This window comes from Chrysemys picta, chromosome 8, assembly GCF_011386835.1.
Source record: "Chrysemys picta bellii isolate R12L10 chromosome 8, ASM1138683v2, whole genome shotgun sequence".
In the NCBI taxonomy this organism is placed as follows: Eukaryota; Metazoa; Chordata; order Testudines; family Emydidae; genus Chrysemys; species Chrysemys picta.
The window spans coordinates 94,397,978-95,519,319 of NC_088798.1; the positions used below are offsets into that span (position 1 = coordinate 94,397,978).

The following is a 1,121,342-nucleotide window of genomic DNA, read 5'->3' on the forward strand; positions in this document are numbered from 1 at the left end:
TCTCTCTAAAACTGCATTAAAAAGGTGCCTTTCAGCTGCTAAGCAGCACTACATTTACCATTTTAAGACCCACCATTCAGGAGGGGTTAAAGAGACACCTATCTCATAAGAGCTGACAGCATTAATAGGCAATTGGAAGTCCTTGCAACCTATAGTTAGTTACTAGTCAGACTAATCTGAGATGCAGGCTTTTGCCATCTCCAGGCCTCTAATTTTCTTGTCTCTTAACAGCTCTTGAAGAGCAGGGGTTATGCTGAACTGTACCAAGTAGCGTTCTGGTAAAGAGATTTTAAATTGACTGTCTTTCTTTTGCAATCACTTCAAGTCTTGGGCCTCATTATGTAGTAGTATGGAGGGCATGTCCTGACCTTTCATACAAGCATAAAAGGACCATTGCCACCAATCTGTTCAAATCTACAGACCTCTGCATAGAAATCAGAATTTGTAAGCAGAACTTTGCAAACTCTTCCTTCCCCCATCTGAACAAGAGATGAAAAAAGTCTCAACAATTAGTATTAATAATTATCATCATTATTATTAATAAAACTTCTCTGGTCCCTTCCATTTGAGAATCTCACAGTGCTTTACAAACATTATTGAATGAAGCCTTGTATCAGCCCTGTCTGGTAAATAAGGTTTATAGAACAGGAAACTAAGGGATGGACAGGCTAAAGGTAAACTTCTTAAGCACCTGAGCAACTTTGGAGCCTAAGTGCTTAAATCACTTTTGAAAATGGGATTTAAGCTCCTGAGACTATTAGGACCCTCCAGAAAGTCATCAACCTGGCTCCCATGCTCCAGCCATACCCACTCACCATATTCTCTGCATTTTTAAACAATTCTTTCTTCAACTTCCTCCTGTGCTGGGATAAGCTTAAAACATTCATTCTGCCTGGAGTAGTCTCCTCTCGCGCGCTCTCTCTCTCTCTCTTTTTTTTTTTTAAAAATCTGCATCATTTGTTTTCCAAAATGAAAACAAATTACTTCAGAGCTAATTGATGAGTCACATATCTACTTGTTAGCATTTTCTTCAAACATAAGCTTTCTCTTCATCTCCCTCTCCCTATTGCTAGATTAACTCCTACATCCATTTACAATGTTTCCTTAGCAGTCCTGGACCTGATCGTGCAGCACTTGCATATCCATTACTCCCATGGAGGGCAATAGGCTTGGTACTCCACAGTCCTACACTTTGTGCAGTCATTGCTGACAATGTATGGATGCGAAGTGAATGTATCATGGTACTAAACTAGAATGGTATTATCTCACACTGATTTTTTTCCCCACTTGGTGTAGGGTGGTGGACAATCAGGCCGAGAATGTGTTTTAAGTGTGCAGTGACTGAATTTATAGGCCCATTAACCATTTTTTTAAAAATGGGTAAAACCATGTCTGAAATGAGATGCAATCTAGTGGTTTGAGGTCCAGAATAGGAGCTCTGGTATTACTGTTCCCCACTGCAGGAGAACTGCCAAGTGGTGTCAAGCTGGGGGAGGCATATTGAGTGATCTTGATCTCCAGTGATGCTGGAACACCCCCTTGAAGGCATTACAAGTCTGTTCTAGATTACACCAGGTGTCAAGCTGGATCCACAATCAGCTGTATAACGTTGGTAAATATCTTTTACCTCTCTTCCTTCCCCCAAACTGTGCCATGCACAGTGTGGCTGCAGCTGAAAACTCAGCACTCTGTACCTCAGTTCCCCCACTTGTAAAATGGGGGAAATATTACTTGCCTACTTCAAGGTGCTGTTGAGAGGATTAAGGGTCTGATTCCTCTCCCACTGAAGTCATTGGGTGTTTCCCATTGCTAAAGGAAGCTAATATTTGTACAGTGCACTGAACATGCTCTATAAATGCTAAGTATTCTTAATTTTCCAGAAACAACTTGATAGTTATTCTATATTTGCTGAGCAGAGCAAATTGCCTAGAGACCAATCACTTAAAAATATCCTTAGTTCTGTCAGTTTTCATGTATTTTTCTCTTTATTTTATTTTGCACTTCACAAACTTGTCAATTCAAAAATGCTCTGGAGCAGAAATGAGGCAGTCAGTATTTTCCTTTGCTTTTCTAGCTAAATCAAATGCAAGGTGAGAATACTCGCTGAATAATTTGAAGTGACCATTAGTAGATCCAGGTGATATAAGCAAACGAGTGCTGTAGAAACAAGAGGTTTAAATACTTTGGTTTGTATTTAATAAATCTTCTGTAGGTAAATGGTGATCTGGCAGACTTTGCAACTTAAGAGATGCACAAGCTTTGATATCCCCATCTGAAGTAAAGGACACCATAATATGTAGCACAGTGGTTTTTGTTACTTTGTGTAGTGTTCACAGCCCAGAGATCTTTATGCAGGAAATGTTTACAATAATTCACTACAAATAATAACTCTAGACCTTTCTGCTGTTACTTTAGCCTCATAAATCATTTCCCTTGCAGTACTTTCCCCTTACATAACCCCTCACATTGTGACAGAATGGGTGCAACCTTCTGTTACATAAAAATTAACCAATGTATTTCACATAATGCATGGAAAAACAATGGAGCAATATTTTCTTTAATAGCAATCTTTCTGGAAAAGTTTAACACTGACATCAAGAGCCAACTCCTGCAAACCCACCCTTAGCAGAGTAAGGCAATGAACTTCAATTGGACCATTAGCCCAAATAAGACGTAGCAAGTCCTGCTACTTCAGTCTGTAGTCAGATAAAATTCCCATTGGTGTCAATGAATAAGGAGTTCAGAATCCATGATATCTGCATTTGGGGACAGATATTCTGCTGGTGTAAATCCCCGTGGCTATGTTGACTTCAGTGGTGCTGCACAGATTTATGCTACCTGAGTATCTGGTCCTGCATATTTTGCAGTAATGTATTTATTTAGATAAGTGTGTGTGTGTATGTACGTATATACACACACAAAACCAGCATGTAGCCATATGTTCTTGGCACCCTTGATATAATTTAAAAGTACCAGAAAAATAAATGCCCAAACATAACTGAAATGCAGCAGTATAATTGAATATAATCTACTACCTGCAAACCAGGAGACTGAAATGCTTGAATTACACTCCCAGACTCCTTTTCAAATGCCTAGGGAAAAATACAAGCTTTGCAGGGTGCCATGAAAGTCCCTGAATTCAGTCTATTTCAAACCAAGGAGGGGGGAAGTGAATTGCAAAGCTATGGGTCCCTCACAGTATCCTCTTCTGCTACCAATCTTTTCTCCTAAGAGGCAGCACAAGTGCCTTTGCTATCATGTGATGATACAATATGGAGAGAGAATGGTTACTGTAAACTGGTGGTGTTATCTAGGAGAAAGAAGACTGCAGTAATCAGCAAGGATGCTTTAGAAGAAGCAAATCTTTATATTCTACTTTAAAACAAATTACAACAAGCAAAAATAAACAGCCAGACCTCTGAAATCAGGGTGCAAAGTCCATCCCGTATGCATGCCCTGAGCACCTATCTGTATCAATGTGTGTGGAGGAAAAGGGAAGGAAAGCTGGAGTTAATCCCTTCCTTACTGGGGACATGGCACTAGTTTTCTAGTACAGTATTTTTTTTTATGCTGCTGTTGGCTTCTATTGCAGTACTTCTCTTACAAAGTATGCAATAAGCAGCTCTTCCCATACAATAAAATATTAATGGATATTCAACCCCCCATCCCCACCCCCTGAGTTGTGCTTGCTTTGTTTGCTGACATTTTACACAAATTGAAGATTGTATTAGGTAATTATGTAAATGATTTCCTTGGGATGGATGCCCAAGCATGGTGGTGTATTAGGTGGTGATGTGTGCACAAGCGTTTTGATAGAAGGAAATGACTCTGATATTTCATTTCAATTCCACTGAGGGATTCTTCCTGTCTTTCCCACAATCCCCCTCCCACACTTCTCCCCAAGTAGAGAGATCTTTGCTGGGAAGTAGTTGATTTTTGTATTGTTTTCCTGGTGGAGGTATTAGCAAAAGAAAATAACCGATATGGAGACCTTGAATTCATAATTTCCTTCTTTGTTGTCTGGCATGCAGGCACAATTTGAAGTCTGCTATTTTATTTTCCCCCTCTCCACTCAGTCGCCAACACTTGTATAGTAATCACCTTTCCTCTTGTCACTAGTTTGTAAGACTTTGTTGTTGCTGAAAATAGATGAAATCAAGGGCTGACAATTAAATTGTCTGCCTTTTTTAAATTGGTGCTTCAAAATCTTACTCAGAACCAAAAATTTGATTTCACTGGAGAAATGTCTTTTACCTGTGTGTCATGATATGACTGATGCAAAGCTCACAATCGTGAGTGGGGGGAGAACTGTATATGTAATATTTTAAGCATGATGTTTTCATTCTGTTTATATTTTTTCCTGTTTTGTTTTATGCTGTGCTATTAACTTAAAAAGAAAACAGCAACATACATTTTATCTCACAGTTGACCCTTTTTTAAAAAAAAATTGGGGGGAGGGGAGGGGGAACCCTCTGACGCTCTGTACCTCCATGTTCATCCTTGTAAAATGATTGTGTGGTATCCAATGCAAAGTTTGTCATGTTGGGTGTCTTCGAAAGGCTCATGATGCACTGAGCATTGTTACATGAAATTATAACCTATAACATTACTGTATGTAGTTATGAGCTGAAAATGTATCCTCATGGCTTAAAATAAGCCCAGGCAAAAACTCTCCAAGAGTAGAGAGGCAGTTCACACCTCATCAGAGCATGTATGGGACAAACCCACCCCAGCCTCACAGGAACAAAGGACACTGGCCTAGGCAGCAATAAAAGGATCTGTTGGACTCTCAAGTGAGTCACCCTCATAGAATCATAGAATCATAGAATATCAGAGTTGGAAGGGACCTCAAGAGGTCATCTAGTCCAACCCCCTGCTCAAAGCAGGACCAATTCCCAGCTAAATCATCCCAGCCAGGGCTTTGTCAAGCCGGGCCTTAAAAACCTCCAAGGAAGGAGACTCCACCACCTCCCTAGGTAACGCATTCCAGTGTTTCACCACCCTCCTAGTGAAATAGCTTTTCCTGATATCCAACCTGGACTTCCCCCACCGCAACTTGAGACCATTGCTCCTTGTTCTGTCATCTGCCACCACTGAGAACAGCCGAGCTCCATCCTCTTTGGAACCCCCCTTCAGGTAGTTGAAGGCTGCTATCAAATCCCCCCTCATTCTTCTCTTCTGGAGACTAAACAATCCCAGTTCTCTCAGCCTCTCCTCATAAGTCATATGCTCCAGACCCCTAATCATTTTTGTTGCCCTCCGCTGGACTCTTTCCAATTTTTCCACATCCTTCTTGTAGTGTGGGGCCCAAAACTGGACACAGTATTCCAGATGAGGCCTCACCAATGTCGAATAAAGGGGAACGATCACGTTCCTCGATCTGCTGGCAATGCCCCTACTTATACAGCCCAAAATGCCGTTAGCCTTCTTGGTAACAAGAGCACACTGTTGACTCATATCCAGCTTCTCGTCCACTGTGACCCCTAGGTCCTTTTCAGCAGAACTGCTACCTAGCCATTCGGTCCCTAGTCTGTAGCAGTGCATGGGATTCTTCCGTCCTAAGTGCAGGACTCTGCACTTGTCCTTGTTGAACCTCATCAGGTTTTTTTCTGCCCAATCCTCTAATTTGTCTAGGTCCCTCTGTATCCGATCCCTACCCTCTAGTGTATCTACCACGCCTCCTAGTTTAGTGTCATCTGCAAACTTGCTGAGAGTGCAGTCCACACCATCCTCCAGATCATTAATAAAGATATTAAACAAAACCGGCCCCAGGACCGACCCTTGGGGCACTCCACTTGAAACCGGCTGCCAACTAGACATGGAGCCATTGATCACTACCCGTTGAGCCCGACGATCTAGCCAGCTTTCTATCCACCTTACAGTCCATTCATCCAGCCCATACTTCTTTAACTTGGTGGCAAGAATACTGTGGGAGACAGTATCAAAAGCTTTGCTAAAGTCAAGAAATAACACATCCACTGCTTTCCCCTCATCCACAGAGCCAGTTATCTCATCATAGAAGGCAATTAGGTTAGTCAGGCACGACTTCCCCTTCGTGAATCCATGCTGACTGTTCCTGATCACTTTCCTTTCCTCTAAATGTTTCATAATTGATTCCTTGAGGACCTGCTCCATAATTTTTCCAGGGACTGAGGTGAGGCTGACTGGCCTGTAGTTCCCCGGATCCTCCTTCTTCCCTTTTTTAAAGATGGGCACTACATTAGCCTTTTTCCAGTCATCTGGGACCTCCCCCGATCGCCATGAGTTTTCAAAAATAATGGCTAATGGCTCTGCAATCTCACCCGCCAACTCCTTTAGCACCCTCGGATGCAGCGCATCCGGCCCCATGGACTTGTGCACGTCCAGCTTTTCTAAATAGTCCCGAACCACTTCTTTCTCCACAGAGAGCTGGTCACCTTCTCCCCATGCTGTACTGCCCAGTGCAGCAATCTGGGAGCTGACCTTGTGCGTGAAGACAGAGGCAAAAAAATCATTGAGTACATTAGCTTTTTCCACATCCTCGGTCACTAGGTTGCCTCCCTCATTCAGTAAGGGGCCCACACTTTCCTTGATTTTCTTCTTGTTGCTAACATACCTGAAGAACCCTTCTTGTTACTCTTAACATCTCTTGCTAACTGCAACTCCAAGTGTGATTTGGCCTTCCTGATTTCACTCCTGCACGCCTGAGCAATATTTTTATACTCCTCCCTGGTCATTTGTCCAATCTTCCACTTCTTATAAGCCTCTTTTTTGCGTTTAAGATCAGCAAGGATTTCACTGTTTAGCCAAGCTGGTCGCCTGCCATATTTACTATTCTTTCTACACATTGGGATGGTTTGTTCCTGCAACCTCAATAAGGATTCTTTAAAATACAGCCAGCTCTCCTGGACCCCTTTGCCCTTCATGTTATTCTCCCAGGGGATCCTGCCCATCTGTTCCCTGAGGGAGTCAAAGTCTGCTTTTCTGAAGTCCAGGGTCCATATTCTGCTGCTCTCCTTTCTTCCTTGTGTCAGGATCCTGAACTCGACCATCTCATGGTCACTGCCTCCCAGGTTCCCATCCACTTTTGCTTCCCCTACTAGTTCTTCCCTGTTTGTGAGCAGCAGGTCAAGAAAAGCTTTGCCCCTAGTTGGTTCCTCCAGCACTTGCACCAGGAAATTGTCCCCTACGCTTTCCAAAAATTTCCTGGATTGCCTGTGCACCGCTGTATTGCTCTCCCAGCAGATATCAGGGTGATTAAAGTCTCCCATGAGAACCAGGGCCTGCGATCTAGCAACTTCTGCTAGTTGCCAGAAGAAAGCCTCGTCCACCTCATCCCCCTGGTCTGGTGGTCTATAGCAGACTCCAACCACGACATCACCCTTGTTGCTCCCACTTCTCAACTTTATCCAGAGACTCTCAGGTTTTTCTGCAGTATCATACCGGAGCTCTGAGCAGTCATACTCCTCTCTTACATACAACGCAACTCCCCCACCTTTTCTGCCCTGCCTGTCCTTCCTGAACAGTTTATATCCATCCATGACAGTACTCCAGTCATGTGAGTTATCCCACCAAGTCTCTGTTATTCCAATCACATCATAATTCCCTGACTGTGCCAGGACTTCCAGTTCTCCCTGCTTGTTTCCCAGGCTTCTTGCATTTGTGTATAGGCACTTAAGATAACTCAATGATCGTCCCTCTTTCTCAGCATGAGACAGGAGTCCTCCCCTCTTGCGCTCTCCTGCTTGTGCTTCCTCCCAGGATCCCATTTCCCCACTTACCTCAGGGCTTTGGTCTCCTTCCCCCGGTGAACCTAGTTTAAAGCCCTCCTCACTAGGTTAGCCAGCCTGCTGGCGAAGATGCTCTTCCCTCTCTTCGTTAGGTGGAGCCCGTCTCTGCCTAGCACTCCTTCTTCTTGGAACACCATCCCATGGTCGAAGAATCCAAAGCCTTCTCTCCGACACCACCTGCGTAGCCATTCGTTGACTTCCACGATTCGACGGTCTCTACCCCGGCCTTTTCCTTGCACAGGGAGGATGGACGAGAACACCACTTGCGCCTCAAACTCCTTTATCCTTCTTCCCAGAGCCACGTAGTCTGCAGTGATCCGCTCAAGGTCATTCTTGGCAGTATCATTGGTGCCCACGTGGAGAAGCAGGAAGGGGTAGCGATCCGAGCGACCCTCCTCCCCACCCTTCCTTTGGCCAGTTTGGCCAGTTTGGGACTGTGATGAGGTAATGCTCACCTGACTCTGAAGGGGTGGCAAAGCCAAAAGGAAAGATAGACCATGATAAAAAGAGACATTTGCCATGCTCTCCCTCTCTTCCACCTACATCTACAGATGCCACACGAAGCGACTGAAGCACTGATAAAAGGGGAGAGCCTGGCTGAAGGGCAGGCAGCCAGCCTGTGGTAAGAAGCATCTAAGTTTGTAAGGGCATTGAAAGTGCTTAAGATCAGCTTAGAATGCATTTTGCTTTTATTTCATTGACCAAATCGGACTTCTTGTGCTTTGACTTAGATTTTAAGTGATTGTATCTTTATAGTTAATCTGTTTATTCTACCTGAAGCAGTGAGGTGCGTTTTTTTTTTTTTTTTTTTCGTGTGGGGGAGCTTGTCAGAGGTTCCCCTTGGGATAACAAGCCTGGTACATATCAATTTCTTTGTTAAATTGACAAACTCCTATAAGCTTGCTGCGTCCAGTGGGCATAACTGGATACTGCAAGACCAAGGTTCCTAGGGTTGTGTCTGGGACAAGAGATACTGGCTGGTGTCATTCAGTTGCACAGTCCAAGGAGCAGCTTGCATGCCAGAGGCTGTGCATGAACAGCCCAGGAGTGGGGGTTCTCACATCAGAGCTGCGTCAGGCTGGCTCCCAGAGTCAAGGATTGGAGTGACCTAGCAGATGAGGAAGGCAAGTATTATCCCCATTGTATAGATGGGAATTGGAGGCAAAGAGGCTAAGTATCTTGAACACAGATCTCCCAAGTCTCAGCCTAATGTCTTACAAGTATCTCTCAGAAGTAGAACATAAGAATGGCCATGCTGGGTCAGACCAAAGATCCATCCAGCCCAGTATCCTATCTGCCAACAGTGGCCAATGCCAGGTGCCCGGGAGGGAGTGAACCTAACAGGTAATGATCAAGTGATCTCTCTCCTGCCATCCATCTCCACCCTCTGACAGAGGCAAGGGACACTATTCCTTACCCATCCTGGCTAATAGCCATTAATGGACTTAACCTCCATGAATTTATCTAGTTCTCTTTTAAACCCTGATATACTCCTAGCCTTCACAACCTCCTCAGGCAAGGAGTTCCACAGGTTGACTATCTGCTGTGTGAAGAACTTCATTTTATTTGTTTTAAACCTACTGCCCATTAATTTCATTTGGTGGCCCCTAGTTCTTATATCATGGGAACCACTAAATAACTTTTCCTTATCCACTTTCTCCACACCACTCATGATTTTATATACCTCTATCATATCTCCCCTTAGTCTCCTCTTTTCCAAGCTGAAAAGTCCTAGCCTCTTTAATCTCTCCTCATATGGGACCCATTCCAACCCCTAATCATTCTAGTTGCCCTTCTCTGAACCTTTTCTACTGCTAGTATACCCTTTTTGAGATGAGACCATCTGTAATCAGTATTCAAGATGTGGGCATACCATGGATTTATATAAGGGCAATAAGATATTCTCCATCTTATTCTCTATCCCTTTTTTAATGATTCCTAACACCCTGTTTGCTTTTTTAACTGCCGCTGCAAACTGCATCGATGTCTTCAGAGAACTATCCACGATGACTCCAAGATCTTTCCTGATTAATTGTAACTAAATTAGACCCCATCATATTGTATGTATAGTTGGAGTTATTTTTTCCAATGTGCAATATTTAACATTTATCCACATTAAATTTCATTTGGCATTTTGTTGTCCAATCACTGTTTTGTGAGATCTTTTTGAAGCTCTTCACAGTAAGCTTTGGTCTTAACTATCTTGAGCAGTTTAGTATTGTCTGCAAACTTTGCCACCTCACTGTTTACCCCTTTCTCCAGATCATTTATGAATAAGTTGAATAGGATTGGTCCTAGGACTGACCCTTGGGGAAACACCACTAGTTACCCCTCTCCAATCTGAAAATTTACCATTTATTCCTCCCCTTTGTTCCCTGTCTTTTAACCAGTTCTCAATCAATGAAAGGATCCTCCCTTTTATCCCATGACAACTTAATTTACGTAAGAGCCTTTGGTGAGGGACCTTGTCAAAGGCTTTCTGGAAATGTCATATATTATGTCCACTGGATCCCCCTTGTCCACATATTTGTTTGACCCCTTCAAAGAACTCTAATAGATTAGTAAGACATGATTTCCCTTTACAGAAACCATGTTGCCTTTTGCCCAACAATTTATGTTCTATGTGTCTGACAATTTTATTCTTTACTATTGTTTCAACTAATTTGCCCAGTACTGACATTAGACTTACCGGTCTGTAATTGCCGGGGATCACCTCTAGAGCACTTTTTAAATATTGGTGTTACATTAGCTATCTTCCAGTCATTGGGTACAGAAGCTGATTTAAAGAACAGGTTACAAACCATAGTTAATAGTTCTGCAATTTCACATTTGAGTTCTTTCAGAACTCTTGGGTAAATGCCATCTGGTCCTGGTGACTTGTTACTGTTAAGTTTATCAATTAATTCCAAAACCTCTAATGACACTTCAATCTGTGACAAATCTGAGGAATTGTCATCTACTAAGGACAGCCCAGGTTTGGGAATCGCCCTAAAATCCTCAGCCATTGAGACTGAAGCAAAGAATTCATTTAGTTTCTCCGCAATGACATTATTGTCTGTAAGTGCGTGTTTTTTTTTTTTTTTTTTTAAATCTCGATTATCCAGGGGCCTCACTGGTTGTTTAGCAGGCTTCCTGCTTCTGATGTAAACTTTTGAGTAATAGTAGGTACAATCCACCCGCAATGGGGTTTCACAAGGTTTGGGGCTTTATTTCTGCGCCCATCTGTCATTATTGTCCCTTTGTAATTTGGATGCAGGTTGCTGGGTGGTGTAAAGCTCTCAGCAATATCTTGCCCTTCTTTGAGATCGAAGGCCCTGATTCAGGATGGTGCCTAATTGAAGCAACTGGGTATTCCACAGAAGTCATGACATTAAAGCACTTGATGTTGGGCATATGCTTGTAGGCCTTGATTCAGCAAGGCACAAGTCAAGACAGAATTTGACCTTCATTCTCTGGTTTGCCTCTCTTATCCTTGTAATATGTAGTATATATATGCCAGTCTGTGCATATTTATTTGGACAGGGATACACAAGTATCACGTCATGTTAGAAAACAAAACAGGTATGTGCCTCCTGCATAGAGTGTGTTCCCCTGAGTAGTTTACACTTGTGTAGGGAGCTGCAGGATTTGCCCCATAATGACAATATTACATACATCATTTATACCAGTGAATAACCCTGTCAGTTTGAATCGTTCCACTCCCTGCCCCATTGTGCAAAAAAAAAAAGGGGGTGGAGGGGCAGCAAGTGAGAAAATAAATTAGTTCTCTTTGGAAAATGACATGCTAAGTTTCAGAGTTTAAAATGAAGTTATTTTTGAGTTTCCTGATCCTCGCAAAATATTAAATGCAAATCTGGTCTTCCCCACCCCCAAAAAAATCACTCTGATTCACGGAGACTATGAATATAAATTTTCAGCTTGAAATAACTGTTTTCTGACAAATTTATGACTGACTGAAAATAGCAGTTTTGCTGAGGAAACCCTTCCTCAACTTCCGCGCCTAGCAGAATGGGGTCCTGGTCCGTGACTGAAGCTCCTAGGCCCTATGGCAACACCAGTACTAAAGGTTAGATGCATCTCAGAGAGCAAGCTCGCTAGTCTGTTAACCCTGATTTAAAAATTTTAGGTCAAGATGAGTCTTATGAGGGAGGCGGTAGATGCCCTTAAAAGCCAAACTTTCCTATCATGGTCCAGCACTACTTCAGATTTAGCAGAAGCGACACTGTTTTGCATCATTCAGGCATTGGGATCTCAACCCAGAATTCCAATGGGCGGCGGAGACTGCAGGAAGTGTGGGATAGCTACACATAGTGCAATGCTCCGGAAGTCGACGCTAGCCTCAGTACTGTGGATGCGGTCCGCCGACTAGAGCACTTAGAGCATTTTATGTGGGGACACACACAATCGGCTGTATACAACCGATTTCTATAAAACCGGCTTCTATAAATTCGACCTAATTTCGTAGTGTAGACATACCCATATATTAAGCAGCATGTGTGCTTGATGGTGTAATAGGGTTACCATACGTCCAGATTTTCCCAGACATGTCTGGCTTTTTGGGGCTCAAATCCCCATCCGGGGGGAAATCCCCAAAAGCTGGACATGTCCGGGAAAATCGGGAGGGAGGGCTCGGCGGTGCTCAGCAGGAGCCGGGGGCGCGGGGCCAGGCCGGGAGCCAGTGCCCCAGGGCCCGAGCCAAGCCGGGCGGGAGACGCCGGGGCCAGAGCCTCTTGGCCTAGGCCGGCCAGCCGGCTGCCGAAGGGAGATGCTCGGCCAGGAGGGCCGGACTGAGCCGCGCCGCACCCCGCCCCAGCCTACCTGCTGCCTCCCTGTTTCAGGCTTCCCGCGAACATTTGATTCGCGGGAAGCAGGGGAGGGGGAGGAGCAGGGGGCAGAGCGTTCAGGGGAGGGGGCAGAGTTGGGGTGGGGTTGGGGCGGGGCCGGGTCCCCATGGAGTGTCCTCCTTTTTAAAAACTAAAAGATGGTAACCCTATGGTGTAAGCTCAGAAGTAGGTTGAGTCGATCAGGCCCCTTGCCAGAGTAGGAGGGGCATTTTCAGGCAGTGCCAGAGATGTGGATTAATGTGCCTCTGTGCTGTGTATGCTGCCAGCACTTGTTGGAAGTAGTTTGGTTTTTATAAAAAAAGTCAAGCTGAATGGCTGTGGCACAGAGATCCATGGATGATCTTTGTGCATCTTAATAGATGTTTGGCCACTCTCATTGCACAGAAGACTTTAATTGATTTTGCTTTATTCTTTCAAAGCAACCTTTACCATAATTCTGTAGGATGAGACATTTGCAAATTGTAGCAGCTTGAGCATCTGAGATGGAAACTAGAATGTCTGACTCTGGGTTTAAGGACTGAGGGATTCTTTATTCCTGCATTCAGGTTTTTAAAAAGCATTCCAATTACACATGTGATTCTAGCAAGCTATTGAGCAGACTATATTTGAATTGTCACTCTGGGAATAGTTTAATGCCCCTGTTATGATATAAATTACCAATAGGTAAATTAAGCTATTGGAACAAGAGAGTCAATCTAAAGAAATAGAGAACTCTGATCTGGTCCTACAGGAAATAATTTACCTACTGAGAGCCTGATATTGCAAGATACTGACTGCCCTCAACTCCTATTCAAGTCAATGGGAGTTCAGTAGCAATGTGGGGTGCCACAAAAAGGCAGAAAGCATTATGCTGCAAAATGCTGACAACCCTGAAGTCAGTGAGAGATCTGGAGGATCCTAACGGATGCAGAATAGGAATCATATATTCCTTTGAGTCTGTACATGGAAAGATGCTGATGACTGACATTTTTTAAAACAGTGATTTTTAAAACGGTTCTGACACTGGTGTCATTATTATTTATTTGTTGTTGGTATTAACTAGGTAGTGTCTAGGAGCCCCAGTCACGGACCAAGACCCCATTATGCTAGTCGCTGTACGAGCACAGAACAAAAAGATGGTCCCTGCCCCAAAGAACTTAGCAGTGTCTTATTATCTAGATCATCTTTTAATACAACCTAATTATTTTCCTTTTATTTCTTCTCCTGCTTACTTCCCATCTAAAGTTAAATCTTTCTATGATAATCATTTCTCTACCAACCAACTGTGATATCAGCCTCTGACATCAGATGACAATAAACAAAAGCAACAGATGTAACCTTAATCAAGGACCCTGTCAAGCCCTGACTTTTAAACAGAGCTCCCCACTAAAATCACCAACTTCCCTATTTTAAAACTGATGGCCCATCAAAGCTATATTCTCGCAAATGTCCAAATAATAAAACACAGTGAAGGATTAACACAGAAAACAGGATATAAAAGGAAGGCCCTCTATAAACAGAGGATTTCCCCCCTCCCAAAGCTTTATATAAAGATCCAGTAGATAAGGGATTTATATTAAACTCATTTTATACTGTGCTTTCTTGTTTATAGGAAAACATGTGTTAAGTTTCAGCTCCCATCTGTTTGCTGTTTACTTCACTCTTTGTAGAATAGAATTGTACTGTTTGGGTCTGAGTTTTAAAAAAGATAAGTTCCCTTTGTATTAAGGGCCTGATCCAGAATGCATATACGTTAATAGAAGTCTTTCCACTGACTCCACTGGTGGTTGTGTAACCCACACCTCCTGGGTGTGGTGCTATGTCCCCTCTAGTGGCACCGAGATCACCTAGAGATTAATGAGTCTGCTACAGTCTTAACTAAGGGCCATGTGGCTTTTCGCTCATGGAGTAGAGGCTCATGCATTTTACTCCAAAGATCCGAGGTTCGATCCCGCCCACCGATGACCAAGGTCTGTCAGGGTTACAGTGGATCAGGACCTAAATCAGTACCGGTTTATTGTGGCATGTTTTAAAATTTGGATTTTTTTTTAAATATTCAAAGACATTACATAGCTCTTTCCTATTTTGAGTAGCGAAAGATGGTTTTAAAAGTTATCTGACATTTCAGAAAATGCAAAATGATCACAATGTTTTCTCTCTTGCTTTTTCCTCTCCTACATATTACTTATGAACCTGAATTTTAAAACTGCATGGTGTTGTTTTCTGAATTCCTTTTCACTAGCAAATTACTCACTTGGAATTCTACTTTAATGTGACAGGTTCCAAATTTATTAAACTTTTCCTGAAATTACTAACTCAGAAAGATAGGACTGACTTTAAAATAAAACAAGTAAACATCTATTGTGTTCTGTATTCCTGAAATTTATCATTCACTTGAGGATTACACTACAATATACAAATGTATGTTAATTAACAGAGAAGGCTAAGGGTGACTTGGTTAGTCTATAAATATCTACACGGGGAACGAATATTTAATAATGGGCTCTTCAGTCTAGCAGACAAAGGTATAACACAATCCAATGGCTGGAAGGTGAAGCTAGACAAATTCAGACTATAAATAAGGCAATTTTTTTGACAGTGAGTGTAGTTAACCATTGGAACCCATTTACCATGGGTTGTAGTAGATTCCCCATCACTGACCATCTTAAAATCAAGATTGGATGTTTTTCTAAAAGATCTGCTCTAAGAATTATTTTGGAAGTTCTCTGGCTTGTGTTAGACAGGAAGCCAGACTAGATGATCATAATGATTCCTTCTGGCTTAGAATCTATGAATTTGAATGTCCATTGCATTAACATCATAGCTGTTTTTGAATTCCACTTTATTGTTCCTGTTACAACACTGTTCTTACTGAAATATTCCACAGAAGCATATAAAAATATTAAAATGCTATTTTTGTTGTGTGCTGTACAACTTCTAATATATGGCTATACATGTATCCTTTTTTTATGCAGATGTTCCTGGCCTCTGATCATTGGCCCCTCTCTCAGGACTCCCCTCAATACCAGCGTATTCAGTGCTGGAAGAGAACATGCAGGGGGTATGAAAGCCTCGGTGCATAGCCAATTCATTCCTTGCCCTGCCAAATACAGTATTGGGGGGGAGGGGTGGCTCCGCAGCACAAAAGACCCTTGTGTGGCCCCTTTGCCAATGGCTGAGTTTCATCTTCCTTGCACAGTATTCTATCCAACACTTTCCCCACATTACACCCTACCAATTTTATATTAGACATTGAATCACAGGAAAAATTAGTTGTGAAACATAAAGGTGTTTTTTCTTGTGCAGGCATCCTGTAATTAGCTAAAGTTTTCTTCTTTTCACAGCAAGATATTGATGCACAAAACAGAAAAGTTTCCTCTTTGCTGCATGTTGTTGCCAGATGTTTCCACAAAACTTAAAAACAACAGTTATTTGTGTGCACTGGTGTATGTGACTTCATCCCTAATGACTTCTTCAAAATGCTGCTGCTGCTCCTCCTCAATTAAACCAGTTAAGTTTAGTCCAATTTCTTTATACAGCATTTCTATTGTCTTATTTGTCACAGCATTTCAACCGTTTGTTATTGGACTATATCCGACTCTTCAGAAAGCCTCTTCAGTAGAACGTAAACCTTTTTCAGGATAATCTCCAACACCGTTGAGATGTCTTCTATTTTTTTTACAAAAGAAGTGCAAACTAACAAACACCTCAATGTTTTGACAATGCAAATCCTAGTGACTGCTAGATTCAGCACTCAACATTGTTCTTGTTGCTCCAGTAAACACTATGGGCCAAATTTTTGCTGGTGTCATGAGGCACAGCTACATTGGAGTCAATGGATCTGTCAAGTTACGCCAGCCCTATGTTTTGGTTCATTAGCCGGGTATGAACTTGCATTTTGTTCACTGTACAGCTATGATGAATTTGGTGGTCAGGCTCATCATATGCAGGCTCTTGACATTATTTGCATTTTATATTTGATTATATGATGAGATTAAGCTTTATTGTGCACATTTTCCTGTCTCTGAGCAATTTTCCTTTTCCTGTGATCTCACTCCTCTATTCATGCCTGATTCTGCCATTGAAAAGGGTTCAGCTGCTCACAGAATTGGACCCTTCACATCAGCACAGCTATCTGGCATGTGCGTGCGCACACAAACACACACACATTCTTCACACTTCTGCTCCTTTTCTTGTGCAAGTGTAGGGGGCAGGGATAGCTCAGTGGTTTGAGCATTGGCCTGCTAAACCCAGGGTTATAAGTTCAGCCCTTAAGGGGGACATTTGGGTATTTAGTGGGGGATTGGCCCTGCTTTGAGCAGGGGGTTGGATTAGATGACCTCCTGCGGTCCCTTCCAACCCGATATTCTATGATTCATGTGTTTGGCTAACCCCATCTAATCACAGTCCTTTCCCTAGTATAGATCCAGGCTCACCTGTTTTACCTCCATTTAGCTGGTTGAGTTCAATGCCAGACTTCCCACAAAAGTCCCAATTCATCTCCCATTTAAAGTCCATGGAAAGACTCCTAATTTCATTTGGAGCTGAGTGATCCTTAAGGATACTTAAGGCTCCATGATTCTGGGGGACAGAGAGAGCAGACTAGAGGGCTCTGTTGGAAAGAGGTTCTAGGGAAGGTGAAGATTCTAGGGCAGAACAGGAGATGCAAGATGGAGCAAACCAACAGACATAAGAGGGAACATCTTGGGGGTGAGGGGGGCAATAGAGAAGCACCAAAGTGGGTGCAGGTGGTGGCAATGGATAAAACTGAGGCAGAAGGATATCAGGACCAGTGGAAGGGAGTAAGGACAGGGGAAGTCATGGAGGAAGTAAAATGGATTTGTACTAGCCTGAAAAGGATGAAGGAGAGGACCAAGGGTTGCCACTCCTTCCTCAGACACTGTGACAGATCTTCTTCTGTTTGGATACTATGGTCCCGATCTTACAGGCTGATATGCACTGCAAGACCCCTATGCCAGCACAGAGCCCCACTGAAGTTACCCAGAAGACTGTGAATGAGCATGCAGGATTGGAGATTCTTCAGGATACTTGTTACTGTGCTTGTGAAAACAGCGGCTGGGGAACATTCTTTCCATTCTCGCTCACCTGGAAAGCTACTGATGCACGACAATGCCAGGCTGACGGACACGGATGTTTATTTGAGAATTGACCTAAGGCACTTACAAACTGACAGGAAATACAATTGACCTCTTTGTAAAACAGCTGTGACCTTGAAGATTATTGCTTGTGTAAAGCATTAATAATTGTGCAATTCACTGCCTTTCATGGAGAGGCAGCAAATATGCATAACTCTCATTTTCATAATTTTTATTTTCACTTTTATTTCAAGTACTACTACTCTTGCAAAGCCATAGGTCTACTACTAGCAGTCCTTGGTACTCAAATGTAAATTTGTTTTGTTTTTAAGAAGCTGCTGGGGGCCTGGAGAATTAGTGGAAAGCTACTTATATTACCTTCCCCATTCTGTTTGGAAGTATTTTCAAGATATTCTAAGCAAAAATAATAAATTCAATCACATTTTTGAGATCTAGTACAATTATTAACCTGCTTCCAAGTCCAAGCTCTTCATTTTCTACAATACTGAATAGCACTCATATAATTCCTGATATCTGCAAATATTTAATTAGTAAGTTTATTTGTTTTATGCTGCTGTTTTGACAAAATGACCACTATGTGTATTCAATCACCAGGTGTTCATTTCCTATTCCTTTTATGTTGGTATATAGTTCTTGTTATTCAGCATCTGATTTTTTTTATTCACATTACCTTTATTAATTACTGCAGAAGTCAGGAATGTCATCCGTGCCTTATCTGAGTGCTTTAACCATTGTAACTTGAAATACTGTTAAATCAATCTCCTACCTAATATACTCTTAGGGGCTACTTTGTTCAAATAGGATCAATCATCTGAAACTTGTCCCCCCACCTCTCTACCCTCCCCTCCCCTCCCCTCCCCTCGATTAATTGCAAGCTGCCAATCCATTCTCTGATTTCATGAAGGTTTTGGAGAAGATCGCAACTATCTTGTTTCATGAGCATCTCAGCAAATGATTTATATGAAAAACTTCAATCAGGTTTTCTATCCTACTTCTAGCACTAAGAATGATTTAGTTCTGTCTTCAGTGGCCTCCATGTCTGTGACCCATTTGTCAGTTTTACTCTCTGTCAGCAGCTTGTAACAAAGGAATTTTCCTTCAGTATTTAAACTTATTTACATGGCAGCATTTTACTACTGTTGGTTTTCCATACTTCTAGTGTGGGTGCTACATTTTTTTCCCCATTATAACTCTGGGCCCACTTATCTACATTTGTTTCCATTCACATTATGCATTTTTAAACTGAAAAATTCTGTGTATTATGATCTGTGATCAATCATAATACACATAGTTTTGAAGTTTAAAAATAGGGTTCTCTGTAGAGCCCAGAAAAGACAGATTTACAGTATTTTTGTTTTGGTCTTGGTGATCCACAAGAAAGTCCTTCAGTGCTTGCAGAAAGCCCTTTCTGATGTTCGTTCTAGAATATTGTAAATCCACACACATCTTTTTCTCTGTAGATCACAACTATATCTTTAATGGTCAAATGACCATCTAGATTAAATACTATCTACATCCATACATTACATAATGAACTTTTGTTTAATGCCCTTACTAGGCTTCCAACATTATCAATCACTATCCTTGAAATATTGTTAGTTTTAGCGTCTCGAGGAATGTATAATCACTTATTGATTTTTTTTTTTTTTTTTTTTTTTGGTCTAATGTCTCTAACTGCAAATCATTCTGATCTGTGGAATACTGTAGCAGCTCATGGAATAAGTTTGCATTCACCAGATATTAATATTTTTGGATATTTACCAGAAGTGGGCCCCAGATGGCATTACATCAGTTTTGAGATGTTTCCAATTCTCTCACACACAGCTATGGATTGACTTTTAAAGACTCTAGGCCAAATTCTTCAGTGATGTCAGTGGAGTTTTCCTGGTGTAACGGAGAGCAGAATTTGATTCCATACGAGGACACTTCATGGGGAAGCCATATTGGATGTTTGTGATCTTGCTTCTGCTTTTTAGACCCTGTTTTATACGTTCCCCCCCCCCCCCAGCCATTTATGACCTCCTCAGATTAAAACTTCTAAGCTTCTAGAAAGAGCGTTTCCCTCTTATTCTGATTTAACTGCTTATCCACTTGTGATTGCTGTTCTGTCTTTGGAAAAGTTTTAAGATGAACAAAAACATACTCCTTTTAGTTTAACCTTTTAAATTGCTTTTATATGTCATTCTTTTATAAAATAACACAAGACATTTGTATGAAGAGTGGTGTTGTATAGATTTGATATAGTGAGCACCCAGAGGACTTAGGATACATGTATACCATGAATTCCACCTCGGAACTTAAAATCAAATGAGCAAATATCACCACTATGCCTTCTGCTTAGGCTCATAATAAATAACCAAAATATGATAGCTTTTGTGTGGCCTATGTGAAATGAGTTAGTGGTCTTAGTACAGTTCCTAAAGGACTGGCATTCACATCAGGAAAAAAGTATCCCAGTTTAAATGCACTGGAACCCATATGAGCAATCTCAGCTAAACAGAGCATCCATGACCACCTAATCTACACTAATCAAAATGCATTAGCTAACACATTTTTCTAGCTTAGACATGGTCTAAGAAACTGTGCAGCGCTTTGAAGGAGAACAAAGGGACAAATCATGTATCGTTTTGCTCAATCACATTGGATCACTTACGGTAGTAAGACAAGAAGCCAGGTGAGCAAGATGTGGAAGTATGATAGCTTTATACTTCCACTACTCTGGAAGGCTTCCTGTGCATGAAGCTGTGGGCTCTGCACTAGCTCAGTCTCAGTAGCACTTGTAGCTAGCGGAACCATGAGTCAGTAATAATTTTTCCTAGCTCCATTATACACTGGAAACAAAAGTAGAGATATCCAAGTGGAGATGCAATGAATTTTTCATCTACTTTATTGTGTACAAATCTGTTAAAAATTAGCTCATTTAAAAATCTGAGTGAATGCATGTGCACTACAGTGACACTAGGATAATGAGCAATATGAACTTAATATTTCACCTAAAACAAACATGAATTTCTGCTGCTGATTTGCAACTTTCTAGCAAATTGCGAGCTTTATGAACAGTGACCTGATAACAAATACTCTGATGTTTAAAAGGTAATAAGCAAGGCATTGCACCACCTTGCAAGGTAATGCCTTGATATGCTGATCATATTATATTACAGGAAATTACATTCAGATCTACCTAAATGTACTCTTCATTTTAAAATGAGAGAGATTCTTTGCTCACTGTCCTACAGTGTTGTATAATGTTGCTGAGTGATGCTCCTATATATTCTGTAAGCAAGTTAAAGTTTTGTTTCTTCTGGATAAACAGTGAAATATTAGTATATGGTGCTTAGGGCCCTGTAAGGACCTAGATAGAGAGAATTATGGCACAGTTTTCAAGATGACTACTGATTTTATGTGCCTAACGTAAAACAATTTAAAGAAGCCCTATATTTCAGAGGGTGCATATCACTTATTAATCACTTTTGAAGACTATGACCAATTGTCTGTTAGTTTGTCATCTTCATAGCTGGACAACTGCTGCTTTTTCACACACACAAATGTATCAGTCATCCCCAGGAATTATAGCAAGTCCACCAGAAAGAGAGGATCACCTGCCTTACACATCCAAAGAGGCAACACATTTCCTATAATTTCTTACTTCCCAGGGGCCAGTATACTCTTGGGATATTGTGTTTAGTGTCAGTGTTTTTCTTTAATCTTTGTTTCTCTTTTGCAGTTTCCTATCAGCCTGTGTCCTGCCTTTGCAATGGGATGAACTTGATGGTCTAGCTGGGCTCCAACTTCTGTGATCCCCATAACAAGGTGAATAAACTTTAGCTGCTAATTTGAAAGGCATATCCTAGTATGTTTTGTTGGTTTTCTTTTACTATATGAGCAGTATCTCTTCACTGTTTTATCCTCCACTATCTTAGTTCATCTGTTCAGAGCTTGTTATAGCTACTTCAGTGAAAGTAGTGTACAAACCATCCACTCCTGTGGAAAAATCTACCTAAATCATGGTTTCCCTTCTTGGCAAGTCCTGCTACGCATTCCATGAAGGCAATGGTGTTTGGAGCCCTGCAGAGTTTGCAGATGCAAGGCCTCCGAAACATACATATCCAGGGGATGCACAAGGGATCTGTGGAGAAAAGTGACAACTGCTGTCTTTACATTTCATCATTGCTGCCTCCTGTTGCCATTGGCTAAGCCCTCCTGCAGCTGTTCATCAGCAGCCACAGACAGGGAATTAATGCAACTCCCCCCTGAACCATATAAATTCCCAGGGATTTCAATGCAGAAATGTGGCCAGCCTATAGAAGACTGACATGAGAGAAGTGCTGAAGTGAGAGGACAGTGCCCTGCTTCATTCCCCCCCCCCAACTGTTCAGAGCCCCAACTCAAAGGGACATCTGTAGGATCCCAGAGAAGGGAGAGAATCATTCTGTAAAGAGTGGGGCCATTTCTAGTAGGAAGGGAGCAACCCTGCTTGATGAGAATGGCTAAACTGTGATTGATTATGAGGGGGCAGGTCCTCAGTGTCTCCCCCAGTCTCCTTTCTCTCCACCCTCTTCACCATTCTCTTCCCTCCACTAATCTTGCATCATTTTTTAATCTTCCTCCTCCATGTTTTATGCCCCATACATCCCTCCCTCCCCCCAAGATTTGGACTCTTGTTCTCTTCAGCTTTTTACTCACGAAAGCTTATGCCCAAATAAATCTGTTAGTCTTTAAGGTGCCACCAGACTCCTTGTTGTTTTTGTAGATACAGACTAACACGGCTACCCCCTGATACTAGTATCCTAGAGTTGTCCCCAAATTTAAATTGCACCACCTATGCTGGACTTTCTCTTCAATGCTGCCCGGAGCATGCAGCAGAGATAGTGCTGCTACTTTGAAGAAATGCTCTTTAGTGCTACTGAAGGTAGAAACATATTAGGGCTGAAACAGCATTAGTCCACCATCTATCACTGATTTCCCTGACCCCACAAGATCTGTTAATCCACTTCAGGGGACAGGCTTGACCCGTAGCTCCAATAGGAAGAAGTGGGAGCTGTCCAGACAACAAACAAAAAATTAACTTGAACAGAAAACCTGTTTAAACTGAGGTCTGATGATGGTGCAGCATCCAGGACCAGATGTCAGAGACACAGTAGTGACACACAGAGCGAGTGATTTGGTTGCCCTTAGCATTGAGATTATAGTTGAAACCAGAGGAAGACTGGAGGAAGAAGAGGAGGGGACTGAGGACAGAAGTCTGAGGGACAGTGACAGGGAAGGGGAAGAGAAGGGCTGGAACCACTGGTGGAATAGCTGGTGAGGTAGGATCAGAGGACAATGCAGCCATAACAAGGGGTGCGTCTGTGAGAGAATATGTGAAAGAGAGCAAGGAGTGATTAACCTTACCCAAAGAAGCTGATAAATGAGGAACATAGATCAGGGGTTCTAATGTTCAGATACCTAGAGCCCTGCAAATCTGCGGATCATTTTTGCGGATTGGATGCAGATACAAATTCTGTATCCGCGCAATACTCTACAGCTACCCTGGTGACAGGCATGCTGGAAACATAATAACTGACATAGATATAAAACCCTCCCCAAGTGTACCAGGGAGAGAAAGAGGCAGCCTCCCCCGCTGCAACAAAAAAAAAGGGGGGGGGGTATATAAGCCGCTTGCAACCTTCTTTCCCCCCCCCCCCCCCCCCGCAAAAAGACGGAGTCTCCCCTAGGAGCAGAGGTCTCCAGGCACCTCTCAGGCGGGTGGGGGTCTCCATAACGCAGACCCGGGAGCAGCCCTGCCGCTCCCCCGGGCTCCTTCCTTAGCCCAGGAAACGATAAAGTGGAAAGGGGGCCGCCGGTGGCTTCCCCTCCAGTGACCAACCAGGGGCTGCCTCTGCCCTGAGAGCCGAGCCAGCCCAGCCCAGCCAGGAGCCCGAGCCCTGCGCAAGGCCAGCTCCGCCTTGCCTAGCCGAAGCCCCCCCATCAGCAGCGCTGTCCTACCCCAGCCAGGCCAGCCCCCGCCCAGCCAGCGCTGAGGACTCGGAGGCCCCGTCCCAACAGCGGGGAGAGGGGAGCGCCTCGGCCGTGCGGGGAGGGGACAGGAGCGGAAGGGGAGCGAGGAGAAGGAAGCCGCAGAAAGGAACTTGGGGGAAAGCAGCTCGCAGGGTCGGGAGAGTTTGTAGCGGCGGGAAGGGGAACGAGGGAGTAAAGCGGCGCGGAGGGGAGGGCGGCTCGGGCGCAGTTGACCGGCTCAGCCAACAGGTTGCACCGTTCTCCCGTGTCCTTCCCCGGCTGTGCCCCGCGGGGCCGTGCGAGCGCTGACTGCCCCTCTCCGCCGAGCGAGCGAGCGCAGCGCTGCTTCCCTGCCTCAGTGCGCTCCCGCCGCCGCACGTCTGGGAGGAGGCGGCTGCCGCCGTCCTCCATTTTGTGGCGGGGCCGAGCGCCGCTGGAGTCGCTGGCTGCCCGGGGCAAGGAGGGACGGTCGGTCCGGGCGTGAGGCGCAGACGGGAGCGGGCGAAGGCTGCTTAACGCCGCCAGCGCCGGCTGAGGACGGCGGCAGGGGCGGGAGGAGTGTCTGGGTAAGGGGGGCAGACTCGGGTGCGGGGCTGCTCGGGCCGGGTGGGATTTCGGGCTCTCCGCTCCCAGGGGCGGCTGTTCCTCCCCCTCCGCTCGCCCCTCACCACTCCTCCTTCCGCACGCCGACTTGTTTATTCCTCCCCGATCGCCGCCGCGGCGGGAGCCATGGACGTGGGTGGTTAGAGGCGCCAGCGCCCCCCCCTCCCGGATAAGGTAAGGGGAGTTTGACGGGGGGGCTCCGAGCCCCACAGGGGGGGAAGGGGAGTAGCGGGGGGAGGGGTGCCTCCCGTTTTGGTGACCCCTCAAACTTTTTGGGAACTGTGGGGAGTCGCGTCCTCTGAGGGGGGTTGCTCCGCCAAGCGCCCTCCCTCCCTCCGAGCCTGTCAAGAGCACGGGGCTGGGACAGGGAACCCGTCCCTTCCCTTTGGGCCGCGTCCCCGTAAATCGTCCTCCTTCAATCCGGAGGTGGGACAAGTAAGCCCGTGCCTGACTCAACACCTCGAAGATACCGATTTAAAGGCTTCTTGGGGAGAGGTTTTGAATACAGCAGATGGATTTGTCTTTGGGCCGTTTATTTCCTCCCTGAAGATTGAGCCCCCTCCGTTCTGTTTGGGTTTATTGGCAGATCTCTATTGCCCGATGTTCTTGGGATCGATGAAGAATTCCCTGTCCACGAACAAACGTGGCTGCTTGCTGGATCTTTTTCTGGCGTTGGGGGGCAAAGAAAGGGAAGAGTCAAGAGGGAGACGGCGACTTTTGTAGCAATAGCTGGCGTTATTTGGCAGAAGTGGGCGTGCCAGGAGAAAGCTCAACAGGTCTTGACATATTTCTCCTCTGAAAACGGCTCTTCGTAAAGGGGGATTTCTTTCAGTTCAACGAGCCTAAATATTAGCGGACCCCCCCCCTTTATCTCTCCCACTCTCATTTAAACCGAATCGTGCAGCTAGTTTTTTTTGGCATGCTGGTTATTCTGGACGGTTTATTGCGTTGTGACATTGGGTTTTTGCAAACTTGTCAAATGCAGTAACTCCAGTTCTCTCCTGCCCTCCACCTCCCCTGCTCCCCTCCCACCACCACCAGAACCTGTTTTTTCCCCCCGATGTATGTTGTGGCGTTTACTTTAAATGGCCGAACAATAGTTTAGTGTCGCTTGCAACTTTTAAAAGAGAGGATGTTACTGAAGGTCTCGTTTCGATTTTGCACTCGCTGTTTTGGTTTCGAGTTCGGTGGCAGCTGTCAGGAAAGCGGCGTGGAAATACACTAGGCAGCATTTGTGTGTTTGTACGTACGTACATGTTCTCACCTAAACACCCTGCAAGGGGTGGGGAAACTAGAAGATTCTTCCGTGCAATATTAAATCGTATTTTAATGCTTTATGTTAACTTTAATTGGGGCATAAGAAAGCTCATGCTTTTAAACTTCTGGGGGGAGGGGGAGGGTTCATCCATCCCATTACATTTTAATCCGTGTTGCCTTAAATTGACATTTGAAAATATTTTTACGCATAACAACAGACTCCTATTGACTGTTGATGGCAGTCTGAACTTTTTGTGTACAGAAAGCATGAGCTGCTTCATACAGCAATAGCAGGGTGGCTTATTTTCCTGATCAGTATTGGCCCCAAAGTGAGGAGGGTTTAAAATTAAGATGGATGTAAGTTTATTGTGGACAATTTAAGAGATCATAATATGCTAATTATTTCAACACCTTAAGTGAACGGCAATGAAACTGATCATAAGCACAAATTTTAAGGAAGGAAGTATGCGTGGTTGAAATTTACATAGTAGTGTTGGATGTAATCAAAATAAGACTTTATTTTTCCTTTAGATGTTTATTGGAAGATCAGGAAATGAGGGTTGTATTTTTTTTTTTTAAAGCTTCCATTTTGTGTTTAGATTTCAGGGTATATAAGTTCCATTTGAGAACTCTTTGGGAGCAGCGATCATCTGATCGGAAGTTAGCAAACTTTCCATCTTTTTATATATATATATATATATATTTTCTGGTGGAAAGGTTACAGTAGTATATCAGAGAGCGGTAATAAAACAATTGGGTTGTGTGTCTAGTCAGGCAGTGGGGAATTTGTGAGGAAGCAGTTGGAGAGTTCTAATATTGATTTACCCATGCCAGCAGATGCATCTGAACTCTCCAGAAAAAGGGGAGATTCGTTTGGAAAGGGAGGTTGTAATAATATATTCTCTTCTAAAAAAAAAAAAAGTGCATTTGAAGCCTAATTAAGGTTTTAAAAAAAACAAACATAAGCAATTGTAACATAGTTAATTAAAGACATTATTAATCTGATATTCCTTCAATTGGACAGATGAATAGCTGAGATAGGTGGAATTGTGAAAAATTAATCTTGAGGGAGGGAGGGAAGGAGGGAGGGGGCAAAGTCAGTTTGCTTGCTATTACCACAGAACCAGAGTTCAGAAAAGCTTTTAAATATAGTCAACATGATAGTTACCAGCAATCAAATTTGTTCAGTGACAGCAAGAAATGTTTGATTTTACACAAGCCTATCTGCTGTGCCTAAACTAGGTTCACCATGCTGCTAATCTGGGTTTCTTGTGTTGTGAAAACATTTATTACTGTGCTAACTGGACAAATATCTTTCTTCTTTTAATAGCCAGTGTTAAAATAATGGACCCCAAAGAATCACTAAGCCCCTCAGATGGGGAGGAAGCAGGGAAAAATGTGCACTTCAGTGACAGAGGAAGGACTGTGATGGACTTTCATTCAACCTTCAGGGGTGGAGCTACTGTCAGGGCTCCTGCATCTACATCTCCCCTGCCTGCGTCTTCTCAGTCGGATTCTAAACAGCAGCCTGTTTTGGGTGACTTTTCAAAAGGACTAGTAAGCAGTGCGCCTCAGCCGGATCTTTCCAAGGCAGTGTTGCTCTCAATGGGACTCTATATGGGGGAGACAGAGTCAAAGGTGATGGGAAACGAACTTGGATTTCCACAGCAGGGCCAAATTGGCATCTCTTCTGGGGAAACAGACTTCAGGCTCTTGGAAGAAAGCATTGCAAGCTTGAACAAGTCCACAAGCCTGGCAGAGGGCTCAAAGGGGACAGTATCTATCGGGGTGCCCCTTGAGCAGGATTTCCCAATTATGGCTAACAGCAATCTTCCTTTAGGCCAGGCTGGCACTAATGGTGGCAACTTGAAGTTGTTTTCTGAAGACCAAAGCACCTTTGATATTCTGCAGGACTTAGAATTGCCACCAGTGTCACCAGGTAAGGAACCAAATGGGAGCCCATGGAGACTGGACCCACTGCTAGATGAAGGGGACTTGTTGTCTCCTATGACTGCGGATGAGGCATTTCTCCTGGAAGGAAATGCAAGTGAAGATTGCAAGCCTCCCATTTTACCAGACACTAAGCCTAAAATTAATGAGCGTGGAGATCTTTTACCCAGCCCCAAAATGCAGATGCCTCAAGTGAAGAAAGAAAAGGAAGACTTCATTGAACTCTGCACCCCCGGGGTAATAAAACAAGAGAAAATGGGCCCAGTTTATTGTCAAGCTAATTTTACTGGGTCTACCCTAATGGGTAATAAAATGTCTGCCATTTCTGTCCATGGTGTCAGTACTTCTGGAGGACAATTGTATCATTATGACTTGAATACCGCATCTCTCTCTCAACAGCAGGATCAGAAACCAGTTTTTAATGTCATTCCGTCTCTTCCTGCTAGTTCAGAAAATTGGAATAGGTGCCAGGGATCTGGGGATGACAATATGACCCCCTTGGGAACCCTGAACTTTTCTGGCAGACCTGTTTTCTCGAATGGCTATTTGAGGTAAGAGTAGTTTTATTTCTAATTTTATTAAAATATTAGAAATATAGCTATTCAGCATTGTAATTTATACGTGCTGACTTTTCTTGAAAGTTCGTCATCTTTTCTCTCTCATTCGTAACCCACGGTTTTCATAGCAGACTTCATTTCTCATACGCAGAATAGAAGAAAAGTGATTTTATTTGTTCATTTTTGGGTGCAAGAAAATTACTGGCATCCTGTTTATAAAGCACACTATAAGATAGATTACTTAAGGGGGAAAAATGAAGACTCAATAGAGATCTACTGCACAAAACGATTCAGACCAATTTGTAAGCATATGCAAAGGCCATTTTACTTTCAGGAATTAGGGGTTTAATAATTATATCCTCTTTTTTTTTTTTTTTTCCTTTTCAATGTTACTCTGAATGTTCAGCACAAAATAATTTGCTTGTTGGGAAAGTTTGTAAAGTTAGATTTTAAATTGAACTAGGTTTATCTTAGTGTTGTATTTACAGTATGCAGGACAACAAAATTCCAAGTATGAAATCCATAGCAGTTGTTTGTTTAATAGCAACATATAAAAGATCTGCAGTAAGATTCAGCTGCATCTGGCAATCCAGGTTTGCAAAATTTAACTGTGGAACTGAATCAGAGGAACATTTTGAATCACAAATAAAAATAACCATTTTGTTAAAATTGATACTAACACTCCAAAAGTTATTTTGGGATGGCCTTTTAAAAAAAGTATCTGTATTCCTGAATTAAGGTCTCTACTGGCTGGGAAATAACACTTTTCACTCCTGGATGAGAGACATAGGGTAGTGCCAGCTTTTTCCCAAACTTTTTCAGTGAGCAGCCATCCATTTCCTTCTTACCCATTCACACTACAGTAGGTGCTTGACCTAACCTTAGTAGGGACACCTTTTTTAAAGTGGTATGGCTTCAATAGTTTTTTATTTCTTATACAGTATATATTCATAGGAACATTTGTTTAATGCGTCTGTGTCAATGAATTGTCAGCTTTCACTGAGTTTTTGTGTAGTCTGTTTTAGAAATCTACAGCTATTGGCTTTAGGCATAAACACTTTTTATGAAGAAAACCATATTTATGATTTTTGGGGGGGATTTTTGATTTTAATACTGTATTCATTTTCTGCTAGTTACAAGTTAGTGCCTGGAGATCTTACTGGTGTACAGTAAGCTGCACCTTTTCCATTCACATTGAAATGAGGCAATTTGCTTATAGTAGTTTTGTTTTTTCAAGTATATGTAGTTGATGCTTCAGGAAGTGACCCTTTTACCAACTTTGTTCCTGGAATTCCTTGGCAATATTGGATTTTTTAAAATCATAAATGTCTTTTTCTTTGTAAGAGTTTTACAGCAATTTGTAGTGTAAAGAACCTGGGAAATTTCAGAGAAAGCTACTAGAATTATATCAGAATGGAAATACTGCTCTTTGAATATTTAGAGTCCTTGTATTATTCCTTTTGATAAGTTAGTTAGAAGTATTTGGTGGTGGTAGCCCTTGAGACTATTCTAATTTCCTTGCACGTTAAAAAATAATCATACGTTGCATTGTATGGTGATCATTATAAAACTAATATGTAATCAAATAAGAAAAAACAAAGCTTTCAAATTTGGGATTTTAACTTCAGTAGACAAGTGTAGAAAAATCCCACTGTAAAGATCCACATGGCAATAATAATCTATAAATTAACGCTATGTAGTTGTCAGACTACCCTTATAAGGTTTTTTTTCTGCATCATTAGTGGGGTTTTTTTTTCTTTTTTTCACTTTTATATTACAGGGTGAAGTTAAGGGTGACTGCAGTTTGGTTGTTATGAATAGTTCACATTTATGAAATACATTAGTTGGATGTATTTGTCACTTTTTATGTATTATATTTTTAGTGTTCTTTTCTAGTAGTTTGTGTGTATAATGTATCTAGTCCAAATTAACTAAAAAGCGCAGCATTTCATATTTGTTGCTGCTGCTATTGTGAGGCAGACTTGAGCAATGTGTTTAAAATTTTCCATTGGGAAATACTGTATTTCACTAATCAAACTCTATACAAGGGACAAGTGGAGCCCCTTGAAGGATGGGACCCATAACAGAAGGCAGGGTGGATTGAGCTAAATCAAAGTGATTGAAATCACTGATTTTAATTGGGTTTTGCATTTGTACTTTCTAGTTATTTGCCTAAAGAGAGATTGATTTTCACTATTTGGCAACCATTAAAATATGTTTTTGCAACTAAATATAGCCTTTACATTAGATTTGGTGCTTCTTTTTGCCGTGGTGGATTTGATTTAAATCAGTAGTCAGGAAGACTCACTTTAATCATGGATTTCTACATAAAAGTGCATTCTTGTTGGTTGTTACCAACCTGAAGATCCTGAATGTTCAGACCTGTTCCTTTCATCATCCTCAACGCAGCTTCCTCCTGAGAAGGAACACTTCTCATGAAGTTGTTTCATTCAGGCAACCAGGCCTTGCATTTCTTTGTTGCACTGTTTGCATTTTGCATGCATGCCTCTTTTACCCACAGGTAGAGGAACTTCATGAAAATATTCCCAAACTTGTCTCTTTTACAGCCTGCTGCCATTATAGGTTTTCCCTTCTAGTGAGAGAATGGTATGGTAGACCTCAAATCAATGAAGGCTACACTCAGAAAGACCTCAAGACTTCTGGAATATGCTGCTCAAACAGTTTCACTTTTGTTTCTCCTGCCTGTCCCTCCCTTCTCACATTTATCTCCAGACTTCTTCTCCTTGTCCAGATCTATTCCACCCCCAACAATCTTCTATTCATTGAACTTTTTTTGAAACTTTGCACTTTTAGAAAGAGGCAAGGGATTGCCTCTGTGTACACAGATTTGCAGAGGGACAATAGAGTTGAGGTCTGTTATTTCTCACCTCTGTATATTATTTATTGATTTATTTAAAAACATTTTTGCTGTTATCTCTGGAGTCACAAATCCACAGTTTGAGAACTGCAAAACTAAGCATCTCTGATGGTATCTTGTAGACGGAGCACTGAATCCCATTGGGTAGATAGAAAGATTAACCTAAATAATCTATACAGAAGCACCTGGAACCCCATAAGATTGGGTCCCTAATCCATGAGCTATTGGAACTCATTCACAAAACTTTTCTTAAACATTACATGAATATATTGTCTCGTACTATAGAATTAGAATTTATAATCCCTATTCCATGATGAGATATCTTTGAGCTATAATGTATCTTAATTAAAACTGTTTAGGTAGGTTTTTTTCTCAAAAAGCATTTTATCAAAAAAATCAGATTTAAATTGAAAAAAATAAATAAATCTATTTATTTATTTATTTATTTAAATCATTGATTTTTATCCACCCTGCTTTTTGCTAACCAGAAGGATGCACATCTATCACAGAAGCTAATTTGGATGGAAATTCAAATTCAATTAAAAATGCCCTAAAGTGTCATTTTAATTTTTTTATTCAAGAAACTATCTTAAAAATGTTTATACATACATAAGAAAAAAAGTTTAACAACGTGCATTTAAAACAAAGTATGATCTGTAGTTCGTGACCTAAACTGATTATTTCTGATCACCATGTTCTTCAGGATTTTAAAACTAGTAGATCTCATCCTCTCTCACCTAGTTTTAAGAGGAAAACAACTTTTCTGCTTTTTCAACTCCCAATTGGTTTCTTAACTTTGCATGAACTAGTCATTGAATCGAACTAGCTGATTAAACTGAATAATCTCTCTGGACCTGCAGAAGAGGCTACTGCGGTCAAAAGCTGATTTCAGCAAACTCTGGTTCCAGTTCAACGGTCTGACTTTGTTTAAAATTTGGCAGCAAACCTACTCCTTAATATTTTTTGTACTTAATTTAAATGATTTGAATAGATGTAGGCCTTAATATAGGTTGTCACTTTCAAATTTAATTTTAAATAGTTAAATTAACCTGCATTTAATTTAATAAGTAATCCAATTTTATTTTTTTAAATTATCTATTGTTTTAATCTACCCTGCCAGATAAGAATCTATAGGGTTGTAGCCAGACATTAGCCTTGACCAATGCCATCTTTAGAACAAAACTGGTAATCCATCATTGTTCAAATAACAAATGGTTTATTTAAAAGTGCTGACATTCCCACTTCCCACAGGACTTCATTATCTGTCATTAACTCTTTCTTTCTGCATACTTTGAGATGATGAATTTCCCCCCAAATGAATTTAATTAAGACAGTGAAAGGAAAAAGAACTTTTGAAACCACTAGCTGGATTTTTGTCAGTAAACCTCAAATCTCCAAATGCAGTCTGAGGGGGAGGTGAGGTAGAATGCCTTCTTACTCTGATTTTAAATAGACTACTAAAATTGTGAATCCAGTCCCAGAAATATGTTCTTTATCGTGCTTTATTTTGTTTATTCAATTGAAAATGAGACTGTTTCACTATTTTGTTTTTTAAAATTGTGCTTTAGTCTCTAATGAGTTTTAGGTGCAGTGCTGTTAAAATAATAGAAATTCTGTTTGTGTTGACACAGATGTGTAGTTCAAGCTTTTGCTGATTTAAAAATTGCTGCTTTATAGACAAGACTTGCCAAAGGTAAAAAAAAATATAGTCAGGCTGGTCACCTGTCACAGAAATAAAGAAATAGTTGCCAAGAAGCCTTACTCTCCTTATTTCTAGAGAAACTGGTTCCTTTAGGTCAAGGTTGGGATTTTAACTGTACTTACTATATTGATGGTGTGAAGGAGGAAAAGAGCTAAACTTATGTTCCAAAAAAAGTGCTTTGTCAGTATTTTAGTCTATGGCTTGGTTTACTCTTAAAACTTATACCAGCATCACTTCGTCAGTCAGGGATATGAAAAGACTACACAACCCTAGTGACATAAAACCCCAGTGTAGCTGCAGTTATGCTGATAGAAGAGTGATTCTGTTGGCATAGTTAACGTAATTTGGAGAGGTAATGTTCCTACACCGTTAGACAAAAACCTTCTATTGATGTATGCTGCATGTAGAAGGTTATGCTGGCATAGGGTCTTGTGTAGACATATCCTCTTTGTTTTTAGCATAGTTAATCTGTTAAGTATTGATTAAACATATATGGGAAGGAAAGTTAAGCTTCTCTTTTGGTCAAATGGTACTTAATCATGTCATTTAATGAAAACACTTAATTCTGACTTGAAAAAATCCTAGGCTTGCAGTCTTGAATTGGGGTAAGGCAATTTTTAAAATATTTCAACCTCTTAGCATATTATCTTACAGGGGGATCAGTGGTAATCAGGACTTGGAAAAGTCCATTTGCCCATGTAGAGTATAAAGCTTTAGAAGGTGAATGCTGTCAGTTTTCTGCAGAATCTAAACTTTAAATTAAGAAAATTCTAGACCTTATGGTTATGAAAATAGCCTTCCAAATGTGAACTGGGTGTAACTGATGCAGTACTGTATTCCTAAGCCTGCAGGCAGTGTGCTCCTTTGCTTCTGCTGCTGCTCAAAGTTTTCCAAGCTGTAGCACAGCAGCTTTTCAACTACTGATGTTCGGAAGGTTTGCGGAAGCAGGAAAACTGACGAGTCATAAGAATGGCCATATTGGGGCAGACCAAAGATCCATCTAGCCCAGTATTCTGTCTTCTGACAGTGGCCAGTGCCAGGTGCTTCAGAGGGAATGAACAGAACAGGTAATCATCAAGTCATCCATCCCCTCAGCTTCTCAGCTTCCGGCAAAGAGAGGTTAGGGACACCATTCCTGGCTAATAACCATTAATGGACCTATCCTCCATGAATTTATCTAGTCTTGGCCTTCACAGCATCCCCTGGCAAAGAGTTCCACGGGTTGACTGCATTATGTGACGAAATAAACCTGATGCCTATTAATTTAATTTGGTGACCCCTAGTTCTTGTGTTATGAGAAGGAGTAAATAACACTTCCTTATTTAGTATCAGAGGGGTAGCCGTGTTAGTCTGAATCTGTAAAAAGCAACAGAGGGTCCTGTGGCACCTTTGAGACTAACAGAAGTACTGGGAGCATAAGCTTTCGTGGGTAAGAACCTCACTTCTTCAGATGTCTTGCATCTGAAGAAGTGAGGTTCTTACCCACGAAAGCTTATGCTCCCAGTACTTCGGTTAGTCTCAAAGGTGCCACAGGACCCTCTGTTACTTCCTTATTTACTTTCTCCACACCTGTCATGATTTTATAGACCTCTATCATCTCCCCGCTTAGTTGTCTCTTTTCCAAGCTGAAAAGTCCCAGTCTTATTAATCTCTCCTCACTTTCGCTCCTCTGCTACTTATGAAAATTGTGAGCATCAAGAGAGATGAGCTGTAGCTATTAGTTGGGCAGGAAGAGTCAGAAATCATGCTGAAGTGGAGGAATTAGTTGAAAAGAAAGAGGAAATGGATATAGGCAATTGAGAAGATACACCTTGATCTCTTACAGAAAAAGGGAGGTGAAATCCAGGGGGAAATGTATTAAACATGGTTGGGTGAATAGTATTCACTAAATATATTTTTCAGTTAACTTCACTGAGTAATTTATTTTTGTGATTTGTGATTGGCTCAAATATATGTCCTATATACCAGTGAAACTTGTACTACTATCAGTAAATACTTTGTATAGTTCAGACTGCCCTAATAAAAAGTTAACTTCCAAAACCATTACGTTGATAATGTTACACTTAAATCCACTACATGACTGCTATTCCTCTCAGATGCAGACTTGGCTCTGTGGGACATAGCATGGTTTAGTGTTTCATCCTGTCTAGTAGGCCTAGAGCTAGAAAGTTGTGTACACTTTCAAGCCTTGCTGGTCCTAACGTTGGTAGTGCATCTGTTGTTATGCCCTGGATCTGCTAATCTGTCCAATGCTAGAAGACATTAGGGGATAATGGCTAATGGGAAAGGTAAGGAAGGAGAGAAGAGGCCAAAGACCATAAACGAAGGAAAAAATGGAAATGTATGTCCCATTAGGCACTGTTTCTCTGGTCAGTTGCAGTCAAGAGGTGTTGCCTCCAAAACCAAACAAACAATCCCATGTGGGTATTGGCAAGAGAAAGGAGTAATTGGGAGAGGCATGGATCACCTGACTTAAGGTAAGAAAAAAAAAAAAGGGGGGGTTTAACTTGTATTTTAAAAAAAAAAATTGACTTGTTCTCATGTTGATCTCTAGCGAGTCTTCTGACATGAATTTTTGCTGCTCCTTCTTTACACACATCAACTGCTGTCTGTCTTTTTGGTGCCTAGGTTCTGCTGCTAGCTGCCTGACTCTTCAAAGCTAATTGTTTCAGGACATTCAGCCTCATAATATGTGAGTGGCTTTTAGAATAATTAGTGCTAAAGAGAGAACTAAAAACATCTTTAACTGAGTACTTGGTGGCTCACTGGGTTTTCAACATTCTATTTATATAGCCTGCAGTGGATAAAAATCAGAGTCCTTAAAGTGATGTGCTTGATAGGGGAAAATGTGATCCACCACAGGATCTAAGCACAACTCATCATTTTCTCATAGAAGGCATAGGTAGACTCCACTGTGTCAGAGCTAATTTGTGCTGATATTGATGTCAGCAGCCTCATAAATTCTGGGATGTTTGGATGAAAAATGAAAGTAGGTTGTTGGACAGAAACTTACATGGATTCTAAAAGTGGGGGGGGGGGGGGGGGGAAGAGGAATTAAACAGTTTAAAGACTTGAATGACATTCCTGCCTCTGAGGTTCCTTTGGCTAATTCTTTATGGATGATAAAGACTACCCTTCCCCACCTCATTTTTTAAACCTAAACCCACTTTTGAGTTAGCTTCTTCAGTGAATATAGCTAATCTATAACATGACTGTATTTATAGTGTGTTGGTTCTATGGCACACATGCTGAAATGTATCCTTTTATATAGAAGTAAACTTGTTGAAAGAATAGATTTATTGCAGTGTAGAAGAATGCATTTAGTACTACAGTGTTTGTCTTGATTATGTGAATTTGGTGGAAAAATACTGTGGCATTTTTGGTAAAAAGGGATTGTATCAGGAATTTTTTTATAGCACATGACTTAAAATATTATGAAACTCAGGGTATTTACATTAAATGATCAGATATGCAAGATTTAATCCATTTTTGTCCCCCTGTGCTTGAAATGCTCAGTTGTACTAGGAGGAGGGCTGAGTAGGTTTGTATGAAAAGCTGTATAAGCCTGACTAGAGTTGTTATAGTAGAGTTGTTCCCGTACAGTGATCTCTGTTTGTTTTCTATAATTAAAACTAGGTTTAAACAATCTGATTTTTCTGCATGCTGTGTTGTTTATACTTTAACCATTTTTAAATAGTAGATGGAACTTTTACTGCTTAGTTTTACTCTTCAGCTGGGGATAACCATAAAACTACAATTTAAACAAATCCGATTTACTTATACAGAGGGGGAGGAGGGATAGTTCAGTGGTTTGAGCATTGGCCTGCTAAAGCCAGGGTTGTGAGTTCAATCTTTGAGGGGGCCACTTAGGGATCTGGGGCAAAATCAGTACTTGGTCCTGCTAGTGAAGGCAGGGGGCTGGACTCAATGACCTTTCAAGGTCCGTTCCAGTTTTAGGAGATGGGATATCTCAATTAATTAATAAATAAATAAATAAATACAAGGGATCGGCAACCTGCGGCCTGCCAGGGTAAGCCCTTTGGGAGGCCGGGTCGGTTTGTTTACCTGCCGTGTCCGCAGGTTCGGCCGATCGCGGCTCCCACTGGCTGCGATTTGCCGTTCTGGGCCTATGGGGGCTACGAGAAGCCGCGACCAGCACATCCCTCGGCCCGCGCCGCTTCCCGCAGCCCCCATTGGCATGGAACAGCGAACCGCAACCAGTGGGAGCCGCGATCAGCCAAACCTGCGGACACAGCAGGTAAACAAACCGGCCCGGCCCGCCAGGGGGCTTACCTTGGCAGGCCGTGTGCCGAAGATTGCCGATTCTTGACTTATACAGTTTTTCAAAAAAGTCAATTGTGTGAAGCAGCAGTTACAAGTGTGTGTACAATTAATGTATGAAAGATTGCTGCCTTTTACACTGTGCAATTTAATTGTCTGATAGATACAGACAAGCTTCCGCCTCTACTTTTCCTATAATTTTTCATGTGTATTCTGCAGATAATGTGTGGATTTCTAAAATCACTGTGATTTATTTTCCTTAAGAGTAACCAAAAATAAGTTGTCAATTACTTAGTGCTATTTGCAGCAGAATTAAAAGATCACATCTAAAATTCTTAAATAATCACTTTTGTATGAATTATAAAGTCCTCTTTTACGTTCTCTTACGGGAAAAATCTAGAAGTCCAGGGAAGTTTTTCAGATTTGCCTCACCTAGCACCATGCCACTTAATTTAATAATAAATAAAATAATATTCAATATACTGTTTTCTTTTGACTTCTACTCTTATTCAGAAAATGAGCAGAGTGATTGTCTTTGGATTCACCCTTACTTTTTTTTTTTTTTTTTTTTTTTTTTTTTTTTTTAGAATATTTTAAATCACATAAAAACAAGGGCCTAAAACTAGTTTTGGTGGTGTTGGTTAATATTATGCAGTATAAAACCACACCACTTGTAACAGGCAGAATGTAAGGTATTATGTTTAGTTAAAAAAAACGTGTATGTGCAGTTAATTTGTATACAGTAAACATGAATTTGAATCAGTTCGGCCCATAGCATTCATATATTTTATGCCTGAGTAATTTGAGCCAGATTCTGTCACTCTTATTCATGTTGACTAGTACCTTATTCTGAGAGTAGTCTCAGAAGAAAGATATTACCAAATGTGCATAAGGGTGGTGGAATCTGTCTTTTGATTAAAGCATTACCCATTAACATGCTAACCAGTATTTTATTTTGAAAGTAGGCAGGACTTGTATTCTGAAGTATCTTTCACTGAGTTTTGGAAGCTGTAGGCCAGATCCTGGCCCCCAGTACGGTTCCTTTGTGATAGTCTGTGCAGAGGGGCCTATCTGAGTCTTCCTGGGGAATCCCTATGTGTCATAAAGCTGGCATACCTGTCTCAGCAGCACCTTCTCCTGGTACTTCTGGCATAGGGGATATGTCGGTGCACCTGGAGCAGGGTCTGTGGCTAGAAAAAGTTGCACTTTGGTGATCCCTAGCTATCAGAGTGGCTCCTTTGGGGCCACTGGAGCTGGGTGCAAGTTAGAGCAGTATTAAAGATGCTGTGACTTATGCTAGGGGCCAAATGATGTGTTTGGCAGCCTCAGGAATCTGAAGGGAATTTACTCAACCTGTAGTTTAAGCCCCATAAGTAATCTAAAATATATCTGTTTATATTTTTGTCTGAGACTTGCCTTGAATACGACAGGAGTTACTGTTCCTTTTGATGCTTGTGTATTACTATTTCTTTAGCTCCAGCAGTGTTCTTATGACTGTACGAAACAATGTGTCCCTGATGTGCAGCATTTATAACTATAGCTCTTTATTAAGGTTTTAAGGAAGGGAGGGTGGAGCACAAGGTAATGCCCCCAATGGTAGAAGATTAAAAATATGGAAAAGTAGCCCTACTTGCTTTTTTGGCTACTATTTTAAATTAATGGTGACATAGGATAACTCTTTTAGAAAAGGGAATGTGCAGTCTTTTTTTTTTAAACTTAGGGCAGGTCTACACTACCGCAGGGATCGACGTTCTGAGATCGATCCACCGGCGGTCGATTTAGTGGGTCTAGTAAAGACCTGCCAAATTGATGCAGATCGCTCTCCAGTCGACCCCTGTACTCTATCCCTGACAAGAAGAGTAAGTTAAGTCGACGGGAGATTTTTTTTCTCCCGTCGACCCCCTGCGGTGTAGACCCCGCGGTAACTAGACCTAAGATATGTCGACTCCGGTTACGTTATTCATGTAGCTGGAGTTGCGTAGCGTAGGTCGATTTACTGCGATAGTGTAAACATAGCCTTAGTGGTTTCAGGGATTAATTTGGAAGGAACCGGTAAATTAAAGCTAATGAGTGACATGTACGCATTGAGAGGAGAATAAACTAGCATCTATTCTACATAACGGAAAAAAAAACTACAAATTTGAGAATAGCTAGTAGTCATCTCTTCTGTTTCTCACTTAGCCTGGAGTGCTACAGTATAGAGCATTTATTTAGTATTTCTCTTTTAGGGCAAAATCACTCTCTCTGACAGTTTTGTCTCTTCTTAGATTTATTTTTAGTCTATTCAGTCCCTTTTCAGAGAAATAACACCAGTGGACCATCCCTGATGAAAATTAAAGTAAAAATTATGTGGTTCTTGTGCTGTTTGGCTAAGTTCTTCATCCTTTTTCCTTTAGTGCAGTATTACATTAGTATATTCGTGTCAAGAAAAACACCACAAGGAATGGCTGGCGATGGTTTAAATATAATTTTTCAATGAACATATTTTTGGCTAACGTCTTGTGCATATGTTACATAGGAATCTGTCTTGAAGAAAAATTAAACCTCTAGTGACACTATAAATTATTTAGATAGCTCATGTCTGCTAGTAAAAGCAGAAGTCAATTACACCGGGAAGGAAAAGGGCCTGTCCCCTTTCTTAGTGAGCATGTCAGTTTAAACATAACTCTGAATCCTGACCCAAGTTTTGAATTCCAAACTTGTTAAAAGATTACTCTTGATTCCAACTTTTCAAATGGTAATAAGACACCTTTTTAAAAACAAATGCTTTTAGTTATTCTTCGTTTGGCTACAGCTAATAAAATACTGTCTGGATAGGATAACTGTTCATTGGTCAAACTCTTAATTTATAACTGTTAAAAGTAATGCTTCCAGTTGCACCCTTAGCAGGAAAAATATAAATGTTTAACAGGAACTTAATCCCAAGGGTTTTGGATAAGCCTCACTGTTTCTGTCTTTAACTATTTAGCAATTGCTGTGTCTCATAAGGAAAGTTAAGCCTTTACAAAGGATGTTTTAATTTGTTTTATGATCAGAAGCAGAATTTAAAAATGTAAAAGTTCATTTGGTCACCAAGATGTGAAAGCTACTGTTGAAATGGCCACTTGTCCACAAAATGATTTGTCACGTGTTGGTTGGAACTGTGAAGCACATATGGAAAACTCTGATGATCATATATTGAAACTAACATTGTATCAGCCTGTGCTATAGAAATGAGGTTTTAAAACTTGCAACAACAAAAATAGACCCTGATTATTTTTTCTTTTGTATTAGATATTTGCCTAGGGATGGATATTGCTGTCTTGTTCTTGTTTTGCCTTTGGAAACCAGATGTTCCACTTAAATATTTCATCAGGAAAAAAATCATTGACATGCATAAATACTGTCTAGAAGTAGATATGATTACTTTAATGTAGTCTGATCTATCCTACAGAATTGGGTTGATGTAAGTTGCCTTATGTCAAGCATCTAAACTACAGCCTTGCTCCCACTGATGTAAGGCCTTGTCTATGCTACGGGAGGAGATCAGTCTAAGTTAAGCAACTTCAGCTACTTATCCCGGGGTCCACACTATGCTATGTCAATGGGAGATGCTCTCCAGTTGACTCCACTTGCACTTCTTGTTCAGGTAGAGTCCTGGAGTCGACGGAAGAGCAATTGGAGGTTGATTTAGTGGGTCTTCAGTAGACCCGCTAAATTGACTGTCTGATGCCTCAATCCCCCGGTAAGTGTAGACAAGCCCTAAGTGCTCTACTATACTGACATAACTCAATTTCCATGAGAGGCATAGGGCTTATGTCAGTGTAGTTAGGGCGACACAGTGTCTGTGTAGACACTGCATTATTTACATCAGCTGGCTGTTATTCTTGTCAGTTTCACTGCTGGTACTGGAGCTGTGAAATTGACAAGAAAGGCTGTTAGGCTCCGGGCTGTGAACTCTGCATGGGTTCACAGCTTGGGTTGCCATCCTGGAGCTGGTGGGAGGCTCCCAGCTGGGCTGCTGCCCGGACTCCCTACTCCCTGCTGGAAGCCCAGCTGCCCCCCTCGGGGCTCTACTCCCAGAGCCTCTGTGTGTGTGTGTGCTGGTGGTGAGATCTGCTCCTGGAGCCCAGGTGACAGCTCCATGTGGAGCAGAGAGACCCGGTGACAGCCTGGCTGCTGGCAGGGAGCCTGGACTCTCTGCGCCCCACACTGCCCCTCTTAAGTCAGTGGAAGCACTCCTCGTGAGGACGTGCACCACCGGCAGAAGGAGGGTTATGTGGACATAGGTCGGCTGAAGTTTGTAGTGTAGATATGCCCCTAGTTTCAAAGGTGATTTATGCTGCTTGTAACTAATGTTAGTTGGTAAAGGAGTTAGGTATGAAGGGAGAAGTGGTTCTTACATTCGTAATCTAGATTTAGTTAATGTCTTTCACTACTTCATTTCATTTGAGGGACTGTTTGATTCATAAGGTTTTGCATAGTGAAACGGAAGCTGTATTATTGATGAGTTTGTGTCCTGAAATGTATTTGTCTGTGTTGCCAAAATATTAACAAGGGACTCCTTTAAATTTTATCTCACTCATTGATGAATACAGGTAAACAGCAAGGTCCCCCAAAGATCTGTACTGGGAGCTGTGCTGTTCAGCATATTCATAAATGATCTGGAAAAGGGGGTGAAGAGTTGAGGGGGCAAAATTTGTGGATGATACAAAATAATTCAAGATAGTTAAGTCCAAAGCTGACTGCAGAAACTTACAAAGGGATTGCACTAAAGTGGGTGCCGTGTCACAAGAAAGATATATTAGAATTTGAATAGGTACAGAAAAGGGCAAAAAAAAAAAAAAAGAGAGAAAAAGATTGAGGGTATGGAATAGCTTCCAAATGAGGAGTGATTAAAAAAGCCTGGGACTGTTCAGCTTAGAAAAGAGATGACTAAGGGGAGATGTGATCGAGGTCTATAAAATCATGACTGGTGTGGAGAAAATGAATAAGGAAATATTATTTACCCTTTCACATTACACAAGAGCCCAGGGGTCATCTCATGAAATTAATAGATAGGTTTAAAACAAACATTAAGGAAGTACTTCTTCCACAGGCTGACTGTGCATTGTGGGAACTTATTGCTCTTGGTTGTAAAGGCCAAAAGTACAAATGGGTTCAAAAAAGTTCGATAAGTTTATGGAGGATAGGTCCATCAGTGATTATTAGCCAAGATGGTCAGGGAGGCAACCCCATGCTCTGGGTGTCCCTTAACCTCTGACTGCCAGAAGATGGGACTTTGTGACAGGGCATGGATCACTCACAATTGCCCTGTTTTGCTCATTCCCTTTGAAGCACCTGGAACTGGCCTCTGTCAGAAGGCAAGATGCTGTGGTAGATGGACTGTTGTTCTCACCCAGTCGGGCTGTTGTTCTGTAATTATTTCCCCTGCTCCTCAAAAAATAAATCACTTAATTCTGTGCTCTTGTAACTTATTTAACCCTAGTCTTTTTTGTCAAGGTTATAAAATCAGTTTTTAATAGTTTGTGACTTGATGGTCTTTCCTAGGATGTTCATTGTCAGATAGGGCAGATTTCAGCTGTCGGCATTCTTTGTACAGTATGGGATATGCCACTCAGTGGCTTTAGTGGCACTGGTGGAGGATCTCTTTATCGCTATGGGCGAAGGATGAGCATCCATGATTATACCGTTGGATATATCAGACATCAATCTTCACCCCAGTCTGTCATGGTGCTGCTAACTCGCCTTCAAGATTTATTAGGAGTGGACATTGTAGCATCGGGTTCATTTTCCCTTGTACAAATTCCAATATGTTTTGGTGGGTAACATTTTCTCTCCACCAAGAACTCATGTGTGGAGTCCTGCAGAGCTTAATTCTATTTCAACTCCATTTCAGCATACATTGTTAGCCTCCCCATGTTTCTCAATGCCACCGATATACTACCACTTAACTAGAGGTCTCTCAGCAGCTATATCTAGTGTTGTCATTCTTCAAGAGAGCTTGAGATAAATAGCACCTCAGTGATGGGTAACGGAGGAGTTGTAGAGATATTGAACTAACCTTTGGATTATTTAAGAATTGGACTTGTAGCCGGTACACACAGAAATGTACTTTAAAATATACACTCAAAATAATCTGCCTATTTGAGGATCCATGAAAACAATGATATTTTATTTTTTAAAGGCAGTCTTTGCACTTTGTAGATGGCATTTTAAAAGTGTCATAAATTGGAGGTAAAGCTAAGCATTGGTTAAGAGGAAGAATTTGCAAGACACAGACTGGAGATCATTGTTAGTCAGAATGGACTTAAAGTACATAAATGTAATTTTTATTCTAGAAATTAGCATACCAGTTAATACCTCTTTCAGATGACGATCTTAAATTGATGTAAGGAAGGACAACAAACTAGAATAAAATGGATATGATCATTTTAAAAATTGCCAACTCCCTGGTTTAAATAGGTACCACAGGATCTCGCAAAGAACTGATGTCTTTGAGAAAGTGTCTTCTGCCTTGCTGTTAGAGTTAGCTGCACCTTTGTGATGTTATGGTTAACTTCACTGGTTTTATAATACTGGTTTAATAATATATTTCCAGTTATTCCTGAAGTTTAATGCAGTATCATTTATGTACACCCCTAAACACTGTCAAAACTTGAGTTTATAGTTTTAACCTGCATAGTGTTTTGTTTTGTTTTAAAAACAAGAAAGCAAATGGAAATCATAAACATAAAAATGTTTACAATAAGAAATTGAACCTTTATTTAAATTCCAGTTCATAATTCTTCTGCATTCAAAACAAAAAAACTGTTCTTTTGATATTTAGTTTTTTGTGTGTTATGAGAATTAATCAAAAATGAATTCTGCAGAAATTTGTATTTTTGCTATAACAAAGAATGTAGATATGGCTCAGATTAAACAAATCTTTCTTCTGGGCTTAAACTAATATCTAACTTCTGAAGGTTGATAAGAATCTGTACCTCAGGAAAATCTACTCTATAATTGCCTAATGCAGGATTAATTGCACTTCCTCTGAAGCACTAGGTATGGGCAGTTGTGGGTGAGGAGAAACTAGACTAAATCTAGACCATTGATCTGCCTTGATATGGCAATGCCTGTGTCTCTAATCAACACTTAGGACAATTAATGAGTAGGTCTGTCAATTTAAGCTGGGAGGATTTTTGCTTCCCTTTTCTCCCCATACATGTGGCAATTAGCTTTGTTTATCTAGTTTCTTCTGAACGTTCTACTTTTCTACTGCTGCGGGGAGCTTCTGATCTTCAAAGACCCTCTGAAGTAGCATGGTAGAGATGTGTCCGATCACCAGAGTAGGCACTTTATTCTATCGAGGAGAAATCCATAGAAGCTACTTAAAATGGTGCCTTTTTGAAGAGGCAGGTAGAAGTCGTAGTAATGATTGTTTGTTTCCCTCCTTTAGAGGACTGCACTACTAGGAAATGGTTGCAGGTGTGATGGCAACAGGAGGCACTATTCCCTTTCAGGTGCCATGGCCTTTGCTGCTTCTGTTTCCTGTCCATCTCATCAGTTCTAGTGTCCAGAGAGAGAACTTGTATTTATCCACTTTGAGAACTAGGAGGTGCTCTCCTCTTCATACACTATTGGAGTAGGCTCCTGAAGAGTGCTCGGGTTCCCCAAAGGGGGAGGACAGTCCCCATTATGCAGGAAACTTCTGTCTATCTGGCACCAAGAACCATTATGTTCTAATTCAGGCAGTGTGGTTAGTCTGGCTTTTGTTGTTTGTTTGCTGCCACAGCAGGAAGATCCAGGGGTGTGGCTGTTCAGATTCAAGGAAAAATCTGCTGTTTTTTGCTCCTGACCATGAAGATATCTTTTCCATCCACTAGAAAGGCCATGTGTAAGCATTGCCTTTGGCATCAAGTCCTGAGGAAGGTCTAGTCAGTCAAAGGATTGCTGGTCCCCATAGCTCCTGACTGTATTTGAAGATTTTTTTGTCTTGTATCTGTCTTGTATCGGATTTTGACTGTGATGGCAGAGACCTGTTCCTCCTCCTGACTCCCATATCCTCTAGCATCAGGGCTGGTAGCTCTTGGTGTATTGGAATAGCTGCAACTTAAAACTTTGTATATGAGAGGAAATTCCTGGAGTGCCAGGTCATCAAAATGTTACTGAGCTCCTGAAAGTATTTTAAATACCGAGAGAATTATTTAAATTGAACTTGGGAAAAGTTGTCTTTCTGGGTACCTTTTTTTTATTGCTCAAGGCGGGCCCTATCCTATTTCTCAAGTACTGAAATTCTTTCATAAAGATTTGAGAGAGAAGCAGCACTTAGAATCATGAGGGGTGGCATTATTGTTAGAGGCTAGCAGTGGTGATATAGGGAATCTATTGATAGGTTCTGATGCAATGGCCTCTTAAGATTTGTGCAGTGGTAAGCCTGGCTGCTAGGTCTCATACCAGTCCTAGGTCTTAATTTTGATTCTCCACTGGCTGTTTTTCTTCTAACTTTGAACTCCTCTCCTTAGTCTCCTTCTCTAAGTGCTCAGTATGGTTGCCAGTGTTCATAGCCAAAGTCCTCTTCAGTTCACTGGGAGTCAAGCCACATTCCACCAAAGCAATGATCATTTCCTGTGCAGTAAAGAGATTTTGCTAGGCTGCCACCTGACGGTGAGTCCACTCCTTCAAATGTCAGTGTTTTCTTAGCTGTGTCAATTAGTTGCAGAATCTTGGAGGCTGTAATCCAAGGCAGCTTGGTCCAATTTTTTGAATATTTTAGTCCCACTTGGGATTTGTGGGCTCTGCTAGATGTGACCTGTGTTCCAGATGAGTGAAGCCAATACAGAAAAAGAAATATTAGTATGAGTTGGTATATTTGGATTTCTCCATGGTGCTCTCTCATTCAGAAAGGTCATCCAGCATTCAACTATGGTTTTCTGAAATGGGTTTATTACTAGCTAAAGAAGAAAAGGTATGCCTGCAGCATGAGTATGAGGCTGCGTGTGAAAAATCCTCAGTTCTGGGTGAATAAAACTACCTGTTGACTTGCAAATAGGAGATATAACCATGTTCCATAAGTTAGAATCAAAACTTCCTTTCCACTGTACAGCAGATTGAGAGAGAGAGAGTTTGTCTTTTTGGTTTTCCAGTCTTTGTCTCACAAATCTTGACAGTGCATACATCAGAATTGAAATTCTGATGCACCCTAAAGTAATAAGATACTGTAAGGTATAATATATGGGTTATTTCAATGGTCTTCATGACAGAGGTTTTCTGATTCTCTTCATTCTAATGAGAAATCCATTTATTTTACAGCATTGGTTTAAGTAACTAAAATGTTCATAAGTATTTCAAGTATTGATACAATGATCAATTTGTTGTGTTCTGGGAGTAATACAGATATTGTAATTAGGTAACCACACCCCAATGTGGGGGAAATAAATTTGTACAACTGGGATATCTGGTGTGTCAGAAGATTTAAATTTTGTTAGTAGTCCTCTTCAGGTCTTCACTGTAGCTGGAATGCCAAGGGTTTTACTTCATCTCAACCACTCTCAAATGACTCTTAGGAAAGTAATTCCACAAAATCAGAATCCTAGTTAGTGTGTATAGCAGGGGTCGGCAACGTTTGGCACGCGGCTTGCCAGGGTAAGCACCCTAGCGGGCCGGGCCAGTTTATTTACCTGCTGACGCGGCAGGTTCGGCCAATCGCGGCCCCCACTGGCCGCGGTTCGCCGTCCCGGGCCAGTGGGGGCGGCGGGAAGCTGTGGCCAGCACATCCCTCACTCGCACCGCTTCCCGCCGCCCCCATTGGCCCGGGACGGCGAACCGCGGCCAGTGGGGGCCGCGATTGGCCGAACCTGCCGCGTCAGCAGGTAAATAAACTGGCCCGGCCCGCTAGGGTGCTTACCCTGGCAAGCCGCGTGCCAAACGTTGCCGACCCCTGGTGTATAGTGTATGCTATATAGAGAAATCACAACGGTTGATTTTAAAATCAAAATGGTAGTTATGAGGAGATGGGTTAATGGACTGAAGGAAGGGGAGGCTGTCAGTTTCTTGATAGATACATTTCTTCATGTTTCTGCATCACTAGTGGTGTTTATATATCTTTATATATCCTTTTTATTATAAACAAATGTTTAAGAAACAAGTGTTTGTGGTGAATGGTTTCTAAAATGCTGCTTAGTACATGAGGCATTTATTTCTTATTCTCTCACACATATTCAACCTTCTAGATATTTTTTCCCTATTTCATTTTTTTCATGAAGGTCCAATGTTGCAGATATCCTGCCTTGATCAAAAAAAATGGGAAGATGTCCCTTGGCAGTACATCTGTTTGTTCTAACTTTACCACAAGTGTTTCTGTAGGAATTCTTTAATTTCTGCAGGAACTGGAAAACTAGGCCCGGGATACTGATATATATTTATCTGAGCAGTGTGTTTAGTAGGTAGTATGTAGTGTTAACCAAAGGGCCACTTGCACAAGTTCTTAGGCATCATTCACTGCAGTTCTCACATGAAAATCCAGAAGAAGAAACAAACTTTAAAAGCCAATTTAAACTCTCTTAAATGTTTAAATTGAAGATTTGTGTCAAATAATTACATTCTTAGTTCAAATTCATTCTGTACTGAATTGTATATTAGACCTCCAGAATCAACCTATGTTCATCAAGGTCTCACTTTAAACTTAAGGGGATGCTGAAACATTAATTTTTAACATACATCAGAATTTAAGCTATTATAGTGTCTGTGATATTAAAATACATATTTATTTTTTAAATTGCTACTTTGGTTTTGTGCCTTTCATCAGAAGGCACAAACCTGTGTTCAACTTCTCTGAGACTTCAAAGTAAAATGACCTTTTTTGTTTTACTCCTGGTGGAATTCTGCTTCCCCGTAGAAAAATGACTTTCTGACAGGGAAGCAAAGGGAAGCCATGAGAGCAGTCATGCGACCCTCCCCAGCAGTATGTTTTGGGTGCCCAGGGCAGCCGGCAGAGAGGTAAATCACAATGGGTCAGGGGGACTGGGGAAGACCCAAGAGGTGGCTCCTACACTGCGCTGGGCTCAGCTGCTAGTCCCGGCTGGGCTGGGGAGGATGGGACTTCCTCTTCCCCTGCACGGCATCCGGGGCCGGGTCAGACCTACCCCCAGATTTCTCCCCCAGCTGCAGGAAGCTCTGCAAACTCTCTACCCTCCTCCCCCACCCCTGCTTCCTGCACCCATCACTCCTCAGCTGCAGGGGGAGGGATCCCTGTACAGGGAGCTGCTCCCCCATCCGCCCAACCCCTGTGCATCCAGACCCCTTCATACCCAGACCCTCTCATTGAGCCTCACTGCATTCAGAACCTTCCCTGATGAGCCCCACTTGCCCTGTACCTGGACCACCCCAATGAGCCACCCTCACCCGAATACCCATTCCACCGAGCCCCAACCAGCTGCACCTGGATCCCCACCCCCAATGAGCCCTACTCCTCCAGCATCTGGACTCCCCCACTGAGCCCCTCCCACACACAGACCCCCCTGCCATGCTCTATCCCCACACACCCAGACCCTGCCTTGCTGAGCCCCAACCACCTTCACCTGAACCCCCCTGCACGGTCCCATTACTATTGCACCCAGAAACACCCCCCCCCAACAAGCCCCTGTGCATCCAGATCCCCCCTGTACCTGGATCCCACACTGAGCCTCCTGTACCCAGATTGCCCCACACCTGGATCCCCCCACACTGAGCCCATCCACATGTGGATCCTGCCTTGCTGAGCCTGTCTGCCCGCACCTGGCACGGAGGGGCAGGGCCCTGGAGTGTTTCTGGGCAGGCCCGGTCCTTGCGCTATGTCAGGGTTGGGTGCAGCCTCACCGCTGAGTCTGTGTCACATTGGGGAGCTGCTCAGTGATCTCCCCACTCTGTGCAGCCTGTGGCTTGTGCTCCCCAATGCCATGCTGGAGCCTCCACAATTATTTGACAAAATGTGTAGAATTTTAAAATATTGTGTGCATAATTTTTTTTTTGGTGTAGAATTTTAATTTTTTGGCTCAGAATGCCCTCAGGAGTATTGTTTGCATCAAAACCATATAGTAAAAATAAATTCAGTAAAGGACTGTGTGTGGTGGTTTTTTTTTTTTTTTTTTTAAACTACATCCCTCTGTTTTAAGCTTTTTCAACACTAGGAGACTGGGAATTGGATGGAGCATTGACTTTTTTTTTTTTTTTTAAAGGGGTATAAATTCTGTTTCCTTAAGCCCAAATTCTGCATGAATATTGAATTCAGGACAGGGATATATGAATCAGTTGGACAGTGACCATTGAAAGTGTACAGTTTATTGTTGTGCCATATAGCTTATTCTGTTCAAGGAAGTAAAATAAGTAGAAAATAAATCCTGGAGTGAAATACCTGCCCCGTTAAAATAATTGGTGCATTGACTTTAGTGGGATCAGGATTTCACTGCTGGAATGCAGGTTAAATAATGTAGATTCAATAACTAGAAACAATGCCTGATTTCAGATTTGGCAGAGGCCCAGATCTTCCTTTTATGGTCTTTCCATAGAAATGGAAATGATTTTATCTCCCATATTGTGTAATTAAGCGGTGACACATCATCAATTGAGTTACGGTGTAATGATTAATTTTATTAATCATCTACACATGGAGGTGTGCATTCAGTAAATCATAGTTCATAACCTAAAGCTTCTTAAAATGATTTTTTCTTAAAAATACTTTTAGGAAACTTTGGTTTATTAAACATCTCTCTTTCCGGTTTGGCAGAATGACCTTATCCCCACATTAAGTGGAGGGGACAATTGTTGCTCCTTTAAGGGTGAAGAGAGAGCAGAAGGTGTGTTGCCCCCTTTAAGGATAGCTAAAGAACCAGTGAGTTAATTGCAACATGGAGGCAGCTGCACCCAAGTCCGTGTGGGGGACACTGATCCATCCCTCCCTCAGGTGATCAGAGGGAGGAGGACTATTTATGTCCATGTCTGGACAGTGAAAGCCCTCTTTTCACCTGAACAGGCTGTGCAGCATCTGCCTTCCTACACATGGAAGTAGTTGAAACACTAGGTTTTCGTTATGATCTGCTTTGGGCATGGTTAGTCGCTCCTTTCTTGGGGGGGCTGGGAAATAATTTTTTCTTCACTGCCATATTGGCCACGGCAAAGTTTGGGGTTTGAGGGGCAGGGGCAAAGAATGAAAGGAAGGCTAGGCTGTGATCTTGCAATTCATTATGTAAGCTTGGGGCAGATGTCCAGTGCACATACTTAGTAGGGGTTGGATATGGTGATCAATAAAATAGATTGGGAAAGGATTTAAAAGAGAGATTCTTTAAAGGAGTGGAAATGGTGTGATGGTGGGGGATTTGTGGCTCCTGTGACCGGTATGGCAGAAAGTCAACCCCACACCTCCTTTATAACCTCCCTTAATCCTCATTTGAGGGTGTGGGGAGGCAGCAGTGGGATGGCAGGGGACCAGGATGGGTAATAGGGACGGATGTCAGCAGCTCCTTGGGCATATGTAAATGATTATGGGATTACCTGCATTGTACAATTTTATCTGCTGCATACTCCCAGATATTTAGGACTAAAGTCATGGCCTAATTAATCCATATCCAGTGTCTTCTGTCCTCCTTCTGGCATAGCCAGACAAGTGCACTATCCAATCAAACCTTGCTTGAGTATTGTTAATAAGCTTCTCTGTCCTCCGTCAGACTCCAAACAGAGACTGATAGCTCCTGTAACAACTGTAAGGGTATGTCAGGACTCCGAGAGTGCTGCTCCCCATTAATTGCATAACACACACATTACTTTCTGCTGCACACAACTTTCCCCCATCCTCTCTGTCTTTTTTTCTTTTTGTAGACCGTCTTTACACCTGGTCTACACTAGGAATTTACTTCTGTGTAGCTACAGTAACTCCTCGCTTAATGTTGTAGTTATCTTCCTGAAAAATGTGACTTTAAGCGAAACTATGTTAAGCGAATCCAATTTCCCCATAGGAATTAAGGTAAATGAGGGGATTAGGTTCCAGGGAAATTTTTTTCACCAGACAGAAAACTATATATTATATAGATATACACACAGTATACGTTTTAAACAAACAGTTTAATACTGTTCACAGCTATGATGATTGTGAAGCTTGGTTGAGGTGGTGAAGTTAGAGGGAGGGATATTTCCCAGGAAATGCCTTCCTGCTAAATGATGACCTAGCACTTGGCTGAGCACTCCAGGGTTAACCCATTGTTGTTAATGTAGCCTCTCACACAAGGCAGCACGAACACGAGGGAGGGGAGACAGCATAGCAGACAGAGACAGACACACACCTTGTGTGTGGGAGAGAGAGAGAGATGCACGCTGCCCCTTTAAGTAAGCTGACCCACTCTTAAGTGCGTTGTCTTTTTAAGTGGATCAGGAAGTTGAGACAGCAGCTGCTGCCCCAAGCTCTCTCTATCAGTGTCCCGTCCCTGCTCTATATGGAGAAGGGGTAAGCGGGGTGCAGGAGCAGGGGGGAGGGGGACACCCTAACATTAGCCCCGTCCTCCCCCTCCCCCAGCCCCCCACACAGCAAGCAGGAGTCTCTGGGAGCAGCTCCAAGGCAGGGGGCAGGAACAGCACATGGCAGTGTGGGGAGGGACAACTGAACTGCCCGGCAATTGACAGCCTGCTGGGCAGCTGCAGCACAGGGAACTTAGGGGAGCGGGAGCTGATCCGGGGGCTGCCGGGCCACCCTGGTTCCAAGCCCCCACCAGCTAGCTGCAACAGGCTGCTCTTCCTGCAAGCAGTGGATAAAGCAGGCAGCTACCAAACTATGTTAGAAGGGAGCATTGCACAACTTTAAACGAGCATGTTTCCTAATTGATCAGCAACGTAACAACGTTAACCGGGATGACTTTAAGTGAGGAGTTACTGTACACCACTCGGGGTGTGAAAAGTCCACATCCCTGGGAGATGTAGCTGTACCGACCTAACTCCCATTGTTGACAGTGCTAGGTAGGTGAAAGAATTCTTCTGTCAACCTAGCTATCGCTTCTCGGCTTAGGTGGATTACCTACACTGACGGGAGAGGCCCTTAGTGTTTTAAGTGTAGACATATTTATATCTATTTAGTTCCTTAACTCATTTTCTTTGGATCTGAGGGGTGGGGATGAGACCTACAAATGGCTGAAACCTGGACCCAAGTCTACACTATAAACTTACATTGGTATAACTACGTTGCTCAGGGGTGCGAAAAATCCACACCCCTGAGTGATGCAGATATACTGATCTACTCCCCGGTGTAGACAGCGCTATGTTGACGGGTGGGCTTCTCCCATCGACATAGCTACTGCCTCTCAGAGCGGATTAACTAAGCCGATGTGAGACGCTCTCCCATTGGCATAGTAGCGTTTTCACTGAAGCTGTCACAGCAGTGTTTCAAGTGTAGACCTGCTCTGGGCATCTTCGTAGAATGATAGGAATTAGTCATCGGTAAGGCACTATTTCATCTAGTGGTGGAAGTGTTTTTTTTTAAAAGATACTTTGATCTTTTGCTTTTTCCTTTCACATATCTTAGTAAATGTCAGGTCAGATTGTGTGCTTAAGCTATATAAGTGTTCGCTTCCTCTTTAAAGTAATTGCCATTCCAAAATCAAGGTGCTGGCTGTGTCTGAAAGCAGTATGCTTTAGCAGTATACCCTTCATGAGCTAAGTGCATTGCTATATAATTTAGTTAGAAAACTCCACTTCACAATTAGATTTTGCAATAGTACAGTCTTCTTTCTACGTGATGGATTTTTACAGTTACTTTGTGTGTCAAACAGCTGGTGATCATGCTTATATTTATGCATTATGGTCATAGAAAACTTAATCTGAAGCATTTTAGCAGTTTACACGGAACAATTTATTATACAGTTGCTGTAAGTTCTTGGGGACTTCGAATTTCTTGTTGCATGCCTTTTAATAACATTATAGTGTTTAGGAAGGTGAAGCAGTTGCCTTTCACAGTGTGACAGTATTCAAGTCAACATGCAGTTCCTTAGTTTGGTATATACCCAGGTCACAAATGAACAGTGCATCACAAAACCACCGCATGTGGAATATGCAGCAACAGGTAGGACTGTTGGTTTGAATAGACTTTCTGCATAGTTTATCATTTTTACTTAATTACTTAAATACAGAATGTTACATTGAAACCATAAGGTTGATTTTTCACAGGTTCTGAGTACTCATAGCTCCCGTTGCTCCGCACCTTAGAAAACTGGCCCACAAGTGTTGAAGTCGCTCTTTATAAATAAACATTTTAAAAATTAAGTTATATAGAACTTATTACGCCATAGGTGAAACTGAATTATGGGTTTTCATTTTTCTTATTTCAGCAAACTGTTGTCTACCATTCTGTATCTATTTCTGAGTATTCAAATGGATGCCTCTGCTAAAACTTTCAGTGAGACCAGTTTCTTATAAATCTCAATACCCTCCTTGTTCACAAGAATGTCGAGTAGTCATGCAGAGAGGAGGGACAGTGCAGAATATATATACACATTTGTGATCACAAACAAACTCAGTTCCCTTGGTTAGGAGTTGGCAGTTGGCCCAACTGTGAAGCTTAGATTTTCCTCTCTTGTTGCTCGCTTTTCAGAATTCTGAAAGATTTTCTCACCCCTACAAAGATAGGAGGGAATTTAAAAAAAAAAAAAAAAAAAAAGGAAATAAGAAATCCATTTAATTTTTCAGCTGGTAAATATTGAAAGCCTGTTTACCAATGATCCAGTGATGTTCCCAAACCCTCTAGTAATCATTTTGCTTTCTCAGTCCTTTACAGAAAACATATGGTAAGCAAACTATGGCCCTGAACTTACAATGGGCTTCATGTGTGTGCAGGCCTCTGCCTCCATGGTGTTAACTGCAGGATTGGTGGAAGCACTGTAGCATAGAAATCCTTGCTAGCTGATCCTGATGCAAGTTTGGGGCTTTTATACATTTGTTTCATTTCAGAGTCCATATGCTGAATAGTTGTTACATATATAAAATTACACTTTGTGAAACTTAACATTGAAATATTTGCATGCATATTAATTTTTCATATTAATGCATGCATGAAATACTTTTAAAATCTCATCTGCCACTGGCTTGCTTGGGCAAGTCACTTCACCTTCTATGCTCCAGTTTCCCCAACTGGGAATAGTGATGTCACAGTTTGAGGATAACTGCTCCTGTATTCCCCCTCTGTGGTCTCTGGAGGACCCTTGGTTAAAGTTTCTGGATCCTAGCTGCCATCTTTCTTGGGCAGAGCCCCCTGTCTTTCTTCCTACTGACTGGGGTCTGTGTGTGAACAGCTCCCTGCCTTACACTGTGCATATCCCCATCAAGTCAGTCTGCGTAAAGGTCATCACTTGTGCCTTGCTTTCTCTCTCAGGCTAGGAGCAGCAGTGTATTGTCAACCGTTACAACTTCCACACAGTTTTTTGTAAGCAAACCTGTTTGTTCTTAAGGTAAAAGCATTACAGAGAAAACACTGCTGAACAAGTTATTACTGTCTCTACCAGCATTCCAGTCATGAGATTTATCCCTCCAAGTCTCCGTGATGCCAATTAAGTGCTGCATCTCATCTATACCTAGCCTGACATTCAAAACTGACATTCAGAGAAAACCTCACCGTTGCCTGTATATTGGCATGCAGAACTGTGATATATATTAATGCCTTTTCAGGGTATTTAACCATACTACATGTCACAGATTAACTAGACTAAAATAATTGTGTGGGTGATGGGAAATAAAACAAAGCTTTGTCCTCAGTATCAGGTGGTTCTGTGGTTGTATTTTGAACTCGGAAGTGTGGAGTCCAGAGTTACTCCACACAGTCTGCACCAACCAAATCTGATACGCTAAACGTGATTGCTAAATTCCTTAACCATCATCCATTTATGTTGGTATCAGCTGCCCATGTACACTGAACAGCTACTGCATGTCACTGTTTACTGAGGGTTGGAGGTTCAAAATAAACAAAAAAAGTCACTGGTATTTTGAAGAGTGTAAGGCATCTTTAAGTTTCATTGTGTCAACCTTTAAGTCTCTTTCGTTTAAGGGGAGACACTATCATCACATGCCCTCAAGTACTGCACTGAGTTTACCTTATTTCTGATCGCAACAGGCTGCTCTGTAATACTGTATGTGGTATTATTTACTATTTGAAACTGCACTAATCAGTAGTTTGCTGCAACTCCATTTTTACAGATCGTGAGACAAATGTGTCAATTTAAGATTTTTTTTTAAACTAATTTCTGAAATTATGCTTTAATAATGATGGCTTACTTAGATACCATAGATAATTACAAGTTTTTTAGTTTTATCACCATATTTTCTGTTTTGTTTACTAGTGCCACCTTCCAAATCCATTGCTAATAGCATTTAAATGAACTGGACATTGTAAAAACTAGAATATTAAAAGTTTCAGTAGATAACTGAAAATCTTTTAAGGCATAAAGAGCTAAAATCCATAACAGAATATAAGTATAGATTTAAAAGTTTCAAGAAAATCTGTTTGATATCACTGACCTTATACATGTCACTTCTGTAAAGTTTTCAATCGAAATACTTAATAAACTTTAACGAGTTAAGCTTCACAACACACCTCTGAGATAGAGAAGTATTTTTCCACCAATTTATCAGTCGGTAAAACAGTCAGGAGAGATTAACCGACTTGCCCAAGGTCCCATAGAAACTCTGTGGCAGAGCTGGGGCAAGACCCTTTGATCTCCTGACTTCCATTTTCATGCTTTAACCACAAGATCCTGTTGCTTCATATATTTTCAGAGAAAATATGAAAATCATTTCCTCTTCATTTGCCATCCTCTAAATGCAGCAGAGGGTTGCACCGCTAACAACTAAAGTAGTGCAGTGAATATAGCTCTTTGTATGCCCTGGAAGAACTTTCCCTTGTTTTTACTGTACTTTCTCTGTCCTGTGCTGATTGGCTGTTTGGTCCAACTCTTCACCTCTCTGTCTCTTCACCTCAGCATCACTCCACTCCTGCCCTTCTACCTCTTTTTTTCCTACCCTGTCCCCTCTGCCCCACAGTCTTGAACAATGGCCTTAGCAGATAAAAGTACTTTCAATTCCCTCTTAAAATTGATGTGCAGCAATCAAACTCAAGCTACAAAATAGTTGATGGATGTCTTAATGTGAGTTATGTAAATACATACTGAATTATTTTATTTTAAGGTATAACAGCTATGCAGAGAAAATGGCCATCGTGTGTTCTACCAAAAAATAAATATGGAATTCATTCAAAAATCTCAACTATAGAAATATTTAATTCTGCAATTGGATACCAGAACTCTCCAAAGACACTTTTGGCAAGTTTAGTACCAAGAATGTAAAAATAAGCAACAATATTAGTTTAAAAGATCATCCCTTCTCCCCTAGGCTATGTGATCAACTTCAGTTTCTCCTTTATCTCATTACGCCTACATCTTTTGTATGCAGCGCTGTTTGTTTGTGCTGGTTTTATTTCCCATGGACAGCCTGGAAATGTTTGGATAATGGCATCCCATGTATAACTGGTTGGAGCCATATATTATTCCAGTTTGCTTACCTGGGGGAATAACCTTAAAGTACATTGGATAGAGTAGTGAGAATGTGACTTTAACAGGTTGTATGTAGAGCTGAATTTCCCCCTTATGGCTGCTTTTTTGGCAGACCAGCCATGCTCTTGGAATTGTAGAAGACTGAGGCAGCCATACGGACAATCCAGTATTACTGTGTAAATGACCTCACCCCTGAGCTGCAAAGACATCCTTCTAGAAGCAAGCTGTGAGTTGGTTTCATTTAGTTAATTTCATTATAAATAGTAAATAGTAAAGGAACGGTTAGTTGTGTAGCTTCAAGGAAGGACTAGCCTAACCAAATCTGAGTCACTAAGGGACATCAAATTAGAATATTATTACTGCTGCAGGGTAGCAAGTGGTAGTGGTGTAAGATGCTCTATTTCAGGCTGCTGTTGTCCCTGCCCACGCAAGTACCCAGTCCAGTGAGCCCCAGTTGGTAATACCAAATAAGGGCCCATGTTCAGGGTAATGAGCAAAGGCCAACAATGGGTCCAGCGGATGAGGGCCAAATTCCCCAACAGTAGTGAAGGTGGATAAGCCATGATATATGGACCACATAGGACAGAAAAAGAACTAGATCTTTAAGTCACCCATGCTCCAGGAAGTATCTGTTGGATGAGTTCCAGGGAAAGGAATTGGGTCCCCAAAATAAAACACCTTTATATCTCCCCAGTCCCAAGGAGGCAGAGTGAAACAAAGGGGCAACCAGGCATGATAGACCATGACAACAGCACCAGGATAAAAGCCTCAACTACTACCAACTCCAGGAGTTTGACAGAACCAAATCCTGAGCATGAAGTGGTCTGATTGTGTGCAGAATATCACAGTCTTACAATGATCTTGTCTTTCTTCCATTGCTCACTATATTCAAAAGCGGCATTGCATACTCTTAGTCCATGTCACCAGGATGGACAACTCCCCTCCCTCAGCATTGCCAAGGCTCTTACAGTTTAATTTTAATCTTGGGCTAAAAGTCCATGTTGAACTTGAATTTTGAAAGATGTCTACATAGAAGTTTTCAGTCTGTCTAAGGCATCATAATTTTTATGAATTTATGGTTGGATAGTACATTTGTAAAACTATATTTAAAATTGGACAAAATTCTGAAAAGAATTAGTAGAGGGCTATTTTGCTTTGACAGTAGGGTGGATTAAATGACCTAACTGCTTTCCATATCTAATTTCTGTAATTCAAATTCATGTCAAGCTCATAAGTTTGCCTTCTGTTCCTCAAATTTTCATTACTAAAAATCAGCGATTTGCTTTAAGGTCCAAAAACTATGCCAGCTAAAGCAAGTGAAATATCATTCCAGTTTCATAGTTGAGATTTATGTTTTTTACTTTTGCACCTGAGAAGGCCAGATTCTGTCACCAGTAGAACTTCTTTCTAAGTAAGGTATTACTTACTCCTCGTGAATGAGGGTGGGAGTATTGGAGCCATAAAAATTAATTGGTAATCCACTAATTATGGAAGTTGGCTTTTGTGATTAAATAGTTTTCCTTTTTGGTGATCTGCAAATGTAGGGATAAACAGCACACTTAATAATTAGGATAGGGGAGAAGAGGAGTTAATCTACACCTATATTTTTTCAAAACAGCAGAGCTAAAGGGATTTATAATGGATACAAGTATGATGGAATTGAGCATGTTTGGAGGTATACTTGCTAAGATGGTTTGGAATTAATGACCATTTTCTCTCAGTTTCAAAAGGCCAGCATGACTATGTATTGTTCGCTCAACAAATGACAGTGTTTCATAGTTAAGCTACAAAAAAGGCAGAGGACATAGTTTCTGTTTTTTGTAATTACTCCAGTTGAAGAGCCCAGTTGACATGGCCGACTAGTAGATTAAATAGTCATTGAAAGACACGTTCAGATGACTAGTATAAAAAACTGGAACTATCCAACAGTTCCATTACCCCAAAAAGATTTGATGGAGCTGCTCTGTAAAAGAGGATGTTAATATGATCAATTGCTCTTTCAACTGAACTCACTACAGGAGAAGAACTGTTACCAACATTGTTTGGAACCATATGGTAGCCATTATGTAGTAACGGGTCCAGCGTGCTGGATAGAACAGATCTGAAAAAACAATGATCCCTTCACTTGTTTGGTTTTCTACCAAGGTAAACTGAAATCGGCATGAGTTAGGATGCTGGGTAGGAACTTGGATCCTGTATTGTCTTGAATCAGCTGTTAAATTTAAGTTCATTCTCAATTTTCTAAGAGCAGAGGATGTGTAGTATGCCTTTAGCAGGGAAATAAGTTAAATGAAGATGTTGACTGTCAAATGAATGATCTATCAGTGAAGGATGATGCAGTATATCATCAGATCATCAAGGAATGGAATATATATTTACAATGCCTTCATTGTCATAAATCTTGGTTTTTAGTAAGGCTTTTGACACAATCCCACAACACATTCTAATAAGCAAACTAGGAAAATGTGGTCTAGTAAGCTTGCTGCACAACTAGTTAAAAGGCCAGACTCCGTTATCAATAGTTTGCTGTCAAACTGGGAGGGCATATCTTGTGGAGTCCCTCAGGGGCCAGTCATAGGTCCGGTATTAGTCAGTATTTTCATTAATGACTTGAATAATGGAGTAGGAGAATGCTTATGAAATTTGCAGATGACACGAAACTGGGAGGGGGTCGAAAGCACAGTATTAGAATTCAAAAAGACCTTGACAAATTGGAGAATTGGTATGAAATCAGCTAGATGAAATTCAATAAAGACAAGTGCAAAGTCATTCACTTAGGAAGGAAAAATCAAATGCCCAACTACAAAATGAGGAATAACTGACTAGGTAATAGTACTGCTGAAAAGGATCTTAGGGTTCTAATGGATCACAAATGGGATATAAACCAGCAATGTGATGCAGTTGCTAAAAGAGCTAATATAATTATAGGGTCTATTAACAGGGGTGTTGTATGTAAGACAAGGGAGGGAAATATCACACTCTAGCTGAGGCTTCACCAGTGGCAATTAGAGTACTGTGTCCATTTTTGTGTGCCACAGTTTAAGAAAGATGTGGATACATTGGAGAGGGTCCAGAGTAGAACAAGAAAAATCATAAAAGGTTTAGAAAATCTGAATTATGAGGGAAGGTTTAAAAAAAAAAATCTGGGCTTGTTTGTTCTTGAGAAAACACCGAGGGCAGGGAGAGAGACCTGGTAAATCTTCCAATATGTTAAGGGCTATAGCTATGATGGGGTGCTAGGCTGGGGCGCCATGGCCAGGGCTGTGATGGGGGACCGGGACCGGGGCCAGAGCCGTGTTGCGGGGCTGGGAAAGAAACTGCGGCCAGGAGTGGGGCCAATGCTGCAGTTGGGTGGGGAGGGAGCGCCATCCAGCTCTGCTCTGCCCACAGCTCCACCCTGGCCCCCTCCTGCTCACGGCCCCAGGATCCCGACTGTGGTCCCACCTGCAGCACTGGCCCCACTCCCAGCTGTGGTTCTGCTCCTGGCTCCAGCCTGCGTCTGAGAGTGGGACCGTGGCCAGGAGTGAAGCTGTGGGCAGAGCGAGGCTTGGTAGCACTCCCTCCCCACCCTCTGTGGGGGCTGGCCCGGGCCCTGCTGCACCCCCTCCCCAGAATGTTCCTCCACGTCTCCCTGAGGGTGGGGGAGTGCGCCTCACAGTTTGGGGACCACTGGCTTATACAAAGGTAATTACCATTTTTTTTTAAATTACTGTAAGTCAAACTGCTGTTTACAGTCAGTCTTGCTATGTAAACGTCTAATATTTTATAGAATATAGGTGATTAGTGGCCTAGTTCTCTAAAATATGAAGTAAATTAGAATGGTGTCAGTAAGTAGATAGCAAAGGTACATATATGGCCCTATTCTGCTCCCATTGAAATTCATGGAAAAACTCTACAGAGGGCCTATCTATGTTGCCCTTTGCATCTGCCATGACTATACCAACTTCCTTTGGTAAAAGTAACTTTTGTCTACATCAGTTCGCTTGTAAAGTAGTACCGTGTTTTGTGGCCGGCTTGAGTTTATTTGAGGTACATATAAAATGCCTTATATAGTAGGGTTGAATGTGCTTCATGATAATGTTTACTTTCTCCTTTAGTTTTAAGTGGGAATTTTTTTTATCTAGAGACAATTGGCATAACCATACTTCACGCAATAGAAAAGGCTATGCCAATTGTTCTTCCTAAACAGAGAATAAATATTTAAGAACTTGAGGGATTCCATACTCAGTATCCAAAAATGCTGTTTGAATGCTGGAAAACTTAGAATAGATTTCAAGGATTAGGGAGTCCCAGTTTACATTCTTAGCTTCATAACAATTACAGTGAGGAGTGGATTTACAACTTTTACTAAAATATTAGCAAGCTGCATATTGAAGGACCATATCTGACATTTTGTGAATTTCAGAATTCTTACAAGGAAAAGCTGGTTATTCATAATTAGTGGGTTAACCTTTCATTTGAAAAAATGATTAAGACTCCACACAGTCTCCCAAGACCTGAATTTCCCCAAAAACATGTGTTCTGAAATGTCCTGGAACAATCAGAGGAATGTTAAAGTTCATTGCTCCTTTTAAAGAATCAGTATCCCACAGTTTGTTACTTTAACTGGAGTTACCAAACACTTCAGTTCAAACAAAGCACTGGATTGGTATAAATCCAGAATAAAAATAAAGCAAGTTTATTTAATTCCAAAGAAAGAGATTTTAAGTGAGTACAAATATAAGGAATACTGTCAGAATGATTACAAGAGAAATAAAGATGGAAACACTTTCTAGTAACTCAAACTTAACAAGCTAGACTTGGTTCAAGATGAAATCCTACCTATGTTTCCATCAAGATGACTGACTGACCTCCTGGGTTAGGACCTGTCCCCCAGAGTGAAAGGGCTGATACCTTTTTTGTCTTAGGTGAAAGATAGATAAAGAGAGGGGCAAAGAAATCCAAAGTTTATAGTTCAGTGAACTTTTTTAATGGATTCTTCTTAGGGTTACCCCTAAATAAAGTTCATTCAAGGCATGAGGAAGGTGACATGGGGTCTTCTGGTGAAGGAAGTTTCCTGCTGGGGTTGTCTGATAAAATACTTTAATTCCTGCCCCCTCTGGTGCAATTGAATGAACATTAGGCATGTGATTGTCAATCTCCTTCCCTGCCATGATAGTGTGAGGTTTGCCTCCACCTCTTTTTTAGCTTGATGGGTCTGTTTATACGATACGTAAATACATTCTCATTGTCTTTCAAAGTACTTTGAAAGTAACTCCCGGGGGAGGGGGGGCAATGCATTCCTTTGTCTAGGGTGGGGTAACTCCTGCTTGGCTGGCAAACATATTTTATAAATTATAATTTCATTTTATGTCCATAACTTTTCATCAGTTGCTTGCACCTGTGCAACAGTATTAATAAACAGTGAGTTATGAGCTTTTCATTGACACCTTGCATGACGCTTATCAGACATTAAGGAATTGGGGTACACTTGAACGGGTTATACCAGCTGCAGTTTATTACCAGATATCTCGGTGTCTTCACCTCCTCCTGAAGACTTTAAGATCTTCCAAGATCGTAACAGAATGGTGTACTGTCTTCCTGGAACCAAGACACAGGACATCATTCTAAGATTGGAAAGGCTTCTGAAGTGAAGGCAAGGATCCTTTGGTGATGGTTCACAGAGGCATTAATGACACTGCATTGCAGGATACTTCGCAGTTAATAGATCACTCAGGAAATTCAGAAGCGTGCCGAAGAATAATGTCTAAGGTAGGATTGAGTGCGCAAAAGAGGCGAGGGAGTGGCACTCTACATTTTAGGGGAGCCTTACTAACTGAAAGGAAAGGCTTTATTCCTGTTACTTCCTAATTCCTAAAACAAAGAGGTATCCTCTGGCCCATTTTGGATTTGAGAAAACTGAACAGATTCATCCTGAAAAAATACCTCTGATTCATTGTTGGAAAAACACATTGCCAGTACACAATATTTCCCTTTGGTTTATCTTCAGCCCTGAGTGTATGTCAGTGGTGGCGGCTCATCTCCATCGTTTCAGCATTCAAATGTTACCTTACCTGGATGATTGGTTAGTCCAAGGAACATCAAATGACCATGTCTAAAGAAGTAGCAGCTGAGCTCTATTGTCTTTTTTGGGGCTGAAATTAAATATAGAGACACTGAAATTACTACTAACCCAATGGATAAATTTCCCAGGGGCAGATCTCTATGCCACAGCAGCAGTGGCTTACCGCCCAGGGGCCAGCTTTCAGTCAGATCTCACCCTCTGTAAAAATGTCAACTCTGACCCAAAAATAACAGTATGTTCTTGCCTTCAGCTTTTAGGGTATGTGGCTTCATCCATGTACATGACTCAGTATACCAGACTTGACCTCAGATAACTGCAAGCCTGGCTTTGCTCTGTATATAGTCCAAGGAGACACTCTCTGGACGTGCTGATTTGTGTACCTGCACAAGTGCTCAACTCCCTGGATAGGTGGATGGATCCCCAGAACATCTGCAAAGGGGTATCTTTCTCACCTCTGGACCATTGTAACAGATGCATCCGCCATGAGGTGCTCATCTTGGATACCTTCAAGTTCAAGTGTTGTGGACAGCACAGTTCCCTCTGGAGCTGTAACTTTGGTATCCAGTACCCAAAATATCATTTATTTAGAAGAAAAGCATTTCAGGGGAAGCATATCTTAAAAACAAATCAGTATAAAAGCAATGTTCATTCCCCCCCCCCCCCATGCCTACTATTCTCTGGAGCTTTAGACTCCCCCACAGAGCATGCCTCGAGTGCTCCACACCGTCAGAGAAATCACACTTTTAAACTGTTTGTAGACCTCTGAGGTGGTACATCTCAGCATTGAGCTTTACAGCCTGTTAGAGATGAGATACAGGCTCTTTGAGGCTAACAGGTGGGCCCCATTGTCTTTCTAGTGTGTATCTACATGTTGCTTCCCCATTTGTTTTTCTCAAAGTCCTAGCGTAAGTGATATTGATGCATTTAGGCAGGAAAGTCTTATACCAATCAATATACCGGAAAGCTCTCTAAACCAACATTTCTGATCTTCATTGAAAGTCCAGTTTAAAGTCCGGCTGGGGTGCAAGGCTGGCAGGGGGTTGTGGCTCAGGAGGGGGGTGGTGCGCAGACTCTGGGAGGGAGTTTGGGTGTGGAAGGGGGCACGGGACAAGGTGCTGGGTGCCGGATCTGGGGGCTGCTCACTTCTGGTGACGACCTGTCCTGGCTGCTCCTAGGTGGAAGCGCAGCAGGGAACAGCAGCCAATTGGCGCTGCAGAGGTAGCACCCGCCTGCGTGCCTCCACCTAGGAGTAGCCGGGACAGGTTGCCAGTTGCAGGGAGCTGCCTGAGGTGAGCACCCCCCAGCCCGACACCCAAACTTCCTCCCTCTTAGTTAACCGGCATTTTTCACTTACTGGCACGCCCCATTCCCCCAACATGCTGGATAAAACAGCTTTTACTATAAAATAACTTCCCCTCACTGACCTGGTCAAATAGTGTTATGTATCAGTATTCATGGATTATACATTGTTACGTATCAGTTCTGTTCTGTTACACCTTTCTTTGTGCATCCTAAAATGTTGGAGGGTTTTTTTTAGTGCTGCTTCACATTGAGCAGAGGTGTTCATTGAGCGGTCAGCAATGACATCCAGAACCTTTCCTGAGTGGAACTTCAACTTTCTGCTCACCTAACTTTGTTAGACCCTATTTAAGTTCCTCAACCTGGCCTTGATTATCCAATTTAATTTTATCTGTAAACTCATTGTTCATCCTATTTTCCAAAAAATTGATATATTAAACATTAGCCCTAGTACAGAACACTGCAGCACCCCAGTGCTAACTTTTTGTCATGTTGAAAATTGTCCATTTATTCCTACTTTTTAGTTTGTCTCCTATCTAGCTATGCCAGTACTTTGCCTGTCACTCCGTAACTACTTAGCTTCTTTATTAGCCTCTTGTGAAGGACTTTGTCAAAGGTTTTTTAAGTCCATATGATAGCAACTGGTTCTCCTTTGTCCACTGTCTTGTTGGCAGCGCTCAGAGAATCCTAGCAGATGAGGCACAATTTTCCTTTACAAATGAATAATTACTAATTCAAACAGTTCTCATAGCAAATCTTAAGTCTATTTGAAAAATGACTGTGAAAGATGGCTGCACATCAGATTTGTTCTCATATTCAAAATCATATGCTTTTATTTTAGCTGTAAAAATAAGTTTGTATTTTTTTGTCCCTATTTTCTGTTATAGAATTGTTGGCTTTGCAGTGCTGAGTGTGAACTCATATCCACTGAATTGTTAACCAAGTTCCATTCAGTCATTTGCACAAGTGTAAATGTCTCATTGTGTTCAATCTCCATTGCCTTCAGTGAGGTTGCTCAAGTTTAACTGAGCCCAGAGTATGGTTTGTAAAATGTTTCTTACTAGCAATACTGAGCCAGTAAGAGAGAGAACTCAGTCCCACTTTCTCATCCCTGGGTGTGTTTGTAGATCTGATAATGAGAGAGAAAAAAGTATTTTACTTTATAAACTGAGTGGTGGTGGTGATGATGATGTAGAAGTCATTGAGAGGCAACAAATACAGTAGAACCTCAGAGTTACGAACCCTAGACTTACAAACTGACCGGTCAACCATACACCTCACTTGGAAACGGAAGTATGCAATCAGGCAGGGCCAGAGACCAAAAAAAAAACAAAACAAAACAGTAAATACAGTACAGTGCTGTGTTAAACGTAAACAATTTTTTTTAAAAAAGGGAAAGTTTTAAAAAAAGATTTGACACGGTAAGGAAACTGTTTCTATGCTTGTTTCATTTAACAATTTAGAGTTATAAATATCCTCTATTCCCAAGGTGTTCGTAACTGTGAGGTTCTACTCTATGGTGCATTTTTAGTCGCTTTTAAGAGCAAAACTTCAATGTCTTTTGAGTTACGTTCTCTATTTTAATCTGCTTGAAATCAATCCCTCTCCACTGATTTAGGTAAGAAAAGATTATATAGTGTTTACTTTTTAGAGGAAATATTATTTACATATATTCATCAAATTCTTGGGTTTCAGCAATTATAACAACGTATTTTTGTTTGAATTTTTAAATACTCTTAAAACTGGAGTTTCTTTCTTCCAGCAGCATATGAATTTCTCCTATTTACATAGTATTTTAATACAGAAGTTTTAAGTGAGGAATCACTTACATTTTAGACATAGATAAATTAGTTATAACTCTGATCCTGACTCTTTTTTTCTTTTGACATAAATCTGTTAACCTAAGCCAATTGGAGGTCTTTGGTTCTGAACCAAAAAAGCAACTATTTAAATTGTGATACCAGTATAATTGTGTGTTTGCTATTCAAACCCATAGTTAGGAAAAGAGACAGTGGCAACTCTGAATTAAATGCAGGATGTAGGACTGAGTTTTGAATGTTGGAACTCAGTGACAGTGCTGTGAAACCTACACACCATAGCTCCAGCTTTGTGATGACAAAGACAAAATCCATTCCAACAGTCCACTTTTTATTTCTCTTTGCATATAGCTATGCCCTGCAAATGGCTGAGCTTAGGGGCTTGATTGAAGTTAATGGAAATCTTTCCACTAATCTCAGTGAGATTTGGAGAACATTAAAATTTGTATTGGTCAGAAGACAGTGGTTTAAAATTGAGAACAACCTAGGAAGAAATCATAGAAGAGTATAGATTAACCAAACAGTGTTTGTTGGAATAGTATAAGCAAAGAAACTTTAGCATCTGTTCTCCTTCCCTAGATCACTAAGCAAATAGAGGTCAAATTGAAGTTTACAGGAGGACAATGATATGTTTCCTTTGTGTTGACCATTATCCTTTCTAACTCTTTTGATGATTTTCTTTCTTTTTTTTTTTTTTCCCTTTGGAAAATAACCTTAAATTATACTTTCTACATATTCCTATTTGCTTAGACAATATAAAATATTAAGCCATAAATTAATGTGCTTTTTTCTTTTGCTACCTAAAATTATATACAGTTTCTGTGTTACTCTAAAATACACAAGAGATGGAAGAAAACTCCTCTTCCTTCATAAACAGCCATAATTTGTTGAAGAATTCATGAGCTGAATGTCGCCTCTTCCACCCCAACAAGCATATTTTCTAATCCCATCTCTGTTATGGCTTAGCTGCATAATTCCCAAAATACATCTTTCTCTTTCAGTTGGGGAATTTTCACATTGCTGCTCCTGGCAAGTACCTATTTCCAGTCAACTCGCACACTTATTTAAGCCTCCCCAAATTAGTTAGCAAGCAGGCATCCAATTCTGACTTCTCAGCCTTCAGGAAGAACCCACTTTCAAAATACCATCTACTTGAAAATTAGTTAGCTAATAGAACATTTGAAATGAATTAACTTTCTACAATTTAGAGGAGACAGTACAATTCAAATATTTCCTAACTAAAGCATTCCATGTATGATGCACTACACTGTTAATAAAACTCTTGTGATGATAAAATGTAAAGGTTGTAAAACTCCTACTGCTTGCAATCAGCGCAAATATTTCCTGTAGCAAAGCATTAAATTTGACTCTGTTCAAGTCTCTCTCTCTTTAATTAGCAGTTATGATCAAGATGCCTGCAAGGTGGTATGGTTAGTCATACTAGCTATTTAACAGTTACTGACAAACAAGTAGGCAGCTAGGAGGTCAGATGAGTTTGGAACCAATGAGTTCTTCTTAAACCCTTTTTGAAGTAGTTAAGGTTTATATGGTCTCTGACATGCTTTTAAATATCAAAAGAAAAGTTTAGAATAATGTTGCGTCTGATGAAGTGGGCATTCACCCACGAAAGCTTATGCTCCAATACTCTGTTAGTCTTAAAGGTGCCACAGGACCCTCTGTTGCTTTTTACCGATTCAGACTAACACGGCTACCCCTCTGTTACTAGAATAATGTTAACGCTGGCAAAAGCAGATGTATTAAGTTTGTCACAACCTTCAGAACAGAAATGAATGCTCAACTCTTGCAGAATGGTGTGGAAAGAGGAAATGAGTTGGTTCCCCTTTTCCTTGGCTGACCTAGATTAGATCATTCCTGCGCACAATTTGGGATTATTTAACATTGCTCCTGGTCAGTCTCTACTCTAACATTACATTTTACAAGAGTTTCACCTCTTTCTCCTAAAATAAAAATAAAAATCCTGCATTCTTTCCAAATAAGGGAACCCACTCATCTCAGATATGTTGGGAAAATTCTCATTTGTGCAGCACTCAGACACTGTAGTGATGATCACCTTAGAAAAGTCCATGAGGTATTTGTTGACTTGCTCCTCACACTTTCTAAAATCTTGGGAGATAGCCCTAGTTGTATATTTAAGTAGGGTATGTCTACACTGTCACTTATGTCGGTATAGTTTATGTTGCTTGGGGGTGTGAATAAACCACCTCCCAGAGCAAGGTAAGTTACACCGACCTAAGCACCAGTATGGACAGTGCTGTGTTGGCGGGCAAGCTTCTCTTACCAACATAGCTCCATTGAGTGTGGCTTAATTAGGTCGATGGGAGACATGCAGCTTTGCTGCTGTAAGCTGTCTAGTGTAGCCATAGCCTAGGACATCTCCCAAAATCGTAAAGAAGGTGAATAGTGAGTCAACAAATATCTATAAAAATGGAAATTTAAAAATGCATCTTACATTGATTACTTCTATATTCAAGTTTAAAAGGGAGGGTTCACTTGAAAGGAGGGAAATGCAAAGGGGTAGAAAACAGAACTGTTTGAGCCACAAGTAGTTAGGACTTTTATGGAAACCCTACATTTAACTTTTTATTATAGTGTTGTGGTTTCATGGTAGGTGTACTACTTAGCTTGCTGTGTTATGTCCTTGCCACAAAGAAAAACACAAAGCAAAACAAAAATCCACCACACGCAGCTAGTGGAAAATAGAGCATATTAAGTTGCTTCTGAAAAAAGATGCTTGTGTTCTGAATATGAACTGAAACTGAAATTTTAAAGCTAGTGGGACGACCACAAGTTAACTGCATTAATTCATTGAATTCTAAGATCATACCAAATGTTCTATTTATTGTGATGTACTGTGAACTATATAAAGAGAGTCAGAATTTATTTCTGGCTGAGATTGTCCCATGAGCACATAACTCTGTCTTAAAGCTAAAAGTGTAAAGCTCCTGAATCATGTGCAGTAACCATGGCTTCTCCCATCTATCCCAATAGCACATAATTTCACAAACTTCTCACGAGCAGGTAGATGGTAAACAAGGACAACTCCTAACCTGGGTAGACCATCACAAGGCACTTTAAAAAAAAAAAAAAAAAAAAAGTAGAAGGGGAAAAAAGAAAGCTTAGACTTTGTTTGCACTGGGGAAATTGACCTGTAATAGATTCCAGGGTCAACTTTATATTTTGCAATAAATCACTCTTATTCTAGAATAATTACTTTGTTCACAAAGCAAAATGTTAAGTTTTTGCTTTTAATTCTGGTAATTCTCAGTGGAACACTTTATTTTGTTTTTGTTTCTTGTTTTTTAAGTGTCCTACTTACCTTTCTTGACAGTACTTCCATTTGAATGATAGCCTTAGTCTGCATCACCAAACCAACCCTAGAGAAGAAGTGCACGTGCACTTAAGGATACATATTAATCAGCCCAGTGAGATTCTTCCTTGTTGTTGGGAAGTGGAGGGGAATGAGGATCTTTCCATCTGAATTAGTTTAAGCATCAGTTTTGTTTTTCTTGCCTTTTGCATCTGTTTGAGATCACTTTTATCTTTTATTCATGGATAGGAAACAATTCCATTTTACTTCCACTGTGATTTTCTGACACTAAACACCCAAGGATTCAGACCCTGGCCTACACAATATTAAAATCTTTGTGTGTTGTAAAGTATCATTTGAAAAATAATAACTCACGGATCATTAATGCTCTTGCAGGATGCATGTATGCTGTGGCTGTTGAGTTATGGATACATGCTAGAATTATGACTAAAATGTGTATAAACCAGGTATGTTTGGGGGTTGATAAACAGGTCTATCCTAAAAAAGTAATGTGTATTTACTTCAGTTTATATATAAGGAATAAATAGGACCATCAGGACAGCAGTGGGAGGAGATGTCAGGAAACACAACAGTTTGCCTTTCAGTAAACACAAGTTGGAGAGGAAAGAGCATGGAGCTTCCTTCACCACCAGACTCCATGTCGCCTTCTTCACAGCTTGAATAAATTTTACTTTGAGGGGTAACCCTTAGAAGAATCCATTTCAAAGGTTTACTGCTCTGTAAAGATAGGAGCAGGTGGGAGGCTGAACCTCAAGGGGTGAACAATTGAATCAGCTGAATACAATATTACTGTATTATATGACTGTCTAGAGTGAGGTCTTGTCTGGAAGCTAATGACACACTGGTGATAAACTTCAGTGTGAAATGTGCATTAACACTATATAAGGAAATTTGGGTAGGTAATGATATTATTATGTTTTAAAGGTTGTGGCCTAACAAGAAGAAACAAATTCCTTTCCAGACAGGAAGTAAGGACCTATTTACCTGCCTCTTCTATAATTTAAGCGTGGTGGAATCAAAACAATGGAAGCCCCATTTACATACAGGGGGATGGGAAGCCCACAGAAAGGAAAGAACAGCATGAGGTCATCTTACCTCTTGAAACAGTAATTTGAACTTTGGAAGAGATAAGCAAAGACAGAAGCCATCTTTGGCTTCAATCACTAGACCAGGGGTCGGCAACCTACAGCACGCGTGCCAAACACGGCACGCGAGCCGATTTTGAGTGGCACGCCTCCTGCCCGGTGGGAGGAGGAGGAGGGGCAGAGGGGCCGGAAAGCACCACGCTGGGGGAAGAAGCGGGGGAGGAGGGAAGCTTGGTTGCCACAGGACCAAGCTTCTGCCTCCTTCCCCGGCAGGGGAGAGCGGTGAGGGGAGGGGGTCCCGGCCCCCTTCCCCACTCACACACACACCCCCCGCCCACCGCTCTCCCCTGCTGGGGCAGGAGGCAGAAGTTTGGTCCTGTGGCAGGCAAGCTTCCCCCCTCCCCCGCTTCTTCCCATAGCGTGGTGCGTTCTGGCACCTCCTTCTCCTCCCCCTCCCTCTCCCTGCTGGCGATGGCCCTTGCGAGGCGGGGGGGAGTGGAGCAGAGCTGAGCACAGCGTGCTCCCTGCTCAGTCGAGCAGGCAGAGAGAGGTAGGGATGGAGCCTGGGGGAAGGGGGTGGAACAGGGCATATCCCTCCCAGCCCCCTGCCATGAGCCGCTCAGGGCTGGGGGCTGGGAGCACCCCCATGAGCTGAGCACCCCAGCCTTCTGCCCTGCACCCTCCCACACACCCCAGCCCTCTGCCCTGAACCCCCCCAACACCCAGCCTTCTGCCCTGCACCCCCACACCCGCCAGCCTTCTGCCCTGACCCCTGAATCCCCCCACACCCCCAGCCTTCTGCCCTGAACCCCCCTCTGCCCTGACCTCTGAATCCCCCCCCACACCCAGCCTTCTGCCCTGACCCCTGAAACCCTCCCCACCCACCCCCAGGTCTGGGGTCCCGGCTGCCGGCCCCTTGCCAGCCGGCATCCCGGCCACAGGCCCTGTTCAGCCCACTGCAGGCCTAGGTGAACAGAACCCCAGGCTGGAAGCGGGCTGAACAGGCTGGCAGCGTAAGATCAGCATTTTAATTTAATTTTAAATGAAGCTTCTTAAACATTTTGAAAACCTTTGTTTACTTTACATACAACAATAGTTTAGTTATATAATACAGACTTAGAGAGAGACAACTTCTAAAAAACGTTAACGTATTACCGGCACGCGAACCCTTAAATTAAAGTGAATAAATGAAGACTCGGCACACCACTTCTGAAAGGTTGCTACCCCTGCACTAGACAGACACAAGAGGCCAGAGCTCTTGCAACCTGAGAAAGATGGGCCCTTCAGCATAGGGAGAGGAAGGGTTGAAGTCTCTGGAACTAAATATGGGTGAGAAACCCGGTTAGACAAAGATCTTTCCCCTAAGAAGACAAGGGAAGCCAGCACCTTGTACTTCTGTGGAAGGTCCTGACTCTCACCTGACTGGTGAGAGAAACCCATTGTGAACAAAGCTTATATCTTGCTAGATTGTTTTAGACTGTTAGATGAATTTTCACTTTTCTTTGCTGGTAACACTTTCTAACTTAACCTAAGTGATGCCAAATAAAACAATTTGCTATATTTTTACTATAAACCAACTCAGTGCTGTTTAAACTGAAGAGTGTATTTACGCTAGTTAAATTAATAAGCTGTGATGAGCTTGTGTGTCTTTAGAGGAACAAATGGACCATATTATTACTCTGAACCCTCTAGGAGAGGGCTGGACATTACAGAGCACACAGTTTTGGGGAAAATTTGAAATGGGACTGTGGGTGGGGTCACCTTGCAGTTGTAACCAAGGCTGATGGAAGCAAGAGCGTAGATAAGCTGCTTGGATCATTGCTGCTGAACGAGGGCTGTCTACGCACGTGCACACACACGACCTGAATGCTTCTAGGCTAAGTGAGTGTCCCAGGCTGGGAGCTATAGCAGCAGGGCATTGTAAGGCACACAGAGTTGCACCCTTCCCTGGTCTGGATTGCACCCAGAACCCTATAAGACTTTATTAATAGCTTATGGTTCTAAATGTTGTAATTGACTCTCTTAAGATGATGGACATAGGTTTAAAAAATTCATAAGGATTTTAATAGATTGCTCCTGCATATATTGCCTTAGCTGTTGCATCAAATCTATGTCCTTTATTCCGTGTCCATTACTCAGTGTCCTATCCATTATCATAAAACACTTGTAAAAGTTTTTGGTTTTTTGGATAATGTAGTTGTTTGGAGTGCTGGGGTACTATTGCAGTACAATCTGGTTTGTGTGTTTGTATAAGAGAAAGCCCAGGCCTCAAAGAGAATTGATTGCAAAATACAATAATAATTATAGTCCCACTTTCCAGGGTGACTTAGGGCTAATCTACATGGGTTTGCAGTATGGACTATGGGGGTGTGGGAATTACATCGTATACTGAAGTGTTGTATTGTAATGCCCTTGTAGACCATGTTAGCGTGAACTAAAAAATCACATTAACGTAGTCCTGTTTGAAACTAAGTACGTTTTAGTTCATGGTAGCTGGGTCTACACAGGGAGTTGCCTTACAACACTTCAGTGCGTGCTGCACCCTGCACTTCTGTAGTCCATATGGCAGTGTCGTGTAGACAAGCTTCTTTTTTCTGTTGTTAATGTGAAAATTTTCATATACCTTATATTTTTGAGATTTCGTCATTTTTAACATTATCTGCACTTTAATATGTAATATTTGTTTCACTCCTGATTTTTAACTTGCTGTTTATTTTAATATATTTTACCAAATAATTAACATTTTTAAAAAAGCCTTTTGCCTCTTGTGTGTATATATATTAATTCTTACATCCCTACTCAGTTTTTCTGGCTTCTTTTCCCTTCTTTATTTATACTGGGATGAATATTAATTGGTGTTTTAAAGTTTTTTCTTAAATTATCACTTTCTTGCAATAGTATACAATAGTATACAATAGGATTCCAGTGAAAATTCTTTAGGGTATTTTTCATTTACTCATAAATCACTTCTATAAATCAGAAATATTCTATCATTTACTCTCATAAGGACTTCAAGTACTATAAAATAATGATCACTGGACCACTGCATTTAATATTTTTAACAACTTAAGAAAACAGAAAATTATCACTGATTAATTTGACAGGATGACATAAATATTAGGAGAGGAGTAAATTAATGAAAAGGATAGGTCGCTGATACTGAGAGATATGGCTTTTCCAAATTACCGCAATTAGTAAAGGTCAGCTATTACTTTTCTACGATTTTCCATGTCTTGTCCGCAAATCAGCAGCAATTATTTGACAATCATCCTGCAATTCAAGTAGGGCCTTATGCATAAGAAAATTATTTCACTTTTGAAACCTGTGTCCTGCCTCTGCTTTATGTATCTGTTGTAGTTCTAAACAAATGTGAGTAATTAAAATCTCCCATGATCAAAGTTCTGGCCATTTGATTGGCATATCTATTATTACAGTATTTCCTGATCATCTTCCTCTAGTTTCCGCCTCAGATTGATATAGAAACATTCAAGAATTATGACTCTTTATTGTCCATAATTTCTATTCTGTTTCTGGTGTGTCAGCCAAAACATTCATATCATTCATCCACAGATTTTAACATTATCCTCCACTAATATTGCCAACCCTCTCCAGCTCTGTTGTACTATTCCCCCTTTGGTGTGTGGTGTGTTCTGGTACTTTAAACGCATAATCGGTTTTTCTTTGTTAAAACAATGTTGCAGTTATTCCAACAATGTCATTAACCCCATATCTTTTCTCTAAAAGCAAAGCATCCAGTTCAGCACTCTTGTTTGTCTACTCCCTTATACAGATGATACTTAATTTTTTTTTTCCGTACTTCGTGTTGCTTTCTGCTTCCTGTACTTTTAAAACCTTGGTGAGGAAGTGGGGTGGGGAGGTGGGAGGGAATGCTGATTAGTATTTTTGGAATGGACATACACAGACCCCTGACATCAAATAGTTAACATTATCCTGGGATCCAGCCAGTCCCCATCTAAATCCTCTTCTCTCAGCACTAATCTAAAAAGACTGTCCAAATAATTTTCCATATGTGCAGCCAGTATACAGTAGGCTGCATTACATTTTAGCTTTTCCACATTCATGCATCTTAATCAAGTTTCCCATTATTGGAATTCATACTGTAGAGCTGTCTCTTGGATGGAAAAACATTGGACATAGTTTTGGATTGCTGCACTTTAACAACTGATTTTTCTTTTCAGACAGGGTGCTTTTTCTAATTCTTATTGAACTGAATGAGGAGTTCTTGCTAATAATCATACCACATTTTTGTCAGGCAACTAACATGCAAGTTTACTTTGTCACCCTCCCTTTTGATTAGTGTAGGTGTATCTCTACATACCTGTTAATTGCCATGTGTTTTTGAAAATGTTGATCAAATCTTAAATACAGTATCTGTGAAGCATACAGATTATATTAGTTCAAAAGATTTGTTGGATACTTGTACAGGCTGTTCTTAAATTGTTAGCCAAACCACTGCCCTCTTTTCATTCAAATCCCTCCTAAAAGCTCGCTCCTGCTGTTGTGAGGGTCACCAGAAATGAATGAATTCATACTACATATATTTGTATGCAAGTATATATTGTGTGTAAATGTATGTGAAAAATGTTATATGATTATTAAACAGAAATAAATTTGTATTTTAGTGCGTGGATTGTGGAAGCAGAGAAAGAACTGACAGGAAGGGGATGCAATGCATGACAGTTCTTTCTCTGCTTCCACAGGATACATGTACACACAAGTTTAGTACCATTCAAGATATGCTGAGTTAACTGTGTGATCTTCTTATTGCAACTCTGCTCTTCACTCTCCACACCCTTTTTTGTTACTTACCCTCGCTCATAACAAATCTAACCTAGACTCTTTGGGGGTAAATATTTTGGGTAAAATTTTCAAATGTGCCTAAATTGCATTTTCAAAGGTTATTTAGATTACCTATTCCTATTGACTGTCAGTGGGATTTAGGTACTTTTGAAGATTTTTATCTCTTGCCTCCTTATTTTTGGGCACTGTAAAAAATAGCGTCCAATATTTAGAGCAGTAGTCTGCAACAGACTTCCTTTGTGACTTTGAGCACTTAAGGCCAGATTTTTAAATATACTTAGGATCCCAAATACCTTTTAAAAAATCTGTCCCCTAGTGTCTCTATGCCTTGGTTCTGTAAAATGGGGATAAAGGTGCTTCCCAACCTATTGGAATATTGTGAAGATAAATACATTGAAGATTGCTAGGTATTCGGATACTATGGAAATAGTCTTAGCTATTTATTTTTTAAGTGACAGCAAATGGATTTGGTGCATTACATTCTGTTACAAAATCCTGATTTCTGCTGCTATTTAAGGATGCACTTATTTTTCACTTGGAAAAAACAGTGAATTACCTGGACTTTATTTGATATTTTCTGATGCTGAAGAGTATGTAGATGCTTGAGTTTTAAATGTAAACAAGGCTTTGAAATCTATAAGATAAAGGCTTTGAACTTATGATGTGGTTGAGTAGGCTAATAATAACTGATGCACACATTAAATTGCCAAAGCTTGTTTTGCTGACTTCATATTTATTGCTGTGAACTTAATACATAATTTGGTTTATCATATCAAGAAATTGGCATAAGCACAAATGAGGCAAGGCCAATAAGTTGCTGATGACAACATTATCACTTTGGTATGCTTTAATATAGCACTCGTTGTGGTATCTGCTTGTTGGTTCATGGATTCAATCATGCAAATATAAGGAATTTGCAATTTTTTCCTCTAGATTATTTTCATGAATTTATTATAGACAGTTTGTTTTGAAGTTTCTGTTTGGAGTTTGTGGAGCCAGTTTCTTACCATATATATTCTATATTTATATAATATAAATATAAAACGTACACAAAGCAGAGTTCCCATATCACTGTAGTTCTTTTTATACAGTATTTTGGTTTTGAATTGTGCGTGTTGGGAGTTAACTCTTTTGTCAGTATTGATCTAGCAATATTTTCTTGGCTGGTTACTCTTTCTATGGGATCTGTTGATTTGGCTAAGTCTCTATTTCGTTTTTCATTTATTATTTATTTATTTTAGTATTGAAGGTGTAGTGATGACCGGGTCACTTCATAGCTGTCAACGTGATGTTCTTTAGCTAGGAGTATCTTCCCCAGGTATCTGTCACTTTTCTTGTTTTGACATTTCTTTAGTGCTTTTAGATGCACATTCTTTGAGAAGGCCTTAGAGTACAAATAGTTTACCTGTGTAATATATTTGCTGAGGAAAAAGAAAAATCCTATGTGCACAGGAGGCAGAAGAATCATTATCCTAGTGTAAAAATGATGACTTTAATAAAAAGTTACTTTTCACTATCTTTTACTCTTATTAGTGCTGCAGATTACAAGACAATTGGAAACTGAGCTGTACTCTATCCCAGGTCATGTATTGAGAGAATTGATGATGCCATTTTGATTGTAAAATATTTATTGTTCGTGATATGTGAGCCAGAAATAACCCATCCAGCTGTTTAGATTCCAGGTAGAATGTGTAGTGCTTGCCGTTAGCAAAAAAATAAACATCTCTTTACATTGTAAATGGAACAGATTTGATCAGGAGTCACAAATAAATGATGCCCCATTATTTCATTTTTATGAAGTCACTACTTGGAATAAAGCACCCACTTTAAGCAAAAAGAACCACATTAGAATGTCATAGAATTAAAATCAGGAAATAGGAGTTAAGATTCCACATAAAGGCAATTTAATCTTTCCCAATCCTAGTCCCCTATGTCCCTCATTGTTCTATAACTATAGCCTGAACCACCTTATAGCCATGTACTGTGGGTACTCTGCATTTCTTATGAGCTATGTTTCTTGTATAACCCAACTACGCCATTCCTTGCTGTAAAAACTGTGTAACCAGTTGACCCATAACTGCAATACCTCCAGTCTCAGACATTCCTCCTGTTCACATTGCCTTTCATTCAGCTACATATAAATCAGTGGCCTTTCATAGGAAAGCACCTCTACCGATCCCACCTTTCTACTGTAGCCGAGTCTGAAACTTTTCTGCATCTTACCCGTTTACATACAATCCAAATAATCCCTAACCTATATACCAGTCCACTATAAGCCACAAAGACCAATATGGTATCCTGTGGTTACAAAATCATAGCTGTCGCAAATTCAGAACTAGAACAACCATCAATAGGTCTTTTCTTTATACGGTTTGGGCATTTGATCTTGGCATCATGTATAGGGCCCTACCAAATTCATGGCCATGAAAAATGCATCACGGGCTGTGAAATCTGGTCTTTTGAGTGCTTTTATCCTGTACTATTCAGTGTTTCTCAAATTGGGGGTCCTGACACAAAAGGGAGTTATGGGGGGGTCACAAGGTTATGGGGGGGTCACAGTATTACCACCCTTATTTCTCTGACTTCAGAGCTGGGCGGTCAGAGAGTGACGGCTGTTGGTCGGGTGCCCAGCTCTGAAGGCAGCGCCCTGCTAGCAGCAGCACAGAAATAAGTGTAGCAGTATCACAACTCCCCCTACAATAACCTTGCGAGCCCTCTCTCCCCTCCCCCCCAAAAAAACCTCCTTTTTGGTTCGGGACCCCAGAATTACAACACTGTGAAATTTCAGATTTAAATAGCTGAAATAATTAAATTTACAATTTTTAAAATCCTATGACCGTGAGATTGACTAAAACAGACTGTGACTTTGGTAGGGCCCTAGACAAAGGCCCACTCCTCAGGGTGTAGCTTGAAAAGGCTAGGTTTTTGCATAACAGTAGGTAGGGAATTTGCATTCACCCCACCTTTGATATTCTCCGGAAAAACCACTTAACATTTTTTGTTCCAAAAGTCCATTCTTGTTCAATATAGTCCTTTTGAACTCCCAAGTCTCATATCTACCTCAACTTCCCCCTCGAGTATACAATCCTGGATCACAATAAAATATAAACTATTTGTTTAGTACAGTGGACCCCACAACACTTAAACTTTAATTTAGTAAGGTCTCCCCAACAGGAAATTGCTATATTTGTCAATGACTGCCGTACACCCTGGTATCAACAGATTAGCACATTTGACTGTTGCATATGCTGTACGTTTAGGAAGTTATTCTGCTTTAGTGCCATTAAGAATTTGTATTAGAATTTGGCTGAAGAAGAGTACAATCCAGAACGGGCACAGGGAGTGGATAACTAGCTACACCAGGGATGGGCAAACTTTTGGGCCTGAGGGCACATCTGGGAATAGAAATTGTATGGCAGGCCATGAATGCTCACAAAATTGGGGTTGGGGTGCGGGAGGGTGTGAGGGCTCTGGTTGGGGGTGTGGGCTCTGGGGTTGGGTCAGAAATGAGGAGTTCAGGATGCAGGAGGGGGCTGGGGCAGGAGAGTGGGGACCGGGCGGGGGGGTGAGGGCTTTGGAGTGGGGCTGAGGATGAGGAGTTTGGGGTGCAGGAGGGTGCTCTGGACTGGGATCGAGGGATTTGGAGGGCGGGAGGGGGATCAGAGCTGGGGCAGGGGTTTGGGGCACTGGGAGAGGCTCTGGGGTGCAGGCTCCGGCTGGCACTTACCTCAAGCAGCTCCCAGAAACAGCAGCATGTCCCTTCTCCGGCTCCTACGTGGAGGCACGGCCAGGCGGCTCTGCACGCTGCACTGTCCAGAGGCACCACCCCTGCAGCTCTCATTTGCTATGGTTCCCGGCCAATGGGAGCTGCAGGGGCGGTGCTTGGGTCAGGGGCAGCATGCAGAGCGGAGGCCCCTGGCTGACCCTACGCATACGTCCTGGGGGGGTGGGGGGGGGAAAGTTGTGCCACTGCTTCTGGGAGCCGCGTGGCGCAGCCCTCGACTCTGCTCTCCGGCTGGAGCGCTGGAGTGTGACAAGCCCCAGACCCCACTCCCTAGCGGGAGCTTGAGGGCTGGATTAAAATGTCTGGTGGGCCAGATGCAGCCCGCGGACCGTAGTTTGCCCAATCCTGAGCTACACACGTTGATTCTGCCATAGTCAGTGGAGTGAGATGTGAGTCTTGTAAATAGTATTATTTAATGTGAATTGTAGTAGCACAAAGATTAGCTCTCAAGGAGTTGGAGTCACTAGTTACAATTACCCACAGAGTATATGCTTGCCAAATAAACTATGACCTTTCACCAACCCCAAATGAATACAAATGGCCTATAAAGGGATTGAAGACTTTCCTTTTTGATCACTGGTCCAAAATCAGTGCTTTTAAACTTCTGCTGGTCCTGAAAGCACTTGTACTTATCTGCCAGAGTGCTACAAGCCTTGACTGGTTGTGAGAAACTGTTCCTTTGAAACCTGAATGCTATATAACCCCATAACTATTAAACCATGTTTGTGTTAATGAACACTTATTTAGTAAAATTTGGAGCATTGAAATATGCTGAACTAATCTGCATAAATAACATTAAAAATAAACAATGTATAATTTAAATCTTTGTAGTTGCAAAAGAGTGTGTATTAATGAATATTAATACTAGGATGTGTCTATATAATGGCCAATTCACACTGTGTGCCCCAAAAGAGTGGTCTGTACGTTAGGCATTCCATCTATCTTGGTATCACCAAGCAGTAACTGGAAGTGTGCTCTGCTCCTCTAACACAGCAAAGTAGGCTCCAAAGTATGCTTTCCTGATTTACATCATGGAATCTTGTTCTGGACATACTGGAGTGCAAAATAAGCCCTTGGCAGTATTTCTGTTCTTTCGTTCACTGGCTAGTTCAGGAATGATAAGGACAGTGTTTTTTTTTAAAAAAAAAATTAAAAATCCCTCTAGGTTTTATTTATACAGGAATATAGCACATACACAATTATTTAATACACGTGTGTGTGTGTGTGTGCGCGCGCGCGAGAGAGAGAGATAGCTGAAAGGCTTTTGTATCTCCCCTGACTTAAGATCAGTCAATGACATTGCAACAGTCAGTGACATAACTAACAGCCAGGCACAGTATTGCCAACCCCAAGATCTCAAAAATTATAAGATGGGCTTAAAAACTGAGTTTTATTTATTTATTTATTTATTTATTTAAATTGGATTCTTTTTATTTGCCTTCTGATGTTATGTTCATACTTTCAAACTTTTCTCTGCAGCCATGACTACTAAAGCTTTTTAAAAATGAAATCAGAGATTCTTGTGAAACCAGATTCTAGCTGCTGGGGCGCTAAGAAAAACACTGAATATTGTGAGTCTTGAAATGAAATTACAAAAGTAAGCAACTGGAGGAGGATACATTCCTTGCTATGCTCTGTCTGGTTACCTACTTCCTGCTTGGGGAGCACACAGCCCTGATCTCAGGGAAAGGAGGAATATATTTTCTATTTTGCTTTCACATATACTGCAAATATAAATAAAAAGCTTAATAGTAAACAGAATAAATATAGCCTTAAAATTCCACATATATCTTTAAGTATGATCATTACCCTTTAAATGTGAGCATATACAGCAACATTGTCTCTCTTTAAAAACACACTTCCTACTTGTATCTAAATATTTATACCTCTTCTGATATATAGGTTGTCTATTCTTAGCTTGGTTAACATAGCAGTTTGCTACACATCTTTTTTAAAAAAGTGTTGGCCCACATTAATATGGAACTGATTGTAACAGCAATCTGTGTGGCGCAACAGCCCAAAGATGCTGTTCAACCTTGAATGTCTAGATCATTGCTTTGTTCCTCTTTTCTCTTTTAGCAGAAACCTTGATTCTCTTTGGACTCATGTATAGGAATAATTTTTTGTATTTATGATTGGTGGACCGCAAGTAAACAACTTACTGTAAATAGGCTCTTTGCCAGCTGGCATCCAGGATACTTTGAAGCTTGTGACTTGCACTCAGGGTTAGAAAAATGTCTTTTAACTCGTTCATTTCCTTTCAAATGCAAAAAATAAGAACAGCGGCATTCTCTGGGAAAAACTTGCTAGATAGCGTCTCTGGCATAAGTACAAAAATGGGGGGTGAAGATAATCAAATACTAATGTGCAAGAATTTTTTTCTAAAACAGTTTGGAAGCTGCATATGTTTAGTTAGAAGTCTTAAAGGGACAGTGTTGAGGTTGGTAGGCCTAGTAGTTGGCTTACCTTGAGAATTGTCTCTGATTGATAGATTTTGATGTGTTGTGGTGTTTTTACACCTTTCAGGTTTGCAAGGATATAATTCTGCTCTTCCTCAGATAAAAACCATTCTGCTTTTTAGAAAATTATGTTAAAATAGCCTTGATTTACTGAGAGATTCATGATAAACTGGTAATTTGGGCATATGAAACACACATCTTTTATATACTGTAGATCACTTACTGTATATACTCGTTCATAAGCCGAATATTTTTGGTAAAAAGGTGACGCATCAAAGAGTGGGGGTCGGCTTATAAACGGGTCTACACCAAAATTTGATGATTTTAAACTCTATGGAATAATTGAATTGAATATCTAATACATTGTCGTTTTGTTTACCTGGAGCATCTGCAGGCATGGAGCCCCTCGGCTCCCTGTAGCCACGGTTGGCCGTTCCCAGCCAATGGGAGCTGTGGGAAGTGGGGCCACTTCCCGCAGCTCCCATTGGCTGGATACGGCCAACCGCGGCCACTGGGAGCTAAGGGGCTCCATGCCTGCTGATGCTCCAGGTAAACAAAATGTCCAGGCTCGCTAGCGGCTTGCCCTAACGGGCCAGGAGCCAAAGTTTGCCAACCCCTGAAATATAGGGTCAACTTATGAGAGGGTCATACCGTTTTTGCTATTTTTACCTATCCATCTTGGGGGGTCGGCTTATAAAAGAAAGGGGTAATGAACGAGTATATACAGTAGTTTATTACAATGAGACTCTGGTCTTGCCTGCATTAGAAATGGTATACTGGTATAGCTACACCAGCAAAACTTCCTTGTGGAGATGCAGCTTATACAAGTTCTCCAAACAAAATAAGCTATAAAGGGCTTTTTGCCTATATAACTAGGGCTTTTGCTGGCATAACTGTATAGGCATGTGATTTATTTATTTTTTTTAAACCCCTAACAGACATAGCTATGCTCACAAAACTTTTAATAGTATATTAGGCCTCACAGTTGTGCCTCTTGTTTTTGTTCTGAACAACAAGGATCTCTCTCTCTCTCCCCTCCCCACCCCTCCTTCATTCCAAATTCAGTCCCAGATGACTGTGTAAAATAGGCCAGGTTATTTTAGGCTTGCTAGCCTTGATGGTGTCTTTTGAACCTAATATTGCATGTACCTAGGAGTTAAGTCTGTTTGGATGCTGAAACAAAAGTCCTTTTAAGATGAACAGTGTATATATACAGTAATACTTATGTACTGTACTATGCATACATGCTGTTACTTAAATAGAAATCTTGATACAATCTATTTTTGCCTCTTTAGTTTGCTTTCAATAAGCATTATGTGCTAAGTGAGGTAAGTAGGAAATTTATGAATGCCTTGGCAATAAAACTGAAACTATGCAAACATTCCTTGGGACTGGCCTACTTATGCCTTCTATAGAAGTCCTGTTTTCAACTTAATTTAACCCCTCTTCATAATCTAGGGAAAGGTTTATTTTAACAGGGTGGTTATCATCCAAACAATACTATTTCACAACAGCATGCATCCCAGGCAACTATTGTGCTTGCTTTGCATTTTTTTATGGTAGTGGAACCAAATAGTATAAACTAGATAGTTACGCAGAAATGACATTTGCTTGGCATTAACCAGAGAGGAGATTCAGCATTCTGGAGTCTGGAAAAACAGAACAGCTTTAGCAGCTGGATATGTTTTGTGAGCTGGTCGCAAGATTCTAGAAAGCTGAGGAGGGAATAGAAGAGGTTCCTTCATTTAGAACACCCTCTGTCCCCCAAAATAAATAAAATTACAGGATAAAATGCTTCATATTTTTCATTTGGTGGAGAAGGGGGAAGAAGGGCCTCTCTTCTAAAGTCACTTCGGAAAAGATTTTTCATACTGTAACTCAGTATTAAATTGAGTGTCTGAGGGGAACATTAAAGTAATTTATTAGGCATTTTTGTTTATGAGGAATATTTCTAAATGTTCTGAATGTTGTTTCCATTACATATATTTTCATATTAAAACACTTTAGAGCATATAGCATGCACTCCCTTCTGTACACTTACCAGTCCTTTTGTTGCAATTGGATTGCCTTGTCCTTTTTCAAGGTTGAGGAATATGCATATGATTATTATTATTTTTTTCTTCCCTATAACATTGTGTAAACCTATGTCCACTATTTAGTGGCCTTAAAAAGGTCCAGCAGTAATACAGATGAGTAAACAATCTTACTTTAAAGGGAATATAGTCATTGAAAACTACTTTTCCTAACATTCATTGTCTCTAGCTTTTTGACAGTATTCTCACATGATTGTCTACTCCAGTAAAAAACCCCTACTGTTCCCCCCAAACATCTTGCTTGATTTTCACACGATTGGTTGGGCATATCAGACCATTCTATTCTACATCTTAAAAAGTTTTCAAACACTAAATTCACTAAGTACAAAACGTAGTGTAAACAAACATACAATATACAGAAATCAGTGTGATAAATTCCCTTTGTTTACTCTCTCTGCCACTAGCTAAATTATTAATCAATTTATATTCCAGTTGTGCTCAGAATTTGAAGTACACATATGGAGATACAGTCCCTACCCCAAAATGCTTGAAGTATATTTGCACACTTAATATTTATCATTTGTTTTATCATAACACCTACAAATCCAGGGATGGACCCAGGACCACATTGTGCTAGTTGTGCACAAACACAAAACAAAAATATTCCCTGACCCCAAGAGCATACAATCTACATATAAGATGAGACAACAGATAATACAGACAGGAATACAAGGAAATAATGAGACTGTGTTGGTCAGCATGATAGGCCGTGGTCTCTGCACATCAACAGTATAACTTTTGTCAAGATTTTTGTAGGCATCACGGCAAAGGAGAGTTTTAAGTAGGGATTTGGAGGAGTATAATGAGTTACTTTTGTTGATGTTTATGGGGAGTACTCCAAAATGTCAGGAGCAGCATGAAGGTGCTTGTTTGAAAATTTGACAAGTGGGCTATGGAGCCATGGGCTGACTGGAGGTGAGAGGCTTGTTTGTCTTCCTGCACAGGGTCAGTTACGTAGTCAGGACCTAAAATTGTAAATCTTCATCAAGAGGAAGGAAATAAGTATTGTTAACACCAGGTATCTGAAAATATGAGTTTGGTCCCTAAAATCGTGAGATGTTGAAAAATAATAAATGCTTTGTTCTTTGTGTTTGTTTTCTGGTTTTTGAGCCCTTAGAGTTAATAGATTTTCAAGTTTTTATACCTACAGCCAAAGGCTAGAAACTTTTTTTTTTTAATAGTGAAAGCTGAGTGTCTCTCAAAATTCCATGAGTTGGGGCTGTAAGAAAAATGCCTAGTACAGTACTGCCAGAGTTGTTATAAAACCTTGAGACTTGTGATAAAAATGCAAGTTATCAGTACTGGGAAATGCTCACTCAAATAAGTCATCTACAATTAAGATGAAAAACTACAGACCTTTGTCTCTATTTGGCTTTTTCTTTCTGTCCATTGCAAAAGAAAACCAGTTAGGTGGAAATTGCACCCTTCCATTCCAGATTTCTTAGTAAATATAACATTAATCTACGTTAGTAGTTTTAATGATCTCAGATGGGAAAACTGTCATTTTAGTATTAACAGTTTAGATGTTGTTGTTTTTCCTTATGCCGTGGCACTTTAGTGGCTGTTGAAACTATATTATGTAGAAAGAACAGGAGTACTTGTGGCACCTTAGAGACTAACAAATTTATTAGAGCATAAGCTTTCGTGGACTACAGCCCACTTAGTCCACGAAAGCTTATGCTCTAATAAATTTGTTAGTCTCTAAGGTGCCACAAGTACTCCTGTTCTTTTTGCGGATACAGACTAACACGGCTGCTACTCTGAAACCTATATTATGTAGTACCACTAAATTGCTAGTGCTTTTAACCATACGAGAGGTGTGATCTGGTAAGATGTCAGCACTCCTGAGAGCCACTATCATCCTTAATGCCCATTAAAATCAGTGGGACTTGAGGATCCTAAGCACCTTGCAGGATCAAGTTCTATCTGACTGGTCCCTAAATTAAAAAAATAAAATACAAATAAGTGGGAAAACCAAACTGGTCAGAGGATATGTATGGAATATACATCAAAAATGCACTGAAAGATTCCTAGCACACTTAAATATCTGCTTCTGAAGTACACCAACATTTGTTAGCAGCTAAATATAGTGCAGGTTGATTTTGACTAGTGATCCAGTACCCAGCTAAAGAGGCTTTTTATATTAGGATGATATTAATGTAAACTTACACTTTTACAAATGGCTGCTTATCCATACAGATATAAAAACAAAGCCATATAATTTACTTTGAGACTTGAAATATTTGTAGTCAAAGTAATTTGACTTTTAATCTTGAACAAAATGTGTAACTTCTTGGTTATTTCTTTACATTTTCAGTTCTGCTAATCTACTTGCTGGTCACATCATAACTGTGGAAGTTACTTTGTTTGTAACTTTGGAAAGTGACTCTCAGACTTTGAATCCTAAACACCATAGCAATTTCGCATAGTTCAGGCATCATTGTAGCTTTTAAAAACTAGTTTATTTCTCTCCTCTCTCAGCTAGACTCTGTTGTTGTTGTTATCAAGTAACTAATACCTTAAATATATGAAATGCTGCTTTTAACAAGTTAGAAATCAAAAACATTCTGTCTACTTACTGTGAAATGGTTCTATAAAGATGAAAGGCTAAATGTGGCTTGTTGGGTGCAAGCAGGGCAAACGTAGCACAGATTTACAAGTAATGCCTAATCGCATAACTAGCATCGCACTGCATGTACAACCATAAATTTGTTTTAAGTTAATCCCTCTTAAAACATGCACTTAACCACAGGCTTTAACAAGAGCTTAGTGGAACAGGGAGTTAAGCCTGGGACCACTGCTCACTTTGTTCCTTGCCTGCAGACTTTCTTCTTTATCAATTTGATATTTTTTTAATGTTTCTCAGATGGATCATATCGTTAGCTGTACAACAGAAACATCATATCTATGCCTTCAAGTCATTACTTCAAAGGCTATATATTGTAGCAAAATTTGACACAAACGAGATAATCATATGTGATTCCTTGTTCTTAAAACTTCTTTGGTAACTGTATGGCATCTGAATCTATCGTAGATAGTTTGAATCTTTATGGAAAATGAGTGGCATGCTCTAGTGGATTAGACAGGGCCAGGAACCAGTCTGACACTGACTTCCTCTATAGCTTTGGGCTATATCATTTAACTCTTTTCCCTCAGTTTCCACATCTGTTTAAAAAGTCTAGCTCACAGAATATTGTTACGGTTAATTAATTACTATAAAGTACTGTGAACATGAACAGAGCTATAGAATGGTGAAGTACTTACTATTTATTAACATCCTGTCCTTTAGACCCCAATTATATTCACTATTAGCCAAGTATTCTTTATTGACATCAGTGTTGAAAATCCTGAACAGCATTGCAGTCTGTTCTTTGATTGAATGACTCTTGAAATTTCTTGATCTGTTACTCCGAGACAGCTGTCACATTCCTAAAATGAACTCTAGCATCTGTTGAAGTCCATGGGCATTTTGACACTGACTTCAATAAGGCCAGGATTTCACCCTTAATTCTTGTTCTGTTTGGGGAAAGCTGGGGCAAGTCATAGAAGGAAAAGCTTTTTTGCCTAAACTGTCCATGAAAAAGCTTGCAACTGCAAACAAAAGCTTTTATTCCCTGGCAGCTGTGAAAATGCTTCCATTTCCCAGTCAGCTGCAACCAATAGTCTCCTCTATACTCCAAAGTTTCATATTTTAAAATATCTGAAAATATTTTCAGTGGAATCAAGTAGCAGCTTCAGACTTTCAGACAATGATGAGTTTTCCAGTGAGATGCATCATGATTCTTTTATGAACTTCTCTGATTGGTGGCTGATGAGAGACTGAACAGATCCAGAAATATCTAGCATACTATGGGAGATCTTTACTCTTCTGCCCACCATCAGTTATCTCTGGTACATTCAGCTGTTACAGAAGTACATTGAAGCCATAACACATACTTAATCCCTGTAAGTTTGTTCCTAGATAATGATATTCATTAAATAGTTCTACTAAAATGATCAACATTAAAATACATATGAGTGAATTTTTCATTATTAGATTTGACTTAAGCACATCATTCATGTAAATGGAGGTAGTTCATACTTCACCTCGAGCTATCAGTTCAGGCTGCCTCAGACAATAATGATGACTTATTCGAGTAGTGTCCCTGTGGGTGCCCCGCTTGGGGTGTTCATGCACTACATTCACCTTTGATCAGAGACTCTTGGTAGCAATGCCCATTCTGTCCGTGCAAGTGCCATACATCTCCTCATGCCTTGCTCTGAGGACATAAAGTATTGTACTCTTAATTCCTTCTCAGCTGCCTTGGTTTGCATCGGAGCATCTGGTGTGCCTGCTTTGCTGTCGGTTCAGCTTGCTGTTTTTATTTCTAGTTGAGCCTTTTATTACTGCTTAGCTTAGAGTAGTTTGACATTTATATTTCATTTTTTAGGGTCCTTATTCCCTCATTTTATCCCCCCTCCTGCAGGGGTCTCTTTCCTCTGTTGTGGGGATGTGTCAAGATCACTGGGATTCAGTTGTTATCCTGGTCAGCACCAGGTGTCCCTGGTGCATTTGCTGCCTTTGGGGGACACATACTCCAGAAGTGTAATTTTTGTGCAGCTCTTAAGAGCAGGACTAGAAATAACTGGGATATTACTTTCAAACTCCACATGATGGATCTCTCCCCTTCATTCTGCTTTGGATCTGGGTCAGGGAACCCTCCCTGCACATCAGCCTTCCAGTGAACATAGTGCCCTGTCTGCTTCGGCATCACAGTCATCGTGATCTTGGAAAGGGAAGACATCAGAAAGATAACAGGAAGGTATCGAAGAAGAGGAGTTCTAGTTCTGCTCACAAACAGCTTGGGTCAAAAAGATCTCTGCCTCCAGTGAAATTGATCATTTCTGAACCCTCAGGTACCAGGCATGGTACCATTAAGGTTCTAGGCTCCTCCAGTACTAATAGCGCTTCCAAGTCCCCAAGTTCATCTAACAACCATGGTTCCAAGCAGCCTTTGGTACCTAAATTCTCTTCAGTACTGTCAAAACATGGCCGGAGTAGCAAGAAGATACACTTGGCTCCTGGCAAGACAGTACCAATAGACTCTGTACTGCAATCAATGGTACCCCCCCACATGACTCCCTTGGTACTGCAGAAGTCTAAGCAACCTCAAGCTACTTACTCTTTGAGACAGTCAGCATCATCTGTACCAGTGACTTCCACTACAGGAGTCTCATTGAAGCAGACCTCTTTCTCGTCTCTGGCGCCTCATCCAGTACCTCAAGAGTTTAGCTACTCTAAGGACCTGTATGTCTCTGAATCAGTCTCTCCCATGTTAATGGGTACTTACTGGTACCAAAGGTGACATGGTCACTGGAATGGCAGTTCTCTCCAGTACTCCCCAATTCCGCACCAATGTCTGAACTAAGCGGAGCTCTTCCCTTTGATGTTGTGGAGGACCTCTCATCTGACTTTAACATTTCAGTGCAAGACTCCCCTGCTTACTAGTACAGACTCTACCTTCCTGATACTGACAGGGAAAAGGACTGTTCTCATGACAGACATGTTCATGCTCCGCCTCCTTAGTATGAGCAACAGTAGATGCCACCTCCTGTGCCTTATGGTCCTCCTCAGTGGCCCTTGAGTTGCCTACCGACAGCGATTTTCATGAGCCTCTAGTATTTCTCATCAAGACAAGCAGCCTCCTACCCTATATGTTCCTCCTCAGCCACTTCAGTTTCAGGAAGAGACCTTTGAAGGACAGGAAGCTACTCAACAAACTAACATCTCCTCATCTTCAACAGATGAGGCTGTTATGCCTCCCCCACGCTTCATGGCCAATGACTGTAAGCATATTCAGGACCTTATGAAACAGGTGCAGACTCACTGCAGATTCCATTAGAAGAGTTCCGAGAGTCTCAGCTCAAACTCCTGGATGTTTTACATATGTCACCTTCTGCACAGAGGGCATAATTTATGGGCAAAGCCATTCTCTGTCTTGCAAAAACCACGTGGCAGACTCCGGCAACTGCATGATCTACATGTAAGTGTGCTGATAAAAAATTACATACCAGCCAAGGACTCCTAATTTTTATTTTCACATCTTCCACTTAACTACTTGGTAGTTGATGGTGTAAATAAATGTGGCAGACAGCACCACTCTAAATCAGCTTCATACAACAAGGATCAAAAATGCTTCAGGATCATGAACTGTCAGGCTCATAGCCAAGAATCATCCGTTGAAGAGCGTGACTGTACAAGCCTCCCTAGGTGCTGCTGACACTGCGGCTTGTTCCATCTCTGCTGCAGTTGTCATGTGCTGGGCATCATGGCTCCAGCTCTCTGGGCTCCCTAGGAAGGTCCAAAATACGGTTGAGAACCTGCCCTTTGATGAGATAAAACTCTTTGCTGAGATAGCTGATGAATCATTGCACACTTTGAAAGATTCCAGGGCCGTCTTGTGATTTCTTGGGATTTGTACACCTGCAAGCAAACTGAGATATAGTAGATTCAGAGATCCTGCTCCAATTTTCTGGTTCCTAACTAAGCCACCCAGGAACAGACTAAGTTTCAGAGAAAGAGACAACCCCACTACATCTGCTTCAACTACCCCACCATCCTCATCATCAAAATGTCAATTTGAGGTACTGGTCAAGGGTCTATCATTGATTTCAGGTGATTGGTTTTCAGCCCTTGACATTCAGGACACATTTTCATATTGTGAGTCTCCCATCTCACAAGAGATTTCCTCGGTTTATGATTGGCCAAAATCATTTTCATTATCACATCCATCCTTTTGGCCCTTTCTCTGCTCCAAGAGTATTCTCCATGGTTTTAGCAGTAGACTCTGCCTGTCTTTGTCAACTATTCAAAGGCTGATTTTACAATGAACTTCTTTCGGTCATAAGGACTAGATTGCCCCTGTTTCTCAGGTTAGGTCTCCAGCTCAATGTCAAAAAGTCCACTTTGACACCACTACAAAGGATAAGGGCCTCATTAGTTTCAGTAACTATCAGAACCTAGCTTCTGAGAACAAGTTTATGACTTTAATAAATCTAATTGAAAAGATTCAAATAAGGTCACAGACATCAACTAAAAATTGTCTTCAGCTAGTCGGACACACAGCAGCTTGTACCTTTGTGATGCAACATGTCAGGTGTTATGGCTCTGCTGTTTCTAGAAATGGCTCAGAATGGTTTATACCCTGAACAAAGACAGCATAAACAGATTGGTGTTGATCCCTCAACAAGTGCAAGATTCCCTCAATTGGTGGAAGGACCTTCACAATGTCTGTGCAGGTGTTCCTTTCATTAACATTCTCCAGTCATCACCATAACAACAGATGCATCCCAGGGGAGAGCATTTAGGGGGACACACCATTCAGGGCCAGTGATCTACACAGGAATCTCATTTACCCATCAACCTCTGGGAGCTGAGGGTGGTCAGGAATGTCTGTCTCCACTTCCTTCCATTAATCATGAATGCATCCATCAAAATCATGACAGACAATGTAGCTTGCATGTTTTATATCAATCACCAGAGGGGTGTGAGGTGAGATTCCCCTTCTCTTTGTGGTATAGCAGCTAGATTATTGAACTGGTGCATAGTCAGTTGCATCCAAATTTTGGCAACTTACCTTCTGGGTATACAAAACACCACAGCTGACTACTTTGACTGGCTCTTCTCCCAGGAGAAGGATTGGGAGTTGGACTTGGGGACTCTCAATTAGGTTTTTCTGATTTGGGGGTTCCCATGATGCCAAAATCACCAACAAAAAATACAAACATTTGTATTTGAGGGGCAGATTGGGCCCCCACTCTCTGGGAGATGCTTTCCCTGTTCCATGAACAAAGGGCCTTTTCCGTTTCCTCCAATACCATGATTTTGAAAGTGGGGAAACAAGATCAAGGGAGACAAAGCCAAGGTTATTCTAGTAGCTTCAGCATAGCCCAGACAGGTCTGGTACCCTTATCTGGTTTGCCTTAAAGTTTGTACAGTGATCAATTTTCCACCCATTTCCCCACCTTTTTTCTCATGCTACCGGTTATGTTCTCCATCCCAACCTGAGAATTCTTCCTCTCAAGACTTGGTTACTCCGTTGCTCGAGGTAATAGAAAGTCTTCCATAGAGGTATAACAAGTGCTATTAAATAGTAGGAAAAGATTTACACGTAATACTTACCTACAGAAATGTAAGAGATCCACCACTGGTGTATCTAGCAATGCCTTTACTCTGTTCACTCATCCCTCCCTGCTGTCATTGATTATCTGTTGGGATTAAAAGGATCAGGGTTATCTGTGAACTCTGTCAAAGTACAAGCGGCAGCTATAATGACTTTTTGTTCCCTGATCGAGAGATTTTCAGTGTTTGCTCTTCCCAGAACAAGAAGATTCATTAAAGGATTGAGGAACCTTTTTCTGTAGATTAGAGAACCCACCCCTGTATGGGATTTAAATGTAGTACTTAAATCCCTTTATGAAACCCCCCTTCAAACTGATGGCCACCTGTTCCCTTCACCTTTCAATGAAAATGGTCTTCTGGTGGCCACCACCTCTGCTCAAAGAGTCAGGGAAATAGGAGTGTTAATGTTGAACTCTCACTTTACAGTTTTCTTAAAGACAAACCCTCATTATGACTCCACTGTAAATTTTTACCCAAAGCATTGTCTGAATTTCTCATTAACTAAGTTATGCGTTTTTTTGTCTGAAACCAAACAGACCAGGAAAGTGCTACCTTCCATATATTAAACATCAGGAGGTATTAGCCTTTTATTTGGACAGAACCAAATCATTCAGAAAGTCTCCCAGACCATTAATCTCTGCTGCTGAAAGGTCCAACAGGTCTGCAGTTTCTACCAGAAGACTCTCAAGGTGGATTTGTATTATTTCCTGTTACAAATCTGCCAATTTACAACCCCGTCCTAGGGTGCTAGCTCATTCTGCAAGGTCTGTCTACTTCTATGGCATTACTTAAACACATTCCCATTGTTGAGATCTGCCAAAGGTCTGTGTTTTGAAAATTTGACAAGTGGACAGTGAAGGCTGGCATCATGGGCTGAACAGAAGCCAGGACTGACAACTCAGAAGTACATGACAGATGATAGACAGGGTGGGGCTTGATGGTGAAGAGCCTTGAAAGTGAATACAAGCAGCTTATGTTTGATGCAAGAGAGAAGGTGGGGAGCCACTGGCAGGTTTGAAAGAAAGGATGATTAAATCTTGTATCTGTGACATCCTAATCAATTCTACTGGGAACATTTATAACTCCAGTGTTAGTTAATGTAAAACTGCAAAGCAGGTAGAAATGAGTGTGGGAAAGATTTCTCCATTCTCAAGGTTTTTGGGGGAGGAAATAGTAACTCGGACCAATAGGATGAAATTAAGGAGAGGAAAAAGTCTGATTACCATGACCACAAAAATATTTCTGACAGTGAGGTCTGTTAGATGGGGAATTATCTCAAAAGAGTGGTGAAAGCCACCCAATCATTCGAAGTGTATAAAACTTGATGGTAATGTACGGAGCAGTTCTGAACTGCCAGGTATTGATGAGTCTTTTCCTGCTCTATTTTCTATGACTATGTGGAGACAAACATGTATAGATAAGCAGGGATGGGTGTTAGCATTGGCCTTATTATGCACTTCTGTTAAAGCTCTGAAGGAGGGAATAAACAACATGCTAATGAGTTTCACAGATGGTGCTAAATTGGGAGGAGTTATGAGCACAACGCAGGAAGAGAGAGAATACAAAGGGGCACAGATTAACAATGTGGTCAGGAAATAATATGACATTCAGCATGGGAAAAGTGCAGCCTCCTCCTACAGCTTGAGAAGAAAAAGGTAATTTGAAACATCCAGGAGAAATCTGGAAAGCAGGACCTAGGGGAATGTTAAACAGCATAATAGACGAGATTGCAATGATACGTCAGCAGAGAAAACAATGCCGTTTTGGGCTTCATTCACATACCCTTTTATCGAGCAAGGAGACAATAGTATGTCTCCATATGGCTGAGGATGAGATGTATTAGGCTGGAAAATAGTCTCCCAGTGGAAGAGGGTTAAGCCCCATCATTTGAGATTCTTAAATAGGACATGACACTGGAAAATGTATGGAAATGCCACAATATTGGTCACAAAAACAAAACAGTGAGTATGTTTTGTAGGCTAAATGTGGAATTTAAGTTAATTGTTGCAGCAAGTGAGTATGATCGTGAGGAGGGAGCTCATTTCAAAGAAAAAAGGGTGTTAGGTCATGTTTGGGGTGAAATCCTGGCCCTATTGAAGTCAATAAGAGTTTTGCTTTTGACGTCACCGTAGGGCCAATCGCCCATCCTTGTCCCATTTATTTATTTGTTTGTTTATTTATTTATAAGTGTGATTTTTTTTTTTTTTTAATTCAGCTGGAAATTGCCTGATGCTGAACACTTTACTTTAGGTACATATACAGAAGCACATATATATATTATATCGGAAGGACAAAACAGGTCGTGCGGTGGGGGGAGTGGCACTATATGTGAAAGAAAATGTACAATCAAATGAAGTAAAAATCTTAAGCAAATCCGCATGTTCCATAGAATCTCTATGGATAGAAATTTCATGCTCTAATAAGAATATAACATTAGGGATCTATTATCGACCACCTGACCAGGACAGTGATAGTGATGATGAAATGCTAAGGGAAATTAGAGAGGCTATCAAAATTAAGAACTCAATAATAGTGGGGGATTTCAATTATCCCCATATTGACTGGGAACATTTCACTTCAGGACGAAATGCAGAGATAAAATTTCTCGATACTTTAAATGACTGCTTCATGGAGCAGCTGGTACGGGAACCCACAAGGGGAGAGGCAACTCTAGATTTAGTCCTGAGTAGAGCGCAGGAGCTGGTCCAAGAGGTAACTATAGCAGGACCGCTTGGAAATAGTGACCATAATACAATAGCATTCAACATCCCTGTGGTGGGAAGAACATCTCAACAGCCCAACACTGTGGCATTTAATTTCAAAAGGGGGAACTATGCAAAAATGAGGGGTTAGTTAAACAGAAGTTAAAAGGTACAGTGACTAAAGTGAAATCCCTGCAAGCTGCATGGGCGCTTTTTAAAGACACCATAATAGAGGCCCAACTTCAATGTATACCCCAAATTAAGAAACACAGTAAAAGAACTAAAAAAGAGCCACCGTGGCTTAACCACCGTGTAAAAGAAGCAGTGAGAGATAAAAAGATTTCCTTTAAAAAGTGGAAGTCAAATCCTAGGGAGGCAAATAGAAAGGAGCATAAACACTGCCAAATTAAGTGCAAGAATGTAATAAGAAAAGACAAAGAGGAGTTTGAAGAACGGCTAGCCAAAAACTCCAAAGGTAATAACAAAATGTTTTTTAAGTACATCAGAAGCAGGAAGCCTGCTAAACAACCAGTGGGGCCTCTTGTTGATGAAGATACAAAAGGAGCGCTTAAAGACGATAAAGTCATTGCGGAGAAACTAAATGGATTCTTTGCTTCAGTCTTCACGGCTGAGGATGTTAGGGAGATTCCCAAACCTGAGCTGGCTTTTGTAGGTGACAAATCTGAGGAACTGTCACGGATTGAAGTGTCACGAGAGGAGGTTTTGGAATTAATTGATAAACTTAACATTAACAAGTCACCGGCACCAGATGGCATTCACCCAAGAGTTCTGAAAGAACTTAAATGTGAAGTTGCGGAACTGTTAACTAAGGTTTGTAACCTGTCCTTTAAATCAACTTCTATACCCAGTGACTGGAAGTTAGCTAATGTAACGCCAATATTTAAAAAGGGCTCTAGAGGTGATCCAGGCAATTACAGACCGGTAAGTCTAACGTCTGTACCAGGCAAATTAGTCGAAACAATAGTTAAGAATAAAATTGTCCGACACATAGAAAAACATAAACTGTTCAGCAATAGGTTTCAGAGTAGCAGCCGTGTTAGTCTGTATCCGCAAAAAGAACAGGAGTACTTGTGGCACCTTAGAGACTAACAAATTTATTAGAGCATAAGCTTTCGTGGGCTACAGCCCACTTCTTCGGATGCATATGCAGCCCACGAAAGCTTATGCTATAATAAATTTGTTGAGCAATAGTCAACATGATTTCTGTAAAGGGAAATCGGGTCTTACTAATCTATTAGAATTCTTTGAAGGGGTCAACAAACATGTGGACAAGGGGGATCCAGTGGACATAGTGTACTTAGATTTCCAGAAAGCCTTTGACAAGGTCCCTCCCCAAAGGTTCTTATGTAAATTAAGCTGCCATGGGATAAAAGGGAAGGTCCTTTCATGGACTGAGAACTGGTTAAAAGACAGGGAACAAAGGGTAGGAATTAATGGTAAATTCTCAGAATGGAGAGGGGTAACTAGTGATGTTCCCCAAGGGTCAGTCCTCGGACCGATCCTATTCAACTTATTCATAAATGATCTGGAGAAAGGGGTAAACAGTGAGATGGCAAAGTTTGCAGATGATACTAAACTGCTAAAGATAGTTAAGACCAAAGCAGACCGTGAAGAACTTCAAAAAGATCTCACAAAACTAAGTGATTGGGCAACAAAATGGCAAATGAAATTTAATGTGGATAAATGTAAAGTAATGCACATTGGAAAAAATAACTCCAACTATACATACAATATGATGGGGGCTAATTTAGCTACAAGAAGTCAGGAAAAAGATCTTGGAGTCATTGTGGATAGTTCTCTGAAAACGTCCACGCAGTGTGCAGAGGCGGTCAAAAAAGCAAACAGGATGTTAGGAATCATTAAAGGGACTGAGAATATATTATTGCCCTTATATAAATTGATGGTATGCCCTCATCTCGAATACTGCATACAGATGTGGTCTCCTCATCTCAAAAAAGATATACTGGCACTAGAAAAGGTTCAGAAAAGGGCAACTAAAATGATTAAGGGTTTGGAACGGGTCCCATATGAGGAGAGATTAAAGAGGCTAGGACTCTTCAGCTTGGAAAAGAGGAGACTAAGGGGGGATATGATAGAGGTATATAAAATCATGAGTGATGTGGAGAAAGTGGATAAGGAAAAGTTATTTACTTATTCCCATAATACAAGAACTAGGGGTCATCAAATGAAATTAATAGGCAGCAGGTTTAAAACAAATAAAAGGAAGTTCTTCTTCACGCAGCACACAGTCAACTTGTGGAACTCCTTCCCTTAGGAGGTTGTGAAGGCTAGGACTATAACAGAGTTTAAAAGAGAACTGGATAAATTCATGGTGGTGAAGTCCATTAATGGCTATTAGCCAGGATGGGTAAGGAATGGTGTCCCTAGCTTCTGTCTGTCAGAGGGTGGAGATGGATGGCAGGAGAGAGATCACTTGATCATTGCCTGTTAGGTTCATTCCCTCTGGGGCACCTGGCATTGGCCACTGTCGGTAGACAGGATACTGGGCTAGATGGACCTTTGGTCTGACCTGGTACGGCCTTTCTTATATTCTTATAAATCTGAAGAACAGAAGTTACACACTTAAAAGTAGGAAAATATATTATTTTAGATATTAAAATATACAATTGATATGTCATTTAGTTATCATTGCTTTTGTGTGAAGTTAATCCCTTTGCAGCAGCAGTTGCCATCGCATTCCTTCCAGGCACATATTTCCAATTTCTCTTTTGAAAGTATGGATTTCAAAGGAGTATTTTTATTGCAGAACTCTGAAAAAATTATAGTTGAAAATGAATGCGCACTGATCAGGAGGGTTTATTGGAAGAAGAGTAGAATGCCTGTTTCTGCCTAAAAGCACACACTTGGTGACCTGCTCTTTTAACCAGCGTATAAAATGGGGAACCAGTGCAAAGTCCGTGTCTTGACATTCAGTCTTCCATGTAATTGGCCCTAGCTGTCTGAGGGATCACCTCTGCATCCATAATAATGTGGTCCCATTGGAAGAATGAAACTGTGAACCAACTTGGAGAAGCTTGTGATACAGGAAACAACTTGTACAGGAGTTGGACCTAAATTGTGGAACTCACTCTTGAGAGATCAGAATGATCACTGGCCTCAGAAATCCAAAACTCATTTTCTTTGAACTAGCCTTTTCTCTGTTTATATATAATACACACGCACACGTACGTCCTAAACTAATCAAGCTGTTTCTCCTACAGGCTGGAAAGGAAGAAAGAAAAAGTGTTATTTCTATGTTAAGTATTTGTGAGGCACACAGATGGAGGCCATACATCTAGAAAGTGTGATGTTTATTGATAGTCTCTGAGGAAACAAAGGACCTTTTTTCTTACAGAAAAGATAAATTGTCATTTGAGTTTCTGCTTGCAGGCTGTCTTGAAAATTATCTCCTATAGGTGGACTTCTGTTTTTGTGCAAAACAATAGCTATGAAAATTTATACTACTGTAGTTGTGGCTTTTACTATTTTTTCTCACATAGCAATCATCTGGATTTAAAGTGAAGCATAGAAATTGGTCTTTAAGAATCGTGGGAATGTGATCTGAGAATTTTGGGTGTGTTTTCTATTAGTTAGTATTAACATAGGTTGAACCATATGGAGACAATCCAAAAATCTAGCCAGGTATTTAAAAATAAATTAAAAAATTAATTTTTGTAACTTATAAACATGCACCCATTGTCCAAGTCTCAAAGTGCATTTTACACAATAAAATTGCTTTTAAAAAAAAATAAACCAACACAACAGTTGCTGGTAAATGTGATATTTAATAGTGATGTGTTGTTGTTTTTTTTTCTTTCTTTCTTTCCTCACACCATCCAATGAGTGCTCTAAATTGTCTCTTACTGCTACTTCCCGGGAGAATTGGAGACACACACAAACTTGATGTGTTTTTTTTTTTTTTTTAGCTTGGCTGTAGTACAGAGAATTATTTATGTAGTGCCATAAATGTATACAGCACTTTATAAAAATTAGAATAGGAAAATCTGAAGTTCCTAAAGTTAGTATGTGTTCAGAATGGGCTACCACAGCAATGCAAAAAGTTGTATGATCTGGGAACCAAGAAATACAACAATCAAACCATAATGTCTACAGAACAATAAATATATAGCAGTTAATGGAATCGAGGTAAGCACTTAAACTGAGAAATATATCTCATATAAGTAGGTTTGGAAAATCAATTGATTTAAAAGTTAGATTTTTACAGAAATACAAACCGGGAACTGTTTGTGATATGAGCAGTAATATTCTGCAGAGCATATTGGAAATAGTGGTTGACTATGAACTAAAACTTTAAATTAAATTAAAATGTACGCAAAGTAGCAATGTATGCAAATGTTAAAAATTTAAAAAGCCACATTCTATTGAATGCAAAGCCAGAGTTTAGAATTATGCTATTTGTTTTAAGTAGAATCGCTTCAGCAAATGCAATGTTTTGATCATGACAGGAAGTACAGAATGGTGGCTGTGGTGGAACTGAAAAAGGGAAAAATTAATGTGATCCATGTAGAAATCAGTGTAATATCTTCTGTCATGATGCATTGCCAATATTTTAAATGCTAATTTGTGGCTTTTTAAAAAAAAAAATTAACCGTGTGCCTCTTACAGGATCTATTCAAAAACCTACAAAGACTTAAAGAACCAAACGTCCTTAAGGAAGATTAAGCTACAGCGAACTAAGACCACTTTATTTCTGAATGAGAATATCCACAGGTTTTAATGTGCTTTAACTTCTGAGCATTAATTTACCCCTTTAGTTAATTTGTCTTAACTTTCCTAAGTGTCATCATGTAGGCAGTCCCTGAATATGTCAGGACACTATTGTGCTGTGACCAGTACTGTATTTTTCGTAGTGTAGATGGGATTTGAATTTGATAGTAGACCTTTTATTAGTTGGTGAGAGAGCCTGTTTGACCACCGTGGAACACACAGATGTTTACACAAATACTCTCGCTAAACAACTACCTGGTGTGTTTGTTGGCCTGCTTCAATCTAGCCCAATATCCTGTCATCCAACAGTGGCCAAAGCCAGATGTTTCAAAGGGAAACAACAGAACAGTTATCAAGTGCTCCCTCATCGTCCAGTCCCAGCATTTGGCTACCAAAGGCTTAGGGACACCCAGCACATGGGGTTCAATCCCTGACCATCTTGGCTAATAGCTATTGATGGACCTATTCTCCATGAATTTAACTAATTCTTTTTTTAACTCAGGTATAGTTTTAGCCTTCACAAAGTCACCTGGCTATGAGTTCCACAGGTTGACTGTGCGTTGTGTGAAGAAGCACTTCCTTTTATTTGTTTTAAACCTGCTACCTAGGAGTCTAGTGGTTTCAATAGAATTTCAATATGAAGCACATAATAATTTTGAGAATTTGTTAAAGGCAAGACTCCCACAAAGGTCCACATTTTTCTTTCAATACACAGTTAATTTTGTTTTTTGTTTATAAATTTTAGACTTTTAACTGTTTTTAAAGTGCAGTCAGTAGTTTTTGCACCTTATTATAAAGATGCTAGTATTTATATAATTAGAACTTGCAAAAGTGCATTTCAAAAAGGAAACTACGGTATATAAAATGAGAATTTTGTATGAAAGGTCACAGATACAAAGCTAATTTTAACCTTGGCAGTTTCCTATACTTTGGGCAAGTGGTCTCCGGAAAAACACTTGTCCACAGCCCACGAGTAGATGACAGTTGTGGTGAATCATGATGGTAGTCTAATAATTTATGTGTTTGTCAAATGGAATAAAAGCAGATGAATAATTTACTAAACATAGATGTAATAATGGAAATTTTATCATTAACAGTATAGCAGGTATAATTATAGCACTTCAGTGGGAGACTTGAATTTGACCTACAAGTGCATAGAATACACAAACTGTGGGCATACTGTAAGTTTGTGCTAACATAGTTTTTCTTCAGAATATTATATCAGCTTGTATATATTTTATTGCAATTAACTACCAATCTATTACATATTTTTCTTCCTACTTTTTCTTTTTCTTTTTTTTAATTCCTGTTCAACTTTAGTGTCAACACAGGTGGCAGGACACTTGCAAAAATTAAATTGGGTAATTAAAGAAAGAGGTCTCATAAAGCTTTTTATTTTCTTATTTAGAGAAATACCTTTCTGGTGTGCTGGCTGAAGTATACATTCACAAATAATTGATATAAAATACCTTATGAATGTACACCATTTAAAAAAAAACGGGGACTCTCTTTTTAAATATAACCTACAGTAGATTTCACTGCAAGGAAACCTGGTCTTTGCCTCAGGGAGCCTAGCAGCATATAAGACAAGCAATTCAGTTCACCCATTGATCCTTGAATTTGGTCTCCCACCCTCTCTTCTGTAATTAACATTGTCCTTTGAGGTGGTGTAAAGAAGTGTATTTTTATCACCTATTTTTGGGACTTTAAAACTGCTTTTTTTTTTAATGAACTTACTGCTCATGATCTAGACTGGCTACATTCAGGTATGTGGGCTGGCAGTGTACAAATTTTCCCTGGGCTGTTTTGCCAGTGCTCTTCAATCTTGACCTCTAATGCCTGTCAGAGTGTTTTTCGGTCATCCACAACACAGAACTAAAATAATGAGAAGACTTTACTTGTTTCCCCGCAGAACTTAAAATGTTGTAAATCTTGCGGGTTTTTCAGTTTTTTAAACCAATTCCCTCCCTTCCAAATGTGTAAGACATTTGAAACCTCCAGATATCCTTTCTACCTATACTGTAGCACGTTCCCTTCTTATCTTTACAGTTATGAGCTGTATATATTGCTCGTACAGAAGTTTTCCATAAGCAGGGGCTCCCTTTGTCATCATCTATTTTAACTATCAAGCCCTATCTAAAGACCAATGGATGCAACATTAAATTTTAAATTAAAATTTACTTTTGTGGAGGTCAGAACCTACTGATGATAGACCTGTTGTCTGAAATTGGGATGGGGGGGGGGGGGGAGTTTGTTTCGGACAAGTGGACATGGTGAAAATCAATACATAGAGCATTAATCTCAGTTGTACATCTTTGTTGTTAGACCCAAATCTTAACTGACTTGATCACACCTTTCTGTCTGTCATAAAAGGGACTGGCACTGAGAAGCCGGGGTTACAATAAAAAGCTTGTGTTAGTTAAAGAAATAATAGCCCATTTGATTAATGGACTTCAATTGTCTCTAGTTCGTGTCTTTGTTGCACATTTTAGAAGGCATTGGGTAAGCTGAGTTATGACAAGGCACTAACAATAAGTGCTTTAGTAACCTAGTACAGCATTCCTTAATGAGGGAAGTTGCATCACCAGTTTGATTCACTGCTTACTCAGACCTGGCAGTGAAAGAAAGAAGTCAGACTTTCTCCCCTTACCTTCCATCAAATCGGAGCATAATTTTTGATGGCACAAAAGATACTGAATGAACGTTGACGTTTTATTTTAATATTTAACAGGCATCAGATAACATTGAAGAACTATGTTCCAGCAGTGAATGTGATCGCTTTTAGCTGTACCAGCTCAAAAGTAGATGCAGCTTTAGAGGGGAATATTTTCTGCATGTGAATCTCATTTCAAAAAGATTCTGACTGTTTTGTTTACTGGGTTTTTCGTGCCTCTGGAGTCATGTTCAAATTTTGAAAAACAATAACTAGTCCAATGTAACATGGTGTCAGTTGAACATCATATGACTCAATGGACAACCTAGTTATCCTGGATTTATATCAGGTGGATTGAGGCCAAAATCTAAAATTGTGACACATTCCTTATCTTCTGACTGCACAGCTCCCTGGAAGTGGAACCTAGAATGGTATTGTAGGTTAAGGTTCCATAATAAACTGGTTTGCATGTAAATTTAATTGTAGCAGTGCCCAAAGACCTCAGTCAAGAGAAGTCTGTACTAGGTTTTGCGTAGACCAGCAAGAAGATGTGGTTTCTGCCCAGAAGAGCTTACAGTCTACTAGACTCAAATCCTATTTTTTGTATTGGTTCCAGTTTTAAACAGAATAGTAAACTACCCTTTAAGTAGTATTCCCAGCCTCTTTTTAAAATATTCCTTTAAAAAAAACAGGAATTGCAACATGTTTTCTGATCCCTTATTATTGATTTTTGCTTTTATGGGTCTTTTTAGCAAAGGAAGAAGTGACTATACACAGTGCTGTCAAAGGCACAAAATAAACATACTGAAAAAATAGCATACATATATTACTAACTTCAGTTAGTATTGCAAGGGTATTGCTTGTAAATATGTATGTATGCTGGTTCTGAAATCAAACAGGAATGAGATTTCCAAGTTGACAGTGTCCCTTTTCTCAGAGAGTCTCCTTATAAAACTTCAGTGAAATGAGCCATAAAGAAAAACTTAATCATCCATATAGACTCAGCCTCCTTTCAGCTAAAATGATCTTGCTTTACATACTTCTATTTCCATAGAAGAACACTTCACCTGCCAGTTGTAAATTACAAGACTTCTTTAAACCAATGCATTAGACCAGGGATTGGCAACCTTTGGCCTGCGGCTCGCCAGGGTAAGCCCCCTGACGGGCTGGGCCAGTTTGTTGACCTGCCGCATCCAAAGGTTCAGCCGATCGCAGCTCCCACTGGCCGCGGTTCGCCGCTCCAGGCCAATGGGGCTGGGGGAAGCAGTGCGGGCTGAGGGATGTGCTGGCCGCCTCTTCCCGCAGCCCCCATTGGCCTGGAGCAGCGAACTGTGGCTGGTGGGAACTGCGATCGGCCGAACCTGCGGACGCGGCAGGTAAACAAACTAGCCCGGCCCGCCAGGGGGCTTACCCTGGGGGGCTGTGTGCCAAAGTTTGCCGATCTCTGCATTAGACCCTCATTTTCTGTATTTAACATTACAAATGAACTCTACAGGTCATTGCTCTAGAGTCTAGGCCTTCCTTTAGCTGCTGTGGCTACAGCACAATCACCTACTCAACAAATTCTGCCCAGACAGTGGATCTGGGAATCTGAGGCCAATGTTGACAGCACAGAAACAAATTTGAAGGATAAGTACATTCTGAAATGTCCACATCATATCCTATGTGCTTGGCGAGTATTGCAAGTTAATATCCATCCCTATTAGGGTTACCTGTTACAAATATGCAAAGAGGAAACCCAGAGACTTTGGAGGGGTTACTTTCTAAGTTACTTTCTAATTATGTGTATGTTCATCAGTCTACAAATGGCTACCTTAGATCTTGTTAAACGTAGCCTACATACTGCTTAGCGGTAGACTAAAATGCATTCCATGTTGATTCAGTAAGCTACTCATGTTAGCCAATCTAGAATAAGCCTAAGAAGGGATCATTAGCCAGACCTTCTGGAGAAGACTTGCCTCAACACACCGCCTGTTGCTATGAAGGAAGGTAATAAGTTTAAAAGGGCCCTTCACAAAAGCGTGCAGGTACTCTTATGGACCTTTGTTGTTTAGATCCACTTAATGTGTTCCTGTCATGGTTATCATCTGAGCAGAAATTCTAGACAGTGGTTCTTCATTAAGGAACCAAGGGGAGAAGGGGACAAGTTTTAAAAGCTTCCTTTTGAAATACTCTAATTTATTTTAATTTCTACTAGTTAGAATTTAGACCCTGAGTCTGCTGCTGAAGTCACTGGGGTCTCTCTCAAGCACAGGTGTCTGCCTTAACGGAGCCCACATTGCAACTCTCACAATTTAATCACAAGTCGTTGTGATATTTGGTGTTTTTCTTTAAGCCCTTGCTGCTGGAATCAAGCGGTTGCATCTGAGCTTGCTTTTTTTTTTTTTTTTTTAAGTAAGTTTCTATCCCTCCTGGTTGCTGAGAAAAGCGTTGAAAATTATGACCTGAATGCACCATAAAGGCATGTAAACCGGAAGGCAAATAAAAAGAATTCAACTTAATTTAAAAAAAAAAAATCTCATGACTTTTTTGGGGGGGGGCTGTTATGATTTTTTTGAACACCTGAGGTTGGTAATACTGCAGATCTGATTGCAGGATCAGGGCCTTACTATACATATGTCCTATGCTTGCTGGGTTCTTCATCAAACCATTGGCCAAGTGCATGAACATGTATCATCCTGTAATGAAGTTTGACAGGTTTATATAGTTCTCTATGGAGAAGCAGAAATGGTGCCAATGCTTACAGCCACAAAACTCAGTTTTACTTTTAAACTAAGCCAAAATTTAACTCGAGTCGGTAGGGGTAAAAAGTCTACATATGGTGCAACTAACCCATGCTCTCAGTTATGAGATTGCTGCTGTTGGTAGGTACTCTTCAACCTGTAGAGGTAAGGTTTAATTAACCCAAATAGTAGGATGGATAGATTTAAATATGCAACTTATAAATCGAAGGTCAGTAGCAAATAAAAATAAATATATGTGTTCCTTTATTGCGAACGTATTCTTTTCAAACTGCAGTAACTTTCCTTCCGAACAAATGCCTATGATTTAGAGTACCAGGAATCTCTGTTACTCCTTTTTTTAAAAGTCAGTTCTGCTTAAGGATGTGTGCCTTAACTATAGACTTCAGTAATAGATCAACTGTGAAAATTCTTTCTAAAAAGAAGAGACTTGTACATCTGTGACCCATAGCTAAGACAGCTTTATGGCATTTGTGAAGGTTATTTTAATCTTCATATTGCTTGTGTTCATTTGCAGGGGTCATTATAATCATTTCATAGAATAAATGGGCTTGGCACTTATCTAAAATTAAAACACATTACTACATTCTTGGAATGTGAAGTAGGATTCTCTAAGAGTTTAAAAAAAAAATCTGTGCTTTAGGGGAAAAAATTATGTGGATGGCTTCAAAGAAGGCAGTTTGCAGCAGTTTAAGTTCTGATCCCGGCAATTGGAGGTTAATACCCAAAGGGAACAGCACAGCCAAATTAGAATTGAAGAAAATGAATTTAAGGAAGAAATGTATGTGTATGTCTTATTGTTGCTCAGAAAATACAAAGAGTTTTTTAAGAGTGAGTTCATTGAGGGAGAGCAGGAAATCCACATTCTGATTAAATGAGGATACAAAATGGCTAAAGGAATTGTTTCTATTTTTGGGAAGTATGATTTGTAGTCTCTAAACTTTTTTAATTCCCATCATTCATATATTTTTGATCATATGTAAATCTCCACATTTCGGTCAACTTTGATAACAATTAAAAAAAGTTGAATCTGGCTTATGCAGGATGGCATTGGGCTGTAGGGCAGAGAGGCAGTTCTGTGGGCAAGCAGTGCAGTAAGAAACTCTGCTCTTCACATGCCCAATGACAGACTGATTTTCTTCTTGTGTTTCTCTGTGTGAGTTTTCTGCATATGTTTGGTTTTCGGCCTCTTCCCCCCACCCCCACCCTTTTGGTGCTAAATTGGTAACAGATTGCATGGCTTTATTGTACTGTTTTTGTTTGAATTCAAGACACAGGGCCAAGCCTACTTTCTTTACTCATGCAAATCAGTATGTTGGAGTCAGTGGGGTTATTCATATTAAGAAAGCAAGCAGAATTTGGCAATTTTGTAATTTCTGCCAAGTTTAAAGAGGTCTATCTATGTGTACAGTATCAGAGGGGTAGCCGTGTTAGTCTGGATCTGTAAAAAGCAACAAAGAGTTCTGTGGCACCTTATAGACTAACAGACGTATTGGAGCATAAGCTTTTGTGGGTGAATACCCACTTCGTCAGACGCATGTAGTGGAAATTTCCAGAAGTAGGTATAAATATGCAGTACAGTAACTTTTTTACATTTATCACACTTCACGTTAAATATTTTAATAATAAACAAGGAATGAATTGTTCTTACGGACAGGAATTTCTACGACATTACCTTTATCCTCCTTCCTCCTGTTGTTACAGTTGTTGTGTTCCAGTGTTTACCCCACACATGCAGTGAGAGAGTTAATAGGGGCCTGAGAGGCCAGTTTACGCTTTGGTGCACCTGGAGGGTAGGCCAGACCAATTAGAGATAAAGCCCAGCTAGTGGGGTAGCTGGGATTTTTTTTTTTTTCCATAGAGCACTGGGGGAGAAAAGCTGGAGTGGAGAGTTCCTTCTCTATGGGAAGCAGCGTGAAAGAAGGCTGAGAAGGAGAGAAGAGCAGACAGGCTTCTCCATAGGTCACTGGAAGCCCAACTGGAGACGGAGGCTGTGAGGAGCTGTAGCCTTCCTGAAGCCCTTGGTAGAGACAGAGACAAAGAAACCTGTGGTTAGACAGGAGGACAGTCTAGAGCAGTGAAGGCATGCCTGTGACAAGGTGGCTGCCCTCTGAGCCCAGCCAGGCTGAAGGTTTGGTTTTTATATACATTTCTGCTGGACTTTGGTAAAAGACTCTGTGGCCCCAGAGGGGGCAGGACTTTGCAAAGTGGTATGGCTGGGGGCCCAGGACCCTCTTACAGTCAGAGTTGGCTAAAGGACAATGGGGGAAATTGGGGCAAAAGTGCTGCAATGCCACATCCAGCCAGGAGGCAGCATGTTGGGGTGGCAACTTTGCTATACTTGTAATTTAGATTGTAAGCACTTTGGGGCAGGAACTATGTCTTTCTAAATGTTTATATGAAAAATCAACCCCGATCCTGCTTGAGTGATAACTCAATGCAAATAATAATAGTAATTAATTAATTAATGCAAACGTTTAGATTCTCAAAGAACTTTCTTATTCACAATGAGGTCCACAGATCCAGGACACTGGGTATGCTGCAGTATGCAGCCTTGGAGGCAGACCAAACCTGTTAATCCGAGACCGAGGAGTTGTGGCTCCGCTTCTGAGAAACCACCAGAGTTTTCATCTGCAGGGGGCGGGGGTGGGGAAGCCTTTAGAAGCCCGCCCATTCCCTCAGAAACTCAGTAGGTGCAGGCAGGACCTTACTCCCTGCTGCAGAGCAAATTTAAAGAAGGGGCAGGGGGAGAAAGCCAGGAGATTTTAAGCCTGTCAGGGTCTGCCTTTATCAGCAGAGAGGATTCCCTTTCTTCTCAGATGCTGGGACTCTCTGTGCACCCTGCTCACCCTTACAGCGGTAGCATGGCAAAACAGCTTAGAGGAAAAACCAGATGTGTCTCTTGCATTTCCACTCTTGATTAAGTGCCTGTGTGGAGATCTATGCCTGTTGAAAGATGCTTGGGTCTCCATAGAAATGCTCAGGCAGAGGCAGAAAGAGAGCTCATAGGAAGTAATGGCAGCACTTTGGCAGCAAAATCCCCAAGCAAGCGCTGGCTCTCCTCCCCCGCCCCACTAGGGGATGTAACTTAAAGTGCAGTATCAAAGGGCCAGGGAAACTTCCTACCAACCACTGGAGCCCGGGCACAACACCACATTTGTTGACCACAGCAGCTGCTTAGCCCCTCCCCTGCAGTGTTGTGATAGTAGGAAGCCGGAGGCAGGCCAGGGCCTATCCCCTCTCTCTGTTCCACAGCAGGCCCAGCCCTGCAGTGGCTCAGAGCTACTTCCTGCCAGCAATGTACGCCCAGCGCTCTCTCCCAGTGTAATAGGCCAAGGAATTCCTTTGAATGTCCAGGGTTGGAGCCTGTTGCCTCTTGGGTGGGGGTCAGCCTATCTCTAAGCTACATCCAGGAATCTCACTTGAACAAAGCCTGGGATCCTGGGATGCCCCCTTCTGGATTCAGTCCAGCGCAAAACCTTCCTTTCTCAGCAGAGTAACTTCAAAGTTCCTTGCTTTTCCTCTCCAGGGAACCATCATTCTGAAATTTCTCTCTTGAGGAGGAAGATCAAGGGGAGGCATGAGGAAGAGATCTGTAAGCTGTACAGATGTCTCTAATCACCCCAACCTAAATCATGTGTACACACACAAGACAGTCCCCCGTCCCCTTCATCTTCTGAAGAGTCTGATTCAGGGGATTCCTCCAGGAGGCATACTAGAGGCACAAAATAAAATCTGTTTCCCTCACCCTGCATAAATCTGCAGAGTGCATCAGGGCAGATAATCTTCACCCTTGCAGAGTACTTACTGCATGGCAAGTCCATGCAGAAAAGACCAGGCTGTAGACATATGCTGTTTCCTGTAGGCATACATGCACATTAACCCACAAAGGGAATACTCCCTGCTTAAGAGAAGAAGGCAAGCAATCCAAATCATAGCTAAAAACTAAAATATTAAAAACCAACAACCCAAAACACACCGCGAATAGACTTTTAGAAAAAGTGCACTGAGTATTATGAACTACAATTATGAGAACTGCAGATGCTTTAGAGACACTATAGCTATATATATATCCCTCCTTAAATGTCCTTTGAGTGTGTGATAGTGGGATAGGGATTTTCCTGCTATATCTGAAGACTGGGAAGTATTGAGCTGTTGTCCTCAACTGCCACTGTAGGTTGCCAGGTCATAACTATTGGACTTTCATTCCCAGCTGCCAGGACAAGGCCCTAGTGTCCTGGTTATTGCTACCAGCTTCTATTGCAGGTTGCCATGCCTTACTAGCACCACCATCTCCTTCCCTGAGCAGATGGCTATGGAGTGATGAGGGACAGCAGTCCAGGTGTGGAAGAACCAGCAGGTAGTGAGGGGCCTCCAGGCCTGCCATTTCTTTCTCTTTCTACCTTGCATGTCCTCTGGCTTCCATTCTATAAGGCTGGAAAGTTCCTTGGTGTGCACCAGGCAAAATGTGTCCCGGTGTCACAACCAAAGATAAATGTGCGTTTTTTCTCCCTCGTGGTTAAGAATTCATTTCTAATTGGGAAAAATTTCTACCTGAAAGAGTGGCCTTTACAGGCAGCCAAGTCCAGGTAAGCATAATCTCACCCCGTCCTTCGAGTGTGAAAACTGTCGGGGCATCAGGCCAACAAGAATAAATAAACAAAAGAGAACTGTCATCTTAACACCCTAGGTATATCTACACTGCAATAAAAGTCCTGTGTCTGGCCTGGATCAGCTGACTTGGTCTTGAGTGTCTTGGGCTGGGGGGGCTAAAAATAGCATTGTAAACATTTGGAGCCTGTGAGTGGGATGATCTCAGCGCATGGGCCACGTCTGAGGGCCAACGTCTACACTGCAGTTTTTAGCTTTATTGCCTGAGTCAATTGACTGAGGCTCTGAGACTCAGTGCTGCAGGGTTTTTTTATTGCAGTGTAGAAATATCCTGAGTGAGCCAACATATTTTCACAAGCAGTGCTAATGTGGATGGACAGTATTGCAAGTATGGTCTCTCTCAAGCTATTAAAAAAAAAAATCACACAGCCTAAGGGCTTCTGCCTGTGGAAAAGGAGGAGTCAGCTTGCAGGGAACCATCCTAGACCTCCTATGCTCCCAATGGAAGCAATTGAATTTGTCCCTCCTCTTCAGCGGAAACAAGGCTTTATTCCATATTGTTCCTAGTTTAAAAAAAAAAAAAAAAAGTCGGAAGGCTACAGAGCATTTCTGGAGATCAAGTATCTCAGCAGATCTATTTAAAAAAAAAAATCAAAATTCAAGATGAAGACCTTAAAATCCACATCAGCAGAGGGGACTGTGTGACAACAGTAGATGCGAAGAATGCCTATATCCATATCCCAATTTGGCAGTCTCACAGATGCTTCTTAAGCTTTGCTCTCAGCGCACAACATTACCAATAGATGTCCTTTTCCCTTGCTTTAGCAACAGCACTGAAAGTGTTTACGAAAGTTCTGGTAGTGTTAATATCGACTCTTGGACAGGAAGGGGTCTATGTCTACACCTCCCAAGGTGACTTTGACCTCCTTATACAAGCCTCATCTGGAGTCATTATTAGACTGTACCTCTGAAGCAATAAGGATGCTGCAGAGCCACGGTTTTGTGAAACAATCAGTTAACAGTCTCTGCATACTCCCAATCTCTGAGTGGGAACAGTCACTGTCCCATGCAAAGTTCTTTTTGCAATAAAGACAGGAGGAGCAGAAAAGTCTTACCAAAACAGTCAGCTTCTCAAGGGGAGTATCCATTCTGGGATAAGTGGTCTCCCATGTGGTTATTCGTAGTGCGCCAGCGCTCATATGAGGCTACTACATACTTTCCTCTTATCGCTCCCTCAGCTATTTCTTATGCACCCCTCAGTGAAGATATCTCACTCCAGGAGATTTCTCGAGTCATTCAGCTGAGATCAAGGACTGTCCAAAGGATCTGGTCCAAACAAGAAAACAAGCACAGCATAAACTGATGAAAGCTTAGGGCATCCAGTATGGTCTCAGGGCTCTGCTCCTGTAACTGGATTTACCTCATGTGCTGATCATGACAGACAGTATCTCAGCTATATCATACATCTACAGTCATTCCAAGAGAAGCTTGCCTTCTGGTGATTTGGGCAAAGGAGAATCTGCAGTCAATTTGCATCTGAGGCAAAATTTAATGGCCAACTTGCTCGGCAGACAAAAGTTAGATCATCCAGAATGGGAATTTCACCCAGAGGTGTTTCAACTCCTGGTAAAGAAATTTAGTCTCTCAGCAATAGATCTGTTGGCCTCCCTGAATCAGAAGGTTTCAGTATTATTCTCTTGCCAGAGGGATTGCAGAGGTCGGGGGTGTGGAAATTGGCCCATACAGCCTAGCACAGATGAACCAGTGTTCACTCAGTACACTTGCACAGGGCCCCCGTCTCCTGGAAGCCCCCAACCACTAGGTGGAACCACCCAGGACCAGGAAGGAGAAGTTGTTGTAGTGGATTCCACCTGTGTGCTGGGGTGAGAGCCATTGGGCAGGAGCAGGGAACCAGGCAGATTTGCTCTCCAACATTCCTCCACAGAGGGCCTGGGAGTGTGGGGGTGCACATGGCCCAACAATTCTTTAATCTGGGACTGCAAATTGCTACCTGTTGAGATAATATAACAAAATTATACACTCTAAAGGGGAGAAACTTGTCTTTCTATGTTTTTCTGTGACACCTCGCACAAAGAGGCCCCAGTCCTATTCAGAACTCTCTGTTGTGCAGTAGAATCTTTACTATGATAACTTTACATGTATGCAGTATAGCATCTAAAGCTGTAAGGGTCCTTTTTGTTCTATACCTAGGTTGCACGTCATTCTAATTAAAAAAAAAAAAAAAAGAATGATGTTTGTAACTGTAAACTTTTTGCTTAGTACGAGTTTTATTACTTTTTGGTATGTGCTTGGTACAGTCAACGCACAGCTAAAGAGCTTTGAATTTTTCCACTTTGTTTAGCCACTTTTAATCAGTATAACATTTAGAAAATATTTGTCTGCAGAAACATCACTCTTTCAGTTAATCCAATGTTGTGAGATACTTATGGAACAAATTATTGGCATGTCCTTAAAATATCAACTTCATGATTCATGTTTTGGCAGGTGATTGACTGTGTGTTCTCTTGTGAAATAAAGTATTGTAAAATTGTTAAACTAAAAATCCGTTTCCAGAAAAAAGTGTGTTTATTTTATATACGTATGGAAACTGTTATCAGAGTTTTTCAAAAAGAATGTTTGCTACGTTCCCATATTAAAGGAGACAAACAGTTTCAAACATTCTCTGTTTGAAATCCGAATTTGTCTTTTCATAACTCCTGTCCATGGTAGACTTCTGAGCCTGGCTCTACCTACTTCAAACTCACTACTCCTTAAGCAGTGGGTATCCTCCAAACTAAAGACTGCCTTATGTGCTGAGCATTATGCACACAGTATATTGACACCAAAAGAACTATATGTATGCATAAAGCAAGAAGTCCCTGCAACACTGAGGCCTAAAGATCTGATCCTTCAAAGCATCAAGATTTTAGGAAGCTCCATAATGGCTTGAGTCTGTATTTTAACTTAAATGCTTTTTAGAGGCAGGATGCTGGTTTCTACTGTCCGACTGTCTTGCAGGCCATTCCGTAAAGGAAGTAAGGATGCACAATGGAAAACATTGAAAAGAATTTCTGAAAAACATGAGGTACATATAAATCCTTGAGCCTGGGTGTAGTGTGTTTTTCTGCTTTACTGTAACAAAGATTAATACAAGTAAAATATTAAACTTTAATTGAATTATTATATTTCAGTCATAAATACTATAAGACTGTAGTATGTTTGAAATCCTCAGAGCTCTACCTAAGGTTGCAGCTGCAACAGCAATTACAATTTATCCATTCCAAGAAAACTCTGGCTGTGCCCTTGAAACCTTTACATTCTGGACAGTATCCAAAAAAAAAAAAAAAAAAAATCACATCACTCACTCGCTTTAGATGTTTCTTTTCCACTCCTGTGTGAGTTCTAAAATGGTAGCAGACGCCATTTTAAAGAAACGCAGAAGAATTTCTCTAATGCAAGTGGTTCTGAAGTGAGCCGAAGCCATGCACACTTTTTAGAGTGCAAACAAACTCCAGTAACTTCAACTTCTGCGTCTGGCAAAATAATTAAAGCTGAGACCTTGTGTGGTAGGTGACGATTCTCATCCTTGTTAGCAACATGCAGTGCCAAAGTAAAGATGATCATTGAACACCAAATAAAGTGGAAATGAACATAAATTGGGTCTTAGGAAAACCTTGCTTTTCAAAAAGAAGTGCACATTTTGGAAGGAATTTCACAGGGCTCTGTAAAATATTAACTAAAACAACAACAAATTCACAGAGAAACTACAGCGCTTGAATTGCTTTTAATCAGTTGGTCTTTTGATAGAACCCTGGGCACAGATAGGTCATTCTTTGTTAATTTGTATGTGTATTTACACTCCTGTTACCTGTTGCCTCCGGGTACATGTATACCAATAGAAAGTCATTTATAAGAAATGTAATAAACTGTAGAAGATACAGTAGTTGTTGAGATCCCTTTTGCCAGAATGCCATGAAAGTGCAAACTCTATTAAACTCTGCCCTTATTGACACTTTTTTTAAATCTGAGGTCTAACTCTGCTAATTACATATGCTTTCCAAAAAGTGGGAAATATTGTAAACTAGTTCGTTCTATTTACATTTGTATACCATTCCCACACTGTAGCATTTACATGTCACTTCCCTCTTTTCTTTGGACCAGGTCGTCTACCTAGATGCCAGCTTCATGCCAGCATCAGTAGTTCTAATTGTTTTTAACAGGGCTGTTTGGCTCTCAGATGTTTTTCATAGAATCATAGAATATCTGGGTTGGAAGGGACCTCAGGAGGTCATCTTAAAGCAGGACCAATCCCCAGACAGATTTTTGCCCCAGTTCCCTAAATGGCCCCCTCAAGGATTGAACTCTCAACCCTGGGTTTAGCAGGCCAATGCTCAAACCACTGAGCTATCCCTCCCCCTTTCTGTTTTGTTTTGTTTTGTTTTGTTTTAAATGTCTGTTTGATTTATTCATTCTAAGGGCTAGTAAGGTACGGTAAATATGTATTATTAAGAAAATATTATTGCTCCAATAATACTAATTTTATTATGTTCTTGGGATGCTTGATAAAGGACAATTGGAGTCTGTTCTCTGGATTCCAGTTGACCTCTTGGATATACAGACTTCAAGCATCTCAGCATCAAGAATCTGGCTGGTTCTTATGCAACAAATTTACAGAGAGTGTACTCGTTTATTTTTATTTTTGCGTTATGTATAAAAGCATTTGGCTGCTTTAGAATCTAAAGTGCTTAAATAGTACGTACTGCAAAATAGAAAACCTAAATAGTGTTTTGTCTATTTGAACTTTAAAACTATTTTACATCCCTTTAAAACTGTTTACATTTTTCTGTATTTCCTTATTGTTCAGTAAGTTGTGCTATAATATACTGGTGTGAGAGAAGTAAATATCTAGTTTATCCCGACCAATAACAATTTAATATATGATCATTGGATTCCAATAAGTGCTTTCTGCCATTAGCCTTGTACAGTGAGAAAAATATTTGGCATTTATATATCCAAAGCTGACTTCTGGGTCTTAGTTAAGATTCCCTGCAAATGACTCACAAGGTATGTGGGTGAAGGGGAAGAAGTATGATTTAACAAGCAAAATTTAAAAGAAACTTTGACAGACTCTTAAGTGCAGTTTTGCACTGAAGGTGTTTAAGGACTTTGTATGCTCAGACAGCAGCTTGAATATTCTAGCAAAGCCCAAGTTAGCTGTTGTCATGTTGTTTTCATTGTGGAGAGAGAAATTAGATTGAAGACATATTCCCATTATAAGTTTGTTTTTATATACCTGTGCTGAGTTCATTATTATATAAAGGGTTAGAAGCATAAGGAGAACTTGCTTAATACATTTTACCCCTGAGCAATGACTCATAATGCAAAGACACTTGTAAAGGCAGATAAAAAAGAATGCAAAGATGATGAGGGCTATTACATAAACACAGTAAGTAGATTATGTGACAATGAAGCATATATTTCACCTAAACCATCACACTATTAAAATAGATTGCACTTTGAAACTACCAGATACTGTATGTAGTTTTAAATTAGTTGTAAACTATATTCATCAGGCCTCAGAAGAAGAGGTGGATCCAGAAGGCAGGGGCGTGATGATAGCTATGTGCTGATTTGATTCTGAGAGAGCATGCGTTTATCTGGGATGAGTTTCTGTATTCAGAAGTGTGAAGTTTCAAAGTTGAAAGCTGAACAAGGCATTTCTTTCACACACACTCTGGGTGACAGGTCAATAGCATTTTTAATAACCTTTACTCATACAGTGATTGTGGCTTCAAAAATAAAATGCAGTTTAGCCATTGGTGATAAAGTACTTCATGTAGGTGAATGATGGGGGAATGGTGCCAATCTTGTTGTCTTGTAGATTTCTGCAGTGGTAATATTGGACTTACTTGTTCAGAGTTATTGGTTAAGTACAGTAATTTGATATACCTTTTTAAAATTGTTGCAGTCTGGTCAGGAATATACTTATGATCCAAAATCTTTTTTTTTTTACCAGAATAATCCAGCTTTTTGTCTTTTTGAAAATTTTAAAAACTAAAACGTTATTTTTTATGTAGAACTGCTATAGAGCCAGGTAGTCAGTAGAGAGAGCCAAAGTAAAGTAACCCGCTGTCCAAATCGTAGGGAGACCACTGACTTTGATGCAAATTGGTATGTTCACCTCCATTGAAAATATTTAACTGGGGGTCTCCGTGTTTACTAAATGGAAAATCCAATGCGTACATTCCTCAGTAACTGTGTTGGCGTGTATGGAGCTGGGATTTGAAAAGAGAGTCTGAAATGTAAGCATAGATGAAATTTTACCAGCAATATTCTTCAGAGACTCTCAACCACAGTGACCATGTTATGAGAGACCTCTGTCACATGTAGTTCCCTAAGGTGTTTGGTGGGCAATAGACTGCCTAATACTCGCCTTTTTACAGCTTCTGGGCCATTAATGAAAGATTGGTGAGAGTGTTAGTAAATCTGGTAAGTAGCCCAGTATTACTTAAAGTAAAAAAATCAGGTAGTGTTGGGAATTATTTAACCCAAAACTGAAATGCCACTGGTTTGAAATAGTTAATTGTCACCTCTGTTTTTGTTGTGAGGGTAGGATAACCAATGCTTTTTCTTTATAAAAACAAAAACAAACAAAAAAAAATACCCCCACACCTCAGTATTCAGACTTTTCCTACTTACACACAAAGTATCAGAATTAATGTAAAGCTTCCTTTTCACTTCAGTCAGTTTTCTCCTAACAATTATCGTGGCATTCTGACTGATGAGTCTTAGTGATAGAAGCAGGAAGATGATGTATTTAATAATGTTACTAGGGCATATCAAGAAATTGATGTATATTTGTGTGCATATACATGCGCGCACAAGTACATGTATATGCACATGGACACAATATATACATACACATTGCGGTCAAACTTTTCAAACTTGGATTTGTAAAGATAGACTCATAAATTAATCCTGTGCAGTTATGAGGCAGAGATTCTGGGGAGGAAATAGTATGTGATCATGTAGTTAAAGGCTTTATGATAATACCTACGCACAAGGGGACCAAATTAAGTTGCACAGGTAACCTTAATTCTGGCACTGCCTATCCTTTGAGCATTTAACTCTGAAACCTTGATGATTTAGTTTTTTGTGTATAATTTCCTAGGTTTTAAAAAGCAAACAGAAAAAACAAAATTCATCATGTAGCATCACATGACATACACACGAATCATCAGCAGGGTTCCAGCCTTTAGATTGACCACTTAAATCTCTGCCACTTGTGCTAACAGCATAAATGATAGCAGTAGTAGGTTGTTATCCTCTCTGTGAACTGGCAATTAGAAGCAGATGGAACACTTTCTTGGTGGGTTTCACAGATATTTGCTGGCAGCAGAGGAATGGTAAGACTCAGGAATCCTGGCTTCCATTCCAAGCTCTGGAGGGAAGCGTGCTCTAGTGGGCATTGACTCCTCTGTCCCATCCCCTCCAATCTGTCTCTTTTCCAGTCGTGTATCTTCCCCACCCTGGTTCCTCATCCCAGTCCCAGTCTTCTTGCCCTGCCATTCCCAGTTTCCTGTCCGCACTGGATACCAGTCTTAAACCCCTTTTTGGGATTCTTTATCCAATCTCATTCCCAGCATCCTGGCTCTTTGTGAAATCTGTCCCCAGATTCCATATCCTTTCCCCTAGGTTCTTCTTTTGTTCCTGCTGTGTCAGTATCAAGCAGCTTCTTCCTTTAAGCCAACAGGGGCTCATTGAGAGCACAGATGAGACAAGTTCTCTGCTCCCGGGATCCCCAGTCTGCAGCATGCTCAGTGCAGATGAAATTTTTGGGGAATTGGCTGCTGAAGTCTAAGACAACACCATTAAGCATGTTCAAACTGTCATTTTTTTTAAAGACTTATGACTTGGCCAAATTTAGGCAGATTTTTCATGGAAACAGCAAAAGCCACAACCCTGACACAGACTGCACGTGCCAAATTTCAAGTCTCTGCTCCAAAGCATGAGAATGCTCAAGCTTCTGAAAGAAATGGAATTTTAATATGGGCCTATTTTTCCCTAGCCTCCTTCTTAAAAATAGCTGAATTGCTTTGTCTGAAATCTTCCAAAAATGTTGAGCCTGACACAGACACCCAGCATGGAAAACTTCAGCCCAAACAGGTAGAGTTAGCCAAAAGTTATATCCAACTGAAAAGACAGTCTGATAGGAATAGTTGGGCAACCTTAATAATAGGCGATGTTACCATCCCTGCCTATAATTTATCTATATAATGTGCACATGGTCTTGTCTTTTAATCTACCAAAATGAATAACAGCAGTAATTTTACAGCCTTTTTTCCATTTATGGGAAAATCTGTACAACTGTGATAATGAGTAAATAGTCTCACCATAATTTACCAATAAAACGTTACTGATAGTGGGAGACAGCCTTAAATAAATCTTCTTTTTTTAAAAAAAAAATTACTTATTTTAATTGGCAAGGAAAAATTGAGTTGAGTATTCTAGTGAGATTACATTTTTAATAATATAACCTGTTTCTGAGATTTTTTTTTCATACTTGATTTGAAAACTATATTTCTACTTAGCCAGGGTATGAAGTAAATAATTTATAATTCTTAAGGTAAAGCAGGAATACGTGAGCAAGCCAGAAAATGCAATCCTGATGATCTAATTTTTGTGGATCAGTAATTTACTTCAGTTTAGCATAATTTTTAAATCAAGCTGCCAGAACCAATCCTTTTGTGAAGTATATCGTGTTTCATGATTTGGACTTAACATGGAATCAGTGAAACTCCTGTGTACAAAGGTAGTAGCGCAGTGGAAGCAAGATGACTGATCTTCCTTAAAGTGATTTAGACTTGAGAGATTTTAGCAAATCTCTGAGCTATTTTCTTTTTCCACTTTGACCCATACTGTCTGCTTCTTAGACCAAAACTGATGGTCCACTGTTACCAACTTTTACTCCAGTTTTCCAGCACCCAGTTGCTGTTATACTATCCTTGTAATGTAATAGTAAGCACAAGGGTTGCCAGTTTTCATATTAATTGCTAGGTTTTTGTTATAACTTAAAGAATTTATTTGTATGTATTTTCCTCTCACTTTTTTCTGGAGTAACTTTAGTAAACTGAAAGACTGTTAAGATGGCAGCTTGTACTTAAAACCATCATAGGTCTTCTGGGGTGCATTGCTCAGCCTGTTTTGTAGGTTCTAGATGTTTTCCTTAGAGCCACTCCTAGCCTTTAAACTATTACGCCTCTCATCTCATGTCATTGCACATGTATAACTCATTATCATTAATGACTCTAGTTTCATGTGGCTTTTGAGGGGAGAATATACCCTTTAGAACTGACAGCTGTCTTCTATAATTCTGTCTTTTGAAGAATAGGATATGTGCTTAGTTTTCACTTTACATAACTTCACATGCTCGATTGAAAGACTAAATGATAGAGGTGCAGACTTGTAGACTAAGTGCATCTTGGAGACAAATGCGTATCTTTAGTGGTCCATCCATTGTTATGTTTCGTTGTATACCAATGTAACATGCTCTGGCCATGTCAACAAGTTGACATTATGCAATTTCTTTCATTGTTTTTTAAACAAGCAGTAGATAGAATTGAAAACACCAATTTTAGAGTGCTAAGTCATGAAAAATTTCAAAGTCTTTATGCACTGGCTGAAGGTTAATTATGTCTTAGAATTACTAATTATTTACAATGATTCTATAAAAATAAAGGTAAGTATTGAACATATTTGCCTTCATGTCTCAATAGAGATTTTATATTTTTAAAAAACTAATTCAAAATATTTTTAAAAGAGGTGCTCTAGTAGAATTGTAGAGTGTTTTAATGCAGTTTGGCCTGAAAGTACTATAACCACATTGTATCAGGGAGATTTTATAATTAAGGCTTGAAAGAAACAAGGATGAACTGTTGTATTTAAAAACATTAAGGGTTTTTCTCAGTAGCAAAGAATTGAACTGAAGGAAGGCTTACTACTTCAGGGGAGTGAATAACTTTATCTGTCACATCTTTCTTTTAAAGTTTTCATAGTTAATTACAGGTCTGTCAGTTTTATGAGCTTCTATGTCTCCTATCTCTGTTTTAATATTCTAGCAATAAGATCATCTCTTGTTTGTATCACTAACTCACTATTTTCCGATGATTTTTCTTCACAGTCTGCTGGGGGTTCTTTACCAGTGTAACTCACTTGGAGCCAAATGGATGTTAGGTTCTCTTTCCAGTTGTAAAAATGTTTATTTTATCCCTTCATGCAAACATGTCCACTCACGGCTGTGGACATTGTGCAGTGAAAATCAGTTTCACAGCACCAAGAGTTTTACTGCACCCCTTTTTTGGGGGGGGGGCAATGTTTGGACTCTGAGCTTGCTTTGAGAAGTCTCTGTCAAATCATTAACAAAAAAAAATTGCTGTTAGTTAAATAACTTGATTTCTGAAGAGCTAATTTCTCTCTACTCTACTCTTCTCTTTCCAGCCAGTCTTTATTTCTGTCTTTGTCTTTCTTTAGCTCTGCCTCTAAAGAGAAGCAAACAACACCTCCTCCCTCCCCCCCACCCTGTTGTTGTCACTTGAGCAGCCCAGTAAGAAAGTGATTATTATTTAGTTTATATAAGGTATCTTAACCCTACATATGAAGTGTATCTGTTAAATTATATATAAATTAATTGAAGTTTTTCCCTGCAAATGGAGTTCTGAATTAGGACCCTGAAATCCTAAAATAATAATTTCAGGGTTTGTGAACATCATAACTGTATAATTTGGAACACTTTCTTGCCTTTTTGCATGTGCCTTTCTGCCACCTCAGTTTTTTCTTCATTGAATTAGAAAAGAGTCAGAATTAACTGATTTTCTGAAGATCTAGTAGATGGTTAAAAATATAATCTGCCATGAAAGGATAGACCATGAAGTCTAATTTTTTTGCTCAGGTAGTAGGTGTTTTCCTTCTTATGCTGCTTTACAGTAAGGGATTATGGGTAAAGATTTATATTAATTACACAACTAGTTTGTTCAATGTTTACTAAAAATTGCATTTTGTTGTCTGAAATTCTTTGGTTTTCATTCATTGTGATCCATCCTAGTATCCATATTTGTGTGGCAAACAAAATACAATTTCACACAACCATGGAAAGGTAGCATCTGGTAGTTCTTCATGCAGCCAGTAAATATTGTCTTTATCTGACGTAGCCTCACCTGTAAGAGATGCCAGAAACCCAGATTAGACAGAAGAGTGCTGGCTATTGTTGTATTAATCAGTTTATTTTTAGTTTTGTAAATCATATTATCTGCTGTCTGTCTCATACTACATTTTTATATGGGATTCATAGAGCAAATGAGCCTTATTAAAAATTAAAGATGATGGAGCTGTTACTGTAGAATATGCTTGACATAGTCTTAGCATTCTCTATGAAAATTGATAAATGCTTCCTTGAAAAGAGGAGTTGTCATGAATTTACAAAGTTTTAGGGAAGGAGAAGCAAAGCATCAGGTAACTTGATAATCTTTCGGTACTCAAATCTAGTTTAGGTAATTCGGTAACCCCTGTTATATGTAGTATCTGAACACTACCCAATCTTCTGTGAATTTATCCTCGCGACACCCAGCATGAAGTAGCGAAATACCATTATTATCCTCATTTTATACAAACTGGCATGTCCACACTAGGGAAAAAAGGTATATTTTTATCACCATTAGTTCCCACCTTGTAAAATGACACCTTTTTCTCTAGTTAAGTCAAGATCTAAATGACTTTACCAGGATAACAAAGGGACTTTGTGGTGGAGCTGGGAATTGAACCCCAGTTTCCCATGTCCCAGGTTAGTGCCTTACCGACTGGACTTACTCTCTGAAATCAAACCTGTAATGATTTTCTTCTCTCTACCAGCCTGCACAACATAGGGAATTTTTTTAATCGACTTATTTGATGCCAGCAGTGTGCTTGGCACAGTTATATTCGCCCAAAGCCAGCTCCCTGCCACAAGGAGTTGACAATCTGAATCAAACTGGTAATGTTTCTTGTGTTGTGAACAAAAAATTCCTCAGACAAGCGAATGTTGGAAATGGTGAACTATAGTATACCATTATACATAGACATCAAATTATCTAAATAAACAGCAAGCAGTGCCATCAGAATCTGGTATCTACTTCTCATGAACTTGCTTGAAGGAGCTCTAACATCACTACATAAGTATTTGTGTAGTGTCAGAACTGGAGAAGTGAAGATATCTTGAGATAGTCAAAGAAGGGTGTCAAAAAAAAAAATAAAAAAAAAGTCTGGTCGTACATATGATTGCTGTAGGAGAATATTAAACTTGGAGACACTCACTCACTCACTCAGTGTTGCAAAGTCCAGCACCGAACATCTAGGAGTTGCCTAGCGAGTGTGAGAGAGAATTGCAGGGAAGAGGGGGCATAGTCTCATGGTCAAGACAGCTAAATGCCATCATGGAAAACTGGAGTTTTCTTCATAGAGCTCTTATGTGATGCTGGTCAAATCAATCAAACCAAATTTTTCATAGGTGATCACTCATTGTGAATTCTTCCTAATTTTATGAGTGTCCAGCTTGAGACACTCTGGTCTCTTTTGCAGAAGTTCCTGAGCACTCACAGTTGGGGGGGGGGGGAGATCGATCTAATATATGCAACTTCAGCTACGCGAATAGCGTAGCTGAAGTCGAAGTATCTAAGATCGAATTACCTGGGGGTCCACATGGCACGGGATCGACAGCCACGGCTCCCCCCGTCGACTGCACTACCGTCGCTCACTCCGGTGGAGTTACGGAGTCGACGGGGAGCGCGTTCGGGGATCGATATATCGCGTCTTAATGAGACGCGATATATCGATCCCCGATAGATCAATTACTACCCGCCGATCCGGAGGGTAGTGAAGACATACCCTATGATATGAGGAGGCTGAGAGCCTCTGTCATAGGCTTATTTGTGTATCTTACAGTCTTCGGCCACTATGATGATTTAAAGTACTCCAGAAAAGCATCGTAGAAGCAAATGGTGAAAACACCTCACTCAAGCACCATGTGTGAAGAGGTGCAAAGTAGATATCGTCTTAGAAAAAGTGGAGTGTTGAGGTTAGAAAGTGCCAAGTGGCTCTGTGATAATCACAGTTTTAGAAAGGTTTGAATGTTTCTGTAGATGACAGTAGAGACAGATGCTGATAATAGCAGTGGTTCTTTCAGGAACTTTCCTGAATATTGAATTTCCTGTTCCTATCTGTTGATCTTATTGTTAGAAAAATATTTACCATTAGTGAGAAAACAGCCAAATATCAAAATGAATTTGAAAAGTATCTCCAATCGATGTACATTTTTCTTCATTTTCCTGGATTCTCTGAATGGATAGTTGTACTAAATGGTAACCTTGACCTGTTATTGAAGCTGAAGATTTTCTCCACATTAGGAAATGAGGAGGAATCTTTGAGCATGGGTACTAAAAATGACTCTCTCAATGAGAAACATTAAGTACCCCAAGGAAAAATATTTCTCATTTTCCGAGGTGGGGGGGAGGGGAGGGGAGGGGAGGAAAGAATCTTAGACTAACTTTAGAAATTACCTTCCATGCTTGATCTCTGTCTGTTATTTGAGCAATGGTTTGTAGGTGATTCTGCAAGGAGGGAAAGGGATACAGTTTATAAACGATCCTTAAAAATGTGCAAAATTAGCAAAAAAATTAGCAAATTAATGTATTCACTATTTATGGGATGATTTAAAACTATACATTGTGTATTATTCAGGATTTCTTCATGCTGATATTTTGACTCAAACAAAGAAAGACTCCTTGTACAGTGGACAAAAGTGAACTACAATAAAAGCAATCTCCTGGGTTAGGGTATTATCCTTCTCCCATTTCAAGTCAATGGCATAGCTCCTGTTGACTTCAAAGGTTTTGGATCCAAGCCCTTAAAGAAACTTCTCCTTTGTATACAGTTTGCCAAAGTTGTGTGTGTTTCAGACAGAAGTTATGGTCTGGGGCTTGAAGGATGGGTAGGGGGTTAGGTGTAAGAAAATCAATAAATAATAATTAGAAAACCAAAACAGACATTGAATAAAAAATTTAAATCTCTATTTTCCCCATTAGTTATTTATGTGAAAAGTTCTATTGGTTCCATAATACTAATCAAAGCTACCTGTAATTTTTGAGTCCTGATACTAAATATGTTTGCTTCCCTGTCTTTTGAGTTCAGTTATTATTTGGTGTCATCAAGATGTGTTGAGCTTTATTTTTATTTTGCTGAATACTTTTCAAATCCATTTTTTTAATTATGATACACAGATTTAGCCTTTAACTGTTTGATCTGATTTCATTTGTCTCTGACAGGAACCTGGGCTTGTTTTTATTAATCATTTGATAAACAAGCATGTGGATTTACCTCCACATGGGATTTTTGCTTGTTTTTATTAGTCTGTTTTGAGGCACACTAAGTTATTCAATAAAGAATCCTACTTTCTTATTCTACATTGCAATCTTTTGTTTAGATGTTCTAAGTAATTCTGCATTTTGCTGCTCATTGTTGGTCTCAATAGAATCTGTTTCTGACTAGTTCATACTTTTTCTGTTCATGGATTTTAATTTTTCTCAGCCAAATTTCCACGTTTGCTGGCTGCGACTCTTTAGCTATTGACATTAATCCCGTAAAAGAGAAATGTTGTCAAACTTTTTCTTAATGTAAGCTTGTCATGGTTCTGCTAAATTTCTTTCCTTATTATTTTTGCATATAGCCCGTAGGATAATAATTATTAAACTATCTCTTGCTGATAACAGCTGTTGTGTTTGGACAGGAGACACAGCCTGTCAGCAAAGCTTTCCGAATATAAATTTGCAAAAAAAAAAAAAAAAAACATTAACACAGTTTAGTTTTCTACAAGAATGTTAGGGAAAGTGGGAGATTAGAAGTGGAGACATTTGTGAATTATACTATCTAACATTTAAGGTTGATCTAAAGTGGTGATCCCAACGGGTTAACTGTTCCAAGGTAAAGTTTCAGAGTAGCAGCCGTGTTAGTCTGTATCCGCAAAAAGAAGAACAGGAGGACTTGTGGCACCTTAGAGACTAACAAATTTATTAGAGCATAAGCTTTCGTGGACTACAGCCCACTTCTTCGGATGCATATAGAGTGGAACATATATTGAGGAGATATATATACACACACAGACAGAGAGCATAAACAGGTGGGAGTTGTCTTACCACCTCTGAGAGGCCAATTAATTAAGAGAAAACAAACTTTTGAAGTGATAATCAAGCTAGCTCAGTACAGACAGTTAGATAACAAGTGTGAGAATACTTACAAGGCGAGATAGATTCAATGTTTGTAATGGCTCAGCCATTCCCAGTCTTTATTCAAACCGGAGTTGATTGTGTCTAGTTTGCATATCAATTCTAGCTCAGCAGTATATCTCCTCAATATATGTTCCACTCTATATGCATCCGAAGAAGTGGGCTGTAGTCCACGAAAGCTTATGCTCTAATAAATTTGTTAGTCTCTAAGGTGCCACAAGTCCTCCTGTTCTTCTTGTTCCAAGGTAGAGGATACAAAGGACCAGCTATAGCAAAGGCCTCCTACTTGTTCTCCAGATGTTTTTGTATGTAGTATTATTAGTTGTAGTATTAGTATTATTTATTTATTATTCTTTGTTTGTTTGAAAGTCTCTGGTTGTTTTGGTTGCGAAGGAAATCTTCAAAGCATGAAGCAAGTATAACTGATGCAGCAATATCTGCTGGAGAACCTGGAACAATACTACTTAGGTGTGAATTGTCCCATTCATTTAGCTGATGCTAACTTGGATGCAAATGGGATATTTTAATTGTTTCACGTCATTAAAATGTGTAAGAAAGGAGAAGTGGTATGAAGATTTAGAAGTGTATTCTAAAGTGGAGGTGGGATGATGTAGGACTAGCTTAGGCAGAGAGGAGGGGGGAAATGAGGCTGAAAATGCATAAATTTACGTAGGGAGATAAAAGGATAAATGGGCACAAGTCCGATATTAGGAATGGCAATATACAAAAACCTGTAGGAGAACACTTCAACCTCCCTGGCCTCATAATAACAGATGTAAAGGTAGCCATCTTACAGCAAAAAAACTTCAGGACCAGACTTCAAAGAGAAACTGATGAGCTTCAGTTCATTTGCAAATTTGACACCATCAGATCAGGATTAAACAAAGACTGTGAATGGCTAGCCAACTACAAAAGCAGTTTCTCTTCCCTTGGTGTTCACACCTTAACTGCTAGAAGAGGGCCTCATTCTCCCTGATTGAACTAACCTCATTATCTCCAGACTGATTCTTGCCTGCATATTTATATCTGCCTCTTGAAATTTCCATTACATGCGTCTGATGAAGTGGGTATTCACCCATGGAAGCTTATGGTCCAATATATCTGTTAGTCTTTAAGGTGCCACAGAACACTTTGTTGCTTTTTACAGATCCAGACTAACACGGCTACCCTCTGATACTTAGTATTGTTAAATATCTTAGTTTAAGTTCCTGGATTGAGTGGGTCCATTACTTCTATTAATACAGGGGTTAATTTTCAGTGTGCATTAAAGTCTGGAAAGCTATAGGAATTTCCGCCTGCTGACTTATTTGTTGTGGGAAACTAATTCAAGATGTGACGTTCCATCCTGAATTTCTGTGATTAATTAGCAGACTCGAAAAAGAATATTGTTTTAATAATGACTCTGATATAAGCAATACAACATTTTAATACCTGCATATCACTGGGTACATAATCTGTAACAAAGATGATCATTTTAACAGGTCTAAATGCAAAATATAATATGTAAATACATTAGTGAAGTTATTCAACATACCTGACTCCTCTTGTGACTATGAATGAAATATGTTTGACATGGTTTTCCAAGAAGTATGACTGAAATTTCTTCCCTCCTATTTGTTTTTTAGCCCTGGAGTGAGATCTGATGTAAGCTCTTCTCCATCCACCACCTCAACAGCGACAGGACCACCTCCCAAGCTTTGCCTGGTCTGTTCCGATGAAGCCTCTGGATGTCATTATGGTGTCCTAACTTGCGGCAGCTGCAAAGTGTTCTTCAAAAGAGCTGTGGAAGGTAGGATGTGTTTTGAAGAGTTTATTATCTGTTAAAAATTATAAAATATATGTACAATTATAGTTTATTATCTGTTAAAAATTATAAAATATATGTACAATCTAATGCCTCTGCAGGCATCTTTGCTGCTCCCTAAAATCCTATGGGAAATTAACTATTTCTTCTACAAATGCTGATCCCTATGTATATTCCACTGTGGGTACACATGTACGCCATGTGCCCAGAGTCAGAGAATTTGGAAAGTAGTGTCCATTGGTCCGTTCATATGCCCTCACTATCCTCCGTGCCTCCAGCTGTGAAGGTAAAGATTGGAGCTGACCAACCGCCTCTCCAATTCCTTCTTACCACCACATGACCTATGTCAGATCCTCCAATGTCTGGATCTTTGTCTTCCTTTGTTCTTCAGTCTGTAAAAATATATAGTAAATAGTTTTGAATTTTACTCAATAGTTTTAGCTAAGTTTTATAGTTAGGTAGTCCTCTGTCTTGGGGAATTACCCTCCTGTACCATGGTAAGGGTGCTGCACTACATTCAGGCCGGTAGGCTTCAAGATCTGTACTTGTTGCCCGTGCTCCTTCCCAGTCAGTGATGACCATCAGTGCTGCCTGTACTGCCAAGGGGAAGCTTGTGTCATGGCACAGTGCAGTATCTGGTGCACTTTTCCCAGTAATACCATGAAGTGCAGGAATTTGTCTTAAGAAGCACTTAATGGAGAAAGCTATGAGATCACAGTCAGATCCAGGCTGGGGGACCTTCCCCGCAACCCCATTCAGCAGCTTGACTCAGCAAGGATTGCACTTCCTACCATGAGGTCTGAGTTAGGCAAGGGAATCTACTCCCACAGACCCCATCGGGGTCTTGTCAAGAAGGTAGGGAGCATTCTCATAAACATGAGAGCAAAACCTCCTCCAGGTTCACGTCTAAGAAGTTGGATACAACCCTGCGTAAGTCGAGCAGATCTTCCCATTCAGCCCATGAGGACAAAGAACATCCTGAGTCTCATGGTCATGACAAGAAAACCCACACATCTAGTGTTCTGTCAGTACCAGAGCATGCTCTAGTAGCATCAGTTCATCCGGTACCAATTAAGCCTAAACACTGGGAACTGACAGCACCAACAGAGGGCAGCCATCAGGAGCTTCAAACACCATAATACCAGCTTTAACTTGCCTGAGTGTGGGACAGACTGTATTTGCTTTATATTGTTGGTTCGGACAGACAGGACCTCTCATGCTCCAGGGACAGCAGCGTCTCATGCACCACCTGATGACATCTTTGCTCTCCCTGATCCCCCAATCTCCATCACCATCAGGTCCTTCCTTCATGAGATGCAGCTTAAGGGAGGAGCATGACCCCCATCCCATTGTCCAGCCATGGTTTCCTTCCAGCCGAACCATCAGTACCACTGATGGATCCAGAATTGGCATTTTCTCTCTCAGTAGACTCTGAACCTCTGAGGAACTGATGTCTCCTCCTCTGAGGCTTACCTTTCTGGACAGGGGACCTGGACTAGTCTGGAGCCAACCTCCACCTCATCACCTGCCTCACAGCTGTTGGTACCCCATGCTGTGGGGACATCCACAACCACATTTTGACTGTCTTACTGGCCATATTGGGGCTGTACCACCCTGCAGAATTGACGTGATCCGCTAGGGAGTCAGTTCACCCTTTTCCTGCAAGAGGACATCCAGAGCTTCTGTCTGACCCCATGGAAGGGGGGAGAATTCTGAGCCGGATACAGCAATTCTTCTGGTACTCACAAAACTGTCATCATCATCTATGGAAGAAGCAGTTGCTCCAATATCTTCCCACACACACACATCCCCAGTGACCATAAGCACTTCCAGGAACTGTTATGTAGGATGGTAGTGGCACTGCAGGTCTCCCTTGAGGAAATTCAGTATCCCCCACATAAACTCCTGGACATCCTACAGCCTTTGGATCCAGCCAAATAGTGCTTCCTATTAATGAAGCCATTCTGGAACCAGCCAGAGCAGTCTGGCACACCCCAGCCACTAGTGCCCCTACCCCTAAGAGAGCAGAAAAATGCTCTTTTTTTCCAGCCAAAAGGGGCAGAATTTCTCTTCTCATTCTGCACCTAACTCTTTTTGGTTATCCACTTTGCTATGGAGACTTCTAGACAGCAATACCCTAGGTGTACTCTGGTTGACAGAGAGGGTAAACACCTGGATTTATTAGGAAGGAAGGTCTTCACTTCTTTTAACCTTCAGTTCAGAATAGCCCATTACCAAACACTGTTGCCTAAGTATGATTACCTGAAATATTCCAAATCCATGGACTTCATCAACAAGCTTCCCCAACACGACAGCTCCATTCCAGGCTCTCATTGAGGAAGGCAGGTCGGTTGCCAGGACCACTCTTCAATTAGTGGTAGAAGCAGCAGACACATCTTCAAGATAAACGGCAATAGCCATGGTCATGTGCCTTAAATCATTGCTTCATGCTTCGGGATTTCTCAGACAGATCCAGAACATTGTGGAGAACCTGCCCTTGGATGAAACCCATCTCTTTAACCAAAAGATAGATGGGTCCTTACACATTCTAAAGGACTCCAGGGCCACCTTCCTCTCCCTGGGAAGAGGCCCCAAGAGAAAATTCCACAGGCAGTCATACAAACCTAAACCGTTGGCTCAACCACTTTACCACTAGTGGCCTTATAAGCCAATCTGTAAGGGGTGGTGGGTTTAGAAGTCCTTTTTCCCTGCACCTTCTGCCAGCATCAGCATCATCCCACTGCCATCCAAATGATATTTTTGACAGGAGTTGAAGAGCTGCAAACATATGACAACATCAACTGCTAATTCCCACACATCCTAGCACTCTTTTTCCAGACCTGGAGTGCAATAACAATGGACAAGTGGGTGTTAATCTTCATCCATTCCGATTATGCAATTGAACTTACCTCCTTGCTCTCTCCAAATCCTTCATTCCTGGCTCTTTCCAGGGGCCATTGTAATGAGGAGATTCTCAAACAAGAAATAGGTTTCGGAGTAGCAGCCATGTTAGTCTGTATCCGCAAAAAGAACAGGAGTACTTGTGGCACCTTAGAGACTAACGAATTTATTTGAGCATAAGCTTTCGTGGGCTACAGCCTACTTCATCGGATGCAAGAAATAGTCCTCCTTACAGCACCAAGGAAAGGGTGACACATCTTTTGGGACAGTGGTTCTTCAAATAGCTGTGCCACCTGCATCCTCCTCCTATTTGAGTACTGCTTATCAGTCACCCACAGTGGAATAGACATAGGAACTAGCAGTCAAAGAAGAAGAGAAAGTTACTTACCTTATTGCACGTGAAGATTCTTCGAGGTCTGTGGTCCCTATCTTTGTTGCAATACCCACCCTCCTTCACCTCTGCATTCTTGAATTTGTGGTAGTGAAAGAATTGGAGAGATGGTTAGTCTACTTTACCCTTTATCTCCATGGTTGGAGCCATGAGGAGAGTGAGGATGCATGCCTGAGCCAAGTGACACTGCTTTCAGAATTCTCCAATTCCAAGGCGCATGAAGCACATGCGTACCCACAGTGGAATACATATAGAGACCACCCATCTTGAGGAACTTCCAGTTACTGTAAAGTAAGTAACTTTCTCATATCTAGACTATGTTCCTAGTAAAATAAAATTGATAGTGGTGTGAGTACCTAAAGCATGGAGTACATTTACATTTATATAATGCACCCATTCACTGAGAGCGTGAAAGGGTTTATTGTTATCTTGGGTTGGTATCATTTGTTTTTCTTCGCTTTTCTTTCATTGGTTGTGTTGTTGGTGTCATTTTTATGTAAATTGTTTGTTTTAATATGTGATAAAACTTTTCTAGGGCATGTGATTTTGAAGGTCAAAATTTAAGTATACCGTACGCCAGCTATGTGTGACATCCTATATGGAAATTGATAAGTTTATCTTAAATGATCCCAATATAGTATTATAGCAGTTTTACAACATTTGCTGTAAATAATAATGCTCATCAACCTGTTATATTCTATAAATGTGCATATATATTTTTTGAGCTCACTAGATGACAGCATTGTGATAAACGACTATCAAGATTTCTCCCTGATCTCAGGAAGACAACAATTTAAAAAAAAAAAAAGAGAGAGAGAGAGTAGATATGAGCTTACAATGTGTTAGGCAGCTCAACCCTTCCCCCCTCCTCCCCCCCAAAAGCACCAATATGATTTTGGGCTGCATACACAAGCATTATGAAATGGACCAGATTCTGTCTCCTTATATGACAAGCAGAAAGATGTGGGCAAGTTGCAGTTGTTAGGGAAGATTTTTTTATTTAAAAGCTTACCACAATTCTCACACCCTAAGCTACATAATGTCAGTCCTGCCTTGGAAGAATCATGCTAGCTCTTAAAGGGCAGATGAAAAGATTTGGAGTCTGATGTCTTGCTTGCAGCAATCCTTATTCATTTTGAGGTGAATCATCCTAGCTGGCTACCCTTCTTTCACAAACAACCCTAACGTGGGGGGACATTATTCTCAACCAAAATATCTCTAAGGGCTTCTTCCTGGAAAACAGTGGGATCCTTGAAATTAAACTTGCAGGCAAAGCAGTTCCTAGCTCTCTTAGTGATATAATGGGAAGCTTTTATGAAAACCTGAGGTTATTCAGAATTATCAGAAAAGCCGTCTTGCAGTCCTGGCTCCTGCCAGACACTAGAGGAAGGAATACAGATTTTTGGAAAGTTGAAGAAGTCTCTGAAGTATAAGAGGAAAAAATACCACTTTGCAACTGGTAGCTAGAACAAAGGCTGAGGTGATATGACATCACTAGTTGCTATCAGTTGCCTCGGAGCTATCCGCATGGCCTCCAGCCAGCCCTGTCTGGAATTAGACCCCCAATTGGTGCCAGACTTTTTTATTTTGGGAGCATATGGCTACCTATAGCTTTGGTTAAAAAAAAATGTTGTCAATGGACATGGTCCAAAGGGGATGCACAGTTCCACAGAGTAAGGATCATAGGAACAACTTTGTTCTATTCCCAATCTCTAGCAACCCCATAGAAATGTCAGGACCTGAATGAAACTATCCATCATCTACTTCACATCAGAGACATACAGCCTATTCCGCATGCTGTTTTTAGCCACAGATAATCAGGAGCACACATAGCAGAGCTCTGTCTGATACATCTGAATAAATTCCTGAAGGAGGCTTATCTCCATTTCCCATTGTACTGCTCCATAGACAGTTGTTCTGATGTGCATATGGATGGCAGCTTTTGGTGGGGCTGGGGGTGTCTTCCCAAAGTTGATTCATCTTTACCTGTCCGAAGACAATTTTTCTTATCAGTGTTCTGTACAGAGAGAAAAAGTGGAAACACACACAGAGTGATAAATTTTCTGAAGTATTTCCTATATTTATATCTGCTAGGCAGCCATTAATACGTACATTCACCAACTTCTGCATATTTATCATACTGTCTTTAGTCAGTGCCATTTTTTGGCAGAAGTCTTCTCTATGTCTTAGTGCCAAAGGGAAGAAGATGGAGGATATATGTAAAATTTCCTTTCTTCAGATAATAAGATCCACAGATATAGCCCACACTGGAGACAAATGGATCATCCAGAATATAGATGGAAATTGAAATCCAAAAACTTGGATTTGTTTCATTAAGGAGAATTTCCCATTCTCTCTGCTATAGCAGAGATTGTTATGCTTTTTTCCTCAAAGAATATTTAAATCCGTAATTTAGAAAACTAGAATAGAATTATTCTGGCTGTGGAAGTTCTTTCAACTGACAGCAGCTTCTCTGGGTGAGGCATTCCTCTTCTGCCAGTGACGGACAGGTCTGGTTCTGCCTTCAAGCTGCAAGCAGGCTGAAGTATCCATTATAAAGGATCTGTGGACCTTACTGCCTGAAGGCAGGAAACTTTCAGGTAAGCACAGAATTTTCCTAGTATGGAATGCAGCATAACTGGGATGTGTGGATTGGGCCCACAGTTTGAGGATGTGACAGATTGCTGTTGACCTGTACTAAGTTATGTCACCTAATTTGTTTTTTGACTTCCATTTTGTATCCTATCTTGTGTCCTGTATTGGGAGCCAGCTTGAACTGATATATGCGTAGCTTGTTTTTAATGTATAAAAAGGCCGGAAAAGGAGGAGGTGTTTCTCACCTGGTGGAGAGCTGACATTAGGAAGAGTCATCCAGACTGATTGGCCACTGAATATAGCCTTTATATGGTATATTTGGGTTCTTCTTTTTGCTAATCAGGCAGATACACTATATATAGCTTAACATATATTTATTCAGATTCTTAATTTTTACTTTTTGTTATTTTGCAAGAAAATTATGAATAATGCACTTCTTATTTACCAAATGACGATTAATTTTTTTTACTTGTGCTTTGTGTCAAGTTCTCTTTGGATGGAAATCCAATTTAAAATGCACAGAAACAGCATTCTAAAATTAATTATTTAAATGAAACTACCTAAAATGTTCTACATGCATAAGAAAAAACTTATCAGAACATTTATCAAAACATGTTTTATATTTAAAATTAATTGATTTATTAAGCAAAGGAAGTATGATTTATAGTTAATGAATTGAACTGATTATTTCTGGTCACCATGTCCTTCAAGATTTTAGAATTAGCAGATCTCATCCTCTCAACTAGTCCTTGAACTAAACTAGTTTAATAAACTGAAAACTAAACTAGTTTAATAAACTGAAATGAAGAAAATCCTCTTTCTGGACCTGCAGAAAAGATTACTGCTGTTGAAAGTTGGTTTAGCACGTCATAAACTCTAGTTTCAGGTGCTTAGGCAGTGACTTCCACCAGTTCAGTGGTCTGACTCTTAAAAACAAAAAAAAACAAAAAAAAAAGAGCTTGGCAGCAAACATGTACTTCTTAATATTTTTTATTTAATTTAAATTATTTTAATAGATTATACTAAGTTTAGGCCTTATTAGAGGTTATCATAATTTCAAATGTAATTTTAAGTAGGTTTATTTTTTTAAAATAAACAAGTATTTAATTTAAATTTAAAAATCTGATATACAAAAAAAATAAGTCAGCCATTTTTATCCACCCTGCTGCCAAGAGGGGAGAGTGTGCCTGAGTGACCCAGAGCTATTAATAGGGATGAGTCACTACCCAGACCTAGGGAGCTTTGGAGCACATGGTCATTAGTGGTTGGATCTCCTCACAACAGACTGGTGTCCATTCAGAGGATGGGACTGGACTGGGTTGTGACAGAGAACTTCCTTGGTGCAAAGCATATGTAGTAGCTCCTATACTGTAAACCTAAAAGAGCAGGGCCATACAGGTCTGTCGCATCTTATGCGCATTTAACATGCGCGATTTCAGCTTTGCGCGGTGGGGGGGGGGGAACAAACAAAAAACCGGCGATTCCACCAGCGTGAGACACGAATCTGCTGTTACTCTAAAATATTTTGGGCAGGGGACTTGACAGCAACAACATGTCTTTAGGCCTGTGATAAGGTTCTCCCCTATAATACTGTAACCCTGGAGGGTTGGCACCAAAAAAACAGTTTAAATAGTGTGTCTGCCCCGGAGTGAGTGTGAGATGGGAGAAGCGAATCTGCTGTTCCCACTATAGTACTCAGTCCCCCTGTGCCTTTCATATTGTGTGCATCTCGCTGCGCTAAGTGAGATTCTACTGTGCCTGTACTGTTTAAAGAGACAGTACGTATTTTTCATCCTGTATAACATGGCTCCTAAACGCAAGGCACCTACTTCATCTGGTGCTCAACCAAAGAAACAGTGATGTGTTCCAACGCTGGAGGAAAAACTGGCTGTGTTAGACTTATTAAGAGACGATATGTCCATCGCCAACGTGGCGCGTAAATACTGCCACAACGAATCTAGCATCCTTGCCATCAAGATTCGAGAGACAGAAATTCGTCAAGCCGTGGCATCAAGTGCTCGAGTAATTGCTAAGGTGACGAGCCAAGTGCGTGATAAGACTTTAGTGAAAACTGAAAAGGCATTAAACTTATGGCTGTAAGACATGAACCATAAACGTGTGCCTATCAATGGCAACATGTTGCGAGAAAAGGCTCTTAGCATCTATGCACTGTTCAAACCTCCTGCCAAAGAGGGACAGCCTTCTGATAAGAAGGAATTCAAAGCCAGCCAAGATTGGCTTAACAGTTTTAGGAACCGCTTCAACCTCAAAAACGTGCAGACTACTGGTGAAGCTGCATCTGCCAATGAGGAGGCAGCAAAAGCCTACCCCGAACAACTAAGAAAAATCATAGAGGAAGCTGCTATCTTCCAGAACAAGTTTTTAATGCTGACGAGACTGGGCTCTTCTGGAAAAAAATGCCCACCCGCACTTACATTTCGAAATCAGAAAGACAAGCCCCTGGCTTCAAAGCAGCTAAAGACCGTGTGACTGTGTTGCTTTGTGGAAATGCGGCTGGGCATTTAATAAAGCCAGGCTTTAAAAATTTATTTAAATTTATTTTAAAAAATTATTTAAAAATACCCGTGTCCTAAAAGGCAAGAACAAAAATCTCCTGCCTGTGCAATCAAATAAAAAGGCTTGGGTGACGGCAGCATTATTTCTGGATTGGTTCCACAAGTGTTTCATTCTGGAGGTCAAGCAGTATCTTGAAGAGAAAGGACTTGACTTTAAAGTGTTGCTTATCGTAGACAATGCTCCTGGACACCCTGCGGCACTCCGGTTTGCGCATAACGACGTTGAAGTAGTCTTTCTCCCTTCCAATACAACCTCCAACCTCTCGACCAAGGTGTCATTAGCTGTTTCAAGGCCATGTACATGAGGCTAACATTCTCATGGATCCTTACCGCTATGGATGCTGATCCCAATGTTAATGTGATAGAGTGTTGGAAGTCGTTCAACGTTGCTGATTGCATCACTTATATTAAACAGGCAGTGGATGCAATCAAGCCTGAAACAGTCAATGCATGTTGGCGAAACCTATGGGAAGACTGTGTGAATGATTTTAAGGGTTTCCCAACCATTGACAAAGAAGTGCAACTCATTGTTCAGGTGACCAGGCAAGTGGGTGGTGATGGCTTCGTCGACATCCTCGAGGAAGAAATTGAGGAATTAATTGAGGGCCATAGAGAAACATTGACTAACGAAGAGTTAGAGGAACTGATAAAATCGTCTACAGAAGACGAAGGTGATGACAAACAGGAAGAGCCAGCAACTTGGAAACTTCATAAATTTTCTGAAGTGTTCCAAGCAGCGAAACACTTGAGTGATTTAATTTCTGAATATGATCCTTCTCTGGAACGAAGCCACAAAATCACACGTACTATTACGGATGATTTGAGACTGTGCCAAGAAATGTTGGAGGAGCTCAAGAGACCACAGTGACAGTTGCCAATCACCATGTTTTTAAAGAAAAAACAACCAGCAGCAGCAGAGCCTACACAATCAACTTCTCAAGCTGAACCAGAGCCAACCACTTCGTCTACGACTCGCTCTCTGTCACCCAAGCCTGGCCCATCGTCTCCTGGATCGACATCAAGCCCTGACGACTCAATACTATTGTTGTCAGGGGAAGAGGAAGACTAATCATTGGCGTGTGTACAGTACAAGACTAGCAAGAATATCCAGGATGACTGGTGACTGTTCAGGTTTACAGTACTGCACTGCACTGTACTGTTTTCATTTTTTTATTCTTTCATTCTTCTGTCTCTCTGTTGTGTTATTAAAAATACTTTAAAATTATATTTTGCATATGTCGTCTTTATTATATACTTACTGTACATTGCTGTATATAATACATAGTACTGTACAGGGTTGTATACACAAAATTGTACTTTATGGGTGATTTAAGGGATTTTCAAGGGTCATTTTGACTATAGGCGGTTTTCGCTTTACGTGCTGACCGCGGAACGTAACCCCAGCATAAGATGAGACAGACCTGTATTGTGAAAAGTGCTCTGCACCCAGTGGTTGCCATTGTTCTCAGCAGGGGGATCCAGGATGCCATGCCCTTTTGAAAATCAGGCCCACAGGGTTGTGTGCTTGTTTCAGTTTTTTGGAGCTGCTTTAAGAAGGGAAGTTTAATTAGCCAGCTTTAGCTATGTGTGTCCAGAATGAACTGTAGTGGGATAAGATACGACATCATAGGCCCTGTAATTTAAACTTTTAAATGTCATTTAGACTAGGTGAAGTAAAGGTCTTTTTTTAACTGCAGTTTTAATACCTTCCATTTGTAATCCTTGCAGATAAAGATTATTTCATTAAAATACAGTAATCCTTGTACAGTTTGGTTAAATGGTATACCTGTCAGAGTTCTTACTTGTAAGTATACAAGAAACTCACATACACTGCATCTCCTTTTTAGAGGATTCCAATAAATAGTAATAATTATTAAATAGTTATATCATCGTAACACTTCATAACACATTTATATAGACTTATAGAAACTTGATCCCTGCTGCGAAGAGCTTATAGAATCATAGAATATTAGGGTTGGTAGAGACCTCAAGAGGTCATCTAATCCAATCCCCTTCTCAAAGCAGGACCGACACCAACTAAATCATCATAGCCAGGGATTTGTCAAACCGGGCCTTAAAAACCTCTAAGGATGGAGATTCCACCACTTCCCTAGGTAGTCCATTCCAGTGCTTCACCACCCTCCCAATGAAATAATGTTTCTTAATATCCAACCTGGACCTCCCCTACTGCAACTTGAGACCATGGCTTCTTGTTCTGTCATCTGCCACCACTGAGAACTTATGCTTATCTCTGCATTGACAAAGAAGAGGGTAGAGGAGGGGCAAATAGGTTGAGAAGTCCTGATAGTCTCTTTAATTGAAAATAAGGTAGCGGTGAGCTGGAGCTGGTTCGCACAGGTTCGCGGGAACCGGTTGTTAAATTTAGAAGCCCTTTTAGAACTAGTTGTCCTGCGCAGGACAACCGGTTCTAAAAGGGCTTCTAAGTTTAACAACCGGTAAGTTGAAGTGACCCAGGAGCATAGCTGGAGTGAGCCGGGGGAGCAGCCGCTCCCCCGAGCACGTTATCCAAAAGTGGCGGGGGGGCACAGGGGAACCACTCCCCGCCCCAACTCACCTCTGCTCCGCCTCCCTGGGCAAAGCTGCCGCTTGCTTCTCAGCCCTCCTAGGCTTCCCGCGCGAACAGCTGATTTGCTGGAAGTGGGGCGGGGGGCTGACCCGGTGCTCTAGGCGCTGCGTGGCGGCAGTGTGGCCCAGCTCCAGCCGAGTGGCACAGCTGTAGCGCCGCCAGCCACCTCCAGGCAGCGTGGTAAGGGGGCAGGGAGCGGGGCGGGGGGGACAGTTCAGGGTGCTGGTCAGGGGGCGGGAGTGTGGATGGTGGTCAGGAAGGGGAAACAGGGTTGAATGGGGGCAAGGGTCCCGGGGGAGCAGGAAGGAGGAGGGGGTTGGACGGGGAGGTGGGAGGCAGTCAGGAGCACTGGTTCCAGGAGCGGTCAGGGGACAGGGAGAAGGGGGGGTTGGATGGGGCAGGGGTCCCAGGGGGCCATCAGGAATGAGAGGAGGGGTTGGATGGGGCGGTAGGAGGCAGTCAGGGGACAGGGAAGGGGGGTGGATGGGGCAGGAGTCCCAGGGGGCAGGCCACGACCCCCTTGTGGGGTGAGGAGGGAACCGGTTGTTAGGATTTTGGCAGCTCATCACTGAAATTAGGTAGTGGAAGAGGGTGTGGAGGAGACTGGCGAAGACCCAAATGGAACAAGTGGATTTTGAGGAGGGATTCAAAGAAGAATGAGTACACTTAAAGGTGGGGAGGAGTGTCATTTCAGGAGAAGGGAGCAGCATGAGAAAAGGCACACAAGCACGAGTGGGAAGGTGTTGGAATCTCAAAAGAAACAGAATCAGTAAATTATATTGTGGCCTTTTTGTGGGGATCAGCAGATTTGTTTGGTCTGTTCTGATATCCAGAAGCAGCATGCCTGCAGTGTGGTTGATAATGCAAGAATGATTAGATCAACAACAACCTTTCACTCTCCCATCATGGTCCAATATAGTCCTCAGCACTACATTTGAAGTATTCATATCTGCAGTAAGCGCTCTTAAAAATTTTTCCAATTTGGTCTCTAATCAATAACTACCTTTAACACTGTATTGCTTGAATTGCCATTGTTTAGTTACAAAGGTGACTGAAAAGGTTGTTGTTTTTTATACAACTCTATACCTTTGCATAGCTTCCAGGCTCGCATGAAGCTGGTCAGTGTGCAGTCACCTTAATTCCATTCATCCCAAAATGTTAATTCAGGGACAGAGGTCTACAACACCATAGAAGCAATGGAGCATTCATCTAAAAAAGGAATGATGGGTAATCACCAATGGTAGACTGCAAAAGAGAGTGCATCAGCACCATAAGTGGTACCATGTGTCAGGAAAAGAGGAGCAGCTCCTAAAGACTACCTACCTGGAACATCATCTGTAATTGTTCTGCAATATTCATATTCTGAATTTCAGCATCTCTGTGAGAAAGCAAGAAAAATTACTCTTTTTTTCATCTTATTGCAGTGATAGGTATTTCTTCTACTTAGCTGATCTGCAGTGTCCAGTTGTATATTTAATTTGTGTATCTATGTATACATACTTACAGACATATTTACTAATGAGAACAAGTGTCCTGGTTGTGATGTCCTTTACTATTTTCATTCTGGATGGAACTAGTAACTGAAGGTCCCTGATGCTTCCTCTTCTCCAAATAGAAGATTTTTGGCGCTTGTACAAAACTGAATGAAAAAAGCTCCCAAGAAATCAGTGAGCTACCTAAGGAAGTAAGCCTGAGTGAAGCCACTCTAATAATCTTTGTACCCCACCTTCACAGCCAATTACACAAATTGACCTGACACACTCCTTAATCAAACTTTTTTGCTACTAAGCAGGCAGTTTTCACAGCTCAAATATCAGGGAAAGTTGAATGTTTATTTTCACCTTAGGAAATTCTCAGACTGCCCTCCCATAGGTGAAGTATCTGTTGTCCCAGAAACTGGGCATAGAATCAGCAGACTTTAAATGCTAGCCAATTAAATAAGTGCAGATTCAGTCTATTTCCTGTACACTTGATTCATTCTCAGAGAGAGTTGCAAAAGAGTTTTTATAATGAAATTACCTCCTTAGTGTAATCATACTACATTAGGGCTTTCAGTTACTTCACTAAACAATTTGTGCCTATTTTTAAATAAACAGACTGGAATAGCCTCTGCCTGCTTCATGGGTGGGGTGATAATGGTGATGATACATTGTAGCAAAAAATACTACATTCACAGGTATTTTTAGAAAACTTGCTGAATCCCTAATGCAAAGATAAAAAGCTTGCTTCAGTTTCCCATTTATATTCTGCAGTAGTTGAATGCTATGTGAAAATTGCCAGGACAGTGATCAGGACTGTAATAATCCATTAGAGCGAAAGTTGGATTCAGTTCTTATTCATTGACTATTAGATTTTAGAATTTCCATTTCATCAGCCTATGTATCAACGGCATTAGACCAGCTGAAGAGAGACCTGCTTCTGGAGTCTATTTTAGTTTTCAGACTGGAGAAGAAGCTGTCCTTTGATGACAATTATTTCTGAACAGGAAAAGATCTTTAGAAAATTAGTCACAGTTAAAACTCATTAATATATACTCCAGTGTTCCTCCTGTTTTAACTTTGCTGAGAAATGCATCATGGACAGAAGCAACTCTCTTTAAGTTATGTAGTTCAATTTTCTAGGCTTCCAAGGTCAGCTTAGTTTTGGATCCATAGATCCATAAAAATACCAAGGGATTTAGTCTGTCCACTTCACAAGCTCTACCCAAGGAGCTCTTCCTCCATGTTTTAAAAGTGGTAAAATCAATATCTCCTGAAGAATTCAAAAATGAACACACTCAAACTGGCTTTTCTGGCAGTTGGCCTGGGTGCTATCTGGCTTCTCTTAATCTCAGAAATGCAGAGCTCCATATTGCTGTTTCAGAAATCTTATTTTCCTATAAGCAATAAAGTTAGATATTTTAAAGTGGACTGCTTTATGAATGTTTATTTTTTATTTTAATTATCAAATTTGTCTCAAGGAGGCTATATGGTGCATTTAGACTGTTTGATAATTTCCTCTTGCCTCTAACTTTCCATACTATCATCTGAGAATTCTAATATTTACAGATTTTTGTGACTTTATAAAAAGCATTATAAAGAATTTGAAGAGATTCAGTGGGGGATGACTTGTGATAAATTTTAAGAGAAAAATAGTTTAAAACCCCACCTAAATTGGTCATAAAGAAACAGAATTTTTAAACATTTATTTGTATTGAGTTCTCCGTATGTCTTCCCTAGGAAATGTGTGTGTTGATGGGGAATTGTAGATACCGATATTACTATAATAAGTCTGCTAAAAATGAGGTGTGGTGATTCAGTACATTATATACTTCCCAATTTCTTAATTCTAAAACCAAAATTAACTGGACAAATGTACTCACTATTTTAACTGTACATATTTTCTTTTTGTGTAAATACAGGACAGCACAATTATCTGTGTGCTGGAAGAAATGATTGTATCATTGACAAAATTCGAAGAAAAAATTGTCCAGCCTGTCGCTACCGGAAATGTCTTCAAGCTGGCATGAATCTAGAAGGTAACTTAAAATACTTGAATGGATTGTTTGTCTCTGAACCCCAGGTAATGATAATTTGGTTTTATGACATAAGCAGACATCTGAGCAGTGCCTTAACATGTTCAAAATAGTTATTCATTATTTTATGGTATACCCCCACATTCTTTTTGGCAAAAATTAAGATTTTTTTTGTGTGCTGCTTCCAATCTTTCCTTCCTCTCCTACAACAGCTATATCTCTTAATATACTCCTGTCTTTTAACAATCCACTGTTATGCACCAATGTCCTGTTTTTATTCACAGATACAACACATGTACAAAAATTAGAACATTCCTTTCCCCCACCAACACACACAGATATCCCTTGCCCTCTCCTTCACTGAACCTCAGACAGCGGGAACCTAGCTATGGGTGAGATGGGGAAAACAGCCTACATATGCCATATCACTTAGGAAGATTATGTGCCATTTGAAAACTCAAATGAAGAAAAGATCAAGGGCAGAGAACTGAAATGAAGTAGATTTGTGCTTCCAAAATTGAAGGAAGAGAAAGTCTGGGTGTAGAGAGAGACAGCCTTCTGTGCAGGCTGTGGAAAATTAATACAAATTTTGGTCCATAAAAACCTTGTCCCAAATTTTCTGGAAAATATACCATTAACAGATACACATGTACTAGTGTGGGTTGCTTTGTGTTAAGTCATAGATGGCTACTGAGAAATCCAAAACCATATCAGCTACAGATGTAGTGGTTAGCTGCTTTAAAACTTTTTCCCAGCATTCAGTATCAAGCATAAGCACAGCAAACTTTTTCTACTAATAAATTATTATAGCTCTCTATTTATGCTTGATATGTTTCTATTGAATAGTCTGTTCTTCTGCTATTGCAGGCAACCCTGTCATATAATGCCATTCAAAAATGTATCAAATTCTATCTTAAAACTGGTTAGGTTGTTTGCACCCATTACTTATTGTAAGGCTGTTCCAGAATCACACTCCTCTGATAGTTAGTAACTTTGTTCTAATTTCCAGCATAAATTTATTCGTATCCAGTTAATATTGATTTGTTCTTGTGCCAACATTATGCTTTTTCTTAAATAGTTCTTCTCTCTCCTTGGTGTTTACCTTCTGCTGCATTTATAGAGAGCAGTCACATTTCCCCTTAGCCTTTGTTTTGGCTTGGCCAGCTAAGCCAAGCTGTATTAGTCTTGTGTCATAAGATAGGTTCTCCTTTCCCTGATCATCCTAGTAGCCCTTCTCTGGTCCTGCTTCAGTTTGAATTAATCTTTCTTGGACATGGATGATGACAGTTGTACATCCAGACAACATACCACACTGCTTATTGGTGCAGATATCCCAAATATATGTGTATAACCAAAATTGTTAGATATATGTAAAATATATTTTGTTGGATGTAAATTTGTAAATAATTTGCAATTTATTTTAAACAAAAAATAAAGCATGAAACTTGAGTGGCAAAAGGTAGCTGTTGGAAACCCTAAATAATAGCTCTGTATTGATCTAACAAACAACGAAAATTAACAAAATATTAAGTGAAGAGTTACCCTTCATTATACAATGACATGTGGCAAATCAGGAGTCTGGTTAAGTGAGCTTTTGAACTGTTAAGTATTCAATATAGTGACAGGGATCAGTACTCTTTGTTACATTGCCCTCATATCACTATTATGTTTTTAATAAAAACCCATTTGACAAAGCAAGCTTACTTAGGAATATCCACACTCCTCAAGTACTTGCAGTCATATAGCCTTTTATCTTCCTGCTTCACAAAATATCTGAGGCATGACAGAACCCTATTCTAACTGCATACCTTATTATGAGAATGCTTAGCTCAGTTTTCACAGAATACATGACTTTGTGTGATAAAGGGCCAAAATATATGAGAGAGATGGCAATCCAAAATAAATCCAAGAAGATGATAAATATATCTCCTTCAAGAGTTGAAATTCTTGACTACTTGGCTATTAACCTTTAGTGAATTTGGTTCATTAAGTGTTTACTGACATCTCAGGACCTGATTCTGCAATTGGATGTTGACAGGCAGATTCTTAAACCCATATGAAGTTCTAGTGAAATCACTGGAATTCTGCATGGGCCAGAGCAGACCCAAATAAAAAATAGGGCGAAAAATACAGAAAGCAACTGTGCTAACAAGTTGCATTTTGTTTTTGAATTGCCTGCTTAGGTTCAAATCCTAGATTTGGCTTTCGGTTATTAAAAACCATACTGTACGAAATTAACAAAACTCCTGTTTTTAATGTATGTTAATTGGTTACATGTTCTTTTTGGCCTTTTCTTTGCCAAAATACAAAATATATTAAACATTTGCATTGCAATTAGTTGAAATATAGGAATGAGAAAATTAATTTATTGGAAAGATTAATTGCAGGGAGAGATTTCTAACTAAGATTCTGTAGCCTTGGAAAATAGAAAAACATTTCCTGCCAGCATGGAAAGTTTCTATTTTAAAACTTTATAGATGCAAATAAAATAATGAATAATAATCCAGCGCGGAAATGTTTTGTGTGCTAACAAACCAAATAAATGGTGTTCCTAGTGAAACACCTTTGACTAAGTGTATGTCTAAACAACAGCTTGGGAAGATGCTTCCAAGCACGTGTAGCCAGACCTGTGCTTGAGCTAGCTTGCTAAAAATAGCAGTGTGGGAGTGGCAGCATGAGCAGTGGCTTGGGCTAGCTGCCTGAATATGTACCCAGTGGGTCAGGCAGGACAGTGCTCGGGTGGCTAGCCTGAGCCATCACCTGTGCCACCACAGCCACACTGCCATTTTTAGCATGCTAGCACAGGCAGAGCTAGCGCATCTGCCTATCCGCCCTGGGAAGAACCTTTCCAGCTGTTCTATTGGCATACCCAAATAGAATGTGAGCAGCTCACTCATCCAAATTCAGATTTTTGGCCTTTTGCTTTAACGCTTTTGGACGGCAAAAGTGACTGGCAGGACTAGTAGTTTGAGAAGGTGTTACAAGATCTGCTATCTCAGTTCGGTTCGTTTCTTCACAAAACTGTGCAGGTTTTCAAAAAAGTGTATTTCTTTTTTTACAATATGGGATGCCCCACATCCCTAAGGTACAAAGCAAGATCAGTTGCCAAAGTTAAACAAATGAACTATCCTGATCAAAGAAATGTGTTGTGTATTTTCTTTCTCTCAAACACAGTTGTGTGGCATTTTGCTCTAGTGGGCACAGGCCAAAGATTCTTGGGGACTTGAAATTCATCTTCTTTCAGAGGAAATCACAATTATGGAAACTGGCAAATGTAATATATTTCTCACCCTTCTCCAAGTTAAAAGTTATCATTTAGATGGGGATCAGTACTGCCTTCCAAACTTCTTATCTAGAAGCTGAGATTCCTTTCCAGTTATCTGTATTTGAATTTGGCATGCAGTGTTGTTGTAGCTGTGTCAGTCCCAGGATATTAGAGAGACAAGGTGAGTGAGGTATTCTCTTTAATTGGACCAAATTCTGTTGGTGAGGGAGACAAATTTTTGATCTACACAGAGCATTTCCTCAGGTCTGGAAAGGTACTCGGAGTGCCACAGTTAAATACAAGATTGACCTAAGAATTTAGTCAGCCCTGTTGCTGGGACCTTGAACCAAGTCTAGTTTAAGTTTTAGTTACTAGCGTGTTTTATATTTATTTCTCTTGTAACCATTTCTGACTTTAATGCTTTATACTTGTACTCAAAATCTGTCCCTTTGTTGTTAAATAAACTTTTAGTTTTGATTAAAGAATAAATCTAGTGTTGTATTTAAACTGAATTGTTTGGTAACTCCAATTAAAGTAGCAAACTGTTGTAGCAAACTGTTGTATATTGACCCCTTACGGGGCAATGGACCTCTAATATCTGAACTGTCCAGGAGAGGGCTGAAGAGTGCAGAAATACATTTTGGGGGAAATCCAACACTGGGAGTGTGTTGGGGATAACCAAGGTTGGTGGAAGCCAGAGGGTGACTGGAGTGTTGCTGGCAGGTTGCATCTATACACAGACACTCTGGATGTGACCTGCATGCTGTTTGGCTGTTTATGAGAGGCCCAAGATCACAGGGCAGGTGATGACGAACCCCTCACTAATTTGGATTACACCTGGAATGTGATAGTGAATTTTTCACTTGTTCCGGGGCTAATATGGAAAGTACAATAAAGGAGTTGTTGGAACTGCTTGTTTAAGCTTCCGTTTTAAGATACTTTGGTCAATGAGGCGATGTTAACTTTTCACATTAAAAAATTTAATAGTGCAAAATGCAAGGTCATGCTCTTAGGGACTAACAAGAATTTTTGCTATAAGCTGGGGGCCTATCAGTTGGAAGCAACAGAGAAGGAGAAAGACCCTGGTGTATTGGTTGATCACAGTATGACTATTAGTCACCATGCAGTTGTGATGCAGGGTGGTACATGGTTAGAAATGGTGACAGCTTTTGTGTCATAGATGTGCTTTGACTAGAAGATCTACCCAAAATTTGGCCAAGTTATAGGCCTTTGAAAAATCGCAGTTTGTGCATGCTCAGTAGACTTCTTAGATTTTAGCAGCTAAATTCCCTGAAGATTTCATCCACACTAAGTATGATTCAGCCTGGGGTTGAGCAGGACTTTTCCTGCAATTGTAATTCTGGGCTGCTGCGGGCCTTGCCAGGTCCAGGCACCTGAAATAAGAGCACCAGCAACATTAATTCTGGGATTTCTTCATTTTTCAGTTCTTGATTTTTGCAAACCTAATGTTTTTTTAATGTAGTTTTTTGTAATGTTACATTTTATTTATTTATTTATTTATTACTTGTATTATTGTGGTGCCTGCCCCAGTCATGGATCAGCACCCCGGTGTACAAACACAGAACACGAAGACTAGGGTAGCCAGAGAGCAAGTGTGAAAAATTGGGACGGGGGTGTGGGGTAATAGGCATTTATATAAGACAAAGCCCTGAATATTCGGATTGTCCCTATAAAATCAGGACATCTGGTCACCCTAACAAAGACTGCCCCTGCCCCAAAGATCTTACAGTCTAACATGAGACATCAGATACATACAGACTTACAGGGGGAGTACAAGAAAACAATGAGAGATGTGCCTTTAGGAAACTAGCACTCTGGCATAAGCCCACAAAGCCTATGATACATTTATTTCCAGTACAGAAAGAGCATGGCAGCCAAACACAAAGCAGTATCATTCGTAGGTTTCTCTTGGCAGTTTGTAATCTTCTTGAGGTGCAAGGATGAAAACTGCTTGTTTGAATGCTTGGGGAAGTGAGGCTCACTCTTAAAAGTGACTGTGTAAATGGCATCTTCTTATTTGAGAGATGATTCCTGTCCTTTCGTAGAGTCTTATCTGCTCACCTTTGTGTTGAGAATAAAAAAATTTGACTTGTGTTAGAACAAAACCTCTATCATAGCTGTGCTGCTATCTCACGATTCATCAACAGAATTGTTACCCTGCATTCTGATCGTATGCTCAAAATCAAACCTTCAGTTACACGTGTGCAACCCCATCAAAGACAGGAGCAACTGATGTATATTTAGGAGTTTGACCTCCAGATTTCAGGGTAAATTTGCTGGGCTGGCAGTTAGGAGTGGGGGATGCCATTACTTTAAACTGAGCACATTTACTAGGGAATTACTCAAAGACAACAAGCCTGGGAAGCCACATTGCCATCTGATGGTGCATCAGACACCAACAGAGTATAAATGCACTTTCACGTTTTGAAGCACACTTCTACATCCTTGACTTCTATCCTAATGAGTGAACAAAATCTTAATGCAGAAAAAATCTGGACGTACAAAGATGATTGAGTAAAAACAAATCAGTGATGCTGCTGAAGTTTGCTGAATTTAATTGATAATTTTCCCCAAAAAGTATCATGGAAAAATGACCATTCTTAGTCTCATTTTCCTTTCAAAAACTCTTATTCTAGGGTTCAGTATATTTAAGGAGTTGAGTAACCTGATTGGCTGAACAGAGCTAAAGGCTTTTTAGAATACAAACAGATCTTTAAAACCGAAGGAGAAAATATTAGAAGTATATGATGCAATAGATAGAAAATCTTGCTGTTTGACTCATCACTGAAGTTCCATAGTTTTCATTTTCATTGTGTTTATTTTTCCTACTGAACAAAAATGTTCTCTGACCATTGTAATCCTTCCTACATGCTTTGTCCATGCCAGAATGAGTGTTGGTGGCAAATTGAGCTAAAATAAGAGGCACCTATTGATTTCAAATGTGAATTAGCTGACTAGCTATGCTGTACTAGTAAAGATGTATGGATTTTTGTCAGTAAAGATGTTTATCCCTGACTACCACTATGCTTATTGTTAAGCATTTCTTCTGAAAAACATAAATTAGTAATTTGTCTTAAAAGTGAACAGCAAACATTTTGTTCCCTCAGAAGATGACTGCTTAGACCATTCCAGATGAGAAAAATAAACTGTATTTCTAAAAACACAGCAAAATTAATCAAAATAAACATCTAAATATCATCTCAACTTTTTAGCTAAGATCAAGTATAGTCAGTTTATAGCTGATATATCCTTTAATAGGGTGCAGTTTCTTTCACTTACAGGTTAATTTTTTTCTCTTTCTAATATAATTCCGCCCCACTATGATAATTTAAGCACTGAACCTCAAGGGCCAACTTTTCAGCAAGACTCCTATATTGAGTGCAAATTTGACCGTATTTGCTTGTTTAAAAGGCCACGTGCAAATTTTTGTGGGTGCATTTTTGTACCCCACCTGGAATTTTGGACTTCAATTTTCTTGTTGCAACCAGCCATAAACATTATAGAAAATGTGTTTTTACAATTTACTAGAAAGTAAGTCTTTTGGTCCATCAAAATAAATGGAAAATTATGGGAAAATTGTATGTGAAAGGAAGGGAAATAAACATCTCAGACAAGACAACTAAATTTTGAAGACTGAAATGATCCAGGAGATTTCAAATATTGGGGGGCATTGCTTTTAAAAATGATAAATTCTGCTGGGTTTAATAAATTATCCTGTAGGCATGACATTATTATTTACATTCTTCTCACACCAGTGTTGGCACATGACACTAACTACATTCTTGAATCCCTCTTTGTCATTAACTGCCGCGTCCATCTGCTCTGTGGCACTGAGATAATCTGTTCTATTCTGCCTTCTCTGCTAAGAATGGTTCTTAAGGTTTCTCTTGGGCGCCCTTGTTTCGTCTCACCAGTTGGTTTCTTCTTTCTTAATCTGTGCCGGTGTAAGCAACTGTAGCTTGTGGGAAATAAGTCAGTGATAACTATTCCTGTTTACCAAATTCTGCCATAAAGTAAAGTTCTGATGTTACTAACCAAATGGGAACACTATATATCAAATCAGGTTTCAGGCTATAGCTGCAGGTTTAATCTTGAGAGATGCTGAACACCTACAATTGCCATTTAAATTTAGAGAAAATATTTTTTCATTCCAGATCTTTAATATGACTGTGAAGGGAAACCCCCTACTGATTGGGGCAACATTTACAAACAGTCATATTGGAGTCAGTCACTCTAATCCTCTTAAACACAATCCTCTTAAACAGCAGAGACAGTAAAAGTCTTTGGAAACAAATCAGTTTTAATAGCTGTAAACTGAAGAGAGACTCTACTTGGGAACCTCTGTAGTTGTCTCAGTGATGTTATGCAATTTGTGAACAAGAGAGCAGTTGGTCCATCAGACAATATCTATATGAAGACACGTCTGTGTAAACATTTGAGAAACCCTATACTATGTCTTACAGAAAATACATGTTTAAAAACAGTGTACTGTAAAAATGTGCATTTACCTCAACATTCCTCTTTTTCATGGGTAATATTTTGCATGTTGTTATAGGCAGGTTGCTTGACACTTTCCACTATAAAATATCCTGTTTTGAGTTGCTTATTACTTTGCCAAACTTTAGCCATTTAGGCTGAAATTTTCCATGACAGGTGCCTGCCTTGGACTGAATATTTGTGAAAAAATTTAAGCCAAAATATTTTAGTCATTTCTGAGAATGAGGCTAGGAAAAAATATGCTGTTTTGCCCATATTAAAAAGTTCTTAAGTCCCTTTCTTTTAACATCTGTAATGCCGTCTGGAACAGGGGCTTGAAACTTGGCAAGTGGTGGCCTTTGTGTCAGGGATGCGCCTTTTGTCCTTTTGGCCTTTGAAAAAGTCAGTTTGCACATGCGTCATACAGACTTGTCCATTTTAGCAGTTAAATCTCAGAAGACTGTCTTCTCTGAGCATACTTGAGCCTCTCTTAGTGCTACCAGATTCTTCATGCACACCCCACCACCTCCCACAGCTCTTCCATGTAATGGGACTGTGCGTGTGGATGCTCCAGACCAGCGTTACAGGGGCAAATCCATACTTTCCCTCTTATGGCTGCTCCCAGCTGGTTTAGATCTGGGTAGAGCCAGACACTGGAACTGAGAACAGGGAGCCTCTCTCTCTCCTGAGCTTTCACTGACTCCCTCCTGGCACCCAGGTATCATGGAGAAGGAAGTTCTTTAATTCAGTTAATGAAGAAATAAAAGCCAGACTGTGGGGGAGGGGGAGGGGAAGGAATAGATTGAGACATGGAGTCTGGTGAGACTGGGGGAGCAGGGAAGAGAGAAACTGGGACTGAGAGCTGGGAGGAGGGGAGGCTAGGACAAAGGCTAGGTCTACACTACACGCCTGAATCGGCGGGTAGAAATCGACCTCTCGGGGATCGATTTATCGCGTCCCGTTGGGCAGGAAGCGCCGTCGACAGGAAGCCGCAGAGGTCGATTTTGCCGCCGTCCTCACAGTGGGGTAAGTCGGCTGCGATACGTCGAATTCAGCTACGCTATTCACGTAGCTGAATTTGCGTATCTTAAATCGACTCCCCCCTGTAGTGTAGATGTAGCCAAAGAGACTGAGACTAAGAACTAGTGCAGGGGTTGGCAACCTTTCAGAAGTGGTGTGCCGAGTCTTCATTTATTCACTCTAATTTAAGCTTCTTAAACATTTTAATAACCTCATTTACTTTACATACAACAATAGTTTAGTTATATATTATAGACTTATAGAAAGAGACCTTCTAAAAACATTAAGATTTTGCATGCCAGTAATACATTTTAACGTTTTTAGAAGGTCTCTTTCTATAAGTCTATAATATATAACTAAACTATTGTATGTAAAGTAAATGAGGTTATTAAAATGTTTAAGAAGCTTAAATTAGAGTGAATAAATGAAGACTCGGCACATCACTTCTGAAAGGTTGCCGACCCCTGACCTAACTGCTCCCCTTTGTTGCTTCACTATACATTTTACTTGTTTAGCCTGACAGGTACAGAGGTTGCAGCTGGAATAATTTGCATGAGAGAGATTGTAAATATCTTGTTCATTTGTACATAGATAAATCCTCCCGTAAAGCATTGCCTCTGCATCTGGGACAGTAGAAAATCATGGTGTAAAAAAAAAAAATTTGCATAACTTGCAGAATTAACTCCAATTCTAAGCTGTTACTTAAATAGACACAGTCAACTTAAAAATCATGCTTCTCTTTGAAAATTATATTACCTCACATACTAAGCAACACTCTGAAATATCAGAACTGAAAAATTGTAGGAAATTATATATTTCTCTTGTTTACTTTGGGCTTTTGACAATTTGTGTTTTGTCAATTTCACTTTATTGTCCAGATGGTCACTTATGCCTAATTTGCAAACACTTGCACTCACTCACTTGCATAAGAGAGAGATTTTGAACCCCTTACTTACACTGATAAATTAGCCACCCTGAATAGTATTGCTGACTTCAGTGGGATTATTCAAGTAAGTAACTCTACACTAGTGTAGTAAAATTCTGGCCCTTTATTTTTGCAAGATCAAGCCGTTATGTTTGTTTTGGGCCTTTTAAAGAGCAGATGAGAGAGCATTTTAAAAAAATAAGAAAATGTGATTGTAAACAACAAAGGGGATTCTGGACCATGTGTAGTGTATGAAACTATTTTTCATTTACAAAATGAAAAGTCTTTTCCATTCCCACAATATACCAATCATATTATAAATCTAAACTTTTGCATTTTCTGAATTTTATTCTGTTGTAAAGCCTGCCATACCGTTGCCGTAACTTATTTTTTCATTTAATATCTTTTTAGTATATATTACCTCCAAAAATTTGAAACTGTAAAATTACTGAGTTATCTGATACATTTTCTAATAATGCATTAGTTATAATCAAGGCACTAGTTGGCATGAAGACATAATAAAATTATCCACTCGTATCACATATCCTTAAGTTTCGTTCTGTAGACATTTAGTATGGTAAAGCAATGTTTTTAAAAGTAATATCAATTTACTTCCAATATTCAGTGCAAGTAACTTGTCTGTCCTTGGCAAACTTATGTTACTTACAGCATGGGTAGAAATAAAATAATTGAAAAGTTACTAAATTTAAAACTGAGGTTTTTGAATAACTAGGCAGGCTCTGTATTGTGTTCATTTGCCATTCATGGCAGATCAGACTTGCACTTGTGGCATCTTTTTATATCGTTGTACGCTTTCAAAATGGTAATTGAGACAATTTCTGTCATAATCCACAATTCATAATCATCTGGACAATGGAACGGACACAATTAAATGAGAAAACAACAGTCTCATATTAGATCTGTGTTGTATTTTATGTTACTCTGCAGTGGTGGTGAGTCAAATTATAAGCGGACAGAAATTATGTCCCTTCCCCTCTTAAAAGTTACACAAGTGGCATTATTATGTGCTGTTGGTGTATCTGTGGGACTCCTGTATGGACCAAGATGCAGACTTCAGAAAAGAATGGTCTGTCACTTCATTCCCTGTACTGCAAAAAATTTACTAAACAATCTCCACGGTTGGCAGTCTGCATTCTGGGGAGTCAAAAGGGAAGCAGGAGACTCAGTTACTTGTGATGCACTAATAAATAATCTTTCTATTTTACAGCTGACATTTCTGTCAATGTGATGCTTATGCTGTTTTTATCTGCTATATCACATGGATTTTATTTACTGTTTAATTACTGCAGCAATAATTTGTTTGCAGGAAGATTGCCAGAGAAAATTCTCCTCTTGCCCAGTGCCATCCCCAAAAATGTTTTCCCTGGCTCTGAGTATTCAGTAGCATCCTATTTATAAAATACAGTTTTCCTTTCTTCTGTGTGTTTTCTGTAGTTCACATATTCAGCATATGATAAAGTGCCCAATCCTGCAAACATTACTAAGTGCAGCTCAGTATGATGAGAAGTCTCATTGAAATCCAGCAGTCACACCCAATACGGTTTGCAGACCCCACATTAGTCTGCCTGCCTTCTTCTGCATCTCTGATACATTAATATGACTTCTCCTTTCTTACACATCTCTGAGATAAATCCGTTTACAACAGGGATTTAGCTTTCACTGATGCAAATTTTTACAAAAACCTATGAAAAAATATTTTAAGTTGCCAATGACTAATCTAAAGAAAAAGGAGTATTCCCTGTGTGAGCAGCACTTCCTATCTTATATTTTTTGTACTGTGTAGATTCCTTATTTTACTTAATTTACATGTAATTCTAAAATCTTCCCTAGCTCGAAAAACAAAGAAGAAGATCAAAGGAATTCAGCAGTCCAATGTGACAGGAGCGAGGGATGCTTCTGAAAGTCCAGTAAGCAAGAGTATAGTTCCTGCATCTCTGCCGCAGCTAACCCCTACCCTGGTTTCCCTGCTGGAAGTCATTGAGCCGGAGGTTCTGTATTCAGGCTACGACAGTACGCTGCCTGACTCAACATGGCGTATAATGTCAACTCTCAACATGTTAGGAGGACGGCAAGTGGTAGCTGCAGTAAAATGGGCAAAGGCAATACCAGGTAATACAGAGATGTTTGGTAAAAGATGTCAGTTTTTGTTCCAAATTATAGTCTTTTATCTTTTACTTTGACCATTTCCTTTAATACCTTTCTGGACTAACTCTTATTGATTAATATCTTAGATAAATTATGTTTCAAATACCTATCAACAATACAGAGATAAAACAGACCCCAAATCTCTTTTTGATTTCTTTGGATTACAATTTGAGGTTAAATTAGGTTGGACTCTTCAGTCCCTGTGTGATAAAACATACACACCACATGAACAGTTTTTAAAAAATTCTAACACAGAAAAGGAGAAGTGTTCCTGGGTCTGTTTCCACAGCAGTTTCGAATGTAGTGCTTCATTATTAATTTTTAGCAAGAGGGTTCCCATGATTCAGGGAGCAACCCATCTGGTCCCCTTCTCCTTAACTGAATTGTCCTGTATCTTTTTGTCTCCATAGCCGCTTTGTCCTCACACTTCCTCCACTCTGCCCATCCTTCCTACCTGAATGGGAACAGTCATTGCCATCTCTAATCCAAGGCCAGGAGCAAAGCCTGATATTCCATTTTCCTTCAGGCACCCTAGCTGCTTCCACAAAATTGGTTGTGTTACATGGGACTTTTAAAGGAGAATTGCCAGTATGCCTCCCATTTGTAGAGTCAGTAAGGATGCTGTATTTACAGCTTGCTTTGGCTTTCTTTCACGTCAGGAAACAGGTAGCTAAAATGAGTCTTCAAATTCTGACATCGTGCATAGCATCCTATTGCATGGTCCTCGGACAGACTGAAATGTGGTGCCATTGAGCATCTGAGAGAGCTATAAACAGGAAAACTGTCACACCTGCTTCTGCTGTGTTTGGCTCTAGGCAGTGGTATTAGCCACCCTTTTCCATAAATAAATCTAAAGAGTGACGTACAATGTACACATAAGTAAAGATGTAATGTAACTTGCCATTTCATTTTACACGATGGTCTCACCTATTTGGAGTTGCAAGAAAAGACTAGATTCAAACATTTATGCTGGAATAGGGAGATTGAAATGTCCCTATGGCTTGTCTGCGCTGGGAAAATAATTTGAAGTAAAGGTGTTAGCATCCACCCAGCAGTTTTGTTATGCTATCTATTCTGGGATAAAAGTGACTTTATTCAAGGATAAACACTTAGCTTTGAAAGCACACTTTTTATTCTGAATTAGTGTGCCTCCACATGAGGAACTATTCTAGTTAATTTCCCCAGGTAGACAAGCTCTTAATCTTACAGAAGATGATACTTCTTGAAAGGCCACTCTATTATTTAATAATAATAATAATAATAATATTATTACTACTAGTAACTGTTCTGATCATAGGCCTTTTTATCTTCCTTTTCTTGATCAATCTATCACTAAAGCTTTTCTTCCCAACAGTCTTCCATTTTATTGTGTTTACTTACTCCGATTTCTTGCACCCCTGCAGAAATCATAGTAGTCCTCCATTTGGGATATCAGTTAGTTGCAGTGGAAATGTTTGATGTCCAGAGGACTATTGCCTCAGGTAGGAAATAAACAAGGCAAGCAGATGGAACTGATAAGGAACAAAGATCATTTTGTTAGCCTTGGTATCGTTAGTTAACAATAAAGAATGATGAAACAAATGTATAGAAAATAAGATGAGCTGTATCGCGACGTTTTTACCTCAGAGGAATTTTGCCCGAGCAAGGACCTCGGGGTTTGACCCAATAGTTTTTAAATGAGTTCTAAACAGTATTACTAATGTCTTTAAAATAGCAATATGGAGGGGGGTTTTCCAACCTTCAAAGCTGCCTGCCTTTATTTTGAAGGAGACCAGATTGAGAGGCTATATAATTTGGGCATATTAATTCACCAGATATTATCATTTTAAACATTGTAGGGAAATAGAACTGAAGTGACCTTTTTGGGATGTCAAGTATCTGATGACGTTAAATAAAGTCAACTTGAATCTAAATTTGATAAGGACTCAGTGTGGCAGAAAATCTTGTTAAAAGCCGCCAGGGCTTGACATGAGTTACCACTGTAGATTAAAAGCTGCCTACATTTTAAATCTGCTCAGGAGAGCAATTTTAAGATATAATACATTTCTTCATTATTTTTGTTGGCCATGTTCATTCTGTATATTGCTATAATGTTACAGGCAGTTAGTGACGATGAGTAATGTGGTACATATTCTATGATTTGTGACTACTGTGTAAAATTACTGTTGAATAAGAGACAGTTTAAAATAAAGCCAGCGGACTTCAGTCGAAAGTTACTGTAATATTTACACAAGACAGTTGAACCAGTGTTGTCTGCTTATGAGGAAATAAATTAACTTAATTAGTCATCAGTTGTAGGATATTTTTCATTCATCTTCATTTCCAGTTACATGGAAAAAAACATTTTCTGAATTTTGAATATTACACTCCCTTCTGATTTCTGTAGTACTTTTCAAGAGATCTCCAAGTGACACACACTCTTCCAGGAGGAAACAATCACCTGGGGGTTAGGGGTGTATATGTACTCACGAATAATATATAATATTTTTTAAAAGTAAGATATAAATGTTATCTTTTCCTCTACTTATCCTTTTCAGTACATTTCTGTATTCTGTGTAATTAAAACTGTGTAAGGCCACAAATTCAAACCAGCTCAAGAATTTAGTTATATTAAAGACTTTCAAAGTCTGAAGACTGGCAGAGATTGTGACTATAACCACATTAAGTTGGGTCCTATGGGTGGGTACGGTTTCATCTTCATAGGCAAAAAAAAATTTAAGATAATGAAGGATTCATTACAGTCATATGCTAAGCAGCTGAATGTAATCTTGGTAACTTTAAAATTATGCTGAAGTTTTGTATATTACTTAGATCAACAGCAAGAATTTGCAGGTAAGAGACACTGTGTTAGTTTTTCTAATCTCCCGTCTTCATCTTCCCTACCACCACAAATGCAATTTGTTCTTTCTCAGCATACAGATGCACTTTTAGTTAGATCAGATTATTTAGCATCTAACAACATAAAATACATAAGTACTTGATTATATCTGTTCATTGCAGTTCGACACACATTTTTGATGTCTTCGAGTCTACATGGACCACCACAACTAAAGAAAATAATATGAAATACATTTTAAAATACCGCTGTGTAATGAATAAATACACTTTATTTGTACTGATTGTTTGTTTGATAGATTTGAAAAGGAGCATTTCCTAAGCATGACTTGTTCACTGCCTATACTGTTATATTTTGTTTTTTTCAGGTTTCCGAAACTTACATTTGGATGACCAAATGACCCTTCTGCAGTACTCATGGATGTTCCTGATGGCTTTTGCTCTAGGATGGAGATCATATAAACAGTCAAATGGAAACCTGCTGTGTTTTGCACCAGATCTGATTATTAATGAGTAAGTAGTGTATGAGTCATTTTCCCCATATGCCAGAGCTGTATTAAACTCCCTGAAACATTTTTCTGCCATAAGAGTATTTTTATAGAGTAAATCCTACTAATGTATGTCACTAGGTAACAAAGTTGTGCAAAGAATCACTGTACTGACATTTTGCCTGTAAATCAGTTTCCTTTTAGCACATGATATGTATGCTTTTAAATAAGTCAACTGAAGTAATGGCCTTTTAGAACTAGCTGAAAGTTTGTTTCTGTGTGGGTGAGAGTGGGTGGGTGGATGGATGGATTCTATTTTGTTGATGCACCTGCATTATTCATTACAATAATTAGTTCTAAAGGTTCAGGAAAAAATGATGCTAACAGGGTATTTCTCTTAAAGTTCTTTGTCGAAAAAAGAAGACTGGCAAATGGTGTAAACTGCTAAACAATAATACTATCGTTGTCACTGACCTGATCAGTTAAATCAGTTGGTGGCATTTATAGTACTCTTGATCTAGTTGCTGGTATATAGTTTAAATGTTTGCTCAATTTGAGCCCATTAAAAAAAAGAGAATTTTACAAAACACAATTTAAAGAATTTGTGTAGCTAATCATGCTTCTGTGTCACCCTTATTGTACAAGTAGGCCCATGGATTGCTGTTTGTAATTCCACAGCTGTTCTGTTTCGAACTCCCTAATAGCAATCTACTGTAAAACTGCAGATTGCAGAAAGTCAGTTTATAGACAAATCCTGTGCCCAGGATAATGCTCTTTTCTAATCAGTTTTACCCATCTTCAGGAAACATTGATTGTTCTTATTGTGCATTTTTGGAGTAGTTTGCTAGAGCATTTGGACTTTTTTTCTCTTGCACTTATGGGGCCTTATTCTCTTCTGATTGCTTTTGTGTAAATTGTGAGCAAATCCAGTTAAGACAGTGGAGTTACACTAGCATATAACATTGGTCTAGAAGAGAGTCGGGCCCATACCGTATATAATATAAAGATAACATAAGGCTTTACCTCTAACTTAATTCTAACTTTTTTAGTTTTTGATATTTTGGTGATAAAATGCAGAACAACAATTGGTGTGGTTTTAAAATCAGATTTGGGTGTACATACTAGCTTTATTTCAAAACAAATGTATATGTCTGTGGGTACATGTTTTCAAAAGACTTTATCTTTGTAACAGTTCCTACAAGTTTTCTAGTTCACTGTAGCACCACTCAAACTCAAATAAAATTCAGCTTCTTGGTGTGTCTAAAAATATTTGTTTTTTGCTTTTTCAGTGTTTAGTTTGAATACAGATGAGCTGTCTTGTAAAGTGTGGCACATTGGTTTTAATTTTTTTAAAAGAGGGTAAAAAATCAAGCCATTCACTGAAAGTCCATAATCATGGCAGGGGAAAAAACTAGTTGGGTAGGTCAGTGGGGAAAAAAGGTCTAAAACACATTAGTTTCTCAACAAATTAGCATGGCTTCAAGGTAGGCTATTTGGTCAATCAAGTAAATCAGTTTATCTAACATAATATTGATGTATTTTAAATACATATGTATATTAATATTTTCATCTTAATGGTTCTAGAGAGAAGTATAAAGAGATATAAATCACAAAACCAAAACAATTTCCAAAATATACGGTTTGAAGGCTGGGCCAGAAACTATTAGGAAGGCATGAGAGTGGTCTGACACACATCCGTTCTGCTCTTTTACATTAGTGAACCCCTTTATCCTAATAAGTTGAGAGTGTTAAAAGTTTCTGCCACTAAAGAATTTAATTAAGTTCTTGCTTGCCTCTGCCACATGAGCTTAATCTTCCCCTGGGTAAGGGGTGATAGGACCATTTCTTAGATATTATGGTGAGGGAATGCCATGTAAATATCTTACAGATGAATAGTAACTATGATAAATAGTGTTTGATTAGCACTGTGTGCCTTCAAACACTAATTCTCCCATCCTCTCTTTTTAGGTAAGTAACATAACAGCCTTTTTTCTATAGGAAACTTTGTGCATCCAAGTCAAACTGTATTATTGTATTTAGTTTTAAATAAAACATTTTGGGGGTAGGTGCTCTCTACTGAATTGTTGGACTCTTCTGAAGGTAAGATTTTAAATACTTACTTTTTAAAAAAATTTTAACCCTTTCATATGGGTTTGAGTCTTGTTGGATTAGAGAACTTGAGGCTGAGGAGGAGGAGGTTGCTTGTGTTTGATAGAAAAGCTAAAGCAGAAACAGGGAGGCTGATTTAAGAAACTGTGCTGCTGCCCATTCATTTTAGTTGATTAAAACCAATTTATGACTAATGTATATGTGGTATTTCTAACACCATTTGGTTTCTTCTAAACAATGCCAAAATATTCAGAAGTTACAGGACAATTGGTAACTTGCTTGCAAGGCTGATAGGCGCCGTCTTTCTCCTTTAAATGGATCTCAGTGGGACCATCCCCTTTAGCTCACCTTTAAAACCTATTTCTTCTACGGAGTAGAAATTGTCAAAATAGTCTACAGTAGTTCTTGCAGGTAATCTTCCATTGTGGCAGCTCCGGTGATACTAGTATAGGTCTCAGGCATTCTTACCATCATGTTGTCTAAACCTGTCCTAAATTAACTGGAGGCAGGATACGTATTTTGTCCACTAGCCAGGGAGAAAACAAATTACAGAACTCCTAATGCAGCATATTAGCACCTAATTTGATTAAGTCACTTTCTCTGTTGAATTCCCAAATAAGAAAACTATAAGCTTTAGAACCTGATTTCCTGAAGTAGCTAGCACCCCCAACTTCAGTTCAAAGCAAAAAGAGCTGCAGGTGCTCATTACTTTTGAAAATTAGGCCCTTATGCACATGGATTTCAGAGGTGACATCACTATGCTAAAATAATGCCCAGGATGAATGTGAAGTCAAGATGAGCCAATCGTATAATAAAAACATCTGATCTTAGCTGTTTAAACTAATGACTCTGAGGATGAACTATCAGGGCACTAATTTATTTGCTAGCTTGCTTTTTCCAGTGTGCACTGTTACTTTTTATAGATTACAGTATGACTGCTTGTTGGTTGCTTTTGAGCATATAAATATTTGTCTTTCAGGACAAGAAAATAACTTAAATCTGCACTATAGCTTTACTTTTATTAGTCATTTCAACTTCTTTATTGGTTTTGTGCTTCTTTACTGGTTTTGTCGTCTTGTGGGTTTTTACTCTTGTTACAATATATTTTGTGACATTTTAATTAAAAGTCTCTTGACTCGATTGTTTGAAGCAGTCTGTAAATATAACTCTTTGAGGTTGCTGGCCAGAACAGTCCAAGATTCAATTTAACCATCCGCAGACTTAAAGTAAATGTGAGGGTTTACTATGAAAAATGTGAAATTGGCTTCTCTTTTATTCATGAACTCAAACATCATCCCCTCTGTGGCATACAAACTATGAAATACTGATACATTGAGGGTGCTCAAAATATAGAGCCACTAAACTTTTTTATCATTATCACTATTTTAATGGCAATATTTTGTAAAGGGCTGAAAGTGCCAGTGAAGCTATGAAAGTCAGTGTGGTTTTGCTCATTTGTATTTACTCTAATTTCTAAGTTTTGATTTCTAATCCTGGCTTTACAATTGGACTTTGTGCTCATTTCATAAGCAGTTGCGCTGCTTTACACGGTTAAAGGCACCGTGTACTGGGAGTCAGAAAATCTGGATCCTCATCCAGATTGTGCCACACATTTGCTATGTAGCCCTGGACAAAACACTTAGCGCCAGATCCTGCACCATTGAAGTCCATGTGACTTTTGATTTCCCTGTGAGCAGAAGTGGCTTCTTAAACCATGCCTCAATTTCCCCATATTTAAAATGGGTATAATATCCACCTCACTGGTGTGTTTTGAGACTTGTTTAGTGCAGTTAAAGTACTTTGAGATCCTTGGATAGAAGGCACTGTAGAAGCAGAAAATATGACATTGTTAAAGAATTTCTCTCCAGTCCTGTTTTAGTTTGCTGACAGGAGCCAGTAATCCTTTTATTTTCTATATGATTGGCCATTTGTGTTTCAAATATCTTTTCATGTGCGCATTCCATTTCATTTTTGATGTAAATATTTGTCTTGCCCTTTGTAAACTTTTATCATTCCTTTTAGTAATTATGTTGTAAAAGCCTTGGATTTTTGCCCTTCTCACTTTGTTTATATATTAAAATATTTTGAATGTCTTTGTTGAATAGCTGCAACCTTCATGTGGTTGATTATTCTGATACTATTGTTAATGGGATTAACACCATCTAATGTGCACAAAATGCTTTACCTCTGAAAGCTGCTGTTATTTAATATAGTGCTGTAAATATGCATAAAGCTTTACAGACAAGACCGTGTGACTCCAAGGAGCGTACAATCTGAGTGATAAACTATTAACTATGGTTAATTCTCTGACATAACTAATTTATTTCCATAATTTAGTTACAATCTTGAAATATTGTTTGAATATACAACTTCATTAATTTTGAGTAAAGCACTGAAAGATGAAATTAGCGTGGGACTAGTGGCATTGTACAGATTGACACTTTCATTCTAACTTCTTATTTTCAGTGTGTTACATATTCGCCAAAATTACCTTCCTGCCTGAAATTTCTCACATGGTATTTGTCAGTAAATTGTAGGCATTTCTGAGTGAAGCATGGCAACTATCGAATAGTGCACAAAAACAATACACAACTGCTATAAGACAGTAAATGAAGAATATCATATTCAACTAAGACTACAAGGATAACTTCGGACATTGTAGACTGAATATAATTACCAAAGCTAGAGATTTTGGCTAGCACATCGAGGTAATATCCGTATACCTGCAAAAAATTCCTTGGGATTTTTAAAAAACACAAATGGCCACAGCCTCTTCTTTACATGTGACCCAAAAGATGACACCAACTGAAGCATAGTATCCCTTAATACCATGCTGGGGCTTTGTTTTCAGTACTAACTCAAAGGGAAGACTACTGTCTATTGAATCACTTTCTGTTGAAGTTAGGGGTGTTTTGAAGGTCTCTTATCCAAGTATGAACCAGACTCAACCATGCTTAACCTGTGTAATAGAATAGAATCACAATCCAAGGCAGATTGATAAGCTTCATTTGTTGGGAGAACCAGGTCTTAACATTTCCAGACATTTTAAATTAATTACCTAATATTTAATCCTTTGAAAATGAAAAGTACTGTTTAGTATTATCAAAACTCTCCATAATGTAGCATTGGCTTAGCAATTTTTAGTATACTGTATAGTGGGAGAAATGTATTAATTGTTCTTTGAGAATACTGCTATTTTAGGGTGTGATTCTGAGAGTTGAAGGCACTCAGCACCTGTGAGGAGGTGTTCAGTACCCAGTGAATCAGGCACTTAATCATTATTAGCTGTGGTAACAGGATCGTGTATCTAGTGTTTGATCTGACTATCTCCTAGCTAAGCAAAATGGATTAGGAGTAGACTATTTCAATGCAGCAACACAGGCATTGGAATTCTGCACCAGAACTCTGACTTCCCATGCAATGTTGCAGAATTCTAACAAGAAAAGAAAAAGATTAGGAAATAGGAGCTGCTTGAGCTTTCCATCTTGAGGCATGCAAATAGCCCACAGCATTTCCATACTCCCATCCTTTTATATTGCACAACATTTCCCATTGGCAACAATAAAAATAATCATCTGTCTTTGGCCTCATATATGTTTAATTTCAGACACGGACAAATTTTGATTCACTAGTTACTTTCCCTACTTGAAATAGAATTGTCTGCCCCTTTCCTTGATCCAGATCATACTAGATGAAATTAATTTCAGTAGATAGTCCTTTTCTTTTAGCTGAGTATTGCATAACTGAAGATTTGGCAAGATCTTGTGGGGCTGTTTGGACTCACCCACATGGGATGGATTATATCTGTTCAATCATATAAAACTGTGTCAAAAAAGTTCTTGTGATAGATTTTAAGACTCATTACAACAACAAACAACAGTTTTTATAGAATATGGTGTGAAATTATGATCTTGAAGCACTTATGCAAGTAATGAAAAGTGTTTTTAATGAATAGTGCTCTTCGCCCAAATATTTCTAGTTACCTTAGAAACGACAGATTTAGCCTCATAGTACCCATCTGCTGCAGGAAAGAGGTAGCCTCTGAGTTCCCTAGTTCCCCACCAAGAAAATAAGGATAAGTGATGTGACCCAAGTCAAAAAGGAAGTCTGTTGCTGAGCAAGGAATTTTTGTTGGCTTTTGATTCACATTTCCAACCTCTAAACACTACATCATCCATGTACATATTTCTTGAATTTTATAGTTGTTGCAACACTTTTAATCAGAGACTGCGTAGAGGAGGGATCCTATTTAAATGTATGTTCCCCAGGGCAGAGGGACTGTCTTTATGCAGTGTAAAAATACTACATAATGTTTTAAAGGTATCTGCACAGTTGCAGTTTTCAGCTAGAAATATCTGGTATGAGAGTAATTTTTAAATTTATTTTACTGCAGTTAAGCTGAGAAATCTGAAATCCGTATTAACATACTTTCTCCCTGGAGCTCAGTTTGCACTCAGACAACATTTAAAAGTAGTATGTTTATTGGCAGTGCAAGCTGTTAACAATCACACTATTTAAATAATTTGAAGTTATTGATTAGGACATCATCAAATCACATCTTTCTTACAGCAACATGATAGAGCTGATCTTAAACTACTTCCTGTATAAAGTCAATACCAAAATTTGCTGCAGCAGTAAAGCACAGGAAAAGTTACTAAGCTGAACTGGCTTCAGAGAATTTATCAGTATTTGATATTACTCCTAGCATATTATCAAGTGTGTGATTTTTGGGCATATCAAAAATTGCGAAATAATACCTAATATAAAGAAAAAAAACACAACAGGATTTGTTTAGCTGCCTTTTAGCTATACACATGCAGACTGTTACATTTTATATTTTTATATATTTTGTGCTTATTATCTAATCCATTTCTGTGTTTTAAAGGCTCATCAATAGCATGGTGCCTGAAGGAGAGAAACTATCTGCTAATGCTATTCCAAAAATAAGGGATTTAAATATATGTAAACCATGCAGAATGTTTTGAAAACGGTTCTTTATATATCAGCTACTCATACGTTGCCCCCCAGCTCAATAATATCTGAGCTTCTTTAGTGTATTTATTTACACAACACCCTGTGAGTATTATTTACATATTACAGATGGGTACTGAGGCACAGAGAGATTAAGAGGCAGATTTTTAAAAGTATCTAGCCACCTACTGGGATTTTCAAAAGCATCTAGATTCCTAGCTCCTGTTGAAATCAAAATTTCTATAATACCCCTCCTTCCCCAAAAAAGCACTGGGAAGAGTGTACAAAATCAAATATTAAAATTTTTTCCCATGTGGGAACTATATTCTGTGGTGGATTAATATTTTGATGCTTAACAAATGCATCACATTACATCTTGAAATGTAAAATAGAACACATCCGAAGTGTGTGTATTGGCTTACAAATGTACCATCATGGCATGTGCTTATATGACCCATTTTAAAAGCTGGGGTGGAGCTTGGCAGCCCACCATGTCCTAAGCTCCAGGACATGTTTTAGTATTTTGGGACTGTAAAAGTGTGAAATTTTATAGTGCTGTATCATTACTGCCAAAAATTGCCATGCAATATGCACTTTATATCAGAGCCTACATCAGCATATTTCAACTATTGTCTTCAACACAAGACCTCCCAATTGTACGTGAATCATATTATGCAACAGCAAATCACATGCATTTGTGGCCATGAAGCAGTATAGGGCATGTAATGACTGCATGGCCTTATAAAAAGGTTTCTATAAATCACTTTTTGAACCTCCTATTCTCATTTGCCTACTCACCACTTCAGCAGCATTCTGTTCTTAACTTTGAGGTCTGCTCCTCTGTTTCATTTTCTCCACAGTGTTATATACCCTATAAAGTATTATTTAAGTGGAAAGAAAATAAAACTAAGTATTTTGGCTTTTTGAAAAATGTTTTTAAAAGCAAGTTTTCTTATTCCCAGAACAATTTCTTTAAAAAATATTTGTTAGTACGTCAGACTGTTGAATCAGTATAGCCTGTTGTTCAGTGTCAGCACCTTGTTTACTGATTTTATTCTTTCATAGATTTAATAGAGCTCAGTGACTCATATTGAATGTTGAAAATCACATGCCTTTAACTCCCTCTTGTGTCCCACGCAAACCTCATGTGCCCTTTAACTGTAAATTACATAGATTTTTAACTACCGTTGTATATTCTGTGTAAAGTTTACTCCAAAATCCTATATATTTTTATTAAGATCAGTTCAAAGAAGGCAGTCTTTAAAACAGAACATTATAATCTAAGTAACGACATAATCTGTCTAATAAAAGCATATGTACTTTTTCTGTACATGGGAGATATGGCATCCAGATTCAGTATGGCTGGTTTGTTATTTTTTTACTGGCATTGTAAAATACAGTAGGCATATAGGATAGCGCACTTTGAATAAGAGTTTACGCAGTGAGAGCTGGGATTTCCTAGTGGCACTGTATGTCTGATATTAGCACTAACTCAACAGTTCTGGACCTGTAAGCATTAGTATCCAGTTCTTGCTTTTGGAGACTAGCCCATTATTTTATGTTTGAAACACACAGTGTACCTCTTTACTATACCAATGGCATGAGATTGGCAGATGACTAAACACTGAGGTAGTTGATTGTTAAATAACTCTCCAGTTTGTTTCCTTGTAGTGTAGCTGATCAAGAGAATGAGACCTAATTGATTCATAAGAAACAATAAAGTGACCTAACTCATATCAGTTTTAAAATCACTATCAAAACAAGAACCCCACTAGAGGAATAATAAGTAATGCAGTCATCTAGTTAATGCTCCACTTATAAGAACAGGCAGTAATTACATACCGGAAAGGAAAACCACTGTTTAATTACACTATAATTGCAATGCAACTACTCTGTAGTTACCAGTCACCTGGATAAGCACTATCTGTATTACCGTATTGCTATTCTGAAACTAAGGGTATGTCGGTATATGTCCACTCAGACCGCTGCATTTACTGTGTGTCCTACGTAATAATAAATCCTTCGCACTTTGAGTATGTGTTGCTTTTCATGCACTGTCCAAAGACTAGGCCACGTTAGGTACCATCATTAAGTATTATACCCATTTTATATGTGGATAAACCAATTCACAAAGCCGTTAAATTACTTTCTTGCTGTGTGGCCATACATAAGGGATAGTAGTGGAAAAGAACCCATGAGCCCTGCCTCTTGGTTGGTTCCCTGCTCCATCATTTGTACATAATCCTTTTGTCCCTTTCCTTCCTCCCTGTGCATCACTGTGGCAGCTGAGATCATCTGATGCTCTCCTGCCAGGGGATCTCAGAGTGGAATGTCTGGGATCTGCTCCCAGACTGTTTCCTAGCATTGAGAACCATCCACTGAATTAGCTTTCCCCTTGTTCTGACACAGCCTGTCTGTTGCCCTTCAGGACACAGTGCAAAGCTCATCTGTTTACTTAGCCTTGTCTGAAGGAAGGTAGGGTGTGTTTATACTCTGTTCTTTTTGTAGAGAGTGCATTTTATGTAGCTTTGGTAATATTAACATTTGTGTTTGGCTTTGTACAGGCACCCAGATATTTACTGATGGGTGTATCTATAATAGATACAAATAAATAACAGACTGGCCTGTTTCATAATATTTATTTTAACCTTCTGCCCAGAAATGGAAATATTTTATAAGAGGAAAATTGCTGAGCCTTGTCACAAAATGTGTTACAATTACTCAGTTTAAAATGTTTGATACCCAAAGGAAACAGCAGAAAATTAGCAGACTTAGTTTAGATTTATGTCAAGATCCCAGAGAAAAGGTAGGTCTCTTAATGTTTATTCCCAGCCCTATATGACCCGATACCTTGTAAGATTACTGTGTATTCTTTCAGCTGCTGTTTGATGGTTAAACTCTGGCATTAGGCTTTAGTTTCTAGGGATAGATGCAGGAAAATGACACAAATAGTAGTCTTAATATAGTTCAAAAAATGGTACTGCAACATGCATTTGTAAATAGGGTTTTCCAGAATTTTATTCAGATTTGTTTATAATAGTCTTTAAATGGTCCATGTTTCTTGCTGTGCAGTCACCGATTTCTTAAACTGCCCATCTCAGTTCATATTCTTTCTGTATTTTTTTATTGTGTCCTTGTGGAAGAAGCATGTGCCTTCTAGTTTTCAATTCATTTTTTTTTTAATGATAATTCCTGGGCTGAACATTTTTGTGAGTGTATAATGCATATTTCTCTTGCATGGGGTAGTGGAAGGAGACCTGAAAAATGATTCCAGCTTTGAAAAAAATTGGGAAAATTTCATACACAAGTCCTAGTTTTACTTCTGGGGGAATTCTGCGCCAAAAATTAAAAATTCTGCATACAATATTTTAAAGTCTGCAAAATTCTGCATATTTTATTTGTCAAAATAATACAATACAATCACTCGAAAATACCTGTCAGCAAGTATTTCTGTTACAATACAGATAACAAAAAACATTCTGGAAATGTTTTTTGAAAAATAGATTCCTTACTAAAGGCATATTACTACAGAACTTCAAGTAATAATTCATTTAAACTATAATGCAGAAACTTATTTCCTGCATCCTCAGAAGCAGTGCAAAAGCTTGGGGGAGACAGGGGTAACAGAGGGAGAGGAAAGTAATTGCTGGGAAGGAGCCTGTGAGTGAACCTGGAGAGTTGTTGGGTATGGGTGGGAGAAATATAGAACAGGTTTTTTGTGGGGGATTGTTAGGGAGATGAGGAGCCTCCTGCATGCAGACCCTGGCTGACCCTTAGTCTCTCCCATTCAGCCAGGCCCAAATGCCCCTGTCCCCATGTGGTCCTGCACCCCCACTCAGACAGGCATAGCTGCCCATGTCTCCATGGGTCCCTGCACCTCTGTCCCTATATGGCCCTGCACCCTTACTCCCATTCAGCCCCGGCTCGATTTTCTCACCCCACTAGCTTCTGTGCCCCTGCCCCAGTCTGTCCCCCCTCCTAGCTCTTCTGAACCCCAGTCGGTCCATGCCTCCTCACCTGGCCCTCTCTGTGGCTGGCTGCTCTGGGCTCTGCCCTCTCTTTTGGTTTTCAGTGGGCAAAAAGGGTAATTGCAGTGTGACACCTCTCGTGGCTTTCTTTTGCCTCCCTGTCAGAATCAGTTATTGTGCAGGAGGGGAATCTGTGAGAGGACATTAATTCTACTTTTGCGCATGGCACAGAATTCCCTCAGGAATAAGGTTATATTATATTGGGATTTGAAGCTCTTGGATTATAAATTGAAAAGTAATAGAGTAAGATCTGTGTTAAGGAAGACTACATTTAATGTTTTAAAAAAAAAACCTGCTAACACCTCAATGAAAAATTAGAAAATCACCCTATTTGAAACAATTCACATTGTGTACTATCATTTTTCTGTTTATCTTCTCCCACCCTTTTTTTTCCCACCAACAATTTGCGTGAATGCAGCCTCTATGCCTCTCCCTCCCGCCCACTTTCAGAGTTGATGTGGTCCTGTTTCTTGTTCTTGTTACCCTCATGAAGTTGTAATCCTGTGAGATCCATATTCACAGCAATGAATTGTAATTGCCAGGTGGGAAACTAAACAACAGGATTGTTAAGAAGGAGATTTCCCATCCTGATGCAGATTTCATTAGACATAAAGAATGAGTGAGAAGATAAATGCATAAACATAGTATGTCAGCCAAACTGATTCCAGCATGGTGCTTTTCATCTTCACTTTCTAAACCATGTTTAGAAACCTGATTATAACTGTATGTATTAAAAATTGTCTGCTAGATTTGGCACCTCTTTGAGAACATCACAGGATGCAAAACTAGTAATAAAGTAGCTTTGAAGGCTAAACTATAACTGGGAAGGTTGTCCTAAAAAGCCTTAATGGTGTCATTAGTGGTGAACAGATTGGTAGTTTGGCCTGGGAGCCTAAAGGAGCAAGATGCCAAATTAAATTCATTAGGATATGGACACCTCACTCCCTTGAACCCATTTGAAAATCCCAGCTTAGTGTGTCATTTCATTTCACTGTAGCCAATGGATCACCACTGTTAAATGTGTAGGACTGCCAGTCTTGGGAAGAGAAGCCTGTCGCAAAGCTACTGAATCTGAAAATCTGTGGTGAAATCTCAAAAGTTGTCTTTTGGCAACCAGTAGGACTGCTAGGTTACCGAATGCATGGCCTGGCTTAAATAAGCTTCTGTTGGGAAACTGGGTTTGTCTTTTGGCATACAAAGTGGGATTTTAATACTTTATTCCCCCTTCACTTTCAGGCCATTCTCTAGATGCAGTTAGCAGAACAGTAGTCCTAAACGAATTCACCAGTTGTTGAAAGTGAAGATTCTTCTGTTGAAACTTTAGTGCATACAATAGGAATCTTTTTTTTTTCTTTTTCTTTTTTACACCTAGGATGAAGATATGGAGAGCTAGACATTTTACTTAATTGATTTTTGTGATTATTTTTCAGGCAGAGAATGAATTTGCCCTGTATGTATGACCAATGCAAACATATGCTTATGGTTGCCAATGAGCTATCACGGCTTCAAGTGTCATATGAAGAATATCTCTGCATGAAAACCTTGCTGCTTCTCTCTACAAGTAAGTGGCCAGTTACAAAATCTGTGTGAAGAATGAATCTTACAAATATCATGAGATTGTACGTGTGTATTAGGTTGATGGTATGGCAAGTATCTGGCACAGAGTTAAAGCTCAAAGTCTGAGTTTCTTACTGAGCACTATGCAAAAATGTTACTCTTCCAACATGACTGCATGGTGCTATTGAAGGAAACTGCTTCTGATTATTGTAACTGGATATATTATTAAATTGAACCTATTCAATGGTAAGATATTGTAGCCTATATGTTCAAACTGTTGTCCGTCCAGCATGCAAGTTTGTTCCAAGATCACAAAGCAAGAATCTTCAGTGTGCAAAATTCCAAGCTATTCCATGAGTAGTTTCCCTCAGTGTCCTGGCATAGGACCCCAGTGCAGCCTTTGTCTTCCAAGCCCAAAAACTGGGACAAAGGTTCTTTTGAAAAGAAGCATCCACACTTCTACGTGTATTGTGGGGCCTTTGAAACTGAAGTTATGAGACAGCCATCTGACAGCTCTCTTTAAACTCCTTGAATGTTTTGGATATACAGCACAAATCTTTGGGGATGTACACCAAGTCATTTCTTAATTCTCTAGACACTATCCTATAGGTGATGCATATGCTGCTATTCTATGCAAAATAAAGAATCTGCTTCAAACCCCAGGTCAACGGTAAATTTTCAAAAGCACACAAGTCTCATTGATTTTTCACTTTTCAAAATGAGTCTTAGGGTAACATTGTCAAAAGAACTTTTGCTTGAGAATTTTTGGCCTCTGAGAACTTTTTCAAGTCAGAATCATCATTCAAGATTGGGAGAAGGCAACAGTACTATCTCTTATCCCATGTGCAGTAACCCAAAAAGCAACATTCTTTCAAACTGAGACAAAGATCTCACTTGCTAAAGGTGAATATGTGCTAGAGGGTAATTTGGGCTCATGTTTTTTGTTTTATTTACATATGACATTGATGGTAAGTTATCCACATTTCATAAACTTTACAACTTTGACTGCAGATTTGTATGCTCATGTGTAAGGGACAGAGATGATGCCTTCATATGTGGCTGTGCAGCACCTTATAGAATGGGGCTCATATGTTATTGGGGTTCATGGATGCTACTATAATATGTTTTAAATAGTAATTCATATAACTGCGTGTTTCCTCTGTATAATAAAACACAAAAAACTGTTAAAAGAATCGTAAGGTTGCAAAGCACTCAAAAGCTATGAGATGACAGTATTAAAGTGCACTGTGCAACCATAATATGGCTCCCTTGTGCTTATGCATTACGATAGTCTTTCATTTTCCTTCAGGACTCTTACCTCATTCAGTGCACAGAATAGTACAGCACTCACTCAACGTGCTACTATTTCAATGTTTTGTTGTTCTCTTTGTTCTTTGTGTGGCCCTATGCCTTATTTCCTCCACACTATTCAAACCCTGCTCTGAAGACAGAATTATTAACTTCTTCATGGGCTTTTGTCTGGCACTCATGACTACAGTATCTTAGTGTTTCACAAAGAATAATGAATTTATTTTCTCAGAACACTCGTGAGATGAGGGGCGCATTAGCCCCAATTTACAGATGTGGTACAGAGAGGATTAAGGTCAAAAGTATCCACTTTGAGACTCCTATGACCTGATGTTTAAGGCTTGTAACATAGCACTTTGTATGTTCAAGACACAGCTCCCATTGACTTCAATTGCAAATGATAAGCACTTCAGTAAATCAGACCACAGAGTTTCAAGTCAGGTACCCAGAAATGATCACCAATTAGTGACCACCAGTGAAGAGATTGGTTTAAGTGACTTGCCTAGCATCACATTGGGATTCTATGTCAGAAGGAGGGATAGAATCCAATTCCCCAGGGCAGCATTTGGCTACCTTTACTGTGAGACCATCCTTTCTCTTCCTGCAGTTCCTGTCTCATTCATTTTACATCTTCCAACTTCTGCAAACACATGAGGCAGGGGCCCTACAGTCAACAATTTTCTTCACTACACAGCCCTGATTCATCCATGGAGTGGGTCCACACTACACTGAATGAGGGAATGTTTGTGTGGAAAAAATAGTATGTGTTCATATAATTAAAGACTGTATCGTGATGCATTTCCGCAAGCAGGCAAAATTAAGCTTCCACAGACAACCTTACCTCTAGCATTTCCTAACTTTTGAGTGCTTGACTTTGTAGTCTTAATAAATCTCTTTTACCAGTGGAGGCGGGGTGGGGGGGTGTAAAATTTCTTAGTTTTTTAAAAAATAAACTGGAAAAACCATATTCCATCATATGGCATCATATTGACATACATGGGTCATCAGCAGGTTGGGACATTTAGATTCACTATGCAGATATCTGCCACATGAACTTATGGAGTAACTGATAGCAGTAGTAGGTTGTCATCCTCTGTGTGGGCCATCACTAGAGGGGGATGAGATATTTTTGTAAGAGTGTTTCAAAGATGTCCGCCCTCCTTGTCCCAGGCTCTGCCCAGCCAGTCCCAGTTCTCGTGTCACAAACACACTACCTCCCTGTCTGATCTGTCTCCACTTCTACCCCCACCGCCTTTCCCGTGCCCCACTGGATACCAACCCCAAACTCTCCATACTGGCTCCTGTACCCCCCTTCACACATCTACCATTCCTTCCCCAGGCTCTTCTTCCCTCCCTCCCATTTCCAGTCTCATTGCCCTGTCTGCCCCAGTCTTCCCTCCACCAGCTCCTTAATTCACTCCCAGGCTCTTTCTCCCTAATCTACTCTCCACCTCCCATCCAGTTCTTATCTCCTCTGCATTCTAATTGAGCAGCTGCCTCATCCAGGCTGTCTGAGCCCACCAGGGGAAGAAGCTTTCAGAGCACAGAAGAGAGAGGCTCTCTACCGTCAGTTTAGGTGCCCAGATCTGTACCTCAAATGGCCCAGAGATGTCAGGAAGTGCAATTGCAGGACAAATCCTGCTTAGGCCCAGATACATATTAAAATATAAGTCCCAGATTGTATTCCCCTTTGCCATTTTGTCATGGAATTAATGTGAAAAGAGCACTTTTATAACCACATGTATAGTAGAACCAGCTGAGATCTGTAACATCTCAAAGGTTAATTTCAATATTTCAGTTCCCAAGGAGGGCCTGAAGAGTCAGGCTCTGTTTGATGAGATTCGTATGACGTACATCAAAGAGCTGGGGAAAGCCATAGTGAAGAGAGAGGGGAACTCGAGCCAGAACTGGCAGAGATTTTATCAACTGACTAAACTTTTGGACTCCATGCATGATGTAAGTTTTTTAAATGTGCACTGTATATGTTCTGTATAGATAAGAAAGGTACTGTGCCCTTAGAACCTGAACTTATCAGACCACGTAGAATGGTTAAGATAAAATATTTTGTTTTCTGAAGTTTTTGTAATGAGTACATGTTAAAGGGACACTGTCAGCTTAAAAAAAAATCAGAAGTGTATTTTTTGTCTTTTTTGTCTAAGAAGATTAATAGGAAATTATTAGAGAATTTTGTTGTTTTTTAGTTTATTTACTTTTTGCACTTCACAGAATTTTGACAGACAGTCTCGGGCAAGTGCAGGATAGTACTTGAAACTACTTTTAACTTCTGTTTTGAAACTGACTAGATTTAAAGTTGATTGTGTCTCTTTTAAAATAGAGTAACACAAAAATCTTTTAAAATCTATTATAGATAATGTTTTTATCCTATCCTTTTATGTATGTTATTACAGAATGACACAGTAGTCAATATAACATTACAGCCTTTAAATATGAATGTTTTAGCTAAGTTTTCAAATATTTTGTGTTTATCCCCATTTTAGAGTGGTATATACAAGACCCCCATTATAGGAAAATATGAATAACAATGAAGAAATACAGTACCAAAGCAGTGTTTTTTCTTTCTGCATTGGTGTGAGACTAAATCTTCTCTTTATCCATTATAGGTGGTTGAAAATCTTCTAAGCTTTTGCTTCCAAACGTTTTTGGATAAATCCATGAGCATTGAGTTCCCAGAGATGTTGGCAGAAATCATCAGCAATCAGATACCAAAATATTCAAATGGAAATATCAAGAAACTCTTATTTCATCAAAAGTGACTGCCTTAATACAAAAAGATTGCCTTAAGAAAAAGTCAAACTATAGCTTTTTTTGTACAAACGATCAGACTTGTTAATTTTGTCTTGCAACGGTGTTTCTTTTGTAATTATGCACTACATGTGGTTTACAGAGGGCCAAGACTTAAGCTACAGAAGCAGCAGATTGCTCACATTGGAAGATTAGAATGGGGAGGGAGAGGAAAGGAAAGGTAAATAACCCTTATGTGCTAGGAATTGGATTTCTCCCCCTAGTGCAACATCCACGGCTGCTCCAAAACTACTGGTGTCAAGATCTGAGGCTGACTTACGAGCATTCTGCTAGCAATTTCTGCAGTTGGCTGGATAACATTTTCTGGGGGAGGGGGTTTCCCAGTAAAATGGTTTGGGTTTTTTGTATAGTTAAGGTAGCATTTTGATTTATGCATGTAACCTGAAGAAAGTTTACAAGTGTATATCAGAAAAGGGAAGTTGTGCCTTTTATAGCTATTACTGTCTGGTTTTAGCAATTTCCTTTAACTTTATATACCGTGAACTAGGCTTGCTCATTTTTTCTTACATAATTTTTTGTAATACTTCAAGATGCCTATTGTACAACTATTTTTTAAGGTGGGGCAGCTTGTAGCTTTCCTAAATGACCTCTAGCCATTAATCCTTGAGCATATTCATGTGAAAATGGGTTGGATTTTCTAACCTGATGCTTTAATTGTGAAGATGACCATAAAAATTTGGCTTGGTTTTTTTTGTGTTTGGTTTTTTTTTTTTTTTAGGGTGGAGGGGAGAGTATGCTCGAATCTAACCCAAGTAGACATGAATGAAACACACACTTACGGTATATGTGAAAATGTGTTGGGTATACAGATCATAGAAAATTAGCCCAGTCCTAATTGGATGTAAATGAGCAGGTTATTTTATACAAAAAACAAAGCTGATTTTTGCATATAATACAACAGCCATATGTGCAGTAGTCTTGGGCTGCATCGATGTCATGATCAGTCCTGACTGCCCATCAGGAAACTTTCACAAAAATATGTATAGCTTAAAAAAAAAGCTGTGTGTGAAGAAATTCACATTTTCCATACACATAAATGTCTCATCATACAAGTTGATATGGAAAAATATTATTGGCTTATGAGACAGACTTGTAATTATGCCTAGAATTTTTTTAATATTGTGTTGGTTCTTGAAGGGTTTTCTTCAATTAGACCTTTACCTTTAAGCAGACAGTGAAACAGACCAATTATACTGACACATTGTAACTTGCTGGGTATACAATCCTCAGACCTGAGTGTGGTTAGTCACCCATTTTCACACTTTCATCTGTCACTGATTGGTTCATCTTCTTTTCCTGGAGAGCAGGAAGGTTCTGCTACTGATTTTGTAGTTTAGAATTATACGTCAGACTTCTGTCTTTGTAAGGCTGCATCCCGTCATGTCAAATTACTAGTGTGCCATAAAATTACCATATGTATTGTGAACTACTTTCTTGTCACCATTGATGATGTTTTAAATAGTTTAGAAGCTGTAGTAGCCCTTTCTATGTGCACCTTAACAACTTTCTGTATAAGCATAATTTAAATACTTACTAAGCCACCCTGAAATTAGATTTTTATTCAAAGTGGCCCAATTATTTGTGTAATAAAAAATGGGGGGGGGAATCTAATTGATAAAATATGAAATCGCTAATATATTTTTATATTTAGTTATAGTTTCAAATATATGTAATTGGTATATTCACTAATCTAAGCAAATAAGGGAAGGGCTACTGCAGCTTTAAAAGCAATTTATTGAATGATTGTTAAATAGCTTGTATAGTGTATAATAAGTGATTTTTAGATGACAGATTGCTTTATCATGACACATGATTATAGTTTTTGTAGGGGTCACAAATATGCTGAATGGTAACCCATACGAATTGTGGTTTTTCTGGAAGTATTAATGCTAGCAGCATAGGTGTTAAGTATCCAAAGAGGTACTTTTTTTTTTTTTAAGGAAGAAACCCATGCTGAGTGGGTTATTCCTAGGGCTGAAATGTACGTTCATTAGATCACTGTATAGAACCACAACTTGGAACTTGGAACCCACGGTTGGTTACCCTTCACATTCCAATAGTAAATCTTCAGACTTTGTAGGTTTACTTGACCTCTACTGCAAAAAAAATGTAAACAGAAAAGATGTATGAACTTATGGGGTTAATTTCACATACGGCCTCACATGGCATGAGCAAAAACAGTTTGAAAAAATTGGCAATAATATGCATACAGGTACCAGCATTATGTAAATATAGAGCATAGGGTGTTCACAATACACTAATACATTTCTATTGTTCAGCAAAAGTTTGTTTCCAAGTGAAATAGGGAACTGCATTTTTGTCGTTTCTTACATCTTTTTTGAATGTTATACCTATTAAAAAGATGTATTCAGTACTTGTGAGTAAAATATCACATTTAATTTTAAAAAATCATTCTGTTCTCTCTGAATGATCTCTAAAGAATATGTACATTTTGTAACAGTTAAGCTAAACCTCAAAAAGTATTTTAACTATCATTGGCAACCCAACTGGATGAAAATATTTATGCTGTTTGAGGCACAGTTAGGAGATTCATAGTGTTTGCTTTAAAAAAGGCTCTTTAATTAAAAGGATGAGCTTGAAAACTGTTCTTATTTCAGAGAATGATCTAAAACTTAATCTGAGACACTCCGATGCATTAATCTCTCATTTTAGTCCCCGATACCTCAATTCGAGCTCTCAAGAAATTTCATAGTGTGTGTGGACAAAGGTATGTGCTGTTATTTGTTTGTCAATAGAAAAGTAACTGAAATGTACATGAACAAAATAGTATTACCTTGTGAGAATAAGTACTTCAGAGGAAAGAGGCTCTAACCCCTTTGATCTGTGTGCCCATATATTCATTTTTGAGTTATGGATTCAAAGAAAAGAGGAAACTGTGATGTCGGAAGAGAGAATTTATTCTGTATGTGCTGTTAAAGTCTTAAATCCACACCATTTTAAATATGTAATCATTTAGCAATCAGTGAAATGTTACGTGTTCCCTGCACGATTAGTCTTTTAGCACTGGGAAAAACCTACACTTTAGCTAAAGCAGAGAGAATCCTGATTTCTGTCTCTTCAGTGCCTTATCACATAATGCATACATCTGACAAAGGGACATTTGGACAGCCCTAAAGATACATGCTGTATGTTATAATTGCACATGGAAACTGAAAGGAATGGCCTTACATAGGATAAGCCAGGGCATGGGATGGAGAGAGGAGGAACTTTTAATCTTGTACAGTGTTTTTGTAAAACAAAATTCTACTTAGAGTCTACTTTGCAACTGGTAAGAGAGGAAGAATGTATGGGACTAAGTGCCAACCTAGCTTAAATAATAGCCTCTCTAGTCTCACAAAAATGAAGTGTTGAGAATGGGTGAGGAGGAGGAGAAAGTGCCTGGAGCAGTGAGGAGCAGTGGCCCAAATCCTGTTTCCCCTTAGCCACACTTCAGTGGAACTGTTTGTGTGAGCTAGGACTGCAGGAGCCAACCCAATGAAAGAATGTTTAAAGGGATTGTATTCTATACTAGTTGAGTGGTTAAAAGCGCCACCATTTGTCAAGTCCAAAGCCAGTTATTGATGCATCATTGATGTCACATAGGAACGAATTTTTCAGGATAGGAATAGAGCCTCTTTACAACAGTTTTTTTAAAAAAATAAATGCTTGGAGGGTTTTACTTCTGATAAAAGGCTGTATGTATGAAAATATACCCCAACCCTAAACTAATTTGCTTAACTGCATAGATTCAACAGTGTGTCATTATTCTATTTTGTATATTAAACAAAAGATATATAATGGGGACAGAGCCTATATTATACTGGTGTATGGCATATTAAAAAGCTTTTTTCATTATTTTTTATCACAGTAATTTTAAACAGTGTAAAAATTAAAACCAGTGACTCCTGTTTAAAAATAAAAGTTGTAGTTTTTTATTCATGCTGAATAATTCTGTAGTTACAATTCTGTAGTTTTCACCTACTCAGTGAAATGTTGGACTGTAATATCTTGTGTGGAACTGTTGAACATTTATTTTTCATTTAAATTTGCTGTTCTGGTAATACAAAACCACACATCTGTACAGAAGTTGCAGTAAATGTGAACCATTTACAGCAATGCCAAATAATGGACAGAAATCACATAATAAAATTCTGCTTTTTTCATTAAATAGCTCCAAAATGCTTTGGTAGAGTTTTTGTTGTGTACCTGACAAAGATTGAACCCAGTTAAATCAATTTATTTTATTCTTCTCCAATCACCACATACACAGGAATTAACATCTTATTGGTCTAAAGCCAGTCTCTTCTGTAGTTAAGTTATGGAGTGCAAGAATTTCTGACAGCTAAACTCAAATTAACTGAAATGTGCAGATTTAACAGCCCTTTCAGTAAAACTAAATCAAAGTAAGAAAATCATTAGAATTAAAATCGATACCGGAAAAACAAATTGATTTAGAAATAGAGTGCCTGCTAGAATTACAATTTTTCTGAAGAATTTGAAGTTGTAAATGATGGAAAGAAAAGGTCCTTGCTGTGGGACTGTGTGGGAAGCTGAAAGGGTTAATGCAAGGAGGAAAATCCAAACAGTAGCCACTGGACACTTCTTTTCTGCATCTGTAAGATGCATCTAGAAAGCATTGTGAATAAATGTCTTCAACAAAGCATTGTTTACAGTATAAATCCGTTTAGGCGTAGTTCCAACATAGTTTGAATAGTCTGTGTTTGCACAGCAGTAATAAAAGAGGGAGCAGCAAAAACTTGAGAGATAAGTCTGCAGTAATTATACCATTACAACAGTAATGACCAAACCATTTTCACATGTGGTCTGTACTGTGATAACAGGGTAAAGTCCTAGACTGCGGCCTATCCCGTGGCTGTTAGTCTCTGAGACGGGCTGACCACTATCTACCCATGCTTGATTGTCCATGATAGTTCCCATCAAATCCTGCCCTTTAAGATGAAATGTGACCCTGTTTCTGCATTGTGCTGAGTGTCTGGATCTGCTGCTGTTTAACACATCTGCAGCCACAAGAGAAAACTAAAATAAAAATGCAATTGCACTGTCTAGGGCTGCAGTTGAGAATGTTTTGACTGCTATGCTAGGCTCCATTATAAATACTGGTCAAAGAAGGGCTATGGGGTCTGAGAGGTCCTAGCTGGTTTACTGGGAATGCTCACTTAGGAAAACATGCTTGCTGATTAGTGTTGTTGAAAAACATCTTTACTCTGGTTGTTGACAAATAATAAAAGTATTCTCTTCACTTCAGACTATTCTAAGTCACTAGAACAAAGAGCTGCCATAAAACTCACTTCCTGGCATGTCACCATGTTAAAGATTTAAAGCTGCAATATTAAGTATTTTGAAGCCAGCAGTAAATAAAACTGCTCACAATTTTTTTTTAAATATAACCAGCTCATTTGCCCCTCTTCCATAGCAGTGATAGAATAGTGCTGTAATAATGACTCTGATCCCAACATAGAAAGAACAATACTGGAACAAAGGTTATAGACAGATATAAGTTTTTAATATTTGGTGGTGGACCCGTGAAAGACTTTTTTAACAGCATGTTCTGAGGGAAGTAACCAGTTTATTTCAGAGTTGAATTCTAATCACTGTGAAATACTCAGAAGCATCTCTGTTTCCCATACAAACCTCTTAGGGTATGTTTGCACTGCAGTTGGGAGATGTGATTCCCAGCGTGGGTAGACAGCTGCTGTAAATCTGTTCACCCACGCTGGAAATCACACCTCTCAGCAGCAGTATAGACATATGTTCAAATGTTCTGTATGACGTGGGGCATTACTTACACCCCAAACTTACCTACATTCCACCCAAAGTTGGTGAGCCCCTTTTATGTATTGTTGAAAATTACTTACATCAGAAATAATCATTACATTTAGCTTACAGAAAATTTATACTACGTGCACAAACCGATCAGATCTTAAATTTCCTGCATGAATACCATTTTTAACATCCCTTATTCTGTCCCTTTACCACACATTATGTCCCACGCTGTATAGTACTGTTTCTCTACGTTAATACCTCCCTAACAGGATATGCAGATATGTGATAAGATTACTGACGGCATTTCTAACCAGTGTAGTTTGTGCATCTAAATGCAGCAATGTATTTGTAGCAAACCAAAGTGCTTCCATGCCACTTCACTACGGTAATTTCATATTAATCATTGCATCTGCACAATTCTGCGTTAGTTCAAATGAACTGCTTGGCATTCTGGGTAGATATTCCAAGGTGCACTGTTCCACGGTTCTGCACTCTGTTTTTGCACGGGGCATTCTAGGATGCATAGCAGAAACTACAGGAATTCTGAGACTTGGGGTCAAATTAACAAAGTCCTATGATACCTTTCTTGGCATCCATTCATAGTGCCAGCACCATTTTCGAACTTTTGTCAGGCATTATAGAGGCCCTGGAGCTGCGTGCCATGATCATTGTTGTCTCACTCCTCGCCTCCATGCCAACAATGATCCAAATGCTTCTTTTCCCACAATTTTGGAATAGCGTTCCCATCTTCCCTTCCCACTCTGTGGTTCCCTTTGCAATGGTACAATGTCTTCCAATTATTTCCCCACATGATAGCCCCCCTGTATTCCGGGGTGAGTGAGTGAGTGGAGGGGGACTTCCTGGGTGCCTGTAATTTCTTTTTAAAAGTTTGTTTGAGCACCGTAGAGCGGGAGTTGAATGCTGCTTTTCTAGAGTGGGTGTGTGGGGGATGCCGGGGGCAGGTTACTAATTGCAGGTGCATCTCTGCAGGCTGTCATTCCATTGGAGGATGTAAACCTGAAGCATGTCCCCAAGAGAAAGATTCAAAAAGGCAAAGGGCAAACTGGAAATATATGCAGTGCTACTATTTACCAGGATGGTTTCCTTCCCTCTCCCCTCCCCCCACCAGCTGGTGCAGGACTAGAAGGGAAACACTAGCTATATGGGCAACTCTGAAAGATCTTTTGTCATGCAAAGTTCATGCCAAAATTGAGCACTCTCTTTGCCTTAATGTCTCTCTCATGACTCCTACAGATCAGCATAAAGTGCTCTGCAAAATGCAGTAATTCTCTGTTGAAATGAATTCTAATGCTTTAAAATGTCTTGCCTGGTTTGGGGCATTTAACTCATGAACTGTAAACTTCAGTAGAAGCTGAATGGAACTAGGAGCCAATGTAGCTTTTCAGGCTATGATAAAGATGTCTTATTTTTAACCCCCATCGTGCTGACATCCTGAGCGGGGGGAGTAAGTCTGCGGTGGCTGGAGTGCGGAAGGAGCACAGTCAGGAAGCCTCCGGGTAAAAGAGTGGGTACAGACCCAGAAAGTGTGGCCGGTGGTTATGAGATTAGTTACTGCAGAGTAATAACTAAATAACGCTCGAAGTCTCTGATGCAGATGCCATGTAGTGCATACTGGCTGAAAGAGGGTTAAATGCTAAGTAAGTGGAGAGAGAGGCTCACAGCGCCACCAAACATGGCTCCAGACAGCCTGTACCCAGAAGAGAAGTTTAAATCCCCCGATACACTTGTGCTGTAATACAGCACATCACACTTACTGGCGCAGCTCCCTTGGGTTCTGGTACAGCTGTCCTACCCAGTGGTTTCAGTATGGTTGCACACATGGGGTTCTTATGTATTTGTCCATAAATCATATAGCTTTTGGACCCCGAAAATTCTCTGCCTGGTCCAACTCCATGGCATGTGTGGGGCCAAGGGAACAGTCGGTGGTTTGTTGGGTGGTCTCCTGGCTCTCTTGTGCTTGCTGTGTTCTCTGTAGCATTATTCACTACATCAGTTTCAGGTTTGGTGGTATTCCGTGCAGTAGTCCAGTTCCTCATAATGTGGGCAGGTAGCAGGAGCATTGTCAGAGGTACTGTTATGCTCCTTTGTCATAGAATCATAGAAGATTCCTGAGGAAGAGACCTCAGGAAGTCATCTAGTCCAACCCCCTGCTCAAAGCAGGACCAACCCCAACAAAATCATCCCAGCCAGGGGTTTGTCAAGCCGGGCATTAAAAACCTCTAAGGATAGAGATTCCATCACCACCCTAGGTAACCAGGGCCGGCTCTAGGCACCAGCCCTCCAAGCACGTGCTTGGGGTGGCACTTTCTAAGAGGCGGCATTCCGGCCTCCCTTTTTTATTTTTATTTTTTATTTTTTTGCTTGGGGCGGCGTTGCCGGGAGCCGACCCTGGCCCAGCCACTCGCCCTGCCAGCGGGAGCTGGGATCCGCGCCCCCGCTGAGCCCGGCGGCGCCCTGTACAGCGCTGCCCTGGGGAGAGTAGGCGCGGCAGCGGCATCAGGACCCCATCTCCCTCCCGGCATCCCAGGCGCCGCTTCCCTTCCCCTCCCCCCCCTACTCTGGGAGCCCCTCTTGCGGCCGCTGCAGCCCGGGCTGCGGCGGTGGCTAGAGGGGCTCCCGGAGTGTGTGAGGAGCATGGAGGGAGAAAAGCGGCGCCCCCTGGAGCCGAGCCCAGGCTGCGGTGGAGGCAAGAGGGGCTCCCAGAGTCAGGGCCGCTGGGGGGGGGGGGGAGTGGGGCAATTTGCCCCAGGTCCCAGGTATGTTCAAGGCTCCCCCCGCCTCCTTCTTCCCCCATCCCCCGGCATCTCAGGCGGTAAGGGGGCGGGGCTGCAAGCTGCGGCCGAGCGGCGGGAACTCAGGCCCCGCTGGAGACACCAGGCGGCTGCAGCGATGTTTGGGAGAGGGGTAAGCGGCATGGTAAGGGGCCGGGGCACCCCCGACCCCATCCCCATCCCCCCCAGCTCTGAGCCGGACACCCCCCGACCCCATCCCCCCACACAGCCCTGACCCCCAGCGCTGAGCCCAGCCCCTCTGAGCTGGACACCCCCCGACCCCATCCCCCCCACAGCCCTGACCCCCAGCGCCGAGCCCAGCCCTTCTGAGCCGGACACCCCCCGACCCCATCTCCCCACAGCCCTGAGCCCAGCCCCTGTGAACCGGGTACCCCCCAACCCAGAGCCCAGCTCCCCACCCAGCCCTGGGCAACAGCAGCACCACCCCCAGGCAGTGACAGCCCATTGGCACCAACCATCACCATCACCCAGCAACAGCCCATTATGTAATTGCAAATGTATACATACCATTAAAGCATTTAATATTTTTAAATAATATATTTAGTGTATTTTCAAGTTAATTTTTGAATCTATTTCACTAGTTATTTTTTACATTTCCAAATACATGTTACTATAGTATTGCAACTTTTTTTAATGGAAGGGGCCCCCGAAATTGCTTTGCCCCAGGCCCCCTGAATTCTCTGGGCAGCCCTGCCCAGAGTGTGTGAGGAGCTGGGGAGGGAGGGAAGTGGGGTCCCCTGGAGCCAAGCCCGGGCTGCGGCGGCAGCGAGAGGGGCTCCCGGAGTGTGTGAAGAGGTGAGCGGCCGGCTGGGATCGTCGGTGCTGAGCAGGTAGGCCCACAGCCGGAGATCCTCGCCTTCCCGCCCGCCGGAGCTGGGCCAGGGCGCGGTGAGGCTGAAGAGCAGCAGGTCCGGGCGGCTCTCCAGGTCCTCGGCCGCCAGCATGTCAGGGGTGAGGGCGGTGAGCACAAATGGATCCACCTTGGCCACCAGCAGCGCCACAAAGCCCATTGAGGGGCCGTGTTCTCCGCACCACCCCGCAGCCGCACTGCCACCTGGAAGTACTCCCACTCTGCGCCGCCCAGCAGCTCCACCTACATGGGGACAGAGTCACGGCTGGGCCAGGGCTTGGCCGCCGTGTGCTGGTAGCGGATCCCACATTTGGGGGGGAGCCCAGTGCTGGGGTGGCAGAGGGTGCAGGGGGGGAAAAGAGAGCCCAGTGCGGGGGTGGCAGGGGGTGGGGGGGCCACTGGTGGCTTGGGGGGGGGCAGCCAAAAAATTTTTTGCTTGGGGCAGCAAAAAACCTAGAGCCTGCCCTGTAGGTAACCCATTCCAGTGCTTCACCACCCTCCTAGTGAAATAGTGTTTCCTAATATCCAACCTAGACCTCCCCCATTGCAACTTGAGACCATTGCTTCTTGTTCTGTCATCTGCCATCACTGAACACAGACTAGCTCCCTCCTCTTTGGAAACCCCCTTCAGGTAGTTGAAGGCTGCTATCAAATCCCCCCTCACTTTTCTTTTCTGCAGACTAAATAAGCCCAGTTCCCTCAGCCTCTCCCCGTAAGTAAGGTGCCCCAGCTCGCTAATCATTTTCATTGCCTTCCGCTGGACTCGCTCCCAGGGCCGGCTCTAGGCACCAGCAAAACAAGCTGGTGCTTGGGGCGGCACATTTTTCAGGGCGGCATGGCCGGCGCCAGAATGCCGCCCCTAAAAATGTGCCCCGGCCGCCCTAGCTCACCTCCGCTGCTGCTGCCACGGCGCACGAAACAGCTGATTCGCCCACCACTACTCGCCCTCCCTCCCAGGCTCTCAAACCTGGGAGGGAGGGGGATATCCCGAGCGGCTGTTTCGCGCGCCGCTGCTCCCCCTCCCTCCCAGGCTTGGGCGCCTGGGAGGGAGGGGGAGAAGCGGCGCCCGCGCCGCGGCCACTCGGAGTCTCCCCCTCCCTCCCAGGCTCCTCCCAGGGATCTCCCCCTCCCTCCCAGCGGCGGGCACCGCTTCTCCCCCTCCCTCCCAGGCGCCCAAGTCTGGGAGGGAGGGGGAGCAGCGGCGCACGAAACGGCCGCTTGAGAGCCTGGGAGGGAGGGGGAGAAGCGGCGCCCGCGCCGCGGCCACTCGGAGTCTCCCCCTCCCTCCCAGGCTCTCAAACCTGGGAGGGAGGGGGAGACTCCGAGTGGCGGCGGCGCGGTGCTGCTTCTCCTCCTCCCTCCCTCCCTCATAGGCTTGAGAGCCTAGGGGGAGGAGGCAGGGCTGGGGATTTGGGGAAGGGGCGGAGTTGAGGCGGGGCCAGGGGTGGGGTAATTAAATAGGGGGGCGGGGGGCGGCCAAAATTGTTTTTGCTTTGGGCAGCAAAAATCCTAAAGCCGGCCCTGCTCGCTCCAATTTGTCCACATCCCTTCTGTAGTGGGAGGCCCAAAACGACACAATACTCCAGATATGGCCTCACTAGTGCTGAATAGAGGGGACTAATCACTTCCCTTGATCTGCTGGCAATCCTCCTACTAATGCAGACCAATATGCCATTAGCCTTCTTGGCTACAAGGGCACACTGCTGACTCATTTCCAGCTTCTCGTCCACTGTAATCCCCAGGTCCTTTTCTGGAGAACTGCCACTTGGGCAGTCAGTCCCCAGCCTGTAGCGGTGCATGGGATTCTTCCATCCTAAGTGCAGGACTCTGCACTTGTCCTTGTTGAACCTCATCAGATTTCTTTTGGCCCAATCCTCCAATTTGTCTAGGGCGATCTGGACCCTATCCCTACTCTCCAGCATATCTACCTCTCCCCCCAGCTTAGTGTCATCCGCAAACTTGCTGAGGGTGCAATCCATCCCATCATCCAGATCACTAATAAAGATGTTGAACAAAACCGGCCCCAGGACCGACCCCTGGGGAACTCCACTTGGAGTTGGTTGGAAGAGATTTGAGAGAGTTGGCTGCCATCTAGACATGGAGCCATTGATCACTACCCGTTGAGCCCAACAATCTAGCCAGCTTTCTATCCACCTTACAGTCCATTCATCTAATCCATAGTTTTTTTGGTCTTCAGATATGTTCGCAGGAGCTCCTTGGCATTGGTTCTGGGGGTGCCCCCTCACCTTCATTTGCTCTGACAGTGCCATGTAGGTGTCTACATTCTGGTGATGCTTATCCAGATGAGACCGGACATGCCTCTCCAAAGAAGGCAATCAAAACCAGGACCTCCGCAGGATCCCATGCAGGAGGCACAGGGAAGACATGGCTGCTATAATCGATATGTGAATTCACTATTGCCTTTGCCAAACTCCAATTTGAGTAATGATTTTCTGCTTTCCTAGAATTCCTCCTTGTAGTTTCCTGTCCCAGGCTTGAGTAATGTTACTGAGCAATGTTACAGAACCACCACATCCCAGCGGTGCCTCAAGCAAATACAATAAAGAGCTTTGTGCAGCATCTTGGGTCCTTTTCTATGAAAGCTGCTACATGTGGCATACAGATCTTTAGACAAATCTTTCAGGTGCTTTGAAAGTGCAGCCATATTCTAGACTGTGTATTTTTCATGCAAGGTAACATTCTAAGACATTAATATGAAGTAATTGCTTACTTCCACTTAGGCATGAATATTGCTAGCTAACGTAGCATTCACTTTGGTGCATATGAAGGTTATTTAAAAAAAATTACTAATCACGTCCCCTGAGACAGGATTTAAAAAAATCCTTCCTATACAGTAACAGTCTTTTTTAACTTGATGGCAGGGGAGAATAAACTTATTTGACCTAAATTACTGTCATGGGTGGTTCTATTTATAAAAACACGCTATGGATTAGCATACATAGATATTCCTAAACAATGCATCATTGGCTTGGCATAGCTCCAGACCATAATTAAGGATGATTTCTAAGGTCTCGGCATGAAGCTATATGTTTGATTCCACGCTTCTGGCTTTCCCCTCCCCCACTATTCTGATTATAGGCTTCTGTTGATTCAAGAATAAACTAGGTGGAAAAATTTGAGGGGAAACTGCTGATGCAGCATTTAATACAGTCACTAATTGCATTGCTAATGCGATAGGACAGCCGTTATACTTTCTGCTTGATGTGGCACAGGCTGAAAAAGCAGCGTATTGTGTCCAATTAAGTGAAGTGGGCACCATTACCAAGCTGGGTATAAGTGGAGCTGTGACACAAATAGTATCTAACCAAGTGTGAGCAGGTTCGTTTCCCAACTTGCTGCAAAACAAATTCCACATAATGTGTAGAGTCAAAAACTCAGGTCTTTCTGGGGGCGATTACTTTTATTAGATAAAACTCATCTCAACTTTTCTCCCCAGGCATGCCAGATTCCAAGGGTTCCTACCTCAGGGATGCTCTGCCCACACCCTAGATCCTCTCTTTGTCTAGAAAGCCACTCCTATCTCCTTTATCTGGGTGGGGTGCATAAGAACATAAGAAAGGCCGTACTAGGTCAGACCAAAGGTCCATCTAGTCCAGTATCCTGTCTACCGACAGTGGCCAATGCCAGGTGCCCCAGAGGGAGTGAACCTAACAGGTAATGATCAAGTGATCTCTCTCCTGCCATCCATCTCCACCCTCTGACAAACAGAGGCTAGGGACACCATTCCTTACCCATCCTGGCTAATAGACTTAACCTCCATAAATTTATCCAGTTCTCTTTTAAACGCTGTTATTGTCCTAGCCTTCACAACCTCCTCAGGCAAGGAGTTCCACAAGTTGACTGTGCGCTGTGTGAAGAAGAACTTCCTTTTATTTTTTTTAAACCTGCTGCCCATTAATTTCATTTGGTGACCCCTAGTTCTTGTATTATGGGAATAAGTAAATAACTTTTCCTTATCTATTTTCTCCACATCAGTCATGATTTTATATACCTCTATCATATCCCCTCTTACCTGCTGCACTTAACCCTTTCCCAGCAGGATAGACACCTGCTGACAAGGTGGGAGGTTTCAGGCAAACACCCCCAGCCTCTTTACTATCTTTGACTTAGTTTAAACATTCAGTAAACAAATGAACAGATGGCTTTACAATAAAACTGTCCTGAGGGCACAAGCTGGAATGCACACACCTGTGCTCTTTCACAGAGTGTTTCCTCCTGAACAAATTCAGACTACAGGACTTGCACACCATATGGGTCGAATGGTTCTGGCCACGTCGATCGTTCTGAAGGGCGGTGGTGGGAATGGTCACTTTTCAGCAATACGTCATGTTTGTGGAATCTCTGTTCACCCAATGGCCATTAGAGGAAGTCCCCTCCAGCAGAAAGGAAGATGGTTACGTTTGTAGAGTACATCACCACAGCATGATTCAATAGACAGGTACCAGATAGCTGCAGGCTATGGTTGGGCTATTAAAACTGTAAAAATGCACAGAAAACAAGATGGATGCTAAGTTTAGTAATTTGGCAAAGCAAAAGCAGAATCATTTTTTAAATGAAGGGATGTCTTTGTTAGAGATTCAACACCCCTTTCAAAAAACATTTTAAAGTTATTTGCAGTGATGTTGTAGCCATGTTTGTCCCAGAAGATTAGTGAGACAAGGTGTGTGAATTTATTGGACCCACTTCTGGTGGTGGACGAAACAAGCTTTCAAGCTACACAGAGCTCTTCTTTAGGTCTCTGTCACGACGTTCTGGGGTTGCAATCCAGCCCAGTGAGGGGCTGCATCACCACTTCCCCTGCAATCCTGGGTGCCTTACAATGCTTTACTGCTGTAGCTCCCAGCCTGGGATGCTCCCAGTCAGCCGACAAGTATGTAGGTTGCTCCCTGAGTGTCTGTGTGCTAGACAGCCCTGGTTGAGCGGCTTTGACCTCAGCAGCCTGTCTTGGTTACAACCAGCAAGATGACCCCAATGTACTACCAGTCCCAAAATGTTAAACAAAAACATCCTGTTCATTAAGTGCTGCTAAAGTTCATTACCTTACCCTGCGTGTCTCTCTTGCCCCTTCCATTGTTTGAGAGGCCCAGGGATGGGCAGAGCTGTGGGAGTGAACCACAGAACCCCAGCCTTCCCTCTGCTCTTATAAGTGGTGAGTAGGGTTTGTAAAGGTGCCTAAGGGCTGGTCTACACTGGGGGGGGGGGGACGGGGGAGGAGATCGATCTAAGATACGCAACTTCAGCTATGAGAATAGCGTAGCTGAAGTCGACGTATCTTAGATCGACTTACCTCCCATCCTCACGGCGCGGGATCGAGGGCCGCGGCTCCCGTTGACTCCGCTTCCGCCTCTCGCCCTGGTGGTGTTCCAGAGTCGACAGGGAGTGCGTTCGGGGATCAATTTATCGCGTCTAGACGAGAAGCGATAAATTGGTCCCTGATAGATCGATTGCTACCCGCCGATCCGGCGGGTGGTGAAGATGTACCCTAAGAAAGAAGCCCAACTCCCACTGAATTTCACTGCACTTCCCCAGCAGCCTGGAAGACAGGCAGGCCCTTCCTGTTCCTGCTAGCCTCAGTCCCTGCTACCACTGCTACCCATGGAAGGAACCAAGGGGCAGTCCTGAAATGGGCTGTCCTAGGCAGCTGCCTACCCTGCTATGCCTAGAGCAGCTGCTGGCTGCCCATAGCCAACATTTGGGCCCCTGTGACCTGCTCAAAACCCCTGCTTAGCTGCTGCCTAGCCACAAAGCTTCCCACAGGAGGTGTGTGCAAAGCTCCCTAAGTCATGCAGCTACCCCACAGCTAACAACCGTTGCTCATGCCTCACTTCTCTGGGAGGTGAGCCAGGTTTTGCAGCTGGCCTGCCCATGCTCCAGGTGCATGCCCTAACCAGTAGGCTATTGGGATGCTCTCTTAGCCTTGTCTTTTGTTCACGGTCTGATCCAGTTGCTGGACTCTGAGAACGCCTACTGGGCCCTGCTGGTGCAATGGGGGGTGGGTGGGGAGACACCTTGTTTGAGAACACAACTGGGGCTTAGTTTTCCAACATCTCAGTCTCTGTGTGGTATTAGCCCTGGGTGCCTAACTCCCATAGGGAGGGTTGAAAACTCTCTCATGCACCATGTTAGCAAGCTGTAACTCCATTTCCTCCCCCCCCCCCCACCAGTCTCTGCCATGCTTTAAAAGAGGCCGTAACCCATGGCCTTGCAGGGGAGTGTTACCATTCTATTACAGCAGAGCTGAGCGAGCACACAATAGAAGGAGCTTTCCAGACCCTGGAGCAGTGCAATGAAAAGCCACGTGTTTTGTTACAGGCTGAGATTCTAAAGGGCAGTGTTTGTTTATACAGCAGTCGTGACCAGGGTCCCTGAGCCCCAAACTGTATGAAATTGTCTGTCCACTTAACTCTTTGTGGTCTTACCAATGTGAGCTGGAGCAGGACACCACTGGCACACAGTTAAAAAGTGTTTAGGGTTGGGGGGTTCTGTCTTTGTCTCATACAGAGAAAACAAATTACTTGGTTTTACTAAGGAAAATGGTCTGTCCTGCTGTCGGAGGCTCTGAGCCTTAGGCGAGAGAAATGGGCATACGGTACTGTGCCATTCATACGCTTCTAATTAATTAACTTAATAGAGACATATTACATTAATTCAAAGATTATGGTAAACAGGCACAAAAAAGGCTGTTCAATTATTAAACCCTGTCATGCTGTGATTGAATCAGCGCAAGGTAGCCAAGAGGAGTAGGTAGCCAGTGTGTGGGAGATTATGAAATAGTTCATTCATAAAGCATTCTAGTTGCTGGTGTGAAATAAATAAGAAGGTGACTAAATGCAAGGCTATGGCTTGAGGCAGCGTAATGAAGCAAGAACTATGTAAGTGAACGTGATGAGGAATCTGGGACTCATGTTCTGCATAACACGGAGGGGCTGAAGGAGAAAAGAGAGAGTGTGTGTGTGCCCCAAGCGTTGGCAGAGAAATGTGCTCATCCCTCTCTGCCTTTCACATGCACTTTAAAGGTGTTCTGTGGGCTGGGCAGGGGCGTCTGATGCTCAGTGGGTGCAGGAGGGGGACGTCTTTAGCTAAGAGCAGCAAACACCTTCACCAACAGTCTTGGCTCTTGTGGTTTGTGCCATAAGGTCACCAAAGCCAGTGCCAGCGTGTACACTGCTGGAGTGCTGCTAACCAAATTTCTCTAGCACGATCACTATTTTCATCATTGTCACGGGACAGAACGGGATGTAACTGGTGGGAAAGGGCCTCTCCCCATACACTATATATGACCAGCATTTCCAACAGCAACTTTCCTTTTAGGTGCTTCATTTTTGGGGTGCAGGGGACAATTTTAGCCCCCGCCACCTCAGGAGAGTGCTCAACACTGTCTGAAAAACCAGCTATATCCCCTTTAAAGTATGTAACTCAGGGTTCGGCAACATTTGGCATGCGGTTCGCCAGGGTAAGCACCCTAGTGGGCTTGTGGGAAGCGGCGCAGGCAAGTGATGTGCTGGCCGCGGCTTCCCGCCGCCCCCATTGGCCCGGGATGGCGAACCGCGGCCAGTGGGGGCCGCGATCGGCCGAACCTGCCGCATCAGCAGGTAAATAAACTGGCCTGGCCCGCTAGGGTGCTTACCCTGGCGAGCCGCGTGCCAAACGTTGCCGACCCCTGCTTTAACTTGAGCAAGACAAATACTTGAGGCCTGTTAGCACTGCTTTCTACTTCATACTTTCGTATCTCCGTTGGTTATCATCATACATGGGCTAATACTATATTTAAAAAAAAAAAAACCCACACATGGTCATGTTTTACAGCGCTGTCACAGAAAGGTGGCCTGCACCCTTATTCTGTAGTACATTTTGGTGCTCTGTGCTTATATGCATGCAAGGGAGTTGGGTAGTGGTCAATCTTCAGGCTGGTATAGAGAGGTGTTTTTTTGGTGGTGGTTGGCTTTTTTAGCATGGTTCTGCGCTGATGCCACCATTGGTGGTAGTAGTAAATGCTTAGTAGTCAGCAGTGACCTAGTGACCAGGAATCGAGGTGTGGTAGTTAAAGTGACACTCAGAAGGTTAAATACCTTCTGTGGCACTAATCCAACTTCTCCAGACTCAGTGGTACAATGACCAACTTAAGGTGCTCTTCCAGCCAGTGGAATTGTCAACCTCACCTTAGCCACTTGGCCTCCCAATATGTAACCTACAATGGCACAGACGCCAGTACATTGAGTGCGGACATGCCCAAATTAGTCAGTAGAAAATGTCAAGGGGGGGGGGGCACACTAAGCCCTTCAAAGGGAGTCAACTGCCTAGTCAAAGGGTGTTGAGTGCCTAATCGAAGAATGAAGTGTTGCCTCATTGACACCCCCGCCCCACCACCACCCACCAATATACCGGCCTGGCATGGGCAATAGGAGGGTCACGCCTTCAGCGCTGGGGCCCTGACCCCAGCCCCCCGGCTCCTCTGCTTCCCCCTGAGGCCCCGTCCTGCCAAGAAGATGGAACCCAGTAGGGTGACCATCACCCTTCCCCACCCCTAGTCCCGAGTCCCTCTCCTGGTCCCCCCGCACTCCCGCCACCGCCCCCGGCACAGAGCTGGCCCGAGCCTTTCTCTCTCCATGCATGGGGCCACTGGCTAGAGCCCCTAAACTTCCTCCTCCACACAGGGCTGGAGCCCCACTGACCCTTTTTGGGAAAACTGGCTCGTTGGCCCATTTGCACTTGTCAAAAAACTAAGGACACCCAGGGCCAAAATGGGCTATATGGGCAACCGAGGCCAGGCATCCCCCTTCCCCCCCCCAACCCCGTGCCCGGCTCAGGGTCAGAGCTCAGTGGCTGGGAAACCTGAACATCCCTTCCCCACCCCCTGCCTCCAAGGCCCCTGCCTCTTATGCTGAGGCCCCCACATCTCCTCCCCCCCCTCCCCGGGTCGCTTGGTTCCCCAATGCCCCAGGACTCACCTGCTGCCTGCAGAGCTGGGTTGGGAAGTGCTGACTCAGTGCCTGCTCAATCGGGGCATGGTAGGAGGTCAGGCCCTGGCATGAGGAGATGGGCGGGTGGAGATGGGCCCAAGAGCAAGGGGCTGGGATGGGGAAATCAGGGCACAGCAGGGTGGGGTGGGGGGTCAGTCCCCGGAGCTGACTGACTGCTGGCAGAGTCCCTTTTCAACCAGCCATTCTGGTCAGTAACCAGACACCTGGGAACACTATTTGGCAGTGAGTCCCACCCCATCAGCTCTTTGACCAGCTCCCCCTTGGTTTCTGGGAGGGTGGGGGGGAACTCTCCTGAGGAGGCTGCTGCCCCTGGGCGGTTCAGGAGCGGCAGTGCTTGCTCATTGCTGGCAGAGCGAGATGCAGCATGAGAGACTGGCCGGGGGGGGGGGGAGGCATCCTAGTTAGGAGGTCATCACCCCCAGATATTGTGGAGGCAGGGACTGGGGGAGGCATTACTCCAGATAGCAGTTGTCCCTCAGTTATGTGGAAACACTGGGGGCATCACCCCAGATGGGTGGGCAGGAACTGGTGGGGGGGGCATCATCCTCAAGGGCCATGGTGGGTGGGGCATCAGATAAGGGGGGGTAGGGATTGTTGGGGGATATCACCCCTGAGATGAGGGGGCCGGGAGAGATATTCCCCACTCCCAACAACAGGGAGATGGAGGAAGAGTGGCAGGGGTGAGGGAGTGGGCTTTCCCAGCGCTACACCCCCCCCCCATTCTGTACCACTTGCCCTTCCCGGGGCAGGGGGGTTCCATGGGGGCAAGGGGTGGCCTGTCTTGGGAATTCCCTATGGAGAAGTAGAGGAGGGGTTCCTTACTGGGGTGCACATTCTGGGGGGTTTCCTATTGTGGCACAGTGGGTCCCCAGTGGGGGATCTGTCAGTCCCACCAGAGAGTGGGGGGGCAGGAGGTGGGGGGGTCCCTATGGGGGCACAGGTCAGCTCTCAGCATGTGGGGTGAGCTGTCAGTCCCTTTGTGGGGCAGTGGGGAGGTGTGGGATGTGTGTGTCGGTCTCTTCCCGGGGTGAGGATGTGGGCAGCTCCCTGCAGAGGTGCCGGGAGGTCTGTTGATCTCTCACTGGGGCAGGACAGGGCTCCCCATGGAGTGTGGGGGAACCCTGGTTGAGGTGTGTCAGTCACTCTCCAGTGTGGGGGGACAGGATCCAGGGAGGTTCCCTTTGTGGTGCAGGGACATCCCTGGAGATGCAGAAGTCTATCAATTGGTAAAGCTGCAACTTAGACCTATACCTATCAGAAGTAATATTAAGCCCCCTTCCCCCTCCAACTATAGAAGTGAAGCTACACCTATGTTGTGAATCCAGGTCTCCCTGACCTCTCAGTACTCAATCCACTGGACTACTGTGTATAAGGGTTTGTGCACGGCCCAGGCGGATAGGCTGCGCTGAGGCGTTCTCTGAGAAGTCCTGTCGGCTCAGGGTCCAAAGGTGAGAGAGGCAGTGGAACACCTACTCTGAGAATCCTGTCAGGGCTCAGCAGTGTCACCAGCAGAAATGTAGGACTTTACCTATGGAACCATACTCATCTAGCAGGTTAGGGGGCAACTGAATGAGGATTCTGCAAATCTAAAATTTAGACTTGGATACCTAAAGTGGCAGTTATGGAGCTAGTCCGTAACTTCTGCATGCTGCCACTTTCTTGCTGTGAGATGTAGAGCAAGTCTTTCTGGCTCAGTTTCTCCATTTGTAAACTGGGCATTGTACCCACCTTTGTAAAGCACTGTGGATTCAGTATCATTAGCCTTGTTTACTGAAGACAAGTGACACTGATTGCTCTGTAACAATTGTCCTGTCCAGTGCTCCAAATAAAAATACCATTAGGTTATCAACCTAGTATAGTTCATACCATGCAGGCGGGTAAAGAAGTAGCAACCATATGTTGTTATAGTTTTGTGTTCAGCAAGGAGTTGCCACTCTAGCAAAAGCATTGAGAAGCTCTTGCCAAATGCTCAACTTGACTTAAGACATCTTTGGGCCCCATCTTGCTCTCTTTACTCAGCCAAAACTCCTCTTTAAAGTGACCAGGAGTATTGCCTGGGTAAGAGGCGGCTAAGGGAGCCCTTTAAAAAGTAGGATAGAAGGAAGCCCAAATCCACAACCCTTGTGGATCTCCAGGAATTGCCCAGTTTCAGCAGCGAGACCCAGCTTTCAAGAGGCTGCAACAAAACTGAGCCTCGGCTTCCAGAATTGAAGCAGTTTCCTACCAGCTGACAGCAGTAATCTGATGCTACGTCCCACTTGTGCTAGAATAAGGGTCGGTTGAACAACACTTTTTTGTAAGTCCTTCACTGAATTACACAACTAATAAGCTAGAAGCCATGTGCAGGGCCCATAATGGAACAGCTTAACCTGTCTCCATAAGCAGGGAGACTTCAAGCACAGCACTCGCCTACTGGGGAAGGCATTCTCAAGTGACTGCTACATTATTAAAAGTTTTCTCTGCTTCAACACTGACCATGTTGTCCCTAAAATATCATCACTTTGAATAAATTATGAAAACAAGGAAAACATGATATTCATGCAGTGACTTGAACTATGTTTCAGAACAGACAGCGATTTCCCAGCTTACATACCCTCTTCCCAAGCCCGGCCATGCGGGGTTGAAGCAAAAGACCAAGCAACTTAGTTTTATGGGGCCCCAAGCAATTGCTACCTACAAGCACCAGCCCTGGCTTTTAATCTACTGGATACGCAGAAGGACAGTTGTTGTGGCACAAGTGGGCTGTGGAATTTTTATAGCATGTTGGGGGACAGGGGAGCTCAGAAAGAAAAAGGTTGAGACCCCCTGGTCAATAACACAAGAGGAGGGCGTTGTCAAAGTATTCAGAACTATTAGCCACCCAAGAATTTTATCTCACAAATATTTTTCCATCAAGAGAAGAGTAATTATTTGGTAATATTTTTTTCTCTTTATTAATCTAGCTCTACAGATGGTCAAGTACTATTTGTCAGATTAATTATCAGGGCTACTTTTAATCTTCACTAATTCTTCTCAGTTTTCATCTAGCAACAGTTAGCAGCAAAGAGACCAGGAGGGTGGAGAGACTTGGCTTTCAGACTTCAAGAAAGCTATTTTACTAAAAAAAAAAAAAAAAAAAAAAAGGCGACAATGCCAAAATTGTGACATCACTTGGGACCAACAACATTCCATTGCTCTGAATAATAATAATAAAAAAAAACTACAAACATCTGTAAATACTTTAAGGTGCAAGGTTAAAACCACATTCAGATCTCACCAGTCACACATGACCCAGCACAAGTGATGGCTAAGATCCCATAATCCACTTGTAAAACTCAAACATTACTGTTAAACCAATTGTTACTGTATGTCTTGCTTTATAGACCTCAGCAGTACCAATGCACTTCTGCTGAGCTTATTTATTGAACTTGAAATTTATCTATACACACATAGCTAAGCAGGAGTGAATGTTGCCTAGTGTTTACAAGAGGGAACTGGAATGTTACCACCCCTATGCATTTAAAAAGTGGAAGGAAAAAAGAGGAGACGCCCAAGGAAATGTTTAAGGTAGTCAAAGGAGTAAAATGATCATATTAAGTAAAGGAAAACTGAGTCTGGTATCTAGAAAACTCTTGCTGACAGGGAGATCATTTAAATTATGGAACTATTCCAGTGGAAGGAAGGCCTAGTTCTTTAGAACTCGACTAGATATACCCCCTGGGAATAGAACAGAGGCAATAACATTGAATAGCTAGACATTGATTAGATTTCCGAATATGTCTTTTCCCCAACACTCCTGAGAATAATTCACATTCTGTCAATGATGGATGACTCACAACATACTGGTACTCTGTCACCATCATCTTAAAAGGCAAGGGAGAGGGTGTGTGTACATACACACACACACTTATTGGGTAATCCAGTACAAAACTAAATCTTTTCCATTCTTTGCCATCCATAATTCTACTTGATACATGAATAAACTTTATAACCATGCAGCTTGCAAATATTATATGAAATGTGCACACAGACTGGTCTGGCTCTCATGATGCATATGGAGCTTCATAACTCTACACAGAACGCTTTCCTTAAGTCTGAGTTAGCTCCAAGAGGTTCCAATGTCAAGGAAGTGGCCATACAAGGAAAAATAGCAATAAAAAATAAATACTGAGACATAGGCCAGTGTTGCAAACTCTCACAAATTCATCCCAAGGGTCATATTTGTTGTTTTTTCCTAACGCCCCAGTTCCTGACTTATGTTAATAAAATGAAAAGGGGGATTCTAGCTGTCATGGTTGTAGAGGAAAGCTTGAAAATGTCAACCCAAAATGCTCAGAACACAGAAAGCAAAGAAAAAACACCTCAACCTTTTATCTTTTACAATTTCATGATTTTTAAGCCTCTCGTGACTTTAGAGGCCTGACATGATTTTTGGGTGCTCTAGGTTGGCACTACGTCTCACACATACAGCCAAGTAGGTTACATCTGGATTTGCACTGTTGGCCAACTAAGGTAAATGATAACTGCTTAGCAGATGTTTTTGCACATAGTTTAGCTAGGATGATAATGGCCTATTCTCCATTTTTGCATCCTGGTTTGTTTCTTTTGCAGCAGTTTGCAATGTGTTCCATGATGAAGTGCTTCTTCTGAGAGTCATGATAGGGTGCCAGTGGTCTAAATGAAAGAGATCTGCATGAAACCAACGTTCCTCTCAATGCCTGTATTGCTGGGTAGGGCCTTCCTACTGTTTTATTTGGGCCTTATGCCATAATCTTTATACAGACAAAACTCCTACTTATTTTACCAGTGCTATGGCTGAGGGATCAAGTCTCTTCTAAAACCGTGTTTGTACATAATGCTGGGTTTGAAAGTCACAACATTCCCAATCTGATTATAGCCATTGTGAGTAGAGAGAGTGCATAGAAACAGAGACCCAATTTTCATGTGCTTTAACTTGTTCATTTTGCCATGGCTGGATAAACCTTCTGCTGGTGCTGTTAGCAGGACTGGGGCTCCAACTAACCGAAGAAAACAGAAGCCACATTTGTGGGTTTTTTTGTTTTGCTTTAAAAAGACACAATCAAGAAGCAGCATATTGATTCCCGGGCCCAAAAATATTTATTATACATTATGAATATAACAAAATTAATAAGCTCTAAAAAAGGCACATGTAAAATGATATTTACAAAAATTTAACAGACTATCAAATACAAGACAAAAATATGAAGCACATTATTTTTCCTTCCATGCCTATATATAGCTATGTATATTTACTGTGTTGTGCAGTCAACTGCATGACCTAGCTCTACAAAAATGCTAGATTACGCCAACAGATTTATTTAATAGTTCAAGGAGTGCCCTTCTTTTTGAATTACTGTCAGAAGACCAGTATCGACAGCACTAGAATGAAAGCGTGAAAAGATGGGTTACCAGAGGCAACGTAAAAGGAGATAAATGCTTTTCATTATAAATCAAGCTTGGGCCCCCATCCTTGTACCACGTTTTTGTGGCTGCACCAGCCCAGTAAATATAAACTTCAAGTATGTTTCAAATACTCCAGTCCAACGCTTGTAGCTCTTGGGTAAACTAGCTGGAAGGAAGGATTACACAGCCTTATATTTGCTGGTGCTATATCATGACACTGGCTCACATCCAGGACACATCCTGCATCAGGTATGCTGGATATGTGAACAGAATTAGATGAAGGCATTGCATGCTTGCCCAAGAACTGTTCTTATTCTGGATAGAAATATCATCAAACACATTAGAAAACGATGATCATCCATGCTGTGAAACCCAGATCCATAGCCATGCTATTTGAGGTGGTTTGCGATACAGAGTTGAGAAGCCTTTTTTTTTTTTAATTTTGCCAGTTAGCTTTAATTTTTAAAATATGACAGGAAGCGCAAACACTGTGTTGTCTGATCCCATTTGGAACTTACCTTCATTTACATAAGACTATAGCAGATTTAAATTAAATCCCAACTTTCAAAAAATATATAGAGATATGTGTAAAGCTAAACTCATCCTTTGGTTAATACAAATCTTTATTTCAAATTGTATTTTAATATTTCTCATGAGCCTGCACAGGATAGCTGGGGATTGGTCCTGCTTTGAGCAGGGGGTTGGACTACATGACCTCCTGAGGTCCCTTCCAACCCTGATATTCTATGATTCTATGACACAGCCAGCCAAGAATATAAATGAAGATTTATGAAGTTCATGTGTGGAAAGGGACATTAAGAGGGGAAGAATTTCAAGCCCTGGGTGCCACTTAAATGCCCTCCTCACCCAGCCTTTGCAGGAAACATCATTGCAATCTTTAAGCACAAGTGGGAACCTAGAGGAACTCCAGATGATGACATACATAGTCAGAATTTCTATTAGCCCTGCCTCCTGATTTAACAGTAGCACCAACTGGTTTAAAACCCAAACCATCAAATGTGATACCACAACAAGAAGTGATTTACTATTGGACAATATCAAACACTAACATAGAATGATGATTTTATAACATGAATACACTTCCGGCCTACAAACTTTGTCTTGAGCTTGTGGTGTTTTCACTCAACCTGTCCAGGTTCTACCAAGAAGGGCCAACCCAAATGAAACATCTGATCTCTAGGAATACAAACTAACTGGCTTGCAGTCATCAATTGCATGTTTTTTTTTTCATGCGAGTGTCCTTCATGAATTTTTGACTCTGACAAGATATACAGGGATTATATAACAATACTAGGCACATAGTGTTTGGTTGTACAATAGAATGATTTCCCCCATCCCCACCCTGCTTTGAGTCTTTGGCCTGCTGTCAACATGTGCAGAATGCCAGTGGAATTTAATCATAAAAGAAAACGAGCATTAAAATAGGGCAGAGCAAATGGGAAAAGAAAGTCTATGCATTTAAAACTCATGTGGCCTATAGCCTGTGACAAAGAAATGGACATTTCTGGCTTTGATCGAATACATTTTTCAGTTTAGTTTCTAAGGGTATGTCTACACTGGAGTTAAAAACTTTGCAGCTGTCCTGTGTCAGCTGATTTGGGCTCATGGGCTCTGGCTAAAGGGCTTAATTGCAGAGGAGGCATTCAGGTTCGGGCTGTGGCCTGGGCTCTACGTCCCTGTGAGGTGGGGGGGCCCCAGAGCTAGGGCTGCAGCCCGAGCTTTTACACTGCAATTACCCCGAATCCTGTGAGCCCGAGTCAGCTGGCAAGGGCCAGCTAGGAGTGTCTTACTGCAGTGTAGCTATACCCCAAATTGGAGAACCGAGCTTAGTGTCCGTTATTGTATCTTTTTTCTTGGCACACCTCTCGAATGCTTGCTGGAGAGAGCTCATCAGAATATCTGATCCCCTTTTCAATTTGCAGATGTTAATTTTGAACAACAGAGTCTAGAGCAACATTCTCAGCTAACGTGATATAAAGGAGGGAATGTGATGAACGAAGTTACCAACAAGAAGCAATTTCAGTGCAAAGGCCTGGACAGTAGTGTTGTGTCCAAGCTACATGGTATTATTTCTTTGTAATATCGTCATGTGCCCCAGTCACAGCCCAGGATCCCACTATACCAGTGGTTCCCAAACTTGCTCCGCTGCTTGTGCAGGGAAAGCCCCTGGTGGGCCAGGCCGGTTTGTGTACCTGCCGCATCCGCAGGTTCGGCCGATCATGGCTCCCAGTGGCCGCGGTTCGCTGCTCCAGGACAATGGGAGCTGCTGGAAGCGGCGGCCAGTACATCCCTCGGCCCGCGCCACTGCACTACACAAATAAAATTCAGATCTGAATTTGAAACACCTTGAAACTCAGATAGGCATTTGGCCTTGGAGTTTAGTTCTCATGTTGAGAACTTCCTAAAGTCTAGGACATATAGACTCACAATTTTGGATCAGGCCCATCTCTAATGGAGAGCAAACCTTTGCTAAAATAAAGTTGTTTGTGCTGTGTGTGAAGCTAGCAAAAATAGGTCATGTGCAAATGCCTAAATACTACAAAGAGAAACATACTGAGATTAGCCAACACTGGCTAATTCTGAGAAGAAATGGTCACTCACAAAGCATCACCAATGACACCAAACTAGTAAGAGAAAATGCAACCGAATTCTGATCCTCTGAAATGCTTGTGAGACTTGAGGTAAATGGACATAACTGAAATGGATAGAACCTCGTACTTCACTGGGGACTTGATCTGCCATAGGCTGAGCACTCGAGCCTGATCCAGCAAAGCCTATAAGCACATGCTTAACTTTAAGCATATGAGCAGATCCATTGAAATTGTGTATCTGATTTGCAATAAGCTTAAACCCATGGCATCCCCTTCATATAGATGTTAAATGAAAATCTATTACTGCACTGGCTTTTACTCTTTGAAACAGGGTTGAGCCAGTCCACACACCAGCTGATTCCACTCTACCCTGAACATCTTCTCTTTCCTCTGGATCTAAGAGACAATTTCATTGGAGGGGATGCGGAGATCACTGTGGCTGCTCCTATCTCCAATGCGAGTCACAGGAAAGCTATTTTATGGCAACCCAGTAGACCTTAAGCAGAGAACAAATGTCCATCCTCTGCCTTTTCCTAGGAAGGGAAATATAATTAGAGCCAACAGCCGAGTCACAGGATGGGATTTTTTTTCTATAGTGCGTCAGTGAGTTTTAGAGCACAGGTGCTATTTTCAAGCCACTTTTGTCTGTGGTTTAGAAGTGAGCATAAGCTTCATTAGGGAGGATTTATAATAGGTAATCGCTAGGTGCTATTTTCTGAGCAATCAAACAGTTGTGCTAAATTACAAGCTGCTTTTGCCCTCTTGGCTTTCAAATAATCAGTTCACCGCCCATGGAGTAAAATAAAAAGATTTTTTTTTTTAAAGGGGGTTTCTATTCCTTAAATGATGAAATAAGATTCTAATTGGCACAAACCTACAAGCTATAATTGTTCTGAGGTTTTTGGGTCAGTAAAGTAATTCAAGTGCCACGCACTTTCTAATCTTAACTTGGCCCTTTAGGAATGGGTTTGCTTTTTGCATATGTGAATGTGACTTCCCCCCCTTTCGCAGCAAGCAGTTGGTTTAAATCGATACGCCATTGAACTGGGTGAGATTCAGCTCTACGGTGAGGGGAAATTGCCCTGAGAAATCAAAAAAGAAAGAGTGAGATTTCCTATCAGGACAGTGGCTCTGGACTCCATTACTGCACCCTGTACACACAGCGTCCCGACATCTTCAAATAGCAGAAAAATACAGTTATCATTAATTACCCTCCTTTTGCCACCTGGTGCACTGAGGTTCTTCCAACTGTGCCTCGTTTTCTTTATTTCTCCTTTATTTTCAGTTATCAAGCAGCATTTAAAGAGAGGCAGGCCAGCTGGTCAGACTTCAGAATGGTTAATTTTAGTTATTATACTATCCTTAGAGTCCTCTCCCTCCGGCTGGTTGAATCTCTCTAATGCCTTGCCCTGCTCTGCAGAGAATCTGAGTGCCTCCACAGCAGGGGATACATCATCTCCAGATTATTCCTATGTACTGTATAGTTCTTGGCGGTGCTGAGCTCTCCCTCTCTTTGAAAGAAACGGGGGGAAAACCAACCCCCACTCCATTTGCCGTAGGTCAAAAATCAATTAAACTAACCAGGACACATCTGCAATCCAAACCCAATGTGCTGACCAGACCTTGCAAGTTATTATTCTACCGTGACAAGTGAGCCACAGCTCTACTCCTGCCTGAAGGGACTCCCCCACCCCCACTGCAATGTGAACCCCTTGGTACAGTGATTTACAGAGAGATCACATTCCAACAAAACACTCCACAGCACCGTCCAATTAACCCAGTGATAATACATGGATTACGCAAATCAGCATAATCTGAGCCTCCACGCTTGTCTAGGGGAAACAACAGATGGCTCAGGCATTGCTGTTCTCATCGTTTAACGCTGCACCCTTCAGGACCTGATCAATCAAGGATTTGAGGGATTCAGCTGGTCTGGAAAGGTCACAGCCTTAGGTTGCTTGGTGGTGGCTGGGGGATGGGGTTTGTTTTGTTTTTGGATGAGTAATTAACCATGCAAATCAAATCAGACTGCTGGGCTGGCACAAGTGCATTACTCTGATTTGACAAAATCCCTCCCAGTAGGACACATATTCCCTTGATCAGACTTGTGTAACTATGGCTAGGGACAGGTACAAATAACAACTGTACCCCATACCAAGTAGTGGCTGTGGGTCCTAACAGGTGATTGAAATAACGCAACTCATGCTTCCAAGGCCATCTGTGTGAAGAACATTCATAGCGCCAGCTGTCCAATTATTTCCTAACACTGGTCTCCCCTCCCCCCTCCTCCCATTGTGACTTTTCCCTTCAGAAATGGTAAGATTTCAATTCAGATGTCCAATTTATAATTCCTGTCCCAAGGGGATTAAAGATTCAGGTGTTTGGCTATGTGCTTCTCTCTATGTGTAAACAAATTACTCTGTATGTTCTGTGTTGCATGTGCACATCTGCACTCCTCCACTACAAGTATTTACACCATTTACTGTATTTTTAAAACATTTGGCAAGTGATTTTGGGAAAAAAAGGGGGGGGGGGGAAAAGATAATCTTTGTAAAGGTGGACAAACCAAATATGTGACATGGCGAGAGCATGTTGCCAAACATTGTGACTGATTAGAAATGACCTGACAAATTCCCATGCAGAAGTCATGAGATCATTCCTAACATGGGACAATAAATCATTCAGCCCCAGTACTGTACGTGCAGCATTCTCTATACAGCATCACCTAGCATATCATACAGAAGTGCCGTGGTAAAGGGAAATAAGACACTTGGGCTAAAGTTTGCAACCTTGGGTGCATCTCCCCAGGTGGTCTTATTTTTCAGAAACTGAGCCCCCACAACTTCCACTTAAGTCATTGCAGTTGAAAATCAGGCCATTTATTTTCAAACCCAAATATAAGTTTAGGTGACTAATGTTAGACACTCAGGTTTGGAAAAGTTGGCCATTAGCTGCAAACAGTTATTAAAAACCTCCAAAGAATAAACCAGGGGTCGGCAACGTTCGGCACGCGGCTTGCCAGGGAAAGCACCCTAGCAGGCTGGGCCAGTTTATTTACCTGCTGACGTGGCAGGTTCGGCCAATCGCGGCCCCCACTGGCCGCGGTTCACTGTCCCAGGCCAATGGGGGTGGTGAGAAGCCGCGGCCAGCACATCGCTCACCCGCGCCACTTCCCGCCGCCCCCATTGGCCTGGGACGGTGAACCGCGGCCAGTGGGGGCCGCAATCAGCCAAACCTGCAGCATCAGCAGGTAAATAAAACTGGCCCGGCCCGCCAGGGTGCTTACCCTGGCGAGCCACGTGCCGAACGGTGCCGAACGTTGCCGACCCCTGGAATAAACCATGAGCATCTCATTGGCTGTTCATGCCTCACAGACCCATGTGAAAGTTGCTAGGGGCTCAGGGTCTGCTTTGGAGTCAAAAGCTCCGAATACAGGTTGGGAGCAAGTGACGTTCATCACAAACCCTCTGCATTTTCCCATGGCAAGAGGAGCATAATCAGTTTCCAGATTTCCAAACAAAGGAATTTTAACAGCTGCCGCATGGCCCTGGTATCCTAATGGGAAGTTTTCCTAGAGATCTTCACATGAACAGAGAATCAGTCGCTGTCCTACAATACAATAAGAGGCAATGCTTGAGTGGAGTTGCTGAATCGCTGCAACACAGGGATGAGCTGGGGAAGAGAGGATAGTAGACAGATGGTAAAGTACGGTACTTCCTCAGAGCAGCGTTTCTCAAATGCGGCCACTGTGGCTGCGTGAGGCTACCAGGGGCTTTTCTGGTGGCCACAGCCTCCTGGGCAGTGACTGGGGGGCAAAGCAGCTGCCCCTCCCTGTTGCTTCTGGATGTGCCACCTTGGTGTTGGTTGCTGGAGCTGCCAGCAGGGGTTGGGCCCTGCCCCCCTCTGGAGACACCTGGGGCACAACCCTGGAGGAGCAGTCAGCCTGTGAGTTCCCCACCTTCCCAGGTGTGGTGGGGCTCGGGCTTCAGCCCTGGGATGGTGGGGTGGCAGGCTCCGGCCACGAGGCTTCAGGCTCTGGCCCCATCCCCCGCTGCTTCTCCCACCCCTCATCGCCCCTGGTCCCTGCTGCCTATCCACCTCCCCATCCAGGGCTTAATTTGTCCCCAGGTTTGCTGGGGCTGAGTAAGTCTGCTGTGAAAAGTGTTACTGTCCCTTTTCAGAGCAGAGACTTGTTAGCTAGCTGGGAGGCTGTGGAAAGTGATATCAAGAAATGTACAAAAAAATCACTTTTCACAGCAGCAAACTTCCTAGCCAGCAATAAATAAATTACAAGGATTTTGATGTGCATATTTATTTGTTTCTCCTAAAGTTAATTAAGTATTTTAGGAAAAATTGTCAGCGCGGCCACCAGCAAGAGTTGGTGGCCATACTCTGAGGCCACCAAAAAATGTGTTGTGAGAACCACTGCCTTAGAACACAATAAAGTATGGAGTTAATAATACAAAATATTGGAGATGCAAACTGGACTTCTTTACACACTTCAATTAGCTGCATTTTATTTCTTTTAACCTTCTGTGGCATTCTTTTTATTTCTCAGCATTTCCTTCTTGCTTGAGTAAAACAATTATGAAGTCTTCATGTTTAATTGATCCCTTGTGACAAAGTCCTATAGATTTTAATAGAGAATTAATGGAGAATAATAACCTTTAAGCCGACCAACAGAAGTCTATTGACAGGACCTCATTCTATATTAAACGGTATAGGTTGTAAAAGTAATTTCTACGAAACCCTTTTGATTTCATCCTTACTAAATTCTACAAGACTTTTTCATATGAGAGGTGAAGTTCTGGGAAGAAAACTGCCAGACTGTAAGCACTGACAGACCCATATCACATAAAAACGAAGGTTTTTAAAAGTGACAATCTAACACAATGACTGTGAAGCAGGCACTGTCTCTGATACTTGTTCAGTAGTTGCTACTTAGCCTGCTCTGGGCTCGAGATAGAACTTTGAGCTGTCACCTGTAATCTCCCTATTCAACATGAGGTTGCTATCGGCTGCACTGCAGAACTCAACGGGACAGTTTTGGCTTGCAGGCTACCTGTGACCTAGAAAGAAAGGACAAAAAAAGATTGGAGAAAAGGAAATCTTACCATACCTGTGCTATTAGGTTTGTGTGGCTGGGGCGCACGCATAGTAAATTAAGGATCACTGCAGAAGCACGTGTCTGATTGATTAGTTATCACAGGCCTTGGCTACACTGGCGCTGTACTCTGTTGCAACTTGCTGCGCTCAGGGGTGTGAAAACGCATCCCTCCGAGCGCAGCGAGTGCAGCGCTGTAAAGCGCCAGTGTAATCAGTGCCTGCAGCGCTGCGAGCCCCTCGGAGAGGTGGAGTACTTGCAGCGCTGCGAGACAGCTCTCGCAGCGCTGGCGGCGCAACTACACTCGCGCTTCACAGTGCTGCTGCGGCAGCGCTGTTAATCCCCAAGTGGAGCCAAGGCCACAGAACGACTGCAATGTTTGTGATCAGCTTAACACAGAGATGAGCATTCCCTGCTGTGACTGTCACCACTGATGTCTTCTGAATTTAAAATCGGACCATCCCAGAGTGGTGAGAGGTGACAGAGTGGTACTGATTAGTGTAGATGTGTAGCACACAATGGAGCTGGCACCCTTTGTAAAGACAGCGCCTTTTACATAATAGCTTCTTTTCCGGCAAAAATGAAAAGGTTGCTTCAAGTGCAAGCTTCTAGTCCCTCCTTTCCCATAGAAAGGACCTTAGCAGCACCCAGCAGAACAGATATTTAATTCAAAATCATATTGCCACTCACTTTACATGGCTTGTCACCCAAACCTATCAAAGAATGGAACATAATGAGCTTGCTAACAGGCATTACATTAGAGCCACACACAGAGTGACTCTTTCAGAATTTCTGTGCCAGGTTGTAAAGGTTAAAATAAAAAGTTACACCCAAACAACATACCATTTTACAATGACTGCATCCTACAATATGAAAACACTGAATCTGACATTTAAATCAGCAATTTTTATGGGATATTTTCCATGGAGGTGCCATTTATAAAGACTTTATTAATATTTATTACTTTATACAGCATTTACAGTAGGCTTGAAAAAAACCTTCATTCATGTATTAAACATGCACCCACATTGCTTTTAACACTCTCCATATCTCATTAAATGCTTTTAAACAGCTTTGCATAATATCTCTTAAACACTGATAACTACAGCATTATGGGACATCCTTGTTAAGGTATTAAAGAATGTAGCTGTATATTGTAAAAAGTTGGTATAAATATTAATAAAGCTCTTCAATATGGCATTTTTACACTGAGCATTTTATTTTTTCTTAATGGCTCAACTACAGTAAGTATTGAAGGAAAACTGCTGTGATTAGTTATAGTGGTTCACGTAGCTATTTAGGCCTTAAAACTCAGGCAAAGCTCCCATTGAGGAGGGAATATTATGTCTGACTAAGAAGAGTTGAATAGGAATCTCTGATACCTAAATATTTAGGGACAGATTCTGAGACCCTTACTCAGATTGAGTAGCTCCTTACTCCAAAAATAGGACCAATAACTTTAATTGAGCTTCACACAGCTTGGGGCCTTAACGAATCTGGGTCTTACAGGAGTTGGGGATTAACTCTCTTAAGGCCTGGTCCAAAGCCCATTGAAATCAATGAAAAGACCCCACCTGACTTTTATGGATCGAAAGACCAGGCCTCTAGCCTTACCTGTTTAGTTTAAACCAAGGTGATTTTAAGATCTTCATCCCCAGAACTCTATTAAATACTTTATTTGTGCTATATTAGATACTAAAGGTAAAATCCTGGCTGCCACTGACTTCAAAGGGGGCAAGATTTCACCCTAGCAATTGTTACTGATGTCTTGTTTCAACAGATGTTATGGTCATATGTATTTTTTGCCAAAATGCTAACACATGTTTACAATCAATAAAGGATAGAATATATATAGCAGCAACTTTGAAAGTCGCTGCTTTCTGATGCTTTTGAATAACAGCTTTAATGTCTTTGTCATAAACGACAAGTAGTGCGGGTTAAATATCATTCCCCCCCTTTCCCTTTTTTAATTTAAAAATTTGAAATTTGACAAAAACAATCCAGTTGCCCCAAAAGGGGGAGAAATTCACAACATTTTCATAATTTATTTTTTTTTATCTTTAAATTTAACAAAGGCAACTTCCAACTTGATGCTTTAATTAACCTTAAGATATTTTGTAAAAACGTCAGCAATGTACTTTTGTTTGCAAGGAGGGATAGGGTAACATTATTAGGATCCTGGGACCCATTTTCAAAAGTAACTTGGGCACTTAGGAGCCTAAGGCCTAGTTTACACTAAAGAGGTTTGCTGGTAAAGCTACACTGACAAAACACTCCTAGTACACATGCAGCTTAAAAGTGTTTTTATTGGTATAGCTTATACCAGTTCTGCAGGTGAAATAAGCAATACCAGCAAAAGCAATTTTATACTGGTATGACTGCATCTACATTCAGGCATTTGCCAGCATAGCTATGTTGCAAAATTTACGCCCCTAACAGACATCAATATGCAGGCAAAAGATTCTGCTGTGGACCTGGCCATAGTCTAACTGAAAGGCACTAGGTGCCCAAGTAAAAATAGAACTGAAGCTATGTCTACACTTCCAGAGTTTTTTCACTGACAGTTTTGTCGGTGATAGAAAAGCGCTAACAAAAAAAAAAGCGCCAGTTTGTGTTCACGTTGTTTTCCACAGGCGTCAGAGTGTGTTTACGTATGCTGCACTTGCATCGCAGATGAGAAGAGCGCACTGTGGTAGCTATCCCACTATGCACTGCTCTGGGACACAAAGCAAATCATTATTGTGGCAGGGGTGGATGTGTGTGTGTGTGACAGCCGCCGGAAGCAACCAGTCCTGAGGCAGGGGAAGGGGGTGACCCTGACCTCAGCCCTCACCTCCCTCCCTGACTCTGCACAGCACATTTTGTCTGCCTGCCTCTGTTCCCATTGTGGGAGGCAGCAGGAGCATTCCGCAGTAATGATTTGTTTTGTGTCCCGGGTAGTGACAGGCTGTCAGAACAGAGCTAAAGTGGAGGGGCGCATACCTGCAGGCAGGACTGCTAAGAGCGGGTGCTCCCACTCTGCATTGTGGGACAGCTCCGGAGGGCAATTAGACCCGTAAAAACAATCAAGAGTCTTCACTGGCACATCAGCGCAAAAGCATCAGCTCAAAAAGCAAAAAGACTCTTGTTGGGGTGGTTTTATTTTTGCGCTGAAACTCAGCAGTTTCAGCGCAAAATGTGGATTTCCAGTGAAGACGCTAGCGTGGGTTTTGTGCAAAACCCTGTCTTTTTGCGCTAAAACTGGCAAGCATAGACATAGCTTTAGGCTAGTACGTCACTTAAATGGTTTTGAAAATGTTACCTATAACACTTAAATTATGTTTTATATTGCAATGCAGTTTTCCTTGAAAAGCTAAAACAAAGGCAAACCCCTTCACCTGTACAGAGCCCCACTGATTCAAAGGGGCGCTATATGGATGCAGGGGCAGATCTGACTGTAGGACTGAGGTCATGTTATGGAAACAACAAATACGCGCAAACAACGATCATATCAGGCCAACAAGTTAGGCTTCCTCTCCTGTCCATTGGGATCTCTGCAAACATATCAACATAGGCAATGCACCTATGAAATTAACACGACAATCCTGATTGATATTATAGGCATTCTGTAGGAGGTGGAGAAGATTTAATCTAAATACCACAGAAATCATGGATCACATTGATACAACCCGTATCAAGCAGTAAAAAGCCAATGGGTCTGTTTGGTGGCTGTTGAATCCATTGAGCAAGAAGGAGTATATTTTTAAAAACAGTTGCCAAAGGTTCAAACTGCATGACTCCCATTCACTTAAATGAGGCCTCTGGGCCGGGTCATTAAAAAGAACTGATTACAAGAGCTAAGTACACAGAACCAGCTTACTTTTTAAAGTAACTCATCGTGGAAACAAATTACTTTCAGACAGCTTGTCTTGAGAAGCAAATGGGTTTCTTTTTGTGTTTTAAATCTTTCAAATTTTTTCAGTTGAATTTAATGTTGGTCAAATATGCCAGCCTACCTAATGACTGAGAGTGTTAGACAGAGACCAAAGAAACAGAAGCCCCATCTCTTCAGGTGAGGGAGGGGCCACAGAACCCAGACATCATCTGCATAGAGGGGACAAAACAGTAAGACATTTGATACGGTCTCGCATGATATTCTTATCGATAAACTAATTTAGATGGGGCTACTATAAGGTGGGTGCATAACTGGCTGGATAACCATACTCAGAGAGTTGTTATTAATGGTTCCCAATCCTGCTGGAAAGGCATAACAAGTGGGGTTCCGCAGGGGTCTGTTTTGGGACCGGCTCTGTTCAATATCTTCATCAACAACTTGGATATTGGCATAGAAAGTACGCTTATTAAGTTTGCAGATGATACCAAACTGGGAGGGATTGCAACTGCTTTGGAGGACAGGGACATAATTCAAAATGATCTGGACAAATTGGAGAAATGGTCTGAGGTAAACAGGATAAAATTTAACAAAGACAAATGCAAAGTGCTCCACTTAGGAAGGAAAAATCAGTTTCACACATACAGAATGGGGAGAGACTGTCTAGGAAGGAGTACTGCAGAAAGGGATCTAGGGGTTATAGTGGACCACAAGCTAAATATGAGTCAACAGTGTGATGCTGTTGCAAAAAAAGCAAACATGATTCTGGGATATATTAACCGGTTTGTTGTGACCAAGACACGAGAAGTCATTCTTCCGCTCTACTCTGCACTGGTTAGACCTCAACTGGAGTATTGTGTCCAGTTCTGGGCACTGCATTTCAAGAAAGATGTGGAGAAATTGGAGAGAGTCCAGAGAAGAGCAACAAGAATGATTAAAGGTCTTGAGAACATGACCTATGAAGGAAGGCTGAAAAAATTGGGTTTGTTTCGTTTGGAAAAGAGAAAACCGAGAGGGGACTGATAGCAGTTTTCAGGTATTTAAGGGTGTCATAAGGAGGAGGGAGAAAACTTGTTCACCTTAGCCTCTAAGGATAGAGCAAGAAGCATGGGAGGTTTAGGTTGGATATTAGGAAAAAGTTCCTAACTGTCAGGGTGGTTAAACACTGGAATAAATTGCCTAGGGAGGTTGTGGAATCTCCATCTCTGAAGATATTTAAGAGTAGGTTAGATAAATGTCTATCAGGGATGGTCTAGACAGTATTTGGTCCTGCCATGCGGGCAGGGGACTGGACTCGATGACCTCTCTGGACCCCTTCCAGTCCTAGAATCTATGAAAACTGAACAAACATGCCTGACTGACAGTCATGGAGGATGAAACCCTCTGCCTACGCACAGAACAGGTTCAGCATAGATAACAGTAGTGTATGTTATACCATCCTGCTTGCAGTGGGGAGTGTCCTTCACCTCTGAGTTGAGAAGTTATTTCACTCTCCCTTGCCCATTCAAAATCTTTGTTTTTTCTTTGTTGATGTCAACACAAAGGCCAATGAGGGTTCATCGTAGTGGTGAATATTGCAATACAGACACCTGTCCACTGGGATATGGATGAAGACCAACCAATAATTTCACACAGGAGACCAAACAGAAATCAGCTGGTAGATTTTTTTTAGCTGCTAACATGCGAGGGTGGATTTAAATCCGCAACATATTGGTGAAACAACCTCTCCTCTATCCCATTATGAATCCTCTCCTCTCCCCACCCCCCCGGCCATTTTATCCTCTTAATTTGATTACTTTTCAAACCAGAAAATACTATAGGATGGAGTTAGTTATAGTCAGTTACTTTTCCTGACGATCTAACCAGTCCTGTCCAAAGAGGGTATGATCTTATCTATCAATTTATTCACAGACAGTCACACTGTGTAGCTCACAAGTATGACATTAAAGTAACCCAGAAAAGTCAGGTAACAATGGCTTCTAAAAGTCAATCAGTGAATAGTAACAGCAAGCTTTAGCTAAGTAACTTTTGTACCTGGCTATTTTTTATTTTATTTTTTTAATGTGGATATACTGGAAATCTTTCCATTCCCCCTCTGCACAGGTCTGCCAATCACTTGTTTTTCATCCTTAACATTCCATTATCTTTCTTCAACAATTTCTAGCCTTTTAATTATTTTTTTGATGACGGACAGGCAAGCAAACTGCCACGAAGCTAAGATATACTTTCTCCCATCTCTGTCACACATAGACGTAAGTAAAGAAAGCCCTTAACTTGGCTCCATTTTGCTGAGAAAACCCACAAAGGCATGTGTGCGCATTATATCTCTCTCCCACACACATATGTGCGTGATGGCATAATACATATACACTTTATTGTATCTTTTATGTATGATATATATTAGATTGTCTCCTTCCAACCCCAAAGTCTAGGAAGTTTAATTAATGTAAATGAAATTAAAAAGTGAGCAAAAACTCAATCCAGCCGGCTGGCAGAGTAGGTGACAAAATGAAAGAAAAGGTCCTGTTTAAAGGTTAGGTTGGGTGCCTGTGTGTTTTTCCCTGTAAACTGGTTTCAAATATCCAGGGAACTTCTAGCTTATTACAGCTCCGCTACAAATATCAAACAGAACTTTCCCTCATAATATTTCAAATTAGTCTATTTACATATGATTTTTTCCAACAATAAAAAGTGAAACATACAGCAATTCAAGCACTCATGTTCTTAAAAAATAATTAAAACAGAAAATAAATCTATTCCCTAAATCCCATCTCTGCGTGATAATGTGATAGCTAGACAAATAATTCTTCCTGCCAAGATGCCAGCTTTTCTCATGATTTTCTACTATAAAATGTTGTAGCACTTGCCAAAATATCAGGAAAGTTTGACTCTTCTGTTCTTTCTTTTTTTTTTTAAATATAATCTGAGCTGTGCTAAGGACTATGCAAAAATCTTTCTTGAGAACAATACAAGACTGGAGTGACTCTATCCAAACTGGGTACTCAACAGAGGAGGCTTTTTCTAAGGGCGGCGCAGAGGGGGGAAATAAAAACCATTGGAAGGACTAATTGTTTGTTTTCCTTAGAATTTCAACTGGCTACATGAACAATAAATGCTTATATAGCTACAAAAGATTTACTTGTATAATCAGTACTGCACAGACTTGGCATCACCAGACTATATGCTAGGCTGCAAGCAAAGACGCCATCTATAAAAGCAACTGCAGTGAGTGGCAAATGTAACCAAAATTGACGTAAGAGTGGCCCGGGCATTCAGTAAGCATGGATTCCTCTCTCTACAATGTGCACTGGTAAGTGATGATACAAATCAGCAAGTCACACAAAACAAGTGGTATTTATCAAGAGCTGCATCTTGCCTTCCAGGAAGGAAATGCCGGCTGCACAGATCACAGATGTTTACCCAGCATAAATCTAAATCTAAAAAAAAAAGTTACGAAAGGTTTGGTCCAAAATATTCTCTCCGCCATTGTGCTGATGCTCATCAGAGCGCTGAAAATTCACAGCTGATCTTGCGCTCACCCCACAGAGATCATTCAACTTCTTTTGTTTTTGCTTTCACCATCAGAAAACAATGGCATTTAAAAAAAATATAATACTAAGTAAGTAGGGCTATCGTCAGCTCCAGGGTATGGTGTGTTGCGTTTGTCAAGACTGGACTGAATCCCGTCAAGATGGCTCAGGGCTGTGTAAACTGCTGCTGCAGAAACGGTTAGTGGTTTGACGTATGTAAACAGTACCTTAACCTCTCCCCTCCTCACAGCTATATGAGAGAGAGATTGCTTTGCTGTTAGCTAATAAGAGATTAATTTTGGCTGATTCAACAAGGAGGGGAGAATTTGTGAGGAAGAAATGGCAACAGCCTCCTCTCTCCCATATAATCTCCTTCCCACATTGTGAAATGGTGGCTTAAGGTCCAATCTACATACCCTGGATTTGTGCTAATAGTACTCACATAAACAGTTCCGCTGAAGTCAAGGTTGATGTCAGTGGGTCTACTAGTTCAAATCAAGGGTTTGCAGAATAGGGCCCTGAAATGGGTATTAATGTGCCTTTTTAAGCTCCTGCATTTCGCCATTTCTCCTTTCATTGATACAATGGCTCAACAAAAGGAACAAAGTTGAGAATGTGGGAGCAGTGGCTGTAGGAATCACACGCCTTTACTAGAAGTTGGAAGAGTTGAATGACCTCCACGGAGCCTCTGACCGCCCCTTCTGCAGTATATTTGCACACACCACAATAGATCACCGAAGGAGACATATACATTATCATTCGTATAAACATTAATTTCAATAGGAATTGGAAAGTCCTTCACCCTGCATTTCACAGTGGCAAAGAGCAAATTATCTACAACACTCTAATCAGCAGTTGTCATGGATACCATGTAAAGCTCAGCAGTGTTGCTTCTGTGCCCAAAGTTATAGGAACTCCACGTAGTTTTCGGGGATTAGTCCTGTCTTCCCATTCAGGGTTCCTTCCAACCAGCCAGGCTCCTGAGATGGATGAACTGAGGAGAGAACAGAAGGATATTAATATCAACCTTACAAGGGACATTTTCTAGTGGAAAGGAAATAGGAACATTTTTCACCCACAACCAATCTCACTCAGTTATGGCAAGTTTTGAATTTTCCTGTACAGCAGCAAAGAGAAAGTAGCCTCCCTTCTCTTTGCTGTAGTTTGAAGCTCTCTGGGACAATGGCGACAATGAGCTATTTCCTGCACTAGAGATCAGCGTTGAAATAATTTCCCCTCTCCACCACACAGGAGAAATGCAAATTTCTGCTGCAACTGTCAGGAACCTGGGGCCACCCACTTCAGATGCATTATCCCAGGGATTCACCTGTATCCTATTTCCAAAGTCCTTTATTCATTTTCCTCCGTCTCCAGAGCCTGGGATCTAAAGCATCTGCTTAGCGGCCTCCGCTCTCCCCCTACAGCTGATTGATCTAAAAATCCCACTCCATTTCCCCTGCTCTTCAGATACTGGGGCTGCTTCTCCTTTCCAGAACCTCAGGTCTGAAATGGCTTCTTTCCCCACTTTTTCCCCTCTAGATCCTTAGGTTTATAATTTCGCCTGTTTCTCCTCTCACTGGATCCTGTTGTCTAAAATGGCTTCTCCTCTCCCCTCCCTCCCTGCAGACCTCAGGGTATACACACCTGCTTTCCCCCTCTCTCTCTGGACCCCAAGGTCTAAAACCATTTCCCCTACTTTGTCCCTCTAGATCCTGTGGTCTAAAACTTCCTCCTCCTCTCTCGCCTATCCTATGCTGTGGTCTTAAAAACTCCTTCTCCTTTTTCTGTCCACTCAGATCTCGGGGTCTAGAACTCTTCCTGTGTCCACCCTTCCTAGCCTTGCTTTTTGTGCATGTGTTTTTTTAACATGGCATGAAGAAATTATATCTCTGTTTGGGGAAACCATTGTGATGACGACAGGATTATATAAGCCTGGTCACAGGCCCTGGCCAGCAGAAAGAAGGAAGGAAGGAAGGAAGAATTATGAAGGAGCTATTGCTGTTTGTGGGCTGATAATAGAAAAGCCACTCTCAGCAGAGAACTGGGCCTTGCTGTCTTTTTTTTAATATTGTTTTAATTACATAAACTAATTTTCTAAAGAAGTTGAGAAATTAAAACTCTTTCACACTCTGCGGTGTGCATTAACATGACTTCCTGGGCTTGGTTTAGAAAAGCACTCCCTTCTCCAAGTTCTGCACTGAATACAGACTCAGGGACAAAGAGCCAAGCACCCAGGTAAAGAACAGTTTCCCAGTAATGATCAGGGGGTGTGGGTTTTTTGGGGGGAAGGTGGCGGGGGAGAATATGTTTCGATATGACAATGCATTCAAAATACCCCCAACCCTTGAACTAAGACTTATTTGAAGTTCAAAAAATGTGGTTAGCCACACTGTCATATGATTCTGCACTTCCTGGTCTGGGCCTCACCAGCTTCCATAAGAAAAAATACTAGCATTTTCTAGAAAGGAATCAAAACACTGCAGTATCATGTCTGTAAAATGAGACATTCTGAGCAGTTCCTGTAGGATGCTGGAGTATTTTATCTTCATAGTCACATAACACTAGGATATGGAACAAATTATTGGGAAAGTGCTTAGTTTATAAACAAGGGTTAAGCTGATGCAAGCACAAAAGTAATTCCATGCTCTGACACGGTAAATCAGGGGTCCGTAACCTTTGGCACGCGGCTCACCAACGTAAGCACCCTAGCAGGCCGGGCCGGTTTGTTTACCTGCTGCGTCCGCAGGTTCAGCCGATCGCAGCTCCCACTGGCCGTGGTTCGCCGCTCCAGGCCAATGGGGGCTGCGGGAAGCCATGGCCAGCACATCTCTCGGCCCGCGCCGCTTCCCGCCGCCCGCATTGGCCTGGAGCGGCGAACGGCGGCCAGTGGGAGCTGCAATCGGCCAAACCTGCAGACGTGGCACATAACCAAACCGGCCTGGCCCGCCAGGGTGCTTACCCTGGCGAGCCGCGTGCCAAAGGTTGCCAACCCCTGTGATAATTTATCAGATGACGACAGCCAATCAACCTTTCAGATTTATCTGAATTTCCTGGCTTTGATCTTTCTAGTATCATAGTTTCTGGGGAGAATTCCAAAGAAAAAATGGGCCCCACAAAAGGAAGAAAAACTCCTGCCTACTCCCTCCTACCCAAACTCTGTTCCAAACCTTCCCCTTCAGTTCTGTTCTAGTTGCCGATAACCTTCATAATCTCTCCCTGAACAACATACTCACAGCTATCCCGCCTGCTTGAAATCTCAGTTCACCCATTAAACCCTTACTAAATCTTCAAAGAAAGCGCCCAGACACCTCTCCAATTACCAAAAGCCCTTCCAGTTGCCAATAAAGACCGGTACGTGCCCACCAATGCCCCCTGTGGTCTACGCTCAACACTACTTAGAGGGACACTTTGTAGGGAGACGTACTTATTGGGATGCAGGTAGCTCAGCATCATTGTTTAACTGGGGTTTGAATGGGCCACTGAATCCTTCTCCTACAGTGATGACATCTACTTGTCTTTAAGACACGTAATGCTGTCACTTAAAGAGGTGGGTGGACCCCTTGCAATTTTGTGTTAGAAGTAGGGCCGCCAAGCTATTAAAAAAATTAATCGTGTGATTAATTACATTGTTAAATAATAATATAATACCATTTATTTAAATATTTTGGATGTTTTCTACATTTTCAAATATATTGATTTCAATTACAACACAGAATACAAAGTGTACAGTGCTCACTATATATTTATTTTTGATTACAAGTATTTGCACCGTAAAAAAAACATAAATAGTATTTTTCAATTCACCTAATACAAGTACTGTAGTGCAATCTCTTTATCATGAAAGTTGAATTTACAAATGTAGAATTATGTACAGTACAAAAAAACGGAATTCAAAAATAAAACAATGTAAAATTTTAGAGCCTGCAAGTCCACTCAGTCCTACTGCAGCCAATCACTCAGACAAACAAGTTTGTTTACCTTTGCAGGAGATAATGCTGCCCACTTCTTGTTTACAATGTCACCTGAAAGTGAGAACAGGCATTCTCATGGCACTGTTGTAGCTGGCATTGCAAGATATTTACATGTACTAAAGATTCATATGTCCCTTCATGCTTCAACCACCATTCCAGAGCACATGCGTCTATGCTGATCACAGGTTCTGCTCAATAACAATCCAAAGCAGAGTGGCGCATGTTCATTTTCATTATCTGAGTCAGATGCCACCAGCAGAAGGTAGATTTTCTTTCTTGGTGGTTTGGGTTCTGTAGTTTCCGCATCAGAGTGTTGCTCTTTTAAGACTTCTAAAAGCCTGCTCCACACCTCGTCCCTCTCAGATTTTGGATGGCACTTCAGATTCTTAAACCTTGGGTCGAGTGCTGTAGCTATCTTTAGAAATCTCACATTGGTATCTTCTTTGCATTTTGTCAAATTTTCAGTGAAAGTGTTCTTAAAATGAACAACATGTGCTGGCTCATCATCTGAAACTGCTATAACATGAAATATATGGCAGAATGTGGGTAAAACAGAGCAGGGGACATACAATTCTCCCCCAAGGAGTTCAATCACAAATTTAATTAATGCATTTTTTTTTAAACGAGTGTCATCAGCATGGCAGCATGTCCTCTGGAATGGTGGCTGAAGCATGAAGGGGCATACGAATGTTTAGCATATTTGGTATGTAAATACCTTGCAATGCCGGCTACAAAGGTGCCATGCAAATGCCTGTTTTCACTTTCTGGTGACACTGTAAATAAGAAGAGGGCAGCATTATCTCCTGTAAATTTAAACAAACTTGTTTGTCCGAGCGACTGGCTGAACAAGAAGTAGGACTGAGAGGACTTGTAGACTCTGAAGTTTTAAATTGTTTTGTTTTTGAGTGCAATTATGTAACAAACAAAAAATCTACATTTGTAAGTTGCACTTTCACGACAGAGATTGCACTACAGTACTTGTATGAGGTGAACTGAAAAATACTATTTCTTTTATCATTTTTAGAGTGCAAATATTTGTAATCATAAATAATGTACACTTTGATTTCAATTACAACACAGAATACAATATATATGAGAATGTAGGAAAACATCCAAAATACGTAATAAATTTCAATTGGTATTCTATTGTTTAACAAATCACGATTAATTTTTTTGAGTTAATCGCATGAGTTAACCGCGATTAATCAACAGCTCTAATTAAAAGACAGTGTTTCGATAAAATGAGACTGTAAGCTTCTCAGGATAGGAGCATTTTACAGCCTCCACAGCACTGTAGCAATGCCACCGCAGTGGCAGTGACTACATAGTTCCTGAAACTGGAATGATAGTTTTCTGTCAGATGGGAAAGAGTGATGTGGGTTTGAATATACTCCATACTCTTTCCTCTGCCTCTCCCATCCCACTCTGGAAAATGATTTAAGCCGTGGCTACACTCGAACCTCCAAAGCGCTGCCGCGAGAGCGCTCCCGCGGCAGCGGTTTGAAGTGCAAGTGTGGTCACGCGCCAGCGCTGGGAGAGAGCTCTCCCAGTGCCGCAGGTACTCCACCTCCACAAGGGTACTGTTTACACTGGCGCTTTACAGCGCTGTAACTTGCTGCGCTCAGGGGGGTGTTTTTTCACACCCCTGAGCGAGAAAGTTGCATCGCTGTAAAGCGTCAGTGTAGCCATAGCCTTAGAATTACACCAGAGTTCAAGCAGAATCGGAATAGAAATTTTTTCAGACTCAGAAGAAATGCACTTTCCCATTGAAACAATAAGCATTTTGCTTAAATATTAAACACCATAGTTCTTCTGACTATTAACCCAGCAGAACAATGAAGATATGGTCACAAAAGAGCTTTGCTTTTCCCCTACTGCGGTCCCATCCGGACATTTATTTTTCTAAACAAAATCACTGTTGCCTCTAATGGTATAAAAAAGCCAAAAGATGGAAGTCATGCAACTAATTTAGTGACTTCAGTTAGGCAAGCCAATATGTGGCACGGGAATGGGCCTTTTGTATATAGTGTGCTTGCTCCTTGTTTGTTTCTTATTAGACTCACATTAGCTGTATATGGAAACTGATGCCCATTGGAGATGGGAGTGACTCAAAAACTGTAAGTTCAAAACACTGGTCAAACTTTGGGAGAGTTCAGAGATGGATCAGAGCTTTGTAGCTTGGGTCCAGCTCTACGGCATACATCTATATCTGTAGGTAAATGTGTACATGCCGCAAAGAACATTAAGAAGACCAAAAGTCAGGGATAGCAAGCTGGCTTTAAGGGCCACTTTCAATTTTATTCACCCTAAAACTTTACCTATGCTGTGTCCCATGTTAAAGCTCTCCCCACCCCTTATGTGCATTTACTTCCCCCTAATCTGGCTTCCCCTGTCTATTTGTTTTTTTTATATTGTCAGAGGCTATAGTGATCAGCTTGGGAAAGGAAATGCACTTGACCAGAGTCCCAGAAGGGCACAGCTTCACCATGGGATTCATTGTAGGCTAATGTTTAGATTGAACAAAATTGACCATGCCCATTAAAGCTGATTAGATACCGATTTACTATCTGTAGCACTAGGTCTTCTATATTGATCATGTGTCACAAAGGGCATCCCTTTTCAGCAATGTGTCTATCTCCAGCAGGCCCCTAGGAAACACCCCTCTCTCCTTAGAAACGTTTGAAATTGTGACTGAGGGAGCATACATTGTATGTGAATAAGGGCTTCTCACTGCCTGTGCTTGCAAATGGTTGCACTGAGCAGAATAGGTCCAGCCGCTGTGTGTGTCGTCTTTCCCCACAGCGAGGGTTTGCACAATCTTCAAATTCTAGGTCTCAGTAATTGGGCTCAGGATAATGCTTTTATTGAAAGTCACATGGGTTCCAGGTACTAATCTTCTCTTCCTTTAAAAATGACTAACATTCCTGAGAGAGCCATTAATTTCTTTCCAATGCTGTCTGATAAAGCATCACACATACAGTAGATGCTAGATAGCATCTTAACAGCGTTTTCTCCCCACTATTGTAGCAAATGAGAATACAAATAGAACACAACTTTTCCACATTTACAGCTTACAAATCACAGCATCTGGCAGCAGCAATTAAGATGGGTTTTAGGTTAATTTAAAGGGACATTCGCTAAAAATATGGCCAACATTTTTAAACGTGCGCTTAAAATTAATCACCTACGGGCCAATTTACATAAGTGCTGAGTACCCACAACTCCTGTTGTAGACCACATGATCTGTGGATGTTCAGCAGCTATGGAAAACAGGCCCTAAGTCATAGGCAACCTATGGCACGCGTGCCGAACTGATTTTCAGTGGCACTCACACTGCCCGGATCCTGGCCACCGGGGCTCTGCATTTTAATTTGATTTTAAATGAAGCTTCTTAAACACTTATTTACTTTACATACAACAATAGTTTAGTTATATATTATAGACTTATAGAAAGAGACCTTCTAAAAACGTTAAAATGTATTACTGGCACGCGAAACCTTAAATTAGAGTGAATAAATGAAGACTCGGCACACCACTTCTGAAAGGTTGCCGATCCCTGCCCTAAGTCTCTATTTAGGCACCTAAATAAGTGGCTGGATACAGGCACCTAACTTTAGAAAATCAAGTTTGAACGTTAGGTTTAATAAAACGATTGACCACATTTCCTAATCTGTGTCACTAATACTTGACAGATAATGGTTCTTAACCTCTTCCATAACAAGACTCTCCCACCGCTCCCTCCAGGACTTTCCTTCTCTCTAGCTGGGGACGCCCTCCCATTTAGCATGATGGTAAGGGCACAGTGGTTGCAAACCCCCTGATACCTATTTGCAAGCCTCAGGGTGGGAACCCATGCTTTAGATTATTAAAATGTAAGAATTATTAAAATTCTTTCCAGGTACATCTTGACACATATGCCATAGACAGGAAGGATGGTCCAGTGGTTAGGGCCCTAGTCTAACACCCAGGTTCAATTCAATGCTCCACCAGACATCCTGTGTGACCTTGGGGATAACTGAGGCACAGAAAGGCTAATAATAGTTCCTTACCTCACAGCTGCATTGTGAGGATAAATACAATAAAGATTCTGAAGTGTTCTGAGAAATGCAGGGAAACTTGCACTGCAAATGCTGCAGAAGACTAGTTAAATCCAAAGAAAAAATTGTCTACCTTCATAAGAGTATTTGAAAATATTGCTATTAATATTAGGTTTCCCCAAAACCTCATTATCACAATAACTAAAACTCGGACATCATCAACCAGATAGTGTCTCTTTAATTTCCTTCCCACTGACCATGTGTTTTATCTGTTAGAGTTATTAGGAAAACACTGAGTGATTAGGGAATTCTCTGTATGTTTGTTCTTGAACGATCCATCAATTTTTATCTAGCAAGTGCCCGATATTTAAATCAAACTTGTACCTGTTTAGTTGCTGCCCTTTGTCATAAGCTCGAAGAGGCGACTGTGCTAATTAACAAGAAGGGGACCAAAAGAGAATGTGGCAGCTGCTTCCAAAGTGACAACAGACACAAAAATAAAGTCCAAGCCAGTCTGGGAAGTGGTAGAAAATCCTTTCCATATAATGCAACTATATCCAAGACAATATTGAAAAATTCCATTGAGCATAATATTTTTGTCCCTTTTTCTTGATGGAGGAAACAGACAATCTATGTATTTTTAGGAACAACTCCCATAAACAAACTGATTTCAGTCTACCTACCCCAAGTCCCAGCAATGTGTAGGAGAAAAAGGACATGCATATTACAGTTCAGAATAAGACACTCGTTTCCCCCTTTTCATTTGATGCATGAACCATTATAGTAGTGTCATAGTGCAGCGCTGGTACAATATTCAAAAGCTAATCTGTCTCTGTCACATTCACCTAGAAAGCTGCTCAGGATATCAGGAAAGTTGACACTAGCTTTTGCTGCTTCTGCATGTAGGCCTTGATTACCATTTCCTTACAAAGGAGGTTTATTTATGAGACCCAAAATATGGAAAGGGGAGCAAAAACGGCATCAGACATGGGACAATGCATTTATGCACAGACAAAGTACGACTAGGGTGACCATATTTCCCTATGCTGAACATGGGCCACCAGGTAAAATTACTTGTATTCAAGTGAGTCCAATGGCAATCAATCAGAACTATGCAGTACAAACGTTCACATTAACATCAACTTGGCTGAGCCTGTTAAAAAGAAATACTGCATAGCTGGATTCTTTTAATTTACCTTCTTATCTTTAAATCTTTAGGGCTCACACTGGGAGGAATGGCACATACCCCTCTCCCCCCCACATACACACACATCAGGAAAGGTGAGACACACACACTCCAGTATACCTATCTCACACAGGAGGGGTGACTGATCGACCTGACCCTCTCTGCCGGGCACTCTCCGCCCTCCATGCCTGGCTGGGCACCCGGAACAGACCCATGTCTCCTGGTACCTGGCCCCCACCTTCCTGAGGCAACATATGGGGGGGCACACAGCATCACATGCCTCCCCTCCCCAGATTTCTGCCAGGGTTCACACCAGAATGTAGCCAGCAGCAGCCTTTTGTTACTGGGCGGGAGGAAGGGGCGGGAGCTGCTTCCAGCTGCAGGGGAGTGGGGTGGGAAGGGATGACCTGGCCTGTGTCTTTGCAGAGCTAATCTCTTCTTCTCCCCCACTCCTGTGGCTGGAAGCAGCTTGTTCCTTCCTGTTCACACAGTGTCGAAAGGCAGCTAACACCTCCAGGCTGCTGCTGGCCACCGACATAACCCAGCTGCCTCCTGTGCCCCGGCTACAGCGTGGGCAGGAAGGGCTTAAGCCCTTAGGATTCATTGTGCACCAGGGTCCAGGGAACCTGACTGCAGGGTAGGTTGGCCAGGAGTCTCCCAGAATCGGCCCAGTGACTATTAAAGGCCATACGGGAAATTATAATAGGCCAAAATCCAGTTGGTGGCGCAGCGGAGTTAAGGCGGATTCCCTGCATGCCCATGCATGTATACAAGGTGATGATGCCAGCCTGTTCTCCACTGAACGATGAAGCATGATCACATCCTGTAATTTCCCTCCGTTTTCAATGCATGAGTTGACTATCTGGTGCTAACCAAAGGCAAAGGTGGTAGCTTGTTGTAATGAAACCTGTATGATGGCAGATGATAAACTTCCAGCGTTGTTCTTCTCGAGGCTTCTCCTCCCCACTTGGACTTCCCCAACAATTCTCCTTCCCTCAGAAGGCTCAGTCCTGATGAGTGCTGAGCACTACCTATGAGGTGTGAGGCACCCTTAACTCCCACACATACAAAATCAGCTCCAGTGGGCCTGATTTTCCATGATGCTGAGCCCTCCAGTCAACAGGAGCTGTGGGTTTTCAGCACCTCTGAAAATCAAATCTCTTCCTCTCCTTATCATCATCTCTGTAAAACCTTTCTTCTTCTTTGTAGCTTTCAACGGTCTCTCTCTCTCTCTCCCTCTGTGAAGCATTTTGTATTACATTACATTGCCCATGCTTGGGAATTGAAGACTCACCATTATCGAATATGATGCCTGCTGTGAAGGAGAGCTCTGAGTCATGTTCTGCTTTGCAAGCATACAAGGCTCTGGCTTTCCGGCATGGTGAGCTGTGAAAATAGAGAAAGAGAATGTATTTGACATAAAAAAGAAAATCTCTATTAAAAATATAACACAATTTCCATGCCCACTCTCTTTGAGGAAGATGCCAAATGGAAGGGTGAAAAGGTTACCCAGGTCAGGGGAGAAAAAATTCAGAGTATTTCAGATAAAGTCAAGCTCTCTCAGAGATATCACTTCCACCAGAGTCCCATTTCACCATACTGGAAATTTCAGTATGAGCAAAACTGAAGCATTGAGGAACACGGCATGTACGGAGTTGCCCAACACACTGAGCAGCACTAAATCAGAGGTCACTGGAAGAGTTTCCTGTCCATTAAAGGGGAGAATTAAATAAGGCCAGAGTAAGTTGGGAATATGTTGTGAGTCACTGAAGAGAAATGTCTCTCTAAAACCCTAGTTCCTACTTGGGGCAGACAGGCAGGCATCATTAGTAGTCACTCATTGACACTATAAATCAGTCAGGGTGGTTTGTTTTTAACATTTACCCAAAAAATATTTTAGAGTTCATTTCTAGCTGTATCTGCAGCGTTCTAGTTCCTGGGAATGACTCTGCACTCACAGACGAGCACTTCCAAAACAGAACAATAAGTAACTTCTATTAATAATTTGTTGCCCTTTTTCAGAACCCACCACCTGAGGGTCTCAAAACCCTTCACAAACATTAAACTTCAAAATCTGCCTCTGTATTATCTCCACTTTGCAGTGGGGTAAACTGTAATGTAATGTAAAGTCCATTTATTCATGTCTGAATACTGGTGACCTCATAACAGAATTTTCAGAAGCATTCTTAATTCATGGCTAACTTTGCACCTCAGCAGATGACCTGCCACACACCGTCTATTGATCTCCTCACTGGTTGTTCCCTACTATGACGACCCGCTATCATTCCATCCATGATAGCTTTCTCAAGATTATTTCCATCTCTATGCCTGACGTGACCTAAGTACGTAAATTTATTTCCCGACAACAGGTCTGCTTTTCTCCAACAATATTTCATCTTCTTTGCCATCCAGGAGGTATGTAAAAATCTTCACCAGGATGGCATCTCAAAGGCATTAATTTTCCTCTTAGCAGCAGCAATTGTTTCTTGGGAGTCACATCCATAAGTTGCTATGGAAACAAATAAGCTTTTCACCAGTCGAACCTCCAGGGTAAACTGAGGCAGAAAGCATTCACATCCAAAAGTCAACCAGCAATTCACTGGTAAAGAGGGGAACAGAATGCAGGCATCTCTGGCTCTTGCTTCAATCAGCAGACCACAACATAAACTGAGATATCTCAGATTTCTAATCAGATGGGGAAGAGTTAGCTCATACTTCCACTTCTGTCTTAAGGTCAAACAAGACTGATCAGTAGGAACTAGGACAAACTAGGATTTATTGTGGTATTTTAAGCAGACGACTAGAGTATATTTTATGTAGCATATTTTGCAGTTTTGGAAATAAGGAAACTGGGATATCCCTCCCATTTCAGTGAGACAATCATGCAGGAAGCTGTATGCTGACTCTGCCTCAGATGGAAAACCCACCAGAAAAATGGAAGCCTCCTGCCTAAATTGGGAGCCCTAGAAGGCAGAACACTTGTAAAGTGGGTTTGGCTATATGTGTCAGCCTTGGAAACAGAATGTTTGTTACCTGTCCACTTCCTTACTGGGACTCACAGTCCAAGATATTTGGGCTGTGCCTCTGCTCATACAGATACCGGGGGCAGCATAGACTTATCAAGGAGGTGTCAAGATTTTGGCTCTCAAGCCAATCAAGTGCTTCCAAAACAATATGAAAACTCTGAACTGATATCAGTAGATTCAAACAACAATAATGCCTTGTTAAACTGAGTTCAGTACTCTTTTTAGGAGCATTACTTTAAATGCCTAGATCGCTTTGGCATTTAGACTTGAACTTCTTGTACCCCCTTCCCCCCAATCCCGAAGGGATTTATTTACATTGCCTGAACAGATCAGGGTGTATTCCTACCTCAGTTGATCATGGAAGCCACAAAGACCCAACCTGACTGCTCTTCTCTTTGGAAAGTTGATGCTCCGTGGCTTCCCTGACCTTGACAATGTTCTCGGTACATATAGTATAACCTGAAAGGCTAGGCTCTGTGGTCAGGAATTGGGGGGTCTGGATTGTGGAGGGAGGGTCCTTCATTTTCTTGAGCTTCCTTTTGCCACTGAAAGACTGAACCACTCCGAATAGAATCGACACTTGCCTTTTCATTATGTTTCATCACCCGTTGAAAATAGTTCCAGCTCCCTCAGAGGGAAAACTCAGGCAGGGTGCATAGTACCATGGGGGCCACAAGAGAGTGCTGTGTAAGCCAATCTGATAGTCTTCTAGGTCACTTCCCGCAAGATGCCTGATGATGAGGCTCTGACAAGTGTATCATCCAATAAATATGAGTCATTGTATTACTCCTGACTATTATCACGATCAATGCCTTTATGAACACTCTGGGAACACAGAACAGACTTAAGGGTAACGTTTCCTGTAGATAGTGGCAATTTCCATAGGTGAACTAAAGAAAACCAGTAACAGGGCCTGACTGGAATATGCAGATAAGCTTCATGGTGGCAATACCAGGCCGTTTCCTGGAGAGATTGCAGCAATAGCGGGAACTAGAGTCTCCACCTTCAATTTCATCTTCTCTGTCAACTTAATAATCTGCTTGAGATCTAACACAGCCTGGACTTCTCCAAATCTTTTTCTCATTATGGAGTAAAGTCCTGAGCACCTTTTTCCCCGAGAGAAAAGTTCTATTGCCCCGGTTCCACACTGTGTGAGGTTTCGTTCAGGACAGCTTGATGTTCCTCATCTTCTCTCAAGGTTGATTTCTAATGATAGATCCTATCTGTTTCTGTGTATGGTCTTTTGGGAAGAAATCCATCTTTTCAGGATTTACCACATCCTTTGCCAGGGATAACTGTACCCTATCATACTTTGGTTGATGAAGAGAGCATATTTGGGTTCTAGGACACTGTAGAATTCCAGGACTTGCTAAATGAACCTTTTCCCTTTGTCTCTTCCCCATGTTTCTGAAGGAAAATGACAAATTCTGTCCTAATTATAGATGTGGGGTATTTGTGTTTGGCCTTAGCTTGCTTGTACTCTCTCTTTCTGGCTGAATCTCAATGGTTACAAATATACCTAGCAGGGAAAATACGATGAATTAAGGCTGAGAATTCCCCAGGGGAGGAGCTCATGGAAGGAGATAAATGTCTGCAGCACTTTAGGCATTTTCTGCTATTGCTTTGTTTCTGAGGGAGAAGAGGAGGATGGTCATCCCCATCTGAGGATTGTTCTCTTTTCTTGCCTGGTCTTACCCCATGGGCTGTGTGGAGAAGAGTCTTAAGCATTCTTCATTATTCAATCTACATTTGGAGAGAATATGTAGAGAAACATCCAGTGTGTTGAAGAAGAATGATCCGCCCTTGTGTAATTGTCTATAAAGAAGTCTCAGCTGGTGTGGGATGATGCAGAGGCCCCAACAAGCCACCCTAACTGAGGGGAGCGAAAATCTGTTGACTGAGAATGACTGTGGCTCATTAGATGATCTCTTTGCAGATGGGTGCCTCTTGGACTTTGGCTTGCTCTCCCATGATGTAAAGGGGAGGAAACAACAGAGACAAAGGAGCTTGGCATTCAAGGAGCAAAGTCCCAGAAATTGTGGTCCCCTAAGAGGAGGGAGTATGAGATCCTGCTCACGGCTGCTCTCAAATCAGTTTTTGAAGCTGGGATTACAGATAGATAAAGTGGGAGGCCTGACCCACCACTTTGTTTGTATCTGAAGTGTGGAGGGGGAGTGGTAGGGCATGGCCAAACCCTGGAGGCTCATGGACAAGTCTGAATGGTCTCCACTGTTTTGTCTTATATTTCCCAGTGGAGCAGTTGTTTGTAGCAAGGGGAAGAAAGTGTGTTAACCTGACAGAAGTGATTGGAAAGTAAGATAAGTGGATAGTAAGAAACCCTGAAAAATGCATAGGCAACCACGTAAATATAATCTCTCTCCATCAGTACCATTCGGACATGACTTCTGATTTGTCATACAAGAGCTAATTGGAATCTATAATCTAAACGCGGAATATTTGGAAGTTCAGATGCAGCGAATCTAATTCCTCACAGGGCAAACAGACTTTCTTTGAAACAACAAATCTTTTACACGTGCATTTAAAAAAAAAATTAGGTCACTTTCCTTTGCAGGGGTTCGTTCATCAAAAAAAGAGCCTTTTCTGTTAGTACCATTTTCATTCAATATAAATAGGAAATCAAAACAAGCTCACTACCATCCCAAAGAACCCCTGGCTCCTTCCCCAAACAACAACAACAACAAATAAAGAGCAGTAAGAAGTAGGGTTTATTTGTCTCATGAAGGTTCATCATCATCTCTCCCACCACAACATTCTGAGGTTTGCTTTGGGATTTTGAGTTTTTTCAAGGCAAATCTTGGTTGAACCTGTCTATTTTCTCCAGCTTCTGACTTGAAACAATCAGTTGGCCCAAATTTGCTCAAATTGGGCATGGATTCACCCAGAAGTTTTGCAAGCCTCTTCAGTAAACCTGGTCAAATTCATAACAAAACCTCAGACTGGGAAAGTTTCATGGGGCTTTGTAATTTCATTGTAGGGTGACCAGACGTCCCGATTTTTAACTGTTTGTCCCGCGTCCTGACCGATCTCTGGTCGGGACACAGTTTGTCCCGATATTTCGCTCCGCCGGCATTTCCCCCCCCCCCCCCCTCCGCCGGCAGCACTTGGCTTTGGGGGGGGGGGGGGGGAGGAAGGGGCCGGTGTCCCGATGTTTTCTTCCTCTCATCTGGTCACCCTATTTCATTGACATGCTTTGGCACAGCTCCAAAGATGACATTTTTCCAAGTTTTCCCATCCAGTTCAATTGGCGGTCAAGGGTAGGGAGTGGCACTGTTAGACAAACACAAACTAAAGGGGTTACATCTCTACCATTCAGGAGCCACGTAGGACTCACTCAGCATGCAAAACTTTGTGGAGATCATAGAAATAAAACAAAGGTATTTTCTTGGCAACGGCCCTGAATTATTTAAGCTGTTGCTATTCTTGTGAAATAAGCCCCACCGCTTGGTCCCCTGTAGGCCTCCAACCACTTTTTTTGTCCTCACAGCACCTCAGTGCAAGTTGCTATTATCAGGACTGTGCCATTTCTGCTGCTGCTGTGCCCTTCAAGGAGATAAAAAGGCTTGGATCCTTCTGATCACTCATTTTTAATTTCTGCCTCCAAGCATGGCATAGGGCCAGGAAAGCACTCAGTGGAGTTTTCCCAATGTGCCCTTGTACAATTTATAGAATGAGGGAGTCGTCCTCTCAGAAGAGGGGCTACTTAGATGATATTACACCATTGTTAGGCCTTTGCAGGCTCCCATCAAAACAAATAACCTGCTGAATAGACAGGAGTTAAATGTGGCATTTGTAAGTCGTGGGTGAAGGTAGTTTTCAATTTTTTCAGGTAAGGAGCAGCACCCAGGTTCTGTCTTTCTCCCCGAGATGGACGAGACATCTCTCTTCCTGCTGCGCTGCAACATTTATGCACTAATGAATACTAATTAAAGGACGGGAAAAAAGCAAAGATAATTCCCGCTTAGGCTGTTCTTAAAGGAATTAATATGGCTTTTTATTGCATTTTTTATGATCCACTTGAAGAGAAGGGGCCTGTTCAGAGGGCAGCTTTCTGGAGGTCATATTGAAAATCATCCGAGGATGGTTATTGCCACCTCTGGGTTATGTACTGTAGCAGTGGAGTTGCCAGAGATGGGCTGGGGTGCTGCCTACTAATGAGTGTTAGATATTAAGGCATCAATGCTGCTCTACAATCCAGCACAGCAAAGCTGCTAGCAAGCCTGGTTAAACAAATCACCTTGAATAAACTAGTACAGGGACAGTAGGCAGGGAAAAGGGGATGTGGTACAGGTGACAGATCTGTAAGCCAAACTGACTGCTTCTAGCTCCCATACCAATCATAAGAGGACACAAATATATCAATGATGTTGCACCCAATTTCATTTCTTTTACACGGTGAATAGTCTTTGTATTCCCCCAACTCCCATAATACGATACATATTCAGTACAAAGGTTTATGTTGAAGAGAGCCACATTCCTGCTATACATTGCATGTTTCTTCAACGGAAGATAAACTAATCACGGCAGCCAGTTAGAATACTCCAAGTTCTCAGGGCTACAGGAGATGGCATATCGCAAAACAAAAATGCTCTAGCAAAAATGGGTATTTTGGCAGTTGAGACCATGCAGCGGTTTTCAGTACTTAGAGGCACCATGAGGCTAGGCACTTTAGAAATAACCTAGGTAGAGCATTATATAATACCATATTCTTCCACCTCAAAGGGTTAGATTTTCAAACTTTCCTTTAGAGGGTGTCCCCAACTTCCAGGAGCAACTTATTTCATGTGACATCTAACTACCTGAGATGCAGACACAGTAAGACAGATGTCTATATTACATAGTTTCATTCAGTAATTGGCACCCATAAAATTGCAGGTGTGAAAAAGGAAGATTGGGCTGGGGGGGAAAATCAAGGCCCATAGTATTTAACAATTCTTAGTTATGCCTTGCAACACTCCTGTGAGGTTAGTGCATTTCTTACCTGTTGTAGAGATGGTAAAATGAGGTTCAGGTAAGTTAAGAGACTTGGCAAAGGTCACACAGCAAGACAACCGTAGCAGTGGGAATAAGACTTAAGGGTCATGATTCCCAGTTGCCTGCTCTGATCACTGAGAAATTCTCCCAATGGTCTGCACCACTGTTGGGATGAGAGGAACACCTGATAGATAATTAAGTGTTGTTAGGTCATCTCAAACCGTTCCTCTTGGATCATGGGATGTTTGGAAGTTTCCTCTCTTGCTGCATGAAGGCAGCTGAACACCAATGAAGGCTGGTAACTAAAACAACAAGCTAGAGACCAAAGCTGGACTGCACTGGGGGAACTTGAACAAGACACATAGAAAAAAAAAAAGTAAATAAAAATATAATTGCAGCAGCAGCAACAGAAAACCAGAACAAACTCTGCAACAGACCTGATGGGGGATGAGTCGCTGGACGTAGAGGAGGTGGGCATAGGACTTGATGGCGCAGAGAACATGGGCCAGGACGGTGAAAGGGGTGATGTTGGGCTTGGATTCTGAGGGCTGCAAGACAGAATCAGATAACTTATCAACACACAACCATCACAAACAAACAAAACAGAGAAAGACATTCCAACGACATCCAAGGAGAGTAGGTGCCTGGGGAATATTCACAGCATGAAACAAAGCTACAAAATGGAACACTTGAGACCTTGGCAAATAGTTTCAAGGCCAGATCTGCATTTCTTTAGAAAAAAAGGGCTGGACCTTGCAATTAATCCCTGCTCTATTATTCTTTTGCTGGCAAGCTGGCTGCTTTGTTGTATGGAAGGACTACATTCTAGGTTACAGAGGTCATCTCACTGCACACAGCTGCTTTCTTTCCCCAGCTACTTACCTGCTTTGTTTTATTTCCCCCATTGTTGCCAGAATGTTGATCACATTTCTGGACATGAATGATGTCTGTAACCAGCCTTTCATTCCTCTTTTTATTTTGGTGGTCGTGGTGTGTAAGTATGAAAGGCTATTCTCTCGGCTGCAATCCACAGTGCCCGAAAACAATTTTCTGTTTATATTTTTAACTAAATGGGCCTTACACACAGGAAGACTAGAGGAGTTCATTATCTGAAGGATGGCAGGGAAGTTCTTCTATTCTAGTATCTGTCTGAAGAAAATTAATAAGGAAAAACCTCCAATAAATATGCCCCAAATCAGGTAACTTAGGTACCTACTACGAAAAAAGAAAGACCCTTCACTCCAATATTGACAAGCCCACAACAGAACACCTATTCCACATGCTCTCTGTGACTAACTCAGCTTGCTGACATGGACTCTTTCTCTGTTCTGAGAACGAACGAAAACCAATTTTTAAGTATAACTTATTTTGTGAAATCAGCAAAAGGCTATTGAGGAAAGCATCAATGCCCTATCTAATGGGATTTCTGCCAACGCAGGTAGAGGACCTATTATTCAAGTCGGCAGCTAAACACAACTGGTCTATAGCTGTCAAACTTATAAATGATCAGGAGCCTCTGTTGGGACTCCAGCATGAACCAATCTATCACGATGCAAATGGTTTGCGGGTGATGTAAATGGTTGATATGCATGTAATAGAGTCTGCTCATTATTTTTGCAGTGCTTGCTTTGATTTTTTTCCTCCTCTACTGTAACCTTTCCACTGCCTTTTTAATTGGCTTGTTTTAAACTTCACTCTTTTTCCTCCTCTGTATAAGAGTAATCAACTCAGCTAGCTCTGGAATTTATTAGATACCGATTCAGTACTTTTCCTTGAAGTATTAGCGTCATAACACAGAATAAAGTGGAACCACCTTAAGCAAATTCTGAGAGAGTGAAACTCTTCTTATAGAGAAGTGGAGTAAAACTTCCTTAACTGTTTCAGTGCCTTTCAGGGGATCTAGGTATAATTGTAACAACTGCACTAAAAGAATGTGCACCACTTGAAGTCTCAATCTTCTAGCCTTCCAGTGTGTTTGGTGTCTGAACCGTATTGTCTGTTTAATTTAGATTGTAATCCATGTTTTGTACAAAACTGAGCATGCTAACGGCCCTCAACAAGCAGTATATAAAAATGCCAAGTTGGGTTACTTTGTAAAGATTGGTTTTATGCTTCAGTCCCCAGTGAGGAATCAAATTCCTTGTTCCATTTGTCCTTGATACGCAGTGGGGGCTGCCAACTAGAGATCATGCAGCCACTGACCTATGGACAGCCACCAGTATTGTAGACAAATACAGTACTTAAAGGGAAGTGGAGTAGAGGATTCGATGCTAAAATAACATGGCTGATGAGTCTTAAGAGATTAAATTTGTGTTTGAGAAAATGGCAAAATGGATCGGTCTCTTATGTTAAGAGACTCCCAGAGGTTGTTACTAAGCCAGCTCCCCCCTACTTTGGGTTGCTATACCAAGGGGCACTGGATGAAGTTAGTAAGTTGTTCTGTTCTTTTGAGAATGGCCCAAAGAAGCTGGAAATCAATCCCTTTTAAGCAGTTAAGAATGGTGGTTTGGACAACAGAAAAGAGTATAGTCAGGTCCTTCTCAAATGCCAGGCCATGCGTATACCGCATTCTAGGAAACAGCATGGGCACATGAAACCTGTCTTCTGGCTCCTTCTAACCAAGGTTTCCTACCATTATTACATGAATCGCGTTAGGGGCAACATCTGTGTTTTTTAAACATCACAATAAAAAGGTTTTTTTTTTTTAAAAAGAACAAAGACAAGGAAAAATCTTCTGAAAACAATGACCTTATGCTAGACTCCAGCTCATGATTTCTGTTTCTTATCATAGGACTTGGACTGGCCCAAACTCTGGAATATTTTGTTAGAGTGAGAGAGAGAAGTCAATAGGATGGACAATATTCTTATTCAGTTTCAGGTTATGTTTCAAATGCCAACCTCCTATCACAAACAAATCAGCAGTTTCGGCGATAGGTTAAAGGATACTGTTGAGTAATTTTTGGTACCTTTTCTTTCCTTTGCTTGAATTACTCTTTTAATAGCTTGAAAAAATTTAACTCCCTGCAGATCATGCTCTTCCCCCACTTGTACAGCCCTCATTCCTCCCACCGGAGTTCATGGACAAGCCAGTATCCCCTGTCAACGTTCTGAGGTTCTTATGGTTTCTCACACTCTTAACTCTACATTCTAAAACCCTCAACATTCTAAAACAGTCTCTCCAAAACTCAAGTTCCCGCTAGTCTAAATGATGAGAGAATGTGATACAAATCAGGGTTTCCTGCATCCCCTTTTATTTGTACTTGAAATGAACATGGCTCCGTTTTCCTTGTGTCCAATTCCATGCAAATTTCATCTGTCCCACGTTGGCGTTATCACCATCGGGCGAGAGAAAAGTGTGTTAAAAGAGTTGGTGGATTCAGTCCACTTTCTGGTGAGAAAGTGGCTGCACTACAAAAATCATCATTACAGTCGGCACCAAGAGGACATTGTCTACCACGTTTTAAAAGAGGTCAAATTTTCAGCCTAAACTACTTGATGTCCATGCCCATTCAGGAGTAAACGCTTCCTTGCCTTATTCACACGAATAGCAGTCCCACTGCAGTCAATAGGAGCCAACAATCTCCTTACCTTTATTACTTAAGAAAGTCATATTTAGAGAGAGATAAGTACAGTAGCACATTAGAATTTCCTTAGGAATACTATATGAAAAAGAACCCATAGAATGATTTTATACAGGCTTCTATCAGAAATCCCTAACATAGTTCTTTGATAGATATCAGGTTTTAAAAAAAATTATTTGTTTTTATTTGATACTTAGCTAAAAATTGGTCATTCCTTTATAAAAATGACAAATTGTCTCCAGACCTTTGTTTATTAATCTATTTTAGCAAAACCTCTTAGGTTACTTGAATTTATTATTTATTGAATATATTCTACGTTTAAACAAAGGATGGCACTGCAAAAGGGACAATTAGCCCAGATCATGCAAATTAACCGTTTTTTGTTCTCTCTCTGGCAGGCATAGGATGCTAGCTATCTTGTGATGACATTATACCTTCTAGTAACGCATCAAGTTGTAGAGCACAGTAGCAGGCAAGTATGGCGTATTCAATGTGTGTATGGGCAAGCTTCTGCCCTTGAATGGAAAGAAAATGCTAGATCCATTCAAATATACATGAGTTGTTCTCTCAACTGTATGAGAGACTTGAGCTCTTCCACCCCCTTTGGTGTAATGAAGAGGAGCTTGTCTTTTGGAAGCTGAAGTTCATCAGTTCTGTTCCTCATGCTAACCCTATGCAATGCTAAGGAGTTACGGAACATTACAAGTCTCTTATAGTGTCACATTGTTATATGGTAAATACAATGGAAATTACATCATTATTTCATCTTTACAATAGTGGACAGGGTACATATGCTTTTAGACTTTCTACTACTACTCTACATTTACATGGCACCTTCCATGAGAGGCTCTCAAAGCACTGTATAAGGAGGATGTCATACTACTGATTGGTAAACTGAAGCTTAGAGAAGTGAATTGGCTCGCTCCAGTGAGTCAGTAGCAAATGTGGGAATAGAACACTTAACTTCCGGCCTCTGCTCTGCCTCCAACCACTTCACCTGGCTGTCTTGCTACCAGACATTCTGCAGTTTCAGAATAACTTCCAGGAAATCTTATATTCTACGAAAGGCATTTTATCTACCAGTGAGTCTTTAGTAGTTACAATACCCAGTGAAGAGAGTTCACTGCAGGACTTGGGATATTTAGGAATGTGTAATTAAAAGCATTTCCCTCTATATGGTGTATTGGACCTTTACACTGTTTTTGAGATTAAACTCATTTCGAAACAATGTAATTCTCATTAATCTTAAAGACAGCTGCGTCACCAGTATGTATTTCCACATTAGCCATTTAGTCCACTGCACTAATGACAATATAAAATATAATCAAGGTTCTCAGAAAAGAGAGTTATTTCTATTTCTATTTTTTTTTAACTTATAGTAAGAAGCACATCTTTCAAACTAACCGTTGTCTAGGAAGCTGTTACAGTAAGCCGTTTGGGCCAGGGACTGGCTTTACTGTGGGTCTTGGATGGCACAGAAAATACTGTCGGTGCCTATCAAACCGATCAATGAAAATAATAATTAATGAAGATATGCATTATATTAAATGGAAAAATGATCCCATTTCAATTGAGTTACACAACTCTCTTCAAGTGGAGTTGCATCAGCATTGATTTTGGTTCAAGTTGACCAAACTATTCTCTGCTCAGTCTTAGAAGTCATTTTGTAAGAATCTTTACAGGAAACCTCTTCATGAAGTAGAGATTGTGTTTTTAGGATTGTAGAATGTGCCATCCTTATGTTCATGCCTACCAGCTCTGTGATCAACACACAAGTGAATGGCCTTCTCCCTATCAACATGCTTTTATTTATTTTTTCCTTTTAAAACCTACTCTAACATACTGCTTGAATATTGTCCAACTGTTCCAGTTATGCAGCCACAGAGCCTATGCTTTCCCTATGTCTCTTTGGCAAGCAAGGGTGGTTGAATAAACACACACTATTCTGGGATCTCTTTGTATCTTGGAAAGCAGTTATTTTTGTATGGACTGATTTCCTTTCTTTCTCTCTCACAGGAATCTCAGAGGGGGCGGTAGGGCTTTTGAAAATACCAATTGCTGTCTGAATTCAACTGTACAAATGTGCAAAAGTAACATTCCATCTGAAGTTATTTATTTATTTACTCTTGAGTAGGTTGCAGGCAGCACTTCCGGTTTGATGCAGAGTGGGAAATAAAACAGAAAAAAGAATAGCTAGGAACCCAAAATATCAAAAACCGGAAACAAAAATCTGACTAACAGTGGCTGAAATTAGAATCTCTAAACCAGGATATTAACTTTTCACAAATAGCTGCAGGAGAGGGAATTCCGTGAGTTGGCAGCCCAAAATATTCCACTGCTTTAGAGCTTTCCTTCTTGTTCATTACATGCCTTCTACTTGAGCAAACTTTGAAGAATGTGAATAGCAACAGTGACCTGCAACTGTGGAAATCTACGGCAAAACAACAGTATATGCACTGGTAATGGTATTTTCGAAGGAGCAAGAAGGATTTTGGCACCCATTGACTTTCAGTGAGCACTCTGTATCAAACTCTGTATCAAACTCCTATAAGCCCCTTTGAAAATTCCACACTGCAAGCAAAAAGGTATGATTAGAAATGAATAAAATTGTAGCAGAAGGATTTTCATCCCAAATGTCCCTTCTTTATTCCCATGTCTGTTGTACATCTTATTATCTTCCCATCCTCGTGTTTAATTGCAGCCTACACAAGTAAAAAGACCTAGTTTTATTTCCATATTTTGATCTCATTTCCAGTTGCTGCATCTAAAGGCTCTAATCCCCACTCCCCATCCATATCCTGTCTCTCTCTTCCTCCCCATACCCTGCCAGTCTACCTACCAGTCTCTCTGACATTTACGTGACACAGCTCAAACCTTGCAGTCACTTACGGGTCTAACTAATTATCCCCAGCATGGTTTCAAGACAGATTTCACCGCTTTATTCATTTGGCTCACAGGACAACAACCAGTTCTGCTGGAGGAAGCTTTTCAAATGATTTTCTAGGGAACTCAGGATTCAAATAATTGTTTCCAGCATAAAAATATCTTACATGTGAATGGGAACAGCCTATCAATAAATGAAAATCGCCCATCAATGAATCAGCTCTATAATATACTCAGTAGCCCCATGCTGTGTTCTCTATCAATACCGGATTATATAAAAAAAAATCAATGTTATCACCATTCCATTCCTACAAAACAAAGCTGCTAAGCTTCTGGCTCTCTCAGTGCAACAGCCAGAGGGTAGCTGTTGCACAACTAGCTAATGCAAGGGTATTCAAACTTTGTCAACCGAGGGCCACGTTATCAAATTTCCAAAGGACAAAGCTATTCTGCATAAATAAAATGGACCTCAATCCAGCTGCCCTAAGATATGATACAGAGATCTAGCCTATAAAGACCATGACTCCAGCATGCAATACTGCATCTTGATCAACGTACATTCCACATCCATTAGGATGGAAGGTTGCTTGCATTTCAGTGCCTACTCAGGCTGCACCTCCATGTTAAAAATGGCATTGCAAAATTCCTCAGGTTGCCACTGCTCAGTGGGCTGCACTTTGGTTACCCCGATCTACTGGTTTTCATTCATATGTATCAGTCATTTATGCAGGATACACGAGTTTCTCAGTTAAAACAAAAAAATGCCTTTTAAAAAATGTACTTCATATGGTACCTTAAAATGTAACAGAGGTAAAGCTAAATCCATTGCTAGGGGTTTTTACCCCACGTATTATCCAGCAGCATAGTTATTCAACAGAAAAAGAAAGCATCCGTATGTGTCGAGAGTAGAAAAAACAGTAGCCCAAGGATTCTGTTATCAGCTGCCAAACAAGTCCTACCAAAATGGCTTCTTCAACAGTAGCCCTTACTACATCTATATCTCCATAAGTACAGTCCATCTTCCCCTCCCTTTTATAACACGGCTAGCTCAGCCCTGTGTCTTCACAGTCTTTGAGATGCCTTTCACATTAGTTTGCCCTTTTATTTTTTCTGCTTGGCATATTTTCTCACACCCCAATATGATACAAGTTGCAAATGTTTCTCGGCTTTGCTAATCAGGCTTTAGCAATGCTGAGGAGTTTCATCAGCACTAAATGCATAGCAGCACAAGTATACTTGAATGATAGAGAGACTGGGCCAAATCCTACTCCCAATTGCATATCTGTAAATGTGGGAGTCATCCTCTGCTGTAAACCAAAGAAAGAAAATTTGATTTTTTTATTCGTCCATTCTATAGAAAATCACATTTCATAATATTTACAGGTCATCTTGGAAGTCTGGAATGAATGTGCTGCCATCACTAGCTTGCTTGCGCTTTCCTGTGTAGATTAGTGAAAATGCTGAGAGGCAGGATGGAAAAGTGACTAATTAGAGGGTGTGTCTTCAAATGAATAAGCATTATGGAATGGTTTTTCAATGTGGATCTCTTCCATGGTGGGTAGGACCAGGTGGGAGGAAGTGTTCTCTTGTCTCACAATTACATCTAGTAGCAGTGGTGACACAAGGTATCTATTATCTACACCACTAAACAACACTGTAGCTCACCAACCAATCACTGCTGTTACAGGATGGTATTAAGACTAAACAGGGTCCAGACTTCAGACCTCTCTTCCTACCTGTGCAATATGCATACACACGCACTCAAAAGAGGTGCAGAGGGAGACTCTTACTCCCCAAATCAGACTGCTCCTTATGGACACTCTGACCTCACCCCACCCCCACCAGATGGACTAATTATTCAGTCAGTTAAACTAGAATAGAACTGGAGCATGCTACACTTAAGTCAACGGAGATACTCAGATGTAAGAGAGGAGAAACAGACCCTTGATTTCAGGACTAACAGTTGTGTCTGGTTCCTTCACACCACCTAGCCTAGATCCTAAATATCCTGACTTATTCTACCCATTTTCTTTGAAGCTATATTTTCTGCTGCAGGAATAACTAGTGTCCCTGCTCCATGTCTGCCCAAAAGGCTTTCAGTGAGATTAAAAATCGAGCTAGTAGATTTTGTGTTGAACTAAACGCTTTCAAACCCCATTAAAGGTGTTAATTATTAATGGAATGGTTGTATGTGCCAGGAGAAAACCATATTGCACTTTAAGAGGGAAGGGTTCATAAATCAGGGGCCAGCATCTTATTAGCATCTTCTTTCATTAGCGGTTTCTTCTAATGCACAAGGTAACTCTCCAAGGTTTAAGAAGCATTAGTTATTAAAAAGTTTGCTCACTGGTAGGGAAAACTGGTATATCCCTCTGGGTACCTCTCCTTTTAAATGGGACATTTGCTTTGACACTCAATCCACTATCATTTTATTTCATTCAGAAACAACTAGTTTTCCAGAGCAACTTTAAAAGTTAAATCAATCAATCAACAACTAGGAGTCCTTGCAAAATCTCTACTATTACCCCATCGGTGATGAAAGAAACTAAAATCCTACTTAAAGCTAAAGCTCTCATCTCAACATGATGGTCGTCTTCATGTGACCAAACTTTTCAGAGAAACATATTGTTCTGCACATACTGGGATGGATACTCTGGTCCACTGAGGCCACTCTGCAACACACAAATGGTGGAAAATGGCCTTAACATGGTTGGAGATGGCCAGTGGAGAATTCCTCCTTTGTAGAGAGACTCTCTGCTAGGGTAAAACTGGTGGAGGCAGCAAAACTGTCTCCAGTGTTAGCCATCCTCACCCTCAGGATAGTGACCGGGAGGAGAGAGCTCCATGAGATCCTCTACTTGCGTATGGTCTCTCAAGGACGTCATGCCAGTAGTGTAAGACCGAACTGCTCCTTTGCAGCCCTCACTTGCACTGGGGTCTCATGGCTCAGGATGAGGGAGCCACAAACAGCTCTCATTTGCCCTTTTATCTCCATTTCATCCGACAGAGCTCAGAAGGAGCGGAGAATCAGCCCAAAAGGTTTACATTTTCAGAGGACCGGCCTCCCCTTTCTTGGCACAAATGAACAATGGGGGTAAAATAACCTGTAAAGAAGGGGATCACAGCCTTGGAAGGAAGGAATAATTTACTGCACAGTAAGTCAAAGACATGCTGGCCTCTCATACAATTCAGTCACTCTGGACTAATGATTTCACACAACACCCTCCCCCAACCCCACACACACCCTCTGATATGCCCCACAGAATCTAATGTTAACCTCAAAGATAAAGTACTGTTTTGCAAACATGAGCAAAGAAGGGCTATCAATATGGGTCAGGCAGCAGCAACTAAATCCCACAAGCTGCCATTACCAGCAAGAGATCCACACCCTGAAGAAAGCAAAGTTGTTTTTACATTTTTTAAAGTACTGTCTGGTAATGGACAGAATGGCTTTTCCTTTAACAAACATGCTCTAGAAGAAAATTCATTGCTTGCTTAGTAATTTTCCTCACATAGATGTAAATCTTAACACAAAACTATAAGTATTTATTTTAGATTTAAACTATGCGGGAGGCTAAGAACTTCTCCAACCAGCTTCCTTTTTGTCATGTGCAAATAGTTCATGCACAATGCAAAGAATTAACACCTGTGCACACAGGTGACAGAATTTGAGGAGAATAATGGAGATTACCTACCTCTGTAAAGCAATGTGAGACTGATGGATGGAAAACACTAAATAAATGACTATTGTACTACTTTTCTGAATTTACAAATAAGTCTAACTTCCTTTCTGAAATAATGCAGAGTACTCATGTGGTGTTTTATATTTTCAAAGTGCTGTACAAAAATTAAATATAGGGCTGGTCGTAACAATTCTAACAAAACTATTTTCCTGTGAAAAATTGAGTTTTCAACTAAACAATTTTTTTTCACAATATGTGTCTGCTTTCCACAGTAAATTTTGATTTTTCATCAACAACCTGAAAACACCAGAATCTTTCTGTTACTTTGGTTTTGGATCGAAAGCATTCCTTGGTAGAAAGTTTTTTTTTTTTTGGGGGGGGGGGGAGCCCAGGGGGAGAGGGACAGTCTATTTTGGGGGGAGGGGGAGGGACATTTTTCCAAACAATAATAATCAATTATCAGAATACCCCATTTCACTGAAGGGGAAAATCAAACAAAGATATTAAGGGTACACAGCAAACTGTTGTCAAACCTGGGACTAGAACTCAGAGACTCTGGCTCCAAGTCTTAGTCCATTAACAATCTGATCCACAAACCACTGAAATTAACTGGAGCCTTTCCATCAACTTCAATGGTCTTTGAATCAAGCCCCAGACCATCTAGCCTCTCTTACCATGTTATGATACTTCAAGAATGCTCTACGGGTAGAATTCATATTGCTGAAGGGGACCCATGAAAGGTCTCAGGCTCACTCAAGGCCTATGTTAAGAGCTTAAGCCCCTAATATAGCCTATATATCACTGAACTGGGGTGAATTTCATCCTAATTACTTTGTCCTGTGTATCAAGATTAAAATGTAATATTTTCACTTCCCTTTCGCCTGCAATTAGTTAACCACGATGAAGACTTTTTTAAAAAAAAATCCCCATGACTTTACATTTTTGACACTACTGGACACTGTATTGATCTTTTCACTTCTACTTGCAAATCATCCTGTCCTCTTTAGAGTCTCTCTGTCAACCCACAGTCATGTTGGGTTAGATCTATGATATTGAGCAATAATTGTACAAGATGTGAAATAGGGCACAGTTCTATGAAAATAGACCTGAAAAAATGCTTCATATCACATCAAATACAAAATTAAGGCCGTAGATACATACACATATAGTTTATCTGGTTGCAAAACACATTAAATACAAGCTAGGCTGCTAGAGATTTAATCTCTGACACCTATGTACTCAGTATGAGCAATGTGACAGTGTTGTTTGGCTTGGTTGTTTCATGAAGTGGGGTATCACAGGGCAAATTAATATAGGCTGGAGCATTCCCAATGCCTTTGTGCATTTCATTTAAGGAGTTTAAGCTCAGTCTTGGCTTTTGTCATTTTCTGAATCTATGTCTGTCTCTGTATTCTCATGAACCATTCTGCACAAAGCCTTAGCAACCAATGCTTATTGGGGGAAAGGTGGGGAGAGAGAGGATCCATATTGATACCGAAAGACGGATGCTATTGGAGAGCATACTGAACAAATTCATGGTTATTGAACCTTTAAAAGTGTTATGAATTACTCTACTAAAAGCCTGTCAAATCACAACATGTAAAGTGGATGGAAAACAACATTCTATTGAAAATATTTTTTTAAAAGTGGGGGAGAGGCAGAAATCGCAGCTAAGAGAGAAAAATACTTTATCTTTTTTTTTGTTTGCTTTAATGTTTTTCCATTTCCATATGCAGTCAGCCATCTCCCTTCAGAACACCCATTTCTTATATAAGAAAATAAACACACACAAAACCAGTTCCTTTCCATCCATCTTTAAACTAAAAGGCGGGGTGAGGGAGTGGGGGAGGGCTCGAGTAATGCGAAGACTGTACTTAAAAAAAAAAAAAAAATCTTCCGCTGGGCCTAGTCTGCACAATTCTCAGGAACACAATTAGACTCCCAGCAAGCATGTAGTACACATCAAAAATAGCTGGCATTCGCATTACTCACCACTACTGCCACCACCACCAAGTGTTTGATGTGGGTGCAGCTGCAGATCCATTACCTGGGTAAGGAACTCAGAATACAAGAGCAGGTGACAGGGAAGGGAGCAAAGCATTAAAAAGAAAAATCAAGCAATTGGCAGTGGTTCTTATGCTACTGATAATTTCATAGCTTAGCACTCCCTTGTCAACTGTGTCTGCACATCAGCTTGTTCACAACCATAATGCAGCTGAATTGAAAGCATACAAGGGCAAATTAATTGGTGGTCAGGATCCATTACAATGATAAAAAGAACCAATGAGATTATATTACCTCCATTTTATGTTAAAGTGATGGTGTTACAGCACCAGCTAATTTATGAACTTAATTAAGCACAAGGATCTTCTTTCAGAGTGAGACAGGATGTCTTTGTGACTGAACAGTTCTATTTTCCCTCCTGCCCCTTTAGGGGAAATTGTCAGTGTTTTACTGAGAAATCAGATTCAGCTGAACAACAAGGCCGCTTGGCACAGGAAAATGGGAGGAGGAGGAGGAAGGTTTTTAGAGGGCTGAATAGAAAAAGCAACAGAACTCTTCTTGAAAGTGGTCTCAATATGAATCCAGCTCATGCGCCCAATCATCTGTCAGCTCTTTAGCTCATTCGTGACTGGCAGTTGCCAATGGCGAGCAAATATGAAGGTTTTACATGATACAGCATTTTCTGTGCCCATGTGATACAGATGGAAACTGACACCTCCTTCAGAAAATAGGTACACACTACTCAAGGAAGGACTTAAGCCAGGAGAAGTCTAGGCTAGTATTAGTTTTGAACAGCAAAGGAGGAACCAATGAATACGTGCACACAGAGCTACCTATTTCTTAACACTTTGTTTGTGATGACGATGCTTAGGTAGTAGATTTGTTTAATGTACTAGTCTTTTGCTTCTAGAGATTCCTGTTCAAACTCTGACTAAGGCCACTTTAGGAAGACTCTGCTTATGAGAAGCTCAGATCTGGAATAAGCAGAAGTGCTGCAGGTGAAGACTGAGAAGCATTCATATAGCTGGACTGGGGGCGAAGGTTTTATGGTTGCCAGGTGGCATAAAGACAAGCACCGGATGGGATCTGAGGCTCCTGCACAATCAAAGCCAGAAGGAGAGAGAGAGGAAAGGAAAAGGAAAATAAAACAGAAAATGTTGGCCAGCAGAGAAAGTAAGTTTAAGATCCTTGCACTTACTAATTCAAATAAACGTTCATATAGATGACAAAAGCATATGTTGTCCATAAATCGCCCTAGGGAAGGCTTTGTTATAGCATCCCTGCTTCCTAGTCCTACATCAGTTTCCCCAAAATGCCCTTAGTGTATTTTTAATATGATTTTATTTGAAAGTAAAATTTCCATTAGCCAGTGTTTTGACAATATGTGCCTCAGTCAGTCTCTCTGAAGCAGGCACTGGTATGCAGTCATCTCCACCCTGATTACATGAATTACGAAAGGAATGGATGTGAGGTCTATATATTTTCTTCCATAGGCTTTTACGGAAGCCGCCTTTTTAAGTGTATAGTCAAGTTTAAGGCACTCCTTTTAATCATCACTAGGGCCAAGTTCTATGGCGTTTAATTTAGTTTGCATGGAGCACCCTGAAATGTTTCTAGAGTAGACCTTACAAATAGTATGGTGCTGTGTGAGTAGCTAGTACTGAAATGTCTAGTGAGAGGCAAACGTGAAAAGTCATAGGCAGCAGAAGTAGACTTGGAAGTAATTGCAAAAATACTGAAAACTGTCAATGATGTGAAGACAGTATCTGTGCATCAGATTGGCTGGGGGCCCGCAGGCCTAATATGGGCAGTAGTGTTTGAAGGGAGGTGTTCACAGTCAACGCTCCATTTATTCCCACTGTGAAAGGAAAAGGAACTTCTGTCATATTAACAAAAAGGGACTCTTAACCTGACATGTCAGCCTTGGTCTCACTAGGTAGATGTTCTGAGAATCTTCTGGAATTTGACTTGTAGTTCACATGGAATTAGCTGCAGAACCAGTCTCTCTCTCTGCCTGGCAAAAAGAGGGACGTTCCTTATTAGAACGCCTGGCTTAGTGTTGAAATTTAATCTGTGGGGGAAGAAGGGGGGGGGAGAGGGGATTTTAAATCAAGCGTGAACCTTAAAAATGAAAGAACGCTAAAGCTTTAATATGTTTTTGTGCCAAAATCAAGGGGATGGGAAAAGTCCACACAGCAGAAAAACAGATATACCACCCATGTGCCAGACTTTTCATTCTGTGGACCCAAAGCAGCAACCCACTGCACACACTGTCGCATAAAGCTGGCATCCTTTCCAGATACTGGGTATTTCCTTTTGACCAAACAGCCTTAAATATCTCTCTCCTCAAATGAAGGTTTGTAATTTCCCTTTGCCCTCCCAAAACAAGACCCTTGGTTTTGTGGCCTAAAAGCATCTCTCGTTTTCATGTCTTAAAATACCTACAGTAGCATAAAAAAGCAACAGAAACACCTCCAGGATTATTTAAACAGGGCATAGGATAGGATTATATAAAATACATATTGAAATAAAAACCTGTTGCTACCACTGTCTGAGCCTCAAAACTACATGTCTACAAAACCTACTAAGTGTGCTGCTTCTGTTTTTCAGGAAATGGATTTAAAGATGTTTGCCAGCCCCTTGGATCATTAGCGTTAATGGGATTTGCTACCTGTGGGAACAACCTGGGATTCCTGAGTTAAAATGGGTTTAAAAAAAACAAAACAAAACAAAACAGAAACACACACAGACACACACACTTATAATAAATAGTCTTTTCTGGAAAAAGGAAAAATAATAATACTTCTAATATTTGTGTCATTTAGAATGATCTCAACAAGAGACTGGGCACATCTAGGCTTTTTTCTTAAGAAAGAAAACTCAGGCATTTCTGGGTCTGTTTGTAAAATATGCAGCATCATTCTTCCCTCTGAATCCAAAGCCAAGACCTGCCTTGCTTTACCTCTGCTCTAAATCATGAAATGCAGCTAAATCAGAAATTTTTACACTGAAATCGATGGGTCTGTCACAATAGAATTAGACACATGCTAAAGAAGCAGCCCCTATGTACTTATTTACAGATACAGCCTAGAGGCTCAGTGTACTGGCTTTATTCTTTGTCTTTCTGTTTGGGAAACCCACATACAGCATCGCATGAAGCAATCAAATGAGGCCTTCCCTTGTCTACTGCTCTAGGTAATCCTGCATTGACTCTGAGCTCTCTGTTTATAAGCAATGGATCTGAAATATGCATATGATTGGTTCTCTACAGCCAATACATTTTTTTGTTCTGACTATGAAAACTGAGATTTCCTTTCCACTGTGGTTCATCCACTCCTACATTTAGAATCTAGTGCCTCTCTTTATCAAAAGCAAAACTCCCCACTCCCACATACAAATCAAAAGAAGACATTCATTTTAAAATCTCTAGTAATGTTTTGACGTTTGCTGGCGATTCAAATGGCAAGAAGGAACAATGCATGTTCATAACTTAACACAAAATCCACATAGCTAGAATGGATGCATCGAGTTGTAGACTTTTCCTTCCATAAATGCATGGCATCAGGAGATACCTGTACCCTGAGCTACAGAATACCCAGGTTCAATTCCTGCTCTGGTGAAATTTATATCGGTTCTTTACTGATTTTATATCCTTTCACACCCCTGACTTTTTTTGCCAACAAAAGTGCTAGTGTAGACAAAATCTAGAAGTGGCCGTCGCTAAGCAGGATGGCCTCTTGGCAAGTGAGGCATTTGAACCTTGGAAAGCCGGCCACGGCCTTCCAAGGAACTTAAGCCTCCCTGGAGGGAGGGAGAGGAGCAAAACTAATCCTCTCATTAAGGCTAAATCTAACTAACTATAATCTAACCAAGCCACCACTTGCTATAGAAGAATTACTACATCAGTGTAATATTCTCTCCATGATAAAAAATGTCAGTCAAGTACAAACAAAACTTTAAAAAAAATCAGGGCTATCTTCCAACAGTGGGGTTTAAAAAGAATTCCTGCTGCTCTCTATTTCTTGAACACATAAACGGTGATCAAAGGATAGATGACCAAATGATACATCATTTTGCTCTTTGCTGCACCACAGGACACAACTTGGGACTAGGCAATAGTTTCTGAATCTGGACTGTATTAGGGTCTTGTCTTTTTGAACAGAAAAACAGATTATGCTTTCCTAGGCTTCATGATCTGTAATAAGAGATATTACTGTCTCCTTTCAAATGAAAATTTAGGCTGAATATCAAGAAAAATCTGCTAACATTGGTTTCCCAAGGATAGCAGTACTTGATATATATGAAACCTGACTAGACAAAGTTCTGGAGAATATACTGCAAGGAAACATTCCTGAATTGGCAGTGGCATGGACTAACAGATCTCCATTTTTACAAAAATATCATGACAACTGTTACCGATGAGCGAAAGAGAATATTAAGTCTCTTAGATCCTGGGTAAATTTCTCACAGAATTCATCTCCCAAGACGGGCAGAAGAGCACAGGTATCTAGAGGGAATATTTACTTCTGGAAGAAGGAAGGCAGATGAGTGTTTACATATTAACGGTGCAAATGAAAAGCAAACTAAAACGTGAAAGCACACGTGGATAAACAAATGGGATTTTCTCTGACACATTATTTCTTTACTGATTTTATATCCTTATAAATGACAATGAAACCATTAAACACTTATAAATTCTCCATTCCCCATTTTAAAATATAAATGCAGACAGCCATTATTATTCACTGACTAATTCATGATTCCGCCACTAAATATTTTTACAGCTAAACAAATTAGTTATCTTTTATAAGAACTTCTTTCATTTCTTTTTAACTGCACAGCCTTGTAGTTTGTATGCAATATTAAAAAAACAACAACAAAAAACCCCACATGATCTTGCTGTACAAAAGCTGTGTTCTCCTTAAAGAGGGTCCCCATTGTTTTAACCTGATACACAGATTTTTTTTTTCCATTTTAAAAACCTAATTTCTCCTCAGGGTTAAATCAGCCCAATCCATCCATCTAAAATGGGATTGTACTGGCATACTTAAAAGGAGAATTCAGCACAGTCACCAGCAAGTCAGTTTTGCACTTAGTTATGTTGCTTGGTAAATAGGGAAGGGATTCTTTAAAAATTGCTCTATTTTCTTTGGGTTTGACTTAGCAATTCTTTCAAGATATGCTGCTGAATGCAGGGAAATAAAGAGGGGCACAAAGACATTTAGTTGGCCTCATTTTGGCTCAATCTAAAATGTTCACCCCTCTACAGATCCAGCTGGCAGTTCCCTATCTCCTTCAGAGACATCCTTCGTCAAATGGGAGAAGTTGATAATTGACTCAAAATGTTCTTCCATCTGATATGCCTGTGGCCAGTTAAAGTCCAGTAATGGCTTATCATGCCCTGCCCCCCCTCCCCGCCCCCCGCTTATTCAACAATCTGTATTTCAGTTCAGAGACATCTGCTCACTTTAGTGACTAGAGAAAAATTCTGACTTCCAACCTGAGTGTACAAATGTTTTTTGCACATATTGGAGAGTAGAATTTGGTTCTAAAATTATTTGTTTTGTTGCTAAACACTTTTAAAATCCTGTTAACCCTGTACAACAGAAGTGGGGAACCTATGGTCTGCGGGCCAGATTCAGCTCGCTGTTTCATTTAATCTGGCCCGCAGCAAGTCTCCATGCCACAGGCCGGAAGCCCCACGCCTCAGTGTCCCCCTCCCGCCCTCAGGGCTGGAGCTGCGAGCACTGGCTCGCCCCACTGTGGGGTGAAGCTGGGGATGCCAGGCCGTTAAAAGTCTGGTCAGCTCCGCGCAGCTCCTGGAAGCGACTGTCAGGTCCCTGTGGCCCCTAGGAGCAGGGGTGATCAGGGAAGGTCTGCGCGCTGCCCCCGCCCCCAGTGCCGGCTATGCAGCTCTCATTGGCTGGACATGGTGGTTGCTTCTGGGAGCAATGCAAAGCCAGGGCAGGCAGCGAGCCTGCCTTAGCCCTGCTGACTGGGACCTGCCTGAGGAAAGCGCCGCACCCCGAACCTCCTTCTGCACCTCCAGCCCCCTGCCCCAGCCCTGAGCCCGCTCCTGCACTCCAAACCCCTTTGCTCCAGCCCAAAGCCCCCTCCTGCACCCCAAATGCCTCATCCCCAGCCCCACCCCAGAGCCCGTACCCCCAGCCGGAGCCCTCACCCCCTCCTGCACCCCAACCCTCCACCTCAGCCTGGAGCCACCTTCTGCACTCCTCATTTCTGGCCCCACGCCAGAGCCTAGGGGAAGCATCAAGCCTCCACACACACACCCTGTGGGCTGTGCGCGCCTGATAGAAAAAAGGTTCCCCCACCTTTGCTGTACAGCCTTATAATTATATGAGAACAATGTGGAATTTATTTCTTCTCTTGCACTAAGCACTAACAGAAGGTTAATTGAATTCTAGCTGTATTACTGGTGATGATGCATGAGTTAGAAAGTACACAGCTTGATTCCGAGATCCCATGTTAAATCTGTGACACTAGCACATAGAAAATCAATTTACTTTTCTAAACTGAGCAATTTCGATCTGTAGGTCAGAAATATAAAAATGGAATCTTATGTTGCTATTTTTAGAGTCACTATTTGGGGGACAGCAACAATTTAAGCACCAGATCAGGTCAGTCTGAAACATGCATCCCAAATATAAAGCGACTTTGGGATTAACATAAAGATCATTTGTGGGAGCTAAACAGAGGATGACTCAGGTGGGGGACGGTGAGAGGGAGAGATGGGAAGCTGTATCAGGTTTAGATATTGTTCTTAACTATTTATACTGTGGTAGCTCCCAGGATCCCCATGAAACTTGGGGCCACATACTACCGGGTTCTGTACAAACATATAAAGAAGCAAATTCTGTCCTGGACATTTTACAATCTAAGGTAAAATAAAATGGTCAGCCCCCTTCTTAGAATTGGCTCATGTGGACTATTGTGCTCGAAGTCAAGATCGCATCTCTCACACCAGTAAGAGTTCCTGCTCTGACTTGGCAATGTTCAGTACTTGCTCTATAACTCTTCAGCAGCTGTATATTGTGAAAGAACCAGAACCCATACTCAGCTATTCACAGAACTATAATTCAGTTCTAAGGTCCCGCAGACTTTATGACCCTGCTTGTATAACACAGCCTCAGTAGTCAGTTGGGCTCTATATCTTCTTATTTATAACACTCACTGGATGACTTTGCTTTCCCACTTCCTGCACAATGCAGAAGTGGTCAGTTGTGAAGGATTTCTCTTTCTGAGAAGTCAGAAACATGGTATTACCTTGTAACTACAATAGTTAAATATTAACCTCAGTCACTCATATTTTAAAGGTGTGAAGGTACATAATGAAAAATGCAACACTAATGAGAGCCCCTCTCCCCCTGACAACATTCATAGTTCTAAAGTGAGGTTATCCATCTAAAATTACTGATGGAAGTAATAACTTTAGCTGCAACGGTCTACTTTCCTTGTGTGAAATTAAATACCAACAAGCAGTCCTCATTTCAGCCCCTCCTGCAGAATTATGCATGCAAAGGAAGTATTTGCTTTTCTGTGTAAATAAAGTATAGTAGGGATTGAAGTCCATTGATTAGGGCAAGGGGTTTAGAGTAAGGATTACTGGATTATTTTCCAAGCTCTGCAGCTGACTAATGTGGCAAATCACGGAAGCCTCCCTGCCTCAGTTTGCCCATCTGTAGAACGGATATAATACCGCAAGGATTTTGTGAAACTTAACTAATGCCTCCAAATCTTTGAGACTCTTGGATAAAAGTGCTGCACAACCACAAAGTGTTATTAAAATATTACACAGATAATGCAGATGTGCTTCTGCTTGAAGGGGATTGATATTGTGTGGGCACCAATAGGCTCTGCTTTGATGGGGCTGCAGAGGTTTTCAAACCACATTAAAATCAGCCCCTAACAAGGGCTGAAAGAAATATAATAGCACAATGATGTGATGCATTGTCACAATGAAACAAGGGCAATAAACTCTTAAAGATGACTCTACCAGTATGTAGATAGTCCCAGATGATAAAATTCATGACAGGCTGTTTTCTGGGCTAAAAGGCACAGAGAGACAGGTGATTGTTCTACCATTTTACAGAATTGCTAGCATAGAACTAGATTTACATTTTATTCCCACAGTATATTTTTGTGGAAGACTGTGTATCCTGGTTTGTAAGGTGAAAACATCAACAGGACATCAACTTTTATCTTCCCATAATGACAGTGCTATCATCTTCCTTGTGCTACTATCTTTCAGACCCCAGACCACAAATGGAAGAGGGTGCTTTTCCATTAACAGCAGAAAGAAGTTTTGACTATATTTCGGTCACCTTCTTATATGACTTTACAATATAGTTTGTGCTATCCCTTCTATTTCTTAACTATATGCTGCACCAGCTGTTGAGTAAAGCTGAAATCAAGATCATGGTAAAAATTTTAAATGAGGGTATGTCTACACTGCAAAGAAAAACCTGCGGTGCCACATCTTAGAGCCCAGGTCAACTGACTTGGGCTTGCAGTACTAGGGACGCAGAGCTAGTAGATCCCTAGTTCACTACCTGGTTTTTATTTATCCTTTCATTTAAATTAAACTGAATCAACTTATGATCACATTAGCCAAAGTTATTTCCTACTACCAGCTCTTCTATGATATCCCCACTACTTTACTAAAACCAAATCTAAAATGGCATTATTTCTTGTTGGTTCACTGACAATTTGATGAAAAAAACTGAGTAGCAACATTTAATCTCCAATCTCTATCCGGTAAGCTGAAGTCTCCCATTATGACTCAATTTCAAACAGCATTTCTTTCTCTAACAATATTAAAGCGACTACTATCCATATCCAAGTCCAACCCTGGGGATCTATAGCAGACCCTTAACACTAGCCTAATCGAATCTCTTTTTACAATGTTTCCCCAAAGCAATTTTGACCCACATTCTGTTTTGTCCATACGATCACTTTTTGTTTTTTTAGTGTTTATTGCTTTATTGATATACAGTGCTGCCCTCCCCCCAACCTTTACCTTTATTCCCATCTCTCCAAGCATACCCTCCAACACCTATATTCCAGTCATGCCTGCTATCCCACAATGTTTCTCTAATTCCTATAATATCTAGTTTGACCTTCTGTACCACTAGTTCCAGTTCCTCCATTTTATTGCATTTGTTTACAAACATCTATGATTTCAGGGTTGGGTTTCTTTTGGGGGGGGTGGAGGGGAGCCTCACCTAGTTTTCTAGCACCAAGACTAATGGTTTTGCAGGCCAAATTCTGCTATAATTTACTCCCCTCTAATCTCATTTCCTACAGTAGGAGGATATCTCTAACAGAAGGCAGAATGTGGCCCCTCAATAATTCTGTTGATGTGGAAGACAGAAAAGAGTTCATGTCTCTCCTGGTAATGCTGACTCTAACGATTATTGCTACAGAATAGCAGACTCTGAACAAGCACAGGGAGTAGAGCTGTTGAAGAGGGTGGGGTCATTTTTACATAGTCACTTTTCAGAGTGGAAAAAGTGACTTGCATTCTGGAAGAAACTTTGCTAAACTAGCAGTATTCAAAAATCTATTTGGATTTCCTGTAGGGGCTTTTGTTTTTGTTTTGTTTTTTTCTTCTAATTATGTGCATTACATTTGCAAATTATTATATTTAAAAAAAAAAAGTTTCTTCCAAAAGATATCTTATCAACATGCTTGGTAAATTTGTGGTGGTGCAGTCACTTGTTTGTAAGTAGGCTGTAATGTCACAACACCGGACTCTACACGACTTCACAACAGGGTAACTTCATTGGAGAAACTGGTTGCAAGGGAGAAAGACAGTCTTCAAAAAATGCATCTCTTGCAACAGCAGAAATTGAGTCTGCAGGACATTCACCTCCAGGCATAATTCCTCCTTTCAGATTAATACTCATGACAACTCCAAACAGGAATATGCTTCCAGGTTTGGCTTCCCTCCACTGATAGCCAGAAAATATTCTGGTAACCCCACAGAAGAAATAAGGATGAAAAACAGGAAGACAAAGTATGTCTTAATCTCCCAGAATACACTGTGATGCTGGTTATGGGAAAACAAAAGGAACAGTATTTTAAAATCCAGTTCCCCTTCCTCCTCAATCCTCTTAAATTGCTAATGGTTTCTATTTCCCAGCCACTATGTCCCAGCCATAGGGAACAATCAGTTGACAGAGCCTATTCTGAGAATATTGTAGTGATGGGATCTTTAATTGTGAAGAAGGGCAGAGCAGAAAAGCCTGTGTGATTTGTTAATGGGGATGCTTTTGTGGAGAATTATTCTGGCCATGTCAACCAACAGAACATGAGGGCATCCCCTTCTTCAGATTAATGTAATTAAACTCTCTCATGACTAGTATTTAACCCTTGACCTGCTGCTCTTTTCTCCCTATTTCCACTGAGGAGAAAAAATGACCATACTTGGCCATTACAATGACGAAGAACAATTTTTACATTTTCCCCCATGTGTCAGAATCCCAAGGGCAGAGAAGGAGGTGAATCTGGGGCTGAGGAGTGGTCACATCACCCTCACGATGTGGGGTGAGAGGGGGGAATCCTATAGAAGGCTGTTGCCAACTTGCTACTTATGGGACTCTGAGCTACTAAATATCTTACAGGAAATCTAAGAGGGGTCTGAATTATAGTGTGTGCCACAAATAGCAAAAGTGACTGCTCAGTGGATAACTAATGCCATGCATGATGCCATGGCGGGAACTGAGCATGATGCCAAGACAGCACTGAGAAGAAGTAAACAGAGCACATAGCTCAGATGACAACCTCCTTTGTACCTTTACTAGGGTTGCAACTGTTGTGGTACAAAGCTGTGGCCTTACATAATGGCAATGTGAAGGTCTTGTTAGGACATCTCCCTACAATGGGGACAATTCGGGGAACTGTTTTAATGCCCTAGCCAGTATTATCAGCCAAGACTGGAGGCAGCCCAAGCTGTTTTATTCTACATTTATTTTAGGGCAGAACAGAGAAGATAAAGCTTTAGCAGAATGAAAGGCCAACCTGGAATGGCTTCCACATGTACTCACTCATCTCCACTTATTCTTCAATTCATTGTAAAGCTCAGTTAGTTAATGTGATTTTTGCACTCACATCCAATGGCCGGGATTTTCCCAACACCACTGTCAGTGAGAGACTGGCAAGAAAGGGTTATTAAAACAACCTCTCTATACTAAAACGGCAAGTAGTGCTCATTTTATTGGATTGTTTTTTTCCTGGAAGGGTGAGGATGTTAATAGGAGTGAGTGAGTGCAGTCATTTTATGTGTGCGCTCTGACTGTGAGGTTGCTAGGACAACTTCTAATTATTATTGAATTACTTGGGCAAAGTAACATAGATCCATTAAGTACAGGAGTTAAGGCTGCCTCTGGGTTTTCTTAGCCTACACACTGCCTTAAAAAATAAATAGCACTTTTTAGGGGGACTGGATGGCTAGGGGCTTGGCTATCAGATGTGAAGCCTGTCTCCTTCTAGGCCACTGGCATAGATCCACCTTACACTGATTGACAGAGTAATTAGCGAATGCTGGCTGTTCAATGTCTTGCACCGTGTAAACTGAATGGATCTTGGTCCGCTTCATAGCGGACAGGTGGGCACATCACACAAAAAATACCCTACAGCGGTCTCCCTTGTCCTTTACTGATGGAGAAATAAGCTACCATCTAAGGCCCAGAATTGGTCTCTTTAGTTTGAAGGTCATGGACATAGACAGGATGCACAAGACTAGCACAGAGGGAACTTCAACCCCTAGGGGTGCCAGTAAAAAAATTGTTTAAAAAAATCACTATTATGTGGGTTCTTTGTAAAGTGAAAATAAAAGGCAAATAAAAGGCAAGTTCTTATTTAAGTTTTTGGGAGCGATGGTGCATATTTCATGCTTCAGTGACAGTGATTTTTCTTCTAGCATTCGGAGGTACTTCTTTAGCTGGGTAAGAGGTTTTAAGTTGCAGTGAGTGCTGGAGCTAGTTTGAACAGAATGGCCAACTGTGGAAGCAGGTGATAAACATTTGAGTGATGTGGAAAGGTGCTAAACTATAATTATATTTTACTTACACACACACACACACACACACACACACACACACACACACACACGTTAAAAGAATATTAAGATTACAAAGTCAGACACTCAAAAGTTAGGAAATATCAGTATTCAGGTTGCCTGTGCACCCTTAATTCAATTTGCATATGGATTATGATACAGTCTTTAATTACATGATCACATACTATTTTTTCAAAAGCACCCAGGGCTCACTCAGTCCACAGAATGGACAGTGCTCACTTACTGAGCCCAGGTCTACACTAGCGGGGGTGGGGGGGATGGGGGGTGGGGTGGGGGGAGAGTCGACCTAAGATACGCAACTTCAGCTACACAAATAGCGTAGCTGAAGTCAGCATATCTTAGGTCGACTTACCTGGCCGTGAGGATGGCGGCGAGTCGACCGCTGCCGCTCCCCTGTCGACTCTGCTTCCGCCTCTTGCAAGCTGGAGTTCTGGAGTCGACAGTGAGCGCGATCGGGGATCGATTTTATCGCGTCTACACTAGATGTGATAAATCAACCCCTGATAGATCGATCACTACCCGCCGGATCAGTGGGTAGTGAAGACCTGCCCTGAGCAGTTATTCAATGCTTTGATTTTTCCTCATTATGCTATGTGTAACTCCACCAGCATGCCTTATTTACTGCACGATATTCAAACCCTGTTCTGAAGACAATCATTCATTTCCTCATGGATTTTTCATGACACTCATCACTATAGGATCTGAGTGTTTCCCCAAATTTAATTTATTTATTTTCACAACACCCCTGCGAGATGGGCACGATATCTCCAATTTGCAGATGGGTAAAACTGAAGTACAGATAAATTAAGGTCAAAAGTGGCCACTCATTTTGGGTACTTAGCATCATATAGGACTTTATATGTTCAAAGCACAGCTCCAATTGGTTTCAGTTGCATGCTATGAGTGCTCAGCATTTCTTCAATACAGACACCAGGGTTTCAGGTCAGGCAGCCAGAAAATGAGGAATACATGATTCACGAGCACCTATGAAAAGTCTGGTTTAAGCAACTTGCCCAGCATCACATAGGAACTCTGTGGCAGAGGCAGCGACAGAATCCAGTTCTCCATGGCAGCATTCAACTGCCTTAACCATGAGACCGTCCTTCCTCTTCCCATAATCCCTGCCTAATTCATTGCACAACTTCTAACTTTGCAACAAATAAAGTAGGGATACTACAGACAATAGTCTCCTTCGCTATACAAGCCTGATTCATTCCAGAGTAGGTGTATCCGGGGCACTGAATGCAGTAGGGGTCCTGGGGGAAAACATAATACATTATCATGTTCATTAAAGACTGTATCATAATGCATATACACAAGTGGACTAAATTAAGGTTGCATAGGCCAGTGGTTCTCAACCTGGTGTATGTGTACCCCTGGGGGTACACAGAGGTCTTCCAGGGGTACATCAACTCATCTAGATATTTGCATAGTTTTACAACAGGCTACACAGAAAGCACTAGTAAGTCAGTACAAACTAAAATTTCATACAATGACTTGTTTATACTGCTCTATATACTATACATTGAAATGTAAGTACAATATTTATATTCCAATTGATTTCTTTTATACTTATACGGTACAAATGAGAAAATAAGCAATTGTTCAGTCATACTGTGCTGTGACACTTTTGCATTTTTATGTCTGATTTTGTAAGCAGGTAGTTTTTAAGTGAGGTGAAACTTGGGGGTATGCAAGACAAATCAGACTCCCAAAAGGAGTACAGTAGTCTGGAAAGGTTGAGAACCACTGGCACAGGCAACCATAAATTTTGGCATTTCCTAACTTTTGGGTGCTTGGTTTTGCAAGCTTTATAATATTCTTTTAATGTAGCTTTTTGTGTGCAGTTTCCAAAGATTTTTAAAAAGCGGAAATTCCATCATATGGCATCATCCTGACACCCCAATGGTTCATCAGCAGGCTTGGAAACTTAGATCCACCTGAAAGACCTCTGCCACATTTGATACCAAAGTAACCACAATAGTAGGTTGTCATCATCTCTGTGGACCTTCATTAGAGGGGGATGAGACATTTTGCCAGTGAATTTCACAGCAGAGGAATGGTGAGACTCACGAATCTTGTGTTCCATTCCAGGCTCTGGAGAAGAGTGTGTACTAGTGGGCACAGGCTCTTCTGCCCCCAGACATGACCCCTTCTGCTATATCCTCTCCAATCTGTCCCAGCCCTGCCTCTTCCCTACCCCGGCTCCTTGTCCCATTCTCCTCACCTAGCCAGTCCCAGTGTCCACTCCTTAGGCTTCTTTCTCATCCAAGTCCCACTCTCCTTGCACAGCAAGTCCTAGTCCCGCCCTCTTTACTCCCTGTCCATGTCCCAGTCTCCACCTCAGACTCCATGCCTAGCCATTCCCAGTTCCATCCCTAAATCACCCAGCTCACTGTTCCAAGTCTCCTTGCCCAGCCAGTTCTGGTCCCTTACCTCCTGGATCCTCATCTAATTTGAATCACTCCTCCTTGCTTACTGGATCCCATCCCAATTCCTAGATCCCATAGCAGGCTCTTTTCCCCAATACTCCCACTGCTTCCCTGCAGGTCGTGTTCTTGTCTCCTCTGCATGTGAATCAGGAGCTTTCTCCTTCATAGCAAGGGGGTCATTGGGAGCACAGGAGAGAGAGTAGCAGAACAATGGTCTAAAACTAGACGGGACAAAACTCTAGAAAATGTAGTGCGGGGGGCAATCCTAACTAACTGGATGACCTACTGGTAATAGGTCTTTTCCAGCTCTTACAGCTAGAGAGGATGAAAATTCTAACTCTTGATGCTCTGAATGGACAGCACGGGGTCAGGTTCACAGCACCTTTGAAGTGGTCCGCAAAGCATCTGACAAAGTGCAGACTGCTGAGCTCTGTGTCCACAATTACAGCACAGTACAGTTTAAATCTCCACTTCCCGAAGTGACATCTGTCTGTTGTAACAGTTCATGTTGCTGAACATAGCAGTCCTTCCATTGCCTAACAGGGTACAAATGCTAGTCTCTGTTCACAAGCAGCTTACAGCTAAACTAGCTGTGACGAGCAGCTGTTATGACTTTTGGGGGGGATTCATGCTGGGTTATCCCACAGATTAAAAAAAATATTCTGAATGGCTGGAAGGGCTTTAGAGACCACGTGTACTGATTCTTCCAACTGAGCGTTCTGTGTGCCAACATCATAGCAGGAGAGCAAGGGAAAGTATGTGCCCATTGTTGATATGCTCTGAGGAGAAACACCAGGGCAGTCCGACTGTTTAGAGTGGAGTCCTTCTCCAACGCTGACTACCAAGTTTAGTGTGGAATTACCTGAATAATACCACCCTCAAAAAAGGATAGCCCACAAGAAGCTGGTCTAACGTTAGCACGAAGATGACGTGGCGCCGTCGGAAAGCCGCAGTTTAGTGATGCTGCTGTCAGGGAGTTCACAATGCTGGTGCTCGTATCAGAACGTAAAAAAGTTGGATCAACATGGATTCAGTAAGGACGCTGAAACCTCTGCAGCGTCCTCATCTGTTGAAATGCACCCTGAGAACAGCTCCAAAATCCAAGGTGTACCACGCTTTCACCCTTCCTAGTTTGGGATCAGGACAGAAATTCAGAAGAGAGGTGTCCTGGTTAGATGAAAGGGGAGGGAGGGGGGTGGAGGACATGATTTGGCAAAAACTAAAACAGATCCACAGCACCGTACTGTCACTATGTAAGGCCAAACATGGAGGACTACAGGAAAGCAGAGAGAGTGCTCTCATTTCCTGGCTAGGGATATCACCCAGCAAATACCTTCAGGGTTCAGAACTGGAAATCTGAGTGGCAAGTTATACAGGCTTGAGGAGGAGCTGGTTACAATTCCCCAGAGGCATTGGAGAGCAGAAAAAGATGGGAATAGTGATACCAATGGAAAGGATGCCACCTTTCCCCTCCCTCTACAATCTACTGCAGCCCGTTCACACAGAGATAGGAGCTGGGCCTTCAAAATCCACAGCTGGGGTCCTATCTAACAGCAAGGTCTGCCCCACCCTATCAGAAATGTCAGTGCCCTCGTGAGACCCTTCTCATGAAGACAGCCACAAAATTTAAGATGCCTGTATCCAGATGCCCTGCTAAATGTTATCTTGGCATAAAGGAAGAGGGTCTTGTACTTTGACAGAGCATCAGGAGATGTGCCTAGCAAGCCTGTATAAGTCCGTCAAAGACAGCGAGGATTAGAATTCTATGATAAGTAATTTCATTTAGAACCTTCCAAATGACCAGGATGGGTCCCAGAAATTTCGTTAGCTGACACCTTTCTCTACTGAGGTAGTGGAGGTTTCTCTCAATGGGTGCAGGAAAGCACGACTGCAAAGACACAGCTAAAGATTTTTAAAAAGCATTTTTTTTTTTTGCTTTAGCCCTCTCTGGTCACGGCACAAAATGGCAGTCGGCATCAGAGTTACACCCCCTGCACGTGCTTTGAGCGAGGCAGGAATTAAACTGGAGAAGCAGAGGGAGTGGAGTGGGGTGGGGAGCTCAGAGAGTGGGAAAATCCTGGCTGCTGATTGCTCATCATGCTGCTTGTCTGAGCAAGTGAGTTGGAGAAACCCAACATCTGTGCTGGCATACACTGAGCTGTAGAACTAGAGGGATCAGAACTTTCCCAGTATGGACAGACTGAGAAGTTAGAACTGTGCGCCGTTTATCCAAAACACTGGAATTTCCCATGCCAACCCTTTCAAAGGGAAAATGTGGAAGCTCAGTGGGCACTACTTGCACTTCAATATTCTTAAGAATTCAAAGCTGGGGATTTCAGCAAGTAAAACTCTATGCAAAATATGCAGTTTCTAGCTGAGCCAGTTCCCCAGATAAAAAGTATACAAGTCCCCAAGAAAACAGTCCTGCTTAGAAAGAAATTAAAAGTGGGAGAGGAGAAACTGAAACCCCAGCCAGTCTGTCATATCCAGTATTTCTTGGTCATAGTTTATTTTAGACACTGTGGTATTAATTGTTCAGCTCTGCAGATGCACTCATGTAGACTAGATCTTGACCCACTTTTACTGCAAAGCCCACGCGAAGATGCCCACTGATAAAGGTTAGGTAGAGAGACAGCAGGGAATGCAGATAATTACCCATTCATATAAAAATACTATTACATGGCCCAGCTAGAGCCATGTAACTGTAACTGCATGATCTCACTACTGTTTGTCCTCATATTCCCTCCCCACTTCACTCCTATTGTTTCCATTATGTACTTGAGACTTGTCTTCAATTCAATTTTAATTACTTCAGGGCAGGCACCAAGTCTTAATATATATTTGTACAGCACCTTGCATAAAAGGCTCTGTGCTCAGCGAGGGCTTTTGAGCATTGCAATAAATACAGACTGAACAGATTGAGAGGGTGAGAATAAGAGAACTTGGGAACAAGAAAAAGAAATAAAGATCCCAGAGAGTTCTATTTCAGCCTTTCCTATGAAGTAGCTGGCAAAACTGCACTGAGTTTACCTATGTTGCATACCTTCATCATAAGGATTCATTCATGTACAATTTTTATTTTTAAAATGAATGCATTACAGAAACACTGAACCAAGTGTTTAAAACAAAAAATGATTTCCTGTATGCAAACAAATATTTATGGTTTTAACATTCATGCAGAGCTAGCAAGCAATTTAGTTTGGTAACTTCCATTTGTCAGCTGTAGTGTGTCTGTGGTAGGTACTTTTTTGTGTTTTTAAAAGGTCACCTTAACAAGGCAAGGGTGAAGAAAACCTGCACTTTTCGAAAATGCCCTCTCTCCTTGGGGGCTTCTGTAGCATTAGGCATTTGGCGTTAGTTTGTCTGCGGCCCCTGCTGAGAGTCCGCTGGCACAAGACAGAAACCTGCTGACTCATGATGTACAGCTACTGCTTGGAGTACTTTTTTCATAAAAAGTACCCCAACCCTATTAAATAAATGCATTCACATAATAAAAATGGGATTCTCCTAGCTTCCTGACTGACCCGAAAGGAAAAACTGAAAATAACCAGTTTCTTTTTATTAAAACGAAACTAGTTATAATAATGATAAATATAAAAAGCACTCCATAAGAGTGGTTGCGACTGTAATTTTCTAATGTCACCTCCAATGCCTTAGCACAATGCAGAAATCTGGGGAAAGCAGTGTGTGTCTGCTAGAAGTATGGGAAAATACAGGGCATCAGAGCTATGCCTGGGCTCTCAAATCATTGTGGAGTTGGACTGAAATATAGCTTTTAGAGTTGAGCCAGAAAAGCTTTTGTAAATAAAAGTCACAAAAAGGCTAAGATCCCAAATTATTTACAGAATGTTTGTATAGAGTTTTTTATAAATTACAAATACATTTTAAAGCAATCCTTAAAGTATCAATCCCCCTTTTACCTACCATAACAAAATAAAAGATAATCAAGTAAATTCTGAAATCATTTTTTATTTTGGCAAAACTCCCATTGAATTCCACAGAAGTTTCATCATAATAAGAACCTCAGTATATTTGGCTCAGTAAGAACTTGTTCATACAGCTGTTTTCATCATAGGATCTCAAAGTGCTTTACAGACATTAACTTACTATGCCTCGGATCAGTCCTATGTGGCAAGATGTCATTTTACCCAAGACAGAAAGGTAGCTGACACTTTTGGAATGGGACGCAGCTGTTCAGACACCATCCTTTAATGGTGCACAGTAGGTTAGGGAAGGGAGTGGAAAAACACCATATCCAATTGAAAACTGCATGGGCAATTAGTGAAATAGAATGTAATTATCCAAATTAGAATTTGGGAGGCACATCAGGGTTAACACAACAGCTTTCATGAAAAATGTGGCATGAAATCTTAGATTACAACAAGTGAGGACGACTGTGGTTGTATGCCTTATTTGAGTACTTTACCTTGCAAGGCCTGTGTTCAAGGTTTCATATTTCCCCCTGCAAGAGTTAATGACATGACAGTTCAAAAGCAGGGCAGGGAGAGATGATGAATGGATATGCCTTAGTTCCTGCAGGTGGTTTGGAAGAGTCTGAATTCAGGTCTTTGCAAGTATAGACAAGAGGAACTTATTTTTAAGATTTTTGTCAGAAACCCCAATTATCTGCATTTTTCTAAGTCTGCATATGTATTCAGTTACTGATTTTGAGACAGCTGTGCGTACTGCACAGCAGAAAGCTGTATGCAAAAAAGGGAGAATGGATGAAATTTTTCCAGAATCTGGCTCCCCTTCAAACTTGTGGAGCCACCACTCCATGATCAAAGCCATTGATGGACACTGTGGAACAGTCTTAGGGGGCATGACCCTTAGGTCCACCCCAAGAACAGCAATGGGCCCAATAAATGTCACTCATCCATGCAGATTACTCTTGTGTTTTGAGGAGTGATTTGCCTGGAGCTTGAGGAATGGATGAGATAGGGACACACATTAACACTACTTTTGCAGAAAGTAAAACTTTGCATTGCGGCTATTTCCTATAATGGCCAGAATTTGGCCGTTGGAGTATTTCTGCTGGCTGCAGTGTACTTCCAAATTTAGCAGCTGTTACACTGACCAAGCTGTGTGATGTTTATGTGGCAGTGTTGCAAAGCCAAGCCAGTAATTGAGAGCTCATACAACACTCACCAGTGTCACCAGGCAACAACATAACATGCAGGGCTTTTAACCAGCGAACATTTGATTTGAAGTTTTTAAAAGCCTAACTGCAGGCCATTCCCAGATCAAACCTGCCAGCACATTTAGCACAAGATGCAAAAGTGCAGGCAGAAAATTGAGAGCAAAGGCTGGAATTATATATGGAAAAGGAAAATGGCAACAATGGAGAAATCAAAGCTCCTATGAAGTATATAAAACCAACAAGCTGTTTAATGACCATCAGGTTTATTAGTTCTTTAGCGTCCATTCTAGTAATGCTAGACTGTAGCCCAAACAAACGCGAGACACTGGCCCAAGTAAGCTGTAATCTGTCTGAACTGGAACAGGCATGCAGAGCTGTCACTGCTTGTAATGGGTAGAGGCTGTCTTATTGTGCTCATTAGCTACGGCTCTCTGTGGGGCCAATAGTTAGCTAGTGATAGTGAGGGACAGGGGAGTCCCTTCTCATTAAATAGCCTGTCACCCCTCTAAACTGTTGTAGTTGGAAGCAAAACCCCTGAATGGGATAAAGTGAAGATGGATGGCAATTATGGTCTCTCTCAACCAGAAGATTAGAGCATGGGATCTAGAATGATGCTGGAGCTCAAAGAAGAGGGAACAGGGTGGGTCTCCAGGGCTCCTGAGAGGATGCCAAGAATTAGAAGGCTAATTTCTCTCTAGGACAACAGAAATAAAGTCCAGGGTCACCCCACACAGCTTGGTACAAGGGCCAGCATCTTACTGATAAAAAGAACAGAAGAAGGAACCTTCAGACTTCCCTGATACTTCTCCATGAAACCTTATAGCTTTCATCAAACTAAAGCTAAATTAGACTTTACAAGCAGCCAAGATAGCAACTAAAATAGATACAAGTTTGATTTTAAATCAGGCCTTGTTTGTACTTCAGACTCAAACCGGCCACTGAAATGTAAAGGGCTGCTTGGTTTTGGCAGGTAATTAAAAGCTTTGGTGAAGACCGCAGGTGTGTCAACAAAAAATGACTTAAAACCTGTGTGTTAAAGGGGGAGAATAGAAGAGAGAGCTGTTGTATTTTGTCATTTTGTGTTTGTGGGGAGAAGGCACTGGGTGTCAGAGAGAATACTATTTTTTGAGCAGGTCTGCTGGTTCTAAGGCCTTGGCTACACTTGTGAGTTACAGCACAATAAAGCAGCCCCAGGCGCCCTAGCTCACTCTCCGTCCACACTGGCAAGGCACATAGAGCACTCTGACTCTGCAGCTACAGTGCTCCTGGTAGTCCACCTTGGCAAGTGGAATAACGTTTGCTGCGCCCCTGCTGGAGCGCCGCGGCGCCAGTGTGAACAAGCTGTTGCGTTACTGCGCTGTGATCAGCCTCCGGAAATGTCCCATAATCCCCTTAATTCAAGTGGCCACTCTTGTCATTGTTGTGAAATCGGCTGCAGGAATGCGGAAATGCTCTTTCAAAGCTCCATTTCGGAGAAGCCGGCTGCTTATCAGTTCCAAGAAAAAGCAAACATTTACTGTTCGCTAGGGGAGGGGGAGGGTCTGAACTTACAAGACAGCATGCTGACACACTCTCAGCACCCCAAAAACCCACTCTCTCTCCTCCCACATACACACAACACATTCCCTGTCACACTCCACCCCACCGCCCATTTGAAAAGCACGCTGCAGTCACTTGCATGCTGGGATAGCTGCCCATAATGCACCACTCCCAATGCCGCTGCAAGTGCCGCAAATGTGGCCACGCCAGTGTCCTTGAAGCTGTCAGTGTGGACAGACTGCAGAGCTTTTCCTACTGCGCTCTCCGAAGGCGGGTTTAACTTACAGCCCTCTACATCTGCAAGTGTAGCCATGCCCTAAGGTGCTGTGTGTTCACACCTATTTCTTAGCTGCAGTTATAGCCATTCCCAGCATAAGCAGAGGGCCGGCAGCCCCAGAGAAAGTAGATTTCACTTTTTCCTTCTTTCTAACTTTTTGCTCTTTGTAAATCACTTAGGATCTACAATTTTTCCTGTACCAGTTTTGCCCTCTTTTGTTCTGATCCAGTTCTGATCCTCAACTGTGTTCCTTGTCTGGCACAAAATAAACAACATTGGATAGCTTGTTTTGTTTGCTTCCTTCAGTAACATCAACACAATGCCAGGACAAATTCATTCGAAGTATAAGAAGTTCAAACATTTGAAAGTATGGAAATGCACAGCTAAGGCACTAAAACAATTAACTCTAGTCCACTAGAAACAGGGATTGGTTGGTCAACTTGTATTCCTTCTACTGGATAGTGCCGCATCAACAGAACAAAAACAGCGAAGGACCATTCATTAAAAAAGGCTATTATCTCTCTCTTTCTTTAATTTCCTAATAATTGACTGGTGACTTTGAATTTTAAATGAGATATTTAGGCACTAGAAAATCAAAGTAGGCCAAATTTTAGTCCTAAACTACTTGAGTATCTTGAATCAAATGATCAAATTATTAACCTCATCCACTGCCAGTACTACCCCTTTGTGAGCAAGATTAACTTTTTCCAAGTGAGGTGACTATATATTCCTAGATCCTATGACTGCACCTGTTGTGCAAGGAGTTTCTTGCTCTGAAGTAATTCCTGGGGTTTTTTTGTGTGTGTGTTTGTTTTAAAGAAGAGAGAAAGAGTCACTTCCTTCCTCCCCACACTTGGAATGTTAAGACTCCTTGACTGCACATTTTGTGATTCAGCTGACGTCATGGTTACATGTCACCATCCTGACAGAGATTTGATGAACTGTTAGCCAAAGGGCAGGGTAGCTTTAATTAGGGTTACCATATTTCAACAATCAAAAAAGAGGACGGGAGGAGCCCCACCCTAGCCCCGCCCCCATCCTGTCCTAGCCACGCCCCTGCCCCTTCCACTCCCTCCCACTTCCTGCCCCCTCAGAACCCCCAACCCTCCCCCCCACTCCTTGTCCCCTGACTGCCCCCCAGGACTCCACCCCCTCCCTAAGCCTCCCTGCCTCTTGTCCCCTGACAGCCCCCCCCCCCAGAACTCCTGACCCATCTAAACCCCTCTGCTCCCTGTCCCCTGACTGCCCCCTCCTGGGACCCCTGCTCCTAACTGCCCTCCAGAACCCCACCCCCTATCTAAGACTCCCTGTTCCTTGTCCCCTAACTGCCCCCTCCTAAGACCCCCCCCAACTGTCCCCCAGGACCCTACCTCCTACCTGTACCCTGACTGCCCAAAACCTTATCCACCCTCCCCCAGAAAGCCCGCCCCGAACTCCCGACCCCCCCCCCCCCCGCTCCTTGTCCCCTGACTGCCCCCTCCTGGGACCTGTGCTCCTAACTGCCCTCCAGAACCCCACCCCCTACCTAAGCCTCCCTGTTCCTTGTCCCCTAACTGCCCCCTCCTGAGACCCCCCCCCACCTGTACCCTGACTGCCCAAAACCTTACACCCCCAACCCCCAGACAGCCCCCCCCCCAGAACTCCCAAACACACACCCCCCGCTCCTTGTCCCCTAACTGCCCCCTCCTGAGACCCCCCCACCTGTACCCTGACTACCCAAAACCTTACACCCCCAACCCCCAGACAGCCCCCCCCGGAACTCCCTGACCCATCCAACCCTCCCCCATGCTCCCTGTCTCTTGATTACCCCCCCCTCCCCCAGAACCTCCCTGCCGCTTCTCTGACCCCCAGCCCCCTTACTGTGCTGCAGAGCCACGTGCTCGACAGCGGGGGAGGGCAGCAGGCTCGGAGCTCCAGACGAACGGCCGCCAGCGATCTGTGAGTGCAGGGAGGGAGGGTGTCAAGTTTCAGGAGGGAGGAGGGGGAAGTGCAAGCAGGGCTCTGGCTTTGGCTGTTGGAGAACCGGCTGCTTTGTAAGCCGCGCGCACGCTCTGCATGGGGGCGGGGGAGGAGGGGAAGTCCGGACAGTGACAAATTCCCCCCGGACGCTATTTTTAACCCGAAAAAGCCGGACATGTCCGGGGGAATCCGGACGAATGGTAACCCTACTTTAATCATCTCTGAAGGACATCTGAAATATGGTAGCCCTGACACAGGGATGACAGGGAGTGGAAAAAGAGGGATGGGAGCAGGGAAGAAGAAATAATCAATGAGTTAGAACTGAAAGATGGGGCTCATAAGCATAAACAGAATTTAGCTGGATTCTTGAAGGCATGTAGAGTGGAAGGCTCCCTGAAGTCTTCACTGTGACGTACACAGCAATTCTGAATTAGGTAAATTCTAAGGAATGTGGTGACTCTTGCACTACTAAAGCAAATACAGTGGATTGACTTCAGTTTCTGTAACTGTTCAAGGATTTACTGCAAAAATCCAAATTATTCAGCATGTTGAAAAAGCAAAACACTGTTTTATAGAGCAATTACTTGGCTATACCACACACAGTAATAATCGCAAATGATGCAATCAATACTGGCGTTCTGAACAGGGCTGGCTTTAGGCCGATTCCCTGGAATCGGGCTCCACGAGTAAGAGGGCCCTGCGCTCCGCGCCTTAGGCTCACCCGGCGGCGGTCCACTCAGGCAGCATTTTGGTGGCGGCGGGTCTGCGCCGGGGTCTTCGGCGGCATTTTGGCGGCGGGGGGGGGGGGGGGGGGGCGCTCCGGGGTCTTTGGCAGCATTTCGGCGGCAGAGGGTCCTTCAATGCCGCGGAAGACGTCGAGTGGACCCTGTGCTGCCGAAGACCCGGACCGTGGAATTGGGCCCCGCAGGTCCTAAAGCCGGCCCTGGTTCTGAATGTCTGGTATTGACAGTCATTCTGTTAACAACAAAATGCAACTCGTAAACAATGTCGTTCTGGAGCTAGAGGGATGAATTCTGCTAGTACTCACTCAATTTCTTCCCCAGTGGCAACCAACAGCACACCTCCTTGTTCTCATCATTAACAATCAACACTGGATTTCTGACATGCACCAACAGAATGCTATCCGCAAAGGGGAAAACACTCCAGATCCGCCAAAAATAGCACACATCTTCTCTTTATAAGCTGTCAAGTTTATCTCACAATAGCTATATGGGCTTCTTAGTGGCTCTTCTATCAGGAGAGGTAGCATTGCCCCGTGGCTGGGACACCAGTCTGGAAAGCAGGAGTCTAGGGGTTTCATTCCCAACAGGGACTGTTCCTTACCATGTGTGAACCACGTGCACAGCACAACTGGGCTCTGACCTCAGTTGGGGTCTCTAGACATTACAGTAGTAAAAATAATAAAATAAAAACAAGATAAGCACCATCTTTTCCTTAAAGCAGCCTAAACACATTTTCCACCATTCATACACTTCAGTGAGACAAGCAATGTATGCAAGGAGCTTGGATGGCAGTCTTGTTGGAACACCGTGTTATAAAAGGACATGCTCAAAATAACCGTCACTTCATCGAACAGCAAGCATGTCCCAAACAGAGTAAAATAACAGTAATGATCAAGCTTGCTTTATACAGCACCAACATAGTGTATACAGAAAAAAAACAGAGATGTTTAAAAATCCATGTTCCTTCTCTACACTAAGCAAGCAAATGAGCCTTTCTGTACATGGTGTTCCCTCCAACACATCCAAAAGAATAAGGTGCTCCCTACAACCGAAAGCAAAGATTAAACACCATTAGCCAGTATTGGCTGGTAAAAAATATCAGCATACAGCAGAGAATGGGTTGGTAATTTAATTACTAGAGTGCTGTCAACAGAAATTAGCAACATGATTTTTACATGGGATGGCAAATGAGGTTCAAGGCAAATATTTAAAGACAAACTAATACACTTCAACAAACAGTAAGAACAGGAATACAGCCAAGAACTGGGAGAACAGAATTGGTTTGTGCAGAGTAGACTGAACCATGTTAGCTATGTTCACACAAAACCCAAGGCACATACTGTGAAGTAAGCGTTAGCATCAACCATCATCATCAAATACACATAGTCTACTGAGAACTGTTGCACCAACCAGAGTGACCACAGCTGACTGAATTGCACTAGGTATTATGTAGTGGAGTTTCCAGATCTCACTCAATCCTGCAAGTCCATGAATCTCTGGGGCAGCCCCACAGGCAGCAGCAGGTAGGGTTAGGGCATGCACCTCTTCATGCGTCAAGGGACAGTTTGGGAGCATGACATGCTCGGGTGCTTTTGTCTATCCTGGTGACATGGCCAAAGAGCATGCAATACCACTTTTGAATATAATGAGCAACTGAAGGAAGGCCAGATCTCTGGGAGATTATGCTGTCTTGCACGAAGTCAAACCACATTATACTCATGATTTGGTGCTGACAACATAAAAGGAATGCCTCTAGCTGCTCCAAGCCTGCCTGTAAGAGGGCTCAGGTTTCTGATCCATACAGCAATATAAATAGTATCCAGATTTGATAGATCCCAAACTTTGTGTTAGTGCAAAGACGTTTCTAGATCCATAAGCAACACTTGGCCTTCATGCAGCAGGCAGCGAGACCTATTAACTAAAGTTTGTGTGAACTCTGCTTGCAGACTAAGTAGATGAATTCGTAAACACTCTCCACTCTCTTTGTGTGAAATGTCACAGTACTTGACAACCTCTCCCACCCACCACTGGAGTTCTGGTGGCCCAGCTCTGAGGAGATAGACCTTGTCTTCTGCCATGAGGTGGTCAACCCCATAGTGCGAGAGGCATCTTGGATATCTTGAAGAGCGGGGCTGAAATTCTCTGACTTCTCCACAAGCAAGCAGCATATTTTTGGCATAATCTTGGTTGGTGAACACTTCTTGACCAACCTTAAGTGTGACATTTGGAGCGTCATGTCCTAATATCTAATTGATAGCTTGACAGAATACTGCTGAGGCGAGAATGCATCACTGCTTCACACCTGATGATGTGTAGAAACACATCAAAAGCCATGAACTGATGCACACTCTTGCACTGGTACCGGAGTAGCAGAACATCTGGAATGCCAACTCCTTTCAGTGAGAGACAAAGGACCGAATCAAAAGACACTCTGATGTTGATATATGCCACATGAAATGGACAGTTAAATTCTTGGTGCTGCTCAGCAGAAGCTGAAGGGTAAGGACAGGGTCTGTTGTCCATCACCCAACAGCAAAATCTGACTGCTGTGACAATTATGTCTTAAGGAGTGGGTGTATCCTTCCAACCAGAATGTAAGCAAAAAACTTTCCAGGGACAGATAATAGTGGGGTTGGCTAGTAGCTGCCACACTCAGTGTGAGATCCTTTGCCCTTGTACAGGGACACTGTGATGCCATCTTTCCATTCTGCTAGTACTTTGCCTGATGCCCACACTTAAGAACAGCTGATGCAGGCTGATGCTCACTGGTTCCAAGGCAACTTTGTGCAGCATGGGTGGAATACCATCAGGTCCAGCAGCACATCTATTCCGTAATTTTTGGATGGGATTTTGTACTTCCTCAAGTGATGAGGCTGAGGGTACATCTACACTACAGCGGGGAGTCGATTTAAGATACGCAAATTCAGCTACGTGAATAGCGTAGCTGAATTCGACGTATTACAGCCGACTTACCCCGTTGTGAGGACGGCGGCAAAATCGACTTCTGCCGCTTTTTGTCGGCGGCGCTTACTACCACCTCCGCTGGTGGAGTTAGAGCGCCGATTCGGGGATCGATTGTCGCGTCCCGACGGGACGCGATAAATCGATCCCCGAGAGGTCGATTTCTACCCGCCGATTCAGGCGGGTAGTATAGACCAGGCCTCAGTGTTTGTCCTTGCATCTGCAGCTGTGCAGTTTGCTAGGTCACGTAGCAAACTGGACAGTTGTCGGCAAGTGTGTGGTTCAGCACATCTTCATAATGTGTTTTCCATCTGTCCAGGACATCATTCATCGATGAACCGGGAGAGCCGTTTGGTTTCATGATGGGGATGTTAAAAAGATGTTCATGGCTGCCTGCCAGGCGTATAATGGCTCAGTAGGCAGGCAGCAGATTGTTGCATTTTAGGCCGTCTTCGGCTTTGTCGGCCAGGGAGTTGGTGTAGATCTCAGAGTCATGTTTTGCCATGACCCGGAAAATGCCTTTTCAGCTGTTTACATTCTTGGACATCTCCGTACTTGTGTGCTTCTGCCTTTTTCACAAATATATAAAAGTCCTATTCAGAAAGCCAAGGTTTCTTGTGTGATGGTTTGAAGCGGATTGTTTCAGTGCAGCATGTGATATAGCATTATGTATGCCACTCAAGACGATCTCCATGTGATCCTCAACAACCTGTGTGTACATCACAGCTTCAACAGGATCCTTGGACAGATGCTAGATATTGTACTTTGGGTGGACATCTGGCTTGCAAGGCGATGGAGATGTTGGAAGATGGAGTGAGAATTGAGTGACATCTAGTTTATGGTCTGAGTTTGCTGGTGTGTCTGCACTGCTGAAGACCCATTGAGATTTCATTATAGAGTGATTTCTGATAAGGATATGGTCAATTTCTTTCATACCACATCCATTATTTGAAATCCAGGTCCAGCGACGATTGTTAAGGAATCTAAACCAGGACCCCATAAAAGACAAGAGCTCGGTGACACACCGTGTCAAAAGCCAGGTGGCGGTGTCATTTGGGGAACCTGAACCAAAAGGACCTATCGTGGTTTCATACCCAGTTCAATCGCAGCCAGTCACAGGACTGAAATTTCCGAGCAGTAGCAGTGTGTTGTGGTGGAGTTGATTGGATTTTTGCTGCTAGTTGGTGATAGAATGCATCCTTTTCTGCAGGTCTTCCATAGGTGCGTAGGCCACAATGACAGACAGATGTTCATGATGATGTTGGAGCCAAGCATAGTAAAAGCATCGAGAAATGGGTTTCCAGGTGGTTGAAGTCTGTGCTAGAAGTTGTCTAATAATGAGTGTCACACCTTGAGTTTGGTGTGGACCACTGGAGCGGAGGATGATTGCTCAAGTTACTGTGGAAGGATCGCTCTGTGGCAGACATGCCTCGGTGATGCTGGTGATTATGATCCTATAATGAGTGAGTTCTTTTATAAGACCGGTCCTGCACCCAGTTCTGTTCAGTGTTGACATTTGCCATGTGGTGACATGGAATGTGCCTCTCAGGGCTATTTTGGACTTCCAGGAAGTTGCGGTCATCAAGGCTGCACTTTGCCTAAGCGGGATTTGGGTCATACCCATCCTATGTGTTGGTGCGGTCTGTCATGGCCAGTTGTCCCTTCATTACACTATATCTCCTTGGGAGATGTAGAGGGGTTTTATTTGGGGGAGTACCATCCCCCTTCCAAGGAACTCTTCCAGCAGATGCCATTGGTTCCTGAGGTTCCAAAAAAGTATTCAAAAATCATCATTCAGCAGGTAGAAACCAAAGAATCTCTTGGAAGAAAAATCCCTGGGAAACAAAAATTCCCCACTTACCAGCAATTACAACCCAAGATGGGGTTTTGTGTATAGTCTTTTGTGTATAGCCTAGAAGTCTCATGAATAAAATATTGGAGAAAAACTTTGTTTAGTGAAAGTAACAATTACTAGCTTACACCCCTTCACCCCTGCAGATCACATATTGTGTAGGGTAGAAAAGACTTCAAGAACAGACAATCAGTGACACTAGGAACCCTTCAAGCTCCTGTAGACCAAATTGGAGCTACCCAAGGTGTAAACACCAGATACTCAAAACCTTATTTCATTAGTCGGATCCCTCATTTATAATATCCATGTTCTAATGACAACAAGAATCAATGGAGTGAAGTAAAACCTATTGACAGAAACCAGAACTTGGAGTTTCAAAAACATGCGCATGATAATGAGTGCGCGCGTCATTTACACAGGGAATTACACAAATTGCAGTATGGGCCTATTTTTTGCCCATTTCAAATTCTACAAATGTGGGCCTAAATCTTTACATGATATGATATAACAAATATAGAGACAGTCCCACCCAGCTCAAAAAACTACTCTCAGTATAGACAACAGCCTTGTTTTTCAAAACTCTACAGATAATAGCTCTGCACTGCTGACAAACTCATTCACTTCCCCAATTTACTAAATCTTAGGTTGTTAATCACAAGAACAGATACAGCGGCTAAAGTAGGAAGCTTCATCTGGACTAGACAACCTATCAAGGTCCCTTCCAGTCCTATGTTTCTGATTCTATGATTCATGACCAAGGGACCAGAATGCTTTTATAGCAGAGTGGAAATTTGCACCCTTTGAAGTGTACAGCAAGGAAGGAGTGGACAGGGTAAGGGAAGAGGGACTCTTCCTTAGACATTAGGTCACATCATGACGCCAATGCCATTCTTGTCACAGGACCCTAGCTAGTGCAGCATTCTTCTTAGTCGTTCTAAAGAGATGTCTGTTGACGTGATTTATTAAGTGGCATATAGAAGCACATTGAAAAAGGCAGAAAAACTGGGAGACACTCTAAACTTGGCTTGGGCTTGTAAGAGTTCCACAGAGTCTGGTTGGGATCTGTTCAGACCTTCAGATCTGTGGGAAGGGGAGGGTCTGTGAGAAAATATCGACAGACACAGCAAAGCCCGAAAAGGAAGGAAATTCCCCTCAACAGCATATGCCACAGCTAAGCTGTGACTGGTTCAGGAGACTTCACAATAACTCAGCCATCCCCTGGGAGTCATCATTAAAGCTATTTTTTGCCTTAAACTTTCCTGATGAGGGAAGTAATATCAGAAGCAAGGGCACACATTTGGCTGGAGACCAACTGTACTGACAGCAGTCTTAGCTTTTAACAAAGTAGGAAGAAAACAATTCCATTAATGCTGTGTTCCACTGTTTTATTTACTTATTTCTTTATTTACTTTCCTCTATGCTTCCCAGAGTTTAACACCAGATACTTCACAATAGTGCAAACAATAATGTAAAGATCTACTTGAAAATGATCAAAATACCCCAGACACTCAAAATAATTAGAGCACAAAGTAGCCAACAGGTATAAAAAACACTAACTAATTCTAAAATGTAGACCAAGTTAAAAATGCAATGCACATTACTATGCTCCCATTAAAAAAACAGAATGTTAAATTATATTCAACAGACTGCTTTGACTCACACTAAAATGTGCTCTGATTGAAGATATATAGGTTGGCTAGACAGAGATCCTATGACATACTAATTATCACTGTACTTACAGTGAGTTTGGCCGACTAGGTTTAATTACTTCTAGGTCAGGGTCACTTGAGTTCAGGTTGGGTCGGAGAGTGCTGTTGGAGTGGAGGAAGCTGTTGACGTTTGAAGAGATGACAGATTCCAAGCTGGAGTTGATGATACTGTTCCTTGTCTCCTCTAAAAAACATCAACAAATATACATTACTATCATTAAGTAAAACCTATTAAGTTGTTAGAAAGTAAAGAACAGACTTTTGCAAGGTAGAACAGTTCCTATTAATAGCTTATGTCTTTATGTGGATCCCAGGGAAGTACACAGAGTATATAGATGTTTCTTCACCTATACTATTCTTTAAAGCTGAAACTGTATGAAACATGAGTTCCTCTTATTCTGATGATGCAAATACTTTTTACTTAAGGACATTTGTGGTAAGTAAAACATTCACGGGTTATCTCAGGCCACTAATATCATCTTACACTCAAAAATTCCAAAGCCCTAGGCACACTTTAAATAAACATTCAAAATTATACGCAGCGATCAATTTATCCATCACTGAAATTCAGCCATGTCTAGGGTGAAACATTGCAAAGCAACAGTACAGAACAGAAACTAAAGAACAGATTATCCAACTGAAATTTAGTTAGGCAAAATGCTACTACCTAAGATGGTACTAGGTTAACAATTAGAGCTATTTCCCAAGTAGCTCCATAGTCAATAATGAGATGTTGACATAAACAAAGAAAATGTTAAGACATTTTTTTTCCATTTTCCATCCGGCTGTATTAACATCTATTCTTGTAATTAGTGCTATGGTCCAGCACCTCTGTTTTATGTCTCATTGAAAGAGCATTTCTAGCACTACACTATACTTTTCACCTCACCATCCTACACCACAGAAGCACTGATTCTGTCCTGACTCAGAGGGAACAGTGCCACTGAATCACTCGCATCTCTTTTTGAAGCACATACATGTTTCTAAGGGCATATCTACCCTGCAATGAAAAACCCATGGTTGGGCCCATGCCAGCTGACTCGGGCTCACGCTACAGGGTTGTTTAATTGCAGTATAGACATTCAGGCTCGGGCTAGAGACCGACTCTAAGACCCTGCGAGATGGGAGGGTCCCAGAGTTTGGGCTGCTTCTCTGTCATCGAAGACAATGTAATCATGAAGAGAGGTGGTGTCCCTCGGCTGGACTAAAAATCATAGAGAACACCTCTTTAACAGTTAATCTTCCAAAGCAGGGATATTCCATTTGTATTGTACTAAAGGCTATCAACAAAGCTAACGAGAATTATATGAATCACTTATTCCCAGTTTCTTCCGATCAGGTATCTCTGCTGGATTCTGGGGAAAAACTTATGTGCATCTATATTTTTGTATACAGAGGAACAAGGAACAGAACAGAAATCCAACATAAACAATATGAGTGGAACACCTCTGTAATATTAAAAACTAATTTTGGATACACAAGAGGAAGAAATCCTCTGCAGTACTGTGAAATAACTTAGAAACAATCTTGTCACAACCATAATAGAGCATGGCAATGAGTAACCTCTTCATCACCACTTCAAAGGGATGAAGACTATATTAACAGAGGGGTCATGGACAAGGGCATAAAGAAAACCTTGGATACACATGCCAGAACTATGACTCAAGACTATTAACAGCTTCTCTCAATCTGTCAGCTCAGAGAGACACACACTTTGTTCATCTATGCTGCAGATAATGTTTTTACACTTTGTAACACTGGATTGGGACCTTTGTCATTGTGTCCAACCAGATGGGTTTATTTCCTGTTATTTTGCAATTCTGGTCTCCTATGCAAATAAATGTATATTTTATTTAAGATCAATGGAATTGGATGCGGTGACATGTTTGGGTTAATTACCATTAGGACCACCAGAGAGACAAAAACCTGAGTCGGGACAATTGTAATAATCTGAACACCCTTTCAAAGCACCGGATTGCCAAAGGTGTTCTAGAGTAGGCCAGCCTGGGTATGAGGAGAGCCAGATGTGTAGCCTTGCAACCAAACCGGGCACACCAGAGATAGACCCAGATCAAGGTCTGAATTTTTCCAAGGTTTACATTTGTTTGAATCGACGGTTTCTCTCTCTCTCTCTCTCTCTCGGTGTGTGCAAGTACTTTTAGAAAATTCGGATTAATTTGAGTTTAACAATATTTTGCAAGTGAATTTAATGAAAGAAACTAGAAGCCCTGCTGGGCAAACAGTGTGGTTAGGCATCTTCTACACAGCTCACTACAGAAAGGATGTGGACAAATTGGAGAGAGTCCAGCGGAGGGCAACGAAAATGATTAGGGGGGCTGGGGCACATGATTTATGAGGAGAGGCTGAGTAAACTGGGATTGTTTAGTCTGCAGAAGAGACGAATGAAGGGGATTTGATAGCTGCTTTCAACTACCTGAAAGGGGGTTCCAAAGAGGATGGAGCTAGGCTGTTCTCGGTGGTGGCAGATGACAGAACAAGGGCAGAATCTTAATCTTTTGTGGGGTGGAAAGTTTTTCAGTTTACTGGTGACATAGTCAATTTGGATTTATTTCTGTATGTGATTACATTTTTAATGTTTATGCTTCTGAGAGGTGCACTATACACGCTGACAGCAAACATTATAGAGGGCTGAGGAATCCTTGTCTGGAGGACAAACAGCACCTCTTCGTGTTTTCTTTAAAGATTATTGTGTAGGTTTAAAACAGGGTCTGGTTTCATTCTTGTAAAACCAGCATCATAAAACGGGTACAGTTATTAGAAAACTAGCCCTATCCATGTGAGGGTTGCATGTTATGGCACTCAGAAAAGCAACTTCTGGAATACAACCACTTTTTATAGTTTTGCTGTATTATTAGTTATTATTGGGCTATATTCATGTAGTGTCTAGAGGCCTCATCTGAGATTCGGACTCCTGTGTTAATCACAGTGCAAACACACAGGGAAAAACAGCCCCTACGTCCAAGTGTCCACAGTCTAAATAAACAGGACAGAGAGAGGCTGAAAAGGGTTAACAAAGGCACCGAGAGGTTCATAGATGTCCTGGATATCACAGACCAATTAAAGCAAAGCGATGGGACTTGCCCAAGGTCACAGAACAGGTTGTGACAGAACTGGGACTAGACCCCAGGTTTCCTGACTACCAATCCAGTGCCCTTTCCACTAAACCACACTGTGCTCCCGGGCTGCTGTAACTAACCAATTTAATACAACTAGGAAAGGACAAATGCCACAGGGATCCTGACACCCAACCTTTTTTGCAGAAGCCACTGGCAACGTGGTTTGAGCATAGGGCCATTGGCTATCATTATGAGAAACCTCCGGTAGTTCTATCCACCTGTCGTCCCCCCTGTTCTTTGCACTTCTGGAAACTAGGAGCCATTTTCTGTTCTCACCTACACTAAATCGAGACTAATTCTATTGTCATTAATGAAATAGGTAAGTGTCCTTATGTGTATTGTACGAAAGAAGTGTCTGGGGATGGAGGAGTAGACTGGTCAGTAGTCATAGGCAACTTAAGGCATCACTTTGGTATAGCTCAGAGAGATCTCAGCATAGCAGGAAGGAAATGAGGATGGATGAGACAAGAGAATGCACGGCGATGAGTACGGTGGGAACTTATACCGTGGTTTTGTTTTCAGCGCCATTAGTTCCCATTAAGGGTATGTTTAAACGTTGAACTGAGAGTGTGATTCCACTTGTGCTAGCTCTCATTGAGTGAACGCACTAAAAAGATAGACGATGGCTGCAGCAGCAGGAGTGGCTAACTGCCCTGAGTACCTACCTAACATCTCTGAGGGACACGCTCTCAGGGGGGCTAGCCCCCTGCCACTTGTGCTGCCGTGACTGCACTATTTTTAGCATTTTAGCTTGATGACAGCTCACATGAATATGTCTCCTCGAGCGGGGAATCACACCCCCAGCTCAAAAGCATAGACATACCCTACGAGAGGTAACGTAATAATGTGATTGCAAGAGGTTTCTGAAATTCAGTCAGCCTGGCTGGGGGCGGGAGGGAGGGAACTCTTTGTAATGAAAGGGGTCATCCACAGAAGAGAGGACAGAAGTGAGAAATTGGTGTGACGGCTCCATTCCGGTGACATTAGGAGAACACTGAACTGGGGATAAATTAAGAGGAAAATTAGTCATATTTAAAGATTTAGAAACAGGCCAGCCAAAGTCACACCAGATTGTAGCATTATTTTATCTAGGGTATTTTTATTTTTTTTCAATGTAATCTCCCCCTAGCGTAGATCTGGAAAGGCCTGTATTTCATTATATTCTGTACCTAGACCTAACTGAACTGATCTGATGGCAGGCAGTGAGGAGTCTAGATTTCTGAGTTAGCAGATTGTCATCTCCATCAAGCAGCTTGTTGTTTTCATGCACTTTCTGTGCAAGGCTAACCTGTGAAAATAACGCCCTTGAACCTATCAAAACTATGTCAACTGCCTGGATAATTTCAAAGGGGATACCAGTATGTATTAAATTGAAATCATTCTCAGCCAGGGGAGCTGAGGATGTTTCATCTGAGGAAGTTGGGAGCGAAGTTGTTTTTGGTGTTTTTAAATTCTTTCCCCCCGTTTTAAAAGGCCAAAACTCTATTTTGAACACTTAAACAGTGTCAGTTAAGGTTTCTTCATTGTGACAGTTTAGTTGGCCAGATATCTCCAAAAATGAAACAATAAATAGCGTAGAACAAATTCCTTTCTGTTATACAGAAGGCAGAAAAGTCACTTTATAAAGTGCCTGTCTGATTCAGAGGGCACTTGGAGAGTCATACCTGAAAAAGTTCTAGTTCTGGACTGCTGGATAATAAACTGTACAGTAGCTTAGTCATGGCATGCCCAGAGGTTATGATAACATGCACTTGTGTGGAGCAGGCTTTCCTTCTGTCTGCAGCACTCCTTGAACAGCCCAGAACAGACAGCTAAGATTTGTTCCAGCTCCCCCAGATAATAAAGCTTCCATTAATAAATCACATACACAAGTTCTCTTTTCAAGTTCCCACATAAAATACCCTCGGGAAATGAAAAAACACTGAAATGCAGCCCACGCGTAAGGGAGGTTTGAATCTTGTGTTTTCTGCAATCGTCTCCCTCATTTAAAAAAAACAAACCCACTTCAGATTAAACTCTTCAGCCAGTCTCATTTCACGCCTTTTCTGTCCAAGAGCAAATAATGCATCACCAAGTCCGATTTCACACTGCTTTAGCTAGAATCCTTTGCAATCTATGATAAAAAAGCATTGCAAACAAAGATTCAGTTGAGTCTTTCCTAAATCTCCAGCTTCTTCTGGTCATGCTTCCAGTAATTTTCTGCTTTTGTAGAAGTCATTGCAATTACTGTTGGATGAGAACTGGGCTCAGGATACTATGATACAGGTTATCCACAAACCGCATTCAAATGATGAGATAAGTGCCTTATTATATCAAAATAAAAGAACAAGATGCTAGAACATTATCTATAAAGTGGGGGGAAATGGTAAGGAATGAAATGTGATACTAAAACAGGTTTCTCTTATTTTAAATCCACGTACTCTACTTCTGGTTCAAATGCAGCCAAGGTCAATAGCAAGCAAAGATTCACAGATTCATAGATTTTAAAGCCAGAAGATATCATTATACTAATCTAATCTGCATAACACAGGCCACAGAGCTTCACCCTGTAACTTCTGAATTAAGCGTAAGAGTTTGTGGCTGAATTAGAGCATCTATTTTAGACAGATATCTGATTTTGATTTTAAATGTTTCGTGTGACAGAAAATTCACTACATCCTTCAAGTTTTTCCAGTGGTTAAACTGACCTCAATGTCAAAAATTTGCATCTCGTTTCCATTTTTAATTTGCTTAGCTCTTCAATTTCCAGCCATTACCTCTTCTTATGCCTTTATCTTTAGATTAAAGAGCCCTCATTACTTATAGACCATGATCGCCTTATCTGTTCTTTTTGATGAGCTAAATAGACTGAGTTCCTTAAGTATCTCAGTGTAATGCAGGATTCAAATCATTCTTGATGCTCTTCTCTGAACCATCTCCACTTTTTCCAACATCTGTTTTGAAGTGTGGTCACTAGAAAATGGCAGGCTGTTCAGTGCTCTCAGCCCATTTTCCAACAGATGGTTGACCACATTAAAAAAAATCCACAGATGTTACCAGCATTAGCTGTGCTGATGGAAGTGAGAGTTGAGTTGCCAAGGTCTGAGTAAGCCATGGAGGCAGAACCACCATACAGAGGTGATCCTTCCAAGTCAAAACTCTGACATTTTGGGTGAGCTGAACCCTTTTCTGTGAACAGAGGACTATCAGCCTAACATTTTTAACAGACACTTAAAAAAATGGGGAGAGGGGGGTCTCAACCCATCTTCACTTTGTTGATTAGGTCTTTAGAACTAGGGATACTAATGCAATGCAACATGGCTGCTAATGCATTAGAAACCGGCAACACACAGCTTCATTCCAAATAAAACAAACATTCTTCTAGCAGCTCTATTCCTTTAAGGATTATGGGCCAGATCCTTGGTCACTACTAAGGCAAGGCAGCCAGAAAGTTACCCAAATATGGCATTTGAGGATTCCCTTGGCACAGGGGGAAACTCATGTAGTGTAAAGCCAACATAATTACGCTACTCTTTCTCTTCCACCTTGGTACATGGGGGCATGTCAGGCAAGGAGATTGGTGTACCTGGAACATCTTGGATTTTGCTGTCCAGGGATCACAGAACTGTCCCTATTGGATCATTTGTGCCAGTGGAGCAGACCTTAGGCTAAATTACATGGAGGACATTTGGCGTGTGGACAGGGACTTTCAGATCCGTAGACAAAAAAGTTAAATACTAAATAGTAGTAATAATAATGGACTGATGGTCTAGGAGATTTTTAAACTGAAGTGGGACATATTCCTAGGAGGGATGTAAAACCCGATGGCTGAAATTTCTGTTTCTTTAAAAGGAAAAACATCTATTGATGTCCAAAAGCATCTCTCTGAAGGCTGAACTGGGTAGTTGTCCTTGCTGCAGATGTTCTGCTCCGAGTTAACTAATATATACCAAGCAGCCAATAGAGGATAGTATGGAGGGTTATGGAATACATGAGAATGAGAGAGTGTAAAACTAAATGAGATAGGGAAGGGATATCAACTTTCTACACTGCTATTTTTATGCAGCCTAATTTCAAGCCCTAGGGGTAAGAGCTCGGGGGCTAGACAAGCTTTAGCTCTCTCTATTAATATGATGGTTTAGAAGCCTGGGGCCCCCTTCATACTATAGGATAAGTATCACTCTTATTGAAGTTAATGAGCAAGCATCGTATCCTGTGGTGTGAGAACTTAGCCCCATCAGTCATGATAAGAAACCTTCTGAGTAGATAACAGTACAGCATTGTAACACAACTCACTGCCTCTAGGATTGACATACTTACGGTTTTCATTGGCCTGTGCCGTGTGGAAGAGTGTTAATGGTCTCTCACTGCAGGAAGGAGGCTTTGAATCAGTATTCTTCTTATGAGATATTAGCAGCAGCTGCGAGTTTGGTGGTAGCGTCTCCGGTACAGTGTTAAATATCTATAAATAAAAGGATGGGGGTTTGGTGGGCTTGTTTTTCTTTTGTTTTTTTTAAAAGAAAGGTCAAGTGTTGCTATGAAACAGGGGATGGAGGGGAACTCAGTTATTAGCACAGAGTCACAATAATGAAAGGAACAGCCTTTAAAAGTCAACTGTTTGACAGGTCACCTTTTCAGGGCACAGACAGTGTCATGTTAAATTCCACCCCCACACCCATTGCACTCCCCTTTCCTCTGCTCCTCACCAAGGCTTTTCTTGCTAATTAGTAAAACATGAGTAATTCTCGTAGCCTCATACCCTTCCCACTTAGAAGGCTGGCTTATGCTTAGCAGCTGGCTGTGAAAGTTGACATACAGAAAGTAAAAATAAATAGATAGCTATATATTTAAATCTGCATGCTGTGTAGCTGCGCCCCATAGGCTGGCAGTTCACAGGGTCTAGTGAAGCCAACCAGCTTGTGAATTTCTTCGTTACTCCCATGCACAGCTGTGTGAAAACTAAGTTATCGAATTTTTCCTAAAGGGAATGGAATTTTTAAACGGGATGAACTGAAACGGCAGCATTTTGGGAGCCATTTGTTTCTTTTCTTTAATCCAGGGTTCAAAAAGCACTGGGGATCCCTCAAGGCTACTCTTTCAAGGGCTCCCCTAGCAAGAATGCATTAAACACACACTTCGGTGCCATTTTCTGCTCTAGCCCTTTGGGCCTCAATTCTTCAAAGGCAGTGGCTGCAATGGGAAGTAAGGCTGCTCAACACTAGGACTGTAGAAACTGTTATTTCAAAAACACCTCACTCCCCACTCCTCCATGAATGCAAGACACTCAGCCAGGACACAACTATAATAGTGCTTTCAGATGTATCCAATCCCCTGTATAAAAGCTAAAAAATTCTGGCTGCCAACTAGTATAAATAGCTGCCAGAAATTCATTGCTTTATTGTTTTGTGACTAAAAAATCTCCACACTAATTTTTAAAAATAAATGCAAAACCACAGAAGCCTTAATCAGCTATTTTAATGTCACATCTCTCCTGAAGGTTATCAAAAAGTAGGGTCAGTGGTAAATGTTAGCGCTTAGGGTCCTTTAAGAAGTGGTATTTAAATTATTCTAATTAACTGGGAAGCTGATAATAAGTAGGCCTTGCCGAAGATATAAGTCTTGACCAATACTAATACTTCAGCTACACGATTGCCAGGGTGATTGTTTCACTTTATGTCCATGAAAATTCAGGTGGCCTGATAATTTAACTCAACCTGCTGAAGTGTTATACGCTTCTGAGGATGGCACATATTTGGCTCTTTAAAAAAGCTGATCTCCATTTTCTACTGCAACTTTTTCCAGGGGAAACCAACCAACAGCAGCTTATCTGTGTGGATAATCAAGTTCTCTACATCCCACAACTGACAGCACATCAACCAGATTTCCTATCTGTAAATACTGTTCAAGCAGAGCTTCTATATACTAGGCCAGCGTTTCTCAAACTGGGGTCTGCGAGGGTACTTCAAGGGGTCCAAGGGCACCGCTGATCAACTCCTCCTCCTCCCTCCATCAACTCCTCCCCCTTCCTCCCAGTGCCTCCTGCACGCCGGGGAACAGCTGTTTAGTGGGGTGCAGGAGGCACTGGGAGGGAGGGGGAGGAGTGGGGATGGAGTACACCCAGGGGAGGTGGTGGGGAAGAAGGGCAGGGGCGGAGCAGGGGCGGGAAGAGGTGTGGCCTTGGGGGAAGGGGTGAGTGGGAGCGGGACCTGGGGCTGAGTGGGGGGGTCCGTGAAAAATTTTAAATCAAAATGGGGGTCTTGGGGTTGCTAAAGTTTGAGAACCACTGTACTAGGCCAGTGTTTTTCAAACCGTGGGTCGCAGCATGTCAGGCACTGGGTCGCTCTGGTCAGCACCGCCAACTGGGACGTTAGAAGTCCCATTGGCGGCGCTGCCCAGCTAAGGCAAGCTAGTGCCTACCTTTTCTGACACTGCGGTGTGCCCCGCAAGTGGCCAGCAGCAGGTCCAGCTTCTAGGCAGGGGGTCCATGGGGCTCGCGCGCTTTCCCCACCCTGAGACCTGCTGCTGGCTGCTTCCGGGGCGCAGCCTGGTCCACGGTGCACGCCGGCTGCACCGCTGCCTGGGAGCCGCCAGAGGCAAGGCCGTGCCTCAAGCCCCTGCCCTGAGCCCCCTCAAACCTGGAACCCCTTCCTGCACCCCAAATCTCTCATCCCTGGCCCCACGCCAGAGCCTGCACCCCCATCCCAGAGCCCTGACCCCCTCCCACACCCCAACCCCCTGCCCTAGCCCTGAGCCCCTCCAAACCCAAAGCCCCTCCTGTACCCCAAACCCCTCATCCCCAGCCCTGACCCCTTCCCGCACCCCAACCCCTGCCCCAGCCCAGAGCCCCCTCCCGCATCTTGAACCCCTCATTCCCAGCCCCACCCCGCAGCCCTCACCCCCGCACCCCAACCCTCTGCCCCAGCCCTGAGCCCCTCCGACACCCCAAACCCCTCATCCCCAGCTCCGTTGGGTCTCGGGCATCAACAATTTTCTTCAACTGGGTCCCCAGAAAAAAAAGTTTGAAAACCACTGTACTAGCTGCATACTGTGTAAAGGAACAGGAAGTGGTGATTACTCACTTTGCAAAAATTATTTTCATATTCAGGGCCAGCGATGAAGACCCTGATAAATGAAAAGCTGCCTGTGAGTGTAAGTTGCTGGACACGCTGCAAGACAGAACGGATATTCCTACTTGAATGCTCCTTTTCAAGATCTACATATCTAACTTGCACATTCATTCACACAGTTTTGCTTTATGTATCAGCTGAAGGAGTGCCAAGCCACAATTGCTCTCACAGTAGCTTGGTCCATTTCACATGCCACGCTTGCTCCCTAAGAGTGACCAACAGCCAATGGCTGCCCTGCGTATCTGACATAGATCCCTTTCTCCTTGTGAATAACTCATCCGGTACAGGGGGTGGACCCCCAAGTACTGGGGGTGGACCACCTAAGATTCAGACACATTTGCTTTTCAGTCTAGGTTTCTTAAAGCCTCCCACTCACTTCAATGAGAAAAAATTATTACAACACTGGTATAACTTGTCATACCAAAAAGGAAGACTGACACTTCAAGTAGGATCCACCAAAGCCCCCACTTTCTTGTATTCTAGGTCACCTGACCCAGGAGACAAGAGATGTGTTACAAAATGCTAGTCCCCAACTCTGCTCCATTAGGGATTTTTATCTACTGAAATGGTAGGGCTAATGACTAGCCTTGCCCATACAGTAATTCCTTAATCAGAATAAATGTTTTAACTTTCTTTCTTTTGCTCTTGTATTTGGATCTCCCATCGATACAACACTCTGCATGAGAGTTGCACTAGAAAAAACCCAAACAAATAAAAAAACAAAACAAAACGTTATTTACTAATTGAATTGTGTGTTATTGTTTCTCACAGAGAGTTGAAAATTAACTTCCGACAAAAAACAAACAAAACAAAACAGAAAAACCAGTCACATGCTTTAAAGCAAATATGTATGTAACTTCTAACTAAATAAGGCTCAATCGAGACCGTGTGGTTTTAATTTTGCTGGAACCCATTATAAACCAATTTAATTAAACCTATAAGCGCAGCATCTCATCCGTGATAATCTACATAATTTTGCCTTGCAGTTAAAAATTTTAATTGATCCTCATGTTCGCACAATGGGTGAGATCAGATAATCACTGAGTCTTGTGCTCATAAATTCAGTGATGCAATTTTGCAGACCTGGAGATCACTTTGCACAAAAGAGGCTACACATTCTCAGCTGCTATATCAACTTTATCATTGTTTCCTTTCCATCTAATCTACCCTTTGCGGATTGCTAAATACTTATTTACAGAGTGACGTGTATCTGGTTTGTAGCCTACCCTCCATTCACTGAGATCACTTCTCTCGTACAAGGTTCAGAAAATACCCTCCCCAATGGTCTTTCTGCTATTTTATAAGCGTCTTTTATTAAACCTAAAGTTTTTATAACACCGTTCTCCCCCCAACCCTTCGTATTTTCCTTGGTGTTCCAACTCCAAAAATTAAAAAAGAGTTGCTGGCCTTGCAAAAGCCCACATTTTAGCAGATCAAGACAGTCATTTCATAGACAATTTGCAGCCCTGGGTAACAGCAGGATAATAGCATGTTGAGCTGCTGTTAATGATCACAGCTCGATCATGTGGTTCTGTGTGCTTAATTTACTCAGCACAGCAGGAGCAAGACGACAACCTCACCGGGTGCTTCTGTTAAGTGCTGGTGTTTTTTCTGCTCTGTGTTTTGTGCAAATCCACCAACATATCAAGGTTGTCAACTGGCCACTGGACGTCATTTTACCAACCTCCCGGTGAACGTAGCAATGATTATGCTTTCTCAAACTGCCCTTTCCAGGACCAAAAAAAGAACAGTTGGGCCAGTCCTCCGAATATACCCATTTAATGTAGACGGGATGTCCAGGGAAAAAGCAGATTACCACTTGAGGACCCTCAAAGACCATCACATTGACATTATGGCCCTCCAAGAAACACATGTGAAAGAAGAAGATAAAGCTGCCAGACATAAAATCTATGGCTATACTAAAATCGCTGCTGTCAACTATCCAAAACATGGGCTAGCAGCGTACACGAGAAATGGATTAGAGGATGTGGAAGTTTTGGAAGAATCATCGACCAGTGGACGAGAGATCAACATGGTTAGAATTAGGGACATCATTATAGTAAACAATACAAGCCACCTAACATCATGTGGCCTGATCCCATCTTATCTTCCCTTCCACTGGGGATACCGCTCAAATAACACAGACAGGGAGCAGATCACAGAATGGGCCTCCCTTGAAACCTCCACCTGCTCGATGATCTGAAGCAATCTGGATCTTTTTGGTCTGTGAGGTGGACAACGGATCACAACCCTGACCTGTGTTTTGTGACCCATAATAGTGCAGCTCTCCCACTGGCCACAACAAGAACCATCCTGAGCCACTTCCCTCGTAATCAACATCGCCCAATCATCTTCCAGAATGGCCTGGAAGTGCCTCTTCTGCAGTCTGTGCCAAAGCCACGTTGGAATTTCCGCAAGGTTGATTAACCTGTCTACACTTCAGAAACACAATCTCTGATCCCATAGCTCAAACCCGATACCTACGGTTGTTTTACAAACATCCTAACATCGACCACTAAGAAGTACATCCCGTGTGGTCACCACAAGGCTTTCACCCCCTGCTGGACAAAAGAATACGAGTCTCTCCTGAGGGAATATGAAAAGAGCGGCAACCCAGATAAAGCCACTGCGCTGCTTGAGTCCTTGAATTCGGTGTGCCTAGAAAGGTGGAAAGAGACCGTTGAAAGCCTTGATTTCACCCATTTGAGTCGTAAGGCATGGGTTCTTTTGCGGCAACTTGGAGGATCCCAGCCAGTAACACAACACTCAGCAAAAGGGACAGCAAATGTTGTTACTTCTCATCTTCTTTCTAAGAGCAAGATGCCCACAGCTAAGATTACATGCCAGCGGGAACTTCGCAGAAACCTTCAACAATGACCAGAGGAATCCCCACTCTCTTCCCCATATTCTGTTGAGGAGATCAATGTTGCGCTGTTGGAAACCAAAAGCCACAAAGTTGCAGGGGTTGATGACATCCCTCCAGAGTTTCTCAAGAATCTGGGGAGACGGGAACAGGAATGGCTGGCGGCGCTTTTTACTGCCATGCATAGAACCGGAGAAGTGCCAACAAGCTGGCGACAGACAACAGTGGTTGCTCTACTGAAGCCTGGGAAACTCCCAGAGGATGCAGCCTCTGAAGACCTCTATTCTGAAGACTGGAGAAGACAAGGAGGAGAGCTTTGCTAAGGCTGCTCTTTCAAATTCTAAGTGTATTGGGCCTATTGAGATAAAATGGATGACAGAGGGGGAAACCATCTGGCATAGTAGCACGGATATTGAAATCCACTATATATGTCCCCTTTGAGCATCATGTAGCACTGAAGGTAGAAGTAGTTGCTTACAATGGACAAGAGAGGAATCAATAAATAGCTAAATTTAAGAAAGTGCTGATGTCCGTTTCCGGTCTCCTCTTCAGGCCATGAAGAAACAAAGGATTAGAAGGTAAATAATTTACTCCATATTTGACTTTGACATTTTTGAAATTGCTAAAGATCTCTTTAACAGAAAATGTGGAGACAACCCTGCTGCTGGGACTCAAACAGGGGACTCCATTTCCCAAAGCTGAGATTTACCCTTATGTAAAAGTGTTTAAGTGTAGCACTCACTCAAAATCCATTCTCCATGGATTAAACCTGTGTTTTATTACTCACACATAAAGGCTCCAATTAACATACAGAGAGGCAGTTTAACAGCTAGAGCAAGGGACTAGCTGCCATGATTTGCAAATTATAATCATAGCTCTGCCGCTGTCTCTCTTTGGGTATATCTACACTGCAATTGGGAGGTTTAATTGCGGCAGCATGTTACCCAAGCTAGCTTTAATCTAGTATTAACTGTGAATCTACAGCAGCAGGCAGAATGTTACAGATCAAACATCTTTGATCCAGCTCAGAGAGGGAATGTAGTGACGGGGCCAAGGGCTGTTGAGAGAGTTCCCACTGCAAGGGATGACGGTCATACTCAGTGACTGAGTGTGACTTTTTTTTTTATACACCATTTTATTCAGGGCCTAGCTTAGATATAAGGGGTTATGAACATCCATCATCTGCAACATCTACAACTTCAGTCATCTACTGGTACCACCAGCTGTGCTGCAACTAAACATACGTCAGACAGTAAATTACCTATATTAAAAAAAAGAAGAAGACTTCATCATCCAGTAAAAACATGGATGAGTTCGTAATCAGGACCAACAAATGCCAGCAAGACTCCATAGATTACAAGATTGCTCGGTTCATCATTTATGCAACAAATTCTCCTTTTCATCTTGTTCAGAACAAATAGTTCATTACGTGGTTCAATCATTACAACCAGGCTACACTCCAAGCAGCAAAGCTACACTGCTGGAAGGTTGCTGGATACAGTGTATGAGAAGGAAACTGAACAGTTTGCAACAAACATTGGTGTGAAATTTGTTAATCTGAGTCTTGATGGGTGGACCAATGTACACAATGATCCAGGAATGTGTGTTTGTGTGACAACAGAAAATGGGGTTGTCCATCTGACAGAAACAACTGATCGATCAGGAAATGCCCATATTGCAGGATACTTAAAAGAAGGAGCAGTAAAAGCTATAACAAACTGTGAACAAAAATTCAAGTATGTAGCTTTGTCACAGTGCTGCAAATGTAGCAAAGATCAGAAGATATCTAAAAGAAGACAATGAAGAGAACCTGAAACATCACATGTGTGTGCAGTGCTCATTCGATGCATCTTTCAGACAAAGATTTAAGTACAACTTCAGAAATAAAGGAAAATGTTGCTGAAATTGCAAAATACTTCTGTTAACAACCACTTTGCTTCATCTTTACCAAAGAGAACAAGAGGAGCCAAACTAATTGTCCCCTCAGATGCAAGATGGAATTCAGAGACTGATTGTTTTGAGCTATTTATTAAGAAATGGCCTATTCTGATAACAATCGGTGAAGAAAATTGTGATAAACCAAATGGAATGATCACAGCCAAAGTAGTCAACATCGGATTAAAGAGAAATATAGAAGATGTGCTGAATATACTGGAACTTATTTCCATAGCCTTGGACAAACTGCAGAAAGATTGCTGCTATACTGTTGATGCTGCTGAAATTTGGGAAGATCTTCAAGAGACATTGAAGAAAAATATCCAACAACGAAGTTAAACTGCAGGCAGTAAAGAAGCTCCACCTCATTTTCATGTTTATATACTCAACCCAAAGCGGTAACATAGATGCCTAACTGCCAAAGAATATGCTGCTGCTATGACACAGGCATCTAATAATCACTCATCCATCATGCCAACCATAACAAATGGCAAGGCTGGAGGTGAACCATTCAAACAGTGCATATTTGCTGATGATGTTTTAAAGAAAGTCAAACCACTCAGCTGGTGCAAATCACTAGCTAAGCACCTGAAACCAGAGTTTGTTGAAGTGCTAAACCAGCTTTTTGACAGCCTCTTCTGCAGGCACAGAAAGAATATTTTCTTCATTTGGACTAATTCAGTCAAAGCTGAGAAATGAGTTCGGAGCTGAAAAAAAGCAGGAAAACTTGTCTTTCTCTTCCAGACTATGAATAAAAATGAAAGGGGGAGGGAGGATGAGATCTACTAGCTTTAAAAGTTTGAAGGACAGTCTAAGTAACTTAGGAGACTGTCTCATTTTCAATAGACTTAGATGAGTAGGAACTTAAGCTCTCGTCACTTTTTACTTAGATATATTTGAAATTTTTTCCAAGGCTGACCTGAAAGAATCAGTTTAATTTACTACCTACAGTTAAACCCTCATTTTAATACATAATTTAGTTGTAAATATGCAGCTTATTTTAATAAAAGAAGTTTATGTATCCAAAACATTTAAGGTTGTCTAGTTGAATAAAAATAAATATAATATGCTGTTCTGTGGATTTTATTAAATCCCAGTTACCATCCTAACGCAGTTTGACACAAATCATGAGCAAAAAGTTAATAATCTAGTAAATAAGCAATATAGCATTTACCATTTCCTAACATATAATGTATAATTAATAAGACTCTGAAAATATTAAGATATATCCTGTCTTAAATAAATGTAAATATTACAGTATACCCGCCTACGTAGCAAAAAAAGATGTACCAAATCTATGCAATGTAGTTGCAGTAATGTCACTCCCAGGATATTGCAGAGACAAGGTGGGTGAGGTAATATCTTTTATTGGACCCGCTGTCTCTCTCACCAACAGAAGTTGGTCCAATAAAAGATATCACCTCACCCACCTTGTCTCTGTAAAGACTCTAGTTCAGTGGTTCTCAACCTATTTACCATTGTGGGCTGCATATGCAGCTCTCTATGTGTTATGTGGGCCATATCCACACAATATATATACTACCTGTATGGCCATGAAGATGTCACGTGGGCTGTTGATATGTGCTGACTGGGCTACAAGCAGCCAGCGGGCCACAGGTTGAGAACCACTGTAGTTGTAAATCAATATGTAAATCAAATGGTTATATCAACCAATGAAAATTCACCTTTCTTTAGAAAATAACAGAAGTACAAATGGAAAAGTGGACTAAAATTGATGATTTAAATCAGTGGTGCCCAATCTTATTACACAGGAGGGCCGCATAAACCTCAGCACAACCTTGTGTGGGCCAAACAGATGTTACATATTTTAATAAGGTTTAAAGTCACCTGTATTGATTTATATTGTAAGTTCAGCTTGTTTTGAATGTATTGGGGTAGTCTGTTTCTGTGTACAGTATTGTCTATTTACACACTTGTGTAAACTAAAATGATGTAAACATGACGATAAAATGCTAATGGATTGACCATTAGTATACTGTGTTTAAGCAGGCCGAGGGCCTTATGAAATGCCCTGGTGGGCCGTATACGGCCCAAGTCTGTAGGTTGGGCACCCCTGATTTAAACTGAGGCTTTTCACTTGGTGATTTAAATCACTCCACATGTGAGTCCCCAGTGTAAATCAATGTAAAGCAACTGCAGTAAACATGCAATGTACTTGTATAGTATTAGTCACCTACGTATCTCTCTTGGGAAGGCTTTTATCAGCTCTCATCAATTATTATTAAGAAATATACTGTAAGGTGACAACTTTAAAGACGCAAACAACATGACAAGGATACTAAGTTTTAAAAAGTTTCTCCCCCAGTACTACTATCTTCCTCCTCTAGAGGATAATTCACAGTGAATCCAAGCTAAATGGTGACACTGACCCATAGTCATGTAGTATGCAACTTCCTTGCATTAGTGGCACAAATGAGATTCATTTTTCAAAGAGTGTCAGTTCGAGGCTTAACACTTCGAAATCCTCCCAAACAAGCATTTCCATTGACAGCTTTAGAGATCAGTTGTCACTAATTACATTGGGAAAGATCAATAGTACTAATGAAATGCAAACCTGCCAGACAACCCTTCACCCACCCCCCCCCAAAAAAACCCCAACACTGCACATTATGATTCTAAAGCCTACAAATGGAAATAGTTTGACAACTGAAAGATGTGCTGCATGAGGCTTCACATTGTTACTGAACATTTAGGGCCCGGTGGAGTTATCCAGCCTATTAAACCTGGGTTTAAAAAGCAGAGCAAATAAATTATCCGCCTACTGGGCTCGGCTTCATGATCTGCCAACGTTTCGTGCAAAGAGACAGTTAGGACTATTCTTAGATATTGCCTTCCCTTTCCTCTTTCTCACCCACTTGAGGAACTGACCCCTTCATATAGCTTTCAATGTGGTTACCAGTTACCATCATATCCTAAAACTGTGCAGGAGAGGGAGCGGAGGAGGTGACACAGCAACAGTAAGAAAATGCCTTCTCAGTCCTCCTTCCCCCCAAAAGAGTAAAAGAGCAGCAGCAAGAGAAAGCAAGGCTGAGCTCTTCAGTGGTTGAGATTGTCAGAAGGGAGAGAGATGCAGGTTTCCACCCAAGAAAGGCAATGGCTGGGGAGCTGGATGCCTGAGAACGGGTGCCTTTGCGGGACCACTGAGGGGAAATACAAGAATTCTGACTGAGATAATGAGGGATTTTTCTTTTTGTTGGGGGAAAGGCAAAAGAATGGACAGGAAAGTCCATTAGTCATTAAATACTACGGTGATGGGTGCTCCACAAAGATGGAGGATAGTTTGTAAATGCTGTCCTCTCACTGTGAATTGGACCAGGCTGATCTATGAGCAACACCATCCTTTTTGCCACATGACAGACGGCAAGCGTCAGCAGAATTAGTTGCTGCTGGATGGACATAACTGACGCACTTCTCAGACAGGCGTGTTGTTGCTACAAATTGTTTTTAAATAGGTGATGGGAATCTGCTAATTTCACCATCCCTGAATATTAGGAGACAAAAGGAAGCCTAACAGACAACCAGAGATTAGAACTCTCTAGTCTAGAAGGATGCAATCAGTCATCTGAAATCTGTCGTCGATTCCTTAAAGAGTGCCAGCCGATGGAGCATTCAGCTCACATAGGGAGTGACTTTATTCAGACAGAATCAGTCAATTTCATTAAGGGATTCATGGGAGGGTTTAATAAATTGTGACCAAGAAAGGGCAGAAAAAAGACTTCATAACATCACCCCCGCTGCTTGTGACGCAGACGTCAAAGCTCTTCCCTGCAAGGGGCAGGGAATGGCTCTAAATATGACACCGTTTTTGACTTATTTGTAATATTAAAAAAAATTAGAGGCGACTGTGTGAAATACAATAAGATTCGCTGGGCTTGTTCTGCTAGGTACTGCTGAACCGTGCACTGTGTGCTAGTGGCGGATGCTACTGAACGATACAGAGGCCTGTAGGGTTATTTACCTGGTATTCACACTGCTTGCTCCTCAGGTCAGGCGATTTCATAATTAAGCAATTATTTCTATTCAGTTCCAAGTAAAAAGGAAAGGAAAGGAAAATAAAATAGCTCCCCTGAGCTGAATAAATGCAAAGGTGTTTACACGCCACGTGACAGCAATTTCTCTGAGAATAATCAGAGTTGCACTGCTTTCCTCGTTCCCTTCTCACCACATTGTTTCCACACTTAATGGAACATCACTAACAATCTCCCTTGGCTTCCTGCATCTGTTTAGAGAGATAGGTGAAGGTCCTCTGTCTTAGTAAGATGTTGTGAATGGCTGGTGTGTCAGATGCGTGCGTGCACTTCTGCTAGAGCTTTGGAGAAAGAATAAACTGTGACGTCTTTCTAAACAGAGTCTCGTCATACTAAATTAGCATGTAGCAGCGTCTGCCTAGAAACATCCGTGGTGATAGAGCAATCTGTTTAATTTAAACCAAACAGGTTGAATACTCAATGGTAAATCTACGTTCTGAGCCTGCTATTGGTGGTGGCCCTCTCACTAAGCAGTACCGACACTTATCTGAAAGACACAGATTTTGTGCGCAGAACACTGAATTGGAAGCTAGGAATTTCTTCAATGAGAGTTAAAGGTACTGAGCCTCTCACATGACGGGACACCAATATTATGCATTTTGGCTTATTAGAATGTAGGAACTTTCTTTTTCAGACAGTCAACTGATACTTAATGGAATGGTGATATTCTGACTAGCCCACTAGTTTAGCCATTTAGTCTAAAGACACCCCATTTCCAGTGATTTCCCTGGAAATATATTACCCATATAATTATATTACCCATATAATCCTACTAAGAGCTCTATGCTTTGTTTTCAAAGTACATTACAAGCAATCTGGCCAAGGTCAAAGCATGCTAAAATGGCATATGCCACAGACCAAAGTTTGGGGGAGAGCACAGGAAAGTTTGGTCTCTTTTCTTCATTCCATTAGTCGAGCAGACTAAGCAGCACTTCCCAAATCATAACCAACCAAAAACAAACAAACAAACAAACAAAAAACCCTCCCAGAGAATCACTTGTTAAATGCTTTTGAAAAATTACTTGTTTTAGAACTGCTGTTGGCAGTTTTAAGCCTCCTTTATGTGACAGCCATTTCACAGTCTTTTGATGTATTTATCCACAGAACATCCCTGTGAAGCAGGGAAGAGCTATTATTCCCATTTTACAGATAGGGAACTGAGAGCCGCAGAGAGGCAAAGTGACTTGCCTATGTCACACAGGAAGTCTGAGCAGAGCAGGGAATTGAACACAAGGGCTCCCAACTCCCAGACTAATGTCCTAATCACTTGACCTCTCAAAACTAGCAAAATTCTTTGCCCAACTTAAAAGATAACACAAGGGGACTTTTAGAAAGGGACTATGAAATGGGCTCAGGTCAAGATAACCAGAAAAATAACTTACTAGAATTGTTGATTATGTGATTTCAGCCCAACTAAAGCTCAATTTGGAGATACTATTCCATTTCCTAAGTTTCCTCCCTGCTGTTATTTCTACCCCAAAAAAATCATAGTCCCGTTTGGTATGTCTACACAGCAAAACATAAATAAATAAATAAATCCACAGCTGGCCTGTGCCAGCTGACTTGGGACCATGGAGCTGTTTCATTGGCTGTGTAGACTTCCGGGCTCGGGCTGGAGACCGTGCTCTAGGACCCTGCAGGGTGGGAGAGGCCCAGAGCTTGGGCTCCTGCCCAAGCCCAGACGTCTACACAGCAATGAACCAACCCCGCGGTCTGAGCCCTGTGAGCCCAAGTTGGCTGGCACAGGCCAGCTGTGGGTTTTTTCTTTGCTGTGTAGACATATCCATTGACAACCAAGGTAGTTTTACCACTGACTTCAATGGGGCCAGGATTTCACCCTAGTATTTAACTGAAAGTACGATTCCCTCATGGGAAATTTCAGTTTGAAATAATATGCTTCAGCATCTAAAAAGGGAACAGAATCCCAGTGTTATTATTTATTATTTTTATTACTGAGGCTCATAGGAGCCCTAGTCATGAACCAAGGTCCCATTGTGCTAAGTGCTGTACAAACACACTCCTTCTGGATACATGGTACCAAGGGCAGCTATGAGCTGGATTAGTTCTGGATAATTGCAATTTTCCTTTAGCTGAGAGACGTGATCTTCTCTCTTGCAATGCTGTGTACTGATCATCTAGAGAAGGTGATTTATTGAAGAATTTGTGTTGGGGTTGTCATGGAGACAAATTCTTTATTATAAACTTATTTAAATTCAGAAGTAAGGGGAAAACATTACCTTTTCATGGTTTTCTATTAAAATCTCAACCACAATATTCTGAAACTTGATGTCCATAATCGCTGCAACAGTTTCTTCTTGTGGTCGAAGCAGCGTTGGTCCAAATACCACACCCAGATTAGCAACAGTCATTAGATTCTGTTTGTGATTATTAGCAACACTGTAAGGAAGGGGAAAGAGTAGGTAAGAGAAACATCAGAATAATCCCTCCTTCATCTTTGGCACAAATTTTACAATTGTTTACATTCCTGAAACTCCGGATGAGCTCCTTCCAGGCTCAGCCATGTGGAAAAGTACAGACATAACTGGAGCGTTACCAGTGTAACTTCAGCCTCCGTAAATTGACTGATGCTAGGAAAACCCAAATAGTTTAACCCCTTTCTGGATACTAAATCCTAAATGGCTGAATGTTCCAATCCACAGCCTACTCCCAGAAAAACAGTTTGAATCAGAAATGTTTCAAATCCTCCTAAAAACAAGTAGTTGGACCTTTGACATGTACTATTCTCAACTAAATGAGCAGCCTTCGATGTCCACATTTCAAGTCCTTCTGCCCCATTTTGCTTCCACTCAAGGTCAACGCTATTCCAATCCAATCCAAACAATCTGAAAAGTAAAGATTTTGCTGGTGTCACCAGAGAGAGAGAGGGGGAGAATGTACACATAGATACATAACAAATGCATGCATACACAGTATTCTCCACCAAATTGGAGAACCTGCTTAAATAGGGATATTCTCTGGGATTCAAATTAAGACCAATATTTGTTAATGATCGTTGCTTACGAGAGACATCTCTGGTAATTTATTGGTACCCAAACTTTGTTTCCTTCCCTCTCATGCTGGCTTGAGCTCTCCTCTCGTGTCAGCTTTCAGAGCACCACTGCTTTCTCCTGTACAACTTGCTCCTTCCTCCTAGAACACCTGCTAGGACTCCACACATCTGGGTGTCTCACAACTGTCCTTGCTGCCAGCCCCACATGCTGTGGGCAGCGTTTCCACCAAACTCCAGGGGCCTGTCCAATAACACGATGGGCTCGGCAGCTTCGTGGAGAGCAGCACTACCACTCATAGGTGCTGGAACTAGGGGTTCTGGGGGTGCTGCCGCACCCCCTGCCTTGCAGTGGTTTCCATCATAGACAGGGTTTACAGCTTGGTTCAATGGCTCTCAGGACCCCACTATACAAATCGTTCCAACATCCCTGCTACCACGTTAACAGTAACGTGTTAATTAGAAATGTCTCTGAATAGAGAATAAAAGGCCGTTCCTTTTATAGTGATTAGGATGTATTATTTATGAAGCACCATTAGTCCAATTACCTAAATCTATACCTAGACAGAATATATAGATCCAAGTATATTTATGATATAAAGTTACCTATACAGTACACACACATTTTGGAAAACTTTGGCCCATTGTTCTTACAGCCATAACCACGCTATATTGTTACTGTCTCTATTAAATTGTATATTTAATTGCATAAGCTGTGATCTAAAGCAGTTCTGTACATGCAGACAACATGGAAGTACACTCATACACACACCCACTTGAGCCTGAGTAACAACAACTGTAACCAGGAATGTGCGCTCTGGAAAAGTATGGATAATAGCATCACCATGATTACCGTAACTCCATAAAACATTCATTGGGAGCTCAAACTCACATAGGAGGCAACCAGTCCATAAAGCTACCAATTGTCTGACTGCTGGCATTGTCGGCATAAGAATGTAAAAACATATTTATACCTAACAAAAGAAGATTATTAGCTAAAGTTGCACAGCGATGATTCAGAAAGTGCCAGACGGAATACAAAAAGGCTATTAATTACCTTAGAATCTCTAATTATAGGTAAACTGTCAGCTAGGCGCTTTATACACACAGCTGGCATTTGCTGTTATCGGACACATTTTTCTACAGGGCTATGATTGCTTTTACCTACATTCTTTGTTAAGGCTAGATCAAAATGATTCCACCTGATATTTCCCACAAATTCGGACGCTGTTGAATCATGTGTTTGAATTGCTCAGATTAGGTTTTGTATGTGAAAATTCTACTACCCTATTACCCTACTTCTTAATGATTCTTTATGGCCTGTTCTATCACCCTCTCAAGAGCTTCCTAATTTGAAGACTTCAGTCAGGGGTATCCTGAGTTTTAAACTAAGCTTTAAGTAACTATCCTTCCCTTTTTCTCCTGCTCTCTCATCTCTGGAAGAAGCCACAAGTCAGGATGGCTAGCACTAAGCAACTCTAGATTGCACAACAAGAGCTGTGAATTAGAGTGTGACCAACTCTATTCTTCAAGTAGACAGGAAGTGTCATCCCAGATGTGTGTTCATTTTCTACCTTTCCAGGACACCCAGGCAGAAGAGAGGCCTCTGACAACACTCTACACTCGAGTTAGGTGCCTTTGAAAATGTTTCCCTAAGTGACTTAGGAGCCAAATCCTATTAAAAAGTCACTTAGGTACCTTTGAAAATATTACCCTTGACGTCCCTCGGTATCAGGAAGCAATGAGTATTTTAATCGCAGTTCTGTGTGTCTGAGAAATTGCCTCTATGAGTATAAATACTATAGTGCTGTGAGTTACCAAGGCTTTTGGACTGAACCCTGGAAAAGCTCAGGTTACTGAGATAATAAACTGCAATGTAATATATGGTGTCCCTTACCAACTAGCACCAACTGTCGAAAAGGGCATGCACATGCTACTGATTCAGCCACTAGGAGGCACTCTATCCAACACAAGGGGTTTATTAACCAAAGCCAACTAAAGGAGATTGACCTAACCAAGAGAATAATGGTTCATCAATAAAGTGGGTCTGTTTCAGGTTGTAATGTGAACAAAATCAAAACAAAAAGTTTCTACCCACAAAAAAGGAAGACAACACTACCTCAGAACTCAAAAGCAGAGAAATAAGAGATAAAAGATTATTACAGTTTGAACACAGCAATGCTCAATTTGATACACAGATCATTCCTCTTTTCCAGTTTCAGGGAGATCTCCTTCCAACCGTCCCCCAAAATAAATTACTTCCTATATGTAAAAGGTATATTGGAACCAGGAAAGTGCCATGAAATCCCAGTAAACTCGCTTCATATCTCCTTTCCATTTCAGCCACAAGGCAAGAGTAAGACAGAATCATGTACTTTGCAATACAGACACTGGTATTCACAAGTGTGTAAACCTAGAAGGAGAATCAGCCAACATTCTCTGTGCCCTTTAGAAGTCAATACGGTGTACAGCAAGGAGAACAAGGCAGTATTTATGGAATGAGATGCAGAAAGGAGACAAAGATTAAGTTCTTCTCAGAAATTTTTCACATGCCTCACTGGGTAATGTGGATGGCTAAAGCAATCAGAATTCACACTCAGCTCTTCACTACAGGACTCCTGCCACTTGCCCCCTTGACACCAACGCACCACTGACAGAGACATGAGTTTCCTACAGACCTCATTCTCTCACACGGGGTTGTCGTGGATACTAGTCTCTCTCCCTATTGCCATTTCCTCTACCACAAGTGGAGCATGATTTATTCCTCTATCTTCCCTCTCCCACCGGTGCCTTTAACACCACTGTCTCCCCTCTCACATACTGAATGGTATTCTCTCCCCTCTTTCGCTATCTCCTCGCACACATGGAGCATAGTTCATATCACTAGCTTGCCTCATTGCTATTCTTTCTTGCTCAAACAAATGGGGAAGGGGAGGTTTGAACTGTGCATACAAACACCATGTTCCTCCAGTTCAGCAAAGTCTCTGACTGCACGCTGCATCTCACACACTGTGTTAAGCAGTTTCACAGCACATGCTTGAATACACACAATCATCATGATGGTCAAAGTATTTCCAAGATTTCTAAAAGGAATTAAGTCACATTCTATTTTTACCCAGTCCCTGCTCAAGTGTTTCATGAATGCTAACCCTAACCATAACTGAATTTAAAAAAAATAGGCAAGTTCATGGAAGATAGGTCTATCAATAACTATTGCCACAATGGTCAGGGAGGCAACCCCATACTCTGTGTCCCTACGCCTCTGACTGCCAGATGCTGGGACGGGATGACACAGGATGGATCACTTGATGATTGCCCTGTTCTGTTCATTGCCTTTGAAACATTTGGAATTGGTCACTGTTGGAAGACAGGATACTGGACTAGATGGACCATTGGTCTGACCCAGTATGGCCATTCTTATGTTCTCTGAATTTTCGAAGTTCCAGTAATGTGTTTATAAATGTACAGACATCTGTGTTCACAGTACTCCTGTTTGAACTTTGGACCCACTATGACTCAACTATTTTGAGGCTGAACAGTTCTGAAAGCACTTGAAATGTTTCATAGCATTTTTAGTGCTCCCTTAGTTTAGCAAAACTCAGTGCATTTATAAATGTCATATTGCTCAGTCTTACAAAATAAGCTCTGCTCATTTCTCATTACCATTATCATGTAATACATCAGTGTAATAAATTGCTCTCTCATTGCATTATTACTGCTAGATGACTTTACATGGTTATGTTAATTATTACAGACTGTATTATTAATGGCTTCACAAGCATATGATCCTCCAGTATAAACTGTAGAACTGGCTTGCGTTGCAATATCTGTTATTTGAAGTGACTTGAGTAAATTTGCAAATGTGGAAAGGCAGTGGTATTGACCAAAATCCCAATGCCACAGCCTGCAGGAATCTATTCATTATTAGATTCTTTGAAAGCTCAAAGTCTGAATTACAATTTTGTAACTGAGCAGCTCTTGTTCCTTTCTTGAATAAATTAAGATGCCGTGTGAAGTCCTGATCCATAACATGGGTACTCTTCCACAAAAAGAGAATTCTTTACAACGCTAGGTTACGGAAGCTATGCTACAAATGTGTGATTCATCTTTTACATCCTTGAGTTCCATATACTTTATTTATATGCTCATTTACTATAAATTATACCTCTTCATCATGTTCTGTACTAGAAAATAATACATAACCTCCAAAGAAGGGGCATTCTCATCCCAAGGTACATTTAATATTGATCTTGGTTACAAATGCTTTTATTTAGGCATTGTTAGCTCTGTCCCTGCGCATCCAGACCCCTTAGTGTCTCTGCTGGTATTTGCTGTATTTTTCTTTTAACCTCTTGTTCCTTTCTGGGCGAGTAAATTTTGAAAGCAGATGTAATGCACTTATATTCATTTACATGGATAGGCTTTCAGTGCTTTCACATTCATGCTTTATCCCTAATGCTTGTGTATATTATTTTAAATATGAATAATGAGGAAAAAAATTGTTAGATGGTGTAGAAATGCTCTAAATAGCCTATTAATTCATGTCCCACTGCATGCTGGGGTACCAACTGACTTCTGGCAACTGGACTTTTGCTCTTCCAATTTTAAAAGAATGTTAACTTGCTGATGTACACCTTACACGACCAGTAGGGGAAGTGAAGGTTGGATGGTTCAGTGAAGTGATAATAGACAATGGAGCCTTAATCCTCTAAGTAAGTAATTCTGCTCCAACCCACATCAGTAGTGACCAAAATTCAAACATGTGATGAAAGTTCAGTGGGTTCTGTGAAATGAGCTGGTGGTCTGGGCCTACCAAATTTAAAGCGAATGGGCAAACTTTGCATTCTGAGCACAGGGGGCGGCGGGGGGGGAAGAGAACCTGAATGGGCAGAATGAATGAATTCCCCTGCACATCTAGAGATGGTTCTCCCAGGTCAGGGTGGTGGTATGTTGGGATATTATGTGGAATTATTGGTATCTGTACTCCATGTGTCCTGCAGTTGAACAGAAGACTTAGTTCTCCAGGGCTGTCAATCCAATTCCTTGCATTAGCTCTACATTCACTTTCAGAGAAGAAGGGGGGTGGGGGGGGGGGAAGTAAATCCATGTTTTGTGTTAAATTAGATTATGAATGGGTTGCCTGGATACTGTATACCACATGGTATGACCAGACGTAATTTAACACAGGGTAATGACTTGTCAGGCTTCCCTGCAGAGTAAGCACACTGGAGCAGTAAATATTTATCTGCTATGCTGACTTGAAATCAGTATTAAATAAAGATGGGGAAACGCAATGGAGTTTGAGATCTGGCAAACCTTACAAGTTGTTTCTGCCCCATTTTTTAGTTCACAAAAACTAATTCTAGTTTTATAAACTTTCACTTCCCAGGCAATAAATTCAACACATTTATTTTCAGGCACATTCAATTAAAAAACATGTTTGTTTCTCTACCTACAAAGAAACCTGTGTTAAGCAAAAAATGATGAAAACTCAGGGAGAGACACCAACTCTATGCTGTTTGTTGATCTCTGCAGGAATATTGCTAAGACCTGACATGTGACCAGATGTCTTGAGGCCGGGGCAGCTGGTGGAGTGCACTAAATTGTATATGTGTATAGTAAAATGCATTGAAAAATTTACTAGCCTAAGTATTCAGGGCCATGAGCTGGCAACAAGGGCATTATTTATTGTTGACAGACATGTTTGTACTGGTACATTATGTTATCTTAAGTTAATGCATTTTTCTGAGTCACTCAGGTCACTGGTAAACTAGATAACTTCCCCTATCCTCATCAAGTTGCTGGCAATTGATGTATTTCAAAGGAAAGGAAATTATGGTTCAAAGGACTATCACACTGCAGGGCTGTGCAAAGGACATTTTCCACTGGTGGGGGCGGGGGGAAAGCAACTAACATCTGTAGCTATCATCTCAGGTATTTTCCCTGATTGAGACCAACAGTCGAAGGAAGCATTTATTCCCTCTCAGATATTTGGTGAAGTCTAAACTGTTTCTGCTTTGGCACTTGGGGCAATCCTGTTGAAAGCCCAGAACTTTTTATGAATGGCTTAGGTGCCGTGGTTGCAGACCTACTAGTAGCGATGATGTGCTATCAGCAAGCATAGTATTGCTCGTGGTCAAAATGTCCTTGGTGCCTATATTGTCGCTAACACTTTTTTCAATATCAAAAGTCAGTACGAGATTGTGACAGAGGAAGAGGAGTAAAGTGAGGTAATCCTAGACAGAGGTGGTGTCTACCTCAGGCTGCTGTGTTTGTGGCAGTTTACAGATTGCAAGAATTAACCTTAAAGATTAAAAGACAAAAAGCATAGAGCATGCAGATGACATGTTTGGGGGCAGAAGCATGTGTGGATTCACCAGCAGCTTAGGCTTTATCACAAGAAAATACAGTAACTCCTCGCTTAACATTGTAGTTATGTTCCTGAAAAATGTGACTTTAAGCGAAACGATGTTAAGCGAATCCAATTTCCCCATAAGAATTAATGTAAATTGGGGGGGGGGGTTAGGTTCCAGGGAAATTTTTTTCACCAGACAAAAAACGATATATAATATACCTATACACACAGTATACATTTTAAACACACAGTATACATTTTAAACAAACAATTTAATACTGTTCACAGCTATGATGATTGTGAAGCTTGGTTGAGGTGGTGAAGTTAGAGGGTGGAAGAGGGAGGAATATTTCCCAGGAAATGCCTTGCTGCTAAATGATGAACTAACACTCGGCTGAGCCCTTAAGGGTTAACACATTGCTGTTAATGTAGCCTCTCACACAAGGCAGCACGAACACGAGGGAGGGGAGACAGCATAGCAGACAGAGACACAGACACCTTGTGTGTGCAAGAGAGATGCACACTGCCCCTTTAAGTAAGCTGACCCACTCTTAAGTGCATTGTCTTTTTAAGTGGATCAGGAAGTTGAGACAGCAGCTGCTGCCCCAAGCTCTCTCTGTCTCTCTCCATCCGTGTCCCCTCCCTGCTCTATATGGAGAAGGGGTAAGCGGGGTGCAGGAGTGGGGGGGGGACACCCTGACATTAGCCCCCCCTTCCTCCCCTGCACAGCAAGCAGGAGTTCTCTGGGAGCAGCTCCAAGGCAGAGGGCAGGAGCAGCACATGGCAGTGGGGGGAGGGACAGCTGAACTGCCAATTGACAGCCTGCTGGGCAGCTGCAGTACAGGGAACTTAGGGGAGCGGGAGCTGATAGGGGAAGCTGATGGGGGGCTGCCAGTCCACCCTGGTTCCAAGCCCCCACCAGCCAGCTGCAACAGGCTGCTCTTCCTGCAAGTAATGGACAAAGCAGGCGGCTGCCAAACGACGTTAGAAGGGAGCATTGCACAACTTTAAATGAGCATGTTCCCTAATTGATCAGCAACATCACAACGAAACAACGTTAACCAGGACGACTTTCAGTGAGGAGTTACTGTAACTTAATAGGTGAAGAACATGTAATAGCAGGTGCAGGAACAATGCAACCAAAACAAGACTTTCATTCCTCACAAGTCCCTTCCACAAGTAAGCTCTTCTTAGTATGACAGGGAGTGTGGTCCAGATCTCAGACAAAGGACTGAGGATTTTCTTTTATTGTTATTTTCATCTCAATGGGAATATGCAGTCAGTGTTCTGTCCCTGCAACACTGATGCGCTCCTTAGTTGCATCAATTTAATTTGGCTCTGACACACGCACGGCTTGAGAGAGGGCTGCTTCCGGATATCAAATTGGTGGTATTTTCTGAATAAAATCTAATGAGTTCTCGGAACTGTTCCGGGGTGTATTCAAGTCATCTCTGCACATTATTGAGTTTAATTGGACTACGGCCAATGAGGAGTGTGTGGGTGGGGAGACTGAAGAGGGGAAAAGTGACTGACTGGCGTTTCATTTGCTCCTTCCTTGTACAGAATACAAAAGTCTGTGAGCCTGAGGGGAATAAGAATCTTGAGCTTTGTAAGAGCTATAAGATGTGTCACCTCGCAGACACCCAGAGGGATTACAGTGATTGCTTATCTTGAAAGCCAAATAGGCACAGAATATTCCACGTCCAGTAAAGGCAACAAATTTTTACAGTCTGAGGAGAAACCAGAGAGGAAAATGGTCACAGAAGGAGCAGTTGAGGGTGCATTCTCCCTTTGATCTGTGTACAAAACCTGGAGTGAACATACCTGCCACACACAGGTGCAGGACAGGAGGAAGCTGGATTAGTGGTGAGAAGAGACAAAAGGCAGGATAGCAGAGCTGCTGGAGGGAAACTGTAAAGCAGAGTCCATTATGTCACCATGACTAAAAAATACCCCCCCCCAAATACTCCTTATTTAAAAAATAATACTTGAGCACCGACAGTAATGGCCACACACACTTCGGCAATATAGGGCAATCTGTAGCATGTTTTGGACTATTATTATAGGCATTTTTTAAAAATTGTAAGTAAGGGGTACAAGCAATGATGTACCCCATGTAATATCTGTGCACCAGTCATGTACGTGTTCTAGGAATAGGAACTTATCATGCAGGCATGAATGAGTAGTAAAGGGACGCTGTTGAGAAGTAGTTTAGGGTTTTGTTGGAAACTAACTTGGCAAAGGAGGAGCTTAAATGAAAGGGAAATGTTTTTGTGACCTTTTCCCCCCCAAGACACAGAAAGGAGATTTTTTTTTTAAATTACATTTTCCCTCCTGCAGCATCAGAAACGGAGGGTGCCAAAAACAGAAAACTTTCAGGAAGTGCCCTGCTTATCTGAGTGAGCACAACCAAGTGCATATGCATTTGAAAGAGTCCAACAGTTAGGCCCTGAGTTAATAGAATTTACATGCGTAGAACTCAGCATCTGTGCTGCCAGGGATCGAAATGTATCAGCTGGGCACATGGACTAAGTGATCAAAAGACACATTTGCACAAAAAGACGCCCCTTTGAAAGGGCCCCAGATCTCTCGTACACAATGAGCATGAAGTAGAAACTGACTATAAATAAATAGCGAACATGACTAGTTAAGTTTCACTGTCCACGCTGAGAGAAGAACAAAAAGCAAACAGCATAAATGATTAAATGCAATATTTTTAAATTGTTCAGTCTTAATCTATTTTATCCTATTTTCTTAGGTTCTGAATATTTCCTGGGCCTTTTGGGTAGCTAGTGGGGGTGAGCTGTGCCTGAGATAACAGAGTTTCTAACTGCTAAAGAGAAGAATAGCCTGGAGTCACCTCAGTTCCCCACTGGTAGGAACCTTTGCTCATGCCATGGGTCTAGATATACAGAATTAGTGTTAAACTAGAGCTAGAAATCTGAAAGAACAAAGCACAGTCCCGACCCAGAGAGCAGCAGATGTGAAATCAAGTCGCAGGGACAGAGGCACACAAAGCCTCCAATGTCCAAAATATGAGGGAGTGAGAGACTCATATTTCCTTCAATTATCAAGAAAAATAAGGAAAGGGAGGGAATGCTGTTTCTAACCTGGGGGGGAGAGGGGGGTAATATAGCAGAGTAAAGGACACCGATGAAGAAACCTACAGGATCAAACACCATGTGAAGCCCCATCCTGGGCAGATTGTCCCAACTTGACACAGATTACAGGCAGGCCAGTTGCTTTTGTGCCTCTTTTTGATTACACGCACTTTGGCAACACTTCTAAAATGTGTTGTATCGACAAAGTCTCACTGAACTGAAATGTACTTGTGGTGTAACCTTCTATATCCAATACTGGTTAGAGCAGGGGAGATCTCACGTTGTTAGGTGAGAAGGACAGAGAGTGGGAGAAGCACCAGAGAAGGACGACAAGGGTGGCCCTTTAGATGAGCTTATGCATCACTTCCTTAGGTTTAAATAGTAAACTAAGGGAAAGCACAAGATTGGGGGGGGGGAGGGTAACAGGGAGCACCATGGGAGGATAGGACGCCCAGGTAGGTATAGCACAGAACACGCAGAGCAAAAATGGTAGCAAACATTCTCTTGCAGTTAGAGGAGGAGATAAGAGGTAGTGGAAGGTTGATATCAATGAGGGCTGTGATTTTCAAAAGGTATGTAAGGGAGTGAGGCACCCAACTCCCACTGAATTTCAAAGTGCAGTTTTCCTGCCTCAGATCCAGGCTGATGCTCTGGGCCATATTCACAAGTAAACTGCACCTTTTGGTGCCAGCCTACCCCGGGCCACTCCAGAGGGGAATAACCAGCGGGGAAACAGCAGAGGGGGTGTCGTTCTCCCCTCCAGGACTTGCTTGTTCCATTTGGCAGCCACAGGAGACCCTCAGTGGAGGCTGATCCAGGAAGTGCTAACTCAACACATACCTCAGCTGCCTTGCTATCTTCTCTCTCTACCCTGCAACACCCACTTTTATATTTATTTATTTATTTATTTATTGCTGTGCTGGCCAGCTGCAGATCCTTCCCCCTGATATCAGAAGGGAGATAAGAAGAGTCACTCTCCATTGCAACACCCATGCTGACTTTCCATCATATCTGGGGCCCTGTGCCAGCATCTGCACCACACCCTAGTGAATTAGGCCAACTAACCATTGTCTATAAAGGTTAAGCGCCTATGAGAGCCAGCTGGTTAACAAACCTGTCATATGAATGCAACAAGAGGTGCTAGAACATCTTGCTGACCAACCAACCAGACGCTGCATCTTGAGAGTTAAAATTTCATAAAGAAGCCTCATTTCCTTCTGACTCCATCCTCAAATCTCTCTGTTCAGTGAAGAGAAGGAGGAGGAGGAGGAGTTGGATTTTACACTGTGCACTTCTACTAGATTTCACTTGCTCCAGCACGATTTCCGGTTTCCTCCTGGGCAAACTTGACCACAGCTAGACGTGTTGGTTCACTGCCAAGGAACAAGTGCTGTATATCACATTAAGGAGATGCCTGGACCAACTCTAAAATGCAGTAACTGAAAGCTTGATTACAATGTGAATACCATCCAGACTACGTGTAAATGCTGGACTAAAAACTTACGATTTTCAAATTAAACACATATGGCACTGCAATTCTCCTCTAATTCAGATTCACAAAGAGACAGCAAACAAGCCAGTCATTATCTGTAAAAGCTAAGAGCCAGATCCGTGGGTCTGGGCAAGCTAAACTTGGTACAGGGCCCAAGGTGGAGATGGGCACTAGGGTGACCAGACGTCCTGATTTTATAGAGACAGTCCCGATTTTTGGGTCTTTTTCTTATATAGGCTCCTATTTCCCCCCACCCCGTCCCAATTTTTCACATTTGCTGTCTGGTCACCCTCATGGGCACTAGTTTACAGCAGGGCTGCCTCAAGTTACACTGACTGTAAAGATAACTCCTAGAGGGTCACTCCACTAGCCCAGGATGGACAGAGCAAGCAGCATGTGTTCCAGCAATGTGATCTATGGAGGAGGTGGCACAGACTAGCTGGGAGTGAGGGGTAAGGCAAGAATCTGATCTCAAATTCCAACTAATAGTTTTATTTCCACCTGGGAAGCCAACAGAGATGGGGAAAAGAATCTTCACTTTAAGGCTGCACCTTCAGGTTGGCACTTTTAACTTGTGGCACTGCACTGTGAGACTAGTATTGATATGTAATGGTCCCGAGGTAAGAGTACTGCTTTCCTCTCTCATAGGAGTATTATGAGATTTGATTTATATTAGTACTTGAGGAGATAGTCCAGGGGGAACCATCAGTTTAATGCAATAGAACTTGTCCAAAGCTCTGTGGAAGCGATCGGTGAGGGCATAATAGCTGCTCAGTTTCTCAGCGTCTAACTCATTACTTTGCAAAGCATTTTGAGATGCTAGGCTTTATGGAGGGTGCTGTATAACACAAATGATATTCCATGTGCCATTGCTTTCTTGTGGGAGTTGCTTTCAGAAGCATCAAGAAAAATGTCTATATGCCGTCTACACTTCAGCTTCCATACTGGAGCCGGACCAGTACAGAAAAACACATCCACATTTCTCTAGCATAGATAGAACGTCAGTGTCAATCAGTAGATCTCAGATTAATCAGGTTTTAACAGACAGCATGAAGAAATAGTACGGGAGGGTGATTCTCATTCCCCCCACACACCCCAACTGACTTCTTTTCATACCAATTGCATACAAACCATACTGTGGGTACATAATTGAGTCACTGAGCCTTGAGAGTTACCATTACATTCTTGTCCCAAGAGAAGGCCACTTCTGTAAGCTAAGCAGATTCCTCATTTTCTCAGCAGTTTTCCCAAAGGGTATATATCAAATGAGCAGGGAATTTGGAGAAGTTCACCAGCAGTGATACAAAATAAATACAAAAACTACTCTGGTCATAGTCCAGAACACTACATCTGAAAACAGCATTATTGTTGTGTTTGGAATAAGAGATCCCACTATTACTGCGTAGAATAAAAGTGGGTGTATTTTTATTAAGTGTTTATTATTTTGGCAGGAAGAATTCCCCCCCCCCCCCCCAAGACTATTAGACTCACTTTTACAAATCCTGCCTTACTACTGAAACGTAAAACACCAAATTAATAGATGCTCAGGAAAGGCAGCGAGAAGAAAGTTGGTGTGAAAAAATCTTGCAACAAAATAAAACATATTAGTCCTTATTGTTCTTGTTTAGCTTTTTATTACTTTTGGCTGAAGATGCATGAGCGCAGCATTTATTTACAGCTTCAGGTCACTTCATTGATCAAGATCTCTTCTCTTTTAAAAAAATACTAATAGTAATGATAGAACCCACCCATGGCTTTTTATGTTTACAGATATTATTGCCAGCACTCCAGACTGCTGTATACTACTGGAACCACACAGTCAACTACACTACTAACACCTGTTGCCATAGCAGCAGTTTTTCCCCTCTTTGCAAGGAGCATATGGCAAGCCACAACAAAAATAAAAAGCTATTATATTCTATGACCCCTGCTCTCCCCAATCCTCCCTCACCAGAAAAGTCACCTTCTGTATACAGTACCATGGAATATCGAAAACGGAATTATCGACATTTTAATTGCACCACTCAAATAAGAAAAACCTACACACGCAACTGTGAAATGCAAAAATTTGAAGAGCAAGTATGTGTTAAAAACATCTACAGAGCTGGTGAATAACCTGCTGGAACCTGGCTGAAGGACAGAAAACAAATAAGAGACAGGGATTATTTGCAATAAATGAGCTTTCAAAAAGCACACCTTGAGAACAGGCTCTGATCTTCCAGCCAGCACTAAACACAGTCTGAAGCTTCTAGGACTCCCCAGCCGCAGTCTATCTCATGTCAGACATTAGTAATAACTCACAACTGAAAGCCAGCTCAGAAACAATGAGAAAAAATTATTCTCTCACATTATCTTGTATGTTAATGCAAGTGAATGACCAAAGGACCTTAGTAACAAGAAACATTTTGGTGGCCTTCAACCAGTGGTTTTCAAACTTTTTTTCTGGCAACCCAGTTGAAGAAAACTGTTGATGCCCATGACCCAACAGAGCAGGAGAGGAGGGGTGTGGGAGGGGCAGAGGGTTGGGGTTTGGGCTGCAGAGTGGGGCTGGGATTGAGGTGTTCAGGGTGTGGGAGGGGGTCAGGGCTCTGGGGTGGGGCCGTGGATGAGTGGTTTGGGGTGCAGGAGAGGGCTCTGGGTTTGGGGATGGGGGGGTGGGCTCCGGGCTGGGGTAGGGGATTGGGGCACCAGGGGTACCTCGGGTGGCTCCCGGTCAGTGGTGCAGTGGGGGTACTAAGGCAGGCTTCCTGCCTGTCCTGGCACCATGGACCATGCTGTGCCCCGGAAGTGGCCAGCAGCAGATCCGGCTCCTAGGCGGAGGCACGCAAGCAGCTCTGTGCGGCTCTTGCCTCCAGGCACCACCGCACCCCCAGCTCCGGAGCGTGGAACTGGTGCTCGGGGCAGTGGCAGCACGTGGAGCCCCGTGCCCCCTCCCCTCTGACTAGGAGATGGACCTGCTGCTGGCCTCTTCTGGGGCGCAGCGCAGTGTCAGAACTGGTAGGAACTAGCCTGCCTTAGGCTATGTCTACACTACCACAGTAAGTCGACCTACACTACGCAACTCCAGCTACATGAATAACGTAGCTGAAGTCGACGTACCTTAGGTCAAGGTTACCATAGGGGTCTACACTGCAGGGGGTCAATGGAAGAAACTCTCCAGCGACTTAACTTGCTCTTCTCATCAGGGGAAGAGTACAGGGATCGACTGGAGAGCGATCTGCTGTCTTCAGTAGACCCACTAGATCGACCGCCAGTGAATCGATCTCAGAGCATTGATCCCAGCTGTAGTGTATCATAGAATCATAGAATGTCAGGGTTGGAAGGGATCCCAGGAGGTCATCTAGTCCAACCCCCTGCTCAAAGCAGGACCAATCCCCAGACAGATTTTTGCTCCAGATCCCTAAATGGCCCCCTCAAGGATTGAACTCACAGCCCTGGGTTTAGCAGGCCAATGCTCAAACCACTGAGCTATTCCTCCCCTCCTAGACTTCTCTGCTCATAGAGCCATAGTGTTTAGGGCCAGAAGGGACCATCAGATTACCTAGACTGACCTCCTGTATATCACAGACCACTAAGCACAACCCAGCCACCTCCATACCATACCCAACAACTACAGTTAGACCAATAGCCCTCAGGGAAAGAACAGGCTGGACTGAGGTGTATCAATGATCAAGGCCCCTGCCATGGAAGGGAATTGATTAAGTGAGATATTTCCAGATATCCATACTCCATGCAATTTGAGAGAGCCTACTACTTTCACTTTACTAAAAAGTGGTGCGTGGAAGGGGGAATGGACCCCAAAAATTGAAGAGAACAGCTGGCTCTAACTGCTCCATGGTGCTATGGATGGTGGAGAAGGTAGCGAAGACTGCTACCGTTACATAAGAACAGCCATACTGGGTTAGACCAATGATCCCTCTAGTCCACTATCCTGTCTTCCGACAGTGGCAGTGCCAGACGCTTCAGAGGGCATGAACAGAACAGGGAAATTATCAAGTGATCCATTCCCCATCATCCAGCTTCTGGCAGTCAGAGGTTTAGGGTTGCATGGGGTTGCATCCCTGACCATCCTGGCTAAAAGACATTGATGGATCTTTCCTCCGTGAAGTTATCTAACTCCTTTCTGAACCCAGTTATACTTCTGGCCTCACTTCCCCTGGCAACTAGTTCCACAGGTTGAGTGTACATTGTGTGAAGGAGTACTGCCTTTTGTTTGGTTTAAACATGCTGCCTGTTAGTTTCATTGGGTGACCCCTGGTTCTTGTGTTATGTGAAGGGGTAAATAATACTCACTTTCTCCATACTAGTCATGATTTTATAGACCTGGATCATATACTCCCATAGTCATCGCTTTTCTAAGATGAACATTCCCAGTCTTTTTAATGCCTCTAATAATTTTTGTTGCCCTTCTGTGCACCATTTCTAGTTCGAATATATATTTTTTTCAGATGGGGCAACCAGAACTGCACACAGTATTCAAGGTGTGGGCGAACCATTGCTTTATATAATGCGATTATGATATTTTCTATATTATTTCCTAATGACTCCTAACACTGTAAGCTTTTTTGACTACTGTTGCACATTGAGCAGATTTTTCAGAAAACTATCCACGATGACTCCCAGGTCTTTGAGTGGTAGTAGCTAATTTAGACCCCATCATTTTGTATGTACAGTTGGGGTTATGTTTTCCAAAGTCCATTACTTTGCATTTATCAACACTGAATTTACCAGTCACCCAGTTTTGTGAGATCTCTTTGTAACTCTTTGCAGTAGCTTTGGACTTAACTATCTTGAGTAATTTTGCCACCTCATTGTCTATCCCCTTTTCCAGATCATTTATGACTACATTGAACAGGTCCCAGTACAGATCTTTGGGGAACCCTGCTATTTACTTCTCTCCATTGCGAAAACTGACCATTTATTCCTACCCTTTGTTTCCTATCTTTTAAGCAGTTACTGATGCATGAGAGGCCCTTCCCTCTTATCTGATGACTCATTCCTTTGCTTAAGAGCCTTTGGTTTGGGACCTTGACAAAGGTTTTCTGAACATCAGAGTCAGGGCCGCCCTAAGCAAAAAAAAAAAAAAAAGGGGGGGGGGGGACGGTCACAGGGAGCGCGATGAGAGCGGTCAAGGCGGCTCGCAGGGGGGTAAAGGGCGGCGCCTCACAGCCAGGTGAGAGGGCCCCCCCCCCCCGGCCTTGGGGTGCCTCTCCCAGCCAGGCAGGCGGAGCCCCCGGGGTCTGCAGGAGGTGCTGGCTCAACCGCTCCTTTAAAGGCGGCTCGGCTGGGCCGGGCTCAGAGCGGCGCGGGAGGCGGAGGCTGGTGCAGGTGGTGGGGAGTGGCGCGTCCCGGCAGCATGGTGAGCGGCGGGGATTGCTAGTTCCTGCCCCCCCCGGGCCGGGGTCCATGCCCCTGCAGGGCTGGGCTGGGACTGGCGGAGTGTGGGGATCTGGCCGGGAGCTCCAGACTGGGTGCCAAAGCACACACACACACACACAAAAAAAAAAGAACCACGGCAGGGTTACAATGTGCCACCCCAGGCACGTTCTTTCTCGTCTGGTGCCTGGAGCCAGCCCTGATCAGAGTACATTACATCAACTGGATCATTCCCAGTCCACACGTTCTAGTAGATGGGGGAGGCATGATTTCCTTTTACAAAAGCCATGTTGACTCTTCCCCAACAAATCATGTTCATCCACGTGTCTGATAATTCTGATCTTTACTATAGTTTCTACCAGTTTGCCTGGTATTGAAGTTAGAATTCCCAGTCTGTAGTTGCCAAGATCACCTCTGGGGTGCATTTTTAAAAAAATCAGTGTTACATTAGCTACCAACCAGTCATCTGGTACATAGGCTGATTTAAATTATAGGTTCCATACCACAGATAATGTTCTGCAATTTCATATTTGGAGTTTCTTCAGAACCCTTAGGTGAATACCATCTTGTCCTGGTGACTTATTCCTGTCTAATATATACATTTGTTCCAAAACCTCCTCTAAGCCTGTGACAGAATGCACCTGTGTTCACACCCTGAACACTATTTTACATCTCACAGTGCATACTTTGTACCAAGATCATTTTAAAACTTATAGTTTGCTGGTCATTATTGTCCAGATAAAATGTGTGCAGCAATATTGTATGTGAAGTTATACGATTCCACTGTACAGTTTTATTAACACATATTCCAAACTGAGGTTGGCAAACAGATTTGTCTTTAAAAAAAAAAAAGGTGTGATCTGCTTAATTTGCATTTAAGCAGTAAATAGAGTAATCAAGCAGGAAAGGAAACAACGGACATTCAAACAGTTGAGGGAAAAGCAGCAGGGAACATCCTGCCATATAGACCCTGTCTCCTGAATCTCTTCTGGAAATGTTGTTCAAGATGGGGAGTGACACTATAAAAATGAGGGATGAACACCTCAATCCATCTCCCTCACACTGGCATTCACAGTACCTGAAGGACAAAGGAAGCAGCGCTGGACTGTAGAAGGGGTCCTGACCTAGAGGATTTGGTCAGTGAGACTGCTGAAAGCATATGGTGAGAAACATTGCTTGAATCTAACATAGTTTGTTAAGTTAGGCACCATCAGCATTTTAACTTTATTTTCTTGTAATCATTTCTGACTTTAATGCCTCATTACTTGTACTCACTTAAAATCTCTCTGTTTATAGTTAATAAACTTGTTATTTGTTTTATCTAATCCAGTACGTTTAAATGGATGTGTTTGGGAAACCCCATTTGGAGTGACAAGCTGTATGCATGTCATTTCCGTTAAAGAAATAACAGACTTTATATAAACTTGTATTGTCCAGGAGAGGTCTGGGCAATACAGGACATACATTCCTGGGTGAAAATCTAAGATGGGGGCATGTTAGCATCACCCTGCAGTATAACCAAATAAGAGCCAAGTGGTGGCTGGCAGCACACTCACAGACATAGCTGGGAGTGACTTGCATGCTGGAGGCTGTTTGAGAGCTGTCCAGGCTGGAGACTACAGCAGCAAAGCATTGTAAAAGGCACTCTGGGTTAGAGAGGAGGAGTGACACAGCTACTCAGTCTCTGGTGCCTGTTAAGTCACAAGGTCTTTTCCCCTTACTTGATGGAATGACCAAGTCAATCCAGACCTCTCTCTCTGCTAACCATAGGGCTGGGGTGAAAGAGAGAAGCAGGAGCAGTTATGGAAATGAGAAAGGGAGCAGGGGGGAGAGGAGGAAATGAGAGTGGAAAGGAGGAGGAGGCAGCAAGATGGGAAAGGGGGAAGAGACGAAATCCAAGAGATAAATGGGCACTGACATCAGAATATGGGAAGGACAGAGACCACAATAGGGAAATGGGATCAAAAATAATGAGAGGAGATTAATGTTCTGCCCTCCAGAAAATAATGACGGGAGAAGGAGATTTATTTTTAAGGAAAGGAGAAACCAGGAGGAGGCACGAGATGAAAATAAATTGTACAGAAAGGAGGCTAAGAAACAAAATAGGAGACAATCAAAGAAATGGAAGAGGGAAGGACAGACACCTTTTGGGGTACATTTAATTTAGCATTTTACATTATTTTCCCATCAGGAAGTTCATCTTTTTAAAAAAACAAAACAAAACTCTGAGCAGAGCCTTCAGACAATACATTAAACAAAAGGGGGATTTTCCTGCCTTGTCTGCAAGAGGTAATGCAGCAAGGGAGGCAGTGTTTGAGGAGTGGAGTCAGCTATGCCGAGGCCATGAGTGTAACTAGTCTATCCTCCTCCACACACACAATTCCCAAGGCATGTTTAGGCTCCACAGAATAAAGACCTGTCCCAGTCAATTGCTTCAGGGACTAAGGTGCTGTAACAAAAAAAAAATCAATCAAAATCTGGGGAGGTCTTTATAATGTATTCCTCTATAGCAGACAATTCTGGGATTCTTCTATGCAAGAATGCAAGATGCAAGTTCCTCTATGAGTAGTAGTAGTAATATGGAGACTGAAAGGTCAGTTGTCGGGGAGGGTGGGGGGGGGAGCTATTCTAGGCTGCAGATGTGTGTTCTTTCTGCAAAAAAAACCAAGTCTTTGAATATAGCAATGCTGTAGGAGGTTAAAAGTTTATCTGTAAAATTGGAACAAAACGTTGCTGGTTTACATATTACAGGAAACCAATCATTAAAATACATTTTTATCAACTAGGGGAATTCCCCCCGCCCCTTCATTAGAATTTCATATTTAATCCCCCTCCTCCTCCCCCAGTAAAATAAAGGAAAGAAATAGGCTTGTTTTCTTCTTTATTTCACACAGTCTAACCCAGGGATTCTGTGCAAATGACAGTCACACAGGGATTCCCTGTGCCAGATTCTTCTTGGAGCATTGAATCCATTGCCATTTGTTAGGCTATAAATAATTCATGAAGTTTGTTTGGTGTCAGGCTTTGATGACAATTTTATCAGTGAGTTTTTAAAAAGACACCTAATGGAAGACAGGATGTGGCTGGGGGAAAGGGAAGAACTGCTAACATATCAGCATCAATGCTGCATATTTTATTGCCCCTGTACTCTCCTCCCACACTCCTTGCATATATAATTTTGTCAGCAAACTGCATGGGGTTATCAAAATTTTATGGCTGTCATAAGCTAGACGCCCAGCAAAAAAAGCCATTTGCACAGAATGGTTTTCAAATGAAGAGGGTCTTCATGGTTCTGCTTCTCCTATGCTCTGGACTAAACTTCAAAACACTTTAACACCAATTAGTCATGCTTTGAAATGGCCTGTGGGCAGGTTTGCCATTGAAGCATTCCTCCAACTTGGAAGACAAAATAAAATTCAAGTTAAATAAGTTAATACGCATCCTGAGTCTACTTAGATGTGGGAGAGGTGGCTGTCTTAAAATCCACTGGGAAAATGACCCCATTCTAACCAAAGCCTCACAGTTAAACTTCCTAATTCATGAATTTAAAATGTAGCAAGCTTTCAAAAACTGGGCAGCTTCAACCTGTGCAGCTGGCCCTTACCCAGCAGACAGTCTATGCAGACATAGCTTTTGCCAGCAATGTAGAATGGGGAAGAGGAGAGATGGGGACATACTCTTAAGAATTAATTATGCTTAAAATAAGAACTCCGGAACATGAGGCTCCCCCAATGGGTTTTTCAGCACCATCAGAGGTGAGGAAAGATTCTCCTCACCTTACTTCTCACCTTCTTGAGCAAACAATTACTAGGCAAAGTAAGGCAATTTCTCCTCAGCATTCATTTCTTCTTGTTTTCCTCACTGTACCTGCTGATTTTCCTTCCTAAGTGTGGTGAGGGAAGACCTAACATGTATAGTAGCAAGACTCCAATGTACTCTTGCGAGTCACCAGCAGGAGAGGGCTGGGTTGACTCTACTTAGACAGTTCTCTCATGCAAGGCGACTGCATGTTATTCCTAAATAAGGTATAGAGTATTTGGTCTATCATGACTGTTCTTCTTCTCCTATATGATCCAAATGAAAAAGTATGTGCAGGGAGGTTGGGGTGAGACTTCTAAGCTCATAATTGATGTCCCCACCCATGTAGCAGTGAAAAAGTTTGTTCAACTTTACAGTTCAGATGAACCTGTGACCACCCACTCATGGTTAAGGGTCGCCAAGCATCATCTCTGCGGAGACTAATCTTGACTGTTTTGAGATTCAATCCACTCTCTTCCAAATAAAAATTCATATCAAAAGTTTCCTGAGAATAAATGTGTACAATAATTTCATTTAGCAACTGCATGCAGTTAGAGCAAGGGACCTTTGAGTGTAAATATCTCTAGTGTTTTGAAAGAAAATCAAAGTAGACTTAGAAGAGTACAGCATCCTTGATTTGATTCTCACAAGTTTTCCATTTTCTCCACTTCTCCAAACTCTATAACAAAGGTAAGGAAACTTCTGCCATAGGTGTACTTCATTTGCCTGGAAAGCACCAGGCATATCTATAGTGTTGTGTAAAATGACAAACGAACAATAGGATTGTAAGTACAAGACTGCACCAACAATTAATCCAATTTGACATGACTCAAGTAAAAACATGGAGAGATGAAGAGACATAATCTCATGATAAGGAATTTGCATCTCAAAACATTGACAAAAATCTTTAATCTCTACAGGACATACACTCATTTGAACACCACTATGATAAGCCCATAGCAGGTTTCAAAGACCTTGACTAGTGTGGTCCTGGAACAACTGAAATTAACAAATGTGCATTTTAGAAAAAGGCTTGAAAAGAGGGGAGATGTAATAGCTGTCAAGGATCTGAAGGATGCAAATGTTAAGGAGGGAACAGAAGAAGATATGAATAGGAGTAATTGGATAGGGCTGACCAAAGGAAAGCATAGGATGACTATCAGGAAAAGTTTCCTAGCAATAGGGGCTATAAGATGATAGAACAGACTCCCTAGCAAACTGCTGGAGGCCCCCTCTTAACTTCTGGAGTATGGACTATCAGGTCTCCAATTTCTGAATTTTAAACTCATTCTGGACTGATATGCTGAGATCCGGGGTGGGTATTGACATGATCTATAGAAACCTTTAAAGTGCCACTCCATGCCAAGATACAAAAGGAGTGCAGAAACAGGGCATTATTATTTTCATGAAAATGAATAGTTTTAGGAATGAGAAAGTCAGCTACGTTCTACCTCTTAGTTATAATCCTAAAACCCAGTTACAGAAGTTCCCAAATCCCTTTCAATATAGCATTACTGAAGTGAAAAACAAAAACAAAAAAATAAGGTAATTTATACTCACAAAGAAGAAAACATTTTAAAATTAAAAAATATAATCTGTCTCTTAAAATGCAAAGAGCAACAGGGAAATAAACACAGTATCTGGCAGAATTTTAACATTGTCTGATCCAAGCCTGTTCAGTTATTAGACTACCCAACAGTCTCCAGATCTTACCGCGTATGCCATCTCTATTAGCTAGCACTCTCAAGTATTATTAAATATTTGAGAATGTTTTTTTAAAAATCGGAGCAATTCTGAAGGTGCTGGATTGACAGTCCAAACCCTTTTATTGCTCACCTGCAGAACATCAGCAGCACAGGTTTACGGACCAATGCATCCCAGACGCTGGCCTGCAGGAAACATCTCTTTGTGGGCCAGAGGGTGATTTAGTCATTGTTCTTTTCAATTCTTGGCCCTTCTAAGTCTGACAGGGATGCCAGTATCTGTAGTATCAATCATGGGATAGATGCACTTGATGTGGACACTTTCCTATAGGAACTGGATCGATACCTTCCAATCATTTTCACATAGGTAACCAAAACCAGATGCCATGACTTTCAGTGACAACTAGTTTGACCTGGTTTTGAAATATCACCACTCCCTGAGTTTCTGGGTTTCCCTAGCACTATCAATCATCTCCTCTGCACCTTGTTTGCTAACTAAAACACCAAACCCTGAGGTCCTAATTCAACCCCATTTTACCTAAGCAAAGTTTCATCATCTTCAGGTGGAGTTTGCCTGAGTAAGGGATGAGCCAGGATCTCAACATTTGGCTCCCAAGCAGTAGACTGTTCGACTCCAAAATCTGATTTTAGACTCAAGGTTTACCACAGCATTCTGGGAGGATGTGGTCCTTAGTTCTTTGCATGGGGTCCAGGAATGTATTCCATATGTAACAACTGCCAGCAACATAACTCTGAATTTCTGTGACAGTTCCACTGTACAAGAAACTAGAACCTCAATGAAATAGGTGAGAAGTAAAACATCCCATAGAGGGGCTAAAAGAAAAACCAAGAAAGCAAAGGAAGCTGAAATGTTGGAAACCAAAAAGTGCAAATTCTATTAATGTTTAAAATATGTGAGTTTAAACAAGCCTGGCAGCTGAAATGGTTCCCCACAAGAGGCACTGCAAGGGGAATAAATATGGACCTTGACGTTCTTTGTCTTTTTACAGCAGCTGCAGGTGGTTTCAGTTACATACAATAATTAAATTAGCCACACAACGTGGTCGCTCTAAGATTTCAAACTAATCTTCACAATGATCTCCTCAACCTCTGCTTCTTCTTCTACTTTGAAACAAACCAAAACCCTCACAAACCAAAACCTAATGGAAGAGGAGGAGCATGCTTGAAGGATTTCATGCCTCTCATATGAATCTGTGAATGACAAGCTGCATGACAATACACAGCAAGCTTCAGTTAAGCAATTACTTTCATATCCATTGTATCTAGCATGCACAATGCCTTCACACTTCCAGATTTCTCCGCTTGGCCTCCATCTTCCAATTGCCTTCGTTCTTCATTGCAACTCAAGTCACAGAGAACTGGTTCTGCTGTTTTAGGTTTGCCATTCAGGAGTAAGCAAGAAAGACAGTAACTTCTTGTGAGTGCTAATAAACTCAAAACCTTAAAATCAAAAGCATTATTATTACTCTTAATGGGCTTGTCTCCAATTAGCAAGTACCCCAAGGGGATGGTTTGAAATAGTTTCTTGGAATGATAGGTTTTAAACCTAGGAAGGGAAAAACAACCCTTTATCCCTCTGAGTAAATAAAATTATTAGTGGCTTCATTCTCTTGATTCAAGGAGATAATATACCAGAATGAATCCAGAGCGCAATTAACAATGGAACGCATGGGAGCTGGCCAAAAACAATTGCAGAACTAAACACTTGATGTGGTCTGGTTTAGTTACAAAACTGCATATAGAAAGTATACACCTTATGTGTATGTGTGAACGTGTGCATATATCAAATACAAATGCAGCCAAGGGCTTTCAAAAGTAAATTGTGATTTTGAGTGCACAGGGGGCTTAATTTGCAAAGGGCGGGTGCTCAGGGTTCTGGAAAATCAGGTCTCTTTCAGGGGTCTTAAGTTGGCACCCAAAATTACTAGTCACTTTTAGAACTCTTAATGTGTATGTGCACACATAGAGAGAGAGAGAGAGAATCCATCTTCTAACTAAAATATGCCTTTAAATATGTAAGAGACTAGATGGAGTGAGGTAATATTTTTTATTTTTCTGTTGGTGAAAGAGACATGCTTTTGAGCTTGACGTGTAAAGTTTTATTGTTATAACTTTTCCTTTCCACATCTCTCTTCCTGCCTGTGGAACTCTGTTGGAAGCAACTTTTTATATCCAGCGTGGTGAATTAGCAAGTAGCACTTCAGCCTGTGGTATTTTTAGAGCTATCCAGGTTAAGGCCTCACTGTGGAGAAAACTGCTGGAGGATTTGCTTTTAAAAAAATACTCTTGATTTGGCGGACAGAGTATTCAAAAATACTCCGTTCCCTACATAGTAAGTCTCCATTCTTTTGCCAGTAATTTCAGAGCTGGTGCGAAATTGGAATACTTTGCTCGAGTGTGCAATATTTTTTTCTGTTTATTTTTTAATTACATTTTTAATTAGTTTTAATGATGGTGGAAGGTGCCAGATTTAATAACTCTGGTCTTGAAAACCAGCTGGACAAGTTTGGGTAGGAACTGGAGCCAGATGGAGCCAGCAAAGGGGATACAGCATATAGGACAGCAGAGAGGGTGGTAGGGTTTCTCTGCCTAACAGGAGAGTGTAGTCACCCTGCAGCACTCTGAACCACATAAAGATTAAAGAGTTTGGGCTTTAGAAGATTGCAGAAGAATCCAAACTAAAGTTAGTAGTATTTTTCTGTAACTAATGTCTGTTTTCCCTAGCCTTACTGATTGGGAGGCCGAAGAGGGACAGCAGGGAAAGTCCAAGAGGAAGGAGAAAGGCAGAAGTAACAATTAGCATGTATTTAGCCCATTTCTCTCAGGGATTTTTAACACCTTTTATAGACACTAACTTATGAATCCTCACAATATCCCTCTGAGGTAAATGTTATCCCCATTTAACAGATTGTGTGAGACACAGAGATAAAGTGACTTGCCCAATGGCACATCAAGTCAGTGGCAGAGCTGGGACTTGCACTCAGAACTCTTGATTTCCAGTCACATGCCCTAATGCATTTGCTTCAATGAGACCTCAAAACAGACAACAGAGTGCCAATCAAAACCTACTTTAAACAGAAAATAATGCTGTTTTTTCTATGGAAGGATACTCGTACTAAACCATCCTGATTTATCAAGCTATGGTCATGAAACAAGCCACAGTCGAATCTAAACTAAATCCTTCTTCTAGCAAGGGAGTGGAGAAATAACATCTAAGACCAGTGATTATGATCAGAGGCAACTGATCTAAATGAACAAATAATACACCTCTACGTCGATATAACGCTGTCCTCGGGAGCCAAAAAATCTTACCGCGTTATAGGTGAAACCGCGTTATATCGAACTTGCTTTGATCCGCCAGAGTGCGCAGCCCCGCGCCCCCGCCTCTCCCTCCCTCCCTCCCCCCCAGAGCACTGCTTTACCGCGTTATATCAGAATTTGCGTTATATTGGGTCACTTTATATCGGGGTAGAAGTGTAATTGATATCTATATTGTGCCTTCCAATGCAAATTACATACAGGTGTAGTACTTTTGCAGTACAGCCATCTATGGAGTTGGAAATAGCAACAGGTGAAGAACAGTGGAGTAGGGAAATTTAGATTGTTGACACCAAGTAGAACCCTTGCAAAATGTGCATTGACTCATGAATGCCCACCCCCATGGACTAAAGCATTTAAGAATCTATCTGAAAGACCTCCACTTAGAAAGCCCTACGGAATATGATGTTATATTACGAACTCGGGGAAGGAGAACAAACTAAACATTCCCATTAACACTTATAACTACTCTGGTACAGTGCTACCCAAAGTAAAAGCCCTGGCAGGCAGAAAGGTTGGTGTGGCAACTTTCACCAAGTGATTATAATCTCATTCCAAGGGCAGATGTGCCTGCCTGTGCTCAGTGATCATCATGCAAATCTGACACAAATTTAATTGTTTTGAACTTTTACGTGAAACTTCTCACACAAAAATACTGAACATTAAAGCTTGCTCAGTGTGGGAACCCAGTGTGTTCCAAGAAATCCGAGATCTTCTGTCAACAATCAATAGGCACCTGTTTTAAAGGGCCTATGCATTCAGCTGAGTCTGAAGTAACATAGCAATACAGGAATTGTTTATCTCCAACAGTGGCCAGCACTAGATGCTTCAGCGAAAAACCCTGCAGTAGGCAGATGTGGGATAATCTGCCCTCAAAGAGACTCTCTTCCTGAGTCCTGGTAGTTAAGATTTGCTTAAACTCTGAAGCATAAGCTTTTATATGCCTTCAAAAACTTTTTTTTAGGTATTTACTATTAGAATGCTGAATATTGTTATACGTGTAAAACTCCAAGCCCTTTTTAAATTTTGCTAACTACTTGCCCTTCAATGTTATACTGTGGCAATGAGGTCTACAGTCCAATCATGCATTGTGAGAAAAATTATTTCTTATCAGTTTTAAATTCGTCACCTTTCAATTTCATTGTGTTATCTCTTGTTCTTATATTAGGAGACAGGGCAAAAAGAAGTTCCTGATATGCCTGCTGACTACCATTCATATCAGCCAGGATAGGCACAGAACCAAACAACACTGAGCAATCTAATGAGCTATATTAACCTATGTTTGAACCACGATTACTTCTAATGGCATGACTCTCTTCTTATTCCACAGTAGGAGTAAGCACCAAGGAGATCATAACCCGAGATCTCTCCTAGGAGTTAATCACAAACTTGAGCAGGTCCAGATCTCTGTCCAGGGCTGTAATGTGTCTCAGTCCAAAGGATTAGGACATGAGTATCTGGCAAAATTAAAATTTCCCACTGAAGTGGGAAAGAAAGAATAGCAATAGAAGGAGGAACTCTGTTTAATTTTTCCATGCAAGGTCCAGAGAGTTTGGTTTGCTATTTTCTTTTGTCCACCAGATTGGGAAGAGAACGTATGAGAGAGAGAAGCATCCGAAAGGCCCCAGAGAAAAGTGGAAATGTCCAGACTGTCCTAGACAAGAATGGCTTTCTGGAAATAGTGCATAAACCCAACAAATGAACAGTTACCAATCAGCAGCATAAACAGCAGCCATGAGGCTGACAGGCCAAGAAGAAAAAGCCTGATTGCTTGCTGCACCTTCAGGGAAAAAAGCCTCTGCGGTAAAACCCCATGCAACAGCTCATCTTCCTGAACAGGTGCCTTAATGAGAGGATTCATTGATCTAGTCCAGAGATGGGCAAACCACGACCCGTGGGACCTTCCTGCCCGGCTCCTGAGCTCCTGGTCCGGGAGGCTAGCCCCCGGCCCCTCCCCTGCTATTCCCCCTCCCCTGCAGCCTCAGCTCACTGCGCCGCCATCGCAATGTTCTGGGTGGCGGGGCAGCGAGCTCCTGGGGCAGCGCAGCCTGACCCGGTGCTCTGTGCTGTGCGGTGGCGTGGCTGGCTCCAGCCGGACGGCACAGCTGCCTGTCCTGGTGCTCTGGGCAGTGCAGCTGTAGAGCCAGCCACTGATGCTCCAGGCAGTGCAGTAAGGGGCCAGGGGTTCCGGGGGCGGTCAGGGAACAGGGAGAAGGGGTGGTTGGATGGGGTAGGGGTCCCCGGGGGGGACAGTCAGGAATGAGACGAGGGGTTGGATGGGGCGGAGGGGGCAATCAGGGTCGGGGGGCGGTCAAGGGACAGGGAGGGGTGGATGGGGCAGGAGTCCCGGGTGGGGCAGCGGGGGGGGTCGGATAGGGGGCGGGGGGCTGGGCCATGCCTGGCTGTTTGGGGAGGCACAGCCTCCCCTAACCGGCTCTCCATACAATTTCAGAAACCCAACGTAGCCCTCAGGCCAAAAAGTTTGCCCGCCCCTGATCTAGTCACTTGCTGAAAGTGTAGAGGTAAGTGCCATACTCAGTACCAAGGGGGAACATGGCCTCTACCAGGATATTTAGGTCTGCCCAAAAGCAGGCCTGCAGTGTTGTCCATTTCCCCTAAGTGCAAAAAGTATATATGCTACCCAGGCCAAAGATACGACTATGCAACACAAACAATACAGCAAATGCTATATTATATTTGAGCACATGGCCCTGGAGGACTTTCTTGCCAATGACCCTTTAGTAAGAAAATGATTTAAGACCTTGATAAAAGTGTTTGGAATTAGTTTTATTCCACTTCCAGTTCATAGCCCATCCTCCTATCTTCTTTCATTCTAGCACATCCCCACAGGTACAGGTTAGTGAGCCATAATGTAGAAAGTTCGCTGTGTAACCTCCACTCTTGGCTGACATCAGAGCGCAGCTGCCTTGCAGAACCAACGGAAACCAAGGCTGAGAAGCTGAGAACAATCTGTGCTACAGGTAGTGATCACTACGGTGTTGGTTAGAACACGAAAACCAAAAATACACTACGGTAGCAAAAGCAGAGGGAGCAAGTCTCCATTGGCCAGGCTGCAGCTGTGAATGATTAAAGAGAATGAATCCTACTAAATGCACGTACACACGCTTTAGACACGATACATTTAATTGTTTTGATCTTTCACAAGAAAAGGAAATAGATGCACAGCACAGAGAAAATGGCAAGTCTGTTGCCTCAGACTGACAGGAGATGTTTGCAGACAGAAAGACAAACAGCAATGGGTGATATGAGTCACAAGGGGAAACATGATCAAAATCGCCTCAGGAGCCTTGGAGAAAAGGTGCTATAGAACTACAAAGTATTTATTAATGAGCATGGTTCTCACAGCTACAACAACAAAACATTCTCAGACATAAAAATAAAGCAATGAAACTAAAAATTCTAACTCCTGAAATGTAAATGGATCAAAATCTTCCTGTTCTGCATTTCCGAAGCATTTACCGTATATACTCGTTCATAAGCTGAATTTTTTTAGTAAAAAAGGGAAGCACCAGAGAAGGGGGTCGACTTATGAACGGGTATAGAGAGGGAGAGGTGGGACACAGCCCCTCCCCCTAACAGAAGGAGCAAGGAGAGGCAGCAGAGCCAGAAGGGAAGAGGTGGGGCCAGAGTCTCTCCACGCTGCTCTCCCCCAGCCTCCAAAGCAGCTGCAGCTCTGGGGCTGGCAGGCTGCAGCCATGCCACTTGGCCCCGCCCCCCAGAGCAGGCTGCGACCGCACTGCCCGGCCTGCCGGAGCAGCTCCAGCCAGGTCAGAGACATCCTCCCCTGACCCTCCCCAGATAAGGTGGGAAGGGATGGGATGGGGAGAGTGTGGGGGTCCCAGGGTAGAGGTTGGGTCATGTGGGAGGTGGTCACAGGGGTTACTCACCTGACCCCCAGCTTCTCCCCCCCCCCCAAAAAAAATTTCCCCACCAGTTGCTGTCCCGGTCCGTCAGGGTAAGCAGCCGGTGCACTGGGAACACTTTGTTTACTTCGGTTTATCTCCATGCCTGCGGACACTCGAGATAACCAAACCATCTCGGCCCACCAGCAGCTTATCCTGATGGCTCGGGAGCCAAAGTTTGCTGACCCCTGAATTATAGGGTCAGCTTATGAACGGGTCATAAAAATCCATCCAATATCCATCTTGGGGGGGGGGGGGGGTCGGCTTATAAACGAACCGGCTTATGATCGAGTATATACGGTACTCCTTATTTAAACACCTGCGGGGGGGAAGGAGTGAAATCTGGTTCCAAAGATTGAGACGTGGTGTAATCAGCACAGTTTCTTGGACACCTGGCAACAAAGGGCTTGACTACACTCTGCTTTGCACTGTGTAAATTGGTAGAAGAAAAAACTATTTGATTATATCAGTGTAACCCTTTAGTGTTTATGCATTTACACCGATATCCAAATGTTTAAACTAGGGCAAAAACCTCAGTGTAGACCAACCCTAAGGATAGGTGTTAGGGCCCACGAGGGATTTAAGCGACAAAAAGGCTTAAAAATCTACAAGAAAAAGTGAGTTGCTAGATGGCATTTGGTTTATGACCGGTTACCACAGTGGAGGATAGCAGATTAACCACTGCCTCTCTTCCCCCCAGAAGTTTTCTTTCTACAAGGAGACTTCTTAACTGCAGCTGATTTTATATGAAATGTTTTTAATCTCATTCTGCTGTAAAAAAAAAAAAAGTTTTAAAAAATGTTCACAGATTTCAAAAATGTTTAATGTAAGTGCTTGTTTGTGTTTCTATGCATAACAGTATTTGGCCCTTCCAAGTGGATAACTGTAACAGTATCAAAATTACAACCTTGTGTCAGACACCAAAAGGAAAAACCTATGTGGGGAAAGATCAATTTTATTTATCCGGACTCCACCCCATCCCCAGCCCTACCTTGAAAACACACACTCATGTCACTCATGAGACATTCCCGGGCTGCTTCTTGAACTAACAGGGCTTAGCCCTGGCACAATTCTAACACTGCAGTGACCTACTTTGTAACAGACATTTCCATACAACCAAAAGAAAAATGAGCTTCCAGACTAATTGCCGTGAAGAAACAAATGTCAAATGCCAGCACTAAAGTACTACACTGCTTTTATTAGGAAAAATTAGTTAAAATGTATCCACCAACATTTAAACAGAGTGCATGGATTGGTGGAACCCTCCTGAAATATGCAATACTCAATTTTTGTGAACACTGTTTTTATTTCATTTTCTGCACCTGCTCTTAGCCTAGCATAATTCCTCCATAAACCCTGGAATCCAGAAAAAAGAACAGGAGTACTTCCCTTAGAGACTAACAAATTTATTTGAGCATAAGTTTTCGTGGTCTACAGCCCACTTCTTCGGATGCTGTAGCCCACAAAAGCTTATGCTCAAATAAATTTGTTAGTCTCTAAGGTGCCACAAGTACTCCTGTTCCTTTTGCGGATACAGACTAACACGGCTGCTACTCTGAAACCTGGAATCCTGAGTACTTTCCCTCTGAGGAAAGAGTTTGACATGTAACAGATGGATTAAACAATAGAGAATCCTGTAACTCAAAACAGTAACAAGGTGTTCACAAGAGCTTTTTTGTTTTTTAACCTTTTACTTATAAAAATGCTTTGGACTTCAGTTAAGCTTCTTTGCTCAGCTTTCACACCAGCTTTGAAATAGAAACCCCAGGCACTTTGACAGGTCATCTGTGTCACTGTAACTTCTAGAGATGCCTCTGCTGAAATTTTAGTTGGTAAATTCCTGCTGACATAGACCAGAACAGCTGCAAACTTTGGGCCAGTTCAAGTCAGCGTGGGTTTTCCCTGCCTCCTACAGAGATACTCCTGAGTAAATCACGACAAACATCACTATCCTCCTATAGTAACAGTAAATCAAAGCTGGATTCATCACAGAAACAGCGAGGGTGCATCTGTGAAGGAGAAATACAGGTTTAAACTCTTAATGGACCAAAAATTAACCTAATAGTATGTTCCAAGAAAATTGAGTCTGAAAGGCAAGAGGGAAGAGGAAACAGTGTTTGGTTGCTGTTGAAATAGTCCTGACATAGGCTGCACATGCATCATATTTTAAATTATTAGAATATAAAACTGCCTGGAAAAATGAACAAAAAATATATGCAGCAACATGAATAAAGTAAAATGTAATAACCTAGCAGCTGAAATCTACCTAATTTTTCATTTCAAGCCTTCTCATTTTCCCTGTCTCCTGTCTATGATTTGCTCTCTTCTGTGCATTCCCCAAAACCCACCCTTCCATCTTTCCTTTTCCACTTTCTTTTAAGTGGTCATATAGCCCAACAGCAAAACCCACCTTTGCCCAGGGTTTGGAGAGTCTGTTTCTGTGCCTGTGCGTATATACAAAGCATGTGGGGACTGAAAACAGTGTTCTGCTCTCAAGTACCACTTGCCACACCCAAAGCTCCAGCCTCCCACATTTAAGAGTCCAGCTGTATGAGAACCACTCCTCTAGCTTAGATAAGTGTTTTAGCATTTCCTAGGTAATGCTCTACTTCACACGTACTAAGAGTTTAGAGATGCTTATGAGAGACTGATCTTTAATTTTTTAATTCATAATTGCCATGTCAAATGTATCAACTGTATTAGCAATTTTATCAATAGTAGAACTCTGCTAGTCCACATTAATTGCTAAGAGTTCTACTGCAAATTAGCGAGAAAGCAAACAAAATGCATCAGAGAATTTTTCACTTGACCACAGCTCAACTCAAGAGGAACCCTGTTCATTTATTTGACCAATGCAGTTTACATGTATTTAGAGACCTCTATAATGATCTAGCAAAAGATACTATTTAGTGTGTTTTGTGAAGTAGCGAAAGTCTCAGAAACGTGAGACCTCTCTGCCACACACTATTAAATCTTTGCTGAGAAATTGGGAGAGACATTAGCCCTCTGCGTGTGCAAATCATGCAGTGTATGCATTAGCAAAGTGAAAATTATTCACTTGCATTAAGAATCCAGGGGATGATTTCTTCTACCCGCTGAAAGACTCCTGTCAGCTCTACATCTCCTAAGCCCTAAAACACTGCCATCTTTCCCTTTCCATAAATCATTCCAGTCCTCACCATGCACAATTCCAGTCCTCACCATGCACAGTTCCCCTTTCCTTCCCATGGCTCACACACACAGTATCTGCCTGAACTATCCTCTGCAGATAAGAATAAAGCTTAAAATCAATTGCACACCCATTTATCTCACCAAAGGTTACCCCTGGCACTACTTGTCCCCCTAGTCAACAGCCTCAGCAGTGAGGTCACAGATTGAACAGGCCAAAGGGACTGAACTATCCTCCTCTATCCCTAGAGATAGTGCCTCCAGGCCAGAGGGAAAGTGTCTTTTAGTACAGCAACATGAGCTTCACTAGACAAAGGGGCTACACATAGCAATGTGGGAGAAGAAATACTTTCACATGTGAGGATGACAAAAGGACTGTAATGAGTGCTGGCTATTTGATGAGAGCCTATAACCTGATTGTGTCTCCGGAATTACTAACAGGGTGACCCCAACCACAATGGATATCTTTTTATTTATAAGCAAAACAATACAGCTAGCTATTAATAGCAAGCACATGCAGGCAATGCTCCCTGGATTCAGTGAATGTCTTTGCGGGCCCTTTTAGCTCAATATTCCAATTCCAAAAAACAAAAACAAAAAAGCAGCCTTTAGTTATAGTGACTTCCTGCCTTTCCCTGGGAGGAGCTACGCAATGGGAAAAACTGCTAAGGGCATTTTACCCTTAAAAATAACAAACCCTGCCACACTCTATATGATTTGTTTGTTCTTAAATCCCTTCTCTCTCTTAACAAAGCTCTGCTAAAACAGCAAAAAGTCCATTGTGCTCTCCTGCTCCTTCCCTCCCCGCTCCGAATACCACAGTGACTAAATACAAGTTCTCCTTTAAATAAAACAACAACCACTAAAAAAAATAATGCAAAGCACTGAAGCAATCATGAGACTCCTTGTGCATATTTGGCTGGTGGAAGTAGCTGGAACTCCCTCTCCTTTGGCTTGAGCCTGTAAGCATCTGAGGTTTTGAAACTACGATCTAAACCAGCTTTTCTGCTTTTTAAACAGCCTTGCTCTGGTTCCACAGAACAGGCACAAAGGTCGTAAGAAAGCATCTGGTGGCTTTTTTTTTTCTTTTTTTTTAATAGATAGCCCAAATTTTTATTTACAGCCCGCTTAACTCATTCCAACGGTTGCTCGACTCCTTGCTAATCTTTTCTGTATACATGGTGAAGGAATGGCCAGGTACGGTCTCCTATCCCTGAAGCTGGCACGTGAACAGCTCAGTCACTCTGGGTGGTGTTTTCACTTCTTTAAACACTAACCAATGAGCTCGAGGGCAATTATGAGGGCAGATTATAGGCCACCCCTATCACTGAAATCAAAACTTTACCAAACCCTCTGCCCCAAAACGTTTCAAGGTGACCTAAGCACTGGCAGTATGATGAATCAGGCTGCATAGGGACAATATATTTGATGTGGCGATGTAGTCTACCATATCACTGTGATAACTTTGATCTCCTTACAATTTTGATTTGCTTTTAACTCCCATTACTATGGCTTCTCCATTGCAACCCCTGTACAACAATCACTTATTAACCTGCCATTGGAAGCAATGGTACATTTTCATCAGCACAGCACGTGCATTCTGTCTAAAACAACGACACAGCAATGAAGTGGTTAATGAAGACTGAAGCACCACAAATGCTGAGTGATCATATACAGCAGTCAGAAAGCTAGGATTTCTTTCCTACTGCATCTTCTCCATGTCCTTCTTTGCATTAGTGATTCTTTCACACATAGGTTTTCAGTTACCGGAATGCAGTCAGATCCGACTCAAGACGCCACACACATAAGAAATTTTTCTCGGACTATTAACTTTTAGGGATGGTGGAAAAAAGAAAGTATATCAAAGCCATACACTTACTTTGCCAAGTGGTTCGTGAGCATCTGCAGCATCTGTCTGTTTTTTTCTGGGAGCCGATGAACAAGGTTGTGGATCTCTGAGATTCTGGACTCTTGATTCTCCAGCTCTGCATTGGGAAACAAGAAACTATTCCATCTGCTACCTGCTTTTTTTAATAAAAACCACCCAGATCAGGACAGAGATTCAATCAGAGATGTAGGTGTCTTGAATACAGCCGGGTAGTAAATGGTTCGCCAATCCCGTGAAGATTTTCAAGATTTCAGAGATTAGAATGGCCAATAGCCGAGCTACAGAGTCAGTCTCTGTCTCTCAATCCCTCCTGTTGGACCTGTTCCATTTGGGATAAATAATTAAATATTTGTTGCACCAGACAGACTGGGCACTCAACTGAGATGCAGGTGACTCAGGTTTAAGTCCATCTTGCGGGGAATATTTAAATTATTTATATTAAGCGGAACAGTTCCCACAGGAGAGAGTGAAATTAGCAAAGGAAGAACTTGAACCTGGACCTTCCACATTGTAATCACCAGGCTACAGGCTATTCTGGGAGGTGATGGGGAACGTCTGTCTCTGTTTCCCCCCTCCCCTCCCCTCGGTTCTGGATTTGAGAAACCCTCCTGATCAAACCTTCGTCAGATCTAGCACATTTCCATGAGAAATTTTGGTTGTGGCAATTGACATTTTCCAACAAAAAACAGTTGTAGAAAAATTCCTTGACCAGCTCTAGCTTGAAGCCCTGGTTTTGCATCATCTCTCTATTCAGCTGCACTGTGGGGCCTCAAAATTCTAAGGTTTCTTTTTACCCATGTAGTCTCCCATGATGAATACGAGTGTCTAAAAAAAAGGGACACGCAAACCAAAGGGGGTGAACTAAAGTACTGAGGATGGAGGCTGACAAAATGCCAAGCAAAGCCAAGGCACTTGCGACCGGAGAACAGGCTGATTGTAATTCAAGTGGCTACCATTTGGCTTGTTTCAACACAGAAAGCACCTGAATGTGCTTGTATGATAAATGTTCAATCTCCATAAGGGTAACTTTAGCCCGATAACTGGAAAGGTTTTGACAACTGGTCATCCTTATTTCATTCACAAAAGTGGAAATATCTTAATATTTGCATTTCATTTATAGCATGAGGCCTTTGGTGATAAAATCATTGGAAGCCACCTTATTAAAAGCCCTCCATTGGGTATTTCATCCTCCCTTTCCCTTCTAGAAAGGGCAGGTTCAAATGGAGTCAGTTCAGCACATTAATGTACCAAATGAAATACTAGCAATATCAGCAGCTACATACCTGGTTCTTGTTTTGAGATTCAAGGATGCTAATCTCTTTACAAACAATTAACTTAACCTCACAATGGCCCTGTGAGTTTAGAAGGCAACATCCAACCTCACAGAAATAAATCTGAAACATGGAGAATTTGAGTGATTTGCCCAAGGTCAGTGACAGTGTTGAAATAAGGGAACTGGAGTCCTGATTCCTGGTCCCAAACGCCATTCAATACCTCAGAACAGCACTGAACAGCTTCAGATCTACCAAGGTCTGCAACTTAAATCCATAATTACACACCAAACAGAGCCCCTGCCTCATAGAGTGCACTTAATGAGCAGCTATTCAATATTTTGATTTCTCCTCATTGTTCAATGTGTGGCCCCAGGACTTGTTTACTGAGCACTATTCCCTCTCTGTACTGAAGATAGAATTGCTCATTTCTTCATAGACTTTTCTCTTTATAGACTCATCACTTCATTTCCGAGTGCTTTTCAAATATTAGTGAACTTATTTTTGTTACACTCCTGTGAGGTGAGGAGGTGGAGCATGCCTATAGCACATGAATCTTTGGCGAATTTAGAGGCTAAAATCTAAAAAGTCTCCACGGAGCATGTACGAGCTACAATTTTTGAAAGGCTTACAACTTGGCTAAATGTGGGCAGATTTTCATAGGGAGAGCAAAAAGTCACATCCCTGACACAAAAGCCACCGACTGACATCCCTTATCAAATTTCAAGTCCTCCTAAAAAGTATGGTGGCACTAGAGCTTTTGAAAGAAAAGGTAACCAGGACTTTTTAGCCTGGGCAAAAAAACCACCTTATTTTTCCCTTGCCTCATTCTCAGAAATGCAGCACCCATTTTAGCTGAAATTTTCCAAAAAAAATCAGCCCGAGGTACACACTTCATGGCAAATTTGTGCTCAAACTGTTAAGTGTGACAAAATTATAGGCAACTGAAAACAGGGGCTAAAAATGGGAAGTGACAGGCAATCTCAGTAAGTGGTTGTAGCAACCCTTCCTATAACTGTAGTAGGAATTTGGTATGCATCTGTGTTCTATAATGAGACTTCAATGACTAACATCCACTTGTCACTATCTCTGCTTAAATGAGTGGGGGATTCATTTCATGGAGCATCTCTACTGCAATTAGAACCAAACTGCTACCTAACAGCTGATCAGAACTATGAACCTCAATGGTAAAACAGTAGGACTACTGAAAAGCAGTGGAAGAAAGGATGATAGAGAGAGACTTCTGAAGATAGCACAGATTGAATTAGATTAATGGAGAAGCGCTGCCTAATAAGTGCTACTGTCACCTGTAAATCTGATCTACACGCAGATTTCGTACTGATAGCTATTTTGATTAGGATGTGTGATTTTTTTAACTGAAGTAGTTATTGTGATACAACCCCTAGTGGGAGCACAGTTGTACTGATACGAAGGTGCTATGCGGAAATCAGCTATACCAGTATAAGCACTTTTATACTGGTATAGCTGCATCCACACTAGAATTGTACTGCTTTAATTATACCAGTATAATTAAAGTGGTACAACTTATGTTCGTGAAGCCCTAGACATCAGTGTTATAAATAAGGTTAAGATTTTGTCATGGGGGTATTTTAGTAAAAGTCATGGACAGATCGCAGGCAATAAACAAAAATTCACGGAATCCTGCAACCTCTCTGTGACTTTTACTAAAACTACCCCAGGGGGCAGAAGGGGGAGGAAAGACTAACAGTCGGAACTTGCTGGAGGCTGACTGCTGGCCACTGCTCCAGCTTCGCCACTCCTCCTGCGATGCTGACCCAGCCCGGCCGCTGCTCCTGTGGCGGTAGGTGACCACTGGTCCCAGGGGCTACTCTGGACCTGACCGCTGCTCCTGCTCCAGCTTCAGGGGCTGACCCGGTCCCGAGCTTTTGCTCTGGAGGTGGCGGCCACTGCTCCAGCGGCCCTGGGGGCTGACCATGGAGTGGAAAACACAGTAGTGACTACACACCACACAACAAAAACACTAACCCAGGAACCAAACCCTGCAACAAACCCTGGTGCCAACTCTGTCTGCTTATCTATTCAAGGGACACCAATATAGGACCTAACCACATCAGCCATACCATCAGGGGCTCGTTCACCTGCACATCTACCAATGTGATATATGCCATCATGTGCCAGCAATGCCCCTCTGCCATGTACATTGGCCAAACCGGACAGTCTCTATGCAAAAGAATAAATGGATACAAATCTGACATCAGGAATTGTAACATTCAAAAACCGGTAGGAGAACACTTCTATCTCCCTGGTCACTCAATAACAGACTTAAAAGTGGCAATTCAACAAAAAAAACTTCAAAAACAGACTCCAATGAGAAACTGCAGAACTGGAATTAATTTGCAAACTGGACACCATCAAATTAGGCCTGAATAAAGACTGGGAGTGGGTACGTCATTACAAAAACTAATTTCCCCCTACTGATACTCACACCTTCTTGTCAACTGTTTGAAATGAGCCACCCTCATTACCACTACAAAAGTGATTTTTCCTCCCTTGGTATTCTACTGTTAATTGAATTGTCTCATTAGCACTGACCCTCCCACTTGATAAGGCAACTCCCATCTTTTCATGTAGTGAGTATATATACACCTGCTACTTTATTTTCCACTCCATGCATCTGATGAAGTGGGTTTTAGCCCATGAAAGCTTATGCCCCCAAAAATGTGTTAGTCTTTAAGGTGCCACAAGGACTCCTCATTGTTTTTGCTGATACAGACTAACACGGCTACCACTCTGAAACTTGTCACCATACTTAAAGAGTATCAATGGTTTGCTGTCAAACGGGGAGGGAGCTGGTCAGGCAGATCTAAGGGGACCTGCAGGGCTTTGTCCTGGGTCTGGTACTATTCAATATTTTCATTGATGACTTGGATAGCTTGGAGTTTGGAGCGGAGAGCATGTTTATAAAATTTGCAGATGACACCAAGCTGGGAGAGGTTTCTAGTGCTTTGGAGGCTTAGAATTCAAAATGACCTTCACAAATTGGAGAATTTGTTGGAAATCAACAAGAAGAATTTCAATAAATACCAGGGCAAAGCACTGCACTTAGGGAGAAGAAAATCCAATACACAAGTACAAAATGGGGATATAACTAGCTAGGTACTGCTGAAAAGGATCTGGGGTTATAGTGTGTCACAGATTGAATATGAATCAACAATGTGATGCTGTTGCTAAAAAAAGATATCATTCTGCGGTGTATGAACAGGAATGCGTCATATTTAAGACATGGGAGGTAACTGTCCTGCTCTACTTGGCACTGGCGAGGCCTCAGCTGGAGAACTGTGTCCAGTTCTGGGTGCCACACTAGGAAAGATGCGGACAAATTGGAAAGAGTACAGAGGCTGGCAAAAAAAAAAAAAAAAAAAAAAACAAGGATAAAAGGTTTAGAAAACCAGACTTGTGAGGAAAGGTTAAAACTGAGGGGGAGCCCGATAACCATCTTTAAATATGTTACGGTCTGTTATAAAGAGGATGGTGATCAACTGTTCTCTGTGTCTACTGAAGGTAGGACAAGAAGTAATTGGCTTAATGTGCAGGAAAGCAGATTTAGGTTAAATATTGGGAAAATCTTTCCAAACTACCAGAATAGTTGAGCATTGGAACAGGCTTCCAGGGGAGGTTGTGGAGTTTTTAAAAACAGGTTAGACAAACACCTGTCAGGGTTGGTCTAGGTTTATTTGGCCCTGCCTCAGCCTAGAGGTCTGGATTAGATGATCTCATGGTCCCTTCCACCCATACACAGCTATGCTTTCATGACATTAGGACTGAAAAATACAACTAATTAGAACTCCAATAACCCATCTGTGGTACCAATATGCTTTCCTCCCACTTCCCATCCACCAGCATCTAGAAAAAAAGTACACCCAACAACATGCACCTTGCATCTCAATTCCGATTTTGTTTTACAGCATTTACCAAAGTCTGTCTTGCATCAGGAGTTCAGTGGGAGAATACTGGCGTTGGGGTTACATTCGGTTGTTTGCAAAGGAATTTTTCTCTTTAGAAGGTTGTGACAAGCACACATGCACAAAAACTTACTTGCTGCTTTGATGAAGCTTCTTTGAAACTGGTACATCATGAGCGGTCCAGGGAGCATTCTGGAATAGGAATAGCAAAACATACACAATTGAGCAATAAAATAATCACTGAAAAGCAGCTTGGAGTCTGCTGTTCCCATAAACCCATTCTTAAATCATAAAGGACACAGCTAAGCAATACCAACTTTCCTAACTAGTTTCCTCTCATCAGAAAAAACATAATATACAGAGGGGCCTTTTTTTTTGTCTTCCTTTCCTCTCTATAATTGAATCAACTATCACTTCAGAATTACCACGATATATAAAAGAAATAACACAGGCCAAAACTCCCTATAAATTCTTAAAACCTTGTATTATATATAAACAAAATACTAAGTGACTCGATGTTAAAATGTGGCACAGAAAACAGCACTAAAATTCTAACGATCATCATTTCCATAATGAATTTTCCACATCCACCCATGCCTTGGAAATCTTAATATGTATTTTGAAGGAAAGCTTGTGTAAACTTTGGTGCTGATGAAAACGAGAGACCAAGAGCACTGGCTAAAGCTATGCATGGCACATGGTAGTGCTGTGCTAATTCTCTGTGCAGATCTTAAAATGGATCGCAATCCTGTCCTGCAGCTTCTCTGATATTTTAGTCATGGGCTTCTCTCAGATTTGCCTATATACTTCAGTCCTGACCTGTGAAATGACCTACTATTCCAGTCCTGTGTCTCATACTCTCACCTTATTACTGTGCTAACCGTTCAGAAACTCTCTGGAGCAAAGATTGCCATTCATGCAAAGTTATGTGCTGGCTTTGTGACCTTCCAGGCTGACATTGACCAACCTAACTACATTTGTCATCCACGTTGGATTTTGTTTCATTTTCTTATGCTTTAAAAATACGGACATGGCAGGTAGCAGCATGTTCTGCATAATGGAATAGCTATTGCTACTTGCAAACTAATGGGTATCCCTCTTTTTGGATTAGGAACCACCAGTCTGTGAACAGCTCATCCCATCTCTAATATTACCTGTCAATGCATAATGCAATGCAATTAAAATGAAGGTTAGGGATGCGAAGGGGCACATAATTAGAAGTTTGTAGTTTATTAATTACTGACAAATCCTTGCATATCTTTATTACTAAATAACTAACAGGAAGAAATTAATTTTAAGGCGGTACCAAAGGAAATAGTGTGATGTTGGCTCTAACATTCCTCTCCACAGTATCAGTTTTCTTTCTCTGAACTAGTGCCTCAGTAAATGATGTTACATGTTATACTTATACAATAATAGAAGATAACCCAATTGTAACAATGGCATCAATTTTCGTGTGGTTGGACTGTACCCACATGTACAGTTCTATGCCTAGATATCAAAGAAAGCCTTATGAATTTTCATGGTCCTTTTGGAAAAACAAACTAACACTGAACTTTCTTCCACTAAGCCATCAGGACAACAGATTTGCTAGACAGCAGCATACTGGAATGCATTGTGTCTTCACTTACAGGGAAAAGCCTGAATCAAGAGACAAATTTAACAGTGAGATACGCAAGAATAAGCTTTTATAAGTTACGGCTGTACCACCTGAGTAGGGCCATGAAAAACACGTCATGGACTGTGAAATCTGGTCTCCCCCGTGAAATCTGGTCTTTTGTGTACTTTTACCCTATACTATACAGATGTCACAGGGGAGACCAGTGTTTATCAAATTGGGGGTCCTGACCCAAAAGGGAGTTGCAGGGGGTCACAAAGTTATTTTAGGGGAGGTAACGGTATTGCCACCCTTATTTCTGCGCTGCCTTCAGAGCTGGGTGGCCGGAGAGTGGCGGCTGCTGTCTGATGGTCCAGCTCTGCAGGCAGCAGCTCCGCAGTAAAAGACGGCAATACCATACCAGCCCATGCTTACTTCTGCACTGCTGCTGGCAGTGGCTCTGCCTTCGGAGCTGGGCTCCCGGCCTGCAGCCACCGCTCTCCAGCTGCCCAGCTCTGAAGGCAGCGCTGCCGCCAGCGGCAGCAGCGTAAAAGTAAGGGTAGCCGTACCGCAACCCCACCTACAATAACCTTGTGACCTTCCCCCCAACTCCTTTTTGGGACAGGACCCCTACAATTACAAGGCCAAATTTCAGATTAAAATCATGAAATTTATGATTTTTTAAATCCTATGACCGTGAAATTGACCAAAATAGACCCTACACATTAGCATTTGTACAGTATTCAGTAAACTCCCAAAGTCCTGCCCAAGCATGCATGGGGTTCAGTGGAAAAGCCAAGGTGGATTCTTTAAGAGCAGTCTCTTCCTTAGTTATTTTAAACTCGTTCCCCTGTCAAGAAACTTGGGTAGTGGGTGAGGCTATCCCCAGGACACTACAGAACACACTTGTGGAGACATATAACACAGGAGGCGTTTCTCCCCTACCTCAAGTAAGTTTTCAGTGCACTGGTGATAGTCTTTATCTCCCACTCAGCACAGATGTCTGTTTCTGTTTCAGAGGCTGTTTTGGGATCTAGGGAAGAAAGGCAACAAAAGAATGAGTGGCTCAAAGAGAACACATTAAACAACGTAATCACCTCCAAAGTTACTCCTGTGGGGTTAGCACTGAAGGAAAATCCCACTGCCCAGTTTCTCAATGGTCTCTCCAAATAACCAACACCAGCAAATACTTTTGAGCCTTGAGAGCTGTTCCTGCTTACAAGGATATGGATGAAGACGGCGACCGCAGGTTGGACACTAGGACTCACTTGCATATGTTCAAAAGCAAAAAGAAGAGGCGCTCACCACTCATGGGTGATGGGACCAATGCTTTTGTTTCAAGCGTGATAATAAAAAAGGTTTCAAGACACTGCTGTGCTTAGATACTACAGTGATGGAAGCAGAACAATATCAGACAGAGGCAGACAGACTAGATACACGCCATTTAATGTAGACTTTGGGACATAATTGCAGCATAAATAAATACATCAAAATAATATAAGGACAATGGCAGCAAGGCATGCCTAAATGACTGGCAAGTGATTTGGGCACACAGCAGTACAAATTAGTGGTGGGGAACGCACAGTGACCACTAGTAACCAGGGCCAGCTGTATCATACAATTAAAGCAGGCAAGTGCCTATGGCAACAAAATAACAGGGGAATAGGACATTCAATAACTGTGTGCATGTGACACTGCTGGCTGGGAAAGGCAGGCATTTGCTTGCTTGCCCAGGGCAGAACCACCACTAGACCTAGCCCTGCTGGCAACTGAGGAAATTACACATGCGCTTGACCCCCTTTGTTCTGCAGCTGGAGTAAAAGGAGGAAACAAAGTTGTCGCACACAGCACTACATAGCAGGACATTGGCACAGCAGCGTGTCAGCAAATGATCCACTGTGTCACTCGACCTGGTAGACCCTAGCTTGCCACTCCAGAAACCTGTTGCCAGATGAGTGTTTTTGCCAGCCTGACATTTGCTGCTAGAAGATGGAGGGAGAACTCCGGCCATAAAGTTCCCATTGGCTTGCAAAAGCAGGAACATCTGCAAACATCCTCAGGGGCCCTGCTGGCAGAGTTCTACAGCAAGGAAGCTTGTACGTGGTCAGCTTTCTCTATAGGTATACGGGTGATGGAGAATGTAGGGTATTCTTGTTTACTTTATTTGTATCATGGTGAGGGGAGAAATACCAAACCCTATTTTTAAATGTTGTAGAGCAATGAGTCTGGAAGGCGGCACGGGGCGGGCGGGTTATCGGCTTAGAAAAATCATATTTTGGTTTGTTTTTTCACCTCTGGCCTCTTGATGTCATTCTATTAGTTTCCTACATCCTCTTCTCAGCAGACCGTTCCTTGGCATCCTTAAAGATTTTTTAAATGTCTGATTCATCCCTCCCCATCCCTGGAGTCACATGCAGAGATTTACAAAAACTTCTGAACTTCCACAACATGAGCAAGCCCTGGAGAGATGTCAAATATTACTTCAACTCTCTTAATTCTAGGGGCAATCCGGCTCAAACAGCAAGACAACAGAAGACAGAGCCTGGCTCTAAGTGAGAAGAAATTGGCAAGTTTCACATGTGCAAGCCATTGCATGAACCACATCTAGTAAACCAGCTATTTAGCCTTCTCCTACGCCAGGCCTCCAACCAAACAAATGTTATGTAACATTACAGAGAAGAAAAAAAAGACTCAAATAACAGTCAGGCTAGAAGGCTTTTTATAGCAATATGAGGCAAGTTTCTCAGAGCTTAAGCACATCCATTTTAATATACTTCATTTCCAGGCCAGCCTGTCCAGAGACTCCTGAGCAATCTTTGTTTTCAAAAAGGGCTGCCAATTTCTGCACCTCCCTGTCGATCTCTCTGGTATGCTGGGAGTTCGACTCTTCTGATCCTCAGAGCCTACCTGGGAACAAATTAAACACTTCTGGCAGTCTCTAAGTGCTGTATGTTCATATTCATATCAGCAGTTTCCTTTCCCACGCTGATCCTTGCCCTCCACATGTGCATGCATGCCTCTGCCCTGGGCAGCTTTAACTCTGCCCTTCACCTTCTAATTCCTGACGTTGCAGCCACCATCTTTGCCCAAGAAGGGTTGGTTCAGACTCAGGAGCTCTTCCAGGCACTCACTGGGCTCAACACTTAGCAGCCCAGAAAGTGAGACGCCTAAGCTAGGAGCGGCAGCCAACCTCCTGCTTGGCAGTGCAAAGTACTAACCACCAGGCCTGCCCCCGGGCTGTTTTTAACTTTGAGAGTCCCAAATCCACACATTCCTTCACATGCCACCATGAAAGCACAGGAGGAGAGATGATCCATTGCACCAGTAAGAGAGGGGAAAAAACCGCTGCGCAAACTGTGGCCAGATCAGAGTGAACCAGCAGCTCACCTTTTATGTCAAGGTGCTCATTTTCCCAAGGCTTCTCCAGCTACGCCGTGGTGAGTGGCTACTCTCCAGCCCTTTCCTCTGGCCAAAGAGACATACAAAAACATCTTCCTCCGGCTTGCCTGGACACACACGGAGGGAACCCAATGAGGCTGTGGATGGCTGCCTTCCTCCAGCCCACAAAGACCAACTGTCCACTATTACCTCCCTGCCAAAGGAATGCTCCTTCCCCACTGGCAGCTCCTAGGGCCGGCTGCATATAGCACTAACAGAGCCTGCTTCAGCCCTGAAGACGAAGGGAACATTTGGCAATGCTGTTTTCCTTCTGGGTCCTCAGCACTGTGACTGCCTCTGTTTTCACTGGCCCAACTACCTGCCACTCATGGAGACTGCCAGGTTTGGCTCCCCCAACCCAGCAGGGACCAGGAAGACTGTGGAAGCAGCTTGGCGCACACACCCACACACGACAGGTAAATGAACGGCTGTAAATGGTTCTTCCACACCCTCTGCTGGATGATTTTAGGAGAGGCTTTCCCAGGCTCTGTGGGAAAGCATGGCCCAGTTATCCCCAACCCAGACAGGCTGCTACACTTGGCATCATGAGGGCTCAAATAAGAGGCCATCAGTGGAGACCCTCTTGGCTCCTCGGCAGTGTAGAAACACAGGGAGCGATTCTGTGCTGCACCTTGTAGAGACACAATATAAACTTTGCAATTGGGTGGAAAGAGTTGGGGGACTGGGGAGGTAAATGGCTTAAAAGTCATTTTGCATGGGCTGCTTCAGGAGCTGAAATGGCTCCCAAAGTAACTTAGGCACTCAACCCAATCTGCTGAGAACCTCTGTAGTACACAGCACCTTCCCCACCCCCACCATCTGCAGACCCTGGCCTACCCCCTACACTGGCCTTTATGGGGCATTCATTTTGCTGTCTTCACAATGTCTCTGTCAGGGGAATTCTCTGGTTGGCTATGTGGCCTGACATCGCAACAACATATGGGGGCCAAAATGGGTTTTGAGCTCAATATGGTGCACCTATCTGGAGTGAAGTAGCCTGTTCATTTATTCTATTTTTATTTTTAAGCACTACTTACTCCTCTCCTTCCCCTCATCTCCTCCGTGGGCCTCCCTTCCCTTTGTGTATTTCTTTTTAAAATTACCGTTAAGAAACAAACAAACAAACAAAACAAAACACATGCAGCTGTTCTGCACGGAGTGAATACGAGGCTTTGGCCAGCAAAATGTTTACTTCCAAAACCCAAGATCTGAAACAACTGCAGAGGAAGTTGTGCTTTTAGAAACCTGGAGTCATGCTGCCTCTTCTCTGATCTCTGTAAGCTTCCAACTAGATCAGGAAGCGAGGGCTGTTTCGAAGTCATTGTTTGTAGTCAGACAATATTTAAGGCAGTATTTTATCAGTTTCTGTAGAAGCTCTGGTGAAACATCCTAATGCCATTACAGTAAAATAACGATTGAAAAAGGCAGGAACCATTTTTTCTTCCTGGAGACTTCTAGCATTTTGTACTTCAGTGCTACAGGGCTAAAGGATTGCTCAAATCAGTTACCGTCAGGTGGCTGTTCAGTGACCTACGTGAAGTGAGTGGGCATTTTCAGTCCAGTTCCTAGCAGACAACTGTCCATGTTCCAGAGATCATCATGACAACTGTCACTGACAATTAAAACCAAATGACATTAAAAACCACCATTACGTTTGCATTAATTGGCACCATGGTGGTAACCCAGGTAAACGCTCAGGTATGGAATCTGCACAACGAGTGAAGATCTTGGCTCTTCCAGGTAAGAATCAAAAAGCATTGTCTGGTCACTCTTTGAGAAGGGGAAAGCCATGAATAAGTTCCTCTTGCAGGCACAAGTACATGCTTCCCGTTGCTTTTGTGCTTGTTTGCATTCCATTTCTGAGTTCATTTATTGTCTAATTTAATTCTCAATTTCTTAATGATTGGTAGGTGAATTTGACTATATTAATTTCCTATATTAATTGAAGAGTGATAAATAAAACCCTAGGCCTTGATTACAAGCTCGGGACACTGACTGCAAACAACCCAGATATGCATGAGAATAGAAAGTGAGCCTGATCTGACAATGGGAGTCTTTCCATTGATCTCAGTGAAAACTGGAGCAGGTCCGTTTGATGCAATTGAAAAAGTGCTCGACTGCCAGCCTGCAGGAAACATAGAATTCCGAAGCATATAATGACTACTAAAGTCAAACAGCAGGCTGCTGGGTGCAGCTGATTACCCTCTATCATTCCCTGGATTCAACTCAATGGTTACTTTTTCTGCACTCATTTAAAATATGTTCCTGAATTTTAAAACAATAGGTAAAAACTGTGCAATTTTGAAAGCAATTAAAAGTTTGTATTGAAAAAGAGTTCGGGTTTCCTTCATGGCCATGGGTTTATTTTAAAGAAAAAAAACATCAAAAGGGGTAGTGAAAAAGATAAACATTCAAAAAAAAATCTGTATTAATGACAAAAATCAAGTGTGTGTCACACAGACACCACACAAACAAACACAATCCTTCCTAATCAGTTTCAGTGTGACTTGCCATCTGACTTGCTTTTTAAAAGGAGACCATTTTTATTGGTTAAAAATAACTTGATATGGTCACAATGTGCAGAAGTTAAAGGTTTTTTATATCAGTGCAACTTAGAGAAGACTCAGCAAGATGTATGTTCAGACAAACACAGCAAAGATGAATGTGAACAATAACGGGAAGTAGAAGCATGAACATTTCTTCTTCTATGAACCCCTCATCACAACAGACATGGAAGAGGTCAACATGTCCGCCCCCACCACCGTACCAGCCAATGCAAGATCCTTTCCCATGCACATTTACTAGGGGTTTGTCCTGCCTAAGCATAAACGTCCCACAACATGGAGCTTCCACTGCGTCCCAGCTGTTATGAATAAGCTTAACAAACGGACAGAGATTGATATTTTGATTTAAAGGATCACGTGGTGGTCGTCTGAAGAAAAACAAGGCAGCCCCAAACACAACAAATTCCAAGATCAGCAGAAGTCAGGATGTGGGTTTCATTTTGGGTTTTTTTGTCGACAATAGCACTGGTGACTGAGAGGAACTGCGAGGCATCATCTCCAATCCTGAGCCTGCCCACCCAGGCATACTACCAACTGAACAACTCCCATGGCACAGAGAATCAAGTTAGCTGGGGTCGCAAACTTTCAGCTTGATGTTAAGTTAAATGACTAAGAATGATTAAACCCTGGAAAAAACAAGCACTCTGATGGAAATACAGCGAGATGCTTGCATACAATGGCACAGCTGCTCCCCAGAGGCTGATTCTTCCAGATGGTGTCTGAAATGCCGATTAGCCTATCCAATGACATCTTTCCCAGAAGTACTGCAGCCAGTGTTGCAGAATGTCTTTAGTAAATTTCTGGGAGATGTAAGGGGGAGGGGAACAGTACTAGTCACCGCTGCTGTTATTTCAATTCCTCACCACTTTCTCTATGATAAATATAATCATGTACTAATTCTAATCACCACTTGGGTGACATTAAGATGGTTTCAAAAACAGCCATAAAGATATTTCATCATAAAGGCCAATGGCTATAGGAAACCCCACTCACCACTGACTACACTGGCAAGGATCAGTAGAATCACTCAATATGTTATACTCCACCATGTATATAAGGCGCCTCTAAAGAACAGATTTGCATGCTGGTTCTATTACTATCCTGTGTTTGTGTGCATGTCTTAATACAAAGCTTCAAAACCAGCTGTGCTTGATAAATAAGTAACTCTTTGGAGACATTTAATGGCAGGGGCTAAAGAAATATAAACACTTTACAAATGTTGATGAATTAAGCCTCAAAAGAACCCTGACAGAGAGGTATTCACCATTTCACCAGTAGGGAAACTGAGGAGCAAATCATTTGCCTTCGGTACACAAGTCCCACAGCAAGAGCGTGGCAGGTACCGTATTTGAGTCTAATGCAGCTGCTGCCAATGCAAAGTGCTATCTGCAAATACCTCCAAGCTCTGAGCACAGAGCAGCACCTTCTATAGAAAAGGGTCACTCTGAAGGCCTCCACAGTAGTGTGCCACTTACACCAATCACTGCTCTCTGAAACCTGATCCACTTGCCATTTAATCTGTATGTGAATCACTAATGCTGACCACATTCATTTCTAAATATAAAGGAAACCTGAAGTTGTAAGCAAAATCTGCTCCTTAGCTCATGAGGTTTTGATCTGAATAGTCAACCTTTGAGCAGGATGTTGCTTTTGCTTTAAACGCATGACGTCCTAAAAAAAGGCAGGGGGGCAAACGAGGAGGGAGAGAAAAAGCAGAGCTCAGTTCGGCAGTCCCTTTACAGAGAGCTTGTGTCTGCCTGGAGGCTGGTACTCAGCAAAGATACACCCCTTGGGTTCTGTTGTTAACATGAGGAGGTCAGGACATGCCCTTTTCCAGCCAGACAATAACAATATTGAAGAGCAACAGGGATTAAAATAAATGACCTTGCAACACCTACTTGGGTGACACCCCTAATCATCTAGCCTGCCAGCGAGCTTAGGCCTCATTACTATGCTTCAGACATCAGCAGCTAATGAAGACATGGCAGGCAAGACACAAACACTGACTAGATCACCACGTTGTGAGGCACGAGGCCAAAGACGGAGTGTCTTCAGCTATTAAGGAGATGATGCTTTTGGATGGTGGCCAAAACTTTTGATTCCTCTGAGCACTAAAGAACCCACAAAGGACCAAATCCAGCCATCTGTTACAGCCAGGGAAACTTATACTGAAACAGATCTATTTGAGAGAGCAGAACAGAGGCCATGATTTGGCCCATTGTGTGGAGACAATAATTCCAAATGCGTTGATAGTTCTCAACACTAAGCATTCTGGTTAAAAAACAAAACAAAACAAAAAACCAGAGGTCCTGGCATATTAGATCAGATTGTGCGGTGGGTGCACTCAAAGTAGCAGTTTATGTTTGCCAGTGGCCAGTACCTGATGCTTTTTTGAGCCAGGCTGGCAAACGTATGACCCATGAGATAGATCCAGCCCAGATGATGTTGTTACCAGGGCCGCCCAGAGTGGGGGGCAAGTGGGGCAATTTGCCCCAGGCCCCACAGGGGCCACCATGAGACTATAGTATTCTATAGTATTGCAACTTTTTTTTATGTAAGGGCCCCCCAAAATTGCTTTGCCCCAGGTCCCCTGAATCCTCTGGGCGGCCCTGGTAGTTACATGGCCCATAGGACATATTCAGATTGTCCATAATCTATGATAACCTTTCATTAAAACAATAGCCCTTATGGCTGCAGAGATAGGCTTCCAAATATGAACAGAGTGTGACTGAAGCAGTGGTGTCTGTCTTAGTCTGCAGGGAGCCTGGAACAATGACTTGCAGGTGTGACCGCCTCGGTCCCCTGTTAGCCTCATTGGACTATCAACTTTAAAGCACAATTATGAAATTTCAGTGTCAACATTAAACAAATTAATCACTGATCACTTTAGTGGCTAGCCTGGAGATAGGGGTGGGGATGAAGTACACAGGATTGGAAATTGGAGTTGTTGCAAGGAGAAAATGCAGAGGGGAAAAAAACGGAGGAGGATCAAAGATTGAGAAGGGGGAGAGAAACCAAGAGAGGACAATAGGGTGGACAGCGCAGCAGTCCAAAGGGTAGACAGCACAGTAGTCCCACAGAGAGCAGATTTTCCAATGAGTGATGAATGTGACAATAAGGCACTGAACAAATAACTAAATATTCAATTACAGACATCTACTAGTTAGAGACACCTGCTAATTTATATTGGGCCTACCAGGCACTAGACACCATGAGATGGGGTTGGAATGTTACCACGTTAACTGGCTGTTTACAACTTTTCTTAAGTGTTCTTGTCATGCATGTCTAGAGTGCTTGGCGCTCTGGGTGGGTATTTTTCCCTATGGAGTTATTAAAGCTAAAGCAATAAATGAAATTGTAAATCCAAGTGAAACAGGACTGAAAACCACATGCTTCAGCTTACAGCAGGTTACCTCTTTGGAAACCCATGTGGAAACATCCTCCTGTCATGGCTTCATTTCAGATTTCAGAGCGAAAAAAAGTACTGAACTGCTCTCTTGTGTGCGCAGCTGTATGTGTTCTAAGTTCTGCTGCACTTTTGCATCGATATATCAACCTTAAACTCTTTGGCTCCTGTTGTACATTGCTACTGCCACATGAACAGGACCAGCAACAGGGGTATGTGGCATAGGTGGGTGCCTGAGACAGCAGACTTTCAATAGGTAGTGAAGAGAGGAATGCCCCTACCTTGATTCCAGAGAGTCACTCCCACACGCTGGCAGGGGCAGCAGCGGGTCAGCCATGACTGCTGATACTGCTGGCTGATAGGATGTGAATGTGAATGGGATTGAGGGACTTGCAACCCCTGAGGTTTGTGGCAGAGCAGAGTGGAGAGACAATGCCCCCCACCTTGCTACATTAAATGAGATTTGGGGCCCAGAGGTCTGCACTGACCTCTGAAGTACTGTATCTCACTATTCCGTTGTGCTTGTCTTTAGTGTTCAAAACACCCAGGATTTGTAGCTCTCCATTCTTCATAGTGAGATCAATGGAATTGTGAAAGCAGAAGGAAGACTGCAATGCAGAGGGACTTAGCACAAAGTAGAAACTGGGAAGGAGATGGTGTCACATCATCAGGCTGTTCAGCATACATCACAGAGAGGAACAGTAGCCTTGAACTTCACACAGGCAAAACCTTTCCGAGGTGGGAGGGATGTCTGAAAACCTGACTAGGACTCTGTCTCAAGTGGACATTCTCAAAACACTGGGTTGGGCCTCGTTGGTCAGACACAGAGCCCTAACAATGTTAGCCCCTTTTGCCCTTCCCTTTAGCACATTCATCTACAGATAAAGAAGCTCTTCCAGAGGGGTCTATTGAAAAACCAGATGAAATTATGGAACAGTCACTGCCCCCCTCAATCCCACAGCAGCTAAGCCCAACACACACACTTGCTATCCCCATCCAGTTAATCTACACTATTCCCTTCACACTCGGACCAACTGTTAGAATGGCTGTGTTGAAGTCTGACTGACAGCAGGGTTCTTTTATGACCTACTATGGGGAAAGCTAATAACAAGAAAGGGGTGGGGGGGCAGGGATAAAATAATGCTGCTAGCAGTAAACATAGCTGGAGAGGAAAATTAGGTCTTAAGGGAGAGCAACTAGAGCCATGAGCAACATGAAATAAAGACAAAACTTGAGCGGGAGCATGTGGCAGGTATAGGAATAAAAACTAACAGCTATTTTTCTGAAGGTTATAGGCTGCATTTGGGAAGACTGCCAAGATTTGCAAAGCATATGAGTGAAGCACAAGCAACAGACCAGGTGAAATAAAAGCCCCTTTAAAGTGGATGCCCTACACAATTCCTAGTGTTCCGATCCCTGCACTCTCCTGACCTCTCACAGAACATGTTAATGAGAGTTTATTTCCCAAAGTGGAATTCCCACCCCAGGTTCTGGTATTTCGACAAAAGCCTCCATCACCAGGACTGGTAATAAGCTGCTTCCCTCTAATGCGGATTTGAGACACTTACCCATTAAGATACTCAATAGCTTTTGAACTCTGGAGTTTACTCCAACAATTCGGTAGAGCCCTTGCTCATTGATCCCTGGAAAAATAAAGAGGTTACTTAATTAGGGGAATGTTAAAAGAACTATTAACATTTCTTTCATTTCCTTGGCTTCGCTAATAGCTGCAGTAATTAAAGCTTCCACCAGCTGCATACAACACTCTCAGCCTGGCTGTTATAGAAAGGGTTGAGATTTGGTTTTGACGTCTGGGTTTTTATGTATTTATTACAAAGTGTTGTCTCCTGATCAGCTCAGGAATCAGAGGTGCCTGTTCTCCGCCCTAGTGGACAACAAGAAAGCATGGAAGCACCAGAAACAAATATCATTTGATTGGCAACGTGTGTGGGTGGGTTGAGGAGTCTGATGCTAAGACCTGCTGGTCAGGGACCGTGTCTTTCCATATGTCAGCAGAGTGTGCAGCACAATGTGATTCTGATCCAAAGTGAGGCTTATGGTAGTATAGAAATAAATAATACAGGACCTGACTAACTGGAGCTGAATGTCCCTCCAGTCTTACTGAAGGGAATGAGAGTTGAGGGCATTTTGATCTCTGCAGGTCTAAATGAATGTGTTAGCTTTGTTTCCCACCCCCTCCCTTTTTTTTTTTTTTTTTTTGAACCAGGGTTTTAATCACAGCCAGCATGTTATCTGAACAGAGTTTATACCATGGACAGCAGGAAAATCTCAATAATGCAAACTCTTTTTCTTCATTAAGGGCGTTGCAAAACTTCACCAGCCTGCAGCTCTTTAGTAACCACCCCATACTCTATGTCCTTAGGATCGGAGCCTCTACAGCACTGCAGTATGGCAAATACTCAGTTCCTAACCACACCCAATGCTCTGAATTCTCTCACAGGTAGGATGGAGAGCAATGGGCTGGGACTCGGGAGAACTGGGTTCAAATCTGGATCAGCCACTGATTTCCTGTCTGACCGTGGGCAAGTCACTTTCTCTTACCTGTGCCTATCCCACCTGTAAAATGGGGATGACATTTCTCTACCCCGCAGGAGTATTGAGAATAAAATTCATATTTGTTTATGAATATTAAATTATACCCAAAATTAGATTTCAAATTAAATTCCACTCCTAATTTTAAAAATCTAGCCCAACATTTCTCTGTTTATCCTTCTGTTCTTGATATTTGCTTAACACCTGCGTTCTCCAGTTAGTCAAGCTCAAGTACATGGCCAGCTAGGGCATCTGTGTGAGCCTATAATGAGGTATATCAAACATGAGTCTCTGAGGGTTAATAAATCATTTCTGTGCACAAAAAGAGAAGGTAAGCACAGACCATGCTAAAAACAGATGCAAGACCTTCCCTAAAAACAAGGCCATCTGGTGAACTACTATACCTCTTGTTTCGACAGCATTTATGCATTTCCTGATAATGCTGAATCCGATATTATCCAACTGGGCAGCTGAAAGGAAAGAAAAAAATTGATGAAACACCTAGCAATGGGGATGATTTCACCATGAGCACTCCATTCATCCAGCAGAATCATCTCCGAGATTGAAATAGATATTGTATTGTTTTTTAAAAAATAATTTGGGGGGATAAATTTGGTGTCCATGAAAGAGAGAGACTAACACACTAGTTTTCTTCAGGAACAATGCAGGCATGTACATGACACTGCTCATACATCTCATTTCAAACCCCCATGCTGTTCCAATCCTGGGCCTATCCACAGCTTTGCCAATGCATTTCACTCTTGACCTCTAATTCTAGTACCAGGTCCCTGCAGCAATGCAGGTTTGTGCGTGTTCACTACCTTCATTCAGGACCAGGATGCTATCTCCTGTATGGGACTTCTGGCTGGGAGGTCTGTCAGTCTCTCTCGTTTGCCACAAGCCACATTATTTCAGATGACCAGTCTCTGAGGCTACATCTACACTACGGGGGGGGGTCGATTTAAGATACGCAAATTCAGCTACGTGAATAGCGTAGCTGAATTCGACGTATCGCAGCCAACTTACCCCGCTGTGAGGACGGCGGCAAAATCGACCTCTGCGGCTTCCCATCGACGGCGCTTACTCCCACCTCCGCTGGTGGAGTAAGAGCGTCGATTCAGGGATCGATTGTCGCGTCCCAATGGGACGCGATAAATTGATCCCCAAGAGGTCGATTTCTACCCGCCGATTCAGGCGGGTAGTGTAGACCCAGCCTAAACATTCCACAAGTCCCCTACTTCACCTCCTACATCAGTGATTTGCTTCCTAATCTCCAACCAGCTGAAACATGATCGCTGTTGCTGGAGGGGTTGACTTTACCTTGAGGGTTTCCTCCTGTGTCAGACTTCTGTCTGCCTAGATATGTGGGGGGGGACTGAATTTCATGTTTTGCTTGGTTTTTTTTTTTAATTGTATGATAGGTTGATGCATTTTGATTGATGCCCTACAAAATGTGCTAAATAAGCAACTGGGGAAGGAAGAAAGGTGACCAAGGGGAGACTGGAAGGAAACAAATGGAAGAGGTTGGAGGAGAAAAATAGGAGTGGGGATGAAGGGAGAATGGAAGGAGGACGTAAAATGGGAGGTGAAGGTACGTAGCAATGAGTGTTACCCAGTGAAGAGAGACTGGAGGAATGGAGTCTTTCGGTAATGGAAGAAGGGAATAGATGATGGGGGTATGTATATGAATTGCTGGCTGAAACAATGAAGAGTTCGAAACTCTTTAAAGCAATGTTTTCTAAACTGCACCCCATGGCCCACTGTGGTTGGTAGAAGTCACGTGGTGCTGAGAGATTATATTTAGAATAAAAGTAGACTTTGCCCAAAGTCTACAATCACAAAGAGGCAGAGATGTTTCTACAAGACACAATCTATTGAGATGTGGCCCACACTATTAAAAAAAGTTTGAGAACCCATGACATAAATCAGCAGGAGAGATCTTGCAGTGTGAATGGCTGGTTCTCCTTCACTGTCTAGGAGCGAACACAGCCAACTCTAGTCATGACTGACCCACGCAGGATTCCAACCTTAGACAAAAACTAACCCATTCCCCTGAGGAGCCACCTGGCATCCTAGGGGCATTATATTATTCAAGTAAACACTTTTGAGTCCCAGGCTGTAAAATGCCCAAGTAAAAAGGTTTTTCCCTTGTGGATCGCACACAATACAACAGATTTCCCTCCTTCTTTGCAGATTTGCACAGTGGAAGCAGAGCCCTTTCTTCTATTAGCGTTAATGAAATATTTATTCTGTGCAAATTAGGATGTCCTGAAGGGATCCAACTCTTGAGCCTGAGAATAAGATCTAAAAATTTCATACTAATGGAATATAACACTCAATTAACTCGTGCTGTTAAAGTATTTCAAATTTAATTTAAACAAGTTACTAATACTTGTACCCAAATGCCTGCCGGGATCCTGAGGGAATATTTATCCCTTAGTCAGCTCTCAATCAGTACATGGGACACACTGCCTGCAGTCAGCTATTTGCCAAGGAAAATTACTTCTTTTATTTGCAAAGATTTGAGAAATATGCAGAAACCACACTGAAAGTGCGTTCAAGAGCATGAAGAACTTTATGCACCATCTAAAAGTTCCATTACATAGGAAGCATGATCTAGTGTTTACAGCAATGGGAAGAAGTCAGGAGAAATGAGATTTATTCCCAACTCTACACAGATTTTGGACAAGTCATTTAATCTCTCTGTGCCTTAGTTTTCCCATCTGTGAAATGGACGATAGAATACTTCCCAACAGTGCCTCACAGAAGCGTTGTGAAAATGAATTCATTAATATTTTTAAGCAATTTATGGTCTTTGGATGCAGGAAGCTAGAGCGCAGAGAAAAGTATTATTTACAAAACAGCTGATTTTATTTCGTCCTACAGAAAAAACATCAAATTTCAAAGACACAAAACAGTACTATTTCTGGGGTCCAATAGAAAAGTTTCAGAGTCCAGGAATCATGGCAGTTCACAACATGAGCAGTGCAATATTTTGCCTTTGTCCTGACATTTCCTAATTCAAAAGCACATCGAACACACAACCGGTTCACAACAATGGGACAGTTTGTTGGTTGTCCGTAACCTGCAAGGTGCAGCCCCCTTACTAGTCAATTTTACCCGTCACCCCAAGTCATCTGCTCATTTGTTTTTAAAGTTCTGTGTTGATACCATTACTAACATGATGAATGGCAAGAGAGACAGAGACAATACAACTTCTCTAAATTTATTTTTCTGGGAAAACCTGCTGAAATGCTGAGCCAACGCACACACATTAAAGAATGCTCACGTTACAGGACATGCATAATGGCTATGAAGTTTTATAGGTCTTGCTAACTGCTTCATGCGTCCTTTAACAGCCCAACTATTCCGCAGGAACAGACACAACGGACACTCTGGGGTACTGTGTTTTAGTTTAGGTTTTCAATAGAACAAATCAAAACAGATCAAAGCTATTAGGTCCACTTCAGATCTCTTCTGCCACCCTACTCCACAAACCCTGGGTACTCAATATAGAATAAACCGGATATAGCAGGCCCACTACTACTTTGACAGTCTTTAAAATCAGCAAATTATAAAAAAAAAAAAAAACAGTTCCAGCAAAACCAGGGTGCCTGACTAGTGATTTTGAGTGCCTTGGATTTCAGGTGCCGAATACTGCAAAAGGGGCCTGATTTTCAGAACGGTCTCCCAAAATTACGGGTCAAAATTTAGGTCGGAATGTTTTTTGCCACCAGTATGGCCTACCCTGGATTCTCCCCATCCCCTAAAGGTGCTACCTTTCCCCGCTCCCCTGCAGCTTTAGTTAAGTTCCTTCCATGTTTGATACTGGGAATGTGAAGGTTACAAATGGGCATTCTCTCTCCCCCACCCTGACCCGCAATTTATTTCCACGGCTGGAGATTCATCGTGAGCCCACTGCACCACTCAGTACTGACTGAGTTACCACTAAAGGGATCATAGCAAGACCTTTCAACAGTGTTTGCCAAGACAGAGTGAGGAAGCAGGAGCAATCCTTCCAGATGAAAGTGACAGAGCATAATCCTCCCCAAGCTGTTGAGTCAGCTCTTTAGAGTCCTTGCTGAGCTCTGGATCAGGAAAGGTCAGGGATTTATTTGCAATCTTCGTATCCTTATGCTCTCCAGAAATATCTAATTAAATAAATATCCAGGCAGCCTTATTTATCCTTTAATTTGACTTTTAATGAGCTTGATTTCCACTCTCCCTCACAGAAGCTTCTTTTTATCTCTCTTGTTTACTCACTGATTTAGCTCAGAGATGACAGATCATAGCTGCATCTGGAACTACTCCGTGATCCTTAACACCCACGCCATTCTCCCTAGGCAGCTCCGTGATCTGCAGCACGAGGCTTCAGCTAGATTTCCCCCCAAGTCGGCAGTCCATTCCCCCATTTAGATTCTGCTTGCTAACATCTGATGGCTTGGGAGTGGTGGTGGAATGCGTGCATGTGACTTAGGGCTTGTCTAAACTACCGGTCGACGGGCAGCGACCGATCCAGCGGGGGTTGATTTATCATGTCTAGTATAGATGGGATAAATTGGCCGCCAATTGCTCTAGCCTCGATTCCAGTACTCCACCTCAACGAGAAGCGCAAGGGGAATCGATGGGAGAGCATCTCCCGTCGACACACCGCAGTGAGACACCGTGGTGAGTAGATCTAAGTATGACGACTTCAGTTGCGTTATCATGTAGCTGAAGTTGCATAACTTAGATCGATCCCTCTCCCGTAGCATAGACCAGCCATCAGTCTGTTGCATTTTGAGCTAGCACAGTGAGCTGCGGACAGGAGTTGGAGGCTAATGGCAGCAGAGAGTGTGATCCCTCCCATCTGCCTTGGATACACATGGTGACCAGCATGCCTCAATTCTCTATAATAAGGGGTGTTCCTCATCCCCATCCTATAGTCTCTCACTCATATTGTTATTTATTTCCATTAGAAGTGCAGAATTGCAAAGATGAAGGTAACTGTCATTTACCAATAGAAACCCATCTTCCGCTCTAATTATTTGTTCATTTTGAGCCTCTTATCTTGCGACTGGGCAGTGGCAGGTTGAGAGGTACGGTACGTGGAACCAAATTTCAGGGGATGCAGCTTGCCTCGGTATTTCCCTATGCCTCACTTCAGTGGATGGATGTGGGTCGAGCATACACAGTCACACACATATACACAAAATAGTATTATTGTAGAAGTATTTCAATGCACAACTGACCAGAGTATCAATCCAAGATAGTATTCATGCTATAATCTGGCATAGAGATATTTTAATCAACATTTGACAAGCACCACCATTATTCCAGCTTTTTTGCTAACTAAATACAAGCTACTTATCCTGTCTTATGCAACATCTTGAACTATCCTAGTTGGGCCCGTCTCATCTTGAATTTTTGCCCTGTACATTATTTCTATTTAATCCCTTAATTCCATTGTTCGATGCTGACACTGCAACTACCTGAGCATAGGGGAAGGGGGGAAATCAGCCTCAGGCTGATCTTACTGAATCCAGACTTACAAATGTCACACCACACCAGCGACACAAGATCAAACAGACTTCTCTGCAGACTACGTTATACAGCTTTGTGTTTTATAGCAGAACAAAACAAAAACTATCTCAAAGAGTTTTACGGAATTAAACACGAAGGGAGGGAGAGAAGTCAAGAAATGGAGACCAGGAAAAATGAGGTTTTTGTCTGTGATTTAAAAACTGAAGAATTGATGAGATGCCAAGATGACAGGGAAGAGGAACTGCAGAGCAGAAGGCTCTTGTATTGAACACATTCTCAGAGAAGCTGGATGAAGGACAGAGATCAGGCCAGTGTGGGATAAGTGAAAGGTGGGTTGTAGAGAGCATAAGGTCTATGAAGAGTTTATAAAACTAAGGTGAACAATTTTGAACCAGATCTTGAAGTGAATGGGGAGCCAGTGGAGTTGGAGGAGGAGGATGTATTCATTCATCTTCTTCCATGTACCAAGTCCAAACGGCCTAGAGTATTTGTTTTCAGAGAATAGAGCAGGGCAAAACAGGACAGGTCTTCTGGATTTTGCTAACCAAGAAATTAAAATACACTTAGTGTTAGAAGTTCACTGAAACTCATCCCTCCACCCCCACATCACCCCTCTCTCAAGTCACTCCCTTTACTCCCTAAGCAGAGCAGGATAAATTACTTTATGGATGCTTAAGTATCAGAGGGGTAGCCGTGTTAGTCTGAATCTGTAAAAAGCAACAGAGGGTCCTGTGGCACCTTTAAGACTAACAGAAGTATTGGCGTTCCAACCGTCACAGGCAGTAAGAAGGAACTGAGAGGGCGTAGGGTCGGCGGCGCTTAATATACCGACGCATGAGCGCGGCACTCAAGGGGGTGCCACAGCCGACCCTACGGATACTGCTAAGGCAAAAGTTTCCAACAACTGTGCACGTGGGCGCGCACACACCTAGAATGGAATCGACATGAGCAAGCATGCGAAGAAGAAGAATTGCACAGGCCAACTTAATAATATTTTACTTTTACGTACACACCTTTCACCTGAGGCTCTTGGTGCACTTTACAAACACTAAATCTAGTCTGTGAAGTAGGCAAGCAGCATTCTCCTCATGTTGCAGATGTGGCATGGCAAAGGAGAAGATACTGAAAGACAGGCACCTTTGCCCAGGCCTTCCCAATTGATTAAATCCTAGATTCTCAGTTGACTAGTGAAGCTGCAGGCAGCAGAGAAACAAGGTGTTTGAGCTCCTCTCGAATGCCTCAACTTAAGCTTTGAAAAGCACCCAGATACCTTGGTGAGAAGGGTCACTAAGGGTATGTCTACACTGCAACTGAAAACCTGGGGCTGGCCTACATCAGCTGACTCTGGCTCTCGGGGCTCAGGCTAAGATGCTGTATAACTGTGGTGTAGACATTCAGGTTGGGGCTGGGGCTGGAGCCTGAGCTCTGGGACTCTCTCCCCTTGCAGGGTCCCAGAGCCCAGGCTCCAGCTGGTTCTGCAAAATCTACACTGCAATTAAACAGCCCCTTAGCCTAAGTTAGCTAACACAGGCCAGCCACGGGTGTTTAACTGCAGTGTAGACATACCCTACATGAACTTACTACTGCTGTAACTAGTGACTTTCCCAAAGCTACACAGAAAGTCCATGGCCAGGAATAGAAGCCAAAAGGAAACAAAGAATCAGCTAAGCCACCCTCTTCCCCTTGAGAGTAAAAGTACACTGTCCCTACAATGCCACCAGTCCCTACCAGAGCCAGAATGGAGTTCTGGCTAGGACTTGGCCATACTGCCAACCAAATACGGAGTACCATATTTACTCACACTGTCACTGCACTAATGCATTCTGGGAGACATCTCAAGTACAAATGGTGCTACCGGACCAAGTTTTAATCTCTCTTCCCTTCAGCGGGGTCAGACACTGGTTTGTGTGGCGCAGAGCCCAAAGCTGTAACCTACCTGAAGGAATCAGTAAAACCCTGCTTTGTCACTGTGTACCTAAGGAACCAGCTGTTAACATGCCTCCTCTCAACTAATATATTGCAGCTCCAACTCAGTGAATTTAGAGATTGGCTCAGACAATGCAAGCGGCACTAATTGTACCACTCAGAAGCAAGGCTAAGACAAGTCAGCAGCACTGCATAGCCCACCTAGGTATCAAATTACCTGTAATTGCACCATCTTGTATCACTCAGCACCTCTATAAAAAACCAAAACTGACAGGGATGTAAATCTTGCCTTGGAGAGGGGGGGAAAATTGTGGGGAGAGGAGCGGGGGAGTGGGGCTGAAATCATTTTCTATTTGTCAGCACCAGTGGCTGGCAAGGACAGAAAGGGAAGCCATGCTGGCTGCTCAGTCAGCTGAATGTCAGACCTATCAGATGAAGGAGCTCGATGTCCAGAAGCAAGGCTGAAATTCCCCATTAGTGTGTATACCCCTTCTCAGATTCAGCAGGGGAAAACATTCTATTTATAAGCCACACACCAGCCGGGATCCCACAGCAACAAAGGCCTATGATCTCATGGGGCTTTCATCTTAGCTACTGGCTGCCTAAAAATGGCAACAGGACTCTCATCCTCCTGCCCTCCACACTCCAGCCCTCCCTTAGCTCACGCCCTTAATAAAGCTGCCAGTGATCTGTTCAAAGAGTTAGACACCAGTGGGAGCTAAGGAAACAGACTGTGTGTAAATAAACTTGCCTCTGATAAGTGGCCCAAATGAATGTAAAGGGTTCAGACTGCCCCTCAAGAGGGCCCCCCAGATTTATTGGGGCATTATGTATGGAGAGCCTAAGCTAGGCGTTGCAGAGCCAGTGTAGGCTTTGCAAACTCAGTGTGCCTTAAACAAAGGGAATGATGGGGAATTAGAAAATGCAAGTGACCGTAGAAAGCTTCCCAAGGACATGTGACCTGAACGCTATCACTGCCAAGGTGCAGTGTGTTTTAAAATTGCGATCATTTTGCAACCTGACCATTTACGGGAGGTCACAGGTCCAGGTTAAGGTTCTGACTGATTTTTGTTCTCTTCTCCCTGACAATCGATCTGTGCCTTATTTTGTCCAGCCGTAAAATGGAGATACGAGCACTTTGAGCTCCTCTGAGGCAAGGTGTCATATAAGGACAAAGTATTTCTCCTTCGCACAGCCCTCTGTGAACATGAAGCACCATGTCAGGGCTGGGTGTTCGTCATTTTGCTTTGCACGGAAGCACAATAAAAATACCAAATGTGATAAAAACCACATGCAGCCAATAACCAGGGTTTAATCCATGTCAGGAAGAGGGAGGCCGGGGAGTGGAGAGGAGCAAGAGCTGTGAGCAGCTGCAAGAAAAAAAAAGCACTTACAAACATTCCCTCACTTAGGCCTGGGGGGAGATGGATCTAAGTTACGCAACGTCAGCTATGTGAACAACGTAGCTGAAGTCGACATACTTAGATCGACTTACCGTGGTGTCTTCACCGCAGTGAATCGACTGCTGCCGCTCCCCCGTCGACTCCGCCTGTGCCTCTCGCTGCGCTGGAGTACAGGAGTCGACAGGAGAGCGCTCAGGGATTGATTTATCGCGTCTAGACTAGACGCGATAAATCGACCCCCGCTGGATCGATTGCTGCCTGCCAATCCGGCGGGTAGTGTAGACATACACTTAGTGTCTAAGTAGTATCACAGTGAGAGGTGCTTCCTGGCAAGTGTGAAGACAGGTTCCTGTCCCAGAGAGCTTACAATTGAAATATTTACGTGTTTAAAAATAAAGAGTTGGCTTCAGTGTGCCCAGTAACTTTAGGTGCATTTAAGAGCTTTGAGTAGCTGCAATTTGGAGGATATCTATGCTAGCCCAACCCTATTGAAAATGGTCCAATTAAGCGTTTTGAGACATGGGAGGTGAGAGGTGGGACAAGGTGGAACTGCTCCTCCTAGGAGTAATGGGAATACTCTTCTGAGTCCAGGATGCATAGATTGTTTGGGCTAAGGGAGATAACAAGTCTTTAAGATCCATCTTTTGGGCTCTTTTTCAGAGATCTGATTAGGCAGGGTCTTCCCAGTGTATCTGTTGGCACTGGCTTGCTCCATAAGACTTTTACACTACACAGTCTGAGTCCTCTTTTGGTAAAAAGCAGGCTGGTCTATTGGGCTGTCCCATTGGTTGAGTTGGAGAGAAGGAAGGATTGGTGGGTTTTTTTATTATTATTAATAAATATCAATAATATTAAACAAAATCCTACTTGCTTTTTATAATAATCATTCTCATATATCTAACACTTAATTCCTCAGCGTACTTTACAAACTGAGGCAGCTCATCATCGTCATCCCAATTTAATGGATGGGGAAATCCGAGCATCGTGCTCCAGTGCAGATGAGACAAGAATTACAATCTCACTTCCCAGTCCCTTCTGCCTCATTCAAACTGTTCCATGATTACAGTCAAATATAAGCAACAGGCATGGCCACATCGCTAATGACTGCATGCTGTGATGGCGTGCAGGGCAACTCCTATTCGCAGCACCTCCTCCTCACAATGCATCCGTTTTCCCAAGCAACAAGATCTTGCTCTTAACAAAAAAAAAAAAATACTTACTGCCTTCACTTTGATTGTCTTTGTTCGAGTTGTAGACCTGGAAAACAGAAGGGAAGTCTTTAACCTTTTAGTTATATAAAGATTCCACATGTAGTTACTAGAACAATTATGCTGCATTATTTGCAATACAGAAATGCCTAGAGGCCCCAGCAAAGATCATAGCTCCTTGGTGCCGGGTGCTGTACGAAGACATAGTAGGAGACAGTCCTGCTCATAAGAGTTTACAACCTGAATAGGCAAGACCTTGAATAGGAGAAAGCTAGAATTATCATTTCCAGTTTACAGGGGGAACCAAGGCATAGTGAAATTAGGCAACCTATCCAAGATGGGGTGGGGGGAGGGATAGCTCAGTGGTTTGAGCATTGGCCTACTAAACCCAGGGTTGTGAGTTCAATCCTTGAGGGAGCCATGTAGGGATCTGGGGCAAAAATCAGTACTTGGTCCTGCTAGTGAAGGCAGGGGGCTGGACTCGATGACCTTTCAGGGTCCATATATAAGATCACACAAGGTCTGTGTCAGAGCCACACACGTAGGTCTCGATCCCAGCCCAGTATTTTAACCACAAGACCTTCCCTTCCTCAACAACTCTGTCTTTTGTAACACAGCACCATTAAGTCCTGGTCACTTTCACATCACCAAAGATGCATCCTGATGGGCACAAAAGGGGTGTTTTCAAATCCTGTTAGCTTAACACAGCTAAAATCCCTGTCAAGAGGCAGTCTAGCATGTTTGAAGTTCTGCTGGTTGCCTCTGTTGTCTGTTAGGAGGGAGCCTACAGCCCAGTCAGCTAACATATCATGATGGAGGGGCAGCTGGGCCAAATTTAGTGAGTGGTGTTGTGACCTGGCACAGGGGGCACCGGTGCCCACTCAGGACCAAACCTGAGCAGCACTGCAGCTCTGTGCACCAGGTCACAACAAGTGAAGTGCCAGGACAGGCGCCACCATGGCAGGGTGAGTGCAGGGTAGGCTCACTCTCCAACCTCCCCTTTGCCCCACCACCACCCCGAGACCTCCTCTCTGCACCAGGCTGGGATGACGGTTGTGGTGCTGGGGCAGAGAGGGCTGCTATGGGTGGCCTCTGCCTCCTCTGCAGGGCAAGGAGGAAGAGGTGGCAGAGAAGGACGCGGGCCTGTGATTTTGGACTGAGGGTGGGTTGCAAAAAAGAAAAAAGCAAGCAGTTGGTGGGTTGCCTTACTAAAAAGTTTGGGAGCCACTGCAATAGTACACTTCACTCCTCATCATTCACACGAGGCAGACGGGCAACCCTGAGTGTGGCAGAGCCCATTAGAACCAAAAAATGTGTGTGCAGTCTTTGACCCAATGCTGCGAGCTGTGGGTAGAGCTTTCCTCTGGGTGGGAACTAAGCTGTGAAGCTCCTTCGCAAGTGAGACAAGAAGCATTAGGAATTGGTTCAATCACATCCCCGAGCAGGTTGTCATTCCAGTTCTTAACAGCTAAGGAAGGAAAGTTTTCAGGGACCTTCCCCCCACTTGACAGAATACTGACAGCAACATGACAGTTGGCACTGGGCCGTGTATCTGAGGGAGGTGGGGAGAATGCAGAGGAACTCCTACCAACCTCATGATGAGAAATTTCCTTTAAAAACTACCCTGGCCTCCCCTGCTACCGACAGATATGATCTCAGCGGGCAGGTGTCACACGCAGTACAGTTGTCTTTGGGCCGGGAGGCTGCCTGCTTGCTATCAGTGCTCTGATGTGGTTCCTCCACTGCAGTCAGGTTCCTCGGACCAGAGCTCTGAAGAAACCACAAGGCCTGTAAACTAAACTACAGTCTCTCCTTCAAAGTAACAGTAGTTTGAAACAAGGCACATATGTTATTAACCAAAGCAAGAATACAATCTTATTGTTTGGTAGCTCCTCTCCCTTTCTTTTCCCTTAGTTTCCTACCATTTCTTGACAAGTATGTCTTAACTTGGACTGCAAATCCCTTGGAAGTAGTGACAGCGGGTCAAATCATTGCCCCATTGAAGCCAATGGCAAAACAGGCACGGACTTCAGTGGGGCCGGGATTGCACCCTTTGTCTTTTGTCTGTAAATCACCATGTGCATTTATTGCAACTGTACAAGCAATCAAGTTTCACACCTTTAAAGAACAAAAGAAAGGAGGCTGGGGAGCATGCTTGGTCAAAGTCATCTGACAAGAAAACTGACCTGCACTAAGTATTGCTCTCCCATGTGGCTTCTGGATCTTGGAAGGCTCCCCCTTAGAATAAACACACCTTCAAAACATAGCAAATGCCTGATCAATGAGCAAGAGGCTCCTAGGGGCACGTGCAACCAGCTGTTCAGGAGATGGGTCGTTAATCTAGGTTTGATTCAATGAGCTTTGTAACAGAACTGACAAAGCCAGGAAGGCAGCCCAGCCTACCAAGGGTCATACAAGTAAGTGGGTCAGCGCGTAGGTGTGCAAAACAGTAAAATTGATAACTATGGAGGATGCAAGTCCTTCAGAGGAAACCAATCTCTATTAAATCATTTTCTTGTCTTCTCTCCCCTCCCCCGCTAGAAGGTCAAAGGAAAAAGGCACCCTTTCATTCTTATAGAGAAGCACATGCTCTTGCTTCCTTGTTGACTTGGGCACCAGCGCTGAGATCTGTGATGAGTTTTAGTAGAGAGAGAATCAGGACAAGGCAAACTGATGTACACTGAAACTTTAAGTACTGAACCAATGGCTGCAATTAAATACAGATAACCATCTTAAAAAAAAAACCATTTGTCTTCATGTCATATTGTGCTTTTGCAATATTTTTATTTACACATAGTTAAACCACTTAAATTGATGAGTCTTTGGGGAACGTCAAAAGAATATCAAGTTATCATTCCTAGAATTCTTCTGCTGGTAACCCATGCCACCGTTATAAGGGCCTTACTGAGAAATCACAGTAGCACTTCTAGAAATTATACAGATATGTAAATTAATGGAACAACGTAAAATTGAGGGACCAGACTGGGGACACTGTGCCTTTTGTGCTAGGATCCAAGCAATTCTGACTATACATTGCCATACAAATATACTTCTCAATCTCTCCCTCTGCGGCACCCCTTACCATAGTATCTAGGCACCACAAACGAATTACAGTACATGATACTTGAAAACTAGAGATTCCTTTGGCATGAGAGAAACTGTTTTAAACATGTACGCTAGGGGGGTTACTCGACAGAAAAAACAGCTGCAGTAAGCAGAAGAATTGCCCCCAAGGGAGAACATGCACAGCAAACAAAGTAAAATACGTGAAGACAAGCAGGAAAGTGAACAGAAAAACTAAGACTGATTGTGAAGTGTCTGACTTTCCCCAAAGCTAGGGTTACCATGTGTCCGGTTTTTCCCGGACATGTCCGGCTTTTCGGCAATCAAACCCCCGTCTGGGGGGAATTGCCAAAAAGCCGAACATGTCCGGGAAAATGCCGGCCGGGCACTTCCCCTCCCGCGGCGGCTCTGCTCCTCCCCTGACTCTTCGGCTCTGTTTAAGAGCCGAGTTGCCCGAGCGCTATGGGCTTCAGCCCCCTTGCCTCCGGACCCCAGCCGCCGGCCGGGCACTTCCCCTCCCGGGCTCCGGCGGCGCAGGGTCCAGAGGCATGGGAGCTGCCCGAAGCCGGTAGCGCTCGGGCAGCTCGGCTCTTAAATAGAGCCGAAGAGTCAGAGGAGGAGCAGAGCTTCCGGCCGCGGCGGCTCTGCTCCTCCCCTGACTCTTTGGCTCTGTTTAAGAGCCGAGCGCTACGGGCTTTGGGCAGCCCCCATGCCTCCGGACCCTGCACCGCCAGAGCCTGGGAGGGGAAGTACCCGGCTGGGGGTGCAGGGTCCGGAGGCATAGGGGCTGCCCGAAGCCCAAGCGCTACCGGCTTCACGGTTTGCCGGGCAGCCTCCAGACCCTGCGCCCCCAGCTGGGCGCTTCCCCTCCCGGGCTCCAGCTGCGCTGGGGAAGCGCCGTCCGGGGGCGCAGGGTCTGGAGGCTGCCCGGCAAACCGTGAAGCCGGTAGCGCTCGGGCAGCCCTTTTCGCGTGGCTGGGAGTGGGAGGGAGGAGGGGGGCGGAGTTAGGGCAGGGTTGGGGCAGGGAAGGGATGGAGTTGGGGCGGGGCTGGGGTGGGAAATGGGTGGGGCCAGGGCCCCGTGGAGGGTCCTCTTTTTTTATTTGTTAAATATGGTAACCCTACCCAAAGCACCCCTCCCTCTATCTCTAAAGAATCCACTCTCTCAAGCATCTGTAGGGGGAGGACTAAGCAGAGCTGGAGGTTAAACCCTTGTTCACTGGGGGTCAAGCAGTGGTCTACACCTTGCCTTTGAATCCCATTCACAGTAGAAATATACTCCATTTTAGTGCACAACATCCACCCAGCTACGTCATGTGACACTGTTCTTTAGGTGCCTTTTTTAAGCTAGAGATAAGTTCCCTTTCATCAAACTGACTGACTCATCCACAGTTCTAGTTTTCACACATATCCGTGGCTGTCCAAATACACATCTCACTGGATCCCACCTAATTCAAGCTACAGAGGGAGTTTTGTTTGCCTGCATATATATATATATTTTTTTCAAGTTTAGTCTTACAAGACAAGAGTGATTGGGATTGAAACTAGTTCTGCAAAGAAAGGGAAAAGAAGGGAAGCAGATTTCAGAGACACATTGGGTACGTCTACACTCCAGCTGGGAGCGTGCCTCCCAGACTCGAGCGAGCTCGGCTTGAGCTAGGCAGACAGTGCAGCACTGGCAGGGGCTCAGGCTAACTCGGACCTAGGGCATAGGGTGAGTCCGAGCTTGGGTGGCTAAGCCTGAGCCACTGCTGGTGCCACAACATCCTCACTGCTATATTTAGCTAGGGTTACCATACGTCCGGATTTTCCCGGACATGTCCGGCTTTTGGGGGCTCAAATCCCCGTCCGGGGGGAAATCCCCAAAAGCCGGGCATGTCCGGGAAAATCGGGAGGGAGGGAGGGCTCGGTGGTGCTCGGCCGGGGCCTCTTTGGCTGGGGTCGGCGGTGCGGGGCCGGTGTGGGGCCGGGCCGGGGGCATGGTGCCAGGCCGGGGTCCAGGAGCCGGGCGCGCGGTGCCGGGCCGGGAACCAGGGGTGCAGTGCCGGGCCGGGGGCCAGGCCGGGCCAGGAGCCGGGGTCGCAGTGCCGGGCCGGGGTCCGGGCCGGGAGCCGGGGGGCCGGGCCCGTGGGGCCGCGGGGCCGGTCCGGGGTTGCGGGGCCGGGAGCCAGTCTGGGGTCGTGGGACCGGGAGCCAGGGGGCCGGGCCCGTGGGGCCGGGAGCCGGGCCGGGGTTGCGGGGCCGGGAGGCCGGGCCCGCGGGGCCGGGAGCCGGGGGGCCGGGCCCGCAGGGCCGGGAGCTGGTCCGGGGTCGCGGGGCCGGGGTCGCTGGGCCGGGAGCCAGGGTCTCGGGGCCGGGAGCTGGGGGGTGCGCCGGGCCGCCAGGGGCCGGCAGTGCTGGGCGGGCCAGGGGTGGTCGGCCGGGGGCCGGGGCCGGCACCCCAGGGCCCGAGCCGACCCAGGCTGGAGCCGCCGGGGGGCCAGCCTGGGCCGCGCCTCCTCCCCCCACACTCCCCCTTACCTGCTTCAGGCTTCCCGCGAATCAAATGTTCGCGGGAAGCAGGGGAGGGGGCGGAGACTTTGGGGAGGGGGCGGAGTTGGGGCGTGGGCAGGGCTGGGGGCGGGGCCCCGTGGAGTGTCCTCCTTTTGGAGGCACAAAATATGGTAACCCTAATTTAGCACACTGGCTCAAGCTGAACTAGCATGAGTCTACCCCAGCTGAAGCGTTCACATACCCATATAGTACATTGACGGTACTAACAGCAAAGCATCTGCACAGAGTAAAAAAGGGCATTTGTATTTCAGTTTGTCACGCAGCTATAAAATGATATGCGGCCAATCCTTCATCTCGCTCATTGCGAAAAGAAATTCCTCTCTGTGTGTTTAATCCTTTAGCCCAATTCTCTAACAATCCTGCTTTCTGCTGATTGCCATTACTGAAATAATTCTGCAAAAAGCCATTGTGCTTAAAGGGGAATTCCTTGCGGTTTGATTAGATTCCTCCAGCATTTTGGAATGGGAAGTTTTGGGCCACTTCACTGTTGCAAAACCCCAGGTTTCTCTTCCTAAAAATCCCTGAACCCCACCACAGCAAAAGAGTCCTTTTCCCCAGGGAAAGGATTTGGAATAGACATGATTCCATTTCAGTTCACATTCAATATGAAAAATCCAGCACCATCCAAAGTATTAAGTGAAACGTTTAGCCTTCTCCCAAGCAGAACAGGCACATCTGCTGGAAGGGCCCAATATTTTTGAAGAGAGGTGCTTAGAACATAAGAACGGCCGTACCGGGTCAGATCAAAGGTCCATCTAGCCCAGTATCCTGTCTATCGACAGTGGCCAATGCCAGGTGTCCCAGAGGGAGTGGACCTAACAGGCAATGATCAAGTGATCTCTCTCCTGCCATCCATCTCCATCCTCTGACAAACAGAGGCTAGGGACACCATTCCTTACCCATCCTGGCTAATAGCCATTAATGGACTTAACCACCATGAATTTATCCAGTTCACAACCTCCTCAGGTAAGGAGTTCCACAAGTTGACTGCGCGCTGCATGAAGAAGAACTTCCTTGTATTTGTTTTAAACCTGCTGCCTATTAATTTCATTTGGTGACCCCTAATTCTTGTATTATGGGAATAAGTAAATAACTTTTCCTTATCCACTTTCTCCACATCACTCATGATTTTATATACCTCTATCATATCCCCCCTTAGTCTCCTCTTTTCCAAGCTAGGACAAGAGCCAGTTTTCAAGTTTGGAGAGAGTTCTGTTAATGAATTATTCAAAAGGTCCAAACCCTGGGTTCTACTAGCGCCTTAAGGACTATCATCTGTCCCTCTGTCAGAAACGTCAGTATAGTGCATCCAAAACTCTGCTGGCATGAACTAGTAGAGGTCCCCTTTGGGGTCTTGGCATAGCATCCATTGCTCTTGCCCAGATCAGGTTTTAGAGACATGAATATATGAATCTCTTTGAACAAGCTCTGGATAGTTGCACACAAGCCCAGGGCATTAAATCTACCTGTGTAAGTGAAAGTTGGTTACTGGATGGATCTACTATATTTGCATGAAGACTCCAGTTGAGCTAGGTGGTAGTGCAAACCAAATATGTTTTGGGTTTGTGTTAACGTAAGATACCACAACACCATCATCTTTTTTTTTTTTTAAAGCCAGATGTCAACTTAGCCTTTAATGTTCAAGTACCAAAATGTTATGTTCAATACAGCACAGATGGTAATGTAGATTGTTTTGCCTCCGGTGCTCCTAAGCTAGCCAAGGGCAAACCAGGGGCAGAAGCGCAAAAGATAAATGTGGCAGTTGTCCAGAAGACCGAACCTACATTGCAGCCAGGGCAAAACTAAGAGATATTTGGATAAGTGGTGAAAGTTTAGACTAGACTTGTGTAGATTTTGTTAGACCTATTTATAACCACTTGGTGATAATGTAAGGGAGTCTAAGCAAGTGTACCAAATACCTTCCATTTCACCAGCACTGAAATGAAATGAGATGTCCTATTTTAAATGTACACCTTCTAGCACCCTCTTAACAACTGCTTTTCTTCTTATACTCATTTCTCCTGAGCCCTTCAGCATGTGATTAATACCATTTTAAACACCCTCCAGTTTCATCTTTCCATTTGGCCTAAAGCTGCCAGTTAAGAGGCTGGTTATCTGACAGTTTAAAGTTTAAAAGGCTGCAACACTCTGCGATGCTTGTGAGCAACAACTGCCATAGACTGGACTTGCAGCTATCTGAAGTCTTAGCTCAGCAAGGCACTTCTGCATGTATTTAAGTGTTTGACTAAATCAGTGCACCTGGAGATTGAATGGTCAGATCTCTCGGTGGTCAACTATTGTGCCTGTTTGTGTTTGCAGGATTTAATTATTGTTAGCCCCAAGCATCCAAAATCCATGAGTCAGGACTGAAAACACATAAGAACCACGAGACTGGCTTAAAAATCATGAGACTTTTAAAAAATAATAATGTTGGGGTTCTTTTTATTTGCCATCCAGTTTCTGAGCCTGTGGCAGAAGTGGGGTTACTCTGTAATAATTTATGAATACCAGACTGTGATGGGGTTATTGGATGTTCACGGTATGAAGAGGTTTGTTCAGCTTAACAGCAGGCTGCTGGAAAAGCAAAAGAAAGCAGGGCAATGGCTCACCTATATACCCACACACGAGGGACGATATAAAACCATTCACTCTGTGGTCTACCCCTGACCTCCTGCTGAGCTCATCAGATGAGATTGCCAAGGGGGTCCATGCTCATGAATTGAGAGAATGGAGAACTTTGATCAGAAGAGGGCAGCTGCTGAAGAGAGTTATGGAAAAAAAGCCGCACACACAGTGCATAGGTTGGGGTGACCGGGGAAGTGAGGCTGGCTTGGGGTCTCTACGAAAGGATGGAGTGATTCTAAATAAGATAGGAATGCATAAAGACCTTTTATTGTTTTAAAATCCTTTTTCTCTTATGTTATGCTTTATTTCTACTGTTAAGATTCAACAATACTTTGGTTTAAAAAGTAGACCATGTCTAGTCACGCTATTGGTCACAGACTCCCAAAGGGAAGAACTACAGGTACCAAACCCCGGAAAAAGCATAGTCAATACACAAGGTGTATCCAGTGTTCAGGGTCTGGTCTAAGAGGGAGAATCACGTGATTCCACCCCACAAAAGTGAAAGGCACGAGGCCAGAACCCTGTCGGGGTGCACTCAGAGGGGACAGTGGTTCAGCTAGCCCAGTAACGATGATCAGAGGTGGGCAAACTACGGCCCACGGACCCGTCCTGCCCGGCCCTTGAGCTCCTGGCCGGGGAGGCTAGCCCCCGGCCCCTCCTCTGCTGTCTCCCCTCCCCCACAGCCACGCCGCTGCGCAGGCACGGCTCTGGGCAGCGGGGTTGCGCGCTCCGGCTGAGCAGCGCGGCATCATGTCTGGCTCTGGTCGGGCAGCATAGCTGTCAGACATGCTGCTCTGAGCGGCATGGTAAGGGAGCTGGGGCCGGAGGGTTGGAAAAGGGGTGGGGTGTCCCAAGGGGAAGTCAGGGGACAGGGAGCAGGGGACAGTTGGATGGGGCGGAGGTTCTGGGGGGCGGTCAGTGGACGGGGGGGTTGGATAAGCGTGGGAGTCCCGGGGGAGCCTGTCAGGGGGCGGGGGTCTGGATAGGGGTCAGGGGACGGGGAACAGGGGGGTTGGATAGGCGTGGAGTCCTGGGGGGCCTGTCAAGGGGAGGGGGTGTGGATGGGGTCAGAGCAGTCAGGGGACAGGGAAATGGGGGGGTTGGATGGGGGTGGGGTCCCGGGGGCAGTTAGGGGCAGGGGATCCCGGGAGAGGGTGGTCAGAGGACAAGGAGCAGGGGGGGTTGGATGGGTCGGGAGTTCTGAGGGGGGCAGTCAGGGGGCGGGAAGTGGGAGGGACGGATGGGGGAGGGGCCAGGCTGTTTGGGGAGGCACAGCCTTCCCTACCCAGCCCTCCATACAGTTTTGCAACCCCAATGTGGCCCTCGGGCCAAAAAGTTTGCCCACCCCTGTTTTAGATTATACTCGAGTCACATTTTGAAGGTTTTCTCGGCAAAAAGGAGGGATAGAAACTTGCTTTTCTTTTTTAAAATCACATAATTCACAAAGTAGGGCTTTAAGGGAAAACACCACGAAACACAAGATTTGCGATAAAGTCCTTTGAATTGGTAACACTGGGGAATTTTACAAATTCAACAAGATTTAGAGCTGACTGGCTGTGTATTAGATGTACTGGTGTTGAAATGGATATTGAAATTGACCCAACTGCTGTCCTAGTGAATTTTTTGAGATTCTTTCTCTTCTGTATACTAGCTAGAAATAAATAGATTTGCATGTTAACAGGACAGAATAACTATACGTATAACTATTCAAGCATATTGCAAATACTTCTGAGTTACCTTCTCTATTGTTAAAATACCCTAGCTAAATATCTGATAGTTTTAACTCAGAAAAGTTCTTCAAGGTAATCACTTCATGAAAAATAAAATAAAACAAATCAAAACACAGATAGGAATAAGAAACTACTAGCCATCTTTGTTTATACTCCTCACTTTCCAGTACTGACCGCTTCCACAAGCTACAAAGTTTGGCAAAGAAAATATGTGCTTTTGGGCTAAGAATCTGTGCTCCGTATCTCATCCTGTGGAACAGGTTTAGTTGGTGAAGCTATAACTCTTGAACCAGAGTTATGAATAATGAATAACCTACAGGCAAATCACTAACAAACAGCACTGCAGTCACAATGCTATAATGTCCTCCTAATTATTCCCATCTGACTGTATTTCAAGATCCAAGAGAGTCTTCACTAGGAATTTCAGAGCTGGTGTTAATAAAAGGGTGGAAAACCACTGTACATTGTTATTAGGCAAATCCAAAATCCAGTGTAACTGTATTTCTCACTTTGATTTTTGGAAACAAACCTCTTTATCAAGATTATATATTTAGGCCAAAATTTTCAAACTTTGGTGCTTTAAAGCTAGGGCCCCAAATCCATATTTTAGTAGCTAATTATCAAAGTCCCAGGCTGTCAGAAGTGCTGAGCAAACCACGCTCACATTCAATTTAATGGAATCTGCATCTGCTAAGCTCCTCTGAAAATGTGGTAATTTTTATTTAGATGCCTAAATAAGAACTTTGGGGCCAAGATGTGAAACTTTTGGGTCTCATTTACAAATGAATCTTTTAAATTTTTTGTGCATATTACAGATGTAACTGTAACAATTCCAAAGTTAAGTGCACATAAAGTAAACTTCAAATCCCTCTATTTCACATTTTAATTTGGAGACTAAATTCAATCACTAATTCAATATTTAACACAATGACTCTTGAGAGGACAATTGAATTTTCCATAGTATGTGTTTGGTAAAATATTTTGCTAACTTTTGTAGAAGAAACACTTGAATATGCACACATTAATAAGCCTGGGAAATTCACACACTCATACTTCATCTTTGAGTTAAGGTAGGTAGACTGTTTATTGGTAGGATATGCACGCTAAAAAAAGCAAGTTTCCACGACTTCCCTTCCATCACTCCATGGATCTGTACCTCCCCCCTCGATTTGACCAATCAGTAGGCAGCCTACACTGACCATATATGTATTACCTTGAATGGTCCCTTACAATATGTGCTAACTACTTATGCTAAACAATGTGTTCCACCTTACATTTTGCTGTGACATAACCTGAAGAGGAGCTCTCTGTGGCTGGAAAACTTGTCTCTCTCACCAATAGAAGTTCGAATAAACAATATTACCTCACCTAGGTGGTCTCTCAGATATATGTAAAATACATCAGCACATACTGGGATTTCAGGTCTGTAATTTCTACGTAAAAATTAATACCAAACTTAGAACTAAATAACTCATGTGCACTTTCCCAAGCATTGCAGGAAAATAGATCTTGCAGCCACCATTTGCAATCGGATATATACCCCACTCGCATGCTGACTGAGAACAGAGCACAGAACCACTTATAATCTAATTTATGAAAACCACTTCAACCCTAAACACATGAACATGCAATCAAATAAATATGGTTGGAATTCAACAGTGCCTGGAATTTGTGCAGGGTGAAGGTGGCAACTTGTGAGCTGCACATGCTAAAAAGAGAAGTAAATAGAGGCTGAGAAGAGGAACTTGTGAGAGAAAGCATTCAGTGACTTAACTGCTTATTTCCTTGTTTTATGGTTCATGCTGGTGGGTTATGAAGTCTAGCACCTTCCACTCTGAGTTCACCAAATGTTTTTGTTATAACATTATACACACACCTATATACATATCTATTTTATATGCACCATTGTTGTTTTAGGGCTTGAAGGTTAGAGGCCTGTCTGCATATCCTAGAATGTATCAGATAAAGTTTGAATGGGTCAAGTTCTGGCACTCTTGATTGTGCCTAAATGGAGGAGAGATCTAGAAGATAGAATACTATGATCTGAGAGATGGGAAACAACAGTGATTTCTGCAAACACCTATATGTGCATCTCAGGCATTCTTACTTAAAGATAAGGTGTGTGGGAAATCATCTTTGTGGGCACACTTGACACAGCTGCACTTGGCTCACAACAATCTGAGAAGGAAAAGACCAATTCAATCATCAAGTCAATCCCCTGTAATCAGGGCCGGCTCCAGGCACCAGCTGAGCAAGCAGGTGCATGGGGCGGCCAAGGGGAAGAGGCGGCACGTTGGGCTCTTCGGCGGCAATTCGGCGGAGGGTCCCTGTCCCTCTCGGAGGGAAGGACCTGCCGTTGAATTGCCGCCGAAGAAGAAAGCGGTGCCGCCGATCGCAGCTTTTTTTTTTTTTTTTTTTTTTCCCCTCGCCACTTGGGGCGGCAAAAACCCTGGAGCCGGCCCTGCCTGTAATGAAGGATTTTTTCTTGCAGTCAAGACCTACCCTTCTACCCAGACTTTCTGTTTAGACTACAGCATGCTGTCAAGGGGGAAGGCCCTGCCAGATTCTCTCAGCTTTCAAGAAGGAGCCTCGTGTTTTTAATGCAGTGAGCAACAGAAGGAAATGCTGCAACATTGTGCAATTTCCTTGTGAGTCACATTTAGAAATCCTAAAAACAACCATCAACAAGTTCCTCAACTTTCAACTCGGGAGACGAACAAGCGAAAATAAATACATAAATAGGAAGCATGACCTTCCCCCAAACAGGTAGTCTAGCTAGCAGGTCAGCTATTTGTAGGCAGGTTGCTGGGGTGGGCCAGAGGGAGTAAGCTGAAGTTTTACTTGAATGTGTTTGAGCCCCTTATGGAACGAAGAACGAAAAGATACATTAGGCGTGAACTTCTGAAATTCATATCTGAATGTGACAGTTTGGGGAATCTAAGTACAATTTATATATGAAATCACTGCATCGCTGGATGCCTCAGTAGGTATAAATCCACCATCTGCTGTAAAACCTGTGTCATGCCTCTTCTATGCCAGAGACAATGGCAGGTTGCTAAACCTTGATGGCACCGATTCAAGTGGGAGCAGCTTGGAAGAATGGGATGTCTGAAGCCTAAGGAGACCAGTATTACCAATTCTGTCTACAGGGCAGGGGGTTGGAGTAGTGGAATTTACCCACAAACAGAACAAAGATCAGCTGTTCCCACTGGATCTTAAAAAACAGAGCCTGAGAGGATATCCACGAGTGTTTTCCACTGATACAGTTTGCTCTCCAACTACTATTTGGAATGGGAAGCCTTTCAGAGGACACTTTGCAGTACCCCAGGCCCTTCTAGGAACAGACCAATCCTGCCCTGCCCAATTAAGCTAAAGTCCCGCACCCTGCAAATGTATAAAAACTTCCCCTGGTGACCTACAGGGAAGAAGGTTGGAACTGTCAAAAGCATATTAGACCAGCCTGTAAAAACTGTTTTTAGAGATGATAGTGCATTGCGTGTATTTTCACAGGAGTTACCATCAAATACGCATTATTTCACAGCAACTCAGGAAACAATTTAATAGGAAGTTGGTAAAATCAGCTTTTTCAAGCTAGCTTTTAACACAGAGGGGTGGCACATTTACTGTCTGTAAATAGCCCACAAGGAGGTGTTACTAATTCCGTTAAACTTAGTCCTGGTCTACAGGTAAAACTTTGGTCAACCTAGCTACGTCACTCAGGGTGATGAAAAATGCACACCTCTGAGAGAAATAATTACACCAACCTAAGCCCCCAGACACTACTAGGTTGACAGAAGAATTCTTCCACTGATGTAGCTACTACTTCTCAAGGGGATGGATTTATTATAGCAACAGAAAAACCCCTTTTGTCGCTGTAGCAAGTGTCTACTCTACTGTGGCATAGCTGCAACTACACTGCTGTAGTGTTTATAGTGTAGACGTAACCTTATGATAGATTTACGTGCTTTCATAGCTTCCTGAGACAGACCAAGTGGAGAGCTGGCTGTGCGTTTACAGGCAAGGCATTTACCATTCAGTTTTCACATTCATCTGGATCTCTGGCTGTAACTGAAGATTTTAGCCACCTCTACATTTCCCGCTTTTGTTTTCATTTCTCAACCTTGGAGGGTGAGCGGGGAATTTTATAAACAATGACATGGCCTGTAGGTGGGCACACAGCTGAAGGAAAGGAGATTCTCCTCAATCTTCCCCACCCCCACTTGCATAGCTCATGTGAAGAGCCAGTCAGAATTGTGGGCCCTGAACTCTAGAACAAGGGGCTGCTCCCCATATTCCTCTGGGAGCATCAGAGTGTCTCAAAGGGAGCAGGAGGGACAGGATCATGGCTCTGCTTCCCCGTCCACGGGCCAGCAGAACTGACTGGCTATATAGGAAAAGAGGTGAGGAGAGAGACTCCCCACAGAGGGCTTTGACTGCAGACATGCAGCCTCTAGATCGGGGTAGGCAACCTATGGCACACGCGCCGAGCTGATTTTCAGTGGCACTCACACTGCCCGGGTCCTGGCCACCGGTCCGAGGGGGCTCTGCATTTTAATTTAATTTTAAGCTTCTTAAACATTTTGCATACAACAATAGTTTAGTTATATATTACAGACTTATAGAAAGAGACCTTCTAAAAACGTTAAAATGTATGACTGGCACGCGAAACCTTAAATTAGAGTGAATAAATGAAGACTCGGCACACCACTTCTGAAAGGTTGCCAACCCCTGCTCTAGATGGCTAGGAGCTCCAGGAAGTGTTCTGTGATTCCACACCATCCCCGATACAGGACTGTGCCTAAACGTCACATTTGAGCACCTCTCACTTCACTCAAGCATCCCAAAGCAGGACCATCCTTTACAACAAAAACCTCAAGGCTACTTCAAACCATAGCAGCCAACTCAAAGGCCCGTTAGAAAGAAAAGTTTGGAATTTCCAGGGCCCTACTTTAAAATCCGGCCTCAGCTTTTGCAGGCGCAATCTTTGATCATATGCCTACAATAACTGCCAAAAGGAAGACCCATCGATCCTGGGCACAATTCATTTTGAGGACAGCCTAAACAAGCAACCTCAATGGACACATTTGCATGTATTCCTCACCAGTCCATTCCAGAGTACCTAGCGCAGCACAGAGCTGCACCCCAAACAACTGCTGTTTCTAATTGGTTAGGACATTGGTGGCTCTAGTACATCCTCAGTATCATCTCGCAGATTCTAAATGTGTATGGCTCACTAATCATTCCTGGGCTTCATTTGCTTTCACCTCTGTCAGCACCAAATATCCAAAAGCAATAGCACATTTACGGGTCTGATTTTTACATTGTGTAATGGCTATTATTATTAGTAGTAATGGACACATTTGTTGGACTCTAGTCTCAAAAGCAAGTTCCCGTGGAAAAGTTCCAGGTCTTGATTTATACAATCTGAAGAGAAACCAGAGTATAATAACTCTGAATTGTTTTCTGCACCAGAACAGCTGCTCCACCTGTTGAGATCCTGACTTATCCCACTGTTGTGCCATGCCCACTAGAGAAGGCTACTACTGTATATACTACAGACAGGCAGAACAGGCAAAGGCAGCAAAACTGCCATTATGCTAAATGACCACATGTGTCCAACTGCAAGCCTTGTTGTTGTGCTGCTATTTGCGGAGTTGAGACTGTATGGAGAAGTCTAAATGTCCAGAAGAGATTGCGAAAGGAGAACAGGTTCCACTCTGCCTATAGCATCATCAAAACCAAAAACTGCCTACCTCAGTGCTGGTCCCCCCCGTGTTCCAGAGTCAAAGAGTTGTTTGCACCAGGCACACAGTCAGCTTGGCAGGCTGTCACAGAAGAGTGGCCAGCTTAGAACACCGCCCAGCAGCAGAATGCCAGCGGAGCACGGAGGGGAAAAGGCTCGTGTGGAAAATAGTGACTCGCCTTGACACCTGGCCAATTCCCTCTTCTCAGCTCTGCTGTAATCTTGTCCGCAGGCCCAGTTTTCACACCACAAGCCAGATTTTGCTCTGTTGTGGCTAGAAATAACCTACCAAGGTCTCAGAGCCAGGAGGATAACTAAAGGAGAGAGAATTTTAACCTTTTCAGCCCCCATCATTCCAAACCCCCTTGAGAAGGGAATGCGTCTTGATTCTAAGGTGCAAGATTCGACAGGTTTCATAATCCTACTGTTAACATCTAGAGGGCCATTCATTTGAGCCATTAGGTCTAGTATCCCTGGCAACTCCCTATTTCCTTCCTTCCTTCCCTCCTGCCTACTGTACAACACAGAACTAGCATGCTGAAGTCCATGCGTCTTCCCCTCTCTCTTCTCCCTCCTTCAAACGCAGATTTTAACCTCACGTTTTTACAATGATGTTTGCATTTAATAATCAAAGTGAAACATCTGGGGGCTTGAATCCTCAGTTGAGGTCTGGCTCTGCTGTGTGTCAGAGCTAAACTAAATGATGGTTCTCATTAAAAATTAGCCTGCGTTTTATTACAAGTGCTGGCATTCCCAAGTGCATCCAAAGCTGAAGTTGGCTGGGCTACCTGCCAGCCATCTGGACTGCTTAGCTCAGCTCAGTTATATAACCCATTATGTTTTCTACCTAAAGAAAAAAACTACTTGGGTCAAGCTGTCAACCTACCCTGCCTGAATGTCAAAGAGAAATCCAGCAGCAGGCAGTTGAAAGCAAGGGAAAGCAACAATGTACAAACCATGTTAGACATACAGTAGCCTCCCTCCATAATAATTTAGCTAAAGGTCAACCGGTTTAGAAAAACAGGTCTTTGAAGCATCTAATAAAGTGAAAGATTCACAGAGCAGCATTTTAAGTAAAGTTCAATGGAGCAGCAGCAGAATATGCAGATATATGTGGAAAATTCAAGTGATTAATTAAAAGGGGGAACCTCTACTCATTTAGAGGCATTAGCTGCAGCACCAAAGCTGTGCCACTGTAGCCCTTGTAGCGTACATAGACCCTGGATCTTTGCTGCACACTCCACTAATCCAACTTCAAAGGCAAAGCCAAATATGGCAATGGATATATAAAAGAAAAGCTGAAATCTCAGCTTGAGGCAGGTGAAAAAGGGATAAGACACATCATTCCAACCTGGAATTCTAGAGAAGCTGTGGATACAGACACAAGAGCATCCAGAAACTGCAAACCTCTCTGGCAAAGAGAAGAAATAAAATTATTTAAAAAAAAAATTACATCTGGACTCTAAAAGATGTTTCTCCCAGCTTTTAAGTAGATCTCATCTGGGACCTGGGCGCCTTGTTAAACAAGGGGAAAAAACTGGGTGCATGGAGCGCAAGCAACTGGGAGATAATGAATTATATACAATTTATTAAACTATCACAAACTGAAGCAGCACTTGTAAGAGACTCATTATTATTCTTCCAACACCTAGAGGCTCCAGTCAAGGACTGGCCTCACTGTGATAAGTGATGTACAGACTAAATACGACCCTTAAGAGCTTGCAATCAAAATGTGAAGATACTACAAGTGGGTTTAAACAAAGGACAGGAGGGTGAGGGGAGAGGAAGGACGAAAGGAACAGAGGTAAGAACATGAGGATACACAGAATAGTCAGTGTGCAACTTGGTGAGATTCCTGTTTCAGGTTAGAAGTTTGGGTTGGTTGGTTTTTTAAGCCTCTTGAGGACACAAAGGACACACAGAAAAATATTAACAAAGAGCTACAGTAACAGGCTGAAGTGTCGAGGCAACAAGCAAAGTGGAAATTGAATAGCTGGGAGTAAGGTCTCCATCTTTTTGGTCTATCAAAGTAGAAATGTTGAAACTTGACCCATCTCCAGCCGAACTGAGATGCTGCTTGCACTTAGTGTTGTGGTCAAAACGCACATCAGTTCCTGTCAGGCTGTCAGGGCTGCCAAGCTCGAAAGCTTGTCTCTCTCACCAACAGAAGTTGGTCCAATAAAAGATACCACCTCACCCACCTTGTCTCTCTAATATCTTAGAGATGTGATACAAAAAGAATTAGCAAGCTTTAGACCTAGCCTAGCTTTGAGGACCTAAAGAGAAGTCCAAGTTGAAGATGAAGCCCAGGTTACAGGCCTGAGGGACAGAGAGCTCTGTTTTGGCTATGCTGAGCTTGACATGCACAAGGAGATTTCACAGACAGAAGTCAAGATCTGAGTTTGGGTGGAAGACAACAGGTCTGGAGCAGAGAGCTAGAGCTGTGACTCACTTGCATAGAGATGGTAATTGAATTTCTGTTTGCAGATGAGATTACACCTTTTTTTCTGGATAGAAGGAGGAGAGAAGGAGATCCAGGACAAGACCCTGTGAACACTTCCCCCCCACCCACCCCACCCCACCCAGAAAGCTGTAGAGGAGCGATGAGAAGGATCTGATGAAGGACACACTGAAGGAATGATCAGAGGTAGGAGAAGAACTAGGAGAGGACAGAGTCACAGAACCCGATGAAGGACAAGATTTCAAAAAGAGTATGGTCGACTGTGTCACAGGCATTGACCCATCCAGGGTGAGGCTGAAGCAGTGGTTCTCAGGTTTGGGTAGGAAGAGTTCATTAGTGACTTTGGCAAGATCAGCTTCAGTGGATTGCAAGGGGTAGAAGCTCAACTGGAGCGGGTCTAGGATGGAAATGGAGAGAGGAATTCCAGACAACGATTGGAGACAGCGCATTCAGCGAGTTTAGCAATGAAAAAGAAAAGGGACACCCCACGCTACACCACAATTCACACAGGAATTTAAGGATGCCATCGAATTCTTCCCTGAACAACTCCGAGAGAAACTTTACATCCCCCATGAACCCACCCCAGGGACCTTCTACACGCTTCCCAGGATACACAAACAAGAGAACCCAGGCAGACCCATCATATCTGGCCAATGCACTCCTACAAAGGAGTATCGGGACTCACAGAAACCATCTTCAGACCACTCACCACCACACTAACCTACCTTGTCTCTCTCACATTACATTTTGTTAGTTTTCTCTTGGAAGAGATTGGTGAGTTCTTGTGCACAGAGAGAAATGGGAGCAGGAGATGGGAGGGCTTGAGAAGTGAATTAAAGGTGCAGAAAAGGTGGCTGGAATTGCAGGCGTGAGATGCAATTAAGTTGAAGAGTAGAGTTGCCTAGCTAGCAAGATGGCAGAACTGAAGGAGGAGAAAATGAATGTGTAATGGAGGAAATCAGCCTGGTCATTGGACTTCCCACCAGCAATGTGCAAGCAGGAGTGGCAGAAGCAGACGGAGGGGGTGAGCTAGGGCCGACCTTGCGATGGGAGGGAGGGGCAAAGAGAGTTAAGGGTGGAGGAGAATGAAGTAGGAGTAGTGAGCAGCCGTTTGGCAGGCAGGACCATTCAACCAGGGCTGCAGGTCAAATGAAGAGGTGAGGGTGAGGAAACCTGCAGCGAAGGTGTCTGACTTATTTTCAATATGGAAGTTGGTGTCGCAGAGGATGAACGGGAGATTGTGAAAGAGAGAGAGAGCCAGGAGTCAAAAATCAGAGAGGAAGGCAGATAGGGAGGAGGTAGGTGGATGGCAGGGGACAGCAACAAGGAGGAGGAGAAACAAGCCAGATACAGTGCTGTTAAAACAGGAGAAAGAATGGGGAGGGGGTGTTGGAAGCAGCCTGAATCGGAGAGATGCCCCAAACCCCTCCATGGTCTGGTCCAGGGCTCGGTGTGTCAAAGAAAGAGTGGCCTCTGTAAGACCACGAATGAGTGACTGTACAAATATGAGAGAATAAAAGAGAGAGAGAGAGAGAGAGAGAGAGAGAGAGAGACACACACACACACTCTACAATCACGTCTTGAAATACCAAAAGGACAGCAATGATAAAATAGCAGCAGGTTACAAGAGGACAATTTATCCTGCTATTAAACTTCAAAGCTTCTCATCTCATCCAGCTTTTCAGAGGTTCATGAAGCCACCTATGGCACAGCTTTCTGGGCTCTTTTTCAGAAGACTGCCAAAGTCAACCTCTTCAACACAGACCAAACAGCTCTAGCTTCCTACAAACATTCATCTCTCTGGAATCACATTACAGTCAAGCTTGATTGTAAATCCATAATCAACACAACATTTATGTCTTGGATTTGCTGTTGGAGCTGCCTCCAAAGATCTGCCTGATTTACTAAAGCTTAAGGAGTAGTTAAATCTCCTTTCTCCCACTGTTTGTGGTGGGGTGTTGTTTTTTTTGTTTGGTTGGGTTTTTTTTTAGCAAGACAAATTGCAGAGATGTTTAATGCCATGGAATCCAAAGATCATCACTGTCACTGCATTCATTTTGAATACAATTCTTGGACTGAGAAACGTGTCACTTTCTTACAAGGACTGAAGGGTTTTAGGGTTAGCCACTGTTACAACACCTCTCCAAGAGCTGACAGGTAAGTGAACCCAAAAAGTCTGATTCACACAAAAGCTATTCTATGCATCCAGGTATCAAGGAAAGCCAGCGGGGAGTTACAGAGGAGCAACGTACTGTCAAGTAGATGGGGAAAATGTCTGTAAATTCTTCCTCCACACCACATCATGGGCAAATTTAGATCAGCAGAGAGGTTTGCAGGGTTGCATGAAGCACAACAACCCACTACAAAGATGTCTAGTTCACTGTTCAGAGCTGTAGATACTAAAGAAGAACAGGGCCCTTAACGAGAGAGCTCTGTTCTGAGCCCAGGGTAACTCGAGAATGACCTATCAGTAACAACCAAAACATCTTTTACTTATTTTTTCCCCCAACTAAAAGATATTTGTGCTTTTAATCCTGATGGTGGTGGTCTCTTTTGCAGACACAAAGTAACATTTCAGTCTTGCCCAGTATTTTTAAGCTATTTATGGAGCAAATTTAATTGTGCTGAAAGGTGCTAGATTGACAGCTTTGGCAACTGATTAATCCTCTATTAATCCACATACCAGGTTCAGCCCAGGCATCTCATTGTACCTCAATCTTGACCTGGAAAGAGACCATCTCTTGGGATAACATGGCAGTTCAGACTCCATGAACCAACGCAGTCTTTGACCTCTCAAACATGGCAGCAAATAAGGGGACCAATTTTCATGATGTGATGAGTTGTCAATGAAGCCATGGCCCAAGTTAATTTTGTACAGGACGTCAACCAGCCACCCGACAGCAATGGCCAGACCCAAAATTTCAATGAAAAAAAACTAAAAAGTTTGTGTCTTCATCTACGTTTTTCTCCAACGTTTCGAAGTTTTTGTCAAAAACAAAACAAAAATGGAAACCAAACCATTTTGGCCCAAAACCAAAAAAACTTCATTGAATATGGAAATTTCTGTTTTGACTAAAAGGCCCTTTTTTCATTGGGAAAAATAAAAGTTGAATGAAGAATTTTGACCAGCTCTAGCAATTAATTACTTGATACAATTAATTGATAACTATCAGTTTGGGATCAAATTTACAACCAGTGTCCTAGGAGTAAAACGTTGCTGATATTATCAAAATCCTAAGCGAGTAAATCCTCTACCTGGTCATTTGCTGTTACTATAATATTGTATCCTCAATAGATATCATTGACCCTAGTCTCAGCCAAAGGGAATTTTAATGCACTACTGGAAGGCACTCAGATACTATGGTGATGAGCACAGCATAAGAACCTACAGAGAATAGAATAGAATAGAATAGAATAGAATAGATGAGTGACCTCTGAGAAAGCAAAAATAAGGTGAATTAAAGTGATCAAACCAAGTCACAACTTTCAGTTAGTTATGGTGTAATGTGAGGAGATTGGAAATTTTTAGTTTGTATCCAACTGTCCACACCATGGTGTGTGGGGGAGTTATGACTGAAGCCCTTCAAGTTAATTTATTTTTCTGAATGAGCCAAAATGATAGGAATGCAGAGGTTTAAAGCATTGGCTTGAGTTCAAAAGACACATTAATTTCCACTGGGAAATTACTCTTTCACCATTTTGTGTAATTAGAAGAGGAAAATGAAAAACAATTTCAGAAAAGAATTCCCAGCAGCAAAATTTAGGGGGGGGAGGGTAGCGGGCTATGTATTGGATGGGAATGCAAGGTTGAGTTTTGCTGCTTTGTTTTGCTATAAAACACAGAAATGGTGTAACATTAAATTGCTTTTCTAAAGCAGAAATACAAAGGCCGGCTCCAACACCACTGAACACCTGTCAGACAGAGGACTGTGGTCTAGAAGTCAGAATCAGGGTTTAGAAGTCAGGACTCTTCACATGTATTCCCCAGTCTGCTGCAGATTCACTTTATAGAAACTTAGGAAAATTGAGGCTAAAAGATTTTAAAGTGATTTGCCTAGCTGTTAAAAGGGGGGAGGGGAAATCTAGTCATATGGGGTGTCACAAGGTATAATTAATGTTTGCAAAACATTTTTGAGATCCGCAGATGAAAAGGTCATTCGATGTAGTTGTACTATGAAATGGTCTTTTATGGTGATGCTCAGAGAAGAGTTAGCTGAAGTTAACACACCTAAGCCTTTCTATACGAGTATTTATAACAAACTATATTACCAATACCACTGGGCAACTACAATCAATGGGGCTACATCTGCTGGGAACCAGGAGTTCCATAAATCTTAGCATGGAAAAGACCTTGGAGCCAGATGCATGCAGGTAAGGCTGAGGAAGTTCATACATCCACTGTCTTAGCCCTGGTCTACACTACAGGGTTAGGTCGAATTTAGCCATGTTAGGTTGATTTTATAATGAATGCATCTACACAAGCAACCCCGTCCCATTGACCTAAATCGACTTCTGTACTCCTCCCCGGTGAGGGGAGTAGCATTAAAATTGACCTTGCTGGGTCGAATTTGGGGTAGTGTGAATGCAAATCGACGTTTTTGGCTCCGGGAGCTATCCCAGAGTGCTCCAATGTGACCGCTCTGGACAGCACTTTCAACTCCGAAGCACTAGCCAGATACACAGGAAAAGCCCCGGGAACTTTTGAATTTCATTTCCTGTTTGGTCAGCGTGGCGAGCTCAGCAGCAGAGGTGACCATGCAGTCCCCCCAGAATCGCAAACCAGCTCCAGCATGGAGCGAACGGGAGACACTGGATCTGATTGCTGTATGGGGAGAAGAATCTGTGCAGGCAGAACGCCGATCAAAAAGAAGAAATGCTAATATATATGCCAAAATCGCACAGGGCATGGTGGATAGAGGCTACACCAGGGACAAACAGCAGTGCCGCATGAAAGTCAAGGAGCTCAGGCAAGCCTATCAAAAGACAAAGGAGACAAACGGTTACTCTGGGTCAGAGACCCATATATGTCGCTTCTATGATCAGCTGCATGGCATTCTAGGGGGGCACCCTACCACTGCCCCACCACTGTCTGTGGACACTTGCAAGGGGGGAGTCTCACGCAACATGGAGGAGGATTTTGCGGATGAGGAGGAGGAGGAGGAGAACGCACAGCAGGCAAGCAGTGAATCCGTTCTCCCTGGCAGCCAGGACCTTTTCATCGCCCTGGAGCCAATACCCTCCCAAGGCAGGATCCCCGACCCTGCAGGCGGAGAAGGCACCTCTGGTGAGTGCACATTTGTAACTACAGTACAGGGTTTAAAAGCGATTGTGTTTAATGTTTGATTTGCCCTGAAGATTTGGGATGCATTTGCGGCCAGTACAGCTACTGGAAAAGTCTGTTCACGTGTCTGGAGATGGAGCGGGAATCCTCCAGGGACATCTCCATGAAGCTCTCCTGGAGGTACTCTGAAAGCCTTTGCAGACGGTTTCTGGGAGGGCTGCCTTATTTCATCCTCCACAGTAGGACACTTTACCACGCCAAGCCAGTAGCAAGTGGTCTGGAATCATTGCAGCACAAAGCATGTCAGCGAATGGTCCTGGGTTTTGGTCGCATTCAAGCAACATTCAGTCTATATCTTTCTGTGTTAGCCTCAGGAGAGTGATATCATTCATGGTCATCTGGTTGAAATAAGGGATTTTTTGTAAGGGAACAGTAAAAGGACCCCATTCATGCTGGGCTGTTTGCGCTTGGCTAAAAGGAATTATCCCCGAGAATAGCCACGGGGTGGGGGGAGGGGTGAAGGGATCATCCCAAATAGCCACACGGAGGGGTGGAGGGAGGTGTGAGCTGCACATCCACCCAAAAACTGCAGCCCCTCCTTTTAAATGGCAAACCCAACCAGCATTGCTTGCTATGGGAAAGGAGGGTGCTGCAGTTTGAAAACATTCCCACATGTTATGAACGCGTTAGAAGCCAAACCCGCGTACCCTTTGGCTTACCATGGCTGCCTGGAAACCGAACTCTGTTGCCCAGCTGTGTGTGATGTGTCACCATACCGGCAGGCGCTCAATATAAAAGGCAAAATGCAACCTTGTACCTAAAGTACATGTGCTGTCTGCTGTGAATTGCTTGATTCACTGTGAAAGAGTCTCCCTTTTGTTCTCAGAAATGTATCATCTTAAATTTTACTCTCCCTTTTTATCCCCCCACAGGTGCAAATGTTTCTATGCTCTCCCTATCATCTCCGCCCCTGAGGTTATCGCAGATTAGATGCCGGAAAAAAATGCACTTGCAATGACATGTTTTCCGAGCTCATGCAGTCCTCCCACACTGATAGGGCACAGCTGAATGCATGGAGGCATTCAGTGGCAGAGTCCAGGAAAGCATTAAGTGAGTGCAATGAGAAGAGGCAGGATGCAATGCTGAGGCTAATGGGGGAGCAAATGGACATGCTCAGCAAACAGCGCCAGCGAGCTTTTAAACGTCCAAAGGCACATTCTACCACCGTTCTGCACTTGCTCAGCCTATAGTTGAACTGCTCCTTACTACTGTCCAGGCTACCTGTGTATGGCTTCATGAGCCAAGGAAGCAAGGGGTAGGCTGGGTCTCCAAGGGTAACTATTGGCATTTCAACATCCCCAACAGAAATTTTCTGCTCTGAGAAGTAAGTCCCTTCTTGCAGTTGCTCAAACAGCCCGGAGTTCCTAAAGATGCGAGCGTCATGAACCTTTTCCGGTCATCCCACGTTGATGTCAGTGAAACGTCCCTTGTGATCCACCAGTGCTTGCGGCACCATTGAGAAGTACTCCTTGCGGTTTATGTACTGGTTGGCAAGGTAGTCCGGTGCCAAGATAGGGATATGCATTCCATGTATCGCCCCACCACAGTTAGGGAATCCCATTGCAGCAAAGCCATCTACTATGACTTGCACATTTCCCAGAGTCACTACCCTTGATAGCAGAACATCAGTGATTGCATTGGCTACTTGAATCACAGCAGTCCCCACAGTAGATTTGCTCACTCCAAATTGATTCCCAACTGACAGTACCAGTCAGGCATTGCAAGCTTCCACAGGGCTATCGCCACTCGCTTCTCAACTGTTAGGGTAGCTCTCATCTTGGGATTCCTGCGCTTCAGGGCGGGGGAAAGCAACTCACAGAGTTCCAGGAAAGTGGCCTTACGCATGCGAAAGTTTCACAGCCACTGGGAATCTTCCCATACCTGCAACACTATGCGGTCGCACCAGTCTGTGCTTGTTTGTCAGGCCCAAAATCGGCATTCCACTGTATCAACCAGCCCCACTGCCGCCATGGTGTCCCAGTTGCCACATCCCTTGCTTTCAGGAACGTCTGTGTCCATGTCCTCTTCACAATCGTCCTTGTGCTGCGTCTCTTAGCCAGCTTCTGCACATACTGCAGTATAACGTGTGAGGTGTTTACAATGCTTGCAACACCAGCGGTGAGCTGAGCAGGCTTCATGCTTGCCGTGCTATGGCATTTGCACGGGTAACCAGGAAAAAAGGTGCGAAATGATTGTCTGACGTTGCTTTCATGGAGGGAGGGGAGACTGATGACATGTACCCAAAACCACCCGCAACAATGTTTTTGCCCCATCAGGCATTGGGAGCTTAACTCAGAATTCCAATGGGCAGCAGAGACTGCAGGAACTATGGGATAGCTTCCCACAGTGCACCGCTCCATGAGTCAATGCTAGCCACAGTAGTGAGGACACACTCTGCCGACTTAATGCATTTAGTGGGGATATACACAATTGACTGTATAAAATCGTTTTCTAAAAATTGACTTCTATAAAATTGACCTAATTTTGTAGTGTAGACGTACCCTTAACGTACCTGTTCTGCGATCTGAGACAGAAGATCAGTTTGCAGGGAGGTCCATTTGGCACAATTCACAAGTACTAAACAAAAAAACCATAAACCTTAAACAGGCAGACACTGCTTTTCTTCCATACAGTGGGATTTGGCAGTCCTTCCAATGGGTACACTTTTTAAAATGTAGAATGAAGATAATATTTACAGCTGGCAGACCGTTGCAAAAGGGGAATGGGGAAGTTAGCAAGGAAGGACTGATGCATTTTTATACTGCATAGTCTCAGAGGCAGATAGACATTAGAATGTCACAGCTCTAATTAAAAAAAAAATCATTCCGGGGAACCACTGGGTTCCCATCAACTCTCTCACAGGCCACCATCCTGTTTCTAGTGCCCTACATTCACCTGCAGTCTCCACACATCCTGCCCCATTTTGTGGACTAGACATAAGGTCCCTGGTCATATGTGGCACATTAGACCTACATGGCAAGGACCGAGGAATTATAAAGCACTGCCCAGTCTAATCTAATACAGCACCAGAGAGACATCTCCAGTATGCTACCTCTACACCATACACCCCCAACATCCTGTACCAAGAGGTCATGCCAAAGAGCTATGTCTGTGCCTTCTACAGTACAAGTGCCTTGATCTCATTTCAAAGGCACTTCAGAAACGTGGGTGTATTTGTATTGTTTCTTTCACAAATACAGAGAGAGGAGTTGAGATTTATTAATATGGTCACAGCAGATCACCATGGTAACATGCAATTCCAACAACGACTGAATCCACAGTCGCTGAGCTCTCTGCGCTGCCTCTGAATAGAAGTCGAATGGACGGCTCCATGGAACGGGGCTGAAAGGCAGCTTATAAACACTGGGAAACTTTGCACTCTGAACATCGCTTCCCCCAACTCGCCCCAGACTAGAGCAAGTTCACATGCAAGAGGGAATGGGGTGAGAAAAAGGAAACAGAGAGGGAGGAGGTGGGGAAAATAGATAAATAATGAAAATGGGAAGGGAGTTGTGGTTTAGAGGATTTTCGTCTCCATTCGGTTTATTTCAAAAATGCTACCTGGCTTGAAAAATGCCAGCAGCTCCTTTAACCTGACAGCAGGAGGGAAGAGCCCAGAACAATGTTTTCCTCAGGAGGAGTATGCTGAGGTTTGACTTTTTTTTTTTTTTTTTTTTGGTGGGACGAAAGGGGACTTTTGGCATCTATGCTACAGAAGATGGACTTGAACTGTTGCTGCTTGGAGGCCATGCTGGAACAGCAGGGAAGGGGGAAGATCAGAAGAGGTTTGAAGAGTTTAGGGAGGTATGGCTTAAAGCGGGGGAGCAAAACTAGCCCAGTTGGGAAGAAGAAACAAAACTAAGTGAGTGGGGAGGAAGGGAAGAGGAAAAGGGACATGGCTGTGTAGTCAGTTACTCTGTACTTGGCACCACTGCCTGCTTCTGGTTCTCTGCTGCCCCTCTGGAAGTCAGGACATTAGTGCTGCACAGTGCTCAGAGAGAAAGTCATGATTCTCCTTCAGCTGCTGCTGTCGTGCTGAAGGGGCTGAGGGAGGGGGCAACCACTCCTTGCTGCTCAACAATGTCTCCGCCTCATAAGTCCACTCCAAAAAAATAAAAGCACTGTGCCACATGCAAGCAGCTGGAGGGACTGAGACTGGTGCAGGGTGAAGTGAGGCACTGTCTCTCCCTTTCTTTTTCCACCACAGCAACCCCCCTTCTTCCCTCTCACAGCTGGTCACACTGCTTCCCACAGCATGCCAAGCCACCTCTGGCCTGGGGAGGGAGATCCCAGCGATTAACCCTAGGGTATCCTGTATGGCCACTAGTTTACCAGGTTTTGGTGCAGGGAACTTTTTCCACCCCACCTTTTATATAGCTGAGTTATAAACCACTGAGAACAGGGGAATGGCACTAGGCCAGTTGCTCTGCTGGAGATCCCAGCTCTCCTTTACCTCCAGGCCCAAGTGCAATGAGCCTGTTGGTCTCAGCTTGCCATCTAGTGGACAACAGCCTACATGGCAATTCACCACACCCCAATCTTTTCTTCCTCTCCATTTTGTGTTTTTCTGGTGGAGAACCCCTCCCACAGCGTTTCAGCCCCTGCCTCCTCTACTGGCCTTTCCTTCCAAACACTGCAAGAGCAACGTGGCATCCAGCTGCTGTAGTCTTAGCAGCAGAGCATCCTGTTGCATGCTTTATGTAAAATTGGCCGAGGTTTGTATAGTCTTTTGCTCTTCTGGTTCTGGAAAGAGCAAGCTCGGAAGGAACCGAGTTCTGTGCTAGGCAGGCTACTTACATTCCTGGGATTGTTAACCATCTCCTCCACCGATAGCCTAACCACACATGCAGGTAAATAAGCGTGTGTGTGACCTGAACAATAAAAGCAGAGCTTTCTCTTTGGGCCAGAACAACAGCTGTATTAGCAGAGAGATGCTGTTTAACAGGGCTGTCAGAAGAGGACACCAGTGGCATGGCTTCGAGGGTTACAAAGGAGTCTGTAGGAGGAGCAGATAGCACAGGCAGAGTCACTTTGGAAAGGTCAGAGTGGATCTTATATACACGTGTAGTGGGTTCTTTGAAACAGATTTCAGGGCGGGGCGGGGGGAAATTACGCTACGTGCTAAATATGAGTCTGCTTCTGTAGAGCTGCAGGTGGCTCAGCATCTCTGAAAAAAAAATCAAGCCTTATGTGGTCCCTTTAAGGTGCCTAGTGCTCTCAGCTCCCACTGACTTCACGAAATTTGAGGGCTGTCAGCACCTTGCAGGATCTGGCACCGGCAGAGACCACACACTCACTAACAGATTCCGCGTTTTCTGTGCAGCTCAGCAGTTACAGAACTGAGGCTCTGGGTAAGTCTACACTGTCGTTGGAGGTGTGACCGCAGCTCAGGTAGGCACACCTGTGCTCGCTTTAATCCAACGAGTGCGGCTAAAAATAGCAGCAAAGATGCAGCAACACAGATGTTGCAATGGGCTAGGAACATGAGTAAATAGCCAGAGTTCCAGGTGTGCTGTTCAGCTGATGCTGAAGCCCTTGCCACCACACCTGCCCTGCTACTTTTAGCCACACTAGCTAGATTAAAGGTAGCAGGGCGTGTCTACATGATCTGCAATTACACCTCCGATCGCAGCATAGGCATACCCCTGTATAGATATGTGTGCTCGCCTGCATGCCCAGATCAAGCCATTTATCCATGCATTGAAGTGGCATGCTGAGAACTGTTGAAACTCTTTATGCCATTTGGCTATTGACAGTGGATACACCATAATCTCAGGCTGTAGTTATTAGGGGACAGGTGCACTGGAGCAACTTGAAAAAAAAATGAACCCAAAATGGGAATCTAATAATCCCAGGAGGTCAAAAGAAAAGTTCAGTATGGGTTAGATTTGAATGGATGGAATAGACTGTGGGCCGCCGTTAGTTCAACCCTAACCACTATTGAGCTTTCTAAAGTTCTTAGCACTAACAAATGGGGCCAGATTTTCCACAAGAGCTCTGTGCCCCTTTAGGAACCTGAACAAAGCAACCAGAAGTGCTCAGAACACAGCAGATTTAAAAATGTTATTAAGATGATGTTAAAAAAAATATATTGAACAGAGTTTGAGCGTAGAAGTTTCTGGTTGTCAGGGAATAACATACAGATTATCGAGGGTGCGAAGTTTGGTTTAAGATAAACTGGCATGAGGAATACATAATCTGCAATATCCCCGATTGGGGGTAAAAGGTTGATGGGTCAAAGTACAGACATTGAGATATGAGGGTATGAAGTTCATAAAGTGGCTATGTTCGGGTGTGGATAATAATGAGTGGATATGATGATGAGGATGGATGGACCCTCATTTGGTGAAAAGCAACAGAGGGTCCTGTGGCACCTTTGAGACTAACAGAAGTACTGGGAGCATAAGCTTTCGTGGGTAAGAACCTCACTTCTTCAGATGCATCTGAAGAAGTGAGGTTCTTACCCACGAAAGCTTATGCTCCCAGTACTTCTGTTAGTCTCAAAGGTGCCACAGGACCCTCTGTTGCTTTTTACAGATTCAGACTAACACGGCTACCCCTCTGATACTTGACCTCATTTGGTGAGATTTAATGTTCAGGGAGTTTATGGTTCCAGTTCATATGATCCAACGGAGAAGGTCAATACAATGGGGAGGTTGCTCTTTGGAAAATCTGGCCCTAACGTCTATTATTAATTCTCTCCGCGGGTTATCCTAGTGAACTTTTGGAAGATTGTCAGAATGGGACCGGTGAACCTTTTGATGTTAGCTCATCGCTAGTTTTCATTCATTGCATAATGGATTATTTATTAATTAATAAAGAGTGCCTAGAAGCGTGCTAGGGGCTTCTCAGAATGCAGACACTGTCCTTGCCCACCAAGCTGGCAAACTATACTAAGGAATTAAGCGGAAAGAAAAACAAAAGGGAAAATGGACCAAGAAAGACCAGATTTTGTAACTTCATTTCAGCATGCTATACTAGGAAGCACACAAAACAAGGCCTGGCACTGATTGCCTCAGCATAACCAAGGAGATGGCCTATTTCGGTTTACAGCAATGACAACCAGTTCCAAGAAGTGACTCCTACCCAAAATGATCAATATAAAAAGTATCTCAGTGTGTTTTATTCCCCCCCTCCTTTTTTTTAAAAAAAAGGGCAATTACCATTTATCTACTAAGACCGAGCTGCTCAGATCCTCCTGTACCATATTTTGTCCCCTAGAATTCCAGGATGTTACATTCCCCTTTTAAAAACACAATTTTGTAGCTATAAACTGGTCAAGGCCGTGCAATGAGTTAATACAGCTCAGCCAGGATGTGACTTATGGACTAAGATGCTTTTCTTTGTTTGTTTTAAGAGACAAGGTGGGTGAGGTAATATCTTTTACTGGACCAACTTCTGGTGGTGAGAGAGGCAAGCTTTCAAGTCACGCAGAGCTCTTCTTCAGCTCTGGGAAAGGTACTCTGAGCATCCCAGCACAATGCTAAACAATATGTTCCACCTGGCATTTTGCTGTGACACCTGGAGTACCTTCCCCAGATCTGAAGAAGAGCTCTGCATGGCTCAAAAGTTTGCCTGCCTCTCTCACCATCAGAAGTCGGTCCATTAAAAGACATTAACTCATCCACCTGGTCTCTCTAATATCCTGCAACCGCACAGCTACAACTATACTAATTTTTCTTGAGAAATGCTTTTAACACCTCAAGTTCCAAACGCTTCAGGAAAGTTGTGGCACATTTCAGGAGGTGTTTATGTGAAGATGATCTTTAGGGCTCTGATCACTAGTGTTTTGGAAAGTAGTAACAAGGTAACACTGACCCTATGATCTCTCCTCTGGCTGGCATGCTCAGTGAAGACTTGGCAAGAAAAGCCCAATCTTACTAAACTGCTTATCTTGTTCTGTTCTCTGCCACAAAGCAAACAGCCTAATTTGTGCCTCTTTTAATGCCACAACGTGTCACCTTTCTGTGTCACCTTTCTGAGTACATACACGTTTTATCCTTCACTCAGTCTCCTATAAAGAAGCACTAGCTTCGGCATGTCCCCTCCCCCAATACATACATTTCAATATTTGACTGGGGGGGAGGGGAGACCAATACATTTTAATGCTGAAAAAATTAACGAAAAGCCAGTTTAAATGCTCTGTGTTGCGACTAAGACTTCCCTTCTTTCTAGCCTCCATGAGTGATATAAATCAAGGGAAACTTGTGATTTTTAGTACAACTAATTATACCAGTGAAAGCTAATAGAAAGCTAAAGTCATCTCTATCTGACTGTTGCTCTTAGCACTGAAGATATGGTAAATCTTTTCAATTTGTTAAAATACCTTGGCTAATAACTCACATTCCATATTTAGTCCTGGTTAAATAGTAGCACTGCATTGGTTCTTAGCTTTAAAGTAAGTGCAATAAAAAAAATGCAACTGAATCCACTTTAATATCGTTACACCCTGGGCTTCTAAATTCGTTCATGGAGTTATATCCAACACTATCCATTTTTTTCTGTGTTGAACCTTTCAAGCAAGAAAAGAGACTGGAAGTGAATCAGCTTCTTTTCTAGGCCAGTAAAATAAAGTAAGAAAAAAAAAAGAATCACAATGCATAGTTCTGGAAGTCTAGGGGTTAAACTTACTTATTGTGCAAAGCAGACTTTGTGAAGTAAGCCTAACAACTGACATCCTGGTGTCATAAGACAAAACCACACGCAACAAATTTACAACCCAATTTCCTGTAACTTTAGAGATGGGGAGGAGGTGGACCAAGGACAAGGAATTTGCCTTATCCACCAACTGTGCTTTCACCACTAATGCCTTATGACTGCCATTCTGTATGGTGCTTCAGTAGGTGAGGGTGCCAGTGGTGTACATGGATGGCCAGTTCAAAGTGCTATAAACATACATCAGTCATTGCATCTCCAAAGTGATAACCTGCATAGGTAGATGTACTAAACCAGTGTTTTTCAAACCGTGGTTCGCAGCATGTACTGTGCTGGGTCGCCTTGCTCTGGTCAGCACCGCCGACCGGGACGTTAAAAGGCTAGTGCCTACCTTTTCTGACACCGCGTTGCGCCCCGGAAGCGGGCAGCAGGGGGTCCAGCTTCCAGTCAGGTGGGCCATGGGGCTCTGCGTGCTGCCCCCGCCCCGAGCACTGGCTCTACACTCCCATTGGCCGGAAACCGGCCAATGGGCACTGGAGGTGCGGGGGGGTGGGCCTGGGTGAGAGTTGCGCGAAGCCACTGGCGCGCCTCCGCCTAGGAGCCGGACCTGTTGCTGGCCACTTCCAGGACGCAGCATGGTCTGCAGTGCCGGGACAGGCGGGAAGCCTCTGACTGGGAGCCACCGGAGATAATTCCACGCCCCAACCCCAGGCCCCAATCCTGACACCCCCCTCAAGCCAGAGCCCCCTCCTGCACCCCAAACCCTTCATCCCTAGCCCCACCCCAGAGCCTACACCCCCAGCCCAGAGCCCTGACCCCCCTCCCACACCCCGACCCCCAGCCCTGAGCCCCCCATAACCTCTGCAGAGCCCCTTCCTACACCCCAAACCCCTCATCCCCAGCCCCACTCCAGAGTCTGCACCCCCAGCCCAGAGCCCTGACCCCCTTCCGCATCCCAACCCCCTGCCCCAGCCCTGACCCCCACCAACCCAAAATCCCTTCCTGCACCTCAAACCCCTCATCCCCAGCTCCGTTGGGTCACGGGCATCAAAAATTTTCTTCAACATGGTCCCCAGAAAAAAATAGTTTGAAAACCACTATACTAAACTAGCAAGCCACCTAAACAGATGGGCATTATGGAGAAGAAAATAAATGTGCAGTGGTCAGTATGAAGAACTGGACTGTTTTTGAACTAGTTCACATAAAACTAGGGCCACCAACAGGAAATCTGGGCTGCTCGGTATTATTTATTATTTTATAGCACCTTTTGTCATGTGTGGCACTTTACAAACAAGTAAGAGACACAGTCACCGACCAGAGGTGCTTACAATCTGTGGCACCGATCCTGTAATCCTAACAGACTGACTCTACCACCTGTGCAAAACCTGATGCAGTCAACAGGACTAAACCTGGGTGAATGGATCTGCGTAAGCAATTGAAGGATCACAGGGCTTATATTTGACATGTCACAACAAAAAGGTCCAGTGAAGCTGGGGTCGGGAGAGTAGAAGATTACAAGGACGAGAGAAGGACAATTTTTGATCATGTCATGTGTTTTACTGTACATGTCTTGTTCACTCTTTAATTGATTGTGCTATTTTTATGATTGCAGTTAGGAGGAGGAAGCAATATTACCATCTCACTTCTGCAGCAGCCACTGCAGAAACCAGATGGGTCGTAATTTAAAAAAGAGAAAAGACAGCTCATATTGGAGCCAGAGAACTTGATTTGAATTATAGAGGAATATTTTCTTAATATAATTGCTTCCAGCTAGACAAGAAGTGAAGGGAAGCACAGGCTATCATGTACGGGGTCCCAAAAAGTCGGGGGGAAAAGGAAGGTGGTGGGACGTGCTGGGCTTTTGGCATTATAACATACACCCAGTTGCACTAACCCCATTTCTTTCTGGTGCCTGCCAACTTTCCCTCTATGCAGGAAGCCTTCCTCAGGAGACTGTTCCTGGAAATGAGGAGTCTGTAGCTACAATTAAGCACTGCCCAGAACTCCGTTTTAGTGTCAGAGTTCCATTGCGGGGGCCGGGGGGAGAATCAGTATTTCATTTGTTTGAGTAACTGATCAAACATCACAGTTTCTCCAAGACCTGAAGAGTTTACAGGAATCAGTGAGGAAATGCCATATTTGATTAGTAACCAGGGCACATACACTTAAGCCTTTTGGTTTTTTGAACCATTGCAACCAGTCCAAAAATAGGTGGCCTGACCAAGAACAGCCTCTGCTATGCAACCGCCCCCTAAATTGTCACAACAGGTGTCCAGCCCACTGCATACAGGCATGTTTCACCTTTGCTTACTCACCACTTCTCTAGCACACAGCCAGCAACAGATAAGCAACCACTACAGGCATTGCCCTAATGAATCAGACCCAGGGTCCATCTAAATCAATATCCTGTCTTTCACAACAGCCAGCACCAGATGCTTCAAAGGAAGCTGTGAGAGACCCACAGTGGGCAGATATGGTCTCATCCTGATCTCTAATAGACAGAGACTGACACAAACCCTGAAGCATGAGGTCAAAAACTCTTCCAAATGTATAGTTATTGATGACAACAATTCCAGATATTTTTGTTAGTCACATAAATGTCCAATTCCTTTGTGAACCTTGCTAAATTCTAAGCCTCAGTGACTTCCTGTGGCAATGGAGACCCACAGTCTAATTCTGCACGTCCTTTTATCAACTTTGAATGTAGCATCTTTTAAATGGTGCACATTCATAGAATCATAGAATATCAGAGTTGGAAGGGACCTCAAGAGGTCATCTAGTCCAACCCCCTGCTCAAAGCAGGACCAATTCCCAGCTAAATCATCCCAGCCAGGGCTTTGTCAAGCCGGGCCTTAAAAACCTCCAAGGAAGGAGACTCCACCACCTCCCTAGGTAACGCATTCCAGTGTTTCACCACCCTCCTAGTGAAATAGTTTTTCCTGATATCCAACCTGGACCTCCCCCACTGCAACTTGAGACCATTGCTCCTTGTTCTGTCGTCTGCCACCGAGAACAGCCGAGCTTCATCCTCTTTGGAACCCCCCTTCAGGTAGTTGAAGGCTGCTATCAAATCCCCCCTCATTCTTCTCTTCTGGAGACTAAACAATCCCAGTTCCCTCAGCCTCTCCTCATAAGTCATGTGCTCCAGACCCCTAATCATTTTTGTTGCCCTCCGCTGGACTCTTTCCAATTTTTCCACATCCTTCTTGTAGTGTGGGGCCCAAAACTGGACACAGTATTCCAGATGAGGCCTCACCAATGTCAAATAAAGGGGAACGATCACGTCCCTCGATCTGCTGGCAATGCCCCTACTTATACAGCCCAAAATGCCGTTAGCCTTCTTGGCAACAAGCGCACACTGTTGACTCATATCCAGCTTCTCGTCCACTGTGACCCCTAGGTCCTTTTCTGCAGAACTGCTACCTAGCCATTCGGTCCCTAATCTGTAGCAGTGCATGGGATTCTTCCGTCCTAAGTGCAGGACTCTGCACTTGTCCTTGTTGAACCTCATCAGGTTTTTTTCGGCCCAATCTTCTAATTTGTCTAGGTCCCTCTGTATCCCATCCCTACCCTCTAGTGTATCTACCACGCCTCCTAGTTTAGTGTCATCTGCAAACTTGCTGAGAGTGCAGTCCACACCATCCTCCAGATCATTAATAAAGATATTAAACAAAACCGGCCCCAGGACCGACCCTTGGGGCACTCCGCTTGAAACCAGCTGCCAACTAGACATGGAGCCATTGATCACTACCCGTTGAGCCCGACGATCTAGCCAGCTTTCTATCCACCTTACAGTCCATTCATCCAGCCCATACTTCTTTAACTTGGCGGCAAGAATACTGTGGGAGACCGTATCAAAAGCTTTGCTAAAGTCAAGGAATAACACATCCACTGCTTTCCCCTCATCCACAGAGCCAGTTATCTCATCATAGAAGGCAATTAGGTTAGTCAGGCACGACTTCCCCTTCGTGAATCCATGCTGACTGTTCCTGATCACTTTCCTCTCCTCTAAATGTTTCATAATTGATTCCTTGAGGACCTGCTCCATGATTTTTCCAGGGACTGAGGTGAGGCTGACTGGCCTGTAGTTCCCCGGATCCTCCTTCTTCCCTTTTTTAAAGATGGGCACTACATTAGCCTTTTTCCAGTCATCTGGGACCTCCCCCGATCGCCATGAGTTTTCAAAAATAATGGCTAATGGCTCTGCAATCTCACCCGCCAACTCCTTTAGCACCCTCGGATGCAGCGCATCCGGCCCCATGGACTTGTGCATGTCCAGTTTTTGTAAATAGTCCCGAACCACTTCTTTCTCCACAGAGGGTTGGTCACCTTCTCCCCATGCTGTACTGCCCAGTGCAGCAGTCTGGGAGCTGACCTTGTTCGTGAAGACAGAGGCAAAAAAATCATTGAGTACATTAGCTTTTTCCACATCCTCGGTCACGAGGTTGCCTCCCTCATTCAGTAAGGGGCCCACACTTTCCTTTATTTTCTTCTTGTTGCTAACATACCTGAAGAAACCCTTCTTGTTACTCTTAACATCTCTTGCTAACTGCAACTCCAAGTGTGATTTGGCCTTCCTGATTTCACTCCTGCACGCCTGAGCAATATTTTTATACTCCTCCCTGGTCATTTGTCCAATCTTCCACTTCTTGTAAGCTTCTTTTTTGCGTTTAAGATCAGCAAGGATTTCACTGTTTAGCCAAGCTGGTCGCCTGCCATATTTACTATTCTTTCTACACATCGGGATGGTTTGTTCCTGCAACCTCAATAAGGATTCTTTAAAATACAGCCAGCTCTCCTGGACCCCTTTGCCCTTCATGTTATTCTCCCAGGGGATCCTGCCCATCTGTTCCCTGAGGGAGTCAAAGTCTGCTTTTCTGAAGTCCAGGGTCCGTATTCTGCTGCTCTCCATTCTGAAATGTGAGGGTCACAACCTTAAAATATTGCCCCAAAGTTTAAACAGCACCTGCAGTCATGCAATTCGAGCTTCATCTCAACCACTGCTTTAATCCTTAGATAATAGTTTTCTGCTTCTGTTATGCTCATACAAAGCACACGGGATCTTTTCAGGAGAAGGCAAATACGCAGCATTTATTGAAAATACAACAGTTAGCATATGCTTTACACACACAAACACACACACACACACACACACAAACACACACACCCCTGCCAGTTGATGTTTATCGTTACCAGTCTGTTGTTGCTCAAGTCGGTCGCGATCCAATGCTCCGAGGCTGTGCAGGACTGAACCCAGAGTTCCATGGCAAAGCACCCCAGCTTTATAGTTGTAAATTCCCATTTGAGTCCATGCATTTTGCAATTTGGCCTGCTAAACCCAGGGTTGTGAGTTCAATCCTTGAGGGGGCCACTTGGGGATCTGGGGCAAAATCAGTACTTGGTCCTGCTAGTGAAGGCAGGGGGCTGGACTCGATGACCTTTCAAGGTCCCTTCCAGTTCTAGGAGATGGGATATCTCCATTAATTTATTTAAAAATTTAATTTAATGTCATCCTGTAATCATTAGTCCTTAAGTGGTGTTATCATTTGATGGTTATTGTCAGGCTTCCCATCGTTATCCTCTATTTGTTGTCTCGCCTTCGGGGGGGGGGGGGGGGGGGGGGGAGGGTGCCTGCCTCACCTCTGAGGTCGTCAATGCTGCTAACATGTTTAGCATCAGATACAATGGATGTTTCCTGACTGTCTCCTGGTCTTTCCAAGTCTCTCACTTTTTCTTGACCATCTGGACATTTGTGATGGCTTTCACGCCTTATCTTTTCCTGATGCATGCATTCCTCATTCTCACAAACAATCTCTTACAGAAACCTTCAAAGGTATACAGACAGCAGTATTGTATATTCAGCAGAAGACATTGTAAATCAAGCCTTGCTAAATCTTATAACTAAAACAATTCACATTGGGGCTTCAGGCCCTCAACATTCCTCTAATCTCCTTAACATAGATACAATACAAGATCCTGTCTCTTACTTACTAAAACCTTAAAACAAAGAAATGTATATTTAACTAGAATGCCTAATTTGTAATACACATAGAAAACCATAGTAGACATTATAACATTAAAACAAAAGGGTGACCATAATCAGTCATAAGGATTGTTCTGGTCTGTCATTCCTTTCTGCTATTTAAAAAGGGTGGCTAGCAGGATGAAATCAAATCATACATTAATTCTCACAGTACAATTATAAAATCCTGCTCCTACACTTCAGGCCTCAGATCCAATTGGTATTTATAGTACATAGGAAATAACTTGGACTGTTTATTACTGTGCTGTAACAGAGCACTAGAATAAAATTACAACAGAAAACCCATGCATTATCAATATTAAAAGTCCTCCACATTCACCAGCAGAAGCGGCATACAAGGGAAACCTCCATCTTCTCCACCACTTGTGAAACCCATTTGCTGTGCTCCGTTGGCAAAGCAGGAGTAAACACAATCACAAGACATGGGCTGCTGAAGGGGGGGGGGGGGGGGGTAGCACTATGACTCTTACTGGAACACTGTAAAGCCCCCTGAGAACAGCAGGCCGCAGAAAACCCTGCAAATCACACACTGTATATGTTCTTCCTTAGATCGTGTTGCTGTGATTTCCTGTTAACACAACACAGCAGCACAGGAGCATGTTGGTGCTAGTTTAGCCTATGTTCCACAGGAGCAAAGGTAGCCAGAGCCCTCCAGCCATCCAAGCACAGGAGACAGAGTATTACCTCAATATTTAACCAGAGTATTAAAGGATTCTCATGCCAGAACCAGAGAGCTGCCCCACAGATACAGTGCTCATGGAGGTTGGCAAGTGCAGCGTGACACACTGCTTCACAGCAGACAATTGGGCCACAAAAAGAGCCTTTTGAGTCTTCATTAGACAGGTATTCATTACTGTCCTTTCTTACCGGTTCCCGGCCATCCATAGCCTCCATCCAAAGCTTTCGGTCCTCTTCAGAAAGTGCTTGCATGGTGATCACACCAGGCCTGTGGAGAAGAAACAAACACTGCAGTAAAAAAAAAAAAAAAAAAAAGAGGGGGGAAGAAAAAAAATCAGTCTCATCAGGTAGACCAGACAGAAAGAGAAGATGAATTTGGCATAAGATTCAAGAAGATACCGTCCGTGCTCCAGACCTGGACTTTGAAACAAATGAAATTAAGCCTCAAGGCATCCACCAATGTTTTACAGGAGAACCAATATAATACTGGAATAGGGCATTTGACAACAAATTCTTCTCTCTCGTAGCCTGGTACAACTCTATTGACTTCAGTGGTACTGCACCGGTGTAACTGATAGCAGAGCATGGGCTGTGGAGTTTATTGAAGGTATCCAAAAAACAATGAGCAAGCAGGTTACAATAATGAATCCAAGGACATTAAGGGCTCACAATAACCTGGACATGAACACCAGACAACATAACAGTAGCTTCACTGGAATGAGGCTTCAGTGAAACTTGCATCCTGAATTCTGAGGTATGAACACCTCCACAAACTGCCATAGCTGCAAATTGCTACTGATAGTCCCATTTTATTCAGTACAGTCAACCAGTAGGTTTCAATGGAGATTCATCCCTCCACCACACCCAAACAACAAAGGGAAATGCTGATCACTTAAGAGCTGTTACTCCTCCCCACATTGGAGGAGGCGGAGGTGAAAGAAGATTTTGTATACTGCTTAATATAAATCCTGATGAGATTGCTGGCATTCAACCAGACAGGATCTGTCTGTGACGTTGTGCAGTCTATATGGTCTTATAAAAACTTGATAATAAGTCAATATAATGTAACTGAGCTGGTTTTAGAGAAAATACGGTAATAAGTGAATGTAACGTAACTGGGATATGCTTCATGCAAAAGGTCTCTTGTAAGGTATCATTACAAAGCTTATAATCTACTGAGTATGATCATCTGATTTGTATAAATGTACCACTCTTGTAGCTAAAACTAGAAATATAAAATGTAACTCTGAGGGCCTATTGTAATTGTGTAAAGTGTGGACCATTAATGATGGTTTGGAATCTTGATGACTCCCATTGTCTGCAGATGGCTGTATTTACCTGTGAGTCTTCCTGTATATGTGTGTGCTGGCAAATGAGTAATGAAGTCTTGCAGTGACATGTGATCATGTCACCTGAACTGGAATCCATCTTTAACCTGGTGCTTTTCCAGTGAGGGGGGGTGGAAACCCAGAGAGACAAAGAGTTCCCGCCTTATGCAAAAGATATATAAAGGGGGGAAGAGAAGAGAGGGAGAGAGAAGCCATCATGAAGAATCCCCTAGCTACCACCTGAGCTGCAACAAGAGCTGTACCAGGGGAAAGAATTGTGCCCAGGCCTGGAAGGTGTCCAGTCTGAGAGAGACTTACTGAAACATCTCTGAGGGTGAGATTATCTGTATTTAGTTTGATTAGGCATAGATTCGCGCATTTTGTTTTATTTTGCTTGGTGACTTACTTTGTTCTGTCTGTTACTACTTTGAACCACTTAAATCCTACTGTCTGTATTTAATAAAATCACTTTTTGTTTAGTAATTTACTCAGAGTATGTATTAATACCTGGGGGAGCAAACAACTGTGCATATCTCTCTATCAGTGTTATAGAGGGCGAACAATTTATGAGTTTGCCCTGCATAAGCTTTATGCAGGGTGAAACGGATTTATTTGGGTTTAGACCCCATTGGGAGTTGAGCATCTGAGTGCTAAAGACAAGCGCACTTCTGTACGCTGTTTTCAGGTAACTTGCAGCTTTGGAACAAGTGATTCAGACCCTGGGTCTGTGTCTGGAGCCAGACGGGAGTGTCTGGCTCAGCAAGACAGGGTGCTGGAGTCCTGAGCTGGCAGGGAAAACAGAAGCAGGGGTAGTCTTTGCACATCGGGTGGCAGTTCCCAAGGGGGTTTCTGTGATCCAACCCGTCACAGTGGCGTAGTCGAGCAGGATCTGTGCACAGCTGATTGCTTTGAGATACTGGTAGTGATTTTACGTGAGTTTTAAGTGTGGTGGCTGGAGAACAGACAAAGTGGTTACTGGTTTGTTATTTTCTGTTTGCTTATTTCGGGAAAGGGAAGTAGGGACAGAAAAGGAAGCAAAATAAGTAAGAATGAAGATCAAAAGAAGCTAAAACTACACAAGTTGCAAATTGCCCAGAAAGACTGAACAATGGGCACTGGGAATGTCTCTGTTAACTAAGAAGCCCCTGAGCTGAGTGCATCTCAGTTTCAGTGAACTGCAGATGGGTGTGGCCCAACCTCTGTCTGTGCTGAAGCTGACTGGGGTGTCTAATTTAGCAAGACAGGAGTGGAGGGGTGCCTGTTCTGGCAGGAGGGTGTTCTCTGTGGTATCCCAGCTCATCAAGTGATGGTCTCAAGGGAAGATAAATGGAAATTGATGTACAATTTGCCTGGGGAAAGCCTGACCTGGAAAAAGAAAAGGCTGCCCACCAGCCTGAACTTAAGAGACAAAGCAATTAAGACCCAGAAGCATAACCTGGCTGTAATGGAGTGGAAGAGGTGCACAGAGACATGTATCCTGGAGCTGGAAGTTGGGGTCCTGGTGACTGCTGCGGTGGGAACAAACCCCAAGGACTCTAGCTGGAAGCAAACCCAACCTGAGTGAAAGGGGGGGGATTTTGCTGGCCAGCGAAAGGTCCCTCATAGCTGGAAGCTGTGAGCCTACAGCTGGGTCAGGGTCTCTTTCCCTTTTGGGGGACACAGGAGTGTCTGCCCCATAGGGGAGCCCAAAAACGAATTTTAGGTATACTGCCTCCGCCATGGTCAGTGTCCAAGTCTCTGGCAGTAAGTTCAGGAGGAGGGTGTGACGTTGTGCAGTCTATATGGTCTTATAAAAACTTGATAATAAGTCAATATAATGTAACTGAGCTGGTTTTAGAGAAAATACGGTAATAAGTGAATGTAACGTAACTGGGATATGCTTCATGCAAAAGGTCTCTTGTAAGGTATCATTACAAAGCTTATAATCTACTGAGTATGATCATCTGATTTGTATAAATGTACCACTCTTGTAGCTAAAACTAGAAATATAAAATGTAACTCTGAGGGCCTATTGTAATTGTGTAAAGTGTGGACCATTAATGATGGTTTGGAATCTTGATGACTCCCATTGTCTGCAGATGGCTGTATTTACCTGTGAGTCTTCCTGTATATGTGTGTGCTGGCAAATGAGTAATGAAGTCTTGCAGTGACATGTGATCATGTCACCTGAACTGGAATCCATCTTTAACCTGGTGCTTTTCCAGTGAGGGGGGGTGGAAACCCAGAGAGACAAAGAGTTCCCGCCTTATGCAAAAGATATATAAAGGGGGGAAGAGAAGAGAGGGAGAGAGAAGCCATCATGAAGAATCCCCTAGCTACCACCTGAGCTGCAACAAGAGCTGTACCAGGGGAAAGAATTGTGCCCAGGCCTGGAAGGTGTCCAGTCTGAGAGAGACTTACTGAAACATCTCTGAGGGTGAGATTATCTGTATTTAGTTTGATTAGGCATAGATTCGCGCATTTTGTTTTATTTTGCTTGGTGACTTACTTTGTTCTGTCTGTTACTACTTTGAACCACTTAAATCCTACTGTCTGTATTTAATAAAATCACTTTTTGTTTAGTAATTTACTCAGAGTATGTATTAATACCTGGGGGAGCAAACAACGGTGCATATCTCTCTATCAGTGTTATAGAGGGCGAACAATTTATGAGTTTGCCCTGCATAAGCTTTATGCAGGGTGAAACGGATTTATTTGGGTTTAGACCCCATTGGGAGTTGAGCATCTGAGTGCTAAAGACAAGCGCACTTCTGTACGCTGTTTTCAGGTAACTTGCAGCTTTGGAACAAGTGATTCAGACCCTGGGTCTGTGTCTGGAGCCAGACGGGAGTGTCTGGCTCAGCAAGACAGGGTGCTGGAGTCCTGAGCTGGCAGGGAAAACAGAAGCAGGGGTAGTCTTTGCACATTGGGTGGCAGCTCCCAAGGGGGTTTCTGTGATCCAACCCGTCACACTGTCAGTAACTCATGTAAACAACTATCAACAAGGGCCTACCTGGGCATTCCTCATTTATCCAGAAACTTTTCCATTCTGTACCCCAGTTGCCACTGTTGCACCTCAAGTATTGGATTTTTTTAAGTACAATCCAAGTTAAGCTTTTGTCACTCGGGTTCATACACTCTTTGAACAACATGAAAAGCAGAAAATTCAAACCTCTTATTGCCTTTATACTTGGGAATATACATATTTTCTATTCACTGTCCCCCACCCTGTTTTCCTCACAGCTTGTTTTCTCTTCTCATTGCTTACTATTCTTTTCCTATTCACATCCACTTTACAAGTAGCTCTTTCCCCATTTAATCTGGACACAACCATACCCCAAGGCTGTAGTGTCTGATGACAGCTCTGTGCTGAGACTGATAAAACACCACTCAAAGCAATCGAATAAGCAGCTTGAATGGTGCAAATATCGTTAAGAACCCTAAGAAGGAAAACACCTCAGATATAGTGCTTAATACCGCATGTCAGCCTTATGCCTCCCATAGCTGGGATCCAGTTCTAAGCCACTTTCACAAACGTTATAGAGAATTTACATCCTGGGACATATAAGCACTATAAATAGCAGCTAGCTTTTCTGTAACACTTTTTTCCTGCAGATCTGAAATTGCTTTACAAACAAGGGGCTCATTGACCTCATTTTAGAGATTGGGAAACACACACAGGTGAACTGATCTGCCCAAGGCATGTGCAGTAACCCTCACCCTGGCACTAGCTAGCTGCCCTGTCCTGGGGAGAGAGATGGCCCAGGACAGGGCAGCTTGAGCTAGGAAGGGGGCTCAGAATCTACCCAAAGGAGCAGTTGGAAAAGCTCTTAGAGAAAGAGAAAAGTCAAGATGCTGAGCTAGCAGATGAACCGGAGGCTGGGTAGGAGGTGAGGTGATAAAATATAAGAACAGGAGAATAAAAGTAGGGGACTGGGAAGTGAGAAGGAGAAAAGAAGGAACATAGGAAAGGTAAAGAGGACGACCTGGGTATGTGAGCAGGCACTATTACGGAAGGGAAACAGCGGGAAATAAAATCTACAGCTCTACCAGAGAAAGAGTATCAAGGGAAAAAACTGAAAGGAAATATATTTGGTGAAAAAGAGAATTGATCAAAAAGCTGTGTTCGATGAAACAGAACCGGAAAACGGTAAACAAGAAGCCTAAAATACATGAACCGAGAGAATGACTGCTTAAATGTCTACTGACAGAATACTGTTCAAAGGTGCCTGATGGACCAGGGAGGGCCCACTAGGTAAAGAAACCCCGCTTGTGGGTAAACTCGGTGAAAAGAGGTACAGGCACAAGAACATCGAATCTAAGGGAGCACTTCAAGCCAAAGAAACACAAAGAAGCAAAGATTTACAACCAAGGAGAGCGAAAGTTAAATATTCTCTGAAACGATACAGTATATTGTTAAGTTATCTCTTTTGTTGTGGTTAACAACAATGCATTTGGTACTAACTGCCCAGAGTGTACAAGCTCACAAAAGGTTAATGAGTTGGTAAGCTATAGTTTATTGTTACAAGTAGTAAGTTTGGTAATGTTCTATATTATTTATTCTCATGGTACAATTTTGGAGTTTTTCCTTATAAATTTCTAAAAATTTAAAATTATCCCCTTTGTCTTGGTTTGCCTCTACCTCTCCTCACAGGCAGCATAGCCTAGCTTAGCGGGTCCCTACACAGGGGGCAGGCTGGGAATAGAATCAGGTCTGCAGATACTCGGTCCAGTGCTCTATCCACTGGACCACACTGCCTTTGTAATACCTAAATCTTTTTTTTTTTTTTAAAGACTACCTGCTCTCTTTGTAGGGTTGAAACATGGTTTGTTAACACTGTGCACAAAAAGCATGAGGACCCTCAATACAATTGACAACATATAGCATGCCCAAGAACTTGGATGAAATTCTGCATTAGAGGAAGCAACATATGAAGTGTGCTGCCAAGACCACAGCAGGGCAAAGGGATTTGTGGGAGTGTATCGTGAAGGTTTATTTAAACAGGATACAATTTAATGATTTGGTTTTTAATTTGATCCTACAAATCCCAATTTATCCTTCTGCAATCAGCGACTGCAAACAAATCTGAGATAGCCCCAGTCACTGTCAACTTTGTAAGTCTGTATCAATATCCCACTATAGTGAATTGAGGTTTCCAAAAGAACACCAGTGAAGCCAAGTCACATGCGCCTCATTGGGATTCAAAACAAGTAAACACGGAGTCTAACTACTGTGCTGCTTTCATAAAACCAGGTTATGGGGAACATGTTTCATTCTGAATCTGATGTTTGAGATAGTGTATAGGGTGTTGGTTTTTTTTCCCCCTGACAAGTTATTTTCAGTCCCTTTATTATTACAGCTCACTTTTCATGACTGAAATGTATAGCTTCCCTGATAACAGGGAAAATACAACCACGCAACGGTAGGAGGCTCGGTGAGGAGATTGAATGCATTCGGAAAAATGTGTCGGAATTCTCCTGGTAGGAATATTTGGGTGACGTCACTCACCAAAAGCATTTAACCGGAGGACTTCTGACATTCATGTTTGTATACATGGCAAGTGCTCCAGCCCCAGAACTGCAGCAAAATTCAACATGAAGGATCACTGCTTTCTGTACTGAAATACAGCGGGTGCGGCAAGAAAAGAACAAGCACATTGTTTTCCAGGCTTTATTCAGGCTACTTGCTGTCAGAGAGTGTTCAGCACACAACATGCCCTCCTTTTCATAATAAATCTCCAGTAACAGGCGAGGGCTGTGAGAACTTGAGTTTCCAACATGCCCTGCTCAGAGATGATTCAACAGGCAAATGAAAGCTGCATGATTGTAATGACGTCTATTTGACACCTGACAAGAGCAGAGCCTCTGCTAGCCAGTAAAACATTAATAAGAGATTCCATTTTAGACGGATTGATGTTTCCGATCCTTTTTCTGCAGCTTTTGTGGCACCTATAAACAAGGAGCAGAGGACCAAGCCCAAACCCTACAATCCACTCGCCCGAATATCACAATTGCCAATAGACAATTCACCAAGGACTATTACAGACACAAAGCAGCTCTCAGTTTACCCAGTAGAGGACAAGGGCTGTTCAGGCTTGCAACAAGTTTAGGGCCAAGTAATCCAGAGAGAATGTATGTTATCTTTGCTAATCCCCTTGGTGAGTCAGTCAGTACTCACAGGCTTAGTGCTTTGGAAGTTTACCTATTTTCAAATGGAGAGGAAACCACTTAATCTTCACTCCATTTGGAAAAGAAACACAGCTTTAAACCCTACACCAGTACTGTCAAAGCAAGGAACAAAGCTCTGTATCTGGTAGACGAGAGGATTTAACGGAAACAGTGGAATCAGTATCTAGTGGGTGGATAATTATCAACAGTATTTGCTGAAGATGAACCTTTTCCTAGAAACATCTTTATGAACTGTGGCAGGTTGGTACCAACCTCTCCCTTGATGGACAGAGATCACATCATGTGCTCTTTCTAAACAAGAGTTTAAGTTAAGGGCAAATGTCTACTGGAGATGCTAAAATCCTAGTTAAGGATCACTAAAAAAAGGGCTGTATCCTCAGCTAGATGTGTGAGTGAGAGACCGAGAAAAAACAAAATGTGTTAATTTCAGTCTCTTACCCAAGGAAACTAAAAAAAAGTAAGGAATTGAAATTGTTCGTTCATAAAAAGCTTGACTCCCGACTCCCAAGGAGCTCAGGACTAGTTTCGCTTGAGAGTTAATTTGGATATGTTGGGGTATGAATTCACAGCAGAATAGCTATTCCTGAATAACTGTGCGTAGACACTCTTGTTCCAGAATAAGAATGCCTTGCTCCAAATTAACTTAATCCACTTCAGAGTAAGGCACTCTTATTCTGGAACAGTTAATCAGGACTAGCTATAGCTAGAACTATAGTTATTCAGGACAATACAGGTTTTTCATGCTCCACATTCTCCCATGCATGGGATAAAAAGTGATAAAAGATGTTTGCTCTGCCTTTAAGCAGATAACAAACCACTGGTGTTTACGTCAAAATCATACATTTTAACAATATGGGAGGGGAGAGTGGCTGTGAAACAATTAAAATGCCATTTATATTCCAAATGCTTTTGCATTTTTCCCCACATAATTCATTTGCTGAAACATATATTGTGGTGCTTTAGTATACAGAACTGCCTTCCTGGTTGTGGTGCATTTTAAAAGATCCCAGCACATTGCTTCACTTATTGTTATTTGTACAGTGCCAGCAGCACGCTGGGCATTTTACAGACAAGTCTGAAGACACAGTCTCTCCCTAGAAGGGCTCACAATTGAAACAACATTCTAAGTATGGCGTCCACGCCAGCCGTTGGCTCAGTCAGTGAAGCACCATGTAAAATGAACATTACAGCCAACAGTTTCCAAGAATGGCTGTTAAGTTTCAATGCTCAGCCTGAGACCCTGAGGGGAGCCTCACCCAGATTCCCTCACTGCAGATCTCACTAAATATAATTAAATATATATGAATACAAATATATTAATATAAATTTATTAATACTTGATTAAAGGCATTTTAAAGCGTAAGCGTGATGGGGAATACAAACCCCACACTGAAGAGGAAGGGGCTAACAAGCTGTTCTGCAACCAGGTGGCCCCACCACAGCCCTGCACAGGGGCGAGGAGGAACATGAAAAGGGAAGCAGAGTAGCTCAGTAGCAGGAAGTGAAGATGAGCTGACCCACACTCTGAGCTCCAGAGAAGGAGCACCACAGATTCTCCTGATGCCTGAGAGCTGACCAAGCCCACAAAGATGGAGCCTGTGATTCTCTGAAGAACAGAGACTATCTTTGTGTTTTAATTTTTATCTTTAACTGGTGGGAAGTGATCCAGGGAGGCAGCTGCATAACACCCCAGGGTGCAGGATTTAGCTGCCTATCTATCATAGGGCTCTGGACTGGAGTCCAGTGGAGAGGGTGGGCTTGGGCTCCCCTATCAGCCTCTAGAGAAGGACAACTACAGAGGCTTAGCCCTGACATGGGAAACCTAGCTGGGAGGGAAATGACCCTGAAGATAAAAGGGTCTGGGCCACAGGGTCTCAACCAAACAGGGGTGCCTTGAGGCCTCCTGGACTCCTTATACTTGTCCTGAAATGGACAGACGTGAATAATTACCAGGCCGGAAGGACAGGAAGGAAAGACCACGCAGGGCCAAGAAACAGAAAGAAATGGGGAGGCTTGGAAGACAATCTGGTACAACCCTACAACCACTAGGCTGCATCGGTGGTGAGCATTCCCTTTCACAATAAGTTTCAGAGTAGCAGCTGTGTTAGTCTGTATCCGCAAAAAGAACAGGAGTACTTGTGGCACCTTAGAGACTAACAAATTTATTAGAGCATAACCATCCAAAGAAGTAGGCTGTAGCCCACAAAAGCTTATGCTCTAATAAATTTGTTAGTCTCTAAGGTGCCACAAGTACTCCTATTCTTTTCACAATAAGGTATTCCAGTACAGGAGTATACATTTAATATCTATATTCATTTCGCTATGTTAGGCATACAGACACAAACCTTGAAGTCAATATAAATTCTTATAGCAAATTTTGTTTTAAATGAGCAAGGTTTAAAAGATTAAATATCCAGGGAAAATATGAGGCAAAAAATCAACGTTAATACCAAAAAAGTCAAAAGTTTAATCCAAAAGGTCTGTGGAAGAAAAAAAAGTTGCTTTTCTTCTTCCAGAAGAATAAAGAATGAAAGCAAGAGAAAAAGATAACAACTTTGACTCATGTAGCATCTTATCATGCCAAGACAATTTAAGTTGCTTTATAAGAGACATAAAACAGCTTACTAATACAATCTGCAAGGCTGAGCTAAGAGCTGAATGCATGGTGAAGGAGTTTGCAGTTCTGATTTAAGCAGTGACAAAGTGACCTTGTATTTGCAGAATGACATACCTCACACTGCTATGTCAGTCTCAGGAGCCAGCCTCAGGCCAAACAGCAGAGCCCAGATACAGAGCAAGTCCCCAAAATGAAGTATGCGAGGGGAGGGAGGAGAAAAAGCTGCAAATGAGGAGGGATTTAGTGCCTGAGCACTTGAAGGGTCACTCCACTGACAACATAAGCAAAGGCCTCATCTACTGCCTTGCTAGAAACATTCCCCCATGATTGCAACACATAACAGGCACCTTAAGGGTAGTTACTAAATGCATTCAATACGTTCTTTTACTCCTAGTGGAATTCTGCACCACTGCATGTGCGCAGAATTCATGGCCCCCACATATTTCTTTGCTTCCCCGCAGAAAAATGACTTTCTGACAGGGAAGCTGCAAGAGCAGTCACGCACCACTCCCTAGCAGCACAGCTACATAGTTTCAGGCACTCGGAGCAGCCGGCAGGAAACTCAGCATCCTCCCCTGCTTCCTGCCCCCATCGCTCCTCAGCTGGGGGGGGGGGAGGGAGGAGTGTGCTGTATGGGGAGCTGCTCCCCCATCCACCCAACGCCCATGCATCTGGACCTCTCATACCCAGACACCACCGCCAAGCTTCACCCCGTACACCCAGAACCCCCCAGCACTCCATACCCAAACCCCACCCCTCTGAACCTCAACCCCTGCATCTGGAGCCCCCTGCACCCAGACCCGTGGCCTCAGGACCCCCACCGCTGCACCCAGAGCACCCCCCCCACTGAGTTCCCTGCACTCAAACCCCCACCCTGATGAGCCCCACCCTCCCGCACCACCCTGAGCCTCCACATCCAGACTCCCATGCCACTGACCCCCAAATAGCTGCACCCAGACCCCCACCCCACCAATCCTCACTCCCCAAGCACCCAGGCTCCCATGCTGAGACCCCCACACCCAGACCCCTCCTCTGAACCCCAACTACCTTAACCTGTAAGTCCCTGCAGAGTCCCATTGGAACCCCCGCAACAAGCCTCTGTGCATCCAGATCCCCCCCACACTAGACCCCCCACTGAGCTGCCTGCACCCAGATTGTCTCACACAGAACACTCTTACTTCACACCTGAATCCTGCCACACTGAGCCTCTTCACACTTGGATCCTGCCTTGCTGAGCCTGCCTGCCCCACACCTGGTACGCCTGGCCCAGAGGGGCAGGCCCCCAGGATGTTTCTGGGGCAGGCCAAGGCCTTGTGCTGTGTCAGGGTCGGGTGCAGCCTCACCGCTGAGTCCGGGTCCCAGGGGTGGGCTGGGAGGGCTGCAGGGTGACCTTCCACCTTCATGCAACCAGTGGCCTGTGCTCCCCACTGCCATGCTGGAGCCTCTGCATTTACTTACTGACAAATAAAACTTGCAGAATTTTAAAATATTGTGCACAGACATTTTAATATTTTGGCACAGGAGGCCCTCGGGAGTAGTCCTTCCTGTGCAGCAGGGCGAGGTACGCTGTACATCTCCCAAAGCCCATCAAGGGCAAGGAAGGGAGCAGGTTACCTTTACTCAGCATTAGCCATAACGGGAAAACCCCAGTAATTTCTTTCTTTTAAAGGTCACTAGAAACGTGATACCAGCAAAGGAACAAGTACAAACTGTATTGCATGTGACATGAGAAGAATCACTGAAACTCACTAGCCAGAAAGGAAAAGGGACGGCAAGTCAGATGACAAGCTGCGGGGGGGAATTGGGGATGGGAAAAAGAGCAGTGTCCCCATTCAGAAGCTACGATCAATGATCTAAGTAGGCCAAGAAGCTCTGCATGAATACACCTCTCCCTTGATAGAACGCCGTCCTCGGGAGCCAAAAAAATCTTACCGCGTTATAGGTGAAACCGCGTTATATCGAACTTGCTTTGATCCGCCGGAGTGCGCAGCCACGTCCCCCCTTCCCCCTGGAGCACTGCTTTACTGCGTTATATCAGAATTCGTGTTATATCAGGTCGCGTTATATCTGGGTAGAGGTGTAATTCAGATGCCCAAAACAGGCTCACTACACTCACAGCCACCCAGTCAGGAGAAATACAACTAACTTAATGCTGTTTCAGCAATTAGACAGCACATAAAGAAACAGCCCATGAGAAAGCATGTGGCTATAATGATGCCTCCATGCTTCAGGAGGTACCAGCTGTTCCCAAGCCACCAATAAATGGGCTTTCGAGCAGAACGGTGCTGTACTTCAACAACATTAACGGTCTTGATGAATGTAACATTCAGCTAATTACAGGGCCAAACCTTGAATACCTGCAATTCCAGTCAATTGGAGTTAAAAGTGCTCAGCGTCTGGCTCAAAGCTCTGACCCACATTACACCAAACACCTGGGCAATTATCAAGCCAGCATCAGCGAAAGGCAATGCTCCTTCTCCTAATACTCATTTTTTAAGACATATATGCTATCCTTGCTTAGAGCCTGGTTTATAAAACTGATTTAATGCAAAGACTACAAATACGCATTAGCAAACCCAAGCTGTACTACCTCACTGCACAGTATAGCCGATCAGCAAAACAGGATTACGCCATTTGGGGGGCTCACTGCACTATGAACATTCAAGATACATTTTGTTCAGAATGTTAAAATTTGCCTCGCTTGCTTCCCACAGACAAAAATCAAAATTATTTGCATTATAGAGACATTTGAGACTTTTGTTTTGCTCCCCCAAATATGCACTATGTCTTCTTTGGGAACTTTGGAATCTTATTCCTTGCCCAAAAAACAGGAAAAAGCAAACCGTACTCATTTGGGAGCTTTCGACCACAAATCATGCTCAGACATTCATTTTTAAAGTGCTGAACCACCTTTATTGCTGGAAAGGGAAGGGACAGAAAATTGACAGGAATTTTCATAGGGGTTATTTTCCAAAATACCATGCACCATTGCAACACGGGTGTTTCCACAATATATTGCAAATTATACCAATTTCCCAAAATGCAATGCTTGCAGCACTGCTATTTTCACACTGACCATATAACATAACCTGGGAAGAAAATACAAGACTGCCACCTAGAGACTGTGTACTAGAATAACAACAAGGAGTCTGGTGGCACCTTAAAGACTAGAATGTTAGACTTGAGATGCAGCTGAGTTCTGCGCTCCCTGTTAGTGATTTTAGCCTATCACCATAACTGTGGCCATACCATTACCTTTCTCTTAATATTTTAATACCAATAGAATTTTTAGAAGCACTGAGATTTCACTGCAATGGTGAGATATAAATACTTAAGTTGAATATGATTTCCCTCTGTCTAAACACTTCTTTGGCTGTTATCACTAATATCTAAGCAACTCTCAATCATTAATGCAGCCCAGGGAGGTAGAGAAGCATCCTCCCCCCCCCGCCAAAATCCCGCATTCTATTGGTGGCAAAAGCAGCACCAAGAGATTAAGTGACTTGATTATGGTCACACAAGAAAGCCTGGGGCTGGCTGAATCAGGATTTGAAGCCAGCCAGCTCTCCCAAGTCCCAAGGCACTGCCCTATCCACTGCCATGTTTCCTTGTCCATTCCCCCTTTCTTCCCTCATGCAAGATACACATAAGTCATCAAGTCATAACAAAATAAATTAGTAATTAAAAATACTTTGCCCAAGTAGCACTTTCTAACCAAGAGGCTCAAAACACTTGGTAACCACTGACTAAACAAACCTCAGAGAAAGTCTGGGAAGTAGACAGACTTTCTATTATCCCCAATGCACAATCAGGTAAAGTGAGATACATATAAGTGAAGTGATTTGCCCAAGCCCATACAGAGCAGGAACAGAATTCTGGAATCCTGACTTCTGGGCTACTAATTGAACCAATACATAAACATGTCTGTATGCAATCTGAATGCCTGTGGGTGGGAAAACCAGAGAACCTCACTCGGACTGGGCAGGAGAGATTCCACACATGGAGGAGGCCAGCTGTTTGGCTAAGTACAGGAGAAGCCCACTTCTGTGAACATCAGAAATGATGATAAGCGAGAGCACATTAAGAATTTAAGTTTATTGAGAGTCAAACATCACACCATCTTATATCACTTTGTGTTCACTGCATGGTTTTGAACGGTTGCTCATTACAACTGCAATCTGTTGTGGCAGTATGCACAAGAAACATGTATGGCACAGATGCTAGAAGGCAATGATGCTACTCCAGTGCTATCTGAGCAATCAGCTGGCAGAGGAAGATGCCAAACAAGGCAGCTAGTACACATTCCCCTGCACTCTGCTGGCCTGGGTCCTTTCCATCCACAGAGGGCTCCTGCAGGGCAGCTCAGCACATTCAGCCATGCTATCACGCCAAAGCAATAGTCTCCAAACCCTAAACTAATTTCAGAATGATAAGCTTAATTTTGTTGCTCATCACACAAGCAAGTTATGATCAGAGCGAATTAGTCCATCATCCTTACCAAGCTATTGCCAGCCTAAGGTTTAGGAAGGCAGATTCTGAAGCTACAAAAGAAAGGGATTTTATTGCTCTTCTGACTCCCCTCTCCAGCAAGCACAAACATAGTACCATGATGTGATTGAGAACAGTCCTTCATTGACTCAGCCTAGAAAAAAAAGTAGTCGCTCAGGCCAATTACTTCTCATCTGGGTTTTGTGGTTCCCTACTAGAGAATGCTTATGAGTCAGAAATTTTCATGCTTCATTTACATAAAAAAGAGGAGGTTTCAGCCTCCAACTGATAAATCATATCAGGCTACAGAAACCATCTTCTTCAAAAACAACAAGGAGTCCGGTGGCACCTTAAAGACTAATAGATTTATTTGGGCATAAGCTTTTGTGGGTAAAAAAAACCTCTCTTCTTCGGGGGGGGGGGGCTCCAGGGGGGGAAGGGAGTGCCCCTCACTGGGCTCTGGGGAAGAGGGGGTTCAGATGTATTGGCTGGGGGCCCTGCAGGATGGCTCGGGGGGGGGAGGAGTTGAGGGTGTCTCGCCCCCTCCCCCCTCCGGCTGGGCTCGGGGGGGTGGAGGAGTAGAGAAAAAGGAACTGGGTTGTTGGGGGGGGTGGGAAGGGCAGAGAAACAGGAACTGTGTTGTCGTGGGGGTTCTTTAACTCTCTACTCCTGGGGGAATTTGTGTGTGTGTCTGTGTTGTTACAGACATACTTGCTGACAGGTATTTTGAAATAAATTGCCAAAATAAACTGGCATGATTATGTAGTATTATTTTGACAAATAAAATTTGCAGAATTTTAAAATATTGTGCAAGAATTTTTATTTTTTTGGCGTAGAATGCCCCCAGGAGTAACAAGAATTTTCCAACGAGGCCAAGTAGGTCTGTGTGTAATGCACATGTTGCTGCTGGTACAGCCATGTGTGCATAGGCATATATTCTGGAGTCCTTGGCTGGGCTTCAGTAAGTAAATCGAAGTCTATGTGCTCTAAGGCTGTGCCCCTTCCATTGGTGAGAGAAAAGAAGACTGCCCCACTCACCGATCCACTGCTTCCACATCGAAGCAAAACCTCTTCTCTATCGAGTCAGTTTTCCGGCGTATGCAGGATTTGAGTGTGACTGCTTCATCTTCTCCCTACAAGGATACAGGAGTTCTAGATTAGGAACAGAACAGAACTGTGTATATTACAGACACTCAGCCTACTAGAATTCTGATTAATATGTATTAACCCCAGAGGGGATGGCTTGTGGGTCTAAGCATAAGGTTTGACATATCCACACTTCCTGGAAATACAGCATTTGAATCTTTGCCAAGTTGATTTGTCTCTCCATCCTTGCGGAGTAGTTAGTTAGTGGGTTCCCTTCAGAAAACACTTTTAAAAGATTGTTAAAAAGAGGGATCTTATCTGTCCCACATACCCTACAGCTCTTGTAAAACAGGGGAGCCTGACCCACTGTTATTGAGCAAAGTCACCCTTCCCTTCCCTTACAGTGTACTGTCAAGGTGGATGTCATCCTTCACCCCACAGGTGGCTGCATTTCAGTGGCATTTTCCATGCACACATCTTTGAGTGAGACAGGTAAGCACGCTACAAAAAGCATATTAAATAGCAAAGAAATGCCAAAGCCAGTGTACCATTCTCCTTTTCTAGCATCCATCTTCCGAATTAATTTTATTAGATGTTATACAAAGTGTAGTGTAGTGTAGTGTAGTGTAGTGTAGTGTGTGTGAGTGTGAGCGCGCGCGCGCACCACTGTTGCAGTGTTTAGTTAAAGGAGATTTTCCTTTAGCTTGAGTGGTAGGTATCTCTGCCGATAGAGCATGATCATTTCAGGTCTATTGTGTAACAGTAACCATGGACCCTGCAATCCATGGACATTAGACCCTGTGTTGTAAGGTGGCCACAAACACACTAGAATTAAGGCTACGATTTAGTCATGGATATTTTTAGTAAAAGTCATGGAAAGGACATGGGCAATAAAAAAAATTCACAGCCTGTGACCTGTCCATGACTTATAAATACCTCTAACTAAATCTTGGGGGGGGGGGGGAGTAGAGGGGCAGGGTGCTGCTGGGAGGGTCAGAGGGGGCCAGCTGCACCATCTGCTGGGGGCCACCCCAGGACCTTTGCTCAGGCAGTCCCTGGGGCCAACCGCACCAGCCGCTGCAGAAGTCATGGAGGTCGCGGAAAGTCACAGAATCCGTGACTTCTGCGACCTCCGTGACAGACACAGCCCTAGCTATAATACATTAAAACTATATATCAACTCATTGAATAAAATGCATGCAAATTGAGCACACATTTACCAGCACAGAAGAGGAAATGCAGTGGGTGCATGATAAAGATCATTTTTACAGTAACATTGCCATGACATGTATGAGTAGTAACGACAACAAACATAGCACAGGTTTCTTTAATGCAATGTGAATTTAGACAGGATTCTTTGCTCTCAGTTGTTGAGTGATCCTGTCTGATGTACGCTCTTGATGTCTCAGGTGAATTTTTAAAAAACACCGATGGTTCAATTTAAACAAAAAAAAAAAATGAAAAAGTTTTGAGTTTGCAAACTTCCTATGTTTTTCATGTCTTTTTCGCACTTCACTGACCAGTCGTGCTGGACAATCACAACATTGACATCAACCATTCCAGAAAATGTATTAGGGAACTAGAATAACATTGACACCAATCGCCTGTTCTAACGAACTCTCCACATTGACTGCAAGGATTCTGCCAAGAGGATCAACAGAGTTAGCTTGTGCCTCAATCCTAAACTCATTTCCCTGAAGTTAGCTGGATTTGCCCACTGCTGCCGGGGAAGTGGTATTCCAAGAATGCCATTTGGAGAGAAAGCAATTTTAAACTGATTAGTATTTGGCTCCAGCCATAGCCTGAGGTGGTTTCCCGAGAGGCTGAAAACAGGCCGATGACAGACAGAGCCTCCACAGCCTACAACAACAGAGATCCCTCTGCTGATCAAGAGAGGTCACATATCTCCCGCCTGCTGCTGTTGTCTGCTTCAGAAAGATTCCTGGCATGCCTTAGTCACTGGAAAGACTTGCAAAGCCTCTAAAAAACTATAGTATTGGTTACAGCAGAGTCACTGTGGGCTGGTCTACACTTGACAATCATACTGGTATAACTGTGTCAGTTAGGGGTGTGGTTTTTCACTGATATAGTTACCATGATACAAGCTCTAGTGCAATTCAGTTACACTGGTATAAAGGTGCTTTATATTGGTACAGTTAAAGCAGGAAAAAAATAATCTGGTGTGTGGATAAGAGCTAAATGAAGTGAGCATCCCCTAGCAAGGAGTCATGCTAAAGACCGGATAGCCATGGAAGAGAGTCCATTCTCCCTGGGATGGAGTGTATATAAAGAGCTATGGATGCCAGTCAGCCAATACATTAGCCTCAGGGGAGATTTGTGCCATTACTGAAGTGTAGGGGAGCTGACGTATTGTGGTCAGGTCACCCTTAAAAAGGTGATCTCTGTAGGCACTTTGCTTGGTTAAAGAAAGATAAATTCATACAGTGAAGAATGTATCTGGCACTGGCCACTGTCAGAAGACAGGATACTGAGCTAGATGGACCATTGGTCTGACCAAGTATGGCCGTTGTTACATTCTTGGGTAATTACACTACACCAAATTTAGGCCACTTTATTTCTGAGAGTGTCCACACAGGGGTTTAATGCAGTTTAACTAATCCACTTTTAATTCTCTCCTTTAATTCGGATTAACTTTCCTGAGTGTCCCCAAGTAGACAAGCCTTTAGGGTCTGCACATGTGGATTTATTCTTGACTAGCTCCATAAGTAGACATGCTCTGACTGAGTTGCTACTCCTTTACTGAATGGAAGGCTGCTGCTGAATTACATTGTTTACTCTGCCAATGTTATTTCCCCACCATGATGGTTTTACATAGCTTGTTAGTACCCACAGAGATGTGATCTACATCTCTTTAAATCAGCACCCTGAGGCTCTCTTTGCAATATCTGCACATTAATATTTTAAGCCACCCTCTCAGTGACTAATTAGCTAGTGCTGTGGGTGTGTGCCAGAGAGAGTGGATGTTAACAACTCCTTAGAGTGCTCACTGGAGCGGAAAGCTTCTGATTGAAAGGCAACAGTGGCCTTTCCAACAAAAAGTCCTCTCCCAGGGAAAAGTGGGGGTGTCATTCTCAAAATATGAGAAAACATAGGTGCCAGCACTTTACTGTGTCATTCTGCTAAAAAAGAGTTTCTAGCAGAGGTTAGAGGGGAGAGAAGAGATTTAGAAGACTGGATAGAACCCATCAATGAAATCCATCAGTGCCAAGGTTTTGGTAGTTTCAAGAGTTTGTCGTTGACAGACACAAAGCATTCCCAACCCAACCTTTGTTGGGCCAAGAGCAAGACTCACGCCAGCTCTTCCCCAGAAAATCACCATTCGGGTGACCCTAGCATGAGTGCACTTGGCTTATTTCCACTCACCCCTTTTCCTCCAGATTTCTGGTCAAATGGTACCATAGTGATTCGTTTAGAGTCCCTCTGATACGTGCAGTAATGCTTCACCCAAGAGGTTCCAAAGTGACCTACAATGGAATTTAAGTTTTGAGATTTCTAACAACTAACTACGGTCTACAAAGCAGTCGTTACCAAAGCCACAATTAAACATCCTAAGACGAATGATACAGACTCTTGCATCTAGAGTTCTCAAAAGCACTTTACAAAAGTGAGTAAAAGCATGATAGGGTAAAGCGAGATCCAGAATTAAATCAATCACTGGCAGAGTAGGGAATAGAATACAAGTCTCCAGGCTCCGAGCCCAGTGTCCCATCCATTGGACCAAGCTGATTCCTAAGGACAGACCTGGTAATTTGCTAAATTAGCTTTAGTTTCATATTCCGTGATATAATCAGAGGATTAGCTACAGAAAAACTATACAACAGACCAGTTAGCATTTATCTTGTCCACCTTTAGTCACTCGCCAAGCTTTGCTCCATCCAGTTTTGGAATGTGCCAAGCAACAAGGCTTCAGCAGTTTCACTTAAGCAAATTACTCCTCAGTCTGCTATGTCGGACCTCCCCACTATCATTGGCCTCCATGTCATTTCAGATTATTCCTAGAAGGTAGCATTTACTCACTCTCCTTGCCAAGCAAAAGTGGGCATTTAGTGAGGGTCTCGTTCTTCTTTTATCCCACTGTACAGACTCCAGACCTTTTTGCAGACAAGTTTCTCACTCTTAAGGAAGATACCCTACTAACTGCTTTCCCACTTTTGCCTGAGATATCACCAATTAGGAAATCAGGGAGTTCTATCTATGTACTTATCTGCCCGCATCACCATAGCATCAGAGCACTTCACAGTCTGTAATGTATTGACCCTCGCACACCTCCGTGAGGTAGGGCAGTGCTGTTATCCCCATTTTACGTGGGAAACTGAGCCACAGAGTGGACAAGTGACTTGCCCAAGGCCATGCAGGGAGTGGAGCAGAGAACTGAACCAGTCTCCTTAGTCCCATACTAGAGTTTAACCACTGGACCATCCTTCCTCTTCATAGAAATTAAAGATAGAATTGACTCAGTAGATCATTTCGGAGTCTTTCCTGACCCTTGGATCAGGCTCCTAGTAGCTGGATTCTAGTGCCTGCCCCTACCAGGGCAGGGTTGTTCAATGCAGTATCTTCTCTAGTGCCGAGACCTCTACTTCTAGCCACCCAGGGTGGTACGACAATTTGCTGAGATGGGCTTCGAATTACATGCCAGACTCGGGGAATATCAAAGTTACACGGCCAGAGCAAAGTGCTGTGGTATAGCCCCCACCTATTCTGGTTAGTACTGTGCACAATTCATTTTTCAGGGACTGCAAAGAGAGTATGCCAAGGAGCTAACAGGTTCAGCAGGAACAGACTACCTCATTGGGTGTAAAAAAACCAAAGGCAGGTAAAAGGCGAACTGTGAGGCGTGAACCATGGAACGAGCTCGTATGCTGGTTGTCCTCTGGGATACGCCTGCAGCACCACAATGCAGAGTCACTGTGGGGGAAAGCTGAAGGAGCTGGAGAGAATTTCCCAGAACTGCAGAATGTGGGCCCGCCCTGCTGACAGTGGGGATGCTCCTGCAGAAAGCTGCACAAGCGGCTACCCTAGGCCTGTAATTCAAATCCAACTCAAGAACTGACAGGATTTATTTCTTCCCCCAATCCCCCCCGCACCTCTTGCCATTTCACATGGACCATGCTGTTTTGCAGAGCCAGTGCTCCCTCTCTGCACTTTAGTCTCCACCGAGTGGCAGCAGAGAGCAGCTCAGTAACTTCAAGGCAACAGCCCTTACGTTTCTCCTGGACATAGAGATAGCCCTCCATTGTGAAAGGACTCATGTTCCTGTGCTCGTCGGGATTCTCCTTCATCTTCCTCATCAAGGACTCAACCTCCGACCGGGTTCCTTCAAAACGATTTCTTGTCTATAATTTTTGAAAAATATATTTTCCATTATCCACGTTTCCCCAGAGCTTTCAATACACACCGTGCTACCTGTGTGCTATTGTAAAGGAATTTGCATAGAGACAACCAGGGACCCGTGGCTAACTTTATCTGGTATATTTCTTTGCCCTCCTGTAATCTAGGTGGGAGCCCTCACAACTACTCCAACCCTGGTTCAGAAGTCCATCCCTATTCAGCAAAATACCGAAGCTCATGTTTATATCCCACTGACTTCAGCAACAGAGGGTCCTGTGGCACCTTTAAGACTAACAGAAGTATTGGGAGCATAAGCTTTCGTGGGTAAGAACCTCACTTCTTCAGATGCAAGTCTTGCATCTAAAGAAGTGAGGTTCTTACCCACAAAAGCTTAAGCTCCCAATACTTCTGTTAGTCTTAAAGGTGTCACAGGACCCTCTGTTGTTTTTTACAGATTCAGACTAACACGTCTACCCCTCTGATACTGACTTCAGCGGGACTTAAGTTCCTATTTAAACACTTTGCTGAATATGAGGGGGTAGCCATGTTAGTCTGTATCTACAAAAACAACAAGGAGTCTGGTGGCACCTTAAAGACTAACATTTATTTGGTCATAAGCTTTCGTGGGTAAAAACCTCACTTCTTCAGATGCATAGAGTGAAAGTTACAGATGCAGGCATTATCTACTGACACACGGAGAGCAGGGAGTTACTTCGCAAGTGGAGAACCAGTGTAGACAGGGCCAATTCAATCAGGGTGGATGTAGTCCACTCCCAATAATGGATGAGGAGGTGTCAATTCCAGGAGAGGAAAAGCTGCTTCTGTAATGAGCCAGCCACTCCCAGTCCCTATTCAAGCCCAGATTAATGGTGTTGAATTTGCAAATGACTGTCAGTCCCTCTGCAAAAGCATAAATGGACACAAATCGGACATCAGGAATGGTAACATACATAAGCCAGTAAAAAGAAGAACAGGAGTACTTGTGGCACCTTAGAGACTAACAAATTTATTAGAGCATAAGCTTTCGTGGACTACAGCCCACTTCTTCGGATGGGCTGTAGTCCACGAAAGCTTATGCTCTAATAAATTTGTTAGTCTCTAAGGTGCCACAAGTACTCCTGTTCTTCTTTTTGCGGATACAGACTAACACGGCTGCTACTCTGAAACCTGTCATAAGCCAGTAAGTGAACACTTCAATCTCCCTGGTCATTCTATTACAGATTTAAAAGTCACTATCATGGAACAAAAAAACTTCAGAAACAGACTTCAAAGAGAAACAGCAGAACTAAAATTCATTTGCAAATTCAACACCATTAATCTGGGCTTGAATGCCCAATCCTGACTAGGAGGCTGGAAATCAAATCTGATCTCTTGCACACCACCACTGAGCACTGTGGCAGTGCTAGAGGGATCACCCAGCACACCTCAGTTTGACAGGTACACGAATGAATTCTATTCATTTTTGTAAATTAGCATTCAGGGGCCCAGGCTGGTAAGTGGCAGCACGTCAGGGGCCCCAGTTACTGCAGTCTTTGCTGAAAATGGAAGCACCACACAATGATAGGCAAGACACAAGAACAAACTGCTGTCCTTCATCAAATGGTTTCACAGGGCTGTATTTTTAATTTTGTGGGGGATGGGAGGGGAGAACAAGCACTGAGGTGTGTGATGTTTTTTGAGAGTTTTCTGAGAGAATTCAGCAAATTTGCATCCTCTGGAGAAAACCAGCAATCCTAATAAAAAAGGCAAGCAAGCAATGCACATTTGATCTCCCAAACACAGGCACAAGTCCACCTGTTGGATATTAACCACATGCCTGGCTGTCAGGGGAGGGGGCTGTGCAAGTTCTCTCAGCTACAGAAATCCCAATGTCTGCCACTGACAAAAAAAATAAAAATGGGAGGGGGGGAAAGGGGGTGTTTGCAATTCTTAAGACAAATAAGCCTTTGAAATACTTGCTAAAAGTGTGGTGCACTTAAAAACTGCTGTCTGCTTGCCACGTCCTCCGGAGGATGTCTGGCTCTCTGCACTTGCCATGCCCAGGGGAATAAATTGTTATTTGGGTTGTGCATTTAATGTAGTGTCATCTACACACACACATTTGCTTTCAATTATGCTATAAAGCCTTCTGTTGAGTAGCATTCAGGAAAGCTAATTATATATAGGGAAAATGTTAATTCTCTGTGCAAGACAGTCACACACATTCACATACAGACTTTCTCCTTTACATACACTTACATTCTGTATGCTGATTGTCAGCTCTGTCTTGAAGTCGCTGAAGTCCTTTGCGAGTTCATAGCCATGATGGTAGAATGTGAAGAGCCCTTGCAGGAACGCCAGCAGCTGCAAAGGACCATATTCATCAATAGAGACTACCACCTTTTTCAAACCGACTGATGCTGAAGATGTCATTGAATGGATCAACGTTTTAGAGGGGCAGATTTTTAAAGGCATAAATGGGAACTAGTAAATTAATTAATAGTCAGTGGAAGTTGGACATTTATCTCCTATTGGTGCCTTTGGGGGAAAAAAATCTTCCTCTGCACTTTGATAAGTGCACGTACAGAATTGAATCATTTAGGAATTCTTGTACGGTGGGGAAGAATAAGCAATGGAGATGAGGGAAGAAGAGAGTGAAGACCCGGATGAGATTGAGGGAAGTTCTAGGGGTGTAACCTCTATTTTCTCTCTTCAACAGTGGATAGGGACAGGAGATGGTGGCTGGAAGGTGCACAAAAGCCATCGGGGGTACAAGACCCTGTTGAAGAAACATTCAAGATGACTGCAAAATGCAGCCTAAACCACCCTAACACCAGCTGAAGTCCAAAATATAGCGACTGCATGCAATGACCCCCTGAAAGCCAGTGCACACATTTCTCCATTCTCCAGCTCCCCCTCGGTCACACCGTTATAACAAACAAAGGGGAGATACTATGAAACTGATTCCTGGAAAGCAGAGAGACTCCTCCCTATTCTCCGGAATCTCTTACACAGGCTACATTCATTGAACACAACAATGTTAATTAATATTGCCCCTTTACAATCAATACCTTCCGTAGTATTAACTTGTGTGTCCTACTTCCACAAGGGATTGGGCTTCATTTCCCAACTCTGCCTCAAAGCAGCTCATTTTCCCTTTCAGGAAACGGATTAACACGGGGACTGGTTGAACCAATTCGGCTTACAAACCAACCCCAACCTTCATAGCAAACTCTAAACCAAAGAGGAAGTTCTGAAAAACGTGCTGCGATTTATTGTTCTTTCCTGTGAACCTCTGCACTTCTGGCTGAATCCCAGACTGGGGGTGTGAGTGATTCAGTATTATGAAAAAAACGTTTTTCCTTTTCTATCTAGGTACACATATGGCCCTCGTCACTGCAGCATCCAAGTGCCTCACAACCGTTAGTGGATTTTATCTCAACATCCAGAAGAGGTTAATAAGTATTGCCCCATTTTACTGATGGAAAAGAGAGGCACAAAAAAGTGCCAAAAGTCACTGATAAACTGGGAACTGACCCTAGTTTCACTAGTCCCAGTTCAGCATCCAGTAGGCCATCATTCCTTCTTTCCATGCGATTCCCTGCCTTCACTGATAGCTGATAATATATGAACCAAAATACTAGCATCTTGGGTTTTGCTCAGAACCACTTCCACTGGGATCCCCAAACGATGAACTTTTTGACCACAGAGATGAGTATCTAACTAAACAACCCTTCTTTTTTAGGCTCAATTTACCCTGCTGATTCAAGTCCAAGGTCCAAAAATCCAATGCTCACAAAAGACTCCTCTATGCTTCACTAACATGCCATATTGTACTGAACAAAGCAGGAGTCTGTCTAGACAATTCCTGTAGAATATCAAGCTGAGCTTTTCTGATAACTAGGCCTCCTGCTTGTCTAGTAAAAATCCTGCATATAACCCCCTCCACATCCTTGAATAGTTCACCCATCACTTTATTGAGAAGTAGAGTCATGCCTTGTCAGGGTAAACCAGGCAATAAGCAGCTAGTGCTAAGGTCATACCTTCTTTTCACTTTGGTTTATTCTTCTCTTAAAAGGACTGAAATAGGGTTTTATCAAATCCCTCAGAGGTGCTTCACCAGGCATAATACCTGAGCAAATGCAGAGGTAAGACTCTTCTATTTTTATTCCTGTATCATTTCTTTAATCCTATTTTTTTCTTCTTCTCTCTCTAAGACTCCATTAATCTCAGATGCTACTGTTATTATTGGCTTTTATTTTCCCCTTACAGATAAACTTCTGAACCAGGTTTTCATTCGCCAGTTGACCACTGTCTAATAACGAGCCTCTTGTCCATAAGACTTCACCCTGGTGGAAATTCTTGTAGAACCCATCAGAGTTTTGTGCACAGTGAACATGAAGCTAACAACTCTATCTCCACTAGCCTGCGCCCTTGCACAATTGGTACCCAAGCCTTCCTGCAAGCACAATGGGGAAAATGTCTTTGGAAAGGTTGGTCTCTACAACCAGAGTTCAGGGTCTGGGTTGAAGTCAGCTGGGGGAGTTACCCCCTTTTTCTTTACAACATGTGGTTGTTTTCCTCTCTGCACAGTCATTCCATCAGCTTGCAAATCCAGCTGGTCTCCACTGGTTTCCACAGACAACCAGTAGCTCAGACTACCTAATGTTCTGTTCCTAAACTTAGCTGCCAGCTGGAACCTGTTGACAATTTTCACCTGGAATTTCAAGAGGGCCATCCCCACCCCTGCATTCTTCTCTTCTCTCTGTCTCTTGATAAGTGTCTTAAGCGTTAAAGTTCCAGCAACCTGAGGTGTCTAGTCATCCACTAGAACACACACTTCATACTCGGGTTATTGAAGTTGCTGTTTGTCAGACGGCTCTGGAATAGCAGAGATACCAGACCTTCCATCTAAACAAAAGAGAAACTGTTTCACAAAATCAGTGCCTCAGACAAACCTTCTATACTGTAAAGTAATTTAGTTTCCAGCAACAGTCAGTAGGCTAAGAAATTTTGAATGTTTACTTACCGGTTCCACAAATTCAAACATCTTCCTCTCCTGGACTTCTTGCACCTTGAAGACATACTCAAGGGAGACTTCATAAAAATGCTGTCGAACCAGGTCCACCTGGCTGTCTGCCTGTGAGAACCATGGGAATTAGAGAGGAAATACAGTATAACTACTGACTGAACATTTAGCTTCAAGATCACAAGATATAAGGGTCTAATGAGTACATGTCCATACAGAACATAAATTTAGTACCAGATACCAAAGCAGGGCTAAGCAGATGGCAGGGAGATTACATACAAACCTAGTTTGCATGAAGACACACTTTCTTCATCTGAAAATTATATATGTAATTATTTTTGTGTTCTTATGTCCATGACTGCTGGGTGGACAACATACAGTAAAAGCAATAAATACACTTGTAGTACAAAGCAGCTTCCCCAGCTCCTCTGCCCCGACCAGCAAACCCATGATAATAAGAGTCCCTCCAGTAATATTCCATAGTCAAATAAATACTCAGATAGCTTAGTATACACCTTGCACTTCACCATGAAGGCCAGTGAGCTCTAGCTTTGATGAACCAGCAGAAGGAAAGCGCATTGTCCTTTGAGAATGGTTTGACTCCAAAACCCAAGAGAGCATGACTAGCGACGGTCCTTAGCCACCATGATGGTGCATCCGGACACATACGTACGTGTCAGGGTGGAACTACATCACTCTTATGTGAGACACCATCCCTTTTTTTAATATGCAGAGGAATTAAGGTGGCCTTCAGACCTCTGCTCCTAGAAACCTGTTGACTCTTTCTCCTTTGTGACTATGGATTCAGTTCTTTCCAATGATCAAAGCTGGATATGGTCAGCTCCCAAACCATGGTGACACGCAAATAAATTTAAAATGACTCAGTAACTTTGTAATCAGATGTACTCCTTCTCTGTCATACCTCATTTAAGGATTGCATAGCACTTAAAACCTCACAATCAGCACTTTGCGAAGTAGTTAAAGACTACTGCCCCCATTTTACAGATGGGGACCTGGAAGTCAGAGAGACTATGGGCTGTTTTTCAGGTGTGTTTCTAAGCACCACAGTCCCCATTGAAATCAAATGTAGGTGCTAGAAATTGGGGGTGAGGAGGGATTCAGACTCTAAATGACTTGCCCGGGGTCCTCAGAAAGCCAGTAGCAGAACTAGGAATCCTGATTCCAGGCCTTATTCTAATTATCTCTTGCTTTACAAAGTATAAGGATTATTACACTAAATAAATTCATTGCAGCCCCTTTATTTACTCAATTGTTTCCTTTGCCTCTGTTGTGCTGGTGTGCCCTCCATTGCAATTACAAAACAAAGGCTTTCAGAGAATTCTAGAAGTGAATGGCAAGAAAGGCCTGTTAGATCATCTCCATCCCCACTCAGTGCAGGGCCGTTTTCTATTGCCTTGTCTACACTAGCATAGCTCAGTCCACACTAGGGGTTGTATCAGTTTAATGACATCAATTAAAAATACCCACAGCCTTAACCAACATAATTATCCAGGTATAACTTTCCAGACTAATAGTACCTTGCACAGAGCTTGGCCACAGTAAGACCGCTGGGAAGTCAACACCAGGGTAATTTGAGAAGAGCAATCTACCCCAGGGGGACCTACCATACACTGTGCCCAATACAGAGCCTAACATGCGGCTGCTTTTACTTTTGAAGACCATTGTTGGTAATTACTTCCTTTTTAATAGGAACGTATCCCTATTAATCTGTGACAAAACCGTGAAATGGGTTATTTCCACCATGACCAACCTGTAACATTTGTCATGTGTGTCCATAATGCAGATACCGAGGTATTTAGCAAAGTGAGCTCTGAAAATCAGAAAACATGATGCAGTATATTGGACTTGCCAGCAATTAAATGGCAAATCAGACTTCCTGCGCTGTTTAAATTGTCCAACAGCCTGCAGAGCAACAGAGAATTCCCAGGTTCTCTCCCCATTCCCTTTACTATAACCGTTGTACATGTAGATATTTCACTCTCCCAGATGTATCGGCAGTAAGAGGAAGTTGGTACAAAGTGAAGGGTTTCCCATACATGAACTACTGTCTCTTAGTAGGGCAGGGCCCTACAATGTAGCTATATAGTGCCAATAAGGTACAGTACACCCTCTTCTAAAGTTACCACCACACCACCAACTGCATATTTTTCAGCATGCATCTGTCATTCCTTTGGCTGACTTCCCCTCTCTGGAATCCCAATTTACAAGCTACGAAAATAAGTTGTACCACTTTTATATGCCATGAAGAACCAAAGCCAACACTTTCAAACTTGGAGGCCTATAGCTAGATGCCCCATTCCAATTTAAGGCACCTAAAGGGCCGTGACTTTCAGAGAGGCTCAGTTTACATAACTCCTTCTGTATGAACTTTCTTGGAATCAATGGGAGCTGTGGGTGCTGCATACCTGTGAAAATCAGGCCTTTTATTTGGGTGCCTAAACATGGAACGAGGTGCCTTACTTTTATGCAAGCAAGTCTGAAAGCATGGGCCTATGCTAACTAAGTATTCTCTTCTTTGCAATAGGCCTCCAAACCAAAGTTTAACATAAAAAAATCTCCACCAGATGGCACTGGTATTCAATGCTGCTACCCTGAGATCCTCTACTACAGCTCTTTATGGCAGTTACATTGGAGCAATACCAATACAGTCGCTACTGCCATTATTAGGCTTTTCCTTGGAGAAAGGTACCTTAATGCTCAACGAACACTCATTTTAAATGACATAATGTGTTCTTTACCACTACATTCCCTCCTCTTTCTAAAATAGAATCCTCCCACTCCAGTACTGCACAGCACTGAACATGCCGTGCTTCGAATGCTTAAAGTAAAACGGTGATCAAGGAGCAACTAGATCAAAACATTTAGCAGCCTAATACAATGAGACCCTAATCAACAAACCACAACCACTACTGAGGCCTGAGGGCACTGCTGTGTTATAAGTAATAAATAACCAACGGACTATCTGTGCTATCCAGCAGGGACAGATTAATAAGGACTTACAACTGGCTTGTGCAGTTATGTGAATCAGGAGACAAATGTGGATAATTATGGGGATTTAGGGGGGGGAGTGGTTTGGTTGACTTTAGATTTTAGAAAGGCAAGTAATTATTATTTATTAGTTGTATTATCATATTGCCTAGCAGCCCCAGTCATGGACTAGGACCCCATTGTGCTAGATGCTATACAAACACACAATAAAAAGACAGTCCCTGCCTCAAAAGACGTACAAGCTTCGGCCAAGATCTCTTTCACAGAAGTCGTTTTCTAAGGCCAATAAATGGATAATGTCCTGGGCAGATCAAAAAACAGACCCTAGGCCAGCTCAGGGAGCACTGAAGTTCACAGGAGTATTTCGGGTATGTCTACATTGAGAAAAAAAAAAAAAAAGAGAATCCTTCCCCCCACCCCTACCCCCACCCCCTGTAGCAGAGAGCATCAGAGACCAAGTCTAAAGACTCAGGCTCATGCTACAGCACTAGAAATAGCGGTGTAGACATTCCGGTTTGGGCTGGAACTCAGGCTCCGTCCCAGCCCAGGCCAGAACATTCACTCAGCTATTTTTACAGATATAGCGCGAGCCCTGCAAGCCCGAGTCTGTAGACCTGGACTCTGAGGCTCTCCACTGAGGGAAGGTGGGGGTTGGGTGGGGGTGTCGTCGTTTGGTTGGTTTTGCAGTGTAGATGTACCCTTACTTAGAGTTTGGCACAGTACATTGTTAATAATTAGATAGCTTCCACCTGAATTAGAGGGTTTTATGCAGTTTTGAAACATTAATGAATTAAGCTCACAACCTTTCCTGCTTATTGGGTATTAATGGGCACATTTTATGGGCTAGGAAATTGAGACACAAAGCAGGGAAGCAACTTAGCCAAGTTGATACAGGACGTCTGTAGCAGACCCAGGAGTAAAACTCTAGTCTCCTGATATCCCATGCTTTTAGCCACAGGCGGTCTCTCTCCCCGCCTAGTCATTGTCTTTTTGGTGGTATCTTGGATTCACTTTACCAAAACAGAGAGAAAACCCCTGTCATTCTCTATCAGCATGAACATATCCATTTTACAGCCACGCAGTGGGTTCTGCTAGTTGTAGATAGAGCCAGGAGAATGCCAGAAATTGAAAACCAGAGCTTGCTCTCACTTCTTGAAGTTGGGATTCTTTCTTCTTAGAAGACAAGTTTAAGTGCTTTTCCAAGACACCACAATACTTCTCCGTCTCCTTGTCGTACTTCTTCTTGGCATCCTACCAAAAAAACAAACATCGCTAAACAAATGTCACATTAAAACCAACAAGAGCAGTCACATGACACTAACTCCTTAGGGGCCCCAACACCAAGACAGTGATATTACTGTTGCTATCACAGCAGCTAGGAGTCCGAGTCATGAACCAAGACCCTGTGGTGCTCAGCACTGTTCAAACACAGAACAAAGATTGTCCCTGCCCCAAACACCTTACATTCCGAGTACCAGACGAGATGACAGGTAGGGGAGTGCAAGGAAAGAATATGAGACAATGCTGGTCAGCACAATAGGCAGTGCTCTCAGCACACCAGCAGCCTCGCTGGGGTCAGCTGAATGTGAATGAACAATTTCCAACAGGGAACATAGTTCCAGTGTAACACTGTCAGATCAAAGGAATTTTAACCAACATGGGTCTATGAAAACTAAGGGGGGAAATAATGGAGTGCTTCTAAAGAGCTAAGAACAGTGGAGTTCACCACGCTACAATACAGAAAGAAAAGAACATATACACAGAACCTGACAATAGCTTACTGCCTAGGTGACTTTTTCCCTTTGGCCCAGTTTTCCCCAGGACCTGACGCATTCAGTCTTGTCAACAAGGGTGCAAGTTAATTGTGGCCATGCATCCACCTCCTAAAGCCACAATGAAATTGAATGAGGCCCCTCCTTTGTTTCAAAACTGGCCGCTGAGCAGCCATCATATAATGGATTTCAGCCACTACTAAACAGAGTCAGATTTAAATCTGTGACCTAGGAAGTGAGACTTTCTACTCATTCGCAAACCCCAAAGCTCATCAAATAACCAGTTCCCCGAGCTGATCCAGAGACATTTCCAGCACCGAGTGCAGGTCATTGGTTACACACCTGCCAAGAATGCTAGCGCACTCCTAGCGCCCAACACCCTGCCCACCAGAGTGACACCTTAACCCGGCCTGTGTCCCTCAGCATGACGATCTACCAATTAGATTCTGTGAACTGGAAGCTTCAAATGGCCACTTCAACATAACCTTTACCCACCTCCTTCCACCTTCCTCCCGCTTCTCCCCCCATCTCCACAATATGTTTGGGAATGAACCTGCAGCCTTTGCATCAAAGAGGTGCATTCGAAGGGCTTTCCGTGGCATACTTATCCCCTCCACTAGACCCTGGCTTACAAAAGCCTGAAAGCACTAAGCAGAGAAGACAGATGTATTCTAAGTTTTAAAATACTGACTTCTGAAGACCATGTTAGACTGACTGCGAGCTGAGGACCTTGCCCACAGAAGGCATGCTGCACTTGGTGCCAAACTGGACAAAAAAAACCCCAAAGTGGGAGGAAGGAACCTTCACAAACCCAAGTGCTCCTGCTTTTAATTAGCTGCATAGACAAGGCACTTTACTCAAGCAAATCACTTGTTTTACATAACTGCAGTGACCCCTCTGTGGGTGTGCCAGTCATGCTTGGTGGCAGAACCCTGGACAGTAGCCAGGCTACATGATCAGTCCAAAAGTGTCCACCATCACACATGAACCCCCATTCCTCCACTTCAGAGAAGCTGACCCAAATGACAGGCCGCCTGCATCCACATGAACCCCTGGGTGAGCAAAAGAGCAGCATTTTGAAGGGGTAAAGGTCATCAAGATTTCATGATCTCCTGTTTGCTCACTTGAGACCTGCCAAGATGCTTTGTCCAGGATGGCAGCCAAGGACAGGACAGTGTCTGGCAAGCTCAAGCCACAAAAGAAATGGCAATAGAAGATGAAAGCAAAAACGTGGTTTTTGCCAAAGTTATTCTTCAACAGCTGCGCTACTAGAAAGGTCTCTTGACAGAGAGGCTGGGGCATGGATGCAGATTCCTGAGAGCACCTGAGTGCACAGAGGACAGTGTCTCATAGGACAATACAAACGGCCAAGAAAACAAAGCCTCATGACCCTCAGTTTCCTTTATCATCAGATTCTGCTAAGCAGCACTTTGGTTTGAGTCTGGGCATCTTTGCAAGCTTACTACGATACTGGCATACCTGTTATTTCTGTCCAAGTATCCTTCCGCCACCTCGGGCCTGCTCACCTCAGAAATTAAAGCTTTCAAAGTCTCTTAATTTGGGCTTCTGAACATTCTCTAAGGGTTCATTTACATCCCCCACTACCTTCACCATGGTGATGTGGGACTTTCAAACAGCCTCCGAAACACACATTCTTCATAGCCCTTCTGAGGGCATCTGGATGGCAGAATTCACTCTCCAGCTCCCTCCACACCAGCATTACTGATGGGAAAGGTTTCCCAGCCAGCAAAACCGCAAATATGCCAAAGCCAGTGCAGAAAGTCACAAACTGCAAATTCCTTTACTGTCCCCAGGAAGCAAAGTACAAAGTCAGTCAATAGCAGGAGCCAAATTCATCTCTGAGGTAAGTGGGTGCAAAGGGATTTTTCTCTTCTGGTTTTAGTGGGATCTGCAATTTTGAAAAAGTCTGCTAAACTCAAACCTCAGAAGTGACACAAATGCACCTGGAAATACAGCAGGTTATTTCACACAAACAGTGCATTCACTATGTGGGTCAGGAATTCCAATGGGAACAGTAATAGAGAAAGCACTGTAATCAAAGCTCTCTCCTACGAGCACTGTAAAATAACAGTGCTATTACCACTGCAGATGCCTCCTCATGGATGTTATTGACATCTACCAGCCAAAGCCATTTTGTTGCCATACCCACCAGCTGACACCACCATCTCACACACATGGATCAATTCCCCTCTGGAGAAGGAAAAAAGCCTCATACTAATCTGAAACAGAATAAGAAAAATTGGCATCAAATTCTAGAGCCCTTTCTAAATAGTCTGGTAATGTAATGTTTTTAAATCTGTTCGGTGCCATGGGGCTACTCCAATCGCTGCTCTAAAAAAAGACTAATTGCAAATAATGTTCTGGCTGGAACCAAGTCCAGCAACCCCAGTTGTTCTTGCCATCGGCACCAGAATTCACACCACCATACAGGAGGCAGCAGAATCTCCTCCCTCAGCACTGTAAGTGTTTCCTAAGGCCCTGGCCACCTCCCCAGGTACTGAGAGGATCCCAGAGGAAACTTCTGAAGTTATAGAGGGTTTACAATTCTGGTTAAATTGCAACACACACACTTTGGCTGAATAGTCTAGCCCTTTATCTTTCCCTCTTTGGGATAAATACTCCACTTGCTACCCCCAACATAAAACAGCAATGCACATAAACTGCCAGCCCATCACAATACAATGAACCATATCCTTCAAAGGTCTACGGAGATTAACAAGGTCTGGAACTGCACAGGTACTTTGCCTTCTTTGCACCCACAGCTGACACCCTGCTACAGCACTGCACAACCTTCTCCATAGTATCTGATACCTGCTAACAACAGCCCATTTCTGAAGGATCTTTTTTAGCTATAGACTTCTCCCTAAAGCAGCATAGGAATTGTCATACTAGCCCAAGCCACTGTGCCTTTCACAACAGGACTCGAATCTAGCTGAGGTCCCTACATGCACTGAATACAGGTAATGAAGCTCATACACATTAGCTTATGTTTCCTGCAGGCAGAAACAGGTTGTTATAGTAACAGGAGAGCAGCAGACGGAAGATGAAGGTGCAAGTTTAATATCAGTGAAAAGACAGGAAAGAGGCAAAAACCATGGCTTGTGCTTCAGTAGCAGCCATGAGAGATACTGGTTCAGTTGTCATCTATTTGAGATTTGCCCTATTTAGCAAAGCTCTTCTAAATTAAAACTGAATATATTCTGATTACACAGTAGGGACAGGGGAATAGACCTGGACAAAACTGAACCTATTCCACTTATACATATGGGATGTGGGGAATCGATCTGGAGAAAAAAAACAATCAGTTGAGAACTTCATCTAAGTAATGCAAACTTTGCTTGAGGTTTGAATAAAAAAAAAAAAGTTTGCTTAACTTTGTGTGCACTTGGTCTTCGTCCTATCCCACCTGCTTTCAGACAGGGTCAGACGTACCAAAGGACCGTAATCAGGGCTAGAAGTTTGAACGGCCCCACTGCCACCGCAGAGATGTTCAGATAAGGATTTAAACAGAAGGTGTGAAACTTTTGGAAGCTCTTCCCTCCCATGGGTGACCTCCTCGTGTCCATAGATGGTACAGGTCTGCATGTACAAACCCCCTGGCTCCCTCAAACCGAGCTGCTCGTCATTGTGCACATTTCAATCAAGTTTCATTTCGGGGGTGGGGGGGAACTAGGGAAAGGGTTCACTACATTTTTATCCTTTTCAGGCCTTTCTAGTTCCGAGCACGTGCCGAGATGGCAGTCAATTCACAGCGCATGGAAGCACAGCTGACCTACCTTAGCAGCACCAATTTGCTCCTTGCGGAATTTCTCCAGAGGAGTGATCAGGACCTCACCAGCATTCTCAATCTGATGAGATAAAGGCACAGATTATGATCATCTCTCCAGCACTGTCTACTCACACACGCTTGGTTATTAACTGCTTTGTATCTGTCCAATTTAGGGTTAAGATCATCAGGGCAGCGATCTTCCCTTCCTATGCGTTTATACATAGGCGGAATTCACATTTCAATGCAAAGTGGTTTAAACCTGTCCAACATCTAAAAAACAAAACAAAACGAAGAACCACTGTGTCGTTGATCAGAGGATCTCAAAACACTTTGCAAACATTAACGCCCCTGTGAGAAACAGGGTCATTACCCCGCTTCACAAATGGATAAACTGAGTAGGGTGACCAGATGTCCCGATTTTATAGGGACAGTCCCGATTTTGGGGTCTTTTTCTTATATAGGATCCTATTACCCCCCATCCCCCGTCCCGATTTTTCACACTTGTTGTCTGGTCACCCTAAAACTGAGGCACATAGAGGGGGAGGTAATTTGCCTGTCATATGGAGCAAAGTCATTGCATAGTCAAGTATGTGGTCAGTAGCAAAGCCGGAGTCCACAAATCCCAAAACCCTAATTCATCCACTGAGCAACACTTGTGACCTCAAATTCTTTCAGCGAAAGCTGCCCGCCCACACTCCCAGCCAATCTACATCTCCCGTTGTCTAGGAATCCAGGAGCGAACTGGATGCTCCCCATTGTGCCAGTACATAGCAGGGTACATCTTGCAAGCACCAGTGTTCCCCAGTTTAAACACACCAAATGTGAAAATGAAAGTAGTTAACGTTCTTTACAGCATAAAGACAGCCAGGTGGAAAATCTGCAGATACAAGAGAGGACCCAATTTCCTTCCCAAAATAGAAAACCCACAGGTTATCGCACTGCTGGGAGGAAGGAAGCGCATTGTAGCTTAGCCTAAAACAGCTTCTGCACTTGACAGCAGCAGAGACACCGCACTCAGAGTGAAAGGGAAAATGTACCAACAGCCTGAAAAGAATAATTTGGCCTGTGTTCTGTCAATGTGGGGCCTGTTAGATTGAGTCACAGCTCATTGTGACTTGCTGCCCCCCGGCATGCTGCCAAGACTCAGTCCCTAAGAATAAATATTCCCATTCTTTCAGGCATAAAACCCAGTAATCCTGGCTAGTTAGTTACACAGTGGCCCGTGGCCAAAACAGGCAAGAGGGACTTACAGAACTGCTTTGCACTCCACCCCTATAGAAGTCGTGCAGCCAGCCCCTTCTCCCTCTGGTACATAGGTCAGGAGAAGTTACCACTGCATCCATAATAGAACCTAATACCCATTTGAAAGTTGCCGAGACCTGGTGAAGGGACTCTGGTCAGCCCGTTTCATGCCACGAGCCCACATCTCAAAATCAGTTCAATGCACTCACCAGTTTCTATTCACTACAGACCTCAGGCCGAGATACCTAAAGCCCCTTTTTACCTTCCAGCCTACGTGAGCAGACGACAGGCCTCTCCCAACACCATAGTGACCCTGAACTCCTCGCCAACCCTCCCCTTTATCAAAGGATCATACAGAAAAAGGTTTAACTCAGAAGCCACAAGCCTCAAAGTCCATACCATGCGCATTCGCTCATCTTCGAGATTCCGGAGAACAGTGGCAAATTCTTGCAGGGATTTTGCTGAAAGAGACACACCAGTAGGTTCAGTATATAAAATGGGCTGTAAAATCTCTAACATTAAAGAAGTTTGGGCTACACATTTCCAGCAGTTAGTTACTCTTAACACGAAATACCGGGCAGTCGGGCTAGATTATGCTGTTGCATCCTTACTTTATTAGCAGGTTGGCTGTTCATTGAGATCTGCTAATAAGAGCAAAGAATTGGCTTTTGAATTTTGTTGGAATATATTCACGAGTAGCTGGTCTCTTCTGAACAAGTGCATGGAACTCCCTTGTGGCCCAGTTACACTGTTAGTGGGATATGAACTAGAACTTTGCAGCCTTGCATGTACAAGTCTGCTCCAGGCTTGAATTCATTGCACTTTGTTGCAAATTTATTTATTTTATGTCACCTGGAAAACCAATCAATTCAGATTTGTTTCTGTCCTTACATTTTAGTGAAGTAGAAGAGAAAGAAGAAATTCTGAACCTTGGACTTTTCCAGTGGCACTGACAGCAAAGCTGGTGTACCTGTGCAGAACCATGGTTGGGAGGAACAATATATACCAGCCTGGCTTTTCCCTAGTATATCTTCCCAAAAACAACCCACAGGCCCTTAAATTAAGCTGCTAGACACGTAGAGCCATGGTCTGGCAAGTTTATTGTGCAGTCCTGCAGCCCCAGACCCTTGGGAGATGGACTGGATGACTCAATAACTCTTTTTCATCTCGATTATTGACAGTTAACTATAAAAAATTAAAACTGATTTGTAAGATGTGCAGCCACAAAACTATACTCCAAGCCCCACAGACAAAGAGATGTTGCATGGGTCTTGAAAGTGAACTACCCAACAGGCAATTCTTTATCCTCTGCTGGGTCTGTCTCACAGGGGATCTAGGGCATCTCACCTAGGATGTGAGGTCTGACCAGTACGTTTGGTCATCTCATCTGAAAACCCTCTCACTGCCTAAGTGAGACTGGGGTTTGGCTAGAAAGAAAATAAAAAAATCATTGACTCAAGTTCATTTGAAATAGGACACTCTTACTAAAGTTGAGGCTTAAACCCAATTTAGTTATATAGGCTCCTGTTTGTGTGTAAAAAGCCCAAGGGATCAACCTTGATAGGAGAGGGCTAATGTTGGCTGGCTGGGGGAAAAACAACTAGAGGAGGAGCTGTTCCTTTGCACTAAAGTAAAAGGCCATGTTTTACCACCAGGATCACAACCTGGGGAGTCCAATTGGATCCTCATCTCCTTCTGTTTGTCCAGATAGCAGCGGCCAGGAGTGCTTTTTTCACCACTGCTTAGCAAGAAGGTTGCCGCCTTCTCTTCCGGATCGGGAACTTGCTATATTTAGCCATGCCTTTGTCCCACCAGATTCACAGATGCACTGCTTTAAAATGGAAAGGGGCTAGTGGCAGGGTATTGCCAATGAGAAGCCCTGGACTCTGGAACTCTCTTTCCCTTGGCTTGACAGAGCCAACTTCAGGGCAAACTGCAAGACTCCAGTTTCCCTGGGCTTCACAGAAGGGCTGGATTAAAAGGAAGATATTGTTTCTGCAGGTTGGGAAGGAGTTTAGTGGAGCTTCTGGGTCCATCGATACTTCACATGTATTTCTATCACATGTCTATGCACTTCGCGCTCAGATTAGCTGGATCCAGAAATATCAAGAGAGACCCCGTTAACAAATGTAGCTTTCCCACTTACCTATGCATATTTCATCATCTGTTTCTGCATCTCCTATACATCGGAATTTAAACTCATTTAGAGAATCTGCAAACTTCCGCTTTGCTGAAGACAGATCTGTTGAGAAGGGGGGGAGAGAGAGAAGGGGAAAAAATGAAAAATCGGAGGTATTAAAAAGTATGCAATAGTCAGCCATGTCACCTCAGCCCTGGATCCTGTCAGATCTTCCCCAGGCTCAACCTGCTTGCCTCCAGAGTACTTGATTGAGGTGCACACACCCTGCCATCCAAGAGAAACTCCAGGGGTGAAATCCTGGCCCCACTGATGTCAGTGGGAGTTTTGTCATTGTCTTCAATGGGACCAGCATTTCACCACACATGCTGAATAGCATTTTTCCTTCTGAATCAGTGCTAAACCAATGTCCCTGCACTGTAGCATAGGAGACGTGAGTTTAAATATCCGGACCGGTTATCCTCAAGGATCCCACAGAACTCTGCAGAATGGTAGCCCAGCTGTCCCAGCTGAAGTCTAAATGAATTACATTCTGCCATTAACTATTGCACAGTGTTGCCGCGCACTCTTAATCAGCTGCCAAATTCACCCCAGGCGACAGCAGCATTTCAGTGGTGGGTGATGCGATTCCACTAGATAGCTTGCTAAGCTTCGACATGACTTGTGGTTCTTTTGGCTGAAAGGAGCTGTCTAAGAAGTTTATAATACACCTGTTTATTACTTTACAATTCACAGCTTCTGTTCCCGATCCAAACCTCATTAAGTTACCACATGCAAGGTGGTATTTTCCAAAGCCCATAAGTGTCTTAGGAGCACAATGCCAATTGGCTCTGGGTATGAACTGTGCTCCTGAGTCACGCAGAGGCTTTGGAAATCCCACCAGTCACCGGATCTAACTATAAGCCGATTCCCTTTATTTCCTCACTCCTATTCCCCAATAGCTCCACCCAGTTCCACAGAATTCAGTGATGTTTCTCTCTCTCTCTCTCTCTCTCTCTCTCTCTCTCAACAAAAAGACTTTTCTCAACACCACTTTTAAAAAACTCTCTCCTTTGAAACATTTAAGGCCGACAATACAGCAGCAAAAGAGGAGATCAAACCTTTCTAGCCAGTGAGTATAAATAGGAAGGAATAAGCAAAGAAGACTCTCCCCAAACTTCAAGAGAGAATTATCTTCAGTTTTTGGGTGAGGTGTTAGTCAGTCTTTATGTTATCTGAACGGACCATCCCCACTCTTAGCATCACCAGGGGAAAGCCATTGCTTGAACACCTAGGCCCTTATCCCGCAAACGTTTCAATGCGAGTGAAGTTACACCTTGCAGTGTGTGCAGGCTCAGGCCGCCTGAAGAGGGAAAAGAATTCTGTCACACGGAATATGCAAGACGATCATCCTAGGAAAGTGAACACGTAATCCAGGCTCGGGAAAGGATCCAGCAGAGAAAGAAAGGTCAGTGAGCCAGCAAAACCTGCCAGTTATGACATGAATGGAAGGAAGGACAATCACTGCTTTGTGACGGTCTTTTTACCTTCAGAAGGCAACAGAATGTCACTGTTCAGTTCCATTTCAGAAAATGCATATTTGTGACTCACAGAGATCTCAGAAGGAACCATTTGGGCTTCTTTTGAGGGGGAGGAGCAAAGCGCAAAGGGACTTTTGGAAGCTGTTCTGGTCATCAGGACAATTACCCACAAGCACATGGCTCAGCTGCCAGGAAGGGACATGGGAATAAAACGTTTACATTTTTTAAAAGGATACTCCCAAGACAAGTGTCTTTTGCATAAAAGTCTCTTTACTTGCTACTAAAAATCACCCAGCTCTTTACTGTCTCATCCTTTATGTAGTTGCTTTGCTTTTCGCACTGCCACTTATACAGCAAAACTACAACGGCTCATGCTTTTGGACCTAAGTTACTTGGTCTCATCCCCTCCAGACCAAAAGAATGCACCTCAGAAATCAGTGCCTACATCCTCCTGATTTCAAATAGGTTTATCCGCTGAAGGATACTCAATGTCAAGCACAAAGCAGCTTTTTCCCCTCATCACATACAGCTTCCATTAGATAATGTTTTCACCCCTCAGCTCTACACACACCCTTCATCCCTTTATGTGCTGCTGCCACGCCATTCCCAGGCTCCACTTACTGGTCAAACTGGTTTCCCAGCCCCCTAAGCATTGTGTCAGCAAAAAGTCCCGGCATCCCATTACTTTTCTCTCTCCCCAATCCCCCTAATTTACTTGGGACACTGTCAATGGAGGAATCCAGCCTGCCCCTTGGAATTCCAGGGTCACTGCAGGAGGCTTTGGGGGGTGCAGGTACAGTAGTTTGTTTGTATTTTACAAGGCAGCCTTTTTGCTTTGTTGGGGGTGGGGGTATTTTAAAAGGGGACTTTGGGGGAGAACAGAGTGAAGGTGGTTTGTTCTTTTACTCTCTCAGAGTTTTGCTGCTGGACAATACAAAGCCCTCAGAAGAGCAGAGGGGCAGAGCATTCAGGGAGCACAAGGACGCAGCTGCAGCATTACATACCATGGGCTGTAAGGCCTCAAATCTTTCTTCAGGAATTGGGAAGCGTAGCGTGCTGGGGTGAGGCCTCTCCAACTGACACACTGCCAGGTGAGCATGGTCATCAACTCACAAGTCCCTACCTAAGTCATCTGAAATGCTGCTAATATTAAAGGCCAATGTAGCAAACGGGTCAGGGGTGGGGTGTGCAGGTGCGTGCACATGTTATTTTTCCAGAAAATCATTATTAAAAACCCCAGTACTTGGAATGCTGAATTCTGGTTATGCTGAAGCCGGCTGTATTGGTTTATCGGGGGTGGGGATGGTCACATAAACCCCCAGCCCACAAAGCATTTTGACTGATTTGCAAAAAAAAAAAAAAATCTTCTGTTTCAGCATCTAATATACAAGAGAGGGAACAAAACTCTTGTTCGCTTCCCCACCACCCAGGGCTGGTGGGCTTGTGAGGGTTCAGAGTTTAACTTGATCACTCAGGAGCTATGCCAACCTTCTCTTTGTGTAGCTAATAATAAAGAAACTGACGTTAATTACACAAGGAGCCACTTCCTGTTTCCAAGCTCAGTGCTGACCTCCGGGGCTGCTGGTTTTGTTTGCAGCATATTTTGCTGTACTCGTCCCTTTAAGCACACCGTAGGCTTAATGACATCCTGACTATATTATGCGCTGCAGATCCCCAGTCAAAACAGATTTACTACAACATCATTCACTCCCGCGGCTTTCTGGGCAGGATCCAAACGCCACATTCTGCCAGGGAGAGGAGGAGGGGAGAGAAGCTGGTAAAAGAGCTGGCAATGAGCCAAGCACATACGGAGTCCAGCTCACACATTTCAGCCCATTTCAACCCAGCAGCGTAAAACGTGACTGAGAATAAACCCAGGTCAATCAGATTTACAGTGCAGCAGCATTCATTGGTATGGCGACCTACCTACCTAAATAAATAAGTCAAGTGTCTTGTACAAGAAACTGGGAGTCAGGACAACTGGGCACTTTTCCTAGCTCTGCGGTAGCAATACAGGATCCATCATGGTGATGGGCAAACTGTACCACCACTCCAAAAGCTCCCAATCTGAGGACATCACAAGGATCTTTTTCATCTCCATGGAACGGTGTGTGGTGAGAACACCCAGACTCCATGGCCAGCCATACACTGATGGCACCTGCGTTCTCTCTTTTCACGGTCGCACCTAATGACGTCACAACGATGTCATGGGGTCTACAGGAAACCAGCACCTGGATGAAGAACAGCTGATTCAAAACTAAACCTAGGCAATGTTGAAGTTATGCTGCTCGGATGGAGGAAAGCATTTAAGAATTAGCATGGATATCATCATCCCCTTCTCACTAAAGGCATCTGAGGATCATTTTGGTAAATGAGGGACAGTCTCAGGGTCCGGCTAGGGTTGCTCACCTGCCTGCCCACCCACTCCCTTTCCCCGCCTGGGGCTGGCCCCAGCTGTTTGCCCCCCACTTCTCTCGCCTCCCTGGCCCCAGTCGCTCGCCCGAGCCCTGCTATCCCCTCGCTCAAGGCTGTCACTGGTCGCTCGAACCATGCCGGCCCCTCCACTCCACATCGTTCCTCTACACAGCACCCCACTTCTTTGATAAAAGGGAGCATTTGTCCCGTTTACTCTTGCCAAATGATCCAGCTGACAAGAGCAAATGGGACAAATGCCCACTTTTGCCAAAAAAAGTCAGGACAACCGGAACGGGGCTTTAAAAAGGGACTGTCCCAGCCAAAATGGGCCATATGGTCACCCTAGGTCTGGCTCAACTCCATACCCTAAGACACTTGGAACATTGCTATGTAAAAGTAATTTACCGGGAAAACGCTTCAGCACTATAGAAAACCCCAAAATAGATTAGATAGCTGGGGAAGAGGGACACAAAATTTAAAAGGGACTTGCCCAAGGTCTTCCAGCATGTCTGCAGCACAGCCAACATTAGAGTTCAGGCGTTTTAGTGACTCAAAGCTCAGGATCATCCCTGACTGTACTTCTGAATTCTCATGGGGTCGATACATTCACAGGTTACGTAGCAGCTGCACATGCTTGCCGTTCATAACCAAACAATTTCTAAAGGCCCAACTAGCTATAGGAACTATTTTAGGTGCAGATGTGGACCATTAGAGTGAGGCTGGCTGAAGATCTGCACTCGGCTGCTCGTTTAAAACATTCTTTGTGGTATAAGCTAAGCAGAAGTGCTTCAGAGCAAAGTAACAGCCTTCGAAGACCACGCCTGTCTTTTGCTACACTTCAACAGTCTCCCACAGTGTATTATAAATAGACAGAGGACAGTAGAGAGATAATTTCCAGCACACAGAGATAAATGAAAATTGCTCACAGCTACTTGCTAAGCCACACGATCAAATCACAAGGAATAAACCAGGCAGCTAAATTAGAGACAACCTGAATGTACCAAGGGGGCTGTGTGGATGGGGCTAGAAAGGGAGGGATACCATACCATGCCACTCTTACTTCTGTGCTGTTGCCTTCAGAGCTGGGCAGCTGGAGAGTGGTGGCTGCTGGCTGGGAGCCCAGCTCTGAAGGCAGAGCCGACGCCAGCAGCAGTGCAAAAGCAAGCATGGCATAGTATGGTATTGCCACCCTTACTTCTGCACTGCTGCCTGCAGAGCTGAGCCCTCAGTCAGCAGCCGCCACTCTCCAGCCGCCCAGCTCTGAAGGCAACAGCACAGAAGTCAGAGTGGCATGGTATGGTATTGCCATCGTTATTTCTGTGCTGCTGCTGGCGGGATGCTGCCTTCAGAGCTGGGTGCCCAGCCAACAGCCGCTGCTCTCCAGCCGCCCAGCTCTGAAGGCAGTGCAGAAGTAAGGGTGGCAATACTGCGACACCCCCCGCAAAATAACCTTGCAACCCCCCTGTAACTCTCTTTTGGGCAGGACCCTTACTTGGAGAAACTGGTCTTCCCTGTGAAATATGTTTAGTGTAGGGTAAAAGCACACAAAAGACCAGATTTCATAGTCCATGATGCATTTTTCATGGCCGTGAATTTGGTAAGGCCCTACTCATAGAATTTTACTTTGAGTTTTGCAGATGAACAAACTCAAAATCCCAGGGACACTCAGATGAAATTGCTGTGGTTTGCCTTGTAGGGGGGGAGAAGGGGGTAAAATCATGCATGGCCACATAATTCCACATAAGTTTGACTCACACGCAATGTTTGCAAGCCTTAGAGAACCTGGATAGATCTTAATTTTTAACTAAACCTGAAATTAGGCAAACATTACAAGCAGAGCTGGAAACGCTTTAGCACTAGATCGATCATCTATGAACTGCATACTAACCCAAGTTCTCAGCCACCACTAGGTGGTGTCCTGTGACATGACAGATAAAGCATGAAAGGAAGGTATTTGACAACTGCTCAAACAGATTTTACAAAGACAGGAGAACACCAGTGGATTCACAACGGAGGAATCTGTATGTTTCTTTTTACATGGGTTTGATAGAAAAGATATCAATAAAAAAAATTAGGAAAGAGAATAATGATACAGTCTGTTCAGGCACATCCAAGAATCCAGTTTTGTCAGTTTCCAGCAACCCTCATGAATAAATGTACCATTAGTGCATACTGCAAATTCTCAGCATTTAACCCCCTTGTACTGCAGCCCCAAAATTCTGATGCATAACCAGAATAATTAAGTTTGTTTTGGAAGCAAAGATTCAAATACAGCCACATTGTTATATAGCACTTAAATTATATTTCAATGGCCCAAGCATTTATATTTCTAACTGCCTGTCTAATGCAATTTAAAACAGGCAAATCAAATCAAGAATGAGGTAAAACTGCCAGTATTGTCTCCTGCCACAAGATCCATTTGCTTAGTTTTGGTCAGTGTCTCGTACGCTGGTAGAAGGGTGAAAAACAAAAACAAAAGAGAATGAATAGTCGGACGTGCTCCCTCTCCCACCACCATTTCTGCTCCCTCTGTACTTCACCATGCATTGTTACAATAACGGAACTAGGAAAGGGAAAGGTTGGGGGAAAAGATCGGATGGTGGATAATTGGTTTTAACATAGGCTAATGCCAAGCAAAAACGCCTGTGGATAGGATCTGAAGTGAAGGAGAGAAGAAGGATTTCCAGAGAGATGGGGAAACAGGTGAAAATGTGACCAACTTCCAAGTGGGAAGGGCAAAACTAAAAAAGAGAACAGATCATAGAGGGAGACAGGAAGGGCAGGGCAGGTGAATATGGCCTCCGAGGACCTTCAGAAGCATTTGAGTAGCAGGAGTAAGAAATGAGAGATTTGATATCCGACCTCTTCAGTAACTACAGGGAGACTGGATATTTTGAAACCCTTGGTAAAATCTTGGGCATAAGAATTGCCATACCAGAGGAGAGTAAGGATTCACCTAGTCCAGTGTCACTGAGCTCCCAATATCAGATGCTGCAAATGAAGGGGGGGAGGGGGAAAAACACCACAGGGAAAGTTTCTTCCTAATCAGTCTTAGCAGTTGGTGATTGGCTTGTGCCTTATAAGTGTAATCCTAATTAGTATAATTGTGGGAGTTATTTTTCATCTAACCCTCTTTAATATCATGTTAAGTTTTTGTCCTCAGTGATATCTTGTGGCAAGGAGTTCCACAGATCAAATTATGAATTATGTAATTAAAAAAAAACAAACCTCTTAATTATCTCTTACACGTGTTGCTTTTTCATTTCATCATGCTCGCCTCATTCTGGTATTCTAAGAGAGGGTCAGGAAGAGCTCCTAACTTCCCTTCTCCATACCACCCGTTGCTTTACATAATTCCATTACATCCCCTCTCAGTACTATCCTCCCCAAACTGTAAGGTCTTCACCTAAGATGCACCCAAACACATCCTGTTCTTTTGCACTGTAATTTCACAGTGGTGCTAGGATAATCATTCCAGGAAAGTTAACTTGACAGAAAGCAGGCTCAAGTACTACACATGGCAGGTCTGACCATGTAACTATGGCAACTAGTAATCCAAATAAAATGCCCTTTTAAAAATGATGTATTGGCTCATTATTACAATATACGGTTACAGGCTGAAAATTTATGGTGACAACTACAGTAGCACTTTCCTTTTGGAGAATGTCAACCTTCCTGGAAGGAGGTTTACAAATAAAAAGTCCTGCCAAAATATATGAAAAAGAATCCAGGAAGCCAGGAGAGAAGCTAGATGAGACGTGCCGACATTAACGTATTTAAAAGGATCATACAGTCAGAGAGACCTGGGCAAGTCAGCATTAGACTGTATATGTCTTAAGAGCGTAATGCTATAAAGCAGTTCTTTCCACATTACTTTCTACCCTTATTCTTCATTTTCACTGCCATTAAAGGGAGATGGGAGGGGGGGGGAGAGTCTATGCCCAGCAGGATTTATGCACAAAGAAAGGCTGGCTACAGAGTACAGTTTTATATAAATAAGATTATAAATATTATAATATGGACTGCTCGTCAAAGTTTTGAAGGGGACTGTCCCATTCAAACATGAGCAAAGATTCAACTTCCAGATCACAAATGTGACCGGAGAGAACATCCAGATTCTGCCCAGTTCTAAAAAGGAGTTACGCTGCTCCTTTAAATGAAAAACTGAATCCAGTAGATGTTGACAGGTGCCAGCCCGGGCCAGTGCTCTGCCTCTCATGCCGATCAAGAGGCACCTCAGCCCGGGAGCTCGTGGAATCAAGAAGCATTGCCAAAGCAGATTTCAGATGAGGAATGGGGTTGGGAGGTGACATTCCAATCTGGCATTTGCTGTGTTGTTACTGTGACTGAGTCCAACAGAGAAAGTGCCCTCTCCATCTGAAAGCTCCCTTGGGACAGCTTCTTAGCCAAACAGTTTTTGTCTACTATAATCTTGGGTGAACCCCAGAAGGTGCATTCCCACCAGTGGAGTTCTAGGTCATAGTTTTGTGGCATCTCTTTGCTTGTTCGTTGTTTGGGGAGCAATTTCCCCCCTCTATCAGCAAGAGCCTCAAAGCATTTCCCTATGAGAGCTGGGCAGTGCATCACTCCTGCATAATACCCAGGAGCAGGAGACTCAGAAAGACCCTGTAACAGAAGGAGGGCTTCAGATTTCAGCAAGCAACAGGTAACAATGCTCGAGACAATCATGGTAGTACAGCTAGGCACAGTGCCGCATTAATTCCCAGCGTTGGGAAGAGGGAGGGCTGCCAATACAAACCCACAGACTCCGATCTCTCGTCACGCCACTCTACCTTTGACTCTTTGATGCCCGCCCCAGTCTCCGTGCGCACACACACACACACACACCCCGCTCATCTGGATGTCCCCTTTCATACTCTATCCCAAGCTCATCTCTCTTTCTTCTTTCATGGTGCCCCCTGGCCTGAAACTCTCTTCCTGCCTCCATCAATCCTGCCTCCTCCTCAGTCCCTGCTCAAATCCCATTTCAGGGTTGCTTATGAACTATAGTTCTACCCACATCAAGTCACTGAACAGTATCTAAAGAAACCTAGCCATCAAGGCACCAGCACAACCCTCTTAAGAAGCCATGCAATCTCCTTGCCCTCACCTCTGTCTCACCTATTTTTACACCCCTTCCATGGTCGCCTCCTGTTCTAATCTTAATTGTGAGATCTTCAGGGCAGAGAATCTGTCTCTTCTCCAATGTGCCGTGCACAGCTATGGAGCTATGTAATTATAATAAAGACATTTTGCCTGCATACTGTTAGAATAAGCTTGGGAGAGTGGTGTTTACCCAGTACAGGAGTCCCATGGCACAACATTAGAAATACCCATGTGTATTATGTAAGGTTTCATCTGGATTTACAGTGGCATATCAGCGCCTTGATTGCCTTAAGACATGGCATTACAAACCAACAATGAATTTGACCCTATGGTTATGGTGAGAGTAGCCCCTACATGGCCATAGGGTTGTGTGAAAAGCTCCCATCTTCACTGAAACCAAGGAGTGGCACCTGAGGGGTTAAACTGACATGCCATCTGACGAAGTTGTCTAATCCCTGCTCATTTTCAGTGAATTTCTCTGCGCCACAGAGTAGGAAAAAATATCTGAGATTCCCTCTAGAGACCGCTCTAAACTGAGACTGTTAAAACACTAAAATAAATAAAGCTAAGGAGCAAAGAGACCATTTGCAGAGCCAATGGATTTATTGTTACAGCAGCAACTTCTCCCAACCTCAAGGTGTTTTACAACAGACGAGGGGAAACAACAAGCACGAATCTGTCAGAAAGGAGCTGGGTGCCAGATCTGGGGGAAGGATTTCATCAGCAAGTCATGAGCTGGCAGACACATCACTGCCTTTGGATGCCTCAGCGATGTCGCCTCTTCAGAAATTCTTAACTCAGATTGCAATGAGATCTAGACCCTGCTCTCTTGTTGGCTCAAAACTATCTGCACATTTCTTGCTCTCACTTGGGATGCAAATTATTTACATTGGAGGGGGCTGGTTCTAGATAATGGTATTTGTCCTAAGCTGCCCCTAGTATATGTTAAGCTTTCTGCTCTTACTATTTATTTATTAATAGGAGCCCCTGTCATGTACCAGAACCCCATCATGCTAGGCACAGTACAAACAGAAAAAATCGATCCCAGCCCCAAAGAGTTATATGGTGCTTTCATCATGAACAGTGGTTACATCGGTGCCCTGAGGGTTCTAATGCAGCAGTTTTTCTTGGGTCCTTCTGGTCAGGTCTTGTTTTGCCCCAGTTCGGCTGAATGGAAATACCGAAACCCAGCACTGCATTGTGCTACTCTGAGAGTCACTGCCTCTGACCATTTACAATTCTTTAATTCCGTTAGCAGCCAGGACTGTAAAACTGTCATTTTACAGAAACACTCAGAGATAAACACAAAGCCAGCAACTGGACACAAAAGATGCCTCACACCCCAGCTTTCTTCCACCAATAACTGAGAGAGAAAAACATATCAAGTGAAAACAACAAGGAGTCTGGTGGCACCTTAAAGACTAACAGATTTATTTGGGCATAAGCTTTCGTGAGTAAAAACCTCACTTACTCACGAAAGCTTATGCCCAAATAAATCTGTTAGTCTTTAAGGTGCCACCAGACTCCTTGTTGTTTTTGTAGATACAGACTAACACGGCTGATACTTGACACCATATCAAGTGAGGTGCTACAGCTGCAACTAAGCACATTGAAACCTTAGCGCAGCAGTAGATTCTCAAAGCCTTGTAAAATTTCATTTGAGTTCTAATGACTTCAGCTGAACCTGATTCTTTCTCCCTTCATTCTGCCCCAGAAGGGAAGTAACTTAAAAAAAAAAATCCTCTCCATTTTGTTTCCCTGTCATCTCAATATTCTTATCCTCTTTTTATTCTATAAGGCATGTGCAGCTTGAAAGGGCTGGAGTAATGGAGGGAACAAGACAGGTTGTACTTTTTAAAAATATATATATAATGGTTTCTCTTGTCTGCACTACCTGGGAGAGGATACAGAGCTGATACCCAGGATGTATCACGCCCTTTGATTCCAGAATGTATCCAGTGACAGTTCTGGCTTTGGTCTATTCTCTTTGCTCACAAGGGGTAAAGAAGTCTCACACATACAACAGGTACAACATTTGTGAATGGTGGTAAAACATACAAAGATCATGTGTTGCAGCATGTGGCTCTGATGGTAGCACAAAGAGCATTAAAATGCTGTTATGAGCAGGATGCAAACCTGTAGAAACATAGAGCAAATGCTAACGCACTCCTCCTAAAAAGTTTCTCTTTAACTTGTGCATGAAAGTTTTTCAGGTACAGTATTTCCCATGTAGATCAAATAACCCCTTCCCCTTTCTCCAGCAATATATAGACATAGGAGAGGAAATTCAGCCTTAACTTTGCAGCTCTGGCTTTTCAGTTTGTCCCAGTCATAGCGTTGTTTACAGAAAGTTAGTGTGCATTTAGGGTTAGAACTAGATTCCTGGCTTCCCTTCCTATCCCTGCACCTTACTCCTTGTAAGCCTTAGGTAAGCCACTTAACCGTGTGCTAGAGTTCGTCCATCAGTACGATGGTGATTGTGATGTTGCACTCTATATGATTTTATGAATATATGCTAATGTAACTGGAATATGCTTCATGCAAAAGGTCTCTTGTAAGGTATCATTACAAAGCTTATAATCTACTGAGTGTGATCATCCGATTTGTATAAATGTACCACTCTTGTATCTGAAACTAGAAATATGAAATAGAACTCTGAGGGCCTATTGTAATTATGCAAAGTGTGGGCCATTAATGGTGGTTTGGAATCTTGATGACTCCCATTAACCAGGACAATTGACTGCAGATGGCTCTGTTTTACCTGTAAGTCTTCCTGTATCAATGTGTGCTGGCAAGTGGATAATGAAGTCTTACAGTGACATGTGATCATGTCACCTGAACTGGAATCCATCTTTAACCTGGTGCTTTTCCATTGGGGCGGGGGGACCCAGAGGGACAAAGGATTCCCGCCTTATGCAAAAGATATATAAATGGGTGGAACAGAACAAGGAGGGAGCCATCATGAGGAATCCCCTAGCTACCACCTGAGCTGGAACAAGGGCTGTACCAGGGTAAAGGATTGTGCCCAGACTAGGAAGGCATCCAGTCTGTGAAATAAACATATTGAAACATCTTTCAGGGTGAGATATTATCTGTACTCAATTGTATTACTGTATTAGGCTTAGATTTCTGTGTTTTATTTTATTTTGCTTGGTAACTCACTTTGTTCTGTCTGTTACTACTTAGAACCACTTAAATCCTACTTTCTGTATTTAATAAAATCACTTTTTACTTATTAATTAACCCAGAGTATGTATTAATACCTGAGGGGGGAGCAAACAGCTGTGCATACCTCTCTATCAGTGTTATAGAGGGTGAACAATTCATGAGTTTACCCTGTATAAGTTTTATAAGTTTATACAGGGTAAAACGGATTTATTTGGGTTTAGACCTCATTGGGAGTTGAGCATCTGAGTGTTAAAGACAAGAACACTTCTGTAAGCTGCTTTCAGTTAAATCTGCAGCTTTGGGGAAAGTAATTCAGATCCTGGGTCTGTGTTGTAGCAGACGGGAGTGTCTGGCTCAGCAAGACAGGGTGCTGGGGTCCCGAGCTGGCAGGGAAAGCAGGGGCAGAAGTAGTCTTGGCATATCAGGTGGCAGCTCCCAAAGGGGTTCTGTGATTCAGCCCGTCACAGTGATACCATTACATACCTTCCAAAGACAGCAAGAGGCTCAACTACCGTGTATGCAGCACTTTGTGGAAAGGATGAATTTCACCTCTTCTGTTTGCAAATTGTCCGCAAACAGATGACAATCTGCTTGAACGTATGGCCTGGAATTCCTGCACATAACACCTGATCTGTAGCGTGCATGTGAACGCTCCATTATGGCCTATTCCAGATTAAAAATTCTACATGGTTTGATTGCGTACAGGTCACTTGGTAGCCCTGATCCCCAGTTGTGGGAACTGAACACCTCCAGTCAGGTTTCCAACACAAACGTTTGAATACGAATCTGAAATTCGCGGTCCATGAATGCAAAGCTGATAGCTAATCACTGTTTTCATGAACATTCCTTCCAGGAAATTCACTGGCTTGAATGTTCCAGAACATAAACACAACAGGGGCATGAATGCAATTGAAACAAATTAGTTTAGAGAGAGTCACATATCTGCAGAAGCCCACCCCCACCATATTTGCCCAGAATCTCACTTGGCTATCAGCAGGAGGAGTGGGCAAGTTGCAAGGCTCCACACATTGTGAACAGCAGCTAATTAGAAACCCTCACATGAAACAGTGGGAGAACAGACTTCCCTTTGTGTCTAACCAACATCCCAACCAGTTTAGTTATTGTTTGTGCCCCTAAATAAACTCATCACAGGGTTGAATTCACCCACTTCTAAGGTTGCCACCCAGCTGGTTTTTACCCAGACAGTTCGGTTTTTGGCTTCCGTGTCCAGGTGCCATGTAGGGTTGCCAGGTGCCTGGTTTTTGACTGGAAAGTCCAGTGCAAAAGAGGACCTGGCAACCCTAAATGGCACCCGAACTAAAAGTCCAGTTACCACCGTGCGGGGAGAGGTGCTGGATCATTAACCCGCACCAACCCCTGCTCAGCTGGGGCCACTTCCTACCTGCAGGTAGGCTCCTTGAGATGATGCAGCAAGCAAAGTGCGGAGGTGAGGAGAGGAGCGAGTGATGGGGCAGGGCCTTAGGGAAGAGAAAGAGCAGGGGGAGCCTTAGGGCAGTGGTCTCCAAAGTGGGGTGCGTGCACCCCAGGGGGTACGCCAGAGGATCCTTGGGGGTGCGTGGCAGGAGGAGCGGGAGTCCGAGCGGCTTTTTTTTTTTTTTTTTTTTTTCCATTTTGGCAAAAATAGTAGAGCCGGCGCGGCAGGGGGTGCGTACTCAAAAAATTTTTACCGATAGGGGCACACGATCAAAAAAGTTTGGAGACCACTGCCTTAGGGGTCCGCTTACCAGCAATTAGGAAGGTATCAACCCTATCTACTCCTCAGGGAGTGGTCCATTACTGTGCTTGCATTTTAAAAGTTCTCCTTTTCCCTCTGCAATAAGGAGCGCAAAACCAGGAACCAAGAGATAAATTACATCGTCTCCATTCAATAAGCTTACAGGAGGTTTATAAAGGAGATTTATACAGCTACTTGTTGTCCCAAGGAGACAAACCTCAACCACATGTTCCTGTTCCTGAAGGCCACGTATGTGAATGTAGCTTACATTAGAGAAGTCTTCTTGCACGCAACTTTACAAGTGAATTACAAAACATGTCGTCAAGGTAATCATTAACTCCCAGTGCTAAAGGGACCCATAATGTCTGTGTCTAGGTCCAAGCAGATATGCTGGCTGACAACCTGAAAGGGAAACTGTAAAATCTAGCCACGCAATAACCTACAGGTCATGCCGGTCCCTAGATATCATACGCAGATTGTTTTAAAGTATTAAATCAGGCTGCCATGTCCCACATGCCAGGATACAGGCTGCATCAGCATTGCAAACAGCACACACCGAAATATTTCCATAAGGCCCTTTCCAAAACTTGTTAAAGCCAACGCTCCCTCCACCCCTGCCCCACTGCCACCAACAACAAAGCAATCTGGAATTACCTAAAGGGCCATGAAGAGATCATCCATAAGGAAGGTGTTCATAACCCTCCTCCATTTGTGCACCATACCTCCAGAGATGGCTCTGATAAAATAAATGAAAAGCCCCACTTTTTAACCAGGGACATCATTGCTCTCTCTGGCCTGGCCACGTTCTAGAAGGAACCACAGCAAGAGTCCATACCAGGCAGCTATCCCTCCTTAGAACCCAATTTAGAGATGGGAAAGAGACCTAATTAAGTCCTTCTGCCCATCCCTGAGATATGTATGGAAGAATCCTGCACTATCCCGGTGCTTTGTAGATACCATCAATTTAGCCTTGAATAGAGACTGGGAATGGCTGAGCCATTACACACATTGAATCTATTTCCCCATGTTAAGTATCCTCACACCTTTTTGTCAAACTGTCTGAAATTGGCCATCTTGATTATCACTACAAAAGGTTTTTTTTCCTGCTAATGGCTCATCTTAATCAATTAGCCTCTTAGAGTTGGTAGGGCAACTCCCACCTTTTCTTGTTCTCTGTATGTGTATATATATATATATATCCTTACTATATGTTCCATTCTATGCATCCAATGAAGTAGGCTGTAGCCCATGAAAGCTTATGCTCAAATAAATTTGTTAGTCTCTAAGGTGCCACAAGACTCCTTTTTGTCTAATCCAGTTTCAGATGACTCAATCAATGGAACTTCCACCACTTCTCTTGGGAGATTATCTCATAGCCTAACATTTCAAGCTTTTCCTGATTATTGGCTTTCAGTTCTTTCCTAATTTCATCCCTTTGCTCCTAGTTATAACCCATCTCCGATCACCCTCTCCCCTTCAAATATTGGGAGCATCTGCAGGCACTACCGTGGTGGTGAACCATAAAGGTGTGGTTCAAATAAGCTCTTTCCTGAGGACCATTGACAGCTGGACCCTATGGCGTGGGGGGGTCTAATGAAAAGCTGGCAGTTTGAGCAGATTTACAGCATGAAGTTTTTAAGCCAAGTTGCAAACTAAAGACTCTGCATTCTAATGAATGAGCAATCAGAGATCATCCCCTACCAGCTAAGTGCTTTTCCACTTGTCCTTCTTCCAAGACAGTTATACAGATGGTTTATAACCACAGGGCACAAGGCTAACAGCTATAGCAAACAGCCGTACAGCATCAAAATTAGGCATGAGAAGGTGTGACACATGGCCAGAAAGGGTAAATGCAGGATACATGACCCAAATTCAACCTTTAGGGACATATTGGTCCATAATGTTTGTGATTTTGTGTGTTTACATATATATTGTTAGAGGCTGACAATGTAATCAGATAGTTCCTGTCTATGCTGTATTCTGCTAATTCAGAGATCAAAAGGAGATCTTAACATTTAAATGAATTGTAAATATAGTGATATCACTGTATTGATCTCTCTTTGAAATGTATAGCAAATCACCTGCAAATGGTGGAAAACAGGCAATTGCCTTATGTTCATGCCTTATGTAGCTAATTACCGGTGATGCTTAGGAAATAGGTCTAGTTCAAAGTCTCCATGATTGCCTATTGTTCCCCTAAGGACTCTGTGCTGTCAAGAGAAGTCCTGAACCTGTATAAAGATCTCTTGGGTCCTGATCCTTTTCATCTCAGATCTACTTGATGCTTTATACACGGGAAGCTTGAGTCGAAAGACTGGAATCTCCAGTCCCATCTGGATCAGCCTGGATATTAACATTGAACTGAATCTAAGAACTCTTTGCAACTCCAAAGCTCACCATCTCTACTATGAAACTGATCTCAGAACTGTACTCATGTCTGTATGTATACTGATCTTGTCTTTTCTTTAATAAATTTTAGTTTAGTTAATAAGAATTGGCTGTATGCGTGTATTTGGGTAAGATGAAATATTCATTAACCTGGGAGGTAATGTGTCCGATCCTTTGGAATTGGCAGAACTTGCTTATATGATAAGATTTTCAGTAATCTTCATCATATTTGACTTGGGTGTCTGGGTGGAAGCCCACGGCTGGGTTGCTAGAAGGGAACTGTGTTTTGGCTTCTGTGCAACCAGTAAGATATTGTAGAAGCTATTTTGTGCTGGCTTGGTAAATCTAAGTATTGGAACATCCACCAGCTTTGGGGACTGTCTGCCCCATTCTTTGCAGTTTGCCCTAATTGAGTAACCTCAGTGTGGCCCCCTCGTCACAGAAGAGAAGATCTGTATATGCTCTAGCAGTAATGCTAATACTAATTATAATCATTTAGTAACAAGGAAGTGAAACGGCCCAGGGATACTTTGCCTGTTGAAGCTTCACAAAAAGGGCTGAGGGACACTAGCAGAAGTGCTGTTCTCACGAAAGGCTGAAGGCATGTACAGCCCCAATGCTTCACTGCAAGGAAAGAATTGGTGCTATATAATCCAAGTATCCCATGCTGCTTTTTCTCCCCTTTCCAATCTAATTAGGAACACTTTAATGCCAGGCGGTATGGAGATATTTGGAGAGAGACACATTTTTCCCACCATGCTGGAAACAGGGTTTGAAAACCTGCCTTAGCTTACAAGCTTTGGTGGTTCCCTTCTTCTGCCCTAGCCAGTCAGATCACAAACACACCATGCAAGTTGAAACTGTAGAAAGAAACTTCCAGGATAGAACGACAAGTGTTGCTGCGGGTCAGGAATTGCGGCACACTGGCAGCACTCTGGAGGGCAGAAGCCTTCTCTGCACCGGCTCTAGTAAGGATCTCGGAGTGCCAAATCCAAACACCATTTTGCATTTAAAGCAGAACTAAAATGGGTTTCCCCACTTTAATACTTGAATCTAGTTTCTAAGTTTGGAATAAGCAATCACCATTGGTTGACAACTGAATTTTTCATTTATTTTTAATATTCATTGTTGACAGCTCTCATAACTATATCACGAGTCTCGCAATAAATAGCTCGTTTTCTTAAACCTCCAACTTCTGGAGTCACGCAATCATGAGAATCTCTCAGCTTTCATTTAAGGGAAAAAAAAAAAAGGGACGTTTCTTGCCTTTACAGTTGTGGAGAAGTCTTGAAAAGGTGATCTGAGTGCACCTTACAGACTCAGCAACTAAAAGGCACATAAAAATAATGCTGAGTTGTTTATTTTTTAACTCAAAATTTAGGGAGATGGATTCATGTTTTCAAACATTGGGTTGGCAATAGTGAACCTCTGCAATGTGAAAGTGCTTCCCTCCTGGAATTTTGCTCTGACACATTCAATAGTGGGGGTGAGGGATGTGGAGGAAGTGGGAGTGATGGCAGGATTCCTCTAACTGAACTAACTTAGTCCTCACACACTCCAAACAGGCTCCCCAATTCAGACAGTGGTCACTTTTGAACATTTAAAAATTAAATACAAAGAGAGCTATTCCCCTTAATCATCAAAGCTGTCTTGCTCTCCGACATGAAAAGCTAATGGCTTGGATCCATCCTCTACTTCCCTTTTACAATACTACAGGAGTAGCTGCCTCCATAATAGCGTTCCAAGCTCCTTGCTTGACAACTAGGGCAGCAATTTCTCTCCCCCTCTCCCACCTTGTCCTGCACCCGGCAGGTAATAAAGGGACATGTGTAACACTGCAGCCCATATTCTTCATAGTGATATTATGATAAGATTATGACATAGTTATGATGTATTTTATGCACGATAAGTCATGTGAGGTGTCGTTGGAAAAGTTATGATTTGCTGAATATGGTTGTCCTATTTGTATGCATGTATCATTTTTGTATCTGAAGTTATGAATATTGACTATATACACATCTGTATTTCAAATGTAGTTACACCTGGGTAACACCCACTAGACAAGATGCTTTCAGTCTAGATAATGGGTGGGGAAAAGCCTACTAAGTGCAATGGGCCATTAGGAAAAAACAATAGGCCTTAGAAGAAGCTTATCTCCCACCTGGTGAGGCTCCCTGTGAACGCTCCAAACAGCCTGTGAGTGATGGCTGCTATGACTCTACAAGGATATGTGATGAGACCACGTGTCTCTAGACTCCATCTTGGGATGTCAGTGTTTTTCCACAGACCAGTCTGGGAACCAAGCTTTGGGAACAAAGGGTTCCCACCCTATTCAAAAGCTATATAAGGCAGGTGGTGACATCATCTGGTGTTCTTCTCTCCCTACACAAGAAGACTCCTGGAAACACCTGAGGAACAAAGACTGAACTGGGGGAAGTGCTGGACCCAGGCTAAAGGAATTTAAAGCCTGTGAAACGAAACACCTGGGGATTCCAAGCTATAAAGCAAGTGCACCTTACCCCTTAAGAATCTGCAGCCTGCTTGTATCAGCTTTTAGGGTGAAAATCTGATATTCATATCCAATCTATTTAGTATATTAAGCTTAGTTTGCATTTTTTGTTTATTTGCTGTGTAATCTGCTTTGATCTGCTTGCCATCACTTATAATCACTTAAAATCTATCTTTTGTAGTTAATAAACTTGTTTTTGCTTAATCTACACCAGTGTGTGGGAATCATAACTCTGGGGCAAAAAGCTGTTGCATATTCCTCCCCACATTGAGGGAGGAGGCAAATTTTATGAACTTGCGCTGTACAGTTCCCTGTGCAGCACAAGACGGTATAATTTTGGGTTTATACTCCGGGGGGTACGTGCCCGAGGAGCTTTCCCATGCAGGGGCTGGTCAGAGAGCCTGCTTGTAACTGCATCTGGGTGTGTCCCTACCTGTGTGAATGCCGGTGAAAGTGCAGGCTGGAGGGCTTTGTAGCTTGTCACAGCAGTACAGTGTGAGAGGGAGCCCAGGCTGGTGGGTCAGAGGGCTTGGTTGTATCCCAGTTCCAGGTGGCACCCTGGGGGGAACCCATCACAACATGGAAGTAACCACAGGAGGGGCAGAGTTGAAAGCCCAAGCTGTCCAACCAAGAGCTTGAACCCTGTTTGCAGATGCAGCCTCTTATTCAGGGCTGCCCCGGGGGGGGGGGGGGGGGGGGGACGGGCACAAGTGGGGCAATTTGTCCCAGGCTCAGGGCCCCACAGGGGCCCCATGAGCCCTGGCCGAGAATTCCTTCCCTGGCCACTCACCCAGCGGCGGTCCGGGTCTTTGGCGGCGGGCCCTTCAGTCGCTCCAGGTCTTTTGCGACACTTCGGCGGCGGGCCCTTCAGTCGCTCCAGATCTTCGGCGGCATTTCAGCGGCGGGTCCTTCAGTGCTGCCGAAGACGCGGAACGAGTGAAGGACCCGCCGCCGCCACAAACTCGGCGCGCCGCCTGGTGAGTACAAGTGCCGCAGCGGGTGGCGCCTTGTTTTTATGTCCGCTCCCCCGCTTTGCCCCAAGTCCCCTGAATCCTGCTCTTATTCTGCTCAGTCGCCTATAAAGTATTTGAAAGGGTTAATTTTAAGAGGTTCCTAGTAAACACAAGTCATTGTCTTTCTCCCATCAAGCAGAACGATCATGGTTTAGACAGGATTCACAGCAGGTGCCTGCCTTCTACTCCCAGCTCTGCCACAAATTACCTGGCTTAAGTTTACATTAGATTTTCTCCTTAACATTTCTAATCTTGGCTCATCTCGATGGGTGGTAGCAGCAATGGGACCCCTAACACAGGCAAGGCTCCAGCACCTGCTGGCATTTTAGTCACTGTGCTTCTTAAGCCTGCTCCAAAAACCTGTGAAAAAATCCCACACCTCTGGGCAACGCAATTATACCGACCTAACCCCCGTTAGAGCTATGTTGACAGGAGGGCTTCTCCCGTCAACACAGCTACCGTGTTTTAGGGAGGCAGATTAACTACATCAACAGGAGAAGCTCACCTGTCGGCATGGGAGCATCTTCACTGAAGCGGTACTGTTGCAGCATTTTAGGTGTAGACCTGTCCTAAAACTTGCATCAACAGAGTCCTTTGGAAGGAGCTAGAAAAGCACGGAGCATGATTACTTTGTAGGATTAAAGTTACTAACTATTCTTTCCCCTTAGAATCCGTTCATGTTTATTGTCTATGCATGAAAACAAACCCAAATCGGGTATCAACTCATGTAACTAGGCCATGTCTCCATACCACACCACAACATGTCAGCTCCCAAGCAACAATGGACTGTCCCAATGGCAAGGCCATCACCGGCAAAACGAAGTCTCCAGGAAAGTTGGAATTTTCTTCTCTCCCTCCCCTGTCCACTCTCTGCCCATGCAATCATGAGCCAAGTGTAACCCAGCAATTGAGATGGGAAGGATGATTTTCTTGACTTTTCCAAGAAATTTAAAACTTTAAAGAGATTACGGATTTTATTTAAAAAACTAAATAAAAGCCGCTTTAGATGAGGGTTCCTGGCTGGGAGAGCAAAGTGACTGTGCTATATAGAGAGGTGGGTAGGGGGTGAGGAGGAGGATCATTGCTATGCAACTGGGAAACAAACAACGGAAGTTTCAAAAACAGTGTCATTAAATGCAAAATGAAGGTTTTTAAAGTTCTAATTGCCTCAGAAATGTGAGCTGTTTGGGATGCATCATCTCCACAGGCAACTGCGTGGGCTCAGCACCCTTCCCGAATTCCATGGTAAGCAAGGGGTGAAGCCTGGGGCCCTAGCAGACTACCAGCAATACATCCCTGGGGCCAAGACTAACTCGCTTTGAGTGATTGCTCCAAGCCAACGCTGTAAGCAACTGCACACTGTAAAAACAAACAGCGCTTGGAATCAGAAAGTCTCTGTGGAAGCCCTGCAAACAGCAGGCAGTGAAGCTCTTGGCCTGGCATTGGAGAAGTCAGGAAAATGGGTTTTGGCTGCAGAACCAGAGGCTTTCCAGCCCCAATAAAGCCTGCAAGGCATTCTTCGCTGGGGGGAAGGGGGGTGTCAGAATTCCCTCTGCCCAGGTCCAGTCATGCTGGGCACAAGCTTAAATACAATGGTTAAAGCCACCTGATTCCGAATGCCCCAGATTTTTCTGGCCAGGTTGATGGGGAGACAAAAATCAACTCCTCTGGCAATGCAGAGACATGCCTGGCTCTTCACCAGATGCCACTGTTGTTCTCGAAAATCAGGTCAGCCAGAAGAAAATTATGGCTGACAGTTTAAAGGAGCTAGGAACTCAAAAGCCTCCTAAAGTTTCCTTTTCAGCCGGCTTGTTATTTAAAATTGTATTAGTTACAAAAAAACCAGGCTCAGCTGCCATGAAACAGGGCAGATTTTAAATCTTCCAAAGAGCAGCTTCGCCTCAGCACCCGGCTGGAATCACAGAATCAGGGACCCAGCATCAGGCAAGGCAGCGTCTGTGTGTAGATTAAAAGGAAAAAATAAAAATTACCACTTGAAATCCAACATGTGGGAGGAGGTGGTGGAGAAGGAAGGACTCACTGCAAAAGTCTATTATTATTTCTGCTAAAAAGAAACCAAGGCACTGCTAATGACGCTGACCTGGTCAGTTACAGGCCTGTAGGTACATATGAATGCTTCCTGTAACCTAAAGGAAAAAAGCATCTAACACGTACACAAAGTATTTCTATATTTCCTGTCACACAGAGTTGCAGTTGGTTGCTCAATAACCTATATGTAATACCCAAGAGGACAACAGGAACTGAGCGCTTCTCAGCCCTTAAGCCTTCCTTCCCTTATACATAGAATGGAAGAAGGATGAGGAAACCAGTCGCAGCGAGGAGAGCTTGAATAATAGGTCAGAGGGCAGAACAGCACTGAAAGCTTCCATTGAGCTGAGCACTTCGGAGGCACCCATTAGCCAGGCTGGTCCACAACTGCCCTCCATTAGAACCCAGCCATATATTTGCAGTGACTTTCAGAAGAGCTCTACTGAATCGGAGCTGCATTTCAAGTGTCTACGGAAGTGGTCCCCAAACTGCGGGGCACGCTCCCCTAGGGGAGCACAGAGGAATGTTCATGGGGGCGTGGCAGGGCCCTGGCCCAGGCCCATTCTGCCCCCAGCCACAGCTTGGGCCCTGGCCACATCCCCATTCCCAACCGCAGCCCCAGCCCTGCTCCCAGCCGAAGTTCTGGGGAGGTGTGGGGGGAGAAACAGAAAAGGTTTGGGGACCACTGGTCTAGGAACATTTGGAACGGAGTCTAGCAGAGGTCAGAACTGCCCTGAAAGCCTTACAGACATCCAAATGGTGCTTTCTTCTTTTCAGAGACAAACCCTATTTGCTAGACACACACACACACACACACACACACACACGTTCCATTTATTCAGTCAACACAACGGCTAGTCACTATGAGACCAGTGCATCTCAATGAGACCAGCGCGTGTAAACATGGCCTTCCCCAAACCCCACCAGAGCAGAAAGAAGGACAAATACCTCAGCCTGCTGAGATTCTCATTGCTCATAAGGGACATCTGCAAACATCTCCTCCAGAGACTGCACTGTTTGTTAGCCAGCAGAAGTGCACCTGACCTCAGCATTCAGTTCATGTTCAGTAGTAGCAGGGAGGGCTGCTGGAAATGCTGGTGAGGTGCCAGGGCAGGGATATGGCTGGCATCACCTATGGGAGGAAGCATAGGTGCCGACTCCGTGGATGCTCCGGGCTCCGGGGAAAAATTAGTGGGTGCTCTGCACCCCCAGCAGCCAAGCTCCCCGCCCCACCTCACCTCCACCTCCTCCCAAGCGCGCCACGTCCTCGATCCTCCGCCTACCTCCCAGCGCTTGCTGCTGCCAAACAGCTGTAGCAAGCGCCAGTAGGGAGGGGGGAGAAGCAGGAATGTGGTGCGCTCAGGGGAGGAGGTGGGGAAGAGGCGGGGCCGGGGCAGGGACTTTGGGGAAGGGTTTGGAATGGGGGCGGGAGGGGGTAGGGCAGGGGTGGAGTCGGGGCAGGATCGGGGCAAGAAGGGGTCAAGCATCCAGTAGAAGTCGGCGCCTATGGGAGGAAGCATGGGTGTGTGATTAGAGCACAGGACTGAGCAAGGTTTACCCAATTTACCATAATTCCTGCCTCTGAGGCATTGGGAAGAATGCAGAGGCAGTCACTGAACAGGAACAGCATTGACTGAGCTTTCAAGGAAGCCTTCCTAGGCTAATCTGATTAAAAAGATGTATAGCCATAACACACTTCAGTGCACTTTCCACCCATTAACTAACCCCTGCAACACCCCTGTGAGGTAGGCCAGTATTATCCCATTTTACAGATGGAGAAAAAACAGACACACAGAAGCTAAGTGAGCTGGGGCACGGTCATATGAACCAATGAGAGATTTGGGAACGGAACCTGGAATGCCCAACTCCTGGTCTGCTGCTCTGACCTCCATAGACCATGCTTCACCAATGGACTCCATGGAGGAATAAACGGGTACATTTTAAAAAAGGAAAGGGATCCCTATATAGTTACATACGTGTCAGCTTGTTTATTTTAAAGATTACATTTGTATGTTTTAAAGAAGGAGCTAAAAGAGGGAGCGAGGAAAGTTTCTGAACTCTGAGAAGGGGGCTGGAAGTAGAGGAATCCAATGCACAATGGACTGTTGGACCCTCCAAGTATTTATTATTGCCTGTTGTAAACTAACAAGTCTAAGCCTTCCTGGCTCTGTCAAGGCTGATTATCTGGCTGTGTAAAACTCTTTAGAGACTTGCAAATAGCTCATACACACTACCAGAGCCCTCACTAAAATCCCCACTCAGCTGTTCCCCTTTTCATTCCTAGAGACTCACTACAAGACCCAAAAAACGTACAAACAGAGCAGCTGGGAAATCTAATGGGAAAAGCTGCAATGTACTTCTTGGAATGTCTTAATAGTTATCATCTTGGCAAAGAGACGAGAACCCATCAACAGAAAATCAAACACTTGCAAATAAAACTGGGTCCAATTTTCATCAGCCACTCCAAGACCTCCATTCTACCAGTGCCCCCAATAATAGGCCTGTGGCCACTATAACCCTTATAAAGCAAAACATTACAGTCCTGACTCAACACAACACCGCAACATCTGGAACACTGGGGTTGTTACTGCACCTTCTTTAGTATTAAAGGACAAATCTATCCAATGTAGACAGCAAGACCTAATGGGGTGACTGGCTTCTCCCTTTGCAAAAGAAGAAATCCCTGCTTCTTCTGAGGACATCACATAGCTTCAACTGGACCACAGTGCCAAAGGAATGTCATGAAGTCAGTCAAGGTCCAAGCTATCTACCGGTGGTACTTATATGACCCGGTCACTGTAGTATTTGAAGACCTCACAATCTTTACTGGATGTATTCTCAACCCTGCTGTGAGATAGGGAAGTGCTATTATTGCCATTTTACAGATGACAAGAAACAAAGAGGTTAAGTGACTTGACCAAGGTCACACACAGGAAGTCTGCCACAGAGCAGGGGACTGAACGCAGGTCTCCAAGTCCTAGGTGCATGTCCTAGCCATGGCCCATCCTCCTCCAGATTATTGGTTATTGTTTGTATTATCATAGTGCTTCGGTGCCCCAGTCAGGGAGCAGGACCCCATTGTGCTAGGTGCTGAATAAACACAGAACAAGACAACTGTAATCCTGCTTCCTGAGTCATTACACTGGTCCGTGTTGTGACAAGGAGTTGATATGGAGGTGGGTTGAGGGGGACAATGGAGTAAGCCATTAACAAGGCGTGATGGTGGATAGGGAACTGCTAATGGAAACTGGACACACAGAACACATCCACAGAGACTGGCTGGCTTTCTGTGGCAACACAGGGAAGCTGAACTTTTTACTGCTACCTCTGAAGCCCAAGCCAGTGCTAGCTGAAGGCTGCACAATGGCCTGGATAACATCACCATGCACTGTACCGGCATAGGAGCCCTTTCGCAATCAATGAAATCCCCCATCATTTAAGAAGTAAAGTTATTACAGTCCTCTCTCTCTCTCTCTCTCTCTCTCTCTCCATTTTATTGCTGTCCAAACACACTCAGGATTATCTCCCTTGGGATTAGGTACTCTTCTGCCCCAAATCCCATCAGAACAACCTTCCTAGCCGCATGCACATTCAAACATCCATCCCCACTCCCCTTTCCCCTCCCCTCTGGTGCGCTAAGTGAATTGCAATGGCGTTTCAGAATCCTGTGCAGCGTCTGGGATGAATTATGTTTACTGCTGCCCCTGAAGAGGTGAACTGTAAGCCCGAGTGCCCACAGGGCTGGAGTTCTGGGGCAGGGTGTGTTTAAGCTAAGGGGAAGTCACTGGTCCAGGGGGGTGGGCAGTTGGACCATGGGGGTTCAGCTCTCAGAAGGGGGTGGTGCAGATCCCCTGCTTAGCACCAAGATCCCCACTGAACACATCATGGCCTATATCGAATGGCCTCTCCTGTTTGGCTCCCCCACATGCTCTCCACTACAATTTTCCCAAAAGGCTGGAGAGGAGACGAAGAATTTTCCCTATGGAGGGCTCATCTACTATTTCAGGGGGTCGTGATATCACAGGGTGAGGTCTTGCTGCTCTAGATAGGGCCACACTGTAATAGTCCTGTTACCAAGCTCTGCTGCACTGTAAGCCTCTGTAAGGGCCAGAGAGAGCATTAACCACACCTGAAAGGAATCACTTCTCCTTGGCCTTGAACTGGAGGGCAAAAAAAGCACCTGAGGAGCTGAGGAATCCTTGATAGAAACACAGCTCTGTGCCCTGAAGAACTCTGAGGAAGTAGGGGATGAAAAAAGGGGAAGGACGTTGTTCAGAAAACAGCAAGCTAAATGTGAATGTTTTACAAGTGTTTTCCATTAGATTTTTAAACACAAGTCACGATATTGGAACCAGCCCCTTCATGCCAAATGCAAATAATCTGTACCAAATGTGGATTATATACAGCTCTCCCCCATCCAAGGCTGCAAATGGTTCCACAGGAGAGAAAGGTGGAGAAAGGAATTGGAAATCCCATTCTGTAACCTAATAGCTACCTGATTCAGTGGCCGTCTGAGACCCAAAACAGAGAGAAGGGAAGGTAGCAAACACACCCCCAGACAGGTAAGTAGAACAGGCCCAGTACTGAGAGGAAGTAGCAGATACGAGTGGTTCTAAGCTGCTGAGGGTGCTTATAGGTCCTGCTGCCTTCCCTCAACCTTGCGTGTGTCCATCTCCTCCACAGACAGATCTGCTGGGCTCCTAGCAACTTCGCTACAACAAAGGCATTGGCTAAGATGAACTAAGGCTTTCAACATTCTGCTGCACTGGTGTTTTATTTCCCCCGCATTACCCCTGCCAGCTGAATCTCCACCAGCTCCAAAACAAGGAAGGAGAGACTTTGTTGGTAGATCTGTGCCAGAGACTCCAAGGCTCAGAGCTGGACTAGAGAACACTCTGCTGCATAATTCTCCATTGTCAGCGGCTGTCATCTAGGAATTATGGTCTTGTGATGGAAGTACTTTGAAACTAGTCGACAAGAGATCTCAGTTCTATTCCCAGTTCTGCCACTGCATAGTAAGAATATGGACAAATCGATTAGTTTCACTTTGCCTCGGTTTCCCCATCTGCAAGAAAGGGAACATCTTTTTTTACCTACCTCACAGGGGGGAGGGATGGGAGAGGGGAGTTTCTAAAGGTAGAATAATTTGTGTTTGCAAAATGTTTTGAGATCACCACACCAGCAGGCACTATATAAGTACCATCCAACCTCACCTGCCCAAGCTGATGGGCGTGAACCAAACCTAAAGTTAAAGTAATCAGATTTGATGCATAAAATGTTCCCTGTTCCATTCAGACTTCAGTAGCAGTCACTGAAGTGTTTTAACATAACAGCACAGTTCATGGAGCAAGAATCTGAATAGAAGGGGATTTTCCCTGGGAGGAAGAGTATTTTAAACACACTGATCTTAAAAGTGAAGTTCAGACCTTTAAAGTGGTACCAACCATAGCTTCTTCCTAGAATTCTTAAGTTTACAGGGCACCTCTCGGCCTGAGGGATCCCTGAGCGCTGCTTATAAATTAAATAAGCCACACTATTCACCACTGAATTACAGACACTTCTAAGGTTAAGCAAAACACCACTTAAGAGCAATACACTTAAAACAAAAAGTGAACAATACTGTACTCATCTGAAACTGGATGGGGAGTTCCATATCCAGCATTTGGAAAGCTATAAACAGAGGTATTTGATGAGAGGGGGTAAAGGGATGGACATATCTGTTATTCTATTGAAACATATTATTTATATAGAGGTAGGAATTCCAGTCACAGATCAGGACTCAATGGTATGAGACGTACAAACAGAACAAAAAAAGACAGCCTTAAACAGTTTAAAATGGAAGGATAATTTATTGGAGAGAGAGAGAAAGAGAGCGAGCAGGAAAGTGACATTTTGCTATGGGGCAGTGGGAGGAACTGTCCCTCCTAGATAAAAACAACACTAACGTCTTATAGTGCATGGTACTGTCCTACAAGAGGGTACCCGAGTCCTTCTGATGGGGTTTTGTGGGGAAGCTATAGACAGGAGCAAGACCAGATGGTTGGTTGATCACAAAGCTGCCACTGTATTACCAAAGGGCATTCAGGTGTTTGCCTGCATACTCAGACCTCATCTTCCTCTTCCTGCTGATGCAAAGTCTGAAAAGCAAGTCTGAGCAAAGAGCCTTAATTTTGTGGCAGTTCTGTAGAGTGAATAGTTGAGTTGGTTGGCCTAGAAAGGATCCTGAGCACAGGGCCGGCTTTAGGAAGTGTGGGGCCCGATTCGAATACCCGGTGGCGGTCCGGGTCTTTGGCGGCACTTCAGTGGCGGGTCCTTCACTCATTTCGGGTCTTCCGTGGCACTGACGGACCTGCTGCCGAAATGCCGCCGAAGAGCCGGAGTGAGTGAAGGACCCGCTGCCGACGTGCCGCTGAAGACCCGGACCGCTGCCAGGTGAGTAAAAAAATTAAAAAGGCAACTAAGTTAGGTGCTCTTCCTTAGGGTGCGGGGCCCTCTTAGGCGCGGGGCCCAATTCGGGGGAATTGGGGGAATCGGCCTAAAGCCGGCCCTGCCTGAGCATCAAAGAAGTAGATCAGAGGTGCTGGAGGGAGCAACGGAAAATAGCTGCTTAGGAGTTTTTCCTCTTCCCTGCATAATCACTGTTTTGTGAAAGCCTTAACTTTCCAGCAGTTTCCTCTGCTGAGCTCAAAGATGCAACTTGGAAATTCTCATGACGTCTTCCCTTTGTTCTCTTTGACCTGGCTGTTTTCTTCTTTAACCCTCATTACTTAATTCCCAGGACTCTAGGGGGGGAAGGAGCAGAGGGGTACGTCATCAGGCACTGCAGCACATCTGAGCTGCAGAGCATAGTGTTGAGCTTTGACAGGCCATGGTCAAGATGAAGGTCAGAATCTGAATTACTCACCCAGCCCTTCTCTCTAGTTAAGTCCATGTAATTCTTTCCTTTATGATTACAAAGCCAAGGCCGCTTTCAGAAAGAAATCTTCACCACCAAATGGAGGCACTCATGAGCAACCCTCAAGGGCTAAAGTGTTGTTTATGGCAAGCGCTGGAAAACAGGGATTCTCAGACAACCTGAGAGGGGACCAAAGAGAGCAGTGAGCAGACCAACGGGGCCAACTCCCTGCTGGGGTGAGCTGAGCTGCCTTACTTGGGTACAAACTCGAGGACTCAGGAGTAGGAGGAAATCTACACTAGTGTCCTCAAAACATATTAGAGGGCCCACAGCTTGGTTACAACCTGGTCCCATTTGGCCTTAACTCAGCTCTGTGACCAAACAAACACACACCTTTTTTAAAAGGGGCTGAGAGTATCTCTCCTGTGGAAGCTGGTGGTGCAAATGCCCACCGGAAGTATCCATCAGACGACAACTGCTTCTTTTCTAGACCTGATCTCTGCCACACACTCCCTCCCCCGCTATGCAGCCCCCCTCCCACCACCTTGTCTGGTCTTAGCATCGGAGCTTTTCTAAGCAGCTGCTGTCTCCTGGGCCCCTGCTCCATCTCATTTTATGGCAGAGGGCTAATCTCTCCTGGGAAGGAGATTTCCCCCCCACTCCCTTCCCTTCCTCCGCCTGGGTTAGTAGTGCTTTAAGAGAAGCTTTCACGCTCCTCTGCAGGCCTGTGCCCAGCTGGGCCCCCTACAGGGTTTCAGATTTTCATACTGAGCGTCAGCAAAGCCCTTCTGCCACCCCTCCTCAAACTACACATATAAGGAAGGTAGCTGCTCCCCCTGCCTCTTGCTGCCCATTCAATTGAGCTAATGCTCATTGGGGTCGTTCTGGCTGGCAGATAAAAAGCCCACGAAGCTAAGAAGGGTGTCACAAATGGCTGTGCATGTCACTTGTAAGCAGCACCCCATTCACTCCTTTGAGTTTTGCACCTATTCAGTTCTTTCCTACCTTGTGGTTGGGCCTGGGTAATAGGGTTGCCACCTTTCTGTTGGTAACTGGACCCTTGAGGTTCTGCCCCCACCCCGTCTCTTCCAAGGTCCCGTCCCTGCCCTGCCTCTTTCCCAGCCCTGCCTTTTCCCCCACCCCTGTGGCCCACTCTTCTGTCTCTAACACGCCCTCTCTCCCCCCAGTCGCCCGCTGAATGCCAAGCCCAGCCTGGAGCTTTAAGATGCTGGCTTTACTTACAGACTAGTTCTCTAAGGGGAGGGGAAGCAATTCCTTTAAGTCTCAACCAGTGAGGGACGATTAATCTGACTAGTAGCTATAGGCCATACACTGTTATAATCAGACAACTAAACAGCTTGAAGTTACAGCAGTGCTATGGCTTTTAAAATCTGCAATACATTGCCACTGAATCCTCAGCAAATAACTTCAATACCTAACCTCCAGGGCATTTCAATTCATGGTCAAAAAGCATGGGGGAGGTGGTGTTTGGGGTGTGTGTCTGTGGTCAAATGCACTGGACCTTCCCCATGCAAAGCTATCGTTTAATGCAGGGGTAGGCAACCTATGGCACGCGTGCCGAAGGCGGCACACGAGCTGATTTTCCGTGGCATTCATACTGCCCGGGTCCTGGCCACCGGTCAGGGGGCTCTGCATTTTAATTGAATTTTAAATGAAGCTTCTTAAGCATTTTAAAACCCTTATTTACTTTACATACAACAATAGTTTAGTTCTATATTATAGACTTATAGCAAGAGACCTTCTAAAAACGTTCAAATGTATGACTGGCACACAAAACCTTAAATCAGAGTGAATAAATGAAGACTCGGCACACCACTTCTGAAAGGTTGCCGATCCCTGGTTTAATGACTAGTTATGCACTGACAGCATGTTCAGAGCTACGCAGTGCTCAAAAGACTACGGCTGTCCCAACACAGAGAAGCTTATGATCCAAGACAGAAAGTCAGGCTACAGAAGACAAGAAGTTCTGAGGAATCCACAGCTGGGAATGACTTAGTGGGTTTGACAAGCCAGAGGAAGAATTTAGCTAAACGAAGCAGATTAACTGATGGAGTGTAAATATTCTGCTTTGCAGGAGTGAGGTCAGGGGAACTTTGACCTAATGAAGCAATTCATATGGGAATCTAGTATCCATAGCCCCATGCCTAAATCGGTGTTATAAACACAGATGAATCTACACTAACTAGCAATAATACAGGCAAGGGTCTCTCGGGGCTGGACCCACCCCAGTAAAGTCAATGTTAAGAATTGGGTCAGAGTAATTAAATACAGGATCTGCTTTGGGAATTTAAAAATATATCAAGGCCCTTTCTTTGGACTCCCCAGCACAGCTAAACCAAGAGGTTATTAGTTGTTTCAATGAACCCAGGCTCACCGAGGTCAGAGTGAGCGTAGATCAGAGATTAACCCCAAGATACTTTGATACATAATTAGCAACAAATTGTTTTATTTAATAACTCCTCATCCAGGCCTTCTGAGTCCATTGGGATTTTTAGTGCTGCAGTGAAACTGTTGCCAAGAGCTGCCTTCCATTCATCATCTTGATAAAAATACCAAAAACAGAGAGAATGTCTCCAACAACCTCCAATGGGAATTTCTCTCACTGCAGCACATATGCACATGCAGAATTGTTTTTTAAAAGGCTGCATAAGGAATATACATATGTAAAGATGGAGGTTTAGCATTAAAATGTACCAAATGGAAAATAAACAGTATTAGGTTTGAAGAAACTCCATGCACTTCATTAATACTGTTTTTCATGGTAGATGGTGCAGTAAAAGACAAATACAGCAGCTTTCTTCCCCAAAGAGCTTAAAACTTTTTCTGTGTCTGCCTCTTAAGACAGGACATCCTGGGGAACCCAGAAGAGAAAGTAACTTCAATAATTTCTTAATTCACTGGGGAAGGGAGGGGGTTTGGGAGAAGGGTAGTCAGATTGTTTTTTGTTTGTTGGGTTTGTTTGTTTGTTTTTAATAAATATAGCCAGTCTTGAGGAGGGACTTGAATGAAGAAAGGTTACTCAGCAAACTGTCTGGGCAGGTATGTACATGGGGGGGCACAGATGCTCTGAGTCAAGCAAGGTGAAACGAGACGAGAAATTGGGCTTCCAGGTTTGTGTCTTGCATGGGAGGAGCCAAGTAGGCTCTTAAAGGCAAAGAGAAGGAGTTCCCAGACATGGAACAAGTATGCCTTAGTTTGCCTGTATGTAGCCTGGGGGAGATTAGACAAGGTTGCACAGACACTCCAGTGCAAATTCTGAAAAGGCATGTAGTTTAACACAACCTTTAGCTCAGTTGAACAGTAGATCAAGTCCAATGGTTTGAGTTCAAAGGTCAAACCAGTGAGCTATTTGATCAAGGATTCGACGTGACCCTCATACATTAAGAGCACAGAATTGTAGATGGTAGGTTTTGAGGTCAGAATGGGTATTTTATTGTGCCAACATTTTATTTTAAGATAGACATTAGTAAATCTAAAGGAAGTTACACACAGCCGAACACCAATTCTGCACTGGCTAATCTGACAGGTCTTTTCCAACTCTACCTTTTATGAGTCTGTTTAAAAGTCTCTCCTGTGTCAATTAAAAATATAATTTGAAGTGAGAGCTAGGTTCTCCTTTGCCAGAACGTGCCTATATATATATATTTAAAAGGTTTGGATACATGTATTTATATTGGCTGCAGAATCTTTTTAAAAAAAATAAACAAGTGTCACAAATATGCATGCAGGCCTAAAAACTGATGTGATCAAGGTCTGAAATTGCATTTTAACAGTAAAGTTTAAAAGGCCGTATTTCACTGGGAAATATAAACAGAATAGCCATGTGAGGTAATTGGCAGAGATGCAGAATGTTGCTATAGAAACCTCTTCAACATATTGACCTCTCTTTTACAGTAGAATCACATTTATTCACACTGAAGATTGAATTTTGTGCATTAGCAAATAAGTAAAACAGACAAAAACTACAGCAGAGATGCTACAGCACTACATGTTCTTTGTTCATTTGGCAAATCTACTTTAGTCTTGTTTCGGAAGGACACCTTATGATAAGTGTTCTGTAATAGACTTTATAAAAGCAATGAGAGAGCAACAAAGGACCACACACTACAGCATCTGCTTTTACACACAAAGTGGAAGAACCTACCAATCTGTGCAGGTGAGAGGTTATGTGGTGTGCAAATTAGAAGGGTTTCTACAAATCCAGTTTCAATTTACTACCCCAAGTTAAATCAAAGTAAGCAAGAGTTAAGCCACTTTGAGTGCCTCTACATAACAGATTTGCACCACTAATATATCAATCTAGTTAAGCTAGTATACTTTTCTAGTATGAAGGACTAAGCTACCAATGCATGATGGAAATACATCTATTCCCTTCTTGCCAGGACAAAAGACCCTCTTAATCGCTTTACATTATATAGAGACAAATGTACTTGGCCCGACCCCGACTGTGCAAATGCATTTTTTGCATTTCCAAGGGATTCTGCAAGATCATGGACAAAAGATCATTCTGCAAGATCATGAACAAAAGCTGCAGTGGGGGAGGTCTAGGTTGGATATTAGGAAAAACTATGTCACGAGGAGAGTGATGAAGCACCGGAATGGGTTACCGAGGGAGGTGGTGGAATCTCCATCCTTAGAGATTTTTAAGGCCCGGCTTGACAAAGCTCTGGCTGGGATGATTTAGTTGGTGTTGGTCCTGCTTTGAGCAGGGGATTGGACTAGATGACCTCCTGAGGTCTCTTCCAACCCTAATATTCTATGATTCTAAGAGGATCTGACCGGTTTTGGATAGCAGGGAGTTGCAAATAAAGACTGCAGAGACAAAGGGAGAGAGTATAAGTAAAATGTAAATCAAATGTTGCTATTGGTCAAAGTCGTTTTTCCTTCTGAATGTCAAACCATGACAGCAAGGCTACAGTGCAGAGCTGGGGCAGGTGGACTGGAAAGGGGAAGAGTGGCAGTAATGTTTATTTTCAACTTCTTGCCATTGGAGCAGGTCAGTCAGGCAAAGACAAGAAAATGCCATGAGAAAAGGGCCATTGTTCTGCCTTTGTTGACACAGAGCCCACCAATATTGGTATTTATTCTATAGGGCCAACAAGCTTTACCAGGAGAAACACTTTTGGGTGCCTGCATTAATAGACTTCAAATTACAAAATGGGTCAGGGGGCTGGGAAAGAGAAGAGGGGAGGGAGACAAGGTTAAGTGAAGAGTCAAAAAGGGATGCAAGGTCTTGCACCTCTTGAAAGTGGCTCCTACAGAGACCCAAGCATCGCTGTCTGCTATATAAAATGGAGCCTCTAAACCCAGATGCCACCTATGGAGACATATTGACAGTCTCAAACATCACAAGCTGCAGAATGAGCCCTTGGGCAAAGGAAGTAGAAAAAAGAGTCTGATGCTAATTAGGAGGAAAACACAATACAAATTTGCATTTAGATGAAACAAACTTCTACAGAAACAGACACAAAATGAACAGAGACTCTCAGCATTAACTCTATAGAGCTCCCAAACTGCCCCGGCTAAGAAGCCATATACTCCTGTCTGTCTCAAGCTCAGGAATCCACATACTCTCCATGTTCCTGTTAGTACTGGTCCTAGAGCTACTATATAGAAGTTGAACCTACAGTACTGAGGCCCAGTCCTCAAAAGGTGTGGAATGCCCTAGACTCTCACTGAGCTCACTTTCTTACCCTCTGTAGGACGGACAGACAGTGCAAGGGGACAATCACAAATGCATGAGCAGGTTTAAGATTCCATAACATCTCCTAGGAGGGCAGTCGTGACACATGAAAAAAAAAAAAAAAAAGCCACAGAACTTCCTGAGAGTCATTGCATGACCCAAGCTGTGCACATACAGAGCACCACCAGCTGGCAAGTTGCAAATAAATCTGGCACTCACCAGAAAGATAAGTGGGTCACACATACACCTGTGCTGAGAGAAGACAGCTGCTTACAGCAAATGAGACTTTTGCCAACAAGAGCTTGGGAAGTCTAGTGTCCCTGGTACCCGTACAACTTTACTTGCCTGTGTGCATCACCATTCCCCTCTACAGGACAGAATGCCAGCTTCTGGTGGAGTTTATATGCTACAGGTAATGGATTCTCTCTCTCCCACCCTCAGTTTAGGTGGTAGGGGCCTGTGTTTCCCTGGAACAGGATGTCCCAAGTTCCATCTGTGACATCACATATGTGGCATCTCACTGTCAGCTATGGCATCTCTACGTATGCAGATAGGGATTGGTTACATTACACACATTTGTAAATTACAGAATTAGACTATATTTAATCTGACCATTATCGAGACCACAGTCCTATTGGTTTTGTTTATGAAGTTTCTATGTGGCTAAAGTGGTTTGTGTGGGTTATTCTGGCAGTTTTACCAAGAGATCTTGCTCCTAGATCTGAACGAGGCCAGCTAGTCCATTGCAAGCACTGTCTGGTGTTAGGAATTCATTTCTCTCTATCTTCACCTAAGAGCTCCAGCAGCACAAAGGAAATCAGTGTTCAGAAAGCAGAATAGCACTTAACGCAATGAGAGTTCCCTCCCCAAGAGTTCAGTTCATCTGGAGGGAGGATGGTGCATAAAGCTGAGAAGATTCACCAAGAACCCTCCACCCCGTCACAGAGAAAATAGGAGAGGCAATCACTGCCCAGGTAGTCTTTCTGAACCATTGTCCAATACCTGCATTTGAGCAAGGATGCACCGTCTAATACTTTAAAAAATCCAACCAATTTTTTAACATTCTTGTTTAAGTATGGTGTCCTGAAAACACGTCTTCATTTCATTTAAACACAGCAGGGTTCTGCGAGGATGCAACGACTGTCCCACTGTAACATACCCTCATTTATCCCCCTCACTTCCCCAGAACACAATTTTTATTCTGCAGTTTATTTCCTAACGAAAGCTAAGCTCAGACATATTGGGTAAAGAGTAGGAATTGTGGTGAAAGTGAAAGCTTCCCAACAGGACTGAGGCACAAGAAAAATGAAGTGACCTGCCCAAGACAGCATGATGAGTTAGGGCTCAACTGGAATAAGAACCAGGCTTAACCTTGGTTCCTAGTCAATCTTTTGCTCTAGCCCAGGGGTCGCCAACCTTTCAGAAGTGGTATGCCGAGTCTTCATTTATTCACTCTAATTTAAGGTTTCACGTGCCAGTAATACATTTTAACATTTTTAGAAGGTCTCTTTCTATAAGTATACTATATAACTAAACTATTGTTGTATGTAAAGTAAATAAGGTTTTAAAATTTTTTAAGAAGCTTCATTTAAAATTAAATTAAAATGCAGAGCCCCCCGGACCAGTGGCCAGGACCCGGGCAGTGTGAGTGCCACTGAAAATCAGCTCGTGTGCCGCCTTTGGCACGCGTGCCATAGGTTGCCTATCCCTGCTCTAGCCAGAGCATGTTGTACTGTGTTTTGGACAATGAATCATCAAATGCCTTATTTCACACACAAAGAAGATTAACTGTGACAAAATGTTTGCCAGAGGGACAGAAAATCCATTGTAGGATGAATAGAACTATTGACTGGGTTCAAATAGCAGATCAGAACTGAGTAACCCACAAGACATGACTCATTTCCCTGACATTTTAAGAGACAAAATTCTATACTTCCCAAAAACAACAAACTTGCTAAGTCCTGGAGAGTGATCTCCTTGTGCAGCAAGAACGGGGAACCAAGATTTCTGGGTTGTATTCCCAACTCTGCCACCTCGGGCCCATGACTCCTCTGTGCACCACCTTCCATTTAACCATCCGCAAAGTGTTGATGGTGCCAGTTATTTATTTCGGGAGCTGTTGCAAGGCCTTGGTACTTTTTGTAAATCCCTGTGAGTTGTTTGGATGAAATGCACTGTACAGCCACAAATGAACTCAGAAAAATTGTCCGATTCTTTATTGTTTGTGAAAAGCTTCCATAAAGACTGCATAATTTCCTTTTGTTAGCAGATGAGCCTATGCTCGCAGAGACGATAATCTCCCATGCAGCAGAGGGTAGAGAGGAGACTACAGCTCAGCGGCAGACTCCACATTTAAAATACAGTGTGCTCAAAACCTAGGAGAGAAACACAAGCAGAAGCCAGAGAGAGAGATTTTTCATTGAGCTGAGAGTCATTTTGAAGCTCAGTGCTGCTTTCGCAGGAGACAGGCACAAAACAGAGGTTTATAAGAACGAAACGTGAACTGAAACAGACCACCCTCCTCACCCCACCCCACACACGCATGTTATATTTATTTCCTACAGTCTCTCTCTCCCCACCTCAGGAAGAGTCGGCAGCAATTCCACCAGAATGAGCAGGAAGAGGGAGAACTGAAGATTCCTCTTCATTCTGCCTCTTGCCGTCTCTTCCCTTTCTGACAAGAACCCAGTAAGCTGACTGCTGAGAACAAGCAGGAGCAGTTTAGCCGCTGAAGGATGCTGTCTGCGAGGAAGGAAGGAAGCCTTCTCTCGGGATTCAGGAATCACCTGTTTGGAACCAAAGCAGGGACCATTTGCAATTAAGAGCTAATGAAAGTTAGCAACTCCTTTCTTGCAAGTGACACTGCACAATCAGTTACACCTAGGGTGAACAGACAGCAAGTGTGAAAAATTGGGATGGGGGTGGGGGGTAATAGGCGCCTATATAAAAAAAAAGACCCATAAATCGGGACATCTGGTCACCCTAGTTACACCTGCATGTAGTCAGAGGTGAAAGTAAGCCGGTACGGTACAGTACGGTACAGCGTACCAGCAAGAGCCAGTACGCCATGCCGGACCGCACCGGCTTCCGTGGCGGGGATTTAAAGGGCTCTGGGCTCCCCGCTGTTGCCTCGGTGCCTAGGCTGGGGCCGGGATTTAAAGGGCTTGGAGCTCCCTGCCGCTGTGGGGAGCCCAGAGCCCTTTAAATCCCACCTGCAGCTCCGGCTGCCAGAGCTGTGGGGGGGATTTAAAGGGCCCGGAGCTCCGCGGCGGCCAGAGGGCCCTTTAATTTGCCCCTGAGCCCCGGGGGCTCCCATCCATCTCTGCAGCTGGGAGCCCCGGGTTGATTTAAAGGCCCTGGGGCTCCCAGCCACAGCCGGTGCCCCAGGGCCTTTAAATCTTGAGAAGCCCCGCCTCTTCCTGATGAGGCCATGCCCCCCTCAGGACTCCAGCAGTACTGGTAAGTCCTGTAAGTTACTTTCACCCCTGCATGTAGTTTACAGACCCAGAAATGAATGCATTTCTTCATTCTTCCATGTAGTGCTGTAAATGCCACAGCAAACTCAAAAAAGTCACTCTTGGCCCATTTGATGAGTTATTGAAATTAACTTTTGGTTAATTTATGGTTTTTAGACTATGTTGTTTCAATCATGTAAGTGGCATACAGGCCAGATTTTCAGATTGCAGTTGCAATGGTGCACATATGTGCATGCACCACATGTAATCATGGTAACAGTGCATGCAAACAGCCAACTGTCACAGTTGCACAGAAAGAAATATTTATTAAACTATGCATACAACTATGTTCATTGCATATACAAGTTACGTGTTTGCTATTGAGCAAGCATTTCTGTGTGTGCAGCTCTGACAATTTGGTCTATATTTTATTAAGTGCTCAGTGTGGACAGGTACTAAATAACCCAATTTTAAAGCAAGCAAGTGGCATTGTCTCCTTTTGGCCCAGATTGTTCTCTCTTGTAAGTGTCTATTCACAAGGGACACAATTCTTGTCAGACATAAAAAGACCAAAGTAGGACAGTTCAACTTTCTTGGCCTACAACTTAAATTACCCACAGTTTTAAAACTTTCCCTCTACAAGCAAAAGTGAATTATGAGCTGGCTACAAAAGGAAACAAAGAGGAACTTTAAGTTAGTGATGGGTTTGTATCAAAGAGATTCAGTCTTCATATTATTAGGTGGGGATGGGAGGGAGAGAGAGCACAAAAAAGCAACTCATTTCCAAGTTTTGTGCTTTTATTTTTTTACTTAGGGGGATGGTTTCTTCTAGATTCAGCTGCCTTTCCCCATAGACCTCCAAAGTAAGGAAGGAAGGAAGGTGGAAGCTTAATCAGTCTTAATTTCTTTCGTCTTTCCTCGGTCTATAAACAATTAGAATTTGTAACAAAAGGTCCTGCTCTCTGCAGAAGACTATTCTCTTTGTTTGGAGGAGGGGCATATGCAGAGTCCTCAGATGGAAGCTGGAGGTAAATCGAGCTGTGATTAACAGGAAACCCAAATGCCATCCCGGGGGAATAAGACAACAGCCTGATGACAGGATGTAATTTTAAAACTTCTTTAGCAGTATTTGACAGATTCATAGATTTTTAAGGCCAAAAGGGACTATTAAAGATCATCCAATCTGAACTCTTGCATAACACAGACCATCAAGTTTTACCCAGAATCCATATGAAAAGACCCTGATGCAAGTTCAGGAAAGAGTTACTTTTGGGCACTGTACAGTATCAGTTTAAGGCCTTGTCTACACTTGGGGCGGCACATAGGGTATATGCCACTCCAAGTGTAGACAAGGCCTTAAACTGATACTGTATACACCGCAGTGAAAGGCTCTGGCAGAGGAAGGCAATGGGGAGGCAGCAGGACAAGACACTTCTAAAAAAAACATCAGTGAAGAGATGGGAGGGACTACTTGGGCATGAAGAAAGTCATGTAGGGTACATATCCTAAGGTTCTGGCCTGTCTCTACTCCACGAACCTAAACAGTACCTTACTGTCTACATGGCTATTTATACCTGTACTAGCTGGATATGCAGTGTCTATACTCTACACGCTGCTGTGCAAGTAGACCCACTCTAAGTCACCAATGGAGTGTTCTGCAAAACAATTACTCAAACAAGTAAGGGAAAGACAGCCTGACCCATTGCCAGGGCTAACTACCATACTATAAGCCTCCCAGAACAGTTAGTAATGGAACACAGCATATCTAGAGGTTAGATCAGGGAACTAGGAGTCAGGCAAACTAGACTTCAATTCTTTGGGCCTGCCACTGACTAGTCATGCAACCCTTGGCATGTTACTTAACTTCTCCATGATTCAGTTTCCCCATCTGCAAATGTGGATCCCAGGAGACACCTACTAATCCACACTGATGACTGAGAGACCTGCTGCAAATTATTGAATGAACAAACAAACAAACAAACAAGGCTAATGTACATCACAAAATGAACTTTGTTCATTTGACAAGTGCAATTTAGGAATGTACGAACTGCCAGACTGGATCAGATCTACAGGCCAGCACAGATGCTTCACAGGAAGGTGCAAGTAAATTCACATCAGGTATATAAAATAATCTCCCTCCTCCTCCACACCTCCAACACATTAAATCTCCTCCTAATCCCTTATATTTAGAGATTTTCCTAAACCTGGAAGAATGAGGTTTAACAGTTCTTCCAATATGTGTTAACGTTAAGTATTATAACTGAATATCTGTATTATCATCAAGGTACATGTCCAATCCCTTTTTAAATCTTACTAAGTTTTTGGCTTCAATATCATCCGCTGGCAATGAGTTCCACCGTCCAATTACACGTGTGAGGAAAAAGAAGTATTTCCTTTCATTGGTTTTGAATTTTCTACCTCTTAACATCCGCTGCACGTCCCTGTTCTTGTGCTTTTAGACAAGGAAGATCAGAAGCTCCAGACCTACCTTCTCTCTACTATTCATAGAAGACTTTTTCCATGTGCCTAAAGATTTTCATTGCCCTTCTCTCAAACCACCGTACAATTTTTGTTTTTAATCAGAAGTTTCATTTTATTTGAGACTTTACAAGTTGTGGAGCGAAAGTACCAGTAACATTGATGATGTAATAACAAACCCTCCCGACAATACTCAGCTATTAAACCTTTGCTGAGAAATTGTGCGAGGCTGGGGCATTTATGCTCTAGCTCTCTCCCATTCCTGTCACTAGTCTTCCTTGAAAGAGATTTACTCAGTCAGTTCTAACCAGTTCTCCTACGAACACCAAGAGTGCCTCAAAATCACTGTACCTCCTTTGAAGCAGCATAGGAACCAACACAGAGGACTCTAGAACAGCGTTTCTCAAATGCAGCCACCATGGCTGCATGTAGCAACCAGGGGCGTTTCTTGCAGCCCCAGCCTCCTGGGCTGTGATGGGGTGAAGTGACAAAGTAGCAACCTCTCCCTGTTACTCCTGGATGCACCGCCTTGGCTGCTGGGGCTGCCAGCAGGGGTTGGGCCCTGCCCTCCTCTGGAGACACCTGGGGCACAACACTGAAGGACCAGGCAGCTGGTGAGTTCCCCACCTTCCCAGAGGTGGGGCTCAGGCTTTGGGCTTCAGCCCTTGTGTGGAGGGGCAGCAGTCTCTGGCCACAGGGCTTTGGTTTCCAGCCCTGGGCTCTGGCTGCATGGCAGCAGGCCCGGGGCTCCAGCTGCACAGTTTCGGGCTCTATCCCTGGGCCTCATCCCCAGGGCTTCAGGATCTGACCACGTGGCTTCAAGCTCCAGCCCCAGCCCCCCACTGCTTCCCCTGGCCACCCAGCCGCCCTGTCGCCCCTAACCCTCTGCTGCCTCCCACAACCCCTATACAGGGTTTAATTTGTCCCCAGGCTTAAGTCTGATGTGAAAAGTGATACTTGTATGTTTGTTAATATCACTTTTCACAACAGACTTACTAGCTAGCAATAAATAAATTACAATGATTTGGTCATGTACGTATGCATATTTGTTTGTTTTTCCTAAAGCTAATCAAGTATTTTAGGAAAAAATAGGAGAGCGGCCACCAGCAGGAGTTGGTAGACACACTCTGAGGCCACCAAAAAATTTGTCCTGAGAACCCCTGCTCTAGAATGCATCTGGTGATCCCACCTGAGTGGCTGAATATTGAGCCAAAGTATGGGAGAAATAGAGAACTGCCATTTGAAACTGCCTAGCCTCCGTTTGTCAGAGGGTGGTGATGGACGGCAGGAGAGAGATCACTTGATCATTACCTGTTAGGTTCACTCCCTCTGGGGCACCTGGCATTGGCCACTGTCGGTAGACAGGATACTGGGCTAGATGGACCTTTGGTCTGACCCAGTACGGCCGTTCTTATGTTCTTATGAAAGTAGCTGAACGGTCTGTGGGTGCGCTGGCCCAGGTTGAGACCGTGCTTCAACATCCGTCAAGCCAGTGGGACTTTGACTGCTCCATCTTATCAGTGCAGTTCACAGTAAAGCCCTCTGGCCTTCCTGTTCAGCTTTTATTAGCACTTGCATATGCATTTTCTATTTAAAGAAAAAACAAAAACCATAAAAGCAGTTTACACAGCACAGATCTTATCGCGAAGCAACTTCAAAACGCTGGCCCCGGTAAACATGTCTCTGTTAGTTCCCTTCTCAGAAGCACCATAAGAGAAAAGAGTGAATGGCAAAGTTTTAAATGGAGCTGGTCCAAAACATACACGTCTGTAAGGATTTTTGGAAAGAAAGAACGAAAGATTTGTTTGGGGTATTTTGAAAGCTTTTGTACATGTAACTAAATGAACCAGGCTTTCAACAATTATTCACCTATAATATTTTAACCCTCATTTTAACATAATCAGCATCTCTCTTTTTCTCTCTTTCACACACACACACACACACACACACACACACACAGAAATGCAGCCACCTCTAGGGTGGAACGCAGCAACCTCTGAAGAGCACACAGGAGGACACAACAAAAAGGTATCCAATTAGAACTGCAGAGGGATTTTAGATAAAGCAAAATATAACCCAACTGGAATTCCTGGTGGGGGGGAAAGGGTTGGGGGAGAAAAGATGGTGGTGGAGGGGCAGATTTGGAAGGGAAAAAGAAGGTTTGCCAGCTTCTTGCCCTACTAACAACCTCACCCCTCTTGCCACAGTTTGACAGAGGCAGGCGGACCTTGAACCCACAGCTCAGTTCAAGTGGGTTTCCAGTTTGATGTGAGTATTTTCCACAGCCCTATGCTGGCTCCTACAGGTCAGGAAAGGAAAGGACCTAATTTGCGAAGGATCTCGGCACTGCAAACTAACACTTCATCTTTCTTTTCCGGGCATGCAATCAGGACTTCATAGTTGGCCTATTTATTCAGAGGCAGGTCATAGAAAAGGTCATTCTAGTAGCAGGAGCTCAGAACTGGGAGGTAGCAATTCCTGAGTGCTAATCCAGGCTATGACAGACTGCCTCTGCCTGTTTCCCCCTCTACAAAAAAGGATAACGTTGGTCCACCTGACACAGGGTGATGTCAAATAGTCTACCATCAAGCTGCAATAACAAAAGCTTTAACTGCACAGCCACCATCATCTCCACTGTTGCAGTGTCTCAAATCCACATCTTTCCAAAGAGGCGATTAGAATTTCAGATGGGTCTGCTCATGTGAGTGGGACAAGCATATGGTAATCTCCATCCAGTCTAAATCAAATCTGATCCCACCAAACTTCTGTTTTCTACTCCTCTGTGTGCTCTCCCTTTCCCCGAAAGCCGCCCGTCACCTTTAAAAATCTAGGATTGCACTAGAAGAGAGTGTAAACACTTAACTTCCAAGTTTCTCTGAATTTTGGGGTACATGTCTGAGCTCATTAACTGACTAACATCTAGATGGAAACTTGATATAGAGCCTTAAGGGATACCAGATCTTGCCAAAACTGACCACCTACAGCTGTTCCCAAACTAGAAGTGGCACTGCTCTAATTTAGACTCCGAGAGAAATCTTCTCATATACCTGGGTGTAATCTACTTCCCCCGCATGCAGAGCTCCAGAAACCTGGCTTTATGAAGGGGACGAGGTAGTGTATGGCTTGAAGCCAACACAGCTCACCACAAATGGTACTTCATCTTCCACGCCACTTGTGCAGGATGTTGGGGCCACGGGAGGTGTTTAAATCACAGATCCCATGACCCCACCCTGACACCAGTTTTCATAGAACTAGAACAGAAACCCTGTCCTGAGTGTCCATAGGGTGCAGAGTTCCCCATAGATCAGCTGCTGACTGATATCCATGTAGCCAATGTGGGGGTCTAATCATCATGGAGGAGCTTGCATGGCTCTTTTGCATCAGGATGGATTTGCCCCACATGCTTGAATTCCCTTGCTTCCAGGTTTCTATTCCTCGCAAGTTTCCAAGGAAGGCATGCATTTACACTCCCAGCAGTCCAAACATTGCAAACATTTTAGCAATGTTTTAGCAATACATTGCTAAAAAGGGCCAGGTTCTTAGCTGATGCAAAATCTACATATTTCCATTCAGGTCAATGGAACTACACCAATTTAACAACAGCTGAGAATCTGGCCTTACGAGTCTAAAAGCCACCCCGATGGTAGCAGATAAATCCACTGAACAAGGGCACTATGTCATGAATGAGACAGGTGTGAGGTCTGCCATGCCAGATGAAGCTGTTCTGGCACCAACATCACAAGTAAATCCTCACCCCTGCATGGACCCACACACCCTAGAGTCTGCCAAACTGATAATTTGTTTAGGACTGCATTGTTTTTAAGAGAAGATGGGGAACAGCCCCAGTGGAGCCATACAGTGGAACATTCCATCAAGAAGCTAAACCCTCGCATAAGTCTGCCTACAAGTCAATAACCTACTGGCATTTATACAGCCCTGGCACCCCAGTGTCCAACAGCTGAAATGATAAGGGCTCCCCAGCGTTGTGGGAGCGGCAGCAGAGGACACAGAATACCATCGCTAATCAATTTCACAATACAACCGCAAGGTTTCCTCTTTGAGAGTATGTTCGTATTTATCCTCTCCCCGCCTCCACATCGCCCAAACAAATCCATCTATGATCCAAGCTAAGCCACCATTGACCATCTCTGCATTGACGGGGAGAGTTTCCCTTCTTTGCTCTGCATTCACACAGAAAGTGTGCCCCTAGGCATCAAAACAGGATTTTCACAAGTGACTCTTCCAAAACTAGATGCTGCTGTGGTCTATCCCATTTGGTGTATAAAAAGGGGTTATTTATGGAGAGGAACTGAAGTGTGTGATGAGCTGTACAACATCTTCATTTAGGCCCGGGGTTGGCAACGTTTGGCATGCAGCTCGCCAGGGTAAGCACCCTAGCGGGCCGGGCCAGTTTATTTACCTGCTGACGCGGCAGGTTCGGCCGATCGTGGCCCCCACTGGCCGCGGTTCGCTGTCCTGGGCCAATGGGGGCGGCGGGAAGCCGCGGCCAGCACATCCCTCGCCCGCGCCGCCCCCATTGGCCTGGGTTGGCGAACCGCGGCGAGTGGGGGCCACGATCGGCCGAACCTGCTGCGTCAGCAGGTAAATAAACTGGCCCGGCCAGCTAGGGTGCTTACCCTGGCGAGCCAGGTGCCAAACATTGCCGACCCATGATTTAGGCAATGGAGTGGGGAGAAAACAATTATTCAAGAAATTCCGAGTAGATACATAGAGATCTGTATTTGGATAGATTACAACGTTCTGACTATATTTATGACCCAAGGAGGAGGAGGAGAATATAAAAATCACACACATAAAAACCACATACCACGCACTGGATGGCCCTTAGATTTCTTGAAAACATTTAGCATATACAGCTGTCTACATCTGTAGAAACGTGCATCCCTGTCAAGCTTTCTGAAGGAAATAATCCCCGTTCCTATCAGGAGGGGCAGTAGTTTGTGGGAAGCTATGACAAGGGGCAGTGTTTGTTTCATGATGATAAATAGCCGTTAGAGATGGAAGACATCTACTTAATCAGAGTCCTTCTCTCTGCAAGGCCAGGATGTAGTCCCCTCCACTGAGGATTTTAACGTACATCACACTGTCTCTTAACCCAAAAGGAGAATCTATTCAGTGGCTTATGATGGCAAAAGCAAGGGAGGGGTATTATTGTATAGCTTTTCTACTATTCGGGAAGTTATTGCACTGCTACAGCACCTCGTAACAGAAGAGTTCAAAGCACTTCATATATATGAAGTGTTGTAACCTGCCCTGTGGGCATGGAAAATTATCTTTATTTTACAGATGGAGAAATGGAAACACAGAAAGAGTGGGGGTAAAATGTCTGGGCCAAATGATTTAACTGAGTCATAACTGTGTCTCCTGACAGCCCATTTTATAATCTGGGCAGGCTCTTTCAGGAGGGCATCTCGGATTGCTTGGCTTATAATGGTCCTTAACATGAAGGATGGTTTTATACAGCAAAGACTTGCCCAGCAAAAGAAAAAGGTTGCTCCGCTTTCCCACCCAACTGCCGTATCTGGCATTTTCCCCTGTGTTTATTTCTGTTCACATCCTGGTATCATTTTAAAGCAGAACTCCCCCAAGGCTTCTTATAACCTATAATCTTGTCAATAAGTAACTGCTGATGTCTGGCAGGAAGTTTGCTGGCAGCCAAACTCCGGCGCACTGCAGGCTGTGCACTGTGGAGATGAACGGTACAGTGATACAAAGGATTTGTCAAAGACAGTAAAACTACAGGCATTGGGAATCAATGCAGGTGTTTGTTTAATTCTGAGAGGATTTACCAGCTAGTATCTTGGAGAAGGAATATATTCAGCATACTGAAAAACAGGGAAACTAAGGAATTGTAACAGCAACACAGATAAGTGAGAGGTAAAACCTCAAGTAGTTGGGGGACTAGTTGACTAAGGGCTGGTCTACACTGGGGGGGGAGGGGGAAAATCGATCTAAGATACGCAACTTCAGTCATAGTTCAACTTACCTGGCCATCCTCACGGCGGCAAGTCGACTGCCACGGCTCCCCCGTTGACTCCGCTTACTCCTCCTGCCAAGGTGGAGTACGGGCGTCAATTCGGGGATTGATTTATCGCATCTAGACGAGACGCGATAAATCAATCCCCGATAGATCGAATACTACCCGTAGATCGGGCAGGTAGTGTAGACGTGGCCTAAGGGAATGATGAAACAAAGGCTACTGTTCTCACATACTAGTTCCAAACTAGACCGAGCTAGAAATAAATGGAGAGTGAACACCTGCTCGCTGTTTAGTCACTAACTAGTGTTACTGCTTTCACAGTCTCACTCCTATTGGACAAACAAGCATGTTACAGAAAACCATTGAAAATTGGTACTCCTGGTGACAGCACCAGAGTGGTACAAGATGGTGTCAGCATGGGAGCTGAGCTAGCTTGACACACACAGAGGTAAGCCTGACTGGACAGAGTTGAGGCCCACTGAAGCAGCATGCATTGCTACCTCTGTTCTGTGGGTAGAGGACTCCACTCTGGTACCAGGGTCAAGCTCAGTATTAAAGGTGCTTTGGGGAACATAAGCCAGAATCACCAGTTTCTGTATTTCAGCCCTGGCCTAGCAGTCAGAGTCAATGCCAGGCAGTGCTCTGTTCAAAGAAACTGACATGGCATCTCTTGCTCTGTCACGTGGTGCCAGGCCTACAAGTGATCGGGTTCGGAGAAAATTTTTAACAGGAATGATGAGAATAAAATCAGGAGTGTATATTTCAGGCTCGGCATAAACACTTTTTCTATTAAAGATGATGATAGATGTACAATGCCAAAACTCAGAATCAAGGTTCCTCCACTCTCCCCAATGCACGTTAGACATAAAGACACACCAATGAACAGTCTTATTGGGTTAGCCTCAGGATCCCGTTTACTCGACTGTAAGCTTCAATCATTCAAGATTTCTCATGTTATCAAAGGCAGCAAGGAATTCAGATATTGCTTTTCCTGCTGTAAAATCCTCTTTTGCTCCCAAGCTGTTCATTAGTAAAACCCCATTCGAGGAAGTGGGCACAAGGTCTGTGTTCTACACAGAACACACAGCTCGCTTGAGAACCAAAAAGCCCACTGAGTCAATGGGAGATTTTCCACTGTCTTCAATTGCTTAAAATATGGTATGGATGAAGGGCAGGCATTTCATGCATGTATGTATTAGGAGCAAAGTGCTGTTGTAGCCTATCATCAGGGTCTCCAATTACAGTTTACAAAATTCTTCTAATCCCAAGAGTGACAGCAGCACAAGTACATGAGGACATGACCAACACCGGTGCTAATCTGACCAATGTGCCTGTCTGGACTTGTAGCCAGAACACCCCTTTGGGAACTCAGAGCCAGCATCTCATCTGCCCAAGCCTTTCGTGGTATTTTTACAATAAAAAGTAAGAAATCACCGTTCAGAGCTCTGAAAGAGTCCCTGACAAATTAATACAAAATTAAATTAAAATTAAATTAAAACAAATTATTACAAAAGTAATAATTAAATAGCAGCTTAGCCCCTCCACACATACACACCCTGTTGATAGCCAACAGAACTTGAACCCCCTACAAAACATGCAACTCCCCTTGTCCATGCAGACTTAACCCCGATCAAACCCTACCCCCTGTACTAGCACTATAACTTTGAGCTATTGATGGGTTTGTTGTTATAACAGATTCTGCCTGTCTCCAGGTAGCCTTCCATTTGAAGAATAAGAAAAAGAACTCATGGAAGTTGACCCAGAGATGTTCTTTGGTTTCTCTTCAGTTTGTATGTGTTTATTCATACATATTCGGTTGTAGAAGAGAATACGTGAAAAGATTTTGCTCAATTATATTCTGCTCTGGAAAATGTAATTGCTCTATGAAGACTTTTTTTAAGGCCCTGAAAGAGAAAGACAAGAAGTGATCCAGATAAAATTATCCAAATACTTCTCTGATTGCAGACTAGAATCGCATTTCATTGAAACAACATGCTCTTGTTGAGTCAGTTTATCAATGTGAAGGATGTTAATTCAAAAGAAATTTGCTTCTGAATATCAGATAACATGTTAGTAAACAATGTACAGGACAAGGAGCCAAAGGTAATTATTACTCTAGAACACTCGTCAGTTCCAGTATCATGCAATTCACACTTTTGTTTCTTATAGGGTTGTTGTTTTTTTTAAATTGTTTTTAAAAGTTGTTTTTCTAAAGCTGAAGCCTTCAAACCAGACACCATGTGCAGACGCTAAGTGAAGACACGGATTACTCAGACAATAACTATGCATTTGGATTAGTTTGTTATTAACACTAATTAGTTAATAGCTGGCCCAGTAGGGAGGCTACTTCCATTCTTAAAAAAAAATTGGTTTTGATGCACAGGGATTTCACATTAAATGAAACAGACTTCTAGGGAGCCCTAACCTACAGTGCTCTATCTATACCCTCAAAATAGAAACCATGGCTCCTTTGCATCCCAAGTCTGTGATACCCTAGGGCAGTACATGAACTAAAGGAATCTACCCACTATCAATTTAGAATACCACCTGGGGACCTGTGTGTGGCAGGTGGCAGCAAGCTAAAAAGTATGTATGTGACCAAGGTAATAAGTGAAACAACAGTGTTTACAGTAGCCATTGCTCTGCCATAGCATCGCTTTCTCGGGTTTGATGTCAAAGTGGCAGCACTGTGAATAAAGACACACAGATGACGTGATCAGGCATCATACAAAAACACCACATGTTGCTAAATGTCTTTGGTACAGTCAGGATTACTTTCAGAGAGCGGATTTCCATTGATGCTTACCCTGATGCTTGACCCTGCCTCATCTAGGTAATGTCAACAAGAAATGCATGCGAGTCATTTCAAATAGTGCTAACCACAGTCACACAGCAACCCCTAGAATCTGCAAATACGAAGCCAAAATAGCCAACTCATGCTGTCATGCATTTCCCTATCATCCCCCCCTTCTCTACACACAGCCCAGTTCTCTCTGGAGCTCTCCAATATCCACAGCATCAGGGATCTCTGCACATAGCTCAGATCAGTCATAACTGTAAGACTTGAAAACCTCTATACGAACTTCACCTCCAGCCCATCTCCATCTTCGGGATTCTGTTACCCCGGCAAGCCACCCATCGACACACGTTCATACACACGTGTACGTTACGTGTCATCTAGGATGTCAGAAAGTGTTTCTAGGATGCTTCCCCTGTCCCAAATATAGCAGATGAGGAAAGACATTACTCCATTTGCTAATGACTACCACCAAAACAGATATGAAATGCAACTAAGGCAAGAGTGAGCCAGACACTGGGTATGTGTACACCGAAAAGAAAAACCTGCAGCTGGCCTGTGCCAGCCGACTCGGGCTCGTGGGTCTCAGGCTGTTTCATTGCTGCATAGACTTCAGGGCTTAGGTTGTAGCCTGAGCTCTGGAACCCCCACCCTACAGGGTCCCAGCCTCAGGCTACAGCCCAAGCCCTGAAGTCTACAAAGCCATGAAACAGCCCTGTAACCCGAGCCCAGGTAGGCTAGCACAGGCCAGCCACAAGTGTCTAGTTGCTGTGTAGACATAGCCAGTGAGACTTCGTCTACATTATAGACCAGTGGTTCCCAAACTTGTTCCGCCGCTTGTGTAGGGAAAGCCCCTGGCGGGCCGGGCCGGTTTGTGTACCTGCCGCGTCCGCAGGTTCGGCCAATCGCAGCTCCCAGTGGCCGCGGTTCACTGCTCCAGGCCAATGGGAGCTGCTGGAAGCGGCGGGGGCTGAGAGATGTACTGGCCACCGCTTCCAGCGGTTCCCACTGGCCTGAAGCAGCGAACCGCGGCCACTGGGAGCCACGATCGGCCGAACCTGCAGACGCGGCAGGTACACAAACCAGCCCAGCCCACCAGGGGTTTTCCCTACACAAGCGTCGGAACAAGTTTGGGAACCACTGCTATAGACATATGTTGGTATAATTACATTGTTCAGGGGGTTGGAAAATCCACATCCCTGAGTGACACAGCTATAATCGACCTAACTCCAGGTATAGACAGTACTATGTTGACAGGACGGCTTCTCCCATCGATATATCTACCACCAATCAGGAAGGTGGATTAACTACCCCAACGGGAGAAGCTGCAGTGCTGTATATGTAGACAAGCTCCGAGCAATTCTTTACAATACAAGCCAAAATATACACCTTGTTATCATGAAAGCCTGGGCAATGGAGTGAGGAAGAAGGACAGCATCCCTACAGCTGTACTCCAGCATATTTCAGTACAACAGAAGCAATGTCATCATCAATACAAGCATGCGGCTCCATAAGGCACATGGCTAGTAGAGAGAGCAGTTCCCAGTCCCAAAGGCAGGACCCCCAGCCTAAATGAAGGAGCTGGGATGGAGGTGAAGTGAGGGGAGAACAGAGGTTTTCAATTTTTAGCAAGTATGACTGATCTGAGCTATGTCCAGAGTTCCCACATGCTGTGGATTATATTAGAAAGCAAGCAAGCATGTGTGCACGTGTGCATGCACACACACACACACACACACACACGATAGCATCACAGAGCAATCAGTTTGGGGTCATTTTTACATAGATGATATTAAACTAAAGGGTTATAAAGTTTTTTAGCCAACTAAAATATTATTCTGAGAGCTCAGAGTCCACCTCCACAATATCCCATACTATAGGTTTAATACAATGGAAAATGCCAGGTGATAAAGTCAGACTGGAGACTAAACCTGAAATTAACTGTGTGGGTCAATAAACCAATAACCAAGCGTTAATCATGGGATTTAGGAGGTCTAGTGACTCCAATCAAGCCACCTGAAATGACAAATTGCCCTGGGAGGTCATCTAATTGGAGGGCTGAGCAGTGGAAGACCATGCTAACTACCAACTGTTCACAAGGAGATCGCTCTGTTGCCATGGAAGTGGGGAGGAATGCAACTCAAGTTGGATAACCTGCTCTTCAAGGCAGGGATCATGTCTAGTGAAGTGCTGCTCTGTGTGATCTGTATTCTACAGCTTAGGGTTCATAAAGGACCACGCTACAAGAGGATGTCTCTATTGAAAGTTAAGAACTGTTTTTTGTTATCCCTATCTGCTGAGGTAGTGTGAAATACCAGCTGCCTTCAATAACCCAACAGTCCTTTGATGTTTCCTAATCATATCAGGGAACTTTCTACCTTCACCAAGTATTTCTGGTATATTATTGTTTTTACAGCACTTTTATGAGGTAGACAAAGACACACAAGGGTCAAGTGCAGTTCAGAAGAGAATCAGATTTCACTCTCTCACCCACAAATTAGAAGAAATCCCCTATCCCGAGGAGAGATCTCAACCGTTTACTTTGATTAAACAAACAGAAAGCGTCTCTGCCAAACCTCAGAAGCTGGAAATCACAATGTAAGCTGCTCAGGCTGCCCTCCCAAACTGATGATTCGGGACTGATGAACAGAGATGCCAGCAGCAGTCAAATGCTTCTGGTGACTGCTATCAGAGCAGTCATGTGTTCCTATTGTCCGGATCCTAAATCCCCAGCATTAGCTACCCGCATCCCTCAAAAAAGCTGAATTCCCATCTCAACCTCCTATCTGTGATGCCAAATCCAAGCACTGAAAAGCAGAGATTTTACATTTTCCAACACACCAGGGGTCCCTGAAAATTAGGTAAAGGATTAAGTATTCCCCATAAAGGGATTAGTGTGGAAGTATTCTCAATGCCCAGCCAGCCCTCTCAGGATGTCCAAATGCCAGCATTTTCAAATGAGCCATCTGCAAGTCCAGGTGCCTGAAACAGCCCCACCCACTGCTGTCACACAGCAGCATTCAGTCCCCCTCCCTGAACTGAACCGGATTTGGAACCCACTTCCCCCCCGCCCTCCCAATCTCTTAAAGCATGAGACTCAAGCACTAACAGATAGCAACACCAACCCCACTTGGCAGCAAAGCTTCTAAAACCTTCCCGACTCATTTAATGCCACAAAAAAGCAGTATGCAATTTTTGAGCAGAGATAATTAACATCCCCTACAGAGGGGAATTTAAATAAAGGGGGTGATTTATCTAGGTGCCCAACAGACAAAAAATCCTGTTGTCATTAGTTAGGGCTGGTCCACACTAACCCCCCACTTCGAACTAATATACGCAACTTCAGCTACGTGAATAACGTAGCTGAAGTCAAAGTATCTTAGTTCGAACTTACCGCGGGTCCACACGCGGCAGGCAGGCTCCCCCGTCAACGCCGCATACTCTTCTCGTGGAGCAGGAGTACCGGCGTCGACGGCGAGCACTTCCGGGATCGATCCCAGAAGATCGATTGCTTACCGCCGGACCCGGAAGTAAGTATAGACGTACCCTTAGTGTTTACAGTAAATCTTGCTGGAAGGAAGAAAAAAAAACATTTCAGATTACTGGAAAGTTTTAGATTCCCAATAAAATTCTGCCTTTAAGGCTGAAGGTTCCTCCCACCCACCCAGGTTTAGAAGTGCTATAGTACATCAGCAGAGTCATTCCCTTTGGGGGCTCAGCTAGAACTGTTTGCCAGTAATATTTCACCTCTAGGAAGGTGTTGGACTTTTTACAGATTGTTCTAAACTTCTACAGATAAGATGGAGCATTTCTCTTTTTCTTCTCATTAAAATGGTGCCTCTAGAGCACCTTAAATAAAACTCCAAAGCACTTTGAAATTTTGCTGTAGTGAAAAAGAGGGTGACATAAAACTGACAGCAGAGAAATTAACAAGAGTAAATACTGATCCCATATCCAGGCTACATGAAGTACTTTCTTAAACGGTAATAAATGATTCCATTACTTCAGATACCAATGGGCACATTTTAAAGGAGAATGTTATTCTTTTCATATTTTTCTTCCATTCCAATTGTGAAAGAGAGAAAGATCAAGGGTAGGTGGTGATTTTGAGTGGAAAGGAGGGATGGGATGGCATAAGAGGTGTTATTTAATTCCCTACCCTCAACCCGTCAGTATTTTACCAAGCCAAACACTGTACAAAAGAGACTCCTATAAAACATGATCATGGGTGTATTATGAAGTTACAATAGTGCTTGACCTGTTGATTGAGTCATTTGCCCCTTGCTTGGGCATAACAGTCTATCAAAGAGGACTTTGTATTACAGACTGGCTCTTTCAAGTATTATTTTATGGCTAGTTCAGCTGGGTAGAAGGGGTTGTACTAGAAGTCACTGGGATGTACTCCAATAACAACAGACAATGAGCCATTCTCTTACTTCCTTCTACTGAAGGAACTCTACGCCACCAAAAGAACCTAAACCCGTCAAACAAGTCTTTGGAACAGAGCCTTTAAAGTCAATGCCACCTTAGACATTGCACTTTGGGAGGAGAAAGTGCAGTTATTACAGATACTCCAGATGCACTTTGTTTGGTGGAGATTTGTCCCGGAGCAGAATTCCCCTCATCCAATCCCTTTTTTGGTTTTGTGTTTTCACATCAGCAACTATTTGTTCTTGGGAAATGTTCTTCCCCTTTTGACTCTGCTGAAGGGCAATACACGTTTGCTGTTCTCCAATACGCTGTAGGGGCCTTCTGCTCACTACATGCTTAGTCTGGGCAGGCAGGTGCTACCGCTGTGTCTACTAGATTACTTTTTTCACTTGGCAGAGCGCTTACTCACAAGCCTGAATTGGCACTCTCTATAGCAGAAGCCAGAGTGGCCTCTCCCTTACCTCTCCTGCATCCACCCCCACCCCTCCAAACATTCACCTATTGTGGTCTTTTCCCCACCAGACTTGCATTACTGCCTCACGTTAACCCTTCCTAGCCAAGCACCAAATGTAACATACTGAAACAACTAGCAAGGGAAAGACAATTCAATTGGTGTCTTTCCTGCCCATCCCTACCCCTCCTTTAGAATATGTAAAGGCGGCTTGAAAGGTTTCTCCCCCACCACCAGCACCACACACCGTCTAATCAAACGTCGGTCAAACTTGAAAGCTGAACAGTGATGGGGGAAGGAAGTTTTAGTCAGACTATAAAGCTACGGTTTTGTTAATACATGTGTAACCCCAACGACTGATGAACACTCCGGAGAAAGAATATTACAAATGCCATCACCAGCCCCTTCAATTAAGTGGCCAGAGTTTACAATCCCAGTCCTACAACACTCCAGCGGGGTGCTCCCCGCAGAACCAGGAAAGAACAGCCCCAACGACACTGACATATCTAAAATAAAACGCAAGTCAAGAAAAAAAATTTCAGGCCTTCTTTATATGTAATAGAGCAGCAAGAGAAGGCACAAGTCCATTTTTTAAAAACCCTTTGTGATGGGTTCCCCCCAGGGTGCCACCTAGAACTGGAGGACCACTGAGCCCCCCGATCCACCAGCCTGAGCTCCCGCTCACATTGTACTGCTGTGACAAGCTGCAAAGCTCTCCAGCCAGCACTTTCACCTGCATTCATACAGGTCCCTCCCCAGCTGTAGTTCCATGCAGGCTCTCTGACCAGCCCCTGCATAGGAAGGCAACAGCCAAGGCAACGCTCAGCTCCCCAGGCACGCACACCCTCTGGAGTATAAACTCAAAATTATACCATCTTGCTCTGCACAGGGACTGTACAACATAAGCTCATAAAGTTCACCCCCTCCCTCAATGTGGAGAGGAATATGCAACAGCCTTTGCCCCTAGACTCCCATACACGTCATTCTAACTCTCTGGTTTAGATAAAGCAAAAACAAGTTTATTAACTACAAAAGATAGATTTGAAGTGATTGCAAGTGATAACAAACAGATCAAAGCAGATTACCTAGCAAATAAACAAACAAACAAAAAACCAAACTAAGCTTAATATACTAAATAGATTGGATATGAATTAGGAGATTCTCACCCTAAGAGATGATACAAGCAGGCTGCATTTACTTTACAGCTTGGAATCCCCAGGTGTTTCATTTACAGGATAGAAATCCCCTTAACCTGGGTCCAGCACTTCCCCCAGTTCAGTCTTTGTTCCTCAGGTGTTTCCAAGAGTCTTCTTGTCTGGGGAGTGTAGAACACCAGATGACGTCACTCCCTCCCTTATATAGCTTTTGCATATGGAGGGAACCCTTTATTCCAAAGCTTGGTTCCCAGACCAGTCTGTGGAAAAATACTGACATCCCAAGATGGAGTCCAGAGACATGAGGTCTGATCACATATCCTTGTAGAGTCATAACACTGCAGCCACTATTTACAGGATGTTTGTTCTCAGGAAGGCTCACCAGGTGGGAGATAAGCTTCTCCTAAGGCCTATCGTTTTCTTCTAATGGCCCATTGCCCCAAATAGGCTTTTCCCCACCCACTATCTAGACTGAAAGCATCTTGTCTAGTGGGCGTTACCCAGGCGTAATTACATTTGAAATACAGATACATAGTCAATATTCATAACTTCAGATGCAAGAATGATACATGCATACAAATAGGATAATTATATTCAGCAAATCATAACTTTTCCAATGACACCTCACATGACTTATATTGCATAAAAGACATCATAATTATGCCATAATAATATCATAATATCATCACTGTGAAGAATATGGGATGCAGTGTCACACCATTCACAGGACACCTTTAAAAGAAAGAAGCCAAGAGAACTTTTAAAAGCCAGATAGGGAGCATGGTCATAATTAATAGATGACTGGGAATCAGAACTCAAGTTCTGTTAACACAATGCCCGCATGGCAGAGCTGGGAAGTGATCTTAGGCACACTACATGATTTCTCAGGGTCTCAGTTTACCCATCTGTAACACATCTCTCCTTCACAGAAGTGCTGATGGTCTTAATTAGTGTTTGTTAAGCACTGGTGACTAGAAGACACTAAAGAAGTATTAAGTAACCTGTTAATTCTTGGGCACACATGTGTTTCCAGCTGCTGAAGAAACAACATCATCAGTGATGCGTTAGAACAGAGGTGGGCAAACTATGGCCCGTGGGCCGCATCTGGCCTGCGGGACCGTCCTGCCCAGCCCTTGAGCTCCCCACCACCACCACTCTATTCCAGCGCCACTGGTCATCAGTGTGCAGTGACCTGTGGAGCTATTTAGAGCCCTGCAAATCTTCAGATATCCCCATCCGTGGATGCGGATCTCTGCAGACAATGTTTGCAGATCACGGATTGAATGCGGATACACATTTTTTACACAGGGCTCTACATATGGGTGCTGACAAAGAGCGGAAACTGACAGTCTGCCTCACTTAAACGTTTCCCCCAGGGACCAAATGACCCTAGTAGAGTGTGATTGTAACAATTGATCCCTAAGAAGAGCCTCTCCAACCCTTTCTCCAAGAATCCTAGTTTTAGCTAAGAGATAAAGCTCCTTCCTGATTGAGGAGTTGTGTCTGACCTGCTGTAGAATTGGTAAAAAAAAACAAACAAAAAAACAAATATTCAAACAAAAACACCACAAGGTCATTGCTGAAGGCATTTTCCAAAGACAACTGAATCCACTGAAACAAACCAAAGACACTGAGTAGAGATTTACTTTGAAATTCATCTGAGCTCATTTTGAATTCTAGGTGGGTACAAGGTCCACTCTACATAAAATATAAGTATCTGCCAAAGCTTCCTGAGAACAAAATCTCTCTGGCTCCCTCTATAGGTGAAATGGGAAAATTAAGGGTGCGCTCCCACCGGTCGACAGATTTAATTTGCGTATTTATCATGTGCTCCAGTGTAATTTCAGAAAATGTTCATGGATGTACTATTTGGAGTTTCTTTATGTTCTGTTCTTAGAAATATTGTTCAATTGTTATGTAATTAGGCATCTATAAAAGCATACACAAATATACAGAAACATGAAAGATACACCACAGAGCGAGTCAAGCACTCTAATCTTGTAGGCAGTGGACTCAGATTGGGTAGGTGAACAAAGGTGAAAGCATGGACTCTAACAGTGGCCTTATCGTGCTCGGAGTTCCTATTCCAGGAGTGAGTCCACCCAAAATCTTGAGCTCCATTGGGTATTTACTCTAGCATCTTACTGGAGCACTGTAACAGACCTGTTTGGGCTGTGCACTGACTGGTGCTGGCAGGTGTGGGCTGGAGCAGCTCAAAGCCAGGGGCAGACTGGCCCACCCAACCCTGGTTGACAGAGGGGACCACAGCAAATGACTCATGGTGCAACCTGACTGAGGGAGGGATCAACCAGGTTTCTGAAAGAGGTTTAGGTTTTTTTAAATAAGGCTTGGAGCAAGAGTTTCACAGGGCCCCCAACATGCCAGCCATCAAAAACCAACTTGAAGTCTACCAGATGACACTGGGGGAGGGGAGGGGTTTCAAATGAAATTTAGTGTCAGATGTTGTTTTATCCCAAGTAAATAGTTGTTTCAGGTGAGGTACTCACCGCTGTGTTTGCTGACAGGGCAAAGATACCACCATTAATGGGACCAGGGTTTTTAAACAAACAAAGTTCCTGGAACCTCAGGTATGAATAAGATTTTAGGTGGGAGTTTGAACGAATTGTTTTGTCAGTTTTCTAAAGTGACTTCCCCCACCCCCAGGTGTACCGTGTAGAAGTCTATTGAACCCAGCCCTTTTCACTTATCAGGAGAATCAGAATATATATCTCCCTTATATGCACCCTAGGAAACAGACCTAATAAAAGCTTCCCCTCCAGTATAGTCTTTGCTAGGAAAAATCTGGCAGACAGAGTCAGGTAGTAGGTCTAAAGATTTTGCTAAGACCCACATTTGATCCAGAGACCAGGATCCTTCTGGAGCACAGGAAGACACTCTGGGGAAAGTGGAAGGAAGCAGCAAGAAGAGGTTACAGAAAGGGCAGAAATTCCCTATCCACAGCAGGGAAGCTATAGGTTTCCTGATGCAAATAATATTTACAGTGTTCCAGCTGCAGGCTATTCCAAGCAGCAGCATATTCCGCAAATATCCATGTACCACAGAGCAGGATAAGAAAGCAGCCCTGTAACCCAGTGAAATTTGGAGTACAAAAAATACTATCACCTTCAACACCCTCAAAAATAAATTCTGTAACAGCCCAGCTCCTCTTCCTCTCAAGGAATAGATAGTTTGAAGAAACAGGAGACATGGCCTGGATGACCAGTTCCTCCACAGTAGTAGCGGGAGTGGAGAGTCATAGGAAAAAAACAGCAGAATCCCCCTGCACTATTATAGCCATAAGAACACCCAGGGACCTTCTGAAGATCACCAGCAATCCAACAAAAGAATAGACCTATTATTTTCCCAAAGCCCATGCCAAAAGCAGCTGGAATCCCTGGTGCTCTTTCGAAATATCACAATTGCACAAGTTGAAGAAACTGTCTATTATTCTCTCCTTTAGAGTCTCCACCCACAAAGAGACCCCAGAAGAGCCTCTCCAGAAGAGCCTCTGCTACAAATGGTACCAATTCCCACAGCTAAGAAATAAGCTGCACAGAAATTGCAGTCCCATTGCCTTCTTTGGCAGCTAGTTAATGACCATCCGCACAAAGATTATTTCCATGCACTTTAGGCTTATGGCGTCTCTGAGTGACGTCTCACAGATGAAACACATCGTCTCCACACCCCCTAAGCGAATAGTCAAAACCATGAAGTTATTGCGACTGAATGTGTTTACTGCACTGGCCTTTCTGGGGAAAGACAAACGCCATTCACTTGTTTACCTGCGCACAGTCTATCAATAATAAACTCGAAGGATATATCTATACCGCAGTTAAACACTCACGGCCAACTCAGGCTTCCGGGCTGTAAAACAGTCATGTACATATTTGGGCTCAGACTGGAGCTCTGGGGTCCCAGAGCCTGCGCTCCAACCTGAACCCAAAACGTCCACACCACTATTTTACAGCCCCGCAGCCTAGGCCAGCCGACACAGGTCAGCCATGGATGTTTATTTGCCATAGACAGACATACCCTAGGTCAGGCCTTTTCTCATAGTTCATGACCTGGGTTCCTGAAATGCTCCAGCTGGTCATTCAGTACCAGAAAAAGCTCTCCCCAGTCAGTCATCACTCAAGCAGAAGACGAAGCACTTCTTATAAAGACTAGTAGAAAACCAGTGACATTTTCTACTGATAAGCCAGGATTGCAGTAGATTAAAGCAAACTAGTTTTCTCAACTGGGATGAATGCAACACTGATTTATTCCACTGGGAAACCTATCTGTTCCCGCCAAGTGACAGAAACTCAAAGAGAAACCTGTTCCTCTGGGTTTTTTCCTGTACTATAGGAAGTATATAAAGCTGTAGATTGTCTTCCTAACCCCTTCTCTCTCACCCGCACATGGGCCCAGAGATCTCATTACCATGAAGCGGGAGGAAGCAAGGGTCAAACCATGCAGTGTTCTTGTTTTGCAATGCTTATTTTTTAAAACAACTGTTGCTAAGCAACCAATATTTGATGATGGCATCATTCATGGAAGATAGGGTTTCTGCTAGAAACAGCAAAGGACAGATATTGTTTAAAAAGACACACCCGAGTTCATTTCACTGGCTAGACTAGGGGATGATGATCGTCAAGGAAGGGTGTTCTGAGATTCCTCTTGCACTTCCCTCCTCAAGATAATGGAGCATGATTTACTGGAAGCCACTACAAGAGGTCACACAAGCAAATGAACATGCTGATTGCAGCAAGTGAAATATACTAGAACAGTGTTTTTCAAGCTTCAGGTTGCAATCTAGTACTGGGTCACAGCAGGTCAGGCACTGGGTCGCTCTGGTTAGCATTGCCGACTGGGACGTTAAACGTGCCTACCTGTTTTGACATCGCGCTGCACCCTGAAAGCGGCCAGCTGCAGGTCCGGCTTCTAGGCAGGGGGCCACAGGGCTCCACGCGCGGCCAATGGGAAGGTGGGGGGGTACCTGCGGGCGACAGTAGCGCGTCTCTGCCTAGGAGACAGACCTGCTGCTGGATGCTTCCAGGGCGCAGCGCAGTCCGCGGTGCCAGGACATGCGGGAAGCCTGCCTCGGCACCCTGGCTATGCCACTGACCAAGAGCCGCTGGAGGTAAGTCCACGTCCCAACCCCACACCTCAACCCCTTGCCCCAGCCCTGAAGTCCGTCCCCCCCCAACCCAGAGCCTCTCCTGCATCCCAAATCCCTCATCCCCAGCCCACCCCAGAGCCAGCACCCCCAGCCCATAGCTCTGACCCCGTCCTACACCCCAACTATCTGACCCAGCCCAGAGCCCCTTCCCACACCCTGAACCTCTCATTCCTGGCCCCAACCCACAGCCCTCACCCCCGCACCCCAACCCTCTGCCCCAGCCCTGAGCCCCTCCCACACCCCAAACCTTCATCCCCAGCTCCGTTGGGTTGTGGGTATAAAACAATTTTCTTCAACTGGGTCCCCAGAAAAAAAGTTTGAAAACCACTGTAAAAGAATAATGACATCCCCCAGGCTCCCAAACACCAACAGAATGACTGTCCTGAAATGCTTCCATACACACTGTAACTGTAACCAAGAGCTTGTTACTGTAACTCCTCTTGTCCTTCCTTGCTCCATGGGTTGCTCTCACTCTTTTGGAGATGCGAAAAAAATTAGATTGTAAGTTCTTTGGCACAGGGACAGCATCTATGACATAGCTGGCCGGTCTGAGCACTGTGCATTTTCAAATATTACTGTTACTTATTTTTAAATGATATAGAATTACATTTAAAAATCCCTTGTTTTATTTTCTAGATTTTACAAATCTACTTGTCACCTAGCTAAAGATAAACAGTCCACTTTTTTCCTTAGGTTCTTTACACTCATGCTGCCCCGGCAACAAAGACAAAAATGTTCTGGCTTTAGAAAGAAAATTTGTCAAGCTGGAAACATTTATGAAGAGGAAAGCTGAAAAACATGCACACTGGCAGCGGCCAGGCTAAAGTCCCACATTCAATAACGCAGAGGGATGTTCCTTTATCTGCTCCCCACACGTGTGCATTGAAGCTGGTGCACAAAGTTCACTTCCCCCTTCAGCTAGAGGTATTCTGTGGAGAGCACTAAAATTAACAGAGGGCAGAAGTCAGCAAGAGGTATAATAAGCCGCTGCTTCAGGACACAAACAGCTCCCAGACCATTACAGGCTCTCCAAAAGCCTTGACAGGTTATAGGAGGAAGACGAAGGCTCCTTCTTTAGGCCCAAATAAAGATTTGGGGGGGTTGTTTTTTAAAAAAATGTAAAAACATTAAAATAAGCCACTAGACCACACCAAAGAGTTCATGCATTAGCTGGCTAAACTGTGACAGCCATTAACTTGTGACAAATGCCATGTGTCTCAATCGCAATTAAAGGCAGAGGAAACGGCATCTGCGGCCTTTTTCTGATCGCTCATATTTCACACTCACGTTCCCTGGTCCCATATGCAGCACAGTTTCACCCACCATTTAGCATACAGAAACCATATGGTTTGGAGGCTTGTGTACTTTGCATAAACTAGAAGGAGAAATTAGCTTAGCATTAAGATAGGATTTTTTTGTGTTTGTTTTGTTTGTTTTGTTGCTTGGTATAAAAACCACAGTCCACACTTTCTGCCCACCACAGCACCTTCTCCCGCTACAATCTCACCACGTAAGAACTTACCTATTTTAGGTACTACCATAGTGGTAATGCCTCCCAATCTTTAATGTATTTATCCTCATAACATCCCTGTGAGACAGGAAAGTGCTATTATCCCCATTTTGCAGATGGGAAACTAGAGGGCAGGGTAAGTCACTAGCCCCAGGTCACGCAGGAATTCTGCGGCACAGAAGAATATTGAACTCTGTTCTTCTGAGCCCCAGGCAATGCTGTGCATGCTCATCATAGGGCTGGCTGCACAAAAGTGATCCACGCTGCTCCTTTTTCATGCAACAGTCCAGAAAACAAGTGCAGCAATCGCTGTCTTACTAGTTCAATGAAGGTATACAAGCCAAGAAACCAGGCAACCAGATTCAGTTCTGCTGGTAGCAGCTCTCACGGTGACAGCTAGCTCACATGCACGCAGCATAAAGAGAGGGATGATTCATAACATAAAAAGAAGAGCTGAAGTGAACAAGCTGTGCAGATTTCAGTACGAGTTCCCCCTCATTCCCTCCTCCTTCCCACCCACAATAGGTCATGCTAAATCTATTTGTCATGCTGCACATGAAACTTGTTCTGCTTATACTTCAAAATTAACAGGCCAAAAAAAAAAAGTAGTAATGCAAAAATCCAAAGAAGCGTGTCCTCCTCCTGAATCCTGGGCAAATGACTTCTGCTTCGTCTCAAATTCTCCATTTCCAAAATAATATTTACTGTTTGTCTCTTTCCGGAGGGGAGAGGGGCAATTATTAATGGACACAAAGTGCTTAGAACACTTAAGCAATGCGACATTGAAGGGTTACTTCTGTACAATGAATTTCAGATTCATACAGAGCAGATAGAGATAATCTGCCTTTTTGTAGGATCTTGCCAGTCTGAGCAGGAATTTTATAGATATATTTTTTTAAGTTATGAGGAATAGCACTCGGGTCCAAGTGCTACAATGTAAGCAGTTTTCACCTGTGGCCACTGTATCCACAAAATACATACACAGAACTGTTTTTTATAAACACACCTCTACCCTGATATAACGCGACCCGATATAACACGAATTCGGATATAACACGGTAAAGCAGCGCTCCGGGGGGGGAGAGGGGGCTGCGCGCTCCAGCGGATCAAAGCAAGTTCGATATAACGCGGTTTCACCTATAACGCGGTAAGATTTTTTGGCTCCCGAGGACAGCGTTCTATCGGGGTAGAGGTGTAGTATGTACTTGCTCGCATGGATATACATGCATCTATCCACCCTTGAGGAAACCTTTCATGGTAGGAATCGTGTTGTTCATACCTCTCAGACACACACACCCATCCTCCCACCCCCACAAACTGTATATTATTCATGTACATGTGCAGAGCTAGTCACAACTTTGGGACAGCATACGTTTCTGCCCAAACAAAATGCTACAATCCCTGCTGGAAGTGATCCCGGCTACTCATCCTCCTTCTCTCCTGCAAAACCTGGCATTTTACATTTCTTAAGGCCGTGATAATCAGAGTTCTCATTAACATACTGCACTACTGTGAAACACCTTCTCACCTAGACCCTCGTCTACTCTCAGGCACATGTCAGCACTAGCAAAAAGGAATCATGCAGTCATATTAAAATGCCTTACTGGGGTCTCGAGAAGGCAGGGAGAGAGGGGACGCTGGACACTCAAAGGTTTAGGATATTGGATACGAACTTTAATCGGCCTGCCCCAAACCTTGACTAGTTCTCAGTGGCTTGGGCTCCCTATCAAGCATAGGGTGACCAGATGTCCCGATTTTATAGGGACAGTCCCGATTTTGGGGTCTTTCTCTTATATAGGCTCTTATTACCCCCTACCCCCGTCCCGATTTTTCACACTTGCTGTCTGGTCATCCTAAGCCAATAGGAGAGGGGTAAACGGAACTCATGCCAGATCCAGCAAGCCTGAGTTCCAAAGAACATCTTTCCCCACCCCCAATCAGCTCAATTCTCTGGCAATACAGGCCTTCCTAGGGGAAGCGCTGCTCAAGATGCCCATTCATAGCACTGCTGTGTAATTAGAGCCCAATCAAAACATGTTAAACAAAGGAGTTGCTGCTGCAGCACAGCTAAGCTCACTCCGTTGATTAGGCTGTATGCCTCCCTCCACAACCACCCCTCCCAGAAGAGAGCCACTCAAAGCCCAGGATTTAATGATGTCTGAAAGTGATTGGTTTCAACTGAAGGGGAAAGAAGTGAATGCAGCTCTTAATTAACTTCCCCACCCCTCTGAACAATGAAGACTCCCTCCATCCACAGCTTACAAAAAGAAACAGAAGAGCCATGTCAAGTGTCCGGTCTGAGTACAGGGCACGGAGAGAAAGATACAGACTTCAGTATATAGGGAGCAAGGAAGAGCCATTTGGAATGAGAGACAAAGATTACCACAGGAAGAGGAGCCAGAATATCCAGGTTTATCACGTCTGTCACTTGGCAGACTCTAGAGCAGCCATAGAAATAGGATTTCCCTACCAACGTTTTGATTGCGGTCTGTGAGGAGGCACCACCACCCAAACTCAGTGCCATGGAACTTGGCACAGGAACATAGATCATTGGTCCATCCAGTGTTATCCTGGGTCCTGCAACGATCACCACTGGATGTTTCAGAGGGAGGTGAAAGACTCCCATAATGCATCTGCACACGAGCTTGGGTTGGAGGATGCCTTACTAAGCTACGTGGTTATTTATTTGTGCCCTCAATCAGAGACGGGAAGGGAAGGACAGACACTTGTCACTTTTTGAAAAGCAACTATAGAAGAGTAAAATAAGTACATTTTTTGCTACTATGCTGTACACCCCTGGTCAACAAGAACTTCATCATAGCAGAAGGGATAGTATTCTGATCCTACTTCTCCAGAACAGAGCCGTAACTAGCTATTTTTGCGCCCAAGGCAAGAATATAAAATTGTGCCTTCCCCCTCCATATAATTTCATAGTAGTTACTTTGTAAAAAAAAGAAAAATACATAAAAAACAATAATAATAATAGAACGTTTATTTATTTTAATCATAAGATCCACATACAAAATCAACTAATACATATAAGGTGTGCATCATAGTGCATCATGAACTGTGGGGGTCGGGGCTCGCAGCCCGGCGCAGGGGTTGGGGTCAGGGCTCGCAGCCGCGCACAGGGGTCGGGGCTCACAGCCCGGGGTCAGGGCTCGCAGTCGTGCGCAGGGGTCAGGGCTCACAGCCTGGTGCAGGGGTCGGGGTCGTGGCTCTCAGCTGCGCGCAGGGGTTGGGGTCGGGGCTTGCAACCACACACTGGGGTCGGGGTCAGGGCTCACAGCCCGGGGTCAGGGCTCGCAGCCGCGCACTAGGGTCGGGGTCAGGGCTCACAGCCGCGCACTAGGGTCAGGGTCGGGGCTCACAGTCCGGCGCAGGGGTCGGGGCTCGCAGCCTGGTGCAGGGGTCGGGGTCAGGGCTCACAGCCCCGTGCAGGGGTTGGAGTCAGGGCTCATAGCCTGGGGTTGGGACTCACAGCCGCACACTAGGGTTGGGGTCAGGGCTCACAGCCCGGGGTCGGGGCTCGCAGCCGCGCACTAGGGTCGGGGTCAGGGCTCACAGCCGCGCACTAGGGTCGGGGTCGGGGCTCACAGTCCGGCGCAGGGGTCGGGGCTCGCAGCCTGGTGCAGGGGTCGGGGTCAGGGCTCACAGCCCCGTGCAGGGGTTGGAGTCAGGGCTCATAGCCTGGGGTTGGGGCTCGCAGCCGCACACTGGGGTGAGGGTCGGGGCTCGCAGCCGCACGCTGGGGTCGGGGTCAGGGCTCACAGCCCGGGGTCGGAGCTCGCAGTCGCGCGCAGGGGTCAGGGTCGGGGCTCACAGCCCGGCGCAGGGGTCGGGGCTTGCAGCCACACACTGGGGCTCACAGCCCTGTGCATGGGTCAGGATCCGCAGCTGCGTGCAGGGGTCATGGTCGGGGCTCACAGCCGCACACTAGGGTTGGGGTCGGGGCTCGCAGCTGCACACTGAGGTCGGGGTCAGGGCTCACAGTCCAGCGCAGGGGTCTGGGTCGGGGCTTGCAGCCACACGTCCCTGTCAGGGTTGGAGCTCACAGCACGGCGCAGCGGTCAGGGCTTGTAGCCCCGCAGCTCCACACAGGGGTTAGGGTCAGGGCTTGCAGCTGCACACTGAGGTCGGGGTCGGGGCTCACAGCCCGGGGTTGGGGCTCACAGTCGTGCACTAGGGTCAGGGTCAGGGCTCGCAGCCTGGCGCAGGGGTCAGGGTCAGGGCTCTCAGCCCAGGGTCGGGGCTCGCAGCCCAGTGCAGGGGTCGGGGTCAGGGCTCACAACCCAGGGTTGGGGCTCACAGCCACGCACTAGAGTCGAGGTCGGGGCTCAGAGCCTTGGGTCGGGGCTCGCAGCCCGGTGCAGGGGTCGGGTCAGGGCTCACAGCCGCGCACTAGGGTCGAGGTCGGGGCTCACAGCCCAGGGTCGGGGCTCGCAGTCTGGGCTCGCAGCCACGCATCCCTGTCGGGGTTGGAACTCACAGCCCAGTGCAGCGGTCGGGGCTCGTAGCCCCGCAGCTCCCCACAGGGGTCGGGGTCGGGGCTCACAGCCCCGCACCTGGGTTGGGACTTGTAGCCCTCAGCTCCACACAAGGGTCGGGCCTCGCAGCCAGGCGTCACGGTCGGGGCTCGCAACTTGCAGCCGCGCGCCAGGGTCGGGGCTCGCTACCCCCCACATAACCGGGTCGCGACCCCCAGTTTGAGAACCAATGCTTTATAATTACTGTAGGGTGTATTCTATTTATTTTCCATTTACATTGTACATTTGTCATGACACAATGCGCATATTATGTGATTATAATTTTTCATAAAATAATAATTAAACTTAATTTGTCTTTTTCTGCACCCCTCAGCTTTGCACGCCCAAGGCAAGTGCCTCACTCGCCTATCCCTTGTTGAGGCACTACTCCATAAGTACACCACTTGAGCTTGGGAAGAACTTGTGAGCAGTCTGGGGCCTATGTCATAAGTGGGCAATTCAAATTTCATTCAATAGAGGGCAGCAGTGTACACAGACACCAGTTCATTACAAATATTATTTAGCATCTCTCTGACTCCTCCAAGGAGCGAGTGAAGAATAGGCCAAGAACCGTTAAAATATCCAAGCCACACCACTATCCCCAACATCAGAAGGATCTTTCTTCCCACTCCCTGTGGCTCCCATGCAGGGTTAAACCCATCTGCACTTATCCAGAGCGCACACTGCCACAGATTAGAGAGGGATTGTGGAAGGATGGAGGAGATGAATGGAACACAAGGACCAGAGTGGAGGCGGGGGGAGAGCTTCCTACAGACAAAATAACTATCAAGTTCTGTTAATAGGCTCCCCCTATAATAATTTAAAGGTGCAATGACTAAAATGAACTTCCAGTGCTCTACAGATCCTTCTACAAACAAGAGGTAAGTTGTTCCCTACTGGCTTTAATGAGAGGCCCAAGGCTAGATCTGGCTATCTCTGGAGTAAACGCAGGAATTGAGATGCAGGTTGGAAACAACACATTACAGAATTTTGCATTAACTAAAAAAATTCATCCCAGTTTAAATCCAAGCTAAGTTTTTTGCTTTATTAATAGCGTGTCTGGCATTTCAGTAAACACAGATCCGGACCTGCAATAGCAAAGAATTCCCAGCACTGGACGTGGCATGTAGAGAGGTTCCATGGCTGCCCCAGAGGGAACGGGGAAGCTTTTGGGGAGTTTATATCTAGTCTTACTTCCTGGATGGCTACCTGAGCACACCAGAGAAGGGGGGAAAAACAGTTCACATGGAATGGTAAAAAGAGAATTATGTAGGAAAGGAATTACCTATGGAAGCTGGGCATCTTACTCCCTCAGGCTCCTACTAGAGTAGATAAAGAGAGCATCTCCAACAGGAATAGTAGAAACATGGTGCATGTGGGTATTTATCCAGGCAGAGCATCTCATCCCCGTTATACGAGTTATTTCCATGGTCACCCTGATCTTCAAAGACATGCCAACTGCAGCTTCACCTCCGTGGGTACTCCACAAAGACAGTGGAATAAGCACCTTCTTGAAAGACTCTCAGCATGTGCCGCAACCTTTGTATTCTACGCTTGTGTAACAAAGCTTGCACTTCCAAAAGAGGAGAATAAAATAAGCAATGGTGTAAGCAACAGAATCACGTGAAGGAAGAAATCCACTCCATGGTTGGTGCTGTTGGGTCAGTGGCAGGACTGTCTAGCTGTGGAATCTCTGTTAGCTATTATCATATACATCCCCCTCGCTGTGGAATAATCTCTGCACTGAATCTGCCCTAGAGCCTTCCAAAAAGGAAGAGGAAAAGAAAACCATTCCTGGCACTGATGGTCATCAGATTTGAGACAGAGGAAAATTGCAGCATCATTTCCCCACCAGATCAGTAGAGTGCAAAGAGGAAGCTCACTAACAGAGACTGGAGGCAACTCATCTTAGAAACAAAGAAAGCCAGAAACATCTTGAACTGTTATTGTGGTTAGCCAACAGTGCAGGAAGCATTTGCAATACCCCACTACTGCCTCATTTTCATTGTCAATAAAAGATCTTCAGAGACTGAAATGGCGTGATCCCCAGGGGTTTCCTTTAAAAGAACTGGGAGAAAGACTTTGGTGGGTTTTGAAATATGGCATTTGCGCTGCAGATGCTGAAATGGAGAGAGAAGGTCTCTTTCTACTTTCCCCATCTCCCTTTCTTTCAGAAGCAGCAGGATGCTAAGCTAGCCATCAGTTTTTGAAACAATATCCTTGTTCTAAATCAAAGGCAAAAAAGAAGTGACAAAAAATCCAGGACCAGCCAACAGAATGTAGAAAATTACAGTCACCTTCAACTCAATTTGGAATATGTCAATATGCGTGGTATGAAGGAGCAACCAGAAAGTTGGGAGTCAGGAGGTCCCAAATTCTAATTGTGGCTCTGCCACTGATTGGCCTTGAGAAAGCCACTTAAACATTGTTTCAGTTTCCACTTCTGTAAAATGAGAATACTCACCTACCTCCTAGGGGACTTAAGGGTTTGAGGCTTAGTTGGTTGAAGCCTACAAAATACAATACTATTTATATAGCCTGAGGGTTCCTTTCAAGCTGTTAAAGAGATTTCAGCAGCCATTCCAGATTTCACTCACAATGATAAAAAGCTAGAAAACCTTCATAAACCCCAAATTTGCTCTAAATATAACTGAACTTAGTTGACTTAGCAGGTAAACTGAAAATAAATAAAAAGAAATCCAGTATATCAGTGTAGATCGCTCAAAGAATTCCCTGCCTGAGTGGGTATCTGAAATCCAATTGTAAGAAACTTCTTTTGGTAGGAGATTAGCCTCTTAAGTTTAGTCTCTAGGAAGTGTGTTATGATTTTGGTTATATATATAAATAAAAAACCACACACCTTTTACTTCCATGATCCCTTTTGCTTCCATGATCTCTTGAATCTTTGATTTATAGTGAAAAACAACAGTAAGTTTATTATCTATCTCAGTGCTGTGGTATTAAGCCAGAAACTGATCCTGAGTTATGTTATATAAGCTAGTATTTACACTGTTCCCTTGGGGACCATGGAACCTGTATTTCTGTGAATCTTCAGTGGAGAAGAAGCTGGACACTAAATGGGAATACTTCAAAGGGACTCCAGGACTCAGATGCACTTATTATTAACCTGCATGGCAAAGGACAGGCTGGCATAGCCGAGAGGATAGTACTTGGATGGCTAACAGGCTGGTGGTGTCAGGGAGCTGACGGCCAGGTAAGCGCAAGCAAATGTCCCTCATACAGGAGGCAGGGGTGGGGGAGATGTAACAGTCTTCCCCAGCTTTCCATGCTTCTACAGAATACTGATCCTCAAAGGTTACCTCCCTGGAATCTTGCCCCTTCTCTGGATTTTTAACTCCAGTCTACCTACAGGCCTTCTGCCTGTAGATTGGCGCTCTCTCGGGCCCACCTCTGCCATCTTCCAGAAGGGTCAGAGTGTAACAGAAACCACCCAATACCGCCCACAGCTCGGACTCATCTTTAATTGGGCTTGGCACACTCTCCAACTGCAACAAGGTGTACCAATTGGCCTCTGAGGCCCACATGAACCATCTCACCCACTGTGTAGGTAACCACCCTTTCACATCCTGCCTTAGGCTGCTCAACTCAGTTCCTTCAGACTTCCAAGGGCCAGAAGGAATAAAGATTATCAAAAACTCAGTAAGATACCAGGGCCACATTACACACACATACACTAAACAGTAATATGGACATGCACATACAGTGAGTTTAGGCCTCAACAACAGACCAGTTTTTCCAGCTATTCCGTCCTGAGATCATAATTCTCTAGTTCAGTGTACTCTGAAGACATAAGATCTGTTTTGCATTGAAAGCATCACGAGTCATCTTTGTAACATTATTATCCTATCACTGCTAACAGCCTACAACCACTGTGTTCAGTTGATGCATCCAGACATTCTGTACTTGCTGCACCAAGAAACAATCAAATTCAGGTGGCCATGGTAACCCAGCATGGAACTCAGGATTCTTCACCCATTGGAAAGCACACCACACACACTCTCTTCCCTCATCTCACATCGAGTGGCAGTAGCACATCTTCTAGTCAGGAGTACAGACATCTAACCACCAATGTTTGCTCCTGAAAGAACAGAGGCAGTGATTTGAAAGTCAGATCGGTAATCTGTGCTTCTGTTTCTTCTTCTGTGAAGAGGTTATAGTGCTTACCTCCCTCACGGAGAGATTAGAAGGAAGAGACAATTTGAAAGTTAGTCAGTTTTTTAAAAAAATCTTTAAAGTCTTTTCAGATCTGCCTGCCCACCCACGCCCCAAGCCAACCTTTGTGGTTTTATATATTGTGGTATGAATAGCTCACAACAGAAGAAGCTGTTGAGTAATTAGTGGGTTATACAGCAAAACTGGCTCTCTGCAAATGCAGTCAAATGTAGAAGAATGTAAGGGAGAGGGAGGGGCTTGGATAGTTTTCTCTCCATCACCACTTCCAGTTACAGGACTCTTAGGCAACACCTTCAATAGGCGGCAAACAAGTTTTACTCTGAAGTGTGATTTTAACATTGATGGTCCCCCTTCAGTATTTGTAAATCCTTCGCTGACAGGCATGCTATTAATAATACTGTCCTGTCTCTCATAAGACCGGGATTCTCCTAGCTCTAGAGAAACAAAAAAGTGTTTCTTAGGACAAAGGGGGCTTTGCAGCTGAACAGATATTATTTTAACCCCTCCCTCTAAAGTACTTGAGGTTTTCCATTAGTTTACATTTTATGCTCGGCTTCTTTCCATCTCCTGCCCTGAAATCAGGCAGGCTGTTTTGGTACCAGTGTCACTTGCTAGAGCCTGGCAGAGACATGGGTACATGGCAGCCTGGAATATATTTCACCATTTGATTTTTACCAGAAAGCACTTGTGGTTTTAAAACTGCCATTTTTTACCTGCCCTGTTCAACTCCTTCACTACTCCCCAGAGCCCGGGTGCCTTCTCAAATTCCAGGAGGAAGGAAGGTCAGTAATTTCTCTGAGTCAGGCTCAGACTGTAAACAAACATTCAGCAGCTAGTTTCACAAAATGCTCAGCCCTTCATCAATCTGTGGCTCGCTGGTGTATTGCCCAGACACCGCTACATCTGGAGCTCTGGGGGTTTAAGAGACATTTCCACAGAATTTTCCATGCTCACCTCCACCTGCTGCAAAGGTGATGGTGAGATGCCCAGACCGAAAACCTGCTTAATTTGGGAGGTTGGTTGCTGGTAGCAGTGTGTGGACAGTGGGCTACTCAGCACAATCAGAGATTATGTGCAACTCTATAAACTAGCCCTGAAAAGACATTCAGCAGCAAAGTCCCTTAATCAAAGACTCCTCTTGGCTGGACCTCAGTTACCTCAGATTCAGGAAGAGAACCCTGCTTCAAGCTAGGTTAATTGAAAGGGGTTTTAGATAAAAAGAATTTGTGATAGATAAGTGAGAGAAACAAGGCAGGTGAGGTAGTATCTTTTATTGGACCAACTTCTGCTGGTGAGAGAAGTTTTCAAGCCATACAGAGCTCTTCTTCAGGTAAGGTAAGATAAGTGTCATTCCTGGGCAAGAAAAACAACAACAGTGTTATCATTCCCCACAGGACCCCAACAAACAGGAAGGAAAGCCTTGGTCAGTGTCAGAACACTAACTACCTGTTCTCACTTCCCTTCCTGACTTAGGCCAAGTCTACACTATAAACTTACATCGGTATAACTACGTTGTTCAGAGGTGTGAAAAATCCACCCTCCTGAGCGACGCAGTTATACAAACCTAGCCCCCGGCGTAGACAGGCAAGCTTCTCCCATTGATATAGCTACTTCCTCTCGCAGCGGAAATTAACTATGCCAACGGGAGAAGCTTTTGTGTTGACCTAATAGCATCTTCAGTGAAGCGCTACAAAGGTAGCACTGCAATGTCTTAAACGTAGTCCTGCCCTTAACCAAACCACTTACAACAGAATACTTAAAAAAGGCATAATACCATCAATTAAGGGGAAGGAAGGGAAATACTACATACAAACTCTCAAAAGAATTAATTTTGTCAGTCAAATAATCATTGCCTCTTATAGGGTGATCAGTAAGGCAACGCTATATCTGATTTCTTGGAGGCAGGAGAATACAAAAAGAAATTGGGGGGGTGGGGTGGGAGGGAAGAAGGACGACAAAAAACAAAAAGACCATCACATTTCATTTTACACTATACTATGCTATATAGTAATAAAGAAACCATATTCCTAGAGACTTGTCCGGTTGAAAGTTATTGGGAGTACATTGAGAAATTTTCTTATTACTTGACTAATAACTGATTATTAAATCTTTAGAAAAATTATTCAACTTGAACAATAGAAAGAGACCAGCAAATTTCACTTTAATTTCTAGCCAGTTGCACTTTGATTCTCATGCACTAGCTGCGATTAATGCTGCAACCCTGCAGGTGATTTATTTTATTTTATTTTTAAAGTCATGGACATCTTTGATTGGATAAAAGCTTAGCTGTGGTGGTGGGAGAGGAGCAATTTAAAAATGAACCTCAATCTTGTGATATTTGATCTGAGGGGGGGTGGAGTGGGAGAGAAAAGAATGTAACATAATAAGTCAAGCACTCCACATTTTAGTAAGCATTAGCAAAAGATTCGCAAAACGACAGGTTTCACCTCTTCTGAGCACAGCTGTGAAAGTGGATTTGTTTCAGGTGTAGAGTCATGTCTCTGCTTGAAGCAGCAGATAAGCAGTCTTCTGTTCAGATATGCCTGCCCACTTATCACCTTGGGAGGTCACTCACACTAGAAGGATCAGCTGTTATTTGGGTGGCATACAAAAACCAACTGCACTGCAACTGGAGCAGTGGGGAGGGGGCGGGGGGGGGGGAGAGAGAGAGAGAAAAGAGAGAACAGCCCAAGATTAGGCAGGGGAAGAAGGCTGGTTAACTCCTGTAGCGGTACAGAACTGGTCAGGAAGTGAGGAGCAGACCAAAAATAGGGAGGCGGCAGGAGGGAGAAAATCGTAAGATGCCTGCCTAAAAGAGCATTTAAAATAGTCACTGCTCTCAAGAGCCCAATCAGCTGGTTTCTAATCACCAGGGCCAGGAACTTCAGGAGCCTAACATCCTGCATTCAGTTTACAGAAGAGACTCTGTACAGGTTTCCAGGCCCCGTTGGGGATGATGAACCCAGAGGGAGTCCTGCACAGCACATTTGAGCAGGTCAGGCTAGCTGCTCTCTTCTCTCATTTCAGTATGGCCCATTCTTGGCATAGTTTTCTTCTCTGTCAAGTGAAATATAAAAACAGACGCCCTTCATATGCACGATCACACCTCTCCTGCTACAACAGTGCCAACTCTCCAGAGCTCCTGCTGACCCAGGGCAAGGGACCACAACAATGTTACGAACAGGGCAGGCAGAATGAAGATAATCCATGAACACCCAACACATCTGCTTCCTGAAAAAGAAAAAAAGAGACACATACAAGGCAAAGTAGTGGTCAAAACAGGGGTTCATTCTCCTATGAGAGAATCTCAGTCCCCACAGTTCTAGGCTGCTAGAGAGAAGTATCACACCTCATATTGGGACGGATGGGTGCAAGAACAGCTGCTGTCCTGATTTCAATTAATTGCACGTGTTTGCATGCAACAGGGTCAGGCCTACAGACTGCCGCCGGGCAACTCCACATACCCGTGGGGATTTCAGCTAAAGAGTGTCTGTTCCATGCTAGCCCAAAGTTTACAAGCGCTCAAGCAGAGTGCCCTGCCAGAAGACTAATTAAAAGCATGCACTCTGTTTAAAGATTGGAAGGCAACTGGATTTCTTTAGACAGACCTCTAGTGAAGCCTGTTTGGAGAGTGATCAGCACTATTGCCCCAGAAGTTGCAGACAAGAGGGAGGACGAGGCATGCCAATATCACAGATCTTATTCAGAGGGTACATGCCTGCTCCCAGACCCATAACAAGAGCAAGACAAATGGAAACAAAGGATCTGTACTCCGGTTCAGCACCAGCATGGACTCAAGGTATAGTTTCCTACAAATTCCTAGTGAAGGAGAAGAAAGTATGGACAAGCCAAGCAACATTATTGTGACCTGATTTCCCAGCAAAAACAAACTTCAGCAGGACCAGCTAAATAACCATATTGGCAGGCACCTTTTTATCTCTTTGGAAACCCCTTGCATTTCCCTTTGGGTGAGGGGGTAACAGCTAAGATTCAGTGTAAGGAGCAACATATCCTGTATTGGTTTCAACCCAAACAAATAGGAACTAGAAGATAACGTTTCCTTGATGCCGCAATGGCTCCTGGCTGCAAAGAGATTCAGGTGCTTGTCTTCACACAGTCCTGAGTTGAGGGCCCCGAGCCCAGCAAGGGGTGTGCTTTGGTGGCTCCCATGATGGGAGAAAGCAAAAGGACAGGACAGGTCCTGGGAGATTTCCAGCCCAACAGGACTTCCAGGGTAGGCTTGCAGTCTCTCAGGATTTGGCATGAGATTTGGACCAATGAGCTCAGAACCACTTCCTGTTTGCTAGTTTCCAGCAGTCAACCCATACCATCAGATCAGCCACGGTTGGTTGGTTTTTTCCACCTTCCTCGCAGCAAAACCTAGGGGCTGGGTTTTAGGCAACCAGAGGGCTGGAACTCTCCCCCTCCCAGAGGTCACAGTCTGCACCTAAATGGGACTGTTTAGTTATCACAACTTTTGGCAGGTGCTCGGTGCAAGAACTTGGAGAGGTAGGCTCCAGTTCCAAAAAGATAACATAGTGGGCATCCCGAGGGCATCTCCTTACTAGATGAGGGCATCGTGTCTAACCCCTGGGGAGAAATGCACTCGATGGCGGTGCTGGCTGGCAGTCAAGTCCCCTCTTGCCTCAACCCCAGAAAGGGGAAGGAATGTTAGCAGGTGAATGGAGGCACCCAGAGACCCTCCTAGTGCGATGACTGGCTCCCCCTATGGTGGAAGCCCCCCAAGAATTGGCAAATGATCAATGGGTGCGAGTGACTGCACTGGGCTGTTCTCTAATAGGAACCTTGGAAGTAATTTAACGAATGCAAGTTGCAGTCTAGTTAAAATCCATACCGCACGTCCTCACCTTCTTCCATGCAGTGAGCACTCAATAGCATGTCTGATTCTTGGAATCCATGCTTGCCAGTTACAGGAGAGAATGAGGCCTTGGCTACACTAGGAGTTTTGCCACTAAAATTCCACATTGTGCCTACTGCGACTGGGTCAGCTCCACTGGGGGAGCAATACAGGAGCTCTGGCATGGTCAAGGTTCCAAGCAGCACTGACAATTCAGAGTCACTCCGAGCAAGATTAGGCAACATGGGGTTAAGTTTCCAAAAGCACCTCAGTGACCTAACTTTTGAAAATGCTACCCATGGTGCTTAAGCCTGGGATTTTCAAGGAGTGTGAGGGTTAGGTGCCCAACAGCCATTAGGTTTCAGTGGGTCTTGCGGGGGGGGGGGGGGGGGGGAAGAAGCTAATGATCCAACCAGCTGACCAAAGTTGGTGATGAATCCTGGTCACATGCCACCTGAGGCATATTGCACATATGGTGAGAAATGGGTCTTGGGCACCTAATTCCCTTAGGCACCTTTGAAAAATCCCAGCCTAAAACTCCAACAGCGACTGACTAGCTACTCTAGCACCCCACTATCCTTTCAGCAGTAGAAAATGGGGGGGGGGGGGAAATAACCCAGTTTAGATCTACTAAGAGAGGGAATGATGATGATAAAAGTTAAAATAAATGGGACAGCTCCCACAATGGGCAAAACAGAGAGGTAAGTAGGGTGAAGCAATTTACTATCCTCTTTGCACTGCACTAGATTAACAAGCCTGCTGCTGTTCTAATATTGCTTTTCAGCCTCTCCTGAAGGGAAGTACATTCATTTTCTCTTTTCAAGCAGGGGAAACTTAAAACTCACCTTTCTTCCAGGAAGGCAGAACTCAGTTTTATTCACTAGAATTCACCCTGCAGGGCAGGAGGAGTTAAAATTCCAAGGCTAACTCTAGGCCACAGAAACAGGTTCAGAGTTGTTCCCAACTATACACAAGCAGAACAACAACAATTTTACAAAGATTCAGGGCCATAATTGGCAGGTATGAGAGAATCCAGAGTCCAAAGACTTGAGTTCATAACAGAGGTCTTTGGACTCTGGATTCTCTCATACCTGCCAATTATGGCCCTGAATCTTTGTAAAATTGTTGTTGTTCTGCTTGTGTATTCATGACTAATGGCTGACATGACAGGATGGTAGGTTCCCAACTATGTAGATTTATGCTTGATGCTTTAGGGCACGGACCTCAGGGCATGTCTTCACTAGCAACGTTAAGCACTGCCGCGGCAGCACTTTAACATGGCTGTGTAGTTGCAGCACTAGCGCTGTAAAACTCCCCTCCTCCCCCGCACAAGAGGAGTAGCTATCAGCACTGGGAACGCAGCTCCCAGCACCGGTGCACTGTCTGCACTGCCACTATACAGAGCTGAAACTTGCTGGGGGGAGGGGGGAGTATTTTTTCACACCCCGACTGAGAAAGTTGCAGTGCTGTAGAGTGGCAGCATAGACAAGGCCTCGGTCTCCAAAGAACTCTGTTCAAAACACTCCCACCCCCAGATGAAATGAGGCTAGGCATGGAACTCAAGCCCAATCGCAGAGGTGAAGACTAACATTTCACAGCAGTTCACCTGCTAACAGCCTAACTGCAAATAACAATGCTGCTTGCAAAACAGCCATTGCGTCACTCACCAGTCTGTGGACACACACAGACTATATACCCTGCAGCAGTATTTACCTACTGACATTTAGTGTGCTAGTGATCAAGGAAGCAGGCTACCAGGGTGGCCTAGAGATCGCACTCAGCACTATGAAAAAGGACACCCAGACTGGGCTGTAAGCTCTACCGCAGCAAGAGTAAACCCCAAACTTCTGTAGTCTACCAAATTAGGCAAAAACCTGCAGGTGGACATGAAAGCATTAGACACAGCGTGCAAGTGATCAGGGAGCATCCAGTGAGCCAGAACAACACACACAGCTAAGTCAGAAAGGAGCAAAAACGGAAGTATGAGAAGAGTCTCTTGGATGCTGCCATTGCACCTAGCCCTTAGGTAAACATGCAAGAAGCCTGAGCTGTCCAAAATTTTATCCTGCTTAAAAAAAGGGTTTGTGGTGTGACTGGGTGCAGATCCCCAGCTAACCCAAGGGAATCTGCTGCAATTCCACTCAACTAAATAAAAATGCAGCTCTAGAGCAGATGTGTGCACACACTGAGTCATTCTTCCCCTTTTGACCTGAAATATGTGGGGTAAAGAAGACGAGACTTCCTTATCTTCTCCATGGTGCTGGGAGCCAAAAGATCAGAGGGTTCCCAGTGGCTGTTCGGTACCTCTCCATGTAACTGGATTTTTAAGACTTAACTGTTTAGAAGGACTTGAGAGAGATTCATCTTGTCTCTTGAACATCCTGAGACCAAGATGGCTACCACTATACTTCATATTAGAAATACTATCAGAATGAAACTACTGCATTGTTATTAGCTTCTATTATTGACTACTGACCTCCACCTCTTGCTGTAAGAGATGTGCTTTAGCAACTTCACCCACAAGGTTTTCTGTTTTGTTTTTTGCTTGCCAGGTACTTTTTTTTTCATTTTAGGTCAAGGAAGAGCATTTCCTTTATGGATTTGCTCTGCCAGGGAGTGGCTAGGCATCACCTTTCAAATACACCCAGGTATTTATATGGTACTTATATGGGCCCTCTCACTGCAGTATCCAGCACCTTTGACCAGCTGCAGAGGCTGTGCAGAACAGGTGGCAGGCCACAAGCCACATGGTTCGAAGATCAAGTACCTGTTAGGATTCTGGTTTATTACCTACTGCAGCCAACATGTGTAATATATTAAATTAAAACGAACCGTTCTGAGTAATTCCCCAACACCCATCCCACCCCCAACTCCTCCTGCCTCACCTTAGTTTTGCAACGGCAGGAGATATGGGCTCAAACATTGTGCACTTACTTCTGTAGCACCTTCGGTCTTAAAAAGTGCTTTATAAACCTTTGTGAATCAAGCCTCAGCCCCTTTGGGTTCTAGCCCCATATTTACAGAGGAAAACCGAGGCAGACAGATATGATCTGACCTGCCCAAGGTCTCTCAAGAAGCCTCTGGCAGAGCTAGGACTAAAACCCACATCTCCTTGTTTCTAGTGTTGTGTTTCCCAGATACATCTGCTCAAAGTTTCTGCACTTTTTCTTGGAGAACTAGATCTAACCTGACAAATTCAGCAATTTCCCCTCCACCAAAATAAAAAATAAATTAGCCACTGTCTTAGAGCCAAAAATTAGACACTTACAATCTTCCATGGGGGAGGAGGGCATAGGTACACCAACATTTAAGGGAATACCAGGCTCAAGGGGAGAGATGCTGGCCAAGACCTGAGCCTCCTAATCCAGCCATCATGTTTCAGACTCAGCCAGAGAAGGTACAAAGGCCTGGTCCACACTAATCCCCCACTTCGAACTAAGATACGCAGCTTCAGCTGAAGTCGAAGTACCTTAGTTCGAACTTACCGCGGGTCCAGACGCGGCAGGCAGGCTCCCCCGTCGACTCTGTGTACCCCTCTCACGGAGCAGGAGTACCGGCGTCAACGGCAAGCACTTCCAGGATCGATCCGGGATTGATTTATCGTGTCTAGACAAGACTCGATAAATCGAACCCATAAGATCGATTGCTTACCGCCAGACCCGGAGGCAAGTATAGACGTACCCAAAGGGGGAGAAGAAGGGGGTTGGAGATCAACTATTCCCAGTGCCTGCAACCACCACACAGCTTTGCCAGCTAACCTGCATCACCTCCACAAGAACCCCAGGTTCCACTCTTTGCAGTTCGTCATTAACGTCACTTTAGATCTTAGCATTTGCCAGACTTTCTGAATAATTTATGCATTATGTCGCAGAGAGGGACATATTTTGATGAAAACCAGGCCACTGAAAGTATCAGGAAGAAATAAATGGAGACAGTGGAAACAGAGAGTCATATCCTCCCTTACTTAAAAAAGGAAAGCCAAAATATAAGAAAATCCTCACTACAGAAATGGGCCCCAAGCACTGCAGGATTTTTAATGAGGTTAGTCTTCCACAAAAGCTACGGTTTTTTGTTTTTAAGCCACATGCATTCAACGCTAAAATTCCTTCTGTGCTTTAAAAACAACATGGTGAAAATAGTGCAACCCCAGGAAAGCTAATCACAGAATCCGTAAGAGATATTTTTGTTTAAAAACAAACAATCTGGGTTTATGCAAAAAGAACGAGGGACTAACATGGCTACCACTCTGAAATCTGGATTATGGCAAGTGAGAAAACTTAATTATACCCATGGAAATCATCTTTCCTGATTAGATAGACAGATACAGTGCTTGACACTGTTGATTTTAACCAGCTGGATGTATAATGAGACTTGCCGAGCAAACCTGGAGTAGAAAATAGTTCTTGCCAAGGGCTACCTTGTGGCCTATATACAAGTCACATAAATTTGCAAGGAACATACCACTCTGTACTTGGTGCTTAACCTTTTCAGTCATACAGGCTGATCAGTCACAACTGTTCAAGCAATGCCGGCAAAAATCTCCCACACTTCCAATCTCATTGGACTGCAGGTGAGGAGTAGTTGCCTGGAGGGTGTGGGGGGAGGGGGAAATTAGGAGACTACAACAAAACACTGCATAGATATTCAACCCTGGTCATTTATCACCATCAAAAGAGCCAACCCTTCACACACATCCTGTGTCTAAAATGAAGTGAAGAAGATATGAAACAGCCAAAAGAAAGAATGTAAAGACTATATTGTCAAGCAGATATTTAAATAGTTTTACTACAAGACTTGCACTAAAAGCTCTTGTACTTAAACCCCACATCCACTCCTTTTACTAGTTTAGTAGATTTTTCCCAAATGGATCGGGTTGGTTGCCGTTCTCATCCAAATTTGCTTCACAGCTCACCACACACTCATTGCAGCAGCAGGTATCGAAAGGAAAAACAAAATCACCATAGAGTCAGAGAGTTTTAAGGCCAGAAGGAACCACTCGATCATCTAGTCTGACCTCCTGTATATTACTGGCCACCAACACACTGTACTAACAACCCAACAACAGAAATGAGACCCACAGGAGACTAGACTATTATGTGCTACCATGCAGGCTTGGGGAGACCTCATGATTGATGCTATGCAGAGACGTGTCCGTAGGCCTTACAACTGAGTGCTTAGCAAGCCAAAAGGAAATTTACTACCTTAAGATATAAAAAACAGCTAGGTCCTAATCATCCTCCTACTTCACTTTATTTGAAAAGAAAAGAGTGAGTTTGTTGATTATGACAGTCAGACACTAACATCAATACAGGCAATGGCAAATTCTACCCCAGGCCACCCCAATGGTTCTGCCAGACACCTAGGGTGACCAGATGTCCCAATTTTATAGGGACAGTCCCGATTTTTGGGTCTTTTTCTTATATCGGCTCCTATTACCCCCCACCCCCTGTCCCGATTTTTAACATTTGCTATTTGGTCACCCTACAGACACCTCAGGATTTAGTGAAGAGTTGTGGACAAAACAACTGAGTGGTCTCAGTGGGACCAATCCTGCATGGTGCCGGGCACCAGTTCTTCCTGAAGTCATTGGGCTTTCCACATTGAAGAACAAAGATGTTCAGAGGAAGAAGTTAAAGGGCCAAATTCTGTTCTCGGTCACACCAGCGTAACTCCACTGAAGTCAATGGATTTATTCCAGATTTACACCAGTGTAACAGAGCAGGATCTAACTTACTTTGAGCGATTTTGACAGCCAATGTTTGGGACAGGCAGAGAAGAATACAAGCAAGAAAGAAAATACACATTCTGGAGCTGCGACCCTTTAAAAAACTTTTTGTTAACGCCTGCTGCAATAGGTCCGATTAGTCTAGTCCTGCACCATGGTTGTGTGAAATGCATTTTTAATTATGACCCAATTCAGAATCATCCTGCCTCAAGAGATGAAAGGTTTAGTGCACTAATCGAGTGCACCACAGAACCCCTCATCTGTATTTGGAAGTATTCCAGGGAAAGTGTTTTACAGAAGGTGCTTTTGGGGAATTCAGACATTTCAACATTCTGTCACTAGGAGATGATATTTCCCCCAGGAACACCACCACCTTCTTCTGTTCTTGACTTTTTCCTTTTAAATAAATCATTTTAAAGGATCCACATGCACTCTCCAACTAACAGGTCTGACTCTGTGACACTTCCTCATGCAAGAAGTCTTAATTCTACCTTTAATGCAATTATTCGTGAGAAAGGGCCACAGAATCAGGGTCATTTTCTGAATGATATATACCTTTTAAAAGACATAAAAATACAATTTAGGGGTAAGTGCTCAGACTTGAACTCTCCTAGACTATTAGGAATAGAAAGTCCTATCACGATTACTGGTTTTTCTATAGTGCCTACAAGCTCTAATCATGGACAAGGACTCCATTCTTCTAGGTTCTGTACACACAGCACAAAATTGCCTTTAAGTGCACTGCAGTCTCATTGATGCAAGCAGTAGAGTTTGACATTGTTATTAAAAAGCCAATACAAAAGTGTTCTAAATAGAATCTCTAGGAAGTTACTTACCATCACTGGATATTAGCAATCTCCAGACCAGTAACATTGACAAACCAACATTTTTTTGCAGATTCGCTAGAAAACTGTAAATAAAACTATTGAAATTAATAAGTGCTAATAGTTGAGTTTATTTTTTATAAGTTAACAGACTACGGTGACCAGACAGCAAATGTGAAAAATCGGGACAGGGGTTGGGGGTGTAATAGGAGCCTATATAAGAAAAAGACCCAAAAATCGGGACATCTGGTCACCCTATAACAGACCCATCCCAATGCTGGAACCTCCATTTCCTGAAAATAGAAAATTAAAATTGTCAGAGACAGATATGATGTGTGTTCACATGGGCTACATGTTTACACTGCTTTATACTCATATGTTTAAGAAAATGCAAAGTACATCTACACGGCAAAGAAAAACCCGTGGCAGAGAGTCTCAGAGCCCAGGTCACTTGACTCGGGCTCACGGGGCTCTGGCTGCGGGGCTAAAAATAGAACAGTGCAGACATTCCCAGGTTAGAGCCTGGGGTCCAAGAACCTCCTCCCTTGCCAGCTATTAGAGCCCAGATTCCAGCCCAAGCTGGAACATCTACAGTGCTATTGACCTGGGCACTCAGACTCAGTGCCGTTGGTTTTTCTTTGCACTGTAGACATACCCACACGGAATGAGCTGCTTTTAGAAGAGGAAGACAGTATGCGTGTTAACTGGCTCTCACATCCCTTATATCCCTCTTTTCACACAAGATTATTTGTTCGGAGAAATTGAAAGTTAAGTAATTTCTTCCAAAACTTTTCACTGAATGTCCATTAAGCTATTTTAAGAACTGCACCACAACAATGTTCATACCCTCTACGTATTATGGCTGAAGAGTATGGTCCATATTGTAATTTAGATTATAAGCACCTTGGGGCAAAAAATGCATTTCTCTACAGGCCAGATTCTGATCTCACTTACTCAGGTACATACAGGAGAAGCAAATTACTTCAGATTTGCACAGGAGTAACAGAGATCAGAATGCAGATCTACCTTCCTAGAACACCAAGCACAAAGAAATAAAGAAATTCCACAGACCAGAGTACTGCAAGCACTGATTGCATCATAGCAATTAGAGACAGAAAGACACTTACTGAAGTACCCAATCCGTCCCTCTGAAAATACAGTATGTGACACCCTTTCCCCCTTCTGCCCCCCACCCCCGATAGAGTTCATTTCAGTTATTACACAGCACACTTGAGTTTACCCAGAAGGACAACACAATAGTAAAGTTTTCACTTCAGTAACAGATCAAGCTGATCATTACTCAGGCAAGTTCAGAACAGGATTGTTCAGAGAAGTCAGTTGTCTACGCTGTCAGAAAATAGCTTGTTGCAGTAACAAGCCAAGAGAAATTCAATGCAGTCCATTCTAACGCATTCGCTCTCACACAATATGCCTGCTAGTGTGCTGCTGTTAACAGCCGTTAGTCATATGGGCCTGATTCAAGGCCCAGCGAAATCAATGAAAAGACTCCCCCTCGACTTTTCCACTGAAGTCGCTTGGAGTTTTTGCCACCATCTTATTCAGGGCCAGGATTTCATCCAAGATGTTTATTGAAATGAAGCTAGGAGGAAAAAACAAACAAAAAAACAAAAAACGTTCTTTCCAAAGAGACCAATTTACTTTCTTCCACCACAATTTAGATAGGAAGACTTTGCAACTTTATCACCAGGCAACGTTGTAACTCATCCTTGTCGCTGCTGGACCAGAATCATCCTAGCTGTCTTGGACATATGGAAAGTGACACAGATTCCAAGAATTAATAGCTAAGAACATGCAAGGGAAAGGGAAGCATCTTGGGGAAACCCACATATACAGATGCCACTAAAGAAATGCAAGTCACATTAATTCAGGGTAGCATAAAAATATTTGTCACAAAGCCTGATCCCAACAAGAAGAGAGAAAGCATTCCCAGATCAGTCTTTCCTTAAAAAGGAATTCATTAGAACTATACTTCGATTAATCCAGAGAAATTTCAAATATATGTTCCACTATTGTAGTGGAAAGAGATATGTTGGCTTCAAGAACACAACCCTTGTAGATGGTGTACCCCCAAATAACATGCTGATATTCAGCAGGAAAAAGCTCTCTTATGATGCCACAAAATTTAACATGCTGCTGTAATGCATCAGGTCTGCACATGGGCAAATTTGTGAATGCTTATTCTTTGACAGTCAGTCACCCAAAATGTAGAGAAGTTCAAAGGGGAATCCTGAAACACAGAACCTCTGTGGTGAGATTACAAGTGTAAAGGAACTAAACACCTGTAGGCTCAGAATTTGACCTGAGGGGGAAAGAGCACAAATAAAACCCAACAGCTGCAACTCAGCATTTATGAGGAACCCTCCAATGACAAACCTGTATGCAGGAGCCCTGGATAAGAACGTCTCCTGTCCTGATTTTCAGTGTGTGACCGACCCCGTCTGTGTTTTAGAATCCCCAAATAACTCTTGGGACATACAAAATACCATGCTGTGGTGTCAAGATGCGAGAACATGGCAACATCATGATGCTGTCACAGATTAATTTGTTCTACAGGAACCACAGCCAGGAGGGTGGATGAGAAAGGTTTAGTCTCTCACCTCCCGCCCATCCCCCTTTGTTTATAAAAAAATCAAATTTTAAAAATAAATAAAAAAGGGAGTACATTTAGGTTACAAGATACTTTGAAAATATGCTCTTAAGACAGAGCACGAGAGATATTAGCCAAAGGAAATATCCATAATTTAGGACTTCTCTACAGTGAAAAGGAGCCTGTATAGGGGAAATTACATTAAGAATATAGCACCTCCAAGACCATATTTAACATGATTTACTCCTACCTGTGTGCATAAAAATCTAACCATGTCACACCTATATTAATCCGGGCTGTAACATGATTCAATAACACAATTACACCCATTGGGTCCCTACTACACAAGCAAATCTAAGCTTGATATATATGATATGAGCAGGGTAGAGGGCTAGGATATGTAAAACACGATCCCTACCATATTTATATTGTAACTGGGACATCTTGTTTTTTCAATGCTGGAGAAAGTTAAACTGAGGATCGCATATTGATTCTGTCCACTTACAAAATAAAAAATAAATGCTGAGATAAGTTAATAGTCTTAACCTACAACCTAATTTTACAACAAATTGTATCCCTGTTACAAAAAAATCACCTCTTCAGTTTCCACAAACTGCTCTGGGGCAGAGGGAGAAATGGGACTCAGTGCTGGGACAGGTCGAGTTTGAGATAAATCAGTAATTGTACAAAAACATGTGTATGAACAGCTGACTGCATAATGCAAGGCAGCAGGTGTTGTTACCAGTCTCTTTCAAGAGACGGATTTCATTACTGAATCCACACTTCACCATATAACAAGATGTATTTTTAAAAAGTAATATTCATGCAGATTTAAAATTAAAAAGCAGATGCCAACACTGTTCCTTTTGGCAGGCAACAGACTCATCACTCAGCCTTTCAAACAGGTATATTACAGGTTTCCCTGTGTGTTTGCATGCCCTGTGGAACTCTGAATCCTTTGCTAAGAATGCCCGTGTTACCATTAATAAGAACTGCCCATAAATGTATTCCTCCTGAACTGATGGGAGAACAGGCCTCAGACTAAAAACAGTTTGATGCAACACCATTAGCTACTTTTTAGGAGAAAACAGGAAAAGGACACACAGTAGTGTACAGCTCTTTCATTTTAGGTCAGAAACAATGATAATCAAAAGTAACACTGATGACCAGCTTTTAGAGAAGCTCTGTATCTAGTGAACGGTCTTTTACTGCAGTCATATACGTAAGTCACACTTCAAGTACAAAAGTCATGAGGAGCAATGTTGCAGTTAAGGTACAACATCCACACTGAGATGAGTTAAACATTGCCAGTATTTAAGAACCATGACCAAGTGGCATTTAGCCTAAAGATGTAGAGTCAGGGGGATTTCGAAGCTACATTACACACACACACACACACACACACACACACACACTTTACAGATGAGGAGTAGACTATACAATTCCACCACCACAAGGGTTGGATTTTTTTCTCCTTGATGGAGGGAATTTAGAACCAAAAGAAGGACATTAATCATTGTTTGTGTGTTTACTTTCCTGATTATTCAACTGTCCTCGCATCCCCTCACCCACTCCCACTCTATTAACAAGAAATTAAGTAAAGAATTTCAAACAGAAGAGACAGCTCTACTAAGAGCTAAAGCTGTAAGGAAAGGTAGAGTGCTGCTCCCTTTTAAATAACTAGGCAAATAACCCACCTGCAAAAACCATAACCCCTCCCCTTTTTGAGAAGCTGCTTTCACAGTGGCCTTTCCCAGTAGGAATATGCTAGGGCGTTCAGAAAGAGAAGGGGAAAGTTATTAAAGACCAACCCATTCTTTATTTACATATCAAAAGGTGAAAGCCAGATCATTTGCAGCTCGCCTGCAGGACTGCATTTTGGAAGACACCCCCAAGACATTCTCATTCAGAGTTCCTTATCTTCCCTCAACACCTGTGCACCACACCCCAACCAAGACTTCCAATAGACACATTTGTTACTAATTAAGCTATAACACAACTCTTGAAAAACAATAAGGCATTAGCATGAAAGCGATCATACAAGATTAATACTTAACTCCGCTCCTATTTTCCCTACAGCTTCCTGCTTCTACATCCAATACCCTTTCCAGATTCTTGTATCTGTCAGCCAGTGCCCCCCCGTTATTCCATCCAGGTATCCCGGGTGGCACTGGGTCAGATACATGCGATTCGGGATTCCTTGTCAGGCTTATGCCACCATCATTCCTTCCCCTGCCCTTCAGGGTCGCCGTCACTTACTCTTGAGTGCTGCAATGAGCGACTTCCCATCTTTGATCAGTTCCTTGATGAATTTGTTGGTCTTGTCCAGCTCAGCTTCATGAGATTTCAGCCTCTCTCGGAACTGGGGGCTATCCAAGCAGCAGTCACTAAATTCCAAAGCAGGTAGTCCCATGGTTTCCTTACACACCCCTCCAACAAACCCTTTAGGGGGAAAAAACTCACCAAAGAAGGAATTCCCACCAGTGCAACCAAATAGATTGTGTAAAAAAAAAAAAAACCCAGCACCACAAGTATGTGTTCTCGGTCTATTTGAAAAGAAAACGAAACTATATCCACAGGGTCGCACCCCTCTCCTCGCAATTGGTCACAGATTTCCAGGCACCTTAGAGGGAGGGAGGGGAATCAATTAATTAAAATAATAAGCAGGTCAGAGGAGTTAATGAGGCTCAGGGTTTGCACTGGGATCCGCCTCAGATGCCAGGGGGTGGGAACCGGAGCAGCAAAGAGGAGGGGGCTCGTGCTGCAGTAGCAGCAATTGCTGCTGCCTGGGGATTGCTCATGGCGAGAACTTCCACACACGCTGCAAACCCAAGGGTGCCTCCGCTGCTGTCTCCCAGCCCATTCAATGCTGCTTGCTACCTGAAGTTCCCCTAGCTGGGCGAGAAGCAAGGAGCCCAGCGGCCTCACTCGGCAGCAGCTGCTGGTCAGCCAGCTAGCCCTGATGGCATCCGGGACCAATCGGGACGTTTCCCTTCCCCGTTGGAACGTTGTGTATCATTTTTCCGAACGCGCTTCCCATTGGAACGTCCGGGTATCTTTTTTTTTTTTTTTTTCGAACGCGAGGCCTCCTCTTGCGCCAGCCGGAGCCAATCGGCGCAAGAGCTGCTGGGGGCAGGGAGGGGAGAGGGAGGAGGGATGCCCCTGCGATGATACAACAGGCGAGGGGGGCGTGGCCAGGCCTGTGTCAAGTCGCATGAAGGAGGAGAGGGAACCCCCACCGCCTCTTAAAGGAATACTGTAGCTACCGAGACCGCGGTAGGCATGGGGGAGGTGCTGGGACAAGAACAGGGGTTACTCAAGGACATTCCTCTGAAACCTGTTGCTACAACCTCATGAGGGACCAGAGGAGACCCCACAAGAACAGTGCAGGAATGGGGGGAGGGGGAGCATGTCTAAACTTTCCCTGTCAGGAGAAGAGGACTTTCCTTCTCAGGGCTGTACAAAATCTTTCTACACACCAACCCTGCATGGGCTTACATGGGGCACTGGAAGGCAGGAGACCTGGGGTCTGTTCCCACCTCTGCCAAAAGGCTACTATGTGACCTTTGGCCAATCGTTTCACTCCTCTCTGCCTCGATTTCCCCTCCCACCCTTACGTGTGTCTGGATTATCTATATTGTAAGGAGTGCTGGTTGGGATGGTTTCTGTTTGTTCCTGTGACATATTGCAGGGAAAATAATTTTTTTGTAAGTTAATTTTTTCTTCAAAGGTGTTTGAGGTTTTGCCATAAAACTTCAACCCAAAACGTGTGTGTTTGGTTTATTTTAAGCTGAAACAGAAAAATGGTTTTTCTCTTGAATACCTGAAAAATTTTGTTGAAAACACATCAAAAGCAGAAATTTCTCTTCTGATGAAAAGGTCATTTTTTCATAAAAAAATGTTTAGAACAATAAATTTTGACTAGCTCTAATTGTAAGTAGTTCAGGGCATGAAATATCTATTAATATGTCTAGTATGATGGAGCCCAGTAGTACTAAAACATACACAGCCTGTGGATTATTAAATCCTATTTTTCTTTGTATTTATTTAAAGATAGCAATGTGCTTGGGCTGTATAATGCACACAGAGAAGCCCTTCTCCAAAGAATGTGTAGTCTAATAGTGACTCATGTTGAAGATTCAATGCATTGGGAAAGCCAGAGATGAGGATGACTTGCTCAGACCATTATACCAGGCCTATCTCTGTAATACAACATACAATTTTTGTGTTATGACTCTGCAGCTATGATGACAATACTCATGTTTTTTAAACATGGCTGCCACATACATGATCCCTTACAATAATGACACTTCGGCATTTAAGTCCAAGCAGTGGTGGTACTAAACATAAGCAGACTTCAATCAGGGCTCCAAGCAGCTCAAAGGGGCCCAAATTTAGTATTACCCTCAAAATACAGTTCATCTTATTCAATGTGGACTTTTTAACGAGTGTATTAGTATATATAGTGTTAGTGTTGGTATATTTTTTGGTTTGTGGAAATAATGAAATTAGTAATTTTAGCTGCGGGGGGAAGCAAAAAATATTCCTGCTTAGGGCCCCTAGTAGGCTAGCATTGCCTTGGGGTCCAAGACTGTAGTAAGCCGTTGTACTTTTTTAGTAAGTGTAATTTTCAAGAAAAACATGTAATTTAGTGGGTCAGCTGTTGCTGGAAGCAAGTCATGTAACCATTCTATGCTTTGGTTATTCCAGCAATGAAATGGAGATGATAGTACTTCCCAGAGGCATTGTGACCCTTAAATCATTAAAATTAATCTACAAAGGGGAAAAAATGAGCTTGTGTGCTTTTTTACTTCTTTATTTTATAAAGAAGGCCTGAAAGGTTTGTGGTTCTAGTTAAAGGGCTTGGTTTTGTTTATGTCTTTTGTTTTTTTCTATATCAGAAATTCAGATCCTGTGTAGCCTAGAAGACTTCATAGCCCTGGGGCTCCATACAGGGAGACCCTTATGTCTAAATCCAAGCCACGCTGGCCTTTTGTGTTGCCATATCATGATAAAAACTCATATCTAATTTTCTGTCCACTCACAACCCTAGGTCGCTTTCAGCATTGCTGCTTTCCAATTACACATCTGCATTTGTAATTATTTCCCCAGATTTATTAGCAGGAGATGAGAAATAAGACTTTAATCTTTGAAGACAATTTGTCATGAAGGGTGGGTTAGCATGATTTAACAGATTAGCTCCACACAGAGAGACTCCATGGAGGTACCATGACATGCTAGCAGCCCTACTCTGTCTTTCCAGGCTGAGAGTGTAGGTGCAGTATATCCCCTCTAAATGTGTTGCACTTAGCTAGGCGTGTAGGATGAGGGATGTGTAACTATATCGCACAAATTCAGGTACTTTCATTTTCAGATGAATATGTTTAATTTGGATAGGACAATATTGAATGAATGCATTTGATAAACCAGTGGGTCTCAAACTTTTTTACTGGCAACCCCTTTCACATCACAAGCCTCTGAGTGCAACCCCCCAATAAATTAAACACACTTTTTAATATATTTAACACCGTTATAAATGCTGGAGGCAAGCGGGGTTTGGGTGGAGGCTGACAGCTCGTGACCCCCCATGTAATGATCTCGTGACCCCCTGAGGGGTCCCGACCCCCAGTTTGAGAACCCCTGTGATAAACCATGTCAATAGGGGTATCTGTGTATACTTCTAGACACCCTATGAATTCAGAACAAGCATGCCACTGCCCATTCACCTACCGCTCTATTCAAGACTGCCAGACACAAATTCCAACCCACAAAGCAATTACTATTGTTGATTCCTTTAGCTTCAACTAGCATGAGATGCATGGGGGCTAATTATCAGTATTAAAAAAGGAAACAGCAACAGTGGTGGGTTGGCGGCCCTATGGCGTTCTCTCTTTTACTTCTTTCAGCAAATGACTGAGCCATGTTCAGGCTGAATTCATCCCAACTTCAGCCTGCTGCATTTAAAGGGATACTAACATACTTTTTTTGCTACCAGAGCAACTGAGAAGAATGGTGCCTGAGTAAAGCTTTCTCAAAGAAATCTGTGAAACCAACACAATGAATATTAAATACTAAATAATCCAGTACAGTACAGCTTTAAACAGAGTTTTGTGCAAACCAGAATGAAACATCTCTCGTTTTCACTGAGATTTATTTTCTAGCTAGTCCATAACACACAACATAAAATATAAGCATGTGCATAAGTGAATATATATAAACCCAAATGGTTTGGATCCGAGCTACCTTAGAGAGTGCCTTTCTCCCTATGCACCATCACAATGGCTGTGATCAGCTATGAGCCCTGTTGACAATCACTGGATGAGCACTCTCAGCAATCAGTATTGAGCTCTGGAATTCCCTTTCTTGTGAGCCTGAAATTGTTTGCTGTCAGAGCTAAGTCAGGCTCAGGAGAAGGAGGGATTTCTAACTCTGACAGTGTCACTGCCTTCCCATGTGTCTTTGAGTAGCCACACCACCGCCTTTGTTTCCCTCTCAAGTGAAACGGGAGTAACAATAATTATTATGGGGGAAGGGATAGCTCAGTGGTTTGAGCATTGGCCTGCTAAACCTAGGGTTATAAATTCAATCCTTAAGGGGGCCACTTAGGGATCTGGGGCAAAATCAGTACTTGGTCCTGCTAATGAAAGCAAGGGGCTGGAATTGATGACCTTTCAGGGCCCTTTCTAGCTCTATGAGAAAGGTATATCTCCATATATTATTTGCCTACCTCAGGTGTAATGTAAAGTTTAATTAGCTAATGTTTACATAGCCTTCCTTCACTACTATAAAGTGCTAAGTATTATTATTTCTCACTTTAAAATCTTCTACCATTGATGTTTGGTTTTGTCTACAATGGGCCAAAATGCCCCAGCATTTTTTATTGGTTTTGTATACTTACAGTGTTATTGTTTTAGTTTAATGTTAATACGTTGAAGAGACCAACACTTATCAAATGGCTAACACAGGAGAATCTATAACTAGTTGGACACTCGCAGTAGATGTTACTGGGGCTGAAATCTGAATTCTGTACAAATAATTTGTACTGGCAGTTTGGGGACAAGTATACCTAGTGAATATTTCCTGATGTTTATCATCAGAGGGATATTGGGAGTCATTTAGGGGAACAAATGTCAGATGAGGCATTTTGTAAATAAACTTAATATTTTTACCTGTTTTGTCCTATATGGGGAGATGGTTTTAAATGATGTAAAATCTGAAATATACAATACAAAGGGGAACAGGGGATAGAATAGAGTCTAATATTATTGCCTTTGAAAGCATTTCATAGAATAAATCAGGGTTGGAAGAGACCTCAGGAGGTCATTTAGTCCAACCCCCTACTCAAAGCAGGCCTAATCCCCAGACAGATTTTTGCCCCAAATGGCCCCCTCAAGGATTGAACTTGGATCCCTGGATTTAGTAGGCCAATGCTCAAACCACTGAGCTATCCTTCCCCTCCTCCCATCTTCTCGCACTACCAAATTGCATTATACAACCTGCTTTTCAAGCAAAAATCAGAGTATGTCACGCAACCACAAACAATAAAGGAAACAATGCAAAATGTAATTTTGCTGTAATTTTATGATGGGGACAGAAATAAGACTATGCAAACTCATCATCCTGTATGACCAGTGACAGGATTGGAATGCTCTCCTCTTAGCAGTCAAATCATAATGCTTCCTCAGTGGTTCTGTACTTTTCTTTTTTCCGGCATACTTCTGATATGAGCATCAGAATAAACGCATTATATTTGAGTTCCCAGAGTGCTGTGTCTGTTTGCAGAGGCAGGAGTGCGGGAACTGGAGAGGAATAATAGCGATTGATGCATTCCAAACAAGCTTTGTTGGGATCATGCATCCAAACTGTCTGTAGCAGACTGCCATGTAGCAAAAAGAAACCAAAGCTTCTAAATCCACTCCCTAGACCTTTGCCAACTGCTTGTGCCCCTAGGCATACTTGCATGGGTTTGTGATGTTCCAGCAACCTTTCCATCTAGCATAGCATCAAGTCACATTAATTTGACACGTTTTGGGTCCTGCTTCTGCTCCCATAGAAGCTAATAAAAGCATTCCCATTGACTTCAAGGGATGCAGGATTGAGCCCTTCATTAGGACCATATGAGTATTCTTATGCACTTTCCCAAGGCATTTACAGGCTTTTACTGAGTGACACAAACAGATATGAGAGGGTGATGGGGCAGATGTGTGTATACCAGGGCCGGCTCCAGGCACCAGCCGACCAAGCACGTGCTTGGGGTGGCACCTTGGAAGGGGCGGCCAATCTTGGGGTGGTGGAGGGCACTCGGGGTTTTTTGTTTGTTTGTTTTTGTTTCAGCGGCGCGGCACTGGGGGGGGGGGGCTGGCACGGCGCTCGGGGGGGGCGGAGGCTTCGGCGGCGTGGCACGGTGTGGAGGGGTAGAGGTTGGCGTGGCGCTCGGGGTTTGGGCGGCGCGGCACTTGGGGGGGGCGGGGGTTTGGGCGGCCCAGCCCGGCACTCGGGAGGGGGGCGGGGGTTTGGGCGGCACGGCACGGCGCGGTCCGTCCCGGTGCGGCGCTCAGCGGGGGTTTGGGCGGCCCAGTGCGGCGCTGCGCTCGGTGGGGTTGGGCGGCCCAGCGCCGTGTTGGGGGGGGGGGGTTCAGTGGCGCGGCGCTGGGGGGGGGGGTGTTACGGCAGGGCGGCGCTCTTTTTTTTGCCTGGGACGGCAAAAAAGTTAGAGCCGGCCCTGGTGTATACACACGTGTGTGTACATGGATACGTATACAATTATTACCGACTGTCAGAAGACATTGAATGCTGTCATATCTCTTCAGAATGTCTTGCACCAGCAAATTCAGACACAGCAGGCAACATGGCTGTTGTACAGTCAGCTATCATTCTCCGATCTCACAACGTAGTCTCCATTGTCAATGATCATAAAAAAATAGGATTGTGGAGAGGGATGTGAAGGCAGACTTTAGGAGTTAACACCACACAGTAATTTGGTCTTGAAGCTTTGATAGTGGGTTGGCTGCCTTGTAACCTTTTTTAAACTCCAAGAAGCTGTCAGGGGCATTTAGATTTCAGAAACCTGGAGCTGAGTGAGATATTTCTTGGAATGACACCCACCGAGCGATGTGTTCATTTGTTCACATTCTGTTTTTTATGTGACCATATATTGCACTCACTGTCTCTCTCTCTCTTAAGGAATGTTTTTTTTTTTATTAAGCTGGGCACAGATGAATCATTATGTATACTGCAAAATGTGCTCCAAATGATATATTAAGCCATAGCAATGAATCTGTACGAACCCCCTGTTATGAGCCAAAGAGAATGGCTATTGCACAGATAATCATTGTGCTGGTACTTCGCTGTCTGCAGTCTCTCTCACAATTAACTGTTCATTGACTATGGATTCTGAACTCCAAAGGAATCACTGGGATGCATGGGCGCCGACTCCATGGGTGCTCCGGGGCTGGAGCACCTATGGGGAAAAAATAGTAGGTGCACTGCACCCACCGGCAGCCAAGCTCCCCCCACATGTCCCACCTCCGCTTCCTCCCCTGAGCGTGCCGCGTCCCCACTCCTCTGCCTACCTCCCAGCGCTTCCCACCTTGACGCCACCAAACAGCTGTTTGGCGGCGTGCTGCGGGGAAGGGGAAGGAGCGGGAACGTGGCACGCTGAGGGGAGGAAGCAGGGAAGAGGCGGGCCGGGATTTGGGGAAGGAGTCGGAATAGGGGCAGGGAGGGGGCAGAGTTGGGGCGGGGACTTTGGGGAAGGGGTTGGAATGGGGGCATGGCAGGGTGGAGTTGGGGCAAGGCCAGGCGCAGAGGGGGGTCGAGCACCCACCTGCGGAAGCAGAAGTCAGTGCCTATGCTGGGATGTACTGTATTTGTTACGACAGTCACCTCTCAAGGCTCCACTTTTTTCTCCAGTGCAACCAGGTCATACTGGCAATATGCTTTTGATATATGCTACCAGACCTCACAGATCTCTTTCCTTGAGGTTACAGCAAACAATCTTGGAGACATCTTCTGCCTCAGGGTAGAAAATGTTTCTTCCCTTAGATGTTGATGAGCTTTTACTTTCACATTCAGATGGGCCAGCTCTTGGCAATGGGCTATAAGCACCACTGCCCTCACCTTTCTTTTGTCTTGGAGTCACTTCTTTAGGCAGCCGGGTATGTGGCTTCCCATCCTCCCCCCAGGACAATTCCCCTCTTATTCCTCTTTTACTCTACCAGGGGAAGAGTCTTCAGCATATTTCTCTTTCTTTTCCTCTTCCATCCCCCCATCCTAACCCAGTTCATCAATCTCAGTTTACAGGTCAAGGCCCTGATCCTACAAGCTGATTGGCAGGGGCAGCTTGGAGCACCTTGAAGGCAGTCGTCGGCTGAGAACTACACTATTGAAGCAAATGGTGCTCTCCACTGGTGTAGCGTTCAACCCAGGTGGAAGAGCTTGTGAGAATCAGGTCTCTAGAATATAAATTATTCTTGGGATTCAGAATCTAGACTATCTCCAGGAATGCTGCTAGTGCCACCAACAGCAGGCACAATAGCACTGTACAGAGGTATATCAAAATGCCATGAATATGTCTGTGGGCCTCAACATGGGAGCCTCATACACCTCATACATCTCATACCTCCATGCATCTGAAGAAGTCGGTTTTTTACCCATGAAAGCTTATGCCCAAATAAATCCGTTAGTCTTTAAGGTGCCACCGGACTCCTCGTTGTTTTTGTGGATACAGACTAACACGGCTACCCCTCTGATACCTCATACCACAGATCTTTTTATTCGTGTTGATGGGGGACACTTTTTTCTTTTTTAAGAAGGCAGTGGCAGGGGATACGGTAAATGAGCCTGCAGTGTCACCACTGGCAGAAGAAATATGTTGCACATCAAGTTGCTTCTCACTTCCCCTAGTTACTGTTTGTGCCTTGGACAATTCTGTAGTTTCCCTGCCCCAGGTGTAATACTACATCTATTGCTGTTGCTGTCATCAGCATCCGTCTCTGTTCTTTCTTTCACTGATTGGCCATTGTCTGTTACTGCTTATATGTAGTCACATATTTTTATACATAGCTGATTACTACTTTGCTTTTAAAATGTGCTCTCTCTGCCCTGCTCCATTAGGCCCAAATCTAACACTTTACAGTACATTACAGCACATTACAGCTGTTCTCTGGGGTTCTCTCCTTTAATTAGAGTGAAGAATTGTGAAAAAGGAGAATCCTGGGATGAGCAAGTACTTACTCTGTGACCCTGGACAAGTTGCTTGACTATCACGTGCCTCTTTCAAACTCAGCTGGAAAAATTGGGAACATGGCAGGAATATCAGTGAAAACATGGGATCGGAGCCAAGCTACCCTGGGAATAATATATCACAGTTTCCTTTCATCTTACTGGCAGATGTCAAATAAAATAAACTGAAATCAGTCTCCAAAACCAAATAACAGAGTTTATGGAGCAAAACACAGGATTGCTTACTGTTGCTCAGAGACCTTGTATGACAGGTATACTGCCTCTTGTGTTTTCACCCATTGCACCAGGTTTGGCTGCTCTGATTCCCTATTTATAAAAAAAACTCAACATTATCCCAGGTCTGGGACTAATTCCCACCCACTCTCCAGTGCTCCCCCCAGCTGATGCAAAAGCGGCATTAATGGACCACAGAGAGAGCCACATGCAGCCATTAGCTGGAGGGAAAGTTGGCCTCCTTTTTCTTCTGTGTTTGTCACGCACCTAGCACAGTGGGGACGTAGTCCATGACTGCAGCTCCTAGGCACTACTGTAATACAAATAATAATAATGAGGGAAGGATGATGGAAGTAAGGGAGATGCTGAGCCAAAGAGGCTCAGAAGAAATCCACCCATTCTTTGCCTCTTCCACCAATCCCTCAATAGAAAGTTCTACTGACAAGGAAAATCCCACTGCATTATGTGTGAGAGGGGAGGGCTTGTGCTTCTACTCAGGTCAGGCCTGATCTTCCAAGGTGCTGAGTGCCCTTAACTCCCCCCTGACCTTAATGGGAGTTAAAGCAATTCACCTTTTTCTGGCTGTCAAACATTTTGCATGTAGCTTTTTAGTAGTTTGCACAGTAGCTCATATGGTACATGCATTCCAGTGTACCCTCTGCCTATATTAGTTAAGGTAGTTCCCTGTGCTCAGGAAACCCTTCTGTTAACACTTCGTTGCTCCTTACAAGTCAATTTAATGTTCCTTTTTCAGGTTAGCGCCTATCTGGTTTCACCGGAGCTGCAACAATAACTGTTAGCTAACCTGAGCCTCCCTTCAGATCGCTGCTAATGACCTTCAGCTTTAGCTTGTCTTTCTGTATTTGGGTTACAGCTCAGCTCTGCTAGCCCCTCTCTGCTTTCTTGGAGTTCAGATGAAGGAGAGGGCTTTTTGGGTTTACTTTGTTTTTTTCACATTATGAGTGCTGCCAGTGCAGAAATTCTAATCCTTGGCCCAGATCCACCTGACTCAAAATAGACATCTGCAGCTATTTAGTTTTAATAGAATTGATTTACTAACCTAATCGTAGCTGTCTGCAGCTGAGCCTATGGTATCTCTGTTTGTTCATGCTGTAAAACAATCCCCCTAGTTAGCTGGAAAATAAGTGAGGACTAGGCTGAGACACAGCAAACTCATTTTCCACTTGTGCTTTGAAACCAAGATTAGAACCCATAGGGTTACCATATTTTGTGCCTCCAAATGGAGGACACTCCAGGGGGCCCCCGGCCCTGCCCCCAGCCCCGCCCCCGGCCCCGCCCAACTCCGCCCCCTCCTCAAAGTCTCCGCCCCCTCCCCTGCTTCCCACGAACATTTAATTCGCGGGAAGCCTGAAGCAGGTAAGGGGGAGTGTGGGGGGAGGAGGCGCGGCCCAGGCTGGCCCCCCGCGGCTCCAGCCTGGGTCGGCTCGGGCCCTGGGGTGCCGGCCCCGGCCGACCACCCCCGGCCCGCCCAGCACTGCCGGCCCCCGGCGGCCCGGCGCACCCCCCCCCTATCCCCGCCCGGCTCCGCGGCCCCGCGCACCCCCCCCCCCCGCTACCCCGGACCGGCCCGCGGCCCCGCGCACCCCCCTGCTACCCCGGACCGGCTCCCCGCCCGGCCCCGCGGCCCGGCGCACCCCCCCCGCTGGCCCCCGCCCGGCTCCCCGCCCGGCCCCGCGGCCCGGCGCACCCCCCCGCTGGCCCCGGCCCGGCTCCCTGCCCGGCCCCGCGGCCCAGCGCACCCCCCCCCCCCGCTACCCCGGACCGGCCCGCGGCCCGGCGCACCCCCCCGCTACCGCGGCCCGGCGCACCCCCCCGCTACCGCGGCCCGGCGCACCGCCCAGCTCTCGGCCCGGCCCCGCGCCCCCGGCTCCCCGCCCGGCCCCGCGCCCCCGGCTCCCCGCCCGGCCCCGCGGCCCGGCGCACCCCCCCGCTGGCCCCGGCCCGGCTCCCCGCCCGGCCCCGCAGCCCGGCGCACCCCCCCCGCTACCCCGGACCGGCCCGCGGCCCGGCGCACCCTCCCGCTACCGCGGCCCGGCGCACCGCCCGGCTCCCGGCACCGCGCCCCCGGCTCCCCGCCCGGCCCCGCACCCGGCCCGGCACCATGCCCCCGGCCCCGCGACCCCGGCCCGGCACCGCACCGGCCCCGGCCAAAGAGGCCCCGGCCGAGCCCTCCATCCCTCCCTCCCGATTTTCCCGGACATGCCCGGCTTTTGGGGATTTCCCCCCGGACGGGGATTTGAACCCCCAAAAGCCGGACATGTCCGGGAAAATCCGGACGTATGGTAACCCTAAGAACCCACCTCTGCTGCAGTGGAGTACTTCCACAGCATGCGGTACATGCTAATAAACGGGAATGACAAATAATCCTTTTAGCACCTTTCTGGCTAACCACAGCCCCCTTGTTGTTCATTGGCACACCCAGAACACTGAAAAAAGAGGTTGTGACCCAGGTACACGAGTCAGCACTGCACATGTGTTTTGTGTCACATAGCTGATGCCTAACGCTGCACCGAAGGGGTTAATACGGCCTTTAGGAAACAAACATTTTGTGTTTGTCTTGCTTTAGTTGCCCTTCTTGGTGTAAAGATTTCTAGAAAGTGGCTGGTTTAAAACATACCATTTAGGGGCTCCAACTACCACGTTTTAATAAACTCTTACTACTTTATTAAGACTTACTTACGTATCGTCATCAAGCCCAGACCTGAGGAAGAGCTCTGTGTAGCTCAAAACCTTGTCTCCCTCACCAACAGAAGTTGGTCCAATACAAGATATTACCTCACCCACCTTGTCTCCTAATATCCTGGGACCAACACAACTACAACACTGCATACTTTATCAACGTCAAATTCTGCTCCATAAACTGAACCTTTCGTCAACTGCAGTCCCCTGTCTACCAGACTTTCTTCCTCTATTACAGCACACCAACCTCACAAAACAAACTGAAGTTAGGTCCCAGTATCAGGGTTCACACCAGTCCTTGGGAAAGCTCTGACTTTCTCCTCCTCTGAGACCTCCACTGTGCTGTGCTCTCACCTTTCACACTGACATCAGCATTCCACCTAGCTTCTACTCCTGCTTTTTTGACCTTGGGGAAACAATTTAAAGTCTGTATGCTTCAGTTTCTTCAGCTGTAAAATGGGGGTGATGATATTAATAAAGAGCCACGCACTCTTTCTACTGACGTACCATGGAAGGGTAAAATATTTTTTTCATTTTCATTGTTAATGGTTAATCTGCCCATTGTTAATGGTTAATCTAGACCTGCCCAGAGACTGGACATAAAAGTCATTTAAGAAGTGATGCTTTATTCACAAGATTCCAAAGGTTTAATTACTAAATAGCACAAGTCAGTGTTTGATTCAAGTGACAAAGACTCTGTCTATTCTCATGTTAAAGTAACATTCAAACCATAAAAGTTACACAAACACACACGTGTATAGCTAAGACATAACTAGCAGTGCATTATTATTTGGTTGCTTATAACGTGGCTTAGGTGGTGTTACAAGGCAGGAAGACAATGGCTGGGTGGCTATAACCACCCGAGCAATGTACAATTGCCCTGAAATGCAAAGGCTATTGTAAGAAGTTATTAACTCAGAAATCTAGCATGCCTAGAGGCTTTAAGTACTTTTAACAATACAATGTAGCTGGGCCTATGAACACAGAGACTTCACGGCTTACATATTTATGTGTGTGCACATATAATTCCATCTTTTGGGCAAAGAAAGGATTAAATCTGAAGGCTTCTGTCGCAGGGTATCAGGCCATCAGGGGAAGGAAAGGACAGATCATCTCCTTCCGGAGATGGTGGCTCCTCACCTTTGGGCCACAAGGTGTAGCAACCACAGCCAACGGAGCTGCCCTTGTCCTCTGGGCAGCGAAGTCTAGCAGCCAGAGTCTACGGGGTTGCCTTTGTCCTCCAGGCAGCAAGGCCTAGTGGCCAGCACAGAAAGGAGTAGGAGACCCAGGCCCACCAAGTCCCAACCCAGGGCCCTGTGGACCCAGCAGTCCTGGTTTCAGGTTCAGGCTCCCCTCTCAACGTGGTGGGTCACTTCCTACCCTTGCTTCTGGATCCTGCAGTTCTTCTGGCGTTAGCCGCCCTCCATCTCCCTCGTCGACTGGGGTCCTGCCATGGATTCAGCGCGTTCAGCCTCCACAGGCAGCATGCATCCACTCTCCTCCTCAGTCCACCCAGACTGAGCTGAGCCACCTCCTCTTATATACTGCTTCCAACTGGAGCATGCCCAGCAAGGGTCTGGGGGCATGGCCTCCTGGACTCAAATTGCATGGTTAACCCTTTCTGGGCCAGTGCAGGGTTGGTACACCCCGTCACAGCTTCCCATCATTGGCGCAAAGCTTACTTAATGATGGTGCTGGTTGTAACACATGCCATGGGGGATGGCGATTTTCCTGCTGGTGTTATAATACTTGCCACTGTTCTTGCTGCGCTACTGCCCAGAAGCACTTGACCGTTCTTCTCCCTACCTCCCATCTCTGTAGGATTACAGTGGAGCTGAATGAGGATTATTTCATAAATATCCAGCTTCAAATAAACTATTTCAGGACAACAAAAGGAAAGGACCGTTCTCCTTTTACCTGCCTCCACAAACAAAATGGCACCGGCACCGCAGGCCTCAGAGGGGAGGTTTTGCTGACTCAGAAAAAAGAAAAGAAAAAAGCATGACAGAAGAGAAGAGGCATATCATGCTTAGGTTTTGTGTGAAACATCAGGGACGACATAAGATGCACATTCTGCAGTTAATGGAGTATGACACGTGAGGTAGCGGAGCTGGTCTGTCCCTTAATCAGCTCCACAGCTCTGGCTCCCTCATGGCCCTGACAGAAACTTGAAGATTCCCGCCCCACCCCAGGTTTCTCTCCTTTAACTTCTCTTGCCCCTTAGTGCATCATAGACACTGTCCTTCTAGAACAGAAAGAACCAGAACAATGGGGCTTTCTTAAATACAACTTCTTAACCCCTTCAATGTAGAAACATTTGCCACCACATGCAAATAGCCCCACGTATGTCTCTTATGGCCCCTTGTCACATATGACAAGGAGTCGTAGGAGCCTGCCGTACCTGTATACACCAATGATCCTGCTAGTCCAGTATCCTGCCTCTGGCAGTGGCCTATAGTGCTGCTTCAGAGGAAAGAGTTAAACCAGTGGAATGTTTCTAATTGCACAATACTCTAACACTAGTCATGGGAATCTCCTTCTGATCCACGTATGACCTGAAGGATAAGGAGTGATCAATAATCATGTATGAAAAGGTGCTCTTGAGATGGAAAGGCTACTCCAGTTTCACATGGAAAGATGGAGGCCCTGTCCTGAGCATTATCTGCTCAGCAGCCTCTGGGCAGTATGACACAGGAGGAAGTGGAGAGCTTTCCGGGGGATTAGACACTGGGGAACCTGTCTCCATTAACAGCCAAATGCATAAAGAATGGATCAGAAATGGATTCTCAGTTGAATGTGAAAGTGAAATTAAACTATGGACAGCCTTGGTGGAATTCTCTAGAGGAGGAGGAAGCCTAAGTGGAAGAGGATCCAATGAGTGAAATAAGAGACTACTAAACCTTCAGAAATGTCCAGGGAAGGTGTGCCTAAACAATATGGGTAATTATAGATAAGGCAAAGTTTCATTCACGTCAATAGCTGTCATTAGCCATATGCCAAAGGGGCAAGTCCATCTCTTGTGGCTCTCACTTTCCTCAGGGACGACAAGAAAGGTCATCCAAAGACCAGCTAAACAACTTGTATTGATCTCCTCCAGAAATACTGAATGTCAACTGACTAGTGTGGCTCTGTGGGGACTTCCGCCTTAAAAAGAACACCAACACATCATTACATGGGAGAAAGGGGTTGGCGAGAGACAACAAAAGAGCAAAGAGTGGGAGTCTGGGAGACTGAGTAGAGAAATGAAGAGCCGGGGATAGAAATTTCTTCATCACCTTCTCACAGATGGTTTTGTTTGACACTCATCTTGGACATCGGGTAATAGTAACAGACAACCTCATTCTGACTCATTCAGGTATAGACTACATCTTTCATATATTCAATGTGATTGTGGCTGTACCAAAAATGGGACAAGGAGGTTTTGCTGCACACTTCCCTTGGAAAGCTGTAACATAGGCTCATGCCATGAGACCACAGTATTATGCCCCAAATAACTTGCTTGGAAGGGACACCCTTAAGATGGGTTAAACCCACAGAGAGAAGCTTCTGAAATCATTGTCTAGTGCACCGGGCATCTGATACATGCCTTGAAAACCAGATTTATGCTAGGCAATGAATACCGTTGCAAACTGATATTGCCAGCCTCTCTGCTTCTTGTGCAAAGCTTTCAAAAACTTACTGGCTTGGAGGAGACCCACAGCCCTGTGTTCCTTGGCAGTCCTTTCTTTCACAAAGGGCTTTTTCAGCTTTTTGAGGCTGCACACACAAGAAATATGCTTGGGCCTAAAGCCTCTGAAAGGCATCAGGTTCTAATAATCAATGGTGTACCGAGCAGTAGCTAGTTGATTGATTGATAGTGTATGTTTTTGTAAGAGCACAATTTTGCTATTTGATATTTATCATGTAAGAACCATAGACTCAGGAACATAATGTCTGTTCCATGCCTGGTAAGCAAGGGCATGTAGCTAGTGGTCAGAGGGGCTGTGACTCAGAACTAATGGCTTTTGTTCTTGCTTCTGATTCTGACTTATTCTGTAATCTTGGATAACTCAATTATGCCTAAATTTTTGAGTATCCACTAATTTTGGGGAGACAATTCAAGACACCTCGGGCCTGATTTTAAGAGCCACTCACCACTCTAATTCAAGGCCCAAAGTGTGTCAAATTAGGCACCAAAAATTTGAGGCACTCAAATTTAAGAAATGAGGCCTGACAGTCTCTGTGCTTAACTGTATATACTTTGCATTCGGATCAAGCTCCGGAGAGCAATCCCAGAACTGTCCATTGGAGGTTCATGCTGAGCTGGCTTTAGAAGGAACTCAGAACCTCAGCCAGATTAAAATGAGGTAGGCTCTATTTTTTACATTATAACAAGACAATTAAGAGGAGAGGAATGTTCTCCAATATCCTCATAACAACTGGAAAAAAAATTACAAACCACCATGAAATTGTTTTAAACATTTGTTTCCAAACATTAGAACCAGAAGTTCCCAACCCAAGCTCTAGTTTCCTGGAGAATTTTCAAAGATGTCCACAGTGCAAAAGCCCTGATGCCACATATAAGATGGATGTCAGCACTGAGCCTAGAACATACATACACATTCAGTTCCTCCCAGCTTTGCTCAGTCATCATCTCAGAAACATGGACCTTGCTGCTCCATCTTGCCCTGCTCATTTTCATAGGCTTTGGAACACTGATCCAGATTTTCCTTTCCCTAACCAGTCATTGGCTCTCCATCCATCCCTCAGCTCATGCCTGATTCTCCTCTCACTTATACCAGTTTTACACCAGTGTAACTTGATTGGCTTCCAGGGAGTTCCTCCTGGTTTTCATAAGTGCATCAGGCACGTTGTCTTTCTCCGAAAAATCCTGCAGAGAAAGTTAGCAATGCCTCCAAATCCTGTGGAAGTCCCCATTACAGCACATTGACTCTGCCCTGAGAGCTTGACAGACTCATGCTGTATAGTGGGCAAAAACATATCCCTGTCTCCAAACACCTTGGAACTTTGAGATGAGATTCAGAAACTGGATCTGGAGCCAAATCCTCTGGCTTGAGCCAGCAAATTAATTGATCTTCTCCCCTCTTAAGAATTGCACATGCTATTTGGGCTTGGACTATAGGCCCCAAATTTCAGCCCTAAATCCCAATTTGCAAACCCAAAACTACATGAATCAGATCACTGACTTTTGTTCCCTTTGCCAATGGTAGCTTTGGTGCATCTTTTTTAGTTCAGAGAGCTAAGTCACTTCACTTTCACTCGTCACAGTAAATCCAGAGATCCAACATGCCTATTCAGTTTCTTCCTGCATTACAAAAAAATGAAAAGTTAACAAGACTCCCCAAAATGGAGGATGGATTTTTTTGTGCCTAGCAATTTTGATGCCCACTGAGCTGGTTGTGAAGTGAGCCATGGTACATCTCGGAAGTGGGGGTCACTGGAGAGACAACAAAAAAGACCAAGCTGAATTACAGCCAGTGTGAATGACAGGAAAAGAGAACATAAGAATGGCCATACTGGGTCAGACCAAGGGTCCATCTAGCCCAGCATCCTGTCTTCCGACAGTGGCCAATGGCAGATGCTTCAGAGGAAGTGAACAGAACAGGGCAATTTATTGACTGATCCAGCCTGTCATCCAGTCCCAACTTCTAGCAGTCAGAGGTTTAAAGACACCCAGAGCATAGGGTTGTGTCCCTGACCATCTTGGCTAATAGCCATTCACTATCCTGGATGAACTTACATAATTCTTTTTTGAACCCCATTATACTTTTGGCCTTCACAACATCCCCTGAGTTCCACAGGTTGACTGTATGTTTTGTGATGAAGAACTTCCTTACGTTTGTTTGAAACCCATCAGGTTTGAAACTCACTGGGTGACCCTCACTTCACGTGTTATGTGAGGGGGTAAATTCACTTTCTCCACCCCATTCATGATTTTATAGACCTCTGTCATATCCCCCCTTAGTCGTCTCTTTTCCAAGATGAACAGTCCCAGTCTTCTTAATCTCTCCTCATATGGAAGCTGTTCCATACCCCTTATCATTTGTGTTGCCCTTTTCTGTACTTTTTCCAATTTTATACTATCTTTTTTGAGATGGGGTGACCAGAACGACTTGCTGTATTCAAAGGCATACCATGAGTTATATAGTGGCATTATGATATTTTTGGTCTTATTAGCTATCCCTTTCCTAATGGTTCCTAACATTGTTCACTTTTTTGACTGCCACTGCACACTGAGCAAATGTTTTTAGAGAACTATCCACAATCATAGGCACCAACTTCCCCTTTTTCCCGTGGGTTCTCGACCACCCTCTGCCCCTGTCCCTGCCCCCACTCCACCCCTTCCATGAGGCCCCGCCCCGTCCCTTCCCACCTGCCCCGCCCCCGTTCCAACCCCTTCCCCAAAGTCCCCGCCCCAACTCTGCCCCCTTCCTGCCCCTATCCCAACTCCTTCCCCGCCTCCTCCCCTGAGTGCGCCACGTTCCCGCTCCTCCCCCTTCCTCCCGGGATACGGCGCGCTCAGGGGAGGAGGAGGAGGTGAGGTGGGGCGGGGGGTGAGGGGAGCTTGACTGACGGTGGGTGCAGAGCACCCACTAATTTTTCCCTGTGAGTGCTCCAGCCCCGGAGCACCCATGGAGTCGGCGCCTATGTCCACAATTACTCCAAGATCTCTTTCTTGAGTAGTAACAGCTAATTTAGACCCCATCATTTTGTATGGGCCAGGAAATGGATTTGGGTTTTGTTTTCTTAAGCTAAGAACCAAGTTGATGAGCAGTTCAGCAGGAAAGGTGCCAGCTCCATGTTCCTCCAGTAAACTAACAAACAAAAAAAGGGATCAGTTGTTTAAAACAAAAGATGTTTTGTCCTGCTAAAAGGGAAGGCCTCTTCTGAGCTGTCTCCACACCCTGAAAGGATTAGAAGCATTTAGCTTCACTTCTTTGTACCCATAAAACCTTTTGACAACAGGCCTCCTGCTGTGCATGTACATTGGCCAAACCGGACAGTCTCTACGTAAAAGAATAAATGGACACAAATCAGACGTCAAGAATTATAACATCCAAAAACCAGTTGGAGAACACTTCAATCTCCCTGGCCACTCGATTACAGACCTCAAAGTCGCAATATTACAACAAAAAAACTTCAAAAACAGACTCCAGTGAGAGACTGCTGAATTGGAATTAATTTGCAAATTGGACACCATTAAATTAGGCTTGAATAAAGACTGGGAGTGGATGGGCCATTACACAAAGTAAAACTATTTCCCCATGCTTCTTTTTCCCTCCCTACAGTTCCTCACATCTTCTTGGCAATTGCTGGAAATGGGCCATTTTCATTACCACTACAAACAGTTCTTTTTCTCTCCTGCTTATAGTGGCTCACCTTAACTGATCACTCTCGTTATAGTGTGTATGGTAACACCCATTGTTTCATGTTCTCTGTATATATATATATATCTTCCTACTGTATTTTCCACTGCATGCATCCGATGAAGTGGGTTTTAGCCCACGAAAGCTTATGCTCAAATAAATTTGTTAGTCCCTAAGGTGCCACAAGTACTCCTGTTCTTTTTGCAGATACAGACTAACACGGCTGCTACTCTGAGAACAAGCTGAAAGCTTGACATTGAGAGGGATAGAGAGTGGGACAATTGCAGGGTGTCTAGTCAGGTGCAGAGGACGTACATGAACAGGTAGCTTTCCAATGAGACACTGCACCTACAAGGGTGGACAATGTATGAAGGCAAATCAGCACAAGAGATCAAACCTCACACCTGGTAAAGAAGGAGCAGCCTTTAAACAGAAACCACTGAGATGCCTATACTCACAGTAGCTGACCCAAAGGACAGTACAGTGAAAAAAGGAAAAACTGACACATGCATTTTTTTTAAAAGAAAGAAAGAAATGGAGGTAGTATTTGCAGGATCTCTATCCACCTTAGAGAAGGAATACACAGGTGTTCAATGAGTGCACCTGTGACAGGAAGCTGGAGGGAACAATGCAATGCAAACAGGAGAACAGGAGAGTCTGTGTAGCCTATCAAAAGGACAAAACATGTCAGATGTGCACCTGCTATAGATATATGGGCCCGTATCAGAGGTGGCTCAGAGGATCTGAAACCTTCATGGAAACTGGGCATTAATAATTGCACTGAGTACAAGCTCAGGGATAACACCATGTAATAGCAATCAATGGGAAGTAGGGGATGGAGAAGATAATAATACTGACTATAGGATCATATTGACCCAGCTGGGGAATAAATCTTAATGGAGAAGCATTAATAAAATAATACTTCACACTTGTAGGAGTCTTTTTGCAGATCTCACACCACTATATAAAGGTGGGTAAGCATTATTACCCCATTTTACAGATGGGGAAATTGAGTCACAGTTGGATTTCAGTTTGGGTAAAGCAAAATGAAGTGGACTAGCACAAAATCAATAAGCAAATCAGTGGAAAAGGATGGAATAGGATCCGGACTCCTGACTCCCAGAGAGCTGCCCTATAGAATACAGACCATGCCATTTTTTAAAAGTATCCAGTATCAAAAGAGTTTAAAGTATTTTAAGGATGATGGCAAGTTCACCGTGTTTGCAGCAGGGAAAATAAGATCCTAATGATCACTCCCAGCAATGCAGAGGAAGATATGGATTAGTAAGATACAGAAAGGAATTCCCTTATGTACATTCATCATGCATGTGCTTGGTTTTCTTTTGTATTTTGCTTTCCTTGGGAGAATTGCTACTGTTGGAGGCAGAATACTGGATCTGCTCATTAATGATCAGAGCCAATATTTCAAACTCTTTTCTCTTATGTAAGAATCACAGACATTGTGACAGTTAACGACATCAGTATAGGCCACACAATACTCATAGTCCATGTGTGGAAAACTCTTTGACATCCATAGGAATGTTGTGCTAAGGTCAAAAGGTACTACATGGTCCTAAACAGCTCATTTCTCCACTTTTATTCTATTGGGATGGATCCATTGGAAACAAAGCAAAAGAACCAAGATTTTCAGTAATAAAACTAATAAATGTACCTTGCATACACCCCTGACAAGCAACTTCATTGTGCATTTTGAAGAACAATAAGGAAATTTAGCTGTGTATGAGGTGTATAGCTCTCGAGATAATGAGAACACATAGCTATCCCTTTCATCAAGATTCTTCTTCTATTTTGTCCTTTCAAGTTTATCCCATAAAACGTCCTTGTGTGCTATAGTAGACATCAGCAAATTCAGGCAACAGGAACTGTGTACAGTAAGTAGATCTGCCATCTTACATTAACATTTTAATAGCAAACTCATTACATCATGCTGACTTTTAGGGCAACATTTGCAAAGGACACACATGTCAAGCATGCAGTAAGATGCAGATAGTAGAAATATTTTCATCCATCCGAACAATTAAATGACTTGTGCAGCTGAAGAGCCTGACCCCCAGGTAAAAAACACAAAGAATCCTGTAACCACCTCCCTCCATGTCAGGGAATGATGTTAGGGGATTCACTGAGCATCAGTCTCCATCACATCAGGAGGGGCTTCTCTGCACGTAAGTCAGTAAGGGAGGAATTTTAAAGAGGTCAGAAGCTGGTTCCTGAGCTCTGCCTGGCTGACAGCTCCATTTTCCCAGAGGCCCAGCCAACATCTGTGATCTTCTGCAGACGGAATGGCTGGATCAGAACCTAGAGAAGGTGTTTTCTGCCTGTGTGTTTGTGTTCCTAACTGAGCACACACAAATCTTCAAAGAGTTCACGGAAAGTGACTGGCTTCCAGCAGCTCCCCAGTCACCTCTGTCTTACTCATTAAAATCCACATGCCCCATTTTTTTACTATGTCAGTGGCTTCCAAAAGCTCCTTTCCCCCTTCAATGAAACACACAGTGGCCTCTAGCAATAAAAAGCACAGCAGCAGCAAAGGACAATTTCACTGAGACTGAGACAAAGAGGCTAATTTCCTTAAAGATAGTATCATCCTTTAATCCAAATTACTTTAGAACTCCTCACATGGTACTCAGAATTTAGTGTCAAATCTACACCTCTAAAGGGTTTGTTCTTCTGAAAAGCGTTTTAAGCCAGTGGTTCTCAAACTAGGGCCGCTGCTTGTTCAGAGGTAGCCCCTGGAGGGCTGTGCTGGTTTGTTTACCTGCCGCATCCGCAGGTTCGGCCGATCGCAGCTCCCTGTGGCTGCGGTTTGCCGCTCCAGGCCAATAGGAGCTGCAGGAAGTGGCGCAGGCCGAGGGACGTACTGGCCGACACTTCCTGCAGCCCCCATTGGCCTGGAGCGGCGAACCACGGCCAGTGGGAGCCGCAATCAGCCGAACCTGCAGACGCGGCCGGTAAACAAACCGGCCTGGCCCGCCAGGGGCTTTCCCTGAACAAGCCAGGTGTCCTATTTTTTGTTCTATTGTCTATCCCTTTCTTAATTATTCCCAGCATTCTGTTCGCTTTTTTGTCTGCCACTGCACATTGAGTGGATGTTTTCAGAGAACTATCCACAATGACTCCAATATCTCTTTCTTGAGTGATAACAGCTAATTTAGACCCCATCATTTTATATGTATAGTTGGGATTATGCTTTCCAATGTGCATTACTTTGCATTTATCAAAATTAAATTTCATCTGCCATTTTTTTGCCCAGTCATCCAGTTTTGAGAGATCGTTTTGTAGCTCTTCGCAGTCTGCCTGGGTCTTAACTATCTTTAGTAATTTTGTATCATTTGCAAATTTTGCCACCTCACTGTTTACCCCTTTTTCCAGATCATTTATGAATATGTTGAATAGGACTGATCCCAGAACAGACCCCTGGGGGACACCACTGTTTATGTCTCTCCATTCTGAAAACTGACCATTTATGACCATTATACAGCCATCTGTCCATATGTCCCATTTGCAGGGTAAAAAAATGTGTTCTTTTACCTCCATTATTTTTTTTTCCAGTTCAAGTGACAAAACTTTTGAGATCTCTGGCATTTATGCAAACAGATTTGGCAGCCTGTTTGTGTTCACTTGGACGGCAAGATATAATCTGAATTTGGGACTCTTGCAATAAGAATGTTACTTATTATATAACTAAACATTTGTTACTAATGGATGGGATTGACGTGAGCTGTGTTTATTACAAAGCTGTTTGTTAGTACGATTTACATTCTTTTCCATTGTTTTCATTTTTGTGTACTTCATCTGTTTTTGGCTCACTGTGTTCCTAACAGTTGTATTGGAGTTTTTCTGTAGTTTCATTTCTCATGTGGTAAAAAAATGTAATGCAAAGATCACTTGAAAGAATAAAAACAAAGAACATTTTCAATATGATTTAGAAATTTAATCCTCCAATAATTTAATTTGTAGGAAGCAGGGAGTGAAGCACTGAAAAGAGAACATTTTTGAATAAATCAGGATTACTTACCTGTGAAAATATAGTGATCCAATTTAGGCATGCCCTCGTTTTAATTTATTATAACAGCATCACAACTCTATCAAATGGACTGTGATGGCTAATTCTGACTGATCCTGGAGGTTATCTGGATTTAACAGGTGTTTTCCATTTCTGTTCTGTGGTTCTAGGATTTATTGTTATTTACATAGGAAGTGTCTAGTGGTTAAAACACAGAATTATGAATCCAGTGATCTATGTGTTATTATTGGCTTTCACACCAACTTCCTGTGCAATATTGGCCCAGTAATTTAACCAGTTTGGCCTTGATCATGCTCCCACTGATGACAGGCACAAGTCCTCTGGGCATTAATTTCCTCATCTGTAAAATGGACATTGTGGTACTTAGCACACTGGGATGCTTCAAGGCCTCATTGTTGACATTTGTAAAGCACTTTTACCAGTGCTTGGATGATTTTTTGGTGAAAGGGGCTTTAGAAGCACAAAGTATTGAGCATGGTCAGTGTGTGTGTGGTGCTGTTGACACTTAACAGAAGATGTGGTACTCGTGTCAAGATAGTTACAACTGAAGTCAGACTTGGACAGTACAGTTCTGGTGTTCGCAGTGCTTTGCATAAAGACCAGATGAAGATTCAGGAGTTAAGACTGTGAGCGCTCTAGAGCAAGGATTGTCTTTTTGTTCAGTATTTGTACAGCGCCTAGCACAATGGGGTCCTGCTCCATGACCGGATCCTGATAACATAAATAATAAATAAGCACAGATATCGTTGGGGGGTTATTGTTGAATTACATCACAAATGTTGTTAACAATACAACCCACATGTATAAATGGATGACCACTGCGAGTCCCATTCATTAGCTTCTGTGCTCTCCTCCAGGTACTAGTTCTTTGAACTAAATGCTGACTGCATACATGGAATTTGTCGGACTATTTACATCCTCAGTCAGAAGGTGCTGGAGAAGGAGGTGCCAGCTACTCCTTTTACAGTTAGCAACACAATGGCCTTTGATTTGTACAAAAAGAAGAACAGGAGTACTTGTGACACCTTAGAGACTAACAAATTTATTAGAGCATAAGCTTTCGTGGACTACAGCTCACTTCTTCGGATGCATCCGAAGAAGTGGGCTGTAGTCCACGAAAGCTTATGCTCTAATAAATTTGTTAGTCTCTAAGGTGCCACAAGTACTCCTGTTCTTCTTTTTGCGGATACAGACTAACACGGCTGCTACTCTGAAACCTTTGATTTGTACATGTAACACAGGGGAATTTTTGAATGTTCTAGCCCTCACCTTTTTTCCATTTTTTTCCTGCAATTTGATCACATTTTCTCATGTGCTTGGTATTTTCCAGTGAGATCTTAAACCTTGAATCCCGCGTGTGGACCTTGTTCTTGGAATTCTGTGACTTCACAGCAGTAGATGGCCAAAATACTCCCACCCTCATCTTTAACGTGGACCTTAGATCAGGATGGAACATCTCACGCTGGGGTTTACAGTCTCTGTCTGTATCAGGATCTGTTCCTAAGTGCTGAGCACCCTCCCTATATGACCAAAATGGGAGTTGCAGTTGCTCTGCACCTCTCAGAATCAGATCCCAATCTGTTCCAAAATAAGTTTATTGGGAACAGATCCTGGGCTCCTTCTGAATAGCCATCACAGCCCCCCATAGTCTGGGTGCACTCTCCTTGTGGCAGTCATCAGGATGTCACCATCAACGAAACAAAACGCCCACGGTGACTTGAACTGTGTGGCAAAGCCAATCTGGACAAATTGATGCATTCTAGGGGAGATAATGAAATTCTGCTGCTGTGGAAGAGAGGTTTGCAGAAGCCAAGAAGGGCGCTTTAAAAAATGCCTGAGACAAAGGCAAGCTGCAATTTTCTGGGTTAACTGCCTGGATGCCAGTGGAAGGGAAGAGACAGAGTTTTCTTTGTTCAAATGCCTTATGCCTCTGTTCCAGGAGAATGGCTTGTAACCAGCTTCGCATTGTGTGAACAGGGCTGGCTGACACTATTTGCACAAATGGCTCAGTTGAGTGAAGACAAAATAAGGAATTCCTTGAGATTTTGGACAGTGAGGTATCCACTGGAACAGCCACCAGACACTGAAGGCTGCAATTTTGTTTTTCTCTTGGGGATCAGGTCAGAAAATGCAATTGTGTGATGTAGTCCTTTCAGGCGGCACTGAATCTTAGATACCAAACTCTCTCTCTTCATCCTCTGTCCCCAGACTAGAAAAGCAACTCTTCCTTTCAATGCCAGAAAATGAGAAAGTAAGTTCCAGAGAAACAAGCAGGTGATACAAAGGAATGAGAGACCGAGTTTCTGGAGAATTGTACTGAAAGACACAGGAGTGGCAGTAAAGTCAAAAGTTGAAACGGTGTCATTCACAAAGCCACAGAGATATAAATGGATATGAGTAATCAGTTTTCACTGCAGGGGATTATTTCAGTAGAAGCAAAAATGTTTATATGATGTCTTTAATTCCAGCTAATCCACTGGATTTAAACATTCACCTGCAATATTTGCATCCAAACATCATGACATCATGCTAGTGTATGAGAGCCTGAAAGTGAAACCTGCTAAAACCAAAAAAATGAAGTAGTTCATTGTCATTGTCCAAGATTGCAAAAAAAAAAGTCAACAGTCTAAATGTGTAAGAAGTGAGTTTTTAATTAAAAGTTATCTTTCAAATCTAATAAAATAAATTTCTTAAAAACATAATTTTTTATTAAAAAAACTTTCAGACAAATAAGTTTGCATTGAAGATCAATTCACTAGTTAACTCATCATCCTGTACTGATAACCATTAATAATTCAAGGTATCTTTTGTCCACTGAAAAGAGTACAAACCAATTTGTGCTGCTCCTTGAAGATTCTTAGTGCTGGTTCATAATTTGTTAATGCTGAGTGCCTAGTTCTATGCTCTAACCATTCTACAGTCCCCTCACTCATCACATGACTTTGTAACATAATTAGTGGGGAGGTGAGGCCAGGTAATGAAGAAAAACAGTAATTTCTAAACTAGCCAATATGGCATATCATGTGAAGTGTAAATGCATTCTCCAAAGGCAGTGTTCTGTAGGCCAAAAGTCTGTTCTTAATATGACAACAACACACCGTAAGTTTACAAAGAGGAGAGGCAGCTCCTGATAGGATACTCAGTTAAGCAGGAATCCTATAAGGTGATACAATTCCAGTTCCAATTCTGATGGGATGGGATGATGGGATGAACAATCATGCTCAATAGAATGGCAGTTGTATGATATTAACAAATGTCCAGCAGATACAGAATGCAAACCAACAAAGACATTGTCATATATGAATTAAATCAGCAGTTGAACCACAGTCTCCGGTAATCGGTGGGCAAGTGCAAGTGCACTAACCTGTTAGATCATAGAGCTCCACGTTTCTTAACTTATTCTAGCTCCTTTCTAATAAATAAGATGCTGTATATTATAATATGCAATTCTTTTACTTATGCCACTGAAAGATGCTTGACTAACAATTTGAAATCCTGCAGGACAGATACAGTACAAGCAGAAAAACTTCTACAACATTGCACAGCATGCCTCAACTATCTCATAGAACTAGAAGGGACCTTGAAAGGTCATTGAGTCCAACCCCCTGCTGTTGCTAGCAGGACCAAGTACTGAGTTTTGCCCCAGATGCCTAAGTAGCCCCCTCAAGGATTGAACTCACAACCCTAGGTTTAGGAGGCCAATGCTCAAACCACTGAGCTATCCCTCCCCCCTAACCTAACCATATACACTCAATACTTTGCCTTTCAGCTGTGATTGCCAATAAAGGTGCCAGTTGTTGACAACTATAGGAACCTGTCTGCTAGGAACAGGACTGGAGAATCATCTCACATTGATCTCCTAACACCTGTCAGGTGATAATTACCATGGGTCACTAGAGGATTCAAAGAGCAGTAACCTACTAGTTACATAGGACACAGAGCATTAAGGATTCCTGAGCCCTTTCATACTGTGCAATGTAGAAGAAAGCCAAGACTACCTGTCAACAAATTTAGGGTGAGCAAATGGTCACAATGCAACACTGGACATTTGGCTCCCTGATAATTCAGTAACCTTGGTGTGATTGTGGTGAATGCTCTGACACAGATTTAAAGTGTATGCATATGGCAAATGAGAGAGACAGCTGCTAACTGTTAATACAAGTGACACTGTAGTTCCTGTTCAGATGCCAGCATGTAATGGATTATAAAATGTACAATCTAATCACAGAACAATGAAAAAAGACAAATAGAATTACCCTGGTCTGGTTTGTAGAATAAGTGCTGTGCTTAGAAATCATGAGGAACTAGGTCATCTTAATGAGAAACATCATTGTTTCCTGTCACTCTCCCCACATATCCTCAGTACCTTTCCAGAGAAGGCCCAACTCTGCTCTTCTTTAGCTGCTCTAAACCAGGAGTGAATGAGGATCTGTCCCAATGGAATTACTCCAGATTTATATTGGTGTAATTGAGAGCAGAATTTGACCCATACATTTGACAGTGAAAGATCAAAGATTCTATGTACCCTGCAGAAGTGTCCGAGGATTCCTCTAGGAGGGTCTCTAGTGGTCAGCACAGAGAACTAGAAGGAAAGAGTCCTGTGCATACCTACCTACCCTCACGCCTTTGGGGAATTTCTCAGGCTGTCTTTAAATGTCAGGCCTTGAAGTGGCAGCATAGCTGTGGATACTGCAGGAACACTGCTGCTATCTCTGCAACTAGAAAGTGACATTGAATGTGACAGGGGAAAAGAGAGAGAGAAAGAGAAAGGAGTCCTATCCAGAGAAGCTGCAGCTCTTAAGCACCTCAGCTGTCTGGATTCACATGATGTAAGAGTATATTATTTGTCTGATTATTAAAAAAGAATACAAAATTACATTTCTTTGATGCCAATCTTTTCCCCCAGATAGCAAAAAGAAATCAGGGCATGGGGATAGGGACAGGTGTCAGCTGGGGGGACACAGGATTTTCAGTTTCTCCTGCAGGCTGATAGTGGTGGGTGTCTTTGCGACTGATAGATTGTGTGACCATGGACAGCTCAAGTCACCAATCTGTGCCTCAGTTTCCCCCTCTGTAAAAAGGACACTTACCAGGGGTACCAAAGGGAACTGCATTGACTGAGGCTTCAGAGGGGTGTTGAAGTTTCATTAATCAGTGTTTTCAAAAGGCATCAAGGCCCTCCGCTGTAGGGCACTGCAGATGTGCCAGCTATTCTTATTGTAGCAAATAGGCTCTTGAGCACCGTGACAAAAGCAAACCTGAAAAAGCAGATGGAGCTCTTTCACCAGCGTGAACTCAACAGAAAAATATCAACATCAGATGTCATTGAATTCTAGTTATTTCTGGAAGCGCTTCCACTTGTCTGGGAGGCAGTAGCTGTGCCCAGAGCTCTCCCTTGTGGTAAAAGCTGTGACTAGCCAGATAGAAGCTTTTAGACCAGAATGTGATCATCTTCTAGATTCCAAGGCCAGAAGGGATGTGTGATATCACGTTATCTGACCTCCTCTGTAGAGCATCCTCAAATTAATTCCTAGAACATAGCTTTGAGAAAAACATCCGATCTGGATTTAAAAATTGAAAGAGATGAAGACTCTACCATGACTCTTGGCAAATTGTCCCAATGGTTAAAACTTTACACCTTATTTCCAGACTGAATTTGTCTAGTTTCAGCTTCCAGCCATTGGATTATGTTATGCCTTTCTCTACTAGAAGGAAGAGCTCATAATCAAATATTTGTTCCCTGTGTAGGTACTTATCGACTGTAATCAAGTCACCCCCTTAACTTCCCTTTTGTTAAGCTAAATAGATTGAGCTCCTGGAGCCTATCACTATGGGTATATCTACACAGGGATAAAAGACCTGCGGCACAGCTGTGGGTGGCCTGTGTCAGCTGAGGGGCTGGAGAATTGCCGTGTAGACTTTCGGGCTCAGTCTGGAGCCCGGGCTCTAGTATCCTCCCTCTCGTGGGGTCCTAGAGCTGGGACTCGAGCCCAAGCCCAAATATGCACACAGCAGTTTTCCAGCCCCACAGCCTGAGCCCCGTAAACCCGAGGTAGCTGACCCAGGCCAGCTGCACGTCTTTAAATGCTGTGTAGAGGTACCCTATCAGGCATGTTTTCTAATCCTTTAGCCATTCTTGTAGCTGTTCTCTGATACCTAAGGTCAGTTTTATACCAAGCTAGTAACACATGGCAAACTTTTCCATATGTGCTTTAAAATCATCATTTTACACACAGTTTTTGGACTACAAAATATTGCCCATCTGTCAGCCCAAAATTTGCCTCTGAAATTGGGCATGATCACTATTGATTACACGATCTGATAGTGTTTTAAACTGAGGTTTTAGGAAATCAGAGTCACGTTAGGAAAATGTTTAATAGATTCCCCTGCTACAGTTAAAAGTCAGAGGTGTTGCACATGTGCACTGACAGGCTAGTTCAATGGGGCTCTGATCTCAGTTGGCAACAAAAAAAATACAAATAAAATAATCATAATAATAATTAATAATAATAAGCCCTGCCAGGCAAAAGGTTACTTTCTGAACAGAGGTGCTGATATTTTAACCCCATTCACAGCTGCTATATATGCACCGCAGGCTTTAAACAGACAGTCCAGTCAAGTAGATTAAATGCTATACTGGACAAGTGCATTTCCCTGTTGTTACGTAAGGCATTGGCTAGCCTGCATCTTGAATTCTGTACTGGAGATAGAGTGGGACAGCGACTGCAGGAAAATACTGGGATATCTGCGTTCTTTTTACATTCTTGTCAATTACTTGCTGGATCACTTAGTCCCAAATGTTCAAAAGGGTCCACTTGGGGCCTCAAGTTTCAGGCACTCTGCATGAGACACCTATAGGCTGATTTTCAGAATTGTTGAGGATTCACAAGTTTCAACTAAAGTCAATGGGGCCTGCAGTTGCTTGGCACCTCCAAAACCCACTCCACTCACTATCCCCAGAGCCCCTTACAGGGACGCTCTGCTCCTTCCTCACCACTACCCCGCTCACAGTCCCCTGAGCCCCTTACAGGGACTCTCTGCTCCCTCCTCTCCCCTCAGTCACTGCCCCCAGGGAATATGTGTGCATGAGCGATGTGTGGGGTCGGGGAGAGCCTGTGTGTATGGGGGGGGGGGGGTACAGGTGACAAGCTGTGACTTCTCCTCCTCTACTCCCTTCTCTGGAATTCCTGCTATTATGAGAGAGAGAGAGAGAGAGAGAGAGAGAGAGAGAGAGAGAGAGAGAGAGAGAGTGTGTGTGTGTGTGTGTGTGTGTGTGTGTGTGTGTGTGTGTGTGTGTGTGTGTGTGTGTGTGTGTAGAAAGGGAGCAGGAACACGATGGTTAGGGAGAGTGGGGGTGTGCAGAACAGGAGGAGGGAAGCCTAAATTCCCTTAAAATCTTCTAGAATGTGGGACGTTGAACATGGGCCCAACCCTCTCTTCACATTATTTGCTTTCCCACAGCTCCCCAACTCACCCTCCTCTTGTTCAGCTGTCAATGGGCCTGCGAGAGCAAGAGAGAAGCAATTCCACAAACACCATTGTCTTTCACAAACACACTGTCTTTCAAAACCTCCAACATCTGACAGGGCTTTGCCAGCTCTGTGCTCTCTGAGTGACTGAACAGCTTTGCCTCCTACCGCTGGTATTCCGGGCAGGAAACAGGTAGGTTCACGGACTGAAGCAATGCAGCTTGTTAGACTGCAGGTGCCAGTGTTTGACAAGTTGTTGACCATTAGTCCTAATGGCCTGTTAGATATTTGCCTTTGGCTTCCGCACAGCATTCCTGTCATATCATTTACAAGAACTCAAGCAATCCTGCTTCATACTGAGGCCCTGCCGTATGCATAGTACATTGAGAATACAAAGCAAAACTGGTTTATAGTGTACTGGCAAATAAGGAAACTGCATGTGGAGGGAGAGCAAGTCCCATGTGAATTCAGGGCGATGTACAAATTGCAGTTCCACTCATCACAAACCATCTCTGACCACAGCGCAGCTGTTCGGGGAGAAAAATGGCTTTGCTGCTCGAGGGTTACACCAGACAATAGGAAAGAATCAGTGAGAACACCACACCTAACTGAGAAGCTTTTAAGCCCATCATCACGGCAGCTGTTCAAAGCTCCCTGGAGCCCTCCAAGCACATGGGGGAGGCAGACTGGATGAAATCCATGTCCTTTCACCTGGGCTCATGTCCAGCCCCAAAATAGCTCTTGTGCCAAGTCCAAAAAAAAGATCACATGAGAGGGGGGAAAAAGTAAAGCAAATGATTTTCCTTATTTTCTTAGCTTGTCCTACGTGGGTGCTAGTATAGAGACCTGAGCTTCCAGGGGCTTCACTACCTCAGGGTCCCACCTCAACCTGCTCAGTAATGGATGCCAGATTTTGACTGGGACCCGACAGCCATCTGGATTTGTTAGTGAGCTTGGTGATACTATTTTCACTTGGAGCCCTTTTTTGGTGAGCTTTTCTGTGTGTCTCTCCCTTCAGGATCCTCTTGGCCTTCAGTGAAGAAGACCGATCTGGGAAAGGGCCCCCCTGTCCCAACACAACACCTAACCGCCCCATAGGCAGGTCAACAGCATCGCCTCCTTTAGGGAAACTCTCTTCCTTAACTGTTGCAAGGAACTCCCTTCCTCCCACAGCTCCAGCCCTGTTGCTCCTACTTTTCAACAGTGTGTGCTGACCAGAGCAGAAAACAGCCTGAAAGTGCCTGAGCCTGAGAACCAAGGTGAGTGTTACAGGACCTCAGTCCCCTTAGGGGGCTTCTGAACTCTTGGGTTCCCTACAGGGCATCCTGCGTTGGCACAACAGTGGGGAAGCTTCCCAGTAGTTTTGATGTTTGGTTCCCCCTCTCAGATGATCTGCAATGTGTTTTTTGTGATTTTTGAACTCTCACTGAAGCTGGGCTGGCTGTGTATTGCAGGGGGAACAATCAGGGTTTTTCTTGATCTCCGTGCTTCGAGTCCTGAGTCACATTTGCTCCGCTGCAGCAGAAAACTAGGATTTCTAAGGGGGCTGGGGCTTGAGAAGGGGGATTTCTTCATTTCATTTTTGTTTCCAGGTTGTATTTGACTGAATTACACTTCCTGAGCCATTTGACCATTATAGCTCCAAGGAGAATATGAAGCCAAGCCCTATTATGTGGGGGACGCTGTATGTGTCATTTTAAACAGTTCTGCAGGAAACCTATGTTAGGTGAAATGGTTTCTGTTATTGCTTCTTCCTGGTTTTGTGTTAGGGGTGGGGAGGGAGAGAAAGCTAGGGGGTGGCAGAACCACATACCCCGTGTGTTTGTGTGAGAAAGAGAGAACAGGCAGTCACACCCACGGCTTCCTGGAGGGTGAAAGTGGCTCTTTCGTTAAGTGTTTACTGTATTTCCAAAGAGCGCAATAAAAAAGTACAGTATTTATGGGGTGCAGAGAAACGTCCATGTGGCTGAGCATGTCAGGAGGAGGGTTTATTACTGATGCCTAGGGCAGGAGTTAGCCACAGGGAAGGGTAAAATAGTCCTGCAGTGCAGTGAGGGTTTTGCAATGTGTCGGAATAGAGGACGCTGAGGGGAGTGATGCTAAATGTAAATTCTTTATGCACATGCACACATACACATGTGCAAACACACCCATGCTTTATGTACCTTGTGGTATAGACAGGTAGTAAGAAGGCAGTATAGAACGGGAGCTTTCTAATAGCTTAGGACAAGTTATTTCTGACCTTACTGACTGTCTGCCATTGATTGACAGTACACAGGCTGCTCGCTGTTCTCAGAACTCTATGCTGGTGAATATTTGCCTGTCCTACACTGGTGCATGCTGTTGCTGTTTGCTGTTAAATGGCTGCTATATTCCACCCCAGAAGTGGCTGTACTTCAGGAGTAGAGGAAATTATGCCTGAATACAGTGTACAGAGTTAATAATATCTGCAAAACAATTTGGGATGAATAGTGCTGTACTACATTATTATTGTAGGGGCAGATCCAGAAGTTCTCACTCAGTCAAATCTCCCATTGTGGTCAAGGGGTATGGTAAGAACAGAGTAAAAGTTAAGAAAGGACTCCAGGATTTGGCAACAGTCCTAAGCGAATGAATCGGTTTCTTGTGTTAACCTGAGTAACTGCCTGTGCTCTGCTACTGATAACACCTGTAAGATGAAGCTGAGAGCTGAAGAGATGAACAGATGCCAGGGCAGGGAAAGAAGGTTTGTACCATCTACATTCAGTGCTAATACATTTTTAAACAGCATTTAATTAAAACAGATTAGCTAACACTTTTGTTAGTCTACAGAAAGGCATCAGTGTATTTCCAGCTAGGACTGGATTTCCAAATACTTAGGCCATGATCACACAAGGAATAAAGGTATATTTTAACCAGGTGTTGGCTAACAGTTGTTAACTAACACACACTGAAATCCTAGTGTAGGCAAAGCAAGGTGTAATTTTAACGTGTTAGTTGGTCAAAACCCCTTGACCAGCTAACCTGTTAAAACTACCGTTTGCCTTGGCTATAGTAGGATTTAAACATGTTAGCACACACATTTTCCCTAGGGGAGGGGAGGCCATAGAGAACAGCAGCTTTCATGGAATTTCCACTGGGGCCAGACATGCTATTGTTCTCCTGAGGAAGCTTATCCCCTTGGGACTTCCAGCCAAATTTGTTAGGCTAAAGAGCTTTAAAAAATACAGGGAAGCCTCAGAACTTCTGGATACTTCGCCAAGCTTCAACTCTCTTGAGGCCAACTTATCCCTAATCTATCCCAGTAGTATCATGGCAATGCCTCCATCACAACAGCACCTTCTTGCATAGACTCCCTTCCCAGTCTCTGTCACCTGTGCTGCTTGAAAACAAAGAAAGAGAAAACCCCACATTAGACACTGCACCACTGGGGAGTTCCTACCATTTGCAGTCCAGCTTCTCAATCAGACGTTGCTTCAGTCCCTGACTGAAACAACATCTGATTCCAATGAGGCAGAGTGGCCTCCCTCTGGACCTGAGAGGGAGGAACCATTTCACTCCTTGTGGTGGGTGCAGCTAACTCAGCCCAACCCCCTCGCAGGAAGTGCAGGGGCAGGGCAGGAAGTATAAGAGTAGGGCCCGGCAACTCAGTTGTGAGCAGACCTGGGAAGGAGGCAGATGTCCCTACTAGACAGCTGAGCCCTTTGTGAGGGCCAGGACCAGCTTCAGAGCAGATTGGAGCCCTACTGGCCCAGGAGATGGCAGGACCCGGGGAAATACTGAAGGAAGCACCACCCAACTGTGAGCCAGAGCCTGGTGGTGGCGGCGTGATGCCAGGAGAGTCGGATAGGAAGTAGCCCAGGGAAACCAGGCGTTGGTCCAGTTGAGTTGCCAGGACGTTAGGCAGTAATCTTACATTTCCCCACTGACCTGTGGTGGGATAACTCACCACTGCGAGCATCCAGGGCTGGGACCTGGGTCCCCCTATATCTGTCACTGTCCCACACCTGGAGCTGGCTGCATATTCACCTAGGCCAGAAGGCCTGCACCTGACTGTTGTTGCTTGTCCCAGCCAGGAGGCTGAGGGCTATCGACGGTTTGCTTGCTGTGCCCTACCCAGAGTGCTGGAGCCAGCCATGAGGCTGTGGGTCAAAGACTGTGCAATTACTCCGGAGGCCTAAACCCTAGACATTTGGTGGGTACTCCAACCAGGGGCTGGAGCTATGAGCTGAAGGGCCGTGTGCTGGGTCCTCTGGAGGAGATTGGAAGTGTGGAGTGGGCAGGTCTGTGACCACAAACCAGGCCAAACCAACAACACCCGGCCTTCCTCTGGACCCGAAAGGGAGGAACCATTACACACTCCAAAGTGCCTGTTTGGATGTGTGCATGGAGATAAATGAATCTGGAATTTGATAAAAGTTAGAACCTTGCCCTGGCTAAACAGCCAATAAAAGAACCAAATGCATAAAGGCATGAGGCAAAGAGCTGGGAAGAAAAAAAAAGAAATAATTCTTTTCCTTCAGCAGTTTTTCTGATCCCACTTCACCACAATCTACTGTTTCCTTGGCAATGGAAGCCTCAAAATAAACAGAAGCCGTGAGGCTGTGTCCAGTAGTCCATTCAACCATCTGCCCAGAAGAAAACCTTTTTAACATGATTTACTTAAGTCCTGCTGCAGTGCTGGCTGCCTGCTGGCAGCTCTGCATGCAGATCAAACAGGTCGCTTGCACTTCTTTACTAGTCCTCTTGTCTGTCAGGTGATTGTCGCACATTTATTTTTAATCTCTGTCATTGTGTGTGTGTGTGTGCGTCCGTTCGCCTATCAATACACAAGGCCCTGAGGCTGAAGAGTTAGAATAATCCAGCTGCCTCCAGTTCATACAGAGCTTTCTAGCTTCCCTGATAGTACCCTCTTTGGGATGATTTAAACAACCTGATGTGCATGTTGCGGCTTGTCACCTCTCCGCAGAGCTGCAGGAGCAAGGCAACAGGAAAATCCTCAGCACAGAGGGAGAACTGCAGCAGCAGCAGAGTGGAACTGCACAGGCGTCAAGCGGAGGTGAAACCTGCAGCATTGCTGACACTCCTTCTTTCCAGAGCGACAGCAGCAGCGTTTCCTGCCTAAGACGAACACAAGTCCCAGAGCTGCCAGCCACCCCTCTCTCAGGAGCACTGTGCTGCAGGTAAGCTACCACCATCCCATGTGAGAATCATAGACGAGGCTGCAGGTTGAGGATGCATAGTGATGTGTGTGGGTGTGAAGGGGACAAAGGGAAGAGATGGAGAACAGTTGCAGTAGATGATGCTGTGATTCCTGTAAGTGCTGCAGGCCCTCAGGAAGAATAACATCTGCAAATCTCCAGTGCTACAGCTAAGTTTATACAATGGCAGAGATTGTGGCCCCCATCCTCCTCCTCCTCATACTTCACATTTTTATAGCACACATTCCATCGCAAAGCCTGACTACAGCCGCCTCTGGAGGGAGGGAGCAGACAGCACACTCTACAGCACTGGGGCTGGGGGGATTCTAGTCAAGTATAGATGAGTAAACCGCTCCAGTGCTTACAACAAACATCCTGGGACCTTTAAAGGCCACTCAGATTAGACAGGACCGTGATCTCATCTGAACACCACACACCCAGTAAACGGCACAGAAGGCAATTTATCTAGCCCAGGAGGAGGGAAATTGATCCCATCAGACTACAAGTAGTTCCTGTGAGTCAGCCTATTTCAGCACTGATGCTTATACCAGGAAGTCATCATCTCCGATAACAAGGGTAGGGTGACCAGATGTCCCGATTTTATAGGGACAGTCCCGATTTTTGGGTCTTTTTCTTATATAGGCTCCTATTACCCCCCACCCCCGTACTGATTTTTCACACTTGCTGTCTGGTCACCCTAAACAAGGGCCAGGCTGAAGCATAAGAGAGGGATTCTCAAAAGTGCCTATGTGTGGCCACACGCCCTCTTGAAAATCACCGGCACTTGTGCTCCTTACTCACATGAGCACTTTGAAAATCACAGCTGAGTCTGTAGTGGGCAGGAGCCATCTGCCCCAGATGGGCAAAATGCTTCCTGGAGCTCTCATGGGCACAAGGGGGCAGGCCCTTTTCACCCTCTTTACATAGGAACAGCATGGGCTTCCCCTATGGTTGGTGTAATAAATGACCAGAGGCACCATTTCAGATTTTTTTGGGGGGGACTTTAATCATGATTCCGGGGGCTACTTAGGCTCCTCTAGGTTGTGGTTTTTTGTTTTTTTTCTGATAATAACTTAGAAATTGGCTGACAGGAGCACTGTATCTAATTCTTATATAAAGAAAGAAAACTATATACACAAACACCCATTAAAGGTATATTTTAGGATTACTTGTAAGTGTAGAAGAGAAAACCATGTCTGAAAAGTGGAATTCTTCCAACCTCCATCCGTTTGTGTGTAGATGAGGGTTTGTTTCAACCCAAGAACTGGCACCGCAAGCTAATACATTTCCCACTGAAGTGAAGAACTTCAGGTGTTGGATTATGGGATTTGTAGGAACAGGCTGGGAAAAATCAGCAAGATGAACATTTACATGATTGCCATATTTCTACTGCATTACTAGCTCAACGTCACTTAATAATTAGGCCCAAAATAGCCCTATTTATTGAAACAAAATTTTTTTTTAACATAGGCTATACCTTTAAAAAGAATCACTATGTAGCGTATAATTAAATGATTGATGTTAGTAGCATGGATCTATGATGAACAAGTTTTGTCCACCAAATCTTACAAATTGTTCAGATTGGCTTGGGTTTATGTTCACGGAAAGGTTTATACAAATAGTTATGATAAATACAAAGAATTACGTTGGAAGGAGGTTCCTAGTGTGTTACTGTAAGGATTGGTGAGAGTAAATATCACCTCAATGAAATTCACAGATGGCACTCAGGTTTGTGAAACTTTGCCTCACCCTCCGAAATGTTAAAGAATTAGAATAACAGAAGATAAGAAATATTTATCAGCTGGAAGAGGAGATACAGCAGACAGCTGCTTGAAGGCAGCAGTTCAGGGCCAGCAGCTCCTCAAAAGGTATCTGGGAAAAAGGTCCTAGAAAAGTGCAACCCCACTGTAGCGGGGTGGTCACCCGCTCCGGCACTGAAGGGTTAAAAGCACTCCTAGAGAGGGCCTTGGCAGCGAAAAGCTAGGCTGATTGGGGGAAGCAGCCACAGCTGGGGCCACGCCCCAATCAGGCCACAGCTGGCCCTATAAAAGGGCTGTGAGTCAAGAGCTCAAGAGACTCTTGCTCCAGTTTTTGAGAGAGAAGGACCTGGCTGCCTGGGAGCTGAACAGGGTACCTGAGGTGGACCAGTGCTGGGGAAGGGCAGAGGGAGCTTGGAAGCTCCAGCCTAGCAAAGCCCCAGGCTGCAGGCCAAGTTACGGGCCCACAAAAGGGTACTAGGGCTGCAGAGGGGCAGCCCAGAGATAGGCAGCAGGTCCTAGTCTCCTTGCTGATGATGAGTGGTTTATAGACTGCCGTCTGCCCCAGGGAGTGGGGGCTAGATGGTGGCAGTAGCCACCGAGGCAAGGTGGAGAAAGAGGGTTGGGTTTCCCCTGGGTGGGGACCCAGATTGTGGGTTACTGCTGGGGCAGAACCCTGATGTAGAGGAGCACCTGGGTCCGGGAGGGACACAGGGCCAGCAGCAGGCGAGACACTGGCCTGCAGAGGGTGCTCTGGGCTGGAAGATCTAATTCCCAGGACGACCAGCAGGAGGTGCCGTGCCAGTGAGTCGTCGCCCCGCGACAGGACGACCAGCAGGAGGTGCCGTGCCGGTGAGTCGTCGCCCCGCGACACCCACTCTTGGGAGATTTGGTGAAATCCAGGCATTCACAGAGGAATCCGCGTTTCTGCATCACAGCCTATGGACCTAACCTGACCCAAAGCCCACTGTAGGCAAAGGAAAGACTCCCACAGACAAGTGGGACTAAATAGTAGGATAACTGGCCACACTGGGGTACTGCCATTCACTACAAAATCAGAGAGTTGGAAAAAAGTTGGGAACATTTTAAGTGTAATTTAAACAATATGTTTGGTGGCAGCAGCTCCTGCTTGTTTCTTCACTGCAGGGAAAGATTACAGGTGGTCATCCACTCTGCCGCACTGCTCTTGCAGCCTGAAACTTCCAGCTGAGCTGGCTGTGAGGATAATTATCCCCTGAATGTGCCTCAGCCAGCAGCCCCGTGTCACAAGGGGTTGCTCCTGCCTTTTTAACATGTCAACTTGTGAAGGTGAGGGGCAGATCATGATGCAATCTGCAGCAAGCATCTTCAGACCTTCCTGCCACCACTCCCTCAGTGTGTTTTGTTTAAGGAATGAAAAAAATGCTGCAGAGGCTCCCAGCTCTGCTATTGGCTCTGCCAGATACTCCTCTGCATTCTTGTTAGCTGAGCAAATAGGCCAGTCAGGGGAAGGGAGAGAGGAGCGAGTGGCTCCCAGCAGGTGGTACAAAACTTTGGCTGGCAGGGGGGCAGGAGCCCCCTTACATGGCACTCCTGGATTCTGCCCCTGTCCATTCATTTCTGAGCAGCTGGGGCCCTTGGGCGTGCTACCAGGCAGCAGTCGCTATCCTCCAGAGCGCGCAGGGGCTGGAGCTATGGCCAACTTCTACAGAGTGGGTGTGGGCTGAGGGAGCTTCACTTGTGCAGCTGTGCAGGGGCTGGCCACAATTAATAGCCTTAATTAATTACTGTTTAATAATTAACACCGAAGGGTTTTCTAATGTCAGGTCCTAAGTTCCAGGAGGGAGGCAGGAGGACGTGAGCAAGAGTCTGGGGTGGGAGCAGAAAGGCCATGGAATATGAGGTGAAGAGAGAACATGGGCAAAGTCCCAGCGTAACACAGAAGAGATCACAGGGCTGGACAAAATAGAACAGTGGAACTGGGACAGAGGCAGGAGGAGCAGGGAGGAGATACTTACTACTCATCAAGGGAAGGGGAGATGAGAAGCAAGAGAATGAAAATAGTGGAGTGAAGTGAGAGGAAAATAAAGTGGAGATGGATAGAATGTGACAGAGCTGGCGCGGGGAAGAAAGGAAAACGGAGAGAGACTAGTTTACGGCAAGTGAGTTTGACAGTTTGTCTCTGCACTTCCCTAGCAGAGACTCCTGTCTCTGCATGTTTTGTGATGAGGTGGGGTGGCTGTTTGGCACACAGAGGTTGTTGACAAATATTGCAGGCTGCTCTGGATTCAGTAGTTAAGTAAATAGGGGAAAGGGCAAAGAAAATAACAAGCTTCGCCAGAACGCACACTACACCCGCCTGCAAATGGGGACTTAGCTGCTGGAGAAATGTTCCTTGAAACACTTTCCCCCCGGTGTTAGGAACTCCACATGCACTCCAGTCCAAGGAGCTGGGCTCTACTTTTCCTGCAGCAGAAAGGGGCTGATGGTGGCAAAAAGATTCCTCCCTCCTCCGTTCTTTTGTTGCTAAAATCCATTAAATTTGGGCTACAGGGCCCCCTAAAAATGATCTTGTTGGCCCTTCCCAAACTCCTAAGGCCAAGCCAGACCAAGCTGCAGCAGCGCAATGAGACAAAACAAAAAAAAATGGTTTCGCCAATAGTGCTTCATCAGAGCAACCTGGGTAGCCTGGAAGCCTAATAACCCTTGGAAGGGTCGCTTATGAGAAGCACACAGAATCTACGGAAATATCTGTGCAAACAAAGGTATAAAGTTTAATTGGTTTCAAAGGGCAAGACTCTGCTTGGTGATGATAAGGCAGCACAATTGTTAACTGTTTTCCCTGTAATACTGGGTTAGTTCCTCTTCCTCCAGCCACATAAATTATGATTCAGCCGTTCAGAATACAGACTGAATACGTGGCGTGGATTAAACCTAAATCGACTCTGGATCCACCAAACTCTCCGGCCAAACATATAACTTTGGAGTCTCCTGGACAGACTTTTTTCCCCAGCCTCACCCCTGCCCATGGAATAGAGTCTCCCTCCCATCCTCTCTAAATGGACTCTGGCCTGCCTCCCACTCCTGCTCTTCCTCCCAAATGAAGGAGTTCAGCAAACAGCTGACTCCATCTTCTTCCATTTCTTTATTCCATATCAGGAAGGCAATGATTTAGTCATGGGTATTTGTAGTAAAAGTCATGGACAGGTCACATGGCCCGTGACCTGTCCATGACTTATACTATAATACCCATGACTAAATCTTGGGGTGGCCGCTGCTGTAGGGGGCGCCCCGCAGGGGACCACTGCTGGGTGGGGGCTGGGGCCAGCTGCACCAACGGCCGGGGGGCTGCCGGAGTGGCCACTGCTTGGATGGTCACCGTGGCAAACTGCCCCGGGCCACCCGAGCAGCGGCTGGCCTTAGGGCCACTCCAGCAGGGCCACTCTCTGCCAGTGCAGCGGGCTGCGGGGCTGCCCAAGCGGCTGGCTGCAGAGCTGCTCCAGCAGTGGCCGGTGTGGCTGTCCCTGGGGCCACCTGAGCAGCTGCCATTATATGTCACATTCTGTCCTTATGTTAACGTTAACAGTGTTTTTAATGGTCTATCCAAGTCTTTATCCAGTGCCCATACCATGATATCTGAGTGGCCTTGAAATTGCAACCTCTTGTACTGCAGGGATTCAAACCCTCTGTTGCCCTGCTGTTACCCTTTGATATTTCGTATTTATGATTTTACTCCCAAGCTGGCATCCCCAGAATAACAAGAGAGCAAATCAGTCAGCACTGGGCCACTAGTCACAGGACCACTGAGAAGAGCTGGAAGGGATAAACAGAACTTGCCTCTGAATGCAATGTTTTAAAAGGATTAAGTCAACCATTGCTAATACTACTTGTCTGTGTGAAGCAGTGTGTGTTTAATTGGAACCTCCAGCATTCAAACTCCGGCTGTCTCTGCTTTATTTGAGTTTGGCACTGAATGCCTTGGGGTAAAATTGCCTTTCCGGTAATGCACACGGCACAGTCTGTGCTGTTCCCCTGTTAAACCAAATGCTGTGTCTAGCTTTGTGCTGAAATCACATAGCTGGGCTACCCTGGCTGATGCCCGCATTCCTCCCACCCACACCCGACTGCTCCTGGGTTATTAGTGTGTGCTACGTGAGCTACCTCTAAAGTGTCATGTCCTGCTGTGTTGCAATAGACTCCCTCACACTGGATGCAGAACTAAGCAGAGTTAATGGTGTAGATGAAACACGTGGTGGTACTGGGGCTGCTGGATAGCTCAGGGGAGTGCTATTTGGGCATGGAGCTGGTCACCTTTAGAGCACGTGTTCCAGAGCAGTTGTTACCCTGATGGTTATTTGCTTTCATCATCTACCAAATGTGGTGGGCTCTGTCAAGTCCATAGTGGATAAGCATCCGTACCACAATTGGTCTCTTGGTAGAAGGGCTAACAACCGAATGGATCTGGAATGGAAACTATCCTTCTTGGGGGGGAGGGGGGGGAGGAAGGGGGTTGTCAGTCTTGTCAATTAAGATTGTCAGCTCTTTGTGGCAGGAACTCTCTCTCCTTGGGTGTTTGTTCACTACCTAGCACTATGGGGCCCCAAGCGCAGTTGTGGCCTCTCGGTACCACCCTAATACAAATAATTACTTCCCCAAAGTTTGTGGGTGTTCAGACCTGCTGGTTTAGGTCAGACCTCTCTCTAATCTCCACCCTTCCTCACAGCCTCGCTTGCTTTGCAACCCCCACCCGCTCCAGAAAGAGGCACATCTTTATTTTTTTTATTTTTATTTTTTTTACTGTGAGTTCCTGTGGAATTCTGTAATTGTGTGCGGTGATTAGAAGAAAAATATTAAAATAACATCAAAGACCCCAAAGCAGTCACCATGTGGTGGGAGGATGCAGCGGTTGCACAGCATATAGCAGTTCAGAAACAATTGAGACTCTTGGCCAGCTGAATCTTCAGGGGTTAGTATGTAATTACCCAAATTACCTAAATTTGGAATTTCATCAAGGTACCACTGAGCCTAACACCCCCACCCTTATGAAAAATGCTCTAAGACCTGTTATTACCACAAGTGGTCAGGACCTAAGGGTTGTCTCATTTAGAAGTGGCTCTGGGCAGTTAGCACATCTGCTATGAAGGCTTTCCTCCAACTCTTTCCAACACCCACAAACGCTCGAGAGGGATAGTATGCTATAGTGATGCCAGACTCAGGAGAAAACAGCTCTCCCGTGATAGTCTCGTTTCCTGATAAATGGAAATAATACCATAATATCTGTTCCTATAACACAAACATGTTCCCATGAATTTGTTCTATATAAACCATTTCTTCCTCTTGATTCATTCACACTTCATACAGCAGCTGTATTGAAATTCAGGGATATCATTGCAAATGCATCTCACACTGAAAGTTTTCCTGGAGCTCTTTTACTAGGTGGAGAGCCATCCTTATGCCATTCATTAAGGCAAACTGGAAGACCTGAGTGCAGAGTTCTGGGTTTCTTCTGCAACAGTTGATGTCATCGCTGACACCTAAAACTGAGGGAGGAGTGCACAAGGATGGCAACTCCTATTATTGGCAAACATCAGACCATGAACTTGTGGCTTGACCAGTCTGGTGGGTATGGGAAGATCTGAATCTCAACAGTTTAGGTTTTAAAAGGGACTGTGCATACAAGTTATACCCCACCCATCTATTCTGTTAAGGAAAAAGGAACTTAATTCAATTTTTTAAAGAGAAGCTTTCAGTTCATCTTTAAGCTCTGGTGTAATGGTTCGAGTGTTATGAAAGATACCCCTTCACCCTCCTATTGCAGTCGGATCAACACCCTGGGTGTTTTAGGAGGCCTGTGTTTCAAGGACACAGGGGTAGCATGACTTCCTCTGGGGCCTGCATTTTGAATGTATCTGGGGTGATTTACTTTACCCCCCAAAAGGACTCCTAATAAATAATTTCACACTGCCAGTTTTCAACTAGAGCCTGGTTTACGGTCTCAGAGGGATTATGCAGAGCACTAGAAATATGACTTTAGAAGCTGGCTCTCCTCATGTATTTTAAATGTTTCACAGGATGTGGCATGTACGGATAGAGTAATGGGGTACAGTGGAACCTGTACAAGAGGTCACCCACCCTGATTAGGCAACTTCCTGTCTTCAGAGACTGCCCCACAGCACCCCCAAATGGACTGAGTACAACTCTGCTCTATCTTTATTAGCCGCCCACCTCTACTAAACAACTTATTTGTCTTGCAGAAGTGGTCCAGTCTGGGGCCTTATTGTGCTGTACAAACACAAAGGAAACCAAACCCCCTCAAAGGGCTTACAGTCTCATTTGCACATTTATGTTATCCTATGGGAAAGCAAGCATCATAAAATTACACCCGCTGCATATAGTAAAATTTCCCAACATAAGCTATGAATGAATCTAAACCTATGGTTTGGTGCGGGGTAAGTAAGCACCTGATTGTGCAGCCCAATTGTCCAAATGGCTGGAGGGTCAGACCTACCAAGGTGTCAGTCGGTAAAGCTCCATTTAACCTCTGAGAAGACAATGTCACCGGAAGCAGAATAGGCTTTGTGGCAAGATTTCCACTGCTTCTAGTCAGGCTGGAAGTAGCACACAGAAAAAGAGTCTCATGTGGACTCTTTGCCCTATTGTGGATGAAACCCACAAGTGCAGAAGCCTCAAGAAAAAGAAAAACAACATTTACTAAATTTTAGAAGAAATGTTTCAAACCTCAAAACAAAAACAAACAAAAAAACCACTTTGCATTTTGAGGGCTGGGTGCTGGTTTCCCTTTGGTCCAATGAGTCTTATTTTATCTGAACCAGTCAATTCATGTATAATATTACTATTATTATTAAATATTCGGCATCTTCAAGTATATTGGGCTGGGGAATCCTAGCATGTTTGGCCAAATTCAGGCATATACATGCTGAAGAATAAAAATTAGTCAGCGGGAGCATTGAGAACTCTCAAGGCAGACAAAAGTGAGTAATACTGTGCCTTCCAGCCTGGACAGAGAGCTCAAAGGGGAGGATGGATGCAGCCCTACAATGAGTTTTACTATGCAAGTTAAAAATAAAAATATCACGGAAAGGCAGAGGCGTGAATCGTTTGTTTCTACCAGATTCTATATAAATGTAAATGGCACACAGTGAAACCTCTCTGTCAGTCAGCAAGCACAGAATGTCCAGCCGGCAGGGGAGTGAGACTGGAAACCGGACCACATACAGCTTATAATTAAGATATTAAACTAAAAATCAGTTATTGCTTCCTAGCTAAAAAGTTGACTTTCGAGTTTAATTATTCCTCTAAAGATAGGCTTATTTATTATGTACATTTGTTTTGCAGTTGAAGATTGTGATGTCTCTTTAAAAATGCTTTTTCATGCCTCTTCCTGCATATTTTTCCTTGTGCAAATAATACAGGCTTCTTGAGAAAGGGATAAAAGTAGTTTGGTTGGATCTCTGTGTGACGGGTTGGACCCCCTCCCCCCCCCCCCGCGCCCTTCTGGGATACCACCTGATGTACTGGGATTTCACTGAGCCTGCCTGCTTCACTAGCCTGGGCTCCCTCTCCCTGTTTTGCTGAATTAGGCTCTCCGGCCTCTGGCAGCACACACACAGGTAGGGACGCACCAGCTGTAGAATCACACAGAGTCTGCAAACAGCTCTCTATGAGAAGACTCAGCCACGAAATCGCCCAGCGCTCAAGTGCAGTTCCTCTCTAGAAAGTGCATCCAAAATAGTATTGTCTTGCGCTGTAGAGAAATCTATACAATCTAAGCTCATAAATTTGTCTCCTCCCTCAATGTGGAGGAAGATATACACAACTTCTTGCCCCCTCCCCCAGTTAGAAATTGCACAAACTGGGATTAATAATAAAAAAAAAAACAAGTTTATTAACTATAAAAGGCAGATTTTAAGTGTTTATAAGGGACAGCAAACAGAACAAAGCACATTACTAAGCAAATAAAACAAAACACGCATACCACACTTAAGATCTTAAAGAGACTGGTTTCAAGAAGTAATTTCTCACCCTAAATGTTGTTTTAGGCAAGTTGCAGAGTTTCTGTAGCTTCGAGGTCCAGTTATTTCTCTTTACAGACTAGACTCCTGTCTTAGTCTGGACTCAGCCCTTGCCTTTCCCACCACTCAGTTCCTTTGTCTCTTCAGGTACTTTCAGCAGTCTTTCTTCTTGGGCAGGAAGGCAATGGAGAAGAGTCCTGTTTGCCTTACTCTCCAGCCGTAAATAAGATTTACATAAGGCGGGAATCTTTTGTTTCCCAGTCTTGATCTCTACCTTAGATGGTGTTTAGTACCAGGTGACAGGAGCACCTGACCTAGTAGTGTCACAGCTACATCGCAGGATGCTCTCAGGAAGGAGAGAGATTAGCATCTTTAAAGTCTTATTGTTTCTTCCTAATGGCCCATCAAGGTTGATGGCCTGCTGTCTGGGGGGTGTTTCATTAGTTTCAATAGTTGTTATTGTTACATAGTCAATATTCCTAACTTTAGATATGGAAATAATACATTCATACAAATGGGATAATCACATTCAGTAAATTATAACCTTTCCAATCAGACCCTACAAGACCCATCTTGCATAAAATATATCTGTTATGCCATCTCCATATCAAAAGCATATTTCCATAACAAATATGAGGTGTAACTTCACACTCTGCATATAAGAAGAACCCAATCCAACTTCCACTGAGTTCAGTTAGACCTGGATTCAGCCCAAAGTGTGTCAATCCCTACATGAGATAGGCAAAGTGACATCTTCTAAAATGACTCAAATTTCTTTAGAAAGGACTGTATTTCCCTCTTATAATGAGCCCGCTCTTACAGCAGAGGAATGGAATTCCCCAAGTCTACATTTCCCACTCAGCATGGTGCATTCATTTAAATACAAATATATTCCTTGCTTTAGCACAGGCAATATTTAACCACCAGTTCTGATGATTTCTCCTACCACAGATCACCAGCAGAACTGGAGTCTTGTACACCACAGTAAACACATTGCCCACACTCTCATTTTGGGGAAAGAACATTCATCAGCTTGCAGCATCATAATCCAGTCATTAGAACAGGAGACTGGGAGTGAGGAGAGCAGGGTTGTGTTCCCAGGTCTGCCACTGCCTCACCATGTGACACTGAACACATCATGTAACCTTTCTGTGTCTCAATTTTCCGATCCATAAAACAAAGATAATCCTCACATTTACGATCATGGGAGTATAAAGTGTTATATTTGATTATATATTTTTATTCACTGACTTGGGTGCCAAAGAGTAACCAAACCTTTCTGAATGAGTGTTTGTAATCTGCTTTTAGTCCATATCAAGTATTCTAAGTGAGATACAAGCAAATCCCTCATGACTATAATCACTATAGAATTTGTGACCTGACCTTAGTCAAACACGTACTCCTGATTACTGTCTTATTTAGAGCGCGCATTGCTACCTAAACTGCATCAGAGGTGTCAAGTTTGAAAAGTTACATTTGCTGCAGGTTTTAAACCTCCAAGATGGGTGGGAAGAGGAAACAGCTTTTTTCCGGAGCAGTTCAAGACTGCACTAGTCCAAAGTGCCGTAGGCCAGAATTGAGGTGTACTGGCAGAGCTCTGCGTGTGAGTTTACACAGCACCTGTCAGCACTGAGTTTGGCTACCAGGCATTGCTTCCCATCCTCCTTTTTCATGAGCATTAGAACTCATTCACAGATGTTAGCAGAAACGAAAATATTAGTAAAGCAAACATGGTGTAAAATGAGTGTCTGTGACTGGCCAGCCCTGGAATCTGAAGTCTTCACAGAACATATACAGCACAGGAAGTGACATTCCAAACATTACCCCATGGACATGACACAGCCCCCCCGGCCCCTCCCGTAGAGCTGAGAAGGAAGTGTTGTTATCCCCATTGGTGAAATGGGGAACTAAAGGCAGAGAGAGTTTAAATGACTAGTCCAAGGTCACGTAAGAAGTCTGACAGAGCTGGAAACTGAGCCCCAATCTCCTGGCTCCCGGCCAAAGCCTCAGATGCAAGATTATCCTTCCAAGTTCATCTCTGGATCAGAACTTTGTCGCTCAGGACACACAGTCGCCAGAGATAAGCCTCAGAACAGATGTCTAATGGGGTCTGTGTGTGTTTAAGTTTGAGAGAGCGAGAGAAATTCAGAGCCCTGAGAGACCACTATTAACATGTAGCATTTATATTAGACTTTACATCATCTGAAAGCTGTGCAAACCTCACAGTAACCCTAACTAGCTGTAAGTTTATTTGAAATTTTCAAACAAGAAGAGTTTGTTAAGGAAGCATAAGCAAATTAAATTGGGTACACAGAAGGTTTTCCTTTCCCCAGAGGATGAAGAATATTCCTCAGACTAAAACAGTCTGCAAGCTCTGCCATATAGCCATCCACCTATCAGAACGAGGTGGGGCCTTTGGCTGGCTGGTTGTCTAGAGAAGGGATGTCTAGAGACACCTGGTGTTATCCAATCATGTCACAAGGCAAAAAGCAAACTGCCCCACCCCAGGCTAGGGAAACTACTTATTGGCTGTGACTTTCACCTCAGCTCAGCTCCCAAACACACTCATATTAGCCTTTCCCTAACTGAGAATATATTTTCCAAAGAACGGACAGAGAAGTCCACTTCTGTGGACCTTGCACATTGCTGCAAAGTGGGATGACACTGGAGTCAATGGAACTATAAGCCATACTGTATATTGCACCAGGGTCCAGTGATTAATGAATGGGGACATTTTTGTAAGAGTAAATTTTTGAAAGTGCATCTAAGTAAAGATTAGAATTTGGGCTGAAAGTCTGTGGGTTTTTTTTATTTTCTACAAACCTGAATATCCACCCATGGTAGACATCTGTCTGCATAGAGGTGCATGTGTTTTTTTTTTTTTTAAACCAGCACAGAACTAGGAGACAGGAATCGCTGCACTGTAATCACACCTCTGCAATCACAGCCCTGCCACTGACTTTCTGTGTGGCATTGGGCAAGACCGCTAACCTTGCCTCAGTGACTCCATCTGTTAAATGGGGAAGATACCTGTTAGATAGAGTACTTCACAATAGTGTTAGTTAATATTGTTGACCCTAGTTCCAACACCAGTATGTCTATTCTAATGCAGGTGTCACATCTTTCAGTGGTAGCCAGATGCCAGGGCTGTGCAGGTCAGCTTCCCAGTGGAAGAGAATTCTGAAATATTCTAAGTGTAATTTGCTTTATTTACACATATACAACAGTCCTGAAATTAGATGGTCAAACAGCATACAGGCAATCCCTTCTTTCAGGAATCTCAGCCCAGCAGCAATGCTTAGTTCCCAGGGAATAACTCTGCCTCAAAACCTGACTAATCAGAGACCATGGCAGAGAGAAAATTCTCCTGCAATGCACACAGCAACCTACACCCAGAACCTTGTATAATCAAGAAATGACAACCACAACCAATATGTCTTCCAAGACTAAAAACTTGCTCACATGCTAAGACAAACAACTAGTGAAACTCTGTAACAGCATCATCTGGTGATGTCTCAGTTTCTCCATCCATTATACAAGGTAGATAACTCATGGTAGTGTTGTGCAGCATAGTTAGTTAATTATCAGAGGGGTAGCCGTGTTAGTCTGTATCTGTAAAAAGCAACAAAGAGTCCTGTGGCACCTTATAGACTAACAGACATATTGGAACATAAGCTTTCGTGGGTGAATACCCACTTTGTCAGACGCATGCGAAGTGGGTATTCACCCACGAAAGCTTATGCTCCAATACGTCTGTTAGTCTATAAGGTGCCACAGGACTCTTTGTTGCTTTTTATAGTTAGTTAATATTTATAAAGCCCTTTAAAGATGCAAATAGCTATATGCAGTCAGTGTTAAGTATTATTTTATCACCGTGTACCAGCTTAACAGAAGCTTGCAGTCCAGTTTGAGAGTCTGGCCTGTGTCCTTTTGGTTTAACAAGGTGGCAAAACACAATTTTCTAAGTCTTATCTATTAAAAAAAAAAAGTAATATTTGAAACTTCCTTGCCCTCCTGTTTGCTTTCTCCATTTAGCTTTAACAAAACTTGATGCTTCTCTGAGTACAGTGGTGTTATCCAAGCTCCCCCTCAATTTGTGCCCTGCCTTTCTTGGCTCCAGACATGACCGTTTTTGTAAAGAGTAAGTGAGATGATTCCAAGTCTGCTCCAGGCCTCCTGAAGAGCTTTCAGCAGAAACAGGACAGAGGTGGGAAGAAGAGCAGACAGACCGGAGAATAGCATGAAGGCAGGAGAACAGAAATGGTGACTGGGTCATTGCATGGCAAGACCAACACAACAGTCTAGCCTGCTCACTGTATGTGTGAATGAGGCATCCGCTCAAAGAAATTAGTGGTTGGTAACTGCAGAAGAAGTAAAAGAAAAGCCTTCTTCATGTAGCAAATCTGTGGAACTCGGTGTCTGCTGGGAGTCACTTAGTCAGATACTGTGGATGGGTTTAAGATAGTGACCTGAAGTTATTCACCCTAGCAATTGTTATTATTGCTTCCTTTCAATTTAAACATCATACAAGATGCTTATCCCAATCTCTATGCTTCTTGACCTCCATTATAACTACAATTTAAAGCGCTAAAAGCGGAAAATCGGCAGCAAGTTCTCTCCTCCTCCTCCATCACAACATAAAAGAGCCAGTCAGCAAGAAACAAGGGAATTACCCTGTTGAGTTTTCCAGGCTAAGCTCATGGTAATGAAATCTCATGCTTCAGTGCATAAGATGATTGTCACAAGGGTCAGGAAGGGACTGGCACAATTGGTCAGGCACATTGTGGAGGCGGAGAGAGGGAGAAACTGGTGAAAGTCTGACAGCTGTCATCTTGGGAATCAGGGACCTACAGGCTAAAAACATGAGGCTTACAGAGTTAGAGTCAGGCTCCGTAGCTGGGGACTATAATAGACTCATGTCCTCTATGGATCAGGTATAGAGGGAGACATATAACATGCCCCTGAGCAGTGAGTTATAAAGGTGGGTACTATGTAGTCTCATCAGAAGAACAGACAGCTCTCTTTAAGAGACATAAACCTTAAAAAAATATTGCTGAGGAAATTAACACAAGAACAGACAAAATCAAGGAAAGAAATGATCAACTCCAAAAAAGGAGGAAGTGGAGTTTGCAGTAGAGAGAGATCTGGTCTGCAGAAATTTGGATCTGACCTTCTCCAAGGACTGGGAGTATTTGGATCCTGAGATTTCATTTAGTACCACCTTTAGTTTGTAGCTTCAGGTATATGCTGCTGTGTGACCTGATCCAGCAAGCATCCAAGACAAGAGAGGCAGGCAGTCGAACAAACACCCAGTAGATCTTAGAGCTTGGGTTCAGCTGTTTCTCTTGGCTGTGTAGGGTAGCGAGCAAGAGGCTGATTTTTTTTTATTGGCAGTTTATAGCTCTGCCCTGCCTGTTTGCCACTGAGCCAGTTAGGTGGCTGTTTTATTTAACTTGCCATTTCCACCCTCTTGGAATAAGGAAGCTTGTGATGAGATGGCTGGCCTGTACAGTCAGCAGACATGCCACAGGCTCTTATTCTAAACATGAGTAATTGGAGTCTAATGGCTAATCCTCATGACAAAGATTAGAAAAGAAGCAAAAAAGGTAATTGGCACTAGCTGAAGGTCTAATACGACTGGTACGTGGTACAGTACTAGCTGAACACAGTCTTGTCAGAGCCATGAGCCAGCCTCGGTCTCAGCATTGGCACCACTTGTTTGAGGGCAGCGGAGTGACACTGGAGGTGAATTTGGCTCTGTTGGACTATCTTCCTAAACTTGGTTCCCCCCTCAACCTTCCATCCAAAGATTTCCCATCTGCCTGCAACAGCCTAGTGACCTGGAGCATGACTGACTCTGGAAGTTCTCTTGCTTAAAAATAAGAAGTCTAGTTTGTGCCCTGCCTTTCCTTAATTCAGACTTGTACTTTCCTTTTGAGGCTAGAAATCTGGGAGTCATCCTTGATCTTGGACTCTTTTCTTCCCACATGTCCTTGGTCAGTAAATCTGACTCTCCCACCTCCAGATTAACATTGCCAGAATCCACCTTCATATTGATCTTACTTTTGCTGAAACCCTTATTCAGGTCTTCAGTGCTTCCTGGCTTGACTATTACAACTCCCTCTTCTAAGTCACTACTCCCTAAACTGCAGGTGCACGAGGATGCTGTGGTCAAACTGCTTCCTTGCCACGAAAGTGTCATATCCCTCTCCTCTGCTAGAAACTATTGCTGCCTTTCTAGATATCTCTGACCCAGCTCAAAACTGACCTCATGGTTTACAAAACTATCCAAGACCTCCCCACATCCTTCCTGTCTGACCTCATACATCCACCTACTCCTCCAGGCACTTATTCCTCACTTTGTCTTCTCAACCCCTCCCTTTGAGTTGGTGAATATGGGAGTCACTCATCTGCCTATGCTGATCCATCTGTCTGGAAATGTCTCCCTTCAACCAAGTGCTGACTCACTTCATCTCTTAAAATCTTACCATAAATCGTTCCCCTTTCCTCTTTAGCATATAATTGACGTGCTCTCTCTTTCTCTCAAGTGTGTTGTGTATTAAGGATGCTAAAGAAAATTTAAAGGTTTTTGGACCAAACTTACATCTGGCCACCTTTTTCTACATGACTTGGCATTATTCACACTCCACTGGTTAGCATTTCCACCAGACTTGGGCTTGCCCGACTCAGCCTCACAAGGCTATAAGCAAGGGTAGGTCTGATTCCCCCTTACTTCCTAGCGTGCACTCCTTAGACCTGGGGGCCAGGTGAATAGGGGCAAGCAGGTGTTGTGAAGCCACTGTGATATTACACTCTATATGATTTTATAAATATATGCTAATGAGTGAATATGCTTCATGGAAAAGGTCTCTTGTAAGGTATCATTACAAAGCTTATAATCTACTGAGTGTGATCATCCGATTTATATAAATGTACCACTCTTGTATCTGAAACTAGAAATATGAAATATAACTCTGAGGGCCTATTGTAATTATGCAAAGTGTGGGCCATTAATGATGGTTTGGAATCTTGATGGCTCCCATCAACCAGGACAATTGACTGTGGATGGCTCTGTTTGCAGGCAGGCCTTCCTGTGAGTCAGGCTGGGAGGAATGAAGGTTGAAGTCTTGCAGTGACATGTGATCATGTCACCTGAACTGGAATCCATCTTTAACCTGGTGTCTTTCCATTGAGAAGGAGGGGGTGGGAACCCAGAGAGGGACAAAGGATTCCCACCTTATGCAAAAGATATATAAATGGGTGAAACAGAACAAAGGGGAAGGCCATCATGAGTAATCCCCTAGCTACCACCTGAGCTGGAACAAGAGCTGTACCAGGGGAAAGAATTGTGCCCAGGCCTGGAAGGTGTCCAGTCTGAGGAAAAAACTTACTGAAGCATCTCTGAGGGTGAGATTATCTGTATTCAGTTTGATTAGACATAGATTGGAGTGTTTTATTTTATTTTGCTTGGTGACTTACTTTGTTCTGTCTGTTACTACTTGGAACTACTTAAATCCTACCTTCTGTATTTAATAAAATAACTTTTTACTTATTAATTAACCCGGAGTATGTGTTAATACCTGGGTGGGCAAACAGCTGTGCACATTTCAAGAACACTTCTGTAAGCTGCTTTCAGGTAAGCCTACAGCTGTTGAGATACTGGTAGTGATTTTAAGTGAGTTTAAGTGTGGTGGCTGGAGAACCAACAAAGTCCACTGTGACGGGTTGGATCACAGAACCCCCCTGGGAGCTGCCACCTGATGTGCCAAGACTACTTCTGCCCCTGCTTTCCAGCCCTGTCAACTTAGGACTTCAGTGCCCTGCCTGGCTTGAGCCGGACTCGCTAGCCTGCTGCAAACCCAGACCCAGGTCTGAATCACATCCCCTAACAGCTGTAGGCTTACCTGAAAGCAGCTAACAGATGTGTTCTTGTCTTTAACACTCAGATGCCCAACTCCCAATGGGGTCTAAACCCAAATAAATTCGTTTTACCCTGTATAAAGCTTATGCAGGGTAAACTCATAAATTGTTCACTCTCTATAACACTGATAGAGATGCACAGCTGTTTGCCCTCCCACCCCACGGCATTAACACATACTCCAGGTTAATTAATAAGTAAAACGTGATTTTATTAAATACAGAAAGTAGGATTTAAGTGGTTTCAAGTAGGAACAGACAGAACAAAGTAAGTCACCAAGCAAAATAAAATAAAACACGCCAATCTAATCAAACTGAATACAGATAATCTCACCCTCAGAGATACTTCAGTAAGTTTTTTCCTCAGACTGGACACCTTCCAGGCCTGGGCACAATTCTTTCCCCTGGTACAGCTCTTGTTCCAGCTCAGGTGGTAGCTAGGGGATTCCTCATGATGGCCCTCCCTTTTGTTCTGTTTCACCCATTTATATATCTTTTGCATAAGGTGGGAATCCTTTGTCCCTCTCTGGGTTCCCATCCCCTCCTTCTCAATGGAAAGACACCAGGTTAAAGATGGATTCCAGTTCAGGTGACATGATCACATGTCACTGTAAGACTTCAAGCCTTCATTCCTCCCAGCCTGACTCACAGGAAGGCCTGCCTGCAAATAGAACCATCCACAGTCAATTGTCCTGGTTGATGGGAGCCATCAAGATACCAAACCATCATTAATGGCCCACACTTTGCATAATTACAATAGGCCCTCAGAGTTATATTTCATATTTCTAGTTTCAGATACAAGTGATACATTTAGACAAATAGGATGATCACACTCAGTAGATTATAGGCTTTGTAATGATACCTTACAAGTGACCTTTTGCATGAAGCATATTCCAGTTACATTATATTCACTCATTAGCATATATTTATAAAATCATATAGAGTGCAACAGTCACTATTCCCTGAGCTGGTGGGCTTGGCTCTGAGCCCCATGCATGGGCCATTGCTGCTGAATCATCACAGCTGGCTATCCATCTAAACTGAATGGGGTGGGGAGAGGGGTAGTAACTCGCTGTTGGCAAAGGCCACCAGTAGACTCCTACACCACGGAGCATGGCAGGAGCAGTATATAAGCGGGGCTTGTCTGAAGCACATTTCCTTCTCTACACTGATGATGGGTGGCACTGCTACACATCATCACTTAAAGGGTGCATCAGCACCACCTAGCCCTTAATCTTGACAAGACATGCTCACAAAAACTTAAGAGCCAAACCTCAGGCTGTTCCTTCAGGAGTTTTTCTTCCCTGCTGCTTCAGAGGAAGGTTACTCACACACCAGGGCAATGAGTGAGTAGAACTGCAATTCCTAGAAGTCAGGAAACCATCCACTCCTTTTAAGCCTAGCTTTAGCATTCAGCTCATTTACGCCCTCTGCTCTGCTCAATGTCGCGTGCCCCACAGATCCCCGGCATGCTCTGAGAAGGACTTCCTTGTACGTTTACCAGGCGTTTGAGTGACCCCCATGCATGCCTGAGTAGGAAGTGGTCTGAGTTGCTGTGTTATCAGATTCTAGAATTCAGTGGCTAGAAGATATTATATACCAGCTGATTCACAATGTTAAGATGAGACCAGCTAAGTTTCTCAGTGCAATATGTCCCATGCAGAGTTGTTGAGGCCCCAATCATTAGGTAGGTAGACAAAGAACAGGAGCCTGAGAGGCACCAGTTTGTAAGGCAGTCTTCTAACTAAACTCACAGTCACTTGTTTATAATTAGCCTGGGGGCAGCCCTTGAATGATATGCTGGCCCCATTCTGCCATTTCTTTTCTTGCCTCTGAAAACGAAGGCGAGAGTATTGCGTTATTAGTCCATTCTCTTCACCCATAGGTTCATAGCCCACACTCTCCATCGGTACAAAAGGGGAGATCTTCATTCCAACATACACATAACTAATACGTCATTCCAAACAGACCAGTCTGTATCTCAAGGAAAGATCGAATCCAGCTTTCTGCATACTGCTTACGTCGGATACAATTTACAATCCCGAAAGCCCCCTGAAGGTGATGCCCATTTCTGGAGATCAATGCAAACTGGTTTGTTTAGCATTCTACACATCTAGCCCCCCAAATACTGGCTGGGAAAGCCACTTCTTATTGCAAATACCCCACTACCTGAAAAAGCTTGGGGTAGATGTTTTGCTGATAAATATCGGGGCTTTTGGTAAAAACGTGTGACTGAGTAACTTAATGTCATTTGTGGTTGTGTTTAGCACCCTGACGTGTGCCTTTTATGTGAGTCCCTCCACTCTGGCCTATCCCTCATCCCAGCATACCGGCACACAGGGCCGGCTCCAGGCACCAGCCCACCAAGCTTGTGCTTGGGGCGGCACCTGGAGGGGGGCGGCGCGGTCCTCCGGCTCCGGCCGCCGGGGAGAGCGGAGCCCCAACTGGGCTCTCCGGCCTCCCCCCGGCACTCTGGCCGCCGAGGAGAGCGGAGCCCCGGCCGGCACTCCGCCCTCCCCCCGGCGCTCTGGCCGCCACTCCGCCCTCCTCCCGGCGCTCTGGCCGCCGGGGAGAGCAGAGCCGCGGCGGGCTCGCCGCCCTCCACCCGGCGCTCTGGCCACCAGGGAGAGTGGAGCCGCGGCGGGCTCTCTGACCTCCACCCGGTGCTCTGGCCGCCACTCCGCCCTCCCCCCGGCGCTCTGGCCACCGGGGAAAGCAGAGCCGCGGCGGGCTCTCCGCCCTCCTCCCGGTGCTCTGGCCGCGCTGGGGGGAGAGGGCGGGGGGCGGTGGGAATCATCACCCCTGCCTTAAGCAAGGACTTTACATTATTCATATGTGGGTGAAATTCAGCCCTATGTACAGCATAAGTCTATGCACCACTTCAGTCTCACTTAAACCTTGTTTTTGAGGATTTACTTAGAACTTAAATGGTGTATTGGCCTTATGTGGGCCCTCTGCACAGGGGAGAATTTCATCCATATATAAAACTGGGCATTCTGAATCAACTGTCATCAATGAACAGTGTATTACAGTGGATGAGAAGCTGGATAGTCAGTGTGCCCTTGTTGCCAAGAAGGCTAATGGCATATTGGGCTGCATTAGTGGGAGCATTACCAGCAGATCGAGGGAAGTGATTATTCCCCTCTCTTCGGCACTGGTGAGGGCAGTATTGCGTCTAGTTTTGGGGCCCCCACTACAGAAAGGATGTGGACAAATTGGAGAGAGTCCAGTGGAGGGCAACGAAAATGATTAGGGGGCTGGGGCACATGACTTATGAGGAGAGGCTGAGGGAACTGGGCTTATTTAGTCTGCAGAAGAGCAGAGTGAGGGGGGATTTGATAGCAGCCTTCAACTACCTGATGGGGGGTTCCAAAGAGGATGGAGCTAGGCTGTTCTCAGTGGTGGCAGATGACAGAACAAGGAGGAATGGTCTCAAGTTGCAGTGGGGGAGGTCTAGGTTGGATATTAGGAAAAACTATTTCACAAGGAGGGTGGTGAAGCACTGGAATGCTTTACCTAGGGAGGTGGTGGAATCTCCATCCTTAGAGGTCTTTAAGGCCTAGCTTGACAATGCCCTGGCTGGGATGATTAAGCTTTGAGCAAGGGGTTGGACTAGATGACCTCCTGAAGTCTCTTCCAACCCTAATCTTCTATGATTCTATGAACTAGCCTATTAGGAACTGCAGACGGTGTCATTTGTCAGTCAAGAGGTAATTTCCCCTAGATTCACCGCTTGTCTGGCACATTTCATCTGGAGAACTCAATAAGCTTTACTAAAGAGAATTAAGCATCACTGTCCCCATTATTCAGATGGAGAAACTGAGGCACAGACAGGTTAATAACTTGCTCAAGGCCCCGCAAAGGAAAAACCAAGAACAGGATCAAACAGGTACCTTATTTGTTTGCAAGGAGGTCTTGGATTTGAACTGACTCATTAGTAAAACTGGCTGAATAATGGGAAAAACTATTCACAAATAATAAAACAAATGTGAACTTTCACAAAGTAATTATTCACAAGGAATTATTAGACTCACTGTAGTCATAGGTATGAACAATCTCAGTATGGGTCATATACCATACAGGCTGGAGACAGACAAAACTGGGCTATGTTTAAAAGATGATTCCATTAAAAATAAAAGTTAGCAAAATCCCTCCTTCTCATATCACCAATCCCCTCTCCCAAATAGACTGTAAGCTCATCAGGGCAAAGAACTTGTCCTACCTATGATTGTAATGCACTTATATTTATACACAACTTGAACTATTTTTCATTAAGCTCTTTCACCTCCCTGCTCCTTTTTTCCCAATACAGTTAGTTTGTGTCAGCTTTCAGAATCATGATACTGGAGAGAATTCAACATTGAGCAAAAGCAGTGTGCCCATCCCTAACACACACCAATGGGTGTCACTTTGGAGAATTTCTGAATATCCAAGGACATACTTAATTTGTGGCACTCATTTAATTTTAAAATGGCAACATTTTCCTGGAACACACTCTTTACTCAGATGGGTAGCTAGAATAGTGAGTGTGCATGCGCACCAGTGTTTGCATCAAGCTAGAAATCCACAAAACACTCTTAAGCAACAGAAATGATTGCTTAAAGGATGCAGATACTGGAGAAATATGAATTTAGTAGCTAACAATTAATTCAGTAGCACTTTGCAATGAGCTATGTGAACCCTAGTGATTGAGTGTGGGTGTGTATCATTCTCATTTGTACTTTTTACAAGCAAGGCTCCCACAAATATATATTCACTTTTGATAGCACAAGATAGTAGAAGAAAATTCTCTGGCACTGAAGTGGCTTTTCCTCCCTGCCTTCACATGGCCCTTAAATATTGTTACAGGATGAAGGGCTGGGTGGATCCTTATCAAAAGTTAGCTAGGTACTAGCATTGTTATACCATTAATGCCTTATTTCTCAGATACAGTTATCCTGCAGTGCCTGCAAATTTAGCTAGGAGCGCCCTCTTCTGGGGTTTTATTCAACTGCTACCATCGCCACATCAATAAAATCGCTGAATATCATCAGGAGTTCTCTCCTATTCTAACTTAAATTTTTCTTACTTCAAACACCCTTTATTCTATCAGCCAACCCTCTCTCCTTCTAGGTTATTTTTAAATTTTGTATTACACTTTCAAGCTCTCTGGTGGGATTGTGTATTTACAGATCTTTCCCCAGTGGTAGGTAGTATTATATTTGTTTAGGTTTTCAGTTTGGAGTGTTTAATATCCGAAACTAATTGGGGAGGGGAGGAGATAAATCCTGATTTTCAAAACACTGGGGATTTCTTTTTCACTGCTGTTTTTCCTTTTCGGCTCCCCACTTTACTGCTGACCGTCTGAAGCAACCATAAACTGTCAGTTTGAACAGAAGTGCTAGAAATACTAGGGGTGCCAGTATGTGGTTTGGATCAAGCTCTTCCCTTCTTACATGGCTCTGTGAATAGATGATGTTCATGCCCTAAAAACTGCCACCATTTTAAAGGTAAATGATATATTTACCAGGATGTGAAGGCTGTTGCCAAATGCCATTTTGAAATCTCTCACTTGATTGCCAGTGAAAGCTCATAGCAATAAATAAATACTGCTTAGAGCTCCGCGGAGAAAGAGCAAGTCTCCTAACAAACATTAATTTAGTTTCCCAATAGAACAGTAGGTAATAGCAACACTTTGCATTTACATAAAGCCCTAAATGGCTTGTGAGCTGCCTGTTTAAGAGAACCACCCTCCCCCACCTCTGCTATACAGGTGAGATTGGTGGAGGTGCTGGAGCCCTCTGACTTTAACAGGGGTCGACTGGCAGGGCATCCTCCATGAGTGACCTTGAATTTTAGAACTTGCCCCCGGTGAGTTGGACATGAGTGGCCTGAACTGGCTGACCTCCAGACCATGTTGCAAAACTTCTCTCTTTTGTCCTGCTCTTGAGAAGTGGGGACTGATCTTCCATTGTCCTAGTTATTTTCATCGTGACTGTATTGTGAGGTGAAGCCACTGGATTTAGTTTAATAATGTGGCTTGACGTTTGTATTTTTGTATGAATGTGTGGTTCTAATATTATGCCTAGATAAATGAGAGCCTATGAGAAATGTTTTTTTAAATGGGAAATCAATTGAAATAAATATAGGGCCATTACCTGAAGAACACAACCTATGTTATAAACATTTAACTAAGTCTCGCAAAACCCTGTCAAGCCAGGCATTCTTATACCCCTTTCTATAACATATTCTAAGGCACAGAGTTGTTAATTCGCATCACATGCCTAAGGTCACACAGCAAAGGCTATAATTGTGACATCCAGTTCTTTGCTGTGGTCACTAGGCCACATTGCCTCCCTGGGCTTTTTCTCACCTACAAGGTTATAAGCAACAGCACTGTCTAACTAGAGCACCTTTCCCACTTGCTCTGTCTCCTACGATCTCACTCATTATCTAGGGCGTATGCACCGGTTTCTCTTTAATATAACTTGGAGTGATTTGGGGCTAGAGCTCTAAGTGTTTATAGTTATGGAATCAGCTTTCCATTTACATTAAGAAAGCTGAATCTTCCTCTGTCTTTAAATCAGGATTGAAGAGGTGAGTCTGAAATGTAAAGCACCTGAGCGTTTCTGGGGTAGGGCTCTGTATAAAAATATTTGAGTATTAGGACTGTAATTCATCAAGTGTATAAAACTGGATACTGCACATTTACTACTTGCTTTTTGTGGGGCTTTGTTTTATTTTGGTTAGGGGGTTGAGAAAGGGTCATTCAGCCTTTTGAAAAATATCATCCTCTTCTGCTTTGGTATGAAAATTGAGACTACACAAATGAAAATAGCACCAGTGTTTCAAACTGGGCACTGTTTTGCTTGGAGTCCGTGCAAGAGCAGCTGCATGATTCTGTCTGTTTGCGTGCAGCCTGTGGTTTATATGATCTTTTTCGCTAAGGCTGTCACATGAAGACTAAACACAGCGTGTACCTCTTTAGAGCTTCAGATCCCCTTGGCGCATTCATGTCTGGAGCAGAGAAGGAACAGAGTCAGATCCAAAACTTTCTCCAAGGTTTGATGGGTCCCAATCCAGTGTTCAGTTTATGTCCCTCTCTAAACTGGGATGAGGAGGGTAAACCAACATCTGAGTGCATATATAACCCAGAGCTGGAGGCTTTCTCAGTTAGTATTCCGCCAGGAACCTGCATAACTGACTGGATTTTATCAGCATAGCAGAAAGTACTTACATTTCAATCATTATTTTTTACTTAGAGACACACTGGGTGACTTTCATGCCTGTTTAAATGACCAACACAAGGGCCATATATCACTTAGGCAGTATTTAGAGGGCTTAAGTAGTGCTTAGGGCTTGTGCTAATCTTCTACACAGGGGTGAGTGCCACCCTTTGGAAGGGTAATTTCCACTTCCATCTTGTGAAACCTGAGATTGATAGAAATGTCTCCATGAATAATAATAAATTCAAGTGGAAACTATGCTTGTTTGGCTTTAAATCCCCGCTACAGCATTTACAACCCAAATTTGACAGCCTTGGGCTTCAGAACCTTAAACTGGCCATAAACAAAAGTGAAATTTACCAGTCTATTTTCATTGTCCTGGCTGAGAGAACTGCAAAAAGGAAACAATCAGTTAGCATTAACCACAAAAAAGACATTTGATTTTTAAAACTCTTTAAATTTTAATTATGTACGGTGCTGAAAACAGATTCATAGAGTTTAAGGCTTGGAGAGACCATTTAATCATCTAGTCCGAACTCCTGGGTATCACAGACTATTAAATTTCACCCAGTTGCCCCTGCATTGAGCCCATTGTGTTTGAGTACTTGTGTTTGGCTAAAGCACCTCTTCCAGAAAGGCATCCAGTCTTGATGTGAAGACATCAAGAGACAGAGAAGCCACCACTTCCCTTAGTAGTTTGTTCCAATGGTCACTCACCCTCACTGTTAAAAATTTGTGCCTAATTTCTAATTTGAATGTGTCTTGCTTTAGCTTCCAGCCACTGATGCTTTTTATGCCTTTCTCCACTAGACTAAAGAGCCCGTTAGTAGGTGTGGAGAGCTAGGAAACTTCTGATTTATTTTTATGAAAAAAAAAGTGACCATTTCCCCTCTTCATTTGTATTGTTACCTGTTGAATACGAATAGGTTAATTTCTTTCTGGAGGCAGGACAAGTATTTCAGTGACTGTGGGGGGGATGTCACATAAGCATGAATGACCAAGGATTGTCAACTTGAGAATTGAACAATAGGATCATGAACTATTTAAAGACCATTTTTATCAGCTTGTAAGTATGGGCTCAGGGGACTGGTGGTGAAAAGCAGGAATTAAAATCATTGGGGGAGGGGGAGGGAACTAATGCAAATCCTCAGGCAAATAAAGAAGCAGAGAGAAGGGTAACCCCTTCTTCCTCCCTGGAGGAAGGTGCATAGACTGGTTTTACCTGCTTTGGAGAAGCCTGGCAAAGGACTGAAAAACTGTATAAAGTGTCCAGCCTGATCCAGGAGGGAGTCATGGTCACCCAATCCAAGAACTCCCTCCAACCCAGAAGTGGGTGAAGAACACCAGGAGGAGCAGAGCTGATGAGTGGGGGGCAAGCTGGGGGGATAGAACTGATGGCAGCGAAGGGGGACTGGGCAGATGGGGGGGCAAGAGATAGGCAGAACTGATGCAGGGGCAGAACTGCTGTGAGAACTGGGGGGCAGGATTGCCAGATTTTAGGGGTTGGGAGACACAGAATTAATTCGCTGGGCAGAAGACAGGGAGATAGAGGGGTGAGAGCTCCTACAGCCAGAACCACAAGTCACCTTAGTCAATAAGGAGAGTGGGGGTACACACACCCCCACACACACACACACCTCTCTGTCAGAAGACAGACCAAAAAGACACAATGTCTTCTTTTTAATAAAATCTCATGGTTTTATGGGACAGTCAAATGGTTTTTGATCTCAAGGTTGGCAACACTGTTCAGAATAGATAATACTGTGCTTTATGAAGGCTGGCAGGTCACTAGTTAATTCTTGCCTTGGCCCTGGGAGAGAACAGGACAGCAGGTGTTGAACTAAACTCAGACTTGCTAAGGTGATAATGAATTGCGGGACAAATTGCAGCCTAAATCTCCGGTCTAGAGGGAGAGGAAGGCAGGTTCCTGCCCTAAGATAGGGGACAGCTAGAGGCTTCAGACCTGAGTGGGGTGCCCTCAAAGAGGCCACAACAGAGCCAGAGGTGCAGTTACCTCTGGAACTCTGACCACTGCTATATTATCCCTCTGAAGGTACTTATACACTGTAGTCCCTCACTGGATGGCATTTTCTTTAGCGCTCGAATCATAGCTCAAATAGGAAATTATTATTTTTTTCAGAGTTTTTATCTGACTGTTGGTTCAAGCAACTACAAAATAAAACAGCAATTGCATTGTGCAGTTATTAGATATAAAGAAATAAGATACGGAGCAAGAGAATATGGGGCAGAATTCTGTCAGCCGATGTTTCCTAGAATTTAACATGAGAAGGTACACAGTCTCTTATACAAACCGCTCAGCACTAGTACAGTTACGCCCTATGGATTTCCAGGGTTGTAAATCAACATTGAGCTTATAGCCAACCCAGAAACAAAGGAGTCCTATCTGGAACAACTCCACCTGATATTACACTTGAGGAAGCTTGATTGTTGAGTGACGATATATTTAGTGATGGTGAACCACAAATTTAGGACATGTGGATTATCTTGGCTTAGAAACAAAAATTTATATTCCAACACTCCTGAACTATGGGGCAGGGGAGTTGTTTAAAATCTGGATCCAAACTCAGATCCAGATTTTGCAGCCTGCACTAAGTTTGGATGCTTTTCTGAACTCCAGCTGTGGGAAGTATTCACAGTTACACCCAACACAACATGAACATTCCCCATGTTCAGGGTTCACTACAAAATCAAGACTTGGAATGTGTCAGGTCTGCTGAGGCTCCAGAACCTTTTGTGCAAACCTGGGACTGGCCAATGCTTCAGCATTGCCGTCATGAGTGAGGTGTGGTTTCATGGAGTTTTGATGGGGAAACCAGGGGAAACTCGGCCATTTTGACTGAGATTTGCATGGAGATTTGGGGTTCTTAGCTGGGTGAGATTTCAGTGTGGGTTTTGGGTCCACCAGGAATGCCAGATCAGGGCCTCTGCGAAGGAGCAATCGCAAAATCTTTGGGCTGGATTCTTTCATTTAGCTTCTGCCCCCACTGTATTGGACAGAACCTATCAGATTCAACCACAAACAACTGAACATTTATATCTTCATCCCCAAATACACAGGGACCGAGACAGAGGAAAAGGGAGAGAAACTCCCTGGAGAAAGGTGTCTATAAACGGAACCTTAAAATACAACTGTTCAAAGCCTCCTCCTGGCCTTGAGATGAGCTGTGAGCTCCTATTTGCCTGTTTCTGGGAAGACCAAGCAGGAGGAAGTGGCTAAGTGCTGTGCAAGTACATATGTGGGAGCAGCCACACCTGCAGTGAGACACTAAACAAACCTGGGCTGTATTGCTTTTGTGGTCTGACATTTAGCCCTGTGTCCTGCAAGGTAATTGGAGTGGGAGTGGAAGGGGGAAAATGGTGACATTTGAGAGTATGGTGAGTGTTTCATCCCATTTAACCTTCCTGCCTGGAGACCTGCTAGGTGTGAGGGAGTCAGGAAGAAAAACGGCCCTTTGCATCTCTATAGAGCCACCACTTCTAGGATCCCAAAGTGCTTTGCAAATAGAGTGACCCCATGAGGGACCAACAAAAATCATTTCCTTGCCTGCTGTTAAAGATGGAGCTTAACTGCATCTTAATTGGAGCTTAATTGCATCTGAGGATACTTTGAGGCAGGCAGTACCATCAGGTCATAAAGGTTATGTCCTTGTACAGTTCTCCTTGTATTAATTCATTAATCAATCCCATTCTAGAGCCCATAACCATAGTTCCAGCACTGCATAATGCCAACATTGAGGCACATTTCCCATGTCTAGGGAAATAATATCCCATGACCCCACCCACCACAACAACTTTTAAGAAGGTCACACATTAAATCAGTGTCAGCTCTGAGACTGGAACCTAGGGCTTTGGATTACCAGTTGCATGCTTTATCCACTAGACCAGGGGTGGCCAAACTGCAGCTTGTGAGTCTCATGCTGCACTTTTACAGTTAAAAGTGTGGCTTGCAAAGCCCCCCCACCCATTCTCTACCTACCAGATTGGGGTAGGGGGAGCTCGGGGCTTCTGCCCTGTAGCAGGGCGGTGGGGCTAGGGGCTTCAGCCCTGCAGGGAGGGGGGTTCTTAGCATTCACTTGGGACTTCAGCAGGAGCGGGGCTGACGCCCTGAGCCCTGGCAGGCACGCCCATCTCTCGAATTTCGTATGCGGTTCGGAGGGTCAGTAAATTTGGCCACCCCTGCACTAGACCATACTGCTGCATAGACATCAGAACTATGTATCCTTAACGAGCTGCCTCGTGCATTAGGGATGCACACTGCGTACCCAACCAGCATGGCTTACTGTGTTTCTCAGGCAAAAGTGGGACTGGCATACTAGAGCAGTTATTTTTTCGCTTTAAAACGCTTCAAAACATTATTTTTCCTCCCAAGCCCTGTGAGATAGATCTCTGTTTTGCAGATGGTGAAACTGGGTGCAAAAGAGCTAAGTGTGGAACAACCCTACAACACCCAAAACGGTCCAGAGCCCAGAGCACGCTTAGCTACTCTGCAACAACAAACCGATACATATGGCTCACCGCTCACGGGCAGTAACAAACCACACTCACTGTATACAGCCCAGCACTCATGAGCAACCCCACGATAACAAAACATATGCTAGTAGGGAATAAAGAGATTTCAGTTCTAAGCTTTAAAGGGCTCATTATAAACAACATGAGTAAAAATCTCTATTTCAAGATGACTGATGATGGTACCTCAAGCTTTTTAATGCTGTTTGGGTTCCTAAGGGTTGTGGGTTGGGGGTATGTCAGAAGGGGGAAGATTCATTTTGTTGTGGTAGGTCCCTGCCTATAGTTTGGTGTTTTCTGTTGTCCATAATGAGTAATGACGCTTTCCATTTTAAACCAAGAGGCCAGAGCATCAATTGATGTGGGTTTCAGGCAGAAAGCTGGATACACGATTACTCAGAAAACAGGCAGAGCAAGCCAACGCTATTTCCCCCTGGCTCAATAAACCCTAAGTTATTTTTCTTCCGGAGCCTAAAGATAATGGAAACCCAAACTACTGGCCTTTAGTAATTTCCAGTCACAACTGCTACAAAGAGCAATTGGGCTCTTCTCAGTTGTCCATGGAGAAGTCTGGATGGCATTTGTATGGTATCACCTCATCAGACATGCTGACAAGGCCCTGAAGCAAGGCATTCATGCGTGATGTGCTTTCCCCTTGATTCCCAAATAGCCTCAGACACTAACAAGGAATCCCTCCTATCTAACTGTTCAGAGGAGACAGCTGGTGCCAGAAACAGAACTGGGAAAGGTACTTCCTTTGTTAGGAGCTATTACCCTTTAGCAGACTGCTCCTCAGTCAGGGTCTCCACTGGCTTTACTGACTCGCTTGCCACCAGGTAGGAAAATATCTTTCATTCTGCTTACGGGCTGCATTGGGAGGGATCATGGAGCTTGCTTTCAAAGGAAAGGACAGTGGAAATTACTGTTTTATGTAGTTCACAATGCGGAACCTGATGCACAGCGACTGCTAGGGACTCGGGATAATAGGTCTGTGATGGAACGATACGGTATTCCTTTTCTTCTAAAGGGAAGGGTAAACCTCATAGTGGTTTGCAAAGAGAAGGAATCCACAACTTGCACTCAGTTCTATCTGTTACAATAGCAGTGACAGTAGCATTAACCAAGGCCAACTGCCTTAGGACTGCAGGAGACAATTTCCATGGGCAACCAAGGCACTGCCTCCCTAGCTGGCAACCATTCTCTCTGAAGTCCATATGGTAATCAGGCACCTCAATTAATAGATAGACCCAAAGCCAGAACCCTGGATCTCAACACTTCTGACCACACAATTGTTCAGGCCAATCTTTAGTTACTACAAAAGGGCCATTCCCTGCAAGGTGCTAGGCACATCTCAGGGGATTCAGCATCTTGCCAAATATAACAGACTATTCTTTGTTCAATAAACACTGTTAATTGTTGTTTTTAAAAAACTCTCTTTTTTCCTTTCTTCTTGGAGAAAGGGGGGCAGGGAAGCAGCCACCAAGCACTCCTTGGAAGGGACTGTGAGGGATAATGAAACCACACCCCGAGGCATAGAGGTGTCCCCTTTAAGGTTGTAGGTTCAATGTATCTTCCACGACATTCTTGACTGGCAAAGCAGAGCTTATGCTCTGCTGTGTCCAGTGTGTTCTTTCCATACAATAGGCCCCAGAAATCTGGTTTGGGTTGGGAGTCAGCAGTTAAAGCCCTCACATGAGACAATGGGATTTGCTTAGGCAGCTAGAGTTACGTGTGTGAGTGTGTGTGTGTGTGTGTGTGTTTGGTTTGAACCCAAACAGGCCACGTGGAAAAAGCTCCCCCGGCAACGTTCATCCTTCCAGAGTGGAGTAAAGTTCTGGAGCTGGAATTGTCTTTAGGTCAATAATCAAAGTGAAGGGATGTGTGTGTGTATGTTGTAGGGAGGTTGGAGAGAAGGGGCCAAGCAGGCACACGTGCCTTTGAAATGCAGTTTTTAAATTACCGGAGCTCTCCATACATCATCATCCCCATGGGCCTTTCCACTGAAATGGTGATTAACCCTTAACCCCTGCAATTCCACACTTGCACACTCAAGGCCAGATTCACAGTTGCTCTTTTGCTGTGCTGGGTGCAGGAAAGAGTATGACTTGACTTAAAATACTACAGTGTTCCTGTTGGCATAGGTACTGTAATCCACTTCCCCAAGAGCAGGGCCGGCTCCAAGTTTTTTGCCGCCCCAAGCAAAAAAAATGTCCCACGCCCCCCGGCCCTGCCACAACTCTGCCCCTTCCCCACCCCAGTCCAACCACTTCCCCAAATCCCTGGCCCCGCCTCCTCCCTTGGGTGCGCCACATTTCCCATCTTCCTCCTCCCTCCTGTCCCAGGCAAGCCTGGGTGGGAGGGAGGGGGAGAAGCGGAGCAGCGGCGGGCTCAGGGGAGCAGGCAGCAGTGGAGCGGAGGTGAGCTGAGGGGGGGAGTGGTTCCTCTGGCCCCCCCCCGGTTACTTCCTGCAGCCCTCCCTGTGCCCCCCACCGCCGCAGCTCACCTCCGCTCCGCCTGCTCCCCTGAGCACGCTGCCACTGCTCCGCTTCTCCCCCCTCCCTCCCAGGCTTGCCGCAAAACAGCTGATTCGCGCAGCAAGCCTGGGAGGGAGGGGGGAGAAGCGGAGCGGCGGCAGGCTCGGGGGAGCAGGCGGCAGTGGAGCGGAGGTGAGCTGGGGGGGGGGAGTGGTTCCTTTGCCCCCATCCCGGGGTACTTCCTGAGGCCCTCCCCGTGCCCCCCCCACCGCCACTGTTCACCTCCGCTCAGGGCCGGCTCCCAGCTTTTTGTGCCCCAAGGGAAAGAAAAAAAAAGGAGCTGGAGTGCCGCCCCTTGTTAAGAGCCGCCCCAAGCACATGCTTGGAGTGCTGGTGCCTACAGCCGGCCCTGCCCAAGAGGCAGTAGCTAGGTAAACAGAAGAATTCTTCCATCAACCTAGCGCTGTCTACACTGGGAATTAGGTCAGTATAGCTATGTCTCTCAGGGTGTGAAAAAATCCACATCTCTAAGGCTTTGTCTATACTGGAACTTCGTTGGCAAAACTTTTGTCGTTCAGGGGTGTTAAAAAAAAACCACACACCCCGAACGACAAAAGTTTTACTGACAAAAAGCACCAGCGTGAACAGCGCTTTGTCGGCAGAGCACTCTCCGGCTGACAAAGCTGCTGCCGCTCATTGGGGGTGGAAGTTTTTTGTCAGCGGGACAGCTCTCTCCTGCTGACAAACAGCAGCTACACTGCGCGCCTTTCAGCAGCACGGCTGTAGTGGCACAGCAGTGTCACTAAAAGGTGCATAAGGTAGACAAAGCCTAAGACACATAGCTATACAGATGTCAGTTTCTAATATAGACCAGGCCCAACTAACTCATTGACTTTCAGTGAGACTTAGGTGTTGCAGTGCTGGGTGGGGCAACACCTAACCACCTGTAAAAAATGTGGGCCTAAGTTTTTGGTAGCAGGGACTATCTCTGTTTATCCACAGAACCCAGCAAAATGGAGCCCCAATCTGGGTTGGCACCTCTGGATGCTACAGTAAGATAAATATTTAGGTAATAATAAAGAGCTCAATCCTCAGTTATTCCAAAGAAGGCTCAAAGCCACCTTCCTGCCTCACCCAATCCTGGAGCAAGCTGGGGGCAGAACCAGCCCCTGGCACAAGTTAAGATAACTTGAGTAAAGACTGGCTGGAGCAGGGGAGGGATAGCTCAGTGGTTTGCGCATTGGCCTGCTAAACCCAGGGTTGTGAGTTCAATCCTTGAGGGGGCTATTTGGGGATTTAGTTGGGGATTGGTCCGGCTTTGAGCAGGGGGTTGGACTAGGTGACTTCCTGAGGTCCCTTCCAACCCTGATATTCTATGATAACCATTCTGCTGGCCCACCTACACACCAAGCAACATACCATGGTGTTAAAAATAGCCCTGTGGCTTGGGCTGCAGCTCAGGCTCTGAAGCCCAAAGAGGGGGATGGGTTCCAGCTCAAGCCACAATATCTACACAGCTATTTTTAGCACCGTAGTGTGAGCCCCAGTCCGTCGACAGGGGCCCGGAGACCTGCTGCTGCGGGCTGCCACTCAATGTATAGACGCACCCTTGAACGCAGCCTGATTTGGCTTTTCCCCCTCACGTCCCAGGAACGCCTCCACACCACTGGGGGAATTCCCTTAGGTCAATCCCCTTTGAGCAGCGGGAAGGGACTTACTCTGGGGCAAAGGTCTAGTGAATAAGAATAATTAGAGCTCAACTAATGCTTCCGGACAAGGAAGGAAATAGCTGACAATGATAAGAATTGCCACCAGATGTCACCAGTTCAGGCAGCTTTGTAGAGTTTTCAAAGGACAAGCAAAACCAAGGTAGCAACAAACTAAACAAAAGCTAAATTAAATAAACACAGATTTAGTTTGTTTACTAAAGGTCCCATCTTCCTGCTACCTTAGACACTGAGTAATTTTGTTAGTAATGTGGGTTACAGCAAACACACCAAAGGAGAGGCAGAGAGAGAACCTGCCCGTGTTCAGGTTTATATTTCCCATGCAAACATGACAGAAAAGCAATTATTCAAATAAAATATAAGCATTGGGGGGAGGGAAATGTCTCACCGCCTATGCAGCAGCCCTAAAAATCTGATTTTAAAAGAATAAGGAGAGCAGCTTTTTGGTTTCTACAGTAGGCTTCTATATAGGAAGGCTTTACTGCCTTCCCATTTTTAATTATCGTTGACTCAAAAGTTGCTGGCCATTGTCAGTGAACAAGAGGGCTGATCATACTCTTAATTCCAATCTTGCAAAAAATAAGAATTCTCAAGAGTGTGGGGATAGATGAATTCTGAGCCTGCTAATGTACAGCATTGTTTTATTATGTTCCATCTTAAAAAGATACTCAGAGGGTGGCTTTTTAATGCAAAGGTGCATCAAAAGGTGGGATATGGCCCAGAATGTTTAATGCTCTGATTAAAGAAAATTCCATGCAAGAACGCAAGAGACACATTTATGGGTAGAATGTAACAGTAATGGATGTTGACTGCCCCATAATATTGGAGCAGTATAAAGCAACTAATGAACTTGGAAACTCCCTGGTAAAATCGAATCCTTCCTGTACGTAGCATTGTCATTATTTTTCCTAGGTGAGAAACAACCTATAAAAGGATTCCTAGAATTTGTGATGCAGAAAATTTCTAACTAGTGGGGGGAATTTTTTCCAGCATACTCCGACTCCTTGGATCTTTTTTCTCACCATGACCAATTCCCCATTGCAGAGGTGACATTCAGTTCCACATTAGTAAGCAAACAGCATTTCAGGAATCTATCAGGATAGACAATGGATGGACTGGAGCCAGAGCCCTAAATACTTTTAAAATATTTTACCTGTTGTAACTGCTTCCCATTCTCGAGTGGTAGATAAACATCCTAGGAAGTTCCCGGTTAATCCCTCTGCCTGGAGTGAAAAGTGGGGAGGGGGGAGGAGTACTGAGGTAGACGTATGGTTTGATTATGCTAGACAATGTAGTAATGCCAAAGGGGCTTCGGCACATCGCTGTAAACATTCTGCACCTTATTTGTTTTAATAAGAAGAGTAGCAATTCTCTCAAGGTCTGATTCAAAGGCCACTGAAATCAATAAGAGTCTTTCCATTGACTTCAATGAGCTTTGGACTAGGCCCCTGATAATATTATTGTTAGCCCTCCACAGAGAAGTAGTCTAAAAAACAAAGGCTGATTTTAGATTACCTCTTTTTCACTGGGGACAATGGAATTTTTCTTAACAGGCTGCTGCTCTGAACAGAAGATTTAGGAGGCTATTCTCCTTGCCCTATGCACACAAGTCCAATGAATGTCAACAGGAATGTCAAGTGCTTATAAAGAGACTGGTCAGAAAACAAAGAGGCTCTCTTAGCCGAATATTGGATCACAGTGCAGCGTGTCGAGTATTAACTTTAATGCCGCAGTTCAGCAGGTCAGGAAATCAGGCAGCATCCCTTCTGTCACAGCAGGAGTCCGGTTGCCTTCAGATAACGAGAATTTATTATTCCTATGAGGGGGTTGTAATGTTTCTGACACCAGGCAATGGTTTTGTTTGCATGTGTGAATGTATCCTGTAATCAGTAGTTCTGCACCATCAGGGAACAAACTTTACTATTGTACACAGCAGCTTCTAAACAGAACTGTCTCACAACTGGCAACACGCATCCCTCATGTTCTGACTGACTATACAGTCAGTTAAACAGAAGGTTAGACTATTGGTAACATCGCCCTCTAGTGACCCTCAGTAGTACCAACATTTGTTTCACAGCAGGACCAAAATTATGAATATAACCAATCCTTCTCTTCAAGCAAATCTAAAATACAGGTGCAAACTCCAATTTCACAGACAGTGACACAGTGAAGATGGTACATATATTTATGAAAAGGGAGTTACTGGATTCTTCTCTTCTGATTTTTTTAATGCAAAATTTTCTGTGAGCACTGCAACATGTGGAGCTAATAGATTTTTAAAACTATAGTTCTATAGTAAGTCTGTTTACCAAAAAAACAGAACATACAAATGTATATATTGAGAGATTAGTTGCATGTAAAATTTACAAAGGATTAGGCGTCAATATTATTACACAATATTGCATACACACCACATAGCTAGAATAAATTTTAGCAGGTTACTGAGTTGATAAGTAGTCACTGACCTGTGATGAGAAAGGTATGCCCATTTCTTTAAAGACTTGTTAAAATTATGCTTTTCATGGGTTACTAGCATTCTATAGGTACTGAAGACTAATGGCCAATTTCTGTTCCTGTTTATTCCAAATTTACACTGCTGTAACAGAATGTGGCCCCTATCCAGTTAAGATCTTTCTAGCTCTACATGATAATCTTCAACGTAAATGACAAGTGATTATCAATTACACTTTTTTCACTGATTCTTCCAAACTCATATTGTAGATCTGCTTATTTTAGACTCTCTAGAACATTTTTTATTCCCTTTATAAAGAACAATATCTGTAGCCAAGTATTGTTTTAGTGCATTTGATTCAAACCCAAATCTGTCTTTAAGACAGGCCTGCACAACTCGTAAAGCGGCGAGGGCCATATTACTCCAAAGAAAACAGCTGAGGGCCGAAACCCCCCAAGCGCCGCCAACCCCCCCCGAAACACAACACCCCCCCCAGCGCCGCCCGCCCCCACGGAAACAACCCCCCTAGCGCCGCCGAAACACCCTCCACACCCCAGCACCACTGGCCCCGCGGAAACAAACCCTCCTTCCCCAGCGCCGCCCCACCGAAACAGCAGTATTGAACCTCGGTAATATGTTATAGCGGGCCCCTAAGGTAGTATAATTGAGGTAAAAGAAAAATGTTTTTTTGCTAGGAGTAGAATAAGATCTTCCCCCCACTTTGTAATCAATTGCCCTGTTGAGTGAATGAGGTGTAAATGAGGAAGGCGTAGAAGGCAGGCTCTAGGATTTTTGCTGCCCAAGCAAACAAAATTTTGGCTGCCCCCGCCTTTTTTTGTGCCCCCCCGTCCCCGTCCCAACTCCACTTCTTCCCAACCCCTTCCCCAAATCCTCAGCCCCGCCTCCTCCCCTGGCGTGCCGCATTCCCCCCCGCATTGCTTCCTGTGGGCCCCCCTACCACCTTGCGCCCTAGCTCACCTCTGCTCCGCCTGCTCCCCCGGGCGTGCCGCTGCTCCGCTTCTCCCCCCTCCCTCGCCTGAGAGCAGGCGTGTTCAGGGGAGCAGGCGGAGCGGAGGTGAGATAGGGTGGAGGGGCACAGGAAGTAACGGGGGGGGGTAGAGGAACCACTCCCCACTCCAGTTCACCTCCAGCTCCACCATCGCCGCCTCCCCCGAGCGCCAACCACTTGGCTTCTCCTCCCTCCCAGCCTTGCTGCACAAAATAGCGGTTTCGCGCACGGCAAGCCTGGGAGGGAGGGAGGGGAGGGCGGAGAAGCGGAGCAGCGGCGTGTTCAGGGGAGCAGGTGGAGCAGAGGTGAGCTAGGGTGGGGGGCGCAGGAAGTAATGGGGGGGTAGAGGAAACCGCTCCCCGCTCCAGTCACCTCCGCCGCCTCCCCCGAACGCCCCGCGACTCGGCTTCTCCCTCCCAGCCTTGCTGCGCGAAACAGGCAAGCCTGTGAGGGAGGGGGGAGAAGCGGAGCGGCGGCGGTGTGCTCAGGGGAGCAGGCGGAGGCGAGCTGGGGCAGCGAGGGCACTTTTTCCCCATGCCCCGGAGCCAGCGCCTATTATGGCCAGCTCCAGAATGCCGCCCCTAAGATGTGCTGCCCCAAGCACCTGCTTGTTTTGCTGGTGCCTGGAGCCGGCCATGGGAAAGGGGATGGGAGCCAGACTAGATCAGTAGAACAGGTCAGCTACCGATTCACCGCTCGCCTCCTCAGCCCCCACCCCTCCGGCTCGCCAGCTCACCTGCCCCCCCCCCGCCACTGCCCGCCCGCTCGCCTCCTCAGCCCCCCGCCGGCTCACCTACTTACCCCCTGCCACTGCCCGTCCACTTGCCTCCTCACCACCCCTCCCCCGCCATCGGCTCACCTGCCCCCCCCCCACTGCCCGCCCACTCGCCTCCTCAGCCCCCCCCCCCCCCCCACCGGCTCGCCTACTCACTCCCCACCACTGCCCGCCCGCTCGCCTACTCAGCCCCCCTCCCTCAGCCCCCGTCCCTCACCCGCTGCTTGCCTACTCACCCCCCCACGGGCCACACACAGTGAGTCCACCTACTCAACCCCCACGGGCCCCTGGGACGCATGTTGTGCAGGCCTGCTTTAAGACATGGTCAATGGGACATGGTTTTGTGCATGTAACCCTGTGTTTCTATTTAAGAAAATTTAAAACCTAGGCTCACTTTGAGATTGTAGCCCTTCAGCGTCAACAGAGGGCCTGCAGAAGAGAGACTCAATGTAGGAACCACAGGCCAATTATTCTAGAAGGCTCCAGTTCTGGTTGGCTCTTCAGTGCAGACAGAGCCAACCTATAGAGCTGCAGTTGCCACAGTCATCTGTGACTAAGGAACTGGTTCACTGTGCTGTGCTTGAAATTACTATGCAGATTTTCTCAAGCTGATCTAGAAAAGTGAAGCTGTTGAGGAAGGTTTGCTAGGTTGGGTGAGGCGGGAGAAATCAGAGGAGAAAAGGCAGTTGAAAGATGCTGTTAGAGACAGAAAGAGAGTTGTTGAGGAAGAAAAAGACAGAAAGTTTATCAGCAATACAGGCACCAGCAGTGCAAACTTCCCCACCAAATCTGCCCCGGTCCACTTTGAACCAGACAGAGGCCACCAGTGTACTTCAGATAGACCACCAAGCAGCCATTAGACTAGAAATTAATATCTAGTTCTTGGATAGCACTTTTCATCAGTACATAACAACACACTTTACAAAGGAGGTTTTACAGATGGGGAAACTGAGGCATAGATTGTGGCAAAGTGACTTGTCCATTATCACACAGCAGAGCAGGAAATAGAACCCAGGTCTCCTGTATCCCAACCCAGCATTCTATCCAGTAGACCAATTTAAGCCACAACTGCTTTAGTCTGGATTTGACCCAGCAATCTAGAGGTAAAAGGATCTTTTATTCCATTAGCAATCCCCTGACCCTGCCAATTCCTCTAGTCATTTCTCCAATGCTATCTTTGTAAACAGCAAAGAAAGCAATACTTTTTGTCCAGTGAATTCTGTACTAATTTTGAAATAGGAAATGCATACGAAGGTGGGAAATGAAAAGAAAGGACATCACTCGTTTTCCATAAGCCCCATATTCTGTCTGCTATTTTTGAACTAATACAAAGGATTAGTAGGTTACATATTACTAGAGATAGGCCTGAGCTGTAAGATTCAGCTCCAACTTTGAAGGGATCACATCAAAACTGCTGGCTTGGCCCACTGCAGAAGGAATGGCTGGTGGCAAAGTTTGGAATGAAATCCAAACTTTGGAAAAGTTCTTGGGTGTTCAGATCCCAGCCCCATCTGTATTCATTACCTAACGGGGCTTGCATGCTATTTAGCTCCATGTGCTAAAATTTTAAAAGGACATGGTTACAGTTGACATTCACAAACCACAGGTTCAACCTTCCTTTAAAAGCATCTCCCCCCTCCCTCAAGGTAACTTCTAATTCTTAAAGTTTTAGTGTCTTCCTTTGCAATGGTGTAATGGTGCTAAAATCCCATTTCTTTGCTGGTGACATGCCAAAAAACAAAGGGCACCAGGCTTCTTGTGCACAATGAGGTTGCAGAGCAACCACATCCCATCCCATCCTCAGCTCTGCGGATTTGCATTGTACTTGTGAACAGAGACTAGTGAAATGCAGAAGAAACCAGATGTCCAACTGTCTCATAAATCAAGCCTCTCAGATCTCAGTGGGGAAGCAAGGCGGTGTAGTTAAGATTCTGCTCTCCTGACGGTTAAGTTAATTCACTGGCCTTTATGATGGTATTTGAACATCACACCTGGCCAAGACCAGCCAGATAGAGCTATGCAGTTCACTTTCAACCATGAAGGTTTTTACACACATCTTCTAAACCACTCTACATGATACCCAGGATGTCAAGCTAGCCACTGACTTCTTTATATGAATTCACAGACTCAGGGAATTTAAGGCTGGAAGGGACTGTGATGATAATCTTGTCTGACCTCCTGCTCAACACAGGCCATGGGAATGTCACCAACTGATTTCTGCCTCAAGAATATAACTTCTCATTGAGCTAGAGTATATCTTTTAGACAGACATCCAATCTTCATTTATGGGCTTCAAGAAAAGGAGAATCCACCACATCCATAAGTAAGTTACTTACTTTCACTTAATTGTAGCACATGGAGTCCACAAAAAACAAGAAGGGAAATCAAATCTAGAGAGGGAACAGAGGAGGATAACTACAAATAGTCAGTCTCTGGCATATAGACACGAGCCCAAATTAATTAGAAGTGCCTAAATATTCAGATTCAGAATTACTGTCCTAATCCAACTCCTGGTATAGATTTGTCAGCAATTGTGCACCTCCTCCTTATAGAATCTTTTCCTTTGGGACCATTTCATTCTCCCTGTGGGGCACCAAGTAACTGCAGGAGAGAGATGTCTCTCAGCTTAGCATCTTGGATACAGTTTTCTATTCCACTCCAAGCTATTTAATCATTAAGAGGTTAGGCCTTTACCCAGCAAAATAAGGCCTTTTATGTTGTCTTTGGTTTGAGTCCACTCTCACTCTTTCATTCCCATAAAACCTAATATATTCTTGCCAAACGTATAATCGTAGGGCCATGAGTGGTACTGTGTGTAGAATACCAACTACATGGTCATAAAAGTATGAGAACAGCATTAGTGGCTAGAAAAGAGAGACAATGAGAGTGGAAAATAGTATTCATTCAACTTTTCTTGTGGAGTCAAAGGCAGCTGGCAAGCAAGAACATGTTCTAAAAATAGAGTAAATCCTTAAAGGAATAACATGAAATTAAAGAAACAATTCCAAGGCAGCTGCTCTGTTAAAGCTATCCATAGATGCACTTGGATCTCCAAACAATCAAGTACATAAGGGAAACATGTAACTCACTTATTTTGGCTACTGCAACAGTTTTCTGGGATCCCGTTTTGAACTTCTGGCCTTGGGATGTTCACGTCTAGAAATCTGTCATAAACTTTGCAAACTCCTGAGTTCCTTTTACCCTGGAACACGGGTTCAAGACCAGCTTCAGTTCTAATAAGTGAAATGATTTTACTGGTCTTAGATTCATTCCCAGTGAAAAAAATAGCAGACAGCACTAAAGCCCTATATATAATTTGGAATGATTGATTTTGTTCAGAGAAAGCCCCAGAGAGAGTTGGTACTAAAGGCTGAAATACTTTAGTTTTATCAATAGAGAGAGGGTGAGGTTTGGGAGCGGTGTGGGAAGTCTCTAATTTCAGCTGCCTGACTATTGTGTTAACAAAGACTTAAATGTTATAGTGGAATTGGAAAAGGTTCTGAGAATGGCAACAAGGATGATCAAGGGTATAGAATGGCTTCCACACATGGAAATTAGGGCTGTTCATCTTAGAAAAGAGACTATGGGGCGGGGGGAGGGGTATGATAGGTGTCTTTAAAATCATGAATGGCGTGCAAAAAAAAGTGTTATTTACCCTTTCCCAGATTACAAAAACCAGGGGTCATCTAATAACATTAATAGGCAGCAGGTTTAATACGAAGTAGAGGATGTACTTTTTCATACAATGCGATGGTCAGGGATGCAACCCCATCCTCGGGGTGACCCTAAACCTCTGATGGCCAGAAGCCAAGAGATGAAGATGAGAAAATCTCTACAAAATTGCCCTGTTCTGTGCACTACTCCTACAGCTCTGGTACTAGCCACTGTCAGAAGACAGGATACTGGGCGAGATGGACCATTGGTCTGACCCAGTATGGCCGTTCTTATGTTCTTAGGCTCTAAGATACCAGTCAGTTAGCCTCAGAGCACTACCAAGAAAAGTTGGGCTTGTCCTTAACTGTCTTAGGGCTTCTTTAATGAAGCCAATGCATGGGGCTGGACAAGCATCCAGTGCTATCGTATGTTACAGATATATCATCTTCAAAGTGGCAAATTCCAGAAAGAATGCTTCCACTTCAAAGAGTGCCACCATGCGTTCATACAGCACAACTGCTACAAAAAACGTGAACCAGGAATAATCTCTGCTAAAACTGGAACTTGTGAAGCTCTGATTCCAAAACACTAGAAGTCCAAATATGCCATTTCCGAGTATGCAGGTGCTCTCATTCGTTAAAGAAACAATTACATCAACAAGAGGCAGTTACACACATCAGTCGTCTTTCTTTGGAGATACACAAAGGAGTAATTTTGGCAATATGGATGGGTCCAAAGCAAAAACAAACTTTTGGGAGAATACAGTTTGACAAATAGGGCACTCTTTACAGTATTACCCAGACACCTCCCCATTAGGCTTAACAAGGTATGCACTTCTGTAACATATGGCAGAACTGGACTTATGGGTGGTTTCAAAACTAGGGAGAACCAAACAGCCTCCAATGTGGTTTTGGAAATATTTGTCTGATAAAGGAATGCTTCCCAGGCTTTGTTCCAGAGAATGTAACTTATAAAACAAGTTCAAATCTATCCTGGAGGAGCAGGGAAAGGTTTAAAATAATATGCTGCTGAGGCTCTGTATAACATTCAGTTTTTTTTGAGTATTAGTGATTTAGTACCTGAGCAAAATTTCATGAAGGGAGAGACAATGCCGTGAACTGATGATCGCCAGAAAGAATTTCACACAGAACTTATCAGTCTTCTCCTCTTTTTTCTTCCAGTGTTTTCCTCTCCTGGGGAAAGACTGAAAAAGGCCACATTTGAGAGAGAAAGAAAATGAAAAAAGGCCTGAAATGAGCGTGTCTACCAAAGCTGGTTGAAATGTTTTGTTCAAGACATTTTTTCGATTAAACAAACAGGCTTTTTCATCCAAACAGAAATTTCCACAGGAAATGTCCTTTTGGGACAATTTGTCATGTTTTTCTACAAAAACAACCTCCCCCACCCCAACTTTTTGGGAACCAAATATTGGGTCAAAAAATTATTTTTTCTGAGGTAGCGGTCTCCCTTTTGTAAATGTGATGTACTTGCAACCTGCAGTCAGGCATTCAGAGGTCAAGTACTCAGATTTGCACCTGCAATTTATTTTTAAGTTAGTGGGCGTTCTAGGTGCTTAGCTTCTCTCAGGTCAGGTTGTAAGTGTCATGAGACAGAAGCATGTAAACTATTAGATACAGAGTAGCTCTATCTCCTCTGTAATGCATTAGCAGCAGGATCAAAGCTAAACAGATGAGGTTTATAATATAGTTATGGGAAAACAATAAAAATAAACCCTCTATGTTATATGTATGTTTGAATTACAGTGTGCTCTGTCGTCTTTGTGTCTATCAATCCACTTGTCTGTAAGCAATTAATATATAGAACGTGGTATATAAGACACTGGTTGCCTGAGATTTCAAAATCATTTTCTAGATCTGAAAAGTTAAGATAAGCATGGATAAGCTTAGAATAGCATGTAAACTACACCTCTACCCCAATATAACACGACCTGATATAACACAAATTCGGATATAACGCGGTAAAGCAGCACTCCGGGGGTGCGAGGGGGCTGCGCACTCCGGCGGATCAAAGCAAGTTCTATATAATGCGGTTTCACCTATAACGCGGTAAGATTATTTGGCTCCCGAGGACAGCGTTATATCGAGGTAGAGGTGTATTGGGTTCTTATCCAAATCAATCCAGAGAACCTTTTGAAGTCGGCCCGTCACTAACACTAATATATTTGTGTCTACAAATCAAGCTGCCACTGAGTTTGCTGTGTGCTCTGGAAGAATTTAATACTGGGAAAATTAGAGCCAGATAGGGTGATCAGATACTGTAGCAAGTGTGAAAAATCAGGAGGGGGTGAGAGGTAATAGGAGCCCATATAAAAAAAGCCCCAAATATCGGGACTGTCCCTATAAAATCGGGACATCTGGTCACCCTAGAGCCAGATGAGCCTGTACCTCACTATAAATTCAGCTAATCTAAAGTCCTGGCTTGCAGAATTATGGGTCTTGTCAGCATCTCCGCTGTAAAGAGTGTTGTGGTGTCTGATTCTTGTGTGGTTCGAATGCCTTTGTTTTTGAACATTAAATTTGGCTAAAATGGAGGTCAGTGCTTCCTGCCAGGTACCTTAAAGAACAAAAAGAATGTGAGACACTGATGTTTGAATGTAGCACATTTATATTTCTCAAAGCTCCTTTCCACGAGTGTTTCTTTGGACGTGGATTACAGAGTATAACCCTTGAACACATGAATTCCCAGATGTTTTTATTCAGAACTTCTTATGAAAAGGTGCCAAATTGTCAGCCTTGAGGACCAAAGTCCTCTATCCACGGAACAGATCCAGCACTGGGAATGGCAGGGCAAGGGCTCTGTATGGGCATTCCAGGACCCCTCATCCCCCTGGGAAAAGCCACTGTTACAGATTAGAGGGTAGTTCTTTCTCTCCAGACCCATTGAGTGCCAGATCCTGAGCTGGGGTAAAGCTGCACCTATTTACACCAGCTGAGGACTTGGCCCTCAGTCCTCAACATTTTTGCTGAGCCTTGATACCAAGGGTGCCTATTGCTACGATAATGTGATGGAGTCACTTGTCCAGTGAACACTAGACTGACCCAATCACCTCATATTGTATACTATGAATCACCAAGCAGGTATACCTTCTGGCCCTGCCTACCTGAGCTATCTCCAAACTGGTGCCCAAGAAGTGAAAAGGCTTCAACTCCCATTAGCGATCCCCTGAGGTACCCCCTTCCTGTTCTGTTAACCCACTGTGTGCTGTGTTATTGCGGCGGTCTGAAGCAGTACGTACTATGTAGTACACAATATGTGTTGCAAAACCTGCTCAGAATAGCTTAGGGGCAGAGTGAGAGTCATTAACTCTGAGCTTCCTGCCTCTTGTGAGTTTCAATCGGACATTGTATGTTTTTTTAAACCGTTTTTTGAGCATTTACTTTTAGTACATGTGTCGAGAGAGAGGAACGATAACTTTAAAAAGAAACGAGTCCCTATGATCCTGGCTACAGCCAACAGGGAACTATCAACATTTAAAGGAGCCCCACCTTTTGTAGTATGTCACTGGCTCATCCATTGCACGAATCACCTGCAGAGGCTGTGTTTAAAACAATTGTCAGTGACTCCTCTAGGTGTGTCTAGGATCCTTCCCTGCTCCTTTAAAAGTGTGGGTTCAAGAAATGTGCTGCATACTTCGCTGCCATAAGCCTGTTGAATTTCTTACAGTCTTGAAGCCGTGCCACTGGGAGAGACTCGGAGATGGCCGAAGGGGAAATAACAACGTTCACCGCCCTGACCGAAAAATTCAATCTTCCACTGGGGAACTACAAGAAGCCCAAACTCCTGTATTGCAGCAACGGAGGCTACTTCTTGAGGATACTTCCAGATGGCAAAGTAGATGGGACAAGGGACCGAAGCGACCAACACAGTAAGCAAATCAGAAATGTGTTCAGGACACAGCTCTTACTTGGCTTATATGACTAGTGCTGCCTTTACCTTACTGCTCCTTTTTCTCTGGGAGGCTGGCATTACACATCAGCTGCTTTTCCAGCCAAGAAGGGATAGGTAGAGTATTTATGCTCTATGCCAGGTTCTCTCTCCTGACATGGCAACAAACCATCCAGAGGTTCAGCATGTGAAACAAGGTCTACTATATATACACTCTCCAGAGATACAGGATGTACAATACCTCACATTTGTCAAAATATTAAATATAAAATTAGTCATTAAAAAAATAAACCAGAAAGACTGACCACAGCAGGAGAGACTGAGATTCTAACTGAAGCACAGTTACCAGTTTACACAGTTAGTTGGCAACTAGAAGAAGGGGTTTAGGAGGATGTCAACATACTACATTGCAAACTCAGCCGTCAAACATGGTATCTGCATTTCCCTCAGTCTAGAAGATTCAGCATGGTAGTAGGGTTGTTATGATGTTACAGCTGTGCCTTTTTTGCAAGTTAAGTCATGCTCTGGAGCAAGTGTTAAGGCCCAGATTCCTAAGCATGTGTCATGTATTCTATTGGAATGCTTTGCACAGGATTTACTCTTGCCATTGGTTAACTTTTCTTTTCCCTTATGTAGCAAAGTGCAGTACATTCCTGAGGGACGTGCAGGTTTAACAATGGAAAGACTCAGCTCAAAAAAGTTATTCTGTGATTTATCATTTTAAAAATGCACTCATATTGCACTTATTTTCTCAAAACAAGTATGGTTAATTCTATGCTGAGTTGGTTATGTGTTTTATGTGCTTATTTGTGCTCCTGTAGTATAAAGGACACACAGTACTGTTGTGACTACCAACTGGTGTAGCAAAATATTAAGAGAGAGACTTAACCAATTATCAGTAGAGGCCTGCAAATCTGTGGATGTGGATATCCACAGACCATGTTTGCAGATGGATGTGGATCCAAATTTTGTATCCACGCAGGGCTCTAGTCATCAGAGTTCCCATATGTGGCTGGATTCTCTCTTTCCCCTCCATAACCGGCATGTTACTAGGGTCAAGACAGGAATCAGAATCACTGCAGTCCACAGACATCTCCAACAGATGAGTCAGAAGGGGACCTGTTCTGGGCCAAGCTAGCCAGAGCAGAGATAAACTTCTCACACAGAAGTCACCGTTTGCCTTACAATTTCCATATTCCAATGTATAAATGCATCTTCAGACATAAGGAGCATTTTCATACATTTGAACCTGCCTTAGAAGGAGATCCCAGTGTGCTGACAAGCTCTTTTAGTTTGCTCACAAATAGCTCTGTCCTAGAGTTGATTCAGCAAGAATCCTCCTTTCCCCCAAGTCTCTACTCGAGGTGGGCCTGAGCGGCACTATTCAGAGCTGAACTTCTCCAAAGTTTCAGTTTGTTCAGATACAGTTTCTCATCAGGCCAGCTTCAGTCTGTAATGAAGCAACATCACAGCATGGTTTTAGGGGACGTGGTGCTGCTAGGAGTGGGCCTTCATACAGGTTTTGAAAGATCCCATGACACATTAGCAGGAGTACCCTTATTTGGGTAATTACAGTCTGCGTATCCAAGTTCCCCTGCTGTTTCAACTAGATGCAGAACTATTCTTCGCTTCCAGTCCTTAACTACTACATAGCATTGCTGTGCACTGTCATACAGCTGGTGCATTTCACCCCAATGGCAGATGCATTTCAGTTGTAGGTGAAGGAATCCCCGGCTATCAACTGAATAGGAATTGAAGTTTATAAATTGTTTTGGGGTCCTTTAGCATGAAGGCGCATAAATGATTATTACAGCAACTTTTTTCTGGATGCTTTTTTATGATGATTTAAAGCAGACTTTTTTTACTCACAGTTCTTTAAAAAAAAAAAAAAAAGAATGAAATTTTGCAGTTTTTTGGTGCTATCATTTCTTTACTGGGAAAAGAATCACAGAACTATTTTAACAATACACCCATCCATGCAAAGATTACAACACACATACAAAAGATTCAGTCACACCTAGCAAGGGTTAAACGGGGCTTTTAATGCATTCTTGACATTGATCTGATTTCCTTCACACTGGCAGATCGTTCTGGGCTCACATATGCCTTGGCTATGGATGTTTGGACACTTCCAAGCCTGTGTAAAATTACTATTTTCTTTATGAATCACATACAACATGTACGCCATGTGACTCCTCTAGTTTCCACCCATCTTGCCAAATAAGTTTCTCTTTCCCAACCTCTTCCCATTGCAAGTGCTCAGCTCCTGAGTCTCCATATTGCTTTGCTAATGAGGCAGATAATTATGCACTTTACAGTGTGTTGGTCTGGGACAAGAGACCTTTAAAAAAACCCAAAACAAACCCAAAGTGCTGCCTACTCTGTGTAGGGAATTAATGATCTCATACAAAGATTAGTAAGTAAGAGTAGGAGCTTCCCAGCACTCTTGGCTAGGAGTATTCTCTCCCCACACTGCTAGCACTGGTTGCTGCTACCTTTCACCCCAGGCGTGGCTGCGTTTCAGAGGTCTAAACATTTTTGAAGTGCATTTTGGAGTTCTTCAGGATGAAAACTTTTGTACAACTGTAAGGCATTGTTGTCCATGCTTTAAATTCTCATGTTTCACTTCTTCCATGTTCAAACCATATACTACTATTATTATTGCTTTGTAAAGTGCTATGGGATACCAAGCATTATATGAAAGCGTGATATGAAAAACCAAATTCTATGCTTCTCTGGCTAGAAGGGATGGATGTTTGGCTTCTTCAGTAGCTGATCATATTAGTCAATAAGGATACTTTCCCTTACATCTGTAAGGAACCCAGCCTGTTCTGGATGAGCAAGACCCCAAGGCCAGATCCGTGGATCTGACAAAGCTGTGCTTGATCCAGGACCCAAGAAGGACTCGCTCCCTCCTTTCAGCTACCTTACTGCTTCCTCAAACTGGGGACCTGAAGTCTGCTCCGGGTTCCGCTGGCAGTATCAATTCTTTTGGGACCATACCACCAGCTGGAGATTGTTGGGATGCAAAGCAATCCTGACGTGCCGCCTCTTCCAGGAAGAGTGAATAGATGGTGTAGAGTTGGTTATGCAGCTTTATGCCACCTGAGGTTTTCTTACAATAGAATAATCCCCAGTTGCTACCTTAAGGGAGCTTTCTGGCTGCTTTGCGTTAACTGAGCAGTGCAAAGCATCCAGATTGGAGTGGGGAGTGGGTTGAGGATTTGGTCCCAAAACTCCATGGGATTCCTCAGCCCATAGCCCTCAACAGCTCACTATTGAACTAATCTGGAGCTCTGCAGAATGACTGGTTCTGTTAAAGAGCATTCCGACGTACTATAGAAAATAGCTGTGCCAGGGAAAAGAGATGGACTTAAATTCCAAGGAATCTGTTTGAAAGTTCTAAGCTATTCAGGTTATTACACTTTCAAAATGCTTGGGAGGGTTTTTTTTTTAAATAAATGCCAGGCAGGAACTGGATGGGGAGATGGAGGCAGGGATGGGAAAAGGAATGACTACAGCAAGCCTCTGTCTTAAGGTGGTCCGGGGTTTATGAATTGTAAGGCTATGCTTTTCTTCATGAGAACACACTGTCTCAATGCACTGATTTCAAAGCAGGAACCTTTTCTGTTGCATGTGTAAACTCTGCTACTGAATATTTACTGGAATATAGCTGGACTACACACTGCAGCTGTATCTGGCTAAAGAGTGGTGTTGGGAGAAGCCAGCTGTGCTTTACAAATTCTAAGAAAAGCACTTGAAAAAAACTTAGCGCTTTATTTGTTTGGTGAAAGCCAGTTTGTGGCAGAGTTTTAATTATAAATGCCATTTACACACACACACACACAAACAGCCTCACAGCAGACTGAAGGAGGATGACCTCACTTTGAGTAAACATAGCAAGGGACGGGAAGTCTCTAACCTAGAATAAACTGGGCATGTAACCTTTCTCAAACCCTGCTCAGAAGAGGAGGTGGGAAAACAAACATGGGGGGTTCTTTGGAAGGCAGGTTCATGCTCACAATATGCACAAGTCAAAGTGCTGAAAGTGCTGTATGCACCGAACAGACTTCTGCCATTTTGGCACTGAGATACTGGACCTGGGATTAAGTCTGGGTGGCACTGCAGCCCCTATGCACCCTCACACACACAGCAAGGTTTGAGTCTCACAGCAAACATCAAGTCACACCATTTGCCAAGGGGCATCCTAGGAATATACATTTTTAAGCCTATAAACTGCTATACATTCCTTTAATAGTAAGTGTCTGATCTAAACCAACAAAGACACAGAGGTTCTGGGCCCAGTGGCCAAATAAATTGACCTCACAAGTCTTCATAGGCATATGTGTCTAGGAACATAAGCTTATGATCTCCTACGAGCAATCACAGCCTAAGCTAGGGTGACCATACGTCCGGTTTTTCCCGGACATGTCCGGCTTTTTGGCAATCAAACCCCCGTCCGGGGGGAATTGCCAAAAAGCTGAACATGTCCGGGAAAATGCCAGGCGGGCACTTCCCCTCCCGCGGTGGCTCTGCTCCTCCCCTGACTCTTTGGCTCTGTTTAAGAGCTGAGCTGCCCGAGCGCTATGGGCTTCAGGCAGCCCCCTTGCCTCCGGACCCCAGCCGCCGGCCGGGCACTTCCCCTCCCGGGCTCCGGCGGTGCAGGGTCTGGAGGCATGGGGGCTGCCCGAAGCCGGTAGCGCTCGGGCAGCTCAGCTCTTAAACAGAGCCGAAGAGTCAGGGGAGGAGCAGAGCCTCCGGCCGTGGCGGTTCTGCTCCTCCCCTGACTCTTCGGCTCTGTTTAAGAGCCGAGCGCTACGGGCTTTGGGCAGCCCCCATGCCTCCGGACCCTGCGCCGCCGGAGCCCGGGAGGGGAAGTGCCCGGCCGGGGGCGCAGGGTCCGGAGGCATAGGGGCTGCCCGAAGCCCAAGCGCTACCGGCTTCCCGGTTTGCCGGACAGCCTCCAGACCCTGCGCCCCCAGCTGGGCACTTCCCCTCCCGGGCTCCAGCTGCGCTGGGGAAGCACCGGCCGGGGGCGCAGGGTCTGTGGGCTGCCCGGCAAACCGTTAAACCAGTAGCGCTCGGGCAGCCCTTTTCGCGTGGCTGGGAGTGGGAAGGAGGAGGGGCGGAGTTAGGGCGGGGAAGGGGCAGAGTTGGGGCAGGGATGGGGGTGGGAAATGGGCGGGGCCAGGGCCCCGTGGAGGGTCCTCTTTTTTTATTTGTTTAATATGGTAACCCTACCTAAGCGCTGGTTTATTTTGGGACTCAGACAGTCATTTCTGAACACTGGTGTCATGCCAGTTCACCCAACTGAACCCATGTTAAAGTAAGACACACAGGGCTGGGGAGGGCGGGAAATACCTGGAACTGGACAAACAAAACCCTGTCAATCAGAAATGCTGGGAGGCCTGGGGCCTCCACAGAACACTAACCCAGACAGGACTGGGGAGGTGGATGGTGCTGCTAGTGACCAGTGTTGCCTTTCCAGTTTGTTTTATGTATTTTTACAATGCTCGATTTAGCTGAGGTGGCAGTGATAAAACTGCAGAACAGGCAGGGCATGGTCAGCGGTAGTGCAGGCTTCCCCCAGCTTCCCTCAGCCCTGAGCTGGGGACTGCTTTTCCAGGTGAGAAGCAGTTCATCCTCTAGGCTCATCCAGCCTTTAGTGTCTCTGCTGAAACTGCCAACAAGAGTGTCAACGCATTCCAACAGCGGTGGTGATTTTGTGAAACGGATATTTACCCACTACGAACTAGCATGTGGCAATCAACTAATTACCTAGAGGCCACCACATAGCGGCGACTTTTGAGTGCCAGACTCAGCCACCCCAAAATCAGGAATAGTTCTGGGAAATCTGTTACTTTCCCAGACCTTTGCCAGCTCCAGGCACCAAGAACGTGTATCCTTTCCTTTGATCTCTTCCTCCAGCAAGGAATCAGAGCAGGTTGCGCTAGAAGGAAATGGCCAGCTACCGTGGCGAGTTCTCCACCATGGTTCACTCATGACAAGCTGCTTACTCCCCTTTGCATGTCGCCAGTGCTGCTTGCTGAAGGATGTCGGTTTGCAAACCTTTGCCAGAAAGGATCTGAGTGTCAATGAGCTACTAAACTTGGACATCCTGATGAAAAATATTTATAGAGGAAACTCCTTAAAGGGATACATGCCAATGGAATAACCCTGGGTACAGAGAACATTTCTGTGCACTGAAAATTATGAGCTAAGCAGGTTCCATGCCTCTATATTTTATAGATACTTAAGTGGGATGAGAATTTGCCCAATAAAACACACCCTCAATGCGTGGGCAGGCTGGTGACCTCACCTGGCCCGACTCTCCCTTTTGGATGTTATTCATATGGCTGGTAGAAAGCATTGACTGACAGGGAGCAGCCAAGAACCCACTTCAGTGGGTTCTTATTTCTCTTGAGTGTTATGCTACCAGCAAAATAATTCACTCTACTCAGAAGCAATAAGGTCATCCCCAATGCCACACTGAAAACAATGAGCCTCTGGTCATAAGAAAGCAAAGGGGAAGAGAAGATCTGTAATTTATCAAGGTTTTCCTGACGATAGAGCTAATGGAGCGTGTGTTTGTATTTGCAAATGCTCGCTCATGCACAAATCACAAAAGATTTGGAATTTGGGGATTGTTCTCATAAGCATCCAAAGTTTTGGATAGTTATCTGAGTGCAAACTTGGCTAGGAGATCTGCTGAGAACAATCTTTCTGGCACTTCTCCCCCCATGCATCCAGTTCTAATTAGTAATCCCACCAGCAGCATCTTTCTTGCAATATTCAGGCAATTCTGATTCTGGAAATCAGACAAAGAAAGAAAACTTCACAGAACATTTTGGACTCTTAAACGTGAAGTTCATGCTCAATTCCAAAAATGGACAAAGGTTTGGGGCTGATTCTTAATTATTCTCTATTTTACCTAGTTCCGGTGGGGAGGGTTGTGAGGAATCCGTGCATGGGCTCTTGCCTGCTTTTCCTTCCCAAACTACTTCTCTCTTCTTTTTCCCATTCAGCCACGTTGCTGCCTGCTACCAGCCTAGAAATTGTACAGCCAGCCAGAGAAGACTTTGCTTCTTCATTGTGGGTGGATGCTCTCTCTCATTCTTGTATGACTATTTTAATTATGTAGCAGCCTCTCTTCCTGTTTCCCTCTCTCCTTCCTAGTTTACTCCCTTTACCGGGTTCTGGGAATGCAGCTCTGAGCAGAACATAAGCAGACTGGTGGTGTTCCAGTTCAAGGACGTGCTGAATGCAAGATCCCAATTTGAACAGAGCAAACAAAGGAGTCACAAATGACAGCAAATCTGCTCCCATCCAATTTGCTAATCAAACATTATTTACTGAACAGTAAGTGCCTGATTAAAGGAACTGAGCCATAGCAACAAAGGTTTCACAGGGACAAGGGCTTCTGTCATTTCAAGAGACGATATTACTTTTTATCTTACCAAAATGAGACTAAAATAAAATAAGGGAGGAATCAGCTAAAAAAATTTCAAACTTGTCTCCCAGTGGCACTGGATTTCCCCAGGTCATGAACACTATTTGATAATGAGTCTTTCCGGGGCAGAAGAAAACTGACTGGAGGCCTAGAAATATGATGCTTCATGATCCTGATTTTGTAAGACTCTTCACATGACGAACGCAATAGTTATTTGCCTGTTTTAAAGTGATGTTTCAATTATTCACACTAGAGCTGGCTACAATATTTCTGCCTAGCTGCCCATCACAGTAGCATCTAAGTCTTCTATCTGAATGGAAAGAGTTTTCAAGAATGCTCCCTATACATTATTACGTATTGGATCCCCTCCCTAGTGGAAATATATTTTTGAAAGAAATGAGCATTGGGTTTTTAATCATTTTTGCCTAGACAATCAGAGTGAACTAAGAAGAAAGATAACCAGCAGGAAAGAGTGTCCACGCAGCTCAAATTGGAAGTTTTTTTAAAAATGCAATTTTATGTAAGAGGACATCAAGTGTGGTATAGACACTAGGACCTGCTCGCTGGTCTCAGGCGATACAACAGGGATACACAGAGCTTTCCCCCCGTCAAAGTCACCAGTTCAAATCCAGTCTAGGTTGGTAGTGACTGAAAGTCAAAGTCTGGTGGCCTGTGTTGAAGTGATTCAGGGTCTCAGTCCAGTTCCTAGTGGACAACTCTCCATGTCACAAAATTCACTACCAACTGGCGCCCTATTAGCAGTCTCAGTTGACAGGTCAGAGATTTAATACATTGTACCAGAGTTTCCCAAACTGGGGTCTGTGGACCCCTGCGGGTACTCCAGAGGGTCCATGAGTCATGTCCAGGGTCGCTGGCCCTGCTGATCAACTCCTCCCCCTCCCTCCCAGTGCCTCCTGCACGCCACGGAACAGCTGTTCATCGGCATACAGGAGGCATGGAGGGGGGAGGAGTGGGGACGGGGCATGCTCGGGGGAGGAGGTGGAAAGAGGCAAGGAAGAGGAAGGATGGGGACTTGGGGGAAGGGGTGGAGTAGAGGTGGGGACTGAGCAGGGGGCTGAGGGTCTGTGAAAATATTTAAATCAAAATGGGGGTGCTCAGGTTGCTAAAGTTTGAGAACCACTGCATTATACTATCCACGCTTTCTTCAGTAGCCAATTGTTTTCCCTCTCTGTTTACATCATGGCGGGGCAGCTACCCACATTATAGTAGTATAAAAATGTGATCACTTGACCTGCCTCCAAAAGGAGATATTTTCTAGGATGGAGACTGACCTTTCCTACTTATTTAGTACCCTTAGTACCTTTGCTGGGAGAATAACTACACTTAGACATTAATAAACATGAACTCAAAACATTATATGATTAAGAAACTTTTAAATAAAAAAAGATTTGGGGCTGAACTCTGCTCTCAGAGTATGTACATGAAATCGGAGTAACTCCATGTCATTGGATTATTACTATTATTATTAGTGTTCCATTAGCCCCAATAAGCTCCAACCAAGATCACGGCTGTGCTTGTGCTATGTGCTGTTGCGCTATCTGCTGTAGCTGCACGTGGTAAGAGACAGTGCTTTCCCCAAAGAGCTAGCACTCTGCATGGACAAGGAACAAAGGATGGGAGAAAAGATTATTACTATACCTATTTTACTGGTGGGAGCTGAGGGGCAGAAAGCACTACGTGACTTGCCAAGGTCAGAGAGCAGGTTTGTTAGGTAGAACTATAACCCAGATCTCCTGAATCCCTATCCAGTGCTTTTTTAAAAAAATGTCTTCCTCTGATGTAAATAAAATAAAATTTGGCCCTTCGTTCCTAAAACACGGGGACGGGGATCGGACAAGGAAGGGTTATTACTGTTTCAGCAATATATTGTCTCCCTTACAAACAGTCTCACCCTTATGAACAGGCACTTTGGATCAGCATACGATTCTCTCCCGTTGCTAACCTTCCTAGAAGCATTGCCATATCTGTGACGCCTTTTTTTTGTTTTTTTTTCTTTTATTTTTGTTGTTTTATTTTTACTTTCAGTTCAGCTGCAGCTAAGTGCGGAAAGCGTGGGTGAAGTATATATAAAGAGCACTGAGTCTGGACAGTTTTTGGCTATGGATACCAATGGACTTTTATATGGATCAGTAAGTATGAGGTTGATGTGGTACCAGACATTGAGAATTTTGAGGTTGGCAGAAATCTGGTAGCTCTGAGTAATGTAACCCACAAGCAACATTTAGTCTGTTTGTTATTTTTGCAGCTGGATCACCACTCTTTACCCAAATTTATTTTTGGAATGAATAAATAAATAAAAGCTTGTAACGGTGCCCCAAAATATTTAACATATTATCGTTCATAGTTGGAAGCAGTAGCAGCATCATTATAGTGTCTTTTCAGCTGCCAGTTTTCAGAAAGAGCCTATTAGGAACTCTTGGCCAAAACTTCTCTCTTGCCCATAGACTGCAGTGAAGTTGCAGCTGCTTGCCCTGGGGCTGGCCATCGTCCTGTTTTGTAAACTCCCTTTTTTCAGGACGCATCACATCAGACTCTTCATTCTATGATGCAAATGTTGCATTGTAGCTTAAAACTTCTCAACATCCTTTCTAGGTGAATTTAGTGCTTCCAAAAAGGTATTGATGTGAGGTGAAGTTTTCTGTTCTCAGATTAAGTAAACCACAGGAAGCAGCATAGCTCCCAGCCACCTGCTTGCCAATTTGCCTCAGCCGTGATCTGCAGGGACCACCTGTATGAGGGAGAAGGTAGCAGTGTCTCCAAGCCATTCAAACCTCGGCCTTTCCAGTCATTCTCCCAATGAGGACACTTAGTGCCACACATGATGTCTGTTAACAACTGACCTGAGATCACCCTAATTTTGGTATGACATACAATTGCTGATTTCTCTGTTAAGCATGTGCATCTGTCACAGGGGCCCTGCTCCACCTCACCTTCTTACCCCAGAAACTGCACCGAGTCCTCCAGGTGCGCTATCAGTGAAGATTTATTTCAAGTCCCCTTCACCAGTATCACCAGGGTCCCCCGTGCTCCCACCTATTTACAGTGTTTGCCAAGCTTTAGGCTCTCTCCTGAAAGGAGCAGAGGTCTCCTGACTCTGAGACTCTCTGTAACTAGGCCCCAGGTAGCCCTGTTCCTCCCTTCTCCCCTCGCTCTTCTCTCCCATTGCACTTCCTTCCTGTGCCTCTGATCATTCCTGGACTGATGGCCAACTGAGTTCATTAATCCTAATCAGCTTTTCCTGGAGAACTAATTAGCTTCTAAGGCATGGTCTACACTACAGTGTTAGGTCGACATACGGCAGCTTACGTCGAACTCATTATGTCAGTGTACACACTACAGCCTTGCTCCCACCGATGTAAGTGCCCTACTACACAGGCATAACAACTCCACCTCCAGGAGAGGTGTAGGGCTTATGTCAGTGCAGTTACGGTGACACAGTGTCCCTGTAGACACTGTTACTTATATTTGTTGGCTGTCATTCTTGTCAATTTCACGGCTCCAGCAAAAGCTGCCTCCTGGCTCGCCAGCCTGGGTGCTAGCCGGGCTCCACTCGAAGCCGGGCTGCCACCCAGGCTCCTGGCTCAGGCTGACCCCTGGGCTCCCCACAGGGAGTCCTGCTGCCCCCCGGGGTCACAGCTTCCCACTCTGATCTGGGCTCCCACCCAGGCTCCTAGCTCCCCACTGGGAGCATGGCAGCTAATTGGACTCCGGGCACAAATCTCCCTGCTTGGAGCCCAGCTGCCCTCCCCGGGCTTCTCTCCGGGAATGGGGCAGCCACACCAGGCTCCTTGGCTCCCTGCTGGGAATGGGGCGGCCACACCAGGCTCCAGGCATGGATCTCCCCGCTGGGAGCCCAGCAGCCCTCCCCAAGATCTCAGCTCCCTGCTCCACACTGAAAACATGGCTGCTAACATAGGGCATCTTAAGTGTAGACATGCCCTAAGTGATCAAAGTGAAGGCTCACTGGCGCCCACCTGTAATCCCAGCTACTTGGGAGGCTGAGGCCAGCGGATCACTTGAACTCAGGAGTTCTGGACTGCAGTAGGCTATGCCAATCAGGTGTCCGCACTAAATTCGGCATCAATATAGTGATCCCTGGGAAGCTTGGGGTCACCAGGTTGCCTAAGGAGGGATGAACCGGCCCAGGTCGGAAAAGGAGCAGGTCAAAACTCCCCTGCATTCTGTCACAGTGTCTCAGAGCTGGTGAGTGCTCATGAAAGCAGCTTACTGATATAATTCCACAGCCATCGCTAGCTATTTGGCAGCTGCAGAAAGAGTGGACCAATTGCACTGATTTCAATGGAACTGCACCACAGATGAACTGGGCCCAGGATGTGTAGCTGCTCAGGAGGCGGCGGGGTTCTTTGACAAAGAAACTGATTGCAGACAGGATAGTGTCACAGCTCACTTGTAGCTGATTGAAAGGCAGGTGCCATGAACAAGTTACTGTAGAGAAGTTAGCTTAGCCAAGGAAACCTACTTAGCACGAGCTTCCACCAATTTTAGGAAAGTGCCTGTTTCAAATGAACATTGTATTAATAGAATGGAGTCAGATTCAAAAACCAATGGTCTTAAAGGGGGGGTTTGGGTAGAGCCTCACGGCAAACTACGACTCCTCAAGTCTAACTGAGTCTAGATCACTGCACTTAGGGGCATGCTTATGCACTTAGGGGCATGCTTATGCCATTCGCTCTCACCGTGGATATTTGGAACTCTTTTTCAGCTGTTACCGGGTGAGGAATGCTTGTTCTTGGAAAGAGTGGAAGAAAATCATTACAACACGTACACGTCTAAGAAGCATGCAGATAAGAACTGGTTCATTGGTTTAAAGAAGAATGGAAGCTGCAAACTGGGACCGCGGACTCACTATGGCCAAAAGGCCATCCTTTTCCTTCCTCTGCCCGTGTCCGCTGATTAAGAGAAGTATCCAGGGTGCCATAAAATGACCCTGAGTCTTAAATACCAACTTCTATTCCTTCTCTCTCTCTTTCACTGGGCAGTGTGACAAAGAGCTTAATTTTAGATCCAGGAATTTTAAATCTAAACACCTTAAAAATAAAATAGAGCTATTTAATTTTGCACTAACCAAGTTTAACGTGGAGGTGAGGAAAACACTTGTAGAGCAATGGGCAGGTTGTCTCTCCAATGCATTCTTGTTGACGGGTCTCCATTGTCAGACCTGCGCAACAGAAAGCACATGTGAGGCACATCTGAGGCAAAATGTGTGCACTGAAAAATGCAAAAGGACTCCAAAGAATATACATAAACTCGTGTTTCAAAGGGACAACACAGGAATGTTACTGCCCTAAATGCATGGCTTACTAGAACTCTAAATCAATCACACCTAGAGAGAACAGGTGCATGTTTTATATTTCCATAAAAGTAAAACTTCCCTAGAATATATAGGTATTTTAATGTAATCTAGACAGTATCTAATATACACTTCAAAAAATTTAAAACTGCATCAGTATTCAATTTATCAACTGAAAGCAGAATTCTGCACCTATCCTAATTGTGTACAGCTCAACTAACCACGACCCATACTCTTGAAAACTAGACATCTAAGCCAATCAAACACTACTAATATTACTATATTTCTTGTTAATATCCTTCATATGTAATTTGTATTAATTATTAAGTGACTCGGTAGACATTATAAAGAGTTCAATAATATGAATTATAGGCAGTCAAAGCCAGTTAATGTTATCTCAAGAAGGATGCAGATGGGATAAAGAGGGGTATGATTTTGACAAGAAAGTCTGGGAGAAAGATCATGGGGGAAAGGGAAGTAGTCATGGAACTATATTACCAGCATGGGTAAAAATCAATGATTTAAAAAAAAAATTGGAATGTTTTTATTTAAATCGGATTTTTTGATAAAATACTTTTTGAGGAAAAAACCTATCTAAAGATAGTTTTAAGATACATTATAGCTCAAAGATATCTCATCAGGAAATAGGGATTATAAATTCTAATTCTATAGTATGAGACAATATATTCACGTAATGTTTAAGAAAAGTTTTGTAAATGAGTTCCAATAGTTCATGGATTAGGGACCCAATTTTAAGGAGTTCCAGGGGCTTCTGTATAGATTATTTAAGGTAATCTTTCTATCTACCCAATGGGACTCAATGCTCAGTCTAGAGGATACCATCAGAGATGCTTAGTTTTGCAGTTCTCAAACTGTGGATTTGTGTCTCCGGAGATAACATACTTGTTAACAGCAGAAATGTTTTAAAAATAAATAAATAATATATAGAGGTGAGAAATAACAGACCTCAACCCTATTGTCCCTCTGCAAATTTGTGTACACAGAGTCAATCCCTTACCTCTCTCTAAAAGTGCAAAGTTTCAAAAAGTTCAATGAATAGAAGATCGTTGGGGGTGGAATAGATCTGGACAAGGAGAAGAAGTATGGAGATAAATGTGAGAAGGGAGGGACAGGCAGTAGAAACAAAAGTGAAACTGTCTGAGGAGCATATTCCAGAAGTCTGGAGGTCTTTCTGAGTGTAGCCTTCATTGATTTGAGATCTACCATACCATTCTCTCACTAGAAGGGAAAACCTATAATGGAAGCAGGCCGTAAAAGAGACCCAGTTTGGGAATAAGAACCATTCAAGAAATATGTTTGCTGCTGATGTTTAAAGAAAGTCACACCAGTGAATTGGTGGAAGTCACTTAAGCACTTGGATTTAGAGACTGTTAAAGTGATAATCTCACTTTAAACAGCAGTAGCTTCTTCTGCCAGTATAGATAGAATATTTTCTTCCTTTGGACTAATTCATTCCAAACTGAGAAATCGTTTGGGACCTGAAAAAGCAGGAAAGCTTGTTTTTCTTTTCCAGATTATGAACAAACAGGAAAAAGAAGGTGAAGACGACTAAGTTAGCTTCAGAAGCCAATATTTTAAGTTTCTCATGTTGACCTAGCTCACATAGTTGATTTAATTTTTTTTAAAATGTTTCATTTCACTATTTTAGTTAAAAACAATTTTAACAAAAACAAACCTGATTTTAAAAAACTTGAATGTTTAACTAAATTCGAAAATTCATAAGCTTGTTTTGTTAAAATATTATGTTTGCTGTTGACGAAAAAAAATCAAGAATATATAACATTGTTGTTTTAGTTAAATAAAACAGTTTAAATGTCTGTCTGGTGATGTTCTCCTCCTAATACAACATGGCAAGAAAATCCTCCAAATATTAATGATTAACCTGTTGAACTGGAGATAGTTCACTTCCCAGTGACTTCATAAATATCTGCTTCAGTTACCTTTGGTAAATGAAATAACCAAACAATCATACATTTTCTGATATAGCTGTAAAACTAATCTGAAAAGTTTTCAAAATAAATCACTTAAAAAATGTATAGTGTACCTTCTAAAAATGAAACCTACATCTATCCCTGAGTTGTGAAGAATATGTATTAAAGTTATAACAACCAACAAGAATGCACTTTTAAGTAGAAATCCATGATTAAATCGAGTCTTCCTGACTAGTGATTTAAATCAGGATTTAAATCAATTTGATGTAAATCAAGTCCATCCTGTATATTACTGTAAAACAATTCATCATTTTTATTTTGCTCCCAAAGCTAATTTTCTATTTGAAAGCGTAGTTCCACTCTGAATAGCAGAATTGTGACACTGTAAAAATGGCACCATGGGACTTCAGTGAGTTCCATATCACCGTATGTGCTGAGTTTACTAATAAAGGAGTTATTTTCTACCTGACAGCCCTGCAAACTCGGGCCTTGGCTACACTTGCGAGTTACAGTACTGTAAAGGCTCCCCCAGCGCTGTAACTCACTCCCCGTCCACACTGGCAAGGCATTTGCAGCGCTGTATCTCTGTGGTTGCAGTACTGCATGTACTCCACCTCTCCGAGAGGAATAGCGAGTATTGCGCTGTGAATGGCCTCCAGAATTATTTGGCAGTATCCCACAATGCCTGATCTGGCCACTCTGGTCATCAGTTCAAACTCTACTGCCCTGGCCTCAGGTAACCAACCATGTGACCCACCCTTTACATTCCCCGGGAATTTTAAAAATCCCCTTCCTGTTTGCTCAGCCCGGCGTGGTGTGGAGTGCTATCAGCGAATCTTTCCAGGTGACCATGCCTCCACGCGCCAAGCGAGCCCCAGCATGGAGCAATGGTGAGTTGCTGGACCTCATCAGTGTTTGGGGGGAGGAAGCTGTACAGTCCCAGCTGCACTCCAGCCGTAGGAATTACGATACCTTCGGGAAGGTATCAAAGGACATGATGGAAAGGGGCCATGACCGGGACGCCCTGCAGTGCAGGATTAAAGTGAAGGAGCTGCGGAGTGCCTACCGCAAAGCCCGCGACGCAAACGGCTGCTCGGGTGCTCCCCCTGCAACCTGCCGATTCTACAAAGAGCTGGATGCAATACTTGGGGTTAACCCCACCTCCACTCCGAGTACCACCATGGACACTTCAGAGCCGGTGTGGGGGGAAGGGGGAGGAAGAGGAGGAGGAGGAGGAGGAGAACGGGAGTGATGGTGGTGGGCCGGATGGAGACACCCGAGAATCCCTGGAGCCATGCAGCCAGGAGCTCTTCTCAAGCCAGGAGGAAGGTAGCCAGTCGCAGCGGCCGGTACTTGGTGGAGAACAGAAGAGCAGGTTCCCGGTAAGCGTTTTTTTTTTCGGGAAGGAATTTTTTCGGTGCAGGCTCTTTGGGAGAGGAGGGTTAGGCATGCATGCCTAAATGCGGAATAGTGCATTGATATGGTTTATCACACTGCAATAATCGGCCTCGGTAATCTCCTCGAATGTCTCATCCAGAATGTGTGCAATGCGCTTGCGCAGGTTTATCTGGAGAGCCACCGTGGTCCTTGTCCCAGCCAGGCTAATGTGTCCGCGCCACTGTGCCGCGAAGGGCGGGGGAACCATTGTGCACACAGACAAGCTGCATATGGGCCAGGGTGGAAGCCGCGTTGCAGTAGAAGACCCTCCCTTGCTTCCTAGGTCACCCTCAGCAGCGAGATATCATTCAGGACGAACTCCTGTGGAAAATGTTGGGACAGTGTTCAGTGTAGGTGCCCCCTGAAGCTGTTGGCTCTCCCCAAGGCACAGAAACCCAGAGGACAGTGCAGCCCTGAAACAATCAGTCCCCCTTACTCACCATTTTGAGGCTCCCCAGGGATATGTGTGCTCTGTTTCGGATGGGAAAATTATGCTATTGTGTAGACCCTGTGTGTTTTCTACTCCTTAAGTGCGGCGGGAATCATTACTCTGTCTGGTATAAACAATGCTGCCTCTGTTAAATGTTGCATTTTGCCTATACAGCTGCATCAACCTTGAGACCTCAGACGTCCCTCTTATCGCCTGCTCAGAGACTGCAAAGACTCAGGAAGAGACCGTGAAAAAGCAAAGAAGACATGCTGCAAGAAGTGATGCGGCAATCTATTAAAGAGAATGAGAAAGCACAGGACTGGAGGGAGAGAGAAAGCAGGATCCGCCAGGAAAACGCAGCGCACCGGCGGCAAAGCACCGTGCACCGGCAGCAAAGCACTGATAGGCTCATAAGCATCCTGGAGCGCCAAGCAGATGCTATCCAGGAGCTGGTAGCCGTGCAGAAAGAGGAGCAGTACCGAAAATGCAAACGCCATCCCCCCCACAGCCCTTGTCCCCAAACTCTTTCCGTTGTGCCCCACTGTCACCTCCAACCCACTTTCCCCAACTTCCGTGTTCTTCACGCCACCTGCTGCCTCCAACACCAGTATCTTCACCACCCAGCCCTGAAAACCACGACCCTTACCCTCTGCACTCAACCCCCATCACCATGCAGTATAGCTGTCCTGAAGTGCAGCACTCACTGCACAGCACACCAGACAGGACATACGCGAATCTGTGATTGTACTGTTCCCCACTCCACCCTCTTGTTTCTTTTCAATAAATGGATTCTTTGGCTTTGAAAACATTCTTTATTATTGCATAAAGTAAAAGACTCCTTAGCCCAGGAAATAAACAGGCACTGCAAGTCTGCTTGTCTGCTAAGCAGACACTGATTCCTAAAGATTGGAACTACTGCACTTCACTCCTGTGCAGGGCACCAGATATCACTGCTGGTTTTCAGCCTCAAATTTGCTCCCTCAAGGCATCCCTAATCCTTGCAGCCCCGCGCTGGGCCCCTGTAATAGCCCTGCTCTCTGGCTGTGCAAATTCAGCCTCCAGGTGTTGAACCTCGGAGGTCCATGCCTGAGTGAAGCTTTCACCCTTCTCTTCACAAATATTATGGAGGGCACAGCACACGGATATAACTGCGGGGATGCTGTTTTCGGCCAAGTCCAGCTTCCCATACAAAGATTGCCAGTGGGCCTTTAAACGGCCAAAGGCACACTCCACAGTCATTCGGCACCGGCTCAGCCTGTAGTTGAACCGTTCCTTGCTGCTGTCAAGGCTCCCTGTGTAGGGTTTCATGAGCCACGGCATTAACAGGTAAGCGGGATCTCCAAGGATCACAATGGGCATTTCAACTTCCTCTACCGTGATCTTCCGCTCTGGGAAAAAAGTCCCGGCCTGCATCTTCCTGAACAGCCAAGTGTTCTGAAAGATGCGTGCGTCATGCACCTTTCCGGGCCAGCCTGTGTTAATGTCAATGAAACACCCACGGTGATCCACAAGCACCTGGAGAACCATAGAGAAATACCCCTTCCGATTAACGTACTCGGATCCTAGGTGGGGTGGTGCCAGAATAGGAATGTGCGTCCCATCTATCACCCCTCCACAGTTAGGGAACCCCATTTGTGCAAAGCCATCCACTATTTTCCTGCACATTACCCAGAGTCACGGTTCTTCTGAGTCGGATGCGATTAATGGCCTTGCAAACTTGCATCAACACGATTCCAACTATCGACTTTCCCACTCCAAACTGGTTTGCGACCGACCGATAGCTGTCTGGAGTTGCCAGCTTCCAGATTGCAATAGCCACCCGCTTCTCCACTGGCAGGACAGCTCTCAATCTCGTGTCCTTGCGCCGCAGGGTGGGGGCAAGCTCCTCACACAGTCCCATGAAAGTGGCTTTTCTCATCCAAAAGTTCTGCAGCCACTGCTCGTCATCCCAGACTTCCATGACGATGTGATCCCACCACTCGGTGCTTGTTTCCCGAGCCCAAAAGCGGCGTTCCACGGTGCTAAGCATGTCCGTGAATGCCACAAGCAATTTCGTGTCGTACGTGTTACGCGGCTCGATAGCATCATCGGACTCCTCACCCTCACTGCCACTTTGGCTCTTAAGGAATAGTTTGACAGGCAAAAGTGACGTGCTGGCGAGACTCGTCAGCATACGCCTCAGCAGTTCGGACTCCATTTCCCGCAGACAAATTGCGCTGCACAGAAACCGTTGAAAGATGGCGCCAAAGGTGGACGGAAACAAAGGGATTTCTGGGATGCGAAGTGATGCATCACAGGGCATTGGGACAGGACCCAGAATCCCCCGCACTCACGCCCCCTTCCCACAACCCATGGCACCAGAATGGGAAAAGGTGCTCTGTGGGATAGCTGCCCATAATGCACCGCTCCCAATAGCGCTGCAATTGCCGCAAATGTGGCCACGATAGTGCTCTGGGCAGTTGTCAGTGTGGACAGACTGCAGCGCTTTCCCTACTCAGCTGCACGAAGTCAGGTTTAACTCACAGAGCTGTACATCTGCAAGTGTAGCCAAGGCCTCAGCCTGGGAGTTGACAGTCAAACTGGGTTCTTCCCTTTTCATGTATTATCACTAAGAATGAAAGCTCTGCTGATCGCATTCTCCCTTCATTGACGCCAGTGTAAACTCATTGACTTGGTTTGCATAGCTGTAACTTGACTGGAACATAATACACATCACCATTTATAATAGCACAGGAAGAAACAGAATCCAGTTCACTCTCCTAAACTAGAAAATTAGGTTGATTTGATTACGTCAGTCAGGGGTGTGAAAAATCTACACCTCTGAGCGTTATAGTTAAATGATCTAAGTCCCTATATAGGCACTGCTAGGTTGACAGAAGAATTCTGTCAACCTAGCTAACATCTCTCAGGGAGGTGGATTACCTATGCTGATGGGAGAACTCTGTGCTGCTGTAGCATTTTAAGTGTAGATAAACCCCTAGTCTCTGCCATTGCTATGGCTAGTATCACTACTATATTTCTATGATTCAATCTTGCTCCCACTGAATCCATGCAAGCAGATTCAGGGATATGGTGCATCAGTGAGTTTCTTTGCTAGGAGTATAGCTTAAGGACTGTGCATATGAATCAACCCCCTTCCTTCCTGTTGTATTGTAGCTTCTCTCTGAGCAGAGCTGTCATTGAGAGTTAATAAGAGTTCAACACACAGAGCCCCTAGAGAATTGGTACCTACACTGGGGAATAAGTTAAATAAACAGAAAGATTTGTTCTAATGTTGCAAAATAGCCTGTAATTCCAAAAATTCAGGCAGGCTGAGATTCACTATAGTCCGGACAGAGCATAGACTAAGGCGATTTTCACCCGAAGTGTCTTTTCTCCTTTGTCCTGCCTGACGTTCTGGATAGTAAACACATCTACGTGGTCCATAACCCTTAAGATTCCCATTCACTTTTTAGCACACTTCCCTACCCTTCTTAACACTCACAACTGTAAAGACTTCAGCTCTATTTAATTAATATTAAAGGATACACTAGATGCCTACATTTTTTTAATGGTTAAAATAGTTTATTTAATGACTCTAGGTCACTAGGGACAAGTGCTCCTGGTAGATTAAAAGGTTGGAAAAATAGAGTTTATTTTAATTGTTTATATTACAAATCATTACAAATTGTGGAACTACATGTTCACTAATTGCATTAAGACAACTCATCTAACATTTGGAAGAGGAACCTCTGACAAATTTGAAAAAGTTTTGGTCTAACTTTTTAGAAACCATTGATTAAATCCTAGTTAATGGAAATCCAAGATGTCGCACTCCTTTCCCTTCTTTGCCCCCCTTCCTTCTCCTCCTCTCCCATTCTTTTACCTTTCTGTTCTTCTACCTTTCCCCCCTTCCTGTTATCCTCTTATTTGGGGGGGAATTTCTAATAAGAGACAGCTCATCTGCGCTCTTCCAGCTTAAAATTGCAAAAAATTATTAATATTTAGCATATTTCTAAAACAGCAAAATGGATTTTGTGGTTTGCATACAAAACTTTTGAATTGCTGTAACAGGCTAACTTCCTGCCGATACATAGAATCATAGGACTAGAAGGGACCTGAAGAGGTCTTCTAGTCCAGTCCCCTGCACTCAAGGCAGAACATCTCTGCATCTGATTCCTGGCTCTGTCCGTGTGTTCTAGCTGCCAGGTGGACTGTAGTAGAACCAGAGTACACAAATTCATTTTTGTTTAAATGTACTGTACCTTCTGAAAACATCAAGACAAGGCCTGCAGTGTCCGCTAATTAGATATTATAATCTATTTTTTCCGCTTTACTTTTAACACTGCCAAGAGACACCACTATCCTTCCCAGAAATGGGCGTTACCTCCAAGGTTCCTGCCATTACTTGAATGTTTTCAATGACACACTTTGTTCCTGAACAAACATGACTATGGGATGTTCTGCTACTCAGGAACCATCTGTTCCAAAACCAGCAGTGCAAGTTTATGATTCTTTTAGCCTGATTTGTTACTAATCATGTTAAATTAATGTAATAATGAAATTGACACAAGTACGCTCCATAGACTGTAGTGCTGAATTGGGAGTGGGGGAGAGAGGGAGGGGAGTGCACTGAAATCAGTTTCAGAAACAAGAATACACATTTTTTCCCCACAGTATTTATGAAAGCTTTCAGACCTCACTTATCCGTGTATCTCTTTCACTCACTGCAATGCTCATAATTATAAACTACTCCTTGTATAGAGCTATTGTCCTTTGCCTCCCCAGTCCATTATCTATTCCCCCTTCATAATGTCCTTCTTTAAAGTATATCTCATGGGGTGGGATAAGTTCCTCCATACACATGATCAAGATCAGCATCAAGAGCCTAGAACCAGAAGTCTTTGGCTCCCTTCAGAGAATGGCCTATAGAGAGAGACTTAAGTGGCAAAAATACCATCCTTGCTCATGCACAAGAACATGTACAAAAATATATCCAAAATGGCAACTCTTGCCCTTACTACAATTGCACGTGCAACTGCAGTATCTAGGTATGCATGTGACCCGCTAGAAGGGTAACAGGTAATTTGCTTACAGGAGGACCACAACTATCCACAGTAAACTCACATGCAATTTTTATGTAGAAGGTACTGAACATTTGGCCTTTCAGGTTTAGCAACCCAAATTGTCACGGTCTGATTAATCAGAAAACAGGGAGAAATTACTTAGCAAAAACCTTTTGTGCTCACTCTTTAGATTAATAGAGAGCTTGATGGTTTGATTTTCAGAGGGGCAGAGAACTGCAACAACTCTATAAATAAAGCCATTAGTATCCTGGGCTGTGAATCAGGACAGGTGTTTGGTATGTATATTAAAAGTAAGCCTAAGATATTGATGCTGCTCTTGTCAATGGGTGCTGACCAAGAAGACTGTATGCAATTATGAATGCCACATATATAGTTGAAGAGTGTTGCACACAAGTACACTGTCCTATACAGGACAGTATAGTAGCAGCACATATCTTCATCAATGACAATATGAGCTAAGGTGTAAATATCTCCAATTTGCATTGAAGGTGGGTATGGATTAAGAAGGAGAGTTAAGGTTTTTGCGGGGAGGAGGCCACAATTGTCCATTTCCAGACTTTACAACTTTTTCTTTTAAGTTTCACTGTGATTGAAAATGTCATGCCTTCCCTTAAAGTTTTCTTCCCTTTATCAATCAATATGGTCTTACAATTAACCCCAGCTTAATAAAGTTTTTTCATTGAATATATATATATATATATATATGTTTGTGTACTTACGTGTGGGTGTGCTTATTATTTGGCGTATGCAATCCGGTCAAGCCAAGCCACAGCTTTCTTATCAATGATGTTCAAGCCATGAAGACTGCCAGGAAGTTGAGTCCTTTTTTAGTCCTCAACAAAATGTGTGTCATGGATTGTAGCTGCACACAGTGACATAGTGGACTGTCTCTAAAACACTACCAAAATTCCACTGCAGCACAAATTCCACATCTGGTATGAAACCAGTTCAGAGGCTCCACTGCCTTTGCGCTAATTCAAATCCGGGTTGATGATGAGTGAGGACCGAGACAAGATAATTATATGTCACACTTAAGGTGGCTGTGCTTATCTACATTGACACAATTATCTAGGTTTAATGTTGTCTACCTCAAAAAACTAAAGCAGTCACATGTGGAATGCGTTCAAGTATCTGCTGAAAAAGTAGCACCAACATCTGATGCTTCAATACAACACAGCATCTGCACTGTAAAATATTATTAATAATACCTATAATTCAGAGGAAGTGGATGATTGCATCACTGTTGGGAACATAGGATGGTGAAATTTCTCCTACACAATGCAACTCATAAAGCAGAAATCTCAGTTTAATGACATGAAGAACCACAGCTTTAGTATGTGCACTAAGATTGCCATATTGGAATTTATTATGGGAAAAAATAGAATAAACTTTCCCACCCTGCCCTAAAATCTTTTATATTTCCTCAAGAAAGCTCAACCCTGATGCAAGATTTGGTTTTAAAGGAGAAGACCTAGGAGAGCCTCATGATCATTTCATGACCATTGTTAGAGCTGAGTTGACTGAGATACAAGAATATGAAAGGCCCTGTTCAGTGCCACACAACAGAGAACTAAAACCCAGGAACTTCCAAATGCCTTCTCTGTAACCACTTCATCACACAATGCCCTCAAATCCAAGGCTCATATTTTGCACATGCAACATCCATGAGAAGTAACTAGTCCGAACTCTATTGAACCATTTTTCTTGGCTGCTTAGAGTTTTCTCTCTCTCTCCACAACCACCAAAACACATTTGAAAATTCCTTAGTATTTACTGAGGTAATGCAGGGAAGAATGTCCTAGAAGCACAGGCCTGACAACATCAGGTCTCTCTTTTCTGAATCAGCAATGTTCCTGCACAGACTCCTTTTCTTCAAACAGGCTAGACTGTGCAATCCTGGTCCCTGTGGATGAGTAAGGGATCCACAATCTGGCTAATCAGTTAGAAAAGACTGAGTGATGGCTACCCAAAATGCTAAGAGATGAAAAAAGTGGGGATGATTGGTAAGATGCGAATCTGCTATTGGAACGTCTATAAACATCTAGGAATGACCAACTGGAATTAACACACACATACAAACACCCAGGATTAAAGCACTTGGTCAGACTTGCCAAACAATACAAATTCTAAAATGTTTCCGGTGCATTCTCAAGGCCTTTGATGTGAGAAATACATTCAGTTGTGAGGTTCAGTTGTGTTGGCCTAATATTTCAACCCACTCGGGCTACTCTTGGAGGCATTTTTCTTCATTCCCCCCAGCAGAAGGCGCAAAGGAGAAATATTTCTTGCTCCAGGCAAACCCCCCAAAAGAAGAAAGCTGCCAAACAACCTGAATGTGGGAGATATAAATAAAGACGAATATTTCCTCTGTATTTATGTCTCATTAATGTTGAAATATGTAGCAATAATTAGCCACTAATTGCTGCACTTTTGAATTGCTGTGCTAATTGCTGCACTCCTGAACTTCTGCACTTCCTGAGTCTGAAGGCTTCTTCCAAGTTTTGATAGCAACATTATTAATTTTCCTCCAATTCAAATGTAGTGACTTGTTCAAAAGAACGCCTTAGACATGACAGGGGAGGGTGTCTGTAAAAGCTTCAGAGGCACTGCCAGCTACAGTGCTTTACAATGGAGACAAGAGACCAAAGTTAATTAAGCTACTCTTTGTACCTATATGGATAATAAAAATCTTTGTCCATACCCCAGAAGGGGTAACCCAACATGCAGTGTTGCCATTTATAGATTAAAAACAGGTTAACTCTTAAGGCAGAGGTTCTCAAACTTTAGCAACCTGAGGACCCCCATTTTAATATAAAAATTTTCACGGACCCTCAAGGCCCTTGCTCAGTGCGAGGCCCTGCCACCACTCCACCTCTTCCCCCAAGGTCCCACCCCACCTCTTCCACTGCCCCTCCTCTTTCCACCTCCTCCCCCGAGCATGCCTCATCCTCGCTCTTCCCCCTCCCTCCCAGCGCTTCCTGCACACCGCAGAACAGCTGTTCCATGGTGTGCAGGCAGAGGCGTAGTGAGCGCCCTCCGTACCCTCCGACCGGAGGGGGCTCCGCAAGGAAGGGGGCCCCTAAAAGTGGCAAAATAAATACCGCATTCCAGTTTCTGCATTGTAAGGGTCCCCGCCCGGACATATGTTCGGAGGGGGCCACCGTTCGGAGGAGACCACGTTCTTTGTTGCTACGGCCCTGTGTGCAGGCGGCACTGGGAGGGAGGGGAGAAGTTGATCAGTGGGGCCAGCGGCCCCGGACATGACTCGCAGACCCTCTGGAGTACCCTCTGGAGTACCCTCACGGACCCCAGTTTGAGAAACCCTGTCTTAAGGCATGGACTACAAGAGCTACATGCAGTGCCCTGAAGAACCAGCCACATAGGGTTCCAGAGCTATGGGGCGCTAGCTCCTAGCTAGAAAATAAATTACTTACTGGCCATTTAAATACAGACCCCATTGAGCTTTTTAATTTACAAAAGAGGAAGAAGCATCTTTATTGGATACAGTGAACATCAAAGTAATTATTTCCCCTGATCCCACTGCTTCTGGAATGCTCTGTTTGATGCGTAAGTCATGTCAAAGAGTCATTTCTCCTCCTGAATTGCTTCTAGAAGGCCCTCTGTGTCTCTTGCATACCAAAGTTTCATACTGATCCATCTAGTCTAGCATCCAGTCTCTGATGGTGGCCAGTTCCAGCCACTTTAAAGGAAGCTGCAAGAAACCCCACACTAGGCAGTTATAAGATAACCTTCCCTTAGGGAAAGTTTACTCCTGACCCTCCCCCTCCCCCCCCATTAGCCAGTGGTTGGCTTCTGTCCTGAAGCAAGAGGGTTAGATCTCCTCATACTCTTGGGGTGGGATGGGGGGGTGTTTTTTTTTTTTAATATTTACTATTAAAACTCTAGACATCTCCATCTGTAAAATGCAACTCATTGCAGTTGTCCATCTGCATACAGTTCCCATCTGTAAAATGGGAACAGTAACACTCTCTTTCTCCCACTCTGTCTGCCTGGCCTATTTAGACTGTAAGCTCTTCAAGACAGGCTCTTTTTATGTGTACGTACAGTGCCTAGCACAACGTGGCCCCAATTTGTGATGGAATACAAATGGCAATTTCCAGCTTCTATGCATAATCCCTAATGGCCCAATACAGACAATTGCTTTATTGTTCAGGTCATCTTCTGTATTTTCTCTGAGCACCTTTAAAATGCTTTTTAAAAAATATCTAGTCATTCTTGGCAATCTTTTCCAAAAAAACCAAAAACAATGTTTTTTGTTTTTAACTAAATAAGAGAGAATAAAATATAATATGATTGCTCAGTACCGTCCTGGTAAGGGTAGACTTCACACCTGAGCTAGTAAAGGTTCATGACCATCTGTCTTAAAATATATGTTTAAACACCTGTATCGTGACTCTGATACTAACTCAATTAAGCTGCTTTACAAGGCAGTGGTGCAAGTCTCTCATCAGGTTAAACTACTCAAACTTGAATCTCAGAGTTTATCCACTTGGGAACAAAGCCTATTCCAGTGCCACTGTTCGGAGACTGCTTAATAACGACTGGGATTTAAACAAATACCTGGTGGCAGCCAATTTCACAAAGGCCAAAATCTGTGCTCTGTCCAATAAACACAGAAAATTTGTGGGAAATCCTGGATTCAAACCAATAGGCTACAGGAAAAAGGGTCCCAGCCTTGTCTTATTTCTTTGGTAAGGCATGCTGTTAGTCCTTGGGAATCATAGAACATCAGGGTTGGAAGGGACCTCAAGAGGTCATCTAGTCCAACCCCCTGCTCAAAGCAGGACCAATTCCCAACTAAATCATCCCAGCCAGGGCTTTGTCAAGCCGGGCCTTAAAAACCTCCAAGGAAGGAGACTCCACCACCTCCCTAGGTAACGCATTCCAGTGCTTCACCACCCTCCTAGTGAAATAGTGTTTCCTATTTCACTAGGATTAGTTATAGCAGCAGACACATGGATTTGAGCTGGGACAAGATGGGGTGATGTGGATAGTGAATGGCAGAAGCATCTTCCCTAACAAGTGTCTTCTTAATTTTTCCCCTCACAGGGCTGGGTTGTCACTCAGCTAGAATATAAACTTATGTATGTACAGGTGATCAGGCTTTCTAATTTAACAGGAAAGCTAGAAACTGTAATATTAGACTTAGCGCTGATGTCTTCCAACACCTCATTAACCTCAGGGCATTCCTTTCTTTAGACATCTGAAGCCCAAAAATTACCACCTCAGATTATGCTTGCCACCCAACTGGGCGAAAATGTCAACACTTTGCCTGAAAAATAATCCTCAAGAAAGCTACAGTAATTGCTCCAGATGAATGAACAAGCAAGGATGACATTAGTAGCTGAAGTTACAAACAGTTCAAAGAGTTTTGTCCTCAGGGCAAGAGGCAATTACTGAGCCCCAGACTTGGGCATTCTCTGCCTGACTCAAGGGAGGAACCTGTACATTTAAGAGAGGAGGGTGGGGGTTTATTCCACATCATTTGGGGGAGGGTTATTTCATATTATGCAGTCGTTCTCGGCTTCCCCCCACAAAATTCCTATAAAATGTAGCACAGGGGGTGGGGGGGAACCTGAAGCGTCATCTTGTGTCATACCTGTTAGTAGTCCAACGTGAAACCCAGCTCTGTTTACTGTCTGGGTGACAGTTAAAGATGCCATGACATCTTATTTAAATTGTGTGGGATTATAACTCTGGTGGCCTGGTTGACGACCTCTCTCTCAAAACAGGCCGTAACATCCAAGACTGTATGCCTGCTGTAGGAGTTCATAATGATTGCTACATTTACCTGTGCATGGGCCCCATTACCTAACTCATTGCTAGGTAAAAATGCCACAGAACCCCTGGGGTACAGAAGGAACTAGCAAGGACCAGATTCCAGCCAAAATGTTTTTGATGACAAACTGTATACCAGCTCCCATCAAACTCCATGATTTAAAATGTCCAAGTTCCTAACTCCTTTGACATACATTATGAAAACAGAAAGAAACCCAAGGCTAGACTATTGCCTGAGCATAAGGGGAAAACCAGCAACTGATTCCTAAGATCTCTAGATCCTCAACCAGCCCCAGAACTACCTGTGAAAGCAGGGCCGGCTCTAGTTTTTTTGCCACCCCAAGCAAAAAATTTTTTGGCTGCCCCCCACCCCAGCCCTGGGCTCTCACCACTCCCCCACCAGTACCCTCCCCCACCCGCACCCCTTGCCACCCCAGCGCTGGGCTCTCCCCCCTACTCCACCCCACCCACACCCCCTGCCACCCCAGCCCTGGGCTCCCCCCTACCCCACCCCACCCCACCCACACCCCCTGCCACCCCAGCCCTGGGCTCCCCGCGACTAGTGCTGACTCCGTCCGCTCCCGCCTCCCCTCCAGCCGGTCCGGCGCTGGCAGGGTCGGGATAAGCAGCAAGGCTCCCGGGCTGGGCCTCAGCCCAAGGTCCCTCCAGCCAGTGCTCCCGCCTCCAGGACTGGCTAGGATCCGGGAGGGCAGAGCTGGGGGACCACCCTGACAAGGGGCTGAGGAGCCGGGGCAGGGTAGCCCCAGAGGGAGCGGAGCCCCGGAGAGCGGGATTCGGGCCCCGCACGGCAGCACCCTGCCCTCTATGGCCCCACTGCTGCTGCTGCTTCTGGCCGTCCTGCCGCAGTCCCTGGGCAGCTTGGGCCGCTTCGCCCAGCCCCAGCTGCGGCGCTGGAGGGTGACCGCCCTGCGGCATCTGCAGGCGGCTCCCTGTGCCCCGTGGGGCAGCCCCCAGCCCGAGTGTCCCCCGCTCAGAGCCTGCCCGGCTCAGCCACAAGGTGTGGGCGCTGCTCCCCCATGGCGCGAACCGCAGTGGCCCCAGGGCGCCCCCCGTGCACGACGCGCTGCTGCTGCCAGGGCTGGCTCTAGGCTTTTGCCGCCCGAAGCAAAAAAAAAGAGGCTGGCTGGAATGCGGCCCCTGAAAATGTGCCGCACCAAGCACGTGCTTGGTTTGCTGGTGCCTAGAGCTGGCCCTGTGTGAAAGGTATCTGGGTAGTATAAGGAGACCTAATGTGCTTTGCAGGTTTAATATTAGCCTTAGGGGCTATTTTATTTCTTTACATCCTGCTGTCACAGTGATGAAGGAGGACACTGATCACTGGGTCAACTGTTCACCACAATGACAATTCCTTTTTAAGGTTTCTTCCATGCAGTATCAGGTACATGGGGGACACCATGGAGTTTCCCCCTATCTCCCCATATCAAGGCTTGAGTTTGCTCAGATTCACATAGAGAGAAACACTTCCCGGGAAAGCATAAAGGGGCATTAACAGTTGTATTTTATCTCTGCTCCTGCCTCCCAGCAGTACCCAGACCTCCCAAAACAGTTTATTTCCCCATTCATTCCCTGCAGCCCACCTGAAACAGCACATAAATGATTCCCAGAAGGCTTTGCTGCTCTCAGTTACAATCAGGGGATGCACTTGTACCTTCTGGAGCATATCTGAGCCACTGCACGCAGTTAAGGAGCTCAGTGGGCACATACAAGAGAGGCCTGGACTTGAAGAGGCCTGGGGATCTGAGGAAAGTTGATTTGAAGGCAGGGTGGGAGGGGAATAAAAAGATTCAGGAGAAGTAGCAAACTATTCCCAGACCTGGCTCACTTTGATGAGCTGGTTGCAGGGGGTAATTTATTCTCTTTGGATTCTCATTCACTATATTACTTGAGGAAGCTGCTGAGTGTTACTGGGAAGGTCTTTACTGTGGAAGAGTTTTGGTTGCTTGGGCCCACTCACTCATGCTGTTTCAGTCCTTGTGTTTCCACTCTTAACTAATTCCCTGAGCTGTCCACTGCTCCCCAGCAGGGAATTTTACATATTTTCAGTGCATTGTGTTCACGTGATTTAGCACAATTGGGAGCCTCTGCTTAGGACTACAGCTGATGGAGAGATTCAGGTAAGGATGGGGGGTATGGGGAGAAACTACTACAACAACTCAGCCCTGATTGAGACAAGTCTAATCACATCTCTATTTTCAGGACCACCAAATTGACCATACGGTCATAGCCAGAAAAGGGAAAAAGAACAGTCCGAAGATTCCATGTGACAGGGTGCTCCCCTCACCGCTAGGATGGCACCTCCTTCTGGTCACTCTGGGGAATAGCTCAGGAAGTCAACACCCCTTCCCACCGTTCCACACTGTCTCTCCATCTCTCTCGCTTTATGAGCTGCAGCCTCCTCTTTGTGACACGGCCCTTCGGCCAGGTCACTATTCACGTTTTCCCCTTGTGGGATACCAAAGTCTTCCCATTCACTGCTGTATGGCACCACTCCCTCAGTGGCTGGCAGGGGAACCCAGGCCCCACCTCTATTCCAGGTCTGGCTCAGGGACCCTCTAGCCAGCAGTCAAGGTCTGTTTCCTCCTGAACTTTACTGCCTTTCCCTGAGCCCTTACCTTACCCTCTGGCACTGCTCCCCTCTCTCTGGGTCTGCCAGTTTCAACACTCCCTCCACCCAGGAAATAACTGCAGACTACATGTCTCTGCAGCGTGTCATCCCTCCTCCCTTCTCTCAGGGAGGGACTGCAGCTTTCCCAGCAGTCCACCTCCCCCCACCCCCACCCCCAATATCCTGTCTTCATAGTCCCATCCCAGGTCTTTCCCCCTCAACTGGGCTCCCTCACTCAGTCCACGGATTACTTACCCACCCGATTCCCCTCTGCTGTGGCCTGTTGTGTTATATAGCCCCCTTCTCAGTCTACATTAACCCTTTCAGGGCAAGTGTGGGATGAACATCTCATCACATTAAAGCTACATTCGGCAGACGCTCTGTCAAGTAGATCTAAAAATCTTACACAGAGAGATCTTAACATACAACCATTCCAAACAATGAGCCATCAGTCACGATGACTGTAGAACTGGCAGAGGGCTGTCAATCTTATTAGCTCACTAGTCTGGTTGGCCCCTGGTTCTTCTTTGGAGATTGAAAACCCCCCTGCCAGTTTCTGTTAAACGTTTATCCTGCTCCCAGAAGAAGGGCATGAAAATTCATGCACACTATGGCACTGTGGAGGCTGCAACTATTTTTAAAAATATTGTACTTTACATCACACAAACTTTTTGAAGTGCTGCCACTTTTTAGGAAAGAAAACAGGTTTTTCTAGGCTGATTTTTGCCACTCCTGCTTCAGGTCATGACCCAGAATCTTTGAGAACAGCCTCAAGCACAGTATTTCAGCAGTTACAGAATCAGGCATTGTGGTCCAGCAGTGAGGGCTCTGGATTGGAACTTCAAGTGAGGGTTATTCCCAGCTCTGCCACTGGCTCACTCTATGACCTTGGGCAACTCACCTCTCTGCTGCTCAGTTTCCCTATCTGTGCAATGGGGAGAACAGCTCTTGCCTATGTTGGAGATCTGCAGATGAGAAGCACCAAGTAAAAATATGACTATTATTAGTTGGAAGCTGGAGCAGACGAAGTGCTTGGAAGAACAGTTCAGAGCCTAAAAAAAGATGGGTTCCAGGAAGAGGGGAAAGTTTCGGGGAGAATCATATTTTTCCCTTTCTCTAGGAAGCATATAAGTAAGAAGATGAAAGGCACATGTGGAGAGGAGAGCGAGGAAGAGTTTGCCTGTGGAGAACAGATCAGCTAGAAGAGAGGCTCTGAACCTCCTTTATTTGACCTTCTATCTTTCATAAGCCGTTTGCAGCAAAACAACAATTTACTCTAAAACCTTCCAGCCTCGCCAAGTTTAGGGGCCATGTAGCCTCCCCTGAGCGCTAGCACTTGAAACCAATTCAAAGTGATTTCGGAAGTCACTCCCGCCTGAGGGGGCAGGGGCGGGGAGGGAGCTATTAAGTGCGGGGGGGGGGGAAGCAGGGGGATTGCTTCCTTTGGAATGAGAGCATTTGGAGGCAAGGCAGGAATGTGAGCAGGACGCTGCTGTCATAAAACAAGCTGACAAGTGTGTGTCAGTCGCACAGGGGATGGAAGTGACATAACATGGGCTGTTCTCCCTGCCCGTGCTGATCAGTTTGAGGCTACAGTGAGCCAGAGGCAGAAACAGCCTTCTTTCCAATTATTCTTTATTTATTTTTACCTTGGGGCTGGAAAGCACCTGATTCTGCATATGGCAAAGGGGAGTGAACATTTTCCTTGGCTTTTGCAAGAGCTTCCTGACAGCAAGGAGGGGCGGATTAAGATTATCCGGGGATTAGCTCTATCACAAAATCTTTTCCACTTCCACCCCTCCTCCCCCACCCCCCTTGCCACCACCCAGCTGCCAAGTGGGAGTCAAGGGCCTCCGAGTTGTTGCCCCATTCTAACTTTCCTGCTAGCCAGGTTATGACTTGGCCTAAGGGGCTGCAGAGGGCAGCAGGGACTGAGGGTGCATCTCCTCCTCCCCAGTTCTTGCACTGAGTGGCCAGCCAGCACTGTGCACCAGACCACTTGCCAGCCTATTCTCTGCCTTGTGTCCATGAGCAAGTCAGAATTGGAAAGGGATATCAGACTTCAAGGACCAACTTTTCTAACCTGGACGCCTACATTGTATCTGCTAGTCAAGCAACAAGAGCAGAGTCCCTGCAGAATGCACAGAGTCCTCCTCCCACCCCCTCAACTCATGTCCCATGAGCTGCTTTTGCAAGCGAAATTTATCAGACACTGTTTGAAAACGTAGCCCCATACTATAGATACTTTTTTGTAATACAACCTGACCCCCTGAGGCAGCTTGAATGCCATCTCAGTTAACACCTGAGGTGTCCTCCACCAAGGAATTGGATCCTGCCCTTCAGAGGGAAGCACTACATGAGCTAACATGCCTTCTCTGTCTCTGGTCTCTGCAAGGAGCGCACAGAGAAACGGGAGCATTCAGGAATTTGGTGGTGCCGTACATTTACTGCCCGGCACTGTGGGCAGTGTGGAGGGGAATCCACGCAGAGCCTATAAGGGTGGCATCATACAGGGCTCCTCATCATGCTATAACTGCATAGTCATTACACCCCCCCTTCGGAGGGGGCAGCATTTGCTCCCTTCTTCCCAGGGACAATCAGCCCCTCTTAACTCAGCTGAGCACAAAGACTGTAACTCTTGCTATCCCCGCAGATGATGCATGCAGTGAACAGAGTGGCCTCCCAATTGTTGGGCTCACCACCACCCCCGTTTTGTGCTCTTGCATGAGTGCAGGGCATAAAATGAGCCCCATGGCTCAAATTCCCTGCTCCCCCCTGACAACGCTGCCATTCGGTGCATTATTCACACACAGAGCTCCCAAAACACGCGGGGAAATTGTATTCTCCATTTGTTACATGCAACATCCACTAACACTGAGGCCATGAACTGTACATGTGAACATTAGGAGGTGACTGGACCCCTCATAAGGCTAAGCAACTTGCCTTTCTAGATGCCACAGAGGAGCAGCTCAGTCACTTTTTCCATAGCGAGGCAAAAGAGGTGAAATTCATCCTCACATAACTTCATTTACTTCAGTGGAGTGACACTAGGGATGAATTTGGCCCAACTCATCTGTTACCAGGGAAAAATTCATCATCAGGCTGAATGACAAACAACCCAAATGGAAACCGATTACTTCCCTGTTACGGCTCTTTGGCCTGGCAGTGGTGAAGAGGACACAGCTGTAGGAGGGTCTGCTGGATTTGCACATCTCCCTATTTCTGTTTTATATTCAGTTTTCAAGCAGGCAGTGGCAAAATGGGGAATGCCTTTTACATTACAATGTAACGATACACTGACTGACCAAACTAACTACTTGGAACTTTGTTCAGGCTGGGGTATGGCTTGTCAGACACCTGTTTTCTGTTTGTTGTACACACAATCCGCCCCGCTTAAAAGTAGGTCATTATTATATACAAGTGAATTTTTTTTTCTGTTTGTAAAAGATCAGGTTCAATGTTAATAAGTAATCAGAAAATCCAGAAGGGGGCAGTGCTGAGGCAGAGCTGCAGTTTGGGAGAAGCAGCTTATTTTTGGTATTGTTGTGTTTACCTTCTCAATAAGAAAGAGATCTCTGGACTTAGCCCAGAAGAGGGTGCTACCTACCTCCAAGATGCAACAGCACGACTAAGTTTATGCTGCAACGTTTAACACCTGCATTGAGGCTGCTGGCTTCCACACCCTCTCTTTGTCAGAGTTTCAAAAGGAAACACTTCCCACCCTCATGCAAACAGGAAATCCACTAGGCAAATCTGATCAAAGGAAGCCAAACACACACTCCAATCCGATTTGGATAGCAAGAAGCAGGCAGTATGCGAGCTGATTTTCAGTGGCACTCAGATTGCCTCGGGTCCTGGCCACCAGTGCAGGGGACTCTGCATTTTAATTTAATTTTAAATGAAGCTTCTTAAACATTTTAAAACCTTATTTACTTTACATACAACAATAGTTTAGTTATATGTTATAGACTTATAAAAAGAGACCTTCTAAAAACATTAAAATGTATTACTGGCACGCAAAACCTTAAATTAGAGTGAATAAATGAAGACTCGGCACACCACTTCTGAAAGGTTGCCGACCTCTGCTGTAGCACCATCAGTAAGCTCTGATGCCAACAGGCAGAAACCAAAAGAGGAGGCCATGGGTCTGCATCTGAACTGCAAATGGAATAAGAAAGGGAGCTTGAAGGAAAACTGGAAATAGAGAATAAAGTATGAAGGGCTGTTCTAGCCATAAAGCCTTCACTGGGTGAGATCAATGGGGTGTGTGGAGGAAGGGGCAATGGGGAAGGTGAGTATCACTTTGCACCGAAAGGGAGACAATAAGGAATATTTCAGGGGAAAGGAAATGAGATGAGTCAATGCAATGGTGCTGTCGTAAGCATTCTGTAAAGGAGTTTGGCGTTTTGCTGAACCTACACATTCATCCAACCTTTCCCCACTGGCTGATCACAACCCCCTAGCTTGGGGCATACTTCATTTAATATGCTGCTTCTGTTACCAGCTGTTCAGGGATTTTTAAATGACATGCACACACATTTTCCAGGTACCCGCCTGAGGCACAGCAAAACCGCCCCTCCATTTCAGCTGTGGGTTGGGGACACTGGCTTTTATTACAATTCTCTGCTGCTCAATATCATGAATCCCTGGCTACCACCCTCCTTGCTCACAAACTTAATGCCATCAACACCATGACAAAAGTCCCCATTGCTACTTATTGGAGGCAACAGGCAATCCTGCTCAAAAGCCCATCCCTGAGCAAAAAGATCTATCCAGAGTGACTGTCAGACGTCTGGGAGGGAGAGTGAAGTATAGAAAGACAAAAGGTAAGGGGTGCTGTGTCGCAGGAGGGGGAGAAGGCGCTAAACATCTGGCGAGAATGGATCTGAACATGGGAAAAATTCTTCCCACAGATCGTGAAGGCCTTTTTCTCCCCTTCTCTTTTAGCTCTAGAAAGCTGCCTACATCCAGGAGATAGGGCCCAAAAAAAAAAAAAAACAACACAACACTGAGGCGAGGGAGCCCAAAATAAGTCAGTTATTTAGTTTTGGGAGCCAGTGGAAACCGAAGCAAAAGGAAAGGTTTGGTTTGTGTTGTTTTTCTGTGGTTGGCATTTCGGAAACCCTGCAGGAGGACACACAGGGAGAGACCATAGGGATCACAGTTGGTGGGACTGATCTGGGGAACAGTAGGTCAATTCTAAAAGCACAGTCGTTTGTGGTCACTAAACGAGGTCACCAAGACATCTGGCTGCTGGGCATTTCCTGCAAGGATCACAATATGTTCTGTTGCTGAAAATGAATGCAAATCCCTTTATGAGAGGCTATAATTCTTAAAGCAAGGGACATGGGAGCCAGGACTCCTTACAGGTTTTGCTACTAACCTACTGGGTGGCCTTTGGGCAAGTCACTTAGGGCCCAAAACAACAGGAGTAAGATGCCTTAATACCCTCAAGGATCTGGGCCTTGAGGCCTGATTTTTAATGATGCTCGATCTCCACAGCTCTCACTCACTGTAATGGGACCTGGGGGTGCTAGGCACCTAGGAGGCTCCAAGAAGCGGGTGGCTTTATTCTCAGTTTCCCCACCTGCCCACTGGAGCCAACACTGTTTAATAACCTCACAAGTGTGTTTTGAGGCTGAGTTGCATTTTTGGAAGCACGTTGGGCTCCTTGAATGAAAGGTGCTGAGCACGTTCAAATGATCATCGATTGTTAATCATTATTATTTGATGTGAAAAAGAGGGCTGGGGATTGGGGGGGCTTGGGGGCGGGTTGTTTGGGGGAAGCACGAGGGCCGATTTCCATTCATTTTTCAGGGGCCCATCTATATTTGGGGTGTTCTGAGTTCTATGTCCTGAATGAATATATCCTTCTAGGAATCAACGAGGGTCTCTCTGAGAAGAATTCCCACCCTTGCCCCCATGTCCAGAGCTAGTCACCTTTTTCTTGCTACCCATAAGAGCACAAAGTGCTCAGCCCCTCTGAAAACCAGGCCTTTCAGCTCCACATCTACAAACCTGCAGCCTGGTTCTGATTCATCAGTCCGAGCCACTGGGAGCTGTTGCTGATCAGTCCCTCTGAGTCAGACTCCTCCCAGGCCTGGCTTTCCAGGGCCCATTCCACTTCCATCCTCACACTGCTGCTCGACCTCCTGCACGTAGCTTCCCTCCATGGTGAAAGGCACTAATCAGGCTTTCCAGTTACCTTAAAGCACACCATAAAAGAGCTACTTGGGCCCATGATAATTCTTCTGCAGGTAACGAATTCGTAGACCTCTTTCTTGCACTGCACCTCAGAAGCCAATTCTTTTAAAAAAAATGTTTAAATTGAAAATGTAACCTGCCCAGTATTCAAAATCCAGTGGGTCAGGGACTTGGTCATGAATGGGAGCGTCTCAGAACAGTGTCTAAAGACAGGTTTACTACTACAGGGATTCGACTTCCCCACCCAGCCCTATCAACGTACGTCAGCCATATCAACTGCAGAGATGGTCAGTCATGCCAAACCCTGAGCAGTTTTGTGATCTGTGTACACTGGAATGAGTTTAAGAAGAGCCAATCCATGACCCAGGATTTGAAGGCAGGACTCCTGATACAAGAGGCCAGTGCACTAGACAACTGTATGACCCAGCTTTTGGGCTAAATTCAGAAATGATGTGAGTTACCTGTCAGCAGGAGGAAGATGTGAGGGAGTCTAATTTACATGCTGAGGGTCAGGATCAGGAGGCTGTAGGTGGAAGTAGCCCACATCCCCTTACCTTACTTCTTATTATACCCTTTTCAGGCTCCTGGGCACATAAGTTAGGATTTCCTTAGACAACCCCACCCCAGCTTTAGAGACACACGTGCACCACAATAGCACATTGCCTCTGATGTTTGAATGGGCAGCGATGCAGAGACTGGGCATTCCATATACAAACTCCCTCTGAATGGAGCTGAGAAAAATAGAATATTCAACTAAGCATCCCAAAGACTGCGAGGGTTTTGTTTTTTTGCTCACTCTAGAACAGGGATTGGCAATCTTTCAGAAGTGGTGTGCCGAGTCTTCATTTATTCACTCTAATTTAAGGTTTCGCGTGCCAGTAATACATTTTAATGTTTTTAGAAGGTCTCTTTCTATAAGTCTATAATTTATAACTAAACTATTGCTGTATATAAAGTAAACAAGGTTTTTTAAATGTTTAAGAAGCTTCATTTAAAATTAAATTAAAATGCAGAGCCCCCCGGACCGGTGGCCAGGAACCGAGCAGTGTGAGTGCCACTGAAAATCAGTTCACATGCTGCCTTTGGCACGCGTGCCATAGGTTGCCTATCCCTGCTCTAGAAGTTTGTCTAAACCGTACTATTTCTAAGCACATGTACACATTTGTTCTGGCGAGCGAAGATATCTTTGGCAATTTCACCAGCCACTTCGTGTTCAGATGTTCATCCCAGTTTCTGGCTTTAAGTCCCAAAAGAGGAAGGAAGGAGGAGTCTGCTAATAGCCATTACACTCCTCCAAAGATACTCAGCGTTCAACATCAGGAAGCTAAGGCTTAAAAATCACTATAATGCCAGTGGAAAGAGATGGTCTCCTGTAATGGGTTTACCTGCTTAATGCTCCATGACCACTCCTGGCTCTCACTGCTTTCCTTTCTTTGCTAACACTGTTTGTGACAGGAAATTCTGCTTCCTACATTAGGTGGATTATGTGCAACAATATACACAAATATATTTGTCACGCGGAATTCCCAGACTTTACATGGTGGACTTTCCAGGATATGAATCTTCTGTCATTCACGCCTTTCTTCTCCATGTGTCCTGACTTAGTGTGTTTGGTACCCAAGGAGCAGAATACCTTCCTTTTCCTCCCCATCTATCTTCCCTCCTTCCTCCCCAAGGTCCCTGTGTTGTCATGTCAGCATAAAACAATGTAGTGAATCCTGTTTCCTGCAGGAACACTCAGACGGCTTCTTCTTACTGCTCTTCAAGGGCCTGAGCCAAAGCCTGCTGATGTCAGTGGCCTCCCATTGCCTTCAATGGACTTTGAATCAGGATGTGAGTGAACAAGTTGCATCAGGATAATAGGGACTCAGGATGAATGCTGGCTAAGGTTAGGAAAAGCTTGCGACTCTACACTCCAAATAAGTGATTTACTTGCAGAAACTTACATTCCAGGAACAAGAAACTTGTATTTCCTTTCTCTTTGGGGAGTGGAGAGGGGGAAATCAAACATCCACAGATCCCAAACCAAACCAAACCAAGAAAACCTCCAAAACTTGACTCAGAAATAAAACTGGATGTTCGATTCAAAGCAAATTAGCAAACCCTGGACTAATGCAGGAAAAGTAGCTCTGTTAAATCACTCTGAGCCAGAACACTGCTCTCAGCCAGGACTTTGGCTCCCAGTAGAAGCTGTCAGGATTCTGCACCACTTTTCTTCCAGGTTTTGCTTAGGAAGCAGTACTCCCACACCACAGCGTTTTATATTTCAGATGTATCCTTGGCCTCTCGGGAATCCCAGCAATAGGCTTCTCCTCCAAGCTGCCCTTCCTAAACCACTTGAATCTCATTTATCCTGCAGCTGAGTTTCTTTTTCCCTGAGATGCTAACAATTTGTGTGGATCCATCTGGATGTTATTACAAAAATACTTGGGTCCACCGAGGCTGCTGGCAGCAGGCTCCTGCCTTGCTTCCTCTGTCCTGAACGTCTGAGGCTGAGAAGTTGACTTTCACAAGGAGTTTGGAATAAAAGATTATAAAAAGAAACCATCAATATTTTTCAGGTGTTGAGGCCTCATGAGTTGTGTTCCAGTCCCAAGGACTTCCCATTCCAAGCTCCCATCTGCTGTGTTCTGCTGTGCTGGGCCAATGCTCCCTCAGGGCAGGTTTACACAGCAGCTGGGAGCAACCCACCCAGCCCAGGTAGACAGAGTCGTACTAGCAGGGCTTGAGCTAGCGCACTAAAAATAGCAGTGTGGACGTTGAGCTGTCAAGCCCACCCGACCCCCTAGGCTTGAGAGCCTGAGCTCCAGCCTAACCCGCAATGTCCACACTTCTATTTTTAATGCGCTGGCTTGAGCCCCATTAGCACAAGTCTGTGTACTCAAGCTGGGAGGCTTGCTCCCAGCCGCAGTGTAGACATAACCGACGGGGCCTATGCATGAATGTCAATCCCACCCAGGTGGCAAACAGGCCCTCTACGCTCCTGTGAATGTTACCACTTGAGGAGAACTATTCATCAGCCTTGATGGGCAGCTGAGCTACAGCATCGCCCCCATTTGTTGCTGTTAATAAATAATAATAATTCTTTGCCCTTCTTTGCCTCCACCCCCTTATAATTATAATTTAATTAATTTTAATTAATGGAGATATCCCATCTCCTAGAACTGGAAGGGACCTTGAAAGGTCATCGAGTCCAGCCCCCTGCCTTCACTAGCAGGACCAAGTACTGATTTTGCCCCAGATCCCCCAAGTGGCCCCCTCAAGGATTGAACTCACAACCCTGGGTTTAGCAGGCCAATGCTCAAATCACTGAGCTATCCCTCCCTCCCTTCCTCTGGGGAACCCAGAGTTTTACCAATGTGAAGCTTATCCATTAATAAGACCCCCATGAATGGGGGAACTACTTCATTTTATTTATTGCAGTTCATTAAAAAGTGCCCAGCCAATATATTATTAACCATGGTGTGCCTCGGTTTCCCCAATTCTGAAAAGGGGATAAAGTTCTTGCCCAACGTCACACGGTGAAAGGATGGCAAAGACAGAAATAGTCTCAGCCCTGTGCCTCACACACAAGCCCATCTTTCCTCTCCTAATATAGCCTGATACAGGCCACTGAGCTCTTCATGGACGCGGCCTTACGCACAAGAGCTGTTCCACAGCCAAGTAAGTTGACATTTACCTTTATCTGCACTTCTTATCTCCAGGAAAAAGACACGGCTGATAATTGCAGCACACGCAGGATGAGAGCTTCAGTAGGCTGAGGTAAAATCTGTCTCCCCACAGCCTGAGGTAGTGTATTGGGTCAGCACCATAGGGTTGTGGCTTTATAACAGGAGTGGGCAAACTTTTTGGACTGAGGGCCACATTGGGGTATGGAAATTGTACTGCGGGCCATGAACGCTCATGCAATTGGGGGTTGGGGTGCGGGAGGGGGTGAGTGCTCTGGCTGGGGGTGTGGGCTCTGGGGTGGGGCCAGAAACGAGGAGTTCAGGGTGTGGGAGGGGGCTCCAGGTTGGGACCGAGGGGTTTGGAGGGTGCAAAGGGGGATTAGGACTGGAAGAGGGGGTTGGGGTGCAGGGGGGGGCTCAGGGGTACAGGCTCTGGCCAGTGCTTACCCAAGCAGCTCCAGGAAGGATGTCCCCCCCCTTGTGGCCAAAGGGAGCTGCGGGGGGGCAGCGCCTGTGGATGGGGCAGCACGCAGAGCTGCCTGGCCACACCTCCGCGTACTATGTAGGAGCCGGAGGTGGGTCATGCCGGCGGCTCCTTGGGAGCCATGCAGAGCGGAGCAAGTCCCTGACCCCGCTCCCCGGCTGGAGCACCAGAGTGGGGCAAACCACCAACCCCACTCCCTGGCGGGAGCTGAGGAACAAATTAAATGGTCTGACGGGCCGGATGTGGCCCGTGGGCCGTAGTTTGCCTCCCCTTTCCTCCCCCCCACACTTTATAACACATCCCAAAGCTTCAGCCTGCAGCTTCCGATTACTGCAGCTGTCTATCTACCAAAGTCTGGCCATTGCCTGCTCTAGACCCACTCAGGACATGAGCCATCAAAATCCTGAAGCACAAGCAGGGCCGGCTCCAGGCACCAGCCCTCCAAGCATGTGCTTGGGGCGGCACCTGGAGGGGGGCGGCGCTCACCCGCCCTCCCCCGGCGCTCTGGCCGGCTGGGAAGAGCGGGGCCGCCCTCCCCCGGTGCTCCAGCTGGCCGGGGAGAGCCGGGCCGCGGCCGGGCTCTCCGCCCTCCTCCCGGCGCTCCGGCCGGTCGGGGAGAGCAGGGCCTCAGCCGGGCTCGCCGCCCTCCCCCCGGCGCTCCGGCCGCCGGGGAGAGCGGAGCCGCGGTGGGCTCGCCGCCCTCCCCAGGCACTCCAGCTGGCCGGGAAGAGCATGGCCGCCCTCCTCCCGGCGCTCTGGCCGGCTGGGGAGAGCGGGGCCGCGGCCAGGCTCGCTGCCCTCCCCTGCCTCGCTCCTCGCCGGGGGACGGGGGGTGGCGGAGGTTTTTTTGCCTGGGGCGGCAAAAAAGCCAGAGCCGGCCCTGAGCACATGCTTAAGTTTAAGCCTGCAAGGAATCCTCTTCAAGTCAATGAGACTACTCATATGCTTACCGGCATTGCTGGATCAAGTTTTCTTGATTTCACAGCCTCCATTCCTTCCTCTCCTCTCTCAAAGGATGGAAAATGGCTCTGACCACAGGATGATCTCGATGATCTCAACCTCTCAGCACATACAAGAGCGAGAATGACGGTCTGTCTACACTAGAAATGCTACAGCAGCTGTAGTGCAGATACTTAGTACAGTGACAGAAGAGGTTCTTCCATCACTGTTGTAAATCCATCTCGCTGAGAGGCGGTAGCTAGGACAACAGAAGAATCTACACTGGGGGTTATGTTGGGATAGCTATGTCACTCAGGGGTATGGATTTTTCCACACCCCTGACTGACATACCTAAATCAACCTAAATGTTCCAGTGTATACCAGGCCTAAGGACTTAACCTAATGGGCTAAGCTAAACAGGACCAGAATAAGAGTGTCCATTCATGGAATTATTCAGGAAGAGCTATTGCACTTTAAATTCATACCCCACCTTAATCTGCATTAACAAGCGTAGACAAGCCCTCAGTGGTTAAAGGAATTTTGTGATTTCTCTGGGTCACAAAAAGCCCATCAGAAGCACAGGTGGTAGGTGAAACTTCCCCCAGGGGAGGCTAACTTCCTGTCCTGCCTCTTCCACCCGAGGCCCCACCCACATTCCACCGCCGCTCAACCCAGACCCCGCCCCCTCCCCACTTCATCCTCCTGCCACCACTCATTGTTTCCCTGCTCACCCCACCGACCTGCTGCTTACTGCATTCCTTCTCACTTCCCCACCTGCTGCGAGACCCCCTAGGCTGACCAGATAGCAAGTGTCAAAAATCGGGACAGGAGGTGGAAGGTAATAGGTGCCTATGTGAGAAAAAGACCCAAAAATCGGGACTGTCCCTATAAAATCAGGACATCTGGTCACCCTAAGACCCCCCCACCCACCATGTCCCTCCTCACCCCCATCTGACATGTCCCTCCTCACTCCTCTGCCAGACCCACCCCACCCGCTGTGAACCCCCCCCACCCACCGTGTCCCTCCTCACTCTCCGCCCACCACGAGACCCTGCCACTCACCACGTCCCTCCTCACTCTCCGTCCACCATGTCCCTCCTCACTTCCCCACCAGACACCCCTCCCACCACATGCATCCTCGTCCCCCGCCTGCTGTGAGACACACCCCCACCCGGCCCCTCCTCACACACACCCCGGTGGAGGAGAGAGGTTGAGGAGAGGAAGGATGTGGCAAGCGGTGGGGACCTCCAAAGAGTGGGGGTGGAGAGGAGGAGAGGAGAAAGACTCACCAGGCAGCAGCAGGTGGTGGAGGTCTATGGGAAGGAGCGGAGCAGGGAGGGGAAGAGGCGGGGCCACCACAGCTCAGGTGTCCAGCAGTGGGTCAGCAGTGGCTGCACCAGAGGAGGCTTAGCCTCCCCTGGCCTATTATACCCGCTGCCCATGCTTAGAAGTGCAAAGGAATTTCAATCTCTTAAATTCTCCTAGGAAAAATGCTAAAAAGCAAAAGAAAATATTGCCCGGGGAAATAATCATATCGTGTCACATAAATAATCACTCCTAGAGAAAACGATTGCATTTAGCTAGCATAAAGCTGATTTTAGTGACACAAAATAATGCCCCAGCATGTATATTTAATCCTTTGCATTCGGGCTGCCAATTTTTTATAACTAGTAATTTTTTATAGTGATCAATAGATGACAAGAAAGCAACCTTCAGAAGGTTAAAATCTCCAGCCTCCAGCTGATGGACCACAGACAGTCCAGGCTTTAGGTTTTAAGTCCATTGCATGTGTCCATATGAGTGAGGATGTATGTGAAGAGATACCAAATGCTGAGCCCATACAAAATGGATGGCTATCCCAAATTCTCATCCTGGTTGTACCGACCTTGAAATGGCAGAGGAAATCACACTTTTTATGATAAATGTGGGGACCCTTTGCAGCAGATATGAACTAATAATAAACTTTCCCCACCAGCAGCCTCACCTCTCACTCCCTTCTGCATTCATTTAATTCATCCTTTCCCCCTTTTCTTAACAAACAGTGATTTGCAATAGTCACAGTTTGCCAGTATGGAAATACGATCCCCCTGAGTGTTAACTGACAGCATCTGTGAATTTGGGTATGTTTTTATTCATCCATTATATCTACATCCTGAATGAGGCTATAAAGCACATTTACCCTTTACAACTTAACTCAGTGCCAAATTAGTCTGAGTTTATGGTCTGTGTTTATGTTAGTGTGCAGCATTTGCTGCGGGTTTTTAAATGTCTTTGCCTGTGGTAACTGTTGATTTTAAATCGGGGAAATAAAAAGGTAATGAATAAGAGGGAGATAATAACTGTGGTACAAACACACTAAAGAGAATGTGATAGCTTCGGGGTGCCCAGTGACCAGTATTACTTTCAAGTGATATGTCCCTTTGTGAGTATTATGGCTATACCAAATTCCTCTTCATAAAACCTTTATACATCAGATATATCTCTATGTGCATATATATTGCACATGTATATAGAAGATCTATATCTAGTTAGCATACAGAGTGTGGGTGTCTATCTATACATATGTTATACAAATATATATTCGCTGTACTGTATCCATTTGGGAAACCACCTTAAATCCAGAAAGCTCAAAGTAAACATAGCCTTGGCTGTTTACATTCAATATTTGCATTGTGGATGCAAAAATATGCCACACCTCAAAATACTTCCAGGGATCAAACTAAGTTGCCAAAACAGGTATTCCTGAAATCTGTACAAAGTCCAAGAGGTTAACAACTAACAGCTTTGTTTTATCTTTGCTCTGTGGAGGTAGAGTCAGTGTTGTCAACACCATGAAAACAACCAGAGAAGCATTTCTCAAGAGAGATTAGGGGAGATAAATTAGAGAAAAATGCACCTGTTAGACAGATTACCATGTCCAGATCCATGTTCATTCTCTTGGTGTTTACTGCAAGCATTTGTGATTTGAAAATAATCGTTTTAAATAACGATTTTAATGGCTATCTTTGCAAAGTTATTTAAAAGGACTATTATCAAATCACAAATGCTTGCTGCAAACACCAGGTAAATGAATATGGATATTACAGGGTAGTTTAGGTTAGAAAATATATGTCTCAAACACATGTATAAAGCCACAGCCATACTGAAAATTTAATGATCTACATTAAAGTGCTAGATCTTTTTGTTCTGATTAGAAATGGGCCTGAACTGGAGCATTGGATCCAAATCCCTCACCCCAAGCTTCAGAGAAGCACAGATTCATATGTCACAGCTCAACCCCAACTTTCATTCAAAGACATTCGGATCCAATCTTGATTCACCCAGGCAAATCTATTGCTCTTGGTGGAGACTCAATATATGTGAAGTATTCACAACAAAAAGTGAAACTCCCCTTGACATTCATGGGACCAGGGTTGGGTTCTGAAATATCCACAGTAGAAAAAGTTAATAAACTTTGCTTAATTATGGTTTTCTTTTACTATAGCTTGCAGACAAGTTCTCAACGAAATTTAAAAATATAGATATTTGAAGGAGAACTAATATGCCATCTTTGGTTGGCTAGAGAGAGAGAAATCATAAGACAAAAGTTAAAATCCAGGTCCAGGTAATTCAGTAATGACCTATCATTCAAATACAATTTGATAGCTTTTCTTCAGACTTTGCAGACACATTCTTCTCTGCTTCCAGAGTAAAAATGTAATTTTTCTGGCCAAACCAATTTTCCAAGCCAAAGTTATAGACGGGACTAAAGTAGGGCTTTGTAATGACACCTGGTTCCAATCTTTATAGGGAGAGACTACTGCCTGTCCATACTAACACTCCAAAGAGAAGTAAAATACAGGTGGGGCAACTCCAATTTCCTGATCTGAATTTACTCATATTCCAGCCTTAATCCAGAAGGATTAAGGAGAATAGCCTAAATTCCGTTTTTTTGTACAGAGGGTTTTTTTTTTTAATAGAACACAAACAAATAAATCACATGCCTTGAATTTTATTGAACTGGACAATCCAAAGATACAGTCAAGCAAGGCTAGCGGGCACATTTTGAGTGAGACTGAATGTTTTTATCTCCCACTTCAGGAACTGGAAAACATTCTGACATTGGCACACACATGCATGGAAAGTCAATCACAATGATGGCAGAATTAAAATGAGTGGGGGGATCTAGGCCCCAGTCTCCATGCAATAAAAAAAAAAATTCTGTAGCCTCCTGGTTATTTGCTGAGCAATAAGACACAAGAGGCAGTGCATGTCACCAGGATTATAGCAAACCAGAGCTGCATTGTGGGGCAGAAGCCTGAAGGACAAGTGTCTTTACCTAGCTCAGAAGTCCAATACTGCCCTCTACATAGGCACTGCTTAGAATGCCTTACTACTAGCTTGGATCATATGTATTTCCAGTCATTTTAATATGTGTTTCATTAAATCTATTATCCTGTTATGAAAAACAGATTGCAGCAAAGATGTAAGCGGAAAGGGAAAAGCAACCACATGAGATATTCTGCTGAAACTTATGGTTGCTTCTGGGCTGGAGGGAAGAAATTGTTGCCAAGCCACTATGGTGACAGGGGTACATTAGAAAGAAAATCTGTTTCCAGTTTACTGACTGCTGCTGCCAAAATAATCTCCATCTCCCATTGATCTGATCATGTCATTCCATTAGTCAAATCCCTTCACTAGCTTCTCCTTTGCCTTTCACACTGAATTCACAAAAAGAACAGGAGTACTTGTGGCACCTTAGAGACTAACAAATTTATTAGAGCATAAGCTTTCGTGGGCTACAGCCCACTTCTTCGGCTGCATATAGAATGGAACATATATTGAGGAGATATATATACACACATACAGAGAGCTGGCATGGTCTCAATAGATGTTCCATTCTATATGCAGCCGAAGAAGTGGGCTGTAGACCACGAAAGCTTATGCTCTAATAAATTTGTTAGTCTCTAAGGTGCCACAAGTACTCCTGTTCTTTTTGCGGATACAGACTAACACGGCTGCTACTCTGAAACCTGACATTGAATTCAAGCTTCTAATCCTTACTTTCAGGGCTCTTTAAAATCCTTCTGGCTGGACCTTAACCACCTTTCCACTGCTTCCTTCTGCAGCTGCCACCAAGTACACCCGTGTCTCCCTGTCCCACTTCGATCACTGTACTGCCTTCCAGGCCACTCCTTAGACGGAGGGAGCTCCACGCCAATGCCCATGCACCTTTTCATTGTTCAAATTCCTCCTGAAAGTGCAAAACTTCTCGTTGGAAGCCTATCCATAATTATCCACCCACCTAAAACACTTCCAAGTATTTCAAAGAGCACCATCTGCCCCCACCTAGATATTTAACCATCATCCGAGAGTGACGAAACAACACATAATATCAATAATAAAATGAGCCTCAAAGTGGGGCTCTATGCAGAGAAATGACTATAAAAATGGCATAGTGCATTTCTCTCTGTGATTTTTCATATAAAGTATGCTCAGTTTATAAGCAAAATTATATTTTTGTTCTAAGTGCCAGCTCTGTAAAGTCAGCCTGGACCCAGGGTGAAACTGAGCTCTTTCTATCTCTCACACCATCACCAGCAGCAAAGGGTCTGCTGCCAACTTTGGTCCCCAGTTACCACTTTGCAACCATCTTTCAATAATGCCCTGTTGCCACCTATGGAAGCCCATTGTCTTCAATAGTGCTGCACAGATATAAAGGACTGGAACGTAGCAAACAATTCTGCTGATGATACCCAAGAAGGAAAAGAATCAGTTCACTCCGGCTCAGTTTTATAGGCGCTGAGCTGTGTAGGAGAAAAGGGCAGGAAAGGAGCAGGAACAAATCTGTTGAGTAAGGAGGTGCCATTTTAACTAGACTTAGTCTTCACATAGAAATTGCATGGACTTTATTATTATTATTTATTTGTATTAAAGTCATGAACCAGGACCCTATTCTACTAGGTGCAGTATAAACAAAACAAAATCAGTTTCTAAATCAATCTAGTTAAAATAGGTGTAACCCACTTGCATAGATGCTCTCAAATGGCCTTAATTTGGTTTGTTACAGTTTATCTACACAAGGAAGTTGTACCGGTTTAACTTTAGGTGCATGGGCAGCGCCTCGCATAGGCTGGGGAAGGCTGTGCCTCCCCAAACAGCCCGGCATGGTCCCGTCCTCGCTCCTTCTTGACCCCAGCCCAGGCAGGCTGCTCCTCTCAGGGAAGCGTGCTGTGGCTGGGGCCACGCCGCCCAGCACTCAGGGGGAGGCTAGAGGCACTGGGGCTGCCCGCCCTGTGCTTGGCGGGGGGGGGGGGGGGGGAAGACATGCCGCCCATCCACTCTGTGCTCAGGGGCCGGGGAGGAGGCCGCACGCCCAGCACTCCGGGGTGGGAGCTGGCGCCCGTGGGGAGGGGGGCTCCGACAGGAGAAGGGGAGCAGGTCCTCGGGCGGGGGGGGGGGGGGGGGGGCGGCCGGGGCCTAGCCTCCCCAGACGGTGGTTCACCCGCTGCCCATGTTTAGGTGTGATTTTAAACAGATACAGAGCAGAAGGCTGTGTGGCGACACTGATTTTGGTTTCAGAGTGGCTTATTGAAGCTTAGCATGAGCTTTCTCCTAAATAGAAATAAGCCTGGCTTAAACCAAAATAGATCAGCCCTAGGTAAAAATGGCATTTATTTGTTTAAACAAAATCTCTAAGTGGGTCTCAAAAGGGAAAGAGAAAAGAGAGGGAGCCAGAGAAAAAACTGGATGGGAAAATGCACCAGGCAGCCTTGTCATCTATTGCTATTTACCACATCACTGCTAAATGCTAAAATGAACTGTGAGTTCTGGTTAGCAACAAGGCTAGTGTCCTGGAATTCAGAATGATTAGGCCAGCTAAAAAAGGCAAAAGCTACAGTCAGGTCACAGCTAAAATGGAAGCCACACAACTTGTGGCAAAGAATTCTTAAAAAAAGGTAGGTCACCACTTCCCTAAAACTGGGCAAAATCCCAAAGAAACAGCTCCACCTGGAGGTCCTTATTGAGTGATGTCAGAGCTAACAGACTCGGAGAGAGGTAGAGCCAGGGTTTTGCGCCTGACCTCACCTGTGTTGTTTTTGGTAACAACTTTTTAAACCATCGCTTCTGCCTCTTTGCTTTATTTATCCCCCATGTTTATTTTCTATATTGTTTATGCTGAAACATGTCAGTGTGTAACTTTCCAGGCCATCCCATCCCGTTGAATGAACTCGATATATGTGGGATGCCACGAAAGATTAAAATTAACCACCACTGCTATTATTATGCTCAAACTGCTGCCATCTCTGCAGTTTCTTGCTAACCTGGCTCTTCTAAAATTTACTATATTTAGGCTTGGAAGGGTTAGGTTTTTATTGGCAAATATCTGTAAATGTCAATTTCACCGTTCACATAAACCAACGAACAAATATTTCCATCAATAATCATTCAAATGTACAGATAAGCAAAATAAGAAAATTGCTGCTTGGGAACTAGAGTTTGATTTATACATTTGTATATTTTGACATGATATTGACAATTTCTATTTCAATGTTATAAAGGTTTAACTTTTTGAATCTCAACATCTACTGTCAATAAATAATAATTGTCTGACCCGCTCATTGTCTGATCCCCCAAATAATTTCCAGCAACTATGAAAATTTAAAATCAATAGAAACAAACAAAAATGGTTAAAGATAAACGTTAGTATTACCCATCAAAATTATTCCTTTTGTACCCTTTCATTTTTGAATATATAGTTTCTATACCTAGGCAGCTAATTTGGCTATTTTGACTGACTTCCAAATCCTAATCTCAAAGCAAAATTCAAGGGAAGGTCTGAACCAAACCTTCTCAAACCACTCACATCAACTCCTGCAGCACGAAACTGCCAAGCCACCCACAGCTCTAGAGAGGTGGCCCCTTTTCATTACGTGGCAGAGAAGGTAGGCGCTCGTCATAGCATAGCATTGACTCTCTGATGTTTAAACTCTCAGAGTCGACGCCTGGCCTCTTTACTCAGTTTTGGTTGGTTCAAAGTGACATGCACCAGCCATTGATCCCAAGCACCACCCAGGAACTGCCAGTTTGAGTTGTGCCCTTGGTAGCTTTCTAGAACGCGTATTGTGCATATTAGAATTGTGCTCTGCCTATATTCTGCAGGGTCCTGCAGGAAGTTTTAAAGGAAGGATGGTCCACTGGTTAGGGCACTAGCCTGGGACTTGGGAGACCTGAGTTTAAATCTCTGCTCCTGTATGACCTTGGGCAAGTCACTTAGTCTCTCTGGGCTTCGAGTCCTCATCTGTAAAGTGGGGATAATAGCATTTCCCTACTTCATAGGGGTGTGGTGAGGATAAACACATTAAAAGATTCTGAGGGACACTACAATAATGGAGGCCATATAAGTCAGACAGACAACTCTGGTTGATATCAATGAGCCTTTTTTCTAGATAAGGGCTGGGTAAAATCTGAAGAAATACCTTAACGCACAACCAATTTCCTTGGAGAGTAACCATCCCGTAGGTCAAAGGGCTGCTCAATGATTCCAAAGCAGGCTTCTTTTTCCAGAAAGACCCAACATTTTTTCCCTCTTCTTTGTCATACCTCCTCCATGTTCAGGAGTGCTGCCAGCTATTCAGAAATACCGCTGCAGTCGCCACCGCCTAGGTCGCCTAATGGGTTGTGCCGGCCCTGTCCATGTTTCCTTGTACAGTACACTGTTGCCTTGGTAATAGCAACCAGCAATGCCCTTCGGTACTAAGGCCTCCAGTGGCCTGTTGGCCAGAGACACTAACTGCATCACCTCCACATGCTTCTGCTTGCCCAGGATCCTTCCAGGACTCTGTTTGCTTGCACACATGAGCTGCCCCAGGGCTGTGGGTCTACAGAGACACTTCCCATATGCTGAAGTGATGCTCATTGCTACCACCTCCCTGCCCAAAAACCAAGAATGAGGGAGAAAAAAAAATCCCAAACCTTTGAAATCAATTTTAACTAAAACAAAATTGATCTCACAAGCTCCAGAAACCACAAGCATAAATTTGGGTTTGGCTGGGGTCTGTGTTTTCCTTGGGCTCCTCCGCATCATCTATGAAGCCCATTTTAAAATGGATTTGCTAGAGCGGTTCAGCATATTACAAGGGCTAACATGCACCAAACAGCTCCTAGGAGCAGTGGCTTTGCTCCTGTAGCCACCAGATGCCTACTTGAGAGAGGGGAGGCAGTGATGGCCTCAAGCACAAGCAAAAGCACACAACTGCTTTGGCCCCTGCATACATGCAAACTCTGTACGTCAGGAGTGGCACTGTACATGCAGGGGAGACAGAGGGTAGAGAGAGGAAGGAAACAACACACGCTTCCTAGAAAAGGGATTGGAAGAAGAGGCGATTCATAGCCTAGCTTCCCTGCTTTCACCAGCATGGGCTCCTGCAAATGGCAAGACCGTCACTGAATGGATTTATGCAATCTCGGATCTCCTCAGGAAAGAGGCTGCTCCTGTAAATCTTAAGTCAGCTCAGTTCTACATCTGAACAGAGTGAGAGTTACCTTACCTCCCCTTTCCATTGGCTGAGGGGGAACAGTAGAGATGGGCCCACATGGCAATGTTGGGATCCAAATTGGAGTGTCCTGGATTTCAGAAGAGTTTGGATGTGGGGTTTTGGTTTGGTTCGTGTTAGAGACAGGAGGCAGTTGCACAGTTCCGATGTGGATCCAAACTTCTCTAAAGTTCAGGGAAGAAAGGAATGCAAGGGTGGGTTTTGGTTCAAGCCCATCTGTAATTAAAAAAAAAAACATTTGAAATTAAGCCTGACAATACTCTTGGGTCACAAGCACACAAAAACATTAAGAAGAAGGGTTTCCAGTATTTGTTTAAAAGTTGGAGTTGTAGGGGGCGTGGGGAACATGAAGGTATGTTCTAAATGATTTCTTTAGAAAAGACAGAAAAATGACTCACTTAAGAAACATGTTATCTTCCCCTCTTTCCCTTATATGCATAGGAGCCCTGTCAACCATACAGCCAATAACTGGCTTAGGAGAAAAGAAAGGAAAAGGAAAAGAAAGACAGCAATTTACTCTGTGTCAATTTTCCAAATGATCCTTCACTTTTTTTTTTTCCCCCCCCCTTCCTCCCTCTAAGTTGATCCCCAGGGTTTTCTATCATTCCCTTGAAGAGGTAGCAGGCTATCACTTTACAGCGAGAGAGGAAGCAGCAGAAGAGGAAAGAAAGCAGACAAATTACTAAACGAGGAGGTGAATTAGACACTGTAAATGAATGCTGCGCTGTCTCCACGGGTTTAAGTTGCCTTGCGTGTGTACTTTTGGGCCGAGGCACAACTTGGATTTACCGAGCTTCGGCTTGTGGCCATTTGTACAATACCAAAAAGAGGGTCATTTTTATGCAATGCTTCCCTAACATTTCTCCATTAAACTGCAACCATCCAGGCCGAATTCCTTCCAAATCACAGGCCTTGGCCCAAAACATCAGTATTGTAAAAGCAGAAGAGATATGCGAAGAGCTGTCATATAGCAAAGGCTTTCTGGTTTCTGTTTAGAGAAGCTTTGGAGGTTATTTGCAGCCTTAAACTAATGAGCGGACAATGGAGAAGTGGAGGAGGACTGTTAGCAGCTACCGAGTAATGATACTTTACACACTTATAGCTACTTTTCATCCATGGATCTCAAGGCACTTTACATGAGTGAGTAGGGTATTATTATCCCCATTTTATCTATGGGGAAACTGAGGCACAGATTTGGTCTTATTTGTTTAGGTTAAGACATGTAAATACACCTCTACCTCGATATAATGCTGTCCTCGGGAGCCAAAAAATCTTTCCGCGTTATAGGTGAAACCATGTTATATCAAACTTGCTTTGATCCACCGGAGTGCACAGCCCCGTCCCCCCGGAGCACTGTTTTACCACGTTATATCCGAATTCGTGTTATATCGGGTCACATTATATCGGGGTAGAGGTGTACACAGAATGCACGTAATAGTTAATCATTTATAAAGGGAGCTGCAAAATGAAATAAACATTATTGTTCTCTAGCAGCAAACTCTATTGTGGCAACAACCATGACAACAGCAACTTGTTTCAAACATGATTGCTCAAATGGTCAAAAGGCTAATCATATTGTATCTTTTATGGACATTCCTATGGAATTTAATAGCAAATTATATCCCTGCTATGGAATTCTATGACAGGTTTCAGAGCAGCAGCCATGTTAGTCTGTATCCGCAAAAAGAACAGGAGTACTTGTGGCACCTTAGAGACTAACAAATTTATTAGAGCATAAGCTTTCGTGGGCTACCAATGTGATATATGCCATCATGTGCCAGCAATGCCCCTCTGCCATGTACATTGGCCAAACCGGACAGTCTCTACGCAAAAGAATTAATGGACACAAATCTGACATCAGGAATCATAATACTCAAAAACCAGTGGGAGAACACTTTAACCTGTCTGGTCATTCAATGACAGACCTGCGGGTGGCTATCTTACAACAGAAAAACTTCAAAAACAGACTCCAACAAGAGACTGCTGAGCTGAAATTGATATGTAAACTAGATACAATCAATTTAGGATTGAATAAGGACTGGGAATGGCTGAGCCATTACAAACATTGAATCTATCTCCCCTTGTAAGTATTCTCACACTTCTTATCAAACTGTCTGTACTGGGCTATCTTGATTATCACTTCAAAAGTTTTTTTTCCACTTACTTAATTGGCCTCTCAGAGTTGGTAAGACAACTCCCACCTGTTCATGCTCTCTGTATGTGTGTATATATATCTCCTCAATATATGTTCCATTCTATATGCATCTGAAGAAGTGGGCTGTAGCCCACGAAAGCTTATGCTCTAATAAATTTGTTAATCTCTAAGGTGCCACAAGTACTCCTGTTCTTTATATGGAATTCTATAATACTTTAAAAAACAACAACACACACACCTATGGAACGGTTATCATTCTCTATTAAATTCTGTAGGGTTTTAGAAGTCTATTCCATTTCTGCAGAAATTTACTGATATGCATGCAACCTGATTGAAAGCCCCTTCAAGTCAGCGAGAGCCTTTCCATTAACGTCAATGGATCTTGGATCAGGCCCTTAACATCTATTAAGTCCTATAAGGACATTTGAAGAAATCTCATTTACTATCAGTTCCACTTCTGAAGCAATAGGATGATCCACGGGGGGGAAAAAATGTGCTTCAGAGACGGCACTGTGAGCTCCAATATGTCACAGAACAAGTTAATATACATGCATTTCCCTGAGATAAAACACGTACGCATTGAGGTAATCTCTGTGTATAACATATATGATTATGTTAGTTTGAGTACAAACCCGATCTCTCCACATTTCCCCATCCAAACACCCCTGTCCCTGGTGTGCATTTGGTTGCAGATACAACCAGAGTAGAAATAAACGTGGAATGAGTTGCCCTTTAATCACCTCACTATAATATCAGGCTTGCTGATTAGAATGCACACCACCCACAGCCAAAATCCCCCTTCCTAGATTATGCATCCAAGAGATAATTATATTTAGATCTAGCAATAAGGAGGAAATGTGACATCAGGCCATGGCTGTTCCAGTTGTGTGGACTGTAGAATGAGAATGCAAAATTCACTATCTTCCATTATTGCAGGGGTAGGCAACCTTTTAGAAGTGGTGTGCCGAGTCTTCATTTATTCACTTTAATTTAAGGTTTCGCGTGCCAGTAATACATTATGACGTTTTTTAGAAGGTCTCTCTCTATAAGTCTATATTATATAACTAAACTATTGTTGTATGTAAAGTAAACAAGGTTTTCAAAATGTTTAAGAAGCTTCATTTAAAATTAAATTAAAATGCTGAACTTACACCACCAGCCTGCTCAGCCCGCTGCCAGCCTGGGGTTCTGTTCACCTAGGCCGGCAGTGGTCTGAGCGGGGCCTGCGGCCGGGACGCTGGCTGGCAAGGGGCCGGCAGCCGGGACCCCAGACCTGGGGGGGAGTTCAGGGGTCAGGGCAGAGGGTTGGAGGTGTGTGGGGGTGCAGGGCAGAAGGCTGGGTGTGTGGGGGGGGTTCAGGGGTCAGGGCAGAGGGCCGGGGTGTGTGGGGGGTGTAGGGCAGAAGGTTGGGTGTGGGGGGGAGTTCACGGGTGCAGGGCAGAAGGCTGGGTGTGGGGGGGAGTTCACGGGTGCAGGGCAGAAGGCTGGGTGTGTAGGGGGGGCTCAGGGGTCAGGGCAGAGGGCTGGGGTGCTCGGCTCGTGGGGGTGCTCCCAGCCCCCTGCCCTGAGCGGCTCATGGCAGGGGGCTGGAAGGGATATGCCCTGTTCCACCCCCTTCCCCAAGGCCCCGTCCCTACCTCTATGGAGCAGCGAGCAGGCTGCCACTCCTCCCTCTCCCCCTCCCCCTCGCAAGGGCCATCAGCTGATCAGCGGCTGGGAGAGGGAGTGGGAGGGGCAGGAAAGCACCACGCTGGGGGAAGAAGTGGGGGCTGGGGGAAGCTTGGCTGCCGCAGGTCCAAGCTTCTGCCTCCTGCCCCCGCAGCGGAGAGCGGTGAGCGGGGGGGCTGAGTGGGGTTGGGGGCTGGGACTGCGGCAGGCAGCTGCGTGCCACTCAAAATCGGCTTGCGTGCCGTGTCTGGCACGCGTGCCGTAGGTTGCTGACCCCTGCATTATTATATGCAGTGCTGTTGTAGCCATGCTGGTCCCAGGATATTAGAGAGACAATGTGGGTGAGGTAATATTTTTTACTGGGCCAACTTATGTTGGTGAGAGACAAAAGCTTTCAAACTTACACGGGTCACAGGTCCTGAAGAAGAGCTCTGTGTAAGCTCAAGAGCTTGTCTCTCTCACCAGCAGAAGTTGGTCCAATAAGATATTACCTCACTCACCTTGTCTCTGTAGCACCTGTGTCAGTTTGGCCCTGGATCATGACAAACTCTCTATAGTGATGCGCGTTAGCTGCCTTCCTCTATGTTGCTCTCTAATAGGGAAAGAAGGAAAGATCTGGGGCCTTATGACTCTAATGCTCCCCCAAAGCTCCTTCTTTCCTCATAACCCTCCCACTGGACCCTGGTTTCCTCCCTCCCTGTGAGCAAGATTTTAGTGCAGCACAGAACTTGCAGCCCAGGGGGATAGGGAGCTAGGATGGATTTTAACCTCCTTTACAATCCCCCAAACCTACACTGTTTTGGGTGCTGGAAGGTGCCCCTCCCCTGCATCATAACTTAGATAGCCCAAGTTTCAGACACCTCCTGATAGGGTTGCCAACTTTGTAATATTTAAAAACTGGACACTCCAGCAGGAGTGCCGGAACTTTCCCTCCCCCCTGAGGACCTGCTCATGCACTGCCCCTTCCCCCCAAGGCTCACCCCTTGCCCCGCCTCTTCCCCCAAAACCATGCTCCTGCCCTGCCCCTTCCCCCTGAGATCCCAGCCCCCATTTGCTCCTCTTTCTCCCCCCCATTTCAGTTACTCACTGCTTTTCCCCTCTCCTCCCATCCCTGTGTGGGTTGGGAGTGATTCACCGGCAGAGCCAGGGTTGGGCGCTGCAGCCGCCCGATGCAGGTAGGTGTTGGCTCTGGCTGAGTAGGGGCTGGCAAAGGTGATGACTCGGCACCTCCGCCACCCATAGTAGATCTGACCAGACACCGTGAGGTCCCCTTTTCAACCAGACTTTCCAGTTGAAAACTGGACACCTGGACACCCTACCTCCTGGGGCTACCGTATGGGCTGCAACACTGCTTGCAATCGCCACATGTGCTGCTGTTCCACCCTGACAAACTCCTCCTGCCCCAGCCCCACCCCCTGAAAAAGGGTTTGTGAGGGGATCATCTGAAGGCAGCCTTCTGGCTGTCTTCTGCAGTGCATGAATCAGAGGAATCCTGGTCCTGCTGGAACTGGGGTTTTAGGACATTTTTATGTCACTCTAGCACTTTTTATCTGGCATAAAGGGACTGAAGCAGGGATGAGGAGCTTTTAATAAGCCTCCAGCCCAATTCCATTCTCAGAAACTACCGATAGACCCTAGTCTCCCAGAAGCTCTCCAATATTCCTCTAGATCCCCATTAAAAGCTTACCTTCATCCCCAGTGTTTCCTCAGAATCCACCCATAGGCTTCCACATCACCCTCTAATAAGCTACCAGCTCCTTTTCCCTCCTCAAAATACACCCTAGCTGCTCTTCTTTCTCCTTCACCATACATTAAACCTCCAACCCCACTTGCCACCTCTCATCCCTCCGGTAATCGCCCCGCTGCCTTTCCCTTCCCTGCAGAGATCCAATAATTTTTCCACTATTGAAAATGTCCTCAACTGTTTGACTGGATTTTATCCATCCCATTCTATTATTGCGGCAAACAAACCTGGAACAGGATCTTACAGAATTCCACACCAGCCACGAAACATGCCTTGCACAAACACTTCTTCTCAGAATGAAAGACAAAACCAGCGCCTACAGAGCAGCATGGAGGTTTCTGCAGATTCTAACAATGTGGTTTCGGCTATGCTGACTTAACTTAAACAGGAGGGGAAATGAAGCATAAGGGAGCTCTCTCTGACAACTGTTAGAAAATTCCAAAGCCTGGAAGAAAAATAACCTCTTTAATGAAAGGTAGATTATAGTGCAAGTTGTGGCCTTAGCTAGCAAAGTTAGATACTTTTAGGAAATTGTGTATTGTTACTGCATTAAAACCCACTCTTTGTCGGTCAAGACTGTGTGTGTCTGTCTCTCCCCACGTGTCCGCACACAAATAGATGTAATATGGCCAGGTATGGTAATAACAATACTATGCAAGATGAGTATTATCAATCTTACTCATGTTACAGATGGAGAAACTAAGGCACAGAGAGCATTTGCCCAAAGTGGAAGAGTTAGGAACAGACCCAATGAGACAGTGGCAAAATCAGGAGTAGAACCTAGGGTCTCTTGACCACCAGTCCCCTGCTCTCACCAACAGACTATAATATCTTTCATCTGAGATGCTCAAACAGCTACCCAGACCTTATAAGCAAGCCCCAAAACACCCATATAAAGGAGATAAGTATTATTACACCCGTTTTACACAAGTGCAAAATATTTAATAGGAGTAATACCATTTGTGACGTTCTGTACCCCGTGGGAACACCCTACACCCCTTATAATATGTTCATCCTTATAATATGATTGTGTGGTATCTAATGCAAAGTTTGTCATATCGGGTGTCTTCGAAAGGCTCATGATATACTGAGCATTGTTGTTATGGTAACATTATAGTAATCGTTATAGTAATGTTATAGGTTATAATCTCATGTACATAGTTATGAGGCTGAAAATGTGTCCTCATGGCTTAAAGCAAGCCCAGGCAAAAACTCCCCAGGAGCAGAAGGGCAGTTCACACCTCATCAGGGTATGTATGGGACAAACCCAGCCAGCCTCACAGGAACAAAGGACATTGGCGTAGGCAACAACAAAGGATCTGTTGGACTCTTGAGTGAGTCGCCCCCCCTTCCTTTGGTCAGTTTGGGACTATGATGAGGTAATGCTCACCTGACTCTGAAGGGGGGGGGGCAAAGCCAAGAGGGAAGAAAGAATATGATAAAAGGGAGAGACGTTTGCCAGGCTCTTCCTCTCTTTTCCACCTACATCTGCAGACATGACACCAAGCGACTGAAGCGCTGATCAAAGGGGAGAGCCTGGCTGAAGCAACAAGCCAGCCTGAGGTGAGAAGCATCTAAGTTTGTAAGGGCATTGAAAGTGTTAAGATCAGCTTAGAACACGTTTTGCTTTTATTTCATTTGACCAAATCTGACTTGTTGTGCTTTGACTTATAATCACTTAAAATCTATTTGTTTATTCTACCTGAAGCAGTGCGTTTGGTTTGAAGTGTGTCAGAGACTCCTCTTGGGATAACAAGCCTGGTACATATCAATTTCTTTGTTAAATTGACAAACTCATATAAGCTCAGCATCCAGTGGGCATAACTAGACATTGCAAGACGGAGGTTCCTAGGGTGGTGTCTGGGACCATAGATATTAGCTAGTGTCATTCAGTTGCACAATCCAAGGAGCAGCTTACATGCCAGAGGCTGTGTGTGAACAGCCCAGGAGTGGGGGTTCTCACAGCAGAGCAGGGTAAGGCTGGCTCCCAGAGTCAAGGATTGGAGTGACCTAGCAGATCACCGGTTCAGATAACACCAGAGGGGAATGTCACACCATTGTTATACGAAAATTCATGTATTCACCTGTGCTTCCCAGGGAAAAGTCATAACTCTGTGTGTGATATAATCTTACACATACAAGACCGATAAAATGCAGTCACCTCTGGAGTGTAGGGTAAGGGCCAGGCAGACAACCAGCATGCACAGCGTATCATTGAAGGAGAGGAAATTCTGGCCAATGACACAAGGCAAACTCCTACTCTTATGACAGATGCCCTGGGAGCTTTAACATCTACATAGACCAAAGAGGACCTCAAATGTCTTGTCAAAAAAACCAAACACATAGTAAGTCTTGTCCAACTACAATGGATCTACCTTGACAGCTTCAGTTGACCTGCTGGTACAGTATTTCCAACTCATGGATAGAGCTGTGTGAATAACTGATCTTTCAGTATGCTGAAAATTCCAAAAAATCCAAAACCAAATTCTATTTCAGGTTCATCCCGAAAATGGAATATTTCAAAATGTTCAGCAAATCAAAAGTCAGAAAAAATATCACTTAAGACCAAATTAAATATTTTGTTCAATCCAAAATGAAACATTGTTTTGATTTCAAGTGATTTTAACATTTTTATTTTTTTTTAAACTAAAACTGAAGAATATTTCAAAACGAAAAGCCATTTCAAATTGAAACATTTCATTTAGAAAACGTCAAACCATTCTCCACCCCCCAAAAACGAACAATTTGGGAAAATCAACACAAATTTGCAAAATGTTTCATTGTCATCAAATCTGCATTTTTTGCTGAAAAAAAGTTTTCCTGAATTTTTTTTTCCAGCTCTGCTTGTGGATCAAGGGATTCTGGTATTTCAAACCCAAAGCTTCAGCCATTCTCATAATCCCCCCCAGTTTCAGAAAAATACAGAGCTGAACAAATAAATTACAGCTTCCAGTTACAGCCTCTGCAGCTAAAATGCAATCTTAAAACTCACTGTTACTTAACAGAAAATTAAAATTTGTATAAGTCATTTGTGAACAAAGGAAAGGATGATTAGAGGAATAAGGCTATAAAAAATTATTAACTCCAATATAAGAGGAAGGTGACAGGAATTATCTTTTATGTTTAAACCACTCATAATGCTGGTTTTAAGCTTCGGCATTCCCCTCTAAGCATCTATGTAAATAGAAACATATGTACATTATATATGTATGTACAAAGGTATTTATGTAGTAGGTCCAAACAATCTCATACTCAGAGGTTCGAAGTCTAGGTTTCATACTTTCCAAAATGTAAGGTGGTGGAGCAACAGGGGACAGAGATAGGCTAGAGATTTTTAATTCAGGTGGATCTGGATCTGAGGTTTGGGGTCACTGTTTTAATTAGGATCTATTTCTATAGACCAACAATAATGCTACTGAGCCCTTATACTGCATTTTATATCTTCAGAGCACTATTCAAACGTTACAAAACTCTCACAACACTACCCCAGTGAGGCAGGTAATTGTGTATGTATATACTGTGCTTGTGCATGATATAAGGCAAGTACTTCTTACGGAAGCTGTGAAGGGGCTTTCCACAATAAAATGGAAAGACTGAAATTGAGACGGAACCCACTGAACCCAGCCAGGGTTTCATGTAAAATTACATTAATAAAAGCCCAGCCTAGGCAAACTCGAAGGCGAAAAATTAAAATCATCAGTATATATGCCATTACAAAAACCTCTCTCATTCTTTCTCCTGCATCCGTCACTACATGCTAACTAACTGCCACAGAACATTTTCATTTTCTTCGCCCAATAGGCCTGCCCTGGTAGGTACAGCACATAGCTAGGTAAAAGCAGGAAAGATGTAATGTTTCTGGACGTTGCACCTTTTCAGATTAGGATTCTCCCTGCTTTTCTGGCTGGGGAGCCAGATACTGTTAGCTCACCGTCTCTAGCATTAAGACTTATATTGGTTCTTTCTTTGTTCTGTCTGTTGACTTTCCTTAATCGGAAATAAAAATCACTCAGGCCAAAAAGCACATTTCACTCAGTATGTGGGAACCATAACAACTGTGCTGCGTTCCCCCAAAACACATGGCAACCCAGTACTTTCATAGAATCTCAGTGTTGGAAGGGACCTTAGGAGGTCATCTAGTCCAACCCCCTGTTCAAAGCAGGAGCAATCCCCAGACAGATTTTTGCCCCAGATCCTAAATGGCCCCCTAAAGGATTGAACTCACAACCCTTGGTTTAATAGGCCAATGCTCAAACTACTGAGCTATCCCTCCCCCTACTTTAGATTGTGGCCATGGCTGATGCACTCAGTCCATTTGTCCAGCAAAGAAACTGGCAAAGCTGCAGAATGTTATTTGGCCAAAGACCGTGGGAGCTGCTTGGTTATTGAGGCTTCTCCCTTCCCCACCATGGAACATTCATCCTAATTCACCAGAGCCAAAAAAATAACTGTAATAGCGACACATTCACAGAAGCTACAGTTTTTTTGCTGAAGTTAAGCCAGCTCTGAGCTGGTGTAGCAATAGCATATCCCCTTTAAGCAGGCTTGGCAAACAAGGCAGGTAACCCACTTGCTGCAGAATCTGCACCCTTATGCACTTGAGTTCATAGCTGTAGCCACAGCTACAGAATTTACATCAAGCTTGCTGCAGAAAATGCCAGGAATTGTATATACAGAATACACAACTGTGTGGTGTGGTATTAAGGTATTATTTTCACTTGTTTGCAATGATATGCGTAATTCATCCATGGCTTGAACGCTCATGAAGAAATAGGACCATCCCAAACTCGTGCCAACATTACCTTTATACCACATATTCCACAAGTATATATTACTTGTAGAGAATATATGATACAGTGGTGTGTAATAAAAGTTTAATTGGCATGAATTTGGGTTGGTCTCACTATATTTACAGGTGGTAAAAACCACAAAGTGAGTTATTCACAAATGAGGACCAATAAAACCTTAATACAGAATACATCTTGCTTTAGGGTGGTATCTGCCACACATTAGGAAGAAACTATTTTCAAAATGTTTAAGATAATTTTGTATCTTTCTACCTATAAAGCCAAGCAGCTGTCCTTGGCTACCATGAGTTCAACTGCACAGAACACATCAGGAGCCATAAATACCTCTAAAAATAAACGAATATAGCTCTTCTGTATACAAAGAGTTTGATATCTCAGGAATTTCCACGGCTAGGAATGACTAGATCCCATTAGGAAGTGTGTGTGAGATGATGAGGTATCTCCCATTTTCCAAAGGTACAAAGCTGCCATTTCTAGCCCTACAGGGTCATGGCATATCAGACTTTAAAATCATGACACCCTTAAGAACAGAAAAAAACATTAAGGTACAGGACTGAAAACTTTTTTCAGGCTGGAAGGGGGGTTCACACGTTGGAGCCAAAGAAGGACATATTTCTAATAGCAGCTGTTTGAAGGTCCTCAAGGATTTGGAAAATGTTAGAAAGAGTCCCACAGGAGATGGATCAGTGGGAGGAGAGCAGGTGAAGAAGTCAAGGCTGCATGATTAATTCATTTATAACTTGGATATATGTGTGTGTATAAACACACACTTAAATACACACACACACAAGGTATGTCATCTATCTAGTCTTTTTAGACAAAAGTCTACCTGAGTCCTGCGGCATCTGGGGCTAAAGACTTCAGGCTTTCACATCTACTGGGTCTCCTAAGTATGCACCCACAATCCTAAGCTCATGCTCTCATACTCTTCTGCATCCTTGGATAGAAAGACACATAATGTAATGCAAATTCTCTATGTATGAAATATTATCTCTGCTTTTTCCAGAGCAACAACAGATGTACATGTTGGGCTGTTATTCTGAAGAAGGGGGTCTGTTGGCCTTTCTATACTCTTGGGCTCTGCTTTGGCTGCAGCTGTGGAGAAAGGAAGCATTTGACACTAATGTAATCGTGTTCTCATTGTAGCTTTACCTCATCCCTGGCATTGAAGCAGTGCGGGGAAGGCAGTAGTCTGTTACAATCTGTGGTTCTTTTCCTTTAGGTCTTCATTTCCCTGACCTCTGTCTTCTTTCCTGACCCCAAAGCAAACACATTTCAACACATTCAGAAAGGTGCTTGTGGTGGCTTGCCTCAGAGCACAGGTTCCTGTGTTACAATGGGGCGCACAAACTAATGGCGCAGTTATCAGGAGATAAAAGGGTGGCATCATGGACACAGTAAACTACACGTTTTCTGGGACACCATGAACAGAGCTTGCATTAAGACCCTGGCAGAAATTGCACAATATGCCTGGCAAGTGCACAAGTCATGTCAGTCACCACAACCCACTAATAATTCTAAGCTATCATAAAGTAGGAGATGGGGACTTGGAGACTTTCTAGAGATCCCTCTGAGCTTGTGATTTTATGATTCTGAATTACAGCTTCCTAGATATGCTGCAGAGAAGCCAGGTTTTCAAACAATGATCTACTGTCTGAGAGAAAGTCACCCAGGCAAAATCCTGACTCCTTCGATGCCATACGTTACAGATCAACTTGGTCTTCGTCCTACTATATGTTCTCTGAGAGGGCCATCAGCCTGAACACCTGATGTATGCTGATCTTTTAAAGCAAGTGAAGAGAGGCACTGTCTACTTCTAATGTGCCAAGAAGAGGGATCTCTAGCACAGGTCATAAAGAATACCAACATTCTTTATCATTTGCCAGACCAGATTTTCTATCTCAGAGGAAGTGAAGTTACATTTTTTTCTTCCCTTTGTTAAAAGATTTGTCAGCTAAGTTTGGGGTTTGCCACAAGAGGCTGCCGAAGAGTTGGCGGACATGGGTCATGTTTAGAGCTAATCAGAAACTTCTGAATTTTGATTTTTATGGATTTTTTATCAAAATTCAATTTGTCAAATGTTTTTGACCAGCATAGAGCTACCCGATTTTTTAAAATTGAAATTAAAAAGAAAAACTAAAATAATGTTGTGAATATTTTCATTAATTTTGTTAATTTTTTTTTAATCTCTCTAGTTGTCTAGCCACAAATGTTGTTTGTGAGACAAGACAATTTTATTACTGCCTGTGAAGTGAAGTAGGAGATGAAATGGAATAGAATAAACAGGGTTGCTGGCAGTCAGAGCTGACCTTTCCTTATGTCGTGTCTCTTAAAGACAAAACAGCAACACATATTCATGCCAATGACTGGAAATATCAGGCTTTTCCTACAATTCACAGTAGCAGCAGCCACCCGCTGCAAGTGGAAAATTAGCTCCAAACTGATTAATGAAAACAGGATTGAGAAAAGCAAAAAGTAAAAGCTGAATTTGTTTTATTGTGGCTGGAGAATTGAAAAATCCATGAAACCAAAACCCTAAAATACACAAAAATCATCTGACTTCTAGCAATACCATTTCAACCCTCTATCCAGGGAACAAGAGAACCTAACAATGTAATTATACTAATATACTGGACACAAGGTTTATACAAACAGATTGCAAAATATTCACAATACAACTAAAATGCAAGTATTTTTGTAATTGGTCAAAAATTTAAAAATGGATGACTTCTGTGACGAATTCCAAACATGTATGCAAATATTTCAAAGAAAAAGGGCAAAAGGGCCAAATTCTTGAAAACAGGCCAGTTTTTAAGCCAATATGATTTTTGTGTCAAAGCCACGAGAAAATATTTTCAGTGTTAAAGTAGCCACTGAGTCAAAAATATTGCACAAAACAAATTTTAGTACCATTTTTACAACGGTGCAAAATGAAACTGAGTATGTTCGTTTACTCTACAAAACTAAAATTATGAATTTCACACATCTCTGCTTTATGTAAATCTGCCATGATTCTGCAAATCCAATGCAGTTCCACTGACTTCAAGGGAGTAGCTCTAGATTTTCACAAGTGTAATTAAGATTACAACTGGCACCTAGGGTCTTTTCTGGTATTGGCAGAAACAGTGCATGCTTTTTGTATGGTTAGAAATCCTCCATCAATTACTAGACTATCAATGACTCCATCAACTACTAGAGATCCTTCCTGCACTGGCATTGCACCAATCGAAGTCCTACCTGAGCTCTGACACAGTTTCTTTAAAACTGCTTTAAAACTAAATGCTCTTGTCTACACTGGCTAGACAAATGTTTGAAACCCCTTTATCTGAAAGGATGTTTTAAACAGATTCAACTCCATTTTCCAAAATGGTTCAAATTCTACTGTAAACAGGGCTTCTGCTCCCCCCAGCCCGTCCTTGCCTCTGTCCTCCCTCCCCAACAGCTGTCCTTGACCCCAACTCCTGCCCATGATCCCACTCCTGCTCCTATCCTCCCCACTCCACAGTGCCTGCCTTACCCCTCATCCCTGGCTCCTGCTGCTAAACCCTTCAAGGTTCCTACCCCACGCCCCCCTTATCTGCATTTGAGTCAGCTTGTTTCATCCTTTCCCTCCATGCTGCCTAGGTGCCAGCAGGGGGCGCACTGAGAGCACAGCAGAGACCATATCCCTGCTCTCACCTCTAATGTGTGGCACCACAGTACCCCCAGCACCTGAGAAGAGCAACTATTGGGAAAGTCCTGCTCAGCCCCTGTAGCCCTGGCTTGGAGCATGCTCAGTGAGGATGGAATCTTCAGAGGTATCAAGAAGAACAGGAGTACTTGTGGCACCTTAGAGACTAACAAATTTATTAGAGCATAAGCTTTCGTGGACTACAGCCCACTTCTACTCTGAAACTTGTCAGAGGTATCAGACTCTAACAAGTCTCTGCTGAGCACATGTGAACTGAGATTTTTTCAGAGGCTTGGCCAAATTGGGGTGAATTTTAACAGGGATGGGAAAAGCAAATCCCTGGCACTGGGGTGAGCCCTCCTGCCGAATTTCAAATCCCTGCTCCAAGGCACCCTCCGTTCAGGCACTGCAATCCTGATCCTGCCTGGTGAGGAAGGGTGGCCGGTGGGCAGGTGGCTGTTGGGAAGCCCACCCTGCAGTCATCCCAGACAACCGTGGCTCCTGCAGCTCCTGTCCCACAGGGCTGGGCAAGTGCTCTGCTCCAGGCATTGTGCCTTGGTATGCAAGGTTGCAGTGCTGTCTACGCTTGGCCCAACTGCTCCTTTCTCATAACAGAGGGATGGGTAGGCCAAACCTTTACCCCTTTTCCCTCTTAGAGATCTTCTACCGCTCTGGGCAAGGGGGGGGCAGAGAGGGAACACCACAGTACTCGGGAATTGCAAACGCTCTGTGGGTCCACAAGTAAAAATGTGGCTTGCTCACGTTCACTCCTTATGTGCCATGTGGAGAAGTAAGGAACATAAGCAGAACTTGTGCTGTGCTTCCCCATGAGACCCTTTCTAGCTGGGACCTCCTCTCAGACCAGCCCTGAAAGAGGTATGACTTCTGGGCTCTAACCCAGGGTGTGCCTGCACAGGCAGGCTCTGTTTGGGAGCAGGGAACGGACGCTATCCATTCACATTACACCTATTAAAACAGCACAGAAAATTTCAGGGGCAAAGACAGTGGTTTGAATTTTTCCTGTCACCTCAAAATAATGCACTTAAATAGCCTAGCAACCCTGGCCTATGGGAAACAAATTGGTGGTCTCAGTCCAGTTGTCCTGGATAGCCATCCACATCACCACAATTGGCATTAAATATTAGCAACTTGTTGGTAGCCTCAGAAGATACCAATCGTTGAGTAAGCAGGGAGACTGGGCTTCCAGCTCACACCCAGAGTATTCACCAGTCAGGGTGGAGGGCTTAAGGAACACCAGCAGAGCAGAGAAAGGGAAGCTTGCATTGCTTTTGTCCTATCCTGCCACTAAACAGAGGACTTCATTCTTCAGGGCTCTCGTTCTGGCATCTTTCACTGGCACTAGATTCACTTATAATTTAACTAGAAAGAAAAACAAAAAGATTTAGTGACCAGAAACATGAACGCTCGGAAATGAGTATTAACTCAAGGAAATCAAGAGCTGAATGAGTTATATCTAGCATGGAAATGAGCTGGCTTATGGAGGCACGTTTGCTGCAGCTCCGAGATTGCTGTTCAAATCCTTCAATATCCTGCTGTTCTTTGGTAAGGACTAGAGTGTCTCAGCCAAGCCAGATCTTTATAAGGTGACAAATCTGAATTCAGAGGAACCTGGTGACAAGAAGAATAAAAAAGGAAAACAAGCAAAAATAGAGGCCTTTTGGGGAAAATAGGTTTCCTTCCCACTCTGTCTAGCATGGAGGAAAGCTTTTGTCTTGGAGAAACAAAGCAGATATTCCCAGTGCCAGGCTACAGTCACTAGAACATACCATTATTTGTATTATGGTAGCTCCCAAAAGCCTCAATCAGGCATTGCACGAGGTGCTGCACAGATATAGGGAGGTTTCAGAGTAGCAGCCGTGTTAGTCTGTATCCGCAAAAAGAAGAACAGGAGTACTTGTGGCACCTTAGAGACTAACAAATTTATTAGAGCATAAGCTTTCGTGGACTACAGCCCACTTCTTCGGATGCATATAGGGAGGAAATTTCAAAAGCACCTGACTGATGTGGGAGCCTAAGTCCCATTTCCAAAAGTGATATAGCCAGAGAGCTACCTTAGTTCCATTGACTTTTAATGAAAGTTACGAGCTTAAGTGCCAAAGTCACTTTTGAAAAAGGAATTTAGGTGCTTTTGAAAGTTTTGCCCATGGTCTCTGCCCCAGTTTACAGTATGGATTGTGAGGAAAAGAGGACAAAGAAAGTGTACTTGCTACATTTCAACTCACATCTAGGTCCCATTCACTCAAACAGTCCAATTGTTTTAAATTGGACTACTCGGGAGTAAAAGTTTCTAAGATTAAACCCTTATTTTCCTGGACTGACCTGGCAGTCTGAGTTAGTACCAGCACAATCACATAGCAAGGGATCCAAATTGAGGTCCCAGGCTCAAATAGCTGTCAGACAGTGCTTTGATACTACAGAGATGGATGCTCTACCCACACCTGTGAGAGCTATATACACACCTCTACCCCGATATAACGCTGTCCTCAGGAGCCAAAAAATCTTACCGCATTACAGGTGAAGCTGCGTTATATCGAACTTGCTGTGATCCGCCGGAGTGCGCAGCCCCCCCCCCCCCCCCCGGAGCACTGCTTTACCACGTTATATCCAAATTCGTGTTATATCGGGTCACGTTATATCGGGGTAGAGGTGTACTTAAAATATATTAGACAGACAGAACCAATTCCTGGAACTCATTCATTGCAGTACTAAGTACCTTGATGTTGCTCTCTGATAACCAATGTGAAGAGTGGCATTGAGAGAGCTGGAAGAAAATATAATGTGGGGCCTTTAAGAGTGAAAGCAGAAAAAGAGGGGAAAAAGGAGGGGGAGAGGAGAGAGCTCAGAGGATTCTTCTCACATATTAGGAAAAAATCATTTTCCTTTATAAATATAATTTACAAAAGAATTTATACAAGATACTATCCCAAGAATCTCCAAGGCACTGCACAGAATTCTGCCCCACCCCGATTGCTCTGTGAAGCAATTGATTTTTGTTCGTCCCTTGAGCGGTCCTTCAGACATGATTCATTGTACATTTTTATTGAATTCTGCAACACAAAGTGCTAGCACTAGAGTTCTGCAAAACTGTTGTCATAAAATGCAGGAAGTGTGCCTGTTCTCAGATCCGCCAGCCAAGGCAGTCACCCTGCAAAAGAAAGTCCTGCCAAACCCTTATGTTGTCTCTGGGTTCTAGGGAGAGTAAAATAGAGAGATCTGGGGAAATATTCCTCTGAAACCAGTTGGTTCTGTCACTTGGGTTTTTTGTTAGAAAAGTTGCTGATTTCTTAGCCAAGCTATCAAAATTCACCATTTTCACAGCACGTACATAAGCCTCACTGGTTTTATTGGAGTTTTGCAGAGAAACTTCAGTTTCACCCTAGAAATGGGTCAAACCAAACCTCTGGATCCAAACACCCCTAAGCTGCAAGGTGACCAGGACCCAGATACTTATTCCACAGCCAGCCATGCTTTTTACAATGATGTTCTTGCACTAGAAGTCTGGAGCCACACGCTCCAGATCCATGTCTGAATCTACAGCTCCGAGCTATCTCGGATTCGTATGAACCTGACACTCAAGAGTGAAACTAGATGCAGAACCATGAAAATGAGCAGAAAGGTTCCCTGGAACCAGGAGAGTTATCCCAGCATGAGTAAGAATGGTTAGGACAGTACAAATGTTTATCAAACTTATTGAAATATCCATTTCTCACATATAAAGGCATCATGGTAAGTAAAAAGTCTAATCACCATTACTAAAGCTAGATCTTGCAAACTACTTAGCAACTCCCAATCTCTGCTTCCGGACCCCCTGATCTCAAACTGCCTGGTCCTGGCACAAGCTGGAGCTGCAAGAGACCAGCTCTAAAACATGCCACTGCCAGGAACCTCACACCAGCAGAGGATGAGATGTAATGAAACTTTATTCCACTGTGCCCCCTCGCTATCCTCATCTGCCCTTGGCCTCACACCATTTTTCTCCTTACCCTAGGGTGCTACAGGAGATGGCAGATCCACCTCTCCCAGTTTTTTCCTACACAGGGAGAATATACACTTAGATCTCTCCCTAAGCAGCAGCCCTCACATGTATCAAGATGGAGCATATTATAGTGTGCACAGGGATTATTTCACCTATAATCTAAATGCAGGCACTCTGGGATAGTTTGCTTTTGCTCCACAAATTTGGCAGACCAGAGAATCTGGCTCTTAGAGTTTCATGATCCTTTGTATTATCTTCACCCTGATCGTAGACACCCAGAAAGGAGGTCAAAATGTCACAAAAAGTATCTATTCTTTAATGCTTATTGACTATCTGAAATGCCTTTGCTCAAGACAAGTTAAGTCTCTTTGGATATAGTACAGTTACCTCCATCTCAGGAAGAAAAATAACTTACCAGTTTTGTAGAATGTGAATGAAGAGAAAGAGATTATATTGAAAGTACCTAGTAGGATTAAAAATGATTTATGTCAACATTGTATTTCAGAGCATGAAATATAAATGAAAAATATACTGGTTAAAAAAGGTTATATTACTCTCTACCCTAGATAAAATTAAATCTTATTCCATGTAAAACACCAGAGCATTTATAGCATTAAAAAGATCTACAAATTATTTTTACAAAAATTATGCAATTTAACTGATGAGATCTTAAACTGGTCACTAATGCAGTACTGAATATGGTCAGTCCTGTAACTCAGACTCTCAGAGAAGCCACTGGAGTGATTGGGTAATGACCCCTGCCATGTGACAGGGATAGAACCTTTTGTAACCCTGATCTATGCCAAGTGACTGGTGCCAGTAAATAAAGATCAGTTTCTTACCAGCACTCCATTGTGTCATATTTTTAGTGCATGCACCAGTGTAATTTGGGCTAAAAATTCTAAATATGGGGGAAGGGAGAATACACTCTGCCCCAGATCCATCTCCACTGGGTCTACTTCCAACCTCCTGAGAAAATTCAAAGAGCCACCTTTAAAAAAAAAAAAAAAAACAGTGCTAGAAAAATATTTGCTTCTTTCCCCATCAAATGTGAAATTTCCCACCAGGATTACACTGGTCTGAGGTGCAGGATGGGCAATTTTCAGTCCCATACCAATGCTAGGTAAAAGCTCCAGTTAATTGTGACCTAAACAGCACTATAAATGGGTGCAATATATCATTGGAAAGGAAAGATTCAGAGCTGGAATATACAGCAATTACTATTATCTCAAAAAATGTCCTGAGATACTAGGGGTGAAATACTGGAGGGTTCCATTGAAATCAATAGGATTTTTGCAGTTGATTTCAATGGGATCATGTTTTCAGCCTAGGTCCTAAAATTGTGACATTGCTTATAAATTACATTTTCCATTTACCATAATTTGTGTAAGCATGCAAATGCAACAGACATACTATCATTTGAGAAATATAAATGAAGGTTTGACATTTCATAGAAGCCCAAGGGACTTAGGGATCCTGATGTCATTGAAACTGAATGTGAGTTCAGCATGTAACTTAGGATCGCCACACTGAAAATCCCAATTTATATTAATATAGTCATACATCTACAAACCATTCCTCGGACAGATAGCTCCAGTAGGATCTAAAATATACTATTTGAGTGTACTCTACATGCATACATGGATACATATAATATTTGTTAGATTAATAAACACATGGTGAAAACAGAAAGGAAGATATATCTGCATGGATGAGCAAGTTAAATAATATTGCTGAACCATTCATTTCCACAAGAAAAGAAAAAGCAAAGGCTTTACTCCTTTTGTTATTATTTTTTCATAGGCAAATAAAGATTGAGAAAACGATCATTCTCATCAACACTATAATCATAGTCTCAGGTCTATAATCCTACAAAGGAAACCTGCACTGCACGAAAACTAAGTCTACCGGGGGTTGTTGAAGCTTAGGTTCTCTAAAGAATTATTTTCAAGTTCCTCTCTGTGAAGGATATTATGAGTAATAAGAGTAGCTGCAATTGTGGCTTTTTAGAAAGTGTTTTTACCAGCCAGTTCTAGAAGGGATAACTCAGGCTGTGTTGCTGTGCTTGTGGTACGTGGACTTGGCTAACTGGTATAGAGTAAGTGCATTTTTGTTGGCCTCTGGTTTAGACTATTTTAATTTGTAAAAATTGAAAAATTCTTGGCAGAACTCCACAGCCTACGAAAAATGTTCCTCTTGAAAACTAGTTACGAGTTAATGATAATTCCACTTTGGGCAGGAAGGAAGGGTTTAGACTGGATGTCCCCGAGTGAATCGGGAGAATGTTCATCACAGCTCGGCTCTCCATTACTCTAGTCCTATTAAAGAAAACAAAACACTCTGCTTGTATTAGATACATTAATGATATTTCCACAAAAGCAAGTTAAATGTAAAAGCATTGAACAATCCTGACTACATGAAAACTTTGTGACTGGCGTTCGATTCCAACACGCTCTGTGATGCATTGCCTTAAAAGCAACTTAATATTTTAAGTTCAAAGACCTTTTAAAGAAGCTCCATGTAAAGTTGTAGACATTCTAAACAGTTCAGTGGGAACCCTTACACTGAGTTAAGATATAGTGAAACACCATAGTTTGTGAAGTACAATTCAAGCCCTGATTTATTCCTGTGTATTGCCATGAGTGGACTGCAATTCTGGATACAGCGAACATTTTTTTTTTATTTTTTTTTACTTCAATGGGCTTTCAATCAAGCCCATGTTAAAGTTCTTCTATGGAAAAAAGAAAAAAGAAACTTCATTATTTGGAAGGGTCAGCTGTAGCTTTCACAAAAGAAATGCAGGCTGTTCACATGCACTGAAAATAACCAATATGAAAAGTCATCAAAGTATGTGGTCAGATACATGAGTTCTCCTCTCATGACTAAGAAAACAGCTGCTGTTATATTAATTTAGTTTAAATAAAAATATATAAAGATGATTAACATGAATGATCATAGATGTGCGTGAAAATCGTTTTGTAAACAGAGTAAGCTACAGTAAGTACATGAATTCACCTCGCTATGACTTTTACAGAAAGACAGTCTCTCATAATTGCCAACATTTGACCACTGCAAACAGGGGCATTTGGGGAGAAAATTTAGAGCTACATCTCATAACTCCCATTGAAATCCAGTGGAATAGGGCCTTGATCCTGCAAACGTTACACATACGCTTTACTGTAATCATGCAGAATAGTCCCGTTGCAATCTATGGGACTGTTCCTGTACTCAGTGTTAAACACATGCCTAAGCATTTGCAGGATCAGGGTCTTGGGAGAGCATTTTGGATGGAAAGAATGAAAAAATGGTTAAAAATGCTGCTAATGGAGTTTTTTAACAAACTCCACACAAAAATGGCACATTGCACACACAAAAGCAGCGGTTTCTCCCTACTCCTCAGCAAAGATTTAAGGGCAAAGATATGTAGTGAGGTGTCATATTAATAACTAAGGTTTCATCATTTTTTTGCAAATTACAGTACCAATTAGCTATCAGTACTATGACTAGTTAACTGATCTATCCTTGCTGAATACAAGAACAAAGCCCATAAAGTGGTGCAGAAACCTGGGTCTGTTTGTTGGTTTGTTTACTTGCTAATTGGCAACATTCAGCAGTGGGTCTCCCCATCATTAGCATGAATTGGCGAGGCTCTGCTGCATTTTGTTTTATAATACATACATACATACATACACGGGACTGTTCCTCCTCAGTGGGGAGAGCAGGCCTGTCGGAAGAGGCACAGATATGGTCTGAGCAATGAAAGCAAGACAGCTTAAAAAGCTGAGGCACAACTGATATAAACTGCAAGCTTTAACCTAGCAGCCCAAAAGTACAATGGTCAAATATGCCTTTTTAAAAAAAAATCCAATAAAATGAGCGGATGATACTGAAGAAACGGAGAGTCAGAGACAAGGAAACGAGATATTAAAAAATGTAAATGAGAGGGAAATTATAAAAAAGCATAAAGCTCCTCTCCCTAAGGGAACAGCTGTGTATGCTAATCCCTCCTGGGCTGCTCCTTTTGGATCTCCCTTCCTTCCTTCCTCCGTCCTTCTCTAATAGCTCCCTTGTTCCTGCTGGACAAAACTAGCCCTTTGTGGCTGCTTTCAGAACAACATTAAAAACAGGAATAGGGAAATTGTAAACAGGAGGCTTCTGGCCTACAGGCCAAGGCACACACAGGCCTCTGAGGCCTACTTCATGCTAAGCAAAGAAACAGATCTTTGTTGCTAAAGGGATTAGGGCTGCGGGATTTCTGAGGCACTGCTAAGGCATTCAGCTGGCCTGAAGTAGGGGCTTTGTAAGGAGATACCTCCATTAGATATCTGTGAGCGGAAATCATTCATACTCTTTATACAATCTGGGTAATGTGATATTGTTGGACTGTTAAACAGCTCGAGTGAAGCAGGGCACTATCTACTTGAATGGTAAATTCCTCAGCAGCTAAATAGATGGTGGTATAATTACCTTAACTGACTTTAAAAAGAAGTGACCGATCTTTAATTCTTAGCTGGTATAATATAGAGCAATCACAATGAGGTACCTGGAAGCTGCATTCAGGGGTTTGCTAAGAGATTGCATGGAAATAGGCTTCCAAACTTGGCTCATCATCTGAATCACATTTATCCCAAACTCTCTACTATCCAAAACAGGTTTATGTCCCACGATATATATATTCATTTGTATTGTCAGTACCTTCTATTATCTGAAACTTTCATAATCCAAATTTATTCTGTGCCCGCCATGAGATTCAGGTAATCAAGATTGCACCATATTTTAAAAAGTACCACAGTATTCCACAGCAATGGTCCACAACACTACAGTTTACAATAGAGCTATTGCATTGTTTGGAGTTAATACTCTAAACTACTGTATCTTTTTAAAAATAAGAATAACTCCTGTTTAACCACAGTACTCAGCATACATTCATTAAAGCTGCTTATTATGAATCATATACATCGCTCTCTCTCTCTCTCTCTCTCTATATATATAGTTATATAGTTATAGTTATAACAACTATCGTTGGGGCGTTTCACAGTTAGCCTCTAATTAAATTCCTCTGCTAAGCACAAGAGCCAGGAAGACAATGCTATGCACATAAACAGTACCCTTATTGTATTACCTAAACTCCCCTGTATTTCAAATGGAGAAGTTAGAGATGGTCCCAATCTATACAGATCAGATTTGGATCCAAGTTTCTCCAGAGTCTGAGGGTATGTCTACACTTACATTTTATAGCGCTCTAATTGCTGGCTTAGGGGGGTGAAAAATCACCCCCCTGAGCGCAGCAAGTCTGAGCACTTTAAAGCGTTAGTGTAGACAGCTCTGAGCGCTGGGAGCCGTGCTCCCAGGGCTCGGAGCTAATCCCCTCGTGAAGGTGGATTACCAGGAGCGCTGGGAGAGCTCTCTCCGAGCGCTCGCGCGCGACCACACTCGCACTTCAAAGCGCTGCCCCCGGAGCGTTCCCGCAACAGTGCTTTGAAGTTTCCAGTGTAGACATACCCTAAGGGTGTTTGGGGAAGTTCTTATTTGGATGCCAATACAAATATTACGACTAGCTCCCAGTCTCTTTAATGGCCAAACCAAACCCTCAGATCCAAGTCCTGGAGTGGTCAGACATATGATCCAGACCTGGGTCCTTGTCTCCTGTATGTATATAATTATGAGCTGGGTGAAACCTTGTTATGGGTTGAGTTAAAAACTCATTCAAACTGATGTGTGAATTCACCCTTCACTTAAGATAGTTGTAAGAAACAGTTAAGGGGCCACACCTAAAACAAAGCCTTAATAATACAGTCTGCCCAGAAACTAGCACCAGGTTTTTGGCTTGCTTTCTAGTCTGATAATAAATACATTTTGCATTTAATTGGATTTTTTTTCCAGGCACTGTCTGCATCCCACCCTTCCACCTTTTGGGGCATAGCTTCAGAGTCTCTTCCAAGAAAACGTTTGCAAAAATAATTTTCTATAATTAGAAAATGTTTCATTGAAAATTCATTACTGGAAAGGTTTCCTGCAATTCTGAGTTAGGCAGGCTTCAAGACATTTTACTCTGTTACATTTACTGATGGACTAACAGTCAACGGATTCCTACATTTGTACTAGGGCTGAGTGGCAAGAGCCTACCACCTTCTGAACAAACCAAGTATTGGGCCAGGATTACACTACCACTTATGTTGGCAAAACTTATGTCGCTCAAGGGTGTGGAAAAAAACACCCCCCTGAGCGACGTAAGTTTCGCTGGCATAAGTGGTAGTGTGCACAGCGCTATGTTGACAGGAGTGCTTCTTCTGCCGACATAGCTACCGCCACTCATTGAGGTGGTTTTATTATGGCGACGGGCGAGCTCTCTCCCATCAGCATAGAGCGGCTAACATGAGTGATCTTATAGTAGCACAGTTGCATTGGTACAGCTTTGCACATAAAGAAACCAAGGCAGAGGGAATTTAGGTGACTTGAGCAAGTCTAAACAGGGAGTCTGTGAAGGGAAATCTGGGTTCCATTCTCAGCTCTAATTCTCAGACCCACACTTTCCCTCAAAACTACTCTTCCTCCCTGCTATAATATGAAGTACTGCGTGACCAAGCATTATAGGCTAAAAGCTAAGCAGATCGGTCTTTCAGAAGTTAGTGAAGGAGTAAATAGCTGTGGGGGAAGGAGAGCGTGGTGTTCTTTTATTGTGCTTCAGGCTTGGAAGACACGTACCCTTCTCCAAGTACTTTAATTCAATAAAGTGGTCACATGCATGATTTGGCCTCACTACCAATATAAGTTGGAAAACACTGTTGCTGTCATAGGTATTAGAAACATTTGCAAATCAAGTTTCTGTGTCCTTGGGAATACAAATAAGCAGTCACATGGCATATCACTCAGAGGACAAGGATGCTGGCCTCCAGAAAACAAGTCACTTCTGCTCCTTTATTTACAGCAGCCACTGACCCTGGGCACTACCACTACCATGGGCTTCAACCACATAGAAGTCAGGTTCCGTGGCTTTTCCCTGAGGTGAAATGAAATCCAAAGTCTAATGTTCTCACTTTGTTAGTGAACTCTTAACATTAAAAAGAGAAGACTATCTATTCCTCTCTCCAGCCACTTTTGGGCACTTTGTCACATTTCCCTGGAGTCCTTGAAATGGATGTCTCACCTTCATATTCTTGTGGGTCTTGACCATCTGACTGAAGAGCCAGAACAGTATCGGAGCCTTGTGGCAGTCAGTTGTGCAGAACATTACTGTTTAGAGAAAAATATTTTCCAAACTCCTTGGAGATAGCTCCACAAGATGTTTCTAGAATTTAGGTTACAGAAGCCTTGTAAGTTGATCCTTTGGAGAGGTCAGCAGGTAATGTTTGGGTGAATTGGTGGGTACACATTGGGTGTGCTGATACACATCTCTACATCTTTGTGCTGCACTGTGGTGTGTGGTTGTTAGAAAGGGAGAGTTTGTAGTGGATTAGTGGAGAGTCAGTGTAATTAGAGAGCAGCAATTCCACCCGAATAGGTTTGTAACGGAGACAGTATCTGAAACACTATTGGGTTTCTTTACTGGAAAAAAAAATAAAACATATTTGTAATGATTTCCATACCTACAAGTATAAGTACCTGTTGGTACTATTCTTGTAGTGCTAGAAAGCCACTTATAAAATCTCTTTGTCTTCATTAACATTAGTCCAGCTGTAGGGATTGTTCAAAATTTGACTGAGTGGGAAAATGGTTTTCCTGTCTCACAAAAATTTTCAAGATATTGAAAAAAGTTTTCCCATCTCGAATTGGGATGAAAAGTTTTGTGAATCAAAGATCTAGGGGGAATGTCATTTTAGATAAATCAAAACATTTTATGCTGAAAATCTTGATTTTGACAGTTTATTTAAAATATTTTTTATAAATTAGCTTACATTTTTAAACAAAAAGTCACGTTGAACCAGAAAACCAGAAAATTTTCATGACTATTTTTTCCAAAATGTATATAGTCAAAATAAATACACCTCTACCCCGATATAATGCAGTCCTTGGGAGACAAAAAATCTCACCGCATTATAGGTGAGACCGTGTTATATCAAACTTGCTTTGGCCCCCCCGTTCCTTGTTCCCCGACCACCTCCTCCAGAGACCCCTATCCCTAATCACCCCCAGGACCCCACCCCCTACCCAACCCCCCTGCTCCCTGTCCCCTGACTGCTCCGACCCCTATCCACACACACACACACACCCTGCCCCCGACAGGCACTCACAGGCACTCACCGGCAGCGGCGGGAAGCACAGCAACGCGGTCCCAGCCCGCTCCACCCCGCCACCTCCCACCGGTGAGTGTGGGGATGTTGGGGAAAGGACACCCCCCGTATTCACCTGCGGCGGGAAGCGGAGCGTGGCAGCTGGGAGCTGGCGGAGTAGAGCGGGCTGGGGTTGGGCTGCTCCGCTTCCCGCTGCCGGTGAGTGCGGGGAGGTTGGGGAAAGGATGCCCTCCGCACTCACCTGTGGCGGGAAGCGGAGCGATGCGGCCCCAGCCCACTCTGCTTTCCTTGCCCCAGCCCCAGCCATGTCACTGGGGAGGGGGTGGGGGTTGGGGAAAGGTCCCGCACTCACCTGCGGCGGGAAGCGGAGCGCTGCAACTGGGAGCTGGCGGAGTGGAGCGGGCTGGGGCCGGGCTGCTCCACTTCTGCCACTGCCAATGAGTGCGGGGAGATCCCTTCCCCCAAACCTCCTCCCCTGAGCGACACGGCTGGGGCCGGGGTGAGGGAAGCGGAGCAGACTGCTCCCGGCCCCCTGCTTATCCCCCGGGCCACTCTGGGACTGTGGGGCCCCCAAAATTGCCCCCCCACAGCTCCTGCCTCCTAGACCCTGGGGAGGGGGCCCTGACCGCCCCCGAGACCCTCTGCCCCTTATCCAACCCCTCGGCCCCAGCCCGGCACCCTTAACACGCTGCTCAGAGCAGCGTGTCAGAGCTTTACCACATTGTATGCAAACCCGTGTTATATCGGGTCACGTTATATCGGGGTAGAGGTGTAAATAAATCTAAATCAACCCTTTCCTGTGAAAAGTTTCTGTTTTGACAAATTACCAATGTCCGAAGCAAAAACCTTTGGTCAAAGAATCCCCAACCATCTCTACTTCAGATACACTTAGCGGATAATATTTAGAAACCCCTAAAAGTCATTTTTCTGTCTACAAAATAAAGTAATGATTTTAAAGCCTGACTCTCAAGATATTTCCAGGCTTGAATCCAATTTGGTGAATCCCATGGAAAGCTGGGAATCTCACCTCTTTGGAGGTAACAGCCAACCAGACAAACAAAAAACCTTTCCCCTTCTAGCTGTGCAAGGTCATAAGAGTTAGATCAGTTATTGGTGCAGGAGTGAATATTGCTACCACTGGGCCTCAGACAGGCGGAAGACAGATTTGTCCACTGACTAGGGGAAATGACCTAGGAGTTGGGAGACCTGGTTTCAGTTACCTGCTCCAACACAGGACTTCTATTGGACAGATCACTGTACCTCAACTCTCCATCTCTAAAATGATACTCCCTACAAATACCTTAATAACTGTGTAGTGCTCAGCTATTGTGGTAATAAGTATCATGTGTTGGTGGCGCTATTGCGGGGTGAGCTAAGTGAGAGAGAATTCCATAGCAGGGGAAAAGAAGGAAATGGTTTCTCTGGCAGTTATTTAATTAAAAATAAAACGGTTGTTTGAAACTACTCAGCAGTTTGGAAAGTTTGAAGCAGTCCTGACAGAGTGCAGGTAAGGTGGTCAATGGTGTGCGATAAATATAATTTTTTATCACATAGCTACCACCACCATAGATATGATATCTATGGTTACATAGATATTTTAAAATGCACACAACTATAAATACAAAAAAATGGGGGATTCCCCCAGACTGTATGCGGTACATATATGGTAAAGAATGAGAGATGGTCTATCTGACTTGAGCTTGGTCAAATATATACAAACTTGTCATTTATTCTGGACCCTATTCAATTCTACTATGGAAAAGACGGAGGCATAAATTATGAGTGAAACTAGCCCAAATAAGAACATTGGTCAGACCTTTAAAAATACTCTCATCTATGCTAATGCACTCATTTGCCTGATATATTAAGAGACCCTTTTAAGATCAGCCAGACCACTCTAGAATAACAGATTGCTATGTGTAGCTGAGCTGTGGATTTCCCAGAGACATCATTGTTCCATGCAGGACCTTGCAGTGAAAAAGGCAAAATTAACAGTGGGGGTAAACTGCAGGACTTGTTTGAATTCTACAATCTGCAGTGCAGATCTCCAGTTCTTTACTAGTGGGGACACATGATACCATTTTAACTCATTCTAATGGTTGTCAGTAATCTTAATGTCAGTTTGTGGCTAATCGATGCTATGTAATTGTAATATGTAAACTAGATCACTTGCAGGTGCAGACAATCTACCAGTTTAACCACTGCTTTAAATCTTGGCATGTGGGAACCATCCTAAATTTATATTCTGTAACGGTATCAAACAAGTGCTATTAGCCTAATTACATGTACATATGTCAAAGAGAAATGCCAGGAATTGTAAAATGCTATTTATAGCCGCTAATTACTTTAAAAAAACCACACGCACATCTGGAAGAACTAAAGAATCACACTAACCAACCATGAGTGGGATCCTGTCTCATGGGGATGGGGAGAGATAGCAGAAGAGAAAAATCTTAGTTCTTTTAGAGTTGTCCCTCAGTTCAAAGAGGTTTCAGTGTAGTATTATAGCCAGAACTCCTAAAGGCACCAGTGAATGCTTTCCTCATTAGGGAGAGATACAAATATGCAAAATCCTGATGTTTCTATCTGATTGAGGTCCATCTTTTTCCACTTCTGACTTGATAACATCAAAACTGCCCTGAGACAACTGGTCCATCCTTCATCTTGTCCACCTCAAACAAAAAGTTGGAATCTCCAGCCATCTCCTCTGGATCAAACCCTACTCTCACCCACTCTTTTGGCAACTCTGCTCTTAAGTCTCCAGCCAGTCACACAAGTGGCTTTCTAATAAGGCCGACTGTCATTTCTCACATATTTTTGGGGTGGATTAAAAGTAGAGTTAGGAAATAACATAATTGCCCTGCATGCGGCCTGTCTGCGTCCCCAGTGTTAACATGGTAATGAGCTTCCAATAGGAAAGCATAGTGCTTGCCTTTTAACCATCCTACCCACTATGTCCAGAGACCCTCTCCCAAAAGAATGGAAAGAACAGCCAGACACAAAACTCCTAGTTCTGAGAGGTGCTGAGCCCCAACAATTCCCATTGACCTAGCCTCCAAATAACCTAAATCAATTAAAACAGTAAGAACCAGTCTTTGTTTTGAAACATCATTTTTGTCTTCAGCCCTCTGCTCAGAACAGACCCAACATACACTAGTCATTGATGTGCAGGAAGAAGCACTTTCAGCAGAACTGTTAAAAAGAGAAACAAGACCAAAATTCATACTTTGAACTAATCATTCCAACAGCTGGGTCTTTCTGCTTTTATTATCCCTTCGTCTGGGACTTTTCAAACACGGTACAATAGACCAGACTGGAAGCTATTTGACAGTACCTCTCTGACCAATTACACATTAATTAAAAGACTGAGTGTGGGCTGGCTGTAGAAGCCTTTGCATATGGACTTTAAATATTGGGCTATATTTTTTCCAGAGAAACACAAAAGACGATCCAGTTCAGCGCAGAGGGTACATGTGGCTTGTGTAGGTGGAGAAAGTTACGAGTGTTACCTTGGGTAGGAAGTGGGATTTTCCCACTGTTCCTGCCCCGTAATCTTGTGAAATTCACCCATTTTTAAGTCTGTAATTTACATTTCCCCACGCCCCCTCAAATATGGCCAAAAAAAAGCCTCTCCAAACATTGTTATTCTCTAGTTTGACATGTGATACATATTGACTTTGACTTATACTCACATTTACAGAGTTCATTCAGCAACTGTTAGTTAAAAGAAAATATTGAGGAAAATAAAGAATTGTATACATATACAAAAGAAAATAGAAGAACATTTAGGAATCTGCATGACCTTTTTCAATTTAAAGAGAAATAAGGAAAGAGCCTAGAAATAACATCTCTAAAAAGAGCTAAATTCCACATGAAACATAATGTGGGCCAGGTTCTATGCAACACGCACATAGAGATCTGCCACTACACCTTGACCAGCAAAAACTTCTGCAGTTGCAGTCTTGGGTCCTCATGTTGTGGGTTTGTGACAAGCATCCACCTGTGAATAGGAAATGGTGCCCCAATGCACTTTCACTAGTGACCGCTGCTTCGCTTCCTATTTATACCAGTTTTACAGCTGTGTAATTCCACCAACTTCAGTGGTGTTTGTCCTTAGTTGTACCAGCAGGAGATCAGAAAGAGTCCCCTACCAAGACTGGAGCTCAGATCACCACAGGTGAAAAGTTAGTGCATAGCAGTGTAAGTTGACAATTAATTACTCCCCCCCTCCCTTCCCCCAATTCCTAGCCATATGAAGACAGGTGTACTACACATGTGTTTTGTGTGGAGGTGGAAAGTGTATCTAGGCCTTTTTCTAGGCCTGCAACCATAACCTCTTGGGCTGTGATCTTGTCACATAAACCAAGAAGGCTGAGGCAGACCTTCATGGAAAAAAATCTAGAAATTGCAGAAAGTGGTGTTCAGTAGGTGGCATTTTTCCCTCAAGGTTATTATTGAACCAATGCCCCAGCATGGTGTTTAGGAGAATTCTAGTGAAGAAGGTGCCATCTTTCAAATGAAACTTTAATCTGAGGTTCTAACCACATATATTGATCGTCAGAGCCCTGGGCGCCTGCGACCCCTGCAACGAGTGTGTGCTGCGGACCTGTGGGATCGGTCAACACTATGCACGGCTCATGCAGCGCCTCATGGTCTCAGACACCATCCAATGGTCCAGGGACATCTACATTGAACATATCACCGGCCACTGACAGTACCAGGAGGCGTGAGCCAGAGTGACATCGTGCATCGACTACGAGAAAGGGACCAAGAGACTTTTTCTGTTGGACCATATGAACTGGAACCATAAACTCACTGAACGTTACATCTCACCAAATGGGGGTCAATCCATCTTCATCATCGTATCCACTCATTATACTCCACACCCGAACATAGCCATTATATGAACAACATACCGTCATCTCAATGTCTGTACTTTGACCCATCAACCTTTTATCCCCAATCGGGGATATTGCAGATTATGTATTCCTTTTGCCAGTGGTTCCCAAACTTGTTCCGCCGCTTGTGTAGGGAAAGTCCCTGGTGGGCCGGGCCGGTTTGTTTACCTGCCAAGTCCACAGGTTCGGCCGATCACAGCTCCCAGTGGCCGCAGTTCACTGCTCCAGGCCAATGGGAGCTGCTGGAAGCGGTGGCCAGTATGTCCCTCAGCCCGTGCCGTTTCCAGCAGCTCTAGCAGGTAAACAAACCGGCCCGGCCCACCAGGGGTTTTCTCTGCACAAGTGGCGGAACAAGTTTGGGAACCACTGCCTTACACCCTCCGATCTTAAACCAAACTTCGCACCCCTTGATAATCTGTATGTTATTCCCTGATAACCAGAAACTTTTACACTTAAACTCTGTACCATTCACTTTTTTTACACATCATCTTAATTAAAGATCACAAGATCACCTGTCACTTTGGGGATGTGGGAGACAATACAAGTCTTAGCCCCAGTATCTAGGCCGAATTCCAATTTGAGGTATTATATTCTGCTTGCCTTAAATTCCCCTTATAGCTGCAAATAAATGAAGTTGTAAACTCTCCTGGTGAAGCTGAGTGCTATTAAACACTTGCTGAATTCCACCCCAGAGGGCCCATTTCAGTGGAAGTGGGTGGAGCAATTACTGAATAGTCTGTAAAATGAGTTGGAATCTTTCTGGGTGAAAGAAACTATACAAATGGAAGTCATTATACTTTTCTTGCTCCAGTTCTCTTCTGAAATACCACCTACTACACTAGAGTTCAGATCTACCAGGAAATTTCAAATCCACAGTGCAAAATGAATTTGAACTCCCATATATTCATCCTTACCGACTATCCTCAGAAGGCTGCCTAAGGCAGGGAGCAGAGCAAGGTGCAAAATTAAAAAGGGGTGGAAGGAATTAAACAGGAAAGTGCCCAGCAAAGGTTTTCTAACCTGTTTGTTCTGAATACCAGCCTTTGAAAGCTGTCAATAAACAAATTTCAGTGATTTGTACCCATGCAAAATGAAGGATTTTAGAACATGAAGAGAAATGGCAAATAAGTGTTGGCCCTATAAATTCTTGAATAGCAATCAAATAAGGAAAGATCTTTTCCCTTATAAATCTAGCCCATAGCACTCGGGCAGCTCAGCTCTTAAACAGAGCCGAAGAGTCAGGGGAGGAGCAGAGCCGCCATTTTCCCGGACATGTTTGGCTTTTTGGCAATTCCCCCCGGACGGGGGTTTGAGTGCCGAAAAGCCGGACATGTCCGGGAAAAAGAGGACGTATGGTAACCCTAAAGAATGGAACTATATGAACAAAGACTTCCAAACTAGGTAATGTAAGATTGTTAGTAATGCATTTTCCAAGGTACATCCCTCCTATTTGGCTTCAGTCCTAGCTCCCCTCACTCACTGAAGTGGTTCCAAATGACTCAGTGGGGCCACACCCATGAATAAAGTGGGTGTGAAGTGGCCCCATGTTGTACAATAGCTTGGCTTCTTTCCAACTTCATATATTTTTCTATTTTTCATATTGTTTAATAAGGAGGACATGGCCAAACAAAGGAACCTCTGTCTCTCTGACAAGCAGAAAAGCTATAAAACTAATGGAGCTGACTGAGCAGAACTGAACACTAAGAGCCATTCATTTAATTTATTAGGGCATCTTCACCGCTTTCCTATCTGTATTAGCATTTAAAGCCTCCTGTGGCAAACCCAAATTCCCGGTACATCATTTGGGGATATACTGCCCCTCTATCTTCTAGCACGGGGCAAATCCGACAGTCTGTGCTCAGGCAAGAAAATCCCTTTGCCTCAAAGGAGGTTGGAAATTGCCTTCACCCAGACCACAGAATCTGGCTCTGTATTAAAATGCTATGAAGATGAGGGTTGTCTAAGTACCTACTGATAGATTTACATTAAATACAAACCTGATTTGTTAGAAAACTTGGAGGGGTGGTAATCGGTAACCCAGTAGCTGAATTCTATTAGAGCCAGGTGTGGGGAGCCTACACAGAAATCAACTTAAACGATTGCATTATCATCAAGTCTCATTTTTGTCCCTCCTCTGGGACAAAACAGTTCTTCAAAGGGGGGAACCACACCCATGAGCTGGGACATAGCAACAATTGCCAGTTGGGCCTAGGGCAATGGACTCAGAGCCCTCCCTGATCAGAGCTGAATTTCAGACAAACAAGAAGGTGAATAAAACGTAATGCTTGGCACCTGTTACCGGTGAGCGCAAGTAAAAGCTGCATGGACTATGTTAAGCTACTTTGAAACCTCCACAAGTAAACAATCAATCTGCCTCCCTTGCATAATTGTACATAAACAGAAAGCCCTCTGCTGTGACCACTTTTGACTTCGGCATTGAAAGTGTTACGGAAAACATGCTATACAGTTCCTTGGAGGCTTTAATTTTCTCTACCATCTTCCTTTGATTTTGATCTCCTCCTTTCTTTATGCCCTTTGCAGACATGTCATAAAACAGTTTTTTTTTTAATTCATTATCCTCTCTTTGATGATCTTGCTACTTTGTATGAACTGCAACCTCGGCAGGATGTGGAAGCCAGAAGATCTGAAAGTGATACTGACAAGAAAGAATGGAAAATTTAACAGCTTGGCCAGCTTGTTTGTCAATAACTTGCTTTAGAGAAAACCAACATCCTTTAGTCTTTACTCCCAAAGCTACTTTTTTTTTTTCTTACGAGGGGGGTTGAGAAATTAGGCTCAATCTGCTGCTGCTTTGAGGAAGCTCCAGGAGAGCAAACAACAGGGGCCAAAGCACAGCAGGACCAAGGAAGGATGCCAACCTGCTGAGAAGTCAACCCAGCAGACCCCTTCCCCATCCCCACCTCTCCTATACTCCTAAACAGAGATTATCTGGTTCCTCCAGCAGCTTCCAGTATCTTCTGAGTGAGAGTTCCCTTTCACTTCCGCCTCCACAGTATGCAGGGTTTGGCGATTCTTTTGCCTTCCTCTTTCACTCAGAAGTTTCTGAACACAAAGTTAACAGAAGCAGGGGCCGGGGATGTGTACACATCCAAACTCCACCTTTAAAATACAATCATTGTAAAACAAATGGATGGAATCAATAGGTATAATTCTAGGGACAGTTTGCAAGAGGAGGCAATCTAGTCTATGGATTAGAACAGAGGATGAGGGGGTCAGAATTGCCTGGGTTCTATTCCTGGTCCTGTCAATTACTTACTTTTAGGTTTGGATAAGTCATTTAGTATTAGTCAAAAGTATTCTGTGTGGACTTAATTCTGCTCCTATCAAAATCAGTGTCAGTACTCCCATTTCACTGGCAGCAGTTATTATAACACCAGACTGACCTGGAAGGGTGAATTCTTCCCAACCCCAAATCTGGCAATCAGTTTGACCCTGAGCATCTGAGCAAGACACACCAGCCAAGCATCAAAGAAAAAGGATTCTCTGTACCACTTCAGTGCACTGGTCCACCTTGTCAGATATCCTGTACCTAGGTATGGCCAATCCTTGATGCTTCAGAGAAAGAAAGAAAGAAAAAGAAAGAAAACAGCCATCCAGAATACATAAGGCCAGTTGTGCATCAGAGAAAACAAAACAAAAAAATCTTCCTGAACCCTGCAGGTGACTGGCTGAAACCCTGAAGTGCAATTTCAAGCAACACACAGCACGCAACAGAAGTCAGAGTAATGGAGTCTTGCCATCCATACAAGACTGAAACCATCATATCCATCAAACCCTCAGTCTGCTGGTCCAGAGAACATGGAGCCCCATGTGGTTGTGCAATTCTGGTAGTACTATCAGCTAAGATGTGACACAGACTAAGAACTTTAACTCAAAAGTTTTCTCCTGCCTAAACCCCAGTTGTACCATTTGGTAACAAGTCTCCTGGACTCGTCTCTTTATAGAGTGTAGCGCCTGACACAGAGGCTAATTCACACTCCAGTAAAAGGAGACGTTTATTTAAATAAAATAACATGGCAATTGTCACTGCAGTCAAAAGAACTAAAGTTAGAAACATTCCTCTGATTACAGCACTTCCTGCCTCTCACAGAGACTTGGCCTGGTGCAGAGGAATGAAAACAAAAAACTGACTTGATAAATGGGAGGAATGCAAGGAAGCAAAAGAGGGGGGTTGATTTGTGACTTTCACCAAAGATGCGAGGAGGGGAGGAGGTTGTTGTTTCAGGTGTCCTTTGTGTTACTGTTTTCTCAAGGACAGGAAAGGCCCAGTGATCTTCAAATGCTTTTGGATGTAAAAAGGTTCCTGCATCCTATCTCATCTTCATCCTACTGTATTCACTGAAGTCGGTGCAAAACAAGTCAAAGCAGATCAAATTCTCTTCAGCATATGGAAAGGGGAGAAAGATCATCAGGTTTCATTGGTCAGATAGGACGCCGTATTGCCCCAGTCTTCTTGAATGAACTTTTTTAACTGGCAGGTAACGGGATGCAGGCTACATCAAAATTGCATTTGCTGTCAAGTGGAAGCATTAATTCTTTTCCTTGCCAGTTTTTGGAGTTAACTTGGTCAATGTTATAGGAAACAGCACTGCACAAACTCTGCAGAGTTATGACCCCAAATTGGTTCAGAACTTCCATCTAACCCTGGTAGCTAATTCCCTGCTCACTTGGGATGTTTTAAACTAGACTGGATAAAACATTAAGAACAGTCCTGCAGGAAGGACGAGATGGCCTAATAAGGTCGGTTTTTCATTTCCCGTTATCAGGATTCTATGTTTCTGCATGAAGGGTATGTGCGACATGTAACCAGGATCTGAAACCAGTTACTTTCTTTATTACAGAATAATGATGCTACCTTACAAGACTGGAGTGCAAGAGGGAATGGAGACAGGAACAAGGGGAGGAGTGATAAGGATTTTTACCATCTTAATCTTATTTAACATTTCTTGGCACAACCTTAAGGCCCTGATCTTCTCACTTTTGCATCCAATTTTGCCCCCCACAAATAATTACAGGCACAACTTTGCAGTGCAGATAATTGCCAGTGTATTTATAGCACTTAGTGCAGTCAAATGCTATAACCTCAAGTGCTGCATGAGAGCCAAAAGTTATTCATAGGTGCAAAATTGGAACAGACTTCTGAAAGTCAGGTGCAGAAAGTGTGGTTGTCCCTTACTTGCCTCTCCTTAAGTTCTGCTTCTGTCTGATTTTAGAAAATCAGAGAAATGAAATAAACATTTACTATGCCCTTGACTTCAAAGCTCCTCAGTTGTGATGTAAGAATGCTGTTCTAAGCTTATAGCATATAAATCCTTTATGTTTAAAGGGGCTGTTCACCTTATGTAATGAAACCTCGTTCTGGTACTAAACACAGGTTCCTAAAGTCCAGATTGCCACCAGAATAAGACATTAGGAGTCAGCCAATGAGTTCTGTGATCAGTTACTGTGGGTTTGGTTACCATCCTCTCCCACCCCCACCTGCTACAATTATGATTTGCCCTGTTGCCAACATGGAACACTACAAGGCTTTATTAAATACCCACAGAAAAAAAAAATACAAGCCCCCCTCAAAACTCTGTGTTTAGCCCTGTAGTCCAGCCAAGGAAAAGAATGATAAGGCTATACTTGATGGATGAAAGGGGGTGAAAAATACACAACACAACAGTAGAATTGGTCTGTTCTAGTAATTTTCTTCACATTAAAGCTCCTTTCTTTCAAACTAAAAGACTTGAAGCTGAAACCCAAGCCTAGATTGGCTGGCTTCCTTTTTTTCCCCTTGCACTTAGTTTATTTCCGAATTAGAGTCAGACATTTCCATGCTGAGTTGTTTTTGTAGAACAGGCCTTCGTGGCATGAAGCTCATGGTCAGAACCTCTCAACTTGATTTAACCCTGGTGTAGGGAATTGCATTAAATCATTGCAAGAGAACCTCATAGTGATGGAGAAACAGATGTTCAGATGCACGATAAGCTGTAAATAAATCTTCAGTGTTTATTAGTAGTTGAGGGTTCTTTAAAATGCTGACCACTGGGAGGAATTTAGAGGCAATAACCCTGAAACCAACTTAAGGAATTTTTAAACAAAATAAAAATATATTTTTTCAGTAATCCCTTTTTACATGCAATGCTGCCTGATTTCTTTTCATTGTGAAGTGCCGAGGTCCAGAAAGTGAAAGCAGATAGGACTAGAAGAACCAGGAATTATGCAAACTTCCACCCCACAGCTTTGTCAATGCACGTCAGACTCTACACTCAGGGTGGCTTAGCTTTAAGGGAAAATGCCTCTATAGGAAAAGGCCTACACAATTCCATGGAGAGAAGCCAATAGGGCTCTATAGATTAAGTTACTCTAAAAACTGTAGAAGTAGGAAAACACAAAACCCTTTCTATATTTATTTATTTAAATCATCCTTATATAAAATTGTCCCTGGATGGTCTAAAAAACCCAAAGAAGAGTTATTTTCTGTTCAACTCTGTTAACCTGGTAAGGAATCTGCTAAGGATGCTGCTGCACTCTAAGCTATGCCAGACCAGGCCTCTGGGGGTGAAAAAAGCGGACTATAACTAACAATAGATATACATTTTGCACTTATGTAGAGCCTTGCATCTGAGGTTCTCAAAGTGCCGTAAATGTATTCAGCCTCACTGTAATCCTCCCCAGTACACATGGGTCAACTCTGGCCTTGTCTACACATAGACTTACACCATTTCAAGATGTGATTTTTAAACCACTTTGGTAAACCCTGTGTAGGCTCCCATTTCAGTTCAAGTGCGGCTTATATAGTTTTAGCTAGATTGACACTTTTCAGACTTTCCTGTGTAGATTAAAACTAAGCAAGAGTCGACTGTAGACTAAACAACCTTCTTGTAGAGACGAAGGCCTTGGCTACACTGGCAATTCACAGCGCTGCACTTGCTGCGCTCAGGGGTGTGAACCCCCCCCCCGAGTGCAGCGCTGTAAAGCGCCAGTGTAATCAGTGCCTGCAGCACTGCAAGCTATTCCCCTCGGAGAGGTGGAGTACTTGCAGCGCTGCGAGAGAGCTCTCGCAGCGCTGGCGGCAGCCACGGCAGCGCTGTGAATCCACGAGTGTAGCCAAGGCCTAAGATACAGGGTGAAATCTTGGCCCCACTGAAATCAGTGGCAAACTCCACTGTCATAATAGGTACCATACGTCCTCTTTTTCCCGGACATATCCGGCTTTTCGGCACTCAAACCCCTGTCCGGGGGGAATTGCCAAAAAGCCAAACATGTCCGGGAAAATGCTGGCCAGGCACTTCCCCTCCCGCGGCGGCTCTGCTCCTCCCCTGACTCTTTGGCTCTGTTTAAGAGCCGAGCTACCCGAGCGCTATGGGCTTCAGGCAGCCCCCTTGCCTCCGGACCCCAGCCGCCGGCCGGGCACTCCCTTCCCGGGCTCCGGCGGCGCAGGGTCTGGAGGCATGGGGGCTGCCCGAAGCCAGTAGCACTGGGGCAGCTCGGCTCTTAAACAGAGCCAAAGAGTCAGGGGAGGAGCAGAGCCTCCGGCCGCGGCGGCTCTGCTCCTCCCCGACTCTTCGGCTCTGTTTAAGAGCCGAGCGCTACCGGCTTCGGGCAGCCCCCATGCTTCCGGACCCTGCGCCGCCAGAGCCCGGGAGAGGAAGTGCCCGGCTGGGGGCACAGGGTCCGGAGGCAAGGGGGCTGCCCGAAGCCCAAGCGCTACCGGCTTCCCGGTTTGCCGGGCAGTCTCCAGACCCTGCGCCCCCGGCTGGGCGCTTCCCCTCCCGGGCTCCAGCTGCGCTGGGGAAGCGCCGGCCGGGGGCGCAGAGTCTGGGGGCTGCCCAGCAAACCGTGAAGCCGGTAGCGCTCGGGCAGCCCTTTTCGCGTGGCTGGGAGTGGGAGGAGGGGGCGGAGTTAGGGCGGGGAAGGGGCGGAGTTGGGCGGGGCTGGGGTGGGGAAATGGGCAGGGCCGGGGCCCGTGGAGGGTCCTCTTTTTTTATTTGTTAGATATGGTAACCCTAGTCATACACTTAGTCTGGTGCAAAACTGGTTACAGATTCAAAGAGTCCTGAATAAAAGGATTTAAAGCTCACTTCAGCAGAGATTGTAAACATATGCTTAACTTTAAGCATAGATAGATGAAGGAAAATAAAAGGAAGTTCCTCTTAGACAATTCTTTTGGGCAGAAGGACAGTCACTGTGAAATTGTTGTGAAACAACCTCTTACCACTGTATTTTAACTGCTGATCTGATCCAGTTGCTAGGGGGCAGGAAGCCATAATCACAAAATACCCCCTCACACTGACTGTGGACACCTTTGTCATCAGTCTCAGAATAAAGGCCAGAGTTTGAGGGTCAGACAGGGGTGAAAGTGGGCCGGTACGGTGTACCAGTAAGAAGCCAGTACCGGCCCATACGCAGTGACGTTAAAGCGCTGTGCGGTAACGCTTTAAGGAGGGTCCTTTGCCACAGCAGCACTTTAACATTGCTGCCCCTTTTGCCGCCCCCCCAAGGGCCACCGACATGTGCAGCTGCCCCGGGACCGGCAATTTAAAAGGGCCTGGGGCTCCAGGCCCTTTTAAATCACCGCCAGAGCCCCAGGCAGCGCAGGCCCCCAGCCCCACCCCTTCTGCCTGAGGCCCCGCCCCTTCCAGGGGCCCACTCCAGGCCCCCGTACCGGTAAGAATTTTATATTACTTTCACCCGTCAGGCCAGATCCTGTGAGGTGCCAAGCACTCGGCTCCCACCTAGCTGAATCTTTCTCACACACTAGAGGTGGTTCCTCCCATTCAGAATGGAGACTGGGCTATACTGGGAAGCCTCACTCACTGCAGGACTGTCAGTCTGGTACCTCTCACAAGCAACTACATTTACATGAGAAAGTTTTCAAAAACAGGAGCATTTTGCAAAGGGCGGGAAGCATGTTTTGGGGAGAAATGTTGCTTCGTAGCCTAATGCTAGATTTTGAAAAGGGGTTTAGGTGCCTAAAGATGCAGAGAGACACCCACTAACTTCGGGGGGGCCCAGGTGCTTTTGAAAATCCCACTGGGCAGCTATCTGGATCTTTAGGCACCTAAAGGTGTTTTTAAATCTGGCTCCTAGCTCTTTGTTATCCTTTGTTATTTTCTTTTATTTTTCTTTGCTATGTCACTCTAGCTGTGTGGGTCCCCTATAGCTTATTATACCTATTCAGGCCTTTTGGCTTTACAGAGGTGCATCCTGAGGATATGTACTAACAGCGTGACAGGAAAGGAGGAAGTCGACAAGTCATTAGGGGACATAAGACATGGTGCCAAGCAGCACTATTTCCAGCAAAACCAACTCTTCAGCAAACGGGGTCAAATTCAAATCCCTAACGGACGGCTCAGCTTCAGTTCACAACTGTCTTACTGGCCTATGTACGGTAAGTGAACAAAATTATATTTTGGTTCTTTACATGGAAAAGATGCGGAAGAACCTTCACAATGGAAATGCTTAGGAGAAAAACAGACCTCATACAATTAAATAGAAAGTGTAGGCACATGCGTAAAAATAGTGAACTCAAAAGTAGGAGAGAAAAAAATAGAACCCTCAAACTTCTCTCTCAAAGGAAAACGGCAGTGCACTGATCTTAATCCTTGAGGGCCCAGCTCTTACGGACTCTTGCATTAAATGATGCAGAACCAAAGAGAGTGTTACCTAAAGGTTAGAGCAGGGCACTGAGATTCAGGACACCTGAGGCTGCTCTCCTGCTGACTTGCTGAGTCACCATGTGGCCTTGAGCAAGCCGCATAATTTCACAAGGCCTCGATTAACATTTGTAAAGTGTTTTGAGATCCTCAGATGAAAAGTACTATTTAAAATACAGAGTATTTATCTTCTTCTCTCACTCAAAACTTGCCTCAGTTAGGTGGATCGGGGGGGTGGAAGGGCAGAGGTCAGTCCTGCATCTGATACTATTCAATATTTTCATTAATGACTTGGATAATGGAGTGGAGAGTATGCTTATAAAATCTGCAGGTGATACCAACACTGGCAAGATTGGCAATTGGGAGTGCCAGCACGTTGGAGGACGGGATTAGAATTCAAAACGACCTTGATACATTGGAGAATTGGTCTGAAATCAACAAGATGAAATTCATTAAAGTCAAGTACAAAGCACTACACTGAGGAAGGAAAAAATCAAATGCACAACTACACAATGGGGAAAAACTGGCTAGGCAGTAGTACTGATGAAAAAGCTCTGAGAATATAGTGGATCACAAATTGAATTTTAACCCTCATTGTGATGCAGTTGCCAAAAAAAAAAACCCTATAATCATTTTGGGGTGTATTAACAGGAGCATAGATGCCAACTTTCTCCGGCACCCGTGGGTGCCCGCGCCCACCTGCCCCTGGCCCCGCCCCAACCCCACCCCATCCCCGCCCGTGGCCCCGCCCCCATTCCAACCCCATCCCCAAATCTCCACCCTAACTCCTCCCCCTCCCTGCCCCTATTGGATCCCTTCCCCAAATCCCTGCCCCAGCCCCACCTCTTCTCCCAGCGCGCTGCATTCCCCCTCCTCCCCCCTCCCTCCCTGCCCCGCGAATCAGCTGTTTCGGGGTGCAAGCTCTGGGAGGGAGGGGGAGAAGCAGGACATGGCAACAGGCTCGAGAAGGAGGCAGAAGCGAGTTGGAGCAGGGGGGCGGGGCCACGGGGAGCTGCCGGTGGGTGCTGACCACCCACCAATTTTTTTCCGTGGGTGCTCCAGCGTCTAAGTTATGAAATGTAATTGTCCCACTCTTCATTGGTGAGGCTTCAGCTGGAGAACTGTGTCCAATTCTGGGTGCCACACTTTAGGAAAGATGCAGATGCTGATCTTTGGGAAAACCTGAATTTGGATCAGAGCTTCACTGCTGCCTGTTAGGTCATAACAGGCTGAAACAAAACCCTGGTGCCAAACAACCCAGCACTAGTTATACTATTAAACATATATAAGGCCATATCTTGCTGTTGCAACATGGTATGTCCACACACAACTGTCCCAGGAGGTTTGCAAGCATATTTTGAATCACTTGGTTGCAATACCAGCTTCAAGCCAACTGAAACAGTGCTGTCTACCATTGTTTTTCCCCAGTGTGGACTAGCAGTAATTCAGCAAGCCCTCCTGACCTCTCACCACACCACAAGGAATCACATTTGGAAACTACCCAAAAGGTCTGTGTTGTAACACCTTTTTGCCTACTGTAACAGGACGCCACTATACGCAAAACCCCAAGGAATGTGGTAGACAGGAAGAGCTAGCAATGCTATTTAAAGCCATTTAAATGCTTGCCTTTTCATTTGCAGGGTAGTTCACACAGCTGTTTCAGTCAACACCCTGTGAATTAGTCATTCTGATCCACCTCCTCCCCTTCCCGCATTGCAATCTAACCAGGTGCAGTCCAACAGCTCTGGAGTCACTTGTCTGCACAAGTGCAGCCATATGTTTGAGCTGGATGCTGGGTCAGTCCCAACTGTTCAGAGGGCGCACAGAGAGGACATTAGGTCAAGTAAGAGTGGCAGAAACATCTGGGATTTCTGAGCAACATGCGGCAAGTAGAAAAATATATATCTGTCAGCCTGAAACAACACTTTACTGCACTGCCGTCTGTGTGTGTAAAACCTCTGACAGAACGACTTCAGGGGTCACATATAATCAGCCATGTTTTCTTAGGGAAACATAATTGCTTTTGAGGGGCAAAGGGAGCCCACTGATCCATTTACCAAATCTGGCAAACAACTGACTGAACTAAGCAGAGAGCAGCTTTTTACTCAAATGGTTACTACTTACTGCAGATCCAGAAGACTTCAAGGTGTCACTAAACTGTTTGTTTTCATGTAACTTTTTTAACCTGTGTGAGTTTAGTGTCCTGAGAGGTGCTAGGTGGACAGCTGTGGTGTGGAGACTGAAGGCCTGGATTTCATTGACAGCTAAGATACAACACAGGTAGCAATAATGCAAGCTTCCCCCACTTTCCTCATCAGAGTGCTTCAGTTCTCTTTCGGGGGTGCCTACTCTCTGAGGCTGTGTCTGCAAGACACATTTTCCTTAAAAATCCCACTGCTGGGGGTGGCAACAACAATGGGAAAATTTAGGAGGGGGTAAAACATATTTCAGACAAGGGCTTGGGGAAAAAGAAGTGTTCAGTCTCCGTAGCCTCTTCAAGCCCTGCTTTCTCTGTAGCTACTGCCAACAAGGATGCTGTTGTTCTAGTTGTAGTGGTAGCTTTCAAGATGTGGACACCTGCCACTTTAGTCTCTGCTGGCCAGGGTTACATTTGAACTGGTGACTTAGGCCTGGTCTATGCTATGAGTTTAGGTCGAATTTAGCAGTGTTAAATCGAATTAACCTTGCACCCGTCCACACAACAAAGCCATTTTGGTCGACATAAAGGACTCTTAAAATCGATTTCTGTACTCCTCCCTGACGAGGAGAGCACCGAAATCGACATTGCTGGTTCAAATTAGGGTTAGTGTGGACACAATTCGATGGTATTGGCCTCCGGGAACTATCCCACAGTGCACCATTGTGACCGCTCTGGACAGCAATCTGAACTCGGATGCACTGGCCAGGTAGACAGGAAAAGCCCCGCAAACTTTTGAATTTCATCTCCTGTTTGCCCAGCGTGGAGCGCTGATCAGCACAGGTGACCATGCAGTCCCAGAATCAAAAAAGAGCTCCAGCATGAACCGTAGGGAGATACTGAATCTGATCTCTGTATGGGGAGATGAATCTGTTCTATCAGAACTCCGTTCCAAAAGATGAAATGCCAAAACATTTGAAAAAATCTCCAAGACCATGATGGACAGAGGCCACAACAGGGACTCACAGTGCTGCGTGAAACTTAAGGAGCTGAAAGAAGAACAGGAGGACTTGTGGCACCTTAGAGACTAACAAATTTATTAGAGCATAAGCTTTCGTGGACTATAGCCCACTTCTTCGGATGCATATAGAATGGAACATATATTGAGGAGATATATATACACACATACAGAGAGCATAAACAGGTGGGAGTTGTCTTACCACCTCTGAGAGGCCAATTAATTAAGAGAAAAAAACTTTTGAAGTGATAATCAAGCTAGCCCAGCACAGACAGACAGTTAGATAACAAGTGTGAGAATACTTACAAGGGGAGATAGATTTCAATGTTTGTAATGGCCCAACCATTCCCAGTCCTTATTTAAACCGGAGTTGATTGTGTCTAGTTTGCATATCAATTCTAGCTCAGCAGTTTCTCGTTGGAGTCTGTTTTTGAAGTTTTTCTGTTGTAATATAGCCACCCGCAGGTCTGTCACTGAATGACCAGACAGGTTAAAGTGTTCTCCCACTGGTTTCTGAGACAAGCGTACCAGAAAGCCAAAGAATCAAATGGACGCTCACGGAGGGAGGGGCGACTGATGACTGTAGCTATCTCACAGTTCCCGCACTCTCCGAAAACCATTTGAATTCTGGGTTGAGCTCCCAGTGCCTGAAGGGTCAAAAACATGGTTGCGGGTGGTTCAGGGTATATGTCATCACCCCCCCCCCCCCCGTGAAAGCAAAGGGAAAAAAATCGTTTCTCGCCTTTTTTCCACTGTCACTGTATGTCTACTGGATGCTGCTGGCAGACACGGTGCTGCAGCGCTACACAGCAGCATCCCCTTGCCTTGCCTTGCGGACGGTAGACTGTGCAGTATGACTGGTAACCGTCGTCGTCGTCCCGTGGGTGCTCCTGGCTGGCCTCGGTGAGGTCAGTCAGCGGCACCTGGGCAGACATGAGTGCTCCTGGCTGGCCTCGGTGAGGTCGGTTGGGGGCTCCTGGACAAAAATGGGAATGACTCCAGGTAATTCTCTTCTTTAAGTGTTGTGTAATGGAGATTCAGTCCTGCCTGGAATATCATGCCATCTGGAGGCTTCTGCCTCAGGCTGCTCTCCCAGTCTGCAGCACCGCGCGGTCGCACCTACCCCAGCCTACCCCTTGCTCCCAGGGCTCACAATCAGATACTCAGACCTCTACATTTTGCTGCAAATAAAAAAATTAAGCTGCTGTTTAGAACTGTCCCCCAACATACATATCCTGGGACATTTTGTATTTTACCAGTGTCGACCAAAGGCCCTCACACAAATGGAGATTCAGTCCTGCCTGTGCTTCTATCCTAGTGCTTATCACAGATTCCCATTTTCAGCTATAGGCTAAGCAAGTGCAGAATGGTGGTTCACTCGACTTCGCTGTAAGCCAACCGCCCTCCCCTCCCGCCTTTGATCTTTGCTTGCAGAGGCAATGAAGTCAGTGTCGTTTCAAATTCATGCATTCTTTATTACTTCATCACACAAATGGGGGGATAACTGCCAAGGTAGCCCGGGAGGGGTGGGGGAGGAGGGAATCAATGGGTGGGGTTGTTGTAGGGACACCCCCTAGAATGGCATGCAGCTCATCATTTCTGCGGGATGTCTGGGGCTCTGACCTGGAGCGGCCGTTTGCCTCTCTGGTTCTTTAGTAGGCTTGCCTGATATTCTAGGCACGACTGACTCTCCATTAGACAAAACTTAAAGAAGAGAATGACCTGGGGAGTCATTCCCATTTTTGTCCAGGCATCCCCGACCGACCTCACCGAGGCTGGCCAGGAGCACCCATGACAGCAGCAGACGGTACAGTATGACTGGTAACTGTCTTTGCCAACTTGCAAAGCAGCAGACGGCTCAGTATGGCTGGTAACCATCTTTGGCAACTTGCAAAGGCAAGGGGATGCTGCTGTGTAGCGTTGCAGTACCGCATCTGTCAGCAGCATCCAGTAGACATACGGTGACAGTGAAAAAAGGCTGAACGGGCTTCATGGTTGCCGTGCTATGGCGTCTGCCCGGGCAATCCAGGGGAAAGGGCGCGAAATGATTGTCTGTCGTTGCTTTCACGGAGGGAGGACTGACTGACGACATTTACCCATAACCACCCGCGACAAATTTTTGGCCCCATCAGGCATTGGGAGCTCAACCCATAATTCCAATGGGCGGAGGAGACTGCGGGAACTATGGGATAGCTATGGGATAGCTACCCACAGTGCATCACTCCTGAAGTCGACGGTAGCCTGGGTACATGGACGCACACTGCCGAATTAATGTGCTTACTGTGGCCGCATGCACTCGGCTTGATGCCAAAAATCGAATTCTGTAAAATCGGAGTAATCCCATAGTGTAGACATACCCTTAGAGGTGAAAAACTCACTCTCTCTTACTACCATTCCCCTCACTCAGGGGTTCTCAAATGCTTCACATAGAATGAACTACATCTTAACACAGAAGTTACCTTGTGGTCATTTCCCCTCCCACTTGTGATCGTACAGACCCCACACCTCCTTTTCTCTTCATGATCACAAAGTCAGGTGGAAGCTACAGTAATGGCTTACATGAAAGTATGAGAGTCATTCATGGATGTTTAGCTCCCTTTTAATGAAATTCAGCAGCTAGAAGCAGGTGGAGTGCCAGTACCATGTGACCAGACAGTTCTCCACTGGACACATTTTGGGAACTTCTGCTCTAATGTATCCAGTCCTCCTTTATGCAAGTTCATTGTTTAAAACGAAACTGTTCAATGGCTGGCTACTAATTAGCAGGGATGGAAAAGTGTGGGAAGGAATGCATTTGAAAAGTGGTTGTGCACCAGCCACCATATTCCAAATACCACAGAGATAAATCTGGTCATATGCTTCGCTATCGAGAATATTGGCATTTATCTTTGCGCAATAGGGTGAGTGACCATTACACTCACCAGTGGCACAGCTACAAGTGGATGAGTGCCAGCTATAGAGAGCAGATATTTCTGGGTTTTATGTATGGTTATTGCATTCTTGATTTGAGCCCATCTCTAGTTTCCATAGAAACATCAGGTTGTTGTTGGTTTTTTTTAAAGGGCCCATTCAGCAAGGACCTTCTGACGGAGACAAGGAGACAAAAAGACAGTATCTCTTTAATATCTTGTATCTCCACTATATGGACATTGTATCATTGCATGGCGGGGGTGGGGGATAGGGGTAGCTGAAACTGGTCTTTTCCACCTCTTACTCCTGTGATCCTAGATTTCTCAAAGCACGTATGTCAGTTACTTATCCATCTGCTGAAGTTATTCTCATCAGAGCTGGGTAGAAATGTACATTCTGCGTGAATATAAATATATATGTTTGAGCAACGTACTTGTACGGTATAGAGAGAGCACATACACACAGTGATATGTGCCTAGTACCAAAGACAACAGGAATGTAAATATGTTTTAAGCCTAATTATGGAAAGTACTTTGGCAGGAGGCAAACAGGAGCACAAAGAACTACTATTTAGATTCTTCAAGCTATGGCCTCCATTCAATACACAATCAACAATATTTAGACAGTATGGTGTAGTTCCTTCCTTCACAAGGTAACTTCCTCAGTCTGGCAGGCCTCAAGCATGCAATAAAGTGACCTTATGTTTAAGGACAGTGTCAAATTAAATGAGCAGTTAAAGTGTGATCTTTCTCTGGTTCCATGTGTCTGAAAAAGTTGTTTTACTGGTTCCTTTCTGCTTTGTCTGCAGGGTAGAGGCAGCTTTTTCCTCTGTTTGAACTGAAAAGTTACTGAAGCAAATCTTACAGTGCTGCCTTGGCAAGCCACCAAGTAGGCAGCAGTTGGAGAGCCTTCCCCAATCCAGCCAGGCTATGCAACACACACATAAAACGCTACACAGAACAGGCTGACAAGAGGTGCGTGCACAACACACTGGAAATAAAGCTGTAAAATTGAAGACACTAATAAACTAGTGCATTTATATGTTTACACATAAATCAGGCAAGTGCACTTGAGTTTTGGTTTTGGTCCTCCCCCCCGCCCTCAAAATCTTCCCCAGGAAAATGCTTTGCCATGAGATGATTCCATGTTTATCGACGTACTTGCATTTCAGCTGTTCCAGCTTAACTAGAGTGATTCTTTTTTTTTGCCATTCAAAGTGTTCCCTGTTCCGATCTGCTACCCATAACATTTGGTTCCAGACCACATGGCACACTGGCTTAGAAAACTCTGGCTCTAAACCCAAATAAAAAGCTTTTCATTTACACTCAAGTTTATATGCAGCAATTCAAAAGCTTTATTGTCATTTCTTACAGAGCCCCCACCTGAATAAAATTGTTTTAAGTGCCACTTTTCTGTTTATGGATCATCAAATGTTGGGAGCTCTGACTGCCTCTGTTGCCTCAATAGAGGCTGCAGCCGGGTACCTAAAGGAAATATATTACGCACAATGTGTACTTTTATACATAATAATCGTCATTATACAATGCTGCAAAGCACTCAACCAGTCAGTCACTGACCCTCTAATTTTCTTATACGGTGGAATCCTGCACTTCATAACAATAGACCTTTCTGTTGTGGACAGGTGGAAGGCGAGGAAAAAGGAGACTGGTAATTTATTACAGTATTGTGGAATTCCACTAAGGTGACTTTGCCCTAGGGAAAACAAATTACTATTATAAAAAAATCTCATGTCCTCCCCTCTGTCTCCCCCTTCTTCCAGTTCCTGTTTGCATACCAAAAAAAAAAAAAAAAAAAAACAGAACAACTCCATTATAAACTGAGGTTTGCTAGTCCAAAAGCTGGAATTTGCATATTAAAATGCACTGCAACAGTGTGGGACTTCCATTGTACTTAACTTCATTATAAACAAGCAATGGGCCCAAATTGCAAATCTGCAATCAGATTTAATCCCTCCTCAACGCAAAGTTCAAGTTTCTGATTCAGGCCTTTCTCTGATATAAAACAGAGTTCCGCTAGGGGACTGGACTAGATGACCTCTCAAGGTCCCTTCCAGTCCTACGATTCTGTATCCCAATGTTATATATATTATGAGGATGGGTATGGACACACTATGCGTATTGTACAAATGTGTACACCAAGTACACAATAAACCACAAAAAACAAAATTAGCAAATTCTTCCATTGCTATTCGTCCAGCACTGAAAACACTCAAACTTCCTGGCTTGTAATTCAACCAACATATGTATATTACATCAACAACAACAAAAAACTGTGTTAGAATAATTAGTTCAGCACTGTAAAACTGAGAGTCAGTCACTGCTCCGAAGAATTTACAAACTAATAGCCAGTAAAGGAGAAAACAGGGACTACCAGATAAACCCTGAGATAGGAGTAATTTGGAGAAATATGACTGAATAGTTAGTTTTAAATGGTGGTTTGGTTCACATCTCGTAGGCAATCACTGAATTTTTAGGGGGACCTTGACTGCAGGGCAGGTGATAGTTTGGCAAACTGGAGTGGTGGAGAGTATCCCAGGTATAGACTGGGTCATACAAAAAGCATGGAAGGAATGACTAATGATACTACAGGCGCAGCTAGAGTTTGTGTCCAATTCTGGGCACCACACTTTAGCACAGACATGGACAAATTGGAACCTGTCCAAAGGAGAGCAACGAAAATATACAAGGTTAGAAAGCCTGACCTGTGAGGAAAGGTTAAGAAAAAAATGGGCTTGTTTAGTCCTGAGAAAAGCAGACTGGGGTAGGGGGACCTGATAGTCTTCAAATATGTTAAGGGCGGTTATATAGAGGATGGAGATCAATTGTTCTCCATGTCCACTGAAGGTAGGACAAGAAGTAATGAGTTCAATCTGCAGCCAAGGAGATTTAGATTAGATATTAGGAAAAAGCTTTCTAACTATAAGGTTAGTTAAGGTCTGGAATAGGCTTCCAAGGGAGGTTGTGGAAGTTTTAAAGAACAGGTTGGACAAACACCTGTCAGGGATGGTCTACTTTTACTTGGTCCTGCCTCAGCGCAGGGGGCTGGACTAGATGACCTTTTGAGGTCCCTTCCAGCCCTACATTTCTATGATTCTATGATACACCAAGTGTGGCACTGTTGTTTGAGGGGGTGGGGGAAGATAGCAAAGAACAAGATCAGAGATGCAGGCCACAGCAGAATTGTACACACAATTAGAGATGAGGACAAAGAGTTTAAACTTTATGGATTTAGGGCTCTGATTCAGCAACCCATATAAGCCTGGGCTTAAGTCCTACTAGAGTCCTATGAAATCAAAGGAACTTAAACATATGCTTATCTGAATCTGGGCCATAAACCTGACATCAGCAGGAGTTTAGAAAGTGGATCATCAATTATAGAATCAATTCATTTATCTGTGGCCATGTCAATACTGGGAAAATCTATTATATTATCTAATATGATGTTAAACATGATTTAGCACCTAGCATGAAAAGGGATGTTTAAAAATGTTTGAGCTAGTCATGATTAACCTTTTGGGTCCAAAAAACCAGAGGTGCTATTCAAACCTATTCCTTTTCATTCTAGTTACTGAAGGGTTACATGAGTCCATAGAGTGTCTTCCCGATTAGAATGGAGGTTTAATCTGTTAAATTAAATTAAATTAAATTAAATTCGGGCATTTAGCAGAGATGGTTACTGAAAAAGAATTCCCACTCTTTCCATAGATCAATGCTTTCATAGTAATGCAGGGACGGAGGCACTAGGTGGCAAAAAAGGCCAACAGGTCCCTATTAGTTACCCTCTGGAAAGAAGCACTCACATTTCTAAACAGTATTGAAGTCTCAGAACTGAAAAGGTAAGAAAAAGGGTTAAAATACCAGTAATTGAATAATTATAACTAAGCTACACATTTTCAACTCATCTGCTTGGATTCTTGTGCACTTATTTCTCTCTAATAATTATTGTTTATTTTCATTCTTTATTATGCTACAATCAAAAAAGCAGACAAAATGGTCCATATTCCAGATGAGAAACATCTGGAGGGCTAGAGCAACAGGCCTTTTCTTTATTCCTTTCCTGGACAATTATTAGGCAACATCACACTTTAATTGGTAAAATAACTCTGAGGCTTTCATATCACTGCATAAATTAAGTCAATATTGAAGGCGGGGGAGGAGGAAAATTGTTAGCTAACTACCAGCGAAAAAAACCCAAAACATCAGATTTTGTTATGATGCCTGCAATTGTGAGTAATTTCTGTACAACCCTTCCTTTCTGGTTAAGCTTTCTGTAAACTGGATGCAAAAAACTCAAAACATTTTAGAATTTATAAAGACAGTTTTGGTTTTTCCAATACTTCAATGGATATGAAAGAACAGAATGTAGGATTAGAATGTGTCTCGTCACCGTCTGATTTCATTACCAGATCTATCAGCAACAAAAAATAGGAAGTGGTCTCATTTGTTTTGGGAACTTTCACTGACACAAAAGTATTATCAGTTTGCCATAAATATTGATTAGCCAAATGGTTTATTTGAACTAACAAAGCATTAAATGAGCTGAAATTGTCATCTTTATTATTTTTAAAAAGACAAATAGAGCAAGCTACAAGAGTGCATCTGTTCCACGTTTCCTCACACAACATGTTGTGTCTGAAAAGCCAGAAAATGTTCTTTGCTGTTCCAACATTTAAACAATTAAACATTTAAACAGCACCTCACCTATGAAATATAGATTATTCATTATATGGATTCATATTAATTCTGTATTTAATGTATGTATTCCTATCCAAATTAAGTTAGACGGGGGAAAAAGAAATAGATAATGCCCTAAAAATAAAAAAAAAGTTACGAATGTCTTCAAACAGCTTTGTGAACATCACCCAGATCCTAGTAAATCCGGGTTCAGGTTTTGTTATCAATGCAAAATTGAGCTCATGTGCCTTTTTATGAAGCTAGGTGAATTACAAGTGAGCCTAGGCCAACTCTTGGGTTGAGGTAGAGATGGATCTAAATGGCAATGCTGGCATCTGAATCTAAACTTTCCCACAATTTGGGGGCATTTGGCTCTGCCCATAAGAAAATGGGTCAGTTGCAAAGTTTGCTTTCAGATCCAGACTCACCCAAGTTTTGGAGGTATTCAGATCTGGGGTTTTATTTCAGGCCAGTCTCTAGTAATGGCTGTGGTAGATGTTAATCCCCTGAGATACAATAGGCTTCCATCCAAAACCAGTTTGTTTAGCAAATACTAGGTCTTTCAACCAAAAATATTAAGGATGCTTCACAGCAAATTCCCATCTACAGAGAAGTAATGATGTGAGGAGCTTACGGATCCTACAGGGAGCAGCTGTGTAGCTGAGTCGAGAAGAAAAATATAAGGGGGAGTGGGAAAGAAGCTGCCCTGTGACAACCAGCCTACTGTAAAAGTCAGATCAAGCCTTACACAGGCACAACACATCTGCATCCAGGGTCTGCAAAGGATATGTCTCCATTGAGGTAGTCCTTCCAGTGCAATTTCCTTGATTTAGACAAGGCCTCAGTCCCTTGACTCTGGTGAAACTGTAAAGTAGAAAGGACCTTGGTGACTTCCTCAAGGTTACACAGAAATTTTGTGAGAGGGCCAGAAATAGAATCCAGAACTCCAGACTCCTAGCACCGTACTTTTCTTTAGACACAAGACCATGCTTACTCTCTTATTCATTTTAATAACTTTGTTTTTTGTTGTTTTGCTTCTGGGACCTAGATCCTGCTAGGAGAAAAAGACCAAGTTGCTGCTTATTTTGAGCAGACAATGTAAGAGAGATACAAACACAGTTCAAATTGCAGGATGGGGGGGGAGGGGGAAAGCAATGTGTGAATCACTACAATAATTCTACTACAGCAGCAGTCCCAGTCACAGACAAGAAACCATTTTCTTATTGCGTTTTGCTATCAAGCAAGTCTTAACTTTTTTGTTTTTTTCCATTATTGCAGTTAAATTAAAACAGCACTTCCTGGCAGGTGCTGAGCCCAAGTTTCAGATCTACTGAGAACCCCCAATTTCTGCTGATTTAAATTGCAGTCGTGGTGCTTAGTACCTGCACGCAGATCTCCTGGGTGAGAACTCAGCAAAAAAGGAAACTAAAAAATGTCAACAGATAATCAACATTTTATTTTAGCCTGTGGTCATATGGTTTGCTGGGTTTAAAAAAAAAAAATGCAGCCCTGGTAAAGTTTCTACATAAAGGAAAAGCAAACAGCTGAAAAGCCCCCCTTGTCCTTTGATCCTCCCTGTGGAGAGTAAACCATGAAGCATTTGTTAAAATGCTAATCCGATTTAAAGCTGCTTTTGAATGGGTTAGAAGAGGAAGTGCCAGCTACTGATCTCCTGTCCAGCAGCGTTTTTAAAGCCATGTCACTCTGTTTTTCAAAGACAGGTATTCTCTTCACACATGGTCATTGCTTAGGCCAAAGAACAATCATCCCAGAGGTAAAGCTTGTTCAGAACGGACAGTCAACACATTTTTTTCCAGGGTCCTTTTCCTGCTGAGGAAGGCATCATGTTACCAAACGGACAAGCTAAACACCCTCAACTCCTGCTCTGAACAAGAGGTTTGGCTTGACCCTGACAGCCTCCCTGTTGTGAACGGATTGATTCTTGGGTGCTGAGGCCCAATAACTTTGCTCAGCTAACGGAACTCTCCACCTCATTGCATTTTATTTCTCTTAATTCAACAAAACTACTGAGGAGGAAGTCATCCTAACCCCCCTACTGGGGGGGAGTGGCAGAAGTTTATCAAATGATTCCTGGGTAACACGTCCCCCATCCTCCCCAGCCCCCACCATGCCCTTATTCTTTCCAGCACATTGCCAGGGTGACGAAGGAAAGGTCAACAGCTCTGCTGCCATATATGAACGTAAAATCAAGGCACATTCTCAGGAATCCCATTTCTTAATTCTTGCAGCCTTTTGCATTGCCAATATCTGGCCTATTAATATCATCACTGGTAAATTAGCTTGTAGATATCAGTTTCAGTCCCAAATACCTAAATTCTCATCTGCAGTAAACTAGTAAGGAAAGATTTAACAGGCAAGAAACGTACAGGTTTTCAAAGTGAGGCAGCCAGCCAACCGTCAGAAATGGACAATAATGTAAAACTGGCCAGGTGTATAAAATCCAGCTTCTCCTTTATTACTGTCAACAAGTCTACCGCTATACATGGACACTTGGTGCATGAGCTTACATACACGTGTGTATTGGGTCATAGGAATAATGGTATGGGCAAGACTGAAATCTTTAAGGAATATATTTTACATATTAGCTATGGAAGATTATATCTAAAAACAAACACAAATGTACCATGCATGCAAAGTATAACGCCTTTGTAAAAGATGTAAAAGAACTAAGAATATGCTGTAATTTTCTTTTTAAATTCAAGGTGGTTGTTTTTTTTTTAAACACTCTGTGCTGTCTTCATTTAAGGAGCCCAGGTGTTAACAGAAGGGGGTGATGCTTCAAAGTAACACTTCATAGCAGGAAGGACTGAAATTAACCAATTCACACCTACTGTCCTAGAAGCTTTACTTCCTCAGGAGCCCACTGCTAGAAACAGCTGTGATCAAATTATAGTTTGTAGATCTTCTTTTCCTAGTTGGTGAAGGAAACAAATGTGATCTTAAGAAAACAAGATAGCCCGACCTAGTCATTCACCCTAAATGGCAACTCTTGAGTCTGCATTGTATCATTCCTAATGCATTCCTTAAAGGATGTTTGGAAATAGGACAACCCAGAATTCAACAGTTTCTATCTACTGTGCTCTTTTCAAATGAATGGGTGACTGCAGATTTTGAGGCATATGGAAAGGAAAACAAACAGAAATAAAAACATCTATCACAGGAAAATAGCCCCAGTATGAATTTATCTTACCTAACAAGCAGAATTCTATGCGGTGTTGGTAGTTCACCACTGAAGACATTAACTTTTGATTTTAGAACTTCTGACTCATGGGACGATCTCGCTTTTCAGAGACAGGGTCGATTACTGGTTAGGGAATGTGAAGGAAAGTCAAAAGCCAGACCTTCTATTCCTGGCTCTGTCACAGACCTAGGCAAAGTTGCAGAACCTCCCTGTGCCTTGCTTTCGCCATCTGAAAACTGGGGCCCACAAAGTGACTGGATGGATTAGATTGCGCACTCTACAATTTTTCAGTCTCAGAATGATGCAGCTGTGTTCAATTAGTGTTTGTATTGCAAAGCAATGAGATTATTGAATGAAAAGTGTCCTAGAGGCACAAGGCGCTGTATTGCTTGACAAAAGCAAACTCCTGTAACATAGAATTGCCAATGTTGGTTGGATGTATTCCTGGAGGTTTCATCACATGACATAATCTTTAATTAAAGATTAATCTTTAATTCCCGGAAACTCCAGGACAATCCTGGAGGGTTGGCAAACAAAACCAATGCACATGTGAAGCATGTGCTTCCTGCCAGAACACTTGTACCATAACACTAACTAGTTTATTGTTAAAATGACAAAGTCGTACATCTATGTACAGTGTCTATAAAATATAAATTACCAGTACATATAAGCATTACATTTAAAGAAGAAATGCAAGGTAAAGTCACCTCTGTTAAAACAGGCCAAATTTGGGGCCCCGAATAACTGTGTCCCTTTTAATTGTGTATTTCATTTTGTTTCTTTTGAGAACTAAGTGAGGAGGAATGAGATCCCTGTGTACTTTATATCATCCAACATGGGTGACACAAAATATATTAGCATCTGAAATAGATTTGTTGCAGCAATGTATAAGGTGTATACGGGGACTAAACTCATTATAAAGCTTTCTTTGATAGCCCCACCTAAAGCTTTTGGCATTTGGAACCCAAACCTCACATTAATCCCTCTCCATACAACCGCTCTTTACAACACTAACAATACTCTGCCTCCTCAGGATGGGGGATGTTATGTCAGAGCACCTAGGATAGGATACAATGTGCTAGTTGAATGAATAGCACCAGCATCCGAACAATTCAGAATTTAGGAACGACCAGGAAGTCTTCCAGGCAGTCTCAAGGTGATCAAAGGCTAAAGATGACTTATCTAAATCACCTGTCTTTTCTATATAATCCCCTGCTGTTTCTGTCAACTCAGTACTGCCATCTATGTAATTCAGCTAGAGGATTTAACAGTGAAGCGCTTTAGGATTAAATATGCACCACTTGAAAATGTCCACATTAATTTGTTACTGGAAGCTATTTTAAAAACATGATAAAACTGGGTGTTTTGTTCTATAAATATATATAAACACACACAATACAAAAAGTATCCAGATTACCAGAGTGTAATTTTAAAAAGTAACAGGAAACTTCAATGTCAAATTGCATTACCTTATTTTTATACCATATATTGTCCAAGCCCTCAGTAGGCAAGTTACCTGATTTCTATGCTACCCATTGCATAGGTAATTTATTTCAGTACCTCATTATTCTCTTTGGCTCAGAAACCCTGTTTTAGGATCAATCAGGAGTGTCAGCTACATGCATTTGTACAACTGTCTCTCTCTTGCTTCTGAGCAATTGTTTACAAATGCAATTTAACTAGTTGGTATAGAAATGGCTCCAATCCAAAATTTTGGATTAATAAAATAAAATAATAATAATAATAAAAATGTGTATTATGATAGCATCTAGAGGCCCAAATTAAGGCTCAGGCCTCCATTGTGCTAGGAGCTGTACATATATAAAGATGATCTTTGCCTCAAAGAGTTTACAAAGGAATCAGAACAACAAGAACTTACAGGTGTTCGGATCTGAACTTCACATCTGACTCCTACCTCTGTAACAGGCCAAACCAAAATTCCAGTCCAGACCCCTATGCACATGGGGCAAGTTTGGATCAGGAGCTGAGCTCAGAGACACATCTGTAGTCTTGTGTAATTATTTCTCAGGTATACATTTTATAAAAGGAGTCCTACAGGCACAGGTTTTCATCATGAAAAATCAAAGGCCCTGTGCACAGTGGGATCAAAAACATGCTAAGTTTCTAGAACAGTGTTTTTGGCTAGAATGGATAAGCATTGCTTTTGTCTTAAATCTATGCAGCAATCCCTGCTACCAAGTAGCTAAAGGGGATTAGGTCCTGATCTTGCAAACATAAAGTTGGCGTGACTACTCATGTGAATAAAGCTACCAAGTGTTCACTGGACTGGGGGTGCTAGTTTGTAGCATGGTTCTGGGGAGAAGATTTGTCCAAAGATAGCATGGCTCTTTGACAATAAATAAAAAGTCCCCATTCACAATGACCACAGAAGCCATGGTGTGTTTAATCATGTAGCCATCACGTTACTGATCCCAATGTGAACAAGGTCTAGCGGTCTGCCATAGCCTGACAACTAGTCACTTGCATTTTAAAGTAATAAATCCGGGGGAGGAAGTCGTGGGGAGGAAACACATTCTTCTTCTAAGCGCAATTTGCTTTTTTTAAACAACAAAATGACCTTTCCTTCACTAGTCTGTGCACATGTAAGAATGTCATTTAAAAAAAAAAAAAAAAAGCAATCCCTTTTCAAACAAAAATCACAACATACACGTGCACAAGTCAAAAAATCTCTGCTTTGCATCACGTACGGTGGTTTTAAATTAGATCGCCTTTTTCCGAGATGGAAAAATCACAGTCAGCATTTGTATATAAATATTATTACACAGCTTGAATTTACAAGCCAGAAAACAGAGCGTGCTGCATGACGTGCTAAAAATTCCTTGCTGCAAATTTTTTTAAATTAAAAAAAAAAATCAGTTTATACAGTAATTCCAGTAATAAAACACAATGTTCTGCTTACAGCAATTTGTGGTTCAAATAGCTACAGAATCAACATTTGATTCTAAAATTGAAGTATAAAGGCACCTAAAGAAATCAGTTCTGTTGCAGCTGCTGCTTGCACTCTTCAATATTACAAATAAACTTAAAGACAATTCTAATATTCGGTCCAGACCATTGGGGTGGGGTGATTGTTTTTTTCTTGTTGGTAGAGAATCCTCTGTGACTACTTGCATATCTGTGAATGGTAACGTTTTAATCAGGAGTGTCAATCATTTCAGGGTGTCTTTTTAAAAGAAATTGATGAAGAGTCCATGCCTAGCTGCACTTGCTCTAGACTAATCCATCTCAATAATAAAGGTACATCTTAATTCATCCACAACAAAGCCTAAGAAAACAGTGCAGATTCAATGCCCAGGACTACAGACCTGTTCTTAACCTTTTACTAAGATCAAGTGTAGTATCAGCTTAATGTACGATAGTCTGATCCTCCAAATACATATTACTGAGTAGAAATTACTACTAAAAGTAATCAATGGCACTCAATTGTAATTGTTTGGGAGAATCAAACGCTAAGTTCTTTACTGGGAGACTTTAACCTGCTCTTGCATGAAGATGGAGTCGATATTTTAATACAGTAAATCTTTTCCTTCCCTAAACTACAATACAGCCTGAAGCTGCAAATGCCCATTCCCTACCCAAAAAGATAATAGAGCTAGAAAGGACTTCTTAATTCATCCAATTCTAACCCTCCTGTATCAGACAGTAAGGTTTCTGCAATCCTACTAGAAATGTACCAAGTCTCCTTCCCCTGTCCTGATAGGTGTCCATAGTTAATGGTTTGCTTTCAAAAGCCACATACTTTTACATGACTACAATTTGCTCTGTTTTATGTTGAAAACAAAACACTTTCTCTGGTAAAATTAATAATGTAACAGAAGATGTATCAAGGATAGTCATCCATCCGAGTCTCAGAAGTCATGAAAGCTTTCAATGGGGTAAAAACAATTACACAAAATGCGTATGGTAAATATGCTAAGTACAGAATAATAAGTACTTTTGAGTGGATCACAACATTTACACAAAATACATTCCACACAAAGTTTGAGGGCAGAAAAATACAGAATTGTACAAGAACAGTTTTCTCTTGCCGTCTGTCCTACCTTTGTCAGCATAGTACACGGGTGATATGCTGCAGGAACCAATGCGTGAAAAAGATTCAGGATACACAACAAGCTCTGATATCACAGTGGTAAGGGATCATGGAGTGCTTAGGAAATTGTAAAATGAAGGGGTTTGGTGCTTTTAAAACTGGAATAGCATACCTAACTGGGAAGACAACATTCAAGGAGGACTGTGGTTATTTTATAGACAGAGCTGCGAAGTCCATTGGAATCCTGTATACCAAAGGCAAAGGAGACATTACCACCTTTGGTGTGTTACATCGGGTTTAATAAAAGGATCTGAAACTAATAAAGACATGTGACGTTCACCCAAAACCCAGCAGTGTTCTTTTAATTAAAATATAAATATATATATATATATCTCCAAGGGACTAAGACCCTGCTCCGGCTCCCATTAAAGTCAATGGCAAAAACTCCCATTGACATCAATGACAGGATCGGGGCTTGAATACCTTCTGTCTCTAAAAAAAGAAGAACAGGAGTACTTGTGGCACCTTAGAGACTAACAAATTTATTAGAGCATAAGCTTTCGTGGACTACAGCCCACTTCTTCGGATGCATATCATTCATAGACTTCTGTCTCTAGGTCACCAGCACAAATCAGGTCCCAGCTGGGTACTGACCAGACACTATTACATCTGACAGCAGTAAAGAGACCTGTGCCAAATGTGTTCAGTTGATTGGGGGGGGGGGGAAATTGTCAGTCCAGTTCATAGTAAGTACATATCCCATTCACAAAACATATTCTGAATGGGACCCTTCCTGACATTTTCAGCAGTGAAGCCAATGACTGCATGGGATATGAGGAATGAATATCCACCTCAGCCCAGATCAATTTTTCAGGGATGCTGATAAGGCAGCATGAGGGAAACTTATAGCCTGGGCAGCCCCAGAGTATCTTCTCATTGGAGAGGGTGCTGTCTGCAAGGCCATCAATGCATCACCTTTCACACTGTTTTTTTAAAGATATTTTTCCTGAAGATTTTGAGGGTGGTTTACTGTATTGATACCAGTCTGACTTGAGTAGATTTAGAGAGCTCCGTACTGCAAAGAAACCTGTTCTCCAAAGAAGTTCAAAACAAGGTCTACTTTCACTGCCCTCTTGTTAATTTCTGCAGTAAACAAAGTTCCTTAAAGCTGGTGTAAAATGCATCTTGTACTCTCTCCTCCAAAGGGTGATGTTGCCTATATTGTGACTGGGTTATATATTCGCTTATTATATATCATTCTTCATAAGACTTAGGGAGAAGGGGTGGAGATGTACTGTTGCCACACAGCATTAGAAACCATCAGTTAAAGACGAGAGAGCAAGCGAGCTGCAGAAGTGACCTTTTCTGCAATAATAAATGTTACTAAAAGGTTAGAAAATGTTTGTGTGAAAGGATTTATTTCAATGTCAAGTCCATAACTGGGTGAGGATAGAATTAGGATAGCAGATTTAACTCAGCCTCTACTTTCCCTCCGCCTTCCCCAGAAATCATTCCAGGAAGAGCAATGCCAATGCCTTCTCATTGATCATTCAGATCCCTGATCACAAACTTCCTTTACATTAATGGGCGATAGTAGCAATGCTTTGCAGCCAAACACGTAACCCTCAGACACTGGAAGGACAAGATCACGGTCTCCAGCGTAGAGTCGATTTAATCAATGGCCTGTCTCTTCATTTGAAAAGCCCATATTGTGATATCTAACCAGAGGCTCCAAACAGCAGCAGAGCTCCATTGCGCTAGGCACTGTCCAACATACTGATGTTAGACAAATGGGATGCATTCTTAAACAATATAACTCAAAAGAATACAACACAACACAAGTCTAGAGAAGCCTTTCTCACAGAAATACAATGCCAGGAAGCTACACATCTATACAGATATATTGAGATGCAAGGTTTGCCTGGCAAAAATTCGACCCGATGTCACACAAGTACCACTGTAAAAGCGTTGTCACAGAATGATGCATTCTGGAACACATTTAACAAACAAGAAAGCCCCTGCCCAATTCACAGGAGAGGAGAAGGTGTTTCTGGGCTGAATGTCTACCATAGCCAGGTTAGAGAATACTGTACCCAATTGCAAATGTGGGGAAAGCTCTAAGCAAACAGCATTTCATTATCCACAATGGAATTTAACCAGGATACAGAAGTTAGCAACAGCACTCCTACTTGTATGAAAAGAGCCATGAGATCTTTAATGAGCATGGACCACAGTTTTAAAATTTCACCTGAAAAAAATTGTTCCTCTAGCAACACTGTAAGCCCTTGTCTCTTTCCCATGTTTGTGCTGCACCCCAGCATAACAGAGCTCCAATCCCAGCTGGGGCCATTGGATGCTATCATAATAGAAATATTTACTACTCTTACTATACACAACCAACAAATTGATGGCTGAGAAACCAAAGTCAATGAAAAGATATACTCCAATCAGACAAACTGGCACAGAAGCCCTTCTTATAAGCCCAAATACCAATCAGCTTCCTTTCTGAGGAATGCTACTCTTAGTCCAGCAAGCTGAATATACTGCCTCCAGAACACACACACACACACACCCCTCTCATAACAAACTGAGTCGAATTTGCAAAGCTACATGGTGGGGCAATGGGGAATGCATTACTGACCTACATAGCCAAGCATGAAGCTTGATTGTCCTTATCTAATCTATAACTACAAAATGTTACTACGCTGTTATAAAGATATTCAGCCCTCACATTTGATTGCATAATCTCCTGCAGCCATGAATTCCACAGATTAACTATACATTGGGCTACGTGTTTGTCATGGTGTCGCAGAAGTCATGGATTCAATGGCTTTCTGTGACCTCATGACTTCTGCAGCGGCCAGTGTGGCTGACCCCAGGGCTGCCCACGCAGCTGGTTCCGGGCAGCCAGCTGGTCAGGTGGCCCTGGGGACAGCCACACCAGTCACTGCTCAGGCAGCCCCGCAGCCAGCCGCTCGGGCAGCAGCTGCTTGTGCAGCCCCGGGCAGCTGGCCCTGGAAACCGCCCAAGTAGTGGTCCCAAGGGCGGCCGGAGCAGCTGCTGCTCAGTGGGCCCTGCCCCCTCAGCCACCCGGAGTGCCCCCCAAGCAGCGGCCCCCTCCCGGAGCACACATCCCCAGCAGTGGCACCCCACCCACGATTTACTCAGGGGTATATAGTATAAGTCATGGACGGGTCACGGGCTGTGAAATTTTGTTTATTGCCCATGACCTGTCCGTGACTTTTACTAAAAAAATACCTGTGACTAAATCGTTGCCTGAACTATACATTGTGTGAAGCTATATTCTTTTCCATGTGCTCTATATGTATCATTCACTACTTTAATCAAGCAGCTCTTTTTTGTTGTATTGCAAGACAGAACGACAAGGAAGGGTTGACTGATTATACCCTGCACAAATTCTGAATACCTCCATTATCTACCCTTTAGCGCTTCTTTCCAACACACAACCATAGTCTCTGTCATTACTTGCTAAATATAAATCCTTCCACACCTCAACCACCTTTATTGACCTTCTCTGTATCTTTTCTATCTCAGCCACTAATTTACTATAAATAACCAAATCTGGGTATTTGTTTTCATTGTGAATGAGTAGTGATTGAAATAAACAACCCTAAGCAGCAAGGAAAGTAGTGACTTTCTATATAGAATGGAGTTATGGGAGAGCAATGAGGGCTCTTGGAACTAGGGAGCTGAGCTATTAGATCTGGGAAATTGGGATCTTCAGCATGATTGGGGAGCCATAAACTTTCTCCAGTGCTGCTTCTTAGTCCCACTGCCAACCGCTATGCCTCACCCTCATTACCTAATGCCTAGCCCTTTTCATTCCATTTCTTTTTGCAATGCTGCCCCTCCCCCCAAAAAAGCGCCGCACCCCAGCTGTTAACCTCGGGTTGAGTGGCACTGGAGAATGGAAACATCTGGCCACACGTCTCATTTCCATCACTTTTCTACTCCAAAACTGGTTATGAAAATCTAGAGCAGTAACTCCTACATTTTAAATAGCTTGAGTTCTGATACGTAGCCTGTGTCCAAGAGACAGTAAAGATGAGTTACTGAGTGAAATTCGAAGTCTTTTGGAACATTTACGTTTTTAAGTAAGAGGAAGCCAAAGAAACATGAGACTAACAGGCCAAACTTTTAAAAGGGAGCATTTCTAAATGTTTTCCCTTCTAAAATTTGCACATGCTTTTAGTTACATGAAAATTAAATGGTCCCAGGAAGAGTTACTGTGCCTCATGGAGAGACTGAATTCAATCTTTAAACTGGAAAAATGGGATTTTAGACCTGCTGGGAGTGCAAATCTCAGCATTACCTTTATTACAGAGTCTGCACGATACGCCATTACAGTGTTCTCTGTACTATTGTTTATTACTTATATTCAGGGGCTGAGGAGCACCATTTAAAGGAGGGCATAAATTTGCCCCCCCCCCCATCTGACCTTCTCTTCCCTTTTCAGGCACTCCTCTGCCCACCAGCAGGCTGACAGTCCCCTACCCCCTGGCCCAGGAACCCCTACACTTGTTCCCTCCAAAAGTGAGACAGTGACGTTGTTGTGTTTTTGTAGACATCACGGCCTATTAGTTCCTCTATTTTTTTTTTTAATTCACCCAAGCATTCTCTTTTGGTTTTTTTTTAACTGATTATGCCGTGTCAGCCCCTCTAACCTGCAACATGGACAGATACCTCCACTAAGGTGTGCACTGTGACTAATCTCCTTCCCTGCCCACCCCAAGAGCATTTAAGTCCATCAGGAGTTTCTTGCAATCCTCAAAAAAGTTAACCAATGTAAATAATGTAAAGTGCAATTGGCAAATTTCACCAGCTCACTCTGCACTTCCTCTTGCAAAGCATCAATATAGTAACTAAATACTGGACCAACAGTGGGACACTTCACGATTAGCTTCTTTCCATTCTGATGAGCAGCTGCTCATCAAACTCTGTTTCCGGACACTAAACAAAAGAGGGATACCAACCAAAACACTCGCCACCAAACCCCTGAATTTTAGAGGAGGGTGTGCAATTCTGGATCCTAACATTGTGGTGTCAGCCAGTCCTTCCCAAACAATGTATAGTGCAAAAGAAAATACTGTTATTTATTTTTCTTCAGAGTTCTTTATGTCCACAGTTCAGCACAACACTTAAGCACATGCTAATTTGAAGCACATTAATAGTGCATTGAAGTCAATGGGACAGCTCACAGGATTAAAATCCCTAGCTGAATCAGAACTTGCAAAAGGGAGTTTATCAAAAGTTTTGTTTGAAAATTAACTGGGTCACATTCAGTGTCTACTATTTCATTAACTTTCCGTTTAAAAAAATAAAAATAAATTTGGAGAGTCCCCACTTTCCTTGCAGAAGCCTCACTGAGTCTGCCCCAGCATATCTGGTTTATCCAAGGAGGGATTATTGTACTCTCATTTAGACTCTCAATCATTTTGAGAAAATAAGGCTTATGATGAGGAAAGTTTCAGGGAGCTAGGCATGTTCTGTCTAGAGAACAGAAAATTGAGGAGAGGCAGGGCTAGCTACAAAGGGATGGGATCAACAGGACAGGACTCAATTATTCTCATCAGCCGGCGAGGACAGTACGGATAGTAATGAGTTTAAGCTGCAGCAGGGAAAATAGACTTTGAAGAATCAGAAAAATCTTTATAAGAACAGATCGGCAATGAAGCCAGCTGTCAAGGGAAGTTGTGGAATCATCCACCAGTCCTGAGGCCATTCAAGGCTAGCCTAGAAACCCATCCATTAATGATGGTTTAGGAATAATTAAATCAGTCCTGCCACAATGCAGAGGGATGGGCTTGATAGTCTCTAGAGAAACATCCAACCTAAATAAGCCTGAAATTATATGTATATTTCATTGCTTCCCTTGCTTCATTTACAGGGTGGTGGTTTCCCCTTATTCACATTTTCCTTTTAACCTTAATGTCAGTGTTGCATCCAATTATCCAGCAATTTTAACTGGAGATGAGATGTTGACCTACATGTTTCCTATCCTCCAAATGGTACAGCTTTGCATAATGATTTAACACCCATCTTACTAACTGGAATTCTTCAAATACAAAGGTAGGAATTGACCTGTATCAAACTGTAAATGGGGTTTTCTTCTTTGTGGTGGTAACCAAGCTTCTTATTTTTCTGATCATTATTATGAGACAGCCTCAGTATCAGATATTTTACAGTGCAGCCCCTAGATCAGCTTTCTTGAACTACTATAAGGTTTTGTTTGTCAGTAACCAATACTTCCCCTTTAAAAATTTCACCATACCACTCACTACTATACTGTGCAAATGTGCCACCAACACTTTAGCTGCCCACACTATTTTCCTATAGACTGCAGGTCACTAACATCAGTAAATTCCCTGACAGTCAGTAAAAAAGGAAAACTACAAAGAAAACTAGTAGGTTTAGTAGAAGAGTGGTGCTTAGAGACCTCAACCAAAATCTTAGAGAGACAAGATAGGTGAGGTAATATCTTTTATTGGACCAACTTCTGTTGGTAAGAGATGAGCTTTGAAGCTTACACACTCTTCTTCAGATCTTCTATGGCAACACAACTAAGATCTTGTCAGTTCAAAATCAACTTTTTACAACAACAACAAAAAAAGTGTTGAAGGCAAAATAATTGAGAATTTACTTTTCTTCCTTATCCTGTTGTAACTTTCCAAACTACTGTCCCGCTCCTGTGATCCTGACTCAGGCAAAACTCACTTAAGTCAATAGGAATGTTTCCACAGTAAAGCCTGCTGGATTGGGCCCATGAATACTTGAATGAAATACTGATATACAGCTGGTTTTAAATAAATAAATAATAATAAAAAAGGTCGTAGATCCTGTTCACGTAGGAGATTCCTTTGAAATCATAAATTTTCCAGCCTGTAAGGTTTCTGTTTTTTCTATGTATAGAGTCTGGGTATTTGGAGGAGGGGATGGGAAGGAAATTAGTCAGCAGAATATTAAGGTGTTAAGACTTGGTAATATCAAACTAGGCAGTGCTGTAATAGTCCAGCGCTGCTTTGAAGGAGAAAGGGCTGAGTTAAACATTTAACCCACTGCAGCATCCTGAATAGTAAACGAATTAGGATAAGCAAATACAGATAATGCAACTCATTCTGTCAAGAGAGACAGACACACAATCCATCAACACCCCTCACTCCCTTCTCCCCCTCTACGTGCGGGACTGGCTTTGCAGGCGAGGTGTCAACTAGAACCCGGTCTCCTCCCACACCCACCCACACACAAAAGGTGTCAGTAATGTGCTAACTAAAAGCAGATTAATTTAAGGGTGCGGGTGAGGGCTGTAAAACGAGGTGGGATCCATTTGCCCAGCAGAAACCCCCTTTGGAAATTGCAAGCAACAGCAGCTCCTCTACCGCGGGGGAGGAGGAGGCGGAAGGGAGGGAGGCAGGCAGACAGTGGGGATGTTTAGAGGAAATTTACAATCATTTCCTCTCTGTGGTTTGGTTACAAATCAACAACATCCTGTTCTTTTGTGAGGCTCAGGGGCGCCTGCCAGGCTGATCGCTGGAGTCCCTTAAAGCCACAGAGCAGCAGCCCTCCCCCGGCCTTTCTCTGTGCGGTGCCCCCTGGGGAAGGGGTGAAAAGGCGCTCTGGAGGGGCAGTCACGTTGTTCTCCTGGACGGGCACTGGTTGATGGAAATGCAGCACTTTCCAAATGAAAAACCATCCCTAGCGCTCGAATGTGCTCTGTGCAAACTGCCCTCCACTGCCCAGCCCTTTAACCTCCAGCTGGGGGAGATCAGGCTGGAGAGAGCTTGCTGAACAAAACAATCCTGACTTCAGAGGGCTTGAGTCAGTAAATTACAGCGTGCGGGAGGGAGGGAAGAGGAGTTTTCACACAAGGTTACACACACAAACACACGCCCCTCCGGCTGTTTACATGGGGGGCAGGGAAAGGAAGTGGAGCAATTGCCACCTCTGTGCGAGGAGGGGTTTGGGTTTATGGTGTTGCCTGACGCTTTCCATCACCAGGGTGTAATATTCCGCCTCACATTAAAGTCACACACCCCGGATAACCAGGACGCAGTGTAAGCGCGCCTCGATCTGTTTGAATCTTCCCTGTCGAGGTTAATTCGGAACGCACTCCTTCCCCCCGTTGTTCCTAATGGAAATGTAGTGTTTTGTCTCCAGACTATTTTAGCCCTTTCTTTATAACCCCAGAAAGAAATGAATCCTTCATCAATACATGTGATCGTCTTTTGCCCCAGATCTCTCTCACACACATTTTTACATTTTAATTGAAACAGTTAAACCCAGAAGAAAATACTTAAAGTCACATTATTACCGCCCATAGAGGAGGTTGGGTTAAAACATGCAGCTATTCACAGCCAGCCCTCTGAGAATATCAAAGATCTAGCTCATAAAATGAATTTACAATTGGAAAAAAAAAAATCAGTAGTTTTACATGAGTACAACCACTTGGCTAATTGCAAAGCAATGGAAGCTTAACCTCAGATATACAGTTAGCTGCCACCACTAGTTGCTTTGTAACTAAATATATACCCCTCTGTTTCAATTTGTACATTACTCCATTGCCATAGGTTAGGTCCTGAAATGCAACAGGAGAGGAAAATTCAAGGTGCTTTGGTAGTCAGCAAATGGTTGCAAGCTAAAATGATTTGTACATGTACATGAAAAAAAAATTATTTAAAGCAACAGCCCTAACATCTTACCTAACAGCCCCGCGGATTTTCCACAGCAAAGTATTTCTAAAGCAGGGAAACAATTTTTAATTGGTGGGATTTAAAAAAGAAGCAGCAGAAAATAGGTTTTTGGCGATCAAACCCAATTCTAAAGAAAAAAATATTGGATAAAGGAATTGAAATTGAGTCACTTATATTTGAGTTTTACATTGTGCTATTACATTTACTGTAGATGTTGATCTATCTATAATAAGATCACCTATACTTCAATAGCTTAATCATGCTGTAACAAACATGTATTGTCCTCTGCTCTGATCTCAGCATCCATTGCACAGAAAACTTTTGAGTTTTCTCTTGTTATCCCCTGTCAGCCACGTAGTACTGAAATGTAATCTGATTAGAACTGGGTGGGTTCTGCCTGACATTTTTTTTAAGTGTCTGCTTTACTGTTAACTAATTAGATCACTGCAAAACCAGCGTTGCAGTGAAAAATTCTTTCACGTTTGGAAAAAGTTAAGCCGCTTTTGTTTAAAATTTAATAGGATATTGCTTTTAACGAAGGATGCACTATTTTTCCAGATTGCTGTTGATAGTTTGCAGTTATCTTTATGAACTAATGCAGGGATGGGTGACAAAAGCAATCAAGATAGCACTTGTACTTTTCAGGAACACACAGGCCTGCAATTTATTTATGAACACCTAGAGGCTAGTAAAATGCTGCTTTATGCTTGCTCTGACGTTTTATAATAATATTTTTACCCAATGGTGCTGCATTTGTCACAGAAGAGGCTTTCTCCATCTGGAAATTTGGGGTGTTTTCTTTCCTAAATCACAAATAGAATTATATACATTTAAGTAACAGGTGATAGTGGACACTAGTTTACAGTATCATATTCTGCTTTTGCATTTTCTCTTTTTCACTGCATTTTTTAAAACGGAAAATATAACTATCATAAAAACTTCTTGTGAATTCATAAAAAACAACGGATTTGTTCCAGATGTGATCAAGTTAAGCAGAAAATGAGCAATACAACCACACTATATATTTCATTATGTAGAGTGTAAATTTGGGATAGGAACTTATTTTTTGTTCTGTGTTTTTACAACACCTATCACAATGGGTCCTGGTCCATGACTAGGGATCCTATATGTGATAGTAACACAAATAACAAAAATAACTATTTCCACCTCCCCATATCCATGTATTTGCATTTGTTCATTTAGTTGCTAGAAATGTCTAAGTCACATGGGGATGCCTGGGAATTCAGCCCACTAATTATGTTTATAAGCAGAATTGTGTTTCTGGAGATTATTGACTTGAGCAGCAAATAAATATTCAGAAAAAAATAAAATAAGGTAATTGAGATGATCTAATCAATTTGAGAAACAGAAATCTATTTCTCATAGGTCACTCGTTGTTCTATTGTGCCACAGCTGACATCTGTAAGTTGTCCAGTAATCAACAGTCCCATCTATAGATGCTGAGTGGGTTCAATTTCAGTCTTGGGGTCTATGGCTACAATGTCCATATCAGAAGGGAGACTCTGTCTGGGGACGGGATGGGTTATTCTGCCAACTTGTGAGCCAAAAAGATCCATAGGTCTTCTCTATGTCCAGCAGCCTCAAAAAAGAATCCCCTTTAATCATTACAACCAAGCCATGTCTCTTCTCTACTACGTGGGGCACTATCTAAGTACAATACATGGATTTGTAATGGTATGTCTAAGGTCCTTATCTTGCTGGGTTCCAGTTGCAGAACTTCCATTGAACTCGATGGATTTTTGCCTTAAATCAATGGAAGAATATGTTGACACTATTTTTAGTCTAGCTCAGATTTTCAGATTGAGACACAACCAGAACACAGCAGCTATACATCAACTTGAAAAAAGGAGACCAATATTTCACAGGAGTTCTGAACCTCAGTTGTTCTCCTCCTAATACTGGCAACATTTTGAAAAGCAAAAATCAGGAAGTGAGCATGTGCAGCTAGAATTACTAGGCTTCCACACAAGCCAAATATTATATCCACTATCATCTACAATTATACAGCCCAATCTCATAAACACTTACACACATGAGTAATATTACACACACAAAGAATCCTATTGGAGTCAATGGGGACTTCTCACATATAGAAAATTACTCACATGCTTAAGTGCCTGCAGAATCAGGTACACTGACTGCAAAAAATAATAACGCTGTCTTATACAGTTTATCCTCAAAGACTTCATTTTGGGGGATATTAGCATGAGACAGGTGCCTGTAATAGGAATCACAGGGAACGAAACAAATATAACACATGCTTTGGAAAACAGTATTTCCCATTGATATAAGCACCTCCCATCTCAAAGGAGCGGAGCTTACTCAGAACATGTAAGTACACTACTCTGTAGAGTACCAGTTTGTGCCTATAAAATGTAAGCTCTTTGAGGCAGGGAACATGTCATGTGCTTGGCACAGCTTCCCAACTGCACGGCATTATGTACAACCGGGCTTGGTTTTATTTAAAAAAAAAAAAAATCTAAGAAACTGGTGTAGTATCAAACAACAAAATAGCACCAATAGCCCATTCTGTTCTAATGCATCATCCCATAGCCCTCGGTCTAGGGGCAGAAACGCCACGTTCTCCTTCTCCACCTCTGAAGTGATACCCAGGCAGCCAGACTCACATTCACTTTTTGATTAAGATTCAAGAATGAAATGGAGCATGTGCCAATAGTCAGGTAAGGCAACAGAACAAAACTTCAAGGGAAGGAAGGAAACAAAAGAGTTGGTGTTTATTATGGAAAACAAGATGTGACTTATCGGATGTGAGTAATGCCTGGATACGAGCAACAGGTGCCCGATGAGGCAAGAGGAAAACCCAGAGCTTTCATCTGCACAGCAGAGGTGGACAAATGTCATTTCTCCATTTGTAAAATGGGGATAATGGTACATAGGGCTGCCAGGCTTCAATGCAGAAATGTTTGCCAAGTCATTTGAGAACCTTAGTTGGGAGAAAGCTGGACTAGCACTATTTGGTATTACCCTGACAACAGGTGCCTCTTACATTGATGCCAGACTCCTTATCAATTCTGTGCTGTATGCTGGGACATTTCAGACCCCCTAAGGTGGTAAGATAAGACTAGTGGAGGCTTTCGGGTCCTACTGTTGCAGAATTGAGAGGGCCAGCAACCTACCACCTCTAGAACTATACCCATAGGATGCTGCTCCTACCTATATCTCCTCTCTAAAGCGAGAGTGGGTGGAGGTTTGCCTCCCAGAACAGAGAGCCTGAGGAGGTTCGGTTCTAGATCATCAAGCTCTCTGATCTAAAGAGGATGGCACAAGATGCAGTAGAAAAGGAAAGTGGTATCTGTTGTGGCACTGGGGGAGGCTAGATGAGGGGAGAGAGAGAGCCGTTAGCTGTCCCTGACCCTCTGGGACTCATGCAAAACTCATGAAATGTTTGTGTGAGCCTTTAAGGGTTTCATCCAGCTCTCATCTCTATGCAGCAACATTTCTACCACGGCCGGCTTTCTGACTGGCTTCCATAAGTTAGCCCAGATCTGGCTGTGGCTGAAGGTTGCAGATCTATATTTCTGCCAAACTGGGGGCCAGTGTTTCACCTGTATCTACTACATTGCCAATTCAAACCAGGATTCCTGCTAATTTATTTCCCAGCCATAACAGACCAATATGCTAAATACTGTTAACAAAACATAAAAGCACAGGGGTGTGGGAGATGGAATAGTCTGATAGACTAGTAGAGTCAAACAATTTCTCCAACATAGATCTGACCAATACATTTGATATTATGCACTGCAGATTAGCACCCCCAGTTTCGCCTACCTCATTTATGATTGGAATCACAAGACGCACCCAGCACAGAAACATATTATGCTTGAGGAACATAGACTGCAATATTTTGCAGCAGTGTTAAAGCTATTTCCAAGCATGTGTCATGGCTTCTCACTGACAGAGATTGCACGTTGCAGGCTAAAAGCCAGGATAGGAGATGCCTCTAGGAGTCAAGCCATAAAACACTGCAACCCCCTTTCCTCACGCCCCCCTCTACCCCCATTTTTAACAGGAGGTTTCCATTCTGCAGTTTCCCTTTAGGTATTGTGTTTGGAAATGGTTAGCAAATAATAAAAAAGAAAAATGTTCTCAGTATTCTATCTGCCACAGATGGCAAAACTGCCTCTATGGGCGTTCTTTGCTTTCCCAAAATGAAGACCAATTTTTAAGTAGCTGCTCTCATGCACAGTTGTTTGCGTTCACACTCACTGTGATTATGCATGTAAATGAGGTATTGCATGTGCAATTTACTACTTAGAAGTTGAACTGGCCATTCCGGCACACAAGTATCCCATATGCATGCTGAATTACCACTATAAACCTGCCAGGAGGGATCCCAAATCTTCATGGAGGACCCCAAAGGGCTAAATTCTGTATGTGTGTCTTGGAGTTAGCTTAAAGATGATAAAACGCAAGTAGCCAAAGATTCCCCTGTTGGCTACACATCTGAAATGTCTCGACAGCATAAATTATGCCAGGGGTAGTCAGTTATTTTTTCCTCAGGATATAGTCAAGGTCCAGACTCCAGAGAAAATAATAAGTAAAAAAAAAATAAGTAAATAAAAAGATTTCAGGATCCGTTCAAAAGCATCTGATGGTCCGGATTTGGCCCACAGTCCATCTATTGACTACCCCTGAATTATGCATTCCCCAGGGAGTTGCAATTTCACTTACTAGATTGCCTTCACATTTGCCTTTCTCAGATGGTCAATTAGGAACTAGGCATTTCCTAGAACTGCCCACTATGGGCCGACATGCAAATACCCCTTTTTGGAGACCTGCCAGCCCACAGCCTCAGAACATGCAGATCTGGAGACCCATATCAGAAAGCCAGCCGCTCCAAGGTGAACTGGGAAGGAGATTGCTGTCTGCTAGTTAAACACTTCACTTAATCCATGTTCTCGTGGCCCAGCCCGATTCTAGCTACAGAAGGGAGTGGGGAGGAAAGGAAAGACATTTGTCTGACCTCTCTGAATATTAACAAGCCCACAGCTTTGCTTCCTTTTACCTGTATCTGCTAAAATTTTTACATTTGTTTTGTTCTTGTGTAAAGTGCAGGCTCAAATGCTCTCTCTAGCCACATACCAGGCAATGGCAGTATAAGGGTCCTCCCCGGGTCTAGTCAATGTACCTCAGCCATGTTATGGTGTGGTGGAGCTGGTGGCATTGCAACATGACACCTGTTCACTGAGCTGAGATCACTAAACTCATTTCATATACAAAAGGTTAGGAACTGCCCATACTAGATCAGAACCATCTATTTAATGCAATAGCCTGTCACTGACAATGGCCAGTATCAGCTATTTCACATGAAGGTGCAAGAAACCTCTCAGTAGGCATCTCAAGGATAATCTACCCCCAGGGAAAGTTTCTTCCTGAACTCCAGGACAAAATCCAACCACTACCGCATGAAGCAGGAAGGTTTAAATCCCTTCCAAAATTCTTTCCTATGTACTATAACAACTCTGGCTACTCTTGTTAGCCATATGAATGGATAATCCCATTTTTAACCCTACTACACTCTTGATCTCAGTGATACCTTGTGGCATTTGGTTCCACAGGCTAAATGTGGATTGTGTGAATAAAGTATTTCCTTTGGACAATTCTGAACTTGCCACTTTTCATTTTAATGGACTGTCAGACTGAAAGATGGCAAATTCAGAAATGATTATTGATTTTAATGTGATTTTAATCTGCTCCACCAAACAGATATCAGTCAGTGGTAATTGAACTCCGTGCTGAGGGTCTACTACAGACTGTTCTGGAGCACTAAAAAATGGAAAGTCTATATCAGCCAAAATGGAAAGAGAGGCATCTGGGGGCCAATATTTGAGCTGCTTTGGAAGGGTGGTTGGCTTTTTTTCAGTAGGTCTAACACAAATGAAGCTGTAGTTCTAAATCATGAAAGACCATGCCTGGGCAGTGCCTCTGGGAGCACAAACACACTTGCAAATTTTTTTTTTAAAGGAACTAACTCAAGTTGTGTATTTATTATTTTGTTTAGTTTATCATTCCCAGCTGTCAAACTGATTCTTTATAAAATTAGCCACAGCATGGTAAACTGGAATGTAACCTTTACAAAAACAGGTGTGCGAGGTGTGTGTGTGTGTGGATATTCCTCCTTGTATGGAGCTTTAACTTTTGAGTTTTTAAAAACTCAAGTGTCCTTTTTAAATATAAACACCTTTTAAAAAAAAACAGTTCTTAGCAGTGCACTTGATATCACAGGGTACATGGGGTAATTATGAAACTCCCTTAAGCCTTCTGCAGTTATCTAGTTATTGCCCATTTACATCGGTGGTTTCTTCTTTCAATGACTTTTATTGTAAATAACACTGGCAATTTTAAAATCAAGTTTGGGTGTTTTTCTAAAAGATCTGCTCTAGGAATTTGGGAGCGGGTGGGGGGAGCTTTATGGCCTGCGTTATACAAAAGGTCAGACTAATTGACCACAGTGGTTCTTTCTGGACTTTGAATATATGTATCTATGTAATTGTGAAGAAAGCTACCATAAGACATTGGGAAACCTAGCTCTCTGAAAATGCACTAGCTAGGGCCCACTATTCCACTCTTTTTGGAAATTTGTGCCTGTAACTTGGATTATTCTGCCTATGTCCATACAGCTTGGGGGGTGAATTCTGACCTTCCAATGTCTAAAGTGCTCAAACGTGGAACACACAGAACGGGTTTCATCATGTGGGCGTTTGGCATTTGAACACACACACACACACACACTCCCTCACTCAGCTTGATGAATCGTCTCATTAGACTGACCTCACACTTGGTAAGGCAATTCACATCTTTTCATGTATTTATACCTGCTCCTGTATTTTCCACTCCATGCATCTGATGAAGTGGGTTCTAGCCCACAAAAGCTTATACCCAAATAAATGTGTTAGTCTCTAAGGTGCCACAAGGACTCCTCATTATTTTTACAGAATCAAATGTTAGTGCTCAGGAACTTTCTGCTTGATAAGTGGCAAAGCTGTCAGAAATGCGCTCCCTCGTCTCTCTGCCATTTAGTCCCAGGAGTACTTAGCACTCACCTGAGGATCTCAAAGTTTCCTTTACACACAATAGCTAATCACTAATGGCTGAAAGTCTGTGCTGTCACACAGGTGTAATTTATAAAGTGATACATGTAAAAAAGCCAAGAGAGGCTGAGAATTAAAAAACTGGACAGTAAGAGACTGTGAATCCCAGTGATCACTGAACCTGGGGATATTCTAAACAAAAAGAGCTTTAAGCCATGTTAGTCATGGTTTCCATCAATTGACACTATAGTCAACAGACATTCTAGGCTTCAGAGTGATGTTTGAGGTTATTGCATATGCTGGGTGTGTTGTTGGTGACTGTGTTATGCTGGGAGAGTTGTGTGGATTTGCATGAGTGGTGAATGAAGGGTTGTGCTGCAGTGAGAGGCTGTGTGTGTTTGAGATTAGTGTGTGCGCTGGTTGTATTGTTGTGTGTGGGTTGTGTTGTGCTGGGAGAGTTGTGTGGATGGCGAATAAGGGGTTTGTTCTGCGGTGAAAGACTGAGGTGTGTTTGGGGGTTAATGTATGCACTGGTAGTATTGTGATAGTGGTTGTGTTAATTTGTGCCTGGAGGAGTTGTGCTGGGAGAGTTGTGTGGATTTGCGTGGGAGATTTGTATGTGGGTTGTGTTCTGCTGGGAGATTTGTGTTGGTATGTGTGAGGAGCAGTTGGGCCAAGTAATGTACCATCTGTGCAGGCTTTCTCATATGACCAATTAAACTGTTGCATGCAAATTAGCTGTAGAGTAAAAGGGTGGCGATTGGTTGAGTTACCTCTGCTATCACAATGGGCTAGGGCTTTTGACATGGCATAGATACTTGCCTTACTGTAGCTGTACACTGCATGAATGTAATTCGGAAAGTCAAAATGGCTGAGAACGTAAAAACTGGATGGTAACAGACCATGAAACCCACTGATGATTCAACCTGGTGATATTCAAACAAACAAAAAGAGCCCTCAGCCATGCATATAGCTGTTTCCATCGCCTCACACTCACTCAACAGATATAATACACTACAGAGTGACATTAATGGATTATTATTATATAGATCACTGGTAGCCACATAAATAAAGTGAATGGGAACTTAATGCAGAGCACAAAATGTCCATTTCAGATGTCACTTGTAGTCTATTGCTAAATTAATCCTATGCACAATACTAAAACCTGAAACTGTATTGTCATCTGAAGCACAAGCAGGAATAATCCAAGTACAGAATAAAGACAGTAGAGCAGAAACAGGGTCATACGTCTACCACTCATCAGAATTTCCTCTTTTACATCCTGAGCATCTGCTGAAGTCAATGGGAGATGCATGTCACAGCATCTCTCAGGGTTTGGCCCCAAATGACCACATATAAATTTCTAACCTCTGCTTTTTAACATAAGGCCAGTTGGTTATGGGTTGAAATGCCCACAAAGACCAAACCCCTTTTATATCTTTATTGGCCCATGCACTTTGGACTGCGGAACAGCAGATAGTGTATCCAACCATCAAAATGTACAGAACCTGTGCAGTATTTTCCATCTTAATGGAACTGCATGGGTTGTGTGCACAGAGTTTTGCCCTGGATGTTTTGTAATTCTCTCTTTCTCTCTCACTTTAAGTTTGATTTTGAAGTCACTTGCCCCAAATTCTAACCTTATTCACTCATTTTTCTTCTCCATGTAACAAGGTTTTCCAAGCTGAAAATAAGCAAATTCATATCAAACTTCAAGTTCCATTCCTTCTGAAACAGAGGTCCCCAGTGTGGTGCCCGCGGGCACCATGGTGCCCGCCGGGGCGTCTAAATGCACCTGCGTACTGGCCAGCGGACGAGTATCCACCGAAATGGCGCTGCTTCAGCGGCAACACCTCTAAATGCTGCTGCTTGTCGGCGGCATTTCGGCGGTGACGCATATTGACGTTGCTGCTTGCCGGCGGCATTTCGGCGGATGCTCGTCCGCTGGCCATGGTCCTCTGTGGCTCATCGTCTGGCACCCGCCAGACGAAAAAGGTTGGGGACTACTGTTCTGAAACAAAACTTCCTTCAGAAACACGTCCCACGCACCAAACCAGCACATGCAACATGCAAAAGTACAAACGTATCCATAGCCAAACTCTCAATGCACCAAGAGGATGGAACGCAATAGAAGATAGATCAGATCAATACAGTGTTATTAAAATACATGACTGCCTCAGTTATAGGGCCTTCATTTGCAATTTGAGTCACTACTCAGAACGTCTTCTTTGAGCTGGCATTTAATTGGAAGCTTCCTCCAGGACATATTCAGGCTCAGGGAATGGTGATCCTGTCAAACCAAAGACAGAAGTATTGGGAGTTTGGGGAATGAGCTGCATTAGCTGCACAAACATTCACTATAAATAAAATTCCAATGAAAGAATTAATGAGCTGGGGACTGGTAGGCCAGAAGCAGCACGATGCCTCACAATGGTCTGGTCTCCCTCACAGCAGCAGAGCTGGTCTTACAATATTTCCAAGAATATGCCAGAATAGTCTCAGGGATGCTAATTTGTGTGCAATGCACATATGGCAAAATTCTCCCACTGCAGGGGCTCGAATGAGAATCTGTGCCCATTTAAGATGGAGGTTTAAATAGGGATTAAGTGATGCATTGAGTTTTATGTAAGCAATTAATTTATGGCATAAGAAAGGTGTGCAATGAGGAGCTTTGTGCCACTAGCATTTCCAACTCCTGCAAGTTTATCACAAGCCTCATGATAGTTGGTGATTTTCTTAAAGCCCCAGCTCCTGCAGTCATGTGATTAGGTGAGAAACTCAGCTTTCGTTTAAATAAAAATAGTGTAGTGAGCTTGAGTTACTCATGGTTGCAGAGAAAAGTTAAAAAACCCTAAAGGGTCAAAAAAGAGATGACAAATAAAAAGAACCCAAATGTATTATTTTAATTTCATTATTATTAGGTCAATCTCATGATCTTTGAGGGCCTGACTTCTGATTTGTGTGCTTGGGGTTTGCAATGCTAGGCCAGTATTACACAAGCCCAAAGGTGAGCTGCTACCACAGGGGTTGATAGCATTGAAGAATCAACATATTCAACCCTGGAGTGAATGGAGAACTTGATGTAGCTCTTGAGCAATCCCTTCTGGCCAAAGCTCAGAGCAAAGACACTGAGCTCCTAAGTAAATCACCTTCCAGTCATGCACAGGCATAAGTAGGATTTGGGGGAGGGAAAGGGAAACAAAGGAGGAAATCTTCTCATTTTCCCAAAAATATACTTTAAAAAAAAATCTTATTCCTGATGCAAGTTGTTTGGATACCCAGAATACTGTAAACCATTTCTAACTGTCCTCTCCCTAGCACTTGGGGATGAATCTTTTGCTTCCTTTGTTAGGTGCAGTGGGTTATCCCTGGTGTTCCGTGTTCCACTGTTAGTGCCTATATCAAAGATTATAGGCTCTTGCTGTGCTGTGCCTATAGTTATACGGTTTAATTATGGCATCAGCCTTCTTTGATACAACATAGCGGTTTACCAGATGCCACATAGGCAGTTGGGGATTCATGGAGCAAAACGTATTGTACGGTAGCAAAGGACTTCCGTTATGTTTGCTATACAGATGAGCTTGATCACATAATTCAGAACCTAGTTTTGAACATCTCTAATTTTGGAGAGGGGGTACATTTGGATCTCATGTTATAAAGTTACAGAGAGACAAGGTGGGTGAGGTAATATCTTTTATTGTACCAGCTTCGGTTGGTGAAAGAGCGAGACCTGAAGGAGTGCTCTGTGTAAGCTTGACAGCTTGTCTCTTTCACCAACAGAACTTGTTCCAATAAAAGATATTACCTCGCCCATCTTGTCTCTCTAATATCCTGGGACCAGCACAGCTACAACACCATAGCAAACAACAGTATAAAGTTACAGCACATTTGCAAAATTCAGATCAAGGTTCAGAATTTGTGCCTGAGCGTGATCAGATCCAGAGTTCTTTGTTTGGGCATTTGAACCTCTCAACGTCTAGTTGGTCTTCAGCAATAAAAACAACAATAGGGTAGTCCTGTACATTTCCTTCTTCAGTTAAAGTTATATTAACATTTTCTTCTTTTACCCATATATTTACTAATCTACTGAACAGGGAAATGCAGAGAAAATCTTTTGGTTTTTCTGCCTTTTTTATATGACATATTTAATTATATGTGAGCAAATAAAACCCTTTTTGGCAACTATTTTCCATTATTTTGGGGTAATTTTTTAAAAAGAAGATGTCAGCCTTGCATGTTTAAGATCTAGTAATAATATTTTATGTAACACCATTCATCCAAAAGATCTCACAGTATTTTACAAATGGCTGAACCACAACTGCAGCTACTTCTGGGGTGTAGGCCAACAGCCAGTTGGTGGTGATGGAACTGCATAACATTACATAAACAGAATGCAATATTGATTGTACCTTACATGCATGATTTTTGTTGTAGGACTTTGTTTTAGAGAAAATACATGTTGGGCCCAGGCTCAGGGGTATATTTGCATCTCCATGCACACATCACTGCTGTTAACATGAATACTGATAACACTATTATCCAAGTGCAGGGATAATAGCTCTTTCAATGCATATATTAAAAGGTAAAAGGATACCTCAGGTCAGTTTTGTCTTATATGCCCCTGATTTTCAAATGTATTATTATTAAGCATTTTTCTGAGAATATAAATAACTTGCTTGTTTCTGTTTCTCTCTCCCCTCGCCCCCACCCTTTTCATTTGCAGATGGTCCAATAAAAACATCCGTGCATAATTGGAAAGGTTCCCTGTCCTCAGAAACATAGGAACACATGACTGAATACCAATTGCAATCTACAGGGTTTACCTTCTTTGAGATGAAGCATTTTATTTATGTGGCATATTTAACCTAATGTACAACACTGCATTCATCATTAGTAATAGATGAATAATAAATAATATTACATTTTCAAAGTGCTGTGCAAGGTCCTAATATATGTTCCACTGACTGTAGTGGGAAATGTAAAAAAAAAAAAAAAAAAAAAGATATCTGCTTAGCACTTTGTAAGTGTCTACTTCAACGACTATAATGCATTGAACAACAAATTATTATTTATAATATTTTCTACTTTCCTAGCACTGTCTGTGCAAGGATCCTGAAGAATGTTGCAAGCAGTAATCAGTTCTATATTGGTAGCCCCACGGCAAGGCAGGAAAATGTCTCTGGTTACAGATGGGAACTGGAAGCACTGAAGGAGTTTTTAATTTCCGAATGCTCAACATCCACAGTTAGGACAAGATTCTCAAGGGAGCTCAGCACCCAGAAGCAGAACAATAGTAACTGTTGGGAGCTGAGCACTTCCTGAGCCTAAAGACCTGTCTCCCATTGACTTCCATGGTCTTTGAATGATTGGATCAGAACCTACATGACTTGCACAAAGCCACACAGGAAGCCAACAACAGAGTTGAGAATAGAACCCAAATCTAAGTTCTCACTCACAGTCCTAGTTTTAGCCACAAGACCGTCCTTCTCCTCTGGATGCTTTCATTAAAATTTGGGGGGTGGGGAATAAATCAGTGAAGAAGGTGACCCTGGTGAATTGCACTTAAGTTATGCAACATATGTAGAATTAGTTTATCAGATATATTGTCCCCTACAGCATTTACTTGCATTTGGGTGTAGAACCTAACAGTAAACACCAGCCGCGATGTATTATTGGGATGACATTGTTGTATAGCTGTACTGCACTAAAATGATTGAACTGAAAGTCTAACTACTGGTAAATGATGTACAGTACAAAGCCAGCTATTTTTCGCAATGACTTATTTAACATTTTATTTCACTCTCCCTCGCCCACACAAAATGCTGGATTCTGGTTGCTAACATCAGCTCCAGGCTATTTCCCCTCGTTTTCCCATCTAGTCACATTCATGTACGTATACACTGTATAAACAAGCAAGTACACCAGGCCTGTGTGCCACAATAAATGATCAGATTTCCTCGTAAATAAAGGCTTCCCTGAGCTTGGTTTTCCCTGTACCCTGTTTCTCCTTCTCCCTCTCCATAGCATGATGCAAGTTCTCATTGTCCATCAGGAAGATAGGGAGCTCCTTTTCTCTTCTCTGGGAAGTGTCATGCACTCCAATGGGGTTAAACCAAGAATGAATGAATAAATAAAAGAATAATATAAAGACTCCCAGTTATTTTGAAAATCCAGTCCTGGCTGAGATTCCCAAATGCTTAAAAGATCAAACTGCCGATTTTAATTGAAAAAGGCAAAATAAAATGAATGCTAGTACATTGTGTGAATTCCGTTTTCCTTATACAAATCCCTGGTTTCCTTGGGAAGGGAGATAGGGGGCGGAGAAGAAAACAATCACAGTAGAAATAACTGACTCATGGTGACCCAACGCTTCCCCGTGGTTGGCGTGTTTTGCTTTGCAGAAGGTCACAACAATTGCCCGCTGCAGATCAGCAGAGCTCCCCTGTTCGCGCTGGAAATGGCAGAGCCAGGACAGCACTAGCCCGGCAAGGAAGCTACATGGAGATGGAAGGGGAAATTGCCTGCTGTCATTACAGCACCTGGAGCTCAGGTGAGGAGAAACAGGGACCTCTGCAGTTTTACATCTGAGCAGCAGCAATAAGGAGCAACGGCCAGACGTAGCAAGAACAACGCTCCCAGCCTCTGCCATGCTCCACCATGCGCCTTGAACAGTGGAGGGACACACCAAGTCTCCTGCATGGGTATCAAACACCAACATCCCCTCTTCCAGCCCCGCCACCCCCAAAATAAGCCAATCTCCCCCCCCCATTTCTTCTCCTTGCACATGCACCCTGCGTTTGCTGCAGTTTGCTTTACCTTCAGCCTAAGACTGGGGGGTGTGGTGCATGCACAGCCGCTGCCTGCCCTCCAGTCATAAAAAAAAAACAGGGGTGAAAGTATCTTAAAGGACTTACCGGTACTCCAGAGACCTGCGGAGGGGACGGGGCCTCAACTGGAAGAGGCGTGGCCTCTACCGGAAGAGGTGGGGCCTTTAAATCCCGGGGCTTTTAAATCAGGATTTAAAGGGCTCGGGGATCCAGCTGAAGCTAGTAGGAGCCCTGGGCCCTTTAAATCACCCCTGGAGCTACCAGCTGCAGAGGTGGCTGGGAGCCCTGGGGTTTGGGCAGGGGTGAAAGTAATCTACATTTCTTACCCATCTGGTCCAATCGCAAGCAAGCAATCCACCTTTCCTACGTACTTCATGGATCCCTCCCATTGCATGACATAGATATAGAAAATAAAGCTGCTACTACTACTAAAAATGCTGTCTCTTAAAAAAACTTTATTATTGGAATAAACCTGAAAAAGTGAAAACTCACTGTCACATTTTTCTCCGTGTCTTCCCTCCTCCTCCAGCCAGGCTGCCGATGCTAGGCCATGCTTTCCCCCTGCCTGGCACTCAGCAGCGGCTGCAGGGACTCCTCTCTAGCTTGCAGTAGGGAGCAAGGAGACTGGCTGAGGGAGGGAGAAGCCTGCCCCCTGCATAAGAAGAGTTTAAACTCAGCTGTTCTCTGCGCGGTTCAGCCCCTGGGGTTAGGAGCCATTTCTGGCATCCTAGTTAATTTCATTCACAGTTGTTGGGGGGGGGGGGGGGGGCGGGGGGAAGGGTGTATGTGACCATGGCAGGGGCAGTCCTTTTCTGCCCCCGGGATGAGGGGATCTCTCCAATACTAATATACACAACAAATACAATAGGCATTTGGCTGCACAGCTTAAATCCAGAGCTAATAAAAGCAGGTGGAAGGGGAAAACTCACTGTCACCTTGGTTTCTCGTCTCCTCCCTCCTCCTCCTCCAGCCAGGCTGCAGACAGTAAGGCTCTGCGTTCCTCCCCCACCCCCCACTCAGCAGGGGCTCTCCTCTAGGCTCTAGCTTGCAGTGAGCAGGGAGACTGGCTGAGAGATGCCTGCTGCTGCTGCCTGCATAAGAATAGTTAAACTCAGCTGTTCCCTGGACAGTTCAGCCCCCGGGTATAGGAGCCGTTTCTGGCATCCTTGTTAATTTCACTCCTAGTTGTGGGCGGGGGGGGGTGAGGGTGAGGGGGGGAACGGTGTGTGTGACCACGGCAGGGGAAGTTCTTTTCTGCCTCCTGGATGAGGGGATCTCCAATACTACTATAATACAATAGTAGGGGTCGATTGCTGGGGTCGGGGCAGTCGGCAGCAGGCTGAAGTTGCATTGTTTGTGGCACACACATTCATACACATACATACTGTATGTATTACTGTCCTGTGGGGAAGGTGCCAGTGCCCTTTTAAGGGGTGTGTGGGGGGGGGGAGAGAGACAAGTGTTTCTGGGCTAACACACCTCAGGAACTTCTGCTTAATGTGTGCTGCTAAATGGAGTCCGTCCTTCCCCAGGGGGCTGTTTGTTGGTCCAACTGCTACACTGAAGAGCTATCTTTTTTGAGAGATCCATCCATACTGTACATATATATTTAGAATATACCTGGATCAGAGTAGATTTAGATCTGTGAAGCAAGACAAGACAATTTTGTTTTCCCAGGAAGACATTCATGTGGATGTTCCAAAGTTAGCTTTTGGGTGCCATATGGTACCCCACATGGTAATCACGTGGGTTTGCTATTTACAACTGTCTCAAACAAAGCCGATCAAAGCACACGTGAAGAAAGGTCTTCCAATTATAAGAACTTAATTAACAATTTGTCAGTTTTGAATCCTGAAAAATGGCAAGAGAATCCAGAGAATCCCCATTTCGGAGAAAAGGAAATAAGAGCATTGGCTGATCAGCTGAGGGATTTGTTGAATTCAAGGCTTTTGGAGGAAAAAACATTACTGGTAAACTTAAAAAAACTCGTCCTTGCAGTGGACAGCCTTGCTGCAACACTGACTGCGAAAGAGGATTCAGTGCGATGAACAACATCATTACAGTGAAACGGACTGCACTTACCACTCGTCACGTGGCGGACTTGCTATTCATTTCATGTGTGGGACCTCCTTATACTCAGTGGAATCCCATGCCATATGTGAAATTGTGGCTTGGAAAGGGCCGATGTGCAGCACATTCATCTTGAGGCATGGCACGACAACAGGGAGAGCAGCTGTATGGCCCAATGTGGGAGTTGCTATAAGGATGCTTTGCTCCATCCAGTCCTTCCCATGGATGCCCCTTTCTTGCCCCCGCTGGGCTGGCCCACTCACACCTTCCACGTGCCAGGACTGAGCCGGGGGCTGGGGCAGCTTTGCTGTGGGTAGTGGTTCCCATTGGAGCTGCAGCCCCCACCTGCCACCCCCTATTGCTTGAGTTGCTGCTGCCGCATGCCCCCCAGACCTCCGTCTCCTCCCCTGTCTCCCGGGCAGCTCCCTCCCACAGCCTGGAAGAGAGAACAGCAGCTGCTGAGGCTGGAAGTTTTCCTGGGGACACCATTAAGCAGCAACCCAAAAGCTGGGCACCCACAGATTCACTGGCAGTGCCCAGCCAGACCTTGCCTCTTACAGAAGTTCCTGAGGTGTGAGCAGCAGAAATACTGTCTCCCCTGTCCCCCGACCCCTCAAAAGGGCACCGGTGCCCTCCCCACGGGATAGTAATACATACAGTATGTATGTATATGTGTATGTGCATGAAGGCATCTCTCAGCCAGCCTCCCTGCTCACTGCAAGCTAGAGCCTAGAGGAGAGCCCCTGCTGAGTGGGGGGTGGGGGAGGAACGCAGAGCCTTACTGTCTGCAGCCTGGCTGGAGGAGGAGGAGGGAGGAGACGAGAAACCAAGGTGACAGTGAGTTTTCCCCTTCCACCTGCTTTTATTAGCTCTGGATTTAAGCTGTGCAGCCAAATGCCTATTGTATTTGTTCTGTATATTAGTATTGGAGAGATCCCCGCATCCCGGGGGGCAGAAAAGGACTGCCCCTGCCATGGTCACATACACCCTTCCCCCCGCCCCCCCCAACAACTGTGAATGAAATTAACAAGGATGCCAGAAACCGCTCCTAACCCCGGGGGCACAGGGAACAGCTGAGTTTAAACCTTTCTTATGCAGGGGGCAGGCTTCTCCCTCCCTCAGCCAGTCTCCTTTTCTTACCGCTCCCTACCAGCCAGTACCGGCTTACTTTCACCTCTGAAAAAAACCCAACCCACATCTAGCCTTCGCAACTTGCAACAAGTTCCCTTCCGGCCCCCCATTCATAAAAGAGAGCAGAGCATGCGCCTTGGGGCTTCAGTGCCCACCCATTCATAGAGTTGGGAGGACAAGCATGCGCAGAGGGGGTCCCTTTCCTCCCATTCATAAAATAGCCATTTTCCCAGGCAGCAGTTGTTGCAACATCGAGGCGAAGCAAGGGGAAGCTACTGCTGCTGACAGCACAGCACTTGCAGGTCCTTCTCTGAGACCCATGGTGTTTCGTGCCAGGGATTTGCAGGTCCAGCCCCTTGATCGGTCTCGGATTTAGGATTAACTCGCCTGTTGAGAGATGGTCTTGTCTGAACTGTTTAAAGTAAGTGGGAGATTCATATTTGTGGATATATATAAATAGAAAAATAAATCCCATCCCCCTCTCCCCCCAAGAAAATGTTTGCTGCCTTTCTAGGGGCATTTATCTGTTCCCTTTGCATGACATTGAACACAAACATAAATGCGTATATTATGATTTTTTCTAAAAGTAACACATTATATCTATACACCTATGCTTTATATATAGCTGTCTGGTGTCTCCTGACCTAAAGGGAAATTTGCGTTCTTCCAAGAAAAGAAATATCCTGGTTTCTGCACAATTCACATGTGTTCCCATGATTCGTATTGAAACTCCCTTTCCTGCTTTCCTATTAACATCTGCATTTGGCTTATGCACACGGCCGGCGGCTTTTACCAGATTTGGGTTGGGATTATTTTGGGTTTTTTTTTTTTTAGAATCGCATTAGGCTTCTCTTCTGTTGATGGAGACTCCTTTCCTTCGTCCCCACCCCCTTCCCCTAACGGGTATCCAGGCACAATCCCCCTAGATTTACAAATAAAAACTGTACCTCTTCGTTCCGTGGAGTACGAAAACTGATTTTTATGTATTTCTTCTCTCCAAACCCTCTGTCTTGTTAGTATCAAGTGGCTCCGGAGCTGTCTCCATAATAGGACACTTTAGCGCTCAGCCACTGGAGTGTCAGATCTCTACCGGATGACCTTTGCTCTTTAGCATTTTATTTCATGCAACTGTCCTGCAATTCCGTTTTCCTTTATTTCTTACTCCATCTTTGCTCTATTCCCCACAATCTTCTCTGTATTGCTGTGCGGTTTTGTTGCTACAGTTATAATTTTGCATGGGACTGTAGTTACATGTTTAAAATTGTAGTTAATTAACGAAGATCTGTGCATATAGTCATTTATATTTGCACGTATATTTTCTCCATATATATATATATATATATATATATATATATATATATATATATATATATATATATATATATATATATATGTGTGTGTGTGTATATTATGGAGAAAAATGTCTTGAGTGCCCTTCTCCACCAATTGCGTAGCAAACAGAGACAAGCTAGGGTTATATTTTCTGGTACCAGTCCTGGCGTCACAGTGGAAAGACAAGACAAGACTAGACTAGAAACGATATAGTCTGAAAATTCATTATCAGAAAGGAAATGGAAAAAACAGAGAGGGACATATGCAAGGCACAGACGTCCAAGAGAAGAGCAGGATTGGAAATGCAGACCTTGGAAATGGGAGGGCAAACAGGAATCAGCATTAATCACCAGGGGAATGGACTTCATTCTTTCTTTCTCCTCAACTGATCAGAAGTAATTTATTACAGGGGATGATTTTTCTGCAATATAATCTTTCCAAAAGGGTCTGATTTCTCAATTTAAAAATATTGTATTGTCACACTTTTCTTTTTCTTTTTTAAGAAGGGTAGAGGGGAAAACACTATGGATTCCAGAGTACAGAATAATCTGTCTTTTATTCTTTAAAACGTCTTGAACTTCCCTTGTTCCAAATCATCGTAAAGCATGATATGCTAACAGTCAGTCAGCTTAGAAAATAAATAAATTGAAACCTGAACGTTCAATATTAAGTCAGCCGTCTCTGATTTGGGGGGCTAAAAAATAAAACTGTAATTTGTACACTAAATCACAATTATCTTCATGACTTGCTCCCCCTTCTTAATATAAAAATGAGTGACAGAGGAAGGAGTGGTTGCTTTCAGTTATTGGGAATGTCTCCTTGATAAATGTGCCATATTCCATAGGCTATTTTGTTCTGTTGATAGAAGGGACTCTATTGCTATTGCACAATTAAGGAAACATTTTGAAATCCTGCAGTCCTTCTGAAATCCCCTCTGAGATATGTAAAGATTTGTTCGTCTCCTAAAAGAGCAAAATAAAAGTTGTTTTATCTTTCCCAGACCATGGTGGGAAAATGGTCATTAGTCTTCAATAAAATGGCCCTAATAACCCTTTTCTAGCACTGCAGCAATGTATAGTTCATAATATCTACAGTTTTCCCCATTTTAACATTAAAAAAAAGCAGAAAACTAATCCAACATGTTGACTATACAGCTTTCCAAGTTCATCTCTGGTGTCTAAAGTTGTCTCTCTTTTTAGACAAATAACTGGTCAAATACTGTGGAAGGGGGGTTGTTTTTTGTTTTTCTTAAATTTAAGATCTAATACAATATAATTCCCTCCATTCACTAGAAAGCCCTCTGGTAGCATTCATCATTTAGTATCATTAACTTAACTCTAATTGTGTTCTTTAAATTCAGTGACTTACTTTTGTATGTCAAAATTTATTTTATTTAAAGAATAAAAATAAGAGACTCTATTGCAGATAAACTGTAATCCTCAGAGATCTGAAAATTCTCAGTCCAAATCCTCACTCACACTGCAAGAAAGAGACTGGACAGGGTGCTTCTTGGAAAGTTTACAAGTCTATTTTTTCAGCTTCTCTATTTCAGAGCCATTGGCATGGATTTAATGCCTCATCTTAAAAAGTCAGATTTCCCTTACTAAGTTTTTCGATTCCCCCCCCCTCCTCCCGCCCCTTATTCTTCTCAGTGGAAAAACTGTAACTGTCTTTATACAGGTAAGGCCATTTGTCCAGAAAGGGAATTCAACCCTCTTGTACATATACAAATGAATTACAGAAAAAATAAGCCACAATTTTTCTTTGCTAAAGAACTTAGAGTTTAAATCAACTCAGACAATGAGTTTGAAGCTATAGACATTCTACTCAGACTCACATATCTTCTCTCTTTTTTGATAGGGAGTGTCTCCTTTGACTAGTGTCTAGCTTTCTATGGACACTAAGCTTTATCCTTGTAAAGGATTTTCTGCAGCAAGAAACCAATTTTTCTCCTCCATCTATATCCCCTCTCTGTCTTCTTTCCTTCCAACTAAATCTTCAGAAGACTTCATAGGACCTTTAGATTCCTGCTGGTAATAGCACATCATTTACTACTGTTGGTGTCGCCAGTTAAGAGGTTCTAACCAAAGGCACGGTTAGAATTTCTTCAGATTTCATTCAGCTGTTTATCTCTGTGATTCAGAATGAGTTCAGTTTTTTATGGTCCACTCTTGCCTATTACGCAGTCTTACTTTGGCGTCCTTGCAATTACACAGCAAGCCTGATTCACCATTCTGAATCTTTCCTGTGCTGTCAAATGTGATTTAGAGTATCAACAACGCTTTGCCATTCCTGTCTACTTTGGGCTGCTCTTTGCATGTCCCCCACATTAAGTCCATAAATTTTCCTTCTCAAGTACTGTGCTATAGAAGGATTATTTCAGTTAGCCCCTTTGATGTGGTCCTCCAGCTGCCCAATGGCAGGCCTGTCATGGCAGATGTCCTGACTTCATTCTTAGAAATATCTGGGGACATGTGTTATCATCTTTTCTGGATAATTTTGGATATAAGGAGTTGCTGAGATTTGTCTGAGTTCAGCGTTGCCCTGCCCAAATCAGAATTCACTTTGCATGAGTGGAAATTCTGTAGGTATATCTGACTGGTGTTCTTTCTAGCATGATCTAGTGGTTAGATGATAGGATTGTGAGTCAAAAGATCTGGATTCTATTCCAAGCTCTTTCACTGACCCTACTATATGATTTTGACCAGTCACTTAGTGAAATCTTGACCCCACTGAAGTCAATGGCAAAACTCCCATTGCCTTCAATCAGTTCAGGATTTTCCCTTAACCTCTGTGTGCCAGTTTCCACATACCTACCTCACATGGGTTTGTGATGCTTTATTAATACTTGTGAAACACCATGAAATCTTTGGATGGATGATACTATAGCAAATCAACAATTAGTATTTGTTATGCTAGAAATGTTTGTATAGGTTATGCTCGGAGGTTAAGGAAACAACCTGGGGTTGCATTGTTTTCCACCCCATCCTGTTACCTTCATGCAGTGAAACTTCAGGGCTAAGTATCTGTACCAGAGCAAAGTTCGACAGGGTCTGATTTTTTGCTAGTTCAAAAGGAGCCCTCTGATGCGGTTCAGTAACTCTCCAGTGTTGTGGAATTTAGTTCCAGGTATTTGATATAAACAGCATACAGTACTTCAGCTGGCAGTGAGGGTGGAGCAAACCATGATAGCACCACATTCTAGTGCCACAAAACAGCCCCAGTTTTATGGGAAATAATCAATTTGCCTGAGAGGCATCGACAGAGCTCTCCATGTGACAAGGTGAGTACCAAGACACCATTGAAAGGCATGAGGCTGAAGGCCAAAACCTGTCCCTGAAAAATTGCCTTTATGAAGCATAATCTTAATTAAAAGGGGTAATGTGACCCACCAATCAATACTTGATATGAACAAGCTCTATATTGCATTACTCCTTTGATCCAGCTAGTGATATATTTATTACTGAATAAACTCCAAGCAATGTTTTGGGGGCTCTTCTTTTAGATGGCATTTATTTAAGCATAAGCTCTGATGTTTGCATTTTAATTGCACCTTGCAAAAGCTGCTTGGGCAAAACAAAGATATCTCTGCCCTGGTCCTAGGTGGGTGAGGGGTGAGTACAGAGCATCTGCAAGTTCTTTTGACTTTAATGGGAATTGCATCTTTCAGACTCAAAATACACTTATGTCTCTCAAATACAGCTGATAACACTTTAAGGCCTGATCTTGCAGCCCTTCCTCAAGTGAGATCAGTGGGACTGCTCTCCCCCCTAAGTGGTGCAGAATCAGGCCCTTTGTTAATCCCTCATTTTCAGTATCCTGCTATTACTACATGGTTATAGGGCATTGACTAGATTGCAAAAATATAAATATTAAACAGTTAGGTATTTAACTAATTGTATGAAGATGCATACCTCTCTACTAAGTTAAATAAGTCATTCAAAGTCTGTTCTGTTTTTCAGTAACTAGAAGTTGCCCAGCCCTTACGAAAATCCAAAAGACTGTAATAGATAAACCAGTGGGATTCTAAAGACATTATTTTAAAACCTATAAAATTTAATACAGAATGAGCCTTTCGGTAGGTTTACATAAACCATCCCATAGAGTTCTATAGTAAGTATATAATTTTCTATTAAATTCTGTAGGATAATCCAAAAACTTTATACAAAATATTTCCCACTAAATTCTGTAAGATTTTTTTTTTCCCATAAAGTGAATCCTACAAAACTTCCAAGTTTGAAATGGTACCATAACAACCACTTTGTACCTTTTTAAAAAATTATTTGCAAACATTTTAGGAAACTATTATGCAGCAAAATAGTACTTTGGATATTTAAAAGAGGAAGTGGTGAAAAGGGATCACAACAACTGCAGTCAATTTAATGGAATTAACCACAAAGCTAATTCCTATAAAGGGTTGTATATTCTTTTTATATCAAATGTTGCAGACCTGTGATATGGTCACTCCTAGTTCTTGAATGGGAAAAAAAGATAAATCTTCTCTAAATAGTTGTTTGTTCTTGACTTCTCAGTTTCAAAAGAGTTTCAGTTGACTTACTGGAATAACTTTAATTTTAAACATAAAACCAATTTGAGAACATCTGTGAGATTTCCCTTCTCTTGTCTGGCTTCAGAAAACTGCCTGTATAGTCAGACCTGGTGAATTTGTGCCTGGCTTACCAATAGCAAGTCTGAATTTACTAATGATTTAAGTGTTAACTATTTTATGTGCATGTTGTGGGTATGTTATTCTTTAATCCATATTAAAACAAAATTTGCATCCAGAATTATATCAGTGCTTTGAGAGATGGTATTTGTTGCATACACCCATACATCACATGTGCTTAAAGGCATGCATATGCTTAAATAACTTGCATGAATCAGGGCTGAAAGGCAGCACCGTTAACTTAAAAAAAGAAAGTCAGTAGGACCTTTAAGGTACCACTCTCTCTGAGAGCTGACTATACAGTAAGTAGTCTATATAGTGAGCTAAGTTTTACTTGGTACTGTAAAATTTTTGCTTAAATTATTTGACTGCTAGTTAAGTGGCTCATCACCAAGCATCTTTGTTTGATGGGCCTTACCTCACCGTTCTTAAATTCAAGTTTGTAACTTTTGGTGGATTTTATTTTCTGGATTTTATTGATTTAAAGAGTTGAAAGAAAATTGGTTTCTAAAATCTATGGCCTTTCTGTTTTTGTACTAATTCTTTTACACAAACCAATAAACTTGATTATGCATTCTTGCCTGAATATTGGTTTGAATGTTATCTGCGAGGGACCTATGAAAGCTGCAAGTTGTTTCATCCGTCTAAACAACTAAAAGCAGAGGGAGATTCCTCCCTCTCCTTTTTATGACCTCATTCATCCCTTCCTTGCAGATTCAATGCAGGGCACCTATGAAACTGCATATCATTCTCTGCAGTGGCTCTTCAAACAACACATCATGTTAGAATGCATTTGTATGAACAGAATGAAGGAATTTAAGTGAATTCGGTATTTGGGGCATTTGAGTGATGCCCACGCGACAACCCTGGAAACGGAAATCTCTCTTCACAATCCAGTGGTAGCACAAACAGCTGTCAGGTCCTTTCCACTGTGCTTCAACTGGTCTATCCTAAACAACAGAAGAGTTCCCTTTCTCGTCAAAAGATCCTTTTCCAGCTGATTCTAGCAATTCTTATTTCCCACCTTTCTTTAACCAGGACGGCTTTGGGAGCCAGAACCAGACACATCCGCTCAGAAAAGCGCAGGTTGAGACGCTTCCTCTGTTGAGAGCTACTTTAGATACAGTGACCATTTTCATGCTGGGTCAAGTCCTGTATCTGAGCTTGGGCTCACAACCCAATGTTGATTTGCTGTGCTAAGGCATTGCTGCTACCTTACAGGTAGTTTGGATGAAATATTAATGTAAAATCCTTCTACCCCTCTCCTGTGGCTGTCAGAATCCAATCTCTAAATATGGACTAGAACTTGAGTGTCCAGGGCATCTACCCTTCTTCTAAACATTCAGCCTGCAAGAAACTTGTCATCAGCAGTGCGCTTCAGATGACCATTCTGAGGTCTGTTTCTATCATGGGACCCAAGTACTAAAGATAAAAGGGGATGAAGCTTGGGGGAGAATGTCAGTTCCCAGTGCTCAGCCCAGCTGTTCAGGCTGTATCCTGGAGAAAGGCTGAGTGAGCAATCACAAAAAGACAAGTTGTTGCATCATACAATGTACTTATGCTTCAGGCTATTTTTGTAAGAGTAATAAAGTCTTAGCCAAACTGGGGTCTTGTATTGCTACTAAACCCTGGTGCGGAATAGGGAGAAGAAATTTAATTTGAACAGCAACAATGGTAGTATGTGGATATTCTAAAGAGAGGCAGTGTGTCTCTAAAGCACTGTATTGGGAGTTGGGAAATCTGAGTTTTTCCACTTAACTTCTCCATGTCTCAGTTTCCCCACCTGTAAAATGGGAGTAATGATACTTCCCTACCTTTGGCCAAGTAATTGAGATAATTTCATGAAAAGTGCTAAGTTTGATTTTCAACCTTGACTGTCTTAAAGTCCATTTGGGTGGGGGTTTTGTTGGAGGTTGGGAGGGTTTAAGTCCAGGAAATAAAGCTGGTTTTCTGACCAGCATTAATTATCCCAATTAAAACCACCTGCTAATGTCTGTCTGCATATGAACGATTACAGAGAGTATAACAGTTGCCGGACATGGCTACAGTCTCTGTACGATCTGTGTCTAACTCAGTGGAATATGCAAGCTATTCCTACTAATTCCATGCAGCTAACTCTGTATTTGCATGGCCCTTCAGATAAATAAAAAGATGTAGTTCAGTCTCAATTTCCCTTGTAAACATTGTGGTGTTTGCCTGACAGCTGCCTTTTATCACAGAGATGGCTGCTGTTCATAGATTCATAGATTCTAGGACTGGAAGGGACCTCGAGAGGTCATCAAGTCCAGTCCCCTGCCTGCATGGCAGGACCAAATACTGTCTAGACCATCCCTGATAGACATTTATCTAACCTACTCTTAAATATCTCCAGAGATGGAGATTCCACAAACTCCCTAGGCAATTTATTCCAGTGTTTAACCACCCTGACAGTTAGGAACTTTTTCCTAATGTCCAACCTAGACATCCCTTGCTGCAGTTTAAGCCCATTGCTTCTTGTTCTATCCTTAGAGGCTAAGGTGAACAAGTTTTCCCCCTCCTCCTTATGACACCCTTTTAGATACCTGAAAACTGCTATCATGTCCCCTCTGTCTTCTCTTTTCCAAACTAAACAAACCCAATTATTTCAGGTCATGTTCTCAAGACCTTTAATCATTCTTGTTACTCTTCTCAGGACCCGTTCGTTGATGCAGTCTGCACACACATGCATTGAATTCAGTGGTGCAGGAGCAGACCTGTAATTTGCAACGTTAAACTAAATACTGTTAGCCCAGGCAGGTACATTAGACACTACCCTATAGGACAAATGTTCTGTCCATCACATATATTGGTGCACAATATGCCTTAAATGATGATTTTTCAGCCCAATTTAGACCTGCTCCCTATGAGCACAACTCCACTGATTTCATTAGAGTACAGCTGGGGTTCAGTTAGACCCCCAACTGATATTTGGAAGGTACAGGTCTATATGCTCTATTTTAATAATAATAAAAAAAATCTGTAATGGAAAAAATAATTGGTACAGAGATAAAGGGCAAAAGACAGGACTGTTTCAATATGGTGCAGTATTCCACCATTTTATACAGCTCCAGCTACATCTATACCAACATTAGTCATGTTGAGTGCACACCTTTCCAGCTGAAATAGCTGCATCTCTATCCTCTAAGCTTTTTAAAAAGTAGGTTCTTGTGAAATACAACTGTCTTCCTTTAAATGCATAATCTCTGGCTGACAAATTCAGTGGTTAACACTTTGTATAATACTGAACTCTAAGCTTTAGTAAGTACTTTCTATACTGTGGCACTGAACTCTAGGCAGATGAAATATACATTTCCCCCTTCCCCCATAAGCCCTACTTATTGGAAATCATTGCCTAATTTTTTTCAAAGACAATATTTCCTAAAAGCATCTCATGTAGTTAGGAAATAAGTGCTTTCAAAACTTTTCTGCTTGTAGTTCCAAGATGTGAGAGCTGAGAGCAGTGAACAGTTCTGATTTTTAAGGAACAAATTCTCAATTGATTTTGAACGGAATTTTTGTTTTGTTTTTGGTGAATGACTGAGGAGGAAGAGTAACTAGAGAACTATTAAATGGCAAATGACACTGGCTTAAAGACTAAGCCACCCTAAGTAGCTTCATTATTCCTTCTAGATAAAGCATTTGTCCCATTTCTTGTCTTGTGTGCAGACTCTCTCAAGCAAAGCAACCAGCACTGTGCTAATGCAGCAGAAAAGGAATATACTGTACTGACCACAGATTGATATTCCAGAGTCCAGTTTCACTGCATGAGCCCTATCCTGCAAGATGCTGGGCGCCTTTTGTGAGGTGCTGAGCTACTTCACCTCCTATTGATTTTACTATGATTTGAGGGTGTTCAGCACCTCTCAGGATCAGCTCCCAAGTGCTCAATCAAGCGAATAAGTTATTCTAATAATGGGCTCTAGTCATTTTAAAGCAGATATCCCCCCCTCCCCATCTAAAAAACATTAGGTTGATGCAGGGAGGTGGCAGGGTTGTTTGTTTTGGGGTTTTTTGTACAATATTTTTCATTCAATTAATTAAACTAGTGGAAAATGATTTAACAGCCAAGCTACACAGGATAGTGCGTGTATGTTACATACACACACACAAAGTTCTAGGACAGGAGTTTGGGTGGCTCTTCCAGTTTAATGCACGCTTTCCATACGTACAACTTTTATGGATAAATCAGTCCCCACTGCCAGACCTTCTGTTGTAAAATCCAAGTCTTGTCACACATTTCTAAAACTTAAAATAAAAATCTTGACCAGCTCACTACTTCCTTTTAGATTCCAAAAGGCCCCTTCTCCCTTAGCTTACTCTGAAGTTTTACTTGCTGCTGCTTTAAACTGATCCCGAACATAATTCATAAATATAAAGGTCACTCAGCGAGGAAATGGCCCATCAACTAGAAAACAATGTGCATTTTCCAAATTTGAAGCAAGTAGTTTCCGTTCTTTGATTTAAGTTTAGTTACTTCCTGTGGTTTCATGTCCTACACTGCAGTCGAATCTTTGGATTGGCTCCAGTATAAATTGCACTCTTTCAATGAAATTAGAAACTATAGCAATAGATGGTTGAGCTGGTCTAGCTAGTAATCAGCATTTAGGCTAAATATTATTCTGCTTCATGTTTGATGGAGATAACCTAATTAGTTGGGTGATGGGATCTCTGATCAGATTTTCAGTAGTCTCACTGAAGCGAGCTTTACCTGTAATTTGCACCGATCCCTTAGAGGGCTGTGCTGCTAGGGAAAGGCTATATATCCTCCTTATTTATATTCCCCACAATGGGGATGAAAGAAGTAGAAAACCTGTTCTTTTTAGGCCAATATCTGTCTGAAGGAGGGCAGTTTGTTGAGACCATCTGTTGAGACAGACACTGGGGAGCTTTGCAAAGGATACCCGGGTTGCAGAACCTAAGTGTATGGGTCCCACCTTTTCCCACTCCCCTGCTCCAAACTCCTGCCATTCAAGTTCCCCAAGGGAGCAGAGGAATTGGGGGAGGGGGGGGGGAGGGAAAGGGGCAGGAATAGTTCGAGTTCACAGGGGAGGAAGATAGATTATTATGTTCAGAACAGCTGCTGTGGGTGTTGGAGATGTCCTGTTAAACTGGGGAGTCGGTGAGGAATTGTAAGATGCCCCAACCAGGGCCAAGATAAAGGGGGGGGGGTCATATGAACCCTTTAGGGCACCGGGTTCTCTGGGAGGGCTTTTAACCAAGAAGAAGCAGCTGATTCGCCAAGCCATGCAGCACAGGCACGTGAGCAGTAAAAAGCACTCTGGCATTTCATCTTGCACTTAGTGGGGTGAGGTTCCCAGTGTCTACCAGTTTAGCAGGATTGTCGGAACTGGCTGTAGCATTATCCTTCAAGTCTGTGTAACAAGGCCTGCCAAGTGAACTCTGCACGGTTGGACTTCCTTGGGTTTGAGGTGCGGTGGGCTAGGGGAGAGACTTTCAGTGGCATTCTCCCCTAGAACCCCACAGCGACTCGCTGTGAGAAGAATGGTCTGCCAGGGTCATTGTTAACTTGAATGAACTTCTGCTCTCTGCACAGGGGAGGGAAGAGGGGTTAGACTAGACATGGGCAGAGGCAGGCAGGGGTATACCAAGCAGGGTCTGGGACTCCATATGGATGCCTCAGCCCTCCCAGGATGTCATGAGTGAAGAGGGATGGGGTAGGTCTGTGGATTAGGATGACAACCTCCCCCCCCCCCCCCATAACAACTCCCCTGATGGTCAAATGCTATCCCTCTGAGCCCATGGGGAGACAAACTCTACGCTGCCTCACTTAGGGGCTTAATTCGGGCCTGAGACTTTGTGCTACTGGGAGTGAGTATACTAAAGCAGTACTTCCCAAACTTTAGCCATTGCTCATAGTCATGTCTGTTGGAGACCCAGGGAGGTGACAACGTAACATTCCGAGAAGCCAAAGAATATTTTAATACAGGCTGATCACTCTAAGCCATCAAGCTCAACTTCCTTCCTTCCTCCTGCATTGCCTCCCCAGCAGTCAGCGAGAGAGAAAGGGCTACTAAAGCCCAAGATATCGTTACATGTAGCAATGACTGGGAGCACTCTGCTAGGCCTAGGTTAGTGAGAGCAAACCAGTGCTAGTACGAATCCCGGCTTTACACAAGAGCAGACGCTTTATCTCCACTTGAGGTGTGTTTGGCTCATAATCACTTCAGCGCAATAGCTGCTAGAGCAATGAGCCCTCCTTGGACTGGGAATAGTGACAATGTGAGTTAATTTGGGAACCATTCCTCTTGTCCCTTCTCTTTTTCAGGACACTTAAAGCAGTTTTTTCCCCCCCAGTGGTAAGGACACTCTGACCAATGGAACCCCGGATTCCCCACAACATAACTGTGGTCCCAAACTCCGTCATGGGACAGCCGTTACTGGACAGTCGGATCCCCTATGGGAGGCTGCAGCATCCGCTCACCATCCTGCCTATTGACCAGATGAAGACTACTCACATTGAGAATGACTACACCGACAATCCCAGCCTCGCCCAGGTGGCAGCACAGAAGCGCCCCCGAGGCCACCATGAACCCGCGCTGATCAGCCAGCACCTGCAGAGATGTGAGCAGGATGTCACCCACCCCTGGATCTCTTTCAGTGGGCGGCCCAGCTCCATCAGCAGCAGCAGCAGCACGTCTTCTGACCAAAGGCTCTTGGATCACATGGCGCCGGCCCCCGTGGTGGATCAGTCCTCCCCGAGAGCAGTCCGGATACAGCCCAAGGTGATTAATTGCAAACCCATGGATCTGAAGGGACCCATGTCTCAGGAGCTTGACAAGCACTTTTTACTGTGTGAAGCCTGTGGGAAATGCAAGTGCAAGGAGTGTGCCTTGCCGAGGACTTTGCCTTCTTGCTGGGTATGCAACCAGGAGTGTCTCTGCTCCGCACAGAACCTGGTCAATTACTCCACGTGCATGTGTCTGGTGAAGGGAGTCTTCTACCACTGCACTAATGAGGATGACGAGGGTTCCTGTGCAGACCACCCCTGCTCCTGCTCCCAATCGAACTGCTGTGCCCGCTGGTCTTTCATGGGTGCCCTCTCTCTGGTCTTGCCTTGCTTGCTGTGCTACCTGCCAGCCACTGGCTGCGTGAAACTATCCCAGAGATGCTATGACCAAGTGAGCCGGCCCGGATGTAGATGTAAAAACACAAACAGTGTCATCTGCAAGGTGGCACTGGATGGCAAAGCAAGCAGGCCAGAAAAGCCTTTCTGACCATTTTGGTGGGGGGAGGGTGGGCAGGGGGGTATGAGAAAGGTGGAAGAGACACCAAAGGGGAGGTTATAATCTGTGTTCTGAGGATAACATGTGTTAGCCTTTTGCCATCAACAGAGAAAGCCGAAGTAACTATTTCCTTAAACTGAAGCACTTTGGGTTATTCAGGGTTTTGGAATTGATTATCTAAAGTTAAACAGAGGGGGGCCAATGGAGGAGGATTCTTAATACTTTACAGAGCCCAGGCCGAAAATCAACATAGACCACAGAGTACAGCTGCTTAAAAAGTCTTTTCACCATCTGGTTCATAGTGCTGGCTGCTCGCTGTGCCTACATTCAGCAAGAATAATTAACTATTAGCTTGGCAGGCACATCAGCAGAAGCAATATTCATTTTCATTCACAAAAGAATAGTGGATTCAGAGTAGGGTGGGTTTTCTTCCTTTTTCAACTCTGATTTGTGACCAGCAGCCTGTTGAAGGTAAAGGGTTAACCGTTTTCTCTCCACTTGACTATTAAAAGGGCCAGTTGAGTACAAAGTAAATGTTTTCCCAAAGCTTTTTCCTTCCCCCTTCCAGAACAGATTTTGAAGCAGAAATAACTTTTTTTCAAATCACTTTCTATAACTGTCATTGCCATGTAGGTATATTTCTATTCCTACCCCACCCGTCACGTTCCCCTTTTGATGCCGATTTTATTTTCTGACAGAGGTAGTGATATGGAACCTCTCTCCCCCTCACCTCGCCCCAATAAGAGGACTATGGGCATAATGTGTTCTTCCCGACTCCCCTCCCCCATGTCAATTTCTTTTGAAATTGTACTTTGTCACTTTGCTAGTGAGCCTAAGTCTGTAGCCTCAGATGTCACATTTAGTAGATTTTTTTAAATGTATTATTACATCAATAGTAGATCTTTTTTCAAGGGGCTTTGAATTAATCTGACTTCTGTAGTGTGATTTCTTGCTCAGCAAATGCTGACGCAAAAGTCCCATGAAGCTGAGAAATTTGATTTCCCCTCCACCCCCCCTCCTTTCTCAAACTGTAGTAGCAAGGTCAAGAAAAACTGAGCACAATACACATGTACATATTTTTTTTTAAATGGATATCAATCCAATACCTGTTCTCATGGAACAAGCTCTTCAGATCTACTTTGCTGATAATATTAAGGACGCTTTTTTTTTGGCAGAATGACATTTGCTTGAAGTATTTTTTTTTCCCTTCATTTCTATTGCTACTGCTCAACTTTTGCCTTTCCTGTATAATAGTGTGTCTTTGTAAAGTGTAAATAGAGAAATGAAAAAGTGTCTATTTTAGTGTTAATGAGTACTGGGGGAAGTCAAGGGTGCATCTTTATAGAACCTTGCCCTTGGTTTTCAGTAGCTGACGATCATAGGCTTTGTCTGTGCACTCGTACAAGGGCCAACTCTGCACTTCCTTATGCTGCAGTAACCCCTTTCTCTTGACAACTGCAAGGTGCTAAACAAAAAACTTTGTCCTAACATGCAACAAATCAAATAGATAGGTACTTGTTGCATGCTGAAAGCTGATCTAATCTGTGTGTGTGTATATATATTTTTTAATTAGAGGAAATGGACTCCGTAAATGCACAGCAATGACCGAGAAATGCCATCTTTAATTAGATAAGCAATAGGCAAAGCTTATGTAGCATTTTCCAGAAATCACATTTGTTTGGTTGTGATACAATTGCTGTTTTTTTGTTGTGTTTTTTTTTCAAAATGTACTGATTGGAGCTTTTTTGTATTTTATTTTTTACTTAATTCATTTACGAGCGGGTTACTTTTTTTTAAGTTTAATTGTAGATATTTATTATAAGTGGGGGATTGTTTTTTAAAAAAACTTCCTTTTTTATATTTATAGCATTGGCTGGCTTGTTTATGGTAAATCATAGAAAAGGGATACTGCATCTATGTTACCAGATACTGATTCCTGTAGCTTACCCTCACCAGGAAGATACTGTGTGTGCAGTGAAGGGGTTTGTATGTTTAATCTTGCACAAATCAGAGGGAACCTTGCGAAGAAAAAGAAAAGAACCCCGAAGTGGTTGAACTGCTGGTTGAATGTATAAGGCATTGCTATTTAATGGAATGATCTATCATTTTCTTAAAGTATAAATGGGCTAAAAGATGCAGCAACAAGCACAGAGATCTAGGTCCGCTATCTTCCACCTTGAACATATGCAGCGTCCAAATGGCCGCTATCTAGACATTTTCTGTTTACCCCAGGCCCTAGCTTAGTGCAACAGAGTATCCTAGTGCAAATTTGCAGTAGAAATTCTGTTGGCTGGCTGCATGTTACTGCAAGCAAATGTAACATTTGAATGGTCTCCACTGTGCCACTCCACACTTGTGCGCACACACACACACACACACATATACACACACAGCAATTCCATATTCTTACATTCTCTTCTAATGAAGAGGACCTCCAGCAACTTTTACTTTCATTGTACATAGTTGTAAACACCTATTTCTTTGTTGGTTTCTTCTAATATATAAATTCTGCTGTAATGTACGCTGAACCCATGCTGGAAGACTGTAAAGCATTAGTGGATGTGTTAGTGCAGTGGTAAATGTAGCAGAATGAAGCTCCTTGTATTCTTCCAGTCAACTTTGGTGTAGCAATCAGTCGGCATGTTTCACCAGCTCTTTGCCTGAGGCATAGCAACAAAGTTGTTGAGCTTCTTGCACAGCATTCAAAAGATTCTGGGTTAGACCAGGCGAGAGGAGCCTTGACAATATGACACTATTCCTTTAGATGCCTTTGGCTGCTGTGCTGAAGGAGGGTATTTTTCCAGCCAAAAACTAGTTTCCCCTTTTTCCTCCAATCCCCCCCCTCACTTTTAAGGGACATACTCCCACTTGGATCTCATGCCACTCCCGAGACATAAAGCATACAGGGACATTCTAATACGCCATCTAAAACTGGGTTAGGCTAGAACCACACCTAGTTTGCATAAAATAAGCTGCCTTCCTCTCATGCAGAGACAACAGATCCTGACATGCAACATGGTCTGTCATCCCTGCAAGCTACCCCTCTCTCTTAGGCCATGTCTATACTACAGGGACTCCAGCAGAATAGCTATGACACCACTGCTATGCCAGCATAACCCCCAAGTGTACATGCAGCCTATAGTGATGGAAGGGATTTTTCCCATTGGTTTAGGAACATCACCTCCCCAAGTGATGGTAGCTAGGTTGCGAGAAGCATTCTTCTATCCACCCTACCTGTGTCTACTTAGGGGGATTAGATCAGCATAGTTACAGGACTCGGGCATGGCTGTTTTACACACCCTTGAGCACCATAGCTATATAAACCTAAGTATAGACCAGGAGAATGACTGCTGGCTAGGCCATATAAGTATGAACTCTATTTAACAATCCCTCGGGCTACTCTCTGGTCATGTTGGCACAGTGCCAGAGGGAGCTGGCGCCTATCCTCATGAACACAAATGGGAGTAGGGCGCCTGCTGAGAGGACTTGCCCATTTTGTGCATCCTAGAAGAGTTTTTATAGTTTGCCTCTTCTGTGTACCCACTGCAGGGGAAGCAAAAGTATTCCCTCAGAGGCATGCTATGGTGTGAACAGAACAGTGCTGTAAAAGGAGAAAGGGGATGGGATTTGGCACGACACTTAAGTTTTACTGTCTTTTGGAAGCGGTTTCTCATTGCTTTTAGTAAACTAAAATCTCTAGTTTATTTCCTCAGTTTCTGTCTCTTGCAGCGCTGGGAATTTTTTCTTTCTTTCATGGTAAGAAAAGCTGTTCAAGGATTCCCTCCCCTACCTACCAACCAACCAATCTCTCTCTCTCTCTCACACACACACACACACACACACACACACACACTTACTACAGAAGGTTTCCTTTGTATAGAATATTTATTTTGAAGCTCTATTTTAATAGTATTTATTTTAGAAAGTCTACTATTGTAAGAGTTCTTCTGTTTGTGAAGAAAAACAAGTTAAAACTGAATGTACTGATTTAGAAATATATATATAAAAATATATATTGTTAAATATACAAGTGACTGTTTGTGGTTTCTTTAAAAAGGGTGGTTGTTTTTTTAGCATTTACTCTAGAAATATGAGCATGGTCCAGCAGTTTGATACCATGTAGGACTGGAATGTGCAAGTACTTCTAGAACCTGAATTGCATCAATCATAACAGCTCACATCTCCCTCATGGGCATCAGTTCATAGACTCAGCAAGGTCTTTAGGAGGTAAGCAGCAGATGATTGAACATTTAGATCCGAATCTACTACAGTTAATGATCTTGCTTTCTGGCTGGGAGCCTGAAACTGTGACAGTGCAAAGCTCAAGTAGAATCCTGATCCAAAAGTATCCAGAGGCTGAAATAAAGTTAAAGCCGCCAAGCCTTTTTTCCCCCCCACTCTAGCTCAAAAAACCCCCAAACAAACCCAGCCACATGAATGAACACACAACACACTTCTATATTTGGTCACTATGTCACCACAAAGATCTCGGAAGAGAATTCTGAAAGCTTAAAACAGACAAGCGAGTGGACAATCCAAACTTTTTTGAATTCGACTTCCTCTGGTCTCCCCTTTTGTTTATTTAGCTTAGCTTGTTCAACCCTCCCTCATTTTTACACACAAATGAAGCTGAGGCAATGTACTACAATGATAAGACAACCCTCTGTCAGACTACTTTTTATTATTGAAATTGCTTTCTATGTCTAAGGCCTTGGCTACACTTACCGGCAAGTTCGACGGCTGGAAATCGAACTTCTGGGTTCGACTTATCGCGTCTAGTCTGGACGCGATAAGTCGAACCCGGAAGTGCTCGCCGTCGACTGCGGTACTCCAGCTCGCCGAGAGGAGTACCGCGGAGTCGACGGGGGAGCCTGCCTGCCGAGTGTGGACCAAGGTAAGTTTGAACTAATTCGAAATAAGGTACTTCGAACTTCAGCTACGTTATTCACGTAGCTGAAGTTGCGTACCTTAGTTCGAATTAGGGGGGGTAGTGTAGACCAAGCCTAAGTTGAGTTCAATTAATGCCTCATCCTTCTAAAACTTTTTTAAGCTCTAGGGAACATCCTACATGCCCATTCCCTAATCTTCCTTTATTAAAGGAAGTGTTTAGCTCACCTTCAAACAATAAGATGGCAAAATTTGCAGATGATACAAAACTACTAAAGAGAGTTAAGACCCAGGCAGACTGCAAAGAGCTACAAAAGGATCTCTCAAAACTGGGTGACTGGGCAACAAAATGGCAGATGAAATTCAATGTTGATAAATGCAAAGTAATGCACATTGGAAAACAATCCCAACTATACATATAGAATGATGGGATCTAAATTAGCTGTTACCACTCAAGAAAGAGATCTTGGAGTCATTGTGGATAGTTCTCTGAAAACATCCACTCAATGTGCAGCGGCAGTCAAAAAAGCAAACAAACAATGTTGGGAATCATTAAGGGAGGGATAGATAATAAAACAGAAAATATTATATTGCCTCTATATAAATCCATAGTATGCCCACATCTTGAATACTGCATACAGATGTGGTCACCCCATCTCAAAAAAGATATATTGGAATTGGAAAAGGTTCAGAAAAGGGCAACAAAAAATTATTACAGCTGCCATATGAGGAGAGATTAATAAGATTGGGATGTTTCAGCTTGGAAAAAAGATGACTAGGGGGGGATATGATAAAGGTCTATAAAATCATGACTAGTGTGGAAAAAATAAATAAGGAAGTGTTATTTACTCCTTCACATAACACAAGAACAAGGAGTCACCTAATGAAATCAATAAGCGGCAGGTTTAAAACAAGCAAAAGGAAGTATTTCTTCACACAATGCACAGTCAACCCGTGGAACTCCTTGCCAAAGGATGTTGTGAAGGCCAAGACTATAACAGGGTTCAAAAAAGAACTAGATTAATTCATGGAGGATAGGTCCATCAATGGCTATTAGCCAGGATGGGCAGGGATGGTGTCCCTAGCCTCTGTTTGCAAGAAGCAGGGAATGGGCGATAGGCACTCGATAATTACCTGTTCTGTCCATTCCCTCTGGGGCACCTGGCATTGGCCACTGTTGGAAGACAGGATACTGGGCTAGATGGACCTTTGGTCTGACCCAGTATGGCTGTTCTTATGTTCTTATTAGAATGATACGTTACATGACCATCCAACATCTTGACAGAGGAAAGGTCAAGATGGACAGGGTCAGTCTATCAGTGGTGCTTAGCAACAGTATGGGAAAAGAGCCCAACGCACGAGTGGCAAACCTTTCCACTGTGGCTACAGGTCCATTTGCCAGATGGAAGTTGAAGCATACTCTGCTTTCTGGCTCACCTGCAGGCCTCAGCCTGGGCTCTCTGGTGGCTAACACCTAAGCACCAATTCAAGGGAAAATAGGAATCCTGCTTCATGTTTCCTCTGTTACCCTTGTCCATCATTAGATGTCAAACCATCTTCAACACTACCCCACTGTGGCTTAGGCAGACCATGTACCCTAACTCCTGTTAATGGAAAGGCAACCACTGACAACATGGGGCACCTGGAATGGGATGCCGTGAGAGGAATAAAATACCACAAGGATCCTCCAGTGATTAGACCCTGCTGTCCATCCCCAAGAGCTCTGCTCTCTGGGGACAAACAGCAAGAACAGTCCAGTTGCATAGAACTACCTCCATGAGACACAGGAAGCCTCGAAGGCACCAGAAGCGATCCAGCAGCATTGATGCATTTTAACCTCTGATTTTTATTTCAGTGAAGTTACAGATACACTGCGCACATCAAACGAGGCATTTGGGGGACACATGTTGTGGTGCAATCAGATGAAGTTATGGCCCTTTGGTTTAGTTAATTCCTGCTCCTGTGTGCATTTAAAAATGTGGTTGATTTAGGATATTTACAGTGAAGAGACAGAAAATTCATAGGTACTGGGGTGTGTCCTGCTCTGTCAGTAGGAAAAGGCTTTTGGACAGGAAGGATTTATTTTCTTCTTTCAAAAGGTTAGGGACACATAAAAAAAAATCAAGCTTTTTTAACATGGCTACAGCTTGGTCTTTAGTATAACGAAGCTGAATGCAGGCTTAAATCACCTCAGCTGCAGAGAAACTTTGCTGAGACACAAGGGCTCCTCTTAACATCCAGCCCCCCTTCTCCCCTCCGGTGCACTGTTTTCATTTCACAGTGTGTAGCTGTGCTTTTGCACCAAACAATTGCAAAGTAAGTTGACTTTAAATGTACAGTCATGACTAACTGGATTAACATAAGCAGACAACAGTGTGACAGAAGGATGGAGGCCGGAGGAAAAGCCAGCAGGACTCCCCCTCCCCCACCAGTTTTAAAGTTTATTCAGCCAAACTTTAATACAACAATATGTCCGTGGCCTGAGGCAGGTGTAATTTTCATAATTTATGGGTCTCTGAGACAGGAAGAAAGCTCCAGGTTTTATTGTGTTTTGCACGATAAATGGCATTCCAATTGTCTGCGTGTTATTCTTTCAGGCTGCGCTGTCTGGCAGGAACACAAGTTCTTTCGGAACCCACCTGTGCCTGCCACCCTCAGGCACAGGATAATTATGAATACATCTGTATGTGTTAAGCAGGAGATGATTGAAAAACTCGCCTCATTTCCCCATGTCATTAGAAGACACTTCCTGTATTGACATGTATATTAACACTCAACAGCTACAGGCTTGAAATAAACTCCCCTTCTCCCCCACCCCCCTTAAAACTCTTCCATTTTTATACTTTCCCCTCCCTCTCTGCAGAGATGCTTTTCATGTGGATACATGTACACTTGTTGCAGCAAGGCGCTGGCTGCAGAGACAGAAGAACAGCTGTCCCTTGCTCTTTTAACATACATAGGCACACAACCCATGGGACCAGGGACAGAGCATCCTACTCTGAAAAACACCTGTAAACAGCATGGCCTGTCTGGCACATGGCCAGCCAGGCAAAAGTACTGGTCAGAGGCAGTTGGCACTGGAGTGGCTGGGTGTCTGCAGAGATCTGCAGAAGATGCACAGTACCCTGACCTATTTTGCAGCCAGTCGGTCCCAGTCTCTAGTAGGTTGCAGATTTGGCTTTTGAATCTAATTTGTCTAGCCTCCAAGCGTTAGGGGAGATCTCTGCACCATGAACAAAGGACAGTGAGAATCAGTTCTCTGGAGGGAAAGATGAGCTTTAAATAATTATTATTGCATTAGTGTCATAGCACCAGGTTAACAGGGCAGATAATATGCAAGCTTCCCACCCATTGATATGGCAATGGCATCAAGGTTAGTGCTGTGACAGTCATTTGGCCGCACAAGTAAAGGTTTCCTCTCATGTTATGGATTTTGTGCTGTGGACAAAGGTCAGTTTGGACTAAGAACAATTCACCAAACTTACCAACTAAACCAGTATTCAAACCCAGATCTTCATAGGTGAAATAGCTCAGTCAGTCACTGTGTCCCTGAGCCCAAGAAGGCCCTGCATAGTGAACCTTCCTGGGCATTTAGAAACCCCCAGGGAGTACTATGCTACTCTTTCTAAAAGAGTTGTAAAGACCTTACAGTGCCACTTGAAATACACCATAGGTCAGAATGCAGTAGCCTAAAAGGAACATATAGTGAACCAGCAACATGCCAAACATAACATGTTGGTGATCACAGAAGCAGTGTTACTAGTTTATACCATTGTCTCCAAAAAGTGGTGCATTGTTTCCTACGATTGTATTTATTTATTTTTTTCAAAGAAAAAATGTAAAGGAGCACAAATTCCTCCGCTAAGTGCAAACATAAGAACTGCTAGGTGAAATAAGCAGGTTTTCACAACAGGGTTCCCTCTAATGACATTTTAGCGGTAGCAAATGACTAACCAGCTGCACTATAAATATCAGAGGAGGGAGTACAGTCTCTAGAAGCTAGAGCATGGAGATGAGTGGGAGTAAGTGTAACCCACACACCTCCTGGGTGTGGTGTTCTGTCCCGTTTCGTGGCACCGAGACCACTTAGAGAGAGTTAAATGAGTCTGCTCTACAGCCTTAGCTAAGAGCCAGTTGGCTTTTAGTTCACGCAGTAGAGGCTCATGTACTAAGCTCCAGAGGCCCCAGGTTCAAACCTGCCTGCCGCCGACCGGGGTCTGTCGGTGTTACACAAGGAATCCTAGGTTCCAGTCTTGCCTCTATCACAGATGCTCTGTTTGTTGCCAGGCAAATTACTTCAACTCTTTGCACCTGAGGATCCCCAGATATAAAATAGGAACAAAAACTGATTTCCCTGTCAGGGGTAGCGTGTTTGTAATACACTATGAAACCAGATGAGAAGTGCTAAGTGTTGCTATATTATTGTTTAACCACCTGAGAAACAACCAGGCTCGCCGCAGCTGTTCTCTGTGTAACAAACCCCATCCAGATCTGCAACAGAACCAGTCATCCAGGTGATTATGGTCATATGGAGAAGGGGAATAAATCAGTGAAAAACCTCCTTCCATGGCTACTGATCTATTAGCTGCAGCTGCAGCCCTGTCCCCCATCAGTGCCTTGTTTCTGGAAGCAGCATCTACCTCCCATTGACCTTGGAGTGCCAACTAGCTCAGTCGTGGGGATAAACTGCTCCCCAAAGGCAGGAAGCACTCAGGATGGCAACACAGTCAATCCTGATCCACCTTCTGGCTTACTACGTAGTTGAATGGTGTGGGAAGTGTTCCCCAGGCATTGGGCAGTGAAACCTCAATCGCTCAAGAGTCCAATCACATGTAAGAATATAGACCAATGAGAACATAAGACAGTAGCAGTAATTTATAATGGTTAAAGAGATTATTCCAAGAGTTGGGACATGAGCTGTATAAGTCAACTTGAATTAAAGAAAGTATTCGCAGCACTTGTAGAGGGTGAAGGACTTGACCTTTAAATCATATGAAACTGGACCAAAACTAGAGGGGATTGGTCGATCGTTGGTCGAGGATATGAGAACACTTTGCAAATACAAGTAATGCTGAGAAAAAAACACACTGAACTTTTCTTGAAAGTTACCAGCCCGGCCAGAACATATAAATCTGAACCCTGGTAGAGTTTGGCATATTGATGTCTTGTTCACAGGGCTTTTGAAATGTTAATTGATCATTTACATTTCCCCAGCTGGAAGTTGGCCAAAGAAATCTTGCTGATTTTATGGGGGAGATGTTAGGGTGATAATCCAAAATTAGTATCTGTTTTAAAAACATTTTTATTACATTTTCAGTAACTAAGCAACCCCCTCTGTGCCCCCCCCCCCATCTCCAAAACCATCAGTGCAGGGTGATTATAAAACAAGGGGACATATACATTACTATGCTATAACTTTATGTTACAAAGCTGCTATGGCTTGAAAAAAAAAACGTGGGATTTTTATTTAATAGGAAGTGATGGGAATATTTACAGTTGAAAAGGAGAGGCTAGTGCCCAGAAAGAAAGAATGGAATAGTCAAGGTAAAGAACAAGAACCAGAATAAAGGTATAAACATGATTCATGATCAGATATGATCATCCAGGCTGGGTACAATATGTCCAACACAAAGTCATAAAGATATAATTCAGCAGGCCCTATTAAAATCTAATGTCACATTTAGCCCAATTCTGCAAAATGCTGAGCACTCCCAAGAGGGGTTGAGTACCTTATAGGCTCAGACTCAGCATAGCTCTCAGGTTTACAAATGTTGCCAGATCTGGTCCTATAAACGGATTATATTTAGCGTTGCCAACCCTCTGGATTTTCCTGGAGTCTCCAGGAATTAAAGATTACTCTTTAATAAAAGATGTCATCTGATGAAACCTCCAGGAATCCATCCAACCAAAGTTGGCAATCCTAATTTTATTGGCTCTAGCAAAACCAGCCCTTTCAAATTTAGCTTGTTCCAGCATACGGTTAATCTATTGCTCTTTGTAAATAGGATACAAATATTCTCCACCCCCTGCATATAGACACATACACATTACGTTATACATATGTAATTAGGCACATACATTCATTTGGTGTAAGGAGACATAACTTGCTGCTAGTCCACTTAGTGAACAGTTTCTACTCTGTTTATATTGAAACCTGATAAGAAATTCAAGGCCTGGTCCTCCTGTGCCTTGGGAAAGTTATTTTTACAGGCTGCAAATTGACATTCATAATGTACTGCTGATACTGAGAACTTTCGCTCATTCACCTCTCAAGCTGCCAGGTCCCAAATACTCGAAAGAGGGCCACGAGCAGAACTGCGGCACAGGAAACTTTAAATTAGTTTGGCTTTAGTTCCATAACAGACATACCAGTTTCTCTAACTTTAGTTTCCTGAGTCAGCCTTTCCCTTGTAAATAATTCCTAACAGAGCCAGCAAATGCCAAAGTGGTGTGGGATGGAGTTAAATCTGGGGTAACGAGAGGGGGAAATCCCATGTAATGATGAGAGTTTGGCTCCACTCAGATAAATCGAAGGCCAATATACATCACACATATAAAAAGCCTGGCTTTTTGTGAGGGTCAGACAAATGGTTTAGATAAAGATAAATTGCCTTTGCATTTTGTTTTACTTCTTAATGAGAACTCCTGTGTGACACAGTGAATCACTAGGCTCTTCCCTTGAGAGCCATAAAACTTTAAAGATCTCCATCAAAGAGTTGAGAGCAATAGCTACCGTTCAGGGGGCACCTATGTCTGCATACAAAGCAAATCCTTCCTATTCAGAAAATAAATTAAAAGGTCAAGGCAAAGTATTTCTAAAGTGGAAACTCAGTTTTAAAGATTTGTTTTCTGTAGCTTCTATTTCCATGCGAGGTCTGGGGAAAAGTGATCCTGGGAAAGTTAAATACTCTGTGGCTTAGTGCATATCATTTGAATAGAAGAGCAAAATTACCCCGGGGATAGTACCACGAACACGTCAAAATGGCATCAGAGCAGAAAGCAGGATTAAAATATATATATTTTATGTTGCTAAAGAAAATATTCTGAATAGATTTTAGGGCCCAACTTTTCCAAAACTGAACATTGATTTTTGATTGGACACCCAGAAAGTGAGGCAATCCAAAATAGCTTGGGCCTGATTTGAGCAGCTACTGCTTTTACTAAATTCAACTAGAGGTGTTTGTGCGCCACCCTTCTGAAAAATCAAGCCTTCAGGGTCTCCCGTGGGCAGGGCCGGCTCCAGGCACCAGACGAGAAAGCACGTGCCTGGGGCGGCACATTGTAAGGGGCGGCATTCCGGCCAATTTTGGGGCGGCACATTCCGGCCGCCCTGCCGTGGTTCTTTTTTTTTTTTGCTTTGGCAGCCCGGTCCGCCGCTCCGGAGCTCCCGGCCGGGTCCCCACGCTTCGCCAGTGCCAGCCCAGCCCTGGCCCGGAGGGGCAGGAACTAGCGATCCCCGCCACTCACCGTGCTGCTGAGCTCCCCGGGATGCGCCACTCCCCGCCGCCTGCACCGGCCTCCACCTCCCGCGCCGCTCTGAGCCCAGCCCAGCCCAGCCCAGCCGCCTTTAAAGGAGCGGCTGAGCCAGCACCTCCTGCAGCCCCTGGGGGCTCCTCCTGCCCAGCCGGGAGAGGCACCCCAAGGCCAGAGGGGGGAGCCCCTCTCGCCCGGCTGTGAGGTGCCGCCCTTCACGCCCCTGTGAGACGCCTTGACCGCCTTCCACTCGCTCCCTGCGGCTGCCGTTTTTTTGTTTTTTGTTTTTGCTTCGGCACCCAAAGCTAGCAGCCACTTTTGAAAGATTTTGGCTTTAATATCTTAGATTTAAGATATCAGAAAATTGAAAAGTATTCAGTGTTCCAAAAAATGGGGGGAGGGAAGATGTTCACTACAATACTGATTGATTTTTTTTTAAGCATTTTCACAAGATTGTGTGTGTAAATTTGGGCTGGTGAAAGGTGCTGGGTTGACTGAATCAGGGTGCTCTTGTGAAGTGAGCTCAATAATCCCACCAATGTCTAAATCAGGTTGTCCCACCTGGGCTGTACACTCAAACAAAGTAAATCAAAAAGCTCCCTCAGTGACCTAAACACAAAGTGTGGCCAGCAATAGGTCCTGACCAGGCCTGGCTTCTTGTGGGGGGAGAGGAGAGACTAACTAGTCGGTCAGTCCGTCCTTCCGCCCACCCACATTCTGGTTTCACCCAAGAACTGCCATTTAACAAAAGCAACCAGCCCTTTTTATTTGGCCTGCTGGGCCCTGATTGGCTGCTCCCAACACTTCTAGCTCTGGAGGACCAAGTCTTGTTCCATCAGCAGCTGACCCGGGGAGGCCTTTCTAGGCAATCTGGAAGGCCCAAAACTCCTGCTCTTCTCCTCTTTAAGGGCCACCTCCTGGGATGTGATGCACCAAGGCAGCAGAATTTCTGGCAGAGGGCAATGATTGCCTGGTACCAGTGGTGGATTTTGAGTTAGTGGGGCCCTGTGCGCAGCTTCATTTTTGGGGGGCCACTCTCGGGACCCAGCCAAGAAAAAGAACATTTTATCTTATCTCTCCCCCACCCCACCCCCTTTTCATTCTTTTTTTCCTTCATCCTCCTCCTAAAAGTAATGGGAAGTATAATTAAAATAAAGTGAGGTACCTTGATTGGGGCAGGGGGTTAGGGAGCAGGGTGGGGGGTGGGCTCTGGGAGGAAGTTTGGGTGCTGGGTGAGGGCTCTGGGCTGGGGCAGGGGGTGGGGTTGTGGGAGGAGAGGTGAGGGCTCTGGAAGGAAGTTTGGGTGCAGGCTCTGGGCTGGGGCAAGGGGGCGGAAGTGAGGTAGGGGGGCAGCGCTTACCTCAGGCAGCGCGGCTCCCAAAGCAACCAACACACACACACACACACACACACACACACACACACACACACACCCTTCCGGCAGCGGCTCCTGGGGGGGGAAAAGGGGGTCTCCACGCGCCGTTGCCCGCAGGCGCCTCCCCCGCAGCTCCCATTGGTCACAGTTCCCAGCCAATGGGAGTTGCAGAGTCTGTGCTCAGGGCAGGGGCACCACGCAAAGCTGCCTCCCCCCCGCCAGGGTCATGCAGACATGCCAGCAGCCAGCCTCTTCCAGGACTGGCGTGGGGCCATGAGCCACAGCATGCAGCCTGCCTGCCTGCCTGAGCCCTGCTGCACCACCGGCCGGGACTCAGGGGCAGGTTGTCAGATATTTGTCCTGCATTTTGGGGGCCCCCTTGTCATTGGGGGCCCCATGCCACTGCACGATTTCATTTCATGGTAAATCTGCTCCTGCCTGGTACACCCCTTCACACAGCCCTAAAGGCTGGAGTCATTTTCTCATAGAGTTAGTACAGCACAGAACGAAACACTGCAAGTGTTCCCAACCCAGACGTGCACGGACCGCCCCGCTATGTGGTCAGAGGGGAGTTCACTCTCCATAACCCATGTAGTCCCAGCCTAGCCTGCCATCCAGAAGGACAAGGGTGAGTTTTGTGCTATAGATGCTCAGGGCCTAATCTATTGACTTCAGTGGGCTTTGAATCAGGTCTTTGGTCTAGTTACCACTTTAAAGTCATTTCATACAGGCCACTGAACAGGTAGCAATAACTTTCAGTCTGACCTGGGCATCTACTCATGAAAGGCTCTGTAACCCTAACTGTTCCCCTGAGCCAGCCAGACCCTATAGCATGTCCAGACTCTCACCAGCAGGGGACAGACTAAAGCCCAGTCGGATTCTCTCATTTAGAGGACTTCTTAAGACACTGCCCAACAACCTGTCTGCAGCTTCATTTTAAGGCAGTTTTTAAAGTATCTTTTATTGACAGTGGCTGATTACACCTCTACTACCTATGGGGTCATAGAGGGACCGCTAGCTCCAGAAACCCCATACCTGGCTGCCAACCCCATCTGTAGCATTACTGACTGAGTGGCTGCTCCCTCTCAGCCTCTGTTCCATCCCAGTTTAGCCATGGTCTGGTTTGGCACCAGAAGTTAGCAAGGTACCACGACAACTCCCCTCCCTAATTTGCTTGTCAATCTCCTAGCATGGTGGCTGACCTGTGATTGCTTGATGCCCGTGGGGACATCTTGCATATTCAGAGGGGTGGGGCCCTCATGTCTTTCCACAGGAGGCTGGACAGGCGGGGGAACAGTACAAACTATGACTGCTGCTATTTATTGATGTGGCGTTTCAGTGTGACATTTCACACACGGTTTTTGGAAGTTTCTCTCATTCAGGAGGTCCTAGCTGGAGAAGAAGCCCTGAATACTTCTGCATACCAACAGCCAGAATCCTCGCTGGGTTCAAAGCTATGCTGGGCTCGGCATTGTCCACCAGCCAAAAAGATTCTGGCCATGCACATGTGCATGACCAAGTTCTTCTCCACGCCTGGAGAACACTCAGTTTAATTGTTAGCTGAGCCACCTCGTGGAACAACTGTTCTCACCTCACTCACAGCTAATTCTTCACTCTGTCTTCTCCTAGCATCTCCAGAGGTCCTTCCATTGAAAAGCACGTTAGAAATATTCATAAGCTCAGTCTCACCGCATTCCTCTTTATCCCAGTTTTACAGAGGGGGAAACCGTAGACAGAAGCTTAAGCAACCTACCTGGGGTTGCACATGGACAGTGTAAAAAACAAGTAGAGCACAAAAATCCTGATTCTCAGCCCCGGCTCTAACCACTGGACACCAGTTCTTCCATTAAACACGATTACAATAACTAGAAGAATTGAGCTAGATCCTCAACTGGTATATCTCCATTGCCGTCATTTAAGCTATGCCAATTTACACCTGCTGAGGATATGGCCCATTTTCAGTAAGTACGAATTCTAGTTTGATGATCACCTAACTTAATACACTGGGTGGAATAAAAAGAGAACCAATACCAGGGTTTGCAATATCCTGGTCTAAGAATAGGAAATACAACAAATATTGCAGTACAAAAATCAAATTCTGTGGCATAGTTAATATTGTGTTAATGGTGCCCACCACACACCAGATTATTACACACACAAAACCGATGTTGAAAAAACAGTAAGATTGCAAAGTCAGCCACTGCAGCATTATAAAATACTGGAATTTAGGTTGCCCAATGGAATAAGAATTAAAGATGCAATTTCACCCTGTAAAACCACATTGACCCCCACCTTCCCAATTGGTCATTATCAGGGCTGTGATCTTAAAATCCACAGTATAATCCTCTGAGCACGTGCAAACACATTTTTCCGAGCCTTATAACTTGGCCAAATTTTGGCAATTTTTTCAAGGGAGTGGGAAAAGGCACATCCTTGACATCAGGGCAAGTCTCCCTATCCTCCATTTTAGCTGAAAGTTTCCAAAAAAAAAAAAAAAAAAAAAAAATTCAGCCCCAGGCAGATACCCAGTGGAGAATATTTCAGCCCAAATGGTTTGAGTCTGACAAAGTTATAAGCAACTGAAAACTAGTTGAAAACCACTGGCCTAGAATACTCAAATGAGCTCACACAGTGTATAATCTCTTCTGAAAACACACACACATTATTCACATTGTATTAGAGACGTGGAAAAGTTAATAGTTCTTTGGTTTTGATTGTTCTTAAATATAGCAGTTTTCACTGACTTGTTTCCTTCTTACAGAGAATGAACAGAAATTTGTGTGTGACGAAACACCAAATAAACCATAAAACCAAGTTCCACTCAGTTCTAGGTATGTTTGTGATTATGTTATACCATTATATAACCGCTTTTTCCTAATCAGAAACATCTATTCTTCTCGGCGCATGAAACTCAGACGTTCTGCACAACGTCCTTCCATTTTAATCGGCCCACTTGAGTGGATGATTATGTTTAGAAAAACAATATTCTCAAGTCCTCTAGTCTAGTCCAAGGTACACTTGGACCTACTCAGTGCTATAAAGCACATGGTTAATTTAATCTTTACAAGAGAGCCCTCTTCTTCAGATAGGTGCCTAAAAAAATCCACTATTTTTGTTAGTGTATTTTATTATTTTTTCCTTAAAAAGGTTGCAATAATATTACCACTGATCTTACACTTCAGGTTATAGGAGCCTGATTCAAAGTCCACTGAAGTCAACAGAAGCCATTTAATTGACTTGGGTGAGCTCTGGATCAGGCTTATGAGTGGGAATTTTAAAAGTGCCTAGTGTTGACCTAACTCTGCTCCAATTAAAATGAATGATAAAAATCCCCTTAACTCCAAAAGGTGCATAGTTAGGTCAATAGTAATTGCTTTTGAAAATTCCACCCTACATTATATTGTCCCCGAGAAGGAGAAGCTGTGCTAGGAGGTGGAGAACTCATAGGATATGCTTCTATGAAATCTGATAGAGGTTTCCAGGTTTGAGTAAGATCAACTATGGTTCTATTTTACTTTTTTTTTTTTTTTTTGGTGTAGCTAAGCACCATCCTACTGTGACAATTTGTCATGACTCTTTCCAATCTGTCCTGATGCTTCTTGGAAGAACATCCATATCATGGGCTGGCTGGCCTTTTAAGGCAAGCTGGGCTCAGGCTTGCCCAGGACTTAGCAGTTCTCCCTCAACCTCAATGAGGAGCTGGCAACATTAGGGTTAATTTGTGATCCTACCTGGGTGTAATGGGGCTTCCTTAGGAAGACGGACCCCAGCTGTGATAGTGTAGCAGGGAGGGCACTACTTACATATAGCTGGGAGATGATTAAAGAATGAAGACCCTGGAGGGAGGAACAAGGGGCATTCCCCTCAGGAAGAGCCTGAGGGAGTCAGGGTGAGGCACCCACAGGGAGCTGGGTAGGTTCCTGGAGGGAGCCCTGAGTTAGGGTCTGTAACAGGAGAAAGAGACCCAAAGGAAGCAGAGTACGTTCCTGCAGGGGAGCCCTGAGCAAAGCCTAGGAGGATAAGGGAATAGAAGGGAAGCCCAGGAGGGGCAGAAGATCAGTTTATGTGGTATGTGGAATCCCAGCAGGGAAAACTCTGGGGAGTCAGCACTCTAACAAGAATGAGGAAAAACTGAGAAAAGCCCAGGAGGGCTTATGTACGTCAGCTGAGACTCGGAGTACCCCCGAAGGGGGGTGAACTGTTATGTGACCTAGCTGGAGGGCCAAGCCACAGAAAACCCAGAGAGGGTGTCAGGAGAAGACATCAGCTAGGACTGGTCATCATGGCCAAGGAAGTGACCACTTGGGTGCAGGGCCTAGTGGTATAAAATTTGAAATCCCCAGTAGTGCTATGTCCAGGTGTGGTGGCCTTACAGGTGAGGATGCACCCTTGCAGTCTGTTATAAAGAGGTCTACAGATGTCTTTAACTGCAGATAAAACAGTAGATTTTAGAATTACTAGAAAGAAGATAGAGGAGCAGGGATAAAACCCTGGATGATTCCAAATCATGAAATGTGTAACAGACAAAATTTCCAAACTTTGGTGCTCAATAGCTAGAGCTCCTGACTTCCCACAGCTCCCATTAATCAGGGTACTTTTATTTAGGTGCCTATTTTACCTAAATCTGGCCTGTACTTATAAAGAGTAGTTTGGTAAAGAATAGTATTTGACATCTATAACAAAGAGGTTTCCCCCAGTCAGTAGCCAATATGGAGACTCTTCAGTCAGACAAGCTCTTGTCCTCCTGGCCTCTTCCACGTTACATTGATTATGGCTCAGTTCATAGAGCTGCCCCATCAAAGGGTTGTAGGTTCTGTTGTTGCACCAGGAAGATTTTTAAATATATGGACCGTAGGGATGGCTTGGCTTAAGGATATGGAACTAGCACTGAAGTCTTGTGTGTTTTGACCCCCCCAAATGCCAGCAATACACTGTCTCCACCCACAGCTACTGTTTTGATAGGCTAGAGTTATTACCCCAGAGCCATGCTCTCTTGATAAATTGAACTTCAACTTTTACTAGTATTTTACCCTCTGACCAATACAAGAACGTCCCTAAAAAACAGCATCGACCCACGCAAAAGTTAGGGGGAAGGTTCATTGACATGTGACATTTGAATGAAAGAGATGGGGGAATAAAACAAGGATAGAGAAGGATCTCAGTTTCTTACCCCTCGTCCCTAAGGGGAAAAAAAGAAACCTAAGAAATGCAGCTGGTAAATGATGGAACTTTACTTCATGTCCCAATGAAGTGAGCACAAAATGCTGGTTAAGATTCCAACAAGGCAAGAATGTACTTTAACACTCCCCTGGCCACCTCCTTTTCAGAATTAGCTTGGCTGGATGTTGTAAACTGCAAAAGGAAGCCCAGAGTCACAAACAATTGCAGGAACCTGACAACATCAAGTTCCTGCGGATTCCATGGGAAGTACAGTTTTAACCACTCCAACCTGTCTGTCTGAGGGGAAGTGGGCAATAAATAGCAGCCTAGTTGTTATCAAGAGGATGTGAGCTATTTATAAAAATTCTTGGGGTTTTTGAACTCTGTTTAAAGAGGTAATATCCTTCTTAGGTAATTGGGGACTAAAATTCTAAAGCAAACAGAATTGCTCAACAACCTTTGGAAAAGTTTTAAGATTCATGTGGTTACAGCAAGAGACAGACAAATACTAATGCGTCTTGTTTGAAACAGCTGCTATATGTTGTCCCTATGTCTACAGACGGGGAACAAAAGGTCTTTCAATATGTAATTCCGTATAGCAAGTATGATCTTGGACAATTGACAACTCCTAACATGCAAGTATTTGCCACCTGCAGGTCGACAGTCCACATGGTTGGCATGGGGTTTTTTAGTGAAACAATGTTTTACCTGTAGAATGCTTTTGGGACCTTTCAGGATGTAAAGTGCTTTCTATACACTATACTTCCAGCACAATTAAATTGTAGTCATCTTTGGGGTAGAGGGTAGGCGTCAGCTGGTGCACAGTTCTTTAGGAGAATTTTTGGTCGGAGGTACAACTGAAGAGTTCATAGGCTTACAGAAAGTGTCATCATGTCTTTGATGTCCATACAGAAACAACAGGATCTCCTTGCTTACAATCTCTCTTATCCCATCTACCCACAAGTGGCCTGGAATTATATATCTTTTAAAGGAACACTCTCCTCCATTCTCATGGGGAGAATAGTTAATGGAGAAGACTTCGGCATCAGGTAGAAACACCATCCAAGTCTTGGTCTACACTGAAAAGTTATGTAGCTATGCTGATATCAATCAGGTTTGTGAAAAAAACAAAACACACCCCTGGCTGATGTAGTTATGCCAACAAAACCCCTAGTGTAGATGCATCTATGTCAGCTGAAGACAGCTTCTGTCAAGATAGCTAACTTTGTTGGGGAGGTGGTATTCCTACACCAACAGAAAAGTGCCAGATTGTAGACATATCCCAAGTCTTTCACAGCTTGGGCACTGGGAAACAACTGTGATATAGAAGAGCATTCAGGAGGAAGAATGGAGTCGTGGAAAAACATGGAGCAAGATAGATACTTTGACATCCTGTGTGACCATGGTTAGGTCACAATCTTTCAGTCCTTTGGTTACCCCATCTCTAAAATGGGGATAACTAACTCACAGGGGTCACAAAACTAAATTCATTGATACTTGTGAATCACTGAAATCCTTGGACGGAAAGGACTGTGGGCCAGATGTGGAGCTATCATAAGTCAGGATAATACCACCGATTTCAATGGAGCTACTCAGGTTGACACCAGCTGAGGAGCCGGTCCCATATAACTACTGTCCTGTAACCTGAAAGCGTTTCTCTTGTTCCTGTTCATTATCCCGTAATCAGCATGTCCCAAATGTGGTGCAATTCAGAAACCTACATCAGCTGCTTTTTTGTATTTCTGAATGCACAAGGAACAGCCATAAGGCAGTCAACATTTCTCTTCTGTGGGAACCACACACAAAGTTGTCCTCACAAAATGATGGCATGGTCTAAAATACATAAACATGCTCAAAAGAAGGAAAACCATGAAAATAAGGATAACAAACAATAAAGAGGAACACATTCACAGAATCTGTTAGTGTTTATGAGTCACCAAGACCTTCCTGCCTTGTCTTATAAATTGTGGGAATCTGCAGTGGTATGTCCTCCCCTTAAACAACTGAGGCGCTATTTTCCTCACATACCCAGCAACTGGGGTGAGGGGTGGGGGACAGCGCCCTTTGCAAAAATGAAAGATTTTTTTTTTTTTGTCAAACCAAATCGGAAGAGCAAATGCTTCAAGGCATGTAAACAAAGGCAACTGCACAAGCCATCTCGATGGAATCATGAACTGTTCTGGCCTGGTGCTCTTTACCAGCGACAAAGGAATTAGCAACGGAATGGATATGAAATGCCAGGACAACTTAGAGCTTGGGACATAAATTCCTTATTATAAACAAATGATTCCTCCTTCACTCGCTGTTCCCCCCTCCACCCACCATTGATAAAGATTTTGTTTCATTATTGGATATTTTACCCCCAAAACCCCAACCTAGAATTAACACTAGATCACAATAAGATTGTTCTGTTCTATTCAGGTTCTTATGTCATGCCTATCACCAGAATGTTGGGAAGTTGACCCCTGGATCCAGACACCCAGGGTGAAATCCTGGCCCCACCGAAGTCAATTGGAATTTATCCACCGACTTCTAGTACCAGGATTTTGCCCCCAGGCTTTTGGCGAGGTGTTCAGAACCTCTACAATACTATCACGAATGGTACTGTCTGAGAACTCATGTGTGATTGTAGAGCTGAGGGAGTACTGAATGGTTTGTTTCTAGGAGTCTTGTGCAAATAATTTCTTTAATTTTGATCCATGTGGATTCCCAACCCCTTCCTTCCCAGATACATTTTGCTGGAAGTTTTCAGTTTGTGTCTGAACAATTCAAATACACAAAGTGGAACTAGGTAAAAACCAGTAACATTCACCCACTTTCATGGCAAAGCTTCAAACGCCATACATCACCCCGGTTAGCTCAAAGCCAGGCCCAGTTTTGAGAGTTTGGTCTGAGTTTCTCCTAAACCCCCAAAACAAGTATGTTTTTATAGTTAGGGCTTTCCATACCAATAATGTGCACAGATAAAGTTATAACTAAAAGTTACACTACATGCTAAAAAAAAAAAAAAAGGAACCAAATACCAGGCTTGTTGGAGAGGGGTTCAGGACTCATACTACAGTAATGAGCACTCTGGAAAAATTTGAGAGAGATTAAATGGAACGTGAATCTCAACCTGGATCCAAATTTCAAAGCTCACCCTCATGTCTAGAGGGGTGAATTTAAAACCCCAGAATCTAACATTCTTGAGGTTAGAGGATGGTTTCAAGATCTGAGTGTGAATTTGGCAGCTTGATTTCTTCTCTAACAACAGAGTTAGTTTTCTAATACTAGCTATTTTCAGGATCCCATCAAACAGAAATATACCTCCTTGGTATAAATATAGGATCTGATGCAGTGAAGTGCTGAGCATCCCCAAATCTGATGAGACTATAATATTAATTGCAGCTAGTCAGCATCTCAGGATCAGACCCATAATCCCTATGAACCCAAGAACAAAGAGTAGTAAGAAGAGATGTGTTTATTGGCATTTGTTTTCAGAGTTGTAACTCTCTCCGCCGCTGTGCCGCTATTTACTTACAATGTTTTCTTGCATGTTCTATTTGTGTCTGCTGTTAGCTTTTCTAGTTTTCAAAAGTCTAATTTGGGTTCTGTGATGTTGTGCAGTCTATATGGTTTTATAAAAACATGATAATAAGTGAATATAATGTAACTGGAATATGCTTCATGCAAAAGGTCTCTTGTAAGGTATCATTACAAAGCTTATAATCTACTGAGTGTGATCATCCGATTTGTATAAATGTACCACTCTTGTATCTAAAACTAGAAATATGAAATATAATTCTGAGGGCCTATTGTAATTATGCAAAGTGTGGGCCACTAATGGTGGTTTGGAATCTTGATGACTCCCATTGCCTGCAGATGGCTATGTTTACCTGTGAGTCTTCCTGTATATATGTGTGTGCTGGCAAGTGGGCAATGAAGTCTTGCAGTGACATGTGATCATGTCACCTGAACTGGAATCCATCTTTAACCTGGTGCTTTTCCAGTGAGGGGGGGTGGAAACCCAGAGGGACAAAGGGTTTCCACACACACCCCCCTTATCCAAAAGATATATAAAGATATATGAACAGAACAAGGAGGAGATGGAGGAGCCATCATGAAGGATCCCCTAGCTATCACCTGAGCTGGAACAAGAGCTGTACCAGGGGAAAGAATTGTGCCCAGGCCTGGAAGGTGTCCAGTCTGAGAAAAAACTTACTGAAGCATCTCTGAGGGTGAGATTATCTGTATTCAGTTAAATTAGACATAGATTTGCGCATTTTATTTTATTTTGCTTGGTGACTTACTTTGTTCTCTCTGTTACTATTTGGAACCACTTAAATCCTACTTTCTGTATTAAATAAAATCACTTTTTATCTATTAATTAACTCAGAGTATGTATTAATCCCTGGGGGAGCAAACAACTGTGCATCTCTCTTTATCAGTGTTATAGAGGGCGAACAATTCAGGAGGTAAAACAGATTTATTTGGGTTTAGACCCCATTGGGAGTTGGGCATCTGAGCGCTAAAGACAAGCACACTTCTGTGAGCTGTTTGCAGCTTTGGGGCAAGTAATTCAGACCGTGGGTCTGTGTTGGAGCAGACGGGAGTGTCTGGCTCAGCAAGACAGGGTACTGGAGCCCTGAGCTGGCAGGGAAAATAGGAGCAGGGGTAGTCTTGGTACATTAGGTGGCAGCTCCCAAGGGGGTTTCTGTGATCCAACTTGTCACAGGTTCTTCCCTTTTTAATCCTACACATCAATATTTCCACATTATTCAAGGGAGTTGGAAAGAAAGTTGCCATAGGACTTAGTGGCAGGCAAGGCACAAAAGATTTGTAGTTTGGGTAAGCATCCAAATATGAACATTGTTCCTGGGTGAATTCTGCATGACTGTGCGTGTGCAGAATTTATGTCCCCCGCAGATTTCTTTGCTTTCCCGCAGAAAAATGACTTTCTGAATAGGAAGCAAAGGGAAGCCACAAGAGCAGTCATGTGACCCTCCACAGCAGTATGTTTCAGGTGCCAAGGGTAGCTGGCAGAGAGGTAAATCACTGTGGGGGGCAGGACTGGGGAAGATCCTGTGCCAGGATCAGCTGCTAGTTCCAGCTCAGATGGGGAGAATAGGACTTCCCCTTCCCCTGCACGGCATCCGGGGCTGGGTCAAACCCACCCCAGATTTCTCCCACAGTTGCAGAAAGTTCTGCAAACTCCCACACACACATTCACTTCCTGCACCTATCACCCCTCAGCTGCAAGGGGAGGAATCCCTGTACATGGAGCTGCTCCCCCATCCACCCAGCCCCTGTGCATCCAGACCCCCTCATACCTCACCAAGCCTCACCTCCCGCCCCCATGAGTCCCACTCCTTCTGCACCTGGACCACCCTGACACTCTGATCCCCACCCCATTGAACCCCAACCAGCTGCACCTGGTTCCCCACCCACTGAGCCCCACTTCCTCAGCATCTGGACTCCAACTGACCTCCACACACCCAGAACCCCCGCCAAGCTCTATCTCCCCCACACCTGGACACCCCCTCCACTGAGCCCCAACCATCTTCACCTGGATCCCCCTGCAGAGTCCCATTACCGTTGCACCCAGAACCTCCCAACAAGCCCTTGTGAAGCCAGATCCCCCCCACCCAGATTCCCCACTGAGCTGCCTGCACCCAGATTGCCCCACACAGAAGCCTCTCAACCCACACCTGGATCCCGCACACTGACCCCCTCCACACTTGGATCCTGTCTTTCTGAGCCTGCCTGCCCGCACCTGGTGCACCTGGCATGAAGGCTGGGGCCCTGGGGTGTTTCTGGGGCAGACATGGCCCTTGTGCTGTGTCAGGGTTGGGTGCAGTTTCACTGCTGAGTCTGTGTCCCGGGAGGGGGAGGGGAAGCCTGCACAGTGATCTACCACCTCTATGCAGTCAGTGGCCTGTGCTCCCCAATGCCATACTGGAGCTTCCACATTTATTTGCCAAAGAACATTTGCAGAATTTTAATTTTTTGGCACAGAATGCCCTCAGGAGTAGAACATTTTCTACAGGTAGCAGAAGTGCACAAAACCTAAATGAGAATGCAAAAGGCAGCAGGATACAAGCACCTACTTAAGCACACTGATTCATTCTGTGCAACTATCAGTCTGTCCAGGGACTTATATGGCTCTCATCACCGTACATAGTATCTGAGCACAATGATCAAAACTGGCAGTATAAACTGAGTCCTTTTACTTAAGCAACATATTTGCAGGCTACTGCCAAAGTACCTCATCTTCTGTTTCCAATGTCAGATTCTCCAGCTTAAATTTTTCTGGGAAAACGCCAACATCCATTGGCCAGTTAGGTAGCTTCTATGGATTGCCTGTCTTTCCATTAAAACCCCACAGGATGTGCTGCTTTTTCAATCTAAAGGAGATAGTGTGATTCAGGGGCAATCAATACTGGCTCTGTTCAACAACGCACCTCTGTTTAACATTCCCATTCATCTAGCATGACTCATTCGGTCAGTTCAGAAAATAGTTTTCCTGCTTCCTCTAGGTTTCTTGGTTTTCATGCCACAAGTGATGGAAACAAAAAAAATGCTATAATAATGACAATACCAAAAAAGGGCTACCCCCAAAATTACATATTTTGGTGGAAACAAGGGAGTTGAAAAACCTGAAATGTCAACCAGAAGTGAGATAATTTTATGTTTGCACTAACGAAAGGACACGCTTCAGCAGCAACTTTCAACACCAATAACATCTCACTCGCTTTCCATGCATGGAACAACTATCACTGCAGGAAGCACAGCCCAGAGCTCTGAGGTGGATGGCTAAATGAGAGATGACAGGTTGTAATAATTGCAGGGACCTTGTTACTGACTGGGATTCACCCAGCAGCTAAAAATACTGAGAAGAAAAAAGACTTTAGTTTTAGTGCAGGATTTTTTTTCCAGGTTCCTTAACAAGCGTATGAAGATCCATGAGCCTCCAAATATGAGGGGTATTGCCCAGCTGCAGGGAGGGTGATTGTGTTTTTTTTCTTTTGCTCTTCATCCCACTAATTGCTAGGGCAAAGCAAATTCCTGGTCCCTACTGGGCTGAGCAGTGCTTCCAGCAACTCCTCAGATGCGGTGTTGTCAGAAACAGCAGTTCACTGATAGATCAGCAGGTAAGCGTAGGTTTGGGGGCAGCAGGAAAACTGACATCCTATTCTCCAGTGCCTGTTGCCATCATTTAAGCCTGGACAAAGAGTGTGAAAGAACTATAATTCTGTGCTGATAAAGTTCTGCAAGTGGAATGACAACACCAGGTGCAAGGCAATGGAGAATCAGGCCTTTGGCATTTTGCTCCCTCGCCCCTATCAGTGCTGGATAATTCCAGCTCTGCAACTGACTCCCTGTATGATCTTTGGCAAGTCACTTGACCTCTCTGCTTCCATTTGCTTTTGTATCTACCACCCTCCAGCAGGTGTTTGGAGTAGATCAGTTTGTAAACCTCTTTGGAAGTACAGATCTATATGAGAACTAAGTATTAATACTTTTTCATTTCATTAATGTCTTTCAATAGCTACCGCTAGTCTTAAAAACTGATTAAAAATAAATCTGGGTAAACTTTAATATCCACGACAAGTTAAAGGCCAATTGTGTGTGTGTGTGTGTTCGCACAGTGCTGCATAAAACCCACAGAACTAAAGGCAGATCTCATAGAGGGATCCTTATGGGTGGACCCCATACTTGGATGTCTGATGTCATACTCCCTGATGTCAGTGGGACTCTGCAGCCGGAAGAAGCCGCCCATGCAAGTCCAAATGCAAGAGTGGGGCATAGGAAACTTGCTACCCAATGTAGTGCTTACTACCATGAGTAATCCCACTGAATTCAATTAGTAGTAAGGCATACTCAGTAGTGTTTGCCGGATTGGACCCAAAGAGATCAGAAGGTATGGGCTAGACTGCCTGTCCCAATCAAAATACTACACAAAACATGCTAATAGACACTAGGATTAAACTGGGTTCTTTATTGTTTAATTTAAGGCCAGGTGCACACTAGGCATGCTTTGCCATCATAGCGATAGCAGTGTACTAACCTGTCCGCCTGCAAAATTGTACTTTTGAAATCATAGCTTGATCCAATTCCCCCAAGCAAAATAAATCATAGCTGCAAAAGCCCAGCTTTTCTGGTCTAACTGGCTACACTAGGGCTTTCTGTTGGCATATTTGCGTTGGTCTGAGACTGTACTTCAGCACCCCCCTGACCAACATAGCTATGCCAGCAGAGGTTTGTAGTGTGGCAAATTGTAACACCTTTTTCCTCCTTCCTCACCTTGCCTGGGCTCCCATGAGCATCCTGAGGCATTATTTCACACCCTCCCACCTGCTCAATTCATAGTCCTTACCATACTCCGCAAGCTTCCCACATACAGATCTGTCCATATGTAGACAACTGCATCGTGACAATTGCAAAACCCAGGCCTTTGCTGAAAGGAGCCAGTCAGCTTGGTAGTGTCCCATGATGTGGAGGAGGACAAATGCTCACTGGGCGTATTTGAACTCAGGCCTCCGCACACCACACTCATTCAATTGTGGCATTTGGAATGAGACATATTAACCACGTTATTCAAGCACGGTCTTCAGCATCAGGGCCGGCTCCAGGCACCAGCCAACCAAGCTCGTGCTTGGGGCAGCAGCTGGTAAGGGACGGCCAATCTTGGGGTGGTGGGGGGGCAGCGCGGCGCGGTGCTCTGCCGGGGGGGGTTCGGCGGCGCAGCACTCGGGGGGCACGGGGGAGGTTCCACAGGGAGGCACTTTTTTTTGCTGCTTGGGGCAGCAAAAAAGTTAGAGCCGGCCCTGTTCAGCAGACAGACTCCAAATGCTCTATGGAGAGATAGCCTCACTTACGTGCAGCTCTGGTGACTGTTGAGTTTATGCTTTTCCTTCTACACTTACGGTTGAGTGAGCAAACCTGTCTCTCTTGTGGGTTTTGTTGTTTCAATGAAGCACATTGAAGACTGTGTTTGAATAGCGCTGTTAAGTGCAGTTGACAAGATCAACAATATTTTGTAATTGACAATTTCTGGGCACAAACAGAGTTAGGACATTGTGTCCCATTAAAACTAATATGTGCAATAGTATTTGATGGAAGCAAATAGAGGCATCTTTAAAGTGTAAGGAGAAAGACCAGTGGGTGTTTATGTCCCAAATAACTTGTCATCTCTGTTTGTACCTACTACCTGTCATAGTCTAGATTTTCATTTCCCCCCTTCATTTCCACTTATCAGTATAAACTTTTACTCTGTACTTCTCCCTGTATTTATGCAGGGGCTTAGTACAAAATGTGTTAATCTTAGTCACTAATGTCTTAGTGTTCCAATAAAAATACAGGGCCAAATTTTCAGATAGTCCAAACTGTTGTGGCTCCGTTTAATTGAATGGAGCTAGCTGTGAATCTGGCCCACATTTTTATGTACTTCTACTTCATCTGTACATGAGTCTTTCTGATTTCCAGTCTTTTTATTCTCTTGTCTCACATGATACTCTTCCTCCCTCCATCTTTGAAATAGTTGTTTTAAATGTTTTTAACTTTTCAGTTTTCACATAGCCTATCAGACAGCTGGAATTGCTCACACTTTCCCTCTTCCCTTCTTCTTTGAGTGCAATGCAGAACAAGAATTAACCGGTCAAGGATACATCCCTAAGCAAAACATTCCATATACTATTTCAGTTCACATTTCATTCTCCGTGTGCTGCAGGACAAAAGAATTTTTCCACAAGCAAAAAAAAAGAATGGGAAGAAACATCAAATGTGAAGGTCTATATGGTCAGATCAAGATGAACTAAACTGATAAGTTTGACAAAGTGTGGTCAACTAAAGATCTACTTCCCCCTACTTCATAACTACTTATACAATTCATGTAATTCTGCAGAATCTTCAGCATTGACAGACTTTCTTAACATAGAGGAAAGCACAGCAGTTGCTGCAACAGATCAGATCATTAGCCCATCAACATTATTCTCCTTCCTATGCAAGCAGCCAATATTTGACATTTCAAAACAAGGTCACATCCCTCCCTCAAAATGTATCAGGCCAACCAAGCAACGTTATGGCATACAGTAAAAGGACACTGGGGATACAATCTCTGAAGGAAGGCTGAACAACAAGGCTGATTTCACTCCTCTCATTTGCATTTAGCTCAGCCAATTCCGCTGTCTCCTCATTTTTAAAGCTTAGAAAAAGAGTTATCTGCCTAAAAATGTTTCTGAAACACTCAGCACATCCCTATCAAACAACGATAATTCTCTCTTTAAACTGCAGAGAAAAGCAGGCTTCTGGACATGCAGTGTATACTTGACATGGTTAACTTTCCTACGCATTGTCCAACCGCCTTACAGTCAAGCTAAACAATGTGGTTTTTAAACAGTTTTGTCCCATCCACACCAGACTGCCAAACCTTGGTGGAAACCATTTTAGCTGGAATTAAATTTCAACATGTTCCCCTCAGTGTAGGTGTAGCAATGACTTACCTTCTCTTCATAAGACAGCTGCTGCTGCTTCAGTTTCACCTTGATAATTGGACAAGTTAGCTTCCAGGCAAACCCCAAAACTTCTCCCCTTCTTCCATAGCTCTTTGTTGAAAACCTAAAAGCAGCTCCTCCTCTCTCCAGGTTGCCCCTCAGTCTCTGCATGTATAGTCCAAAACGCCATTGCTTCCTCAAAATGCTTTTCCCCATCCCAACCCCTATCTATCCCTCTAGACTTTCCCAGGCTCTTCTAAAATACATTCCAGGTGTTTTGGCTAGAAAGATCCAACAGTAGGGTCTGTTCCCTTCAGGGATAGGGGTGCACAGTAAGTGTTTTTTTCTTCCCTAGTCTCCCTCTTACTAGGGAAAAGGAAGTACTATTATATCCCTATCCCCTTTCCCAGCATACATTGCTGCCCAGCCTTCAGTTCCCATGGTTCCTCTTGACTACAAGCCCCAGAATGCTTTTTTTCTGGGATGAATTAGGAACAGGGCCAGAGCTGGATCCTGAACCCCTCTTAAAAGACCCGTTTATCCTTGCACACCAGGTAAAAGTATGTTGATAGAACTTATGGTATTCTGTGCCTTGTAAAGAGCTGAGTCCCAGCAGAAGGCTCTCAGAACACTTTAATCATTGGAGAAAAAAGGGAAATCCTGTTTGACCATCATGAAATCCTAACTCATACAGACTCAATCAATCAAATCTCATACAGATGGCAACATGCACACATAGCCTGTATTTTAGGACTCTTTACTGTTGTGAAGAACCACTTCACATGGGTCCAGATAAAGAAGCATAATATGGTTTGCTATATCCTATGAATAACTGACATCTTGTGTCTACTTCATCCTCATTGTCACATCTTCCAAGTCTCCAGCAAGAGGCACCGTGGAATCACTAGCCAGCTCCAGACTGGGCCAAACATGAGTAGGCTCTGCCAAGCTTCCACTTCATCTCATCACCCTGTTTGGGGATGTTTTTAGCTGTGCATATTGTTCCATTGTTTTTATTTACTCTTATAAACATGAGTGTCCATCCACTGTTAGAGAGACAGAATAATTATATGTCTATCCAAAACTGCTAAATGCCCTGGAATGTCTTCTAGCTGTTCCTTTACAACATGGTTAACCCCACTCATTGTCATTTCTTCACAGTCTTCAGGGAGGTTTTTACTCATGTTTATGCCATAAGCTCATCTCCTTGATCTCCATGTGATACCAGGCACACATCCACACTCCACCTAGCTTTTAGCTTCATCTTCTTGCTTTTGCTTAACAGAATGTTCAGTCCCACTCTATGAAGATATGCTGCCCGTACTCCTGTAGCTTAGTTACCAATGCACATAACTTTTCTCTGGTGTTACATTGTTGTATATAATTTATGACATTGAACTATAACAAATATTTCTTTTCCTTTTCTCTAAAGTGAACTTATCACTCATGGAAGATTGTAGTATGAGAAACATAAGTCTTCTGTTGCTCTCCATTAGCGCTACAGAGCAAACAGCAGCTTCCAGCGTGCCTCAGTCCCGCCAGGGCATAGCTATCTCTAGAGCTGAAAGCGTAGTAAGCGTCTCCATGGCCCATTCAATGTTTACTGGAGACTACCAACAGCAATGCCAATGGCACAGAAGGTGAGGATGTGGAGACTTGTTCTCGAGGAAGTAAACTGAGAATATGTCTAGACAGCAACTAAACACACACCGCTGGCCCGGACACAGTGCCAGCTAATTTGGGCATGTGCTGTGGGCATGGGTGGTGGGTGAAGCTTCATCTCATGCGGGAGGCTAACTCCCTATCGCACCTCTTCTGCCCACAGCTCCGCCTGTACTCCACCCCCGCTCCGCCCCAGGTCCTGCCCCTGCTCCCGCAAGACACCCACCACCTGCCACATCGCTCCTCTCCTCCAGCCCCCCTCCCACCGCATCCCTCCTCTCCAGCAGCCCCCCGCCCCTGCGAGGCCCTCCCCACCTGCTGCATCCCTCCTCTCCTCCAGATCCCCTCCCCACCTGCCACTCCTCATATCCCTCCTTCTTCTGCAAGGCTCCCACTGCCTGCAGGGAAGCAGCGGGCAGGGGCGGCCTCATGGGGGTGGACAAGACGAGGGATGCAGCAAGCGGCGCAGGTAGATTGGAGGAGAGGAGGGACTCAGACAGGTAGCAGCAGGCAGTGGGGACCTCGGAGGAGGGATGGAGCAGGGATGGGAAGAGGCAGACCCCAGGTGGGGCCATCATGGCCCAGGCATCCAGCGACAGGTCAGCAGCAACTACCCGCAGGGCTGTTTCATTGCTGTGTAGACATATCCTTTGACGCTAATTGCTTGCAGGCCACCAAACAGCTATCAGGTGGTAGTAATTACAGATGATCCCACATTGCAAAATTTGGATCCTGATTTCAAACATCCTGAAGTTTCATGGGTATTTGGGTCTGGGAATGTCTCTGGTAACAAATTTCAGTCAATGCCAACCTCAGCTGGATATGAAGCAGTGACTGCTGTATAAGGTGATATGCTCTATAGCCCAACTCACTGCCAGACTCCTGAGCTATCTAACATTCCCTTCTAACAAGAGTCTTTAGGGGGAAAAAGTTTCATTCTCATCTGAGATAAATTGGAAGTGAGTGGCTGAGGATCCAACTAATCTGTTTTAAAATAGGGCAGAAAATGCTAAGAAAAGTGAAAAGACACACTCTGGGATATATTTAAAAACAAAGATTCTTATTGTAGGAACACTAGATATTTATGTATTGTATGATTGTGGTTCTTCCTTTACCAAGGAAGGCTAAGATGGTTGGGGCATGTCAGTAGGAGGACTCCCACTGCTGCCACTGTAATTATTACTAAACAGGATGCCGGCTGGAACAGAAGGGCAGATGGACCCAGAAAGGGGTGGCCTGACAAACATGAACAAGAATGTAACCAAAGCCAGCCTGACCACCAAGAGAACACAGGAAGCTATATCATCTGCTGTTTGAGAGCCACATCCTCCCAGGCACATCCATCATCTCTGTCTGAATGCAGGAAACACTTCTTAAAAATGATTTCAAAAATAAAGATTTGCCACTCTCTTATAAAGAGCTTCTGTTAGACCAGGTGCTTCACTGACAGGAGTTTAGAAAAGGTCTGCAAAGCTGATTATTTGTATTGCATCATGAATCAGGGCCCCACTGTGCAAGGCTCTGTACAAACACAGACCAAAAAAAAGGTCTCTCTCGCAAAGCAGGTTGTTTGTACAATGACTTCACCGCACGTTAGGCGGTGGGGCCTGTTGTCTGGCTTGTTAAACAAGGTGTGTGTGTCCCTTTAAGGGCTAGAGAGCCAGGAAGTGACTTTCTGCTGTAGCTGCAGACCAGGTCAGCATGGGAATGTTGATCCATCCCCCCACCTGTGGAAGGGGGGTGGCAGGAAGCCGATATACGTCCATGCCAGCGCAGGAAAAGCCCTCTTTTACCTGGACCAGGAAGAGCAGCACCCACTCTCCCACCCATGAAATACCAGGTTTTTGTCAGGATTCCCTGCCCACCGCAGTCAGCTGTTTTGTGGCATGCAGGAGGCTGGGGGGGTGAAGGGGGAAGAGCAAGGATCCGGCGTGCTCGGGGGAGAGGGCGGAACAGGGCGGGAAGACGTGGGTTAGGGGTGTGGCCTTGGGGGAAGGCATGGAGTGGGGGCGGGGCCTGGGGCAGAACCGGGGTCGAGCACCCCCCGGCACAATGGAAAGTCAGCGCCTGTGTGTGTAAGAATAAAGTTGCAGCCTAATTAAACCACATCCAGTATCTCCTGTCCTCCTTCCAGCACAGCCAGACAATAAGCCCAGCACTCTTCTTTGTTTGTTTTCAGATGCCTTTGATATTCTTCATGTTCCTTGTTCCCTCCTCCCAACACCAAGGCCAATGCACTCTTATTCATCCTTGAACATACTGACAATTACCATGTGAATCTGGGGTGTGGGGCAGGGAAAAGGGGGATACCAGATACCACCGTGATAGACACAGAATAAGAACCTAAAAGAACCAAAGAGTTTTACACTCACTTGGCACCTGTCACGGAGTATTGGGGGACTCAGGGCCCTGCACCCCCGGCTTCCTGCGATTCACCATGACTCTCAGCCAGCCAGTAAAGCAGAAGGTTTATTTGGATGACAGGAATACAGTCCAAGACAGGTCTTGCAGGCACAGACAACAGGGCCCCCCCTCAGTTAGGTCCAGCTTGGGGTCCCAGGAATCCCAGCCCACCCCCCTTTGGGGGGTCAGAGCCATCTCTGCCTCCCAGCCATCTCTCCAGCCCGCTTCCAGCACTCTGCCTTCAGCGACCCCTCCCACCGCCTTTGTTCAGTTTCCCGGGCCAAGGTGTCACCTGGCCTCCAACCCCTTCCTGGGTTCTCATGTTACACGCTCAGGTATTCGCCTTCGGGCAGACTCCCATCCCCCAATGCAGACTATCCTAGCCACACTCCCCTGTCAGCATTCCCAGACCACAGTAAGAACAGTCCAAGTTCTTCATGTTCCTTGTTCCCTCCTCCCAACACCAAGGCCAATGCACTCTTATTCATCCCTGAACATACTGACAATTACCATGTGAATCTGGAGTGTGGGGCAGGGAAGATGGGGATACCAGATACCACCGTGATAGACACAGAATAAGAAGCTAAAAGAACCAAAGAGTTTTACACTCACTTGGCACCAATGTTAAATGACTGCACAAGATGCAGGGCACGGGTGAGTCGATCCCGTTGTATTTAAATGGAGATGTGTTAATGGGAGCGTTTATGAAAGCTGAGCTCTCATGAAGATGGGGACTTTCAGGAAGATTTTCCAGGAAGGTCTGAAAGACTTTGGGCCTGGTTCTCTTTTACTTGAAGACTATTTTACATAGTTGTAGCAGTGCAAAGGAGCCTTTTAAAGGAGCGTAAGTAGAATGTACAGTGTAAATATGCCAGAATGGTGTAAAGTGTCCTTGGCATAAATGAGAATCAGGCCTTCCAACTGTACAAATTTGCTGCTGTAACTGTGTTTGGCAAAGGATCAAAGAAATCCTATGGACACAAAATGATGCTATCAGCTATATTTGGGCTACCAATTATTAGAAAACGGTGCTGGAACCTCCACATCAGGGATCAGCAACCTTTGGCACGCGGCTTGCCAGGGTAAGCCCTCGGCAGGCCAGGCCAGTTTGTTTCCATGCTGCGTCCACAGGTTCGGCCGACCGCAGCTCCTACTGGCCGCAGTTTGTAGCTCCAGGCCAATGGGGGCTGCGGGATATGCTGGCCGCCACTTCCCACCATCCCCACTGGCTTGGAGCAGCGAACCGCGGCCAGTGGGAGCTGTGATCGGCCGAACCTGCGGATGCGGCAGGTAAACAAACCAGCTCAGCCCGCCAGGGGGCTTACCCTGGCGAGCCGCATGCCAAAGGTTGCCAAGCTCTGGTCTACATCTTATGAGATGTACTATGGAGATGTTCAATGTGGAAGCAAAATAATACAGGTTCTTGTGAGTTTTACATACAGACACAACTGCAGTCATGTCACTGCTCTAGTCTAGTATGCATTCATGGACGCAAACACATAGACACAGCCCACGTGCACCGACTGATTGTGTCACAGGTACACAGATGTTCCCCCTATTGAAAAACAATGAGGAAAATTCTCTGCTGTTATAACTCTGTTGAAGCCATTGCAGTTGCACCAGCAGAGAATTTGGCCCAATATATACAAGCATTTCTGTACCTTCTGGTTGCCAAGAAGAAACATGTACTACGCATGCCCATGCAGCATCTACCTGTTGAATAACAACCCTACTTCCTGCAACACCTAAGTTTTAACTTGAGTCTCTCCTCTTAGTACTGACAGGTCCAACCTCACTTAGCTTATGAGAGCTCACGGCGTCTGGTGGTATGGCTGCACTCTGACCACTTGTATAGCTATGCATTCGGATTACAGTGAACTCACACACAGATATACTGCATTTGGAAAAGTGCTCCCAGTCTCATGAACACACTGAGTTTTACTTTCCTCACACAATAAAGGTCTCTCCGGAGACACTAGGTAATGCAAACGATCCCTCCAAGGCATTCAGATATTAGTCCAGTTTTGAAGGATAACTTTTCTCACCAAACTCAACAGCCTAATGCTCCTTGTAAGAAAGGGAAAGAGCCCTTCCAATGTCTCTCTGTCCTTCAGACACACACACACACACACACACACACACACACACACACACACTTATATATATATATATATACACACACACACACACACACGGCTCAGTAGTTCAGGATCTTACTCTAGTAGAGCTCCTACTAACTCCAGTTAGCCTTTCTCCTGAGAAAAGGCTGCAAGATTGGCCCCAACAGTGTGTAAATATGTAGATTCACTTTCAAAACAGTTACCTCGTCTTGGTCACTGGGAACATTTAGCCTAGCAGACCTTTTAACCTGTGTAGCATTACAATATGCAGTAAAACATTATCCAGCTTGTTGGATACCATATAGCCTGTTACTATTTTCTTGAATGATCATTATTTCCTCTGTTTCATTATAAAAACAAATACTTTCACCAAGAACAAACTAACTCTACAACAATAGAGAGCCGAGAATTACATCCAAGCACCAGCTATCCTCTTGATGTAATAAATACTGTACCAACATGATAAGAACACATTTTGCCCATTTCATTTGAGACACTCAGGGCACTTTTCTCAACACTAATTAATTATATCTGACAACATTCATGTGATTCTGGTAACTATCATCCATAGATATTATGGTGTGAGCACTGTAGAAAATGCAAAATAAATTAGGTTAGACGATTTCCATTTAACAGGTAGGGAAACTGAGACCCAGAGAAATTAAATGATTTGATCAAAGTCATGCAGCATGTCAGTGACAGAGCAGAGGACAGAACCCAGGAGTCCTGCCTCCAACTCCTCTGCTCTCACCTCTATAATTCCAACAAGCAGAGGAATTTCATGTTCATTAAAAGAATCATAGAATATCAGGGTTGGAAGGGACCTCAGGAGGTCATCTAGTTCAACCCCCTGCTCAAAGCAGGCCCAATCCCCAGACAGATTTTTGCCCCAGATCCCTAAATGGCCCCCTCAAGGATTGAACTCACAACCCTGGGTTTAGCAGGCCAATGCTCAAGTCTTACAAACTTCAAATAGGTATTCAAAAAATCCTTTAAATCCTGAACAATCTGAACTCTAACAGTCTCATACGGTGGCTTGCTTAACATTAGGCCACTTAAACACAATATTGTGTTGTGTTGCCTTCAGAGTAAGCGAACATCCCAGAGTATTTCTGGGAGTGTCACTTACTAGATCTATTATTTGTAGTGCTTAGGACCCCAAGTCATGGACAAGGAGCTCCCTGTGCGAGGCACTTTACAAACATCTGCCCAGGTTCTTATATTGAGAGCCATCACCAAAGTATCCATGTGACAGGCTCATCACAGAAAGCCACTATGCAATACAAGGAAGAGGTAATTCCATCCAGGGAAGAATGCTAGGTACATCATCTCCTTCATGCATGATCAGGGAATAAGAATGATTCACCACAGGATGACATGAATCCATAATGCCAAGACACAAGTGAACCGAAAATATGATTGTGTAAATAAAGAGAGGACACAACCGAGTGCCTGCCAAGTGCAGCAATAACCGATTCCATTGCTAGTGAGGGCGGGAGCATGGAAGGACAGAGGACTTTTATTGCTGAGGAACGTGAATTTGTAACCTCAGAGAGCACTCTTGTTCTGTTTCTGCCCTCCCAAGAGGAAACAGTGGGAAGCAGAGTAGTAACAGAGGCAGAGGCTGGCACTGACAAGTGCCGAAAACACAGATCACTCCCCTTTTATACACAGCCAACAAAGAGCTGTGATTGCAAAGGAAAGAGTAGGATGGCTGCCCCACAGCCCCCTTTTCCAGCTCAGCAAACATCCCACATTGGAGCAGTTTACCCTCCATTTCTCACTGTCGTGGGTGTCTGCTTCAAAGATGGTGTTTCTAAGCTGAATTGATTGCACATCTCTCTCTCACTTAACCACATTTAACTCCTTCTCCTTGCAGATACACTGCAACCCTCCTCTAGAAAAGACAGTTTCTTCCCAGCACCATTTCACTCTCAGCCGAGATCCTCCAGGGGATGGGACATCCAGTCTATTTCATACACCCTAGGGAGGAGCAAATCCCTTTTGTCTAGTTTCAGACTTACACAGAGATGGTGACTTGAACTCATGTGCGTCATTGGGTTGGTGTTGGGCTTAGGAGGAAGTATGTGGAAAAAAGGAGCAAACAGAAGACAATACTATGAAGAAATCAGAGCAGAGTGAAACAAGCACTGTGCCAGCAGGAGGTGCTTGGATGATAGCTGCCGTTGAGGCCAATACGCCAGAGTTGAACCAAAGGGCCGCCAGGGCGAAGAGCATGAACTGTTACAGAATAAGCCACAGCTCTGTGCTTGGGAACCTTGGCCATCCACTGGCGAGTGTGTCACCCTTGCACAGGGTGTTTAACACACACATTTTGGCTAGCAGGTGTGGGCCGAAGCCTTTGGGCGGGATCTGAGCAAGGAGAGCCCTGCTGATGGGCATATGCACCCACAGCCTCAGTGCAAAAAACAGCAAGCACACATTTGCATAAAGTTAACTTTATGGGAATTAAATAAACCTGCAAACCTGCTTAGAGCTGGGAAGACAGAAACACACACAAAAATACACTGAAGACTAAGGGAGAGAAAGGAGGAGAGAGAGAAAGGGGGCCGGAGCAAGACCCCAGTATTCAGTTCTCTTTTCCCACTGGCATTTCAGTTTAAACCTCAGCAGGCAGACTGCAAAAATGCGGAGGGGAGCGGGCAGAGGGGGAAGCAACTTAAACAGACCACATTTGAGTGAGCGGCTTTGCAACCTAGCACATGGGGTCACAACACCACTCAAATTTGGCCTGACTGCCCCTCTATCATGCCAGTCGGGAAGAGGCTCTGCTGTTACGCCTGCCCCTCTCCCCTCTCCACCTCACCCCCCCCCCCCGCAGTTCCACCCCTGCCAAGTTCAGGTTCTCACAAATGGGGGGCATGGCCCAGTTTAAAAAATGGAGGTCAATGGCCCTTCGCATGCCCCCTCTCCCCTGTATCCAGCACCTATATCCCCACAACATTTGGTGTTAAGCCCCATCCCCGCCATGATATGGCATTTTAAAAGTGTTCCACTTGGTGCCCCCCTCACTTCAGACACCAGAAGGAGTAGCAGCTGAAGCCTCCTCTTCCCCCACCCCATGGAGGCCAGAGGAATGTCTGAGAGAGGGGTCACTGCTGGAACAGCAGCTGCCGCAGGTGCTGAATCCACGCTGTCACTCAACGCTTGCCACAGCACTGATTGGCTGACCTTTTCCAGGAGGTGGGGGAAAAAGGGATGGCTAGCCAGTCAGGCAGGGATTTCTCCACAGGCTAATGGATCGCCCCCAGACTTGGCAGGGCTGGGTCAGGCATCTGGGAAAGGCTCCGGAGGGGCCAGCTCAGGAGTGCCTGGCATGCGGGAGCCTCCTGCCCCAAGTGATGCCAGGGATGTAGGCTGGAGGAGCCTTGGCTTGTTGACTTGGAGTCCTCCTACTGGCTGTGGGGCTGGGGGCCCATGGAGAAGGGCTAGGACCAAACAGCAAAACACCAGGTTCTGCTGGTGTCACACATCATGGAGGGGCAGCTGTATCTCCTGGTGCAGAAAGCACAGCTTCTGGATCCCAGAAACCCTAGCCATCCCCTGGGAGAAATTCTGCTTCCCTCTACCTGCATGGCTGGGGGACAAGGGCTGGGCTGTTGGTGGCTGGGGTTACCCTGGCTGGCCTGTTGTCCCCAAGTCCTGCTGCTGCTGCGATGCCAGCTGCAGAGGCTGTATCTCGGAAGTTTCAGTGGTGGCTCTAGGTCAGACCTAGACTGGAGACTGCAATTTTCATAGCTGCTGATGAGCTAATTTAATTATTTGTGGGTACTTTTGAAAATGCCCCCAAGGCCTCCACTGCGCCAGCCCTTTCTGAAGTTCTGCTGCAAATGTCCTTTGCGTGTGCAGCTGCCCTGGCTTGAATCTTTCCAGAAGATGAGCACATTACTCTGTTGCTGCGAGTAGAGCACAGAACTGGGATGAAGGGTTTTCTTTTTATTTTAAATTTTATTGTTTCTTCTTTCTGAGCATGGCAACTCTCCTGGTGTCCCAGGGACAGGACCATCAGTAAAAAGACCTCACTTTGCAATGAAATAGCTGCTGCAAGCATTCAGCTCAGACACAGGGACTGGGGGGCCTGATCTTGCAGTGTGCTGAGAGTCCTTAACTAACTCCCCCTGGGAGCGGAGGATGTTCAGCAGCACCTTGCAAGATCAGGCTGTAAAGTAGGAAATTTCAGTCTGTAATTTCCCTCTAGCTGACTCAGCTGAAAACTGCATCTCTTGACGGATTAACCCAAGGGAACGATCACCCAGCGGAGCAGACCCGGCACAGCCAATGTCAGTGAGTGCTTTTTGCTTAGGACGGGCCAGTGAATCCCAGACTAAAGTTTCTTGCCTTAACAGATTCCTATTATATCAGAAGTGTACATTTTAATTTAAAAATGTAATATTAAATACATCTCAGCTACGTGTCTGGTCACAGCAATATTCAGATTTGTGTGCTCAGCCAATGGGTGCAGCTTTCTATTAAGAGGTACAGTGCAAAGAGGCACTGAGAATTATATGGCCATGTCTCCATCATTCGCACTTGGTTCCCCACAGAAATTTTTGGCTCACTGAACAATGCTTAACGCAGGCCTCTTTTATTGTGGTTTTGGCTAGTTGGGATCAGGCTACCTGCTACTGCATTATTTTTCTCATTGTTTATGTAGTGTTTCACGGTCATGTGGGAAGGCAGGTCCTTGTCCCTAGGATGTGACAGCCTAGAGGTCTGATCCCATAAATGCTTACTACAAGGCATAGTGCCACTAACATGAGTGGCTCCATAGGCGTTTGGAGGTCACTGAGAAACATAACAGTGATGCTCGCATTGGGCCAATCATGTCCTTCCATTCCTTCCCTCAAAATAATTAAATTTTCATAACCAATTGTTCTGTCTTAACTAGAGATGGATCCAAACATCTATGGGGAAGTTCAAGACAGGGTCAGAATTTAGGGGTCTCACATTCTACAGTGTCATGTGAAGAAATTATATATCCTCCCATGATCCAACCCAGTAACATTCTGGAGTTGTCTGTATACAGAAAGCACTGGCCACAACATTGCAGTGGTGTCCACTAGGGAGCTGTGCTCACCCAGTTTCTTCAGCATCATAAAAAAATGGTTTCCTGTTCATTTGATTTCCTCCTGTCACCCACCTGATTCCATTGTGGATAATCCTATAAGTAGGTGCGTTGGAGGGATGCAAGTTCTGCAGGAGATCTCTATCCTTTCTCTGGTCAGGAATGGTAGACACGTGAATTACATGCAGAGGAGCTTTTTGCTGTCCATTACTAAGTATTGGCCTTAGAAACTAGTGTGATCTTCACTCAGGTTCCAGAACACCTACTTCTAAATTATTGAAACACGATGCTTCTCTTCTTCCTTCAGCTGCAGCAGGAGGTAGAGTTGTTTGATACAATACAAGATCATCTCCTTTTATATATTTGCTTTAGCTATATTTTATACAACCCTGTTCATGTAATAGATCCCACAGCAGAAGTGAACGGGAGAAACGGCAGAAAACACAAACACGCTATGCCAGTCACTTGCTCTTCAAAAATGGAGATAACAACTGTGTTTCTTGAGTAACACAATTCAAGGGCACCACAGCTAAAGGCTCCAGTTCAAAAGCTGCATCCCCAGTTACTGGGAGTTTCTTAAAGCAAAGCATTCCCTGACAGTGAATTACACAACTGTGGGTTTTATTGCTGCTTGGGTAGCCTGACTATACTGACTAAAGTCCCATCCCAGCATTCACTGCACTAAGTGAAAAAACCTGGCTCCTGTTTGGTTACTCTAAAGTCCTGATTAATAACTGGGAGTTGATGTATCCAGAGCATTACATCTAGAAGTCACCAAATGGGCTAGATAATTTCAGAGCTTTAAACAAGAATATAAAGAAGCCTGGAGATCAGTGGGAAACACAAAACTAATGCCTTGATCGAGAGCTATAATAAATTAGTTCCAGTTATCACTCTAAAGTCTTTCTTGTACAGGGGATTCAGTTTCCCTTGAAAACAAAGAACAAGTCCCTATGTGAGGTATTAGTGAATCTTGTTTTCACTGCCCAGTATGAACATGTAGACACACAATTTTTTTTCTGTTCACATTTTTGTCTGATGACTTGCATGACAAGCCTAGTAGAAGCTTAAACAAATAACCCAAAACACACAAAATGTAAGACTGTTTTACATTAACTCCTAGAGCACTTTGCTGTCTGTAGGAAGAAATTATAATAAAATGTTAGAACAAAAATAAGCCATGTATGGAAAGAAAAAAAAACACCCTCTTAAAAATGGCTCAGTACTATCGAGCCCCCAAATACTGTATCATTGGGCATGGAGCTTTCATGCTCCCGGATTTGGGCAATGCGGCTTTTGATTTGTGTGCCTATTTTACACAGTTGCACATGTCACTGACTTGATGTGCAGAAGTTACTGACTTGCAAAAAACCCTCACCCTTTAAGAGAATTTTTCTGGCATGTGGAAGCCCATATTTGGACGCAGCCCATATTTATGCTCTTGGGAAGCTTTTACCCTGGTCATATAATATTGGAACCAAAATCAGCTCTTGGGACCAGGATAAAAGGTTTTGCTATGAAAGACTCATATGCCTGCTGACATTCCATCCTTGAGTTGGAGCTAATCACTTGAGAGGTGCTTAGAGGTTATTTTGGAGCCTATGTGAAGGACAGAAAGCCCTGTAGGTTTTGACATGTTGAATCCTTCTTGCTTATCCTCAGAGATTAAGCATTTTTTATTCTTATACATGTTATGGTATTAGAAATGCATGTGATAGATTGCAGAGAAAGGGCTGGGGTTTTTATAGCTCTGTGAATTTCATCTGGGGGAAAGTGGACTGACTGTCCAGGACAGTAGCAATAAATGCTGCTGAATGACGTTGTGCTTAAGGCTCTAGACTGGGATTCAGGATATCTCAGTTCTGCTTTTGCCTCCTCCGAGGTAGACTTGCTATATGACTTTGGGCAGGTCAGTCTCGATGTGCCTCAGTTCCTTATCTGTAGAATGGACTTAATAGTACTGCCCTACCTCACAGGGGTGTTTGTGAGGTGTTCAGAACTAATGGCAATGGAGGCCATTTGGGTACTCTAGACAGCATTACAACAATGAAAGGTAAGGAGATTTGACTTGCCCTACACCACATCAGGCCCCTCCTCACCTGGCAGGACCATCTTTAGTTGAGGCTCATAAATTTTAAATGTTTATATTACAGTAGCAGCCAAAGGCCACATTCAGTATCAGGGCCCAAACTGCTGAATGAGGTACACATGCAGAGACAATCCCTGTCCTCGATACCTTACAATCTAAGAGTCCATAAATAGTACCCCTTAGTCAGTGTGATACTCCCGAATTAGCTAGGTTGGAACAATCCTCTTTAAAAACAATTTGGGAAAGAGGAAGGGAAGAAAGAGAGAGAACGAACACACACCACCAGGACTCAAAGCCCGAGAGAGGATTTTCTGGAGAAAGATTTTTCTTGGCAACATCTGATCAATATTTTGCTTCCTGGCTCATCTAGGGAAAGCCTCCCCTGAGGGACACTTCAGGCTTCCGGGATTGTGCATCCTATTTCATTTCCTGCCTTCAAGCTTTGCAGGACTCCAGTCTTGTCAGCACAGCACAGAGTTTATCCACAGAGACACACTTTAAAAAACTATATTGTAACAAGGAAAGCAAATAATTTGAACTGTTTTACATCAGGATTTCCCCTCCTGCTGTGTTAATTATAACCTTCCTGGGGAGGGGGGGGGGGTGTCACGGGCTCTTGGTTGACTCGCAACTCCAATGGAGTCTGGAAATAAGTGATGAAAATTAAACAACACAATCTCTATTACAGGCCTATATAGACGGCTCCTTAACAGGGAAAAGTTCTGTATTGCAAATATAACCTTTACAATTCTGATTGTGCACTGCAGCTGCCAGAAAGAAATACCAGCAGGAATGGAAAAATGTTTCCATTTATTTTACTAGGCCTTGTGCCACTAAACCTGGAATTGGGATGGGGGGAGTCCATCGTGGAAATAATAGGTGTTTTGACAATTCACTTGATCAACAAACTCACTTTGTAGCTGCTTTTATAAGACACTATAAATGCCATTTGCACCCAAACCAGTAAAGCGCTGGGCAACCCAAAGGGTTAATTCAAATCAGTTTAAAGAGTGGAAATTGGCCCCCACTCTGCAATGCAGAAACTAAAAACTGAACTTTAGACCACTTCCTCTACCTAGAAACAAGGCATGGAGGAATTTCCACAAATCCCAAGGCTGTCATGACTTCCACTTCTAGACTTGGAAAAAGAAATACCAGGACATTCCTTTGTTGTTCCAGCTCACTCACTGTTTGATCTGTTTTTCTTCAGCTGAGCCAATTAAAGGATCCTGGTTTGCCCAGGAAAAAGCCTAAATCAGTAACAAACAGCAAGCTTTCTTCTCCGATTTTAATGAATTGTTCTTTGAGCTGAATCCAAACCTGATGCCTTGCTTTGGTCCGCGTGGCTTAATGCTTAAACCAGTGGGTCTCAAACGTTTTTTTACTGGTGACCCCTTTTTACACAGCAAGCTTCTGATTGCGACCCCTCTAATAAATTAAACACACTTTTTAATATATTTAACACCATTGTGAATCCTGGAGGCCAGCAGGGTTTGACAGCTCACGACCCCCGAAGCGTCCCGACCCCCAGTTTGAGAACCTCTGGCTTAAACCATACTGTGGCCAGAAAAAGAAAGGGTTACAGGCATTTCTGCTACTTGCTCACTCTATCAAAAGAAACATTATATTGCTGTATTTATTAAATTGTGTCTCTTTTAGATTACTTCTCCTCCTGCTTTTGTTCATGTAACAATGGGACTACATCAACTGCTAACATGGAGAAGCAATATTAGGAAAGCATTTACTGGTCCTTAACTGTCTTCATTGTGGTAAGTGTTTTGTCCAGAGTATCAATCTCTCCTTCCCATCTGTTGTTTCCCTCTCTTCTCTGCAAATGCTACTTGGTTGTCTGGTCCTTCTCTCCCATTGCATCTCTCTTCCTGATGTTTGGTTCCCTCTTCCCTTTGCATCTCTGGGCATATTGCCTGGATCCTTTACTTGTTCCTCCCCTATATAATCCTCTCCCATTGGCAGCTAACAGCTCCATTCCCACCAGTGGCTGTGGTCCCAGAGTACAGTTCCCATTTCCTCCCATGTTGCGGTGACCCCTAAGCTCCTCCTCCTCTCCAGCTACTTTTACAGGCTTCCGGGTTATTCTTTGCAATTAAGAACCTGGAGGAGGCCTGAAGAAGCAGATGGAAACAAGGAGGAGAGCCAGCATCATGTGACCAGCCAGCAGACCACCTGCAACTTCTCTGCAGACTAGTTTTGAAACCGCTTGTCTAGTGTATAGAATCTGCTAATCAAGGCCTGTTAATTCTGCCAGGGTCAAGCATGCTAGCAGTCCTTGATCAGCCAGCTAAGTATATCAGATCTCTAGCACAGTGTATCCATGCAATGCTAGTTTCCATGAGGGTCCATCTTTTCCATTTCTTCCCTTAATTCTGATTGAACTCTGGAAGGAAAAAGTCCCATTCCTTGGACTTACAAAAAATCCCATTGCTGTTAAATTACAAGATTTAAATAAATAATATTCGCTTGTAAAGTCTCAAATAGCCACCAATGTGTTGCAGTATTTTTATATCCAACAAGGAAACCCCAGTACAGAGAGATTAAGTGACTGCCCCAGGTTGCACAGCCAGTGAGTTAGAAGTAATTAGAAATCATAGTAAACAAAAATCATTCATTCAGAAGCATAATCACAAACAATACAATAGGGAATAAATGACTTCAAGTCTAAGGAAACATCCATACTTCAGGCAGGCAGGAGAAAGACATGAACCTTGAAGTTGATGGAGGACTATGTTCTTGTTGTTCAACTGAAGTAATTACTGTAATTTCCTACATATAGGGGGAAATCAAAAGGGGAAGTGGGTGTTGTTTGTGTCATCAGCACTGACTCAGTGCCCCATTTGACATTAGCGGGGGCTGTTCTGTGGAAGCTGCCACCTTTTAGAGGAGATATATCCAAATTATATATTATTAAAATAGTACGATATGAGAAATCCTAACCACTTTTGGTTATTAAAGATCTTACTGACTGCACTACTCATAGGCATAGCTGTGTTCACTTCAGTGTCCTTACCAGAATTCCAGTTCATATTTGCCTACCTAATATCCTATTACGTTTGAAGTCACATAAGTGTCTAAACTGTTGTGTGGTCTTGCTGTGCGCTGTCAAACAGCTGCTGTGTGCCACTGTAGAGGTAATTTCATTTCAGCAGTTGAAGTGATCCGACTATAACCCATACTGATGTAATAAGGATGTTATGAGCCTTAATTAGCTCATGTTTATAGAGTGCTTTTAGATTCCTGGAAGATAGATACTACAGACAGGGGAAAGTATAATCATTATTATTAATAAACATCCTCCAGCTCGTGCAAGTTGAAACCTGACTGCTGCATCCATTTAATTCCAGCTGTGCTTTAAAAATCTGCTGGTCCTGAGTACGGTTCAACCCTGGGAACTGACACCAAGAGCTTCTGTGATGGGTCTCACTCACCACTAGGGCAGCTCCTCCTGACTGCTCTGGAGATTAGCTCCTTCCAGGTCTACCATCCCCTTCTGTCAGTCATTCGTGTGCCGGGCCATCTTTCTCTCTCTATGATTCAGGATACTCTCTTCATGGCTTGGACCTCCAGTCAGGTCACTGTGTGTTTTCCCCTTCCCGGGGTTTATCAAAGTCTCTCCATCCAAAATGACAGTCTTCTCCCTCACTGCCCTGACTGTGCCACTTCCCCAGTGGCTGGTAGAAGAACCAGGGCTGCCCTCTCTTCCGGGTTCCAACTCAGGGGCCCTCTAATTAGCAGCCATGGTCTGCAGTGTCCTACTTTGTTGCCATTTCACTGAGCCTTTGCCATCTCTCCCTCTCTCAGGCTTTCACTCCACCACTGTTCTGGATAAATCCTTCCTTCAGGGCCTGGATCCCAGAGTTTCTGCTCTGCCCCTAGGTTTCCTTCCTCTCCTCTCTGACATCCAGAGAGTGGCTGCAGGCTCCCTCACCACTGCCCACTTCCTAGCTCTTTAATAGCTTGGCCTGTTCCTTCTCAGCTTGGTTTCATTATCATTCAGGGGGTTACTTAGGTCACAGCTGAGGGGAATTAGGTGGCCTATCTGGTTAATCAGCTCCTTCTCAGCCTCACCAACATCATCAAGGCTAGTGTAAGGTGAACATCCCATCACGGCCTTTTAGATTATTTTAATGGCATCTATGGGGTGGCAGGGAGGAGGCTGATCTCCTGGACCTCTGGGTCCTGGACTACCCAGGTCCCTAGGGCTCATCACCATGGCTTGAACCCAGAAGCAAACAGGAAGCCAGGAGTGCAGGTGTAATGTGTTTACAGGCGCTTGTCCCATTCAGTTGTTGGGCAACTGTTCTCAACTAGCTGGAGTCTCCAGGTAGGCAACAATACGACGGGATCCCTGGGGTGCAGCCTGAGACTGCTGTGCCCCTTTAACTCTACAGCCTGGGCTGTCTCGCACAATGCTTTGCTAGTGACAACCAGCAAAGTCCTCCAAGCACTGTGATCACTCAACACAACAGCACGTGGCACTCCCCACCCAGATCGATTGCATGAATGCTCCCAGAACCACTCAGGAATCACACAGAAAAAGGCACCAGCCAAAGGCACCAGCCAAATCCCCCCAGCTCCCTCCCAGCCTTGTACCTCACGAATATATGAGCAGTGCAAATTTATTAATTGGTTCGCCACTTCATCAATGGAAAGTGGATATACACCAGACTTTGTAAACCTGAGCAAACTCCCTTGCCAAACACTTCAGGCAAACTCACTGGTAAAGATAAACAGTTAAACACATTTATGGACTACAAAAGATAGATTTTAAGTGATTATAAGTGATAAGCAAAAAGTCGGAGTGGTTACCAAAATAAAATAAAATATAAGCACACAGTCTAAACTCTCAACCCTATTAGACTGGGTAACATCTAAATTAAGCAGTTTTTCTCACCCCACTGGACATTACATTTCATAGTACACATGTTTCACCCTTGAAACTTGGGCCAGTCCCCTCTGTTGGAGTCTTCAATCTTTGAGTGTCCTTGTTGCTTGCAGCATAAGTCGGGGAAAGGAGAAACGCAAAGCATGCGGCCCCTGTGTTCTGTTTTATACCCTTAGTCCATGTGCTTGGAGAACACAAGTCCAGGCATGTCTGGGGGGCATTGCTGAGTCCGCAGGCAAGGTTGAGCAATTCCCCTGCTGTGGCCTTCTGTAGGTGAGTCATTGAATTGTAACTCCCTTGCTGGACAATGGCTGCTGATGGGTTGTTCGACACCCACCCAGGTGTTGGTTAATTTCCTTGTTGTTGTCTCTGGGGAACTAATATCTGGCTGATTCTCTAACTTACAGCATGTTTTACTGACAACCATACAACAGAATCTCATAACTTCATATGCACTAATGATATACATATTTAGACAGAACAGTGACTTTCACCAGATCATAACCTTTCCCCTGATACCATACCTGGCATGCTTTATAGGCAAGATCACAATTATATAAAAATGAGAAATATGGGGATTACAGGGCACTCCCCCAAGGTATAGAATGTCACAAAGAAGGAGCACATTACAGTGCACTAGCCTGCAGGGGACAAAGAACAGTTATAAGACCCAGATCAGAGAGGAATGGCTGCAACCTTCTGGCTAGTTGTGGAGCGTGAAAGCTAATACATGCCACTGCTGCTACCTGACATCCCAGGAGCAGCAATGAAACCAACTGAATGGGATAATAGGGCCGTGAACCATTTTGGAGAAAGGCAGGTGTACACTCTCCACAGTTGAGGCAGAAAAACTCTACCCACTTCTATGTCTCCCTCTCCAACAGTTTTCTTTTCCATCTTACCCTGGTTGATCTGCAGCCAGCTATTTTTCATCACGATCCTCATCTCAGTCATGAGTAGGAGAGTAACGAAAGACAGTGGAATAGGAGTCCAAAGAAAAGGAGATACAGAGTTGAATACCATCTCCCTACAGATAACAGTACAGCCCAAGCAGCTCACAATCTCTCTTATTGGCTTCACATACATATTGAACCAGAGGAGTCACAAGATGGAACTACACCTCTACCCAGATATTACGCGACCCGATATAACATGAATTCGGATAGAACGCGGTAAAGCAGCACTCCGGGGGGGGGTGGGGGTGGGCTGCACGCTCCGGCAGATCAAAGCAAGTTCAATATAACGCGGTTTCACCTATAACGCGGTAAGGTTTTTTGCCTCCTGAAGAGAGCGTTATATTGGGGGTAGAGGTGTATATGTAATCCTGCATGTGAAGACCCTCAGAGATGAAACATTTCACAGTACAGCTCTCTGACAGAAAGGAGTGTAGCCAATAGAGTGACTTCCATTCAACAACGCCAGATCCTGCAGACAGGTCAACAATAACCCACATCCCAGGCTATCAATGGCTGTAGATAAGAATAAAATGTCCATGCTGATTTTATTTATCACTAGAAGCAAATCATCAACCATTGATATCAATACAATCTCCATCTTCTACCAGAACAACTAGGATTGAAGAAATCTATGGAATCCAAGTCTCAGAGGATTTTGTTAATGGATTTTTCTTCATGATTTAGTTGAAGCAATTCCTATCTGGAAAAAATAAAGATTAATTTGACTCCTTGTAAATTTTTTCAATACTGTTGTATTAGAGCTGTCTTTTTGGTAACATCTTATCATACAGGGACTCATTAACCAGAGGTTCCATGTGCTGTTTATTTTCCATTTGTCCATATGTTCCCCACAAATCCAGCCTCGCCTCCGTTTTAAGTTTATACTTAGAAACTGTAATTGCAGCAGATGAATAAAGGCATGACAGAAGACGGAAGCAACACAAGTGAAAACAAACATACCATATGTTTCAGATTCCTTCATTCCCCAAGAAGTGAGATTCTGTGAAATGCTCTAATGTTTTGATCATGTTATCCTGAGAGACATAAAAACTGTTCCAGGAAAATGCCTCCTAAGTCACTAAAGTGTGACTGGAAAACTAGTATCAAAGCAAGGGGTAGCTGGCTCCTCTTTTGACTGTCATTCAGAAATTTCAGGTCACAAAGTAGGACTGGAGTCTCTTTCAACACTGACACCACAGTTCAATCAGAACAACACTGAGCACTTACATAACACTGGATGTGCCTAATTCAACCCTGGTGCATTCAACGGAGTTAAATCAGGGATACATTTTGCTTAACATGTTCAAACCACTGCACAAACATGAACTACTTAATTCTCACAACCCCCATGGGAGGTCGCTAAGAAAGTATTATCTGCTTTATATAAAAATGGGGGAAGTAATGTTGAGAGGATGCACGTATCCAATGCCACACAGTGTGTCAGTAGCAGAGCCAGGGTTAGAACACAGGACCTGATGCCACCCATCAGACTGTGCATCTGTCATCTCCAAAGGCATTCAAGGCCAACATTTTCAAAAGTAGCCTCTGACTTTGGGTGTCACAGAATCTAGGTGCCCAACGGGGGGGGCGGGGGAGAAGGAGGGAGGGGCACATTGTGCCTGCTTTTCAGAGCTGTTCACGACCCACAGCTCCTGGTGGAAGTCAGTGGCGGATGTGGCTCCTCACCATCTCTGAAAATCAGGCACAAGGTACACATGATCCCCAGCTATGCTGAGGTCACACACACTGCAATTGACAAGAGTCAGGCAAAGATGGCTGTGACACAACTTTCATCATTCCTAAGACTGACCAGAGGCTAAATCAACCGTCTGTGTAAGTCAGAGTTCCCTGGGGACTGTTCCACCAGAATTTAATGAGCTCTGGCCCCACCTCCTGAGTATCCTAGGGACCAGTCCATCAGCTGAAGATGGTCAGAATGAATGAACTCTGACCTCACCCCTTTGGTCTCTCAGGGATTGTTCCACCAGCTCAAGATGCCCAGCATGTAGTGTGCCCTGGCCTGGCCCCCTCCCAGCCTCAGCTACACCAGTTGTACACTCCTAGAGGATTCACCTAGTAGGAGAATCCTCTGCTTCCACCTTTTCAGCTGTGTCATGCTGTGTGAGCAGCATAAAGCAGCCAGGAGGGCCCAGGATCTGACCTGACATCTTAATTCGGGCACCCAAAAACCAGAGGCCTACAAAAGTGGTAAACTCTTCTGAAAGCGTGGCTGCATATCTGTGGTTCTTCCAGTGAACACTGAAGAATCTGTGGAAATAACCCTATTTTTATAGCCAAAAAAAGAAAAAAAATTACTTCTAATTTCATATCACCACTAACGAGTATAAATGCACCGGAACAGCTGCATGCGGTATATGTTGCCAACTGCTTAATGGTTACCATATTTGCTTATGTGTGGTCATGTTCTCTATGGATAGCCATTTTTGACATATACATTCCTAATGTTCTTGGAAATGCTATGCATCAAATGCACTTCCATCATACTGCATTATCCTGATTTAGCTAGCACTTTTAATACCCAAGTGCTGGCATATGCAACACTGATGTTGTTGAGGGCAAGCCTACGCTGCAAAATTTTGTCAGCATAACTACCGTATATACTCGTTCATTAGCCCGTTTGTTTATAAGCCGACCCCCCCCAAGATGGATAGGTAAAAATAGCAATAATTGTATGACCCTCTCATAAGCTGACCCTATATTTCAGGGTTTGGGAAACTTTGGCTCCTGGCCCGTTAGAGCAAGCCGCTAGCGGGTCTGGACGTTTTGTTTACCTGGAGCGTTCACAGGCACGGAGCCCTTCAGCTCCCAGTGGCTGTGGTTTGCCGTTCCCAGCCAAAGGGAGCTGTGGGAAGTGGCGCCATGCCTGCAGACGCTCCAGGTAAACAAAATAACAATGTATTATTCAATCCAATGATTCCATAGAGCAGTGGTTCTCAAAGCCGGTCTGCCGCTTGTTCAGGGAAAGCCCCTGGCGGGCCGGGCCGGTTTGTTTACCTGCTGTGTCCACAGGTTCGGCCAATCGCAGCTCCCACTGGCCGCGGTTTGCCACTCCAGGCCAATGGGGGCTGCGGGAAGCAGCGCGGGCCGAGGGATGTGCTGGCCACCCTTCCCGCAGCCCCCATTGGCCTGAAGCGGCGAACCGTGGCCAGTGAGAGCCGCGATAGGCCGAACCTGCGAACACGGCAGGTAAACAAATCGGCCCAGCCCGCCAGGGGCTTTCCCTGAACAAGCAGCGGACCGGCTTTGAGAACCACTGCCATAGAGTTTTAAATCATCAAATTTTGGCGTAGATCCATTTATAAGCCGACCCCCGCTCTATGATGCGTCACTTTTTTACCAAAAATATTCGGCTTATGAACAAGTATATACGGTATGTTTATCAGGATTGAGGGGGAAAAAGACAACCTCACACACACCCTAACTGCCATAGCTATTGTCAGCAAAACCCTCAGTGTAGATGCAACTGTACAAACAAAAGAGTGCTTCTGTTGCTGTAGCTAGTGTCATTTGGGGAGGTGGTGTTACTATATGGCCAGCAAAACTCCTTCTTTCAACATATGCTGTGTCCTATCTCTGCTATTTGGAAAGAAGGGGGCAATGAGAGAGAACAGGATGGCATATCACTCCCTTTGCTGGAGCTGTATCTTGTCCTGGTGAGACAGCCTGGCTCCATCAATCTTGGTTAAGGAATGGGAGTCACTCTTGATCCCGTACCTCCCATGTGGGACTACTCAACATGCACCCACAAGCTTTCAAACTGGCCCAGATTCCTATGCCCAGTGGTGGTATCTAGGAAGAGTACAGTGTTTGCAGAGAGTTCAGTTTAGTATTCCACAGATCAGAGAATTCCTATTCGTGGCAGCCATTTGACATCTAAGGAGGAGCTTCTCCAAAGCTGTGCTGATGAGTGCGAGATCCCAAGGCCAGTCATGAATAGCTCCCCGCCGCAGGTGACTGGCAGTGTAAATTGCTCCCATTTTGCCTTTCTTATGAGCCTTTTAGTCATGAGCAAAGATTGATACAATATCATTTTCCCCTGAGTCACGAAGAGGGAGCCCACTCAGTGATCCCTCATTCTCATTCCTTTTAGCTGAAGACATTCTAGGACTCATCTTAAAGCCCATCAATGCTACTCCTTAGCCAGTTGGATGCCATTAAGCAACAGTTCATTCCCACAGGTTCAAAGGTGCTGCCTCTGCCACACTCCCAGCCCCTCCTGACCTGCAGAACCAGAGACCTGGAATCAAACCAGCGTCTTAGAACTTTTGAACCTTTTGAATGGAAAAAAAAACAGGTATAACCACACTAAGGAAGCATGCGTGCTTAGCCTTCTGTGACGGGTCATTCACTGCTGGTGGCGCCTCCTCCTGGCCATCCTGGGGATTTACTCTAGCCAGGTATTGCACCCTCCTCTGGTAGTGTCTCTCCTATCATTCTCTCACCGTCTGCCACTGAGGGGGCTCCCTCTTCGTGACTCAGGTCAGGTCACTATCCGTTTTTCCCCCTTCCGAGGTACAAAAGTCTCTCTAGACAAATGAGCTCAGGCAAACTTTCCGCTCACTGCCCAGCCATGCCACTCAATGGCTGGTCGGGGAACCTAGGCCTGCCTTCTACTCCGAGTTCCAGCTCAGGGGCCCTCCAGTCACCAGCCAAGGCCTGCACTGTCTTACCTTGCCGCTTTCCCCCTGAGCCATTTCTTACCTTCCTGGCTTCCCCTCCCCTCTGGGTTTGCCAGCCTCCCAACTCCTTCTTCTCTGGGAGTAACTATGGACTACCTCTGTAGTCCTGTGCACATCTCCGTTCTCCCAGGGAGTGACTGCAGCCTACTTCTCTTCTGCCCCGTTCTACTGCCAGCTACCTGGCTTTATACACGCCACGCCCCTTCCTGCCCAGCTGAGCCTCTTCTAATTAGCTCCTTGTCTCCTTCTCCAGATGCAGCCAGGGCAGTTATTGGCCCACTTAGCCACCTTAACCCCTCCAGACGTTGTGTGGGGTGGACATGCTATCACACCTTCCTATTGCCCAGGACTGTGCACTGCAGACAGGGCTCATCTGACACTTACACAAGGAAATGCGGTCTCATTCTGATTTCAGACAGGCCTGCAGGTCATGTTACCAACTCCAATCCATTTTTTATCCTAGGGCCTGCATATAGAGAGAGAGAGTGGCACTGGGTTTAACTAAAGGTGTGAATTTAAACCAGTTTAGTTAAATGGGTGAAAACCCGTGTGTGGATGCTCTTATTTCAGTTTGAGGGTGGCTTATTTCATTTTAGTGTAAGTCAATTTGGAATGGGTTTAAACTAAAACCAACATAAATAAGTGTTACTTTGAAACAGTGCTTTCCACCCGTTAAATGAAACCAGTGCAAGCTTGTGTGTAGACAAGACCTAACTTTCATCTTTCCAGCAACATGAATAGTACAAAACACCCTCTACTCGATAGGCCAGCGATGGGACACTATATGGGAAAAAATTCAAATGCTAACAATGATGCATGGCTCAAGTGGCAGAGGTGCTTCTTTTGGCATAGAGAAGATGGCATTTACATTATAATTAGCATTTTTCCCTACGGTTCAGTTTGTAACAGAGGAGATCGACTATAAGATTAATGAGAGGAAAAACTGCAGCCACGGCAAATAAGAGTGACTCATGTCTGACTGATGTTCTTAATTTCTAATCTGGAGTAGTAATTTTCTACTGGACCAGATTATAAGTATTTGCTCATGCTGTTCAGACCATAGTTCATACACCAGCCCACAGTCAGGGCACTAGAGACCATCTATGTTTGATAGCTGAATGTGCCCAGTTCATCCAAATTCTGCCTCAGCAGTACATCAGAAAACAAGCTGGAGGGAGGAAAAACCCCTGCTGGGAAATTACAAAAGCAACGGTATCATCCAAACCACCCAACAAATGCATGCTTCTAGAAACCAACTAAATGTATGAAATTAATTAAAGGGAAAAGACTAAAAGCAGACTAAATACTGGAAATCAGGAACTGGAGCCCAATTCACATCATGATCGGAAAGGGAACTTCCCAATTTGATTGCAGAAAGCAATTTACTTCAATTAGCACGGATATAAACAGAGTGATTGCTTAATAGAAGTACTGCATCTCCAAAAAAACCAAGCTGCCTTAATTGCATCCCTTCACTTGGTGTTTGCAGAACTTCAAAATGTACACTGGGGAGAGACAGGTTGTAGTAACACTTTTTCACTCAGCGAGCATTTTGGCACAAATGTGCCTATTGCAGCTTGATACCAACACAGCCATTTGGGATGTGCATCCTGTTTTCAAAATGAGACAGGCATGTGTCAGTCAGAAACACGGAGTTGACGAGGGATATAGCAGGAAGAGTTTTTCCTCCCCTTAAATTGCATAACACAATCAGTCAGATGTTTTTGTCTCTACATGGTCATTGTTTAAAATATGCATGAGGTAATTTATAGTAAATTCAAGAAGTTTGGGCCTAGAGTATGCTCCTTCCTCTAGATTGCCAGCTGGAGGGGTTTGGGTAACGAATCATACTCAGCTGATAAAAGCCATTCTGCAAAACAGGCAGTGATGTCATAGCTAAAAAAAAGTAGGTTTATGGTGTCTGATACATCCTTACACCCATTATGCTTTCCTTAGCCAAATTCCATCTATGAGTTTATACCACAGATTTTTTTGGAACTCTCTAACTTCTCAGATCTACAGACTCCGAAAGCAATGAAATTCCTCCCAATGAGTTAGGAGCTTCATCCCAAGAAAACTGTAACGAGGAAAGGAAAATGACAGTGAAATAAACACAAGTGCAAGAAATCAGGCATGAAATTGAAGAAAACACAAACAACTTATAAAAAATGGGGTACAAGAGATCGTGGGGTCAAAGCCAAGGGCAATGCCATTCCCTGGGAGTTATTTTAAGTAAAATTGCAATCCTGTCCTGAAAAGTGGCTCTTTAAAAATGGTACCACTGGATCCCAAGTTTGTATGTCTCGCTGGCTCCATGTCCAGTGTGTTCAGCCTACTACTAACTACTGACCCTGCAAACCCATTCTGGCATCTCAGAGTCAAGCTGGCATCTTTGTTACTTGTCACCGTAATAAGGAAACGAAGGTTCTGCAGACCAAATTATGGTCTCAGTGATGTCTGCAAATGAGGCCTTCACTTACCCTATGTAACCATACCGTGGGGTCATGCAGTTGCACAGGTGTCAGTGGGGGCTTCATTTGGAGATGCTGGATCTTCACCAGTGTTACTAAGGGTATAATTTGGCTTGCATAAGAGAAGAGAAGAGTCCAGCCTGAATCCCAGATCCTTGGGTAAATTTGCCAGGTCGGCAGATCAATGGGATTAGTGCCCTGCTTGTGCCAGGGCTACGTTCCTCAAACTAAATTCATCCCTGCAGTAAGCCCCCAGAGTTACACTAGGGATTAACTTGACCCATTTATCATTGTACTCTCTCCTTTCCCCCTCTCTATGCTTTCAAGCCCCCACACCCACACACATACCCTCTGCTCCAAAGGCTTAAGCTCCTCACCCAATTCCATGAACAACAGGCAGCATCAACCCTTCCACCCCCCCGGGTATCAGTTATGAACAGCTGCACTGGTTGTGTCACTGCTGATACAGCTGCAGAACATCTTGCATGCCAGATACTTCCGGGAGATCGAGCTGGGTTCTCTTGGCCTCCTCTGCTGGTTTTTCAATTCAGTTTTCTCCTTAATACTCTGACAATGGGATAAGTCACTGAACCTCTCTGTGAAAAAAACTCAGAGGAATGTAGCAAGGGTTAATTTGCTAATGGTTGGAAAGTGCTCTAGAGATAACACATGCTAAATATTATCATCAAGAAAGATACACGTTGCACAAAGGTTAGGATCCTGGGTGTTTATTTTTTATTTTGAAAAGATACCTATTTAGATGCAGCCCTCAGAGTCCTAATAAGTGGCCAATGTGGCCTTTGGTGTTGCAAAGTACAGGCACCGTACCCTATTGAAAGCGTGGCTATAAACCACTGACTTGAAGGAAATCCACCAGCAGGCACCATTATAAACTCTTGGATGCTATTATACATAACAGTTGCAAAGAGCTCTGTCCATGTGCTCATAAAAGCTGCCATAATTCCAGCCTACCACTATTAAGCAACTATAAAAAGATAATTTACTTGTTCCATTCACAACTTTTCCCCTAGTGTTGTTCTCAGGTATCTGAGAGTTCAAATGGCTGGGTCCCAAGTGGTAACTCCATGTACCATGGTAGGGACCTTTCTAGCGTACAGTACCAGTGAGGTGCTATAAAGACGATATGGCAAAGAAATTGAGAGCATGAGATCACTCATTATAATCCTTAGCTTCCATCTCAAACCACTCGCAGCCCTCATCCAAACCACAGACCAGCTTGGCAGTACCACTATCCTCTTACTGTTACATAAGCTTTTCAATGAAATAAATACAAAGTCATCTTGGAAGAATTTTAAAGGCCAATAAAAAAAATAAGCAATGTTACCACCAGTCCACTTATTTAGTGTTGAGTACTGTAGAGTTGAGTGTTAATGCAGTTTTATAGTGGAAGATACTAGAGGTTTTGAGGGCTGCTCTATAAAGAAGAGTGGCTGATAGTCACATGAGCTGCAACTTGTGGACTTCCCAGGTCCACTGATATACAGCATGCAGGCTCCAGAACTCAGTGCTTAAAGAGCTTCATCACAAATCCTACCTTTTGGTTTCCAGAGCACTGTGCGGAGACATCCCTCCCAACCACATGTAGGGAAGTGGGGGAGTCAAGCAGGTGGAATGACTCACAAGAACACAGTTGCAGTCAGCAAGGTCTTCTCCTCAAGGGATAGTGTTTCTAACAAGAAAACAAGATGAACCAACAGGAGCAAGAAAGGGGTTATGTTCGTGGCATACAAACAGAGAAGTTTCATAAAAACATAAACAACTCATTTTGGAAGGTTGCAATATAAACAACTTTATTTCTGAAAATCCAGAACTTTAACACACAAAAACCAAAATCAGAGAGAGACAAAGCAGGCTGCTTCTGAAGGCAAAGAGGCACAACTCATCCCACGTGGCTGTAGGCTGGCTCTTTGCAGATGCCCAGCTCACACGCTTCCCTACAGAGCCCCCTAGCCTGCAAGCAAGACCATTATCAACTTAAACCGGTAGCTCGTAATTTTAACACAGTTTTCCATACACCCTAAAAGGAAACAATAAGACACTAAAACATGGGGTTCGATCCAGTTCTGTGACACTTTGTGACATATAGCAGCATGGTAGTCAACACCATCTCTCTCTAAGCATATGTCACACTGCGGTTGGGAGGTGTGCATGTGGCGCATGTAGACACAGCTGAGCTAGCTTTGATCAAGCTAGCTCACTAAAAGTAGCAATGAAACCGCAGCAGCACAAGCGATACAAACCTGCCTGGGACCCTGGGTTTGGGGGCATAATCAAATGTGGTTTTACAGCCATTTCCAAGCTTTCATGGACTTGATTCAAATTCTCGATTTCCGTGACCATGACAAAATCATTGCCTCACATGCTGCCCTCACACATCCCAATTGCAGTGTCATCATACCTAACGGCTGATCCCACGGAGCACAGCATCATGGCTGCTGTCTGCAGAGAAACTCTTTTCTCAATACTTCTTGCAGCATCCTAACACTCTGTAGGTACCTGCCTACTTGTTTCCCATAAAACATTGGTTCCACCTGCCCTTCAGAGACTGCAGGAGCCTACAGGGCCAAACTAGCATTACAGCAAGTCAGGTAGCTTATGCTCTGTCCCCTTGTAGCATTAATGCTAAGTGCATAACTCAGCTAGGAGTGGGATGTGTACATTTGTCATGGACTCCATGCTGCATCCAAGCAACGGCAGAATGGCAGGTGTCGATTAGAGCAGTTTTACCAGCTGCAAACACAGAAGAGTTACACTGAAACACTCGCTGACAATCAGTAGCATTTATTTATATCAGGGTGGAATCATTACACTCTACATCAGTTGGGGGAACTAAGCCCCTGAAATGAGATGTGGGTTTTAAAAGTTTGTTAGTTTTTTAGCACTTAAAAAGTTGCCTTAATTGGCAATATGTTCCCATGAAGGCCGGGTGTTGCCTGTTCTGCTTGTTGATGTAAATAACTACAAAGGATCATGATTTTAAATCTTCAGAAAATTACTAAGTACAATTACAGAGTGACTTTATTTGCCATAACATCTTCAATGCAAACTGTCCAGAAGCACTTTGCAGAGTTTAATATACTAGAGTTGCTGACTTAAAAGACCCTAATGTTTAAAACAGGTGAGAAAAGAGATGTTTTCGGCTGAGCTTTTTAAATACGAGAGAGTCACTGAAGTGCAGCTATCCAGAGAGGACGTCCTAGATGACAGGAGCTGCAGAGGAGAAGGCTCTTGCACCAACACTAGCTACATTTTTTAGATTGACAGAGAGGAAGCCAGTGGTAGACAAAGCAGGTTTGTAGAGAAAAAGTAAGGGCCCCACTTCTGGGCTTCATTACAGACCCTCTTTGCAGCTTCTGAGGTATAAAAATTAAAGCAGATGTAGCTCCTTCCCTAGGAATTCCCCTAGCAGCCCTTCCTGGGTGGCACAGGGCTGCCAGTACAGTCATAAACCAGCCCCAATGTAGAGGGAAGGTTGCATACTGGAGGGGTGTTGGGACACAATGGGGCATAGCCAAAGTGTTCTGGACTGTTGGTGGGCCCCTGCAGGACCACTGCAGCTTGGATGTATGTTAGCTTGCCCCTGGAGCTACTCTCACCTGCACTGGGGGGCCCAAGCCAGCCACCAGCTTATCCCCATATAGTTCCCATCAGTCCTAGGCTGCACCTCTTGCTATAGGTGTAGTAAAGCAAGTTATATGATTGCAAATGACTATTACTACCCATTGATAGTGATTATAGTACATTGCTGGGTCTTTTATTTCAAGGAACAATGCTCATACGGCTGTGTGAACCAGGCCAGCTATTTCTAATGGGCACAATTCAGCTCTCACTCTCACCCATGCAAAGGCTGATGACAGTGGAGTCTGCACAGATGGAACAGGGCAGGTTCGGCCCACCCTATGCATAAAAGACTCAGATCATGCTGAGCTTTCTCTCACTGCAATGATGTATTTTCCCAGTCTAACAACTGGGATTCTGGGGATGCTACCAAGGTGGGTTAGGGCATAGCTGTTGGAACTAGGAGTGCTGCTGGAAGAAGTAGTTACCATCATACACAGGATTTACAGTTTGATTCAATGGCTCTCAGCACCCCCACTATACAAATTGTTCCAGCATCCCTGGGTTAGGGCATTAGTGATTTCTGGTAATGCCCATGACATGCCAGGCACTTTCCATACACAAAAGCAGTCCCAGTCTCTGCCCCAAAGATGTCTAAGGGTTATGTCTACAGTGCAATGAAACTCCCGTGGCTGGCCCAGGTCAGCTGACTCAGACTTGCAGGGCTCAGGCTGTGGGGCTATAAAATTGCAGCACAGACATTTGGGCTTGGGCTGGAGCCCAAGCTCTGAGACCCCAGGATAGGGAGGGTACCAAAGCCCAGGCTCCAGCCCAAGCCTCTACCCTGCAGTGTTATAGCCCCGAGCCAAAGACCCATACGCCCAAGTCCGCTGACCTGTGCCAGCCTCAGGTGTTTTATTGTAGTGCAGACATACCCTGAAAGGGAGGTCAGCTGCCAGACCCAGGTGGTGAATAACAGCAGCACCCATGGAGGTCTGCTCTACGTTGAGTTTTCAGTCCGGCCCTTTGCTTGATGATCAATGTGCCAGTGGAGGGAACCTTTTCAGATATGATGGTAGATACATACAAACAAACTGGCATTTGGTCAGCCAAGAGATCCAGAGGATGGAGGGGTTTTGGCTTTGTCTTGATACAGGCCTAGCCCCATATCTCAGGGGTCTCTCAACAGAAGGAGGGCTCAAAATGGAGGGCAGTTTCACCGTCTTGTGGAAGGACCTGTGTGTTGATACAGCAGGCCTCACAGGACCTTGAAAAGGAGGGCCTCAGAAGTTCATGTCTAAATAGGCTCAGAACCAATTCATCAGTATATATGGAAGAAGAACCCCTCACCATTTCTAAATCTCTCTCTCTTTTTCTGTTTGTTTTTCTCTCTGATGATTCCTCCCCCATAAAGGACAATTGAGGTGGATGAGTTCAATGTTTGCAGATATCCTGCTGTTGCCCTGGAATAAAGCACTTTTCAGAAGATGGAGTTCTGTGGGCCTTTCAGAGCACAGTTCTAACCACTGAAACAGGTAACAAACATTCAGATAATGTTAGTTTCCTTGCAATTTTCCTAAAGCAGCATTTCTTTATTCGCTTACCCACAAGCTCATGAAAGAATCAAAACAGGCTTTTTCTGCAAGCAACTCAAACTATTATCAGTGAATGTTCCTTACTTTGGAAAATAGCTGTTCACAAGTGAATGCTCATGTCAGCAGAATGGATTTTATTTGCACCCATAAAGGGTTTGAAACCGAAAATGACCCTCTCCCGCCTTAAACAATATGGGAAAAATTTTCATCTGGCATCAGCCCAGCTACTCAATTTTGCACCCATAGAGCAGGTAGTTGGTGAAGGGTAGGAGTTATCTACCCTGTCTGCATGTGCAAATGGGATAATTACAGACCTGGATGGGTTCATGTGGAAAATTAAAGGCCATATTAAGATGATGCAGAATGCGCTCCCTTCTTCAAGTCATGGTCCTGTCTTCTCCCTGCCTCTTTTGGGGTGGTCACTACCACTGTCCACACACAGCAGCACATCACACCCTTAATGCCAGGAGTCACCATGACACTTTCACAAAGCTAGAGATGAACCCATCACAGGAAACAAGAAGAACCAAGCAAGGACAAGACAGTACAACATGGCAAGGTGTGGATTTTGTCAGGGAGTGTCGCGACAAAACTCACTGACTTCAACCGGAGCAAGATTTGGAGCAAGATATATCATTAGAGGAGCTAGTTCTTTATAACTCATTGCCTCAGACTGGCCATGGGCAGCTGGTGCCACTACGGAGTTTGTTTCCACAGACTGCACAGGCTCAGCTGAGCCACTGAGCTGGTAAAGTAACTGGGCAGGCTGTGAGTTGCTGCTGGGATTTGTGTGGGATACAGGAAGGCCTGGGGGACTGGCTACTTGCTGTTTGTTGTGCGGTGAAGAGGAAGCTCTAAGTGGTCTTCTGTCCTCTATTAACAGCAGGATGGAGTCAGGACGGAGCCAGCAGGCTGCAAAGTCAGCCTTGTTTTTAAACACACATGGCAGGGCCAAGCCTTTTAACCCTCCAGCACCCCATGGTTCCTGGAATAAGAAAACAGTAGCCTTTGGTCTAGAAGCACAACAGCTGCGCCTAGCTCAGGGCATTTCTCTGCTAGCTCAGAAACAAACAAAAGATAAGATTATATTGTGATAAAAGGAGCAACCCTTTTATAGGGGGTTATTAAAACCAGGCAGTCTGGACTGTATATCATGCTTTGTACTCAAGGGCTATCCTCTTACTGGACCCATGGCACAAGTGAACCATCTCAGAAACAGGACCACCCAAGGCAGTCATCTAGGGACTGTCCTGAGAATGGTTTATTTTGTTTATACTATTTCTCAGGCCTCCTGATCATTAACGCCCTGGAAGAGCCGTAAGAGCATGTTGTGCCTCTGTTCCCTTTGTTGTCCCACTTGCAAGAATAAAGTGATAGCGGAGCATTAATAGCTCGTCTATCCAGTCAGTTACACTAATGGAGAAAGGAGCTCGGTTTTGAGTCTTGTAAACTGTTGGGTTCATGGGAGGCATCCTGGCCCTAGTCGTTAGAGCACAGGACTGCAGGTCAGGAGACAGGGTTAGATTTGGGGACATAGCCCTGACTCAATGTGGCACAGTGTGGACTTCTGGCAGTTCAATGAGATTATAGGTTCACCTCGGAACCCCTCATTTCTGTTTCTGCCGTCACTTATTAGTCTTAAACTGCTGGGGCAGCAAAGAGCCTTGGATAAACACCCGGAAGCAAACTGCCTCAGAAGATGAAGAACTCATCAAGCGGCAAGTTAACAAAGCTCTTTGCTGCATACAAACAGCTGATCCCTTTGGACCATATCTGGGGTCTGGCTGGCCTTAGTGATCGTAGAGTTCTCCTTTCACTCTAGGGATTTTAGGTCTAAATTCTATGGGCACAGGGTACGGACCGCTATTCAGGTTGTGCGCTGCAGCCCCGGACATACTTACATAGGTAGAGTCAGAGGAGAAAAATCTCCTGCATTGAATTGGGAATCCATTTTCGCCGATAACCCCTTGTTTGTTACTATGGGACAGCCTCACTTCTTCCAGTTCACTAGGCTCTCCCATAGCAGAGTGGTCTTGGGAAAGGCTTTTTACCAGCCTCTAAAATTCACTTTTGCTGCATTTATAGTGAAGCCTTTTTTTGTTGCCAGAGCTAAGAGCTAGTGTCTAAAATCAACACCAAAAATTAACCTTCTCCTGGGAAGATCCAACTTATTCCAATGTCAAGGGAAATGCTCCTGAGTTGGTGAAAATGGCTTTTTAGTGGTATTTGCCTCAAGCCTCTCCAGGGAGCACAGGAAAGTCCTTGCCATTTTCAATGGAGACAGCTACTTGGCTTTCTCTTCATGAGCCTTCTCCTCCTAACATTGTTCTGCATCGCTCTCACCGGTGACAGCAGTGCTGGGAGCCCTGGGATGTTAACCATCATCTCAACCAATTGTTCCCATATTGGGACAACCTCAGGATGCCCCTAACATCTAACAGTACGGGAAGGGCAAGATGGTTTCAGGGTAACGGCACCTGTGTCCCACTTCACTGCAGGAGTGCCCAGTCCGGTCTCAGGTCTCCAGACATCCCCTGTCTCTGGCCAGTGATCCTTGTCCCAGTCTTTTCTGACTGGGAGTTTTAAGGCTGCACCGCTCCCTGCCTTACATTGTGATATCCTCAGCAAGGGAGTCTATCGCACAGCCAGTGCCTGTGCCTTGCTCTCTCCCCAAGGGCTATGAACACCATATTGCCAGCAGTTTCAAGTTACCACACAGCTCTTTCTAAGCAAGCACATTTATTCTACAGGTCGATGCATTACAGAGAAAACAATCAAAACAATAAGTATTCCGACCTGCATGCTAAAAGCTTATCAGAGGTCACCATCCATCTTATGGGTCTAGAGTAGGCTGTGCTCTTTCCAACCCTTCTGCAAGGGATAGAATGGATAGAAGGTCCTGTCCAATTGATGGCTCAAGAAAGAAGGCCCGGAGTCAGTTTAAATGCAGCCTTTTATTATCAAAAGCCCTTTGTGTGTTGGTTTCTGGAAAACTCAGTTTGAATCAATATATGCAAACCACCCCAGGGATGGTACCTCTCTGGATACGTTTACATCCTAAGTGATTCACCTTAATCATCTCCCACTGTTTTGGGTTCCTGGAGGAACTCTGGTAACGCCCTTCCTCCCGGAGTTACATACAGTCCCTGGCTCACAGGGACACACAAACCATTCATACACTTAATACAATATGGTCCCCAAAGACATTGCAGGGGGTTGTAATATCTGTCACAGTCATTACCCCCAATACCAGGATCTAGCCAGGACTCTCCTACCATTGAGGAATGTGGAAAGGACAAGTTGATCGCAATATATAGGAGGTCAGACCGGATGAATTGGTAGGCCCTTCTGGCCTTCAACTCTTTGACCTCCTTACACTTGCTTGTGACTCCCAGGTTGAGGATTCCTACTCTAGATGTACCCTGAGCAGGGTTAGACGATCTGATGGTTATAAAGCCAGCACTCAGACAACATGTTCCCTTCATTGTAATTTGATGGAAAAAGCTCTGGTGTAGATACAGTATTTATCCGCTTCCTAAGGTTGCTTAATTATTAATAGCCCTGTATGTAAGCAGGAGGTTGGAGCTACAGTTTTTGTGCTTTGTTCTTTTATTCTGCACTATAACTTCACAATTGTTCAACTTCAGGACCTTGTGTTTCGATTTATGTAAGACACTATATTATGTAAAAGTCACAAATGGAAAATCCAGATATCTACTGATTTCAAATAGCCACAATGCAATGGATTTTTCACGCATTAAAAAGTACAACTGAAAACTAACCCCAGCCAGTGACATCGATTCACACAGGCAATATACATAGAAAAGGCAAGTCCAGAGGCTTAGGCCTTGTCTGCACGACAACTTTTGGCTGAGTTTGTGGATAGACAAGGCCACAGGGAGAGGAATACGCTTGGAGGTCAGTGGAAATTTCCATTTCCCCCCACACTATTAATTTACACTTCCTGTACCACGGAACTGAAACATAAAACCTTCCCCATCTCTGCATAGCTCACCCCTCACATCCCAGGAGAGCCTGGAAATCAGACACTATTATACTTTCTCTGCCATATGTTGTCCCCTGCATTATTCATTTGGCTTTGAAATCGTCTCCCATTTGTTGCCAGCAATGAGATTCTCGGTAGCACTCCAATCAAGTCCGATTGCGGGAGTGGCCATTGCTCTGCCCTGGGATTCACTTTCTAACATGTTCAAACATATGTTTTTAAGTAATGCTGTTTGTGGTCGCTTTATTTTCTTATCACGCCTGTGACCTTTGCTTGTTATAGATTAGTGGCTGGAGCCAGTTGGATTTGTTTGATTTTTATTCATGGTTATTAGGAAGAGGAAGTGCCAGAAGGGATTTTGACCTTGAGTTTAAATCTATTCCCATTACAGCCACTGGGTCTTTAATTATAGATCTCTAGCTGCTCTGGTTAAAAAAAAAAAGAGGTCAAAGATGCACTTTCTTTTTATCGTTCTCCAAAGCTTCAGGAGGCACCGGATTCTTTTGTCTATGCATCATGTTATTGTAAACTCAGGGGATGCTCAGTTAATATAGCCCTTGCTTGCTAAATACAGGATACGTTACAAGGATTCGAGCTGTGTGGATTGAAAGCAAACATTTACAAACAAATTCAACCATACATGTATGGGCTAGATCTCCGGCTCCATTCAAGCTGTGATCAGCCCAAGACTGGGTTAAGGCAGCCAAAGATGGCTTTAAGCTGTTGCACTCCTTAGTCCTGAGGCCAGCTATCTATGGTCCCAAAGGGTTGCTACTGCGGGTGCATTTCAGGGATGCCCCTATCACGCCCCTGCACCAGGGGCTGGGAGAGACGATAGCATAGGAATCACTGCTCTGTGCCACCCAGAGAAACACCACAGGGCATCCCGAATTGCTGGCTTTATGGCTGCTTTGCAGTAGGACTTGGGATCTGCCCCCATATTATATGTGTGTGTATGTGTATTATATATATATATATATAATACACACACACACACACACACACACAGGCATGAGAGATGGGGCTGAGTCACAAAGTTTAGATCTGAACTTCCCCAAAGTTAAGCATTTTTGGATCTGAGGTTGTGTGTTAGGCCCATCTCCAATATATTTTAATGGCGTCTAGATAATGTGTTCTATCAAGGATTTACCCTCACCATAGGGCATGGGGTAGCAGTGTTACTTTTTCCACAGAGGCCCAGCCCTCATACACAGCTTCTTCTCCTGTTTCCTGCCTGCTTTTTTCCAGTTCCATCTGAAATCACCAGATTCCAGGCCAGACCCAGACTTGCTTGCCTGAACAGATGGAAAAGCAGGTTCTTGCAGCCAGGTGCTATTCACCATGTGAATGCTTTATCCAGCTCAAGCCCTCAGTCACAGAACAAATGACCTCACGTTTGTATTATGTCAGCAGCTCTCTGCCAGCTGAAGGTAACAAAACGGACACCTCTGAAGTAATTCCTACCAGCGCTTCCCACCACATGGACAGCCAGTTAGATTAACGGTAGCGCTACAACATGGGGGATTACAAAGAGCATAGCTCACTTGTGGGGCAGAGTTGCAGTTTCCAAAACATATCCTCATTAGTTCACTTCCTGACTGTCGAGCAACGCAAAAAAACCACGTGCGGACTGCGGGCATGCACATCTGGAGAATGGAGCGTCTTTTTCTCTTCCCCAACCCCCCCCAATCTAGGCAGTAAAAGTGGAGGTGCTGCACCCACCCCACCCTTAAACTGTAGCTATGCCCAAGCACAAGAGAAACCATTCCTTAAATATGGGACCTGTTCCAGCTTGTTGATGTCAATGGGAATCTTTCCACTGACCTCAGTGGGATTTGTATCATGCCCGTAGAGCATATAAAGCCAGGGTATAGAATCACATCTTGGCCATTAGGCCAAGTTGAAGTGCAGCATAATTTAAGTATCTAATCAGTAGCTTATTAGGGAACTATGTCCTGCTCCCACTATAACAGAGCTAACACCGCAGATCCTTTGCTATTATGGACTCAAATTCCTAAGCAATAATGAAGGAGGAGATAGCAGTAAGTGATAGGATGTAAGAGGTCCCTGCTCTAGGACCCTACAGTAATTTTCATACAATATAAAGAAGACACCACACAGATGGCGCAGAAGAATTTGCAACATCTGCTCATACCATGTAACACAGCTCATGCCTTACTCTGAGTCACTGTCAATGCCCTTCACCCTTATTCACCACTGTATTGTTTCTTTACTCTCTTATTGATACATCATTCCAAACTGTTTCCCAATGCCAGTAACCCAGAAAGGAACACTACAGCTAAATTATATTATATGGTGATTTAACAGGGCAAAACAGTTAGGAGGCTTGAACATGTGATGAGTTTTTCCCATGTATTAGCGATATGGAAAAAACTGATAATATGCTTAAACAGGCTTATTGAAAGGCAAATACATGACTACATATGTGACATAGGTTTGTTTTCCAATACTAGTAAGTACCTCCATAGATAGTGCCTCCCTGCCTTTATCATTTCTCTCTCGGTAAGACAAGCAATGTCTTTCACTCGGAAGCAGTAACATTGGCCTACCCCAATAGCATTTCAATTCGATGCAACCCTGCTAGTGAATGTCCTGTCTTGCTGTACTATCCCTTAGCACAAAGAGTTCTGTCAGTATTTGTGACAAAACAACATTCTGGTTAGATTTCTCCCCTCTCCCCCCCCCCCCCATTCTGTTTTGTAGTCACAGATGTACTGGACAATGCGTGTGTTTACCAAGCGCAGTATATAGGTTAGATCCTTGTTTTACCTTTTCTATTATTTTCCCAGGGAGTGAAATGAACAGTTTCTAGAGTAAGAGTACCACGTCCCACATGTGCAGCACACCATTAGCTGATTTTATCCAACCACCACCCACTCCTGAGCTGAGCCACTTGGCAGAACATTCCTGTAGTTAGGAAGGGAAAAAATCTATGGGTCAGCTTCTGCATCTTTAATCAAATAAACTCCCACTTATTTCAGCTTTGCTTTATGTGGGCTCCATCCTGCACCCTTTGAAGTCAATGAGAATCTGGCCATTGACTTCAATGGGGACAGGATCAGACCATAAAGGATCACAGACTTTGGCACTGTATCTGTTCTCAGAATGAGGATTCTCATATGCAGCAGGAGGACACCACATGAATTTGGGCTTTGAGATTTTCAGCTGCGTGCCAGGATCTGGAAAAAGCTTGGAGAAGGAAGGGCACAGGCCAGTCTTGAGAAAAGGAGCATCTCTTATCACTAGACAACATATTAATGGCTGATGCATGGCACTGCGTAGTTTATTCCTGGGGGAATTCTGCACCACTGCGCAATGCAGAATTCTGCAGAATTTAACATGCGCACAGAATTTCCTTTCCCACACAGAAATGGGCTGCAGTGCTGCCAGCTGCCACTAGGGGCTGCTGGACTTGGCAGAGCCCAGCCCACACATAGAAGACACTGCTGGGGGGATGGAGAGGGAACTAGTGGGTTCCTGGCAGCTGCATTTCCCAGCTAGCCCTGAGGGAAGGAGAGGGCAGCGCGCAGGAAACTCTGTGCAGGCCTGGGACCAAGCATCAGGCTGTTTCTCTCTCTAGATCCGTAGGCTCTGGGGCGGGGGATGGGGGCGTGTATCTGAGCTGGGGGGCTCCACGGCTGAGCTCTGGGGGTGTGCGGGTATCTGGGCTGGGAGGCCCCACGTCTGGGCTCTGGGAGGAAAGGGGTTCGGATGTATTGGCTGGGGGGGGGACCCCCGCAGCTGGGTTTGTGGGGGGAGGAAGGTGGCAGAGAAACAGGAACTGGGTTGTCATAAGGGTTTCTTTAACTCTGCTCCTGGGGGAATTTTGATGTGTGTCTGTATTGTTACAGACATACTTGCTGACTTGAAATAAATTACCAAAATAATTGAAACTGGCATGCTTATGTAGTGTTATTTTGAGAAATACAATTTGCAGAATTTTAAATTTTTTGGCACAGAATGCCCCCAGGAGTATAGTAGTTAGACACAGGTAAGAACATCAAGTCCTCCTTGGCCAGAGCCACCCTGAGTTGGAGTCTTTAAGGGTGACATAATGTCCTGGGACATTCCTTCCACATTCCTCCTCAGGGCTTTGAAACCACCAAAGAGGAGATGAGCCCAAGACAATCCATCCCAAGTTTTACACCAGGCTGGATAAAAATCAATTATTAATATTTTTTAATTTAAATTTTTTATTATTTTTTTATTTTAAATCAGATTTTTTTGATAAAATGCTTTTTGAGGGAAAAAAACTATCTAAAGTTAGTTTTAATTAAAATACATTATAGCTCGAAGAGATCTCATCATGGAATAGGGATTATAAATTCTGATTCTATAGTATGAGACAATATATTCACGTAATGTTTAAGAAAAGTTTTGTAAATGAGTTCCAATAGTTTATGGATTAGGGACTCAATCTTATGGAGTTCCAGGGGCTTCTGTATAGATTATTTAGGGTAATCTTTCTATGTACCCAATAGGACTCAGTGCTCAGTCTAGAAGATACCATCAGAGATGCTTAGTTTTGCAGTTCTCAAACTGTGGATTTGTGTCTCCAGAGATATCATGCAAAAAATGTTTTTAAAATAAATTAATAAATATATAAAGATGAGAAATAACAGACCTCAGCCCCATTGTCCCTCTGCAAATTTGTGTACACAGAGTCAATCCCTTACCTCTCTCTAAAAGTGCAAAGTTTCAAAAAGTTCAATGAATAGAAGATTGTTGGGGGTGGAATAGTTCTGGACAAGGAGAAGAAGTCTGGAGATAAATGTGAGAAGGGAGGGACAGGCAGTAGAAACAAAAGTGAAACTGTTTGAGCAGCATATTCCAGAAGTCTTGAGGTCTTTCTCAGTGTAGCCTTCATTGATTTGAGATCTACCATACCATTCTCTCACTAGAAGGGAAAACCTATAATGGCAGCAGGCCATAAAAGAGACCCAGTTTGGGAATAAGAATCATTCAAGAAATATACGTTTGCTGATGATGTTTTAAAGAAAGTCACACTAGTGAACTGGAGGAAATCACTTAAGCACTTGGATTCAGAGACTGCTGAAGTGATAATCTCACTTTTAACAGCAGTAGCTTCTTCTGCTGGTATAAATAGAATATTTTCTTCCTTTGGACTAATTCATTCCAAATTGAGAAATTGTTCAGGACCTAAAAATGCAGGAAAGCTTGTTTTTCTTTTCCAGATTATGGACAAACAGGAAAATGAAGGTGAAGACGACTGAGTTAGCTGCAGAAGCCAATATTTCAAGTTTTTCATGTTGACCTGGCTCACATAGTTGATTTAATTTTTGTTTTTTTTAAACAAATATTTCATTTCACTGTTTTAGTTAAAAACAATTTTAACAAAAACAAACCTGACTTTAAAAAACTTGAATGTTTAACTAAATTTGAAAATTCATATGCTTGTTTTGTTAAAATATTGTATGTTTGCTGTTGAAGAAAAAAATCCAGAATACATAATGTTGTTGTTTTAGTTAAATAAAACAGTTTAAATGTCTGTCTGGTGATGTTCTCCTCCTAATACAGCATGGCAAGAAAATCCTCCAAATATTAATGATTAACCTATTGAATTGGAGATAGTTCACCTCCCAATGACTTCAGAAATATCTTTTTCAATTACCTTTGGTAAATGAAATAACCAATCGTTCATTTTCTGATATAGTTGTAAAACTAATCTGAAAAGTTTTCAAAAGAAATCAGTTTAAAAATGTATAATATGTACCTTCTAAAAATGAAACCTACATCTATCCCTGAGTTGTGAAGAATATGTATTAAGATTATAACAACCAACAAGAATGCACTTTTATGTAGAAATCCATGATTAAATCGAGTCTTCCTGACTAGTGATTTAAATCATGATTTAAATCAATTTGATTTAAAATTAAATCCACCCTGTTTTATACCAAGGCTAATGCAACATGGGACAGGACTTTGCGAGTTTAGCTGGTGCTATGTGAATACTCATGCAGTGCAGACACGATCAATCAAGCTCACGGCTTTTCTACAATATGCACGTCCCAGTGCTTTAAGGATCTCCCTAGTAATCCGGGATGTTACAGGTGTGGGGAAGAATACCAGACTATACTACCAGGCAGAGAAATTCTCACTTCATGAGACTACTAACTAACTACACCAGAGTCCAACACAGCTGAGAGCCAAGGCTAAGTAACTTGGTGTTACAGCCAGTCCTGCTCTAGTGAATGCAAGTAGTTAATGTTCATCACAGGTGCAGCCCAAGGCAGAGTCGTCTTGGTTTCTTTTTACACCTACCTAAATAAACCATCCAAGCTAATTAGTCCTGGGCTACTATAAGCATGTTCTTAAGAATACCACACCTGTATAATTAAATAAAACATCCTGTTCCCAGCACTGCCTGGCAGACATTTGCTCCAAAAGGAACACTGAAGCCGCACCACCGTGACATCTGAAATTTCAAACTTCACACTGATGTAGGTAGGTAAACGCATGTGACTGATGAATATGTGCGAATAAACATGGTCCCAGATAAGGCACTGATACCGTGTGCTTGTGCTTCTGCCAGTACTATTTAAACACCGATAGACTCTGACAAACAAAAGCCCTTTTGTGCATTGTGCATCTGTGGTTACCATCCCCTGGTTTTCCGTATGGTCTAGGCTTGTGCTCAGATTATTCCAGCTTGTGCTCGCACCAGCACAGCTCACCACAGTTCTAAGGCTGAATGAAGGAGTTTTCACCCTAGCAGCAGATGTCCTATTTACTTTGTTGCAAAATCTGCCTCTTCTGGTTCTGCTGCACAGGGGACAGCTTTGTGTGGCCCACCCCGAGGTCCGCGCTCCTTCTGCACCATAGGAGACAACACTATGAGGCTTCCTTGCATGCCAGGGATGGGGTAGGTTTGTGGATGGGGTGATAGAGCCACAACTAGGCAGATCCGCTGGACATTCTCCTTTCATGGAGGGAGGGACACAGTGACAGAGAGGCTGAATGCCAAACAGAGCTACATCATCAAATCCTCCTACAGACTAGTGCATTTGACTAGAAATTAATCCAGTTCTAAGCCTCAGTAAAGTTAGATGAGTATTTTGATCACCTGGCTTAACTTTGTCCCGTTTCTTCCAGTGGTGCATGGAATGACAGCTGCCTAATGGGAAAGCCTCCTTATATTTATTTCCCGAATCCATTTTTTCTTTTCCATTATACTTTCCCAAATACTATAAATTTTATTTGGAGACTGGGGGCATTTGGTTGTTTCCAGCTGGCTGTAATTTTACATTAGACAGCAAAGAACAGAAGCAGATATAAAGGTATATTTTCTTTTCTTTTTTTAATTGTAGGACCCATCAAGACAACTACAGTTCTATCCTACATCATCTTAGAACTGTTTACTGATGATGTGCCCTATCCTGCAAGTTGCTGAGTACCCTCAACTCCCATCCACTACACTGAGCATTGTGGGAGCTCAATACCCCTCAGGAGGCACTCAGAACCTCACATGACTCGAGCCTACTGTCTTTTTATAGTGGTAAATATGTTATTAGATATAGAGAAATAAGCCTATTTAATTACATTGAATTCCAATTTGTCTCTACTGAGCACAACTTGTCTCCCATAAGGATTCCCTTGCTCTTTTAGACATTTACGAGCCTCACGAGGGCAAGGTAGCACTGGTGCATTTTTTTAAATGTATTTTCTTTTCTCACAGAGCTTATAGATGACGAGACAGCTCTACTCCATATATGCATACACAGAGCATCTATAAAAGTATAGAACAAAAGAACAAAAAGAAAAACCACCATTTTCCTGCTACCCAAGTTTGCTGGAGACATTTATTGTGCTTTGTAAGTGATTTTTAATGCATATGAAGTCCCTGAAAGTTATTTTTTTAAAGTTAAAACACCAATGCAGTTTTTAAAAGATTAGATGTTCACATTTATTTGTAGCTGCCCGTGTAACGTTCACATGGGGAGATTGTGCGCCCAAATGGCTGAAGCATTTGCATGCAGTTTTCCAATTTATGCACATAAACCTGCCAACTGCATGTTCAGATTAAACATGCAGGGTTTTTTTAATGAATGAATGAAAAATATTGATCAGACAGTAATCCTTCAGTCTTCACTTCCTCCTGTCTATGAAGAGTGCTGTAAAAACCCCAAACATACACAACATTTTCACACAGCTAAACACAAAAGCTAAGAAATGTCTGGTTTGCACATGAAAAATCATGGTTTAGACCTACTGTGTGACAGATAATAAATGGGAATTATCTGGTAAAAACGGTGCAAAAACAACAAGCTCTGCTCCAGGCTAAAAAACCTAGGTACCGCCTACAGTCCAAAGAAATAGCAACCCTCAGAAGTTCCTCTTAAACCCATTACTCTAAGGAGAGCATGCTTGAGTCGGTCATTGCAAAGCAATGGCACCGCTTTAACGTGAGGATTAGGTAAGAAAGTTGTCAGAAACAATTATAGCCTGCACCTCCTTTTGTGTTAGATAATAGACAAGAGTTGATGTGTGTTGCTGGTTTCAATAAATTGAGCCCCAAATCATTGATTTGCTGATATTTAGGAACAGCTGCAATAGTTACGAGAATCAGTTTAACCAAACCTGTCAACAAAGGAGATGAAAAATATGAAAAACGTTCAAAAATTAGTGGGAAAAGGGAGAGCGTGGGCAACTTTAACCAATGAACCAATTTTCCCCATGAGCTCATTCTTTTTTTAAGCAAATGTGAAAGAGAGTTATGCATCTTCTAATAAAGGGAACTAACTATCCAAAGGTTATTTGCAGGAGGAAATCATGTGCTGTTGCTCACATTATTGGAACACCAAACATAATGCAATTTCTAATACACTAAGGCCTGCGATATTAGTTGTTTCTGTTATAACGCTTAACAAAGGATACTGGGCATATAGACCCAAGGGAACACTTTTGCACTGGTTAATTAACTTCTTAGGGTACATCTACACTACAGCGGGGAGTCGATTTAAGATACGCAAATTCAGCTACGTGAATAGCGTAGCTGAATTCGACGTATTGCAGCCGACTTACCCCGTTGTGAGGACGGCGGCAAAATCGACTTCTGCCGCTTTTTGTCGGCGGCGCTTACTCCCACCTCCGCTGGTGGAGTTAGAGCGCCGATTCGGGGATCGATTGTCGCGTCCCGACGGGACGCGATAAATCGATCCCCGAGAGGTCGATTTCTACCCGCCGATTCAGGCGGGTAGTATAGACCAGACCTTAGAAGCAAACATTGCAGGGAGGTGCCGGCCTGAGTTCACTTCTTGAGCAGCAGCTGTACTCAAAACAGTATTTTATAAAGGGACTAGCTTGAATGAACTTAATAACCTTTTCCTGTTCCTAACATTGGTAAATGTTTTTATATGATGAGTAATAAGTGTCTTTAATAAACCCAGCCTTGTAAATGCTCCATATTCAAGGAGTTTTTAAAAGCCTCTTTAATCCAACTGCTACTAGATCTGGCTTATTGTACATATTTTCCGCAACACATTTGTTTATCTTTCCCTCTAATTAAAGTATACTCTGCTCTCAATATGAAGAAATAAAAGCAACAGTATGTGCTATGAAAACTTATTTCATGATGTAATGAGATGGCAGCAAATCCCGCATACTCTCTAGATATGATCTGAAAATACAGAAAAGCTACACACCATCAAGCTACTGTAGGTCAATTTGCTTTTTCACTAAATTATGGGCCCAATCCTACAAAGTACTAAGCACCTCCTATATGATACTGAGTGGCTTCAACTTCCACTGACTTCAGGGGCACTCAGCACTTCGCAGCACCAGTTCCAAGAATAACTTAAAAGATCAGGCTACACCACACTGTAAAATGGGCCAAGATAATTCAAGTAATGAGTCATTTATATAAAGGAAGCCACCAAAAACAAATTCAAATCATTGGCTTTGTGATGGCCAAAGTGCTGCACAGTGAATGCACTTCAAACACATTTTTCTTGTAGCCTTTGGCATAAAGCAAAGTCTATGGAAGTTTTTAGGTTTAAAAAAATATCTAATAGTATTCATCAACCACTTCTTGGAAACATAATCGTGTTAAAAAAAACAAAATCAGCTGGAATGAAAAGAGGAAAAATTCCTCAATCTTTTTAAGCAGTGGGGAGGTCTCCCACTAACTTGTTTCATTGCTCAGCCTTAATCCTCACTATTTTCACACGAAGGCCATGGACAATTAGCACCAAACCTTTTCCTCTGAAGCTGAACTCCCATTAGGATAGAATAAAAGAACTAAAGGACACGTTTCATAATTTCCCCCCTGCACCCCACCTGACAGTCCTCCATTCTTTGCAGACAGATTGAATTTCCTCCGACACATGGTGTTCTCCTCTCATCATCATCTCATCCTGTCTCTATCCACTTGCTTTTTCTTCCTTCAGGGGATCCAAAAGGGACTTTTAAATGGTTGCAAAGAAAAATGGTGAATCACACAAATGTTTCTAATATTTATAACAAATTAAAGAGTGGCTCCTCTCTAGCACAGCCAGTTCTTCCTGCATATAGGCTAATGATGATGTAAATGGTTAAACCTATTACTTTATTAGACTTACAATGAAATAATCTTTTGGTCACAGCAGAGGACTGGGAGCCAGGAAATCCTGAATTTGAATCCCATCTCTGCCAAAGACTCACTGTGTAAACTTGAGCATGTCAATCTCTCTGTTTCTTGATCTGTAATATGGCATGGATAACGTTTGGCTACATTAGGAAAGCACTTTAAGACCTGGAATGAAAGATGTTAGGGTAAATGCAAAGTACCATCAACCACCAGGAAAGGTTAAATAAAAATCCAACAGTTTTACCTCCGAGCAGAAAAGTTTGGTTCCTAAATGGAACAGACAGAACACTGGGCCAAGGAAACAAGTCAGCCTTCTTGAAAGACTAAACAGTAAAGATTGGCCCAAACACCAACAGCCCCAGGCTCTAGGGAAGTCTTGTGGCTCAAACCCATCTGCACTAAACAACACATATTGGGTTTTATTTTGTTAAAAATTTCCCAATTAAAATTTCATGGAAAAACAAACAAAAGCATTTTAATCATCACACACTAAGCTAAAGCAGTTCTTAGTGAGGCAAAGAGATAATGTACCTTTCTTTCTTTACAAGCAGCTTTGGGTAGTCTCAGTTTAAAAAAAGTCTACAGTTTAACTCCTTGAGGTTGCATTAAAGTGGATTGAGGGAGATGTCAGCTCCAGGAAACTGATGCCACATACATGAATCTACCATTTCTGCATGGAAACCCAGACATTTGCTTTGCGCACTTTGATGGGGTTTTAAAAATGTTGGATGCTGTTTACGACTTTAATGGCAGGCCTGCTTAAAAGAAACAGAGCCAATTCTTGGAATCACTGAATGAAAAAAACAAACCTAAGTTAATAGTACCTCCCCCTACCAGTATTACCACAACTCCAAATGTCATTTCTAAGGTGTGGTAAAGCCTCTCTACAAGCTAGTGGGTAAAATAGGATTAAAGATGTTACGGATGGACAAGACAAAGTAGATCATCAGGTCAGTCTCCTGGAAAAATCAGAATACTGTCATCTCAATGGAAGATGTATCAGATATTAAAATAATACACAACACTGATACTGATGATATATAGTCTTTTAAATTGCATGTGTGACTTCGAAGCTGACATTTTAAGAATGGTACCAGCCAGGGCCGGCTCCAGCGTTTTTGCCACCCCAAGCGGCGAAATAAATAAATCATTGCGATCGGCAGCACTTCGGTGGCAGCTCTACTGCCGCGGCTTCATTCTTCGGCGGCAATTCGGTGGCAGGTCCTTCCCTCCGAGAGTGCCTGAGGGACCCGCCGCTGAATTGCCGCCGAAGAGCCGGATGTGCCGCCCCTTTCTGTTGGCCGCCCCAAGCACCTACTTGCTGCGCTGGTGTCTGGAGCCAGCCCTGGTACCAGCTCTACAAATGAAAAGAAATGAACTTCAACAGGAGGATCAAATACAACTCATTGGCAGAACCTGACTGCTATGGCCCCTTAAAACGCACCCAGGGCCGGATTAACTTTTTGTAGGCCCAGCACCAGACATATTTGTGGAACCCCATGGGGACAATGGGACATGGCATGGAGGACGGGGTCCCCAGAGCAAGGGGCCAGCCGGGGGCAATGGCATGGCGAGAGTGGCCCTGCTCCGCCCAGCCCAGTGCAAGGGCACTGTTAACAAACCGGCAGCCACCAGACACACACTGGCCCAGCGCCCAGCCCTGTGCTGCCAGTATGCCCCTTCCTCTCAGGGGCAGGCCCACACCATGCCATACTGTCCCCCTGCCAATCGCCCCCTTACTCCCTATGCCCAGCACCCCCTCGCCCAGACTCCTATGCTTAGCACCCCCCACCCAGAGATCCACCCCCCAGACTCACTATGCCCAGTGCCCCACTGCCCAGAGACCCCCACCACAATGGCACAGCACCCTGCACACACACACTCCCGCCCAGCACTTCTCCACCCACAGACTCCCCACTGCCCTGCACATCACTATCTCCGCCCAGTACTTCCCCAGCCACAGACCCCCCATGGCCCACCACAGCTCCACCACCACAACCGCACAACACCCCAACACACAGACCTCCCCCACCTCCCATTGCCCAGTGCACCCCCCCAGACTGCCCAGTGCGCAACACCCCAAAACACACAAACCTTCCCCACTGCCCAGAGACCCACTCCCCATGCCCTGGCCCCCAGACACATTCACCGGCCCCGCTAGGAGGTGACCGTGTCTGCCAGGCTGAACCAGCAGCGCAGCCTGGACCAATTGTTCCGGCCCCTCAGGAATGGCACATCAGCCAGGCTGGAGCAGGAGCGGGACCTGCCCGGGCCAGGCTCCCTCAGGACCCACTTGCCTAGTTGGGCCCGGCCAAGCCCCTCATGCTACCCTCTCTCCCACTACCCGAGACCAGTCCAGTCTCTGCACTAGTCCCAGCAGCTCAGTCCCAGGGAGGTAGGTGGGGTCCTGCAGGTGTGGGGCACCAGAGAGTGTTCGGAGCTGGAGTCATGCTGGGGAGCAGGGCAAACCCCTGGGACGCAATCCCCGAGAGCCCACCCAGCTTGGCCGCACCCATCTGCCTCAGGGCCAGCACCCCTGCTGAGCCCATATGGTGGAGCCTGGCTAGTTCCCGACAGGTGAGCGGGACCTGCTGGCTGGGAGCCACTCACACAGGAAGGCCTAGACACTGGACTGCACCAGGTGAGGGGCCAGACCCAGCCATGTGGATGGGTTAGAGGGGTCCATACTGGGCCCCTTCCCAGTGTGGGCCCGGCCACACTGTGCCATTGTAAACCTGGTACTGAACACACCCCAGGAACTGAGTCAGAGGGTATGTAACACCTCTCTGGAAAAAACTGTGCAAGGCAGGGCCGGCTCCACCGTTTTTGCCGGCCCAAGTGGCAAAAAAAAAGCAGCCGCGATTGGCGACACTTTGGCAGCAGCTCCACCGACGCTGCTTCGTTCTTCAGTGGCAAGTCCTTCCCTCCGAGAGGGACTGAGGGACCCGCCGCTGAATTGCTGCCGAAGAGCAGACATGCCGCCCCAGGCACCTGCTTGCTGCGCTGGTGCCTGGAGCCAGCCCTGGTGCAAGGGAACAATTGTCCCCACTGCGAAACACAACGTCCTCAATTTTACAGATTCATAGATTATAAGGCCAGAAGGGACCACTGTGATCCTCTACTCTGACCTCCTGTATAGCCCTGGCCATAAAACTTCCCCAAAATAATTCCTAAACCACCTTTTAGAAAAACATCCAATCTTGATTTAAAAACTATCAGCAATGGAGAATCCATCATGATCCCTGCTAAATTGTCCCAATGGTTAATTACTCTTAACATAAAAAAATGACACCTTATTTCCAGTCTGAATTTATCTAGCTTCAACTTCCAGCCATTGGATCGTGTTATTCCTTGGCTAGATTGAAGAGCCCATTACATTCAGTATAGACTGTAAGCAATTTACCCTTAACCATTAAATTAAATAAATTAAATTTGTTAAATAAATAGTTAAATTAATGGAGATATCTTATCTCCTAGAACTGGAAGGGACCTTGAAAAGTCATTGAGTCCAGCCCCCTGCCTTCACTAGCAGGACCAAGTACTAATTTTGCCTCAGATCCCTAAGTGGCCCCCTGAAGGATTGAATTCACAACCCTGGGTTGTGGAGGCCAATGCTCAAACCACTAAGCTATCCCTCTGCCCAACTGTTTCTTTGTTAAGCTAAGTAGATTGAGCTCCTTGAGTCTATCACTATAAGGCATGTTTTCTCATCCTTTAATCATTCTTGTGGCTCTCCTCTGAACCCACTCCAATTTATCAACATCCTTCTTACATTGTGGGCACCAGAACTGGATATGTTATTCCAGCAGCGGTCACACCAGTGCCAAATACAGAGGTAAAGTAACCTCTCTACTTCTACTCAATTGTCCTTTGTGTTTATGCATCCCAGGATTGCATTAGCTCTTTTGGCCACAGCATCACACTGGGAGCTCATGTTCAGCTGATTATCCACCATGACTCCCAAATCTTTTTCAGAGTCACTGCTTCCCCATTGTGTAATTATAGCCTACATGTTCCTAGACATACACATTTAGCCATATTGAAGCATATATTGTTTGCTTATGCCCAGTTCACCAAGCAATCTAGCTTGCTGTGAATCAGTGATCTATCCTCTTCATTATTTACCACTTCACCAATTTTTGTGTCATCTGCAAACTTTATCAGTGATGATTTTATGTTTCCTTCCTGGTCACTGATAAAAATGTTAGATAACATAGGGCCAAGAACCAACCCCAGTGGGACCCCACTAGAAACCGAACCTGTTCAACGACTGTTCCATTTACAGTTACATTTTGAGATCTATTAGTTTTTAATCCATTTAATGTGTTGCAAGATAATTTTATATTACTCTAATTTTTAAATAAAATGTTGTATAATACTAAATCAAAACACCTTACAGAAGTCTGTTATGTCAACACTATTACCTTTATCAACCAAACTTGCAATCCCATTTAAAAAAACAGATCTCACTTTAGTTTGATAGGATCTATTTCCCATAAACCTATGTTGATTTGCATTAATTACATTACCCTCCTTTAGTTCTTTATCAAGTCTCATATTAGCCACTCCATTATTTTGCCTGGGATTGATGTCAGGCTGACAGGCCTATAATTATCTGGGTCATCCTGTTTCCCCATTTAAAAATATTGACACATTAGCTGTCTTCCAGTCTTCTGGAACTTGCCTAGTGCTCCAAGACTTATTGAACATCAACATTAACAGGCCAGCAAGCTCTCATAAGCCAGCTCTTTTTAAAAATCTTGGATACATGTTTATCTGGACCTGCTGATTTAAAAATGGCTAACGTTAGTAGTTTCTGTTTAACATCCTCCAGAGATACTAGTGGAATGGAAAGAGTGTTATCACCATATGATGAGATATCATCTGTTCTTTCCTCAAATACAGAACAGAAATATTTAGTGAACACGTCTGCCTTTTCTGCATTATTACTGATAATTCTAACATCTCCATATAGTAATTGACCAATACCATTATCAAAATTCTTTTTGCTCCTAATGTTTAAAACACTTATTGTCCTTAACCGTGCTGGTCATAGATTTCCCTTTGTATCTCTTGGCTTTCCTTATCAATTTTCTACAATTCCTAACATTTAATTTATATTCATTACCAGTTTCCCTTTTGTGTGTATACGTGCACGCATATACTTTTTTTTTTTTACAGCTGCTTTCATGTCCCTTCTAGTAAGGTGTTCTTAAAATGATTCCCAATTATCATTTTCAATGCCTCTTTGTAATAAGAGGCAAAATAAACTCTCTTGTTTCTGAGGAGGTCCTGGTCAACTCAATTTTTGTTCTGGTATAACTATTTTAATGGAATCAGATATATAGGGCTTGAAGAGACCTCAAGACGTTATCTAGTCTACCCATCTCCCCACTTACCTCTGCCTATGTTGAGGGAGGATCAAGTATATCTAGAGTCTAGAGACAATCTCCCTTGGAAGCCTATTCCAGTGCTTAACTATCTCTACAGTTAGAAAGATTTTCCTAATATTAACCTTAAAGTCCCTTGGTGCAGATTAAGCCAATTACTTCTTGTCCTACCTTCACAGGACATAAAGAACAATTGATCACTGTCCTCTTTATACAGTCCTTAAGATCTTTTAAGTTCTATCAGGTCTTCCCTTAGTCTCCTTTTCTCAAGATTAAATATACCTAGTTTTTTTTAACCTTTCCTCATAGGTCAGGTTTCCTAAACCTCTTATTTTTTTTGTTCTCCTCTGGATTGTCTCCAATTTGTCCACATCTTTCTTAAAGCATGGTGCCCAGAACTGAGCTGAGGCCTCACCAGTGCAAGGTACAGCAGAATTACCTCCCATGTCTTACATGCCACACTCCTGTTAATAAACCCCAGATTATTAGCCTTTTTTGCAACTGCATCACATAGTGGATCACAAATTGAGTCTGAATCCCCAGATACTTTTCTGCAGTACTATCCCCAAATTTGTACTTGTGCATTTCATTTTTCATTTCTAAGTGTAGTACTTGGCACTTGTCTTTACTAACTTTCATCTGGTTGTTTTCAGACCAATTCTCCAATTTGTCATTTTGAATTCTAATCCTGTCCCCCAAAGTGCTTACAGCCCCTCCCAGCTTGTGTCAACTACATTTTTATAAGCATGTTCTCCAGTCCATTAGCCAAGTCATTAATGAAAATATTGAATGACTCTGGACAGATCCCTGCAGGGCCTCACTTGATACATCCTCCCAGTTTATCAATGGTTCATTGTCAAATACTCTAAGTATGGTTTTTCAACCAGTTGTGCACCCATCTTACAGTAATTTCATCTAGACCATGTTTTCCTAGTTTGTTTATGAGTATGTCATGTAAGACTGTTTTAGAAGCCATAAATTAAGATAGATCAGGTCCACTACATCCCCCTATCCACAAGGGTAGTAACCCTGTCAAAGAAGGAAATTAGGTTGGTTTAGCATTATTTGTTCTGGACAAATCCAAGTTGGCAATGTATCACCCTATTATCCTCTAGGTGCTTACAACTGATCTTTTAATAATTTTGGTCAGAGGTGTGATTTATTTATTTTTTAACTGAAATAGCTATGCTGTAACAACCTCTAGTGTGGACAGTTATGCTGATATAAAGGTTGCTCATAGAAATATAGCTTATTCCTCTTCCCATACAGGAATAGTTATACCAGTATAAAGCACCTTGGTATCACTATAACTGCACCCACATTAGGGGATTGTACTTCTTTATACCAGTATAGTTAAAGTGCTATAATTTGTTGTATGCAGACAAGCCCAGAGTCTCCTAGATCTCTTATTCCATACACAGCTAGCTAAAGGGTCCAAAGCAGCTTGACATTTCTTATATGGAAATTGAGAGATTTTTAAACCCAAAGTAATTCACTATAGGGTCAATCTCTTTCTTCATCTGTGCTTAAGCCCTCTAGATTCCCAGAAGTAAATTCTCCTGTTACCCCATCTTTTAAATTATCAAAGTGAACCCTTACTGGGTCATTCTAACGGAGAAGTATAGACCTCTGCAGCATTTTCTCTACTTCACATGCCACCCTCTCCCCCCACCACACACTTAGAACCTGTTCCTCTTGCATTTCTGTGCATGTTACTTCCATTTAATAGGAGCTGTATGTATAGGGTTAGCAAGATTAACCTAAGCCCTTGATCAGAATGCAATTTTATCTAAAGAAAAAGACAGAGGAAAACACAGCGGTGTGGCATAAAGCTCTTATAGGCATAAGTTTGGGATGGCTGCATTACTGAGTGAGCTATACAGGTCATCCCAAATATGTGCCAATAAAGCCTCACCATCATGTATTCTGCATATGCCATGGCATGAGATAGAGGACATTACAACTGTCACTGGGGCAGAAGTGAATACTCAACTTAGGCTTCAAGCCGCTATCCTTTTTTGTGGGGGGAGTGAGGGGGGGGGAGGAAGGAAGATAGTCTACATTCAAGGAAAAATATATTTTTATGCAAGGTTGATATAAAAAAAACATGCCTGCTATTTAAACTTGCTCAAGAATTTAGAATATTGGGAGTCCTAGGGTGATGAACTAATGGGCAAGGGAAGAGGCCAAAGGTGTGCGATAAATTAAATTTAATCACACAACTGTCAGCACCACCTGTGTGGTATAAAATGGTTTAACTGCCATAAGATTTGCTTCTTAACCTCAAAATAATTATTTGAACTTGGAATTTAGAGAAACCAGTGTGGAACTCCATTTAACAACAACAGATCCTTCAAGCCCAACCATTCACCCATTTTTACAGAATATTCCCCCCACATCCTTATATGCCCCTCACCCCCAAAAAAACTAATGATTCCTTAAACTATAACTGATATCTTAAACGAGTAATTGAACATCTTGGGCAAGTCTTTGGCCACCAAATGAACGGAAACAGGAATGCAAAATATTCCAGTTCTCTGAATATACAACACCAAATAAGGCCCAAACGTCAAGAGAATAAACATGAGGCTAATCTACCAAGTTTGGGCAAATGTGAATTCGAGTTCTCTAATGCTGCAGATATTACTTTGCAGGGTAAACTTAATTCTTCCTGCTGCAAATGTGTATACTTATTCCTATTTAAAAAGGAAGGCTCTGTGTAACCTGCACAGATCTTTGTAAGTTCAACTGCTCATTTGTCACAACTGTATAATCATGAAGACTATGAATAAATCATTTGACAAACAGATAGAGTTATACATTCTAGACTAGCAAAAACAATTTAAAATTGTTCATATAACCACTCGTTTCGAAACTGCCAGAAGGATAGCTAGTATTTGTACATTGCCTGAAGGACTTGATAAACTGTTTATATAAAGGGAGAAAGACCTTGAATTTCAGGAAATAGATGTGTAGAAAACTTTCTTCTAGCAGAAAATAAAGTTCCATTTCTACCACACTGGTTTGCAAGACATTAAATAGATGGTATGGGCAGCTGATATCCAGATCCCAATAAAGTTCATTTTCTAAATTAAACACTTGTCTACAGCAAAAATTGCTACATAAGTGACATTTATTAATGTTCTGCTATATTTACAGTTTTAACATAGTAAAACTCCAAAGTGAATTACCACTTGGCAGAAAGCACGAAAGTGCACATTAAATCTACACTTATAATGCATCATAGTTTTTGCTAACACAAATTATAAAAGCAAGAATTACAGGTATGTTAGGGATCATCTCAAAAGTCCCAAAGCCAACAACAAAAAAATGATGACCTCTCTTTTGCAAGGTCAAATTTTTTTTACACAAAGTTGCGTTATGATCTTTGAGCTTTACACTACCAGTATATATTGCGGAAATCCCTATATAGTCCAAAAAGTATGCAGTATGAAAGTAAAATATACTGCAAGATTTAGAAGAGACTATTAAAAAAACCAATACTGGTGCCACCTTCAAAATAATACTTTCCCCCCAATTATGCCATAAAGAATCTATTGTGCACACTGATTTTACTTTCAGGTATAGAGACAGCACAGTTTTAGATTTAACAGCAGATAGATATGTGCAAAAATGTAGTCATAACAAAACAGTCTTCTAAACTTTTGAGAACACCCCTTCAAAATAGCCAGCATTATACATATTTTACACTAAAATATTGGATTCCAGAATCATTGTTAAGATGGAGAATGAAATAAAGCAAGACTGCCCCCTACTGGCTACAGGGGCATAGCTCATGCTATACTACAAATACTATATAAGGCATTATTAGTACACCACAGACTTGACTGCAATAGCTTTTTCAAACATTAGCCCACTAATGATTCAATGATTACAGAATTCTGCATTAACTATTAAAATTTTACACCTAGAAACAAATAGAAAGAAATGCTTCTCTTTTTCAACAGTACTTTTATTTATTTATTTATTTATTTTAAAGCAGGTGATTATTTTTTCTTCTGTGTTCAGAGTCTTGATTCACTTCCTGCAGGTGTCCTGTTACTTCTTGAGGGAGAATTCATTAACGCAGGAAGACATTTGCCAGAAAACATCTGTCAGAGAAGGATATTGAATATTGAAACTATAGTTAGATGGTTATTTTGGTTAAGAGAAGGATGTAGTTCATAAAGAGTGCAGGATGTTGGAAGACATATGACATGCATCTGAGCACAGTTACAAGATTATAGCGATGGTACAATTACACAGTAGTTTTCTGCCTATTTGACAATTTTAGAGTTCAAACCCCTTTAGAACATAAAGCAACAGAAAAAGGAAGACAACGGGCCAGATTCTGCTCTTGGTTATGCTGGTGTAAATCCATAACAACATCACTCAAGGCATTGGAGTTAACCTGTATTTGAATAATGGCAGAGCAAACTTTAACCCCATGTTTGGTTTGATTTGTTTGCGCCCCTAATATGGCTACATGCTAGCAAACATATGGGATATAGGAGAAGCCAAACCTCCTAAACTCTCTATCCTGATTACTCGGGCTGGGATGTTTTTGCACCAAGGATAAAGTATGAAACTAGTACACCTACAGTGTAGTTTGTATCTTCTGCTTGGATACTGATTTGCCCTGCCAACTGCATGCAGTCATATACCAGGAAGATTTCCAGCAGTGATAGATAACATGACCCATTAGAACACAGTATTTAAATAGCATATGCCAAGCTTTCAGCCAGGTTCATTTTACTGTTAACTACTTTTGGCTTGCACAAAGCACCCTCCCCAGTCCCTCAGAAAACTAAAACCAACAATCACCGTCCTAACAGTGATAGGTTCCAGAGCGTTCTGTGCACTTCTGTCACTCACTAACAGCGGATGGGATTTTATCCAAGAACAGCTCTGTTCATTTTTTTTTTTTTTTTTAAAGTGATACACACTGGCTTGTAATTCAAGTTAACTAAAAGCTGTATCCTCAGAAAATCCCCACTCCAAGTTCACAAGCCACTTGCAAGCTATGATCCTTGGGCCTCTTCTGGAAGCCTGAGCCATGCTTTGGAATCTTCTACCCTCTCCTCATTCCGTGTCCTCACAAGGTCAATCAGTACAGGCATATGTGGAGAAGGTTCTGACATGCTGGATTCCATCACCAAATTTAAATGATCTAATTCTAAAAGGATCTGTTTTTTAAGGAAAAGTAAACAGAGAAAATGTAACACTAACTTCTTCATAAGGTTCCCAATACATAGGTAGTGATTCTTTCCACCACCTACCTTCAATATTACTACGAATAGTGTATTTATAATATCCCCTCTTTATTAAGCTCAGCATGTCTGGCTCTCATCAATGGTGTTATGATGTGGGTGGAGTGCACTAGCAAGCAAATGCTAATTAGAAGTAATATTTTCGTTTCTTCAGTGGTCAGCATTTTTCACAGCTATTGATTCTCGGAGACTTTAAGGGCATTTTAAAAACAAAACATGTGAAAAGTCTTCTTTGAATTATGTCTACTTCCGCTCTCTCAGAAGGAGAAGTGACACAAGGGCAACTGGAAGAGCTGGTGTTTTGTTCCTACAAAGCACCTACACAGACCACAGAGGCACAGCAGATGTAGAAACCCCAGTGAGATATGTGCAGCTACAGCAGCTGCATGGGGACTGATCAAATATGTGCTATAATGTTTTTTAGACATATGCAATGCAGTCCAAATAGCTGACTTACACAAGTCAGTCTTTGGTATTATTGCTATGGACAAATTAGCCTCTATTTCATCCTTAAAACGGCATGTTTAGAGAAGGATGGGGGTATATTCCCGGGGCTATGGGGAGAGTGAAGAGGGTAGAAAGAACTTTTTTGTTGCTTTGATTTACTCGCTGGCGGTTTGTGTATATCCAGATAGGATTTCTGTTGTTGCTGGATGATCATTATTATGCTGTTATAAGGCTTTCAGGGCACCTACAGTTCTTTGTATAGTTTGTTTTAAATCTAAATAAATAAAACAGATGTGGTTTAACACAGGAAAATCCAACATTTTAGGGTCACAAAATCCTTTAATAAAACTTTTTGTCTTCTCTGTAGTCAAATGTACACCTCACATATAATTATATTCAATTTGAACAAGACAAAGAATCTGAAAGGACTGTCAAAGAGAACTCACATTTCAGTATATATAGCATATACATGCTTGTCAGAACTGAATAGTCTGTGTTGATTACACAACAGTCGTCCGCTCCGGCACAGCTAGTATAATTAGATAATATTTATGGGTAACTTTATAAATTTGACTCTTCTCCACAGCATGCACAAGCTTTGCCATACATGAGATGTCTCAGTCAAAGAGGAGTAAAAGGTCATAATCGGGGGTTCTCAAACTGGGGGTCGGGACCGCTCAGGGGGTCGCGAGCTGTCAGCCTCCACCTCAACCCCGCTTTGCTTCCAGCATTTATAATGGTGTTTAATATATTAAAAAGTGTTTTTAATTTATAAGGGGGGGGTCACACGCAGAGGCTTCCTATGTGAAAGGGGTCACCAGTACAAAAGTTTGAGAATCACTGGTCAGAACCATTCTGATAAGGACTCTAGGCCCCTTCATATAGTTTTTTTTTAAATTAGGTTCTCTATGCTATGAAGACAAATAAGCCAAACACAAACAGTGATAACAAGCTTCTGTACATAGGAACAGTTCCAACAGACAACACTCTCACATGAATCAAATTCCCACCCTCCTTGTAAAGAGCAGGCAATACTCAGATCTGGTTCTGCCAATTAAAATTTTAACTTACATACCTAATCTTCACTGTTAATTATGGTCTTGTTCTCAGCCTCCATAACATCTATCCCAAGAATCTCCTTTTAGTATGTATCAGAGGGGTAACTGTGTTAGTCTGGATCTGTAAAAAGCAACAGAGAGTCCTGTGGCACCTTTAAGACTAACAGATGTATTAGTGTACATCTGTTAGTCTTAAAGGTGCCACAGGACTCTCTGCTGCTTTTAGTATATATGTATCTCAATTCCTTTCTTAGCAAAACAAACCAGACTTTTGGTGACTAGCTACAATTAATATATGGCAATATAGATGTTCTTACAATATACGCCTTCTTTCTAGATACAAATATGGAATGAAGTTAAGACTACCCTTCTCAAAACTTCTGCATTAAAGAATCAGGAGAATGAGATCACCACCATGTAGTGCTTGTTCTAGATACTAGAACCAAATGTATGAATTTAATGTTAACCTCTAATATCCTCTAACTTTCATAATAAATAATTTTTAGATATATAATCAAGTTTTTTAAATTGTGAGAAGGTAGGTAGGGAAATAGCAGCTTCCCTTCACTGGCACCAGAAAAAGTAAAAGAGGAATCTGATTTGAGGAAGGATGCTATAGTGATACCAGAAGTGTTTTGAAATGCTTCTCTTCAATATTTCACATTATTGGTTTATCTGAAGAGTCCAACAGAGTGAAGTTTAGGGCATGTGGAAACATCAAGGCCTAAATTTTCATAGTGCCTAGTGTTTCTGGATGCCCAACTTGAGACATCTTAAAGAAGCCTGATTCAGAAAGTGCTGAGGACCTACACTTTGAAAGACAAGCCCCTTTAATGTGTCTCAGGTTGGGCACCCAAAAATGTAGGCACAAAATCACTACTTGCATTTCAAAACAAAGGCTTCAAGGTCTATGCTACCAGGAACCAAGCAACTCGTATAAGAAATGAAGAGTCAAGTCACTTGAAGAGCAAGAAGACCAGAATACCAGTTGCTGGGACCAGAAATAGCTTTAGCATTCAAGTATTAAATACATGGCTGTACAACCAGTAACAATGTGAATTTAAGAGGGGTTCAGAGGTTACCACAAACCCTAAGAAGGGGAAAACCCAAACAACCAACCCATCACATAGTAATTTCTTTTTATAGCATTTTCAGGTTCAGTTTAATAAAGCAGAACCATTTGCAATGTGTGTGGTTCCTGCCTAGTGAAGAGACAATGGAACACGAAAACAAAGCCTTGGTTTTGAGAGCCAAACAATTTAATGACACCTGATTTAAAGTTTTGTGTTTCTACTATTGCCCTGGTTACAACTGCTTCAGCTCTGTCCTGGGGAAAACTAGCTTCACGGAGCATCTGGGAAGCAACTTCTTTCTTACAGGGATTTTTTTCTGCCTCAAGAGAAAGAAAGTTAATGCTAGCCATTATCTATTGTATGAAGGAAATGCGCTAAACAAGCTGAACTACTTTAGCCTCCATCAAGGTCCCACCAAGATTTCAGCAAAGGACAAGAACAAGACAAGTTAATGTGCAGCCTAAAAGTGGGTGAATTTTAGATGTTTAAAAAAACAAAACAAAAAAAAACCCCTTAAAATTATTCAGGTACTACAATTAGTTAAAGGCATGTTGGAGTGGCTTTCAGAGTTTCTCCCAGACCTTGGCAGAGAATGAGTTATACAGAAAACCCTGGGCTGGTTCTGGGCCATAAGCCAAAGATATTGCTATATGCCTCTGCTCAGGCTTGGTCTGTGACCTTAACTCATGTTGAAGGTATGCCACATGTTTCAAGCGCATTACTAGTTCTTAAAATCACATCCTCCAGGGTGCACAAGTGTACCAAGTCATAGGGATCTGTTCTGGTATTTCAAATCTTGGAATCTAAGGCATCTAAAATTCCCTTCATCAAATTCTGGAACAGATACTTGATACTTCAAATTAAACTCCTGCTGTGTTGTCATAGGGAAGCTGGACTAAGAAGTATGTACAGTAGCTGGTAGCCCAGGAAATAAAATATCAGCCACTGACTTTGGCCTATGAAATTATAGCAGAGCAGACCCAGCCTAAAGAAATTGCCCAGTAAAATAAAACAAAAACAAAAAACAGCAAAAAAACCCTCAAAAAGTGTATAAGATTTACCTTTAGTAAATAAAGAGAACTCTGGTCCTGGGGAGAGTGGAAAATGTATCCGGCATCTTCCGAACCTTTGCATAATTGATAAATCCTCTGAGAAACAGCAGAAAGCCTAAGTGGGGAAAAAACCACATTTGTTCACTTAAGAAACAAAATCTATATAATTTCCAATGTTTTCTTCTCTACTTAGGAAAAGGAGACAGTCCATCTCAGAATGTCTTACAGAGCAGGCCTCTGATTCTTAGCACTTAGGGCATTTAACTGAATATAGACTTGTTTCTGGACTATGATATTAAAGCTTTGGATTTCCATATTAATGATCAACAAGAAAGTTTATTTTAAGGGTAAACCTAATTACCAAGAAGTTAGTTTACAAATCTGGAAGTCAGCTAAAGAAATCTAAGGGTATGTCTTCACTTACTGGAGGGTCCGGCGGCAGGCAATCGATGTTCTGGGATCGATCCCGGAAGTGCTCGCCGTCGACGCCGGTACTCCCGCTCGGCGAGAGGAGTACGCGGCATCGACGCGGGAGCCTCCCTGCCGCGTCTGGACCCGCGGAAAGTTCGGACTAAGGTACTTTGAATTCAGCTACGTTATTAACGTAGCTGAATTTGCGTACCTTAGTCCGAAGTGGAGGGTTAGTGGGGACCAGGCCTTCATTGCTGATCAGGATGAATGCTTTAGTGATCAAGCCAATCTAGAAAAGGTAGTAACTCAAATAAATGAGGAATAGTTTTATGAAATTTAGTCATGTTTCTTGGAAATTTATGATTATGTCACTAAAGATCCGGTATCATTTTCTCTGACAAATTCAGTACAATTCTGCTGCAATCTTTTTACAGTTGATTTTTGCTGGTTCCTGGGAGTGTTTCCTACGACACATTTTACCTAATTTAAGAATCTTGGCTTGTTCTGAGTTGCTTGTACTAGGTTAGCAATTCTCAAACTGTGGGTCGGGACCTCAAAGTGGGTCACGACCCCCTTTAAATGGGGTCACCAGGGCTGGCTTAGACTTGCTGGGGCCCGGAGCTGAAGCTCGAGCCCCACTGCCCAGGGCTGGCTTTAGGCCGATTCCGTTGAATCGGGCCCCGCGCCTAAGAGGGCCCCACGCCCAGTGGTGAGCTGGAGCCAGTTCCCAAGCTCCGGCAGCTGTCCGCCCCACCCCTGGCCCCAGCTCACCTCCCCCTCCTCCCCTGAACGTTCTGCCCCCCCTTCTCCTCCCCCTCCCCTGCTTCCCGCGAATCAGATGTTTGTGCGGGAAGCCTGGGAGGGTTCAGAAACACGCGACGGCTTCGCAAGTTAAGCTGCGGCAGGGGAGCGCGAGAAGGGCTGCAGGGAGGCGCGGCGCAGCCCATTCCGGCTCCGGCCCAGCGATGGCGGCGCAGCCCCAGCCCCGTCCCGGGCCCCGGCCCCAGTGTGGGTAAGTGGCATGGTAAGAGACCGGGGCCGGGGGATGTTTTGGATAAGGCAGGGGCAGGGAGTCCCACGGACAGGGAGTGGGTGGGGGGGTTGGATCGGGCAGAGGTTCTGGGGGTGTGGTCAGGGGATGGGGGGGGAGAGGTTGGGTAGGCTTGGGAGTTCTGGGGGTCTGTCGGGGTGGTGGTGGATGGGCTCGGGACACTCAGGGGACAGGGAGCAGGGCGAGTTGGGTAGGAGGTGGGGTCCTGGAGGGCAGTTAGGGTGTGGGGGTCTTGGGAAGGAGTGGTCAGGGGACAAGGAGCAGGGGGGTGTTGATGGGTTGTGGTTTCTGAGGGGGGCAGTCAGGGGCAGGACATGGGTGGGGGTCAGGGGGGAGGCGCTGTACTCACCGGGCGGTTCCCTACTGGGTCTTCAGCAGCGGGTCCTTCAGTACTGCAGAAAACTTGGAGTGAAGACCCGGAGCGCCGCCGGGTGAGTCATCCCTGCTGGGGCCCCGTCGAATCGGGCCCCGAACTTCCTAAAGCCGGCCCTCTGGGGCCGAAGCCAAAGCCCAAGGGCTTCAGCCCTGGACAGCACGGCTCGGGTTGCAGGCCCCTGACGAGGGGCTGAAGCCCTTGAGCTTCAGCTTTGGCCCCTCTGCCCGGAGCAGTGCGGCTCAAGCTATGTCTTGTGTGTCCCCGCCCTCCCAGACAGTGGGGCTTGGGCGGGCTCAGTCTTCAGTCCCCTCTCCTGGGGTCATGAAGTAATTTTTGTTGTCAGAAGGGGGTCACGGTGCAATGAAGTTTGAGAACCCCTGTACTAAGTAAAGGAATTCTGCCATCTAGTGGTGGACTTAGTTTGTTGCACATAAAGGAGGTAGACCATTATTTAGTACTTAGGTAGCACTTTCCGTCTGATGCTCTCAAAAACTGTGTAAGTATTGATGAACTAAGCTTCCTACAGTGAAAGGATAAAAAATAATTGTAGTAACATCAGAAGTGTGCATTGTGGAACCAGAAACCTTATTGTCTGTCATGTTGCTGCTTATTTTGTGTGTTTATATGTAGATTATAACAAGGAGTCTGGTGGCACCTTAAAGACTAACAGATTTATTTGGGCATAAGCTTTCGTGAGTAAAAACCTCACTTCGGTTGCATCCGAAGAAGTGAGGTTTTTACTCACGAAAGCTTATGCCCAAATAAATCTGTTAGTCTTTAAGGTGCCACCAGACTCCTTGTTGTTTTTGTAGATACAGACTAACACGGCTACCCCCTGATATGTAGATTATATATCTCTTCTACATATGATTGGGATTTCTAGAGTAAGAGTGTTATAGAAAAGAGATTATTATTACTAATATATATTTGGTTGTGATACTTTTTTCTATACTTAACCTTATAGAAAATAAAGGCATTTTATTAAAATATTACAAATTAGAAATAAGATGCCCCAGTCCCCAAATACACCATTTTTGATGGGGTCTCTTTCTTGAGTAGGGAGTTTGCAGGATCAAGGTCCAGAACAAAGTCTTTGAAATGGAAAGTTGAAAACTGTGATACAAGAGATTTATCTTATTTATCTTATGCACCATTGAAAGAACAGACCCAGTAAGTTTCTGAATTGAATTACTTTTGAGATAGATTTCAGTAGACGATTAAAGGGAAAAAATATATATTAAAAATATTACTCATTTTCCCAACATGACAAACAACAATAAGATTTCTGGTTCCACACTACACACTTCTGATGTTATTACAATTATTTTTTCTCCTTTCACTGCAGGAGGTTTAGTTCATCAATACTTCTTCCAGTTTTTGAGAGCATCAGAAGGAAAATGTTATCTAAGTACTAAATAATATTCTTTTACCTCCTTTGTGTGCAACAAATTAAGTCACCGCTTGATGGCAGAATTCTTTTATCTAGTACAAGCAACTCAAAACATGCCAAGATTCTTCAATTAGGTAAAAATGTGTCGTAGGCAACACTCTAGGAACCAACAAAAATCAACTGCAAAAAGATGCAGCAGAATTATACTGAATATGTCTGGGGAGACTTTGGGGTGGTCTTTTCAGGCAACAGGTTGCCTTAGAAAGGTGGTCTTTTGTACCAGTTTCACTGTACTATCATTTTTATTCTTCCACATAGGTAGATTTACAGCTAAATATTAGCCACAGAGTCAAAGAACAGAATTGCTGAGTATCAGCTGGCTACAACTCCAGGAGGCATATTTGGAACAGTGACATGCATTACAGATTGATACTACAAACTTAAGTATCACTTGGTACCCATGTAACTGGTGTTTTGGTGCAGCAAAGTTGATCTACATATTTGTAGAAAATTGATTTCTCAAAGGGCCCACCAGTCCTCATGATGGTCCCAAGAGTGTCTGAGACTCAGTATAGGATTTAGAACAAATCACAGTCTACTTGCATTTTAATCACTTGAGTGCCATAGTCCAGTGATTCAATTCCTAGCAGCTACTGTCAGTGTGAGGAAGTGCTGCTCTCTGATTTTCTTACTCTTTTTTGGTGAGAGGAGGTGTATGCTCTTTTGCTCCTTAATTTTTTGATGACAGTAGAGGAATTTAAATACACACACACCAATCTAGAAGACATTCACTACCAGAATAAAATCATTTAAAAAAGATAACATTTTGGCCGTACACCTTTAAACATCTGGTAACGAATACAACAACACTTGTCTCTAAAAGACTTTTTGCATAACTTCAAATGTTATAAGGACTTACCTAATACAAGGAAAACCCACCAGAGCCAGTACTGACCATCAAAGTAACCAGGGAAATAGGTTGAGAACTAAAAAAAAACAAACAGAAATTATAACACTTGATACTTTCTGGGCCCAATCCTGCTCCCACTGATGTCAGTGGTAGCCAGACTGGGCCCTCTATGGCCTTGTCTACACTGGAGGCAGCATGTAGAATATGTGTATCCACAAGCCACAGTGAAAAGCAGGCTGCATCCACACTGTAGTGTGTAGTCACATGGGACAGTGAAAGGCTCTAGCAGTGGGATACTACACTGCTTAAAATAGCAGTGTAGACGGGGAGGCATTTCTTGGAAGCGTAGAGGGCTATCCAGGGTATATACCTTAAGGTTCTGGTGCACCTTTACTCTTCTTGCCTAAGCAGTGCCTCACCATCTACACTCTAACTTTATACCTGTGCTACGGAGGCATGCGGTATATGTACTCCACACACCGCCATAAGCATAGACATAGCCTTACTGTAAGAGAAGCACAAGTTACAAATCCCGATTATTAAAAACTGCTCCACTGTGACCAAAAAGATGTATACAAGACAGTTCAACACTCACTAATACCTCTCCTGAGATCAGCTAGTAGGGAGACACTGCTGAATGACAGCTCTTCCCCTTCTCCCTCACCCACCTGCTGCCTAACAGCCTCTGCCAATTTTGGAAGCAAAAGTAGTAACCCCTGCTAACTACACTTCAAGGTTGGATGATGTAACAAAACAGCAGTGATGCCGAAGTTAAGCTCTTGTAGGTATGAGGAATCCTCAGACTTGAAAATCTGTTACTGGGAAAACTGCTTCCTATTAAATGAAAAGTGCCCTTGGTGCTGATATAATTATAGAATCCAATTTCATTATGTTGTCAGTGGTAGATTATTAACTTGATTTTTCATTTTTTTAAAGTTTAAATCAGAAGAAGGATAAGTTAGAAAAACTAGATACTAAGGCTGAAATCAAATTCACAGTTAAGGCTGCCAGTCTCTCTCACTTCATTTTCTTATTATCTCAGGAAATGGCACTTAGGTCTTCTGTATGAGACACCTATAGTACCTAAGCACTGTACAATGGAGACAGTTATCTCACTAGATGTCATATTTGCAGGATCTGAGTCCTGGCACAAAAGGATTAAGGATAAAGTGATGACCTTAACTCTGAATCTCTTTGCTTTTGGTCTTCAGAGCCTATTTTTTTATTGGTTTCCCTTGCACAACATCTGCCTGCAATTTTTCTAGTCACAGGCTGCACACATGACATGTTTGCTTGGACAGAAATTGCTTTGACATTTTCACAAAGATATAGCTTTATAATTTTTCATTCCTTTCCCCATTAAAAGCCTTTGCTTTCCTGACCTGCTTTATTTTCACATAGAAGATTTTTTTTTACTTCAAGAATAAAACATCTGGGGTAGATGGTATCTCTTTTAAACAAATATTGCTTAACATACAGCTACATATTACACAAGCTGCTTTACTTAATAAGAAAGAGACACTTATAAAAATGCAGCACTCCTCTGGCACATTATTCTTATTTATTACAATAACAAGGACCATCCTACCATCCCAGAGCAGTGTCACGTTACCAGCTCTCTTCAACCTCTAGACAGTCTATAACAGCCCCCATTCCCAAAGCACACTGCTAGATGTGCCACAGCAGGCAAGTTTACTGTTTCAGATGAGAATAAAGCAAGCAGAAAGAGTTATTTAAAAATCACACCTGGATCGAAACAGTCCCCAAGGAACTTTTGTGATGGTCAAGGAAACAAACAAGCTAATCTTCAAAAAGGAACTGCTGAAGGATTTAGGGCAAATTTCACTCTTGGCATGAAGAGTCAGCACAAAGCCCTCTATGCCTCACATTAGCCTTACTGTGAGTTGCCTGAGGGGAGCAGCCATGCAGAGAGGCCTTATATCCCCTGTATGCTGTGGGGGGTCCGCTCCACACCGCCCTGAACAAGTCAGAGAGCAGAGGTCTTTGTGGAAGCTGAAATGTCAGACTGAGTGGTGCCACCAGTGGGTGTGGAGTGGCAGCAGCTACTCATGTGGGTTGGGGCACTAGCCACAGATGCATTGTACCCCTGCTCGTGGGGTGGGAAAGGACAGGATTCTTCCCCTTCCAAAACACTCTGCTTAGTGCACAGTACAAAGCCCAATAACCCAGGCTTTTGCAGGTGCAAGTTTTGCCAGGCAAAAAAGCTATTTAATTGTGAACTGAGATGAGCCACTTATTAAGCAATGTAGCAAATACACAGAGGCCTTATGTTTGTCTGGGCTGCCTTTTTGTTTTTTTGCACTAACTTACCCTGACAATCAGGATCCACTTAATGAGAGACAGACCAAACCCTGAAATGGCCCCATATCGTCCTGCAGCTGAAGTGGTCAGACAGAAGGACAAGAAAAATCCAATCCAGTTGAAGAGGAAAGCCACTGAGAAAGCAAAGGGAAAGCAATAGGTCAAAATGGCTGGAAGCTGAAGCTAGACAAATTCAGACTAGAAATAAGGCGTAAAAAATTAACACTGAGATTAATTAACTACTGGAACAATTTACAATTGGATTCTCAATCACTGACAATTTAAAAATCAATATTGGATGTTTTTCTAAAACATCTGTTCTAGGAATTATTTTGGGGAAGTTGTATGGCATGTGCTATAGAAGAGCCTAGCTGCTCACAGTGGTCCTCTCTGGCCTTGGAATCTATGCATCTATTAAGAGCCTCTTCATATTTTTAGGCTGTCTTCTTCTCGTGTCTGTCCACCACACATCACAGTTTTTTCCAGTGTTGGGCACATGTGTAGCCCTGCCGAGATCTTCCGCAGTACATGGTTCCTCGAGGAGCCAGCAGACTAACAGATGTTCCATTGTTTGTGTTTCACCGCAGTCACATATATGTGGGTCACTGGAACAGCCTCACTTCCACATACTGACTTTTGACCTGCCCACTCTTGTTCGGAGGCAATTTAAACTTCACACAAGTTGTTGCAAGTGAAATGAGTGTTGGCTTCAACCAGGGTTTGCCCACAAATCTTTATGAACAGCAGACAAACTTAGATTTAATATCTGACCCTCTGTGCATTCTGAGCTGCAAAACCCTACATCCCCCCTTTTAACTCAGACTAAGAGAAAATGCCTCATGACAATTTAGCTACACTATATTTCCAGTGCTTTCATGCTCTTCACATACAAACGCAGAGACAACTGGTACTAGCCCTTTCCTAAAATACTGAGAGCTACTTCACTTTTAATATTAATCCATTACCAACTAAACTCAATTTTTAAGAGTTCAAACAGAGTATGGGTTTGCCCCCCAAAAATAAAAAATATATATAGTTCCAGAAGTTTGACTGAACCAAATAAATACTAGTTTCCATAAAGAGCAGAGATGTTTTAGGATTTCTCAATGACATGGTCAGCAGCATACTATGTGAATGAACAGCCTTGGAACTCCTGATCATCCATTCAGTTTATGCAGCCTCTTGTTTGGGTGGTGGGGGAGGGGAGGGGGTGTAGGACGAGACAGCATTCACCATACTTGAGCACGCTCTAGTGGTACATTATGGAATGGCAGGAGTCTCTACTGCTATTACCCTACAGCTAGAAATTTTGGTTTGCATTATGGGAGATATATAAGGCAAGAGTTGGTTTAATAGTGAATGAAGAGGTGCATCTCCACATTCTTGTCACTGCCTTGTGGAGGTGAACAGCTCTTCACAACATGTTATTAATGAGGTTTATAGGGAGCAACAGAAACAGATATTGGGGGATGAGCTTTAGTGAAAAAAAGAAGAAGAAGAAGGGGATGGGATTTGTTTGTAATGAAACCCTAGACTAACTTGGAGAGTTTGATACCTGCCTGAATGGTAGATCATTTCTAGAGGAGGAAGGGAAATTTTTTCCTTCCCAGAATTTCGTACTGGCATATCTAGTTTTTCCAGCTCTACGTCACGTACATGAAAAGGTTAACTTCTTCTTGTCTGGACTGAGGAAAGGTTCAAGGTTCTATTGGGTACTTACTGAAGAATGTTAGCATGAAGATGCCATCATTTCCTATCCTCAGCTGGTCAGTATCATCAAAATCATCCCGTGCCACAAAGTCATCCTCCTAAAAGTGAAGAGAGAACAGGGAATGGAGGGAGGTCAGGTTTAATGCAATCAAAGTCATACGGCAAGCCTGAGGTTATGAGTTTACACAAGATTTTACGGGAAAGGACTATCAACTTGCAGAGATCACAAAGCTCACATTGCAAGGGTACAGAATATCTTTTCATTCAAGAAAAAACTCCTTAAAGACAACAACAACATTTCTGCATCTAAGACTTCTCCCCTTTGTACCTGAACAATTGCTAAAGATAATATAAGACATGAAATACTGACTTGTCAGGTGAGATTCCCTCTTTTAGGTAGCCCCCCCCGAAAACAAATAAGGATACTCCCAATACTGACCTCACAATTTATCTCCCTGTCTTTGTCTTTGACCTCTGAAGCTTTGCCAACTCCCGTTTCATAACAATGAATTTGAACTACAGGAACTCACTCAAAAATTGGGTGCTGACAGATCTTCTGATGGGAGGTACTTTGGAAGTACAAATTAGTAAGTCATAAGATAAACAGCGAAGCTACACATGTAGCCTATATCAGCTTGCCAAATTAATCAGTACTGCATGCACTAGTGCAGGGGTAGGCAACCTATGGCATGTGTGCCGAAGGTGGAACACAAGCTGATTTTCAGTGGCACTCACACTGCCTGGATCCTGGCCGCCAGTCCGGGGAGCTCTGCATTTTAATTTAATTTTAAATGAAGCCTCTTAAACATTTTAAAAACCTTATTTCCTTTAGATACAACAATAGTTTAGTTATATATTATAGACCTATAGAAAGAGACCTTCTAAAAACGTTACAATGTATTACTGGCACGCAAAACCTTAAATTAGAGTGAATAAATGAAGACTCAGCACATCACTTCTGAAAGGTTGCCGACCCCTGCACTAGTGTTATTGACATGTCTTACATCATGCCAGTGGACCAGACAAAAAGTTTTTCAAAAAAATATTGTAGAACACTGAAAAAAAAAAACAAAAAAAAAAACCCGAGAAAAAATAAATCAAGATTTTGATTAACAAAGTATTTAAGTTAATTCAGTTATATAAATTCTACAAATGGACCTTTAGGGACATTCAGCACACAAAGTGAACTTACTCTTCCAGGAACCAAGGGAATGGTAGCTTCAGCCTTACTTCGCTCCGCTTCATCGTAACTAGGCAATGTTGTGGCCACATTGTAAGAAGGGGGCTTGGGAAACCCTGATTCGTCTTTGTAGTCAAAATATTCTGCAAAGAGAGAGTTTACATGAATTGTAGGATATAATGTGCCTCTGACGCTGGATATAAGCAGCTCTATAACTGGCAAAGAAAACAAAGTACGAAGAAGATCATGATTTTAAAATTACCATGTATTCTTTGGTGAAAGACTGTAATTTAAACTCACATGTATTGAACTATAATGCCATAATAAAGAAAACATTAAAGCAAATTTGAGACCTACAGTAGGATACTAACAGACTTTCAGAAGGGGAAGGGAATTCACCCTAAATAAATTAGTATGACAGTCATCTTGATCTAGACAAGGAAAAGCAAGAAAAGTTGAAACCTTGTTAGAAACATATGCACACTATGATACCACATACAGATATTCTTGAGCTTTTTAAGGACTGAAACATAAGAGTTCCACAACAGATACAGAGTATGAACAAGACCACTTTATCGAGGGTGCACAAAGGCACCTCCCAATCTAGAGCAACAGAGACAGGAACACATGCTGTGCCTCCCCTGATTTCAGTAAGAGACAGAGAAAGATATATTTTCAAATTTCAAATGGTTTTGATGAGTAAAAGAAGAATCCCCATAAGGTATTCAGCCAAAGGTGGCCAGTTTGTCTGAAAAAGACCCCAGTTTCCTTTCGAATGTCTATTTACTCCTTTGAGCAGTATAAATTGGGACAGGGAGGGGAGGTTACCACAATGATGGGGCTATCTTTAATCTTCTCCTTTTTCCCCCCTCCCACCTTGGTTTCCATATTCTACCTTTATGCATCTGATGTGCCTGATTCTCAAATGTGATTCTGACTTTTTATTAAGAAAATGTGGGTGGGGAAAAAAAATCAGGATCTAGATTATGACCAGCATGAATGTGATAGCTCCTCTGAAAAGTATTATTGGCTTTTAACTCAGGTATGATCATGCAGAAAAGGTAGCTTCCTCATGGGCACTCTCCTTAGAAGGTTTAACCAGTCTCCATTCCCATTTTTACCAAGAGATTATCATGTCCATGATCATAATTATCTATATAATGAAAATGATATAATGAATGCTAGTCCAAACCTTCACATAGTGCAGAATATGTAGTTTTGGTGCATGCATATTACATCTGTGTTGCATACACATCTATTTACAGGTGCCAATTCAAGATGCTGATTACAATCTAGAAAGTTAGAAATCATAGGACTGAAAGGGAACTTGAGAGGTCATCTGATCCAGTCCCCTGCACTCATGGCAGGACTAAGTATTATCTAGACCATCCCTGACTGGTGTTTGTTTAATCTGTTCTTTAAAATCTCCAATGGTTGAGATTTCACAACCTCCCTAGTCAATTTCTTTCAGGGTGCTTAACTACCCTGAAAGTTAAGAAATTTTTCCTAATGTCCAACCTAAACCGCCCTTGCTGCAATTTAAGCCCATTGCTTCTTGTCCTATCCTCAGCGGTTAAGGAGAACAATTTTTCTCCCTCCTCCTTATAACAACCTTTTATGTACTTGAAAACTTATGTCCACTCTCGGTCTTCTTGGTTTGGGACTTGGCTACCTTAAATACTGCCTTTACACCTATACCCAGGTGTGACAGCAGACATCAACTGGCTTTTACCAAGTCCCTAGATGTGAACTCAAGGTCTGGAGGAAGGGTGTTTTCAGGCCTGGTCTACACTGTGGAGGAGGGAAGGGGGAAAATCGATCTAAGTTACGCAATTTCAGCTACGTGAATAACGAAGCTGAAGTCGACGTACTTAGACCTACTCATCGCGGTGTCTTCACTGCGGTGAGTCAACTGCTGCTGCTCCCCTGTCGACTCTGCCTGCGCCTCTCGTGTCGGTGGAGTACAGGAGTCAACGGGAGAGCGCCTTGGGATCGATTTATCGTGTCTAGACTAGACGCGATAAATCGACCCCCGCTGGATCGATCACTGCCCACTGATCCGGTGGGTAGTGTAGACATACCCTCAGAGGCAAATCTCTGTCTGTGGAAACTACTCCCTGGAGTAAGCACCAAAAGATTGAATTTGTTAGAACAAAAGTGCAAGGTTCATGTTTTGGGGCAACATTTTATCAAATGGGTCTGAACAAAGGCATTTTTTCTAACTTTTCTGATATCTTCATTTTAAACTGATGTTTGCTTTATCAGATATGTGTTCTGATGCCACAAAACACATACTGGCTAAGTTACTGAAAAAAATATAAGCATAGCCTCTTAACGGGTCTATTTCTACTGGATTTCTGCTCTAATTAGCAGAGAGTAAGAAGACTGCCATGTTATATCTGAGTTGAGCTCTCTTCCAAGCTTTCAGCTCCAGCCACTTTTTTTTTTCTATAGTTGCAGATGACGAGTATTTAAAACATTGTAATGCATTCAAGCATTGTTAATCTACAGTATCATAAAAGCATTTGTATATACTTCACAAGACAAAAATTCAGCATAATGACCAAGAAAGAAGCCCTGAAAAAGGACAGTAAAGTAAAAGAACCAGTAAAGATACCATTAAAGATCACTGGGAGAAGCAGATATTATTCAAATACCAGATCATTACAGACCACAAATCCTCACTGCACTACCATTTTCACCTTCTTCTGTATGCTAAGAGCGCTGTAGAAAGTAACTTGAGCACCATTTTATGGAGATGACATCAGTTGATTGCCACCAAGGCATGTTTTCTTTCAAACCACAAATAACCACAATCTCTTTGGATCAGGTCCCATACTTCCCAGTCTTAATAGATGCTGCAATGTCAAACAGCAGTGAGCATATTATAGAAAAAGAAACAACTAAAGGGATGGGAAAGAAAAACAAGAAAAAAACAACATTTATTTCCTTGCTGTTCATTTTACCTGCATTCTCCCCAGAAATGCTGCTGTAAGGTGGAGGGGCATCGTTCACAGTATGTTCAGTCTCTCCAGGCTCTTCCTCATTCTGCAACTGAACAGAATCATTTACATTTTAATAGGGCTGAAGAAAAAGGACAAATAAATCGGACTCCCCCATAACACAGAAAATTACACAATCATGGTGTCCTGGTCAAAATCCAGTTGGGTTAGTTACATTCTGCCTACCTAAATTACCCCTGCACTTTCAGGTGCATATGGCAATCTCTTCTTGTCTTAAACTGTTGTACAGAAATGCAGTGCACTGTTAAACACTTGACACATTTCACTTCAGAGGTAGCCAAAGTAATCCCATTGGTAGATTTTAATCAACGTGCCAGTTATGATAAGTTTGTATGCTAAGTCATATTTCTACATTTCTGGTTCCAGACTGCTACAGCACATCCATGTGTATTTACTGTTGTGCCTTTCCACTTCCCCAGCACTAATTTAAAAGCTATCAGGTCATGCTAATTGTGACAAGACCAAATTGCACTTGTTTTCATAAAAAGAGGAAATGGTAGGAGACATTCAGTCAAAATCTCCATTACCATCTGTGGCTTTGCTAAGAAAACTGGTGCTCAGCTGAGTTATGCAAAATAAACTGTTTATCAGTCAGTCATGCTGTGGATAAGAGGGAATCCAGTGGTAAGATTTGTAACTGTACACTCTGTTTTGGATTAATACACACACACAGTATAAATTGGCATATAGCTTTTCATATATACAGTATGTGACTTGTATTATGCAGAGTTTGCAAACATTCTTTGATCATAAAAGCTGGCAATACTGGGTTAGGTATGTCCAAAGAAGAGTGTATCAGCTATCATCTAGCTACTTCACTCTTTCTATTGCACATCACTGAAACAACAACAACAACAACACACACACACACACACTTGCATAACAAATAGACTCTCAGATTTAGAAAGATTTCTTGGGTCTGAACCACTTTCCTACATCTGGAGAGAGAGAGATTTTTTTAAAAAATCATAATTAAATGACAGTAACACTGCAAATGGCAATTCTTTTCTTAATATCTTCCTGGACTACCCTTCATGCATAATAATGCTAATATCCTTGAAGCCATCTGAGACATTTTTCTTCCTTTTCTCTACTGAGACACTTATGACCTCTTTTCACTATTGCAGGGGTAGGCAACCTATGGCACGCGTGCCGAAGGCAGCACACAAGCTGATTTTCAGTGGCACTCACACTGCCTGGGTCCTGGCCGCCAGTCCGGGGAGCTCTGCATTTTAATTTAATTTTAAATGAAGCCTCTGAAACATTTTAAAAACCTTATTTACTTTAGATACAAAATAGTTTAGTTATATATTACAGACCTATAGAAAGAGACCTTCTAAAAACGTTACAATGTATTACTGGCACGCAAAACCTTAAATTAGAGTGAATAAATGAAGACTCGGCACACCACTTCTGAAAGGTTGCCGACCCCTGCACTATAGTATCTAACTGCCTCCCAAGTACTTAAAAACAAAATTTTCTCTCTCTTCCTCTTCAGCCTGCAGAAGTAACAGATCTATTACTTTTAGGGATGAGTTTCTGTTTTAGTTGCACATATGTGAAGTCCTTGAAGGTCTTGTTTTACATGAGCTTGGTCTATATCTTGTGTTCAGTATGTATCTTTTGTTGTTCATACAGTCAACAGCTAAGGCTCAAACTGCATCCATACTGCTTCTGAAAGTCAACCTCAAAAACTTTCCGAAGAGACGTGGCCAAGATGGCGGAAGTCGAACAGAAGAAGAAACGTACCTCAAAAACTTTAAGGACCACATATTCAAGTAATGTATGTGTGCAGTTAATGCATGTGTGCATTGCAAACATTTGTGTGTCTAGATTACTTGAAAATCAGGCCCTAGAAGTTTGCTAGAAAATATGTGGGGGTCAGATTAAAAAAAAAAAAAAAGTTAAATGGACAAATCACATGCCTAATTCAGTTGTAAAATTATCATGATTGCATACACAACAGGTAATTGTGCATGCAAATGGCTAATTAGGTACAATATAAAGTCTCCCTAAATTCCTCAAATCTTCATTCTGGAGATGAATTACCAACTCCACAAGCCTCCAAAATTGCCATTATTCTGACACAGTGGCTTTCAACTAACAAGTCTCCCTTTTCTGTACCAGGATCCCCTCCACTTCCACTGAGATCACCCTCCCCTTCTAGCTAGGATACCACTCATTTACCAATATGGGCACACTGGTAGCAATTTAGGCTATGTCTACATTTACTAGATCAGCTACAATCAATGCAGCGGTGTCAATTTAGCAGGTCTAGTGAAGACCCACTAAGTCGATGGGAAAGCGCTCCCCGAGTAAGGTAAGTCGGCAGGACAGCATCTCCCGTGGACACAGGGTAGTATAGACACTGTGGTAAATCAATCTGACAGTGCCTTACTTGGTGACTTTGGGCAAGTTCCTTTTCTCTGTTTGTTTGTTTTCCCATCAGGCTACTAAAAATTGCTCACAACAGGAGAATTCTGATGTAAGCACAACGTGACTTAAGTCAGAACAGTCTCCTGCTCTAACTACTACACCATACTCCCCTCCCCCATCTAATCTTAAATATATAATCTAAAAAAAGCTTTTAGATAAAAAAGTAGTATCAGATTAATTTTCTGGGCATGCCCAGTTCATTAAATACTATTTTATTAGTCCAAATGCCAATAGGTAGGACAAGATGAAGTAATCTGGGGACAAGAATGATACATGTAGTTTGGTCATTAGGGAAAAATATTCTCAATTTGAAGAATAATTGTATTCTGAAAGGAGGCAGCTGAGTTATCACTGCAGAGATTGAAGAACAGGTTGGAGAAAACACAGCAGGTAATCTAAGGAACAATCCCGTAAAATGCAGAGATTCAGACCCGATGACTCTTCTGTCTTCCCCTTCTATGAAGTGTAGGCCCCATTTCAATTCCTGAAAGTTACACTTGAAAATGAAAGCCTAAAATACTACCCAAGAAAACTGCAGCTATGTAATCTGCTGAGAAATAAACTTGCATAAAAATTCATTACATTAACAGTGAATGAGGTAAGGGTCTGGCAAACTAGATGTTCTGTTATTACTCTCTGAGTAGCATCACCTGCTATCTTAACAGTGGAAGGAAGTGTCCCACTGCCTTTCTAATGTTTATAAGTAAAAAAAATGGGGGGGGGGGGGGAGGGATTAGAGACTTGAGAGATGTAATCCCAAAGGGAGAGAAAGTTAAAGTGCTGGCTAAATGACATAATATTACAAGATATAATAAAGAAGAAAATGCACATGTGATGGAAGAGGGCAGAACAAAAAATATTCTTGCAATTAAGAAGAGTTTAGAAGATTCCAAGGCCCACAACATTCTAAATAGTTATAAGAAAAAGATTTCCCTTCTAATGCACATGGTACGCAGACATGTCTTGCAGCCTTTTTAATGTTTCCAGGCATCTAAAATTCAACTAAGTGCTCATTAACAAAACAATAAGGGTTCATGTGGCAGGAAGAATGAATCATCAGGCCTCAAGTGGCCCAACACTGCCATGACAGCACTAGTCTTGCATTTTCCATGCAAGATGGTGCAGGCACCTGGCATACACAATTAAAAATGCTTTATTATCTGCTCTTGCAAGAGATTTTTCACCCTTCAGGCTACTAAAAAATTGCTCACAACAGTAGAATTCTGATGTAAGCACAACTTGAGTTAAGTCAGAAGCGAGCTTTTTCATTCTCTGATCTAGGCCAAGAGTTACTTTCCTTTTGATTCACTGAAGTATTTTACTTTAAGAACATTCTTTTTTGTTGGGTTTTAAAGAAAAAACGTTGGATTAAAACGTTAGTAGATATTTAGAGTGTTAGTTTAAAAAAATTCAGCTAAGTATTTCCCCCTCAATTACTTAGATATTGGAGCAGTAACGTGCTGTTGTTAGAGTATGTGAGAGATGCTGGAATATTCCATTCCCAATGAAGTCATGAAGTCACCGTAGGCTATGGTGAAGGCACTCACCCTCTGTGTCTCAGTTTCTTCTTGTGTAAGAGGTGTCTAACAATATTTACATATTTCACAGTGCTGGTGTGAACTTTAACCTTTGTAAAATGCTTGAGAATTTTGGCTGAATATTTTTCTACTGAAATGCAAAGTCTTCATTTAATAACTAAAATATTTTTATTTTAGCAATCTTTCAAAACATACTGTTACATGGGCTTCAGATATAGTATCATTTCTGAAATATCTTTTGGTTAAACTCCATGTTTAAGTTATCCACAGATCTCACACACCAATTCCAAACAAGTGTTTAAAAATCCATACCCTGGGTACTGAATAGCACATTTAGATGTGTTTTTATAGATAATCAGGAGTAAAATCTGCAGTTGACATACTACTCAACAGCACTGCAAGATTACTTTTGAACAAATTACAAAAGCTATCAGATTTCCTAGCAAGTTCTAACTCTTAAAAAGCCATAGTCAGAAAACAAGAGGCTTTAGAAGAATATCAGCATGTGATACTCGGGCATTCAAAACTGAATCTAACTTAAATTAAATTAGAAGATTATTGCAAATGGAATGGAAAGAGACAAAATGAAATCCATTCTCCATGCTTTTCTGAACTATTACAAGGGCAATCCTACAGAACGGAACAGGTGCTGAAGCGTCTGAGTAGAAACCTGCCTTTTAGATGTCCACAGTCACAAAGCAAATTGAAATCAAACAGAATAGCCTCCAAGAAAGCCTTTGAATTTTTTCTTGTAAAAATCACTCTACAAAACCGTGATTTATTACCCGCAGAAATAAATGAATGCAGATGGGTCTCTGATATTACTGCCATGACAATATGGCAGTGTGCAACAAAACAAGCTCTAAATAGAACTCCATGCCCAAGTGTTCCTGAAAAAAAATCAAACTAATGGTCTCAAGATTGAAAGTCAAAGTTTTGGCCTGACCAATCTAGCACTCAAAATCATCCCTATAAGATTTGGGGGTGGGAGAGAAAAAATAAGGAAACAGTTTCTAGCTTCCAAGAGGCGTTTCTAAACAAAAGAGAAGTTCTAAAATATGCCTTGATTGTGTCCATTTTAACAAGTTCACAATCAAATTAATTCATTCACCATTTTTGAATGAGTGAATTTTAAATTACATTTGATTTTAATTTGACATCTTGTAGATATAAGCCAAGATCTGTTTCAGTACTGCTAAACATTAATTAGACCTCAGTGTCTGGAAAGAACAGATGAGCGCTGCAGTCTTAGGCCACAATCCTACAAACACTTATGCACATGCTTAACTTTACTACTGTGACAGGGACTGACTACTCATGGTAGTGAAGTTAAGTGTGCGCATAAGTGTTTGTAGGATTGAGGCCTTAGCAAAAAGATGACAATGAAGTTTAATTATTTTTTCGAGCTCAAACATTCTTGTTTTTAAAAAGTTCCTTAATATAAAGTTTCCAACTTAAAAAAAAATCCAATATCATTTAAAACATGCAACAAAGATAACTACTTTACCATTTGTCCAATACTTTAGTTGTTATCAGTGGTCTTCTATGATTCAGTATGTTCCATTAAAATTTAATCACTCAGTTTTTGGAGGGTTAAATCACTAAGAAACCTTTTAATAAAAAGGATTCACAGACTGGAAAAATTACCATTGCCACTAGTTCACAACTGTATATTCTCATTCAAAGGAAACTCTGATAAGTACTCAGTAACACCCGTGTTACTGGGCAGAATCTACACTGAACATGTATTTCATGCTCACAACTTCTGGTGTGCTCAAGCAGAATTGCTGAACAGTCCCATAGTGATAACATACAAGAAGCTCTAACTGCAGATAACTTTCATCTGATCTCACATCTCATGCTGTTTCTATGGCAGTGTAACGAGTTCTAGGAGACTTCTAAAAGGAAAACACTGCAGTCACAGACTGCATAAGAATCAATGCCAAAGTTACAGCCTTTCACCACAGTGAAAATCACAGAAGCTGTGAAAGCCAAGTATAAACAAAACACACTTTCAATGTATATATTCCTAATAAATTAGAGACTAGTACAGAGAGCCAATAGCCTCCCTATATAAAGGTTACAAGTAATTTTCATTATAAAGCCCTATTTTTGTCCCCCTATAACTTTGACTTGAAATAGGATATGACCTAAAACTGCCATATTTACTTTAAAGGCAAAGGAAACTATTTTTGCAATCTATGAAGGAGAAAAAAGAAACATTTCTAAATTTGAGTTAGTTATTTAACATTTGAAATGTTGACTTGTGTGTGATGTTGCTTTGGGTCCTTCCAGCTCAAAATCTCCAAACTTTCTATTATTGCTAAAACTCCCTGAAAATTCATGCAAAGAGAAAAAGTTGTAATTAAGCAAAGTGATTAACTCTTTTTTATTGTGGATAATTTTGTGTCCATTGATTTTAATGAGAGTTGTGGGCCCAAAGCTACTCACATTAATGTAACTGGAAGTTTTTTACCATCACTTAAATGAGAACAGGATCAAGCACCACAGCCCTGATCCTGCAACTTGGTACACGAAGGTGAACCTCTGTACAGCTCCACCCACACGGATACCATAGGCCTTGGCTACACTGGCGCTGTATGGCGCTGCAACTTGCTGCGTCAGGGGTGTGAAAACACACACACACCCCCGAGCGCAGCGCTGTAAAGCGCCAGTGTAATCAGCACCTGCAGTGCTGCACGCTCACTCGCAGCGCTGCAAGCTACTCCCCTTGGAGAGGTGGAGTACATACAGCGCTGCGAGAGCTCTCTCGCAGCACTGCCGCGTGAATTCCCAAGTGTAGCCAAGGCCTTAAAATCATCTGTGGCCTTGTCTCAAAGGACAAAATGGGTGTTTTCTTCAACACTGTTAGCTCAACTGAGTTAATTTAATGCAACTGAAAAGCCATCTTAACACTCATTAAGTCACAGGTGAAGGGTCTGTCTACACATGGAGCTGTTCTGAACTCCGTAAGTGGACACACTTATTCCAGAATAAGAGTGCCTTGTTCCTGTTTTGCTTTATTCCAGAATGAGTGCCTTGTTCATAGGTTAAGCAAAACAGGAACAAGGCACTCTTATTCTGGAATAAAGTGTGTCCATACATGGAGCTGTTCAGGAATAGCTACTGCACTTGAAATTCACACCCTACCTTAATCCGAAACAACTTTCAAATGTAGAAAAGTCCTCTTACCTTAGGGTATGTTTACACAGAAAAAGCTGTGCACAGATCAGCCACCTGAGCAAGCTTGAATCCAGCAAGCACAGGTAACAATAACTATGAAGACAGTGCAGCGCAAGCTTCAGAATGGGCTAGCGAGCCAAGTACGTACCTAGGGACCATGCTGGGCTTCTACTCCCCATGCTGAAGCCAATATTGTTACTCATGCTAGCTGGATCATTCAAGGCGTCACGCTGCACGGTAAAGCACATGACGCCTCTTCACTCCCCTTTAGCTAACTCAACTGAGGTAACAAGACTGAGGAAGAAACAAAAAGCACCAATATCCCTTGGAAATTTCATGCCATCAAAACTTCACCTAAATGACAATAGTACATTTACCAATCACATCCACTACTAACTGCAAGAGTTAAATAACAAGGAAATGAATAGTTGTGGACATCATAAATCTAACTGTGCCCACACAATGAAGCATAAAATAAACATGTCCTTTGCATTTGTTTTCATGCTTTAGAGATTAAAACCTCACTTCAACTGGAAAACTGAATATAACCTTAACTACAGAGTTGCTACTGATGTCTCCATAACCTTTATATTTAGTTACAACTTCTAAAGATTGCTGGATCTTCCCAGACTCTTACATACACCTACACTGCAATAAAAGACCTGCGGCATGACCCTGGCTGGCTCAGGGCAGCTGACTATGGTTCACAGGGCTCAGGCTGCAGAGCTAAAAATTGCAGCACAGTCATTCAGGCTTGGGCTGGAGTCCAGGCTCTGAAGCCATAGGGGAGGTGGGCCTCAGAGCCCAGCCTCCAGCTTGAGCATCTACACTGCAATTTTTAGCCCTGCAGCCCAAACCTAAGTCAGGGCTCTGAGATTTGGTGCCACGGGGTTTTTGCAGCGTAGACATAACCTCATCCTGATCCTGAGCCACTCCAGAGGCTGAAGAGGCCCTCAGCATAACTTAGACAGCTCTAGAAGCCAAATTATGGCAGCTTCATGGGGCTCCCCTATGGGACACAGTGCTGCCCAAAATTTCCACAGCACTGTGTGCTATGGCCCCATTCCCAACACATCCCTCCCACTTCAGCCTTCCTCTGGCATACCTCCCTACGCCACATCTTATGAGGGGGTCCCTGAAAGACAGCCTGAAACTGTTACCCTGGCCAGCTCCTGTAAGCTACTCCAGCCCCTTTTCTCTAACGTAGAGGAGATGGAGTGAGGTTGAGGATCTCACCACAAATGACTTAAATCTATCAAAGAAATACAGCAGACTCTGAGCCTAGTGAAAAAACAATAACCATAGAAAGCAGAATATACATTATTAGATTAATTGTTGCATCACTTTGAGAGCACAAGCATATGCTATTTTTGATCAGTATCATCTCGTATTTGAGCCAATCACAATGGTTAAAAATGCCGAAAGATTATCTTTAAAAAAAATCAAAATCAAACACCATTTTTATGTTTCTCTTATTGGTGAAGTGACTTAGCCTCCGATCGTGCACCGAGACAAGGCTCATGGCGGATATGGGGCCTGCACACAGTTCTCAGTGGAGGACTGGTACTGGGAAAGAAGACTTTTTTTTTCTGACACTGAATTTTACCATTCATTCCTGTTGTCTTTAGGATATCTAGACAAACTCATTTTTTCTGAAACAATAACTTCCAGTTTTTGGAAGACACACACTCATAAAAACATTTTACACATGCTAGTCGTCCCATGAACTCAATGGGAATGTTTATGCGCATAAAGTTCAGCACATGCATAAGTGTTCGCAGGAGTGGGGCTTAAATTACCATACTGTCATAATACATCTAAAACCCTTATATTTAGCTTGCCATGGACCAGCCAGTAACTCACCACTGCTATTATACAATCTGAAACCCACTGACAAATTAAAAGTAAGAAAAACGTTAAAATCAGGATTTCCACCCTCCTCTACCCTTTCATAATCCTGTAACATAAAAATTAAGTGTGTGATTTCAATGTATGAGCCTGTTCTATGGGTTGCTTTCTGGGAGCACAGTTTGTCAGTTTACCAGTTCCTGAAATTAAATATATCCGCTGTGGTTATTAACTCAGGGCTATATTTCATGTCATAGTCACAAGTGACTGATCCTTATTCACTTATTCATTACAATACATAGCAACATGGGATAAAATTGATTTAAATTTGACATCTTCAGTGTTAGAAAATGATTCTCCTCATCCTTTCTACAGCTAAATGTCAGCTATGCATCTTTATTTTCATAGCATACACTTTTGGAGCAAGACAGACCACAGCATACCAATCAATCCAATAACATATTTTTTAAGAGAAGAAAAGAAGAATTGAGAAACTAAGATTTTTTTCCCCTTTCCTGCATGTCCCTTAGGGTCCCGCACTCCAATTACATTTACTCTCAAAGATTCTGTATTATGACAGCCTTTTCATGGTACCTTCCATTTTCTGATGCTCCTTTTGGAGCAGGGACGATCTTTTTAATCTGTAAAGTACCAGGAAAATTACAGTGCTATAATAACAACAACCACCCTGTTATGTGCATGGTTAAGAGATTAATAGGACCTGGCAAAATGACAGCTTTGATTTCCTTACAGAGAACTGTGTAATGTCATTCTTATCAGTCAGAGAGGAATTAAAGAGTAACACAATATTCTCCTTCTAGGGAGCAACATGCTTCCTCCACATATACCCCCTCTGGGCTCAGGACCATAAGACCAGAACTTGAATCCTTCTGTAACATAGGCTATGACTTCACTAGAAACACTGCACCAGCATAGAGGCAGCACTACATACTGTGCCACTACAGCACTTCCGTGTAGACACCCACTACAGCGATGTCAGGGGTTCTCCAATTGCTGTAGTTAAGCCACTTCCCTAAGAGACAATCGCTAAATTGAAGGAAGAATTCTTCTGTCGACCTAGAGCTATCTAAACCAGGGGCTAGGTTGGCTTAACTATGTCACTCAGGGGTGTGGATTTTTCACACCTCTGAGCGACGTAGCTAGGTCGTCCTAACTTTTTAGTGTAGAACTGGCCAGACTCTGGCTATGTCTACACTACGGGTGCTACAACGGCACAGCTTTGATTCTGTAGCTGTGCTGCAGCATCTCCAGAGTGTAGACACTTCCTACAGTGACAGAAGGGGTTTTTCAATTGCTGTGTGTAATCCACCTCCCTGATTCTTCCATCAACCTAGACGTGTCTACACTATGGTGCTTCTTCACATCCCTGAGCCTCGTACCTATGTTGATCTGAATTTTAAGTGTAGACCAGGCTTCTGACTCTCAGAGGCGTCGTACAGATTAATGTTTAAATACTTTGAGATCCTGAGATAGAAGGTACTACAGAAGCGCGAATATTAGCGTAAGAAGTTTGGCGTAGGAGGAGTAAAGCTTTTTTAAATATCTGAGACCAAAAAAATATGACTGAAAACTTTCTTAATGGTGAAAACACGTAAAATCTATATATGTCTCAGATATATTTAAAAAAGCTTTACTCCTCCCACCCCAAACTTCTTACGCTAATATATATATTAAAAGACTAAATAGAGCTTTATCTAGCTTTTAGACATACGTAAAAAACCCTAACCTCTGAGTTGAGAATAATCATGAAAAATTTAATCCTAATGGGAAATCATTTTGAAAGGTTAAAGCACTCTGAAAAGAGAAAGTGCCGTTATGGTTTACTATCTACAACTTATTATAGTGTCACTACTATGACACTGTAATAAGTAGTAGATAGTAAATATTTCATACAAATTCATTCTTCCCTTAAAAATCTAATATGTTTTTCACTGCCCATATTGTTAGTTTACTTTCTGCACTTCACTCAGCTAGAACAATTAAGACCAGTCAGTTTACCTTTCTAGTTCTGATGCACTAGCACAATGCTGAAATATTTGAATTACAATTGCAGGAGAATGTTTAAATTTAAAATAAAGCATTATTTTAATTAGAAATATTCTAATGACATCGAAACTATTAATTTAATTTGGGGTTGGTAATTTTCAATACCTGCCCACATGGGAAACCTATATTTTGGAGACTATCTCACATAGGCCCTTTAAACAACAAAACAAAATTTAAAAAATTATCAAAAGGAAACCTTCCAGCAAGCTCAGGCAGGACCCCTGAGACTGCACTGCATACAAGAACAGGAAGAGAAGATAAATACTGTGTGAAACCAAAACTGAAACTAGGAACGAAAACTATATACAGAATCAAAAGATTTTTGTAATGCTTTTATACTGATCATAATTATTCTCCTTTGTTTTAATTAACTCTACATGTTGGAATGTGTGGGTACAAGGGTCCACTCGTACTGCCAGTTGCAGGACTGAGGCCTTTGTCTGTCTAGTTTAGAGTTATGTTTCTCAAATATTTGGCTAGACACATGTTCCAAGCAATATACATTTCCTTCCCACAGAAAGTCTGAATCACATGGAGCAAGGGGATGGAATTCAGCTCCCCAATATGTGGGCAGACTGTGGGGCTCCACTTCATCATCTTTATTGTTAATAATAATTATTTGTGTATCACAAACAATATGCTCAGATAAGGACAGTTTCTGCCCAAACACGTTTTTAATCTAAGCGAGTCACATAGAGAAGACCAGATGTAAAAGGAAATCTAGAAGAGGGGAAAACAGTAATTTAAAAAACATTATCTCTGCTTACGGACACTGCAGAAGAAAGTAGCTTTTAGGAAATATCGGCATAAGATAGCGGCCCTGACAACTGGGATTGGGAGATCATTAAATGCAGTAACTTGCAACATGGAACTACACACAGACAACTAAGAAAGAAAAAGAGCTGAACATCAAGACCAGGCCGGCTCCAGGGTTTTGGCCGCCCCAACCAGCCAAAAACAAAACAAAACAAAACAAAACAAAAAAACAACACACACACACACACACACACACACACAAAAAGCCGCGCTCTGCGGTGGCAATTCGGCGGGAGGTCCTTCGCTCCGAGCAGGAGTGAGGGACTGTCCACCGAATTGCCGCCGAATAGCTGGACGTGCCGCCCCCGCTCCGGAGTGGCCGCCCCAAGCACCTGCTTGCCAGGCTGGTGCCTGGAGCTGGCCCTGATCAAGACTAGCAATATCAAGTGCAGATATTTAAGTTCAGATCCATCCTCATTGTTGCGCCCTTCCCCCAACCCCAACAGTCTGCAGCCAATGGCCAATTTTATGCCAGTCTACTGAGAACTTCCATTCAATCCATCACAGGATAGGCACCAACCACTATGTGGCTGCTCGACTCATGCCCATCTTCCCATGCAGACCGCAAGTGGCATGCAAAACCTTATTCTGACCCTCTGTGCTTGGATGAGTTTAATGTCACATACATTAAATTATCTCACCTAAATTCCCACAATTAGGGATTTTAGTTTCGAACTCTTCTATCCAAAGATCTATTATGGAGAAGGTGCTTTAACCTGTCAGTGACCGTGAAAAGTCCAAAACACCCAAATAAATGTTACATCCTTGGTTTAGTTTACTCCTGACTGAAGATCACTTAACTATTCATCAGCACCAAGTAAATTCATCCCATTAAATCATCCTGATGCTAACCCAGGATTCGGCTATACTAAGACACATCGGACCCCCCCAAATTCCACTGGTACACTCCACCGAGCAATACTGTATGTGCATTCAATGCCACCCGGCGCAGGGAAGCCCCATCTGTGTATGTTGTGATCACACTGATGAGCACGGCCTAGATGATTTTGTGCAGATTTTCACGCCCGCTTGGCCAGGCTGCATTACGGCCAGGACCTCTGTTCCCGGAGGCTGATGTCTAGTTCTTCCCCCGACCTGTAATGTTTAGGTGTGTCACGGGCTCTTAGCCAAGGAACGGGCATTGACTTTTGGAATGGGGGGTTACAGTCCACACAGTAGTTTGCCTTGGATGTCTCACACTCCCGGCCCCCCCCCCCCCACACCAGCGGCCAAGGCTGCAAGGGTTGTTTCAGTCGGACGGGAGGAGCGGCCCGGGGAGCAGTGGGGGGCTCGCGCAGCCCCACGCCCATGCAGGGGCGGCAGGGTCCCGCTGCCCCTAGGCCCAGGGCTCGGGGTGCCCGGCAGAGCCCGGGGGCTGTGGGGTCATCCTCCCCCCCGGGAGGAGGGGCTCTGCTCCCCGCCCCACACCGGGTCCCACGTCCCGACCGCGACCGCTCCCTATCTCGGCCGGGGCGGGGGAATCGGCTCTCCCCGGAGCCCCATAATCCCAGCCGTGCGGCCTAGAAAGCCGCGGCGCTCGCGTACCCGCCCTGCCGGGCCCCGCTCGCGCCTCACCTGCTGGTATCGGCCGCTGCTGGGCTCGGCGGCCGCCGCCGCCATGGCGCTGGAGAGGGAGTGTCAGGCGGAGAGAAGAGACCGGGCGGAGGCCCCGCGGGGCGGGCTGGGGTCGGAGGGCCCAGAGGCGAGTCGGGGCGGCTCTGGAAGTGGCGCGGCTCCGCGCAGACACCCCTGCCTGCCTCCCACACTCAATGGGCGCTGCCTGCCCCTGCTGCTGCTGCTGCTGCTGGAGGCGGAGGTTGGCAAGTGCAGCGCTGCCGGGTCACTGGCTGCTGCCTGCTCAGCTCCAACCACTTCCCTTCCCCCCGCTGCTGCCGCCCTCCCTCAGCTGTCACATGCCTGCCTCTCCTTCGCTGTCGCACTCCTTCCCTCCCTCCTCCCTCGCTGGCACATCCCTGCCGCCTCCCCCGGCTCACTCCTGAGCCCCGGGGCATCCCTCACACCAGCCCCCAGCCACTATTCAGCTCGATACGGATTGGGTTTAATAGGTACACATGGTAACCATAGGGCATTCCCAGTTTCCCACCTTCTGCAGGAACCAAGCACTTTCCTAAGGGCCGGTAGTATGGACCCTGCCCTCCTCTTCTGAAATTGGTGCCTTGCACTGTCTGACACACCCTAGGACACATAGTACATGGTAGTCCTGCTTAAGGGACTCGCTCTGGGTACCCTTGGTGCACAAATTCCCTCAAAAGGTGCTGGGCTGCAGACTTGGTCATGTTCCCCTTACATCTTTCTCCACATTGGTTACAAATATGGTAGCATGTCCTCTAGGGATGGTGTACCATGCACACTCCCTATCCCTGCTCTCTGGAGTTCTTGGTAGGCAATGTGCCTATTCAATTGAAAATGAGGCATCTGGGTGTCATGTTGGCCCAAGGATATGTCTATGTAAGAGCCAGCTCTTCTAGATGTTCCTCTGAGTTGCCTTGCAAGGGAGAAGAATCTGTGTGTTGCAGGAATTCTGAGGAAAAGCTGGGAATAGAACATGGATCGTCTCACTTCCAGGCATGTGACTCACACACAAACCTTCCATGTTAGCAGCATGTATGATTTATATTATAAGAGAAAAAGATTTACAACTCAATAATAAAATACCCCCTCTGCCCTTGTATTGTATGATTGTATTCATTACTGATCATTAAGAAATATCTTTTTTTAAAATCAAGAGGTAACAGGTGCAGTTAGAGCTATAAAGGCTCGTTGGGATTTGCCCCTCAATGAACCGATGTGCAAGGGGTGGGGGAGCGCAAGGTGGAAGTTTCACCTAGGGAGCAAAATATCCTTGCGCCGGCCCTGACTATATCCACTGGATGACCCTTGTTCACATGTTTGTTGACCACCCCACCTCAAAGAATTCTAATAGATTTGGGAGGCATGATTCCCTTTACAAAAACCATGTTGACTCTTCCCAATAAATCGTGTTCATCTATGTGTCTGATAATTCTGTTCTTTACTATAGTTTCAACCAATTTACCTGGTACTGAAGTTAGGTTTATCGGCCTGTAATTTCCGGGATCGCCTCTGGAGCCTTTTTTAAAAATTTGTGTCACATTAGCTATAACTCCAGTTATCTGGTACAGAAGCTGATTTAAATGATAGGTTACAGACCACAGTTAATAGTTCTGCAATTTCATATTTGAGTTCCTTCAGAACTCTTGGGTGAATACCATCTGGTCCTGGTGACTTATTAAAGTTTAATTTATCAATTTGTTCCAAAATCTCCTCTAACTCTAATGACACCTCAATCTGGGACAGTTCCTCAGATTTGTCACCTAAAAAGAATGACTCAGGTGTGGGAATCTCCCTCACATCCTCTGCAGTGAAGACTGATACAAATAATTCATTTAGTTTCTCCGCAATGGTCTTATCTTCCTCGAGTGCCCCTTTAGCACTTCAATCATCCACTGGCCCCACTGATTATTTAACAGGCTTCCTGCTTCTGATGTACTTAAATTTTTTTTTTGCTGTTAGATTTAAGTTGCTCTTCAAATTCTTTTTTGGCCTGCCTAATTATACTTTTACACTTGACTTGCCAGAGTTCATGCTCCTGTCTATTTTCCTCAATAGGATTTAACTTCCAATTTTTAAAAGATGCCTTTTTACCTCTATCCACTTCTTTTACTTTGTTATTAAGCCGTGATGGCACTTTTGGGGGTCCTTTTACTATGTTTTTTTAATTTGGGATATACATTTAATTTGAACCTCTATCATGGTGTTTTTTAAAACTTTCCATGCCGTTTGCAGGCATTTCACTTTTGGGACTGTATCTTTTAATTTGTTTAACTAGCTTCCTCACTTTTGTGTAGTTCTCCTTTCTGAAATTAAATGCTACTGTGGTGGGCTTCTTTGGTGTTATCCCCCACACAGGGATATTACATTTAATTAGAATATGGTCGCTATTACCAAGCAGTTCAGCTATATTCACCTCTTGGACCAGATCCTGTACTCCACTTAGGACTAAATCAAGAATTGCCTCTCCTCTTGTGGGTTCCAGGACAAGCTGCTCCAAGAAACAGTCATTTATGGTATCAAGAAATATTATCTCTGCATCCCGTCCTGAGGTGACATTTACCCTTTTAATATGGGGATAGTTGAAATCCCCCATTATTATTAAGTTTTTTATTTTTATAGCCTCTCTAATCTCCTTGAGCATTTCACAGTCATCATCACCATCCTGGTCAGGTGGTCAGAAGTATATCCCTACTGCCATATTCTTATTATTCAAGCATGGAATTTCTATCCATAGGGATCCCATGGTACAGTTTGGTTCATTTAAGATTTTTACTACATTTGACTCTATGCTTTCTTTCACGTATAGTGCCACTCCCCCACCAGCATGACCTATTCTGTCATTCCTATATATCTTGTATCCTGGTATTAGCATGTCCCATTGATTATCATCATTCCACCAAGTTTCTATAATACCTGTTATATCAATATCCTCATTTAATACCAGGCACTCAAGTTCACCCATCTTAGTACAGTATTTAGACTTCTAGCATTTGTATTAAGAACCTATAAAATTTGTCACTTTTTAGCTGTCTGCCTTCATGTGATGTAATTGAACGGGACACCTTTTAATTTGACTGTTTCTCATCAGATTCTACCTGTACTTTATCATCTTCCATCCTCTCTTCCTTAATAGGATACAAAGAATCCCCATTAATAGATCCTCATCTGAGGGATGTCTCTGTCCAAACCACATGCTCTTCCACACCTGTTGGCTTTCCCCTAGCCCTTAATTTAAAAAATCCTCTATGACCTTTTTAATTTTACATTCCAGCAATCTGGTTCCATTTTGGTTCAGGTGGAACCCATCCTTTCTGTATAGGCTCTTCCTTTCCCAAAGGTTCCCCAGTTCCTAATAAATCTAAACCCCTCATCCCTACACCATTGTCTCATCCACGCATTGAGACCCTGCAATTCTGCCTGTCTAACTGCTCCTGCGTGTAAAATTGGAAGCACTTCAGAGAATGCTACCATGGAGGTTCTGGACTTCAGTCTCTTACCTACCAGCCTAAATTTGGCCTCCAGGATCTCTCTCCTATCTTTCCCTATGTCATTGGTACCTACATGTACCACAACCACCGGCTCCTCCCAGGACTACACATAAGCATGTCTAGGTGTCTTGAGAGATCTGCAACCTTTGCATCCAGTGGGCAATTCACCATGCATTTCCCCCAGCTATCTATATTTCTAATGATCAAATCCCCCACTCCTATTATCTGTCTCTTCCGAATAACCGGAGTTCCCTCCCCCAGAGAGGTATCCTCAGTGCTAGCAGATACCATGACATCATCTGGAGAGAGTGTCCCAACTATGGGATCATTTCCTTCTGCTCCACTTTGATGTTCTCCTTCCCTGAGACTTTCATCCTCCTCAACAGCACTAGGCTGTTCTATTCTGCATGTAGTTGCAATTTTCATTGGTTGTAAGTTGTAATGATAAAAAGTGCTCTGTCATTTCTGGAGTGCCCAGTTTGCTGTAAAGAGGAATACTCCCACAGCACACATCTCATACCCTCCTCCTACCCAGACTGGATTATTCACAGCTATGCGTTGTTAACCCAGGCACGTAGCTAAGGCTCTACAAGTCATGGACTATTGTGGGGGAGGGGAAATAAGTATACCAGTGGTGCCAAGATGGCATGGAGGGCGGTATTATGAGCACACTCCTACTCCCATTGAAGTCAGTTGTAGAACTAACTCTCAATGACTTCAAAAGGAGCAGGATTGGCCCTGTGCTTTTACAAGGCCTAATGGTTGTAATGATTCTCCAGGGTGCTGTGGGAGTATGCTAAGCAGCAGCTTTTGGTATCCCTTAGTAAAGGTGTAGGTTATGCTCCCTCCAGTGCAGTTTATTGGCATTTGTTGAGCACAATCATTACCACCCCCTGCTCCACCGAGACAATCCCCCTTCCAGGGCCGGTCCTACCATTTGGGCAAACTAGGCAGTTGCCTAGGGTGCCAAGATTTGGGGGCGCCAAAAAATGGTGCCCCCCAATTTTTTTTACAGCATTCCTACGCCCCCTCCCCAAGCGCGCGGTCGCCGCTCCACTTCTCCCGCCTCCCAGGCTTGCAGCGCCAATCAGCTGTTTGGTGCCGCAAGCCTGGGAGGGGAGGAGAATTAGAGCAGGGGCGGCGTGCTCGGGGAGGAGGTGGAGCAGAGGTGAGCTGGGGTGGGGAGCTGCCGGGGGGGGGAGCTGCTGCAGGGGGGGGCGCCTCAGGACGGGGGGGGAGCTTTTGGGGGGGGCACCTCAGGGCAGGGGGAGCGGGGAGCTGCCGCAGGGCTGGGGGGGTGGGCGCAAGATGGAAGTTTCGCCTAGACAAGAGTCGGTGCGCCATACCGGGGCGGCCCAGCTTCCCCAGGTGGCAATTTAAAGGGCCTTGGACTCCCAGCAGTGGAGCCCTTTAAATTGCTGTCAGAGCCCCGCTGCTGGAGCCCTGGGGTAGCAGCGGCAGCCGGGGGCTCCGGCAGCGGTTTAAAGGGCCTGGGGCGTTAGCGGCGGCCGAGCCCTGAGCCCTTTAAACTGCTGCCGGAGCCCCCGGCTGCCGCTGCTACCCCTGCAGAGGAGGGGAGGGCACTTACCGGTACAGGGCGGGCCAGGACTGGCTCTGACCCCCCTATCCTTGCCCCTTGCGCCCAAGGCCCCACCCTTTCCGGGGGCCAGAGCCAGCCCCAACCCAGCCCCGTACCGGTAAGTCCCTGTTTCTACTTTCACCCCGTAAGGCACTCAGTTTGGTACCGCTATAACTTTTTCAGTTAGAGTTGTGATTTTTTTTACTAATATAGGCCATGTTGACACTATCAAGTTTGGTCAGGTATGAAAACACCATACACCTTAACTGACATAGCTTTGCTGGCAAAACCCCCTGTAGACACAGCTATGCTGTCAGAGTGCTTCTGTTGGCACAGATAACATTGTCCAGGGAGGTGGTGATAGCATGCCAACAGAAAAACTCCTTCTATTGACATTTGCTGTGTCTACACTAGGAGGTTCTGCCAATATAGCTATACTGGCAAAGCATTTGTAGTGTAGACAAGGCCACAGTTACAGCACTACAACTCTAGTCTGGATGCAATTATGTTACTATAAAGGTGCCTTATACCAGAATAGTTTATTTCCCTTCCCATATGGGACTAACTATAGTGGTATAAAGCAACTATATCAGTACAGTTAAAGCATCACAACTTTTGTGTGTAGACAAGCCCTCAGAAAATGCAGCAAAGATCTTGGTATAAATGCTTAGCTGCATTGGATCAGACTAGATAAAGTGAGTTTAAATCATCAGGAAGGTTAATTGTGTGATAAGGCACTGTACTGAGACAATGGGGATCTGGGTTGTATACCTGAGTTTGCCACAGACTCCCTGGGTGACCTGAGGCAAGTCACCTAATTTCTCTGTGCCTCGGCTCCCCATTATTGAGGATAAATTCATTGTGAGGCACTGAGATACTATGGTGATGGGGGCTGTATAAGCATACAGTGACAGTACTGGCAAGCTCTGGGCCTCCTAATGCAGCTGGGGTTTGATGGTGACTTGTGTCACTAAGCCCCTACTTATGACAAACTCATGATCCAAGACTGGCATCCAGGTTCTGCTGGCAGGAGCCAGACAATGAACCAGGCTCCCAGGGTGCGTAGTTTCACGTTTTTCCTTCTTATTCATCTGTTTTATTCTTTTTTTTTTTTTACACCGGGGTGAGAGGAGAAGTGGAACATGCCCAAGCAGTGAGGGATGTCAGATGGTAAAGCTGAAAGAAGCCATGTCAACTGAGGGATCTAAAAGAGGGTCCCTGGTAGTGGTGGTGTTTTACAGACATTAAAACAGGAATTTTCATCCCCCCCTCCCCCCCCCCCGCAAAATTAAAAGCTTCTCAAGCAGCTCCCGAAGGGGAAAATCCTGGTCTCTAAACTCTGCTGGGTTCTGCTGAAGGCAACACAGAGAGTAAGAAAAATATTCTGCTTAGTAGTCACCTATTTAAAATGTACCTGCTCTGAGGAGCAGAATTGTTTGCTCCCCACAAACTGCTAGATGTGAGGAAAGGAAAATGAGCCTATAGAGGTACCATAGGAGGAGCTGTTTAACATTTAAATCACTGACAAGAGTCGACTATAAATAGGAAAACATTGAAATGTGTAAATAATCATACCTGCACATGGACTGCATGTTATATTCACACAGCTGCTCATTACACAGACCTGCATAATATGCAGACACACATAGTACATAGAGCATGGCCGCTCTCATAACTGATGCATACACCTGAGTATCTCTTGGATTTTTTCCCTCCTGCTTTGGGGTTTTATTTCTGCTTTGCTTTTGTCAGAAGCTGCCCATGGCCACTGTGCCTTTGTGCAGTGTGATGAGCAAAGTATCTTTTGAACAGAATGTAAAACAAGGTGCTGACCATTTGTGACCATTAAAATTTCATGGCATTTTTATGAGATGTGGGGAGTTAATCCAAGTGTCCTGGGCAAAGTCTAGTTCATGTACTATGAATTAGGTTCATTCAGCCTATTCTTGATGATTGGTTGGATATTGTGGGATCAATCCTCAGATGCAGCAGTGTTCCACTTAGTGCATCTGAGGGGCCAAAGGGCCATTGAAGAATATGCTGCAGTCAGTGACAGGTCTGGGCAAGTGCCATGTAGAAGCCTTTGAACCTGATACTGTTCTAATCACAGCAGATTGGGTGACCTAGCTGCTTCCACCCAAAGTGCCATTGCTGGGAGAGGCTAGTGCTGTCGCTCTCATAATAAATTCTTATGCAGTCTGTGTCTTCAGTATTTGCTTTTTAGAAAACTCAGAGACCTGACCACGTTACCATAGTAACAGCATGAGATGTGAGCTCTGATGAGGGTTATCTGCAGTCTAGAGGTTCTTGTGTATTGTCGCAGGGGGACTATTCAGCATTCTGTCTTTGCACACCAGAAGTTGCACATGTGTTTCAATAATTGAAATGTTTATTTAATACCGATTTCAACAAGTGACACTGGTATTGATAGGGAGATTTACCAGATTTTCCTTCAGATGACAATATGAGAAAAGAAGAACCAGGGATCAAGGCTCTTTTTTTCCGACCCTATGGACCAGAACTGGTCAGAACTTAAAACTATCACTGGTCCCTCTGATTAGCAATGTTTGCTGGCATTGATCTAGAACTGAACATTTCAAGTCACAGCTCTGAGATCAGTGTTTCATTCCCCAGGGATTGACAGAAGTCATAATTCATAGCCTATGAATTATCTTGAGATCAACAGGTATATTTAAATGATTTAACTCACAAGGCAAAAGATAAGAAGCACCATCACACAGGGCCATTGATACAGGTGGATTTATTGGCCACTATATTTCCATCTCATTGTGTGGGGGGAAGCATGTCGGGGAAGCCCAGACTATCACTGCAGCTGCTAATGATGTACTCACTTTGTGGACGTTCACAGCTCTTCAGGCTTTGCCTCCTTTAGCCAACACTACACTCTTTTAAATTATTAAAATAAGAAAACCACACCGGCAGGATCACAAGAGAAACTGCCTGTGAAATTATTCTTAAAAATAAAAAGCTCTCTAAATAGGAAATAATGAAATAATCTGAGAGAAAAGCTAGATTTATAAGTGCCTGTGACAAGGTATAAAGGTGCTCCTTAAGTCCCAGCATGTAAGGGGTTACAAGGAGAGCCCAGGTTCTCTATCACATGGGGAAGCTAGGGTAGGGCTTTAAAGTACAGATGAAGCTATTACAGGGGTCATTAAGTAGTATCTTTTCCCCTTATGATCCCACTTGCTGAAAGCTAGAAAGGCCTCTCTCTGGTGCTTGTTACCCTGAGTTGTTCTGCTCTTGTTTTTTTTTAACTTTTGTGTGTGAAAGCCAGCCTTGAAGAAGGGGACTTGAGCTGTGCTATAATTTGGGATGTTATTTTACCTTCCCTGACTGGTGTCTTGAAGTGCCTCCTTCAACCAAACATAAAGCAAACTGCCTCTGGGCCCTGTAGTCCTGTGTTCCATTTCTCTGTGTCTCAGTTTCTCCATCTCTGAAAGAGAGAAGATGGACTGGATAGCATGATTGGCTGTATCTCTGTATTAGTGACTGGTGGGGGGGGGGAAATTGATCCATTTCATATAAATTAGGAGGGCTCTAGGAAGTTGCTAGTACAGCCCTCAGATGGGCAAAGTTTGAGCATTTCTGATGTACACTGTGGCAAGGCTCTTGGAAATGCAGGCAAGGCAGATATGCTTATGCATCTAAAAATGTATCAGCTTGTTTAGGGTAATGTTTTAACTGACTTTCTGTTCATTTATGAACCACAAGAAAGTGCTAAAATAACTTAATAGGGGAAAGGGTGCGGGACAAAAGAACAGTCACACATTAAAACTACAGAGGAAGTTTACTTCTGCAAGGTCTAACTGTCTGTTTCTGAAATCTGGCATCTGCCTAATGAAAGAGCATTACATCCAACATAAAGAACCAACTCTCTGCAGCCACAGGATGCATTACTTCATCACAAGGAGAGGGGAAGCAGAGAACTGAGGCTGGGATGAGGTGGCCCATTGGCACAACGTCCATTTCTGCTAATACTGTACGTTACCTCAGGAATGGGAGGTAGGGAGTTTTGTTGTGTGTGAAGAAGATGAATCAGCCCAGAGCCTGCTTCCTTTTCCACCCTTGGCTATCTACCTACTACAGCATTTATACCACTCACCTCACCATGGTATCTGATCATCCATCAATAATAAAATCCCTAGTACTTATAGTATGTTTGTCCAATAGATTCCAAAGCACCTTACTAAGGTGACTAACAGTTATTATCCCCATTCCATAGATGGGGCAAGGAGGCCAAGAGAGACAGAGTGATTTGCCAAGGTCAGGCAGCAAGGTGTGCGGTTTGGATGTTCAGTGATCTAATTTCCCTTTTTCTGCCCCAACTAGAAATCATCTTCTTCCTCTCCCTCCCCTGTTCTGGAGGTAAAGTGAAGCTGGAAAAGTGAGTTTTAGGTTTGGTTTGGAAAGAGGCAAGACTTGTGGACTGTCTGGCCCAGATTCTCAAAGATATTTAGATGCTTAACTCCCACTGACTACAATGGGGCTTAGGTGCCTACAAACCTTTTATATAAGAGTTTATATTGATTAGGGAGCAGGATCAGACCCCAGAAGAAAGCTAATCTGAAGTAAATAACTGCAAAATGCTTTTAGGAGAAGGATTTAGAGAAAGTACATTTGAGAGAGTGAGAGAAGGTGGTTTGTTTCTACCCCAACCGAGACACTGCTCCTGGCTTTGCTTCACAAAGACCTGGTTGCTGAGATACCATGTACAAAAGCTGAACAGTTGGGCAAACAGACCATTACAGTGAAATGCACCCTTCTAAGAGAAGGGGAAAAAAGAGAGGAAAATGTAGGGTTTGTTGGCCTTTTAATAGCAAGGGAAAATGTGCCATTAGTTCCAAAATATACTTATTTCTTTATATTTCAAAAAACATTTTAAATGATTTTCTGAAGAGGAATATACTCAAACAAAACATTTTCTTTAGAGATTATTTATCTGAATACACTTTTAACAGCCCAGGTACTTTAATTATAGGAAGTATTTAAACTCAAACCACTACTATTTTAAGTCCCGATCCTGCAAAAACTTCCATAGGATAACTCGTGTGAGTAGAGTTAAGTACATACATAGATATTTGCAAAAGTGGGGCCTTATTATTAATTATTATTATTATTTAATTTGTACATCTTCTTCTCAAGGAGCTGCCTCAGAAAAGAGGATAGGTATTTTTAAATGAATTTTACAAATACCTTTATAATAATTTACAATGGATTTAGCCCTACATAATTCTCTCTCTTCCTCATTTTTCAAATCAAAGATCCTGCAATGTACAAGATTTTATGAGCAGCATTAAAAAATACACCAGACATTTTTACACTGATAAGGTAGATAAGGAATTACAGAAATGTAAAGTTAACTGCACGAAGGATTTCATTTTCACCGCTGTGGTTTAGATTGTGACAGCTCTTTTGCAATAAATTTAGTTTTTCATGGGTTGGTTATTCACCCCTGAAAATTTTACTCCAAGCTTAAACTTGTCACAATACATCTTACCACAAAAATTAAATTTGTGAAGGACCGTAGGTGAGAATTCAGTGATGATCCGGACTTGCCATTAATTCTAACCAGTTCAAAATGCTACTATTTGCATTTCAGTAGAAGGAAGCTACTAAATCCTGAGATGGAACTGGAAGAAACATTGTAATTCTCCAAATGCCATTATTGTAAAATTTACAAGCCAGAGGGTTACGGGTGAGTATTTTTGAAATCTCAAGCCTCCAGGGGGGTGTAGTGAAATCTATTGTCAAGAAAGATTTTCAAGGGACAAAAATAGGTCTCTTAAGAACTCATTGAATAAATGACTCTTGTGTGGATATTTAAACAAATGAAAATGTAACTATAGAAAGATACTAAGTAGTAACACAATTTCATGTCAGTCTAAAGTAAAAGTGACCTTTTTTTCCTTTTGGGGAGAAAATGGTTTATTATTATTATGAAAACCAATTTGACTTCAACAGGGAATTTGTATTACAAATAAAGTATTACACCACACTTCCACATCAACTCCTAGCCAAGGCTTTCAAAGGACATTACAAACATCTAATTAAGTATAACAGCATCCCACATTGAGAACTTAAGGAATAAAATGGAGTCACACTTTATCCACCAGTGAAAGGCAATCATTTCCAGGGAAGAACACAGTAGTTGCTAAACAGTATACATACAAGGCAGCAAAATACAAAAGAAAGAAAGAAAGAAAGAATATTCATTTGAAACTGCAGGGTGAATTTAGATGGAGAAGGTACTCACTCAGTAGAAGTCTTCTAGGATACCGAGGTTAATACCCCTACTCTTACAGAAATTTCGCAGGAGCTTCAATGACCAGATATTATCAGGACCCTAGTTTTATACCTTATCTGAAAGATGGCAGCTCCGGTAGCACAATGCCTCCTAGTAACATGCTAGAACCAGTGCTGACTCAGAGGGAAGAGAATAACCTATGGAATAACTAAGGCCCTGTTTACACTACAGACACTACGGCAGCACAGCTACGGTGCTATACCTGCTACAGTGACAGAAGGGTTTTTTTACAATCACTGTAATAAAACCACTCCCTCAAGAGAATTCTTCCATTGATTTAGCGGTGTCTACAGTGAGGCATAGGTCGTCTTAATTGTGTCTCTCAAGGGTGTGAATTTTTCACACACCTGAACAACATAGCTAAATTGACCTAAATTTTAGGTGTAGACCAGGCCTAAGGCCCTAATCCTGCAAAAACTTAAATACTTTGTGCACTGTGAATGGTCCCACCGACTGGCAATATCTGAGCCAATCGCTGCTTCCTGCAGTACCTGTGGGTATCCCATCTAAGCACTGACTATTGTCCCATCATGTCTAAAGTTAGGTCCAGCTCTGCACCAAACCCCATATAGATGCCTTAGACTGAGAGCTCTTTGGGACAGAGAACGTCATGTCTTTTAATTCAATCTATAAAGCACTGAGCACATTTTTGGCATCATATAAATAATACATAATAATAGTGACCCAATCTGCTTCGCTTGAGAGGGCTAACAGTATCATAGCATCATAGCACAAGGCAGCATAGCTTTGGCATACCGCTTGCAACTATTCTTACGATGTGTCATGTCAACCTTGGCATAGTCATTTATATCACTGGTATAATCTTCTCCTGAATACAAAATAGAGAAGACTATTAAACATGAAACAGAGATCAGAATTAAGGTGCTTTTTCACACATAGTCAAGACAACACACCTTCTTACCCAGCAGCTCACTGTCTCACATATACACCTACAAACTAATTGAACTATTTATCATACAAACCAGGAAGGAAGAACTAAAAGGAAAAAGTTACTGTTATATCTATTTTTAAATACATAGGAGGTATTCAGATACTACCATGGCCTCTGCAGTCCACCTTGCAAGATTGGGGTCCATACTAGGGTGACCAGACGTCCTGATATCTGCCGACAGCACTGTGGGGGTTTTTTTTTTGTTTTTTTTTTTGCTCTTTCCCTTATCTGGTCATCCTAGTCCATACACATACCTACTTAGATTAGCTATTTTATAAAATAGTGTCATTGTGGTTTTAGTTTACACAGTATTCTCAACCCTAACCCATTCAAATCGTGAGTCAGGACCCCCAAAATCATGAGACTGGCTTTAAAAAATAATGTGGTTAAAAATAAAAATAAAGGTTGGGTTATATTTATTTGTTGTCTAGTTTCTGAGCTTTAGAATGCACTTGGGTCACATTTTCAAGCTTTTATCTGCAACCATGAGGGCTAGAACATTATTATTTTTTAAACAAAAGGTGTGGTTTACACAAATCATATGAATCTAGGAGCTGGGGCTTTAAGAAATAACCAAATATGGCAGGATTTAAGATATAATCCAGATTATTGACAATGTTTTACTTTATCAGCTCTTTTCTAAGAGATCCTTACATTTCTGACAACATAGGAACAGCCATATTGGGTCAGACCAATGGTCCAGCTAGGCCAATGTCCTGTCTTCAATGCCAGATGCTTCAAAGGGAAAGAACAGAATAGGGCAATCATCAAGTGATCTATCCCCTGATATCAAGTCCCAGCATCTGGCAGTCAGGGATTTAGGGACACCCAGAGCATGGGGCTGCATCCCTGACCATCTTGGCTAATAGTCATTGATGAACTATCATCCATGAATGTATCTAATTCTTTTTTGAATCCAGTTATATTTTTTGTCTTCACATTTCCTGGCAAAGAGATCCACAGGTTGACTGTGCGTTGTGTGAAGAAGTACTTACTTTTGTTTGCTTTAAACCTGCACCCTATTAATTTCATTGGGTAACTCCTAGTTCTTGTGTTATGTGAAGGAGTAAATAACACGTCCTTATTCACTATCTCCACTCCATTCATGATTTTATAGACCTCTATCATAACTCCCCTTCGTTGTCTCTTTTCCAAGATGAATAATCCCAGTCTTTTTAATCTCTCTTCATATAGAAGCCGTTCCATACCCTTAATCATTTTTGTTGCCCTTCTCTGTACTTATTCAGTTTCTAACATATATTTTTTGAGATGATGTGACCAGAACTGCACACAGTATTCAAGGTGTGAGTGTACATGGATTTATATAGTGACATTTACTGTCTGTGACAATCTGTATCCCTATGCTCACCCTTTTTACAAGACTATGATAAATTTTGTACAGAGTATGCCTTGTAAGGTAGTATTTGAAAACTCACAATTTACTGATCATTCTTGTCCTGATAAAATATGTGTGGCAACATTGTATGTAAAGTTATAAAATTCTACTGTATAAGACATGTTCTAAGGCTTGGTCTACACTAAACCCCCAAATCCAACTAAGGTACACAACTTCAGCTACGTGAATAATGTAGCTGAAGTTCGAAGTACCTTAGTTCGAACTTACCTCGGTCCACACGCGGCAGGCAGGCTCCCCCGTCGACTCCGCGGTACTCCTCTCGTCTAGCTGGAGTACCGAAGTCGACGGCGAGCACTTCCTGGTTCGACTTATCGCGTCCAGACAAGACGCGATAAGTCGAACCCAGAACTTCATTTGCCAGCCGCCGAATTAGCGGCTGGGTGTAGACATATCCTAAGTCTAGGGAAACAGCTTCAAACCAGTTCCCCAGAGACAAAAGGCTAGCTAACACCTCATCCCAGTGTCAACATAATCAAATGGACTATCACCTGGTTAAGTGGCCATTCTTTGGCCGGAAGAAGGGTGTGAGTGAGAAATTTACATATTGGCAATGGAACAGCTGGAAGTTCCTGACCAAACAAACTTTCCGTCTCCTGAATCTCAGCTGATGATTTTCAAAAAGGAAAATAAGAAGTGAGAATAGAGGACACAAATTATCTCTCCCTTCATATGTAGTCACGCACAGCACTGACAATACTTGAAAGACAAAGCAAGCATCAGTCAACTGGGGAGGGATCCTGGCTGAAAGATCCAGTCAATAAGACTGCTAGAACATGTGGTGAGAAAGATCCTTTTGCTTTAAGTTCACTTAGCTTGTTAAATTAGGTATTAGTTTGCATTTCACCTTTTATTTCTTTGTAACCAATTCTGACTTTTATGCCTTATTCCTTGTAATCATTTAAAATCTATTTTTTTGTAGTTAATAAACTTGTTTTATTGTTTTATCTAAATCTGTGAGTGTTTGGAGTGATGTGTTTGGGAACTTCGATTGGGATAACAAGATTTGTGCATATCATTTTCTATTAATAGATTTTATATGAACTTGAATTGTCCAGGAAGGTGCTGGGCAGTAGAAGATGCACATTACTGGGGGAAAATTTGGGACTGGGAGTTTGCTGTTGTTGTCCTGCTGGGGTAATTCATGGATGAATAGCTAAGCACTCATATAGTATAGCTGGGAGTGATTTATATGCTGGAGGCTGTGGGTAGGCAGACCAGGCATAGTTGCTCTCACAGCAAAGCAGTGAAAAAGGCACCTCAGGGTGGAAAATTGAGGGGACATAGCTATCCATCAGTCCAGACGGTACCCTGGGAAATATCACACTGTCTTATTATCTATCATTGTCCTAATGGTTCCTAACCTTGTTAGCTTTTTTGATTGCTGCTGCACATTGAGCAGATGTTTTCAGAGAACTATCCACAGTGACCCCAAGATCTCTTTCTTGAATGGTAACAGCTAATTTAGACCCCATTATTTTGTATGTATCATTAAGATTGTTTTCCAAAATGCATTACTTTGCATTTCTTCAACATTGAATTTCATCTGCCATTTTGTTGCCCAGTATAGGAGCAGCAGAAGTGCCCTAAAGGTGGGGGGACCACAGGTGCCGGAATCATGCCTCCCTGCCCCTTCTCCCCAAGCCCCAGCACTGCCCATTCCTACAAGGCCCCGCCCTCGCACTGCTCCTTCCCCCCGAAGTCCCCACCCTCGCACCACACCTTGCCCAAGACCCCACTCCTGCACTGCCTCTCCCCCCCAAGTCCCATCCTCGCACCACTTCTTCCCCCGAGATCCCACTCCCGTGCCACCTCAAACCCCAAGAGTCTGCCCCCACTTGTTCCTCTCTGCCCCCTCCCCTGCTCACCCTTATGGCCAGTAAAAAGTGGGAGGGGCTATGTTCCTCTGGTCCCCCATTCCGGAGCCCTTGGCCCAGTCACCCAGTTTTGTGAATCCCTTTGTAACTTCACAGTCTGCTTTGTACTTCAATATTTTAAGTAACTTTGTATCATTGGCAAACTTTGCCACCTCGCTGTTTATCCCTTTTCCCAGCTTATTTATGAGTATGTTGAACAGCACTGGTCCCGCTACAGCTCGCTGGGGGACATGCCTATTTACCTCTCTCCATTCTGAAACCTTTTCTTTCCCCCTGGGTTCCCTATTTTTTAAGCAGTTACTGATCCATGAGAGGACCTTCCCCTCTTGTCTCATCCCCTGACAGCTTGCTTTGCATAAGAGCCTTTGGTCAGGGAACGTTATAGCCCCTACTCACGCTGGTCCACATGTTGGTTGACCCCCCTCAAAGAATTCTAATAAATTCTGTCCGGAGATTGTTGTTTTGCTACTTTAAAAATGAAGCGTTAAGAACACAGCTGCTGGTTGGTTAATAAATACAGTATTTCAGACTCTGCATGGAAGCAACCCAGGATTGTGTTGATCAAGCACAAAGCAGCCCAAACCGGGGTAGGAGCGTTCAGGGAGAACCGGCTTCGGAAGCCGTATTGGTGAACCGGGAAGTGGGCGGCGCTCAGGCGGTTGCAGGAGCCCTGCACGCCTCTGGCCGGCCGGAGCAGGGGAAGTGCTCGGCAGGGGGAGGATGCCTGGAGTCCGCGCTGCTGAGTCAGCTCCTCCAACATGACCCGCCCCCAGTCATATGACGAGGGGCCGCGGCTTGGGGCGAAGCTGAGTGGGGGGCGGGCGCAGCAGGGTGCGGCGCGCCTGGACAGGTAAGTGAGCCGCGGCGGCGCGGCTCCGGCCGTGCGCTCCTTGCGGAGGGGCTGCACCGGAGAGGCGGCGGCGGCGGCGGCAGGAGGCGCTAGAGCGCGCGGTGCGGCTGCTGCGGGGCGCTGCGCCGGGGCCCGGCGGGGAGAGTTGGGGCAAGAGTTCGAGTCCCAGCCTCTCACTCGGGGTTAAAATGGCGCCTGCGGGACGCGGCTGGCTTCCCTTTGTTGGAAGGGCTTTAAATTCCCGCTCCCCCTGCCGTGCGAGCCCCGCTGCCCGCGACCTGTAACGGCACCTGGGTAGGGGCGTTTTGCTTGCCGTACAGCGCCGGGGGCTCCGGAGTGCTGGGTCCACGATCAGTCGTAGCCTCCCGGAGTGACCGTGGGCAGGTGCTCGCTGATTGGCTGATCTATGTTCATAGGTTTTGGGGTGGGGAAGAGACCGGGTCCTGTGGAGGAAGCTGTTACCCTCAAAACCCAAACTACTAGGGTAGGGTAAGCTAATGCTGATCTGGTCAACGTTAACTTGCCCCTTTCTTTCCCTTTGTAAGTGGTAACCCTATTTGGGCAGGTTCTGGGTCACTGGCTTGCAGAGAACCCCTTGTAGTATGGCTTCTGCCAAGCTATACCGCCAAGAGTCAGAGACCGCTGGGAAGGAGAGTCAGCGTGAAGGCATGGGTTCTGTCAGATTACCCTGTGCCTCCTCTGATTTGAGGAGGGGTATCCTTAGGAATCTACATCCAGTTTCTTCCAGATCCAAAATGCCACACTATTTCAAGAAACTGGATGCTCGGTAAACCCAAGCTCTTTTCCTGGCCCTATATGGGAATAACTTGTCTAGGGAGCAATCTAATCCTTAGTGGCTAATTCTTCTTGGTAGTATCTGCTATTGGCTAACAGTGTTCCTTTCACAGGGCCAAAGTAACTTGGTTATTGCTTCATGAATGCACTCAGATATTGTATGTACCTCTTGCAGTGAGAGGTGGAGGGAGAATGTAACTGTACAGAAAAATTGGTAGCGATATGAGTTCCCAATATTTATTTCAATGTAGAAAATGAACTCCTTTGTTGAAGCTTCTTTATTTTAGATGTGCAGGAGACAATGAAACTCATCATTCTTGAGAACTATGTGCAAGCCAGTGAGTGGGCTGCAAAATACATTAGGAATCGAATTATCCAGTTTAACCCTGGCCCAAACAAATACTTCACTCTTGGACTTCCCACAGGTAGGTTTTGAAAGAGGATTCATTAAGATGCTGATGGTACCTTCTGTTTAAGCAACTGTAAAGCATCCTGACTATTTCACCAGTTGGAGCATTTAAGTGGCAGAGTATTCCCCTAATGTGAAGGGAGTGTCTCCTTATGCAACATATAGATGGATGGTTCTGTTATTTGGGGAGCAACAGTCTATATAATTTACTTAGCTTAAGAAACCTTTCTCTGTTTTTAAAGTAAATAAATTATATAGAGTGATGCCTCCCAAATAACAATAATATAGAAGCTGATGCATTGCATGACAAAATACCCCTTCACATAAGTGGAATAGTCAATGATGCTTTGGAGAACTGTGCGCTTCCCCAATGTGTAAAATAGAGACAGCATTCATCTACTTACAAGATTAGACCCTTATTACTTGAATTAAAAGAGAATCTCCAATATTAGCTATACAGGGCTGACACACAGTTGAGCAGTTCTGATTCTGTCCAGTTGAGGGTAGCGTAGCACACACTCAGCTGGATTATTACAACTGGGCAGAATTGGAACTGCTCAATTGTGTGTCATAGCCCCTTTATGGCTAATCATGGAGATTCTCCTTTAGTTCAAGTAGTAAGGGTCTGTAATCTTGGAGCAACAGGAGCTGGACTCTATACTATTGAAGCTGAAAGTTGATGTAGATTTGTTTCCATATTATTTTTTTTAATATTAGGGTTGTGATCCAACCACATTCTTGTTTTTTGGGGAGGCAGCATCAGAAGTGCAACCCACTGGGCTGCCCTTCCCACCACACCATGGTGTTTGCTATATTATAATCACTAATATAATTAATGATGTATATAGCTCTTACGCAGCTCAGTGTTTCACAGTGCTGCACATACACTAATTCCACTAACTGTTTTTAAATTTTTCCCTGTATCTCTCTTAGGAAGCACTCCTTTAGGATGTTACAAAAAGTTGATTGAGTATTACAAGAATGGAGACTTGTCCTTCAAATATGTGAAAACCTTTAATATGGATGAATATGTAGGTGAGTCATCTTATTTCATGAAATGTTGTGGTAAGGACACAATCAAGCTTTTTTTTCTTTTTTGGCCCCAAACTTTATTTATTCTGGTGAGTAAAATCAAATTAAATCAGACATTTATGTTAATTCAAAATCACTTTGTATAGAACCCAATGTAAAATGATCCCAAAACCAGATGGGGAGGAGAAAGAGAGGAGTTTGGAATGCTGTGTAATACAAATTAACAAGCTGCAACTTTTCCCTCCAATTAGAGAGATCACATTAGCTATAACTCTCTTAAAAGCTGAGTGATATACTACCTGAGTATATAATTAAAGAAGTCCCACTGAAGATGCTGTTAGTAGATTGTGTGTAACATCTTTGAAGTTCCCATTTTAGCTCAGCTTTCTTCTAATCAGGGAAACTGCTACTTGGCTGGTTTGGATGGAATGCTGCAGCCCTGTCTTTAATTAATAACCGAGACAGGCAGTGCTCCAGCAAGACTGCACTTTAGACTTACTGATATGTGGTCCTATTATGTTAGATTAGGATTGCCTTGTTTGTAAAGTTGTGATGTAATATTCCCTTCTCAGAGCTGGTTCAGAGAGAAAAGTGAACAAATCCTCTGGTTATCAAGGTACCAAACATACATGCTTAATAGGTGTATAAGTTTGCTCTTTGGCCCTAGTGCTATTGCATTCTCTTCCTGATTTGAGTGGACAGATGTTTTTTCTGTGAATAATCATAGTCTGAGAGCTTCGGGTTAGGGTTAGACAGTTCTATAAAGGATGACTTTATAACAATCAGGGAGTTCTTGGAAGAATTCCCTGATTGTTAATCAGACTAAAATTGCTTCTCTGGTTTTGGCATAGTGTTAACAAGCTTGGACTAACAATAATTCTGCAGAATGTTGTAAAGATAAGAAAAATTAGACCTGCTGTGTATCTGCTCTTTTGGAGAACCTGCTCCATAATATTAATGCACCTTATCCATGTAACTAGGATGATCTGCCTTTCCGTAACACTGTGATCTTACTGGAGCTATTGTGACTATTTTTTAAACTCACGGAAGTTAAGGAAGCCCAGCTTGAAGGGCAGATGGGGATACTGGTATTGATTTGTAATCAAAACCCCTGATGTCTATGCAAATATATGTAAAAGTTTTTATATAGGGTACTGTATCCCTCTCAAATCTCTCATTTGAGGCCTCAGTCCTGAAAGCTGTAGCAATCAGAGTGTGAAAGTCAATGGGGCCTTGGATTGTAAGCATTTGAAGCAGGGATTGTGTTTGTACAATGTCCAGCACCATGGGTCCTGTGTCCTGAAGGGGTCTGCAGGTGTGACTGGAATATAAACATGAAATAATAAATGTTCCTGGTCAACAGGTCTCCCAAGGGATCACCTGGAAAGTTATCACTCCTTCATGTGGAATAACTTTTTCAAGCACATTGACATCTCTCCAGAAAACACCCATATTCTGGATGGAAATGCAGCTGACCTACAGGCGGAGTGTGATGCTTTTGAGGGGAAAATCAAAGCAGCTGGTGGAATCGAACTCTTTGTTGGAGGTGAAAATCTGAAGGAATAACAGACTCGGAGAGAACACAGCCTTGTTTTTGCCATAATTCTAGCTAACTTTGGGGAATTCCTTTTTCATTTTGTTTTGTTTTTTGAGCCACTTATTAGATTTGCAGTCAGTAAAGCCACATGTGCATCCCATTTCCAGTTAGTGTATGCGCACCTGTCAAGTGTCGCCTCTATCCATTCCCTTCTATGGTATTGATGGGGACAAATGCTATGCATAAGTGACTCACTTGTGGTGTATGTGTGTTTGGGGTTTTTTTTCTGTCTCAATGAGATGTTCAGATTGTCCTAGTAGCTATTCCATCCCTGGTCAAGCCTTACAGCCATACTGGGTCAGTGGAATGTGCCTCCTGGTCAAGTAGATGGGTCTCAAAATGTGAAGAATAGACTGGCTCCAAAGTCTCAGGCTACAGGGGTAGGGGATGATTTTAAAGTTCAGCTATTTTTGAGGTATATTTGGCCAGAAGGGGGCAGGAGTGTAACTTTTTTTCACAGAAGTCAAATAGCTAAAGATGTTGTTCAAATTTATTGATTTGTTTTAAATTGACATTTCATCTAAGATCTAGATTTGAAAATTTCAGTCCAATAGGTGAATTCTTTAGAAAAGTAGTAAAAATTTGGGGGTGGGGGAGAAAGGTGTGCTAACCAAAACTGTGTTGCAACCTTTCCAATAGCAAGTTCTACCAGGTAACTGCTGTAATCAGCTATAACCCCTCTGAGACAGTGGTATCTTCTAACCTGAGGCTTTTGGGTGCTAACATTCAAGTTACTTGAGTTATTACGTCCCAAAATGCAAAGGAACAGTGTCTCTGCTCTTATTGACGTTAGTGGGAAATTTGCCATTCACTTCAAGGGAAGCAGGATCTTGGAGCTTGAGCAAACCTGCAAGTTCTTGTATGAAAGTAATGTGCTTCACCTGTTCTGTAGCTATTCTTAGGAGCCTATAGCATCCTTACAGTAAGAATGATGTTGGCTTTGCTTCCTATGATGTGTTAAGGTAGTGACATAGTTCTTAAACTGTCTCCAACACAGGTATTGGCCCAGATGGTCATATTGCCTTCAACGAGCCCGGCTCAAGTCTGGTGTCCAGAACTAGAGTGAAGACATTGGCTATGGACACCATATTGGCTAATGCTAGATTCTTTGATGGCGACCTCTCCAAAGTTCCCACAATGGCTCTCACAGTTGGAGTAGGCACAGTCATGGATGCTAGAGAGGTTAGAATTAAAATACAGTGACTTAATAGCATGCTCCATGGAGCATCAAACAGTTGTCTAGTCTTCAAGCAGTGGTACTTTCTGCAGCCCAGCCCCAGGCATTATAACTGGGCTTCCAGAGCGTAGTTTGCTCAACTAAACAAACAACCCAGCTACCTTCTTGAACCCTGCACAACTACCTCATAGCTTTTTTTTTCCTGGGGCTTTGATTGCAAAGATCAAATTAGCCATGATCAAATTAGACACAAATTGAAGGGCTTATAAATGCAGCATGATGGCTGAGATTTGGTCCTAATAAAAGTAAAGCCATACCTGCAGGGAGAAGAAAAGAAGGGTTGGCTCACCAAACAGTCATATGCATTACATCAAAATGAGCTTATTCATGTGGCTTCCATTACCCTACTTTAACATTTTTCATATAACTATGCAATACAGTTGTATTTAGCCTGGGGGGGCTGGGTAAGGGAGGTTTCCAGGGGACAATCTCACAAGGTAAATGTGAGAACCACTGACTTACTCAGAGGTATACCAGCAAATTGAGAGTCACAAGGTGGTGTGTGGTTGAATTTACTTTTACACCTGTAGTTCATAACCGTTAATCACCTCCTCTAGCTGTCTAAAGTGCTCTAGTCTACTCTTGCATAAACACTAAAGGGAGAGCTCACAGTAACAAGTGGATAAACTTTAAAATGGCCAGGCAAGCCATAATTTTACTACCTAAAACAATACAGCCAAAGTGAACAGTACCCAGTCAATGAAGTGAAATACTGCTGGGGAGGACTAAAATAGTTTTCTTCTTTGGATGACTTACTCATCTACTGCTTCAAATCACACTTGGGTGTGTTCCCTTTAAATGTACATCACAAAACCTAACAATGTTATTCCTGTGTTTTGTTTTTTTAATTCAGGTTATGATTCTAATCACAGGAGCCCATAAAGCATTTGCTTTGTACAAAGCCATTGAGGAAGGGGTGAACCACATGTGGACAGTGTCTGCCTTTCAGCAGCATCCCAGCACTGTCTTTGTGTGTGATGAGGATGCCACCCTAGAACTCAAAGTTAAAACAGTGAAATACTTTAAAGGTAAGTATTTGGCCAGATCAGGCCACTTTTTCAGTTAGCCGGGGGAGGGGGGGGGGGGAGAGAGAGAGGGGATAGCTCAGTGGTTTGAGCATTGGCCTGCTAAACCCAGGGTTGAGTTCAATCCTTCAGGGGGCCACTTAGGGATCTGGGGCAAAATCAGTACTTGGTCCTGCGAGTGAAGGCAGGGGCCTAGACTCTATGACCTTTCAGGGTCCCTTCCAGTTTTATGAGAGAAAGTATAGAGAAAAAAAATGGAGATATACCTCAGGCAGGGGTGGGCAAACTTTTTGGCCTGAGGGCCACATTGGGGTTGCAAAACTGTATGGAGGACTGAGTAGGGGAAGGCTGTGCCTCCCCAAACAGCCTGGCCCCCTCCCACTTCTCGCCCCGACTACCCACCTCAGAACTCCCGACCCATCCTGCTCCCTGTCCCGACTGCCCCCCCCCAAGAACCTCCACCCCATCCAACTGCCCCCCTGTGACCCACTGCTCCTTATCCAACCTCCTCCCCTACCCCCTTACCATGCTGCTCAGAGCAGCAGAAGCTCACAGCCCTGCCGCCCGTCTGGAGCCAGCCGCGCTGCCCGCGTGGCGGCGTTGTGACGGAACAGCAGGGGGCTAGCCTCCCCGGACGGGAGCTCAGGGGCCGGGCCAGATGTGGCCTGCAGGCCATAGTTTGTCCACCTCTGCTTTAAGGGCTACCATTTAATTTAGCAAATCTTTCCTGTCAGAAAGATTGTGTTTGAAGGAAGTGCTGTCAAATAACTCTCAATCCTAAAGGTTTAAAAAAAAAAAAAAAAAATACAAAATCTCCACTGACTAGAAATCTATTCAGGGTAACATTTAAATGTAAATGTTATTTATTTAAATGTTCCACTATAGTGTTACTAACCCTATGTTGAGTTAGTAACTCAAAACTAGAAACGGCTATTGCTTAGAAGCCATAAATGAAGAGTGAGGCTAGCTTAATTATCCAAGCTGAGTGAAGTATGTCCCTCTTTCTGTACATAATGGAATGTAAAGTAGATTTAAAAAATTGTTAGTCTGTAGTGGTGGTAAATGACTAAGGAGTTTTTAAAATTAATTATGCTGACACTCCCTCTACTATCAAGCTTACAGCAATGGGGTGAAAAATACTTTAAGAGGGTTGTGTGGGAAGGTGGAAATGTAAGGATATTACTAGTGGCCATAACTAAAAGCAAAAGTCCTCCATTTATTGCACTTACTACCTCTACTTAACCTTTCCTTTTCCCCCTGCACCAGGTTTAATGCTTGTTCATAACAAGCTTGTGGAACCCTTATACAGTATGAAGGAAACAGGAGCAGAAAGAAGACAGTCTAAGAAGCCGTACAGTGACTAGTTTCTTGGGGGCTGGTATGATGCTAAGCAGGCTCTTCTCTTGGAAATCAGCACTGGAGAGGAGGAATCCCTACACATTCTTCTTGTTCATAAATAAGCAGAGATGTGCTCATTTATTGTCTCCATCTTTTAAAAGAGATGAATGTTGAGTACATTGGGTTTAATAAATTTAGATGAGGATGAGACCTTATGTACTATGTTCTAGCAACCTCGTAACTACTCACTTGCTACTGGTGAAGCCAATTGAAATGAGGTGTGTAATCTATAAAGCAAGTAAATGAGAACAGGAAATAGATATCCCTCAACTCAAAGGTGAGGAATATGAAAGGAAGTAAAATCAAATGGGTAATTGTAGAATGTATTACCCACACACATTTAGGTTTCTCTCTCTTCTCCCCCCCCTTCCCCCCATGCACTTATTAATCTCAACTGCACTAGCATCATGAAATTGAAGTACTAGCACTAATTAGAGTTAGCCATTAAATAAACTTCCTCAAAGCTCCCCTGCATTAATTTGTACTCTTTTAGTTTTGGGGCTTTCTTGAGGAGATGCTACTAACTTCAGTGTTCATTGATGTATATATGCTATGCACCCTCCACTTCAGCAAAATCAAACGCTGCACCTACCCTGGCTCTTTAGTGTTCTCAGCTTAATGAAATAGCTGCCACCACATGGTTAAACAGCAATTGTTCCTTATCCATCTGTGTAACTTTGGCTACTATTTCACTTTATGGTCAGAATTCTAAAAATTCAAACATTATGTGAATGCCACTGTCAGTCAAGACTAAGGCACTGTCATTACAATAAAGTCTAAATATTTAATCCCCTGTCCCCCCCAATGCCAAAGTGTTCTGTTAGTTGTAGCACTGTAGGTCCAACTGCCCTCCCCCAAATCTTCTAGCCAGTTCCCCTCTTGCCTTTCCTCATAAATCATGGTGGTACATGCAGGGAGACCTGTCCTAATTCAGCTGTCCATGAACTTAGCCCATATATTTAACCACCTAAATCCACTTTGTGATGAATGAAATACTCTACTGCTCTGGACCATGCTACTTCCAAAACTATTGGCTTTACCTTTATTACTACCAAAAGGGCTTACATCAGACTACTGAAGTGTAAGTCACTGGTGCTGTTTAAGTGGGGGAATATGTATTTGTTTACATGGAAATCCTACAAACTATTCATAATGTAACTTTCTACATTAAATGCAGTATTTTTTAATCCAAATAAACTGAGTCATGTTGACTGTCTTTACCCATTAACTCTCAAAGTTTTATTAGGAATTAAAACATCCTGCAAGGCCAGACAGAAATAATTGTAGGGGAAAGAGATGCTGGTGTATCAAAGATCGTTAGCGGCTAAAGCTTGATGGTAAGGATTGTCACTGCCCACTGAAAAGGGCTCCCGTGGAAAGAGGAAGAGATGGAAGTAGAACTGGAGGTAAAAATTTCAAGAGTAGCTAAGTTACTTAGGACACACTGGATGTCCATAGGACTTCAATGCTCTTGAAAAATTTTACGCTAAACTTTTCATTTAAAAAAAAAGTTAATTGAGACAAAACAACCAGAATACATTGCTCACTATATGGCAGAACCTAAAAAGTGATGCAAATCTTGGCTTTCTATACATTTTGTCTATTACCACCTCTGGATGTAAAAATAGGCAGGAAAGCATGTTTACTCAATTCCAGAGCCACCTCCTTCAAGCTAGCTTCCATTGTTGCAAGAATTCTGCCTTCATCCTAAATTTGTGTGAAATTGCACCAGAAAAACTGGAGGCCCATTTTTAAAGCAGGCCATACACAGTAAATAGATAAGTTCCTGCTAGAAAAGTTTACAGAGCTGCTATAGAAAAATTAAGTATTTTGCTTGAACCATAACTTGGGCCCTCTAACAGCTATGAGTAAGATACTGTTAAATAGCTAGAACTATTCCAGCTTCCATAACTTGTATGCCTGTAAAGATTGACCTAAGGCCAAAACATGGCTTTTATCTGTCAGACTGTACCATATACTACAGTATTGAGCATCACAAATTATCCACAGAAGGAAATGGAAAGTTAATGTCAAGGATGTGAAATCAGCAGCAAAAGCACTGAGCCTAGATGCAAATAAGAGCAAATAATCTACATTTTTAAATAACATTTATTCATCTCCATCTTACATTCATCGTGGTAATATAGATTTACATCCTTTTTACAAAAAGGAGGGAACAAGGCTCATTTGAACCATTAAAACATTTTAAAGGATAAAAATTTACCAGCCTCTTTACTGCATAACATCTCATGGTTATTTCTGCAAATAATGCTTTGCAAACTAACACAGGTAGATTGAGAGAGATTAGGAAGCAGACACTTTATCCAGTCTATATGCATAATCCTTCCCTGCAAATACTTGATATGCCATACGATGAGTACAGACACTTTATCCAGTCTATATGCATAATCCTTCCCTGCAAATACTTGATATGCCATACATTCCAGAAACAGTGCTTAAATAGGAAACCTCCACCTGAATTAACTTTAGGGTTTGAATTCTTGATCATTGTATTTAAACAGAGCAAAAGAATACAGAGCTAGCAAACACTTTGCCTGGTATGCACCAGGGCTAGGCACTACCATTTTAAGATACATGATTACTACAAACAGCTAAGCTAATTTACCAGCTGAAATGATCATCACAGTTGCTGCCCAGAAGCAGAATAATAATATATTCCATAGAGTGACTTTCTATGTGCTGATATACATCCCATAATGGACACAACTGTGAAGACAATTGAGTTTACTTTTAAAAAGGTGAAGTTAGTGCATGTGAAAGGTGCTGGAATGCAAATTAAACAATCCACACACAGGAGTAGTCAAGCTTCCCCTACCTCAACCAAGATTAAGGTGGACCAATTCCAGGCAAGGGGAATCTGTCTCCATGCGTATTCTATCTTTGATCTCTCTCAGGCTACCATGCATGATAGTGAGTTGTGTAACGGGACTCTTTGTCCCTTCCAGAAATGGCCTCAAACTATTTACTCAATTCAGCTAAACAGATATCTGAGTAAAGATTTATTTACTAACAACCAAAGCTGCATATGAAGAGTTGACCTTGACTCTCTGTATCATTACCTAGCTCCTGAGCCATTCAGGCCCTGCTGTCTTATTTTGAACAAGGTATATTTCTCATTAAAAAGTCAAAGCAGCTGTTTTCTAGCCCATCTTATAGATGAAAAGTATTTCTAAAATGTAATCCAAGCCCTGTTCTCATATTTGAGACTGTTTGTAAAACTACAGGGAAGGAGATTTGTTTTTCCAATAACTTCTTATTTTGAAGTATGATGTCAGTGTGAATGAGTGAGCTAGTTCAGCTGGAAGGCCGCACATTAGTCCCGGCCATTTATCGAGAGGTCTTTGGCCAAAGGACTTAATTTCACAAAAAAATTTTAACAACTAGAACTTGGGAAGGAAAAATATGCAGTTAGGGGATTCAAGTCACAATTGACTGTGTACCTGTAAAATTTCAGTTCAGTGTCTGAGGTCGCTTTTTTTTTTTTTTTTTTTTTTTTAAGCACCTCATTAATATCTGAGTCAAGAAACACTGCACAGAATTTCACAGATTGGGCACACAGACTGTTTTAATATCCATCATTATGAAAATAATCACCAGACCATATAAATTCCTTCCCTGTTAAGATATGATAGCAACATGGAAATTAATTACTGAAACTGAATAAAAAAAAGGTGAGAGTTATGAAAACAGGAAATGTTTGTCAGTAATTGTCTACACAAGACCCAGGCATTAGATCTACTCTGTGGTGGTGGAAGGACAGGAGGAGAAGGAATGGAGGGCAAAAATTCTGCAATTTATAAACCTCTACCACCCCAGTGAAGTGTGTCAGGGTTAGAGCAGTGAGCCACCACAGAAAAATCAGTTTGGATCCAGGTCAGGAAATGCTATGAAAGCAACTGGCTCAGCCTCAGAGAGGGGAGAAATTCTTATGCTAGGTTTAATGAGTCTTCCTGCAATGGACACAAGAAGCTTCACCAAAGGGCTCCAGGGAGAGCACATCTAGCCCACCTCAGCGATAGGAAAGATTACTGCAAAGTATGCAGGATGGAATCCAGAGATCCTTGCAAGGCCAAACTTCCTGGAGAAATTCCCAAACAGAAATTTCTAGGATGTGTTTCAGAAAAAGGGGCACATTATGGTATTTAGAGTTTTCTCAACTATTTTTTAAGCCTTCGGATGACAGTTTGTTCCCTCTATTTAGCACTGGACATGTACATGAGGGACCTAACCCACTAGAAGAGGAGGGAAATTGTCTCTTCTGTTTGTGGCAATACCATCCAAATGGTTGTGTGAGCAGCCTGCAGTGTGAAGTGTTACCACTCATCATATGAAAGCAAACAAACTTGACGTAAGCAGAAGAGATTCATTTCTGGTTTCTTCAGCTTTAGGTGATACAGAACATAACTAGTCATCATCTTCAGGATCCCTGAAGTCACCATCAACATTCATAACTTGAAACAACCTGTGAGACAGGCAAGAATCTGTATTAGGAATCACTGAACAGCAACTTGAAATTGAAACTATGATTTGAACTTTGCAGCGTCTTTATTTTTGTCATTTCATTGAAAAGCATGCATTGCAACAGCCCAAAGTTGACTCAAACAACAGTGCCTAGCACAATGGTGTCCTGGTCCATGATTAGGGCTCCTAGGCACTATGGTAATAAAAATAAATGATAATGATAATTAAGCCTCTAAAGATCCCAGAGAGTATTATTATTAATCATTTTTATTATGGTAGTGCCTAAGAGCAAACGGGAAGAGAGCCCCATTGTGCTAGGCACTGTCCAAACACAGTAGTAGAGAGTACCTTGTCCTGAAGAGTTTACAATCTAAGTGGACAAGGATAGGAGAACGGGGTGTAACACACAAGCAGAGTGAAAAATGTGATGCAGCAAACACATCAAATTAGTTCAATGATTAATCTATTTTTTGGGGTGTGGGTTTAAATTAGGAGGGAATAAGCTAAATGGAAAGAAAAGAGAAGGGAGACGGAACTTTGAAGGGAAGGTGGGTAAGAGGGGTGGGGCAGGGAAGGAGAGAAGGGTAGTTGTGGAGTGAAACTGAAGAGAGGAGAGGAGAAGAGAGTGTGGGGGCGGAAGAGGGAGGGTTGGAGCAGACAGCCAACCAGCATAAGCCAGTCATGAACAATTCTCTGAACATAGATCCTTTCCCCATTTTACAAGCAGGCAAATTGAGGCACAGAAAGTAGCTGACTTTTGCTACCGACTTTCATTTATTAGAGAACAAGGAATAGAACTCAGAAGTCCTGACTCCTATTCCCTCCCATGGAAGCATCAATACAATGTCTAATATAAGAGACTCAATGTCCTAGTGCTAATCTTTAAAGCCCTCAATGGTTGGAAGCCTGGCTACGATAAGACATTGGTTTCCTTTGCTAAAATCTGCTATGATCAAAGGTTTTGTTGAGGCTGATGAAGCCCAGAGCTACAGCCAACGCCCTGTTGCTGGGAAGTTCCTACCACCAGAGGTTAGGAAGAGTTCACGTCTTGCTGCCTTTACAGCATAATGCATGACACACCTCTTTGCACAGCATTTACTTCAAAAATGGCTGCACAATGACCAGCAACATTTCCTCTGGAGATAAATATTACTGAACACATCCACTTAAGAAAGCAGAATAAGCAATGGAGGGATGAAAAATGTGGTCTTAGTATTCATTTGATATGACACCTACATACCACAGTGAGGGGTACATTATACATGCACAGAAAGATCTAGGAATGAAATATAATTGCAAAGAATTCTTCGATCCTGCTTGATTAGCAAGACACACAATGCAAGTCAGTGAACCAAGCTTTCATGCTATTATACCTCTCATCCACTTCCCCTACCATCTACCCAAGTAGCAATGATCTCTTCTATTCTTCCTCACAATCCCAATGCTGATGGCGTTAGCCTCCAGTTCTGCAATTCCTTTATTGCTGCCTTCCTACATATTTATACCAGACTCACCACTGTGATATCTGAGCACCTATATATGAAAATGAACTGTTCCAACAACAGGGGGGAAAAAAATCCCTCAAAGGCATACCATATTTCAAATCATATCTGAAAACATTTTATTCTTTTGCCTACATCTCAAAATTTCTCTCATTTGTATTTTAACTTTGTAACTAGCTATATAATTAAGTGAAAAAATAATTGGGGGGAGGGGCTTGCAAGAAAAATGCTATACATATGGAGCTTGTATTGTGTTTGAGGGCATATATCGTGAATACGTACCGGTTAAAGCATGGGGAGGATGCATCATTGAAGTGCTTATATGGGTTCGCCCTAGACAGAGAACCCATACAAAGCCAGCAAAAGTACTGCCTGCAGCCAGTGCATGTCATCTTGTTACAACCATCTAGTTTCTGGTGGGGGAACAAACAGGGAATAGTAGTAAGAATCAACCATATCTCATGTCACTTCTAAGCCTTCAAACCTGCCTTTGTGCAACATCAGCAATCAGTATGCGACAAACGATAGAAATGTGTATTTTCAGAAATGGAACATCTGTACAGTTTTTTACTACATGTCACACCATCTTTGACAGACTACAAAAATTTTAAACTATGAAAGATTATTTTATAGGCTGTTTACCCACTGTATGAATAAACGAACAATTTTATTCAAAAGAAATAACTTTTCATCACCAGTTATTTCATTCAACAATAAGGTCACCAGCTGGGCCTGAGCGCTGGATCTTCAGATCCCCAGCACAGATCTCTGCCTACTTGAATTATAGGAGTAATTATCCTCCATGTGGACTAGCCACTAAAGGGGGGAGCTAAGTTACCTAAGACAATTATGCCAGACAGGTACACAGCTATTTGTTAGACAGCAGTATAATACTACATCAGGATTTCTGGGTTCTATCTCTGACTCTGGAAAGGGACTGGCATGTACTGGTTAGATAGGATAATCAAAATACCTAGTTTTGGCATATTAGCCTGAAAAGCAATGTTGCATAGTGGATAAAACTTGATTGTGCTATATTACAGACCTCTGTTTTCTTCCCAATTCTCCTTGAAGTGACTTTGGATAATCTGTTAATTTATTTGCACAATGGGAGATGAATACTTGACTGCCTTCTAGGGTTGGGATACAAGGCCATGGTCAATAACAGTATTTCCATTCATTTCAGATTTTAACAGCAATCAGGAGAGGTGAGGTTTGAAATTATGATCTTTTGGCTCTCAGCTCAGTACACTTTTGCCTAGTTTACGGAATATTTGGTAGCAAGAGAATCTCCCTGGTGTCTGCGGAATACTGCCTGCCTTGTGGTAGAGGGAGCCTGATTCAACCAAAACAGAAAACAGACCATAAAATCTAGTATCCTTGTGAGGTCTGTTGCATGTCCTCACTTCAATCTGGTTTCAGGAGATGTGTACCCACAGGAGGAGTTTCTTCTTACTGTAATGCCAACTGCTTCTGCTGGCTGCAGAAGTGAGGACAAGCTCTATTACAAGTGTAAGTCTACAATATTGGTGAATGTCGTTTCCTGTTTGTGAACCAGTAGCCTGTGTCACAGAAGCTTTATTTGGCTGCATTACTAAACACACTGGAAACCTCACTTTTTCCTGAACTGTTTGCTGGCAATTACCCAGCACCTGGGGAACTACTGATGAATACCTTTAAAAACTGAAAATACCTACTTTTTATTAAATGTAACACTCAAAAGTAAGACTAGAGTAGCCAGCAGCAGGGATGAGGCACAAATGGAATCATACGGACCCTACAAATGAAAGTCCTAATTCCCTGGCACTGGTCCCCATAGTGAATCGCATTAGCAACATAGGACAGTAACAATTAAGAACAAATGTGATTCTCCAAGTTTGGCCCAATACACTCACCTCTATATGAGTGCCACAACAAGGGCAGGCCTTTGAGTTCTTTTCTAGCCATTCTTTACTTTCCATCTCCTCAAGCACTTTCTTAATCACTCCTTTGCCATGGCGCTGCTCCAAAAATATTTTAGTGGCCTCATCTGCTTCTTGGTACTCATTACGCAAATCCATTAGCTTTTCTAAGGAGTGAAATAAAGACACAGAAAAACACATTAACCTTACATACCACACTGCATATGGAAGTCACACTCTTAGCTAAGCCAACGAGCCAAACTCATTGTAAACATAATTCAGGAGATTCCAAAGATTGCAAGGGTCAAGAGGATTCCAATAACTTTGATAGGAGAATGAGGCAGCAACAGCCACCCAGAAGTTCAACCCAGCTGCTGATACTAGTATAATCTACCACTTCTCAGCTGTGGAAACTCCAGGACCACAAAACAGAACACACCAGGGACAAGTACTTTATACTTTTTAAAAAAACATGTTATGTTTGAGATTCTCAAACATAGTACAAGGAACATCTTGTTATTTCATAAATATCTGCTCAATATGCAGCTTCAGTTAAAAAAGCAACAAAATGGTAGGATGCATGAGGAACAGAATGAAAGTTTATATTGAAAATATTGCAATTCCATCATATGAATCACCTTCGCTGGGAATGCTGTGTTCTAGTCACCCTACCTCAAAAAACTTAAAGTGGAAATAAAAGGTCTGTGACCAAAACAATTACAGGCACGGAGGGAAAAAAATCATACGACATGAGACTGAAAAGATTCGGATTGTTTAGTTCAGAGGGGAGAAAAATAAGAGTGTACACGATAAAGGTATACAGAATGAACAGTAGAAAGAAGGTAGATTGGACACTTGTATTTACCCTCTCTTGTAATAAGGACTGTCAAAATTGAAATAGGTAGCATATTAAAAATTGATGCAAGGAAATATTTTTTGCTAACACCATACATTTAGTGGAACTCTATCACAAGACATCAAGGCCAAATGCTCAACAAGATTTAAAAAAAGGAATGGACATTTATATAGCTAATATCTTGAGTTACATTAGTATGGATTTTAAAATGTCTGGAATATAAACCCTCATGCTTCATGGCATATGGGTAAACTCCTCAAAGGCTGGAAGAAACTTCCTGTGGACATGTTATTCCATAAATGTCCACTTTAGGGTTTCTTGCACCTACCCTCAAGCATCTGCTACCAGTCACTGTGGGAAACCGGAATGTATCCTGTGTATCATATTTCCCTCTAAGTTATCAATAATAATTTTGTTTTTAAAAACCTCAAGATATACAAATGGGTATAGTGAGCAACTACAATGCCATAACCATTGTCCTTCTTAACTGTGTCATTTGTTCATCTAACTTGTTGCAGCATGTCTAGACATTCAACTGTAAACTCTTCAGGGCAGAGGCCAGCTCTTCAACTACATTTAACCTCTCATCCTCATTACACAGAGTCCCACCACACAGACGGAGGTGTCAACTCACTTCCCCCTTACTATAGCAGATACAGAAGTAGAAATGTTTCTGAGTATCTACTTAATGTCACTGTATTCTACAATGAAAGCTGCAATTCACTTTGTGTTCCATTTCCAAAACAGTGCAACTCACCTGCAGTGACTTTACATGGAGAGACTCCATGATAAGTCATTTTACAGAGGGTACAGAAAGCATAGTTGCAACTGGAACATATGCCCATGGTGCAACCTGGCTCTTGCATCACTGGAGTCTGACAGCATGGACGAGGACAATATACCACGTCTGCCATCAAGTCCAAGCTGGACTGCAGAAGTAGGCGGTCATAACGTGCAAACAACTCCTCTCCAACCAGTTCCTTAACCTAAACAAAGATCAAACAACATTATATTTGCTAGATTCAGATGTTCAATCTATTAGCTCTGGTAGAAAAAACTTTAGGACACGAGTACCAACAACTAGTTTGAATTTGCTTTAGCACATTTTAAACATGACTCTCATTCTGATCAGGAGATTACTGCAACAATCAGAGAGAAAGTATACAAGCTATTGATGATACTCTCATTAAATCTGCAGCTTCTTTGCATGGTCACCTTAAATATTCTGAAGAACAGATTCACTAGCAATTCAAATCCTTGGCACTGACAGTTTAGAGTCCCATAGTGAAAACAATTAGCACAGTAAGTGGGATCATATTAATTCAAATCGGTGTTCAAGACATCTGAAACTAATAGTGGGCAAAAAATTTTAACTCAGGAGCATGTAAGTGGCCTCTGGGTAGCATGAAAAAACTCTGTGCTTTAATTACTATGGTTTGAGCAAAAATCAATTATATACAATTCAGCTTTATTAGTAAGCTAGAGGTGTGCATGCATTGATTATATACTTCTGCTATTACCTGGCCAGGAGTAGCAACAGAAGAACACTTTGGTTCTGGACAGCTGAGGCAGTGGACCTGACCATCCCTGATCTGAATTTCGAAGTAGTCCTTTAAACAGGATTTGCAGTATATATGCCTGCACTCCATGAAGTACATACAGTCACTACCCAACTTCTCAGAAAAACAGATGCTGCACAAGAACATCTTACTGTTAAAGCATTTTTTCTGCTGAGCCTGATCAAAATCCAAGATTTCCCTTATCAGACTTGACAGAGACTCCACATCCTGTATAGCTCTTTCATCAAGGATTTCTTCTTGTGCTGTTGCAGCACCTGCTGCGCCACAACCATCCAGCTCAGAGTTCAGAGGAAACAGAGATGTCCTGCTCTGCCCATTTTCTTGATGGCACATTTTTAGTTCATACGGGGAGGTGATGTTCAGGTAAGCTAGTGTTTCTTCCTTAAGAAACTGCATCCAGGCAAACAAGACCACACAGCCTCGGTTCTCTTCCCACAAGTTGTCTAAGTGCTTGCAAAGTGCAGTAAGCTAGAAAAGAAAAGTTTGAGCTTAGAACCCAAAAAGAACAGCTCCATCTTCCAGCAACTCCTGACTCATCTTAGAACAATTTCCCTCTAATATGGTAGCTTCAGATTTCAAATTTAGGCCATGAACTAATTTAGTTTAACAGGGTCTTTGTTGTTTGTACACATTGGGAAATAATAAGAGAGCATCACTTTACATCCTCACCTGATCACTTGCTAACCTCCAAAGCATAAATCCTCAGTCTACACCTTACGCTAGACAGAAAAACTCAACTGCATTACAAAATATTAGAAAGTATTGCAAGTAATTGTTAAGAAATGTAGATTTAGAAATAAAAATCATATGATGTGATAAGTAACTTAGATAACAGTTCTATATGCTTTACTGTACAGATTAAATAACATTTGCTTCAAGGTGACCTAGCTACAATATTTTTAAAATATATGTCTGGTGCCCGGCCTTTTTATGTTTAAAGAAAGCCTGAATAGTTTGTTTTCAAGTCTCTCTCCTGATGGATTTTCCCTCAGAAATATCAGAATGTCAGGTCTTGTCTTCCCTATTTTTAATTGAGGACTCAACTATACATTGGGCAGGATTTCTGGTTTTTTTTTTTTTTTTTTTTTTTGAGTCCTTAGTTGTCAGGGTGCTCAATCTTAAATATACCTTTCCTTCCAATTGCTCCCTGCATGTCTGAATTAAATACGTACATAGAACAGAAGTTTTAAACAGTCAGTTAAAATCACTCCCCTTCTTAAATCAATTTTCACTTGCTTGATAATCTGATATCCAAATTTTCCATTGGTCCACAGAATCTTCCAGGAAAGATGGGGTAGGACAAAGCCTCAATTTCAAAAGTAAAACACATACAGGAAAAACTAATTTTGAATAATATCTTGCCATCTTCATAAATCATAAGGCAGAAAAAATGGACACCTAATTTCCCACCAGCTTTGCAGTCACGTTTAAACTTATAAATTAAAAGCCACCTGTAGCATAATCAGAACTCATTTCCTTTCAAGTGAATAGGTAAGAACACTAATTACTGCCAGACCTATATACTGATCTAGATATTTTGGGTTACAGGAGGAAGTTATTTTTAGTGAACAACAAAAACAAAGTAACTATGATGCATATTTACAATCTCAACTTTGAAGTTCTGAGGTTAATGAAAGAAGTCAGCCTCGTTATTCTGACTGGACTAAATGTAGCACATTTGGAAGTCAATTCAAGCTTCAGCCAACTACTCACCTCTGGTTTTACGTATAATGCTTTAAGTGTTTTATCATCTGATGTACTTTAATGGTGTTATTTAAAACATTAAAATCTGTATATACACAATAGATATTACATGCCTGCACTAATTCATAGAGCATTTGCCTTTGGGGCTTTCATTATCAAACACTGAACACATTCTAATGTTGTGTACTGGAATAGACATCTTCTTTGTACCAGAGACTTCCCCCTCTTCTACTTTTGCCTGACTTGCAGTGAACTTTTAGTATTCCAGTTTTATATAATTACCTTAGTAATTTAAACACAGTTAGGATATGAGTATTCTGCTTATCTTGCAACTAGCTTTATTTGTTTTGAGTGTTAGTTCACTAGCAGCAGTGCACTTTGAAGACAGTCTGAACTCTTGGCCAATTAGCACGTTCCCATTCATAATCTTTAGTTTGTCTCTTCCAAATTATACTAACCAATCACTGCTCATGCATTGAAACAGCTCATGTTACAATTACTGTATATTAATTCAGACAATGATTATTGCTGTTTCAGTAAAAAAGTCAAGTTAACTCAAATGTGATCACCTCACCTGAGTGCACATTTCCCAAAGACTAAAAGCCGGACATGTTAGTTGGATGATGTTTTCTCTGAAAAAGTCTAATCTATGGAAAGAAACTGATTCTCTATCTTCCTCCCTGATCTCTTATACAGCAGGCTATAGAAGGAAAATAAATGTTAACTTTAATAACTCAAAGTATAATTTACAAAGGGACACCCCTCCACATACCAAGGTTTGTGTTGCTCTTACTAAATTCTCCACTGCTCAGCAATGAACTCTAGGTGCTCAGTCTATTAGTTGCATGATCAGGCACAATGTTTTGATCACAATATTCACTGGAATTATTTGTACACTGACTACCACAATGGAGCTGGCCTGTAGATGCTACTGTAATACAATAATAGCATACAAGAAATAAAGGCCTATGCAACTGAAATTTTAGTTCATTTATGGGAAAAAATCTAGATGACATGCTTCTTTCATATAAACTCACTGCTGCACAGCAAAGAATGTAACAGATATAGCTGCATGTTAGACAATTTTTATTCAAGGAATACCAGCTATTTTGCAAATACACAGCAACATTAGAAATAGCTAATGCAATAATAAAGAGTTCAATTGGAAGTATCCAGATGTGTTATACCCACTGTACCCAAACATAATGGATGCATTCTTCCACCTATGAAATGATATGGGTTGTTGTCCTGTATAATCTCACTATCTAATGCAGGTTTTTGGTTTGTGTAATTTTTTAAAAAAATGTATACACCTCATACACAGTTAGTTCTGATAATGTGTTTTTGAATAAGCAAATTTAAAATGCTTTAAAGTTACATTATTTTTATAATCCAATTGCTCTCTTTCTTGCAAGTTTGAAATTGAAGTGTCCTCAGTGAATACTGCTCTCTATCCACACATGCATCCTGGATTGTTATTTTTGGATTGCTCACAAATGCTGGGTTAATAGCATCACATGTTTACTAACATCAGAAAAGGCAGGTTAAATTCTGGGGCTATCAATCCTAACAGCATCTCTTTAATCTAGTATTGCCTTTATCAGCCTTTGGACCTCAAGATCTTTAGCTGCTATTGACAGAGCTATGTCTCTCTCCAGAGATTTTAAAAATACAATGCACTTATGTGTTCTTTCACTAAAAATTTTTGTTCTTCAAGAAAATATTTTACAATATCTTACTCTTAAATAGTAAAAAAAAGTATTTCAAGAAGAACGAGTATACATTAATACCTGCCCTTCTTAAATGGTGGAAGGCACCTGAGTCTCATGACACACAATACAAAAGATTTTCAGATATAGGCTGTATTTGCACAGCACAGTATATACATATTCACATGTACCTACTCTATAATGCACAGGATATAAGCAGAGATGAAACAGGACATCGAATCGCTATGATTGGGATTTTCAAAAGTGCCTAAAGGCCAGATTTCCAAATAGGTGCCAATAGACGCAGATAAGCACCCAGTAAGATTTACAAAAGCACCTAAAGCAAGTTAGGTGCCTAATACCCATTGAAATCAATGGGAGTTAATCACCTAGGCACTTCTAAAAATACCACTATGCATCTCTCTGCATCTTTAGTACCTTTAAAATTCTGGCCATAAGTGACTTAGGAACAGTCACATTTTCAAAAATGACTTCAGCACTTAAGAGCCTATGTTTCTTTGACAGTCAATGGGACTTAGGCTCCTAAGTCACTTAAATGCTTTAAAAAATTTTACCCTAAATTTTACCCAAATAGAATTTAGCAGCCTAAATTCTATTGATTTTCTGAGACTTGTGCACCTAAGTAATTAAGATACTTTTGAAAATCCCATCCTTTATCCTTAAGAATCTTGCAGCATGAAGAGAAAAAGACTGTTGGCAAAGGGCGCCAATAAAAACTACTTCTTATACAATTCATTAGAAGTATGTATTACACTTCATGACGCTAATTGTTTCCTCCAACAACCTGGATGTTAAAAGCGAAGTTCTATGCAACTATTCCTTCACCTGCTGCATTTACAACTATTAGAGTATTAATTATAAAGAATTTTTTTTATCATCCTGAAAGGTACAAGAAGTGTCAAAAAGATTTTAAACCAAACCTGGGTCTGGGAGAGCCACTTGCTGCTGAGTGTGAACACAGGCGAAGAGGCTGATGGGTAATCTGGTGGGAGTTCAAAATTCAATACAAGTGGAGGCAGAAAGCAAATTGTGTATTCAAATCCACTGTTCTGAAGACACTCTGTGGGACTTCCTGAACCAAAGACAATTGATTGATACAAGTTGAGAGAAAGATCAATAGAACTATGATTATAGGTGTTGCAGCCTAATGAAGTTTAACTGTAAAATAAAGTTTCCAAGAAACCTCTTTTCATTTGATAAGTCTGAGTAAACCAGTTAAACTAAAAATTTAAGTAAACAATGTGCCTTTTTAGTGCTATAACATTTCATAAACAGTTGTGTGCTGGAGGCTGAATCAGTGAATATTGACTTTGCTAGTACTATGATCTGTCAGATAAATCACAAACCAGATAGTCTGGAAAGGCAAATCCTCAAGAATAAGGGTAAATATACTTTGTTGTTCTAAGAACAAGAAAAGGAACAAGCCTCTCTAATTCTGATAATTTATCATTGACAGTTTTCCTTAGAGAAAATGCAAATTCATATTTCAGAGGTCTTTCCAGAGACGGGAGTGTCTAGTGGACAGAGCACAGCATTGTGGATCTGTCACTGTTTCAATGTACCATCTTGGGCAAACAACAGTTAATAGGTAAACTGAACCAGAGGCACTTCTGATGGAGTTAATAACCACTTCACAGATTGGGAAGCTTAAAAGGACACAATTAATTTGAAAAATAGTCAAATTAAAAACGGAGTTAAAGGTAATTTCAAGTTCCTCTGCCAAATGTTTAAAAGTGTGGGTTTGTTATTTGTTACCTGTGTTGCTGAGTTTGACCCATACAAACAAGAGAAACTGAATGACTGCATATGGGAACCAAGGAAGCCAGTTACACATGCACAATGGTGTCAAATAAACAAACTAAATCACCTGAACAAATACAAAATAATATTTTATTGAAACAGTTATACTAATGCTCGGTGTTACCTGTAACAGTATGCAATTTTTTTTTCCAAAGAGAAGTATCATTTTTAAATTGACAGTGTTTTTTAACTAATATTTCAAAACAGAGTCCCAGGCACTACAGAAATGCAAAAGCACACCAGATGGACATGAAAATAACCCTTAAAGACGTAGACTAGTTTGCTCCAAGGGTCCCCGATGGTCTAATGAATGCTCAATTCACACAAAAATATTCCAACTTTAATTTAAAATATTTTAGAAAAAAAAAAAGTATTTTTAAACACTACAGATGAATTCTCCTTAGCAAGTAATTTGAACAAACCATTAAAAATTCTATTCTAGGAAGCTACTATATTTGAAATTTAGAAGTCCACCCTCTTTAGTTTTGATCTTTAAGAATGATATGCAAATACTTAAAGCAAGAATAACATTGTGAAGTTATAGGTATGAGTGATACCCATCCCAGCTGTAATTTGTGATAAATTGTTCATGACTCAAAGTTCTAAGAAGAGAAAATGAAGAATGTTTGGGTAACCATCTTTGGAACACACGTAGGAAAATACAGACTATTTTAATAAAACCTAATTTCAAGATAATGCAAAACATCTGGACTCACCACTCACAAATATTTTGAAGTTTTGGGGCAACTCCAGACAAATTCTTGTTTCTCCTCCTTGGGCAGAGTCTGCCCTCTTAAATTCATCTTCATCATAAATACTAGCTAGAGCCAGCAGCTCATCCTCCTGAGCTTCCTTATCTTCTGAAGACATTTAACTTCTCTGCAGAATTAAGAAAACCAACCAACAAATCAGTTAGGACTAAACAGAAAAGTCAAACGGTCTGTTAATGTATATATTTAATGTTATTGGAATCAAATTTAGAAGAAACAATAAAACATGAAAACACTACCAAACATAAGTACTCTTTCTTCAGGTTAAAGAACCTGCACATGTTCTATCATTTGTTGGCAATTTTAAAGTTATAAAAAATGGTTCTCTTCAAAATGTTGATAATGAGAGACCAACCCTGAGAAAGTCAGAGGCTGAAGAACACTGTAGAATGAAATATGCAATGGAGTGTTAATAGTATCAAGTTGGCACTTTGTTAATGCTTGAGATGGAAACCACAGACCAAAGAAGGGACAAAGACAGGAGTGGGAAAGGAAGTAGTAACAGTATAGCTCTCTTTCAGTACACTGACTATCACCTACCAGGTACATCTAAAAATATAGTTTGATTACAATTATTTCAAATGACAAGCAAGAACACACGGACCTCAAACAGACATCATGTTGGTGCATTTCTATACCGTTTCAGTAAACAATTTAAAGGAGCTCTTTTAAAAAAATCTTTGTAATTTCATTACCTTTTCAGTTACAATTGCAAAACAGTAGCAACTAGAGTTGCAGGTACTGTTAGTGACCCTGCACAGCCACGTTAGTAAGGCCAGGGCACAGACACTGCTCATTCTTCAGAAGGAACTGGGAGTCACAAGTTTTTTCTGTGGGAAAGCAAGAAGACTGTAGGTTCTGTTGCCAGGGCAGGCATGGTGATGAAGCTCAGTATTTGTCTGCTGCCTATAACAAAAAATTAGAGGGATTAAAATCCTCTCAGCATTTCCATTATGAGCTGCTATCATCAACTGTTTCACTCAAGTGAGCCTTGGCATGCACACTCAATGACATAGAGGTTTTTTGTTTGTTTGTTTTTAAAGTTTCCATAGTACACATCTCAATGATGTATGTTAGCCCTGATCTTGCAATTGGATCTATTAGTGCAGACCCCTGGGCTGAGCACAGTCCTACTGAAGTCAATGGGGTTCCATGCTAGTGGATCCAATTGCAGGATTGGGGGCTTACCTTATTACAGCTCAGAAAAACTGCTCACTGGTAAATAGTGATGGGTTGGAGGAGATCTGTTTCAAACCATTTGAAGTTATCCATGAGATTCAAATGAGTAAATAATACTTTTGAAAAAAGTCCATTCTTATACACTTCTATTTTTGTAAATATAACCAAGAAAGGTGCATTTAAAAAACAAACAAAAAAAACAGAGAGATACAAGTCCAATTCAAACTCTTACACACTAGGAAACTCAGAGTTTTAATTATGTAAATCTGAAATCACTCCTTTCCTTTAACATATCACTGTGCCTAGCATATAAAGAACTCTGCTAACTCTCACTCGGCTAATGCAACAGAATGACAATTCTCCGAAGGACCTGCATGCTTCCCTCTCACCATGCTTCCAAACAAAACAAATAATACATAGTTTAAGCTACAACTCTCAAAAGTGATGATTAAAGTACATTTTGTGATACAATGCCCTTGATTTCACGACTTGTTTACTTATTAATTTGCAAAGGAGCTTTCAATCATCAGTACAAATTAGTGAAGTTCAGCTGTAAAAGACTGACTGTGTCTTTCTAGTCTCATGCTATGCCTACATTGCAACCAGAGGCATAATTTACATCTTGTGTAGACGTATCCAGGCTAGCTTTAATCTAACTATCTTACTTAAGAAAGTAGCAAAGACGTAGTGGTCTGGGCTGTTGAAGCCCACTGTGGTCTCCAGGCTATATACTTGCACTAGTAGCCCACACTGACATGTCTCTGCTGCTATGTTACACAAGCCGAAAATTACACCTTGGTTGCAGTGTAGATATAATCTCAGGCCTGGTTTACACAAAAACATTAGATCAACCTAGCTACAGTGCTGTGCTGCAAGAAGTTACATATTCTGAGGACTATGGCTATGTTAACTGAAGAATTCTTCTGTTGACCTAGCTATAACCTCTGAGTGGGAATTAACTACACCAACAAAAAAATTCAATTGTAGGAAGCGTCTACACTAGAGTGGCGCAGCGGCAGCACTGTAGCTGTGCCACTGTAAAGCAAACATGGCCTCCAGCTCCTGCAACACTTAGGCCTTGGCTACACTTGTGAGTTACAGCACAATAAAGCAGCCCCGGGTGCCCTAGCTCACTCTCCGTTCACACTGGCAAGGCACATAGAGCACTCTGACTCGGCAGCTACAGCGCTGCTGGTACTCCACCTCGGCGAGTGGAATAATGTTTGCTGTGCCACCAGAGCGCCGTGGCGCCAGTGTGAACAAGGTGTTGCATTACTGCGCTGTGATCAGCCTCCGGAAACATCCCATTCTTAAGTCAAGTGGTCACTCTTGTCATTGTTGTGAAATCGGCTGCAAGAATGCAGAAATGCCCTTTCAAAGCTCCTTTTCAGAGAAGCCAGCTGCTTATAAGCTCTGGGAAAAAGCAAACATTTATTGTTTGCTTTGAGTATGTGTGTGTGTGTGGGGGGGGGGTGGCTGAACTTACAAGACAGCACCCTCACACACACTCAGCACCCCAAAAACCCCCCAAACACACAACACACTCCCGGTCACACTTCACTCCACCCCCCACATTTGAAAAGCACATTGCAGTCACTTGCACGCTGGGATGGCTGCACATAATGCACCACTCCCAATGTCGCTGCAAGTGCCGCAAATGTGGCCACGCCAGTGTGCTTGAAGCTGTCAGTGTGGAGAGACTGCAGCGCTTTCCCTACTGTGCTCTACCAAGGCGGGTTTAACTCACAGCGTTCTACATCTGCAAGTGTAGCCATGCCCTTAGTGCTTGTCTTTGTTGCAGCTGTTATAACTCAAGTGTTGCCCCTAACACAACACCTGTCCACGCACACAGACCTTAACTCAAGTGCAGTGACACTTTTAACTCAAGTTGGCTGGCCTGTCAGGGGATACAGCTCAACTTGAACAACCTCTCAGCTGCTCACACAATCACACTGTGCAGTTCAAGTAGTATTTCCAACTCCCAGTGTGGCCGCTCTTGCTGGAGCCGTTAACTCTAGCGTAGACAAGTCGAGTTAACGCCACAGAGCCCACAAACTCCAGAGCAGTGTCAGACATAGAACACGCATCACCCAGGGTAAGGACGACTCTCACAGGCAAGGTGAAAGGGTTGTGAGATAACGAGAAGGAACAGAGAGTATTTGAAAGGAGACTTTTGGCCTGGGAAGTGCGCCCTAGCAGGTAACCCCAACAGGACTTAGGATAGAAGAGTTAAGCCCTTGATTCTTAGCCAATTTTCCCAACCCTTTTCCCAGCCAGCCCCTCTCCCCGCCCCTCACTGCCCCCCCCCGCCAGCCCCTCTCCTCGCCCCGTTCCCCCCCGTCCAGCCCCTCCACCCTTCCCTTAGCCAGCCCCTCAGCACTTCCCACAACCCCCACTTTCCCCTCACCGCTGCCCCCCAGCCCTTGCTCCAGGCCGCCCCACATCGCCCCCCCACCTCCTCAGTCCCGCCCCACCCTGCCGTCACAGCGCCCCCATATCCCGGCCTCTCGCTCGCTCTCACCTCTGCGCTCCTCGACCCGCACGCTCCGCTCCCAGCGCCGGCCCCTGGGCCCCAGCCGAGGCGCAGAAAGCGGCTGGATCTACTCCGCGCGACTCCCTGTCCCCGGCTCTCAGCTGGGCCGCGGGCAGCCTCCACCCTGCCCGCCCCTCACCGCGCAGCCGGGCCCTAGAGCGGCCCGGGCTGAGCGCTAAGCAGCGTGGCTCGGAGCCAGCGCCCCCTAGAGGAGGGAGGCAGACCCTGCGGAGCGGGACTGGGCCGCCGGTGACCCAAGGGCAGGGGGAAGCCGCCGGTTGGCGACACACGTTGAGGGGAAGATCCGAGCGGCCCTCGGCTGTGCCCAGCCCGCGCGGGCTTGAGGAGGCGGAGGCGTGCGGGACCCGAGCTTGGCTTTTCCGTAGCTGCGAGTCTGGAGAGCAGGGGCAGAAAGGGCTCCCGCGCTGCAGGTTGCTCGGTGATCGGCTAGGCAGCGCGCAGCCTGGCCTTGCCGGCGTGTTGCCCCGGCCTGGCAGCGCCTGGGCCCGGCTGCACACGTCCCTACGGAGCGCTCGGGATTAAGCGGGCCCGGGGAGCAAGAACGGCTCCGAACAGAAGCAACTCCGCGCAGCAAGAGCCCGTCTGCAGCCGTAGACGTGACTTCAGTCTAAACGGCGTTGCATAGAGCTCAGCCTGGGAGTCTCTGAGCGAGCCCCGCAGCCGTGGGACATGCGTTTAAACAGGCTCCCCTCGGAGCGCCTCAGCTGGCTCCCCTCAGGCCGCTGTTTGGGACCCACTTCTCAAGTGGTGCCCATGGGTGAGGGGTACAGCAGATCCCCCCCTCTTCGAGCAGCAGGTCACAGGCCAGCTGCCCTCACAACAGGCATTTGGGGTCATTGTCAAACTAATCGAGAATGCTATTGCAACATTAAATTAAAACAGATAATGAACAGAATTATAAACGCCTCTAATGGTAGGATCTCTTCATTTCGCAAAATTACCAAAGGTAAAAAAGGAATCCCACCAGATATTGTGTAAACTCAAACGCTTGTTTTGCTCGCTCAAGGGAGTTAGTAATATCTTTTGTTGGACCTCACCTAGCTTCTCTCTCTTATAGCCTGAAACAAAAAACTCTGCTTAAATTCTCTCACTGTAAGTAATTGTGTTTTAAATGTTAGGTTACTTTAAAAAAAAATCAGTAATTTTAACCTATTAACACACAGGCCCAAACTCTGAGAGACCATATTTAGGCCCTTCAGTACATAATTTTCAAGGTGAAGGTGATTTAGACATGTAGTCCCACTGACTTCAAAACAAACACTGATGGAATAGGTTTCAGAGTAACAGCCGCGTTAGTCTGTATCCGCAAAAAGAACAGGAGTACTTGTGGCACCTTAGAGACTAACAAATTTATTAGAGCATAAGCTTTTGTGGGCATACAGCATATGCATCCGAAGAAGTGGGCTGTAGCCCACGAAAGCTTATGCTCTAATAAATTTGTTAGTCTCTAAGGTGCCACAAGTACTCCTGTTCTTTTTACTGACGGAATACAAGTTAGTAGTTGAAGCATTTCATTTTTGTGTAAATTTGATATAACAGAAAGGGATGGTGATACTAACTTTGAATCTAATACAGAAACTGCTGTACATCTAGGTTTACTCATAACTTGAGCAGTGCTGTTTTCCTTGTAATCCTGGTTCTCCCAATGCAGTTCTTTATGTAATCTTGCCATTAGACCTAAACTCTTGAGGGCAAGGACCTGATTTACATATCTAACATAATAAAGGTGCTAATTGTGGCCTCTGCCTACACTGTGAAAATACTTTTTGTATTGGTTAAAATACTAATCTTATGGGTGACATTGCCTGTTGCCTTTGCTGGCTCCACTGATGGGTGGGGGAAAAAAAATCAAATGAACATGATTCTGTAGGTTGGTTTTCCTCTTCAGAGTATACAAATGCTTTTCAGAAGTCCCAGATTTCAGCCACAGCTAGCATTTACAATTTACTTCAAATTTTGTGTCAAATTATGCTGCCTTTTCAAAAACTTAGAGCATGTTCCCAAAAATAAGACAACCCTAACCCCACATCTACAGAAGATGGAAGGAACTCTGAACTCTCTGGAGGAGGCAAGCCAACTATAGCCTGAAAAAAATTACAGAAATAGCCAGCCTTTGCACAAGATATGCCATGTTTGATCATGTTGTGGTTCTGATCCAATTTAGCTAATTAGTATAGGCCAGTTCTTTGCTAAAGGACTGCACAATTTCATCGTTATAATACAGCTAAAACCTTATGACTTTACTTCTGAAGTGATTTGCCATGCTGGCTATCATGAACTGGTTCATCATGTATACACAGCTTGAGTCACCTACCTCACAATTTTAGGTACAGCACAAAACTCATTTTCCTATTACTTTAAAATTAATGTTTTAAAAGTTTTGTATGTAGAGGCTGCCAAAATATGATTCATATTTCATGTAAACAAGCTCAGTCTTAGGTCTGTTTGCAGGATCAAATGGTGCAATAAGATTCCCAATAATGAAATTCTTAGTTGTTGGCTGTCTGGCATTCTCCCAAAACATGCTCATAAAAGTTAAGCTACATTGGTCTGGGCATCTCATTTGTACAGCAGACTCAAGAATAACCAAGGCCATATTTTATGGTCAGATAAATCAAGGCACCTATTCTCCTGCTGGCCAGCATCAACAATATAAAGACACCCTGAAGTCAAACCTGAATTCAGATGAGGTTGACTCCAGCACCTGGGAAGCAACATCCCATGATAGTGCCAGATAACAGCATATGTCATGTTGCTGTTAACAACTTTGAAGCAAGGCGCAATATGTAATAGGAACAATGCAAAGCAAGGATACAACAGCCTGTGATTTTGTGTCTTACAGATAACTGGTTGCAGTTCTTAAAAAAATTTAAAATTGGTGGAACTGGAGGATGGAAGGAGGAGAGATGTGTGATACTGCTGGTTTCCAGTACTGTCACTGAAAGATGAGTGGAAATATTACAGGAGTGTAGTGGGAGTATTAATGGAACTAGTATTAATGGCACTAGCACTGAAGTGATCCAAGCTTAACTGATGAGTGCTGATGCAGTTCTAAGGTTTGCTCAAAGACAGTGCATTTGGAGTAGTACTTGTACTGTTTCACAAGCATTCTAATTTTGAGTGTACAGCACTTAAAAAAAAAGTGTTTCCAGTACTTGAAATGGGTGTTGTAAATACTATCAACAGGATAAGCCCCAAGGTAATTCTTAATAGCCACTCTATAGGAAATATTGCACAAGTGGTAGTATCATTTAACAGCAAGTTCATTAGTCACAATCCTTTACCTTAAGATATTAAGATGTATACTATTTCTGAAGCCCCATAAAATGGATTTAAGTGAGCCAGTGTAGAAGCACGCAATGTTCTAATTTATTTTTTTTATTAAAGGAACACCATTCAATTCTTGCATTTGTCTGAAAAGAGCAAATGGAGCAGATTGTACACACTGCAACTTCTTGTTCCTTCAAAAACATCACTGTGGCAAATAAAATTGAGGCTGCTGTCACTTATCAATTCATCCCCAACCCAAGTTGCAACTGTTGCCTTGACTATAACTGACAATTTAAAAAAAGTAATCCAGTACAATCCAGTGCATTTATTTCTTGTAATGTGTGGATGTTTCAACTTTTGATTTAACACACATACAAATTAACGTTTTCAGGTTTATATGACAATTATCAATACTAGAAGCCAAGTCATGGGTAGAGGAGCTCATGAAAAAAAAAAAGACGAATTTTTCTCTTGCTGGAAGATAATTAAACCAAGCATTTCAAATGCAGGTCTCATGGAAGCAAGTATCTCTCTTTCAATGGTTAGCAACTAATCAAAATCATCCATCAGTGCAAGCAGCCAGGAGTATAAACCCTCAATCTCTCTACAAGCAGCTAATTTAACTAGGGACAAAAGTTTTGTACAATATTTAGATGGCTGGGGGAGGAGGGGGTTACCATGAACATACACACTTGCATATCTAATAGCAGGTTCAGATAGTCTGAAATATAGATGTATACAATTGCTACTCTGCATATCAGATATATGAATTTGATTTTATACTCCGTATTAATACTCTATCCATAATGGAGAATGGACGCCAGCTGAGGAAGAATCTTAGAGCTCAGTTCTTAGGAACATAATACCACAGGTATACAGGTCACCTCACCCATGGCTCCATACCTTTCATAGCTATCAACTGCACAGCTATCAATGTGCAAACATGAAATTAGTGGAATTCACACACCCTGGAACATGTCCGTATTGTGTCTGTTACTGAGAAATAAGAACTAGATTCTATTGGTATTTCATTTAGCTTATGTTCCTCTGTGCTCTGGAAAAGAGCTAAAAACCTCACTGCCAACTCCATGTAGTCTTTGAAATATTAATGGACACTTACAACATAGTTGCTGAAAACCACAATAGAAACTTAGTGGTAAGTTAGAAGTTTCAAGTTCTGCCATCTTACTTCTTTAAAACAAGACTCTGCATGAACATAATAAAAAACCAGGATCAGTTGATGGCTGTTTCAGTAAATCTATTAAGAATTACTAGGGACTTCTAAATACACTCATTATGGCAAGAGATACAATATACTTGACTGAGTAGTAGTTAGCTACTTAAGTATTCTGACTCTCAATACATAGACCAATCCTCTCCAAACATTGCTGTGATAAAGTTGTAGTATTCACTTGCTCCAATTTATATTCAGAACATACAAAGTTGACAATTTAAAGCTTTATTGTAGTTTGTAATATAAACAAGTGCTGACATTCAGTCAATGTCCATTTCTGGGAGTTTCTTTTCTGTAGCTGTTGGAGCAGTTGTATTAGTGCCCTGTTCAGCAGGCTGGGACCCTGTGTTGGCATCTCCCTGGCCTTCTACTGGTCCATTCTGTTCAGCTGGATTTTGCTCCTCTTTAGGGATTTCTGCCTTGGGTTTTGGTTTTGTGACTATAGGATTGCAGATACCTGTCAATTCCTAAAATAAGAGTGGAGAGAATTTAAGTTAGAGCACACATTAAGGCTTATACCTACAGTCATCGCCTAAAGCAGCTTACGACAACACTAGTTGAGTGTTCCCAGCTGAAGGCAGAAGTGTCACTACATAGTTTTGGGAGGTTTTGTTGAAAATAGTACTACTCTTTTATTTCCCACCTTCCCTCCTCCTCAGAGCCTCTCTGAGTATAAAGAAATACTGGTAACTATAACAATAACTGGTAACAATAACTGATACCACTTATGCAAAATGAAACTGGTTTCATATTTCTCTGCAAAGTCAAACAAGATCTTACTTTAGTTTTAGCTTGGATGTCCTTAGTCTTTATAACGGGGTCCAAAGTAAGACTTCTCTTGTTCTGAAGATTAAGCTTATTGTTCATCCATTCCATAGCTTCACTTACACTCTTCTCCACTTTTACCATATCTGCTGCATCTAAATGGTCATACTGTTCATCCTAAAGTATGAAAAAATTACACAGCACATTTTACATTACATTTCATTTGCACAGTAAGGACACTACTATTTTAAACATCTAGGCAACATATTTGTTTTGCTTCTTCATCAAATCTTATCCTCCAATTTCAGAATGGATTGTCAGCTGGAATTTGACCAAAGGGAAACTTTATTTTACACTTAGCTGGGCAAACAATTTTGCTGAGCAGCCCATTGTACCATTCTGAGTATGGTCAAATGGAAGAGAGCTGGCAGCCACAGAACTTCATAATGCTCTGATTTTCCCCAGTGGAGGGAACTTGTCTGGGAGAAAGCTGGTTTACAAGCATCACTAGCAGTCATCATTCCAATTATACGAACATACAAGAGTGCTAGTTTTATTCGTAAGAAAGAAAGTCAACATTAAGTATTGAGAAGTTAATTCCTGCCACTGCTCCCCAAACCAGGAGACTGCATTATTTGTTGGCCATTCCCACCACATCTTATACTGAAAAAAGGTGCAAAGAAGAAATCCAAGATAGCTTTTCAACACTTCCTTATAATCATCAGCAAAACATTTGAAAAACTGAAGATACCTTTGCCTTGAACGCATGAATAACTTTCATATACTGTTGTATTTGCTTCCCCAGATCCTCAAATGCTTTTGGTCTTTCCTCTGATTCTTGAAACCGTGCCTGAATAGGCTGACCCAGAGACTGAAATAAAGGACAGAACAGTTACTGAAATTTTAAACACAGCACTGTATTGGACCTACAGTGACTTTTTAATACATGGCAGTGTTTCCCAACTTTTGAAAGCTGAGTCCCCTCCTCCCATTTTAGGAAAATGAAATTAGTCTCACACCCTCCCCCTCCAACCCTGCCATGTGTCGTTGAAGGCATATCCATATTGTAGCTCTTCATAATATGCTGCTTCCTCCCCTTTCTTACATGCTTTGATGGGAAGTGAAAGTTAACTATTGACATTTAGATTATCACTGGCATTCTAGTTAGCACAAAGTGAAGTGTAAGAGGCAATTCATGTCTCTGAACTATTGTTTCATGCTCTCTGCCAATTCAAGGCTTGTGTACACGAAGCAGCAATGTGCACTAAAGGGGTGTGATTTCTATAGCATACTAACATGTTGCACATTATTTGATCTGTGTAGACCCCGCCGGTGTGCACTAAAAGTTCCCTAGTTCGCTTTAATGTCCACCTCATGGGGCATGTCCCACATTTTGTCAAATACTGGTATTGTGTGCATTTCATCACTATTGTCAAGTGAAAGTCTAGGGCTCTACTTATTCATATATTAAAATATTTTATAAATCAAAACAAAAGCCACACTGGGGAAGCTTTGCCAAGACTAATTACAAGTTTATCTTATTCAAAAACATTAAAATAGTTCATTATACCTTTTCATAATAAATTACAGAATGCTTTCAAATTCACTAGTATTCCAGCTAAAGACATTACAGCATCTTCTCCCCTGCTGCCAATACAGAATATAGCTATCCTTTTACTTCCAATCTACTTTAGATAAACTGCACAGGAGATTAAGCTTGACTAACATCAGGATTAAATCCTATGGCAAGGTAGTTTTCTTCTACCCTCCAAAATTAGTCTTCCATAACTTTAAAGCTCATTTGTATAAAAACGTTTTCCTGTTATAGGTCACCTGTGTTGCCTTTTAAGAGCAAGTAGCAATTCTCACATCTACCTTTCCTTCCCTTTCCAAAGAGATTCAGGAGAAAGATAAAAGCCTACACAATGCAGCACTCGCATCACTAGCATTTCCTTTCACTTTAGGCTCAATTAAAAGCTTCTCCTGCCTATGCTCTTAAATTATTTTTTTCATGTTTGCAAGCACCACCACCTCCCAACTCATTTAAATAATTTATTGTTCATTAGGGCTGATTTATAGCTTAACTTGGACTAAATTCAATTGAGACTTGAAGATGACAGTTACAGTGCTGAAGAGCCACTTACCTGGAGTTCAGTTAGTTTATCAATGTAAACTTGTTTGGGTTGGTCTTCACCATCTTCATACAGCCAATTTTCAGTGTCTTCCAGCTTCAAAGTGAAACTATTTCTATCCTGAGACCAGAAACAACCAATAGGAATTGAATACTGAATTTAGAGATCATCTCCCATAAAACAAAAGTGATAAACATCTGGTGTCATTTGGATACTCTTTCCTGAAACATGACGGACATTTTGTCTGGTCTGTTAGAACTTTGCTCTGATGAATAGAATTCAATGTAGTTTGCTGCAGAACTAAAACAAAACTCAAAACACAATGCCACCTCTGAGTTTAAGAAAACAATACATCTCTAATCCCCAAATAAAAACTTTTCATTTGAATAAACCAGGTTGCAGACTTAGAACTATTAGCCAATAATATTTACATTAAATTGGACACCATTTGCAGCGCATACTCTCAGCTTCATCCTTTTCTCCTTTTTGAACTTTTGAATATTTCCCTTGTGTTCTGAAACACATTCTGATACAGATTTTCATTTTCTTCCCCTTTTAGTGTCAAATCTTTAAACTGTTATCTAATAGCTTGAAATGTGTACGTGAGATTTATCAGTATGTTCAGATGTGCATGCACTTCAAAGATTATGTGTGTGTGCGCGCCTTTTTATTGTGTATATGTATATCTTCTAGATCGCCAATACATAGTCTTACTTTAACAGGCAGCTTTGCATATACACACAGACTAATGTATTATCGTAATACATGTATCTCATGCAATGTATTGTATTTTCCTAATAAAACAAGTTATTTTTTATATATTTGAATGATACAAAAGTAGAGTGAAATTGGAAAAAAACAATTTTTTTGTAAAACCTGGGATTTTTTTCAGCAAAAATCAATTTAAACTGAAAACGAAAGGGCTTAATTACAGTCTATTAAATATTTGTTCTCCATGTAGATATTTATAATGGGCTCTTCAATCTATCAGAAAAAGCTATAACATAATCCAGTGGCTGGAAGTTGAAGCCAGACAAATTCAGACAGGAAATAAGGTGTACATTTTTAATGATGAGAGTAATTAACCATTAGAACAGTTTACCAAGGGTTGTGGTGGATTCTCCATCACTGAATTTTTTCTAAAAAATATACTCTAGGAATTATTTTGGGGGAAGTTCTAAATTATCACAATTGTCCTTTTTGGCCTTGGAATCTTTGAATTCAGAGCAGAACTTGTGGGAGATTTGCATTGAGATCAAGGGTAAAAAAAAAAAAAAACAGTGGTCCTAAAAATGAGATTATTTTATCCACCAAGTGAGGCGGACCATGGCAATAAAGTACTCCCCATTCTCATTCCTTTGAGCTTTGTTTCAACTCCCGTCTCCATTTCACCTGGGAATGATCACTAATTAATGCAAATATTAACTTTTTAAAGTGTTATCATTTGGGTTCTAGAATTAACATTTCCCTGAGATTAATGTAGGGCAGAGGAGTTGACACTTGAGTTCTTATCTCAGGTAGTTTGCAAACTAAGAAAGGCATTATCAGTTTACACTTGGTCTCATGTTTGGAATGTTTATTCTCAGAACCATGAGGACTAGAAAGTTACTTTTCTTAAAAAATGGAAGTTACATTTCTGCATGTAACATGCAGGCCACAAACACATCCAGGGTGTTTGACACCCTTGGTTTAAAGACTTAATAGAAGAGACCTGAAATTTTAGACCACAAAGAACAAAAAAGGTATTAGTCAGATTGGCGATACTTACATCTTCACTAACAAATTTCTCATACAAGCCACAGAGCTTGTCCCTCATATCATACACATATTCCTCCACTGCATTCTTGGCATCATTCCGCTCTTTCTCCAGTTTATCCTGCATGATCATTTTACCCTGCAGAAAAGAAATTAGTTCAATCTTACTCAAGAATTAGAACTCAATTAAAATTTTTATAATAGCATTAGAGACAACATACTGAGGAGCAAGTATAAACAAATGCATGGATGCATCTGAGATGAATGAAGCCATCAAGATAAAGACAATTTCAATTGAGTGTTTTTGTGGGGAAATGCATTTTTAAGCTCATCTGCCCACACTACAACAGCCATTGAGAAGCAAATTGATGTCAGCCTTTAGGGTATCTGTGCCATCTAAGCCTAAATTTTAATTGATGAATGATTTTATTCTCCTGCTTGTTGGTTCCTTGAGAAGAAACTTGCTTTCCATAAGGATTGCTGTATTTTTAGTTAGAGATGCCTATCTAAAGGCATGTAACCCAGACTTTAGGAACTAAATCCAATTCTGAAGCTGCTAATTAGACTTCTTTGCATTACTTGGGCACTTTCATTCTGCTTGGATATCTCCAAGGGAGAGATGCAGAGAGCACAATTCTCCTATGGTTTGGAAAGGAAGTACTTTTTGGTGATCAGAGTGCTATCATCCTGCTCGGTTTCCTCTGCTGAGGGAGGATGAGTACCAAGTGTAAGTAGGATTTGTATCCTGAAAGGGAGAAAGGAAATGTTTCAGGTGGCTGGGACTAACCCCTCCCAGCAGCCAGTAGACTCCAGAAATTCTCCCCCATTCTCCAACCCTTTGCAAGGTCAACACTTCCTGAGCCAGTGAAAAAACTAGCACAGCAGCACGTGTGTCTGCCAACCCAGTGTCCTTAGATTTCAGCAGCAAGCCAACACATTGCTTGTCGCTCACAGAACAACTCACTTCAAGCACTCAAACTATCAAGCAAGATCACAGGCAAATCAGGAAGAGGATAAAGAGGCAGCTACATAAGAAACATTGCCATATGGACTTGTATTTCAATGAGATACAGTTTTACAACTTTGCTACAACTGTGAAAGATGGAAGGTGGTGGTGAACAAATTCCATATCGGACATCTCACTTAAGACAATGACACCTACAGGCTAGGCTGTATTATTTGTATTACAGTGGAATGTAGAGTCCCCAGTCAGGATTGAGAACACATTGTGTTGCTTGCTGTGGTGACAATCCCTGTCAATTTTTTTAAGCCAGTCTCAGAGAGCTGAAAAACCAATTACTTTTAAACACAGAATTCAATTTAAGCGGCATACTGATCCAACTGAAAATTTGCTACCCTAGTTTTCCAGTTTTAAGACTGACTAACATAGCAAGAATTCCCAGGCCAATACAATCTGAATTGCCCAGGTAGTTGGAGGACAAGTGCTCTAGCTATGGCCATCTGAAGAGATACCAATGATTTAGTAGCAGACATTCAGGGAACCAGATGGATTGACTTTGATTGGAGCAGGTGACAAGAGCTTCAGAATAAACAACAAGTCTATAAAGCAATCCAGTACTACTGAAATAAAGAACATAATCAATACAAATCAGAAATATTTAGCTGCTGTAAACAGTGTGCACAGGACTTTTTTATCACACTGAATTCTTTACACTGTTGTAAAGAAAAAGGAGCTACTGGTTACCTCATACTGTGGTGTTTTTATCATTTAAGAAGGTCTCAGATGTACTTCGAAGTCTTGTGATTTGAAGTGAGCAGCTTTTATTAACTAGCAGCTCCCCAAATACCGTTTCTGGTGGCAAAAAAAGCACTGCAAGCTTTTCTTTTGCAGTTTCTATTATATAATTAAATTGTCCCATTCCTGCCAACATTAAATGCATTTTTTATACCTTTAACATTTTTCCACTGAAAACACTAACTTGCAAGACATTAGATAGGTGCTCAGAAACTAACGTGATAAGTGCAGTAATAAATACCTAGGTTATGGGTTCAGAAACTTAGTGTCAGTTCACAAAGCAATTTTTCTAAAATGTAGCCATATTCCCTATTTGCAATTGTAGAATATCCCTGTAGCAAGTTATAGCAGATGTTCATTAGGATAAGGTGTGTATTTTTAGCTGTCTCTAGTGCAGTTAGTTTTGCCCTTCTTGGAAAAAGTTGCCATACTGTCTCCTTTTGCTGTTCATAACGTCTCACCCTCTCCTCTGCCTTTCTCCAGCTGGAAATGAGGAGAGTCAGCATGTCGTGACCAGCAGTCTCTGTGCAGACCATGTTTGTAAGGCTATGGCCTAGATAGAGGTAAAAGTACCATTCAGTTATTTTACCTCATTCTCAATGAATAAGTTCAGCATATCCTTCCCTATCTGCCACAGCAACTGATTCTCAATGGGAAGGTCCACTGTACTAGTCTTTACTTTAGCCTTCTTGGCTTGAGGAGGTTGATCCATTTTCTTGTCTTTTGATCCAGCCTGAGATGTCTGCATTAAAAAACAACAACATTCAGAGCGCAATAGTCACTAAAGCAGGGGTGGGCAAACTATGGTCTGGGGGTGGGGGGAGAGGGGACACATCTGGCCCTTCAGATGTTTTAATCTGGCCCTTGAGCTCCCGCTGGGGAACAGGGTCAGGAGCTTGTTCCGCTCAGCACACGCCGTGGCTCTGCACAGCTCCCAGAAGCAGTGGCATGTCCCCCCTCCGTCTCTTATGCGTAGGGGCATCCAGGAGGCTGTGCATGCTGCCCCAAGTGCTGCCTCCACAGCTCCCGTTGGCCGGCAACCATGGCCACTGGGAGCTGCAGGGGCAGCGCCTGCGGACAGGGCAGCACGGAGAGCTGCCTGGCTGCGCCTCCACGTAGGAGGGACATGCTGCTGCTTCCGGGAGCTGCTTGAGGTAAGAGCTGCCCGGAGCCTGAACGCCTGACCCCCTCCAGTGCCCCAACCCCCTGCCCCAGCCCTGATCCCCCTCCTGCCTTCCGAACCCCTTGGTCCCACCCTCCTGCACCCCAGGGCCCGCACCACCAGCTGGAGCCCCCTGCCCCACACCTGCACAACCCCCTGCTCCAGCCCTCTCATTTCTGGAGCCACCCCAGGGCTGGCACCCCAACCCCCAATTTCGTGAGCATTCATGGCCCCCATACAATTTCCATGCCCACATATGGCCCTTGTGCTATTTATTTTAAAATTGAATTTAGTTTTATGCTGCTCCAAATTTTCTGTTTTAAACATGTCACATATTTCTGTATAGAAGGCAAAACTACCTGGTACAAATTATTCAGGGAAATTTGTGATTTTGGCAGCTGAGTAGGAGACAGTGGGAGCATTTGGTACTAGGAGTGTAGCTTGAGACTGGGCTAAGCACATTTTTGCTTAAATGATCACCACTCAGAGTTAACATTGACATTTAAATAGTCAGTTTAGTGTTTGGCGTGAACAATCCTTTCAGATGAATGGGGCAGTTCACAAATCCCAGAGTTACTGTTTCAAGTTATCTGCAGTCTCCGGGAGACAGCATTGCATCAATTTATGCTCTGTTCGTATTTTTAAGGCACTAGTCACAACTAGGAGAACTAGAAATACTTTTAAGTGAAAGCTTAGTTTCCAGAGCCTAGTTCTGTGGCAAGGGGTGGAGAATGGGTCCTGATTATACATTACAGAGCAAACATTCCAGAAGGCAAAATGGTCCAACCAGGTGAGCTAATCGGACAATAAGACATCAAATACACTTAGTACCTCCATTTCTTCAGACTCTGCCTTACTGTCAGCTTGTGCTTGCTGCTGCTCTTCGTTCTTTTGTTGCTCCTCCTGGTCTACTTGCATCTTCTGAAATTAGAAGAAAACACTTAAATGTAGAGCTACGTCTCAAATACTTAGTTTTCTATGACCCAGTGTAAATCAATTTAAACTTCTGGACTGGTCACTATGATTGTATAGTTAGTACGCTTCAGGTCCTGCAGTGAAAATCTAAATTTAGTTAAAGTGAAGCTAGAAACTATGTAACAGCGTTAATTAAGCCTTTGCAGCTAACCTTTATTGATAAATATTTGCCATACTGAGATTCCTAATACATATTAGCACAACTGTTTTGTACTTGTTTTTAAAAACAATGGTTACTTACCCTACAGTAACTGCAATTCTTCAAGATGTGCTGTCCACACAAATGCCACGCTCTGTACACATGCGCATGAGACTGGATTGTTTTGGCCAAGAGTGACCTTGAGGCCAGGTCTGCCCTGGAACTCCCCCACTCAAGGGCTTAAAGGGCAGGGGGCCCAACTGTCTCTTAGTTCCTTCACCAATACTTACTCCCCTAGGAATAGGATTGTGTAGTCAAGGGGAAGGAAGGAAGGCTGTGGAATCTGTGATAACACATCTCAAGAACTACAGTTACTGTAGATAAATAACTGTTCTTTCTTCAAGCGACTGTCCACACAGATTCCACTTAAATAATGACTACCACCAGTTTTAATCGGGCTGTGCTGCATTCAGCCTGGAAGCCTCTACTAAGGAATAGCATTTTTGGTGTGACTTAGGCTGCATATAGCTGCTCTACAAATTTGCTACAGGAATGTTCCTCAGCCATAGGCTGCCTGAGCTCTAGTGGAATGAGCTCCAATTGGCTAAGTAGATCTATCTTGGCTAACATATCTCCTTTTACTCGGAGACCCACTAGGACAATTGTTCTCAAACTGTGGGTCGGGACCCCATTTTAATGGGGTCACCAGGGCTGGCTTAGACTTGCTGGGACCTGGGACCAAAGCACTCAAGTTTCAGGCTCCCTGCCTGGGGCTGAAGCCCTTTGGCTTACTCCCCCCCCCAACCAGGGGCCCAGGCTGGCTCAGGCTTCAGTCCCCCCTCCTGGGGTCGCATAGTAATTTTTACTGTCCAAAGGGGGTCATGGTGCAATGATGTTTGAGAACCCCTGCATTAGGTATATAGGATAACCTCCATGAGGACAGAGAACATAGCATAAACTACAAATAGTCAGTATGTTCCTGGATTATTCTTCAGTGCTCTTACTACATTAAGCATGTGAAGCCAACATTCTTCTGGGGATTGAGAGGTTTAGGAACGAAAAACTATAAATGCTTTATATGGAACTCTAAGACAATCTTTAGTAAAAGCTAGGGTGGAGGTCTAAGAGTAATCCTGTCCTTATGAAATACTGTATATTGAGAATTCAAGTCTCCCCTGCCCTCCTAAGCTCATACAATGGTTACCAAAAAGACAACCTCCATTGAGAGGTGGTATAGGGAACAGGTTGCTAAGGGATCAAAGAAGGCATTCATCAATTCTGCTAAAAATGTATTAAAGTCCAAAGAAGGAATGACTCCCAAACTAGGGGGAAAACAAGCAGGATGCCCTTCAGGAATCTTGCTGCTGTAGGATGGGGAAAATCCAGTGTGGCCCTGGATCAGGGGACATTGTGCAGATATTGTTGCTAAAAGGACCCTTATGGAAGGGACAGAAAATCCAGATGGTTTGCTAGCCCTGAAACAGTCCAGTATCACTGAGATTTGAACTTCAGCACCACCTTTCTTCCTCATTTCCAATAGAAAACCTCTTTCATTTAGCTTTGTAAGTCATCCTGGTTATGGATTTCTTGCTTTGGAGCACACCATCGTGAACAGCCTCTTTCAGTGGATGTACCCAGGCTGTCAGGTACAATGATGCTGGGTTCAAGTGCAGGACCTGGCAGTTGTTCTGGGAGACTATCAGTCAAAACAGCTAAGGTTTTTGGGGAGCTGCATTGAAAGATTCATCAGATCCTAATACCAGAACTGCTTAACTCATGCTGGGTCTTTCAGTCCTGTGCCCTGCATCCTCTGTTTTCTCAAGACCCTCAGGATCATGGGGATCAGTCGAAAGGTATACATCAACTCCAGTGTTCAAGGGATGAGGAAGGCATCTGTTAGAAATCCTGAGCTTGCACACCCACCGGAATAGAATATCTGACACTTGTTCTTATCTGTTGTAAGTGGATTTACTTTTGGAAATCCCCATTTGCAAAAGATGCTCTATATGCCTGAGTCTTATAGATAACTCATGGTCATAGACATGCCCACTAAGCTGGTTTGCCAAGATGTTCTGAAGGCCAGGAAGGTGCAGAGCCACTGCTGTGATTTGGTTCAGAATGCACTGATTCCACAGATGTATGGTTTCCTGACAGAGTATGGAAAACATACATCTGGCTGCTCCTCCTTGACTGTTGATGTGCATTGCTGCGATTGTCTGTCCCCACTTGTACCATGAAAAAGAGGCAGGAACGCTTTGCATGACAGACTGATGGCCCTGAGCTCTAGGATGTTTATGTGGAGAAGAGCTTCCTGAGGAGACCACAGGCCTTGAATCTGAAGGCCATCTAAATGAGTGGATGCATCCATCAGAGCCTTGGTAGGAAAGTGTAGAGGAGGATTTTCTGTTGCATACTTGAAGAGTGTCTTTCCACGGTTTAATTTGGAGAGGATTTCTTGTGGTACCACGACCCTGTTCATCTGGTGTCTCTGGTAGGATGTACTGATTTCAATCATCCTTTCATGGAGCATAGGTGAAGTCTGGCATGCTGTGTGACATAACTGCGTGAGGCCTTAAAACTTTTACAGGTTTTATGAAGGGGGTGAGAACAAAAAATTCCTGTTGGTCCTATTAGGCTCTTGACATTTGCATCAAACCTGCTACCTAATGGAAGTCCCAGATTGTAGGGTGGCAGGAAGAAGTGGCAGAGGGTAGTCACTAGGGGAATTTGTTTCTTCCTCACCAGCTATAAGGATCTCTGTAGCTGACTAACACTGGACAGAAGAGCACCGTCTAAAAAGATGATTTATCATGTCTGCTTCCTCCTTGAGGTCAGGAAATAAGAGTCCCAAAGAGCACAGTCATCCTTGAATCTTTTAGGGAGTGGAAGGCTTCCTCTGTCCTGCCACTAGCCTGATGCATCAGTGCCTCCAACACTGGTAGTTTGGCAGGCACCTCAGTTTCTTGAGTAGAAGTGACTGTGGTACCAGGTCCACCAATAAGTAACTTGACACTATATGAAGTTTCAGTGCAGAGATGGAAGGCAGTCAGCACTGAGGTGGAAAGTACTGGGGCTACTGTGAGTGACACTCAGTGCCCAGGCTTTGAGTACCAAGGCACCAGGTGCTAAGGTCAGTGCCAAGGGATCAGTACCAACAGCAGTGTGGTCTGCTGATTTGGAGGGTATTATGTGTGTTGCCTTGGAAGTCAGAACCACCCTATCGTACTCCCAATACATTGTTTCGCTGTCTGTCCATTTAGACTAAGTACCTCTAGACAAGTTCACTTACGTACAAGTGCCAAGCACACTGTTGTATGCACTGTTGTTGTGGCCATGTCAGTCCAAGGATATTAAGAGAGAAAAGGTGGGTGAGGGAATATCTTTTATTGGACCAACCACCCCTATATGCCAACCTCTTCACAGGCCACCTTGAAGAAGAATTTCTGGACAAATGCATCAAGAATCCAGTGATACACCGGATACATCAATGATATTTTCATAACCGAAGTTGGTCCAACAAAAGATTACCTGACCAACTTTGTCTCTCTAAGCACACTGTTGGCATTTACCAAATACATGTTTACTTTTTGCCCTTCATTCATTTTCAATTATTCTCAGACAAGTGTTTGAGTGACAAAAACTGCAGGAGAACATTTAAATCAAAACAAAAAACCTTGGGGAAAAACACAAACAAAAAAAACTTGGAAGTTTACATTTACAAAACAAGTTTTGCCTGTAAGCTACCAAATACCGTTCCTTAAACTAAAGACATTAGTTTTGTCTTTTTTGTTTGTTTGTTCACTAACTCATCTGAAATTGCGTTGTGCAAGGCTGGTATTCCCAAAATACAGATCTATTAAGTATGAAATAAAGGTACAGCCCTGTATTATCTTCCCTATATATTTAGCAACATTCTTAAATCTACAGCTGTGTCACCAACCCAGTCCTTTAGTCATGGGCTTTCCCTGGGCAGAGACTGACAAATGAGTGGTGATTTTTGTGATGTACACAAATTGGGAAAGAACTATCCACTTTGACTTGCCTATAATTTGGCCCCACTTTCAGGAAAAGTCAGGCCTAATGCATTACATTTGAATACTTGCATCATAATCTAGATTAATTAAGCAACATTCATACACTGTTCAAATCCATCTGATGCGTAAGCAGCAATGTGGGTGGAAAGGTTACAATTGTTACTTAACCTGGTTTAGAGGGTTAATGCTCTAGTCCTGGCTTTTTTCTGAAACTGAGACCAAATTATGAGCAATCCGTTTGTTCTCAGTCCCAAGTTCTTTCCTAGATGACCTCCATACCAACAAAATGCATTACCTCTTCCTCTTTCGCATGCTGGTCTGTTTCCATGGGCTCTTCATTCTCATCAGATTTGTGAACCTCTACTAAAGATGCACTGGAAACACTGAAAATACCATGGATGTTTACTCTGACTTTGACTTTCACTTTTGAACTGGATCCATCTGTTTGTGGCATGACCTTTTGAACCAAAAATTGAGCTAAACATTCCAGAAGAGAAAAAAAAGGATATATTTACTTAAGATAAATAATCAAGTGTGAACATTTAGCAGATCCTGACTATTGCTGATAACAGACTGCAATTAAATCCAGTTGTGGAAGTCATTTGCCAAAAATAACTGAACCAAATGATTTATTTTATTCGATTAGTCATAGTAACATTACTCTGCTTTGCAGTTTGTCCCTTATTTCCTGGATACACTTAAAGTTTGGAAATGTGGCATTTGGAAAAATGGCTGTGGGTACTTTTAGGAAACCTTTAGCTTTTCCCAAATATGAAACACTTTTTCCATTTGGCATATGTTTCTCCTCCACCAATTAATGTGGCTTGGGAGTTTAGGATTTTCTTTTCCACTCACATGGATTTAAAACCCAATCCAAATCATACTAAAAATGTATCCCAAAGATACTAATGTGCTAACACACCATCGGTACCGTAATAAGTGGGATGGGAAAGTCCAACCTACAAGATCAGAAAGTTGACAACACTCCACCCCCACCCAATGTTCTTTTCTAACTATATGGAATTAGTTCTTATTTCTTTTTCCCCTTTGTTAAATACCTATAGCAGGATCTGGGTAAGGCAACTCCTTGGGAGAAGTATAGTAGGCCTCAAGAGTGAAAGGCTCCCTTCTGAAGAATGAGAGGACTTTGGAGAATGGAGCTGCATGATTCTTGGGGAAAACTTCACAGTTACTGTGGAAGGGAAAGATGTAAGAAAGTAGGTAGCTGTTATAACATCTAGTGGGAAATATTCAGCAAGACCTAACAGAAGCACTAAAATGCCTGATAGAGGTGGATACAGAGGTGACAATTTAAGTTTACTGGACAACATATGGCTTTACATTGACCACCATTTTACCATAGGCTCATTAGCAATGAGCCAAATTAAAGCATGGGTGTATTTAAAAAGCTGAAGCATTTAACTAGACAAAAGCTAAAAAGATTGCTTTTTACTGTTACCACCACCAGAGTGTTTTGGCATTTAGGCTTTAAAAACTTTCACAATAAGTGAGTCCATCTGGTTTAAGTTTCGGGAGCTTCTGTTTTGAGCCTTTTATAGGCATGCTAAAGTTTTGGTAGTGTTAAATTCTTACCTTAACCCTTCCTCTGCTGGCGAATTCCATCTTAAAGAAATAGGGTATGGTACCAAATCTGTGATAGAAAATTCTCTCACTTTGAAAGCCGGGGACAAAATAGCACACTATAAGAAACAGCAGAACAGTAAGTCCAATTGTGCAGAATGAAAATATAGGTAAGCAGTAATGCAAGACCTTTAATTTGTTTAATTACTATTACAAATATGTTAACTCCAAGTTAAAGACATCTACATTTTTAAAATATCCCATTTCTGTTCTGATGGAATCATGTGCTTTTGCTATAGTTTAGCGCACAGTTATCAGACAACTTCAGGGACAGTCATGTTTTGTTTGTATTCATTCTAAGGGAATCAAATTTCTCCTCCAGTTCATTCAAGACCATCTGGTGGCAAGTTTTCTGGTTCTGAATATTTTAATGGCTCCAATAGAATGTTTTTAGTGCTAACAGATGATGTAGGAGTCAAAACCTCAAATTAACAGGGATTTGTAAGGGGCATATCACCATGGTATTCAAGTGCCATACAACAATTAAAGCAAAGGCCCTTTCTTGAGAATAGCTAGAACTAGAAACAGACGTTTTACACTATACTAATGGCTGAAAAGGCAGTTGTCAAAAATGACATAATTAGTGAGCACTTGAAACAATACATAGTATTTGCTTCTAGCTCAGGTAATACGCAAGATATTGGACCTTTAAACTTGTCACTCTACGAATGACTTTAGCACTGCTCCAGGATTGGCTATAGCAAGCATCACACCAATGTAATCTTTATTTGCAAGAATTTAAGTCAAGCCATGTCATCTTATTCTTTACTTGAACTATGTTTCACTTCTATAAAAAATATGCAATACATTGAACTAAGCAACAATGCAATGTAATCTTGCTTTGCCTAATTTCATGATTACTTTTAATGTCAACCTGTTCTCACTGTTAGCTAAATTCTTCTGTAGAACTATCTGCCAAAATACCAGTAAAAATCTTGCAGTGGAAAAAATAATTTAATATTTTACATATTTATACAGCATCTATTGTTTCCAGTCCTAACTGGAATATATACCCAACTCTAGAGGACCACACCAAGTTGTTGGTTGTGCTGTCTGCCCCAGCCAGACATCTCAGTTGATCAGCCAACATAAACAGTCTATGCAGTGAGCCAATCTCACCTGTCCACTGCCTACTTCTTAATGTTCAATCAAATCACTTCTACAACACATATGTACTTCAAAAGGTGAAATAAGTTTCACAATGCCTGATACTCTAGCAAGACATGCCCTTGGGCTTAAATGCTCATTGACTTCAACAACAAAGACTCAGGAGACCCCTAGCATACAGGCAATTGTTTACCTGCAATGCACAGCCTCGTGCAACGGCCTCATCTGCGTTCAAAGTTGTACTGACTTCTTTACCGAAAAATTTACTGATCCTCTCCTTTACAGCAGGGATTCTTGTAGTACCACCAACTATTTCTACTGCATAAATATCCTCCTTCTTTAACTCTTTAAAAAAAAAAGTAGACATACATTAGCAACTTTGTGTTATGGAAATTCCTACACTAAATTAGCAGCAATTAGTTCCTCTTAACAAGGAACAAGATATTGCACTTGATTACAATAAAATCCCTAGAAATTTTATTTAAAGTTATTCTAGCCACCATTAAAAGTTTTGTACTCTCACATATATCAAAATATCTTATTTTACACAGGGATTATTTTTTAAGGAAATTTTTATGCAACTTGCAATTAGACCGCTACATAACACTAAGTGTGCAAAATTTAATTTAAGATTTGGCAAACGTCTAAGGAAAGCTAAAACCAGTGATATATTTTTCTCCTGTATGTATACCATTAAGCATTGTAGTCAAGAGAATGCATGTACACTTACTAGCTTGTTCCAGAACACTGCGAAGAGGTGGTTCTACTCTAGCTAAGAGACCATCACACATCTCTAAAAATTTGCCCCTGTTGGAAAAAGCCACATGTCAAGTTAGACTCCCATGAACAAAAATTTAAATTGCAAAATACAACTGTATGCAGCTGAAATTGAAAGACAATTTTAAGTTTGCAAAGTGTAAATTTTCTATTTCTCCATCCAGAATCCTTCAGTATTTTATAAAGTTCTATGTTCCACTTAAGCGATTTTTTGTATAAGAAAACAAGGCTGAATATTCCACAATACAAGTGTGTGAGATTTACAACATCCCACACCCATTCCAAAAAGAAAACCCATCAAGAGTAAGATACTTTGGTATATACTTTTGGAGAGAGTCCCATGTACAAATGATACCTATTCTGCCATGATCCCTCCAACTCCAGCCACCTTTTATAGTCCCTGTCCTGAAGAACTTACACTATCATTTTTATAGCTATTACATGCATTAATTACAACAAACAACAAAAAATAACAATCGAATGCTAAACTGAATATGTCGCTCTTCCCTTGCACTTGAAGGTCCCTAGATTTGGGTTCTGACAGGCCAAGGAGCATGAAGTCTGAAGATAAGTGCTCACTACTGCTGATGAACAGGGTTCAAACTTAGGTTCTACCCTAAGGGTACGTCTACACTTACCGGAGGGTCCGGCGGCAGGCAATCGATGTTCTGGGATCGATCCCGGAAGTGCTCACCGTCAACGCCAGTACTACAGCTCGGCGAGAGGAGTACGTGGCATCGACGGGGGAAGCCTCCCTGCCGCGTCTGGACCCACGGTAAGTTCGGACTAAGGTACTTCGAATTCAGCTATATTATTAACGTAGCTGAATTTGCGTACCTTAGTCTGAAGTGGGGGGTTAGTGGGGACCAGGCCTAAGTGCTTACAAGCTGTTCTTAACTTGTTACAGAATATAGGGCAAGAGATGGTGAAACTTGCTAACTCAAAAGTAGTGACAATCTCTATGAAAGAGTGTATACTAGTCATTTCCCCTCTTCTCCTGCTCATTGTCTAAACTATTGCTATTTATAAGCTATGCTGCTATGTACCAGTTTGTTGTTCCTTAAGTGAGAGCTTCAGTTTCCTATTACCGGTTAAATGCCAACATGAAATCCTTCTTTTAACTAGTTTCAGTGATCTAGAAAGTGCCACATTAACAGTTCAGTAATTCAAATGGTCAAATCCCCTAGTGATCACATGTACAACATACAAAGAGTCAATGTATATTTCTCCCATATTTCCCCAGAAATGTTTGTGAATGTTGCTCTGGAGGTATCACTGTACTAGTTCTAATACTAGACAACAGGTGAACATGACACCTGTAAGAGCAAGAAGATGGTTCAATCCTCATTCCCATTCACACTGTGACCTTTGGTCAGACTGATTGGGACACTAGTAACTCAGACTGCCTGCTTTAATTCATGTAGGCTACTAAAGAGTCATTGTTCAGTACTCTGTTGATACTAACTCAAGTTAGAACCAGTGACCTAAATGTACCAAAGATGATCGAAACATTTGTATTTACCTATTTTTGCAGTTTTTAAATCAACTCAGACTTTATACTAAGCAATCTGAAGATACCTGTTCATAGTTCCAGAAACATCAATATCATTCATGAAGCATTCTATGTTCATTGGGAGATCAGAGGCATTAGCACTCATCAGCTTCTTCAGTTTCTCACACTCCTGAAATAGTCTCAGCAATGGACGAATCTTTGATTTGATGTCCAATTTATATTTTTTCCCAAATTCTTCACAAAAATAGTTAACTAACATTTCATCAAACTTCCTGCCACCAAGTGTGGTGTCAAATGCTGTAGCAAGAACCTAAAAACGAGACAAGGAGTAAAATATTTCAGTAAGAAAATGGTTCTATTTACTGATTACTCACTAAAACTTGATAGTAACCAATACATGTTAAGCAATTTCTTTGTCTGAACACACAGTTCCAGTAATTTATATTTGACATCGTAATCCTATCTAGGAGAACAACACCTGGCCGCTCCAATACAGATCTTCTGCTATGGCAGAAATAATCCGATATATTGCTCAGCTTTATTCCTCTACTGCCACCATCGTTAGGTAGATGCTTTGTGTTGGAGCAGCCTGGTAACCGCTTTCTGCTACTAGTAAAAAAAACCCACCCAATTATTAACCTTTTATTTCCCTCCTCAGTGCCTCCACTTGATTCATTCCCTACCAGCAATAAAGTGTCAGTCCCATGCCACTCTGGCATATTTCACTTCACCAGGACTGCTGGCAGAAGTAGTTATTTCACTCTGATGCTCCTACTTGTGCCACTGTAAAAGTGCCTTGTGTATGGGCAGCAAGAGTGCAATCCTGACAGAGCTGATCTTTCCCCTAGGCTAGCATTGTAGAGACAGTTTTAAGATTAGATGATGCTTCTGGTTACCAAGTTCATAGCTTGTCAAGGATAGTATGTCATACACTGTATCTGTCTACACCAGTTACAGGTGACATGGATTATACAACATACCAAAATGGAACAGAGCAAGAAAACTGTCATGTTTTGACTGTTCCAGACTATTTTTCAGCAGCTGTACCAAGACGACGTTACTCACCTTGTGCAGTAACTTTGGTTCTTCAAGATGTGTTTCTCTAAGGGGCTCTATTCTAAGTGTATTCGTGTCTCTGCACCTCAGATTGGAGATTTTAGGTTGCAGTGTCCGTTCAGTCTGCATGTGTGCTCTCCCTATCTCATGCTTTGCCTCGCTGCTATATAGTGCTGTGCAGACAAACCACCCTCAGTTCCTTCTCTATCACACAGCTCATTGATAAGAGCTCCAAAACAGAGGGGAGGAAGGCAGACAGTGGAGCACCCATAGGGGGATACATCTTGAAGAACCAGTTACTGCACAAGGTGAGCTCTTCTTAAAGTAGCGTCCCTATGGGTGCATCACCGTAGGTGACTACAGCAGTGCCCCTAATGGAGTGGTGGGGCTTCGGAGCAGAGTCCAATACTGAAGACAGTACAGCCGAGCCAAATACAGCAGCAAATGCTGAGTCACGGGTGACTGCAAAGTGTTCAGCAAATGTACAAGCAGATGCCCAAGTCACTGCTCTTCTATTTCTGTGATCGGAACGTTATTGAGGAAGGATGTGGAAGTACAGACAGATCTTGCAGAGCGAGTTTGCACTCCAGAAGGAGAATAAAGGTCCTGTGTGCAATAGCAGTAGATAATACAGTCTGATATCCCTCTAAAAAGTTTTTGCTTAGAGATTGGGGATCTCTTAGATCTGTTGATTAATATGATTTCAATCCAAATAAATCCAGTCTTTTCCCATCCTTGTCATATGGTGTCATTTTAGCATGGTGCTGTCTGCCACATTTGTTAACAGCGTTGACAACCAGGGAATTGGGGAGGGGTGAGAAAATAAAATGTTCATGTCTTTAGAGGGCACACAATTTTTTTTGTCCGCCCATTTGCACGTAAGGGGTATTGTGGCTAGTGCCTGCCATATAGTTTTCACCAGATTGAGCAGGGCCTCATTGATGGGGCACGCAATTCTATCTGAGAATGACCTCAATTCTATCAGAGCCTGAGACGGAGAGCGTATGTGCAGGCAGAATAGACACTGCTACCTAAAATCTCCAATCTGAGGTGCAGGGATGCGAATACACTTCGAGTAGAGCACCCATAGGGACACTACTTGAACAGTAAGTTCGTTCACTTCAAATTGCTAGTGCCTGCAGGAGTTTCAAGCCTTTATACAGATACAGTCCTGAGCTCTGGCGCACACAAAAAAATCAATATCCCCAAATATTAAAAGGCAACTACATGTCATATATGCATTAATATGGTGATATTGGAGATTACAGTAGCAATTATGTGGTTCCCCTGCCTTAAATTGTCATAACCTTTGTTCTGCATAACACCTGGCACCAATCTATTTCTAGACACCTGGGTCTAGTGATAGCACTAGGGTAGCCAGGACTCGCACTGCTACAGGAAGACTTTTCAGTTAAGTATACCAACACGGAACCTTTCTTACACTACTGCCACAGTTTGAGTCATATCCCAGTTTAATGTATGATGCCTAAAAGGGTACTGCCTGTATATCCACACCAGGCTAAAAATAAACTCATTTGTTTTCTTCATGTTTAACTCCTGCAGATGAGTGCTCATTCATTCATCTGTTAATTCACGTCTTTAAGATGACAACTCCCTTCTCTACTGCCTCTCCAATTTGCCTGAATTCCAGATAGTTTTGAAATGCATGTACCACTTGCACATGCACACATCACCCCAATCTCAAAAGGCCTCCTCATCTATCATTACTAGAAAATGGCTTCTGAGATTAGTTCCTTCACTCCCACATCTAAACTCATTCTGGTCTTAGAACTACATTCTAAGATTGATCTTTTCCTGATGCATCATTTTACCTCCATCTCACTGATTTCTCAATCTCTTTTTCAGAATATGCTGAATTCACAATTCCACACCCCCTAAAAGTGCTGTTAACCCGTTCTGCACACCAGTGCTTATTAACACTTCACCTATCTCCTTCAATATGTACCATGCCTATTGTTTCAGTGTGTTGACTTTATATAAAGTTTCCATACAATTAATTTGTTCTTGGACCCATCAGAGCACATTGTAGCCTTCTGGTTCAGAACATTATCTCAGCTATATTCCATTTAAACTAGCATTCTGTAAGATTTTAGCCTACTTTTCAGTTCTCTTGAGGCACTACTCTCCTAACTATCTGAGCACTTATCACAGCACATTTACTTGTTCCTTCAACTGAAGCAGCAATATAGGATTATTGGATTTCAGAATATGTTTTTGGCTATAATGCTAACATTACTGAAGATTTTTATCTCACAGAAAAAAGAAATTTTAATACCTAATAGAAACAAGAAACAAGTGTTAAGGCAATTGTGCTTCAAAGTAAGACCCAATCTAATCACCTGCTCAAGTTGAGAACATTCTAAGAAATTTAATTAACTGTTGACACTTCACACCTATAATATTTCCTATAGTGCTCACATCACAGGTTTCAAGGTCAACAAGTCAGACCTTCATAACAATAAATTAATTCAGTAATTCCTGCTTTAAGACATGAATTTGTGGTTGAATTAGAGCACCTTTTTGAAAAAGACATCCTGTCTCCTAAGTTGTACTATTACTATAGAGTAGTTAGTTCAATTTATTTTTTATTCTCACACTATACCAAAAAGTAACTGAAGAAAACACGTTTGTTTCAACAAGCGTAGCAATGAAAACTTAAGCAGACAGTCTCCCCAGTTCTCTAACATAGGACAAAGTTGCCTGCATACACTGCCATATTAAGGCAGTCAACCAAGCCTATTGTAGGCCATAAACGTAACGGTGAATGTTTTTACAGGTAATTAAAATGGATGCGTAAGATTGTTTACTTTCAGTTTTCCTTTGTTGAATGCGCATACTGAAACTTGATATGAAGAATGTCCCATATCAACAAAAACAACATTTCTTGGCTTCTCTTCTAGGGCAGGCAGGTCTTGTTTATAGATTCCATATGCAAGAGCAACTACAAAAAAAAAAAAGACAAATCAATATAGTAAACAAAATGGCAGTCATTCAACTCCATTTTTGGTGTTGCTTTCCTAAACAGTACTTGTTAAAGAATGACTATACTGTCAAGATTTAATGCTACTTTTCAAAGTTATAAAGTTTGCATCTGGTTAAATAATGGACCAGATACAAAAACCATGGCATGGAAGACTAACTACAAAAACAGTTAGTTCCTCTTATCTCTTGCATTTATTTCTTGGATGTCTATTTCTAAGCATCTTTAAAAAAGAAAGTCTGGAGCTGTATTATTATAGAAAACTCAGATTCTAGGAACCTTGGAGAGCAACCAAAGTCAGATTAGTGTATAGAACTGGTAATTCTAGATGGAAGGGGTCTGTGACAGACATAGGGAAAGAAGTTTTATAATTCCAATCCTATATACATGTTAAAGAGAATAAGATTACCTGAAGTAGTTTCATTTATTAGTCGCAAGCAGTTGAGGCCAGCAATCTGTGTAGCATCCATCACAGATCTCCTCTCTGCATCTGTATAGAAACAAGGAACCTGCAAGAAATGCACAGCAGTGAGATACATATTTAGAAGGGCAATCCTCAACAAATCACCAAAAATATATTGCTCAGAGGGTTGGTACACAAGCCAACCCTCCGCCCCCTTTATTTATTTTTAAGTATTCCTGCAATTAAGATTTTTTTTTATTTTGAGTGTTGCAAGCAAGGAAAAGTGAGTAGCTACATGGGGAAGAGAATGGTTTGATTCAATTACTTACATAATTTTCTCATGCCTTTCCACTTGATCTCACCTTTAGTGCAAACTGAGCAAAACCAGCTACAAACAGTATTATTGTATTGATTAAATCTATAAAATATATTTTACAATGTTAGCGCGATAAGCTAAACATCAGTTTTCAGGGAGAGATCTGAGTAAAAAAAAGGAACAAGGTTTACTAAAAACAAGCAGGGGCACTGGTTTACATGAACCTGGTTTATAAATCTGGTTTATAAATTGCAATACAACTCCATTACCACCATGATTCTTCAATTTATGCAGATACACTATGTAGCTAAGTTAATGTAACCAAGTTTACCATCACCTACTTACAGAAACAACACAGTCAACTACAGGCTTCTTAAGGGCATTCTCAGCAGTTTCTTTTAGTTTGGTGAGGAGCATTCCTGTCACTTGCTCAATGGTGAAGTTTCGTTCTTCTTCCATATACATAACCTTTAGTGAAAAGCTCGTATAAGTATGGTAAATGACAAGAAACAACATGCTCAAGTGATATTAAGGAGTTGACCTAAACTTGCAAAAACAAAATTTTTAAGTGGTCCTTAAAACTAAGCCTAGGGCATGCAGCATACTTGTATAATTGCCCCCACTTCACTGCCTAAGCCATGTAGGGAAGGCACCACAGGATAAGATGACAGTTTCTCATTTTATTCATATTTACATTTGAGAATTCAAGAGATTTTAAGAGAGGCAAGTTGAAAAGGACATACACCTCTACCCCGATATAATGCTGTCCTCGGGAGCAAAAAAAAAAAAAAATCTTACCGTGTTATAGGTGAAACCATGTTATATTGAATTTGCTTTGATCCGCCGAGTGCGCAGCCCCACCCGCCCCGGAGCACTGCTTTACCGCGTTATATCCGAATTCGCGTTACATCGGGATAGAGGTGTATATACAAACTCAAGTTTCCTGGGTTCCGAATGCAAGAATGTATGCAGTTGACTCTTTACTGGGCCTTTAATAACACCCTGTTCCATTAGATACCACTAGACTATTTTTAAGTTAAGGAAATTCCTACTATTGTTGAACAGGTTTTGCAACTAAAATAAATATATTTATTGAAAATTGGTCTAAAATATTCTGCTTTTCTCCTCTAGCCTTGTAGTATATCTGAGGCATTAGTACTGAATACTATTCTGGTATTTTCTTCATCTCCCAAACTCACTATGGAGTGCAAAAGACTGTTCACACAGCAAAGAGGTTTTTTAATTTAAAGCAGACCTTGATAAACAATGGCATTCTAATAACTGAATTCAAATCCTGGATTAGCTAAATCACAAGTGAAAAGCAATCTGAGTCTTAATCCTTACTTGTGCACATCAGTAACCACTGTTTGTTACAATTGGGAATGTTTAATCAAGATGCTCAAGATTCAAAAGGGTATTACTATTCAGGCCTCAGTCATATGAAAAAGTTCGCAGAGATCCTTCCCACACTACATACAATGCTAGTCAATTAAGTTCTCTACCATTCTGAAATCACTTAGTTTATTTAAAGAAATAGCCAAGATAGTCTATTTCCCAACGCAGTTCTAAGCCTCCTTCATAAAATAAGATTTTACTAGCTTGAATTTTAGCCTACATTACAGATCTCCCTACATTTATTAATCCAGCAACAAAGATTTTTCTAATGGAAAGTGCATTTGTAAAGATAGAGGCCCCAGTGCAAAAGGGTTCAACGCTAAACAGACATATGAATTGTCATTGAGTTTTCCCTATGGTTCTCTTCCAAGTATGTCTGACTCACCTTGATGCCAGCTGAGCCTGTTGGCAGCTGGACAAGTTCATATGCCAGGTTATCTTTTTCAGCTTGAACAAAGGGATCTGAGAATGCACGGCCATGAAATCTTTTAAAACCTTGTACAGTATTCTTTGCATTTGATATAACCTAAAGGGAGAAAAATACATTAGTTTGAGATGGCAGGGGAGCTTCAGAATTTCAGAGAAAATAAGCCAATAGCAAGTTTGTTTATGCTTTTCTAATTACAAATTTTGATTTGGCAAAGCTGTATTTTCCACCAATATAAGGTGCCTACTAAAATACGCAAAGCCAAAATCTTCCCCTTTCATCTCCCAAATGATTCTTGCAGGAATTTGTTTAGATTTTTTAAAATTCTATTTTAAAACCTTGAGCAAACGTTCATGAAAATCCATGTAAACACAGTTCACTTTTAAAAGGTGTTCTGCAAATAGCTGTAAAATTCCATCCTTAGCAATATACCTCTCTTCACTGGATTCCTCTTTCCACTACCTTTCTCCCCACTTTGACCACCTTCCCCAACTGCCACCAACTAAGCTAGGAAGGACATTGAGCACATTAAATGTCACTTTCAGGTCCATCATCTTGTCTTGCTCTGGCCAGCCAACTCCATGAGACATTCCTGCATGATACTACTACCTACTTTGGAACCTTCCTACCTAAAAAACTTCAAGCATTGTCATGAACCCATTTAAAATCCAAATGGGGACTTAAAAGGAGAGTCAACTTGAAGTAGTGAAAATTGTCTATATACTCTCGTTCTAAGTAACACCTCTGATTAATTTAAACCAAGGATTAGAAGGAAAGTATCTGCTTTAATTTCTTTATATTGTGTATGACAGCACTTTGTGCATAGCCATTTTTCTGTATACTAAGTTTTCCATTATATTTACATGATTCTTTCACTAGCAACAAGGGAGAGGAAAACACAAGGGAAAGCTAAGGGCTTGTCTACACTTAAAATGTTACAAGCAGCGCAGCTGCACTGCGGCAGCTACACCACTGTAGCACTTGAATGTAGTCACTCACTACCTATGCTGACGAGAGGGATTCTCCCATCAGCATAAATAATCCACCTCCCCGAGAGGCAATAGCTAGGTCAACAGAAGAATTCTTCTGTCGATCTAGTGCTGCCTACACAGGGACTTTGGTTGACTTAACTACACCGCTCAGGGGTATGGATTTTTCACACCCCTGACCAGTGTAGTTAAACAGATATAATTTTCTACTGTAGACCAGGCCTTAGCCAAAAATTGGTATGGGAGCTCAAGGGCATGTGTAGGATCAGACACTATCTTTACTTCTTTTAAATATATGTAACTAGATTTTAAATTGACTGTCCCTTTAAAAAGCAACTTGCTCTTAGAATTTCCAAAATTCCAGTTATTACAGTTCAAACTGCATATCAACTACATCCCTGCACCAATGTGTATCTCCAGGTCGCAAACAGCTTAGTGCAACATCAGACTAAACACACGTGGGGAGTAATTCTGCATTTGACAAGATATTTACATTTAACTCTAGCAAAAAAAAAAAAAACCTGAACATGTGGGGGGGGGGGTCACAATTACAGTATGCTTGCTGTATATGTTCAAGCATCTCAGGGATTCTGGAAATTATTTCCTAATATCTAAAGATATTTGTTCTTGAGAAAAGTTGACCGTGTTTGAAGAGTCACTTTCTGCAGGTGACTAACAATAGATCTGGCATGAAACATCTTTTACAAAAATAAAAATTGGCGACAATCTGACTGGTAGATAGGAAGGGTCATAAGTCAGCTAAGTCTTGCTTTACTCCCTGATTAATATTTACATAACTACTCTACTTGGCTATACAAAAAACTATTAGCAGACAGTATTATTTAGGCACTCAGAAGTTAATGACATTTATAGTTGCATGGGCAACCATACATCTGCCCCTTTTGCCTCCAGCCTGTGCAATGAATGAGGCAAGGATCCTGTGGAAAGAACAGTACACAATCTTGCAGTTAAAGCCTATCCTAATGCATATGCACAAGAGGGATGAACTAATGTTTCATGAGAAAATGGTATTTACTTTTTGAGTGCTGATTATGCAATCCAAACAACATTAACAAGTTTTTTAGTATGTAGTTTCTCAGGCTTCTTAAAAAAAGGGAAAATTCTATTATGTACTACAACAACAAGTAGTACACTCTTACGTAATCCTTAAGTCCCAATCCAGAAGAATGACAGAATACATTACAGAGTAACAAACTGAACAGCTTAATAAAGCTCAAATGCTTCTTAAGACATTTATTAAAGATTTAATTTAGAAGCAAAAATCTACTTCAACATGGATATTTGTAGTCTCTCCATAAATGAGAAAATACTGTAAAAAACTTTTTCTTTTTTTTTTTCTCCTCTCACTACTGTGTTAGTAGTTTTGCTTTGGCTTATAAGCAGTTCTTGAACATACGAAATCCTTACTTGGCTTTTAGCTGCAGCTCCAATTGAACGATTCTTGGGTCCAAAGGCTATACATGACCTATAATGAGAAGAAACATTTCTGATCTAAGTCAAATTTAGAAATAAAGACTATTGCTAACAAGCAGCCACTGAGTGATTTAAAAAAAATGTATTTAAAGATTAAGCCTAAGACTAGATAAAACTGTCAGTTGTACAGAACAAGATTACTGTAATAACAATTTTAAAACTGCTATTTTCCCCAAGCTCTTCCCACTGTTAACCACTAACAGTCAATATATTAAAATGTAGGACCTCCTCTGCCATTATAGCTCTAGAATAATATTTGAAGAGCATAACACTCATTATGGAGTAGTTTTCTAACAAATAGTAAACTTATGAGCGGTGAAACCTATTAATAGTCAAAGGGATTCCCTAATTTTAGTACATTAAAATTGGTAGACATTCACTATGGTAGGATAAAAGCAAACAACACACTTACACGCTTCTCTAAGTTTCATAATAAAAGTAACATTTGTCCACCCTTAATTTTAATTTAAATATTTACATTCTTCACTTTAGAAGCAAATTCATAATTTAAAGCAACTTCTGTTTCTGGCCACTTTTGAAGGTTTGTTTGCAAAACAATTTATACAGCTGGGTAGAAATCTGACAGGAAGATGCTTGTTCACTGAATAAATATTACAGGCTAATTTTGTCATCCATTAATGCAGGTGATCATGGGTATCCAATTTCACTATCATATTTGTGAAAATAAAAGTTATACTCATTTCTATAGTTCTAAATAGCTGTATAGTTGACTAATTTTTAGTTCCCATTTTTTCAAATTTAAAGTTAACTCTTCGGCTCCAACAACAAGGAAGACTGGATAGAATAAGCACAAGGCAAAAAGCATACAAATACCAAATTAATCATTAGGGTTTGAATCATGGAAAGCCAAATCGACATACACAAATTCTTTTGAATAAAGTGTGTTGCTTTTTGATGCCTACCAGTTCTTTGAGATAAAAAGTCCTCATCTTTTTAGAGATTAAGAGTTACTACTGCTGGTCAAGCCTCCTTACCTGAGTATTTTAAAACTGTTACGTTAAACTGTAGGAGCCCTTATAAAATCTGAATACACTCAAAAATAAAATCAAGCAGATTTCCCACATGGTTCCTCTAGGCCAGTGGCTCTCAAACTAGGGCTGCCGCTTGTTCAGGCAAAGCCTCTGGTGGGCCAGGCTGGTTTGTTTACCTGCCGCGTCCGCAGGTTCGACCAATTGCAGCTCCCAGGGCCGCGGTTTGCCGCTCCAGGCCAATGAGAGCTGCAGGAAGCGATGTGGCCCTCGTTTGAGAACCACTGCTCTAGGCCAAGTTATCTACAATGTTGCTTGCTAATAAAGGGATTATTTCAACCAGTTTTTTACTACTAACAAGCACATTTAAATAGGCACAATTATTACATTGATCCCAATGCAGCAGACAAGAGAGTTGCTCTACAGAACTCTACTGGTTGCCCCATGGGAAACGAAAGAAACAGTGCTTCTGGAATATCCTGCTATGTTGAATTAGCTTAACATATTGAATAAACGGACACCACCAGCATGGAAATTTGTCGTGGTATGATTGTGTTGATTGTTTTATAGCCATTGTTGGTGCACTATCTAGTTAACAAATGAAAGCCAGTCATGCACTTATAAGAATACACTGTAATGAACTTAAGGAGGACATATTTAGAAACATGTCTTGTGCTTAATAACATGATTCAACGGCTTAGCCAATAAAAAGCTACCAAGTTCTGTTTTATGGAAACATTAAGGCAATAATAAAAGTAATACTGTGGACTTGTCTACACTACAAAGTTAGGTCAGCTTAATGGCATAGCACAGGGCTGTGAAAAATTTAATGCGCTTTGTGATGCAAGTAAGCCAACTTAAGCCCCAGTGTAGACACTGCTAGGTCAATGGAAGAATTCTTCCGTCAGCCTAGCTATGGAGTCTGAAAGGTAGATTTATTACAGCAATGGAAAAATCCCTTTAAATCACTGTAATAAGTGTCTACAGCGGTGCAGCTTCAGTGCTGCAGCTATGCCACTGTAACGTTTTTAGTGTAGACATAACTATATATCTTGAGGCTTCAGGCTAAACACTTCACAAGAAACCAGATTTATTAATTCAATTTGGCCCTTCAGAAGAAATTAATATAGAAGCATTAATTGAAGGTTCTACTTCTCTCCTATGCACATAAAACATATTTAGCTAATTAACTGCAAAATGCATGAGTCATTCTGAATTCACAGAAAATCACTACTTTTGGTTTAGTTATTAATGTAGTGCTTCTACAGAGTTCCAGATTAACAGTTCTGAGACTAGAATCCTCTCTCTAGCCACAGAAAAGAGTGCTACATGGGCAGCAGCAGTAAAGGCTTTCCTACACTGCCTCATATTTGTTCTATTAAGATCCCAATAGGGATCAATTTAAAAAAAAAAAAAATTGTGCTATGTAAGATTATCTTAAGAAGCCCTTATTTATATTTGGCTTTAGCGAACATTTATGTTCTAAACTGCTGCCTCATGTATGTTTTGCAGATTTCAAAAAAATCGTCAGAAGTGCTAAGGAAGAAGTTTATCAGGGATTTCTGTCTCTGGATGATGGAAGAGGAATGTTGGGAAGCTTTCCAATACTTTAGTTTTGTATTTGGAACCTATGTGGCCCATACTGGCATTACTGGTCAGATCTTAGTTAGAATTTTCTGTGTATTTTAAGACACTAGGATTGTTTTCTTAAGCAACACATGACACTTAAGTTATAATTTCAAACATTATAGGATAAGCACACAAATTGGTGAAAATTTAGTTTAATAAACACGCATACATTGTAAATAGAAGCAGATGCAATTACAAAGACAGACATGGGAAGCTTAGTGAAATCTTGTCAAGATAGGATTTCAGAAAGTTAAAACTCTGAACTATCATATTAATGAGTTAGAACAAAGTAACATGTGGGTGCTCCTCATATCACTTCAGTCTCCACACTCTGGATTACACTTATCCTTCGTCTCCATGCACTACCTTGGAAGATGCATGCATCCCGTCTGTCATACAAGACGGCAGTCCAGTCAACACAGAAATTGCAGTGATTTTGCTAAATCAATTTCTTAATCTGTTTTAGTTAAATCAGCACATCTTCCTTGTGTGGACACTCAAATTGGCTTAAAGGTGCCTTAGCTTAGTTCGGTACTTAATATAAATTGATATCTGCTACTCAAACCATTTAAGAGTGCCCATACAAGCTGCACTGATTTAACTAAATCAGTTTAGAAAGATTTAGGCCTGGTCTACATTTAAAATGTAGGCCAACCTAGCTGTCACTCAGGGGGTGAAAAATCAACACCTCTGAGCAACATAGCTATTGCCAACCTAACCCACAGCATAGACACAGTTAGGTCAATAGAGGAAGGATTCCATCAACCTAGCTACTATCATTCAGGGAGGTGGTGTTCCTCCACTACTGGAAAAACCCCTTCCGTCAGTGTAGGTTGTGTCTATGCTACAGGATTATGCCAGCACAGCAATGGCACAGAAGCGATGCTGGTATAGTTCCCAGAGTGTAGACATGGCCTTTGATAAATTGGTGCAATTTCTCCATGTAGCTCAGCCCCAAGCTTCTGTTTGATGGCAACTTTAATTTTCACGATTGAGAGTTCGTTTTCTCCAGGTAATTTGTTGTGTTCATTTTTGTGTCATAATATGAGCACTTCAAGAAATCTCCCTTTTAGATTTCTCCATCTCCGTTACAACTGAAGTGAGCAATCTCAACACAAAAACATTAGAGCCAGTGATTGTTCAGAGGGTTTGTGCACAATAGGTCTAGTCAACATATAAACAAACACCAGAGGGGCAGGAGAAGGCATATGGGGGACTCCATATATTCAAAGTTGAATGAACACTGAGCAAATATGCTTAGGGTCAAGTTCTGCCTTGGGATGACAACCTGTAGAGCCCACCAAACTTAATAAGAATCTAGCAAGCATGGATCCAAGGGTAGAATTCAAACACACAACTCATTCTCTTTAAACTACTGTACAAACTCAACTGTGATTAGTTGTGCAAAGTGATTTTGCTAAGGTTACAATATTTCAATATATATTGGTTACAGCAAGTCACACATCCTGACCCTGTCTTAGGTTTAAAATCTTGTTATGTAAACCAGAATCAACCACATTATTTTACTCTGCCTCCCCCCCTGAAAGTTTTGGATCTGTGGAACCAGGTAGTATCAAGTACATCATAGAGGAAGTTCAAGCCTCACTTTGAGCTAATTTTAGATTACACATTGGGCCCAAAAGTTTCAAGAGTGACTAGTGATTTTGGATGCCTCATTTTTCTGAGTACACAACTTGTGACACCTTTAAAAAGCTTAATTAACAGAAATTGCTAAGCATCCAATCCACAGAGCCAGGCCCTCTTCTCTCTCTCAAGCAGGGCATTAAGTAATTTTACCTTTGTACATCTATGTTTCAGCCTTTGGTTAAAGCGTATTTAAATTTTGTTTCTAGGATTTTAAATGTATTTAGTGTTATTAAAATGACATGGGAATTATTTGTAGACATTCCATGATAATTAGCATTTTACTCAGAGATGCTGGAGAACCTTTTTAAGTTTTTAATCCTCTAGTACCCTTAGTACAAATCCAGCATGGGTTTATTTTTGAACATCTACTAGCTGTTGTGGCAAAACTGCACTGTATATATTGAAATGGAAAGACTAACACCCACTTTAGTGTTTCAAAACTAAAAAGCAGTAATTTCCTGAAACCTGGGAAAGATTTCTGAAATTAACCAACATCTTGTATCTGTTATTCTCTAATTGTATTAGACATTGGTTTTCAAGACTGTTTAAATACATGTTTAAGAAACAAGTCTTGACAGTAGTACTTTGTATAGAACTAGTAATGGTATAATGAATTAACATATTAGTCATACAGCTCTTCTCCATTCCTTCCTTAAAGGCAGCCAGAGTTATGGCATTACGTACAAGGAAGCAAGGTGAGGCCATACTGCTGGCCATCCATCACTGTTGCCAAGGCAAGATGAGAGAAAACTGAGAAATGGAGTTACTAATGAATAATTTTACCTTGCCTAGGTAGTTTGTTGTAAAACACTATCAGTTCCTACCACATTGTGTTCAAGTGAATGGACATTTTACTTTGAAATATTGCACTACTATTATACACTGGAACATTATACAAGTCAACACTTAAAAAAAAACACCTTATGAAGAAGACCTGAGAGTCAGGGACCCTCAAGTTCTAATTTCAGCTATATTACTGACAATAGGTCACTTTACCTCAGTTTACCTTCTCTTGCTATTTTATTTAGTGAGTTATTTATGACCAGAAAGGAAGCCATCTTCCTCTACATTGGTACAGCATGAAGCTCACTATTAGCATTGTTGAGAACACAGTTACAGAGATGGCTCACAACAAGCTTAAAATAGTTCAGTCTTAAAGTATAGAGGACTCTAGCTGTATTTCAACTGCCATTTTTGTTTCTAAAATAAAAGCATGTGTGGCCCTTTACAGTCATGATGAAAAAGTCCCTGCCCCAATACTCCTGGGGTAATTCTGCACCAATAAATAATTTTTGCATATTTTATTTATCAAAACAACACAAAATCACACCAGTTTCAATTATTTTGGTAATTTCAAAATACCTGTTAGCTAGTATGTCTAACAATCCAGACAAAGAGAAATTCCCTCACAAGTAGAGTGTTAAAGAAACCCCTACAATAACCCAGTTCCTGTTTCTATGATTTTGTTGGATCCCTCACTCTGGGTATGTCACAGGTGCCAGCTACGTATTTCTTGGAGAAAAACTGTCCCTCCAGTCTTAGTCAATTCTCATTTTTTTCACTCTTCCCTGTAAGGTTACCATAATTCAAGCTCCTAAACAGAGGACACTGCCAGGTGAGAGGCAGCTGGAGGGGTGTACAGTGAGGGAGTTGTGTATTGGGTAAGGCTATTTGGGGGCCCAGATGATGACAAACCACTCCTCCCAGAGCCCAGCTGAAGGGCACCTCCCGGCCCAGATGCCTGCACCTCTCTGTCTCCAGAACCCAGCCACAGGCTCCGTTCAGCTTCATTACTGTGCCACCCTAGGATGCAGTGTGACCCCACCCTGACTCATCCTTTGAGAGAGCCAGCACAGCTAGGTTTCCTGGGCCCACTCCAGGTCCCGGGTGGATGAGGCCCAGCAGCCAGACTGCACAGAGACTCAGGACGTCCATCGGTACCAGGCTGGGCACTCCCTCCACTAGTGGGGGCCACAGCCCACCTTCTTTGTTCAGGGCATGCTGGGAACCACAGCCCATCTGCACCTCTTGCGTAGGCACACTGAAGTGGGGAGCCAGACTGCTGGATCCAGTGGCCTCTAGCAGCGGCCAGCCACTCTGCAGTGCCAATTCTGCCTGGAAAAGTGAAATTCTGCACAGAAAATTAATTCTGCACGAATTCTGCATTGTGCAGTTGCACAGAATTCCCCAGGGAAGTACTCTTAAGAGCAGACAGACAAAATATTCATAACATACAAAGGTGGAGCACGGAGGACAGGTTGATGCATATAAGCAGAGTGACAAAGGAGCATTTTTTGCACAATCTCAGTTCCATTTTTTTTAATTTACAGGGCATAAATGTGACCCAAATAAGCTTGCACACGCTTCCTGCTTGAAAACGTTTGATTTTTTTTTTTTAAGTTACATTTCCCTCTTCCCCACCTTCTCACTTCAGTGGAAGTGGCCAGGCCTGGCGGCCTCTAGTCCCTTTCCCGGAAACACATGTCCCAAGCCCTGCTCGCAGAGCTGCACTGTGGTCCGCCCGCACAGCTCTCATGCACGCTACAAGATGGGAACAGTGTTTAACCCGTGTTGGTACCAGGAGGGGAGCGCCCCGGCCTGCAGCGAGGTCTCCCTGCGGTACAAAGATCCCGCCGGGCACCGCTCAGGAGAGCCCACACCCGCTTCCCAGGGCCGCGCGTTACTCATCTACTCCATGCGCAGCACTCGGATCTTGGGAGGCTTTTGCACGCTCCGCAGAGTCACCAGCGTTCCCCCACCAAGGGAGGGGGAGAGAGAAGGGGCCGAGCCGCTTTCCACCAGGCCCCAGGCACAGGCCTAACAGGGGCCGGCCGGGATCCATCAGCTCCCCGGCGCGCCTCCCCCCCTTCCCGGCGCGCCTCCCCCTCTCCCCGACGCGCCTTCCCCTCCCCTTTACTCACGGGGTGCTGCGGTCGCTGTACTCGTTGGCGACGGTCTCGATGCCTCCCGCCCGGGCCACGGCTACATAGCAGCTCTGGAAGCCCAGATCGATGCCCACCACCGACATGCTGCGGCCGGAGATGGGCTGAGGGGGGATCCGGGAGACGAGCCGAGGGTGCCGGGCAAAGACCGAACGGCTGAGGAGCACGGGAAGGGTGGCTGAAGCGTCTGGCTCGGTCCCGTCCGGCGCCTGTGCCTCACTAGTGCGGACGCAGCCGACTCAGCCCGTTTAAATGAGCAGCGGCTCCTGCAGCCTCCACTCGGGGGAGGGGGAGAGATCTCGAAAGATCCCGTCCTGTCGGAGGAGGAGGGGAGCGTGGAGGTGGAGGGAAAGCCTCTCGCGAGATTCCCTCGGGGCGCTCGCTCTCTTTCCCCGCCCCCACCGTCAGGATACGGGGGCGAGACCGACCGTTGGGATGTCCTGAGCGGCTCTACGCCAAACAGCTAGTACGCATGCTCAGAGAATATCTCCCCCCTCCCCCGCATAAGGGAGGGGCAGCTGACTCATCTCCTTCTACACGGCTCCTCCCCCTTTCTTCACTTCCTCAGGCACTGTGCCTTGCCCTCAGCGGGCTGACAGCCTCCCCACCTGCAACGTCACCTTCCTGCTCTGCCCTGCCCCCGGGGGCCTGGTTCCTTCACAGAGCCCTGGCCTCACTCTGGGGGCTAGAGTTGGGCAATATCCAATTGTCCCACCCTGGGCTGGGTTCATGCACGAATGCTCCAGCCAGGGCCCAACATTGCCCCACACACCACTGCCTTGAAATACAGTACCTCAGAGAGACAGTGACGCACACCGCCTCAGAGTCTGTTCTTACACCGGTGCAAAACCACAGTCACTCCCATTGCCTATACAGATTTGAATGTAGTTAATCTGGATTAGCCGGAATCCAGAGGATGAGTTGGATCAAAGGCAACATTATAGACAGAGACATCTGTCAGAGACAGACAAGATGGGGGAGGTAATATCTTTTTTTGGACCAACTTCTGTTGGTGGAAGAGACAAGCTTTTGAACTACACAGAGCTCTTCTTTGGGTTTGGGAAAGGTACTCAGAAGTGCCACAGCTAAATACAAGGTGGAACAGATAACTGCTTATGCTGAACTAACACAACTTGTATTGGCTTGTTAACACCTCTGCAGTCATAGGAGGGTTAGCGGGTTATAGGTTGCTATAATAAACCATAAATCCAGTGTCTTTATTAAAACCATGATTTTTTAGGCCAGGTCTACATTAAACACTCACTTCGGAATACTGTAATTACATTGCTCAGGGGTGTGAGCAACATAGTTATACAGTACAGACTTTAATCCCCTCCTCCCCGTGTAGACTGCTTCTCGTGGAGGTGGAGTTATTAAACCAACAGGAGAGTTCTCTCCTATCATCTTAGAGCATCTTCACCTGAAGTGCTACAGCGGCACAGCTGCCTCAGTACAGCTGTGCTGATGCAAGATTGTAGTGTAGTGTAGACCTGCCCTGTCTAGCAAAGTTATGAATTTAAGCTCCCAGGCTCATCTTTTGAAAGTGTTGTGTAGGTTTCCTTTGAGTACAAGGACTGAGGTGTCAAATATGGAGTGATCGTTTTATTAAAAGTATTTGCCCATGGGTGATACAGTGTTGTTGTCTTTTATCATTTTTCTGTTAATTTTTTTGAGAGAAAAGTGATTGTCTGGCTTCATCCACATAATTATTAGGTCATTTAGTGCACTGGAAGAGATATGCCACATGTCATAATAGACATATATAGGACCCCTGGATCTTGAAAGATGTGTTGTTTATCATAGCATTGGAGATATGTCTGCAGGTTTTGTATGTGTTGTTATGGCAGTGTCGGGTGACATTTTGAGTTGGTGGGTCCTGGTCTGCTTCTGATGAAAAACTTGGTGAGGCTGGAAGGTTGTTTAAAAGCCAGAAGAGGGAGTTTGGGAAAGATTTCTTTCAGGATGTCGTTCTCATCAAGTATGGGTTGTAATTGTTTGATGATACCTTGTCTGTGACCCCGTGTGAGGTTTTCTTGGGGTATTTGGGTGGCTGTTCCATTATGTGATCTTCTTCTCTGGTGGAGTGTACTGATTGGTTTTAAATGTGTTAGGGCGTATATCCAAGACTTTCACCTCAGTATATTCTGTGTTATCTGAAGGCCTTGCTATAAATAACAGATTTCTTGGTGTTTTTGGGATGGATACTGGATCTGTGAAGGTAAGTGTGGTGATCCATGGGTTTCTTTGTATATAGCTGTCTATAGGGTTCCATTGTTGAAGCTGATCATGATGTCCTGAAAGTAGATGCTTCCATGGGAGTGTTTTAGAGAGAGTTTGATGGATGGGTGGAAGGGTGAAATCTCTGAGGGAGTTTAGGTCATCTGTCCAGAGGGTGAAAATATCATCAGTGTATCGCAGGTATATCATTAGTTTTGTGGTGCATGTGTCCAAAAATTCTTTGTCAAGGTATCCCCATGAAGAGGTTGGCATATTGGGGAGCCATCCTACTATCCTGATTGTTCCCATGGTTTGGACAAAGTGTTGGTGAATGTGAAATGTTATGGGTGAGGATGAAATGCATATGAGTTTGGTGATGTTTGGGGTGGATATGTGAGTGTTGTCCATTGTCTTGTAGATATTTGAGACAGACAGTGATGCTGTCCTTGCGAGGGAAGTTGGTGTATAGGGAGGTGACATCAATTGTGGCAAGGATGGTATTCTGAAGGAGGTTGTCAATATTGCGGAATTTCTGGAAGAAGTTAGATGTGTCCTGGTGGAAGGTGGCCATTTGTGTGGTCAGTGATTTGAGGATAGTTTCTATGAGTCCTGATATTCCTTCAGTAACAATGCCATGGCCAGATATGATGGGTCTGCTTGGGTTCCCTTGTTTGTGTATCTTGAGAAGTGTGTAGACAGTTCAGTTCAAATATACTCTATTGGATTGACAAATTCAACAAGCATTGCCAAAATATGAGCAGACAGAAACCTTGGGTTTCTGTCGCATCAAGCATCTGCTTAGAATAAACTATATTCTGTAAAAGCAGAACTGCCAATCCCAAGTGCTCAAAAATCATGAGCCATGTCCACCCCAAATCATGTGGTTAAAAAAACAGTGAATTTTGGGTTCTGTTTATTTGCCTTCTGGTTTTTGAACCCCTAGAATGCACATTTTCTAGTTTTTCTCTGCAACCATTGTGGTTAGAAATGTATTTATATTTTCATTATAAGAAAATTGTTTTTCCCATGTAATCCCATGTCTCCAGAAGCTAGGGCTTTAAGAATAACACTAAATATTGTGAGACTTGTGATTAAATTGTGAGAGTTAGCAACACTGAAAGCCCTTATATTATAGACCCATCACCTGCATTCTTTTGGTTTTATGAAGGACCATACTCAGAATGTTATCACAAGTATAAAGCAATACTGCCGTCCTCAAGCATACAAATATCATAAAATTGGCATAAAACCATGATTTTATAAATAATAAATGTTGGGGGGATGCGCATTCTGTTGTTTAAACAGAATTTTTAATTCTTTCATTGCAACCATAAAGGCATAAAAGTACTTGTTTTTGTTAAATGAAATCTACAGGTCTCATGTAATCAGCTGTCTCCAGGATCATGGACTTTAAGAAAAACACCAGATACCATGAGACATGATAAAATTGCAGGTGTTGGCAATATTCAAAGATTATTCAAGGCAGGACCGTTGCATTTTCAACGTAAAGAGCTCTTGTCTGCTGAGATACCATCATTTTTTGGCTCACCACTATCGTATACCTGAGAAGAAAAAAGATTTTAACAGCTCACCTCATCAGCAGGTCTTCCCTAACATGTCCAAATCTCTGTTGAGTCTTCCCTCATTTTTCCTACTGTAACACCCTAAGGCCCGTTGGACTTGATGGAACTCCCTGAAGAGTCTGTCTGTTGTCTATTGATGTTCTGTTGAAATCTCAGTGGAATATTGATGGTATAAGCAGGTTAACAATGGAGGTGCATTTGTCCTGACATGCCTGGCAAGTTTATACAGCAACTAAGGAGTTAATTATAAATGTTTTCCTATATCCCCTCTGCAATATAAAACAGTTTTGAGATCAACGGATGAAAAGCGCTATTTAGATAAGTTGTATTTATTATTAAGTAAACATTCTGCCATGCTGGGGGTGCCCAGCTAAGACATAACGGCCCCAACAGTTAAAACATAGTTGGAGCTTGCTGTGCAGACTGGTCCATACCATGTTTTGCTTATGTTTCTGACTAGTCAAGCAAAAATTCAAGACTGTGTCACATTTTGAGAACGTGATTAAAACACAGCTTAGCCCCATTTATGCTGCAAAGACAAACTATGTCTTAATTGTGTTTGGAGAATGACTGTGATATAACCAGAAGCTTCAGTGTCAGATGGATTCCAACAGTCATTAGATAAATATATAATTGAGGTCTTGGTAGAACAGGAGAGTGGACAAGCTGCTCCCTGGTACCACAGGAGGGCAGACTGGCTGCTTTCTGTCAGTGGGATAGGATTGCAGGCTGGCGGCTTGCCACAGGGGCAGGAGGCTGACTGGGCTGTTCTCTGGTGAGTCAAGACAGGGAGCAAACAATCTGCTCTCCAATAGAGCAGGCTACTCCCCTGGTCGGATAGGATTGCTAACGGGATGCTCCCTGGTGAGAGTGGAGAGTGGACTGGCTGCTCCACTGGGACAAGTGAGAGGAAAGACTACTCCCCACTAAAATAGAAAAGTAAGAGAAAGAAAGACACCGACTGGGGAGAGAGAAGGATAGAAATTATGCAGGCTCTCAGTTTACCCATCTGTAACATAGACATGATAATAATACTTACCTAACTCACAAAAGTGTCATAAAGCTTCATTAATGTTTGGGAAGTGGTTTTTAATTCTGAGATAAAACATACAAATTCAATGTATCATAACCACAATGTTTCCTTTTCTCTACCTCTGCGTTCACTTCTCCGCTTTCCTGCTCAAGGTTACAATGATAGGTCTAACACATGGCAGAGAAATTCACAATATTTAAAGCAGGAAGGGCTCTTACCCCAAAGACTGTTGAGTAGTCATTGCTCTGGATGTTTGTAATTCCTTATAACAAGTTCAGTGACACCCCTTTGGCAGCTATAGGTGGGCTGCAAATTGCATCCTAGTGGTAATGAAAAAAAAAAACTAATGAAATGTTTAAGCTTTCATGTCGTTGGGTGTACAGTGCAACATCAAAGAACAAAGCTGCTCCTTTGACTCTGTGAGTAGTGTATAGTACCACACATCAGCAGTCACATAAAGTTAAAATACCATATTTCCTTTTTTATGCACTTTCATTTTGAGAATGAGATCCCCTGCAAGGAGATGGGTTGGAGTACATCACCAGACTCACGTCACGGGGGTGTTAATACTAGTGTACTTGAGGCTATGACAACCTCCCAACACCTGTCTGTAGCATGTGACTTGCTCACCCTCTGCTGTGACAGCAGTATGTTGGGATTCAGCCAGGAACCGAATAGAGAAACAGATACTGCATATGTGGGAAAATAACTCACAAACCCAAAAGAGAATGTTCTGAACAATACAGTGTATAAAACCAATGAAAAAAACAATCCAAAACCAACTAACCTATGGCAGTCTGGCCTGGCAGACTCTAGGTCGCTCTGAGATAAAATCCTGACCCAACTGAAGTTAATGGCAAAACTCCCATTGACTTCAATGCAGCCAGGATTTCATCCTTGAAATAAATACTGTAAAGAGTGTTGTTAAGGAGCCAGAGCAGGAAACAGAATTTGTTCTAATGAATAGAGTTAGCATTTATTGCTAGACGAAATTAAAACAAGTACTTACACAGTACAGAGGTAAGAAAAAGAAAATAGTGTTCAAAAATCATGAATCAGGTTCCAAAAATTCATGAGATTGGCTTAAAAACTCACTAGATTTTCAAACAATACATTTTGGATACTTTTTTATTTGACTTTTGGGTTTGAGCCTGGGTCACTTTTTCAATATTTCCTCTGTAACTAGGACTTCTAAACCTCCGCCAATTCAAGGCCAAAAGCAAATCCCAGCAAAGTGAAATAACGGACCTACTGTATGCCAATGACTCAGTATTTGTTGCCCTTTCCAAGAATGATCTGCAACATCTTCTGAATTCCTTTGCCCATGCTGTATCCCTTTTTGGCCTCTGTATTCAAGTAAAGAAAACAGAAATCCTGTACCAACAATCTCCTGGCAGAAACCCATCACTTTCATCACCACCAGAAATAAAATTGAATGACTGCCAATTAAACAATGTCAAATCCTTCTGCTAACTAGGTAGCACAGTTATCGATGACATCAGCATTGACAAAAAACTTTCAGCGCGCTTAAAGTCAGCTGTCTCAGGTTTCAGTCGTCTACAAAAAAGACTATGGACAAGACAGGGAGTTGAGTATCCACAAAATGCCAATTTTACAGAGCTGTTGTGCTTCCTTGTCTTCCATACTCATTAGAGACCTGCCCCCTTTATCGTCACCATATCAAAAAACTTAACTGTCTGCAACAACGCCACCTACGCAGCATAATGGGAATCAAATGGTCTGACAAAATCACCAACAGTGAAGTATTACGGCTGGCAGCCATGCTAGGCACGGAAGCCATGCTAGCACGGAGGCAAATGACCTGGGTCAGCCATGTTATATGTATGGATAACAATCGACAGCCTAAGATAGTTCTACACAGTGAATTTGAAAAAGGCTGTAGGAAGGTTGGTTGCCCCAAACTCCACTACCAGGATTGCATCAAGTGGCACATACTGTCTGCTGGGCTGGACTTAATGGCCTAGGTGGACAGGCAAGCGTGGTACTCTGCTATGAAGGAAGCAGAATGAGCAACAGAATATCGTTGTGCCATGTTGGCCGACAGTAGGAGGAAATGTAGACACCAACTTGCCTTGGCACGTCTCCTGAACCCTACATGTGGAAACTGATTTTGAATCATAGTCATACTTGAATACAAGCGATAGTCATTAAAAAAAAAAGGAGCGCTAGAAATTTATTTTTTTAATAAATTAAAGATGAGAGTCTCATGTAATCCCATAACACCAGGATTTCAGACTTTAAGAAAATCACCAAATATTACAAACCACAAAAGGGTCATCTTGAAATAACATTTGTTCACAGATCTGGGAGTTGTAAGAAACCTGCCCTCATTTTTCAATTGTTTTAGTCTCCTTCCTTCCTTCCTTCATTTATTTTTCATTTTTTGTTTTTGTTACTCTCTTTTAATAAAATGAAGTGATTAAACCTCTCTACAGTGGAAATAGATCTTAATTGTCTTTGCTTACTATTTTGTTGTCCACAACACATCTTCTGGATTCACTAATTTGCATATGTACATATTTTCTAAATACTCCCTTATCTGTTCTTTATCAATACCGGTAGTTGTCTTTACAATGTCTTCATTACTTCCTAACTGACAAACTCTGTTATTAACTGTCCTTTCTACTGACAGATTTAAAAAGAGCAATTTAAGAGCCATTCATGATTTTACTTCCCCTCTTCATTTATTATTGGACCTACTTTCTCTCTAGTATTTTTCCCCCAGATATACTTGCTAAAATTCATCCTATTTTCTCTAACACCTTTGGCTGTATTAATTCACTCTTTTTCCAGGTCTCCATTCCAGCCAAGCGGAGTGTGGTGAAGAAGTGGGAGCATGGGAAAAAATAGCTTTGGCATATTCTGGCTTGCCCAACTGCGGGCATAATTTAGAGCAGCGGTTCTCAAACTTTTGTACTGGTGACCCCTTTCACACAGCAAGCCTCTGAGTGCGACCTTCCCCCCGTATAAATTAAAAACACTTTTTTATATTTAACACTATTATAAATGCTGGAGGCAAAGTGGGGTTTGGGGTGGGGGCAGACAGCTCACAACCCCCCAAGTAATAACCTCGCGACCCCCTCAGGGGTCCCAACCCCCAGTTTGAGAACCCCTGATTTAGAGCAACCTCTAACATCTGATCAGTTTGTAACAGATCCTTATGGGCTCCTGATTCTTTTTGTTTAATTACAAACACCATCAGCACACCTATATTGTTCTGAAATAATGTATATTTAGAACCTATTTTGTTAACCCACCTTCAGACTGTATATATCCACCTACCTGGATATACCCCACTTTGGTGTTTGAAGCTGTTTTTCAAACACCAGCCTGGAAGACAGTATATGTAGCATGGCCCAACTGAGCACTCCAAAGACACAGCAAGGGCCAGGGTTGTGGAGCTGGCTGTACAGGCTTTTGGAACGACGCTGCCGCAGAACTGAACCCTCTGTGCGGCGATAGGAGAGGGCAGTCAGAGAAGCACCTCCACCACTTTTATGTTGCGAGCCCACCACCATCAGTCCTCCAAACCACAAAAAAGCTGAAAATTCATCCCAGGCTGCAAATCTCACAGTACTTTTTAAGGATTATCGGATATGATGGGTTGTAGAATTTTTGTTTGTTTGGCCATTTTGTGGGGTGCAGACCACAAGCAGTTGTGAATCACTGACAAAAATAGCACTGAGAACAAAGGCTTTAAACATTTGACTCATGGGTTATATCTGGCCCGCATGATGTACTTATGTGGCCAACATGGCATATTCAGAATCTGCTGTACCTAATATTTTATTTTAAAAAAAGAGATAAAGACAGGGTTCCAATCTCAGTTATCCCAGTGTTATTCTGTTATAAAACCGTTGACTTCGATAGAGCTGCTATGAAGCTATGCTACTGTGGGAATTGTGGGAAGGAACTGGAGGATTAATGCCTATTGATTGTTGTGTCCTGGTGCTAATCTGCATTTACAGCAAAGAGAGCTTGAGTGAGCAGCATTCAAGGGAAGCTCACTTGAGGTGTGCCCTATACATACTGACAGGGCCATCTGCCTTGAGTGATTCCAACAGCAACATGTAATTAGGGTGACCAGACGTCCCGATTTTGTCGGGACTGTCCCGATATTTGCTCGTTTGTCCCGCGTCCCGACCAATGTTTGGTCGGGACGCGGGACAAACAAGCAATTTTTGCCCTCCGCTCTGGCTCGCGCCCCCTCCCTCGCCCCAACTCCGCCCCCTCCTTCCCCCATTGGATAGCTCCCCAAATCCTCGGCCTGGCCCCACCCCCTCAACTGCCCCATTGGATCCCTCCCCAAATCCCCGCCCCCTACCGAAGCACGCCGCATTCCTCCTCCCTCCCAGGCAAGCGCTGGAGGGAGGAGGCCCGGGGACAGCGGGATGAGTCCGGCCTGGCCCAATCGCAGGCAGGAGGGCGGGGGGTACCTGCAGGGGGGCAGCCCCGGGTCCAGCCTGGGGAACCGGCTCCCTACGCGCCCATGGGTGGGGGGGCAGCAGCTGTCCGCGTGGGGACTCTGGTTCCTCGGGGCTTCACCTCCGCCACGTGTGCCCCGGCCCCGGAGGGGTGTAGTTGGCGCTGGGTGCCAGGCAGATGCCTCTGCCTGACACGCGGCGAGGGAGAGGCGGAGTAGCAGCTGGAAGGGCCGGTCGGGCTGCACTCCCGGGCCCGCGGGGAGCTGAAGCCTGCCAGGGAAGGGGCTGCCACACGCTGGCGCGCCCGCGGCCAGCCCAGGACGGTCTCCGCGCAGGGACTTGGCGGGGGTGCTCCCCCTGTCCGTGCCCATCTCCGCGGCATCGGGCTCCGGGCAGGGGTTGTTGCATCCCGGGACCCGGGGGCCGCTGTTTACCGGCACCAGCCTAGGCGCTTTCCGCTTGTTCGTGCTTTTTTTTTTTTTTTTTTTTCTCCCTACCGGCTTTTTTATTTTTTGGCTCCGCCCCCTTCCCCCCCCCCGCCCCCCCCCCCCGCGCGTCCCGATATTTCGCCTCTCTGATCTGGTCACCCTACATGTAATTGAGGGGAGTGTTGTGTCTGGAGAGGAGGCGAGTTCACAGGAACAATTGAGCCATAACTCTATAGTCAAATTACTAATGAAGACAAGCCCACTGAGATCAGAATCTGGCCTGAAGTTTCTAGCCCTCATGGTTGCAAAAATAACTGTTAAAATGTTAACTGAAAATAAACCAGTACTGTGATATCTGCCTAAGTCTGTAAACAGCTGGAAATAATTTCTCTGAGAAGTATGAACTTCCCTGCCTACCATTATTCATGGGGAGATCTAAAGTTCCCTTCCCAACTCTAAATGTAAGCATTAATTTCTTCACTGCTTATCTTAACAATGAAAAGGGAAAGGGGTTGGGAGTGAAGTCCTTGGATGGGGGGCGAGGGAGCAAACCGGTTTCTTCTGGGAACAAATACAGAAAGAAAGAGAAGAGACAGTGAAGGTATGTCTACACTTTGAGCTGGGGGTGTGATTCCCAGCTCAAAGACACATAGCTGCACTAGCTATGATCAAGTGTAACTAAAACCAAAGTGTAGCTGCAGTGGTGAGAGGGGATAGCTGCCCTGAGTGCATGCCTGTCAAAGGTGCTAGATACATATTCGTGGCAGTTAGCCCCGCCCATCATTTGCGCTGTCACAGCTACATATTATTTTTAGTGTGCTACCTTGATCAGAACTAGCATGGATATGTCTCCTCAAGCTGGGAATCTCACACCCAACTCAAAGTGCAGACAGACCCAAAAACAGACGAGGGAGAGAAAAAGGAGGATGGGGAAGAAACATAGGGTAAGGATAATGAGTGACCTAAAGGAGAGCAGATTTGCCCATTGAGTGATAATGCAATAATGATAAGATATTGATTAAATTATAATAATAACTAAAAGTTTACTTATTATACAAAGGCACTGTTCTATCCTTGATCTCTGTTCAAATCTTCCATTAACCTCAGTGAGAGTTCTGCTATGGATTAAGGGATGTACTCAAGTATCAGAGGGTAGCCGTGTTAGTCTGAATCTGTAAAAAGCAACAGAGGGTCCTGTGGCACCTTTGAGACTAACAGAAGTACTGGGAGCATAAGCATCCCAGTACTTGCATCTGAAGAAGTGAGGTTCTTACCCACGAAAGCTTATGCTCCCAGTACTTCTGTTAGTCTCAAAGGTGCCACAGGACCCTCTGTTGCTTTTTACAGATTCAGACTAACACGGCTACCCCTCTGATACTTGACACCATGCAAGGCACTGCATTTAGCCGTATGGAATGGAAATCTATCAACCTCATGAAGAAACTTGCACAAATACAGACAGATATCATCTTCCTTTCCAAATGCAAACAGATGGACATCATACCAAATGGACTGAAGGTGAAAAATCCATTGCTATCTACATACTGCACAGACCACAGTGAGAGATTATGCCATACATTATCAAAGAAACCGAGGAACCACCTGATCAGCATCCTATACAGCAAACAGAAAAACATCAAGAAAGAGCTCTCCAACCAGGAGACTTTCATAAACAACCAACCCTCCACACAAATGGACTTTACTAAAATAAGACAGGAGATCTACATTACACACTTCACCTCTCTACAAAGGAAAAAGGACCGTAAGCTGTCTAAAATCCTTCCTGCCACATGGGGCCACAACAGGGGTACCCCTAACTCACCCAGCAATATCGTCAATTTATCCAGCTACACACTCAACCCAGCAGAAGAGTCTGTCCTATCTCGGGGACTCTCCTTTTGCCCCAGCACCCCCACGAACATGATACAGTTCTGTGGTGATCTGGAAGCCTACTTTCGCCGCCTCCGACTCAAAGAATACTTTCATGATAACACTGAACAGCGCACTGATACACAGATACCCTCCCACCAACAACACAGGAAGAAGAACTCCACATGGACTCCTCCTGAGGGTCGAAATGACAGTCTGGACCTATACATAGAATGCTTCCGCCGACGTGCACAGGCAGAAATTGTGGAAAAACAACATCGCTTGCCTCATAACCTAAGTCGTGCAGAACGCAATGCCATCCACAGCCTCAGAAACCACCCTGACATTATCATCAAAGAGGCTGATAAAGGAGGTGCTGTTGTCATCATGAACAGGTCTGACTACCAGAAGGAGGCTGCCAGACAACTCTCCAATACCAAATTCTACAGGCCGCTTTCCTCAGATCCCACTGAGGAATACACTAAGAAACTGCACCATCTACTCAGGACACTCCCTACACTAACACAGGAACAAATCAACATACCCTTAGAGCCCCGACTGGGGTTATTCTATCTACTACCTAAGATCCACAAACCTGGAAATCCTGGACGCCCCATCATCTCGGGCATTGGCACTCTCACTGAAGGACTGTCTGGATATGTGGACTCCCTACTCAGACCCTACGCCACCAGCACTCCCAGCTATCTCCGTGACACCATAGATTTCCTGAGAAAACTACAATGCATTGGTGACCTCCCAGAAAACACCATCCTAGCCACCATGGATGTAGAGGCTCTCTACACAAACATCCCACATACAGATGGAATACAAGCTGTCAGGAACAGTATCCCTGATGATGACACAGCACAACTTATTGCTGAGCTCTGTGACTTTATCCTCACGCACAATTATTTCAAATTTGGTGACAATATATACCTCCAGACCAGTGGCACCGCTATGGGCACCCGCATGGCCCCACAATATGCCAACATTTTTATGGCTGACCTGGAACAACGCTTCCTCAGCTCTCGTCCACTCATGCCCCTTCTCTACCTACGCTATATTGATGACATCTTCATCATCTGGACCCATGGGAAGGAGACCCTGGAAGAATTCCACCATGCTTTCAACAGCTTCCACCCCACCATCAACCTCAGCCTGGACCAATCTACACGGGAGGTCCACTTCCTGGACACCAACATACAAATAAGCGATGGCCACATTAACACCACCCTATACCGAAAACCCACCGACCGCTACGCCTACCTTCATGCCTCCAGCTTCCACCCCGGTCACACCACACGATCCATCGTCTACAGCCAAGCACTGAGATACAATCGCATCTGCTCCAACCCCTCAGACAGAGACCAACACCTACAAGATCTTCACCAAGCATTCTCAAAACTACGATACCCACACAAGGAAATAAAGAAACAAATCAACAGAGCCAGACGTGTACCCAGAAGCCTCCTGCTACAAGACAGGCCCAGAAGAGAAACCAACAGAACTCCACTGGCCATCACCTACAGTCCTCAGCTTAAACCTCTCCAACGCATCATCAGTGATCTACAACCCATCCTGGACAATGATCCCTCACTTTCACAGACCTTGGGAGGCAGGCCAGTCCTCGCCCACAGACAACCTGCCAACCTTAAGCATATTCTCACCAGCAACCACACACCGCACCATAACAACTCTAACTCAGGAACCAACCCATGCAACAAACCTCGATGCCAACTCTGCCCACATATCTACACCAGCAACACCATCACTGGACCTAACCAGATCAGCTACAACATCACCGGCTCATTCACCTGCACGTCCACCAATGTTATATATGCCATCATATGCCAGCAATGCCCCTCTGCTATGTACATTGGCCAAACTGGACAGTCACTACGCAAGAGGATAAATGGACACAAGTCAGATATCAGGAATGGCAATATACAAAAACCTGTAGGAGAACACTTCAACCTCCCTGGCCACACAATAGCAGATGTAAAGGTAGCCATCTTACAGCAAAAAAACTTCAGGACCAGACTCCAAAGAGAAACTGCTGAGCTCCAGTTCATTTGCAAATTTTACACCATCAGATCAGGATTAAACAAAGACTGTGAATGGCTATCCAACTACAGAAACAGTTTCTCCTCCCTTGGTGTTCACACCTCAACTGCTAGCAGAGCACCTCACCCTCCCTGATTGAACTAACCTCGTTATCTCCACACTGATATATACCTGCCTCTGGAGATTTCCATTACTTGCATCTGAAGAAGTGAGGTTCTTACCCACGAAAGCTTATGCTCCCAGTACTTCTGTTAGTCTCAAAGGTGCCACAGGACCCTCTGTTGGGATGTACTCAGTTCTACATTTTTACCTTGAGCCACAGATTGTAATTAAAAATGTAATTTGGTCCTCTCTGCAGAATGAGTTTAACACCTCTGACCTAGGGTATTTAGATGTCCAATAGGAGGTTGGCTTGACCTACTTTTCCAGCAAGACAATCTATTTTGTGCCTGGCCTGAGGTAGGACAGTCAATGCCCTACTTATTGACATTGCTGCCCTACTTTTCCTAGCTAGAGAAAGTAAGGCAGTTCTTAGACCCATTTCAAAGGCAGGAAATCCCCACCATCACAAATCTCTGCAGATGTCCAGGATGCATGCTGAGCATGTGCAGATTTTTTCTTCCATCAAATCTCAAATTTCACACCACTATGTCATACCCTTTTGGTCTGTCTAAAAATCACTTATGGGCTACAGATGTTTCTAACTACTTTTTTCAAAGTGCTTGGCTTCCAACTGAAGTCATGTGCATTTGGAAATCCCCCATAGATGAAACTCTTAATTATTAGCTTTTATTAGTAATTTATTACTGGGCCAACTCCTGGATTGTCCAGAGTACCTGAAGCTCCCATTGACATGAGTGGATTTGCCCTATTAATTATTAGTAATATTTATTAATTATAGATTCTATATCACAATAGATGTACCTAGCTCTGGATTCTTGGAGAGCTGTGCAGAACAGGCAGTATTCTCTGCCACAAAGTGTTTACTGTTATGGGTACAAGCTGAAATAGTACTGGACAAGATAGGACTGTACAGTACAAAAGCAGAGTGGTACAGGGGCATTTTTAGATGGCCTGCCTCAACAGCAAGTGACTTGAGTTTTTGAAGGAGGAGAGTGAGAGTACTTTGCATATGTTAAATGAAAGGCTGTTTCAGGCATAGTAGAAGAAGACAAGATGTAAAGATTGAGTGACTTAACCATTCTTATTTTTTGGCTCTGGAATTCTGATAACCCTTGTCTTGACTCAGCAATCCGTCTCTGTCCAGCAGAGCACTTAAACACATGTTTAAATTCAGGTATGTGTTTACAAATAGGATGCACACACATGCTTAAAGTTAAGAATGTGTGACCTCTTATAGGAGCAGTATCGCTAAGTTCCCTTGGAAATCATCTCCATTAATGTGTTTCCATAAGTTTATACTCCTTGTCAAATGATAGAGTATGAGACAAATTCAGCGCAAGTGTAGGCAAGGATAACTCCATTGGGATTGTGTGTGTTTAAGTCAGGCATTAATTTATCCTGTGTTGGATGATTTGTCATTACAAGTATCTAGCTTCAGAAAGCAGAAAAAAAGAGATTCATGTGGCTCCAGGAGGAATTTTGTCTACAAAGGCTTCCCATGGTGAATTTTGCTGCAACATGGCTGAGCAAGAGTTTGGCATAATTCAAGTCTCTTTTCATGGGGGGTTGGGGTCTCCTTGAAGATTTCCAAGTCTTGTATCCACTGTATGTTCAACATTCGTTGGCATTTTAGGGTTGGGTTCAATATAAATTCCATCCATTTTATCTATCACGGAAACCAATAGCAAACTCTGTAATCCTGAAAAAAAATGAAATTTAGTGGGGGTTATGTAGGCTGCCGTGGTGCAAAAGGCTGAGTTTATATTGAATCTGGCCCTTAGCCTGCAACACCAGTAAACACAGACACACAGAATGAAACAGCGTTTCTCTGCTTTCTCCGCCTGGAATAAAACAGAAAGCATTTGGTGATTTATTCTCATTTTGATATACATGGCATTGCAGTGAATTCCTAAGCAGTGAGATGTGAACATGATGTAAGTTTAAAATTTTGCTTTGTGCAATCTGTGCAATACAACTTTGTTAAAGTAGCATCTTCCACACAAACTGAATCTGTGAACATTTTACTGAATTAAATATAGATCTGCTCCCATTGAAATCATTGGCAAATTTCCCATTACCTTCAATGGGATCATGAGCAAGCCAATAATTTACAGAGCCACCAACATTAATAAATAAGAGAGCCACACAGGCAAGAAAAAAAGACATGTTGTCAGATGAGACTTGAAGATAGATGGAGAGTCAATGAGTAAGGGAGATTAATTAAAGTTGTACTCCAGATGGCAAGGGTCAAGTCCATAAATGTGTCTAAAACCACTTTAATCCCAAAACTCTGGATACATTATTTGTATTAGAGTAGCATCTACAGTCCCCAACCAGGATTGTGGCTCCTTTGTGCTAGGCATTGTACAAACACAAAGGATTGTGTAGGCTAAGATAAAAGGTCTGTTTTTTAATTGCTAGCTAAAATATTTTACAATTCTAGTGTAGTCAGGGCAAGCTGCATTTTAACACATTAGCACAGAACAGGGAAGCAGCTCTCCTAAGGTCACACAATAGGTCAGGAGCAGAGTCAAGAGTAGAACACAGGTCTCCTAACGCCTAGCGCAGTACCCTACACACTACACCATGATTTTTTACAGTGTATCTAATTATGTACAACATATCTCTGCCAATATACAGTAAATAATGAGGGCTTATCCTATAGTATTTTGCTCAGGAATACGTGAAGTATGATGTAGATACAGATGTCTGGCACCATAGTATATGCGTCTTATGTTGGAATTCATATTGGGTCAAATTCTGAAATCCTGCATTTTCCTATTTAAGTTGTTTCATTGACATCTAATTTTGTCATTGTGAAGGCAGTCTGAAAGACTAAGAACTGTTTTTTTCCCCCATTTCTAATTGCTTATTTAACATTATTGACCCTTCCAATCAATATTTCCATTTCAGAAACACAACTTCATTTTCATGGCATTTACCTGTGCAGCAGGAGAAGTGCAATTTCTTTATAGACTTCATGCATAAATACGCAACAGTTTAGATACATCTGAATGAAGTTAAATCAATGTGACCATGGATTTCAAATATACATAGAGAGAATCTTTGTGACAGATGTGGAGCATCTCTGTAATTATTTATGAACACTATATGTTGACCTGCTTATTGGGATATTTACCGGATTGTAAGGAAAACCAGGCATGAAGGACCCAATGGCTTAAGGTAAGACACTTCCCACCAAACACTTGAGGGTGGTCATGGGAAAATGAGAGAGCCATTGGCTTCAATGGGTCTTAGACTAGACCCTCTGCGGAGCCTACCAAACTGGTTTTTGACAAGCAAGATGAAAAGCCCAGGAACCAAGATGACAAAGAAACTCTGGATGAATAGAAAGTTGCTCTCTACCTTTCCAAGGTAGTTGTTGCTGGGTAGCTACTCAGACTGACATGTTTGTGGAAATGAAGCCTGCCTGGCCCATCATAAATGGATGGTATGGCTTTAGGTAAGATAGACATGCATGTAGACTCTTTGTTGTTTTAAAATCCTTTTCTCTAATTGCTTTATTCCTACTGTTAAGATTAAACAATTATTTGGTTTAGAAAGCTACGTGGTCACTGTATTCACCACTGGTCACAGGCTCCCAAAGGGAAGAGAACGGCAAATGCCAAACCCAGTAGGACCTTCTGGTTAAGCGTGGTGAATACACAGGGTACAGTAGTCCAAAACCTTGTCTAAGTGTGGGGGAACTGAGTGATTCTACCCCAGGAGAGATTAAGTCACAATGCTTGACAGCTGTAGGGGTGCACTCAGAAAGGGGTTCAGAGGTGCAACTATCCCTGCTACTCTGATAATCTTCTTTACTTCAGCATACAAAAGTACAGCACATGTATTATCATGGGCTTTACCCCTGTTCATCAGCACCCAGTGAACACAAACAGAGTCTGCTTCATCATAGTCTGCTCATGCCCATGGGTTTGTATCAATGTAGCCAAATTTTATTACTTCTCATTTCCAAATTTGGACCTAATCCTTCATTCCATGAACATTCAAATTCCCAAGGACTCCTATTGGCGTTTTGAGTGTGCAAGAAATACAAGCCTAGTTGCCTTAAGAAAAGGCATCAGACAAAATTAATTGGAACCGATAGATGTACTGTTGCTGATGTTTATCAGTGCCACTTTCAATTCAAATCCAATTCAAATCTAATGTCACAGCAAAATCTTGGCAGCTGAGGCCAGGGCCTCCCATACTGTATGCTGAGTAGAGGGAAATTAATTCAATTCCCCTAAATGGGTTCGTTGTTGGTGCAGAGTCACTACCATCACCTACTGCTCCTGTGCACACCTCCAGGAGGCAAGAGCTGAATGGCAGACATGGATTTGGCACAAGACCTTCGAGTTTATCACAGCTCTGCTATTGGAAATTTCAAGTACAAATGGAAAATGAGAATATCTTTACATTAACCAGTGTGCACTAAATATTTTGAGTAAGCAGAAGGGAAGTGTGCTAGGTATTCAGGGGGATAGACACTGGAGAAATTTTTCTGAAAAAAATTCATTGTAAAGTTGTCTGTGGCCATGCATGAGGTGCTGTTGGTGAAAGTTAGACATACATGGGCTAGTTTAACTCATGTATTCAGTGTTTTTAAAAATGAGGCTCCATTTTCCATTCATGAATTTACATTCTTTGCTTGGTAAGGTCTGTTCTACTTTTCTTTCTTACTCCTTATGCTTTGTAATTTAGCCAAAACGCCCACTCCCCTATCTCTGTGACTACTGAACAATCCACCTTGGCAATTAATATTCTTTCAATACTTTTCAGGGAAAGATTAAGTTGCATTATTTTTGTAATTGATGTACAAATATGAACTTCTGAGAAGTGCACATTATGACTGAGTCAATTATTTTATGTTATTAAAGTGGGAAAATATTTTAGAGCAACATGAAACTAAAGTAGTAGCAAAGCGAATGATAGGTACCCCATGTTTCCTGGTTGATTGCTGTACACATCTGCAAGTTCTCATTTTGTGATTAACTGGAAATATAATTCTGTCACAGGATATAATTGTTCCAGAGAAGCTGGAGCATGATAAATCAACATTGAATACACTCTGCCATGCTAGAAGTCATGGAGGATATGCCTGTTTGTCACTGCTATAATAAGCAAGACGCCAGACACATTTGCATATAAGGTTTACTGCACTGGTGCTAAATTATTATTGACAGGGTGATGTAGGGCAAAGAGAAATGACCCGGTATATTAAGAAATTATCTGGGCCAAACTCAACCCATGTGTAAGCAAACACTATTTCAATTAACTTCAGGGGGGAACTTCACCTCCTTACCCTAAGGCTGAATTTTGCTCTCTTTTCCTGTGAAAGTACAATGATTTCACTCAAGTAAATACCATTTAAATGTATAAACTGCTTATGTAAATAAAACATATGCAGTCCTGAGCTACCCCCAATACCCTGCATACTCTACTTAATATGCAGATCAGCAAATTGCATAGTGATGCTATTTCAGAACTGAGGCCTGCACACTGTTCTTACATGGTAATAACTCTGGATAAGGAAATAGGTGGGATAGTCTCATTTCTGTTTTTCCATATACAAAGAGAAACCACATATTTTATTTCAGATAAAGGGGAAAAAGAAAAAAAGAAAAAAAAAGTCTCCATACAAAAGGACAGTGTGTTTTGTCGCTGTAACAGACTGCAGCTGCTCTGAGGAGAAAATGGATGCTGTATCTATAGACAGAGATAGAAATTTAAAAGGGATGGTAGTAAACAAAAAACAAAGGCCTCAAAATTTGGTAACTACATCTACAATATTCTCAAGATTTTGTCACTTCAGTTATTGATCAACTGCTTTTACATTCAAGTAAATGTAAGATGGAGAATGTATGGACTGAAACTCATGAAACTATTGCCTGCCAAAGAGACAATTTGGCCCCAAATGCTTCTAAACTCTTTACATGCTGGATGCCATTTCATTGCTTTGAGTTGCAAGTAGTTCTTCTATGTAATAGTCACAGGTATTATGAAGATCCATTGCTGACAAACTGTAAGAGAAGAAAGAGCAGAGAACCTACTCATCTGACATAGGGCTTGACTACACTTGCGAGTTACAGCGCAATAAAGGAGCCCTGGGCGTACTAGCTCACTCCCTGTCCACACTGGCAAGACACATAGAGCGCTCTGACTCCGCGGCTACAGCGCTGCTGGTACTCCACCTCGGTGAGTGGAATAACGTCTGCTGCGCCCTCGCTGGAGCGCCGCGGTGCCAGTGTGGACGAGGTGTCACATTACTGCGCTGTGATCAGCCTCCAGAAATGTCCTCAGGGTATGCATATAATTAGAGTGCCCTATACAATACTTAGAAACTGACAACATTGATACATAAACTCTTAGAAAGACATAAATCGGGGGTCTTTTACAGAAAATATAATACGATGTCACTGTCCTATATCAGCGGGTCCCACAGCCACAATAGATGATACATACAACACTTCCTACAAATAGATCATAATGCAAAGCTGAACAGAATATTTAATCTTAAATTCATAATTATTTTGTGTTACATAATGTTGCCAGTTAAATGACAGAAGTTTTGCTCAGGAAGATTGTGTGAGAGAGATGTGGAAGAACAGGTGCCCAAAGTACTAGAGAATATTTGTGGTAGGGCACAATAAACTCACCTGTCAAAGGGTGAGGGGAATATTTACATTAATATTCTACCCTCTTTAGGTTCTTTTCAACATCTCATGCCCACTGTGAAGAAATCTTTACCAGTATTTACAGACTGAAGTGGATATTTGTCCTAAATATTGGGACAAATCTTGAAGTCCTATTAAAATCGATGGAAGTCCCAGTAAAACCAATGGAAGTCTTCCCATTGACTTTAACAGGAGATGGATCAGGCACTTAGGTTTTACTCAGTCCTTACTCTGGCAAAATTCCCAGTGACTTAAAGCTCAGCACCTCTCCAGAGCACATCCCTTTTGTGGTTGAGGTTTGTTAATACCACATCTGACAGAATCAGCCTGGACCTCTCTAGCAGAGCTCTTCAGTAGAAAGTTATAAGTGAAAGACTATAAATATTCATTAATTTCCCATCCCACCCTCGTTATGCTCCTATTCTCTAGTTTGCATGATCAGTTCGTTGGTACACTCTTACTCACTATTGATGTTACAAGACCTTCTGGGAATTTCACAAATAAATAATAGCTTACAAATATTACCTAGCAGATTGAGTGCCCACCTTCATTTTCCATAGCCTGCATGTTTAACAGATACTTTAAGCAGAAATATTTATATATTGCAAATCTGCCTCTGTGCCCCAGACCTTGTTTATAGTGACATGCCCTGCAATTCACTAATGCAGGCCAAACATAAAAATCAATATGTTCTTAAAATAAGTCAGAGCTAATATCAGCCACAGACAATCCTTGTACTGCTATAAATAGTCTAAGCATGTCATATAACGTATAGCTCATAGTGCTATTCTGGGACATTCAAACACAAGTGGAGTTTGCAATCTCCTGAATTCAGGGTATCTGGAGTATCATGTTTCCCCGCATTCTAATATGAATCATATATTGCACAGAACACAGTTCTCAGAACATCCCCACTGTTTGTGATATAAAAGGTTACATGGAAGTCATTTTCACCCACTGCAAGCACCTCAAGTATTTGTAGGTAAAGAACAGTTGTAAAGATATGTTTTATCTTACCCTGGTTTCTGTAAATCTCCTTCACACTTGAAAGATGGCTTATTGAGTGCTTATGAATTATGTTTTCACATTTCATACAATGTCAAGACTGATGACCCCTCTTCCCAAGAAAGAAAGAAAGAACTGTGTAAAGAACTGAGTATTGAAACAATAACTCCCAGGTCCAACAGCTACTGGAGAACTTCTAAGATGCCTATTCTACTTCTTGATGCTTGCTATATAAATCAGAACTGTATGGTGTAAGGCCAGTTCACTGGCCAGGGCACCAAAATAACTCTCAATAGTAGCAGAATTTCAATCCTTTTCTTCATAGATGCATTTATTTTTCAAAACAAAAACAGTCCAACATGCTCCCTATCCCCCCTAAAATCTCTGCTTCACTGCCTCTGCCTACACAGTAGGTGTCTTCCAACTGGCTGGCATTGAGAATCCCCTTCCAAAGCCTTACCCCTAAACCTAGGCCTCTTCCAGGTTTCTTCCCCAAATGAGCTGCTTTCTGGCTTTGCTCCAAGGACCAGGTGACCTGATGGCTATCACCTGCCCTCTGGCCTCAAACCCATAACCTGGCAGCTAATCAGGCACAGGTGGGGCTAAACCCATCTCCCTAAATGGCCCATACTGCCTCATGACACATGGCTTTTCTGTGACTCACTGATCAGTAAAGAGATTGCAAGGCAGAAAGAACGAACAGTGTTAATTCAGGGGTGAAGATTGCACTATTGCTGTACAGAAGTCAAGCATTGCTTATATCTCCCTTTTAACAAGATATGTATTTAAGCAAAATGCAAAGGACACCTACACAACTCATCTAGCTCTGGATGATGCTGTCTAAAGATGATTGTCCATCTAGTCCAGCATTTCTCAAATGTGGCCACCGTGGCCGCATGCGGCAACCAGGGTTTTTTCTTGCGGCCACAGCCTTCTGGGTGGCGATGGGGAGCGGGAGAGGGAGAAAGCAGCAGCCCCTCTTCTGGGGCTGCCAAGAGGAGTTGGGCCCTGCCCCCCCTCTGGAGCCACAAACACAGGAGGAGCAGACAGCCAGTGCGAGTTCACCATCTTCCTGGGGGCAGTGGTGCACAGGCTTCTGGCTTCAGCCCTGGGGTGGTGGGTGGCAGGCTCTGACCGCATGGCAGTGGGCTCCTGCCACCGGCTCTGGGCTCTGTGCTTTGGCTGCACAGGCTTGCAGTGATGGACACCATCCCCGGGCTCACCACCCACCTCATAACCCCTGCTGCCTCCCTACCCATCTCCCCATCCAAAGCTTAATCTGTCCCCCAGCTTGCCAGGGCTGAGTAAGTCTGCTGTGAAAAGTGATACAGACGCCCCCCGGGTTACGCAAACCCAACGTACACAAATCTATACGTACGGAAAAAGTTCCGTAAGCTAGAAATAGGAGGTTTTTTTGGGTTTGGTTTTGGGTTTTTTGCGTAATGGTTGCATTTCCAACTTACGCAAAATTCGAGTTATGCAAGGCGTTCTGGAACAGAATGCTTGGGTAAGTCGGGGAGCATCTGTATTTCTACATTTGTTAATATCACTTGTCGCTGCCTCCCAGCTAGCTAAGAAGTCTGCTGTTGTGAAAAGTGATATTAACAAACATTCAGATATCACTTTTCACAGAAACAGACTAGCTAGCAAGTCTAAAAAAATGGAATCAAAAGAGCAAAAGAAACAATAAAAAAAGACAAGAACATGCCAAGCACCTTATTTGTGTTTCTATTCTGTTTAAGTCCAGTAAAGAATAGAGACAACTGTACATTATTTTTATGATTGAGTCTGCAAAAAAACCCTACATAAATATGCACATGTATGTGTCCAAATCATAGTTATTTATTTATTTATTTATTCTAAAGTTAATTGTTTTAGGAAAAATTGTCTGAGCAGCCACCAGCAAGAGTTGGCTTTCTAAGGCCACCAAAAAAATTGTTGTGAGAACCCCTTTAGTCAAGTGACAATGTTCTATATATATTTTTTAACATACTCAGTTTAAGGCTTGTGAAGACAACCCTGGAGAATCAATTTCTCTCTCTCTGGCTTAGTCTGAGTAGCAAGGCTGCGTTCTTGACAGATGCCACTCAGTGCTTTAGGGTGGGGGAAGATTCCTTCCTCCTGTGAATCCCCAGGGAAATTCACTTCACATAGCCCATATACTTGGGATGTGCCTGAATTCAAGGATGTGGTCCAATGAGCCTTCATGCTGAAGTGAAGGGACCATGTTTTGGGATGAGAGGAGAGGTCAATCCCTATACCCATTCAGTCCTTACTCCCCGCTGAGACTGCCAACATGCATTCTAAATGTTACAATGATTTCTGTGGTGCAGGGACCTGTCCAGTAGGGGATGAGTAGAAACGCACCAAATTCATTTCATCTGGGCCACCAAGAAGCCACTGGTAACAGCTTTCATTCACTACCAACCAGGGCTAGATTTGAATTAATGAACAACAAATGAAAGGTTCTGCATCCAGTTACCAATCCCTAGCCTGAAACCTGTAGTACCCCACTAAGATGCTTTTCATGTATTACATTCTGCTGGCTTTATTCCAGGATGGAAATGTTTGTGGACTCATTTTAAACCAATTTAATAAATTCCAGTGATGTATTTAATGATGTAAGCTTCCACAAACTGCCCACATTACGTCTTTGCTACGCTGACATGCTTCACACTCCAGTGGGAGACATTTATGAACTGTTGACACACAAAGATACTTAGCATTCACTGAAATGTGAGCTCAGGGTCTAAAAATATCACAAATTTTTATAGGCCGATGCTTGGAACACTCACCGCACAGGAACTCAGAGAGGAAACAGTTAGAATGGCAACAATAGTTGGCATGGGAACATTACACCAATGATGCCCCCTCTAGAAAATGATACATACTGTCAAGTTCACAGGCACAGTGTGAAAGCGATTTGAAACCTTCAGAAGGAGAGAGGTTGATCTTCAAAATGACAAGTGCAAGTGTATAAAATGCTGTTATTTTCCAAATGAAAACATTTGGCTTTTCCTTTTTAAAGAACCCTGTCCTCTCCCAGCATTTTCAACTGTGGGCAGGGCCGGCTCCAGGCACCAGCCGACCAAGCACGTGCTTGGGGCAGCACCTTGGGGCAGGACGGCGCTCGTTTTTTTATTTATTTATTGGTTCGTCGGGGCAGCGCTGGAGGGGTTTTTTTTTTGTTTCCGCGGCGCAGTGCTCGGGGGGGCAGGGCTTCGGGCGGCACGGCTCTTGGAGGGGGTGGGGCTTTGGGCAGCGCAGCGCTCGTGAGGGCAGGGGCTTGGCGCGGTGCTGGGGGGGCGGGGGTGGGGGCGGGGGCGGGGCTGGCACGGCACAGCGCTCAGAGGGGAGCGGGGGCTTGGCGCTTGGAGGGGGACGGGGGCTGGCACGGCATGGCATTCGGAGAGGGGCTAAGGGTTGGTGCGGCGCTCAAAGGGGGGCAGGGGCTGGCACGGCATGGCGCTCGGAGGGGGCGGGGGCTTGGCGTGGTGCTCGGAGGGGGGGGCGGGGACTGGCATGGCGCTCGGAGGGGGGCTGGCGTGGCGTGGCGCTCGGAGGGGGGCGGGGCTTTGGGTGGCGTGGTGCTTTGGGGGGCGGGGCTTCGGGCGGCATGGTGCTGGGGGGCGGGGATTTCGGCGGCACTGGGGGGGGTTTGGCTGCACGGCACTTGCGGGGGGGTACGACAGCGCGGCGCTTGCGGGGGGGGGGCAACCCTCTTCTTTTTTGCCTGGGACGGCAAAAAAGTTAGAGCCGGCCCTGACTGTGGGTACCTGAGATTATGACAATAAATCCATACTTAGCCACCTAAATGAAAGAGCCTGATATTCAGAGGTGTGGAGACCATTGATTTCAATGGCAGTTGTGGGTGGTCAAAACCTATGACAATCAGGCTACTTTAATTTAGATTGTATACTTTTTGTGGCAGGGACTATCATTTTCAATACATTTGTACAGTGCTTAGGATAATGAAGTGCCAACCTAGTTGAGGTGCTACTGCAGTATAAATGTTAAATAATAGTAATAATTTAGGTACCTAATTTTAGGCATCTACGTTTTAAATTATTGCCGGTAATTTGTCACCCAGCTTCATTTCCATGTTAACGTAGCCATGTAATCATGTGGGCTGTTTACAAGATGTGTTCTGTAGCAATCTGATGTTACACAGGCTTGGAATTTTAACACATGGGGTCAGTTTCCGCTCTCAGAGCGTCTCTAGATGATAATTTAAATCTACCACACTCCAGCCTGCTGTGCACGAAGTGACAGTGTGGACCCTGTTGTCATGCACTACAGCAGTACATCAAAATGTACTACAGGATTTTTAATACGTAGCAGCATGATTCACATGGCCACTTTGTGCATGGCAGGCCAGAATGATGTAGATTTACACCTGGTTTGCTATGCACCAAATCACTAAATAGACATGTCCTCAATTACATCAGTGCAAATCCTGAGTATCTGCGTTAATGTCACTAGACCTACTCTGGATTTACTTCCATGTAATTGGGATCACAATCTGGTTTACACAATATTCTGTGTTTTTTGTCAGATCTTCTATTACTTGTTGAATGATCAAGTGTGAAATTTTCAGTGATTTATTATGAAATTTCTAAAAGGGATGCCATGGTCCCAGGTACACAGTGTGTCATAATATATTTAGCGAAATATTATGCAACTCACAGAAAAATATACAGAAGAATGGATGGGAGAATATATTACTCGCCTGGGAAGTTATGAAATAGAGAACAAATGGTTGGGTGTTGTTTGCTTGTTTGTTTTTATTTTTGTTTTATGGGGGGGGAAGGGGTGATGGGGTTTAAAGGCCTCACACAGAGACTGAGGGAGTAAAGGAGCAGTACTGGGCCAAGAGCCCAAACCCACCTCCCCATGAACATTGGGGAAGTTAAGGTCCAAATCCAGATTTTATGGTTGACCCTCTCTCTGTAATGGTCCTGAACTAAAGCTCCAGATCTGAATGTTTTCAGGGCTCTGGCCTAAGTTTTAACTCCACTGCTGGCTTTCTTTCTATAAATAATTTGGTTATTGTCTAGAAAAACAGGGTAATCTGATGCACAGACAAAAATAATCAAGTCACCTTTACATGGTTAGGTAACTCGAAAGTGGGGAAGATATTAATCAGAGAAAGAAAACGGTGAAATTGCTGACCCAGGACAGTTTCTGTCAGAAAATACTGATTAAAAGAAATCAAAATGTTTTGCCTGAATGTATCGATTTCATGAAAACTTTCCAGGAAAAGTTACTGAAACATTTTGATAAGGCTGAAGCACTTCATTTCAATGTTATCGTTTTGATAATATAATATAGTTGTCACAAGGTGAAAGAAAAAGCACCTGTGACCAATTGTCTGCTGTCCAATGGAATTAAAAGGAATTACGTGGGCTTTATAAGGCAGGGAAGGGTGGACAGGCAGGCAGGTCGGAGTGTCTTGGGAAAAGGCAGTCAGAAGAGGAAGGGAAGTGCTGCTGGAGACAGAGAAAAGCAGCTTGGGGGTGGCTTAAACTCAAGGGAGAGCTCTTGAGAGACTGGAGACTGGAAAGTAGTTGTGGAAGCCTTCAGAAATGAGCAACCTGAGATTCCAGAGAACATAGTCCCATGGAGAGGGGCCTGGTAATCACATGACTCTAAGAGGGAGATAAGGAACAGTTTGGGAGGGCTGAAATCCAGTGAACAGTTGAAGCCAGACCTCAGACAAGAAAGGCTATGTTTGAAGCTACAAAATGAATCTCAGAAAGAAGAGTCAGTGCCTGGAGGGAATCTGGGGTGAAAGAGATTGTGTGAAGCTACTGTATGTTAATAAACTAATCCCCAAGGAGGGGTGTTATGTGACTCAGGCCTCTGTGGATTTATTGAGAAGCTCCTGGGTGAAGGGAAACTGAGGCTAGGGGGCTGCAGAACCATCTGAGGCAGAAGGAGGTGCTGTGGAACAGGTGTGCTTGTTTACAAATATCAAACCAATAAAATTAAAACAATGTGTTTCAACTTTATTAAAAGAAAATGTTTTAATAGAGTTGTTTTGATATTCCCAAATTTTTTTCCACAAAATTTTAACTTTCCATTTCATTTGGGAGAGAAGAAAATTTCAAAATGTTAGTGTATCTCATGTGGAATGGAAATTTGAAGTTTTGATCAGCTCTAATCTCTGACATGTTTGTATGATGAAAAACCTGGATAAGGGAAGGCTGTTCCACCACCAATGAGAGGAAAAAGTCTTATTTACCTACAACAACAGGCTGGAAATGGATGACTGGTTAGTTAGTCAACAATCCTTCCAGGCAGGGGTGAGGCTCAGATACATGCATGATGTGCTCTTCTGCTTTCCTAGGCAAACAGGGCCTGATTCTGTTCTGATTTACACTAGTGTAAATAAAGAATACCTTAATTGAAACCAGTGTGAAACACTAGTGTAAAGCTGAAGTAAAATCAAAAATAGGCTGAGAGACTTTCTAATGTGAAACTTACCAGTATGTTTAGATAAAAAAGACTAAATTCTCCTCTCAGCCACATGGGCATATATCTAGAATAACTCCATTAAAGTCAATGAAGTTATATGCCAGTTCTATACAGCTCTGACTGAAATCAGAATCTGGTAAGGAATTTAATGTATTAGCTTTGTAAACTCCAATAAAGTTACTCAAACTTGTGACCAAAAAGACCCCTGTATTCACATCCTACACAATATCATAGAATTATAAAACTGGAAAGGACCTTGAGAGGTTATCTAGTCCAGTCCCCTGCACTTGTGGCAGGACTAAGTATTATCTAGAACAGTTGTGGGCAACTTGCTCCCCGTCAGGGAAATCCAATGGTGGGCCACGCATGAGACAGTTTGTTTACATTGACTGTCCACAGGCACAGCCACCTGGAGCTCCCAGTGGTGGCGGTTTGCCGTTCTCTTGTTATCGTGTTAAATTATCGTAATAATCTTTGTACAAAATATGCCTTGTGAGGTATAATTTAAAATCTAATAACTTGCTGATCAATCATATCATCATGAAATGTATATAGCAACAGTATAAATAAAGTATGATGTTAGCACATATTCAAAACTGCTCTGCCTCGGCAAAAGTTGTTAAACAGGCCTATCCTCAAAAAGGAATGTGTGTTTACCTCAGTTTATATATATCAGTAGTAAACAGGGTCCTCAGAACAGCAGGGGGAGGAGATAGCAGGAAACAGAACAATTTGAATTTCAGCAAACACAAAGTGGGGAAGAAAAAGCATGGAGCTTTCTTCACTACCAGACTCCATGTCACCTTCTTTACTGATTGAATAAACTTTACTTTGAAGGGTAACCGTCAGAAGAATCTTCTTCAGAGGTTCACTGGACTATAAAAGAAAGGGGCAGAGAACTGCAACTTATCTCTCTTTCACCTAAGAAAACAAAGGCATCAGCACCTTTGGGCTTCTGGGAGAGATCCTGACCAAGGAAAGGGTCATTCACCATTTTGCTGGAAGACTGGGGGTGAGAAAGGCCATCGTAAACAAAGCCTTGAACAAAAACTTACTAGATCAAGTTTTAGACTTTAGATGTGTGTTTTTACGTTTACTTGCTTGTAATCATTTCTAACTTTCTCTCTTATACCTGAATTCACTTAAAATCCTATCTTCTTTCATTAATAAACTTATTTTATTTTTTAATCTAAACCAATCCAGTGCTGTGTGTAAATTGAACTGTTTGGTAACTCCAGTTAAAGTAGCAAACTGGTGAATATTGACTCCTTAAAGGAGCAACAGATTTGAACAGTCCAGGAGAGGCCGGACACCAAGGGGTGAAAGAAACATATATTCTCCCCTGCCCCCGCAATCCACAACTACCAAAAGTTCCATTGTTGTGTTTAGTGCCTCAGGCTTATAACTTCTTTGTTGTGTGAGACTCCGCTCTCTTTCTCTCCTTTTCCCCCTATATTATTACCATCTATTGTCTGTTTGGTGACTTTAGGAAAACAAATTTGGTAGGTCTCAGTTCAAATCCTAGGGGCAGGCATCCCTGTCACTAAAGCCACCACCACACTTGGAACTAGTATAGAGCAGTCTTGACAAAGGAGAGATGGTCTATGTCTATGGAGACTTAACCACCCTTTCACCCTTAGAGTTGGTCCATTGCAGGCTGTGATGGGAAACGTGTACTGCTGCTGCCCAGGCTGTTTTAGTTCTGTGATAAACAGAAGACTGTAGTTTCAGGGCCAATCTGATATCTTGCTTTCATGAGAAATAAATTTGCAGGAAAAATATGGAAGGAGCAGTTCAGGGGGGGAAGAATGCTAAAGCTTAGACTGGGACTCACAGCAGGAATATTTGCCTGTTCCTTCTGATGAACTGCTATAGAGCAGCTCAATGTTCATGTGATTGGCAGCTAAAGATACTTTTTCAAGGCTTTTCCCCCACTTTGTGCCCAGTCTCACCTTTCCACACAAAGGGTGCAGCATTTTGGAAAGCAATTTTCCTGCCAGGTCCACTTAGAAGTATGTTAATGATACTGCAGCTTTAAATAGCAACCTAGCATGCTAAGGCAGGATTGATGTGCACAGCCAGTTCATTGAGTAGAAGCAACTCCCTTGAGCCATCCTCTTCCCTTCAAATGGTCTGAGTGCTGTATAAGTAGGGTTACCATATTTTGTGCCTCCAAATGGAGGACACTCCACGGGGCCCCGCCCCCAGCCCCGCCCATGCCCCAACTCCGCCCCCTCTCCAAAGTCTCCGCCCCCTCCCCTGCTTCCCGCGAACATTTAATTCGCGGGAAGCCTGAAGCAGGTAAGGGGGAGTGTGGGGGGAGGAGGCGCGGCCCAGGCTGGCCCCCCGGTGGCTCCAGCCTGGGTCAGCTCGGGCCCTGGGGTGCCGGCCCCGGCCCCCGGCCCGCCCAGCACTGCCGGCCCACGGCGGCCCGGCGCACCCCCCGGCCGCCCGGCCCCGCGACCCCGGACCGGCCCACGGCCCAGCGCACCCCCCCGCTACCCCGGCCCGGGTCCCGGCCCCGCGGCCCAGCGCACCCCCCGGTGGCCCGGACCGGCTCCCGGCCCCGCGGCCCAGTGCACCCCCCCGCTACCCCGGACCGGCTCCCGGCCCCGCGCACCCCCCAGCGGCCCGGCCCGGCTCCCGGCCCCGCGGCCCAGCGCACCCCCCCACGACCCTGGACCGGCTCCCGGCCCCGGCCCAGACCCCGGCCCGGCACCGCGCCCGGCCCGGCCCCATGCCCCCGGCCCCGCGACCCTGGCCCGGCCCCGCACCGGCCCCGGCCAAAGAGGCCCCGGCCGAGCCCTCCCTCCCTCCCGATTTTCCCGGACATGCCCGGCTTTGGGGGATTTCCCCCCGGACGGGGATTTGAGCCCCCAAAAGCCGGACATGTCCGGGAAAATCCGGACGTATGGTAACCCTATGTATAAGGATACTGCACATTTAGTCTGGGTTTTGGATGATGTTTGTAATCAGATTCTTGTATTAATCAGCATGTCAGTGCATTACCTCTGGTTTTGCTGTTCAAGAGGCAAGTCAGGGCCAAGGCAGCTGCAGACCCTGAAACCAGGGCCCTCAGTGGAAGAAGGATGTAAAGTGGAATGCCCTCCTAGAAGCTGCATAATTGAAGCATCAACACAAGTAAAACCCCACCACGCTTTGGCAACAAACAACATACTATGGAACAGCTTGGCATGTGAGTTTCCTGTACAAAGCCTGCACCCTGTAATCAGAGGCCCTTTCTACACTGCCAATTTTAGAGAAATCTCCTGCTGTTGCACTATCATTGGTGCAATGCCACTGGTGCTAGACACAATGGGAGCATTAGTAGAGTTAGAGGACAGGTAATTTTACCATTGTGTTGTCAAGACCTCTCTGAACAGGATTAGATGTAAGTGGTATAAAAGCTGGTAGCAGACAAACAAATTATAATAAATTATGGACTGTTACAAATATATGTTGTCAGCTATCTTGTCTTAAGGAAGTTTCTTAGCTCAGTCCTGGGACAGAAAGTTCTCCTTCCTTACTTTCACCACCAGAAGTGAGATACCACCACCAGGATTCAGGCTGAACACCAGGTACTGGCAGTAGATTCAGTAAACAAGAGTCAGATACTACAGAAGATAATTATGAGTGAAGTATCAGATATTGGACATCAGAAATTAAGAAAGGTGCAGGATCCAGATGTGAGTAATCAAAGGATTAGCACAACATATCACCCAAAAGGACACAGGGATTAGAAGCCAGCTAAAGCCCCAAATACAGTATGACACCCGAAGCACAGGGCAAAAGCAATCAGCCATTAGACATTACAGCTGAAATGTTTGGAGCTGGGAACTGCCATTAGATTCAGGAATGAGCCATACAATAATTAACTCTGATGAGCTGGAAATGTTTATATATAACAAAACCTTTTACTGTCTTATCAGCCATAGGCAACATTTAATTGGTTGCCACTGTATCAAGAGGATGCTATTATTATTAATAGAGCACACATTGTATGACTGCTGCTGGCATAGCTGGGAACTCCATTCCTTTTGGGCTATATGGAGTGGGGCAAAAAACCTGCCTCATGATTCACCAGAATTGTATTTATTTACACTTAATTATAGAATTCGTGGATTTATATAGGTAAGTGTGTCTTATTGAAATGGAATATTCCCATTATTTGGAGAGATCATTATTATTTAATATATTATGGATCCATAATCATGGCTCCATATTTGAGGCAGAATTTAGCTTTTTGGTTGAAATAGGGTATTAGTCTTTCTGTTATGGAGAGATATAGAAACTGGGCCTGATAAAATTAACATATACGCATGTAGGGGTGAGATGGTATTTCTGGGAAAGTTACAAGTAAATACTTTGAACTGTTAAAAGAACAGGAGTACTTGTGGCACCTTAGAGACTAACAAATTTATTAGAGCATAAGCTTTCGTGGGCTACAGCCCACTTCTTCGGATGCATATACTGTATGCCCACGAAAGTTTATGCTCAAATAAATTTGTTAGTCTCTAAGGTGCCACAAGTACTCCTGTTCTTTTTGCGGATAAAGACTAACACGGCTGCTACTCTGCAACCTTTGAACTGTTAGGATTTCTAATGAGTTAAATGACTCCTTTTTGAAATTTGAGGACTGTCTGATGTATGCTTGAATCTCTCTAACTCAAAGCCAGAGTGTTTCTACAGCTGCAAATTTTACACAAATTTAAATTTCCTTGTACATTTGTGTGTTTTTAATTATTATGAATTGTTATGTGAGGAAACTAGGTTATAATTATTATGAATTGTACCAAACTGTATGGTTACAGTCAAGCATCTGTCAATAACTCAAGTAATTCAAAGTGGTGGCATTTAACATCAGAGGTACTTCTTCTCCACTTCATTTGTATACTGCAATTCTATTGGTTGAAATGAACTGGTAGAGTGAAGGGCTTGTATGTGTGTCAAGAGTTCTTATTGGTAGATTTAATCTGCACACAAACAGAACACTGGATTGGCTCAGAGTTAAGATGCATTCCTATATTAGTTGTATATATTTAAAAATATAACCAACCTAAGAAAACCCAGCAACCCACAGGAAGGGTACTTCTTTGTCCAAAATATAGCATGTGAGTATGTGTGAAATGTGTTATATACATTTATATTGACAGTATCTCTAGAGCCTAATATAGCAACAAAAACACAAAGTGGTAACACTGGTTTATGTAACTGCCTAGCATCACATAGGAACTCTGTGGCCAAGCCAAGGGCACAGTCAGAACATGAACTGGGAAACAAGACCAGTTGTTACACCTTATGACCTGAGCAGTTATCCAAGTTAGGAACTGGTGATGGAGTCAGATGTATGTTTGATGCAATCCTATTTATTTACAAAGTCCTGTTTCCCTGAACACAGCAGGAATCAAACAAAGTATGGAGTGGCAAGCAACATGACCTTAATAAAATGGGGACAATGTATCTATTTTTGGTTTGTCTATAGCGTCTATCACTGTGGTATCTAAGCACTAGAAATCCCAAGTTCCAGGGAACCTCAGCTCCTTTGGGATTATTGAAGTTTTAAAGCCATTTAAGTTTATCATTCTTGTGATGAAGGATTTTTTCCTCTCTCTAATCAGTGTTCCATCCAAGCTAATCCAGGAAAGAATCAGCTCTACCACTACAAACTCACTCAGTTCAGCAGTTCCCTGAAATGAGGGTGTCTGGGAGGCAATAATGGGTCTAACCGAACCCTGTGGGGCCAAAATAATCTTCCCCAGAAAAGAAGGGGAAGACAGAAGGAAATATGGGCTTGTGAGAAGGGCCAAGATGGGGCAACCCCATTGGGGGAGGTGTTCACCATGAGGAAAATGTAATTAACAAGAGGAAGGAGTTGTGTATAGGGATCAGGCCTCAATGGAGAACATACCTGGCTGATACCTGGGGCCCCCTGTGTGGGTTTAAGAAGGCCCAGAGTGAAATGAACTTTGACCATTTAGGATTTAAACCATGGAATCATGTGCAGATCATATTGTTCTCAGACACATTATAAAACAAAGTGTGGAGTGGCAAGCACCTCTTATGGTAATTCTTACGGACTTGCAGATGGCTTTTGACAGCATACACAGAGACAGTCTTTGAAGAATTAGGGCATATTAAGGAACACCAGCAAAAATAATTAGACAAATCAAGGATCTGTATGATAATGCCAAAAGCACAATCTGAGATGGTGACAACATCAGCCAACAGTTTGCAGTGAATTTTATGTTTTTGAAGTTTTTTGTTGTTGTTGTTGAAGAATTGCGACTTTTAGGTCTGTAATTGAGTGTCCAGGGAGGTTGAAGTGTTCTCCAACTGGTTTTTGAATGTTATAACTCTTGACCTCTGATTTGTGTCCATTTATTTTTTTGTGTAGAGACTGTCCGGTTTGGCCAATGTACATGGCAGAGGGGCATTGCTGGCACATGCTGGCATATAGCAAATTGGTAGATGTGCAGGTGAATGCCCCTAATGCTGTGGCTGATGTGATTATATCCTATGATGGTGTCCCTTGAATAGATATGTGGACAGAGCTGGCAACGGGCTTTGTTGCAAGGATAGATTCCTGGGTTAGTGTTTTTGTTGTGTGGTCGCTGACGTCAAAAACAGACTCCAACAAGAAACTGCAGAATTGGAATTAATTTGCAAACAGGACACCATTAAATTAGGCTTGAATAAAGACTGGGAGTGGATGGGTCATTACACAAACTAAAAACTATTTCCCCATGCTAATTTTCCCCCTACTGTTACTCCTTCTTGTCAACTGTTTGAAATGGGCCATCTTGATGATCACGACAAAAGTTTTTTTCTCCTGCTGATAATAGCCCATCTTAATTGATTAGTCTTGTTAGAGTTGGTATGCAACCCCCATTTTTTCATGTTCTCTGTATATATATATCTTCCTACTGTATTTTCCACTGCATGAATCTGATGAAGTGGGTTTGAGCCCACGAAAGCTTATGCCCAAATAAATTTGTTAGTCTCCAAGGTGCAACAAGAACTACTCGTTCTTTTTGCTGATACAGACTAACACAGCTACCACTCTGAAACCTAAATCCATCAATGTGACACTCAGAAGTGTGAAGAGACCAGCACAAGACCGAAACGAGAGACGGCAACTGGTGCCTATGCACTGTGGGTACAGGTGGGTAAGAAGGGGATGGCCGGCCCGCCCGCCCGGGGGGCGGTCATGCACATGGCCCAAGGAAGGGCGAGAGGTCCCGGGGAAGAAGGAGACTGGGCAGCAGCTGAGCGCACCGGTGGAACGGCAGGGAGCAGCACCAGCCAGTAGGTAGGTAGGCCTCCCCCCCCGAGGAGTAGAGCTGTGGTGGATGACGGGCCCCAACGCGCGTCCGCTCTAGCCGCCTGGCGCCTGGCTCTTTGTGGCAGGCAGCTGCCGGCTTCTCCCCCAATGGGGAAGGAGGAGGAGGGCGGAATTGCCCATCATGCAGCGCGGTGGCCTGTCGTCGGCTCCCTTCACTTTCCGGTCAGGGGCTAAGATGGCGACTCCCATGCACCGACTCATCGCTCGGCGGCAGGCGTGAGTGCGCCGGGCCGGGGGCTAAGGGAGGGTCCCCGGTGACAGCGGATCCCCGAGGGGCTTGTCCTCATGTGGCAGCCCGAGAGGAGGGTTGTCTTGGAGGGGAAGCCTCAGAGACGTGGGCTCTCCTGGGAAGGGGCGCCTCGGCGGGGAGTCCCGGTGGAGTCGGTGATGCCCGTGTGCCTGCGCCCCTCGGGTGGTGCGTGGGGAGGAGAATCGCTTCCTTCACCCATCCCGGAGAGCCTGCAAGTTGGGTGTGGAGCAAGCCCTTCGGGAGTGGGGCGGGTAGTGGTGGCTGGCCAGCCCAGTCACGTACGCCAGGGGACGTGGGATAGGCGGTGGTGAGGGGCAGTAGATAATGCATTGCATGTGTACAGGACCCTTCATCTCCACAGCTCCTCAGGTGTCTGACGTGCACCTTGCAGCACTGGAGAGTAGCCCTCCCTCCCCCATAGGGGGACAGTCCCACGGGTAAAGGGCCGCAGCATGAGAGCAAGTATCAGGGGGTAGCCGTGTTAGTCTGTATCTACCAAAACAACAAGGAGTCTGGTGGCACCTTAAAGACTAACAGATTTATTTGGGCATAAGCTTTCGTGAGTAAAAACCTCACTTCTTCGGATGCATCCAAAGAAGTGAGGTTTTTACTCACGAAAGCTTATGCCCAAATAAATCTGTTAGTCTTTAAGGTGCCACCAGACTCCTTGTTGTTTTAGCATGAGAGCAGATATTTCTTCTTTTAAAGTTAAGTTGTAAATCTTTCGTTGGAGTGGATAATGAAGTACTTTCTCCCAGAAAGAGCTAATTCTACCCTGTCTGTGAACTGGGACAGGACTGCTGCTCACTGATTCTTAAAAACAAATTCTATAATATAGTTTGGAAGATTAAAAGTGAACCATGGTACAGGCCGTTACAGGAATAATAAATACTCTTCACCTCTCTAGTTCCTTGCATCTGAGGATTTCAAAGCTCTTTACAAATGTTAACAAACTAAGAGTTTCACTATCAGCGTGAGATAGTTAAGTACCATTACAGATCAGCCCCCGATAAACAAAGAGGTTAAATGGGCTTTTTTTCTCCCCCCTTTCAAAGGTTCAGAAAATATTCTGCTTGGTTTTTACACCAGAAATTCAGATCTTGTGTGTCTTGGCAGACTATGGTGATTGAAGAACTAGTGAAATGATGGTATTACAATAGTCAAGAATGAAAGCTGAATGACTGAGAGAGGAAGGATGTTTTAGTCCGATTGTTTTGAGTAGTTGTTAACACCAATGTCTGATTAATTAATTATGGCATTCTTTCCACAAAATGTTAAAAGTTCAACACCCCCACCTTTCAGTTAAGGTGTGAGAACTCACAATACACACCACTGGGAGATTCATGAGGTTCACAAGTAAACCAGGGAGAAAACACAATATTTTAAAGTTTATCAAAAGAAAGGCAGAAAAAAAATCACGTCAGGTCTCTTTTATTAACACATCTACAGAAGTGCACACAAAAAAGCACAAGCCTACATTTTTGTTTTTAAGTTATGCAGATCACCTTAAAGTAACTTGGCCAAAGTAATTTCAAATGAATTTTTGTTGTTGGTAGGTGCTTTTATAGCCTTTCGAGCCAAGTGAGCAAAAGATAAGCCTGGGGTACCAGTAGATAAAGTACATCAAATGTCTGTTTAGGATTTCACTGTAGTTTGTGGGAGTTTGTTCCCTGTAATTATTTGTCATATTTGTCTGTTTCAGATGCGATTAATGGGGCTGGATAGTGTTCTTGCATTTCTTTCTTTTTCCAGGATTACATAGTTTTTCCTTACTTTTCAGTGGAAAGTTTAATAATTTCTAATGATTTATGGAATAATTATTTCCCTTTCATTTTGGAACAGTTTCTCCATTTCAACTTTTCCTTTTACATGTTGGTTGTATGTGTTTTGCATTGTGCTACTTATCCCCTAGCTTCCATTTATAGTTTATAGTCACTGATCCCATGTTCAGTATGAGCTTGCCTTAGGCCTTGTCTACACTACAGAGTTTTGTCAACAAAAGTTATGTCGATACTCAAAAAGCACTATAATAAAAATCGGTATTGCATGTTCACACTCACTCCCTCTTTCAGCAAAGCGCATCCACACTTGGGGCACTGGCATCAACAGTGTGAGCAGTGCACTGTGGGTACGTATCCCACAGTCCAGCTCGACACCTTCTGCCACTAGGTCTTGTGGGAAGGTGGAGCAGATCGTGGCGCATCTTGGGACCGGGCTCAATGTCCTGTGATGCATTGCTTTCTGTCCCAGCATTCCATGGGCTTCTGGCTTTCTTTCATGGAATTTTTAATGGCCCTTCTTTGCTGTGCACTCCGGCATCTTTGTGAGAAGGGATGGATCCCGCACTGCTCTCTTATGCTCTGATAACTGTCATGAAGACATCGCGGATGGCAGTGCAGTTAATTGTGATATTCCTAACTGAAGAAGACTCCCAGTTGCCTGACATGCTGTGTGATATGCATAGGAGCAACTTTAGATTGCTTTTGGCATTCACAGAACAGCTGCAGAGGGTGGACCATTGCTTTTGGGCTCGGGAAACAAGCACTGAATGGTGGGATCGTATTGTCATACAGGTGTGGGATGACAAGCAGTGGCTACAGAACTTTTGGATGCGGAAAGCCACCTTCCTGGAACTATGTGCGGAGCTCTCCCCAGCACTGTGGTGCAAGGACACCAGAATGAGAGCCGCCCTATTGGTAGAGAAGTGTGTGGCAATCATGTGAAAGCTGGCAACTCCAGACTGCTACTGGTTGGTCGCGAATCAATTTGGAATCAGAAAGTCAACTGTTGGGGCTGCATTAATGCAAGTGTGCAGGGCAATTAATCACATCCTACTACGAAGGACCGTGACTCTGGGAAATATGCGTGAAATAGTGGACGGCTTTGCAGAAATGGGTTTCTCTAACTGGAGGGGTGCTAGGTGGCACACCCGTTCCAATTTTGGCACCAGACCACTTTGCGATGGAGTACATCAATAGGAAAGGGTACTTCTCCATGGTGTTGCAGGCGCTTGGGGATCACCATGGGCGTTTCACTGACATCAACGTGGGGTGGTCCAGGAAGGTGCATGACACACGCATCGTCAGGAACACCGGCCGGTATAGAAAGCTACAAGCGGGGACTTTCTTTCCAGACCAGAAGATTACAGTGGGGGATATTGAAATGCCCATAGTGATCCTGGGAGACCCGGCGTACCCCTTACAACCATGGCTCATGAAACCTTACACAGGAAACCTGGACAGCAGTAAGGAGCGGTTCAACAACAGGCTGAGTAGGTGCCGGATGACTCTGGGATGTGCCTTTGGCAGATTAAAGAAGCACTGGCAATGCTTTTATGGCAGGTTAGACCTCAATGAGGATAATATTCCTATAGGCATAACGACATGGGGGGAGGGATAGCTCAGTGGTTTGAGCATTGGCCTCCTAAACTCAGGGTTGTGAGTTCAATCCTTGAGGGGGCCACTTAGGGATCTGGGGCAAAATCAGTACATGGGCCTGCTAGTGAAGGCAGGGGGCTGGACTCAATGACTTTCAAGGTCCATTTTAGGAGATAGGATATTCTTCATTAATTTATTTAATGTATTTTTATTGCATAATCTTTGTGAAGCTAAGGGTGAAAGGTTTGCTTAGAGGTGGAGTGTTGAGGCAGACTGCTTGGCTGCTGATTTTGAGCTGTCAGAAGGGCCCAGAGTTGGGTAATTTGAATCAGGGAGGCTTTGAGGCAACACTTTGAAAATGAGAACCAATAATGTGTATCTTTGTGATTGGTGCTGCAATGTTACATTACATGTAGTTTTCCTAGGAAGCAATGGTGACATTTTGGGTATTACATTCCAGTAAGCAAATGGTTAAAATGCCTGTGTATGTATTGGTAGTGCCTGCTATCTCAATTTGTAGGAAACAAATAAAGATGAGTTACTGTTCAAAAACTTTGCTTTTATTGTACAAGAAACGACACACACTCACACAAAGATGCTTGGTGGGGAAGGAGGTACCAGGGAAGGGCAGACGTTCAGAGCTGTGTGTAGGTCCAGCTATCGTTTTTAAAGTTGTCATAGGGAGTGGAGTGAAGGGGAAACTGAGAAGTCCAGGAAAGCAGAAAGGACTGTGCGGGTGGAGTTTGGGGAGGGGTGCATGGAAAAAAGTTCTGAATGTGCTGCAGGGGAGGGCATGCATGCATCTGCTCAGTCTGCAGCATTATTAAGGACTTCAGCATCTGCGTTTGCTCCTCCATGACTTTAAACATCTGCTCAGAAGCATCCTTAATAAACTTCTGATTTTCTTTTCTGTCCTGCCTTTCGGCTTCCCTCCACTCCTTGCATTCCCTTTTCTCTGCATTGGAGAAGTGCGATACCCCCTGGAACATGTCTTCTTTGCTCTGTTTTGGGCTGCCTTTTGTCGACAAAACTTAGTAGTGTAGACAAGGCCTTAGTCTTGTCCATTTCACTTGTATGAGATTTGCTGTTAGGGCTGTGCTTAGAAATCTGTAGCAGTCTAGTTTGTTTGATCTTTTTCCCCCTCGTTGATTAGACTGCTTTTAGATTTAGTTTTTATTTTGGTTTGGGTGGAATTGTCTGCTTTTTTGGTCAGGAGATGAGTGGTGTTGGGACTTGGAAGTGATGGTATGTTTTTGTTTGGTTGTACTATCTAGTTTTCTAGTGTTTTCCAGTAGAGAAGATATGTGCTGGTTTGAGTTGGCACCAAAAGCTGAATGTTTGTTTGTGTTTGCGTGTTCATTAAGTGGAGGAACTGTGCTAGTTCTGCTCACATATGGCATCTGTGGCAGAGCCAGAAGTCTAAGGCCTGGTTTTGCTTAAAAATTTAGATCAACCTAGCTATGTCGCTCAGGTCTGTGAAAAGTTTTGCATCTTTAGTTAGGTCAGGGGTTGGCAACGTTCAGCACGTGGCTCGCCAGGGTAAGCACCCTGGCGGGCCGGGCCAGTTTTATTTACCTGCTGACGCGGCAGGTTCGGCCGATCGCGGCCCCCACTGGCCGCGGTTCACCGTCCCGGGCCAATGGGGGCGGCAAGAAGCGGTGGCCAGCACATCGCTCGCCCGCGCCGCTTCTCGCCGCCCCCATTGGCCCGGGACGGTGAACCGTGGCCAGTGGGGGCCGCGATCGGCAGAACCTGCCGCGTCAGCAGGTAAATAAAACTGGCCCGGCCCGCCAGGGTGCTTACCCTGGCGAGCCGCGTGCTGAACGTTGCCGACCCCTGAGTTAGGTCAACCTAACCCCCAGTGTAGACGCGGTTACATTGACAAAAGAATTCTTCCGTCAACCTAGTTACCTCCTCTTGGAGATTGACTACATTGACCAAAAAAACCCTGGATTCATTGTACCAAACTTCCTCCTCCTTTGAGCTTCAGTTGAGACAAGGCTGATTTCTGTAGGAGTTGGCAGGGAGTTGATGCAGCAGAAAAATCTTCCTTTTCTACTAATCTCCATGGAGGAATAGGCCGGCGGCATAAGAATCTTCATCTATCTCTAAGCATGTCTAGTAAAACATATATTGCTACAGTATATAGGTGTTTCAGCCCCTCTTCTTAGTGGGGGCTGGAAGCAGTATGTTTCAATTAGTTTGGATACCCCTCCAGCACATGCAAGGTTTTTATGTTACATCCAAACCTATACGGTAACGTTTTAATAGCAAAGATCTTTTTTAATATTTGTCTATTAAGTGCCATCCACCACATAAAATATATCAGTGACGGTTTACTGGCTGTTTGGGGCCTCATTTTGTTTACAACGCCATGTATTCGGTAGTCTAAATACACCTAGTTAGCCCTCAGTTCTTTTTTTAACCTTTGTAAAATTTGAAGTAGAGTTATATTAGTAGGCTAATGGGGGGCTGACCATTGAGTGCAACATGTGTCTCAAGGCAGTTCAGTATTCACAGATATTCTCTCGGTGGAGTCTAGAAATGGAGCTTGAGAAAATAAAACTTTAAAAAACTTTCAGTAGCCCTAGAATCTTGTTCAGCCTACTTACTAAAAGTACTGTTCCCTACTGAAATTAAATTCTCAAAGTTAATTGTGTGCAATTAATTGTGAGTCTTATTTGTTCCCTATTGAATCTAAATTAGCACCATTTCTCCTTAGGGCTACTACAAGAAGCCAGAGAAGTTTAGTCTCGAAAAGGTGTTGGATGTTATAGACAGGATGACTATTAGAAACTTGATAGACCTGGGAGCCTGAGTAAGTGATGACAAAGGCCAGTGAACCATGCCATTCTTCTGTACCGCAGTAGGTGACTCATAGTTTCACACCAAACCAAAACATCCATCAATGCTAATAGCCTCTCTCTCCTCCTTCCTCCTATCCTCCTCCTATTCACTGTGTCTAAATGCTAAATATGCAGTTAGGAATTTTCCTCTTTCTAGTAGTATGTGGCTGTTGAGTGGCTCTGAATGGACTGAACTTTCTGAAGTGAGTCTTTCAGTTGAGGGAAGGGGGTAAAAGGCAGAGTTGAAAGGCAGCTTGGTGCAATAAATTGAGCAGAAGACTGGGAGTCAGAAAATCCTATTTTTTATCTTGGCTCTGGCACCAATTTGTGATGTGACCTTGGGTGAGTCACTTAATATCTCTGCTTTAATTTCCTCATTTGTAAAAGGAGACTAATACCTACCTCTCGGGAGTGTAAATATGAATCAAAGTAAAAGTGCTAAATATTTTATTTTAAAGATAAAGAAATTAATGAGGAGTGGGAGGGAAAAATAAAACAGAGGAAACAACTTTAGCTCCCTTCCTGTGTCAGTGAAAAGTTGTTAGTGGGAACTCACTTCTTCAGGATGATTATATCATCAGAGTCTCCTTTAACCCATATTAAACTGAAAGGAAGTTTTTTCACTCTGTGATTTCTAGCAAAGTATTGCAAAACTCTCTGACTATTTACCAATGTGGGCTCAAAATTATTCACCCATGTTTACTGTGACGATGGTGAAAAATTAATAGTTTACACCTTCTCAGGAAGCAGGTGAGTAAAATTTTGCATGGCTAACTCTAGTGAATTATGCACGCAAGAAAGTCAGAGTCAGGTTATACTTGGGATGGACAGAGTAAAATGTTACCTTCGAACTTCACATGCCTCAGTTGCATCTTTTGTGATAGCAGTCATTAACTGGCTGCTGAAATTGTAGGATCGCTCTTTAATTTCCCACGAGGAACACGGTGTCCTATTTAGTCTGACATTCTGTTCTGCCTCTAATCACTACACTCCCATGATTTGAAAATTAGGCTGCCCAAAATATTGCAACTAACTGACTCAATGGATAGGAACAGGTTTGTAGGTGCTTGTTTGAAAAAACTATGGAGGCAGGTGCAAATTCTTCGGAGATTGTAACATCGGGTACAATTTACTAACATTTATCTATGTTTATGTAACCATATTGCCCGCTGTTGGTGCAGGAATATAAAACATGCTGCCAAAATATTTGATAGTTTGGGACAAGAATTGTGTTTTCAATAATTGAATTACCTTTGTTCACTGGCTGAAACTTAAGAATTACTCCACTTCCACTTTTCTTCAAACTCTTTAATAGTTGTTTATGAATTTTAAATTCTGAAGGGAATGGGAAATTATGAACTCCAAGCAGAGTGAGGAAAGATTGAAAGAGAGACCAACCAATAGGAGTTATTAGTCTAAAATGCTGGCCACACACCGTTTGCCAATGTGTCAACCAAGAGCAAAGTGTAGTTTAGTCTTTACCACTTCAGCAGAAAGAGAGACTTGAGAGCTCCAGTTCTGGAATAGAAAAGTGTCTTTGTGTTCATTCTGATAAATAACTGATACAGGAACATTCCAGTAATCACAAAGGACCCAACCCTGCCATTGACTATATGCAGGTATATGCATGTGCTTGTCTGCCCCAATGAAATGCAGGATTGTTCTGACTTGAGAAAAGCTAAAGCACCAATAAATACAGGCAGACAGTTAAAGCTCAAATTAAACAAGACAAATACTTTGTCTTAGGACTGGTATGCTAAAATGCACCATGTAATTTTCAATAGATAGTGTTGATTGTGCTTAAATATCCCAACTTTAAATACAAACCTGCTCTTAAGCAAATTCTGTATTTTTGTAGGGAGGCAAACAAGCAGCATGTGAGATGTCAGAAGTGTTTAGAGTTTGGACATTGGACCTATGAATGTACCGGGAAAAGAAAATATCTGCACAGACCATCAAGGACAGTGGAATTAGCGAAAGCTCTGAAAGAAAAAGAAAACAGACTATTGTTGCAACAAAGGTAAGATCAGCCAGTCTAAGGCTTAAAAACCATTAGCAGAAGTATGTATAGACTGTGTTTGGGAGATTGTAGTACCGTGGTCAGTTTTCTTTGTGTGGTTTTTGTGTTCATTCTCTTCAGTCTGTATGTGTAACTCCCATTAACATTAATAGTTACTGTATGTAAAAGGCATATACACGTGTATTTGTATCCCACAGTATCCACAGGTTATTTGGTCAATCTCTCCCTGTTATAACTTAGATCAAACAGGTTTTTTAAACAAAAATGGGTCACTGGAATAAAGTCAAAATAAGTAATGGGGCCTTTTTGTAATGGGTCATTGTTTTCTGGACATCTTGACCACTTACCTTATTACATGTTTACATGGGGCTTAGAAAACAGTTTGTTTCCTAGTGTGGGGACAATAAGCATAATTAGAAAAGTATGTGATGTGTCATTTTTATAGTCTCACCATAAATGTGTCCACCAACAAAAACACAGGTGCTACGTTAACAGTGTATCAGGAGCATGGTTTTTCCTTGCTTTTAGTTTGAAGAATAAAAAGCAAATAGGGGAGCAAGATATGGATTCATATGTATTGCCAATTCTTTATTCCTAGAAATATCGTGGATACATCTTATTGGATTAAAAGAACTACATGCTTTGCAGTTTTGACATCTGAGACACCTAGGCAGGTGATACCTGCAACCAAGAAGAAATATCCAAATTGGACTTTGCCTTAATCTGAAGTGTGACTTCACTTAATTCTTGTGGCCCCTAGATAGAATTGTGTTGTTTCTCCCAGTGAAGAAGAATTCAGCACTCAAGCATTTCACCCTTTTAATCAAAAGTGCCTTCAGAGAGAAAATGAAGTCATTTAATGAACTGAGAAGCTTTCCAAAATGTTGAACATAAAGGGATATTTCATATAATTTTTATGTCGACCATCCTCCTAGCTGTTATCATATACTGAATAGCAATGGTACTCACTATCGGTAGCAATGGTAGGAACACTAGCATAGGCAAGAACTAATGGCTGCTGATGTGTTGAACCTTGTGTTGTGTAGACTTGTTTTAAGCAGGGTTAGACAACACAGTGCTTAATGCCATTGGCCAAGTGAAGCCCAAAGATTTAAGTATCAAAGGGGTAGCCGTGTTAGTCTGGATCTGTAAAAGCAGCAAAGAGTCCTGTGGCATCTTATAGACTAACAGACGTATTAGAGCATGAGCTTTTGTGGGTGAATACCCACCCATGCATCCGAAGAAGTGGGTATTCACCCACGAAAGCTCATGCTCCTATACGTCTGTTAGTTTATAAGGTGCCACAGGACTCTTTGCTGCTTCCAAGGATTTAAGGTTTCTTAAGCATTTTCATTCTAACTTTATTTTTCCCTTTGTCAGTTGCTTATGACTTTCTGAATCTTTATTCTTTTGGGGCTGAAATTTTCTATGCAAGTGTAACATGGACAGATCCCGGTTGTCAGCAGGGGGATCAAACCTGGGATCTCTGAAGCTTAATGCATGAGCCTCTACTGCATGAGCTAAAAGCCTTAACTAAGGCAGTAGCAGCCTCATTAATCTCTAAGTGGTCTCGGTGCCACTGGAGGGGACAGAACACCACACCCAGAAGGTGTGGGGGTTACACAAGGTCTCCACCTAAGGGTTAATTTTCTTTTAAAGTCTGAGCAAAAAATGGTTCGGCCATTTTTAAAAATGTGAGCGGTGTGGAGGAAAATACTTTTATTATTAAAAAAATGTTTTGAACTATTTCTTTTTAAAAGGTTTAATGTGGAAATAGTTTGGCATTATAAAAGTGAAATTTGGTATGCATTTTAGCACAAGCACTTTTTAAATAATTATCTGTTTTCTAGAGAAAAGGGGGATGTGATGGGTGTGAGGGTTTTTTTAAAAAAAAAACTTGATTGGTGTGCATAATTACAGCATAATGAGATTCGCTTATGTTATGACCTGTGTACATACTGGGTTTTTTTTTTTTTTTTTTTTTGGACTTTTTTCTTAAAAAAACCCCAACAAAAATCTAGGACATTCCATATAAAAACCTACGTAGAACAATATGGTTGTAAAAGTAATACACATTTAAAAGGGCCAAAATTAAAGCCATTGTGTCAGTTTTCACATCTTCATTTTCTGACAAATGTAGTTTTTTAAATGGAATAACTATATATGTAATATAGCCTTGCACTGGCAAACAAGTCCGGTTGTCCAAGACTAGGTAATGTGGGAAAATAATTTTGCACTATGATCCTTCTAGTTAGTTAATAGTTATTGACCTAGATGGAGGTTGTGTGACCTAAAATTGAGGAACTTCAGTACAAAGTAATAATTCTGATTATGAAGCCCTCTAATACATAATGACTGTGTGCTTTTAGACACTAAAATTTATTCAAATTTTGATGCAACATTTGGGACATATTTCCTTGTCCCTACTTGTTAGGCATCAAGTACTGTACAATAGCTGGGGTGAGGAAGGGAAGTGACGTAAGAATGAAATGTAAATATACTTTAAATACTACGAATAATGTTCTTAATGAAGACAATGGAAAAAGAATTTTAAAGGCTTCTAAAATTCTAAAAAAATTGCTGTAAGATTCTAAAAGTGTAAAACTGAATTACCGCTTGTTTAAAAATGTAATACGTTTTATGTAGTACAAAGCTGAGACGTGCAGTACCTCCTCAACATCCTGAGGGCAGACTCCCTGGCTTTTCTATAGGGAATGATGATATAAGTACAGTACCAAATGGAGGCTTAAAAGGTTTAATTCCAGTAGCTGCCAAGTTTTGTGCAACTCTGTGTGATACATGCAAATTACTTAATTTTTCATATTTGTAACTAATTTGCATACCAGCACAGATTCCAGCTGTGTGATTCTGTGTAGGGGAGGAGTGTGGATTTAATGCTCATGCATCTGTAGAGAATTAAGACCTTGGTTTATCTATAGGGCAGCAGCAGGCCAATAATAAAACAACACAGGTTTGATCCCACAATCTTCAGATCTATGCCATCGTCCTCTACCATGGCAACTATAGGAATAACTGATAGGGGAAAGCTTACTGTTATCCCCCTTATGGAGCAGATTGTAGAGTGGGAGACAGCACACTTTATTACTGGGTTAGACAACTGCTTGTGAATGTAGGGTATGAGGAGTCCTGATTTGTATTGCTGGCTCTGGGAGCTGAGTATGGTAGAGTAGAGATTGCATAGACAAGTGTAATAGTGTCTCTGTTTGGATCATCTGCAGAGTTTGAACCTGGGAGTTCTGGATTTAAAAGTATGGGTTTCTACCACTTGAGCTCCAGGACAATACACATTAGTATGGAGGCAGTAGCAGACTCATAAATTTCTGTCTTGGTTGGCCACTAGAGCGGGACAAAGAATCCACACTCTGTTATCATGGGTTAGGTTAACACATAATCTAGGCCCTTTCTTCTGACAGGCATTTTGGCAAATTAGAGACCAGGGTTCTATTCGCAGCTTTGCCTGATGTAAAATGAATGAATGAATAAGTGCCTCCTCTAAGGTGGCACATGAGGCCCTGATTAGTGAAGGTTGTGGAGGGCACAGAAATAGAGAGAATAATTAGTAAAAGAGTTGGGATTAGAATTTGTGAGCTCCTGGTTTGTAGTTTAGTGAACTCTCTGTATGGCAACTGGGGATTATGTGAGGAAATCACTCTTCTTGCACACAGACCCATATCCTTTTACCAGTTGTGTGGGAATGCTTGACACCTTGCCTTCTGTCACATAGACCTGCAAAATGCATGAGCATATTGCAGGTCTGTGTGACGGTAGGCAAGTCTGCATTCTCCTTGATGTTACCTAGTACCATTTCATTACAATATTATGTTTTAAAAAAAAACAACAACATTATTTTGGATACTGTATGGATGAGCTCTGTTCTCTAAAATCCAGTGCTGCTCATCTTTTAAGTGAAATGTGAGCAACTGAACTGTAAAAACCAGGAATAGTTTTTGCTTCTATTTATCTAAGTTTGCTCCTAATATTAGGCCTTGATTAAGGAAAGAATCCCTTTTTTGGAAAGGTCTTAAATCCATTGGATGTCAAATGGGATGTAAATACAAGCTTAAAGTTAAACATATGCTTAAATGCTTTCCTGACTAGTCAAGTCAAAGTTCTCTGGAGCCAATGGCTCATTGGGCTGCTGTGGTTATATCAGTTTCATAGCCAACAGTATACAAGGGAGTGATGAGGCCAGCTTCACATCAAAGATGGTCAGTTGGGTGATAAGAGGTAACCTTTCAGTGTGAAATCGAGTGACACTCAAACTCCATGCATCTGAGGAAGTGGGTTTTTTACCCACGAAAGCTTATGCCCAAATAAATCTGTTGGTCTTTAAGGTGCCACCGGACTCATCGTTTTTGTGGATACAGACTAACACAGCTACCCCTCTGATACTTGGTACTCAAACCCAGGGTCTTCAGGATTGTAGCTGAGGACCTTAACCACTCAGACACTGCACCTCCCCGAACAGGGATGGAATTAATTACATGCTTAAATACTATGCAAAATAGAGGCCTCGTGTGGTTTACCTCTGCAGTTGGCTGAGAAGGTGATATGACCATATCAATTGAAAAGGGAACAGTCATGGCAAATTTGGCCTAATACTGCTACTTTGTGGAAAGGTTTTCTCAAAAGTTAAGACCAACAGAAATCTCTCCATGGGATTTCCTTTTTAATTCCGAAGGAAAATATTTTGTTAAACAAGCATTTCACTGCAGTGTTTGAAACCCAAACTTTCTATCAGTGTGTGAATGCATGAGGACCTGAAAGTGAAATAGTTAGATGATGATAATAAAAATGGACTGTTTTCTTTCTATTGCACAGGAGAGAAATTCATGAAGAGCATAAATGATGAAAACTAATTTAGACTTTGAAAATGTAGTTTTAATAATTTGAGATATTAGGTAAAGAAAACTTGTACACATCTTCTTTTCACACTGACAGAGACACTTTCATTTTAAGGTAGAGAACCCTTAGCAGAAGGTAACTGAGAGTATGGCATACTCAAATACAAAAAAATGTTTAAAAGGGTAAAATACAACAGCTTTTTTTAAGTTATAGGGAATGTCTTCCTCTTGGGTTGAAAAATGGCTGAAAGTGAATGTGCCAAGTGAACTTTAGTCATAACAACCCATTGTTTACTTTTCTGCCAGTGGGATGATGATTTTCTATTATAAACCTCAACTCCACTGTGCACCTGTTTACTTAATTTTTCCCACTGCATTAATCAAAGCCATTGTTTTTCCCCTCCCCTTAATTAGAACTGGAGAAAGTACTGCAGAAAGGAAGACCAAGAAAAAAAGGTATGTGGGAAAAGATTAAAAGTACAGCTATTCCAGTGCATGATGTTGCACTCACTGTGGCAGGGGGTAATGTGAAAGAGGGTGTGTAAGATACTGGAAGTAGAAATTGCAAATGAAGGATTGTGTTTGTCACTTTTGGCCTCCTCTAAGTAGTCATGCTATGAGCACTTGAAGTTTCTCCAACCCCTTCACCTTCTAATTCTTTGTCTTCACTTTTTCCTCTTTGATCTTCCCTTCTCTACATACTCTTCCCTTTAGTAGAAAAAAATATTCCTTCCTTTGGCTAGAAGGGCATTATTTGTATTTCAAATAACTGCAATAATTGACTACTGTTTTCCAGTTAATAATAGTTCCTTCTCCCGAGCTTGCTGTTCCTTATCTCTTCCCCATTCCAAACTGCCATCTCCCTCTAAAAGTTTTTCTAGCGACTGTAAATAAAACCAATCCAAACCCAACCAAACAAAGCTATCATTGACACTAAAACTGGGTCTTACGAAGCAGTGATAACGCTGCTGGGAGCCCACAGCTAGACCAGTTTAATTATTGTGTTAGTATAAAAAACGAGTAGAACTTTGTGATAAGGTTGCCATTGGTGCTGTTATGTGTTCCATATCTGCGAGCAACATTTTTGTGTGACAGTCCCTAATGGAAATATGGTCTAACTGTCTTCTCCCACTTCTAGCTTAATGCCTCCTTTATTGCTGCTCTGCTGATTGGAACAGCCACCCACGCTCCATTTCGGAAAACGCCCTCTGTCTCAAAATCCCTCCTTTAAAGGAGACGTGCAAAGGATTTTTAAATATTGGTCAAGTGCCCTTTTCTTTGCATCTTTATGATATACACCTCTACCCTGATATAACGTGACCCAATATAATATGAATTCGGATATAACCCAGTAAAGCAGCGCTCCAGGGGGGCAGGGCTGTGCACTCCCGCGGATCAAAGCAAATTCGATATAACGCGGTTTCACCTATAACGCAGTAAGATTTTTTTTTGGCTGGTTTTACTGGTAGATTTCTTGGTGAGCTCTCAGCTCAGTTGAAGAAGCAATGTTTTTTTTATTAAAGACATCCTTTTATTTTGGCAAAAAGATTTTAGACTTTATTTTTACATTGACAGACCCATTTTTTTTCTTTGCAGATCACCTTTAAAACATTACACATTCTTGGTTTGAATTGTTTTCTCACGTGTTATAGGCCTCCTCAGATCCAACCACAGTATTCATTTATTTGCCTATAAAGCATCAAATACACTTACTATGCATTAGGAAGAATTAAATACAAAAATACTCAACACAGCATGTTGTTGTATACTTAAAATCCTGAAGTTAAGAGATGCAGAAGTTAAAGTTCCAGTGGCATTGCTACAGGCTTAACCAGAAAAATACGAAATGACAAAACTCCTGCAATTGTGCCCCATAACTTTTAGGTTGCTTTGGACTTTCTTGTGCCCACACTAGCTCTTACCACCTCCCTCATGGCACTCTTTTGGAAGGTAGATTGCAAACCCCAAGACACTTGATCTTTGACTCTGGCTGATTCTGCCTCCTTTGATCCATGAGTCTACTGCTTATTCTGATGCACTTACCTGTATCTAGTGTGCAGTATCAGAGATCTGATTCAGGTTGCCTTATATAAAAACTCATTTTATTGATATATTATTGAAATGGAATTTCAAAATCAATGCATCTATTCATAGAATCATAGAATATCAGGGTTGGAAGGGACCTCAGGAGGTCATCTAGTCCAACCCCCTGCTCAAAGCAGGACCAATTCCCAACTAAATCATCCCAGCCAGGGCTTTTGGTCGCATCTCTGCTTCAGTCTGATTGCATAATTCCGGTTCCAAATGAGGTGTGTGATTGACTGGTCAGTTCGTAACTCTGATGTTTGTAACTCTGAGGTTCTATTGTAGATGATTTTCTGCTTCCCATCCTTGGCCCTTGTCCTCTCCCCCAAAATCTTTCCATCAAGGGAATAGCTATTAGGCATTATCTGCAAGTACCCACTCTACTACCTATGTAGTGATCCGTCCTAATGATTCCGAACACCACTTTAAGATGTGGCTTCTATTAGCTTATTTTCTGGAGATTCCTTCCTGAGCAGCTGTAAATAAACTGCCCTCAATGGAAAAAACAGCTGTTTGGGGGGGGGGTGGGAATACAGATAACAGATGTATATTAAGTTGTTAATGGCTCAGAACATCCTAACACATGGCTCTACGTATGTCAATTTGACACAACTGTGGATGCACAATGAGGCAGAGTTAATGTAGCTGTTATAAACTTAGCTTATGAATTTCCTGACTTAGTGATTTTCAGCTAAGCACCTTTAATGTTATGATTGCATTTAATTTCCTTTTTTCTGGAGAAAGACGAACCTATGCTTAATATTTCTAGCACTTTACATAGTACCAGTTAGGGATGACATTCAGTTGACTGAATGGAATGCGAGCAAGGTGAGCTAACACCTTTGGTTTTTGGCTGAGGTATCTTTGGAAAACCTGTGTTGTTCATTTTTGGCACTTAGTAGCATTGTCCATGCCAAAATCTCAAACTGCTTAGGAGTGGTAGCGCATCTGCGGTCGCTGCATCTTAATGGGAAAACGACTGATTTTTAAAAATCAAAATGAAAGCTTGGCGTTTGCAGAATATGAATTCAGAAAAATGGCAGAGCGTGCAGGACTTCATGATATTTACCCCCATATTCATGTTTTTCCTTGCCCTTGATAACGCTATTTTTAAAGGATTTGTTTTTTCTGAAAGTTTCACTGAGATTATTAAAATCTCCATCTCACAAAATGTTACTGTAGTGGTGGGTACGTTGGATTCCTTCTCCATTAGTAACTTGGGAGCAGCATCCCTTGGGTGAAATTCTGTCCCACTGAAGTCAATAGTAAAACTCTCATTGACCTCAGTGGGGCCAGAATTTCATCCAGGGAGCATGTACAATAATGTCAAAGGAACAGACCTTCATTAAGCTTTTCTAAAATCTTAGTTGTTGTCCAGTCACTTTTTCCTATCACTTAAAACTTTTATTCTCTCTCTCCCACTCTAACCAAACAAAGACCCCAGTCCTCAGTAAGGATGATACCCATACCAAGTTTCAAACCTTTGCTTTTTCTCCTGTAGTTCTGTTTTGTTTTACGATGGGGAAGTATGTATTATACTGTCCCATTACTCAAATGGCTTAAGGGTATTTGTTCAAAATAGAATCAAGAAAGCGGGGGAAATACCACCTTCAGACAGAATCACGTCTGGAAGATTGTAATGAACATTGTTTTTTTGTAGTGGTCTGTTCAGTGACCACTGTACTGGGAAGAAAATCTCTCATCTGTCCTTTTCATGTTTCTTGCAGGTCTAAGAGCGTCACCAGTTCCAGCAGCAATAGCAGCATCAGTTCAGCTAGTGATTCTTCATCCGAGAGTGAAGATTCCTCTTCCTCCTCTTCTTCTGATGACAGCGACAGTGACGAAAGCTCCTCCACTTCCTCATCCTCCCCATCTTCAAGTAGTTCTTCCTCTTCCTCAGACTTCGAGTCAGATTCTAGTTCCTCCAGTAGCAGCAGCACCAGCACAGACAGCAGCTCTGATGATGAGCCACCGAAGAAAAAGAAGAAGAAATAGTGTGGTGCCATGTTCGGTGACAATGTAGGACTGGTATTCGTGAACGATAATGTCATTCTCTAAGGAGGTTTTGAATATATTATTGCCAAACAGCTTAACTGGTTAAAATTTCTACAGTTTAAAACTTTCTAAGTGTTTTACATATTCGGTCATAGGACATAAAAAGGTATTACATGGCAAGTGAGACTTATTGAAAGAGTATTTTTGTGGTTAATCCTTTAATGGGAAATTTTACTTTTTTAGTTTAAAAATCTGTCATCAGATTTGTTTATATGACCTAAAGTCCAGTAACCCTAATGTTTACATGCCAGAGAGCAAAACCTTCTTGTTTCAGATTGTGCTGTATATGTCATATACTGACCCTCTGTTTACAGCAGTGTCATTTATGTTTTAGAAAATCCTGTAAACTAGTTAGGGAGGAAGAGGAATAAGAGCTTCTAACACCAGTGGCTGTGTAGTATTCGAATAGCATTACCATTATCTGGCTAAACTGAATGCACAGTATTGCTCAGAGGATGACTTCCATCCCTTTGCTGAGAAATATATTATACTTTCTTGCTCAGCTTTTCTCAAATGACTTTTCCTGAGATTTCCAGGTCAAAGGTTAATTGCAACATAAAACCTTTATTAGTGCTAATTTGTTAGAGATCCATATGCTGTTTGTACTGTACAAAGGCTTTAGCTAGTCTTTTCAACTTTGCCTGTTTCCTGAGTTCATGGAACTGTAACATTCTCTGAGACAAAGAATGTCTCTTGCAGCAGTAGCATCGGAATAAGACGAGGGTTACAGGTGGGGGGGGGGGAGGGCGAATCATAATAACTAATGCTGCTTAGGAGTTTCATCTTTGTGCCTTTTTTATAAAAATTAAATGTATCCTAAAAAGAGAGGGGCCACAGTGGTTCTTCCCTCCCCCCTCTCCCCCCCCCAACTCCCGAACTCATTTAGCTTTCCACACAGAATATGAGTTGGAGAAATGGTAGTAACATAAATATAATTGAGACATTATTTTCAAAGCAAGGACAAAAAGCTATTTTCATTGGAAGTTTAGTAAGAAAAAATGAGTCACCTTTAAATATAGTTCCCAAAAGGAAGATATTTCCCTTTTGCTATTTTTGCAAAATTATTGTGTAGTGTAAAATTGCCAATTTGCGTTTGTTGGGCACATGGCACCTGGCATTATAGTTTGCAGTATAAAATGATTATTTGGCTCAGTCCATTATTTTTACATGACAAGTTTGTGCACATTTGTGAAAGAAATGGAAGAGGCATATTAGCCAAAAATTCCAGCAAACGAACATCACAACCCTGCATACTGCAAGATGTCTTTTGCAAGTTGCTAAATAGAACTAATCTGCTGTTGTGGTGAATTTAAGCAGATGGCATTAGTCATTTAATTTTGTGATGCAGTCTCCTTTTCAATTTCTTATTGATGGAGTTCCCTTTTTTTGGGAGGGGGCATCATATGTGAAAGAAAATTCCTAGATATCCTGGTTTAGGTAAAATATAGTAATTAAACTATTTTTTATATTTTTATGGAAAAAGTAGTGTGTAGAATTACTTTTGAATAAAATGTGCTTCTATTTAAATGTTTGAAAATATGTATGTTGTGTGTTTTAGTCTGTAATCATTATTGAGTTTTACAGAACATCCTGAAGACTGTAAATAAAACTACCAGGAAATTGTTTGTCATCTTAGAGAATGTACCATTTAATGGGAAAAGTTAATAAATTATTAAACACTGTTTGCTAAGTTTATATTCATTGGAAGTCCACTGAACTGCAAATTTACTGATATGGTAGAGACTGAGGACAATAACTTTAGAAAATGGGCATACTTGGCGATCCAAGAAGCTGTCTGCAGGAGATAAGACGAAACAATACAACTGCTAAAGAGATTAAGAAAACCTATGTTTAACTTCTGGTTTATTGGTCCCTGAGCTGGGAGGTCTAAGGAGACAGTACGCTGTTTCTCAGGACACTTTATATCATTCAGCAGTGATTAAGTGATAGGCCATGAAAGGAACTTCTTCCAATATTTTATAGCCAGAAACATAGTGGCTTTTTATTTATTTATTTTAATTTATTTAGTTTAGATCACTTGCTCTTAGATGTGATATTTCTGCTTAATTTTAAATCCATGCTCCATTCTGTTTTATTTATCCCCAGCCGTTTTTATCTTAGAGGGCAAAACCCGCCAGCTTGACCAGAGCTTTCAGCCATCCAACTCTTACTAGCTCAACTCCTCATTTGCTATTAAAAGGATCCTTTATTTCACTTTGATTCTACAAGGAAAGGTATTTCTTTAATCACCATCTTCCAAAGCTCTAAATTAGGCACAAATGATCATTAATTTACAAAGATTACTAACTAGAAATTGTTACATTTACTCAGTAGTTATTGAGACCTGTACTGCTTTAAACTGGCTCAATTTAATGCCTCCCCATTACAAGTAAAACTGCCATTGCTAATTGAACTGAAGCAATTGATGCAGTCTAGTGGAAGAATAGCCTGAGGAGAAGTATCATATTTCAAGGGGAAACATTGCTGATGGGTGGAAAAACAAAAGGCACAGGCAACTTGATTTTCTTGTTTGGAGTTTTATTAAATCAAACATTTGTGAGAGCTGGACTTAGATTTTTGGTGCCCTAACTGAGATCATGTAAGAGGGCTGTATGTGAGATGGATTTGTAGATGGGATTTTCACTTATAAATTGGAATTTCTCTCTTTTTTTAAAGTGAACTTCTTAAATTAAATTATACTGAACATCCTATCCTCATTCATGGGTCAAACTGAGTTTATCCAAAAAAAAATATTCTCCCAAGCCCTGTTCTCCTCTCACTTGAGATGCCACTCAAAGCGGCTTGTGCAGATCTTCACAAGTTAATTTACCCTGAACTTTCTTGTATGGCTTGATCACCAGTAAAATAATCAACTTGATTTTTTGAAAAATGAAGGATTTAAAAGTGATATTCTGTCAAAGTGAAAACTTAAAAAAAAAAAATCAGACAGCAAATTTAAAAATGCTTCCAGCTTTTTTTTGCTCCTCTGTTGATGTTTATAATGGTATTTTCATCAAAGGAGAAACTGCGTATACACAAAGTGCTATTAAATGCACAAAGTAAATAAACTGCAAAAACAGATTTATTTTCTTTGCAAGCACTTTCAAGTTATAGGAACCTACAGGGTTACATTTGACTATAGATGTTACAAAATTTTCAGGCAATTAGGATTTTGTTTCCTCCTTGATAGTATTTTTGAATAATGTTGATATTTAAATTATAATAAAGCCTCAGATTCAATACCCTGTTGAAATGCCGTTGTCTCAGAGTTATTGTGTCAGGCTGGCAGTAGACTTGGGCATCCGTTCTTATCTTTTTACATTCTGCTCACGATTTGAGGGGTCTTTGCAACTGTACGGGATAGAGACATAATTTAATTTTAAATGAAAAGTTAGATTCTGGAGCTTAAGATAACATTTACTGAAAAATGCTATTGTGCTGGACTGCTGCCACTGGAACACTGGAGGGGCACCTGTTGATTTTATTTATTTTTTAAATGAAGAAATAAATATTGGATCATACTCATTGGCAGAGGTCTTAATCTCACTGACATGAAGTCAAAGGCCTGGAACTCCGCTTCAGTATTCTTTAAAAACAAACAAAAAGCAGGACTAGGAACTGTTTAAAATGTAAGACCTTACGCAGTAAGGAAGAGGACTCTGAAAGAGCCTCTTCTTGCAATCTGTATTAGCAGGACACAATACTGGTAAATCCACACAAAGTTGAAATTTTGAGCCTACGTACAAATGCTCTGTATGTTTATGTTTTAAAAAAAAACAAAAAGACCTGTAGCCATATAACCAACCTTACCATGAATGTGAAGGAAGAAAGGAAAATTCAGGATCTGTACACAACCATAATTGTTGGGTTGAGAGGGGGGGATTTTTATGAGCTGGAATAGAGATTGAATCCTCCCCTGGGATATTGAGCAGTACTAAAGATGCTTCAGAGCCTTGACGTTGCAGTAACCACTGTGGCTAATATGCTCCTCCTTTTAATTATAAGTTAGCTGTTATGTTTATGCCAGACTAGTGCAGAAGTTCCTGCAGGCCACAGTTACCTTCTGTGCAGGGGTATAGACCTAACCACCTAGTGTCTAAATAAAGACTGCTGTTTTAAAGTACTGTAATTAGCTGGCTAGTATGTATCTACACTTTTGTTCCCTGTTAGTTGGAATCAGACATGCACAGCTGTACGCCTACCTCCCAACTGTGTTTGTCCTTTAGCTCAAGGAGTAGGGGGCCTGTGCTTTTGCAGCAGGAGAATTGAATTCTATCCCTGCTGGTGCCATAACATTCTGAGTGGCCCTTATGTCCAGAGTAGCAACAATTTGTGTGGAATTCTAGATGGATTTGTTTTAATATGCATGTAATAAAATGTCATAGGAAACAAAACACTTTGTTAGCTGAATTGGGGAAAAAAAGGAAATACAGAAAAACAGTTTTAAAATAGATTACACCAAGGAATATGGGTAGTCCAAGAACAGCAGCATTATAGCAAATACTCCAATAAGCTCTGGTAATTCATGCATTGATGATGATGGATTGGCTTTTTCTAGTGCCTTTCATGAGAGGATCTTAAGATGGTTTACAAACATAGTGTAATTAACAGTCTCAACAGGAAGAGGGTCCATCCTTTTCTGTGCGTTCAACAATGTAACATGCTAAGCATAAATATTTAAACACTAGGACCTCATCTGAGTAGCACACAACTGTATAAAATCAGAAAGCAGTTGTAGATGGGTCAGGATTACAAGGACAGAATTACTAAATGAAGAAAAAAAACCTCTATTTAAATCTCATGCCTACAGTATTTCAAAGGGACAGATGCTCAGATGCTAAAGTGATGTGTGTACCTAGATTATGCTGCTGCGGCCATGAATTCACTTAATGTCTGAACTGGCAAGTATAGGAATAATGCTATAAGCAATACCCTGTTAATCTATGTAAAAAATAAGTTTAATATTATATTTGAGATTTTAAGTGGAAAGAAGTCAAGAGCAGAGGTTATCTTAAGGACTTTTCTCCTGTGCCATATGCCTCCTAGATTAAATTCATCCTGGGTTGGCAGACCTGAAGTACTCCTGCATATGTGGGTATGGAATCTGAATCTGAATGGTGAGGATGGTGAAGGGGAGGGATTTTGGATCCATGTTTTCACTGATGTGTTAAGTGACTGCTTCACCCAGTTCTTGACCCACAGAACCTAAGTAGATATGACATAAGTAGGTAATGAGCTGGTCCTCTAGTAACTTTTAGTTAAAGCATTTTGAGATCTGCTAAAAAGTGCTATATAATAGCTAAGATGAATCTTATTTTGAAGTTAAATGTATACATGTGTAAGTATGTAAAAGGAGTCTAAAACTACATGTAATCTTTTGACAAATAATGGGGGGAGTCCTTCCTTCAAACTATTAACTACAGTTTTGGTAAATAATTATTGCACAAAGATCAAAGGAAGAAACCCAAGAAAGAAACAAAGCCAACAACAGCTGATATACTTGTCACAAGTTGTTATTCAGCCACAAGTGTATTTCAAGTCTAATCTCAGGCATCAGACCAGGAAATACATCTCACAGATGTTGACAAATTCCTAACGTCCTGTTAACTCTTCATTTTAAGACTGCCATCTATTCACTACCCAAAAACTTCACTAATATAGAGTCAAGGTTGACTAGCACTGCCTCCTACTCTTCTACACTAGCAAGTTCACTGATACTTAAACCACTAAAATCCAGTAAATATAGAGATATGTATGCACCAGCCCTGCCCTATAACCTTAACTGTGCCCCTATTGAATGATGCTCCAACCTTCCCTGATTGATGTAACCCTATGCTTTCAGATGCTATATAGTTCTGTGAGGTTGCAGCACAGAGGTACAGTAGGAAAAACTGTCAGACTGTCCTCACAAAAGCAGGAGTTGCATTTAGGGTGGTATGTATGAATGGCAGCTATGTACAGTATGTCAATCCTAGGGGTTGGCAGCCTTTCTGAAGTGGGGTGCCGAGTCTTCATTTATTCACTCTAATTTAAGGTTTCGTGTGCCAGTAATACATTTGCATGTTTTTAGAAGGTCTCTTTCTACAAGTCTATAATATATAATTAAACAATTATTGTATGGAAAGTAAATAAGGTTTTTAAAACGTTTAAGAAGCTTCACTTAAAATTCAATTAAAATGCAGAGCTCCCGGACCGGTGGGCAGGACCTGGGCGTGTGAGTGCCACTGAAAATCGGCTCGTGTGCCACCTTCGGCACGCGTGCCATAGGTTGCCTAGCCCTGGTCTAGCCTATCCTTGATCACTTCATCCACTCTGCATAAACTGCTGCCAGCTGTTACCAACCTTAATGATTCCCCTGTGGAACATCACCTGCGCTACTTCTGCCCTCTAATCCCTGCATCAGTCGGTACAGATAGCCCTCATACTGTGAAGGGCAGTTGGGGAACATATAGATGTCAGAGAAGATGCAATTTGGGGGGATACACCCCATAAAATGACCTGTTTATTTAGTCAGTGCTTACAACAGGGCAGCCGTGTCTGAAACATAGAGGCAATCAGTGGTGGCTCTTACCAGGGCCAGGGGGTAGAGTTCAGGTTGCGGGGCAGTGCATTCTGCATTGCCTGGTGTCTGCCAGAGAGGAGCACTAAGTGTTCTGGATGGGCAGCGGCCAAGCCTGGACAGCCTCCAATTTTTAGGTTGGCAACTGCATCTGAGGACAGCAGCACATCAAGAGGGCACCTCTTCTCCGGCAGGGGGAGCCTAAACTCCTCCCCTTCGCTCTGCCCCTATCACGTGGCGGGATCTCGCGCCTTCCCTTGAGAAGGAGCGTGTCTCTGTTGCCTTCGCCCGGGTCACGTGCTGGGTTCCCAAGGCCCGGCCTGGGGGTCACGTGGCCGGCGGCGGGGCTGTGCGAGCGCGATGTCTGCTGGGTAATCCGAATGCCCGGCTGCGGGAGGAGCTGGGCTGGAGTCGCTGTCTGAGGAGCCAGCCAGCGGGACCCGACACTGCCGGGACGCACCGGGACCCAGCCGCACACCCAGCCCAGCCCGCAATGGAGCGGCGGGACCCCCGGGGAGCCGCCGTCGCCATCTCCCCCCGCCTGTGACCCGCTCCCGGAGCTCCCCCGCCCCTCCGGGTCCTGCCTTCCCTCCCCCCGGGGCCCCCATCTCGGGGCCCGAGCCCGCTCCTCGGGCCTGGTCTTTGTGCCCGGCTCCGGGCCCTGCCCTCCCCGCCCCCATCCCCCGGGTCCTGGCCGCGCCTCGGCCCCCTTCTCCTGCTGGCTGTCGCTGACTCAGGGGCGGCTCCTCCGTCCCCTTTGGGCCTCCTCGTCTCCCGCCCGACGGGCCGGCGGCGGCAGCCGGGAAATGGTCCGGGCCTAGCGGAGCAGCGAACGGAGGTAAGCGGGGCCGCTCCGGCTCGGTCTCGCTCCCTGGGGCTGGAGGCGGGGGCTCCCGGGTGTCTGTCTGGACAAGGCCTGTTCGCTGGCGGTGGGACTGTGTCCTCTTCCTCCTTCCATTGGAGGTACCCGGGCTTGGGCGGAGGGAGGGGGAACATCTGCCTCCCTTCCGTCCCCGAGCATGGGTAAGAGTTCCCCGGAATCCGCCTTCCCCTTGAGGGGGCCATAGCGTCTCCCCAGTTCCCCGTATCTGCCCCCCCTTACTCTTTATCCTCCCCCCCCCCACCTGCCTTTTCCAACTATGTTCCCCCGCTTGAAACTCTTTCTGTTGCCCCTTCAGTTTTAGTAACCTCTTCCTCATGGACGGAGCCTCCTCTTGGTCTCTTTGTAAACTTCCACCCACTCCTTGCTTCCCCCACCCTCCGTCCCCTTCAGCTCTGGATGGCCTCTTTCATGTCAGATGTGACCTGCTAAAAGAGGCATCAGCCCCTATGCTGTCTAGATTAATACATGAAGATGAGCAAGCCTCCTTACCCCCCCCCCCTCCCCCCAACATTCACGGTTGGGTAGATGTGTGGCCATACACATAATCTCTACTCAGATGTGCTGGCATTCCCTCTTTTCGAGAAAATAAAACTGACATGGCTCTGGGTAAATGTGGCTATAGGTTGTTAGGTTTTTCTTGGTGGTGGTTTTGCTAATGAGGCCGCCTCCTCTTCCTCTCCTGGCAGTTAGATTTAATCCTCCAGTAATTGACGTCAGTGCTTTGTTCCTTCCACTTTGCTGTGTGTTTTAGGCACTGAGCAGTTCTAGGGATGGATCAGGCAGAGGAGTGGTGGGGAGGCCTAGTCTGTGGCTTCGTTCATATTGAACAGTTTTTTGTTGTTGTGTGGGTTTTATTTTTATTTTGTGGTAATGGTTGGGGTAGGAGGAAGGCAGAGTTTCTGGCTTATTAGCTGAGCCACAATCAAATCTTCCTTCTGAACCAGTAGGTGATGTTTGTTGTTCAAAGCCACTTGGTGATAATTTATTGCCCCTTTGGCTAAACAGGGTACAACAACTTAAACAATATTCCTTGAAGTCAGGACAATGTTCTCCCTTTTCTATTAACAAAAAGCACAAAATGCTTTAATAACTATAACACAAATGGTTACATTTTCAGTTCCTATATTCATTCAGTTATAGGAACGAAAAGATGACTAATTATAACATAGTTTTGAGCCAATATATTAAATTCAAGGGTAATAAAGTAGCAATGCTTCCAATCCAGTCCAAAATAACTGAATACACAGTGTGTTCATAAGATCTACTGGTTAGTGAAAAGGTGCTTGACACAAGAAGTGTGGGGCCTTTAAATTTCCCAGGCTCACCTCCTTTGTTAACTACTGTATCTTTCAGTCTCTTGGTTTATCATGAAAATATCTGAGTGTCTGTAATATCCATATGATAATGTGCCTTGTCTTGCTTCCATCATGTCAGTTAAAAGTACTGTTTACCTCAGTAGATGCATGTTAATCTCTGAAGTGAAATAGGTTTGTCCAAATTTCCAGTTCTGTTTTTTAACTTATATTTTCTCCTCTAGTGGTTGAATGCCTCATCAGTATGGATGAGTTCTCCAGTTTTCTTTCCTTGTCTTCTAATATTTCTGAACAGTAATGGAGTGCTAGCCCAGAGGAGTTATTGTGAAATAGGGTGTAGTCAAATGAATTGATGTAGTAGTGGTTAGTCACCTGATTGGTCAATTTATAGACTTTTCTCCAATGAGAGAAACATTTAATAAAAAAAAAAAAGTCAGATGCTACCATGGGTGCCATATATTTAACCCTGCTGGTGTAACAGTATACTGTTATTTCTGTGGGTGGCCAACATTCAGCATATTATTTTAACTGGGATCTGTGGAATAACTTGTATAATAATGCTGCTGTTTTTGACTTTCATTCTTGCTATTGATGCATTTTATTACCCCATTAGGCTTTAAATATATCAACACTTTTTAATATTAAGATTCCTTTTCGGGTCACTATGCAACATGTCTGTAACATTTAACGTAGAAGTGCAAATTCTTTACCGCTTATTTTGAATAGTTATGTCCAGTCTTAAAAGGATAGTCAATGTCAAATCTAGAATTAAAAGTAGCGTTTCAGATGCTGTTTGTGTCCCTCGATCCTTTTGCCAGTTTAGTTTAGTCACTTTGTCCTGTATCTAAAAGGTTGCAACAGGGAATCTGATTGTAAAGAGGAAATAGTGTAACTGACTACAGAGTGCTGTTAGGTGCACAAAATGAAGTGCACATTTTTGAGTATTTTCCTCGAATTCTTTTCCGGTCACAATGATCTTGGATTAATAGTTAGTAGAACTTCAGACAAGTGGTTTTTTTTGTTGTTTTGTTTTTTTTAAGGTACACTGTTAGTATTTTATATTTGTCTGTAAATCAGCGTGTTGAGTTCAGTGGCACAGTTTCTTTCAAGATCCAGATATTTCTGCTTCTAAATGTATATCCTCAAACTGTGGTAAATGACTTAAACAGCATTTCGTAAACTGTCTGAGAAATACGGAACAGAAATTTTATATTTAAAAAAAAATAAATAAAAATCCACGGAAACCAGAACAGTCATAAATCATAGTTGATGAAATAGCTGAATGATGAGGAAAATCTTGCTACCTTTAGGAGCTACTTAAGGCATAATATTTGCTTTATTCAAATGTTTGTAAATAACAATGTTGCAATGGAAGTCTCTAAACTTCTTGAATGGTTAAACATTAGCAAGTGTTGTATTACTTAGTTCCTTCTCTTTTTTTCTAACTAGTGGCTGCTTGCCAGAGTGCTCTGGCTTTCTTTTAGAGCTGTAGTTGCTGTTTCTTGAATATGTCAGAGGTGATCAGTGACCTGTGGCCTGTAGCTTAGGGACTGGAGCAATGATTCCCAACACTTCTGTGTTAGTTTGGATGGCAGCTCCCCTGCCACCACATATTCTTGTGCTATGGCTTCAGAACAGTTGCCACAATCTTTCCCCAACATTCCTTTCTGCCCTTTTCCTGCTTGTAGTCTTTTTTTTTTCCTGTTTGTTTCTTGCGTTAACTGTTTGCTACTCTTCTTCTTCCCATTGCTTCAGCTCAACAGAAGGCATCATGTATCAACTGGTGAGACCCATGGTTGAACTTCAGTGTTGTGAGCAGGGACATGAAATTGAGGGTGACGATTGGGTAGCTGCCTGAGCTGGCCAGCAGATATGTACAAGGGAATGTGGGTGCCTTTCAAGAAGCCAACTGTGATAGCAGAAGATGATTTGCATCAGGGAGAGAAGGGTGGATCTTATGTCATGTAGCTTTCCTCGCCAAGCTGTTTTGCCCACCTTCCTTCAGGACTAGTCTAATGTGCTCAGATGGAAAAAAACTGGTTGAAGGATATGGGAAAAGGCTTCAGATTTGTTGTTGTTAGATTTCTTGTCCTTCCTACAGTAACTGCTCTCAGCCAGTTAATTTCAAACTCTTTGTTGTTCATGTGGATTTGTTTCAGAAGTATTGTCTTATCTGGTGCAGGAATATGTGCTTGCAACTCTCCTCAACATAAACACACGCATATCCTTAGTATACTAGTCTTTTGTTTTGTTAGATTTAAATGCCACTTTTGTAGCTTATATCAGAAGGATACCAATTTGGATATCGTCATGGCTATAAAGAATAAAATATTCCTAAGTTAAAATGCAGAGGCATGTGATTGTGTAAGTATATTTGTGAAAGACAACTTAACAATTTTATTGTCTTACAATGCCCTAAATTAAATTCTTCACTGTTAAAATGTATAAAATATACTGATTTAATTGATAACTGTATTAAAAAGGAAGTCTTGGATCACAAAATCATGGAACTAGAGATGGAAAGAGATTGTCTGGTCCATTCTTCTGCCTATGCAGGATTGTTCCTATTATGCAGTTACAAAAGTCCTGTCTAGTTCCTCTTAAATAGGCTACACAATTCCACTGGCTAATGATTCTCCCTGTCAGGAAGCTTTCCCCCCCCCCCCCCCCCCCGAATTGCTGAAGTATTCAGCCTGAATTATGCCTTATTTTCATATTACTGCTATATCCCTTGTACTATGTTTCCTCACCTCAAGGGGGCACGTGTCATGGGGCGCACTCACTGCTAGGGCACTGTTTCGTTGTTTCATGTATGCTTTAATTGCTATACATTCTAATTGTCACCACTAACCTTTTTGGCAAAGGTTTCTTTATTTTACTTTGTCTTAATAAGCAATGTTTATTTTTCAGACTGGACTTTTGTAACAAATGGGTATGTTTTTTCTTCTTCTCAGTATTACAGCACAATATATGGTGGTTTTTTTTTTTTTTTTTTTAAAGCTAATGAAAATAAATGGTGGTGAATTTGGGGTATCAAGTGATATGCCTTAGTTCTAGGCATTATAATAACTAGATCTGATTTCTAGTCATGTGTGCACTTAATTCTGTATGGCAGGGATCGGCAACTTTTGGCACGCGGCTCGCCAAGGTAAGCCCCCTGGCAGGCCAGGCTGGTTTGTTTACCTTCCGCGTCCGCAGGTTCAGCCGATTGTGGCTCCCACTGGCCGTGGTTCGTCGCTCCAGGCCAATGGGGGTGGCAGGAAGCAGCAGCTAGCACATGTTGTGGCCCGCGCCGCTTCCCACAGCCCCCATTGCCCTGGGATGGTGAACTGTGGCCAGTAGGAGCAGCGATCGTCCGAACCTGCAGATGCGGCAGGTAAACAAACCGGTCCAGCCCGCCGGGGGCTCACCTGGCGAGCCGCGTGCCAAAGGTTGCTGATGGCTGCTGTATGGTATCTATTTAAGGTAGGGCAAATAATTGTGTAACACTTTTAAAATTGATTAAATATACTTAAAAGCTACCACTCTATAGAGGAAAAATTATATTTTCCTTAACTCTTCTTGGTTTTGAGTTTTCAAGATTTGACAGAAGTGACATTTAAATTTTCATGTTTGTCATACCTTCTTTAAAAGTCTCTGTTTTAGGGACTAGAATATGAAGTATAGTACCTGTCTCAAGTCTTGTTAGTTTGGAATTATTAGGCAAATATATGTATTTTTTAATGGAGGAATGTACCATATCACTGAATAACTTTAATACAAGTAATGAGGTCTTTTATTGATCTGGAAAGCTTTCATTAGGGGAAAATGGGTGGGAATCATTCACACACCTACACCCAATGTGAAATTATATGGTGGTGGAAATTTTTTTACACAAACAGAATTTTGGTAGTCCGTCCAAAGATCAGTATTCTTAAGCTTGCTGCACTTCCAGGTTGTTAAACTCTTGTCTCTTCTTTCTCCCTTTGTCTTCCTCTCTTACTTAAACCCTCTTGGTTTTCCTGCTTAGGTGGAGAGAGTACTTCAGAGATCAGGATTATGATAAATTAAAACATGACTAGGGAAGGAATAAGATGGAAGAACTAGTAGACGTTAAGGGCCATGTGATTCAAAAGTAGCAACCAATGGTTAAACCTGAGTAGGATGGTGAATTGTCTTACCCTTCTAGCCCAGGGGTTCTCAAACTACTTTTCACCGTGACCCCCTTTCTGATAACACAAATTACTACACAACCCCAGGAGCAGGGACTGAAGCCTGAGCTTGCCCACCTGAGCCCCACCTCCCTGGTGGAGGGTCCAAAGCCGAAGCTCAAGGGCTTCAGCCCAAGGTGGGGGGCCTGTAATCTGAGCTGTAACCCTCGGCTTTCAGCTTTGGCCCCAGGCCTCAGCAAGTCTAATGCCAGCCCTGGCAACCCCATTAAAACAGGGTCCTGACCCACAGTTTGAAAACCACTGTTCTAGACAGATCTCATTGTATTTTTATTACCAAATACAGCACTTAGATGCAATGGTAGTAGATACAGTGAAATGTCTATATATAAATAAAATCCCTAAAAGAAGCCAGTATAAAAAATGTCTTGAGTGGTCCTCCGCCAACAGAAAACCTGGAAATAATAAAGGCTGCCGTATATCAGGAAATACTTGTGTAAAATTTGTTTACCATTACATCGAGTGTGTTTTATCAGCCATGTTAAAGGTTATATAATTAAAATAAAAATTGTCAGGAAATACAAGAGGCCAAACATGGAAAATTCAGCCCAAAAGGCTGTTGTGTATTTTCTCAGGAAGCTGAGCATGTAATAATGTGGGGGAGAGGGATTTAATGGAAATTGTTTTACATAATTACAGCAGATACTACCATGCTCCAGCCGTAATGAAACAGAGTAGCATTTAATGTAATGCTAGTCTCTGATTGGTTGGCCAAAAAAAAAAAGTTGCCTGTGAATTGTTTTATTCTTGTCAATTTAAAGGACCTTGCAGTGTAGCACATAGTGGGAAAACTAGTATGTTTATCCTGCCCTCAGTCTTTGTAACATAGGTTTGTTGGTATGGATTAAGGAAATGATTTGGTCACAGATTCTGTGACTTTAACAGATCCCCATGACTTTGGCTCGGGCTTCAGCTCCCTGCAGCAGGGCTTGGACTTCAGTCGTGCCCTGACCAAAGCCTGATTTTTGTACATTTTTACCATGGCTGCTCCATGCATTTTGACTAATTTTACCATAACACAATTGTATCCATAGTATGGATATACCAAGAGAGCTGTCCTGACTAACTCTCTACTGGAGAGACCGCTCTACTGGTATAAACCAATTCCTCAAGTGGCATAAAATAAGCTATAGTGACAAAAGCTTTTGCTGGTACAACTGTGCCTACACTAGAGCTTTTGCTGCAGAGCTTTGCTGGTGGGGGTGGGGGGGAATCATCCTGACAGACATGGCCATGTACGTAAAACTTACTTGTGTAGACCAGGCCTTAGTATCCACTTGTGTATTCGAGACATACAGAAATTAAACCGAGACACAAAGGTTCCCAACATAGGTACACGCTGCTAAATCACTTTTGGCCCTCTCTTTCCACTTGGTGTTTTAGTTCAGTGTTCACCATGGTTGCACAGGCTAAGTACCTCAGGAATTGCACATATCAGTTCCTACCTATTTTAATACTCTTAAAATGAAGGTTGTGCATACTATGTCCAGATCTCTTGGGCCAAAAAAATTGACTTGGTCTTTATAGGTGTATCAGATGAAGGTAGAATTTGTATTTAGATCAAGATGTTAGACTGTTGTGGATATTTTATGGTAAGTTTTTTTTTTTTTTTTTTTTTTTTTTTTTTTTTTTTTTTTTTTTTTTTTTTTTTTTTTTTTAAATGGAGATATCCCATCTCCTAGAACTGGAAGGGACCTTGAAAGGTCATTGAGTCCAGCCCCCTGCCTTCGCTAGCAGGACCAAGTACTGATTGTGCCCCAGATCCCCAAGTGGCCCCCTCAAGGACTGAACTCACAACCCTGGGTTTAGCAGGCCAATGCTCAAACCACTGAGCTATATGAGGGGGGATGGGATATCTCTATTTAGATCAAGTTTCTCTTATTTATTTTAGATATCTGTGAGAACAAGATTGAAACCTTTATGTGTTTACTAGCTTTGCTGTTATATGTTTTAAAGAAAAATTGCACAGTATAAGACTGTTTTGTAACATTTCCCTTCTGTAGTTTCTAATTAAAGAATAAGTATATGTCTGCTCTTATCTCAGCCTTATCTAATCTGATTGGCACAACTAAACAGAACAGTGATAGCCTATTATGTCATTTGTAGAACCCATTGATTCACTTCCTTATGACTCTCTTTCTGGGGTTCCAAATGTTAAGTTGTGCCTCAGCCACATTGCTGGAATAACTTAGTAAACACTTATTAAAAATATTGATTTAACAGGGCAGAAAATAAGTGTAGTCAGTGAGTGAAGAAAAAGGATAAAAAGGCAGTTCCTAGAACAGTGAATTCTTAGCCTATAATATCAATAACAGGAATATTTAATTAGAAAAAAATACCAGTAACGCTGCACTTGTACACACCCATACTCTGTACCCTACTGGAAATACATTTTACCAGTGGAGAGTTTTAATAATCACTCAGTCCTAAGTATAAATCAACTTTTCATTAGCAAGTTGCTCAGAAAGGATTTTTCTTTTCTCCCTTTCTTGCTTGTTTTCTTGCAATATTTTTCTTAATAAAAAAAAAAAGTGCATTCTCTTTTGGCTGAATGATGCAAGGTCTTATACTCAATCCGCCTTTATCAATAGCCATTTTTACAGGGTTTTCCTCACTTACCTATTTGCCCAAACAACTTTATTTTGTGTGTGTGTTTAGGGGCAAATCATGCTCTTAATGCCCTACATGCCTGCAGATGAGGGGAGTATGGTGGAATAAGTGTTTTTGTGTGTAGGGGTGGGTGGGATAGGAGGAGAATGTATGCCTGGAATGGATTTTGGAACACCGTACCTATATAGTGTGAGACTATAGTAGCTTTGTGTGTACAGTAGCTATTAATGGGACCCCTGTCCTGGTCAGGAGCCTCCAGGTGATGCCATAATACATAAGATAAAATAACTGTAGGATAATGTATGCATGCAGGGTGGTGCCAGGAATTATTACTTAGACTGTAAACATCTTGGGGCAGGCACAATCGTTTTGGTCTAGTTGTATGGTCCCCAGCAGAATGTGGTCTTCCTGGCCCATGAATAGGGATCTTAGGTGCTATGGTAATACAAATAATAATTGCATTAAGGTTGGGATTTTTAAAGGACTTAATGAAAGCCAATAGGAGTTTGGTGCCTAACTCTATTAGGCTCCTCTGAAAATTCTAGCCTAAATATTCAACTCTAGAAGGTAAAGGTAACATGAAAATTATTTCACCTCACTTTAGCCAGCTTTCTAGTGGGATGTTATCCACTGAGAAAATCTACCGCTTACCTGACTTTCCAAACACCATTTTCACTATGCTATTAAACACAAACTTTAAAATTATGGAGTGGTCAGCTGTCGAATATTTATGCAGTACAAAACCAATATTTCAATAAAACGCCACAAAACTTACTAAAAATCTAATTTAACCAAAAACAAAACTTGCCATTCATTTGTATTTCATCTCCTCATACCTGCATATTACAGGAGTTTCACATTGCAATTCTTACTCCTGAGGGAATTCTGCACCAACAAATTAAAAATTCTGTGCACAATATTTCAAAATACTGCATATTTTATTTGTCAAAATAACACTATATAATCAAGCCAGTTTCAATTATTTTGGTAATTTATTTCAAAATACCTATCAGCAGACAACAACAAAAAAAGATTTCCCCCAGGAGTAGAGTTGAAGAAACCCTTAGTGCAACCCAGTTCTGGTTTTGCTGCCCCTTCCTGGCTCTGCACCCTCCCCTTTTAAATAAAAAAATTAAATTAATGGAGATATCCCATCTCCTAGAACTGGATGGGACCTTGAAAGGTCATCAAGTCCAGCCCCCTGCCTTCACTAGCAGGACCAAGTACTGATTTTTGCCCCAGATCCCTAAGTGGCCCCCTCAAGGATTGAACTCAACCCTGGGTTTAGCAGGCCAATGCTCAAACCACTGAGCTATTCCTCCCCTCAAAGCACTGAGCTATCCCTCCCTTCCAAAGCCCAGCTGCGTATCCCCCGCCCCTGAGCCCAGCTGGTCCCCTCCCTGTCCCAGACACCTGCACCCCACCTCCCAGAGCCCAGCCATGGGGTGCACCCCCAGCTCAGACAGTCACAACTACCCTAGTGGCGGCCAGTAGCTCTTTAGCACCAATTCTGCAGGGGAAAAAGGAAATTATGCACAGAGCATTAATTCTGCACAAATATTGCATTATGTAGTGGTGCAGAATTCCCCCAGGAGTAAATAATTGTATCTGCTGTAGTATCTAAGAATACAGTGAGTCAGGAGCAGAGTGGCCCATCGCTAGAATAGTTGGTGTCTGTCGGGTCAGGGCCAAAGGGGGTGTGTGTGTGTTTCAACAGTGTGGGTCCTTCCCATATAATGTCAGCCTCGAGTCTTTTTCCTAGAGTAGCTTGAAGCTTGGGACATTGCCTTTCTAAAAGTTCAGACAGCATTAGGTGCTACTGGAGGTTGAGTACAATGTTTTTCTTTGGGTTCCTGTCCCCGTATATCAGTATATCTTAGGCTGAGTACCTTGAGAAGTCTCCAATGAATAGTTAAGTGCTGCCCCCATTTTGCTTATTGCAGCATTCTGAAATTTCACAGGATGAGAAGCATTTCTTGTCATGTATTTTCTATAATATTTTAAAGCAGTTTTAATTAAAATCTTATTTTTGAAGCTTTGGCAGGTTCTGTCTTACAGTAAACTGATAATTGGTGAATCTTTATGTGAGTCAAACTGGTATTTACCCAGTCTCAATGTTACTTTAAATATTTAAAAATTCAACTGAACTTTGCTCAGATGTCAACTTCAGTTTTAGCTTGTGTTTTTTAACTTGATTGATTCCAGAAAAAGTTCTTCTTGTCTTTGTTTTTAGTGTTTTTGTTTTCTGTAGGACACATTTAAAAAGTCATTTAAGATGAATCAGAATTTAATAAAACAAGCATTCCACAACTCTACCCTATTAATAAATTAATAGATAACAAATTGAGTATTTCAAGATGGGTTATGTTTGTGTTCTTGTGAGTGTATAGGTTCTGAAGTTCTTAAAACTGTCAAGTTTATTTTGCCAGAGCTAAAACAAGTCAAGAGCAAATAGTCAAAAGCAGCTGTGTTCAGTGGCTTCAGTAGTTTGTCAAATGTAACTTCATCTGTCAGCAAGACTTTAGTGGAAATTATATGATAACTTCTATGAAGATCTTTACAAAATACTATAACACAAGATCTCTGTCCACAAAAATGTCAGACAAACTTTCGATTATATTGTTTGGTAAAAATTCACAAGACCATTAAAGGTAAAATTTGAGTGCTATGTAACGGGTAATCAGACATTTTAAAATCAGCTGTTTAATTAGAGCCAGAATAATCTCTATATTATTACAATATGCTATTGTGATAGAATGTCCCAGGACAGCAGTCTAATTGTCTAATTATGACACACACCAATTGGAATCAATAGCAGACTGCAGTATGGGGCATCTTTTGGGCAAAAGTCAGGGAAGGAAAATGTACATATCTGGGTAGTTGGTTGTGCTCAACAAAAAAGAGTTAGGGTGGGATACAGCTGATGTAGAGTTTTTGCTTGAAGTTAGTAGACTACTGACTGAGAAGTTGGAAACCGGAGAATGGGTTGCTGATCTTCATAGCTGAATCCTGTTACTGTTCTGGAGAGATGATTGATATACATTGCAAAAGCTGTATATTTTATGGAGAGTTCCTTTGCTAGTCTAGATGGGAAGATAGAATGCTCAGAAGTAAGGAATATGTAATAGCTTTTAGAGCAGCATGAGATACATCCTCCATGTTTAATGCTGCTTAGACATAATGATTGAATTACGAAGAATATGGTTTTTGTTTGACAGCCTGATCCAGGAGGTTTGTGTAAAAGATCATAGATTCATAGATTCTAGCACTGGAAGGGACCTCGAGAGGTCATCGTCCAGTCCCCTGCCCGCATGGCAGGACCAAATATTGTCTAGACCATCCCTGATAGACATTTATCTAACCTACTCTTAAATATCTCCAGAGATGGAGATTCCACAACCTCCCTTGTCAGTTTATTCCAATGTTTAACCACCCTGACAGTTAGGAACTTTTTCCTAATGTCCAACCTAGACCTCCCTTGCTGCAGTTTAAGCCCATTGCTTCTTGTTCTATCCTTAGAGGCTAAGGTGAACAAGTTTTCTCCCTCTTCCTTATGACACCCTTTTAGATACCTGAAAACTGCTATCATGTCCCCTCTCAGTCTTCTCTTTTCCAAACTAAACAAACCCAATTCTTTCAGCCTTCCTTCATAGGTCATGTTCTCAAGACCTTTAATCATTCTTGTTGCTCTTCTTTGGACCCTCTCGAATTTCTCCACATCTTTCTTGAAATGCGGTGCCCAGAACTGGACACAATACTCCAGCTGAGGCCTAACCAGAGCAGAGTAGAGGGGAAGAATGACTTCTCGTGTCTTGCTCACAACACACCTGTTAATACATCCCAGAATCACGTTTGCTTTTTTTGCAACAGCATCACACTGTTGACTCATATTTAGCTTGTGGTCCACTATAATCCCTAGATCCCTTTCTGCCGTACTCCTTCCTAGACAGTCTCTCCCCATTCTGCGTTTGTGAAACTGATTTTTCCTTCCTAAGTGGAGCACTTTGCATTTGTCTTTGTTAAACTTCATCCTGTTTACCTCAGACCATTTCTCCAATTTGTCCAGATCATTTTGAATTATGACCCTGTCCTCCAAAGCAGTTGCAATCCCTCCCAGTTTGGTATCATCCGCAGACTTAATAAGCGCACTTTCTATGCCAATATCTAAGTCGTTAATGAAGATATTGAACAGAGCCGGTCCCAAAACAGACCCCTGCGGAACCCCACTTGTTATGCCTTTCCAGCAGGATTGGGAACCATTAATAATAACTCTCTGAGTACGGTTATCCAGCCAGTTATGCACCTACCTTATAGTAGCCCCATCTAAATTGTATTTGCCTAGTTTATCGATAAGAATATCATGCGATATCGTGTCGAATGCCTTACTAAAGTCTAGGTATACCACATCCACAGCTTCTCCCTTATCCACAAGACTCGTTATCCTATCAAAGAAAGCTATTAGGCTTGGTCTACACTAAACCCCCAAATCGAACTAAGGTACGCAATTTCAGCTACGTGAATAACGTAGCTGAAGTCGACGTACCTTAGTTCGAACTTACCGCGGTCCAGACCCAGCAGGCAGGCTCCCCCCATCGACTCCGCGTACTCCTCGCGGCGAGCAGGATTACCGGAGTCGACGGGGAGCACTTCTGAGTTCGATTTATCGCGTCCAGACAAGACGCGATAAATCGAACCCAGAAGTTCGATTGCCTGCCGCCGAACCAGCGCATAAGTATAGACAAGCCCTTAGATTGGTTTGACATTATTTGTTCTTTACAAATCCATGCTGGCTGTTCCCTATCATCTTACCACCTTCCAAGTGTTTGCAGATGATTTCCTCAATTACCTGCTCCATTAGCAAGTAGGACAGAGGCTTAGGACAGAGGACCGGGAGGAAAATATCCTGATCCATGTGAAAAGCCGAGACTACCTTCGGCAAAAGGTGGGCTGAGGGCGCAGCTGAACCTTGGCCTTATGGAAGACCGTATATGGTGGGTCAGAGGTCAGGGCCCTGAGCTCCGAGACCCGGCAGGCTGAGGCGATAGCCACTAAGAACGCCACTTTCCATGATAAGTGGGAACACGTAGAGGCTCGAAAGGAGGCCCTGTGAGGCGGGAGAGCATTAGGTTCAGGTCCCAGAGCGGGACCAGGGGTCTGGCATAAGGGAATGCACGATCTAACCCTTTTAGAAACCGGGACGTCATGTGATGTGAAAACACTGAGTGGCCCTGCACCAGCGGGTGGAAAGCTAAAATGGCCGCTAGGTGCACCCTGGTCGAGGAGGGCGCCAGCCCTTTGGTCCTAAGGGACAGGAGATAATCCAGGACAAGCTGGATAGATGTGGAGGAGGGAGAGGAGCCCCATCCCTCGCCCACGTGGAGAACCGATACCATTTGGCCAGGTAGGTTCGAAGTGTGGAGGGTTTCCTACTCTCCAGCAGGACCTGTCTCACATCCTCAGAACATCTCCCTTCCTCCTCATTCAACCACGGAGCAGCCACGCTGTCAAGTGGAGCGCGGCCAGGTTGGGGTGGAGGAGACAACCTTCCTCCTGCGAGAGGAGGTCCAGGCAGAGCGGCAGCCTGCGAGGGGGGTCCGCTAAGAGTTGCAGTAGGGTCTTGTACCAATGTTGACGGGCCCAGTCCGGGGCTATGAGGATAATCCGCACCCCATCTGACTTCACCTTCTGTAGGACCCTGCCTATCAGGGGTAAGGGCGGGAAGGCGTAGAACAGGGGCCCCGACCTTTGGAGCAGGAACTCATCCAATATCGCACCCTCGCCCTCTCCCGCCCTGGAGCAGAATCGTGGACACAGGCAATTCTGGGCAGTGGTGAACAGGTCTACCTGGGGAGTGCCCCACTCTAGGAAGATCCACCTGGCCACCTCCCTGTGCAGGGACCACTCGTGCTGTTGGGAGAAAACCCTGCTCAGGTGATCTGCGAGCGTGTTGCTCTTGCCAGGCAGGTAAAAGGCCTGCAGGAGGATGTTGTGGGCTATACAGAACTCTCACAGGAGCTGGGCTTCCTGGCATAAGGTCCGGGAACGCATGCCCCCCGTCTGTTGACATAATACATCCCAGTCATATTGTCTGTGAGGACTCTGACCACCTTCCCCCCATGTGCTGGCGGAAGGCCACGTACGCACTATGTTAACAGCTTACACTAAGAGAGAGCTCAGATTGTTGAGTTTGATCCATCAGCATTGGGTTGTAAATGATGAGGGAAGATATAACATGAGAAGGGATAAATTAGAATTCAATTTTTAAAAAAAAAATAAAGGCTTGGATGAGGGAGTGTGTGGGAGATAAGGGAATATCTGACCTCTCAAATGGAGGTAAAAGGACAGGAAACCAAGAGGGGTGGGGAGGAATGCTGGCTAATGCAGCACAAGTTCTCTATCTGTTATGGAACCTGTCACACCTGCTTACTGAAAGGGATTTATATAGCTAAATGAATATTTACTAACCTTTCTAACATGTTTTGAGGTAAGTACCTGTCATTGTTCTAAATATTTGCTATTGAATGGTGTTCGTGTCTCTATCGCTGCTGCAGTTCTATTGCTGTTTCCTAGCAATCTGCTGACAAAACTTGTGACCAAGTGATGTTTAGCATTAATGATTATGCTAGAAAGTTTTAACCTTTAATCCTTTTTAATGGCATGTTGGGAACGCCTTCACGTATGAAGACTGCAGCTCTCCTGCCATGCTACAGGCAGCTCCTGTTGCTTGTTCAGCTATATGCATCCAGTGTGTAGCCTACAGGCTGGCTTGCAGCTACTCGTGGTCCTTCCATCTACCAGATCCTCTCTGCTTCTACTTCTGCGTCCCCCACCCACGTACTAGCCTAGCTACATCTCCTGCTTCAACAATTCTCTTCTTACCCATTTCAACCTAGAATTTCCCAAGGTACCATTCTCCTCCTTACCAGGCCTTTCCCAGCTGCCACTAATTTCTCCTCCCTCCCCTCCCAGCATTCTTAAATTTGAAAGGGAAAGTTTGGGTAACTGACTTTGACTTCATTTATCCAAAAAACTCAAGTCTCTAGCCGTTCTCATAAAACTGACAACAAATAACAAGGTTGAGACTTTCTGTTGAATTTTGTTTTGGTTAGTGGTTAGAGCAAGGGATACTAGGAATCAGAACCCAAAAATCATATTGTCTGTCCTTTCACTAAGTAAGTCACTTAACTTCTTAGTGTTCCTGTAAAACTACTGCTGTACTTTAATATAGAAAAGTATAACCTGGCAGGCAAATTCTAGACTTAAAAAGGGTACTTAACCCCAGTCAAGTAACATTAAAATAAATTCAGCTTATTGGAAGTAGCATAATTTATTAGATTTATTGGCTCTGCTGTGTGAAGAGCCCAAGGAGAACTTGTGCAATTGTTCTCTGAATGATATTTAAACTCTGTTCTGCATGAGCACTGTTACAGGTTTTGTGATGTTCTGCATTTAACAAGACGTTGTCTGCACTAAGAATGTTAGGAGATGTAATTCACTATACTTTGCAACTCAGTTTTCAGGAACAGTGGAAGAAATTGAGCATTTTTATCACCATCATCTAATCAGTTATGAGTACGGTTAAATCATAGTGGTAAAAATGCTCAAATTCTTTATATGATACTGTCATTGCTCATACCATTCCATTCACAGTCCTACTGTGCAGCACTATGCTATTTTTGCAGAAGGCACGCTGACTTGTCAAGCAGAGGGAAGCCTGGGTGTTGGAGGATGGCAAAAAAATATTTGGAAGGGATGGTGTCTATTCAGCTCCCTTTTCTTGGCATGTGGGAGATCAGGGAAAGGAGTTAGACCTGCTGTTCTGAGAGTGAAACTAGAAAAGGGTAGGAGCCCTAGGTCTCTCCAGTCCAAGGAGTTCCGGGATGGGCTTTGGAAAAAGCCCCTCAAAGAGCCTGGAAACTGGCCTAAGTAGACATCAAGGTGCCTGAGTAAAGTACCCTGAGGAGAGGATGTCATTTGGCAAGACAGCCAGACATAGCCAAGTCCCAGAGGTGGAAACTAAAGGCAGGTCTTCGATCGATGTATTGGGGGTTGATTTATCGCATCTAGCGTAGATGCGATCAAATCGATCCCTGATCGCACTCCCCGTCGGCTCCGGAACTCCAGCTCGCGAGAGGTGGAAGTGGAGTCGACAGGGGAGCAGCAGCGGTGGACTCGCTGCCAGGTAAGTCGACTTAAGATACGCCGACTTGAGCTACGCTATTCGCTTAGCTGAAATTGCGTATCTTAGGTTGACCCCACCCCCACCCACCTAATGTAGACCTGGGCTTAGAGACTGGTAAAGCAAAGGGAGTGGACTTGCAGAAAGAGAAGCAGTGAGAGTTTAAGGTTGGACCTGACACCTGCTTTGTTGTCTGGGGTTGAAGGCCTTCAAAAAGGGAGAGCAGTATTGCTTAGGGGCCCTACCACAGAGAAGAGAGGAAAAGAACTAGAGGATATTCTTTTGTCTAGACTGTATACTTGGCCTTTATTACTTGGGAAGGGATTGAGTTTTGTAATTTAGCTAGACAGGAAAACCAATTTGCCAGTGAGGGAAACAGAAGCAATGGCTTCATTCTCACTGTGGAAAGGTAAGGCCACATCTACATAGCGCAAGAGTCAGTCAAAGTTCACCCGAGCCAATGGTTCATTGTATTGATACGATTAAGGCATGTCAGTTTCGTAGCCAACAGTACCCATTGGAATGACATGGCCAGCATAACATCCTGCTGTCTTTGACAACCCTAATCTGATGAATCAAGGCTCCATCCTTATACGAGTCCCCCTCTGTAATCCATAATAAATAACTCTGGAGAATGATGCTAATAGCTGTGGCAATTATGAGTCACCCACTCCAAAAGTTCTGGCACCTCTAAGAGGCAGCAATATTCTTCTCTCCTGAATTGCTCCTGCTGTTTTGTCCAGGTGATCCCTGTGAAATGAGCTGAGCAAATTGTGCAAATTGAGATCTTTGCATACCACTTGGCTACTGGGGTGACCAGGAGGGAGCTTTTTGACCAAACAACAATTTTGCAGTTGAAGACCAAACAGGTTTGGTTTGACTACTGCAGTAGGCACAGTCACTTGTAACATTCCAAAGTTTGGCAAAAGGAGGCTGGGCAAATGGCCGAGAGAGAAACCTAGATGTAAATTGTTAACGCTTTGTCAGTTTGTTTTCCCATGCATAAAGAGGAGCAATTAGAGCCTGTTGACTGTCAATTCTGCATGTAAAACCTAAAAAATAAAATAAAAGCCAGTCCAAATAACAGTTGTAGAACCAGTTTTCAAGTTTTCTCCCAACTTTTTATTACTGAAAACAGCCTTAAAAATATTTGTTAGCATTTCAGTTTTTAAACTTTAAATTAAGTGGACACTGATCAGCTTTATAGTTAGCCTAAGCATTGAGCTGAAGATTGCACTTGCATAGGGGGGTGTGGGGGGGAAATCTTCATGTAATTGGCCCTGCCTCGCTCACTTCACTGGTCTCAGCATAGAGGGTATATCAGGAAGGAGGAATGGCTGGAGTGCTGGTGTACTTTGGCAACCCTAGCTAAAGGAACAGACTCTTGAGTATTTTTTTACAGCAAGGTGTAGGTTAGAGCAGCTGTGAGGCTGTTCCCCATCTGGTTCAGCTCCCAGTGTAAATTGGGAGTGTAATGGCAACTGTGGCATACAGCCACCTTTGTGTTCTCATCCAGCTCCTCTAGGCATGTTTTGTGGTAAGCACCATTTTGGCTAGATCAAAAGATTGACTGGTATCTCCATAGAGTGTGTAAATTTGAGTGTCTTCTCACAACAGACTGTAAAGAATTATCCTCTGGATCGTTTCAGGGTGGGAAGAAATACTTTTTTATATGGCTGGCTCTGGGAAAATAGAAATTCTAGTTTAGTCTGGAACTCAGCACAACGAGAACCCCCAGACATGTATCAGTCAGGGACTGAGCATTCTCAACTCCACTATTGAGGGTGTGAAGAAATTAAGATAATTTGGTGATGAGCACGGTTATAGAACTCTGGGTAGAGAATGAGTGTATCATTATAGTTGAGAACCTTTTCCAGTAAATGGCAATATAACTTTTTTTAAACTGGGTTGATTGAGTCTGCCAATAGACCTAATTTCCTTCTCCTTGTTTACAATGGAGAGCCCCTTATGTCATTCTGACTATATTAATTTAGCATGGAAGTTCAAATAATGCCTCATGCTGACCTACATAAGACACTAGAGACTAGACTATATTTATGGTCTTTCAGTGGATTGCTATTTATAGGTTAAGCAAGGGATTGCTTGTGAAGCATCAAAAAAAAAGTTACCGCTTGATATCAAGTTATGTGTGGGCTGGTCAAATATTCTGACATTAATTTGGCCATTGTTATGCAGATTACACTGGACAGATTTCTTTGAAACTTCACTTCATCATCCTAGATGAGTGAATTGCATTTAGTTTGTCTTTATTAAAGATTGCTAGTAATGGAATTTCTTTTTTGCTGCAGGCATCTTCTGCTTCCTTTGCTGATCTGTGAAAATCTTCTTTTTTCTTCCTTTGGGTGTGATGGTCTTTAATACCACTTCTTAAACAAGATAACTGTGTACTTTGGCAGTCATTTAGACAGCATTTTCTGTTTAAAGGAGCATTGTTTATACAGCTGACATCCAGGAAAGAAACTTGTTTGTCATTCAGTAGTTTTTTTTTGCAAATATTTGGTTTGCCCATTTTTTGGGCTTAAAACTTGAGAACATGACGACCTTATGGTAAGTCTGGTAAATTGTTTAAATGATGGATCTCCTGGGTGGAGGGAAAAAGTGAAACTAAAAGGCCAGTAGTGTGTAGGCATGTTGTGGTGTAATGTATTATAACAACTCTCAAGAATCTTGCTGAGCATATAGGAATAAAATATTTCTGTAGCAGCAGTTAACTTGTGTGAAAGCAGAGGTGATTGACAGGGGCGGAGGGGAGGTAGGTATAGGAAATGCAGTGCCTTGAGAAATATTGCAAATGCTTAAAATTGAATTTTGTACTCAGAAAAGCTTTATAGTGAAGTTTACTTCACATTTTTATTACAAAGTTGATAAAAGTATTCTGTTTAGTATAAAATGACTATGCAGCTGTTCATCCTTTAAAGCATATTATTTATTCCATTTTTGTAGCATGCATCTCCTTAATCGATTAAACACTTAGTTTCTAATAGCTTTATAAAAGATGAGCAACAGGATATCCTAAATAACTCGATTGCTTTTTCCAGACTTTCAGATTGCTTTCCTCTCCAGAATGAGAGGAATGAGTGCACTTTGTAGGATCCACTCTGTGATTGCACTTGCTCCTACACACTAATCTTGTGCTGGAAACAGCAACTTGAAACTGACTAGGTAGCATGAATAGTCAATTTCATATGTAAGCTGTGTCTGAACTAGAAATGGAGCTATTTTTGAAATAGCCAGCATCATTTTTGACACACTGTCAAATATTGCCCCTCATCAATCATAATTAAATGCAGTTTGTCAGTTGATGTACATAGAGGCAGCCAAGGCCTGTGAAACATCAGTGCAGAAAGCATATCATGCCAGAGGGACATTCATTCTGTTTCAGGTCCTGAACATATTTTGGCCCTGGCAGTATTAGTGGATAAACAATTTGAAGCAAATTGAGGGTGTGTCCTCAGGGTGCTGTATCTGCTTTTGGGTGCCACATGACTCATTTCCTCCTGCAGAGGAACACAGGTTTGAATGAGACCATATCTCTTGGGAGAAGAGAGTGAGTTGTTCACTAACTATCCTTACAGCTTCACCACCTTTAAGAAAACTTGAGACAATGAATGTTGTGAAGAGCTGAGTGAGCTACATAGTGCTCAGTTCACATTTATCAAAACTGAACATGTTTTTTTAGCACAGTATCCAATAGGATGCTTGACAGTGAAATACAATTTGAAATTCAAGATAGACACATATTGGAATGTCTCATGAGAAATTGTGAGGAGAGGCAGTATCTCCATAATCCGAGGGAAGTGGAAGTTAAATCCAGATGTGTTTGACAGACTTGCTCTGTTCTGGGATTTGCTATTTTGTGTTTACTGTAGCACTGTCCTTGTAAGTAAGGTCCAGAGAACTGGTGAGAGTGGAGGAGAGAGGGTGAACCAGTTGTCTGAAATAAACCTTGTTTTTTCCTTTACATCTCACCTGAAAGAATATGGGGTTATATTCCTGCAAATGATTTGACTAGACTCAAAGCTGATGTATACTGTTTCAGGTCTTGTGTTTCAAAAATATAAGACTGTTCAAAAGTCAAAACAGCTTACTGTGGACTTTATGAAAAGTCAACTCCTTTCCTAACCCCAGTGCCACAGGATTCATAGCAGTAAGTGTGATGCTTTCAACTGAAGTTATATAGTGTAAAGAAGTCAAAGCCATATTAGTCATATTAATGATTGGTGCATAAACAAGCTTCACATAATTAAACTTAAATGTTGTCTTGGCTCCAGCATTTGAAGCAAAAGTTAAGGACATGAATGAACAGGATTATGGAGACTTAATACTGCTTGACATAAACAGCAAAACTTTGTTGGGAGACCATGTTATAACATGGCTTGATCTTGCTTCTGTGGACAGGACCTAACCACATCTAAGAATTTGACTTTAGAGTTTGTCTTCCCATTGTACTTAATTATAACAACCACTAGTGACCTAGAATTGAAAAGATGTGGGGAATTTGAGCCTTTGGTCATAAAAGCCAATTGGCTTTAGGTCTGATGAATTAAGATCCATGTAAAAAACTAAATCAGGTTGTTTCAAGTATCTGTTCACTCACAAAAATCTAATTAGAGTTAAGGCTTGTGCTCATTTTTTTTTCTTCCCATATTCTTTTGGACTGTACATAAGAAAGGCCATACTGGGTCAGACCAAAGGTCCATCTAGCCCAGTATCCTGTCTACCGACAGTGGCCAATGCCAGGTGCCCCAGAGGGAGTGAACCTAACAGGCAGTGATCAAGTGATCTCTCTCCTGCCATCCATCTCCATCCTCTGAACAGACAGAGGCTAGGGACAACTTTCCCTAGCTGTAGGACTTAGAACTCCAAACTCAATTGTTAGAGAACAAAGAAATGCCTAATTTAAGGTTCCCCCACATATCCCTGAAAAGAATGTACTGTAGTCATGTTGCATAAGTCACAAATATGTAAAAAATAGGAAATGTACAGTTAGTGTGTTGCTTCATTTGCCACACAACGTTAATTCTGCCCACTTTTTTCCATTTTGATCAGCAGCTAGTGCTGCCTGGATCAGTGGAACTACAAACAGCACATGAGGATCTATTAGACTTTATGAATAGGAGTCATGATCTGGAGCTGTAGTAGACATAGAAAAAATGGCAGTTTTAGTAAAGGATGCAAAGTACTGTGATGTTAATTTCTTTCTGGCATCCCCACAGGGGGAGAGTCAAGGTCATGTGGTTGTTCCTGAAAGCCATTCTTCTCCCTCTGTCCCCTCTCCTCCCCTGATGGATTTATGTGGGTGACAGAGGGTGAGAGCTGATAGCTGAATGGCTCAGAGGAACACAGCTTCCAAGTGCCTTCCTTGTGCCAGCTGACTACCTGGGACAGCAGTCCAAAGAGAGGAACTGATAGCTGTGCCCCTCAACTCTTTTCTCTTTCTTAGTTCCTTCATGGTATCTCTTAGGCTTGAGTGGACAAAGGATAGAGGAGGAACTGTCAGTTGAGGGGCTGTGAATGTGTCTGCTGCTCCTCTTGCAGGAAGTGCAAAGCTAGGAACTCTACTCCTGGGAGCCCTGCAACTCCATTTTATTTAAAAAATTTTATGTGTATTTTTGGGTGAAGATTGAAAATTTGCCTTTAAACAGAAACCATGTTGCAACCTTAACTCTAGTGCCGCTAGAGCTGCCCCATAATTTGACTTTGTTTTTTTTGTAAACAGATTTTTAGTGTTTTTTAATTTTCTACAGTTTGGTCCAAGTGTAATCCTTGCTTAGAATATCTCTAGTCATCAACATGTTAGAATATATATCTATTTCAAGTCTGAATTGCTGGTTTAATAAAAGTAGTAGTATATTTATATGGCCTCCTTTTTTCTAAATAATCCAAGAACCCTTTACAAATGGGTTGTATGATGACAAATTATGTACAAAGATCACTTCATCCACCACTGAGATGCAGTGGTTTATGGGGTAAAAATGGTAGCTGTTTAATAGTGCACAGTATAATGGTTAAGGGAAGGAAGTGAAGAATACCACATCCAGTTGAAACTACAGAGCAAAATGTAATAACCCAAACTGTAATATGGCTAGGGCACAAGAATGAATACCCTGCTCCTGCAAACTTTACTTGGCCAAAAGTGCTTAGGACCACTCTGTCTCATAGGAGTGAGCATCTCCAGCATTACAGTATATCCTTTTATCATTCTGGACTATTGTTAACTTGGAGGGAAAAGCACCACACAGTGAATCACCACTTCTTTGTTCCTTGGAAGCTTCTCATTCAAATATTGACCAGGCCTAACCCTGCTTATCTTGAGTGCTGACAAGATCACAACATGTTGTAATTCTCAACATGTTGATCAATGTGTTTGCCTCCAACTCTTTATTTACTAGATGCTGATCTCACGGCGGAACATACAGTTTTAGTTCCTTTCACATAAAGGATAGTGTAGAACAAATATTAGATGCCTTTATATTCAGGGTTTTGCTGCTGAAGTTTCCTGTGTTTTGCTTCACTAATATATTTTTCCCCAAAGATATTTATGGAAGGGGAGATCCCTCCTTGTTAGAGGTGGAGCTTAAGTAAAAAGAGGAGTGTTTCTTCTCCCTCATCAAAGTGAATTTATGGGCTTAGGTCCTCTTATGACCAAGTGTGAATATGATCTCTCTGCATGTGTGTAATCATGAATTTATTGCAATCCTTGAGTTATAACTTAAGAACTTATTTGGTATAGTAAATTCTTTCCTTGTAGAGCAAATAAAGCTCATAGTTGGAGGTATCCCAATCCAAATAAGATTTCCCTCCCTACATGGAATACAGCTTCTATATTTATCAGAGCCTAGAGAAAACTGCAGCCCATTTGTTAAGAAATATGAGGGAAAGAAATGTGGAAATAAAATGGGGTATTTTGTTCTCTGCAAATTTAGCAAGATTTATTTTTCCTGCGGCTTTAACCATATGTAACAATATTTTCAGAGTTCTGTGTAATTTATCTCTGGCTCTTAGTTACTTGGTGTTGCTGCAATTTTAGTTACCAGTTTTAATAACCTTTTACTAATCTTATTTGTGAAGACCACAATACTTTTAACCAAGTGTAGGATCTTCATGTCTAGGATAACTTTTTGCCTACAAGTATTTGAATGGGTATTTTAAAAAGCCCTCAACCTATAAAAATGAGTGGGTTCAGAGGATCCAAAATCTTCCTTTTCTGTCTCTGATTTCCTGTCAACACTTCTCTGTGTACTTTATCTAAAGTTTTCTATTTGTACACACTATATTGTGCAAAGCTGCTTTGTGTACAATAGACCTTCGCTTTCACAATGGAAGGAAGTGTTTTACTTACTGGTTTTTCCCTGGCCAAGAAAAAAGAAATAACTTCAAACTAAATGTTAACTTTAATACCTATTTAATTGAATCCATCTTGCAGTAATTTGCCAAGATTTTGGTTTAGCTGTGCACACCTTGCATTTCCAGTGCAATGAAGTCATGTGCAGTGATGTCACTTTAATCACCTTTTAAAATCTTTTTTACTCACTCATGGAATCCATTATTGTAGTAAATAGGAGCCAAATACAAAAAACGGATTGCTTTAGACTGGTCTGTTAAACCATACTTTTCTTCTTTGCATCAGATAGTTATTTCTGTTTCGCTCTCCTGTGTCTGTGAAATAATGTTGGCTTGTTCTTCAGCATAATTACTGGGGAAAGGCTCTTGTGAAAAAGCTGGTTTGCATCATTCTTTGAAAATGTCCAGGGTTGGGCTCAGTCTTTGATCTCTGAAAGAGATCTACAGTTGAGCACCATCCACTGGATGTGCTTCACCTAGGACACCATCACCTTTCCATCCAACACTGTTGTCTTAGTGGGTTGTGGCAGGAGAGGAGGTTTCATGGAGTATGTCTACACTGCAACTAAAAATCTGCGGATGACCCATGCCAGCTGACTCTGGCTAAGAGGCTATTTAATTGTGGTGTAGACTTGTAGGCCAGGGCTCTACGACCCTGCCCAAGCCTGAATGTCTAAATTGCAATTAAACAGCCCCATAGCCCAAGTCAGGTGGCATAGGCAAGCCATGGTTGTCTAATTGCAGTGTAGACATACCCTATGATAGCAAATTAATACAGCTCTTGGCTATAGTTTTCTGTAGTATTTGTAGTACTCTTTATCCTGACTACTCTAGAATAGTATCAGAGGGGCAGCCATGTTAGTCTGAATCTGTAAAAAGCAACAGAGGGTCCTTTCTTACCCACGAAAGCTTATGCTCCCAATACTTCTGTTAGTCTTAAAGGTGCCACAGGACCCTCTGTTGCTTTTTACTCTAGAATATATCCTCTTTTATGGGTTTTGCAGATCTTTTGGGTTCTTCAGTGTGGGAGCAATTGTGTTGTAAGCTGATACATTGTAGCATTGTAGCCTGTGCAAAGAATTTGGTGGCAAGTTTTGTAGTAAGTTGCTACACTTCCAGTATTAAGCCGTGGGAGCACGTGTGATCATTAATCTGCTGGGCTGACAATGAAATACAAAAAGGGATTCCAGTTTTTTGTGTGTGTTTTTTTTTTCCCCTGTGTCCGTGTAAATTTGTGAAAACAAAGTGGGCCTCTAAAGTGTAAACTACAGGATTCTGGGGTATCATTCTACATCTTGAGTACTGAGAAAGAGGACAGAATTTTCTACTTTTCTATTTGAAATATAGTGAAAAATGTCTAATATAGTTGATGAAACTGGGTGTGTCCAGCATGAAGAGCTAGATTTGTGTATTCTCTCTGAAGACTGGTTATCGCACATGGCTAAATGTTGTCAAACCGGACTTTGCTGTTTAATCACAGCCAATTAAGCAGCACTGAATAAATGAATGGCTATTACTTCATCTCTTGCTTTATGAAACTGGTTTTAGAAAAAGAAACCCTTGAGTGCAAATGAGTACTTTTGGAGGATACGAGGCAAAAGTGTTGTAGACATGCTTTAAAGAACCACTAATGCCTGGTTGGAAAGTTGGAGTTGGGAGTATTTTTCTGTATGGAATGCTGTGTGTGTGTGTGGGATTACTTGGGCACCCAGTTTTGGCAGCAGTCTTTGATTGCTGCTTTAATGGGTCTAAGAAAACTGAGCAATGCTGCTGTCAGTGAGGGAGCATGATGAACTTATGATGGGATGGATTCTGAATTAATGAACTCTTTGATTTCTGTGATTGTTGAGTAGGGGGAGACATGGTGAGAAGAAAGGACGTTAAGCCTATCCCTAGACGTACGCCTAAAAAGATTTATTTATCTTGATGTCTTTCATAAGAATAGCCATACTGGGTCAGGCTAAAGGTCCATCTAACCCAGTATGCTGTCTTCCGACAGTGGCCAATGCCAGGTGCCCCAGAGGGAATGAACAGACCAGGTAATCATCAAGTGATCCATCGCCTTTCACCATGTTTTCAGTAATACTTGGACGAAAAGGGTGCCTGCTTCCTTGTCTTTGCTTTATTCCTGTCAGATTTAAGATGTGTAGTTAATAAAAACAACTATTCATGATTTAGTGAAAGATGAAAGCCTTGAAGACTTTGCACCACTTGAGACTCAGATGGGTTACTCTGACTTGGTTTGCATAGCTGTCTTTAGTTGGTGCACCATGAGTCTATTGAAAGAATAAATGCCAAACCTTTTCAGAGTAAGTGTGTACTCTGCTTCTTCACCATTGTCTCTAGTATAGTTTCTCATACAATACATTTCTTAAGTACTGATATAAGAGGAAATGGTTCTCTTTATAACATGGCAGCAGGGATTTAAGTAACCCTCACTTCACCATTCTCATGATGATTTTCTAATTCTGTCCTTGTATTTTAAGTTGAATTTCGAGGAAAGTTTGAGCATACAGAGATCACAAATCTATAAAGTCAACATTTTTCTTGTTGTGTCCAGAGTTGTTGTAGCTGTGTGGGTTGCAGGATACTAAAGAAACAAGGTGGTGAAGTAATACCTTTTATTGGACCAACTTCTATTGGTGAGAGAGAAGCTTTCAAGCTACACAGAGCTCTTCCTCAAGTCTATAAAAGGTACTTAGGTATCAGAGGGGTAGCCGTGTTAGTCTGAATCTGTAAAAGCAACAGAGGGTCCTGTGGCACCTTTGAGACTAACAGAAGTACTGGGAGCATAAGCTTTCGTGGGTAAGAACCTCACTTCTTCAGATGCAAGTGTCACAGCTAAGTACCAGGTCAAATAGATAATTTAGCATAAGTAGTTAGCACATATTCTATCTGTTTGACCTTGTATCTAGCTGTGACACTGAGTATCTTTTATAGACCTGAGGAAGAGCTCTGTGTAGCTTGAAAGCTTCTCTCTATCACCAACAGAAGTTGGTCCAGTAAAAGATATTACCGTACCACCTTGTTCTACTGACAAGATATATACTCAGTTATCACAGTTGTTTCTACTTTTAAGTAATAGTACAGGGGAAAACTCTGGAACCTCAGATACCACTGTGGTAACTTAATAATGATCACTGTAGCCATAGCTTTGTGTAATAAGTCCATCTTGTGACAGTTGCATTGCCTCAGTTGATTTGTCTTTTCTTAGGGTATGTCTTCACTACAGTGTTACTCTGAACTGTTTAACAGGTATTGCCCTAATTTCCCTTCCCATCCACACACTCCAACCTCTTACCCAGGGGTTCTCAAACTGGGGGTCATGAGGTTATTACATGGGGGGTAGCAAGCTATCAGCCTCCACCCCAAACTCCACTTCACCGCCATCATTTATAATAGTGTTTAAATATAATTTTTTTTTAATTTATGGGGGGGGGTCACAATCAGAGGTTTGCTGTGTGAAAGGGGTCACCAGTACAAAAGTTTGAGAACTACTGCTCTTACTTGAGTTTAGTGATGCTTTCAACCCATGCCAGCTAGCCTATGAGGGGTTGTGGGTTAGAACCTAGGAGCTTTCACTTGGCTGGTAACATGTTCACTGTTCAGTAAGGATGCAGGCTAAAGCACTTGCGTGGTGATAGTCCAGCAGTAGTTCCCCTTGTGTGCCCAGAAGGGACCACATTCTTCCACTATTCATTGGGCAGCTCAGCTTATTACATTGCATAAAACCACGGGATATGCTCCCAGAAGTCCTAGCAAGAGACACGGGGGAATGCTGTACCAGTAAAAATATAATAACTTTGGGTAGCGCTTTGCAGTATAACTGCTCGGACCCAGACTAGGCTAACCTGTGTGCTCACACCCTGGTTTACGACCATCTGGAGTAACTGCAGTGAAGACATACCCATCTCCCACTAAGGAGGACTGGGAAAATGAGAAATAAAATGTTCAGTGAGAGGGTAGGGTGAGGTGGCAATAAGGATATCTTTTACATAAAGATCAGCTGGTAATAGGTTTCAGCTTAAAACAGTTTCTTTTTAACATAAAACCTAAACCCGACAACGGGACACAGCTGGATTCAGTATTTAGTCAGTGTTTTGTTTGGGTTTCATGTGATGTCTGACTATTAATGTGCTTTGTTAGTGTGATTTCCTCCTCTCTTTCCCCCCCCTCCGCCCCCCAGGTTTTCATGTGTGCTCCAGCTCTAGCATTTTGACATTGGAATTGGGGCAAGAGGCTCAGAGCATAGGAGAATCACTTTTGGTTGTTATAAACTTAATGAACCAACTGTGTAGAATGTTTGTTTAATTTTGATAGGTATTCATAGTTTTTAACTGGTTTAAAAAAATAATTCACTGAGAATTATAATTTGGCTGTAAAAGCCTTAACCTAAAGGAGTTTGCAAAATCAGTTAATTAGTAGCAGTACTGATTTTAATAGACATACCTTTTGTCACTTGCTTTTTAAAGTACCTTTGCTTCTTACTATTTTTGTTTGAGCATAGACCTGCATCTAGTTTCTCTCAGGTGACCATCTTATAGCTGTATAGTACCTGCCCATTGTTCAACCAGGGAGCTGTCTGAGATAATTTATATAGCTATGAAAATCCACCAAACCAACAGCCCATTAGTTTAATCTATTAACATAATGCCAGTATGCAAATTTGTAATGATTTTAATGGCTGTTATTCACTGGAAGCACTGAAGATTTAATCTGATTTTTGAATCCCTTTTAAACTATTGGCTTCAGTGAAACAAATACAAACCAAATCCACCTCCTATGAAGAAATTTCTCTTTTACTATAATGTTTAAGATGGGAGGTTAGCGGGAGGGAGAAATTCAGGTAGCTTGTGTAATATTTCTATTTACCTGTTCTCCATACGTCTAGTAGTGTGAGCTGAGAGAGCCAGTTTAACTCCAGTGTTGCCCCTGACTGAACTCAGTTCCCAAACCAAGGTTTCCATTCTGACTGCCTTTTCACGTGAAGTTGTTGCACACATTGCAGTCCCTCAGTGCAGTAAGAAGACTATTTCCGTTACTTAATTTGGATAGTCCTAATTATTAATGTAAGGTTGGAAGTTGCTCCAGGTCTTCATTTGTAAAAGTTATTGCTGATCAAAATTTGTTTCTCATTATTACATTACGAACTCTACACCATATTTTTAAATAGCTGCAATTGTTAAGTCTGCTTAAATGTTAATTAAACTTTATATGCTTCTAAACTGTAGTAATTGTATGTCTTCTAGGTGTGCCTAGATTACCCATATGGATTAAGTATTCTAGGATGAGCAACAAAAAGTAAAGCTGAAAGGATTAATCAAAATTTACATTTTATAGTCAACAGACACAGAAGTTAAATGCAGCTGTTCTAGGTGGCTTTTAATTGAACAGTCTGTATAATTAAATTCGTGCTGTCTATAACGTCTTTTTGTTTCAATACTTTATAGGAAGACAGGATACTAGCCCAAAGAAGGATCTTATCTCTCAATTCTATATCCATGATCAAGTTGAAATGAATTTTCCAGGTTCCATGTATCATGTGTATTGTGTTTTTTAAATTAAAGAATCCCTTATCTTTCCTTTATCACAAAAACCTTACATTAGTAACCATTTTAAGAAAATTAGTTTATTTTTTGTTGTTCAGTCAGTTTTCACAATCAACGTGAACTAGTCAGTTTCACTTTCCAGGTGCCAGTTTTTATAGGGCTCAGTCTTGAAGAACAGATAAGCTGAATGGCTTTCAATCATTTTATCAGGGCTTTTTGTTCATGTTAACATTCCTGAAGATGCAGAGTAGTACATTCAGAGGTTTTCTAGCTGACAATTTTGTAGCCTGGTGTTAAGCTAACACAATTAAGAAATATCGTTTTTGCCCATCAAGACATGGTCTAAACGGACACGCTCTCTTATTCTGTTTGCATTGTAGACACTGCTGGGAAATACTTAAGTACAACCAAAACCTGTCTGTCAATTTTCTTTTTAAATTGAATGTTTCCACTAATCAAGCTAAAACTATATTTTGGCCCTAATCTACTTTTCAGCATCTCTTAAAGTTCATTGTCTCATACTCTAAGTTAGTATAATCAGAATGAAGCTAAATACAGAGAGAAAAATTACAGTGAAAGTAAGCTAAAGTAAATATTTAAAAGGCTGAGTAATAGAAATTGAAGATGACTACTCATTTATTTAGAAAAGAGTAACTGTTTTATCATGTAGATTTCAAACAGAATACTTCAGCAAACATTTTGAAAATAATTGGGCAGTTGTCTAAACAGTCAAATAATGGTCTCTTGAATTAATGTAACCTTTTATTTTGTTTCATCTTATTTAGACTGTAGCATCTTTCAGAGACCACTAATTTCTTCTGTGTGTAAAACACCTTGCACATGTGGTGCTACATAAATAACTGAATGTTGATTTACACTTACGACTTTTGCAGAAGAATAGTACACACAAACACCGCTACTAGTGCCATCTTATTCATAGTCTTGTTTCCTGAATTACTTTGTCTTGATGCTTTCTCAAGTTCAAAGAGACACTTTTTAGACATCCTTTTTTTTAATTTGGCCTTAGTGCTTATAATTAAAGCAGTGTGTCAGTTGAAGCAGACATCTCCTAAGTCAGATTTCAGTAAACTTTTCTTAAAAAAGAGAAATTTCCAGTTTCTTAACCCATACTGATCAGTAGTTACTGACTGTATGACAGGACAGTGGACGAGAGGCTGCAATATTGCTGTGACTGAGGTGTTTGCTGAAATATGTATTTAGAGCAGAAATGTCGTTTTTTAGGGAACCTAAAAACAAGAGCAAAGCTGAGGTCTAACTACGATAGAGGATGGACACCAAAGAAGCTGTGTTGGGGACAAAAACAAAGCAAAATAAGGTAGAGCAAAAGTAGAGGCCAAGCATTGGACATGGGAAGGGATGGAGTGTGGGTGGGGGTTGTATACTGAATGGGGGAACAGTCAGGGGATATTAAAAGGAAAAAGTGGTGGAAGCTTTTAACAGTGAATGGCAAATGGATACTTCTTTTTTTAAACCAGCCTATTCTAATGTAAATTAATTATGCAGGTGAAATGGTTTGGAGGAGTAGGGGTTTGTTCACCTATGGATTCTGTGTGAATTTTTCTATTTTTGATCATTGCCTAAGCTCTACCAGTTTTACAGATATAAGCTAGTTGCTCACTGCAGGTTATAGCAAATACAGATGCCAGCTGTTTAATTAAAAACTTCTTTTCAATTTTGGATATCTCCTGCTGTCATAAGGGGATTCTTCAATTGAACCATTCTGTTGGCAAACTGCATACAATGGAACTAGCTTTGTTCACTTTCATCCCTCACTTCCTTTCTGTGATCAGAAATTATGTTTTTGTTCATAGCAACATGAACCGTGAAGACCGGAATGTGCTGCGTATGAAAGAAAGGGAAAGGCGAAATCAAGAAATTCAACAGGGCGAAGAAGTCTTTCCACCTAACTCTCCTCTCTTTGCTGAACCATATAAAGTTGTGAGTTTATGCTATTATTAAAAATGCAGTTCCTTGTAGCAAAAGACATATTTCTAATTATTTGGTTTCTAGACTTTTTTACGTGATTTTTTTCTAGTGCACAGTTCTTGTGACAGTGATAAGAAGCAGGGCTTGAAAGTGAGGATGGATGGTTACTAGGTAGCAGGACTAATAGATGCTCAAAATATCACTCAAGAATAAAGACACTGCTTTATTTGAAAGGATGTGCTGAAAAGGATAATGAAACTTGAGCTAACTTTTCAGTTTCCTTCTGAAATTGTTCCAGCCACCCAAAACATTTCAAGTGTTGGTCAAGTCTGTCAAGGCTAGCTTTTTTTTTTTTTTAATGCTTTTTTAGCTTACTGTTTAGCATACTAACCTTCATCTACAGTACTCTAGCTAAAGGTAAACCCAGGAATAGGAAGTTTGACTAGCAGGTTGATTTTTGACTAGCGGGGGGAGGGATAGCTCAGTGGGTTTGAGCATTGGCCTACTAAACCCAGGGTTGTGAGTTCAATCCTTGAGGGGGCCACTTGGGGATCTGGGGCAAAATCAGTACTTGGTCCTGCTAGTGAAGGCAGGGGGCTGGACTCGATGACCTTTCAAGGTCCCTTCCAGTTCTAGGAGATGGGATATCTCCATTAATTTATTTATTTATTTATTTTTTAAATACAAAACTGCTTAATAGCCTGGGGTTTTTACCATTTAATATAGCCAGGTTCCTTAAAATTAATTTACCATTGTGAGCCTAATTCAGGGTTTGGTGTAACTTTTTTATTTTCTTTACCAACTATTTAAAGTCTCTACCCATGACTTTAAACCCACACTAGATTCTCTCCCAAGGATCTATTTAGGCCACACTGAACACCTATAGACGAACAATAAATATGTGCCTGAGGCAGAAACTAATTTTTGAAGGGTAAGATAATGACCTCCATGATTTTAATTCTTTATTATTCAAGAACCCTTTTAAAAAAAAAAAAAAATTCTTTCAATGTAGCCTCCTCTGGTAAGTGAGGAAATGAGACTTGGGTCTTGTCTGTATTAGAAAGTTTTGCTGCTTTAATGTTACTGTTATAGTTAAAGTGGTCTCCTAGTATGGACATAGTTATACTGGCAGAGAAGTGCTTATTACAGTTTGGTAAACAGAATTGGTATAACTGCACGTGTTAGGGCTTGGACCAGTAGAACTGTATCAGTAAAAACAAAAATCACACCCTTAACCGACATAATTCTACCACTGTAACCTTTTTAGGGCAGACTGGCCTTAAAAATCATTTAAGGGTTATTAGAGAAATAGCCTCAGTCTGAAAGATTAGTTCGGGGATTGCTTTTTTTTTAACCCCTGCTATCTAGTCTACTGATAGTATTTGAGGTTCTTAATACCATACTCCTCCTTAGGTCATTCTGCGCCAAAAAATTAAAAATTTTGCGTACAATATTTTTTAAAATTCTGCAGGTTTTATTTGTCAATAAATAAATGCAGAGGCTCCAGCATGGCAGCGGGGAGCACAGGCCACTGGCTGCATGAAAGTGGGAGATCACCCTGCAGCCTCCCCACTCCTGGGACATGGACTAGGTGGTGAGGCTGCACCCGACCTTGACACAGCACAAGGCTTGGGCCTGCCCCAGAAACACCCTGGGGCCCTGCCCCTCTACACAAGGAGCACCAGGTGTGGGGCAGGCAGGCTCAACCAGGCAGGATCCAAGTGTGGAGGGGCTCTGGGGGGTCAGAGGATTGTGTGTGGGATAATCTGGGTGGAGGCAACTTAGTGAAGGGCCTAGGTGTGTGTGGGGGGATCTGGATGCATAGAGACTCATTGGCGGGGTTCCAGGTGCAGGGGCAACGGGACTCTGCAGGGACTTCCAGGTGAAAGTGCTTGGAGCTCAGTGGAGGGATCTGGGTGTGGGGGGGAGTGGTGCTTGGTGGGGAGGGGGTCTGGGTGCAGCTAATTGGGGGGCAGTGGCATGGGGATCTGGATGTGTGGGCTCAGGATGGTGGCGGGGGTTTAAGTGCAGGGAGCTCAGTGGGGGGTGGTCTAGGTGCAGGGGTAGGGGCCAGAGGCAGGGGGTTTGGGTGCAGGAGGCTCCAGATGCAGGGGTTGAGGTTCAATGTGGTGGGGTTTGGGTATGAAAGGATAGGGGGGTTCTGGGTGTATGGGGTGAGGCTTGGTGGTGGTGTCTGGGTATGGGAGGTCCGGATGCATGGGGGTTGGGCGGATGCGGGAGCAGCTCCCCATACAGTGACCTCTCCCCTTGCAGCTGAGCAGCGATGGGGGCAGGAAGCAGGGGAGTATGCTGAGCTTCCTGCAGCTGGGGATTGGTCTAACACAGCCCCAGCCACTTCTTGCAGGGGAAGAGAAAGTCCCATCCCCTTCTGCCTCCAGCCCAGCTGAGACTATCAGCTGATCCCAGCTCAGTGTAGGAACCGCTGGCTGGGGTATCCCCAGCCCTGCGGTGATTTACCTCTCTGCCACCTGGTCCTGTTGCCTGAAACAATGTATCTGTGCAGTTAGGGAGTGGTGCATGACTGCTCTTGCAGCTTCCCTGTCAGTCATTTTTCTGCAGGGAACATGAATTCTGCACGCATGCAGTGACACAGAATTCCCCCAGGAGTAATATCACTGGTACAGTTGTTCATCGCCAACCTAAAGCTATACTGTATAGAACTCATGTCTTTGATAAACACAGCCCAACTCTGGCCCAGGTTCTAGAAAGAATTCTACTGGAAAGATATTTAAACAAAACGTCCACTGCTGTGTTCACAAATGAATACCGCAAAATTGTGCTAGAGCATGAATGGAGTTGACTAGAAACTGACTACAAACACTAGTTAAACAAGTGGTTCGTTTTCCTTGTCCAAAGTGAGAAGTGCATAAGTAAGAACTGCATAAATAATAATTAGATTCTTTTCTTAAAAGTGCCAGTGCCATTTTTGTGTGGCCAGCAATACTTTCCCCACAACTCTTTTCTATGAGAATTTTGTGATCATAGCTCAGGGCTTTGAACAAAACATTCTTCTGAACCACCTACCTAGTTCATATGGCTAAAGGAAAAATAATTTTGTATTACCATAGAATTATAGCAGAATTTAAAAGGAACTGTGGCATTAAGGCTCTTTAAACCTTTCCATTACATTTTTCTTTCTAACTGTTGGCTTCTTATTTCCTTAAACTGCACCTCTACCTCGATATAACGCTGTCCTCGGGAGCCAAAAAATCTTACCGTGTTATAGGTGAAACTGCATTATATTGAACTTGCTTTGATCCACCGGAATGTGCAGCCCTGCCCCCGCAGGGCACTGCTTTACCGCTTTATATCCGAATTCATGTTATATCGGGTAGCGTTATATCGATGAAGCGGTGTACTTTGGACCATTTCCCCACAAGCTATCAAAATAAGTGTGCATGGATCTCTACAGGGTGGCCTAGTTGATTTTTTTTTTTTTTTTCTCTGTACCTGCTGTGCCAGTAAGGATGTCTGTCGTTAATGTCTAGAGGCAGGCAGCCATAGTCCATCCTCTGCTGAAAGAATGATGGCTGCAATGTGAGATTTAAAGCCAGGAACTATATGGAAAGATCTTGGCTCAGTGAGGGATTTGGAGGACTGTGTGGAAGGGGACATTGAATATAGAAAATGCATATAATAGCCCATCTTATCTATCTGGCAGTTGAAAGGTCGTTATTTAAAACAGCTGAACTGGGCTTGTATTAATAGATAAGGTTGGTTTTGTTTGTGCCAACCTCTAATCATTTTCTAACGCATTAGGCAAAATTTTCTCCTTGACTCTCTGGCCAGTCAGTTGTCTTGTCTACTTTTGATAGATAGTTCTTGGTTTGTGGAAGATTCTGCCATTACAATATTTTCATTTTTTCCCCTGCACTCAGTCTGATATTTCATAAACTAATATCTGTAATCTAGCTACCATTTTTTGGTAATAGGAAGCTGCATTTAATGTTAAACTTGATCAAGCTTTATGGATATACTATTAGTTATATTAGCCCACTGAAGGCTTCTTGTTAGTGGTGCACAGCCAAATGGTCTTTTACTATGTGGGATTTTCAGCCTTTAAGAATAAAATATGTATAGTTTGAAGACAGAAGGGGGAGAGAGTAAAGATAAAATAATTTAAAAGGATGAGTGAAATGTTAAAAATAAGATGACTAGCTTTAGAAATCAGAAGGGAATAATAACTACATAGTTCTTTGTGTATTAATTAGGAGAATAACTTAGTACTTCTCTAGAAATTTTCATTGGGATTCTCAGTCACCAATAGGAACTGAGTGCCTAGCTCCGTTTGACAACACTGAAAAATCTCAGCCTCGTCCTGCTCTGAACTGGTATGCAGAGTCCATTTATTACTACTGAAGTATTAAACTTAATAAATTATTTATTTAAATTTAAAGGGATTAAAATATTAAGAACAGGAGGCGAAACTGGGATGGCACACAAAATAGACTTGGATGCTAACTTAAGTTCTTAATTCTGAATTTTGGGTTTACTACTCTAGTTTTGTGTCAAGTCAGCTTACCTAAACCAAGTTGTATATATCTTAGATTTAGGAATCTCATTTTAAAAATACTTCTTAAATGTATTTTTAATCTTATATTTCTATTATACTTTGCACAGACCAGCAAAGAAGATCAACTGTCTAACCGTATTCAGAGCATGCTTGGAAATTATGATGAAATGAAGGATCTTATAGGAGACAGATCTCTACAAAAGCTTGTTGGTATTCCCAAACCAACAGTACCATCAACGCCAGATGAAAAATCAAACCAAAGTTTCTTTGGTGAACAGAGACACAGTACCAGCTCTCATCAGAGCAGCAAATGGACTCCTGTAGGACCAGCACCTAGCACTTCCTCCCAATCGCAGAAACGGTCCTCAGGTTTACAAACTGGACACAGTAGTCAGCGGAGCAGTGGCAATAACACTAGCAGCAGTGGACAGAGGCATGACCGTGACTCATATGGTGGTAGTAGCAGCAGCCGCAAAAAAAGCCAGCACGGATCAGAACACTCCAAATCCCGTTCTTCCAGCCCTGGAAAACCACCTGCTGTTTCTTCATTGAGCTCCAGCCATTCCAGGTCTCATGGAAGTGATCATCATAGCAAGGAACATCAGCGCTCAAAATCTCCACGGGATCCTGATGCCAACTGGGACTCACCTTCCCGTGTACCTTCATTTTCAAGTGGACAGCACTCTAACCAGTCTTTTCCTCCTTCACTAATGTCCAAGTCCAGTTCAATGTTGCAGAAGCCCACTGCCTATGTAAGGCCCATGGATGGACAGGAGTCTATGGAACCAAAGTTGTCCTCTGAACACTACAGTAGTCAAACTCATAGCAACAGCATGAGTGAGCTGAAGCCTAGCAGCAAAGCACATCTAACCAAGCTTAAAATACCTTCTCAACCACTAGATGTAAGTTGGTACTAAGTTTTGGGGGGTTTATCTTTTTTCAGCATCAATGGCTGGGATTTTCAGAGGTGCTTAAGGGCGTTGGGTGCCTAACTTCTATAGGCTCTATTTAAAATCCCAGCCTATATGGCTACAGTTAACTTACTATAAAAATACAGGACTTCCCATTGGAAAGTGAAGCAACTTTGTAGTTTGTCGGTGGGAAGTCACACATTTTTCTTTTGTATTTTAAGGAGAATTTTGTTTATTTCCTTCTACATCCCCAATATGCATGTCATGGTTTTTACATAATTGCGTACAATGTTGGAGCTTTTATGGTCTCTGGTTCTTTCTGATGAGTCATATGTAATGGATTTTACTCTCTGTTATGTTCGATTGTGGCATAAACCAAATTCTCTTTTTGAAGTGTAGTAATTGTTGTGCATAATATACCTACAGTTTTCTAAAAACAATGTAATAGGTTTCAGAATATAAGCAATATTTTTTTCTCTGTATAGGGCATATTTAGCTTAAACATGTTTTAGTGGTTTAGCTACTCTTGGAGTGTAGAGTATAGGTTGCCTGCATCTGCACAGCCATGTTGAGGATCAGTGTAGTTTAAAATTATTTTAATAAGATGCTATTGCATCTACTCTTAGCCACTTGAATAGCGATAGCTGGGAGTCTTTTAGATATCGCAAATAATTGGCTAAATAAAATGTAGAAAAATACTGGCCATGGTTAAAAATCATGCATAAGGAAAGACATCTATGCCAAGTATTCACAAATGTATGCATAATTTATATTTTACACTAAGACAGTATTGCAGCTCTCCCCTCTCCCCTACATGTATTAGGACAGAGGTACAGGGAATTATTAAAGTACAAAACTGTAAGTAGCCCTTATTATGCTCTAATTAATAATGCAGTTCATGAGAGAACAGATCTAAAGTCATGTTATGGGTTACCATTATGCTTTTTCAATCACTTGAGTTCAGATAGTGGCCAGTGACTTGCCTCATGAACTTATAGTTTAAAAAATAAATAAAGTCAAACTTTCAGATGTTTGTAAGACACTGCCTTGTTAAAATCATGTTAACATTTAAGTGAGGAATACAGGTAAGGAATTAGAATAACATGATTTTTTAGTATATTTCATTTCTGTGTGCCAGTGCTATACAAAATCTAGGATTTCTGCAGTTTGGGAGATATCCTATCCTAAAACTATTGCTGGTTCTTTAATTTAGCAGTGCTACTTCTCTCACTGATTCTGGATGAATATCATCAGGACTTGGGCCACAAAGAAGCGTAACTTTAAATCCGGTGTGTTAAGGGGCGGGGTGGGGAGAAGCCTTAAAAGGTATACATATAATAGTTAATCCTGAACTTTGATTTATAGGCATCAGCATCTGGTGACGTGACCTGTGTGGATGAAATTCTAAAAGTAAGTTGTCTGTTCTTCCGGTTCTTGACTTTATTCATTAAATAAACAAACACTGCTAAAGTGGGGAAATGGAGTACTTGCCCTGCCTGCGCATGGGAGAAAATCAGCAGTGTCCCAAGAACTCCACTTACATTATCTGACTCCCTAAAAATTATCAATGTGCGAAGTACTTGGATTCCAGTTTCTGCTGCAACTGCTGTTAACCTTAAACCTGTTGTGCCCTTCAGTTTCCTAGATCTTCTTACTAAGTATTGACACACATTGACATCCCTGTTTTAAACTTGCTGGTAGAAGTTTTGGAGGAACAGAAAGCAGCTTATCAGTTCTGTGTGTTTTCTTTATTGAATGTATTTTAGTGTCCATTTTCATGGGCAAACGTTTTTTAAAGAATTTTCAGATTTCTCTGCAAAAGTTTGTTCATTATATAGGCAGAGAATGGAACTGCATACTCAAAATGCTGTCAAATGGATATAGTAAACAGGAAAAAAAACAAATTAGTCTATAATATTAAAGTAAATATTCTTAGGTTTTACATCTAATGATTATAGGTAAAAATATTTCACACAAGTGTGTATAGCTTTTTAAAGTTGACATTTTGATGTGTTTTAACTTTAACGTATAATGGCCTTTTGCTGTTTGGTTTGTTTACAGGAGATGACCCACTCTTGGCCTCCCCCTCTGACTGCTATTCATACACCATGCAAAACAGAGCCATCGAAATTTCCTTTTCCAACTAAGGTTAGTGACTGACAAACCTAACTTTATATTTGTTTAGTAGTTAAATATTGAGTGACATTAAAACTAGAGAAACTCCTTTTAAAGATCAAGAATTGCACTGCAGGGTTTTAAAGCTCTTGTTGTTAAATTCAACTGTGCATTGTCATTTGGGGCTTATTTGAATACATGGTAACCCTTTGTCTGAAAATCCATCCTGGCTTTACAGCAGTACCCATGATAGCCCTGTAAAGAGCACAATTCTGTTCTTTCCCCATCTGCATTCACTCAACTGCTGTATCTTCCTGAAAGGAACAAAATTGGGAGACAGTATCTGTCTGCTGTGGCTTCAGTCCCATTGAGAACAATAGGAAATGACAGCCATTTCGAAAGAGCAGTTCTTCATTGATTTTTCTGTAAATAATGTTATTTTCCATAAGCAGGGGCTGAAGAAGAAACTTTGTTATGAAGAGCTTTGTTGTCATGACCATTAATCTTAAAAGGTTCTTTTCAAAAAGTACCCATTGCATCAGATCTGTTCAGTAGGAAAGGAAGGGAAAACTGGTGTGTGTGAATGCACATGAGAATGTGGGTAGGATCAAGAGGGAGAAGGGAAACTGGACAGTACACTATGACTGCTTTGTGCTGGTCTGTAGTGGGGTATGCACTGGTAGATCTGGCCCTGAAAGTTTAAAATAAAACTTATTTTTTTAAGTTGATAGTACATATCTTCAGATCATTGGAAATATCCCATAGTAACATTCTCTTTTAGTATTTATGTATAACATTAAATTAAAAACAAAATAAAAGATAATTTCCAGATGAAAACTACATTAAAAACTGCTCCTCCCTTGCCACTGTTTCAGCATTTACAGACTCAGCAAATGTTACTTCATAAATAACCTTTATAATGTTAACTGAATAATCTTCATAGTCATAAGTGCTAGACTTATTTTTTGTAATGAAAGCTGAGATTTTGGAGCATTGTGGGCAGACTCCAGAGGAAAGTAAGAGCCCACTGAATGACCCATTTTGATCCCTGATAGAGAATAGTTGAGTTATAAGTATATTTCACTTGAAGTTTATTTTTGTCAGTTGTTTTTCTATGTTCATCTATTTCATTCTTAACATCTTATATCGCTTGCTTTTTTCTGGGAGGAGCGGAGCACTGTTCTCTATGTAATCTCCAAGATTAATGTAGCTGCCTTGAGCTGTGGTGAAAATGACTAATATGGTTCTCTAAAATGCTCTGGTCAGGTCTCATGACACTCCACGCCTCTGCTGTCAATACATACCCACAAACAGAGACCCATCCTCCCTGAAGAGAGCAGAATGGGGGACCTGCACAGCCTTGTACCTGTCTTTCCCCTTTGAACTGTACGTTCTTGTTTGCTGCTGTCCTGTGAGCTGAGAATTTACAAAGTATTCTACAACAATTCCTAGTTTTACTTCCTGATAAAAATCCAGAAACGAGTCTCATTATTTCATTATCTATTCCCTTTTGGTACTTACTGATCTTATCAGTGTAATGATAGATCTAAAAATCTTACACACACTACTTTCATCCAAGCTTAATTTGCTGAGTAATACAAAATTGGCAACCCAGCAGTAATACTTAAAATATTTTATTGTTAAGAGAACTAAGTTAAGTTTCATAATATTCAGAACTAGTATGTAATAATCCCAATATGCTTGAAGAAGAAATCTGTTTCTTTATAGAATGTTTTTTCTCTATCTTGCAAACATGTGCCTATTTGTTATTGTAGGGTTTTGTATGAATTGTTTGGCTTGTGGGCCTTTGACTTGACTTTCCTCCTAAGCATATATATTAAATCTTTTGTATGGGGTGGGGGAAAGAAGCTATATTAGATTACTTGGCCTTGCTGACATACAAGAACAAAAAGATAGGTCATATTTTTGGACCTTTATCAACCTGGATTGTGTTTCTTAAACCAGCTTGCAAAAAATTCCATTTATGGCTTCTCCTTGTCTTCTGACTTCTAGCCAACTTTTTTATTCCATGACTATGCATCTTACATGAGGAACTCTGTTAAATACTCTCTGCAGATCCAAAGCCCATAATTTCCTCTGCCATGTTGTACCCCCTGTCATTCTTGGCAGGAATATTTTCCAAGAATTCTAGCAAGTTAGTGAGCCATGGGTTTGTTTAGCCTGAAACCATAATGGAATGTAGAAAACAAAACAGAACAGTGGTTTACTTTAATCAAGCTGTACTGTCCTAAGAGGATTTGATCTCTTCAGAAACTGTACTTTCTTCACACGTAATATGCTGCTAGGTTTCACAGCATTCTACTTGTGTGCTAACACTTGGTGTGTCTCGCATGTCATACTACAAACGTAGGCACTTTTCAGTGGTCTAATGTGTCAACTTAGATTGTTAGGGCAAGGACTGTCTGTCTGATGTGAATTGTGCCTAGCATGGTGGTCCCAGATTCCTTGATTGGGCCTATTGGTATTACCTTAACATATTTAATAATGGTAAAGCAGGTCCTAAGCAAGAACAAAGCTGCATGAAATTGGCTTCCTCACAGGATTACCTTTGTAGATCTTTTGTTGTAAGAAATCTGGGTAAAATTTTTGATGGAGCTTAGGACCCTAAATGCTTAAGTCACTTTTGAAAATTGTATACTGTCATTTGGTTTGAGCCATGGTCTGAGGCTTGAGGTTACTGCTCCAGCCTCACGTAGATTTCCTGCAGACGACTGTCAGACTCCAAAGGCAGAATATTGGTATTGTATATAAAATATCTGTCTGTATATGTGTGCGTAGATCCACACATACCACCCAAACATCTTAAGAGCTAAGCGTTTTTTGTACAGGTGAAAGTTGCTCAATTGTGAGTCTGAGACTGAAGTCTGCTCTCCACAAAGCAAATAGTACGGCAGCATTGTAAACTTCTGCCCTGGAGTACTTCAGCTGTGCCCTAGAGAAGGGATGGCTAGGGAAAGGGAGTTTTGTTTCCAGGTTTATTCGGTCGTTGACCTCTCAGAGAGTATCATCAGTGGCATCGATTAGGGTGATTGTGCTGCTGTTAAGTTAGTAATATGGAAAGTGGAATTGAGACCACGGTCTCATTTCAAATAGAACCCAACAGCCATCAAATGGCAACCACTTTCAGTCACTGCTACCTGGACTAGAGCCAAGTTGGCAACCTACCTAAGTACTGCATTACCATTCTCCCCAATTATATCCAGTCTTCCCTCTCTCTGCCTTTTATGTCTAAGTGCAGTTTGCTTCCTGCTTAAATCTCTTCATTGCCTGTCCTGACCAGTCTGTCTGCTGTTACTCCCATTAGATTAATATGGTCTCCTTCCTCTCCATTGTTTCTCATTTGTCCTTTCCTAAGTAGTCCCCTGGGAGATGATACTGCTGGAAATAACTTTGTAGCTGTAAGCTTGTGCTTTTACTTGTCTGAGTTTCTTAAAGTGAAATGTGTTCAAAACCAAAATAGATTATTGGAAAATGGATTTAAAACAAAATATATCTTCATCAAAGCGCACCCTCAGGGAATGCTATGGTGTGACTTAAAAACATTTAAGTGACACCAATGGATAATTGCGCAGACATTGTTTTATAGCAGTCACAATGTGTACATAGGAAGAAACAGATGTAAATTGCTATTTGTATGCTCACCCCAGGACGGTAGCTGTCTACCAGTGCTATTGAAATTAGGCAGCACAATAATTTTCCCACTATCCTGTTTTCCATTTTGAATGATAGCCTACCGCATTTGGCCTGCTGACTACTTTTGGCCATGGAGGCAAAAAGAAACCAAATAGATAATCATTCTGACATTCAGTATGTCTGAAATATAAAAACCCGTCATTGCTTTAACCTTTTTCATGTTTCCAAAGTTTATCTGGTAATTATTTATTGAAGCTGGGAATATGTCACAAGGCTTCATTTTGAGTTAATTTAAATTTTTACTCTTTTTTTTTTTTCTTTGACCAAAGAAGCAATTTTTAAAATAAAACCTATAAAACAAGATATCTTTGGGAAGAGGGAATCTTTAGCAGAACACAGTGAGCTTTGTACACTGCAGTGAAGAACTCCAAAGAAATAAAACCTCATGTATTACTGCTTCAACAACTTACCCTCTGCAATAAAAAATTGAAAAGCTGTAAAAGATTTTTAAGAACATCTAAACATGTTGTGTAAAGCCCTTGTTTGTTCAGAATGTTTACAGATACCATTATGTACATGCAGCACTTCAGTGAGCCACTTGCTATGGGAGGTCAGTTTACAGGCTTATTATAGAAGCTACAACCCACTATTGGTAGATTACTTGATTCTTCTTGGCAAACTGGTGAAAGAATATTTGAATGAAGTATACTAGATTCAATTTCCTAAGTAATGCATTTCAAATTGAGTCATGCATTTTCAGCTATTTCATATTTGTAGGGCCAAAGCTGGACTGCTTTAAAACAAGGTTATGGTCAGAAAAGGTGACTATATAAATATGACATTCTTATTCGGCAGTCTGCTCCCTGTACCTACTCAGTCAGATCTGTTTATTTAAGTTTTGGTTGGTTTTTTTTAAATTACATTTAGCAGGATTGACTTTGCACTACTGCGTGGGGGAGAGCTGGATTTTCTGAAATTAATCCGCTTCTGGTGCCAGGGTCTCTACTGCTGATGTCAGAGCCAGAATGAACATGGCTTGATTTTCATGGCTCGATTTCCATATAATTTGGGTATATAATTTACATAAGTGAATGAGTCTAACTTGTGAGCACTGCTAAGATAATTGTACATGAATTAGGTGTCAAGTTGCATGGGTAACTGGAGGGACAGATGGGCTGGTGTAGGAGGGGAGTATGGGCAGGCCTACTGAAGTAAGTCCCTGTGCTAAGACCATGAGCTTGGGCTTGGGCTTGGAATGTCTTTTGGGATAGGTGCAGGGAATTTGAGCCCAGAGGAACAATCAAGTACCCTCATTCCTTGCTTGTGCTTCACTCTTCTACTTAAGTCCTAATATACTGCAGTAATTTAGAAGAATAGGGGGCAATATGATTCAGCCTTTACTTTCATCATTAGTTAAAACTCCCTTTTGAAATAATCGTATGTAACTTTTTATTCCCTTAGGAGTCTCAACAGTCCACTTTTGGCACTGGAGAGCAGAGTGAGTATTTAAAGTAGTTTCATATATTTTAAAAAAATATTTATATAAAATGTTTTCATGATGATTAACGTCCCAAATGCCTCTTGGGCTTCTTAGATTTTTTTAAATCTACATCTTCCAGACAGATCACACAGGTTAAAACCCCAAGTTAGCATTTCCATATTTTCTTCAAGTCTTACTCTATAAAACAGATAATTGGCTTTCTTTTACAAGTCCTGTTATATGATCTGAAAGGTAATGATTAAACTGCATTGTGGTTGCTGGCTTCTAGAGGAAATACCTAGCTGTACCCAGTCATATTACTGTAATCCTCCGAAAGATGCTTTCTCTTTAGAGCTGATTGAAAATCATAGTGATAATTGTATGTGAAAACTCGAACGTCGTTTCTGAAAGTCTGATGTCCAGCAGGCAAATTAATGTGTGTAGTAGAATAAAGCATAGGTTTGTTTTATAGCTGGGGACAGCAGCCAATCCACACTGTAGCTTCCCCTTGCTGTGGCACTCCATGCTCACCTTATTGGGCATAATTCAAAATGGAGAATATGGTAATATCAGGAACTCCAGGGTATGATTATGCATATGCTCACTCTCTGCTGCTACCAGAGTTCTTTTCAGAATTTGAACAAAAGCAACAAAGCTCTTGTTGAAATATGTCTTTCCTTTTCCACGAGAATGACTCAAATGGATTATTTACAGGTAGTGCATTTAGTGTGATTGAAACACAGCCCACACTTGTTCACTTCCATCAGGCTTTACCCTTCATACCCCAAATAATTAATCAGATTAAGTAGTAAAAGCAGAGAGAGACTTATTCTTATATTGACAAGCCACTTACTCTAAACACACAATAAAGAGAGGAATTAAGGAAATAAATTCAAACACTTAATTAGAAAACCCATTGCTATGGTATATGGGCCTATCTATAAATGCTTCATATAGAAATGCACTGTAAAATGGAGAGGAGCCAGCCTGATCAGAGGCTAGGAGTGATTCTCAACTCCTAAATATTTCATTGAAAACCAAATTATGACCACTTCAATTTTGACTTCTGTTGTGGTGCCCTGGACAGAAGTTAGGAATTTAAAGTGACCTACCTTGATTGGTCAAAATGGTGGGACCCTTACTCAGCTACTGCAGAGCTGAGTAGGGATGATGCTGAAGCTAACGTTAACATGACGCTACCGGCTGAGTAACTCCATGTCTCTACATGCAGAAAGCAGTAAATTTTTTCTAGAACAGTGTTTTTAACTGAGAGAAGGAAAACAATTTGTTCTTTCACAGCATTCAAAATAAATGAAACTTACTGCTGTCTTAAAAAAAAATAAATCACTTGAAATAAATACACAGCAAAGAAAAACCCATGTCTGGGCTGTGCCTGCTGACTTTGGCTTGTGGGGTTTGGGCTGCGGAGCTGTTTCATTGCTGTGTAAACTTCTAGGCTCAGGCTGAAGCCCAAGCTCTTGGACTCTGCAGGGTGGGAAACAGTGCTGCAGGCCCAAGTTGGTTGGAACGGGCCAGCTGCAGGTTTTTCTTTCTTGTGTAGACATACCCTCACTGTTCTTGTTGGTGCAGTTGCCTGCTGTGCTAGCCTTTCACCTCTGGATCTTCTAGTTCAAATCTAGGTAAGCTGATATTAGTGAAAAGCAACAGAGGGTCCTGTGGCACCTTTAAGACTAACAGAAGTATTGGGAGCATAAGCTTTCGTGGGTAAGAACCTCACTTGCATCTAAAGAAGTGAGGTTCTTACCCACGAAAGCTTATGCTCCCAATACTTCTGTTAGTCTTAAAGGTGCCACAGGACCCTCTGTTGCTTTTTACAGATTCAGACTAACACGGCTACTCCTCTGATACTTGATATTAGTGAAATAATCCTGTTAGTCCCAGTCTAAATCATGTATAACTACACGAAGCAAATAGAACAATTCAACATGATTGGCTCTGCTTAAGAGAACCATAAAGCAGGCATAGAAAGGGTGTATTGCATATCAGGGTTGAGGTGAATTGATGGAACTGTGTGGGAAGTTTGCATAACACCTGCTTGCATCGTATCTGGCTTACACCAGTTGTGTTAGTCCCTCCATTCCTCAAGTGCTAAATTCACTCAACCATTCTTGCCTCCAAATTAATCTAGGATTTTTATTTCTTGTAACTTTGAAGTGTCTTATTTTGCTGTTCATTTTTAAGGAGTGTTCTTTTTTCTTTTTCCCCCCCAGAAAGATATAATCCCTCATCAAAAACGTCTAATGGCCATCAATCGAAATCGTAAGTTGCTCTTATGAAAAGATTAGAACATCCTCTCCAGTATTTCCCAAACTACTATTTCTGAAGTGTTTTTGAAGGATTTTGGCCCATTAAGATGACTATAGCTATTTCTCCACACTTTAACGTGGATATAACAGTTCTTCTTCGAGTGCTTGCTCATGTCCATTCCCTATTAGGTGTGTGTGCTCGCCACGTGCACCGGTGCTGCAATTTTTTTCCTTAGAATTATCCGTAGGGGACTGGCTCTGGTGCCCTCTGGAGTGTCGCCCACATGGCGTGGTATAAGGGGCACTGCTGGCTCTCCCCACCCTCAGTTCCTCCTTGCTACCAGTGATGGTGCTGGAAAATCTGCTGCTTCGGCTAGCATTTTCGTTCTCTTTCTTGCGAACTTTGAAAACCTGTAAAATAGTTTTGTATATAGTTAGTAGTTTCTTAGTTAAATCCTTAATAGTTGTCTTCAACTCGTCGTTAGTCCCGAATGGGACTCAGCCAGGGGAATGGACATGCCCACGTCCCCAGGCTTTAAGCCCTGGGATCACTGTAAACGGCCTATGCCCGTCAGCGATCTGCTGTCTAAGGTGCTTAGGCGGGGGGCACATAAGTGACAGGTGCCATATCTGCAAGTCCTTTAAACCTAGGATGAAGAAGGAGCGCAAAACTCGTCTAAGGGCGCTCCTAATGGAGTCGGCACTCACTCCGGCACCGGAGCAGCGGTCCGACTCCGCACCAAGCACCGTGGCCTCCATGTGCAGTGCTCCGTCGGCGCTGTCCACGGCTCCGGTCATGAAGTCGAAGAAGAATGTGAAGGGATGATCTCCTACAAAGAGAGGGCTGGAGCTGAGCCACGACCCATGCCGGGCAGCTCAACACCCCCTTCAGGAAGTCAGGCTCCGACTCAAGTCAAGCAGTGCAGCTCATCCCATACTTTGCCTGTGACTCCGGATAGCGGTGCAGGCCATGACCAGCTTCAGGTGCCATCGATGCCCAAAGCCCTTCAAGCAGCTCAGGAAATTCTGATGCTACTGGTGCCGCCCACTCCGGCTCCAGCAGTACCCCAGTCTCTCGTGGAAAACCTGCTTTAGGACCTAGGGTATGTGTCCCTGTCTCAGTAGCACTGTTCCCCATCGAAAGTGACGTCCTGCCATCGCTTGCCCGTGCGAAGCAGTCATGCCTCAGACTAGAGTGGCAGGCTCAGCAGATTTTCCCCCCCCTTTGGTCCCCACACTGGAGGCACTGATCAAGGGATTTGAGGTGTTCCTTGCCAGTGGATTGGCGCAGACCCTCTGGGGCACATGCCACTCAACAAGATCTCTGGGACTGGCCCCGACCATCTCCCAGGGCCTGGTACCGATCACTGGACCGATCATGGAACAGAGACCGCCGATCACCTGGTCATCATCGCCTGTCTCCTAGGAGGAGATCGCCCTTCTCAGGAGGTTCCTCCCGACAGCCGGCCCATAGTGGCTCCCAGTCCCATTTGACATCCTGGTACCGGTCGAGTAGCGAGGCGTGGATCACTGCGTGTCTGACGCAGATACGTCAAACACAGTCGGTCTCCAAAACCCTGACCGAGACACCCGACTCGCTCGGACAGGTCAGCTTCGGGTCCCAGCAACCGACGCTGGTTCGGACAAGAGCCACCACTCTGCCCGTTCCTGGTCACCCGGTACTGCCGCTCCGCTTACAGCTCCGGGACGGAGCGATGTTCCCTGACTGCGGGACAAACCCTGGTACCTGTGGTGATGCCAGCATCGATGGCACCAAAACCGGTTCCATGGCCCCGAGCGCAGTGCTGGCGCCATAGTACCCATGGAACCCTTGGGAGTTCACCCAACCATCCCAGACTGCCCGATTGGTGTTGGGAGCCTCGGAGAGGCCAGCGGCCTTGGTATCCCCTCCCCCTCTGGTTCTCGAGGCTTCGAGGAATAAGACCCCACAGGTTCAGGAGTTCCCAGGAGAGCAAGCTGCTAGACCACCAATGGGTGTGGAGGTTCCCGCAGCACTGGCATTGTCCTCCTCATTGCCAGACAAGGCTATCACAGGGCCCAGTCACCCAGTTCCTCAAGATGACACCAAAGTGCACCAGGAACTTTTGAAGAGGGTTGCTTCCAACCTGGGGCTTCAGGCAGAGGAATTGGAGGAGTTATCCTTTTGATGTTCTCTGTTCCTCGGCTCCTTCCAGGGTGGCCCTACCCCTTCATGAAGGGGTTTCCAAAATCACTAATGCCTTGTAACAGACCCTCTCTTCCTTGGCCCCCATCTCTAAGATGGCCGAACGCAAGTACTTTGAGCCAATGAAGAAGCATGAGTACTTGTACTCCCACCCTGCCCCCAACTCCCTTGTGATAGAGGCGGTTAACCACAAAGAGAGGCGAGGACAACCCAGGGCTACCCCCAAAAATAAAGATTCGAGGAGGCTGGATCACTTTGGACTTAAGATTTATCCATTCTACAGCCTTCCGCTGAGAGTGGCCAACCAAGCCCTCCCTGGCCGGTATGATTTCAATATGTGTCCAGCCATGGCCATGTTCGAAGGGTTGCTTCCCGAGGCTTCCAAGAAGGAGGTCTAAGCGATTCTCAATGAGGGCATGACGGTGGCCAGGGCAGCCGTCCAGGTGGCATTGGACTCCGCTGCTGCCTGCACCATGGCTTCCGCTGTCTCCATGCGGCGAGCTTCCTGGCTGCTCCTCTCTGGGTTGTCCTCTGAGGCTCAGCCGTCCATGCGGGACTTGCCCTTCAGCTGAGCCTTATTTGCAGAGCAAACGAACAGCAAGTTGCATGGCCTCAAGGACTCCCGCACCACCTTGAAAACCCTGGATCTGTACAGCCCAGCCCCGGTGCGTAATGGTTCAAACTGTAGCAGCCTCAGGGCCAGGAGAGCCAACCTTGGCAGAACCAGCCCCACAAACGAGCCACAGGCAACAAGCAATATGCAAGCTACCCACCTCCACCTTCTGCCCAGTCGGGCTCAACCCGTGCCAAGCAAGGGGCCAAATGATGGGTGCGCCCAAGGGCGACCTACCAGACTATTCCCTGGATCCATCTGTCCCAGTATACACCAACCACCTTTCCCTTTTCTTCCTTGCTTGGACCAGTGAGTCCTCAGCACAGTGGAACAGGGTTATACTCTCCGGTTCCTTTCTTCTCCCACCTGCCTTGACCATCCCTCTTCAGGGACCCCTCTCACAAGTGTCTCCTCGCGCAGGAGGTAAAGGGGTTGCTGCAGCTGGATGTGGTGGAAGAAGTTCCTCTTGAGTACAGGAACAAGGGGTTCTATTCCTGGTACTTTTTAATCCCAAAGGCCAAGGGCAGTCTATGGCCCATCCTGGACCTGTGAGACCTCAATAAGTACCTAAAGAAGCTAAAGTTCCACACGGTCTCCCTGGCTTCTGTTATCCCCTCCATGGATCCGGGAGACTGGTATGTCACCCTCAACTTGAAGGATTCATACTTCCACGTAGTGATCTTTCAAGGACACAGAGGCTTCCTCTGGTTTACGGTGGGACCCCACCACTACCAGTTTGCGGTCCTCCTGTTCAACCTGGCAATAGCACCGAGAGTGTTTACCAAGTGCAGGTCGGTGGTAGCGGCTTACCTCAGGCACTGGGGTATCCAGGTCTACCCATACCTTGATGACTGGCTTGTCAAGGGCAGTTCCAGGTCTCAAGTCCAAAGGGATGTTGTGGTGCTTCAAGCCACGTGCCGCTCTCTGGGCTTCTGATAAATGACACAAAGTCGACGTTTGTGCCGGTGCATAGGATAGAGTTCATTGGAGCAATCCTCGACTTGACCTGCGCCAGGGCGTTCCTGCCACGGGACAGGTTCCATGCACTGACTAACCTCATTGTGGAAGTCTCCACGTTCCCTCTGACTACAGCCAGGGCCTGTCTGCGCCTGCTGGGCCACATGGCAGCGTGCAGTTACGTGGTCCGCCATGCCTGGCCCTGCAACAATGGCTGGGTATGGTCTATTTCCAGTCTCGGGACCCCCTGGAAAAGATCATTACTATTTCCCAGGCGATCCTTCCCTCGCTGTGATGGTTGACCGACCACAGGACAGTCCTGGAAGGGGTTCCGTTCGACAACCCCCCCTCACTCCATCGAGCTGGTGTTGGACGCTTTGGACCTCGGCTGGAGTGCATATCTCGGCGACCTCCAGACACAGGATGTGGTCCCTGGAGGAGGCGAAGTTGCACAGAAATGTCAGAGTTCCAAGCAGTCCGTTTGGCGTACGGAGTCTTCCTGCCCACCTGTCAGGCAAAGTGGTCCGAGTCCTGATGGACAACTCAGCCTCAATGTTCTACATCAACAGGCAAGGGGGAGTGCGCTCGTTGGCTCTTTGTCAAGAGGCACTCCATCTATGGGACTTCTGCATCAGCCACGAGATCCACCTGGAAGCTTGACACCTTCCCGGCATCAAGAATATGTCGGTGGACCACCTCAGCAGGGATTTCTCTCACTATGAGTGGTTGCTCCATCCAGAGGTAGCCTGCATGACCTTCCAAAGGTGGGGAACTCCCCAAGTCGACCTGTTCGCTACCAGACAGAACAGAAAATGTCACCGTTTTGTTCTTTGCAAGGTCTGAGCAAAGGCTCCCTCTCCGATGCCTTTCTCCTGTCATGGTCAGGGAGCCTGTTGTACGCGTTCCCTATATTTCACTCATCAGCAGGGTCCTGGCAAAGATCAAGAGACAAAACACAGGTTGTTGTGATCGCCCCGGCGTGGTCTTGCCAGCATTGGTTCGGCACGCTTATGAGCCTGACAGCAGGCCCTCCATGGCCCCTGGCCAATCAACCAGACTTGCTGTCACAGGATCACGGTCGGCTCCTATACCCCAACCTCAAGTCCATCCACCTCTCGGTGTGGAGGCTGTGTGGCTGAACCCGGAGGACCGGACCTGTTCAGAAGGAGTCCAACAGGTCCTCCTGGAAAGTAGCAAGCCCTCAACTAGACTGACTTACCTGCCAAGTGGATGAGGTTTTCCCGTTGGGAATCCGAATGGGGCATCTCTCCTTCGCGTTCCTCCATACAGACTGTCCTGGACTACCTGCTCCATTTGAGGAACCAGGGCCTGGCGCACTCTTCCATTAGAGTGTATCTTGCGGCCATCTCTGCTTTTTGCTCGCCAATCCAAGGACAGTGTTTTCCCATGACATGATGATCAGATTCTTGAGAGGGCTCGAGAGACTCTTCCTGCAGGTATGGGCTCCTGTCCCGCAGTCGGATCTTAACTTAATCCTTTCTAGGCTCACCGGCCTGCCCTTTGATCCGCTGGGTTCCTGCTCCTTTTCCCACCTGTCTTGGAAGGTCGTGTTCCTGGTGGCAGTGACGTCGGCGAGACGGGTCTCTGAAATTTAAAGCCTTGACCGTTTATGGCGTTTCTGAGGTCTTCTACGAAGACCAGGTTCAGCTGTGGCCCAACTCAGCCTTCCTGCCAAAGGTGGTATCAACCTTCCATATGAACCAGGACATCTTCCTCCCGGTGTTCTGTCCCAAACCGCACAGGACCAGTGAAGAGAGACCTCTTCACGCGTTGGACGTCCGAAGGGCCTTGGCTTTTTACTTAGAATGTGTCATGCCTGTCCGTAAATCAACTCTTCGTTGCTACGGCAGACAGGATGAAAGGTCTTCCAGTGTCCTTGCAAAGGATTTCCAATTGGATCACCTCATGCATAAGGACCTGTTATGACCTGGCGGAGGTTCCACTGCCGATTGTCAGAGCCTACTCAATGAGAGCTCAGGCGCCTTCGGCGGCCTTCCTGGCACATATCCCTATCCAGGACATCTGTAGAGCTGCAACTTGGTCCTCTGTTCACACTCATTATGCCATCACTCAGCAGGCCAGGAACGACGCTGGGTTCAACACAGCTGTGTTGCAATCTACATGTCTGTGAACTCCTACCCACGTCCAGGGGTACTGCTTTGGAGTCACCTAATATGGAATGGACATGAGCAAGCACTCGAAGAAAAGACAGTTACCTTTTCCATAACTGGTGTTCTTCAAGATGTGTTGCTCATGTCCATTCCACAACCCGCCTTCCTTCCCCACTGTTGGCGTTTCTGGCAAGAAGGAACTGAGGGTGGGGGGAGCCGATGGAGCCCCTTATACCGTGCTACGTGGGCACCACTCCAGAGGGCGCCAGAGCCGGTCCCCTACAGATACCACTAAGGGAAAATCATCCAGCACCAGTGCATGTGGCGAGCGCGCACACCTAATATGGAATGGACATGAGCAACACATCTCAAAGAACACCAGTTACAGAAAAGGTAACTGTCTTTTCTTATGTAGAATCTTAATTCTTGTTGATTACCAGAAAATGGCTACCCAAGCCCACGTGAAAAGGACACTTTCCAAAATAGTCTCAAATTTTATGTCACCAACTGCTGGTTCACAAGGGCACATGTATGCACATTGCTTTTCCTGCTCTCTTTTTTTGTTGTTGAACGTTAGCAGGATATTTAAAGAAGATTTCTATTCTTGGGATTTCTTTGTTTCAGTACTTTGACAAGAATGAGGAGGGCAGGTAGGGTAGAGGGACTTTTTAAAATAAATGTTCATGGTTGCAGAGAAATCCAGTTACCTGGGTTGTGAAGTTATGATCTACTTTCAGCTGCTAACACAGGGGTCTCAAACATGTGGCCTGTGGAGTTATTTGCTGCGGTTGCCAAGCTTCCCTCACCTGCCACGCCCTCCCCCCCAGGGTGCCGCGTCCCTGCTGCTCTGCCTACCTCTAGGTGCTTCCTGCTGCCAAACAGCTATATGGCAGCGCTTGGCGCTTTCCAGGAGGGAGGGGGAGGACCGGGGAGCCGTGCGCAGCGGGGAGGAGGCAGGGTAGGGGATGGTGATTTGGGGAAGGGGTTGGAATAGGGGCAGGAAGGGGGCGGCGACTTTGGGGAAGAGGTTGGAATGGAGGTGGGGAGAAGTTGGGCAGGGGCGGTGCCTCATGGAAGGGGTTGGACTGGGGGTGGGGCCAGTGGCCGCGGTAGGGGTGTGTATCAGTGATGCGGCCCCTGGGCCAATGTACTAGTTCTCATGTGGCCTTCGTGGTCGTTTGAGTTTGAGGTCCCTGTGCTAACAGTTACAAAAATGGTTTGGGGGGCTCTGATATTCTGTAATCAGAGGATACAGTATGGAATATGCTTAAGGAAGCTTAAATTTGGGGCCCTGTCTTCTGCTTGAATACCAAACATTTATCATACAGGTGTTGATACAAATGTGGCAAACTATATTAAAGTACCTGTAGACCAAACATTACACTTCATCTGTCTGCTACACAACCATAAAAAAAACCCCACAGTGTAACTAGAAGCTTCTTGATTAGTGTTGTTGTTTTTTTTTTTTCCTCATAAATTTTGGTGACTTTATTCTTTATAATGAGCAAGTTGGGAGAAAATTTGACACCTGGTGCTCAAAGGTTAATTGTTCCTAGAAAATGCAAATATGTACACCAAAGTAAGTTTTTAGTGGCTGTCTGTATATTACTCCCCGGGGGCATTCTGCATCAAAGAATTAAAAATTCTGTGCACAATATTTTAAAATTCTGCACATTGTATTTGTTAAAATAATACTACATAATCACTCCAGTTTAAATTATTTTGATAACTTATTTCAAAATACCTGTCAGCAAGTATGCCTGTAACAACACAGACACACACACAAATTCCCCCAGAAGTAGAGAGTTAAAGAAATCCCTATGACCACCCAGTTCCTGTTTCTCTACCCTCTTCCTCCCCTCCCCAAACTCAGCCATGGGGGGGCCTCCCCAGCCAATACATCTGAACCCCTTGTTCCCCTATAGCCCAGTTGCAGGGCACCCCTTGCTCAGATACCTACAACCTCTGCTCCCCAGAGCCCAGCTGTGGGATCCCCCCCCCCCATCCCCACCCTCTCCAGAGCCTAGGGATCCAGAGGGAGAAACAGCCTGATGCTTGGTCCCAGGTTTCTTTCCTGTGCACTGCCGTCTCCTTCCCTCAGAGCTAGCTGGCAACTGCAGCTGCCAGGAACCCTCTAGCGCGCGCTCGCTCTCTCTCTCTCTCTCTCTCTCTCTCTCTTCCCCCCCACCCCCTGCAGTGTCTTCGGTGTGTGGGCTGGGCTCTGCCGGGTCCAGCAGACCCTAGTGGCAACTAGCAGCACTGCAGCCTATTTCTGTGGGGGAAAGGAAATTCTGTATGCACAATGTTAATTTCTGCAAAATTCTGCATTGCGCAGGGGCGCAGAATTCTCCCATTAGTATATGTAATTAAAATGCATTTATGTCCAGAAAAGTTGGTTTAAAAAAAAATTATGGGGTTCTATTACTGTGACAACCATGTCAAATTTGTCCAGTTTACAAATATGCATTTATCTACCAGTCCTGCAAAGCTGAGATCTTAGAGTGGACCTGGGTTTGTTCTTGCTTATGCATCATCTCCAAGAAATCACTTTCTGCAAAACAAGTTTTGCCCTCAATTATACAAATTCAGTTGCAAAGTCTTCAATTAGCAGTCCTTTTACTGTGTAAGTAGAAATAGAACCCATTTCTTTCTCCCATGTTTGTCCAGGCTTCACAGTGCTAACAGGAGTAAAAAATCAGTAACCCTCTGAAAAACCTGTTGTCTCTGTGACTAGATATGATTTTGAACACAGCCTCTTTACGCAGTCACTTTATAAAAAGATGCTTACCCACACTAAGTGTTAGAGACAGTAATAGAAGGATTACACCCTTTATTTTTCCTTTGCTCAGGGCCAGCGCAACTGGGGGGGGGGGGGGGGACGGCATTTCCCGCGGCCTATGTGGGGGATGGCATTTCGGGGCGGGACCTTCCGCCACCTAGGGCGGCAGAAAAGCTAGCGGCGCTCCGGCCTTTGCTCTTTTGTCATAGCAATATTTCAACAATGCTATACTTATGGTTGGGGCTGGTATTTTTGGTGGGTGCAAATCACCTATGGGGGAATTGGAGCAATTTCTGCAACTGGGGGAATCTGAGGAGATCTGTGGACAACTGCTGGAAGCCCCCATTAGATTCAGATGTGGGTGAGAGCTTGAGAGTTTATTGCAATGAATTTATACTGTTTTAAATAAATTGATAGGGCAAGATTGCACTTTATGTAGTCAGTAAACTTGTTTTTTGGGGGAGACAAACATTCAATGACCTTTTTTGGGGGGAAAAGATATATTGGGGATTAGACCCAAGATGTTAGAATGTTAGGAATTTCATTAAAACAGCCATACTGCGAAAGTACCTGCGTGGGAAACTTATTTTTTAACTTTCTCATTTTCTTCCTCCAGATGTGAATCAAACCAAACAGAGTAAGATACTGTTTTTATATACACTAAAGCCTTTAATCGTGAAAATAAAACAAAAGATAACAAAAACCTTAATGAATGTATGTCTTTCCAGTATTCAGACATTATGCTAGGATTGTGAAATAGAGATAGATATATATATTGAAACATAGCTTTTGTGACAGCAGTGAAATAAAATATGACAGAATTCTAAGGGTACGTCTATGCCAGCCGCCGAACTAGCGGATGGGTAATTGAACTTCTGGGTTCGACTTATCACGTCTTGTCTGGACGCGATAAGTCGAACCCGGAAGTGCTCGCCGTCGACTGCGGTACTCCAGCTAGACGAGAGGAGTACCGCGGAGTCGACGGGGGAGCCTGCCTGCCGCGTGTGGACCGAGGTAAGATCGAACTAAGGTACTTCGAACTTCAGCTACGTTATTCACGTAGCTGAAGTTGCGTACCTTAGTTCGATTTGGGGGGGTTAGTGTAGACCAAGCCTAAGTGTCACTCTCTGGCCTCCTTAATTCTGTTTAAACAATACTCTTGATCATTTGCATGCAAGAAGACAATTCTATAAGTGGTCGCTTGTCCTTTCACACCAAAGTGTGACGCACAATATTTTTGTATAAGGGATTCTTATACTTAAGCATTCAATATTTTAGTATTGAGTTTTGTGTACTCCCACACACAATGAACTCTGTAAACAAAGGAAAATTCCTAGTAACATTTTAGATCAGTTTATAGCCTAACACCACTTTGGAATTAATTTCTAGAGTATATGAAAAATTTATTCCTCTTTCTTTCTTTCACTCAGTATGTTGAAAGATGACTTAAAACTCAGCAGCAGTGAAGACAGTGATGGTGAACAGGTACATACCATAAGTACTAAAGTTTTAGAAAAGTTCAGGAGACACAACTGAAGTGTTCAATACTAAGTTTTTATTTTAAAAACATGCAGTGCTTGGCTGGTTGCAAATTGAACATTTGTCAGTAAGCATTAATTTAAAAGCAAGATTTTTCAAAGTAACTTTGTAACAGTACAGTATAACTACTTTTTGGAATATATAATCACTATTTGTGGGAGTCCTTGCTTCCAGTTTTGCCTTTAGACTTCCAAATCTCACTGTCGCAATTTCATATTGCCTTTTCCTCAACATAAAATGGAATAGAATGTACTCAAGAAGTAAAAACTTAGTGACAAGGAGACTTTTTCAGGATTGATTCCTCTCTCCTCCCTCCCCCCTCACATGTGGTGGCCTGCCATTTAAGGACAACATATCTTCAAAATAATATGTGGCGTAAATTTTTCCACACACCATTAATTCAGGATTGGGATTGGTGGTTGTGTCTAATGTATGTGAACACTCCCACCAAATTTCCTTTTTCTGTTACTACTTCTACAGTAGCATTGTCACTCTAGTTGGGAAAATTGATGCTCCCTTAGTTGATACTAACTCTCTATAATACAAATTGTCCTATCTTTGGCACTGATCTTAGATAATTCTAAAAATAGCCCTTTCAGGAACCTAGATGATGATGGTTGTCTGCACTGCCATTTAGTATTCCAGGTTCATTTTCTGTTTTAGTTTCCAATCCCAGTCTTTCTTGATTGATTCATTCATTCATTCAGGATAATGCTGATGAGGCATTGAGCATGGGAATAGGGCCTTCTGTTGCTGAACATCAGCCCCTTGGGCAATTGAGGAATAACACTGATAGACCCAAGTTGTGACCAGTCCTCACACAGAAAGATGAATGACACAGGGTGATGAGTAGAGAGGAATTGGAACTCTCAAAACCATAGTAGGGTGTGTAGGACTCTTTGACTTTGTCATTTGTTTGCTGTGTGAACTTGGCTAAATTTAATCTGTTTCCCTCTCTGAGGATAATATGCAATTTTGTAAACTATTCCAATGTATTCAGATGAGAGATGCTATATATGCTAAGTATATTTGTTGGTGGTGATGAGGAAGGAGTATTAGAGCTCTATTTTTGTTTTCGTCGCCATGCAGTACACAATACATAATATAATTTATGGAGGCTTCTTCCTCACCCTGGTTTTATTTATTTTTTTTAATTTACAGGATTCTGATAAGATAGTGCCAAGGAGTACACCTGGAAGGTAGGCATTCATAACTGATTTTTAGCAGTTCACGGCAAATGAAGTAACACTTGAGCAGATGAGTTTTCCTAATTTGATCTCACTGCTCTAAAAATCCATATCTGACACTGTAGACTTGTGGCTTGTGCTAACCCAAGAAGTGATTAGAACTTGATCATTGGTCAAACAGCTTTTCTCCTCCAACAAGTAGATATTTAACAGCTTGAAAAATAAAGCAGTAATTGTTTATATAAGTAATTATCATTTCCCAGTCTATTTGCTGTACTCAATTATGTAGAATTTTCTGTTAGTTTATGTGAAACTTGTATGTCTTACATAGTCTTGATTATTTTACTTTTTTGTCTTTCCCCAGCAATTCTGAACCTTCACAGCATAATAGTGAAGGAGCAGATAATTCCAGGGATGACTCAAGCAGCCATAGTGGATCTGAAAGTAGTTCTGGATCTGACTCTGAAAGTGAAAGTAGTTCCAGTGACAGTGAGGCTAATGAGCCATCCCAGAGTGCATCTCCAGAGGTAAGCTTTGATATCTGGTTTGAGTTATAATCCATCTACAATAATCCCTGAGTACCATGATCTTTGCATCAATCTTGACAGTTAAGAACTGAGCGATAGTTTGAGAAGATGCTAAATAAAGCGTAAAATTGACAAACATTTTGGAATGATTTTCAGCAGCAGTTCATCAGATATGCTAAATGAACTGTTTTAAAAAACAAACTCATTTAGCACTTGACTTTGACATGTACTTCATGCTACTTGGCTCTGAAAGCTTGGGAGACAGACATGTTCATACAGTAATACTGCAACAATGAAAAAAGTAGCTTAAAGCATGGTATGCACAAACTTCCATTTAGTCATTGATGTAACTGTGATATGGCACAATGTTTTGGGTCACACCATGATGCTGTGCTTGGGCCAACAGCATCCGCTGTGGCTCCTCTCATCCTCTGCCAGCAATCATTTGTCACTGCTCTGTGTAATCAGCCTCTCCACAGTGAAGGTATAAGAGCTGTGGCTTTTACACTGTATTCCAACACATTATACTTGGTTCATTAGCACCATCAGCTTTCTGCATAGCTGTTACCTTGGTGTACAGCACAATATTGCAGCCCTTGGAGGAAAATGGGGGAAGAAAATATATAGTGTTTAATATTCCTCCCTCTTTTTTTAGCCTGAGCCACCACCAACAAACAAATGGCAACTTGACAACTGGTTGAACAAAGTGAATCCGCATAAAGTGTCACCAGCGTCTTCTGTGGACAGTAATATCCCATCTTCACAAGGCTACAAAAAAGATGGCCGAGATCAGAGTTCTGGGAATGGGTATATGGATCAAAGTGGGTCTAAAGAATCCATTTCCTCCACTCCTGGGCGAGATTCCAAAACCACCCAAAAAGGATCGGAAAGCAGTCGTGGCAGGCAGAAGTCACCTGCACAGAGTGATAGCACAACACAGAGGAGGACTGTTGGTAAAAAGCAGCCCAAGAAGGCAGACAAGACAGCTATTGAAGAGCCCAGAGGAGGGCTTAAAATAGAAAGTGAAACCCCTGTAGACATTGCAACAAATATGCCCTCAAACAGGCATAAGGCAGCCACAAAGGGCTCTAGAAAACCCAACATAAAGAAGGAGCCCAAATCTTCCCCTCGGCCTACAGCAGAGAAAAAGAAATATAAGGCTTCAAGCAAACCTTCCCAGAAATCCAGGGAATTCATAGAAACAGATACCTCATCCTCTGATTCTGATGAAAACGAGAGCCTGCCTCCTTCATCACAAACCCCCAAATACTCTGAGAGCAATAGGACTCCTGTTAAGTCTTCCATGGAGGAGGATGACAGCTTTTTTCGGCAAAGAATGTTCTCTCCTATGGAAGAGAAGGAACTTCTTTCACCACTCAGTGATCCAGATGAACGGTATCCACTTATTGTGAAGATCGATCTGAGCCTCTTATCAAGAATACCAGGGAAGCCTTACAAGGACACAGACCCACCCAAAGTGGAGAAGAAAAATGTGCCAGAGAAGCATACAAGAGAGTCCCAAAAAACAGCCTCAGACAAAAATTCCACCAAGGGCAAAAGGAAACATAAGGTAAGTGATCAATTGAAAACGTATCTAGTCTGAATCTCTTGATGGCTTCCTACTGAGGTGAGATGGATAGCCCAGTGGCAAAGAAAGAGAGTGCTCAGTCTTGGGGACTCCTCTGGCCAATTAAGAAGTGGTACTGTTTCTTTTGAAGGGAATCTGTCTAGGCTTCAGGGTTCCTTGGACTTCCGGGGCAGGTGGCGGAGAATTAGCGTTGTGTGAGAGCTTGGTAGGCATTGTAACTCCCATTGTCATGATGAAATTTGTGCTGGGAAATTGACTGTTGATGTGGGATCATTGGGTACTGAGTTGGGTAAATAGCCTTTTCTTAGTGACACCAGCACTGGCACTAATGTTTCAATCAGCAGATTGCCAAAATCTCTATTATGCTGGCCTTTGCCTGGTAATGTTTTCGATTATTAGGAAAATGCAGGGATGCTTGGTAGAAGAGTGGACTGAATGATCTATTGGGTTTTCATCCATGTGTGACTCCTGCAGTTCTGTGAAATCATCCATGAGAAGCCCTGATTTGGAGCCATAAGGGTATGTCTACACTGCAGTTAAACACCAGTGGCTGGCCTGTGTCTGCTGATTCAGGCTCGCAGGGCTCAGGCTATGGGGCTGTTTAACTATGGTGTAGACGTTCAAGCTCAGGCTTGGAGCCTTGGCTCTGTTACCCTCCCTCCTCACGGAGTCCCAGAGGGCGTCTTTGCCTCCTCCTTCCCCCCATGCTTTTAGGGCATTTCCGCCACTCCTGGCCACAGCTATAACATCCTTGCTTCTATTTTTAGCATGCTAGTTCGAGTTGAGCTAGCATGAGTCTTTCTGCCCAGGCTGGGAAGCTTACTCCCATCTACAGTGTAGACATATTCTTAACTGCTGCTGGCCTAGGCCCTGCTTAAGGAATGTACCTGCTCCAACCTCTCTTCCAGTTCTGTGTGTCAGCCTCAGGACAAGCCGATCACTTACACCTCTTTTCTGCCAGGGGTATCTTTTAACAAATCAGGGCCTCTTGATGTTTAGCATATACCTACAGTAGCCCCATTGTTCTCTTAACTGCTCTGAAGGTGTGTACCTGGCAGTTTTCTGTCTTATCTTTGGTCTGACTCAGCTCTTTGAATTCAAGTGGGCAGCAATAGAACATTGAATAAGGAAACAGTCAAACATAATGTAAGAATAATGCAGATATCTCCCAATTCGCCACAATATCAAAGGGGCACTGGTGGTATAAATGCTGCTGCAAGCTCCCTTCCAAACAGTTGCCTTCAACTGTGCCAGCTTCCCTGCTGAGCAACCAAGAACTGATCTCCAGTCACTCTTGGAGTGAGAAGCAGTATGGTCTGGTGAACTTGACATGAGACTGAAAACAAATGGATTCCTCCATTCTTATTCCAGCTCAGATTACCTCTTTGCCCTACATCAAGTAATGAAAGTAAGGCGGAAAGGTTTCTTATCTTAAAAATGGGGATAATACCTACCTTACAAGGAGGATGTTGTTTGGTGTTTGTATAGCACTACTATACAAGTTCTAGCACTCACTTGAATGGACTCAGTCTCTAGTAGCTTCGAACCTAATGCCCCCCCTCTTATTTGGCCAGTTGTTCCTTGCAAAACAATATAACAAAAATGGTGGCTGTTATGGACAGAAACCAGCATAAAGAGCTGTTCTCCTACATCAGGAACAGAAGGCTTTGGGGGGGACCAATTAAACTTGGGCTGTATCCCAAAGAATCATTTCACTAATCATCTTCAAAGTCCTGAGACCTATGCCTATTGGTGCAGTCATGGTGGACATGAGTATGTTTTTGAGGCAAGTGGGAGAGGCAAACTATTTTTCAGGCCTACCCCAAAATACTGAGGCAGGCTGTGTGAGAAATTCTGCAACAATCACTTTAGAAATCCAACAGCTGACAAATGTCAGTTGCTTACATGTTTTGATCTTTGGGTGCTGGGTTGTAGCAGTCCTGTAGCCAAAGAGCATTCTATTACTGCATTGCATTACAGAAAGATTTATTAATTGGACTCTAATCTCGAGCTGAGTTGCTCATTAGAATTTTTATTTTACACTTGTTTTTCTGTTGCTACTGCTTATGATAGATTTGAAGATTAATGGAAGTGTGTAGGCAGTTTTGAAATTCACTTTCAAAACCTTTTGATTTTTACAGTCCACTATTTTATAAAGCATCAACTCTTATCAAAAGTAATATTGACAAATGTTGAATGAATCATTTTTTAAAAGTGCTTTTCTTAATCCCCTATGGTCTGGCAAAATCAAAATTAATTTCCTACTCTTATTGGGAGACCTTCATATATCAGCATAATGAGGTGTAGATTGTTTTAACAAAAATCTGGCTAGAATAAATTAGGTTATCACATTTTAAGTAGTTCAGTAATTTCAGCAGCCACATTTCACTCCTGGTTCTACTGGTAGATCATTTGACATTCACTACTGCCTTCTGTTTGGGATAAGTAATTCCATTGTGGTCAACTATCTTAAAACATGGGCTAGATCCAACCAGGGAATGATTTTCAGATCTGCTGTAGTGCTTCTGTTCCATATGTTGTAAAAGGTTTGCTAAATTGTCTAGACAAATGTAAAACATTGAGGGACAGTTAACCTGTAAATATCAAACTTTGTCCTGATAGCTCTCTTGTGCTTGCTTTATTCAGAATGATGATGAAAACAGAACCAGTGAAGGCAAGAAAACTAAACTGGAAGAAAAGTCTTCATCAGGCCACAAGGCCTCCAGCAATAGAGAGTAAGTGCAGTGGGAAAATTGGCTGTTTAAGTCTATAAGGTTTAGCATACATTAAGGGGAAGATTGGCACCCAACACCCTATATGCACTTACAAATGTCCCCCTAAATATCTGCTTGCCACCACTCACATAGGAAAAAATCAGTTGCAGCTCACTGTTCATGGGGCAAGATTTCATGTGCACCCACTCTTCAGACTCTGCCCTTTTACCTTGACTTTGGGGTTTTCACAGTAACTAATCAGAATGCAGGTACTTCCCAGAACCAGGCATACTGGAACACGGTTCACTCCTAACAAAGAACAGTTGGTTTATTTAACAACTTTACTTCATTATTACAAAATAGTTTGTTCAAGGTCATTTACCTTTGATAACGGGGTTGGAATAGGCTGGGTTTATTTCCTGCTGGAACTAATTTTCCCTAATTTTTACCTTAATACAGGGCAGTGTTTAAAAATAGGTGAGCTGCATAACACTAACATATGTAAGACTTAGTCAATCTGCACTTCACCTAATCACATTAATCCACTCCTTGCGAAATGGGTGATTAATTCTCCATTCAGCAGATGTGGAAACTGCAGATTTAATCCCCCCCCCCCCCCCCCCCCCCAATTGTGCAGCAAGCCGGTGATTAGTCAGGATTAGAACTCGGGTCTCTTGACTTCTACTCCCATCCTTCAACTGCTGGATCATTTTAAAAAATACACCACATTTTTTTTTAAAATTGGCCACATTTATATTTGTGATTATCATAGATTAGAACTAACCTACAACTGGCAAAATATAAGCCTTCCAATCTTATCCATACATACAATTCATTTTGCAGTGAGTTAGGGTGCAAATTAGCAAGGTTCCTAGTGTACTTTTAATGAGTGGCAAGTTTGTTCATTTTTGTGGATTTTCTTTTTCTTAAAAATATGTGCTACTTCAGATTACACAATAAAAATCTATCTGGGCACTGGACCACATATTCCACTGTAATGAATAATCTGAAGAAACCTGTTTGGCCACTCTGAATTACCAAGTGTAACAGAGAGACAAGGTAGGTCAGGTAATATCTTAGAGTGGACCATTACAAGATATTAACTCAACCACCTTGTGTCTCTGATATACTGGGACCAACAAGTACAATAATACTGCATACCACAGGGTAACACTCAGTTCAGTTGTGAATATTAAGATTTTTTCAGAGCCTCTGTAAAACTGATTTGCAGATTCCTCTGCTGGGGCTGTTAAGTTTATTCTTTCTTTGATATTTGTCTTCTGTCAGCAAAGAACCAAATGTTCTTTAGATTAATAGTATGAAAAGTGTTTAATTTTTCTTTGAGCAATTTATTACTGTGCAAATAGCTGTCCAAATGTCTTATCTTCCCAACTGGAAGATGGGTTAGCAAGCATGAGGCTTGCCATTGATTGCCAACAGTAGTCCTTGAACAGTCAAGGTGGGGAGGTGATACATATGTACTGGATGACTGAATTAAGGGTAGCTTTCCCTTTTGCTTGGGCAAATAGAATACATGCCTATACCATCTCTTAGTCTAAACATTCAGAACAAAGTCTCCACCTTAACAGTGCTATAGACAGGTTGGCATAAACATTGGCATTAACTTTTCAGGTTGTAAATGTTTGGTTTTTGTTTTATTAAACAAAAGTGGTTTTCTGGCTAGAATCTGCTACCTTTTCAAATCAGAACAAGATCAAATGGTAAAAACAAGGCCAATCTGGTTCACCCAAAAGCCAGTTATTAAAAATGAGGTGAAAAATAAATATCCCCATATACAGTCATAGGTCAAAATAATTCTTGTCACTGTATCTAGAAATAAGCTGTACTTATTCATTTCATGCAGGTCTTCAAAGCAAAGTGCAGGTAAAGAGAAGGATCTGCTCCCTTCTCCTGTGGCCCCTGTCCTTCAGAAAGATCCCAAACAAGATCATGGGTCCCGGAAGAGAACAGTCAGTCAATCTTCTTCCTTAAAATCAAGCAGTACCAATAATAAGGAGAGTAGCAGCAGCAAAAGTAACTCATCTTCCAAACAAAAAAAGACAGAAGGGAAGGCTTCTAGCAATGCCAGGGAAGTCAAGGTAAGAAGTTTATTTTGTAAATGCTTTCCTCTAATATTCACCGTTTCTCTGTGTGCAGTCTGGCATGTCAATGTGTAATCCAAGCAATAATTTGTCAGGCTTTGACTTTAAGCTTAAATGTAATTTAGTTTTTAAAGGTGTTTACTCCCTGTGGTAGTGCACAAGTAATTGGGTCATAAGGAAACCTGTAAATGGAAAACAACTCAGTAGCTATTCATTAGAATTGTAGTATCCTGGGGGTAGGTTGGTACTAATGTTAAATTTACAAATGTGATTAGTGTTCTAACTATAGAGGTTGCTTATTAATCATTTAATTTGATTCCAGTGACATTTTTCAGAGTTTTTTTATATAAAAGTAAAATAGGAGAACAATATGATACTATTTTATATGCAATTGAATAATTGAGCCATTTGTGATTTTAGCAGCTTGTACTTCTATCCTGACTATAAAGGAAAAGATGGTTCAATCCTCCTCTTCCCCCTTCCCCTCACTTTGGGTGTGTTTCAGGATAGGACCCTTCCCAAGGCTAAAGAGCTAGTCTGCTGACTTGCCCTGGCTGCCAGACCAGGTGGATGTAATTAGCTGCTATCAGGAGAATAAAGAGATTTTATGTTTGAGTCGGGGGAGAAAATGGGGTGGGACAGGAGATTTTGAAAATTAAAATCTCTAGAAACTAATAGCTTGGGAGGAAGTTCAGACTAAATGTGTTCTTGTGGCATTACACTGGTGTGTAGATATTAGAGAGAATTAGGGATTCTGCCTATTCACACCTATATAAATGGATACTATTGGGTGGTGCATAACATCTGAGGATGTCTGATAAAACATGGTATTAAACCTAGCTGTATGATAAGCTGTTCTCAGTGACTGCTGTACTATCAGATGGCAAGAATGTAATATTTCAAAGGTGAAATGTGACTCTAATTCACAAGGTCTGGATTGCATTGTAGTGTGTTGGTGCCAGCTTGTCTTGAGGCCTCTGCAGCAAACAGAACCTCAAAGCCTAATGAGGCATTAGGGATGTTATTGGTATGTTGCAGTACTTGGTAAATCTTTTATTGCTAACCTCAGTAGTGTCTGGAGAAAAGGTTTGAAGCAAAGTCAGAGGAACTAATCATGACAGCCAAGTGTGCCAATTGAAATAACAAATAGGAACTGAGAAAAATGTGATGTGGTGGTCAAGAATAGCAAACAAGGGAAATATCTAAACTAGGATTGCAGACATCCACCTCAGATGCTGACTTCATCAGATTTTGTAAGGCAGGCAGGGTTGGTCTAGTCAGTGCATGCGTGGGAGACTTCCAAGGAGCCTGTAGGTCCCTCAGGGGATTGTATTGTAGATTCACCGGCACCTTTTTTTTTTTTCCTTCTGCATTAGCGCTGAACCAAGTCTGGCCATTTATTTTTTTTATTTGGGTAATTAGGGTACATCTACACTACAGCAGGGAGTCGATTTAAGATACGCAAATTCAGCTACGTGAATAGCGTAGCTGAATTCGACGTATTGCAGCCGACTTACCCCGTTGTGAGGACGGCGGCAAAATCGACTTCTGCCGCTTTTTGTCGGCGGCGCTTACTCCCACCTCCGCTGGTGGAGTTAGAGCGCCGATTCGGGGATCGATTGTCGCGTCCCAACAGGACGCGATAAATCGATCCCCGAGAGGTCGATTTCTACCCGCCGATTCAGGCGGGTAGTATAGACCAGACCTTAGTATCTCCTTATAGTTTAAATTGGTTTTAATTCTTGTCTTAAATTAGTATAGTCTTGTCGTGTGTCACTGAACATTTGGTACAGCTGGCTGTATTTCTGTTCTGAAGTGGCTGCATTTTGGTGGTGGGTGAACGGAGATTATATGTTGCTGGGTTTTTTGAAGCAGTCAAGTTTCTTTCACCAACAAGAAGTTGGTCAAATAAAAGATATTACCCTGCCCACCTTGTGTCTCACTTACTATGTCATGTTGAGCTGAAGTTGTATGATTTTGGGGGGTAGGAGCCATGTCTCTTTGTGAAGGCTCCTTGCACATTTTGGATGCTTGAAAAATAGAATGATCACTCCATTTCTGAAATATTAAAGCAAAAATCATGCTACAGAGTTGATACTTCTAAAAGGAATAGAAAAGCAAAAAATACATGCAGCATCTCTTCTAGGACAGTAAAATACATGAATGTTAGCCGTTACTAAGTTGAGGAGGAGAATTCAGTTGTGCCTGGAATACTTTTATCAGATTCATCCTAGCGTAGATCCATTTGGCCCATCAGAGAGTGGGGCTTGTAAGGGAACTGGTTATGGTTCCTTGATCCTCGGTCTGGCTCCACCCCCAGCATATGTTGGAGCATCAATGAGGAGAGAAGCCTTTGAAAGCCATGATGTGTAAGTAGTAAATGTGAATGGCAATTAACCTGCTGCAAAACTGACCTAGTTTCCATTTAACAAGTGTGAGACTACCAGGAGGAACTTAAGCAATGAACAATCATCTCTTTTTAAAACAGATTTCTAACTGCTTTTATAATTACTAATTGTGGCAATTTATTTCTTCTCAGGAAAAGGTTCTAAACAGTTCATCAAACTGCCCTCCTGCATCTACCCCAGCTACAGACAGCTCAAAGTCCCGAAGAGCAAAGCTTGTTTTTGATGACAGGTGAGAACAGTGAGAGGTGCCAGGCACGTTACATTTCCTCTTCCCTAAACAGGTCACTAATTTCGGTGTGTAACTTGTAAAATGTATAGTAGCTTCCTATGTATAGGGGATGTTCTTTGCCATGCATGTACAGTATTATTCTGTGGAGATCTGCATGCTGTTTGTGTAATTGTATGCCTGCCTGACACATGTATCACTAATTTGGCTGACGTCTCAGCCACTACCAGGAGCCATGGCCTCCTTTGTACATTCGTACTCGGCCTGAAACAAGCAAGCAGTGGATTCTGACAGTATGTGATTGTCCTATGTCCGTTTTTAAGAATACTAGTCTCCCTTTCTGCAGACTCACTTCACACCTCACCAGACCAGTCTGCCTGTCCTCTTTGGGCTGAGTTGGCTCCCCTTCTTGGGATCATGGAATCATTTGGTCCTATGTAATCAAAGCTGAAAAATTTTGGAGAATGTGAATCAGTAAAAAAATTTTTTTCCCAAATTCACATCAAGATTATCCATTCATGAAATATTTCATGCAAATACTTGGGTGTTCTCTACAGGGGCTCAGTTCTAGTTTTATCAACTACTTCAAGGGTGATTTAAAATTACTGCTTTTTGGATTAAGTACTTCTAGGGGCCAACATAAAGGACCATATGCAAACAACCTGATTATGGGAGTGGTTTGCTTTTCTTCTACGTATTCCCAGACAAAATCAAGTTATGATGGAGTTAACGTTCGGAGCATATATCTGTAGTTAGAGGGAAGTTGTAGTTATCCACAAGCCAAATATGTTAAAGCCAGGAAATTCAGAGTTCAGAATAAACTTAAAAGAAATCCAAATATATTAAGGTACGGAAATGCATAATTAGGGCACCCGGGTGGCTTTGACTATGCCATGCAGTAACCATATAATTATAATTAAACATTTTAGTATTTGGTTTTAGATTGCAGTAAACTGATTTTTAAAGATTAGTTTTTTTCCTTTTATAGTGTCAACTAGTGCCTCTCTAAGAAAGGAGGGTATGATTCACTTTTAAATGAACTGTTATAAAATGCTGACTTTAAATGAAATCGGGTGTGCCCAGTACTTCATATTGTGGTGAAATAGGGGAATGTTTAACTCAACTATTTGTATGTTTAAAATCTGAACAAGATTTTCCAGACAGTGACCTTGTAAATACAGCATTTAATACAGTAAAATAGAAAATTAAAGATCTCTTGTAATTACTCTTGGAGCAGAGTTAGGCAAACTACGGCCCGTGGAACTGTTCTGCCCGGCCCCTGAGCTCCTGACCTGGGAGGCTAGCTTCAGCCCCTCCCCCGTTGCCTGCCCTCCTTCCCCTGCAGTCTCAGCTCACTGCGCCGTGGGCGCAATGCTCTGGGCAGCGGGGCTGCAGAGCCCGGCCTGACCCGGTGCTCTGTGCTGCGCTGTGCGTGGCTGGCTCCAGCCAGGTGGTGCAGCTGCTTGTCCTGGTGCAGCCGCGCCGCCAGCCACCGGCGCTCCAGGCAGTGTGGTAAAGGGACGGGGAGGAGGGTTGGATAGAGGGCAGGGGAGTTTTGGGGGTGTGGATGGGGTGGAGGAGGTCAGAGGGCGGGGAACATGGGTATTGAATGGGGGCGGGGATTCCGGGGGCGGGCAGGGAGAAGGGGTGGTTGGATGGGGCAGGGGTCCGGGGGGGGGGGAGGGGGTAGTCAGGAAGGAGAGGAGCGGTTGGATGGGGCAGTCGGGGGACAGGGAGAAGGGGGTGTGGATGGGGCAGGGGTCCCGGTGTGGGAGGGGCAGAGTCAGGAAGGAGGGAGAATTGGATGGGGCAGTGGGGGGCAGCGGTGGGGGGCAGTTAGGGGCGGGGGTTCCAGGGGCGGTCAGGGAGAACGGGTGGCTGGATGGGGCAGGGGTCCCGGAGGGGGGCAGTCAGGAAGGAGAGGGGAGGTTGGATGGGGCGGTGGGGGGGTCTGGGGGCGGTCAGGGGACAGAGGGCAGGGGGGGTAGATGGGGCAGGGGTCCCGGGGGGGCTGTCAAGGGGTGAGAAGCTGGGAGGGTTGGATGGGGGCGGAGGCTGGACCATGCCTAGCTGTTTGGGGCGGCACAGCCTCCCCTAACTGGCCCTCCATACAATTTCTGAAACCCGATGTGGCTCTCAGGCCAAAAAGTTTACTCGCCCCTGCTTTGGAGCTTGCTTTAGGACCTGCAGCCATATATCACAGATCAGCCTGTGTGACAGAAGTTCAAAAATAACAATGGAATCTCCATCTGAACATGTCTTGATTTCTTCTGGAAAGTTTCACATCTGGTTAATACTATCCTTTGTGATCTGCAGACTGGGAACTCTGCACTAGCACATGTCAGATAGCTGACACCTCTGCTAACGTGTCTGATTTACTTGGCTAGGGAACGTGGAATAAGTTGGCTAAATCCAGTGACTCTTAGCGGTCTTAAAACAATAGTTGGAAGTAACCGAAGTAACTAAATTTAACTGTTGAAAGGTCTATATGATAAAAATTATATGCGCTGTAACTTGAGGAAGGAAGAAAAAGCAATGTCAAAAGATCCCATAGTTACAAAGCTTGACACACAGAAAGGGATTCAATTTTCATCTTATTAAACTCAGAATTTCTTTTTTTATGTTGTAGGATGTACTCAGCCGATCATTATTTACAAGAAGCAAAGAAGTTAAAGCACAATGCAGATGCATTGGTAAGTAGAACTCAAAACATCTGTCTGGTGGTTGCACATAATGTTAGGTTGGTTTAAGTCTTCTGAACCTGTACTCTTCTATAGTACTGTAATTCTCTCCCACTTCTCTCTATTTTTGTTTTTAAAGTTTCATTCTCTTCAGTCTGACAGGTTTGAGAAAGCTGTTTTCTATCTTGATGCTGTAGTGTCTTTCATCGAATGTGGGAATGCATTGGAGAAAAATGCTCAGGAATCCAAGTCCCCGTTCCCTATGTATTCAGAAACTGTGGAATTAATCAAGTAAGCTTTATAAAGCAAGTAGTAAGTGAAGCCTAGTGATCAGACCCAGGGAACTGGGAGCAGGTGCCCAGATTTGATTCTTGATTTTGCCACCAATACTTGCAATCTCTCATCTGTAAAAATTTACCCACCTTATCCATATTTTGAGGCTTAATGTTGTTTTTTAAAAGGACTTTTAAATCCTTTCCTCTAAAGGTCTTAATGTTAGTGTAAATTGTAACATTAGAAACAAAAAACATTCCAAAACTTTCCTCATCCAGACTTTTGAGTAAATATCTACGGATCTCTGGTAAAATATGAGGGCAGTTGGAACTAAGCCTTAATAGTTTTCTTAAGACTATTAAATGAGAAATGGCAACTGATAATGCGTTATTTTATATTGTCATTTATTTGTCATTTACTTGATGTCTTTGTTTGCAGATACACTATGAAACTGAAAAATTATTTGGCACCAGATGCTACGGCTGCAGATAAAAGACTAGCAGTGCTTTGGTACGTATATTTTGGTTTAATAAAACATCTTGAGCCAAATTAGTGAATGTACTATGTCCAAAGGTTAAGCACAGTGGTATTTTTAACTGTTTCGTTTTAACTGAATTGTAAATTCAGTGCTCCAAGGTATTTGAGGTTTTCATTGAACCTTAGAAGGGGGGGGGAGGGGCATGGAGGAACATTCTGTGGAGCACAGCTGGGGCCCAGACCAGCCCCCACGGGGGGTGTGGAGAGGGAGCACCACCCAGCTCTGCTCCTGGCCACAACCCCTGGCTGAAGCTCCACTTCCACCTCCACCCCAGCATTGGCCCTTTTACCCCATCCATGTCCCCCGCCCTGCTCCCAGAGCCGGAGCCTCACTCCTGGCTTCGGCTCCAGGGGCCGTGGGGGTGCAGACTGGGTAAGGGAAGGCACAAGGTAAAAAGTTTGGGGACCCTACCTTAGGTAGTGAGAGCTAGCATAGCGTCTCCCTTTCATGTCTGTTATTAACCTTCCTGCGTATTTGAATATTGAGGGAATAAAAAGGAGACATTAAGGACAAAAAAAATTTTCCTTTATGTTTTAGTTTTATCACTGAAGTGATATGAATAGTGCCAAGAATCTGTTCTTGTTTCTCACTTATAAACTTAATGAAAAGTGAGCAGTAAGCTAATGCTTTTGATGGGAGTCTGATTTCCTTGTGATGTCTGGTCCATCTATAGCAGTGGTCCCCAAACTGTTGGGTGCGCTCTCCTAGCGGGGCATGGAGGAAGGCTTGGGGTGGCACAGCGGGGTCCGGGCCAGCCCCAACAGGGACCTGGGAGGGAGTGCCGCCCAGTTCTGCTCCTGCTCCGCTCCTGGTTCCGGCCCCAGCTCCTGGCACCCAGCCCAGCTGTGGCTCCAGCCCCAGCCTCGGTCCCCTTACCCCACCCATGTCCCCGGGAGCCATGGCCCTGCTCCCGACTGTGGCTTCTGGGTTGGGGGGCGTCGCATGAAAAGACTGATCTATAGATATGACAAGCTTAATGGTTAAAACAGACAGTTTTTGGACTACTTATTATATGCTTGTGAATTTTTGAGTAGAGTTAGACTGTTACTAAAGCTGCAGCATCAGAGTGTCTGTAGCTCTGCTTTCATGCTCACACTTACGTGGCTGTGGAATTTTCCTGTTATGAGAAATTGACGGTGTTGCTGTCAAGTTAAATGTATATTTCTCTGCCATTGTATCTCTGTTCTGAGACACTACATATTTCATAAAGCCATAGTGGTTGCATTAAATAATTTAGTGATTCTTCTGGAAACAGGAATATCAACATTTATTGCTTAAAAGATAGAGGTGCTATAGCACTGATTTGAGCCTCTGCCTTGCAAAGGTGGCCTTGACCTTAAACTGCATACTGACCCTTAGGGTTGAAAGAAGCAGCAGCAGAAGACTAGGGGAGCCCAAACATCTTCCCATTTTGCCCACCTACTGATTAGTCAGCTTGGGGTATATGTCAAAGAATCACCTTCCTAACGTTCCAAATTCTTCAGGCTGCTGAGTACAGAGTGGACAGGAATCAGTTTGGTGTTGAGTGAGGGGGGTGGAAATGTGATGTCAGACTCTGCATGTTGTATCAGCACATCCTGGTGTAATGGGCTTCATTTATTTTTTTAATAAATTTCTTTCATTTATTTGCTAGTCTAGGCGATGATTTAGGGTTGTATTCTCAACTCAGTGACCAGGACTCTGGTTATGTAAGTAAAGACAATGAAGATTGTGTATCTAAAGTCTTGTGCTCAAGCTTAGACTATCTTTCGTTTCTCTGACAAATTAAACATTGTTACTATTGATGGCAAAACTATGACTCCATACCTCAGAGAGTATGTTTGAAAAACACACAGCTGCTAGCTGTTTACATGCATTATTGAACGGTGTAAGCACACACTCGTTATAAATGTGTTGCCATTTTTCTTTGCCTAGTCTTCGATGCCAGTCCCTGTTATATCTAAGGCTTTTCAAACTGAAGAAGGAGAGTGCATTGAAATACTCTAAAACACTGACAGAACATCTAAAGGTAAAAAATTCCTATATTACTGAGTCCTTTAAAAAAAAAAAAAATATGGAAATTCCAAGGTACTTTCCTGATTTCTCTAACACGTGTACGTTGATATGCCCCTATCTGGAAATGTGGCTCTTAAAATAAACTCATGTTCAGTGTTTTAGAACTCTGTTTTTTTGTTACTGCAGCATGACCACAATGTTGTCATAACCCTACTGGTCTTGGCATAATACTTTTCCATTTATAATAATTTCAGCTAGCTTTTGTCTGCTTTAAAGAATAAACAATTCAGCAGATTTCAGAGAGGATAAAAAGTACCTCTTCCTGGCTGCAGACATTACAAAGTTGAACCTTCGCTTTTATGTATGATCTTAAGGGAATTCTGTTTCTAGTGATACATTTTATGACTGCAGCTATCCAACATTTGCAGAAGTTGGTGTTTGAATAAATAGTTTTTAGCTCATCTAACAGCTTTACCAAGGTTCAAAAGGCAGTGCTCTTAGCCAGCTTGCCTGAACTTTCATATACTCCCATGAGACTTTCTAGAATTTTCAGTAAAAATCTGTTTTAAATCTGATCTGGTTTAAACAAGAGGCTGAAAAAAAATCCTCCTTTTACTCACTTATTTGAATCTAGGTTGTTTCAGATGAGGTACTCAGTCAGGACATTTAAAACTCGGGTGAGATTGCTTAATCTGTATTAAGGCTGGGATTTTCCAAGGAGCCAATAGGAATTAGGCATTTTATTTGGAAGCTTGTAGGCTTCTTTGGAAATCCTAGCTTTAAATAGAGGAGAAGAGCATGCTAATATAATTTCTAGTTTTTGAGGAAAGAGTCTAATTGCTCAATGCCAGTGTTAACAGCTTTCACATTGCTGTTAGAAGGCGAAGATTGGAAAAAATATGAAACTTGCCACCAGAGGGAATAGTCTAGTGGTTAGTGGAAGGAATTAAGTTAGGAGACCTGAGTTCTAATCCCAGTTCTTTGCTGGCTTGCTATGTACCATAGACAGATCACTTACATTCTTGGTGCCTTAGTTTGTCAGCAGTAAAATGGGATATTTTGTCCAAATTTAAAGTCCTTTGATTCTCCCATACTGGTTCAGACTTTTGGTTATCACAAAAAAATGTATCCATTTGTAAAACTTGTTTTAATAAGCAATTAACATACCCTTGGAAATCACCCCGCAAACTTATTTTTCCCAAACAGAATTCCTATAATAATTCTCAAGCACCGTCACCTGGCATGGGAAGGTAAGCAGCTTTGTAACTTGTACATTTAACTACTTTCCTTCTTGATTTAGACATTTTAAATCTTGTGGGGGAGAGGGAATGGAATAAAATAATCTGCAGAAGCTGAATTCAATCAGCATTAAGAGGACAATAGACTTCCTAAAATGCCTGGAACCATTTGAGCTTGCAACAATATATTCAAAACACAACTACTCCACGAGAAAACATAGGGAGCAATTTACTTGTACTGTTTAAACCCTCGGAGTAGTATTTTGATGTATTTATCTGTTCTGTGTAGTCAGAGAACATATAAATCTGAAGTAACCTACTAAAACTTAGATTTTCAGATTTGTAATTGAGAAATTTCAACATGTATGGCAATATAGCCCTTTCATGTGGTTCTGATTTTGTTCAGAGGTTTCTTTTAAGTGTATTCCTTAAAACTTACATTTATTAAACATTCCTCTATAAAAACGATTAAATTAAATGGTGAGGAAGTTTGGTCATAAGGGTAAACCACACACCTTGGATGCTGTTCCCAGCTCTGATGCACACTTCATATGACCTTGGGCAAGTCACTTAAACTTGTTAGTTTCTTTACTTAAATGTAAGTAAAGAGAGATCCTAAGATGGAAGGACCCTATAGAAGTACAAACTATTATCATTCCAGATTAATAAATTATGCAACTTGATGTGTCAGAATACATACATATTTTGACATTTTGTATTTTAAAAATACTGCATGTGCTCTTTTTTTTTTTTTTTTTTTTTTAAACTAGCAAACCTGTTGGTATGCCATCTCCAGTCTCTCCGAAGCTGTCTCCAGGAAATTCAGGGAATTACTCTTCGGGGGCAACCAACCCTTCAGGGAGCAGTTCTTCTGTGACTATTCCACAGAGAATCCACCAGATGGCAGCCAGCTATGTCCAGGTTACATCCAACTTTCTCTATGCCACTGAAATTTGGGACCAAGCTGAACAGCTTTCTAAAGAGCAAAGAGGTAAGACTTGGCAGAATCTGATTGTAAAACAAAATGTGTTGAATTATGCCATAAATGCTAATAGCTCTTTCATATTGAGAGAATCCACTAATAGTACACCAGGTATGTTTTGTCAGTTGGTGTTTTGCTGTAGGGAAAGATGGATAATTATTGCATTAGATTTTCAGTAATATCTCAGACTGCTCCTATGATCTTGATTCTGAATGTATAAATAAGCTTCACACTGGCGATGTATAGCCAGATATAATTTGATATAACTTATAGTTTACAATGATGGACTCAGATTTCCATTTCTAAAAATTTATTTAATGAATATGCAAATTTCTTTGAGAGGGTACTCACCACTTCTGAGAGTGTTTAACTTCAGTGCAAACCCTTTTCCACTTGTTCCTATCAATCATCTTCTTGCAAAAATGTTTAGGTTTCTATTGGAAATTGTCTTTTATCCCTGTACCATTTTCACCTCCTTCCACCTCTTCTCTCTCCTCTGGTGTCATCTGTGAGAGATGTGTAATATTTGTTAGTATGTCATTGGAGAATGTGGTACTGAGGAGGAATCCACCTGAGGGAAGTCAATGTGAGAGTGTATGTAAATAGTTTGATTTGTTTTCTTGTGTCATTCTAGAGTTCTTTGCTGAACTGGATAAAGTTATGGGCCCTCTGATCTTTAATTCGAGCATCATGACAGACCTAGTGCGTTACACCCGACAGGGATTACATTGGTTGCGTCTGGATGCTAAGTGATATCTTGAACTGAAGGAATCAAAAGTAGAACACACTTTTCTTGCTGCCTCTGATTTTCTCCACAACACTGTGTCATGTCAATAAGGAAGACTGCCATAACACATTGCTTAGTTGACACTAAAAGCAAGGAATGCTTTCACGTCTCCCATCCTCTTCTGTGTGTTTAACCCCAAACCACATCATGTTAATGGACTTCTTCAGTATTCTCATTTTTAAGTTATTTAAATGTTTTAAAATCGGCTACATATTAAGATATGGCTTCACTGCTCTGTAGTGGGATTGGAATTCCAGTCAATAATACATAACTAATCAGTTTTAAATCCTATTTATTTTCATTTGTTTTTAAAAAATTTTTTACAAAGCCCAGTTATGGGCTCTTTTAAGACTTAGCTATTTCTTCCTATAAACTTACCCTATCAAGTACTTAGCAGAGATTAAATGTAGACACTTTATTTAAGTACTGCGTGAGCTTGTTACTCTGTAATGTCTTGTGGTGGTAGAGCTTGTAAAACAAAATAAGGGTTGATAGGTTCTAAAGTGTAGGGACACAAGTTTTTCATGCCTAATGCCTATGACTCAAATCTTAAATAAGTACAGTTTTATTACAGAATTTGTACTGAATTTTAAGAAAAGTTCCAGAGATATTCTTCTACACATTAAGATATTTCATTTAAATGAAAATATAAGAGATGTATATGGAAAGATATTTAGTTATGTCTAACTTGGGTTGTTTTTTCAAGACCATTTCAGAACACTTGGTTAACACTATAGCAATCACAAAACATTACAGTAAGCTTGCATTTAATGCAATATGGAAGTGGTGTGAGAATGAGCTTCAGTCTCTGATAGGTGCATACTGGAAACGTTTCATAAATGGACAATCTTGTGCTTTTTTTATATCTCTTTGTTTAAAATAGGTTTTGTCTCCTTGTTTGTCATTATTTGATGCTTACTGAAGCAGCCAACTTAACAGTTGAAAGAACAGATAAATAATTTCTATTAGAACTGTTTGTATCATTTCCATTGACTGGGAAACCAAAAATCCTAAAAGGTGATTTAAGATCCATCTTTTCCTTTTGGGTCTGCTAATTGATGGACACTATCACGTGATAATGGCCATTGTGGGGTGCAGATCACATCTTTCACAGTGACGTGAAACTGTTCTGATATAGAATTTATTTAAAACTTCTGTTTACCCCCATGTTAATGGAGGCCCCCGTTAATGTTTTAGGGGAGCAGAATATTCACTTTAGAAGTATGTTGGTGCAACAAGAATCCTGCATTGAGTTCCAAGTGGCTGCTTTTAAGAAGTTGTAATCCAAAGTACCTTTCCACATAAGGTTATTGTCTGAGTAAAAGGTTAAAAATTATATTCCTTTCAATATTGCTTAATGCCCCTATCATGTCTGGTGTGCCTTATGCCTTACTTTTAGATGAAGATTTTATGAACTGTTTACAAGATGAAGTTTTACAGCAGGACCATTTATACTGTATGGAGTTGGTCTTCTGCAGTACTTTTGGTAAAATTCCATTTCTTTTTCATCAGTCCTAGTGTGTGTCATAGAAACTGACTTCCTGTTACAGTGGTCTCCTTTTAAAGAGTCAAACTCTGAACTCATTAGAGTGATATTGTGGAATGCTGCTTTGTTTTTTATCTCCCATTGCCCCCCTTATTCTGTATCAGATGTGAACGTGCATGTTCAGGAAAATTATTGCACTAAATTTGTGTGTAGTTGTAGTTAAGTGCCAAAATGATGGCAACCTCAAAAGAAGGAATAGAATTCTACGCTACTTAGTACTGCAGTATGTCCTATGGGCTTTAAGAGTTAAGAAGTTTTGCAAATTAGTAACTTCACTAAACTGTAGCTGCATATTCGTAGAGCTTCCTTTGTGTTCCAACATTATTTGTACTTCCAGAAAAGTTTGCTATATGCAAATGGAGACAGTTAGTCAACCTATGACTTTCCCCATTATACTTCAGCCTACATTCAGGTCTGTTTGAGCACCCTTTTTATTTGAATCACTATGTAAGTTAGTTTCTATGTGTTCGCTGTTAGAGATGGAACTTTCTCTCTCAAACTCTGCATATTGGTTAATGGGACACTGTCAACTATTTTTCCTTTGTAATACTCTAAAGTGCCTAGCACACTTTTGACTCTATATAAAAATACCTTCTTAGAAGCTGCATTGTTTGTATTTTTTTTTAATAGGGCTGCAGTAGGCAGCATGGCTGTTTCTAGCTTGCTCCGTTATGTGCACCGTTACCATTGCTGTAAGCAGGAATGGTCTCATCTCTGGGAATATTGTTTTTTCTTAACTAGAGTCTCATCAGTATCTTTGGGTGGTACATTTTTCAAGAGACCAGTTTAGTGTATCCCTTAGCTCCAGACCAATGGATTCTAAATGTCTAAAGAAATCTAGAAGACTCTTTACAGTCTGTCAAAATGGGGACCTGAACTGACAGAGTCTCCTGCCTAAATAGTATACGTTCTGGTAAAATCCTTCTGGAATATTGTCCCAGGTTTTTTATCTATGTAAGACATATGCAATGGTCTTGTTAAAAACAAACTCACTCCTCCCTCGACTTAGGCCATTTCAAACGGATTAAACTCTGTTTGACAGTTCCAAAAGCATATCTAACTTGGGATTTACCCATTGCTTCAGGGAGATAATTTTATTTTGCCTGATAGAGTAGCTAAAACAAAATGAAAATAGTTCATAAGCGTCCATCTCTCTGCCAAAACGCAGGCTAACAAAACCTGTCCTTTTTTAACCTTTAAGCAGCAATGTGGGAAATACATGTAATTTGAGCGCTAATGCAAGTTGCACTAGTGTCTTACCATGAAGGAATCCTTGACTCCTGGTACTAAGGATTCCCTATATGATTATATTTTAACACATATCAGTGTTGTAGTTTTTATTCATCCCTCCACATTCTTCCCTCCCCCCAGTGGTGAACCTTTTTTTTTTATTTTTTTATTTTTTTTAATAAAAAAAGGCTTAATAATCAGACTAGGCTTGCTCAGACATGAACGTTATTTTGAATTTGCTGTCAAATTTTCAGGTTCCGAAATGACAAGTTGCATCATTTATAATTGTAAATGAGCCTTCAGGACACCAGAACAAAATAGCCCATGATTTATTTTGATTTAAAATATTGGCCGTAAAACAGAGCACATTGGATGGCTCTTTTTTTGTCTTTTGACGGCAGTATGCAATTTGTATTGTATGTGTCTTTAGTGTGTGTGTGTGTGTGTGTGTGTGTGTATATATATACATATATATACATGTATGTGTGTATATGAATATATATACGTGTGTGTGTGTGTGTGTATATATATATCTATGAACTCAGTCTGTCCAAAGTATATGTTATACTTGTTTTTAGATTATAGTGCAACTGATTATATTGATATATTATTTATTAAACTGAGTGCTGAATCACCATCTTACTGGTGAGGAATCTTGATATTATACAGGAGTGCAATGTATATTCTTTTAGATTGCTGAGGCTTGATTGCTGTGATTAAAAAACACACCCTAAAATGTATTTATGAATGACGCAACATATAGAGAGTCCGTACTTTATGAATATAATTTCGTACTTGCCTGGGGCAAGTGAAATAAATCCTTAGGCATGCAACTGTGTAGTTTGCCAAACTAGTAGAAAAGAGACTACCTTTGCTTTATTTAATATTTCATTTACCTAGCAGAAAAATGTACTGTCATTGCAGCGTTTATATTAAAACAGTTACAAAAGGGCCTGAGCAAGTCAAGTTTGAATTTATCCATTGGGGAGCAAGTAACTTCCAAATCATTGGTTAGTGCCCTAACAAATATTTCATAAATATTTAGGTCGAGGATTGAATTACTTTAGGTCTAGTGAATCAGTATTATGGAAAGCTGTATATTTCCAACAACAAAGCTAATCTTAGATATCTTTAAACAAAGAGTCGCCAAAGCTTTTGCTAGCCAACTCTGTTAGACAAACACAGACTATTCTAAGAGGACTGATTTCCTGGAGATGGAAGTACATAAAGAATCATGTTGTCAAATCACATTATTTTTGAAGGAGTTTTACCTGTGATGCCATTTAAACATAGCAGTGTTAGGAGGAAAGAGCAGGGGTAGCTATAAAAATAAAACTATATTCTTGTCTCATTGTGAGGATGCTAGAGCAATGAGCCTGGCCAGTTCATAGAACAGTCTTTGAGAATGACAGCATTAGCTCTTTCTCTATTCCAATATTCAGCTGAGATTAAATTGAATACACTATGTTGAGCAGTTTGAAGTGCTGCTCCAGGATAGTTTATATAGGCTATCCTCATATAAACTTTTTTTACCTGCTTTAATTACATCTGGAAACTTAACAGAAATGCAACCATTCCAATTGATATAACTCCATATTTATTAATGGAGTCCATATCGGCAAATTGGAATGAAATGTTCCCAGTCTTGAATTTTTTAGATATAACCTTAGGAAATCATGCAGTTACGTACACAAGTATTGTAGCCCATATTTGTTGGCTGCATTGGCATTAAATATCTGAAAGTTCAACTACAAGGACCAGACATGACTTTTTCAAGCACAGTTACTGATGTTTGTATCTTGTCCCCCCTTTTAAATGGTTTGAAGAAATTTTGTATATGGAGGATAAAGTGCTTATATATTTATTAAAGATCCTTTATCTTATTTGAAATTATTATTATTTGGTGAAGAAGGGTTGTGTGTTCTTTTGAGGAGGGTTGGGTAGGGCAGGGGAAGGTAACTTTTAACCTATCACTTCAAAGCCCTTGTTAATCATGCAGAAAGGTACTGTTAATGACAGGATGTCTCTATCCTATGCTTTGTACATGACAAGTCCATGTCTTACATTTTGTTTCTAGGCATCGGTCTTCAACCAAAACTTACAAAAACATAAAAAAAACTGTGATTTTATTTGTTGCAATACATTTGAAATTTCAAAGGGTACTTTGAGGCTCAAAATTAGGATTTCTAAGTCAGTATGTGCATTTCACGTAATAAAGCTGTTAATGGTGAGCAAAGTATTATATACTAACTAGATTTTTCCACATCTGTATAGTATATTCTATGTATTTTGTGGTATTGAGATTATAGAAAGTTTAGTGTCTGAAACATGCGTTTAATGTGTATTTTTAAACAAATTTATGGCAATTAAAATATTTGGAGAAAAGGGTATCACATTTCAATTTGTAAAGATCTTTTTAACTACTGTGTCATTAAAATGCTTTGTACAATGCAAAACTGTAACTGGAGAAACTAAGTTTAATAAATATCAAATAGATTTTCTGTATCAAACTTTATAAACGCTGTGCTTGTATCTTGTGTAGGGTTCCTCCTCAGTGGTATTCCATCTTCCAACTCAGTTCTCTTGGGTCCTCATGCCCTCTCAATATCTACCTGTGCCAAGCACGACAAGGGAGAAGAGTATCTGTTATGCAGGTGGCGCCTAGACTTATTTTGATATTCACTTGATTCAGTTTCTTTTAGCCCTGTTGATCAGCATGCAAAGGTAATAGTCACTGAAATACTTAATTAAGCTGATCAAATCTGAAATAGTTATTCAGTTAAACTTGTTCTTTCTTGATTTTGAGCAGTTTGGCAGCAATAGATTTGTTTTCTTCCAAATACCGTTGGAAACATTGGAGTATTGAAGGAATCTGCTATTTTGGGGCTCTTCTTTAATAAGATTGCTCACTCTATGTTCCCTTTCTCAGAAGGGCTGCTTGCCCGAGTACTGTTGGCTGGTATCAGTGGGAGGAGAGATGATTGGTTTATGCACTCACCCGGCCAAAGGGTAAAATGTCCATAGTCCAGCTGCAAATACACACACTTTTGGGAGTGCCTCCCCAGCTTGCACCCCCCACTGTGACTTTTTGTTCATTGGACACAAGACAGAGCAAGTCTATTTGCTAAATACAAATCTTTGTTTATCGTATAGAAAAACATATAATGTGAACAATTAAAAAAAAAAAACTGAGATGCAAGGTCTTTTATTGAGCTTGTCATCAGAAGGTGCAGTCTAGACCAGTGCATGCTTTCAACTTTCATGAAACGCCCTACAACATTTCATATAACATATTTGTCTGAAAAATATTAAATATATACAATTGCATAATTCAAAGTGTCCTAACTTAAGGATAGTTAATAAATATTTTATATATAAGGTTGAACATTGTAAGAGGTAATATTTTCTTCTCCGTAGTGATGATCACGCACGGGAAATTCTTATGGAACAGTGATTCTTCCTGCAAAAAAAATCATAGCATCAATCATTAAGGGCTTGGGCTGACACAGTTATGTAGGTCTCAGTCCAGTGTACACATGCACATAGCATTGTTCATTTGGTTCAGCTCCCTCTAACTAGAATTTAAAGTAAATCTGGTGTGTACTCTTTCAATAGTTCTCAAATCTTACTTCAGCACATCCTGAAAGCACTTTTTAGGAAAAAATGATGCTATCAATGACTCACATTGGCAGGGAGGGATTGTTTGATTTCTAGGGCGGTCTTCTTTCAAAAATGTATTGTAAAACGTGATGACCTGAAACCAGTTCCTCTGCAGATGAAATGCACAAGGTTTGGTTTGCCTTGCTTGGTGGGTGTGCTTTATTGCTGTGCACACTGGCTCAAGAACACCTGCCTGTCCTTTCACTACACCCCTGATAACAATGCTGAATGCCTTATTGCGTAGTGGAAATCCCTTTTTCCTTCTACTTGTATCTTTCTGTACCTGCTCTTGCAACTCTGAAAGGCTAAGGGGCAACATACCAGCTTTGTTAAACAGTAGTCTAAAACAACCTCTCTCAAATGCATAAAAAATAACAATTTGATTTCTATTATCTACTAAAGGTACCCTTTCTATTCACTTCCCATTGTGAATGCAATGTGCACTGCCTCAGCACTATACCCATCTTTTCCTAGATTGTGGGTGTAGGGTGCTGGGCATATTGCCACCAGCCTGGGCTCTCCCGTATGAGTCAGTTTTCAGTTATTTAGTAGTAATTTGTTTTTTGGTATCTTTGTTTAGATGTAGTTGGAGGAAATAGGAAAGGGAGGGCAGCAGAGAGGCCCCGTTCTGTTTGTGTCTAGTAATGTGGACTAATTTACATTCAGACTTCTGAGCTCCTTATGTCTCATCTAAATAAAAATGTGTCCATCCTTTATTATGAGATGCTGCTTTTTAATGACACCACCTCCTTGAAGAGGGATTGATTTTAAAGCTAAAAAGCAGTCGTCACTTAAGTCTGTCCTGCAAGAATGGTCCCTTAGAATGTGTTAACTATTTATGCTAAACAATCTGTTCCACCTTGTATTTAGTTGCACCACTGAGTACCTTTCCTGTCCGGAAGAAGAGTGCTGTGTAGCTCAAAAGCTTGTCTTTTACCATCAGAAGTTGGTCTAATAAGACATTACCTCACCCCCCCCCCGTCTCTCTAATATCCTGGGCCCAGCACTGCTAGACCAACACTCCAAACTTCTAAATTCCAACATCTTTATTAGAAAAGATGCAATCTTTGTAGCACAGAGCAAAAAAAAAACCATTGCCAGTGCTCCTACCATAGGACTCCTAGGAACTGTTCTGCATGCAGATTGCACTGAGAAAATTAATTTTGAAAAATGGCTGAATCTATGGTTCCAACCTTTGCTGCAGCTATTCTTTCTATCCAGAATAAATTTCATCTCCAGTATTGTGATAATTCAGCAGAAATTCCCCCTGCACACTGTGATGTGAAACATTCCTGTTCCTTTATCCTTCCCTTAAGCATATGGGAATGAGTAGTTACCTGCATAGCCTAGAGACACATTCACTATCATCCCTGCATATGGCTCCTATGGGTCTGAGGGAAATCCCTCTCCAGAAAGGTGTCATCCTCCTTTGCCTTGTTAGGTGAGAGCTTGGACGATGCAAGGAAGCAGAGTGTATCTGAAACAGAATTGAAATACAATTGCCATGAAGGAACAGTGGCTTCCTGCCACAGTTAGTGTGAGCTTGGGTTTAATGGACTGCAAATAACTTATTTTCAGATGCTTCATTTGACAGTGAGATCATAACATTATTCTTATTGCAAGTATGCTTGCTTGGTACGTTTGTAAAGTTCTATATCAAAAGCAACTAAGGTTCTCCAGTACGCATGGGACGGAAGCAGCCATCCTCATTCATAGGTGAAGAAACTGATGCAGACGCACTAAATAACTGACCTAAACTGACAGTGTCAGAACTGAGAATACTTCAGACTACTGGCTTGTGCTGTCTTCACTTGCTGAAGTAATTGAGACACACTCTGCCATTAACTCTAAATACTGCACAGCATTTTATGGACGCAAGCACATAAACTTTCCTGTTAGTAATTGCCTGACCATTTAAATTAAAATGTTTCCTCCTGCTCTTACCTGGCTCAGTAGGGCTGCACAAAGTAGTAAGACAGCGATAACTTTCAAATACTGCATCTTCTTTGGATAGGCTGCCAGTCGCTGGTAGCATTCGTGGAAGGTGTTGGACTCCTGAATGAATTTTCCAAACCTTTCAGCTAGACTTTTATAGCCTCAATTCCTATCCTTGCATCAGCTGCCACTTGTCACAGGGACAAAGTTCATCTTGGAGACCAGGAAAAATTTAATAAGTTAATGTCTACTAAAGTCACCTAGTTCAAGGTCTATCCATCTGGCAAACTATATTTACTTTTCTTACATGTGTACTTTAGTATGTGGGGAAACTGATCATACAAACTGTTACTTTTTTTAAACCTAAGACTGTGTACCTGCCTGCAAAAAGGGTTGTTGGCCTCATTGGCCCCAGTGTATTCACTGGGGAGCAACAGGTGTAACCTCTTCACTTCTGTGACTGCAAGTACTTAAAATGTTGTGGATTTCTTAAATAGGGGAGGAAGCATTGTCTAATAGTTTTAGCTTGAGAGTGGAAGATGGGAGTTTGATTCTCCTCCTCACTTTTAGTGCATTAAAACAGCTTGAGCAAATTATTTAACCTGTGCGCCTCAGTTTCTCCACATCAAATATTATATACCACCACCACCATCAGAGGCATGTTTTGTGTCCTTTTATTAATGCTGAAGGGCTTTGTACTTCATGATTTTCATTCAAAATTCATAATTATAAATGTTAGTTTCTGGGGGGTTAATATGGACCTATTCAAAGGTAATGTACATGGTGCTGTATGCATCTGAGTAAAAGTAATGATACAGTTGTTGCTTACCCAGGAGGCCTAGCACAAGTGGGTGTTTAATTGGCTGGAAGAGGCAGCGGCAGCAAGATAGCTTCAAATTGCTGTCAGGTTGACATTCAACTGTAAACTACTACTAGCAATCTCTGCTGCTGAGAGCATAAGAGTGGGTTCTACTCAAACGACGGCAATGCCTCCCACTTTCTCACACATGGATTCTTTTATATATGTCAAATCTACTTTTAAATAAAACGCTGGAGGTGAAATGAATGCAACTGGGTACCTAACGTATCTTTACCAGGGCCCTGTGCAGTGACTGAGATGAAAACCTCAGCAGTGAAAATATTCTACCTCCCACTCCTGCTGTTTCTTTTTCATCTAGACTTTTCCTGATCAAAAGTAGCAGGAGAACGTGGTGTATGTGTATGAGAATTAGCTTTGAAAGAGCCTGTACCACCACAACAGGGTCAAAAGCCGGCAGAGTTTATCCAGATCCTTTGTTATGATGAACTACGTGGCTTGAGATCTGGCATATTTAAGTATGGATCTTTCAGCTGAGACCGTTTAAAATTAAGCTCCTATCCTCCCTGTACAGACTTTAGGCTTAGTCTTTCTCCTAACACAGCATTTCTCAAACTGGGGTCTGCGGACCCCTGGAGGTCCCTGAGGGTACTCCAGGAGGTCCATGGGTCCCACTGATCAACACCACTCTTCCCCCCCCCCCCCGTCCCCGTCCCCTGCGCCTCCTTCAGGTTCCCTGGCGTGAAGGAGGCACTGGGAGGGAGGGTGAGGAGCGGGGACTTTGGGTCTGCGCTGCTCCTAAAAGCAGCCAGCACATCCCAGCCCAAGCACTGACTCTGCAGCTCCCATTGGCTGGGAACTGTGACCAATGGGAGCTACGGGGGCAGTGCCTACAGGCAGGGACATCATGTGGAGACCTCCTGGGCCCCCGCCTAGGAGCTGCTGCCTGATGGATGTGCCGGTCGCTTTTGGGAGCTGCCTGAGAAGCGCCACACCCCTCACCCCTTCCTGTACCCTAACTCCCTGCCCCAGGCCAGAGCCTGCACCTGCTCCCTCCTGCACCCAAACTCCCAGCCCAGAGCCTGCACTCCGCACCCCTTCCTGCACCCAAACCTGCCCCAGACTGGTGAAGTGAGTGAGGGTGGGGGAGGGAGAGGAGAGGGAGTGAGCAGGGGCATGGTCTTTGGGAAGGGGGTGGGGCAGGGAGGTCTTGGGGGTCTCCAAAACATTTTAAATCAAAATGGGGGTCCTCGGGTTACTAAAGTTTGAGAACCGCTTTCCTAACACATTAGTCCTTAAAGAGTAAGGATGTCCCCAAGAGTTGCACAAGGCCAATTAAAGGGTGCGGTGTTGGCAGAAAGGGCTGTCTCAAGCCTTTTCTAGAATGAGTCCTGACTTGCAAGACTATATTGTCTTCCTCCATGACTCTGTCTTTGCTGCCAGCTCTCATCCACACCCTCTGTGTGTACCCTATAACATCTGGGCGATAGCCCAGTACCGCCCCGTTTGGTGGGGTGGACTAGCAGCTTGTAGGAAAACTGGGGTAGATAATAAAAGAAGGAAAGGCAAGAAAATGAAAGGCAAGTTTCCTCTCATCTGCCCAAAAACTCTTTCGCTTTAGAAGCAAACTGGTCTAGGAGTTTGCTTTTGTGTTCTTGGCCTAATAGTATTTTCCTCTCCTTCATGGCCTCCTGCAGAGGAGGGAAGTAGTAGATGTGAAAACCTTCAGTTTATTATGACTTTTGACACATTCATAGAATTGTAGGACTGAAAGGGACCTCGAGAGGTGATCTAGTCTAGTACCCTGCCCTCATGGCAGGACTATTTTGTTCAATATCTTCATTAATGATCTCGAGGAGGGCATGGGCTGCACCCTCAGCAAGTTTGCAGATGGCACTAAACTGGGAGGAGTGATAGATCCGCTGGAGGGTAGGGATAGGATACAGAGGGACCTAGACAAAATAGAGGATTGGGCCAAAAGAAACCAGATGAGGTTCACCAAGGACAAGTGCAGAGTCCTGCACTTAGGACGGAAGAATCCCATACACTGTTACAGACTAGGGACCGAATGGCTAGGAAGCAGTTCTGCAGAAAAGGACCTAGGGGTTACAGTGGAGAAGAAGCTGGATATGAGTCAACAGCGTGCCCTTGTTGCCAAGAAGGCTAATGGCATTTTGGGCTGTATAAGTAGGGGCATTGCCAGCAGATCGAGGGACGTGATCATTCCTCTCTATTCGACATTGGTGAGGCCTCATCTGGCGTATTGTGTCCAGTTTTGGGCCCCACACTACAAGAAGGATGTGGAAAAATTGGAAAGAGTCCAGCGGAGGGCAACAACAATGATTAGGGGGCTGGAGCACATGATTTATGAGGAGAGGCTGAGGGAACTGGGATTGTTTAGTCTACAGAAGAGAAGAATGAGGGGGGATTTGATAGCTGCTTTCAACTACCTGAAAGGGGGTTCCAAAGAGGATGGATCTAGACTGTTCGTGGTACCAGATGACATAACAAGGAGCAATGGTCTCAAGTTGCAGTGGGGGAGGTTTAGGTTGGATATTAGGAAAAACTTTTTCACTAGGAGGGTGGTGAAGCACTAGAATGGGTTACCTAGGGAGGTGGTTGAATCTCCTTCCTTAGAGGTTTTTAAGGTCAGGCTTGACAAAGCCCTGGCTGGGATGATTTAGTTGGGGTTGGACTAGATGACCTCCTGAGGTCCCTTCCAACCCTGATATTCTATGATTCTATTATCTAGACCAATTTATTCCTGTGCTTAACCATCCTGACAGGAAGTGTCTAATGTCCAACCTAACCCTTGCTGCACTTTAAGCTCATTGCTGCTTGTCCTATCCTCAGAGGTTAAGGAGAACTGTTTTTCTCCCTCCTTCTTGTAACAACCTTTTATGTATTTGAAAACTGTTGTGTTTCTGGAGAAGAGAAGACAGGACAACAAACCCAATTTTTTCAATGTTCCCTTATAAGTCATGTTGTCTAGACATGTAATCATTTTCGTTGCTCTTCTCTGGACTTTCTCCAATTTGTCTACATCTTTCTTAAAATGTGGCACCCAGAATGTGACACAATACTCCAGTTGAAGCCTAATCAGCGTGGAGTAGAGTGGAAGAAATACTTCTCATATCTTGCTTACAACACTCCTGCTAATACATCCCAGAATGAGGTTTGCTGCCCCTCCCCCCGCTGTTACACTGTTGACTCATTTAGCTTGTGATCCGCTATGACCCCAGATCCCTTTTCCAGTACTCCTTAGATAGTCATTTCCCATTTTGTATGTATACAACTGCTTGTTCTTTCCTAAGTGGAGTACTTTGCATTTCTCCTTATTGAATTTCATGCTATTTAATTCAGTCCCTACATGACATTTTCTTAAACTAGGGAAACATGATCTAGATGAAATTACTATAAGTTGGATACACAAATAGTTGACCAGGAGTAGTTATCAAGGGTTTGCTGTAAAACTGTGAGGGTGTATCTAGTGTAGGGGTGGGCAAACTACGGCCTGGGGGCTGCATCTGGCCTTCAGACATCTTAATCTGGCCCTCGAGCTCCTGCTGGGGAGCGGGGTCCGGGGCTTGACCCACTCCACATGTGCCGTGGCTCTGCGCGGCTCCTGGAAGCAGTGGCATGTCCCCCCTCCATCTGCTAAATGTAGGGGCATTCAGGGGGCTCCCCATGCCTCCCCTACCCCAAGTATTGCCTCCACAGCTCCCATCAGCAACCGCAGCCAATGGGAGTTGTAGGGGTGGCGCCTGCAGCGGGGGCAGCACACAGAGCCACCTGGCTACGCTTCCGTGAAGGAGTCGAAGGGGGGACATACCTCAAGCAGCTCCCGGAAGCAGTGGCAAGCCCTGCCCGGACCCAGCACCCCGGACCCAGCCCTGATCCCTCTCCTGCCCTCTGAACCCCTTGGTTCCATCCTCCTGCACCCCCCCCCCACTTCTGCCCCAGCCTAGAGCCCCCTCCCACATCCTGAACTCATTTCTGGCCGCACCCCCAGACAGAGCCCTCACTCCCTCCTGCACCTTAACCCCCAATTTGTATGGCGGGCTATGAATGCTCATGAATTTCCATACCCACATGTGGCCCTCGGGCCAAAAGGTTTGCCCAACCCTGATCTAGTGTGATCCTGCAGGGGTCAGGGCTGGGTCCAGTACTATTAGTGACTTGGATAATGAAGTGGGGCATATGTATAAAATTTGTGGATAACACCAAGATGGGAGGGGTTGCAAGCACTTTGGAGGACAGGATTAGAATTCAAAATGAGCTTGACAAATTAGAAAATTGATTCGAAATCAAGATGAGAGTCAATAAAGACATGCAAAGTACTATGCTTAGGAAGGAAAGGTCAAATGCACCACTACAAAATGGGGAATAACTGGCTAGGCAGTAGTACTGCTGAAAAGGATTTGGGTGTTATAGTAGATCACAAATGGAATATGAGTCATCAATGTGATGCAATTGTGAAAAAGGTTAATATCGTTCTGGGGTGTATTAACAGTAATGTCATATGTAAGAGATGGGAAGTAATTGTCCTGCTGGACTTGGCACTGGCAAGGTCTCAGGAGTACTGTGTCCAGTTCTGGGCCCCACACTTTAGGAAAGATGTGGTGAAATTGGAGAAGAAGGCAACAAATTATAAAAGGTTTAGAACACTCGACCTCTGAGGAAAGGTTAAAAAAAACTGGGCATGTTCAGGCAGATAGTCTTCCAAGTATGTTAAGGGCTGTAAGAGGACTATGATCAACAGTTCTCTATGTCCACTGATGGTAGGACAAGCAGTAATTGGCTTAATCTGCACTAAGGGAGATTTAGGTTAGATATTAGGAATAACTTTTGAACTATAAGGGTAGTTAGGCTCTAGAATAGGCTTCTAAGGGAGGTTGTGGAATCCCCGTCATTGGATGGTTTTAAGAATAGGTTAGCTAAACACCTGTCAAGGAAGGTCCTATCTCAGCACAGGGGGCTTGACTTGACCTTTTGAGGTCACTTCCTGTCTATGGTGCTATGCATGTGCAACACTCTGTACCTGGCTCCCAAATCTACTCCACATACAGTTATATCTCAGTGAGAATCAATCTAGTGAAGGGTTTTGGAGATTAGAGCTAGTGTAGGAATGAATATCTTTAGCCCATTCCCTTACACTTCTTTTAGGAACACTGAGGATTCTGGAGAGCATAGTGGCTGAAAAGTATTCTGAGTTCCTTTGAAGCTACTGTATAATGACACGATACAGTTAAAATACATAAATTCCAGTACAGAAAGATTTAAATGATCCCTATCAAACATCCTTGACATAGAAGTGTGTACAGTAGTTTTCCACAACTTCATGTGCAGATACTTGCTGATGCCAACTCGGAGGGAGGAATTTCAATTATAACGCCATGTTGTAGGACTGATGCCCTCTAAATATGCAAAAAACAGCCCTTGCATTTATCTTGTAGGCCAATTGGACTGGTGTTCAAAATAGAAACCTTACATAGTATCAGACAGATTTTCTGTCTCTCTCCCCTCCACACACACTCTCTCTCTCTCTCTCTCACTTCTGGCTACCTCTGTACCAGCTCACTGGGAGCAAGAATTAAACCTTTTGTAACCCTCTCTCTGGGCCTGCTGTTTAAGATAGAGATCAGTTGGTAAAGTACAGCAGGTCAAAAGGGCTGAGCCTGAAGCAATTGATTGTGCTGACGATGAGCCCTTTTTTCCTTTGCATCTTGTTCTGAGGAACCCGAATACATTCTCCGGCCAGTCTCTATATTGCCTACTTAGCAGCCCTTACAAACAAGCAGAGATGAGTACAAGAAGCAATTGTCAGCCAGTACCAGGGCCGGCTCCAGCATTTCTGCCGCCCCAAGCAAAAAAAAAGCCACGATCGCGTGGCAATTGGGGGGAAGGGGGGAGGGAAAAAAAACTGCGATCGGTGGCGGCAGTTCAGCGGCAGGTCCTTCGCTCCTAGAGGGAGTGAGGGACCTGCCCCCCCCCCCCCCGAATTGCCACAGGTGCCGCCCCTCTCCCTTTGCCGTCCCAAGCATCTGCTTGTTAAGCTGGTGCCTGGAGCTGGCCCTGGCCAGCACTTTAAGCAGGGAGCTGGAAAGGCTGTTAGAATCTCAGCTGGCATGATCTTGTACAAGTTACGTAATCTCCTTTATGTGCCAATTTCCCTATTTGTTAAATGGGACTTGTGGGTTGTGTGGTGTGACGGTTAATTTGTCTGTAGTGGACTTTGAAAGTCTGAGCTGTATAAACATAGCTGCCCCCCCCCCTTGGGAAACAGTAGCTTCCAGTTTAGAAAGCAGCACTCTCCCTATTTTCTTGCTTATGCAAGTCCCCTCTTGTATTTCTTCTGAAAGGTGAATATCATAGCAGTGGAAGTCAACCAGGTGTCTTTTTATTTCCAGAACAGGTAAAACATGGGTAATGGCAGCTTCCCCAGCCCTGACATGAAAGGACATCAGATGTGGGCTGTCATTCAGATGGCATTCTTTACCGGATAAGGATTAACATAAAGGATATGGATACTAAGTTTGGGATGAAGGATGTGTGTGTGAATCCAAGAACGGGGTGGAGATGCACTGCAGCAGAATGCAGCAATTTGCTCAAATTTTAGTTCAACAGCTCTCAGCGCTTGAAATATTCTCAGGCTTGACAAAGCAAGTAAAATAATAAAAATAAAGCAAATGCTGTAGCCAAGTGCTTTTGGCATGCAGCAGAAAGAATGTGTTCCCCAGCTTGAAGAAATAGTCCTTCCCTAGGGAAGACGTCCATTACAGGAACTGATACAGAAACGATACGAGTTCAGTAAAATCAAACTGTAGAGCATTGTTGGGAAAAAAAAAAAGGTTTACACTTTTAATGAGTTTAACTTGTAGCAGGCTAAACCTGTCATTTAAGCTTTGAAACAGATGTGTTTGAGGGAGGGAGGAAAAAAAGCAAAATCTCTTAAGGTGCTGAAAGCTTGCAAAGGAAGCCTGTCTTCTCTAACAATAATGGGCCTTATACTGTGATCTAGTATTATTAAGTCTGCCTTTGATGAGCTTTGCCACCATTCTTACTAGTACAAAAGTTATCACCTACCAATGTTTGCCATAGTGGCTTGGAAATTGTAGCTATTTCCGTACACTAGGTTTAGGCTTTGATGCCATTGAAATATTACTCCTGAGGGAATTCTGCTCCAAAAAATAAAAATTATGTGCACAGTATTTTAAAATTCTGCAAATTGTATTTGTCAATAAATGTGGCTCCAGCATGGCAGTGGGGAGCACAGGCCACTGGCTGCACTGAGGTGGGAGATCACCCTGAAGCCTCCACCTCCCCCAGTACAGGGATTCGGCAGTGAGGCTGCACCTGACCTTAACATAGTGCAAGGGCTGGGCCTGTCCGAGAAACACCCCGGAGTTCTGCCCCTCTGCATCAAATGTGGGTGGGCAGGGTCAGCCCTGCAGGATCCAAATGTGGAGGGGCTTAGTGGGGGGCGGGATCCAGGTGTTGGGTGAGAGGTTTCTGTGTGGGGCAATCTGGGTGTGGGCAGCTCAGTGGGAAATTGGGATGCACAGGGGCTCGTTGCAGGGGCAATGGGACTTCAGAGGATCCAGGTGAAGGTGGTTTGGACTCTATGGGGGGGGGGGATAGACTCTGGGGAGATGGGGCTCAGCAGGGGTGGTCTGGGTTTGAGGGGCTTAGTGGGGGGGTCTGGATGCTGGGGGAGTGGGGCTTGATGGGGTGGGGGTCTGGGTGGGGGTCCAGGTGGGGTTGGGCTTGTCGGGCTGAGAGTTCGATGGGCTTGCTTAACAGGGGACCCCAGCTGCTACCGCATGCCAGGCTCCCACTTCCCCCCCTCCCCTTACTTCCACATTCTCCTCCTCCTGCCCTATTCCACCTCTCTTCCTTCCCCACTGCCTCTTCACCCAACCCCCTTGCCTTATTCCCCTCCCCTTACCCAGCCCCACCACAGGCACTCACTGTTGCACAGAAACAGGAAGGCTCCCAGCAGACACAAAGGGAGCACGACTGGCATTAGAAAAAGGCAGCATTCAGCTGCAGTCAGCAGAGCTGAGAGGTAGCCTCCTTCAGCGGGGCAACTCTGTGCTTGCAGAAATGGGTGGGGGGGGGGAGCAGCATGTAACCCCATGTGCCCCCCCACCTTGCCTTTGGGGGGAAATCCCCCCCAAAAAACTGCACACATACTCATCCCCCTGCCTTGCCCCTGCATGGCTTTCCTGTCATTTGCTGCAAGGAAGTGAAGTAATGGGCTGGGGGGAGGAGGCATTTTCTGCAGGCACACACAATTCCCCCAGGAGTAAAATATAACTCAAACCTAAAGTCAAACTAACAATGTAACTAATTTTTCATCAGCACAGGATGAGCCAACAAGGTGATTTAGCACTGAAAGGCTATTTGCATTATCTTCAGGATTTTCTACATGCTTGGCAAACATTTAAGACGGGCTGATCCATTCCCGACAAAGCAGTATGAGCTTCTTCACTTCAGTTAGGGTTCGACTATGCTAAAATTTAAATCTGTTACATCAAGCTATTAAGGTTAAATGCAGCCAGTATTCCTACATTGTCTTGCTCCTTGAAGATGCAGCCCTCTGAACACAGTGATAGTTATCACAAAGGCAATATGCATTCAGAGAAAAGAATTTCACTCAGTCTCTCTGCCACGGACACGCCCTGCACATTCTCAGCAGCTGCCTGAGGAACAACATGGTAGAGTGGCAGAAGGGTGCTTTTCATCCTAGCTCTAGGCAAAGGGGAAAAGCAATTGGAACTAGCTGAAGTTCTTTAGCTGTTTGGCCTGAGAAAGGTGAAGCCCTTTTAGCATACCCTGGCAGAGCCTGTGTTGACACTGCCCATAAAAGAAAACAGATGTTCCGATTACTTTTTAGAGACAAGCTGGAAAAGGAAAAACCTTGGGTATAAATATAGTTCTACAACAGCCATTACAGACAGGAAGTTATCTAAATATAGCCTAGTAGAAACCTATCTCAGGTATAAAGATGATTTATTTTACAGGGACCATCTCTGAACTGAGAAACAGTTCTGTGTTGGTAACACCACTACCTAATTTATCCCAGTGGCCAATGAATTAGACACCTCATACAAGAGCCAGCTAAATAAAACCATTATTGTGTAATCATTTTCACAATAGGGCAGGGGTTCCCAAACTTTTGAGGGTCACATCCCCCCTTACAACTGTCCATGCCCCCCTGGAGCCATGGCTTGGGGGAGGGGGAAACGCCAACAGGAGTAAAGAGGCTGAGGCTGGGGGTGGGTCTCGGGCTGGACTGAGGCTCGGGGCAGAGCTGCAGCTGGGCCTGGGCCAGGTGCCGCTCCGTTCCCGGCCTTGTCCCCCAGCTGGGAATGGAACCATGGCCAGCAGCCGAGGCTGTTGCAGGGCTGGGAGCGGAGCCGTGCGGAGGCTGGGGATGGGGCCAGGGATGCAGCTCGGGGAAGGACCAGAGCTCACCTTTGTCTGCCTGAAGACAACACTGCATCAGTTACATTCAGTGTGTCTGGAATGTCTTTAATGGTGATAAAGGCTAGACACTCTTCAAATGAAAACTTAGATTCTGCAGAATTTAAAATCTGTCAGGGAGCCTCAGTTGTATCAAGTGAGTGAGACAAAGCAGTCAAAGACAAGAATTCCACACAACACTGCAGGATAGGAACTAAGATTTATTGAACAAGCTTTCACAGCCTGCTAGAATAAATATCCTTTTGTGTGTATGTGAACAAGTTTAGAAACAAGGAAGGGACTCTGACATTAATACACTAAGATCTCCCTATTAGCTGTATTACTCATCATTTTCAAAGTCAGCAGCGTTCTTCCTTTTCAGTCGCTCAAATTCTTCGTTCCCCCAGATGTAAACAACATAGGCCAGCACAAAAGCTTAAACAAAAACAAACAAAAAAAGCAGTGAATATCTACAAGTTACATTACAGTAGATACGTGAAAATGTCTTGCATTATGCTGCATTGATTACAGTCCTGGGATAGACGCTGGAAGTTACTGTAGAGATCACCATGTTTTAAGGCGATTCCTTTGGATTTTTAAAGCCCTCGCCAATATAAGAGTTAAACACCTAAAAATCATCCCGATGAGTATTTGCACTCTGCCATCATCCTATTATGGATGCCTAGATTTGCAGGCAATCGTGCGTGTACTATGAATGGCCCTATGGTGTATGAAGAGTTCCTCCTGACATCTCTTAGCCCATTCCTCTGGATTTAAATCCACTCATGACAGCTGCTGGCCTCATATCTAGAACATTTTCTCTTTCATCTCCCTTTATGTAGCATACCTGCTCCACAAACTGTCTCATGCATTTGTAGTTTTGATGATGGTTTTATTCCCTGAATTTGTTTAAGATCTTCTTATAAAAGTTTTAACATAAAATTCCATGCTTGTGGGCAGGGGAAGATTATTTTATAAGCTTTTTTAAAATATCAAAGATTTGAAATATAGATGCAGAAATGACACCAATCAGCATCTTTAATTTAACTCTGGCGTTAGTGAATACAGTACATATGGTACACAAGGCAGTTCAGAAGTTTAAATAATTCACTCAAAGGAATTAGGACTTACGAGGAGCTACCCTGAAGACCTGTGAACGAAATCGCCGCCATACATTTGGAATTCCTTTGGTGAAGTAGTTAGGGAATGCCCTCTGCTCGAATGGAGACAAGCTGTAAGTGATCACATGCCTCACTCTTTCCAAGTTTCCAAAATGGCCACCCATTTTTAATTGCCTGTACTGCAAAAGCAAAGTGCTAGTTACTATGGAGATAGACTGATTTTAAACACAATATTCCTTAGGGTGGATCCAAATCAATGATTTATATGATAAAAAAATTGGATTTTTAACATTTAAATAGTTTTTCTTTTTAAAAATAAATCGAGTTAAAACAAAAGCTGAATTTAATACAAAATATGTTAAGGCCTAAACTTATTATAATCTCTTCAAACATTTAAATAAAAAATATGCTGCACTCACAAGTCTATCAAAAACTTTGAACTACAGGATGCTTTTCTATATAAAGAATCCGTCAATGAAATTCTAAGTTTTGAGATCACGCTTTATAAATACAGCACAATAGGTATTAAACTGTATTAAAGGCTTGATCCCGTGGAGGACTTAGAGGTGGTGTTACTGAGTGCAAGAGACTGGCAAAGTCGTCACAAGCATTTGGACCCAGCCTCTGAATCCAGAAGACACCATCGTGTGTATCATCACTAAGTAGCAAAAAGATGCACCAAATGTAACGTAAAGGCTCTACTTAAGTTGAAAATCAACATGTTTTGAGGGTTATATCTACCCCTGAGAATGCACCTCTCTCCGCAAAATGTCTGAGGTACAAATGGAAACGCTGACTAAAATCAAGGATTTAAATCGAGGCTTTCCACTTGGTGATTTCAATCAAGCCACCTGGAAAGGGCTGAGACGCGTGTAGAGGCGGGATGAGCAGAGAGGAAGCTACGCGGTGTTACTTCAACTTCCACCCCGGGCTCCCGCTTCAGCGCCACTGGGGACTCGGGCCGGGCCGGGTCGGGGCCAGGCCGGGGTTACAACAAGGTCTGGCTGGGTGGGGATGGGACCGAACCGCATTTGGGAGGAAGGGAGCCGGACTGTGCCAGTAACTCTCCGGGGGCAGCCGCAGCCCTGGGGGAGACCCGCCACCCCCCGCCCGAACAGCCCCCGCAGCCGCATGGCCACACCCGCCGGGCCCCGGCAGCGGCGGCTCCCCCAGACCGCTCCGCTCTCACCCAGGCCCGCTCGCTCGGACGTCCGGAGGTCACGTCTCTGCGGTCCTGCCAGGGCCCCCTTTCCGCTTCCGGGGCGCCATCCGGGTTCACCGAGCGGCCTGGCCCCGCCTCCCGAGCGAGGGGCGGAGAGGACGGGAAGGCGGCAGCGCCCCCTGCAGGCTGAGAGGGCGAAGGAGGCCGGGACCCCTACGCGACTACCCGCTGCGGTTCCTCCGTTCCCGCACTGCCCCCGCGGGGTCTCCAGGGTCCCTCTACCCCCCACTGCCCCCGCGGGGTCTCCAGGGTCCCACTGCCCCCCACTATTCCCACGGAGTCGCCCTAGTCTCGTCCCCCCCACTACCTCCGCAGGGTCTCCAGGGTCCCTCTGCCCCCCACTATTCCCACGGAGTCGCCCTAGTCTCGTCCCCCCCACTACCTCCGCAGGGTCTCCAGGGTCCCTCTGCCCCCCACTATTCCCACGGAGTCGCCCTAGTCTCGTCCCCCCGACTGCTCCCGCGGGGTCTCCAGGGTCCCTCTGCCCCCCCACTGCTCCCGCGGGGTCTCCAGGGTCCCTCTGCCCCCCACTATTCCCATGGGGTCTCCATGGTCTCTGCCCCCCCCAATACCTCACAGGGTCTCCAGGGTCCCTCTGGCCTCCCCTTACTGCCCTCCCCCATTGGGAACTACTACACACAGGCTCTATGGTACTATCCCCATCCCCCAGGCATAACCTCTCCTGAGGTTACTCTGACCCTCCCACCACCTCTCAGTGAATTAATTATTGTTTCTATTTGTAGAGCGCAGCCAGGGCTGGGTGTGGGGTGACCATGCTGGGGCCTTTAGCACCACTCTGAGGTCATGGTACTAGGCCCCTTGCTTGTGCCAAATAGGGTAATACTGATCCATGCATAGGGGCTATAGGAGTAGCAGCTGCTGCTATTACAGCCAATAGGTTAATTAACCTGGTAGCCCCAGACCCTGACCTTGCCTTTGACACAGGTCTTGTTCATTCAGACCAGTTTTGCTTGTTTTGGGGGAGTTTCCTAAATTTCTTCCTTAATGAGAGGAGGGTAAGGTTTCTTTCGTCTTCAGCATCTTCCAAGTGCTTCCCTCCTACCACAAAGGCCCTGCATCATCTTCACTAAGAAGCCTGTTAACACCACATGATTCATCCAGAAAGATTGTTGCTGGCCCAGGCACCGAGGATGGAAGAACCAGTCTGATGAGCAGGGTACTGAAAATAGCCAAGTATAAGAATCAAGCTTGCTTGTCTTACATGACAGCATATTGTACTGCTACTGAAGGGTCATACTGGCCCGAGATTAGAGTTTACAGTCAAAATTCACACCAGTTTGAAATTGTGTATAAAGTACTTCATTGATCTGCTGTGGTCCTGAGAGGTCAGTAAATAGAATCAATTGGTATTTTGGCAGACATTTTCTAATGGTTAAAATTGAGGTTAGGGCTGAAGAATTTTATAGTTTTTTTTTTTTTTAAATATATATATAAAGTAAGTTTTTAATTTCAGTTTGTAAAATCTCAGGTTGGTCAGCTTTCCTGCCTCAAGCTGTAACCTGAACAGTTGCAAGGATCAGGCTAGAATTCTTCATCCTAGCAGCTACACCATTGCACAATTAGGACTTGCTCCTATCATCTTTTATTTGCCCAACTCAACCCAGTAACTTCACACACATAAAAGAGTCTACAGCATCAGGATCTTTGCTAGTTGTATTCTGAAGGTTTGTTTAAGTCTTCCCCTCAAACATCAGATTGTCCACTATGGCAAGTAGAATAGGCATAGCCTCATCAGGTGTGCTAAACTTTATGTAAACATTGTAGTTTATCACTAGGATTTTGCAAGACTGGTTTTTACATTAGGTGAAGTGAAGAGGTAAAGTAAGGATCTTGAACTCACTACAGAGTCAAATTCCTCTCTGAACTGGATTAAAATCACTTCATCTGTTTGTGCCTGTTTTCCCCATCTACAGAATGTGGATTAGTATTACAGTAGTACCTGGGAGCCTCACCTCACAAACCAAGACAGCATTGTCATAGGCACTATCAAAACACACACAAAAAACATTCCTGCCCAGAAGAGTTTATAATCTCAGTAATACTTCCTTGAGAGGATGGGTTGTGAAGTGCTGTAAAAGCCTCAAGTTAAAGACAGCTGAACAGTCCCTATTTCTTAAGTTCTCAATGTACAACAGTTAGTTTTCCAGAAAGAAGCTCATGATTATAATAAGTACACATATGGAACATGTCTTGCCTTGGTATATTTACTAGATAGTTACCATTCTCTCTCCCATGTCCATAAAAATAAAAAAAATAAATCACACATTCACCTCTTGTGCTTTAGATTTGGAACTGCACAACTCCCCGCACAACATTTACTGCTCTAGCTCACTATCCCAGAACTAAGAATTAGCTGGCAGGATTCTAAAACATAGATTTTAAAAGTATTTTTATGGTAAAAAGAGGGTTTCTTTATACTTAAGAATAGATTGTCATTTTAAACAGCTACTCTTAAGGAGCAAGCTTTGAACTAGAAAGGCATTGTAGAATCACACCAGGTGAAAGGGGGACTCAGGAGCAATTAAAAAAAAATCTGTTCTAAAAAAAAAAAAATCTTAAAATGACTTAAAACTAGTCTTATGTGCAGTAGCTGCCTGTCTAGAGCTCTGGGGGCAGGTTTCCATTACAGAGTGTATGTTTACAGCAGAAGTTCATGGGAATAGATGTTTAGAATAGTAACAGGACCAGAGATTTAGGCCTGGAGATCCATAGGAGTAGGGAACATTAAGTTATTTGAGATATTGAATTTAAAATTTAAAGCAGTTAAGCCTGGCCTCTTTTTTTTATTTAAAAAAGTATTCAGGTTTAGGAATACCAGTACATACAGTAGAATCTCAGAGTTACCACCACCTCAGGAATGGCGGTTCATAACTCTGCAATGTTTGTAACTCTGAACAAAACATTATGGTTCTTTGAAAGTTTACTACCAAACATTGACTTAATTCAACTTTGAAACTTTACTAGGCAGAAGAAAAATGGTGCTTTTGACCATCTTAATTTAAAATGAAAAAAAAAGCACAGAAAATTCTCACCTTGTCGATTTTTTTTTTTTAAATCTTTCCCTTATTTTATTAGTTTAACACTCTACTTGCTTTTTCTCTGCTACTGTCTGATTGCATACTTCTGGTTCCACATGAGGTGTGTAATTGACTGGTCAGTTCATAACTCTACTGTATTTAAGTAACATTTAACTTCAGCAGGAAGTGTGACTGAACTGTTTATTTTTTGAAATGTTCTTTTCAAAGCTGTATATTTAAGTTCATCATACCAAGTATGGTTTCATTTCTAAAGTTTAGTTCACAGTCTGAACAGTTATTTCTTGTTCATAGCTGGCCAGAGTAGAAAAAGCAGCAGCATTAAAAAGTTACTAAATGCCAGTTTTAAATAACCTATTAGTAAGGAGTGTAATTTTTCCTGCTAACTGTAGAAACAATTCTCTTAAATGTTTGAATGAGAATATTTTTACTAGTTACTGCCCAGAAATGTAGTTAGACTTCCTGGTACAAAATTAGGACTGTCTCCAGATAAGTAGTATAGTCACTTACCACCAACCTCTAAGAAAGCCCTAACAGTTTGACAAAACAGGTGGTCCATTTATCAGAGAACCTTGAATTTTGTCAACCAGGAGAGGGAACTGGTTTGAATCATTAAAAGCATACTTAAAAATTGAGGAAGTCAGAAATACTAAAGGCTCCTTCTGTGCTCAGACACTTGCCAAAAATATAAAGTGTCTTTTGGATGCAAGCAAGACTGAACAAGAACCACACAAATGCCATGACATGACAGGTGTTTATTCCCCTTATTTTTATCCATAGCATTAAAGCTTACAATAGAATGAAATCCTTTACACTTTTATAAAAGATACAAGTTATGGATTATTTCTCCATATAAAAAGGAAATTAAGTAAAATTTCCTTAAATTTCTATTTTCATATTTCCAATTAGTTACAAGGGGCTACAAAAATAAGTGATGCCATTATGCAGTTACCTGCCATGGACTCCATGCTAAATTGATAGCATATCTATTTCATAGAAGTTACTTACACTTATGACATTCAGTTTTTCCAAGACTACAGATGGCTTAGAGTATTGGAAAAATATTCTGAAATAAGTAGCAGTAAAGTGGTGTTTAAATGTTACCGACAAGTACATTTAGTAGCTATCATATCTTCATATTCTTTGTAGACTATAGAACCATCAGGCTCTATTGTCAAGACACTCAAGGGACTATATTCAGCAGGAATGCAAGAAGGCCTTGGAACAGAGGAGTCCAATTTCTCATATATGATGTTCTGTACCATTGTATGGACAGGAGAGCCATAACGATGCCCAACCACCCTTGGGCAGTCACCTTTGCAATATTGAGGGTTATATCTGTGTGGTGCTATTATCCATTTGTCCCACTTTAGTTGGCTAAAACTTAGTCGGAAGTTGTGAAGCTCACATTCATTTTGGGGAAACAGGAATTGTTTGAAGTATTCACTCAAATTATAAGTTGGAGCAGATGGGTTCTCTTTCACATCATCTCTTCGGTGGCGAGATGCCCTTTTATTCTGCATATTTTCTGTTCCCATTTCTTTCATGGAATCTGCAAGTGGATTATTTCTCCATCGGGACCACATTGGATTCTTCCTTCTATGCCTGAGGGAGTTCCACCTACGATAAGCTTGCTCACTGGTGTCATTTAGGTACAATAAAAGAGAAGGAGGCACCAATGCCGTGTTAAAGGAATTTCCCTGTTTAGAGTTGTGGTGTTGATCATCTTTCAGACAAGTGAAATTCACAGCCATATGGATACTCCTCTTGTTAGAGGCAATTAGAGGCTGAAGAAAAGAGGTCACATCAATCTCAACCCATTTGTGTCTTCTGAGTTCAAAGTGCAGATTAAAAGTAATTGACTGAGGTACATTGGGACACACTTGACCAGAAGGATCATTTTCCCTAACAGCTAAGTGGCACGTGCATGTAATGGCAGAAGAACTAAAAACTGATCTGTCAAAGGAGTAGAGCAAGACAGACTTGAGTAAATGCTCCAGCGCAGTAACACGATCCAGATTGAAAAGCAGATCCACTGAGCGAAGGTCTTCTGAGAAAGAAAACAAAGTCTCTGTAGAGATTAAACAATTTTCAGTACACCTCTACCCCGATATAATGCGACACGATATAACATGAATTCGGATATAATGCAGTAAAGCAGTGCTCCGGGGGAAGGGGGGCAGGGCTGCGCACTCCAGTGGATCAAAGCAAGTTCGATATAACGCGGTTTCACCTATAATGCGGTAAGATTTTTTGGCTCCTGAGGACAGCGTTATATCGAGGTAGAGGTGTAGTACTTGATAATGTGCATAATCAAACAAATAATTTAGACCTCAAAATTCAATTGAACTTAAATTTGGTAGTCTGGCAGGGAATGTCCACCAGGATTCCAAAACCTTATTACTCTAAAGAAAATGCATCAATTTGTCCAAAAAAAAAAAAAAAAAAAAAAAAAAAAAAAAAAAAAAAAACACACTCACAACACACCCCCACACCCCCCACAACCAAACAAATTAACATTTTGGAGGCACCAACAAATGGTCAATTGACCTGCTGGCTCCACACATTGTTCACGCAGTTGTGCCAACACTAGTGATACTTCATAAAAAAAAGGGGCAGTAGGCAAAAATCTGTTTCTATTAGGTGAAGGAAGAATTGCAAAACTGAATATGATAGAAATGGCAGAGAAAAAAATATCTTTGTAGGATTTTAAGAGGTATTAGAAACTAGTGGGTGAGGAGGAAGCTATACAAACAAGATTGTTGACAATATCCTCCCTTAGTGTCAGTCACAGGGAGACAGGAATTGCCTACTGGGTTAGACCCCTGGTTTATAGGGGTAACATTCTTTCAGAGAGTTGCCAGTACTAGGCCCTTCAGAAGGCTGTGCAAGAAACCCTGAAATAAGTAGTTGTGAGAAGATCTACCTCCATGAAAGTCATCCTAACCTGTTGTAGTTAACCCCTTGGCTTTGATGTTTTTCCAAATTTTTCTTCATTAACTACAAACAACACTGGATATTCTTGTTCATGTAGATATCCAGTCCCTCTTTGAATTTTGCTAAATTCTTGGCCTCCATGACATCCTGTGATAATGAGCGTTGCAGTCTGGTCATACATTGTATATAAAAGTATTTCCTGTGTCAGCTTTGAATTCGCTATCTTTCAATTTCATTGACGGTCTCCTTGTTCTTGTATTATGAAATAGGGAGGACAGATGCTCCTGATCTTTTCTATACCATTTGTTATTTAATACTTTTATCATGTTCCCCTTTTACTCATCTGCTTTCTAAGGTAAAGAATTCCAGTTGTTTCATTTGGAGCATGCTACTAATCTTTGTTAGCCTTCTCTGAACCTCCTCTAATTCTGCAACCTTATTTATTGAGATAGGGAGACCAGTACTGCATAGAATATTCTAAGTGAGGGCTTTACTGATTTAATATAGCTGCTCATAGTATTTCATGCTATTCTCCATTCCACTAAACCTAAAATTATTTGCTTTTTTGAGCATAGCTGCACATTGAGATTGTGAGTTAGTTCAAGTTTAGCCACCTGAATCACTATAACAACATAGAAGACATCTTAAAAGGAGACACACCCATAATTAGTTTTTGCTTTCAAGCATTACATTACCATGCTACACAGGGGATTTTATAGTAATGTACCTAAAATGGTAGTTTGGCTGCAGTTTATGTGGCAGGTCATAACTAATAAATCTTATCACTTTTATTAAATCTCATCTTACAGAGCACTTTGCCTTAAAATATATTGTGAAGATTCACATCTGTAGCCAGACATATACATACATATATATACACACATACATATATATATTTTTAACCTGGATGGAGAAACCCTGAGTCAGAGTTGAAGTAACAGGTCCACAGCCATATATGTAGGATTAGAAGTCAAGAATTGCTGGTTGCCAGTCTTGTGATCTGACCACATCTTTCACCCCACCCCACCATTTCCTCCTTGAAGCTTCCCAGCTGCATCAGTTTGTAATTAACTCATCGGAAGTCATGCTTTCCAAGTATGGATATTCATAAAGTATGGATGAAAATGGGGGAAATGGAGTGGTTCTTCTCGAATAGAAAGTACAGCAGAAACAGTGGACTAATTTGGAAAAGTCCTCTTGTAATGGGATCCCAACACATCATTAATAAGATCTCAATACTGAAGCAGATTTTGCTGACTGTGTAAAATGCAGAATTTAAAAGTCAGTAAAAGGACAAAAGACAGCCAACAAATTTGAATTATTTCTTTTTCCTGCTTTACTCAATATAGCTTTAGATGTGGCTATTATATAGGTCAAAGGCCTAAATTATGGAGAAGCCTGGCCTAAATTCCCTTTAAGGAGAGGCAGATTATGGAAAAACCCATTCAATGCAAGGAAAGAGTCAGTCAGTAGATTTAACAGTTACACCTCTATAGAGAATAGAGGTTTCTTTATTCTAGCCTATTGAAGGAAAGGGGAAGACGGTCTTAATTACCCCTCCCCCCCCCCCAGGTCTTTCCTCACCTACCTTTTATTTGGTCCTTGGGGTAGTGCTTGCACTCAGCAAATGGAGTGAGGAGCCAGACAGTGTTGTAGAAATGATTTTTGTTGGCTTTTGGGATCCCTTCTTTTGTGGCAGACATCTTATATAGCCGCTTCATATATCTCAGGGCTCTGGCATCTGGTTGGAGTCTTGGGGCCTCACCTTCCCAACTGTGAGGTTTCTGGTCAGACAGCACCTTGAGAAGGGGTGGCAAGAGGGCATAGCCATTTCTCACACTTGGTGGCAATAGCAACACTGGAGGTAGCTCAGGGGGCTCATCCTCAGGAACAAGCAACAGCTCAGGGATCCTCTCAGACACTACCTCATCCCTAGAGCTAGGGGAACACAGAGCAACAGAAGAAAGTAACCTGATAGAGTAATAGAAACAGATGAAGATTCTCCAGGGAATTACCATGATGCTGGAGGTCATAGCAGAAAAACCCTATCCCCATGACAGGTTATATCATAGAAGAGAAAAAGAACTAAACCTGGCCTCTTAAATATATTTCAGGTGTGAGTGGGAAGGAAGCATCTCTCTGATTACACCAGAGGGAGAGACCTACAGCTGTGGAGTGAATCCAAGTGGCCATTTGAGTTCAGGCTAGAATCTTTGCACATGTAGGCAAACAAGCACCCCGCTCTCACAACTTACCCACTTTCACATGGAAGCCATTATTAATTATAGAAAGGTGCTAATTAATTAGCATGTTTATCCTCTCTAGCTTCCAGAAGGGACCACAAGAAATGATGGCTGAATAATAGTTATTCTGGCTGGCTGTAGTTACCGCCCCAAAGCAACTTGTGATTCTAACATAGCTGTGACATTCAAACATGTTTTTACCACAATAACGATGCCCACCCAAAGGTAACTGTTAAAAAAACCGCAGTGATAATCTTTTAATGAGCTGGTAAGAAAAAGGTTCCTGTAGAAAGACTGAAATTGGGTTTCTTACAGTACCACAGCTGAGATAACGGGGAATAAGAGAAGAAGAAGGAAATAGAGGGAAAGGTTCAGAGTAACTGAAAGAAACAGGAAACAAGAGTCCTTCATGAATAATTCTTTAATTTGAAATCTGATGTTCAGCTGCTCTGGTACACTCTGGGCACAGTCTGAATGCCTTCTATAGGTAGATCTCTCTGGTGAGCTAAGTAGTGATAGTATACTAGTAATGAGAGGGACTAAAAGTGAACACACTGTGTTCTAAGCATGGATCTCTGAGATAGAAATGGCTGAATTCCTATCCCTACTCACCCTGTTAATTTCTTGTGTGATCTTTGGCATTTAGGATGGGATGCACATTGCACAAGAGTATTTAGATACCTTATTCTTGTTTCTAGGCATCACTGTGATCCACAAACCCCACTCAGCTTCTGCCTAGCCCAGTTGGCACCCAAACTCACTCGGTGCCAAGGTTATTTCCTGATGGCACGTACAGCCTCACTCTGGGCACCTGAGCTTGTGCACTACTGCCTTATGATAGGTGTCAAGACACTGTCTCCTGACTAAGCCCCAGAGTGATTCACAAGCTGGGAAAGATTGGCATTCAGCCAAAGATCTGTGCACACCTACTGGATCAGGACCTTCAGGCAAGTTCACATAAAATTACATGAGATTTTCACTGACCTCTCATTACATGAGATTTTCACTGACCTGAGCAGATTCTGGAAAAATATTTCCAGCTACATTTCATTTTGTAATAGGATGGTATAATAAGCTATTTAAAATGTAGTTCTCGTGTTTGTGGCAACGATTATATAAATCAACAAGAATAAAATAGACAGTTTAATATATTTAATGTGTGGTTGTAAACAACTAAGATGTACTCCACTATTAGGGTGACCAGATGTCCCGATTTTATAGGGACAGTCCCGATATTTGGGGCTTGTTCTTATATAGGCTTCTATTACCCCCCATCCCCGTCCCGATTTTTCACACTTGCTGTCTGGTCACCCTATCCACTATATACTGTAAAAGACTTATACTTTTCTGTCAGTTTATAATGAATGAGCCAAATGCAGACATGGGTGGTGTGGGTACAACTCCACTGAAGTCAATGACCCACTTAACCCAGGCCTGATCTTGGCCCAATATATTTAAAACAAAACAGAAAACTCACCAGTAATACCTGAGATAATTAAAAATAAATGAATGTTAAAAATCTTACTTCTTTTTCCCCATGGATACTATTTATTTTTTGTAAGTCACCTATTTTAGTTTTATTCCCAGTCAGTTTCCCTTTTGGACTCTCATGCCCTGGCTCAGCACTGTGATGGCTAAGTTGGAAATACTGAAGGCAAATGTTTAACTCCAAACAGAGGTTTTTTTTTTTTTTCCATTTAAATTACAATAAAAACAAAATAAAAAAAAACCCTTTCTCTGGCAAAAACCAATTTTTTTTGCCCTTAACTACCTGATCGTGCCAATAGAAGTATTAATTAAAGTGTAAAGTAACTGATTTATAGCTATCATTTGCTGTTAACATGCTTCTTGCCTTTCACTTCTCTGCAGACACTAATACCAGTCTTAGAGAAATGGAATGGAAAAGTAATTGTGCTTATAGTGCCCTCAGATTACCTTCCAATCCCTAAGTAAAGCCCTTCTACCTCCAATCTGAAATCTAGGCATCCAAATAAGTAGGGTGCTTTTCAATCACTACCAGCTATCTATGGAATGTGCTCCTAAAGACCTCTGCTAGAGCACTATTGATTACTTTTGGAATGTATAGAGCTGCCTGTTGCTGAACATGTCTAATTGGGATTTTTTTTATTTTATGAGGATAATACCTGAGAGAATCTCCTTTCTTGTCAGTTGTTTTTAATTAGAGCCATGTTATCAGTAGTGTGGTAAAATGTCACCCCATCGTTTAACTTTCCTATCTCACTGTTTCCAAGAAAGGAGTGCTAGCTCAGAGAAAGCTTAATTAACTTACAAAATGTCAGGCTGGTATACTTTCACTCAGATTGCAAGGTTAATTATAAAACTGATTAGGATTATATTCAGCTAACCATCTATATACCCGAATAATGTAACCTTGTTTCTTTTGCTTGCTCACATCTGATTAGGTTATGATAAGAGGAGAGCACTACCACTTCTAAGGTCAATTAAAATTTAAAAGTTTTGTTGTGTGGGTTGATTTATACTTCCATACATTTTTTAAATAGCATCCATCAACCAACATGCTAACATCAAACCACTCCAACAATTCTTAACTTCTAGATGCTGAGGTAATAATAAATCTTTTACTATAATTCTATATAGTGGATCCTAGTAAAATCTCAGATAGTCTTGTGCATACACTACACTGTGAGATGAGAGGGGATTAAAAAGATAGCTACAGTTTTAAATATGTATCAGGTGGACTGGATGGCTCGAGGAAGTAGTAATGAGCTATAGAGGCTTATATACCTAGGTGACAGGTGTGACTCTAGTCCTAGTTAGAGGTGTCTTGAAAATTGCTATTGTTTGGTGGCCTGTGTGAAATAAGTTGCCCTTTCCAGTGGTCAAATGTCCCAGTCACCAAAAGCCATGTATATTAACTGGCCCTTTTCTTAGCAATCCTAATAGAGAAGTCATGGACTGAGTGGACCATATGGTGTGATTGCACTGTCACCTTTTTTCTAATTTCCACCAATGCACTACCCAAGGTTCAGCTCCATTGATGGCAGCAACAGTGAATATAAACTAACGGCTGGCATTTTAACCATTGTGTTGTCTAACCATGTTCATAACAGGTCTAGATCACATGGAGTTGGATTTTCAAAATATTTGGGGATTACATTTTCAAGTATTCAGTACCCACAATTGGGACTAGATTTTCAAAAGCGCTTAGAGCACAGCAACTCCCTGCCCTGATTTTTAAAAAGCATACATCTACTAGGCTGAACTCTTTTGACAGTCTGGCCGTCGTCTCTCCTCAGCCCCCACAAGTGGGAGCTGAGCTTTTTTGAAAATCTGGCCCATAATATCACAGGCATTCTCAGCAATGTTGCCATGCTAATGGGTTCCTGAGGAGGCAGCCATAATTTAGGGCAGCCCTTGCATTGCTTACTTCATCCAATGGGCTGCACTTGTGTCATGGAGTCATTGGGCGATGCTCTGAAACTACTCCATATGGAGCCAGTCAGGACTCTGGGGTAGCATGCCTCCTCTCTCTGAGCATACTGTCACCAGGGCAAGAAGTTTACAGAGCTTCAACCTTCCTGAATCTGACCCCGGAGCATTCAGCATCCCCTTCCACACTGTGCATTTCCTGCAGCGAGTCCACCTGAGAGGGGCTCCTGGGAAGCCAAAGGGCCCTGCACCCCAACTCGGTAGTCAGCAGTGATTCTCAGCCAGCGTAAAACATAAGGTTTATTAGTCAACAGGAACACTGCGTAATACGGAACTTGTTAGCACAGAAATCAATGACTTTTAGACAAGTCCATCTTGGGGGACCCCGAGCCAGACGCCCTGGACTCCCCCATCTCAGTCCCAAAAAACACAGTCTCCCAGCTTCCAGCGACCCCACCTCCGACCTGCCTGTTGCCCCTCCTCCTGGCCTTTGTCTTGCTTCCCAGAGAAAGAGTCACCTGGTCACATCCCCCTCTTGGGTCTCAGGTTATAGCTGGGGAGCCTCACCTGCCTCAGGGCCTCAACGAAAGTCACACACCGAATTCCCATCACCTAAGCGTTGGTGCAAGACACAAGGAAACTGAGGTACACATAATATAGGACAGTAAGACTCACATGCAACATAACAAAGTGAATAAAATCCCACTTCGTCACAACTTGCCCCTGGAACAGCCCAGGAAAGGGGATGCAAAGATTGTCTCAAAATGGCCAGGGGTCTTTCTCCCACAGAGCTGCAGGTTCTGTAAGAAGTGCAGCACAGAATGTCAACTTTTAGCAGAGCACTGCTGCTCACCACATTATAGCCATTCTGTGCACAAGTAGAGAGCTTCAGTCTGTGGTAATTAGCGTTTTTTATTGTGGTGTGTGGAGCTTTTAAGATCTGTTGTGACTGTGGTTACTGCAATCTAAATACCTACAACATTCTGGAGGCAGGATTCAAAGAGACTGGTTACCCGGAAGCAGCTGAATTTGAAGACTGAACCATAAGAATAATAATAAATGATACGTGAGGCTAGCTGTAGCTTGAAAGCAAGGACACCTCTCCCTGTGCTAATGGTTCATTTTGCTATTGTTCTTATCTAACTAAAGTCATCATTGTAGTTAACTGAAAAGGGCATGATTTTCATCATGGAGACATGACATTCATAAGCACTAAATTACTAAGAGAAGAAAATTGAAACATGGAGGGAAATGCTTTAGCAGACTATAATTAACTTTCTCAGTAAGTGGACGATTAAGATCTTGTAAAAACAAGTTTTTTTTTTCACAAAAACTGAACCCAACAAAAATATTTCCACTCTTATTTTTTTTTAAATTTCCAGTTCATCAATTGTCTGTCTTCATTTAAAGAAAGAAATACTGCCCTGAAGCTTTTGCAAGAAAGGGCCCTGATTCGCCTGTCACTCATGCAGATTCAATGGAGTCTCATTGAGGTCAATGGAGTTCTGCCTGGGTGCAAGGGTTTGCCCCTTGCATGTGGTTACATGTGGTTTGTGTCCAAAAAGAACATGAAAGTGAGACTGATAATAAACAAAAGTTATACTGACAAATGACTTTCTTTGCTCAAGATAAGAGAAAGGCAAAAATTAAATAAGCAGCATGTGGTCCACACAATTTTGGACCTGTAGAATAAAGGATTTTAAAAAACAGTATTTAAAAAAATAATAAATGTGGTTTTTTTTCTGTTTTAATATTTTGAGGTGTTATTAGTAACATGGAGAAGAAAGGTTTGTTTACAACATATGATGTGAAAATTTCTCTTTTGAGTTGAAAGTTTCTCTTTGCAAATATGTCAACTTAAAACCAATAGAATAACATACAAGGTATTTCAAAAGTCTGATCCATGCATAGCTAAATATTCGATCACCATAGGGGAGTGAGGATTAAGAACTAGTAGTTTCCTTCCCCAGAGGGATCACAAACTGTATTGCCTATGCTCTCCTCCCACTGACATCTGGATTGAAGACTTCCTTCATCTCCCTTAAGTTTAATAGCCTTCCAGCATCTGACCCAGGGAATGTGAGAAACGGAGGTGAAGCAAGATGTGTGCTCTTAATACAAAGGAAGGGTAGAAAGGGATGGGAAAGGGTAGAATTTATGGGTTATAACAGGGGTAGGCAACTTATGGCATGCGTGCCGAAGGCGGCACGTGAGCTGATTTTCAGTGGCACTCCCACTGCCCGGATCCTGGCCACCGGTCCAGGGGGCTCTGCATTTTAATTTAATTTTAAATGAAGCTTCTTAAACATTTTAAAAACCTTATTTACTTTACATACAACAATAATTTAGTTATATATTATAGACTTATAGAAAGAGACCTTCTAAAAACGTTAAAATGTATTACCGGCATGCAAAACCTTAAATTAGAGTGAATAAAGGAAGACTCGGCACACCACTTCTGAAAGGTTGACGACCCCTGGGTTATAACAATTTTAGTTTTAAAAGAGCAAGCAGATATTTCTCGTAAGAAACATGCTTCTTCCTCAAAGTCTATCCATATTAAAGGGTCACTCTCAAGTTAAAAAAATATTTTTAAAAAACCCTCTGAGTCCGATCCAGCAGACACATCTATTATTACGAATGTTGTTGTTTTTAACAGGAGCGATTCAACTGAAATCAGTGGGACCAGACCTGGTAGTAAGCACTACGGCCGTATTATATATTTGCAGATTCAGGTGCAAACATCTTTAACTATGATAGTAACAAGAGCTTAGATTATTAAAACTGGGGGGGAAAGGAGGAGTTCAAATACTTTTTGCCACTTATGCTCCTTGTTTAGGTTTTCCACGATAATGGACTAGTGAGCTTCCCTTTTGTTCTAGTCAGTTTCTGTTTCTGGTTTTCCTGCACTAGTGCAATGTTGAAAAGTTTGGATGGTAAACATAACAGAGGAATGTGTGTTTCTTTAAAAGAATGGAATTGAACAGTCATAGAAACAATTTTGCTGGACTGAAGTTTTGTAAATAGCTGGATCCCTTTCCCTGCAAGCAGTCATGCATTGCATAGCTCTTGTTCAAGTGAGTAGTCCTATTGAAGTAAAAGGGACTACTTACATGAGTAGCCACTCATATGCACGAGTGTTTGTGATATTGAGACGTTGGAGTTTTTAAAATAAAACTCAAAATCTGAGCCAAATTAGAGTTGATCATGTCCCTTTAGAAAAAAACACAGCAATATTAGACTATTTTCCGGTCTTCCAATGCATTATAATCTTAAATATTTTGTTCTATCTGTTATTAAATTTAAGATTCTTGGGACAGGAACCATGTCTTCCCATATTTTTTTCATCAAGAAGCACGCCAATGACACTGGTCAGTAAGTTCTTCTGCTAATAATTTTTAAATTCCTGTAAATGAGAACTGAGGAATGTGCGGCTTTGCCCGGTAGTTAGGTACTGAGGTTTGTTTGTTTCCACAAGACAGCAAAAGCATTAGTCACAGGTATAGATGTTATGCCATGATAAACAAGGGTTTTAATTCTAGCTCACTGAGCCGATTCAGTGGACTTTGAAACACAAGAAATGTCAGGTGCTTTCTGCAGAGTCCATTAATATTGTCTGTAGAAGCTTACCTTACTACATCTCCACAAACGTCTTAATCATGCTGTTGCTAGACAGATGTGAGCAGTGGCAATTTCCAAAGAAATTTAGAAATAAAGTGTGTTTAGAAATAAAAGGAGAATTATTCTTTGTTACTTATGGCAGCTCATTGTTACCATAAACACCAAAAGATTTTGATGCTCTCTTTGTTTACAGAAATAGCATGATTTTGTGGCCACTAAAATATGAGCAATTAGTTACTATCCCAGGTAAATGAAGTCACTGAGTGCAAAAAGTGAGGTCATAGGGCTCAATCTTAAATACCTGCTACCCAATGCTTTAAAAGAATTATATATGATGGTACCTAATGTTCAAATGTTAACAAA

General features: G+C 43.1%; 12 protein-coding genes and 1 long non-coding RNA gene across 41 annotated transcripts; 7 read left to right on the forward strand and 6 right to left on the reverse strand.

Annotated features, from left to right (window-relative positions):
- Positions 1-23,665: 23,665 nt before the first annotated feature.
- NR3C1 (nuclear receptor subfamily 3 group C member 1) lies at positions 23,666-176,683 on the forward strand. 5 transcript variants are annotated; one of them, XM_024107831.3, is made up of 9 exons: positions 23,666-24,272; positions 26,897-28,067; positions 125,770-125,933; positions 140,399-140,515; positions 152,071-152,349; positions 155,589-155,733; positions 168,247-168,377; positions 171,480-171,637; positions 172,303-176,683. In XM_024107831.3, the coding sequence occupies exons 2-9, from the start codon at positions 26,911-26,913 to the stop codon at positions 172,453-172,455; spliced, it is 2,304 nt and encodes a 767-aa protein (XP_023963599.1). In that variant the 5' UTR covers positions 23,666-24,272; positions 26,897-26,910; the 3' UTR covers positions 172,456-176,683. The 5 variants fall into 5 exon arrangements, with proteins under 5 accessions (XP_023963599.1, XP_005302908.1, XP_042706796.1 ...); XM_005302851.5 differs by having other exon boundaries at positions 23,669-24,483; XM_042850862.2 differs by lacking the exon at positions 23,666-24,272 and adding an exon at positions 24,589-25,555.
- Positions 35,352-41,912, forward strand: LOC135973189 (uncharacterized). The gene is made up of 2 exons (XR_010589891.1): positions 35,352-40,482; positions 40,856-41,912. It is a non-coding gene; the product is annotated as an uncharacterized LOC135973189 (long non-coding RNA).
- A 6,689-nt stretch (positions 176,684-183,372) lies between the features above and the next one.
- Positions 183,373-780,402, reverse strand: ARHGAP26 (Rho GTPase activating protein 26). 7 transcript variants are annotated; one of them, XM_042850865.2, is made up of 24 exons: positions 520,445-521,238; positions 433,520-433,615; positions 431,773-431,834; positions 430,139-430,210; positions 425,719-425,820; positions 421,561-421,671; positions 418,791-418,895; positions 416,428-416,557; positions 414,585-414,685; positions 411,153-411,247; positions 395,703-395,781; positions 356,634-356,670; positions 346,966-347,031; positions 345,577-345,651; positions 335,546-335,633; positions 333,137-333,195; positions 327,780-327,885; positions 292,876-293,035; positions 278,985-279,126; positions 271,579-271,732; positions 229,123-229,233; positions 221,962-222,053; positions 212,342-212,467; positions 183,375-186,448 (listed from the first exon to the last, which is right to left on the reverse strand). In XM_042850865.2, exons 1-23 carry the CDS (start codon positions 520,596-520,598, stop codon positions 212,379-212,381), a joined length of 2,286 nt encoding a protein of 761 aa, XP_042706799.1. In that variant the 5' UTR covers positions 520,599-521,238; the 3' UTR covers positions 183,375-186,448; positions 212,342-212,378. The 7 variants fall into 7 exon arrangements, with proteins under 7 accessions (XP_042706800.1, XP_042706799.1, XP_065411049.1 ...); XM_065554977.1 differs by lacking the exons at positions 183,375-186,448; positions 520,445-521,238 and adding exons at positions 652,736-652,957; positions 780,032-780,402 and having other exon boundaries at positions 196,028-212,467; XM_065554976.1 differs by lacking the exons at positions 183,375-186,448; positions 520,445-521,238 and adding exons at positions 652,736-652,957; positions 738,343-738,487 and having other exon boundaries at positions 196,028-212,467.
- FGF1 (fibroblast growth factor 1) lies at positions 551,972-616,438 on the forward strand. Of its 3 annotated transcripts, XR_256484.4 has the most exons (6): positions 551,972-552,482; positions 556,172-556,385; positions 601,597-601,798; positions 608,995-609,177; positions 611,315-611,418; positions 614,013-614,029. XR_256484.4 is itself a non-coding variant. In XM_005302848.4 (5 exons), the coding sequence occupies exons 3-5, from the start codon at positions 601,630-601,632 to the stop codon at positions 614,205-614,207; spliced, it is 468 nt and encodes a 155-aa protein (XP_005302905.2). In that variant the 5' UTR covers positions 551,999-552,482; positions 556,172-556,385; positions 601,597-601,629; the 3' UTR covers positions 614,208-616,438. The 3 variants fall into 3 exon arrangements, 2 of the variants coding, with proteins under 2 accessions (XP_005302905.2, XP_065411047.1); XM_005302848.4 differs by lacking the exon at positions 608,995-609,177 and having other exon boundaries at positions 551,999-552,482; positions 614,013-616,438; XM_065554975.1 differs by lacking the exons at positions 551,972-552,482; positions 556,172-556,385; positions 608,995-609,177 and adding an exon at positions 558,951-559,012 and having other exon boundaries at positions 614,013-616,438.
- SPRY4 (sprouty RTK signaling antagonist 4) lies at positions 737,538-753,631 on the forward strand. The gene is made up of 2 exons (XM_005302847.5): positions 737,538-737,816; positions 749,698-753,631. Exon 2 carries the CDS (start codon positions 749,747-749,749, stop codon positions 750,644-750,646), a length of 900 nt encoding a protein of 299 aa, XP_005302904.2. The 5' UTR covers positions 737,538-737,816; positions 749,698-749,746; the 3' UTR covers positions 750,647-753,631.
- Positions 780,403-834,700: 54,298 nt separating the features above from the next.
- Positions 834,701-866,751, reverse strand: NDFIP1 (Nedd4 family interacting protein 1). The gene is made up of 8 exons (XM_005302846.5): positions 866,322-866,751; positions 852,802-852,889; positions 849,848-849,978; positions 848,666-848,753; positions 846,955-847,079; positions 844,633-844,699; positions 840,495-840,600; positions 834,701-835,697 (listed from the first exon to the last, which is right to left on the reverse strand). The coding sequence occupies exons 1-7, from the start codon at positions 866,364-866,366 to the stop codon at positions 840,497-840,499; spliced, it is 648 nt and encodes a 215-aa protein (XP_005302903.1). The 5' UTR covers positions 866,367-866,751; the 3' UTR covers positions 834,701-835,697; positions 840,495-840,496.
- Positions 866,752-882,601: 15,850 nt separating this feature from the next.
- GNPDA1 (glucosamine-6-phosphate deaminase 1) lies at positions 882,602-891,517 on the forward strand. Of its 4 annotated transcripts, none has more exons than XM_005302845.5 (7): positions 882,602-882,827; positions 883,910-884,047; positions 884,965-885,066; positions 886,427-886,609; positions 887,658-887,842; positions 888,751-888,925; positions 890,189-891,517. In XM_005302845.5, exons 2-7 carry the CDS (start codon positions 883,924-883,926, stop codon positions 890,284-890,286), a joined length of 867 nt encoding a protein of 288 aa, XP_005302902.1. In that variant the 5' UTR covers positions 882,602-882,827; positions 883,910-883,923; the 3' UTR covers positions 890,287-891,517. The 4 variants fall into 4 exon arrangements, with proteins under 4 accessions (XP_005302902.1, XP_008169445.2, XP_065411051.1 ...); XM_008171223.4 differs by having other exon boundaries at positions 882,660-882,827; positions 883,896-884,047; XM_065554979.1 differs by lacking the exon at positions 882,602-882,827 and adding an exon at positions 882,919-883,311.
- An 894-nt stretch (positions 891,518-892,411) lies between these two features.
- Positions 892,412-911,120, reverse strand: RNF14 (ring finger protein 14). Of its 3 annotated transcripts, XM_024107828.3 has the most exons (9): positions 910,346-911,120; positions 907,341-907,551; positions 906,592-906,754; positions 904,996-905,147; positions 900,582-901,109; positions 899,819-900,047; positions 898,200-898,372; positions 896,587-896,717; positions 892,412-894,803 (listed from the first exon to the last, which is right to left on the reverse strand). In XM_024107828.3, exons 3-9 carry the CDS (start codon positions 906,743-906,745, stop codon positions 894,746-894,748), a joined length of 1,425 nt encoding a protein of 474 aa, XP_023963596.2. In that variant the 5' UTR covers positions 906,746-906,754; positions 907,341-907,551; positions 910,346-911,120; the 3' UTR covers positions 892,412-894,745. The 3 variants fall into 3 exon arrangements, with proteins under 3 accessions (XP_023963596.2, XP_042706802.2, XP_042706803.2); XM_042850868.2 differs by lacking the exons at positions 906,592-906,754; positions 907,341-907,551; positions 910,346-911,120 and adding an exon at positions 902,920-903,045 and having other exon boundaries at positions 904,996-905,136; XM_042850869.2 differs by lacking the exons at positions 904,996-905,147; positions 906,592-906,754; positions 907,341-907,551; positions 910,346-911,120 and adding an exon at positions 903,118-903,273.
- Positions 911,121-913,958: 2,838 nt separating this feature from the next.
- On the reverse strand, positions 913,959-949,404 carry HSPA4 (heat shock protein family A (Hsp70) member 4). 3 transcript variants are annotated; one of them, XM_005302841.5, is made up of 19 exons: positions 948,906-949,404; positions 941,654-941,711; positions 939,195-939,335; positions 937,760-937,882; positions 937,105-937,204; positions 936,523-936,656; positions 932,704-932,948; positions 931,079-931,155; positions 930,542-930,693; positions 929,194-929,300; positions 928,659-928,792; positions 927,896-928,077; positions 923,284-923,373; positions 921,880-922,032; positions 919,548-919,673; positions 917,792-917,899; positions 916,399-916,518; positions 915,663-915,824; positions 913,959-915,349 (listed from the first exon to the last, which is right to left on the reverse strand). In XM_005302841.5, exons 1-19 carry the CDS (start codon positions 949,010-949,012, stop codon positions 915,143-915,145), a joined length of 2,526 nt encoding a protein of 841 aa, XP_005302898.1. In that variant the 5' UTR covers positions 949,013-949,404; the 3' UTR covers positions 913,959-915,142. The 3 variants fall into 3 exon arrangements, with proteins under 3 accessions (XP_005302898.1, XP_005302899.2, XP_065411050.1); XM_005302842.5 differs by lacking the exon at positions 948,906-949,404 and adding an exon at positions 948,414-948,882; XM_065554978.1 differs by lacking the exon at positions 948,906-949,404 and adding an exon at positions 948,406-948,882.
- A 34,847-nt stretch (positions 949,405-984,251) lies between these two features.
- Positions 984,252-1,003,369, forward strand: ZCCHC10 (zinc finger CCHC-type containing 10). Of its 3 annotated transcripts, XM_042850870.2 has the most exons (5): positions 984,328-984,405; positions 990,539-990,682; positions 992,521-992,682; positions 997,962-998,003; positions 1,001,360-1,003,369. In XM_042850870.2, the coding sequence occupies exons 2-5, from the start codon at positions 990,642-990,644 to the stop codon at positions 1,001,625-1,001,627; spliced, it is 513 nt and encodes a 170-aa protein (XP_042706804.1). In that variant the 5' UTR covers positions 984,328-984,405; positions 990,539-990,641; the 3' UTR covers positions 1,001,628-1,003,369. The 3 variants fall into 3 exon arrangements, with proteins under 3 accessions (XP_005302897.3, XP_065411985.1, XP_042706804.1); XM_005302840.4 differs by lacking the exon at positions 990,539-990,682 and having other exon boundaries at positions 984,252-984,405; XM_065555913.1 differs by lacking the exons at positions 990,539-990,682; positions 997,962-998,003 and having other exon boundaries at positions 984,252-984,405.
- A 5,284-nt stretch (positions 1,003,370-1,008,653) lies between these two features.
- On the forward strand, positions 1,008,654-1,089,371 carry AFF4 (ALF transcription elongation factor 4). 6 transcript variants are annotated; one of them, XM_065555908.1, is made up of 23 exons: positions 1,008,654-1,009,084; positions 1,039,596-1,039,689; positions 1,040,186-1,040,312; positions 1,044,942-1,045,736; positions 1,047,111-1,047,155; positions 1,047,807-1,047,893; positions 1,052,976-1,053,012; positions 1,055,226-1,055,274; positions 1,064,544-1,064,564; positions 1,065,358-1,065,412; positions 1,066,628-1,066,665; positions 1,067,018-1,067,180; positions 1,067,836-1,068,750; positions 1,071,415-1,071,503; positions 1,073,347-1,073,581; positions 1,076,124-1,076,221; positions 1,078,848-1,078,911; positions 1,079,039-1,079,190; positions 1,079,611-1,079,682; positions 1,081,625-1,081,718; positions 1,082,912-1,082,955; positions 1,083,714-1,083,934; positions 1,084,560-1,089,371. In XM_065555908.1, exons 3-23 carry the CDS (start codon positions 1,040,190-1,040,192, stop codon positions 1,084,676-1,084,678), a joined length of 3,516 nt encoding a protein of 1,171 aa, XP_065411980.1. In that variant the 5' UTR covers positions 1,008,654-1,009,084; positions 1,039,596-1,039,689; positions 1,040,186-1,040,189; the 3' UTR covers positions 1,084,679-1,089,371. The 6 variants fall into 6 exon arrangements, with proteins under 6 accessions (XP_065411980.1, XP_065411982.1, XP_065411981.1 ...); XM_065555910.1 differs by having other exon boundaries at positions 1,079,054-1,079,190; XM_065555909.1 differs by lacking the exon at positions 1,039,596-1,039,689 and having other exon boundaries at positions 1,008,944-1,009,084.
- Positions 1,089,372-1,103,569: 14,198 nt separating this feature from the next.
- LOC101954021 (cytochrome b-c1 complex subunit 8) lies at positions 1,103,570-1,105,812 on the reverse strand. 2 transcript variants are annotated; one of them, XM_005302836.4, is made up of 3 exons: positions 1,105,679-1,105,812; positions 1,104,500-1,104,668; positions 1,103,570-1,103,803 (listed from the first exon to the last, which is right to left on the reverse strand). In XM_005302836.4, exons 2-3 carry the CDS (start codon positions 1,104,651-1,104,653, stop codon positions 1,103,709-1,103,711), a joined length of 249 nt encoding a protein of 82 aa, XP_005302893.1. In that variant the 5' UTR covers positions 1,104,654-1,104,668; positions 1,105,679-1,105,812; the 3' UTR covers positions 1,103,570-1,103,708. The 2 variants fall into 2 exon arrangements, with proteins under 2 accessions (XP_005302893.1, XP_042706806.1); XM_042850872.2 differs by lacking the exon at positions 1,105,679-1,105,812 and adding an exon at positions 1,105,231-1,105,252.
- A 3,853-nt stretch (positions 1,105,813-1,109,665) lies between these two features.
- On the reverse strand, positions 1,109,666-1,113,828 carry GDF9 (growth differentiation factor 9). Of its 2 annotated transcripts, none has more exons than XM_065554982.1 (2): positions 1,113,293-1,113,828; positions 1,109,666-1,110,814 (listed from the first exon to the last, which is right to left on the reverse strand). In XM_065554982.1, exons 1-2 carry the CDS (start codon positions 1,113,735-1,113,737, stop codon positions 1,109,868-1,109,870), a joined length of 1,392 nt encoding a protein of 463 aa, XP_065411054.1. In that variant the 5' UTR covers positions 1,113,738-1,113,828; the 3' UTR covers positions 1,109,666-1,109,867. The 2 variants fall into 2 exon arrangements, with proteins under 2 accessions (XP_065411054.1, XP_005302892.2); XM_005302835.3 differs by having other exon boundaries at positions 1,109,666-1,110,817; positions 1,113,293-1,113,815.
- Between the last annotated feature and the right edge of the window lie 7,514 nt (positions 1,113,829-1,121,342).

Excerpts from the sequence above, each read along its gene's own strand:
- GNPDA1 (XM_008171223.4), top strand. The coding sequence starts at position 882,736 with ATGACCCGCCCCCAGTCATATGACGAGGGGCCGCGGCTTGGGGCGAAG. Across the intron at positions 884,048-884,964 it reads CACTCTTGGACTTCCCACAG|GAAGCACTCCTTTAGGATGT; the intron begins GTAGGTTTTGAA and ends TATCTCTCTTAG. Across the intron at positions 888,926-890,188 it reads AACAGTGAAATACTTTAAAG|GTTTAATGCTTGTTCATAAC; the intron begins GTAAGTATTTGG and ends CCCCTGCACCAG.
- AFF4 (XM_065555908.1), top strand. The coding sequence starts at position 1,040,190 with ATGAACCGTGAAGACCGGAATGTGCTGCGTATGAAAGAAAGGGAAAGG. Across the intron at positions 1,064,565-1,065,357 it reads TGTGAATCAAACCAAACAGA|TATGTTGAAAGATGACTTAA; the intron begins GTAAGATACTGT and ends TCTTTCACTCAG. Across the intron at positions 1,068,751-1,071,414 it reads AGGGCAAAAGGAAACATAAG|AATGATGATGAAAACAGAAC; the intron begins GTAAGTGATCAA and ends TGCTTTATTCAG.
- NDFIP1 (XM_005302846.5), bottom strand. The coding sequence starts at position 866,366 with ATGGCGGCGGCGGCCGCCGAGCCCAGCAGCGGCCGATACCAGCAG. Across the intron at positions 849,979-852,801 it reads CATTTCTGGGGAGAATGCAG|AATATTTTGACTACAAAGAC; the intron begins GTAAAATGAACA and ends CTCTCTTTGCAG. Across the intron at positions 840,601-844,632 it reads GTGGGTTTTCCTTGTATTAG|GCTTTCTGCTGTTTCTCAGA; the intron begins GTAAGTCCTTAT and ends TTCCCCACTTAG.
- LOC101954021 (XM_005302836.4), bottom strand. The coding sequence starts at position 1,104,653 with ATGGGTGGCCATTTTGGAAACTTGGAAAGAGTGAGGCATGTGATCACT. Across the intron at positions 1,103,804-1,104,499 it reads GGTCTTCAGGGTAGCTCCTC|CTTTTGTGCTGGCCTATGTT; the intron begins GTAAGTCCTAAT and ends TTTTTGTTTAAG.
- ZCCHC10 (XM_005302840.4), top strand. The coding sequence starts at position 984,311 with ATGCAGCGCGGTGGCCTGTCGTCGGCTCCCTTCACTTTCCGGTCAGGG. Across the intron at positions 984,406-992,520 it reads CTCATCGCTCGGCGGCAGGC|GGAGGCAAACAAGCAGCATG; the intron begins GTGAGTGCGCCG and ends GTATTTTTGTAG. Across the intron at positions 998,004-1,001,359 it reads AGGAAGACCAAGAAAAAAAG|GTCTAAGAGCGTCACCAGTT; the intron begins GTATGTGGGAAA and ends TGTTTCTTGCAG.
- RNF14 (XM_024107828.3), bottom strand. The coding sequence starts at position 906,745 with ATGTCTTCAGAAGATAAGGAAGCTCAGGAGGATGAGCTGCTGGCTCTA. Across the intron at positions 900,048-900,581 it reads CTGTTGCTACTCCTGGCCAG|GTTAAGGAACTGGTTGGAGA; the intron begins GTAATAGCAGAA and ends ATCTTTGTTTAG. Across the intron at positions 894,804-896,586 it reads TCCTCCCCATGCTTTAACCG|GTTGTTTCAAGTTATGAATG; the intron begins GTACGTATTCAC and ends CCTGTCTCACAG.
- NR3C1 (XM_024107831.3), top strand. The coding sequence starts at position 26,911 with ATGGACCCCAAAGAATCACTAAGCCCCTCAGATGGGGAGGAAGCAGGG. Across the intron at positions 28,068-125,769 it reads TTCTCGAATGGCTATTTGAG|CCCTGGAGTGAGATCTGATG; the intron begins GTAAGAGTAGTT and ends TTTGTTTTTTAG. Across the intron at positions 171,638-172,302 it reads TTTTGGACTCCATGCATGAT|GTGGTTGAAAATCTTCTAAG; the intron begins GTAAGTTTTTTA and ends TATCCATTATAG.
- SPRY4 (XM_005302847.5), top strand. The coding sequence starts at position 749,747 with ATGGAACCCCGGATTCCCCACAACATAACTGTGGTCCCAAACTCCGTC.
- HSPA4 (XM_005302841.5), bottom strand. The coding sequence starts at position 949,012 with ATGTCGGTGGTGGGCATCGATCTGGGCTTCCAGAGCTGCTATGTAGCC. Across the intron at positions 936,657-937,104 it reads AATAAATGAAACTACTTCAG|TTGCTCTTGCATATGGAATC; the intron begins GTAATCTTATTC and ends TTTTTTTTGTAG. Across the intron at positions 915,350-915,662 it reads ACATCCAAGCTAAAACTAAA|GAATTGACAGGTATCTGCAA; the intron begins GTAAGATCTTGT and ends CTCTTATTTTAG.
- GDF9 (XM_005302835.3), bottom strand. The coding sequence starts at position 1,113,737 with ATGACCTCCAGCATCATGGTAATTCCCTGGAGAATCTTCATCTGTTTC. Across the intron at positions 1,110,818-1,113,292 it reads CCCCAAGGACCAAATAAAAG|AAGACCTTCGCTCAGTGGAT; the intron begins GTAGGTGAGGAA and ends TTTCTTTCTCAG.
- FGF1 (XM_005302848.4), top strand. The coding sequence starts at position 601,630 with ATGGCCGAAGGGGAAATAACAACGTTCACCGCCCTGACCGAAAAATTC. Across the intron at positions 601,799-611,314 it reads GGACCGAAGCGACCAACACA|TTCAGCTGCAGCTAAGTGCG; the intron begins GTAAGCAAATCA and ends TTTTACTTTCAG. Across the intron at positions 611,419-614,012 it reads ATGGACTTTTATATGGATCA|CTGTTACCGGGTGAGGAATG; the intron begins GTAAGTATGAGG and ends ACTCTTTTTCAG.
- ARHGAP26 (XM_042850865.2), bottom strand. The coding sequence starts at position 520,598 with ATGGGACTACCTGCTTTGGAATTTAGTGACTGCTGCTTGGATAGCCCC. Across the intron at positions 293,036-327,779 it reads CTCACGAACCACTTGGCAAA|TGTTGCTAATAATCACAAAC; the intron begins GTAAGTGTATGG and ends CCTTCCTTACAG. Across the intron at positions 279,127-292,875 it reads TAATAGAAAACCATGAAAAG|ATATTTAACACTGTACCGGA; the intron begins GTAATGTTTTCC and ends TTTTATTTATAG.